Raw genomic sequence first — 969521 nt, 5'->3', positions numbered from 1 at the left:
TTTAGGTTTTACTCTAATCCAGGAGGATCTCATCTCAAAATGTTTATCTTAATCACCTCTTCAAAGACCTTTCCCAGATGTGGTCAACTCCCAGGATGCAGAGGGGCTAGGACTTGAACACACCTTTTCTGGGGGCACATCCAGCCCACTGCATCCTGGGTCTGCTGCTCCTGGGCTGACAGTGAGCTGGGGTGAAGCCCACTCCCCAGAGCCTCCAGGGTCTCACGTGTCCTCCCTCGGTGGAAAGTGGGCCGCAGCACTGTTGCCACTGTCACATGGGCCTCAGCTCTACTCTATGGGCCTCCTGCATGGGCCTCCAGGGAAGGCTCTAAGACTGTGGAATTCAGAGCAATTGCTGTCTCCAAGGAAGCCTGTAAAACTCTGGAATTCAGAGCAATTCCTCCTGACAGCCAGGTGGGCCAAGAACCTGGAGGACTCCAGGGGCGAACTGACAGCTGCATTTCCTGCTCTCCAAAGGGAAGCATTTTGTCCTCAGAGGGATGTCTCTAAGTGTCCACCAGGTGCACCTGTGCCCGGCTGCAGAGTAGCACCTGCTCCAGGTGAGTTTCGGGCTCTTTGAGCTGTCCAGGCCTCAGGAAACCACAGATGGGAGGAATGGATGATCTCGGTCTTCAGTAATGAACCCAGCAGGGTTCACGGCCGCCTCTCCTGTTATCCGAGGGGGCTGGAGGCAGTGCCTGTGTCTGCCCCAGCCCATGGCCTGACAGGCCACGCTGGCCGCTCACCTGCACCTCCTGGGGTGCGTCAGGCGCTGGGTGTGAGCAGTGGAGTGAAAAACCTGCTCAGCCACAGCGCGTCGACCTCACCAGGGCTGCGGCACACCAGAAAGAAGGACTTCCACCCCTGCCCTGACCCACACACTCTTTGCAAGTTCAGAGGCTACCTGGTCACTATGGAGCAAGGCCAGGCCGACACCTCAATGGCCTCCCTCCCCACAGTGCCAGCCCTCAATGGCCTCCCTCCCCACAGTGCCAGCGTATATGCGAGGGTCCCATCCCCGACTCGCACACCCTCAGGCTTATACATGGGGCTCCCTCATCAGACACTGTTATCAACGACCACAGAGCCCCAAGAGAAGCAGGGACCCCAGACATCTTAGCGGATTCTTATAACGATCTGTTCCCTGGGACACCAGCCCCATTTACAGATGAGTAAACTGAGCCTCTTGGGGTGATGCCACTTGCTAGAACTGCTCACACAGCAACAGGGGAGTCAGGACCAAGGCCACGCCAAGGGCCTTGATGTCAAAGGCTGTGCTTCTCCCTCTCACCCTGTCTCTCACACCCAGCACAGTGGGAGCCCCTGGAGTGTCCAACATCTCCTCCGAGACCACTGCCAGCCTCCTCAGAACAGCCTCTGAAGCTCAGACTGGGAGGCAGATTCCAGAGGTCCCCTGAGCACCCCTCACAACGGGAAGGGACCACCCTCTGCCCAGCTGTGGCTCTGTCCCAGGGCAGGGGTGGGGCCCATGGGCCCTGTTGCAGCCATGGTGAGGCTCTGCCAAGAACCTTGGGTGCCAATCCATGGGCTGGGAGCTTTCTCGTTGACCAGGGAGGCAGGCCAGTCCAAGGGGCTCCTGGGTGGTGTCAAATTGCATGGAATGGAAATTAGACCTCAAGCAGCCTCTGCCTCTGAGACGGGAGATTCTTTGTTTGCTCTTAGTGGGTAAATTCCAGCCCCTTGGCCTCTCCCCTGCGATTCTGCTGACTTAATTTGGGCTTTTGTCTGGGGCGGCCCCCGGAGGGGATTACCCGAGGGTCCTATTACAGTTCCCAAGTCTGGCCCTGCTAATGAGTTCAGGGGCAGGTGGCAAGGTGAGCTCCAGGGTGTTTCCATGTCACCCTGGGAACAGCATCTGCAGGGCTTGGCCCAGGTGCTGAGAGCGCTTCCTGGGTGCCGGCTGAGCAGACACAGGGCTGGGTTGGCCATGGCCAGGAGAGCCAGGTGACCACACAGGCAGTGCCCCTGGGTTACAGGGCTGACAGACCAGCAGACAGGCGGGCAAACAAGCCACATACCAGGAAGAGACTTTGACCTGGTTATGAGGGCTCTGAAGAAAAGGAGGTGGGAAGAGACGAGAGAGGGCCTGTCTGGGGCAGAGACGTGGGCCAGGGAGGGCCTCCCCTGGGTGGGGGACATTTAAACGGAAGCTTTGATGCCTCACTGGAACCACCCCTGTGTGGGTCACTGAAGAGGCCTTGCAGCCACAGAACACAGCAAGTGCTAAGGCCCTGAGGCTGGCAGGAGCCGTCGTGCCCAGGAGTGGGAAGGAGGCTGCCACATGGAGGAGACAGAGGCGCCCAGAACACAGGGGGATGGGTGGGAGCTGGCGGGAGAGGACAGGGTCTGAGGCTCGGTGGGGACCTAAGTAGAAGGGGCTAGGCAGGGAGTGACCTCATCTGATTGGCTGTGTCACCCAGGCCCGTGGGGAAGATGGATGGGGCAGAAAGGGGCATCCACAGGATCTGCAGGGGTCCCAGGGCCATGTCAGCATGGGGCCACCAGGTGGGAGGGGAGCTGCCCTGGGGCCAGTGTGGGGTCCTCTGTGGCTGACCAGAGGGTGGGCGGGCAGCCTCTGCAATGAGATGGGGCTGTAGGGTATGCCTGAGCCCAGGTGCCAGCCAGGGGGCAGCACAGGCCCCCAGCGATGGGGGGACTGGGCTGCGCCAGGTGGGCTCCACTTCACAGAAGAGGAAACGGAGGGTCAGGGAGGGTCAGAGGCAGTGCCCTGGTGACACAGCAGGGGGGCCCAGCCAGGATCAAACCCCTGCCCGGGATGCCAACCTGCCCTAGTGACCACCAGTGCTGGGGCCCACCTCTCTGGGGGTTCCCGATCTGGGTTGGCACCCCTGCCCCTGCTGGGTCTACAGAGGGGAGCTCAGCCCGGGCACAGCCGGGTCCCCCATCGCTGGGCGGCCTCTACTGCCCCCTGGCTGCCACTCTGGCCCAAGCAGCATCAACTCGACCAACTATAACCTCGAGACTGTCTGGGCCCAACCTGGGATTTTGCAAACAGGTTCACCAAATTGTCAATTAAGTGAAAATCAATCTCCAGCCATTCATCACAGGCTGCTGGGGCCGCGCACAGGCCGCCATCGATCGGGGCCCCTGGGGAGCGATTGAGGCCAAGTGCAGCCCACATCTGCTGCATCAGGGCAGACGCCACGATCCATCATCCCAAACAGCCGAGGCGCCCACCCGGGGGCCCGGGCTTGCCCAGGAGGGAGGGCGGGTGGAAGGGGCACAGCGCCCTTGGAACCTTTCAATGCTCTGGCCACAGTGCCGGATCCCTGAAAGCCCCTTCCCTCTCCATCAGGCCCCATGGCCCTGTCCTCCCCGTCTCACCCAGCCCTTCTCCCAGTGACAGGGGTGGGGGCACTCTGAGGTCTCTCTATGAAGGGCCATTGCTCTGACGCCGTGGCAGGGGCTGGGGGAAGCAAGGTGGAGGAATCTGGTCCTCTCCCCGTCCTCAGCCTCCCCTCTCTGTTTGACCTTTCGGGAGAGCCCCCTCTGCCTGGCTGTGCACACTGGGCACCCTGACCTCTCTTCTCTTTCACTATTGTTTGTCCCCTCCTCTCCCAACCTGGCACAAGGCTGTGAGCCTGCAAGGCACCTTAAATGCACTGGGCCGAGCTTCAGGGCCTCCCCCTCTGTGAGGTCAAAGTCCAGTGAGGCCCCATCTAGGGTGTCAGTGCCCAGACAGCAGGGCTGGGATGCTCCCCCGAGGACAGAGCACTCCTCCATAACTTCCGCAAGAGTCCCTGCACATGCGGGGAAAACGGCCCAGAAATGCCCAGATTTCCAGAATTTCTTTGCAGTGGAGCCTGCAGCTTGTCACTTTGATGCCCTCCTGCAGACAGCCCCCCAGGCCCCTCATGCAGGGGCTCCACCAGCTCAGACTTCTGGACCCTCCCCGCAGGCTTTCAGGGGCTGAACATAGGGCTGGGACGTGCCATCAGTCCCGTGTGGGCTGTAGCCCAGTAAGCTGATGGAGCCTCGGGGAGAAGGGCCCCTTCTGAGCACCAGGTCTAGGGCTGACTGGCCACCTGGGTGTCCTCGTTGGACAGAAGAGGACGTGGAGGGGAGAGCTTCCAGCCCCTCTTCCTGGGCTTCATTGAGGTGGAGACCAGCAAGGGCTGGTCACTGCCAGCGTCCCCTCCTCTCCTTGCCCCCTCCTTGGCCACAGGAGTCCAGCTGGACATGAGGGCTGTTCCACGAGAGCCAGAAAGCAGCAGGGTCACATGGGACAAGGGCCTTCAAAGTGTTGAGACCTGCCGACCTTCCAGTTGCACTTCTGGGGTCAATTCACGCCAGCCATCTGGCCTACGTGGCTCAGACACTGCAGAAGGAGGCAGAGAGGACAAGCTGCCCGACCCTCATGGTGCTAAGGCAATTGTCATCAGTCTGAGGGCGAGAAAAGCCTTTTGCGTGAAGGCATCCTGGGAGCATCATTCATTCATTCATCAAGAAATAGTTATTAAACCCTTAAGGGACTGTTGCTTCCAATCATGATGAAATAACAGGGGCTGCATTTGCTCTCGTGCTAAGATGTACAGAATACACGGTTTTCTGACACCGAAAGCCAGGCGGCATAGTACAGTGATCCCTGAGAGATGGGAAGCGAGGGAGGCAGCCCTACAGTGGCTCCAGCTCACTGCCAGGCCTCAAGGTAGGAAGGGGAAACCCAAAGAGAGTCCCCATTCCTGCAAGTTGACAAAACAAAGTTGAAAAGTTGGGGAGACCAGGACAAAGAGCCGGAGGGGAGAGAGCTGGGTGAAAGGAGAGAGTTGTACAGAGAGAGGGAGAGCTCCAGAGACCGGCAGGGGGGTCCCCTCCGCTCAGCAGCCGAGGACTGACCAGCCCATGCATGTGAGGACACCACCCGAGGCTGGGAAAGGACCACAGGGGAGTCGCAGAGGGAGCAGTCCTTGTAACTATATGGGGCTGAGAGTAGTTCATGCCGCCATCAGCCACAGTGAAAAGACCCCATAACACATGGGGTATCGGGTGGAGTACCCTGCAGGGTATTGTTTTAGGACAGGGGCAAAATTAGCCCTGAACAGAAGGTGCTCTAGTCTAACATGATAACAACACTCAAGGTCGAGCCTCCGAAGGATCAAACCCTTTCCAGTAATTTAACAATGGGTGAAACAAAGCTCAAGAATATTTACAGGAATACGGCCGGGCGCGGTGGCTCACGCCTGTAATCCCGGCACTTTGGGAGGCCGAGGCGGGTGGATCACGAGGTCAGGAGATCAAGACCATCCTGGCTAACACGGTGAAACCCCGTCTCTACTAAAAATACAAAAAAAATTAGCCAGGCGTGGTGGCGGGCACCTGTAGTCCCAGCTACTCAGGAGGCTGAGGCAGGAGAATGGCGTGAACCCGGGAGGTGGAGCTTGCAGTGAGCCGAGATCGCACCACTGCACTCCAGCCTGGGCGACAGAGTGAGACTCTATCTCAAAAAAAAAAAAAAATATTTATAGGAATACAAAAGTATCCAGCACACAACAAGATACAATTCACTGCCGGGCGCGGTGGCTCACATCTGTAATCCCAGCACTTTGGGAGGCCAAGGTGGGTGGATCACAAGGTCAGAAGATGGAGACCATCCTGGCTAACACGGTGAAACTCCGTCTCTACTAAAAATACAAAAAATTAGCTGGGCGTGGTGGTGGGCACCTGTAATCCCAGCTACTCAGGAGGCTGAGGCAGGAGAATGGCTCAAACCCGGGAGGCGGAGGTTGCAGTGAGCCGAAACTGTGCCACTGCACTCCAGCCTGGGCGACAGAGCGAGACTCAGTCTCAAAAAAAAAAAAAAAAAAAAAAGATACAATTCGCAATGTCTGGCATCCAAACAAAAATGATCAGGCCTGGAAAGCAGCAGGAGAAAAAGAACCCATCCTGAGATCAACCAATACAATTACTCAGAATGGCACAGATGAGCGGGTTCATCAGGGACATTAAGCTGTTCATATAGCCACGTTCCGTAGGTTCAAGAAGGCAGAGGGAAGATGGAGCATGTTAAAGACAGACATGGAAGACTTCAATCAAATTCTTTTTTTGTTTTTTTTTTGTTTGTTTGTTTTTTGAGACAGAGTCTTGCTCTGTCGCCCAGGCTGAAGTGCAGGGGTGCAATCTTGGCTCACTGCAACCTCTGCCTCCTGGGTTCAAGCGATTCTCCTGTCTCGGCCTCCCGAGTAGCTGGGACTACAGGCGCCCGCCACCACACCCAACTAATTTTTGTATTTTTGGTAGAGACAGGGTTTCACCATGTTGGCCAGGATGGTCTTGATCTCTTGACCTCGTGATCCGCCTGTCTCGGCCTCCCAAATGGCTGGGATTACAGGCGTGAGCCACCGTGCCCGGCCCTGACTTCAGTCAAATTCTTAAACATACACTGGGTACAATTAACAACAGAGTAGACATGAAGGAAGAAAAGGTGAGTGACTTTGAGGACATAGCAAGAGAGAAAAAGACCATAAAAATGCAGCACAGCCTCAAGTGGCCAAATAAACCTGTAGTTGGAGTCCTTGAAGGAGAGAAGAGAGAAGGAGGAGCCCAAAAATATGAAGAAATAGTGGCCAAAAACTTCTCCAATGTGGCCAGGTGCAGTGGCTTATGCCTGTAATTCCGGCACTTTGGGAGGCCTTGTCAGGAGGATCGCTGGGGCCAGGAGTTCAAGACCATCCTGGGCAAGACCCTGTCTCTACAAAAAAATGTTTAAAAAATTGGCCAGGCATGGTGGCACATGCCTATAGTCCTAGCTACTTGGAATGCTGAGGCAGGAGGATTGCTTGAACTCAGGAGTTTGAGGCTGCAGTAAGCTATGATTGCATCACTGCACTCCCATCTGGGTGACAGAGCAAGACCTTTTCTCTAAAAATAAACAAACAAACATTATATTTTTAAAAAACTAAATAAAGGGCCGGGTGCGACGGCTCAGGCTCAGTGCTGTAATCCCAGCACTTTGGGAGATTGAGGTGGGCAGATCACGAGGTCAAGAGATCAAGACCATCCTGGTCAACATGGTGAAACCCCATCTCTATTAAAAATACAAAAATTAGCTGGGCCTGGTGGTGCATGCCTGTAGTCCCAGCTACTCGGGAGGCTGAGGCAGGAGAATCACTTGAACCCAGGAGACAGAGGTTGCAGTGAGCCAAGATAGTGCCACTGCACTCCAGCCTGGTGACAGAGTGAGACTCCATCTCAAAACAAACAAACAAACAAACAACTAAATAAAGGCAGCCAGAAGAAAAAGACTCATTATCCACAGAGAAACAAAGGACAGCTGACTTCATGTCAAAAACAATGCAAGCTCAGTGATGGTTGGGCAACATCTTTCAAGCACTGAAAAAAAATAACCGTCAACACAGAATTCTACAACAGGCAAAATATCTTCCAGGTCTTGTTCAGGTATTTTTGTTTTGTTTTGTCAGACAGAGTCTCACTCGCTTCCCATCTCTCAGGGATCACTGTGCTGTGCCACCTGTCTTCCATTGTCAGACAGAGTCTCACTCTGTCACCCAGGCTGGAGTGCAGTGGCGTAATCTCTGCCCACTGCAACCTCCACCTCCCAGGTTCAAACGATTCTCGTGCCTCAGCCTCCTAAGTAGCTGGGATTACAGGCATGCGCCACCATGCCCGGCTAATTTTTGTAATTTTAGTAGAGCTGGGGTTTCACCATGTTGGCCAGGCTGGTCTTGAACTCCTGGCCTCAAGTGATCCACCCGCCTCAGCCTCCCAAAAGCAGTTCAGCCCTTTTTCTGTCTTCCGTGTCATATAGAATATGGTTGTAAGAACTACTGAATGTTCTTGACTATTAATTCTCTCATCAGTATTAATCTTGAGTCATCAAGGTGAAATAAAGACTTTTCAAACATATGTAACCTGAAAGAATTCATCACCAGCAATCCCAAACTGCAAAAAATGTTAAAAAAAAAAAAAAAAAATCTTGGCCGGGCACAGTGGCTCATGCCTATCATCTCAGCACTTCGGGAGGCCAAGGTATGAGGACTGCTTGAGCCCAGGAATTTGAGACTAGCCTGGGCAATATAGTGAAAACTTGTCTCACAAAATTTTTTAAAAAACTAGCCCGATGTGGTGCACACACCTGTGGTCCTAGCTACTCAGGAGGCTGAGGGCGGAGGATTGCTTGAGCCTAGGAGGTCAAGGCTGCAGTGATCCATGATCGCACCACTGTACTCCAGCTCGAGCATCAGAGCGAGACCCTGTCTTAAAAAGAAAAAGAGAGAGAGAGAGAGAGAATCCCTTCAGGAAAAAAGAAAAGTGTACCACATGGAAAGATGGATCTATGAAGCAACAAAGAATGCTGGAAATGGTAACTACCTGAGTAAATGTAAATAATTGTTACGGGGGGAGTAATGGTGATGTGCTGTGGGTTCATAACACATGTAGTATGACAATAGTAGCACAAAGACCAAGAAGGGAGGCACGGAAGCACTTCGAGGAGTTCCTTTTTTTTTTTTTTTTTTTTTTTTGAGATGGAGTCTTGCTCTGTCGCCCAGGCTGGAGTGCAGTGGCGTGATCTCAGCTCACTGCATCTCCACCTCCCAGGTTCACAGCATTCTCCCGCCTCAGCCTCCCGAGTAGCTGGGACTACAGGCACCCGCCACCAGGCCCGGCTAATTTTTTGTATTTTTAGTAGAGACGGGGTTTCACCGTGTTAGCCAGGATGGTCTCGATCTCCTGACCTGCTGATCCACCCACCTCAGCCTCCCAAAGTGCTGGGATTACAGGCCTGAGCCACCGTGCCCAGCCCATTTTTTTTTTTTTTTGACAGAGTCTCGCTCTGTCACCCAGGCTGGAGTGCAATGGCATCATCTCGGCTCACTGCAACCTCCGCCTCCCGGGTTCCAGTGATTCTCCCGCCTCAGCCTCCAGAGTAGCTGGAATTACAGGCACATGCCACTATGCCTGGCTAATTTTTGTATTTTTAGTAGAGACAGGGTTTCACCATGTTAGCCAGGCTGGTCTCAAACTCCTGACCTCAGATGATCCACCCGCCTCGGCCTCCCAAAGTGCTGGGATTACAGGCACGAGCCACTGCACCTGGCTGGAGTTTCTTATACTGTATGTGAAGTGCTACAATATCACTTGAAGATAGATTGTGATAAATTTAAGATGTGTAAACCCGAAAGCACCCACTAAAAACACACAACAAAGGGTTATAACTAAAGCCAAGGAACAAGATAAAATGAGGCTGGGTATGGTGGCTTATGCCTGTAATCCCAGTACTTTGGGAGGCTGAGGCAGGTGGATCTCCTGAGGACAGGAGTTCAAGACCAGCCTGGCCAACATGGTGAAACCCTGTCTCTACTAAAAATACAAAAATTAGCTGGTCATGGTGGTGGGCACCTGTAATCTCAGCTACTCTGGAGGCTGAGGCCAGAGAATCGCTTGAACCTGGGAGGTGGAGGTTGCAGTGAGCCAAGATTGCACCATTGCACTCCAGCCTGGGGACAGAGCAAGACTCCATCTCAAACAAACAAACAAAAAAACAAACAAAAAAATGAAAAAAAAGACACAAGATAAAATGAAATCATAAAAATAATGAAGCCAGGGCAACAAGATGAAACCCTGTCTCTACAAAAAAAATAAAGATCAGCTGGGTGTGATGGTGTACACCTGTAGCCCTACCTGCTTGGCTGGGCTGAGGTGGGAGGATCACTTGAGCTCAGGAAGTTGAGGCTGTAGTGAATGATGATTGTGTCCCTGCACTCCAGCCTGGGCAACAGAGCAAGACCCTGTCTCAAAAAGAAAATCAAAAAATAAAAAATAAAATAAAATAAAACCACTTGACTAATTCAAAGGAAGCCAGAAAAAAAGAGGGAAAAGGGAACAGAGAACAAATGGGAGGAATCAAAACAAATAGCAGGTGACATCAACAATCACATTAAGTGTAAATGATCTAAACACCCAATTAAAAGGCAGTGATTGCTATTCAGTCATAAAAAAAATGGAATTTTGACACATACTACAACATGAATAAACCTTGAGGACATTTGTTGAGTGAAATAAACCTGTCACAAAAAGACAAATACTGTGTGATTCCACGTACATGAGGTATCTAGAGGAATCAAAATCATAGAGACAGAAAGCAGAACAGTGGTTATTAGGAACTGGGAAAGGAGAGAATGGGGCTTTCGTGTGATGATCACAGGGTTTAGTTTGGGGGATAAAAAGTGTTGAAAATAGTGGTAGTAGTTGCACAAAAATGTGAAGGTATTAAATGCCACTGAATTACACACTTAAAAAGGTTAAAATGGCAAATGTTATGTTATATATGTTTTGCCTCAATTTTTAAAAATTAATGTAATATATCAAAACCCACTGAATTACACAATTTAAATGGGTGAATTATACGGTATGAGAATTATAACTCAATCAAGCTGTTTTTTAAAGTCAATGATTGTTAGAATCTTTTTTTTTTTTTTGAGATGGAGGCTCACTCTGTCACCCAGGCCGGAGTGCAGTGGTGTGATCTTGGCTCACTGCAACTTCTGTCTCCCAGGTTCAAGTGATTCTCCTGCCTCAGCCTCCTGAGTAGCTGGGACTACAGGTGCGAGCCACCACACCCGGCTAATTTTTTTTTTTTTTGAGACAGAGTCTCACTCTGTCGCCCAGGCTGGAATGCAGTGGCCTGATCTCGGCTCACTGCAAGCTCCACCTCCCGGGTTCACGCCATTCTCCTGCCTCAGCCTCCCGAGTAGCTGGGACTACAGGCACCCACCACCACGCCCGGCTAATTTTTTGTATTTTTAGCAGAGACAGGGTTTCACCATGTTAGCCAGGATGGTCTCAATCTCCTGACCTCGTGATACGCCCATCTCGGCCTCCCAAAGTGCTGGGATTACAGGCGGTGAGCCACCGCGCCCAGCCAATTTTTGTTTTTTTAGTAGAGATGGGGTTTCACCATATTGGCCAGGCTGTTCTCAAACTCCTGACCTCAGCCTCCCAAAATGCTGGGATTACAGGCATGAGCCACTGGACCTGGCCAGAATCTATTTTAAAAATCATCCAGTAGGCACTGTGTACCAGGCACTGTTCTAGACACTGAAGATTGAGCAGGGAACAAAAGCCAGCTTGGCCCTTCTAGAGCCCACCTGCTGGAGGTGGGATGGGCAATAAGCAGGGAATGGAAGGGAGGGAGGGAGGGGGCTCCCTGGAGGGCTGGGTGGGCCTCGCTAAATGGGACCCTATGACTAGGAGGGACCCCATGGGCACCAGGGAGAGACAGGGCAGCCAAGGGGGCCTCCAGGCAGAGGCTGCTGGGCTGGCACCTGCATGGACATGTCATTTATAAAGAAATAGCATCCCAGACTGGCATGGTGGCTCACGCTGGTAATCCTGGCACTTTGAGAGGCCGAGGTGGGTCAGTCGCTTGAGCCCAGGATTTCAGGACCAGCCTGGACCACATGGCAATACCTCAAGTCTATGAAAAATACAGAAATAGCCGGTGTGGTGGCTCCTGCCTGTAGTCCCAGCTAATCAGGAGGCTGAGGTGGGAGGATCGCTTGAGCCCAGGAGGTGGAGGTTGCAGTGAGCCGTGATCACACCTCTGCACTCTAGCCTGAGCGACAGAGCCAGACCCTGTTTCCAAAGAAAGGGAAGGGAAAGGGAGGGAAGGGGCAAGGAGGGGAGGGAAGGGACAGCATCCCCAAAAGGTCTGGAGAAAAGCGAAACCACTCAGGGTTTTATGCTACAGCCCATCCCCTGAGTTTCTGTAGCTGTGACAAATATATTTTTGAAAAAGAGAAGGAGTATTGAATAACTTGGGAAAATGTCTGTTGCATTTGGGTAAAAAAACGGGAGTTTTTTTACACTGCCAGTGTCAATGTGTGCCAAAGCACAGCAAGCGCGCACACACCACATATGCACACATGCCATGTACACACACACAGGTGCACATAACATCACATACACTCATGTACAGACACACATACCACGCACACCACACACATATGCACACACCCACACACATATGCACACACACATGCACACACACATATGCACACACACACATACATCTGTCATCTCCCCTGCAGATGAGGGGTTGAGGCCCGGGCAATGTGACGACCACTTGCCCAGGACTGGTAGAACTCTGTGGTGCCCTCTGGGGCAGTCCCCTCCCACCAGGCTGCCTCCTGATGGTTTCTCCCATGGTTGACTCGGCCCCAGAGGTCTGGTGACATCTCCCTCTCACCATGCTGAGTTCCTCGGATGACTGCAGCTGTGGCTGAGCAGTGAGGCCCCTGCCCAGGACCCTGGCCTGGCCCAGACTGTGTCCCCATGTCAGGGCATGTAAACAGCAAGGGCTTGGCCCGTGCCCTCAATGCTCTGAGCCCGCTGTCTCAGGAACAAATTAGAATCTCACTCGAATCCTCATAAATCTTCCATTCCTGACAAATCCAAAGGAAGATGGGGGAGAGGGGCAGGGGGGAGGGGAAGGAGCCAGGGTCCCTCGCTAATTTCTCCAAACTGCTGTTTATTGAAATGAGACACCAGGGATAAGCAAGAGCTGGATCAATAAAGGCCTGTCTAATACAATCAGCCGGGGCCGCCAGCTTCCCGCCCCTCCTTCCAGGGAACACCAGAGGCGAGGGGCCTGAGGAGCGCAGCCCAGGCCTCCCCGCTCCTGGGAACCTCCCCTCCCACACTGCCCTGTAGAAGCCGTTCACCTGCAGACACAGCCCACATCATGTTCCTGCAGCTGCTTCTCCAAGGCTGCCCCTCAGCTGGCCCGGCCTTCCCTGCAGGTGTCTGCTCCCTAGGGAGAGCCATAGGGGCCGGCTCATGGAGAGCAGGGCCCCACCCAGGCCCTCCCACTCCTGCAGTCTCCAAGCCTCACCCCTGCAGTGACCAGGCAGCCCCAGTGCAGCCACCACGCCACCCTCCCAACATGCCCCACACACTCCAGCTTCCTGGGCCCGGCCTCCTCGGACCAAGGCCTGGCACCTTGCTGTGCTGGGGTCCCTCAAGCAGTGGCTTTTCCTGAGTCATTCCGCCCACCTGCCTCCAGTCCGGTCCCGGGAATAACTGGCCACTCCTCTTTCTGGGTAACTGTGAGTCCTAGACTGGGGCCTGGGCTCTGAGTGGCCCCCTCCCCGACACATGAGCTCTTGGGGGCAGGACGGCCAACTCGGTGCTGAGTTCTTGGAAGGGGTTTTCATTTTAATTAGGTAACCAGAGGCTGATGGGGTCTTCCAGGGCTGGGATCTCCATCGGCTGCCTGCGGTGGAATCACCGACACAGGCTTCACGCAGCCCAGGCCTCGTGCACATTCTGACCCCGCTGTTTCCAGGCCGTGGTCCCACACTGGCGAAGACCCTGGGGCAGCCAGTTCAGGCTCCTGTTTTGCGGAGAGGGGCAGCAGGAATGGGGCAAATAGCACCCCCGGCAGGTGCTCACGTCTCTGTGAAGTGGATTTGACATTCTCGGGTGCACCAGGCCCTGACCGCCTGGTCATATCCAGGCCTCTGACACCTGCAGCAGGTTCCGCTGAGGGACCCTGGCAACCCTGAACCCGTCTCTGCGGATCTGGAGAGCCAACAGCAAGCTTTCAGGGTTCAGTCGCCCCTCAGACCAGGTTCGAAGACTTGAGGTCACCTAGGCTCCAGCTTCCTAGGGTGACAGACCCCCGCTGCCCCAGCCTGCCCCCCACTTTCCCAATGAGGGTCCTGTTTTCTGAGCATCCCCCTTTCGCCTTCAAAGTTGACATTTGAAAATAGCTGATTGATGACCTCAGTAAGCCCCGAATGAGTGTTTTCGAGAAAGCTTTCCCCATTTCCAGCCATCAGCTGTGGAATATTACAGGTGGGAGGAGAACCGGAAAGCCCCACAGTGCGGCCATAGGTGATGTACGGCAGCAAACATCGCTGCGGAATTAATCAATTGTTTGAAAAATAGGCCTGCGTGTGCGTGTGGCCAGCTCCACCACGGCTCTACAGACGGGCCCGGTCCATCGTCTGCAAGGCAAGGGAAATAGATCTCCTCACGGTGGCCATGTCCCTGCCAGCCCAGGTGTGCAAATGTCCCTGAAATACACCAAGGGAGGTACATTTCATTACAGAGCTGATCGGCCTTGAATCACAGAGCCCTTGGCCATTGATGGTCTTCTGGGAGAGGCCAGTGGGTAAATGGTAGGGAAGCCATTCCATACCTTCTCTCATGCACACGTTTTGGTGATGGCTGGATTAGGACCGGCTGCTGCGGTGCATGGGGTGAGGGTGGGGGATCACCGGTGCTATGTAACAGGCAGCTTTGGGAAAGGGATCAGGAAGTTTCATGTCAATCAACCAATCAATCAATCAATTAACAAATGCATTGCCAAGCTTGACTGGAGCTTAAGGTTCAGGACATCACTTGTGCTGACCTTGATGGGTGAACTTTGGGAGGTTTATCATCTCTTTCCAGAAGGCTCCAAGACAAATGTATGCATTCAGCTTTGTCAGGGTACTTGGTTAGGGAGTGAATGCACAAACGCCCAAGGAGGCCAGTGTTCAACGGCCTCACAGGTAAGGGACGGGACAGCCCTACTTCCCGGCTGCACAAGCAGAAAGAAATGGGTTGAGTCCCTGGCTGTGCTTCTCCCACAGGGCTGCATGCACCTGCTCTGACAGATGGAGGCTTTTCCTGGAGTTATCTGGCCCAGAGCAAGGTGTGCCTGTGTCACCCTGCAGGGACACAGCAGCAGAGCAGCCAGCAGTGAGGCATGAGGCCTGGCCCTCACCCATCACAGGGTGGCCACCCAGCATCTCTGGCCCTTTCTTCCTCCAGGAAACGCCTTCCCCATGGCAGGTCACCCATGCTTTCCTCCCTGGGGCCACAGGACAATGCTGCTGGAGACACGCAGTGACCCTCAAGAAACAGACCCTGGAGGGAAAGGTCCCTGGGCCATGAGGAGATGCTGAGCAGCCACCTCCAGGCCTCTCTTCCTGGAAGCCTGGGCCCAGCACCCCTCACTTGGGGCTCCTGCTACAGGAGCCACATCCCTGGAAAACCTGGCAGCTGCCACAGGAACAAAGCAACCTCAGGGGACAGCACTCTGTACCCTTGCTCCCAAGGTCTTTTGTCCACGAGTGGCCCTGTGGCCCTGCCAGTGTCCCCGGGGCTGCCACAGGGCCCTGAAGGCTGCAGCCCACAGGGGAACTGCAGAGACTCCCGGCAGGTGGGACCCCGTGGAGCCACCTGGAGCCGCTGGGGACGTTGCTCCCAGGGAGACCTTTGGTGGCTCACGGGTTGAAGGGGCAGCATTGTACCTGCAGAAAGCTCCAGGCACTGGGAGGCACGACCTCTCCCACGTGGGACGGCTGCCTCCTGCCCTTGCCCTGGAAACCCCAACTTAGTAGGCCTGGGGAGGAGCAGAGTGTCTGGGTGTCGTGAAAGCCCCCGGCAGGGCTGGCCTCAGAGGAAGGAGCTCTGACCTGGCCTCGGCCCTCGGAGCTCATAGCTCTGTCCCCACCCTCTCCACAGTGGCTGGAGTCCTGGGCTTGTGTCCACACCTTCCACCAAAGCCAAGCCCACCCTGGGTTCAGCTCCACTTCTGACTGGAGAGACCCTCCCCTCTGGCCCCAGCTCCCCCCTCTGTAGGGTGAGGGGTTGGGATGCCCCTCTCTGGTTCTGTTGTACTGACATGAATCTCTGATTGAAACATTGCTCGGCATATCTGGTGGGGAGGAAATGATACGGTTTCCTGCAAGCCCAGCTGAGAGATGATGCGATGTTTTTCTTGGATGCTTGGTTTTTAAAAAGTCCCTGATAAGGGACAAGCTAATTGGGAATTCTTGAAGAGAGGAGGGCTGGGGGCATGGGAGGCGGCCACGCTGGGAGCCGACCCCCGTCAGCCATCAGTTGAGAAAAGACTCTCTCTAAGTAGACCAGCCAATACCAAGTGGGGGAGCCCCCAGCAGGTGCCCTGACAAAGAGGGGGCCCCCACCACGAGCAGGCCCAGGGCTCCTAAATGGGGACGGGTTGGGGGGAGAACAGGGGCTAAAAGGAAATCAAAAGCAAATTATTTTCGGGATTATAGCTCTTGAGCCCCAGCGAGATATTACCCATTTTTCATAGCAGACAAAACCATTTTCCAAGGGATCAATTTTGCCTGCGGAAGTCGCCTTCCTCCAGCCCATAATCCATCATATTTCCCCATTTGCAATTTCTTGGTGTCTGAGTGTTTTAAGTTTCCTATGAATTATTTTATAAAGCTTTCTTTCTTCCTGCTGAAATGAGGTGTTCCGGCCCTGCTGGGAGGGCCCAACAACATTGAATGGGGGACTAAGGGGCCAGCAGTGTCCCGGCAGGGACGTGGCTGGACAGCTCGGGGTGGACTTGGTCAGAGCCAGCCCTGGTGGCCCCCAGACCACCCCCAGCTCAGAGTCGGCCTCCTGGGACACAGGGAGGCGTCCAGTGGGGACGGCGGCAGAGGGTCCCAGCCCCGCCAGCCGGAAGGGACGCAGGTGGGCTTGGCCCTGGTGAGTTCGGGGGAGGCCACCAGCCACTCGGGGCCCCGGGGGGAGGTGGGCTCAGGGGAAAGTTTTTGAGGAGATTTATTCTGATGCTCTGCTGAGGGGGACTCATCCTTCAAGAGGCAGCGTGTGTAAAAATTCCCCGGCCTGTTGATTGGTCTGTCACGGTGATTTGTGGCTCTTCCCCCGAGGTAATGGGAGCCACTGGGCTGGTGAAAGGCAGCCGGACAGATTGCTGAACAGAGCGGGCGGGAGGCCGCACAGCCGGCGAGATTTATTGACCTCAACCCACGGAGGCCCCTCCAAGGCTTTCAATCCCGCCTTTCAGCCGTCACCCCGGCGATGGCCGCCCGGCGGGCTCCTGGAGCCCCACAGCACAGGGCACCAGACAAGGGTGCCGAACCCCGGGGGGCCGCGCCATCTGTCCCCCCAGGAGGAGGAGAGGGCTCCATCCTCTGCTGCCCCGATTCACTGTTTGCTGGGGCTGCTGCTTTTTCGAACAATAGCTTTATTGAGATGTAATTCACATATTGTACAAGTCACTCACCTGCAGTGTACCGTTCAGAATATGCGAGAACAGTGGGGTGTTTTGTGTATTCGCAGAGCTGTGCAGCCGTCAGCACAGTCCATCTTAGAACATTTTCATCACCTCAAAAAGAAAGGCTGCCAGGTGTGGCGGCTCACACCTGTAATCCCAGCAGTGTGGGAGGCCGAGGTGGGCGGATCACCTGAGGTCGGGAGTTCGAGACCAGCCTGACCAACATGGAGAAACCCCATCTCTACTAAAAATACAAAATTAGTCAGGTGTGGTGGCAGGTGCCTGTAATCCCGGCTACTCAGGAGGCTGAGGCAGGAGAATCGCTTGAACATGGGAAGCAGAGGTTGCAATGAGCCCAGATTACACCACTGCACTCCAGCCTGGGTGACAGAGCAAGACTCCATCTCAAAAAAAAAGAAAGCCTATGTCCTCAGTCACCTCCCCAGCCCCCCACGCCAGCCCTGGCAACCTTGAATCTACTATCCGTCCCTACAGGTGTCTCTGTTCTAGGCTCTGCCTGTGAATGGAATCCCATAACGTGGTCTTTGTGCCTGGCTTCTTGCCCTCGGCCTGACGCTCCCAGGCTCGCCGTGTTTTCCCGTGTGTCAGCGCTGCGTCCTTTTTAAGCCTAAATTATACCCCATGGCGCAGTTAGACCGCTTGTTAATCCACCCGTCTGCCGGAGGACACCTGGGCTGTTTCCACCTTTTGGCTGCTGTAAATGATGCTGCTGTGACCGTGAGCTGGGCGTGTCTCTGTGGGGCCTGCCTTCATTCTCTCGGGGCTGTGTGGTCACCCCGTGTTTAACGGAGCAGTTTGAGGAGCAGGAGCTGGGCGCGTCTCTGTGGGGCCTGCCTTCAATCTCTCGGGTAGTCCCTGGAAGGGAGTTTCTGGGCTGTGTGGTCACCCGTGTTTAAAAGAGCAGTTGAGGAAACTGATGGATTGTTGACTGCTGGCCACTTCCATTTCATTTTCCACTTTTCCCTGGTTATCAGAGTCAGACGCGCTCATCATCCCAAATCTGCAAAATATAGAAAAGTTGAAGAAACACAGCGACCCCTTCCCCGTCCATCCATGGATCCTGGCAGCTGCTCTCCCACATTTTCTGCCACACTCGTTCTTTGCACACCAAGGACATCCTATAGATTCTGTTTTTGAACCAGCCTTTTCTCACCACGGGATCTCCCTGCGTTACTGGAAACTCTTCCTACACGTCGTTTTTGACAGCTGCGTAATATTCCGTGCCGTGGAAGCCCCACCACTTGCTTAACGGATCTTCCCAGGAGCTCCAGGGGGCAGAGAATGATACCAGTGCCGGGGGTTGAACAGCCCTCCCTGGAGGCTGTCGTCCACGTACATGTCCAGCCATCAGTTTCACCCCTCCTAGGAGCCAGGGCCTGGCCATGGCCTTGGCCAGCTTGAGGTCCCAGTGGCGGAGACTAGGGCCAACCCACAGGGCCCACAATGCATCTGGACTCTCTCCATGGGCAGGCAACCTCTTCCACAGAGTCCTGTCTTCCCTCTGGGCCCTTCTGACCCTGGGGGGATTTTCCACAAGGGTCCAAAGGACACCACTGGCCTCCGGACCCCCTCACGGACGGCTGCCAATATGTCGGGGGAGGGGCAGGACAGGAGAGAGGGGAGGGGAGAGACTGGGGGATGGGAGAGACTGGGAGACCGGAGAGACTGGAGGGACAGGAGAGACTGGGGGATGGGAGAGACTGGGAGACCGGAGAGACTGGAGGGACAGGAGAGACTGGGGGATGGGTGAGACTGGGAGACCGGAGAGTCTGGAGGGACAGGAGAGACTGGGGGATGGGAGAGACTGGGAGAGCGGAGAGACTGGAGGGACAGGAGAGACTGGGGGATGGGAGAGACTGGGGGGATGGGAGAGACTGGGGGACGGAAGAGACTGGGGGGATGGGAGAGACTGGGGGACGGAAGAGACTGGGGGGATGGAAGAGACTGGGGGGATGGGAGAGCCTGGAAGGACAGGAGAGACTGGGGGGATGGGAGAGACTGGGGGATGGAAGAGACTGGGGGAGGGGAGAGACTGGGGGATGGAAGAGACTGGGGGGATGGGAGAGACTGGGGAATGGGAGAGACTGGGGGGATGGAAGAGAATGGGGGGATGGGAGAGACTGGGGGGATGGGAGAGCCTGGAAGGACAGGAGGGGGGACGGAAGAGACTGGGGGATGGGAGAGACTGGGGGGACAGGAAAGACTGGGGAACCGGAGAGACTGGGAGGATGGGAGAGACTGGGGGAATGGGAGAGACTGGGGGGACAGGAGAGACTCAGGGGATGGGAGAGACTCAGGGGATGGGAGAGACTGGAGGGACGGGAGAGACTGGGGGGATGGGAGAGAATGGGGGGATGGGAGAGACTGGCCACGAGGCTCCCTTCTTGATCCCATGGACTCTAATCCAGCGTCTGAAACTGGTTCTGGAGCAGATGCTACTGTACCAAGAAGGACATGCTCCTCTCCTAACACACGTGGTGCATGGAGACCTCATTCCTCACCAGACCTAGCCACCCGTGCAGGCCCTTCCTTGTGTGCTGGGCTCCGCTCTAAGCCTCCGACATGGGACTGCTTGCTTCACCGCCACACCTCGGGCAGGGGCTGCTGTTCCGTCCATTTCACCGATGAGCAGACTGCAGGAGGAGAGGTGAGGTCCTGAAGCCCGCAGGTGGCAGAGCCTGCCCCGCCCTGGCAGCCCCTTTTATGGCAGTGTCTCTGCCACCTGCCGGGTGGCCCTTCCAGAAGGGGGCGGCCAGGGCAGCCTTCGGCCCTTGCCTAAAGCCGTGTGCAAGACAGGCAGGGCAGCCGCTGGCACTGAGGGCGGGCCAGGAGCCCAGACTTCTTCTCATGCCAGGGGCCTCACCGCTGGGTGGGGCAGGCTCCTGGCAGAGGTGCGGCGTGGACACGCACACCCCAGCCCAGCCTCGTGTGCCATGGGCAGGGTAGCCACTCACCAGCTCTGGGATGTGGGACATACTGGTTGCAGGCCCCGAGCCTCAGTTTCCCCTTGTGAAAAATGAAGTCTTGGGCCTGTGGTCAGCTCAGGGGGATCTCTGAGCTGTGTGCCCCTTTTCTCCTGATCCCTCCAGCCTCAGACGTGGGTGACAGCGTGAGGGGCGGGCACCACCCAGGCAGCGACAGTGGAGCCCTGGTTCTGGGAAGGGTCTGGGGTTCTGAGCTGCTAAGTCCTGAAGTGAGGGCTCTGTGGGGGACGGAGTCAGGAGGTCTCGTGCCCAGGCCCAGAGGGTCGCAGAGCCGGGGCACTCTGCTGTGCCCAGCCCTTCAAAGGAGGTGGTTTCTTCTTCCCCTCAGTGAGAATTCACTGGATGGTCAGGGTGAGCATCTACGAAGCTGAGGCCCAGCGACGAGGCTCACCCGTGACCTGGCCTGGCAGTTCCCCCTCCTCAGCCCACGTTCTGCTGTGGTCGAGTGACAAATCCACTCCTCTGGCCTCTCTGGAGCCTCATTCTCCTTCCTAGCTCCTCCAGCCTCCCTGAGCTCACTGCTGCTCAGCCAGCCCTTCCTGACCACAGCCACACATTGAGCCCTGTTCCTCTCAAACTCTGACCCCGACCCTGGCCATCGATCTTGATCTCTGCCTCAGACTAGGCCCCGATCCCTGTCACAGACCAGGCCCTGATTTCCATCACAGACCAGGCCCTGATCCCTGTCTCAGACCAGGCCTTGATCCCCATCAGAGACCAGGCCCTGATTCCTGTCTCAGACCAGGTCCTGATCCCCGTCACAGGCTGGACCCTGATCCCCATCACAGACCAGGCCCTGATCCCCATCACAGACCAGGTCCTGATCCCCGTCACAGGCCGGACCCTGATCCCCGTCACAGGCCAGATCCTGATCCCCGTCACAGGCCGGACCCTGATCCAGACCAGGCCCCGATCCCCATCACAGACCGGACCCCGATCCCCATCACAGACCAGACCCCGATCCCCGTCACAGACCAGGCCCCGATCCCCGTCACAGACCAGGCCCCGATCCCCGTCACAGACCAGGCCCTGATCCCCGTCTCAGAAGAGCCCTGAGCCCACACTCCAGTCCCAGCTAGAGCCGGATCCCGGAGGAGGAAGGCATTGTGCAGGCTCCCATCCTCAGCGGAGGGCCGGCAGGATCACCCTCACTGTTGGGAGATGGCAGGCCTCTCTGCAGGGGACCAAGGATGACCATATTCTGAGGCATCTCAGCCACCACTGCACACCCCGTGAAGGTGGGGCTTCGGCCACAGGGCAGCTGACCAGACCCCCTCGCCCAAAGCTGCTGAGGGTGAGGCCGCAGTGTCCATTGTGGCTTCACCATGCAGATTGCAGGCCAGGTGGCCACTGGCTGTGGGGGCCTTTCCCAATATCCCAGGGACCAGGGTTCCTCCCCAAGCGCTGTGCGGGGCTGTGTGGGGCTGTGTCCGGAACTCTCGGGGAATGGGACTCTCCAGCTGCCACCTTCACAGGACTAAATTCCCCTTTCTCTAGACCTCCAGCCTTCAAATTTCAATCATAACTTCAGCTAAAAGCAGCGGCGGGACAGACGCTGAAGGGAAGTGACACGGAGCTAACGCACAGCGCTTCCAGAGACACTTTCTCCGCTTTCTCGCAGCTCCTCCGCACGGCGTCCTGTGGGCGGCCACCACACCGCAATCTATTCTGAGTTTGCAAGTGGAAATTAAATTCCTTGTAGCCGAAATGAGCCTCCACTTCAATCAGCCTGAAGCCTGTCCTCCCATCCCCCACCGCCCTCCCGCTGCAGCATCTTTTGAATATGCAAATGGGACACCTTGCTAAATGGTCAGCAGGATTGATCCTGCTGTTTTCATCAAGGAAATAAAATTAAAACGGAATCAGGTGGTTACTGGGCTGTCCCGAGCGCTCCCCAAGGGCCTGCGCCCTTCGGCTGTTTGGGTATTCTCTGGACAGACGCTCTCCAGGCCCTGACCCCACTCCTCAGGGGACCACTCTGACCTTGAGAACTTCCGGAGGACACAGGCAGGGGCTGTTGCTGGCAGGGGGTTTGGGTCTGATCCCATAAGCGCACAGTGGCGGGGTCAGAGCTGTGCCCGTGATCTCCACACCCCGTTTGTTCCTGCCCTGTCCCCTCTCTTGGCTGTCATTTCTTCAGCAATAAAGTCAGGGCTCCCCAGATCTGAATCCCCCAGCGTGGCCTGTGGCCCACCTGAGCTGGAGAGTGTGATCACAGCTCAGGCCCCAGCCCCTGGCAGTCCCCAGAGTCAGGATGGGGGCTGCTGGGGACCTGCCTTCTTCCTTTTCTGGGGATTTGATGCACAATCCCTGAAAGCCCCAGATTTCTAGCACATTTGTTCATTCACTCATTCATTCACTCACTCACTCATTCATTCACTCACTCATTCACTCATTCACTCACTCATTCACTCACTCATTCATTCACTCATTCACTCGCTCACTCATTCACCTGCTCACTCATTCACTCGCTCACTCATTCACTCACTCATTCACTCACTCATTCACTCACTCATTCACTCACTCACTCACTCATTCACTCACTCATTCACTCATTCACTCACTCATTCACTCATTCGCTCACTCATTCACTCACTCGCTCACTCATTCACTCACTCACTCATTCACTCATTCACTCGCTCACTCATTCACTCATTCACTCACTCACTCATTCACTCATTCACTCGCTCACTCATTCACTCACTCACTCATCACTCACTCATTCACTCACTCACTCATTCAGTCACTCACTCACTCATTCACTCACTCAATTCACTCACTCACTCATTCACTCACTCACGCATTCATTCACTCATTCACTCACTCATTCACTCACTCAGTCACTCATTCACTCACTCACTCATTCACTTGCTCATTCATTCACTTACTCATTCACTCACTCACTCATTCACTCACTCACTCACTCATTCACTCACTCACTCACTCATTCACTCACTCACTCACTCATTCACTCACTCACTCACTCATTCATTCCACAGATGTCGGTGCACTGGATCCTGAAGACACAGGTAAGATGGACTCAGCCTCCCAGGGTGTTCATAGCCCTGCCAGTCAGCCTGGCTTTCCCTGGGAGAGGGAGGGGGCTTCCAGACCCAAGAGAATGGCTCTGCCACAGCGGGACCTCAGGCTTGGGAGCAAGGGGCTAGATGGACTTGTGGCCTGAGCCTCCTCCCAGGGCCCCAGCCCCGGGGCTGCAGAGAGAGGGCAGACATCTGACTGTCCCGGAGAGCCTGGTGGCAGTGGCCTCCCAGAAAGCAGGGGCTTGCTTCCAGGGTGAGGGTGGCCGGAGATGAGTCCAAGGACCTCCAAGATCAGGGTCGGCCTGTCCAGATCTGTCTGGGCGCCACACTCCACTCAGGCCACCCTGGAGGAGGGACAGGTCAGGCCCAGACCCACCCCAGGGACTCACGGCCAGCAGGGTCACAGGCCTGGCCCACGGGACGAGTGGTCTTTGTCAAGAGCAGAGCTTGGCATCAGCAACAGCCTCTGGCACTTCCTGAGCCAAGTCCGGTGCCAGATTGGGTCCCGGAATTCTACTGACGAGTCGCCCCAAATCTCTCGATGGCCTGCAGCCTTGTTCCTATCATTGTCCATGTTCTACAGGGCAGTGTGTGGTGTGCCCAGGTCCCCCTCCACAGGGCAGAATCAGGCCTCGTGGGCGAACATGGTGGCTTCTCCCAGTGCGTCCTGGGTTCCGCCGCTTCCATGCCAGAGTGTGCAGCAGGAAGGCCCCTCCTCCATCTTTGATTTAAAGCTGGAACGTTAATTATGATGCGTGATTCTCACTGTAATTAAACTGATTCATTTCCAACAATCAAGGCTACACTGAATAATATATTTAATTAGCCAGATCTCCTGTGCACGTTGGCAGGACAGAACTGGCAAGTTCTCGGTGTAATACACTCAATTCTGAAATAAATCATTGTTTGGATGGACGCACACTGGGCCTGCTCCCCCAGGGAACCCAACGCACTGAGGGGTGGGCTCTGGGTCGGAATGACCAGCTCTTCCATCCAGTTCTTCAGGTGTGGGAGGAGGGCCGGGGGCTGGGGGCCTGGGAGAGGCTGAGGGGTGGAACCAGCTCAGCCTGGGGCTGCCTGTGGGGACGGCTCAAGGCCCGAGGTTGTGTCCTGCAGCCTGGGAAGTGCACAGGCCTCGGGGCTGCCATTTTCACAGAGTGAGGACCAGAAAGCCCACCTCTCAAGCAAAGACGGGGACCCAGAAGTGCCCCCGCATCTCTGCCCCCCACCCTAACGGTGGGCTCTGTCCTAGACCAGGTTGCCCACCGCTGCCCTCCTGGAGGTGCAGCGAGGCTGTGTTGTCTTCCTGAACACCCACCTTTCCCACCCCGCCGTCCAACGCCAGCCTGGCCTCAGCTGCCCTGGGGGGTGCCTGAACCTTTGGGCCCGGCAGAGCGGCTTTCGTGACTTTGGTGCTCCAGCGAAAGTAGATGTTGCCAGCTCACCAGCTGCTCAGGGAAGCCTGGGGCAGACAGCACCAACTCTACGGAATGCCGGGGTGGAGCCCCCTTGGCCCATACAGGCCCCTGGTCTCTGCTCATCTGGGCCCCAGGTCCCCTCATTACAGCCCAGCCCCTGCTGCCCAGCAAGTGCTGGCTCTCCTGTCCCAGTAGACAGGCCCCGGTGCCTGCCCTCTTTCCCCCACCCCTTCCCTGGCTGGGCCAGGCCCCTGCCCTCTTGGCACCGCCTTCCCGTCCATCTGAGCTCCGCATGCCCAGGGACCCCGCCCAGAACACGACAAACGAGGCTGCACCCTCCGTCTGGAATTCAAATTCAAAGAGGAACAAACGCATTTAAGGGGGACGTTGCTGGAACCTGTATTATGCGGGCCCTTTGTCCCTTGCAGTGGAATCCCTGGGACTGGGGGCCCCCCCGCCCCGTGTGTGTGTCTTCATCCCCGGGGAGAGCAGCGGGGGAGGGGAAGGGTGCCCCGCCTGCCCGGGCTCCAGTTACTGTGTGCGCCGCCATCTGCCACCGTGTGGCCTGGCCTCCTGCATAATTCAGGGGCCGAAGAGAGGCCCCAGAGAATGAGTTTTGGCTGAATGGCCCGATCGGATGTCACGACACCAGACACTTGCTGAACAGGACACGTGTCCTTTTGCCCCGTCTGTGTTGCGGTGACAGGCCAGGCAGGGGGCAGTGTGGGTGGTCTCTGTGCTCGGGCATGGGGGTCAAGTTGGCTGCTGGTGCCCCAGAGGCAGCCACGTGCTTCGTGGCTCGGGGCTGGGCCATGGGGGCTTTGGTCCCAGCTCCATCCCTCCACCTGCTGTGTGGCCTTGATCGGGTTGCTGCCTCCTCAGGCCTCAGTTTCCTCATCTGTGAAATGGACCCGGGGCAGGACCTGCCCTCCATGGTTGGAGGGAGCATGAGGATGACTGTCGAGTGGCCCCTGGAGGCCCAGCAGGGTGGGGCAGCTCGGGGCTGGCATTTTGGAGCCCTGGGCACGAACCCCAGCCCCGGCTCTGGCCCTGAGGATCCTGCTTCCCCCTCCATGCTGCACCTTCGGCTCTACGAAGCCAGAGAGGCAATTCCACCCTCATGTTCAACTCTAAAATGAGACCTTGGACCTTGGTATGCACCACCGGGGACCCACGTGGGCCACACAGCATCTCTGAGTGGACACACCGCTGCAGCTGCCGTGTCTGTGTCCCAAGGCCCCTGGGCTTTCCCTCCTGGCCCCGCCATGGGTGCGTGGCAGCTCAACGCTCGCTCCCCATGGAGGGAATGGGGTGGAGGTCAGCTCTCACGGCCCAGCTACCAGCCAGTCCCAGTGGACAGTTAGGGGCTGGATGCCAGGCACAGAGGAGCCAGCCTGGAAGACCACAAGCCCTTAACTGTGTTGCCCCAAGACATGCGGCCCCAGGGAGCGCAGCCTGTGAGCAGGCACAGCCCCCTGTGCCATCCCCTCCGCCAGGCACCCTGGGGGGCTGTTGTGAGGATCAAGAGATCAGAGTCCCTGTAGGTCCAGGCAGGGAGGGGCTGCAGTAGAGGAGCTTCCATCCAGCTAAGGGACCCTCCTTCCCGGGCAGCTGTTCCAGGGGTGCTGACCCAGCTCACTGAGAGGCCTGGGGCTCAGCTCCTCCCTGCCCTCCTCGCAGCCAAGTTGGCACCTGCAGACCGGGTAACCTGAGCCACTCCTGTGCGCCGGTGCTGCTGCTTTTTTTAAGAAAAGAGGGAGCCCTCCCCTTCAATAATTGATGAAAGATATTAACAATTGAATCCTGGAGAACATCTGGCAGGTAGGGAGCTTCTCACCCGGTCAGCAGCAATCAGATTAAACCAGCTTTGAGAGGCAGGGGCACGCACCAGCTGGGTGGAAGTGGGGCCCGCCCTGGCCAGGCTCTGGGAGAGGAGCTCTGCCCACTCACGACTCCGTGGCCGGTGCCTCCTCCACACGGGGGTGGCCTGGGCCTGGGAACTTCATCAGCAAGGGGGGCTCTGCGGGTCCTGGAGCCAGCCTGGGCTCCTTTCTCCCATGGCGTGCGTGGACTCATACACACGGCCATGCACACACACATTGCACATATCACACATGTACGTATGCATTTGTGCACCCACATATCACATGTGCATGCTTAAACACTGTACCACATGCGTGCACATTTGCTTGCACAGGCATGTGCACTCACCACACAGCACACACGGGTTTGCACACAGCAGGTCGTGCATATACATGCTTACATGCGTGTGCACGTGCACGTGTGCGCACATACCACTCACCCATGCACTTGTGCACGTTTGCACATCACACACACACACATGCACAGATGCACACACACAAGCACATTCACACTGTGCACACACCACACACATGTCCACACTTCCTTACCTGCCACCTCTGCCCTGACTCTGGGGGCCCATTGGAGGCTCCAGGGACCTCAGGGACCTCTTTGGGCTCTGCTCAGAAAGTTCCTTTTGTGGCTCTGCCCTTGGAGGTGGAAAGAAGGACGGCGAAGCCGGAATGCCGGGGGTCCCGCCCAGGTCTTGCATCCTCGTTGTAGAAGCAGCAGCTCTTTCCTTCTAAGGCCTGAGTGAGGAGGGGGTCGGAGGTGCGGGCCTGGTGACCAGGGGTGGCTGCTGGGGCTGGAGTGGCAGCCGGACGGGTCCTCCGATGACTTTTCTTTCTTAGAACCACCTGAGTGTGGAGACAGGCATCGTCTATGAGGCGCTCCCTCAGGCCTCCTCGGGGTGGCTACTCTCAGGACTGAATGAGCTAAGCCTTTTCCCTCACTTTATACTGTTTAAGCCTCACAACCTGTCCTTATTCCATTTTACAGCTGAGAACACTGAGGCCAGGGGTAGGGAAGAACTTGCCCAGTGCTGCCCAGCTCCAAATCAGGTGGCCAGATGTCCACAGCCAAGTTCCCCAAGCCCTCCTGCCACCCACATCCTGACCCCAGGGCTCTGCTCCCCGACATAGTGATAACAGGGCTCCACCAGCCCCCAGGGTGCCGGGAAGCCAGGGCAGCTGGCAAGGTGCAGGTCTCCTGCCCTTCCCCGGCCCACTGGGGGCCCATCTGGATGGTGCTACTCCCTCAAGTAGATTCAGTCCAGCTCTGCCTGGAGGCCCCAAGGGCAGGCAGCCCGAGCAAGGGGCTTCCTAGCAGGTGAGGGAGGCCAAGGTCTCACCTATGGGCTGAGTTGGGGGGAGAGCATCTCAGGCTCCGGAACCTTCCAGGGATTGGGGACTGGGTCCAGGAGTGATGTCTGCAGAGAGGAAATGGAAGAGGATCCCAAAGCCAGGCAGCCCCCACTGCGTGGAGGACGAGGAAGGGGAGGAGGGGAGAGAGGAGTGGGTGGGTTTGCCCCTCCAGCCCCGGGAGCCTTGGGTGGGTGACGCATAAACAATTTCTGCCCGGAGCAGACGCTGTCTGGGAGCCTGGAACGGCACCCCTGCTTTCCCTGCCCCTCTCCAAGTCCCAGCCATGGGCCACTCACACATGTAGGTCACTCTTCAGTGGGTCCCATGGGACCCGTCCAGGTGCCAGCCTCCCAGCTCCTGTGATGGTGCCCCTTCCAGGTATGCCCCCCAAATGCCCTGCCCCCAACCAGAGTCAATGATTTCCTCCTTACAGAAACACAGCTGCAGAATCCCTCAATCGTGCTTAAGCTACTGGGCTTTGGAGGACGAGGACTCTTGGGCACATTGGCCTGCTGGAGGGTCTCTGCTGCCCTTGGCCTTGGCAGAGCTGCCTGGGCCTTCTGAGCAGGTGGGCCGCCAGGCCCTGAGCATTCCTGAGAACGCTGACCCCTGGGGAAATGGCGGGCAGAGAGGATCCGAGAGGCACGCGTCTGTGTCGCAACCAGGACTGGAGCCTGCATCTTTCCCACAGGTGCCTTCTGGGGCCTCAGTATTCCCATCTGTCCAGTGGGGCTGGAGTCCCCCAAACACCTTCTTACAAAATGCTTTTGTAATGCTCGATCCACACAGCATCCCCAGGACGTGGGGCGGCACTGGACTGGAGGTCCCGGGATTTTACCTCCTCCAGTCCTTGCCATTGTCCTGGCCTCCACAGTAGAGCTCAGGCCCGTTGTGTGGATGAGAAAATCAAGACCTGGGAGCAGAAGCCTCTTGCCTGACCTACTGTGTTTGTAAGTGGTGGGCTGGGCTGCAGAGCTGGACCCACAGGGCCCGGAGTGGGTGGCGGGTGACATGTGCTTGTGCTTCGGGGGAACCCAGGCAGAGCCGTTCCCAAGAGCTAAGTGTGGGGGGCCAAGGTCTTTGTCACCACCTCCCACAGCCGAAAGTCTAATGGTGAAACACTAATTTGCAAATAGCATCCAGCCCTCCGGCTGCTGGCCCAGACTTGGAGATGGAGCCGTGACCCAGCAGAGGGAAGTCTTGCGTTCCCCATTCCTTGGACGTGTCACCCTCTGCAGAGCGCACAGCCAGGGAGCCCATGTGGGTGGGTAGGACGTGGAGACTCTGCCCTGGACCCTGGCAGTGCCCTTCTCAACAGCCTCTCCACCCACCTGCCAGCCTCTCTCCAGACCTGCAGGAGATACCACCTCAGGGCCTGACCACGTGTGCACTGCAGAGCCGGCCAGGGGGCTGTTCCTGACTCCTCCAGGGGCCTAAGTGTCCCAGCAGTCAAATTCTGCCAGCCCAGAGGCATGGACCCAGTGCACCTAGGGGGAAACTGAGGCACAAGAAGATTAAATCATATGCTCTATGATCCTGCCCAAGTCAGGATGGGGTGACCAGGGTGTCCCTGGAGCTGCCTAAATGCTAGCAGGGAGAGGGGTGAGGTGGGGGGCTGGGCTGCAGAAATGGGTGGGCCTCCGGGGAGCAGGGATTCCAGCTGCTGGGGGCCAGTGCAATCCAGAGACTGGGCTGAGGGAGCAGGCGAAAAGCCCAGTGCCCCCTCCCCGGCATGCACAGGCTTCCCAGGCCAAGGTCAACCCAGACCCCCTGGAGGTAGCTGGGCTGGCCCCAGTGGGCACAGAAGTCCTGCTGTCCCTGTAACTGGTCCCAGCTGGTTTTAAAACCTTCCCAAGTGTGAGCAGTGGGGATGGGAACCCTCATCCTGGCTTCTTGGATGAATGCCATCAGGGTGAGGAGCTTGGGTTGGGCCTCTGGGGAGGGGCAATAAAGGGCTCCCTCCAGGGAGGCTGCAGGCCTGGCCTGGGGACCTCGGTGCAGGGGGTGGGGGTTCTTGCTGGTTCCTCACCCTCCCGGAAGCACAGGGGCAGATCCGGGAGGTCAAGGGAGGGCGAGGCCTCCACTCCCCACCCCGGCCCCCGGCCAGCTCTGCTCCTCCTCTCCCCCACTCCTGGGGGTCCTGTTGACTTGGAGGACTTGGATGGGGAGAACTGAGAGCCTTGAGTGTCCCTTGAGCGCCCCCTGGTTTCACAACCACAAGCCTGGAACCCTAGGAGGGCGGGAGACTTGTTCCAGGTCTCACGGGAAGAGGCAGAGCCAGGACTCCCTGTCCAGGACCTTGCCTCAGTTTCCCCTTCCACTGGATAAACTGGGGCCCCTGCCACCCCAGGACCTCTGGGAGACCTTGGGGATCGCAAAGGCAGCCGCCCTGGGCAGCCCGCAGGAGGGCACGGGAGGAGTGTCCCCCAGGCCATGGGGCACGGACTGACCTGTGGCCCAGCCCACCAGCCAGGAATGGGGACCGTCCTGGCGGCTTGGGCTGGGGGCCTCAGCACCTGCGTGCTCCGAGAGGTCCTCCACATCTGCATCCATGCCCAGGGTCGGGACCCCTCCTTGCCTCAGAGCCCGGCCAACCTCAGAGGCCGCCTGGGACACATGGAAACAGATGAATCATAAGTTTTAAATTTTTCCAGTTTTACAACCTGGAGACAGGCTTTTAAACAGCCTCACCAGCCAGAGGGTGGGGGTCTCGCTTTAGGAGGGACGCGGCCGCCCTGAGCAGGTGGGGTATGCTTGCCCCCACCCCCACCCAGGGATCCTTCCCGAGCCCCCGGGGAGCCTCTGGCCATGAGCGATGATGCGGAGAACCCAGGGGACTGTCCCTTCGGCTCGTAGAATAGGGATTCTGGCCCATGAGCATTGATCTCTCTGAGTTTTTAAAGGAAATTTTATTTGTTTGGGGTTTCTAGTCATTAAGTTAAAACCAGTAAAATAGAGCAAAATCAATACCTGTAGGACCCAGCACAACCAGTCTGCATTACGATGCTAAATAGGCTGAGTAAATGGTGAGCCAGGGTTAGGCTGGGGGAAGGGCCTGGCAAGTGTGGGAGCCTGGGGAGTGTGGGGAGGTTGGGGAGGGAGGGAGCCCCAGGAGGTGGAGAGGGAGCCCTGGGAGGGAGAGTGGGGTCCTGCGGGCTTCTCCTGAGCTCGAGGGGAGCTGCGAGGACTGCAGGGGCCAGTGCTGGTGGAGGCATCGGCTTTGGGGCAGAAATGGTGATCTCGAAGTCCAGAGGGTCTCAAGCCTCCCTGCTGCCCCTCACACCCTCTGCCCTTTGAACCCCAGAAGCATGCAGGGACCCTAAGCTCCCTGGATGTGCCAGCTCTGCAGAGGGTGCCGACTGCTCTAGGCCTTGCCTCCTTCTCAGTGATGCCTGACGTGGTAGTGGCAGGAGGAGGCCCTGCCCCGGGTAGGTGCTGCCAGCCTCCCACTGTGAGCCTGCCCTGGGCCCCGTCCCCACGAGTCTCCCAGAGGTGGCGTTGCTGTCCGGTCTGCAGGGAGGGCGGGCCCTGGGCTGTAGGCTTCTTGAGGCGGGCACTGGTCACAGCTGGGACTAGGTGAGAGCAGAATTAAGCTTTGGAGAATGGCTGGGACTGCAGTTGCTGCCTTGGAAAGCTCCAGAATGCTCTAGAAAGCTCGCTATGCTGCCAGGAGGCCAGAGCTGGGCAGGAGCTGAGGGTGAGCAGCCTCCGGGTTGGGGTGGGCAGAGACAAGGGAGCTCTGCCGGGGTGGGATGGGCTTAGCAGGGAAGGAAGCTGGCTCGCTGGCTCGGTGCTGGGCGCCATGAGTTTCCAGAAGCTTCTTGTCTTGGGGGAGCCACACGTGTGCCTCAGCCAATAGGGCCTGGCTGGAAAATCCACAGCTTCTGGTCTCTAGCGCTCAGCCCCTCACAAGATAGGGAATGACGGGGCAGGCGGCCTGCACTTAGCCTCTATATTTTATTTATTTATTTTGAATTTTTATTCATTTTTATTGCTTTTTGAGACGGAGTCCCCCTCTGTTGCCCAGGCTAGAGTGCGCAATCTCGGCTCACTGCAACCTCCGCCACCCAGGTTCAATCAATTCTCCTGCCTCAGCCTCCCGAGTAGCTGGGACTACAAGCATGCACCAACACGCCCAGTTAGTTTTTGTATTTTTAGTAAAGACAGGGTTTCGCCATGTTGGCTAGACTGGTCTCAAACTCCTGACCTCAGGTGATCAGCCCACCTCGGCCTCCCAAAGTGCTGGGATTACAGGTGTGAGCCACTGCACCCAGCTGACCTCTATATTTTAAATAATAGCTTTATTGAGATAGAACTCACATCGCATCCAATTTATCCAGTTAGAGCGTATGATTCAATGGCTTTCTGTATACTCACGGATGTGTGCAACTATCAACACAGTCAATTTTGGAACATTTTCTTCACTTCAGAAAGAAACCCCAGGAAATTCTGGCACGAGCTACGATGGGGACGTGCCTGGAGGATGTTGTGCTCAGGGAAAGCAGCCAGCCATGAAAAGGCAAGGCCTGCCTGATTCCTCCTCCGAGAGGCCCTGGAGACAGACAGCAGAGGCGTGTACGCCAGGGGCGGGGGGAGGGGGTGGGAACAGAGCTTCAGTTTGGAAAGAGGGAAAGCTGTGTCGATGGAGGAAGATGTTGTTTGCACAGCAACGTGAATGCACTTAATGCCACTGAGGCGTGCGGTTCAGAATCGTGAGGATGGAGTGATGGTTAATTTCATGTGTCAACTTGACTTGGCTGCTGGGTTCCCAGATATCTGTTCGAACATTTGGCTGGGTGCAGTGGCTCATGCCTGTAATGCCAACGCTTTGGGAGGCCGAGGCCAGAGGATCGCTTGAGCCCAGGAGTTTGAGACTAGCCTGGGCAACACAGTGAGACCCGGTCTCTACAAAAATAAATAAATTAGGCTGGCCACAATGGCTCACCCTGTAATTCCAGCACTTTGGGAGGTCGGGGCAGGTGGATGACTTGAGGCCAGGAGTTCGAGACCAGCCTGGCCAACATGGTTAAACCCCGCCTCTACTAAAAAATACAAAAATTAGCCGGGCCTGGTGGTGCACACCTGTAATCCCAGCTACTCGGGAGGCTGAGGCACGAGAATCACTTGAAGCTGGGAGGCGGAGGGTACAGTCAGCTGAGTTCGTGCCACTGCATTCCCGTCTGGGTGACAGAGTGAGACTCTGTCTCAAAAAATAAATAAATAATAAATAAGCTGGGCATGGTGGTGTGCACCTGTAGTCTCAGCTACTTGAGGCTGAGGTGGGAGGGACACATAAGCCCAGGAGTTCGAGGCTGCAGTGAGCCGAGATCACGCCACTCATTCCTTTTTTTTTTAGGCCCACATCACAGTTCCCTCAATAGATCTATTGTTTATCCACTCACCCATCCATGGGCCTTGGGGCTGTTTCCACATTTTGGCTTTTGTGAGTAACGCTGCTGTGGACATTCCTGTGCAAGTTCTTGCAGGTGCCTGCTTTCATTTTTTTGGGTTTGAACCCAGGAATTGGATTGCTTGGTCACATGGTAACTGTGCTTCAGAGTCTGAAGAACCACCAGAGTGTTTTCGCAAAGCTCAACCATTATTCCATTCTATTCTATTCTATTCTATTCTATTCTATTCTATTCTATTCTATTCTATTTTAATTTTTAGTCAAGTCTTGCTCTGTCACCCAGGCTGGAGTGCAGTGGCTCGATCTCAGCTCACTGCAACCTCTGCCTCCCAGGTTCAAGCAATTCTCCTGACTCAGCCTTCTGAGTAGCTGGAACTACAGGCATGCACCACTATGCCCAGCTCATTTTTGTATTTTTAGTAGAGACGGGCTTTCACCATGTTGGCCAGGCTGGTCTTGAACTCCTGACCTCAGGTGATCCACCCGCCTCAGCCTCCCAAAGTGCTGGGATTACAGGTGTGAGCCACCGCACTCAGCCCTTACCTCTATTCTATTGATTGATTGATTGATTTTTTTTTTTTTTTTTTTTTGGTAAGAGATAGAGTCTCACTCTGTCATCCAGGCTAGAGTACAGTGGTGTGATCACAGCTCACCACAGGCTTGAACTACTGGGTTCAAATGATTCTCCCACCTCAGCCTCCTGAGTAGCTAGGACTACAGGCACGCACCACCACAACTGGCTAATTTTTTTTACATTATTTTTTGTAGAGATGGAGTCTCGCTATGTTGCCCAGGCTGGTCTCCAACTCCAGGCTTCAATCAGTCCCCCCTCGTCTTCCCAAAGTGCTGGGATCACAAGCAGGAGCCCCTGTGCCCCGCCACCAGCCTCTATTTTTAAAAGCTGTTTGTGGCTGGGTGCAGTGGCTCACGCCTGTAATCCCAGCACTTTGGGAGGCCAAGGTGGGCGGATCACCTGAGGTCAGGAGTTCGAGACCAGCCTGACCAACATGGAGAAACCCCGTGTCTACAAAAATGCAAAAATTAGCCAGGCATGATGGCGGGTGCCTGTAATCCCAGCTACTCAGGGGGCTGAGGCAGGAGAATTGCTTGGACCTGGGAGGTGGAGGTTGCAGTGAGCCAAGATCGTGCCATTGCACTCCAGCCTGGGCAACAAGAGCGAAACTCCATCTCAAAAAAAAAATAAATAATAAATAATTAAAAAAATCCCTGCTTTTATGATCTATTCCAATTAGGAAAGAGAAATTTCCTTCTACAGAAGGTATTCTCCCGCCCTGGGAGCAGCCAAGAGTCAAAGGTCACCACTGCATACTGGACAGGAGGGCTTGTGTCCTTCTGAGGCTTTCAGTAATGAAGGGCTGTCGCCGGAGCTGCTGTTCCAGATGCTTGGGGGGCTTTAATCTCGAGGTGACTTGGAGGCTCACATGTCCTGCAGAGGGCGCTGGCGTTCCTGGGAGACAGGTGAGTGAAGGGTTTCCTGTGTGCAAACACCCCACTGCCTTTCTTGTGTCCCGCTCCTTCCCGGGAGCCATCAAGCTCCAGTGCAGCCACCGCGTGGTGCTCTGTACTCTAGGGACCTGGCTGGGGACATGTGAGGCACCACTGGGTGAGACCACCTGCCATCAGGACTACAGCTCCCTCAGGAGCAAGGCAGGGCTGAAACTGTCCAGGAAGGACCAAACTTTCCAAAAATAACCCACAAAATGGATTCCCTGCACCCCACATCCTCCTCCCCATCCAGAGGCCCCCTGGGATCACCTAAGGAAACCCCTCTCCACCGCCAGCCCGGGGACCAGCAGAGACCCGAGCCACTGTGGGATTTCCAGAAACCCCACCCAGTAGCAAGGGCGGCCTTTCCCCATGGCGAAAAACCCTTGGCCTAGGGAAGGGAGGTTTTGGGGAGGGGAGAGGAGGGAAGGGGAAGGGAGGGGGAGGGAGGGGGAGGGAGGGGAGAGGAGGGGAAGCGAGGGGAGAGGAGGGTGGGTCAGCAGAGGATTCTGCCCGTGCTGCTGTGAGACAAACCTCACCCAGCGGAGGAGGGATTTTCCTTTTTGGCTGTCCGACTCCACCTGCCAAAATTCACAAGCTCACACAAAAGAGGTGTTTGGCACTTGAATTCCACAGAAAATTAAATCAATTACCAAGTCTAATAAAGAACTCCAGGTTTTTAATTAAACTAAGCTTAATTAAATGGCGAGCGTGCCGTTCTGTCGATGCCCTGATCGGGCCCTGGGGGCTGGGAACGTCTGAGTGGCCCACGCTGGCGTGGCCGCTGGCAGGGGATGGGGGGATCGATGGGCCGCTGTGGAGCCGTGGCAGGGTGACAGGCAGCCGGGGTCCCAGCCTGCCCCAAAGAACAAGACTCTGCAGAGAATCGGGGACTTGCAGCTGGACAGACCCTGGTGACCTCCCAGTCCTTTGACAGAAGGGGGTGGGGCCCCTGAGCCAATGACACGCTGAGGGGGTACCTGCGAGCGCCGCAGCCAGGCCCACGCCACCTCCTCTGCTTGCAGGGTGCATGTTTCCAGGAGTCTCCTCTGCCCCAGGTCTCTGCCTGATGGCTGCTTGCAAAGCCCCAGCTGGGCACCCTGCACCCAGTTCCCTTACTGGGACCCTTCCCTCTTCCCTGCTCACCTGGCCCTGCCCGTCCCGGTTCCTGGTGCATTCTTGGCCTTCAGCCCAGGGCCATTAGTGGTCAGAGGAAGCAAAGGCCTGACCCAGCCAAAGGCTGTCATTGTTTCCCTAGAGCCATCTGTGCCAGAACCATGACCCTGGGCAGGGGAGACTCCGGGAGAAAATGTCTCTCCCAAGCAGCCACTCTGCCAGACACAGCGCCCTGCCCTCACTGGTCCTCAGACTGCCTGCTGCCAGCCCTGGGTGCTGACTGCTACAGAGGTGACACCTGGCCACACGGCCCCTGCCTGGTCTGCAGTGGGCAAGCACAGATAGACGTGGGGATGCTTTTCTGGGGGCGAAGAGATCAGGAATGCACAGGGGACTCTGCTTCAGAGCCTAGGGAGGGCCAGGCCCCGCAGTAAACAGCCCTGGGTTCAAGTCCTGCTCGCCATGAGCCGGTGAGTTTGTGACTTCGTGTCTCTGGGCTCTGCAAAGTGGAGGTGGAAACAGCCCCGCTTCCCAGCCCGCTGGGGGATTCAGCTTTATCCGGGGCACGTAAAGTGCTCATTGAGTCCCCACAATGGCCCACGAAACTAAGCGAAAGCCAAGGTGCCCAAAAGAGATCCCGGCAGGCCCCCTCTCCACCTCTGGGCCCTCTCTAACTGGACTCCTCCTGCCAGCCTGAAACCTCAAGAACATCAGGGACCGCGATGCCTGCTGCTTCCCATGGAGTCTCCTCTTCTGCTCATGCTGCTGAGTGCTGGTTCCGATGGAGTCTCCTCTTCTGCTCAGGCAGTGCCAGGGGCGGCTGAGTGGCCCCTGCCCCAGGCACCTCCACTCGGCAGCGCCACGAGGTCCCAGTCCGCAGGTGGGAGCCATTCCAACCCACTGGCCCTGCAATTCCAGCCGAAGCACCCCAGGACACCGGCCTCCTTCCCCGGTGCGTCCATCCCTGCCGGGCTGTAGGAATTCCTTCAGGAGCTGCCGGTGCCCTGGGGGGTCTTCAAGCTTCACCCTTTCCCTGAGACAGCCTCGTGTCCCCTCCTCAGCCCCACTCCATTCTCAGGCGCAGGAGTGCGCCCCTGCAGCCCGCCCAGGCCCCCGAGGCTGATGGATGTGTGTTGACGGTGGTGTGTTGGGAGCATCCCATCCCCGGCACCAAGAACCAAATGCATAATAAAAAGATAGAACCATCACTGCAATTGTCTGATCTATATTTATTTCATAACATGCAGAATTAATAAGATACCGGGTTTAAAGCTACCATGGTAACCAAATGCAGAATGGCTTGTCCCAGGAAATAGATGAATTCATAAATAACCCCGAAGTGCTGATATCAACAGTCGCGGGACCCTCCTGCAATGTTAATTCGACGCCCGTGCCCCCTGCGGCCTGTGTCCGGCGCATCCCGGGCATCTGGAGTGAGGGACACTTGTGGCTTCCACCACAAGCGTCACTCCAGGGACAATAGACTGGCTGCCCTTACCTGGAGCCTGGTATGTGATGGCCAAGTCCTCAAGACTGGGCAAATCGGAGCCCCTGCCAAGCTCTGATCCCTGTGGGGACCAGCTCTGCAGATAAATGGCCACTGGGAGGTTGTGGGGGTGGGCACAGCAGGCCACCCTATCGCCCTGTAGTTCTGACAGCCAGGCGGGAGCCTCTGGTCCTGCCTTTGTAGGCACCAAGGCAATTCATGGGAGAAGGCATCTGTTCATTCATGCAATCAGGCATTCCTTTGACAAATGTCTCCTGGCCACCAAGCTTGTGGGCACACAGCAGGCGGGCTGGGCAGGGGAGCAGCCTCCAGACACTCAAGCAGCTGACCCTGCCTCCCCGGCCAACGGCAGGAAATGCTGGGGCCACCTCAGGGCTGTCCCTCCGCACGGGGTGAGAGCCCTGCTGGACATTCCCTTAGCACTTGACTGAGAGCTGGTCACATGCTGCCTGTGCCACTGTGGGTCTCCATGACCTTCACGTTCCACAACAGAACAGCTCCCCACGGCCACGATTGTGCCAAGGGGCGTGCAGGGGCCATGGCAGCATGTGACAGTAGCCAGCAAGGGCCAGGGCAGCATGTGACAGTAGCCAGCAAGGGCCACGGCAGCTGCCCGACCAGCTGCCCACAGGATGGGGCTAAGCCACGCTTCCAGGTGGGTGGCCCTGGCCTCGATTCAGGCCTCAGCCCGTCCTGAGGGTGAGTGCCCCTGCCCCAGGAGCCTGTCTCCTGTCTGAGCAATGTGAACCCCTGCCCCTGCCTGGCCAGAATCCCAAGAAAGAATCCAATAGAATCAGTGAAACCCCGGGGCAGGGGTGAGGGAGGCATGAGGCAAGCACCGGGGACCCTTAGGGCAGGGAAACTATTGTACAGAGCGCTGTGAGGGTGGGTGCTGTCTTTATGCACCTGTCCAAAGCCACGCCATGCACACCTCCAAGAGGGACCCCTAATGTACGCTGTGGACTCTGAGGAATGATGATTTTGCTGTGAACCTAAAACTGCTCTAAACAATAAAGTCTAGGCTGGGCGCGGTGGCTCACGCCTGTAATCCCAGAACTTTGGGAGGCCAAAGTGGGTGGATCACTTGAGGTCAGGAGTTCGAGACCAGCCTGGCCAACATGGTGAAAACCCGTCTCTACTAAAAATACAAAAACTAGCCAGGCGTGGTGGCTCACGCCTGTAGTCCCAGCTACTTGGGAGGCTGAGGCAGGAGAATGGCTTGAACCTGGGAGGAAGAGGTTGCAGTGAGCTGAGATCACGCCATTGCACTCCAGCCTGGGTGACAGAGCCAGACTCCAACTCAAAAAAAAAAAAGTCTATATTTAGTTTTTCTCTTCTTTTTTCTTTTTTTGAGACAAAGTCTCACTCTGTCACTCCGGAGTGCCATGGTGCAGTGGCCTGATCATGGCTTGCTGCAGCCTCCACCTCCTGGGCTTCAGTGAGCCTCCTGCCTCAGCCTCCCAAGAAGCTAGGACTACAAGTGCACACCACCATGCCTGGCTAATTTTTTTAAAGAAAATCTTTTTGTAGAGACAGGGGTCTCACCATGTTGCCCAGGCTGGTCTCAAACTCCTGCCCTCAAGTAATCCTCATGCCTTGGCTTCCCAAAGGGCTGGCATTATGGATGTGAGCCACGCCTGGCCCATTATCACGCAAATGCTTTTACGGGACCAACTCCTTTCTGAACTGTCCCTCCCTGTCTCCTAGAGCTCACAGAACTATTTCCAGAAACCCCGGAGCATCGTCAGCCATTGCTGGCCTGCCAACCTGCCTCCTGTCTGAAGCTGTCTCTGTCTGGAAGAGCCATTTACCCAACAGGTGTCTGTCTTATGCTCGAGTTGCTGAGTGGGAAGGCTGGGGACACGGGTGGGTAGTGGAGGAACTGCCTGCCGGGGGGAAGGTTGGGGAGATGACCAGGCCGTGTCCAAGCTGCAGCCCTAACGCTCCCGGGAAGAGGACGGGGTGAGCCAGTCCCGGGGCTGTGGGACTCCTGTCTACACCTACCCTCAGCAGCCCAGACCACCTAGAGGGAGACAATGGCACCAGCCGGGACCAGCGGCCAGGGGGTCTTTGTGCAGTGTGGGGCACCCTTGAAAGGTCAAGCCCTTTCTCTTGCGACCACTGACTGATCTTACAAGCAGCACTAACGGCTGCCTCCCCGAGGGCTCGGTCTGTGCCCCGCAGCCTGTCAGCGCGGAGACAAATCACTTCCTCCCCTCGGCCTCGCTGCCAGCCCCGAAGGAGACTGTGGAACATCCTGGTGGAACCGGGACCCCGCGCTGTCTCCACGGGAGGCGTCCGGTGCCAGCCTGGCTCACCTGAGCCCCGGTGCACACCCGGGCTTCGCACCAACCCATGCCTCGTACGCTCTTGTCTCCCTTTCTGTCTCTGCCTCTCTTCCCCCATCTCTCTCTCTCTTTCCCTCTCTCTCTCCCTCTCTCCCTCTCTCTCTCTCCCTCTCTATCTCTCTCTATCTCTGTCTCTCCCCGCCCCACCGCTGGTGATTGCTGGGTGACCGTCTGGAGTGGGCGCCGAGCACGCACGCGCCCTGGCCTGGGTCCCCCACCCCCCGCCTGTGCTCCTGCAAGAAAAGCCCGCGCCCAGGCCGCGGGGCCGCTCTTCCCGTCTCAGGAGGAAGGGAAGGGGCACAGGAGTCCGGGCGCGGGGCTGGGGGCGGTGCTGCCGGGCGGTCTCCCCGACCCAGCACGCGGGGGTCCGGGAGCCGCGGGAAGGACAAGGCCGCCCCCTGGCGCTGGCGAGCGCTGCAGCTCCCCAGACCAGCTCGGAGCCAGCGCGGGGACTGCGCGGCTGCGGGGCGGGGCGGGGCAGGCCGGGGTTGGTGGAGTATGCGGTGCGGGGACGGGACAGGCTCGGGGTTGCGGGGCGGGGCGGGGCAGGCTCGGGGTTGCGGGGCGGGGCGGCTGCAGGAGCTGGGCGGGAGTTGGGGGCGGGCTCGGGGGCGGGGCAAGCTTAGGGGCAGGGGTGGGGGCAGGAGCGGGGGTGGGGGGAGTAGGCTGGGGGGGCAGGCCGGGGTTGGAGGGGGTACCGGCGTAGGGGCGGGGCAGGCTCTGGGGCGCGGGGGACCCTGCGCACTGGGCCTTCGGGGCGGCACTGGCACAGCGTCCCGCCTGGGTCTGCCCACGACCCCCACACTCCTATGTCCTCCACCCCTGCACCCCAGGGACCCCACGAACAGGCGGTGCGAGCTCCCGGGCTCCGCGCTCTGCAGCGCCCCTGCGCGTGGGGCGGCCTCAGGAGGCCTGTGCTCCGCAGCAGCGCCGGCCTCGGGCTGAGGTCCCGGAGCCAGGGCTGCACTTCCTGCTCAGCGGACCTCAGGAGTAAACTGAGGCACAGAGAGAGCCAGGTTCGCCGGGGTGCAGGAGCCGCACAGGGAGGATGGAGATTCAGCCGGACCCGGAGTGGGGGGACCCAGCCGAGCCGCGGCCCCAGCGAGGCCGGGCGCCTGACGCGGGCCGGCGGCGGCCGTTTGCCCCCAACTCCCGACGCCTTCGGGGGTCCCAGGCACCCCGCAGCGGGCGTTTCCCAGCTCCATCCCAGGACTGGGCGGCGGGGCGCGCACCCCTGGCTGCAGGGACGCGGGGGCGCAGTGGGAAGGGGAGCTCTCTTACCGTCTCAGTCTCCGGGGGTCGCGCATAGAGGCCGAGGTGGCCCTGCAGGCATCCAACCGGCCTCACCCCTCAAACAGGGAGAAGGCTGGGACGAGGGGCCTGACTGGGACAGCCCACCCGGAAGGGGCAGCACTGGCCACTTGCCCACTCCCTACCTGAGGCCTGAGTGTCCGGAGTGCGCAGGAGGGCTTAGCCGTGCGCTCCCCAAAACACAGACCCTAGCCCTGCGCCTGGGTCCTCCCGGGGGCATGGGTAGGAGGCCACGGAAGGGAAGGGGTTATTTGGTCCCCAGTGTCACCCAGGGAGGCAGGAGACCCAGCCACCGATGAGAACTGACACTTTAGAGGGCTGGGTTTTAGGACGGCAGGGTGTGCCCCCGCTGCCCCTCCCATGATGACAGGGCACCTGCCTGGGTTGTGTTCAGCTTGTGCCCATCAGAGACACGGTCACCACTCCCCACACGCACACTGCACAGAGGAGAGCTGCGCTCTAGCAATGGCTTCCAGGACACGGGGCGCCGTGATCTGAGGGGTCAGTGCCTGGTGATGAGGTTGAGGGTGTCTGGAATCAGTGTTCACTGTGCTCACACGGGCCATGCTTTTATGGGACCATCTCCCGTCTGAACTTGTCCGTCCTGCCCCGCAGACCTAATGGAATGATCTTTCCAGAAACCCCAGAACATGGGAGGCCATAGCTGGCCTGCCCACCCCACTCTGTGCCTGGGAAGATGCCGAAGACAAACGCTCTTTCAGTATCTTTTCCTGCCCAGTTGCTGAGTCGGATGCTGGGTATGCAGGTGGCAGGGTGGGCCTGCTGGGGGGAAGATGATCAGGCTGTGTCCAAGCTGCAGCCCAAATGCCCCCAGAAGAGGACACCATGAGCCAGTCCCAGGGCTGTGGGACTCCCACCTAGAGGGAGACAATGGCGCCAGCAGGACCAGCGGCCCGGGGGGCTTCGTGCAGTGTGGGGCACCCCCGACATGCCCCGTCCTTGCTCTTGCAACCACCAACTTTGCCGGCAGCACTAACTGCTGCCTCCCTGAGGGCTCAGTCTACCCTGCAGCCTGTCTGGGCCACCCGCATTCACCTCTGAGACCCAGCACTTCATACCCATGGTCTCGGTGCCACATCCCGGCACCACCCCCATGCTCCCCTCCCCCCCCCCCCGCACCCAAGTGTGGCGCTTCCCAAACCCCTGCCTAGAAGGCCACTAGCCCTGCCCGAGGTTTGCTCTCACACAGGCCCCTGGCCCACACCCCAGGTTGCAGGGAGAGCTCTCTCCCGGGCCCGCCCTCCGCCCTCCGCCCTCCTGATCCCTGTTTGGCCTCCTCGTAGACCCCCACCTGCCCCATTCCCTACTAGAGCACTCCTAGAGGTAGGTCCAGCCTGGCCTTGGTGTCCAGGACTGCTGCCAGGACAGAGGACAGAGCAATCAGAGGCAAGGACCTGCCCCAGGACAACCAAGACAGCACGGTTGCCAAGAACCTTTTGTCAGAGATGCCTGGAGAGCGTTTCTCTCATTCCAACCAGGTCAGCCCTGCCTGAAGAGAGCACGTGACGCAGCGGGTGACAGGTGTGCAAACAGACAGCCCCTCCCTCCCTGGGGCCGGTTGTGGGACAGGCACTGGGGTGAGTCCGGCCCACAATCAGCAAGGCTTCCTGGAAGAGGAGGCCTTGAGCTGAATTTTGAAGGACATGAAAGGAAAAGTTCGCAAAGGTATGCGAGACTGCCAAGAAGGGGGTGCAGGGGGCCACGTGGGCAAAGGTTCAGGGGCGTCGGGGGTGTGGTCCCTGGCCACGGACAGCCTGGTGTCCTCGGGACAGGGTGGCCTCAGCCATGACTGGGCCAAGCTAGAGTCTCCAGATGCTCAGAAAGGAGCTCGGACTCCTGCCTGTGGGTCAGGCTTGCCTTTGAGAAGGTTCCCTCTGAGTGGGAGGCAACTGCAGGAGGACCTGTGGAAACATCTGGAAGGATTGGGCCAGCGCTGTGGGGTGTGATGCGGGGAGGGGACAGATCACAGTTGGAAAGGCGTTGACACTGCAGGTACCTGAACAGCCAAGCAGGGACGCCACAGCCTCCCTGTCCATCCCCCCAGGGAGAGCCACGCAGCTGTGCAGGTGGGTGAGGACGTCTGTGCTCTGCTGTGGAAGGAGCTCCAGGCCTCAGTTACCTGACCGCAGAGGCATGGCATGCTTCCAGCCTGAATGCAAGAGAGGCAGGATGAATAAGGACAGACCCTGTGATTCTGCTCAGGGCCCTCAGAGCCACAGAGACAGAAAGTCGAATGGAGGGTCCCGGGGCTGGGAGGGGACGGGGGTGAGTGTTTCATGGGGACAGAGCTTCAGTTTAGGAAGATAGCGAGTTCTGGAGATGGAGGGTGGTGGCTGCAGGACTGTGAAGGTGCTCACTGACACGGAATCGTGCACTTGAAAATGGTGAAGATGATAAATTTTGTTGTGTGTCTTTTGCCACAATTACAAAAAAAAAAATAAAAAGGGAATGAAAAGATACATTCCTAATCACAGCCAGGATGTGGTTTGATCTCTAATCATGGAAATGTCATATCTACTAAAAAAATTACATTTAAAAAATGGTAACGGGGCCGGGCGCAGTGGCTCATGCCTGTAATCCCAGCACTTTGGGAGGCCGAGGTGGGTGGATCACCTGAGGTCAGGAGTTCGAGACCAGCCTGGCCAATGTGGTGAAACGCCATCTCTACTAAAAATACAAAAATTAGCTGGGCGTGGTGGCACATGCCTGTAATCTCAGCTACTCAGGAGGTTGAGGCAGGAGAATCACTTGAACCTGGAAGGCAGAGGTTGTAGTGAGCTGAGATCATGTCACTGTATTCCAGCCTGGGCAACAAGAGCGAAACTCTGTCTGAAAAAAACAAAAACAAACAAACAAACAAACAAAACAGGTAATGACAGCAAGATTGGCCGACAGGAGTGACAGTGAGGAGGAGAGTCTGGCACGCCCCTTGTTCCCAGCCTGGTGGTGAGTGGTCTCGAGAGCCCCAGATGCCTGAGCGGGATGGGAGGGTGTTTCCGGTGAGAGCTCCACGGCCTTAGAAGCTCTGGGAACGGCCTGTCATTCCGCCCACGGCTCAGGGGTCCGTCAGTGGTGGCCCTGCTTGGTCCACTGTGAGTGCCCAGTCTGGACCCCGTCGCCCTCGCAGTCTGGGAGGCCCCAAAGGCAGGTGTGGGGATGCCCCTCCGGATGCATCCCTGTCCTGCGTCTGTCCCAGAGCTTGTCCTGTGTAGACCTGCTCTCCTGGCAGAGCGTTTATTTCCATTCTCTTCAAACAGAAGCTGCCCAGCGATGCTGGAATTGGGAGTTTGGATGAAAACGGCTCTCACTGTCACCTTCCAGCCCTCCTCACTTTACCCACCCTCTGCCTGGGCTCCCTGTCGCTTTTGATATCCTTTTTTTTTTTCTTTTTTCTTTCTTTTTATTGTGGTAAAATACGCATAATTCACCATCTTACCATTTTTAAGCACACAGTTCAGTGGCCCTGAGCACATTCACCTGACGCTGCGGCTGTCACCTCCCTCCATCCACAGAAGTCTCCATCTTCCCCACTGAAGCTCTGTCCTCATGGAACACTCACACCCCTGCCCCAGCCCCTGGCACCCACCTTTCCACCTCCAGTCTCTGGGCGTGAAGACTCACACGCGGGTTTGTCCTTTGGCTGCCTGCACCTGGCTGCGGCATGCCAGTGTCTTCCTTCCAGGGACATCACCCTCCCAGCTTCCAGCCAGGTCACAGCTCAGCAGCTCCCCAGGGCCTTCGGGCCTTCCCTTCCCAAGACAGACTCTCCTGAGCCCCTCAGCCCCCGAGCTCCTCCCTGCGAGGGGTGCTTTCAGCTGCCTGCGTTGGAAGTGGCCAACGCCAGGCCTGGTTCCCTTGGCAGAAAACAGCCTCACCGTCTCTCAGAAGACCCCAGGGAGGGCGGGTGAGGGTGGCGATGGCGGGACGCAGGCGGGGAGCCCTCAGCCCTGCCAGCTAGCGGGCAGCACGGAGCTTGCCAGGGCACGTCAGCAGCCTCAGAAAGGTCAGCCCCATCAGCAGGTCCAACCAGAGAGCGGCATTTGAAATGTGTGTGTGCACAGATTTATGTGCAGGGATGTTCATCACAGCATTATTTATAATAAAAAATTGGCACCAACTCACACATCCAATCAGAGAAGAAAGGTGAGGTGAATGATGGTGCATCCGAGCTCTGGAATACACCGTGGCCACTGAACATGAGATTTATGAGGGGTACTCGGACTTGAAAAAATGTTCATTCCATAAGGTCAAGCAGGGAAAAAGCAGAATGCAAGCCCATGTATGTCCCATCAGCCCTATTTTGAAATTCAATAAAATAAAGCATTTAGCCAGACGGAGAGCACGGGCCGTCAAACGTCCCAGGCTGGGCTGGAGCCCCATCTGCGCAGGGCCCCACAGGGATGCATGCTGAGGGCTTCACAGAGGTCCTCCACCAAGAGGTGGGGGGACGGGGGCCTTGGGGGAATGAGGTGGGGTCCCAAGGTGGGCTCAGGTACAGTCAAGGCCTTGGACTGCACCAAAGTGATTCAGCTCACGGTCAGCTCAGAAAAGGCACGCACCAGCCTCCTCCTCCTCCTCCTCCCTCTCTCTGTCTCTTTCTTTGTCTCTCTCCATCTCTGTCTCTCTGTTTCTCCTTCCGTCTGTCTCTCCTTCCCTCTCTCTGTCTTTCTGTCTCTTTCTCTGTCTTTGTCTCTCTCTCTCTCTCCATTGTCTCTTCCTCATCCACTAGAATGACACAATAAGCAGGTTTGGCTCTGGTTGAATTAGTTTCACTAAATTTTACAAAAATAAACACCCACAAAACTTTGGTCCCATTTTTAAGCACAAACACCTGCATGGGTCTCGGGGTGTCGGTGCAGTTTGCCTGGGTTTGGGGTTCCTGCTGGACGAGGCGGCCTCCTGCAGTGGCCGAGTAAGCCTGGGGCAGAGCCGCGGACACCCGAGAGGTTCCGCGCCCGCAGTGCAGGCGCCACCTCCAGCCCGCGGTGTCCGAGACAGGCCCCCTTCCCCCAGAAAAGGACATAATCCTGATTTAATCGGGAATCTTCAGTAGGTACAAGCGGGCTCTGAAAGGGTGATGTGGAAGGAAACAGCCATTCTGAGCACATTTGGGTTCTCATTGTTCGGGAAAAGACACAGAGGGACCCAGGCCGAGGTTGGTGGAGCCAAACAAAACCGGAGTGGAGCTTTTTCCAGACGGTGCTTCCCAGGTCTGGCTGATTCAGGTGTGGGAAGGAGGCTGCCCCAGGCCGTTCCCAGGTAGCAGTGAAGTCGAGCCCCGTGCCTGGTTGACCGAACCTACCTCCACGTCAGGGAGTGACTGAAACAGCTCCCCAGGTGGAAAGAGAGCTGGTTCTCCGTCCCCACCTCGGAAGGCCTTCGGCCCCAGCGTTGGTGTCCCGCCCTGGCCCCCCTTGGGCTCATGTTCACAGGAATTCATCATTTCCCAGCCGCTAGATTACTCTGGGGCTGATTAAATTAGCGAATGCAATCACAATCTGAAGCAAGTTAATTGAGAGAATTTATTTGGGCCTGACAGTTTTATGCATGTTTGATTAAGTATTATAAGGTTTGTTTTTGATTTTGCATAATTTAACTTTAAATCCTGCATGGGGGGGCCCGTCAACCATTAACGACCAAAATAAACCTCTTTTAAGATGCATCTTTTTATGATTTATTTCTGAATGCAATATCTTCCAGATTTTTTTGATGCTATTGCCAAAGTGACGAATATGTTTAAAGTAACATTTTGAGCCATCCCATTCACCCTGTAAATCTTCCAGAATGTATACAATTCATTAAAAGTTTTGAAAGAAGTACAAGTTAGCATTTATATTGCAACAAGTGACATATAAATGCGTATGTTTGTCTTCCAAGTGTGCCATAAAATATATCCCCCCCGTGAGCTCCTCGGAGCCATACAAATCGTCCATGCTCTGGGGTAATGATAAACTTGGTCACAAATCTTCACTGCTGTCAACGCAAAACTGTTCAATCAACAGGAATATGAGTTGTGTGTTTTGTGAAATTAGCACAGGAGAAAATACAGCCCAGGCCTGGGTCTAGGGACATTGTGGCCCTGGGAGGAGGGCCCAGGGTGAGCGCTAACCTTGAATGCAGGCTTCCTAAGCCCCCTTTGTAATCTGAATCTGGGTGTTCTGAGGCCACTTGCTTTAGGCAGCCAAGGACCTGCTGCCCGGAGAAGACCAGGACCACCAAGAAAATGGGCAAGCAGCCCCGTCCTCCCCATGCTGAGAAGCTGGGGTCTCCGTCCATGAGCCTAGCCAACGGCCTGCATTCCATGAACATCACTGCTTTCCAACGGTGGTGTTTATTAAGCACTTACTCTGCCTCAGCCTCAGCTAAGGGCTTCGCATCATTAAATCATTAATGGCCACCAAGGATAAGCCCAGCACATAGATGTGCATGCTCAGGAATCTGAAGTCATTCACCCAACCGTAGAATCTCCTCTTGCAGCTTGGGATGGTGGGATGGGGACACTTCTGAAATCAAGCACATCTGTGATCCATGCCTCCCTGATGGCCCCTGACACCACTTACAAGGCCCCCAGACACAGATCTGTGCCCACTGTCTCCCTCACCCCTGCATGGCACCAACAGGCTACTGGGCACATGGTGCCAGGGCTGCCCCGGGTGAGTTACATGCCTGTGGATGCCAGTGGGCCATGCCAGGTTGAGGCCTGTGGCCCTCCAAAGTCCTTGGGCCTCCATTTTTGAAAACCCAGCACAAGCCAGGCACTTTAATCAGCCAGCCATCCAACCAACCAACCAATCATCCAACCAATCATCCAACCAACCAACCACCCATCCAACTAACCAACCATCCAACCAACCAACCATCCAACCAACCAACCAACCAACCAACCAACCAACCAACCATCCAACCAACCAAACATCTAACCAAACAACCAGCCATACAAAAAACCAACCATTCAACAAACTGATCAACCAACCAGCCAACCATCCAACCAACCAACCATCCAACCAACCAACCATCCAACCAACCAACTAACCAACCATCTAACCAACTAACCAACCAACCATCCATCTAACCAACCAACCATCCAACCAACCAACCAACCATCCAACCAACCAACCATCCAACCAAACAACCAACCAACCAATCATCCAACCAACCAACCAACCAACCATCCAAACAACCAACCAACCATCCATCCAACCAACCATCCAGCCAACCAACCATCTAACCAAACAACCAACCATCCAACAAACCAACAAACCATCCAACCAACCATCCAACAAACCAACAAACCAACCAGTCAACCATCTAACCAACCAACCATCCAACCAACCAACCAACCATCCAACCAACCATCCATCCATCAAACCAACCAGTCATATCCAACCAACCATCCAACCAACCAAGCAAGTACACCCTGAGCCCTACCGCCTGCCAGGTACCAGGAACTCAGGGAAACAGAGGAGGGCGCCTCCTTTCAGAGCTTGAGCTCCAGAGAGATTGGACAAGAAAGCACAAGCATGAAAGTAACAAAGACCCTGAGATGGCAAAGGCAGCGGGGCCTCTGCACCCAGCACTCAGCACTGAGACCGAGTGATGTAGCCGGGCTTAGAAAGATCTGGACAGTGCCGGCAGGCTGAGGGGACCGCAGGGAGGGGAGGACCTGGGCTCTGAGGCTGCCCACTCTCTCCCTAACCTGAGTGTCTGCCTCCGTCAGGGAAGGGGATTCTCCCGCAGGGGCTCCGAGGGGCCCACTGCTCCCCATCCTTCCGAAGAGGACACCATGGGGAGCTTGTGTCCAGACCAACAGGGTACAGAAAGCCCTGGTCCAAGTGCTGCCCTCCAGCCCCCACCTGATGGCCCAAGTGACCTCGAGCAAGTTGCTGCACCTCCTGACCCCTGTAAACAGGGACAGCCACAACACACTTTCCCAGGTCGCTGTGACCAAGGCCCCTGCCATGCTCAGTGGAGTGCCTGGTACACAGTTCCCCATCACTCCCCATCAGAGAACATCCAGAATGGGATGCCTTCAAACAATAAGTACCCCTGGGATTGCCTTGCCCTGCGGCCGTAACAAAGGACCACAGATTCCGTGGCCTTAACAGCATGCATTTATTTACCATCTCACAGTCATGGAGACTGGAAGTCCAAGATCAAGGTGTGGGCAGGGTTGGGTCCTCCTGAGGCCTCTCTTCTGGGCTTGCAGATGCCGTCTTCTCCCTGTGTCCTCACGGTGTCATCCCTCTGTGCATGTCTGTGTCCTAATCTCCCCTTTGTCTACGGACACCAGTCAGATTTGGGCCCACCCTAATAACTTCGTTTTACCTCCATGGCCCTTCCTCCCTCCCTCCCTCCCTTCCTTCCGGTGGGTGCTCCGGTCTCCTGGAGGCTTGTCCACGCTGGGGCCAGCTTCTCCCAGCAGGTGCTAAGAGCTAAAAGGCAGCATGCAGGAGGCAGAGGGGAAGCCATGGGGCTTCTTCTGCCTCAGCCCAGAAACTGTGCAGAGTCCCTCAGGCCTCTATCTGGTTGCAGGACAGTCACAGAAGCCAGCACAGTTTCGCAGAAAAGGATTGGCTTGGTCTCCTGCTGGGTAAGTGGGGAGGTGGCTGCAGAAGGGTCTGGGTAGAGATGTCCATGCAGCTGAGAGGATGCTGGGCTCCTGTGTACTGCGTCTCCTTCCCTGGCCTCCTGTGTACTGCGTCTCCTTCCCTGGCCTCCTGGGTGGCTCAGCTCTGTGGGGCCACAGGCCCCACCCCACCCCAGAGACATGGAGAGGGGGTTTGTCATTGAACTTGAAGTCGCACTGGCTCTGTCCAACGACCAGTTAAAATGACTCTGGAGGTTTCCATTCTCTCCCATCCCTTCCCCTTCCCTGGCCCGAACCCTGCAAGGTGGCTGGTGTCAGAGATAGGACTCTCTAGGCCTCTACTGTCCTGGCAGCAAGAGCCACTCCCTGCCAGGACCCTGAAGTCAACCAGCTGGATAAAGTCCCCACAGTGACCCCATCCTTGGCCCCCAGCCCCAGCAAGTGGAGGGACAGAAGGACGGTACTGGAGGGGTTGGGGTGGGCTTCAACATGTCCCACAACCAGGGGTTGCATTCTTTCCACCCACTCAACCCACCTGCTCAGCACGCGCCCTGGGCCGGCCTCGGTGGGGAAAGTGCTCCTTCCAAGCAGGGGTTGGCTCGCTGTCCCTGCAAAGGTAGGACAACCCCAGGTGTTCCCAGCCGCACGGCCAGGGGTCCCGTCCAGCTTGGGGGCTCTGCGTCGGCAGCGAGCACCACATTCGGCCCCAACTTAAAGTCTCCCACAGACCTGGAGCCGCTGGGTCCCTCCTGCGCTTGGCGGCACCACAGGCACCAGCCCAGCAGATGGCGCCAAGCCACTGTCCACAGCGCAGCAGGAGGCCTGACGGGGACAGGGACGGGGACAGGGAGGCTATGGGGACCCCGGCTGGACCTCACACGTCAGGACAAACCCGTGACAAATCCCCAGCACACGGTGGTTCTGGGGTGACCGAGCTGTGGCCAGGCCGGGGGCGCAGGAAGGCGCAGAACCCGGGAGTGGGCAGAGGACCAGAAGCAGCTGCGGCCGGGGAGGAAATCGGTGTCCTGGGAAGCTACTTGCGCTGTGCACGCATGGACTGGGTCACGAGGCCAAAACCCACGGTGGCCACGGCAAGAGAGCCCTGGGCCAGCGGAGACACAGGCCACCAACAGGCGGGGGTGGCTTTGTGTGAGGAGGAAGGGGAGGCAGGAGACAGGGGACAGGGGGTGTGACGGAAGGGGCAGCCCAAGATTGAAGGCGCCTCCCAGAGATGGGGCATTCGAGCTGGGTCCTGAAGGGCGAGTAGGAGCTCGGAAGATGGAGAAGGGACAGAGAGAGAGAAAAGGCAACTGTAAAGAGGTCCAGGCTCCTGCCCTGTACCCTGGTTTCACAGGGAGGTAGGGGAGGCTGGCGGTTCTGGAGGGTCAGCCAGGGAAGGGCGACCCCCACTGTCTTCTGTGAAGGGTGCCAAGGGGTGGCCTCAAGGACAGCGTCCAGCCACGAACACAACCAAGATCAGAACCCACACCCGGGGCACAGACGCTTCCACGTGTGTGGAGCTTACAGATTCTCCAAACCGAAATTCAAGGCAGACAGATGGGACTTGCCCTATAACCCAAGGCACATGAAGCGTTTCCCCGACCATGGCGCCTCTGCTGAAGTCAAGTAATAAACAACTCCGCACTTAAATACTCATTCTCCTGGAAAGGGCAACCAGGGCTCCCCCTTACTGTCCCCTCACCCCAAACCCCAAGTGATATCCCAGCCTTGGAAGCAATGGGCAGCAGCAGCAGGGTTAGCCCGGGAAGCCACCCTCACAGCTAGAGTGGTCATCCCCATCCATGGGCGAGCAGAGACTGGCGGGGCAGGTGGCTGACCAGAGAGTGTGGAACCATCAACACAGACAAGGCGACAAGGGGACAGCTGCACCCTTTGGGAATTCAGGACACAGAACCCTCCTGTAGGGAGAAGCACGTGACTGCGGGCCCAGCCTGAGGTAGTGGCGAGTGGGGGCCCCAGCTTTCCTGGAGATTCTAATACAGGAACATGTTTCAGGACACTCGGGCTGACATGCACTTCTTTTTATTTGTCCAAATCCGGCTTTTTTTTGTTTGTTCATGCTGAAAAAATAAAATCAGAAAGTACAGAAATGTTAAAAAAACAGTAAAATATATTCATCTCTTTAATCCCACCACACATAGATCACCTCTGCAAACATTTATCTGCTTCCAGGACTTCACCCAGAAACGGACACCTAGGAGTACGTCTGTGCTGATGAGGGGTCACACTAGACGTGACTTTGTGAACCACTTTTTTTTTCTTTTTTTTCTTTGTTTTGCGACAGTCTCACTCCGTTGCCCAGGCTGGAGTGCAGTGGCGCAATCTCCGCTCACTGCAAGCTCCGCCTCCTGGGTTCATGCCATTCTCCTGCCTCAGCCTCCCCAGTAGCTGGGACTACAGGCGCCCGCCACCACGTCCAGCTATTTTTTTTTTTTTTTGTAGTTTTTTAGTAGAGACGGGGTTTCACTGTGTTAGCCAGGATGGTCTTGATCTCCTGACCTTGAGATCTGCCCACCTTGGCCTCCCAAAGTGCTGTGATTACAGGCGTGAGCCACCATGACCGGCCTATGAACCACTTTTGACTCAGCCTGGGGGACTGTCTTCTGGGCACAGCTGGCAGTGGGTTCACCTGACCCTGTTTAGCAGCAGAAGCTTCAAGGCCTGTTCCTAATTTTGTATTTTCTTAAGGAAGGTCCCTTAAACCACAGAAGCCTCAGGCCCCACAAAACCTGCATCCGCCCCTGGCTGCAGGACACTCCAGGGTCTGGATGCAGCCAGGGCCAGCCACAGCCTCACTAGCTGACCGCACCTTTAAAAGTACGCGCATTGGCAGCTTTGTTCTGACGGCCACACCCCCCAAGAGACCTCCTTGGCCTTTGGCTTGGGTGATGCTGACCCACATGGAGGGGTCTCTGGCCCAGCAGTCCTGGGACATCCCCTGTATGAAGACCATATGTCTGACATGGCACTTGCCACCCTTTCTGGTCATTTGCCCCTCAGCCTGTCCCTGTCACAAGATGACAGGTGCCTCGAGGGTGGGGGCTCTGCTGTGCCTGTGTCCTTGGTACCCAGAGCAGGGTAGCAGCGTGGGGGCAAGTGCAGGCACGCATGCTGTGCTTCTCTGGGCGGGTGCACAGTGGGAAGCAGGGGGTGTCTAATCCAGAGCTGGAGTCAGGGGACTGCAGGGCAGGGAGGACACGGGAAACCCACAGCAAGGAGCGGGGCTGTGGCTCTGCTCCTCCCATGGCACAGCCACCAGATGGGCCAGGTGTGAGCCCTGATCCATGGACATGCGACCACCCTCACCAGCACGCGAAAAGTCGAGTGACGGGTGACCACCTGCTTTACACGCCACCCTCTATCTGGCCACGGGCGCCATCTCACGGTGCCGGCGTCCCAGCACGAGCCACATGGGAGGGGAGAATTATCTTTGGTTAGTTTGTCTCTAATAGTCCTTAAAACAGAAGACAAAAAATGAAGACAGGCATCAAGATGCTATTATCTCAATGTTTATATATTTAAAATGTTTTATTTATTTTTGTGGAGGCCATGTTGCCAGCCAGGTCGCCCAGGCTAGTCTTAAAACTCCTGGGCACAAGAGATCTGAGGCCGGAATGACAGGTGTGAGCCACCACGCCCAGCCTTATCTCAATAGCTAAACGTGTGGATCTGCCTCACATCTGGAGAGGCAGAGAGGTGAGCCACCAACAGGACTATTGAGGAAGGAAGGAGACCTGTTTATTGATTTTAAGTTTTTTGTAGAGACAGGGGCCTCACTATGTTGCCCAGGCTGGTCTCAAACTTCTGGGGCAAGTGATCCCCCTGCCTTGGCCTCCCAAAGCGGTGGAATGACAGGCGTGAACTAGCGCTTCTTGCCTGACACGTTTCTTTCGGAATATTTGCCGCCAGCCATCGGTAAAGAAAACAGGCTCTTGGCCTTTTTTGCTGTGCTACCTCCTGGTGGCCTTTGCTCGTCCAGATGTTCCTCGAACTCCTGCTCATGTCGGGTAAAGGCGGCTCTCTCTCCTGTGGCGGGGATGGGGCCACAGTGGAGAAGGTAGCTGTGCCAGCCCTCAGGGCGGCCCTGGTCCAAAGGACAGGGGCCCAGGAGCCAGCTCGCCGTCCCGGGAGGCCTGCAGCCAATGACGGGCCTGGTGGGCAGGAGGGCCCAGCCCCCTTGTTCCAGTGCCTTGAATTTGAAGGGCCACCCACTTTACGGTCGCCCCAGGGGCTGCTGACCCTGCCTTCCCCTCCTACCCAGCAGCCACACCCAGGAGCGCTCCCCAACACATTCCTCGCTGGAAACCCCCAGGACAACCGCCAGCCTGTACGAACCAGGCGTGAGGACACTAACACAAGTCCCCTTCCTTCACTGGGGGGCGGCGGGGGGGCGGCCCTGGGGCTGCTGCTGGGCCTGCTCGTGCTCCGGGGCTGTCCCTACTTCGGCTGCCGACGTCGCCGCCGGCCCACCGGGCCTCGCAGCTACACACCCGATCCGTGCCGCCCGGGTCCGCGTGGCGTCAGCCGCCCCCACCCTTCCCCGCCCTCCTGGAGCCTGGGGGGCGCCCTCATTCCCGCCGCCGCCCTGTCCTCCCAGCCCCAGGCCGCGCAGGAGGCCTTCGCACACGGCCCCGCGAGGACCAGACCTGCTCCCGGTCCCTGGGCCGCCCACCCCCGCCGGGAAAGCGGCTTCCTCCGGGGCCCGGCCCCACCCCAGCGACGGCAGCAGCGCGCCGGGTCGCAGACACCTCAGTCCGGGGCCAGGACCACGGTCAAGCCCTCTGCTGGGGCCAAAGGACTGCTCCACGGAAGCGCGCCTGCGCACTGCCTCTCCACGGGATGCGGTAGCGCGTGCGCGGAGGCGCGGCCCAGGAACGGCAAGCGCAGGCGCAGAAGACCAGGCGCGGCACCGAGGGCGTTCGGGGGAGGGAACGCTACGGACTGCTCGCAGCGTGCGCACGCACGCACGCACGCACGCCCTCGGGAAGCGACGAGTCCGGGACGCCCAGCGCGGGCCCGGAGCAGGGGGAAGGGAAGTGCGGCTCGGTCGGCGCGGGTGGAGGGGGCGTGAGGCCGCCCTACGGTGGCCGTCGAGGGACGGCGCTACGGCTCCCACGCTAGGCCAAACGCCTCCGGCGGCCGCGCCCGAGAGCCCCTTCACCTGCAGGGCGACCCCAGCCGGCGACGCGTGAACCACGCCCTCAGCCGCCTTGCCAGCGCCCCCAGCCGCGCGCCCCAGCACCATGCGGCCGCCCTGCGCACGGAGCCCCGAGGGACAGGGGCACCCGCAGGCCCGGCCCCTAGCACCGCCGGCCGGCCCCGAGGTCCGGGACGCCGGCGCCGCCGCGGAGAGGGCACCGGGTGAGCTGCGGTCGGGGACCCGGCCTAGGCGGGGGCCGTCTCCAGGGCAACGCGCGGCGCGGGACCCGGAAGTGGCTCCGGCAGGGGCTCTGCAGCCAGGGGGCCCGGCGCGGCGCGGCGCAGGCCCGGTGCTCACGCGGAGTTGGCCGGGGCCCGTTGCGTCTCTGCGGCCCCGAGGAAACAGTCCTGGGTCCATGGGCCGGGCCGAGCGGGCGTCTGCAGAAACGCAGGGACCCGGATGGAGCCGCGGGCCGCGAGACCCTGCGGGGACACAGCTCCGCCGAGTCGCGTTTGAGTGGCACCGCCATGGCCGGGGTCCCGGCCGGGGCGAGCTCCAGGCCAAGGCCGGCCTTAAATAGGGCCGCTCTGGCCCCTGCACCCCGTGGAGGAGCCGGGCGGAGGGAGAGGGCGAGGTCGGGCCCCTGCGGGCACGGGAGGGTCAGGCGGCCCCGGCCCCTCCCTCCTCCGCCCTGGCCAGGTCCCCACGGCAGGGCCCCAGGCTGAATCTGAAGGCAGGCGAAGCTCTTGGCAACAGTCCCCTGTAATGTTACCAACTTTCCTGCTCAGATTTTATTTCCTGACCTTTGAGTTCATTCCGTCTACAGATTATTTCGGCAAGGTATAAACGGCCTTTACTAGGTGAAGCTGGAGAGCCAAATGCCGCCTCTGCTCTTTGCAGCCCAGTCTGTAAGGGCCGCTGCCAGGCCCCGGGCCGACCCCACTGTGCACGCCAGGCCCAGCCCCTTCCCTCCCACAGCTACCCACAAAGGCAGTGCTATTGGCACCCCCATTGGACAGAGCAGGAGCCGTCTTGGGGTCAGGTGACCTGCCCAAAGTCACTGCTAGGGAAGGACAGTGCCAGGGTTCAGGCCCAGCAAGGTGACCCCACGGCCCCCGAGCCGTCCATCTGGCACCCAGCAGGTTGCTGGAGTCACCTGCTCCCGCCGGGCTCGTTTTCGGTTCACCTGCGAGCCCTGGAGTCCCTTTTCCCGGCCCTGTGGTGGCTTCTTGCAGATGCCATTTAAGGGCTTGCATCAGCCCTGGGTCAGGCAGCCGCAGAAGACCAGGGCAGTAACGGGCAAACTGCCTAAGAGCAGAGTGTGGTCCAGCTAGTGGGGAGCTGCGAGGATCCTGCAGGAAAGAGCCACTCTTGCCCCTTCCCATCCGTTTTGGCATTGACCACTTCCGGGGGCCTCCCCTGGCCACTGTCCCCAAGGCCCCCTTTCCCCAGTGCTGCCCTAGAACAAGCACTTTGGCTTCCCCAGGTGGTGGGCCCCTTGGAAGTATCCTTGGGAGGGTTTGTGGAAAAGAGCCCAGGAGTGCCTGCAGATCCCGCCCTGGACTCCATTTTCCCGTAGTCCTGGTGCTGGAGTTTGTGTCCACTTTCGCCAGCTGATTGCCTGGGGAGGGATCCGCATGGTGTCCTCATACTGACGTGGGTTTTGCGGCTCTCCCCGCAGGCCGACGCCTCCCCCCAGGGTCAGCTGCGGGCTCCCAGGCCTAGGCGCCCATGACCCCTACGCCAACAGCCGCCTGGACACCGCCGCCGCCACTGCGACCTAGCGCCGCCGCCGCCGGGGCCCAATGCCGGTCATGCCCATTCCGCGGCGGGTGCGCTCCTTCCACGGCCCGCACACCACCTGCCTGCATGCGGCCTGCGGGCCCGTGCGCGCCTCCCACCTGGCCCGCACCAAGTACAACAACTTCGACGTGTACATCAAGACGCGCTGGCTGTACGGCTTCATCCGCTTCCTACTCTACTTTAGCTGCAGCCTGTTCACTGCGGCGCTCTGGGGTGCGCTGGCCGCCCTCTTCTGCCTACAGTACCTGGGCGTTCGCGTCCTGCTGCGCTTCCAGCGCAAGCTGTCGGTGCTGCTGCTGCTGCTGGGCCGCCGGCGCGTGGACTTCCGCCTGGTGAACGAGCTGCTCGTCTATGGCATCCACGTCACCATGCTGCTGGTCGGGGGCCTGGGCTGGTGCTTCATGGTCTTCGTGGACATGTGAGGGCCGTGGGTGCGAGCTTGATGTATCGTCCCGGCCTGTGGCTGTGTTCTCTCCATGGGTGGGGTCGGCCAGCGCCTTCCCTTCGCCCATCCCCCAGGCAGTCGCTGCTGCCCGGCGCCCACGGAGAGAAAAGAAAGGGCTGAGACTTCTGTGATGGGGGCGCGGACACCACCCCTAGGCTGGCTTCCTGGACCCACCCTCCCCGTATGCACTCTCAGGGGCAGCGCCCACCTGCCGGTGGCTCCTGCTCACATGTCTTCGGGTCGTACTGCGGGGTGGGCCCTCCGTTCCGCCTCTCTGTGGGCCTCTCTCCAGGACCACAGCTGCCAGGGACTTTAGACATCACCCTGGGAGGCCCCTGGACACAGAGGGCTGTGTGCCCAGGAGCAATTCCGGAGGGGGGCCCTCCTGGCTGCACAGCCCCTTCTGCGTGCCCTGGCCCCAGCCCCAGCCAACGGGACACGGAAGGCTCCCCTCGCTGACACACCACACTGCCACAAAGCTGCTTACTCTGCCCTGGGCCGCCTGAGGCCTGGCACTGCCCGCGGACCACCCTGTGTGTGTCATCCTGAGGGGCTGTGTGGGTCCTGAGTCCCCAGCCAGCCTTCAGGGTCCCCTTGGATTGTGTAGATGCAGTCTAGCGGGGGGCCGGAGAAGGGCTCAGGTGGGAGGGGCCTCAGCAGGCTCCCAGCTCAGGGGCTGGCCTGGGGGGAACCCTGGGAGCCAGGGGCTGACTCCAGCAACACTGGCCTGTCTGCCTGTTCTGGGAGGGCTGTGAGGATGTCTTGCAGATGCTCTGGATTTCTGCGGAGGCACCTCCATTCCTTTCTGGCTTTTTTTGCGGGGGAGGGCTTTGGGCCTCTTTCTTTGAGGGAACACCGTCAAAGAAAGCCTGGGAGATCGAGGCTTCAGTGAGCCAGGATGGAAACGCGTGTCCCAAGTGTCCGGAGCAGGCGGCAGAGGCCTCAGTGCGGCAAACACAGCCCCAGAGCCTGTGTGGCACCAGCAGCATCTTAGAGCCCCAGGTATATGCTGAGATCTTATCTCACGCTGTCCTCCAGTGTCTGGGGGGCCCAAATGATGGCACAGGGGCAGGTGGGCTGGAGGGGCGCAGATGCCTGTGTTCAGGGAGGGTGGCCACCATGGGCCGAGGTCTCACCCAGGACCCCTTGCTCTGCTCCTCAGCCTTGCAGTCACGGCAGCACTATGGTGGACTGCCCATGGCCGTGTGACTTTGGGGGCAAGTGGGAGGGCGCCCTGAATAATGATTGCAAGGACAACAGGCAGAGGCTACCCTAGAGCAGGACACAGGGTGTGGTACTGACAACCCTAGTGTCACCTCAAATCCATGTCCCCACACTCTGGGCATGGGTGGGACTTGTGACCCTACCCTGTCAGGCGGACCAGTGGCCCAGGAGCCATGAGGACAGTTGTGTGCCACTGGAAGAGAAACTTTTTGAAAAACCCTAAATCAGGTAGAGAAAGCAAAAAATCTCTGGCCGTAAACCGTGCTCTCTAATTTATCGGCAGCTTCTGTGGATGACCTCTGATGAGCCCGGGCTGCGTCCACGCCCTGGGCAGGTAGGCGGGAGCTTCCCTGCGTGGGCCTCATTTCTTGCTGCAGAGAATCTTTTGCACTAAGTCATGCTGTTTCCTCAAAGAAGCTTTGTTTTTTGTTAACGTATTACTCAGAGTCACCCAAGCCTCTTGGCTGAGGGTGAAGGTGGGACGGGAGGCGGGAGGGGGCTGGTGGTGCCGCTCGTGCGGTGTCAACGCTGCAGGGAGTTGTGGCACCTTGGTGCCCTCTGAGCACCTGGCCGCCTGCTGTCCCCGGTGCCTGTGAAATTCGTCATGCCATGACCCACCTGCATTAAACCTATTTTTTTAATGTGTTGATGGAGTGATTGCTTAAAGTTCAATTGTTTTATTCCGTTTTGAAGGACATAATAATCACCCAGAGCACCATAGAAATCATCTTGTGTAAGATGGGAAAGTTTTCCCAAACACTTGTTGCCGTGCTGGGGAAGGAGCCCCTGAGGCCAGGGTTCTCCTTATGGGAAGCTGCCCTGGGGAGATAGCCTAGCTGACAGGCAAAGATTTGTCAGCAGGGCAGTCACCGGGACACTGCTGTGCAGGCCGGTGGAGGTTGCATTCGGCTGACTGGCCCGTTCAGAGTTTTTTTTTTTTTTTTCAGATGGAGTTTTGCTCATGTCAGCCGGGCTGGAGTGCATTGACACGATCTCAGCTCACTGCAACCTCCACCTCCCGGGTTCAAGTGATTCTTGTGTCTCAGCCTCCCAAGTAGCTGGGATTACAGGCGCCCACCACCACGCCCGGATCATTTTTGTATTTTTAGTAGAGATGGAGTTGCGCCATGTTGGCCGGGCTGGTCTTGAACTCCTGACCTCAGGTGATTCACCTGCCTCAGCCTCCCAAAGTGCTGGGATTCCAGGCGTGAGCCCCTCCACCCAGCCTAGTTCAGAGTCTTAAAGCTGAGGTGGTGTTTCCGACGCTGCTGAAAGGAAAGAGGCCTCAGGGCTGTGAGTAAGGACAGCCCGATCCACCTCGGGAAGATGCGCACACACGAAAAAAGGTTGGAAGAAAAATAAAACCAAAGTTCTTATTTATCCAAAAAAACCGTTTGAGGCCAGGTGCAGTGGCTCACGCCTGTAATCCCAGCACTTTGGGAAGCCAAGGCAGGAGGATCACTTGAGCCCAGGAGTTCAAGACCAGCCTGGGCAACATAGTGAGACCCCATCTCTACAGAAAATTTAAAAATGAGCTGGCCGTGGTGGTGTGCGCCTACGAGATCGAGGCTGCAGTGAGCCGTGATTGCACCACTGCACTCCAGCCTGGTGACAGAGTGAGACTCTGTCTCAAAAAAAAAAAAAAAAAGTTTGAAGATCGAGAGACATACTATTCATACTATTGTAGAATCTTTGCTTTGTAAAGGCTTTCTTAGTTTCTGTGAAGGGAGGAAGTTCACGTTTCTCATTTTTTCACTTGCAAAGGCTTCTAACAACGTGAAGATGACAACGATTTCCTCCCAGGCAGTCATTATGGCAAGAAAGTGTCACTTAAAGGGAAACCAGCCGGGTGCAGTGGCTCACACCTGTAATTCCAACACTTTGGGAGGCCAAGGCGGGAGGGTCGCTTGAACCCAGGAGTTCCAGATCAGCCTGGGCAGCAGGGAGACCCCATCTCTACAAAAAAATATTTTCAAATGAGTCAGGTGTAGTGGTGCTCACCTCTAGTTCCAGCTACTCCGGAGGCTGAGTGGGCAGGATTGTTTGAGCCCAGGCCGGGGAGGGGTTGAGGCTACAGTGAACCATGATTTTGTCACTGCTCCACCCTTGGTGACAGAGCAAGACCCCTTCTCAAGAAAATAAAGGAAAACTCTGGATTCCATTACGTAACAACCTATCCATTGTAGAGTTTTGTGGAACTGTTTCACCAAACTGCTGGGGTTTTGTTTTTGATGGCAGAGTTTGTGAAATCCTTACAAAAATGTTTGCCCCTGAAAAGCTTAGGAGGGTGACACTTGTTTTACCAAACCTAGGGCTGAAGCTTGGTGTGGAGCACTGCTTCCCAGACCAGCCTTCTGATCCGAAGGTCTGGGGGCTCTGTGTGCCCCACAGGGGGTGCCAGGCCACAGCCGAGTCCTGAGGTGGGCTCAGGGCCTGGACACGCAGCCTTACCTGTGCACACAAAGCCGGGGCAGTTAGCAAACGGGCCGTCTGAGGCTCGGCCTGGGAGAGCTGCCTGGTCTTGTTGTTTTGCCAGGTGTGGGCGAAGGTGGCTATGCCTTTGACTGTGGTCACACCCGGCCACGCACCACACCAGAGAGGCTGCACAAGGGCTCCTGCCTTCCCTGGGGGCTTCCCTGGCCTTCCCCGCCTGGCTTCACTCTGGTTTTCAGTGGATTTGGCATGTTTTCTGCTGTTCCCTGCCTGGGCCATCTCCATCTGATAGAACTCCCCGCGACAGTGGCAACGCCTCATCCACACTGTCGTGTACAGGAGCCACCAGCCCATGGGACCACTGAGTACAGGGACAGGCGCCACAGTGACCACTGAATGTCTCATCAGACCCAAGGAAGCAGTTCCCACAGAAGGAGCCACTCAGCTGGATTATAACAAGGGCTTTTTTTTTTCTTTCCGTTTTTCCATTTTTTATTTTTTTTCAGAGATGGGGTCTCGCTCTGTTGCCAAAGCTGCAGTGGCCACGATCACGGCTCACTGCAGCCTCGACCTCCTAGGCTCAGGCCATTCCCCGGGCAGAGGCATGTCACAGGCTCCAAGAGCCAAGGAGCTTCCCCATGGCCACAGTGTGTTCCTTGCGGGAGCCCCGCTAACCCGGCTCCTCTGGGGGGGGCTGAAGAGCCCTGTGGGGGATCTGAGGGGCGGTGGAGCTGCTTACGACCGCTCCCCAGCAGACCTGCCATCCTCGGGCTGTATTAACCAGGCGTTTCCCCTGTTTGACAGGTTCTGTTTTCAAAGTTGTTCTCCCCTTGAGGTCCCAGATGACCGGCTGAGCTGTGCAAGGGCCACGGCTCCAAGGAAGGCCGGAGCTACTTGGAGGTTGTCCCCAGGCCCTTTGTCCACAGTGACAGACACCCAGACCAGACCATGCTGCAGTGACTGGTAAGGGTGCCACCCAGAGAGGGATCTCCAGGGACCGCCGATGGTGCTGTATGTCTGGGGCTGTCTGTCTTGGGCCTCCTGGGCCCTCCCAGCAGCAGCTGTGTTTCTGCTGGGTGGGGAGACGTGCCAGGACCACTGCTGGGGGACCAGCGCTTTCCACGGACACGTCACATTTAGAACAGCCTGATTTGCTGGTGGTGGGCTCCACATGTCTGAAAACACAGGAGTGACCTGCAGGCCTGGAGGCTTCCAGAAGCTTCCAGCAGTGGTGAGGAGTCGAGGACTGGGAAGGTGTTGAGACAGAACCTAAGCATGTGGCCGCTGCGGCTTCCTGCAGAGATCTCAGGCAGCGCGCAGCCGCTTCGGAGGGAGTTGGGAGCCGGTTAGGAGACAGGATCCATCCTTACGAGGCGGCTGGTCCATACAGCGGTTCCCCTCCCACTGCAAGTGGCCTCGGTTGCCTGCGAAGGAGGGAAGTGGCCCCGGGGACTCAGGGTGGCGGCCGGACCTGAGTGAGCTGGGAAGGACAGGTGTGGGCAGGGAGGGCCGCTGGCTGCTCCTGGGGACGGTGGGAAGTGGAGGTAGCTGCAGACTGGCCTGGAGGTCAGGAACGTGCCGGGAAGGTTCTGGAATCAGAGCTGCCCGGCGCTGGCTGGATGAGAGGCCCCCAGTGACAGCAGTGGGTTTGGGAGTCATGGGTTTGGCAGTGAGGAGCCTGGCACCAGAGGTCAGTGTTCGGCCTGGGGGATGGGGGAGGGTGGGCGGCCCTGGACCAATCCCTGAGCCTGGACCACAGAGAAGGTGTCCAGCCCAAGGCAGGCGCGAAGCTGAGGGGGAGCTGGGCGGGCCGGGGAGGGAGGAATCAGAGGGGCTCTGGGGAGGGCGGCCCCTGGGTGGAGACGGGTGGGAGGGAGGCCTGGAGGTGGGGAGCGGCTCCATCTCAGGCTGAACAGAGTGCTGAGTCAGGAAGTCACAGCCGGGCGCGGGGTGTGGAGGAAGCCACCAAAGCCAGCCCGGGGCTGTTGACTTAGTGGGGTCTGATTTTCAGTCTGTGCCTGGCCCAGGGGGATTGTGCCGAGTGGCTCCCAGAGCCCCCCTTTCCCCGTCGTCCACCACACGGGGACACCAGCTTGGGCACCAGACCGGGGGTCTCTGTTGCTGAAAAGTGGAATCCAAGCTGAGGAGCCAGCAGAGGGCAGGCAGTGGCTGGAAGGGGGTGGTGCTGGGGATTTCAAGATCTAAGATGCTCGGTCAAGATGGGCCACGTGCTGTCCCATCCCCAGCACAGGGTGGCCTCGGAAGGCTGCCCCGTCAGAGCCCCCATGTGCAGCCTCCACAGGCAAAACCACCCCAAACGCACACACACAGGAATGTCCTCCACCTCCCGCCCCTCCGCAGGGGGCAGGACAGGACAGCAGGGGCTGAGGGGGAAGGTGCCCGGCTCCAAACACAGCCCCCAGCAGGAAGGACGGCAGGGCCAGGCGCGGCCCCCACTCCAGACCAGAGCATGACTCCCCCGGTGCCGCTGCGTCGATGGTGATATTGATGCTCCGTGATCTTGGAAGGGCCTGTCCCCTCCAGCGTGCGATCGGAGGAGGGCGCGGGCCCTGGCAGTGCTGTGAGTGCTGATTCAGCGTTTTCTGGGGGAGACAAACGTGCTTCGATCTGCAGAGGCCAGTGCGTTTCTCTTCTTCCTTATGGGTCTCCTTTGGAAAGGGCCCCTCTCTGCCCAGGCCCTCCCTGCAGGCCTCCGCTCATGCCCTCGGAGGCGGGGGCTGCCCTGCACCCAGCCCCGGTGAGCCGCACTTCCCATGCAGCAGGCTGCAGAGGCCGCAGTCCAGAAACACCCCCCACCCCACCGCCTGGCGCGCCTCCTGACGGTTCCCAAAAGAGAGAGCGCCCCGCCGCACCAGCATCCTTGCCCAGGCGGGGCCGTCCGGGTGCAGCTGATTCAGCGGCTCCTGGCCCGGCGCCCCTCCCCCAGCCCAGCTGGGCAGCGTGCCCGGGCATGCCGGCAGCTGTGTCACACGGGCTCTGGCAGGGCTGCTGTGGCGCGCACTGCGCCTGGGGGCGGGGTTGCAGGCTGCTGCGGCGGGCGGGCTGCCAGGCGCCCCCTCCCTGCGGGGCCGCTCCCCTTCCGTGCAGTCCTTGTATGGCCTCCTGCAGAGGAGAGGCCCCGTGGGAGGCGGAAGGCAGAGCTGGGTCTTGGTGCTCCTGGGCTACCGTCAGCCCCCAGGAAATAATCACATCCCAAAGCCCCGTCAGCGGATCCACCGCCACATCCAGAGTCTCCCCATAGCCCGGGTCGGGGCCGCGTTCCTCCATCTCAGGCCAGCCCTGCTGGGGCCACCTGCCGTCCTGACCTGGGCGGAGACTGGAAGGGGCAGGTGGGGCGGGGCCCAAGAGTCCTACCCGACTAATGGGGACAGCCGGAGCCAAGGGGCTCTCAGGGCAGCAGGAGGGCCATGCAGGGGTGAGCCACAGCCCCCAGGGCCCCTCCTGCCAGCTTCGCTGCGCCCATGAGCTTGGGTTTGCCTCTAGCTGAGGGCATGGGGCAGGCCTGGGGAGCCGGTAGGCGCTGACCCAGCGGTGACCCGGGCCCAGGGGAGGAGGGCGCCGGCTCTATTTGGGAAGGGGCTTCGTAAAGGGGCTTGGTTAATTTATGGGAGAACCTCGGTGTCCCCGCCCTGTGAGGGCTGTGGGCGTGGGGTAAATGCAGGGCGGGGAGGGGAGAGGGGTCAGGGCTGAGGAGGAGAAGCAGGGGCAGGAGGCAGGGCGGGGAGGGCAGAGGGGTCAGGGCTGAGGAGGAGAAGCAGGGGCAGGAGCGGTGAGGAAGAGGGGCATTTGGTCGAGGTTGGGTCAGGTAAGGACACGGTGGTAGGCAAAGGCCAGGGGGCAGGTGGGGTGCCTGGGAGGTCCGTGGTCAGAGGATGGGTGCTGGTGGGGCCTGGAGATGGCGGTGCTGCCTCCACCCTCCTGAGCCTGGAGGCCTGACAATTGCATCCGAAAAATCCACAGCCACCATCGTGTCAGCAGCACGTTGACCATGGCTCACGACATGGGGACGGGCATTCTTGCCGCTTCCTCAGAATATTAACGACGGTCCCAGCAGAATGCTGTATGAATATTCATATGGAGCTCAATCAAGCCTGGGCTGGCGGATGGCACAGGGAGAGGCGCCGTGACAGGCTGGGCCCGGGTCCCAGTGGGCACACCTTGGCAGGGTGTGGCCGTAAGTCTCCGCCAGCTCCAGCCAGGATCTGCCTCCCTCGGGATGGGACAGGCCTGGGCCTGTTGTATGGCCACAGGCAGAAGAGGCCGATGAGTGACATGACATCACCACTTAGTGACTGCCCTCGTCCTGGGAGCCCAGATGCTGGGGCGGGGCTCCTTCCTGAAAGACCCAGAGAAGTTCATCTCAGGTTTAATGGGGGCACTGCTGCCTCAGAAGCCAGGCAGTGGGTGGTGAGGTCCCTGTCCTCACTGGGGTCTGCAGCCGAGGAGGACTGGCCACCGAGGCCCAGGCCAGGCACAGGGATGCTGGGTGGCCATGGCCAGTCCTCCCGGGAGCCCCTAGCACCTTGGGCCTGCCCCCAGCTCTCACGCCGGGAGAGGTTTTTTCCCACTCCGGTGGCCGACGCCCTGGTGAAGGGATTCGCAGAACGGGAGCACATGGATTTCCAGTTCTTCCCAGCGGGCGCACGTAGGCCGGCACCCTCTCTCTCGTCTTTGGGCAGAACTCGAGTGCTGCTAGACCCTTGGCCCCGCTCACTGCGCTGGGCCGCACTGCACCCATTTCCTCCCAGCAAGGGCGGTCCCTGGACTCCTCTGACCTGAACTGCTTCCGAGTTTGCTTCTCAGAACCAAGAGGGGCTGGCTCTGCGCCCTGCCTACCTGTCCAGGGGTGGGGGCTGCCCTTTGAAGCTATCAATCTGGGTTTTAAGTGTGGATTCATTATTGACAACACCATGACGTTATGCTGACATGAATTATTTGTATGTTTTTCAAATTGTGCTGTGATAACCCTGGCTGTCTTCCTGCTCCCATAGTGGATAAAAGCGTCCGAAAGAATGCCGCCATCTCTCTTCTCCCCACAGCCTGGAGCTGGGCCAACCGGAACTCAGCCACCACCTGTGCTCGGTGCAGCCTGGTTTGACCCCCACCCTCCTCCACCTGGCTGGGGTGCGTGCCTGGCACATGTATGTGTGCACGTATGTGCGTGTGGGGGTGTGGCATTTGTGTGCCCAAGTGTTTTCTGCTGTCGTGTCTCACGTCCTGGCTCTGCCGCCCTCCACATCCATGGCTCCTTCCCGTGCTCCCTCAGATGGTCCCCCAAAGAACGGAGGGACTCCGGCCCCTTGAGGAACAGGGAAGCCCCTGCCTGGGTAGCCACTGGCAGGTGAGTCCTGTGTTCCTGCCGAGAAAAAGTCTGCTTTCAAACGCGGATGGGCAAGCACTCCCTTTGCGGTCGCCGCGCTTGGGGTCGCCGGTTGCTGGGCTGATTGGCAGGAAGAGGTGCGGCTCCCCGGCCCCTCGTGAGGCTGTGCAGCCATCTGCCCCTCTCCAGGCCCAGCTCTTCCTGTGAGATAAGGGGGCGGGAACCCAGGGAGGCTGGGCCTACAGCGTGCAGTGAGGTGAGGTGCTGGACTAGCTGTTCTCAGGTCACCCCCAGGGAAAGCCCTAGGCCCGCATTCTGTCCCCAGGTGGGAAGTTCAGGGAGAAGGAACCAGGGCTGGGGTTGGACTCAGGGCGGGGGGCGGGGGGGCGGGGCTCACGATGTCACCTGTGGCACGGCTGCCGCAGTGGGCCAGGGAGCTCCAGATTCCCTGGGTCACCGTCTTACCAGGGCCTGGGTTGGGGCCTGGGTCGGGGCCATGGGATTGCAGAAGCAGCACTGGAGGCTGGTGCCCTGTTCCTTCCACCAAAACTGGGCAGACCCTCTCCTCAAGGGAAGGTGCCGGGGGCTGGCTGCAGGCCCTGCCTGAGGCAGATCTGATGACCTTGGGCCAGGAAGACAAGGCCATTTGTGGCCCAAACCCTTTCCTGGGGCTTATTCTCAAGGATGTATCCTGGTGGGGGCTGTCTCCAGGGGTCGGTCTGTAGAAGGATGCTAGACCCTCTCTGGGAGCTCCGAGCCTAACACGAACAAACAAAAGAACAGGTTGCTGCCCCACGGGTTCCTGGGGCTGGGTGCAGAGCAAGCCTTCACATTCACTTTCTGAATGACTGTGCCAAGGGCCAGCTGAGGCCCCCACGAGTACGTCTTCCGGGCAGGATGTCCCTCGAGAGCTGTGCTTGCCTCTCACCAACTTAGAACTAACCCCACTCCCAGGCTGGGCACGGTGGCTCACACCTGTAATCCCAGCACTTTGGGAGGCCGAGGTGGGCGGATCACTTGAGGTCCGGAGTTCGAGACCAGCCTGGCCAACATGGTGAAACCCCGAATCTACTAAAAATACAAAAATTAGCTGGGCGTGGTGGCAGGCGCCTGTAATCCCAGCTACTCGGGAGGGTGAGGCAGGAGAATCGCTTGAATCTGGGAGGTGGAGGTTGCAGTGAGCCGAGATCTCACCACTGCATTCCAGCCCGGGGGACAGAGCAAGACTCCATCTCAAAAACAAACAAACAAAAAAGCCAACTACCCCCCGGCCCCCCCAATACACCCCGGAAAAGCAGCCCTGCTGTTTGGAATCTGACCCCTTAAAGTCCTTCTGTCTGTCCTATCTGGGAGCCTCTAGATGCTGCCAAAGGCTTTCCCAAGCCCAGCTCTCACATGTTTCCTGCAAAGGACAGTGGCTGTCCCCTGAGCCTGACTTGGCCAAGGGGCTCTGCCGTGCCTCCCGGGAGGAGGTGAGTCACTGCAGCCGCCCGACCCTCAGCCTTCTCTGGAGCAGGAGGCAGCAGCTGCTTTACAGCTGCATAAAACATTAGAGGGAAATTTAGGACAAAAGAGGAAGACGATTAGAGCATCCAATTTAAACCGAGGGAGGGCATACGGAACCCAAAACGGCACTGCCCTAATTCAGGAGCAGAGGGAGGCACGGGCTCTGCAACCGCTGACAAGAACCAAAATACTCACCCAGTTTTCTTCTGCAAAAGAGACCCAAAGTTGCCTGACAAGATGCCCACAGATGTCCCAGGCCCTGCGGGAGCCGACCTCCTCCCCAGGGGATGATGCAGCCCGCTCCGTGCCCATGCCAGCTGGCCAAGGGCACAGCAGATGCCCCAGGTCACCATCCTTCCAGGGACCTGGCTCAGAGCCATGGGATGTTCTGTTCTTTCCGCCAAGACTCTGTGGGCACCGCTGTGGCAGGCCAGAGCAAGGCTGAGAAGTGGCCGGGAAGGAGCCACATCCAACTGTGCAGGCAGCTCCCCCCAGCTCCCTCCCTGCTCTCTGCTCTCCCTGGACCAACTGGCCCAGCCTAAGGCTGTGCAGGGACTGGACAGCAGGGTCTGACCCCAGCCTTCCTGGGCCTGGGGCACAACACTCTTGCTTTCGGGTCAGCATCTGCAATGGTGCTTCCTCCTGGGGACAGGGGTGTGGCCCCCTTGGCTGGTCAACTCTGCTGTGTCCCTTGGCTCTTGCTGTCCACTGGAGAAGATGGTCCCAGGGAAGCAGAGGCTGCCCAGAGACGGGGGCTTTCCGTGTGGGGCTTTCGGTATGGGGCCAGATGAGCAGGTCTCTTATCTCCAGACCAGCCTTCAGCAACTTCCAGCTGCGAGATGAGGGCACCCAGTCCTCACTTTAACCACAGGACCACAGAGACGAGGGGAAAAGCAAAACAAGGGAGGCCAATGGTTTGGGAACCCTGGCTCTGCCCTCAGGAGCACACTGGGCCTGCCTGCCGGGTTGGTCTGTAAGCCAGTGAGCACTCCCCACCCACCCCACCATGCACCCAGCATCTGAGCTGCCAGGGTCCCCTTTGACCCCCGCAGTGCAGGTGTGCTGGCACCATCGGCCAGATCCACTGTACTGGGCCCTGGCTTAGCCTCTAGTGGAGTGGGGTCTACCAAATGACAATAGGCCAGGGCCGGAGAAACTGAGGAAAGTGAGACCCTCTCAGTGGGGCAGAGCTGCAGGCCCACCCAGATGCTGCTTTCTTGGGGGGATTTAGGAATCTCTGAAGCAAATGCATGCTTCAGTTACAGACTAGTGCTTGAGCATAGCAGGACTTGAAATGGACAGGCATTCCTGCCCTGGTCCTGGTAAGGTGAATTAGCATAATAAAAGCAAATGTGCTCTGCCCAGGGTTTTTGGAAGTGAGGTGGTTTATGTGATCTTCAGCTGCCTGTTCCGTCCTTCAGCTTGTATGTAAGAAGCACCAGGAAACACCCTCCCCCATGGACACTAAAGCAGGGGCCGTTCTGTCACGGAGCAGCCACCTCCAGATGGCTGTGCACCTGCACACCTGCTGGCACGCCCTGCCCGGAGCCAGGTGAGCTCTCTGTATCTGGAGAAGCCCTGGGCTTGCATGGGCAGGCTGCAGGGGTGGAGGGGGGGGCGACCTGCAGGGTGGGGTGGGACACCAGTGCTCTCTCTCTCCTGAGATCACATTCCTGGGCATCCGGCATGAAGGTCACAGAAACGGGCAGTGTTTGGCTGCACTTGCTGGGGGCTCAGGGGCTGCTCTAGCAGCAGCAGGGCAGTGCGCCGAGCCCAGCGTCCGGGCAGGCGCTCAGCAGGGTGGCTTCCTGGCCCATCGTTGTTACTAGGGAATTGAAGCCCAAGTCCCTGGCGACGCCCCGCTTCCCCATCCCTCCACTGCACAGAGGCACTCCGGATTGCTCTGGGGTGCATTCCTGGGACCTTGGCCTCCCCTCCAGCCCTTCCGAGTTCCCTGAACCCCAGCAGACACACGGCCATGAGGCTGGCTGGCAGGAGGCCAGGGGTGCAGCGTGGACACCTCAGGGACTCCTCCCCGCCCCGGAGGCCCCTATGCACGGGGTGTGGGGGCGGCATTCATCCCACTGGGGTGCGCCAGGGTGGACAGGTGGAGTGTGGCCTGACTGTGGGCACCTGGAGGAAAGGGCTCTGCTGGCACCTGTGCTGCACCGTCTGCACCCCCGGCCCGGAGGGGCCCCACGTGCCACGTCCCTCTTCTCATGGTGGGGACCTTCCCGCCACCTCCGCCGCCCTGGGATGCTCTTCTCCCTCACTCACCCTCACACCATGGCACCTTCGGATGACCAAGAGCCTCCCTTTCCTCCCAGGGCCAGATCCTGAGCCAGTTCCACAGGCACCAGCAGGTCCCAGGACCTGCAGCTTGGAGCAGAGGATGGGCTGCCCCCCAGCCCTCAGGGGCTGCCCCCCAGATTCCATCGTGGACTCCAGCCTGCACACTGGTCGCCTGAGATTCCGATTCAGCAGGTCTGGCCCCGGGACCTTGTGATTCCAATGGCTCCACCTCTCTTAGAGGCAGCTGCTCTGCCCTGGGGGTCTCGAGGGACGGAGGGTAGGCAGAGCATCCAGGAGGCACGAAAGCCCAGGAGAGCAGCGAGGCTCCAGGGCCACTGGAAGAAGGTGGAGGAGGGGGAGGCAGCTGTGGCCAGACGCTAGAGATTAAGACAGGACCAGGGTCCGGCGCGGTGGCTCACGCCTGTAATCCCAGCACTTTGGGAGGCCGAGGCAGGCGGATCACGAGGTCAGGAGATCAAGACCATCCTGGCTAACACGGTGAAACCCCGTCTCTACTAAAAATACAAAAAAATGGCCGGGCGCGGTGGCTCAGCCTGTAATCCCAGCACTTTGGGAGGCTGAGGTGGGCGGATCACAAGGTCAGGAGATAGAGATCATCCTCTGAATGGCGAAACCCCGTCTCTACTAAAAAAAAAAAAAAAAAAAAATTAGCCGGGCGTAGTGGCGGGCGCCTGTGGTCCCAGCTACTTGGGAGACTAAGGCAGGAGAATGCCATGAACCCGGGAGGCGGAGCTTGCAGTGAGTCGAGATCGCGTCACTGCACTCCAGCCTGGGTGACAGAGCGAGACTCCGTCTCAAAAAAAAAAAAAAGCCTGGACCAGGAACTGGGGGCGGATTTGGAGCAAATGTTACTCCAAGTGACTTCCACACCCTAGTAACCTTGTCCAGCCATAGAGACCATCCCTGCGTCATCGACCCCAGCCCAGTCTGGCCCTCACTCCCTGGACACTTGAGAATCCAGCAGCAACTGCCTCTCCCTACTTGGGTGGCCGCAGCGGGCCATTCGTCCCGATCTTCCCTATCCCAGGACGCGGCGTGGCCTTCACGGGCCCACCTGCCCGGCCTCAGTCCGAACGCTCCCCACCTCCCCTTCCCTCCCAGCCCTCCTCATTCCTCCGGGTTCCACCTTCACAGCCCCTCCACCGCCGCCCCCACCCTCACTGGACCCCAGGGAGGGAACCCAGCAGGTCTCATAGAGCCCTCTCCCCGGCAGCCAGACCTCAGAGGCTCCCCTCCAGCCGCTAGCTCCAACGAGGCGGAGTCCTGGCCCAGGCTCTTCCTTCGCCACCTCTGCCTCCTCCATGGCAGACCTGGATTTCTTTTTTAACCAGCCTGCCACCCCTGCTACTAGAACAGGAGCCCCAGATGAGCAGGGGCCAGTGACTTGTTCTGAAAGGGGCCAAATGCCTTCCTGGTCACTCCTGGGAGTCAGGGGTGCCGGCCCGCCCACGTAGCCCAGAGGGACGGAGGGCCTCACCTGCAGCCCTGCTGGCCACTTTCCCTCTGGGCCAGCTGGACCCCAAATCTGGCCCTTCAGGGAACCCACAGAGGCCTCTGCTGTGTCTACCGGGTTCCCGGCTCCTCCAGCAAATTGTGCCTCCTCGTCCGGGGTGTGGGGGGATGTAAGTTCAGCCGCATCAAGGGCCCTGAGGAGGGAGCCTCGTGCTGGGAGAGCCACCGGAGCTCAGAGACAGCTTCCCTGAAGTCCCGAGTTGGGCCCTGGGGATGAGCTGGAGCTCACCTGCTGCTGCAGGGAGATGGGGGTCCTGGCAGAGGAGCAGCGGGTGCAAAGGCCCTGTGTCCGTCAGCGGGTGCAAAGGCCCTGTGTCCGTCAGCGGGTGCAAAGGCCCTGTGTCCGTCAGCGGGTGCAAAGGCCCTGTGTCCGTCAGCGGGTGCAAAGGCCCTGTGTCCGTCAGCGGGTGCAAAGGCCCTGTGTCCGTCAGCGGGTGCAAAGGCCCTGTGTCCGTCAGCGGGTGCAAAGGCCCTGTGTCCGTCAGCGGGTGCAAAGGCCCTGTGTCCGTCAGCGGGTGCAAAGGCCCTGTGTCCGTCAGCGGGTGCAAAGGCCCTGTGTCCGTCAGCGGGTGCAAAGGCCCTGTGTCCGTCAGCGGGTGCAAAGGCCCTGTGTCCGTCAGCGGGTGCAAAGGCCCTGTGTCCGTCAGCGGGTGCAAAGGTCCTGTGTCAGCAGCTCAGAGAGAGCCCCAGTGTACTGCAAGAGACAGCGTGGGGGGGGGACCAAGGCTGAAGAGTGGGCGAGATCAGCAGCTCAGGCTGGGAGGGACATCTCTGAGCACAGAGGGACAGTTTCACTACAGGGCAAACGGGGTCCTTCTGGCCTCCTGGAGCTAGTCCTGTCCCGTCCACACAGCCCAGTGCCTGGTATGGACACAGGCCTCAAAGGGTCAGCCCAGCAGGCAGAGGCGGGAGCTGCTGGGATCAGCACGCTCGGCTTCATGGTGGTCACAGCAGGGACACCCAAAAGAGCCGCCAGGATGGCAAGTGTCCCTGGCATCTGAGGCCCATAGAAGTGCCCTTTGCCCAGCAGGATCGTAGACAGGATGGTGACCCCCCAAGGGGTGGAGGGCCCAGGGCAGTCCGGCCCAGGCTTTGAACCCATTCACTAGAATAACCGTCCTAAAGAAAGAAATGGCAGTGGGGGAGTGACCAGGGGCCCGAGCCAGCTCTGCGGGAGATGTAGGGCCTTGCAGAGTCACAAACACCTGCCTGCATCCCCCATTGTCCTGCAGGTGGGCGGAGCCGCACCCAGTGCAGCCGGTGGTGGGGGCGGGGCCAGCTGGGCTTGGTCTTGCAAACTGCACATCTTCTAGGAACTGGCTCCAGGAAAGCGGAGGTGGTTTTCCCCGGAGCTGCCTCAGGACCCCGAGGGGGTGGTGGTCAAGGTGGACTCCCTGGGGGCCTGCCAAGACCTGATGTTCTGAGTGGGGCTTTGGCTGGAGTATGGCCTCGGTCCCTGGGTGGACAGGTGGGTGAGGCCCTGTGCAGTGTCCTGGGCCATTCTGCTGTGCACAGCTCTCGTCCCCTGGGCTCTGGGGCCCCCTGGCCCCTCACTCTCTTCCAGGACTCAGCAGGCACCACCCTGGGCTCCTGGGTTGACTTCCTACGGTAGGAGGAGGCTGCCCCCTGGAGCAGCCTGGGGGCTACAGGATTGGGAAACTTTTAGTAAAAAAAAAAGGGCAATGGGCTCAATTTGAACCCCACGCTGGAGGTACCAGCCAAAACCCCAACTGCAGAAACACAGGGCCTGGCTTCTACTCCAAGTATGGGGGCTGCATCCAGGGCCCAGGGTGAGGCTGGTGGGCCCAGCTTAGCCCCCAGTCGCAAGGGCCGGCTCAGCTGCTCCGCTCTCGGCCCCCTCAGGCTGGCACAGAGCGGGGCCCTGACAAGGGGCCCTGTGGGAGCAGCCGGGGCTTTCCTGGAGCCTCTCTCTAGGGTGGATGGGAGCGAAATCGACACACTGATATGTAACCATGGATTATGATGGAAGAAAGGAGCGAGCACTCAGAAAACAGAAAGGGGGCCTCGTGCAGGGTATGGAGGCGGCGCCGCTGGTAAAATCCTGAGCGCTGGGAAGCAGGGGAGACGGCCGCGGGGACGAAGGCTGCTTGGGAGCTGGGCGTGGCGGACGCACAGCCCCGGGAATGTGCTAAATGCCACGGAGTTGTTCAGTTGATAGTGGTTGCTGTCAGTTAGGTGAATCTCACCTCGATTTAAAAAAAAAGGCAAAAAAAAAAAAAAAAAAAAAGAAGAAGGAAAGAGCCCACCCCAAGTCAGTCTCTGCCTTTCTGGTCTGGAGTCCATGGCCCTGGGCCTGTCCCTGCCGCCCCGCACGCCCCCCTCCCTACCGCCACCAACCCACACCCCCCCCCCCCGCCGACCCGCACACACGCCCCGGCCGCCCCGCGCACCCACCCTGCCGCCGCCCCACACAAACACCCCCCGCCACCCCGCACACACGCCCCCACCGCCCCGCACACCACCCCCACCCGCCGCCCCGCACACACACCACCGCTCTTCATCACCTCTGCCACATCTTCCCTGTGCTGCCTGCTGGACCACAAGCCCTCTGAGGCCAGGCGTTGGGTCAGCTTCACAGGACAGGGCCCCCTTGGGTGGAGGTGAGGGTGCAGGCCCTGGCAGGCTCGGCTTCCTGTCACCCCCGACCCCTGAGGGTCCCCCACTCCCTCGTTTCCTCCTCAGCCCATCCGTCGAGTAGGATCAGCCTTCTCTGGCTGTCTCACTGGGCACACGTGTCTTCACGGGGCCTTTATCATCTGCTGCACATAAGCTACAAGGCCAGGGGCCTGGCCACGTCTTCTCTGTTGGGACTGGGGTGTCTGTGGGGGACCACGGAGGCTCCCAGTGAACAGGAAAGTCCTCCCCCACCAGCAAGCCCTGCCCCAGGAAGGCAGAGGACCGGACTGAAATCAGATGGTTTCTCTTGCCCCCCGTGAACTGCTCTTCAGACAATGAAAGCGGCTTCCTCCCGAGACAGCGGCACCACTGGCCGTTTCACCAAAGGCTGTTCTGCACCTCTCTTCTGTGTTGACAGGCGAGACGCAAGCGAGAGAGTGGGCAGAGAAGCCCTCTGGCTGTCCTCCTGCCGCAGGGGTGCAGAGGCGCACTCTGGCTCTGGGGAGCTGTCCCGGAAGCACAGCCGAGAGAGCCTGTGCTGGGCTGGTGAGAGGCTCCAGGTCCTCCTGGGGTCTTCTCAGCCCAACAGCCCTGGCCAAGGGCTGACCTGAACAGCAGCACCAGGGAGGCACCTGAGGCCCCCCGCCTGCTACTTCCCTTTCTGCTGACCGAGCTCCCCGGACACTCTGAGGACCGGGAAGAGGCATCAGAACTCGGGCAGGTGTGGGAGAGGGGGCACAGCATCCCCCAGCAGCCCCAGGAAACAGGGTGGAGACAGATGGAGCCTAGGCTCCAATTCTGAGACTCCTCAGGGCACCTGCTGTGTGCCAGGCACCACACTGAGCCAGTGATGAGACAGTGGACAAGGTGGGAGACCGTGCCGATGGAAGCCAAGGGCGGACCAGTGTCAGGATGGCGTCTGGGTGCCTGCTGCCGACGGCCATGTGGCTCTTTCATAAGGAAGGGTCAGGGAAGGCTTCCTGAGCCAGGGATATTGGGGTGGAGACTCAAAGAAAGTGACAGAGCAAGCCTTGGAGACACAGGGGCAGAAGGTTCAGGCAGTGGGAACAGCGGGTGCAAGGGCCCTGGGGCAGCAGGTACAGCAGAAGCCAGCCTCGCTACAGCTGAGCAGGCACTGGCGTGGACGAGGCTACCACGGGTGGGATGTGGGGTGGGGAAGGATGTGGGGCATGGGTGGGGTGGGGTATGAGGCGGGGGTGGTGAGCTGGGTCCTGGTCACCCAATCACCCGGGCTTGTGCTCTGAGCAAGAAGGACATTGGGGAGCTCTTGGGGGTTCTGAGCGGGTGGGGGTAATCCAACAGGTTTAGAAGCAGCCCTGTGCTGCTGTGTTGTGACAGGCTGGGGCAGGGCTGGAGGGGAGGCTAGGGACCGGGGTGGGGAAGGGGGCTGTGGCAATCACTGGAGAACAGGGCAGTTGTGGACCAGGAGGGTGGCTCCGACATGACTTTAACACAGAGCTGTTAGGATGGGCACAGACTGGATCTGGCGTGAGATTGGGGTGGGATGTCACCACCTGCACAATGGTAGCAGCACCTGGAGAGCCATCAAAGGCTTCTGCCATCCAGGGGAGGACACGCAGGTGTCCAGGCAAACAGGTTGGTCCTCTGTGTATGACTCCTGAGCGCACCCAGGGGCTCTGCAGTGTCTGCAGATGTGGCTTGTGACCTCCCCTTACCCCCTGCCCAATGCTTTCTGGATGGAAGGGGAAAAATCAAGTTGCAAGGCCGTGAGAACTCAGGCCTGGATCCCGGATGGGGCCTCCCTGAGCTGGAGACCCATAGCAGCGGTGCTGCTATGCTCAGTTGAGACTGTGGCCCCCAGGCCCTTGTAGCAGCCAGGAATCAACAAGATCAAATGCAGGGAGGAGATGCGGAGGATGCACCCGGGGTGAGCCCCACTCAGCCCAGGCCCTGCTGGGGACCCCTGAGTGAGCCCCAGGCTAAGCTGTAAAACGGGAATAAGGCTGGGCGCAGTGGCTCACACCTGTGATCCCAGCACTTCGGGAGGTTGAGGCAGGTGGATCACCTGAGGTCAGGAGTTCAAGACCAGCCTGCCTAACATGGTGAAACCCCGTCTCTACTAAAAATACAAAAATTAGCTGGGCGTGGTGGCACGTGCCGATAATGCCAGCTACTCGGGAGGCTGAGGCAGGAGAATCGCTTGAACCCGGGAGGCAGAGGTTACAGTGAGCTGAGATCGCGCCACTGCACCCCAGCCTGGGCAACAGTGTGAGACTCGGACTCAAAAAAAAAAAAAAAAAAAGGAATAAACAGAGCTCACCTCATGGTACTGTTGTGAACGTTAAATGCGGTAAGGTGTACATACTCAGTAGCACGGGCCTGGAATTCAGTAGGGATGCAGGGTTTGCTTTAAAAGGTGCAAATATATGTTGGTGTACATACGTATAGGCACACAGAAATTGGGGAATTGATTTCTGCTTATCCGCTATCTTCTAAACACTTTTCAATGCTTTCCAAATATCCTTCACTAAGGAAGAATGTCTTTAATATTTAGAAAATAAAAGTGATTAAAACAATCATTCCCATCCCTGGAGGGCCACGGGTCCTAGTGGGTAGCCCCTTGAGGCCTGCCCCAGGGCTGGAAGCAGCTCCAGGCATCTGTCTCTGGGATTCACGATTCTCAGGGGCTTGGGGTAGCTATGCTCACTGAGAGATCCTGCAGAGATTGTAAAGTCAGGCCTAGGAAGCACCAGAACCCTGAGGCTGCTGAGCTCATGCCCTGGGTGTAGGAGGCACTCAGAACCCTCCTACCCCACCTCCTTCCCACAGTAGACTGCGGGGCGGGTTTGGAAGTGGCAGTGGTGGGGGGAGGGGGGTTGGGGTGTGGGACCTGGGACTGCATTTAGGTCTAGATGGGACTCTGTGGGGAGAGCCCAGAGTCCCTGCGGGGTTCCATACTCACCCCCATACAAGGCAAGCCAGGGAGTGAAGTGTGTGTGTGTGTGTGTGTGTGTGTTCTGGACGCAGAGCTGAATAGAACCTAAAGTTGGGGTCAAGGGCCAGTCTGTGGCCAAGATCAAGGGCCTAGCTTGAGGTTGGGGTGACAAGAACCTGGCCAAGCTTCTGATGATTTGTCCAGGGAATGACCTTGGCTGACTGTGCCAGAAGGGCTGTAGCCCCAGGTTTCTGATCCCCAGAGCCCCAAAGGCGTTCTCTGGGATGCTGGTGGCCATCTCCTTCTCAACCCTTCTCCCAGCGCCCTCGCTCGGGACCACTGAGGCGGTATCACTCCATTCTCCTGCAAGGACCCTTGAGCGTGCTGTGGGAGTGAGGCTGGCTTAGCCTCTGAGGACCACTGCAGCCTGTCCTGACCTCAGGCCCCAGGTTAGGGGGCAGCTGAGGAGGGGTCTCTGGGTCTTTCCGGGTGTGTGGCCGTTTTATTTCCGTGCCCTTGTTTTAAAACTGCACCTCTGTCCTCAGGAGCGTGGCCTTGGGCAGATGGAGAGCTGCGTGGCCGGTGCCGGAATGACTGTCAACGCCCCAGTGCGCCCGGATCACACCAGGCCTGAAGGCAGCGCCAGGCCCAGTCCAGGCAGCTTGCAGTTCCCGGGCCGCAGGGACGGGCGCCGGAGCCCCGCAGACGTTCGCCCAAGGGCGCTCCCGTATCCTCGTCTTTCACGGCCCGCCTGAGCGTCCAGGGCGGCTGCGGATGCGCGCACTTCCCCCGCCCGGATCCCGGAGGCTGCACCGTGCGGACGCGACTGCCGCGGGCAGGGCGCGCGCCGGGGGCGGGGTAGGGGGGCCCGGGGGCTCTCCCGGGCTTAGCGAGTCCGGCCGAGGCCGGGGCCCGGGGAGGGCGGAGGGCGGCGCTCCAGGTCCTTTCCCGACCCGGCCGCCGAGCTCCGTCCTCTGCGCCGCGGCGTCCGGCTCCCGCCGGGTGTCCCGCGCAGGGTCGACCGCCGGCAGCTCCGGAAGGAGGACGCGCGAGGGGCGAGGAGCTGCCGCCTCCCCTCCCCAGCGCTCGGGGTTCCCCACGCCCCGCCGGCCCCCACTGGGGACCCTCCCGGCCCCCGGACCCCAGCCCCGACCCCGGGAGCCCACCTGGCTGCCAGTGCGCGCGCGCGCGCGGCCGGCGCGCTGTCCCTTTAACGGCCCGCGGGCACCTCCCCCGCCGCCGCCCCGCCCCCGCCGCGGTGCGGCCGCCGGTGCTGGGCGAGGTCGGAGAAAGTCCATGGGAGCCGGAGCGCCGGGACGCCAAGCACTTCCTGCCGCGGGCGGCGCGCCGCAGCTGCCCAGGCCGGACCGGGCCGGGCGCCCGCAGGTACCGCCAACTTGGCGCGCGCGGCCGCCCCCGGGTTACGCCGCCGGGCGGGGTCGTCCCACGGGCCGGGCCCGCACTTCCCGCAAACTCCGCGGCCGCCCAACTTGGCGCGAGCCCCCTGCCGCAGTGCCGGCCGCGCGGGGCGGGTGCGGCCGAGTTCCGCGCCGGCCCGGGCGTGCGCGCGGGAACCGGCCTCGGGAGCCCGCGGAGGGGGGCCGGGCGGGGCCGGGGGGTCCCGGCGGAGGCGCCCGCGACCCCGGGCCGGGACGCCGCGCCGCGCGTTCGGGGAGACCCCGGCTCCGGGCGTCCCGGGGCGCTCCCCGCCGCCTGCTGGGTTTCCCTGGATTTCTGGGGACCCGCGCGGCCTCCCCAGGGACCCGACTGGCCGATCCAGCCCTCCGGGTGGGGAAGCCGGGGCAGGACTGGCCCGGGGCCAGGGCGGAGGTACCCACCCCTCCCGGCGCATCTGCGCAGCTGCCTGGCCCAGCCGGGCCCGCGCCTCGCCCTCCCGGTCCAGGTGGGCCCGTTCGTGGGTCGTCACCGCCTCCCGCGCCTCCCCCACTCGGGCCCCAGCCTGGGGAGAAACTGGGGTCCGGCCGCAGGGGGAGGGGGCTCTGCCTCTTGCCAGCTTCTGTGCCTCTGCGGAGCTGAGGTCGGGGGGCCCCAGCTCCTTCTCTAAGAAACTCAGCGGAGCCCGGGGCCCGCCGCGCACCCCGCACGGCCAGGGCGGACCGAGGCCTTCCGACGGAGTTTCCTGCTTCTCTTGCTGGGATCGTGTGGGGTCGGAGGTCAGAGGTCACCTCCCAGCCCCTCTGCCAGGCTCTGGGGGAAGTTTGGTCTTGGACTCTCGTCGTGGAGCCGCTTAAACCTGTGGGTCTGAAGGCCGCGAGGCCGGGTCCCTGGAGTTGGCCTCCCAGGCCGTTCCACTCCCTCCCCCAACCCCCGCGCGGGGCCTCCGGATTGGAGGTGTTTCACCCACGTGCTGGTGGGCCCGTCTCCCTGGGCCGCTGGGTGCCCTGAGCTGTGTTCTCTGCTGCGCGTTCCTTCCTGTGTGTGGCGGGGGTGCTGACCCGGGGGTGCCCAAGGCAGCCCGGACTCCCATCCCGTGGAGCTGCCTCCGGGAGCGCGTGCACCTTGGTGTTCCCGCCCGCCAGCGCGGCCGCACTCTCCTGCCAGAGTCCGTGTCCCTCCAGGTCGCCCCTTCTTCTCACCCACCCCTCTTTTCGTCTGGCAGGCTCCTGACCTCCTTCCCTCCTGTTCTCCAGTGGGACACTCAGCTCAGCATTCTGCAGGGTGTTTTAGCCTGTAGCACCCCCCAGCAGGGGCGCCTAGAGTTAGGTCAGGGTTCAGGCAGCCCCCGCCCCACCCGCCACCTCTCAGCCACCCACCCCTTCTTCTCCCGGCCACCGTTGGAGCACCCCTCTGGTCCTCTGTGGGGCCTTTCCCAGCCCCTCCCTTAAAGAGGCCTCTTGGCGTTTTCCCCTGGGGTCACTGTTGGGTGGTAGCTGGGCCAGAGTCCAAGGGGAGGAAATAAAAGGAGCTGCCACCCAAGGTGGTGGCCCCCTGTCCTTTCGGCAAAGCCACTTGGAATGGGCACAGAGAGTGGAACAAGATATCACTTGTCACTTCTTAGTGGCCAGGGATCCTTTCGCAGTGGTCACACCCAGGGCTCGATGGTGCTGGCCCTGGCCTGGCGGGAAGGCGGGGAGGAGCCACCCGGGAGATCTCCTGCTGGGAGCAGTGGGAGCTGGGCTGCTACAGGCTGCGAGAACAGGCTCTGTTCTTTACCACCGGCTGCTGGAAGGGTTCGCAGGGCTGCTCTGCCCTGGGCAGGGGGCTAGTGGTGACTTTTAAAAAATTCTTCAATCCTCCCTTTGTTTTCCAATTAAAGCATGAGGCTGCATTATTCATGAAACAACAGTGACGATCTTGGTGCTGAGCGGTTCTTCCAGGCCTGCACTCCTCTTGGCCTCTGCCTCCGGAGTCCTGCTTTCCTGGTTTGTGGGCAGTGTGGTCTCCCAGGCCCGAGGGATGGAATGGGGAACCAAGGTGTTGTCCTTTTCGGGATGTTGAGTTCCCAAGGTTCCACCTTGTGCCCCTTCCTCTGAGGTCTGTGCCTCTGACCTGTGTCCCTGGAACGCACAGGGCACCGAGTGCCCAGTGGCCCCAGCCACCGTCAGTGGGGCAGAGCCCATGTTCCTTCCTCAGCCAGCCCTGTTCTAGCCACCTCCACACACTGTCCCCAGGCTGCCTCTCTGCATCTCACAGCCCCTTGGGGTCACTCCATCCCCTTTGCAGGGTCACGCAGTGGGTTCCGAGATCCAGTTGGACTGTGGCCGGTGGGATGAGGGTCGGAGTCCACAGGGGGGCAGCAGGTGGCACCCCTTACCCCAGGATACACCAGCATGTTTCTCCGGAGAACCAAGGCCTTCTACAGACCCCAGTGTAACGAACACATTTGGGAACTTGACTATGGGGCCCCCTGACTCTGCTGCTCCTCCGGCCCAGTCCACCTTCACCTTGGTAGCACATGTCCCTGCCTCAGTGGCCCAGGCTGACCAGCCTCCCATTGTGGTTCTGAGGACAAGGTAGGCCACCTTCCACTTCAGGGTGACATTTCTGGCCTGGGCTGAGGAAACCTGGGGCTGGGCTTCCAGGCGTGGCTCGAAGGAGAAGCAAAGCCCTGTGGTGTGAGGCCGTGGAGCGCCCTCCAAGGCAGGAGAGAAGTAGCGCTAGCCCGTCTGGACGCTGGACCTGAGCCGCCGTCTGATGCATGTGGGCAGGTGCGGGAGTTTGTGAGGTCTGACTGGGTCTGGTCTCACTGGGGGCTGATGAGGGGTCTTGGGAACCTGTGTAGAGCTGGCTCACTGGGGCCTCTCACCCCATCTCCGGTCAGGCTCCCCGGCGGTGAGTGTCTGCAGACCCAGCTCCCTGGGTCCTGGGCCTTCCCCGAAGTGCCCTCTCCCCAGCATTTCGTTCCTTTCCTGGCACCCTCTCTGGGCACGCCCTTGGTCCTCCCAGAGGTGGGCAGTCGGGCCTTGGGTGGGGGAGCTTGGCCAGCGTTTCTCTACTCTTGTCTCCCCACTGGGCCCCAGTTCAGAGCTGTGTGTGGCCCCCACACCGGCCTCCCTGAGGCGCCCCCTAATCCCCAGGTGGATCTCGTTTCCCTTTCAGCCTGTCCAGAGTCACAGAGGAGATGTGACTGGAAGGTTGTTTGGGCCTTGGCTGTGGGGGCCGGGGAGCGAGGTTACCCAGGCCAGGGGCTGCTGCTCCACGCCTGCCTCCGCCTCTGTTGCGGGGCAGGGATCCTGGTGACCTCTGTTTTTTTGTTTGTTGTTGTTGTTGGTTTTTTTTTTAAGCAAATCCTTGCTCTCACCAGCCCTGGCTCTTGGTGAGATGAGATCATTTGTAAAATATGCCTCCTGGCTGGCTGGGGCTCCTTACTGTGTCACCTGCAGCTGCCCATTTGCTGGGAGCCCTAGCTCCCTCAGCTGTGGCCTTCCTGCGTTTGCTGTTTACGGTTTGGGTTTTGGAAGCACACACCCTTGTATAGGGTCTCAGCAGAGCGCAGTGGGCAGGCGTGAAGGCATCTGTCTGGAAGTATTGGTTGCTTGTCATTTGGGGACATGAACTCCGGGACCGGCACTCACCCCTGTCCACACAGGGGATCAGCCTGGGAGCTAGTCTGAGTAGGGGAGGGCATTTGGGACCCTGACCCAGGGCTCCTGGGGCCCCACCACATCCCCAGTGTCTGCTTGCTGGGCCTGGGTCCTCACTGGAGCACTTGGCAGCCAGAACCCTGGGCTCAGGTCTCCTGGGAGAACGCCCAGCCCAGGCTGTGTGACCTTGAGTGAGGAACCCGTCCTCCCTGAGGCCGTCCTGCTACAGAGTAGCATCCTCTGCCTCCTCCGAGGAGCTGGAGGCTGAATGTGGGCAGCCCGGCCTTTCTGCCTTCATGCCGGCTGGGGCTGGCCTGGGGGCTGTTGGGCCAGTGAAGCCACTGAATCCCATGTAAGGCTCACTACCCTTTAAGAGGAGGCCGCCATGGAGTCTCCCGGGAGAACAAGAGGCAGGCTTTTCTCCAGAGGTTGTTTGCAGGGACCCACAGGGAGGAGAGGCTGGCTCCGGGTCTCTCTAAAGGAATCTCCCCTCCCCCAGTGCGGGGCCCTGGCATCCAGGAGGGCACAGGGCCATGGGCGGCCGCGAGCTCCTGGGCCCGCCCAGCTCCTGCCCCTGTGCCTGGGAAGCAGGCAGGGCTGGGGGCGGGGAACAGAGGGGCCTGAAAGTGCCCATATATAGTCACTGGGGTGAACGGCAAAGCCATGCTGCAGAGATGCCTCCCAAGCCCAGGGCTGGCCGGCCCCAGCTCAGCCACCGGGGCCCCGAGGGCAGCCCGGCCCTGGGCTGGGGGTGGCCTCCCTGGTAGTCTGTGAAGGGGTAGAGCATCAGCCTCCGCATAGTCATGCCTCAAGAAATGTTTGTTGATTGAAAATAAAAGTCCCCCCAGCCCTCCATAGTCAGGCTTGAGGACATTTCAGGAGCTGATGTTGGAATCTGGAGGCTGGAATCCGGGCTGTGCTGTTGGCCAGAGCTGCCTGGGGTCCCTCATGGAGGGCGTTGGGAGCTGGGTGCCTGCTGAGGGAAGACTTGCTAGCAACCCAGCCCCCACCCCACAAAATGCTAGTGCCCCCCTCTTTACAGGGACACTTCAGATGCTCCCTCCCCACCCCTACTGTCCTGGGGCTTCCGCCCAGTGGGCTGGTGTTTTCTGGAGGAGTTACCTTCTCACTCCTGGGCACTGCCTAGAGTCAGGGGGCAGCTGTGGGCCTTCCTTGGTTCTTCTGCGGCGGTCTTGGAGGGAGTCAGCGTTGGCCCTGCCTTTGGATCGGAGCAGAAGGAAGTTGTCCCACATCTTCCTCCTCCCAGGGACCCCTGAGGCATCCCCTCTGGCCAGGGCCCCCACCCAGGCCCTGGGCATCTGCCTCGGGGGCTGTGCCCATCTCCCTTCTACCACCCAGCTGGTGTCTGTGCCAAGAAAGGGGAAGTACCATCTTTGCTGAATTCTTGACTTTTGTGCTGTTAAAAAATCAGCTTTAACAGAGTTTTGCTCATTTAATTTCATTTCCATTGCACAGCTAAGCGCCTTTGTTAAATTTTGTATATTGATACTTTTTGTTGTCAGCAGTTTATTCTTTTTTTTTTTGGATATAAATCCATTAGGGTGAGAGAAGATTAAAAAGATACATTACAATTAAAATGTTAATGAAATCCGTATCACACAACTTTTGAAACCCTTTAGGCATTAATCTTGCCTGTGTCATGTCCATTAACTTTGGCTATTCTTATTCCACACTGACCCCTGCTGAGAGATTTGTGCTATAATTGGATTTTTTTTTAATAAAAAAGAAAAAAAAAAAGCTTTTAAGAAAATAGAGGTTGAGTGGTCGGCCGTGGCTCCTAAATGAAGAGGGAAAGTAGAAGAACATGACTCACTCTGTTGGGGCTGGGGTCCCCCATTCTGAATGGGGACAGGGGTCACCCAGGGCCTCCCCCAACTGTGGATGTGCCAAGTGGTGTAGAGGTACATGAGTTGGGGGAGCCTCAGAGGAGGGAGGGCACCCCGAGGGTGGGTTCACCTTCTTGGGGAGAGGCCCCCAGCGCTGGGGGAGGGGCTAACAGGAGCCCCCCACCAGGTGGGGTTGTGGGGGGTGACATGGAGGCTCAGGCAGAGCAGAACCTGAAGGGCCTTGAGTTCTCTGAAGTCTGTACCCCCTACCCTTCGCCTGGAAGTCAGGCCTTCGCGGGTGCTAGGTTTCTAGCAAGGGGGGTGGCTGTGGGGAGGGGGAGCCCCCTTGTCTCCCTCCTAGGGCCGTGGGGACCTCAGGAAGACGTGGCCCGTGGGTCCTCCTTTGAGGCCCTGGGCCCTGGCCAGAGCCTGGCTCAGATCTGGGTGGGGTCCCCAGCTGGGAGGGTCCCCTGGCAGGGGGAGGCTCTGGGTGGGGGCCCGGGGGTAGCCTGTGGCTGCCGCCCCGCTGGTTCTCCCGGGCTGCAGTGCTGCAAACGTAACCGCGTAACTGAAAGCTGGTCAGGTGGTTGGCAGCGGGGCTGCAACAGACAGATTTCGTGTCTGTGTGTTTTTGCAACACCTTTCTATAAAGGGAAACATAATTTAAAATATGATTACTTAGTGTTGTAACAGCCGCCTCAGCCGCTCCACGCGATGCCGAGATCATTATCAGAGGCTGATATTAACTTGCAAAGAATATTATGCAAATTGCCTGCTGTCTCCTCCGGGAAACCTTCCCCCAGGATGCCGGGGGCTGGGCTGGCTCCCCTCGGGGCTTGGGGTAGGTCCCTTTGTGGGACAGCCCAGCCCTTGTGCTTTCTGCCCATCCCGCCCTCCACGCCCAGGCCTGAGCCCTCATCTGTGGCCAGGGGACCCTAGGAGGCATGAAGCAGTGGGTCAGGAAAGACCAAGTCCTTTGCCTCCCTGTGTCTCAGTGACCCCAGACCACGATGCCTCCTGGCCGGCTGGGTGGGGGCCTCAATGAGGCCATCGTGGTTGGGATGGCAGTGAAGCCCCTGCTGATGGTTAACCATGGCTGACTGCGGTGGTCACCGGACCTGGGTCCCCACGAGCCCCAAGTGCCCCCGAGAAAGAGTCCCTGGCCACGGACTGGGCCATGTCCATGCGCAGTGGCTCGTCCTGCTGACTGACCACTGTGGCTTTGCAGCTTCCAGGGGCTCAGGGGCAGCTGCTGGGAAAGATGTGGACGGTGGCTTGGATCCAGCATTGCTGTGTGGACTCAAATTTTTGCCCTAGGGGAGAGAGGCAGGGAGTGGGGTCTGAGGGTCCCTCCCACCCTGCTGAGTACAGTGTGTCCCCTGCCCCCGTCATCCCTTCCATCTGGGCCTGATGTGGGCAGTGGTACAGTTCCCAGATTGAAGATTCTCCCCAGAGGCTCCGTCCCACTGGAAGGGAGCCGGACAGAGCACGTTTAGAGCAAAATTCCGCTGACCCTGCACAGCCAAGGGGCTGCTGATGCTCTCTCTGAACCACTGTCCACCTGGCGACCGTACAAGCCCGACAGTCCCCGAATACTGCTGACCTCCGTGCATGAGATGACAGCCACTGGGGGTGCCCGTCTTCCAGGTCACCTCTGGAACTTCTCAGCAGAGTCCCCAGGTCACCTCCCGGAACTTCCCAGCAGAGTCCCCAGGTCACCTCCCGGAACTTCCCAGCAGAGTCCCCGGGGTGGGAAACTGGGCCTTCCTGGGCCACGGCCGGCCTTGGGCAGCAGACAAGGGACGGGGAGGGCTTGCCCTCCCTCGAGCAGCTCAGACCGGGGAGGACAGGGCGCTTGGGGCCTCGTTGGGGATCTTGCCGGTGCCGTCCTGGGCTGTCCTCAGCTGAGCAGCCACTTCCAGGGTTGGAGAGCAAGTGTTCTCTTGGGATTCGAGCCTCATTTCCCCCCGTGCTGCGGTGGAAGCTGGGCAAACACCATGGCCTCCCTGGGTCTCAGTTTTCCCGCTGTGAGCTCCGAATGGGGTACCGTATCCTGCTTTCTGGTCACCAGGAAGGTCTAGGGCCAGCCCAAGGCAGACCCAGAGAGGGCTCCCAGGCGGCCCCAGAAGCTGCGGGGCCCTTCCCCAGCCGGGCCCTGCGAGGACTGGCTCTGTCGCCCTCCCTTCCAGTGGGGCTGGCCCGACCCCTGCGAATGCCGCTCTGGGGGTCCCCGTGGGAGTCTGCCAGCTCCAGGAGGGCAGGGTGTCTATTTGCAGCTGTGCAGGTGACAGGCCAGGAGGAGGGAAGGGGCTTTTCCAGCACCCTGGGGTGTGTTGGAGGGGGGCAGGGTATCCATCTCCTGGGGCCACCACGACAGAGCCCACAGGTTTGGTGGCAGGAAGCCTCAGAGAGTGCTCCTGTCCCAGTTCTGCAGGCCCGGAGTTGACACTCTGTGCATCTTCAGGGCTGGTTCCTCCAGAGGCTTTGAGGGAGACTTTGTCACATGCCGCCCTCCAGCTCCCAAGGCTGCCACTGTCCTGGGCCTTTCTTGGCATGTGGGATCATGGGCCCAGTCTCTGCCTCCGTCCTCACACGGCCACCTTCCTTCTGTGCATCTGTGTCCAAACTTCTCCCTTCTGTAAGGATGCATGTTAGGGTCCACCCTAAATCCGGGATATCTCATCTTACCTTTCACTAATGATATCTGTAAAGACCCTGTTTCCAAATAAGGCCGCATTCAAAGGGTCAGGTAGATGCGAACCCCCGGTGTGGTGTGGGAGGGGCAGAAAGCCTTTAGTGCGTAGAGGGCACTGGGGGGCTGGCTCTGCACTTGCCCAGGACAGTGGGAGGAGCCAGGCACAGACAGCAGCCGCTGCTGGGATGGCACCTGGATGGGCGTGAAACCAGTGCAGCTGGCCAGCTCCAGGCCCAAGCTGAGCGGGGGTCGTGGGAGGGAAACGGGGCCACTGGTCGGGGAGGGTTTTCCTAGGAGTCGGCGTTGTCATCTGCGGTTATGTAAGTTTGGGAACAGGATTCGTGTTAATTATTGTAACCCAGTTTAGGCGGTGAGTCCATGTCATAGGAAGTGGCCTGGAAATGACAGCGTGTGGGTCACAGTGGAGCCCGGGGTGGGACCGTGGCTGGGTGCTGGCAGGCAGATGGCTGTCGGGAAGCTGGGGGCATGCGACGTCCCTGGGGCCCACACCAAGCCAGACCTCAGGGAAGCCCAGCCGCTCGCAGACCTGGGACCTCAAGAGCCAGGCCCGGTGCCATCCAGACCAGCAGCTGCCCCAGGGCTCAGCCCTAGGCCTCACCAGGCTCCTGATGATGCAGGAAAACAGAGGCACCCCCACCCCCCAAACCCCTCCCAGCTCTGAGTGGGAGGCCTCGGGGGGCATGTGCCCTTCGTCCTGTCCCCAGCTGCACGGTGTGAGGGTTCTCTCACAGGAAGGCAGGCACTGCGCTTTGCTGCTCTGAAGGCCCATGGAGGGTCCTGGCCACATTCAGGGAGTGGCTTCTGAAGGTTTTTAGAATGTCCAACAAGGGTCCCCAGGGGTGACTTGGTTTTCTCCAGCCCGAGGTGAAGGGCCTGGAGGCGGCTCCTGCCCGTCGGAGCTGCCCTGCGTGGCGCCCGGACTCCGGGCTCTGCCAACCCCTCCCATCGGAGCTGCCCTGCGCGGTGCCCAGTCTCTGGGCTCTGCCAACCCCTCCCATCAGAGCCGTTCTGTGCAGTGCCCAGCCTCCGGGCTCTGCCAGCCCCTCCCATTGGAGCTGCCCTGCACGGCGCCCGGCCTCTGGGCTCTGCCAACCCCTTGTTTCCACAGTGAGTTCAGGATTGTGGAGGGACCTACCCCACCTGGCTACCCAGCATTGGCAGGTGGGGACTTTGCTTCAGATGTTTAAGAAAAAAGGTAAAAGATAAAGTAATTAAACTTACAGAAAAATGTCAAGTATTGTACAAAGAACATTTTCCCGAACGATTTGAGGTAAACCTCCCCTGCATACCTGTGTGTCTTGTTCCAGTGTGGGCAGAGGGCTGCCCGCCACCCGCCTGTACCCACCCCCTGGCAGCCGCCTCCCAGGCCCCTCCTGGCCTTACACCAGCAGATCCAGTGCAGACCCCTCAGTACAGTTACTTGTTGAGTCTCTTTAAATTTAATTAAAAACTTTTTTTTTTTTTGAGAGTCTTGCTCTGTCGCCCAGGCTGGAGTGCAGTGGTGCAATCGCAGCCTCAAACTCGGGCTCAGGTGATCTCCCCGCCTCAGCCTCTGGAGTAGCTGGGACTATAGGTGTGGATCCCCACACATGGCTGATTTAAAAAAAATTTTTGTGCACCACCACATCTGGCTAATTAAAAAAATTTTTTTGGGTCGGGCACAGTGGTTCACACCTGTAATCCCAGCTACACAGGAGGCTGAGGCACAAGAATCACTTGAACCCTGGAGGCGGAGGTTGCAGTGAGCTGAGATGGCACCACTGCACTCCAGCCTGGGCGACAAGAGCGAAACTCAGTCTCGCCAAAAAAAAAAAAAAAAAAAAAAAAAATTGTAGAAATGGAGTCTTCCTATGTTGCCCAGGCTATAAATTCAAATTTTAAAAACTTTCTGATTAATTATACATAAAATTTACCGTTTTAGCTTTTTCAGTGGAATGAAGCATGCACATTTTTGCGCTGCCCTCAGCACCATCTCTAGAACTGTTTCATCTGCCCAAACTGAACCCCTTTCCCCATTAGACACAAACTCCCCATCCTTGCCCCAGCCCCTGGCAGGCACCTTTCTACTTCCTGTCTCTGTAGGCCTGCTTCCGGGACTGCATGTGAGTGGAGTCCCACAGGGGGTGTCCTCGTGTGACTGGCTCATTTGCTCCGCACCCTCTCCCCACGGCTCCTCCGGGTTGCAGGGAGTGGCGGAGCCCGTCCCTTCTCCAGGCTGCGTGATGTATGTGTGTGTGTGCGCCCGCCGCCATTTCCTTTGACTGTCACCCATTGGCGGACCCTGGGGCCACTTGCCTCTTGGCTGTCTGGTGCTGCCGCTATGGACGTGGCGTGCGCGTCTGTTTGAGTCTTGCTGTGTCTCTGGGCTCTTCCAGCCTGGTGTATTCTGTGGCCTTTCCATGGCCTTCGTGACCCTGACTCCGGGGTCTGGGCCAGTTTGACAGATTTGATAGATGGACCCTCGAGGTAGGTTTGTCTGTGGCCTCCTGGTGATTGGCGTCTTGGGCAGGGACGTCAGAGATACCGCCTTCTTGGACGTTGCCCCACCAGCGGAGACCGGACATTGCGTAGGAGGTGTCTGTGTGATGGATGAGTCTCGGAAGCAGCCCTCCAGCAACCCGCCTTTGGTGAAGGCCCCAGGTGTGCATGGGGACAGGGCTGGACACAGGAGGGGCTGGGGCATGCAGTAGGGGAGGGGTTGGCTACCCAGGACCAGGTCTGGGTGTGGAGGTCTTTGACCTGGGAGCGGGGAGGCTGCAGGTTGGTGAGTGGGTGTTGAGGGTCTCATCGGAACCCACTGCTCCTGGAAAGACGGGTCCCCTCCTGGCTGGATCCATGTCCCTCAGTTGTCCCTGGAGCCACTGAGTGAGGGACACCCTCAGCGAGCACCACCTTCCCTACCTCCCCGCTCTTCCTCAGGCTGTGGGGCTGTAGAGGAACTAGGAGATGGGGTTGTGGCCAGGTCTTGGGTCTCCCCACCCAGTGATGCGGGAGAAGTTGGGGTGAGGCGGAGAGGCTTTCTCAGCTTTGACTGCATCTGTCTCTGGGCCCCAGAGCTGCCTGGGCCAGCCAGGTTCTTGGTGGACATCGTCTGTCTGAGAAGATCTGCCCTCAACCCAGCCAGGCCGGGGGTCCCCTCAGCAGCGGTCGAGATGAATGTCGTGGGCGGCCGGAACGTGCCACCACTAACAGGTGGAGAGGTGGGGAGGCCTGAAACAGCAGGAATTTCTTCTTGCACAGCGGTGGAGGCCAAAAGCCCCAGGCCACAGTGTCTCGGGGCCCCCGCCTGCCTCCGCAGCGTGGTGCCAGCCGCCTGTGGTGCCCTGGGCTCATGCCCGTCTCGTGCCAGTCTCGGCCTGGCCTCTGCACGGCGCTCTTCACAGGTGTCCGCGTTTTCCCTTCTCAGAAGACACCTCTGGACCTGCCCTAAATCTGGGAAGCTCTCATGTGAACTTGATCTTACATCTGCAAAGACCCTAGTTCCAAATACAGTCACATTCGAGTTTGGGGTGCATGTGGATTTTGGAGAGATGCTATTCCTAGTACAGGGGTGAAGGCCAAAGTGTCCACCTGCCCCACTCCCTCTTCTCTGTGGCTGCCTCCCCCCCAACCCAGCCTGGGAAGGAAGGGAGGGCGGTGCTGCCTCCCTGAGCAAGGAGATGACCTCCGCGTGCCTAGGCTCAGGTTGGGGTGAAGCATTGACTGTACCTGGACTCAGGAGAGCAGCTCCCCAGGGGCTCTGACCCCCACCAGCTCCCCTGAGCCCTGTGGCCACTGGCTCTTCTGTTGGGAGCGTGTGATGTCAACAGCCTCCGCTCCAGCAGGGTGGCCCCGTTTCTGGCATCGAGGAAGAGGGCCCTCAGGTTTCTGTTGCGGTGCCAGAAAGGTTCTGCCGTGTGAAGTGCTCGGTCGTCAGGAGATCAATCTGGTCGCTTTCATGTGAGTGTAGATGTCTAATGGGGCAGAAGTTATGACAGCCGTAAAACACGGCGTCTTCCCCCTCGCCCTGATATCTGGCAGGAGTGAGGCAGGCAGCACAAAATCCTAGGCGTAGAGAGGGCCATGCACGGTGGGAAATGAGCAGAAATACACTCAGCTGCTTATGGAAGATGGTGTCTGTCTTTCCTTCTGGGGAGAGGGAGGGCAGTCAACACCCAGAGAACGGGGCGTCTGTGGGATCCGCTGGCCAAGAGCCAGCCCCACCCGCCGGGGAGAGGGGGCTGTGATCTGATGGTGCACACGCTGGATTGAGGGCTGCGCCCCTGTTGGGGTTGGGTGCTGGCAGGAGGGGTGCTTCTTGGGAGGCAGGTCCGTGGAGGCAGCGCGGGCCTGGCGGGTGGAGGGTCTCCATCAGCTCAGCAGCACCTGCTAAGACGCCTCGGCTCTACCTGGTTTTGTTTGTCGGGCTCCGAGGGCCAGACCCAGTGCTTCATGGATGGTGACCCCGTTGAGATGAGGGCCACTGTCAGCTCCGCCCTGCACACACCTGCCCAGACCTCTCACAGGTGAGGGCCACCATCAGCTCGGCCCTGTGCACACCTGCCCAGACCTCTCACAGGCATGGTGGGGAGGCAGGTGAACCTGAGCATCCCGGAGGCCCATCCGCCGGCTCAGCACGTGGCACAGGCGGGGCAGAGCCCGGACTTGGCCTTGGGGTGGCCTCTGCTTCCCAAGCCTGTGTGGGACCTGAGGCTCCCCGCCCCCTTCCATCAGGCCGTGGCGTGGCCACACCGATGGTCCTGAGGGTGAAGACCCTGGGGAGACGGGCAGAGGGGGCATCCCTCAGCCCCACCTCTCCCTTCTGCTGGGAGTCCTGGGCGGTCACCTGCTTTAGTGATGAGCTGACCCAGGGCCCCGGCAGGTCGTGTTCAGGTGGAGAGTCTTTGGAGAATGGCTGGTGCCCCCATTTTGTGAAAGGAGAAATGGGCCCAGTGAGGTTGGAGGCCCTGGCCAGGGCAGATTGGCCTTTGCTGCAGCCTGGCTCTCGCGTCAGCTCCACCCTGATCTCTGAGTTCTGCAGGAGCCCTGGGGTTTCGGGGTGCTGCTGCAGGTGGGCTGGACTGCGAGAAGCGGTGCAAAGACAGCAGGGGTCCGGTGGGCGGGGGTGGGGGCTGGCTGCCCTCCCCGCCTTGCCCTCAGCCTGGTGTTGCCTGGTTACCTGGGCCAGGTGCCATCCAGGTAGAGGGAGCTTGGTCAGGGGCCAGCTGCTGCCGCCACTTGGTGGGGATGGTGCCCCAGGGCCCGAGCCAGGAGGGGCTGTGTGTGTTCCTGGCCTGGGGGCCGCAGCTGCCCTCCCTGGGCCCTTGGGTTTTCCCAGAGGCTTCAGCTCATCCTCACTTTAAGTGTGCTTTCGTAATAATTACACCAAAACCCAGCAGCTGAGAGGCCTTTGCAGAGATTCGGCAGCTGTGATTACAGCCACTGATTTCCAAGAAACGTCACGAGGGAATTCTGTTACAGCCCGAGGTGGAAGCGGACGCCCGGCACCGCCTTCCTGGGCACCCCGCGCTCAGAGAGCAGGTCCGAGTGCTGAGTTCCCAGCTGGGAGGACGCGTGGAGGATGGGAACCATGGCTGTGAGCGGGTGGGGCTGGGCCATGGGGAGCCCAGCGGGTGGCTGGCTTCATCTTGGTTGGGGGTGTGTGGTGTGCAGGTCGTTCCGGTTACTCTACAGTTCAAGCCCAGGCATGCTGACCCCTGCCCTGTCCTGCGGAGCCCCCAGTGCCCGTCGGGACTGAGTCCACCTGGTTCCTTCCCCTGGGTTTCCAGCGGCCTGGGTGGCTGGAGAGTCCCCGAGTGGCCACTGAGGGTCCGTTTGGTCTGGGCTTCCTCCTCTGGGAATGGTTTCCTGTGTTACGAGAAATATGGGAAACGCGCGTTTCTTCTCCCCGCAGCCGTTCGTGATCCGTGACCCTGGGCCCGTGGGGTTCTGGGATGAAAACTTCCTCCTCCATCACCTCTGTTAATCAGAATGTGCTTGGGGTGGGAGACAGCGGGAGGGGCTGCCACCTTGGACCTGTCCCAGGCCTGTGTCCCCCCGACCTACTCGAGCGGCTGGGGCTTGGCACCCTAGCACGCAGGGGCGGCTCTGCTGGGGGCCTGATGCAGCTGGCTGGAGTTTGCGCCGGGCACAGGCCGGCCTGTGGTCATCTGCCGTCTGCTCTCCCTGCATCCTCTGCAGTGACTCCGCTGGGGTCTGGGTGTGTGTCACGGCCCCCCGTCTCCACGTGTCTGGAGAGGAGGAGACCCCCAGCTAACCCACACTCCACGACCTCCAAATCAGATAAGCAAGAGCTCCGTGGAGTGTCCTTCCTGGGCTGATTCTGTGCGGTCTGTGGGGTGGGGGATGGTGTGCTGGCAGTAGCGTTGGAGTTTTTTTATTGGAGCAGGGTAGTGGGGAGATGGAGTTTCGCTGTTGTTACCCAGGCTGGAGTGCAGTGGCACGATCTCAGCACACAACCTCTGCCTCCCAGGTTGAAGCAATTCTCCTGTCTCAGCCTCCCGAGTAGCTGGGATTGCAGGCGTGCGCCACCACGCCCAGCTAATTTTGTATTTTTAATAGAGACGTTTTTAATACCCCACTGCAGTGGGCTGCTGGGCGGATTTTCCTAGAACCTGGGTTGGGTTTTGGATGCCCTGAGAGGTGGCATCCCATGTAGGGGCAGCGAAGGGGCCTGGGCTCAGAGAAGGAGAGCACAGAGATGGGTGCGGGGGCCCTGCTGGGATGAGGCTGTACAGGCTGGGGGTGCAGTACCGCTCTGGCACCATCCCTGGTGTGGCGTGGCTACAGGGCCCTGCCAGGAGGCCCTTGTGGTCAAACCGTTGGCTTTTGTGGGGCACAGTGGCATGGGCTTTGGCTGGCAGCCACGCCCGGGGTAGGGACTGTGTGTCTCTGCCAGCTGGGCCATGACTACAGTGGGTGGCCAAGGGTGTGGGCTATCAGGTCAGCCCCAGGCCTGGCCCAGGCAGCCCCATGGCCAGCAGAGCCCATCTGTAGCTCTCCAGGAGGGCCGCCTCTCCCTGGGGAACAGCTCCAAAAGCTTTCCTTGGGGAACAGGTGGCAGGGCTAGCGGCTCCTTCCACAGCACGGCTGTGGCCTGGCCCCTGGGGCCTTGGGGTCCTGGAAAGTTGAGACTTCCCCGGCTGCTGCCTGTCCTGGTGGCCTGAAATCTTACAGGCTTCAAGATTTCGTAACTTTCCTATTCCTAGTCGCAGAATGGGTAGTGGGAGGCCTGAGACCCATCTGGCTTCTGCAGCCACGCTCCAGGGCTCTGGTGACCCTGGAGTGCATTCGGGGAGTGCCGGCCACGGCAGGGCCCCAGGAAGGAGCTCTGGGGGGCCTCTGGCCTCTCTTCTGCCCTCGGTTGAGGGCCAAGTGGCCTTTCCACTCAGTGAGTCAGCCTGTTCCTTCGTGTCATTCTCAGCAGGCCATGGGGTGCCCATGCCTGCGGGTGAGGAGGGGCTTGCTGCCCCACCTGCTGGCGTCCAGCCTGTACAGCCTGGGGCCTGTCTGGAGATCCTGGTTCCTTGGCTGCACCTGCAGGGCCCCCGGAGTCCACGCATTGGCTTCTGCAGTTGGCATCCTGTGCTTGTAGGAGTGTCTCCTGCCTGGAAGCCAGAGGATGGCACCCCGTTCCATCAGGCCTGAAGGTGGCTGGGTGCCAGGCAGCCCTTCCTGGGTGTGGGACTCTGGGCAAGTGCCCTGCCTCTCCCTGGTCTCCCCCTCAGCTCAGAGAGTGCAGTTCCCACCCTGGGAGGATGTCTGCACCTTGCAGCCTCTTCAGCCCTTAGCCCTCTTGGCAAGAGCTCAAGCTTTCTCTTGTTAAGGACGGGACGCACAGACATACGTGAGTAGATTTCAGGTTACGTGCCCTAAACTAATACCGTGTGCACTTAAAAAAAAAAAAAAGAAGAAGCTATGATTGAAGTCAAATTAACATATTTACCTTCAGTGCTCCCTCGGGAACCGTTAGGGAATCGGAGAGGGGCGGCGGCGGCGCGGCATCATGCCGGCGACGGTGCTAAGGGCATCTGCTCCCCGTGGGGATGGGTGTGTGCTCCTGAGTTTGCCTTGGCTTCCCCTGCTTACCCACAAGGTCGCCTGGACAAGGGGCGAGAGGCCCTGCCCTGAGAGCCTCAGTTCCTGGAGGGGACCACGCTGGGGGTGCTTACTGGGGACCAGGATGCGGCGGTGGCTGTGGTGCCACACTCGTGATGACAGCCCTGCCTGAGGGGCTCGCTTTGCTCAGCTCTGATGTGGCTGAGATTCAGGTGCCTGACCTGTCCCCCAGCCATTCCCACGCCCCTTTCTGTCCCGATGTCGGGGCTGGGCTGGCCCCTCTTGCCTCGCACAGGTTTATGGCCTAGGAGTACATTCCCCTGGAGTCCCGTCTATGCATCCAGGTACGGTTCCAGGGCCAGTGAGCGGGCCACGTCCCACCTCCAAGCCTCAGTTTTCTCATCTGTACAGTAGGGTAATGGTATTTCTCCTGCGCTTACTTTAAGGATTAAATGGAAAAACCTGTATTAAGGATTGCCATTTAAAGATTAAATGGAAAAGCCTGGGCCTTTAGTTCCTGAAATGAGAGAGCCAGAATTATTTGGAGAACCTGCCCCCAGATGTGCCTGTCCCCCTCATGAATTCTGCATTCCGAGGGACTGAGCTTCGTGGAATTCTGGCGTCTTCTGGCCTGCAGGCGAGTGGGGCTGGCCACAAGGTTGCGGGGGGTGGGGGTCCTGGGGACCCCTGCCAGGTGGTGGGTATGCACCCGGCCTTGGGGATGAGGGTTTGAGTGGGTGCCTGGTCCATCCCACTCTCTACCACTGTGTCTGTAAACTCGTGCATGGATTGTTTAAAGATAGTACGGCAAACCTCGTGATTATAAAAGTATGATTGGGCCGGACGCGGTGGCTCATGCCTATAATCCCAGCACTTTGGGAGGCCGAGGCGGGTGGATCACGAGGTCAGGAGTTTGAGACCAGCCTGGCTAACATGGTGAAACCCCGTCTCTACTAAAAAGAAGTACAAAAAAACCCAAAACAAAACTATGATTGGACTGATATTATTTACGTGGTTTTCACTCCCAAAGGCACACCTTTGCGTATAAAGCACAAGTCAGTATTCATCACTGATTCCTTATTCACTTTTCAAACTACTTTCACTTACCTTTTATTACTTTATAAATAATTTTAAGCACAATTTTGTTGCCCCCTTGCCTGCTCCCCGGTGTGGGGGTGGCCAGAGTCCTTGGGGTCCCCTCGCATTTCCCGGGTGACCACACAGCTGCCCCCTGCTCAGGTGTCACCGCCTGGGGACCTTCTCCTCTGTGAAGGGCCTGTTCTGGGCTCTTGCCCCTCCCTCCTCTGTGCGTTTCCCTTTTCTTGATGGATTTGTAGAATTTGTAGAATTCTTTCCATACTCTGACCACACGCCCTTTGCTGAAGATACATATGTTGCAAAGGTCTGTCCTTCTCGGCTTGTTTTTTCTCTTAGTGTTGGTCTTTATTTTTCAATATTTTAATGAAGCACGACTTATCAACAATGTCCTTTGTGCCCTGTTAGGGTTTTTGTTGTTTGTTTGTTTGTTTTGCCAAAGGCCATGTTTCTCTTCTGCTTTTTTTGTTTTGTTTTGTTTTTTGAGACGGAGTCTTGCTCTGTCGCCCAGGCTGGAGTGCAATGGCGCAATCTTGGCTCACTGCAACCTCCACCTCCGGGTTCAAGCAATTCTCCTGCCTCAGCCTCCCAAGTGGCTGGGACTACAGGCGCCCGCCACCACGCCCAGCTAATTTTTGTTTGTTTTTTTCTCTGTCACCCAGGCTGGAGTGTAGTGGCGCAATCTCGGCTCACTGCAACCTCCACCTCCGGGTTCAAGCGATTCTCCTGCCTCAGCCTCCCAAGTGGCTGGGACTACAGGCGCCCGCCACCACACCCGGCTATTTTATTTATTTATTTATTTATTTTTGAGACAGAGTCTCGCTCTGTCGCCCAGGCTGGAGTGCAGTGGCGCGATCTCGGCTCACTGCAGGCCCTGCCTCCTGGGTTCACGCCATTCTCCGCCTAGTCCCAAGTAGCTGGGACTACAGGCGCCCGCCACCACGCCCGGCTAATTTTTTTTGTATTTTTAGTAGAGAAGGGGTTTCACCGTGTTAGCCAGGATGGTCTCGATCTCCTGACCTCATGATCCACCCACCTCAGCCTCCCAAAGTGCTGAGATTACAGGCATGAGCCACCACCAGGCCAATACATTTTTTAAAAATTGTAGTCAAATATACACAACATGAAATTCACCATTTTAACCATTTTTTAAGCGCACAGTTCAGTGGCAGTAAGAACATTCCCATGGCTGTCAACCCTCACCTCTGTTTGCAGAACGTTTTCATCATCCCTGACCGAAACTGCACCCATTGAACACCAACTCCCCTCCGCAGTCCCCCAGCCCCTGGAAACCTCCGTTCTGCTTCCTGTCTCTGAACTGTCCTGCTCTGTGCCCGCGTGTGAGTGGAACCCCGTGGCGTTGTCTGTGTGTGCCTGGTGGCTTTCACTCGGCATAGTGTCTTTGAGGTTCACCGGGCTGGGGGGTGCATCAGAATTTCATTTCATTTTTGTCGTGGTATGGGCAGGAAACCTGGCTCAGAGAACATTTGAGGAACTGGGTGTTTAGAGTCACTGAGGAGAGGAGGCTGGATAGATTGTTGGGTTAGTTACAGCACTTCTTCGAGTTCCGCAGGGCCGGGAAACGCTGCCCCTTGGGGTTCTCTTTGCTACTGGATGGAAATCATTTGCTTTTCTTTTGGTTGCATATAGGAGACTTAGGATGTCACGGGGTATGGGGTGTCATCACTACTGAGTTGCAAATCAGGCAGAGGCCGCGAAGGGTGCCTGTTTACTTTATTTCCAAGTTTTCGATGACTGTTCTTTGCAGGATCTCTTCGTGACCACACGTAACCTTCATGCAGGGCTTTGAGAAGCGGGTGTCTCGGAGTTTTGTCACAGATGCAGCAGAGGAGTGGGCAGCAGCCCCAGGGCCACAGGCACTGAGCACATGGAGGGCTGCGGGGCTGCTCCTGGGCGCTTTGTAGGAAAGCCTGGGTTCCGTTTTCAGCAGCCTCTCACTCCAGAGGAGATGACTTTGCTCTTATTGAATCTTGTGTCCCGAGCCTCAGAGCCCAAACCCAAGACCCCTGTCTCTGAGGTTTCACCGACAGGGCCTGTGGGTGTTGGGTGGGTCTCCTCCCCTGGGCGCAGTCTGCACGGGGGTGTCCTCCCCGCGTGTGGAAGACCGGGCACAGGGAGCTCAGGACAGCATCAGCACAGGTTTCCTGAGGGGGCCCTGCAGGCTCTGCTCCCGCAGGACCTGCGACCCCGAACCCTGAATGTGGGCCTATGCCCGATAAAAGAAGATGCGTCCTCAGGCACGACAGCCTGGGCTTGGCCCCAGCTGCGCGATCTGTTTGAGAAACTGTACCGCGATGTAGGAGACGGCAGGTTCACACGGAGCCGCTGCCGACGTCTACGAAAGGGAAACAGGCTCGGGGAGACATTCGCCTCCGAGTTCCAAGCCCGGGGAGAGTGGACACCCTGTAATGAGCGCTTCAGTCAGTTCGCAGCAGCCAGCCTCGGGGGAGCTAGGGAGGGCTTTCCCCCCAAGTATCCCAGCCAGGCGGCCGCAGCCAGCTCTCCCTCATCCCGGTCAGTGCCGGACTGGACCAGAATGTGTCCTGGAGTCCTGGCCACCTCCCTGGTGCCATGTGACAGCTGTCTGAGGCCAAGTCTGTGTGTGGGGGGCGTTGCAGCCTGCTGCACCCACACCTGGGGCTCCCCACTTCCTGGCCTGCCGCTTTGAGGGAGCAGAAGCCGCCATTGAGGACAAGGTGGAATCGGCTCATTTCACGCAGAACCAAGAGCGTCGGCCTGGAGGAGGTCACGTCCTCTACTGGGCCTCACGTCACTGTTTCGTGAGGATCCGATTGCTGTTCCCCCAGCCCCATACGCGACAGTGAGTGGGGGACAGAGCTCCCGGGCTCCCAGAAGGAGGCCGTGCGAGAACCCATTCCCGCCAGCATCCCCCGGCCCTGCCGACTCCGCCTCGGCTGGGAAGGCCACGCTTCCTGCCGCTCTGTGTGAGGTGTAGACGCCGAGGCTGAGTGATACATCCCCGAGCCCCGCAGGTGAGCTGGGAACAGAATGTGACCACCGACATGGGCCCTCTGGGAGTCACAGGGGATGGTCGTTCGGAAGGTCCAGCTTCATCTGTCGGTGCAGTTTAGGGTGTGACTTGGTGGAGGCACGGTCAGTATTGAGTCAATGTTGAACCAGAGATAGGTTCCTTGAGGAAGGCAGGCAGCCTTGCTGTGACAGAACGAGGAATGGTTTTGACCTGTCCGTCTGTGTTAATTGAAGGGATGATACATAATTTTAAATAACCTCAGAAATTATTAACATCTTTATAAAGAACCTTAATGTTTCTGGAATGAAGAACTTTGTTTTCTTTTTCTTCTTTTTTCTTTTTTTTTTTGAGACGGAGTCTTGCTCTGTCGCCCGGGCTGGAGTGCAGTGGCACAACCTCGGCTCACTGCAAGCTCCGCCTCCCGGGTTCACTCCATTCTCCTGCCTCAGCCTCCCGAGTAGCTGGGACTACAGGCGCCCACCACCATGCCCGGCTAATTTTTTTGTATTTTATTAGTAGAGACGGGGTTTCACCGTGTTAGCCAGGATGGTCTGGATCTCCTGACCTCGTGATCTGCCCTCCTCGGCCTCCCAAAGTGCTGGGATTACAGGCATGAGCCACCGCGCCTGGCCATGCCTGGCTAATTTTTTAACAAATTATTTGTGGAGACTATAATCTTACCATCTCTCCTGGTCTCTCACTCCTGGACTCAAGTGATCCTTCTGCTTCAGCCTCCCAAAGTGCTGGGATTCCAGGCATGAGCCACTGTGCCCGGCCAAGATCTTAATTTTTTTAAAAAAATAGTCAAGGACATGACGGAGTCTGTGCAAATCCCTGTTGGTTACTTCGGTGAGAGCCAGGGTCTGCTTTCAGGGCAGAGGGAAGGATCACCGCTTACTGCTGACCCTGCTTCTGGGCAGACCAGATACTCCAAGACCAGGCAGCATTTTAGCAGACAGAACACCAAATCCTGCTTGGACGCAAATGCAGTACTTGGCAGTAGAGGATGCATAAGCACCTTTAAAACAATTAGGAATAGACCCATTGAAACTGAGCAAATTGTGCCAAAATTGTAGCACACACGCAGCTGCTTTTCATACTCCTTATTTCCAGGTATTATGAACCGAGGGAAATCAAGTCGACTTTCTGCAAACATTCTTGGGTTGTCCATACATCCACTGGAGTCTTTTGTCTTTTCCTGTTCTCTTTGGCATTCGAGACCAATTGTGCATTTCACTTTGAGACAAGCGCCTCTTCTCCCCTGATGGGCAGGACTATACTCTGATACAGCTGGATCCACGCTCACACCCCCTGTCCACTGCAGCTCCTACTGGGGTCCTCATTTTTTATTTTTTATTAAAAATTTTTTTTTTGAGACAGTCTTGCTCTGTCACCCAGGCTGGAGTGCAGCGGTAAGACCACAGCTCACTGCAGCCTTCACCTCCTAGGCTCAAGCGATCCTCCCACCTCAGTCTCCCAAGTAGCTGGGACCACAGGTGCGCTCCACCATGCCCAGCTAGTTTATTTTTATTTTTTGTACAGACAGAGTCTCCCTATGTTGCCTAGGCTGGTTTTGGACTCTTGGGCTCAAGTGATCCTCCCACCCCAGCCTCCCGTGTAGCTGAGACTACAAGCACGTGCCACCATACCCGGCCAATTAATTCTTTATGTAGCCTAGATATTAGTCCTTTGTTAAATGTGTTCCTGGCATGTTTTTTCTACCAGCCTGTGTCTTGTCTTTTCATCCCATTACCTGTGTCTTGTGCTGAGCAAAAGTTTTTAAATTTTGATAAAGTCCAGTTTATCAGTTTTTTTCTTTTATGGAAGAACTCTCTGCCTAGCCCCGGATTCTACAAATATTTTATTCTCTTGTGTGTTTTTTTCTTTCCCCTCTAGTTTTATGTTTAAGTCTCCAATTCATTTTGGGGTTATTTATTTATTTATTTATTTGAGACGGAGTTTCACTCTTGTTGCCCAGGCTGGAGTGCAATGGCATGATCTAGGCTCACCACAGCCTCCGCCTCCTGAGTTCAAGTGGTTCTCCTGCCTCAGCCTCCCAAGTAGCTGGGATTATAGGCATGTACCACATTCAGCTAATTTTTTGTATTTTTAGTAGAAACAGGGTTTCTCCATGTTGGTCAGGCTGGTCTTGAACTCCTGACCTCAGGTGATCCGCCCGCCTCGGCATCCCAAAGTGCTGGGATTACAGGCATAAGCCACCACACCCAGCCTTTTTTTTCTTTTCTTTTCTTTTTTGAGACAGAGTCTTGCCCTGTTGTGCAGGCTGGATTGCAGTGGTGTGATCTTGGCTCACTGCAATCTCTGCCTTCTGGGTTCAAGCAATTCTTGTGCCTCAGCCTCTCAAGTAGCTGGGATTATAGGTGTACACCAGCACGCCCGGCTAATTTTGTATTTTCATTAGCGACAGGATTTCACTGTGTTGGCCATTCTGATCTCAAACTCCTGGCCTCAAGTGATCTGCTCACCGTGGCCTCCCAATGTGCTGGGATTACAGACATGAGCCACCATGCCCTGCCTTTGGGTTTTTTTTTTTTTCTTTTTGAGACAGAGTTTCACTCTTGTTGCCCAGGCTAGAGTGCAATGGCACGATCTCGGCTAACTGCAACCTCCGCCTCCCGGTTTCAAGTAATTCTCCTGCCTCAGCCTCCCGAGTGGCTGGGATTATAGGCGCACATCACCATGCCCAGCTAATTTTTATATTTCTAGTACAGACGGGGTTTCACCATGTTGGCCAGGCTGGTCTCAAACTCCTGACCTCAGGTGATCCACCCACCTGGGCCTCCCGAAGTGCTGGGATTACGGACTCGAGCCACCGTGCCTGGCCTTTGGGTAATTTTGAATGGGGTGTGAGGCTTGGGTGGAGTTCAGCACATTTGCGTCTGGACGTTCAGTTGCCCCAGCTCCATTGGCTTCAAAGGCCGGCTCTTCTCCCCTGAATTGCTTTTGCCTCTTTTTTAAAAAAATCAGTTGGGCAAATTTTGTGTGGGTCTATTTTGGGTTTTTTAAATTCTGTTCCATTGATCCATATGTCTGTCCCTCTGTCCATACCACACAGTCTTGATCACTATAGTTTATAATAAGCCTTGAAATCAGGTAGCCTGATTTCTCCCACTTAATTCTCTCTCAAAATTGTCTTAGCTATTTTCATTCCTTTGCCTTTTCATATATATTTAAGAATGAGCTCATCTATATTTACAAAAGGTCTTGCTGGTATTTTTTTTTTTTTTTTTTTTTTTTGAGATGGAGTCTCACTCTATCATCCAGGCTGGAGTGCATTGGCATGGTTTCAGCTCAGTACAACCTCCACCTCCCAGGTTCAAGTGATTCTCCTGCTTCAGCCTCCTGAATAGCTGGGATTACAGGCACCTGCCTCCACGCTCAACTAATTTTCATATCTTTAGTAGAGACGGGGTTTCACCATGTTGGCCAGGCTGGTCTCAAACTCCTGACCTCGTGATCTGCCAGCCTTGACCTCCCAAAGTGCTGGGATTATAGGCGTGAGCCACCGCGCCCAGCCTTTTTAAATTTTACTTTATTTTTTTTGAGACGTAGTCTTGCTCTGTCTCCCAGGCTGGATGGAGTGTAGTGGCATGATCTTGGCTCACCGCAACGTCTGCCTCCCAGGTTCAAGCGATTCTCCTGCCTCAACCTCCCGAGTAGCTGGGATTACAGGCATGAGCCACCATGTCTGGCGAATTTTTAAAGTTTTTTTTAGTAGAGATGGGTTTCACTGTGTTGGCCAGACTGGTCTTGAACTCCTGACCTCAAGAGATCCGCCTACCTCAGCCTCCCAAAGTGCTGGGATTACAGGTGTGAGCCACTGCACCCAGCAGTCAAATTGTTCTTACTATTTCCACGTTATCCTTTTGCTATCTGCAGGGTCTGTAATTATGTCTCCTGTTTCATTTCTGATACTAAAATTAATTTGTATCTACTCTTGTCAGTCTTGCTAGATGTTTGTCAACTTTATTGATCTTTTCAAAAACCCAGCTGTTTCATTGATTTTTTTCCTCCTCTGTTCTTGTTTTCAATTTTATTGATTTATGTTCTTATTTTTATCATTTCTTTTCTTCTGCTTGCTTCAAGTTTTTGGTTTTTGTTTTTTTTTTTTCTGATTCCTTGAGATGAGAGCTTATATAATTGATTTGAGACTTTTCCTTTTTTCTAATACATCCATTAATGCTATAAATTTTCCTCTCAGCCCCACCTAAGTGGTGTCCCACAAACTTTGGTATGTTGTATTTTTCTTTTCATTGTATTTGATTTTCTTTTTTGAGACGAGTCTCGCTCTGTCGCCCAGGCTGGAGTGCAGTGGCGCGATCTCGGCTCACTGCAACCTCCGCTTCCCGGGTTCAAGTAGTTCTCTGCCTCAGCCTCCCCAGTGGCTGGGATTATAGGCGCCCACCACCACGCCCGGCTAATTTTTTTGCATTTTTAGTAGAGACGGGGTTTCACCATCTTGGCCAGGCTGGTCTTGAACTCCTGACCTTGTGATCCACCCGCCCCGGCCTCCCAAAATGCTAGGATTACAGGCGTGAGCCACCACGCCCGGCCCGTATTTGATTTTCTTGAGACTTCTTCTTTGACATATGGATTACTTAGATGTATGTTATTTCCATTTCTAGATTTCCCTGTTACCTTTGTTACGATTTCTAGTTTGATTCCACTGTGGTTAGAGAACACACTGTGTAATTTTAAGTCTTGTAAAGTTCTTGAAGTTTTCTTTCTGGCCCAGAATATTGTCTGTCTTGGCATATGTTCCACAGGCACGTGAAAAGAACATATGTTCTGCTGTTGTTGAGTGGAGAGTTCTGTAATGTCAGTTAGATCCTGCTGATGTTATTTAACTCACTCTATCTCTGCTGATTTTCTATCTAGTTCTATCCTTGTTTAGAGAAGGCTGTTGAAGTCTCTACTAGAATTGTGGGTTTGTCTTTAGTTCTATTGGTTTGTGCTTCATGTATTTTGTAGTTCCGTTGTCTGGTACATGGACATTTAGGATTGCTGTGTCTTAGTGGATTGATGCTTTAATTATTATGTCACGTCCTACTCTATCTCTGATAATTTTATTTGCTCTGAAATATGCTTTATTTGAAGTAAAACAACCCTTGCTTTCTTTTATGTTTGCATAATTTATCTTTTTCTATTCTTTTTATTTTAACCTACCTATATCATTATATTTGAAGTGAGGTGTTTTTTTTGTTTTGTTTTGTTTTGTTTTGTTTTGTTTTTTGACAGAGTTTCACTCTTTCACCCAGGCTGGAATGCAGTGGCATAGTCTTGGCTCACTGCAACCTCCGCCTTCTGGTTTCAAGCAATTCTCCTGCCTCAGCCTCCCGAGTAGCTGAGATTACAGGTGCCTGCCACCACGCCCGGCTAATTTTTGTATTTTTAGTAGAGAAGGGGTTTCACCATGTTGGCCAGGCTGGTCTCGACCTCCTGACCTCAGGTGAGATCCACCTGGCTCAGCCTCCCACAGTGCTGGGATTACAGGTGTGAGCCACCGCGCCCAGTCAATAGAATACATTTTAAAATATGACTCAGCTATATGCTATCTAAAAGAAACTCACCTCAGGCTGGGCACGGCAGTTCACGCCTATGATCCCAGCACTTTGGGAGGCCGAGGCGGGCAGATCACAAGGTCAGGAGTTTGAGACCAGCCTGGCCAACTTGGTGAAACCCCGTCTCTACTAAAAATACAAAAAATTAGTTGGGTGTGGTGGCACATGCCTTTAATCCTGGCTACTTGGGAGGCTAAGGCAGGAGAATTGCTTGAACCTGGGAGACAGAGCCGAGATTGTGCCATTAAACTCCAGCCTGGGCAACAAGAGTAAAACTCCATCTTTAAAAAAAAAAAAAAGTATTCTTTCAATCTCTGTCTTTTAATGGGTGTATTTAGATCATTTACATTTAATGGAATTATTGATGTACTGAGGCCTTGTCTCCTATTTTAGTTTTTGATTCTGTTCTATCTTTTGTTTCTTTTTCCTGCCTTCCTGTGAGCCACTCGATTTTTAAAATTTCCTTTTGGTTTATCTGTGTTTTTATTTTTGAAATGACATCTTTATTGAGACAGTTTACATGCCATACAATTCACTCATACACTGTATAATTTAGTGGTTTTTAGTATATAGTCACATGCTGCATAACAGCAGTTCAGGGGACAGCGTATACAGTGTTGCTCTCATGAGATTATCATAGAGCTGAAAAATTCTATTGCCTAGTGACGATGTAGCCATCATAATGTCATTGCACAATTACTTTTTTTTTTTTTTTTTTTGAGACGGAGTTTCACTCTTGTTGCCCAGGCCGGAGTGCAATGGTGTGATCTCGGCTCACTGCAACCTCTGCCTCCTGGGTTCAAGCGATCCTCCTGCCTCAGCCTCTTGTGTAGCTGGGATTACAGGCACACACCACTATGCCCAACTAATTTTTGTATTTTTTGGTAGAGACAGGGTTTTGCCATGTTGACCAGGCTGGTCTTGAACTCCTGACCTCAGGTCATCTGCCCTCCTTGGCCTCCCAAAGTGCTGGGGTTACAGGCATGAGCTACTGCGCCCAGCCACACAATTACTTTTTTAAAAAAGATAAATGTAGTGTAGCCTAAATGTTCGGTGTTTATACAGTCTTTAGTAGCATATAGTAATATCCCAGTCCTTCACATTCTCTCACTACTCACTCACCCAGAGCAATGCCCAGTCCCGCAAGTTCCATTCATGATAAGTGTCCTATAGAGTTGTACCATTTTTAATCTTTTATCCTATATTTTTACTGAACCTTTACTATGTTTCGATACACAAATGCTTCCCATTGTGTTACAGTTGCCTATGCTATTCAGTACAGTAACATGCTCTATAGGTTTATAGCCCAGGAGCACTAGGCTATGCCATATAGCCTAACCACAGTTAGGCTGTACCACCTGGCTTTGGTTTTGTTTCTGTGTTTTTGAGATGGCGTCTCGCCCTGTTGCCAGACTGGAGGCAGTGCCGCGATCTCGGCTCACCGCAACCTCCGCCTCCCGGGTTCAAGTGATTCTCCTGCCTCAGCCTTCCACGTAGCTGGGACTACAGGTGCCCGCCACCACGCTCGGCTAATTTTTGTATTTTCAGTAGAGACAGGGTTTCACCATGTTGGCCAGATGGTCTCGATCTCTTGACCTCGTGATCTGCCCGCCTTGGCTTCCCAAATTGCTGGGATTACAGGCGTGAGCCACCGCGCCCGGCCCATCGAGCATCGTTTAAGTGCATTCTGTGGTGTTCACAGAACGACAAAATCACCTGCGGTGTTCAGAGAACAACAAAATCACCTAATGATGCATTTCTCAGGATATATCCCCGTCGTTAATCAACACGTCTGTATTCAGAGTTATGCAACCATTACCATCGTGAATTTTAGAACATCTTCATCACTCCAAAAACCACACCCTTTAGTAGTCATTCTCATTTCCCCATCCCTCCCCCACCCCCACTGCTCCCGGCTCTAGGCAACAACAATTTTTTTTTTTTTTTTTTTGAGACAGAGTTTCCCTCTTGTTGCTTAGGCTAGCTCTTGGCTGTGTGCGATCTTGGTGCGATCTTGGCTCACCGCAACGTCCGCCTCCCGGGTTCAAGCGATTCTCCTGCCTCAGCCTCCCGAGTAGCCGGGATTACAGGCATGAACCACCACGCCTGGCTAATTTTGTATTTTTAGTAGAGACGGGGTTTCGACATGTTGCTTGCCGAGGCTGGTCTCGAACTCCCGACCTCAGGTGATCCGCCTGCCTTGACCTCCCAAAGTGCTGGGATTCCAGGCTTGAGCCACTGCGTCCAGCTAAATCTTTTTTTTTTTTTTTTAATCTTTTTAAATGATCTGTTCTGGACATTTTATATAAATGGAATCTCATAATATGTGCCCTCTTGTGACCAGCATTTTTTTTCACACTTAGCGTAATGTTTCGCTTAGCGTAGCGCTCATCCGTGCTCTCCCAGTACTTCATTCCTATCATTGCTGAATGACATTGTATGGATATTCCACATTTTACTTACCCATTCAGCCCGTGATAGACATTTGTGTATTTCCACTTCTTGGCTATTGCAAATGATACTGCTAGGACACTCCAAACAAGTTTGCGTGTGGATGCATGCTTTCCTTTCTCTTGGCTGCATACCTAGGGTTGGAATTGCTGGGTCATGTAGGAATTCTATTTGACCTTTTGAGGAAATTCCAGACTGTTTTCCATAAGTGGCCCTAACATTTTGCATTCCCGATCGCTACATCTCTTTACATTTCCACCAACCTTTGTTTTCTGTCTTTTTGATTATAGCCATCCTAGTGGGTATGAAGTGGTATCTCTTTGTGGTTTTGATTTGGATTTCCCTGACGGCTAATGATGCTGAGTATTTTTGCGTGTGTATATTGGACATTTGTGTATAGTATTTGGAGAAATACCTTTTCAGATGCCTTGCCTATTTTTAAATTGAGTTATTTGTCTTTTTATTGTTGAGTTGTCAGAATTATTTATACATTCTAGATATAAGTCTCTTGTATGGTTGGCAGATATTCCCTTCTATTCTTTGGTTTCTTTTTCTTTCTTTCTTTTTTTTTTTTTGAGATGGGGTTTCACTCTATTGCCCAGGCTAGAGTGCAGTGGCACGTTTGTGGCTCATTGCAACCTCTGCCTCCCGGGCTCAGGTGATTCTCCTGTTTCAGCCTCCCGAGTAGCTGGGGTTACAGGCACCCACCACCACACCCGGCTAGTTTTGTATTTTTAGTAGAGATGGGTTTTCACCATGTTGGCCAGGCTGGTCTCAAACTCCTGACCTCAGGTTATCCACCTGCCTTGGCCTCCCAAAGTGTTAGGATTACAAGCGTGAGCCACCATGCCCGGCCTCTTTTTACTTTCTTTATGGTATTCTTTGAAGCACAAGATTTTTAAATTTTGAGGAAGTCTAATGTATCTGGGTTTTCTTTCCTTTTCTTTTTTTTTTTTGGAGACAGGGTCTCTGTCACCCAGGCTGGAGGACAGTGGCGTGATCACGGCTCCAGCCCCTTCCTGCAGCCTCAACCTCCTAGGTTAAAGTGATTCTCACACCTCAGCATCCTGAGTAGCTGGGACTACAGGCATGTGCCACCACTCCTGGCTAATTTTTTATTATTTGTTTATTTACTTATTTATGTATCTGAAACCGCGTCTCGCTTTGTCACCCAGGCTGGAGTGCAGTGGCGCAATCTTGGCTCACCACAACCTCTGCCTCTCAGGTTCAAGCAATTATCCTGCCTCAACCACCTGAGTAGCTGGGACTACTGGCGTGCGCCACCACATCTGGCTGACTTTTGTATTTTTAGTAGAGACGGGATCTTACCATGTTGGCCAGGCTGGTCTTGAACTTCTGACCTCAAGTGATCTGCCCGCCTCGGCCTCCCAAAGTGCTGGGATTATAGGTGTGAGCCACCACGCCCAGCCTAATTATTTATTTTTTGTAGATACGAGGTCCCACTATGTTGCCGAGGCTGGTCTTGAACTCCTGGGCTCAAGCGATACTCCTGCCTCAGCCTCCCAAAGTGTTGGATTACAGGTGTGAGCCACCTCACCTGGTCTGGTTTGTTCTTTCCTTTTGTTGCTTTGCTCTTTGGTGTCATATCTAAGAATCCATTGTTTAACCCAAGACCACAAAGATTTATCCTGTCTTTTCTTGTAAGAGTTTTATAGTTTTAGCTCTTACATTTAGGTCTTTGAAATATTTTAAGTTAATTTTTGTATATGGTGTGAGGGAAGGGTCCTGCTTCATTCTTTTGCATGTGGCTATCCAGTCGTCCCAGCACCACATTTTGAAAAGACTGTTCTTTCCCCATTGAATGGTCTTGGCACCCTTGTTAAATTAATTGGCTGCAGACACATGAATACATTTGTAGACTCATCTGTTCCATTGATCTAAGTCTGTCCTTAGATCAGCACCATACTATATTGATTACAGTAGCTTTATAGCAGAAATTGGGAAGTATGACTGCTCTAACTTCGCTCCTCTTTTTTAATATTGTTTTGGCTCTCCTGGGTCCCTTGCGTTTCCATATGAATTTTTAGCATCAGCTCGACAATGTTGGCAAAGAAATTAACCGGAATTTTGATAGAGATTGCATTGAGTCTGTAGATAAATTCGGGACATATTCCTTAATTAACATTATTAAGGAAGACTTTAATAATGTTAGGTCTTCCCATCCCATGAATATGGATGTTTTACTTCTTTAGATCTTTCATTTCTTTCAACAAAATTTTGAAGCTTTCAAAGTATGAGTTTTACACTACTTTTGTTAAATGTATTCCTATGTATTTTATGCTTTTTGATGCCGTTGTAAATGGAATTGTTTACTTGATTTTATTTTTAGGTTGTTCATTGCAAGTGTAGAGAAATACTTGTGATTTTTGTATACTGAGTTTATATTTTGCAATCTTGCTGTGCTTGTTCATTCTTCCAGTAGTTTTTAAGGATTAGGATTTACTTTTGTCTTTTTTTTGAGGCAGGGCCTCACTCTGTCACCCAGGCTGGAGTGCAGTAGTGCAGTCATAGTTCACTGCAGCCTCGATCGCCTGGGCTCAAGTGATTCTCCCCCCTCAGCCTCCTGAGTAGCTGGGACCACAGGTACACAACACAACGCCCAGCTCATGTTTGAATTTTTTGTAGAGATGAGGTCTTGCCGTGCTGTCCAGGCTTGTCTCAAACTCCTGGACTCAAGTGATCTTCCAGCCTTGACCTCCCAAAGTGCTGGGATTATAGGCCTGAGTTACCACGCCTGGCCTACAGTTTCATTATATTCTGGGGGCTCTAACAGTGTTAGATTTGTAAAGTTGCACAGTATCTTCTAGCCGATGAGGGCACAGCTGTTTAAGTGATTTTTGTTTTTTTTGTTTTTTTTTTTTTTGAGATGGAGTCTCGCTCTGTTTCCCAGGCTGGGGTGCAGGTGGTATGATCTCGGCTCACTGCAACCTCCACCTCTCGGGTTCAAGTGATTCTCCTACCTCAGCCTCCTGAGTAGCTGGGATAATAGGCGCCCACCACCACACCTGGCTAATTTTTCTATTTTTAGTAGAGATGGGATTTCACTTTGTTGGCCAGGCTGGTCTAGAACTCCTGGCCTCAGGTGATCCACCCGCCTTGGCCTCCCAAGTGCTGGGATTACAGGCGTGAGCCACCGTGCTCGGCCTTTTTAAGAGATTTCCTAATCTTGTTTGTGCATACCCTTCCCAGGTAGGAAAAACTCTATACTTTATGGGAGGGAAAGGCTCGTCCTGGTCCTGGTGATGGACATGCAGAGAACTTGCAGGCTCGGCCACAGGTCAAACGTAAATCTGGAAAATGGCCCCTCTTCTTATCTCAGAGGGAGGTGTTTGCTTCTGCAATGTACGTGACCTCTTTCCTGGATTGAAGAACAAAGATGACCAATAGGCACAGGACTCGAGCCCCTCATTGGCCCTGCAGGCATCTCCACAGGATCAGCCCACAGAGTCAGACCCCAGCCTCCAGGGCCCCCTCGCTGGTGCGTTGCTCCCAGGTGCTCTGCACAGCATGGCCGAGACCAGCCCAGGGGTCCCGGGAGCTGCTCATCCCTGGTCCCCGCCACGTAATGGGAATGCGGCTCAAACCACACGTTTGACAGGAGAGAGACAGATCGACAGACCTGGCCCACAACCAGACACAGAAACAGTCCCGGGGTGAAAGGGCTCAACAACAACAACGAGAACAAAAATTAGAAGAAAACAGTGACGGCAAAGTCGGGCTTCTTCTCTTGGGGAGACACAAGAAGACAGGCATGGGGTTGAGCACAGGCCATGTACCTCATGTTTCTGGGATGTCCTGTGAACGTATAATTTTATTTATTTACTTATTTAGAGACAGGGTCTTGCCCTGTTGCCCAGACTGGAGTACAGTGGCACGATCACGGCACACTGCGGCCTCGGCCTCCCAGGCTTAGGTGATCCTCCCACCTCAGGCTCCCAAGCAGCTGGGACTACAGTCACACACCACCACACTTGGCTAAGTCTTTGTATTTTTTTGTAGAGATGGGGTTTCGCCATGTTGCCCAGGCTAGTCTTGAACTGCTGGGCTCAAGCAGTCCACCCCCGCTGACCTCCCAAAATGTTGGGATTACAGGCATGAGCCACTGTGCCCAGCCTGTATAATTTTTAGAGTGATAAATGAGGCTGGTGTGAACGTACAGAGAACAGGTATTATGTATTTAACTCATCGATGAAGGAGCAGGTAGGATGGTCACTGGCTGGGAGAGGGCCAGAGGAGCCTCTGGGCCTAGGCACTGAAGACGAAGTGCTACCAGATCTTGCTAGACAAGGTCTAAAACTGGTTAATGCCCCACGGGCCAAAACCTCACTGTCTTTGGGACTGTCTTTTCTATAGAGAGAAATCTTTGCATGTTTCCTGGACAAAAGCTGACATGTATACCTGTAACTTTCCAGGGTCCGGGTAGATGGCAGGTCAAAGGTGCATCCTCCTAGGTAAGCGAGTGACTGCTGGGTGGTCCCTTGGCGTTGGGGGGAAGTATTTGCAGTCATCATGTTGCTTAGTTGCTAATTTCTTGCTAACTTTTCTTTCTTTCTTTTCTCTCTCTTTCCTTTCCTGTCCTGTCCTGTCCTGTCCTGTCCTGTCCTGTCCTGTCCTGTCCTGTCCTGTCCTGTCTCGCTCTGTTGCCCAGGCTGGAGTACAGGTACAGTGGTGCAATCTCGGCTCATTGCAACCTCCACCTCCCCAGTTCAAGCGATTCTCCTGCCTCAGCCTCCTGAGTAGCTGGGATTACAGGTGCACACCACCACGCTCAGTTAATTTTTGTATTTTTAGTAGGGATGGGATTTCGCCATGGTGGCCAGGCTAGTCTCGAACTCCTGACCTCAGGTGATCCGCCCGCCTTGGCCTCCCAAAGTGCTGGGATTACAGTTGTGAGCCACCGCGCCCGGCCACCAACTTTTCGTAATGGCCTGCTCTGTACCTGGGCCATTGTACCTGGGCCTCTGTACTCTGTATCTGTATCTGCTTCATGTGCTTGTCCCCGCCCACCCACCTGGCTTCTCGCTGGTTCCTGAGCCTGCTAGACCTCCGATCTGCCTCTTTCTGACCAGGAGGATGTTGCCACCTGGCCGTGTGAGGGCTGAGGCTGGGGGCTGGGGTAGACCTGCTGGGTCCAGGTGTGAGCCGCACAGGGTCTCAACCCCCGAACGTGTACACGCATCCTCTTGGGTACAATCAGCACGGCCCATCCATCCGCCTTCCCCTACCCCAGCTGCCTTCTCTCTGCCTCCAGCCCCTTCCTGCGGCCAAATGCCATGGGCCCCTCAATGGTCAGGGTTCCTGGGTGAGGGGGCAGCCTGGGAGCTGGGCCTGGTGACCTCCAGCATCTGGGCCTGGAGGGAGGGGACCCCTCTATCTGAGGGCTGTGCCTCTGTGTGGTGAGTGCCCGGGAAACGGAGCTGCCGCCATGGGCAGAGCCTGCTGTGGGTCCCAGTGGCTGGAGGCTGGGGCAGCCTGGGTTTGGTGACCACTCCAGCTGGGGTGTCAGGAGTCCTGGCCTGTCCCTCCCGACCAGGCAGTGGGAGACCCCGGTAGCCGGCACAGTCTGAGCTCACGGTGGGGGCTGTGCAGACCCGGATGGGGTTTAGGGGCATTCAAGGGGAGGAGGCAGAAGAGGAACCCCTTACCTGGCATTGTTCCTCCTCCCCTAGCCACTGAGGGGGCGTCCGTCCGTTCCAGTATGTGACAGAACCAGGGGGCCCTTGTCCCCACCCTGTGATGGTGCAGAACAAACCATGGCCTCAGGCCAGGGCATCCTGGGGTGACACCCTCCCCTCCCCCTTTCACCTTCCCCCGGACCCCTGTACCCAGTCTCTCAGGGACTGGCTGTGTTGGGGGGCTTCCTGGATGCAGAGGAGAAGGCTCTAGTCGGCTGGCAGATCCCTGGATAGCCATGTCTGGTGGGAGGGATGAGCAGGGGAGGGCTGAAGCCTGGAGACCGGCAGGCTGGTGGGGACGTGCCCAGGGCTCTGAGGGTCCCCCTGATGGCTCCGTGCTCACCGGCTATGTTTCTCACGCTCTTCACCTGGGAGCGTCCTGCAGCCCCCACTGGCACCTTTGAGACCCGACGGGGCTAAGCATGTGGTGCTGGGGTGCGGCCTTGGCCAGGGAGGATCAAGCAGGGCTTGGCCTTCTCGGGCCAGGGACTGAACCAGATGAGTCAAGGCAGAGTGGCACCCCCCACCCGGCCCCAGTGTGGAGCTGACCCTCAGGGAGGGGAGAGGGATGGGGCCTGGGCCTGGCCCTGTCTTCTGGAAAGAAGCGCCTGCTGCCACAGTTTCACAGTTGCCATTCCCGAGCTGTAGAAGTTGGGTGTTTGTATTTATGGTCTTTATTTTTCATATCGGTAATTACCTTTTATGGCCCCGGCTTAAAGGCAGCCCAGCCGGCTCCAGGGCCTCCCCGTGATCCCAAAGCCAAGTGCAGGCCTCCCCACCTTCCGCCGTTTTTCCCTCTTTTACACAAGATTCTTCGGTGTTGCAAAAGAGCTTTGGGAGATTTGGGTTTTGTGGTTAAGATTCTCACACTGGCGCACGAGGACAATTATGTGGCAGCTTTCATTTGGCCCCTAGGATTCTTACTACATTATCCGTACTTCCTTTAATTTGTGGGATTTCTAGTAAATGGGCTTAAAAATAGGTCTGGGCATGCCGCCAGGGCAGATGCGGGCAGCCGGCATCTCTGCATCCCTGTCTCATGGCAGAGTGGGGTCACCCTGTGTCCCTCGGCCCTGTGCCTCCTGCAGGTCCCCCGAGGCGGCTCCCCGTGCGCCCTGAGGAGGGGACAGGGTGCGGCCCCTCTCTGCTGGTCAGGACATCGGGGTGGGTCTTGGCTGCAATTGAGTTAGGGTGGAGGGGTTGGGGTCCTTTTGACGGCGAGGTAGGGACTCTGACGGAGGCCAGGCCGACTAGAGGGCTGGGGAAGCCGGGTGACATGCTCATGGGCCACACGGATACACACACAGGCCCAACAGTCCCCATGTAGCCAGCAGCCCTGCCCAAGGCAGGCTGTCCCGTCCTTGTCATGGTGGAGAGGACCAAGGCCAGCCGTATGCAGGGTGTCCCCGTGGCCGGCTGGAAGTCCCGGCCCTGCGGCCTGCTCAGGTTCCTTGCTGGGCCTGCTGACCTGGACGCGTTGCTGGAGGAGGGACTTGCCTTTTGTTTAACGTCTAGCCGACTTCGGCAACCCCCCAGCTCCCTGAGTGGACCACACACCCAAGGAGGCGGCCCGGGTGGGGTTTCCCAGCCAGAGTTCAGGTCACTCCCCTTGGGCTGCCGCTGTCCACTTTCTCAGGAGCGCCAGGTCTGGGCTCTGGGGCCTCTCGCGCAGCCCCCGTGCTGGCTTCTCTCTGGAGGTGCTGAGCTGGCATGTCATAGGGCCCTGCTCCGGATGGGCTGGTGCATGCATCTGGACACCAAGCATGGCTGTGCCCCTTGCTTAGCTCTGCGGGCCCCTGTGCGTGTGGCTCTGGCCTGGGCACCTTTGGCCTTAGCCCTGAGGGTGTCCCTAGTCCCGGGGAATGGCCCTGCTCCTGGGCTCACTGGGTGGCAGTTTTGCCCCCAGATGTCCCAGCTAAAGCTTCATCTCCAGGGACCCTGTGATTGTTTCTGTGCTGCTTGCAGGGGTTGGGGCTGTCTCAGGCTCTGATGTGGGTTCCAGATCACGCTTCTCCCCTGCCCCTGACCCAGCACCTTCCCTCTACAGCCCCCACACTGCCTCTCCCTGCAGACAGGAGGGCGGGGCCCAGGGGCCAGAGTCACGCCTCCCACACCTGGGCCTCTGCTACCCATCCAGGGGCAGCGCTATCCACTGGGGTGGGGTGGCGGTCAGGAGACCATCCTGCCCCGGCCCCTGCGTCCCCTCCATGGCTTGAGCTCTGCCAAGGACTTTTGTCCAATCCCATGCCCCAGCGTGAGGCATTGCCCGAAGTGTGCAGGTGGGGGCTATTCCGAATCTCTGGTGCTGTGTGAGTTGAATCTTTTCCTTTTTTCAACTTTTATTTTCGATTCAGAGATACGTGTACAGGTTTGTCACCTGGGTGCATGGTGCGATGCTGAGGTGGGTTGCGATCGAGCTCGTCACTCAGGTGGTGAGCATGGTACCCGGTGGGTTAGTTTTCAGCCTTTGCCCTCTTCCCTCCCTCATCCTGTTGTTCCTAGAGTCTGTCATTCCCATGTTTATGTCCGTGTGTATCCAACATCCCATCTTTCTGAAGAGCTGAGAAAGCCCAGGTCCCAGACAGGAATGTCCAGAGGGTAAAATATGGATGGCCAGGGCCCTGGGGAGCCTCCGGAGCCCCCTCCTGAGCAGGTGCCTGCTGCTTCCGCCGGACACCCCTGAGGATGGGAATCCCGGGTCCCTGGCTGGGAAGGGCCTGGGCCAGGCACTGGGAGCCGTGGGGACCGGGCAGGATGGGGTGGGGCAGGGATGGAGGTGGCCATGAGGTGCTGCGGGTGTCTGCCCTGTAGTTCGCCCTTTGGGGCAAAGGCAGGGCGAGGTTGGTGACCCCAAGGACATAGCCTGGGTTCCCTGCTGCCCAACTCCAGGCGGAGGTGGTGCCAGCAGCCCCCTTGCCAGCCAGGGCCTAGAGGCGTGTGGCTCCAGGCGTCATTGGGCCCCCCCCGCCCCCAGTGGCTGATGTAGTGTTTCTGTGTCGCTCTGATTTACATGAGAGTTTTAAGCATAATTAGAAATGCAGGGGAGCTTTGTGTCTTACCTCGCCTCACTATTTATGGCATGATATGCAGATGAGGAGAGCTATGAATATTAACCATGAGAGTGTGCCGCGAAGTCGCCGTCTCTAATGGGCTGGGTGACCAGCAGCGGGGCCCAGCACGCTCCAGACCGCCTCCCATTGCCCACCTCTGACTGTCGGTGCCTGGGATCCGACCGCTTCCACAACCCCCGGCCCCAGTGGTGATGATCAGGCCACAGCTGCTCCAGGCCATCAAGAGAGGGGGTGAGCGAGTGAGGAGGGTGCTTCCCCTCCCGGCCGCTCCGCCTGGGCAGCCCCAATCTCAGCTTCCACCCGGCCGAGCCGGTGCAGGGGAGACCCTACTGCAGCCCTGGGGGAGGAGGGGGCCCTGCGCTGGAGCTGGCGCTGGCTTTTTAAGTTATTAAACTATGCCCGAGGGAGACGCTCTTCAAGCTTACGTTATTTAAATTACAAATATGGGTGAGGGAGATTGTCGGCTCTTTTCGAAACACAGCTTAATTCTTTGGAAACCTTCTAGAATGTTTTGTGGTGTGAGGGAGCATCCCACAGTGTGTGGACCCAGTGGGTCTGCTGGCTGGGGTGGGGCCATAGGGCGGATCTGGGGCTCAACAGGAGCCACCCCAGCCCCAGCTGTCCCTCCCCACCCTTCGAGTCATTCTCTTCCTCTGAGCCATCCCTGTTGACAGTCTGTGCTGTGTTTGTCCCCCAAGTCCTTACCCATAAGAAAGAATATTCTGCAAGTGAAGGTTAGAGATGAGCGTGTTGGTGGCCAGGGGCCATGCCTCAGGTGAGCCGTGGCTGCTTGGGTCATTCCCCATAAGCGCAGGGCTCGGCTCAGTCACACAGGCCCCTGGACCAGACCCCCGGCAGAGCCAACGCCACGGGCACCCCACAAGGCCCTATCGGACGCAGAGCCTGCTGCTGCCGAGGATGGAGCGTCCTCCCAGCCCTCCCTCGAGGTACTGGCTGCTGGAGGCCCACCCTGGGGGTGGGGGCTGGGGGCTGTGCTGTCCAGAGACCCCCTGCTGTGTCCCTGGCTTCATCCCCTCTATCTGTGGGCCTGCCCACGGGTGGCCGAGAGGAAGGGCTGATACACGGAATTGTGGATTTGCAGGTCCTGGAGTACTGCCCTTCTCCATCTGGGAAGAAAGCTTCCAGGCAGATGTTCCTTAGTGCAGTTACCGCCGGCTCTGATGGCTGATGCTGGCCCTGGCTTGTGGTCTGGGGTAGAAGCCGCCTAGGGACCTGGCTGAACGGAGAGAGCCCGGCCTGGGCCCAGCCCTGCATGGCTCTCCTCCACCTCCCAGGCTGGGGCGACAGTGATAGTCCGAGGGGGCCCGTCATCCCAGAGACCCCCCGTACCTCTGTGACCCTGAAGCTGGGGGCCTTTGCGCCCCTTTCCTGGGTGGAACTCTCCTCTCTGCCACAGAGTCCTTAGGGCCCTGGCAGGTCAGGGTCGTAGCTACCCGGGGTCTGTTGGGCGGGGCCAGGCATCCTCTCTGGCTCTTGTGACTTGATGACCAGAGACCACCCAGGAAGGATGATGGCTAGGGGCCTGGCCCCGCTGCCTCCCGACTGTGAGGTCTCAGTTTCCTCATCTGTATGTCCAGTAGCGGGGAGGTGAGCACACGGCACACGCCATCCTGGCTTTTGTGGGGGCCTCGGGGTTGGGGGGAGTTCCTGGCCGCCGAGGGCCCTGGCCCAGAGCTGCTGCATCTCATCTGCATGGAGCTGGTGGTTCCATTAGCAGCCAGGCCTCCGGGCAGCCCAGCTCTGCTTTCTGGCATTTTAAAAGTTTAATGCAAACCTGAGGGCTAAGCTGGTGCCACACCCAGCTCCCTGAGGCCCTGGCACATCCGGAGCTGGGCAGCCTCTACCCCCCAGGGTTAACCTCCGGGCCCCCTGCCGCCCCCTTGTCCTCCCTAGGGCCTCTTTTCTGAAGGTATAGGGTCAAAGCAAATCCTCCTGGAGCCTGCACCGTATGGGAAAGGGAAGGCGTTGCGCGGAGGTGGGCAAGGTCCACGGGGTAGCAGCCCCCAGACTGTATTCCTAACACCCCCTGTGCTCCTGCTGACTCCAGAGCACCTGGCACAGCAGGCCCGCCCCATCCCCACACCTTCTCACGCTCCAGGAGCGCCTTCGATTGACCTTTTAGGAGATGTCCTCACTTAACTAACTGCCAGGCAGTCTCCACCAGGGGCCGGGGCTCGGGGTAGAGGGACTCTCCCCTCCGCAGAACGTTTCCCGTGCCCCGCCTCTCTCCTTCCTCTACCACGTGTTTAATGGCTGTGCATTTGCTGAGGTCCAGAACCTCTTATTAGATTGGTGAAATTAAATCCTGCAAGATAATTTAATTTAATTTAATTTTTCTCGCCTCCCTTCCCCTTGCTGGTGGTGATCCTGCAGAAATTCAGTGCCGCATTCCTCTGGTTTGCTGTGCTGGGCTTAGAAAGTGCTTTACAATCTAGGGGTGGAGGGGGCAGGGTTTCTGGGGACTCTGGGCGAGGCCCTCAGACCATGGAGCTGCCTGGCTGGGCCCCAGGAAAAGGGCTCCTCCTGTTGGGCTGCCTGACTGGTCCCTGTCCCAGTCCTCTGGCCTGGGGGATGCTTTCAGGGGTCTTGTACCTGCCAGAGCCTCTGCTCCTGGGTACTTGATGCCAGGACCCAGGTGCCCTGGCCTGGCACCAACCTTGTAACCTGTGTCCTTGTGTGAATCCTGCCGGGACGACACTCAGGCAGGGGGGTCGTTCTGGAGACGCTGCCCCAACCCCTGTGTGCGCGTCTGGCTGCAGTTCCAGTGAGCCCCTGTCCTCCCCGCGGGCTCCTCTCACCCATCGGCAGGTTGCTGGGTATGGGGCTCATCATGGTGGGCAACCCCTAACCCCAGGGCAGGGCAGGCCTGGATCTCAGCCTTCCTCAAGTGAGGCTCTGCAGAGGAGAGACCCCCCACTCCGACACCACAGCCACCTGTATTTTCTTATTCCTGAGGGTGGCTTGTGGGCTCAGAGGAACCCAGCCTCCTCTGTGTGTCTGTGTGGGGTGGGGCACCGAAGGCTGGCACAGCTGCAGGGAGTGGACTCGGGCCTTGGGTCACCTGCAGAGGTTCTCCAAAGTGGGTTCTGTTCTGAAGGGCGTTTTGAGAGCAAGGGTCGTTGGTGCCACAACCCTGAGGATGGCTGGGGTAAACAAAGTTGGCGACCTCTGATTTTTTGCCTGGCTCTGCAGAACTTTCCATAAGTGAATGAGTGTGTTGAATCTCACCGAGAAGGGGAAACAATAGGAGGTGTTGCTTGGGAAGCAAAGTGGTGGGGAAACTGAGTCACTGGAGAATGTGCAGGGGAGGGTGGGGATGCCCTGATGTCTGAGAACCAGGCTTGGCCCCTGCCCTCCTGAGCAGACAGCTCTGCTCACGTCCCTGGGCCCACCTGGGCCCTCGGCCCCCTCCTCTCTGGGTGTAGCAGGAGGGTCAGCCCCCGTGTGTCTGCTTTCCTGGCCCTGGGGGCGTGAGCCAAGCCTTTATTTTATTCTTTTCTCCTAAAGTTCAGCTTTGTTCTTGAGCCTTCCAAGAAAGCAACCTAAAACCAGCTCCTGTCCGGCTCTCAGCAGGCTGGGGCGTGGGGCTGCAGCCTCACCGGTGCAGGTGGCCTGAGGACAAGCCAGCAAAAGCTCCAGTTGTCCTCGATCCCCAGGGACCACACGGCCCCATCACCTTCAAAGGGAATAATGGTCCCTTCTCTGGGAGAGCTGGTCTGTCCCCCAGCCCTGGGGCTCCAGCTCCTGAGGTGCGGACGCAGGCCGAACTGGGCTGGGCGTTAAGACGCCCACCTGGATGCCCAGCTGAGAGCTGCTCTCCTGCCCAGGTCACAGCAGGTTGCAGGCATCACCGGCTTTCTGTGTGTGAGGCTTCAGCCGCCGGCTTCACAAACATTGTTCCATTCACCCCCAGGAACCATCTGAGGGTAAATCATAACCCCAGTTCACAGCTCAGCGTCTGAGGCTGAGGTGTCCTTACAGGAAGTGGCTGGTGCCCACGGGACCTAGGATTTCAGCCTTGCCAACAGGCCAGGACCCTCTTGCTGCTGGAAGGGACAGGCTGAGAGCCTACATTGTCCCTTGCTGTCTGTGTCAGCCCTGGCTGCTGCCCTACCCAGCCCAGGTACTTGGGACCCCCAGGAACCGGTGCGCCGTGCTGGCCTCTGCCTGTCCCCTCTTTTGGTACAAAAGCCCCTGTATGACTCAGACATCCCTACCCCCCCGTCCTTGGGGCGAAGTTGCCCACAACAGAAGCCACGGGCTCTCTGGGAGGCTCCTGGTGGTGGGCGCAGTGGGTCTGTGAAGGGAGCTGTCTAGGGGCCTCTGCCCTCTGTGCTGTGTTGCACAGGCCCCTCTCTTGTACCCCCCTGCCCGGGTTGTGTCCAGCATTCAGCCCTTGCCGAGCTTATGAGGGCACTTGGCAGACTTCCTGGATGAGGCAGAAACTAAGTGGGGACCTGAGGGTGGAGGGTGTGGCGGGGAGGGTGACAGCTGGGCCCTGTGTCTCCTGGCCCGGTGGAGCCCAGCTCATCAGCATGGCCGAGTGGGGACGTTTCTGTAAACGCCCCCATCCCAGTCTCCTTGAGTTGTCACCAGCCCCTTGTAGGAGGCAGAAAACACTAGGCACGAAGCCACCTCCACGGGCCTTTGCCGGCAGCTTCCCCGCACCTGGATCTCTTCCCGTCCCCATTCAGTGGCTTTTTGTCTGGTCTGGAGAAGCTGAGCCCATGGTGTGTGACTAGGGAGGAGCCAGATGGCCCTCTCTCTGGTCTCCGGATGCCTCAGAGGGGCGCCGGGAGTGAGGGGCAGGGCTGTGTCGCCTTGCCTCCCACCAGGCCTGTTCGGGCCTCCTCCGCATCCTGCTGCCAGGGTTACCCCGAGGGTGGTGGAGGCAGCTGGCCAAGCAGGAGGGGGCTCACCTCAAGGCCTCGAGCCTGGACCCTGCCCCTTCTTTTGGGTGGAATGTGCTCTTCCTGGGGGTCACAGCCAGTGGCAGGGAAACTGAGGCTGGGCAGTCCAGAGGTCAGCCTCAGGGCCCCACGCAGAGAGGCTGGTATGAGCCCAGGATGAAGTACACATTCTCTGGAGGGGTCCCGGGGCCACCACAAGTCCTGCACAGCAGCAGCCCCTTCCCAGGAAAAGGCTCAATAACAGCCAGACGCTGCAGACCCCCTTGGGCAGGAGGTGCAGCCTGTGTGGCCGCAGCCAGGAGTGTGCGGGAGGAGCGAGGCGGCCGCTTTGCCCTCTGCTGGGACCTCTCAGGCGGGGCTGCCCCTTCCGGCTCCTGGTTGCCCGGCCACAAAGTCGCTCTTTTCTTAAAGTGCCAGGAGGGCGCTGGGAGTGGGATGGGGAGGGGTGCTGGGGCTGGACTCCCGGGCCTGCCGCCTGGGCAGAGGACACAGCTCTAAGGCCCCCAGGACCTGGGGTGCCGCCTCACCCACCCACTGCCTGCCGTTTCTGTGCCTCTCTTCACCCCCTGCTGTACCTCCCCTCCCCTTCCCTGGCTCCCCTAGCTGTCCTGACCCCCTCACCCCCTCCCCCTGGCGCCTCTGCCCATTCCCCACCCTCGCTGGAGGAGTTCAGCTCTGCCAGCTCTGCAGACTGTTTGGAATAGTTTAAATGCTTTGACACTGGGGCTGTCCTGGAAGGCCGGGAGGCAGTTTACTGGGTAATTCATATGCAAAACTGCACCATAAATTTCCAGGCTGTCTCAGTTGCCGTGGCACCGGGAAGCATTTCTCCACTACTGTACAGTATTTCTGCCATCTTTGTTTGCATTGCAGTGAGTCATCAAAAGTCTGTCTCGTACCAGCACCCGGGGCCGCGCATTCCTCTGGCACCAACACTCCACTGTTTTTAAAGCCGGGGCTGGGAGCTGGCATTTACTTCGGCTCCCAAATCAAAGGCGGCTATTCATTCCCGAGCCGCCGGAACGTTCGTCTGCATCCGGCCCCTTCATTGAGATGCGGTGCGCTGCCCGGGAGGGCCGGCCTGGGTGCAGCTGAGCTGCGGCCGCGAGCCCAGCGCCCAGGCGCTCTGCCCTCCTCCTCCTCCTCCTCCTCCACCATCTCCTCCTCCTCCTCCTCCTCCTCCTCCTCCTCCTTGCCGGCTCCCTGCGCCCTCCCCGCCCCAGGGCTCCCGCTCCGTTTGCTGCATTCGCGGAGCAGCTGGGCAGGCGGGCTGCGTGCGGGGAGCCTGTCCTGCCAGGCGGAGCGGGCAGTGCCGGCCGGCGGCCGCAGCGGCTGAAGGTAGGTCTTCCCGACCGGCCGGCAACTTCTCCGCAGCGGGGGCACTGCGGGCCGCCCCCGGCGCGCGTCCACCTGCCCAGCTCCCGGCGCGGTGGCTCCGCCCTCCTCCCGCCACCCGGCGCCTCTGCGGCCGCCCGCACTTTCCTCCCGTGGGACACAGCGGCCTTTGTGCGGCCCTGCGGAGTTGGGCTGGCGCCTTCTGGGCCGCCCCCGCCCCCTCCGGAGTCCGCACCAGATAAACAGCGGCGCCCTCCCCAGCTCCCAGCCCCGGGGTCCGGGCAGCCCGGCGAGGGCTGGGACCCCTGTAGTCACCTGGGTTGGGGCCGGGCCGTCGGGATTGGCCCGCGTGGGGAGCGAGGCGAGCGGGGTGGGGGGCGTCCGCGAGTGGGGCTGCGACAGGCTTCCCAACTCCTGCCCTGGCGGCGGCTTGGGAACCTGGGTCTGGTCCGAGCCAGGAGAGCACGGGAGAACGGAGCGGGCGCGCCCAGGGTGGTCTCTCTGCGCGAGGGAGGAGTGGACGCGGCTTCAGCGGACTTCCCGGCACCCCCAGCCATTCCCTACCTGCCCGGGAGGCTCAGGGGGACTAGGGGACGCTGGCCCGCCTTCCCCGCAGGGGCCCTCTGCGAGGCTGCTCGGAGGGAAGAGAGGGAAAGCAAACCGCAAACTGCACAGCTCCAGAGACCCCCCTCCCTCCCTCCTTCCCCGCTGCTCCAGCGCGGCCCCTCCCGGGAGCTCCTGTGCGGGCTGGAACTTTTTTGAGGGGAGGAGAGTGGCTGCAGGTTTGCCCAGAGGCTCCCCCGGCGGCCCCCACCTCCTGTCCCGGGGCAGGTTCAGGCCTGCGCTCCTCCTCGCCTGCTGAGACCGAGTCGCTAAGAGCAGCCCCCTGGGAGTGGCGTGGGCGCACTCCTGCCGGGCAGCACCCCGGGGATCTGCAGCAGTGCTGGCCGGGCCCTCTTGCCCGTCTGCCAGGGGGTCTGGGAGACCCCGTGTCCCTTCTCTGGAGTGTCCCAGCCAGGAGGGGCGGGGGAGGGCGCGTGCGGAAGGCTCGCTCTTTGTAAGCCCCCGGCGGGGGAGGAGGGGGTGGGAACGGCCCCTTGAGCGGGGAGCCCGTGACCTGGAGGAACTGACCACGTGCCTCCTGCCCCCCACAGATGAGCCCCGCTAGGGCCGCCCCGCGCTGAGAGCCCAGCCCCGCCGCTGCCCGCCCGCCATGTCTCAGATGCTGCACATCGAGATCCCCAACTTCGGGAACACAGTGCTGGGCTGCCTGAACGAGCAGCGCCTGCTGGGCCTCTACTGCGATGTGTCCATCGTGGTCAAGGGCCAGGCCTTCAAGGCCCACCGGGCGGTGCTGGCCGCCAGCAGCCTCTACTTCCGCGACCTGTTCAGCGGCAACAGCAAGAGCGCCTTCGAGCTGCCCGGCTCCGTGCCGCCCGCCTGCTTCCAGCAGATCCTGTCCTTCTGCTACACGGGCAGGCTCACCATGACGGCCAGCGAGCAGCTCGTGGTCATGTACACGGCCGGCTTCCTGCAGATCCAGCACATCGTGGAGCGCGGCACCGACCTCATGTTCAAGGTGAGCTCGCCCCACTGCGACTCGCAGACCGCTGTGATCGAGGACGCCGGCTCCGAGCCCCAGAGCCCCTGCAACCAGCTGCAGCCGGCCGCCGCCGCCGCGGCCCCCTACGTCGTGTCCCCCTCGGTGCCCATCCCGCTGCTGACCCGAGTAAAGCATGAAGCCATGGAGCTGCCGCCGGCCGGCCCAGGCCTGGCCCCCAAGCGCCCGCTGGAGACGGGGCCCCGGGACGGCGTGGCGGTGGCCGCGGGGGCTGCGGTGGCGGCGGGCACAGCCCCTCTCAAACTGCCCCGTGTCTCCTACTACGGGGTGCCCAGCCTGGCCACCCTCATCCCCGGCATCCAGCAGATGCCCTACCCCCAGGGGGAGCGGACCAGTCCAGGCGCCAGCAGCCTGCCCACCACCGACAGCCCCACCTCGTACCACAACGAGGAGGACGAGGAGGACGACGAGGCCTACGACACCATGGTGGAGGAGCAGTACGGCCAGATGTACATCAAGGCCTCCGGCAGCTATGCAGGTAACGCGGCGGGGTGGAGCCCCACACCACCTGGCTGGGAAGCGGGGCCTGCCTGGGACCCGGGTGGCTCAGGAGGCCACTGGGCCGGAGGCCTGCGGGGCCACAGGGGAGCCCCCCACCAAGCCTGGAGGAGGTGGCAGAGCTCTGTTCACCATGGGGTTCAGACTTGGTCCTGGATGAGACAAGAACTCCTAGGAGACTCTGCCAGCCTGTAGGAAGGGTCTTGTCTCCACTGGATAGATGAGGAAACGCAGGTGTCCCGTGGCCCAGGGACCTGCCCCAGGGTTCACGTTCCCCGTCTGTGAAGGGCCTGGCGCCACGCGGTGTACGGGAGGACCCGCCTACTTCCCCTTTAACCTCAGTCTGCGCCTCACCCGGCCAGGTCTAGAGAGTCCCCTGAACCCAGCCCCTTTGCCACCACCTCTCCAGGCCCCGCGCCAGGGATGGGCCAGGAAGCGCCCAGTGTGCTGAGCCGAGTGAGCAGTCGCTCCCCCTCCTCTCCGTTCCTTTCTTTCAAGGAGGGCTGCTCCCCGTCCTGGGCCCCACAAACCCAGGTTGCCCTAATTGGAGATTCCTGGTTACAGCCTCTGGAGACTGTTCAGGCTTTGCTGGGCAGAGTCCCACAGTTGGTGCCCAGGATCGGGTGTCCCTGCAACCTGACTGTGTGTCTGGGCTGGCCACCTGGCTGGTCTGCATGCAGGGCCTGTGTGCAGCGGCCTGGGCCTGGGTGCGGGTGCATAATGCCAGCCACGGGCAGGTGGTGGACCCCGAGGGGCAGTGTAGGGACTCTCTCCACCCCACCACGCATATCCCTGTGCCCTGATGGGACGCCCCCCTGCCCTTCCCCTCCTGCAGTGCTGGTTGGGGGCAGAGGGGGCCAGGACCACCCACCAGCTTGGACCCCTAGGCCAGCTGGGTCCCTGTGCAGCGTCTGTCACCACAGCCGGGACAGCAGGGTAACCACTGCTTTGGCCAACCTGGCTCCCTCTCCGCCTGCAGGAGAAGCCACTGCCTTGCCAGCAGGTGCTCTGGGCTCCGTGGTGTCTTCCTGAGAACTCCGCACTTGGTTTAAATGTATATTGCTGTGTTTGCATGAATCCCACAGAATGCCAGCTCACAGGCCACCTCGATCTGGGCTTCACAGCTTTTGTTTTCTTTTAGTGGTAGGGGGTAGGGCTTGATTTGTCCTGAGACTGGGAGCTTTGCTAGCTACGGAATTGGCCCTTCCTGAGGGCAGAGCACACCGGGCTCCGGCTCACCACAGAGGCCGTACAGGATGTCAGTGCTTGTGGACCCGGCTGGCTGAGGCCTCCGGGGAATCCGCCCCATGTGCGCTTTCCCTCTGCCCCTGCTGACAGCCACCCCAGGGAAGGCAGGGGACCAGCCAGAGGCTGCTGGGGAAGGCTCCCAAGGCCCACCCAGGGCCCCTGTTGGGAAGGAGCTCTGTCCATGGGCTCCAGTCCCAGGGCAGAACCCCAGACAGGCTGGGCACCCCTACAGTCCCTGAGGACATCCCCCATTGATGGCAGCCAGACAGTGCCCTGCCGACAATGGCAGCCAGACAGGGCCCTGCCGACGGGTTGCCGACGGGTCAGGGAGCTGCACCATGGAGATGGAAACAGACCCATCGTATCCAAACATCTTCCCAGGGTCCTCCCTGCACAGCCCCCTGCTGCTCCAATGTGACCTTGGGCCTTGGTGTGTTTGGGGTGATGGGAGCCAGGGCTGGGTGTCGGGTTTGCTGGGAGCACGGTGAAGCCTCGTGACTTGTCCCATGCATCTGCCCCTGGGTGCTGGGTCAGCCTTAAGCCCTCACATCGCCTGGACTTCGTGAGCTAGAAGCCCTCACGCCCACCTGCCTTGATGGGTTTTTGGGGAGTCAGCAGGACCGCAGCCAGGAAGCGGCTCTGTGGAGTCCCGGATGTGTGTTGGGTGGGGACGGGAGGCAGCTGCTCTGGTGAGTCCTTCCCTCCAACTCCCCCGTACTCAGACCACACGAGGTACAGTCCCATTGGGGCTGAGGGGTGGGGACACCCTCAAGGCCATGTTCCTGCAGGGCTTTGTCCAGGCCGCAGGTGCTGCGCGGCATTCTCTGCCTTTGCACGGGTGTCGCTGATGCCAGCGAGGTGGAAAGTGGGCGGCTGGGAGGCCAGGCCTGCTCCCGCCCACCTACCATACAGTTTGGCTCTGGATGCCACAGTCTGGGTTTCTTGTCATGGTTTTTCTGTTCGGCAAGCCCATAAGTGGGGCAGAGAAAGGGGGTGTGTGATTTCTTGGTTAAAATCTAGGTTACTGGCTGTGACGTTGCTGGCGTCGCTGGGTGTGCTGGGTTGGCGGTGCCATGGGGGGAGCAGGTAGAGGGAGGGGCCGTCGCCTGACCTGGAGCTGCCCCTGGGTGCTAGCTCCCCGTGCCCTCCGTGTCCCGGGCTCGTCCGGGGAACGTCCTCACACCCACGCAGGAGGCTGGCTGCTGCCCTCGCCAGGCCGTGCAGGAGTGGAGGCAGGTAGCTGTCTCTCTGGGCTGGTAGGACTAGCGTGTTCTAAGGTCCCTGCAGGCTGAGCTCCTCCTCCTCCCTGGCCTCAGTCTCCCTACCTGTTGAGTGAGAGGCGGGCCTGAGCGATTGCCGAGGGTCCCGGAGCTGCACCTTGGTGTGTGGTAATGCGTGTGCCTGTTCCACCCTCTCTCGCGTTAAGAACCATGGACAGTTTGTCCTGTAGGGCTGTTCTCCTGTTTTTGAAATAAGTCAAAATATTACAGATAAAGTTAATTGCCTTTTGTCCCCGGCACAGCCCCCGCCCCATGGTCTGTGTGGCCTCACGGCAAGGGTCTCCATGCGGTGTCTGTCTCGTGCCTCTCCTCCCTCCCTCCAGGTCCCGCGTCACCACCCGTCAGAAGGAGCCGCCACGTTTGATTTCTCCAGTGCCTTATCAAAGGACATTCAGGTTGTTTTCAGTTTGTTGCAGTCAGGAGCAAAGCTGCGAGAAGGCGCCATGCATGGGTGTGTGAGGTTGATGGGGCCGAGTTCAAGCCCCCCCACCCGCAGCGAGGCAGGCCCCGTCTCGGTCCCCATCAGGTGGACGCTGGCTCGGGACGCTCAGTGCTTCCCACCCACCAGCCCTCATCTCTGCAGCAGTCACTTCAGGGCGCCCTCCTGGGCCTTAAGCCATCACCCCTGCGGCAGGCAGGGACCTTCCTCCTGGCCCTGTGGCCGGCAGCCTCGGGAGACCCCGGAGCAAGATGAGCTGGGGGTGGGGTGCACCCAGGGGTGAAAGAAAAACATCGTATCCACCGGAAGGGAAACGCCCAGTGCAGTTCCCCTCTGGCTGATGGGGAAACCTCCCAGAGGGTGAGGCGCAGGCGTCCCTGCCTGGCGTTGTCAGGGGCCTTGCATCTGAGCTAGAGATTGCGAAATGCCTGCCTCCGCCTCCCCTGCACCCCCATCCCTTCCCGCCCCACCACGGGGGTGAGTCAGGGGCCAGCCCCTCCAGAGAGCAGGAGGTGGGCCGGGCAGAGGGAGCCTGTGCCTTGGGACTTGGTGGTGCTGTGGCCTGAGCGGGAGCCCCTTTCCTCTTCGGGCCCTCTTCCTCGCGTACCCGCCTTCATTCCCCCAGGGTGCGGCTGCATTCCCGCTGGGGCTCAGGGCTCGGGGGCATCTGAACGTCCAGCAGGGACACCGGGAGCCGGGGCTTCCCCGGCAAGGCAGCCGGCCGGGTGGGCAGCGCCAGCTGGGGCTGGGCTTGGGGTGGGGGCTCCCCAGCTGCGCTCAGGGGTCTGTTCCCGTGGTCTCCTTGGCACATCTGGATCCACAGGTCCCTGCAACAGCCGAGACGGTCATGGCAGCTGCTTTTACCCCAGGGCAGATGACAGCACGGGGCCCTGACGGTTATTTCATTGAGTGGGGGTGGCCGTTGTCACCCAAGCTGAGGACGGGCACCTGTGGCATGGCAGACCGCTGAGGTCGAGGGACAGGGAAATGGAGCTCGCAGAGGGAAGGGGTAGTGCCATGCTGGGGCTTCTCTCCTGTCCTCTGAAGGGGAGGGGGCTGCCCGGACCTGCGCCCACACCCCCTCCTGTGCCTGATGGGGCTCGCCCGGCCATCCCTTTCATGCCCTCAGCAGTGGCTTCGGGCGGGCAGATGTTTAATTGCAGCTGGCAGATGTCACTCTGTGTGGCTGGCAGAGACAAAGCCACGCCTGGGTATTGACACCAGCTGCACACTTCCACGGTAACCCTTTCCCAGCAGGGGACAGCTCTGGCCACAGGGCCCGTGGGCCCGTGACGGTAACCCTTTCCTGGCAGGGGACAGCTCTGGCCACAGGGCCTGTGGGCCCGTGAGTGGGTGGCCCTGTGCATGTCCGCTTCCCCTTCCCTTCTGGCTCCCTCCACCCCCACCTCTCTGGGGTCCACCCGGTGTCCCCTGTGTGCCTCTCTGCAGGGCATGGGGGTCAGGCACCCATCCCTAAGCTGGGTACCCACTTCCATGGGGCGGTCTGAACTCAGGCAAAACAGGCAAAGTTGGAACTGCTCAGGGTCCAGGAGACCCTCCCATCCAGCCTCAGACCAGCTGCCCACATCCTGGACCCTGGACAGATGCCACTGGGTGTGGGTCGTGGCACACAGCAGCACATCTGTCCTGGCTCTGCCCATCAGGAGAGGCCTGCTGCGGGCCCCACCCTTTTCAGGGTGACCTGCAAGGTCAGCACTGGCCCCGTCCATCCCCCGGCTGAACACCCAGGCTTGGGTGGGGTGCTCCCGGCCCTGGGCCACAGAACCCAGGTGGCCAGGGCTGCTGGCTAGGGTGGTCTCCGTTGCAGCCACTCACCCCCCACCATTACCCATCCGGAAGGTACACCTGCCCGGTCGGGGAGCAGGGCTGTATGTCCGAGGCCGCTCCCACCAGCAGCTCAAAACTCAGGACTGTTGTTTGGGGTTCCCAGAGAGAAGCAAGAAGAGGGGCTGAACTTGGGGTTGCTGAGTATGCAAATCGCACCATCGTCCCCACTCTGCTGCCTTGTGGCCTGGGACGGGGGCGTCCGCACTGTTAGAGCCCCCCCACCACCACCCAGGGAGCAGAGGGTGCCTTCATCTCTGGCCTGGATAGGGTGGGGCCCAAGAGGAGGCCCCAAGCAGAGATGGCCAGACCGGGGAGTGCCGTTGGCTGCAGGGGTCGGGGGTGAAGGGTTCCTTCTGCTTTGAAGGGCCAATACCCCTGCAACTCAGGCCTTCCGAGGAGCCGAGACCACAGTCATGTGCCGCTATGCCCAGCTAATTTTGTAATTATTTATAGAGACAGGGTCTCGCTATATTGTCCAGGTGGCCTCGAATTCCTGGGCTCAAGAAATCCTCCCGCCTCAGCCTCCCAAAAAGCTGCGATTACAGGTGGGAGCACCGCACTGGACCATCTGTCTGCTTTCATCAGCATCCTGTAGATATGGTGCATCTGTGGTGTGGCCCGTCTAGGCCATTGTTCTCTCCTCCCCGCCTTTTTTGCTTGCTAAAGTATTTGTATTGGCCAGGCGTGGTGGCTCACCCCTGTAATCCCAGCACTTTGGGAGGCTGAGGTGGGCAGATCTCTTAAGGTCAGGAATTTGAGAGCTGGCTGGCCAACATGGCGAAACCCCTTCTCTACTGAAAATACAAAAATTAGCCGGGTGTGGTGATGCACGCTTGTAGTCCCAGCTACTCTGGAGGCTGAGGCAGGAGGATCACTTGAACAAGGAGGCAGAGGCTGCAGTGAGCTGAGATTGCGCCACTGCACTCCAGCCTGGTGACAGAGCGAGACCCTGTCCCCAACCAAAAAACAAAAACCAAAAGTATTTGTATCCTTTACAAAGTGTGCCATCAGTGAGTTCACTGTGCAATCAAGTGCAATGTTGCAATCAACATACAGAACAGTTCCCTCCTGTAGAATGTTACCCTGGGGTTCTTTGCACAGAGTCGTCTACCCCATCCTGGCCCCACGGGACCACCACCCTGCTGCCTCCTACTGCCCTTTTGCTTCTCATAGGATCCCTGTGCGTGAGACCGTGCAGCGGTAGATCCTGTATATTTCCGTGTGTCATGGTTTCTGTTCGTCATGTGGTTGAACGCATGAGGCCAAGGGGCTGCATGAGGCCGCACTCCCACCAGCAGCCCGTGAGAGCAGCAGGCGCCCCACGGCCTTACGGCAGCCGGGGTTCTCTGTCAGCCTTGACGTTTCAGCCCTTCCTCGTGGGTGGAATATCAGTGACATCCCATTGTAGTTTCTATTTGCATTTCCCTGATGGTCAGTAACGCTGAGCACGTTTCACAGGTTGAATAAGCCGTACTTTATAACTTTTATTGTGACGTATTTCTTCAGATCTTTTGTCCATTTTTTAAAAATTAGATTTTAAGAGTTCCCTATATAATTTGCAAGTAAGTTCACATATGGGTATTGCGGGCATTCTCTCCTAGTCTGACCTGCCTTTTCATTATTGTAATGGTGACTCTCAAAGACCAGAAGTTTTAAATTTTGATGAAGATCAATTTATTAAAGTTGTATTTTACGGCTAGTGCTTTTTGTAGCCTGTTCGAGAAATCCTTGTCTACCTAAAATTCTGTGTTCTGTGTGTGTGTGTCTGTGTGTGAATTCCTGCCTATCCAGGATGGGGCAACACTGTGTCTGTGTGTCTGCGTCTATGTGTGTGTCTCTGTGTGTCTGTGTGTGTCTGTCTGTCTCTGTGTGTGTCTGTTTGTCTCTGTGTCTCTGTGTGTGTCTGTATGTGTCTGTGTGTGTGTCTGTTTGTCTCTGTGTCTCTGTGTGTGTCTGTATGTGTCTGTGTGTGAATTCCTGCCTATCCAGGATGGGGCAACACTGTGTCTATGTGTGTGTGTGTCTGTGTGTCTCTGTGTGTGTGTCTCTGTCTCTGTGTCTGTGTGTGTCTGTGTCTGTGTGTGTGTCTCTGTGTCTGTGTGTGTGTCTGTGTGTGTATGTCTGTGTGTCTGTGTGTGTTTCTGTGTGTGTGTGTCTGTGAGTCTGTGTGTGTTTTCTTGCAAAAGTCTTAACAGTTTTGCTCTGATGGTCTAGTGGATGGTTCATGTTGGGCTCGTTTTTGCAGAAGGGGTCAGGTAGTGGGAAGGTTCATTTCCTTCCCCTGTGGACGTCCAGTCATTGCAGCACCAGGTCTCCACTGAATTCCCTTCACACCTTTGACAAGAATCAGTCGAATACGTACCTGCAGGCCTATTTCTGGATTCTGTTCGGTTCCATTGATCTGTGTGTCTGTGCTTATGCCAGATACCCCCCGTCAGGATTACTGTAGCTTTAATTCTTGAAGTCAGGTTGTGTAGGTCTTCAACTTCATTTTCTTATTGAAAATTGTTTTGGGCTGGACAAGGTGGCTCACACCTGTAATCCCAGCACTTTGGGAGGCCGAGATGGGTGGATCACCTGAGGTCAGGAGCTCGAGACCAGCCTTGCCAACATGGTGAAACCCCATCTCTACTAAAAATACAAAAATTAGCCAGTGTGGTGGCATGCGCCTGTAGTCCTAGCTGCTGAGGAGGCTGAGGCGAGAGAATCCCTTGAACCCAGGAGGTGGAGGTTATAGTGAGCCAAGATCGTGCACTCCAGCCTGGGCCACAGAGTGAGACTCTGTCTCAAAAAAAAAGAAATTGTTTTGAAGGATTATCGTAGTCCTTTGCTGTTTGCTGATCTCTAACTAAAAGATTACTAAAATGTTGATCGATGTTGCACTGATTCTGTAAATCAGTTTGAGAAGAACTGACCTCTTAACAATATTGAGGCTTCTAATCCATGAAGAAAGTACATCTCTCAATTTCTTGCCACTGTAATTTCCCCCAGCTTTTAATATATGGATGTCATTCATAGATGTAATAGCTTTATTGAGACGTAATTCACACGCCATACTGTTCATCTGTTTAAAGTAATAATCCAGTGTTTTTTTTGTATATTCAGAGCTGTGTGGCCATCACTACAATCAATTTTGGAATATTTCTGTCATCCCCCAAAGAAACCCCTTGGCATTTGGCAGATATTTCTATTTCCCCGTATTCCCTTCAGCCCTAGACAAGCACTAGTCTACTCTCTGTGTAGATTCCTATTCTGGGCACTTTGGTTCAATGGAATCGTATGATATACTGTGACTGGCTTTTTTCTTTTGGCATCAGGAATCACCCATGTTGAAGAATAGGTCAATGCTTCATTTTTTTCTTTATTTCTTTTTTTTTTTTTCTCAGATCATGTCTCACTCTTACCCAGGCTGGAGTGCAGTGGTGCGATCTCGGCTCACTGCAGCCTCCGCCTCCTGGGTTCAGGCAGTTTCTGCCTCAGCCTCCTGAGTAACTGGGATTACAGGAACCCGCCACCATGGCAGCTGATTTTTTGTATTTTTAGTAGAGACGAGGTTTCACCACATTGGCCAGCCTGGTCTCGAACTCCTGACCTCAAGTGATCTGCCTGTCTTGGCCTTCCAAAGTGCTGGGATTACAGGCATGAGCCACTGTGCCCAGCCAAGAATGCTTGCTTGCTTCCTTCCTTTCCTTCCTTCCTTTCCTTTCCTTTGCTTCCTTCCTTTCCTTCCTTCCTTCCTTTCCTTCCTTCCTTCCTTCCTTTTCTTTCCTTCTTTCCTTTCCTTTCCTTCCTTCCTTTCTTTCCTTCCTTTCCTTCCTTTTCTTTCTTTCTTTCTTTCCAGGGTCTCACTCTCACTCTGTCGCCTGGGCTGGAGTGCAATGGCACAATCTCTACTCATTGCAGCCTCTGCCTCCCAGACTCAAGGAGTCCTCTAGCCTCAGCCCCCAGAGTAGCTGGAACTACAGGCGTGCACCACCACACCCGGCTAATTTTTTTGCGTTTTTGTAGAGACAGGGTTTCACCATGTTGCCCAAGCTGGTCTTGAACTCCTGGGCTCAAGCCATCTACCTGCCTTGGCTTCCCAAAGTGTTGGGATTATAGGTGTGAGCCACTGCGCCTGGCCATTTTTCTTGTGAAGTCAAATTCCATTGTGTGGATAATGCCACATTTTATTTATCAGTTCAGTAGTGGATGGACTTTTGGAATGTTTCCGCTTGTTGGCTATTTTGAATAATGCGGCTGTGAGCATTTAGGTACAAGTCTTTACAGACATGTGTTTTGCATGTTTGCCTACATACCTAGGAGTAGAATTGCTGATGTTACATATTTTTTGCATGTATTTCTCCGTTCTCCTATTTTATTTTAATTTGATGTGTTTGTGAATTATATTGTTTATAATTTCATTTTCCAATTGTTTATTTTCAGTACATAGGAATAAAGTTGATTTTTTTTTTTTGAGACGGAGTCTTGCTCTGTCGCCCAGGCTGGAGTGCAGTGGTGTGATCTTGGCTCACTGCAACCTCTGCCTCCTGGGTTCACGCCATTCTCCTGCCTCAGCCTCCCGAGTAGCTGGGAATACAGGTGCCCGCCACCACGCCCGGCTAATTTTTTGTATTTTTAGTAGAGACAGGATTTCACCATGTTAGCCAGGATGGTCTCAATCCCCTGACCTTGTAATCCACCCGCCTCAGCCTCCCAAAGTGCTGGGATTACAGGAGTGAGCCCCTGTGCCCAGCTGGAATAAAGTTGGTTTCTTTGTATGTTGACCTTGTATTCTACAACCTTGCTACCTTTAGTGATTAGTTCTAATAGCTTTCCGTAAATTCCTTGGCATTTCCTACATAGGCCATCATCCTGTTTGTGAATAAAGACAGTTTTACTGCAGTTTGCACACCTTGTATTTCTGGATCTCCACTCCAGATTGAGTGGAAGTGGTGAAAGCAAACATCTCTTTGCCATGCTCTCTCTCGGGGGGAACATATCAGCCTTTCTTTGTTACGTGTGATGTCACTTGTAGTTTTTGCATGGCTGCATTTGACCAGTTTGTAGAAGTTTCTATCTATGCAAGTGATTTTGTGGGTGTTCTTAGTTTTGTTCATATGGTGTATTGCATCAGTTAGTGTTCCAGTATTGAACCACCCTTGCATTCCTGGGAGAAACCTCACTTGGTCATTTTGTATTACAGTGTTTACATATATTGCTAGATTCAACTTGCTGATATTTTCTCAAGGAATTTTGCATTTATGTTCATGAAGGTTATTGATCTGTAATTTTCCTCTAATGTCTTTGTCTGGTTTTGGTATCCACATTATGCTGGCTTTATGTTCCCTTCTCCTTTGTTTTTTCGAAGAGTTGATATAAGCTTGATGTTGTTGAAGTGTTTGATAAACTTGTCTTACCAGCGAAGCCACTTGGGCCTGGGGTTTGTTGCTGTTGTTAATTGTGGGAAGGCTTTTAATTACCAATTTACTGTAATTAGCAGCATTCTTACCAATTACAATTGACTTTAATTACCAATATTACTTTAGACATAGAACTATTAGGATTTTCTCTTTCATCTTGTTCTAGTCATGGTAATGGTCTTTCATGTCATTTATCCATCTCTGAAGTCACTTTGATATCACCATAGCACTTCAGCTTTCTTATATTTAGTATTTGTGTGGTTTTGGCTCTTTTTGTCCTATTGCTTTTAACTTACCTGTGTCTTAAAGTGTATTTTTTAGAGACGGCATATGGTTGGGATTTGCATTTTTATGCAGTCTAACAGTCTGCCTTTTATTTGGAATCTTTAGACCATTTACATTTGCTGTTACTTTCAGTGGCTTTAGGTGTACGTCTACCATCTTGCTATTTGTTCATTTACCTTTTCTCCTTCCCTGCATGTTTCTCTGTTGAATATGATCGTTTTTAGCTCCACGATTGCTTACTAGCTATTCCTGCTTCTGCCTCAGTTGTTTAGCAATTGCTCTAGACCGCACGGTAGCATCTCTCACTTCCCTCAGCCCACCTCCTCAATTGTGCGATGCCCCTCGTGCATAACTTAAGACCCTTAAAATGGTATATTCTCATGTTCCTCCTCCAGTCCTTTGTGCTAATGTTGTCCTGCACTTAACATCAGGCTTATAGCATATGAAGAAGTAATTTTTACCATAAAGTAATCTTTTTCCATTTTTAATAACTTTTAAATTTTACATATTATAACATTTCCTCTTTGATGTACAATTTGGAAGTTTAAAAAAATTTATATTATTATTACTTTTTGAGACATAATCTCACTCTGTCACCCAGGCTGGAATGCAGTGGCACGATCTCAACTCACTATACCCTCTGCCTCCCGGGCTCAAGCCATCTTCCCATCTCAGCCTCTTGAGTAGCTGAGACTACAAGCACATGCCACCACACCCAGCTAATTTTTGTGGATTTTTTTTGTAGAGACAGGATTTCAGCACGTTGCCCAGGCTGGTCTGGAACGCCTGGGCTCAAGCAATCCACCGGCCTTGGCCTCCCAAGGTGCTGGGATTATAGGCATGAGCCACCACGCCCAGCCTGGTGTTTAAAAAAATACGTATAGTCATGTAGTCACCTCCCCAGTCAAGATATAGAACAATTTCATCACTCTAAACTCATCCTGCCCCTTTGTGGTCATTTCCCCCCGCTTCCCCTGACTCCCGGCCACCGCTAATCTGTTTCCTGGCTTATAGATGGTGTTGTATACAGTATGTGGCCTCTTGGATCTGAATACATTTTGAGATTCATTCATGTTGTATTAGCATTGATTCTTTTTTGTTGCTGAGTAAGTAGTATTCCATTGTATGGCCACACCACAATTTGTGTACGCATTCACTGGTTAAAGGACATTAGGTTTTTAATAATTATGAACTAAGCTGCCATAAACATGTGTGTACTGGATTTTGTATGCACTTAAGTTTTCATTTTTTTTTTAACCATATAACCTACTCTTAGGTTAATTGACCCAATAGAAATGAAAACTTGGCCAAGCACAGTAGTTCATGCCTGTAATCCTAGCACTTTGGGAAGCCGAGGTGGGAGGATCACCTGAGGTCAGGAGATCGAGACCAGCCTGGCCAACATGGTGAAACCCCATCTCTACTAAAAATACAAAAAATTAGCCAGATGTGGTGGCGGGTGCCTGTAATCCCAGCTACTTGGGAGGCTGAGACAGGAGAATCGCTTGAACCTAGGAGGCAGAGGTTGCAATGAGCTGAGATTGCACCACTGTACTCCAGCCTGAGTGACAGAGCTAGACTCTGTCTCAAAAAAAAAAAAATGAAAATTTAAGTGCATACAAAATCACATATGCACATGTTCATGGCAGCTTAGTTCATAATTACTAATGAGTAATTAGTAATGAATATGCAAACTGTGGTATGGCCATACAATGGAATACAAAAATTAACCAGGTGTGGTGTGTGCCTGTAGTTCCAGCTACTCGGGAGGCTGAGGCAGGAGAATCGCTTGAACCCGGGAGGCAGAGGTTGCAATGAGCCGAGATCACACCACTGCATTCCAGCCTGGGCAAGAGTGAGATTCCATCTCAAAAAAAGAAAAAACTTTATATAAAAATATCTGCCTAAGTGAGGTAAACCTTGCATAAAATAAAAGGCATCAGCTTTCCTTGTGTAATTTATTGTCACCTTCATCTTTCAAGGAAGCTTTTGCTGCATATAGAATTCTAGGTTGACGGTTCTTTTTTGCTTTCAGTACTTTAAGGGTGTCATATTCTTTGTCTTCTGGATTGCCCAGGAAATCACAGTCATCCTTATCTATGTTCTTCTGTGTTTATTGTGTCTTCTTCTTAGGCTGCTTTTATCTCATGTTTGCAGTAATTTGACTATTAGATGCCTTTGTGTTGCTTTGTATTTATTCTGCTTAGGATTTGTTGAGCTTTCTGAACACGTGCATTTTTACTTTTTTAAAAAATCAAATTTGGGATTTTAAAAATTATTGTTTCTTCAAATATTCTTCTGCCCCTTACCCTCTAGAAGTTAAACTAAATGTATGTTTTTGTCACTGAGGTTCTGATTATTATTTAGACTTTTTCTTCTATAGGCTTTCAGCCGAGTAATCTCTGCTGTGGTTTCTTCATGCTCAAGGGCTTTCTTTTCTAAAGTTCTGTTTTGTTCTTTTTTATACTTTCCATTTCTCCCCTCATTCCTGTTTTGTTTTATAATGCTCTGATCATGTTTATAATAGCCAGTTGTCAGCTAATATACGTGTGTATATATATGTATATGTATATGTGTGTATTTATATAGATGTATGTGTATGTGTGTATATATATGTATTTATGTGTGTGTGTATGTATATATAAAATAACCTGTATCAGCTAATGCTAGCATTTTGTCATTTCTTGGTCTGTTTCTGTTTACTGATTTTTCTTCTCCTTAAGGTGACCTTTCTGTGGTTTTTCACTTGTTTGTTTTTTTTAATAGATGCTGGACATTGTAATTGTTACATTGTTGAGCATCTCCAAGTTGCCGTCCTTGATTCTCTCACAGTGGTATTAGGTAGAATTTCAATAATGAGTCATGACGTTGGGCACATTCTCATAGGCTTATCAGCCACTTGGACATCCTCCTTTGTGAAGTGCCTATTTAAATATTTTGCCCCACTTCTTCGCAGAGTGAGTTATCTGTCCTTTTCTTGCCACTTTGCACGTTCTACACTGTGAATTGGCATCCTTTGTCAGACACGTAAGTAGCTTCTCCCACTGTGCAACTTTCCGTTTTGTTAATATAATTTTTTATAGTGAAGTTTATCAAACTTTTTGTACAATAGCAGTTTTTATATCCTATTTAAAGAAATTTCTTCCTCCCTCAGGATCATGATGATGTTCTATGTTTGTAAAAAAACAAAAAACACACATTGTTTTGAAATCATTTTCAACTTGCAGAAAAGTTGTAAGATAAGTACGGAGAACTTCTGTATCCCCTTCACAATTGGTAGGAATTTACCACATCTGCTCTGTCATTCTTTTTACATGTAGAGGTTTTTCACTAAACCATTTGAAAGTAAGTTGCAGATATTATGCCCTTTACATCAAAAGGCTGAACTTTTTTTTTTTTTTAACAAACAAGGACATTCTCTTATATAATCACAGTACGCTGTGCAAAATTCAAGAAGTGTTATCTCAATCCATCATCCTCATGTAACTACAGACTGTACCTTTTTCCAGTTGTCTCAATATTGTTCTTTAGAGCAGTGGTTTTTTCCCTGATGTGGTATTTAATCCAGAATCACACATTGCATTTTGTGGTTCTTCTCTTTCATCTCTTTATTCTAGAATAGTGTCTCAGCCTCTATCTTTTTTGACACTGATCCTTTGAAAAGCGCAGTTCATTATTTTGTAGAATGTCCCTCTCTTTAGGTTTGTCAGGTTTCTCCTCAGGACTGGGGTCAGGTTGTGCATTTCAGCTGCAATTCACAGCAGCGGAACCTTCTCAGTGCGTCACAGGAGTCACGTGACACCACTTTGGCTCAATATTGGTGATGTTCCTTTGATGGTTTGGTGCAGGTGGTCTCTGCCAGGTGGTCACTGTTCTCCCCTTTGTGAGAAGAGGCTGTGTAAATATCCTGCCTGTCCTCAGCCTTCCATCCATTAATTCTAGTATTTATTGATGATTCCTGCCTGAATCAGGTACTGCTCTCTGATGGGTGCAAATAGGATTGGTTTTTGTTTTGTTTTTGAGATGGAGTCTCGCTCTGTCACCCAGGCTGGAGTGCAGTGGCGTGATATCAGCTCACTGCAACCTCTGCCTCCTGGGTTCAGGTGATTCTCCTGCCTCAGCCTCCCAAGTACCTGGGATTACAGGCACCCACCACCATGCCCGGCTAATTTTTGTATTTTTTGTAGAGATGGGGTTTCAGCATGTTGGCCAGGCTGATCCTAAACTCCTGACCTCAGGTGATCGGCCCGCCAGTGCCTTCCAAAATGCTGGGGTTACAGGCATGAGCCACTGTGCCTGGCCCCCAATTATGATTATTTCTAACTCCACAACTCCCATATTTACTAGTTAGCAGTCTTACAGGAAAGAGCTTCCCCTATATCCCCCACTCACTGGTTTTATTCCTTCATTTATTGTTACTATTTATTTACTATCAGTGTAGACTTTTTTTTTTTTTTAAAGCATTTTCTTGCTTTCAGCAAAACATTCCAGGCGCATCCTAGACTTTCTGGTTCCTAGCCCTAGAATCAGTTATTTCTCCTGTAGTGGGGAATTTAGAAACCAGGATCTTGGTGCTAGATTTGTTCATTGCCACTAAGTATTTTTGTTTTTATAGCCTTTTAGCAGTCAGAGCTAGGAATTTACATATTTAAGAATTGTGGGTTCATACTGATACTCTCCAAAGCAATCAACACTCTGGGGTTCTTCCTGACCTTCCTCCCTTCCTTTTTTCTTTTTCTCTTCCTATTTTTCTTTCCTAATAGTCAAGATTCGGACTCTCTTACGATTTGTTATTAAAGACTTTCAGATCTGTAGTACGTCTGGCATGGATTTTTGTGTGTGCTGTGATCCAGGGCTCAAAATTCACTTGTTCCCGTTTTACTTTCCAGTGGACCTACGTTCTCCCTGAGAAGGTCTTTTCCGCCGCTGGCCTGCGGGGCCCTTTGCTGTGTATCAGGAGTCTGTAAATTATATGTGTTTGTAATTGAACTCTGTTCTATACCCTTGATCTCTCTGTTTTTCCCTATGGCAGTACATGTTTTTAAAAATTTTTTCTGAATCTTTCTAAATATTTTCTCTAACTCTTTCAGGTTTGAGTTCCTTATGATTTGCCTTGCGTTGGCTATTTTTTGCATTTTCATATGCTTTTCAGAAGTAGATTGCCAAATATCTCACACACACACACACACACACACACACACACACACACACACACACACCTGCTGGAATTTGATTGGGATTGCATTGATTCTTTTGACTGATGCGGGGTGACCTGACATTTTTACCGTATTGGGTCTTCCAATCCATGGGCGTGGTACATCCTTCTGTTTATATATTAAGAATTGTGGGTTCATACTGATACTCTCCAAAGCAATAATTTTTTCTTAGGAATATTTTGTAGTTCTCTGCACATCTTTTTTTAAAAAGATTTATTCCTAGAAGTTCTTTTTTTTTTTTTTTTTTTTGAGACAGAGTCTTGCTCTGTCCCCCGGGCTGGAGTGCAGTGGCAGATCTCAGCTCACTCCAACCTCCAACTCCCGAATTCAAGCGATTCTCCTGCCTCAGCCTCCCGAGTAGCTGGGATTACAGGCACCCGCCACCACGCCTGGCTAATTTTTGTATTTTTAGTAGAGGTTTAGTAGGGGTTTCACCATGTTCGCTGGGCTGGTCTTGAACTCCTGACCTCAGATGATCCGCCCACATCAGCCTCCCAAAGTGCTGGGATTACAGGCGTGAGCCACCGTGCCCGGCCAGAAGTTCATTTTTTAATTTGAATTACATAGTACTTAACTTTGTTTTTTTCATGTCTGTTACTAATATATAGAAACAAATTGGATTATCTTTGAAGTCTGCTTACCTTGCTAACTCACTGATTTACTCTGAGAGTCTACCTGCAGATTATCTTGAATTTTATTTTATTTTATTTTATTTTATTTTTGAGACAGGGTCTCACTCTGTTGCCCCGGCTGGAGTGCAATGGCATGATCTTGGCTCACTGCAGTCTCCACCTCCTGGGCTCAAGTGATTCTCCTACCTCAGCCTCCCAAGTAGCTGGAATTACAGGTGTGTGCCACCATGCCCAACTTATTTTTTTTTGAGATGGAATCTTGCTCTGTTGCCCAGGCTGGAGTTCAGTGGTGTGATCTCGGCTCACTGCAACCTCTGCCTCCAGAGTTCTAGTGATTCTCCTGCCTCAGCCTCCCGAGTAGCTGGGATTACAGGCGCCTGCCACCATGTCTGGGTAATTTTTTTGTATTTTTAATAGAGACGGGGTTTCACCATGTTGGCCAGGCTAGTCTCGTGATCCACCCACCTCAGCCTCCCAAAGTGGCGGATTACAGGCATGAGCCACCATGCCCAGACTAATTTTTGTATTTTTAGTAGAGATGGGGTTTCACCATGTTGGATGGGCTGGTCTCGAACTCCTGATCTCAAGTGATCCGCCTGCCTTGGCCTCCCAAACTGCTGGGATTACCTACGTGAGCCACCAGGCCTGGCCTGTTCTGGATACAGACATGTCATCTGCTCATAACCACAATTTCTTTATTTCTTCTTTCTTGCCTCATTGAACTGGCCAGAACTTCTTACATATCCCTGTCTCATTTCTAAACTCAGGAAAAGCTTCCACTGTTCCTCTTTAAGTAGGATGTTTGCTCTAGGCCTTACTGTGATACATTTTATCAGATTAAGGAAATTTATTTCATTTCCTAGGTTAAGAGGGTTTTTTTTTTCCTCGTAAGTGTTGCATTGTAACAAAAGCTTTCTCTAAGCATTGTAACAGTCCTGTGGTTTTCCTCTGCTGCCCTGCTAATGTGCTTAGTTGCATTGACTGCTTTTCCAAATATTGAAATAACTTCGTATTCCTGGAATAAATTCAACTGAGTTGTGCTGTGGCAGCCTTCTGTTATACATGCCTCTGGATGCAGCTCGCTGATATTCCTTCCCCTCCTTTTGGACGGCTCTCCAGAGCCATGGATCCTTCTCTGTTAAAGTCCTGGACAGAGCCTGAGACAGAAAAGGCCGGTGGGATCCCAGGAGTCTGGCGGGAGGGAAATCATCCCTTCTGTGGTCAAACCTGGGCAGTGATCACCAGGGGTGCTGCCGAGGACGACCCTTGCCCCCCATTCATTTATGCAGAGCACCAGGCCCTAGCATCGGGAAAGCTGTTAACAGCTGCCCATACACATCAGCTGTGGGTGTTGGTGCAGATGCCAAAACCTCACAGTTAGAGGAGGTGGGAATGCAGAGCCAGGGCCTGGAGGCAGCAGTAAAAGCCATGTGGGTTAAATCGGTTCCATGAGTGGCCACTAGCTGTATGGGATGAGATCATACATTTCTTATTTGCTAATATTTTCTTTAGAACTTCTTTAGGATTTGTGTCACCATGTTCACAAGAGAGATTGCCCTCTAATTTTGCTTTAAGGAAAAGTTCTGTGTTTTCTTGTTCTTTTTTCTTTGTCTTAAAATGGGGCCGTGGGCCGGGCACAGTGGCTCACACCTGTAATCCTAGCACTTTGGGAGGCCGAGGCGGGTGGATCACTTGAGCTCAGGAGTTCGAGACCAGCCTGGCCGACACAGTGAAACCCCATCTCTACTAAAAATACAAAAATTAACCTGGTGTGGTGGCGCACACCTGTAATCCCAGCTGCTCGGGAGGCTGAAGCACGAGAATTGCTCGAACCCGGGAGGCAGAGTTTGCAGTGAGCCGAGATTGTGCCACTGCACCCCAGCCTGGGTGATGGAGCAAGACTCTATCTCAGAATGAATGAATGAATGAATGAATGAATGAGGCTGTGGAGTAAAGGAGAGGGAAGGGCACTAACATTGATACCGACGTTCTCATCTCTTTACCTTCCCAATGTTTTGATATCAAGATTATCTGGCCTCATTAAATGAATTGAGAATTATTTCCTTGTCTTTAATGACCTGGAACAGTTTGTATAATGCTGTGCTATTTCATTCTTAAACCTTTGAAAAAATGTCATAGGCAAAGTCATTTTGGTCTGGAGTTCTTTGTAGGGAGATATTTATTTAGCTTCATTTTCTTGAGTAGCTGCAGGAATAGTTCACATAATCTATTTCCTCTTGTGTCAGGTTTGGTAAGTTGTGTATATCTGGAAGTTCATCGGCTCCGTCTAAAGTTGAGATGTATTGGCCGGGCACGGTGGTTCACTCCTGTAATCCCAGCACTGCGAGGCTGAGGTGGGCAGATCACTTGAACTTGGGAGTTTAAGACCAGCCTGGGCAACATGGCAAAACCCCATCTCTACCAAAAATACAAAAAGTTAGCCAGGCATGGAGGTGTGTGCCTGAGGTCCCAGCTACTCGGGAGGCTGAGATGGGAGGATCGCTTGAACCTGGGAGGCGCAGGTTGTAGTGAGCTGAGATGACACCACTGCACTCCAACCTGGGTGACAGAGCGAGACTGCCATCTCAAAATAAGTGTTAAAGTTCAGATGTATTGACATGAAATTGTTCCAGTACCCTCTTTTTATTTTTTTTTTGAGACGGAGTCTTGCTCTGTCGCCCAGGCTGGAGTGCAGTGGCGCAGTCTCGGCTCACTGCAAGCTCCACCTCCTGGGTTCACGCCATTCTCCTGCCTCAGCCTCCCAAGTAGCTGGGACTACAGGCGCCTGCCACCATGCCTGGCTAATTTTTTTGTATTTTTAGTAGAGATGGGGTTTCACTGTGTTCACCGGGATGGTCTCGATCTCCTGACCTCGTGATCTGCCTGCCTTGGCCTCGCAAAGTGCTGGGATTACAGGCGTGAGCCACCGCGCCCGGCCTCCAGTACCCTCTTTAAGATCTTCTGAATGTCTACAACAGGGATGAGCCTCCTCTGACTATGGCAGATCTGTCCCGTGTCCTGTTTTTGTACAGCCTGCAAACTAAGGATGGGGTGTATATTTCTAAAGGATTCCTTTGAAAAAGCAAGGAAGGGCTGGGTGTGGTGTCTCATGCCTGTAATCCCAGCACTTTGGGAAGCTGAGGCGGGTGGCTCACTTGAGGTCAGGAGTTCAAGACCAGCCTGGCTATCATGGTGAAACTCCATGTCTACTAAAATTACGAAAATTAAGCAGGTGCAGTGTGTGTCACAGGATCCTTGGGGTGTCGCTTCACCCGCCAGAAACCTCTGTGGCCGGTGGTGCCTTTACCCAAGTTTTGCTCGTGCCTGCTGGGCTCATTCCACCCGTTCGGCCCAGCAGGCTGTGCCAGGTTTGCACTACCGGCCCGGATCCCACACCTCTGAGGGTGAGCCAGGCACAGAGCAGCAAGGGGTGTGTGAGCGAGCAAGCTCCAGGCCCAGCCACTGTGCACAGCCAGGCACACTGGCTGCAGTGGGGTGGGCAGCTCCAGGCACTGGCACAGGCGCCGGCTCCCTGCAGGGCTGCAGCTGTACCAGGCATACCTCAAGCAGCTTCTGCTGACACTGGGAAACACGGTGGCACCTGGAAGCTTGGAGATGCCAGGAACTGCAGAGCCCCAAAGAAGGTGTCACAGCCCCGGCTCACGGACCTCCTGGGTCTGGGATCCCCGAAGGGCTGCAGCTCTTCTCTCCTCATTGCCCACAACGTGGTGGGCAAGGGGCATGTTTCAGCCCTGTTTGTGTTACAGCTCTTTCATCTCTTTTAATCCTGCCATTTGGCAGGTCCCGAGTTCTTGTTCCGCATCCAGGAAAATGAGGTATGCAGACAACTGGAGGGCAAGTAAAGTGAAGAAATGCTTTATTGAGGGACAGTACAGCTCTCAAGGAGACCCTGGAGTGGGTAGCTCCTCTCTGCAGGCAGGTCTCCTCAACATCTGCTCAGCTCTCAGCTGAGAGGAGACCCACAGTGGGTAGCTCCCCTCCTCAGGTAGGCCATCCTGTTGTCTGGCTGAGTCTGGGGTTTTTATGGCCTTCAGAGGGCAGGATGTGCATGCTGATTTGTCCATGGGCAGCCATGAGTGGGCCCGGAAAAGGCAACATAAGTTCTCACTCCAGTCTGCGGAACTGACAGCCTGGGCCCTGGGCTTCAGGCCATTCCTGGCTTGAAGGTAGGGCTTACCAGGACCCACCCCTTTCCATCCAGGAGCCTGTCTGCCTCCTGCCACCATTAACCTGCTTATGGTGGCCACACACACCCAGGCTGTTAGCCCCACCTCGGCCTCCCTCTTGTGCTCGACGGTGCCCAACATCCAGAGGGGGCCAAGGCGGCAGGGGCCTGGCATGTCAGCACTGCCCTGAGCGCACATACACCTGGCCAGGTCATGACAGTGCCCAGGTTCAGCTACAACTTTGCTCCAAAATCGGAGCAGGTCCTGGAAGTGAGGAGAGGGCCAGGCAGCAGGAGCAGGCACTTCTGAGCCTGTGCAGGCAGGGGGGCTTCCCAGGCCCCCAAGAGTGCAGAGATGCTCAGGTCTGCAGCCACAGCTGGGCAACTGCAGCTGCGCCTGGGAGGGTGGAACTCCCACCCCTCCAACTTGGAAGCGGGCAAGATTTCTACCTGTTCCCGGCTCCTGCCAGCTCCATGGAGCGTGCAGCCCTGGCCACGCCTCACCCACTACAGCTGGCATCATGGCAGTGGCTGGTCCAGACGGGCCACCGCTGCCATCACCTGTAGTCACAGTTACGCAGGAGGCTGAGGCAGAAAAATTGCTTGAACCCAGTAGGCAGAGTTGCAGTGAGCTGAGATCGCACCACTGCACTCCAGCATGGGTGACAGAAAGAGACCCTGTCTCAAAAAAAAAAAAAAAAAAGGAAGCAAAGGCAAAGAAGGACAAGTGGCAGAAAGTACATGTGGTCAGCCTACCTAAAGTATTTACTCTCTGGCCCTCCCAGCAGAAGTTTGCCAGCCCTGTTCTGTAGAACCTGTTGTGTAATGGAGTGTTCCTTAATGGTGTCAATTTTTTTTTTTTTTTTTTGGAGATGGAGTTTCTCTCTGTCACTCAGGCTGGAGTGGCTCCTGCCACTCAGCCTCTCAAGTAGCTGGGATTACAGGCACCTGCCATTATGCCCAGTTAATTTTTGTATTTTTAGTAGAGATGGGGGTTTCACCATGTTGGCCAGGCTGGTCTCGAACTTCTGACCTCAAGTGATCCACCCACCTTGGCCTCCCAAAGTGCTGGGATTACAGGTGTGAGCCACTGTGCCAGGCCGATGTTAATTTTTGTCTTTTCTCTTTTTCTCTTTGTTCAGACTTGCTAGAGAGTTTCCATTATATTTGTCTTTTCAAAGAACCAACTTCTGGATTTTTTCTCTTATGTATGTATTTATATATTTTTTTATTTCAGTTTATCTCTACTTTCTTTGTGTTTACTTTGCTATTATATTCCTAGTTTTTGAGAGAGATCTGTAGATCATTGATACCTCAGCCTTTTAAAGTAAAGCACTTAGGGCTCTATATTTCCTGATCAGCACTGCCTAATTCTAACACATTTTCATGTCAGATTTTCATTATCATTCAGATAAAGGTATTTTCTAGTCATTTGTGATTTTTTTTTCCCTTTTGCCCTTGTGTTATGTAGCAATGTACTGCTTAATTTACAAACCTTTTTGGATTTTCTGGTCATCTTTTTTGTTATGAATTCTGAATTAAATTTCCAGTGGACATAGAATGCACTCAGCCTAGTTTGTTACTCTGGAGTTTGTTGAGACTTTCCCTGAGCCCCTGTATATGTTCCATATACATTGAAAAGAAATAGCATAAACGGTGCTGATAAGGAAGGCAAATGTATATTCTTTCAGGTGTGTTTTTATCTTGTGTTGGCCACAGCAGAGCCACCTCAGCTCCCTTTTGTTTAATATTTACCTGGTACATCTCTTTCTATCATTTGTCCTCTTGTTTGAGGTTTTCTCTTGGGTTTTGTTTTATTCATTCTTCACAAACATTAATTTTTTTTGTTTGTTTTGAGACAGAGTCTTGCTCCATCGTCCAGGCTGGAGGGCAGTGGCGCTATCTCGGCTCACTGCAACCTCCGCCTCCCGGGTTCTAGCAATTCTTGTGCCTCAGCCTCCCGAGTAGTTGGGACTACAGGCATGTGCCACCACACCGGCTGTTTCTATTTTTAGTAGAGACTGGGTTTCACCATGTTGGCCAGGCTGGTCTTGAACTCCTGACCTTGGGTGATCCCCCTGCTTCAGCCTCCCAGAGTGCTGGGATTACAGGCATGAGCTACTGCACCCGGCCAACAAACGTTATTTTCTACTGGAGTGTTTTGACTTTCATTTCACGTGGTTACTGACTTTGCTGGGTTAATCTACCGTCTTGTCCATTGGTCTCTGCTCTTCCCCTCTGACCTCCTGTTGCTTCTCCTTTCTTGTCCCTCCTTTCTGATTAATCAGGTATTCCATTTTCCCCTGTATATGCCTATTAAAAGTTTGTATACTGTTCTTGTAGGTTAGGGATTTCAGCATTCATCCTGAGTTAGAATGTTCTGTGTGTTAATTCTGTGTATGTTGTAAGCACCACTAGACGTGCCTTTGTCATTTTACATCATTGTGTTTATATTTATCTGCACATTTTTTCCCCATGCTTTTCACTGTCTCCTGCGTTACCTCACTCCCTCCTATCTGAGATCACTTTCCTTTTGATGCGGCTCCATGTCCTTGGTCGGTCTGGGGACCCCTCAGTCTGTCTCCTCAGAGCCTCAGCCTCCTCTCCTCCTCTCCTTCTGGGGCTCCAGTTACATGTATGTTAGGCTTTCCCCAAGTCCTATGTGTTCCATGTGTCTTTTATTCTGTTTTCTGTATTTTCTATTCTTTTATCTTTTTTTTTTTTTTTTTTTTTTTTGAGATGGAGTTTTGCTCTTGTTGCCCAGGCTGGAGTGCAGTGGTGCCATCTTGGTTCACTGCAACCTCCACCCCCGCTGGGTTCAAGCAATTCTTCTGCCTCAGCCTCCAGAGTAGCTGGGATTACAGGTGCGCACCACCACACCTGGCTAATTTTTTGTATTTTTAGTAGAGACGGAGTTTTGCCATGTTAGCCAAGCTGGTCTCGAACTCCTAACCTCAAGTGATCTGCCCACCTCGTCCTCCCAAAGTGCTGGGGTTACAGGTGTGAGCCACCACGCCTGGCCTATTCTTTCTTATTCTGCATCAATCTGGATATTTTGTATTAAATTATTTTCCAGTTCACAAATCTCATCTGCACTATTTAATTTTCCCCTAAATAATTCTTTTGAGTTCATATTGTTAGTTGTTGGATTTTTTTTGTTTGTTTTCGAGATGGTCTTGCTCTGTCACCCAGGCTGGAGTGCAGTGGCACAATCTCAGCTCACTGCAACCTCTGCCTCCTGGGTTCAAGCGATTCTCCTGCCTCCACTTCCTGAGTAGCCGGGACTACAAGTGCATACCACCACACCTGGCTAATTTTTTTGTATTTTTAGTAGAGGCGAGGTCTTGCCGTTTTGGCCAGGCTGTCTCGAACTCCTAACCTCAAGTGACTGGCCCACCTCAGCCTCCCAGAGTGCCGGGATTACAGGCATGAGCCACTGCGCCCGGCTGCGTTTTTTTTTTTTTTAATAGGACTTAATCCCTTTTGTTGATTCTAGTTTTCTGGTGAAATTTTCCATCTTGTTGCCTGTATTTCTTGTACACATTAAAAATTGTTATTTTAAATTCGGTGTCTGCTAGTTGTCTGATCTGATGTCCTTCTGTAAATTGTTGGTTTTGTTTTGTTGTTTTGTTTTGTTTTGTTTTTTATCATTTGGTCTATGGGTCCACATCTAACATCTCTTTGTGAAATAGTTTTCTATCATTTGGTTCTGTTTTCTGGGATTCCTGGCCCTTTCTTATGGACGGCCGGACATCGTGTGAAAACAGGTGAGGAGTCGTAAGCAGCACTCCTCAAAGGGTCTGGGGACTGTTGCGTGAAGGTCTGCAGTGAGGGGAAATCTGTGCCATCCAGCAGCGCCCGTGCCCACATTCTCCAAGGCCGGTGTGCTTCTGGTTTGCCTCACACCGTAGCCTGTAGCCCTTCCAGGGCCTCAGCTGAAAGCCTGGTGTTCCCCAGAACCCCTCCTCTTGGCTGGCCTTGAAATCAGTCCATTTTCATCTCTCCAATACACGAGATGCCAAATTCTAGATTTCCTTGTTTTTTTCGTTTCTTGGCAGTTGATTTTGCTCCATCTCTGCCTGCATGCATGGCTACTTAGTAGTCAGCAGATATCCAAGGGACAGTTCCGAAATTGCACCCTGAGGCCGGCTCTCAGGATCCTGGGCCCCGAGGCTCCCGGCTCTGTCAGCCACTGCCGCCTTTAGGCCCTGCCGCCTCAGCTGCTCCACCCCAGGGCTGGCAGGTCCCAGTTCTCAGGATCGCAGCCCCTCAGGGTTGTAGTTGGTCTTTTGATAATTTTGGTAGTTGTTTTTGATGAGGGAGTTAGTCTAATATTGGCTGCTCCCTCATATCCACAGTGGGAATCTCTGGGGCGTTTTAAAAGTTAAATATATTTATTTTTGCATAGCTAATGTGTGTTCACTGTCTTAAAGACTAGGAAAAGGTCATAGAGTGAAAGCCATTCTCCCCTGCTGGTCCTCACATGCACACTCTGTCCTTACACACACACTCTGTCCTTACACACACTGTCCTCACACACACTGTCCACACACACACACACACACACACACACACATTCTGTCCTCACACACACTGTCCTCACACGCACCCTCTGTCCTCACACATACCCTCTGTCCTCACACACACACACTCTGTCCTCACACACACACACTCTGTCCTCACACACCCTCTGTCCTCACACACACACCTTCTGTCCTCACACACACACACTCTGTCCTCACACACACACACTCTGTCCTCACACAAACCCTCTGTCCTCACACACACGCACCCTCTGTCCTCACACACACCCTCTGTCCTCACACACACCCTCTGTCCTCACACACACCCTCTGTCCTCACACACACACACTCTGTCCTCACACACACACACTCCGTCCTCACACACACACACACACACACACTCTGTCCCCACACACACACTGTCCTCACACGCACCCTCTGTCCTCACCCACACACACACACACTCTGGCCCTCACTCACACTCTGGCCTCACACACACACGCTGTCCCCACACACTCTGTCTCCCAGAGGAACTCACAGCTGGCACACATCCCGGGAGCTTCCTCCATGTCTGACGCATGTGCACGTGTGTGTGGGGGGGGTTGTGCATTTGTGTGGTTGGGGGCATGCACGTGTGTATGGCGGTGGGTACACACTTGTGTGGGTGGCATCCCGTGCATTGCCCTTCATTTGTCCTTAGTGTCCTGGTCGTCCTTCTCAGCACACACAGACCCTGCTAGTGTCTTCACAGTGACCCGTGCCATGTGCTGTGATAGGTGGGATTGATTCAACCTGTGCCTATGGCTGGACAAGCTCTTGCAAAGGCAGGGCGGGCCACCTGCTGCCTCGAGGATGTCCTTGGGCAAGTCTGAGAAACGTGTGGATGGATGTAGAGCAGGAAAGGGATGCCATCAGATCAGCAATAAAAATCATCGCTGGGATCCCTGTCGGAGGCCTGGACCACTTGGGGACTTCTTGAGTCTCCAGGACCAGGCTTGGTGCTGGTAGGAGTGGGTGCTGGGATTTGCAGGAGATAAAATGACAGCACCTGCCAGGCCTGGAGGAAGCCTCAGCTCTAAGGAGGGCACTGGCCAGGAGTGTGGGTGGGGCAGGGCAGGGGCCAGGTTTGATGGGACTGTTGAGCTGGTCGAGAAGCCCAGAGGGTCCCACTCACTCGGGGATCCCACGTTCTCCGAGAGCTGAGCAGGCCCAGGTGCCCTGGCGGGCTGCAGGGTCATGCCGGCCCCTCGCGTCGGGAGCAAGCTCCTGGGGGTGCCAGTGAGGATTCTACTTAGTGGCCCCCACATCTTCCCCCGCAGCTGCACCCATGAGTGTGGGCATGGGGACTCGAGAGACCAGCGAGCCCCTTTCCATCCGGGTTTCCAGGAGACCCAGAGAGGCCAGGATATGCGTACAGGTCCTTCCTCCCTCCCTCCTCCCCCTCCCTCCTCCCTCCCTCTTCCCTCCTTCCCTCCCTCCTCCCTCCCTCTTCCCTCCTTCCTCCCTCCTTCCCTCCCTCCTTCCTGATGTGAATGTCCCTCTCTGCCTTCATTTTTCTTCCTCCTGGCTTTCCCTGCTGGGCTTTTCTGCATTTCCCCATGTGTCAGCATCCACGAAACGGGCTGTGTCTTAACAGGCACGGTGTGGCGTGGCATGGCGTGGTAATTGGTGATGGTTTGCCTTCCCAGTTATGGCGTGGCATGATTAAATTGGTGGCACCTTTGCCCTGTGGCACATGAGAGAATGGCATGCCTTATAATTGTGGCCTCTGTGCTCCCACCAAGTACAGCGTGGAAGTCGTTTCTGGTCTTTCTGGAGGATGACAGAGGCACTGCCCCAGCCAGCACTGGTAGTTGATGGGCCCTGTGTGTTAGGCGCATGCTGTGTGCCAGGCCCTGGGGACACTGACCAGCAGGGTGAGCCCCCCTCACTGCCAGAAGCACTGGACCCAGAACAGGCTCACTGGCCAGGAGGCAGCGAGCTGGGACCATGGACCCACCCCCAAAGCTGGGTGGAAGGGGCAACAGCAGGGAAGGCAGGTCTCCCCGAGCTGCAGTGACCACACTAAATGCCACGTCTGCACCAGTTGGCCCCACAGCCGGCCCTGGGCTCTGGCCATCAGGAGGCACCTGGGCGGGGAGCTGGGAAGCAAGTTGTGGTCCCAGCCTTGCTGGGCATCGGGCAGGAGGGTGTTGAGTCCACACCTGTGTGCTTTCGGGGGTGGGACACAGCCCCATGTGGAGAGTGTGGTCATCTCCCCGAGGCCCACTGCATGTGGGGCACCCGTTACCTCATCACCCGGGCCTGGTCACCCGTCTGTGGTGCCCCCACATTGCCCCTCACCATTTCCACCTGGGTCCCTGTGCACCTGCTCTGCGCCTGATGCCACCAAGTTCACAAGTGTCCCTCACAGGTTGCCAGAGCTGGTCTGTGCCAAGCCGGCAGCTGCAGAGATAGTGCAGGGCATGTGCCAGGTCAGCCTCCAGATCCATGAGCAGAGGCCACCTAGAGTCGTGCAGGCTGCCCCCGTGGGGACAGGTGTGTAGCCCGACCTTTCCTCATTCACAATGGCTCCCTCGCCAAACCCCTCCATGCTGCCCTTGAGGCTTGTCCGCACCCCAGCCCCTGGTGGCCACAATGGAAATGATTCTCTGTCCCCCAAGTTTAGTTTCCTGGACAATGTCATACAAATGGGATCACCAGTATGTAATCATTTTACGTCTTCTGTGTAACAGCACGATTTGAGATCCATCCAGGTTGTGTGCCAATCATTTGTTCCTTTTCACAGCCAAGCGGTAACACGTCATGTGGATGGTTCACAGTGTCTTTATCTGCATGCCCATTGCAGGACATCCGGGCTGCGTCTAGCCTGGGGCATTCAAGAGTAGAGACGGGATAAGCGTTCCTGTGCAGGCTGTCTTTGGAGATAAACTCCCATTTTTCTTGGGCAAATACCTAGAAGTATAATTGCTGGGTCATAAGTGTATGTTGAACTTGACAAGAAGCCACCAAGCAGTTTTCCAGAGTGGCCATGCCACTTTGCACTCTCCCCAGTGAGGTCAGGACGTCCCAGCTGCCCCGTGTCCTCGCCAGCACTTGGGGGTGTCAGTGTTTTTATGTTTCGCCGCACTGGGAGGTGAGACCACGTCGTCAGGACGTCCCAGCTGCCCCGCATCCTCGCCGGCACTTGGCGTCGGTGTTTTTACGTTTCCCGCACTGGGAGGTGGGACCGCAACATGGCTTGATTTGCATTTCTCCCATGGCTAAGGATGCTTGAGTGTCTTTTCATGTGCTAATTTCCATCTGTAAGTCCCCTGGGGAAGAGTCTTCAAATCTTTTGCCCATTCTTGGAACTGGATTGTTGGTTTTTAACTGTTGAGTATCGAGATTTCTTTATATTTTTTAGATACAAGTCCTTTGTCAGATATGTGATTTGCAAGCATCTTCCTCCAGTCTGTGGCTAGCTTGTTTTTTTATCTTCATTCAGAGATCGGAAGTTTTTCATTCTGATGAATTCTAGCTCGTCAATCATTTCCATTGTGGATCGTGCTTTGGGGGCCTTGTCTAAGACTTTAGCTTAACCTAAGCTCATAAAGACCTTCTGCAGTTTTTGTGTAGGGTGCGAGGCTGAGACGGAGGGTGGTTTTGGTGCCACGTGTGGGTGCGGATGGCCAGTTGCTCAAGCCCCATTTGTGAAGGCTGCTGCCTCCTCCGTTGACAAAGGCTGGTGCACCTTTGTCAAAAGCCAATCGAGCATGGCCATGTGGGTCTGTCTGTGGGTCTCCTATTCTGTGCCATTGACCTGTCTGTCCACTTCCCTGAACCATGCAGGCTTCATGACTGTAGCTGTACAGGAAGTCTTAAAATCAGTTGATTCAGCACTGTTCTGTCCATTTGCATTTAAGTTGTATATTTCTGTATCATCAAGGACTAGGGGCTCATTTTCTTGTGGTGCATTTTAACAAATGGTATACACTTTTAGGGAGTAGGCCTCCCCGTCTCCCTCCTACCCCCGCCGAGGCTCTGCTGGGCTCCACCAGGCGGCCCTACCACTCGCCACTGCCGCCCACATCCGCACAGACTCCCCTGGTGGGGCTGCCTGCGTGGTCTCTGATGGTGTCACCTGGGCGAGTCCCCGATGACACACTCTGCCTTGGGGACAGGAACAGGGCTCGCCATCTGGGACATCCTGCCGTGGTGTTGGCCCGTGGGCAGGGATCTCGGGGTGTTTTGCCTGGTGAGGACGTGGAGCACCTCAGAACCCAATCAGTAACCCAGGGAGTTGAGAAAAGTCAGGGTGAGGCCAATGAGACCCGGTTTCCCTCCAGACCTGCATGGCCCCCTCCTTCTGACGTTCGTTCATTTGTTCTTTCTGAGCGTTGTTATTGTGGTAAAGTGGACGTGAGAGGGGCCGTTGCAGTGACTTTTACGTGCGTGGTTCGGTGATGCTAAGCGCATTCCCACTGTTTTGTGAGCATCACTGCCATCGGCTCCAGAACTTCCCATCTTCCCCAGATGAACCTCTCATCCCCATGAAACGGTCCCTCCCCGTTCCCCCACCCAGCCCCGGCACCCACCCTCTGTTTCCCGCCTCTGTGGACCTGACGACTCTGGGGGCCGCCTGCGAGTGGAGCCCCGGGATGTGTCCTTCTGTGTCTGGCAGCTTCCTGAGTGTGGTGTCCTCCAGGCTCAGCCGCCCTCTCGCAAGCTCCCCTGGTGTCGCCCGGCTGGGAGCAGAAGGGCCTGGAAGGTACGGCGGGGGCTCCTTCTGGGTCCCTGAAGGCCCCAACCCCGCGCCCCGGGCAGCATTTGTCCTTGTGTTTGCTTCGCCCCGTGTGGTCCAGGGAGGCTGCCCACCTGCCTACCCTCAGTAGCTGGGCCCTGCTGCCCGGGAGGCTGCTGCTCCGGGCCCTCTCGTCGTGACCCTGGTGCACCTTCCCTGTGTGGGGGCGCGGTTGTTCACCTCCATGCAGTTAGCTCATTGCTCTTTATGAGCTGTTCCCAGATGTCACCATGCTGAGAGGTTTGGAGGGCACCGTCCTGGCACCTGAGTTTCTTCACAGGGCTGTCGAGGGTGAAGGTGGCAGTTCTGCTACAGCGGCCAGTCCTGGGGTGACAGGAGGCCACGGGTCCCCCAGTACCCGAGACCCAGGCTCAGGAGGGACCTCAGTGTGACCGGCAGGGGCCTCTTCCTTGCTCACAAGCCCATCGAGGGGCCTCCTGCCACCCTGGAACCCAGCTCTGGCCCCGACTCACGGGGCCTCTGAATGGCCCTTCCGGGGGCCACGAGGGATGAGCCGTCCTGTCTCTGCCATGAACAAGTCTCTCTGCGGGTTCTCCGTTAAAGCCCAGTTGTAGCCTGGACCTTGAAGCTCAGCTCCTGCAGAGGGTGAGCTGGGGGCCGGGGAGGTGGAGGCTGCGTGAAGACATTGAGGCACCTTTGCGGACGAGCTTCCACTCGGGGCGGGGTGTTTTTAGCCAGCAGCACCCGGTGCACGGCAAGGCAGAAATAGAAGAGGCTTTTTTGGCCGCTCTGGTGCTGACAGTCTCTGGCTCTTGGGGAGCTGGGCAGGGGCTGGGGAGGGGCGGGTGTTCCAAGCACAAACAACTTCTGCTGTTTAGAAAAACATCTCGAGACGAGGTGGTTGTGGATGGGGAATTATTTCTGTTGGTGAACTCTTTATGTAAATGCCACGCACCGTGCGGCTTCTCCGCGTGTGTAATCACAGCAGGCTGCACCGGGGGTGGGGGTGTGTAATTATGTTTTAAAATACCACCCGGGTTGTTTTGCTGTGTTCCCTGAGCACTCGGGTAATTCTGGGCTTATCCTGCGATGCTCTGCCCCACCGGGAAATGCTGCCTGACCCCTGTAGTGGCCGGGCAGGGGCTGTGCACCCACCTTTGAGGCCCCCTTTCTGGCCTCTGTTCTGTTGCAGCCTCTGCTTGGGTGTCCCTGGGCCTTGGGAAGCTCCCCTTCCTGGGACTGACAGGTGCAGTGCGTACCACGCTCATCCTGGGCCAGTGGGTCCCTGGGGAGGGAGTGTCAGGGTGACTCCAGGGTGGGTGGTTTCAGACCCCGCATGGTTCTCAGGAGTGGAACACCTGCTGCCTTCAGTGGGGCGCCCGCTGTGGATTCAGGATGTGGGGTCCTCAGAAACCAAGGTTTCAGCCCCCCAGGGCTGGGTGGCCTGCCCCTCCCTGACAGGCGCTGGGTGCAAAGGTGACTCTGGGACCCTCCCTGCCTCCTGCCCTCCTCAGGCTGCTCCCCAGCAGCCCCCTTGGCAGCCCCCCCACGCCCCGAGGCTCAGCCACCCCTGTAGAGTTTTTCTGTGACTCTCCAAGGTGGGGGTCATGGAGGGACTGGGAACAGGGACAGCATGGCCAGGTGCACCTGCCTCTGAGCGTCCTGGTGCGGTGCGGCCGCAGGTGGGCTCTGCATGGAGCTGCCTGCCCCGAGCCTGCTGGACGTGCAGGTTCCACCCCACCCCTCCCTCTGCACAGCTGAGACCAGCAGGTCCTGCAAGCTGCCCCCCGCCCCCCACCGGGGGACTTCCCATCACACTGAGGCTGCCGAGGGGACCATGCCGTGCCCTCGGCAAGCAAGGTCCAGCCCCGGGTGGCCCAAGGGCCTCTCCCACCTGCAGGCTGCCCTCGTGCAATCGGGCAGGTGGAGGCTGGGCCTTGGGGCCTTCCCTGCAGGCCTTGCGCTCGGTAGGGTGTGCAGGAGCCCAGGGCAGTGGGATTGATTCCCTAGTGAAGGCAGCTGACTGGGCAGGTGGCCCTCTCAGGGCCTTGCCTTTTGTGCTGGGACACAGGAATGAGGGAGGCGGTGCTCCGCCCTCACCTGAGCAGGGTGGCTGTGCTGGCAGCCTACCAGGCTGGGGTGTGAGGAGTGCCGGACTGGTGTCCACCGTGGCATGTGAGCACCGGGGGCCCGCTCAGGGGAGCTGATCTTCACCCTGGAACCCTGCTGGGCTTGTGAGGACCCCTGTGTGAGGGTGGGCCCTATGAGGCTTCCTGGGACTCAGGGTGGTGGGGGTGGGGGGCAACAGGGAAGTGGGAGCCCCAGGCATTGCTGGGCAGGATTTGGGGCCAGGGCTGTGTTTCCTTGGCCCCGCGCACCTGGTGCATGCTGGGTGTCCAGCAGGTGGTCGTCAGATGAGGGGTCTCAGCCCTGGCCCTCCATGAACGCTCTAGAGGGGCTCTGTGACCCTGACAGCAGAGAGTCCTGCCCAGGGACCTCGGGGTGGCACCATGGGCTGTGTGGCCCAGGAGCCTCCGAGGGGCCCGTCTCTGACGCGTGGTGCCATCGGGGTCGCGCTGCACAGCTGCAGGTCCTGAGGATGCAGGGCGCCTGGCCGTCATCTGCCCCAGCAGTGGTTTGTCGGGAACAGCCCCAGACAGCAGGAGGGCTGCCCCTGGTGGCGGTGGCGGTGGCGTGTCGGCCAGCCTGGCTATTGGCAAGTGTTTATGGAGTTGCTCCTCGTCAGGCCAGCACAGTCCCAGGGCTGTGTTCTTGGATGCACTGAGTCCCCCGTGTCCTTGCCCCTGAGTCAGGTGGCCATGCCCCACTGCCCCTTGCTGGGAGCTGCTGGGAGAAGAGTTGGGGGCCACAGTACCTGTCACCCCTGTCCAGCTACCCACCTCTCCTCCACCCAGCAGTTTTTGTGGCCCCAGAAGTGGCTGCCCTGCTGGCCCTGCCAAGCCGTCCTCCATCCTCCATCCTGTCTTGCGCCGTACTCTCCCTTGGGGACCCAAGCACTGAGCTGTCACTCCTGCCCGGCAAGCAGGCTCTGCATAGCACCCTCCTAGGAGTCAGCCCTCAGCAGCTCATTCCCTGGGCCTGAGCGGGCATCTCTCGCCTCACATCTTCTGCTCACTCGTTCACAAGAGCTTCCCTGTGAGGGCAGGACTAGGTGGGCAAGAGGGCACCAAGTAGGGATGGGGCAGGCTGAAGCCAGTCTGACCCAGGCCAGCAGGAGAGCGGCACAGAGTGGCCTCACCTGGGCCCAGGTGGGCAGAGTGGGTCTAACACAGGCCCCAGGGAGCATGGAGGGCAGGCGGGCAGGCACAGAGCAGCCCGGCCCCCCAGATGCCCATCTGACCAGGTTGGTTCTGGGCCCACAGTGCAAGAGAAGCCTGAGCCAGTGCCGCTGGAGAGCCGCTCCTGCGTCCTCATCCGCCGCGACCTCGTGGCCCTACCTGCCAGCCTCATCAGCCAGATCGGATACCGCTGCCATCCCAAGCTCTACTCGGAAGGGGACCCCGGGGAGAAGCTGGAGCTGGTGGCAGGTGAGGCTGCCTCCCACCCATCTATTGTATGCAAATGTCCTCATTTATTTATTTATTTATTTATTGGAGAGCTCTGAACAATGTACTCATCACCAATCAGTCAAAAAAAAAATCTTAAATTTCCTCTAATTTCCTTTTAGAAGAATGTGTCATTAAGAGAAGTTATTCAATTGAATTAATTTAGCATTTTAATTGAATCCCCTGGGCTGGTCGCATTCCTGATTGGCAGGGGCTGCAATCACAATGTGTTTTAATTTAGGTCACAGATAAAACCATGTCACGTATAGTTGCCAGTCCCCCCGCCCCGCGAGGGTCCAGTTGCAGCCTTTGAGGGTAACGGCCAGGTTCCAAGTGGCAGCAGCAGTCAAGGCGGGATCCTTCTGGCAGAACAAACACGTCCGAGTCCAGAAGCCCGTGGGGGCCGGGCCTCGCTCAGGAATTTACCTTTTGTGTTGGATTCCTTTGGCGTCATAGCTCCTTGTAGATTTTTACAACTGTTAAGGAGAAGATGGGGCAGGCTAAAGCCAGTCTGACCCACGCCATGGGCATCTTCTTTGGTGACTATTGGGCCATTTTCTGGGGATTTCTTCCCGGTTTTCCAGGAAGCCCCAAGCTTGGGCCCTCAGGCGCTTTCCTTGGCCACAGCCTGAGCAGTTCTGCGTAGCCCTGTCCTGTTCCTGTCCACCCCCAAAGGCCATACCTTGGGCAGCGTCTCGGGGTCTTCCCTCCCAGCAGGACGAGTGCCTCAGGTGTGAGCCACTGCCTGAGGGTTGCCTGGGCTGGCCTCGCCTTCCAGCTGCCAGGGACTTCGGTCCTCATGGGAGAGTGGCCTCCTGGGCTGCACCTGGCAGTGTTGGGCTGCCCTGGCCAGGAGGGGTAGGGGCCCACCTTGCTGTGGCCTGAGCTCCCACCCTGCCCCGGCACTGCTTCTGGATGGCGAGCGCAGTGCTGGGCTGCCGGGGCGGCTGGGTGGGCCCCTGGGGTTGGGCTCTGGGGCGCAGGTGCCCACGCGGGCCCTGGTGCTTCACATAGGTGTGGTCCCAGGAAGATGCTCTCGGTCATCCCAGCCTCCAGCAGCTGTGGCCTCTGTTTGGGGTGTGGGGCTGATGGGATTGGAGACGTGCTTCAGTTTATGAGCTCCTCAGGAGAGTTCCTCCAGCCCAGACCCTGGCAGGAAGGGCCTGTGGGAGTGGTGGGGCAGGAGACGGGCCATGGCAGGAAGAGGTCATGGGCACTCACAGGCTCCTGGAAGCAGGCGCACCTGGACATCGTGTCCTTCAGGACATGACATCTCATGGTCATTGAGACTGGCTGCCCCCAGAAAGCATTCCCTCCCCATTGTTCCCAGAGGGTTCAGTCCTGCTGCTTGTCCATGCCCTCGCTCACCCAGACCCTGGTGGGACACCTGGGGTGTGGTCAAGTTTCCGAGGGTAAACAGCACAGCGTGGACCTCTCTGGCCACGCCTCTGCCCTAGCTGGTTTTCCTCTTCACACATACCCAGAGGAGGTCAGCACTGGGCCCTGCAAAGCTCCAGCCATACCCTCCAGCCAGGGGATTCCGTCTCCCTCATCGTTGCCTGAGGGCTCTCTGGTATCTGGGACGGAGCAGAAAGGCAAAGACATGAGTGTTTCCCAAACCCAGGGCCACAGCCAGCCCTTCAGAGTGTGTTCCCTAGGCCAGGTGCAGTGCCCCTCCTCCTGTAATCCCAGCACTTTGGGAGGCCGAAGTGGGAAGATTGCTTGAGGCCAGGTGTTCAAGACCAGTCTGGGCAACATAGGGAGACTTCATCAAAATTAACTGGGCATGGTGGTGGCGCCTGTGGTCCCGGCTACTCAGGGGGCTGAGGTGGGAGGATCACTGGAGCCCGGGAGGTCGAGGCTACAGTGAGCCATGATGGCACCACTGCTCTCCAGCCTGGGCAACAGAGCAAGACCCCGTCTCTAAACAACAACAAAGTGTGTTCTTGGGGAGGGAGCTGAGGCCGGGGACCGCAGCATGGCCGGGAGAGCTTGGAGTTTGGGGCTCGTTGGGGAGGGTGGGGGGCGCTGTGGCTTTCCCCACCCCCTGCTTAGTTCCATGTGTGATTTGGGACCTGCTGGGGCTGGCCTTGGCCATGGCCTCTCCTGGTGACCAGCAGGTGGGACCTCAAATTGCTCCTCCCCAAAAAAAGTCCTAGAAGCTTCCAGCTCCTCCTCCCCCTCCACCTCCCCCCCTCCCCCTCACCCATCTGTGCGCCTCTTCGGACCCTATGGCCCGGGAAGGCCACGAGCCCTTTTTCTGTTTGGTGGCTGCAGGCTCTGGGGTCTACATCACACGCGGCCAGCTGATGAACTGCCACCTGTGTGCAGGGGTGAAGCATAAGGTCTTGCTGCGGAGGCTCCTGGCCACCTTCTTTGACAGGTAGGTCGGGGCAGGAGTGCTGGAGGGCACAATGGAGCTGCGGAGGGTTCTGGCTCCTTTAGCTATGAGCTGTCTGATCGTCCAGGGTTGTGGCATTGAAAGCCCTCTCGCATTCCTGACTTCAGCCGTGGCCGGTCGGCCCCAGGACGGTGGAGAGGCTCCCAGGGAGGGAGGGAGGGGCTGTCTTTCGTGGCCTTTCTCAAACGGGCTTGTGGATGCAACCCCCACAACAGAAAAATGAAGAGCCACACTTATTCTGTTGTGCTGATGGGCCAACAGAACCCTTCCCGAGGACACAGCGGCTTCCTCAGACGTCCCCGGAGTCCCTGAGGACAAGGCTCAGGTCACCTTGCAGCCCCATCACCCGGTCATCTTCTCAGCCCAGACGCTTTTCCTTTGTCCTGTCCCTTAGAGGGTGGCTGGGCCGGCTCCTGCCACTGGGACACACGCAGACCAGCCAAGGGTGAGGCCAAGTGGCCTCCCAGCAGGGCATTCGTGCGGGCGGGTCGCCTCCAGGTACCCTCCCCATCATCCTCACCCTGCCTGCCTTTCCGGTCCCTCCACCAGGAACACGCTGGCCAACAGCTGCGGGACTGGCATCCGCTCGTCCACCAGCGACCCCAGCCGGAAGCCGCTGGACAGCCGGGTCCTGAACGCTGTGAAATGTAAGAGCCTGGGGGTCTCTCGGGTGGGTGGGGCCGGGGCTGGGTTCAGATCCCAGCCTGAGGAGGACTGGGTGGGCCGCGGGGGTGCTCCCGGCCACCTGCAGCTTCCGTCCCTGGGGGCCGAGCATGGTCTGATTGAGGGGAAGATGAGGAGAAAAGAGCAGCTCTCAGAAGCCAGGTCTCGAGGTGTTAACGTTCTTGGTAGGTTTCCAAGTGTGATGAATTCAGCTGCGAAACTATTTTAATATGTGAAATAGATCTAATTTTCCTTTTTGAACAAAACCCCTTATTTACATTTTGCGGTTATTTTGAGCCTTTGCCATCTGTTCGGCCGGCTTCTGCCTCCCGCTCTTGGGCGTGTGGGGGCGGAGCCCGGTCCATCTCCAGGGCAGACCGCCGCCCCCGGCCCGCGCCCCAGATGTGGAAGATGCTGACTGCTGCCGGCTCGCACCAGGTGGCCAAGAGCACAGCCTCCTGTGGCCCTCGGCCCAAGAAGCACTATCTTGTTTTCTTCCTAAAAAAAAGAAAAAAAAAAAAAAAAAAAAACCTTGTGAGGCAAATTCTGTTTTAGAGCAAAAAGGGGCCTTTGCAGCCAGGAATTACAGTCCCCAAGTGTGGGGTGGCAGCCGAGGCTCTGGGAAGATTCTGGGAGGGACCGAGGTGGACGTGGCCCCTGGGACCTGCCTCTGGGTTTGATGCCGTTGGGAGGAATGACCCGGCCTTGGCCTGGGCTCCTGCCAGAGAAAGGAGGCGAGTGTTGCTGAAGTGATGGCTTCTGTCACTCCCCTCCTCCAGGCTGGGACTGGGACGGGGAGGGGTGTGTTATTCCCGAAAGGGGGACCCTCTGACCAGTTCCCGTTAGCCGTTGGGGCTACGGAAGCCCGGAGAGATTAAAAACAGGCCTGAGCCTCACAGCTGGCGGACGGCCAAGGCTGCTGGGCCTGACCAGGCCAGAGACTGTTCCAGAGGAATGGGGTGGGGAGGCCTCCCAGGCCGAGCAGTGAGAAACGTGACCTCTGGTCTTCTGGCTGAGGCCAGGAGAGCCCCAGGTGGTCACATGGGCCCCAGGAGCGGCCGGGGAGGCTCATCCAGGGCATCATGGTTCTGTGGCCTTGGGGAGGGGCGGGCCTCCCGGCAGGCAGGTGGCTGAGCTCACGCCGCCCCGTCCTCACAGTGTACTGTCAGAACTTCGCCCCCAGCTTCAAGGAGAGCGAGATGAACGTGATCGCCGCGGACATGTGCACCAACGCCCGCCGCGTTCGCAAGCGCTGGCTGCCCAAGATCAAGTCCATGCTGCCGGAGGGCGTGGAGATGTACCGCACGGTCATGGGCTCCGCCGCCGCCAGCGTGCCCCTCGACCCCGAGTTCCCGCCTGCCGCGGCACAGGTGTTCGAGCAACGCATCTACGCCGAGCGGCGGGGCGACGCCGCCACCATCGTGGCTCTGAGAACTGACGCCGTGAATGTTGACCTGAGTGCCGCCGCCAACCCCGCCTTCGACGCCGGCGAGGAGGTGGACGGGGCTGGCTCGGTCATCCAGGAGGTGGCCGCCCCCGAGCCGCTGCCCGCCGATGGCCAGAGCCCCCCACAGCCCTTTGAGCAGGGCGGGGGCGGCCCCAGCAGGCCCCAGACGCCGGCGGCCGCGGCCCGGAGGCCGGAGGGCACCTATGCAGGGACCTTGTAAGCGGAGCTGGGTGGCTGCGCGAGGGACCGAGTACTAGAGCTGCTTGCATGCGTTACTAATACAAACAAATGTGATCAAGCCACTTACCTACTGAACTGCTACTGTTGCCTGAGAAAAATGTGATTTTTATTCTGCTTGTATTTAAAATTGATGAAGGAAACAAATGCATTCATTATACTGTAAACAATTAGGCCACTGGCAGCCTCCTGCGAGGAAGTTCCCAGGGCTCCCTTTTGATATTCACAAGGTCAGCCTCCAAGTGTAGCTTCCCTCCCCCTTCTTGGGGAGGGTGGGAGGCCGCCAGGCCCCTGGTGCCCAGCCCTGCCCCTTCCTCCCTGCCCTTCCTGCTCCTCCTGCCCGGAAGACGAAGCAGGGGCCGGCGGTGGTCTGTGGCGAGGGGGCTGGGCTGTGCGTCACTGACCCTTCCTTCCTTCCCCATGGAACCTCTCTGGGGCGACGGGGCAGGGCTCAGGCTCCAGGGCCTAACTCCTCGTTTTTCCTTCTTTCGGAGACTCGGGGCCAGGCCCACCGGGCCTTCCACCTGTGTGGGGTGTGTGCACGAGTGTGTGTGTGTGCGTGTGTGTGCAGGGGTGTGGTGAGGGGGCAGTGATGGCTGTGGCCCACCCCTCGGGGTGGAGAAAAGGGTACTTTACTCTGCCCCCACACCCTGTCCTTGTTCTGCCCGATCCGTCTCGGCTCTGCAGCCCCTCGGTCCCCTGACCCCCAGGGCACCGCTGACCCCGCCTGGCCTCCCACTGTCCCGCCCGGGCCCACTGTGGGACGTGCACAGCTGATGTAGCACACGCTGCCCTCTGCCGCCTCAGCCACTTTGGGATTATGCTTGTCTTGTTTTTTTTAGGTTTTGTTGTAATTTAGATCTATTTCATATATGGTTTGGAAACTTTCAGACTCAATAGAACAAAAACTTTGGGTGGGATGGGTGTCCCTGTCCCCAGCCCACCATGGCTTGGGGTGGGTCATCTGTGGCCGTTAGGGTGCGTCCCCCTGCTCCCCCGCCCAGGGCCAGGGACCACTCGTCTCCCACTGGGGGAAAAAGGGGGTCCCGGGTGGGCGACTAGTACGTGTGAAGCTGAGCTCAGGGCCGGACCTGGGGAGCGGGGGACTCCGCTCGGGCAGGAGGCAGCGGCCAGGGCTGGGCCAGGGCGAGAGTCGGTCCTCCCGGTGCTGGGCTCCCCGTCTGCCTTGAGGGGTGTGCATGGATGGAGGGTGCCTGAGGCTGCAGGCAGGGGATGACCGGGACAGGCCTGGGCTGGGGCAGTTGGAGGTATGGGCACTGGTAGGGGACAGAGGGTTAGGGATCATGTTGGGGGGCCAGGGACAGTGGAGGAAGGGCCCATGGAAGATGGGGCTGTTTGGTTTGAGGCTGGAGTGCTTCCTTTGAAATTTAATTACTGTTTTTTAAGTGGTAGGGCTCACAGACTGTGTGAAGTCCTGTGTGAAGTGCTGGTGTGGCCACCTACCCAGGTGTCCCTCCCTTTTGTTTTGGAGGCCTGTGTCCTTGTCCAGGGGCAGCCCTCCTTCCCAGGTGTGGCCAGAAGAACCCCCCATCCCAAGACTTGAAATGTCTGTTGCTCACCTCTGTCCCTCCAGAACTCGGCTTCCCCATCTTCACTTGCAAAACAAGTGCAGCCCTGCGCCCATCAGCACCCCCTCCGGTGTGCACACAGGCCAGTGAGCGGTGGCCGACCAGCGCACCCCACTCCCCCAACCTCCACAACCCATCAAGCGGAGGCCGCCTCCGCTAGGGGAGGACCATGTGCTGCACCCTGGCCTGGGGACCTACAGGGTGTGGGTTAGACGCATTCCCACTGGGCGGCTCCTTTCTGCCCCGAAGCCCACCCCTGTGGCGAGGCCCTAGGAGACCTCCCGTGGGGCCGCCTCTACAGACAGCACTCAGCCTCCTGGGCTGCCTCCAGCCAGGCCCAGCACATGCCTGCCCTCCAGAAAAATACGTTGCTTTCCAGAAGGAGGTGGGGGACCATGGGCAGGCACTGTGGACGCTAACCTCGGCCCCTCCACCCATTCCTCAGGGCCCACGTCCAGGGGGACCAAGACCTGCATTCCTAGGGCTGCAGGTGGCTCAGTGGTGCAGAGGCATCCAGACCTTCTGCTGAACTAAGAACCACCCAGCCTAGAGGGAGCCTTTCTCTGCCTCTTCCTCCCCTGTCTTGGGCACAGGTGGGGTTGGAGCCCCCATGGGGCCCGCTGGGAACCTGGACCAAGCCTTCCTCGGAGATGGGAGGAAGCCGCGGGGTGGAGCAGGGGCAGGTAGGTGAGGTTGAGCTGCACTTGAGTTCCCTCTGGAGTTTCCTTCATCTGCCCCACACCCAAATTTGCACTTTAATTTGACCATCCCTGGGGGCCTGGCTGCTGACAGAAGGGCTCTCTCTGCCCTCCACTCCAAAGTGGGTGCCCCCCCACCCTTGGCCAGGACAGGGAGGGAGCCGCTGGCTGCTGCCGGAGGTGGTGGCTGCACAGAGGACGCCTGACTGCTGTTCAGGCCCGCACAATGTCCCGTGCCCCTTCCTCACTCGTTTGTAATCGCCGTCTGTTTTGTTCTGGGTAAGGAAGGCAAGAGCTATAGATAAAACTTAAATAATAATAATTTAATGTGAATGGGTTCTGAGCTCTCCCTGCGCCCCGGGCGGGCCAGGCCGAGCATTTTGCACTAATGTGTCCCACGGTGGGCGTGAGTCGGGAGTGTCTGTGGACGTGCGTGGCTGCTGAGCGGACCTGCTGTGTGCTCCCTCCACGTCCTGAATGTACCGTGGGGCGGGGGCGGCGGCCCGGGCTCAGAGGGGCCTTCCAGAGTGCCTTAGCATCCTTTGATCATTTTTCCCAAGGAAACCAATTAAGAAAGCCGGACCCTTCCCTCCTTTGTTTACAAGATGACTAATTCTAGAATCCGGGGTTGTCCTGTCCTGTGAGTGTGACCCTGACTCATCCAGACCCTGTAGAGAGAGACGAGCCACTCAGTATTTATGAGATGTCTGCACCTTTATCCCTAAGCCTGACTATTAGCAATACGCATATCCTATATAGAATCTATTACAGAGCTACGTTATCTCCACACCTTTTGAGGAGGACAGAAGGGACTGGACCGTGTTGGAGCTGCCGCCTGGCAGGTGGTGGGCCTGGGATCTAGCCGCCTCTCCTGCCCTGCCTTCCTCTTCCCCAAGGGGATGGGCCCAGGAGGCAGCTGGGTTGCATGGAGAGGTCCAGGAGGGACCGGAGGTGTGACAGATACTGTGAGCCCGGCGGGCCGCGCCTGGCTGGGTGCCTCGGTACTTGAATTCTGTCTTGTTTTCCGCATTGTGTCTGTCCACCCGAGTTCTCTGTCGTCACTTAACTTTGCATTGGATTTGGTTGTTGTACTTTGCCCCTGAATGTGGACAAAGCTGTGGGCAAGAGGTCAGCAGGACCCGCCTGGGGGTGCCGGCGTTGGTGACTGCGGGTCGGGGCTCCTAGAACATAGGAGCCGGCTGCCTGGCCTCCTTTCTCCTCCAGGAAGAGTCATTCTTTGGCATTTGTGTTTAGAGCCAGGAGGAAGGCGGAAGGTAGGGAGGGAGGGCTGGTCCCCCTCTGAGGGGGCTCTAGTGCCTGACCCTGACCTGTCCTCATTCGACAGCTGAAACTGTTAAGCGCTGGCCCAGTCCCCCCACCCCACCCAGCCGTGTACTGCCTGGGCTCCCCTCAAAGGGAAATTTTTATGGAAACATCTTGGCAGCAAGTGGAAAAAGATCTATGGCCCATGAACCAACTGAAAACTCCAAGAACCCTCTGTCTGCCTCTGCCAGCAGCGAGTCCTAAGCGCAGAATCCAGAGCTCGTAGCTGTCCTCAGCTGTAACTACTGTTTCAGAATGTTGCTGCTGCATACTTTTGTCATGTCAGCCAGCCAGCTCCGTGGGTGAGAGTGTGCGTGTGCGCGTGTCTGTGTGTGTGTGCGTGTCTGTGTGTGCACGTCTGTGCGTCTGTGTGTGCGCGTCTGTGCATGTGTGTGTCTGTGCGTGTGTGCGTCTGTGTGTGTGCGTCTGTGTGCGCGTGTGTGTGCGCGTCTGTGTGTATGTGTGCACGCGCGTCTGTGTGCACGTGCGTGTCTCTGCACGCGTGTCTGTGTATGTGTGCACGCGTGTGTCTGTGTGTGTGCACGCGCGTGCACGTCACCACCGGAGCATTTAGGGTTTGGTACAAGATGGTTCTAAAATGGCAAAGGTTTTTCGTGTTTGTTTGTTTTGTTTCTTTGGAAAAAGAAAAGGAAAGGAAAATCATGCAGAATCGCAAGCATTCAGACTGGACGACCGGCTCGTATTCCGATCAGTCGCTTCCATTGTTAGCATCGTACACGATTGTGATTTTTATGTCAAAAGAAGCCAAAACTTGCAATACTATTTTTAGCAGACAAAAAAAAGAACTAAGTATAAAATGTATAAATATTTTTGACTTGAAGATTTGGATGGCACTGGGTGCAAGTAGAGCATCCATCCTTCGGATGGAATGTTTGGAAAAAAGAGACTTTTAAAAAGGAGACGGTTGTTTTAAAGAGTCTGTTTAGGGGTTAAAGTACTGTAACTCACGACTGTTAAAAAATAAATTTTCCTGTGCTGTAAAGGAAGGTTTCACAGTACCACTGAGTTAGATTTCAGCCACAGATGCTTAGCTTTTTTTTTTTGTCTTTTTTTTAAGGAGGAAGCCTTTGTTTTGTTTTCCTGAGCCCTCACTCTGTTTTTGTGCTGTTACTCGGTAGAGTCAAGACTGTTACTTTTTAGCCATGGCTGACATTGTATCAATAACTAAAACTGAAACATTCAAAAGCGAACAGGGAAACCGAGGGCTTCAAGCGTGCTCAGAGCCGTTTCAGACAGTGGAAATCCATGACAAACAAAAGGATGTGATCATTAATTGTAAAGCGCTTTGTAAAATTCACATTTACAAAATAATAAAGTCAGTTCAAACCTAAGTTTCCTGGACTTGGCTTGGCCCTGTGGGGTTTGGGGGAGACACAGAGAAGCCAAGCTTGGGCTATTGAAGGCAGGGGTGGCCAATGGTCCCCCAGGGGCACCCTCAGGACCCCGTCCCTGTTAGCGGCGTCCCCAGGCCAGCTGTCCACACAACAGGGCAGGGATCTGGCTGTGGGGTTCAAGGTCACCTGACCCATCTCTTGCTCTCCCCAGTGTTTTACAAGGGAAGGGGCAGGTGGGTAGGATGTCTGCAGGTACTAGTGTGCCTGCTAGAGGGGGGCCCTGTCCGGACCCGCAGGCAACCTGCCAGGGTCGGGGGGTCTCCTTTTCGGGACCTTGGTTTTATTGTCTGAGAAGTGGGGCAGCCCCTTCATCTGCCTCACCTGCCACCCAAAAGGTGCGTGGCTCCTTCTTTCCCTCCCCCTCCCCCACCCCCTCCCGGGCCATGTCTGCCCCCAGGTGAACAGAGAGACAAGTGCAGGTGGGCAGAGCTGGGCCCGCGGGGTTGGCCTTCTCTCCAGCTCTGGGGCTGGTGTCCTGGGGTTCAGGCTGCGTGGCCAGCCCCATTCCCTTTTGCTCCTCTGGCGTATCCACAAGGACAGGCTGAGTGCTTTGCAATCATGTGTCCCCCAGACCTGTCCTGCCGGGCCCTTGATGGGTGCCTCCTACGTCTGGAAGCACTTTCCTCTGGATACCTTCCTGGCAGGCTCCTCACTTCCTGCGGTCCTGTGAGGGTCTCGTCCAGGGGACCACCCCTGATCACCTTACGGGCACCCCTCCCTGGCCTCTCTTCCCCTTTCACAGGGTTCATGGCACCCGCCGTACTGGAGGGAGGTGGTGGATTTATTGGGCAGGGCTTCATGGCCATGTTCCCAGAAGAGGGTCCTCTGGAGCCAGCATAGGGCAGCCCCTGATTGTCTCAAATGGATGGATGTGGTTTCCATATGGGCCCCCTGGATGGAAGGGCCCATGTGGCAAGGGGATGGCGCTTGAGGTCACCCTGAGCCATTGCCTCCTACAGGAGCCACATCACCACACTGTCCCCACCAGGAATGCCCAAGGGGTCTGTTCCCCAGTGGGGGCCAGGGAACACGGAGTGTTCCAGTCCCCATCCCACCACCAAGCCCAGCCCCAGGCCTCCAGGGTAAGTGTATCCGACTCAACTTCCTGGAGAAGGAGCAGAGCCCCCAGCTCTCAGGGCCAGCACCTGCCTGGCTGGTGGGGAGCTTGGTGAGGACAGACAGCTTGGATGCACACCTGCAAGACCCCAAATGCCGCACCCAGGTGGGTCCCAGGCCCCCTCAGCAGCTAGGACTGCTGAGGTCTGGGTGGCCCAGTTAGGGGAGGGAGGGTCGTGGAGAATGCCCCACCTTGGCCCAGGAATCCTGCCACTCTGGGAGGGGGCCTACCCAGCCCAGTCCTCCACCAAGTCGGCCCTGGTTTTCCAAGGAGGAGGGGGAGCCAGGCACCTGCTGCCCATCCCATCCCTTGTCCCCCATTCCCCGTCCCCCATCCTTCCCACGGCCGCCTCGCCCTTGCAGCCCCGACAGAAACCGGCTGAGGCATCAGGAGCCTTGCATGGGCCTCCCACCCCCTTTGTCAGTTTGGACAGGAGGAGGGCGCTGTGTCAGCAGGACCCACGGCTTTGTCCCCGGCCCTTTGTGATTCTGCACAAAAGGGTCAGGAGCCCTGGGTGGGGGAGGGGCCTGGGAGGGATCTGAGCCCAGAGTCTGGGGAGGGAAGGGTGCCTGCGGGGAGCCCGAGGGGCTGGGTTGGGGCCCTGTGACCACCCTCGCTCAGCCGCTTTGGGTCACGTGTGCCTTCTGGCACCTGTGGGCTGGACAGACCCCACTCTGATGAGGAGATGAAGGCTCCTCGGGCTGCCAGTAAGAGCACCCCTGCCTTCACCCACCTCCCGGCCTGATTCTGCTGTTACAGAGGGGCTGGGGGACGTCCAGCCCTTCCCTGTGCCTGTCCCACCAGGCGGCCCGTGAGGGGTAGGCTGGCCAGACATTCTGTTTGGTGGTGGACACAGGCCTCTTGGGGAGGAACCATGGTGGGGGTGGGGGGACTTTCACTGGTAAGAGGAAGGAGGGCGGGGGCAGCAGGTTAGGGGCAGAGGGTCCCTATCCACACAGCCGGAGCAGCTGACCCTGCCGTGGGGCACTGTGGCCCTCAGGCCAGGACTCTCTGGTCTCAAAGACAGGAAGGTGTCTGGCGGTGGACATCTCAGGCTGGGAGAAGATCCCTGGGGCAGGAAGGGGGTGGGGCGGGTGGGGGGAGGATGGGGCCTCATCTGGCCGCCCAGAGGAACCCAGCTCCCATGACCTCTTGATCACTGGGGGCCCCACATAGATCTGAGCACACAGGGGTGGGGGGCAGGAGGTAGATTGAGTGGTGGGGTGTCCACAGGATTCCACGGGCTGTAACAGAGATGTGGGGTGGAGAGGCTTGGAGAGGACTAGATCCCCGCCCTCAGGGTGAGGGCCCGAGGCCACACCCTCCCCTTGGGGCTCCCTGGGGAACTGTGGCCACCCTGGAGGGCTAGAGCTGGGAGCAGGTAGAGGAGGCCTAGGGTGGGGTTTGGAGGAATTCCAGGTAGCCCCACTGGAAATGCAGCAGAAGTGAGCTGAGGGCTGGGCTTCCAGAGGGAGTGGGGAGCTGCTGTGGAGGGGCCGCCTGGCTGCCTGGGACCCCACCAGGCTAAGGGAGGTGACTCTGGGTGGGCCAAGGGTGCTGAGCAGTCCTGGGTGGGAAGGTTCCCGATGACTGGAAGTCCCCACCCAGCCTCTCCAGGGCCCCTCTCCCAGGCAGGGCTCAGCTGCCTGGGGCAGGCTTGGGGCCCAGAGAGAGAGGAGTTTGGGTGGGGTGCACGGACCTCTCAGTGGGCAAACAGCCAGGCCGAGCCAGCAAAGGAACTGGGTCTCTGCCAAACACCATTCCCACCCGCGCTCGAGACCCAGGCTGGGCAGAGCCGGCATCCTGAGGTGGGGGCAGGGGCCTCGAGATGGGGCCAGGGCTGGCTGAGGTGTTTGGCTGGCTCCCGGCTCCAGCAGGTAAGATGAGGCCACCTGGGGAGGTCACTATGTGTCCCTCTGGCCCCCGTAGTCGGGCAGGTTCTGGAATGGGGCTCCCTGAGCACCAGCGCCGGATGCCTACCCTGGCACCAGGAGGCAGCTCTCCCTGGCACGGGAGCTTCAGGGTGCCCCCCCCCCCCTTCCAAGCCAAGCCCTTGAGGAGCCAGCTCCCCGGTGCCCACCCCTCACTCCCCTCAGCCCCTCTTCCTGGAGTCCTCCTGAGGGCAAAACTAGGCTCCCTCTCAAGGAAGCAGCTGCGGCCCCGCTGTGGGCTGCACTCGGGAGAGAAGGAGGGATGGTCACATGGGACAGTCAGGAGGCAGAGGGACAGAGGGACAGCCTCCGAGGCCCTGGACACGTGTCTTCATCCCCCGCTCCTCCCTCCCCTCCAGCTGGGAGGCTCCAGCAGCCCAGGAATGTCCGCAGCTCTGGCTGGCCACTGGACCTGGTTCCCCAGCTGTCCCATGTCCCTCATCAGTCGGCCAGGACCCTTCCTGGAGACCAGGCACTTCCCAGTGACGAAGGGGCTCTGGGACAGACAAGACCCGGTTCAAGGTTGGGCTTGGGGCCTGTGAGCTGGTGAGAGGGGACGTGTCTTTCCAGGTGCCTCAGCCCAGGGGTGGCCCTGGAACTGGGATCCCAGCCCAGGGTTGAGGTCTCCTTCCTACCACACACACACATTGAGGTGCCACCTGTCCCTTCACGTCACCCCACCCGCACCACGAGGGGCTTCCTCGGCTCTCCTCCAAGGAGGGATGGATTGGGCTGTTTGGCCCTGTTCCTCAGGGAACAGGGTGACATGGAGGTGGCTCTTTGGGAAGGTTGACAGTAGCAGTGGCAAGAGCCTGCACAGTGGCCAGTTGAAGCTCAGGACACCTGTGAGGGAGTCAGCACCAAAGCTGGGTTGGGCACTGGGCTCAGCCTGGCCATCCCAAAGGCAAGGAATCCTCCCTGGGGCGCCCTCAGACCAGCCTGGCTGCAGCCAGGCAGGTGGATCGGGGTCCCTGGGGAGAAGCACTCGGGTGGCCCCAAAGACCCTGCAGGATACCACGGTCACGGCAGCGCCCCTCCCCACTGCCCAGAGGTGCAGCCACCCAGAGCCCATGAACGGATGACAACCCACAGAAAAGGTCCACCCACCAAGTGCAACACAATGGGCCCTAAAACAGGGATGCACCCCAAGGGCACGAGGCTCGGTGAGAGGAGCCAGGCTGACAACTCCCTCCTGCAAGCGTCCACTTCGTGAGGTGCCCAGTCACCAAAATCACAGAGACGGTACGTAGGATGGAGGGGCCAGGCTGTGGGTGCAGGATCCAGTGTTTCGTGGGGGCGGAGCTTCAGTTGGGGAAGATGAAGCCTTCTGCAGACGGAGGGTGATGGCTGCAGGACAAGGGGACTGTGCTCAGTGCCACTGAGTCGTGCACTGAAAAATGGCCAAAATGGTGGGTTTAGAACATACGTATATGGCCGAGTGCGGTGACTCACGCCTGTAATCCCAGCACTTTGGGAGGCCGAGGCGGGCGAATCACCTGAGGTCAGTAGTTCGAGACCATCCTGGCTAACACGGTGAAACTCCATCTCTACTAAAAATACAAAAATTAGCTGGGCGTGGTGGTGCGCACCTGCAATCCCAGCTACTCGGGAGGCTGAGGCAGGAGAATCACTTGAACCCAGGAGGCGGAGCTTGCAGTGAGCCGAGATCATGCCACTGCACTCCAGCCTGGGCGACAGAGCGAGACTCCGTCTCAAAAACAAAACAAAACAAAAACAAAAAAACATATACAGTACGTGTATATATTTAAAGACAGGGTGGGGAAGAGAAACTGATCCCCCGGGGAAAGGCTGCTGAGAGGACCAGGCGGGGCAGGGCGTGCGGCTCGTGGCCTGTGACAAGCCTCAGGCCCCGTGCAGGGATGCCAGGAGCAGCTGCAGAGGGAGGCCTTTCCCGGCACGTTCTGTGTTTCCCAGCAGTGGCTTTGGGTTCACTCAGGGCCTGCAGGAGAGGAGAGGGTTAAGCAGAGGCGCCCTCAGCCCAGCCAACCTGACTGCAACCCTGAGGCAGTTCCCGCACCCAGGAGGGGCCAGTGTCCGTGAACGTGAACGGGCCAAGCCGGCCAACCTTAGGGCTGCTTTAGAAGCTGAAGCCACGTTCTTGCTGACAGCGGGCGAGGTGACCCGGCCAGGGCTGGGGGCTGGGGGTGAGTCTGAGAGAGATGGAGGCTCCTTGCTCTAAACAAGTAGCTCAGGGAGGACCCAAGCCCCTTTCTTTCTGGAGGCCTCTGCCATGAGTCTTTCCCTGGTAGCCTGGGTCGGACGAGCTTGGAGGAAGGGTTCACCCCAGGCCGCCCCCACCAGGGCAGGGAGCCCCCCACCCCCTGAAACCCATCACTTCCCCAGCAGGGGCCTGCACCTGTCTCCCATGCCAGCCCTGCCTTGTTGATGTCCTCAGAATCCTGCCCCTTCCCCCAGGGGCCTCACTGCTGCCCACCCCACTCCTTTCCCTCCCCACCGCTGAAGCTTTGACCAAGCAGCACCCCTTTTCTGTGGGAGCAAAAACCACCATGCAGCAAAAACCACCCCCAAACAACACTGGAACACCCCTCTGATGCCACCTTTTCATGAGATCGCCTTGTTCTGTGCCTCAGTTTCCCCACATGTTCAGCCAAGGGCATGAACTCCATCAGGCTCCTCACATTTACTGTGCCTCCAACCCCGCCCCCCCCCCCGCCCCGGGCATCTTGTTAGTGCACAGATCTGGCTCTGGGGGTCTGGCATGGGCCTGGACTCTGCATTCAACATCCTGGCCACACAGAGTGAGGCCATAAGGGCATCCCTCCTGCCCAGAGAGGACGGCCCACACTCTCTGGTGGAGAGACCTGGCTTTTTCCTCATACAGCACAGACTCGTGTGCAGAGACTACACGGACCCAGGTGCGGACAGCCTCACACAACAATTGCACACTCACTGCATCCAGCTTTGTGGTCTGCAGGCCTCGTCCAGATCGGGGTGCTCTGCGCATCTTTGCTCAGCTTCCCTTTGCTGGGCTCATGGGAACGCCGGGGTGGAGGTGTCCTCACGGCCCGCCCGAGAGGCATCCGCGGTCCTCGCCGGAGATGTGCCTGTATGCCGCCCCCTTACCAACACCGGGGCTTACGAATGGTTTCCCTTTGTACCAGATGGATGAGTGTTAAAAAAAATCTTCCTCTGACCTGGATGGTAGCAAATCTGTCAGCGGTCACACTCCCACTTCCGCAGCCATCCTGTACCTGTCCCGGCCACATGCACGCTTCTCCTTGCTCACCACGGAGCCCTGTACCGGGGCCTGGAGGCCTTCCCAGCTCACTGGGCCTCCGTGGTTGTCACATTGCTGTGGGGTGGGCATTGGCCCAAGAGAAGTTCTGAGTTTCTCTATTTATTTATTTATTTATTTATTTATTTATTTATTTATTTATTTTTGAGACAGAGTCTCACTCTGTTGCCCAGGCTGGAGTGCAGTGGCTTGATCTTGGCTCACTGCAAGCTCTGCCTCCTGGGTTCACGCCATTCTCCTGCCTCAGCCTCCCAAGTAGCTGGGACTACAGGCGCCCGCCACCACACCCGGCGAATTTTTTGTATTTTTAGTAGAGACGGGGTTTCACTGTGTTAGCCAGGATGGTCTCGATCTCCTGACTTCGTGATCTGCCTGCCTCGGCCTCCCAAAGTGCTGGGATTACAGGCGTGAGCCACCGTGCCCGGCCCAAAGTTCGGTGTTTTAATATCCACTCATCTTGTACCCTCCTCCGAGATGCCAGATATACTTGCTTGCGTTTTTCTCTTTGATGCTGGCGCCTGAGATCTGGGTCTGCTGATAATGGGGTTCTGGAAGCCTTGGCTGCTCAGATTGCTGAGCAGGGGAGGACAAAGCACCCTGGGGCCCTTCCTCTAGGGAACACCCCTCCCTGGGGCATGGCTGGGCCGCCCCTGCCTGGCTGCTGACAGTGTGGGCCTCACTGCCTCCCAGCCTTTGCCTTGCTTATGGTATTTGCACTAAAACCATTTCCCGGCCGGTGGCTCATGCCTGTAATCCCAGCACTTTGGGAGGCCGAGGCGGGCGAATCACTTGAGGTCAGGAGTTTGAGACCAGCCATGGTGAAACCCCATCTCTACCAAAGATACAAAATTAGCCGGGCATGGTTAGGCAACCGGGAGGAGGAGGCTATAGTAAGCCAAGATCACACCACTGCACTCCAGCCTTTGGCCACAGAGTAAGACTCCATCAAAAAATAAAAATAAAAATAAAACCATTTTCCATCCACCCAGAGCTGCCCACAGTGGAGGGGTGGGAAGAGAGAGGGTCCCACTGCCTGGGGGAGGGGCTGCTCTAGGCCCATCTCAGTGTCACCAGAGGCCAAATCACCAACAGCCGCTGCAGAGGCCTTGTGGGGCACCAGCAGTCTGCTCACCCCAGAACAGCCAGGCATGACCACAGAGTTGGAGCTTGGTGACTGGATTCTGCATCAGAAGGGACACGGGGCCCATGTCACAGGTCCCAGGGCTGGGGCAGGTCCCTGGGCAGCACCTGTCTGTTCTGACTTCAGTTTCTGGAATCAGAGTCTTGAGGCTGTGAGAACTGGCAGCCACAGCCGAGGGCCAGCAGGGGCATCCCACGCTTTTTGTGAGCGAGGCCTGGGGAGCCCTGCTCCCGGCTGGCATCTCACCTGGCGTGTGAGCGCACCTCCAGTGCCAACCTAGCCCAGGTGCTGGCCAGGGGGCAGGAAGCTGATGACAGTGTCTCTCCTCCATCGTAACAGTGGCTGTGGCAGAAAGAAGCCCCCAGGCCCAAGCACAGAGGGGCTGGCAGGATTCTGGAGCCGGCCTGGAGGCGCCTGTGCCTCCCTGGAGCGGCAGGGCTGGCAGCCTTGGTTCCTGACAGCGCCAGGGGAACCCACAGAGGCTCCTCCTGCTCCTCCTGGTTCTGTGTGTGCCCACCCCACCGGGCTCCAGCTCCTTGCACCCAGGGGAGGAGGAATGGGGGTCACCTCCCGTCGGAGTCCCTGGCTTGGGAGCCACTGTGGTCAGTCAGGAAGCTTTGAGGGACTGCTGCGTTGGCTTTAAAACTCAGGCTCCCTCTGATGGGACAGAGAAGGAGACACCTGGAGACCCCCATTACTCCGCCCACAGGTGTGGTCACCCAGGAAGGCCTGGAGAGTCCCAGGAGGTCCCCCACCTGCACAAGGCACCCGCCAAGTTGCTCCGGCTTCTGGGAACACCACGTGAGGGTGCAGGTGGTGGGGCCGGGCCAGGAGCTGGGCGGCAGGGGGCCTGGGGCCTTGGGCAGGCCACCCCTCTCCTCACCCACCTGAAGTAGGCTGAGTATGAATGTCCCTGCCAGCCCTGATGGGCTTCGGGTCTGTCAGGCGCCAGGAACCACAGGGCCGTGGGCATTCACAGCCTCAGGACCACCCCCCGCCTTCTTGTGCTCCCAAGGCAGTGGTCTAAGCAGACCTAGAAATAGCCTAGACGGAGTCGACTCTGGGGTCAGCCTATGTGGAAACTCCAGGGGCCTTCAGTCCCAGGCTGGAGTGTGCAGGAGGAAGAGCCAGCCAGCTCCATGCTGGGCCACAGCCGAGAGGAGCAGCTGGGACTACAGGAACAGAAGGCAACGGCCGGGCCAGCCCCAGCAGAGTAGGGACAGGTGAGGCTCTGGTGGGACTCGATGGGAAATAAATCCCATCACTCTGACCCACTCTGAATACACACCAAGCCCTCCCATCAGATGCAGATGAGCCCAGGGTGTGTGCCCCTCCTGAGTGGGAATGCATCAGTGAGTGGCCAGGCCTAAGCCCTCAGGCCATTTAGCTGTCACTGGGTGGCAGAGAGGACCGCGGTGCGCTCTGCGTTGTGCAGTTTGATGGTGCGTTTGTACCGAGCTCTGCCTGCTAAAACAGCGTTCCCGGAATGGAGAGGACGGCGGGACTCATTGGAATGGAAATCAATTTGATTAGAGAGCAGTCAATTACTGCTAGGACCGCGGCTGTGATCCGGGCGGAGAACCAGCTCCGTAAAAATATGTACAACTTCCTGGGGAAATGCTGCAGAGAGGAGCCTGAGGGGGCGGGGAGGCTGCACGGCTGTGCCCGGGGAGGTGCTGGCCCGGGCCTCGGGCTGGGAGGTGTGGGGTTCCCTGGGGTGCTCCCCATTAGGCCTTGGGGTGTAGCTCAGCTCCTCTCGGCCTCAGTGTTCACCTCTGTAAAATGGGATAATGCCGGTGCCCACCAGCAAGGTATGGGGGCTCAAAGTGGCCATTTTTACAAAGCACACGGCACTGCCTGTGTGTAGGACACCCCGGGAAACGCCTGGTCAGGCGGGCTTTGCTCAGGACAGGCGGAAGCTCAGCTGCCCGACACACACGCTAGGCCCCCTGAAGGGTTTCGCTGAGGGATTCTGTGCCAAAAACTGAGAAAAAGCTGGATCCAAACACCACAATTACCCAAGATGGGCGGGTCGAGTGGAGAGGACCGTGAAGGGCAAGGGGCCTGGGCTTACATCCTGGCCACCCGGAGCCTCAGTCTCCTTCTCTGTATGGGACAATGACCACCTCCCCAGTTGGCAAGGGAGGACCGACCACAGCAGAATCCCATTCTGTTCCTCCTGCGCTGGAAGCCAGAACATGGAGGGCCTGAGCCCACGGCCTGAGCCCCACACAGAGGCTGGTGCTGTTCTGTGCCGCTTCCTCCCTCATGGGCTCTGGTCAGGGACGCAGGCCTCTCTCCGGCCCGACCCTTGTCATGCAACAGAAGCAAATGGTGCCCGTGGAAATGGTGCCCGTGGAAACGGTGCCCGTGGTGTTGCTGTGTGGAGGGTGAGCCAGCAGCACAGAATGGGTCCCGGACCCACCAGGCCACTCGGCCTTCTGTTACAATCACAAGGAGCCCCTGGGCAAAGGCAGTGCCTGGCACGTGATGGCGGGGAGGGAGAAAGGATGGGGACTGGAGATTCGCCCCTTTCTCCCCTTCAGCTGAGTGCCCATGTGCAGTAGCAACCTGCACACATGTGCACAGCGGCCTAGCAGTCGGGAGCCAGGTGAGCCTGAGACCAGGTCCCAGCTCCATGTCCTGGCCGGGGGACTTTCAGAGTCACTTAACTTGTCTAAGATTTTGTAAAACAGGGTAACGATTGCCATCTTACCAATGTGTCACGGAAACTGGAAACCAGGCGTCCATTCAGTATTTACTGAGAAGCTACTGTGAGCCCCGAGCTCCGTGGCTGGTATGTTGCAGATGCCCCACACAGGACCTCCACTTTTCATGGTTTCCACGGGCCGAGCCAAGAACGAAGCGTCCACCTGGAGCATCAGGACAGACCAGCTGCTGCAACGATGAGACAGGCGTGACCGCCCAGCATGGGCTTGCGACGGCTCAGCAGAGCCTCAGGGCCAGAAGTGCCCTCAGCCGTTCCATCGGAGTCCCTTTGGTTCTGTTCAGTTCCACAGCTCACCTGGCGTCAGCATGTACAGATGGTGGAACAGGCCTGGGGCTTCCTGCAAAGGCCAGGCTCGTGGGTCACCATGGCGACAGAGCCGTGGTGCGCACCCTCGGCGAAGCCGACCCCATCCTCTCCCTCTGGCTTCCTCGTGCTGCCGAGAGATGATGATTCCCATTAGCAGACGGGAACATCGTGGCTTCCAGAGGCTCACAATCTTATGGTCAGAGAGGAGGTCAAATGGCGCAGTCACACCCAGCAGAAACGGGTCTTAAAAAGTTAAACACAGGACGCGGTGGCTCACACCTGTAATCCCAGCACTTTGGGAGGCCGGGGCGGGCGGATCACAAGGTCAGGGTGAAACCCTGTCTCTACTAAAAATACAAAAAATTAGCCGGGCGTGGTGGCGGGCGCCTGTAGTCCCACCTACTCGGGAGGCTGAGGGAGGAGAATGGCGTGAACCCGGGAGGCGGAGCTTGCGGTGAGCGGAGATGGTGCTGCTGAACTCCAGCGTGGGCGACAGAGTGAGACTCCGTCTCAAAAAAAAAAAAAAAAAAAAAAAAGTTAAACACAGAATCACCACGTGACCCGGCCGCTCCCTCCTGGCACAACGTGTGCACGAATGTTCACAGCCACGAGCGCGGATGACCCTTGGAAAGACTCTGCTAGGAGTGCAGCACACCAACATGGAACACGTATATATACGTAACAAACCTGCACGTTGTGCCCATGTACGCTAGAACTTCAAGTATAATAATAATAAAAAAGAAAAGGAAAGAAAAAAAAAGAAAAAGAAAAAAGACTCTGCTAAGTGAGGGAAGGCGCGTGTACCCAACTCCATCGATATGAAAGGCCCCGAGCAGGCAACTCTGTGGAGACAGACGGTGGAGGGGGGTGGCCAGGACCTGGGGGTGGCGGCCAGGGAGGTGTGGGGGTGGCTGCTGAATGGGGTCGGGGTTTCCTTTGTGGGAGAAGGTTCTGGAACTAGATAATGGTGTTAGTTGCACAATAGTGTTATGAATGTACTTAATGCCACTGAACTGTACACTTTGCACTGGTTAAAATGGTCACGTGTTTTGTGTATTTTACCACAATTTTTAAAAAGCTAAAAAAAACAACCACCTCACAGCTAGTGAGTGGTGGAGCTGAGATGGGAATCTGAATCAGGTCGTGCAGCTGTGCCCTCCCGCCACTGTCCTGTGTGAGGACCTGGTGTTGTGGGGGGCTCAGCCGGGCCGGGTGCCCTCACAGGGCTGGCCGTGAGTGGGGTCTGGGGGGCTCAGCTGGGCTTGCACGTGAGCAGGTGGGTGGTGGCTCCTTGCACAGTTGCGTCCCCAGCGGCCGGGGCACAGGGATGAGAGGTGGAGACGTGGCTCTGCCCCCAATGCATTCGCCTCTGTGGTGAAGACGCTCTGGGGGCAACACTGGCCCCTCCAAGGGCTCTAACTTCATCCTGCAGAGGATGGCATGGTGAAGGGTTGGCCTGGACTGGGAGTCCCACCCATGGGACGTTATTGGTCACAGGGAGGAGCTGGGGTGACGGGGGCTGGCCCAAGGCCAGGGGCTCCCTGGTGGAGGAGGGGCTGTCCCTGGGTACTCTGGCCCCAGGCAGGGCCGCCTGCCCTCCCTTCCAAGCCAGGGGTGGTTTTGGCCAGGGCTGGCGGCTCAGAGTCCAGGGTCCAGGGTGGGTGGCCTCTGCAGAGACAGCCATAGGTACCAGTGAGTTCACAGGAAAGGAACCCCAGGGGGTCACCTAGCGGCCCGGCTCCCGTCACATCAGGGAGGAGGCAGAGGGCAGTGGTCAGGGCAGCAGGGGAAGTCTTCGTGCTGGAGATGGCCAGGAGCAGGCTCTGCAGGGTGTCCAGGACACAAGAGGGAAGGGCGGGCAGGCAGCGGCATGGCCCGAACCCAGGCGCGATGCTCAGAGCCCAGGCCTACCAGAGCCCCACCGGGAAGGGAGGAGGGCCAGGCAGCCACAGAGCTCCTGCAGCCTTGAAGGCTGGGTCAGGAGCAGACACCTCTCCCGCCTGGCTCTGCAGTGCCTGGGTCACTGGTGCCCTCGGAGAGCCGGCCAGGCCAGGCAGACCCGCAGCAGCAGTAGTGGCGCGCGCCGCTCCCGGGACCGCGCTTTTCCGCTGCCGCACTGAGTTATGTGCTGGCTGCTTTTGTATTTAGAGAGTGGAGCAGATGGTGGGTGCAGTAACACTTTAAATTAAGGATTCCAAATACACATTAAATTTAGATTTAATAAGACAGTTATTGTATGGAAATTCAGGCCCGCCGATTATTTTGAATATTGGAGTCTGATCACCTACAGCTCCGATGGCTGCGATTTCCACTGAAGGCGTGTGGCAGCTTGTCTACCCAAAGCCCCCGAGGCCCACACCCTCAAGCTCCAGAGCCTGCCCCTCCGTTCCTTCCTCAGGGCCCAGGAGGCCAGTGAGGGGCAGGACATCACAGTGGCTCCTGCGGGGTGAGCCCCCCACGGCCGGGAGCTGTCCTCGGCGGCCTGGCAGATGCCCTGGAATCCACCCGTTTTGTCCATTTTGCAGGAAAGGAAACCAAGGCTCAGAGGGGAGAAGCCATGTGGCCCAGGCCACTCTTACAGGACCGGGCTGGGAGAGGGGACACCCATCTGCAGGGCAGAGGCTGGCCCGGGAGGGGAGCCTGCTGCCGCTGGACATCCTGGGCCTCAAGGACAACCTTGAGGCCTAAATCCCCAGCCTGTCCTGGCTGGTCGGGGCTTCTTCCGTCTCTCCCAGGAGAAAAGCCTCGCTGAGCGAGGGCAGTGGGGAAAGGGGGCGGGGGCACTTCCCGGCCACAGCCCCTCCCCCAGCAGCAGCCTCCCTGTGCTCCTGGTGGGTGGAGCAGCCTCGGGAAGGGGGATTCTGGGAGCTGGCCAGCCCCCACTCCCCGCAGGCCAGCCCATCTCAGCCCCCACAGCCCCAACTTCCCCTCAAACCAGGGGCGGGAAGCTGCTAAGTGCTCAGACGATTTCTTATGGCCACGATAAATCTGGTCTTTTTGTCCCTCCAGAAAAAGAAGGGGGGCAGTCAAGTCTCCACACCGGACGAAGCCTGAGCCCTCGCAACTGCCGGCAGAGCCACGCCCGCCCGGCCACAGTTCCTGTAACCGGCAGCTGCACTGTTTGTAATCACTGCTTGGCAGACATTTATCATCCGCTCCGGGGAGCAGAGAGGCCTCAGTGCAGGCGGGTGGCCTGGCCGAGGGCTGGGCTGCCCCGGGAGCCGCATGGCCTCTCTGTGCCTAGCCTAAGGCCCTGCAGGTGCCCAGCAAGGCAGGAGCACCCCTAGCCTGGGCAGGAGGCTGGGATGCTGGAAGTGTCAGGGGCCTTCAGAGCGTCTAGCCAGGGGCCACCTGCCACCTGGGAGCCGGGCCAACCAAGGTAAAGCCCTGCCTTCCTCCAGGAAGGGGGCCCTGGCGTGGGGCCAGGCTCAGCGCTTTCCTCTGCCCCTCTTTGTCACCTCCAAGAAAGGACCTTGGGATGAAAGAGCCGGGAGATCCCAGAGGGAGGTGGCTGCCCTAGGTGGGAACATCAGGACCCCCAGGGCAGGGGTGAGCCGTGGCAGGGGTCTTCCCTGTGGCCAGTTGAGCTCCAAGGGTCTGTCCCTCACCCTCTGGGTAGGGTGGCCAGAGGGAATACATAAGAATACTTAACACCCAGTGAAATTCTCATTTCATACTAACAACAAATCAATCTCTAGTGTATGACCCATCCAATTTGGGGGCATATTTCTATTTTAAAAATTCATTGTTTATTTAAAATAGAAACTTAGGTGGGTGTTCTGTTCTTTTCTGGTGAGCTTCCCTTACCCCATGGGGTCTCCCCTTGCTCAAGACCCCCAGCTCTGTTCCCCGCCAGACCCCGCTCCATCCTGTCTGGTCCTCTGCCGGGTCTCTGCCATGTGGTCTTGGCCACCCCGACCCCTGTGCCGAGAACACCTTCCCTTTTGTCGTGGCCGCCCCAGCAGGGAGCCTCTTCGGACAGGGCGAGTGGTGCCTCTTGTTCACGTGACAGCGCACTCACAACTCCAGCAACGTCCTTGTTCACAGCCCTCGTCCTGGTTTTCCAAGAACCCGTGTTTGTATTTTATTTTTCCAGACCGGTCTTACTCTGTCGCCAGGCTGGAGTGCAGTGGCTTGTGCAGTGCAGCTCACTGCAATCTCCATCTCCGGGACTCAAGCGATTCTCCCACCTCAGCCTCCTAAGTAGCTGAGACCACAAGTGTGCACCACCACACCTGGCCAATTTTTTTTTTTTAATTTTTGGTAGAGATGGGGGGTCTCACTATGTTTCCCGGGCTGGTCTCGAACACCTGAGCTCAAGCAATCTGCCCACCTCAGCCTCCCAAAGCGCTGGGATTACAGGCGTGAGCCACCATGGCCTGAACTCGTATGTTTAGATCGGTGTCCCCCACTTACTTTGCACACAGGGGCTCAGGACTGTGTCTGCCCTGCCGTCCCCCTGGGTTGGGCATCAGGCTGCCCCTGCTCCCCTGCCCATCACAGCCCAAGGGCTGGATGCCACTGGCTCTCAGAGCCTCCATTTCCTGGTTCCTAAAGGGGGAGGGCAGTGCTGGCCTGAAAACTTGGCTTCTGGTGACAGTGGCAGGAGCCACCTCTGCCTGCTTTTCTCAGGGAACGGTGGGCAGCCCATGGAATCACGGGAGAGACAGGAGAAGGAGGCCCAGAACGCCCAGAACAGAGGGACCTGCATGGCCAGACCCTGCCAGACTCACGGGCGCAGGCCACCAGGGAGGTTGGGCCCAAGCCCTGGGAGGTGCCAGTGGCCCTGCCTCTACCCCAGGTAGATCCCAGGGGTGAGGTCTGTGCCCTGCCATGGGGAGCCTGGGGAAGCTGCTGGGGCCTCTGCCTCCAGCTAGAGGCACACGGCAGAGAGGGCCCCACATATAGGGGCACCCTGAAAATGGCAGGATGAGGGAGGAGGGTAGGGGTCTGCACACGGCATCTCTGGGTTCTTGGGGATATCAAACAGGATGGGGCTGTGATGTGACTGTCTGACTTCAAGACAGGGGAGAGGAGAGGAGAGATGGGGAGAGAGGGGAAGGAAAGGGCGGGAAGTGAGGGGTTAAAGAGGGGTGTGGAGAGGGGAGGGAAAGGGCGGGAGGGGAGGGGAGAGGGGAGGGAAAGGGCGGGAGGGGAGGGGTTAAAGGGGGGCGTGGAGAGGGGAGGGAAAGGGCAGGAGGGGAGGGGTTAAAGGGGGGCGTGGAGAGGGGAGGGCTGGGGAGGGCAGGTCGGGGAGCTGCTGCACCTGCAGAGGCCAGAGGCCGCAAGGCTGGCTCTCTGCTCCCTGTGTGACCCTCTGAGGTGCCCGGGGGGCGCCGTCTGCTCCACGAAGCAGCTCCATGCATGCTTTGTGCATGTGCTTCCTGAATTAAAAAACAGTAACAGTGACAAATGGCAACGCCACCACAGCAAGCCTGCCCCGTCTCTGCCTGCAGATGCTCCCACAGCTCCTGGGGAAGGAATTTACCCAAAACGGACAGGGCGGGTTCTGCCCACCTCAGCCCTGCAGCGCACCTGGGATAACAGACAGAGAAGGGGCCTCCCATCACAGGGGTCCGAGGCCCCCTCCCCACTGAGCCCTCCCTCAAATTCTCCCCCGGTGCCCATCATGACTGCCCCAGAGACCGGAATCCAGGAGCCTGCAGGGTGTGGGGGTGCTGGCTTGGATCCAGGCCCCAGGCCAGGCCCACAGCGGGGGGCGGGGGGGCAGGCCCGGTGGGAGGCCCCCAGAAGGGCCCAACAGCCCCAGCAGCCCCTCTGCTGCCTCTCGCTCCTCCAAGACCCGCCCGCGGGCACTGCTCACTTCTGCGTAGTCTAACCGGGGAGGTTTCAGCCGGGAAGCTGTCGCCGGCAGTCTGCAAACATCCCCTTCCCGCCGCCGCCTGCCAAGTGCCACCAGCACCGACAGCTTGCTGCGCAGTCGGTCGCACAAGCTGCCTGGCCTGGCACCGGGCTGCTCGCCGGCCTCCCACAGGAGTCAGCCGGGAGTCTGTCCCCGGATGCGCTCAGCCTTGCAGCCTCCCCCAGGGCTCCAGGCCCTGTTGTGTCCCCATTCTGTCCAGGGCTGTGTCCTCCATGCCACCCCCCACAGCTGCCTCTGCAGTCCCTGAGTCCCCGTAGACCCGGAGGAAATCCGGAACCCCCGTGGCTAGAGATTAAAGAACTTTAGGAGATGGCAAATTTCGGAAGAGTTGAGGAGCCCTAGAAAGGAACATGAGTGTCACCGAGCCTTGGGGACCGGCCACCCTATCACCTTTCAAGGTCAGCCCTGCACTGGCGCCCAAGGTTTCCACCTTGAGCTTCTATACGGGAGCTGATGCTGCGTGTCTGGTCGTGGCTCTCCAGGGACCTGGGATCTTATCTGCCTTTGGGATTCCCTCCAAGGGTCCCTGCAGCTCCTCTGAGGTGCCCTCCTTGCCCAGCAGACACTGAGCATCGACACCTACTCTGGCTAGGAGAGTGGTCGTAGGCCTAGGCCTCAGCCAGGCAGAGAGTAAAGCCCCCCGCCACTGCTTTGGGAAGGGTTCGGCCACCCCCGCGTGGGCCCACTCTGCCAGAATTGGCCCCCAGTGGATGTGAGGAGCTGGTGCAGTCACACCCTCATCAGCCCTGGAGCACGCTGGCAGAGCAGCCTCTTGGGGGGGCCAGAGTCCTGGCCCCACCCACACCCCCATCAACCTGTGGAGGTAGACTGCAGCCCAGACCACGCCAGGCTCTGCAGAGCCATCTCCCTGGGCCTTCTGCTGTGGGGAGGGGGAGGTCAGGGCCACCCAGGAGTCCCCTAGCCTCAGGGCCCTGTGTCCCCCAAGTCCAGTGCCCAGCCGAGTCTCTGAGCTCCGGCCAGCCCTGAGGCTCCCAGGCTCCCGTGAGCCCCTGGGATAGCACTCCAGGCTCAGCCTTCAGGACTGGGTTGCACAATTTAAAATTAATAATCGCGCTGTCTCGTGGCCTCATAATTAAGTGTCTGTTCATCCCCATTATTGTCAGAGAGTGATTTGTTGTTCTCTGGGCACTGAAAATCAACCTGCTGAAGGGAGGGGCCTGCGAGCCTTCGGGACAGAGCTGCCCGGGGAACACGGTGCACCCACCTCCCCCAGGGGCCCAGAGGAAGGGGCCCAGCTCCACGCCTCAGGCTGGGGACCCTCGGCCTCCGCTTACTTACCAAACACTCTGGGGGCTTGGAGGTGGCTCTGGGACTCTCCCATTGCCTTGGGGGCTGCCAGGCAGAGTGCGAGGAGGGGCAGCTGCTTGGTCCGATCCCGGGGCTTGTTTTCCAGCAAGCCTGGCCCGGCTGCCTCAGGCTGAGACTGTGAGCAGATGCGGAATGCTCCCGGGTGCTGTGTTCACTCTTGTACCCCAACGCGCCTGTGCACACAGACACACACACGTGCACATATGCACACACGGGAACATATTAAGACTAAAGGCGTCTCCAGGCGTCTCCTCTTAGGAGTCCCACTTGCGGCTCAGCTTCTCTATCAGGAGGGGATGATGATCCCATGCCTTCCCCTACTTCTTACGCATGAGGTTCTGCTGAACGATGGTAGAGCCAGCAGCCTGCCAGTCTGTCTCCAGGAGCCCCCAGCCCAAGCGGGCCCCATCAGGCGGGGCACTATGAGGGTGGGGCCACCTCGCTGGTCCCTGCATCACCTCTTGACTGTCTGGGCCCTACCTGCTTCCAGCGAGCAGTGCCCTGGAGTCGCCTCCTGTGACACCTGGCTTGTGAGTCGGGTCCCCGGGGAGCAGCCCCTGAGGCTCTGAGGGACTCTGGGAATCCCAAAGCTGGCCACACACTCCCAACCCAGGGAGACTCCCCACCCAGGGAGGGGCGTGCTCATCATTTGAGAAAAATCCAGCAGATGCTCAGGTCCTGGAGGATGTGCAACCCCAGCCCTCCTGCACCAACGCCCCGCGCTCCGCCCGGCCCCAGAGGCCAGAGGATGGGCGGGGGCCAAGGACGGGGGCTGCTCATGGCAGAGATCACCTAGGGGTCCTGCCTCAGGATCCTGTGGGCTCCCAGGGGGACCCATACTGGAGGAGGGGATCCACTCTGGCTTGTGGTCCCCAACAGCAGAAAGAGGGGCACCCCCTTCTGCAACGCCACACAGTTTCCCTTGGGACCAAGGATCCTCTGACAACTGGCCTGTGACCACACGGGCCCGAGCTCACGGGGGCCAGTGTCAGAACCCGGCGTGGAGTCTGGAAAACCCTTACATCCCAGAGTGACCCAAGGTCATCCTGCAACCACGCTTGCCACCTGCAGACATAAGACTGGGCAGGGATAGGACTGTTTAATTTTCCTTTGGGCATATTTATTTATTTATTTATTTATTTGTTTATTTATTTTATTATTATTATTTTTTGAGATGGAGTCTCTCTCTGTTGCTCACGCTGGAGTGCAGTGGTGCAATATCAGCTCACTGCAACCTCTACCTCCCAGGTTCAAGTGATTCTCCTGCCTCAGCTTCCCGAGTAGCTGGGATTACAGGTGCATGCCACCATACCCAGCTAATTTTTGTATTTTTAGTAGAGATGGGGTTTTGTCATGTTAGCCGGGCTGGTCCTGAACTCCTGACCTCAGGTGATCCACCTACCTCGGCCTCTCAAAGTGCTGGGATTACAGGCATGAGCCACCGCACCCAGCCCCTTTGGGCATTTTTAAAATCGGGGCTAAAGCAGATAAAGGAGATTTTTTTTCTAAGGAGGAGAAAATGCAAAGTCATGAGCTAACAAAAGAATTTGGTCAAACGTGACCTTCTAATAAGAATTGACGTTAAAATTATGGTTTTAGCCATATTTCCTTTCAGGAGCAGTTAAAGACGCTTTTTGAAGGTGAGAAAATTAATTTTTGAGTTTATATTACACACTGTAACACAGAGGGCTGTGCACACGGTGATGACATTAACCGTCACGTACTTGGCAGAGGCAGTGTGGACTCTGGCCGGATGGGATCCCGGCTTGCTGGGCCTGGACAGAGGGGCTGCACCCCCATGTCTCCAGCCAGGGGAGGGGCAGGGGCCCAGGCCCCCCGGGAATGGCAGTGGAGGGCTGGACCACCAGAGGCCCCGACCAGCTTGTCCGAAAGGGTGGGCTGCTCGGAGCCTCCTGTGAGTACCAGGCCGAACGTGCAGGCGAAATTCCAGTCACGTGTGGGGCTTGGTGCAGGCTGGGGTCAGGGGTCAGGGGTCAGAGATGCAGCCGGGGCCTCCATCAAGCCTGGGTTGGTGACCAGGGAGCTCCGGGAAGTCCCTGGCTGCCTGGGAGCCGGTGCTGAGGACCCGGCACGGCACCCCTGCACTGCTCCAGGCCTGTCAGAGCCAAGGGCCTGTGTGTGCACCAACCGCCCACCGCGTGCCCCCCAGGCTGGCCCTGGGTGCTTCCTCCCAGGAACCCCCCGAGGCGGGCGCCATGGACACCCTCATTTTCTGTGGAAGGAAGCAAAGGTTCAGGGTGGGGTGTTTTGCTCAAGCTCACGCTGGGCAGGGCCAGCATTCCTGCCCTGCCCATCTCACCCTGAAGCCAGATCTCCTTCCCCTCCCTGGGCCTCAACCTCCCCACCTGGGAGTGGGGCAGGCCAGGTCCTCTAGGCCCCCTCCAGTCTCGCCTGCTGCTGGCACTGGCTGTGGCAGGGGACTAAGCTGAGGGGGCCCCAGGGCAGACAGGGAGGCTGCAGGGGCCCGGCCACAGCCCTTGGCGCCCCTCACCCTCCAGCACCGCCCCTGCAGGCCCTGCACTTGGCTCCGTTCTCAAACACCCCTTGGCACGAGTGAACGGCTCTCGGTCCACTTCAGAAGAAGCATCCTGCCGGCCACGCGGACACGAGAGCCTGAAGCACCGATGGCATTTCAGACCTGATGCCTGCGCAGGGACACAGGGACATTCGGGACGTGTCCAGCTCCACACCAGGCCCGGGAACGCAGGATGAGGAGGACAGCCTGGGCTGGAGGTGCAGGTTGGGGAACAGGCCGCTGCTGTTGGCCCCCACAGGCTTTCAGACCCGTTCTCTGGACCTAGGAGAGGGGGAGGCCGAGTGCCCAGGCCAGCTGGGGGCAGCACGTGGAGGTTGTGAGCATGGGTTGGCTCTGGAGTCATGGCAGAGGGCTGCGCAGGTGCCAGCATTCAGGAGGAGCAGGAGGAAGGGGCCTACCCCAGGGAAAGAGAGATGGGGGTAAGCGCAGCCCTCAGCGCGTCCTTTCTGATTGCCTCCGCTGCCTCGTGTTCACCCGAGTCCCAACCAACACGTGAGCAGAGCGCTTCACAGGGGTCAAGAAGCTTGAAGCTTGGAGACTGACCCACCCGTGTTCAGCAGCTGGGGGAGGAGACAGCGTCAGCAAGGCCGCATGCCCAGGACACAATGGCGGGTATGGGAGCCCTGGCCAGAAGGGCCAGGCCAGGGCCCAGTGGCGGGTGGCGGCTTATGGCCTTCCTTCTGGTAGAAGGGGGAAAAAGGCAGGGAGAGGAGGCCGACACCACCTCCAGGAAGCTCTCCCCGCCTGATTCCCAGGCTCTCCCAGATAAGGCGGGACACTAGGAGGTGAATTTTAGGAGACTTTCCAACAAAAAATAGCCTAATAGGCTTTAGCATTTATTTATTTATTTATTTATTTATTTATTTATTTATTTATTTATTTATTATTGAGACAAGGAGTCTCACTCTGTCACCCAGGCTGGAGTGCAGTGGCACAGTCTTGGCTCACTACAACTTCTGCCTCCCAGGTTCAAGCGATTCTCCTGCCTCAGCCTCCTGAGTAGCTGGGATTACAGGCACATGCCACTAGGCTCGACTAATTTTTGTATTTTTAGTAGAAAGGGGGTTTCAACATGCTGGTCAGGCTGGTCTCGAACTCCTTACATCATGTGATCTGCCCGCCTCAGCCTCCCAAAGTGCTGGGATTACAGCCTTGAGCCCCGCGCCCGGCTGGCTTTAGCATTTAAAGGTTTAAAGTTTCAGGAAATGCACTAATCCGTCACTCCGCCTCTCTCCAACCCATGGATGCCGGATAAGAACAGATAAGACCCGTGTGAGGGTGACTGCCACGGGCTGAACTGTGTCCTCCCAAAAAGATACGTCCAAGTCCCAACCCCCAGAACCTCCGCAGGGGACCTTATTTGGGAATGGAGTCATTGCAGAAGCGATTGGTTTAGATGAGCCCATCTTGGAGTGGGGGGCCCCTCATCCAGTGTGCCCCCACAAACCGTCCTTACAGGAAGGGGAGTTAGAGACGCAGGCACTCAGGGCAGAGACCTGCAGCCACAGAACCCGGGACCCAAGGGTGGGCGGCACCAGGAGGACCGAAGGGGCCTCAGAAGGAGCCTGGCTGTTCCTGATTTTGGGCATCCGGCCTCTAGAATGAGAGGACAAGCGTCTGTTGAGTTAAGCCCTCCAGGCTGTGGGCTTTTATGCTGCAGCCACAGGATGGGGACACGGGCATGACGGGACAGCTGCTTGCCGCCCTCAAGCTAGCCCAGCAACTGGGCTGGCCCCTCATACAGCTGCCCACGATGCCCTCCAGGCGTTTCCCCAAGTCGACTTGCTCCGCTTCCTTGTCCCCTCCAGCCCCTCTGTGTTTCTCGGCCACTGCCAGGCATGGGGGGCGCTTGAGCCTGGAGACGGTAACTCTAGGTGAGGAGGATGCACAGGATGGGGCCCGTTGTGCCATCCCATCGCCCGGCACTCCCCACCCACTACGGAGCCCAGCAGAGCCCTCTCCTCCAGTTCCCGCCTCTTAGCGGCTTCCCAGCCCCTCCTGCCCTTTAGGGTAGGGTTGGGGTTAGGGGTGCATCGCTGAGGACCTGACTTAGCTCCTTCCCCTCCCCTGTCCTCCTCTGAGGACAGGAGGGCTGGTTGTAGCTGAGCAGGGGTGCAGGGGGAGGGGTCCTGGGCAGTGGCCCCCACATCTCACATGGGTCCCCTCCAATAAGACTTGGATGGACTGCGAAGTCTCATACCTGTAACTTCAAATTAAAAAAGCCATGTGCTGCTTATGGGCGCTCCCCGCGCTCGGAGCGGCCCCATAAAGATCATATCAGAGTACAAGGCATTATGCGGCGAGTTTACTATATATACATTCCTAAATGGTTCAGCGAACAGCAGCCTACTTACGGGCAGGGAAGGAGAACTGCTTCATTTGGAGTAACAAATGATCCTTGATTTGATTTTAAATGCAATGACAGCCGAATTTATTTCTTATTTAATCACTTCCCTGTGCAGTTGAGAACAGGGTGATATTAAACTCCACAGTGCAGAGCAGGCTCTGGAATCAGCTGAAAGAGGCACGCGAATAGATTATGTTTATAGGGCGGCGCGGGATTGTAGCGCAAAGCACATAACCAGAATGGGTATTTTTGTCATTTATACAGTAGCTTATATCATTATTTCTTCCTGCTTCCAATTTTTCTGTAATAAAAATATAGGCAATGTGATTCTCTTTGCATTACAGATAAACCATCTTGATTCTTTATTAAATATTTTTATTAATCTGAAGCACTACAAAGCGTCTGAGCAGATAAATCAGGCTGGGCGCAGTCATTTTCCCTCTGCTCGTGCTCCATAAAGCAGCTTCATTTATGAGTGAGCAACACCAGAAAAGAAGGTTTCCATATTCATTACCGAGCTCCCGTATGTCTCTGCTTCATGGCCATGTGGACTCGGCAGAAGTAGTGCTAACGGGATATTTGTTCTTCAAAATCCAGTCGGTTTGGCTAATCGCTAGACAATCCCCTGTTTTGTGCTCTATTTAATTAGGAATTACTACGCGGGCGCCACTCTTGGGCACAAGCTGGGAAACGCAGCCCCCTCGGCTGCTGGGCAAGGAGGGGTCCCCTGGAGGGGTCCCTTGGAGTGCAGGAGAGGGGAGGGCTGGACAGGACCCAGCGTGTGCCTGGGGCCTCAGAGGCCACGGAGCAGCAAGAGGCTACCAGGTGTGACGTTGGGCCAGCCTACAGCAGGGGGCAGGGTCAGCCGGGACGGAGGCAGGAACAAGGTGGCAGAACATGCCTGCTATCCTCACCGAGATGGGGGACAGGTGGGTGAGGGGGCAGGCTGCGGCCATCAGTGGGGTTCTGCTTCTTGCTGGAACATTCTCTTTCCTGCCCCGGCCGTAGACCCACCTTAGCAGGTGGTGGCAGCCAGCTGTGCCCCCAAATATCTTTCCGTTCCCTTCCCTGGCTGCTCCGGCTCTGAGATGACAGCACAATAGTGCAGACCCCCAGGATCCCCAGCTCCTCCCGGCTGATGGCCATCCGTGCTGGTGGCCCTGCCCGGGACCGCTCCTCCTGGCTGATGGCCATCCGCGTTAGTGGCCCTGAGGCATCCCTGGGTGGCTGATCAATTGTCAATAGGAGAAATGACATATAAACTTGGTCTGAGACTGAATGAGGCCCTGGAGAAGATGCCCTGTTATCTGTGGGCCCCGTTACCTCCACTCCCCTGGCCTATCGCTTCCTGGCCAGTCCAGGCCATGCTCCCATCTCTGGCTCTCACCACCTGCCTGCCCTTTCAATGACAAGGCCCCACTGTTTCCTCACTTCAGGGGCTCTCTCCTCCTGCTCCCTGAATCCTCACAGAGGTGGGACAGCTGAACCCATGGTCAGGCACCTGCTGGAGAGGTGGGTCAGATCCTGACTCTGGCGTCCTAGGTTTGGTGACCCTGGACGAGCTCTGCCCCTCGTCCACCACTGTTTTCTCCTCCAAAGAGTGGGGTCTCCATGTCCACCTTGCTGGCCTCTGGGAGGGGGCGTCATCTCTCCTGGCTGGGGGCTATGTGGCCATGACCTTGGCCCTAGAAGCACGCCCTAGGTCCGTCTCGGCCAGGTGATGCTGGAGAAGGACGCCCTAGGCCCGTCTCGGCCAGGTGATGCTGGAGAAGGACGCCCTAGGCCCGTCTCGGCCAGGTGATGCTGGAGAAGGACGCCCTAGGCCCGTCTCGGCCAGGTGATGCTGGAGAAGGACGCCCTAGGCCCGTCTCGGCCAGGTGATGCTGGAGAAGGACGCCCTAGGCCCGTCTCGGCCAGGTGATGCTGGAGAAGGACGCCCTAGGCCCGTCTCGGCCAGGTGATGCTGGAGAAGGACGCCCTAGGCCCGTCTCGGCCAGGTGATGCTGGAGAAGGACGCCCTAGGCCCGTCTCGGCCAGGTGATGCTGGAGAAGGACGCCCTAGGCCCGTCTCGGCCAGGTGATGCTGGAGAAGGACGCCCTAGGCCCGTCTCGGCCAGGTGATGCTGGAGAAGGACGCCCTAGGCCCGTCTCGGCCAGGTGATGCTGGAGAAGGACGCCCTAGGTCCGTCTCGGCCAGATGATGCTGGAGAAGGACGCCCTAGGTCCGTCTCGGCCAGGTGATGCTGGAGGCAAGACATGGGGAGGCTTCGTGGCAGGGCTACGCCGTGGAAGGCCCGTGGTCCTCGGAGGAGCCTCACGAGCCAAGGCTGGGAAGGAGCAGGCTCGGGGGAGTTCTGAAGGCAGCGTCATGCCTGTAGCTCCTCGGGACCTGCGCTGAGAGGAGCACCGCCAGGACCCTTCCCAGCGCACCTGGACACGAACACGTGTCCTGCGACAACCTGCGAGCAGGGTGGGGGAGGGTCATGTCCTGGTTTCCCAGCCTGGGGCGAGTGGTGGCCAGGCCTGGCCCCTGTGGGGTCCTCGTCCCCTCTCCCAGGGCAGCAGGGCTCCCCCATTACCTCCCTCACCTGTGTCACTGTCCCTCAGCCTGGCAGGGGGCACCCACGGGCCCTGGGCTGCAGACAGTGTGTGTCTGGGAGTGGGCAGGGCCTGAGACTCCGCTGCCACTGCTGAAAGTGCCTGAGCGGAGGAGGGTAGGGGCCAGGCTGTCTGGCCAGGCACCAAGAGAACGCTGTGTTCCCGCCGCCTCCTCGTCAGGGACCAGATCTGAATGCAGCTCGTGTGTCCAGGCCTAGCCATGGTGCCCAGGCCGCTGATGCCAGCCTGGCCATGGGGGGAGGGGAGAGGCCAGAGGAGGAATGGGAATGAGGCACTAGGCTCAGGGACCACCCCCAACCTGAGCCCCAAAACTGTGCTGGGGGGCCCTGCACAGCAAAGTCAGCTGACTGAGGGGGCACCTCTCAGACCCTGCTCCTCTGGGAAGTTCTGGTCTTGCTGGAGGGATGGGGATAGGGGTAGAGGTGGGAGGAGGGAGCCGATTAATTTCCAGGAACCACCCAGCGCAGCCAGTCACCAGCCTTCTCTGTGCCTCAGTTTCCCCATCTCTTAGCAGGAGTGGTGACTACCTAGAGCTTGTGCTGCCAGCCAGAGGTGGGGTCCCAGTGGCCGGCACAGCCAGGTGGGCAGGTGCTGCAGCCACTGTGGGAGTGAGGCCACCCACAGCTCTAGGGAACCCCCCCCCAGCACTCTCCCCGAGTCTGCAGCCCACTCCTCTTCCCAGCCTTGCTGGGTTGCCCCATATGCTGTCTAAAGAGGGGTGCGGGACCCAGGTGCGTGTCCTGCCTCCATGACACAGGGACTGTGTGACCGGGACAGTCCTCACCCACAAACGTAGATGGAAACACCCACCCTGGCCTGACACGGGGGCTCACCCCTATAATCCCAGCACTTTGGGAGCCTGGGCAGGCAGATCACTTGAGGCCAGGAGTTGGAGGCCAGCCTGGCCAACAGCGAAACCCCATCTCTACTAAAAATACAAAAAATATTAGCCAGGTGTGGTGGCGGGCGACTGTAATCCCAGCTACTCTGGAGGCTGAGGCAGGAGAATCGCTTGAACCCGGGAGGCAGAGGTTGCAGTGAGGGATCGCGCCACTGCACTCCAGCCTGGGCAACAGAACAAGACTCCGTCTCAAAAAAAACACAAAGGAAATGTCCACCCTCCTGGGCCAGGCCTGGGTGGCCTCAGGACGGGGGACGGCTGTGGACTCAGCACAGGGACCTGCATGGCCTCAGCACGGGGGCTGGCCGTGAACTCAGCACGGGGGCCGGCCGTGGAGATGGAGATGGGGATGACCCCCATCACTAGCTGGGCTTTGGGGCCAGAGGAGGAGGCAGTGAGGGCCGTGGTCCTGCATTGCCTGCTGGGAGGCTCCGGCTGTGCTGGTTCAGCCATGGGTGTTCCCTGGGTGCCGGGCCTCCCTGGGTGTCCCTGGAGGAAGGGCAGGTATGTCTACCCCTGCCTGGGGTGGTCTGCAGACCCAGGACTGCCCTCCACATAGCCCAAGGTTGGGACAGGCCACCACCGCCTGCAGCTGAGTCCCTGCTGGCCCCCAGGGTCTAGGTTCTCCCAGACGCCCTAGCAGGAGGCCCATGCCACAGATGGGGACCGGGCTCAAAACGCTGTGTGCCTGGATCCTGAAGCCAGATTGAAATCCAGTGTCCTCGTGGTTCATATTCCACGCTCCCGTTTCCAACAATTAAATGGTGTCGTTGTGCCAGGCCAGCCTTCTGGTGGGAGAGAGGAGGGGACGGGGTCCAGGGGAAGGGGGTGGGGGAGGCTCTGGCAGGGTCTGGCTGAGGAAGGAAGGCCACCCCCTCTCCTCCTCCCTGCAGCCGCGTCCCCGGGGGCAGTCGGGTGAGGGCCCTGGGAGGGGCCCAGGCTCTCTGCCTGGCTGCTGCCCCAACCCGGTCCTGTTTCCTGGGCTTGGCTGGCAGCCTCCCTGGCCATGCTGCTGTTGCTGGTTTCCGGCAGCTCGGCTCTGCCCCTGTGTCTGGGGACTCATTTTCCTCCCCGATTGTCATGCCTTCAAAGGGCTCTGTGGTGGTTCTGGTGTCTGGGCTTCCTGGCCTCCCTCTGGTAGAGTTCAGTGACATGTGGCAGGTACCCCAGCTGCCACACCCTGCCCCATGCACCTCTGCTGTCAGAGCTGCTGGTCACGCCCCACCCAGAGCCACCCGGAGCCTCTGCCCTCAGGCTCGGAGGTGTCTGTCCTGACAACTGCAAGCCGGTGCCAGTCTGGAGTTGGAAGCCCGCAAAGTGCTAGTCCTGGTTGACAGACAGGAGATGGAGTCCAGGTGGAGACAGCAGTTTGCCCCCAGAGCCCAGCGCATTGGGATGGGGAACTGACTCCCCGGCCCGGGGTTCCGTCTCCGCTGGTTCCTGTCCCCTGTCCCTGCAGAGGGGCTGATGCCTGGAGAAGCACAGAGAGTGAGGTAGACACCGGGGAGGCCCAACACCTGGACTTACCCCCAGGCCCTCCTGGGTCTGAGAGGAGAGCCCCTGGGGAGGTAGAGAAGCTGGGGCCCTAATAGGGTGTCCAGGGCTACTGAGGGGGGGGGATGGGGGCTGTCCCAGGGCTACTGAGCAGGGGATTGGGGGCTGCCTCAGGGCTGCTGAGGAGGGGATAGAGGCTGTCCCAGGGCTGCTGAGGCGGGGATGGAGGGTGTCCCAGGGCTGCTGAGGGGAAGATGGAGGGTGTCCCAGGGCTGCTGAGGAGGGTAGGTGGGGGCTGTCCCAGGGCTGCTGGGGGGGATTGAGGGTGTCCCAGGGCTGCTGAGGGGAAGATGGAGGGTGTCCCAGGGCTGCTGAGGAGGGGATGGGGGGTGTCCAGGGCTGCTGTGGGGGGGATGGGGGCTGTCCCAGGGCTGCTGCAGGGGGGATGGTGGGGGATGGGGAGTGTCCTAGGGCTGCTGAAGGTTCTGGGGGGTGTGCCAGGCAGGGCTGCTGAAGAGGGGATGGAGGGTGTCCAGGGCTGCTGAGATGGGGGATGGGGGTGTCCAGGGCTGCTGAGGAGGGTGGGTGGGGGGTGTCCTAGGGCTGCTGAGAGGGGGATAGGGGGTGTCCCAGGGCTGCTGAGGGGTTCTGGGGGGGGTGTGCCAGGCAGGGTGTCCCAGGGCTGCTGAAGGTGGAGGTCTAGGGGGGTGTCCCAGGGCTGCTGGCTGGGGTGGTCTGGGGGTGTCCCAGAGCTGCTGAGGGTGGAGGTTTAAGGGGGCATCCCAGGGCTGCTGAGGGGGAATGGGGGTGTCCCAGGGCTGCTGGTGGGGGGGTCTAGGGGTGTCCCAGGGCTGCTGGGGGTGGAGGTCTAGGGGAGTGTCCCAGGGCTGCTGGGGGTGGAGGTCTAGGGGAGTGTCCCAGGGCTGCTGGGGGTGGAGGTCTAGGGGGCTGTCCCAGGGCTGCTGGGGGTGGAGGTCTAGGGGGCTGTCCCAGGGCTGCTGGGGGTGGAGGTCTAGGGGGGTGTCCCAGGGCTGCTGGGGGTGGAGGTCTTGGGGGGTGTCCCAGGGCTGCTGGGGGCGGAGGTCTAGGTGGGTGTCCCAGGGCTGCTGGGGGTGGAGGTCTTGGGGGGTGTCCCAGGGCTGCTGGGGGTGGAGGTCTAGGGGGGTGTCCCAGGGCTGCTGGGGGTGGAGGTCTGGGGGGGTCCCTAGGGGGATGGGGGTGTCCCAGGGCTCCTCTCAGGTAGTTAGCAAATGCTTTCTGAGAAGGGCCAGCAGCCGGCACATGTGAGGACTCTGCAGAAAGGCTATGCGTTCCATGAAAGGGTGAATTTTGTGTTCTTCGAGTCCAGCCTGCACTGCACGGATAGTTCTGGTTTTTATGATTTTACAACTTGACTTATGGAATATTCAGAGGCTCCAAGGCACCATGGGGGCTGGACGCCAACCCACTGCAGAGTGAGAGGGGCCCGAGGCTGGGACGGAGGCCCCAGAGCCTGTGACCTGGGCCCTGGCTGGGTGGTTTCCCCACCGCTGTGTCCCACCTTTGCCCACCACCCCACCCTGCACCAGGGAGAAGGTGCAAGATCCCTCTGCGACCCCTCTTCCTCCCGGGGCCCAGGTTCTCCCAGCTCTCAGTGATGTCGTACTGAACTGACGACAGCTGCGTGCAGAGAAATGCTCCAGCCAAGGAGGACCTCGCCCTCCCGGCCCAGCTGGCCGCAGAGGGGAGCGGGGGTTGGGTAGGAAGCCCCTGTGCCTGCATCTGCCTCCCTCTGCCTCCCTCTGCCTCTCTAGCGGTGACTTCCCGGGAACTAGCAGACTCTGGGGTGCTCCATAAAAGGGCTTCAGGGGTGTTTGTACACCACCACACCCTGACACCAAATGTGTGGATTTTCGACACCAACCAATTCTCCAGGCCTCTGTAGACACAAACGGGGTGTTTAACAACTCAGTTCAATGCCGACACCAACTACCCAGAGTTTGCGCAGACCCCAAAGGCAGGCTCAGTCCCACAGGACTGCCCCCACCTCAGCTGCCAGTCCCCCGTTGGGGCCACCGCTGCTTCTGACCGACCGGCTATAAATCGAGGGTTCCCACAACCTCCTCCTCATTTGCTAGAATGACTCACAAAACTCAGGAAACAGTTTACTTACTGCTACCAGTTTATTACAGAGGATCAGCTCCAGAACAGCCAGATGGAAGAGATGTCCAGGGTGAGGTGTGGGGTGGCCAGGGCCTCCGGGTCCTCCCTGGGCACGCGTTCCTAGCACCCGGATGTGCTCATCAGTTCGGAAGCTCCCTGGACCCCATCATTTAGGGGCCTTTATGGGGGTTCTATTAAATAGGCATGACTGACCAAACCATCAACCACTAGGCACTGACTCAACCTCAAGCCCCTTCCCCCTCCCCAGGGTCAGGGGGTAGGGTTGAAGATTCCAACTCTCTAACCAGTGGTTGGTCCTTCAGGATACCACCCCCACCCTGAAGCTGTCTAGGGGCTCCCAGCCACCAGCCATCTCATCGGCATCCCAAAGGCAAGCTTGTCACTCAGGGATTCCAAGGGTTTTAGGAGTCTGTGCCAGGAATCCTGGACAAAGATGGAATAGATATTTCTTATTATCACGCTATTTAAGAATTCGTGGGGGGCATTCAGCTTTAAAAAGGTAGGAAATTCTGGCACACACTCCAGCCTACACAATACTCCGAGGTCCATGGATGAACCTGGAAGACATTACGCTAAGGGAAAGGAGCCTGTCAAGAGGACAAATACTGTATTTGAGGTCCCTAGGGTCATCAAGCCCCTAGCGACAGAAAGTAGAATGCCGGGTGCCAGGGGCCAGGAAGTGGGAACAGGGAGTTAGTGTTTAATGGGGACAGAGTTTTCGTTTTGCAAGATGGGAAGTTCTGGAGATGGACGATGGGGATGCTCGCACAGCAGTGTGAGTGTGCTTAATGCCGCTGAAGTGTGTGCCTGAGAATGGTGAAGATGGGCTGAGTGTGGTGGCTCAAGCCTGTAAACCCAGCGCTTTGGGAGGCCGAGGCGGGCAGATCACCTGAGGTCAGGAGTTCGAGACCAGCTTGGCCAACCTGGTGAAACCCCATCTCTACTAAGAATACAAAAATTAGCTGGGCATGGTGGCAGGCGCCTGTAATCCCAGCTACTCAGGAGGCCGAGGCGGGCAGATCACCTGAGGTCAGGAGTTCGAGACCAGCTTGGCCAACCTGGTGAAACCCCATCTCTACTAAGAATACAAAAATTAGCTGGGCATGGTGGCAGGCGCCTGTAATCCCAGCTACTCAGGAGGCTGAGGCAGGAGAATCGCTTGAACCCGGGAGGTGGAGGTTGCGGTGAGCTGAGATCACACCACTGCACTCCAGCATGAGCAACAGAGTGAGACTGCACCTCAAAAAAAAATGGTAAATTTCATGTTATGTGCTCTTCACCACAATTAAAAATTTTAGAAATGTGTATTTAAAAATTTCTTGGAGGGAAAAACAGATGGGGATATGTCAACGGGACCCGGGAGCCAACCTGAAAGAGCTCCCAGTGGCCAATGCTGGGACAACTTGAGTGACAAAATAGCATAACCCCAGGTCACAACCCACCGTGTAACAAGGACACATGCGTCCGTTCTGCTGTAAATTAAAGATTAAATAAGCAAGTAGTGGGAGATAATGGATGCGTCTCTCATGCAGAATTCCAAATAACGTATGTAGATACCCCCGAAGGAGATGGACCTGAGTCCCCACCCCTGAAGTGTGGCCTGTTCTTAGTGGCATCTTCCAGAGACGACAGTATTGCGGGGCAGGGGGTCACTGATGACAGAGCAAATACCAGCAAACCCTCCTCGGCCAGGTGACCGAGGTCAACACTGGTAGTGAAGGCCGTGCTGGCGGTGTCCCCCGATGCGGTGTGGTGGAAGGGTGTGTCACCTCCATGACACATCCATCACCCAGTCCAAACCCATCACCCAGTCCAACCATGAGGAACACCAAAGACGGAGCCCAACTGATGGACGCCCGACAAACACCCGAGCAGCAATTCTCAAAATCGTCACGGTTGGCCGGGTGCGGTGGCTCACACCTGTAATCCCAGCACTTTGGGAGGCCAAAGTGGGCGGATCACCTGAGGTCAGGAGTTTGAGACCAGCCTGGCCAACATGGTGAAACCGAGTCTCTACTAAAAATACAAACATTAGGCCAGGCTCACGCCTGTAATCCCAGCACTTTGGGAAGCAAAGGACGGGAGGGCAGATCACCTGAGGTCAGGAGTTCGAGACCATCATGGCCAACATGACGAAACCTTGTCTCTACTAAAAATACAAAAATTAGCCAGGCATGGTGACGTGCGCCTATAATCCCAGCTACTTGGGAGGCCGAGGCAGGAGAATTGCTTTAACCTGGGAGGCAGAGTTTGCAGTGAGCTAGATGGCGCCATTGCACTCCAGCCTGGCGACAGAGTGAGACTCCGTCTCAAAAAGCAAACAAACAAGCAAACAAACAAACGCAAACAAACCAACAAGCAAACAAACAAACACAAACAAACCCATCAAGGTCATGATATGTGCAAGTCATGCGCTTCAAAAACTGGGACATCTGGACCAGGGCTTGGGAGGGTCCCTCCAGCCCCAGACCCCAGGCCACTTTGCAGGCCGGCTGGTGTGGCAGGTCCCTGGCCTTGGCCCTCCCTTGTGGCACGGAGCTGTCACAAATGCCTCCATCCCCATGTCGGAGCCGCTACTGCATGCAGGTGCCTGCTGGATGCATGGGTAACACCTGTCCCAGAGGAAGGGAGCCTCGTTGAGGAGGAGGGGGGCCCTCAGGGAGACAAGGCCAGCAGGGGGACTGCAGGGACTGGCGCTGGGGAATGGTGTTTTACAGCGAGAGTGGGTGGAATAACCACACTTTAACCCATCATCATGTGGACAGTTTTGTTATGAAAAACACCAGAAAGCCATTAATGTAAATCATGAAATATTCAGCAAGGAAGTCACTTAAATGTCTCGTGTTCCCAGAAATGGTGCCGAATGCTTCCTGCATCGGGGGTGCCCAAACATCAGCTATTTTGTGCATCTTCAGAGGCCATTATCACAGAACTGGAAGCATTAGGTCATCACCGCAGACGGTGGGCCTCCTGCGGCTTAGCTGACAAGTGGGTGAGAAAAAGAGGAGCCTCTGCAGGCAGCAGCCACTGCCTCCCCTGAGTGAGCCAGGTGGGACAGTCACCTGTGTGCACAGCCCTCCGTGTTAAAGTCCTCCCTTCAACACAAAGTCCTGCCTGCCACGAGGATGATGAAAACAGCTGCCCTGTGTTTCCTTCTGCACTCTGCTCCACACCCCACATGCATTTCCTCCTTCCCTCTGAGGACGGTCTCAGGTCACGTGTGGCTGAGCGGTGAGGCAACGCTTTGGGTCCAGCTCTATTTGGCTCCAAAACTGTGCTCTCCACCACCATCTTGCCTGCCTGTAGCAGCTCCCTCTGCAAAAACCCAAAGCGAAGCAAAGCAAAACACAGTCAGAAAAGAAGGTGATGACGCACCAGTTAAGACGGTGCACGACCCAAACCAGAAAGTAACAACAACAACAACAAAATTCAAGATAGAATTACCGTACGGTCCAGCAGCTCCACTGCTGGGTCTACACCCAAAAGAACTGAAATCAGGGACACGAAGAAATATTTGCACACTTATGTTCATAGCAGCAGCCACAATAGCCAAGAGATGGAAGCAACCCAGGTGTCCATCAATAAATAAATGGATAAACCAGTGTGGTCCACTCATACAATGGAATATTACTCAGCCTTAAAAGGGAAGGACATTGGCTGGGCGCGTGGCTCATGCCTGTAATCCCAGCACTTTGGGAGGCTGAGGCAGGTGGATCACGAGGTCAGGAGTTTGAGACCAGCCTGGCTAACATGGTGAAACCCCGTCTCTACTGAAAATACAAAAATTAGCTAGGCATGGTGGCGCACGCCTGTAATCCCAGCTACTCAGAAGGCCTAGGCAGGAGAATCACTTGAACCCGGGAGGCGGAAGTTACAGTGAGCCGAGATCGTGCCACTGCACTCCAGCCTGGGCGACAAAGTGAGACTCCACCAACAAAAAAAAAAAAAAAAAAAAAAAGAAGGAAATTCTGACACAGGCTACAATGTGGATGATGAACCTTGAGGACATTGTGCTAAGTGACATGAACCAGCTGCAAAAGAACAAACACTATATGCTTCCACTTATATAAGGTCCCTAGAGTAATCAATTGCATACAGACAGAAAGTAGAAAGGTGGGTGCCAGGGGCTGGGAGGAATGGAGAGTCAGTGTTAATGGGGACAGAATTTCGCTTGAACCCAGGAGGCGGAGGTTGCAGTGAGCCGAGATCCCACCACTGCACTCCAGCCTGGGCTACAGAGTGAGACTCCATCTAAAAAAAAAAAAAAAAGTAGGTAAATAAATAAATGAACTACACACTTAAAAACTGGTTAAAATGGTAAATTTTATGTTATGCGTATTTTACTAGAATTTTTAAATAAAAAGATGTGGATGGTGAGGAGTGTTGGTGAAGGGCCCTGGCGTGTCCGGGGAGTGTTGGTGAGACAGGAATTCATAGCGGCCTGTGGCTGAAAGGACTCCAGCCTGGAGCGTGGCCAGGCTAGGGGCGTTTCAGCACCTTGGAGAGGGACACCGCCACACCTGGATTGCCTGGGCGGTGCCTCTAGACCTGGGTGCATAGGGGCGTTTCAGCACCTTGGAGAGGGACACCACCACACCTGGATTGCCTGGGCGGTGCCTCTGGACCTGGGTGCAGGAGCAGGAGGTCCTAGCAGCCTCTGTGGGCTCCCTGCCTGCTCTTTTCCTCTGGCTGAAGCAGGGAAGGTGCTTGGGGAGACTTCCCAGAACCCCGCCCCTCTGGCCTGATGCTCGTAGCACTCCCCTGGCCAGGCGGATGTTCCTCGTGGAGGCTGTGCACTTGAGGGGTGCCCCGGCCCAGAAGAGAGGGAGGGATGCAGTGAAAGGTCCCAGCAGGCAACAGTGCCCCAGAAGGGGCTTCGGAGGCCCAGGTCCCACCCTTCTCTGCACTGCCCACCCCCATGGCCTTGAGAAAGCTCCTGCCCTCTCTGGGCCCCTTAACCCCACCCCACGAGGGCTTTCTGGGGCCCAGGGTTTCCCAGCCTAGCCAGAGCAGGAAGGGCCCAGGCGAAGCCAGCACAGGGAGGACAGAAGCTCCGGTTTCTTTTCTTTTCTTGAGTGCCCCTGGCCTGCAACCCCCTGGTACCAAATTCTCAGCTGGGGTGATGTCATCCCCTCCCCTCCAGGAGAGTCTGTTGTTGTTCTTGTCACAGGGAGGCAAGGAGTTGCCCTATTGGCGTTTAGTGCCCGGGAACTAGGACGCCAAACATCACTCGTGTGAGACAGCCCTGCCCCCCAGCATCCTCCACCCCAGGCCCCTGTGACAAATTACTGCAAGTTCCACGAATGCCATTTCAGCCCAGAGCACGCAGACTTCCGGAAAGTAGGCCCGCTCAGACGCTGTGACATGATTCCCGGGGATGGTAAAGACATCTGGTTACAGTAAAACCCTGGTCCTGAGTCAACAGCGTTCACCCAAGGGTTGCCGATGCTTTACTTTCACACAGTGCTGTCAACTAATTGCATGCTGGAGGTTTACTCCAACCCCGGGACCTGCATGACAATACCCTGGTTGCTGGGAGTCGCCCTGTGGGTCCCTACCATCGAAGTCACATTTCTTACCATTGCTCTGAAAAGTGAGTTGTGATGGAGGCCATGCAAATTAAAATATAATTCACAGAGCCATCTGTGAGTGGCTCACCCTCCATAAACAGTTTATCATTTTCAGGGGAAATTTGCATCGCTGGCCCCTCCGATAGGAGTTCATTCATTCATTCACTCACTCAGAGAAATCCAGCGCAAATGCAGACAGAGCTGTTACCTGCACCCAGGCAAGCGCAGTGTGGGAAATGGTAAGACCTGGACTTGTTCTGTCAAGGGCAAGAAAGGGCAGAGGTAGACAAGGGGATCTGGGGTGCTCAATGCGCTGATCCCAGAGGACCTGCATGTGGGGGACCACGACATGGGGGTCCTAACTCCAGCCTGGTGGGGGCTTCCTGCCAGGTGATGGGGGAAGGGGAGAGGGCCAGGCTGAAGGGGCTGGGCTGTAGATGCCTGGGGAGAAGCTTTGTGGGTGCAAAAAGCATGGAAGCCCAGAGCGGCCCGGAGCCGGTCTTCTTGGGGGCCAGCTGGGGTGGTGCTCCCATCCTGAGAGGCTGACATGGTGGGACCCTTTGGGGTTTCAGGAGGGAAGCTCCCTCTGGCAACAGCCGGGGCACAAGGAGGCCAGCCATGGTGATGGTGCCAAGTCCCAGAGGAGGGACGGCATGAGGAGGGCCCTTCCCACTTGCCACCACCCATCTCTGGAAAGGGGGCATCAAGAGGAGCTCCTACTCACATGAACAATTATGGAAAGGAGTTGTGAAATCGGATTTTCCACTTAAACATGTGTGCAGTGAGCTGCCACGGCTTCCTGGGCACTTGGGAGAGCCTGGAATTGCATTAAGTAATAGAAACCACCCTGGGAAGCTGCTCCCAGGGAAGCTGTAGTGGCTGTTCCTCAGTCCAGCCCTTGGTGCCATCATTTCTGTTCCATCAAAATAGAAGATCTAAACTTCAGGCCAGTGGGGCCTGGTCCTTGGTCTCTCTAGATCTGAGGCAGCAGAGAGGGTGAAGAAACACCAGCCCTGGCACTGGGTGAGTGTGGGGTCCAATCCTGGTTTGCAATGCCATTGTACAGATGAGGACATCAAGGCCCAGAGAAGTTAAGTGATTGCCCAAGATCACACAGCAGGCAAACAGCAGTGTCAGGATTTGAACTTGGCATCTGTCTGACTCCATGGCTGTGCTTCCCAACCTCAGTTACCTATGGCAAAACTGCTGTGGCCCAATGAACAGAGTGGCTGCAAAGACATAGGAACTGGAGGGGGACCAGCTTATAAACCGTTAAGTGCCAAGCGGAGGGCCACCCATTAACTGCTATTTCCATGGGCTGACTGCAGTTGGGAACTGGTGCAGGGCGACCTGGCATCCCCCGTCCCCCACATGGCAGGGACTAGCCCCGTTGTGTCATTGAGTTCCTGGGTCCCGGCTGGCCAGAGTGGTCACCGCCATTTCATTATTTAGGGGCTGGAAAATTACTATTCATGACAGCAAACTTAAAAATGAAATAATAAGTCCGTCCTTTTAAAGAGCAAATTGTGATGCTAGAATATTCATGAGCTGTGACTTCATGGGAAATGGCAGCAGCAGGGAGATTATCATTTGGTTAAGTCAGCAGCCAAGGAATTTAGGGAAATGCACTTGTCAGTCTGAGGAAATGGGTGATTAATACTTTCCTGTTTGCGGGGCCCCTTAACGGGCGCATTTTTAATGTAATAATTAATTAACCTTGGGATCACTCACATTTCACAAGCTCCCAATGCCTTGGCTCCTGGAGGGTGGGGGTGTAGCCACCTTCCTGCCCCCTGGCCCCCGATCCCATTCCCATTCTGCATGCCGGGACACTTGGAACTGACCCCCCTCTGAGGTCACGAGGCCTGAGACCTTGGCTGAGAGGCTGAGGCCAAAGCTCATGGGAGACTTGTGTGGTGAAGATGGGTTTGGCCTGCCCTGGGCAAGGACAGGGTGGGACTGTTGAGGCCGGGCAGGGTGACGAGGACATGCCCTGTCCTAGCGAATGCCTATAACCTCTTCGTGGGTGCAGTGAGTTGAGTAGGGGACCCCAAAACTCATGTCTACCTGTAGCCTCCAAATGTGGCTTTATTTGGAAGCAGACTCTTTGCAAATATCATTAGTTAAGAATCTCAAGATGAGATCATCCTGGATTTAGAGTGGACCCTGAATTCAACGACTGGTATCTGTATAAGAAGAGAAGAGGACACAGAGAAGAGGCCACGTAGGACAGAGGCAGGGATTGGAGTGATGCAACCACAGGCCAGGGAGTGCCATGAAAGCTGGGACAGACCCCCCCTTCGGAGCCTTGAAAGCAGCCAAGCCAGCCAGGGCCTTGGCTTAGGGTTTTTGGCCTCCAGACAGGGGAGGATGCGTTTCTATTGTTTTAAGAACCCTGGTTTGCAGGGCCTTGTTCCAGCAGCCCCAGGACCCTCCTACAGCGGCTGTCCCTTTCCGGGGCTGCTGGAGAGTAACGGAGGGAGGCCTTGTGGGCAGGGTGGGGGACCATGTTCCGAGAACCCTGGAGTCCCCAGGGACTGACTGTGTGGGGCCTGATGCTGCTTTTTCAGTGAGCAGGACCAGTGACTAGATGCTCATCCACTCCTCTCTCTGCACCTGAGCGTCTCCTGCTGCAGGGGGTTGAACCAGAGCTGTGCTTTTCAAGCTGGGTTTCCCAGCACACCCATAGGGGCCTGGGAGTCAGAATGCCTCGGTGCCGCCCTCCAACCTCCTCCCTCCTGCTGCCTAGAGAACTCTTAGTCATCCTTTACGGCCCATTTCCAGTGCCCCTCTCTGGAGGTGCTGGCCTGAGCTATCAGGGTCCTTAGAGCTCCAGGCATCCCCCACCCCTGTAGGCCAGCTCCTGCTCCCAGCCCAGGCTCTCGCATGGCCCCCTGCAGGGTTTGTGGATCAGAAGCAGCAATCTCAGGCCCCGAGGCCCTGAGTCATTCACACACACAGGCACACATGCACCCATATATACATGCACAGCAACATGCACACCCCCCCACATAAACATGCACACATATGCATACATGGCACACACACATGCATGCAGACATATGCATGCACACACACAGCACATATGCACAGTGCACACATGCACACAACACGCCCACACACAGGTGCACACCCCCCCGCACACATGAACATGCACACATATGCATACATGGCACACATGCACACGCACACATATACACACACGGACACATGCACGCATACACATGGCACATATACACAGTGCACACATATGCACACATGCACACAACACGCCCACACACAGGCGCGCGCGCGCGCGCACACACACACACACACACACACACGCCTGCACACTCACCCCCACCACCTCGCCCCTCCAGGCAGGCTGACAGCTCAACTGCACCCTCTAGTGGCTGGCTTGAGGCACCACGGCCAGGCTGCTGCTTGTTGAGTTTCGGGTTGGGTCCAGGCCACCTGGGGGTGCAGTGGATGAGAGCGGCACACCCCACCTCAGTCACACTTGGAGCCCCCTTTGCCAGGAGACCCTGCTTGGCCTGCCCAGCCAGGCGCTGACACCATACGGGGGCTGGGGGCTCTGGCCACATCTGCCCAGGGAGCTAAGTCGAGGCAGGGGTCGGGGAGACCGTGGGCAGGATGGCCTTGTCCTTAGCTGCCACCACCCAGGGCAGCTGGGGCTCCTCCAGGGAACTCTCAGGGCCATGGCAAGAGCCAGGGCAGGCTGGGGTGGCCTCACTCCAGGCCTCGGGCCAGGACTGGCTCTGCCCCTGCAGATGCAGGGAATCTGTCACCTGGGCCTTCGCTGATTCCCTGCAGGGCCTTGGGCAGCTACGCCCAGACCAAACGAGGCAGGGGGAACTGGCAGGCAGCTCCAGGACAACGCACCTGGCCTGCCCCTTCCTGAGAGCTGCAGGGAGTTCCGAGGGCTGACGCCACCGCCGCGGAGCCTGCTCCTGTAGCTGTGGTTGGGGCTGGGGTAGGGTGCCCGGCGTGGCTGTGGTTGGGACTGGGGTAGGGTGCCCGGCGTGGCTGTGGTTGGGACTGGGGTAGGGTGCCCGGCGTGGCTGTGGTTGGGACTGGGGTAGGGTGCCCGGCGTGGCTGTGGTTGGGGCTGGGGTAGGGTGCCCGGTGTGGCTGTGGTTGGGGCTGGGGTAGGGTGCCTGGCGTGGCTGTGGTGGTGGGCTCTCCTGGAGGCCCCTCTGCAGCATGGTCTTGGGGCCCAGCCTGGTCCTCCTGGCCACAGGAGGTTCTGAGAGCGCCCCAGAAACCCCTCCGTGAATTCCTTTTCTGCCTGAACTGGTCAGAGCTGGGGTCTGTTGCTGCAACGAAGAGGCCCCCGAAGCGGCCCCTCCCCCACCCTAGGAGCACGGGGCTCATTCTCCAGCAGACCGGAAGCCTTGTCTATCTTCTTCCTGCTGCACCCCCGGGCCTAAAGCAGCACCCAGTGCACAGTAGGCACTAAACACACAATGGACCAATGCACCAAGGGGGGCCCGCCTGGTGGGTTCCCTGGAAGCAGAAGCTGAGATGGAGTTTGGGGTGCACTGGGGACCACACCTGCTGGATCAGCCCAGGGAGGCAGCGTCGGGCAGAGGGAGAAGCTGAACCTTCATGCAGGCCTTGGCCAGCCGGGGGGCAGGGGGCAGGTGGCGGGGGGCTCAGGGGAGGGCTCCCTGCCGGGAGACCCTCTGAAATGGCTGGGTCTTGCCACCCCACTCAGCTCTGCCATGCAGGGAGGGGTGTGACCTCAAAGGTGGCCTCCGAGGCTGAGGCTGAGGCTGAGGCTGAGGCTGAGGGATGGGGGCAGCAGGTCCTCTTTCAGAGGGGGCTCTGGGTCGTGTCTCCATGTCCACACCAAAGCCTAACCCTCCTAGAAAGATAAACGGAGGGTCAGAAAGAAAAGAACCGGCCAGGCACAGTGGCTCATGCCTGTAATCCCAGCACTTTGGGAGGCCAAGGCGGGCGGATCACCTGAGGTCAGGAGTTCGAGACCAACCTGGCCAACATGGCGAAAACCCGTCTCTGCTAAAAATACAAAAACTAGTAGGGTGTGGGGGCAGCGCCTGTCATCGTAGCTACTCAGGAGGCCTAGACGTGAGAATCACTTGAACCCAGGAGGCAGAGTTTGTAATGAGCTGAGATCGCGCCACTGCACTCCAGCCTTGGTGACAGAGCAAAACTCTGTCAAAAAAAAAAAAAAAAAAAGACAGAAAGAAAAGAACCTGCCCAGGCCTCTTGACTGGGAAGAGACAGTGTGGATGCCAGACTGGGCCATTTGACTCTGGGATCTTCCCTTCATGCTGGCCCCTCACCCCAGGGAGTCCCAGAGAGTGGGGCCTGGGAGGCCTCAGGACAGCCTGGCCACTGGAGAGGGACTCCCCCCAGACCTCTCTGGCATTGCTGTTCCTCTCCTACGTTCAGGGGCTGGGGGGAGGTACTGCCAGCTGACCTCAGCCTGGGGCAGAGCTGCCACCAACAGGGAGGTGGCTTCCAGCAACTTCCAGGCTCCTTGCTGACACACTTGGTGTGCCGAGTAGTGTCCCAGAGGAGGTGCAGCCAGGGCGGGCTTCCTGGAGGAGGAGGCCCTGAGCCTGAGGAATGGGCTAGGTTGGCACAGGCTTCGAGGTAGGGAGAGAAGCAGGAGTGCTGGTATGGCCGGGAGCAACCCAGGGGTGAGGGAGGGAGGGGCTTCACTGAGGCTCAGGATGCAGGGTGAGGGGCCAGGCCAGGCCAGGCCAGCCTGAGTGCTTTGGCTGCACGAGACACAAGAAGCCACTTCTGACACAGACAATGAGGGAGGAGGAGCATAAGCCCTTGTCCAAAAAGGACAGCATCAGAACGGCAGAGGCCGATGACTCCAGCAGGGTGGGAACTACCTGCCACTAAGGAGCCCCTGCTGGGCTCCCGCTGTACCCGGGGGTTGGGCCCGAAGCCTCTCTGGTGGCTGGTTGGTGGCCCTGATAAACACACATCTGTGTCCCAACCCTGGAACTGTAGTGGGAACTCATTTGGGGAGAAGGGTTTTTGCAGATGTAATTAAGTTCAGGATCTCCAGGTAAGATCATCCTAGATTAGGGTGGCCCCAAATCCAATGACAAGTGTCCTCATGGGAGGCACACAAAGGACAGCCATGGGAAGAGGAGAGGCTGCATGAAGATGGAGGCAGAGGCTACAGCCATGTGGCCACAGGCCAAGGAACCCCGGAGTCCCCAGGAGCTGGAGGAGGCAGGAAGGACCCTCCCCTGTGGCTCCAGAGGGAGCGTGGCCCATGAACACCTGGATTTCAGACTTCCGGCCTTCAGAACTGGGCGAAAATACATTTCTATTGTTTTAAGCACCACCCCCCAGCCCCAGTTTGTGGCAATTTGTTATAGGAAACAGCCTCAAACCCATGAGAGGAGGGGAGACAATGAGAACCCATCAATTGACAGCCTCGTGGGTGAAGCGGGGTGGGGGCTGGAGTGGTCTCAGAGTACCACGAACCTCCTATCCTTCCACGGGAGGGCACAGGCGTTCCTCCAGGACTCAGGTCAGCTTTGGCTTGAGTCTTTGCTAGCGTGGCCTCTGTGGACCCTTGCAGGGTCCTTGTGATGGCACTGTCCCCCCGCTGTAAAGCCCGTGGCCAGGAGGAAACAGGGAGACTGGGAAGGTTTGATGCCAGGATGGGGGGTTCAGATGTTTCCTGTCAGAAGCAAGCGGGATGCCCTGAGGCCACAGCTTCAGCCCCCTCCCCAGCCACCCCATCCCTCCTCCTTCCTCCAGCCCCAGCCTCCCCTCTGCCCGCTCTCACGCTCAGCCCAGAAACGCGCCCAGCCTCTCTAATGTAAACATGCTGCTGGGCACCCCGTGGCTGGTGCCCTCCTCTCTCTGTTCCCCCAGCCTTCTTGGAAGGTGGAACAGGTGCATCTGTGGCCTCTTGGTGGCTTTCCCATGGCTCCATCCTTTCCCTGTCACTTTGTCCCCTCCCTCTTTGACTTTGGTCCAGAGGACATCAACAAACATGGCTCAAGCAAAGGCTGAAAAACCTGCTGCGGTGGATCCCAGACACTCCCGTGGGAACTCACTGGGGAACATGAGACCGAGGCTGAGGGCCTAGGGATCCCGACCAGCCCACCTGCCAGCCTGGCTTGGTCAGCAGCACCACCCAGCCAGCCGTGGACTTGTGAGAAGTGATGGAGAGCTGTTGGTTGTTTTACCCGCTGAGTTTTAGGACGGTTTTGTTATGCAGCATCACTGTGGCTGCAGATACCAGATCTGCAGCCAGGCAGGCTTGGGCCCCAGTCCCCTTCCGGTCCCTGGAGACGCTCCCTGAGATGACGTGATATTTCTGGTTCTTCTCTTACAGGCCCCATTTTCTCCTCAATATCTTCTCCGCCTTGTGTTTCATGGAGCCACACTCTTGGAACTTTCCTAGTACCATACTCCTCTGTTTTCTTCATGAGCTCCTCTGCATGGGAAGGGGGGTGGGCATCCTCTTAGTTCCAGCTGCCGCTGGTGTGCTCATGACTGGTTTGACTTTTTTGTTTTGTTTTGTTTTTTTGGGACGGGGTCTTGCTGTGTTGCCCAGGCTGGAGTGCAGTGGTGCCATCACGGCGCACTGCAGCCTGGACCTCCTGGGCTCAGGTGATCCTCCCACCTCAGCCTTCTGAGTAGCTGGGACCACAGGTGTGCACCACCACGCCCAGCTCATTAATTTTTTTTATTTTTTGTAGAGGGTCTTGCTACGTGGCCCAGGCCGGCTGCCCAGTGTTTGTCTCCAGCCCAGGCCTCTCTCCTCAACTTCAGTCCTGTAGGTCCAGCTGCCTCCAGGCCACCTCCGTGTGAATGCCCCCAGCACATCCAGGTCCCCGTGTCCAAAACTACCCAACACCTTCCTGGCCAATGGCTCCTCCTCCTGCCTCCTACTTCAAAAGGTGGCACTGCCCTGCACTCTGCCACCCACACTGGAAGTCTTCAAGTCATCCTTGATTTCACTCTTGGGCCCACACCCTCCAATCCTGCTGGCCTCCCCTCCCACAGGCCACTGGAAGCCCCCTTCTCCTCTTCCTCTCCCTCCGCATTGCTCCCCCGCAAGGATGCCCTGCCCTCTTCCCTGTCCCCTCCACAGTCACCACCATTCATTCTGCCACCTGGTCACACCGTTAGTGGCTCTCACAGCAACGTCTTAATGCTCTGACCCGGCTCCTCCAAGCCCTCTAGCTTCCCCCACTCTCCACTCACCACCTTGGTGTTCCTCCCCTTTCTCCTCCACCAGCTTCCACGATACTACCACCACCTCCACTGCGGTCTCTAACAGTCGGTACTTCTGCTTCCTGCGTTAAAAATGCCCCATTCCAGGACTGTATCCTGGTGTCTGGTCTTAATCACTACCATATTTTCATTGAGTAGCAGAGGCTCCCACCTGTGAGAGGCAATTAGTAAGTGCTGAACTGGACACATGGAATCTGGACGAGGTTGGAATTATCACAGGAGAAAAATGAGGATGTGTGTGCAAAATGGTGTGGACAGAATAAAAGCCTGCAGGCAGGAGGCAGAGACAGCCTCCCCGGTTAGATTGCTAACCTCTGAGAACGGGAACTGTGCCTTATTCATCTCTGCGCAGTAAAGTTTTTTTAAATGAATGGGATGAATGAGTACAGATCAGTCAATGTGTCAGGTCTAACCTGAACTACAAAATTCATATTTAGGAGCATGGTAAGTAAGACGTTATCCAGGACTGTTGAGCTAGGTACAGAGACCACTGCCAAGGGGGCTTGCAGTGGGGAGAGAGGTCAGGCTCAACTCCCAATACAGCAAGGGCAAGTGGGTGGGGTCAGTGAATGGAAAATTAATAGGAGAAAACATCAGGGATGTGGGCGGTTCTGGCTAAACCGACCTGACAGGGTTCTTGCTGAAGAGAGGCTGGAGATATCAGACAGCACCTGGGGGACGAGGAACCTGACCAGACGTCCAGGGTGATCTGATATTGAGGCTGGGAGTTCTTGCTAAACTCACTTATCAAGGCTCTTCGCTAAAACTGGATTTTACAAGGAAGTGTACAGATGATGTAGAAGGTTCAGGAGCCTGCTTAAGTTTGGCCAAGCAAAGACTCTTTGTCACACCCCACAGAAAATGAGTCTGCCTGGCATCACCTGCACCAAGGGCGGCTTCCCTCCCCTCTGGGTGCCCCGCAAACCTAGGCTTCGCAGGAACAGTGACTCTCTGATCTGCGTGTGAATTAGAAAGACCTAGGCTTGTTAAAGCCAAGTTCTTTGGAGAGCCTCCGTTCTACAGCAGTGCAGTGCAAAAGAAATATCACAGCAGCCATGTAGGCAATTTAAAATTCTATCTTAAAAAGGTTAAAAGAAACAGGTGAAATTAATTTTAATGACATATTTTTCTTAACTCAATAGATACAAAATATTATTTCAACATGTAATCAATATGAAAACATTATCGAGATGCCTTACATTCCTTTTTCCCGTTACTTCTTTGGGATCCAGCGTGTATTTTACCTTTAGAACCCATGAGGTCCCACGTGGTGAGTGCCCCGGGTGGGAACCGCCTGCAGCTCGGGGAGGAACGAAGCTACCAGAGAACTACAGCTCCCGGCATGCTCCGGGCGCGCCCCGTGACGCACTTCCTTTGCGGTGGCCACAGCGCGCCCCCGGCGGCGGGAGCGAGGCGCCTGTCCGAGAACCACATCTCCCGGCATGCGCCAGACGCGCCCGTGACGCACTTCCGGTGCGGCCGCGACGGCGCGCCCCCGGCGGCTGCTGCGGCGGCGGGAGCGAGGCGACCGCTGAGGCCGCGGAGAGTGACGGCGGCCCGGCCGACGGGAGCCGGGGCGGGGCGGCGGCCCAGCGAAGGAGCGCGCGGGCGGTCTGGCCCCGCCCCCTCCCCGCCCGCCTTCCCGGTGACCTTCAGGGGCCCGGGTGGCGGGCGCAGGCCCCTGCGGCGGCGGCGGGATGTTCGTGCAGGAGGAGAAGATCTTCGCGGGCAAGGTGCTGCGGCTGCACATCTGCGCGTCCGACGGCGCCGAGTGGCTGGAGGAGGCCACCGAGGACACCTCGGTGGAGAAGCTCAAGGAGCGCTGCCTCAAGCACGTAAGGCCGGGCCCCCTCCCCTGCCCCCAACACCCGCTCCGGACCCCTCCGACTGCGGACCCCGCCTCAGTCCCCGAACCGCCCCGACCTGGGGTCCGCCGCCCAGTCCGCAGCTCCCAGGCCCTCTCCTCCGGGGGTGGAGGCAGCGCCTCCTGCCCGTTTGCCCGACTCTCCCCCTTTCGGATCCCACACCTCTGGACGCTCGTCCCGGGCCTGGCCTTTCGGCCGGCGGACTCCGGTCACTAAGCGCTCGCCCCGTGCCAGCCGCCCGGCCGAGCCCTGTACACGCCAGCCTCTCAGTTAACTCTGCAGCCACGCAGGGAGGTAGGGGCAGATCGGGAAACTGAGGCCTGGAGAGTGAAGTCGCCGACGGAGCAGGGCCTCGGGACTTTCCGGCAGTTGTACCTTTTTGCTGTTGGGGTGAGGTTTTTTTTCAGCAGCATCTTTGAGAGCTGAGAATTAACGTAGGCTCCTTCATGAAGAGGCCCCTTCTCCTTCCTCTTCCCCTTTCCCGCAGAGCCGGCTGCTTGGAGCTCTTTTCCTGGCTGGCCCCAGGCCACTGTGCCTTTTAGCTGGAGTCCCTGAAATAGTGCCGCTGCGGGACAAGGCCCTGCGCCCCTGCTTTTCTGCAGAGGTAAAATTGGTCAAGAGAGAAGTCCCAGGAGTAGGGTCTCCTCGCGGAGACACTTTTTAAAGTTTATTCACCTGAAATACTCCTGTGTATTTAGTTCCTTAGGTTGCTGATTTTTGGAACTAGTTCTCGAGTCTCTAAAGGACTCAGTAAGGTCAGCTAAGAAGCCTGTCTGTGTGTCAGACTGACCTCCTGTCTATACCTGACATGATCTGAGGGCTTGGCAGAATTTAGGTTGAAGGAGGCTGCAATTTTCTAGTGGCGACTCCATGTGATAAGTTACGACGTATCTGTGTTGACAGGTTGAGTGCGTTACACTTGAGCTGAGTGTGGTCTCTAAGGATAAACTTCAGTTCTTACCATAGTAGCTGCTCGCATACAGTACTTTCGAGTTGCTTTTGTGAGCATGGTTCTGTGGAGTTCTGGAACTGTCAGAGGCAAGCTTGGCAAGCCCCCTTCTGGAACGCACTGGCTGTGAATAACTGGGAGGTGCTGGCCTCAGGATTCACACCAAGGAGGGGGCTGAGCCTCCTGCGTTCAAGGGCCGGTATGTTTTGGCTGCTTTCTTGCTTTTCTTCTGCCCCAGTCTGCATGATTTTGCCGTCTGAACAACCATCGGGGCATCACTAAGCTCCAGCGCCGGTAACTCCGTGGGCATCCAGGCTGTTTGAGCCAGGTGGTGTTGCTTGTCTAGTTGTGTGTATTTTAAAAAACTTCTCTGGGCCGGGCACGGTAACTCACACTTGTAATCCCAGCACTTTGGGAGGCCGAGGTGGGCGGATTATGAGGTCAGGAGATTGAGGCCATCTTGGCCAACATGGTGAAACCCCGTCTCAACTAAAATACAAAAAATTAGCGGGGCGTGGTGGTGTGTGCCTGTAATCCCAGCTACTTGGGAGGCTGAGGCAGGGTAATCGCTTGAACCCGGGAGGCGGAGGTTGCAGTGAGATGAGATCGCGCCACTGCACTCCAGCCTGGCGACAGAGCAAGACTCCGTCTCAAAAAAAAAAAAAAAAAAAAACCAGACAAAAAACCCTAGAAACTTCTCTGAGGTGCTGCTGTGTCCTCCCTGAGCCAGTACAGAAGCTCCTCAGGGGTTCGGTTTATATCCACAAGTCCAGGGCCGGGCTTAGAGTGGCACCAAAACAAACTTGTGGGTTAATGGAATAGACAAAAATATCCTGTGGACCCCACACTGCATCGACATGGGATGTCCCCTGCGTTGGCACGGCATTTACTTTAACTCACTCGGTGCGATGTGCATGGCCATCATGATACTCTTTTATGAAAGGAAATAGGAAATGAGAGCTGTTTGATCCACAGATACCTACTCATGAATTTCAGGAGCACGGAGGGTCAGTTAGGCAGCCAGTTCCGATGCAATGCTAATTATTATACTCCTGATATATATTATTCCATTTGGTGTTGAGATGTATCATTTGGGATGTTTTGTCATTATTCTACTTTAAATTGAGATTGTATCCCACTCTGCGGTTTCCACAGGTGTGGAGGATCTGAGTAGCAGGGGATTTTCACACCGCAAGAGCCGACATACATTTCAGGACTCCAGAGCTGAGCGTCAGAAAGGTTCCCCACCACCACATCCCAGCGTGGTTCTGCAGGCAGGGCCAGAATGCGTTAGTCAGAAAAGAGAACCCTCGAGTTGTGTATTTGAATGTCTCTCTGGAAGCCGGTCCCTGGATGTCATCCTGCTGTAGGCAGTGAGGTCTGGTGTCTGTTTTAGCTTTGTTCCTCCTCGCCAGGTCCCCAGTGCGTGCTGACGCCGGCATGATTTTTTCCTTCCTCTTTTCCATCTGCCTGGAGGGGAATGATGTCGGCTTCTCCCTGCTGTGCTCCTGGGTGTGCACTCCTGAATCAAGGAGGGGTTTTATGATCAAAACTCTTGCTTTTGCCTTTCCCTTTTCTGTTTTGTGCAAATTGGGATCACCGTGGTGGCCTCTAGCTTCCATTGCCCTGGAGTGGAGAAGGGGGCAGAGGAACCTGTCTTGTACAACAGGTAGTTAATGAGTTTTAGAAAATTATACCTGGCTGAGCACGGTGGCTCATGCCTGTAATCCCAGTACTTTGGGAGGCCAAGACAGGCAGATCACAAGGTCAGGAGATCGAGACCATTCTGGCTAACACAGTGAAACCCCATCTTTACTAAAAATACAGAAAAATTAGCCGGGCGTGGTGGCGGGCACCTGTAGTCCCAGCTACTCGGGAGGCTGAGACAGGAGAATGGTGTGAACCTGGGAGGTGGGACTTGCAGTGAGCCGAGATCAAGCCACTGCACTCCAGCCTGGGCGACGGAGAGAGACTCCGTCTCAAAAAAAAAAAAAAAGAAAATTATACCTGTGGTGCAGTAGAGTTTTTGGTGTGTCGTAAACATTCATGAAATTCCAGCCTGGCCAACATGGCAATACCCCTTCTGTACTAAAAATGTAAAAAAATAGCCTGGCATGGTCGCGGACTCCTGTAATCCCACCTACTCAGGAGGCTGAGGCACAAGAATCGCTTGAACCTGGGAAGCGGAGGTTGCAATAAGCGGAGATCGCGCCACTGCACTCCAGCCTGGGTGACAGAATGAGACCCTGTCTTTAAAAAAAAAAAAAAAAAAAGAAGGAGTTCATAAAATTGCCAGACTAGAAGAGAGTACCCGCTAGTATAGCTGTTAAATTTTCCATTTCCTAGATCGCATGAAGATGGGTCCTCAGATGGCAGGTTGCATCAGGTACAAGCAGAAACGAAGTCACTACTCTTCTGGGGAGGAGCAGGATGGAGTGGGGTGGGGGTGTGAGGGCCTCCCTACTCCAGCGGCCTTGGTTGGGGCTTTTTTGCTGCCATACCCCAGCTTCTGCCGAGAACAAAGAAGCAGAGTGACACGGTCGTCCTAGTGCTTCCGTGTTGTTCCTGGTGTGCTGGTGACACGTGGACTGTGGGTTTTTTGGGAATCAGTATGAGAATTATTTTGGAAAACTGCATTTCGTAGTCTGTATTCTGAACTTGACAAATGAACTAGCCTGCAAACTTTAGGATCATGAGGAAGCACCCCCAGTATTTCAGGGAGCAGAGCCATTGTCAAATCCAGAGGCACTTGAGGGTTCTCTGCCCTGTTGTAAATGGCAGGAGTGTGTCTTCCTAGTAGCTGCGTCCCCCCAACATCCCCTCAGCCTGGCCAGTTTTGTGTGAAGGAGTGAGCCCCTGAAGCCGTCAATCCCTTTTTCAAAACCGTTTTCAGTCTTGAGAGTAACAGAAATTCCAGTTACTCTGAAAATGCCAGTGTTGAGAGGTGAAGTGTGTGCTTAGATTTTCTTTCCCAGCAAGCAGTTGTGTGTGCTGGGTGTTTCAGAGCCTCTGTGGCAGCAAAGGGTGGTGGAAAGTGAGCTGCCAGCAGGGCGTCTGCCCGGCCACCTGAGACGTCCGAGGACGGCCTGTCCTGGGGTGGTGCCCCGGCCCAGCTCCAGGCTGGGCCATGCTCCTGACCCACAGGCTGAGCCTGCTACCGGGTTTAGAAAGTGCCCAGTGAGGGTTTCATCCTTTTCTGATAGTCAGGTAATTCTACCATCAAACCTCAGGGGATCTGTAAGAGCAAGAAAATAGTCAGCCTTCTCTCCGTCCAAGCTCTGAGTTCTGAAGGGTTTTCAGGCCAGGCTATGGAAACTGTGGGTATTTTGTGAAACACAGAAGTGCAGCCCCTCTCCTCTCACCCCACGATTCCGGCTGGGGAGGCGCCATATTTGGTTAGGTGGGCACTGTTTGGTGTGGTGTGCGGTGCTGTGCTGTGCGGTGGTGTGCTGTGCTGTGCTGTCGTGTGTCGGGCTGTATGGTGCTGAGGTAGATAATAGAGTGGAGTCGTGGAGCTCTGGACCGACTTGGGCACGAACATGCAGGCACATGTGCCGACCTCAGTCTTCATCACACGGCACCATCAGTGTTTGCCATTCTTCACAAAATGGTGAGCCGACGCGCCTAGCCCCCGTGTTCAAAGGAAAGCAGGACTCCCGCAAGCCAGTGCCACGTGCATGAATCAGGGACAGCTGTGTGCTGTTTTGCAGAGAGGATGCTGGCCGAATTGAGGAGCAGGATCTACCCCTGCCAGCAGTTGGCTGTGAGATCTTTGTAATGGCAGGGTTGGAAGGGGTCATGGCCGTCTGCTCCAACTTCCTCCTGGAGTTTGCACTCAGTAGCTGTCAAGATGGCTTCCCAGGTCCCCCGTGAGCGCTGCTCGGAGGTGGCTGTGGTGTGTGTGAAGGGGATCCCCTCACTGCTACCCATGTGTTGCCTCCCGTTCCCTGCCCGGGTGTGGCAGGGTTTCCAGGGCCCTGGTGACTGCGTGCCCATTGGTCCACCTTCAAGCCGCCCAGGGGTGCAGCATGGCTGTTGCTTCGTGAGCTGGGCCACGCCGAGAGCAGTCATGCTAAGTGCCCCTCTTATCCCAATCTCGGGATGCAGCATGGCTGTTACTTAGTGAGCTGAGCCAAGCTGAGAGCAGTCATGCCGAGCGCTCCTCTTATCCCCATCTCAGGCTCTCTGTGAGCCAGTCTTCTTTCTGGGCAGCCTTTCTGGCCCCTTTCATGCGTCTGTGGAAAAAAGAAAAACAGCTACCCAAAACTTAGGTAGATCTTTAGGTCATCAGGAAACAATGGATCTGCTGTTTTCATTTAAAATTATTTTCCAGATCTTTCTAGACCAAAGAAGCAATTCTGGTGGCCGCGAATTGTCAGTAGGGTGTGGTATATCAGAGCTGGGAGCTTGCTTCAGGAGTACTCCATGGGCTGGGGATCAGCTCACTGGTGCTATGATGCTTCATTTGGCATCTACCATTAGTGGGAATTCTTTAATTTCATCCATGGTGTAATTTCTTAGCTCATAAGAAAACCCAGTAAATTCCTGGTGTAGCTTGGGATGCCAGGTCCTATATTATTAGAATTACGATTTACTTATTTTCTACCTTGAAATTTCTATTTTTCCCCAGTGTGCTCATGGGAGCTTAGAAGATCCCAAAAGTATAACCCATCATAAATTAATCCACGCTGCCTCAGAGAGGGTGCTGAGTGATGCCAGGACCATCCTGGAAGAGAACATCCAGGACCAAGGTAAGGCTGCTGTGGGCGGGCGGGTTGGCAGCAGGCATCGTGCACTGCTGGGGGCGCTGGAGCCAGGAGGGGGTGGTCCACCCACAGGAGTCAGTGTTCTGAGCTGGACACGAGCACAAAAACGAGATCGACTAAAAGCATTCTGTTTTTCCTTTATTAAAAAGAGTTCTGTTATAGAGTATTTGTGAAAAACAGCAGAAATTGAAATTGAACAAGCAGCAGGCATTTGAGAAGCCAAATGTGAATTTTGCTTTTAGTTCTGTTTCAGAGCAAAGCCAGAGACTCCAGGGGTTCTGCAGGTTTCACCTTCGTTGTGGTGATGTTGGCATCCCAGTGCAGTGTTAGACACACACATCCATGTAATTGCTTATGGTTTTGTGTCTGGAGGCACTTGAAGAGCAGACATCAGTTTTGTCTGTGTCATTCAAATAATGCCTTTAATTGTGGAAGTCCTTGAAGTAAGCTGTTTTGAAAATCCTGGAAGTATTGCTAACAGATATCCGCTGAGATGACCATCAAGCTCCAAGCCAGTGGGGGATGGGCACCGTCGTGGGCCGAGGATGAGCTGCATCTCAGGTTTTGACCTCTGAGGGTTAAGACTAAACTCTCCACCCTCACAGACTTTTTCAGAACTGAGCCGGTTAAAATGCCTGTTGCAGGATTGTCACCAATTCTTTGCACAATTATTGGGGCCGTGCTGTGCCTGCCTCCTGGGCCATGGGTCACCTGGGGGTTCGTGCCAGGCCTGGGAGCTTGTACCTCAGCTAGGGCCATGCAGATATCATGCAAAAGTGAGGGAAGGCTGGTGTAGATGCTTGGTTTGGGGGGACCAAAGGAACCCATGCTCTTTTGAGACAGGGTGTCGCTCAGTCACCCAGGCTGGAGTGCAGAGGCACAGTCAGGCTCACTGTTGCCTTGACCTCCTGGGCTCAAGCAGTCCTCCCACCTCAGTCTCCCAAGTAGCTGGGACTACGGGCATGTGCCACCATGCGCAACTATTTTTTATATTTTCGTAGAGATGGGGTCTCGCCATGTTGTCCAGGCTGGTCTTGAACTCCTGGGCTCAAGTGATCCGCCTGCCTCGTGCTGGGATTACAGGAGTGAGCCACTGCACCCAGCTGAAGCCCTGCTCTTCTTCTTTTTTTTTTTTTTTTTTAAGATGAAGTCTTGCTCTGTTGCCCAGGCTGGAGTGCAGTGGTGCAATCTTGGCTCAGTGCAACCTCCGCCTCCCAGGTTCAAGTGATTCTCCTGCCTCAGCCTCCCCAGTAGCTGGGATTACAGGCATGCGCCACCACGCCTGGCTAATTTTTGTATTTTTAGTAGAGATGGGGTTTCACCGTGTTGGCCAGGCTTGTCTTGAACACCTGACCTCAGGTAATTTGCCCGCCTCAGCCTCCCAAAGTGCTGGGATTACAGATGGGAGCCACTGCGCCCGGCCGAATCCCTGCTGTTCTGTTCTCAGGGCATCCAGCACCCTTTATGCCATTTTGTGGATATGAAGTGATAACCAGTGTGTTGGATATACGTGTTGTTTTTTCTAGATGTCCTATTATTGATAAAAAAGCGTGCTCCATCACCACTTCCCAAGATGGCTGATGTCTCAGCAGAAGAAAAGGTAAATTTCAAAGTTTGCAATTGGGGACCTTGGTTGGTAGAAGTCTACATTTAAGAATTACAGGCTGGGTACAGTGGCTCGCGCCTGTAATCCCAGCACTTTGGGAGGCCGAGGCGGGTGGATCACGAGGTCAAGAGATCAAGACCATCCTGGCAAATATGGTGAAACCCCGGCTCTACTAAAAATACAAAAAAAATTAGCTGGGCATGGTGGCTCATGCCTGTAGTCCCAGCAGCTCAGGAGGCTGAGGCAGGAGAATCTCTTGAACCCGGGAGGCAGAGGTTGCAGTGAGCCGAGATCGTGCCACTGCACTCCAGCCTGGCGACAGAGTAAGACTCCATCTCAAAATTAAATAAATAAATACAAACTTAAAAAAAAAAGAATTATAAAGAAGTTCTCTATACTAGTTGTTCACCAACCCACGCATTCGCCATTTACAGTAGATGTGGTTATAAGGGGTTCTCTCTCCCGGCAGAGCCTGTTTAATCCGTGTCAGTCCTGGTCCCTCCCTGCTCACGGGACCAGCACGGAAAACCTGCCTCTGAGTTTTCTGAGACAGAGAGGAGGGTAGGGACACATCCTGCGTGACGGTTCACTCCCGCGCTGCTGTCCGCCTTCACCTGCGTGTGCTCCTGTTCCCTCCTCTTTTCAAGCAGCCAAGTCAGTCCTGACAGAAAAACGGAGGAAAGTGGGTAACCAACCACCACACAGAATAAGGGCTGCGCATGCAGAGAGTGGCCGGTGAGGGAGCACTCGCGACAAGCCCCACCTCACACCGCACAGCCTCAGCATCCCCATCGGAAAATCCAAACGCAGAAATGCAGCGCAGTCTGAAACTTTTTGAGTGCCAAAATGACACTTAATGGAAGTGCTCGTTGGTGCTTTTTGAGTTGATTATTTGGAATGCAAATATTCCCAAATCTGAAAAAACCCGAAATCCGAAACAGTTCTGGTCCCGGGCATTTCAGATGAGGGATACTCAGCTGCACTGTTAATGCTGAGAGAGGCTGAGTTCTGCCTGTCTTGTCTATTTCTTGCAAAACAGAACTGGATGTCGTTGGTGTTTACATTCACTCACACGTTATTGATTCATGGTCTGCACCGTCCACTTGCACGTGTACCTTAGGAACACCGTGCAGTGTGTTGTTTACTGGCTGCCCTAGAAGCTCATGTTTTGGAAAGCTCACTGAGCAGAGGAAGATGCGTTCTGCAAGTGGCGTGTCCTACCCCACAGCAGGGCCTGAGCCCGTGCCGAGCATGGAGCCTGCCAGCTAGAAGGGCAGCCACTTTCCTCTGCTGTCTTTGCATTACTCATCTCAAGGGTAGAATTTCTTACTCGTGCTTTGAAAGGCTAAGGAGAGTGTTCACCCCAGAGAAAGAGCAGGTCAAACTCTTTTGGGCTAGGCCCATGCCTGGTAGTGCATAAGCTATTTTTGGGTTTCATCTGGGACCATGGGTACCCAGGAAGAGCACCCTGGGCTTGGGTCCCCTCCTTATCTTCAGCCACACCTGGCCACGCATGAGTGACACACAGGCTGCCGCCCCACCCATCTGCAGCGGACAGATCTGGGCCTGCCTCCGCCTGTCCCTGAGTCAGGCCTGTTTCTGGGAACTGCTGCAGGCAGCATTCACAGTTCTCAGATTACAGTTTGACCGTTGGTGTTCAGACTTACAGGCCCGTAACTAATATAAACAGCGGGGTCTGACCATACACCCGTTGCCCCACAGCCTCTTGGATGGGTAGCTTGGAGCTAACCTGAGGAGCTTACCTTTTCTCTTCAAATATTTGCAAACTGAAACATTGTAAGATGTCAGTTCATATTTTTATGAATTAATTATTATTATTTTTATTATTATTTTATTATTTTTGAGACAGAGTTTCGCTTTTGTTACCCAAGCTAGAGTGCAGTGGCGTGATCTCAGCTCACTGCAACCTCCGCCTTCCAGGTTCAAACGATTCTCCTGCCTCAGCCTCCCAAGTAGCTGGGGTTACAAGTGCGTGCCACCACGCCCGGCTAATCTTTTGTATTTTTAGTAGAGATGGGGTTTCACCATGTTGGCCAGGCTGGTCTCGATCTCCTGACCTCGGGTGATCCACCTGCCTCGGCCTCCCAAAGTGCTAGGATTACAGGCATGAGCCATTGCGCCTGGCCTACATTAATTTTTAATTTAGTTTTTGTTTTTGTTTTAGAGACAGGATCTCACTCTGTTGCCCAGGCTGCAGTGCAGTGGTACAATTATAACTCACTGCAACCTTGACCTCCTGGGCTCAAGCAGTCCTCCTGCCTCAGCCTCCCGAGTAGCTGGGACCACAGGTGTGTGCCACCACACCCAGATAATTTTTGTATTTATGAATTAATTTTTAAGTCAAAGTGACGTATGTTTTTAAAAGGTCGAATAATACTACAAATCTTTTAATAAAAATTAGCAGTCTTGGCTGGGTGCGGTGGCCCACGCCTGTAGTCCCAGCACTTTGGGAGGCTGAGGTGGGAGGATCACTTGAGTCCAGGAATTTGAGACCAGCCTGGGCAGCATGATGAAACCCTGTCTCTACAAAAAATATAAAAAGTTAGTTAGGCTTGTTGGCACAAGCCAGGCAGTGCACACCAGGCTGGAGTGTGTGGTACGATCTCACCTCACTGCAGCCTCTGCCTCCTGGGCTTAAGTGATCCTTCTCCCTTAGCCCCAGGAGTAAAGCAGCTGGGACTATAGGTGTGTGCCACCACACCTGACTAATTTTTGTATTTTTTGTAGACATGGGGTCTCACCGTGTTGCCCAGGCTGGTCTTGAACTCCTGGGCTCAGGTGGTCTGTTCACCTTGGTCTCCCAAGTGTTGGGATTACAGGCGTGAACCACCATGCCCGGCCCAACCACTCATAACTCTTGTTATTTTTAACAATTCTCTTCCTGATTTATAAATAATATGTGTATATTATTATTCCTTGAATGACCAACTTTAGTCTCTATTGACTTCTTAATGAAGAGGCTATAGTACCTCCCTCTCTCCTCCCTTGAGGGTTAGATCATAATGTTGAAGATCTCAGGGTTTTCATTACTAGTATAATTGAAGTGTGGTTTTCAGCTGTGAGCAAAATAGATTAAGATTATCTATCCTTCTTACACAGCTGTATTTTTCCTGGAATTAATATTTGCCTCTTCCTTTTGTTTGCTTGTTGAGTTTCTTATAGGCTTATCGCTGATTTTTTCATGCTCTTCCACAGAGCCGATAAAGCTTCTGGAAACGTGGTCACAGATGTTAGGTCACTGGGGTGTTCCCTCCCTCCAGATCCCTCTGGCCTGCGCATCTGTCTGAGTCGCTGCCTTCCAGGCCTGCTGCACAGCCTGGCTTTCCTGCCTCTTTCCCGTGTTAGAGTTTGCTAAGTCTATGCAAGTTTTCCGTTGCCACCTAACAAATCGCCACACATGTAGCTGCTTAAAACAGCACTCCGCTTGTAGCTCGCAGTTCTGTAGGGCAGAAGTCTGGCTGGGTGAGCTCAGCTGGTTTCTGTGCTCAGGGTCTCGAGCTGAAATCAGGGTGCCGGAGGGCTGTGTTCAGGGTGCTGAAGGGCTGCCTTCCTTTCTGAGGCTGGGGAAGATTCTGCTTCTGAGGTCTTCCGGCGGTTGGCAGAGTCCAGTTCCGACCCATTTTCTTGCTGGCGGCCAGCTGGGGGCTGCTCTCAGGGCCTGGGCGCGGCCTGCATTCCTACCCGCACAGCCTCCTCCTCCTTCAGAGCCAGCAACAGGACTTCTGAAGTGTTGAATCTCTCTTTCCAGAAAGAGACCCATCCCTTTTAAGGACCTGCCTGATTAGTTGAGGCCCACCAAGGATCATACTCTTTCCCCACAGTCGGCTGTGCCGCGTGATGTAACCTGACCCCAGAGTGGACTGTGTCCTGCTCATGCTGTGCAGCCACGCACGGGCAACTGCCAGGCCCGGGGAGCGTGCGGCCGTCCTCGAGTTCTGCCTGCCGCAGGACCAGGTGTCTTGTTCTTCTCGATCTGTCCCTTGGTCTGGTGGAGCCTGACTTCCTCGGGTGCCAGGAGGGGAAACTGTCTGGAGGCCTCGTATTCCAGCGCAGCAGCTGTGGAGGGGGTGCCAGCCGTATGCAGTACGTGAGGCAGCTCTGAGCCGCTCCTCCCTGCACCAGCCGCCTCCCCTTCCTCTGCTCCTTGTAGAACCTTCTGCCATCTGGTGTGCTTTAGTGTTCTGGAATATTCCATGGTGTCTCTGCTGCAGGTCTTTTTCTCTTTGCTATGTCCGGCACATTGACTCTGGAGATTCAGATGTTTGAGTTCTGGGAAATTTAGTCCTGGAAAATGTTCTGAATTGGTTTTTTGATCTCCTTGTTTTCTTTTCTCTTTCTGTAACTCTTATGAGTTGGCTGGTAGGCGTGTTTTCTGAGGGATTCCTTGATTTTATCTTCTAAGCATTCTGTAGCCTCTTTGATCTGGCTGTAACATGTTTAAATTCCTAGGCCAGTTCTCCTCCTCAGATGATGTCTTCTAGTGTTCTGGTGTGTTCCTCCGTGGGCCGTCTGTCCTGGCTCATAAACACTATCCTCTTCCCTGCTGACTCCTCACTTTGTGCTGCTTTCTGTTGTTCCTTTTTTTTTTTTTTTGAGATGGTGTCTCACTGTCACTCACCCAGGCTTGAGTGCGGTGGTGTGATCTCAGCTCACCTCCCAGGTTCAAGTGATTCTCCTGCCTCAGCCTCCCGGGTAGCTGGGATTACAGGTGTGCACCAGGACACCGGGCTTATTTTTGTCTTTTTAGTAGAGATGGGGTTTCACCATGTTGGCCATGCTGGTCTCGAACTCCTGACCCCAAGTAATTCACCCACCTTGGCCTCCCAAAGTGCTGGGATTACAGGCATGTGTCACCTTCCAGAGGCCCTGGATCTTGATAGCAGCGCTTTGGGACTGGGTGGCTGGCTGGGGCACTGCGCTTTGGGTGTGGACCCTGCCATTTTGCCCCCTCCCACCTCTTGGCTGTGTCTGCCCCGCTCCCCTGCCACTGGGTCTCCCTGTGGAGGGTGCTGGGGTGCCGCTTTCCCTCTCATGAGCCTAGGGCTCCTGGCCCGGGGTCTCAAGCCCAGCTCTCTGGGAGTTGCCGGCAGGACTGGATGGCAGGGGAGCACAGGGCAGGGTGGCGGGGGATGGAGCGCTAGCTCCTGAGGCTCGCTCCTTGTCCCCTGCCACCGATGCAGTTCTAGGAGGCTGGAATGGTCTTGCGTCCATGCTCTGCTCTTGGCCTGAGCCTTTGTAGCTCCGCTGATCCCTCCATCCTCGTCCTCTGCCGTCTTCTGAGAATGTGCTGTCACTCTTCCGGTTCTGTTCCTCTCCCATCACTTTTGTTCTCGTGAGTTTCTACTGCCATGACTGCCCTTCAGGAGCTTCCAGAAGGAGCAGAGATGAGTTCGTGGTTTTGGCCTCGGGGCTCAGCTGCAGCCTGGGTGGTTCTTCTGGAGTCGCCTCCCTTGCCCCAGCCCTGCCACGGTCCCTGTGTGGTTGTCGTTCTGTGACCCTTGCTCCTGCTCTGCCCCTCACCTACCGCTTCACTCTTATTTACGTCAGAGCAGACGCTGAGGACACGTCTGCTGTCCCTGGGCCTTGCACAGAACTCTCCAGGCTCCCCCAGCTCATCAAGGAGTTTACACCTCTGGCTCCTAAAGGAGACGGAGTCTTTCTTGGGCAGAGCTCCGCTGATTCAGTTGTCATCGTCTTTTTGCTGCTCTTACGTTCACCTCAGACTTTCTGATTACGTTTCTGTGTAGAAAAAACAAGACCAGAAAGCTCCAGATAAAGAGGCCATACTGCGGGCCACCGCCAACCTGCCCTCCTACAACATGGACCGGGCCGCGGTCCAGACCAACATGAGAGACGTGAGTGTCAGCCCAGAGCGGCGGCGGGTGCATGGGGTCCCCGTGTGGGGGATTGCTGTGGGGGGGTTCCTGCGGGGCGGGGCAGCAAGAGGAGATTCTCTGGGAGGATTTGGGGAAGCCGGTGAGCGGGTCTGTAGGACTGCACTATTTTGCATTTTTTCTGTAAATCAAAAATTATTTCCAAGTAAGAGTTGGAAAGCCATCTGAAGGCAGGATTGAAAAGATAGATACCCCTGGGAAAACGTCAATCCGGCCCTGAGTTTGGCAAAACGTTTAGATAGAATTCTGAACCCGAAGCGGGTGGATCACCTGAGGTCAGAAGTTCGAGACCAGCCTGGCCAACATGATGAAACTCCGTCTCTACTAAAAATACCAAAAATTAGCCGGGCGTAGTGGCAGGCACCTGTAATCCCAGCTATTCAGGAGGCTGAGACAGGAGAATCACTTGAACCCGGGAGGCGGAGGTTGCAGTAAGCCGAGATTGCATCATCGTACTCCAGCCTCGGCAGCAAGAGCGAAACTCCGTCTCAAGAAAAAAAAAAACACACAAATCTGAACCCGTGAGTTATTTTGGGTCAGAACATTCTAAGTTAAAAAAGAAAAGTGTTTGCAGTGCTCACGTGGACGCCGCAGCAGGCAGGGCAGGCACGTGCTGTGCCGGGGTGGGAGGACGGCTGGCTTCCAACTTCATCTGATGCCAGTCCAACCTAAGGGCACTGCTATAAGCCCTGTTTCATTTTAGGAATGAACCTCTTGGGGTGTCTTCCAGAGAGTTCTGTGCTGACCAGGGCATGGTGGCTTTTCCCCAGCAGCCAGCATGTGTGTCTCCCATCCTGTGTGTGTCCGGCTCAGAGGTATTTCTCTAGTGTGGTGTCCGCACCAAGGCTCACACTTGTGTGAGAGTAGGGACAGCTGACGCCTGACCTCTAGGCCCTGTAGCCAGGAGCTGTTCTGGAGGGCATCTCCGGTCCATCCCACGGCTCCTCCTGCCTGGGGAGGACAGTGATGGCCGCCGCAGACGCTGTGTGGCAGCCATGCCTCCACTGGGGGCTGGCAGACTCATGGGGGTGGAGCCTCAGATGATTCTGTTTTCTTCAGTGAAGCCAGAGAGGGTCTTCAGCTTGCCCTGCACCTGCGCCAGCTGGGCCGACGGTTTCCTCACAGGGCACAGGCTGAGTATCGGGCCAGCACTGAGTGACCGTCACCAGGCGTTCCTGTCCCTTTCCACTGGCTTCAGTCCCACCTGCAGGGAGGCTCTTGGCCCTGCCAATCCCCTGCCTTGCCCTCAGCTGATCCTGCTGTCTTGCAAGAAAGCAATGTCATCTCAACTCTCAGAATCAAGAGTTCTAGGACAGGGGAGCAAGTCATAGATCCAAGTAGGTTTGGTGGACATTTAGAGAATTGATCTCCTTTTTTTTCACCACAGTTCCAGACAGAACTCCGGAAGATACTGGTGTCTCTCATCGAGGTGGCGCAGAAGCTGTTAGCGCTGAACCCAGATGCAGTGGAATTGTTTAAGAAGGCGAATGGTATGAGTCAACCCCGATGCTGCATTCCAGGGCGGTTCACTGCCGGCCTTGGGGAGCGTCTGCAGCTCCACGCACTGACCACTGACCGGAACCTCAGTGCTTTATGGAAGCGCTGATGAGGGCCTGGGGCCTGCCTCACCGGCAACTCCTGTTGATGTGCCTGAGGGCGGGCAGGTGGAGCTCAGACAGATAATTGCTGCAAATGTTTGTGCTCAGATAAGGCCCCTGAACCTGAGGCTGGAGCCCTCATGGCCCTGTCGTCTCCCTGCAGCAATGCTGGACGAGGACGAGGATGAGCGTGTGGACGAGGCTGCCCTGCGGCAGCTCACGGAGATGGGCTTTCCGGAGAACAGAGCCACCAAGGCCCTTCAGCTGAACCAGTGCGTGGGGGGCCACCTCCTTCCCTTGCCGGAGACACCTGGGGCCTGGTTTTGTGGGGCTCCCACCGTGGGTGACGTCCTCCTACCCTAAACTCTTTGACTGAATCATTTCTAACGTGGGGTTTTGAAGAGGTACCTTAAATATGTGCCTCCAAAGTGTTTTTGGGGTGAATGTGACAGAACAGTCGTTGTGTAAATTCTCTTTGGGCCGTTGTATGAGAACTCAAGGTGAATCCCGTTCGTAGCAGGGACACGGCCTCTAACAGTCTTCTCAGGATTCCCGTGTGAGTTACTTGCCCTGCTTCTGTGTTCAGATCTAAAATGAATAATCCGAGATCCAGGGGCAGCCGGGGGCAGTTCCCCCTGTGGTCCCTATCTAAGCCCTCAGCAGATATCTCTGGGTCCGCTTGCCTCTCCTTAGACATGGGCTTCTGATTCTGCCCAGGGTCTCAAGGTAGTCTGAGGCAAGGACCAGCGCTTCCGTCGCACCTGTGTTCATTCAGGTTCTTGTTATAAGGGTCACCAGCTGATGCTGGAGAAGTCACTACCATAGCAGAGGCTCTTCTTGGGAATGGACAGGAGGCGAAGGCCCTGGTCCGTTAGTCTGGGGATGTTGGAAAGAGTCTCTTGCCTTGCAGCATGTCGGTGCCTCAGGCCATGGAGTGGCTAATTGAACACGCAGAAGACCCGACCATAGACACGCCTCTTCCTGGCCAAGCTCCCCCAGAGGCCGAGGGGGCCACAGCAGCTGCCTCCGAGGCTGCCGCGGGAGCCAGCGCCACCGATGAGGAGGCCAGAGATGAGCTGACGGAAATCTTCAAGAAGATCCGGAGGAAAAGGGAGTTTCGGGCTGATGCTCGGGTATGTGTTACTAGACCTGTCGCCAGGCAGAGTCGCTGTGTCTTCCCTTGAGGTGGCGCCATGGAAAGGAAGCTGGGGCTGCATGGCTGACCTTGGGCTGAGCTGGCTCCTGTCCCAGGAGAGAGAGAAGCTGGGGAAGGGGTTTACAGGTGGGCCTGGGAAATGGCGAGCCTGGGGGCGGTGGGCCTGGGGACCGTGGCCCGAGTTTCTGAGCACACCTGTAAGTTATCCTGGCTTGAATCCAGGCGCCCCAGTTTCCTCTGTGTTGCCACATTCGTCACCTTTTGAAAAACTTGATATTTTACAGTTCCTTCTGACCACTCATCCACAAGCCCCCCCTGTTCGGCAGCCTCTCTGCGGGGTGGGGGCCCTGCCCAGAGACCGGGAGGGTCATTTGCCGTCGGGGGTGTCCATGAGCGAGGGGCCGCTCAGGCTGCCAGCCGCCTCCATGGCACAGTCTGCAGGGCTGAAGGGTCCCTGCGCCTGTGTGTGTGGACCTTCCTCGCCCGCGCCTCATCTCCCCATTCTTCCTTCTCTCTCCTGTTCTTTGATTCGGGTTTTACTTCCTCCTTGGAGGTTTCTGTCTGTCTCCGACATGCTCAGATGGCAGATCTGCTCCATCTGCATGCTGTCGTCTCGTGTGGCACTGATCGTTTCCTTGGGGTGTGTGACATTGTGCTGTGGCCTCACCTGCGGAGCTCGTGTTTTCCATGGAGTTCCATGTGGCCAGGCTGTAGACATCCACCTGGGGTGATTCTGAGTTTGCTTCTGCTGGTGATGAGTGGGGCCCCTGCCCCACCATGTCCCGCAGTGTAACCCCCGGCTTCGCAGCTCAGGTCTTCCCTGCACAGGGTTCCGTGGAGACAAATGCTTTTCTTTGTTTCTTTTAAAATTTAATTTAATGTTAAGTTCTGGGATACATATGCAGGATGTGCAGGTTTGTTACATAGGTAAACATGTGCCATGGTGGTTTGCTGCACGTGTCAGCCCATCACCTAGGTATGAAGCCCAGCATGCACTAGCTATTTTTCATGATGCTCTCCCTCCCCCAGACCCCCTGATGGGCCCCGGTGTGTGATGTTCCCCTCACTGTGTCCATGTGTTCTCATTTTTCAGCTCCCACTTATAAGTGAGAACATGAGGGGCTTGGTTTTTTGTTCCTGTGTTAGTTTGCTGAGGACAGTGGCTTCCAGCTTCATCCATGACCCTGCAAAGGACGTGATCTCGTTCCTTTTTATGGCTGCATAGTATTCCATGGTGTATATATCCCACATTTTCTTTATTCAGTCTATCCGGTTTCTTTTCTTATCCGTGGGCATTTGAGTTGATTCTATGTCTTTGCTATTGTGAGTAGTGCTGCAGTGAACATACGTGTGCACATATCTTTATAACAGAATGATTTCTATTCCTTTGGGTATATACCCAGTAATGGAATTGCAGGGACAAATGGTATTTCTGTTTCTAGGTCTTTGAGGAATCACCACATGTCTTCCACAGTGGTTGAACTAATTTACATTCCCACCAGCAATGTAAAAGCGTTCCTATTTCTCCACAGCCTCACCAGCAGCTGTTGTTTCTTGACTTTTTAATAATCATCATTCTGATTGGCATGAGATGGTATCTCATTGTGGTTTTGATTTGCATTTCTCTAATGATCAGTGATGTTGAGCCTTGCTCTGTCGCCCAGGCTGGATTCTTCCTGCCTCAGCCTCCTGAGTAGCTGGGACTACAGGCACACACCCACCACGCCCAGCTAATTTTTGTACTTTTAGTGGAGACAGGGTTTCACCATGTTGGCCAGGCTCGTCTCAAACTCCTGACCTCAAGCGATCTGCCCGCCTCGGCCTCCCAAAGTGCTGGGATTACAGGTGTGAGACACTGCGCCCGGCCAACTGTCTTCTTTTGAGAAGAGTCTGATCATGTCCTTTGCCCACTTTTTAATGGGGTTGTTTTTTTCTTGTAAATTTGTTTATTCCATGTAGATTCTGGATATTAGACCTTTGTCAGGTGAATAGATTGCAAAAACGTTCCCTTCTGTAGGTTGTCTGTTCACTCTGAGGGTAGTTTCTTTTGCTGTGCAGAAGCTCTTTAGTTAGATCCCATTGAGACAAATGCTTTTCTAGTCTATTTTCTCATCTTTTCAGGGTCCTGTTTTAAGTAAGGGTCTCAGTTCCCACTCCCTACCTCCCATGGGCCCAAGGCGCACGTTCTGTCTGTGTGTAGACATCAGACCCCGCCCTCCCAGGGCAGCCCCTGCGCACACCCTCTCCCAGGGCTAGCTTTCTGTCTCTTCCTTCTTGGGTTTCTCACTTGTGGATATCCCTTTCTTGTGAGGTTAGCTCTGCATGTAAAAGTTTCTCTTTTTTTTTTTTTTTTTGAGACAGTTTCACTCTGTCACCCAGGCTGGAGTGGCGGTGGCACAATCATGGCTCACTGCAGCCTTGACCTCCTGGGCTCAAATGATGCTACTTCAGCCTCCTGAGTAGCTCTTACAGGCACGCACCACCACACAGGGCTAATTTTTTATTTTTTAAAATTTTGTACAGATAGGGATCTCCCTGTGTTGCCCAGGCTGGTGTTGAACTCCTGGCCTCAAGTGATCCTCCTGCCTTGGCCTCCCAAAGCGCTGGAATTACAGGCATGAGCCATTGTGCCTAACCTAAAAGCATTTTTGTTTTATTTTCATCTAGCATTTCTAGGTTTAGCAGGAAGTTTGTCTCGTTGTGCTTGTCTCCTAGGGAGCCAAGTTTACATCTGATCCTGGAAGCCTGTCCAAGTGGAGCAGTCACTCTCCAGCTGGGTCCCTTGTGCTCTGAGGTTGGACTTCGCACTCTCGTGTGTTGTGGTCCTGCACGGTCTCTTGGAGGTTGTTAGTCATATACTTTCTTGCCATCTTAAGCCTTTTTGTTAAATATGGATGCTCATTCTTAACAATCTTAACGTGCTCGTTTTCCTAAGATCTTCCCCATTGCCATTCCCTCCCGTCATCTCTCTGTGTCAGAACAACATTCCGTAGAATGTCTTCTTTGATGAAAATCATCACAAGGTGGTCAAGGCTTGAGGGGCCAGCCCATCAGTCCTCCTAGCCTTTGGTTTCTGTACAAGTCATGAGATCAGGCAGTCGTCCAGTAGGGATCGAGATACTAGCTTTGTTACTGAGAAAGGATTGGAGAGCTCTGACTTGAGGCCAAAACAGATTTCCTGCTGCCCCTCCCTTCCCAGTGGTAGACAGGATGCCTGCTGTCCGGGGGCAGAGCTGGCAGGGCCCGACGTCCTGCAGCCCGTGAGCGCAAGGCCCCTCTCCCATTGCCCACAAGCAAGTCTTTGCCCCCATGGGCTGGGAGGGAGGGCAGGGACTGCCAGGTGTTGCCTTGGGAGTACTGGGGCATCATTTCCTGGGCTGAGGTAGAAATGAGCGACAGTACTTCCTATTGAAGCTAGTGAGGAGGGCATCCTGTCCTTGAATTCAGTAGATTCCAGGCTATTCTGTATGACTTTGATATCAAAATATTGTGCGGTGGGTTCTTCCAGAGTTCATTGTTGGAGCTCCTGGATTAGGGTGTGGCTCAGGAAGGCAATTGTGATGGACCATAAATAGAAAATACAGAGTTTTTTCTTTTTTGAGATGGAGTCTCACTGTGTCGCCCAGGCTGGAGTACAGTGGTGCGATCTTGGCTCACTGCAACCTCCACTTCCCAGGTTCAAGCGATTCTCCTGCCTCAGGCTCCCGAGTAGCTGGGATTACAGGTGCCCGCCACCACGCCCAGCTACTTTTTGTATTTTTAGTAGAGATGGGGTTTTCCCATGTTGGCCAGGCTGGTCTCAAACTCCTGACCTCAAGTGATCCTCCCACCCCGGCCTCCCAAAGTGCTGGGATTACAGGCGTGAGCCACTGCTCCCGGCTGGGACTTTTGACCTGATCATGCACACAGTTTAGCTCTAGCCAGCATCCTTCCTGAGCTCCACCCCAGCTGAAGTCTTTTTCTGCCAGGTTCTCTTGGAAGCATCTGATGGTGCAGTCCAGACTGGCTGTGGACGTGCACCGTCCGCGGGGTGCAGTGCTGCATGAAGTCAGCCTGGGTGGTGCTGGGAGCTGTGTGGGGCTGGCACCCCTAGACCACCTTATGGTGGCCGGAAAACTGCCAAAGATGGAGAGGACTCTGGGGGCTTCAAGAGAGTGGGATCTGACCTTTCAGGGATTAGGAGAGGCCCTTGAAATTTTGATGAAGCCTTCATCTTACTTATTTATATTTTTTCAAAATGGACCCCTTTAAACATTGTGGTATAAATCTCCAGAGTAGAGGATGTATTATCTTGTTACATGAATTGTGTCCAGAAAATGTATGTCCTTCCCCAAAAACGAATTAGCATATGTTCAGTTGTAGCTTAAGTTTTGTTCAATATTAAAAGTTAAAAAATTAGTTTTAGGATTTTTTTTTTTTTTTTTTGAGATGGAGTCTCGCTCTGTCGCCCAGGCTGCAGTGCAGTGGCGCGATCTTGGCTCACTGCAAGCTCCGCCTTCCAGGTTCATGCCATTCTCCTGCCTCAGCCTCCCGAGTAGCTGGGACTACAGGCGCCTGCCACCACGCCCAGCTAATTTTTTTGTATTTTTAGTAGAGACGGGGTTTCACCGTGTTAGCCAAGATGGTCTTGATCTCCTGACCTGGTGATCCGCCTGCCTCGGCCTCCCAAAGTGCTGGGATTACAGGTGTGAGCCACCGCGCCCGGCCCTAGGATTTTTTTTTTTCTAAGATAAAATCTGAATAAAACCTTTTTTCACAGGTTACAATGGCATTTTTGTTTCCGTTGAGATTGCACTTACTGACGTGGCCTTTCCCTAATGCCACTTCTCTTTGGGTAACAAGGCCCTCTGGGGTAAACCTGCGGTGGCTGCCGAGACAGTCTTATCCACACAGTCATCGGGACAAACCTGAAAGGGTCTGAAGTTGGCCTGACTGCCTCGTGTCCACATAAGCGATGCGTTTCTACCTGTCACAACCTGTGGCTCCCTGAAGACAAGCCTGGGAGCTGCACTGCCCCCCGGCTCTGCTAACTACAGTCATCCCTGCACTTCCTCGGCTTTAGGATGCTGAAAACCAAGATCTGTTTTAGCAGAGCTGTGAGGAAAGAACGTGGACGGACAGCGTCCTCAGTGCTGTTGGGAGCACCCTCCGCTAGGGTGCGGGGAGCGGGCCCCTCTGCACGCAGGTCACTGGTTCCTCGGCCTCCTGCCGCCCCCAGCGAGCTAACGGCTGTGCTGTCCTCTAGGCCGTCATTTCCCTGATGGAGATGGGGTTCGACGAGAAAGAGGTGATAGATGCCCTCAGAGTGAACAACAACCAGCAGAATGCCGCGGTGAGTGTTGGGCTGTGGTGAGTGAGTGTGGGCTGTGGTGAGTGAGTGTGGGCTGTGGTAAGTGTGGGCTGTGGTGAGTGAGTGTGGGCTGTGGTGAGTGAGTGTGGGCTGTGGTGAGTGTGGGCTGTGGTGAGTGAGTGGGGGCTGTGATGAGTGAGTGTGGGCTGAGTGAGTGTGGGCTGTGGTGAGTGAGTGTGGGCTGTGAGTGTGGGCTGTGGTGAGTGAGTGTGTCAGGCTGGGCGAGTGCTGGGAGCCTCACTCGTGAGCGCCCCGGGCGTGGTGGAGGCCGTGTGTTTGCCTACTTTCACATGCAGCCGGCTATGTGGCTTTTAAAGTGAGACAATTGGATAGATGGCTCAAACAGTATAAAAATTTAAAAATACGGAATTCTAGGTTTTTAAAAGGGTGCCTTATATGTACATATTTTATGGATGGGTAATTTGTTCATTTTTTTTTTTTTTTAATTTTTTTGGAGTCAGGGTCTCACTCTGTCCCCCAGGCTGGAGTGCAGCGGTGTGATCACACTCACTGCAGCCTCGACCTCCTGGGCCCAAGCGATCCTCCTGCCTCAGCCTCCTGAGTAGCTGGGACCACAGGCATGCACCACTATGCCCGGCTAATTAGTTTTTTAGAGACAAGATCTCCCTTTGTTGCCCAGGCTGATCTTGAACTCCTGGCTTCAATCGATCCTCCTGCTTTGGCTTCCAAAGTGCTGGGATTACATGCATGAGCCACCACTCCCAGCCCATTTTTCTGATTAAACTGACTCAAGAATGATTCCCGTCCTGTGCCCGTGTGCCAGCTGGGCTGATGGAGCTGTGCCTGGGGAGGTCCCTGTGGTGGCCCACATCCCCCCCCCACCATCCCCCGTGCCAGTGGAGTTCGTGGCTCACACCTCCAAGACAGAGATGAGGAGCCTGTGTCCTCATGGCTCCAGCACTGCTGACTGCCCATAACAGGACCACAGGCAAGCTGGGCACTTGGTACATTTGTTAATCACCTTCCCAACACTCCTGGGTGGGCCACACTGGCCCAGGTAAGTGGGGAAGCGGCAGCAGTCAGTGATCCCTGCGACACCAGGGTCTGCAGAGAAAAGCGGACTAGCTCTTCCTTCTCTGGCCTGGTCTGACACGCACGGCAGTGAATCCAGACTGCGTTTGTCTTCACGGTAGAGTCCCTTCCAGGGAGATCAGCCCTGGGGGCTCAACAGGAACTCACAGAAAGGTGCAGGAGCTGTCATGCCTGCTGCTGGTGGCGTCTTGCGGAGGCACTGAAGGCGCTAACAGTGGTATTGGTGCTCTTGGCTTTGCAGTGCGAGTGGCTGCTGGGGGACCGGAAGCCCTCTCCGGAGGAGCTGGACAAGGGCATCGACCCCGACAGTCCTCTCTTTCAGGCCATCCTGGATAACCCGGTGGTGCAGCTGGGCCTGACCAACCCGAAAACATTGCTAGGTATGTGCGCCTTCTTTATGCTAAGTCTCGGGTCGGGGAGGCTGGCTGGTTCCCTTGCAGGACAAATAGGTGCTGCGGAGGCGATACGGAGGATCCAGCGCTGAGGATCGCCGTGCGCTGGCAGCACGTCCTGCCATGCAGGTTGGCATCCTGCGGGTGTAGTCCCGCTACGTCACTGTGGGGCCCGCAGGTCAGGTTCTGATCGTGGTGTGACTGTCTCCTGCGCGATGACCCTGACATAGGCCTCAGAAAACCAGTGCCAGTGGCTTTCCGAGGGCCAGCGGGGTGGAGACTGCGCCAGCAGCTTAGGAACTCACGGGAGGACAAGGTGTGGTTTGGGCTTTTGCTCTTACTACTCGTCAGGGTCTTCGATGGCAATGGTTTATTTTTATTGTGAGATACGTACATACAAAAGTGTATATGATGATGTAACTTTAAAGAAGAATAAAACTAATAGCCATGTATCTACTATTCAGCTTTGGGCCTGGGGTGCCCCTCCCCTATGCACCTCATCCCTCCCTCCGGTGTGGCCGTCGCCGTGGCCGCGGCTTACCTCTCTGCTTCCCGGTAGAGTTTTGCCGTATTTGTGTCTCCTTAAACAATCTCTCATTTGCTGCTGCCTTTGTGTAAGTAGAATCATGTTTTAAGCAGGCCTCTGTGACTGACTGCGTTCTTTGTGGGGGTTGTGGAGTATTTTCTTGATGGAAGGCACTGGGAACCCAGGGCTCGTTGGGTTGTCTACATGTGGTGCCACTCCTGATTTTTTTTTTTTTTTTTTTTTGAGACAGAGTCTCGCCTTGTCACCCAGGCTGGAGTGCAATGGCATGATCTCGGCCCACTGCAACCTCCGCCTCCCAGGTTCAAGCAATTCTCCTGCCTCAGCCTCCTGAGTACCTGGGATTACAGGCGTGCACTACCACGCCTGGCTAATTTTTCGTATTTTAGTAGAGACGGCTTTCACCATGTTTGCCAGGCTGGTCTCGAACTCCTGACCTCGTGATCCACCTGCCTCAGCCTCCCTAAGTGCTGGGATTACAGACCTGTTGGTCCCCAGGAGCTGAGTTCCTGGATGTTGGGAGGGCCTTTGCCACCCGAGCAGGCTGGAAGTGTCTCTGGAGCTGCGATGGCCGTGCCCTGATCTTGAAGGCTGGCCTTCTTTCAGAAGCGTATTGGCCGCCTGTAGAACCTTGGCTGTGAGAGACCTTCCGCTCAGCGTTTGGCCTGCTTTTCTCTTGGATTGTTTTCTTATTCATTCAGAAAGGTCCTCACCTCCTGGATGCTGACCCTTTTCCCATTATTTGTGTTGCAGATGCCGTTGTTCAGTTTCTGGTTTATTTCCTCACACTGATGGGCAGAATCCCGTGTTTTGATGTCCTTCAGTGTGTCTGTATTTTTTTTAAGATGTGAACCTTTAAAGAAAACCCTCCATGGCTGGGCGTGGTGGCTCACGCCTGTAATCCCAGCACTTTGGGAGGCTGAGGCAGGTGGATCACGAGGTCAGGAGTTCAAGACCAGCCTGGCCAAGATGGTGAAACGCTGTCTTTACTAAAAATACAAAAAATTAGTTGGGCATGGTGGTATGCACCTGTAATCCCAGCTACTCTGGAGCTGAGGCAGAGAATTGCTTAAACCTGGGGGGCGGAGGTTGCAGTGAGCCGAGATCGTGCCACTGCACTCTAGCCTGGGCGTCAGAGCAAGACTCCACCTCAAAAAAAAAAAAAAGAAAAAGGAAAACCCTCCTATCCGAAAGTCAGAAACACGTTTTCCTTTTATTTTTTTTTCCAAAAATGTTAAAAGTTTCTCTTAATTTAAGTCCATAATCTACCTAGAAGTATGTGTGTGGTGTGAGGTAGGGATCTTCTTTGTACCCAAATTCTAAAACTTGAGAATGGTCTTTTGTGAGTTTATTTTTATTCTTAGTGATTCCTTTCACACTGAAAGCATATTCCTCCTAGCTCTCCAGCTGTTTGTATACCTTAGGATGTTAGTGTGTGCTGCCTTGGGGTCTGTCCAATAACTTTTTCTTTTTTTTTTCCTAATAGAAATAGGCTCTTTCTCTGTCACCCAGGCTAGAGTGCAGTGATGGCGCCACTGTCCATGCAAGATCTGCCCCCAGCACACACACTTGCCCACCTCCATATTATAGACAAGACCTTCATTGTTTTAACTTGTATTCCTCTTTTTTTTTTTTTTTTTGAGATGGAATCTCGCTCTGTCACCCAGGCTGGAGTGCAGTGGCACGATCTCAGCTCACTGCAAGCTCCGCCTACCGGGTTCACGCCATTCTCCTGCCTCAGCCTCCTGAGTAGCTGGGACTACAGGTGCCCGCCACCGTGCCCGGCTAATTTTTTGTATTTTTAGTAGAGACAGGGTTTCACCGTGTTAGCCAGGATGGTCTTGATCTCCTGACCTCGTGATCCGCCCGTCTCGGCCTCCCAAAGTGCTGGGATTACAGGCTTGAGCTACTGCGCCTGGCCACTTGCATTCCTTTTGGTTATTAGCAATGTTGAATACTTTTCTGTTGGCCATTGCATTTCTTCTTTTACATACTGTCTATGCGTGTCATCTATTTGTTTTCCTTCTTTTTATGGAGACAGGGTCTTGATCTGTCACCCAGGCTGGAGTGCAGTGGTACAATCACAGCTTACTGCAGCCTTGACCTCCTGGGCTCAAGTCATCCTCATGGGTAGTTATGACTACAGGCATGCACGACCATGCCCAGCTATTTTTTTTGTTGTTGTTGAGATGGGGTCTCGTTTTTTTGCTCAGGCTAGTCTTGAACTCCTGGCTTCAAGCGCTCCCCCCACCTCTGCCTTCTAGAGTGCTGGGATTGTAGGCGAGAGCCATTGTGCCTGGCACATGTGTTTTTCAATTGCAATATTAATCCTAGAGCTTCCTTAATAGCTTCTTGGATATTAGGCACATCTTCCTTTGTTGAATGTTGTAAACTGTTTTTGCTCTCTAATTTTGTGTGGCATTTTCTGACATACAGAAGTTAGGATATACAGAAGACAGTCCTTCCTCAGGTTGGGCATGGTGGCTCATGCCTGTAATTGTAGCACTTTGGGAGGTTGAGGCAAGAGGATCACTTGAGCTCAGGAGTTCGAGACCAGCCTGGGTAACATAGCAGGACCTCCTCTCTACTAAAAAAGCAAACAAACAAAAAAACAAAATCAGCCAGGAGTGGTGGCACACGTACCTGTAGTCCCTGCTACTCAGGGGACTGAGGTGGGAGGATCATTGAGTCTGGGAGTTCAAGGCTGCAGTGAGCCATGATCACTCCACTGCACTCCAGCCTGGGCAACAAAGCAAGTCGCTGTCTCAAAAAAAAATTAAATTCAAAAAGGAAAGTCCTTCCTCAGATAAATAATCATCTGTGTGGTTTTTCATATTTAACTCTTTATCTTTTTGTTCAACTCTTTCATCCTTCCAGAATTTATTTTGCTGTTTATTGAGAGGAAATGGGAAATTAAGTTCCCCGCCCTGTGTGTGAAACAGCTGTTTCGCACCTTATAGTTTGTTCTTTCTGAGTCTTTTTCTGGGATTTTTATTTTTATTTTTTGAGACGGAGTCTCACTCTGCTGCCCAGGCTGGAGTGCAGTGGCGCAATCTCGGCTCACTGCCAGCTCCGCCTCCCTGGTTCATGCTATTCTCCTGCCTCAGCCTTCCGAGTAGCTGGGATTATAGGCGCCTGCCACCACGCCCAGCTAATTTTTTATATTTTTAGTAGAGACAGGGTTTTACCGTATTAGCCAGGATGGTCTCGATCTCCTGACCTCATGATCCGCCTGCTTCGGCCTCCCAAAGTGTTGGAATTACAGGCATGAGCCACCGTGCCTGGCTTTTTCTGAGATTTTAAAGTGGTTTTTGGAGACTTTTAATCAGAACACCAGAGGATTGTTTTAAGGCCTGGGGATTGTCCAATCATGAACAGAGCCAAGTTGGGTTCACTCTGAGCTCTGTGCTCAGCCATGGGCTACTGGGCCGTGAATGGCTGTGAATTCTGTAGTGAGCACTGTCCCTGGAGCCTGTAGACCTGGGGCCACTTATGCTGAAGTGCGTCCATGTGTGTCAGGTCAGCATGGAGCCATCGATCCTGGCAGAGGGGCTGGCAGAACGCGTGCTCCTTCACAGTGGGTGGAACAGAGAGCTTTTTGCTAAAAGCCACCTGTTTTGGGGAAACAGTTTTGTAAAGCTGTTAAAACCCAAGTTTTCATTTTGAAGAAGTGCTGTGTTGCATTTTTAATGTGCTGGTTTTTTGAAGAAGGAATTTTCTGAAGGCTGAGCATTACGTTTTTCCAGTTTGTTGTTAACTTTGCAACAGTGTCTGTGTGTGTCCTTTCTGCATCTGCTGACCTTCTCGGGGTGGGATTGGAAGTGGAGTTGTTGGGGAAGATGATTTTTGAGCCCTGGCGGCTGCCAGACAGCTGCCGAGAGTGGGGGTGCCATGAGCACGCACAGGCACACTGCCCACCTGCCAGAATTGAGTGCATGACTCTCTGTGATCAGATCTGATTTGATGGGTGCATCCGATGGAGTTGGGTGGGTTTCAGCCTGAGAGTGCACACTTAGCAGTGAGCTCTGTGTGGCCTTTGTATTGGAGACGCACCCTCTTCATTAGGAAGCTGCCGAAGAGGAAAGTCACGCCTGTGCCTGTGGGCTGAGTGGGGGCGTGGGCACTCAGGCTGGCTCTGTTTTCCCTGCAGCATTTGAAGACATGCTGGAGAACCCACTGAACAGCACCCAGTGGATGAATGATCCAGAAACGGGGCCTGTCATGCTGCAGATCTCTAGAATCTTCCAGACACTAAATCGCACGTAGGTGGCGTTGTTCCACTCGGCTATCAGGCCACAGCAGCCCCCTGGTGCGGCCCGAGACCGGGCAGAGTGGACCTCACCTGGAAACTCACCTTCAGCGCCTCAGCCCTGGACTGTTAGAGGTGCTGCAGCTGCTCCTGCTCTCTGATCTTATTGCTTATAAACTTTGGTGACGGTAGTGTGTAAGGCCGTATTTTTAGCATCTGACAGGTGTTTACAAAAAAGTGGTTGTCGCACTGGGAAGTGGAGTGATGGCCTCGTCTCCAGTGCTCCTCTGGGCTCTTGAGTTGCTGCTTGAATTGCCGTGTAGACATTTGCTTGGAGAGTCCACTTGTTATTTGACGGAGGTAGGTTTCAACCCAGAGTTAATGTCAAGCATGCTAATTTAACTAGTCACTCACAGATGACTTTTCTTTAATAAAGTCCCTTTTCCTATTTCCTGTCTTCGTCTTTTCTTGGTGCCGCACAAGAAACCCGTGCGTCCCCGAGAGGCCACATCCCCGCGGCTCCGTGCCGGCTGCTCTGACCCGGGGCGGGCACCGGGGCCACCGCAGCATGTGGGAGGCCTTGTGGCCATGTTTGGTTGGCAAAGCCTCGTGTTGTATTGGGTTTAAGGGACTGGAGCTGAGCCCGTATTCCTGGGACACAGGTCCTGAGCCCAAGCACGGCTGCCTCCGCCTACCTCTGGCCTCTTCCTCCTTTTTTTTCATTTTAAAAAACATGACCGGTGTCTTAAAATGAGAAAATGAATTTATTTTGTTTTTTGTGAACTCTGCTCATTATTGTTGCTGGAAGCAGTCAGTTCCGAGCTGTTTGTTTTGAACTTCTCTTCTGAACCAGCCCCCTCCCCTTCTGAACTCTGCTTGCATTGTAGCTGAGTAAGAATGTTTTCGGAAAATGTTTCTCTCCACACATCTAGGTCTTTTCATTGTTTTTGAGATTTAGATTTAAAACTAAAGTTAATTTAAACTCTTTGGGCAGAAATATTAAAAATGCTTTTCAAAAGTAATGAATCTCGGCCGGGCGCGGTGGCTCACACCTGTAATCCCAGCACTTTGGGGGACCGAGGCAGGCGGATCACGAGGTCAGGAGATCAAGATCATCCTGGCTAACACGGTGAAACCCCGTCTCTACTAAAAATACAAAAAATTAGCCGGGTGTGGTGGCGGGTGCCTGTAGTCCCAGCTACTTGGGAGACTGAGGCAGGAGAACGGTGTGAATTCGGGAGGCGGAGCTTGCAGTGAGCCAAGATCGCGCCACTGCACTCCAGCCTGGGCGACAGAGCAAGACTCCGTCTCAAAAAAAAAAAAAAAAGTAGCGAATCTCACTTCTTTTTGAGACGGAGTCTCAAAAAAAAAAAAGATGCCTGTCTACTACCCTGCTGCCAGGCCACAGGCCCTCGGCCCGCCCCACGTCAGCAGGGTCTAGCCAGCCACAGTGCCCTCCTTGCCCGCCATCCTCTTTTGGCAAACTTGTGAGTCGGAAGAGAATGTTCTCCTCAGCGAGTTTAAGAGTCAAAGTTGGGAAATTCCTTCCGAGGAACCTCTGGACAGGTGTGTCCTCAGCCCGCCTCCTGCGGGCTGTGGAGCCGTGCTTTCCACGGGTTCGCTGGCTGCCTGGCTCATCTTGCTGTGGCCTGAGCGTCCACAAGGTGGGCGAGGGGCCACACCAACACCTGCCTGATGTGGCCATGAGGAGGGAAGTGTGTGCCAGTGCCTTTCCTCGGAGATGCTGCGTTCGCTCCCGTTGGCTGGTCCTGCACATGCAGCTTCTCCAGGTGCGCCTCCTCCGCTAGCCCCGTGTTCTGCCGCGCCCGCCTTTCAGTCCCCAGAGGCCCTGAGGTCGGGAATGCGCGTTCTCACCCAGCCCTGTCCTCTGGTGAGCGTGGATCCACGTTTTAACCTGGTCGCGGTTTGCATGCAGTTGTGGAGTTCTGGGTGAGTAAACACCACGTGCCGCCGAGGCCTTCCCAGGGGCTGCGGGCCGTCCGTAGATGGGTTCTGGAGCACGTCGCAGCTGCCCTGGTGAATGTGGTTTCTGCTCCTGCAGCGGCTGCTGGGGAGGTGGGGAGTGCTCTGGGCCTGGTTGCAGTCCTGCCGCTTCTCTGGGCCAGGCCATCAGCGCACACATGGGCGAGGCACCATCCCTGTGAACACAGCCTGTGTCTGGCACGCGTATTTTAGGGCTGAGGTTGTATCTTACAAGGTGAAATGAAATGGCCGGCAAACTCTAGAAATTCTTCGTTTACGTGGACTTCAGTTCCATGACCAGTAACGCTGCTGTCCATGTGTGCCTTCGCCACAGTGGCCCATGAACTAGGGGCAGGCAGCTGGCCGAGCCTGGCCCTGAGCGCAGTTGTGTTCCAGCTGCTGAGGGCCAAGTGGCTTCTCAGCCCATGGGGCCAGGCTGCCTGGCTCTGGGGGGCGTGGGTGCTGGGTCGGGGACGCTGGGTCGTACACAGATGTTCCGGTGCACATTGCTCTGTTGAGATAAGGGCCACCTGTGTCATTTTGAGCTTCTGCTAAGCCGTTTTTCTTCTTCCGGGGTCCTGTGGAGCAGGACCCCTGGGCAGTGCCCTGTGGCCATACTCAGGGCTCTAGACCAGGGTGTGATGCCGAGGCAGGTCACCTGTGTGCCAGGGAAGGTGGAGGGAGTTAGATGGCTCACTTGGCCAGCATTCCCTCCTGCTCCGGTGGCCGAGCTTGGCGATGACACATGCGTTTCCTCGTGGAGTGGGATCATGCTGAGATTCCAGGACAGCGTGGCTCAGCTGCTGGAGGGGTGACTTCCCCTGAGATCGTGGGGTCAGGACATTGCTGTGCCGACTGTAGGCGCCGTCCACACAAGCAGGGGATTCCTCCCCCCAGGTGCAGAGAGAGGTGGCCCAGCCACTTGGGCCACTACAGCGAGCTGGCATGGCGGTGGGACCCCGGGTGAGGAGTCTGAAGGCAGGGGTGGGGCTCACTGTCAGCTGGTGGGGACTGGGGGGCTCCGGGAGGTACTGGATGTGGGAGAGGCTGGGGGTCCACCAGCCTGCATCCTTCTCGAGGTCAGGGCCCTGCTCCGTCCCGTTTCAGGGCTGGCTGGTTGTGGAGGCACTTGGAAAACACTCGCTGGAACAGGCGGGTGGGAGGTGGGGCTGGGACAGGGAGCATGGGAGCCAGAGACCGCAGGAGCCTGAATCCCAGAGGACATTCCTGCTGGGGGTGTGGGGACAGCACCATCGGGGGCCTCAGTGCATCCGGGGAGCAGGTGGGGCCTGCCTGGGTCAGCCTCAGCCCAGCTGTGGGGTTCGCCCCCGTGCCCTTCGCTGCCCTTGGAGGCATGCTTGGTCCCACGGGAAGGCAGGAGGATGAGCTGCCATTTGCAGGGTGTGGGGTGGGCAGAGCATTCATGCGCTGGGCACAGCCTCAGCCAGAGGAAGGGCATTGTTGGCGTTCTGGGCCCAGCACAGGCTGGAGAGAAGGAACCCTCATGTGCAGATGTGGCCGAGCCTCCTAACCATGAGAGCACCGCCCAGAGACAGCATGTGCCCAGGGGTGCCCCCGCCCACCCAGGGGCTCTCTCTCGGGTTAGGGCCGGGAGTCGGGTGTGGCACCTGCAAGCAGCTTTCTGTGCCCAGTGGAGGCTTGGAAGGCACAGCTGCCTCCAGGTGAGGATGCCTGGTGCCTGGCTGGGGACTGACTCCCAGGCAGAGAACACAGCCATGTGGCTCTGGGGGACAAGGGTTTGGATGCTGCAGACTGGGCAGGGCTGGGGGCGGGGGTCTGAGGCAGTTAGTGGCTCTTCGACGTTCTCTCAGAGCTCGCTCTGGTTTCCCGCCTGACGGTCTCCCCTTGAACAGCTGCACTTAAGTGAGGTCCACCCTTGCCCCACTCCCAGGCGGGCTCACTGGCTTGGCACACGAGGGAGTCTGAGGGAGCCCCCTGTGGGGTGGTGCCTGCATTCTGGGCTCCCAAGAGCTGGCTTCCTGCAGGGGAACCTGCCAGTGCACCCCCGGCACTTTCCTGGGATCGAGTCTCCGCCAGGGATGTCTCCTGGCTTGGTCCTCAAGGGTCTGCCAGCCTCATACCCCGCAGGGCACGGTGGGCTCTCCAAGGCCAGGCAGGGCCTTTTTGACGGGTTCAGCCTAAGCCCAGGGCTGGCAGGGCCAGGGCCTGCGGTTGGGCTGCTCATCACCCAGCAGTCGCCGGGGAGCATGGCTGAGTGCCCTGTCCCCAACTGTCACTGCCCACATAACTGGGGGTGGGCCCAGGGCTTTCTTTGGCCAGCAGGTGCCCCACTCTCTTCTCCACATTCCCAAGAGGGGCTCCCTTCACCCACAAGCTGTCCTTAGGGGCTCAGAATGAGTCCCAGCCTGTGTAGGGCCCCAAGTGTGGTCCTCCCGCGCCTCCCAGGCAGCCCCTGGGCTGTGGGCAGGCTCTGGCGCCAGCAGGGCATGAGCCTGGCTCTCGCCCAGCAGTGGGGTCTCTGTCCACCCTGCATCGTGCTCAGCCTCCCCCAGGCAACTGCGCTCTTCCTCTCAGCAGCCATGCGCCCCCTGGGCCGTGTGGCCACACTCCTGCCCTGTGCTTGGCCTCTCTGGGGTGGGCGGGGATGCCCACCCTCCCAGTGCCACCTCCCGGGCTCCTGAGAACTGTGAGCCCCATCCTGGGCTGGCCTCTGCTTCACCCAGAGGCTGTGGACCTCACAGCCCAGGCACGTCCCCTTCCCCTCTGGGGACCTGGCTGACCCCTCCTGGGCTCCTGAATGACAAGGGCCTGGATCCCAGACTTGTGAGGGCCCTTCCAGGTCCCTGTCAGAGTGGACCCCACCCACACCCAAGAGCACGTTCCTGCCCTGGTGTGAGCCTCGGGCACCAGGGCCACAGCCAGGGATCAGGGCCACTGCCGAGGGCCGTGGTGGAGCAGGCCTGGGACCATGAGCCCTGTGGCCGCAGCGGCTCTGCAAGCTGGCAGAGTCCTGACAAAAGCTCTGGGACCTGCACCCCTGTCCTTGAGTGGAGATGGATGGAGACAGGAGACCTGGTGTCCAGGCTCCGCCGCAGCAGGCACTGCCCTGGCAGGTCGGGGAGAGCCTGACTTCCAGGGCCCAGCCGCAGAGTCTAGAGAAATGATTTTACTCGGGCTGGGGGGTGGCGGGGACACAGGTGCCACAGAGCAGGAGGTGTGGTCAGGTGGGGCCTTCCCGCCCACAGCACTGGCTCTGTCGCCAGAAAGATCCTCCTCGAAGTGAGCTCGGAAGCGGACTCTCCCAGAGGGCAGGGGTGGCAGCTGCGGGGCTGTGGTACACTCTGCCTGCGGCGTCGCCCGTGTGTGGTTTTTGAAGTGTGTGTGTGGTGGTGTGGTGTGCGTGTGTGCTCTGTGTGCATGCACAGGCGTGCATGTGTGTGTGTGTGCTCTCTGCATGCAGAGGCGTGCGTGTGTGTGCGTGTGTGCTCTGCGTGCACAGGTGTGCGTGTGTGCTGTGTGCATGCAGAGGCATGTATGTGTGTGTGTGCATGCACAGGTGTGTGCATGTGTGCTGTGTGCATGCACAGGCGTGCATGTGTGTGCATGTGTGCTCTGCATGCATAGGCGTGCATGCGTGTATGCTGTGTGCATGCACAGGTTTGTGTGTGTGTGCGTGTGCTCTGCATGCACAGGTGTGCGTGTGTGTGCATGTGTGCTCTGTGTGCATGCACAGGCGTGCATGTGTGCGTGCGTGTGTCGTCCAGGGGAGCATCACGGGGAGGCCAGGCGTGTGCCCAGCTCCCCAAGCAAGGCCTCCTGGCTTCCCTTCCGGCTGTCCCGTGGCTCCTGTGTGGCCGGGGCCTCTGGTGTGGGCCGGCAGCTCTTGGCCCCCAATGGGGATGGAGCAGCTCCAGGGTGCCTGGGACCAGGCTGGCACTGCTGGCAGAGTCAGTAGGATGGGTGCAGCCCCTGGGGACAAGGACAGGAAGCAAGGGCAAAGGCACCTCCAGGACAGGCCAGGACAACTTCTTGGCTTCCACGCAGCCTTCCAGAGCAGGGCCACAATGCTGTCCCTGTTCCAGGCTTTGGAATGTCCTAGAGATGCTTCTCAGGTGGCCAGCCCTGAGTCCTGCACTGGAACCCAGAGAGGCAGGGCACATCCCCAAGGCCACATTGCCGTGGTCACAGAGCAGGTTAGGGCGCTGGGGGATCCCCGCCTGGCCTGCCCAGGAGAGAAAGGGCTCTCTGTGCGGCCCCGGTGCTCGAGTCCTGGAGGAGCCTGTGGCTGCAGGCTCTCAGATCTCCTCCCTTCGGGCGGGGTCTCTGGCACCTCTGCCTCTGACTCACTGGCCACCAATGGTGTCAGCAGAGGGAGCGGGAGTCCCCGGCTGCCTCAGCAAGGCCCTGTGGTGCCCGCCTGACTCTCAGGGCCTCTCGCTTTTGTTGTCCTGAGTCACCACCATCAGGAAGTCACACTGCCCTGAGGCGGCTGCGTTGCCAGGAAGCCTAGGCCACGTGGAGAGGCCACTCCAAGAGGCCACATGGATGTGCTCAGGGTGACAGCCAGAAGCGACCGCCACAGGTGGAAGTGAGGAACACACTGAAGGCCTCGCTGTGGTTGGGTCACCTGGCCGTTCTCTCCACGGCGAAGTGGAGACCACCATGGCACTGGGCCCTGCCTGGGTTCCCTTCCCGGGGCCCTTGAGTGCGGCACGATAAAGGCTGTGCGCAGCTGCCACACCTGGTGTCACTGGTCACTTGGAGTCACTGCAGCACCAGCTGAAGGAGAGAGGGTCCGGCTCAGCTGAGAGGCCGCTTCCCATCCAGTGACTGGAGGCAACTTTGTTGGAGAGTTTTCCAGCCTGAGACGGATGCAGGGGAATTTGGAGACTGGTCCCAGCCAGGGTGCATCCCAGGGTGTGGTGGGGGCTGCCCCAGTCGGCACGTCCCGCAGATCCTCACACCCTCTGGCCACTGAAGACCTCTGAGGCCAGCCTAAGGAGGGGCCTGCAGGGCTCTCCTTGTTTTTTTTCTTTGAGGCGGAGTCTCTGTCGCCCGGGCTGGAGTGCAGTGGCAAGATCTCGGCTCATTGCAACCTCCGCCTCCTGGGTTCATGCCATTCTCCTGCCTCAGCCTCCTGAGGAGCTGGGACTACAGGCGCCCAGCACCACACGCAGCTAATTTTTTTATTTCTAGTAAGACGGGGTTTCACCATGTTGGCCAGGCTGGTCTCGAACTCCTCATCTTGTGATCTGCCCACCTCAGCCTCCCAAAGTGCTAGAATTATAGGTGTGAGCCACCACAACCGGCCGTTGTTTTTAGGTTTTATGTATTTACTTTAGAGACGAGGTCTCGTTCTGTCACCCAGGCTGGAGTGCAGTGCAGCCATCACGGCTCATTGTAGCCCACAACTCCTGGGCTCAAGCATCCTCCCGCCTCAGCCTCCAGGGTAGCTGGGACTGCAGGTATGCACCACTGCGCACAGCTAGTTTTTAAATGTTCTCTAGAGACGGGGTCTTGCTGTGTTGCCCAGGCTGGTCTTGAACTTCTGGCCTCAAGCAATCCTGCCTCAGCCTCCCAAAGCACTGGGATTACAGGCATGAGCCACAGGGCCCGGCCTCTCAGTGCTTTCTGAGAATGAGCTGCTTTTCTCTTCCGCCCCCAGACCTGAACCTCAGTGTTCCTGGAAACTCCCACGCTTGCATTCTGATGCTGAATTAATCACCGTGTCCCCAGGTGGCTGCTCTTGCCAGCCAAGCACTGAGGCCTCCAAACTCAGTCCCAGGATGGCGGCGGTCGGACCCCACGCTTCCTTGGGGCTCGCTGAGGGAGGGGGTCTGACCCCACAGGCCCTACCCAGGAGTGAGTCCGGGGCCAGGGTGGCCCTCGCAGACAGCGGACACTCTCGCTGCTTCCCTCCTATCCAGGCTGGGCCCACCACTTCCATGATGTGGCTGCCCTCACCATTAATTGCTTAAACCTGGGAGACGGAGGTTGCAGTGAGCCGAGATCACGCCATTGCACTCCAGCCTGGGCAGCAAGAGTGAAACTCCATCCCCCACCCCCCCAAAAAAGAACAGCTCTACTAGGCTCTACCTGACATGCACCAAGCTGTGTGTGCGAGGTTCACAGGTTGGAGGCTCCTGAAACAAGTGGGCACCTGGGAAAGCATCAAAGTCAAGACCCCCAGCACGGGGGACCTGCAGCCGCCAGGCCACTGGTTGCACAATTCCTGAGCCGGCGGGTTTCTTTCGCCTTCTGTAGGTTCGACCTTGAAACTACAAGAGTGAATCTGAAAGTTAGTTCAAAAAGTCAAACGGGTTCACAGCAGCCAAGAGGTGGCGACAACACGAAGCCCATTGGTGGAGGAGTAGGGGGGCAACATGTGGTCACCCAGACAATGGGGTGTTCGGCACACGAGGAGGTGAGCCCTGACGCAGCGACACGCGTGAACCTTGAAGGCATCATGCTGAGCAGGACAAGCCAGGCATGAAGGTCCACATGTTGTCTTGATTCCATTTCTATGAAATGTCCACAACAGGCGAATCCACAGAGACACAAAGATGGGTGGTTGCCACGGGCTGGGGGAGGGAGGAATGGGGAGTGAGGGCTGATGGGGAGGGCGTTTCCTTCCCAGGGCATGACAGTGTTCTGGAACTAGATGGATGTGGCTGCGACGCATCGGGAATGAATGCAACGGCACTGAATTGTCCACCTTAGCACGGCTGAGTTTGTTATGTGAATTTCCCCTCAATACAAAAATAAAAAAAATTGCCTCTAATTTTCTTTCCAGCTGTAACTTCCGTGTTTTTAAGGCGTCGAACCCAATCCCTCCGTTTTACATCCTCTATGAACTAATCGATGCCCCCAAACTACTAAATTTCATTTCCCAGAAAGTTCATGAAAAACCAAAACTCCAAGGAAGAAAAACTTGAGACCCAAGCTAGTCTCGTGTTTTTTATCATCTGTGATTTTTCAAAATTTCCATGCTGGGCCTGAAGTACTGTTAGTCAGAACGGTTTATTTAAGCAAACCAATATGCATGCTTTGTCATAAAATAATTTCCATATGGTAATACACTTGTTTTTTCTGTTTGTTTGTTTTTTGAGACAGAGTCTTGCTCTGTCATCCAGGTTAGAGTGCAATGGCGCGATCTCGGCTCACCGCAACCTCTGCCACCTGGGTTCAAGTGATTCTCCTGCCTCAGCCGCCTGAGTAGGTGAGATTACGGGCATGCGTGCCACCATGCCCAGCTAATTTTTTTTTTTTTTGAGACGGAGGTCTCACTCTGTCGCCCAGGCTGGAGTGCAGTGTTGCGATCTCGGCTCACTGCAAGCTCCGCCTCCCGGGTTCACACCATTCTCCTGCCTCGGCCTCCCGAGTAGCTGGGAGTACAGGCGCCTGCCACCACACCTGGCTAATTTTTTGTATTTTCAGCGGAGATGGGGTTTCACTGTGTTAGCCAGGATGGTCTCGATCTCCTGACCTCGTGATCCACCCACCTCGGCCACCCAAAGTGCTGGGATTACAGGCGTGAGCCACCGTGCCAGACAGTAATACATCTGCAACAGTGGTATTTTAAACACAATGGGCAGGCACATTTTGGTTTGGGTTCTGCACATTTTTAGCCTTGCAAGTCAGTGGAGACAGAGATGCGTGCTGCACCGCGGGAGGTAACTAGCCTGACCCAGAAGGGCTGGGGCGCAGAGATCCCCCACCTGGGGCTCCCCGCTGACTCCTGGAGCCCAGCCTGGGGGTCGCAGGGGAGTGGGCGGAGGCCACCCTGATCCCCACGCCAGACCTCCGTCCCCAGGACTGGAGGGAGAGGAGGGAACGAGGGAAGTCCTAAAGCTAAGCCAGCTGTTTAGCCCGTTTTCCCGACTGGGGCTCTGGACAGGCCCTGCCTGCTAAATGGTAAATGCTTTAATCTCCAGCGACCTAATTTAGTTCTTTTAAAAGCACAACTCAAAGCAAAAATGAAGCTGCCTAATATTTGTTAAAACACTATTATTAGGAGAAGTGGTAATATGTTGAAATTACCTTTACAAAAATTAAAGAAAGAAAGTTGGCCGGGTGCAGTGGCTCACGCCTGTAATCCCAGCACTTTGGGAGGCCGAGGCGGGCAGATCACAAGGTCAAGAGATGGAGACCATCCTGGCCAACATGGTGAAACCCCGCATCTACTAAAAATACAAAAAAAATGAATTAGCCAGGCGTGGTGGTGCGCTCCTGTAATCCCAGCTACTCGGGAGGCTGAGATAGGAGAATCGCTTGAACCTGGGAGGCAGAGGCTGCAGTGAGCCAAGATCACGCCACTGCACTGCAGCCTGGAAACAGAGCCAGACTCCGTCTCAAAAAAAAAAAAAAAAAAGGCTGGGATTGGTGGCTTACGCCTGTAATCCCAGCACTTTGGGAGGCCGAGGCAGGCAGATCACGAGGTCAGGAGTTTGGCGGGCCCCTGTAATCCCAGCTACTCCGGAGGCTGAGGCAGGAGAATCACTTGAACCCAGGAAATGGAGGTTGCAGTGAGCCAAGATCGCACCACTGCACTTCAACCTGGGCAACAAGAGGGAAAATCCATTTCAAAAAAGAAAGTCTGTGCAGGGTGGCTCATGCCTGTAATCCCAGCACTTTGGGAGACTGAAGCAGGCGGATCACCTGAGGTCAGGAGTTTAAGACCAGCCTGGCCAACATGGTAAAACACTGTCTCTACTAAAAATATAAACATCAGCTGGGCGTGGTGGCAGGCACCTATAATCCCAGCTACTTGGGAGGCTGAGACAGCAAAATCGCTTGAACCTGGGAGGTGGAGGTTGCAGTGAGCCGAGATTGAGCCACTGCATTCCTGCCTGGCAACAGAGTGAGACTCAAAAAAAACCCCAAAAAACAAAAACCTACAAAACAAAACAAACAAACCACTGTCATTAGGGGAGATGGTAATATGTTGAAATTACCACTTTACAAAAATTAAAAAAAATAGAAAGGCTGGGCACGGTGCCTCACACCTGTAATCCCAGTGCTTTGGGAGACCGAGGTGGCAGGATCGCTTGAGCCCAGGAGTTCGAGACCAGGCTGGGCAACATAAGACCCTGTCTCCATTATTTTTTTTAAATAATAAAAAATGACCTCCTTACAATGAGGTGAGCAAGCGTCAGCCTGCAGGCCGGATGCCCAGGAGCATGGGCTCACCCTGCCCTGACTTCCAACTAGGCTGGGGGCCAGGTGGGGAAAAGTCCTGTGCCCCTCCTGAGGGGGTGCAGGGCCCGATTTGGAAGGCCTGGGTCCAGGGTGGAACACTGCCACCTTTACCAAGGCTTGTGTGACCTTGTTGCCAGGGGAGGGTCTGATGGGCCGGCCCGCTGGGGATATCTGGGCTACCAGCTGGGCCATCCTGGGGCCACTGAGAAGGCGAAGGGCTCAGAGCTCAGCCAGGTCAGGGTTTCCTCTCTCATCGCTCCCCACTCCTCCGTCCATGCCTAGGGGCATCTGCAGGGCTGGTCTGGGGCCGCCCAGAGGCTGTGAGGGCCAGAGGCCTCACCCGGGTCACCACCCAGAGCAGGAGGTGAGCTGGGGGCACGGGAGCAAAGGCGAGGCAGGCAGGCTCGGGGAAGAGCTCCAGGAGGCAGGTGTGCAGTTAGCGTTAGGGTTATGAAGGAGGGGAGGGGATGTGTGGGTAATGGTGCATTTTGCCTTCTCCAGCAGCTGGGTCTGAAATGCTTGGGGATCAGGTCACCCAGGAGGGTGGGGTGACCAGAGGCCAGGGTTCCAGAAAGGGCTGGCACCTGACCATGTTGGACTAGGGTGACAGGGACTGGGTCCATGTGCCACAATCCACACGAGGGTGTCCCATTTGTCCCTCTACCTCCCCCCACGGAGGTGGGAACCTGGGGCTGGTGAGGGTGATGGCACCTCTCTGCAGGGCCCCCAGATTCCTGATGCATAAGGAAACAGCGCCCACTCGTCCCACTTCTCAGGTCGTTGAACACCAGCAGTCACGGAACACCGAGGCATGATCCACGCAGCATGACAGGCAAGCAGGGCAGGGGAGCAGGGCCAGAGCCGGGGAGCCCAAGGTGGCCTCAGAGAGCACCTGTGTGGAGGCAGGCCCGGGGGGTGTCCTGGGCTCGCCCGTCCCAGGAGCCGGATGGCTGGCCGAGCAGTGTGAGAGAGGACAGAGCCCAGTGCAGGACGGGCAAACCCAGGAGGTGTCTGGGAGCACCAAGAGCAGACAGCTTCTCCCGTGGGAGAACAGAGCGCAGCTGCTCTTGGGGAAGGAATGTGCGTGAGGCTGAAACTCGGGCGTTCGCCAGGTCTCGGGTGGCACAGACCTCTTACCTGTCCCATGCTGTGGCCGTTCAAAGCTCACCCCTACCTGGCAAAACCGCATTCCTTATTATTTATCTCACAAGGGAGAAATGGAATTTAATTCACTTAATTAAATTAGCATTTAATTCACTTAATTAAAAATTCGCATTTCCTCCTTGGGGAGTGATAATATGGTAAGGCCAGGGAAACCCTGCTTTAAGTGTGACTGGCTGGGTGCCACCTGTGCCAGCCTGGAGCGACCTGGCCGGAGTGTTAGGGGCTGTGGTGTCCGGCGGGTGTCCAGGTCTGATGGGAGATGGTCCGACTCCCTTGCATACTTGTAGAGAGTGACATTTTTCAGTGCAAGTGTCCACAGGTTTCCTCCCCAGCGGTGGGTTAGCCATGGGATGGGAGGTCTGAGCACCCCTGCTGGGTCCTCCCAGGGCTGGGCCCGCACCCAGCAGACAGTGCCAGGCCTGGTTCAGGCCTCAGGAGAAGCAGCCCTGAGATTCACAGAGGCCAATGTCCCTAAGTCTCTGAGACTCAAGTTTCCACATTTGCAAACTAGGGGACATCCTGGGGCCCAGGTGCAGCTCCTAGTCCTGGGTCGGCACACAGCAAGTGCCCAGGAGTGGCTGGCAATGTCAGTGTGCCAGGATCTGAGCCTGCCCCGAGGGATTGGGGATGGTGCCCCCAGCCTCCGAGGCTCCCAGCAAAGTGGGGACCCTTCCTTAGGGTTCATAGACATGGTGTGCATCCAGAGAGAAACTCGGCAGCCACAGGGTCACCTCCCAGGTCCCTGGGATAGCTCAGCTTTCAGCGCTCGTGGAGCCCACCCCAACCCCAGCCCCCCATTGTCCCTGCTCGCAGTGCTCATTGCCGTGGTTCATAGGCTCTAAACTACCCCCTCCTGGCAGAACATTCCAGTGGGCCAAAGCAATCCTCCCGCCTCGGCCTCCTGGGTAGCTGGGACCAAGGGCACACGCCACCACACCCGGCTAATTTTTTTGTAGAGGTGGAGTCTTGCTATGTTGCCCAAGCTGGTCTTGAGCTCCTGGGTTCAAGCGATCCTCCCACCTTGGCCTCCCAAAGGGCTGGGATTACAGGAGTGCACCACGGCCTCAGTCCGTTTTTATTTAACAGGTGGAATTTTTGCGGTGGCTCTGATGGAGGCCAGAGGGGTCAGAAACCTGCCTCTGAACTACCCTTCCCATGTCACTCCTGGACTGGGGGCTTCCGGGGTGCCTCCTTGCAAGTCAGCATGAGAGTCCTCCCTCCCATGAAGAGTCCACAGAGGCTCTGCTGACATCCTTCCTGCCCTCTCATTTTCTGCTGAGGGTGTTTTTTGGTAGGTTCAAGATGCCCAGCGAGCTGGGATTTCCTGGGTTCCAGCAGCCCCTGCAATTTCCCCAGGAGCTGGGACTGCAAGTGGGCCCACCACACCCGCTCTTGCAGAACCTGGGGGAGAAGGGGCCAGACAGCATGGGTGGAGTGAGGAGGGGGCCAATGGGGAACAGAGTGGGGGAGGTGTGTATGGTGTGGTGGGGGCAGGTGCAGCCCTGGCCTGAGCTGAGGCTCCAACCCTCAGCGGATCCCATCCTGGTGAGACACCGCTGCGCTGTGCACCCCAAGATGACGGGGGCCTGGCACCATGGGGGCACCCGCTGGAGGGCAGAGATTGACCATTGCAGGTGCGCAGGTCACTGGCATTAAGCAGTCACAGCAATGCGGGACCATCACCTCCCTCCCTCCACAGAACTCTCCATCTGCCCACTCTGTCCCCATGAAACACTCACTTCCGTCCCCTCCCCAGCCCGGCAGCCACCTTTCTACTTCTTGTCTCTATGAATCTGATGACTCTGGGGACTGCCAATGAGTGGGACTACAGGATGTGTCCTTTCATGACTGGCTCATTTCACTCTGCATAATGTTCTCAAGGCTCATCCGTATTGTAGTGTGGGTCAGAGTTTTCTTCCTTTTTAGGGCTGAGTAGTATTTTCTTGTGTGGTGAGGCCGCATTTTCCTTATCCATCTGTCCACAGACACTTCAGCTGTTTCCACCCAAGTGGAATAAGCTGCCGTGAACTGGGGTGTCCAAACACCCCTTGGAGACCCTGCTTTCAATTACAGGGTCCCATGGTAATTCTGTTTAATTGTCTGAGGAACTTCCATGCTGTTTTTCACAGTGGCTGCACCATTTTACATTCCCAGCAACAGTGCACAGGGCTTCTCGTTTCTCTACATCCTCCCTGGTACTTGCTATTTTCTAGTTTTTTGGTAGCAGCCATTCCAGTGGCTGGGAGGGGGTCTCTCGTGGTTTTTGGTTTGCATTTCCCTACTGACTAGTGATGTTGAGCATCTTTTCATGTGCTTCTTGGCCATCTGTGTATCTTTTTTGGAGAAGCGTCTATGCAAGTCTGTTGCTCATTTTTTAACCACGTTGTTTGGTTTTCTATTTTTGAGTTTTAGGAGTCTTGGATATTAATCCCTTTTCAGATACAATATTTGCAAATATTTTCTCCCATTTTGTAGGTTGTCTTTCTACTCTTTTGTTTTGTTTTTTTTTTGAGACAGTCTCACTCTGTCACCCAGGCTGGAGTGCAGTAGCACAATCTCGGCTCACTGCAACCTCTGCCTCCTGGGCTCAAGCGATCCTCTTGCCTCAGCTCTGCAAGCAGCTGGGACTATAGGAATGAGCCACCATGCCTGGCTAATTTTTGTGTTTTTTTGTAGAGATGGGGTTTCACCATGTTGCCCAGGCTGGTCTCCAACTCCTGAGGTCAAGTGATCCACCAGCCTCGGCCTCCCAAAGTGCTAGGATTACAGGCATGAGCCACCATGCCCAGCTTCTGCTGACAGTGTCTTTTAATGAAAGCAATGTTTTGATTTTCATGATGTCCAATTTATCTTTTCTTTTGTTGCCTGGGCCTTTGGTGTCATATCCAAGAAATCATCGCCAAATTCAGTGTTACGAAGCTTTTGCCCTATATTTTTCTTTTTCTTTTTTTTTGCTACAGGGTCTTGCTCTGTCATCCAGGATGGAGTGCAGTGGTGTAATCACGGCTCACTGCAGCCTCAAACTCCGGGACTCAAGTGATCCTCCCACCTCAGCCTCCTGAGTAACTGGGACTACAGGTGTGCACCACACCTGGCTCATTTTAAAATTTATTGTAGAGACAGGGTCTCTCTCTCTGTTGCCCAGGTTGGTTTCAAACTCCTGGGCTCAAGAGGTCCTCCTATTTTTTGAGACAGAGTCTCGCTGTTGCCAGGCTGCAGTGCGGTGGTGCAATCTCAGCTCACTGCAACCTCTATCTACCTCCTGGGTTTAAGCGATTCTCCTGCCTCAGCCTCCTGAGTAGCTGGGACTACCAGCACATGCCACCACACCCAGCCAATTTTTGTATTTTTAGTAGAGATGGGGTTTCACCACTTTGGCCAGGATGGTCTTGATCTCTTGACCTCGTGATCCACCTGCCTCGGCCTCCCAAAGTGCTGGGATTATAGGCGTGAGCCACCACACCCGGCCTCGGGGGATGAGTCCTCCTTTCTCAGCCTCCCAAAGTGCTGGCATTACAGGCACGAGCCACTGTGCCTGGCTTTGCCCTTTATTTTCTTCTTAGAATTTTATAGTTTTGGATCTTACATTTAGGTCTTGGATCCATTTTGAATCTATCTGTGGTAAGGTAAGGGCCAAACTTTATTTTTCTGTGTGTGGATATCTAGTATTCCCAGCATCATTTGCTGAAAAAGACTGTCCTTTCCCCACTGAATGGTCTTGGCACCCTTATTAAAAAATCATCTGGCCATGTATGCAAGGGTTTGTTTCTGGGCTCGCTATTCTATCCCATTGGTTTCTATGTCTGTCTTTATGCCAGTGCCACATTGCTTACTATAGCTGTGTAGAAAGTTTTGAGATCAGGAAGTGAAAGTCCTTAAACTTTGTTCTTTTTCAGACTGTTTTGGCTAGTCAGGGTCCCTTGAGATTCCAAATGAATTTTAAGATGTTTTTCTGTTCCTGCAAAAAATGTCATTGGGATTTTATAGGGACTGCATTAAATCTGTAGATTGCTTTGGGTAGTACTGACATCTTAACCATATTAAGTCTTCCAGCCCATGAACACAAAATGTCTCTCCATTTATCTGTGTCTTAATTTCTTTCAGTAATGTTTTGTAGCTTTCACTGCCTTAATCTTGTTTTATTCTTTTTATGCTATTGTACATAGAATTGTTTTCATAATTTCCTTTTCAGATTGTTCTTTGCATCCTACTGCTTTGCTGAATTCATTCACTAGTTCTAACAGATCTTCTGTGGAATCTTTAGGATTTTCTTCATATAGGATCATATAATCTGTAAACAGAGATAATTTTACTTCTCCCTTTTCCATTTGGATGTCTTTTATTTTTCTTGCCTAATTGCTCTGGCTAGATCTTAATAGAAGGGACAAAAGTGGATATTTTTGCCTTATTCCTGATTTTAATTTTTTTTCAGATGGAGTATTGCTCTTGTTGCCCAGGCTGGAGTGCAATGGTGCGATCTTGGCTCACCACAACCTCTGCCTCCTGGGTTCAAGCGATTCTCCTGTCGCAGCCTCCGGAGTAGCTGGGATTACAGGTGTACACCACCACGCCTGGCTAGTTTTCTATTTTTAGTAGAGACATGGTTTCTCCACGTTGCTTAGGCCGGTCTTGAACTCCCAACTTCAGCTGATCCACTCGCCTTGGCCTCCCGAAGTGCTGAGATTACAGGCGTGAGCCACCGCACCCGGCCTCTTATTCCTGATTTTACAGGAAAAGTTTTCAGCCTTTCATCACTGAGCAGTGTTAGATGTGGGCTTTGCATAAATGGCTTCTATTATGTTGAGGTAGTTGCCTTCCAGTCCTAATCTGTTGAGTGGTTTTATCATGAAAGGGTGTTGTTTTGTCAAATGCTTTTTCTGCATCAATTGAGATGATCATGTAGTTTTTTCCTTCATGCTGTTAGTATAGTGTAGTACACTGATTTTTTTTTTTTTGTATACTAAGCCATCCTTGAATTCCAGGAATAAATCTCCTTGGTCATAGTGTATAATCCTTTCAATATGCCGCTGAAGTTTGCCAGTACTTTGTTGAGGTTTTTTGCATCAGTGTTCATAAGGAATATTGGTCTGTAGTTTTCTTTTCTTGTCATGTGTATGTCTGGCTTTGGTACCAGGGTAATGCTGGCCTCATAGAATGCGTTAAGAAGTGTTCCCTTCTCTTCAGTTTTTTGGAAATGTTTATGAAGGGCTCGTATTAGTTCTTCTTTACACGTTTGGTAGAATTCACCAGGAAACCATCAGGTCTTGGACTTTTCTTTGAGATTCAGATAATGCTTTTAATGCCTACAAAATTAAAAATGAAATTAAAGTACTTTCATCACAAATTTTAAACGGTGGTACAGTACTGCATGTGCCTCTTTATGAATGCATTAAATAATGTAATCAAGCAGCTGGTCCAGGAGTTATGGTAATTTTGGAGCAATGATGAGCAGAATGGTATTCTGTGGCATCTGCAGCAATGGTGATGTGATGTGAGACATCCACGACTTCTGTAGGAGGTGGAGTCCCGGACACTGCTGATGCTGCTGCAGCAGTTGGTTGCCTAGATTCATAATTCAGGAAAATGTTAAATTTTGGTTAAAGGCCAGTGATGATAAAGATGGTATTTTTTCCTGTCCCAGTTCTCAATATCAACCTTCTCGGTGTGCTGGATATGATAACTATCCCAAACACCCCCATGGGCCCATGTCACACATGAACATATTCTGTCATATCTGTCTTTCCAGAAAAAAAGTGCTGAGAATGACCACAGTAAGGGATGCTTTACTTTGAAACATTCCCTGGTGTACCCAGCCCTGACCAAGGGCTGTGTGGAGGCTGGAGTGTGCAGGTGCAAGGGGTGGTGCCCTGTGCAGGAGGGTGGCCTTGGCTCCTGGGGTGCACAGGCATGGCCTCTCTGCAGGACCTGTGCTTCCACTAGGAGGCTGTGGTGGTTACATGCTCCTGAGTGTGTCTGGGGAAGGAACTCAGTAACTAGTCACCATGTGTATATGTTTCCTGCAGCTGCTATGGCAAATTACCAAAAATTCAGTGGTCGAAACACAAGCATTTATTCTCTTACAGTTCTGAGGTCAGAAGTCTAAATTATCTCACTGAGGTAAAGTCAAGGTGTTGGCAGGGCTGGCTCCTTCTGGAGGCTCTAGGGTAGGGGAGAATCTGTCCCTGCCTTTTCCAGCTTCTAGGGGTCTCCACATTCCTTGGCTTGTGGCCCCTTCCTCTGCCTTCAAAGCCAGCATCTTCCCTCCTCTGACCCCTGCTTCTGTGGTCACATCTTCTGTCCAACTGTGAAGCTCCTACCTCCCTCTCATGATCGTGATTATATGGGACCTACCTGGATAGCGCAGGATAACCCCCCATCTGAAGGCCCTTCACTTAATCCCATCTCCAAAGTCCCTTTTACCAGGTACGATGATTTAAAAGATGGCATCCCCTCCAAAATTCATGTTGAAACTGAAAGTTGTCAGAATCAAAACAGAGTGACTAATGTTAAGAAAACCCTAACAAATAGAGCTAGGGAAGGCCATGAAGAGAGGGTCCATATGCCCGATAACAAAAACTATCACAAAAGACCACAAAACCCACAACCTTGCACAAAGGCCATTGAATTTTTTTTTTTTTTTTTTGAGCCCAAGTCTTGCTCTGTCGCCCAGGCTGGAGTGCAGTGGTGCAATCTTGGCTTACTGCAACCTCTGCCTCCCGGGTTCAAGTGATTCTCCTGCCTCAGCCTCCTGAGTAGCTGGGATTAGAGGTATGCATCACCATGCCCGGCTAATTTTTGTATTTTTAGTGAAGACAGAGTTTCACTATGTTAGCCAGGCTGGTCTTGAACTCCTGACTTCAAGTGATTAACCCACCTCAGCCTCCCAAACTACTAGGATTATAGGCGTGAGCCACCACACCTGGCCAAGGCCGCTGAAATCTTACACAAGAAAATACTTCTGCAAGGATACCTGCCCAGCAGCTACCTTCCAAACTTGGACCGGTGTCTCCCTTGCTATTAATCTTTGCAGTCAAGAGTATCATTTCAAAATGATTATGTAATCTTCCTTTCTTCCTTTAAAACTTTTGTCTTCCTTGAACATGCAGTTACCGTAATATACGTGTTCCCGTTGCAAGGCCCTATTCCTGAATAAATATCTCTTTAGAGAGCTCCTCTGTCATTTAGGTTAACTAACAACAAACTTGGTCCCCATTGTGGTGAAAGAAGAGGTGGGGCCATTTCGGACTAGGTCACGAGGGCTCCTCTTATAAAAGAGGCTTCCTGTGGAGTTTGGCCTTTTCTTGCCCCTCTGTCCATCCCACCTTGTGAGGACACAGCATTCTTCCCTCCAGAGGAAACAGTAACGAAGTGCTCTCACCAGACACAGGACATGCCAGTGCCTTGATCTTGGACTTCCCAGCCTTCAGAACCATGAGAAACAAATTTATATTGTTTATAAATTACCCAGTCTGTGGTATTTTGTTACAGTGGCACAAATGAACTAAGACACCAGGTAAGGTCACACATTCACAGGTTCCAGGAATTAAGATGTGGACATCTTTGTGTGTGTGTGTGTGGGGGGGGGTGTTGCTGTCACTGCACTATTTTGCTAGTGAGGAGTCCAGGGGCCTCATCCTGTTGCTTGTAGAATAAGCCAATGTCCACTTGGTGGGAACCTCAGGATGTCTAGGAACAAGATGGGAAAAGCAGGGCAAACAGGATGAGTTCTCCTCTTGTGCTCTCTGTGGGCAGGTGGGAGCCCCTCAAGGAATATGCCCATCCAACTCCTCCCCAGAAGGCTGGGCCCTGGAGTCACTGGAGCTGTGCCTGAGCAGCTGCTATGCTTGTAGGAGAGTTCTGAGCACCTTCCCTCTACCTTCATTGTATCTAATAATGCTGTAACCTAGTCTCAACATTAAAAACGAAAAAAAGGGCTGGGCGCAGTGGCTCATGCCTGTAATCCTAGCACTTTGGGAGGCCAAGACGGGTGGATCACGAGGTCAGGAGATCGAGACCATCCTGCTAACACGGTGAAACCCCGTCTCTACTAAAAATACAAAAAATTAGCCGGGCGTGGTGGTGGGCGCCTGTAGTCCCAGCTACTTGGGAGGCTGAGGCAGGAGAATGGCGTGAACTCGGGAGGCAGAGCTTGCAGTGAGCCGAAATCGTGCCACTGCACTCCAGCCTGGGCGACAGAGCGAGACTCCATCTCAAAAAAACAAAAACAAACCAAAAAAAACCCGAAAAAAAGGTCAGCCTGTTTTGCTCTAACAAAAATATTTTTCTCTTTTTCTTTTTTTTGAGTCAGAGGGTCTTGTTTTGTCACCCAGGCTGAAGTACAGTGGCACAATCCCGGCTCACTGTAGCCTCGACCTTCTGGGCTCAAGTGATCCTCCTACCTCAGCCTCCTGAGTAGCTGGGACCCCAGGTGCACACTATTGCTTCCTTCTATTTTTTTTATTTTTTGTAGAGGTGGGGTCTTATTTTGTTGCCCAGAATGGTCTTGAACTCCTGCGCTCAAGCGATCCTTCTGCCTTGGCCTCCCAAAGTGCTGAGATTACAGGTGTGAACTACCACGCTGGGCCAGAATTAGTTTTTTTTTTTGTTTTGTTTCGTTTTTGAGATGGAGTCTCCCTCTGTCTCCCAGGCTGGAGTACAGTGGCACGATCTTGGCTCACTGCAACCTCTGCCTCCCAGGTTTAAGCAATTCTCCTGCCTCAGCCTCCTGAGTAGCTGAGATTACAGGCACATGCCACCACGCCCAGCTAATTTTTGTATTTTTAGTAGACAGAGTTTCACCATGTTGGCTAGGCTGGTCTTGCAGAATTGGGTTTTATAATAAGCAATGAGAAGCATTATAGCAGCCCTGATAATGAAACTTTAATGACATAGAGACTTCTTCCTCTTCTCCTTGTGGTTTGTCCTTTAAGCCTAGGGGGACCTCTGGTCCCTGGACTCTCCCCTCTCCCCACTGAGGTCTGGCGTCAGCATGGGCCCTCTCACATGCCCTCAACTGTTCTGCCCTGGTCAAAACAGCCACTGTCTAGGCCCCACCTTCATCCTGTGTTCTTGGTGAGTGGACATACACCTGAACCACCCAGTCTTCCTGTCCACTTAAGGGATGTCCCCAGAGAGGCGAGAATACCGCCCCACATCCAGCCCAGATAACTATCTTGGGCCTTCTGTGCCTCCAACCTGCCGTGCCTCTGCCCTGCCCTTAACCAGTCATAGGGCCACCAGGGGAAAACCAGCCAGGCTCCCATCCCAGCCCAGCCCAGCCCTCCTTCAGTCCTGCACCCTGCTGCCTTCTCTTCTGCTGCTACAGGAGGAAAAAGGGTCTCTCTGCTGGGCTCCTGCTCAAGGGCACACGACACCTGCTCCCCATCATCAGATCCTGTCTACTGCATCACTCCAACGGGCACCTGTCATCACTCCATCTTAAACACGCCATTCCGCACCCCATGCCTCTGTCTCGCTGCTCTCCTTTACAGCAAACTCAGGGACAGAATGCAAATACTCATCCTCGGAACTCCTGCCTGTCTTTTGTCCCCACCCATATCTCATCTTGAATTTGCACATGCTGTGGGAGGGACCCGGTGGGAGGTAATTGAATCATGGGGCAGGTCTTTCCCATGCTGTTCTCGTGATAGTGAGTAAGTCTCACGAGATCTGACAGTATCATATTAGGGGGAGTTTCCCTGCCCAATCTCGCTCTTTGCCTGCCGCCATCCACGTAAGATGTGACTTGCTCCTCCTTGCCTTCCACCATGATTGTGAGGCCTCCCCAGCCATGTGGAACTGTAAGTCACTAAACCTCTGTCTTTTGTAAATTGCCCAGTGTCGGGTGTGTCTTTATTAGCACCGTGAAAACGGACTAATACACCACCATTCCACAAAACCTGCACTCGCCAAATCTGAGTTAGCTCCCAGGCCATAAGCTGGGGACCCCTCTCCTGGCTTCTCACCTTTCAGGCTGACTACTCCCAAGTGCTGCCCCTAGGCCCAAGCACCATGCCTCGACTTCCCCTCCACCTGAGCAATGGCTCCTTGGCGCCTCCTCCTGTCTCACAGCTCTAAAGGCTCTCTCTGTGGTGACAATTCCCAGTCTCCAACCTGGGCCACGCCGGTGACTTGCTCATCCAATCGCCCACCAGCGTTTCCATGAGGAGGCCCAACAGGCATCTGAGACTCAACACAGCCAAAGCCACAGCCCAAACTCCGCCGGTATTATATTAGGGGGAGTTTGTGGGAGATACCTGGTGGGAGGTAAAATCCCTGTACCACCCTGCCTCGACCTTTCCCATCTTGGTTAAGGATAACTTTCTCCTTAAAATTGCTTACGCCCAAAACACTGTAACTTAAATAAAACGGACAAATTCCTCTAAAGACACAAACAGATGATCTGAATAGACCTACAACAAATAGAGATTGAATTAATAATCAAAATAAGTAATCAAAAAAGCCCAGACCCAAATGGCTTCAATAATGAATTCTATGAAACACTTAAACAATTAAAGCTGGGTCCAGTGGCTTGTGCCTGTGATCCCAGCTACTCAGGAGGCTTGAGGTGGGAGGATCAGTTGAAGCCAGGAATTGGTGACCAGCCTGGATGATACAGTGAACAGCCATCTTAAAAAAAAAAAAAAAAAAAAAAAGAGGAACACTTCCAACTCATTTTATGAGGCCCAGTAGGACACTGATACCGATACCAAAACCAGACACAGACACCACAAGAAAACTTCAGACCAGTATCTATGATGAATATGGATAAAAAAAATCACTCAACAAAATTGTATTAAACTGAATCCAGGAAGACAGATACTCCATGACCAACTGGAATTTATCTGAACGCAGGGGATAAGTGTCTTTTCAATATCTGAAAGTCAATTAATGTAACACACCACATTACTAGAACAAGGAAAAAAACCCATGATCATCATCTCAATGGATGTGGAAAAATCATTTAACCAAATCTGACACGTTTTCATGATAAACACACTCAACAAACTAGAAATAGAAGATACTTCCTCGGCTGGGCGTGGTAGCTCACGCCTATAATCCCAGCATTTTGGGAGGCCCAGGGGGGTGGATTACTGGAGGTCAGGAGTTCAAGACCAGCCTGGCCAACATGGTAAAACCCCATCTCTACTAAAAATACAAAACTAGCTGGGCGTGGCGGCCTGTGCCTGCAATCCCAGCTACTCAGGAGGCTGAGGCAGGAAAATCGCTTGAACCTGGGAGGCAGAGGTTGCAGTGAGCCAAGATCCAGCCACTGTACTCCAGCCTGGGTGACAGAGTGAGACACTATCTCAAACAAACAAAAAATAGGTTTTATCAGGTTGAGGAAGTACCCTTTTTTTTAATGATTTTTAGACAGTTTCCCTTTTTTAGCTGGGATTACAGGCACCGGCCACCAACCTCAGCTAACTTTTTGTATTTTTAGTAGAGATGGGATTTCTCCATGTTGGCCAGGCTGGTCTCAAACTCTGGACCCCACGTGATCCGCCCGCCTCGACCTCCCAAAGGGTTGGGATTACAGGCGTGAGCCACTGTGCCCAGCCTGATAAAACCTATTTTTTAAGCACCCACAGCTATCATCATACCCAAAGGTGAAAGACTGGATGCCTCCTCCCTGAAATCAGGAGCAAGACAAGGATGTCCACTCTTGCTGCTTCTAGTCAATATTGTACTGGAGCTTCTAGATAGGGCAGCTAGGCAAGGAGAAGAAATAAAAGGCATCCAGATTAGAAAGGAAGAGATAAACTGATCTCTATTCACAAATGACACGCTTTTGTATAAAATCCCAAGGAATCCACTAAAACACTAGAACAACTAATAAATGCCACTAAAAGACAAGAAGAACTAATAAATGGGTTTAGCAAGGTTGCAGGATAAAAGATCAGTACACAAAAAGCCCTTAGAGTCACACTTGACCTTTCCGGGTCACACTCCACATCCCATATAACAGTAGATGGCCTCCTGCCTCCTCCTCAGCCCTTCCTAGTCTGTTCTTCACCCAGGAGTCAGAATGACCCTTTTAAAGGGTTAGTCATATCCTTCCGTGTGCTCAGTCTTCCGAAGGCTGCCCATTTCCTGCAGAGAAGGGGCCACAGTTCTGACTGTGCAGGACCTGTCTGCATCCCTCCATGTCCCCACCTCCCATTTCCTACCAGTCCTTCCAGCTCCTGCGTTCTCGACTTAGTGGCCTCTACTGTGTTTCTTACACTCCAGGCTCTCGTGTCTCAGAGGCTCTGTCTGCCGTGCTCCTTGCTCAAGACAGTACTTCTGCAGATATCCTTACCCTCGACGCCCACGTCCCGCCGGTCTTTGCTCAAATAAGTGCCCTCCTCCTATGGCTTTCCTTGACCGCTCTGCCCTGTCCACCTCGTGTTCTTTTCAGACGGCTGACTCAAGAAAAAATAGACAATCTCAACAGACCTATAACAAGTGAAGAGACTCAATTAGTAACCAAAAAACTATGAATCAAATAAGTCATCAAAAAAGCCCAGGCCCAAATGGCTTCAAGGTTGAATTGAAGCCTGCACGTGGGTTGGTATGTGAATGACGGACTGCCTGGGTCCTCTGGGCACCTGGCATTTCATACATGTTCCGCCTCTGGCACGGGGTGTCTCGACCAGGTACAGACAGGCTGGGAGCCCCGCGCCGGGCGCCCGCTCCCTGGAAGCTCGACCTCTCCCTGCCGTCAAGGCGCCGGTGGGCGGCACGTGGGCCGGCTCTCCCGGGGGCAGTTCTCTATTTCGCTGGTGAGGTTCTCAGACCAAATCCTCGGAATGCAAACTCTCACGGCGTTCCCGTAATTCTCAGCCCAGCGCGGGCCCCGACGCAGGCTCCAGGGGAACGAAGTCAGCGTCCCTTCCGGGGGATGCGCCGGCGGGGCCGCACCTGTTTCTGCCTCAGGGGTCCAAACGCCCACCTTCCCTGCACCGGGACGGGGGTCTGGAGACTGGCACGTCCACCTGGTGCCCGTCTGCTGGGCTGTCGCCTGCCGAGGTCGCCGCCGGCCACACCCACGAGGTCCCCAGGGCGCCGGCGGCGAGACCTCGGCCGGCCAGGGGGCCGGGCTGTGGCTGAGGTGGGACGAGCCAGGGCCGGGGAGGAGACACGGCGCTAAAAGAGGGCAGCTGCGGGCTCGGCAGGATCCCCGCCGCCGACCCACTCCACCCACCCCGCGCCGCCCACTCCCCGCTGCCTACGCCGCGCTCCACACCGCGGGCCTTAGAGCCTGAGGAAAGCAACGGGGCAGGCGCGGACCAGGGCGGGTCCTACTGCGCCTGCGGAAGCGGGCGGGGAGGGGCGGGTCGACGCTCACTGCGCCTGCGGAAAGGGGCGGGGCAGGCACAGGCCTGCGGGTGCCACCTACTGCGCCTGCGGAAAGGGGCGGGGCGGGCGCGGGCTGGCGGGCGGTGCCTACTGCGCCTGCGGAAAGGGGCGGGGCAGGCGCGAGAAGGGAGCGGAGCTGGGGGCGGGGTCGAGGGCGGGGTGGCGGGCGGTGCCTACTGCGCCTGTGCGAGGCCCCGGCGGTGAGCGCGCTCCCGCTCCTTGGCCACCGCCTCAGCCGCTGTCGCCGCCGCCGCCGCTCACCCGGGACCGCGCACGCGCTGCCACCGCCCCCGGCCCGCTCCCGCCCCCGCGCCCGCCCCCGCCCCCGGCCCGCGCCCTCCTGCCGCCGCCTCTTTGGGCCGCGGGCTCGGCACCTCCTCCGCTCGGGCTCAGCGCCCGCAGCATGCAGCAGCCGCGGGGGCGGCGACGGCGGCGGCTGTGAGGTGAGGCGGGGGCCGCGCTCGGGCGCCCCTCCCGGCTGGCCGGCTGCGGGGCCGAGTGGTGGCTCGGGGCGCACCGGGCCCGGCGCGGCGAGGGGCGGCGGCGCCTTTGTTGCGGCCGGGCCGCCGCCTCAGCCCTTTGTCTGCAGATGGTGGACGCGAGCGGCCGCGCCGCCGCCGAGGGCTGGAGGAAGATGGAGGCCCCGCCGGACGGCGCCGCCGACCTCGTGCCCCTGGACCGCTACGACGCGGCGCGCGCCAAGATCGCCGCCAACCTGCAGTGGATCTGCGCCAAGGCCTACGGCCGAGGTGGGCCGGGTGAGGGGCGCGGGGCGGGGGCCAGGGGCGCGGGCCGGGGCCGGGGGACGCGGCCGGGGTCCGGCCGGGTCGGGGTCCGCGCGCCGCGCCTTTGTGCCGCGTCCGCACAGGGTCGGGGCTGGGCCGGCCGCCTCCGAGGTCCTGGCGGCGCCCGGGCAACGCGGAGCGTGGGGACGCGGTCACCTGGCGAGTGGGCGTCCCTGCGGCGGAGGGCGGCGTGGGTCGGGGCTTCCGCTCCTATTTCGGGAGTGCCCCCAGCCTCCCGTTGGCGGCGGCGGCGGCGGGAAGGAGCTGCCCGGTTCTGGGCGCAGGGAGGGACCATGGGGACGCGGGGCCGCCGTCTGAGGCGCCGCTTCCCGGCGCGCCGGGCATCGTCCAGTGCTGGACCTGTGATTCCGAGCCTTGCACTTGTTATGAATTTTGATGCTTACAAGCTGTCAGCTGTTGAATTCCCCAACTAGAAATTGCGTATTCCGCGCATTGTGCTTAATCATAATGATCCCCTTTGGTTAATTCCTGTTTGGAAGAACTAGGTAACCTTGTTACTCAGTCCAGTTTGTTAGGCCCTAATGTGCTTAGTGGATTAAGACGCTTCTGTTTCGTGCCCTGGGAACAGGACAGACCTAGTGATTCTCGTCAGTGGCTGACTTCTTTATTAATTTCAGGTGCTTTGTTTCAGGTACAATTAAAGGTTAATATTTCTGCAATCCTCTTTTCATTTGAAGCATTCTTAAAATATTTGCCTTTATTCTGGTGAAAAATTACCCTTTTTAGAGTAAGACTAAAGGAGACAGCCCTTCCAGAGAAGAGTTCAGTTGACCAGTTTGGAAAACGCTGAGTAGGCGTTGCCCTGTTTGACAGTGGCCTGTGCCCCAGCTAGACTCGAGTTAGTCATAAGGACAAACGCGTTTTGTAAGTTTTAGGGATTAAATAACTCGCCTTATTTCAAACTGGTTTTTGTACTGTGTAAGTAGTAATTGGGAAAGAGTTTTTCCTTTGACAGTTTTCAGTTTTACAGTTCTTGTTTACTGGCTCAGTGGAACCTTAGTTTCTGTGTTGTAATGAGGAAGAAACACTGCTACATCCAAGACTTCACATGAGTTTTTGAGAACGGAATTGGTAAGATGTAGGTATGAAACTTGAGTCAGGTGCAAAGAACAGCCCGAGAGCGGACGCCTGGGTATCTTGCAGTCACTGCCGGCTGCGTGGGCTCACCTGCCTCACACCTTGTGTTAGTCACTGTTTTGCTTTTCTTTGTATTTTGCCGCATGTGCTTACACCACGAACTAGTTTTTACACCTTTGCCAATGATGTCTCTTTCTGAGACTGGCTTTTGTTATTCCCTTATCCCACGTTACGTTCTTAGGTTCTTCTTGACTTCATCTTCACTTTTCCACATTTCCGCTGCTGTGGAGTGTCTCACTGAGGACTGTTCACCGCAGCTGCTCGTGGGCGCTGGCTGGGCTCCCGTAGGTGCTGTGGAGCCCAGTGCATTCTTGGGCATGGCTCCTGGGATCCGAGCACAAAGTTTTACTCCTGCATGTTTTTTAAGATTTTATATGTGGAGAGGGCTGAGGGCTCAGGCAGCGGATGTTAGACAAATTGCTATAAAAAGAACTTTCACGATCTGCTTTCCAATTTCTTTAGCAAGGTGCATGCATTTTTTATTTCATTGCATTTAGCTTTGGCATTCAGCATGGGATTTGTCAGCCATCCAGAAATAAGTACGCGTGTCTCTGTGTTAGTATTGGGTTCGTCTAGTTTCACTTCCGGTACCAGGTCACTCTTTAATCCTTGTTGACTCATCGGATGATGAATTCACAATCTGATACTAACATGGGCTTTTGAGTTCTGGAATTATTAAAAGGTGGGCATTTAAAGAAAAGAAACATGAACAGGAGCTGGAGAAGACTGGACACCATCTTAGGAGCTGAGACTGGAGTGCCCCTTACTGGTGGGTGACAGTGCCTTCGCACATCAGACTCCGATTTTAGGAGGTCTGGTTTCCACTTTTTTTTTTTTTTTTGAGACGGAGTCTCGCTCTATCGTCCAGCCTGGAGTGCAGTGACGCGACCTCAGCTCACCGCAACCGCCACCTCCTGGGTTCAAGCGATTCTTCTGCCTCAGCCTCCCAAGTAGCTGGGATTACAGGCGTGCGCCCCCACTCCCGGCCAGTTTTTGTATTTTTCGTAGAGACGGGTTACTCCATATTGCCAGGCTGGTCTCGAACTCCTGACCTCACGATCCGCCTGCCTTGGCCTCCCAAAGTGCTGGGATTACAGGTGTGAGCCACCACGCCTGGCTGGTTTCCACTTCTTTTTGCCGAGAGAGGGCTTTTACATTCTATAGTTTGCTTCACAGGGGGAGCATATGTAATTACAAAAAAAAAAGTTTTTAAGCCAGGTGTGGTAATTTATACTTACAATTCTAGTGACTCGGAGGCAGAGGTAGGATGATCACTTGAGGCCAGGTGTTTGAGATGGAGTCTGCCTGTGTTTCCCAGGCTGGTCTCCAACTCCTGGGCTCCAGTGATCCTCCTGCTTCAGCCTCGTGTGTAATTTTCTTTTTTCCTTTTTTTTTTTTTTTTTGTGGAGGACAGGGTCTCGCTCTGTCGGCCAGGCTGGAGTGCAGTGGTGTGACCTCGGTTCACTGCAACCTCCGCCTGCCGGGCTCAAGTGATCTTCCCTCCTCAGCCTCCCGAGTAGTTGGGACTACAGGTGCACCACCACGCCTGGCTAACTTTTGTATTTTTTGTAGAGATGGGGGTTTTCTTTAAACAGTTTTTATTTTTGTAAAAATGGGGTCTGTTTGCCCAGGCTAGTTTCGAACTCCTGGGCTCAGGTGATCTGCCCGCCTCGGCCTCCCAAAGTGCTAGGATTACAGGCATGAGGCACCGCACTTAGACCTCCTGTGTAAAACTGTGTAAAAATTGAGACTCTCTTTAAATTTACAGGTTGGAGAGATCGTAATTCAGATGACCGAAATACTTGCCTCAGCTCAGCTGAAGTGATTTACGTTGTTGGGGTCACAGCCTAGGTGTGAGATTCGCTGCTACCCAGTGTGGCTGTATCTTGTAAGAGACTGAGTGGGGAGGGGGTTTTGGTAGGACAGTGTGGGTCCCCCCAACACTTCTTCTAATCCAGCAGCATTTGCTTTGTTTCTTCTTTTGAATGTCTCCATGTACCTCTCCAGCTTAGTTTTCAGTTAATCAGACATGGTTCTTTCAATATGGATGTTTTAATTGGAAATCGCTTTTGGGGGTATGATGGTGAAAGTGGCTTCAATATTTAACTTGTTAAAGGCTTGTTCATTAGGTTGCTAACTAAAGCCCATCCTCCATTTGTGTAAAGATTGAAAGCATTGAAAGCCTGCTGAAACTCCAGGGCTGGCTGCTGTCTTGTTTTGCATTAGCCTTTTGAGATTTTTGGTGTCCTGGGGCCACCAGTCTGCCATTGTAGTAAGTGGGTGGGCTCAGGAGAGCTTGCCCTTGGCGAGGCCTTGTGGCATATGGCTGTGCAGAAACACTTCCTTCAGTTTCATTCGTTCCTGGGGCCACAGCCAAGAATTGTGGCCGCCTTGGGCTTTTATTTTTAGGTCCCCCTCCCTTTCTTTTGGTAACTCTCTTGTTTCATTGACAGTGTTTGCATTTTTTAAAGAAATAATGTATTGGACATGTTGAAAATTGTCCGCTTAAAAATGTCTATAAGAAGGTGCAGAACCTGACTAGTCATCACATTTTGTGGTGATGTTTGAGTGAAAGTTGTAATAAATTGGTGGAAAGTTGAGGCGGTGGCTGAAGTTCCCTTTATTTTACCGCATAGCACGCTGGACTAGAGCAGTGCAGTCCTGGCGTTGATCTCGGCCACTGTGCGTTTTGTACATGCCCTTAGGAAACTCAGAGGTATCTAGGCCTTGGTTTCAGGGGACAATGTGGAGAGCAAGCTTTTATTATCTCTCAAGGACAATGTTAAAAAACAACCCAGGGCAAGTACTAGCATGCACTCAATTCTTTGCAAGGATGTCGGCGGTGTAGCTCAGTGGAAACCAGGTTTTCCTTTTGCTTGCAGAGCCAAGCTGCCCTGAACCCTAGGGCACTGGATGGGAGCTTAGGGTTCGCCAGTTCATCCCCTCTCCTTACTGACAGCACGTGGCCCTGTGCAGAAGCCACATGGCCTGCCCAGAGGCACACTGTTGGGAGGAATTGTCTGATCCCCTCCTTTTTTTCTCTTGCTAGAGTAATTCGAACTACTGATTTGGAAACCATGTTATGGAATAAGAAATCAGTGTGAGGATGCTGTGGCCTGTGAAGCCTGGGTTTTAGTCCCCATCTCAGGGACCAGCAGTTTCATGATATAGGCAACAAGAAGAGTTTACACTCCGGTTTGCTAACTTGACATGATGAGCAAAATCCCTTTATAATCAACTCCAGAGGGTCGCCATATTGTTTCCTTGTAGTGACTTTTCGTTAAAATGAAATCTGTGCTCAGAGCCCCTTTCCACCTCCAGAACTTGCCCTCCTGTGTAAAACTGTGTAAAAATTGAGACTCTTTATTTAAATTTACAGGTGAAACCACTGCGTGTCTTCCTCCCTGTGTTGGCAGGAGGGCAACAGTGGTTGGAGTCTTGGTGTGAAGAGGCTGCTCTTGATGGCAGCACACTTGTAAGCACATTGCCACATTTCTGAAGGTGATGACTTGTTCAGATTATTGGTTTATGAGTTTAGATTGTATATTTAAATCGTCTTTGGTTGTTCTTGACAAGGGATTTGGGTGTTTCTGACATGGGGGTTACAGAGCATCTTCAAATGCTTCCTGAGCACCTGTTAGGTGGTACTAAATACTGTGGGAGTTGCTAGTTGGTCCAGCTAGCATGACCTTTCCTCTGCAGAGGTGTCCTGAGAACCACCTGCTGCCTAGTTATGTGTGCATCTCTGTGAGGCCAGGGATTATGGTTGTCCCACTTACTGCTGTGTCCACAGTACAGAGTGCTCAAATACTTGTTGAATGGTTAGCCCCTAAGAGCAGAGGGGAGGGCAGCTGGCTACAGCCCTGTGCAGAGGAGAGGTGTCTTCGGGTGTACTGAGTAGATTAACCTTGTTGAGGCGGAGGATTTGTGGACTGAAATAGTAAGTGATTAGTTTGGAAAATAGTCTGGGGCCAGATTGTTTATGGTGCTCAGGTTGGCTGGGGATTTCTTTGATGATGTTCGCCTGGGAGGGTTTTTAAGTAGGGGGATGTCGTGCCGAGAGAGCGAGCCTGGGAAGATGTTTTTAGCAGGTTTGAGTGGGTAGAGGCCATAGACAGGTGTTCTACCTGAGAGTTGATGTCGTTAGGCTGGAAATGCCAAAGACTTGCCTGTTCTTGTTTTTATTTTTTTGAGACAGGGTCTTGCTCTGTTGCCCAGGCTGGAGTACAGTGGCATGATCACAGCTTACTGCAGCCTTGACCTCCTTGAGCTCAAGTGATCCTCCCACCTCAGCCTCCCGAGTTGCTAGGATCACAGCTAGGACCACAGGCCTGCACCTCCTGGTCCGGTTAATTATTATTTTTTGTAGAGGTGGAGTTTTCCTGTGTTGCCCAGGCTTCTCAAACTCCTGGGCTCAAGCAGTGCTCCTACCCACCTTGGCCTCCCAAAGTGCTGGGATCACAGGTATGAGTGAGTGAGTTAGTCCACTGTGCCCAGATGGACTTGCCTGTCTGTCGGCAGAGGGAATAGGAAGGGTAGATAGAGCCAACAGATATACAAGCTGAATCTATGGAGCTGGACTGATTGACAGTGGCTGTGGGAGGTGGCTAAGGGTGAGTTACAGTCAGCTGAACTGCCATGGGGAGCCCAGACACAGGAACGATGGTGCCCTTGACAGGAATATTTAGTCATTATTTCATAGCATTTTTCTACTTTCATAACTTTTGTTGTCACTACAGAAAAGATCTTTGAGGCTAGGCGTGGTGGCTCATGCCTGTAATCCCAGCACTTTGGGACGTTGAGGTGGGCAGATCACCTGAGGTCGGGAGTTTGAGACCAGCCCGGCCAACATGGTGAAACCCCGTCTCTACTAAAAATACAAAATTAGCTGGGTGTGGTGGCATGCGCCTGTAATCCCAGCTACTCAGGAGGCTGAGGCAGACGAATCGCTTAAACCCAGGAGGCGGAGGCTGCGGTGAGCCGAGACTACGCCACTGCACTCCAGCCTGGGCAACAGAGTGAAACCCTGTCTCAAAGAAAAGAAAGATCTTTGAGTTTTTTTTATTTCTGGCTTTCCTGAGCTCCCACCTAGTCCTCTCTTTCTTTTTTTTGAGACGGAATCTCGCTCTGTCGCCCAGGCTGGAGTGCAGTGGCATGATCTTGGCTCACTGCAAGCTCTGTCTCCTGGGTTCACACCATTCTCCTGCCTCGGCCTCCTGAGTAGCTGGGACTACAGGCGCTTGCCACAACGCCCGGCTAATTTTTTGTATTGTTTTAATAGAGACGGGGTTTCACCATGTTAGCCGGGATGGTCTCGATCTCCTGACCTCGTGATCTGCCCACCTCAGCCTCCCAAAGTGCTGGGATTACAGGCGTGAGCCACCGTGCCCGGCCCTCTTTTTCTTAGAGTGGTTTATTATTCCCCAGTCACTCTCGTCCCATCACTTCAAACTCAACTAGTCAAAATTAAACTTATATCTGGGGGTGGAGTGTGGTGGCTGACACCTGAAATCTCAGCACTTTGGGAGGCTGAGGTCGAGGATTGCTTGAGCCCAGGAGATTGAGACCAGCCTGGGCAACAGAGTGAGACTGTCTCTACAAAGAACATAAAAATTAGTTGGGCATGGTGGTGCACGCCTGTTGTCCCAGTTGCTTGGGAGGCTGAGGTGGGAAGATCAGTTGAGCCCAGGAGATTGAGCCTGCAGAGAGCCATAATTGTGACACTGCACTTCGGCTTGGGTAACAGAGCAAGATCCTGTCTCAAAAAAGGTTAAACTTACATGAGTTCAGTTGGGCATTACATTGTGAACTGTGGGGCCCTTCGTATCCTTTTCAGGCCTCCTGTAGCAATGGAAGTGTCTGCATATACAGAGACCCATAATGACGGGCTTGAGGAGGCTGGCTCTCTAAAGGGCAGATGCTACTGGCAGAACAGGGGAGTAGAGGGAGGGAGACTCCCCTGAGGGAATCTGGAATGTTCCATTAGAGTGAAAACTGAGTTTGTAGTCTAGGTGTGTGAGAATCAGATGGAGGTAAGGGAACGAATTAAGAGAAGCAAAGACAATAGGGGGAAGTGGAGGGGAGTGCGTGATGTGCACACCGTGTGGGAAAGGCTGGTGGCCTCATGGGGGTAGTGGCTGCAGAGTTGGAAGGCGAAATTAGACTGGAAAAAGTGCTGAGGCCAGAGCGCAGAATGCTTTGAGTGGCTGATTCGTAGATTGGGGATTTGCTCTGTGGGAATTGGGGAACCACTGAAGGTTTCTGAGGAGGGGAGAGATGTATGAAATCTGAGCTTTTCAGAGAAGTCCCTGCTAGGATACAATGGTTAATGCCCATTGTAAGGTATAAAGTGAAGACTTTTGTTTTGGACTTTTTTTTTTTTTTTTTTAATAGAGACAAGTTCTGTCAGGGATGGTCTCGAACTCCTGGGCTCAAGAGATCCTCCTGTCTCGGCCTCCCAAAGTTCTGGGATTACAGGTGTGAGCCACCGCGCCCGGCCATTTTGGACCTTTGAGAGAACCACTTTTATCGAGGTGTGATTTACATCTGGTAAAGCACACATGTTTTAAGAGTGTAGTTTGAGGAATTTAAACCACTGTGACCACAACCACAATCAAGACAGCATTCTCATTACTTCCCGAGTTTCCTTTGTGCCCCTGCCCGGCAGGACCCACCCAGGGCTTCACTGCTCTGCTCTGTTATTGTAGATGAGTTTCCTCTGTGCATCTAATCTGACTTCTTTCACTTAGCGTAGTATTTTTGAAATTCATGTTGTGTAGATCTTTTTTGCTTAGTAATAATATTCCATGGTATGGCTAGCTCACGTTTTAGAACTCCATTCATCTGTTGGTGATTATCTGGGGGCATTTCCAGCTTTTGGCTATTATGAATAGAGCTTCTGTGAACATTCATCTATGTGGACAGATGTTTTCATTTATCTTAAACAGCTGTGCTTGGGATTACTGGGTGATAATAAGATACATATGTGTAACTTTGTAAGAAAGTGCCCAGTTGTTTTCCAAAGTGACATATTTATTTGGCCAGCAGCTTATGTGAATTCCAGTTGCTTTGCATCCTTGCCAACACTTGATGATGTCAGTCTTTTTGATTTTAGTTATGTAAGTAGGTGGGTTGTATCTCACCGTGGTTTTTGTATGCATTTCCCTGATGACTTATGATGAGCATTTTTATATGCTTATTGGCCATTCGAGTACCTTTTTCTATGAAGTATCTTAAAATCCTTGGCTAATGTAAAAAAATTAAATTTTAGTTTTGAGTTAATTGTGTATATATATATATTTTTCTTTAAACAATTTTTATTTTTGTAGAAATGGGCTCTCACTGTGTTGCCCAGACTAGTTTGGAACTTCTGGACTCAAGTGATTCTTCCATCTCAGCCTCCCAAAGTGCTAGGATTACAGGCGGGAGCCACCACGCCTGGCCAGTTGGAGACAGTTGTATATTAACATGCATTTTAAAGAAATACTATACAGAGATCCTTGGTACCCTTTACTCAGTTTCCCTAATGATGACTTCTTCTAAAATTGTAGCATAATATTACACCAGGATATTGACCTTTATCTAATCCAGGTACAGATCATTCCATCCCAGGAGGACCTCTACTGTTGCCCTTTTCTAGCCACACCTGTCTCCTTCCCTTCTGCTTCCTTCGGGTTTATTTTGGTCTTCTTTTTCTAGTTTCTTGAGCTAGGAACTTGTATTAATGATTTGAGACCTTTCCTCTTTTCTGATGTAAGACTCTAGTGCTGTAAATTTCCCACTTAGTACTGCCACAGCTGCATCTCACATATATGTTGTTTTTTCATTTTCATTCAGTTCTAGGTATTTTTTAAAAATTTCCTTTGATAACTACTTCTTTGACTCATTGTCTTAGTTCATTTGGGCTGCTATAACGAAATATAGTAGTCCCCTGTTATCAGTAACCTTTGGTCAACTGTGGCCTGAATATATTACATGGAAAATTTAGAAATAATTCATAAGTTTTAAATCGCATGCTGTTCTGAGTAGCATGATGAAGTCTTACGCCATCTTGCCTGGTACGTGACTTATCCCTTTGTCCAGCATGTCCACACTGTATATGCTGTTCTCGTAAGTCATTGATATCATCTGCTCCTGACATCCCACCATGGACGTCATCATGGCTTGATGACCCAGGATCTCTCCAAGCAGATAGTTCTCTGTCTGACCTATTGTCAGAAGGTTGGGAGTAGCCTAAAGCTAGGTCACTACTATGCCTAATGTCATTCAACTCACTTCATCTCATCATGTAGGCATTTTCTCATCTCACATCCTCATGAGAAGTGTGAGTATAGTACAGTAAGTTGTTTTGAGGGCCAGGCGTGGTGGTTCACACCCGTAATCCAAGCACTTTGGGAAGCTGAGGTAGGAGGATAGCTTGAGTCTAGGAGTTTGAGACCAGCCTGGGCAACATAGCAAGACCTAGGATCCACATTAAAAAAAAGAATTAGCTGGGTGTGGTGGCTGTGTGCCTGTAGTCCCAGCTACTCAGGAGGCTGAGGTGGGAGGATCGTTTGAGTTGGGATTTGAGATTACAATGAGCTGTAATTGTACCACTGCACTCCAGCCTGGGCAACAGAGTGAGACCGTGTCTCAAAAAAACTTTCGTGTGTAGGAAAGTATAGTACTGAGCCCTATATGTATATATTTTGTTTCTGGAATCCTCTGAGGGTCTTGGAGCTTATCCCTTGGGGATAAGAGGGGACTGCTGTACTTTTGAGTAATTTATAAATGACAGAAATTGATTGTTCATGGTTCTGGAGGCTAAGAAGTCCAAGATTAAGGTGCCAACAGATTTGGTGTCTGGTGAGGGCCTGTTCCTCATAGATGGCACCTTCTGAGTGTCCTTATATGGCAGAAGAGGACAGGCTCCCTCAAGCCTCCTTAGTCTCATTCATGAGGGTAGGGCCCTTGTGACCTATTCACCCCCGAAAGGCCCCACCTCTCACCACTGCCACATTGGGGATTAGGTTGCCGTGTGAATTTTGCAGGGGCAGAAAACACTCAGACCACAGCACTCCTCAATGATTTCAAACTTTTAATTTTCAAGTGTTCAGAGATTTTCCTGTTTTGTCTTATGTATTTCCCATATGATTTCATTAAGATAACCTAGTTTGATTTCTTTTATACTTGTTAAGGTTTGTCTTGTGGCCTAGGATATGTTCTCTTTTAGTGAATGTTTCATGGGCATTTGGAAAAAAATGAGTATTCTGCTGTAACTTGGTGGAGTGTTCTATCAGTTGTATTCTGCTAGTTGGTTGTGTTCTGATTTATATCTTTGTTGATTTTATGTCTAGTAATTCTGTCTAGGGGGTGTTGAAGTCCCTAGCTATACTTGTAGATTTGTCTGTTCCTCTTTTTAGCTGTGTCAACTTTTTTCATGTACTTTGAGGCTTTATAGTTTGGTGCGTGGACTTTCAGGATTTTTAGGTCTTTCTGGTAGATTGATCCTTTTATCATTATGTAATGTCCCTTTTTGCCTCTCGTAATTTTTCTACTTTATTAATGTAGTTCTGCTTTTTTTAAAAAAGTGTTTGAATGGCGTATCTTTTTTCCCTCCTTTTAGTTTTTAACCTACTTAAGTTGTTGAATTTGAAGTGTATTTCTTGTAAAGAGCATGTAATGATGTTATGTTTTTTAATCTACCCTCTACCAGTCTGTCTTTTGATTGGTGTATTTAGAGTGTTTACATTTACTAATAACATTATATTGTTAACAATTACTATTTATAACGTTAGGACTTGAGTCTGACATTTTATAGTTTGTTTTCTGTTTGTTTCCTCTGTTTCTTGTTCCTGTTTCTCTTCTCTTGACTTCTTATTGGTTAATTGACCATTTTTTAGGATTTTCTCTAGATTTATTTATATTGTTTTTGGGTGTATCTCTGTATAATTTCTTAGTGACTGCTCTGGGTATTACGGTATACTTATGTGACTTACAACAGTTTACTGATATCCTTATTTTACTGTTTTCAGTGAAATGTGGAAACCTTTTTTCCATTTAGCCGCCCTTGCTCTCTCCACTTTTAAATACCACTGTCTTGACCATCTGACAGTGTTAAAATTTTTGTCATCGTATGTAATTTAAAAAACTCATAAGGAGGGTAGTCTGTTGTATTTACTCATTACTCATGTCTCTGCATTTTTCTTCCTGGTCCTCCAAGATTCCTTATTTTCTTGCTCTTTGGACAGCTTCCTTTAGCCATTCTTTAAGGTTTGACAGATTATTTTATTTTTCTTCACCAGAAAACATCTTTATTTCCTCTTCATTTTTTTAAGGATAGTCTTGCTGGATATGGAATTTGTGGTTGATTGACAGTTCTTTTCCTTCAGCACTTGAAAACTGTGCCACTTCCCTCTGGCCTCCATAGCTTCAGATGAGAAGTCTTTGGAGCTGGTGTTCCCTTGTATGTATCGTACCATTCCCCTTTGGCTGCTTGAAAATATTTTGTTTTTAGTTTTAGAAGTTTAGTCATGATGTGTCCTGGTGTGGATTTCGTTAGGTTTATCTTTTTTGGAGTTCACTCAGTTTCTTAAAACATTTCATTCATTCCTGTCATTCAACATGTTTGGGAAGATTTTCTCTCTTTCTGTTGCTGTTTCTCCTCTTTGATCTGGGCTCCGGTGATAGAACCCTTGGATCTTTTGTTATTCTCCCGCAGGTCTTGGAGGCTCTGTTCTTCTTTTCTCCATTGCAGTTTCTGCCTGTTGTTCAGATTGGGTAGATTCTCTTGATCTGACCTCAAGGTCAATGATTCTGTCTTCTGTCATCTCAACTATTGCTGAGCCCATCCAGTGAGTTTTAAAATGTCTGTTACTGTATTTTCCAGTTCTTCATTTGGCTCTCATTACCAGAATTTTCTAATTTTGTTTCAGGAGAATTTGTGATTACTTGGGAGTGATTTCATGCCAGTTGCTTTAAAATCCTTGTCAGATAGTTCCAACATTTGATTTATCATGGTGTTTGTGCCAGTTCATCATCCTCTGATTAAAGTCATTTCTGATGGCTTCCTGATCATTTTGTCTATTTTGTTAGGAAACTCTGGGTACTGGTTTTATTTTAGCAGTAGTCACCTTGTTCAGGTTTAGCATGCAGGCCTGTCCTACTTTTGTGACTGTGGTTCTGGTGATAGTCTGACCTTCCTAGCCTTTGTGGTGCTGTTTTGGTCGCTTGACTTAGCCTCTCCCCTGGGGCTTCCATGGGTCCCCACTGATGTTGCTCGAGGGCAGCAGGAGCTCCTTAGGCTGGGCAGCGTGCTGCCTCTGGATGGACATGGGAGTCTCTGCGCACAGGACCAAGAGCTTCCCAGGCTGGGTGTTTGTTTTACACCCCTGCCTCTGAGGGGTGGAACATTTCAGCATCACCGTCAGGTGCGTGGAGTGTGGCTCCTGTGCCGGTGTCCGCCCCTCCCCTCGGATGGCTTCCCTCAGTGGGGAGAGGAGTCCCGTGACCAGTGGGGAAGGAGAGTGCCTCCTAGGCCAGGTGCTGGTGATGGTGGTCCCACTTGCTGGATTCCCTTGGTGCAGGGTGTGTCTAGTTTGTGGGAGGGGTGTCTCAGGTCCGCCTGATGGGGAAGGAGAGTGCTTCTGGGCTGAGGGATCTCTTGCTGATGTCCCTACCTGCTGATTGTTAGTAGGGCTTGGGCTCGCCTGGTGTGGTAGGTGGAACTCCTACTCAATCCAGGGCAGAATAAGTGTACCTGGGTTGCCTCTGTTGCTAGGCAGGGAGTCAGGAAGCATCAGGCCTGTGTCACCTCCCGTTGGGTGGGGGGTCGTAAGAACACCCTGTTGCTGTGTTGGTCCTCCAGTCCTGAGGCCCTAAGCCAGTTTGCTTTCCTCTTCCACCTTTCAGAGTCCTCCTTTGTCTCTAGGGTTCTCTCCAGGGTTTATGGTTGTGCTTAGAGGAGAGGAACAGGGAGAGACAAGTGTGTGCCATTTTGTCCTGGCCAGAAATTCCTTCTGGCTGCTTGAAAAATCTTCTCTTTGTCTTTGGATTTCGTCAGTATTACTGTGAGTTCTTTGGTCTGTAGATGTCTTTTTTTGAATCCTGCTGGCATTTTGTAGTGCTTCTTGAGACTATGGTTTCATGAGCTTCACAAGTATTGGAAGATTCTCATCCATTATATGTTTACTGTTTCTGCCCCATTTTTTCTTCTCCTTCCTGGGCCTCCAATTACATGTCAGTGGCACAGTGTATGTTATTTCTGTCTCATTGTTCTTCACTCAGGATGCTTTAATTCTCTTATCTGTATCTAATCTATTCATCAGCCCATTGTATAAAGTTAAATTTAGTTACTATGTTTTTCTGTTCTACAACCTTTCTTTTGTTTTGTTTTCCTTTTCTTCTTTCTTTTCCTCTTTTTTTCCTTTCTCCTTTCCTTTCCTTCTCTTTTCTTTCTTCCTGCCTTTCCTGCCTTTTCTTTTTCTTTTTTGTTTTTTCCTTTCTCCTTTTCTTTTCTTTCTTCCTGCCTTTCCTGCCTTTTTTCTTTTTTTCTTTTCTTTCTTTCATCTCTCTCCTTCTCGTCTCTCTTCTCTTCTCCTTTTCTTCTTTCACTGTCCTCCTCTCTCCTTCTCTTCTCTCTTCTCTTCTTTTCTTCTTTCAACAGGATCTCATTCTGTCTCCCAGGCTGGAGTGCAGTGGTGCATTCATGGCTCACTGTAGCCTTGAACTCCTGGGCTCAAGTGATCCTCCAGCTGCAGCTTCTTGAGGAGCAGGGACTACAGGCAGGTTCTACTTTGCCCGCCTAATTTTTAAAACTTTTTGTAGAGATAGGGTCTCATCATGTTGCCTAGGCTGGTCTCAAACTGCTGAACTCAAATGATCCTCCTACCTTGGCCTCTCAAAGTGTTGAGATTATAGATGTGAGCCACTGTGCCCAGCCTATAATTTCTGATTAGTTCTTTTTTTTTTTTTTTTTTTGAGACAGTCTTGCTCTGTTGCCCAGGCTGGAGTGCAATGTTGTGATCTTGGATTACTGCAACCTCTGCTTCCTGGGTTCAAGAGATTCTCCTGCCTCAGCCTCCCGAATAGCTGGGATTACAGGCGCATGCCACCATGCCTGGCTAATTTTTGTGTTTTTAGTAGAGACGGGGTTTCACCACGTTGGCCAGGATGGTCTCCAACTCCTGACCTCGTGATCCACCCGCCTTGGCCTCCCAAAGTGCTGGGATTACAGGAATGAGCCACTGCACCTGGCCATGATTTGTTGTTTTCTGAAAAAATTTGTTTATAGAGATGGGATCTTGCTATGTTGCCCAGGCTGGTCTCCTGGGCTCAAGTGATGCACTGCACCTGACTTAGCTTTCCAAAGTGCTGGGATTCCAGGTGTGAGCCACCACACCCAGCCTATTTTGTTCTTTTTCTAATCTGTCAAGTTCTTTTTTCTTCTTCTTTTGATTTTTTGTAATTTCCACTTTTCTGTCCAAAATTTTAATCGTGTCTTTTTTGTTGCTATTGTTTGAAGCATGGTAACTGAAAGTCTGTGGCTGGTACCTCAAGTTGTGGGGTCCTGCGGGCCTGTTTCGTCACCTTTGGTCTTCAGCAGTTTATTATGAACCATGTCTGCACACGGTTTTCTTTGAGTTTATTCTGTTTGGGGTTTTCTAGGCTTCCTGAGCCTGTAAATTGGTGTCTTTCACCAGATTTGGGGAGATTTGGGCCATATTTATTCATATACTTTTTTGCATCAACCTTTTCTCTACCGACAGTGTTGGAACTTTTGACATCGTCTCATACTTCAAGACTTGCCATTTTATCCCATCAGTTTCTTCTCTCTGTTCTTCAGATTGGATTCTTTCTATTGATCTATTTTCATATTCACTGACTCCTCTGTCGTTGCCATTCTGTTGAGCGCATCCAGTGAATTTTATGTTGCCATTGTACTTTTTAGTCCTGAAATTTTCGTTCTAGTTTTTAATTTCTCTGCTGAGATCTCTATTTTTTCATATATTTTAAGAGAGTGTAGCTTTACCTCATGGAACTTATAATAGCTGTTTTAGAGTCTTTGATAACTAACATCTGGGTCATTTTGGGGTTGGCCTCTGTTGGTTGTCTCTTCCTTTGAAAATTGGTCACATTTTCCTGGTTCTTTGTTGAATAATTATGGATTGGGCTCTGTGAACATTGGGCTCTGTGAACATCATGCTGTGAGACTGGTTTCTGGGTCCTGTTAAAGTCCTTTGGATAACGTTGATTTTGTTTTGCAGCTGGGTTGCAATAAACCCCATTGGGTTCAGCCCAGGAGTCCGTTTTGCTGTCATGGGTGGTGGCTGCAGTGTTGGTTCAGCTTCCACAGCTTTTGCCTGTGGCCCCGGGCCTGCCCAAGGCACACACAGCTCAGGAGTAAGCCCAGATCTTGCAGGCTCATACACGTCTCTGGGGATCCCTCTCCAGCTCTCCTTTTGTGAATTCCTTACACACTTTCTGGCTCCGAGGAACCTTCTTCCTCAGCCTCTGCCTAGAAAGATGGGCTTTCCTCCTTCCTTACCCCGTGCCTAGGCTTCCCTGTTTCTGCTGCTCATGCTGCCACTGCACAGCTCTGTGACTGCAGCCAGCTGGGTCAGGCTGGGAGAGAAAAGTGGGAGCCCTCAGGATTCCCCCTCCAGCTTGTAGGGGCCCCTTTTCCTCGTCCTCTAGCCAGAGAAAGACAGGGTTTCTCTCTGAGCCTGGCTGTCTGGGGCTGCCCTCAGGTCCAGCCAGGGCAGAAAAGAGAAAACGAACCTGAGGAGTCCCCTGTTTTGGGTTCCTTCTTCAGGATGGACCCTCCTCCCCAGTGTGCCTGCTGCAGCTTACTTTCCAGAGTCCTTAGGTAGGTGTTTGTCTTTTGTCCAGAGTTTTTAGCTGTTGTCAGCGGGAGAGAGGGGCTGTCTTGGACTGTCTTCATCTTGGCAGGCTTCAGGAGTCTGGGAGCTTGCTTCTGTTACTGTTTCTGCTGGCTTTTGCTCATGATGTCTTGTCATTTTGCTTAACTGACCATTGTATGTGAAAGATTTTGGAAACAGTCTGAGGCCTAAGATATAATCTTTTCCCAGGGGGAGTTTCCGTTGGCTTCCAGCGGTCCCTTGGAGACAGGAACAGATCTGGTCACCCCACGCGAGGCCCTGGTGGAGGTGCCTCAGAGCCGTGCTCTAGTCCCCTGAGGCTGGGCTGCTTCACGTTTGCTCCTGCTCCTGGGTGCAGCCCTTCAGGTTACCCACCCAGAGTATGTGGTAGGCGTCATTGGGCAGGCCCTAGAGTCCAGATTTTGTCCTTAGAAAGGTGCGGTGCCAGAAACACAGCCTGCCGTCTTTACCACCTCTCCTGGCACGGACAGCTCCTCCCAGGCGCCCTCAGGGGGAAACCGCGGTCCAGGAAGAGGGACGGGTTCTCTGGATTGCGTCTTCTGCCTGAACTTGGCCTGGTGATTCCTCACCACCCAGTTGGCCGGCCAGAGCCTCCCGCAGGTGTGAATTGTGTGTGTGGAGCCTCTGTGGCTGTGAGTTGTGTGTGTATAGCCTCCTGCAGGTGTGGATTGTGTGTGCAGAGGCTCTGTGGGTGTGAGCTGTATGTGTGTGGAGCATTCCACAGGTGTGAGTTGTACATGCGGAGCCTCCATGGGTGTGGGTTGGGCATGCGGAGCCTCTGCGGGTGTGAGCTGTGTGCACTGTCCTACTGTGTCTGCCACGGGGGCTTACTGGCCTAGCACAGGGTCCACCGTGCCTGGAAGGAGGCTCCCTCCCATCCCACCCCGAGGGGCCTCCCATGCTCCTTTGCCCACCTTTGCTCCATGCCTCCTTTCCAGGCTCAGGCTGTGCAGTTTGTGTTTCGGTTGCAGTGGTTGTGGCCCTTGGGGGCCTCGAGATTTCTTCGTGAGCTCAGGGGAGCGAGCTACGGGTGGGAGCTTACGGGGAGAGGACCTGGTGCCAGCACCTTTCCTGCTGGGTTTCTGAGGTGTGAATGAGGGTGGCCGGCCGGGCCTCAGGTGCAGAGCCTCTGGCCTTAGAGTTTGTGCTCCACTCTAACCATCCCATGCGCTCCCACGGCCTCTCAGAAGAGCTCAGGGGAAGGAGGAGGAGGGGCTATGAGGGTTGCCCCTTAGTGTCTGCCTCCTGGCCCAGTGAGGTCTCTGTCACTGCGCTCATGAGATGGCCCAGGGCAGCTGCTAGCAGGCAGGCTCTGCAGCCCCTCCAGCCTCTCCTCACCAGCACGTGGCCTCTGCTCCGGGCTTGGTCTTTTCTCCACACTGGGGCTTCTCTTTGCTGGGAGTTCTCTGAGTTTCTGTGAGAGTTTTTGTTTCGTTCGGGCTTCTGCCTGTGCTTCTTGGAGCATTGTTCCATGGTCACTTTGAATTCCTTGTCAGACAGTCCCAACCTTGGGACATTGCCTTTTCTCCTGGAAGTTGCAGGTTTTCCTGTGGGTCTTTCTTTTTTGTTAAGGAGCTTTGGGTTGTGTGTTGGGCATTTGCAATATTGTATTTGGAGGCCGTGGGTCCTGTTGGAGGCCTGAGGTGTTGGTTTTGGTTTGTTCTAGCAGGTAGTCCACCCAGTTACGTCGAGACTGCAGGCCCTGACCTGCTCCTGGGGGCTACATACAGTTGAGCGTAGGTTTCATTTTCGGTCTTCGTCCTGCCGCTCTGGCTGGGCTGTGGGCTGTGGCCCTCAGAGTGGCTGCTGTGCCACTGTAGTTGCTTCAGGAGTGGCCAGGATGTGACACAGATTTAGAGGGTCTCCCTATCCAGCCCCCTCTTCTCTGGGATCCTCTCCCCTCTCTGAGGGTTCCCGAGGGTCTCCCTTGCTGGCCTTCTGGCTGGAAGCCAAGTCTGCACCTGAGCCTGGTGTGGCATGCCCGGGCCAGCGCCCTGTGGGGTGTGTGCTTGTCTGTGCACCTGGCGCTCCGCTGTCAAGGTGCAGTTTGTTACTGGTTGTCCCTGGGTGGGGGTCAGGTGGTCTTGGCCCTGTGGGGACCATTACATCAGCTTTTCTTACCCTTGTGTCTGGCCTCTCCAGGATGGAGCTGGGGCGTGGACTACTGGTCGCTTTTACCTTGAGTTGGAATTATTTCCGTTGACTCCTTATATCCAAACAGGAAGAGTATCCACGTTTTCCAGGTGGAGACACTCACCTTTGGGGCCTCTGCAGAGGTGACTTTCTCAGTGTCAAATGCAGATAGCCAGGCCGCCCACGGGGACATTCTGGGAGAGCTGGTCTCAGCTCCCAGGTGGCTCAGACAAGCAACAGAGCAGAGACTCACTGTCCTGCACGTCTCTGGGCTGTGCCTGGCACTGCAGTGGCCTGGTCTTTTTTCCTGGGGCTGAGTTGGAGGCTACGGGAGTAGCTGGCTTTAGGTTGGGCAGTGGCCACAGTTGTAGCACCTGCCAGAGGGGTCTTTGCCGTGTGCTGCCGTGGAAGAGCTGGCGGTTGGTGTGGACACCTCCTCCCGAGCCCCGTGCAGGTGCCGCGGGAGGGCTGCAGTCGACAGATGGCCACTTCCTGACCTGCCTTTTCATCCTCATTGCAGTAATAGCGACGGAAGGAATAACAGCTGAGACTCCCGTGTGCATCCACAGAGCTTATGCTCAGCTGGCGCAGGGCAGGAGATAGACCCTTTCGTTGTTCGGAACGGACAGGTAGGGGGCCAGGGTTCAGAGGGATCCAGTAAGAGGCCAAGCTGGGACTCTGGGCCAGGTGGCTGTGCTGGGCCCTGCCCTTGGGAGACCCCAGCGCTCCAACTCCTGCTCTCCGTCAGTTGCCACCCCTCTGAGTTCCTCCTGCACTTAGTGTTGACCTCACTTCCACTGCAGACTGGTTAGAGTCTTCTGACCCCTTCCCAGGGCCTTTCTGTGTGGCTCCCGCCGAGGCCTGCCCCACAGCAGTCCAGCAGCCACTGCGAATGCGTTGCTCATGGGTACTGACGTAGCAGTCCGAGGAGTGACAGTGCTGCCACCCTGACAGTGCCGTTGCCGACTCTTGTCTCCAGTCTCCATGGGCCCCTGCCCTGCCCGTGTCCTTGTTTGACTTTCACTCTGCCCCCTGTAGCCGCACTTCTCCCCACTTCCTCCAGGCTGGGCCCTCCCACTCAGCAGATGCCCTGCCTCCTGCTTAACATAGTAAGACAAACTGCAGGTGCTGATGGGCCGCCCACCCCTTCCCTGCGTCTGTACCCTGACCCAGTGAAAGACACTGCCCTACCTGGGCCCTGCATCCCTCCCCTCCGCCTCCCGAGGGGCCTCCTTTCTCAGGAGCAGCCTCCTCCTCTTCAGCCTCTCCCATTGATTGGGTTTTCTTTCGTCACCGTTTCTCCAATCCTTAAAGCAGACACATCTTTTTTGGCCACACTTTCCCCTCAGAGCAGAGGCACAGTTCCCGCTGTTCTCACTTCCTTCCTTCTGTGCCTGCGGCTGTCTCTTCACCAGTTCTCAGAATGCTCTTCCCGAGGCTGCCAGCTGAGTCCGGCGGGCTCTGTGGTCTTCATGCATGCATCCTTCTCAGCCTTCCTTGGTGCACACTGCCCCTTCAAAACCTCCTCTGGCCTTGGCAGCACCATGTTCTGGCCCCGCCCCGTTCTCTGTTCACTTGTCCGTTTCTTTGGCTTCTCTCCCGACATCTGTCCCGTGGGCTTGGTGTCCTCAGGTTGCCTTGACCAGCTTCTCCCACTGCGCCCGGCTCTCACTGGATGACTCGTCCCCCTGGGCATCGATGGCTGTGTATATGTAATGGGTTCCAAAGCACGTCTCCAGCTGGTCCCTTTACTCTTGCGCTTCCAGTCTCTACACCTCTCCATTGCAAAGCTCCCCTTGGGTCCCACAGGCTCATCTCTCCTGTCCCCGACTGCCCTCCTCCTCCACACTACTGGTTTCCTGTCTTAGGAAAAGGGACCGTCCTGCTCCAGGCTGGCAGGAATTATAAGTTTGGTGTTTTTGTCGTACTGCATCAGGCACAGGCCTGCTGCTCACGCCTCCTGGGCAGTGGTTCCCCTTCCCGGGGCTGCCTGCCTGTGTCAGCCTCCATTGTCTCTCCTGGCGGTGACCACAGCAGCCTCCTGGGTCCACGCTCATTCTCCACTCTTGTTTACGGGGAGCTCCAGCAGATGGGATCTCCTCGTCCTCTGGCTTGTCTGACCCCCTTACTTGATGTGGTCTCATTGCATTCCTTGTGTGCCCGCCTAAGCCTGTCTCGCTCTGCTGACAGATCCCGCAGGGCCCAGGTCCTCCCAGCGCAGGCACGCACAAGAGCCTGGTGAGCTAATGAATGAAACATCCAGTTTGCCTCTTCCGCGCAATTCTGAACTGCTGTCACTTGCTGAAATTCTCTTAACAGGGTCATTTTCATGTTTTCCTCTCGCTCCTACCCACCCCCCTACTGGCTGCTTCCTTCCCTAAGAAACTTCTCCACCTGCACATCCCACTGCCCCACTGCCCCACTCCTCAGTGCGGGACTGGTGTCTCCTGCACCCCAGTCCCCCAGCACTCATCCTGTGTGACACCCTCCACATTGCGTGGAAATTACCTGTTGACTTTTCAGTTGTCTTACGAGGCTCAGCCTGAGAACAGTGACTTTATCTCTTCCTGTTTGACTCCCTGGCATTTTTGTACATTTTCTGGCTCACATGGGTACTTAATAATTGTCGAATGAATGTGTATTAATTCTAACAGTCTTACTGGTTTGTAGAAAAAACAACAAGAAACTATTAGAAATACATTGAAGGCATCACAAAGTTTTTTTTTTTTTTTAAGTAGGTATTGATTTTGATAGAACGTTAAACGTTCTAGAACTGTGCACATCCAGCTCTCGCAGTAGTTGCTTTCACTGAAGCCAGTTACTCATGGACAAGTGCAGTGTCTGAGGGCAGAACTGCCACAGCAGGGCCATGGAGGAGTGTGGCCACTGTCACCCAGTTGGGGGTCTGGCCAGGGTCTTCCTTAGGCCGGATGGAAAGGAGTAACATACAGTTAGGAGGGCTTCACCACAGTCTGAAGCTTGTATCTTTAGTAAGTGCGTCATTTTCCTTTAACTCTCATTTTCCTGCATCTGAAATTTATGTGAATTAGTTGTGTTATGCATATTCATATATGATTCAAAAAGGTGATTATATGAATCACTTTATATTGATTAATTTTAAAAGTGGGTCACCCTATGGCAAACGTTTCTACTTGGTAGATTGTAAAAGAGAAACTTAAATCAGAGCCATGGTTGCTTTTTCCTGTCTGGCCAGGTTTCTGCATCTGTGAGGTAGGCTCTGCCATTCTCCCTGGGGCTCACCCTGCTTCCATCTAATGCCAGCCCTCCACTTACGTGCCTGTCCCGTCTCCCACTCTGCACAGAGCCATCACTCTGAGGGGTCCCCTGGGGCCTTTCTCCTCAGCTGTGCCAGTTTCTGCTCTCCTAGGGGGACTGCATCACAGTTGTCTAAGTGGGAGGAGAGGGTGGCTTGGACCAGGCCGGTTAGGCTCGAGGTGCCCCCAGACATCTACATGGAGATGTCAGATAGGCAGTTCAGGGAAGTGATCAGGGCCAGAAATGTACATTTGGGGATGACTGTGTGTCTGTGGTATTTCTAGCCATGAGACTGAATTAGGTCATTAGGGAGGAGTGAGATAGGAAGTGCCCCTTCCAATATTTGGAGAAGTGAGGGGCAGCTGGCCTAGGAGATGGGGATGGAGCAGGCAGCGAGATGGGAGGAAGAGGCCAGGTACCCCGAAAGGAGAAAGGCAGCTCCCTCCAAGAGCCCTGACTAGGTGGGCTGCTGGTGTGGTCAGTTGAATAAGAGGAAGGCTGAGAGTGACTGTCGCATCTTTCCCCGCAGCCGGTGTGAACTGCTGCAAACGTTTTCAGGTTATGGGATCCCTTGCTCAGTGCCCTCCCCTGACTTCCCTCCACGGCCCATGGGTGGAGGGAACTTGGACAAACATGGGCCCACAGGCCGCCTGTTTGTCCCTGGCCACCTTGCTCTTGTTTCCTGGGACGTCTCACTCCGGCGTGTGCGGGGTGGCTCTGTGCTCACCTCTGCAGGTCAGCTTTCCTTGAGCAGTTTGTAAGGACAGCAGAAGTCTTCCCGTTGTGCTTGGCATTGGGGCCTGTTCCTTGTGTTACTGCTGTGCTCTGTTGTATTTCAAAAGTTCCAATGATTTCAGATTAGGGGGCTACTCGATGTGGTCAGCAAGTATAGGATTTGAGTCTGTTAACATCCACTAAGCCAGCCTTCCATAGCTGGAGCCCTGGCTGCCCTTGGGTTGCCGTGATGACCTAATCATTGTGTACAACCATGCTTAAAACAAAAATGCTGTGTAAACGGTGACTGCTGCCGTTTAGAAGTAAACCAGCTATGAGGTGCTCAGATTGTGGGGAAATGACCAGACTCCATGGGACCATAATGAAGTGACTCAGGGCTCAGGAAAATAGTGAAGGAAGCCAGAAGAGATGGCAGCAGAGAGAGAGGGGTGCTGTGGGGAACCATCGCCACAGCTGGTTCTTCCCCTGGGGAAGAGCTTAGGAGAGCTTGGCTCGGAACACAAGACAGGTTTGTTAGTGTCCCCATGAATGTCTCTAGTGTTACTGGTTGTCTGAACGCTAGGAGTCAGTGGGGTTTCTTCATGAGCTGTTCTGTGGAGGTGGTAGTCCTTTCTAAACTCTGTGGAGGTGGGAGTATCTGCACCTCCTAGCAGAGTGTTGGGCGCGGGGCACATTAAAGACCTGGGGGTCACGTGTTTCCGAAATGTGTCTGACTGCAGACATCCCTCGTCCTCCGTCTTTAGTGGGACAGCCGTTGATGTCTTGTGAGACAGTGTGAGGGGCATAGTGGCAAGGCTAGAAAAGTGGGTGAGGCCAGCTGTGACACATTCGGTGTCCCGTGTGTATGCTGCTCCTGCGCTGTTTGTGTGGGAGGCGGCGTATGTTGCAGCCGGAAGTATACAGTAGGCTCTCTGGATCAGATTGTGTGGGTTCAGGCTGGTCTCTGCCTCCTGTGGCCTTGAGCACTTACTTTCTCTGTGCCTCAATTTCTCATTTGTAATGTGCAGATGGTAGTCCTCATTTGAGGGAACTGCAGTGGCAAGATTAAGTAGCGTGGTTCATGTCAAGAGTTTGATGCTGCCTGGTCCAAAAATGGATAAAGGCTGATTGCTGCTGCTGCTGCTGTGTCGTCATGGTTACAGTGGCACCACGCCTGCCTGGCTCCCTCTTCTGTAAAGACCATGGGTGTTCACCCTCTGTTATCACTTCTGATTTTCATGTCAGAAAGAGGATGCTGGGCTCCCTCCCCGGGCTGATGCCAGCCCTGCCCACATGCTGTCTCCGCTGGTGTCCCCAGGCACTACATGGTCCTAGCCTGTGCTGGTTTCCCCTCAGCCCCATTAACACACTCAGGGCTCCCATGTCTACCTTCTTACTGCTGTTAAGTTAGGACAGTCATCCTTTGAGGTCACGGTGGAGGTCACGAAATGATTTCAGTTGTCTGTGTTCACAGAGTAGTCTGAGATGCTACAGTTAGTTGCCTTTGTAAGTACAGAAGACAGTAGAATTATTGAAAAGCCTAGAGCCTTTTCACGTTGTTAGTTGCTCATTTAATCAATCAATCAATTATTTTTTTTGACACTTGGTCTCCCTGTGTTGCCCAGGCTGGAGTACAGTGGCACAGTCATAGTTCACTGCAGCCTTGAACTCCTTCCTTTGGGTCTTGTGTGTGGCACTCACCTGGTCATCCCCTCCCTGTCTTAGATAACATCCCTGAGGACCTCAGAGACCCTTTCTACGTTGACCAGTATGAGCAGGAGCACATTAAGCCGCCTGTTATCAAGCTTCTCCTGTCCAGCGAGCTGTACTGCCGTGTCTGCAGCCTCATCCTGAAAGGGGACCAGGTGGCCGCCTTACAGGGACACCAGTCTGTCATCCAGGCCCTGTCCCGGAAAGGGATCTATGTGATGGAGAGTGATGACACCCCCGTGACAGAGTCCGACCTCAGTCGCGCACCCATAAAAATGGTGAGTGGTCTGCGGTGGCCGCCCCCAGGGGCCATCCTCTGGAGCCGTGGGCTCTCGTGTGGCGCACCTGGTGCATGGATGGTGTGAACACGGTGTGCGGCGAGGTGGTGGAGACCCGTGCTTTTGCACACTGGCGTTCCTTAGGAAACTGCATATCTTTTAAAGCACATGACTGTTGTGGAGAATGGGGAAAAGAGAGCTTTCATTGAGCTCTTTTTCTCATTGGGAATGCTCTGTGAATGCTGAGATTGGAGTGAGGCCTGTTAATAAAAATACTTGAAGCAGACTTTTTACAGATGAGAAATGTAATTGTTGCACCCATTCTGTTAGGTTGTTTCATGCATACTTTGTGCTAAAATAACTCAGTCTGCCTTTTTCTCCCCCAAGTATCCCACCCCCATCTTTCTCTGAAGCCTTGCTACTGGTGTGCCTTTTCCAGAGCGTTCTGGGTCAGGGCCATTCTCGGTGCCTCCTGCACTGCCTTTGTTTGGTTGCTCCCATGGCGTTCCCGGTGAGACTGCGGGTGCCGTGCGGTGGTTGAAGAGAGTGTCATTCCTGTCGAATGAGGAAGCTGCACTAAGGCGTGGTGCAGCTGTAGCAGGTAGAGCTCTGGACTAGGAGCCAGAGGCCTCTGGTGGGCAGTTGGCCTGGGGCAGGTCTCCTGTCTGCCTTCCCACAACCACGACCTGGGAGCTGCACCGCCTTTCCTGGGAGTCCCACAGGGCTGTTGAGGAGATAAGAAAGGACAGTGTGAGACAGTGCACTGTGGGCCACAGGGCTGGCCTGCCTGCCTGAGAACGGACTCCTGGTTCCAGACGGTCTTGAGGCTTGACCAGAAATGCCAGGCTTGGAACAGTGATGGTGCGGGGGAGGCAGGTCTCAAATCTGAGTATCTCTTCAGACGGAAAGGGCGAGGGATGAAGAAATTAGGCCAGAATGCTGAGTATGAGCAGGTTCCCTGCATCAGAACCTGGTAAGAGGGGTGGGTTTGAGGGATTATAGCTGCTGCCTCTGCCCCTAGAGTGCCCACATGGCAATGGTGGATGCCCTGATGATGGCCTACACTGTGGAGATGATCAGCATCGAGAAGGTGGTGGCCAGTGTCAAGCGCTTCTCAACGTTCAGTGCCTCGAAAGAACTTCCGTACGACCTCGAGGATGCCATGGTGTTCTGGATCAACAAGGTGAGTGCCCTGCCTAGATGTGGTGTGTGACTCTGCTTCTGTGGCCGGTCTCCTTTTCACTTGAGAGCAGCACACCTTGTCTGTCACGCTGAGACCCAGCCCTTCATTTGGGACCAGTCATATTTTGTGTCCAGAAATGTGTCTGCTGTAGTTAAAAAGAAGCAAAGCAAGCAGGTGTTTCTCCCGCAGGCCGAGAGTAGAGGGTGATGAATTTATATCTGAAAATGCAGCACATGTCGGTACTTTGAGTGCCTTTAAATTTTTTTTTTTTTTTTGAGACAGGGTCTCACTTTGTCCCCCAGGCTGGAGTACAGTGGCACGATCATGGCTTACTGCAGCCTTGACCTCCCAGGCTCCAAGTGATCCTCCTGCCTCAGCCTCCTGAGTAGCTGGGATCACAGGCACGTGCTACTATGCTTGGCTAATTAATTTTTTTATTTTTTTTAATTTTTAGTAGAGAGGGAGTCTCACTGTGTTGCCCAGGCTGGTCTCGAACTCCTGGGCCCAAACAGTCCTCCCTCCTTGACCTCCTGAAGTGCTGGGATTACAGGAATGAGCCACCACACCTGGCCAGTGAATAATTTCTTTTTATTTTCATAGTATGCACCTATATGCAATAAAGGAGTTTATCAAAATGCCTTCAGAAGCATTTTGATTATTAAGGAAAAAAAATGGCATTTTCCCAAATGCTGTTTTCTCCTTTTACATTTAGAAGCTCATAGTGTAATTTTAAATACAATATATGTAAAGAATGTTTACTTTTAGTAGTGTCTAATGATTTATAAGGTTACCTTACCGGAGCCTTTGGTTAGTAAGCATCCTGATATGCAAAAAGGTGTTTAAGTTTGCGCATTAACACAGCAAAGGAACTAGAAGGTTGTGTGGCCCCATGTGAGGCTGTATTAGCGCGCCTGAATAAGAGGCTCACGCAGGATGGTTCTGGAGTTACTGATAGTTAGCTTGCACATGCAGAGCCAGGCCGGTGCTCCATCTGCTGGCTCCCTGGAAGACCCCTCCGTCGCTGTGAAAGGCGGGTCTTTGTCAGGAGTTGGCAGACGTTTGTGTTTCGACTTTTTCTAAGACAGTTGCCCTGCTCTTGAGCTGTTTTCCTACCCAAGCTTGGGGTTGGTGAACCAGGTGGATGGGCAGACTCCTTACATTTCCTTATCCTGCGGTGAGGTAGGGACAGAAAGCCACAGGGTTTTCTAGGACTCAGTGGAGCCTCCGGGCCCTAGTTCAGATTTGGGTGTCAGCCAGTAGCATCTCTGCCCCACTCTGCCTCTACCCATGAGGACGCCTCTTGGTGGTGAGCGCCATGTCTCACTCATCCCTGGCTCTCACCTGGCGGCGTGCATGTGGGAAGTGCTTGCAAGAATTCTGTGGAAAATGGTGTTCAGGCCTAGTTCACATTTCCAGAGGAGCCTGAGCTTCGGGGACGCTCCTGTAATGCTAGTGGAAGCTTCCTGTGATCAAAAGTCAAATTTTAGCTTTTCTTTAATATCTTTTATTGATTTTTCCTCGTATTAGAAATGACATAGTTATAGAAAATGTAGAAACTATGGATGAACAAAAAGAATAAAATGTAAATTACCCGTAATCTTATCACCTATGAAAATGGTTAACATTTTGGTAAAAATTCTGATAGTTTTTCTTGATTTGTATGTGTTATATAGGCCTACAACACAGTGGGGAGCCTACTGTGCTTTCTGTCGTAAGCCACGTTTCTGCTTGGTACGGTACTGTGCAGTGAGTTTCTGCTCATTGGCCAGATATCTGATTTCAGCCGTTCCAGTGACTCCCCTGTGGCCCTTCTGTGATCTCAGTGTTGCTGGAGGTCAAGTTGTCTCCTCTCCATCTGTGCAGTAGTCTCCGTCCAGCCACGATGATTTCCCTCAGGCCACGTTCCTGCGAGGGGAATGGTTGTTCATATTTAAGGACTTTGTTTTTTGTTTGCTTGTTTTTTTTTGGCCAAATCTGAACCTAAAGATTGTAACATTTTCCTTTCTATTAGTTTGTGTAGGTGTCTTTTCCCATGTCTTCCCATATCTTGGGCATTATTAAAAATTACTTGCCCATTTGAAAGGTGAAAAATAGTGTCTTTTTCTATGGTAAAGACATAGAAAAACTTAATTCTGGGTAAAATTGCAGATTCTGGGTAAGAGCATCTGTCCCTTACTCTCCTTCTCTGGTGAATCACTTGTTTGTTATCTTTGCCCGTATTTTTTTGGGCAAGAGGGTATGTTTCTTTTTCCCCTGCTTGGTCACGTTTCTCATTTGCTGTGCATTTGTAAGTGACTTTTCAGGCTGTTGCTGGCCTCTGTGTTTCTGTGGACTTGGCAGATAAATAGAAGGTGGTCTCCTTGTAACCAGAGACATCATTTTCCTTCCATGCTATTCTCGTTTCTACCTCTGTATTTTAAAGAAATACATTGTATTTCCGGCTCCTGACTCCTCATTTGTGGACATGATCTACTGAGGTAGGATTGTGACAAATGGCAATTACAGTGATTACAGTTTCCATGGCCCTCCACTCCCCTCCTCCTCATTCCCCTGCGGTTGCATTGACAGCTTTGGACACGTTCACAGTCAGACTTGATGTTCCTGTGGTCAGGCGCCCATTTTCACAACTCATGTTCCTTTCCTTGTATTATGCTTTGTTTTTCCTGGAGTTAATACTTGGTTTAGTTTTCATGACCTTTTCTTTTTTCTCATGCATTATTTACATTTGTATTCAGTGTTTTCCATATTTTACTGTTTTCTTGCCATTTCCATATGAATTTAAGTTCCTTACGTTAGTGGTTTCTCCTTATGTGACTTTCTCCCGGGTGCGAGTCCTCACTGCAGGATGCGATACCGGCTGAATGCTTCCAAAGCACCTTTTGCAGTGTGAATGCCCGGGTGTGTAGGAAGTGCGAGTTCCCCGAGCAAACTCTCTCACCCGCGCTGTGTTCCTAGGCCCTCTCCGGTGTGGGTTCTCAGATGCTTCACTGGCTTCGAGCTGTGCCCCAAAGCTTTCACTCTACAGGTGGGGTTTCTCCCCATTGGAAATTGCTGCATGTTTAATAAGCTTGGGGCTGTTGGTACGATTTCCATAAGGGTGAGTTTTTTCTCCAGCATCAATTCTTTGATGCATAAGGTCTGAATTCCCTTTGGGCATAGATACCATGTTTCCAAGATGCCTGCTGTGCGCAGGTGCATTTGAGTGCAGATTTCAGCTTCTCACACCCACACCTGGGTAATCCCTCCTTGGGTTTGGCTCTGTGTCGTCCTCTGCAGCATCTGTGGGGGAATGGCCATGTTCTGAGTCTCTCCTCCTCTGTGGCATCCCTCTGGGACTCTGTCCTGCCCCTGCCTGCATGGTTGCTGCCCCAGCCACCTGCATGTCTGCCATCCTGGACTTTCCCTCCCTTCACCTCTGCTCCAGGCCGCTCACCCGTCTCCTCCTGGCCGGGGTCCCTACCTGGGTGCAGGAGCCTCCCTGCCGTCTGAGGAAAGGCTAATGCTGTGCATTTCCGGGACCATTTCTGAGACAGCTTCTGAAGGGGCCTTCCTCCACCTTTCCCTGGTGATTGTGTAACTAGATGGAAGCGCTTTCCCCAGCTTGAGGGGGTTGCCCAGCTGTCTTCTCTCTTCCAGGCTGAGGAATCTGCTGCCATGCGGGTTTCCCATCCTGTATGTGACCCAGATGACCTCACTCAGGTTTTCCTCCTTCCCGGGTGCTCTGAAGTTTCACCATGAATCACCTTGCAGGGGCTCTTTTTATTTTTTATTGATGCCCAGCCAGTTGTTGTTGTTGTCTCTTTCTCTCTTTTTGTTTTTTTGGAGACAGAGTCTCGTTTTGTGGCCCAGGCTGGAGTGCAGTTGTGTCATTGCGGCTCACTGCAGCCTGACCTCCCAGGCTCAAGCAATTATCCCTCCCCAGCCTCCTGAGTAGCTGGGACTACAGGCATGCACCACCGTGCCTGGCTGATTAAAAAAAATTTTTTTTAATTAGAGATGGGGTCTTACTATACTGCCCAGGCTAGTTTTGAATTACTGGGCTCAAGCAATTCTCCTGCCTTGGCCTCCCAAAATGGTAGGATTACAGATGTGAGCCACCACTCCTGGCCTGTTTTTTTCTTTTTTTTTTTTTTTTTAAGACAGCTCTACTGAGATGTATTTTATATGAAGTCAGTGGATCTTTTTCCTTGAGTTTTGATAAGCAGTCATTTGTTTAGCATTCACCACAATCAAGGTAATGTTTCCATCACCCTAAACAAGCTCTTTCATGGTGCTTTGCAGTTAATCCTCTACCCCAATGCAGGTAACTACTCATCTGCCATCTTCACGGTGGATTAGTTTTGCTTTTTTTTTTAGGTTTTGATAAAAGTGAAGTTGTGCGGTGTGTGCTCTTCTTGTGTTTGGCTTCTTTCAGTGAACAAAGTGTTTCTGAGATTGACCTGTGGCATTGCATCTGTCAGAAGTTCTGTCGGTGCTTGGTAGAGTTCCATCGTGTGCATATACCATGGTTCGTTTATCTGTCCACCTGTTGATGGACACTTGGGTTGTTTCCAGTTTTTGCCTGTTTTGAATAAAGCTACTAGGGACATTTGTGTGCAGATATATTTTTATTTCTTTCTTTTTTTAGATGTAGTCTCACTCTGCCACCCAGGCTAGAGGGTAGTGGCAAGGTCTCGGCTCACTGCAACCTTAGCCTCCTGGGTTCAAGCGATTCTCTTGCCTCAGCCTCCCAAGTAGCTGAGATTACAGGCGCCTGCCACCACACCTGGCTAATTTTTGTATTTTTAGTAGGGACGGGGTTTCATCATGTTGGCCAGGCTAGTCTTGAACTCCTGACCTCAGATGATCCACCCATCTCAGCCTCCCAAAGTGCTGGGATTACAGGTGTCAGCTACTGTGCCCAGCAATATTTTTATTTCTTTAAGTAAAAATTTAGGAGTAGAATCTCTGGGTCATGTGATAAGTATATATAACTTAATACAAGTATGTGTAAGTTCAGTCATTAGAATAAACTGCCAAAATGTTTTCCAGTGATTGTACCATTTAGAACTCCCGCTAGCAAGATAGGATTCCGGTTGCTCTACACTTGTTACAGTCCGTCTTTTCTCTTTAGCCATTTGAGTGGATGTGTAACTGTCGCTCATTGTCGTTTTAATGTTTTCCTAATGGGTAAAGATGCTTGTCTACATTCTTTTATGAGGTGCTGCTTCAAATATTTTGCCGAATTTTTAACTGGGTTGTCTTACCAAGTTGCAAGAGTTTTTAGAAATGTATGTATTTGGGAATCAAGGGCCTTGTCAGATGTATGTATCATGAAGATCTTCTCCCAGGCCGGCCACCTTTTTGTTTTCTTAACAGTGTCTGTCAAAAAGCAAAGGTTGGCTGGGTGTGGTGGCTCACACCTGTAATCACAGCACTTTGGGAGGCCGAGGTGGGCAGATTGCCTGAGGTCAGGAGTTCAAGACCAGCTTGGCCAAAAGTGGTGAAACCGTGTCTCTACTGAAAATACAAAAATTAGGCGTGATGGCGGGCGCCTGTAATCCCAGCTACTCAGGAGGCTGAGGCAGGAGAATCACTTGAACCAGGGAGGTGGAGGTTGCAGTGAGCTGAGATCATGCCACTGCACTCTAGTCTGGGTGACAGAGCAAGACTGTTTCAAAAAACAAGCAAAGGCTTTTAAAGTTTTCTTTGTAGCCCAATTTATCAGTATTTCCTTTTATGGTTTGTCCTTTTGTGTCTTATAGAAGACATCTTTACTTACTCCAAGGTTGTGAGGAGTTTCTCCTATGTTTTCTTCTAGACGTTTTTTTGTTTTAGCTCTTACATTTGCCTCTGTGACCCACTTTGAGTTCATTTTTATGAATGATATGAGGGAAGGGTTGAGGTTCATTTTTTTCTTCATATAGATAGCAGTTCTGAAACCATTTATGGAAGAGATTTTCCTTTCCTTATTGAATTACTTTGACATCTTTGTTGACAATCAGTAAACCACATATATGTGAGTCTGTTTCTGGATTCTATTCGGTTCCACCGATCTTTGTGTCTGGTTTATAGGAATACTTGAAATTGGACAATGTTAAGTCTTCCAGCCATATCCTTTGTGTTAAAAAATAATTGTTTTTGGCTGGGCGTGGTGGCTCATGCCTGTAATCTCAGCACTTTGGGAGGCTGAGGCGGGTGGGTCACTTGAGGTCAGGAGTTCGAGACCAGCCTGCCTAACATGGTGAAACCTCATCTCTACTTAAAATACAAAAAACTAGCCAGGCATGGTGGCACATGCCTGTAATCCCAGCTGCTTGGGAGGCTGAGACAGGAGAATTGCTTGAACCTGGGAAGCAGAGGTTGCAGTGAGCTGAGATCATGCCACTGCACTCCAGCCTGGGCGACAAGAGTAAAACTCCGTGTCAAAAAAAAAAAAAAATTGTTTTCACTATTCTAGGTCCTTTGCATGCCTACCCTTAATTTTAGAGTCAGCTTGTCAGCTTCTATAAGAATACTTGCTGGGATTTTGATTGGGAATGCATTGAAGCTAGATGAATTTCGGGAGAATTGATGTGTTATTAGTATTGCATATTCCAGCCCACAGACATGCTTATCTCTCTCCGTTCTGTGTAGACCTAACAGCTTCACAGCTTCTCTCAGCCATGTTTTATGGTTTTTCAGGGTAACATTTTGTATATAGTTTAACTTTATTCTGTATCTTTTGTGTTTTGGATTCTATTATAAATGGTGTTCTCCTAATTTCATTTTCCAGTTGTTTGTTACTAGTCCGTAGAAACGTAATTAATAATTTGTATATTAACTTTATATTTTGTGACCTTGCTAAACTTATTTATTCTAGTGGCATTGAGAAAATTCCTTAAGATTTTCTACATACAAGATCATGTTGTCTGTGTATAAAGTCATTTGTATTACTATTTAATATGTATGCTCTTTTTTAATTATAAAGGTTTTTTTTTTGCCTTACTGTACTGTTTAGTACCTCAGATAGAATATTGAATAGAATTGGTGAAAGAAGACATTTTTGCTTGTATTTCATCTTAGGGAATAAACATTTACTGTATTAACCATTGAAATGATGAATGTTGGTTGTAATTTTTTTTTCATAGATGCCCTTTATTAGGAGTTCCCGGCCCCTGTGGCCCCCCCCCCCCTTTTTTGAGACAGGGTCTCACCCTGTGTCCCAGGCTGGAGTACAGGTGGTACGATCATAGCTCATTGTAGCCTCATTCTCCTGGGCTCAAGCAATCCTTCTGCCTCAGCCTGCTGAATAGCTGGGACTACAGCACACAGCACCACGCCTGGCTAATTAAAAAAAAATTTTTGTAGAGGGGATTTTGCCACGTTGCCCAGGCTGATCTTGAACTCCTGAGCTCAAAGGATCCGCCTGCCTTGGCCTCCGACGCCTGGCCAGGAGTTCCCTTCTATTTTAAGTTTGCTTAGGGTATTTTTTTCATGAATACATATTGAATTTTGTCAGATGCCTTTTCTGTATTTATTGAGATGATTATATGACTTTTCATTTTTAGTCTGTTGATACAATGAATTACAGTAATTGATTTTCAGATGTTGAACCAGCCCTTTCATCCCCAGGACAAACACAAATTGGTTGTGTTTATTATTTATTTTATATATTGACGGATTCGATTTGCTAATATATTGTTGATGATTTTTGTGTCAATGCTCTCGGCAGATACTGGTCTCTAGTTTTTTTTCTCATGATGTATTTCTCTTGTTTTGGTGTTGGGGTAATGTTGGGCTAAAAAAGTGAGTTGGGAAGTATTAAGGTAAAAGGAAATTAAATATTAAATTCACTGGTAAAGCAATCTGGGAGTGGAGTTTTCTTAGACGATTTTAATTATGAATTTAATTTCTTTAATATACATATGATAATAGATTTTCTATTTAGCATTGTGCTAGCTTTGGTAATTTGTGACTTTCAAGGGATTTGTCAGTTTTATTTAAGTAGTTGAATTTATTGGCATAAGGTTTATATTTCTTTATTTTCCTTTTAATATACCTGCGATCTGTAGTGACAGTGTCCTGTTTGTTTCCTGAGGTTGGCAATTTCTTTCATTTTTCTTTACCTTGATTAGTCCGATTTATCAACTTCATTAATCTTCTAAAAAATCTTTTAGTTTTTATTTTCTCTATTTAATACTTAATTTCCTTTTACCTTTATTATTATTTTGTATTTTGGGTTTAATTTGTTCTCCTTGTCTAGTTTTTTAAGGGGGGAGTTAGTTATTGAAGTCTTTTTTCATTTTGAAGGCAGGTATTTAAAGCTGTCGATTCCTCTCTAAGCGGCACTTCAGCCGTGCATTATATATTTTTATAGGCCATGTCTTTCATCATTCTCTTTAAAATATTTTGTTTCCCCTGTGGATTCTTGTTTTCTCACTGGGTTATCTAGAAGTCAGATGTTTAATTTTCAGATACTTAAAGAGAGGTTCTAGATAGCTTTTTGTGTTGTGGTTTCTGGTTTAATTCTGTTGTCAGGGAACATACTCTGTGATTTTCATCCTTTTAAGTTTATTGGGACTTAGGGTCCGTGACATGCCTTACCTTGCAGAATGTTTAATATGCATTTGAAAAGAATATTCTGCTGTTTGAAGGTAGAGTGTCTTCAGTGTCAGTTCAGATTGGTTGTTGGTGGTGTTTGTGTCTCCTTTACCGTTTTCCTGTCTTTAGTCCTATTACTAGGTTAATCTGAGAGGAGGGTGGAAGGTCCTGAGCTGTGCACTTGTAACCCGCCATTTGGTTCTGTCAGTTTTTACTTTGTGTATTTTCAAAGTCTGTTACGTTTACACATATTCAAGTTTTCGATATTAGTTGATGAATTAACCCTTTTGTCATTATGAGATGTTGCTTTTCATCACTGGTGGTAATCCTTGTCCCAGAAGTCTACTTCATTTAATGTGGATGTGGATTCAAGAGTGCTTGTGAATAGTGGCTGCACGGTGTATGTTTCATTCCTTTAACTTTTAACCTCTTGTTGTCTTTCTCTTTAAAGTGAATTTTTTGCAGATGCTGTGTAGTTGCTCTTGCTTTTTTATTCATCTGACAATCTCTTAGAGTGTTTAAACCAATTGCATTTAATGTGATTATCCATAAGGCTTGGTTTTACCATCTGGTCTGTTTCTGTTTATCTCTTTTCTTTTTCTTCCCTCTTTTAAGGGTTATTTTGGATTTTTTTTTAAGTACTCCCTTTTATCCTCCTGTATTTTGTCGGGGTTGCTTTAGGGTTCCTGTGTGCATCTTTAGACCGTCACAGGCTGCCTGCAAGTCAAAGTGATGCCATTGCACAAATAGCAGAAGATGCATCTTTTCCTCGCTGACCTTTGTGTTGTCATTCATTCTACCCCAGCTGTGCTGTTTTGGCTTTCTTTTATCTTTTAAAGTATTTAAAAATTGAGAACAAAAGTCATTAATATTTATCCACATAATTTCCATTTTTGTTGTTCTTAATTCCTTTGCATACATCAAGAGTTTCACACAGTTTGGTCTCAGGATCTCTTCCGTTTTTTTTTTGAGATGGGAGTTTCGCTCTTGTTACCCAGGTTGGAGTGCAATGGCGTGATCTCGGTTCACTGCAGCCTCCCTCTCCTGGGTTCAGGTGATTCTCCTGCCAGCCTCCCGAGTATCTGGGATTACAGGCGCCTGCCACTATGCCCGGCTAATTTTATATTTTTAGTAGAGATGGGGTTTCTCCATGTTGCTTAGGCTGGTCTCGAATTCCCGACCTCAGGTGATCTGCCCACCTCGGCCTCCTAAAGTGCTGGGATTACAGGCGTGAGCCACCACGCCTGGCCAGGACCTCTTTATAAATTGCTGTGGACCTCAGATAACTTACCTTTTTTTTTTTTGATAGAGCTGGGGCCTTGCTGTGTTGCCCAGGCTGTTCTCAAACACCTGACCTCAAGCGAGCTTCCTGCCTTGGTCTCCCAATGTGCTGGGATTACAGGTGTGAGCCAGTGTGTCCTGCTGAACTTGTAAAGAAAATTTTAATCTATCAATGTTTGCCATACTAGAAGTTAAAAATCAGAAAGTTTAAAAATATTTATTTAAAAATAACAGTAAGTTGATTTCATGTTAATACTAACAATGTTTTAGTGAAAAATGACTATTTTTCAAAACAAATTAGAAGGGGCTGTGTGTGGCTCACATCTGGAATCTCAGCACTTTGGTAGGCTGAGGTGGGAGGATTTCTTGAGCCAGGGAGTTCAAGACCATCCCCGACAACATAGTGAGACCCCATCTACAAAAATTATTAAAAATTAGCCAAGCATGGTGGTGTGTACTTGTAGTCCCAGCTACTTGGGAGACCGAAGCAGGAGGATTGCTTGAGCCTGGGAGATTGAGGCTGCAATGAGCCGTGATTATGCCACTGCACTTCAGCCTGGGTGACAGGGTGAGACCCCATCTCAAAATAAAGAAATAAATAAGGAAGATGGCAGTTATTTTACAATTTTGCAAGTGTCTTACTATCTGGCTTGCTAGAGGATAGCTGATTCTCCTATCTACTTTTGCATTTAATCTGTCACAATATGTTGTTGTTATTGAAGTTCATGAACAAAATCTGGCTTCATGTAGATATATAATTGGAAGAGGGGATAGTATTTTCACAGTCTTTTCTGAGAAGTATGCAAATCTGTTTTTGCTATTACACCAAAATTTGACAAACAATAGTTTCTCAAAGATTAATTATGTGGAATTTGAAACTATCATCAATTAATGTTTTTAAGAAATTGAGATATAATTTACATGCCATAAACTTCACTATTGTTAAAATGTACTAGTCAGTGGATTTTTAAATTTTTTTATTTTTATTTTTTGGAGAGAGAGACTCTGGCTCTGTCACCTAGGCTGGAGTGCCATGGTGTGATCTTGGCTCACTGCCACCTCTGCCTCCTGGGTTTAAGGGATTCTTCTGCCTTAGCCTCCCAAGTAACTGGGATTACAGGTGTGTGGTACTGTGCCTGGGTAATTTTTTTATTTTTTGTAGAGATAAGGTTTTGCCATGTTGGCCAGGCTTGCCTTGATATCCTCGCCTTCAAGTGATCCATCTGCCTCGGGCTCCCAAAGTGCTGGGATTACAGGTGTGAGCCACTGTGCCTGGCCTAGTCAGTAGTTTTTAATATATTCATAAGGGTGTTGTATTAATCTGTTTTCACACTGCCTAAAGAACTGTCCAAGACTGGGTAATTTATAAAGAAAAGAGGTTTAATTGACTCAGTTCCACATGGCTGGGGTGGCCTTGGGAAACTTACAATCATGGCGGAAGGGGAAGAGGCACGTCTTACATGGAGGCAGGCGTGAGAGAGCAAGCAAGAGTGGGGAAAACTGCCTTATAAAACCATCACATCTTGTGAGAGCCCACTCACTATCACAAGAACAGCATGGAGAAAACCTTCCCATGATCCAGTCACCTCCCACCTCGTCCCTCCCTCAACATGTGGGAATTATGGGGATTAGAGTTTGAGATAAGATTTGGGTGGGGACACAGAGCCAAACCATATCAGCTTTATAGTCATCATCACTGGCTAATTCCAGAACATTTTTATCATTCCAAAAAAACTCTGAACCTATTAGCAGCCAGACGTCATTCTCTCCTCAGCCCCTGGCAACTAGCAGTCTACTCTGTATCCATGGGTTTGCTCAGTCTGGACAGTTTTTATGAATGGTATCATACAGTATGTGATCTTCCGTGCCTGGCATCTTTCACAGAGCATGTTTCCAGGGTTCTTCTGTGTTGTAGCGGGTGTCAGCGTTTCATTCCTTTTTATGCCTGAATAATATTCCACTGTGTGCTTACGCCTCGTTTTGTTTATTCATTTATCAGTTGATGGGCATTTGTGGTGTTTCTGCATCTTGACTATTGTGAATAATGCTGATTTCATGCACAAGTTTCCTGTGTGAATACATGTTTTCATTTTTCTTGGGTATGTACCTGGGGTGGAATTGCTGGGTCATGTATTCATTCTGTGTTTAGCTTTTTGAGGAACTTCCAGACTGTCTTCCACAGCAGCTGTGCCATTTTGCATTCCCACTGGCTGCATCTGAGGGTTCTAGTTTTCCCCATCCTTGCTAACATTTGTTATTTTCTGGCTGTTTTTTTTTTTTTTTGTTTGAGACTGAGTCTCGCCCTTTTGCCCAAGCGGGAGTGCAGTGGTGCGGTCGTGGCTCACTGCAACCTCTGCCTCCTGGGTTCAAGTGATTCTCCTGCCTCAGCCTCTCAAGTAGCTAGGATTACAGGTGTGAGCCACCACACCTGACTAATTTTTGTATTTTTTGTAGAGACAGGGTTTCGTCATGTTGCCCAGGCTGGTCTTGAACTCCTGAGCTCAAGAGCTCCATCTGCTTCAGCCTCCCAAAGTGCTGGGATTACAGGTGTGAGCCACCGTGCCTGACTGTATATCTTCTTTGGAGGAATTCATACCCTTTGCCTATTTAAAAATTGGATTGTCTTTTTATGGTTGTATTGTTCTTTTATAGATTCTGGGTACTAGATCAGTGAGTTTTTATACTCTGTTATTACTATATAGTAACCATTTCTAGTTCTTGCATTCTTCCTGGACCTTTTACCCACCCAGGGTTTTGCAGCTTCATGCTTTGGTCATTCGGAAAATTGTTTCACTGAGTTATGTAGATCTTCCAAATGTTGTCACATTTCATGACACAGTATCAAAACTTACATTCATTGATATTGCCAATCTTGGCTGGGCGTGGTGGCTCACACCTGTAATCCCAGCACTTTGGGAGGCTGAGGCAGGTGGATCACGAGGTCAGGATATCGAGATCATCCTGGCTAACACGGTGAAATCCTGTCTCTGCTAAAAACACAAAAAATTAGCCAGGCGTGGTGGTGGGCGCCTGTAGTCCCAACTATTCAGGAGGCTGACGCAGGAGAATGGCGAGACATGGGAGGCGGAGCTTGCAGTGAGCCGAGATCATGCCACCGCACTTCAGCCTGGGCGACAGAGCAAGACACCATCTCAAAAAAAAAAAAAAAAAAAAAAAAAATTGCCAATCTCATCAGAAAAGCCTTTACATGTTAGGAAGTTATCTAGCTTTTGGTGGCAGAAACAAGTTTTCCAAAATTTAAATTTTTTCTGAAATTCAAATTTTATTACTGGAAAAAAGTAGTTTTCTTTTAGTGACAGACATTCATTTAAAAAAAAACAAAAAACACTTCTTTGGTTTTGAGATGATGTCTTAACATGTTTGCAAATGTGAATAACTGGTTTGTTAATGGCTCAGCTTGTAACTCAGTCAGGTGCACAGGTGCATGTCCCGAGGTCACTGATGTCATTTGGACCACAGGAGAGGTGCTTTGTGCCTGCTGACCATGTGGTCATGGAATACAAAAGAAGTTGTACTATAAGGTAGAGATTTAATAAAATATTTTCCATCTGTATCGTTTCCTTCAGCCTAAAAAACTTCTTTTAGCATTTTTTTTTTTTACAAGCAGTTCTACTGAATTCTCTCAGCTTTTTTGTTTTTTTTTCTGAAAAAGACATTTTGCTTTCATTTTCCAAATATACGGCTGGATATAAAATTTTAGGTTGACTGAATTTTCTTTCAGGTGAAAATATGGCTCCATTCTGTTATGCTGCTGGGGTTACTTTGTGGGATGAGGTGGGACTGGGTTCTTGCTCCAACTTTTTAAGACACTGACTTTCAACCGTTGTCTTGTCTGCAGCCTTGTCTCTGGTCTGAGGATGGGAGGCGTCTTGGGGTTGTTTGCAGGGCCCCTGCCTGGCATCTCTTCTCCAGCACTGGGGCTGCACTGGCTCTGCTCTGTGTAGGTTTCCCTTGCTTACAGGGTTCCCCTCTTGCCTTGTTTGTCCTGTGGATTTTCAGCTTTTAAATTATCTTTTCTGTATTATTTTCACAGGGATCAGAGTTACAAGCAAATGTTTGATTTACTCTGTTTAGTCTTCTTGATTTTTTGGTAATTTATATTTTCCTTTAAAATGTTAGTTTCATTAAAAATTTCAAATTAATTTACATTTTAAGAAGGATGTGTTTTTACGTGGTGCTTTTTTAGTGGCTTCGACTTTCCTCCAAAAATATGACTGTTTCATGTTATGTATTGGTATTTTCATTCATTTTCTTGATTAGCTTTACAGACTTTTTTTTTAAAAAAAAAAAAGAGGGGGGTCTTGCTGTGTTGCCTAGGCTGGCGTGCGGTTTTTGGACTCAAGTGATCTTCGTGCCTCAGCCTTCCAAGTGGCTGGGATGATACGTGTGAGCTGCCACACTCGTCCTTTGCAAAGGACTCTTTTAATCATGCATACAAAACTTGGTTGTGGATTTAAATATCCTTTCTTCTACTTTCTCATTGATTGAATTTTACATTATCTATATTTTTTTTGTCTTTATTTTTAAAAACAGTTTTTCGTACTCCTGATTTGATGTGCATGGTGGACTCCTTTGTCTGTGTTGTTTGATGACGAAGCATTCAGCTCTGTGTCTTTTTGTCTGATCATGGCTTTTACCTAGCCCCTTTAAGCACTGCTGAGTGTTTTTCTCCATACTTTATGATTGCAATTTTGATATTGAGTTAGTAATTACAGGAGAGAATACTTAAATTTCTAAGAAGTTGAATTAATTTTTAAGGGGTGTATAGTTAAACTTTTATAATTAGATTTGGTTTGGTATGATTTTTGCATGGTCTGGGATGTGTGACCCATCCTGTCACAAGTTAGGCTCTTTAGTGAGGTGTCTCCACCAGATTGTTTTGTAAGTGGCATTTGCTGTTGGTGTTGGAGAAGCTTAGCTGTTTGACAGTACTTGTGTGGTGAGTGACCACTGCCAAGATGTAGTGACTCTGCCCCGCAGTGACGGGGGAGCACTGCGCTGGCATTGGGGTGGGGGTCGGGGGCAGGTGGTTTCCTGGTGGTAGCAGGCGGACCTTGTTGTGGATCATGTGGAATCCGTGTACTTCTGTATCTGTGTAATTGGCCTAAACAATACCTATGTCTAGGAGTCAGAGGTGAATCAGGTGAAGTGGGGGTCTCTGGGGGATAATTGTGGAGATACAATTGTGCGGGACAGCAATTACCTCTTTAATGCATTTCTCTTCTACTTTAGGTAAATCTTAAAATGAGAGAGATAACAGAGAAAGAAGTTAAATTAAAACAACAGTTATTGGAAAGTCCAGCTCATCAAAAGGTAAAGGGTAAATTTAATTTTTCTGGAATGCACTAAGTTAATGTTGGTCCCAATTTTAAAGAATTCTGTTAGTTCCCACTATTTGCTTATTCTCTATTTTTACTCACCAAAGAAGCAGCTAGTCTCTTGGATTCACCTGGTGGGCTGATTCTCCACACCTCAGTGAGATGTGACCACGGCAGCCTGCCCCGCCTCTCCTGGGAAGGGGTGTTTTGTATTGCACTTTATGGTGCGTGAGGGTATTTGGGGGAATTGGGAAGCTTGAGTGAGGGACGTAGGGCCCACCTGGGTGCTAGCTTCCACAAGTCAACAAACAAGGGGGAAATTGCCTGTTGCTAAAGATGCCCTCGAAAAGTCCTTAAGTGGCTCATGAGGTACAGCGTAGCTGGTGGTGTACCTGTGTGCCTGTGCCATGATTCTGCTGGATGAACCCTACGTGCCTACTGAAGTAGCACGATGGCTGGGCTGCACCTTCCAGCCATTAGCCTTTTTCTTCCTCTGACGTTATTTTCTCTTTTGCAAGCACATGTGTGACTGAATTCACTCAGTTCAGTGCACACAAGATGCAGCCCGACCATCTATAAGGTCTCGCCTTTGAAGGGCAGTGTGCTGCCTTCCCCTGTTCCTTCTTCCCCCTCCAGTGGCACCAGCCCCTGGCCATGCATTTGTTAGCTGGGTGGGTGGGTGAGTCAGGCCGCCTGGTATGCCTCCCTCATCTGGATCTTAAGCATTGAGCTTCCTCCCTGTTCCTCAGATGGTCATGTTTAACACATGGGTACAGACTAAGCACTAGACCCTTCCCGCGTCAGAGCTGACTTCTTGCCTTTTGGTACCCAGCCCATACCAAGTTTCCGAAGTTTTCTTTGCTACTGCAAAGAATAGTGTTGTGGAGGTGACTCGTGATCTTCCACTTTAATCATCTGCTAATACAACATGACTATGGCCACGTACACTTAGAAGACTTTGCTTACCAGAGGCTCTCCCGCCTCTGCCGTGTAAACGCCGTGGGGAAGTGTGTGTTACCTCGTCCACACGTGGACCTGCTCTGCTGATGCTCCTCTCCTGCCTTCCTTCTCTCGCTTCCTGAGCAGTCTCCCTCCAAGTGGTATTGGAAGTTAGTGCCTGTAAGTGAACCCCAAGCCGCCAGCTGCCATCTACAGAGCCATCCTGTCGCGATCACTTGCTTCCATTAAAAACTGCTCGCACCCAAAACTGTTTTTTTGTTGTTGTTGTTTAAATGTCCCACCTTGGAGTTATTTATATAGTACAAGAATTGGCCTGATTCTGAGCCGAATAGGCCTTGTAATATGGCACTTTGGAACTCTTAAGTTACATTTCGCCCAGTTTCCTAGTTACTTCTTTAAGTGATCAACGTGCACGTAATGAGAGGGCATTTTTGTGATAGATACAGAGGGAATGAGAAGTGGTCTAGTTGCCCAAGTTACTCTGTATATTTTGTTCTTTCTGATGTTACCTTGCCTGACTGTGGTATGTAATGTGACATCTGTTAGGAGCCATCAGCTGGGTGGTCCAGGTATGCGGGTGATGCACCTGGTGGACTAGGGCTGGAGGGCTGCAGAGAGGGGCTCTCACCAGCATGTCAGATTCCTCTGTTCTCCTCCTCGGGTGTTGCAGCCATTCCTGCTGCCTCGGCCTGCATGGAGTGGGGAAGGGGCGTTTCCTTATTCCCAGGCAAGGGTCTGAGTTAGGTCAGCCTGGCCACAGGCTTTCTGGAGTTAAGTGTGAATTTTCACATAAAAAGAAAGGTGAAAACAGCATTTGGTTTTCCAACCCTAGTTGTGCTCCACCTGGTGGCCCATTCTGGAAGCGGAGCCAGTTTGTTACCAGGCCCCTGGGGAGAGAGTACTTGGTGCCAGTGGTGCCTTTCTCGGGAACTTTTGGATGGAGATCTTGCAGAGGGCTTTATGCATACTCCATTAACTGCCTGTGTCCTTCAGTGTCATTATTGGGCCCCTATTTTCCTTTGAAGTCCATCCTCGAGGCGATAGCAGCGGGAGTAAGCTGGGATACAGGGCTCCTTTGAGCAGCGGTAGATTCTGCTGCAGAGCTCACAGATCATTTTGCCTCTCTTGAAATATATTAATAAGAAGAAAGAGGAAAGCATTCTAAATCAATATAGATCTTTTAACTTTTTGAATCCTGAAGACTGAAGAGCTAAATATCAAAGCACTTACGTGATTTAGTCAAGGGCTCACAGACTTCGTCTGTCCTGCAGGAAGTGAGGTCACATGAGAGTTTTATAAAAACAGAAACATGTTACCAAGGGTGGTGGGTCCCTTAATGCTTTTTTATTAGATAGTTCATAACCCTAACTTTCCGACCCCAGTGTTCAGTAAATAGGTCAGTGAGGAGAAGTGTGGAAAGGCCTGGGAAAGACGGACAGATTTAGAGGTCTAACCTCAACACTGTACAGCCTAGAGGTTCACAGCACCTGATTTGCAAGGCAGCTATACAAGTTCCTGGACTCTTGTAGTTCCGGAGTGTTTCACCTGACCTTAAGCCCACCCCATCCATCTTTAATCAAGAAACCATGTGCTTTCCCGCATGCCTGTGTTCCCCCCTCACGTGTCTGCTGTCTGTGTGGAAGCCTGGCCTGGCGCATGCTGTGGTGCACTGCATGCTGGAACCCGTGGAGTTTGCACGCGTGGTACAGTATGAGGCGGGTCACGTTTTGTAGTGTGTGCCGTGGGCTCCCGAGAAACAAGTTAAAGTGTGTGCTGAAATAGATTTTATTGACATAAAATAAGCCTTATTGCTAAATTTAAGAGAATGTGTTACAAATGTTTTTTGCTAAACATCAGTATTGATTATTCTACATGATGTACTTATTGACATAACAACCTGAAATTCTTGATTTTAGACAATTTCTCCTCAAGTTGATTCAGCTGCATGACTCTCAGAAATCAGTCATTTTTTATTGTAGATTGCTGGTTTTCTTCCTCTAGTTTGTATCGTGTATTTTCCTCCTGTGGAGAAAATGTGGTTGGCAAGAAATGCCATATTTTAAAGCTGTATCGTGGCTGTTAATGCAGAAAACACCAGTGTACTGCAGGCTGTTTGGCAGTGGGGCTGGGGCTGAGTGTCCTGCCCTCAGTGGCCTGTGTCTGTGCTCTTGTTCGCTGACATGCAGATACAGGGGCAGATCTGAGGGTTTGATGGAGTGCAGAAGGCCACACGTGTGGCTTTCTGTAAATGCAGAAACATGGAATCCTTGAGCAGACACTTGTCTTCTGGAGCACCTTGCATGGATTTCGCCTCCTGATGCTTCATTGCCGTTAATAGAGTGGTGGTGGTTGTGTTATGAGAAATTTTGTCTAACCTGGCTTCTGAAATTTCTCAAACTAAATATTCATGCTGTTTTGTGTTTTTCTTAATGACTGAGGCTAGTGATATTACTCAGAAAAGTAACAGTAACTTGGGTCTTCTGAGCGTCAGGATGTTCACCATTTAACTTGTTTCTCGTTAGTGTCTAGTACGTCGGCTTTCGGTAGTGTAGGTGTGTGTTCTGTGTCCTTTCCCGTGTGTGCCTGCACTAGTGGCAGCCTCTGCTTCCAGGTCAGTTTAGAGTAGACTGGCTCTGGTATTGCTAGCAAGTAGTTGCTGTTACCCAGTGTAGCCATGAAGCCCAGCTCCTTGGATCTTGACATATATGTTCCAGGCAAAGTACGTAATCCAGACGTTTCTAACTCTTTCTAGATTATTGCAATTGTTCTCCATGTTGTCTGTTAGGCGTTATGTTAATTCTCGATCTAACAGTGTGCCTGTAACATATATGGTAGTGAAGAGACATCACATGCAGAGACCGTTTTCCTTTTATCAACTACAGGTCCGCTATCGACGAGAGCACCTTTCTGCTAGGCAGTCACCCTACTTCCCGTTGTTGGAGGATTTGATGAGAGACGGCAGTGATGGTGCTGCTCTCTTAGCTGTGATTCACTATTATTGCCCAGAGCAGATGAAACTGGATGGTGAGTGGAGAATGCTTCCCTGAAACAGATCCGAAAAGGCTTAAAGGAAAATTATAGTGTACATTGATCCACATATATATTAAAAAAAAAAAAGAGAAAGAAAATGGAATCCTTAATATAAATTGGGATGTTAGCCTATAGATGAAAAAATTGGGGGATGATGTGCTCATACTTAACCTGCATTTTATCTGATGACAAAACTGCACTTTGAAATTAGCTGGGTGTGGTGGCACACGCCTGTGGTCCCAGCCACTCGGGAGGCTAAGGTGAGAGGATCACCTTAGCCCGGGGTGGGGTGGGCGGGGGGTGGTGGAGAGGGAGAGAGAAATGGTACTTCAAAGTATCTGAGTAATGTGTGAAAGTATTTGTGACTTTATCTATGTCTCAGAATGGGTAGCTTTTGTAAATCCTTCCTCAATTGATTTAAATCACCTAGAACTTAGTTTGAGGATGGGAAAATTAATGCAAAATTGAATCTGTTTATGAACCATTTATGAACAACTGCCACACGCTTCGTGTTGGGGACGTTCCGATGACAGTGTATCTCCCTCCAGGTGTTTACACCCTAACAACGAGGAGAGAGAGAGAGTGACTGTCACCAGCACGACAGTGGGTGTCTGGACAGGGGCTGGGGGAGCATGAATTCTGATTTAGGTTTTGCTAAGCCCCATTCATTCTGAAGTAGGCAGATACAAGGCCAAGAGGTGCCCCCCAAACTAATATGGAAACATTTGTGTCAGACTTCAGGTGCTGGGTGGATTGAGCTGGCATTGATCTTGTTCCTACTGGGCGTAAAAATGCTAGAAAATATAGTTTCTTAGATAAAATAGTTTCACAAATATATAGCTGCACTTAAAGGAACAGGCTGGATATGGTGGCTCATGCCTGTAATCCCAGCACTTTGGAAGGCCGAGGCGGTAGATCACCTGAGGTTAGGAGTTAGAGACCAGCCTGACCAACATGGCGAAACCCTGTCTCTACTAAAAATTAGCCAGGTGTGGTGGCGCGTGCCTGTAGTCCCAGCTACTTGGGAGGCTGAAACAGGAGAATTGTCTGAACCTGGGAGGCAGACATTGTGGTGAGCCGAGATTGCACCAGAGAATTCCAGCCTGGGCAACAGAGCGAGACTCTGTCTCGGGGGGAAAAAAAAAAAAAAAGGAAGAAGGAGAGAGCCTCAGGTACCAGGAGACGGTCTCTGTCATTGAGTGAAAACTCATGAGTGGAGGACAGGTAGGTGCCCTGGGGCCCCTTGGGCCTGAGTTTCCATGTTCGTTTGGCCCTGGGCCTATGTGCTGTCAGGAGCTGTGACTGGGACCTTTTGGGAAGAGGACTAGAAAACTCCACCTACTGCCCAGGAGTGAACTGAGGAGGCCTGACAGATGCCCTTGGCTCTGGGGATGTGGAGGAGAAGCTCTTTAAGGAGGAAATGCAGCTCTTGGGTACACGGTGGATCAGAGGGAGGTTGAGATGTGTATCACCCATGTGGCGTGGGAATACTGGTTGAATGTTAGTGCAACAAGTAGTCTAGAACTAGTGAAACTCATGGTCCCTGGCAGGGATAAAGCACAGCTTGGCTGTGCAGGGACATTTCCATGAGCCAGGGCATGCTGGCTGCCCACTGAGGAGAACCCCTGCTGGAAGACAAACTCTTTGAAAAATCAGAAACCACGCAGGGAAAGCAGGCACTGCAGCTGATTTGGCACCAAGACATGGGTGAAAGATAACAGGATATTTAAAATGATGGACATTAAAAAGAGAACTAGACACCTTAAAGAAGACGGCGGAGGGGTTGGGGTCTTCAGATGTGCTGTGATTTTCTTCATCCTCCAGGTCTTGTCTTGGCACTTTTTTTTTTTTTTTTTTTTTTTTGAGGCAGAGTCTTGCTCTGTCACCCAGGCTGGAATGCAACTGCGTGATCTTGGCTCACTGCAACCTCCACTTCCCAGGTTCAAGCGATTCTCCCACCTCAGCCTCCCGAGTAGCTGGGATTACAGGTGTCCACCACCACACCCAGCTAATTTTTGTACTTTTAGTAGAGATGGGGTTTCACCATGTTGGCCAGGCCGGTCTGGAACTCCTGACCTCAGGTGATCCACCTGCCTTGGCCTCCCAAAGTGCTGGGATTACAGGTGTGAGCCACCGCGCCTGGCCATGGGACCTTCTTTTATGTGTTCATCTCTTACATTCTCCCTGCTGAGTTCTGGATGCTTTTTATTTTATTTATTTATTTTTTATGGAGACAAGGTCTCACTCTGTCACCCAGGCTGGAGTGCAGTGGTGTGATCATGGTTCACTGCAGCCTTGACTTCTCTGGACTTCTCAGGCTCAGGTGATTATCCCATCTCAACCTCCTGAGTAGCTGGGACTACAGGCACGTACGACCATGCCTGGCTAACTTTTGTATTTTTTTATTTTTTTTTTTTTTGTGGAGATAGGGTTTTGCCATGTTGCCTGGGCTGGTCTCGAACTCCTGGGTTCAAGCGATCTGCTTGCCTTGGCCTCCCAAAGTGCTGGGATTCCATACGTGAGCCACCGCACCTGGCCCTGGATGCTTTCTGAAGTCCACCTTCTAGTTCGTAAATTTGACTTTTCCTTCATTGTGTGCAGCCTGCCCTGTATGTCTGTTGGGGATCTTAAGACAGAGTGAATTGCTAAGGATACAGGGTCATTGCCAATTATGATCATGTGAACAGTTTACAGGAAGGTGTGACTGTATTGAAGCTCATTATCTAAGAGCAGAACATCAAAATGGATTTTAAAAAATGGCAGAGTTACGGCCAGGCGCGGTGGCTCACCCCTGTAATCCCAGCACTTTGGGAGGCCGAGGTGGGTAGATCACGAGGTTGGGAGATCAAGACCATCCTGGCTAACATGGTGAAACCCCGTCTCTACTAAAAACACAAGAAATTAGCTGGATGTGGTGGCGGGCACCTGTAGTCTCAGCTACTCGGGAGGCTGAGGCAGGAGAATGGCGTGAACCCAGGAGGTGGAGCTTGCAGTGAGCCGAGATCGTGCCACTGCACTCCAGCCTGGGTGACAGAGCGAGACTGTCTCAAACAAACAAACAAACAAAATGGCAGAGTTACAAGGAGAAATGGACAGAGCCACATTGCTGACTTATGTAACAGAAACTGATTGATAAAGCAGATCATTTAGTAAGGCCATAGAGGACTTCAGGCTTCATCCAGTGCACCAGCCACTGTGGAATCTGCTCACTTACAGACAGTAAAGACAAACATGGGAGCCTTTATAAAACGTGCAGTCGATTAAGGCCACAGGTGAGACTGCAGCAGATCCCAAAGAATCAGTACATTCTCCACAGTGCAGTAAAGTGAGAACTCACCAACTAGAAGATGCAGCTTCTTTTCCTGCCTGTGAATTAATGATGGTTCATTTCAGGTGTGAATTTGACTGGATTGAGAGAAGCCTAGGTGACTGGTGAAGCATTGTTTCTGGGTGTGTCTCTGAGGGTGTTTCCAGGGGAGATGGGTGTGAGTCAGTGGCTTGAGAAGGGAAGACCTGCCTTCAATGTGGGCAGAAGAGGGGGACTCTCCCTCTCTGCTCTCTGCTCTCTCTCCCTTACTGAGTGGGGCACCTTCTCTCTTCCTGTCCTTGGACATCAGACTCCAGGTTTTTTGGGTTTTAGACTCTGGGACTTGCACCATGGCTTCCTGGGGGATTTTAGGCCTTTGGCCTTGGCCTGGGGGCTGCACCATCAGCTTTGCTGGCTCTGAGGCTTCCAGACTTGGACCCAGGCATGCTGCCACCTCTGATTCACTAGCTTGCAGATGGCCTGTTGTGGGATTTCTCTGTCTTTGTGATCATGTGAGCAGATTTCTCTGATTAAATCCCTTCTCGTATGTCCTACTGGTTCTGTCTGTCTGGAGAACCCTGACAAATGCACAGTTATTCTAAAATCTTAAAGATTGAGTGCCTGGAAGCCAGAGAAGGCATTTAAATATTTCATGGATCATAGGGGAAAGAGTAGTGGGACTTGCTAGTGTGAGCTCAACAGGGGCAGGGTTTTACCTGTTTTGCTCACTGATGTATCCCAGTCATCTGAAATAGTGTCTGGGGCCAGTTGGTGTTGAGTAGGTATTTGTTACTAGAAAAAGAACGTAGAAGTAAACCCAAAAAAAGTTGAAGGAAGGAGAAATGAAGGGCAGTTTTCTATCCATTTCTGTTAGTCAGAAGTCACTCCCAAACAAGGAGAATAAGGAACTGAATTACAGATTCCATTTTGGATGAAACTAAGATATATCTGGACTCTGAACAAGTCCTCTAATGGAGAAGTAATTAAAAAAAAAAAAAAGGCAAAGTGGAGGAGGGGTGGGTGTCAAGCTGGGGACGCAAAGAGGCTCATCCTATAGGACCCTGGACAGCAGAACGGAGCACCAAGGATGCTGGTGGACAGCAGTGCCTGAGGGTGGATTCCTTGAAAGTTGGTCTCCAGCAATGAGAGCTCAGGTTCACTTTGCTTCTGATGCCTTTCTCCTCACATGCCCTCAGTAGATGCGGGACACTCTTGAGGAGAACTGAGCCAGATAGGCTCTAGCCTCAGACCCCAGGTGCAGGTAGGGATGAGGTGACACTGAAATCAGGGCTTTTGTGTAAAATTCTTCATACCCGAAGGTGAGACTGGTTCTCCTCCTGGTGCACCCTGCCCCAGAAGCCACCGTCTCTCTCACTTGACTCCATAATGCAGACCTGCCCCACATGCAACACAGGGAAGGATTCTTCTCTGCAGAAATCGGCCTCAGGAAAAAGACTCACAGTGACTCACTCTTTACTAGGAGCAGCAGCCAAAGATTCCTGACATTTGAGGAAAGCCACTGACCTGAATGAGAACCCAAATCAACAGAGATGGTGCAGGTGAGCAGGAGAAAATGTTAGAGATGAGAGGGTTTGGACCTCAGAACCAACAACAGGACTCTGGGAAACAATGTCTGCAAGATAGTGGCACATAACTGTGTACAGAATCATCAGACTCAGAACAGCTGTTGGAGTGCTACAGCTTGTTTAGAATTCTCTGGCAAATTCTAAAGAGCCGCCAAAAACCAGTTCTTGGGAAGGAAATATTTGGTTGCTAAGATGGGAGAGCCACTGAACTGCTAGAGGACAGTTGAAGAAATCTCCCAGAAAGTAGAACCAGAAAAGCAAAGAGATGGGAAATAAGGGAAAAAAGATGGAAAAATCAGGATCAGTCTACGAAGAAAGAGAAGAGAAAATAGGAGAAAAGAACTTAGTCAACACAAAATGTAGAAAAATGTCCCAAGGACATGCGTGGTAAGTAGGAAGGACCCAGTGGGTGGCCAGCAGGATTCCTGAAGAAGGGCCATGGCAAAGCCTACCATGATGAGCTCCGGAACCCCTGGGAAAGAGGAGATCCCAAATAACTGTGGAGAGACCAAGCAGGTTACACACAAGCAGGCAGCCCCAATGACACCAGATTCCTCAGCCACAGTCCTGGAAGGAAGATGACTGGGAGGTGCCTTCCCAGTGCTGGGGAGTGTGTGCACGCACACCATCCTGAAGAGGAGGTGGAGGGAGGCTCAGGCTGAAATCCACAGTGCCAGCCTTCCCATGGATGGGCCAGGAGCGTGGGACAAAGGCACAGACCAGGAGGAGGCAGTTGGCCTGTCCGGCTCAGAGGCAATAACAGGTGAATAACTGAGCCAAGTATTAAATCCAGGAGAAATGAAGAGTTGTGCAAGGAGTGTAAGTAGAGACACTGTGTAACCCAGCTGTGGAAGATGGTTACATAGTTATGGTGTATAGAGACTCAGTCTGGGTTTAATCACACATCCTGCTGTGTGGCCACTGGGGAGAGAGGCTGGGGAGGCACACAGAGGACCACCTGCACTGTGCTTGTCTGTTGTGACAGTGGGCTGTAGCCTCTTAGTCATAGGGTAGGGGATGGGGCTGCGTGTTCTCTTACCGAGGCCACAGGCAGAAGGAGTGGAATGGGCAGTGATAAGGTTTGGCTCTGTGTCCCTACCTAAATCTCTTCTTGAATTGTACTCCCATAATTCCCATGTGCTGTGGGAGGGACCTGGTGGGAGATAATTGAATCACAGGGGCAGTTTCCCCCATACTGTTCTCGTGGTAGTGAATAAATCTCATGAGATCTGATGGTTTAATAAGGGGAAACCCATTTAGCTTGGCTCTCATTCTCTCTCTTGCCGCCGTCATGTGACACGTGCTTTTCATCTTCCGCCATGATGGTGAGGCCTCCCCAGCCATGTGGAACTGTAAGTCCAATAAACTGCTTTCTTTTGTAAATTGCCCAGTCTCAGGTATGTCTTTATCAGCAGTGTGAAGATGGACTAATATAGGCAGAGACCTAGTTCTCTTAAGCTTTTCAAAACAAATAGTTTGGCTTTTTTGTTTTTGTTTTATTTTTTTGTGTTTTTTGAGACTGGAGTCTCACTCTCTTGCCTATGCTGGAGTGCAGTGGTACGATCTCGGCTCACTGCAAGCTCCACCTCCCAGGTTCACGCCATTCTCCTGCCTCAGCCTACCGAGTAGCTGGGACCACAGGCGCCCGCCACCGCGCCCGGCTAATTTTTTGTATTTTTAGTAGAGACAGGGTTTCACCGTGTTAGCCAGGATGGTCTTGATCTCCTGACCTTGTGATCCGCCCGCCTCGGCCTCCCAAAGTGCTGGGATTACAGGCGTGAGCCACCGCACCCGGCCTTTTTTTTTTTTTTTTTTTTTTAAATTGAGATGAAGTCTCCCTTAGTCACCCAGGCTGGAGTGCAGTGGCCCGATCTCTGCTCACTGCAGCCTCTGCCACCACCTGGATTCAAGCAATTCTTGTGTCTCAGCCTCCCAAGTAGCTGGGACTACAGTCACGCACCATCACACCTGGCCAATTTTTTAATATTTTTAGTAGAGATGGGGTTTCGCCATGTTGGCCAGGCTGGTCTCGAACTCCTGACCTCAGGTAATCTGCCCGCCTTGGCCTCTGAAAGTGCTGGGATTACAGGCATGAGCCCAGCCAGCTTCTTAAAGTAAAATACAAATTTTAAAATTTTGGCATGCAGCAATAGAAAAGGATGAGATCATGTCTTTTGCAGGAATGTGGATGGAGCTGGAAGCCATTATCCTTAGCAAACTAACAGAGGAACAGAAAACCAAATACTGCGTGTTCTCACTTAACAAGTGGGAGCTAAGACCGGGCGCAGTGGCTCACGCCTGTAATCCCAGCCCTTTGGGAGGCCAAGGTGGGTGGATCACCAGAGGTCAGGAGTTCAAGACTAGCCTGGCCAACAAGGTGAAACCCTGTCTCTACTAAAAATACAAAAATTGGCCGGGGGTGGTGGTGCACACCTGTAGTCTCAGCTACTCGGGAGGCTCAGGCAGGAAAATTGCTTCAACCCAGGAGGTGGAGGTTGCAGTGAGCTGAGATCACGCCACTGCACTCCAGCCTGGGTGACAGAGTGAAGCTCCATCTCAAAAAAAAAAAGTGGGAGCTAAATGATAAGAACTTAAGAACACAAAGAAGGAAACACAGACACTGGGGTCTCCTTGAGGGTGGAGGGTGGGAGGAGGGAGAGGAGCAGAAAAGATAACTGTTGGGTACTGGACTTAATTCCTGGGTGATGAAATAATTTGTACAACAAACCCCCGTGGCATGAGGTTACCTATGTAACAAGGCTTCACGTGTACCCTCCCAAACCTAAAATAAAAGTTAACAAAAATTGGCAAATTTGCTGGGTGTGGTAGCTCATGCCTGTAATTCTAGCACTTTGGGAGGCTGAGGCGGGGGGATCATTTGAGCCCAGGAGTTCAAGACCAGCCTGGGCAACCTAATGAGACCCCAAAAATTAAAAAGTTAGCTTGGCCTGGTGATGTGCACCTGTAGTCCCAGATACTCAGGAAGCTGAGACAGGAGGATCACTTGAGCTCAGGAGGCTGAGGCCACAATGAGCTGTGATTGTGCCACTGCACTCCAGATGACAGAGTGAGACCTGCTCTCAAAAAAAAAAAAGTTTTGGCAAATTTAACAGCAAAAAGTGAATAAAGTAGAAAAAATTCCAAAGTTCTAGAGAATATGTAAAACTAAAAGCTTATTGTTTTAAAGAATTAATAAAATAGATAATCTGGAAAGACTGATCAAGAATTCAGGTATAGCAGCTACTGAAATAAAAATACTGAGAATATTTGTGTGCCATATGTGTTTGAAATGTTAGACAAAATGAGCAATCTTCTTTGAAGCCAAAAGTGGTGGGCAGTCTAAATAGACCCATAACTACAAAGGAAACGGACTCAGGAGTCAACACATACATCCACAGGGACCAACTTCTTCCTGGGGCATTTCACCAGACTCTCAAGGAATTGTCAGCTCCTGTGTTATGTCAAGTGTCCCAGATAATAGGAAAAGATGGAGTGGCCCAAAAGGGGATTATTCCCTGACACTGAGTAGGCTATGAGAGGAAATTCTAGGCTGGCTTTCCATGTTAGTATGGATTGAAAATCCTATGTAAAATATTAGCGCAAATTGAACAGATTCTCTACAGTCATCTCAGTAAGGGCAGGGAATCACTTGTGGGCAGTCACTGCCCCCTTCTGATCGTGGCTCTGGGCCTCATAGGGACTTGATTGGACCTCATAGGCTGTTGACCCCACCTGTGGCAGGTGCAGTTCCATTGAAGGCCCAGGAGAAGCGGTGCCTTTGTGTCCTGACGGAGCGGGTTCTCTGAGCCTGGCAAGAGGAAGGTAGTGGGAGCCGTAGCCAGGGCTGCCCTGTGCCCCTGCCCTGCACTGCAGTGCCCACTCCCTATGAGCATTCTCTTGTCATGTGAGAACTGGGAGGCATTTGGGAGTAAGTGCAGCAGAAGAGAGGCGAAGAAAATCCATCGGCTTTTCTATTTCTCTTGGGAGAAGACTGAAACAAGTGTACTTAGATCCCCAGTCAGTATTAAAACTTGTGATTTCTCCAGATTGTTCTGAAAACTTGTCGCCAGTCCAGTAAATACTTTTGTCTTCACAGATATTAACAAGGCAATGCAGAAATTCTCTTGGATTGTGTTATTTCTGTGTCTCTCTCAACCATTTGAGAGTAACACAGCAAAAGTTGGGAAAGCTAACGTTGGCACACAGATCCCCAGCCTGGTCCTGACTCGCTCAACTACCCAGGAGCACCTGCTTGGCCCAGCGTCCCCTCATAGTTTCCCTTCATCTGGAGTCGTTTCCAGCCTTTACCTCTCTTGACTCTTGATGTTTTCGAAGAGTAAGGTTGTGAGTAGTGGCCCTTGGTGTGTTTGTCTGGAGTTTCCTTGCGGTGTGTCCTCCCAGCGTGTCACCTCAGGGGCAAGGTACTGGGACATCTCCGTATTGGTGACTCCAGCTTCACCCCTTGGTGCAGGTGGCATGTGCTGGCCTTCCCCACTTCTAAGCTTGCTGTTTTTGCTTTAGAATGCATTAGTAATTTGTGGGGAGAGGCTTTGGACTGTGAATACGTTTCTCATCAGACTCTCACCTGCTGGTCTCTCCACGTGTGGATGGCTTCCAGCCTCAGTGCATCTTTCCATTTTGTCAGCGTTTGCCCCACTTGCTTGCTTCTTTATTCATGTGTTTGTTTATATCCGGATGGCCTCATGGATCTTACTTTATTCAATAGGTCATAATTCATTACTTTCATTATTTATTTTGTTGCTTAAATTGTCCCAGATTTTAGCTGAGTAGTTTTGAAGAATAAGAATGTGCAGGGTATGTGCCCTACAAATACCAAATTTTGCTTAACTTTGCATTACCAAAAACAGTGTGGTTTTGGTTCCGGGGCAGTCACATGGACCAGATGAATAAACCACATGTAGAACTGAGAAAAGAGATGCTTTGCAGGGAATCTGGTGCCTTTGGGGTGGCCTCACCGAGGGAGCCGCGCTGGCTGGTCAAGAACATGGCGGCATAGACATCTCTATGGGAAAGTGCCGTAAAACCTCACCCCACCTGAGCCAGAAATACCCCTTCCTCGGAGTAAAGATGCAAACCTGAAAAGTAAAATTTAAGAATTTTGAGAAGATAAAGGCAAATACTTTTATGATGTTCGTGTAGAGATGGATTGCCAAAATTATAAAAAGCACAAATAGAAAAGATTGTTAAATGTAACCATATCAAAATGTAAAACTTTCCTGTGACAAAAGAACATCATAAACAAAATGAAATGATAAACTGTACCCATTGAAAATATTTGCAGCACACGTGACCTGATGAAGGACTGTCATCCAGTCCTTTCGTAACCACAATCCAGAAAGAATTCTAGAATCGGTAAGAAAAAGATGCACAGCCCAAGGCAGATATGGACAGGGTCCACAGGAGAGGACCCTTCATGACCAGTAACCATGAAAAAGTAAAGCCACAGCAGTCATCAGAGGCATGCTGTTTGAGAAGGAGGTGTTCACGCCCCTCCGCCTGGCAGACATGGACAGGTCGGTCATGCTGCGGTGCAGGTGGGAAGGAGCAAGCTGTGGAGTGCTGTGGGTGGGACTGGAGCGAGGCACAACCAGGCAGAAGGGCGTTGCCAGGTGACACAGGAGGGCGTGCCTAGCTCGTGGCCCAGCGAGTCCCCTCTCAGAGTATGCCTGGGCAACACCCGTCTGTACACGCATAGACAGCACACGCAAGCTTTGTGATGGCAGCATTTGTCATAATTGTGAGAAATCGTGGAGGACCATATAGCGGTCAAGATGAGTGACGGAAATCTCTCCGTATCAACATAGATCTGTTTGAAAACATCATACTGAGTTTTGGGGCAAAAACTGGCTGCTAAAATGAGGCATAGCTTGATACCATGAATGTAAGTTTCTCAAGGCTGAGACAACACTGTTTGTGTTACTTGTGGATGCAGACAGTGTGTAGAATACTCAGGAGGAGTGGAAAGGGTTTGTGGCAGTGTTGGGAGAATGGTTCCCTTTGGAGATGGAGATGACTTCGGCTGTTTTATTTCTAAAAAAGAAAAGATCTGAAGCCTATAAGACGTTAACATTTGATGGTCAGAACTGTACAAAAGGAAACATCCTTAGCAGTGTGAGTGTGCACAGTTCCTCAGCTTTAAAGTTTTCTTTTGAGAATGAATGCTGCTTAGGTGACTGTGGAGGGCAGTTCATGAACGACTCTGGATGCTGTGGCTCCAGTTTGTACGTACTTCTAAACCCTTGAAAATGGTTTTTTCCTTAGAAATAAAATTTATGTAAAAAGTTATTTCTGAAATTCTATTTTTTCTCTATGTATATATTTACAGGCAAAATAAAGTCAAGTCACTTCTCACGGAGTCCTGAGCTGCACCGTGCTCTCCGCAGGGCTCTTTGTCTGAGGGCCACCCCCCACTCCACACCAGGGTGCCTAGACTAGGGGGAGGCCTGCTCTTTGGTCCTGTGACTTGTTGCCCATACTGGTGCTTCCTCCATGGAGGGTCTGCAAAGTCACGTGCAATGGAAAGTTGCCCTGCAGATGCTATAGCCACCAGTCTCCACCTCTTCATGGAAAGAGACTTGGGCTATGCATTGTCACTTGATCTTTGTGATTAGTCACATTCCTGTGTTATCACTGAGTGGGCGTGGATGAGCCTGATGCTTTACGTTTTATTCATTTCCCTTCCCCCTGCCCTTTACAAACACGGAAACCTTGTGCAGAGGGTTTCTGATGGGCGGAAGAAACTCGGCTCAACATTTACTCGCTACGTGCAGCATGGCTCTGCTGTAAAGTGAAAGGTGATTGTTGCTGTTTGTTTTGGAAGCCCACTCTTGAGATCTGAGCGATTTCTATTATGCTTTCTGGATGTTCACCATCAAATTCAGACTTGAGAGGTTCCTGGAGTTGTCTTGAGTGTTTTCTTTTTATACTTAGTGTTACTTGTTGTACATCCTATACTCCCTACATCTCTCAATGTCATTATCTTCATTACTACCTTTATGTAAAATGGTTTTCATTTTAGAATGCTTCTCTCTCTCTCGAAGCAGAATACCTTTACAATAAATTGTGATTTTCTTTTTGTCTATTAGATATATGCTTAAAGGAGGTAACGTCGATGGCCGACAGTCTGTATAATATTCGGCTTCTGAGAGAATTCTCCAATGAATATCTTAATAAATGTTTTTATCTCACCTTGGAAGATATGCTGTATGCGCCATTAGTGTTGAAGGTAATAACGAATTATTTGGCATGCAGTTTTAAAACCATGTGTGAATAAACTGCTTATCATACTTTGGTTTTTTGTTTTTGTCTTTTAGCCGAATGTTATGGTTTTTATTGCGGAGCTTTTTTGGTGGTTCGAGAATGTCAAGCCAGATTTTGTTCAGCCCAGGGATGTTCAGGAGCTGAAAGACGGTGAGTGACAGATATTCCCCAGGTTGGCAATGGTTTCCTTGAGAGCCTAGAGTATCAGAAAGCACTCTCCAGTGGTTCCATGTTTCTCGCACAGCAGAGTTCTTGGAAGAGCCTGTGGAGTCAGAATCCCAGGGACGGGCGTGAGAGTTTGGGGAAAGGCTTTCTAAGTGATTTTGATGAACTATTCGGTTACGAATCACAGCTCTAAAAATTGCACAACTCTAAAAGTTCCAGGATGGCTGTTCTCACCTCCAGAATGAACAAACTGAAAAAAAAAAAATGTTTACTACAGATTAAAATAATCTGTCAGGCTTGACAATCTAGAAAGTTTTAAGGAGATAATATAGAGGAATATCTTCATAACCTTGGATTAAGAAATTATTTCTTACAAAGAATATGAAAATATTAGCCACAAAGGAAAAGATTGCAAATTCAGCAACATTAAAGTTTGGACCTTCTTTTCCTTGAAAGATGATAAAGATAATTTTAAAAAACCCCAACTATTAATAACTATAGAGGGGGAAAAGGTACTTGCAATGTATGTGGTAGATAAATAACTAGTATCCAGAATATATAAAGAGCTCATTCATAGCCATAAGAAAAAAGAAGAGCCAACAGGAAAAAAAGGCAAAAGAACAGATTCTTGATGAGAGTGGGACCCCATGTGCCTAACTGATTTGTGAAAAGCTGCTTGGCCTCAGTCATCAAGGATATGCAAATTAAAGATGACACCCAGACGGCCTGCAGCTTGCAATGCTTAAGATTTTTCAGCTTCACCGTGGTGCAAAAGCGATGCACGTTCAGTGGAAACCGTGTTTCCTGTGCCCTACAACCATTTTGTTTTTCACTGTCAGTACAGCATTCAGTAAATTACACGAGATACTCAGCACTTTATTCTAAAACAGGCTGTGTGTTAGATTTCGCCCGGCTGTAGGCTAGTGTAAGTGTTCTGAGCACACTGAAGGCGCCTAGGCTAAGCTGTGATGTTTGCTAGGTTAAGTGTATTCAGTGTGTTTTCTACTTACTGATATTTTCAGTTTACGATGGGTTTATTGGGGCATGACCCCATTGTAAGCTGAGGAGCATCTGTGCGGGTATATATCCTCCAGATATATTTGTGGCAAAACGTTGGAACGGGCCCAGGTGTGGGGCAGTGTCTGAGAGTGCACCTTTCACCACTGCTGGCGAGAGTGTTACTTGGAGTCACTGTTTTACTTGGAGCAGCCTCTGAAGCTCTTCAGTGTTACCCAGTCCTGTGGGTTGCCTGCCCTTTGGCTCAGCAAGCCCATTCCTGTGGTGTATCCTCAGGGAAACTTGGTACTTGTGCATCAGGACACAGGGAAAGGATGCTCAGAGCAGCTCTGCTCATAACAGCTAAAAAGAAGCTCCCAGATGTGCCTCTGCAGTCAGAGTGGTGCAGTGTTCTATGTCCATGCCACAAGATGCTGTGCAGCCCTGGGTGTGTGTGAGCCACAGCCACGAGCAGCTACAAGGAAGATTCTCCTGATAATGAAGGCACAGAATCACATGGACAGGCTGGAGAGCAGGCAGAGCTCCACTGTGTTTTCCAGGGGGTGTGTATGTGTGTGCATGCGTGTGTGTGCATGTGTGAGCGTGTGTGTGTGTGTGTGTCTGGGGCTAAAAGGCAGTGGTTCATTGGGCACGTTGGGTGCTCCTGGCAGACCCGTGACTTTCTCTTCTGGACCCGAGTGGTGGTTACCTCGATTTTGCTTTATAATTATTTGTCAAGCTCTATGTACGTTTTATGCAGTTTCTCTCTCTGTGTGTGCGTGCACTATTTTACAATAAGAAAGAATAACGACAAAAAGCTTAGAACTGGGTTACCTTGCTGTTAGAATGTTCTTAAGTCACCTCGCTTCCTCACGGGTGACCTTGAACTAATTTTTCATCCCTGGACTTAACTTTCCTTCCCAACTCTTCTTCTGTGGTAACTATTCCATCTTACAGCCAGAAACACTGTAGTGCTGTGAAACTTGCTTCCTTCATCTTAACTGAGGTTAGCCCTAAGTCAAGGCTATTGCTGACTCCTGTTTTCAGATTCGTTTCTATTCTTCTTGCATTTAAGGTAGAATAGGCTTTCCTTGTTTGATGCCTTCATGACTGCAGCACCCTCTCCACTGCCCTGTCCTTTCTGGCTTCCCTTCCCTTCACTCCTCCCCCTCCCCCCCCACTCCCATCTCCCCACTCCCCTCCCCCACTCCCCTCCCCTTCCCCCACTCCCCTCCCCCCACTCCCCTCCCCTTCCCTGCCCCCTCCCCCCACTCCCCTCCCCTTCCCTGTTCTGGGATACTTGTGCACAACCTGCAGGTTTGTTACATAGGTATACACGTGCCATGGTGGTTTGCTGCACCCATCAACCCATCCTCTACATTAGGCGTTTTCCCTAATGCTCTCCCTCTCCTAGCCCTCCCACCCCCCGACAGGTGTGTGATGTTCCCCTCCCTGTGTCCGTGTGTTCTCATTGTTCAACTCCCACTTATGAGTAAGAACATGCGGTGTTTGGTTTTCTGTTCCTGTGTTAGTTTGCTGAGAATGATGGCTTCCAGCTTCATCCATGTCCTTGCAAAGGATATGAACTCATCCTTTTTTTTAATGGCTGCATAGTATTCCATGGTGTATATGTGCCACATTTTCTTTATCCAGATGGGCATTTAGGTTGGTTCCAAGTCTTTGCCATTGTGAATAGTGCTGCAGTAAACATACGTGTGCATGTGTCTTTATAGTAGGATGATTTACTTTTTTTTATTTTATTATTTTTTTCGAGACAGAGTCTCACTCTGCTGCCCAGGCTGGAGTGCAGTGGCACAGTCTCAGCTCACTGCAAGCTCCACCTCCCGGGTTCACACCATTCTCCTGCCTCAGCCTCCCAAGTAGCTGGGACTACAGGTGCCCACCACCATGCCCAGCTAATTTTTTTGTATTTTTTTTTTTTAGTAGAGACGGGGTTTCACCGTGTTAGCCAGGATGGTCTCGATCTCTTGACCTCATGATCCACCCGCCTCAGCCTCCCAAAGTGCTGGGATTACAGTTGTGAGCCACCGTGCCCGGCCTATAGTAGGATGATTTATAATCCTTTGGGTATATACCCAGTAATGGGATTGCTGGGTCAAATGGTATTTCAGTTTATAGATCCTTGAGGAATCGCCACACTGTCTTCCACAATGGTTGAACTAATTAACACTCCCACCAGCTGTGTAAAAGTGTTCCATTTCTCCATATCCTCTCTAGCATCTGTTGTTGCCTGACTTTAATGATCGCCATTCTAACTGTCATGAGATGGTATCTCATTGTGGTTTTGATTTTCATTTCTCTAATGACCAGTGATGATGAGCTTTTTTTCTTATGTTTGTCGGCCGCATATATGTCTTCTTTTGAGAAGTGCGTCCATTCAAATCCTTTGCCCACTTTTTGATTTTTTTTTTTTTTTTTTTTTGGTAAATTTGTTTTAAGTTCCTTGTAGATTCTGGATATTAGCCCTTTGTCAGTTGGATAGATTGCAAAAATTTTCTTCCCTTCTGTAGGTTGCCTGTTCACTCTGATGATAGTTTCTTTTGCTGTGCAGAAGCTCTTTATTTTAATTAGATCCATTTGTCAGTTTTGGCTTTTGTTGCCATTGCTTTTGCTCTTTTAGTCTTGAAGTCTTTGCCCATGCCTGTGTCCTGAATGGTACTGCCTAGGTTTTCTTCTAGGTTTTTATGGTTTTAGGTCTTACATTTAATTAAGTCTTTAATCTGTCTTGAGTTAATTTTTGTATAAGGTGTAAGGAAGGGATCCAAATTCAGTTTTCCGCATATGGCTAGACAGTTTTCCCAACACTGTTAAATAGGGAATCCTTTCCCCATTGCTTGTTTTTGTCAGATTTGTCAAAGATCAGATGGTTGTAGGTGTGTGGCATTATTTCTGAGGCCTCTGTTCTGTTCCATTGGTCTATATATCTGTTTTGGTACCAGTACCATGCTGTTTTGGTTACTATAGCCTTGTAGTATAGTTTGAAGTCAGGTAGCATGATGCCTCCAGCTTCGTTTTTTTTTTTTTTTTTTTTTGCTTAGGGTTGTCTTGGCTATGAGGGCTCTTTTTTGGTTCCATATGAAATTTAAAGTAGTTTTTTTAAAATTCTGTGAAGAAAGTCAATGGTAGTTTGATGGGGATAGCATTGAATCTATAAATTACTTTGGGAAGTATGGCCATTTTCACAATATTGATTCTTCCTATCCATGAGCATGGAATGTTTTTCCATTTGTTTGTTTCCTCTCTTATTTCTTTGAGCAGTGGTTTGTAGTTCTCCTTGAAGAGGTCCTTCACAGCCCTTGTAAGTTGTATTCCTAGGTATTTTATTTTCTTTGTAGCAGTTGTGAATGAGAGTTCACTCATGATTTGGCTCTCTCTTAATCTGTTATTGGTGTATAGGAATGCTTGTGATTTTTGCACATTGATTTTGTATCCTGAGACTTGCTGAAGTTGCTTATCAGCTTAAGGAGATTTTGGGTTGAGACGATGGGGTTTTCTGAATATACAATCATGTCATCTGCAAACAGAGACAATTTGACTTCCTTTCTTCCTATTTGAATACTCTTTATTTCTTTCTCTTGCCTGATTGCCCTGGCCAGAACTTCCAATACTGTGTTGAATAGGAGTGGTGAGAGAGGGCATCCTTGTCTTGTACCGGTTTTCAAAGGGAATACTTCCAGCTTTTGCCCATTCAGTATGATGTTGGCTGTCGGTTTGTCTAAATAGCTGTTATTATTTTGAGATACGTCCCATCAATACCTAGTTTATTGAGAGTTTTTAGTATGAAGGGGTGTTGAATTTTATCGAAGGCCTTTTCTGAATCTATTGAGATAATCATGTGGTTTTTTGTCATTGGCTCTGTTTATGTGATGGATTACGTTTATTGATTTGCATATGTTGAACCAGCCTTGCATCCCTGGTATGAAGCCAACTTGATCGTGGTGGATAAACTTTTTGATGTGCTGCTGGATTCAGTTTGCCAGTATTTTATTGAGGATTTTTGCATCGATGTTCATCAGGGATATTGGCCTGAAATTTTTTTTTGTTGTGTCTCTGCCGGGTTTTGGTATCACGATGATGCTGGCCTCATAAAATGAGTTAGGGAAGAGTCCCTCTTTTTCTGTTGTTTGGAATAGTTTCAGAAGGAATGGTACCAGCTCCTCTTTGTACCTCTGGTAGAATTCAACTGTGAATCCGTCTGTTCCTGGGCTTTTTTCGGTTGGGAGGCTGTTAATTACTGCCTTAATTTCAGAACTTGTTATTGGTCTATTCAGGGATTTGACTTTTTCCTGGTTTAGTCTTGGGAGGGTATATGTGTCCAGGAATTTATCTGTTTCTTCTAGATTTTCTAGTTTTATTTGCACTGAGTTGTTTATAGTATTCTCTGATGGTAGTTTGTATTTCTGCGGGATCAATGATGATATCCCCTTTATCATTTTTTATTGTGTCTATTTGATTCTTCTCTCTTTTCTTCTTTATTAGTGTGGCTAGCAGTCTAGTTTGTTAATCGTTTCAAAAAACCAGCTCCTGGATTCATTTTGAATTTCGTTGCTCTTGCTTCTCTGGTTCTTTCAATTGTGATGTTTGAGCATCAATTTCAGATCTTTCCAGCTTTCTGTTATGGGCATTTAGTGCTATAAATTTCCCTCTAAACACTGCTTTAGCTGTGTCCCAGAGATTCTGGTACATTACCTCTTTGTTCCCATTTGTTTCAAAGAACTTCTTTATTTCTGCCTTAATTTCGTAATTTACCCAGTAGTCATTCAGGAGCAGGTTGTTGAGTTTCCATGTAGTTGTGCGGTTTTGAGTGAGTTTCTTCATCCTGAGTTCTAATTTGATTGCACTTTGGTCTGAGAGATTGTTTGTTATGATTTCCGTTCTTTGGCATTTGCTGAGGAGTGTTTTACTTCCAATTATGTGGTCAATTTTAGAGTAAGTGCTACGTGGTGCTGAGAAGAATGTGTATTCTGTTGATTTGGGGTGGAGAGTTCTCTTGATGTCTATTAGGTCTGCCTGGTCCAGAGCTGAATTCAAGTCCTGAGTATTGTTAATTTTCTGTCCCGATCTGTCTAATATTGACAGTGGGGTGTTAAAGTCTCCCACTATTATTGTGTGGCAGTGTAAGTCTCTTTCTAGGTCTCTAAGAACTTGCTTTATGAATCTGGGTGCTCCTCTATTGGGGGCATACAGATTTAGGATAGTTAGCGCTTCTTTTTTTTTTTTTTTTTTTTTTTGAGACGGAGTCTTGCTCTGTCGCCCAGGTTGGAGAGCAGTGGCGCGATCTTGGCTGACTGCAAGCTCCGCCTCCCAGGTTCACGCCATTGTCCTGCCTCAGCCTCCCAAGTAGCTGGGACTACAGGTGCCCGCCACCACGCCCAGCCAATTTTTTTTGTATTTTTTAGTAGAGACGGGGTTTCAGCGTGTTAGCCAGGATGGTCTCGATCTCCTGACCTCGTGATCCACCTGTCTCGGCCTCCCAGAGTGCTGGGATTACAGGCATGAACCACTGCGCCCTGCCAGCTCTTCTTATTGCATTGATCCCTTTACCATTATGTAATGCCCTTCTTTGTCTTTTTTGATCTTTGTTGGTTTAAAGTCTGTTTTATCAGAGACTAGGATTGCACCCCCTGCTTCTTTTTTGCTTTCCATTTGCTTGGTAAATGTTCCTCCATCCCTTTATTTTGAGTCTTTGTACATGAGATGGGTTTGCTGAATACAGCACACTGATGGGTCTTGACTCTTTATCCAATTTGCAGTCTGTCTTTTTATTTATTTATTTTGAGATGGAGTTTCGCTCTTGTTGTCCAGGCTGGAGTGCAATGGTGTGGTCTTGGCTCACTGCAGCCTCTGCCTCCCGGGTTCAAGCGATTCTCCTGCCTCAGCCTCCCGAGTAGCTGGGATTACAGGCCTGTGCCACCACACCTGGCTAATTTTGTATTTTTAGTAGAGACGGGGTTTCTCCATGTTGGTCAGGCTGGTCTCGAACTCCCGACCTCAGGTAATTCACCTGCCACGGCCTTCCAAGGTGCTGGGATTACAGGTGCGAGCCACCACACCCGGCCCAGTCTGTGTCTTTTAACTGGGGGCATTTAGCCCATTTACATTTAAGGTTAATATTGTTATGTGTGAATTTGATCCTGTCATTATGATGCTAGCTGCTTATTTTGCCCGTTAGTTGATGCAGTTTCTTCATAGATAGTGTTGATGGTCTTTACAATTTGGCATCTTTTTGCAGTGGCTGGTACCAGTTTTTCCTTTCCATGTTTAGTGCTTCCTTCAGGAGCTCTTGTAAGGCCTGGTGGTGACAAAATCTCTCAGCATTTGCTTGTCTGTAAAGGATTTTGTTTCTCCTTCGCTTATGAAGCTTAGTTTGGCTGGATATGAAATTCTGGGTTGAAAATTCTTTTCTTTAAGAATGTTGAATATTGGCCCTCACTCTCTTCTGGCTTTTAGGGTATCTGCAGAGAGATCTGCTGTTAGTTTGATGGGCTTCCCTTTGTGGGTAACCTGACCTTTCTCTCTGGCTGCACTTAACATTTTTTCCTTCATTTCAACCTTGGTGAATCTGATGATTGCGTCTTGGGGTTGCTCTTCTCGTGGAGTGTGCTGTTCTCCGTATTTCCTGAATTTGAATGTTGGCCTGTCTTGCTAGGTTGGGGAAGTTCTCCTGGATAATATCCTGAAGTTTGTTTTCCAACTTGGTTCCATTCTCCCCGTCACTTTAGGTACATCAGTCAAACGTAGGTTTGGGCTTTTCACATAGTCCCATATTTCTTGGAGGCTTTGTTTGTTCCTTTTCATTCTTTTTTCTCTAATCTTGTCTTCATGCTTTATTTCATTAAGTTGATCTTCAATCTCTGATATCCTTTCTTCCACTTGATCGATTCAGCTACTGATACTTGTGTATATTTCATGAAGTTCTCGTGCTGTGTTTTTCAGCTCCGTCAAGTCATTTGTGTTCTTCTCTAAGCTGGTTATTCTAGTTAGCAATTCCTCTAACCTTTTTTCAAGGTTCTTAGCTTCCTTGCATTAAGTTAGAACATGCTCCTTTAGCTCAGAGGAATTTGTTATTCCCCACCTTCTGAAGCCTACTTCTGTCAGTTTGTCAAACACATTCTTCGTCCAGCTTTGTTCCCTTGCTGGCAAGGAGTTGTGATCCTTTGGAGGAGAGGAGGCATTCTGGTTTTTGGAATTTTCAGCCTTTTTGCACTGGTTATTCCTCATCTTTGTGGATTTATCTACCTTTGGTTTTTGATGTTGGTGACCTTTGGATGGGGTTTTTGTGTGGATGTCCTTTTTGTTGATGTTGATGCTATTCCTTTCTGTTACTTTTCCTTCTAAAAGCCAGGTCCCTCTGCTGCAGGTCTGCTGGAGTTTGCTGGAGGTCCACTCCAAACCCTGTTTGCCTGGATATCACCAGCAGAGGTTGCAGAACAGCAAAGATTGCTGCCTGTTCCTTCCTCTGGAAGCTTTGTCCCAGAAGGGCACCCTCCGGATGTCAACCGGAGCTCTCCTGTATGAGGTGTCTGTTGACCCCTGCTGGGAGGTAAACACCCAGTCAGGAGGCACGGGAGTCAGGGACCTACTTGAAGGCAGTCTGTCCCTTAGCAGAGCTTGAGCGCTGTGCTGGGAGAGCCACTGATCTCTTCAGAGCCAGCAGGCGGTGATGTTTAAGTCTGCTGAGGCTATGCCCATAGCCACCCCTTCCCCTAGGTGCTCTGTCCCAGGGAGATGGGAGTTTTATGTATAAGCCCCTGACTAGGGCTAATACTTTTCTTTCAGAGATGCCCTGCTCAGAGAGGAGGAATCTAGAGAGGCAGTCTGGCTACAGCGGCTTTGCCCAGCTCTGGAGGGCTCCACCCAGTTTAAACTTCCTGGCGGCTTTGTTTACACTGTGAGGGAAAAACCCACCTACTCAAGCCTCAGTAATGGTGGACGTCCCTCCTCCCACCAAGCTCGAGCACCCCAGGTCGACTTCAGACTACTGTGCTGGCAGCGAGAATTTCAAGCCAGTGGATCTTAGCTTCCTGGGCTCTGTGGGGGTTGGATCCACTGAGCTAGACCACTTGCCTCCCTGACTTCAGCACCCTTTCCAGGGGAATGAACAGTTCTGCCTCGCTGGCGTTCCAGGCACCACTAGGGTATGAAAAAAAACTCCTGCAACTAGCTCGGTGTCTGCCCAAATGGTCGCCCAGTTTTGTGCTGGAAACCCAGGGCCCTGGTGGTGTAAGCACTGAAGGGAATCTCCTGGTCTGTGGGTTGCGAAGACTGTGGGAAAAGCATAGTATTTGGACCAGAATGCACCATTCCTCACGGCTTCCCTTGGCTGGAAGAGGGAGTTCCCCGACCCATTGTGCTTCCTGGGTGAGGTGATTCCCCACCGTGCTTGCCCTCTGTGGGCTGCACCCACTGTCTAATCAGCCCCAATGAAATGAGCTGGGTACCTCAGTAGGAAATGTAGAAATCACCCGCCTTCTGTGTTGATCTTGCTGGGAGCTGCAGATTGGAGCTGTTTGATCTTGCCAGCCACCTTCCTCCTGCCTTTCTTCACCCTTTTCATGATACTGTCCAGCTCAAGAAGGAAGTCTTGTTTTTCCTGCTGCTTGTGAGGTGGTTTCACCTGTTCTGCCTGGTGGGAAAGGCCTCTTCCCATCGGACCCCGTCGTGAGTCATGGCTGGAGCCCCCTTCTTCTTGCGGGGCTCCTCTTCTTGCCTGCTGGTCCTTAGGAATGAGGAGTCAGGAATGCTAGGAAGCAGCTAAGCTTCAGTTCACTCTGGGATGAGACATAGCGGGGGAGGGGGACCTCAGAGTCATGGGCCCGCTCTGCACCTCCGAGGCTGGGGAGTGTCTCTGGTCTGATACAGTATTATGTGGGGCCCTGTGCAGTGGGTCCTACTGCCAACCGTTGGGTAGTGATGCCTGCTGAAACCCTATGGCCAGGAGAGGCCAACACTCAGGTGCAGAATGCACGGCTGCTCTTGGAAAAGTGAACTGCTGGCCCTTCCAGGCTGCAAGGGGTCCATTGTAGTTACCTTGCTGCCTAGTGATTGGTTGGTCTTCTCCAGGACGGTGCCATATTAGGAGTCAGCACTGGTCTTGGCAGGTGGTAGTCTGTGCTCTTAGTCTCCATACCTGCCTACCTCTGGCTGCTTCATGTGTGTGTCTGTTGTCCTGGCCTGAGAGTGGCTGATGGCAGAGTTTGTCTGCATTCCCAGTTGACCCACTGTTAACTGTGCCCAGGCTTTCCCCTTTTCCATCTGTGGTCGTCAGGGGCCCTTGTGTGGCTGTAGAGAGGGGCTCGGTGGGCTGCTGGTGCCCTGGCAGTAGCTCGTGAGGGTCTGGGCTGTGTATGCCTGCAGCTCGTGCCCCTGCTCCTGTGCAGGCTCGGTCCCAAGGCACAACTCCGTCTTATGGGTGCACTCGGCCTTAGCCCTGGAGTGAGTGGGTGGCAGAACCCAGCTTGTGATGGGCAGTTCTGAACACACTGTCAGCAGGCGTACAGTACCCTGTGCACATCAGGGGCTGTTGTTAATGTCGCGTGATTCTCTGTGGCTCTACAGTCCCGGGATCTTGCATTGTGCTCTCCCAGCTGACTTGCCAGAGACTCCTGTGGCATGTTCTCCCTCCACTGATACCTGTAGGCCATGGGATGTGATGACCCCTCCCTTTCCCAGTGCATACTCATCTGGGAACGTAGCTGGTGGTCCCTTTGGGAATGACTGGGGAACCATTGCCATGCATGCTCACCTTAGTGTTGCTGGTCCCAGAGACTGGGCATTGTTGGGAGGAAATACGGACACAAACAGACTCATAGCTATTCATATGCATGTGGCAGGCACAGAAACAGTGGCTTGCTGAGTAGCTAGAAATAGGGACTCATACACTCTGCATCAGCAGGGAGGCAGGGAGAGAAGAAGCTTGTATGGGAAGGATGAATCAGTTTCCTCAGGAAAGACAGATAGGCTCATACAGGAGCAGAACCGAAGGGCGCCGAACCAAGTAGAAAGTGTGTAGCGAAGTGTGTCTGCAGAACGGGTAGAAAGTGTGTGATGATGTGTGTCTTGAGAATGGAGTAGAAAGTGCGTAACAATGTGTGTCTATAGAACAGGGTAGAAAGTGCGTGGTGACGTGTGTCTGCAGAACGGATATAAAGTGTGTGGTGATATGTCTCTGAAGAATGGGTAGAAAGTGCGTGGTGACGTGTGTCTGTAGAACAGGGTAGAAGGTACGTGGCGAACGTGTGGCTACAGAATGGGTAGAAACTGCTTGATGACGTGTGTCTGTAGAACGGGGTAGAAAGTGCGTGATGACATGTCTGTAGAATGGGTGGAAAGTGCGTGATGACGTGTGTCTGTAGAACAGGTGGAAAGTGCATGATGATGTGTGTCTGTAGAACGGGTGGAAAGTGCGTGATGACGTGTGTCTGTAGAACGGGTGGAAAGTGCGTGATGATGTGTGTCTGTAGAACGGGTGGAAAGTGCGTGATGATGTGTGTCTGTAGAACGGGTAGAAAGTGCGTGATGATGTGTGTCTGTAGAAGGGGTGGAAAGTGCATGATGATGTGTGTCTGTAGAATGGGTGGAAAGTGCGTGATGACGTGTGTCTGTAGAAGGGGTAGAAAGTGCATGATGTGTGTCTGTAGAACAGGTGGAAAGTGCGTGATGATGTGTGTCTGTAGAACGGGTGGAAAGTGCGTGATGATGTGTGTCTGTAGAACGGGTGGAAAGTGCGTGATGACATGTGTCTGTAGAACGGGTGGAAAGTGCGTGATGACGTGTGTCTGTAGAAGGGGTAGAAAGTGCGTGATGATGTGTGTCTGTACAGTGGGTAGAAAGTGCGTGATGACATGTCTGTAGAATGGGTGGAAAGTGCGTGATGACGTGTGTCTGTAGAACGGGTGGAAAGTGTGTGATGACGTGTGTCTGTAGAACGGGTGGAAAGTGCGTGATGACGTGTGTCTGTAGAACGGGTAGAAAGTGTGTGATGACGTGTCTGTAGAATGGGTGGGAAGTGCGTGATGACGTGTGTCTGTAGAATGGGTGGAAAGTGCGTGATGACGTGTGTCTGTACAGGGGGTAGAAAGTGCGTGATGACGTGTGTCTGTAGAAGGGGTAGAAAGCGTGTGATGATGTGTGTCTGTAGAAGGGGTAGAAAGCGTGTGATGATGTGTGTCTGTAGAACAGGTGGAAAGTGCGTGATAACGTGTGTCTGTAGAACGGGTAGAAAGTGCGTGATGACGTGTGTCTGTAGAAGGGGTAGAAAGTGCGTGATGACGTGTGTCTGTACAACGGGCAGAAAGTGCGTGATGACGTGTCTGTAGAACCGGTAGAAAGTGCGTGATGATGTGTATCTGTAGAAGGGGTAGAAAGTGCATGATGATGTGTGTCTGTAGAACGTGCGTGGTGACGTGTGTCTCTAGAATGGGTAGAAAGTGCGTGATGACGTGTGTCTGTAGAAGGGGTAGAAAGTGCGTGATGACGTGTGTCTGTACAACAGGCAGAAAGTGCGGATGACATGTGTCTGTAGAACCGGTAGAAAGTGCGTGATGATGTGTGTCTGTAGAACTGGTAGAAAGTGCGTGATGATGTGTGTCTGTAGAACCGGTAGAAAGTGCATGATGATGTGTGTCTGTAGAAGGGGTAGAAAGCGCGTGATGACGTGTGTCTGTAGAAGGGGTAGAAAGCGCGTGATGACGTGTGTCTGTACAACGGGCAGAAAGTGCGTGATGACGTGTCTGTAGAACCGGTAGAAAGTGCGTGATGATGTGTGTCTGTAGAACTGGTAGAAAGTGCGTGATGATGTGTGTCTGTAGAAGGGGTAGAAAGTGCGTGATGATGTGTATCTGTAGAAGGGGTAGAAAGTGCATGATGTGTGTCTGTAGAATGTCCGTGGTGACGTGTGTCTCTGGAATGGGTAGAAAGTGCGTGATGATGTGTATCTGTAGAAGGGGTAGAAAGTGCATGATGATGTGTGTCTGTAGAACGTCCGTGGTGACGTGTGTCTCTGGAATGGGTAGAAAGTGCGTGATGATGTGTGTCTGTAGAACGGGCATGATGATGTGTGTCTCTAGAACATGTGTGGTGACGTGTGTCTCTAGAACAGGTAGAAAGTGCGTGATGATGTGTGTCTGTAGAATGGGTAGAAAGTGTGTGGTGACGTGTGTCTGTAGAACGGGTAGAAAGTGTGTGGTGACGTGTGTCTGTAGAATGGGTAGCAAGTGTGGTGACGTGTTTGTAGAATGGGTAGAAAGTGCATGATGTGTGTCGGTAGAAGTGTGTGGTGACATGTCTGTAGAACGGGGTAGAAAGTGCATGATGATGTGTGTCTGTAGAACAGGGTAGAAGGTACGTGACAATGTGTGGCTGTGGAATGGGTAGAAAGTGCGTGGTGATGTGTGTCTGTAGAACAGGGTAGAAGTGCGTGGTGACGTGTGTCTGTAGAACGGGGTAGAAAGTGCGTGATGATGTGTGTCTGTAGAACAGGGTAGAAGGTACGTGGCGATGTGTGGCTGCAGAATGGGTAGAAAGTGTGTGGTGATGTGTGTCTGTAGAACGGGGTAGAAGGTACATGACTGTGTGGCTGCGGAATGGGTGGAAAGTGCGTGGTGATGTGTGTCTGTAGAACAGGGTAGAAAGTGTGTGGTGACGTGTCTGTAGAACAGGGTAGAAAGTGTGTGGTGACGTGTCTGTAGAACGGAGTAGAAAAAGCGTGGTAACGTGTGTCTGTAGAACAGGGTAGAAGGTATGTGGTGATGTGTGGCTGCGGAATGGGTAGAAGGCGCGTGGTGACGTGTGTCTGTAGAACAGGGTAGAAGGTACGTGGTGATGTGTGGCTGCGGAATGGGTAAAGGTAGGTGGTGACGTGTTTCTGTAGAACAGGGTAGAAGGTACTTGGCGATGTGTGGCTGCGGAACGGGTAAAGGTATGTGGTGATGTGCGTCTGTAGATGCACATGGGCTTCTCTGGGTGCTTTTGGGCAGGAAGTCTGCCCCAGAGGGGATTTTGGCAGCTCTCTTTCCGAAGTTTCTGCCCCTGGTCGGATAAGAGAAGCTCTGAAAAAGCTGTTTTTTGAGTCTGTTGGATAGCAAATGTCAGAATAATTTTTTTGTTGTTTTTGTTTTTTGTTTTGAGACAGGGTCTTGCTCTGTCACCCAGGCTGGAGAGCAGTGGCACAATCTCACCTCACTGCAGCCTCCACCTCCTGGGTTCAAGTGATTCTCCTGCCTCAATCTCCCAAGTAGCTGGGATTACAGGTGCGCACCACCATGCCTGGCTAATTTTTGCATTTTTTAGTAGAGACGGGGTTTTGCCATGTTGGCCAGGCTGGTCTAGAACTCCTGACTTCAGGTGATCTGCCTTTTCCGGCTTCCCAAAGTGCTGGGCTTACAGGCGTGAGCCACCGTGCCCAGCCATCAAAATAATTTTTATGCCACTAGGGTGTAATTTGGATCCGTCCAGCATGGCATACTGAATTCCAGTGGGGGCACAGCTGCTCTTAGCAACCAGTCATCCTTTCTTGGTTTCTTCTCATGGGATAAGCTCACCAGTGCCCTTGTTGGCTCTGCGTTTTGTGCCTAGTGAAGCAGGGCCCTGTTCTCAATTCTGTGACTCTGCTGACCAGGCCCCATGGCCGCCCCTCCAGCCTTGCCATTCACCATAATCACTAAGGCCACCTGGTTTCTGATACCTCCGTGAAGCCTCTCACTTTGGAACTCTGTCTTCCCCTTGCCATGGTGATTGCTTCCCCGCCAATCGTTGCTTCAGACAGCCCTGGTGTACTGAAGGGGGCGACCACGGGGCTGCCTGGTGCTGCTGTGGGTACCCGTCTGACCGGCACACTCCCCATGCTTCTGCTGTGTGTGTGGGGGCGGGAGGGGTCCTAGCCCCTCCTTTGCTGTCCCTTGGCAGTTATGGTACTTCTCCCTTACTTGGTAAGGGCCTCCTGTTAGTACACGTGCATCATCACCCAATTCCTGCCAAATCCTGTGCTTGGGGGTCCTCCCAAATGGACACATTTTGCCTCAGCCAGCTCCCTTGACAAGGGCCCTCAGAGTCCAGCACTTCACAGCCTCCCCTGGCTGCTGAAACTGGCTGGCTACACCCCGCAGCTCCACGGGGTGTGTGGGTATGTGGCCCTTTTCTCCCAGGCAAGGGCTTTGTTGGATGTCACCCTGGTTATAGGCCTGGTGACCGCGAGGGAAGATGGGGGCAGGTCCTATTGAAGATTAAAAGTGTATATAAACAGCATGATGTTTTGATACACGTATACATAGTGAACTGGTTACCAGGGTCAAGCTAGTTAACATCCATCTCTTCACATCGCTACCTTTGTATGTGGTGAGAACACTTAAAATCTTTCAGCAGATCTCAAACGGACAACATAGTATTGCTAACTATAGTCCCATGCTGCCTTACTTACCTTAAAATGGAAACTTGGTGCCCTTTGACCATCATCTCCCTGTTCCCCTCACCCTCCAGCCCCTGGCAAACACTTCTCTGCTTAAGTTCTACTTTTTAGATTCCACATACAAGTGTGATCAAGCAGTATTTTTCTTTCTGTGTCTGGCTTATTCACTGTACATAATATCTTCCAGGTCCATCTGTGTTGTCACAAATGACAAGACTTCCTTCTTTTTTGAGGTTGAGTAATATTCCATTGTATGTCTCTGTATATCACAATTTCTTTATTCATCTGTTGACAAGCAGATTGATTCTATATCTGGGCAATTATGAAATGTGCCGCAGTAAACATGGGAGTGCACATAACTCTTAGCGACGCAGATTTCATTTCCTTTGGATATATACCCAGAAGAGGGATTGCTGGATCATATGGTAATTCTGTTTTCAGTTTTTTGAGTAACCTCCATACTGTTTTTCAGAATGGCTATACCAATTTGTGTTCCCACCAACAGTATGCAAAGGTTCACCTTTTCTCCACATTCTCCTCAATACTCATCTCTTGTCTTTTTGATAATAGCCATCCTGACAGGTGTGTGATGCCTTATTGTGGTTTTGATTTGCACTCCCTGATGACTGGCCATGTTGAGCAACTCTTCACATACCTGTTGGCCACCTGTATGTCTTCTTTGGAAAAAAATGCCTATTTAAGACCTTAGCCTGCTTTTTATTTGGGTTATTTGTATTTTTGCGATTGAGTTGCGTTACTTATGTATTTTGGATGTTAACCTCTTATCAGCCATATAGTTTGTAAATAGTTTCTCAGTCTGTAGGCTGCCATCTCGTTTTGTTTGTTTCCTTTGCTTTGCAGAACCTTTTTCATTTGGTGTAGTTCCTGTGGTTTATTTTTGTTTTTGTTAGTTGTGCTTTTGGTGTGATAACCAAATCATCACCAAGGCTAATGTCAAGGAGCTTATTTCCCTAGAGTTTTACAGTTTCAGGCCTTAATTAAATTAATTAGTCTTAGTTTAAGTCTTCAGTCCATTTTGAGTTGATTTTTGTATATGGTGTGAAATAAGGGTCCAGTTTCATTCTTCTACATCTGGTTATCCAGTTTTCCCAACAACATTTATTGAAGGTACTATCCTTTCCCCATGGTGTATTTTTGGCACCTTTGTCAAAGATTAGTTAACCGTATACCTCAATTCTGTTTCATTGGCTTGTGTCTGTTTTTATGCCAGTATGATAGTGTTTTACTATAGCTTTGTAGTATAATTTGAAATCAGGGAGTGTGATGTTTTTGCCTTTGTTGTTCTTTTTCAAGATTACTGGCCGGGCGCGGTGGCTCACGCCTGTAATCCCAGCACTTTGGGAGGCCGAGGCGGGCGGATCACGAGGTCAGGAGATCGAGACCATCCCGGCTAAAACGGTGAAACCCCGTCTCTACTAAAAATACAAAAAATTAGCCGGGCGTAGTGGCGGGCGCCTGTAGTCCCAGCTACTTGGGAGGCTGAGGCAAGAGAATGGCGTGAATCCGGGAGGCGGAGCTTGCAGTGAGCCGAGATCGCGCCACTGCACTCCAGCCTGGGCGACAGAGCGAGACTCCGTCTCAAAAAAAAAAAAAAAAAAAAAGATTACTGTGGCTATTTTGGGTCTTTTGTGGTTCCATACAGATTTTAGGTTTGTTTTTCTGTTTTGGTGGAAAATGCCATTGGGATTTTGATAGGCATTGCAGTGAATTTGTAGGTCATTTTTGGTAGTATGGACATTTTGACAATATTATGTCAATCCGTGAATATGGGATATCTTTACACTAATTTTGTTGTCTTCAATTTCTTTCATCAGTGTTCTATTGTTTTCAGTGTACAGATCTTTTACTCATTGGTTATATTTATTCCTAAGTATTTGTTCTTTTTGATGCTATTATAAATTGGATTGTTTTCTTGATTTCTTTTTTAGATAATTAATTGTTAGTGTATAGAAATGCTACAGTTTTTTCATGTTGATTTTGTATCCTGCAACTTGACTGAATTCGTTGATTAGTTCTAGCACTTATTTTATGGAGCCTTTAGGATTTTCTATGTGTAGGACCTTGGATCTGCAGTGAGACAGTTTTATTTATTTATTTATTTTGACTAATTTATCTGACTAGAATTTCCAGTACTGTGTTGAATAAAAGAGGTGAGAGTGGGCATCCTTGTCTTGTTCCAGATCTTAGAGGAAAAGCTTTCAGTTTTCCCCCACTAATTATGGTACTGGCTGTGGGCTTTTCATAAATGGTTTTTATTGTGAGGAGGTAAGCTCCTTCTATACCTGTTCTGTGTAGAGTTGTTTTTTTTAAATCATGAATGGATGTTGAACTTAGATGCTTTTCTGCATATTGTTGAGATGATCATGTGGTATTTATCTGTGATTCTGTTAATGTGTTCTGCATTGATTTGTCTTTGTTGAACCAACCTGGCATTTCAGGGAGGAATTCCACTTAATCATGGTGTATAATCTTTTTGATGTAATGTTGAATTTGGTTTATTAGTATTTTATTGAGGATTTTTACATCTGTGTTAATCAGAGATATTGGCCTGTAGTTTTCTTTCCTTCTGGTGTCTATGTCTGCCTTTGGTATCAGGGTGATGCTGTCTTCATAAAATGAGTTTAGAAGTGTTTCTTCTTCTGTTTTTTGGAAGGATTTAAGAAGAATTGGTAGAATTCAGTAGTGAAGCCATCTGGTCCTGGACTTTTTCTTTGTTGGGAGGTTTGTGATTACTGCTTCAATCTCTTTATTTATTACTGTCTGTTTAGGCTTTAGATATCTTCTTTGTTCAGTCTTCATAGATTGTATATTTCTAGAGATTTATCCATTTCTTCTGCATTATTCAGTTTGTTGGCATATAAGTGTTTGTAATAGGCCCTTGTGATCATTTTTATTTCTGAGGCATCTATTATAATATCTCCTCTTTTATTTCTGATTTTATTTGAGTCTTTTTCTTCATTAGTTTGTCGATTTTATCTTCACAAAACCAACTTAGTTTTGTTGATTTTTTCTATTGTTTTTCTCTATTTGATCTATTTCTGCTCTGATCTTTATTATAATTTCCTTTCTTCTGCTAACTTTGAGCTTAGTTTGTTCTTCCTTTCCTAGTCTTTGAGGTGTGAAGTTAGGTTGTTATTTAAAGTCCTGCTTCTTCGTTAATGGAAGTGTTGATTGCTACAGAATTCCTTTTTTTTTTTTTAATTAAAAAAAGAGAGATGGGGTCTCGCTATGTTGGCCAGATTTGTCTTGAACTCCTGGCCTCAAGCAGTCCTCCCACTTCAGTCTCCTAAAGTGCTGGGATTACAGGTCTGCGCCACCACATCTGGCCCCAGACTTCCTTGTTAACACTGCATCATGCAAGTTTTGGTATGTTGTATTCCGCTTCATTCAGCTTAAGATACTTTTAAAATTCCCTTTTGATTTCCTTTTTTACTCAATGGTAGCTTAAGAATGTGTTGTTTAGTTTCCACGTATTTGTCAATCATCCTGTTTTCTTGCCGTTACTTTTTTATTTTTTTGAGACGGAGTCTCACTCTGTCACACAGGCTGGAGCGATCTCGGCTCACTGCAGCCTCCGCCTCCCAGGTTCAAGCGATTCTCCTGCCTCAGCCTCCCAAGTAGCTGGGATTACAGGCGCCCGCCACCACGCTCAGCTAATTTTTCGTATTTTTAGTAGAGACGGTGTTTCAGTGTGTTGGCCAGGCTGGTCTTGAACTCCTGACCTCAGGTGATCTGCCCCCCTCAGCCTCCCAAAGTGCTGGGATTACAGGCGTGAGCCACTGCGCCTGGCCTTCTTGCTGTAATTAATTTTAGGTTCATTCCATTGTGGTTTGAAAAGATACATGACATGATTTTGATCTTAAATATTTTAAGACTTGTTTTATGACTTAACATATGATCTGTTCTGGAGAATGGGTCCCATGTGCTTGAGAAAAATACGTATTCTGCTGCTGTTGGGTGAAAAGTGTGTATATGTCTCTGTGAGGTCATTTAGTCTGGAATGTTGTGTAAGCCTGCTGTTCTTTGTTTTTATTACTGTTAAATATCCTGTCTGGATATTCTATCCAGTATTTAAAGTGGGGTATTGAAGCCTTCTGCTATTACTGTATTTCTGTTTCTCCTTTGAGATCTGTCAATATTGCTTTATATATTTAGGTCTGATGTGGGTACATAGATGTTTACAGTTGTTACAGCTTTCTGTTGAATTGACCCTTGTCTCTAGAGACAGTTTTCGATGTAAAGTCTCTTTTGTCTGAGGTAAGTATAGCCATGCCTGCTTTCTTTGGGTTACCATTTGCATGCGTGGAATATCTTTTCATCCCTTCACTTTCAGCCTGTGTGTTCTTCACTCAAAAGTGGGTTTCCTGTAGGCAGTATACTGTTGAATCTTGGTGTTTAGTTCATTTAGCTACTCTCTATCTTTTGATTAGTGAGTTGAATCCATTTTTGTTTGAAGTAATTATTGATAGGAAAGGATTTCCTTTTTCCATTTTGTTAACTGTTTTGTCTAACAGTTCTTTTGCATGTCTTTGTCTCTTGCTATCTTCATTTGTGTTTTGTTGTTGCTTTTTGTGTTAATGGTTTTTGCTTTCCCTTCTTTTTTTCTTTTGTGTAACTTCAGTAGTCATTACCTAGGGCTTACATAAGATACAGTTGTCTGTTTTAAGATGATGACAACTCACCTTCACTTATATGCAAGACCTCTCAGCTTTTACCTCCCTCCTCTACATGATGTGCAGTTAATGCCACCATACATAACTATTTATGTAATTGTTAACATAACTTATTGTTATTTATTTATTTATTTATTTATTTATTTATTTATTTATGACAGAGTCTCGCTCTGTCGCCCAGGCTGGAGTGCAGTGGCACAATCTCAGCTCGCTGCAACCTCCGCCTCACGGGTTCAAGTGATTCTCCTGCCTCAGCCTCCTGAGTAGCTGGGACTACAGGTATCCGCCACCACGCCTGGCTAATTTTTGTTTTTTCGGTAGACATGGAGTTTCACCATGTGGCCAGGCTGGTCTTGAACTCCCAACCTCGGGTGATCCACCAGCTTCGGCCTCGAAAAGTACTGGGATTACAGGTGTGAGCCACTGTGCCTGGCCAATTTATTGTTATTTTAACTATTTTTGTCTTTTACCTTTTTTTCTTCTTTGAGACAAGGTCTTGCTCTGTTGTCCAGGCTGGACTGAAGTGCAGTGGCTTGATCATTGCTCACTGCAGCCTCAGACTCCTGGGCTCAAGCAATCCTCCTACCTCAGCCTCCCAAGTAGCTGGGACTACAGGCTACAGGCATGTGCCACCATGCCTAGCTACTTTAATTTTTTTTTTTTTTTCAGTAGAGATGAGGTCTTGCTGTGTTGCCCAGGCTAGTCTAGAACTCCTGAGCTGAAGTGGTCTTCCCACCTCAGCCTTCCAAAATGTTGGGATTACAGGCATGGGCCACCGTGCCTGGCCTCTTTTAACTTTTATAATGGAATTAAAAGCGATGTATCTACCACTGTTATGGTAATACAGTATTATGTTTGTGTCTGTATATTTCCCTTTACCAATACGTTTCATACTTTTTATGTTTTTGTGTTGCTATTTAGTGTTCTGTTGATTCAATATGAAGAATTCCTTTTAGCCATTCTTGGAAGGCAGGTGCAGTGGTGATGAACTCCCTCAACTTTTGTTTGTCCGGGAATGTTTTTATTTCCTCTGTGTTTCTGAAGTATTGCTTCGCCAGATAAAATGTTCTTGGTTGGGGTTTTTTCCCGTCCTTTCAGCGTTTTGAATATATCATCCCATTTCTCTCTGGCCTGCAGGTTTCAGCTGAGAAACCTACTGATAGTCTAATGGGGGTTCCCATGTATGTGATGAATCACTTTTCTCTTGCTGCTTTCAAAATTCTTTTTGTCTTTGACAATTTGATTATAATGTGCCTGGGGGAGCACATGTCATCTTGAGAGAGAGATCTGTATCATCTAAGCGTGGGGCCAGCAGGGATACTGGCCTTTAACAGGGAGGGAAGCCCTCCTCTGTAGGCTCAAAGAATTTCAGGTAATCTGAGAATTTGAGGTTCTCCAGGCCTAGAAGTTTGTATGCCATGAGTCATAGTCTCTTTCCTTCCCATCTAGGGCCTCACCTTGGCCTTGCAGCCTTCTTGGGTTGGGGGTTTAGCTTCTCCGGCAGCCATTCATTTCTGGTCCTGGCCCCTGGCTGTAGGAGAGCACAGCTTGGTGCCCTTGGCTTTTGGTCACATGTTGCTGCCTCTTAGCCCTCTTTATCTTTTCCCTAGACCGTCTGCAGAGCTCAGTGCAGCCGCCACCCGCTCGTCCTTACTTCCCTCCTCCATGTTCACAACACATCACCTAGTGGGTGCCCTCCCACTGGTCCCCACCATATGGCCCCACCTCTTGCCTTCTTGAGCTGCTCCTGGCACCACCTCCCATAGGTTAGTTCTCTGGGAAGCAGCCTTAGATACAGAGTCACTGTTTGGGGCTGACCCTTTGGGAGAGAGGCGGGTGAGCAGGCGTGGGCCAAGAAAGGGAATGGCGCCCCAGCCAGGCTCAGCACCTCACCTGACCCCCAGGGGCTGGAGCTGAAGGGACCCACCAGAGCAGCTGCCCACATGCTGGGTCTAGAGAAGCGCCCTTCTGACCCTGCCTCGGTCCCTCACTGGCTGGGCTGAGCGAGGTGGCTCTCTGGAGCTGAGCCCCAAGCCTTCTCCCAGGAGCCTGGGTGGTGGGCATCTTGTCTAGGACCAGGCTTGGTGAAGGTGGCACGTGGTTTTGGAAGCAGCCCACCAGTGGAGGGCTTTTGTGCGGGTGCTAGACGGTGACCAAGACAGAGCCCATCAGCTGGGCTTACATTTCCTCTCAGTTCTTCTTCTCATCTGTGTTGTGTCTTTTAATGTTAGTATTTACTTCGGTATAATATTTGTAGTACTTGTTATTACAGAATACATTTGTTAAACTTGAAACCAGTTTTTTTTGGCAGAAGTTTGGTTTCAATAAAAGGTTGAGTTAGTGCTTATAAAAGCTGCAGGTTAGGTTTTCTGTGCTTCCAGTTAGTGTTGTAAGTAACGATGCAAAAACGCTATTTCTGCAGCGAAAACAGTGTTACACCAGAAGAGCAGCCGGCCTCCTGTACCGATCTCCAACGCGACCAAACGCAGTTTCCTAGGCAGCCCTGCTGCAGGGACCCTGGCTGAGCTGCAGCCCCCCGTGCAGCTGCCGGCGGAAGGCTGTCACAGGCACTACCTGCACCCGGAAGAACCTGAATACCTGTAAGTCTGTCTTTCTGCTTTCAGAATCAGTTCACCATCTTGTGTCCCTTTTTGTGTTAGTTTAAAATATTAATTGAAGTTACCTTTTTTAAAATAAGCAATTTGTATTCGCTTATGAAAGATTTTCCTTCTGTCCCTGCCCTTCTGGCCATTCGGTCCCCTTTCCAGAGGCCGGGAATGATACTAGCAGGAAGTTCCTTCAGGGATGTGTACCTAATTCTGACATTGTTTATGGAACAGGTGTTTTTCTGTTCTCTTTTCCACCATGTGTTACACTGTTTAAGAAACGATCTAAAGATTAGAAAGTTGAATTGACAGTTTAGGTGTGCTCTTTATGGTCTGATAGACATAAAGAGTGAAATCCTCTTGCATTTCAAGTATTGTGAAGTCTTCAAAGAAGAGAATTTGTTTGCTCTTTGGGGAAGAATTAATTTGATTCGAGTGAAAAAGTGTATAGAGCTGCTTAAAGGCTAAACTACTCTAGAAAAAGAGTTGTTTAAAAAACGTTTTTTCTAAAATGAATTTTCATCATGAAGACCTAATTTGGATAACCATATCTGGGGTAGAATTGACTGTGCCAGAATTGGGGGAGGGGGTGAAGGAAGCTTCCCTTGGAGTAAGAGTGAGCTTTGTGCTGTGTGTGGTAGGAGGACCCACAGCTGATGCCAGCCTGGAGCCAGTTAGCACACCGAAAGTGGAGAAACATTTTTAACATGTGGCGATTTAAGTTGGGATTTAAGATGAAGACGCTATTTAAAAGTGGTTTTAAATAATTCACATAAGTGAATGGTTCAGTGAGACAGCATGGCATAGAACGAACTCAGTTGTTTCAGGTTGTTTGAGAGGAGCTAAAACCGGTGACCATGTTGAGGGATGGGATGCGGGGGCTGCCGGAGTCAGGAGGAAGGAGTTGAGAGGCCCTTGTGATACAGGCAGTGGTGGGGGGGTACACACCCAGGGGTGGGGCATAGCTGAGGGAGGGGTTTGGATGTGTTCTGTGTTGGGCGGCTTTGAGACTGGGGTGTCTGTCCCCAGAGCTCAGAGCAGAGGTGGGGCGGTAACTCCATGCCCGCGGGCACAGGCGGGGTCACTGAGTGAGGAGAATGGCTCGAGGCTGAGCCGTCCCTCACATGGGGCCAGCGTGGACACTTGGCGTCCTCCCTTCGGTCTTTGCGTGTCTGTTGTTGAGCCGTGTGTGTGTGTGTGTGTGTGCTGGTGCCCGTGTACACGCTGCTCTGTGACCTGCTGTCTGCACCCTGTTGTCTGCACCCAGCAGCCTGTGGTGAGAATTTTCCCACTCGGTGCATCCTCGTCTGCCACAGTTTCAACAGCTACCCAGTCTGTCACGTCATGGGCGTGCCGTGATGGGTCCACTGTCCCCACGGTGTCCAGGCTGCAGGGTTTGCATTGTGGCCCTGACACAGGTCCCTGTGCCATTCCTGCTCTGCCCAGCTTCCCCCCGGGCTCCCTGCCTTGAGCCCCTCTCTCCGCAACCCTTTCGCTTGTGTGCTCCTGCACACCTGCTCTCACTGTGTCTCTTTGGTGTCTGTGTCCTGACTCTGGTGTCCTCTGCCCGTCTTTGCCTCTTCAGGCCTAGGTGTGCTGACTCTGGCCTAGGGTGCCGAGCTGTCCCCTGTGATCTCCCCAGCCTGTCTGCACCTGGCGAATTATCCCTTTACCAAATTCTCCCCAAAGTGAAACAAGCAAGATAGCTGCCCTGCAGTGTGAGCGCGCTTGTTTCTCGGGGAGCTGGTGCCTGTGGAGTGGCAGAGGCTGCTGGGTGCCGGTCTCATGGGTGTTGCTCTGTCAGAACTGTGCGATCCGCACACGTGTGACTTCCGCCTTTCCTGCATGTGCCGTTCTTCCCGGGAGTGAGGCCTTCACACCCATGCTTCTGTGTGCACCTCTCATCGTTCTTTCTCTTAAGCTATAATCCAAGGAGTGGTAAAGGTGTGAGTGATTTTAGAGGTTTTTATGGATATTGCCATATTGTCCTCTAAAAATGTACATTTTTACCCTCCCACCAGCAGTGTGGGAATGTTCATGCTGCCGTCTGTGATGGGTTTAATTACTCATCAATATCTTCACAGTGGTGGCTTAGTACATTGGGCATCATCCTTGTGGTCTCTTTTATCTCTGAAGTTCTCTCTCTTTTTTTTAATTGAAGCAGTAATGTGCATTTTTGAAAACTGTTGCTTGTCAGAGGATCACTTTTTCTTTTTACTTTTGCTTATCTCAGAAAATCACTCTAATTGCACGCTTGGGTTTTGCTTTTCCCGTGGGAAGCTGGTTGTGTTGTAGACACATCGGGGAGTCAGTGTGCCCGTTTGCAGTGTGTGGATGTTCATCCCAGGTTGGAAGTTCCTGATACTCTTGGCTCATTTTTATTGTCATTTTTTTCCCAAACAGTCCGAGTTTCTCAAAACTTGGTGTGAATTCAGGATGGTCCTGTACACTTGTGCATTTGCTGTTGACCTTGAAGTTTGATAAAGGAATGATTTTCCCTGTAATTCTTTTTCCATTTAGCGGGAAAGGAACTGCTGCCTTCAGCCCATCCCATCCTTTATTGCCACTGAGACAGAAACAGCAGAAATCCATACAGGGAGAGGACATCCCTGGTAAGAATGTTGTTTCCTCCTTTTTTCCTTAATTTCTCCTTACTATAGATTAGTAAAATCATATTTCTCAAAATTAAATCATTTTATCTGATGTAGTGATTTTTTTGTTTGTTTGTTTGTTTTTTGAGATGGAGTCTTGCTCTGTCACCAGGCTGAAGTGCTGTGGCGCGATCTCGGCTCACTGCAGCCTCTGACTCCCTGGTTCAAGCAATTCTCCTGCCTCAGCCTCCCACATAGCTGGGATTATAGGCGCATGCCACCATGCTCAGTTAATTTTTGTATTTTTAGTAGAGACAGGGTTTCATCATGTCGGCCAGGATGGTCTCGATCTCCTAGCCTCATGATCTGCCCACCTCGGCCTCCCAGAGTGCTGGAATTACAGGTGTGAGCCACTGTGCCCGGCTGATGTAGTGATTTTAGTTAAGACTGTAGCCAAATAAATTTTAACTTGTGTTGTCAAAATGTATAGTCTTGCAGTGAAAATATCGTTGAGAGCAATTACCTTCTGTGTAGTAGACACAGAGTAACTGCGACATAAGCAGGGCTCACACATGCTGAAGCTCTCTCACAGTTCTGAACTGTGTGTTACCATCAAAATGTGGGACAACTGTATGGTTTTGCCTCTCTGCTTTCCATGCGGCCCTTCTGGTGTACTGACTTGAGAGGCATTTTTCTGGACAAATGGTCATATTGAAAGAATTTCAAGTGATAGAAAATTGGTTACTTAACACTATCTAATTCCTCTGTACTGCAGATCAGCGACATCGATCGAATTCTTTGACCCGAGTTGATGGTCAGCCTCGAGGAGCAGCAATAGCCTGGCCAGAAAAAAAAACCAGGTGAGTCTGTGTTTCAGCAGTGTTTCTGTTTGGAATGTTTTTTATACTAAACAGCAGTTCTTAAGATGTCACCCCAACCCCCTGAGGATCACCGAGACCCTTTTATAGGGAGTGCCTGAAATCAGAATTATTTTTATAACAACACTAGGAAGTTACTGCCTCTCTGCAGCCTCACTCTTGCGAGTGTGCCGTGGGATTTTTCAGAGGCTGCATACCATGTGGTGTGGCAGCAGGTGGAGTCAGGTATGAGGGTCCAGCCAGATCCCAGAACTATACAGGTGTCAAATAGTGCCTGCCCTTAACACTAGGAACTTCTTCCGTTCTGGCGAATATAGTCATTTGTCATGGAGTGGGCTAATTACTGTAATTTTAATCAGTGTTTAGAAAATGTCTGAGCTTTAATTTGTAGGATGATAAATAGAGATTAATACTGATAAATAGAAACAAAAGCTCTTTGAGGTCCTCAGTAATTTTGAAGGGTATCAAGAGGTCCTGGGACTAGAGTGTTTGAGAATCACAAAGCTGAAATTATCTCTGATTTTCTTCTGCTCTGTGGAAGAGTGAGTTTAAATCTCCTGCATATGAGAGGCGTATTCTCTTTGTGTGGCCGGCATTCTCACCCCCTGGTCCATGTTGGGGGTCTTTGGTGTATACCGCAGCGCACCCAGTGGGCCTTCCCTGTGTTTCAGGCCTGCGTCCCAGCCAACACCTTTTGCTCTACATCACGCTGCGAGTTGTGAAGTGGATCCCAGCTCTGGCGACAGCATCAGCTTGGCCCGCTCCATCAGCAAAGACAGTTTGGCATCCAACATTGTTAATCTGACCCCACAGAACCAGCCACACCCCACGGCCACGAAGAGCCACGGGAAGAGCCTCCTGAGCAATGTCAGTATTGAGGATGAGGAAGAGGAGCTTGTGGCTATTGTTAGAGCAGACGTGGTTCCCCAGCAGGCTGACCCGGAGTTCCCCAGGGCCTCACCCCGGGCCTTAGGCCTTACAGCAAATGCCCGGTCTCCCCAAGGACAGCTGGACACCTCGGAAAGTAAGCCTGACAGTTTTTTCTTGGAGCCTTTGATGCCAGCAGTTCTTAAGCCAGCGAAAGAGAAGCAGGTGATCACCAAGGAGGATGAACGGGGGGAAGGGAGACCGAGGAGCATCGTGTCTAGGAGGCCCAGCGAGGGCCCCCAGCCTTTGGTACGAAGGAAAATGACTGGCAGTCGCGACTTGAATAGGACTTTTACCCCGATTCCATGCTCAGAATTCCCCATGGGCATCGACCCCACCGAGACAGGACCACTGTCAGTGGAAACCGCAGGAGAGGTCTGTGGTGGGCCTCTGGCCCTTGGCGGATTCGATCCGTTCCCCCAGGGACCATCCACGGATGGCTTCTTCCTTCATGTAGGCAGGGCCGATGAAGACACCGAGGGAAGGTTATATGTTAGTTGTTCAAAAAGCCCCAACTCCCACGATTCAGAGCCGTGGACTCTCCTCAGGCAGGATTCTGACTCGGATGTGGTGGACATAGAGGAAGCCGAGCACGATTTCATGGGTGAGGCCCATCCTGTGGTTTTCAGCAGATACATTGGGGAGGAAGAGTCGGCCAAACTGCAGGAGGACATGAAGGTGAAGGAACATGAAGACAAAGATGACGCCAGCGGCCGCTCGAGCCCCTGCCTGAGCACAGCCTCTCAGATGAGCAGTGTCTCCATGGCGAGTGGGAGCGTGAAGATGACCAGCTTTGCGGAGAGGAAGCTCCAGAGACTCAACAGCTGTGAGACCAAGTCCAGCACCAGCAGCTCCCAGAAGACCACGCCAGATGCGTCTGAGAGCTGCCCAGCCCCTCTGACGACGTGGAGGCAGAAGAGGGAGCAGAGTCCGAGCCAGCATGGCAAGGATCCCGCCAGCCTCCTGGCATCTGAGCTGGTACAGCTGCACATGCAGCTGGAGGAGAAGCGCAGGGCCATCGAGGCCCAGAAGAAGAAGATGGAGGCGCTGTCGGCAAGGCAGCGCCTGAAGCTCGGCAAGGCTGCATTCCTGCATGTGGTGAAGAAGGGCAAGGCCGAGGCTGCCCCACCCCTCAGGCCGGAGCACTTTGCAAAGGAGTACTCTCAGCACAACGGGGAGGACTGTGGGGACGCTGTTTCCAAAACCGAAGACTTTCTCGTGAAGGAGGAGCAGAGAGAGGAGCTCCTTCACGAGCCACAGGATGTGGACAAAGAGAGCCTGGCCTTTGCTCAGCAACATAAAGCAAAAGACCCTGTGGCTCTGCACGAGCTGGAGAGAAATAAGGTGATCTCCGCTGCCCTCCTGGAGGACACTGTTGGGGAGGTTGTCGACGTGAATGAATGTGACCTTTCCATCGAGAAGCTTAACGAAACCATCAGTACGCTGCAGCAGGCCATCCTGAAAATCTCTCAGCAGCAAGAGCAGCTTCTGATGAAGTCCCCCACAGTCCCAGTGCCAGGCTCTAAGAATAACTCGCAGGACCACAAAGTGAAGGCACCAGTCCACTTCGTGGAGCCACTCTCTCCCACGGGCGTGGCTGGCCACCGCAAAGCCCCCCGGCTGGGTCAAGGCCGGAATTCCCGTTCCGGAAGGCCGGCGGAGCTGAAGGTCCCAAAAGACAGGCCACAGGGCTCCTCCCGAAGTAAAACCCCAACGCCCAGTGTAGAGACGCTCCCGCACTTGAGACCCTTCCCTGCCAGCAGCCACCCTCGGACGCCCACGGACCCTGGCCTGGACAGTGCCCTGGAGCCCAGTGGTGACCCACATGGGAAGTGTCTCTTCGACAGTTACAGGCTCCATGATGAAAGCAATCAGCGGACACTTACTCTGTCCTCTTCCAAAGATGCCAACATTCTTTCGGAGCAGATGAGCCTCAAAGAAGTTCTGGATGCGAGTGTGAAGGAGGTGGGGTCCAGCTCCTCAGATGTCTCGGGAAAAGAGAGCGTCCCCGTGGAGGAGCCTCTGAGGAGCAGGGCCAGCCTCATTGAAGTGGACCTCTCCGACCTGAAGGCCCCCGACGAGGATGGGGAGCTGGTAAGCCTCGATGGCTCGGCGGACCTTGTCAGCGAAGGCGACCAGAAGCCGGGGGTCGGCTTCTTCTTCAAGGTAAGGGATTGGTAGCATCTGTTTCAGGCACTCGTGATGTGTTGCCACCCCACGTGATAGTGAGTTAGAGAACACAGATCTGCACCAGGCTGGCCAGCCGCTCCTGTAAGAGGCCAGGGGATGTGTGTGTTTAGCTTTGTGGGCCACAGAGTCTCTGTCCCGAGGACTCCACTTGGCCAGAAGCAGTCCCGGGCAATACGCATGCAAGTGAGCGTGGTGTGGCTGAGACGACTTTGTTATGAGCCCTGAAACTGGAATTTCATGTGATTTTCAACATAGTTTTTTTTTTTTTGCTGGTTTTCCAGTCAAAACCCTGTCATCTCCCTGTCCTGCCCCAAAGCGTAAAAAGCGTTCGTCGTTAGAATGCTCTGGAGGTGGCCAGGCCTGGCCTGTGGGCTGAAGTTTGCCAACCTCTGATATAGCAACTTCAAAAAACATTTTTTGTATGTTTTTCTTGTAATTTTTTCCTTAGATATGAAGGGAAGCGTAAACTGAACTGTTTTAATAGTCAGTGCGTCACATGATGTTTGCTGTGACGTTCGTTGTCTCCTAAGATGATAAGACCATATATCGTCGTCTCCTAAGATGATAAGACCATGTTTTCGTGGTAGTTTTTCAATGTTTAGATAGATTTTGATACACAGTTACTTACAGTATTGGGTACAGTAATGTGCTGTGCAGGTCTGTAGTCTAGGAGCAGTGGCTGATGTAGCCGAGGCCTGTGGGGGGCGCTGCCATCCAGGTGTGCGCACACTCCGTCATGCTCACACAGCAGCAGAGTCACCTGAGGACCTATTTCTCAGAACGTTTTCTCTCGGCAAGCGACACGCAACTGTTTCTGCTTTGCCTCCAGGCAGTTATGAATTTGAGAGGATACCAAATCATCAGGTGGATCTTAGCAAAAGAGGCAAGCTTTATTTGGTGGTTGCACTTTTGAAATGTAAACAAATTCGTGACCAACTTCAGTATTCACTTTTTCGCTTTTTTTTTTTTGGACAGAGTCTGGCTCTGTCGCCCAGGCTGGAGTAAAAGGGCATGATCTTGGCTCACTGCAACCTCTGCCTCCCGAGTTCAAGCGATTCTTCTGCCTCAGGCTCCTGAGTAGCTGGGATTACAGGCGTGTGCCACCATGCCCGGCTAATTTTTTTTTTTTTTTTTTTTTTTTTAAGTGGAGACAGGGTTTCGCCATGTCGGCCAGGCTGGTCTTGAACTCCTGACCTCAGGTGATCCACTCTCCTTGGCCTCCCAAAGTGCTAGGATTACAGGCGTGAGCCACCACATCTAGCCAATTTTTGTATTTTTAATAGAGACAGGGTTTCGCCATGTTGGGCAGGCTGGTCTTGAACTCCTGACCTCAAGTGATTCACCCACCTCAGCCTCCCAAAGTGCTGGGATTACAGGAATGAGCCATTCTGCCCAGCCTCGCTCTTATTTTGGAAATATACGTGTACTTTTTAAGGCAAACTGGATCTCGTGAGATGTTTGGGAAATTGGGTGATGCCGAGCGCCTTTGAAATGCCCTGGTTTGTCTTCATTCGTATTTCAGAGTCTGTAACGGTTAGAGAAAAGCATAGAAGTCTTTATGCGTTAAACTTTTAAAAGCGTAGTGGAAGTCGGCTGCTGGGTCGAGTGCGGCCGTGTCCGGCGTCTGAGGGGGTTCCTGTCATGCTCTGTGTGGCCTCTGTCTTGCAGGATGAACAGAAAGCGGAAGATGAGCTCGCCAAGAAGCGGGCGGCCTTCCTCCTGAAGCAGCAGCGCAAGGCCGAGGAGGCCCGCGTGCGCAAGCAGCAGCTGGAAGCGGAGGTGGAGCTCAAGCGTGACGAAGCCCGGTAAGCGTCCCGCCGGGGGGGAAAGCAGACTGAGCAGGAGCCTGGTGGGTCCCTGGCGGCCCCGGTCCCGTTGCTGGCACTGAGCATGGACCATGGCAATGAGTGCCTGTGACGGTCTTACTCCTCCCATGGACCACCTCCCCGAACTTTCACGGCCCCTGCTGATCTTCAGTGAGGACGTGCGTTGCCGGTGGCCAGGGAGGCTGTGTGGCCTCGGTGGGTCATCTGCAGGACTGCCTTTGCAGCCTCTGTGTCCCGCTTGTGGAGGCTGGCCACTCTTGGTCCCAGCGGCCGGGGAGAACCCGAGAAACGCGCCTGGACAGAGCGCCGCGGCGCAGGCGTCGTGGAAGAAGCCCCGTGACCGAGCAGTGTCTGGGCGTGTGTTTCTCTCAGGCGCAAAGCTGAGGAAGACCGGGTGCGGAAGGAGGAGGAGAAGGCGCGGCGCGAGCTCATCAAGCAGGAGTACCTGCGGAGGAAGCAGCAGCAGATCCTAGAGGAGCAGGGGCTCGGCAAGCCCAAGTCAAAGCCGAAGAAGCCGCGGCCGAAGTCGGTGCACCGGGAAGAGTCGTGCAGCGACTCCGGCACCAAGTGCTCCTCCACCCGTAAGCAGCCCCGGCCCTCACGCGGGCAGCGCTTCCTTCCGCGGGCGGCGGCCTCACGTTCTTCAGCTCATTTCAATTTTGTCATCAAGAGTGGTGTGAGGCGGGAAGGGTGGAGATGATTATCCCCGTTTCATGGATGACAATGTTGAGACCAGATGCTCTGAGATGTGCGGCACATCCAGGCGCAGCCCGGCTCCCCGGGATGGGGTGGGGACGCGGCCTGTGTGGCCGAGCTCTGCAGGGCGAGGTGAGGGGAACAGGTACAGGGGACAGGTACTTGTCTGTCGGAATCCGTTCATGAACCGTCGTCTGTTTCTGTCTCTGGCAGCTGATAACTTGAGCCGGACTCAGTCAGGCTCCAGCCTGTCCTTGGCCTCTGCGGCGACGACAGAACCCGAGAGCGTTCATTCCGGGGGCACACCCTCTCAGCGGTAAGGGGCCTGAGACGGCCGCCGGCACGGGGCTGGAGGACGTTCGGAGGGGCAGGGTGGGACTTCCTGATTAAACACGGTGAGAGAGGCTTTTGTAACTTTAATTTTGATATAATTTCACATTTACAGAATAGTTGCAATCATGTCATCAGGAATACCAGTGCCCTTCACACGGGCTCCCCAGCTGGTTAAACGTGGCAGCCTTCACCTTATCACCCTCCCCTGTCCCCCACCCCACACGTGCACACCTGCTTCTTCATCGTTTTGAGTCCGTTGGAGTCCAAGCGTGGTGGCTCACACCCATGATTCCAGGACTTTGGGAGGCTGAGGCAGGAGGATCACTTGGGCCTTGGAGTTCCAGACCAGCCTGGGCAACAGAGTGAGACCCCCCCATCTCTACAAAAAATACAAAAAAAAGTTAGCTGGGTGTGGGGGCATGCACCTATAGTCCCAGCTACTTGGGAGGCTGAGGTGGTAGTATCGCTTGAGCCCAGGAAGTTGAGGCTGCAGTGAGCTGTGCTCAGGCTACTGCACTCCAGCCTGGGCAACAGAGTGAGACGCTGCCAGAAAACCCCCAAAAGCAAAAATAAACAGAAAAAAACCACTCCGTTGGAGATGTCTGGCCTTTTATGCTTAAATACTTAAGTGTGTATTTCCTAGAACGAGAATGTTTTCTCGTGTTACCAGTTACCAAGGCAGCACTTTCATCCGATTTGCGGTCCCCATTCAGCTGTCCTCAGTTATCCCAAGAGTGTCCCTGACAACTGTGTTGTTTCCGAGTCCAGGATCTGGTTTGGGGCGATGAATGGCCTTGAAATGCCATGTCCCTGTAGTCTCCTTCGATCCAGAGCAGTTCCTTAGCCTTTCTGTGTTTTTCTGGACCTTGACTTTTGGTAACCACAGGTCAGTTATCCTTCTGGCTGCCTCTCAGTATCGGCTTCCTGTGATGAGACTGAGGCCTCGCGCTGCTGATTGAGCAGCCCAGAAGTGAGTGTGCGTCTTTCTCAACGCAGCCTCTCAGGTGGGCCCCGGGACCGCTCCTGTGATGAGAAAGTAACTTCAGGAGAGAGGCTGGGGACTGGTCTGGACCTCACGGAACTGTCCCGCAGGGGCTTTAGTGACCACCATGGAGCTCCTGCTCACCGCTTCCTCCACGCGTGTTGTCAGCTCTCGTGGGAGCAAGGGCTTCCCTTGCCCATGTGTCCCTTTATTTTTATATGCACAGCGTGTGGCTCCTGCTCTGTGTGCACCTGTGGGCCGTGTTTTCTTGTCTCTTCACCCGTCTCATGGCTCCTTGTTGTCTCTGGGCTTTGTGGCAGATCCCTCCGAGGGACTGCAGATTCTGTTTGGGTTTTTGTTCTGGTGGTCAGTTACCCTGGCTGGATTCAGACTCCAGCTCTGTCTGCCTCCCTTGTGAGAGCAGCAGCCGACATCTCTGAGCAGCTGTGTCCAGCCTTTCGGCATCTGTTGTGCTCAGTGGAGACTTCCCTGCAGGGTGGAGCTCAGGCCTTCCAGGGATCAGCGTCACTGGGACCCAAGTTTTCAGACTCGGCCTGCTGTGGCCCCTCCTTCCCTAGGTCTCATCCCTGGCTGGGCAGCAGCACAGGTGGCCCAAACTTCATCCTCTGGCTTCCTGAGCCAGCAGCACTGTGCCCTGTGCTGTGCCTGTGCCCTGCTCACGGGGGCAGTGCCTGGAGCAAGGGCTTCGTGGAGGTGAACCCCTTCGGTGAAGGGCTGACTCCCCTCTGTCTGTCTTCATCACTCCCTAGTGCCTGAAGTGTTTGCTTTTGTATTTTGCTCGGAGTGTCTGTACTGTGTGGGAGTTGTGGCAACTCGAGCCCCCACCGTCACCGAAAGCCTCCTCCCCTGCTGATGTGCTTCCTGTCCTGGTTGCGGGCCAGCCCCTTGCCAGCAGTGGTGAGAGGAAGCCAGCGCTTCACCTGCCTGTCTCTTGTCTGTTTCTGCCTGCAGAGTGGAATCGATGGAAGCCCTGCCCATACTGAGCCGTAACCCAAGCAGGAGCACAGACCGAGACTGGGAGACCGCGTCGGCGGCATCTTCCCTGGCCTCAGTGGCCGAGTACACAGGTGACGGCGTTCGCCCTCCTTAGAGGTCATCGTGGGCATGGCCATACGCCTTTGCGTGGCTCTTTCAATATCTGTTCTCTATTTTGGTCTAAAAAGTATTTTTCTAACAAAGATGTTTGATGTAGTGAAAGAGAGCTAATTTGAGCTCTTTGGTGCTGAAATGGGCATGTGGTTTAGTAGAAGCTCTTAGGCCTGCCTTGCCCTCCTGGTCATCTGCCCTGCTGTCTGCTGTGCAGGGGGCAGCGGACCTGGGGGCAGCAGAGCCCGGGAGTGGTGGAAGTGCTTGGCTCTCACCAGCTGCCCTTGGAGCAGGCGTGGGCTCAGGGCACAGTGAACTGGAGGTGCTGCTGTGGCTGAGGTGTATGTCCCGGGGCCTTTGAACTTTAGACTTTTTACAAGTTATTTACCTGGTTTTGTCTTTTTTTTATAGTTAAGACACTGAATTTAGAAAGGGGATAAATTATTGATTACTTTGTCTTTAGTTGTCTAAAAATTTATAACTTAAAATTCTTTTGAATAAATTTAAGTGGTTTTTACTTCCCATTTTTAAATAATCATAAATATCTGTAATTCAGCCTACCCATTGCTTGCTTCTAAGACATTGCTGGTTTTCTTTTTTGTGTGTGTTCGTGCCTTAAAATAATAATTTTACCAACCCTGGCCTCGTTTCTTAGGTCCCAAGCTCTTTAAGGAGCCCAGTAGTAAATCAAACAAGCCGATTATTCACAATGCCATATCCCATTGCTGCCTGGCTGGAAAAGTGAACGAACCCCACAAGAATTCCATATTGGAGGCAAGTATCATGTTTCAACCTCAGTTTTTATGTGGAATAAAAAGTGTTTATAAATTAAGGGTTCTTTTTAAAAGAAAACACCCCTAATCTTTGATGCATGAGAGTTACTAGGGAGAATGCAGATTTCAAGGAAGAGGCCGTTCCAGGCAGGTGGGAGTGAGGAGTGCCAAGGTCCAGGGGCTGCAGTGAGCCTGTGCTGGAGGAACACCCAGGAGGACGGGGCAGGGTTCAGAGGCTACATCCTCATGTGGTGCCTCTGGGCTGAGGAAAGACATAGTTCTACTCAGTGAGATAGTGGATGCAGGTGTGGGCAGAGGAGAGCCAGGAACCCACCTGCCCTTCCCAGTAGATCAGAGCAGTCAGCAGGGAAGCCAGGGAGGCAGCCTGGAGGTGAATGAGGAACAGGGGCCAGGGCTGGAGCGGTGGGTTGGGGAGGACCGAGGACGGAGGACGGAGTGGTGGGTTGGGGAAGATGGAGTGGGGAGGGAGGGAAGAGGCGCGCACCCGCTGAGCGTGTGGACTCCGGAGCACCCAGTGTGCATGCCCAGGGAGGGGCTTGGAAGCAGGAATCTGAGGGTCCTGCACGGGGTCTAGGCTGGCCCCTGAGGGGCAGGACTGGGATTCCAGGGGAGAGGAGGCAGAGCCACTGGACCCTGCCCCAGATTGAGGCTGGTGTGTGGCCTTAAGTTGCTGGCCTTGGGATACAACGGCTTGTGAATGAGTGAATGAAAATTATGCAACAATCTGTCATCCACCAGAAATTCTGCTTTTTAATAATTAAGACTAACCCCTGGTCCTTAGTTGGTTTAGTTGTAAAAATTAAAGTGACATACGGAATTTCTGACCCACTTTAAAACGGATGTGTTCTTTTCTTGATAGTGAAGATCATCTAGACTAAGAATGGCCCCGACCTAGGCAGGTCTCGTGGCACTGGGGACAGAAGAGGCCATGGTCATGCCCTTCCTGCTTAGATTTCCACACGGAGAGGTGGTTGGCCCCCTGTATCAGTGGCCCCCAGGATCACCCTGCATGCGGAGATGCACTGGAAGGACTCGTGGCCCTCAGTGTGGAGTCGACCCAGGGCTTAGATTTATTCCAGCACTGTGGAGGGAGCCACAGCCACTGGGTGAAGAGGGAGAAGACAGAGGCGGGGCTAGGCCTTGTGCAGCTCCCTCTGCTCTCGTTCTTCCAGCAGTGGATCCACAGCAGCCTGTGGGCCATGGAAAGCCCTTTTGAGACTGGATGCCCTGAGCTCTCCTTGGGGGCTGGTCACAAGGCACACTCCCTGCCCAGTGTGCAGCAGTGTGCCTGACGCCTGGGAGGAAACCAGCGTCAGCGTGCAGACCAGCAGTTCAGGCTCAGGAGGCCCTCCTGTCTTGCCAGTGAGTGACTGGGAGCGAGCTCTGCAGATAGCAAGTTCCCAGGTGCCCACCAAGGGCCGCCCAGCAGGCAGGCCTTTCTAGGACAGCAGCCCTCTCAGCTGTGCCACATAAGCTGTGGGCACCACACGCTTCCTTATCGTGCAGGCAGCAATAAGTAAATAAGATGAACCCCACTCCCCACAGTCCCGCTGTCGCTACAAATTAAATGTTTCTTTCTTTTTGGCATCTAATTCTGTTCATATTTAAACACAGTGAGTAGGGTTGAAATCAGTATTATATAGACAGTTTTGGATTCTTTTAAAAAATACGTATTATTTAAAATAATAAACCCCATTATATGCTGATACATTGCATATTTATGAAAAGTAACTTTTCTAAAGCCAAATAAATAGAAGAGTGGCATTGACATAAGAGGGCTGGCATCTCAGCCGCTCGGGCCCTCCGTCCATTACAACCACACAGCCCAGGGCCTTGGGAAGGTTCTGCCGCACACTTGGGAGAGGCGATGAGGCCTTAGCCTTTCGAGGTCGAGGGCTTGACCCTGAGATTCCTGGGAAGGCCTCAGGATGCCTGGGCCGCATGTGGAGAACTGTGAGGGCAGACCCAGGTGCACTCCCATTCCCAGGCGTGTGGAGGGTTTGTTTTTAAAAGTTACCAAAACACTTGAAGATACGTTTTAAACTTTAAAATACAATCAACAAACGCGGCGACAGGCATCAGCAGTTTGTCATACTTCAGATTCTTCTTTTTTTTTTTTTTGAGATGGAGTCTCACTCTGTCGCCCAGACTGGAGTACAGTGGTGCAATCTCAGCTCACTGCAACCTCCACCCCTCCAGACTCAAGCGATTCTCTGAGTAGCTCGGACTACAGGCATGTGCCACCACGCCTGGCTAATTTTTGTATCCTTAGTAGAGATGGGGTTTCACCATATTGGCCAGGCTGGTCTTGAACTCCTGACCTCAAGTGATTCGCCCACCTCAGCTTCCCAAAGTGTTGGGATTACAGGCGTGAGCCACAGCGCCCGGCCCAAACAGCTTTATGAGATATCATTCACATACCGTAAAATTCACCCTTTTAAGTTATACCATTCAGTGGTTTTTAGTACATTAATAGAGTAGCACAACCATCACCACCGCCTAATTTCAGAGCATTTTCATCCTCATAAAAAGAAACTCCACGCCCGTGAACAGTCACCCCCCTAAGTCTTCCCGCGCCCAAGCTCTTGGCGGTCGCCAGTCTGTCTCCATGGATTTGCCTGTTCTGGGCATTTACATAACTGGCATCATAATTATATGGCCTTTTGGGTCAGGCTTCTTTCACTTAGCGTGATGCTCTGAGGTTTCTCAGTGTAGTGTGTACCGGACCTCCATTCCTTTTTGTAGCTGGGTAATGCTCCATTGCATGCTCCGACCCCATGCTGTTCATCTCGTCATCTGCTGATGCACACTTGGGTTGATTCTTCTTCAAACATTTTTTATTGATAGGGAACAGATGTGCATGCTTTTGGGGGTACATGTGATATTTTCGTTTCTACTTTTTGCCTGTGAAGGGATAGTGCTGTTATTTATATGCAGTGTTTTGTATGGATGCGTGTTTTCATTTCCCTTGAGTACATATGTGAGAGAGGAATTGCTGGGTCCCACGGTAACTGCCTGATGGTTTGGAGAAGAGCCAAGTTGTTTTTCACAGCAGCTGCTGTGCTCTGTATCCTTCTGGCAGTGAAAGAGCCCCATGGCTCGCCAGCACTCGTTACCGCCCTGCTTCTGGGTTCCAGCCGTCCTTGTGGGCATGACGCGACGTCTCTTTCTGACTGGCATTTCTCTGGTGGCTGATGATGAGCATCTTTTCATATGCTTTTCCATTTAATCGTAAAAGCATTCTTTTCCCCCTTGCTTGCTTAGACTTCTTAAGTAAAGTCTCAATGGCATATAATGCTCCCGTACAGGGGTCTGCTGTAATTGTTTACAACAGGCAGGCCGTAGCTGACGGGTGGGAGAGCTTCCCACGGAGCGGTGCTGGTTGAGCCGCTGTGGGAGCCCAACTCGTGGCAATTGGAGTGGCCCTGAAGTGTTTGTCTCTTCCCCTTTTCTCTCTCTGCACAGGAGCTGGAGAAGTGTGATGCCAATCACTACATCATACTGTTTCGTGATGCTGGCTGCCAGTTCAGGGCGCTTTACTGCTACTATCCTGATACTGAGGAAATCTACAAACTCACTGGCACGGGGCCAAAGAACATCACCAAGAAAATGATCGACAAACTGTATAAATACAGCTCAGACCGAAAACAGTTTAACTTGATCCCAGCCAAAACCATGTCTGTCAGTGTGGACGCACTCACAATCCACAACCACCTGTGGCAGCCCAAGCGGCCTGCAGTGCCAAAGAAGGCCCAGACTCGTAAATGACCCCGGTGCAGCTGGCGTCCAAAGGGTGACCCAGACTCGTAAATGATGCCCTTGTGGCTGGCATCCAGAGGGTGCCACGGGGTCCTTATTTATTGTTTTCATCTATTTGGGTACGAAGTGTGCAAAGTCACAGACCTTTTGCAAAGAGGTTTCTAGACAGCAGAAGAAAACCCCTCTCTCAGCGCTCATCTCACGCAGAGGATGCCAGGCAGGGTGAGGATGGGGGAGTAGATGCCGCTTTTGCAGTGGCTCGCACTGCTGTGGCCACTGCTGACCACTGAGGCTCCCAGCGGAGGGTGTTCACAGCCAGGTCCCGGGCCACGGAGCTCCCTTACTTGAAGTTCTCCTTCAGCATAGATTAGACGTGATCCACTTTGCTTTCTTGCTTCTCACCTCGCCCCCTTGCACATTGCCTGACACCCTCATATTGGCCAGCTGTAATCTCGTGACTATGGGACTGAGGCTCAATCTTGGCTTGGGGTGTTTGAATGTCTATAGCAAAGGAATTCATAATGGGAAATCTTTTTCATTTGAGAAATTGTATGATATTTATTGGTTGTGTCTACTGCCAACATTTATATCCAATTCTAAGATTTCTGAAAAAAAATTCTTATCCCTTGCTGCTCAGAAAAAGTTTACGGAAAACACCAGTTCACTAAAAGCACCGAAATCTGCAAAGCCTGTCTTCCGCTAGAACAACGTCTACAAATGTGAAGATGATGACTTCTGGCACGCGGTCATGAGGGTGGGGAATGGCACTAGGAGCTGATGTTTGCCTCATTTAAAGTAGGCAAGCCGAGCCAACTGCAGCCATCATTCATTAAGTTTTGGGTAGTGCTCTAATGGTTTGTTCACTTTAATAAAGACAGATTTTGGTAAAGTAGAATATTTTTCATTCTGAGCATGTTTGTCCCAAAAGGTGATGCACTTAAGCTGACAGTCCCTTCAGTGGTTTTGTTAGGTCACGGCTTGTCCTGTCTGGATTCTGCATCTGGAAGCGCTGCATGCTCTCAGAGGAGCGTGCCGTTTCCCCTGTAGATGGATACTTTTGTTTTGTTGCCTATTTAAAAACAATTAAGTGGTTATTTGCAGTTATTTCAGAACTCCAAGTAAGTGGATGGCTTTGGGTTCTTTCTGCCTTGGTCCCAATGGTGTTGATGCTTCTGTGGAGCGCGGACATTCCCAGGAGCAGGTGCGTGCCAGCCATGGCTGCCAGACACTGCTGCAACTGACCAGCTGCCGGAAGATTCTGGAGCCACTAACATTAGTTTTGCACATATTTTCTTGGGAGTGTTACTTGAATCTATCTCAAACTGCAGAAAAAATCAAAAGATCAATAATTGGGAGAAAAAGAGACAAATTTAACTGTTACATAATTTTAGATAGACAAAAAACATGAGTGAGTCGTGTACATAAGGAGGGAACATGGTACAGAAGGCTAGAAGGAATTATAGGTCTTATTCCCCTTTCCTCAGTCCTTTGAAGAGAAGTACAGTCTCTTGCGATTTTGTATATATCGTGTTCGACACAGCCGCTCTCTGTCCTGTAAATAGGGAACTAAAGGCTGTATGATTTCTCAAGTGCTGAGTTACACAGTCCTGAGTGAGCTTTCTGTTACCATACTTTCACACGTGGGCTTTATTTCTCACTGTATGTTTGATATGATATTACTGTATTTATTTTAAGAAAGCACTAAGATGTAATAAAGTGATGAACTAATTTGCTTTACATTGAATCGTATGTGTGAGGTTGCTGTGGCTCATTTCGCTGACCAGGCGACACCAACTCCTTGCTTTATAGGAGTTTCACATTGTTCTTTACCATGGCCCTATCGAAGTCAGTGGAATTGGATTCTTTTTAATGAAGAGCTAGAAAATATCTGGCATAGAGCTGGAAAATTGCATTCCCATGGGACGTCTGAATCAATTCTGGATTTTCTCCATGGAATGAGTCAGTGTGTGGAACATCCTGAAACTTGTCCTTAAGCGTGTAGTTTTCACTGTTCGTTGCGAGTAAGCACTAATGTGGCATGGACATTCCTGATGTCCCAAGTCCCCAGGCCAGTGTTCGCCTAATGATTGACAGAAGCGTCCCTGCGTTCTTCATGCTTGGACACAGCAACCCTTTTAATTAGTCTTGAAAAGTTTCAGACACAGGATTAATTTTCGTGGTGGTGCTTTTGGGCCTTTCTGGCTTGGGTGGTGGTAAAGTCATGATTTTGCAGTTGATAACACTGACTTATAACTCTGTTTATCAATGTCTCCTATATTCAAAGCCCCTGCAGTGGTATTTGTGTCTCGTTGCAAATTTCTTTCAGCGGAAAGCTTGCACAACTTTCGTTGTGTCTCAGAATTCTAACCTTGTTATTTAAGACAAGCTGCTCTACCCATTTAGGATATAACTTTGTAAAGAAAGTGTAAACCAAATGATTCAATGTATGATGAAGTTTATGTGTAAATCCTTGGTAATGCTAGAATTCTGGGAGCCCAGAAGGGTTGAAAGAGAAATGAAACTTGCGTGAGTCCCATTATTTTACGCATGTATGTGCAGATACGTTCTACCCACACGTGTGCGTGCACATGGCTGTGTGCGTGCACCAAAGATGGACTGCTTTCCATGTGTCCTTTTGACTTTCTGCACGTGTCACTGCGGTGCAGTCTCTTAGCAGACTTCAGGCCCAAACTGTATTCTTCACTCAGGCAAAATTGAAAAGTGGAATAATTCTAAATTACTTCTAGGTTATACTTTTACCTCCCTGAAATTGTAGTTGTCACTTGGAGGGCAAAATATTTATTGAAATAAAATTTTCTGTTAAAAATTCATCACTTGGAGAATGTTTTACAATTGATTGTGATTTATTTTGTGCAATGGGGTTTGACTTGTGAGAATTGCGAACGGGCATCTGTAAAGGAGTTGAGTTTCACCTTTTCTGTGAATGTTTTTGAAAAGGACTGTAGCTGTATCTCTCCATCATTGTTTTGGTCAAGTCTGTCTGTGTTACTGGGAAGCAGACACACCCAGGACTGCATCTCTGACTTTCACACCTGCCTTTTCTTACAGGGCTTGAGTAGGTGCCTTACTGTTTGTCTAGAGTTTTTTATGGCTTTGAAGGTGGAGGTGTATTTTTAAGGGCAGTCCAAGGGATTCGGACGTCACCAGCAGAGCCATGTAGGATATTCTGTCATTCACAGTCTCCATTTGCTTCAGTTTATCACATTTGAAGGCCCAGGCTGTGGGGTTTGTTAGAGGGTTCAGAGAGCAGAACTTGCTCTTGTAAGAAACTTGGGCTCCCGGGGGCATCTCGCCGTACAGATGGCAAGTTCCTCTCCTTCCTCCTCGTGCCGTTTTCCAGGATTATGAACTGGGAAAGTAAATTTCAGCTGTGGAAGTCAGTGCCCTCGTCCGTCCGCCATCTAGAAGAGGAGTGATCTCCACCTGCAAGCTGTTTGCAGATGCCTGGTTTTGTTCTTTCTCCTTTAGAAAGAGCAAGTTAAATTTCCCCAGTTATTTCTCACGTAGCAATACTTTACCAAAGCAACATATGATGGGAATGCATGATAAGGCAAAGAAATAGATGAGCAGACTCCACTCCACATAGTCAAGCCCAGGCACAAAACTTGTGAATGAATTGCTGAATGATTTGTTTCAGGGTAGAATATTTATTTGCAGTGAAAAATTTGGGTTGCTTCTGGTTCAAAAGTGTTAAACCACATTTCCTATACAAATGAAGTTCTACGCTAGTATCGCGATGATGGTCAGCAACTAACCAGCTTGGCCTTGGAGCCACTTCTCAGTAGCTCTCTTTTTTCATCTGGTAAATGATGCTCTCGAACTGCAAACTAAGGTACTTTAGCTCTGGCAGCCTGTGATTGAGGGTGCGGCCTGCCATTCAGATGTGCATAGCATGTTGGCTTCATCTGTGCAGACAGCCTTCAGGAGGAGGAGGATCCTGCTCTGAGTGTGGCTTGCCACAAACGGGGCTTGAGACATGCTGTCGGGGGCACACGGGGATGATGCTTGCGGGATCCATGTTGCTGCCACAGGGCAAGGTCAAGAAAAGCCCACATGGCACCCGGCTTGCTTACTCCCAGTTGGAGGAGATCTCGTGTCCTTTCTCTCTCATTGTGGAAAGAATGATACACATCCTTCTAGTTTCATGCTATCATGAAAAGTAAGTTCTCTTTATAGTTGAAATGATTAATAACACGGTGGTTTAGATGGAGACTCCTGTATGATAGGCGTGCTGGCAGAGGCACCGGCTGTTGGAGTTGGGCCCAGAGGAGCCCAGTGGGTGCTCGCTTTGTGTCTTCCCCGTGCAGCCCCTGGGCCTGCGTCAGTGTGCACTGTGGGGTGCTGACGCTTCGGGATGGGCATTTAAAGTCTTGGGTTTTTTAGGGCCGAGTGTGGTGCCTCATGTCTCTAATCCCAGCACTTTGGGAGGCTGAGGTGGGCAGATTACCTGACAGGTCAGGAGTTTGAGACCAGCCTGGCCAAAATAATGAAACCCCATCTCCGTTAAAAATACAAAAATTAGCCGGGCGTGGTGGCGCGCGCCTGTGGTCCCAGCTACTCAGGAGGCTGGGGCAGGAGAATCACTTGAACCTGGGAGGCGGAGGTTGCAGTGAGCCGAGATCGCGCCACTACACTCCAGCCTGGGTGACAGAGCGAGACTGTCTCAAAAAAAAAAAAAAAATCTTGGGTTTTTTAAAAAGTGATTTTTTTAGTTGAACTGATAAATCTCTCTAATTTCCGTTTTTTCCAGGACACCTTTTTTTATTTCCTTTTATGCCAGGTGGTAAATTTTTGTTTTCATTATAATGCAATCCATATTCTTTTAAAATTTAAAGTAGAACATACTTAGAGAAAAGCAGATCCCGAGCATCCATCTCAATAAACTTTTGACAAAGTGCTTGTTCTGGTTTTAAAATCAGTGGTTCCCAATATTTGTCACCAAAGTTCCCCCCATAATATTTTGCTTCTAAATTATATTTATGGATACATATTTTTGCCCTATTTTAGTAGACATTTAACTACCAGTACAAGTGGGCCAGCTGGACAGTCCCTGTGGCCCGTTAGAGGTGCTGGGAAGGCGGAGTGTTGGGTGTATGGTGGGCACGCGGGTTTCTGTTCCGGTATTGGCATTATTTCTGTGTATGTTTCTCCAAGTCGGACTCTTGTTCAGCTTGCAGGTTGCCGTGTGGTTGCGTGGGTAGTGTTTCCTCATCCCAGGAAGTCAACTTGGTGGGGCACAAGCGTTGTCATTCCTGGGGAAGAGACTCCCGGCTGCTGGCTGGCTGCAGACTCGGTCCTGGAGGCAGACCTGCTGGTTGCCTGGGCATTTGGTGTTTATTTTCCTTGAGGATGACTTTTGCTGTCGTTCTTCCATTACAGTCTTCAAGGGCCAGAGGTGGACAGTGTAGCCCCCAGGTGGCACACAGCCAGGTGAGGGGACGCGGGGACCCATTCGCACCCGCAGGCAGCACAGCAGGGCCTTTTCCTTGGTGGGCTGTGGTTGGCTCTTAGATCGTGTTGGCTGCACCAGGCGGTGTAGGTAAATGCTGGTGAAGCCTCCTGTTGGGGTGAGGTCAGCGACACCGCCCTTGCTCCTTCAATAGAGGAAGCCTGTGTTATGTACCTCAGCGTCCCCTGCGGCCCACAGGATGTGGTGATGTGGTGGCGGTGGCGGTGGAAGGGGAAGGGGAGGGTGCGACCACCCTGAGCTCTGCAGTGCGGGTCAGAGAGCAGCGGTGGGCCAGTGGGCAGAGGCCAGGCCATCTTCCCTGTGGGTGCTGGGTGAGTGCCAGTGGCCGGCACACGGGACAGTCAGTGCGTGGTGAAGATGCTGCCCTGGGCCCGGGTCTTGGTGGAGCGTCTGTGCCTGGAAGCCTCCTTGCTGTAAGAGTGCCACCATGTTCTCAAGGGAAGGGGCAGCGCTTTTCAGGAAGGAATGGTAGCCACGGAGTAGTCAGACAAAATTAGCCTTATAAGAACTGTGGGCCTATCTGTTAGGGAAAGAAAAGAAATGAGATCACCACTTAAAAATGTGTGACTATTTTAGCTACAAATCGGGTTTTTAAACTAAGCTGTAAAACTTCAAGTCATTTGGTGCAAAGGCTGTGTCTGAATGGTGGAGACCATGGGGCTCCCGGCCTGAACCCTGCCTTCCAGGCGCAGCGAGGGCCTGTGGGCTGCAAGTGGCTCGGGAGCGCTCTCTGGAGGGCCCTGGTACACACACCAGGCCAGACATGGGGTGAGGCGGTGGCACCCTGAGCCTTGTGGTTAAGAGTCCCAGCCCTGGGCTGGGCACACTGGAGAGGGCTATTCCAGTCAGCCTCCCACTAACTTCTTCAGGAGGAGGCTTGGGAGGGCTGGGGGGCCCGTGGCAGGCATGGGAGCCGTGTTGAGCGAGGAACAGGGGTCAAGCCCAATGGTAACCACATCGCGAGGACTGTTCTGAGGGTGGCGGGCAGGTACACAGGGCAGAGCCCATGGCGTGCCAGGCTGGCAGTTCCTGTAGAGCAGCCGTGTCACGAACACCGCCTGTGAACACACTCTTGTGTTTGGCACCTCATCCCCCGGGAGCCTGTTGTGGGTGGAGCAGTCTTGTGAGTGTGCAGACTTCGACCTGGTGCTGGGAGGGGGGCGACAGCAGACGATTGGTGGTTAGGCTGAGGGTCACCTCCCCACACTCTGTCTGTTAGAGACAGCACCGGCCACACCCTCCCTGCAGAGCACTTGGGCGAGGTGTGGACCCAGCTGGAAAGTGGGTGGTGGAGGGTCCGTTTATTGTTTTGAAGATGAATCTGCTTTTTTTTTTTCTTTTTGAGATGGACTGTCACTCTGTCGCCTAGGCTGGAGTGCAGTGGTGCGATCTCAGCTCACTACAACCTCTGCCTCCCAGGTTCAAGTGATTCTCCTGCCTCAGCCTCCCTAGTAGCTGGGATTACAGGCACACGCCACCACGCCTGACTAATTTTTGCATTTTTGGTAGAGACAGGGTTTTCACCATGTTGGCCAGGCAGGTCTCAAACTCCTGACCTCAGGTGATACGCCCACCTCGGCCTCCCAAAGTGCTGGGATTACAGGTGTGAGCCACCAAGCCTGGTCTGAATCTTCTTTTTTGTCTGAGAATTCAGAAGCAAATGGGGTTTCCTCCATTTATGGAGAAGCTGCAGGCCTGTCTTCTGTGCTTTCAAATAAAAACTGGTAATGTAGATCTTGTTTTAGAAGCCCCACAGAAGTAGCATTTCAGCCTCGGAGGATTAGGGTACAAAGGAAAGGCCTCATTCTGAAGTGCGAGGCAAGGGGTGAGGAGGGTTTCCCACAAGCCTGGCTGGGGCTGTGGTGGGGGCCGGTGCCCCTCTTCCCGGAACATATCCAGGTGGGTGCCCTGCAGGAAGCTCTGGGCTGCAGTCTCTCCTTTGGAGTTAATTTCCTTGCCCTGCACTGGAAGTGAATTGATTGCATACACAGCCCTTGCTATATATATATGCTTTCCTTGAAAGTATCAGCTGTGCAAAGAGTTCAGAAATGCACAGGAGAGAACAGAACAGAAAACTGCCCACCCTGCCCTGCCCCTTCCCCACAGCACATGGCTGTTGGTATCTCCGGACACTACGCCCACCTCCACACCCTGCACCCCACACCGGAGTCACCGCGTAAGCAGGTGCACCTTGCGCCAGTGCTTACCAGCCCTGCCCGCCTGGAGCTTACAGGCCGGCCAGTGCACAGGCAGATGAGGATAGCAGCATCCACTGACAACTTGGTATTTCACGGAATCTAAGGTGTCCTTCATTTTAAGATACATCATCATTTTGTGCCACCAAGAAATGCTGCCCATCAAACTATGCCACGCTGTTGATGTTAAGATGGTCTGCTTTCAAAGATGTTGAAGTGTGTACGGCACTGATGGGGGTGTATGTCTGGGCCTCAGTGGAGCTCACGGGGGTGGGGCGGCTATTTGAGAAAGTGGCAGGAGGAGAGGAGCTGTCTGCCCAGCTGGGGTGGAGTCGACGGCCTGAGGATGACTCGGGGTCCTCCCCGCATGGCTTATGGAGCAAGCCTGGACGTGCTCGGGTCTCAGCAGGTGGGGGAGTATCTGCCCAGAGCTTGCCCTGTCCCAGGCCCCTCCCGGCACCGCCACTGCGCTGCTAAGCCTGTCTCCAGCCCCAGGCCTGTGTCCTGGGAGCACGGGCCGGGGGCTGGGATGTGCTGGGCCCGTGTGGGATTCTCAGGGCCCCAGGATTGGACTTTTCCTGGACTGGTGGGTGTGATGTGGGTTGTCACTGCTTTCTCTGTTCCTTTCCCGGGCACTAGGGAGGTTGACTTGTGTTTTCAAATGGGGATGGGCCTAACACGCTGCTGCTTCTGGGAGATTTCCGTTCACTTCCCTGGCCCACTTTTAATGAGGTTGTGTTAATTGGGTGGGCTTTTTTCCTGTTGATTCATAGAACTTCTTTGAGTGATCAAGAGGACAGGGCGCCTCTCCTTTTGTGAGCAGCAGACGTGCCAAGCTGGGGCTCCTCTGTGTGGCGTTGGCATTTGAGACACACCACACGCTGCCCAGTGCCTTCGATTGGCATTTTTTTTTTTAAGACAGTCTCACTCTGTCACCCAGGCTGGAGTGCAGTGGCACGATCTCGGCTCACTGCAACCTCCACCTCCCGGGTTCAAGTGCTTCTCCTGCCTCAGCCTCCTGAGTTGCTGGGATTACAGGTGCACGCCACCATGCCCGGCTAATTTTTGTATTTTTAGTAGAGACAGCATTTCACTATGTTGGCCTGGCTGGTCTTGAACTCCTGACCTCGTGATCCACCCACCTCGGCCTCCCAAAGTGCTGGGATTACAGGTGTGAGCCACCGCGCCCAGCCGATTGGCAGTTTCTTGATGGCAACAGAAGTGGAGCCTATTTACATCTTTTTTTGGTCACGGAGTTTCCTCCTGTGAAGTGTCTGTAGAAGCTTTTTGCCTGTTTTTCTCCTGAGTCATCTTTTCCTAATTTATAGAAGATACATTTTTGAAAGACAATATACAGAAGGTATAAATATCTTCCATTCTGTGACTTTTCAATTTTTTTTGTTTGTGGATACACAGAAGTTTTTAAGATTTTGTGGCCAGATTGTCAATGTTATTAGCGTTTCAGAAATCTAAGCCGGGCGTGGTGGCTCACGCCTGTAATCCCAGCACTTTGGGAGGCCGAGGCGGGTGGATCACCTGAGGTCAGGAGTTTGAGACCAGCCTGGCTAACATGGTGAAACCCCCATCTCTACTAAAAATATAAAAACTAGCTGGGCGTGGTGGTGGGCGCCTGTAATCCCAGCTACTCAGGAGGCTGAGGCAGGAGAATTGCTTGAACCCAGGAGACGGAGGTTGCAGTGAGCTGACACAGTGCCACTGCACTCCATCCTCGGTGACAGATTAAGACTCCATCTCAAAACAAAACAAAAAACCAACAAAAAAATAAAAAACTCTTGCCCTGCCATGGAAACTACCTTGTAAACCTTTGACGTTTGTATTTCAGCCTATAACGCACCTGGACTTGGCTCTTACGGCTTGTGAATGAGGTGGAAGTCCGTATCATTTTTTTTTCTATGAGAATCTCTAATGGTCCCAGAGCCACTTCTTGGACACGCCATACTTCCTCTGCTGTTTGGCAGTGCCAGCTTTGCTGTGGTTTTGTTTCAGTACTTCCAGTCCGTTGGTCTCTGGTGAGCAGAGCAGTGCCCACCCTACACCCTCAGAGATGTCCATATTCTGATCTCTGGGTGTTTTGTTAACACAGTGAAGGGGAATCAAGGTTGAAGATGGAATTCGGGTTGCGAATCAGATGATCTTGAGATGGGAGATCAGCATAGACTGTTAGGGGAGCCCCATGTCATCACAAGGGTGTCTCAAGTGTGGGATGGGTGCAGAGGACAGAGCAAGACCGGGCCGACGGAAGAGAGCACAGAGCTGCAGACTGCTGGTTTTGCAGATGGAGGGAGGGGCCGTGAGCCAAGGAATGCAGATGCCCTCTAGAAGCTGGAAAGGCTTCTAGATTCTCTGGAGAGTCTCCAGAAAGCTGGGAGCTCTGCTGATGACCTTGATCTCAACTCAGGTGTTTGTCCGACTTCTGGTCTATGGAGCTGTTAATAAGTTTGTGGTGGTTGAAGTCACTAAGTTTGTTACAGCAGCAACAGGAAGCGAATCCAGTCTAGTTGTCTATTTGTGCAATACACAGGCAGGATCCTGATTCCTGTCGCTTGATAATGAGACTCGCTCTCTGGTAAACCAGCTGCTTCCGCTAAGAGCGTTTTGGATATTTTTGGCCCTTTGCATGTTAGGTTCTACCCAGCCTCCCCTCCCCTCCCCTCCCCTCCCCTCCCCTCCCCTCCCCAACCCCCAGTAATTGAGATTTGGTTTGGGATTGTCTTGAGGTCAGAGAGATTTGACATCTTTATAGTATTGATCCATGAACTTGGTGTGGCTTCATTATTTAACTCTTAAAGCTTGCAAAACATTTGATAATTTTTCTTGTAGAGGTCTAATACTACTTTTTTTTTTTTTTGAGAGGGAGTCTCGCTCTTTCGCCCAGGTTGGAGTGCAGTGGCGTGATCTCGGCTCACTTCAAGCTCCGCCTCCTGGGTTCACACCATTCTCCTGCCTCAGCCTCCCGAGGAGCTGGGACTACAGGCGCCTGCCACCACGCCCGGCTAATATTTTGTATTTTTAGTAGAGACGGGGTTTCACTGTGTTAGCCAGGATGGTCTCCATCTCCTGATCTTGTGATCTGCCCGCCTCGGCCTCCGAAAGTGCTGGGATATACAGGCGTGAGCCACCATACCTGGCCTAATTTCCTTTTCTTGTAAGGACACCAGTCAGATTGGATTAGGGCCCATCCCGGTGACCTCTTTTTAACTTAATTACCTCTTTAAAGGCCCTGTCTCCAAAGACAATCACATTCTGACGTCCTCAGGGAATGGACATCCACCTGTGGGTTTGGGGGACACCGTTCAGCCCATAACAGAGGTCACCAGGGATAGGATGTCCACCTGTGGGTTTGGGGGACACCGTTCAGCCCATGACAGAGGTCGCCAGGGATAGGACGTCCACCTGTGGGTTTGGGGGACACCGTTCAGCCCATGACAGAGGTCGCCAGGGATAGGATGTCCACCTGTGGGTTTGGGGGGCACTGTTGAGGTCACACGTGGGCAGTGCGTCCACTGCTTGAAGAGCTGACATTGCCAAAGGTAGGTGGACCTCTCAGGATTTCTATTTTTTATTATAAAATATTCAACCTGTAATCCCAGCACTTTGAGAGACTGAGGTGGGAGGATTGCTTGAGTCCAGGAATTGGAGACCAGTCTGGGCAACATGGCAAAACCCCATCTCTACCAAAAATACAAAAATTAGCCGGGCTTGGTGATGCTTAACTTGTAGTCCCAGCTACTCGGGAGGCTGAGGTAGGAGGATCATTCAAGCCCAGCAGGTTGGGGCTGTCGTGAGCCGTGAATCCACCACTGCACTACAGTCTGGGCAGCAGAGCTAGACCCTGTCTCAAAAACATAAAAAGTAAAATATTTGAAAGCCATCCAAGGAATAGAGTCGCATATGTTAGTCATGAAGCAAAATAATAAACGTTGCCGGTGACTCTCACTCATCTTAATAATTTTATAACGAGATTTCTAGAGATGGAAGGAGTCGCAAAGGCCAGTGCTCCTGCTTCACTTACCCAGGACTTTGGGCGTCACGTCCCTGGATCTGTGGCACATGGTAAGTCTGTGTTTCTCCTGTGTGGTGAGGCCGCACTGTCCCTAAGTGTGTACCCGGAAGCACCCGTGGAGTAAGGTGCCGTGGGGTGGATGCGCGGCGCTGAGCACACAGCTCTGTGTGTCCGAGCTTTGCAGGCTGGTGGAGGAAGGTCAGGCAGGTGGACTGGGCAGGACCTTTTCCAGACCCAAAGAATTGACCAGGGTTGGCTGGGAGGTGATGAAGAAGTCTTTGCAGAAGCCAAGAAATGTGCGATGCTGAGGAGCTCAGGCTCTTGAGCCTGGAGCTGGTCTGGGCAGGTGATGGTTGTGGAAGGATGCAGGAATGGGAGGTCTCAGAGCTGATGATCAGGGCAGTGGGTGGGCCTTCTGGGCCAAGTGACCAGTGAGTCCTACTGCTCTTGTTCCCCGAGTGCCAGCACCATCACTGGAAGTCTGGGCCAGTGTGGTGGCTAAGTGGCAACATGATGGGCTGAGCGAGACCATGTCAGCTGCCATCCGAGGGAGGTGGCCACGGGCAGGTGGTTCAGGAATCACGGCCAGCGCCTGCTGCTCACTGCTCTCTTATTAGAGTGGTGGCCTTCTTGGGCTGGGAGGTGGTGGTGGGGGATGGGGGACCAGACTTTAAGGAAAAATGGAGGCCACACTGTGAAGGACCCTGGCCACAAGCTGCCATCTGGCCTTTGGGACTTTGTATTTTGAGTAGAATGACCATGCACTCACGTACTCCTCCACTCGCTCATCTGTTCATTCATTTATCCATCTGCTCATTCATTCACTCATTCGTTCTGGAATAGGGCTGGGTGTGCTGTTGGGTGCGGTGCAGGGCTGGAGACAAGGAGGCAAGGGTCCCAGCCAGGGGTGGCTTGCATTAATTCATGGCATCTGGGGGGTGTTGAAGTTCATGGGCAGTAGAGAGATGTGACCGAGGCCGCAGTGCCATGGGGGAGTGGTGGAGAGAGGAGGTGCGGCTCACGACTTAAGGATGGAACATTGGAGGCGAGACACTGGAGCGTGCGGGCCCCCAGGGGACAGGAGGAGGCAGGAGGGTGTCCTCAGGGAGGAGGAGGCACAGCCTCAGAAGAGGTTGAGACCAGGCAGCCTTGTCCACCACCCTGCAGGGCCCGAGCAGGGCGGGTGGAGGGTGGTGAGAGGTGGGAACAATGCATGGTGCCTGGGCAGGTGCGTACCGGAGACTGCAGCGCGGAGCTGGTGTTTTGGTGTGTGGAGCTGCCACCGTGGGCTGCTTCCTCCAGACCTGTCCTGCCTGCCACATGCACTGCTCTACAGGGCTGGTTTGCTGCAGCAAAGAACTCAGGGCCGGGAGCACGGCCAGGGTCAGGCTGTTCCCAGGGCCTTCCAGGGGTGGCCGTGTTTGACACATGCCTGGAAGAATGCCTGGTCCCAAACAGCCATCAGTGCCTTTCATGAGCATCCTGGGTGCCAGGCGCTGTGGCCAAGCCCCCAAGGCCCACCCCAGCATGAACTCACAGCCGCTCTCAGAATTTAGGGCTGCTTCGTCACGCTCAGAATTTAGGGCTGCTTCGTCACGCTGCACCCCAGGATTTTAGACAGTGATAGGGTGGATTTGAAGGTCAGCTCTGGTTACAGAGAACAGGCAAAGGGCCCAAGGCACAGGAAAGGGAGCGTTTCCTGGTGATGCTGGAGAGGGCGGAGGCTGCTTGGGAAGCAGAGGAAAGAGGGCAGAGGCGCCCCCTAGTGCCCGTGTGAGAGACGGCGGGTGGCCTCAGGGTGTGGGTGGGGGACACTGAGGGAGGACATGGGGTCTTGAGGGTGTGACAGATGGATCGGCTTGGACACGTGGAGTCTGAGGTACCCCCAGGACAGCCACTTGGAATGTGGAGTGGGCTGACGAGTTCCCGGACTTGAGTGTGGATGGACTTCTGGGGGAGCTGGTAGACGGGTCAGCACCGGCAAACCTCAGTAGTCTGGGGCTGCGTGAGGACCATCAGGAGGGCCAAGACAGACTCTTCGGAGGGCGGGTGGGGTGAGTGTCCAGTGGAGGTCAAGTGAGGTGAGAACCAGCAGCACCCTTCATGTTCAGTGGCCAGGAGCCAGCCTGACTCAGGGTGTGTTTTGGGGGGCACTGGGGGTGGGGTGAGGAAGAGGACGGCATGGGGGAAGGCTGGAGAAGCTCAGCTGCTCAGAGGGGAACAGAGAAAGAGAGTGAGCTCACGTGTGGAGGTGGTGCCAGAGGGCGGGCTGAGTGAGGGCAGGGGCCCAGGAACAGCTGGATGGGAGCTGGCATCCTGGGAGAGCGCAGAGCTCCGGGGTTGGCGCTGAGGCTCGGCGGTGCTCAGCAGACAGGAGGTCAAGCCACTGTCAGTCCCCTGGAGATCTGGGCTCCTCGGAGGTCAGGAGGGCTCCTGGCTGCTGTCCTCTGGGGCGGGCTGGGAGTCGCAGCAGTAGATCGAATGTGTGAGTTGGGGGCTCCGTGAGACTCTGCCCCGGGTGCCCTGTGGCTCCCCTGCAGCCTGCTTTCGGGAATGCCAGGGCAAGTGGAGCAGCGAGGCTCCGGGCAGGTGCAGGGGCTGGGCCGGCTGCTCTCTGAGCATCCTCTGTCCTCAGTCCTGCCTGACTCTTCTGCTCAAGGAGAAGCCCTTGCCCTGCAGCGGCCGTGCCTCAGTGCCCCTCACAGGTCCTCTGTGCCTTCCATGCATGCAAGGTGGGGCCTCTGGAGCCTGGCCCGCACACACAACCATCCAGGCAGCTGTGGGGCAGAGACGGCAGCTTTCTGGGACCCAGGGGCACTGCAGGGGCTGATCATGGTAGCCAATGCCTGGACACCTGGCAGGCGGCATGGCCATGAAGGGGCCGTGCCTCAGTTTCCCCACTGAGGTACATGCACCCTCAGGCAACTGCATCGCTCACCTGTCACCTGGCACCTTCAAGCAGGTGCCTGCCTGGAGGAGCTCTTCCTGGCTTCCAACCAGCTGTGCCACCTGCCGTGGGTGCCCTTTGCAGCCTGAGCACCTGACCAGGTTGGACCTCTCCAGCGGCGAGCATCTGCTTGCTGAGCGGGACACCTTCCTGTACCCAGGGGCTCTTCAGGAGCTGGAGCTGCGGGGAACTGGCTGGCCACACTGCCGGCTGTAAAACCATGTGCCATCTAGGGGTCACTTTAAAACCCTCCAGCCTGGACACACATCCAGGCTTGAGGTGTGTGTGGGAGGTGGAGAAGGACAGACAGGGCTGAGGACTGCTGAAGCTGGGGCTGACGTGCTGGTCATGTGACTCTCCATAACTTGGGGACTTAACAAATCCACTATCGGTCTCCATCTTTTTTTTTTTTTTTTTTTTTTTGGAGATGAAGTCTTGCTCTGTCATCCAGGCTGGAGTGCAGTGGCACGATCTTGGCTCACTGCAGCCTCCTCCTCCTGGGTTCAAGTGATTCTCGTGCCTCAGCCTCCGGAGTAGCTGGGATTACAGGCACACACACACAACACCACGCCTGGCTAGTTTCTGTAATTTTAGTAGAGTTGGGGTTTCACATGTTGGCCAGGCTGTTCTCAAACTCCTGACCTCAGGTCATCCGCCCGCCTCGGCCTCCCAGAGTGCTGGGATTAGAGGTGTGAGCCACCGCGCCCGGCCAGTCTCTGTATTTTAATTGGTGTATTTAGACTAATTCATGTACATTGAATGTGATGACTGGGTTCGTGGGATTATCATCTACCATATTTGTAACTGTTTTCTATTTGTTGCCCTTGGTCTTAGTTTCTATCTGCCTTTCTTTTCTGCTTTCTCTGGTTTCAGTTAAGCATTTTATATGATTCCATAGTCTTGTCTTTTGTAGCGTATCAATTATACTTCCATATATAGAAAAAAATAATAAAAAGAAAAATAAGTATATATATATTTTAGTGGTTGCCCTAGAGTTTGCAGCTCATCCAGATCCACCTGTAAGTTACACTGTACTGCTTCTCAGGTCACATGGTAACTTGTAACTGATGGCCCCCGCTTCCTCCCACCTGTCCCTTTTAACGTTGCTCTTACATTTCACTCACACATAAGCGATAATCACCCAATACACTGTTGGTATTCTGATTTTGAGCAAACAGTTTTATTTTCTTTTTCTTTTTTGTTTGTTTGTTTTGTTTGAGACAGGGTCTCTCTCTGCCACCCAGGCTGGAGTGCAGTGGTGCCATCTCAGCTCACGGCAGCCTCAACCTCCCCAGCTCAGGTGATCCTCCTTCCTCAGCCTCTTGGGTACCTGGGACTGTATGCACATGCCACCACGTCTAGCTATTTTTTTTTTTGTACTTTTTGATACAGTCAGGGTTCATCATGTTGCCCACGCTGATCTTAAACTCAACTCCTGGGCTCAAGCAGTCCACCTGCCTTGGCCTCCCAAAGTGCTGGGATTACAGGTGTGAGACACTGCGCCCTGCCCAGTTTTCTGTTAGATGAATTAGGTATAAGGAAAATAAAAACAAACAAAAAACAGGAATAAGGAAAATAGCAGGTGTCTCACTCATTTTGTATGTTTCAAATAATTCTACCGTAAAACATTAAAAAAAATTCTTTTCGCTTATTCTAGGCAGTGATGACTTCTTAGGGAATTCAGTCCCTCAACCTTTGCTCAGATCCTACTTCACTTGGTGTACTTTGCAGGGGGACCTTTTATGGGTCAGCAGGACACGAGGCTGGGAGAAGTGATGGTGGACGAGGACGGCTGGGAGCAGGGACCCACCTTCCTGATGTCATGACTGTGCAAGCTGGGGCTGTTGGTGAGTGGGCTCGGGACAAGCAGAGAGGCACCCGGGTGCTCCCTAAACCTGGAGATGAAGAACACAGAGGCCAAGGAGAGCACAGAAGTTTCCAGATGCTGCAGGCAGCTTTTCTTGGGCTGGCAGCTGGCATCTCACAGTCACTGACCTGCCTGGTTCCAGCCCCTGGCTCCCAGCTTTGCCCACGGGAGGATTCACAGGCCGCTGGGCGCTGGGTGCCACCTGTGTCCACGGCTGCCCGCATGAGCTCCAGGCGGAGCAGGGGGCCTAGAGCTGGCATCCTCTGCGGTTAGTGAAGGGGCAGGGACTGCCCGCCTCCTCCTCGGATGTCCAGGGCTGGACCCGAAGTGGCCTCATTACTGGAGATTATGAAAAAATGCTGCCACTTGCCACCAGTGTGCAGGAGGGAACGGACCACTGATGTTCTCAGAGGCCCCAAGTGCTCACCCAGCCCCTCTTGGGCAGCAAGCCTTCAGCCCTCTTTGGGGGGCTCCGCTCACCCCTGGAGAGAGGCTCAAAGGCTAAGATGCCTCCCGGCCTCATGGTGGTGGAGTGGCCACAGGGGACTCCGGGAACACCATCCACATCGCAAGTCAATCCCGAATAAGTCATGCGACTCCCCCATGGTGCCTCCTGCAGGCCAGCTCTTCCAGTGTGGGGCTCCAGGGGCTACAGCTTCCCCTGCCACTGCTGGAACTGTGGCCCTCCCATCCCAGCAGCCAGACCGGCTTTTCTCTCCCTTCTCCTCCCTGCAGGTGCTGTGCAGCCCCCCTCGCCTGGGGGCCAGGGTGTGGGGGACATGAGAGGCCACCCAGGTGAGGCAGACTTGGGCCTTCCAGCTGCAGGGCGACTGCGGGGCGGGGTGACTGCGGGGCAGGGCGTGCTCGCTGCTTGGATCCCAGGAACGTGATAGACCCCAGCCCTGCTGGGACAGGCTCTGGCCACCCTAGCCCAACATCAATCCCTGCCGCTCCATCAAGGTCCTGGGACTTACTTTCTGGTCCCCTGAATCCACACAGCCTCTCCCTGACCACCCATGTCTGGCTCTGTCCCCCACAGAGGGCTAGTGGGCACCTTCTGAGCAGGAGGGTTCCAGACAGGCCGGGAGTAAGGGACTAGCTAGTCTGTGTGGCCAGGGCCGGCCCCTCCAGCAGCTGCTGTGTTGTCTGCCCTGACACCGGGGAGGGGCTGCACCTCGGCCTTTTGGTCCTTCCCCTTCAGCCTCTTGGGGTACCCTGAAGTGAACGTGGTGAGGTGCACACACATCCCCACCTGGGGCAGCCCTGACCCCCAGTGTAGGGGATCCCCAGCAGCCACTGGCCTCAGATGAGTTCTGTGCCACTGCGGGCAGAGCCTGGGGTCTCTGTGCCCACCCCAGGGACATGCCTGGCTGCAGGGGTGAGGCTGATGGGCAGCTCACCAGACAGCCCTCCTGGACTCTGGGACCCCCACCACCAGGCAGGTTTCCTGGCTACCAGGATCCAGTCACCAGTAGCCAAATACAATTTGGTTCCCGAGTTTTGGAAGGACTGTCCTGGCCTGGCTGGGGAATGGGGGCTTGCCTATGGGGTTGGGGTGGGGACCCCAGCAGGTGTTTGTAACCCTTAAAGTGGGGTGGCTGGGAGGGGTGAGAGCCTTGGAAACACGAGCAGGGCGACTTGACTTGTAACTTCATGCCTCCAGAATGCATCCATTTAATAGAAGTTTCCAGCGCTGACCGTACAAACCAGTAAGGAACCAGCAGCAAAGGACGCAGGGTGGCGCTCCTGATGTCAGCCGCCGCCCGGGATCTCGCCTTGCTGAGAAGATCCTCTCTCTCCACGTGGCCCAGCCCGGAGGCTGAATTGTGCTTCACAAGTCAGGGGTTTAGAAAATGAGGCTTTGCTTTAAAAGGTAAGTGTAAAATGGTCCATGGAAATGCACCATCTTCCGCCCAATGCCCCCTAGATGCAGTGGCTGGGACAGTTCAGTGTGAAGTAGAGGAAATGGCGTCTTCTGCTTCCTTCAGAAAGGTCCTCGGCGACAGGGCCCTCTGGGGGACCTGGGGACGCACCCCTCTCACATGCCCGGCTTCCCCGGGCCCTTTGCTGCTTCTAACTTCCAGAAGGGGCTTGGGACAGCAAACAGCCCAGGGTCCCCCTCACCCACCCCAGAGTGCAGAACAGCAGCCCTGGCCCCCAGCCCTTGGCTGCAAGGAAGCGAGGCTGCCTGGCCGTGAACGCTCAGGCCGGCTCTGAGTTGGGTGTGGCCCACGCGGGGCTCCTGGGTTCTGGGTTCTGCTCCCCTCCCCATGCACCCCAGCCCCACCCTCCAGCACAGCCTGGGCTCGGCCCTGTAGGGCGTCCAGTCCCTGCGTTGCCCTCCCAGCCAGCCCTGGTCACGAGTTGCGGTACATCTGTGTAAAGAGAAGTGGACTGCATCGACGTGTAAAAATAGGTTAAAAAACTCTCCTCACTAGCCTGCAGGTGCCCAGGGGTGAGCTGGCCCTCCCCCCGCATGAGGGGCTCCTTTCCAGGGTGGAGTCCCAGGAGCCATGGTGAGTAGAGTGTGCCATCCCCAGGGTCACGCTAGTGCCACCGTGTCCTCACACGCTCCTCCACGTCCTTCCTGAGGACCCCGGGCTTGGTGGCCTGAGCTCCGTGCAGGGCTGGCTCAGAGCTGTGTCTCGTCGCGAGTCTCGGGGTTGCAGGACGACAGCTTGTGGCTGCAGCTGCTCTTCCGGCTCTGGGAGCTGCTGGCCACGTGAGCCAGGGGGTCGGAGCGGATGAGATAGCTGCGGGAGGGCACAGAGGACCCTGGAGTGGATGTGGGCCGGGCAGCCCCTGCTCAGCCCTCTGCTGAGCGGCCCCACTGTGGTGCCTGTGGCCTCATCTCCCCAGTGCCCACCTGGTGCTCAGGGGGGGTCTCCACACAGCCCACAGGTGCTACTCACACAATGTCACTGGGCTCCAGCCTCGTGTCGGGCGGAGGGTTGATGAGGACGTAGGAGAGGGTGTTCTGGTGGTCGTTCATCTCGTCTGCAAAGGACACAGCCGGGCAGACGTCACCCCCCCAGCCCTGCCCCTCCCAGCTCTGCAGGGGCCCAGAGGTGTGGGGGCTCCAGGATGAGCTGAGTCTTTCCGGCCTTCCTGACCATTCTGCTCCAGCACCTCATCCTGGTGAGCCCAGCCAGGGCCCATCCCTGACCGACACCTGTCCCATCTCCACACAGGGCAGGGGACAGCCAGGAGGGCAGCTGGGAGCCAGCTCTGACCCGCACCCACCTCTGGTGCTAGGTGGCATCGCAGCAAAGGGGTGGCCCTGAGCAGAGGCACTGAGCACACCTGCACACACCAGCGCACACCTGCCACGTACGTCAGCCTGCAGACACCGGGACGTGTCTGTTCACCTCACATGCATGCATGCCTTCATCTACACCTGCACACACCTGCAGATTCACCTCTGTATTCCACACACATTTGTGTGTCTGCACAGATCTTCATAGCAACCCATGCCTATGGTATCCACAGACCCCTGCACACTCACTCATATACACACCTGCATGCCGTCCTCCACATCCACACACCCCCACCCCCGCCTCCAGAGGCTGCTCAGCCCTGTCCCTCCCTCAGGGCCCTGCAGCTGCCGCTGTCCCCGGGCCTGGACAGGCCATTCCCACTCGCTGTGCTCAGCCCTTTGCTTCAGACTGAAGTCCTGAGTGGCATCAGCCCAGAGCACCCCCACCCCGCAGCTCATCCCTCCGAGAACATGGCCTCTGCCCCTCATGGGAGACAGCCTGGCGTCCGGCTCATGGGGTGGGCGTGGGCATGTGTCCCACAGGGTGAGAACGGTCCTGGAGAGACAGCCCCCCCATCATCTCACAGTCTCCATGGGGCCGGCAGGGTAGCCCTGCCAAGCACAGGGAGGGAGAGGCCACCATCCCAGCAGTGGCCCTGGGTTCACTGGCTGGAAAGGGTCTGTGGCCTCAGTTTATCCATCTGATGGTGTCTACGGGAAGCTCCTGGATTCCTGTTCCAGGACTCCAAGGACAGAGAACAAAGGTGACCCAGGACGGGGGACCCCAGGGAGCCTCCACCCTGGCTGCTGCCATTCCCTCCTCTCTGCCCGTCCTCTCCCCTTGGGGTAGCCCTGCCCTGGTCCCTGAGAAGGGAAAAGTCGGGGAGGCTGCTGGCCAGCCAGGTGGGGGCCATGCTGGTCCCTCTGCAGTGGGGGCTTTGGAGTTCCCACAGTGTGAGCACAGCTGCTGCCAGGGTGGCGGGGGCACAGGCTAGGACTTGGGGGCGACCAGGGCAGCTCCGGCCAGGAGACCAGCTCTGCTTCAGGCCTTTCGCACACGGCGGCAGGTCATTTGGTGCCAGCTCCTGTGTCCACACCTGCGGGATGGGACGGCCTGACACCTGCCCCTCACAGCTGTTTTGCTCTTTTCCCAAAACCCATGGTGGGGTCTTCCCCAGGCCTTTGGAGGAGGCCCAGGGGCCTCATGCTGAGGCTGTGCAGGGAGACACACCCTCCCCACCCTCGTGCCCACACACGCTTCTGGGGTGGCCGCATGGCAGGTGGCACAGGGAGTGGGTGGTGAGGGCAGCTCTAGTAGGTTCTTGGGACCCTGCCCCCCTGCCTGACTGGCTTTGTGACGAGCACCCAGTGGGACACCGAGAACAAGGGGCCACCAGCTCATTTCACTCCGGCAGGCACAGACTGGCCCCCAGGCCCCAGCTTCTCCCGCTGGGGTGCCCGGACCACACGCTTCTGAAGTAAGCAGAGCTCACTGGGCTGAGCCAGGCTGGGCTTTGTGTTTCTTGGGGCTGGGCTAGGGGGCGGGTGGGGATGCCAGGCCCCAGCTGCAGTGCCAGGGCCTGGGTTGTGGTCAGTCACATGGCACTGGTCCTGGCTGCCCAGGATGGTCGCAGAGGACTAGCTTCGCGTGTCCACGGTGCTTGGTGAAGGCTGGCAGCAGGTGTGCCTGAGGGCCTGGGGTGGGGCAGGGGCTGGCTTTGGCTCTTCTGGTGCATGTCCTGGGGCAGGGCCACCTCGCCCCTGGTCCCCAGGGCTACCTGACTCCTCCACCCAGACCCTCCGACCTTTACTCCAGGCCTCAGTGGTAGCTCTGCTCGCCCCCCAACCCGCTTCCTAACCCTGCAGGCCCCAGAGGCTTCCAGACCTCCTGGCTCTTGGCATCCACGGTCACTCCCGCCTGAATCCCCCACGCCAGGCCAGAGCTACCGCCACCCGAGCCTCAGTTTCCTTCTCTATAAACTGGGGATAACTAGTGCCTCCCCCCACGGCAGCTGTGAGGAAGGCGTGAAGAGGGGATTTGTGTGAGTATCGGGGCTGGGGTGCCTCCTCCCGCTGTGTGTGTGGGATGGGGGCTGCACGCTGGAGGGGCCCCAGGATGCTGCCCGCCCTCCCCGCAAAGGGTGTGACTCTTCCTGTTCTGCCTCTTGGCCTAGGCTCCGCTTGAATCTAAACATGGGGGTGCAGCTCCCCAGCCCCAGAACCCCGGCACCGTCACCCTCCCGGGCATGTAGGCCGAGCCCAGGAAATGCCTGCCGCGGGAGTCCTGTGAGCCCTCGCCCCCCAAGCCCGCTGTGGCCATGCCTGCCCTGGAGCTGCAGTGGGAGCCGCAGGAAGCTTTGGCGGGTGAGGGGAGCGGGCGACGCAGGCATCCCACTCATGAAGGCCGCTAGCTGCAGGTCCGAGCACCACAGTGCCCGGCAGAGCGAGGGTCTTCCATGAGCGCCATCGTGGGGAAAAGCACAGAGCCGGGAGAGGCCGACGCTTTACTTCTGTGGCTGCCCCAGGCCTGGCCCTGCCTCCGGGTGCAAGGGCATTGTGGCAAACAGGTCCCTCCCGAGCTAACACCCGTCCTGGCTCAGGAGGCCCTTCAAGCTCCTGGGTTACCCTGTAGGGAGGTGTGGCAGCGGGGGCAGGCTCTGAGCTCCCCTGAGGCTGCCAGGACCCCTGGGAGCACCCTGGCCCGGACTCTGCTGAGCACTGACGGGGCACAGCATGTTCTTGGAGGAAACGGGGTGTGGAGCGGCTCTGCTCGAGCCGAGCAGGAAGAATCCCCTCGTGGAGCCCCAGCTGGGGGACGAAGGTCACCATCCACCTGGCCTGGGCAGCCATAAAGCCTGCCTACTCCTCGTGGCTTGGAGTCCCCACCCCTGCATCCAGCCCAGGCTTCACCGAGCTCCTCCCGGGGCCCTGGCTCGGGACCCTCTGGGTGCTTCCTGAGAGCAGAGGAGCTTAGGGTCCTCAGACTGCTTGTGGGGCCGGCCACAGGGAAGGGCTGGCTGTAGGCCAGGGTGGCCCACCGGTCACATCAGAGCTCATCGTAAACAGCAAAGCAGGAGAAGCAGCACCAGGGTGAGCCCGAGAGCTGGGCAGTCGCCACTCTGCCTGGCGGCCAACAGCACCTTGACTAGCACAAGCCCCAGACCTCAGCCTCAGGCCCGTCCTCAACGCCCAGCCAGGGGACACTCTGTCGGCATGCGAGGCCTTGCCCAACAGGGCCGCCTGGGCTGACACCTGGGACGTGCTCTCACAGCTCCTGTCCACCTGCCTGGCCGGGATGGCGCAGCAAGGCTGCCGGCGGTGAAGGGTTGGCGAGCCCCGTTGTGCGGTGGTCGGCACCCGCCAGGGCAGAATTACCTTGCAAATATCCCAGGTTTACCCGATTCATGACATCACTGGCTGTTAAATTTGCTACGTCCTCTACAGAACACACAGAAAGAGGCACAGACAGAAAGAGAGAGAGAGAGAATATCAGCAAGCGAGGTGCGGGCGGCCGGCACAGTGGGCGGGTGCAGGGGCAGCTGCACGGGAGGCCGGCCACCAGAAGCGAGTCGGTCACCAGAAAGGCAGTTGCTCCTTCCTTGCCAAGCTCTGGGGGCAGGCAGCGGTCGCAGAGGCAGGCACCAGCTCTGGGGGTGGCCAGACCGGGCGGGATCATCCTCTGCCAGCAGTCACAGGGGACCACAAACATGAATGCTGGGCACCCCCCTCAGCCTCGTGAGCCCCACCTGAAAGGGCGTGAAGTCCCTCCCGGGACAGGGACACTGTGGGGATGGAGGGAAGCTTCAAGGCGGGGACAGGGGGACACCTTCCCCAGCGCCCACAGGGCTGGGGGCCGGGAAAGGTCTTCACAGGCCACCTGTTCCCCAAACCCTGGCCTCTGAGTCTCCTTCGGGCCCGCAGGCCAGCCCAGCCCAGTCACCCGTGAGCAGCTCCTGGGCCAGCCGTGAGCTCCTGACTCTGCTCAGGGGACTCAAGACCCCGACCCAGGTGACAGACGCAGGAAGCAGGGTTGGGAGACGGGGCACTCCGACGGGACAGAGGCAGCCCTGAGCATCAGGCAAGTCCCTGAGATGGAACAAAGGGAAGGTGGAGCCTCGACCCGGCTCAGGGGTGGGTGTCACTGGGTAGCGGCCCGGTGCTGGGGAGCTGGGGCCCATGGCTTCATCAACGGAGGTAGCATCTCTAGAGTGAGGGAGGGGATGAGCTTCTCTCCACGCCAGGCAGGGCATGTAGGGCCCCGAAGCCCAAGCACACTTCCCACCACAAGGCGCAGAGAGAGGGGGCTGCACGGATCTGTTGCTGAAGACGGACGCCGGGCTCCCTGAAGCGGCAGGAGGGGGCTGTGCCGTGGGAGTGGCAACAGGCCCATGGTGGACAGAGGCATGTCCTGGCATGGGCCTTTCCCCCAACTGTTCCCCCAAAGTCTCCCCCCTACCCTGGCTGCTGGGAGGGCTGGGGGCTCTGGGAGGGGGTCCCCACCAGTCTTGTTCTCTGCGAGAACTCAGGGACCCTGGGTATCCGCTGTCCAGCAGGCCTGGCTGCAGCTGGCTGGCCCAACTCTAGCTGATGCCCTCGACTTGGGGAGCCCAGCCTGGCCCTCTCCACCCCACAGCTGCCTCCCCTGGCCAAAGGGCTCAGCCAGCTCCTGTCTCTAATTTGGCAGAGAGGGAAACTGAGGCCCCAGAGCAGTGGAAGCGAGCACCTCCCTACGGGGCTCACACCAGGGATGCCCAAGGGTCCTGTGGCCTCCCAGCACCAGGGTGGGCCATGGCCACTTCCCTCCTCTGCACGGGGCCTCTGCTGGGCCGTGGTGGTGCCCACAGCTGGCCCCACAGTAGAGGCAGGCAGAGGGTGGCCAGAAAGGCTGACAGACAGACAGATGACAGACAGGAGGACGGCCCGGGCCCCGGGACGCCGTGGCCGACTGTTCTTGGCTGTGGCCCGACCCTGGCCCAGTCCGTCCGTCCGGCCCCCACCCGCGCCGTGTGCCCTTACCGTAGCCGGTGGTGGGCAGCCCCAGGTGCTTCATGCGGTTCTTCACCAGCTCGGAGAGCTCCTGGCGCTCAGAGCGCCGGTACAGGCTGAGGCGCTGCTGGCTGATCCACTCCGCGGCCGCCGCCCGGCCTGCCTGCTTGGGCGCCTTGCGGCTCAGCCTCCGGGCCCACTGCAGGCTCTTGCGCCGTAGCAGTGGGTGCTCTGCGGGGTCACCGCCGCCCGTGTGGCGGCCCTGGGAGCTGCCTCCGGTGCCAGCGCGGGAGCCCCAGGGCCCCTTCACTTCCCGTGTGTCCTCACAGTCCTCCACGTTCACCGAGATCTGGGACTGGGCAGGGCAGGGCAGGGCAGGGCGGGGAGGGGTGAGGCTGCCGGGAGGGTCGCGGGCTTTGGGGCAGGGGCTTAGGAAGAGGTGTGGGCTCTGCAGCTTGGGGCCTGCGTGGGAGCAGCTGGGGGTGTTAGGGAAGAGGACGACGACAGACCCCAGGGTGCATGTGCCTTCCTCCTCTGGAAAGAATGTGCCTGGTTTCCTCCTGAGCACAGATCGCCGGGCCACCCACCCTGCCCGGGCCTGGTCAAGGGATTCGCCAGGCTGCTGAGGGCAGCTCCCTTCGCCTCTCTGAGCCCTTATTTCTGTGGGTCCGGCCTGGGACCCATCTGGACCCCAGCACATCCTGGCCTTGCCCTGAGAGGTCACCCCCTCTGCGTGTCAATTTCTCCATCTGCAGATGAGCCCTGATCCCTCTTGCAAACACACCCTTTGGAGGCCCCGAACCTGGGGAACGTGGGGTGCCAGAGCCTGTGGGTCGTGGGGTGCTGGGAAGAGGTAGGCATCCCACCTGGGTGGCACCTTCAGAAAGGCCTGGGAGGCTGGGGGCTGGTCAGGCCAGATGGGCATGGGGGCTGCCTGCCTTGGTGGGGCCTGGGAGGGGGCGGGGGTGCACCTGGTGTCCAAACTCACAGGCTACTCCCCCCAGGCCTCAGCTTCCCCACCACCAGTGCAGGAGGGAGTGAGTGTCAACAGCCTTCTCTGAGCCGTGCTGGGGCCGACACATCCGTGGGACCCGCTCCTGCCTCGGCTTTCCCAGGGCCCTGTGGGTGGGTGGGTGGGTGGGGCCTGGCAGGCTTCTCCATGTGAAGCTGCGATGTTCTGGTGCTCCGCAGAAGCTGCGTGGGCACGGAGGGGTTGCTTACCTGGGCTCTGAGGTCGTGGGGCTGCAAAGGAAACAGGCGCAGTCTGGGACCTGTGGGCGCACCCCTGCCCCCCACGCCGCCTCAGCCTGGGGTCTGCACGGAACATGCTTAGGGCTGGTGGGCACGGTGCCTGCTGCTGTGTGGACTGCAGCACAGGGGCTGCCCGTATTCTTCCTGAAGACTCCCCTGAGCCTCTCTGCCCCCGGTAGGGGTCATGGCTGCTCCAGCTGGAAGCGCTACACGTGGGCACACGGACCAGACGGAAGGAGCTGCCAGCAATAGCAAAGCTGATCTAGCCCAGGTCCCTGACACTGAAGGTGGGGATGCTGTGGGTCACACAGGACAGGGGCTGCCACAGTCCCAGCCCCCGGAAGGTGGGGATGCTGTGGGTCACACAGGACAGGGGCTGCCACAGTCCCAGCCCCCAGGCTGCCCCAGAACCTCCGAGGTGGAGAAGACGTGGCTCTCTGTCCGGTAGATGCCAATGGGGATCTCGGCGCTGGAGGAGCAGAGCTTCTGGAAGAGGCGGCCGTACGTGCGGATCCACAGGTCGCCCTCGGTGATTTTCATCTGCAGGGTGGGAACCCTGAGTTGGCTGGGGCAGGTGGCAGCACCCAGAGCCTCCTGGCCACCGTGAATCAGGGGCAGGTGCCCATCCACCCACTTGGACAGCCCAGCACGCCCCCAGCCCAGCGCAGCCAGGGGCACTTACGGCACAGAGGTACCCCGAGCCCGGCGTGGTGTCCAGGCCCAGCAGCAGCCGGGTGATGGTGATCATGTAGTCCTTCACGAAGGACTGGCCAGGGAGGGAGGGAGGGAGGGAGGGAGGGAGGGAGGGAGGGAGGGAGCCACAGTGAGGCACGCGGGCACGGGCGTGGGACACAGGTCCATACCCCACCGGCCACGGGCTCGCCACCCCTCATGCATACACACACACAGAACCACCAGGTCCCCAAGCACCACATGACCCACAGGCAGAGTTCTGGGAGGCCTTTTCTAAGAAAACTCCCTTGCCAGGCACCCATAGGTCAAAAAGGGCCCAGAAATCCCTGGGGCAAGGACAGGGCCCAGAGGTCTCCTTGGAATCCAGGGAAGGTCATTCAGAGGGAGTCCTATCATTCAGAACAGGGACCAGGCTGAAGAGCTGAGGGCATGACGGGGGTCCCACCCAGGCGCCACCCTCCTGCTGCCGCTTCCCCGCTGACCTGGTAGAGCAGTGTGTCCAACATGCTGATGCTGAAGACGCGGCCGGCGGCGAACGGCAGGCGGAACATGAAGGCCAGGTTGGAGCCATTCTCTCGCTCCCTCTGTGGGAAAGGAGGGGCCTCAGATGGGCTGGTGCCGAGGTCCCTCCAGTGGCACGGCAGCCACGGGGTCGAGGGCACTGTGTGTGCACCGTACATGTGTGCATGATACCTGTGTGCACATTTGTGCATGGTGTGTGTGTCCACGTGTACACAGTGTGTGTCTGCATGTGTGCATACACCGGCAGGCCTGAACCAGCTCTATCTTCCCAGACACACTCAGGGCCAGAGCCCGGGAGGAGTGATGTGGGGCTCTGATGAGAAGGTGGACTCCCGGCGGCTGCCATGGGCACTGCGCTTGGTCAAGCGCCCTGCTCTTGCCATCCCGAAATTCCAAATCCTCCTGATAATCCTCTCCTCCCCCGGTGTTTTGTAAGTGGTGCCGGAGGGCGTGTGGAGTCTGGGCTGAGGAGGAGCAAGCATCGGGCTCCCTGCTGTCCTTGGCCTCCCCGTCCCTGTGCTCCAGGCTTGCAATGGACCCACTGAGTTTCCTGGGGCTCCCGTAACAAATGACCGCAAACTTAGCAGCTAAAACGACACCTGTCTCCTCTCTCCCGTTTCTGGAGTCGGGAGTTTGAGGTGTCTCAGGCTGGATCCAGGCCTGGGCAGGGCCCCGCTCCCTCTGGAGGCCTGGGGGCCTCCTTCTCTTGCCTTTTCCAGCTCCTGGAGGCCACCTGCCTTGGCTTGTGGCTCCCTCTTCCCTCTTCTGAGCTGGCCGTGCAGCTTCTTCCCACCGGATGGGGACCTCTGGCCTCTCCCTAGAAGGACCCTGACGGCGTGAACCTGCCGGATGCTCCAGGAGGATCTCCCATCTCGAGGCCCGTGACTTAATCCCATCTGCAGAGGCCCTTCTGTCACGTGAGGCGGTACATCCACGGGCTCCGGACCCGGCCGTGGCCAACTCTCGGGTCATTCTTCAGCGGAGGGCCCCAACCCTGGAGCTCGGCCTCCAAGCAAGTGTGCACAGGCAGGCGTGTGCGCCCACGGAGGCCACACTTCCCCCCGGAACCAGAACTCGATTCACAGGTAAAAGACACGACAGCGACAGGACAAGCAGGCAGAAGCCCCTTTTCCTCCGGGTTCGCCCTTACTCATCAGTGGCCGGTGGGAAGGCTGGGGCGTGAGAAACAGTGGAATTAGTTTCGTGCGGCGTTTCCGCTCTTGGGGCAAGAACCAGGTGCGATGAGCTGCGATGGGCGTGTGAGTTTGCAATCGTGGTGATTTGCATCCAGAATTCCAGCCGTACTTCGCGGAGACGAACGTGAAATTCCAGAACAACTTGCAATTTTAATTTTCCTTTACTCAGAACAACGCTAAACAGGAAACAAGAACCACGACAGGGCCAGAGAGAGACGTGGAAGGAAAGAAAAAGCTGGACGTTTCAGGACCTTCCAGAGATTTCCTCCTGCTTTCTGGACAGGAGGGCTTCAGCAGGGGCTGAGCGGGTGCCATTCACAAGTGACAGTGAAGACAGGAGCACACAGGAGCGGATGAGCCCTTCCTGAGCACGAGACCCCCGGTCAGAGGGAGCAGGACAGGCACCGTGCAGCCCCAGGATGGGCAGAGCCAGCCTGAAGGAAGGCTCCTGGTGAGGAGGAGAGATCACACAGGCTGACCATGTGAAAGCAATGAAGTGGTGGAGGAGTCCTGGGTGCTGGAGACCAGGGGAGGTGGACGGCAGGGGAGGTGGGCCTCAGGGGAGAGACTCCTCTCACACACCGGGGCTCTGAGAGCCTTCTGGAGCCAGCCCTCAAGGGGAGATGCATGTCACCCCACCAGCAGCATCCTTAATAATAGTTTCATTTTTTTGCTTGGTTTTTTTTGAGACAGGGTCTCGCTCTGTCGCCCAGCCTGGAGTGCAGTGGCACAATCTCGGCTCACTGCAACCTCTGCATCCCGGGTTCAAACAATTCTCCTGCCCTAGCCTCCCAAGTAGCTGGGGTTACAGCCACCACGCCCGGCTAATTTTTGTGTCTTTAGTAGAGAGGTTTCTCCATGTTGGCCAGCCTGGTCTCGAACTCCTGACCTCAGGTGATCCGTCCGCCTTAGCCTCCCAAAGTGCTGGGATTACAGGCATGAGCCACCGCCCCCAGCCATTAAATTTTTTGTATAGATGGGGACTTGCTATGTTGCCTGGGCTGGTCTCGAACTTCTGGCCTCAAGCGATCTTCCTGCTTCAGCCTCTAAAAGTGCTGGGATTACAGGCATGAGCCGCTGCACCTGGCAGAGCATCTCACTGACGGTCGTGTATGCCATCTCCACCTCCTCCCTTTTTCCTTCCGGAGTCGTGCCTGGAATCCTGTCTTTATCCTTCCACTGGGCCTGGATGTAGAAGATGTTGGCTGCAGGGATTTGGGGTAACTTTTCTTCAATTTTTTTTTTTTTTTACTTTCAGTATTCTTTGAAGTAAAATACATACTAAACATGTACATTTTTATAATAAATTGGCATTAATGTCTTTTAAATAAGGATCTGAAGCTGCCACAGGTGTCCTTGTTGGAAGCAGGTCACCGTATGCTGGCCCGTCAGAGAGACCCATGGGGGATCTGGGGCCAAGGCCACCCAGGCTGGAGAAGACGCAGCCCCTGGTGCCTTCTACAGGCTCCTTGCATGCTGGGGAGGCGGATCCCAGCCTCTGCAGAGGGTGATGGGTCAGGTGGTCCACGGCACCCTCTCCTCCCTCGGCTCCACGTCTCTGTATATGCCTGGCCCTGCCCAGGGCCCAGGGCATCTGTCCCACATGGACCCCAGCACCATGTCAGCCCAGAGGAGCTCACGGCTGCTTCCAGAGGCTTTGCCGATGTCCTGATTTCTCCTTGGTCCCTGTCACACAACTGCCACGGAATCGCATGACTGGAGCTGGAGCCCAGGACTGTTCACTGCTCTGAGATGGAGAGCTGGCCGCACCCGCCCCGGCAACACAGAGCCCCAGTGGAGGTGAAGCCGGGGAAAGAGATGGGCCCCACGGCGGGGCGGAGCGTGGGTGATTGGCGATGGCTGCCTGGCGGGAAGGCGGGCAGGAGCGTGTTGGCTGCGTGCTTGCTGACCCAAACTTCAAGCCACCTTGTGGGACAGAGAGGTGCAAGGCTGAGGCCGGAGGAGCCGCGCCAGGATGACTGCCTCGACCCCGACTCCACGGCAGCATCCCTGTCCACACAGGGTCAGACTTGGTCTTCCAGATCCGGAGAGTCCTCCCAGCCCTGGGGAGCGGCCCGGCACCCGAACACAGAATCCTGTGAACTTCCTCCCCTTCCGTGGTTCCAGCTGCAGAGCACACCCCTCTGCCGGCTGAGCCGGGGACTGGGGCCAGGAGCTCCCGACGCTGGGCAGGGCAGGCTCCAGGGTGGGCTTGGGCGGCGGGCAGGGCAGACAGAGCCCTCTCCTGTGCTGAGACCAGGTGCCCGAGCATCCCCCTACGCCTCAGGCTGGCATCTCTAAGGCAGAAGCCCCTGTTGACCTGGTGGCTGCCCAGCCCGGCCTCCTCTCGCTTCTCTGGGGCAGAACTGACTCCAGGATCCCTATGGGCTCTTGGTCCACGGCTGGCCGGAACACACTTTCACTCTCCATCGGGTTCAGGTGGGACAAAGCCATGTCCGTGTCGCAGGGAGTGCCCGTGTGTGTCCTCTGCCTGGTGTTGGTGGCCAGGCCGGGCCTGGCTCAGTAGATCCTCCACGGTGTCACAATCCTGCAGCCACGCAGGTCCCAGCAGCTCGCCGATGAGGACTTCAGCCCAGACCGGTGAGCTCGGGGTTCGTGTAGAGCAGACAGCATTGCTGCTGACCAAGGTGCCTGCTCCCTGCTCTCAGCCTAGGGCTGCCTGGGCACCAGCCCCCGTGTGGACAAGGTGGTGCTGTCCCAGCTTGAGCAGGTGGGGAATGCGGTGGGGCTGGGGTCAGCCAGATATCAAGGCAACAGCAACAGTGCCCGTGCCCCTGGGTTCCACACCTGACCCTGGGTGGTGCCCTTCATGGAGCTCCAAGGGCAGAAAGCCAATTCCAGCTCAGCCACTTGCTCCACTGTGCGATCCGGGGCAGGCCCCTTCCCTCTCAGGCCCTCCGTCCCTTGTCAATACAAGGAGGCAGTGGTTATACTGAACCTGTTTCAAGGTCGGGCGTAGTGGCCAGGGCAGCGGAGAAGTCTGGAATGGTGCAGCCGTGTGCGTTATCTGTACTAAGAGCTACTGGCCAACCTATGTGGAACCACCGATCTGAGGGCTCCCCACGGGAGTTCTGACCAACTGACCATGCCAGGACAGATGGCCTTGGCCTCCAGATACGGCCAGGCCTGGTCCCTGCTCAGGGAGATGGAAGGCTGCTATGGGCCACATTCCCAGTGCCTCACACGCGGTCAGGGAAACGCCCTGCCTCCATCTCCTGGTTCCACCATCAAGAGCACCCTGTCCATGCTGGGCCCCCCACGCCATCTCCTGAGTTCCCCAGCAGGAGGGCGGCAGGAGCCCAGCCTCCCATGGCACTGGCCCCCTTTCCCCTGAGCCCCTTTCTCCCACTCTTTCTGGGATTCTGGGGTGGCAGCTGGCACGGGGCAGGGCTGCTCACCTTTTCTAGTTTGGAAAGAGCCAGAGAGTAGCTGTCCTTGGCGCGGAACTGCATGAAGCGCATGTTGGAAGGGTGGGTGAGCTCCGTGGTGATGCTGAGGCTGGGGAAGAGCCTGGGGGAGGCAGGCGGCTCAGGGCGGGGCCCATGGTGGTTGTAGGAGGTCTCAGGGTGGGGGCCCATGATCATGTGGCTGTGGGGGTCTCAGGGCGGGGTCCCATGGCTGTGGGGGGGTCTCAGGGCAGGGCCCACTGTCTTGGCTATGGGGGTCTCAGGGCAGGGTCCCACGGCTGTGGGGGGTCTCAGGGCAGAGGCCCATGGTCATGGCTGTGGGACTCTCAGGGTGGAGGGCTTGTGGTCGTGGCTGTGGGGGTCTCTGGGCAGAGTCCATGGCTGTGGGGGTCTCAGGGTGTGGTCCCATGGCTGTGGTTGTGGGGGTTTCAGGGTGGGGGCTTGTGGTCATAGCTGTGGGGGTCTCAGGGCGAGGGCCCGTGGTCGTGGCTGTGGCGGTCTCAGGGCGAGGGCCCGTGGTCGTGGCTGTGGGGGTCTCAGGGCGAGGGCCCGTGGTCGTGGCTGTGGGGGTCTCAGGGCGAGGGCCCGTGGTCGTGGCTGTGGGGTGGTTTAGAGCCGAGCCCCGGACACTGGACGCACCGGAACATGGTCTGCACGTTGACGATGGTCTTGGCGTCCGCCATGTAGTCCTCCTCGGCGCTCATGGTGCTCTCCTTGTCCACCACCACCAGGTTGTCCGCATAGATGATGCCACACTGCAGCAGGCTGTCCAGGCTGGTGGCGGGACCGAGGGCCCGTGGCTGAGGATGCGGCCCACTCCCCACCCACAGGACCCCGGGATTTGGTCAGAAGGCAGGAGGACCTCAGCCCCCCACCCCACCTGCGGTCGGGGTCACCCCAGACTTTGGAAGAGGAGGGGAGGGGTGGGTGTGGAGCCCCCACGAGCCTCGGCCGGCCACGCCTTACTTGTCCACAGAGCCCTCCATGTAGTAGACCATGGGGAAGCAGCAGATGGCTTCCAGGAAGTGGTGGTCGGGCCTGTGGGGACAGCGGTCCTGGAGGGGCCCACCCTGCTTCAAGGCCTGCCCTCCTCAGGCCCAGTGGGGCCCTACCCTCCATGCACAGAGCTGGGCCAGGCAGGGGTTCCCCAGAACCGCAGCGTATGGGACCTGGGGAGTACTTTAAGGCCAGTGGGCCATTCTTTATTTTATTCAAGGGGAAACCAAGGCCCGGGAGGGTGGGACCTGCTGAGGTCACACAGCCAAGATGACCCTGGGCTCAGCTGTCAGGGTCCTAGGGTCCCCTGGGCAAAAAGGTGCCCAGGAGGAAGAGCCATTTATCCCTCCACCCCAATCCTGGGGCTCAGAGTGAGTGGAGCAGGAGGCAAACAGGACAGAAGGAGTGACAAGGGAGGAGGGGGAAAGGGGGAGAGAGGACCAGAGTGGGAGGAGCTGGGAGCCACAGGAGCTGAGAGCATGGAGGAGCTGGGAGACAGAGGAACTGGGAGTGGGGAGGAGCTGGTGGCCAGAGGAACTGGGAGCAGGGAGGAGCTGGGAGTGAGGGGGAACTGGGAGTGGGGAGAAGCTGGGAGTGGGGAGGAGCTGGGAATGGAGAGTAGCTGGGAACTGGGGGAGCTGGAAGCAAGGAGGAGCTGGGAGTTGGGTGGAGCTGGGAACTGGGGGAACAGGGAGCAGGGAGGACCCAGGAGCCAGAGGAGCTGGGGGTGGGGAGGAGCTGGGAGCAGGAGTGGGTGTGGGGAGGAGCTGGGAGCAGGAGGAGTTGGGAGCAGGAAGGAGAGTCCCCCTTTTTAGGAAAGCTGAGAGGACCAGGCCAGAGGCCCCATGTTCCCGTGCCCTCTGCAAAGGCGAAGGGTGGGCCCAGTTGGGGAGGCTGCTGGCTGCAGGTCTGAGGGCCCGGGTGGGCGGGGTGGGCTGAGCCCCAGGAGCCTCACTTGTTGTCCAGCAGCAGCACGATGGGGTTCAGCTCCTTGCGGGATCTGTAGTAGGCCCGCAGTGGCACGATGAAGTTGTACAGCCCATTGCCGGCCGTCTCTGCCGAGACGATGATCAGCTTGTTCTTGAACCCGTAGGCCTTGGCGTCTTCATAGCTGTTGTGCTTGCAGCCCTGGGGGCAGATGCTGGAGTCAGGGCTGGAGTCAGGGCTGTGGTTCCTGCTGGCCACTGGAGCCCTCCCAGACCCCTCACCAAACATCCCCCGTGAACACCCAGCCGTTAGCCTCTCGGCCCACAGCCCTTTCACGGCCTGCACACGCCTGTGGGGAGCTACAGGCACCACCAGATGCCACAGCTGTACCCACAGGCGGCACAGAGCAGTCATGTCAGGGGTGGAAAGGGCGGTGTCCATGTGAACATGTGGTTTTGGCATGTGGCTAGAGATCTAGGTGTGGGCATAGATACGTGTCATGTGTATGCACACACGTTTTCTCAGAGCAGGGATGCCAACAGCAGTGAGCACGCCACGTGCCCAGGTCTTGGTTTCCAATCATCATTTTCCACTAAAAGGAATCAGGGTTCCTTGGAGAAGTGGTTCATTCCAGACTGGAGCAGGCGAAGGCCAAGATGTGGCTGGAACATCTCCGGTTGGAAAGCACAGATGAGCTCAAAGGGTGAGGGGATCGTGTCAGAAGCACCCAGAAGCCGCTTGAAGGCCCCCACCCCACCCAGTGAACTGAGGGGGTCCGAGCATCAGAATCAATAACGATCTGTCAAGGATGATGCTACTGCAATGACCGGCCACAGATTATAACCCACAGAATATGCTGGGAGCCTGTGGTCCGTGAAGGACACACACACATGGGGAAGGGGAGGTCCCCTCCGTGGCCGAGCCCTAACACACAGCTGGAGAGAGATTCCGGAACTGGAAACCATCCACAGATGGCAGGCATGGTGGCTCACGCCTGTAACCCCAGCACTTTGGGAGGCCGAGGTGGGAGGATCACTTGAGTCCAGGAGTTCGAGACTAGCCTGGGCAACATAGTGAGACCCCATCACTACAAAAAATAAATAAATAAATAAAATTAGCCAGGTGTGGTGGTGCGTGCCTGTGTTCCCAGCCACTTGGGAGGCTGAGGTGGGAGGACCCCTTGAGCCTGGGAGGTGGAGGCTGTAGTGAGCTATGATCCCACCACTGCACTCCAGCCTGGATGACAGAGTGGGACCCCGTCTTAAAAAAAACCAAACAACAAATAAACAAAAAAGAACCCACTGAGGGATGTTGAAGCCGCTGGGTCGAGTGGTTTGCTTTCCTGATCTCAACACGTCCCCCACAGAGAAGCTGCTAACTCCAGAAGGAAAACAGTCATTTTCACAGTGGGGAAACCCTACTGACCCCAGCTTGCCATGAGATCCAAGTAAACATCGCCAGTGACCTGACAATTGACCCCCGAGTTTCCAGGGAGGGCTGGCCCCACATGCAGGCAGAGTCCCACCACCAAGAAACATCGCAGACCCACCTGCCACCAGGTCACTGGTCCCTGCTCTGCAAAAATATTAAGGTCAAGAGACCCCAGGGAACATTCCAGATTAAGGGAGAGTAACGAGAAAGGAGTTGCTAAGACGCAGCCGGGACAGGCTCCCGGTGGGGAAAACACTGCCACGCAGGACGCTGAAGGCCTTCGGGGCCCTCGGCCCAATCTGAACTTGGACTGTGGATCAGACACCCATGCCGGGCCGGGGTCCCTGTCCTAATGAGCTGTAGTTACGAGATGGTTCTTGATCTTTGGGAACGCATGTAGATGTATTAGGGGAAAGGGGTGTGGTGGCTCCAACCTGTTCTCAAGATGGCTCAGAAAACAGGTGCCTCTAACATAGACACTGTGAGAGGGAGAGCCCAAACGGGACAGGAAGGGACCGTCTGCTGAATCTGGGTGAAGGATCTGTGGCTCTCCCTTGCAGAATTCTTGCAGCTGTGCTAGAAGTTTGCAATGGTATCGAAATGTAAAGTGACCAAAGAGAAACCAGGGCAGGTATGCACGGCCCGGTGCTGGCGTCTGGGGGTGCAGAGCGCGGCAGAGCCGCCAGCCTTACCTTGTCCAGCCGCAGGCAGCAGAAGGGGGCTTTCACAGGCAGGAGGTGGCACAGGGTTGGGGAGCTGCCGATGTAGGGCGAGTTGGGAGGGTAGCCCTTCACATACCTGGGGCAGGAGACAGGAGCCCTCAGCACAGCTGCACAGAGGTGGCTGGGTCTGCTCTGGGGCCCCCCTCGGGCTGGGGGACTCGAGGGCACCCACTCCACCCACAGCCACGTTGCTCGGGGTCACGCACAGCTGACCCAAGGTGGCCCGTTCTTCCCTTAACCACCTGTGCATCAGCAAACGCTCCTCCAGCTGAGCCTGTGGTCACCGTGTCATAGGGCCTGCCTAGCCTTGGCACCCAGGACCCAGTGTGTCCTGCAGGGCAGTCAGGGCAGTGCCCAGGGCACCCATGCAGGTGCCGAACCTTAAGGACCCGTGCCTGCCTGGCGGGTCAGCAGCGGCTGCAAGGCCAGGGCTGGGGAGGCATGGACTTAGCCCCATCAGGGCCTTGGGGGACTGGAGGAGACCGAGGGGTGGGTAGGGCCCTCACTGCTGCTGCCCTCACCCAGGTGTGGAAGGGGGTGGCGGTGGGGCTCACCCCTCACCTGGTCAGCCCAGGACCCCCCCATGGTCAGCCCTCGGCATAACACATGGCCCCATACAGGCACACGGAAATGGACACACCCGGACACACACACAACACATGCGCACAGAAATGAACACATGCAGGCGTATGCACACGTGCACCACGTGCACGGACACATAACATACACACCACACACCCAGACACACAACACACACATCGACACACAACATACACAACACACAACACGTACCACACATGGACACACAACACACAGACACACCACACAGACCACACAACACACTACACAGACACACAGCACACACAGACACACAACATATGCAACACACACCACACAGACACAACACGTACCACACACGGACACACAACACACAGACACACCACAGACACACCACACAACACACAGACACACACCACACACACACGGACACACAACATACGCAACACACACCACACACAGACACAACACGCACCACACACGGACACACAACACACCCAGACACACAACACACAGCACACAGACACACACACCACACACAACACACCACACACACAACAGACACCACACACACCACACACGGACACACACCACACACAACACACAGACACCACATACCACACACAATACCACTCAGACACACATCACACACACGGACACATACCACACACACCCAGACACACATCACATATCACACAACACACACCACACGTGACAAACACACGTTGACACACAACACACATTACACATATGGACACACACCACACACATAACATACACCACACACACACACCGGACACACCCCCCTTGCACACCCACCCCCATGCCCTACTCGGTCTTTCTCCTCCCACCACAGCCTAGACCAGGCTTTTCAGCCACATGCAAAACCCACAGGGCTCTGCCCGCCCGCCATGCCTCCCTGACATCCCCAGCACCCCCGGCTGGTGGGGCAGGCACTCTGGCCTTGGGCTCTTACCCACATACTTGTCCAGCCAGGCTGTTGTCCCCAGCAGGCCACCACCCCGTCCCCAGCAGCACCCAACACACACATGCAATGGTTCAGGGCTGTTTCCCAGCAGCTGGGCTGTCATTACAGTGTGTTGACCCCACCCCAGAGGCAAAGGCCAGGACAGAGTGAGGCAGCCCCGCTGAGGATGGACCTCGGGCCCTGCAGCTGGGGCACTTGTCTGTCCTGGCTGAGGCCAAAAGGCAGAAGCTGCTGAGAACAGAGTGGGGCCTCCTGTCTCATGATTTGAAGCAGGAGGACTTGGCCCCAAACCTAGGCCAGGACAACAACTCAGGACGGGCTGTGGTTTCCAGGCTGGGACACTGCCTTGCCCAGGGGTTGCACAGGGACCCTGCTCAGAGGACACCCACCCCTGGTCAGGCGGGCTGTGCCCCTCTGTGCTCTGTAGTGCTAAGGGGGAGACCTAGGGCACTGGGTGGAGGATGGCCTGGGGTCACTGCCCAGCTCCATCCTGATTCAGAGAGTGGCCGGGCCACTATGGGGCTGGTGAGGTGGGTGGGAACGGGCCCCTCTCTGAGGGTGGCGCTGCCTGGTGCCTGACAGCCCCTGTGCCAGTGAGCTGCCTCGCTCCAATTAGCTCTGCACCCCCAGCCCCAACTGGAAAGGGTGTAGCCCAGCACACCCCATCTCAGTGACACTCAAAAGTGCTCCCCGGCGACGAGGGTGATGTGGCCCTGATGTCTGTGTTGGGCCCCCTGAAGATTTCATTTGTCAAACAAGGACTTCCACGGAGCTGTCCAGAAGCTGCAATTCAGAGCATGGGGGACCACCAAGGATGCTCCGACACCCATCCCCCGCACTCATGGGCGGCTCCTCCCCCCACTGGGAGCCGTCTCCAAGGCAGCACTCACTCTACCACGGAGAGCCCCTCGTCGTCCGACGGCGTCACCTCATCCTCCGACTGGTCGCTCAGCAGGTCGCAGGGCAGCAGGGCTGAGCTGTCGGCCAGTTCCAGGACGGGCGCGATGCTGGGCCGCCGGCTGCCCGAGCCGTTCTCCGTGGGCAGTGCCAGCTTGCTGCCCCCGCCCCCACCGCCGCTCTGCGTAGGCCGGTGCTCTGTGCCCTGCAGGTCCATGGCCACTGTCCCTGGAAGAGAGCCCTGTGCTTGGCCACAGCCCGACTCCCACCCTCCATGGGCGGCGAGTTCCCAGAGCTCAGGTGAACACAGTCAGCTCTGGAGACCCTGTCATGGCCTGGCTCCTGTGCTCCAGCTGAGGAGCTTCAATCTATGCCTCAGTTTCCCCCTCCATACAACAGGGACAGTGGCCTCTGGGGTGGCGATGATGTTGAGCGAAGACCCAGGGGGCCCCAGTGCCCCATCGGTGCCACCCAGGCCAGCTGCTGTGGCCTCAGCACCAGATGCCTGAGGAGGGGGTTGGCTGATTCTGGGCTCGGGGGTCTCAGCCTTAGGGGCCTGTGCAGCTGGTCAGGCTGCCTGGTGGATGGGGCCAGGTGGGGAGCAGCTGGGTGACTCAGTGCCTGTGGGAGCAGACTCTGCCACTCCTGCACCACCCCAGGCTGCCAGATGGGGGTTGTGGACCTCTAGGTATGGCCCAGGGCCTCTGTGGGTACAGTGAGGGTTGCCCGAGTCACCCTGGTTTCCTGGAAGCCACCTGGGGGCAGAGTGCCTACTGCGCAGGTGAAGGTGGAGGTGTGGCTAGGCAGCAGCAGCCTGCCTCCCCAGTGCCCTGCGGCCAGGCCCGGCCCCCCGAGTGAGCTGCCGTAGACGGCGGCCGGGAACCTGCGGGGTCTGGCAGGTGGTGGGCTCCGCATCGGCACGTCTCCAAACCCCAGGGCCCTCTGGGTCTTGGAGACTGTGCCCCACTGCACTGAACCACCTGGTGCCCCAGCAGCCACCGTGTAACAACACCCCAGGGTGGGCGTGCTGGGGTGCCCCATAGGGTCAGCCTCTGCCTGGGCCACTGTACGGAGGTGGCAACATGCTGGCCCGGCTGTGGGTCTGTGGCCTGAGTGGCTTCCTGGCCTGGCCCTGCTCCCTAACTGTCCCCCAGGAAGGCCTGGCTGGGGAGGGGGCAACACCACTATGGGTGGTGCCCTAGGGGCCATGGGCCTCCACCTGCTCAGAGGCAGCCTGACCCTGTCTGGTAAGCGGCTCCCCGGGAGGATCCCTGAAGGCACGAGAAGAGGCCAAAGCCCTCGGCCACTGCGACCTCATTCCGCCAACTCCTGGCCCCAGTGGACGTCAGGACTCCCGACTGTTTGAGGGACACACGTGAAGCAGACCCTCCGGGCTGATGGGACCACCAGGAGCCTCCGGTTGAGCTGCCAACCGGTCCTGTGGGCGGCCCCACTTGGACAGGCACTTGGACACAGTGAGCAATGCCCACAAAGGTGGCCACAGGAAGGCGGGGACACCTGTTTGACAGATTCAAAAACAGGCCCAGAGAGACTCCACCTGTCCAAGGTTGGAGGCATAGGCCAAGAGGAACTGGGTCTGGGGGCCACATTGGCCTGGTCTCCTGCCCTGCCCGGTCTGGTCTCCTGTCCCACCTGGTCTCCCGCCCTGCCTGGTCTCCCGTCCCACCTGGTCACCTGCCCCTGTCCTGCCTGGTCTCCTGTCCCACCTGGTCACCTCCCCCTGTCCTGCCTGGTCTCCCATCCCACCTGGTCACCTGCCGGTGTCCCGCCTGGTCTCCCGCCAAAGGAGCAGGCCCAGGGAGTCCCGCGCGCCTGTCCCGGCTCACCCATGGAGGCGATGATGCTGTGCACGGGCAGGCGGGCCGGACCCTCGTGCAGCCCCTGCCCCGAGAAGGCCCTCTTCTTCCGCTTCTCCTCCTGCTTGAAGATGAAGGCCGAGTTCTCCTCCTTGGTGATGTTGATGTAGAAGCAGGTGTCAGAGGCGGCCAGGATGTGCCGGGGCCCCGGGTTCAGCAGGATGCTCTTGTTGTCCTCCCGCTTCAGCCCGATGAGGCACACGCCATACCTGGGCAGAGGCACCGGCAACTTCAGGTACCGCCGCTCACCCGCCCTGTCCCGCTCCCTGCCTGCCCTTCCTGCAAATCACCAGAGTCCCCACCGGAGCTCCGCGTCTTCCTCCTGGGGGCCATTTGGGGTCAGGGACCTTGGCTGAGCCCTCCCGTCCCAGAGGTGTTGGGGACCAGAGAGCTGGGGTCAGCCCACAAGCCTCAGGGAGGAGCCGCGTGGCAGGTTTTTATGTGGACCCGGAGCCCAGTCCTGCGGCTGCCCTCGCCAGGCAGGATGACCTGATGCCCTCCCCCGAGCCCTCTGCAGCCCCGCCCCAGGGCCACCCCTGTGCCTGACCGGGAGGGTGGGGAGGGCACAGAGCAGAGCAGCCCTGGAGCGCCAGCCCTGTGGATGCAGCCCGGCCTTACTTCTTGTGGGCGTGGAAGGCCGCGTAGGTGAAGCTCTTGCCCTCGTACTCGCGGAAGAACTTGCTGTCACCCATGCGGATGTGGTACACCTCGTTGCCGGAGCAGCGCCCATACATGCGCTGCCACTGCTCCGGAGACTCCTGTCCCTCCCTGTGGGCCAGGGCGGGGCCAGGGGAGCGTCACCCTCGGCCATGGCTGCCCCTTCTCCCCGGCTGGGTCTGCAGGTGCCCCCCTCTGCTTCCCCTGGCATGGATCCCCTCCCTATGCAGGACTTTTGCCCGCCATGTGCCCCTCCTCTGGGAAGCCCATCCCCGCCCCCAAGCAGGCCCTGCGTTGTCTCCCTGCGCCGGCCCCGCCATGGAGGTCGGTCCCCCGGGGCACGGGGCACTCACTGGCCGCGGGACGTGTGCACCAGCAGGGTGATGAGGGTGGAGGTCGCCGGGCAGATGCAGTTCAGCGCCAGCATGGCGTACTTGCACTCCTCCTCACACACCACGTGGTCTGCGGGCAGTGGGGGAGGCCGGTCCACCTGCCGCTCTGCCGGCTCTCTCCTCCCCCACAGTACCTGCTCACTTCCTGAAGGTGCTATGCAGATGCACCCTTGCCTGGCACCCCCGTGTCTGCTGTCCGGCTTCAGCATCTCTGCCCCGAGAGTCTGTGGACCTCAACCCCCTACTTGGTCTGAGCCTCGGTGGACCTTCCATCGCTCCTGTGCTTCTCTCCCAGCTCAGCGAGGAGTTCCAGGGCGGGGCAGGCCCTGGCCCCTGTGCCTTGGGCACTCCATGTGGGCCCTGACCCCTGTCCCCTGGGCACCTGGCATGGGGCCTGCCCCCCGTTCCCCGGGCACCCGGCATGGTCCCTGCCCATAGAGGTGCTCATCAGACGGTGCTCCTGCCCCCACCTGACCTCTGACCCTGCCTTCACTGACCCCAGGATCCCAGCATAAGACTTCATCTGAAGAGTTTGGACCCCCTAGGTCCCTTCTCGGATGCGGTGAGGATGGGGGTCTGCCGTCCCCTCCAGCACCTCCTGGTGTGCTTGTGTGAGGAGCTCCAGGGCCAGCCCCTCCCGCTGCCCCACACAGCTCGCCTAACTGCGTGCACATGCGCCCTGCCCCAGACACACCGTCACCCACGTGTGCACACGCGCCCTGCCCCAGACGCACCATCACCCAACAGCATGCACACGCGCCCTGCCCCAGACACACCGACACACACGTGCACACGTGCCCTGCCCCAGATGCACTGTCACCCACGTGTGCACACGCGCCCTGCCCCAGACGCACCGTCACCCACGTGTGCACATGCGCCCTGCCCCAGACGCACCGACACCCACGTGTGCACACGCATCCTGCCCCAGACGCACCGTCACCCACGTGTGCACACGCGTCCTGCCCCAGACGCACCGTCACACATGTGCACATGCGCCCTGCCCCAGATGCACCATCACCCACGTGTGCACACGTGCCCTGCCCCAGATACACCATCACCCACGTGTGCCCCAGACGCACCAGCAAACTTGACGTGAAACTTGTTTTCAGGTTTGAGGATCTGGACGTAGAGGGGGCAGTTGGGGGCGAAGTCCTTCACGGCCCAGGCGCGCAGGATGGTCTGGTGGTCCTGGCGGGGTGGGTGGTTGGTCAGTGCAGACGGGCTGGCCTCTGTGGGCTGCTGGGCGGCACCGGCAGCCTGGGGCAGGTCTCTTCCCTCAGGGACCCCCGCTCCCCGGCCCCACGGTGCCCCTCCCGCCTGGGCAGGGCCTCAGCCTCACTCACTGCAGCCGTGCGGTCCACCTCGTTCCTGCTGCTGAGGATGAAGCAGGCCTCCCCATTGTCCATCCTGCAATGCACCAGGGCCTGAGCGTGGGTGGAGCAGGGGAGGTGGGCAGTGCAGCCGGGGGTGCGGAGGTGAGGTGGGGAGGACCTCCTCTGGGAGGAGGCTGGTGCAGCAGGTGCACAGAAAGAGACTGAGAGGACGGCTGGATGGAAGGCGGAGAGGATGGAAGGCGGGGAGGATGGAAGGCGGGAGGAGGCCCCTACTCTCTGCTGGTCAGGAGTCACAGTGCCCCCTCAGTGGGCATCCCCATACTGCCCCCCCCCCCCCCAACCCACATCACAGTGTCCCCCACGGGCATCCTTGTGTGCCCTCCACCAGCAGGCATCCCTGTGCCCCCCCCACCGGTATCCCAGTGCCCCCCCCCCCCCCCCCGCAGGCATCCTGGGCCTCTCCAGACTCCCTGGCCCATCCCTGGCAGGCTCTGAGCCGGGTCAGGACTCCTGGACACCCTAGGAGACTCCAAGCTCCGACACTCGAGAAGGCACAGGAGCCACACCTGTCCCCCGAGCGTGTGCAGGCTGACAGAGGGTGGGGGCAGGGTTCAGGAGCCACACCTGTCCCCTGAGCGTGTGCAGGCTGACAGCGGGTGGGGGCAGGGGTCAGGAGCCACACCTGTCCCCCGAGTGTGTGCAGGCTGACAGCGGGTGGGGGCAGGGGGTCAGATGCTATGGATGGTGTGTCCTGGAGACACCAGCTGACAGCTTCTCCTGGCCACGGCCCTGAGTGGGAGCCCATGGTGCTTCCTAGGGCAGTGCCTGCCCTTCCTCCCCCAGGCCCTGTTCTCTGAAGCAACCCCCCAGCTTGTCCCTAAGTTGGCCAGGTAGGAGGGGCATCAGGAGGTCGTGCGAGGGGGCTCTGCTGGCTGGGGCTGCCTGGATTTGTCCATACTCCCAGGCGTCAGGGGCTAGGGGTCCAGGGTTGGCAGGAGCAGGCCCGGTGGAGACCCCACCTAGGTGTGTGCCAGTGACCTGGGCACTGGCTTCCGGGGTACCCATCTTGTATGTTGCCATGAGACATTCACCCAGGGCTGGGTTGGGGTGCAGGAGGGAGGGGGGAATCTGGGGGCAGAGACCCTGTCCGCTCCCTGGCCTGGCTACTCTGTGGTCTGGGAACCTGGGTGGTCACTTCCAGCGCCTCCTGGGTCTCCTGAAAGCCCAGCTGCAGAAACCACCTAGCACTGCTGAGACGCTGTCTAAGAAACTGTCGCCTCTGCCCCAGGGCAGGGAACCCCACCACATCACTGGCACCACTGTCTGCTCCGCAGGGGCCCCAGGCCCTGTACCCACAGCCCTGGGCTCATCCCTGCCTGGCTGGGAATGGCCTACGCCCTTGCCCTCTCCCCACTCCCTGGGCCCAAGCAGGTGCATCGCCTGTGTGTGCTGGGGACGGGACCACAAAAGAGGTGGCGTTCCATAGGCAATGGGTTCCAGCTTGGGGCTCTGGACATGGCAGGGGGAGGGGGAGTGATGAGGAGAGACCCTGGGAGTACCACCAACACTATGCCACTAAGGACACATTCAGGCTCCTGGAATGAAAATGTCACCAGGAGGGTTTTCCAGGGAGTGTCCCAGAAAGTGCACCGACACATTCTGGAAAGTTCCAGGTAATAATATACTCTTGTTACCTTGTCACTCTGTCAATTTGTCTTTAAAAGGAACTCTACCTTCAGCCCGTTCTCCCACCTTGACTCACAGCAGCTGACTCTCCCGCCCCTGTTCTATTTTGAGCCTCCCTAGAACTTGACAAAGATTTCCCTAGACTTGGAGCAGGGGAAGGTGGAGCTCGCAAAAGGCTGCCCCTCACCCTGAAAAGGGAGACAGAGACTTAGCTGGGTTGGGCTTGCCTGGGCTGCTCCACAGTGGGTATGGTGCAGGGACAAGGGCCTGGCTGCAGGGTCCTGCTCATCTGGGCCTGGGACCTGAGCTAGAGAAACTGCAAGAGGCCCCGGACAGTCTACCCCAGACAATCCACCCCAGAGGGTCCACCCCAGACAGTCCACCCTGGATGATCCACCCCAGACGGTCCACCCAAGAGGGTCCACCATGGATGGTCCACCCCAGACGATCCACCCCAGATGGTCCACCCAAGAGGGTCCACCATGGATGGCCCACCCCAGACAACCCCAGAGGGTATACCCCAGACGGTCCGCCCCTGATGATCTACCCCAGAGGACCAACCCCAGATGGTCCACCCTAGATGGTCCACCTTGAATGGTCCACCCCAGATGATCCACCCTGGATGGTCCACCCTAGAGATCCATCCCAGATGGTTCACTCTGAATGGCCCACCCCAGACAGCCCACCCCAGATGGTCCACCCTGGACAGTCTACCCTAGATGGTCCACCCCACATGATCTACACTGGATGGTCCACCCTGAACAGTCCATCCCAGATGACCCACCCTGGATGGTCCCCCCTGGACAGTTCACCCCAGATGACCCACCCTAGACAATCCACCCTGGATGGTCCACACTAAATGGTCCATCCCAGAAGGTCTACCCTGAATGGTCCACCCCAGACAGTCCATCCTAGATGGTCCACCCCAGATGGTCCACCCTGGATGGTCCACCCTTGACAGTTCACTCCAGATGATCCACCCTGTATGGTCCACCTAAATGGTCCATCCCAGAAGGTCCACCCTGAATGGTCCACCCCAGACGATCCACCCTAAATGGTCCACCCCGGACGATCCACCCTGGACAGTCCACCTAGATGGTCCACCCTGGGGATAGTCTATAATGCTCTCATGGCTCTCATTGGCCAGGAGAGCGACGGTCAATGCCTCAGCCCTGAGCAGCCGACCTGACTCAGGAAGGTGCCCCCATGCCACCCCCTCCGCCCACCAGCACTCACTTGGCTCGCATGAGGTCCTGGTCTTTGAGTGCAGAGCCCTGGAGGTAGATGACCCGCTGGGACCACAGAGGGATCTGCAGGACTCTGCGCACCTGGACATCCATCTCCGTGGGGCACAGGATGACCACGTAATAGTCCTGCCGGCCAGGCGGAGGGTCAGACCCTCTGAGCCAGCCCCTGCCCCGCCCGGGCGGCCCTGCCTTCAGGACTGTGTTTGTGCCCACCACCTCTGGGCCCTAGAGCTCACTGTGATCTTGCATCTGGTGGGAGGGAAAAGAGGGGCCCCCGCAGGGCCCCTCCACCTGACTGTGGGCTGCCACCCTCACTGAAGGGGTAAACTGAGGCTGAGAGGACTCAGGGACTTGCCAAGCAGTCCTGGGGAGAGGATGGCAGTCCTGGGGAGAGGATGGCGTCTCTGGGCGCCGGGAGGGAGGCATCTGCCCTCACTGAAGGGGTAAACCAAGGCTGAGAGGACTCAGGGACTTGCCAAGCAGTCCTGGGGAGAGGATGGCGTCTCTAGGGGCCGGGAGGGAGTCGTCTGCTGGGCCACGGTAAGGGGCCTCACCTGGAGCCGGGGGTGGGCGTAGAACTCGTTCAGGAAGTCCATGAGAAGGTCGATCTTGAGGGAGCTGACACACAGGACCACGTGCTTCTCCGTCTGCGCACGGTGGCGGCTGTAGTTGCCCCCTGACTTCTGCCGCTCCATCCAGAGGTAGACGAGCTCCTCGAACTGCAGGTGAGAAACAGGTGAGCACCAGCGACCAGGCCTGGGGAGCGAGGGCTCCCGGTGAAGAACCTGGGCCCTGACACACGACTGTCTGTTAGGGGCCTGGGGCAGGGCCGGCCGGGGGGTGACACCTACATTAGGGGGGCCTTTCCCACATGGAAACTGTAGATGCTGATAGCCTCAGATGACACAGAGCAGGACGCAGGCCCGGCTGGCAGGATGTGTGGGGACCAAGGGAGGAGGGGCGGCTGGAGACTGTGGAGTAAACCGAGGGTGGGGAGGCTCAGCCCGTGGGATTGGGGATCACTCTCTTGATGGTAAGCGTGGCCAAATCAGGCCTCAGACCCCGGTCTTCCAGGCACTCGCAGGCCTCACTGTCAGGAGCCTATGTCTGGGGGGCAGGTGGTTTGAGGCTGCTGGTCTGAGGATGCTGCCTGCCCTGGCTCATGCTCCCCAGATGCAAGCTCTGGGTGTTGAGACTCAAAGGGGACAGATCCAAAACAGAGGCCACCGGGGCCTCCCAGCACCGGCCCCACTGGCCTCTAGGTGAAAGTCTTTGGCTTTTCTTTTTTTTGAGACGGAGGCTCACTCTGTCACCCAGGCTGGAGTGCCGTGGTGCAATCACAGCTCACTGCAGCCTTGACTTCCCGGGCTCAAGCCATCCTCCTGCCTCAACCTCCTGAGTAGCTGGGATTCTAGGTGCATCACCACCATGACCAGCTAGTTTTATTTTTATTTTTTGTAGAGATGGGGTCTCACTACATTGCCCAGGCTGGTCTCGAACTCCTGGGCTCAAGCGATCCTCCTGCCTTGTCGTCCTGAAGTGCTGGGATTACAGGCTGAGTCATGGTGCCCGGCTTGTTGAACACGTGTTAAATGAACAATGGCAGGAGCTCCCATGGACTGTGGGCTGCATGGCTGATGTGCTATCGTCTGGTCTAAATGGGACCATCGCATTGCACTTATCCAGCGCCTGCTTTGTTCCGGTGACGAGGCTCCACTGCCTTGCCACACAAAACAGTTTCCACAGCTGGGAGGTGCTCAAGACTCCAGGGCGACCGGAACAGAGGCTTCCCCGCGGATGGTGCTGGCGGGGGCTCTGCTGTCAGACACCCCAGGGCTCACGTCCCCCACTCTGAGCCTCAGCTTCCTCACCTACAAGATGGCTGCATGGCACGGCAACCCTCCAGGGCCGCCGTGAGGATGAAGGAGCTAATGACGGCAGCTCCGTAGTGACCCTAAAAGTCCTATCTGCCCAGAACCTCGCCATGTGATCTGATTGGAAATAGGTCTCTGCAGATGTAATGATTTAAGATAAGGTCACCCTGGGTTGGAGTGGGCCCTAAATCCAGTGAGAGGTACAGAGAAGAGGCCAAGTGCACACGGGGCAGAGGCTGAGGTTTCTACAGCCACCGTAGAAGCAGCCCCAGGGATTGCGGCCCCACCAGAAGCTGGAGAGAGGCATGGGACAATCTCCCCCAAAGCGGCCTGATAGGGTCAGCCCTGCCAACCCCTCCACTTCCGATTCTGTCCTCCAGGGCTGGCGGAGGATACATATCTGCTGTTTAAGCTGCCTGTCTGTCTTGCTGATCGAAGAGCCTGGAGGATACTTCCAGGAGACCCAGCCGGCGCTGCTGTGTTCCAGAAGGACGCTCGTGAGCGAGGGCCTCGGGGTCATCACTCTGCTTCAAGGGCTTTTACTGGTGCATTCAGCCCAGTGGAGACCAAGGGCAAGGGCACTGCAGCCCACCCTTACCATCGCCAGTGAGAGGCTCAGTCTTTCCAGTCATTCGGAGGAGGCAGGGAGCGGCTTAGACGGTGGGGTCAGCGGCATCACTGTCCCAATCACCCCCAGCCCTGCCAGGGACAGCACAGGCCCACCTGGGTCAGGTTTGAGCACCAGGTCCGGCAGGGCTGATGGGAGGGAGGGTGCGCCAGCCCCCAGGCCCTGCCCCCGCCTTCCTCCCTGCCTCGCTCAGAGCTTGTCCCACTCAGGGCCTGCTCTGCCTGCCCCACACGGGAGAAAGGAGACAAGGCAGTCAGGCAGTGGCTGATCTGAGGGACCCCACTGTGGACACGGAGCTCGAGCTACAGTGACACCTCTGCGTGCAGGCTGCTGGGCTGTCGGTCACTTGTCACCATGGCCATACCCATCGATGCAATCAGTTCTCGTGACGATGGCGCATTTGTTCCGTGAATTTCCCTGAAGAGCAGTGCAGGTGTGATGCCTGCAGGACCTGGTGCACCTGGAGTCACCTTGTCTTGTTTGTTTTAAGATGGTGTTGAGATGGCATCTCGCTCTGTCACCCAGGCTGGAGTGCAGTGGTGTGATCTTGGCTCACTGTAACCTCTGCCTCCTGGGCTTAAGTGATCCTCCCACCTCAGCCTCCCGAGGAGCTGGGACTACAGCTGTGTGCCATCATGCCTGGCTAATTTTTCCTATTTTTTGGTAGAGACGGGGTTTTGCCATGTTTCCCAGGCTGGTCTTGAACGCCGGATCTCAAGTGATCTACCCACCTCGGCCCTCCAAAGTGCTGGGATTACAGGCAGGACCCATTGTGCCTGGCCCTTTTTTCTTTTTCTTTTTGAAACAGGGTCTCACTCTCTGTTGCATAGGCTAGAGTGCGATGGCGAGATCACAGCTCACCACAGCCTCAACCTCAGGGCTCAGGCGATTCTCCTGCCTCAGCCTCCCAAGTAGCTGGGACTACAGGTGCATGCCGCCACACCCAGCTAATTTTCATACTTTTTGGTAGAGATGGGAGTCTCTCTACGTTGCTCAAGCTGATCTCAAATTCCTGGGCTCAAGCGATCCTCCCGCCTTGGCCTTTCAAAGTACTGGGGTTACAGGCATGAGCCCTGCGCCTGGCCTTGTCTTACTTCTTAATGGAGATAAGGGGAGGTGGGGGCTCCCCTGGTGCTTCAGGAGCAGAATGGGAAGGCAGCCCCGGCCCGGAGGCTGTGGACGCAGCAGAGGGACATGGAACAGGCCTGCTGCACATCCCGATTTGGCCCTTACCCGTGGGTGCCACGGTCTCGTGAGAAGCACGGGAGAGAGCGCTTCGCTCCTGCTTTATTTGAAAGCGACCCTGGGGGTGGCTGGGGCTGGGGCTCCTCTTCGCTCTGGGGTGTGTGGGGTGGGGAGAGGAGCCGGACGCAGCCCGAAGGTGGAGCTGCGTGTGGCTGGGCCGTGGGCCCACAGGGGAAAGGGGGACGCATTGGCCCTGTTGACCCTTCCTCTGACCTCGGCTGGGCCAGGGGCCTCTCGGATGTTTCTCTGGAAGGGCTTGTGGGGAATTCAGAGACTGGATGGGTCAACGCCTCTGCAGAGCATCTGGGTGCAGCGGCCTCAGCAGGTGCCGGCCACGTGGTGAAGTGTGGGCCGGGGCGGACCAGGGACGGAGGCTGGGGGCCCGTAGCAAGGTCAAGGATGGCCCTGAAAGCAGGTCCCCCTGCACCTCAGGATGAGTCCTCATTTGCAAAAGGGTCTTTGCAGAAGTAATTAAGGTAAAGAATTTGAGGTGAGATTTACGGATTGGGGCAGGAGGGCCGAGGAGGGAGGCAGTGTCACTGCACGGAGTGCCCCCCACACTGTGCTCCTGGCCTCACTCCCACCCTCACTCCCGCCCTTGCCTGGTTATGAAATGCGCAGAGAAAGGAGCAGAATGCAGGGTGTGGGGGAGCAGGCGTCAGAGGGGAGAACCCAGCTCCACCCCACCCCACATGGTGGTTCCTGGTGGGTGAAACCCTCCAGGTGAGAGGCGAGCTTTACACTTTTAGAAGAAAATAGGAAGCCAGGTTTATGATCGAGGGAGGGAATGATCTTTTCAGTAAAGACAGGAAAACAGAAACCATAAGGGAAAGATTGGTGAATCAAAGCCAAGCCGCCTGTAATCCCAGCTATTTCTGGGGCTGAGGCGGGAGGATCGCTTGAGCCCAGGAGTTCGAGGCCAGCCTGGGCAACAAAATGAGAGTGAGACCCTATCTCTAATTTAAAAAAAAAAAATCAAGACCATCCGTGAATGGAAGATTCTGTAAGCAAAGTGAGAGGGGCGGTCACAGAGCAGGAAGTAACGGGAAAGCCACACACAACTGGCTTCTTCTAGAACACAGAGACTCGCTCATCAGCGAGAACCAGGGGGAAGACCAAAGAGGAGCGGGCAGCTCACAGGAGCGGGACTCGTGGCACTGGACGGTGGAGTGGCCGACAACCAGATGGAAAGACGCGCACGGCCCCATCTGAACTCAGGAGAACAGAAGCCACAGATGTGGAGAACATGGCCCACGCTGGGGGCCGTACAGCTGGTGCCACAGCTTTGGCTTGGATATAGTGAGGAGAAGAGCCAGGCCTGGCCTGGGCCCATACCTGGGCCACGCCCACTGCTGTTTAGCGGGAGGGAGCTGGGGCTGAGCCTGGGGTCAGCAGAGGCTCCCTAGGAGCACTGCCCTGTCTCCCCGGCATCCTGCAGCCACCTGGGGGTCTGTCTCCCAGAAGGCCCTGGCCACCTCCTCAGGCTCTTCCTCCTACCCAGCCTCCTGGAAAATGTTCCACCACCCACAGGGGTCCCCTCCTTCTCCCATCTCCCCAATAGCAGGGTCCCTCCAGGGTGGGCTGGGGTGCCTGGAGGAGGTGTCGGAGGCAGTCCAGGCCCAAGCACTTCACACCCTGAGGCAGCTGCCCTCTCCAGGCCTCCACCTTTCCCACTGAGGTCTTGCCCCGTCCCCTCCTCTGCTCAGTGGGCAGTGGGCCACAGCAGTGGTGACGGGGAAGCCACTGGGGTGGCCGGGGGGGTGTGCCCCCTGTGGGCCTGGCAGCTGCTGCTGCACCTGGCTGTGGATGGGAAATGGGCCGGCTGTCCACCTTGACCCTTCCCTGCACTCTGCCTGGGCCTGGGAGGGGCAGGTCACCCTGGCACTGGAGACCCACCATCTCCCCAGAAGGAAGAGGCCAGCTCACGGGACTCCATCATTACCCACCATGCTGAGCACCACCGGACCCGCCGTAGACCCTCAGTGGGGGCGTGCAACGGAGCAGGCACCACCCGCCTGGCCTCACTGTCCCCTCCTGGGAGTGGCCCCCGCACTGTGCCACAGCCTCAGTGGCACCCTCCCTCTACTGGCACCCGCCTGTCCCTTTGCTGGTGCCACCCAGGGCTGGTGCCCAGAGGACCCACCTGCAGTGGGAGCACCACGAGGGCCACGCAGATCATGATGACCACCAGCAGCTGCGATGGCCAGATCTTGGGCGTGACGTCACCGTAGCCCACGGTGGAGAAGGTGACGATGCAGAAGTAGAAGGAGGTCAGGAGGGACAGGTTCTCGCCCGCCCGCTCCAGGTGCTGGATGCCGCAGGTCCTGCAACCCCTGGCAGTGAGGGGCGGCCTGGGGCCCAGGAGCTGGGGGGCCGTGGCCCCTCAGAGATCCTGCCTGCCCACGGGACCCTCACTGCCCAGGAGACTGAGCTGTGCATCACCAGGCGAGCCCCGCCCTCCTGACAGCTGGGTGGCATCAGGCCCTCAGCCCTGCCCATCTGTCCCCAAGCTCTGCCGGAGCCACCTCCTGCCTGACGCTGGCTGACAATGCAGCTTGGCCACAGCATGGCGGCCTCTGTTCACGGCGAATTCCCCGGAGCCTCCCTGCCTGCCGGGTGGCTCTCTCCTAGGTCCCTGGAACATTCTCTGGGAGCAGGGGATGCAGGGCTGTGTCATCAGCGTGGGCTTGGGTGACACAGGGGTGGGCCTGGGGTCTGGCCCTCTACCCCCATCTCAGAGCCTTGCCCCTTTACCCACCACACTCAGGCCTCTGCCCGGCACAGCCAGACAAGCGCCCAGGCCTGAGGCTGGGAGGTCTAATGGGCAGGGCTGGGGTCGCCGCCAGGTCCCAGATGCTATCCTCATGGATGCCCCAATCTGCCCACTCAGCTCTGTGTCTGTCAGTCTGTCATGAGGGGCAGGGGGGAAGGGAGGCGGGAAACGCAGGGCACTCTCCCTCCCCCAGGGCACAGTGCTTGCCTGACATCCCTGCCTGGGGACGGGAAGTGGTGACCAGGCCTCGCTGGGACCCAAGGCAGAGCAGCAACATGGAGCCCTCCACGAGGACACAGGCAGGTGGGCACAGTGGGCATGCCTGGGTGGGCTGGAGGCCCTCGCAGCTCTGGGCACCCCCACCTTTACCCTGGCTGCCTCCAGACCCTGCTTTCAGCTGGGCCTCAGCCAAGAGACCCCACCTGGCCTAGGGGCCAGTCCCCTTCTCTACGTCCATGGCATAGACCAGGAAGCCAGATCTGGGTATCTCTGTCCTTGGAGGAGTCGGGCTGCAGGGCTGCTCGTGTACTGGGGACGTGGGCTTGGAGCTGCCTCCTGACCTCAGTCCCAGCTTGGTGGCCCGACACCCGCAGCCCAGGCACTGTGGCCTTTTCTGCCCCGATAGCTTGGACATAGGCATCTGTATCCCCTCGCCCGGCCCTGCTTGCCTCTCGGGCCCTCCCAACGTCCTGGGGTGCTCACACTGACGGCCGGCACTCACCCCGTGAAAACGAGGCACAGCAGGGTGCAGAAGAGGATGAGGACCTGGTTGAACATGGCTGACTGTGTCCGCAGGATGGCACGGTGGAAGTCATTCTGTGGAAGGAGTGGTGGCTGTCAGCGGGCAGGGACTGTGGACCCCGCCAGGAGCCAATGAATAGAGACTAGAAGGACAGTGGAAAGCAGACGGCCCGGCCACACCTGCGTCTCGGCTGAGGCCCACGGGGCAGCCTGTACCTGGCCACACCTGTGTCTCGGCTGAGGCCCATGGGGCAGCCTGCACCTGGCCACACCTGCGTCTCGGCTGAGGCCCACGGGGCAGCCTGCACCTGGCCACACCTGTGTCTCGGCTGAGGCCCACGGGGCAGCCCACGGCCACACCTGTGTCTCGGCTGAGGCCCAAGGGGCAGCCCACGCCTGGCCACACCTGCGTCTCCGCTGAGGCCCACGGGCAGCCTGCACCTGGGTAGGGCACCCCCTCTGCTGTCCTCTCTCAGGACGGGTCCCCATCTTGCCTACATCCCCGGGGATGAGGCTTAAGTCTCAGGTCAGAGGGCTGGTTAGTGTGCAAGGCTTGGACCCAGCATGGTAACGCTGATTTACCACTGGGGCAGGAATGGGGGCTGTGAGTCAAGGGGTCTGGCTTGGAGAGGGTGGGCGCCTAGGGAACTGACTGCTGCCATTCACATGACAGGGACCATGTTGAGACACTCAGAGCAGGGCCTGCCTGTGGCCCCGTGGCCCAGGTTTCCTGAGATGCTCAGCACAGGGCCTGCCTGTGGCCCCGTGGCCCCAGTTTGCGTGTGGCCTGGTGTTTGTGGCCCTGGTCCTCGTGGCCTGGGTTTGTCACACCCTTCACTTTGTCCCTCCTCCTCCTGCCAGCCATTTCATTTCCAGGCTTAGGAAAAGCTCTGGGATTGAGTTTCTTCCTGGAAGGAGGGCATTCGGGGCTTGGCTTGGATGTTTTCCAGGAGCAGAGACAGAGTTTCTGCTGCCCTGGCTTCCCGGTCCTCTACAGGTCATGCCAGGGCCGGGGCGTGGCAGGCTACGTCGCACAGTGTCTTCCAGGGCCGGTGAGGCTGAGGGTGGCCCCCCCAAGTCCCAGCTGCACCCCCCGCCCCGGCTTACAATCATGTTTTCCAGCGCGTGCTTGGCCAGCCAGCAGTTCAGAAAGACGGGGATGAACAGGTTCCGCAGCGGCGGCCAGAAGATCTGTGAAGGGGACAGGTCAGGGCTGGGGCTCCAGGGCCCGCACTCCTGGCAGCTGGGGCTCACCCACCGTGATGATGAAGGGCAGAGTGTTGATCATCTCCAGGACGAAGGACACGCGGAAGATCTGCTCCCAGATGTTGCCCTGGGGCCAAACGGGGGGTATCAGCGGGGGCGATGGAGGGTGGGGGTGGGGCCCAGCAGGGGAGGGGCAGGGTGGGGAAGAGGGCGAGGAGCCCACCCTGGAGGTCAGTGGATGAGGCTGGGAAGTGTGGGGAAATAGGAGAGGGTGGGGGAGGTGGGGGAGGCTGGGGAGGGTGGGGAGGGTGGGGACCCCCTGTGAGGTGCCATCCCGGGCAGGCACTCACTTTGTAGCTGAGGTAGATGAGAAGCATCGTCTCCAGGAAGCTTATTATGGCCACGATGACCTGGGAGTCAGGAAAGGGAAGGAGCTCTGGAGCAGGCCGGGGCTGGGGCTGGGGCCTGACCCCACAGGCCTCGCGGGCAGGTACCACACAAAGCCAGGTGTGTGTCTGGGGTCTGCCTTGACCCTCACTCCCATGTCAGGACAGTCTTAGCCACCAAGGCCTTTGGCTGACCCCCGCCAGGGCCGAGGGCAGATGGAGTCTTGAAACCATGGTCCTCCTGGGCCGCCCACTCTAGGCCCAGGGTGGGATGGAGGGTGCAGTGGGTGAGGCAGGACGCTCAGGAAGACACCAGAGAGCGGCTATCCCGCTGCCCTGGTGGGGAGGGAACGGAGATGGAGGCTCAGTGGACCTGGTTTTCCCCCACGGAACCCCTCTCAGCACAGGCATCTACTGACCCCTCTGGAACATGATAGGGGTGGGTGTGAAAGACCCTCTCTGGTCTCAGATGGAGACATGGGACCCAGTCATGAACTAGGTCACCCACCCAGGAGCCAGCCAGGGACCTGGCCTGTGCACTCTCCACCCCAGGAAAACAGCAAGGACACAGATGGGTCAGTGGAGGGAGAGATTCAGGTGGTGAAGCAGACAGAGGGGGTCAGGAAGTCCTCAGGGATCCCTGGGAAAATTGTGTGGAGAGCAGTAGAGCCTGGGTCGGTCCTCAGCACTCACTGAACCTGGGACCCCTGCTTACTGAGCCTGAGTTTGTCTTCAGCATTCACTGAGCCTGGGTTCCCTACTTACTGAGCCTGTCTGTCTTCAGCATTCACTAAAGTCTGGTTTCCCTGCTTACTGAGCCTGGGTCTGTCCTCAGTGCTCACTGAGCCTGGGTCCCCTGTTTACTGATCCTGGGTTTGTCCTCAGCATTTACTGACCCTGGGTCAGTAAATGCTGGGTTTGTCCTCAGTGCCCACTGAGCCTGAGTCACCTGTTTTACTGAGCCTGGCTTTGTCCTTGGCATTCACTGAGCCTGGGTCCCATGCTTACTGAGCCTGGGACTGTCCTCAGTGCTCACTGAGCCTGGGTTTGTCCTCAGCATTTACTGAGCCTGGATTTGTCCTCAGCATTTACTGAGCCTGAGTCAGTAAATGCTGGGTCTGTCCTAAGTGCTCACTGACCCTGAGTCACCTGTTTACTGAGTCTTGGTTTGTCCTCAGCATTCACTGGGCCTGGTTTCCCTATTTACTGAGCCTGGGTTTGTCCTCAGCATTTACTGAGCCTGGTTTCCCTGCTTACTGAGCCTGGGTCTGTCCTCAGTGCTCACTGAGCCTGGGTCCCCTGCCTACTGAGCCTGAGTTTGTCCCCAGTGCTCACCGAGCCTGGGTCCCCTACTTACTAAGCCTGGGTCTGTACTCAGTGCTCACTGAGCCTGGGTCCCTGTTTACTGATCCTGGGTTTGTCCTCAGCATTTACTGAGCCTGGGTCAGTAAATGCTGGGTTTGTCCTCAGTGCTCACTGAGTTGGAGTCACCTGTTTACTGAGCCTGGGTTTGTCCTCAGCATTTGCTGAGCCTGGGTCCCCTGCTTACTGAGCCTGGGTCTGTCCTCAGTGCTCACTGAGCCTGGGTTTGTTCTTAGCATTTACTGAGACTGGGTATGTCCTCAGTGCTCACCGAGCCTGGGTTCCCTACTTACTGAGTCTGGGTTGGTCCTCAGTGCTTACTGAGCACCACTGCAGTCGGGAGGGGGGCAGGGTAGGGCACTCACCTGGATCGCCCACAGTGTCATCTTTCTCTCCACCCACAGAATAGGAGCCCTGGGAAGAGAAAGGAGGCAGCACAGTAGGGCACCACAGCCACTAGTGTCCCCCAGCCACCCTGGGGCTGGGGCCATAACCATTGGCCTCCACTGGCCCCAAGCATGTGCTGCTCATTGGGGCTGGACCAAAGGAGCCTACCTTGCCTTTGGAGGGGACCATAAGGAGGAGGGAAGGGAAGGTTCCCCAAGAGAGGAGGATGGAGCAGGACTGCAGCAGGCAGGCCCCCCAGGAGGTGCTTGTGAGGCCAGGGCCCATGGCTGAGTCTCCATGGAGCCTTGGCCTGCAGCCCATGACACTACCAAGGGTGGCAAAGCTTCTCCTCTCTGGACACGACAGGCAACAGCAGCCTGGGCCCCAGACTGGGTAGCCTGTTTTTTTCACCTGGGTCCCTGAAGCCGGGCTCCCATGAATGTCCCTAAGAGCAGGGAGGTCGGGCTATCTAACCCACAGCCCCCTGGGTTTCCCCGAGTCTCAGTTCCTCATCCATAAACAGGCAGGGGCATGGCTGCAGGGGGCCATCTGCTCCTTGCCTGATGCGGACAGGGGCTCAGGCACTGGGGACATGCCTTGCAGGTTCTGGGGACAGGTCTTAATCTCTGGACCAGGCACCCCAGTTGCCCCGCAGTCACCTCCCACTGCCTGCCCGGGGCAGGTGCCTTCCTTTGCCGTAAGATGGTGAACTGGAAGAGAAGCCGCCACCTCACTGGGAGACGGGCTTCCTTGCATCTCTCACTGGGCTCAGGAAGAGCGTGTGGAGGCTGTGGAACTGGCTGGGAACTCACAATTCTCAAACTGCTCCTCTTGAAGGGGACATTCCCAGCATTGACCACAGCCAGGGCTAAGGGCACATGTGTCCTGGGGAACCTGGGTGGCTGCTGGGTTGAGGCTGGGCATTATCCCTCAGGGACCAGGCAGTGTGAGCCTCTGTCCATCCCACCCCACCCTGGTCCCAGGCCTCTGAGCGCCTGGCTACTGGGAGCTGGAGTGGAGACTCATCCCACCCCACCCTGGTCCCAGGCCTCTGAGCGCCTGGCTATTGGGAGCTGGAGTGGAGACTCATCCCACCCCACCCTGGTCCCAGGCCTCTGAGCGCCTGGCTATTGGGAGCTGGAGTGTGGACTCACCAGTTGATCTCGGAGGACGAGTCATTGAAGGAGTAGTTCTGCTTTGGGCAGCCCCAGCTGTGGAGAGACACAGCGCTGGCCCGGCCCTGGCCCCTCTAGCACCACTGCAAGGACTTGCTGCCCGAGGGCTTCCACAGGCTCGGGTTCATGGGGGCCTCCTACTCACCCACCCGGGGCTAACCCCCACATCAGAGCTCTAACACCTGGGAGACAAGGCAGCCTGCCCCCTCCCCACCTACTGCGGAGATCCTGCAGGAGGGCCTCTAACTGAGGAATGCTGGGCTGGCCACTGCTCAGCCCAGCAGGCAGACAGCGAGGGTACATCCCACATCTGCGGGATTGGGGGTAGCCCCAACCCAACAGCAACACACTGGTTCTGCCTGTGCTGACAACAGGCTCCCAGGGAGGGGCCTTACATGGCCAGAGAGAGCATGTGGGAACACTCAGGGCCTCCCCAAGGCCAGAGCTGCCTTGAACAAGGCTGGACAGTGTTCAAGAGACAGGGAGAGGAAGCTCCTATCCCCAGGTGCTGACTCCAAGAGGCACGTCCCTAAGCTGCTTCTGAGGACAAGCGGCCCCCAAGCCACCTGGAACCAGCTGCTGCGACAGTGACCAGGGCATGGCCAACAAGCTAGTTTTGTCCCAGACCATCATCGATGCCAGGGTCACTGACCAAGGAGACCTCACTGCTCACAAGGCCCCTGGTGATGGCCAGCTCCTCTTGTCTTTTCTTTCAACTGATCCACTTTCCCCTGATTTTTAATGGGGTTGTTGCAAACTAAGTGCCCACAGAAGTATCTGGACATCCATCTATCATCCATCCACCCATCCATCTTTCCACTCACTCATCCATCCATCCACTTCTCCATCATCCATCTCTCCATCCATCCACTCATTCCTCCATCCATCCACTCATCCATCCATCCCTCTATCCATCCACTCATCCATCTATCTACTCATCTGTCCATCCATCCATCCCTCCATCCATCCATCCACTCATCCCTCCAACCATCTGCTCATCATCCATCCACTCATCCATCTATCCATCTACTTATCTGTCCATCCATCCATCCATCATCCATCCACTCATCCCTCCATCCTTCTGCTCATCTCTCCATCCATCCACTCATCCCTCCACCCATTCACTCATCCCTCCATCCAACATCCATCCCTCCACCCATCCACGCATCATCCATCCATCCATCCATCCATCATCCACCCATCCACTCATCCCTCCATCCATCTATTCCATCCATCCATCCATCTACCCACCATGCATCCACCTATCCATCCATTATCCACCCATCCACTCATCCCTCCATCCACTCCATCCATCCGTCCATCCGTCCGTCCGTCCATCCATCCATCATCCACCATCCATCCAACCATCCATCCATCATCCACCCATCTTCCCACCCCCATCCATGTCCTGGACGCTGTGCTAGGGGACGGGCAGTGAACACAACAGACTTGGGCCCTGTGGGGATGTGAAACCAGAAGCCCCAGGGGACCCTGGGACTTGGGGTGGGGAGTGACCTAGGAAAGTAGCTTGAGAGTCAGTCAGGGCCCAGTTCTCCTTCTCAAACTCTCCTAGTGGGTTCTGCCCTCTTCTGACCTAGACAAAGACAGGAGGTTCATTCTTAGGAGAGGGAAAGTCTCTGGCCTGGGGATGCCAGGCCCCCTTGTGACGGGGTAACAGGTGAAAAGGGGGATTGAGCAAAAGTTTACATGGACGCCTTTAGGTCCCCAGAAGCCAGGCTCCCGGCAGTCAGGCCTTCTCTCCAGGGAAGAACCTGCTCTGCGCAGCCAGAGGGGGGACCAGCATGCTGGCAGGGTTCACCCCGATGGCTGGATGGTGACAACCACACCACACACGTGGCTGCAGAGCCCCTCAGCGCCTGAGCACTCTTACGCATAAACGGCACCAGACATTTGAGGAAATCTACGGGTATGAAAAAGTCAGGGCCCAATGTGAGCTCGGGAGAAACAGGCCCAGCAGATGGGGAAAGCGTAAAACAGGAAAGGACTGGAGACACCATCTTCGGAAGGACATTCAGAGAAAGGATTTCTGGAAACCAGGAGGCAGGACAGAACAAGTGGACGAGTGAACAAGGGAACGAGGCAGGAGAGGGGAGAGAAGAAACAGGACACAGAGCACAGCATCCGAGTGCCAGGGAGCCAGAGAGAGAGGCCTGGGGTTGGGGGCTGGTCCCCAAAGACATGACTCAGGACAGGCCGGCACCGAGGGCCGCAGGGCCCTGCTGATGTCCCCTGGGACCCACACAGAGGTGAGCAGGAGTTGCCAAGGCACGCTGGGCACAGAGTAGGTCCCAGCAGCCGCCACTTCTCGAAGCAGCAACAGCAGAAGGAGACAGAACAGGACTCAGAGAGAGCAAGTTCCCACCCACCCTCATCGCGGCTGCTGCGAGGCTGGTAAGGACCTGACGGTGCAGATTGCTGCCCCCAGCACCTCTCCCAGAAGTCCCTGGAGCATGGGCCCCAGGACGATGGGCCCTGGGGAGGGGACTCCTTGGGACCCAGGAGGGGTAGAAGACACCCCCAGAAACAGGTAGGGGCTTTCCCCAGGGGGACTGGGCGCCCCCTTCCCTGACCTGCAGAAGCTCAAGTGAGCACAGAGACACTTGTGGGGGCAGGGAGGGACATCCTAGATGCTCCAGCCTTTCCGTGGACCTTCTGGGTCCGCTAGTAGCTAAGGGCACAGCTGGAAGTCTACGATGGGGACCCTTCTCCCTACGCTGAGCCGTCTGCGGGAGCCTGGGCACTGAGTCCTTGGCTTTTTCCATCCTGGGACAGGCACTGGGGAAGGAAGGACTCCCCAAGGCCCCAGGCACAGGGGCTCCCCCAGGGACGCCATCAGCTTCTGTAACGGCCCAGTGGGAAGGCTCAGCCCTGGGACCCGGGACCCCGCGCCCGGCCGCGCACGTGGCCCACCATCCGATGCCCAGGGCCGGGTCATCGAGCAGGACGCGCACAATGTAGAGCAGGCAGGTGAGCAGCTTCAGGGAGAAGTTGAACAGCCGGATCCTCAGGCCTGCGGGGAGGGCAGCGGCCTCAGGGCTCTGACCCAGCTCTGGGCTTCGGGGAGCAGGGCCTGCACCCGGGTCTGGCTGGGCTCTCTGGATGGCCCCAGCTGGGCTCCCCTCCCACACCCGGGCTGCACGCAGAGCTCTGTGTGCCCTGCGTTGTTTGGGGGCTGATGCTCTTGGGTCAGCCTCCAAGAGGCTCTGTCCCTGGCCCCACCTTACAGGTGCCTGAACTTGGGGTGCAGGGGATTTCTAGAGGCCACTCCACTTCTTGGAGGACAGGATAGGGATTGGGGAGCAGGCAGGTGAATGTGGAGCCCCTGGGGAAACCCCCCAAGTCCTCACCTGCAATCCCGGGGGGAGCATGATGCCAAGCTCTGGCTGGGAACGGGGCAGGGAGCTGTTGGGGAGGGTGGGGCTGTATGGAGGGGTGGGAGGCAGGGCGTGGCCACAGGGGAGACCTTGCTGGCACCTATGGATGGTCCTGCCCCACCCAGCCTGGTGTCCAGCAGGCAGGACGGTGTCCCCACGAGTCCCGCTGCAGAGGCCCTGGTCTCAGACAGTGTGAAGCTAAGAGGGGGCTACCCTGTGCCCCACTCACCATGCAGACCCACCCCCACCCTGCTTCCAAATGCCCCCGCAGCACTCAGGTGGCTCCCACCCCATGGACTCTCCCTGAGCTCACAGCCCCAGCCTTCGCCATCGCCAGGCTTGCTCCCGGCGCCCTCAACACCTCCCTGCCTGGGAGTGGCCCTCCAGGCACCCCACTCACTCGATCTTTGGTTTTTGATGAAGAACAGCTTGAGCCGCTCCTTGAAGGTGTTCTCGTTGACGTAGAACTCCACCTGGACCCTGAAGAAGCAGAGAGGGGCATGGAGGCTCAGGGCCAGTGGGGACTCAGGCTGGGGACACGCCGGGAGCCCCAACCTGACTGACTTCTTCCAACTTTCCAACTGCAGGAGTTGAGAAGTCAGGGCCCAGCAGGACCACTCCCTCCACCTCAGACCCAGGAGGGTCCTGGGGTCCGTCACACCCAGCAGACAGCCGACCCAGCCTCGGCTCCTCTGAAGATTCCTCCCCGCAGCCCTGGGCACTCGCTGCTGTGAGTCTGGGCCCTCCAGGCCGCCCTGTTGGGGCTCAGGGTGCGGCACTCACTCCACACACCCTCGCCCAAGCCTCCGTGGGTGCAGGGCACCTGCCAGGAGGTAAAGTTGCCCATATGGCCCTGGGGATGGTGCTCAGGACACCGCAAGTGCTCAGAACATGCCGTAGGACCTGCGTCATACAGGCTGTCCACAGCTGATGGTCAGCTGCTCTGTCTGGAGGCCGCTGGTGGCTGTGCTCCAAGGCTATGGGCCACTGCAGCCTCAAGGGCTGTCAGGGAAGATGGGCTGGTGGGAAGTGGTCATCCCTGCACCCACCTCGCAGGCCAGCTGTGGGGCCCCTCCAGCCAGTGCCGCTCCCCTTCCCTCAGGCTCACCTATGGCCCCAGCCACTGGTTCCCAGACACCCCTCAACCCCCATGCACGCCGCTGCTCATGGGGCCTACCACCCAGCCCTCTGGCCTCCAACCGGGCCCCGGCGGTCCTGAGAAGAGACCACAGTGTGCCAGTTGCCGGGGGTGGCAGGTGGGGTGAGGTGGGGTGGGGAGATTGCGTGGCTCACCTACCGTGGCCACCTGCATGACCCAGGCTGGCCACCAAGAGTAGGATGGAGCCTGGGGGTGGACGGCTGCTGCCCCCACTGCCCCAGCCTTGGACGCAGGGTCTCCTGTGCCCGGCTGTGCTGGGATGCGGGCCAGGCTAGGCCAGGGTTTAATGATCCCCTGAGAGGAAAACTCCAATGCTGCCAGCCTGCAGGACAGACAGGAGCAAGACCCAGAGCCAGGGTTCCTGCAGCAGGCATGGCCGTCTCTGGGAAGGGGGAGCACATGTCCCCCTAAACGGCCCGTGCCCTGGGGTGCTGGGCTGTCCTCCATGGGACCCTCGGCTGCTCCCAGCCATGGCCCTGTGCCCTCCATGACGTCTGCTCCTATCAGTCGGCTGCCTTAGCCCTCGGGCGCTGCCTCCGGTGCCTGGCCTTGCTCCCTGGGGTCAAAGAGAGGTGCCCCGCCTCCCTCAGGGATGGTGTGGGGGCAGAACACGCAGTCCAGTGAGCTCCTCAGCATGGGCCCCCTGCCCAGTGCAGCGCGAGGGCCACAACACAGTAGGGCAGACAGACAGCGGAGCCTGGAGGAAGACTTGTGCTGCCTGGAAGGATCCTGGACGGCTGCGTGGAGGAGGCAGTGTTCAAGCAGAGGTCCCAGGGCAGCTGTCCAGAAGTCGGGGGAGGTAAGCACCAGCCTAACCCCTGTTCCTGCCTCAACCCCTTCCTTGTCACTGTCCACCAGGGCAGGAGGCTGTGACACCCAGTGGGTGGGCTGTGAGCCTCACCTCCCCTCTGAGCAGGCACTGGCTCCTATCAATCGAATCTGAGAATTTGATGTCACTGCCTGGCCTGGGGCTGGTGACCCCAACATCTCCGAAAGTGATTAAAACATTCGATGTTTCCCAAAGCTCACAACACTCAGGGTAAGTGGTGTGGACCAGGTGTGTGCAGCAGCCTTCGTGGTGGGGCTGCTGTGGGGCGGGCGGGAGGGGCCTTGGTAGAGTCCCAGCACCTGCCTTGATCTGCCCCAGTGGCCTCTGCTGGTTACAGAGCTCAAGAAGGGGCCAGGGGCCGGTCACAGTGGCTCGTGCCCATAATCCCAGGAACTTGGGAGGCAGAGGTGGGAGGATCGCTTGAGGCCGGGAGTTTGAGACCAGCCTAGACAACATAGCAAGACCCCCGTCTCAATAAAAAGTAGCCAGGCATGGCGGCACGTGCCTGTAGTCCCAGCTTCTGGGGAGGCTGAGGCAGGAGAATCGTTTGAACTTAGGAGTTTGAGGCTGAAGTGAGCCGTCAACACGCCACTGCACCCTAGCCTAGGTGACAGAGCGAGGCCCTGTCTCAAAAATGAATAATAAATAAATAAATGAAATGAAGAAGGGTCCAGGGTCCAGGAAGAGGCGTGTGGCTCTGGGTGCCCTTGCCCCATGCTGAAGAGGAGGCTCAGGCCAAGTCCTGGGGGCAGGCTTGTCACCCCACCGGGCATACTCAGGGCTCCTGGGGCCAGGCAGTGGGACAAGCCTCCCACAGACCAGTGGCGTCTGAACCAGTGCTAATGGGGGGTCAGTCTGCCCCCAGAGTGCCCCATCATGCCCTGCAACCCCTCAGCGTAGCCAGCTCTGCTGTGTCCCTCAGCCCCTCCTCCTGCCCCACGCCTCTCCTCTGTGTGCCTGGAGCCCTGGCTGGGGAGGCCCCTCCCTGCATAAGTGTCTCTTTGGGGGGTCTGTCCGCCGTCTTTCTCTCTGAATGGATGTCTTTCGCTCAGACAGGATGCTGGAGGTCCAGGCTGCGCTGGGCCTGGTCTGGCCATGTCAGGGGGGCAGGCAGGGCTGAGGCGGGAGCTGCCCCCGGGGGCTGAGCCCAGGGTCTCCCAAGGCCCTCCTCCCCTCACTGCCGGCGGTACCCAGGGACCACCGGGCCCTAAAAGCATGGAGCTTAGGAACCCACCCTCCCCGCCTCCCTACCACTGTCCCGCCCTCCATGGCAAAAGCCTCAACGCGGGGGGTCTGCTCACCTCACTTGCTCCTACTGCCTCCCACCCTCTCCTCTCCGGCAGGGAGCCTCACCATGCCCTTCACGGTGACCAGACCCCAGAATCTCCTCTACTCCCTGGGCCTCTCAGCACGGCCTCCCCGAGCTCTGTTGTTCTCCCCTCCGCTCCGTTCTCCTTGGGGGACCCCAGGGCTTGCCACAGGTGCCTCTCTCCCACCCAGCCCGGGAATTAAGTGCCACGCAGGGGTGACTTCCCAACTGGCTCTGCTGGCAGCCGTCCAGCCCCACTCTACCCTCTGGCATCCACCGGCTCCCCCTCCCCGAGGCAGAATTCTCCATTCCTGATGGCACCAGGCCAACCATCCCCCACCAACCTCAGGCTCCTGTACCCTCCCCTCCCCTAGACCAGAGCCATCAGCAGGTCCTGCAGCTCTGCCCTCAGGATGTTTCTTCCCTCTGACCTCCCTCTGGGCCTTGGGCTCCTGCCTGGCCACTCCTCCTAGGCGGGGGTGCCCAGCTCCGCCCTGACCATCGCCCCACACTCCACTCCAAGGCAACACCCAGCCAGCTCCATCTCCCCAGCCAGCTCCGGCCACGCCCCCAACCCTCCATCGGTCATAGGCCTCCAAGGAGCTCCTGCTCCTCCCTTTACCTCCCCGTGGACCTGGTGCAGCTGGACCTCTGGGCCTTGGGCCTCTGCAGCTGCCTGGCAAGACCACGAAGCCAATGCGTCCCCCTGGGCTCCCCTTGGCCTCCACAGCCAGGAAACAGAGAGATGCAACCCTGCCCATTGCCAGGACCTCACTGGCTTCCGGACAGCCAAGTTCCTCCCCAGACACCGTGGGGTCGAGGGCTGCTGGTCTGGGACTAGTCGCGCCCCCAGCAGCTTCTCTTTGAGGCCCCTTGACCTCCTCCTGGCACCCCAGAAACAAGAGCACTGAGCCCCCCTTAGGGAGAGAGCCCAGCCAGACCCTGGTCCCCTCACCGAGGGGCTGTGGGCCCCAATCTGGGTAGCCCCCACGGAGCTCAGCGGGGAGTGCCCACCTGCACAGATGGCACCCTCCACGTGGAGGCAGAGAAACGCTGGGGCCTGGCAGACTCCCTGAGAAACTGGAGCCTGCGATGCCAGAGACATTAATGAAGCCTCCTCTGCTTTTAATTTTTAATGAACTGTGGCCGCCCACTTCTCCGAGCACCACCACAAAAAGGAGATGAAAACGATCCATTTTCCCCTGCAGTGTATTTCAGGTGACTGGTGCGATCTGTCTTCACGAGTCACGCAGCGGCACCTGGGGAGGGAGCCTGTGGCTGCAGAGGCCTGGCTGGGGTCAGCTCTAGGCCGACCCGGCTGGGGTAGACCCGCCTGGTGGTTCCTGCCAGAGTGGCCCAAGCCTCCTTGCTGCGGCAGAGGTTCATGGACACTGGTAGCCTGGAGGGCTCCGCTAGCTCCTCAGAGTCACAGCATGCTCCCGGCCCGGCAGCCAGAGGCCCAGGGCTGAGACCCAGTGAGCCCTGTGAGGCTACACGGGCCCTGCCGCTCCTCTGCCCGGCTGTTCCCCTCCACCTGCCAGCGCCTGGGCCTCCTCCCTGGGGAATGGGAACCAGGACAGGGACCAACTCCCGGCGTGTCCCGAGGACAGCAGACAGGTGGAGGAGCTCTGTCTGTGCTGAGATAGAAACAATGGCCTCTGTGTCCCAGGCTTCTCTTGGGACGACGCCCTTGCTCACAGGCTCCATTGAGAGGCTGCCCCGGTGCTCATCTGGGGGCCAGCACCCGTCTGCTCAAACCATCAGGACCCACGTCAGCCAAAAGAGACAGCGCAGGCCTTCGACTCACCGTGGCTCCCAGGCTATGAAGCCACAGGTGTGGACCACGGGCAGAGGCGGGACCCCGGGTGGGGCCACACTCTCCGCTTCCTGTCAGGGCCCGGCCGGTGGGAAAGCAGGGGACCCGCTCATGGCAAGTTGCTCCCAGGAGCTGGGCGTGGGCTCGGTGGAACGCCCTGAGAGGTGGGAGATGACCGAGAACTCCCGTGGGGAGCCGCCCACAGGGCTAGGAAGAACCTGCCTGTGAACGCAGGCTCCCAGGACAATAGGCAAGGACGGGGCAGAAGAATCTACTTCCTGTGTCCATTCTCATCCACTCATCAGTTCACTCATTTGTTTATCTGGCAAACAGCAAGTGAGCGCTCATGGCGGCATCCGTCTGGGAACATCGCCATTCCCAGAGTCCACACCCGGCAGCGGGTGCTGCATTCCCGGATCCCCGGCCACGGGTCCCGACCCCCACCCTGGGAGGCGGGCTCAGGGCGCAGCCACACACTCGCCACAGGGGGCCGGGCCCGTCTCACCTCTGCCAGTCTGCATTTCGGCTGGTGGGGAGGACGGGGCACACCAGGGACCGCCACTGCCCACGGCCTACAGCCCAGGAGCAAGACGCAGGGCCGGTGAGACTCATGGGCATGTGCGGGCAGGCCTGGCCAGGGGGTCCCAGACACAGCAGGGAGCCTCAGACAGTCCCTTGTGTACCCCCTGGGGTGAGGCCTTGGTCCCTGAGGAATCCACAGGCCAAACCCTGGCCCTGGCCCTGGCCCTGGGAGAGCCGTCAGCGGCGCTGGCCCATGGCGAACAACTTGTCCCTGGCACCGTGAGGACAGGCAGCTCCTGGCCAGCCCCGTCCCTACACGGCTGAAGCCCGCTGTAGCCCCCCGAGGCTCCCCGAGGCCCACGCTTGCCCCAGTCACTCAGCAGGTCAGAGGCAGTGCCAGGCCTGGGTCCTTGGGGCTCCCTGTAGCGGCAGCAGGGGAGTCTGTCCCCAGGTGGCGGCTCTGCCCCAGTCCTGCAAGGCTGGTGTTGAGCCAGGCCTGGGCCCCGCGTGTACCCATGCCCACTGCCTGCCTGTGCCCAGGGGCTCACGCCACTGCTCTGCCTGAGGAGGCCCTTGTGCTGCAAAGGGGCTCTCATGGTGCCCACCCCCACACCAAGACGGGACCCTCTGAGGCAAGTGCCGGCCGCCCTGTGACAAATGGGGTCGGCAGAGGCCGGCAACAGTTCTCCCTGCTGACCGGCAGGCCAGCTGCAGGCTGGGGGACTGGCCTTCCAGGGATTCCTGGCAGGTAGTCATACACAGATGGCCATGCCGGGAAGCTCCACACCAGCTCCAGGCTGTCAGGCACACGCCTCGGGGCCCACCATAGCCCTGCACTCACATGGGGCCGAGGTCCGAGCTGCCTCTCTCTGGCAGTGGCTGGGTGCCGGCTGGCTCTTAGGCAGGTGCCTGGGAGCTCCACGCAGGCCTCTGCCCCCAGCACCAGGCAGGCAGGCAGGAAGAAAGGGCAGGCTTCAGGCCCACTGCCAACCCTGGGGCCAGCTATTCTGAGCCTGGACAGAGCATCTGATACGCCCAAGGGCCCAGAAAGGGCACACACATGTCTCCGTCCCCCTGGGGTCCCTGTTTTGACACCCTTGGGCCTCTGGGGCCCCCCCATAGCTTGGCCAGGGGCCCAGGTGAGGCTGGCTCAGGGCTGAAGGGTGAGTCCAGCTGGGCCTCCAAAGGTCCAGGAACATCGGCTGTGTCCAGACCGTGCCACGGCGGCACACACTATAGCCTCGGCTGCAGACGCATCCATTTCCTCCACAGGTCTGAGACCCGACTCCTCGGGAGCCTGGGGTGGGGCCAGGAGAACCCTGGGTGGTGGGCACGGCTTCTATCTCACACCCGTCACCCTCTGCACCATGGGGCCCCAGGCTGGGAAGATAGAGGTCCGGTGGTGGCCACTGGCCTCCCAGCCTCCAGGACTCTTTTGGGATAATAATAGGTCCCACCATGGGTGCCGGGCAGCCCCTGGATGCTCAACAGCCGTGAGTGCTGAGTGCTCGGTGGTTTCTGCTGCTGGTGCCGTGCATGGAACAGTAAGCCTGGGGCCCCTCCTGGAGACCGCGCTGAAGGTGGATGGCAGCGGGGGGCTTCCCAGGAGTGCGCAGGGCCTGGCTGCCCTGGCCTCAAAGCCTCTTCCATTTGACCTACATCTTAGCTGAAGTCAGGAAGCACCACCGGCAGAGCCCCGGCGGCTCAGTGGGGAGTGGCACAGCCTCCGAGAGCGCATCCCAGCTCCTGGGAGCTCGACCGGCACAGGCAGCCAAGGTGGGCTGAGCCAGAGCCCAGGCCCCAGCAGCTGCCTGCCTGCCTGTCCCTGGGAGGCACCATGACAAGGGCCCCTGCTCTGCCATCCGCCTCTCCTGAGGCTGCGGACCACCCACCTCTGGGGAGCCCATTTCCCAAGTTCAGGCTCCTCTCCAAGGGGGCACACTGACTGTCCTGTCTCCAGCCCCAGCACCTGGGACCCAGAGGCACCAGCGGGTACTGGGAGGTGCCGGTGGCCCTGGCCCAGCTGCAGGGGATGCTGGGTTGAGGGGACCCCCCAGAAACAAGGGCTCTCACACCTCTAAGAGCCCTTGTCTGCCACCAAGACAGTTCCTCCCTTGCAAAGCACTTACTGAGACAGGGAGGAGTCCAGGCTGAAATCTTCTACAGGAAGCCTGGGGACACAGAGGGGCATCAACCAGAATGCGGGAGACAGATGGACAGATGGAGAAGGCAGCAGACAGATAGACGGACGGATGGAGAAGGCAGTAGACAGACAGATGGAGAGCCTGGGCTCTGGGACCAGGCGGGGCACAGACACGCAGGGAGGCTCTGGGGGGCCCGGACCTTTGGCGCCCCCGGGCACGGGAGAGGTGCCTGTGGGAGGCAGTCCATGTGCAGAGCCATGTGGGGGCACTGAGCCAAGCCTGGCCCCCTCAGGGCCCGAGAAAGCAGCACAGCCCGCTTGGAGGTCCCCGCGCATGCACCCTCCTGTGCCTGGGCCAGATGGGGGGGTGACAACCACACTCGAGGAGAGGGCCACCCTTCAGCCACGCAAGCAGGTGACGATGCTTTGGGCACTCGCCCTGGCCCTGCTCAGCACGAAGCCAGCCCAGGCCCCATGTGTGGTCCCCAGCATCCAGAAGCGAGCGCGGTGAGCTCCACCTCATGCCGAGGTCTGCGAGGCTGTCCCCTTGTCTCCACTCCCCTGCCCTACACCCAGACCAGCGGGTGAGGCACCCGCCAGCCCTGCCCCAAGGCTCCCTGCGATAGGACAAGCCAGGGCTCAGAGCTGATGCCTCTCAGGGGACCTGGACACACCACCCTCCACCACGCCAGCAGCCACACACCTGCTACCCCTTCAGCCTGGCCCCAGGCAACCTGGCCCCAGTTGTCCCAGACTGGCCAGCAGGCGGCTGACACCAAGGTGGTTGCAACCTGCACTGGATTCGGAACTCGGAGAGAGAGGCTGATGGGAGCTGAGGGCTCCAGAGGGCCGGCCTGGTCGGGGGCTGGGCAGGGTGGGAGTGCCGAGGGTCTTTGCCTTCACTGACTATGTGCCTGTCCTGGACCAGCTCCTCCTCAAAGGACTTCAGAGGGACCTCTCTCTTTTAATCCTCAAAACAACCATGTTTTCAGAAAAGAAAACAAAGGTTCAGAGAGGACCACAGTCTTCTGAGGCCACACAGGCAGGAAGGAGGAAGCCAGCCTGGGGTCACAGGCACACGCTCATCGGCCTACGCCAGGCTCTCCGGGTGGGCAGGTGCCCTCCTGGTGCCCCTAGCCCTAGCAGCTTCTGGTCCCTGGGGGAGGCAGAAGCTGGACACACCCCTGGGAGGGCCGAGGTCCTGGCTGGGCATGGTGGCCGGGCCAGCAGCTCCACACGGAGCAGGCAGAACCCCAGGCTTAATGGGGCTGATCTTTGGGTTTGCTGGGAGCTTCTGGCAGATTCTGCGTGTTTGTCCGGCTCAGCTTCCCTCTCGCTGGACCCTGGTGCTGCCTGAAGCTCTGAGCCAGGGCAACAGCCGTGTCAGAGGCTGGCAGGAGCCTGGCAGTGCCTCAGCCCATGGCAGCGGGTCTGCCTGGCCTGTGGGTCAGGTCCGGCGTGGCCAGGCCCTGGCTGGGCTCCTCCCTGCTGGGGCCCACTGTGTCCTCTCTCCCAGGTGCTCCCTGGCCGCGTCCCTCTGCATCTCCCGATATAGCCCTAGCTGAGTGTCTACTGAGCTGCGCATGGGGCCTCCCATCTACTCTGCCCAAGGCCCTGTTGTCTGAGTGTTGAGGAAGCCACCACCTGTCAGATGTCCCACAGCCTGAGGCCCAGGACAGCCGTCCCCACTGATTTTGGAAGGGGCCACCAAGCACATGGGTAGAGGATCCACCCAGGGACTCCCAAGGGGAGGGCAGCGGCCTGTGGGCAAAGGGACCTGGGGCTTTGCTGGCCTGTGCAGAACCTGGCTGAGGACTGGAGCTCTGTGCAAACAAGGTCTGTCGGCTGCACAAACCCTGCCAAGTGAACTGCAGGGTGAGGGGTGGGAGGGGAGGGGAGGGGAGCTGAGGAAGCTCGGCCTCTATCCGCAGCATCCAAACCCACGGTGGTCCAGGAGGACCCTGATGCTCGCCTGTCCCAGCGGTTGGTGGCCTGGGTGCCACTCAGCATCTCTGCCAGCCCTAACTTAGCTGTTGGGACCAAGTGGTGAGGGCCTCATCCCTGGGCCCACCCACCTCCCATGGCCAGGCTCGCTGTCAACACACGAACAGAACCTGCACCCGAAGCCGTCACCTCCCTCCCAGGAGAGGGTCTCAGCCCTGCTTAGGGCAGCAGTGGTCAGTGGAAGGATCTGGGCTTAGCCCTGCTTCCCTGCTGTGTCCTGCAGAGCCTGGGGCTGGGGTCGGGAAGGAGCCCAGGTGAGGAGGGGCCATCCCCACTTGACTTGTGCCCATAAGGAGCAGTCTCAGCTGCCAGCCTCGAGAGGGAGGGACCCTCTGGGCTCTCTAGGAGCCCCTCTGGGCTGACTGGGGGAAGAGTGGAGTGTCCCTCTGCACCCCACAACCCCAAGTCCCATAAGATGCTTTGGGGAAGAGGGGGTTCCCTGCTTGGGGGAGTTTGGGAGCCTCTGTTCTAAACCTGGGGAATGCCCAGAGCACAGCCAGGTCCCGGCAGGTTCCCACACGCAACAAAGGCACCCCCTTATCTCGGGCGGAGTTTTGTGCCCCCAGGCTAACATGCTGAAGTCCTGACCCCCAGTATCTCAGCACGTGGCTATGTTTGGAGACGAGGCCTTTAAAGCGGTCATTAAGGTAAAGTGAGGCCATGAGGGTGGGCCCTAATCCCACAAAACTGGTGTCCTTATAAGAAGAGATGAGGACACAGACACACATAGCGGGACGGCCAGGAGAGGACACAGGGAGAAGATGGTGTCTACGAGCCAAGGGGAGGGGCCTCAGGAGGAACCAGCCCTGCCCACATCTTGAGCTCAGACTTCCAGCCTCCAGGACTGTGAGACAATAAATGAGGTGTGGGCCCAGCAAACACCCCTGAAAGACAGGGCCTGGTGTCCCCCGAGGGCCTGGGAACACAGCCCCACCCCTGCGGCTGGGCACTCCCTGTGCACGCTCCTGGGTCAAGGATAAACCAGCCGCCCAAACAGGTGCATTCTAGGGTGGGGGAGAAAGAGCGCAGAGCACTGTGTGGAAAGAAGGTGTGCAGCCCGGAGCGGGGCAAAGCCAGAGGAGGGCGGGGGCACCTCAGGGGTGACGGGACCATACTCAGGAGGGGCCCTCCTGGGAGAGAGGCCATCTGGGGCAAGCTCCAAGGGGGGCTTCAGGCCCAGGGGAAGGGGTGTGCCGAGCCGGTGTGAACACCATGAAGAGGGTGGGGCGCCGGGCGTGTGCCCGGGGTGAGGGGGGCATGGAGGAGCAGCCAGGTTCTTGGAGAGGAGAGGGGCAACCATGAAGGTCTGGATCTGCAGGGGAGGGAGGTCCTGGCAAGGGTGTCCGGGGTCGGGGGGCTCAGGGGACCATCTCCTGAGCCAAGGAACATCAGGGCGAGGGGCTTGGGGCGGGGCCGGGGCTCTGCGTGCCACAGCTGGACTGACAGACCTGTGGCTGCCATAGACACTGGGGTGCTGGGCACAGTGGCAGGAGAACTGGACCACGCTAGACCTCAGGCTGTGTGGGGGCCTCAGGCTTGCTCCCTGGGGTCAAAGAGAGGTGCCCCACCTCCCTCAGGGATGGTGTGGGGGCAGAACACGCAGTCCAGGTGAGCTCCTCAGCATGGGCCCCCTGCCCAGTGCAGTGCTAGGGCCAGAAGAGTAGGATGGGGCTGGGGGAACGGCCCCGGAGAGGATGTGGGGAGGGGGCTGTGTTGGTGCCTTAAGTCAGGCATGAGGCTGGGAGACCCCAGCTGGGAGGGGCAAGGCCGCCTAGGTCCAGGGGTGGTAGGGACACAGAGGGGCTCAGGGCCTCCTGATGCAGCGGGGTCTCACTGAGAGGCCCTGTCCCCCCATTGGGCACTTTTACTCAAAAGCTTTGCAGTGATGGTCTCCTGACCCCACCACTGAAGCCACGCTGTCTAATCAGCTCCCAATCCCTCCCCAGCCTCACACAGGGGAGTGAGAAGGAAGGAGGAGACCCCGGAGCTCAGGGTCAGGGGAGCTGGACTGTGTGGGAGGAGGGACAGAGGCCAGCCTGCAGCACCCATAAGTGGGCACAGGGTGTTAGGGGAGCTCTGGGCAGGGGCACCAGGAGCAAGTGCCCTCCCCCGACAACGCCTCCTGTGGCTCAGTCCCTGGTGGGCAGTGGAGACCTCTCCTCTGCTTCACTGTCTTCTCAACAATGAGACGGGCAGAGTCTGAGAGGGCTGAGGGAGCCGGGACCCTGGCTGGCCCATGAAGGCAGCTCAGGCCTGCAGGATGAGGCAGCTGCGGGCACTGCGACCCCCAGCTCCCTGGGGCAGACCACACCTGCCTCTCGGCTCTGGCCTCGCCTGTGTTTTCCGTGAGATCCACACTCCAGAAGAACAAACCTACCAAGTCCTCTGCTCAGGAGCCTGCCCTACTCATCTCAGCGCGAGCCCTGTTGTATGAATGCTCCAGGCCCAGGGGCTGCTCAGCCCAGCTGGGCAGCAGCTCCATTACCTCTGCTCTGCAAAAGGAGGCTATAAGGACTCTGCACCTCAGGGGCTGCCGGGGGATGAGCGAGGCCACCCATGTGAAACCGTCAGCACAGTGCATAGCCCACAGGGCTGGGATGAACATGCGGGAGGGCTTCCTGGAGGAGGTGGGCCTAGGCTACAGCTCCCATGCTGCACTGCACTGCGGGCTCAGACGCAGCCTGGGCAGAACCTGCTATCCCTATGGGCCCTGCAGGAACAGGGATGGGGCAAGGAACCTGCCCCTTGAGGGCTGGCTGTAGCAGGGCTTCCAGGATCACTGCCCTCCCCCTTCCCCCCACGCCAGCATCCAGGAAGAGGAGGGGGAGGGGACTGTGGTCCCCAGGGCCTTGGCCAGTGCTCGCCTCCCTGGCGGAGGCTGCCCATTAGCTGCAGGAGGCTGCAGCCAGGTGCTTGACCTTAGCCTCAACCGCCTCTTCTGCAAATGGGACTAAGCTGGGCAGTGCCCCCCCAGGGCTGCTGTGAAGAGCTAGAAATGGGGGTGCCGGGAGGGGCCCAACAGCCCACAGCCAGGTAGGAGGGGTAAGGGAGAGGCTCCTGGGCACCCTTGGCCCTGCCATCTGCCAGGCCCTGCTCTGCCAGCCCTGCCCCCCAGCCCTGATGAAACTTCAGCCCTCACTGCTTCCGCTACCTGGAAGGCCCCTGCCCATCTCCCCATGCTTGTCCCGGAAGGACCAGCACCCCAGGAGTCCCCGGCTCTTCTGTCCCGGCCTGGCCTGCACCTCTCTCTCCCAGGAACAGGTTCCGTGCCCACGACATGTGCCCACACCAGGCCAGGTCTGATTCATCCTCATTTCCCCCGCAGCATCTAGAACGGCTCCTGGCACGGGAAAGGTGCTGGCTAGGAATTTGCTGCTGCAGATGAGGCCTTGGTGTCCTCATCCGTGAAATGGGGGTGCTGTGTCCCACCCTGAGCTTGCGGAAGAGCCAAGGAGGGGTAGGCGCTGCTCCACCTGCCCAACCATCCCCAGAGGACGGCCACCTGCACCCCTCCTGCCACAAGCACCAGACACCAGCCCAAGCATACCCCACAGCAGGGCTCCCCAGGCAGCCTGAGCCCTGTGTCCCAGCCCTGACCTGCTGTGCAGGCTTCGGCCTCACTCACCTCTGGGGTGGGGACACGGATGCCGGCCCTGTCTCCCCCAAAGTGGCGCTGGCACCAACAAGATCGGGGCTCCTGTGGGACAGGGCTCGGGCAGGGGCCCCCAGTGCCTGGCACAGAGCTGGGTCCACTTCCTCCCTCCCCTGCAGTCTCACCTGCAGCCCCGCCGTGTTCAGCCCCTACGTGGGGGGAGTGGGGGGTCCCGCAGGCTCTCAAAGGCTGGAGACACGGCAGGAAGCAGGGCGCTGTGGTGGGCTTAGGAGGGGAGACCCTGGCCTCCCCCCTTCCCCGGGCTGCAGGCAACGCAGGTGCAGCCCAGCCAGCGCAGCCCGAGCAGGATGCAAGCGCGATTTGACAAGCGGGGTCCCAGGCCCGCGCGCCCCTACCTCTGGCCCACGTCGCTGCCCACGGAGCCCCCGCCGCGGGCCGGCAGCAGCGGGCTGAGCCCGTGAGGCTCCTCGGGGGCTGCGGCGCCGGCTGGGGCGCCCCCCGGGCCCGCCTTGCCCTCGGACGGCGAGCGCGGCAGCTTGGCCCGCGCCATCCTGCGGGAGCGCTCGGCGCGGCGGGCGGCGGGCGGCGGGCAGCGGGGGCGGCGCCGGGCGGAACCATCTCAGCTCGCGCCGCGCCCTCCCCACGCCGCCGCGCAGTGGAACGGCCGGGTGCCGGGGCTGGGGGGCTGGGGAGGGCGGGGAGGACTGCCCGGCTCAAACCACCGCCAGGACGCCCCATGGAGAAGGTTCAAGCACCCGGTGGCCCTGCGGCTGCTTTGGCAGAAGCCAAGCAATGGTAACAATGACAGTCGCGCACGGGGGGAGGGGAGGAGCCGCGAGGGCTGGTGGCCCTGGGCGCCCACCCCGGGCGGCAGATGCTGGAGAGGAGCCGGAGTCCCGCTTGGCAGGGCAGGGCCCTCCAGCCGGCCTGCGGACCAGGCCTGGCGCTCAGGATGGCCTGCCCAAGCTGTGCCCACCCCTAGCCCCCAGCCCTGGTGTGGGGTGGGTGTAGTACCCTGGCCAGGGGGGTGATGGCTGAGTTTGCCTGTCCTCACCAGGGTCCTCACCCCCCAATTCCTACCTCCAAAGCTGTCAGGGCACAGCCCATGGGGGCACTCCGGGATGGTGCCTGTATGCCAGGCTGGGCACCGGGCACAGATCCCACCTGTGTGTGTGCAGCGCTGGTCTGCCCCAGATGCCTGGCTGGGCCCGCACATCTCACATGATGTGGCTTTTGTAACCGTTCCCTTCCATGTCACAGACGCGGCTCCAGGTGACTCGCCCAGGTGACAGGCAGGTAACAGCCGGGGGGTATTGGCACCGGGAGGCCCAGCTGCCCCGAAGCCAGCTCGGTAGAGGCAGGAGGCTGTCAGATGCGCCCCTGTCCTCAGCAGTGCCGGGTGGCAGAGCCCTCCGGACTTGTCCACGCTCTGACCCCAGACCTGGAGTCCTTGCAAGCCAGGGATCTGTCTCTATTTCTTCCCCCAACCAACAGCCAGGGCCCAGTGAGTACAGAGGCCTGTGGGAGGCAGGTGGGCCTAGGACCCCCTGACAGCACCAACTCCAGGGAGTGGGCCGGCCCGCCCCAAACTCACACCAGAAGCCCTCCCGGAGCCGGCTGCCTGTTCCCCCACCCTGAATCCCCCCACCCTTGGCTGGACGGTTTCTGACCTCACTAGGCCTCCATGCACCCGTGCCACAGGGGCCTGGGTGGCCAACGCGGATGGGGTGGGGGTAAAACTCCAGCGGCAGGTCCCTGACAGGCAGCACAGGCTTCCATTTCTTCAGCACCCATGCTGAGGGAGGGCTGGACCACTCGAGGGAGGCTGAGGCACAGGGCCCTGCTCCCTCTGGGGGTCCAAACGCTGAGCCGCCATCATGCTCAGAAAATGACCAACTCACTGGCGCTCCCGATACCTGCCCTAGCGCCCTCCCCGATGTGGCTGAGTAAGGAAAATCCCCTGAAAAGCCACTGTGTGTGGTCTGAGCACACGCTCCTATGCATGTCGCCCTGGCTGCCTGTCGTGGCTCGGGTCTACCCCAGGGGAGAGCGCTGTTTGTACCTGCAAAGCACGAGTACCCTCTGCCAGCCCCTGGTGTTGGGGAGCACCAGCAGATGGAAGCCCCCTTCAACCCTCCTGTGGAGTGCCCCAGAACGGCTGTAAAGAATGAGGCTGGGCTCTTCTCCTGGGCGTGCTGCTGAGTGAGCCCCATGCTGTGCTGTGAGTAAACAGACCAGGCGGAGCCCCGCACCACCCCTGGGCGCCGCCTGCAGGGCCCTTCACCGCGCCATGACTGCACAAAGGGCCGATGGACATCAGGGCTGCCCATACATGGTCACCCTGGGGCGGGGAGGAAGCTGGGAGGGAGGGTGCCTGGGCTGCGGATGCGGCTCGCTCACATTCCCTGGGAACGAACCCACAGCCCACCGCAGTGCTGGAGGAAGCCTCACGCAGGAGGCAAACGCGCGCGCCCACCCGGGGCGGCTGCTCCATGATGCAGTGCTGTGACTTTTTCCGTTCCTGCTTTTCGAGAGTGCAGTGGGTCTTCACTTACTCGTGGCCTTTGAAGTACAGGATGAGAGTTATGTGACAAGAGAACATCTGTGCCGTGTTGTCCATGGAGTGCCCACAGCCGGCTGCAGCAGGTGCCGCCTGGGGTGCGGGGAGGGGAGGAGGATCTTCGCAACTTGCTGCTGTACCACGTCTGAAGTTTGATTTATTTTGAAATGACTGTCTATGTTTGTCACAGAAAGTCCAGTGAGATGATTCCCATGTGGGAAGGACAATACCTTCGGCATCGAGCAGCAGTCCCAGAAGCCCCCTTTCCTGGCCTCAGGGCACCAGGACGGGTGCAGGGCCCATGGCTGGAGCCAGGCACGGAGGGGAAGGTGGGCTGGGGCCCCAGGCTCGGGGTCCACAGAGCCACGTGAGCCTTGAGGTGTCCCCAGCACTTTCTGCTCCCATGGAGCCTGGAGAGGCTCGACCCTATGGCTACACAGGGGCAGACATCCTGGAAACTCAGGAAAAAATAACAACTGCCCTTTTAGAGAGCACACAGACGCTGTGGTTCAAACGTGTCTCCAAGAGCCCTGCAGAGAGGGTGGGGCCTCGCTTTGCCTACCGCGAGCTGAGTGGGACTGCGGGCTGGACAGAGGACAGGGGACCAGGTGGATCCAAGGTGTGTTTTGAAGGTGGCACTGGCTAGACTTCCTGAAGGACTAGGGGGGAGGGACAGCGCCCAGGCTGGGGGGAGGGAACAGGCAGGTGGTGACACCCCAAGGTGGGGAAGACAAAAGGAGCAGGCGGGGGGTGGATTATGACACCCATTCTGGACATTCTCAAAGTGCCTGCCAGGTGACATCTCGTGGGTGGGCACCCACGCCTGGTGCTATGGGGGGCTGCCAGTCTGAGACTGTCAGTCTGAGACCCATCTGGGTCTCCGGCTCAGCAGTGGGATCTGAAGCCCCAAACTAGCTGGGGTCACCTCGGTGGAGTGGTACAGCCTGAAACTGGCCAAGTGGGAGAGGAGTGCAGGGCTGGGCAGTGTGACATTTACAGATGTGAGGGCAGGTGTGGGGGCAGGTGCAAAGGCAGGTGTGGGGGCAGGTGTGAGGGCAGGTGTGGGGGCAGGTGCAGGGGCAGGTATGGGGGGCAGTTGTGGGGGCAGGTGTGAGGCAGGTGTGGGGGCGGGTGTGAGGGCGGGTGTGGGGGCAGGTGTGGGGGCGGGTGTGGGGGCGGGTGTGGGGGCAGGTGTGAGGGCAGTTGGGGCAGGTGCAGGGGCAGGTATGGGGGGCAGTTGTGGGGGCAGGTATGAAGGCAGGTGTGGGGGCAGGTGTGAGGGCAGGTGTGGGGGCAGGTGTGCTGGCAGGTGTGGGGGGAGGTGCAGGGGCAGGTGTGGGGGGCAGGTGTGAGGGCAGTTGTGGGGCAGGTGCAGGGGCAGGTATGGGGGGCAGTTGTGGGGGCAGGTGTGAAGGCAGGTGTGGGGGCAGGTGCGGGGGCAGGTATGAGGGCTGCACTAACCCAGGACAACAAACAAGCATAGTAAGAACTGGAGATGAATGACTCAGAGCCGACAAGGAGAGGGCAGGTCAGCATCACAGACCTCCTGGAGGGTGTCCAGGGGAGTCACAGAGGAGGTACAGGCGGTGCTGCTCCCCACACTGCTCCTGTCTTCTGAGTCCAAACTGGGAGTGCCGGAATCCTCACCCTTAGCCCTCATCAGGAGGCAACCAGGGGGTGTGTCCTGACTTTGGTCACTGTCTGGCTGGGGAGACACCAGGGCTGACCCTTGGACTGAGGTGAGACCTCTTGATTGCCCCCAGTGGGAGAAGGGCATGGAGCCCCAGGAAGGAGGGAAGGAAGAAGGAAAGGAAGGAAGGGAGAAAAAAGAGAAGAGAGAGAGAATGAGAGAGAGAGAGAGAGAGAGAGAGATAGGTTGGACTTCAGCAGACAAAGAACCCGGCCAACAATAAAACAAAACCCAGAGAAGAAGGAAGTTCCCCAGGAGGAATTTGGGCACTGTGTCAACTTGATAAGGACAAGGTGCAATGGAAGCCACACTCGAAGATGAGATGAGCCTGTTCATCTCAGCAGCCAGTGGCAGAGGGGGAGACCACAGAACTCCAGAAGCAAGCGGAGAGCCCACACGCCATACAGTTATGACTCAATGAGCCCAAGCCAGGAGGAACAGGAGAGGCATGGCTGAAATTGGATTATAGACACAGATGGCTGGCTCTGACCAGCACAGCAAAGGCACAACAAGATCCAGGCACCGGAGGAAGGGTGAGGACACTTCCACTGGAGGATTGCTTGTACCCCTGGGTAGAAGCCTCAACTAGTTTTTGGTATTTAAAATATATTTGAAGCCAGTTGCGGTGGCTCATGCCTGTAATCCCAGCACTTTGGGAGGCTGAGGCGGGCAGATCACCTGAGGTCAGGAGTTCAACACCAGCCTAACCAACAAGGTGAAACCCCATCTCTACTAAAAATACAAAAATTAGCTGGACGTGGTGGTGGGCACCTGTAATCCCAGCTACTGGGGAGGCTGAGGCAGGAGAATCTCGAACCTGGGAGGCGGAGGTTGCAGTGAGCTGAAATATCATGCCACTGCACTCCAGCCTGGATGACAGAGTGAGACTCCCTCTCTCTCTCTCTCTCTCTCTCTCTCTCTCTCTCTCTCTCTCTCTCTCTATATATATATATATATATATATATATATATACACGCATATTTGAAAAGTATTTAGATATGTGATGATGAAGCAAAGAAAGAACTGTGCACGGAGTCCCAGGAAAACAAGACACAGGATGCATTCCATCCAGATATGGCTCCTACTCCACCTCCTCAGCTGAGGGTAAAGAAGATTCTGCAGGTGCACAAGACAGAACCAGTGAGTCACTACGAAGGGGGTGAAGTGAGCTGGCTGCAGATTTTCTGCAGTGAACTAAGCACCAGAGGATGACGGTCCCATGCTGATCAAGTTCTAATGGGAAAAAATGAGGTCTAGGACTATTATACCCAGCCAAAATGTCACTCGAGTCTAGAGACACAGGGGCGATGTCCTCCAACGCAAAGGAACGTGAGAGAACGCGGCACAAATGCACACGCCCTTGTTGGGAGAAAAACAACCACAGCCACCTCAAAGATGAAATGAAGCTGCTAAAAGAAATGCCAAAGAAAGAATTCCAGCGTGAAGAAGCCGTATGAAAGGGTGGGTGGGCAGCGGGAAGCCCACTGAGGTGGCTACAGAGCGTTAGAGAATTACACAAAATATGGTTATAGAACAGGTAAGCATTTAAACCTTGGTGGAGTAAAAACAATGATAAAATTAGTAACATTGTGGGTATGCAGGACACTGTGATCCAAAATGAAGACACGCCAGGCGACTGAGATTCTAACGCGAGCCGCGCTGAAAGACCCATCCCCAGAGAATGACTGACTCAGGGCAGGGAAGGTTCGAGAGTGTGGAAAATCTAGTTTTGCTAGAGAACAAGGAAGTTGCAAAGAGGAATGGGGTCATGTCCAAGGGTACGGAAGCCAGTGGGAAGGGCTCCCATTGGCCAAAGTGGAGGCGGTGGGATCTCAGAGGGGACAATGATTCAAACATGGCGTGTGGGCTTCCTGCTGCTGTGGTTACAAATGACCACAAATTCAATTGCTAAACCACACTTTTTTTTTTTTTTTTTTTTTTTACCTTGAGACGGGATCTCACTTTGTTGCCCAGGCTGGAGTGCAGTGGCATGAACATCGCTCACTGCAGCCTGGACCTCCTGGGCTCAAGTGATCCTCCTGCCTCAGCTTCCCAAGTAGCTGGGACTACAGGCATGCACCACCATGCTCGGCTAAGTTTTGTATTTTTTGTAGAGACAGGGTTTTGCCATGTTGCCCAGGCTGGTCTGGAACTCCTGAGCTCGAGAGATCTGCCTGCCTTGGCCTCCCAAAGTGCTGAGATTTCAGGTGTGAGCCACCGTACCCGGCCAACACAAGTGTTTTAAGCACACCATCCCGGAGGTCCGAAATCCCAAGCCTGAAGTGCCGGCAGGGCTGGCTCCTTCTGGAGTCCCAGGGAGGGGTCCATTTCCTTGCCTCTTCCAGCTTCCGGTGACCACCACCCTCCCCGGCTGGGCCCCTCCTCCCATCGCTCCAGTCCTTGCTTCCCCTGCTCATCTCCTTCTCCAGCGACTCTGAACCTCTGCCTCCCTCCCCTAGGAATCTGTGATGATCTTGGCTCACCCAGATCATCCACGATAATTTCCCATCTTCAAGGCCCTCCACTTAATCATATCTGCTAATCCCCCTCACCACGTGTGGTCCCCCTCGCCACGCATGGTTACATAGTCATGGGTTTCTGGGATCAGGACATGGACATCTTCAGGGGAGCATTATTTGGCCCACCACACACGGCAGGTCCACGGAACTCCATGGGTCCACACCTGATGCTCCGAAGGGGGAGTCCAGGGAACCCCTTTCCTTGTTGTCGCCACTAGAGGCTGCAATTCAACACTGCCTTACTGTGAAAATCTGTCATTAAAGAGAAAGGGTCGAGGGTGTTTCCAGCAGGAATTATATTTGGGGGTGCACAGCTCCCATGGATGAAGGATCAGCACAGTGCAGAGGAGAATGTGGGTAACGCTGATGGAGGGAGGAAGAGAAAAAGGCAGCCTGCACCTCCCAGGTCCCAGTGGAAGGACAGGCTTGGGAAGGGCCTTCAGAGGGGGCCAAGAGCCACAGAGGGAACACTGGGTGCTCGTAAAGCCACAGGCCACCTTGAGGTGACCAGGGGGAAGTACCTGCCCAGTGGTGGGGTTGGGCTGGCCCCAGCAGGTCCATCAGGCCATCTTTGACACGGGCAACCAGGACCTGAGGCCACACGCAGACACCAAGGGCACGTGCAACATTTTCAAGCCTCGATCAAGTAAGCTCTGTCCAGCAGGCCTGCAGACCCAACTTCCACTTTGCAAAAAATACTGGAGGCAGAAGAACAAGCTGAACCACCCACAGAGAGGCCACCGGACACGTGCAGACGGTGGAAACTTCTGCAGGACGAGAGGCCTGGTGTACGTGCTACCTCTGTTGCGTAACGAACCACCACCAGCCTGGAAGCTCACAGCAGCACCCACTTATCACTTCTCAGTTCTGTAGGGTAGAAGTCTGCGCACAGCTGAGCTTGGTTTTCTGCAGAGGGTCCCATGAGGCTGAGACGGAGGCATCCGCAGGGCTGGGCCCGCATCTGGAGCCCAGCAGGAATCTGCTCCCAGGCTCATTCCCGCCATCTGCGGAATCCCCTCCTGCACAGTGGGACAGAGGACCCCCTTTCTTGCTGGCCGCTGGCAGGGGGTTGCTCTCAGCTCCCCAGGGCCACCTCCTTCCTTGGCATATGCCCTCATCTCTAAAGCAAGTACAGATGTGTTCAGTTCCCTGCTGCCTCCAGTCACTTCACCTCTTCCACTGCCAGCCAGAGGAAACGCTGCTTTCAGAGGGCACGTGTGAGTAGACGCAGCCCACTCGGATAATCGCCCTTTGATTAATTCAAATTCAACTGCTCAGCGAACTTAATTATATCTCCCGTGTATACCTGTCTCCCCATTCCTCCTTTGTATAAAGAGGGGCCTTAGTCCTATTGAATTAGGGCCCAACTGAATGACCTCATTTCACCTTAATTACCTCTAAAGAACCAATTTCCAAATACAGTCATAGTCTAAGGTACCATGGGTTGGGGCTTTGATATATAAATCTTGGGGGACACAGTTCAATCCCGAACACCATGTCACGTGACAATCGTGGTGTGATGTCTCAGATTCACAATCCCGGGGGTAGGGTGGGAAATCCTGGGGGACCCGCCTGGTGGGAGCTGTTCCAGATTAAAAAGGGGTTTGTGAATCACCATAACCAGACCCGGCAAAACACTCCTGGATTGAGCTCACCAGCTGCTGAGCACATGCCGGGGCCGCTGGGGAGATGTCTCTCCAAGCTGGGCTTGGGCTGCCCCTCTCCCAGGACCCCTGCCCGGCCCTCTCCCCTTCCCAGCCCGTGGCTGCGGCCCTCACTCTCCGGCCCCCGGCTCTCTGCCCCTCCGTGGGCATGGCCTTGGCCTCCCTGAGTTCTGGGGAGATGCCTCCCACTTCCTGTTCCCCCGGAACAGGGCGTGAGTCTTGGGAGACCTAATCAGGGCCTCCTGAAATCTGGGCTTTTCCCAGGCAGGCCGTGGGTGGCTGTTACATCCGCAGTGAGGCTGTGGGGGTCTCACTTCCCAAGGAGGGGCCTGCGGGTGGCTTGGCCGCTGGCTCTTTTCTGCCCCACATAGAAACCAGGTGAATCTGCCCCGATGTTCTCCCTCCAAACAATTATGCGATTTCCTGGTGTCGGGGTGTCCTGGGGCTGCCATAACAAAGTACCACAGCGGGGGGCTTGAAGCAACAGTTCTGGAGGCCAGAGTTGGACATCAGTGTCCCTGGGCTGAAGTCCAGTGTCACAAGGCTACGCTTCCTTGGAGGCCCTAGGGAGGGTCCTTCCTGCCTCTTCCAACTTCTGGGGACTCCAGGCACCCCTCGGCGGTGGCCACATCACTCCAGTCTCTGCCCCCGCCTTCACACGGCCATCTCCTTCTGCCTGTTAATCTTTTTCTTTTTTGAGTTTTCTTAAGGCAAGCTTGTTTTTGTAGTAAATGTGCATAACACAAATATTGCCATTTTAACCCTCTTTGCCGCCCTCTTTTAAGGACTTTGTGACTGCGTTTTGGGCCAGGATGGCCTCCCCACTGCAACATCTTTCCCTCACTCGCCTTTTTAGAGCCCTGCACAGCAGGTCCCAGTCCCAGGCTGCAGATTGGGACGGTCAGTCAGGATGGTCATCCTTCGGCTGCTCTGAGAAGGGCCCTGGCACAGACCCACGCTCTCTGGATGGTCCTTTGCTCCCCTGTGGGCCCCACCTCTGTCCGGAGAATCCAGGCCAGCGAGTGGGGGCTGGAGGAGCAGTACCCAGGGGCTGGGGGCCGGGATGCAGAGTGGCCTTTGGCATGGCGGACACCACCCGGCCTGGTGCCACACCTCCCTTCAAAGGCACAACAGTACCACCAGGCATGGAAGAGGTCCTCCTCTCCCAAAGGTGACACACGGCTGGGCTCCCCCTCCCCGTTCCCAGGCCCCTCGGGCTGGGCCTTGACTAATCACTGTGGAGGGGACCCTGCAGAGAGTGGGGAAACTGACAGAGAGAGAGGGAGAGAGAGAAAGAGAGAGAGAGAGAGAGGGAGAGGGGGGAGAGAAGGGAAAAGAGAGGGAGAGAGTGGGAGAGAGAGGGAGAGAGAGGGAGAGGGAGAGAGAGAGAGAATGGGAAAGAGGGAGAAAGAGGGAGGGAGAGAGGGGGAGAGAGAGAATGGGAAAGAGAGGGACAGGGAGAGAGAGAGAATGGGAAAGAGAGGGAGAAAGAGGGAGAGAGAGAGGGGGAGAGAGAATGGGAAAGAGAGAGAGAGAGGGAGAGGGAGAGAGAGAATGGGAAAGAGAGAGAGAGGGAGAAAGGGGGGAGGGAGGGGGGGAGAGAGGAAGAGGGAGGGAGAGAGGGAGGGAGGGAGAGGGGAGAGAAGGGGAAAGAGGGAGAGAGAGGGAGAGAGAGAATGGGAAACAGAGGGAGAGAGGGAGAGAGAGAGAGAATGGGAAAGAGAGGGAGAGGGAGAATGGGAAAGAGAGAGGGAGAGAGGGAGAGAGAGAATGGGAAAGAGAGGGAGAGGGAGAATGGGAAAGAGAGGGAGAGGGAGGGAGAGAGAGAGAGGGAGAGAGAGAGAATGGGAAAGAGGGAGAGAGGGAGAGAGAGAATGGGAAAGAGAGAGGGAGAGGGAGGGAGAGAGACAGGGAGAGAGTGAGAGAATGGGAAAGAGAGGGAGAGAGAGAGAGAATAGGAAAGACGGAGAGAGAGGAAGAGAGAGAGAGGGAGAGAGGGAGGGAGAGAGGGAGGGAAAGGTAGAGAGTGAGAGAGAGAGAGGGAGGGAGAGAGGTAGAGAGAGAGAGAGGGAAGGAGAGATAGAGGGAGGGAGAGACAGAATTAATTAGCTAATCATCAGGTTGGGGGCGGGAGTAGGGCGAGGCCTTGGCAGAGTCTGATCTGGGTCTCCAAGGGGCCCCGTCCGTAGCAGAACTTGGCTTACCTGGGGTGCCTCGCTTTACCCTCCCAACAGGTTCTACCTACCAAGGGACCCACTGAGGCTTGGAACGGGGTGGGGGTAAAGATGCGGCCCTGGCCACATGGCGAGCCACAGAAGCCAGGGGGAGCTCTGAGCTCAGGCCACCCAAGACTGGGCTGGCTTTGCTCCCAGGGGCACTTCTGTCCCTGGGGGTACGGCCTCATCCAGGTCCCTGGAAGGGATCCGAGACCCAGGGAGGCCCCAGAGGGCCCTGCAGGCCGGGAGTCTCCCCCGGGGGCTGCTGGCCCTGTGCCACGTAGTGCTGTGGAGAGGGGCTGGGAGCATCCACCGCAGGCCCTCAGCTGCCCCTGCCCCAGCCCAGCCCCCAGCCCAGACAGCGCCCTGGCTCCTCCTGTCCCCTCCCCTCATCCCCCTGCCCCCACGACTGCAGGCCTCTCCCCAGTCCTTTGCCGGCCCTTCTGTGGATCAAGGTCAGGGGAGGATGTGGGGGTCTCTTGCCCTGACAGGCCCCTCCTCCTGGGTGGGGTGGCCACTCCGAGCCCCCACAGCCATGGCTCCTGGGTGGTGGCCGGGGAGGCTGCTGCCCACCAACCCCTCTTCCTCCCCAGACCCCTATCGCCCAGGTGGTTCCTCCTGCCAGACCTGGGCTCCCAGGGCGGGTGGGAGGGGGCCTCTTTTCCGGCATTTCTGCTTTCCAGCATATATTCAATCAACTTAGGACACGCCCAGGCAAACCGCCCAGCAAAAGGACGGGGCTGTGCTGGAAACAGACTCTGTCCGCCTGGACCCGGCTGAGGGTCCCAAACCCAGCAAGGGCAGCCACAGCTCCACGTGGGAACCTCCTTAGTGGCCCCTGGGGCCCCCCCGGCTTTGGTGCTGTCCCAGAGTGACCCCTGCACCCTCTCATTTGTGCATGGGTGTCCTGGGGCTCAATACCACAAACTGAGTGCCCAAAACTACAGCGGTCTCTTCTCTCTGTTCTGGAGACCAGAATGCAAAATCCTGGTGTTGGCAGGTCCACCCTCCCCCGCAAGCGTAGCGGGTCCTCCGCCGTCTCCAGCTCCTGGTGGCCCTGGGCTCGTGGTAGCGTCACTCTGATCTCTGCGTCTGTCCCGGCGTGGCTTCTTCTCTGTGTCTCTGGGTTTGTTCCTTCTCTTCGTATAAGTCACTGGATCTGAGCCCCTCGGTCCAGAATGGCCTCACCTTGAGATCCTCAACTAATCACATCTGCAAAGACCGTGTTTCTACATAAGCCACATTCTGGGGTTCTGGGAGGACAGGAATCTTTCGAAGGCCCTGTTCAAACACTATAGGGGACCTGGAGTACTCTCCACAGACCCCTCCTTCTGAGGTCCCCCCCGGCAGCTGTGTGGCCCTCGACAGGCCCCGCCCTTCTGAGGACTCCGTTTTCCTGTCTGTGCAGGGAGGCGGTTGGGCCATTGAGCCACCAAGGGATCCTGGGCTGGGTTTGTCATGTGTCCACCACACGCCCCCCCACGCAGTTGCCTCCTGGGTGGGGCAGGGACAGGCCCCAGCGCTGCTTCCACCAAGATTACCCTCAGGATCACATGGGGGAGCCCAGGGGCACCCCCTCTCATGGGGGGAAGACCCTGTCAGATCTGTTGTCTGCTAGAGGGAAGGTTCAGGGTCATCCTCGAAGCCAGTGGTGGGGGGCCCATCTGTGCCTGCAGGAGCCCAGGCTCTGCCTGGGCGGAGGAAGCTCCAATCCAGGTGGGTGGCCGGGGCCTTCATGTTGGGCCTCTCGGGGCAGCCCAGCCGACCCAGCCGGAGCTAGGGATCCCAATGAAATACATGACACACCTGGTGAGGTTTCAATGTCAGATGGAAAATAATTGTCTTAAGTATAAGCACGTCCCCGATATTGGATAGGATACACTTCCACTGGGAAATGATTCACTGTTTATCTGACAGTCATATTTAACCAGGCATCCTGTATTTGTATTTGCTGAATCTGGTGCCTACAGCAGACACTCAACTTGACCTCTGTTGCATGACTGAATGAATGAATGCCTGCATACGTGGAGGAAGGAACAGGCAGACTGGCCACGCCCCTCGCCGACCACTGGCCTGCCTGGATCCTGCAGGTGAGGACCTGGTTCTCTGGCCACCACAAGGCTGTGCCTGCCCCCGTTGGCCTGTGCTTCCCTGGGCACTGCCTTCACTCTTGTTTGAGGCTCAGGGGGCTCAGGATGGGAGTGCACGCGGGGCCCGCTGTCTCTACCCGCCCACGGCTGCCCCCACCTGTGCAGATGGTGCCCCCTGAGCCACCCCCAGCCTGGCCTCCGGGGATGAAAAGCACCCCATGGGGAGGACACAAAGTTGAGGCCCCTGGAGGCCTGACCCTGAGGCTGGCCTGGACTGCAAGGCCCTTGGTGCCCTCCCCCTGTGCCTCTCGAGCCTCTGAGCCTGGATCCCACAGTCAGCTCTTATTCAGGGGCCCATGATGGATAAAAATTCAGAGGGGAAAGCAGGAGTGCTGGGAGGAGGGCATGGAGCTTCCCGGGGCCTCTTATGAAAACCTGGAGAGGAAGAGACGGGCTCAGAGTGAAGGTGGCAGGGATACCTGGGCCTCCCCAGCCCACAGCACCCTCAGGGGAACGGACACTGGTCTGGGACGGGGCTGCGCTGAGCCATGGCGCTCAGACTGGATGGAGGAGGGGGTGTTCAAGGACATGAGGTACCTGTGCTGGGCTGGGGGCAGCCGGACACCAGGCCTGCAAGCCCCGAGGGGTGGCCTGGCACTGAAGGCGGTGATGCCTTTGATGGACTTGCCAGACTGGCAGAATCATCAGTAACAAGGTCCCTGGGACACGGCACTTCCCGGGACAGCTCTAGATGCTCCGGACACCCACCAGGAGAGCCAGGGCCCCCTTCCTACTGACAGGGCTCTGAGGCCCCCCAAGCCCCAGGGTCCCTCTGGAGGCAGCAGGCCCCGTGTAGACATGGCCATGCAGCAGACGCGTGGGCACAGCTGTCGGTCGCACAGGCACAAAATGCCCCTTCGGGAGCCACACGCTCACGTGGTGCACAAGAACTTCCTGCCAGGGAGCAGCAGCCTCTCCTCCCTGCCTGCCACCCTGTGGAGCCAAGCCTCGGGCAATGGCAGTGGATGCCGGCGCCGGCCCTGTTCATGCAGGTGGCATTCCATGTTGACCCCAAGATGGACGATATCTCCTGGAACAGGATGCAGGACAATTTCTAGGTACAGCTGGAACTCCTGACACCCCACCAACGCTTTTGCTTTTGGGACCTGGTGGAGGGGTGACGGGTCACGGGACAGCTCACCCACCCTGCCAGGCCTCTGGGGTGCTGCCCTGCAGGCGAGCTCTGCAGCCCCCAGCTTCCTGCACTCTGCAAGTTCACTGCCTCGGAGAGCCACGCCCGTCACTGACTGCTGGGGAGGCACAGGCAGTGTGGCCTCAGCCTTCACTCACACAGTGGCCGCTGTTGTGATGAGCGCTGGAGAGGAGAGGAAAGCTGCATGCAGGAGGCTCTCCCGAGGGACCTGGCAGATGCCCTTGAAGTTTAAGGAATTTGAAATGAAGGGGCAACTTAATCCCCCGGAGGATTTCCCACGACATCTTTTGCAGCGTCCCCTTCTTTCCCTCCAAGCCTGCTCCAGGCTGAATTGCACCCCCAGATTCCCTTGTTGAAGCCCCCACCGCTGATGGGATGGTATTTAGAGACAGGGCCTTCAGGAGGTGAGTAGGCTTGGACGAGTTCATGAGAGTGGGGCCTCGGGATGGGAGCAGTGCCCCACAGGAAGAGAGCAGAGAGCCTGCATTCTCTGCCCCGTGGGCGCAGTGAGAAGACGCCACGTGCAAGCCTGAGAGATGCTCTCACCAGGAGCCTGGTCCGCCGGCGCCTTGATCCTGGGCTTCCAGCCTCCAGAACTGAGAAATAAATCTCTGTTGCTGAGGCTGCCGGGTCTGTGGTGCTTTTCCATAGCAGCTGGGAAGACTGAGACGAGGCATAAACACACTTACACCCATTCCATTTCAGCTGGACGCGCCGGATGATGGAAACGGAACAGTGGAGGGAGCGCATTGGGAATTACAACCTGAAGCCCAAACGGTTGGTGGCTTCCTGACGCGGAGGATGCCAGCCCCTCCCACTGGGCATCTGTGTTCTGTTTTACACTAATGCGGGAGGAATTTCATTTTGTGTCACACACATGAGTCCCTGGGACATGGGCTTGGTGATGAAGCCGTGTGCCCCGCTGTGCCGGCCCCAGGGGTGGGACGGGGGATGCAGCCCCAGGGGACGCGGGATTCGCCCTCTCAGGGTCTCCCTGGATATCCTGGGGGTGTGTTTGGGGGAGCCAGAGGCCCCCCGCTTGAGTCATAAAGACGCACAGGCTGAGGACTGAGCCAGCCCTGGGCCCAGGGGTATCACGGACCCTCCTCCATGCCCCCACAGCCAGGTGATGCCCCACAAGACACCGTTCACATGTGATGGGCCCTGGTCACCGACAGCCTCTGTGGCCCTCCTGTTGATCCTGCCCACTCCTTGGTCACCCAGGGCTGGAGGCAACGCAAGCCCCTGGAACCCACCGTCGGAGGGAGGGACAGGGCTAGGAGGAAGGTGCAGCCCACCCGGGAGCCACAGTCTCCACAGCAGAGGCGTCACCTTCCCCCACCCTGACTCAGGCCCACCTTCCAGGACCCTGCTTCCTGGTAGGGGGCCCAGGAGACAAGGGCGAGCAGGCCTGGCCTCCAGCCCTGTCCACAGTCGAGTGGGGGCAACACAGGCAAACCGACCCTGAGCTGGAAAGGGACTGGAGAAATCATGACATGCATTTCACTCACTCAGGACACCGTAAAGCACATGGAACCTGCCAGAACTTTTGGACACCATCCCGGGCCTTTCCTGCTCCAATAAACCAGACCTTGACTCAATCATGCAGGTGGCACACCAAGGGGGTCCAGGAAAGACAGACAGGCGGCCCCGAGGCTCTGGGATTGGCTCCTGGTATGCGCATGGCCGGCACCCTCCCCCGGCCAGGAGACCCCAGCCTGCCTGGGCCCCACCGGCCTGGCCAAGGCCATTTCTCAGGCTGGCCGTGTCCTCCCAAGCCTGTGGGTGTTTGCTCTGGAAAGGGCCCCAGGGCGAGAAGGGCCAGGGGCAGGACTGGGATCCCACCTGGCCCCTCCCTGCCCTATTAGTACGCCTGCACACAGCAGGATGGCCCCGGGCAGAATGTTAAATATAACCACCCCCTACCCCACCACCCCCAGGGACTGAGCAGGCTGGCGTTTCCCTGAGCTCAGCAGCTCTGGGCAGGAGGCACGCCAGGGGACCCGGTGCTGGAGCGGAGTGGCTTCGAGGCTGGGGCTGGCCCAGCAGCTCAGGCCGAGAGCGTTGGGGGCCACTTCAGCCCCTTCTGGGGGTCCCCCAGTCCAGGGGCCACCCTTCCCAAACTCAGCTCCAGGCCTCTCCCACCCCAGCCCTCACCCTGCATGGTTCCCCGACTCCTCCTCGAACCTTCACGGCCCCTAAACCACCACTGCCCCTTGGGCTCGGCCGTGTGTCCCTCGTGCCCCACCCTCACCTTTGGGTCAGGCCTGGCCACACCCTTCCTCCTGACTGTCCCCCTCTGTTTCAAAGCTCCAGCTACACCTGAGTCTGTCACATGGGGACCTGGGGCCCTAAGGCAGGAGCAGGGTGGTGCAGGCGCAGCCCAGCCCTAGCTTCCCCAGAGCACCCCCGAAGGAGAGCTGACCTGTGCCCTAGGTCCTGCCCAGGCCACTCACGCCTTCACGCAGAAACTCTGGGCTCAGTGCCCTTCAGGGAGCTGGGGCTGGCTCCCGGGCCTTCTCAGCTCAGGGTCCCAGAGTGGCCTTCAGAGAGCAGGTGGGGTTGGGGGTACAGGCAGGACCCCCGCCCCCAGCCCCAAGAGAGGCGGAGCAAAGCTCCCTCTGGAGGAAGGCTGCCTGGGCCCCCTGCTTCTTCAGCAGGGGCCAGGCTGGTGTGTGGGGGCAGGATGATGGGGGTGGGGAGGGGATAGGAAGAGATGATGGAGCTGGGAGGGCTGGGCAGGAGGAGGGCACTTATGCAATCCCAGGCTCTTCGCAGGAGGGATGATTCTAGAAGGCCCTCAGCACACCGAGTCACCCAGGTCTCAAGGCACTTCCCCGACCAGCTGAGAAATTGTTCAGCTATTAAGGATGACAGATGAGGGCTCGGAGGGCAGGGCTGTTCCTAGAGACATCCCCACCGCAACCCCTTCTGCTTGGAGGCCTGGTGGGGCCTTCACCCTGTGAGAGAAGCCTCTCTCTGTTCCCAGCTACCCTGTCCCTGCGGGGCAGCTGGATTCACTGTGGGGTAGGGTCGGGTGAATGGAAGGGGTGCATCCAGCAGGGCCAGGGAGGGGTCTGGGCTGCCCCCTCCTTCTGCACCCATTCCTGCTCCTGCTGGCCCTGCCTGGCCCATCCACAGTTGCTGCCTGTGGGGCCGGCAGGGGTCCATCCTCCACGCAGGCCCGCTGCCCCGTGTTCCCAGCAATGCCGGGCCCTGTTTGTGGTCCACTTCTCAGCTTGTTGTGTGAAAAAATATTTGGTGTTGCTCAACTCCAGAGAACCAAGTCAAGTTCCGTTCTCTGTTGTCAGAGGAGCTAATGAAACAGCCTGGTCAGGCCGCTCTGGGGCAGTGTTCTGACCCCGGGAGGCCTGCACTGGGGCCGGGCTTTCTGTGGCAAGGCGGCCACTCCCTTCCCAGGTGACCCTGGTGCCTGGGCCCCATGGCACCAGCTTGGGGCACTCAGCTTGGGGTGGCCCAAGGAGCCAAGGCAGTGGCCCTGGCCATGCTCAGGGACGAAGCTTCCTCTTGCCTGCCGGAAGCCCCAGCCAGTGGGCAGGGCCTTCCTGGCACCTCTCATGTCCTGCTTAATGCCTGGGAGTGTTGGCGACCCTGACGTTGCCTCCAGTGGTGGCTTCAGTGGCCCCGGTGGGCTGGGTCCTGGTGCAGCATGGCGGGGGGTGGCTGCCTGCCCCACCCCTCCCCACTGGGACTCCTTGTCTGGAATCTGCCCCTTTGGAGAGATGGGCCTGTGGTGTGACAGCCCCAAGTGTCCCCAAAGCATGCATCCCCCGACATACACAGCATCTTCCTGAGCCTCAGTGCAGGGCAGGATGGAAGCCGCACCTCCACTGCCACAGACCAGAGTCTGCACAAGGTGCCTGGGACCCAGCTCGGGGACACCGTCAGGACCCAAGCCCTCAGGCAGCCCCTGTCCCGCTGGCTCCTCGAGCTGCCCTTTGGGGGCTGTTAACCCCTCTGCAGAAGAAGAGCCCAAGTCTGTGTCCTCCAAGGGCCATGACGCTCACTTAGGCTTCCGGGACACTCTTGAGAGCTGGCTCTGGCTGGGAGGGCCAGGGCCTCCATCAGTTGCCCCTGGACTCCCAGGCAGAGGGGCAGTGAGACTGTCAGCATGGCTCAAGGGGCTCCAGAGCCTGGGCGCAGGTGGACTGTGGCTGAATGCTGCTCCATGGGAGCACCCGAGACACCATCTGGTAAGCAGTGGTGAGGGTCCACCATCAGGTCCCTGAGGTGAGTGAGCTCCCAACTCTGTCCACTTCCTCCACCGGGCGGTACCGATGGGCTGGGTCATCCCCGCTGGGAGCGGCCTGCCCAGCAGTACAGCCTCCTCTGCCCACATGGCCCGCCGAGCTCTTCTCTGTCCAAGGCCACGGGCGATGGAGGCTGTGGTGACTCACTGCCAGAGGCTCTACTCCCGGGGGAAACAGGAAGCCCGAGTCCTGCCCGCCCACCTGCTCGCTCACAGCCTGCCAGGGGTTGGCAGCAGCACCCGCTTCCCTCACAGAGCCTGCCCCAGGGTAGAAATAGGGAGGGCGTGAGGGGTGCCAGTCTGTGCTGAGCCCCCACATTGCACCTGCCCTGTGCTGATGGTTGGGTCTCCCTGCCCCTCAATCTCTTCCCCTGGTGCAGAGAGAGACCAAGCGGCACTTCCACCTTACCCAGACCTGAGACACCCCCATGGCCAAGGCCACCACGATGGTCCCTCAGGGGCCCGAGTGGAGCCTGTGCTGCCGTGTCCGGGCACACCAGCCCTTCCGTCCACAGCCCAGGACCCCATCCCAGTGTCCCCTCCCCTCTACCTAAGGGCTTTCTCACCCAGAGCCGGCAGGCAGGTCTTGCTGGGCTCAGCCCTTTCAGACCTGGGCCCCCTATGGCCTCCAGACCCCGCCTGCACTCCCTCCTGCATTCAGATAAGCACGTCCTCCCACCTCACACGGCTCCTGTGAGTCACTGCAGTACACAGGAAGGGGGTCCCACCAGGCCAGGCAGACGACCCCTGGTCTCCACTCCAGGAAGGGGAAGGCACAGGCACTGGGGATGAGGAGGAAGATGAGGAGATATGGGATGGCTTCTAATGGCAGATAGAGGCATCAGACCCCACCCCAAGCACCCAGGAGGGTCCTCCAAGCGGCTGATCCCCTCCTCCAGGTCAGCTTGGGGTTTCCACAGAGCCAGGGCTGGGGTCCCCACGTGCGTGTCCTTATGGATAGGGGAGGGCTTGGGTGACCTCAGGACCCCTGTCAGCATCCTGATTTCCCTCATTGTTGCCCACCCATTCCAGCATCGGGGTCATGAGAGAGGCCATGCCAGACTCACCCAACCCTACCATGGAGGCTGAAGCAAGCCCCTTTGGGCAAAGAAGGTTTGAGGAAGAGAAACCCTTCAGGCCAGGCTCCCTGAGCTGCCTTCAAGAGGAGAGGCCCCCAGGCTGCTGCTGAGACCAAGGAGCTGCCATTCCTGGGTGGGGTAAGTGGGGGTTCCCCGGGCTCCTAGGCCTCTAGGGCACCCTCTCTTACATCCAGTCGAGGCAATTTCTCAGGAGGGCCTGAGTCCACGTGAGGAGCGGGTTCAGCTGTGCCGGGCAGCGGCTGGCGAGCTGGCAGGTGACTTGGGCAGAAGCCCCCAACTCACTTGCCCCTGCGCCCCCGGAAAGTTGCCCACTCCTGTACTGTGCCCAGCCAGCCTCACCAGCCCCCGCAGCCTCCAGGGGGAGCCAGGCAAAGCTGCTGGGAACCGGGCTGGACACCAGCCGACCAGCAGCCCCCCACCTTCCAGATCTCGGGGTGCCCAAGGCCACCATCTCCACCAGGCCCAAGCTTCCTCTCAGAGGTGAGAAGTGGGGAACCACTCTCAGAGGGAAGCTAAGTCCCCTCCCTGTCCCATCCTATAGACACCAACACCACAGGAGCCAGGTCCCCTTCCCTCTCATCCTATAGACACCAACACCACAAGAGCCAGGTCCCCTTCCCTCTCATCCTATAGACACCAACACCACTGGGGCCAGGTCCCCTCCCTCCCATCCTATACACACCAACACCACAGGGCCAGGTCCCCTCCCTCCTGTCCTATACACACCAACACCACAGGGCCAGGTCCCCTCCCTCCCGTCCTATAGACACCAATACCACAGGGGCCAGGTCCCCTCCTGTCCTATAGACACCAACACCACAGGGGCCAGGTCCCCTCCCGTCCTATGCACACCACCACCACAGGGCCAGGTCCACTCCCATCCTTCACACATGAGAAAAGGTATGCAGCACAGCATCTCTGAGGCCATCTTGAGGGACAGCGCCACAGGACAGGTATGGCGACCACACAGCCCCGAAGCTCTAATCCCTGGCCACTCTCCCTCCAATAGAACCTCACTGTATACTTCATTTCCAACCAGAGAGAGCAGGGCACTTGTGGGGGTGGCACAGATGCCCTGTACCCCATGGGCCTTTCCTGGAGAGGACCCACAGCCACGCACTAGCTAGCACACACAGCCACACACGTCCAGCGGTCCACCTCCTAATACCATCGGCACACAACCCATGTGCCCAGTGGGCACAGCACGCCAAGACCGCTAGAATGCAAATCGGTAGCTGCCAGGGGCTGGGGGATAAGGGGGCATTGGGGAGTGAGTCCCAGTGGTTAAGGAGATTCCTTCTAGGGTATACAAATGTTCTCGAATTACAGTGGTGAGGGTGGCACAGTGTTGTGTACTAAATGTCACTAACGGTAAATTCTGTTTTATGTATTTTACCACAATTTTAAAAAACCACACCCAGGATCAGGGACTCATTGTGAAATCCCATGCCAGCTTCTCCTCTCCCAGGGATGGGCATGGTTCTCTCTAGGCGGACAGCAAAAGCCTCTGCTGTCCACTCCTGAACACTCAGGAATACAGCATTACAATTTGATCAACCACAGCCACAGGCGTTATCGAGTCATCTGGGAGCCCCAGGCACCATTAGGCGGATGGACACCACTTCCTGCCCAATATCGGAAGGATCTCCCAGGGCTGCCGTTTTCAAGAATTAACCAAGTCCCAGCTGAACAGGCATCTGAGGGGCTGGTGCTGGCTTAGAAAGATGTTGAGTCCACGGATTCGGCCTAGGGAAGCTTTGTGTGGCTCCCAGGAGAGCCTCCCAGCCACGCACGCCGCCCTGGGACCAGCCTGGCTGACTGCCCTCTGCCCACACAGGGAGATAAACTAAACTCTTCACCTGGGCATTTGCACTTAGGTGGGCTCATTATTAGAGCACTGAGTTCAACAAGATGAAAAACCAAGTTTAAAAGGCCTCTCTGCAGGACGCTCACTCCCTGATTCTGAGTGGATGAAGACTGGGCTCAGTCCCCACTCCTGACTCTTGGTTCACACAACCAAATGTTATGGGAGGTCTGGTAGAATATTCCATTCCCCGCAGGCAGAGGGGTTTTAAGACCCCCTTTTTACAAATCTTCATGGTCCTCATGGATACAGTCCCTAGGACTGACTCTAGTTACAAACATGATTTCTTTTTCAGCTGCGGTTTCAGCAGTAGATTATTCTGAAAGCTGTTTGTGTCCTGACCATTTTCAACCTCGTGTACTTTGTGTGCTAACCGGAATAACTGCGTTGTTGGGGGAAAGTGCGGATTTGCTAGCTGAGCCCAGGGCTGGGTGGTGACGGAGCCCTGGAGACAGTGACAACCCCGACCCTGCCGTACCCTACACGCTGGAAGAGGAGCGGTTCCTGACCTGAAGCCCCCGCGGGCTCCAGCTCCGCGTGAGTCCTCAGAGCACTTGCCTTCACTTGCAGGCAAAAAAGCGCCTCCCCAGAGCCTGGCAGAGCTAAAGTGCTGGGTGTTTACCCAAGACAGCTATTTGGGGAAAAGGAGGAGAGAAAAGCAACATTTCTTCCAGCTTCCTGCCAGCCCCCTCAGCGGATGAATTATTCCCATGGGCTCATCCTGTTGGTCCTTAACTGAAAGACACAATTCATTTTGCCTTTTTAGCCCAGGAGATGTTGAGGGGACGGGGACACGGTGACTCGGAATAAGTGACCAGGTCACGAACCTGAAGGACAAGCTCCCTCATTGAATAATTAATCAAGGACCGCTGCCTGAGCCTGGAGGACGCCAGCCCTCAGCCAGGCTGCGGGCTCCGCCACCGGGGCGCTTCCGGCCCTGGCTTGCCCCCAAAACCAGAAAAACTGGGGTGCTGGGGGTTGGGAGCAGACACCGGAAGGCCAGGCCGCCCTCCGCCTCCGCGCCCCAAGTCGGGCTCTGGAAGACTCCGCAGCTCCGAGCATCCCGCGCCCTCCTCCGGAGACCCCCTCCCGAGAAGATGCTTCCCCCTGCCCGCACCCCCTCCGAAACTTCTGCGTCCCCAGAAGCCGGGAAAAGTTGAAGGGCGCCGGCGGCTGCGGGGGCGCGCGGGACCGGCCGTCAGCACCGCGGACAGCTCCGGGCGTGCGGCGGCGCCGGGACGGCGACCCCAGCCCCCACCCCGCGCCCGGTCCCTACCTGTCGTCGTTCTGGAAGGACGGGTCGCCCAGCAGCAGGTCCCGGAAGCGGTAGCGCGGCGGCAAGGGCAGCACCTCGGAGTCCAGGTCGCTCATCTTGAAGCCGGCGGTGTCCAGGAGCGCGCCGTCCCCCGCGCAGGGCCGCCTGCGGGCACACGCCAGCGCCCCTCAGCCCGCGTCGGGCGCCCTCGCGGACGCGCGCAGCCCCCGGCCCGCCAGGCCCGGCCCGCGCAGCGCAGCCCGCGGCCACCGCGACCCACCGGGCGGGCGGGCGGCCGGGCGGGGGCGGGCCTGGCGGCACATGCGGGCGGGGGCGCGCGGGACCGGCTGCGCCGGGCTGGGGCTAGGGCGGGGGCTGCGCAGGGGCAGGGGGCGGGGCTCCCTCCAAAGCGGCCCCGGGGCCTGGCAGGAGGTAAGGGGGACGGGAGCTGTCATGGCCAGCTCAGGGACAGGCGCGCACCACTCCTCCCTGATCCCCCAAGAGCCAGGATGGAGGCCCTCCCCCTGCTCTGAAGCCCCGCCACACCCCTGCAACCCCTCCCAACTCCCCAGCTCCCCTCCCCGTCCCCAGGGTCTTTGCCGAGGCCGGCTGCTCAATCTTCCTTCAGGGTCCAGCCCCAGAGACCCCCGTCTCAGACCCTCAGGCTGTTGAGGGGTGAGGGTGGAGTGACCAGGAGGCCTAAGAAGACACCCTTGTTTGCAGCCTCCCCAGGCGGAGCAGCTCAGCTCAGGTCAGAACCCCGGGGGGCTGCCAGGCCCTCTGGGCCCTGAGCTGCCCTGCCACTGTCACCAGGTGAGGGATCAAAGGGACACAGAGAGCTGGCAGCGCAGGTTAGGGGCATCGTGGCACACCAGGTAGAGTGGGAGGACCCCTGGTGGTCTGCAGTTCTTGGGGGCCCAAGCAGGTGTCTTCCAGGGGTCTTGCATCTTTCCTGTCCCCATGTCCCCCACTGAAGTGAGTTTTGGCTGCTCCAGGAGAAGCAGGAGCTGAGGGGCAGGGAGCTCCTTACCTGGCCCAGGCCGGCCCTTGTTCAAGGCTTCGAGGCCAGCAGGAGAGCAGAGGGGGGATGGAGGGGGCTGGCTCCCCCACGGGCAGGGGCAGGAGGCTCTGACCATACCCAGCTCCCCGTGCTGTGCCCGTAGGCCCTGCACAGAGGCCACTCATTTGGAACACCAGGTCCAGGGATGCTACAAAACTCTCCTCTCTCTCCTCAAGTCGGGAGGGGTGGGCACATTCCTTGAGCCCCCACCAAGTGCCTCTCCTGTGTCCCCTAACCCTCAGACAAGCAGCAGGCAAGGAGCTATGGGCACCCCAGGCTGAAGCTGCAGGCAGCAGGTGCGTGCCCCAAACCCTGCTCCTTGTTCTGAGGTCACAGGTTCAACCCCCAGGATCTGGCAGCATTTAAAAAATAACATTTTCCTAACTGCATCAGCGTAGCTGCATGTTTTTCCTTAGTCACAAGCTGGCTGGGCCATGGGGAGGTGCAGGCAGGCAGGGGAACCACGTGGCCAGGGGTCGGGGCTCTATTTTCTTGATTTTGTGCCTTCCTCACTGAAAGCCCCTTTCAATGGCAAAACCCCAAGAGACTGCCGGCTCCTCAGGCGTGGCTGCCTCCTCCCGTCCCCACCCCGTCTGCCTTTTGAGCGGCTCTGGTTCCTCCTCCTGGCCTCAAGGCCCAGTCTTGGCAGGGCCCATGGACAAGCTCAGGGGCTTGGACCTTGGCTTGCTTCAGGAGTCACCAGGGGAAGGAAGTGCACCAGGAGTCCAGAGACCTGGCCCCACCCCTGCTCCCCAGATGTGGCCTGGGGAGGGTGACAAGGACAAGATGCCCTTCTTCCCTTGGGAAGCTGCTTTGACACTTGAGCGAGCACACGGCCATAAGCAGGTGTCCTGCAGGCCTCCTGGCATCCTGCCTTGTTCCCCCCACAGAGCCAGAAACCTTGAAAATACTTCGCTGTTGTGTTGGCTGAGGGCCGGGGCTAAAATCCTTGGCTGTTGTGTTGGCTGAGGGCTGGGACTGAGGGCCGGGGCTACAGGGTCTCTGGGAAAGGGGCCCATCGCAGGAGGACAGCAGCAAAACAGCTGCTCCCCGTGTCCTCGGGGTCTGGTTGAGACTTTTCGCAAGCAGGAAGGCCTACATCGGCCAGCTTTTTTGGGCACAGGGGGAGAGGGGAGTGTTGGGGGGTCTGGTCCCTGTTGAAGCTGGTTCAGGTGGAACTGGAACATAACCCTGGCATAGCCAGACACGGGGACCCTGGGGCCCACCTCGAATTCTGCACCCCCTCTTCTCTTGCGCTGTCCTCCCTGTGTGACCCAAGGGGCCCTGGAGGAAATCTAGGACCCCCAAGGCCACATCCATGATCTTTTTATTTTCTGAGTGACTGCTGTGCCAAATAATTACCAATTTCCATAAGAATTCTGTGTTTGGTGGCTTAAGGAAGGTGTCCCTCTCCTCAGCCCTTACACTACTCTCTGGACAAGGTGTGGAGCTCAACCTGTGGGACTCACACACCCCTTGGAGCCAGGGCTGAGGTGACGGGACACAGCACACCCCCTAGACAAGGCCGGGGCAGCCCAGGGGCTCAGAGCACCCCGCTGCTCCTCTTGGGGACTCTCTGGGCTGTCAGCACACACCCTGCAGGCCCAGAGAGTGGCAAGAGTCCCGCTGGCATGAGTTCAGTCCTGGCCCATCAGTCCTGCTGGGCGGCCCCCGGCGAGTCACTTCACCTCCCTGAGCCTGTATGCTCATGCGTGAAGGGAGATACTGATGCCTGTTCCCTTATAGGAAGAGTGTGAAGATGTAACCAGACAGCATGCCTGAGGCACGCGGAACAGGGCCTGCAGGTGAGTGCTTCAGCTACAGCAGGTGTAGCGTGGCCAGCAGTTTGGCTGAGCTCTTATGGACAAAGGCTATGACCCAGGGTGGCCGGCGCCCAGCGTGCCCCCTCCGCTCAGCTGAGGCCCATCAGAGAGCTCAGGCTTGGGACACTGACTTTTGGAATCCATCTGGAGAGGCCAAGAATGAGCGAGGCAGTCCACACCTGGGCACGGCAACAGGAAGTCCCCGTCAGCTGTTTGGTGCACACGTAGTCACGTGCACTGACCCTGACAACCCCATCAGAGGGGAGCCCGGCAGCTGTGCTCAGTGCCAGCTGCCATGGACTGAGAGCCAGCTGCACGCCAGGCACCCTGGCAAGCCAGGTGGTGGCATGGAATCCTGAGAACAGTTCTCAGAAGCCAGTCTCCATCCCTAGTTCCTGGCAAGGACAAGTGGCTCCCAGAGCCCAAGGAGCGTCACTGAGGTCCCGGCAGAGGCACTGGGGTGGGGGCCAGGTCCAGGTTCACCTTGGGCTGTGCTGCCTTTGGCCAGCTGGGGGGCTCTTCTGATAGCCAGGAGTGCCTGCTTCTCACTCCCCCTGCATCTGTTCCCGGTGGCCATGGAGCCAGGGCTGTCTGACAAAGTGCTTAAAGACAAGCTTCTCCCGCCAAAGGCTCTGGGCATTCCCGTTCCAGTTGGGAATGTGAGGCTGCCCTTGCCATCATAAAGGAGGCCTCATCTGTGCACTGCTGCGAGAAAAAGGATAAAAGCAAGGAGTCATGAAGGGGGCTCTGTTTGGAGTTGGCATGATTGCTTACTGGAAAACCCAAGAGGAATCAACTGAAAACCTACTAGAGCAAATACGGAACCTAGTATGGCGGCCAACCCAGGAGCACCATGGAGAGCAGGAGCAGAGAGCCACCGGGAGAAAGCCCTGCTCACAGCAGGCGCGGGAGCCCCAAACCCACAGGGGCGCACAGCGTTCCTGAGAGATGGACTGGAAGCTGTCGCTGGCGGAAGACGGAGGTCTTCTTCCTGAGGGTCTAACAGTCCCTTCTCCAAACACACGGGTAAAGGGAATCGCCGCCAATCAAGAGCGCATCACTATTTTCTCAGAATTTGATGAACTGTTTCAAAAATTAATCCTGAAGACTATACGTGCAAGAACAGCCACAGCAGTTGTGAAAAGGAACAGAGAGGGCCCTCGTCTTCTGCTGCCAGCACCAATGTCCAGCCACAGCAGCTGACACTCTGCGGTCTGGCCCAAGAAAAGACAGAGAGTGGGGAGACACAGCAGAGTGCCTTGACCAGCTGAAGCCCACGTTGGAATCCAGGCTTGAGAAAGGAGGCGGGGGGCACTCCTCGTCCTATGGTATTGGAACGAGTGCAGCTCCACCTGTCCTGACTCAAGTCACGGTTGCAAATATCAGGAGGGGCGACATCCTTCCCATTGTGTTGATGGAGAAATGGAGGCCGGAGAACTTCAGAAATGCACTTGACCTTGTTCCTTATTTGTCCTTGTTTATCACTTGTCCCCTTGCCTTGGGAGGGCCGGTGCTTGAACCCAGTACCTGGCTCCAGCCTATGCTATGCAGTGTCTTCTGTTGGATAAAATAAGATTAGACCCCATCTGCAGCCCCAAACCAAGGACAAGATGGAAAGAAAATACAGGGAAAAGTGTTCAGAGCTGAGAAGGCCTTTTATTTAATACACGAAACCCAAAAATCATCTATTCCAAGAGGAATAGATTTATAAAAGCTTCTACATCTGAACAAAACACTGCTGTTTAACAAAAGACATCACTGGCAAAAGGAAAGAATAAGCGACCAACAGGAAGAACATATTTGCAACAGAATAATCATCAGAACACAGCCTGGTGCCTACAGGTCCCGTGGAAAGGAAAACAATCTGGCAGAAAACATGGCCGGGTGCAGTGGCTCAAGCCTGTCATCCCAGCACTTTGGGAGGCCAAGGTGGGTGGATCACCTGAGGTCAGGAGTTTGAGACCAGCCTGGCTAACATGGTGAAACCCCATCTCTACTAAAAATACAAAAATTAGCTGGTTGTGGTGGCACACACCTATAATCCCAGCTACTCGGGAGGCTGAGGCAGGAGAATTGTTGGAACCCAGGAGGCGGAGGTTGCAGTGAGCTGAGATCGCACCACTGCACTCCAGCCTGGGTGACAGAGCGAGACTCCATCTCAAAAAAGAAAACGACTCAAAGGATGGATGAGTGAGGTTCAAAGAAGAGGAATGGAAAACAACGCACAAGTAAAGACAAGCCACCTAGCTAATAATTAGAGAGATGCAGAGTTGGACGGTCTCCTGCGCCAGTGATCGGCTGTGGTTACAGAACGGGGGGTTCTGCAAGCCAGGGCTCTCATGTAGTGTCCAGCCGACTGGGAGCAGTGGATTAATTATGATGGAATCGTGGGTCCTCTCCAACTTGGAACCTCTACCTGGGGACATTTTTGATCTGTGGCCGAGGAGGCCCAGGCATGGATTTTCATCACGGCCTCATGTGTGAAGGTGAACACTGAAAACAGCCTGCACGTCCCTGAACTGAGGAGCGACTGACAGCTACAGCCAAGACTGCTCTGTGAAGGCACAGGTCTCTGTGAGCCTGCGTGAGCCCGTGTGGATGCATCACTACACAAACAGAATGGCATATAATGAACCCCATTTAAAAACTAAACACGACCGCTTTCCACAGAACCCTAAAGAAGAGGTGGGTTTCTCTGGGCACCCAGCTTGTAGGTGATATAGAGACTGTCCCCACACACTGGCAGCCACAGTGCTGGGGGCAGGGTGGGGTTCTAGGGCAGCGTCTCACCCATTGTGCTTTGCAAAGTGAATACATCATGCACGATGTGTGTTATGGCAAACGGAACAGCTAAGGGCTAAAGATGTCCTTCCCTAAACTCCAGCATCACCAGGCCCTTATTTCTGCCCCGGGTGGGGCTCAGAAAGAAGCAAGGAGCCTGCCTCTCAGGATCAGCATAGGAAGTCCTGGATAAAATGTCCTTTCCCGCAAAGACTTCTCTTAACATTGCTTGTGGTCCAGCATGGTGCCTCACGCCTGTAATTCCAGCATTCTGGGAGCCCGAGGTAGGCAGATCACTTGAGCCCAGGAGTTCCTGACCAGCCTGGGCAACATGGCAAAAACCTTCCTCTACAAAAAATAACAAAAGTTATCCAGGCATGGTGCCTGTAGTTCCAGCTACTCAGGAGGCTGAAGTGGGAGGATCATTTAAGCCCATGAGGTTGAGGCTGCGGTGAGCCATGACTGCGCCACTGCACTCCAGCCTGGGTGACAGAGCTAGATTCTGTCTGAAACAACAACAACAAAAAAAGATTGTGACTGTCTTTGGCTAAGGGAATGAGGTTTCTCTCCTAAAATACATTCTTGTTCACACTCAGTTCAAAATTTCCAGGAGCTGGGCGAGCCATGTTTGACAGAGAAGTTAGGGAGGAGGGAGATGAGCACATGTAAGCACGTAAATACGCACATGCATGCTGATGTGTGTGTAAATGAGCATGTATTTGCATGCAGAGGCATGTGTACGAATATGTGCATGCATGTGTGGATGGGATTGCATGCATGTATGTACAATGTGCATGTATGCATACATGTACATGGGCATATGTATACATGTGCACATGTGGACATATGTGTGCATGCACATGGATCTGTGTGCATGTGCCTGTATGTGTGTGGGCATCCCTACCCTGCATCCAGGAGAGTCCCCCAGGCAGGCATAGCATCACTGTGGTGGGGGTGTCTGAGTGCTGGGCTTAGTGTCCAGCAAGTGCAAAGCTGCAGAACCTCTCTGCTGACCATGGCAGAAAACTCAACGCTTCCTTTGCACGATGATTAAAAAGTCAGAGCTGCTCGAGATGCCCAGGCAGCTGGGCAGGCAAGCGTCCTCGGTGACGTCTCTCTTTAGGGGAGGGGCTTCTTGCCCATGCGAGGGTGGCTGCTCAGCACCATCTCCTGAGATGCTTTAGGATCCAAAGTGAAAGCTCAGAACACATGGAGGAGCCGAAATCAAGCTGTAGATTTATCCAGACAGACTTCAGAGCAGCTTTCTCCCAGCCCGGCGGGAAGAGGGGAAGGCCAGCAGCACAGTGGACACAGGGGCCCCAGGCGAGGCTGTGGGGGCCATCACCCCTGGACCCGTGCCCAAGGTTGTCGGGGGAGGCAGAAGCCTGGGCTTGGGCCAGACGCCAGGCGAGCCCTTCTGCTGTCCCCACCCCCTGCAGCAGGCAGCAGTGTGCTGGTCACTCAGGGTCAGATGGCAAGTCCATCTCAGGGTCCTGGGCCCTGGGTGCCCAGGACCCTTGGCTGGTCCTTCTCACAGGCCACACCCTGTTCTCCAGCTGCATCGGCCCACAGCCCCTGCCCCCGGCCACGCTGTGGCTGCTGGGAGATGCTTAGTGACTGCACACGTCAGCTGTCAGTACCCTCGAGCTGAGCTGGCTGCTGGGGGCAATGGTGATCATAGCAAGGAGCACAGCCTGGAGCCGGCAGGGGACCCTTGGGGACAGCCCTCCTAGGGTGGACAGCCTGAGGGTGGGGAGGCCGTGGTGGGGGCTGCACCTGGAGGAGAAGCCGCCCCTCTCCCACAGCTATGGGAGGCACCACCATGCCCCTGCTCATTCCCCCAGAGAACTGTGCCAGGTCCCTGGGCTGGCCATGCTGAGCACCTGAGGGCTGGCATGGCCTGCAGGGGTGCACCGGGCCTTATCTGATCTTAATTTTTAATTTTTTTTTTTTTTGTAGAGACAGGGGTCTTGCTATGTTGCTTAAGTTGGTCTCCAACTCCTGGCCTCAAACAATCCTCCCGCCTTAGCCTCCAAAAGCACCGAGATCACAGGCATGACCCACCGTGCCTGGCCTTGGGCCTGTCTGGGAACTGAGGCACAAGTGAGGCTTCATTTCCTCAGCACCAATGAACTCTGGGAGGGCTGGGCCACTTTAGGGAGGCTGAGGCACAGGGCCCCTGCTCCATCTAGGGGCCCGTACCCTGAGCTGCCATCATGCTCAGAAAATGACCAACTCACTGGCGCTCCCAATACCTGCCCCAGCCCCCTCCCTCAATGTGGCTGGGGTCAGGAAAATCTACTGGAAAGCTGCTGGGTGTGGTGGTCTGAGCCCTGGCTGTCTGTCACAGCTGGGGTCTGCCCCAGGCAAAAGCACTATTGGTGCCTGTGAAGCATGAGGACCCACTTCTGGCCCCTGGAGGGAGTCACAGGCAGATGGAAGCCCTCTTTGCCCCTCTTGTGGAGTGCCCCAGAGTGGCTACAAAGGAGGAGGCCTGTGTGCCTTTCCTGGGCACCAAGGGGCCAGCTGTGTCTCAGCCTCCGAGGCCTGAGTGGTGCCTGGCAGGACACAGGTGCCCCAGGGCGACGGTGCCAAGGAGGAGACGGTGGCAGCTGGCACACACCACACCCCGGCACTGTTGTGAGGAGGAGCCATTCTCACCCCTGGGGGCCGTGGGCCATGCGGCAAACATTAACACTGTGGGAATCTTTTGACTGGGCAATTCCACTTTTAAGAATCCATCTTGGGAAGTCACCGGACAAATGCTTAGCTCTGACGTGTCAACACAGGCTGGTGCGTGACAAGGCAAAGACGAACTGGCTGGTGTGCAAGCTCCCGACGCCAACACAGCTTTGTAAACACCAAGTATGTGCTGTCAGCATGGGCTCAACACAACCTCGTAAGGTCCATGCTAGCACTCCCATTCTACAGATGAGGAAACTGAGGCCCAGAGAGGTGAAGTGACTCGCCAGAGCTGACACAGCTACTGCATCTCAGTGCTGGGATGGACCAACCTCACAGACACAGTTCCCAGAAGCTCCTCCAGGCCCTCTGCTCCTCCCGGGGCGCCCGCCTTGTGCCAGTCCAGACCCTGGTCCTGCAATGCCCTCCATCTCCTGATGCCCCCACCTCTGCTCCAGTGAGGCCACCCTCCTCTCCCACCTCCCCCACCTCCCGCCCCCGATCTAGGGAGCAGCTGGAGGCCCCCTCTCAAGGAGGGCCTTCCCAGGGACCTACCCCAGGAAGCTCGCGGCCTCTGCCCTGCCACTGTCCCCTGCAAACCTGTTACACTTGCCAGCTGCTAGTACTGGTCTCACCTCCCTGGGCCAATCGCATCCTGGCCTCAGTTCCAGCCCCGCTGGCTCACTTCCAAGTTCCACAGGTGAAAGTGGGTCTGGGTGAACATGGGTGGCCTTATCCACACACACAGCTGGGAGAGGTCCCAAGACACCTTTGAAAGATGCCCATTTAACCGGGCCTTGGCACCCAGCCACCTAGCACGGGCACGCTGAGCCCAGCCTGCCTTTCCCCAGACTCATGACCGGTGACTTCAAGGTCACACAAGCTGGCTGGCGGGCCCCACACATCCTCCTCCAGCTCTCACACACGTGCCCACGGTGCGCCTGCCTGGCTCACGGAGCGCCCAGGTTCACATGCACACACAGCACTTGTTTTTGGGTACACGATACCCGTTCAGCATCCCTCACCCATGCAGGGCTGGGACACACTTGGACAAACTTTCCTGTTGCAGAGAAACCTGGGATTGTTTGTGGGAGACACAGAAGTGCCACCCTTTCCAGGGCCGATGGCACCTGGGTCAAAGCCTGCAAGTTTGCATCCCGGGGAAGCAGGACAAAAAGCCTCAGGGGAGAGCCCGAGATGCCCCCCAACACCCTCCGAGGGCATGAGATGGCCCCACAGCAAGGCCCCACTACTGCCACACCAGGCTCGTCCCAAGTAATTTTCTGTGTTAATCAAGAGCTCCCCATACGGTGGGTGAACCAGACCAGCACACTTGGAGGCTGCCGGGTGCGAGGACACAGGCCACACCCAGGCCAGCCACTGGAACAGAAGCAGAGGCCCTCGTGGGGACCCTGTCTGCTCCCTTCTCACTCACCTCTGTCCTCCTGAGCTGTTACTGTGGCCACTCCTGGGCCACAGCAGACCCCTGAGTTCCCTGTGGCCTGAGCCGTCCCTCCTGCCGGCCAGTGCTGGGCGGTATCTTGGGCCCTCAAACCTTTCCCATGAGCCCTGAGCTACTTCCTGCTGCTGAAGGCACTGCTCCCTAATATGGGCCTGGAGGGCTGGCCAGGACCTTGGGCCAGGCATGTACCCTGGCAGGATGCCAGGGCCTGATCCCATCAGGGCCTAGAGGGTCCCAGGCCCGCCCTGGAGCACAGCTGCTGGGAAGTGGTATTTCCAGGAAAGGCCTGGCAGGGGCTCTGATGCGAAGTGCGCTGGGCAGGGGGTGGGCACTTGCCAGCTCTGGGGCCACCAGGGCCACTGGTCCCTCCCTGTCCTACAACAGCTGTCATCTCCAGGGCCTGTGGGGAGGCAGCTGAGGGCCTGGGACTCCATGGCATGGAGGTGGGAGCAGGGAGCCTGGAGGCCAGAGGCCCGTGAAGACCCCTGCAAACTGGAAGGCCAGGAGCTCCTCTCTGGAGCCCCACTTTCCGGCCTGATGGCCTTGAGGCTGACTCAGGGACACCACTAGCGTGGAGCTGGGGGTTTGAGCTGGGGCACTGGAGTGGGGTGGGGTGTCCAAGCACCTCCTGGCCCCTCTGAACCATAGCACCAAGGCTGGCATCCTCCAGCACCCAGGAAAGACAGAGGCCTGCTCAAGGCCTGGCACCAAGACCTATGGACTCCAGGGCCTGGGTTCTGACCACGCTGTTGCCTGGCACCCTCCTCCCCATGTGAGAGCTGGTGGGGAAACCCGCCCCACAGAGCTCCCCCCACCACCAGGCAGCACGAAGGTTCTTCTTTCTGCAGCTGAAGCCACCTGCCTGGGCCGCAAGCCTTGGCCTCACCTGGAGCTCAGCTCCCCGCTCCCGAGCCCAGCCAAGCCCAGGTCCTGCTCCCTCCCCAAGCCTGACGCCTGACATCCCTCCACTGCCGGCGGCTGCTCTGCCTGCAGTGTGACAGGGAATCTCTGTTGCAACGGAGGCCAGCTCAGTCCAGCGGGGAGGAGGAGCTGTCCCGGGCCGGTGGGCAGGGCCAATTGGGAGAGACAGGTGTCTGGAAGGACCCGGAGGATGAGGCCTGGAGCTAAAGGCTGGACCCTGAGGACACTGTCCTGCCGGCTCGTCTGGAGCAGGTCAGGCCCAGCAGGGTAGGTGATAAACTCCAGCAGAATGGCCAGGGAGGGCAACGCTAGGCTGGGGAGGGAGATGGTAGGGGCCGGCCAGCCCACAAAGATGAGGGCAATCCAGGACCCCCTTGGGGTCATTTTCTCTGTGCCTGACAGGCATCCCCCGGATAGTCCCTCAGAGCACGTCCAGGCTGTGCCCACTTCCCAAGGACATCACCAAGTCACTGTCCACCCTCAGAGCACCTGCTCCTCACACACGCTGTACCCCGGACTCCCCCGGGTGCCAGGTGGGTGCTGTGCCTGCCTCTTGATTCTGGGAACCTCCTCTCCAGCCTGGTCCCTCACCAGAGGCAGCCCTTAAAGACCATCCGCCCTACCTCCTCATTTTACACTCGGGGAAACTGAGTCCCATAGAACAAACAGGCAGCCGCACCAGGCCTCCCGCTCTCAGGTATGCTCTTCCACCCCCTTCTCTGGCCTCAGGACAGCCTGAGACTGGGCAGGATCCAGAAGAAAGGGCTCTGTCCTGGTGGGGAGGGGTTCGCCCAAGGCAGTGACCGGCTCTGCCCAGGGTTCCCTGGAGTCTGGCTCTGGGGACAGGGTGAGGGGCAGACTTGCCTGTTTTCAAGAGCTGAGGGATGGGGGAGAGGATGGGGAACCTGGACCCTGGGGCAACCTCCGCTCAGGACTGTCCCACTCAGCTGCCGGTCCGTGCCTCTGCACTGGTCACTGGGTGGACGGCAGACGCATGGCATCCCAGGACACTGCACAGGGAACAGCTAGCTCCAGGTCACCTGAATGCCATTCTCAACTGGCCCTCTCCTCCCAGGGATAGGCCAGCGGGGAACGAGGAGTGACCAGAACCCAGGACTCCCGCCCTCATCTGACAGCCACTTAGCCCACTTCCCACTGGGGACTCTTCCTTGGAAGGTTGCTCTGGAAACCCCCTACTGTGTGGGGTAACCTCGCCGGGCACCCCACCCTGGCCGAGCACTGCCATGCCACACAAGAAGGATGGAACCTTCCTCCCCAAGCTGGGGTGGGGCAGGGGCTGGGGGAGATGGAAGGCCCTGCACCGCCCCCAGCCTCCCTGCCACTCCCCACACCTGGGAGATGCTCAGGACCCCCATGTAGCCACGGCCGCTCCCCCCAGCTTCTTACCAGGTCGAGGACAGATGGGGACGGACGCTGCTGCCTCGGCACCTGCTGATTAGTGCGGCCCACCCTGAGGGGCGCCCCTGTTCCCCAAGGTGGTTGGGAGGGCACTCGCGGGTCCTGGGGAAGTTGGATGGCCCTGGGAATGGCGGGTCCTGGAGGGTGCGGGAGCCTGAGGGGGAACTTGGGGGTCTTAGGTTAGACCGGGGCCTCCCCGCGTGGGGAGGGCGCAGCAGACTGTACCTGGGGGCGCATTGGCCGTCGTCAAACTCGAAGGTCCGGTTGGTGTAGCCCCCGCCGCGCGCCTCCCGGCAGACGCCCCCCGGGGTCCGCGCCCCGTCAGGGAGTGGCATGCGGCCTGGCAGCTCGGACCCGACCCGAGGGAGAAGCGAGTGGGAGCCGCCACCTTCTTCCCTCGCGTTGCCCTGAAAAACATTTTTTTTTTCCTCGCAGATTAGCGAGGAAAAGACGCCAGTTCCAGGGTCGGGTGCAGGCGTCTGTCCGCGCGCGCCCCCTGCCGGCCGCGCCGGGACCCGCGGCGGCTCTGGCCCAGGCTGGGACGGGGGTGCGGGGTAGGGAGGGCGATCCGCTCCCGCCGCGGCCCTCTGAGCCCTCAAAACTCCGAAAAACAGGACGGGGTTCGTCAATGGCTAGAAAAGCCCAAGCGCGCCGCCACCGGGCCCTACACCCCTGGGAGGGCTCCGTGGTGGGCGGGGGCTCAGGGGGCTCTGGGTCCTTGGCGGGCAGCAGGGCACATGCGCTGCTCGGACCGCCAGCGTCCAGCCGCTGCGCCCAGGGACCGTCAGCACCTCCCGCTTGTGCTGCTCTGCCGTGGTCAACACTGGTCATTGAACACAAGCCAGATTCAAGACGACTCCCCGCCCCCCCGCCCCCACACCCCCCGCAGGCTGCGGCATCTGTGGGTGGGCGCCACATCCTGGGCTTGGCCTGGGGGAGGGGGATGACTGCACCCCGCCCTGTGCTCTCACCCAGACGGGCACACACAGCACCTTTAGACGGGTGGGGAGGGGCCCCAACTTAAGATGCTGCAGGCCAAAGACTAGGAAGCAGAGGGTCCCCCTGCGGGCCCCCTTTCCCGTGCACGTGCTCACACTGTTACACATGCGTCACCCTGGCTCAGCCTCACACAGAGCTCTGGAGAACTGCGATTTCTGTCCCCAGAGCTTTGTTGGTTTGCAGGGTGGACCAGGCCCCTCACTAAGCCAGGACTGTGCCCACGAGGGCCAGGGGGAGGGCCAGGTCCATTTGGAGGGCGCATGCCATGTACTTTGTGGTCCCTGGCCTCCCCAGTGTCTCTCCAGAGGGTCCTTCCCTGTTTCTCCAGGAGGCAGCAGGCTGAACACAGATGCTTTTGAGGGGTGGGTGGGGAACACTCGGGGAAGTCTAGGATGCTAAGTCCCCAGCAGAGGTTCAGCCTGTGCCCCCGCCACACAGCTCGTGGGCATCTTGGGGGTTTTTCCTCAGGTCCCTAGATTGGCCGGTGCTGCTGCCGGGGTCCCACCACCCCTGGGCGGGTGCCGCCGGGGCAAGATGGTGGCCTTTCTGCCAACGCCCTCCTGCCTGGGGAACTCAGAAAAAACTGAGAGGCCGCACCATCTGCATCTGTGATTAATTAGCAGTAATTACACGTGTTGTCAACGGCAGGAGAGTCACAGGTTTGATGACATTCCGAGGGCTTTAGGGAAACAAAAACTTGGCCCCACTCTGCCACTGAGGAGCCCCAGATCGCCAGCCCGTCCATCCCTCCCTGGCCAGGGGCAGGGCCGGGAGAGGGGCCCAGGTCCCCGAGAGCTTTTGCCCTCCTCTCCAACCCCGTCCTCCTCCATGTCTGACCTGCAGCCAAGGCTGGGCGGAGCAGGGATGGAGACACCACCTTATATTACATAACCTCCCTCTGCTCCAAACACCCTTCACCCATCTTTGGCCCAAAGTCCAGGATGCCAGCCCGAGGCCCAGAGCCGCGCCTTCTCCACAGGAGACTGGGGCACCCCGGACAGACGTCCCCGTGTGGTGGCACCTGCCCGGGCTCCTTCTTGCCTCCCCTCTCGGGAGGAGAGCCCCTGCCACCCACCCCACCTCCTCCCGCTACGACCTCAGCACGAGCCAGGCCAGGGATGTCCTCCCAACAGTCCAGCCTCACCCCCCACCCTCGTCCCCTCTGCTTCCCTGAGGGCCCCCCGCAACCTCCGTGAAAGAGGAAGGGTCTCCACCTCCCCCTTCCCTCCGTCATCCCCCCAAAAGTATGTACTGGGGGACTCAAGCCCAGCGCAGGGCGGCTCCTGGAGTTCAGCGGGGAGGTGAGCAAACACCTGGCGCCGGAGCTTTCTGAATTTGGATGGGCAGGACCCCCGCGATCCCGCAGAAACCTGTTGAGAGTGTGAGGTGAGGGGTCGAGCTGGGGCCCCAGGGCATAAAGCGGGGATGGTGCTTGGGCAGGGCCAGGTGAAGGGACAGACGGTTCCGAGGGTGCCCGGCAGAGCTCAGCGGGAGGAAGAGCACGGACGATGGTGGCCTGGGGTGGGGACAAGATGCCCCTGGTTCTGGGCGACCCAGAAGTGTGGATGGTGACCCTACCCTGAGGCGCAGCGTCTGCAAGCGTACTAGATTTGGGGGAAAATGGAGGCGTGGGCGACTGGGGAGCAGGCGGGTACCCTTCCCCCTCCCTGTGTCCCTGGGTCCCCCAGGCCTGGGCTAAACAACTCAGCCCAGCCCGCCCACTCCCACCAGGGGCTGGGCTCCTAAGGGCAGAGCCCGCATCTCCAAAGTGCCCAAGGGCACCGAGACCACCGCATAAGTGGGAACCGAGGCGACCCCCGGGAAGGTAAGGGTAGAGGCAGGGCCACCTGGGCTGGGGCCCCTTCCCCTGGCGTCCTGCGGGGGCATAGAGTGGGTGGACCCCCCGAGTCCCTTTCCAGCACCTTCTTTGCAGGAACGCGGGTCACGTGGGCCCCGGGCTGGCTGCGTGGGGAGGGCTAGAGCGCATGCGCTATGGGGGCGGATTGCAAGTGGGGGTGGGGTGGGCTAGGTGGAAAGCACGTGGCAGGTGGGCAGAGCACACGTGAGGGGGCGGGGCTGCCTGCGGAAGGGGCCGTGCGCGTGGGGTCGCTCCGCAGCTGCGAGTTCATGGCGTCCCGGTGCTCCGAGCCCTACCCGGAGGTCTCCAGAATCCCTACCGTCAGGGGATGCAAGTGAGGAATTGGGCTGGCGGCCAAGGGGTTGGGGGCCCAAGGCCTGTACCCAGGGGTTCTTCCGCAAGTTGCTGGGCTCCACCCATCCTGGGCCTCCTGGGGCGGAGCCCTGGACCCTGGGAGAGGGGAAGGGGTGCAGAGAGGGCCGGGCCGTGTCCCTACGTGACCCAGTCTTGGCTTCCACCCGCACCCCAAAGACGCCCATTCTGGCATCTGGGACTCCTGGTGGCCTTTTCTGGGGTTCTCAGGGCCCGGTGCTCTTGGCTTTCTCGGCAGCGGCTCCCTGTCTGGTGCCCTCTCCTGCTGCGAGGACTCGGCCCGGGGCTCGGGCCCGCCCAAGGCCCCTACGGTGGCCGAGGGTCCCAGCTCCTGCCTTCGGCGGAACGTGATCAGCGAGAGGGAGCGCAGGTGAGTGGTGGTGCCTCCCAGGGGTGAGGGCGCTGTAAAGGGGTGGAGCGGGTGAGATTATGTTCGGGGCTGCCACCAGGTGTCAGGCAGCTGGGAGGGGCTCGTGGCCTGTGCCCAGGAGAAGGACAGACTGCACATCTCCAAGTAAACCAGAAAAGCCCTGTTGGGGAACATCCTGCAGCCCCTCTTTATCCTGAAGCCTTGGCCTCTTGAGGCTGTGCACCTGTGACCCTCTGTGCTTCTGACTGCCTCTGACCCTCGCTGTCTTTTCCACACCGCAAAGCAGCCATGGTTTGGGCCTGGGCTGGACAGCCTGTCGCCGAGGTCCAGGGGTCAGGCCCAGGCTGTGCTCTGATGTGGATCTCGGGGCTTCAGACCACGGGGGCAGCTCTGAGTCATCTTGTAGCCCCCTCTGCCTGACAAGCGCCCAGGGTCTATCTGGCAGGTTCTAGCAGTTGCTGTCCCTTCTCGGGGAGGGCAGGAGGGCCCAGAGGTATTTGTTTCTTGACCGGAACCAGGAAGCGGATGTCGTTGAGCTGTGAGCGTCTGCGGGCCCTGCTGCCCCAGTTCGATGGCCGGCGGGAGGACATGGCCTCGGTCCTGGAGATGTCTGTGCAGTTCCTGCGGCTTGCCAGCGCCCTGGGGCCCAGTCAGGAGCAGCACGCTGTGAGTTGTAAGGGTAGACGCCGTCAGTCCTCCGGCATCACGGTGATGGGACATCTCACCACCTTGCAGGCAGTGTGTCCCCTGTCATCCCCGTCTCCTTCAGCCCTCTGGGTCTCCACGGCTAGAGCAGGCCACGTTTTCGGCAGGGCACTTCCTGATTTGTTCAAGCCTTACCTGTTGTTATTCTGTTCCTGGAAAGGAGCAAGCCTTCCTTTCCAGCCCTCCTGTGCCCCTGAGTCCTGTTCATTGATGGGTTGCCGAGATGCTCCGTGCCAATTTGGGGGAGAGTTGGGGTCTCCTGATCCTCCCTGGCTGAGCACCCCCTAGATCATTTCTCTGCACGTCTCCAAGAGAGAGGCTCCTCTCCCCTCTCCAAGGCTCTGGGGGCTCTGGCTGACCCCGTGAGTGCTGGGGCTGAGGACCTGTGTGGGGAATGAAACTGTGTTGTCATCTGTGAGGTCAGGGGTCCCAGCATTTGCAGTGAGGCCCTTGGGTATGCACAGCCTGATTCAGGAATGGTGGGGCCTTTCGGGGGTGGAACCTCAGCCTCGTTGTCAACCTGTACTCTCGCCCCCAAGTTCCAAGCGGGGACCGAGCTCACAGTGACCCTCCAGGCCCTGGGGTAGCAGTCTTGTCACCGTGTCTTGGGTTTCTCAGCTGACTGTCTCTGTCTTTGTTTTACATGTTTACTTAAATTTCAGATTCTTGCTTCCTCCAAGGAAATGTGGCACTCGTTGCAGGAGGATGTTTTACAGTTGACGTTGTCGAGTCAGATTCAAGCAGGTGTGCCAGACCCTGGGACGGGAGCGTCCAGCGGGACTCGGTTAGTGTCTCCTGGGGCCCGCTCTCCAGGGCTGGGTGACCCTGGGAGCAGCAGACCCAAAGCCCCCTGGCATGTCCTCGGGAGGGTGTGGCCTGGAGGCCCGGCTTGGCCTCCGCAGGTGGTGACCTGCCCAGGGCCCTGCCAACTCAGGTGGCCAGGTGTGAGGTGACCAACATGGGCGAGCTCCAGCAAGGGGGGAGCGCGGTCAGCAGAATTGAGGGCCTGGGCTGGTGTGGAGGTGGGAGGTGCCCGGGAGGATCTCTTCTGCTCCTGTGTGTGGGGAATTTACAGGTGGTCAGTGAGGTGTCATACTCCTCCCCATGGGCAGCTTCAGGAATGCAGTTTTCTGAAGTCAAGATAATTTGGTTCTTTTCAGAATGGCAGCTCCCCAGGTTGAAGGACTGTCTGCATCTTGTGTTTAAATGTACCCATTTTACCCCAAAGCAGGCTGGGGCATGGGACTGGTGGCTAATTAGCTGTGGAAGAATCTAGAACCGGAGGAGTTGGGCAGAGGGAAACTGGGTAGACAGCTGTGGAGCTTGGCTGGCCCAGGGCCCCTGGGCAGAGGCTGGCTTGATGCTGGGTGGTGCCTGGGGTGTCCTGGGGATGGGTCCAGCCCTCTGCTCTTGGGGTGGGTGGGGGCAGCCTTCCAGGGGGCTGGGGAATAGACCCAGGATCCTTGTCATGTTGCTCCTTCTAGAACCCCAGATGTGAAGGCGTTTCTGGAAAGTCCTTGGTCCCTGGATCCAGCGTCGGCCAGCCCAGAGCCCGTGCCGCACATCCTTGCGTCCTCCAGGCAGTGGGACCCCGCGAGCTGCACGTCCCTGGGCACGGACAAGTGTGAGGCACTGTTGGGGCTGTGCCAGGTGCGGGGTGGGCTGCCCCCTTTCTCAGGTGAGTCCTGGGTGTGCATGTGGGGTGCCTTTGGCCTGGGGAGCGGCGCCAGGCTGTGCTTTAGCCCTAAGAACAATGGGGGCTGTTTGCAAACGGGGTTCGAAGTTTTCCCAGGCCCTTGTGTTGGTGAGAAACCCACGTGTTGAGGGATGAGCTTGATTCAAGGCCCCCGGGCTGTGCCTGCTTTTGTGAAAAGGAGGACGTGTGCTCTCGGGAGGGAGGAAGTGTGGCTCGAGGAAGGGAGAGTCCTGGGCAAAGGCCACCATGGGAGCTGTTCCTTCTATCCTGTCTCCTCCTGGGACTTCCATGTGCTCCAGGGAAGGGAGGGCCTGATCTTCTCCTCCCTGGGTCCCTGGGTCTGCTGGGAAGCATGGGGACGTAGAGGGACTTGGCCCCATCCTGGTCACTCCCTGGGTCTGCAGGAAGTATGGGGACGTAGAGGGACTTGCCCCATCCTGGTCACTCCCTGGGTCTGCTGGGAAGCATGGGGACGTAGAGGGACTTGGTTCTGTCCTGGGTCTGTGGGAAGTGGGGAGGTAGAGGGACTCGGCCCCATCCTGGTTGCTCCGTCCAGCTTTGTGGCCCTGCTTCTCTCACCCGCCTGTGGCTGGTGTGTTTTGGATGTGGCCGGAGATCTGTTTTCCCCGGGGCGCCCCATCTGCCCTTCCGCCTATGCTGCCTGGCCATGGCAGGAACTGTAATTGGGGTGAGCCAGGGGCCCGAGGCCTCCCAGCTGTTCCCTCTGCCACCCGGGGCCTTTGTCCCTAATGCCACCCACAGCTGAGCTCTGGTCCCTCTGTGGGTGGCCCTGCAGGGCGCCTCTGATGACCGAACTCCCCTCGGCCCCTGCTGTGGTAGCGTCTGGAAGTCGCCAGGTGCCATGAGAGGCAGGGCTGTGCCTTTTGGCTCCCAGCTGTGGCTGGGAGCAGTCATGCAGTTGGCAGGGCTGGTGTCAGAGCTGGGGTCATCAGGGCACTCCGGAAACCCAGGAGTCAGCCAGGCACGTGGGGAGCGAGCAGGTCTGAGGGCAGAGCTCGAGGTCCGGGAGGCGGTGCTGAGAGGGTCCCCAGATCCAAGCCCCTTGCGGCTGGCCAAGCCAGCACCCCCTCTAGGAAGCCCTTGGCCCCCAGGTGTTGGGCACCCCACCTCTGGGTGTTCATCTTTTCCTTGTTTACCTGTGTGCCACCCGCTTCTGAGCTTCCTCCCACGTGTCCCTGCTGCAGGGTGCAGGCAGCAGAGCAGGTGCTCGGTCAGTGTGAGTGGACCGAGCCCGTGAGTCACGAGGTCCTCGGGGGCAGCCTGTGGGGCTGGGCAGGGAAGGCTGACCCGCATCTGACTTCTCTCCCAGAACCTTCCAGCCTGGTGCCGTGGCCCCCAGGCCGGAGTCTTCCTAAGGCTGTGAGGCCACCCCTGTCCTGGCCTCCGTTCTCGCAGCAGCAGACCTTGCCCGTGATGAGCGGGGAGGCCCTTGGCTGGCTGGGCCAGGCTGGGCCCCTGGCCATGGGGGCTGCACCTCTGGGGGAGCCAGCCAAGGAGGACCCCATGCTGGCGCAGGAGGCCGGGTGAGTGCCCAGGTGGTGTGCACGCCTGTGTGTGCGTGAGCGAGCATGTGTGTGTGAGCCTGTCCCACCTCCTCCCAGTCCTGCTTGGGCCCACTTTCTCGGCATCTGGAAGCTTCCGTCTCTGCTTCTGTGCCCGTGGGAGGGAGGCCAAGGCCACAGCCCAGGACAGGACCAGCCAGCCTTGCCGTGTGGCTTTCTAATGTGTGTTTCTGGAAACACTTTTGTCTTCCTAATTGTCATTTGTTTTGGCTGATAGTAAAATGAGTTTGTGTTTCGTGAGCACATACCAGCTGGGGTGTGGGAGGGGGAGGGGAGGGGGAGGGAGGGGACGAGAAGAGCGAGACTGTGGCTGGAGAGAAACCGGCAGAGATGCTCTGCAGGACGGATCGGGACCCGCGAGAGCCGCTGGCCCGTGTCCTCAGCGGCTGTGGCCTCTGCATTTCTCCCCGCTGGGCAGGGTGGAGCCTGTCAGGAGTGGTGCCTAGATCTTTGCATTCGAAGCTGCCTTTGCAGGACTTGGGCCCAAATGTTTCCTTGAGCTCCAAGGTCTGGGTCCGCTTGTGGCCACTGAGGAAGAGCTTGTCGCTTCCAGGTCTGCGTTGGGGTCTGATGTGGACGATGGGACGTCCTTCCTGCTGACTGCTGGTCCCAGCTCGTGGCCGGGTGAGTGGGGCCCTGGGTTCAGGGCTGGTCCCCCCGCGTAAGCACCTGATATGAGCTGGGGAATTGGGACTCAGGCCTAGCGTGTGTCAGGGGGCCCCAGGGTCTGTGTCTGAGCCCCCGTTTTCTCCACCGTTGGTGCTTAGCTGTTGGGCCGTGTCTGGTATTGAGCGTTATAGGTGATATGTGAGTGTGTGAGTGAACGTGATGTGGACGAGCCTGCATGAGAGCTGGCGGTGCTTGGAGCCCTGTATTCTTCCCCTTGACCCTGTGTCAGCGAGGCCCCTGGTCCAGCCCGTGCTGGCCGGCAAAGGTGTATGGCCCTGTGACATGGCGTGTGTCCATTCCATTTAGGATTTAGTGTTTGGGAGCCCGTTCCTGGTTCTGGTCCAACAGGTGTCCTGGGTCTGGGGCCACCAGGTATGAGCTCACCCACCTCATCACAGCCTCTGTGCAGCGGGGACAGGGCAGGGCAGACGGACTGAGGTGGGAGCTCTGTTCCTCCGACCCCACCTGTCTGCCTCAAGCTCCCAGAGCACCTGCCTGCCCTGCCGATGTGTCCTGTTTGCTTCCAGGGTCTCTGGAGGGTCGAGGAGGCAGTGGCCCTGCATGGGCCCCAGCTGAGAGCAGTCCACTGGATGTTGGAGAGCCAGGCTTCCTAGGGGACCCTGAGCTTGGCTCCCAGGAGCTCCAGGACAGCCCTCTGGAGCCGTGGGGCCTGGATGTGGACTGTGCAGGCCTGGCCCTGAAGGACGAGGTGGAGAGCATCTTCCCTGACTTCTTTGCCTGCTAGCAGCCAGGCTGTGGAGAGGAGGCGGGCGGGGCCGGTGGATCTGGAGCCGTGTGTGTCCCTGTCGCGTGCTTGGGCATTTTATTTTGGGTTTGGGTTGCAGCTGCACCCTAATTTGAGCGAGGCTTACAGGCTGTGAGAAGAGGATAGTGAATATTAAAGAGGGAAAGCAGTTTTCCTGGAGGAAGCAAAACCTGTGTGGCTTCTGTGTAATTAGCCTGATTCATCAGGCGGATCGCGCCACCTCCGTTCAGCGTTCAGGCAGCTGCCGGGGATTTTGTTCTCCAAAGTTCTCAGCACTGCGAAATCCCGGAATAACCCAGTCCTGGTGCCCTGGGGTAGGGGTGCTGTGGGACCTGCTCCCTGGAGGCGATGTGGCCTCACGGTCTTGGTGCCTGGAGGCTGCTCTGTGAGCTGCTTTTCCTGCTCGTTGCCACTCAGAGCTGCAGGGAGGAGAGTCCTTTAGGAAAAGCCTGCTGTCCTCTCCCAGCCCAGGGGGCTCCAAGGGAAGGGCTGGCTTCCACCTCCACTGCTGGTCATCTCTGCACTCACTGTGCATGGGGAATAGGGGACCCTGGGCAGAGGTCACCTGGCCTCAGTGTCTGGTCCTATTCCCAGCCCTACACCCTGAGATCTGGAGGGGAGCTGGGTTACTTCGGGGTCGGGGTGGGCAGGTTACTTAGAGGAAGGGCCGAGCTCTTTGGATGGTGCTTAGGTGCCCGCCTGTTCTTCAGCCACAGCACAGGTGGTGCTGGTCTCCGACCCCGGATGCTCAGGGTCTCACCCTGCTATCCCCATCTGGATAGCACGCCCACCAGGGCAGTGTTCCAGGGGCCAGCGCAGTCTCTGTCGCCCAGGTAGAGGAAACAGGTCTGAGCGTGGGCTCAGAGCCCCACCAGGCTGCAGCCCTGTGCCTGCATGCAGCCGCCCCCGCAGCCAGCCAGAATGTTCCATTCATTCCTCTGAGTCATTCAGGCAAAGGCTTAGGAGGGCCTGCCGTGGGCAGGAGGTTAGGAGGCTCCAGGGAGCAAGCGCCGTGCAGACACCAGGCTGTGGGTGGCGGGCAGACCCCAGGGGGCTTTGGTGAGGGGCCCAAGGCCATCAGGACTGGCTCTGAGCACCCATCGTGGTCCCTTGGAAGGAGGTTCAGGTCCAGCTGGATGCCTGAGGCTGTTGGCTGCAGAACAGCATCCCTGGGTTGCCAATGCCACCGGGCACTGATGGCCCGTGTTGCTGAGACCCTGCGACAGAGGCGGAGGAGCCTTCAGACCTCTGGTGGACAGAGTGGTGGTCGGGGCCCAGCCGGGAGCACGAGGCTGCTCTTCCGTGTTCTGTTCATTAGGGGTCGACACAGGCAGCCAGATTTCAAGAGTGTCTCCTAGAAGACCATTGTGTTCACTACTGCACGGCCGTAAAGCGATACTTAAGACTGGGTGATGGAGGAAGAAAAGAGATTTAGTCGGCTCACGGTTCTGCAGGGTGTACAGGAAGCGTAGTGACTTCTGCTCCTGGGAGGCCTCAGGAAACTTCCAATCATGGCAGAAGGCAAAGCGGGAGCAAGCACATTACGTAGAGTGGAAGCAAGAGAGAGGAGGGAGGTCCCAAACTCTTCAACAACCAGATCTCACGTGAACTGACAGCGAGGACTCACTCATCACCAAGGGGCTGGCACTAAGCTATTCGTGAGGGACCTGCCCCCATGATCCAGTCATCTCTCACCAGGTCCCACCTCCAACACTGGGGATCACATTTCGACATGAGATTTGGAGGAGACGTCCAGACTGTAGTACCGTGTGTGCATGTGTGTGCACACGCGTTCGTGGGTATGCACAGCTTCGTGCTAGTACTCGAGTGCGCATCCATATGTTGGTGTGCGTGTGTGTGTGTCCCATGTGTTGGTGTGTGTCCACGTTTGCACTGTGGTTGTGTGTGTGTACTGTTGCCATGTGTGCGTTTGTGTGCTGTGTTGTATGTGCGTTTCTGTTCCCATTTGTGTTGGTACGCATGCTTTTGCACTGTGCAAACTGCAGTTGTGTGTGTGCATGGGTGCTTGTGCCAGGTGTTGGTATGTGCATGTCTGTGTGCAGTGTGCACATATGTGTACGGTATTGGTGTCTGCATGTGTGTGTACTGTGGTGTGCATGTGTGTGATGTCTCCACTGTGGTGTGCATGCGTGTGTGCACTGTGTTGGTGTGTGCATGCATGTTTGTGCACTGTCGGCCCGTGTGCATTGTGTGCACTGTGTTGGTGTGTATGCATGTATTTGTGCTCTCGTGTGTACGTGTGTGCACTGGTGTGTGCATGTGCATATGTGTGTGCTGTTCGCAGTGTGTGTGTGCACTGTGCTGGTGTGTGTGCATGTATGTGCACTGTGTTGGTGTGTATGTGTTTGTGCTCCCGTGTGTGTTGGTGTGCGTACATGGTTGTGACTATTGGTGTGCATGCCTATATTTGCACTGGGTGTATGTATCAGCCCTGCTCCGGCTGACCAAGGAGACCCTACCACCCCTCCGGTCGGCACCCAGCTGCCCCTGGCTGTCACGAGCTGAGTGGGGCGTGGCTGTCCAAGCATGAAGGTGGCCATGGGGTGGCGCGGCAGGGTGGGCCACTGTGCTGCCTGGCTTCCCCTCAGTGTTGTTCCATGGCCAGCATGGGGGGAAGAGTCCATGCTGCACCCCAACTGGGAGCCGGGGGTCCCTGGTCAGGGCCGCACCTAGTCACCTTCCACAGCCCAGCACGAGGCCCTCCCTCCCCTTTCTTTCCAGAAACTTCCAGAATCTTCCTGACTCCTGGACTTTTCTGGCCTTTTGACCCTCATCAGCTGTCCCTGCAGTGGTTCCCGGTGCCCAGGTCATGGCTTGTGTGTGTGTCTCCTCGGCCCACAGTGTGTGAGAAGCCTTGGTCCTCCTTAATGTCCGGGGGCTCCTTGGAAGAGGAGGCCTGAGGAGAGGATGGCACACCTTGGACCCTTGAGGCGGTTTGGGGGAGGTGCTGGGTCACATGAGGGTGGGGTGGGAGGTGGGGTCTAGGGAGGCCCCAGGAGTGAACTCTGATGCCCATCTGAAGGGTCTCCACCAACGGGTTTCGGGGCTGGCAGTGGGAACCAGCATGCAGACGGGAGTGGGGTGCCCTCCCCCTGCCTGCCCTCAGCTGTCTCTGAATCTCTTCACCCAGGAGGTGCAGGAGGCCCCCAGCTCCGAGACGCACATGCTCAGCTGCCCCTCTGGGAGCTACATTCTCTCTCCAGGCGTCCACGCTGGGGTCGTGCCTGGTTCCCTGAGGGGAGGGGTGGGGTGGGCAGGTGTATCAATCCCTTTTCATGCTGCTATAAAGAACTGCCCAAGACTGGGTAATTTTATAAAGGAAAGAAGCTTAATTGACTCACAGTTCAGCATTGGCTGGGGAGGCCTCAGGAAACTGACAAATTGTGGCGGAAGGGGAAGGAAACACATCCTTCTTCACATGGTGGCAGCAGCAAGGAAAAATGCAGAGCGAAGCGGGAGAGAACCCCTTAAAAAACCATCAGATCTCGTGAGAACTCACTATCACGAGAACAGCATGAGGGTCACCGCCCCCATGATTCCATTACCTCCCACTGGATCCCTCCCAGGACTCGGGATTACGGGGACTGCAATTCAAGATTTGGGTGGGGACACAGCCGGACCACGTCAGCCGGCTCCAGGTTCATCTCCGTGCGCAGCATGAGCGGGAGTGGGCAGGTGGGCTGCCTGGAGGAACCCCCAAGGCTGTGGGCTGGATGCCTGTCTGCCTGAGGGTCACCAGTGTGTCCCTCCCATGGGCCTTGGGAATGGACATCCGAGTCTGGGAGGTGCGGGATTCTGTCCTTTGGTGAGGGAGGTGAGAGGGGGAGGCTGGCGGTGGGTGCGTGTCGGGTTTGGGCTGCTGTGGAGGCCCCCATTCACATCTGGGCCCTTGGACACCTCAGACATAGGAGCGGAGCATTCGGGCCTGGCCCTTGGCCCTCACTCTCCTTTCCCTGCTCCCCATTATCTCTGCCGTCCCCAAAGTTCAGGCCTCCGTTGGTGGCACCCATGAGTGCCCCTTGCCCTGGGCCCTGCCTGGCCTGTGAGTTGTTCCTTTGGCTCTGCCTTCCGGGTTCACCCACAACCCCTGGCCCAGCTGGCAGCCGGGCCAGGCTTAGTTCTGTCCTGTCCTGGATGCTGCCTGCGACGCAGCCTCACCAAGCCCATATCTCATCTGTCAAATGGGCTTGGTAGAGAGGGGAGGAGTGAGAGTGGATAGAGCTAAATCACTCAGAGTAGTGTCTGATGCTAAGTAGACACCTCATAGGGTTTCAGACTCATCTCTGGGAGGATTTATTGAGCTGATGAACGCGCAGCTGCAGACGCAGGCAGAGGGCTCCACGCACCCGGGGGTTTTGTTTCAGCAGCTGCATTGAGATGGAATTCACATCCCGTGCAATGTGATTGGTGTCTGGAGGCACCATCCAGGGCCATCAGCATACTGCACACATTGCCTGCTTCTCCACACTCCTCCCCACCTCCACACCCCCGTCCCTCACCTGCATGGAGGTGGCAGCTACCTGCCTGGTCTCCCTGCGCTGTCCTGGGCCTGCAGGATGCTCTCCTCACGGTGCCCAGCATGAGCCTGACATCACACATGACGGTGTCACCTGCTTTTACAAGTATGTCCGGGCTCCACTCATCTCCTTGGCTTGTGAGGTCTGCAGGGTCCTGGGTGGCCACAGAGGAGATTGATCAAGAACGTGGCCTGTGATTGACACATAATTGTGTCACAGTGATTGACAATAAGGTTGTGCTCGACCTGGGAGCGGCTTCTGGCTGGAGGGATTGTGACCCTGCAGGACGGGGGTCCAGCCTCGCTGACATCGAGCAGTGGCTTCCAGGCTGCAGGAACTGTGACCCTGCAGGACGGGGGTCCAGCCTCGCTGACATCGAGCAGTGGCTTCCAGGCTGCAGGAACTGTGACCCTGCAGGACGGGGGTCCAGCCTCGCTGACATCGAGCAGTGGCTTCCTGGCTGGAGGGATTGTGACCCTGCAGGACGGGGCTCCGGCCTCGCTGACATGGAGCAGTGGCTTCTGGCTGGAGGGATTGTGACCCTGCAGGACGGGGGTCCAGCCTCGCTGACATGGAGCAGTGGCTTCCAGGGGATGCCCTCAGGGCTGACGGCCACACCCTCAACGCTGTGGGATTTCCTGGCCCCATGGTCCCCAGAACCGTGGTCACTGCACCGTCAAGGCTCCCTTGGCTCCAGGCAGCGACGTTGCCACCTCCACTGTGTTCAAGCCAGTCCTGGCCTCCCTGGATGCCCCTGCTGGCTCCTCCCTGGGACCAGAGAGGCACTAACACCCAGCCCTTGACCCAGGAGGCAGCCCTGTCCTGCCCTCTGTGGGCTCTTAGAACGCTGAAGCCCCGGGAAGCTGCGGAAACTTCTGGTCTGCGTTGGGACCGCCTTCCTGAAGTGTGGCCCACGGACCCCTTCCTGAGAGAAGACACTGGGGGAGTGGGGGCATCGGGAGGGTTTGGGCCAGTCCTTCCCTGGGAGGCCGCCAGCTATTTCCCAGCCTGTTTGGCCAGGAGCGGCGGGAAGGCAGGAAGTACGGCTGGTGGGGCTGGCAGGAGTGTGGTCGGTCAGACATCACCACCCTGGTCAGCCTGGGAGGTGGGCACTGCTGTGTCCCCAGGTTACATGAAAGAGAAGCAGATGTGGGGCTCCCTGGGGTACCTCTTGGGAAACAGAGCTTGGAGGGATCAGCTGGACCCCAGGTGAGCCCACCGGCCTCTGAGGCCCAGGCCTCCCTGGAGCCTAGGGTGTCAGCCTCTGCTGTTCTGAAGCACAGCCTGGCCCTGAGGGCAGGGAAGGCCCCACCCGCCACTGGCTCTGGGACAAGATGCTGAGGTTGGTCCCCAAAGCAGTGAACTAGGGCAGGCCCATGTGTTGACCCTGGAAGGGGTGACACCTCCTTTTGGGCTCCCTGTCTCCCTGGTCCACTCCCACCACGTGGTCCTGGCACCCCCAGGGGACCCACCACCTCAGCCCTTGTCTGCCCAGGGGTGTCCCCCTGGGCCCAGCCCCAACAGCCAGAAATCTCGGTGCTCCTTCCTGCTTCCCCACGCCATCCCGCCCTGGCCTCACCTGCCCACCTTGCCCCCACGGCAGTTAGGATGGACGTGCCTACCTTTCCACACTGCACGGCTGGTGGGCCCACCCGCGAGAGGCCGAGTCCGCTCGCAGTCAGCAGGCCATGACCCATCACATGCTGGTCACAGCGCTGGCCGGGGGCACCTTCCACTGGGAGGGTGTGGGGGTCTGGGCAAAGCCACTTGTGAGGCGGGGAGGAGGGTGCTGCACTCACCCATGGAAGCCCCCCCTGGCTGTCAAAGGGGCCTGGCACCAAGGGAGGGGCGTGTCCTCAAGGACTGAGGTGGCCGCCTGGTTTTTATCCAGGGCGAGGACCCCCCCTGCCCACAGTGGATGTACTCAATGGTGCCAGCTCTAAGGAACATGGGTTCTGGGTCCTCCCAGAACCTCCTGGAGTAGCAGGGTCTCGGCTTCTTGGGGGTGATGAGAGAGACGTTCTGGATCAATGTGAGTTTCCTCATTCCTCTGCTGACTTAAGGGATTCCAGGTTGGACCAGAAGGGTTAGCAGGACGGACAGATGCTCTGTGTTATCCTCAAGGGGGGTGGCAGCTGAAGCCACATGGAATCGCTCGTTGGAGAGGTGGGGTTTCCTCCTTAGCGAGCACGAGGGTCAGTTATACCTTCCTTGCTTGCCTGTAGCCCTCCAGCCTGAGAGGCAGAGACGTTGGCCAAGGCAGGCCACAGACAGGTGGAGTTGGGTTTGTGCCAGAGCCAGCTCCTCCCTACCTGGCCACCCCCTGGGGCAGATGGGGGCAGAGCTGGGCCAGCCAGGGGCAGCCTTTATGTGCGAACTGCCTTTCCCCGGGGACAGGCCGTGGGGTCTGCGCTTTCCTTTGCTGGGTTTTCTGAGTGATTTGTTGCTGCCTAGCCTCCTCTAGGCTGTTCCAGTCACTGCTCCTAAAGTGCCCTGTGTCTGTGTTTGGATGGACCTCAAGGCCCCGATAACAGCACAGTGGCCACCAAGATGCAGATGCTTTTTGGCAAAGACAATGAACTTTGGACCTCGAGGTCTGGCCCCCAGGTGCCTTTCTGAGGAGCAGGAGCTGGGCTAGGGGCCTGGGGCTTCCACCAGGTCAGACACAGCCAGGCCAGGCTGCTGTGTGCAGGCAAGACCTTTCCCAGCCACCGCTGTTCCAGGGCCACCCTCCCTGTGTTCCCATGGATGCACATCCTGCGGCTGCTGCCCCCAAAGACACAAGGCCCCGAGCTTCACAGAGACATGAATGGGGCCTCTGCTTGTGTGCACTGTGGGCCTGGCTGGGTGCGAGGCCGGGGAGGGGGCTCTTCAAAGGATCATGAGTGGCACAGCACACACTCAGGAAGAGGCCTCGGCTCCTGGAGCCTTGGCGCCACTGCAGGGGGCTGGGAGAGGCCCGTCCGCCGAGGGTCCTCTGACCCCACTCCTCCTAGAGCAGAGCTGTGCAGGGGCCCACGCACTCCCCCTGCAGTGACCAGGAGCCCCAGGGCTGCCCTTTCCAGTTCCAGGGAGCCAGCCAAGGAGCGCCAAGGCCACCCGGGAGCAGAGCTGCCCACCCCAGGTAGAAGCGATCTGGTTTCTCATGCACAAATCCGTCGAGGACCCTCCGGGGCTCCTGGTAGCTGGGCCCACTGAGCAGCTCCGATTCCTACCCCCTCACCGCCCTGCTGACCTTCTCCCCCGAGTGTCACCCCACGCTGGCCCACCCCGGGTCACCCCACCCCCAGGCCACCCCACCCCCGGCTCACCGTCCCCCAGGCTCACCCTATCCCTGGCTCACCCCACCCCCGGCTCACCCCACCCCCGGCTCACCCCACCCCCGGCTCACCCTACCCCTGGCTCACCCTATCCCTGGCTCAACCTACCCCCGGTGATCCTACCCCCCGGTCACCCCACCCCCGGCTCATCGCATCCCTGGCTCAACTCACCCCAGGCTCACCTCATCTCCGGCTCACCCTACCCCTGGCTCACCCTATCCCTGGTCACCACAGCCACAGGTCACCGCAGACACAGGTCACCCCTATTCTGCACTTGGTGTTGCCTCAGCCCAGAGGTTTCCTGGGGGATGTGTCCCCGGCACCACAGGCTGGAGTCTGACCCTCCAGGGGCATTTTTGAGGAAGACGGGGATTGGGGTGGGAGTGCGGGGGGGAGGGTCTCCCTCCTGTGAACCACTGGTCACTTTACTGGCGTCTGCCTTATAAATGGGGTGGGGTTGTCAGGGGCAAAAACTGACCCCCATCACGTCTTTGGTGCAGTTTTGGGGTCCCGAGTGGGAGGAGTGGGAGCTGTGACCTTGGGGGGAGGGGAGGGCTCAGGGAGGGTTAAAGGACAGCCCTGAGGGTCTTCCCAGGAGGGGGTGATTCCTCTCCGTGGTGTCAGGGCCCAGCACTCACCAAAGAGCCACCCCCATCGCCTCCCTGTCCTTTTATGGGAGCGTCTGATGCCCAAAATAGGGCTGTGATCCCTGCCACAGACACCCGTGGGTCCAAGCGGGAGATGCCGAAGGCGTGTGTGCAGTGCTGGGGTGTCATAATGCCCCTTCCAACAGCACCTGCCTCGCCCCGACCTGGTTGGGCTCAGCTGGCAGCCCCCCACGCCTGTGACGCGTGGCCATAAACATGGGTGAACCAAGGTAGGAGCGAGTGGGGGGATGCAGAGGCCCCAGTCGGCTGCCTCTTGTAAAGTGGGGATCCGTTGTGCCCTCCAGGCGGGGGGCTCTGTGATCGATTTCCTCCCCAGAGGGGACCAGGCTGCCCCGAAGTGCATCCCAGTACCCTCCCCACCAGGTGCTGCTGTCTCTGGAATCAGGATTTCTGAAACCACCTTCGGCAGGGCCACGGAGCAGCGTCTAGCTCTCTGATGGTAAGATGGGGTCCATTTCCCCTCATTCTGCGGCCCCCTTCCCTGGAGAGTGTTGGGGTGGAATTGGGGTGGAATGGAGCCATGGGCAGTCCGGCTGCTGAGGCTGTGTTGTGCCTGGGCACTGCCCGCCATGGCTCTTCCCTGCCAGGATGGGGCAAGCAGCCATGTCCTCAGGTGGCTGGGAGCAGCCCTGGACTTCTCCATGTTGCATTCACAGCCCAGCCCTGGGGGTTCCTTGGAGCTCCAGGGTTCTGGGCACAGCATGTGCTCAGAGAACGTGCTTCAGGACCTGGAATGGGCTCTACAGTCAGTGGACGTTGATTCAGCCCAGGAACTGTGCTGGGAGGCCACTTTGGTGCCAGGACAAGGGAGGGGACTCGTTTTTCCTGGGTGAACTGCCAAGTTCATAAGCTGGGCTGTCTCTTCTCTTCTCCTCCAAGGGCCCATCCCCCAGCAGGGCCAGACCCCAACCACGTAAGAGCCCTGGGCAGAGGAGCGGAGCTGAAGGAAGGGAACTAGAAGGGCCAGCCCCTTTAAGGGGCTTGCAAGGTTACTCGAAGGGTGCGCAGGTCCATGTAGTGGGGCAGGAGGCTGTCGCCAAGGAGGACCCGTCAGGCACAGGGACAGAGAACTGTCATTGCAGAGGAGGGGAGGGGGAGGCACCCCCAGTTGTGTGTTCTCTCCCCGAGAAGGCTGTGATGGGGCTAATGACTCACTCATGCTCCTGGCTTCCCCACATGAGCCCTCCTGGGAGTCCCCCAAACCCATGCTGTGCTCACCTTGGCCTCGGAAGTGGGACTCTGTTGGATGTCAGGGTGACAGCTGCTCCCCCTCAGGGCTGGCCTGGGGTGGGAGGGGCACAGTGCAGGTGTGGAGCGGTGACTCTCTTAAATCCCAAGCGCAGGCCCCGTCTCTGCCAGGTCCCTAGCAGAAGAGGAGAGAGGCAGGCGGGAAGGGAGGGCGGGAGGCCCCGGGCAGTGGCCTGGTGGATGCCTGGCTTGGGTCCTGCTCGGAGAGCCCAGCCTCGGCCCTTGCTCGGCTCCCCTGCAGTGGCCAGTGGGGAGGTGTGAGGGGCACCCCCTAGGCCCTCCACATTTTGGGGTTGCTCCTTCCCCTGCAGGGGGCCTGCTGTCCCAGGAGTGGGTCCAGCCAAGGGTCAGGCTGGCGGGGACCCCAGCAAACATCTGGTCCTACGGGAGGGAAACTGAGGCACAGAGAGGGCAGGGACTGGCTGCACCCAGGACTCCCAGCTCCTGGCTGGCCCTGCCCAGAATTGTGTCATTTTCCCGGGTCAGATCCAAGGGTGGCCCCCACTCAGGGCTAGGTGTGAGGCTGGGGAGATGGGGGCCACCCGGCCTCTTCCTAGATTGGCCGCTTCTCCAGCATCTTCTTCCTCGCAGAAGGCCTGGGCTCAGAGGTGCGTTTGCTCTCCTCGTCATTCTCCTCCCCCTCACTTTTCTGGGTCGGGTGTGCCCAGGTGTGGGCTGGCCGGCGGGGACAGGTGCAGAGGATGCGGCAGTAGGAGGCTGCCCAGGCCTCCCCATTTCCCGCCCCTGCCTCAGGCCTCCCAGACAGGGAAGGTGTTCACTCACTCATTCTTCATTCATTCATTGATTTACTTGGGGCTCCAGCCTCCCAGAAATGCACAGAGGGGGTTCAGGGCTGGGCCAATGATGAGGACGACACTGGGGGCTGTGGACGCCTGGGCAGGGGCTCCTTGTCAGACTCGGGGCTCAGGAAAGGCTACCTGGAAGGGGAAGTGCAGCTGAGGCTGTGTAAGAGTCACCCATGAAGGGCCGGGTGGAGTGGCTCACACCTGTAATCCCAGCACTTTGGGAGGCCGAGGCGGGCGGATCACGAGGTCAAGAGATCGAGACCATCCTGGCCAACATGGTGAAACCCCGTCTCTACTAAAAATAGAAAAAAAAAAATTAGCCGGGCATGGTGGCAGGTGCCTGTAATCCCAGTTACTTGGGAGGCGGAGGCAGGAGAATCGCTTGAACCCAGGAGGCAGAGGTTGCAGTGAGCTGAGATTGTGCCATTGTACTCCAGCCTGGGCAAAAAGAGCTAAACTCTGTCTCAACAACAACAACAAAATCACCCGTGAAGGACAGAGGATGGGACGTGGTGGCTGAGCACATGTAGAGGCCTGGGACTGAGGACAAGCTCTGCCCCTCAGGGGACTGGGGGCTGCAGACAGGGACAGCCAGGCTGGGCTACGGGAGAGGCAGGGCCTTGGACACCAGCACGTGTTTAGAGTTCATCCTGCAGGGCAAGGTGTGCCCCTGGAGGGTGTTATGTGAATGAGGAGGCTCCCCCGGTGGCAGAGGGAGGGCTGGGCTGAGGCTCCCTGAGATGTGCTGTCCACTAAGCACTGGAAAAACAAGCAATCAAATTACGAATAAACATAATAAATATCCAAAAAAGTACAACCCGCTGGGGCTGGTCTCAGGTTGGAGGCAGGGTGGCAGCCACTGGGGGAGAGGGGCCTGAGCGGAGGGACTGTAAGGCCAGTTGGGGCTGGAGGGAGGGTCCGGAGACGTGACTGCCTGCTCTGACGTCCTCGTTGGAGTCCTGTCATGGAGTCCCGCTGGCCTCCACGGGGAGGCATTGAGATGGGGGTGGTTTTCTGGGGTCCCCCATGCAGGCTGCAGCAGAGACAGGGTGGCATCCTGGGGTCCTGGATCTAGTCTGCAGAGCTGGGGTCCTGGGTGGAGAGAGGAAGTGCCGGATGCCAGGGAGGGTGTATGGGGATGGGCCTGCCCCTGGCGCCGGTTCCCAAGGGTACCTGCTCTTCCCTGGCAGCCTCTGAGGGCAGATGCTGGCTTGGGGTCCCTGCCTCCCCTGGAGGGTCACACTCCCCAGCCCAGCCCAGCACTGTATCTGTTTTACTTTAGGTCCCAGGTCACTGCTGGACCCTGGGTCTCACACTTGACTGTGACCCCCCCCCCAACCCCAGTCCCCAGCAGCAGGGGCTTCCCCGACTGAACCACGGATGCCCGGCTCGGGGATTGGAGAAGGCTTCACGGGTCTCTGCTGAGTCAAATCCAACTTAAAAAGGTGACTATCTTTGCCTCTTTAAAAACATATATTTTTTTCATTTAAAAAATGTGCCACTTTCCCCAAGCCCTTGGGATACAGTGACAGCCCCTTCAGTGCCCTCACTACCCTGTGTCTGTGCTGAGGCCCTGTGCGGCCCCACACCCTGCCTCCTGCCCCGTCCTGGTGAGGTGTCCCCTCTGGGAAGCCCCATCGGACACTCGGCCTGGGGGTCCCTCCACCAGCTCTCAGGGCCCCTGTGCCTTCCTGCGGAGCAGCTGACCCTTGGTGTGGAACCTGCTGGTCACCAGGGGTGGGTGGTAGCTTGGGTGCAGCACTGGTTGGTGGCCAGCACCTGGTGCCCTGGGATTTGGGGAGAAGCCCCCTGCCCACAGAGCACACTGGTCCTGGCTCAATCGTTTGTTGGATACACAGGAAAGGTCTCCAGGTAGGGAGGGAGGGGCTGCTCCCCATGCAGTGTAAATTCTTCTTCCCTTCTCTTCCATGTGAAAGTGTCTGTTTCTGGCTTCTGGCCTGAGGCTGCACTTCCCAGCCAGTCAGAAGGGCCATCCTGCAGGCTGCAACCGTTTATGAGCAATAAAGCTCTCCTTTCCAAATGTATGAGCCTTGTCATTCTTTAGTTGACATGATTGGGGGCCCCCCACAATCTCCCTCACCATAGTGGCTAAAGCATGGCCGTCAAAAGGCAGGGGCACTGGGTCAATCTGCTGGAGCCCTGTGTGTCGGGAAGCTGTGTGGCATTAAGGAAGGAGACCACTACTGCTCTTGCTGCCCTCCTCCCCCAACCTTGCCTAGTTCACAAGACAGGAGAGAAAAAGTGAAAAGTGGAAAAAAACAAAAGTAAGATAAACAGCCAGACAACCTTGTCACCACTACCCAGCCCTAGGAGTTAAAAAAAGTAATAATAATAACATCAACCCCTGACCTAAACTACTTGTGTTATCGGTAAATTCCAGACGCTGTATGAAAAAAGCGTTGTGAAACTTTTTGTTCTGTTAGCGGATGCGTGTAGCCCCCGGTCACGTTTCCCACGCTTGCTTGATGTATCACGACCTTTTCACGTGGACCCCTTAAAGTTGTAAGCCTTTAAAAAGGCCAAGAATTTCTTTTTCGGGGACCTCGGCTCTTAAGACGTGCGTCTACCGACGCTCCCGGCTGAATAAAAACCTCTTCCTTCTTTAATCCGGTGTCTGAAGAGTTTTGTCTGCAGCTCCTCCTGCTACAGCATCACCTGGGACGAGCCCCTGGGCAGCCCCGGCCACCGGAGAGACCGCCTGCCAGCCCCACCCCAACAGTGCACACGTGGCTCCAGCGACCCAAACGGGATGACTCAGTGTCCATCCTTGGAAGAGTAGACAGAGGAAGCATAGGGACGTTCTGTACAGCAGTGGTAGAGCCATGGAGATGACAAATCACAGCTGAGACCAACAACTGGGTGATTCTCAGAGATGAGGATTTTAAAAATATACCTAACAACCTGAAACAGCAGAATAGTGCTCACCTGTGAGGAGGGGAGGGGATAGTGCTGACCTGGGGGTAGGGGGAGGGGATAGTGCTGACCTGTGGGGAGGGGGAGGGGATAGTGCTCACCTGTGGGGAGGGGAGGGGATAGTGCTGACCTGTGGGGAGGGGGAGGGGATAGTGCTCACCTGTGGGGAGGGGAGGGGATAGTGCTGACCTGTGGGGAGGGGGAGGGGAGGGGATAGTGCTCACCTGTGGGGAGGGGGAGGGGAGGGGATAGTGCTGACCTGTGGGGAGGGGAGGGGATAGTGCTCATCTGTGGGGAGGGGGAGGGGATAGTGCTGACCTGTGGGGAGGGGAGGGGATAGTGCTCACCTGTGGGGAGGGGGAGGGGAGGGGAGGGGATACTGCTCACCTGTGGGGAGGGGAGGGGATACTGCTCACCTGTGGGGAGGGGAGGGGATAGTGCTGACCTGTGGGGAGGGGGAGGGAATAGTGCTCACCTCTAGGGAGGGGTGGGGATAGGTTTGGGGGTGCAGAAGGACTGCTGGGTGGCCATTGCACACGTGTATGCCTTGTGAGAATTCAGTGAGTTGTGCATTGATGTTTTTGTGTGTTACATGCTGCCAAAAATAAGTAGACAGGAGGCCCCAGCGCTGGTAAGAGGTTGATTTGGGCCTGAGTGTGGGCAGAGCTTTGGGGGTGCAGTGTTTGCACGGGGAAGGGTGGCATGGGGCTGGGTGAAGCAAGGGAGGCCAGCCCAGAAGTGGTTTCAGTGGGCCCTGAGGCCAGGTGCCCGCAGCCCCACTGGGTGGGTTTGCTCGGCCACCACTCAGCCACTCGGCGCCTCAGGAACAGAAGGGGGTTTGTGGATGCTCCCCTCTTTCCCTAGTGGTTTTCTCTTTTGTCCCCAATGCCTTTTCATGACCCATCTGGAGAGCAGATCTTGTGCAAGGTGAGGAAGAGCAGGAGAGCCGAGGGCTTGGGCTCTGCCATTGGGAACGCTGCTGGGGCTGCCAGGTTCTGGAAGCTTCCTCTAATTCTCAGCTTCATAGGAGATTTGAGCAGCAGCAGCGGTTGAATTTGCAGAGCACTTTTTCTGCGCGGAAGCAGAGGCTGGGTTGGCCTCACTGGGCCTGGGGATATGGGGGCTGCAGGTGAGGGAGGGGAGAGAAGGCCTGGGCCTGGCCTGACTGCGGGAGACACAGCCTCAGGGAAGGCTGGGCGGGCAGAGGGCCTGGGAAGCTGCCAGGAGCTCAGGCAAAGGCCTGGAGGGATGGGGGCAGGGTGGCCCACCAGGAGCTGGGGAGTGAGGGGCTCTGCGGGGGAGAAGGGGGTGACAGTGGCTGTGCGTGGCACCTTGGGACCGGCCAAGTGGATTTGTGCTTGTGTGTACCTGGCATCGACATTTGCTGAAAGGAGGTCAATGCTCTCTCGCCGTCGAAGTCTGATGTTGGCATGGGTGATGGGTGGCCTGCCAGGGTGGAAGAAAGCAGGGGGCAGGTAGCTGGATTTAACATTTCACAGCCCCAGCCACGGTCATACCTCAGCCACAACCCCAGCCGTAGACACAACTACAGCCACGGCCGCAGCCATGGCCACCCACCCCCCAGCCACAGCCACAGCCACCACCACTGACATGGCCACAGCCACGGCCACAGCCACGGTCACTGCAACCACAGCCATGGCTGTGACCACAGCCTCCAGGCATGGTCACTACCACGGCCACAGCCACAGCCCCCGTCACTGCCCCAGCCCCAGCCCCAGTCCCAACCCCAACCCCAGCCCCAGTCCCAGCACATTCCAGTCTGCAAGCTTTGTCACAGCCTTGAGCCCCCTGGGCTGCTGGCACCTCAAGGCCACACTTCATGTGAGGAGAGAGCTCCCCTCAAAACTGTGCCTCTGAGCTTGGGGTGCCTGGAGTCCCTCGTGTCCTGGGGGGTTCTTTTAACTTTATTTTGAATGAAAGAAATGCTGATGGGGAAGACTCAAAAGCCTCAAGAGACCCAGGTCCCGTCTTGGTGCAAGGCTGGGATGGGGAGAGGCCGCCGGATGGAGTGGGCAGGAAAACTGGAACTGGCTTTTCCTGGGACTGTGACGTCACCATTGCAAGAGCGTTTCCAAGGTCACCTTGCAGAGCGCGTGCAGTAGAGGCCATGCATTCTGTCCACAGCATGGAGGCGCCGCCACCTGCCCGCTGCCGTCAGCACAGGCACCTGGGCTCGTGGGCATTTCAGGTCAGCATCATCCATGGATCACAAAGTGCTGATTCTCTGACAAGCAGAAGGCAGGCGCCCAGGTGCTCCGTTAGCCAAAGGGAGGCTCCAGTGCCGAAGACAGGCAGACGGCCATGGCGCACACAGACCACGGTGTACACAGGCCACGGTGCACACAGACCACGACACACACAGACCATGGTGTACACAGGCCATGGTGCACAAAGACCACGGCGCACACAGGAGCCAAGAAAATGTTCATGAAGCTGCGAGCAGGAAAGCGCGGATTTCCACGTGGAGAGGACCTTGTCCATGGTGATGCCGATGTGTGGGGATCACCGTCAGTGCGTTGCTTGTAGGAAGGCAGCTGAGATTTTACTCTGGGTTGGGTATTTTTAAATTCAAATTGGCCCCCTGCATTTTCCTTCTATCCTCACTGGGAAATAGAGGAACGCCTTGTTGGGTGCCCAGGCTGCCCTAGCTCAGCACCTCTGAACTTTCCTTTCATATCATCTTCCCAATGTTGCTGTATCTAAGAGGCTGATCTTTTTGTTATTTGCTGTATGGATTTGTTTGTCTAAATCAGCTTACTCCTACCTGTCAGGTGGGTGTGTGCTGAGGAACAAGAACCCAGGCTGATCCCAGACATGCAGCTGTGTCCCTGGGCGGGAGCTGGACACCTGCGGGCTCTGCCCCACGAAAGCCCTGTCCTGTAGCCCATGCCAGCCCATGCCAGCTCCTGGGTCCTGGGCCACAGACTCCTCCAGCTCAGTTGCCGTCAGCCCGAACGAGGGAGATGGGGCTGTCGGGTTAGAAGCCTCATGGCCACACCAGCCGTCGGCCTCCCAGGCTGTCTTCTCCTCATCACAGGGACGAGATGACAGTGGGAGCCCCACGGACCGGACCCCATTTCTGTGTCAGGGCAGGGCCAGGAGGAAACCACACAGGAATTCCAGCAAAGAATTTAAAAAAATGTATCGTGGTACAATATGTGTCACATAAAATGTGCCATTTTAACCATTTTTGCTGAACAGTTCAGTAGCGTTAGCTACGTGTACAAAGCTGTGCAACGCTGACCACCATCTACCCGGAAAAACTTTCATCTCTCCAAACAGAAACTCTGCCTCATGGGACTGGGCATATGGTTCACGCCTGTAATTCCAGCACTTTGAGAGGCAGAGGCAGGAGGATCAGGAGCCCAGGAGTTTGAGGTTGGCCTGGACAACATGGCGAGACCCCACCTCTACGAAAAATAAATAGCTGGGTGTGGTGGTGAGCCTGTAGTCCCAGCTATTCAGGAGGCTGCGGTGGGAGAATCGCTTGAGCTCAGGAGTGATACAGCCTGGGTGATATAGCAAGACCTTGTCTCTACAAAATAGAAAATAAAAAAATAAGCCCGGCATGGGGGTGTGTGGCCCCAGCTACTTGGGAGGCTGAGGTGGGAGAATCACTTAAGCTCAGAAAGTCGAGGCTGCGATGAGCAGAGATCACACCACTGCACTCCAGAGTGAAACCCTGTCTCAAAATAAAAATAAAAATGAAACTCTGGCCATGAGCCTTTACTGCCCCCACCCCCCAGCCCTCTGCATCACCACCATTCTGTTCTCTGTCTCTGTGGGTTTGCCTATTCCAGATATTTCACACAATATGCAGCCTTTCCTGTCTGTTTTTTTAAATTTTTTAATTTATTTATTTATTGAGACGGAGTCTTGCTCTGTTGCCCAGGCTGGAGTTACAGTGGTGCAATCTTGGCTCACTGCAACCTCTGCCTCCCAGGTTCAAGCAATTGTCCTGTCTCAGCCTCCTGAATGGCTGAGACTACAGGCGCCTGCCACCATGCCCAGCTAATTTTTGTATTTTTAGTAGAGATGGGGTTTCACCTTGTTGGTCAGGCTGGTCTCAAACTCCTGACCTTAGGTGATCCACCCGCCTTGGCCTCCCAAAGTGCTGGGATTACAGGCATGAGCCACTGTGCCCGGCCTATTATTATTATTATTTTTATTGAGACAGAGCTTCGCTTTGTCACCCAGGCTGGAGTGCAGTGGCGTGATCTCAGCTCACTGCAACCTCCACCACCCGGGTTCAAGTGATTCTCGTGCTTTAGCCTCCCCAGTAGCTGGGATTACAGGCGCCTGCCACCATGCCTGGCTAATTTTTGTATTTTTAGTAGAGATGGGTTTTGCCATGTTGGCCAGGCTGGTCTCGAACTCCTGACCTCAGGTGATCTGCCCGCCTCGGCCTCCCAAAGTGCTGGGATTATAGGCTGAGCCACCGCAAAGCCCGGCCTGTGTCTGGCTTCATTTACTCAACAGAATGCTTTCTCGGTTCGTCCCTGTCCTCGTGTGGGTCAGAGTTTCCTTCCTTTCCTGGCTGATCCATGTCTGTTTGTTTACCCAGTGCCTGTGTGGATGGGCTTGCGGGCCTGCTGCATCTTTCGGCTATCCTGAGTGCTGCTGCTGGGAATGTGCGCCCGGGTGTTTATGAGCCCCTCACATCGTTTATCGGGCCCAAGAGTGGAGTTGCTGGGTCACAGGTGGTTCTGTGTTTAACTATTTGAGGAACTGCCAGGCTGTTTCCACAGAGGCTGCACCATTTACATCTCCACCTTCGACAAGGGAAGTCCGACAGGGAAGGCCCAGTGTGAGCCGTGATGAGCCATCCATACTCCTGGAGCCACAGGTGTGCAGGAACCCGACCTGCACAGGTGGGGAGAGTGATGAAGGGGGAGCTGCACTCCAACCCCTGCCACAGCCCCGGAGACCCTGAGTAGCCATCACGAAGGGGAGGGGGAATCGGGGCCCCGGGAGTGAGGTGGCCTGAAGACACCAGCCTGGCGGCAGTAGGCCCCTAAGATGGTCTTCAAATGGAAACAGAGTCCAGGACCTCAGCCTTTGTGGTCATTCAGTTGGAAATTAGAAAAAAGAAACACAACTGATTTTTTTTGAGTGTGGATATGATAGCCTCAACTTTTCTGACTTTGTTCTAATAGTTTTTGTTTTAATCTTTAAGATTTTATATTTTTATTTTTTGAGGCAGGGTCTGGCTCTGTCGCCAGGCTCGGGGGCAGTGGTGCGGTGCGGTCTTGGCTTATGCAGCCTCTGCCTCCTGGGTTCAAGAGATCCTGTCACCTCAGCCTCCTGAGTAGCTGGGACTACAGGCTTGAGCCACCATGCCCGGCTTACTTTTGTATTTTTGTATATTTTTTGTAGAGACGAGGTCTCACCATGTTGCCCAGGCTGGTCTCGAACTCCTGAGCTCAAGCGATCCGCCTGCCTTGGCTTCTCGAAGTGCTGGGATGACAGGCATGAGCCACCACGCCCGGCCCTCGAGGGGTTTCTATATGGAAGATCATATCATCTGCAAAGAACTATCACTTTACTTCTTCCTTTCCCCTTTGGATGCCCGTTATTAAATATGTCCGTTCCGTTTCATTGCTGTTGGTTCACTTCCATTGCTGCGGAGTCTTCCCTTATGTGACCATCCTACAATTGATTCATCCGTTCTGCTGTTCGATGGACATTTGGGTTCCTTCTGGTTTTGGGCTGTTAACTATCCAAGTCTTTTGGTGACTTATAATTCCATTTTTAAGTTAAATATTTAGGAGTGGAATTCTGGGTCATAAGTAGATGTGCTTTTACTTTTTCTCAAAGCGGGTGTACCACTTTGCATTCCTACCAGCCGCCCACATCCTTGCCAGCAGCGACAGGGTGGGTGTGGATCGGCTTGGCCCTGAGGCTTGGATTTGCATCTCTCTGACGACGGTGAGCACCTTTCCTGTGCCTGCGGGCTGCTATCGTGTCCTCTTTTGTGAAGTGTCTGTTCCTGTGGGTTTCCATTTTTAAGTTGGGATTTTTTTTTTTTTTTTTGCTATTGATTTGTAGGAATTCTTCAAATATTCTGCAAGGAGCTCTTTGTCATGTGTGTGTAATTTGAATATTTGTTCTTTGATTGGGGGATATTCAGTGGGAAAATTTAGTGATGAAGTAAATGAATTCTCCTTATATTATTTAAATCCCCTTTACATTATTTAAATTATATTGAGGCTTATTCTATGACCCATGATTAGGAACATCTTTTTTTTTTTTTTTTTTTTGAGACAGGGTCTTGCTCTGTCACCCAGGCTGGAGTGCAGTGGTGCGATCTTGGCTCGCCGCAGCCTCTGCCTCCTGGGCTCAATTGATCCTCCCACCTCAGCCTCTTGAGTACCCCTGTACTCCACCTCTTCATCCCTCCCTCTCCCTAATTCCTGGCAGTCCCCTGACATTCTTACTGCCTCTGTAGCTGGGGGCGGGGAGAGACTTGACACACGCAGGGGACCAAGGGATGTGGAGATGGAGCAGAGAGAGATTTGAGATGCTAGCCTGGAAGATCCCAGTGATGCAACCACAAGCCGAGGGAAGCCTGGAGTCACCAGAAGCTGGGGAGGCAGCAAGGATCCTCCCTTCCCACCTCGGAGGAGGCACAGCCCTGCCGACATCTGGATTTCAGCCTGGTGACACTGATCCTGGAGTGCTGCCTTCCAGGACTGTGCAAGAATAAACTTCTGTTGTTTTGAGCCCCCTACTTTGGGGTCCTTGGTTACAGCAGCTCCAGGAACTAATAGAAGTTGGGAGAGAAGAGTTAAACATCCTTGACTCATTCATCTGTCTGTCTCTCGCTTGTGATCTTTAGCTGTTTGCTCCTGTATTTGACTCGCATTTATTGAGTGCACAGCCATCTACAATTGTTCTGTCTTTTTAACGAGTTTACCCTTTTATGGTTATGATATATATATATTTTTGCTTTTGCTTTTTTTTTTTTTTTTTTTTGAGACAGGGTCTTGTTCTGTTGCCCAGGCTGGAGTGCAGTGGCAAAATCTTGGCTCACTGCAGCCTCCGCCTCCTGGGCTCAAGTGATCCTCCTGCCTCAGCCTCCCGAGTAGCTAGGACCATAGGTGCAGGCTACCATGCCCAGCTATTTATTTTTTATTTTTATTTATTTATTTATTTATTTATTTATTGAGACAGAGTCTCGCTCTGTTGCTCAAGCTGGAGTGCAGTGGCACGATCTCAGCTCACTGCAAACTCCACCTCCTGGGTTCAAGCGATTCTTGTGCCTCAGCCTCCCGAGTAGCTGGGATTACAGGTGTGTACCACCACGCCCAGCTAATTTTTTTGTATTTTCAGTAGAGATGGGGTTTTGCCATGTTGCCCAGGCTGGTCTTGAACTCCTGAGCTCAGGCAATCCGCCTGCCTCAGCCTTCCAAAGTGCTAGGATTATAGGTGTGAGCCACCACGCCTAATTTTTATTTTTGTAGAGATGTTGTCTTGCTATGTTACCCAGGCTGGTCTCGAACTTCTAGGCTCAAGTGATCCTCCTGCCTTGGCCTCCCAAACTGCTGAGATCCCATCCAAAATGTCTGTCTTGATCCCTGGGAATGGTCCCCTTCCTTATATAAATGTAGCCACTCCAGCTTGCTTATTCTTTGTGTTTTTGAGATATACATTGTGATTGGCTGAATAATGACGTCCGCATCCTAAACCCTGGAACCTGTGAATGTCACCTCATATGGCAAAGGGGGCTCTGTAGTTGTGGCGAAGTTCAGGATCTCGGGGTGAGGGCATGACCCTGGATTGCCTGGTGGGCTCCAAATGCAGTCACGAGTGTCCTCATAAGAGAGAGGCAAGAAGAGGGAAGACGCAGAGGGAGAGGTGAAGCTGCTACTTCACGCTGCTGGCTCTGAAGGGGGAAGGGGCCAGGAGGCAGGAAGTGGCGCTGGAGCTGGGAAAGGGGAGGAAGCAGGGTCTCCCCGAGAGCCTCGAGAGGGGGCATGGCCCTGCCAACAGCTCCATTTCAGCCTGGCCAGACTGATCTCAGATGGTGACACCAGAGCTTTGAGGGACCCATTTGTGCTGGGCAGAGCCGCTCCTTGTCAGAGAGGCCAGGGGTCACCAGCCTCCTTCAGACTCCCGTGAAGGCTCAGATGGCCCCGCCTCCTAGAGTCCTCCAGCCAGCGGTGGGAACATCTGCTCAGCCGTCCCATGCCCGCTGCCGCCCCCTTGAGGCACTGGGTCCCCATCCCCTCCTCTCCTCATGGTCCCGTCCCACCCCAAACCCCCAGCTTGCCTGGGCCTGGTCCGGTCCCTGGGCGTCTGCAGCCGGCGCTCAGCGGCACACACCCCATTCCCGGGAGAAATCTCTCTCTCCTGGGTCACGGAGCCCTAGAGCACATGGAGAAATCCAGTGGCTTCCTTGCCTGAAAAGCACTCGGTGGGAAGTTGCTGCTCTTGCTGAGTGAGCGGTTCCTGGCCCTGGCACTGCGCTGTGGGTGCCCCATGCCAAGAGGCCCCAGGTTAGGAAGCCCTGTCCAGAGGGTGCTCCTGTGCCTAGAATTTACCAGCAGTGCCCGCCATCCCCAAAGTGGGATCTGCATCCGCCATCCGCTCTGCAGTGCCAGGAGGAAGAGGCTTCCACGTGGTCGTGTCCACTGGGCAGGGCCCCGTCGAGGGTGCGGGAGCCAGGTGCCTTGTTCCGCTCCAGGCCGAGCATGTCACGTTCCTTGTTCTGGAATCCCGCAGTAGCTCCGGCAGCTGGGCGTGACGTGCAGGCTGGCAGCCATCGGATGTGTGCCCAGGAACATACCAGTCATTTGGGGAAACAGAGGCGGGGGCTCACCCCACACCTAGCTGGTCGCCTGACCTGCAGGCGCATTGTCAAGGGCCTCTGGTATGGGAGGGGCTGTGGGGAGTGGACATGCCTCCCCTCCTGGGGCTTCGCCTGCCTCTGCTCCTAGCTCCGGCTTCCCTGGTAACTGCAGGCTGCCACGCTGTCGGTAACTAAGAGAACACTGCGAAGGGAAGTGGCATCGACAGCCCCTCGCCCCGGTGCACGTGTGCACACAGCCGTCCTGTACACGCGGTGCATTTGCACGACCCTTAAGCTTGTCCTTTCGATGCCCGAGAGACCCTGGGCGGGCTATGGTGAGGGGCCACACAAGCCGGGCATGGCTGGCAGAGGCAGGTGGGTGGCCGAGTCCACACTGCAGGCGAGAGGGCTGGAGGCGGGAGTCAGACCAGCTGGTGGTCAAGCAGCATCCCTCCACCAAGGGCTGACCAAGCCCACCCAGCACCCCACCCATCCTGAGCCCGCCTTGCACTCTGGACTCATGGCACAAGGATTTCCCCATGCAGGTTCCCGTCCTTCGGGTCCAAGGTGTTGATGAAGAACCTGAAGCGCCCACCAGGTTTGATCTGGGCAGAGTCGTTGGAGGCCAATGCTGAGGTGTGCCAGCTCCCAGAGAGCTGCGGGCACGAGAGAGGCTGATGGGGGGCCAGAACCCCCTCCTCCCCCGGAGAGCTGCAGAAGCGAGAGAGGCTGATGGGGGGGCCAGAACTCTCTCCTCCCCCGTCCAGCTCCGTCCACACCAGCAGTCAGCGCCTGGTGTCCTGCTGAGATTGTGCCCAGGAACGCATTGAGGTGCTGGCCAAGCTGGTGGGTTCCAGGCCTTCAGGCTGACCCTATGCCCTGGCCAAGGGATCGCCGGCCTCCCTAGCACCTCCTGTGGATGGTGGCTCATGAACAGCAAGTGGGGAGGATGGTCAGCCTTGTTCATCTCCAGTGCCTGGTGTTGCCCCACTGCTGGGGTCCCTGGAGCCCTGCTGGACTGAGCTCAGAGCTTCTTCCAGGACCACAGCAGAGGCTCCAACCCCACAGCTACCCTTGGAATCCCCCTCAGCCATTTACAAGCTGTGCAAAGGGCAACCCTGGGATTGAGCCCCACATCCTGGTCTGGGGGTGCCCATGGTGTCCATGCTCTGCTGTGGGCAGCGGTGCCCGTGGGCATCTGGCTACACTGACCAGGGAGTGTGGTACTAGGGGGCCTCTCAGGCCTGCTTCCTGGGCGCCGACTCAGATGGGGTGGCATGGCTGCCTGAGGCAGGGACTCTCAGAGTCCTGCTCTCCGGAAAGATCTCCAGGCAGGTGTGGGAGATGGGAGACACTTCTACTCCAGCCAGGAGCCAGGTGGGCCCACTGTCCAGAAGGCTCACTCAGGGTTTGACCGCCATGATGCTGACTGGATGTCAGGACTGTCCTCCCAGCCCTGTCCCTGGCCCTGCCTTCTGGGAGCCCCCAGGAGCCCCTTGGGAGGTACTGTCTCACCTGCGACAGGTCCGACGCCTGCTCTTGGGAGTGCACCCCATGAGCTCAGAGGCCACCAGCCAGTGCCAGGTCCACAATCAGCTGCATCCCCAGGCATGGGCAGTTGGGGCAGAGGGACAAATGGGGACTCTCTGGCTGCAGGGATTCTGGGCCCTGGCCTGTCTATATAGCTGTGTGGTCAGGGTGCCTGGTGAGGTGTCCCTGGGTGTCCCTGACTTGGAGAGGGGGCTTAATCTTGGGAAATGTGAGCCAGTCTGTTCTTTCTCTGTGGCTTTAGACACCAAAATGTTATGCTCCCACAAAGCCAGTTTCCAAAATCAATAGCCAATCTTGGGCTGGGCCAACTTTCTGGGCCTGTGTGTTGGTTACTGTATTAGTCCATTTTCACGCTGCTGATAAAGACATACCTGAGACTGAGCAATTTACACAACAAAGAGGTTTAATTGGACTTACAGTTCCGCGTGGCTGGGGAAGCCTCACAATCATGGTGGGAAGCAAGGAGGAGCAAGTCAGGTCTTACAGGGATGGCAGCAGGCAAAGAGAGAGAGAGCCTGTGCAGGGAAACTCCTCTTTTTAAAACCATCAGATATCGTGAGACTTATTCACTATCACAAGAGCAGCATGGGAAAGACCTGCCCCCATGATTCAGTTACCTCCCGCCAGGTCCCTCCCACAACATGTGGGAATTCAAGATGAGATTTGGGTGGGTACACAGCCAAACCATATCAGTCACTTTGGGGAACCCTCCTGGAACACAGCTAGGGGGACACAGGCCCTAAACAGAGAGAGCCTGGGATTGAGCACTGGGGTTGGGGGGTGGAGGGTAGGGGGTTCTGGGCTCCAGAAGATGATGCCAAATTGTGCCAAAGGTGTCCCCACCCATATGATGAGTCCCATGGGTTGTCAGAGCAGAGATGGTGATTGGAGGGTGTTGTGACGGAATTGTGCTCCCCAAGCACCCAAAATGCTTGTTGATGCACCTCAGAATGGGACCATATTTGAAAATAGGGTCATGGTAGATGTCATGGGAGTCAACCTTCCTCCACACTCGAGTACCTTTAGAAAGTTGTTTATATTTGATTCAAACTTCCTAGCTGTTACCTGTGTGTGTAGTGGGAGAGGGCCTGCTCGGAGCTTCTCTGCATCACAGGAAGCAGAACATTGACTTCTGTTTCAACAGGGATGGTCTGGCTGCTGGGAGAGAATAACCTGGGGTGCAGCACGGAAGTGCAAGACCACCTTGGGGTGCTTCTTCATCATCAGGGAAAGGAGGGCGTGCTTGGACCAGGAGGGAGCAGTGGAGGATGAGGAGTCGGGGTCTGAATACATTTAATTAAATTAATTAATTAATTAATTAATTTGAGATGGAGTTTCACTCTTGTTGCCCAGGCTGGAGTGCGATGGCATGATTTTGGGTCACTGCAACTTCCATCTCCCACGTTCAAGCGATTCTCCTGCCTCAGCCCCCTAAGTAGCTGGGATTACAGGTGCCCGCCACCACACCTGGCTAATTTTTGTATTTTTTGTATAGGTGGGGTTTCACCATGTTGGCCGGGCTGGTCTCCAACTCCTGGCCTCAGGTGATCCACCTGCCTCGGCCTCCCAAAGTGCTGGGATTACAGGCATGAGCCACTGCACCCGGCCTCACTAGATTTTTATTTGACTGAGTGCCACCCCAAATGGAAACAACGAGGGTGGTCTCTTGGTTGTTCTTTCATGCCCTGCCCACTGCCCTGTTCCTTTGTCCACCTGAGGCCCCTGGTGTTGAGGCTGCAGGAGTCTGAGGCCAGGGCCAGCCTGGTGCTGAGCAGCTGATGGTGGGGTGGGTGCTGGGGACACTCAGCTCTGGTTCAGCTCCCCTTTGTGCTGTCTTCTGGGGTGGGGCTAAAGGCTTCTGCCTATGTCCACATCTACCCCCATGCCCAGGCCTCCTCTGGGGCCCAGAGGCTCCCCCTGCACCAATGGGCAGTGGCCTCCCAGCACCCCTTTCTGGCAGCCTTGGCTCTGCTCCTCCGAGGCCAGCTTTGTGCACCAACGGGCCCCGCCGAGTGGGCAGCTTCTCGCGTTCCCGCTGCAGCTCAGTAGGCTGGGCCCAGATCCAAACAAGGGGCCGGAAGCTGGGCAGCCATGGGAATGCCAGGTGCCTCCCACTCCCTCCCATCCCAATGGAGCTGCTCCTTCCCCAAGCCTGGCACCCATACAGCGGGCACTAAAACTCTACCCAGCCTCACCCTATAGCCTGGAGCTCCCAATGGAGGTGGGGTGGGGGGTGGCATCCAGACCCTCATCCTAAGACAGCTCCACTTAGCTCCTTTACAAGCAGGCACTGGCTCTGGGGACAGGTTCTTCCTGAGCACCCGGGACTGTGACCCACAGGATGACCCCTTGGAGAGCTCACGCAGACGCCAGAGTTGGGGCCGCCCAGCGCACACCCCCAGCACAGACGCTTCTGGGTCTCGGGCTGCAAAATGTTCTCCCCCGGGCAGGGGGCAGGGCCAGCGGCTCCTCAGACAGAGCCGCATTTTTGCTGCACGTGCAGGGTCATGTCCACCGCCAGGGTCACAGTGCAGGACGTTCCATCGTCACCAGGGCCCCTCCTGGTGCCCCTTTCTGGCTGACTTCCTACCTTCCATTTGTAACCTCTGGAAATCACCGACTCATGTCCCCCTCTGCGGTTTTGTGATTTCGAGAGCATCATACAAATGCAGTCGTTTTCACATCTCTGACAGAGGCCCAACCAACAATCACTTTTAACCCACAAAGTCACCGCAGATTGGCTGGTACCTCCCTTTTATTCACCAAAACATGGAGGCGGGGGCGCAGGCACCTGCCTCAGCTGTGACATTGTTGATCATCTTCCCCCAAAGGCAGTGGCTGAGCCCAGGGAGGGGACAGGAGGGGAGGGGCAGAGAGGGGAGGGACAGGGAGGGGAAGGTCAGCGAGGGGAGGGGCGGAGAGGGGAGGGGTAGGGCCTTGGTTGCCGGTTGCCATCTCATCTCACCCGCATCTTGGGGCCACCACGCACCACAGGTACATCCACTCCTTTACCCTCAGGAACCCTCGTGCAGAAATGCAGAGGTGCCTTCAGAGGCGTATCTCTGGGAGGCTCAGGCTCTGGGAAGGGAAGGGGGCCCTGGGGGTTTTTACTGGGCTGGGACCATGTCTGAGAAGGGAGGGGCAGCTCGGAGAAGGAGCCTGTGGTGACCTGAGTGGTGTCCCTCAAAGGACATGCTCCTTTCCTAGTGCCTGGAGCCTGTGAAGGGCATCTGATGGGAAAGGGTCTTTGCAGGTGTGAAGTTGAGGTCTTGACGGGAGATCATTCTGCATGAAGATGGGCCCGAAATCCAATGACAAGTGTCCTTAGAAGAGACAGAAGAGGAGACACAGACAGAGGCAGAGGCTGGAGTGACAGCCACAAGCCAGGGATGCCTGGAGCCCCCAGCAGCCGGAAGAGGCAGGAAGGACCCTTCCCGGGAGCTGGTGGAGGGAGCACAGCCCTGCGGACCTCGGGTTTCAGACCTCGGGCTCCAGGCTGTGAGAAAGTAAATCCTGGTTGTCCTAGTCACCCGCATATGGTGACATCAGCCCCTGGAGACTCACACAGGGCCCCATCTCACTTCCTGCTCAGACCTTACCACCCTGGAAGGCCCCATCACTGCCCCGACTCCAGGATGCTTTTCACAGCATCTTTCACCAAAGCACCTTGTGTTCGGTTCCCAGACCAGGGGGAGGGATGGGCACCTCCTGGGGTGGGACCCCGCAGCCTCTGACGTTGGCCCCAAGCTCTCCCCATCCAGCCCCCTGCCCGTCCCGAGTCGCAGCTCACGCATGGGAGGCCTGGGCGGGCTCCTGTAATGCTTGGAGTAGCAGGGATCTGGAAGGACAGAGGGGGCTCTCAGCGCAGGGACAGGGACCCCGCAGGCACACCTCCCATCCCCACCCTGTCCCGGCTCCCGCTTGGTCCGGGAGCAGTGGGGCTGACCTTTGTTGGTCAAGTCGATGATATTTTGTGAGCCAAGTCCGTACTTTTCGCAGGTTTCTTCAAATCTGCTCAGGAAGGAGGGTTCCAGCTATGGGACCCGTGCTGGGAACAGAGTTGGTTCTGTGTGAAGCTGGGCCTTGCTGGGGGTGCTCAGGAAGTGCTGAGGCTGGGCAGGGGGTCACGCCCTGACCAGAGAGGGGCTTTGTGCCAAGTGAGATGGGAGGTGACAGATTGAAGCACCCAGCACCCTAACGGTGTGTCTGTGGGAAGGAATAGCCAACGGGAACCACCTCTCCAAACCCCAGGGCCACTGCGAGACCCTCCTCCGCCCAGGGTTGGGCCGGACTTCAGAGGAGGTGGGGTCCCCGAGGGGGTCAGAGGGGGACAGCGGAGGTACCATAGAGCGCCAGCGTGTGGGTCTCGGTCCCGTTCCTGAAGTTCTGGAGGTGGAAGGTGATGAACAGCCTGTAGTCAGTCTCCGAGACGGCCACTGTGTTCTGGCCCTCATCTGCGTGGAGACATGGCTCAGCGTGGCCTGGCCCCGCCACCCTCAGGGTCCTGTGACACGTGCTGTGTGGCCGCAAGTGAGGATGGGGGGTCAAGTGGCCTTTTGAGGCGGGAGGGGAGGAGCCCACGGTGCTCACCCAGCGGAGACCCCTGCACAGGGGGCGGGCAGCAGCGGCACAGCCCCCTCCCTCCTTGTCATTGGCTTGCAGACCCTGGTGGCCCCTCAGTGGGCTCACCCCCCAGAGCTCAGCATGACACACCTGCCTCCCTGCTTCCCCTGGGCCAGGAGCCCCCCTGGGTAGGTGCCAGGATGGGTCCCTCCAGTTCAGGGTCAAGCTGTCAGGGGCTTAACTAAAATCCCCAGAGTCAGTGCTCACCAGAATATGGCCCAGGCCCTGGAGAAAGGAGACCCCCGACTGTGAGACCAGGAGGAGCCTGGCTTCCACTTACAGTTGATGGAGTATTCCCCATTCTTCTCTGTCTTCTCGCAGACCACGACCACAGCCACACACTCCCCCTGCACCCTGGAAGCCAGCCAGGAAGATGCCGGGAGTGGAGCTCCAGCCCCCTGGACGTGCGATGGCAGAGAGCACCCCTCCTCCAGGGCACAGGCTCACCCTCCCAATGCCCAGGCCTCATTCCACAGCCCCAAGTTCTTGGGCTGGGCCCTGCTGCAGCCCACCGGACACCCTCATCTCCTCGAACCTCACCCCAGCCTTGGAAGGGGGCGATTTCATCTCTATGTTTCAGGGAAGAGCACAGTGCCAGGCAGACCAAGTCCCTGCTCCCACCTCACCCTGCCCCCAAGGGTCACACGCACAGGCTCAGGCTCTCACCAGAGTGCAAGTCAGTGAGTGTGCGAGCGTGTGTGTGCAAGAGTGAGAGTATGCGTTGGGGTGGCAGGGGCATGGGTCTTCCTGATGCCAGCTGAGATGGGCAACACGCACATGTATTCGAAATCAAATATTAGGCTGCCGTTCTTCAAGTGTTCAATATTCCGGACGAAGACCCTCAGGTCTCCATTTTCTTTAATCCGATTCAGGTCATCTGAGGCCATGAAAATAGAATACCAGACCCCTGAAACCTGAAGACAAAGAGCTCCAGTGGGTGGGGGGCCGCGGGACAGCCCTGGGGATGCTTAGCGCCCACAGTCTTCCCTCCCAGGGCCCGGCCCCTTAGCATCTGGCTCCCAACCAGAACCCCTCCGCCCTTCCAGTGCCCCCAGGTCTCCCCTCGTCACCAGATCCCCCCTTTACCCCCAAGGTCGCCCCTCTGCTCACAGAATGCCCTCCGCCCTTCCAGGGCCCCCGCTGCCCCCCAGGTCTCCCCTATGTCCCCAGATCCCCCCTTTGATCCCAAGGTCCCCCCTCTGCTCACAGAATGCCCTCTGCCCTTCCAGGGCCCCCTCTGCCCCACAGGTCTCTCCTCTGCCCCTCCAGGTCCCCCTCTGTCCTCTCAAGGTCCCCCGCTCCACCCTTTCCCACTGAGTCCCCCTCTTTTCCCTAGGTCTCCCCTATACTTCTAGGAACCCCTCTGTCCTCTTAGGGCCCCCATCTCCCTGCTGGCCGCCACTCCACTCTCCAGCTTTCCCCTCTGCCCTCCCAGGGCCCCCTCTAACCTCTCAGGGCCCCAGTCACTCTCCCAGGCCTCTCCCACCCGACCCTCCCGGAGTAACCCCTGCTCTCCCAGGCTGCTGTCACAGCTTGGGGAGGAGAGGTGGGCTCCCCTTGGACCAGTTGCCCTGGTCACAGGTCAGAGACCCCAGGCTGGGGGAAGACAGGTGCCTTGAAGCCTGGCCCCTTCCCCACAGACCCCAACGCAGACACACCCTGGCCACGTTGTAGTTCCTCTGCATAACGGTGTGGGGATCGAACTCCTGGGCTGCGATGAGGCTCAGCCCCAGGCTCAGCAGAAGCAGAGCCATCTTTGCCGTGGACGCCTCAGCCCTCGGCCCACCCCCTTTATACCCTGCTGCCCTGCGGCTTCCAGCCCTGCAGGGCGGCCCACTCTGTGGCCCGTCCACACACATCCTGTGCCCACTGGGCATGCAGCCAAAGGCCCCGAGGCTGCTGCCCTCTCTACCTTGGGGAAGATCACCCCACTCCCTTGTGGGAGCTTCCTGGATCCATGGGCAAAGGAACCTGCTGTCCCCTCACTGGAGGCAGGCACCTTGTCCCAAATGCAGGGGACAGCCTCTCTCTCAGCCTGCAAGAGGACCCATGGTGGCTGTGTCTGTGGAGTACAGGGTGTCCCTGTTCCCCTCCCATCCCCTCCCGCTCCTTCCCCAGCACAGCGTCTGGGGCCGGAGCCAATGGTGAGTCACAGCGTCCCCAGACTCAACCGACGGCCGGGCGCTTATTCGCTCCTTATTCTCTCAGCCCAGTAACGAGATGCAGACGAGCTGGGAAATAAGAGAGTTTGCTTCTGTCACCGGGTACAGGCAGAAGCCCGGGAAAATAGCACTAGACCAGCTCAAAATTGCAGTTTTCCAGAGCTTATATATCTTCGAAGCTGTAGGTCTACGTGTAAGTGTGCATTCAGCTAAAGACACAGTGATGAACTTCTTCTAATCTATAATTAAGGCCTGAGTCCTGAAGAACTTCCTCTGGAGCCTCAGTAAATTTACTTAATCTGGAGGGGTCCAGGTGCTGGGGTGATTCCCCTTATCTTTTCTCCTGCTAAATCATGGAGGTTTGGGGCGTTCCTTTAGACCCCAGTAAAACTTGTTTAATCCTAAACGGGTCCTGTTAAGAATTCCTTTGTTATCTTGTCATGCTTCAAGGCCCAGGAGAGGCCTGGGCAAAACTCTTGGTGGGCTTTTGTTACATTCCAGCCTCTGTTGAAGGGCGCTGGCCCTCTCAGCTTTTAATATTTGACTTCACCACCCGGTCAGTGCTGAAACAGTTGTCGTGGAGGCCGGCCTATTCAGCCGTTAGTGAGACCTGGCCTGCCACAATCCCCACTGTCAAATTATGCATGATTGCTATCATGCTTGTATATTTATTTCTTATGAGAATCATGGGGGGATGGGGCATTATAATCTTTCTGGCTACTTCCTGCTGATAGGAGGTCATTGTTACGGGGCACCAAACGCAGTGTTGGAGTGAAAGATGTTGATTTGTTCCCAGTAGTACTCTCTGTTTTGGGGGCCTAGAGAAAGCGCCTGTTGAAATAGTATGAGCTGGAGGGATGTTTTGGAACAATGTGCAACAGCAATACATTCCACAATGTAACATGATGCCGGTGCCTGCAAGGACGGCCTGGACTGCGAGGACGTTCAGCCCCGAGGGAGACCCTCTGCTAAGCCATGATGTGGTTCGGTCATTAACCGATAACCTAGGGCTGGAGATGACCTGCATCTGTGGACGATAGCCCTTTTTTTTTTTTTTTTTGAGTCTTGCTCTGTCGCCCAGGCTGGAGTACAGTGGTGCCATCTCGGCTCACCGCAAGCTCCGCCTCCCGGGTTCATGCCATTCTCCTGCCTCAGCCCCTCAAGTAGCTGGGACTACAGGAGCCCGCCACCATGCCCGGCTAATTTTTTGTATTTTTAGTAGAGACGGGGTTTCACCGTGTTAGCCAGGATGGTCTCTATCTGCTGACCTCGTGATCCGCCTGCCTCGGCCTCCCAAAGTGCTGGGATTACAGGCGTGAGCCACCGCGCCCGGTGGATGATAGCTTTTAATGCCAGAGAAATATTCCCGGAATTGTCAGGTACATACATGCAATATTCGGTTCTGATGAGGGTGCAGGGTCCCTGCTAGGCCGCTGTTAGAATGTCTAGGGCCATTTGATTTTGCAGGATAGCTTTCCACCTATGGTATGTTTCAGCATTCACACGGGAAACACTTTGGAGACTGTCGTTTAAGCCTCACTGCGTAAAACTAGCGAGTGCCTCTGTGTGCCATATGACCATTTCTAAGCCCATTGAGGGCATAAATATTACGGCCAGATGACCGTACCTGTGAAAGACTGGCCTTGTCCATCTGTTACGCATATGTGGGAGATTGACTGGATTTTGGATGGTTTTTACCAAGGTCCCTGTGCCCATAGGAGGCCTAGAGTGCAGTGTCTCAACGTGCCCGAGGCCAGCCATGGCCATAAAATGGTGCCACAAAGCCACTGGCTTCCGTCAGGGGCATACCAGTGTAGGCAAGGCCATTGGGACCAGTTGGTGGCAAACAAATCTCTTTACTGAGGGCCGGGCGCAGTGACTCACGCCTGGAATCCCAGCACTTTGGGAGGCTGAGGCGGGAGGATCACTTGAGGCCACGAGTTCGAGACCAGCCTGGCCAACATGGTGAAACCCCGTCTCTACAAAAGAAATATAAAAATTATCCAGGCGTGGTGGCGGGCACCTGTAATTTCAGCTACATGGGAGGCTGAGGCAGGAGAATCGCTTGAGCCCGGGAGGCAGAGGTTGCAGGGAGCCGAGATTGCGCCACCACACTCCAGCCTGGGCGACAGAGACTCTGTCTCAAAAAAAAACAAACAAAACCCAAATCTCTTTGTTGTAGCACTATAATATGTGCGGCAGAATCTGTCCCATGATCCGAGTTACGTTAGGCCGGTGATCAATGTGTGGCGGAATCCGTCTCATAACCTGAGTTACATTAGGCCGGTGGTCAATGTGCGGCGGAATCCGTCCCACGATTCGAGTTGTTAGGCCAGTGGTCAATGTGCGGTGGGCGGAATCTGTCTCATGATTCGACTTATGTTAAAGTCGGTGGTCAAGGGAGGGGTTCTGTCGTTTGTAGCGTAAGGGGGCTATTTGGTTTAAATGTCCGGTGGAGGCAGTTAGCCAAATAAATCCATTCCAAATTCGAAGAAAGCCGTTTTTATACTGGACATTTTGTGGTACAATAGCCTGGACATCCACCTTCGGACTCAGCAAGGGCATAGCTAAAGCGGTTGCATCATCCCTTGTTTTGTTTACTGAGAATGGCCTTTTGTGCCCTGGGCCTTCTAAAGTTTTGTTTATGGGCCACTCTGAGACATTTGCGCTGGTTACTCCTGTCATTTGTGACCCAGTCCAAGATTTTAGATTTCCCAAAAAGGTTTGCAGGTAAATCCAGTCCTTCCCTTGGATGGGCGACCCCCGCCAAGGCAACCCTGAGGTGCTAGAGAGGGGTGAGAGGCCACAGACCCTGAAGGAGGCTGGCTGCAGGTTATCTGCCTAGTCCTGTGCCCAGCGTAAGAGAAGATGAGAGGTAAGAGCAGGCATTGCAAGACGGAGCGCTAGAAGAGAAAGTCTTAGCGTTTTCTGAATAGAAACTTCAGGCCTTCTAGGGGTTCTGCTTCCCAGCCGTGGCCAGAGATTCCTGTGCTGCAGGGCTCTTGGCCGGCAGGGATCTTTCCACTCATGTGTGATGGACCCAAGGCTTGATGCCTGCCAGCTTCAATGCTGCGTCCATGGTCAGGAGCACGTGGTAGGGCCCTTCCATTTTTCCCATCGCGGCAGCTTCCTTCCATTCCCTCAGCAGCACTTGATCGCCAGGTAGGAGTGGGTGGCAGGTGTCTGTGGAATTCACCGCATCCGTGTTGGAAGCAAACTTATGCAAAACGTTAAGAGTTTGTCCTAAGTGAGCAACATGATTCTGAATAGCCGACTCCCTACCTAGGGGCACTTTGGTGGCCCGAGACAGATTGGCTGCAAAGGGTCTCCCAAAGACGGTTTCGCAGGGACTTATTTTAATCCCACCTACAGGGAGCAGTGCAATGCTAAGTACCTGAGTCCATTTCAACGGAGCCTCTTGACACAACTTGGCAATGAATGTTTTTAGGCTGCGGTTCATTCTCTTAGCTTGTCCAGAAGATTGAGGTCTCCACACTGACTGCAGCGTCCACTTCATTTCCAATGCTTCGTTCATTTGTTGAGTTATCTCAGAGGTGCACAAAGGCCCATTATCATTTTGGATTACGTCGGGGAGCCCGTATCGTGGTATGCTTTCCTTGAGCAAAACTTTACTTCAGTTGCTCATTCGGAGTGACATGGGCACACTTCCACCCAGTCAGAGAAGGTGCCCACTAGAACTAGGGGGTATTTGCATTCCCAGGGGCTGGTGGCATCTGTGTGAAGTCTATTTGCTGGTTTTCTGGTGAGTGACTGCCTCTTTCTTGTTGCCCAGGCTGCCCTCGGCTATGATTATTAGGCTCATTCCGGGCGCACAGATGACAGTGTTGAATGATATTCTCTACGTGGGCCTTTAGTCTTTTCCCTTTCAAATAATTTTGTACAAAGGCCAATGAAGCGACTCTCTCAAAGTGCAGGCTATCGTGAACGTACTTTAACAGCGGGTGGACGAGATGCACTGCCGCCCAGCCTATGCCTGCGCTGTTTCCTCTCTAGCCTCCACCCTTCCTCCTTTAGTTTGAATCCTTTATCTTCTGCAGCCTTTTTATCTTCAGAAGCATACCGGGGCTCGAGGGCCGTGAAGTCTATTTGGGAAATTAAGGGCGCCTGGATTTCGATGCTGTCACTGGCTGAATGCCCGGCGGTGCAGTCTGCGAAAACATTACCCCTTGCCACTTCGGAATTACTGCGTCGATGGCCAGGGCAATGCATTATGGCTATTTCCTGTGGGGCCTTTATCGCTTCTAACTTTTTTTTTTTTTTTTTTGAGATGGAGTCTCCCTCTGCCGCCCAGGCTGGAGTGCAGTGGCGCGATTTTGGCTCACTGCAACCTCAGCTTCCTCAGTTCAAGCGATTCTTTTGTGATTCTCAGCCTCCCAAGTAGCTGGGATTACAGGCACGCGCCACCGCGCCTGGGTAATTTTTGTATTTTTAGTAGAGACGGGGTTTCACCATTTTGGCCAGGCTGGTCTCGAATTCCTGACCTCAGGTGACCCACCTGCCTTGGCCTCCCAGAGTGCTGGGATTACTGGTGTGAGCCACCACACCCGGCCCACCTCTAACAATTCTAACACTTGCTTAGCATTTTTAACTTTGGTGTTATCCGCTCTTAGCCACCCTCCTTCCCTCCAGATAGCTCTGTGGGCGTGAACTATCATGAATGCGTACTTGGAATTAGCGTGTATGTTGGCGCTCTTAACTTGGGACAGTTGTAAGGGCGATTAACTCTGCCTTCTGTGTCAAGGTTCCTGCCGACGAAGTTCTTGCCTCTGTTACCTCTGAGGAGGTCACCACGGCATACATGGTGTTGCTCTTCCTGTCGGTGACCAAGCTACTCCCACCTGCAAACAAGGTCAGTCTGTACGCGGGAGGGCTACAGCCTTTAGGTCGGGTGGCTGGAGAACACTTGGTCTATGACCTCTAGACAGTTATGTAGAGTTTCTCCAGCTCCTCGGTGGCAGGGAATAGTGGAGCAGGGTTTAGAGTTCTGGTGGTTTGCAGCTTTATTTCGGGGTCGTCTAAAAGGATGGCTTGATAGCTACCCAACTGGCCTGCTGTCAGCCAGTAACCTCCTTTGTGCTGCAATAACACTGACATGTGGTGGGGCGTATGTATTGTGACAGGCCGCCCCAAGGTCAGCGTCTCAGCTCCCTCGAGTAGCAGGCAAGCAGCAACAACTGCTCGAAGGTGGAAGGCCCAGCCAGCCCTTGGCTACCACGTCAAGCTGCTTTGAAACATGTGCTATGGGTTGTAACGCTTCGCCTCACCTTTGCATTAAGACTCCAAGTGCCAAACCCAGTCTCTCGTGCACATCCAGTTGGAAGGGCTGAGGAGGATTTGGAAGCCCTAAGGCGGGGGTGAAGATTCACTTACACTTCGGTTGTTGATCGAGTGATGGTGCCTTTCTTCCCACTCGAAAAGATCGTGGTCGGCCCCTTTCAACAGTTCACATGAGGGCTTTCCCATTAATCCATAGTTAGGAATCCAAATCCGACAAAATCTGGCCATATCTGTGAAGCTGCTTAGCCGCTTTCTCCTGGCTGGCTCGCCAAATTGTACCCAGACTGAACCCGGGGTTGGGCAGCTAATTCTCACGGCTTGATAACGAGATGCAGATGAACTGGGAAAGAAGAGAGTTTGCTTCTGTAAATGGGTACTGAGATAATAGCACCAGACCAACTCAAAATTACTAAGTTTTCCAGAGCTTATATACCTTCAAAGCTGTATGTCTATGTGTAAGTGTGCATTCCCCTAAGACATAAGTGATGAACTTCTTCTAATCTATAACGAACGCCTGAGTCCTGAAGATCTTCCTCTGGAGCCTCAGTAAATTTATTTAATCTGGAGGGGTCCAGGTGCTGGGGTGATTACCCTTATCTTGTCTCCTGCTAAATCATGGAGGTTTGGGGCGTTCCTTTAGACCCCAATAAAACTTGTTTAATCCTAAATGGGTCCTGTTAAGAATTCCTTTGTTATCTTGTCATGCTTCAAGGCCCAGGAAACGCCTGGGCAAAACTCTTGGTGGACTTTTGTTACATTCTAACCTTTGTAGAAGGGTGCTGGCTCTCTCACCTTTTAATTTTTTTTTTTTTTTTGAGACAGAGTCTTGCTCTGTCACCCAGGCTGGAGTGCAGTGGCGTGATCTTGGCTCACTGCAATCTCTGCCTCCCTGCCTCCCAGGTTCAAGCGATTCTCTTGCCTCAGTCTCCTGAGTACTCAGCTGGGATTACAGGCACGTGCCACCACGCCTGTCTAATTTTTGTATTTTTAGTAGAAACGGGGTTTCATCATGTTGGGCAGGCTGGTCTTGAACTCCTGACCTCAGGTGATCCGCCTGCCTCAGCCTCCGAAAGTGCTGGGATTACAGGTGTGAGCCACCGCGCCTGGCCAGCTTTTAATATTTAACTTAATCACTCAGTCAGTGCTGAAAGTTGTTATGGGGGCCTGCCTGTTCAGCTGCTAGTGAAACCTGACCTGCTACAACAGCGCGGAGCCACACCTGCCCTAACTCCATCTCCTCTTTCATCAGCCAGGAAAACGATGCTGCCCACAGGTGCACACCTGCAGAGGCCGCGACCCATGTAGAACATAAGTGTCCCAGGAGAGAGGCCGAAGCCTGGTTCCAGGAGTGGCCCAGAGGATGGACATTCATGACCCTGGTGAGCAGGGTGTGCTTAGTGGTTGGCCTGGCCGGGGGATCCAGCCCAGGGCCGCTCTGCATACAGCACCCTGGGGCCCTCCCATCTGGGATCCACTTGCTTGACCCCTCGAGCTTAGAGAGGGGCACCCACCCCCACCAAGCCCTCTTCTGTCAAGTTCCCCAGGGAAACCTGATGAGTGGCAGTGGCCCCCTCTGACCAGCTCCCACCCTGCTCTACTTTCTGAGTCTGAGGACAGAGGAGGGATGTGAAAGCATTTAGGGCCCCAGGCAGAGGGTCTGGGTGAGGGCGAGGGATTCTCAGGAACTCGGGGGCAGCAGAGCCTCCTCCTGAGACGTCAGAGGGGAGGATGCCCCTCGTGCTGTGGCCTCTGTGAAGGAGCCTCAGCAAGACCCGGCGAAGGGTGACCAGGCAGAGGGACGGAAGGTGCAGTGCTGCAGAGGCAGCAATGAGGTGGTGCATGGCCAGGCACAGAGAGGAGGCAGAGGCCAGTGAGCCAGGGGCGGGCGGGGTCGGAACTAAGCTTGGAGAGGTGGAGGGCAGAGAGCCAGGGCGGGGGCTTCCTCTCATTCCCTGTGCGGCGGGAGGCCTGCGGAGAAGTGGAACCTGCCCTGAGCTTTGCCCATGGCTGCTGAGAAGCAGTCCTGACCGAGTCACTCCTCCACAGGACAGGGCATTTGGGAGGTGGGGCTGGATCCAGCCTGCCTGGCTGCCCCGGCTCTGCCCTCCCTGGAGAATCAACAGGGTGTTCCTGACTGAGCAGCCTGCTAGGCAGATGAGCCCTCAGCACCATCCAGACAGGCCTTCCCAGCCGCTGAGTCCCGGCCAGCTGGACAGAGGGCACAGCCTGCAGCAGCTGCCTTAGCACTAGATGCCCCTGGGCTGTGCCTTCCTGCATCTTGCTTGGTTTCCCTTCTGTTGAAACAGAGTGGAACTGACAAGGGCATATCTGAGTAGATGAATTCCCTTTTCACAAGATTTTCACAAGAAGGTTTTCTGGCAGGTGGATTTGCAGCTAAAGTGACAGTAGATGTTATCTGGGGTGTAGATGGAGGCTTTTCCCTGCATCTTCCCCTGCTGTGCTTAGACAGGGATCTGTTTGGTGGAGGAGTCCCCCCCACCCCTTCCCTACCCAAGAGATAGTCATCATTAGCCGGCCTCTCTAGGCACCCATGTCCTTCCCCAAATCCATCACTATCCCTTCTCTGTCTCTGTTTTAGGAACTTTTAGAGATCTTCTATTTTCGTACTCAAAACCTGCCTTCAGCCCTAGCCTGTAAGGTATTTAATGCACAGGAGAGGCGGGCAGGGCACCCATAAGTCCAAGGGTCTGGCTGAGTTCCTGGCACACACAGGCACAACAGGTCTCAATCAATATGAAAGAAAGGATGAATGAGGGATGGGAGTAGAAGGAGCCGTTGGGAAAGGGGCGGGAGGAAGGATCTGGGTGCCTTTCTGGGGCCAGCCCGCTTCTCTTCTTTAACCATTGAAGCCCTCAAAGTCATCTCTGGAGAAAGACACAGACCACAGACAGTTTCTGGGATTCCTAGATCTGTCAGGAAGTGACAGTCTTTACTTGTCACATGTCAGTGACATGGGGCCAGTTTTTCCAAGGGGCTTTTATGCCGGTCTTCCATCAGTGTGGCCTTGATATTAATATTTAATTTGTAGAGAAACTCCGAACTAATTTTATCTCTCATAATCAGCCCTGAGAATCTCACGTGCTCACCTCTTCTAGAGGCGCTGGATAGTGTTAATATCCAGTCCTGTGTCTCATGAATGCAGGTTATTTTGATTGTCATCTCATGGGTCTGAAGAGGAGGCTTTAACTGCTGTTCGTGTTTAAGGTTTAGTAGGCTTTGTGTCCTTTCTAGACCGGAGTCAAAGCCCTGTAACTTAATGGCACAAGGTCTTTAAAAGCAATACCTAGAGTTACACAGATACTGTAACCTTATTTTTTTTAATCTCAGCTTTCCTAGGACTTGAATTAGTTAGACACATAGGAAGAGTGTGTCCTGGGTCAGAAATGAAAGTTTCCAACTTCATAGAAGAATTTGAAGCCAAGAGCACAGAAGGTTATATTGAAAGAAAACATTTCCTTTAGATCTTTTTTTTTTTTTTTTTTAGATGGAGTCTCGCTTTGTTGCCCAGGCTGCAGTGCAGTGGCATGATCTTGGCTCACTGCAAACTCCATCTCCCGGGTTTGAACAATTCTCCTGCCTTAGCCTCCCAAGTAGCTGGGATTACAGGTGCCAGCCACACCTGGCTAATTTTTTTGTATTTTTAGTAGAGATGGCGTTTCACCATGTTGATCAGGCTGGTTTTGAATTCCTGACCTAATGAGGGCCGCCTGCCTCTGCCTCCCAAAGTACTAGGATTACAGGTGTGAGCCCCTGTGCCTGGCTGAGATCCTTAAGATAAAATATTCTGTGGCATCAGGCCACAACAGCAGTTAGAACCTGAGGAAACTAGTTACGGGAGATGATGAGTAATTTGCAGGAGAAACTTATTTCAGGCCTTCTTGAAGGGGAGAGAAAGCTGAAAACAGTGAGATGCAATAAAAGTTAAACTTTTGCATTAAAAAAATTAAAATCTCTTGTAATTTTATTGAGTAAATCAATACCTTAAGAAAATTTTGTTGTTCTAACCAATTCTTTAATTAGTGTATTTTAATATCAAAACCCAACCTCTAGAGAGACTATTGTAATTTCCTTTTAATTAGAACCAACTTGATTATGTAAAGTTTTTTCATAAATTCCCTTTTTGTAAACCTTATTACCACTTACACAAACCATTTACAATATGCTTGGAGTTCGTGTTTTATCCTAAACATCCCTCTTTCTTAAACAACCAGTCATTTTATTTTAGGACAAAAAAATTACCACATAAGATTTTTTCTCATATAAAATTATTTTCCCTTCTTACCAAAAATACCTCTTCATATTTATAACATTCTTTATATCTCTCTTATGTACTGGTTCCTTTTACCTTGTGTGATGGTTAATACATCATGTCAACTTGATTGTATTGAAGGATGCAAAGTATTGTTCCTGGGAGTGTCTGTGAGGGTGTTGCCAAAGGAGATTCACATTTGAGTCAGTGGACTGGCAGAGGCGGACTCACCCTCAATTTGGGTGGACACCATCTAATCAGCTGCCAGCACAGCCAGAATAAAAAGCAGGCAGGCCCGGTGCGGTGGCTCAAGCCTGTAATCCCAGGACTTTGGGAGGCTGAGGCGGGCGGATCACAAGGTCAGGAGATCGAGACAATCCTGGCTAACATGGTGAAACCTCGTCTCTACTAAAAATACAAAAAAATTAGCCGGGCGTGGTGGCGGGCACCTGTAGTCCCAGCTACTCAGGAGGTTGAGGCAGGAGAATGGCATGAATCCAGGAGGTGGAGCTTGCAGTGAGCCAAGATCGTGCTAATGCACTCCAGCCTGGGCGACAGAGCGAGACTCCATCTCAAAAAAAAAAAAAAAAATGCAGACACAGAAGAACATAAAAAGACTAGACTGGCCTAGCCTCCCAGCCTACATCTTTCTCCTGTGCTGGATCCTTCCTGCCCTTGAACATCGGACTCCAAGTTCTTCAGTTTTGGGACTCACACTGGCTGTCCTCACTCCTCAGCTTGCAGACAGCCTACTGTAGGACCTTGTGATTGTGTAAGTTAATGCTTAATAAACTCCCCTTTATATGTATATATCTATCCTATTAGTTCTGTCCCTCTAGAGAACCCTGACTAATACACCTTGTTTCAAAAATGACCTTTAAATAGCCTTTGAATTAGACAAAAATTATTTCCTTTTCATAAAAACACATTATTTTTCAGAAAAATGTTTTCTCCTATAATCAAATTTTTGTTAAAAAAATTGGAAACGATACAGACATTTAACAAATATTATTTAATTTGCTATAACTTTAGATTTTAAATTCTATGATGTTTATTTGCAAGCATTTAGTCCATTACACTTAATTAATTAATTTTTAATAGTTTGCCTAGATTGCTTATGAAAATTATGATAGTCAGGTAAACCAAAAGTAAAATTGTAAGCCCCCCAACCATCCGATTGGACCTGTCCTCTCTGCCACATGCATTCCAAAGTTAACCTGAAAAACTAGCTCAGGCCAAGATGGGAAGAGGGAGTTGGACATACCTTATTACCATCAACACAGACCTTCAGACTGAGAGGACAGACGCTTTAAGTCTGATAAGAAACATTTACAATCTATTCTCTCTGAAACCTCCGCCTGGAGGCTTCACCTGCGTGATAAAACTTTGGTCTCCACAACCCCTTATCGTAACTCAGACATTCCTTTCTACTGATTTCAGGTCTTTAGGTAATAACCAACTGCTGATCAGAACATCTTTGCATCTGCCTATGACTTGGAAGGCCCCATTTCCAGCTGTCTGGCTTTTTCTGGACTGAACCAAGGTACATCTTACATGTATTGATTGATGTCGTATGTCTCCCTAAAATGTGTGAAAAAGTTGTGGCCCAACCAGCCTGGTCACAAGTCATCAGGACCTTCTGAGGCTGCGTCATGGGTGTGAAAGGAAAATCTCTTGGGCCCCCCAAATCACTAAGCTAAAGGGAAAAGTCAAGCTGGGAAGTGCTTTGGGCAAACCTGCCTCTCATTCTATTGAAAATCATCCCTCGGCTCACTGGGTTAAATACATATTTGATGTCTCCTTTGGAGAGGCTCATCAGAAACTCCAAAGAATACAACCATTTATCTCTTATCTACCTATGACCTGGAAGCCCCCCTCCCAGCTTCGAGTTGTCCCGCCTTTCCGGACTGAACTAATGTTCATCTTACGTATGTTGATTGATGTCTCATGTCTCCCTAAAATGCATAAAACCAAACTGTGCTTGGACCACCGTGGGCACCTGTCATCAGGACCTCCTGAGGCTGTGTCGTGGACAAATGTCCCCAACTTTGACAAAATTAACATTCTAAATTAAATGAGACCTGTCTCAGATTTTGGGGGCTCACATGGCATGTCCTTAACCTTGGCAAAAGAAACTTCTAAATTCATTGGGACCTGTCTCAGATATATTTTGGCTTACAGTCATCATTTAAAGTTATTTCCTTGTTGACCATTTTTATAGCCAGTGAATTTCAGGTGTTTACCTAAGTAAGAATCTTAAGGTTAAATAAATGAATTTTTTGGCCAATAACACAGGATTTACTGTTTTTATTAAATTAACATTAGACCAATAAATCTAAATAATAATGTATGTTGACAATTCTGAAGACATTTCTAATTTTATTTTACCAATTATTTTAAAGTTAGGTTATTTATTAAAGATTTACTGAAGTCATATGAACTTGAAAAGTATTTGCACTTATTTACTTAATTTATTGGCACTCCTTTTTTTTTAAGCCAATTTGGTACCTTGTGGTCACAACACATAACAAAACACACGCATGCACACATAAACACACCTAAGCATGCACGCGCGTACACACTCACACACATGCACACACACCACACGCACACACACATGCACACACTGACACATTTGCACACACACTCGCACATGCACACACCACACATGCACACACTCGCACACACAAAACTCACATGACACACACGTGCACACACACTCGCACACACCACACACTCGCACACGCACATGCATACATTTGCGCACACACACACCACACACTTGCACATGCACATGAACACATTCACATACATGCACACACACACTCGCACACACACCACACACATGCACACTCACACACACACTCGCACAATCACACATGTGCACGCGTGCGCGCACACACACACACAAATAAAGGTCCCATAGCTTTTGCCTTGGAATTCCAGCCAGGAGGTACCAATGCAAACTCACCAGTTTACAAAAGAACGGTTGGATGTGAATAGCGGTTTTTATCTTCGACACCAGCAGAAAGGTCCTTTAAACTAGAAAAAAAATATGTTTCATTGAGCAAAAACCACATCCTCATGTTTTTTAAATAAACTTCACCAAAAATGCATCTTACTTTCCTACTATTCTCTTAGAAACCCTAATTTCCAGCAAAAAACCTAGGATGACTTAATTTAACACAACATGACTTTAAGATTTTCAATTACTGGAGAGAATTGTGAGATTACATTTACCAAATTAATCTTACCAAAGATTACTAAAGTCATGTGAGCTGAAAGGCCTCTGGGCTAGCTTCTATTAGTCTACAAACACTTACTTTTCTTTAAGCCAACTAATTAGAGCTCTTTCATATGATTGGTAGTGAAATATTGTTTCCATGTGACACATAAACACACAGACTTAACAGACACAGACAGAGGCAAATCTTAGGGATTTAAAATGTTTCACTTGCCTGTTTTCAAAGTTTTTTTCTTCCCTACTTTATACCACTAATCTCTTGATTATCTATTCCATGTCTTAAACAATTGTTAACTAGGTAACTCTAAATTTACATCTCCAAATACATGACTTAGGTGAAGCAAGGTAAAAAATGTACATCTCAAAGGCACAGACTTGGATCTAAAAAAGGCAAGGTCTGTTATGTAAATGAAGCCATTGTCTCCCCCTTAGTTAAAGTTCCTAGTGGTTTAGACGCAGAGACAGAGATGTCCTTACAAAATGGAAATTTCCTTTAAAGACATAAATTTCCTTTACACAGAATTTTATTGAAGTGACTTAGTTTGATAGGTAGTATTTTCAGCGGAGCTTGATTAGGTCACTGGCTTTAGGGTGGAGCCCTCTAAGGAACAGAGCCAAGAAAGCATGCACAATTTTCTGATCTAAATGTGCAATGAGTGGCCCCCTGTAGTAATGACCATTTCCTGTAAACTGTCCTCAGCCTTCCCTAACGTTGTAGCTCTCATCTGCCATGACACACACCAAGGTCAAATATTCTCACAGTACAGAGTAATCTCTGGTATCTCTAAAAGTCAAAGAAGTCAAGTAATGCAATACAGGAAAGCAGAACTTTAGACCTAAGAAAAACCTGCCATGACTCTGAAAACTCCACACAGAAAGCAGAACACCCCCGCACAGGGTGAGTGGTGCCTTTATTCTGAGTTATTTAAGGATCCAAGTCATTATGATACAGGAGTGAGAAAGAAATTCAGGCAGATAAGGAGGGTAAGAGAGTCCTCAGCAAGGTTTCCTTTTAATAAAAAGCAGCCCCCAATCATTTCTTTCCTAACAAAAAGCAGCCTGAAAAATCAAGCTGCAAGTATAGATAAACAAGCTAAAAGCTTACATAGGTAAATGCTAGCAGCTGTGGTGATAGAAGAGGGATACCTGGAAGCCAAGTCTGTTCAACATGAAGGATCCCCCTTCCCTTTTCTTGGTCGCCACCTGTGTGGTAAAAGGCAGGCAATATGACACTGGCCAGGTAGAGACCCCATCTGGATAATAAAAGATTAGGGTGGGTCGGCCAGCTTCTTTGTGCACTATGCAAATGGCATGCCTAGTCTGACCAATCTCTCATGTCCTATGTAAATCAGATATTGCCTCCTCAAGCTCGTCTATAAAACCTCGTGCATTTCACCAAGGACCTGGAAGACCCACTCAGACGCCCCTCTCTCTCCGCAGGTGAGAGAGCTATCCTCTTTTCTCTTTCCTTTGCCTATTAAGCCTCTGATCTTAAACTCACTTCTTGTGTGTCTGCATCCTCAACTTCCCTGGTGTGAGATGACAAACCTCAGGTATTTACCCCAGACAACAACGCCGCTTCAATTAGAACCCTTCTGTAGACATTTTTTTCACTTGGTACCAAAGATGGCAAAAGGGCTTCCCCTTTTTGGGAGAAATAGGGTGGAAGAAAAATAAAAGAATAATTTTTTAAGAAAGGAAGCACACAGAGAAATCAAGTGAATGTTTTTTTTTTCTCTTTTGCAGCTTCAAGGAATTTTAGCCAATCCAGAGGGCTTGTTACCCATAGTGTGGAATTCTCATTCAGATTTGGCCAAGTCAGGTAGAGATGGTCAAATCCAATGGGAGAAAGACCAAAACGACAATGAAACCAAACTATATTGTTAGAAAAAAATGCTTGGTGCTGCAAAGAAAACCAGGCAGAAAATTTCTCAGCAAGGCACATTTACTTCTGCAGAAGGGTGCTGCCTGCATCAGTCACAATCGCAAGAGCACACCAAGCTGGGAGGGCAGGGGTTTTTACCCCTAATGCAGTTCCTGTTTCTGTGTCCTTTCCCCATTGGCTGATGCAGTTCCTGTTTCTGTGTCCTTTCCCCATTGGCTGGAGTTGGACTGCACAGTCTAAACTGACCCGATTGGCTAGTGTTTGAAATTGAATAAGGCCAATTATGCGGGAAGGGAGAGGCTGTTCCTTACCAACTAGGTGGGAAGAGTTGTTTACAGAGTAAGAGGTTTGCAGGTTACAGATTAAGCAGAAAAACAAGTGCTCATTACAGATTAAGCAGGAAGGGCTGTGTACAGAGCAAGAAAGACCAAAGAAGCTTTGAAGAGGAACTTATAATTTCTGGCAATATGATTACTGAGCTCTCTAATGGAAGCAGAAATGAAGACCAGGCGGTGGTCAATCTTAACTTTTAGTCATGAGGGAGAATTTTCAAGACAAAACTCCAATTCAGCTACTTACCTAGAAATGGGGCCCAGGCTGAAGACTGCTCTCTACTGTCTCAGAAACAGGAAAAGTCCCAAACTCGCCTTCCCTGTTGGAATCGAGCTGAAACTCCAGAAAAGGAGTTGCTCAGCAAAAGAAACCTCAGATCTCAACCGAATGTTGGGAGATCAGGGATTCTCTGGGGTAGAAGGGGATACTCCTGGACTTCAGCAAATCGGACTTCAGCAAATTGTCCTATTAATTTGAGCAATAAAGATAGCCCAAACTGATACTGAGCATCGATAGGAGTGTCTGCAAAAAGAATCAAACTTGGTAAAATATTTGAAGGGATTTATTCTGAGCCAAATACTAGGGACCATGGCCCATGACACAGCCCTCAGGAGGGCCTGAGAACATGTGCCCAAGGCGGTTGGTTTTATACATTTTATACAAGCTTGGTTTTATGCATTTTAAGGAGGCATGAGACATCAATCAAATACATTTAAGAAATACATTGTTTTGGACCAGAAAGGTGGACAAAGCAGGTGCTTTCAGGTTATAGGTAAATTTAAACATCTTCTGGTTGACAATTGGTTGAGTTTGTCTAAAGACCTGGGATTATAGAAAGGAAATATTCAGGTTAAGATAAAAGATTGTGGAGACCAAGGTTGTTTTAGAGTCTTATAGTGGCTGCCCTTAGAGACAATAGATGGCAAATGTTTCCTATTCAGATCTTTAAAAGGTGCTAGACTTTTAGTTAATCTCTTTAGGATTGGGAGGGCCTGGAAGAAAAAGATCTAGCTATATTAATTCAGATTATTTAGAGATGCAAATTTTCCCCCACAAAGGACAACTTTACAGGGCCATTTCAAGATATGGCAAAGAAACATGTTTTGGGGGTCAAACATTTTGATTTTCGTCCTTGTCTTACAATGTTATGCCAGAGACAGGTTGGAAAGTAAGTCACAATATATAGGGTGAAATAAAACCCAGCTAATGACAATTTATGATTTGTATGGCATGACTCCCCAGGTCCCTTAGATAGGAATTTGGGCATGATAAAAAATCAGTTTAAGGAGAATAGCTTGAACCTGGGAGGCAGAGGTTGCAGTGAGCTGAGATCGTGCCACCGCACTCCAACCTGGGTGACAGAACAAGACTCGGTCTCAAAAAAAAAAAAAAAAATCAGAGTTTAGTCCTCAGGAGATTTGTCAAAGGACCACCTCCACTCAGAGTTCCTTCTGTTGGTCACAATTTGTAAGTCAAAAAGTATCTGAGACAGGTCTTAATCAATTGAGAAGTTTATTTTGCCAATGTTAAGGAAAAGAAAACCAGAATCACAGAAACAGTCTGTGGTCTGTGTCTTTCTCCAAAGATGACTTTGAGGGCCTCAATATTTAAAAGGGAGAAGTGGGCTGGTGGGGAAAAGAAGGAGGGTGTGGTCATCCACAGGTGGCAAGAGAAAAGGAACATGTAGGGAAACAGTCAATCATATATTTGTCTTGTGCTCAGTAATCCACGCTTTTCATAAGGTCAGGTGAACATGGAGCAGCTACCTGTGAAGATACTCAACCTTTTATCTGTAGCTTTCTGCTTAGGAACAAAAGGAGAGGCAGCTTCTTCTATGACTCAGCTTCCAGCTTAATTTTTTTTCTTTTGGATGGGTGAATTGAGGTCCCAAGTTTTTTATTTTCCTTTCACAAATCAATTTTTTAAAAAGAAAGTACCATTTAAAATAGCACCAAAAATGAAATACTAGATGTACATTTTTACTGAAACATGTTCAGAATTTGCATGCTGAAAACTACAAAACAAACAAACAACTCTCAACATTCTTTAGGTTCTTATTTGATAGAAAAGTGTTCTCCATTTTTACTTCCAATGTCCCATTTTTTGGTATCTCTTATAAACAATATGTTATTGACTTTTTGAAATGTTGTCTAAGGGTCATTTTCTTTAAACTAGAAAGAATAACCAAATTACATTTGCTGTCATTGCTGTTGTAGAAAACTTATTTCTGTCCATTTGCTTTGTATTTCCATTTGCTATACAATCAGTTCTGTTATAATGTGACATTCACCATGCTCTGCAAACTAGTGCCAAAAAATCACATGGCTGGTGGGAAAAAATAGGGGTTAGGATCACAATGTTCAAAAATTTCATCAGTAACACATAAAAAGGAGGAACCTAATGAAAATGGTAAGGAATACGTAAATACTACAATCAATATGGCATTTGACCTTGGAAAGGGCTGAAAGTTGCCTGTGGATAAGGGTAGGGTCTGCAGCCTATGAGTTAGTGTCAAGTGCTGGAGGTAGGGGCCCCTGAATGGACAGGTCTGGACAGGTGTGGCTCAGCCAACCCAGGATGAACCACGCTTTTAAAATGTAAAGAGACAAAGAACTTAACAGAAAGTGGAAAAAAAGCTACAGACAGTTTACAGACAAGCAATGCAATGACTCTCAAACAGGTGAAAAGATGCTTAACATCAGCCATAGTAAAATAAATGCAAACTGAAACTACAACAAGAGAACATTTCATATGTTAGAAATAAGAGCTCAGAGTCACAAGGAAAATGAGCACTGGAACAAAGGATTTCTCAGCAAGGCAAACTTACTTCTGCAGAAGGGTGCTGCTTGTGCTTCTGGCCACTGCAAGAGCACACTGAACAAAGGAGGGAAAGAGTTTTTATCCCTAACGTGGTTAGTCTCTGCTTCTGTGTCCTGTCTCCATTGGCTGGAGTCGGACTGCACAATCTAAACTGACCTGATTTGCTACTGTTTAAAACTGAATACGGCTAATTAGGCAGGAAGGGAGAGGCTGTCTGTTATGGTACAAGGCATGTTTGGGCATGTCAGAGTGCGGCAAAGGCAGGCAGGGTAGTTTCGGCTGGAAGAACTGTTTTGGTGGGAGGGGCAGTTTACAGAATGGGTAGCCAGGAGTAAAAGAGGACTCTTTCCAAATAAGGAAGAGATGTGAGTTACAGATTGGGACTGGTGGGAGAAGTTTACAGAGCAAGTAGCTTAGGAGAAGGGACAAGGAAGTTGATCTTGAGAACAAGGAAGTCAGAAATTAAACCTTTGAAGAGGAACTTACTGTATCTGACACACACCAGCAGATTGCCAAGTGCGCACCGTGTTCACAGCATCTGTGTTGCTGGGGACATAGGGAAGCGCGCTTCCATCCATTGATGGTGCAGTAGAACCAGTCCCACCTCTGTGGAAAGCACCTTGACAATAGCTGCTTAAATTCTAAATGGGCAGAAGCTTCAACCTAGTGAGAACTAACCTCTGAATTTTTATCCTGCCCAAATTCCTACCTAAGGGATCTGGGGAGTCATGCCCTACAGATCATGGATTCTCATCAGATGGGTTTTATTTGACCCTGTATATTGTGACTTGCTTTTCAATCTGACTCTGGCATAATATCATGAGCCAAGGAAAAAAATATTTAACCTCAAAATATATTTCCTTGCCATGCCTTGAAATTGCCCTGCAAAATCTCTTGTGGGAAAAATCCATATCATATAAAGAATCTGCTTCCCCCTTTGTTTTCCTTCCTTCCTTTCCAGATCCAGGAGATAATCAACTAAGAGCCAGGCTCCCTTTTAGGTCCCATAAGAAACATTTTACAACCTGCTCTCTCTCTGAAGTCTGCTACCTGAGAGATTCCTCTGCACAATAAAACTTGGTCCCCACAATCCTTTGTCTTGACCTGAACATCCTTTCCATTAATCCCAGGTCTTCAGATAACCTCAACCAATTTTCAACCAGAAAATGTTTAAATTTGCCTATAGCCTGGAAATCCCTGCTATGAGTTGTCCCACCTTTCTGAACCAAACCAATGTATTTCTTAAATGTATTTAATTGACATCTCATGCCTTCCTAAAATATATAAAACCAAGCTCTACCCCGACCACCTTGGGGACATGTTCTCAGGACCTCCTGAGGGCTGTGTCATAGGCCATGGTCACTCATATTTGGCTCAGAATAAATCTCTTCAAATATTTTACAGTTTGACTCTTTTCATCCACACCAGCAAATACATTTCTGGGGATCAAGTCAGTGTCAGCCAGCATGTGGTCGCAGAGCATGTCCCAGGATTGTTGTGGTGGCATTTCTTGTAACAGCAAAGACGGAACCATCAGAATGTCTGTCAATAAGAGACTGGTTACATAACTTATGGTATACTCATATAATGGAATACAGTGCAGCTGTAAATAATGAGTTCAATTTGAATGAGATGTAATGGAATGATCTTCAAAATATACTGAGAGAGAAATTCAGAGTGCTGAAGAGTGTAGCACATCACCACTTGTATCCAAAAGAGAACTATAGACAAAACTCTGTGTGTCTCTACATGCATAGAAGGGTTATGGGATAAAACCCAAGGGCTGTTACAGTGTGTGCTCCTGGGGTGGAGGAGGAGGAGAGCCAGGGCCAGCAAAGAAGTAGACTTGGTGTGCATTGCAGAACCCTTTGTACTGTTCAGTGTTTTGTTTTTATTTTGAGACAACATCTTGCTCTGTCACTGAGGATGGAGTGCAGTGGTTTGATCATGGCTCACTGCAACCTCCACCTCCTGGCCTCAAGAGAGCCTCCCACCTCAGCTTCCTGAGCAGCTGGGACTACAGGTGTGTGCTACCACACCCAGCTAATTTTTCTATTTTAGTAGAGACACAGTTTCTCCATGTTGCCTAGTCTTGAACTCCTGAGCCCAAACAATCCACCCACCTTTGCCTCTCAAAGTGCTGGGATTACAGGCATGAGCCCCCACACCTGGCAGATGCTTTATTTTGATTTTTTTTTTTTTTTTTTTTTTTACCAAGTGTGCTGGGTAGAATGGTATTCCTTAAAAACATATGCCCAAGTCCTAACCCCTGGTATCTGTGAATGTGATCTTATTTGGAAATCGGGTCTTTGAGGATTATAGTTAAGGTGTAAATTAAGATGAGGTCACACTGCAGTAGGGTGGCCCTTAATGCAACATGAAGATGTCCTAAGAAGAGGAGGAAAGACACAGATGCACACACACATACACAGAGAGAGAGAGAGAGAGAGAGAGAGAGAGAGAGAAAATGCCGTTTGATGACAGAGGCTGAGAGGAGGGACGCGTACTCAAGCCAAGGGGGCCAAGAACGGCCGCAGCATCAGATGCTGGAGACAGCTCGATTTTGGACTTCTAGCCTCCAGAATTGTCAGAGAATAAATTTGTGTTGTTTTAAGCTACTCAGTTTAATTTGTTATGGCAGCTATGCAAAACTAACATGTACATATGCTAGTTTTTCTTTTTTTTTTTTTTTTGAGACAGGGTCTTGCTCTGTTGCCAGGCTGGAGTGTAGTGGCTTGATCTCAGCTCACTGCAACCTCCACTTCCCGGGTTCAAGCAATTCTCCTGCCTCAGCCTCCTTGAGTAGCTAGGACTACAGGCATGCACCACCACGCCTGGCTAATTTTTGTATATTTAGTAGAGATGGGTTTTTACCATGTTGGCCAGGATGGTCTCCATCTCTTGACCTTGTGATCTGCCCGCCTCAGCCTCCCAAAGTGCTGGGATTACAGGCATGAGCTACGGCGCCAGGCCTCCTTTTCCAATAAGAAAAACTATTTTATTTTCAAATGAGAGGGGTGAAATAAATAAATGTTCCCATTATGATCACGAGTGAAGGCAGCTGTCTGAAGATGGTGGAATTGTGTACGATTGTCATTTCCTTTGTGTGGCGAGGCATCTGACTCATAACACAAAAATGCGCTATTTCTGTAATCAGGAAAATAAGTACTTCAAGGACATTCTAAGACAGTATAAGAAGGGATTTACTCTCTGGGAGTGATCAGATAGAACCTCAAAGAGGATGAAGGAGGAGAAGGATGCTGCATTTTTCCTCTGTTTTATGAACGTAAACATAGGTCATTCAAAATATCTCTCCATAAGTAAGAATCAGTCATTAGGAAGTAAGGAGACACAACAATGGAAATGAAAAGCAAAAGGATATTTAGAAATATCCTTTAATCTTTCTTTCTTTCTTTTTTTTTTGAGATGGATTCTCGCTCTGTTGCCCGGGCTGGAGTGCAATGGCATGATCTTGGCTCACTGCAACCTCTGCCTCCTGGGTTTAAGCGATTCTCCTGTTCTCAGCCTCCCAAGTAGCTGGGATACAGGCACCCACCACCATGCCCGGCTAATTTTTTGTATTTTTAGTAGAGACAAGGTTTCACCATGTTGGCCAGGCTGGTTTTGAACTCCTGACCTCAGATGATCTGCCCACCTTGGCCTCCCAAAATGCTGGGATTACAGGCATGAGCCACCGCACCCGGCCTACCCTTTAATTTTTCAAATGGGACAAAGTCTTGTCCTCATAACCATGGGAAGAACCTGTGGGCAGAGGCATCACTGTGACGCTTGCATCATCAAAGGTGCCCAGTGACGTCAGCACCAACGGAAGACTCCAGCGCTAGGAGAGCAGTAGATGGCAGCTGGTTTGTGACACGACACAGACCAAAAGATATGCTTAGAAGATCCCTGTCCCTGTGGAACATCTTTGGCCATCTCTTTGCATCACTCTAACCCAAGGTAAAGGACTTTTAAAGAGGGATCTAGGAAAGTTTGGATGATTGTGGTAAAATCAGGGTTTGGGTCATCCTCTAACCTTGACCTCAGAAAGATATTGACAGACAGGCAGCTCATCAACATACAGCTAGTAGCATGCCCAGGGATGATGTCATGGAGGAGGGCACACTGCTGTAGAGAACCTGGCTAGATGGGCCTGTCTTACCCCATCCACATGGCATTTCTAGTGATCTTGAACTTAAAAGGTGGTCAGTTTCCAATTGCAGAGGTACAAGAACTGGGCCCAACCGAAGCCTGCCCAGGAAGGGATTATATGAAGAACTGCCCCATAGAAATATAATGTGAGCCACATTTTCTTTCTTTCTCTCCTTTTTTTCTTTTTTTTTTTAGATGGAGTCTTGCTCTGTCACCCAGGCTGGAGTGCAGTGGTGCGATCTTGGCTCACTGCAACCTCCGCCTCTTGGGTTCAAGCGATTCTGCTGCCTCAGCCTCCTGAGTAGCTGGGATTACAGGCGTGAGCCACCACACCTGGCTAATTTTTGTATTTTTAGTAGAGACGGGGGTCTCACCATGTTGGTCCTGCTGGTCTTGAACTCCTGACCTCGTGATCCTCCCCCTTCGACCTCCCAAAGTGCTGGGATTACAGGTGTGAGCCACCACGCCCAGCCTGTGAGCCACATTATCAATGTCCGGTTTCCTAGTAGCCACATTACAAACAGTAAGAAGAAACAGGTGAATTAATTTTCATAATTTATTTCTCATTTAACTCATTCTTTCCAGACTATGACACCCAGACTGTTACCGTTTCACCTGTGATCGATGTGAAGTTATGAGTGAGATGGTAAATTATTTTCTTTCGCACTGTGTTTGACTTTGAGACCCCATGTGTTTTGTACACTTGCAGCTCACCTCATTTCACAGCAGCTGCATTTCACACACTCGGGACCACATGTGGCAAGTGGCTACTCTATGGCTATCAGTGCAGAGCTAAAGTGTCATGTTTGTTAAATGAGTGTTCAAAATTGAAAATCACTGGAAGGCTGAGGTGGGCGGATCACCTGAGGTCAGCAGTTTGAGACCAGCCTGGCCAACATGATGAAACCCCGTCTCCACTAAAAATACAAAAATTAGCTGGATGTGGTGGCTGAGGCAGGAGAACTGTTTGAACCCAGGAGGCGGAGGTTGCAGTGAGCCAAGATTGTGCCACTGCACTCCAGCCTGGCAGACAGAATGAGACTCCATCTCAAAAAAAAAAAAAAAAAAAGTGAAAATCAGAGAATCAGAGACCTGCATTTTGTGTGGACACACAGCGCAGTGGCGTGTTCCCTATGGGCTTGTAAACCAAATCCCACGTGAAGCCTCCAACACAAGCTCAGGCACTGGTGAGAGTCCAGACTTCCATTGTAAAGTCTAATGCCTTTAATGTAGACTTCATTCTCCGTTTACAAGATCTACCTTTGAGAGCACTTGTAAATTTTTAGACTGGCATAGTCTTGGAACAAATTATTCATCTTACTATCTTAGTGAGGAAGAAAGAATAAAAAGTCGACTTCGGGGGCAGAATACATTCTCCTAGATCAAGAAGACTTCCTCATCAAGACCTCATTCTATTTGCACAGCCCTGCAGTGGAGAGATTTATTGCGTTTCTTTCATGCAATCAACGCAGACTTTGATGTGAACACGGGGAGAGACAGTGCACGTGCAGCTGACCCACGGGGAACAGTCAGCCCCGGGCACTTGAAGGAGAACAGAGGCTTCCCTAACTCAAGTCGCTGTCTCCTGCCAGCTGAACATTCTAGAAGCAACCTCTAAGGTTGGTGTCCAATGCCCATACATTAACCCATTGTTAGATGATGACAAATATGTCATTTTTTATTGCTTAAAATCTAATTTTTTCTCCTTCTTTCCCTAGGAGAGAATGAATTCTAAAAGAATGCTGTTATTGGTTTTATTTGCTTTTTCACTGATGTTGGTTGAGCGTTATTTCAGGTAAATATAAAGTATTGATAAATCATGATCTTTAGTGATTGGCAGAGGTGGTTTTAATTTAATTAAATTAATTAATTTAATTTTTGAGACAGGGTCTTACTCTGTTGCCCAGGCTGGAGTGCAGTGGTGCCATATTAGCTCACTGCAGCCTTGACCTCCCAGGCTCAAGTGATCCTCCCACCTCAGCCTCCTGAGTAGCTGGGACTACAGGCACATGTCACCACAAACAACTGATTTTTGAATTTTTTTTGTAGAGACTTATGTTGTCCAGGCTGGCAGAGATAATCTAAACTGCTGAGTTTTGTCCAAAGATATCAATACTACTCTCTAAATAAATCAGAAGTTACTTTCTCTTTGTGGGACAAAGGAAAATATACATATTTTAATTATTTCATTGTTAAACATTCAACAATTATTTACAGAGTGCCTTCTAGGTGCCAGGCTGTATTCTAGGTGCTGGGGATGCAGTGATAATGAAAGTGCCTGTCCTCAGGGAGCTTTCATTCTATTTGGAGAAGGTAGACAATAAATACACATAAAAGACAATGCCAGGGATATAATATTTTATAAAACAAGCATAATAAAAAATAAAGGTGACAATGCCATTTTAGATGAATTATAAACTATCTCAAGTTTCCATCTTTGTGTTTAATATAAATAATACTAAAGGTTCCATCTTTGTGTTTAATGTAAACAAGACTAAAGTCAACCTAATTCTATGCATATAGAAGCATGTGTACTAGAGGACGCATCTGTAAACCTGCTGGTATGGTTTGGCTCTTTCCCCACCCAAATCTCAACTTGAATTGTATCTCCCAGAATTCCCACGTGTTGTGGGAGGGACCCGGGGGAGGTAATTGAATCATGGGGGCTGGTCTTTCCCATGCTATTCTCATGATAGTGAATACGTCTCATGAGATCTGATGGGTTTATCAGGGGTTTCCACTTTTCCGTCTTTCTCATTTTCTCTTGCCGCTGCCATGGAAGACATGCCTTTTGCCTCCTGCCATGATTCTGAGGCCTCCCCAGCCATGTGGAACTGTAAGTCCAATTAAACCTCTTTTTCTTCCCAGTCTTGGGTATGTCTTTATCAGCAGCGTGAAAACAGACTAATACACCTGCTAATATTTTCCCGTCTAGAAAAACTCAAATTCTAGCTTTCTCCATACCACTCCTCATGGTCTTCTTCATAAGCAATGCAGTGTTTCCAGAGGCTATTTGAACAGCAGTAGTATCATGACAGATAATAGTTTTTAAAAATGAAAGCTTTGCACAACATGTATCTGGTAAGGGACTTGTACCCAAAATATGCAAAGAGCTCTTAAAATTCAACAATAAGGAAACAAACACCTAAATTTAAAAATTAAATATTGACATTTAAAACATTTAAAAATGAGCAAAAGAACTGAATAGAATCTCACAAGAGAAGATATACAGATGGGAAATAAGCGAACGCCAAGATGCTCAGTCTCATTTGTCATCAGGAAATTGCAACGAAAACAAGGAGATACCACTACACACCCATTAGAACGGCTAACACCCAAAAATCTAAAATCTGAAAACCAGCTTCTGGTGAGGAAGTGGAAGGACAGGAACTCTCATTCATTGCTGGTGGGAATGCAAAATGTTACAGGTACTGTGGAAGACAGTGTAGCAGTTCCTTAGAAAGCTAGATAGAGCCTTATCATGCCACAGAGCAACTGTGCTCCTAGGCATGTAGCCAACTGATTAAAACACTTATGTCCACACAAACCCTGCACAAGATGTTTATAGAAACTCTATTCATAAATGCCTCAAACCACTAACATACTAGATGCCCTTCAGCAGGTGGATGATAAACAAGCTGTGGTTCATGAAGTGCTCAAAACCAGAAACGAACAAGACGACTTTCAATAGGAGAAGGATAAACATGCTGTGGCTCATCTGTGCAACGGAATAACACCCAACAGTAAAAAGAAATGAGCTGGCCGGGCACGGTGGCTCATGCCTGTAATCCCAGCACTTTGGGAAGCTGAGGAAGGTGGATCACCTGAGGCCGGGAGTTCGAGACCAGCCTGACCAACATGGAGAAACCCCATCTCTACTATAAATACAAAATTACCTGGGCATGGTGGTGCATGCCTGTAATCCCAGCTACTCAGGAGGCTGAGGCAGATGAATCACTTGAACCTGGGAGGCAGAGGTTGCGGTGAGCTGAGATCACGCCATCGCACTCCAGCTTGGGCAACAAGAGTGAAACTCCATCCCCCCAAAAAAAAGAAAAAAAAGAAATCAGCTATCAAGCTGTTAGAAGACATGGAGGAACCCTAAATGCATATTGCTGAGTGCAAAAAGCCCATCTGAAAAGGCTGCGTGCTGTATAATTCTCATGTGACATTCTGGAAAAGGCAAAACTATATTGGCAGGAAAAAGATCAGTGGTTGCCATGGGGTGGAGGTGAGGGAGGGGATGAATAGGTGAAGCACAAAGGAATTTTGGGGGGCAGTGAAACTGTTCTGTATGACAGTGTAACCATGGACACATGTAACTTTGCATTTGAAAAAAAACCCACAGGACGTTACAGCACGAAGAGTGAAATTAACATATGTAAATTTAAAAAATTAGCTAGGAGGTTCGAGGTATCCTAGGAAGCAATGCAGACTGTGAGAACATAATCTATATCCCAAATGTACAGAACAATCCCACTGGAAGGGGTCAGGGAAAAAGCTGCTGACCTAAAATAACTTAGGAATGAGTGGAGTTTTTTTTGTTTTGTTTTGTTTTGAGACAGAGTCTCACTCTGTCACCCTGACTGGAGTGCAGTAGAGCGATCTCAACTCACCACAACTTCTGCCTCCTTGGTTCAAGCGATTCTCCTGCCTCAGCCTCCCTAGTAGCTGGGACTACAGGCACATGCCACCAGGCATGGCTAATTTTTTATTTTTAGTAGATATGGGGTTTCACCATGTTGGCCAGGCTGGTCTCAAACTCCTGACCTCAGGTGATCCGCCTGCCACAGCCTCCCAAAATTCTGGGATTACAGGTGTGAGCCACAGTGCCCAGCTGGGTATGAGTGGAGTTTGAAAGTAAAGGCAATAGAAACTGTACATGAGCACTGTACATGTATTTGGGTCAATAAAGGTTTTTTCCCACAGGAATATGAGTTAACAATTCTGCTGCTGCTATACATGTATATTTGAATCAATTAAATAAATGGATGAGGCATGGGGGAGCAAGTTTCTTGCTGTTGGAGGGAACTTCATAGTTAAGCAAGAGAGGGGGCCACAGTGATCCACGTGGGAATGGATTGAAGCTGGAGACCTCAGCGTGAACTCACGTTTACCTTACTATGAACAGAGACATTTACGTGTCAACGTGTTTAAAGATATGTGGAAATACGCACAGGTTAGTGTCTATTTCCTTGCTCTGTTAGCTGAGAGGGCCTCGGAGGAAGGACACCCTGGAAGCAATGAGCACACCTGGTACCCAGATCTTGGCTTCTAGCACCATTCTCCAGGAAAGCAGCAGATCGTGGTTTCTAGCACCATTCTCCAGGAAAGCAACAGATCTTGGTTTCTAGCACCATTCTCCAGGAAAGCAACAGATCTTGTTTCTAGCACCATTCTCCAGGAAAGCAGCAGACCTTAGTTTCTAGCACCATTCTCCAGGAAAGCAACAGATCTTGGTTTCTGGCACCATTCTCCAGGAAAGCGACCAAGGCTTCTTGGAGAAGTGGATGGTTCTAGATTCGGACAGGAGATTTACAAGATGAGCCCAGAGCATCTCATAGTGCCAGGAGGGATGGAAGGGATTTTTTTTACAAATTCTATATTGAAGGGAGTATGTCACTTAAATGGGACATGGGAGCTAACTGGGAGAGCTCCCGATGGCCAAAGCTGAAGCCTTTTGAGCAAGAAAAGAAAGTAACATTGAATTATAACCCAAAGTATGAAACGAACTTCCACAAGTTCATACTGATGTAAATGAATGATTGGAGGAGCAAAAAGAAGGAAGAAAGGAAGGAAGACAGGTTGGCTGGATGTTGGAAGGATAGAAGGAAGGAAGAAGGGAGAAGAGACAAATCTCCCATATGCAGAAGAATTCCAAATCATGTCTGTAGATTCTCCACTACCAACGACACAGAACCTGACGCCCCAGTCCTGAAGTTTGGGTTGCGCGCAGCGCTTTCTTATAAAGAAAACGGGGAGAAAGAGCAGTCTTTGCGTGGAGAAGCCCGAAAACAGAACCCTAGCCAGGTGAACAAGGTCAGCATCAATAGGAAGTCATGATGGGGTCTGAGAGGCGGCTGCAGTCAAGAGGATCCTGTGCAGACAGGAGGCTGAGTGGAGTGTGGCGTGCTGGGTGGGATCCAGACAGGAGGCTGAGTGGAGTGTGGCATGCTGGGTGGGATCCTGAAAAAAAAAGAGACATTAGGGGAAAACAAGAAAATCCAACCAAAGTATGGACTCTCGTTAACAATACAGCATCAGTGTTGCTTCATGAATTGGAACAAAAGTACCCTACTAAAGCTAGATGTTAATAATAGGAAAAACTGGGTTGGTGCAGGGGATTCCGCATACTAGCTTTAGAACGTTTTTGTAAAGCTGAATCTTCTCTAAAAATAAAGTTGATTGAAACAAAAAAGGGGAAATAAAGTAAAAATAAATCATGCCAAAAAAAAAAAAAAAAAAAAAAGGAAAGGAAAAACAAGGCCAGGCATGGTGGCTTACGCCTGTAATTCCAGCACTTTGGGAGGCAGAGGCGGGCGGATCACTTGAGGTCAGGAGTTGGAGACCAGCTGGCTGACATGGCAAAATCCTGTCTCTTCTAAAAACACCAGAATTAGCAGGGTATGGTGGTGGGCACCTGTAATCTCAGCTACTTGGGAGTCTGAGGCAGGAGAATAGCTTGAATCTGGGAGGCGGAGGTTGCAGTGAGCTGAAATCGCACCACTGCACTCCAGCCTGGGAGACAGAGTGAGACTCTGTCTCAAAAAGCAAAACAAAATGACCACCCCCACTGCTTTGGTGCCATGTATTTTGTGTCATTTGTCCTCCTGGAGGATTGTACCTTAATGAAAAGGATGCATGGCCAGTTATAAAGAGTTTCAGATGCTCTGTTTGAGGATAATGATGGAGTAATCTTCAGCAGAAAGGGGACAGGGACCCATACGCTAATCCATGGCACGGATTCTACCATCTACCCCGGAACCACAGCCAGGGGCCTGGCATGTAGGAGGTGCTCACTCATTATTTGGTAAGAAATGCATAAATAAATGGATCTTGATTCTAGATATTTTGTTGTTGAAATTGCAATGGGTCTTTGTTCAAATTTAAAACTTGAATGATTTTTTTTTCATTTATTTAAAGAATAAGGAGTTATTCACTGGTTGGGTTGATCCATTTAGGAAATAAACATACAGGATGCTCAGTAACATTTGAATTTCAGGGAAACAGTGAATCTTTTTTAGCAGAAGTATGTCCTATGCAATAGTTACACTAAAAATTTATTCATTGCTTATCTTAAACTGAAGAGATGTCCTGTGTTTTGTCTAGCAAACTCCTCTATAGAAAAGGAATCTCAGGCCAGGTGTGGTAGCTCATACCTGTAGTCCCAGCACTTTGGGAGGCCGAGGTGGGCAGATCACCTGAAGTCAGGAGTTTGAGACCAGCCTGGCCCCGTGTCTACTAAAATACAAAAATAAAAAATATTAAAAAAACATTAGCCAGGCGTGGCAGTGGGCACCTGTAATCTGGGCTACTCAGGAGGCTGAAGCAGGAGAATTGCTTAAACCCGGGAGGTGGAGGTTGCAGTGAGTTGAGATCATACCACTGCACTCCAGCCTGGGAGACAGAGCAAGACTGCCTCTCAAAATAAAGATAAAAATAAAAATAAAAGTAGAAAAGTCATCTCAGCCGGCGAGAATATTTGTTGTCTAAATATTCCACAAACTGCAAAGCAAGGCTGGAGGGGGTCAACTGGGTACTAATGGCAAGAGAGGCAGGGGAAACGGCAAACCAAAGACAGCTCTAATCCCTGAAGACACCACTGTCTGCGTATGTGTAGGCTGATTTGTATGTAATGCACGTGTATGTGTGCTTGCGTGTGTGCGTGCACGTGTGTGTGGTGAGCTTGAGGATTTGGGGGTTGATTACAGAAAGGACAGGACAGGCCGTGCGTGGTGGCTCACACCTGTAATCCCAGCACTCTGGGAGGCTGAGGCAGGTGGATCATTTGAGATCAGGAGTTGGAGACCATCCTGGCCAACATTGTGAAACCACATCTCTACTAAAAACACAAAAAATAGCTGGGTGTGGTGGCGTGTGCCTGTAATCCCAGCTACTGGGGGTGCTGAGGCAGGAGAATCACTTGAACCCAAGAGGTGGAGGTTGCGGTGAGCTGAGATTGCGCCACTGCACTCCAGACTGGGCTACAGAGCAAGACTCTGTCTCGAAAAAAAAAAAAAAAAAATCTCTGTCGAGGGTGATTTTTTTCTTTAGGTTACAATAACCCTCTTCAGCCAAGGATGTTCTCTGCTCTGGTCATTCTGCAGGGCCCCAGAAATTAATAAGACCAGCACGGTCAAAGAATGGGGACTTTTTATTAAGTTCCCCCTTTTCGTTTCATGTTTTTGATGAAGTCTGGCATGGACAGTTTGGATTTTGATGAATCTACGCCTGGGGAATCCAATCATGGAATGTCTGTGGCTAAGGATACTCATGATAATGCCAGAAAGGGGGACGGACAGTCTTGAAGTCATTTCTTTCACTTAAAAATATCCCAGGGTTACTATCCTAGGCAACGCAGGGAGACCCTGTCTCTACAAATAATTTAAAAGTTAGCCGGGTGTGATGGCACACCCCTGTGGTCCCAGCTACCTGGGAGGCTGAGGTGGGAGGATTGCTTGAGCTCAGGAGGTTGAGACTGCAGTGAATTGTGATGATGCCACTGCACTCCAGCCTGGGCAGCAGAGTGAGAGCCTGTCTCAAAAAAAAAAAAATTGCTCCCAGGGTTATGAAACAGAGGTTGCCTAATAAGCTTGCTAATTTAATAATTAGCTTAAAAGCACAATTACACTCTAGAAGAACGCAGTGTTGAAATGCAAAGGGAGGTAGCTTGTGCCTGTGGTCCCAGATACTTTGGAGGTTGAGGTGGGAGGATGGCTTGAGCTCAGGGGTTTGAGGCTGCAGTGAGCTATGATCATGCAAGTGAGAACGCATCTCTTAAAATAAATAAATAAAATAAATGCAAACAGAATCAAAGATGAACTTCTGGATGCCTCCTCCCCACCTCTTTACAACATAGAGCAGAACCACTAATGTTTGGTAAATAAATTAATTGAATCTATGTTTTTGTCTGAATATACATTCTCTTAGCTGATCTGTTCATCTCCTTTTATTAAAAAAATCTTCCTCCCAACACTCATACTCTTTCCTGATATTCTGCTTTTGGCCATGACCTCCTTTCCCTACATCTCTTTCCTAGACTAGCTCATACCCTTCCCCACCCAGCTGAGATATCTCTTCTCTGGGAGGCTTCCCCTGACTCTGATTTGGGTTGATGCATGTTGACGAAACACCAAACGGGGCCTGCCTATCACAGGCTCAATAAACATTGAACAGGCTCCTTGCAATCACTTGATTTTCTCTTTGTATCCAGGAATCACCAAGTAGAAGAACTTCGGCTCTCAGACTGGTTTCATCCTAGGTAAGAACAAAAATGCCTGTTTACATGCACACACAAACAATATACTTCAATTGGAAGTAACAGGTTTTTCTTCCCCAGTCACCAAATTCAGCTCTCCTGGGACGTTTCCAGAATTGGAGTTTTATTTTCGAGGCTCTTATAAACAAACCAGGGTCTGTTGATCAAGAACCAGGCGATGATTGTGGTCATGAAGAAGCAGACGCTCTCTACCTGGCTTAGCTTTCCTGGTTTATGCAGTGCGAGAAAGTCTCTTCGGAACCAGCTTGAATATGCCACTGATGACGCTGCTTGACTTTGGTGGCAGCACTCAGGGGCAGCCTCATCCTTTGTAAAGTGTATGTGGTTTCAACTTTGTGTTGTGTTCCTATGTAGCTTTGGGGTTATTTACAGTTTGGGGGCTATTGCAGGCAAAGTTCTGGTGACTAAATGTAACCCGTCTTTTTTTTTTTTACACAGATATATGACTTCCGGTGTGAGACACATTTCTAAAATGAAGTTATTAGGCCAAAGAATGCAGACATTTAAAATTTTTGATGTAAATTTTAAATTGCTAAATTTACTTTTAATAATGGTACCATTTTATCTTCTTGTCTACAGTGCATAAACTAAAGTATTACCAGCTTTTTCATGTTTGGCAAAGCTGCTAGTTAAGGCATCTCAATTCAATTTGCATGTCTGTAATTGTTTAAGTATCTTTTTTTTTTTTTTGTAGAGACAGAGTTTTGCTCTTGTTGCCCAGGCTGGAGTGCAATGGTGTGATCTTAGTTCACTGCAACCTCTGCCTCCTGGGTCAAGTGATTCTCCTGCCTCAGCCTCCCGTGTAGCTGGGATTACAGGTGCCTGCCAGCACACCTGGCTAATTTTTGTATTTTTAGTAGAGACAGGGTTTCATCATGTTGGCCAGGCTGGTCTTGAACTCCTGACCACAGGTGATCCACCTGCCTCGGCCTCCCGAGTATCTTTTTATATGTTTACTATTCATTCATATTTCATCTTTTGTGTAGTCTTCTTTTTTTTTTTTTTTCTGAGACAGAGTCTCACTCTGTTGCCCAGGCTGGGGTGCATGGCGTGATCTCGGCTCACTGCAAGCTCTGCCTGCTGGGTTCACACGATTCTCCTGCCTCAGCCTCCCAAGTAGCTGGGACTACAGGCGCCTGCCACCACGCCTGGCTAATTTTTTTGTATTTTTAGTAGAGACAGGGTTTCACCGTATTAGCCAGGATGGTCTCGATCTCCTGACCTCGTGATCCACCCTCCTTAGCCTCCCAAAGTGCTGGGATTACAGGTGTGAGCCACCACGCCTGGCCAAAATTACATGACATATAGAAAATAAAATGTCGAGTTTTATTACATTTTGTAAATGGGTAAAACTCTCCAATTAAAAAAGGCAGAGATTGTTAGAATGTATAAAAACATATTTATATGCCGTCTACAAGAGACATTTTAGATTCAAAGATGCAAATTGGTTTAACTAAAAGAATTGAAAAGTGTATACCATACAAACAGCAACCAAAAGAGACCCAAAGTGGCTCTATACAAATATCAGACAAAATAGACAAAGACAAAAATTGTTACTAGAGAAAAAAAATGGGGCATTTTATAATGACAAAAGGATCAATCCATCAATAAGATACATCAAATATATAAACATTTGCATCTAATAACAGTCCTAAAACATATGAAGCAAAAACTGACAGAATTGAAGGGAGAAATTGACAATTCAACAAGAATAGCTGGAGACTTCAGTACTTCACTTTCAATAAGAGACAGAACAACTAATCAACAAGCAAATAGAAGGCTTAAAAATACTACAAACGAGGCCTCACAAACATCTATAGAACCACCTAACAAGAGAAGAATACTCTCAAGTGCACATGAGACATTCTCCAGGATAAGCCATATGTTGCACAATAAAATCTCAGTAAATTCAAATGATTGAAATCATACAAAGTATGTTATTTGATCATTTTTTTCTAAATTCTAAAATTAAAAATCAATAACAGAAAGTAATTTGGGTAATTTGTAGATGTGTGGAAATTTAACAGTTCACTCCTAAATAATCAAAAAAGAATCACAAGGGAAATTAAAAAATTTTAAGGTGATTGAAAATAAAAACACTACATGCCAAACTTATGGGATGCAGCAAAAACAGTGCTTACTGAGAAATTTATAGCTATAAATGCCTACATTAAAATGAAAGATCTCAAGTCAATAACGTCCTAATTTTTGAATTTTTTTGTAGAGATGAGGTCTTGCTGTGTTGACCAGGCTGGTCTTAAACTTTATACACTAAGGAAAATTTATACATTAAGAAAATCAGAAAAGAAGAACAAAATAAAACTAAAGCAAGCACAGGAAAAAAAGAAGAGCAAATCAATTAAATAGAAAATAGAAGAATAATAGAGAAAATGAACAAAACCAAAATTGGTTTTTTGAAAAGATAAACAAATTTGCCAAAAGTGTAACTTGATTGTCCTAGCTAAAAAGGGAGAACTGAAATTACTAGAATCAGGAGTGAAAGAGGGGACATGACCACCAACTTCCAGAAATAATAAGGATTATAAGTGAATACTGTGATTAATTGTATGCCAACAAATTAAATAACCTATATGAAATGAAGAAATTCCTAGAAAGACTAAAGAAGAAAGGGAAAATTTGAATAGAGCTATAATAAGTAAATACATTGAATTAGTAATAAAAAACTTTCTACAAAGAAAAGCCTAGAAATACAAAATGTCATTGGTAAACTATGTCAAATGCTAAAGAAGAATTAATATCAATCTTTCACAAACTCTTCAAAGTATTAAAAGAGGAGTGTTTTTCAACTCATTCTAGACCAGTATTACCCTGATATCAAAACCAGACAAAGGTATCACAAGAAAACTACAGACCAATATCCCATATGAATATAAATGCAGAACTTTTCAGCAAAATACTATTATAGAAAACTGAATCCAGCAACATATAAAAAAGGATTATACACCATAAACTACATAGTGGGATTTATTCCAGGAATGCAAGGTTGGTTCAATGTATGAAAATCAATTAATGTAATACACTGTATTAATAGAATACAGAATATAAAAACCTCAGGATCATCTCAATAGATGCAGAAAAAGCGTTTGACAAAATTCGACACTTAAAAAAATATAAATACCCAACAAACTAGAAATGGAAGGGAACTTCCTCAACCTGATGAGTCAAAAGTACAACAACAATAAAAAATAGGTAAAGTGGACTTCATCAAAACTAAAAACTTTCATGAATCAAAGGACATTATCAAGAAAATGAAAAGACAACCCACAGAATGGGAAAAACATTTGCAATTCATATATCTGATAAGGGCCTAATATCCAGAATATATAAATAATTCTTATCATTAAACAACAAAATGACAAATAGTAATTTAAAATGGGCAAAGGATCTGAATAGCCATTTCTCCAAAGAAGATATACTAATGGCCAATAAGCACATGAAAAGATGCCCAACTTTATTAGTCTTCAGGGAAATGCAAATTAAGGTCACAATGAGATAGCACTTCACTCTCTATGATGTATAAAGATGTATAAAGTAGGATGGCTGGAATAAAAAAGATAACAAAAAAGTGTTGGTGAGGATGTGGAGAAATTTGAAATTTCATATACTTTTGGTGGGAATGTAAAATGGTGCAGCCTTTATGGAAGACAGTTTGTCAGTTCCTCAAAAAGTTAACCATAGAATTACCATATGACCCAACAATTCTACCTCTAGATATATATCCAAGAGAATTAAAAACCTATCTTCACACAAAAACTCACATATGAATTTTAATAGTAGTATTTGTAATAGCCAGAAAGTGTAAATAACTCAAATGTTCATCAACTAATGAACATATAAACAAAATGTGGTCTAGCCATCCAATGGAATATTATTCAGCCATATTTCCAGAACAGGCAAATCTACAGAGACAGAAAGTAGATGAGTTGTTGCAGGGATTGCAGGGAGAAGGGAATGGGGAGTGACTGCTTTTGGGTAGTGATATATCAAAGTATTTCATTTTCTTTGGAGAAACTGTAAATAGCATGTGTTTTAAATATTACTTTCTGCATGTTCATTGTTCATAGTAATGAGATTAATTTTTAATGTGCTGATCTTGTATCCTGAAACTTTGCTGAGTTCACTTGTTAGTTCTAGGAGATATTGGTTTTTTTTTAAGATTCCTTAGGATTTTCTATGTAGACAATTATGTAATCTGCAAATAGGGACGGTGTTGTTTTTTTCCTTCCCAATCTGCTGGCTTTTATTTCATTTTCTTGCCTTATTGCAGTGGCTAGAACTGCCATCACTATGTTGGTACTGCCACGTTCCTCATTGTAGGGAGAAAGCATTCAGTCTTTCACTATGAAGTGTGTGCACTGTAGGATATTTGTAGATGTTCTTTGTCAAGTTGAGGGGATTCCCCTCTATTACTTTTTTTCTGGGAGCTTTTATCATGAATGGACATTGAACTTTGTAGGGTGCTTTTTCCGAGTTGAGCATGTGATTGATCTTCTCTAGCTTTCAATATGGTGGTTTACATTCATTGATTTTCAGATGTTGAATAGCCTATCTTAAATCCTGCTGTTGTTTTGTTGTATTGAAGGCAAATCGGATGGCTCGCTCCGGTTTTGGACTCATCTCTCATTTCTGCTGGATTGCACTGGTGGGCCTAAAGCATGAGGGAGAAGCTGAAAAAAAGGGCATCCCCAGAAACTTGTAGGAAAAGGGGAGAGAGAAAAAGAAAGCAGAGAAGGAGGGAAAAATAAAGGCATTGTGTAAGGGAGGTGATCTCCTGCCTCCCATCCTGGCTTCAGCGAATGATTGGAGAGTGTTCTGACTCCCGGCTGCCTAATTTTGAGCTGTAGTCAGAGCTTGGAAAAGGCAGCTCCTGGGCTCAAAGGCAGTGGCTGGGGGAGGAACGCACAAACCCAGGAGCCAGGTAGGCTGGATGTGGCATCCCCACGTGTTAACTGCAGTGTCAGGCAACTTACTCAACCGTGTGTGCCTCTGCTTCCCCACGTGGAGATCAGGGGTGGTGGCACTCATTGCATAGGGCGTTGCAAGGATGAATCCAGTGGGATGATGCACTCAAACACGGAGCTGGGCGCGCACTAGGTGCTCTCTAAGCATTAGGCATTACTGCTCGGCACCTGCTGCCGGCGCCTCAGTAAAGCACTCCCTGTTTAACTTGGTTCTTGTTCCACAGAAAACGCCCTGATGTTATAACGAAAACAGACTGGCTCGCTCCTGTCCTATGGGAAGGGACTTTCGACAGGCGGGTCCTGGAAAAACATTACAGAAGGCGGAATATCACTGTGGGCCTGGCCGTCTTTGCTACTGGCAGGTAGGTGCCACTCACCTTTGCCCTTTTTTATTTTGGGAAAATGTGGATCAGCATTCACGAGCCTTTAACCTCCAAAGAGCCAACCATAATTAAGCATAATTAGTGATAACAATAGCCACGATTTCTGGGGAGAAACAAACTTACCTGTCCAAACCCAAATAAGGGACTCAAAGACCTGGAGAACAGTGAAAGTGAGACTTTTAGTGACAGTCTTGCAAGATCGGATGTCTGATGGGCAGGCACACCCAGCACAGTTTCAACTGCAATTTATCCCCTAGTGCACAGGTCCCTCCCTCAGTTCCTCATAGGCTGAGTACTTGGGGTCACAATCTTCCCAGACGTCGCCTATTTGTTGTTGGGCAGGGGCTTTAGGTGTTTTCTTTAGGGTGGTCTTGCTGCATTTTGTTGCAGCCCACAATGCATTGCAATCCTAGTGAGCTCAGGGGCTCTTCAAGTATCTGACTTATGACCTAAGTAGCTGAGCAGGCTGATAAGAACAGACAAAGTGAGCTATTTTGCAGACTAGTAAAGTTTTATCTTAGACTAAACTTTTTTGGTTTGGGTGAGGGCAACTAAGGCAGGAGGCCGACAAGCAGGCATTGGCTATTTAAGTGGGGACCTAGTATATCCTGTTTCTTTTGTAGTTTGCTGACCTGAGCCGATTTAAGGCCCTTTGTCTTGGAGATGGTCTACTATAGACACGATTTCCTTCAATTTCTGGCTGTCCTGTACAAAAGGTGTGCTGGGTTTCTCTGTCGATGGCCGAGTCCTTAACACCAGTGGGAACCTTTTGACTCATACCCATTTAGCTCCTGCTCCCTTTCTTCACAACAGCCATTCCAAAACATGGTGGCTTTTCTCAGGCCCTCCAGGTCAGGACATTCCTTCCCACTCACCAACTCAGCTGAAGCTGTGGGCCCGACTCCTCCACGCTTGTACATCCCGAGTTCCTTAGCATCAGACACACCCATGTGAGTGCATTCAGCCGCCTCTTCTCCTGATCATGTTTAGAAAAGTAAGTGTCGGCCGGGCACAGTGGCTTATGCCTGTAATCCCAGCACTTTAGGACGCCGAGGTGGGTGGGATCACCTGAGGTCAGGAGTTCGAGACCAGCCTGGCCAACATGGTGAAATACCATCTCTACTGAAAATACAAAAAAAAAAAAAAAAAAATTACCTGGGCGTGGTGGCAGGTGCCTGTAGTCCCAGCTACTTGGGAGGCTGAGGCAGGAGAATTGCTTGGACCCAGGAGGTGGAGGTTGCAGTGAGCCGAGATCACGCCACTGCACTCCAGCCTGGGCATCAGAGGGAGACTCCATCTCAAAAAAAAAAAAAAAAAAAAAAAGAAAGAAAAGAAAAAAGAGAAAAGTAAGTTTCTTCCCCACTGTGTGTTTCCTAGGTTTGCAGAGGAGTACCTGAGGCCGTTCCTACACTCCGCAAATAAGCACTTCATGACAGGCTACCGAGTGATCTTCTACATCATGGTGGACGCCTTCTTCAAGCTGCCTGACATAGAGCCCAGTCCTCTTCGAACGTTCAAAGCATTTAAAGTGGGCACCGAGAGGTGGTGGCTCGATGGCCCCCTGGTGCATGTGAAGAGCCTGGGTGAACACATCGCCAGTCACATCCAGGACGAGGTGGACTTCCTCTTCAGCATGGCTGCCAACCAGGTCTTCCAGAATGAGTTCGGGGTGGAGACCCTGGGCCCGTTGGTGGCCCAGCTCCACGCCTGGTGGTATTTCAGAAACACCAAGAACTTCCCTTATGAGAGGAGGCCGACCTCAGCAGCTTGCATCCCGTTTGGACAGGGAGATTTCTATTATGGCAACTTGATGGTTGGTGGCACACCCCATAATATTTTAGACTTCATCAAAGAATATCTGAACGGAGTTATTCATGACATCAAAAATGGACTCAATAGCACTTATGAAAAGCACCTTAACAAATATTTTTACCTCAATAAACCCACCTAGCTGTTATCACCAGCATACAGCTGGGATCTTGCATTTTCTCCTCCTCCACAGATCCAATACGTCAAGGTCGCACATGATTCCCAGAGGAAATTATGAATTACGCCATGAGGTTTATGACGAATAAATGAATCACGGCAATTTCTTATAAATGAGGGAAGTCTTAAGACCTTCCATTTTTTAGAGACATACAAATTTACATCCTTCCCAAATAAATGTTTCTTCTTGCCATTTTGAGCCATCTTATTTGGCTAATGTAGGATAAAGAATAAAAGGATAATTACTTAATGTTAATACACAGTAATGTTATTATCTATGTATTGTAGACAATGTGAAAATACATTTGACATAGAATGAATATTTTTAATGGAGAAAGACTCTAGTTGAGAAAAAACATTCATAAAATGGAAAAGTAGTTCACGCAAAGGAAAAAATAAATGCCAGGCCACTCACTGAGTAGTCACTGTGTTTTTCCACACTGGGATATGTGTGGCTTGTGGTCGACCTCGCCTATTGTCTCAGTCTGTTCGGTGTGTGATTCGACACAGGTGAGCTAGAGGAATCCAGCCAAAGCCACGTCTTACTATTACGGTTTCAAAGTGAGATATTCAGTTCCTTTTGTTAAAAAGCTATAGATATTGGCCGGTTGTGGTAGCTCATGCCTGTAATCCCAGCACTTTGGGAGGCCGAGGCAGGCGGATCACCTGAGGTCAGGAGTTCGAGACCAGCCAGCCTTGCTGACATGGTGAAACCCCATCTCTACTAAAAATACAAAAAATTAGCTGGGTGTGGTGACGGATGCCTGTAATCCCAGCTACTCAGGAGGCTGAGACAGGAGAATCGCTTGAACCTGGGAGGCGGAGGTTGTAGTGAGCCGAGATTGAGCCATTGCACTCCAGCCTGGGTGGCAAGAGTGAAACTCCATCTCAAAAAAAAAAAATCTGTAGGTATTTTATTTTTTTAAAAAAGATATTTACTGAGCTCAGCGGTAAAGGTGCTCTGCCAGATGCAGACAGGGATAGAAAAGAGTTTGGAACACCTGTGTCCCTGGCAGCCCACACTCTGGCAGAGGTTGAGTCTGTGTGCTAGGAGTGCGTGTTCAGGGTGCTAAAAGTGACAAGGAAGACGGTCACCTGAGCTCTGTGGTGGTCAGGGAGCCATCATCTCCACCAGACGCTTTGTGTGTCACACAGGGAGAGTGTTCCTAAGTCCGTGGGCAGTGGCAGCTATCAACAGCTTTAGTAAGTGTCACGGCCCACCCCATTACTATGCTGAGGTCCTAACTCCGTACCTCAGAATGTGACTGTGTCTGGAGATAGGGCCGTTAAAGAGGTCATTAGGGTAAAATGAGGTCACTGAGGTGGGCCCTAATCCCACAGGACTGGTGTCCTTATTAAGAGCTGAGGACACAGACACACAGAGGGATGACTGTGAGGACACAGGGAGAAGAGGTGTCTGCAAGCTGAGGATTGAGGCCTCAGGGGGAGCCAACCCTGTAACACCTTGATCTGGAACTTGCAGCCTCCAGGACTCTGATGACACACGTTGCTGTTGTTGGTGCTGCCCAGCCCAGTCAGTCGTACTCTTTTACGGTGGCCTGAGCAAACTATTCCAGTAGGTGTCCCAAAAATAACAGCAGTTCAAACACCAGATTGCAAGGAGGGCTGACCACCGTTTCCTGGGATGGAAGACGGAGGCTGAGAAAAGCCTCCCTGGGTTCAGAATTAGACCTGGGGCTACCACCTCAGGGTCCCCTTTGTCATGTCTCCCAGCCTCCCCCTCATGCCCAGTTCATGCCAGGGACCATCTTAAAGAACCTATCTGTCAAGGCTTAGCTCACCCTCCCTCTTTTTTGCTGTCATCTCCTTTGACTAAAAGAAGGTGATCTTTTCGGAGACTCATTCTTGCATCTCACAGAGTAGCTCTCAGTTTTAAAAAAAATCTATGAAAGTTTCAAAAGGATGAAAATAGATCTTACATTAGCCACAAGCCCTATATATACAGTATTAGTAATTACCTGGGCCAGATCTGGAAAGGGTGGGGGTATACTGAACTAAACAAAACTTTTTTTTTTCCTGCCAATTTATGGATAAGGCTAGAAGACTTACTGAGAAGGCTTCTGAAGTTTTATCTTTAAAAATTACGGAATCAATATTAAAGCATTGTAAATGTCTTGATTTGCATGGCAGAACAACAGGTAAGCTTGCCAATGTTGAGAACTTCCAGGTCCCAAGGCAAGCCTGCTTAGGAGACTTAGAAACCAGGTCATCCGGAAAAGCCAACATCTGTCCCCACCAGCCAGCGTGTGCCTCCCTCATGGTGGGTGCTAAATTGATTTCTAAAAGAAGTTTAATTTTGCCAATTTGATGAGCAAAAATAACCTCTCTTTTTTTTTATTTGACTACTTATGAAGTCAAACCTTCTTTTAATCAGCCTTTTGATCTATGCAAATATCCTTTTTTTTCTATCTTTTGCTCAGTGCTTTTTTTTTCTTTTAGAGACAGGATCTCACTCTGTTGCCCAAGTTGGAGTGCAGCGGTGTGATACCATGGCTCACTGCAGCCTCAAAGTCCTGAGCTCGAGGGATCTGCCAGCCTTAGCTTCCCAAGTAGCTGCGTCTATAGGCGCATATCACAATACCCAGCTAATTTTTTTTTCTTTTTTCTTTTTATTTTCTTTTTGTCTGGGGCTGCTTTTTGTTAAGGTTTTTTTTTTTTGGTTTTTTTTTTTGTAGAGACAGGGTCTTGCTATGTTGCCCAGACTGGTCTCAAGCTATCATTTGGCCCCCAGCTTTCCACAGCGATGGGATTACAGGCATGAGCTGCCATGCCCAGCCCTTCAAGGAGTTTTGATTTACATATGTATTTACATATGTGATATGAACCCTTCATCACATTTGCTGCAAATGTTAATTTCAGATTGTTCTTTCCATTTTGATTGTGTTGATGATGATTTTGACGAGCCGAGTTTAAAGCTCTCATCCTTTCCCGTGGTGTTGATACTGTCTGTGTAGGCACCCCATCCTCAAGTTATAGAAAATATAGAAGTTTCAAGGTTTCCTTTTATTCAGACTTGATCAGGAATGAATTTTAAGGTAATGTGTAGGGTGAGATAGCTAATCTTATTTCCCCCTTTCTGTCTTGCCCATTTCCCTCAACACTAGTTATTGAATAAATAATGCTTTTTTAGGACAGGCCATTTGTACTGTCTATGAAGTTGTTGTATATATTCGGGTTCATTCCTTGACTTGATACCCAGTTTCATTGCTGTTGTTCTGCCCCGAGCTAATGTCACATGCTTCTCATCATTGCTGTTTTATATTAGGGTAGAATGGTAGATCCATCTGCATGACGCTTCTTTTAAAAATGTTTCCAAACTTTTGTTCCTTCATGTAAATTTTAGATTCAGATCTGCAGTTTGGGGAAAAATCCCACTGGAAGAGTAATTGAATTGCTGAAGTCTATGGGTGAAGCTGAGGTTATCAACTCTACGATGTTGAGAGAGACACAGCACTCTCACGTCGCTATTTATCCCGGTCATTTTAGGGCCCCAGAAAAGGCTATTTTTTATGGTCTTACAAATTCCATAAACCTCTTGTTAAACGTGTGCTTTGTGATTGTCGTTTTTCCTTGTGTTTTTCCAGCTGGGCTTGTTGGTTTGCAGGAGACCCGTGGGGCTTCGTCACCAGCTTCATCACCAGCTCTGGGTTTCGTTCCATTGTGTTTTTCCCACGTGGGGGAGAAGGGAGAGAAGGGGGAGAAGGGGGAGACTGGGCAGACGGGGGAGACGGGGGAGAAGAGGGAGTAGGGGGAGAAGGGTGAGAAGGGGGAGATGGGGGAGACGGGAGAGACGGGGGAGATGGGGGAGAAGGGGGAGTAGGGGGAAAAGGGGGAGAAGGGGGAGACGGGGGAGACGGGGGAGTAGGGGGAGAAGGGGGAGTAGAGGGGGAAGGGGGAGAAGGGGGAGAAGGAGTAGGGGGAGAAGGGGGAGTAGGGGGAGATGGGGGAGACTGGGCAGACAGGGGAGACGGGGGAGAAGGGGGAGTAGGGGGAGAAGGGGGAGATAGGGGAGAAGAGGGAGATGGGGGAGTAGGGGGAGTAGGGGAAGAAGGGGGAGAAGGGGATACTGGGCAGATGGGGGAGAAGGGGGAGAAGGGGAGTAGGGGGAGAAGGGGGAGATGGGGGAGACAGGGGAGAAGGGGGAGACGGGGGAGATTGGGGAGAAGGGGGAGAAGGGGGAGAAGGGGGAGAAGGCCTCACTGGAGGCGTTTTCGGGGCAGCCTCTGGACATACCTGTCTTGGGAGTTCCAGACGACAAGTATTGAGTCCCTGACCCAATTTCCTCAGAGCCTGCCCTGCCGATGGGCAGCCCTGGCTCACCGGGTGCAGAAGTGGGCGCCGCCCTTCAGAATCCTGGGCTCCGAGGAGTGGGCGTTGGCTGGTCTCACCTGCCACACAGGTACAGCTGTCTGTGTTTACCTGGCAGCCCCGCTGGGCTTCTGCAGAGAGCAGGGTCTGGAGCTGGGCTCACTTAGGGCTCTTGGACCTCAGTGGGGACATATGCGTTTGCTCACGGAGCATGGAGGCCACCTCTCTGGAGGGTCCCCAGCAGACCCAGGTGAGGTGGGTCACAGTGGAGGGGAGCTGGAGTCTGAGAACAGCCTCCGTGGGGTCATGTTCCTGAAGGACACTTGAGGGCCACCCCAGCAGCCCTGGGGAGGGGGGTGCATCGGAGGCACCTGGGACTACAGTGCTCCACTCATTGTATAAGTTTTGGAGGCCTCTGGCGCTGCGGGCAGGAGCTCAGGGGGCCATGTGCCCCCTCCTCACCACCCTGGGTGTGCTCCAGGCCCACAGGCCAGGCTGGGGCACACTGCTGGCCCTTGGCTGTTGGTTGGCAGGTGGTTGGCAGGACCTGGAGACGCACAGAGGGAAGAGGCCTTCCCAGCAGGGGAGGGGACCAGGAGAGAGGCAGGGTTGGGCTCAGCTGGGGAGCTTCCTTGAGTCCCTGAGATGCAAAAGGGCTTCCAGGGGGACCTGGGGACAGTCCAGGCCACAAGCCAAGGTGAAGGAGGTGGAAGGGAGGCTGAGGGCAGCAGAGGGGTGAGGGGCCCAGGCAGGAAGACTCCAGAACCGCCAGACCTAGGCTCAGGGTGGGGGACATGGGCCTGTGGAGCAGAAAAGAAAAAGGTGGTGATTCTGAGGACTTCACTCATTCATTTTGAAATCAATCAATCAGTAAATCAATCACATAGCACAAAACAGCCATCCCTCACTGGCATCACTGGGCCTTCTGCCTCCCCATGTTGGCTGTGTCCTGCCAGGGCCCTGTGCTCTGTGGAAACCCACTCCCCTTGGGGGCCCACAAGGCCCCACCCACTGCCCCTCTCAGCCTTGGATCTCATCCCTGCCCTCCTCTGCTTGGCTCCTGTTCCAGCTGCATGACCCATCTTCCAGGGAGCCTTCCTCCCTCACCTCATCTCAGGGCCACCCACCCTGGCGGCCCGTGCTCACACAGCACGGTCATGCTCCTCAAACCTTGCTCTAGCCCCCACTCCCACCCCCATAGCACTTGCCTCTAACAAATCAGGTAATGACAATGCTTGCTGCAATGTAACCTGCACTAGGGCTGGATGATGTGTCTGTCTTGTTCTAAGTGAATCCCAAACTCCCAGAACAGGCCTGGCCCGTGTGCTTGTTGATTGACTGAATGATGCGTTGGGAGGCAGCAGAGGGGAGAGGCTGGCTGGGCACTTGGCTCAGGAGGCTGGAGATCTGGATCCCTTCCAGCTCCTCCTCCTGGCTGTGCAACTTGGCCTTGTTACCGAACGTCTCTGAGCCACATCTGTAGAGTGGAGACGGCATTGGACCCATATCACTGTGTCATGTGGGGCTGGTAAGATCCGGCAGCCCCTGAAGCAGCCGGCACAGGCCTGGCCGTAAGGGGAGTGCGGATGGGCTACACCCTCAGTGGTGCTGGCTGGGAAGACGAGGCCCCAGACCCTCAGGCCCTCTTCCCGTCCGGCTCCAGGATGTGGCTGGGGGACAGTGCTCACCATCTATGTTGAAGACCGGGGCTTTCTGCAGGTGGAATTTCTCCACGTACTCCAAGTATCTTCCCAGCCATTTGGGGTCCTCCAGCATTCTTCTCGCTGGAATCAGAGGGGCTGACAGTGAGGGGCTGAGGCCTGGAGCCTCTGTCTTTTCTGTCCTCCTCCTCCTCTGCGGAGAACAACGGGGAGGCAGAGGCCCTGGGCATCGGCCACCCCACCACTAAGTTGCCACGACACAGTCTGGGGGCTCTTCGGACCACGGCAGCACCCCCTCTGCGACCTCCCAGGCCCGGCCAGCTCTGATTGCACCGGCCCCAACCTTGCCTCCTCTAAACACAGGTCTGTTCTGAGCACGGCAGGTAAAATGCCCCTGGAAGGAGGAAGTCAGGCCTGGCCTGCCTCAGTGGAGACCCCCAGAGAGTCCCAAGTTCCGGCCTGGTGCCACCCCTCCCAACCCCTCAACCTTCTTGGCCCTGGGGCCTCTCGGCTGCTGCTGCCCCGCTCCCCCACCCCATCCTGGGCTCGGGCTCCGGCTGATCCTCTGCCCTGAAATGCCCCCAGCCCCATCTATCTCCACCTCGTCTTCAGGACACTGCAGCCCCTCGATGTCCCCCACTCAGTCCCCTGTGCCCTTCGAGCCCTTCTCTCATGGTGCTTTTACTTTCAGGAGCCCCCCAGGACCCCGAGACATTGCTTGATAAGGAGGAAGACAAGGAAGGTGTTTTCTCAGTTTTATCCACTGATAATTCAAGCTCCCAGTGCAGCGCCCAGAGCAATGCCCGCCTTGTAGCAGGCCCGCAGTGCACGTCCTGCATGGGGACACCCTCCCTGAGGGGCATGTGTCGGAGGAAGAGCTCAGCTGCGTCTCGGCCCAAGGCTGCCTGTGCCCTCAGAACACCCTGCACAGAAGGCCCCCTCCCAGACAGGACAGCAAGTCTCTGCACAGAGCCGGGAGTGTCCAGCAGCTCCGCCCTCATGTCTGGGGTCTGAGGCACTGCACCTGCCAGTGCTGGGGAGAGCTGGCCACTTACCCAGCAGCACCCACAGGTTGGTGATCTCATCATCCTCAAAGCGCACGTAAAGAATGAGGTTGCTGTAGTCGGTGCTGACGAAGCATACGTGCATGCTGCCGCCCTCGACTGTTGGAGACCCCGGGCCAGCTGATGCACGATGCCTCTCTCCTCCGTCCCCCAGGCCCTGGACCCCCCCATGCCCTGTGGACATTGCAATGCCACCAAGAGGATGCACAGCTTCCTTCCAGCACCCGGTCTTCCCCCAAAGCCGACAACCCCTTCTGAGTGTTGCGGCCGGGACTGGACATCCGAGCGCCCCTTGCTCGCCCCTCCCCACTCAGAGCCCAGCCCAGATCCCGGACAGGGGCACTCACATGAGCCTTGGTACTGGCCTTGCAACTGGGTTGGATGGACGGTGATGTTTGTTTCTTTACACACCCCTTCTCCCCTGGGAAAAGAGAAAGGAACCAGGGCCTGGTCAGCCTCCAACTGTGTCCTGTTGCCCTTTCCCAGGACGTGGTGGCCCTCTCAGGGCTCTCCACCAGGGGACACTGTGGCTGCCACCAGCTGAGAGCCCTCCTGTCCTCCCCGGGGCGTCAGCTCCCCAGACTCAAGGGCAGCCTCGTCCTGGCACAGGCACCAGGGTCATGCAGCCAGGAGGTGGCGATGCCCAGGGGGTGCTGGGGATGGGACTGGAGTGACGAAGTGGAGTCTTCCTCACTTCTGGGATGACACCAAGCCTCCTGGAACAGATGGGTCCCAGTCTGGCTTTGGCTCTGAGCTCCAGGTTTTGGGGACTGGGACTCTGACTGTCCTGCCTGTCCCCACTTGCTCTGGCTCTGTGCATAGACAGAGGCCCCTCGCCCCCATGCTCCTGCCTCCGTGCATAGACAGAGCCCCCCTCACTCCCATGCCCCTTGCTCCGGGGTCTTCAGTTTCTCATTTGGGGTGGGTGCCCACCAACCCCTGGGACTCTGCAGGCCACCGTGCGGTGTGTCTACGACTGAGCGTCTGCTAGGATGTGGGTCTAACTGCCTTCGGAGCTGTGGGTGCAGGCGGAATAACGGAAGCTTGTTGTCGGTGTCACTGCGCTCAGCGTAGCTTGTCCCCAGGGCCGATTTTCTTTTGCTGACAGTGCAGCCGTCCTCGGGATTCCCTGGCTTACATCGGGGCCGGAAGGGGTGTGGGCCCAGGGTGGCTGTGGTCCTTGGGAGAGGGATGTTGGGAATGAGGCAACTTTCAAACACTGGAGATCGCACATTTAAAACTCCAGACCCGGGCTTCCTTCACAGCTGGAACACAGGCCCGTGGCCCAGTGGGCGTGTCTGCTGGGACTGGACGTTGCCTCCGGGGCCGGGCTGTGTGTTTCCTGCCCACCTGCCTCTGGCAGCTTCTGAGCTTACCCCTCTTGGAGCGGGGTCTTGGGCCTCAGCTTGGTGTGATGTGTTCCTCTGGCTCTGAACACTGTCACTGTTGCTTGGGGGTCCCTAGGTCTGAGAATGAGCGCCTGAGAGGGGCGGCAGGAGCCGTGCTTACTTCCAGAACAGCACGAAGTCCACGTCCCCGCCGTCCCTGGTCCGGATGGAGTGGAGAGCGAGCCTCAGGGGGTCGGCCGGGGAGACCAGGTCTGCGTGGTTGGCTGCCAGCTGCAGGGTGAGCCAGCGCCCCTCCACCTGCAGGGGTGTGGGCCGGGGCAGAGGAGGCCAGCTAGCGCCCGGCTGTGTGGCACTCCCTCCACATGCAGGGGTGTGGGCCGGGTCGGGAGAGGCCGGCTAGTGCCCGGCTGTGTGGCACCCCCTCCACCTGCAGGGGCGTGGGCCGGGACAGGAGAGGCTGGCTAGTGCCCGGCTGTGTAGCCCCAGCAGGCCACCCTCTGGGCTCTCAGGCCCCAGGTTCGGCACTGAGCATGGTCAGCAGGTGGTCGTGCCCCTCCCAGGGGGCTGCACTGGCAAACGTTCCCCCTTCCTGGTCTCTATTGGCAAATGCCCATCTGTGGGTCCAGGTGGAGGATAAGCTGTGCTTACTTCTTGGGAAGAGTCACCTCCCGTCCCCTTGTCTCAGGTCTCTGTCCAGTCCCCTTCCCCACTTGCTGCCCCCACTTCCCTCAGCCCTGCACCCCTGCCTCTGCCTGGTCCAAGCTCTGTTCCCCTGGTCAGGGAGGGCAGAGGGGAGGGTCTGGTGCTGTGCCGGGTGTCCCTCCATCCCTGCACTCCCACCAGCAGCACCAGGACCCCAGGGGCCACACAGGGAGGAGGAGCTGGGACCCTCCCTGTATCCAGGGTTGGCCTCTTCGTGTCACCCAGGGTGAACCCCTCCCCTGCTCGGCTGGGTCCCCTGGGACCCTGCTCCCTGCCTGGGCCCAGTGTCTGGGCGCTCTGTTTCTCCGGCTGCCGCCCTGCAGCCTTCTCCTGCGACCTGCTGTTGTGCTGTAGCTTCCGCAGCCCGGAGAGAGGGAAAGGCCCCGAGGTTAATCAGTGGCCGCTGGTGCTGGCTGCGCGGGAGGACAGAGCCCGCTCCCGCCTGGGTTGGACCCAGGTGCAGCTCACCCTCCAGAGCTGCTGCAGGGTCAGGCAGGATCTGAACCCCGGCACCCCCCTGTCTGCCCCACCCCCTGCACCTCCTCAATGTGACACTCAAGCCGTTGTTCCAGGCCTGAGTCTGGGGACTGGACCCATGACACGTACCTTCTGCGCATTGAAGCCCGGCTGTACCGGTACCTCTTCCAGAGCCTTCTGGGCACCCGCCAGGCCCAGGCCAAGGGCCAGCAGCAGGAGCGGGCCTTTCTCCAGGGCCATGGCTCCGGGGAAGGGGGAGCGTCCCTAGCCAGCTCCCTCCTCTGCGCTGCCCGGACCCACCTGCCACCTAAAAGTTCCGCAATCCCACCCCAGGAATGACACCGCCTCTGGGCACCGCCCCATGTCTAAAGTGATGCGAAGCTGTTGTTTGGACTGGGTGTGGAGTGGCTGTCGGGGCAGTTTAACTGCATTGCACGTCTGTCCTGGATTCTGGGATGAGGCCTGTGCCTGAGGGGGGCTGAGAAGAGGGCAGAGGAGGACGTGGGCTCATTCGGGCCTGCAGTCCCTCCTCCCCAGGCCCCCTGACCCCCAGTGTGTTTGTCCACCGGCTGCTGGAGCCACGAATGCCAGGATCACTCTCACATCTCTGTTCACCTCATGCTCACGGTGGGGCCTGCCCGGGTGTGGGGAGGGTGGAGGGGGTGACACAGACCAGCTCTGGGATGGCACTCGGCACACGCCAGGCACTCGTCACGGGGCGTCTGTCCCTTGTTCCTGCTTACTGCAAACGTCTCCCACCAGCCCCCTCTCTCCAACCCTGGAGCCACTCCCAGGCCACGCCATGAGCCTCTCTCCTGCCCCATCCTCCTGCCCCTGTGTGTGCATAGGCCAGCGTGGGGTCGGGTCAGGTGCTCCCTGCTTGCTCGTCTTTGGGTCCTCCTTTGCCATCTGGATTAAGTGCAGATCTCCAGGCCACAAAGCCCCTGTGGTCTACCCCTTCCCCACTCCCTCCCTCCCTGCTGCAGCCGCACAGAGATGCCTGCCAGCCCTTGAATGTGGCACCTGCCTCTGTACCCCGCCCCCGCCCTGCCCTCCTTCCTCCTGCCTGGGGCTGCATGGGGCCAAGGAGAGGCTGCCTGACTGCTGCAGGTCCCAGCTTCCAGGGAGTCTGGAGTCTGGTGTGGGGAGTACAGCTGGCCTCAGGGTGACCACTCGCTTGGCCTCAGGGTTCTTAGATGGACACTGAGGGGCTACTCTGGGCTGGTGCTGCACGAGTGATGCCCCGCCAGCCCCCTCCAACCATGGAATGTGGCCAGTCCCAAGTTCCACCCACTGAGCTTCTGTTTTATCTCCAAAGATAGAGAGCGGGCAGGGATGCCATGGTCTGTGCAGGGTGCTCCGAGGACGGAGTCAGGTAATAAAGGAAAGAGCTTAGTTGAGTGCCTGCTCCCCATAAGCTCGCTGTGAAGTCAGCTCCCAGCCAGAGGTCCTGGCTGAGGGTCCGGTTAGGTTTACAGGAAATGCACCCAGCCCATCAGGGAGGCTCCGAAGCCCTGGCTAGGGAGGGCCTGGCCTGATCTGTGGGGTCTTTCTGGAGGCTTCCATCAGCAGGCCAGGGTGAGGCAGCTCTCCCAGGTCAGCCTTGGTAATGGCCAGGCTAGAAGATGAAGTCTCATTCCCCACCCCTGGCCACAGGCACAGGGACTCAGGTGGGCCTGAGGAGACCTCAGGCCCATCCCCTATGTCCTGGAAGACACAGCAGCTGCCGCCCATGGCTGACTCAGTCTGAGCTCCCACACACCCTCCAGCGCTGAGCTGGCCATGCTTGAGTCAAGGGGCCGGGGACCGATACAGCATCCTGCATCCTGCCTACACCCCCTGGGGCCCTGGGGAGGCCCCACCCTGCACTGGCTCAGCTCCGCATGCAGGTTCCAGAAGTGGCCATGGCTGGGCAGGGCTCAGCGCAGCGCGACAGCTTCTGGCCTCCATCCCTCTTCCTCCTTCTGGGTGCAGGATGTCACTCAACAGCAGCCACAGTCAACCTCAAGTCTGCCTGTTTGCTTGGGCCTTAGGGGGTCCTAGCGCTCCCTGTGGACCTTCCAGGGCCCAGCTGCTGCCCTGGGTCTGTGATTTCTGCCTCTGGGCACCTTCCCCTACTTCCCAACCTCCCTGGTGTCTGGGTGCTGGCCTGAGATCTGTGTGCAGGGATGAGTGCAGGTACGTGTGAGTGTGTAAGTGTATGTGTGTACAGGGGTATGTGAAGCGAGTGCAGGGGTGTGTGTGCAGATGTGTGTGAGTGCAGGGGTGTGTGTGAGTGCAGGGGTGTGTGTGTGAGTGCAGGGGTGTGTGTGAGTGTAGGGGTGTGTGTGTGAGTGCAGGGGTGTGTATGCAAGTGTGTGAGTGCAGGGGTGTGTGTATGCAGGTGTGTGTGAGTGTAGGGTGTGTGTGCGAGCATGTGTGAGTGCAGGGATGTGAATGCAGGGGTGTGCATGTGCAAGTGTGTGAGTGTGCACGTGTGTGTGCAGGTGCGTGTGCAAATGTGAGGTCGGGGTGTGAGTGCAGGGGTGTGAGTGCAGATGTATGTGCAAGTGTGTGAGTGCAGGGGTGTGTGTGTACAGGGGTGTGTGCAGGTGTGAGTGCAGATGTGTGTGCAAGTGTGAAGTCAGGAGTGTGAGTGCAGGGGTGTGTGAGTGTGCAAGTGTATATGTGTGCAGGGCTGTGTGTGCAGGGGGCAGACAGAAGGGGTGACTGGAGACAAGGCAGGGGGCACCAAGACCAGGTGCCAGTTTCATGCCATCTGGGGTGGGAGGAGGCTGTGGCTCTTCCTGAGACCTCAGTGGGAGCTTCTGGAGGGTCCCCACCTGCTCTGCGAGCCCTGCACACCTGGGTAGAGAGAGTAGGGTCTTCCTCGGTCTGCAGATTCCCTTCCTACCTGGATGTTCTGACAGGCCAGGCCCTGGACCAGCCATCTTTAACCAGCACCGCCCATTGGCCTCTGGCCCAGTGGACTGGGGACTGCACCGGGAGGGCCATCCTTGGAGCAAGACCCCATCCCTTCTGGTGGAAAAGGCCGCTGGCCCAGAGCAGCAGATGTGGACAGGGCCAGGGGTCAATTCACCCACAGCTGGAGTTTGTGCACCTTGGTGTGGATTAAAGCAGAAAGCAGAAGTCACTGCTGGAGCTCAGTGACCCCCCAGCCCTGCCCACAGCAGCAGTAGCCCAGTCCCAGACTCTGCAGAGCCCTGGACCAGCTAAACCCACCCCAGACGGCCCCTGGTCTCCTGGCTGCCTCTTGGCACACGTGCTGTCAGGGTGAATTTCCTATTGGGGAGTGTGGTCATCCCATAGCCTGCTACAGTTCAGGTCCCAGCAAGACCCGAGGCTACACAAGTGGCCCCCAACGCTGTCCCTTCCTGATGCCTTCTGTAGGTGTGCGGGTCTCATGTACCTGCTGCCCACGCTCACCCACACAGCCATTTCTGCGGCCACCAGGGCTGCACCAGGTGGTGCATGGGGTTGAGGGGGTGGGGTGCCAGGGAGGTCACAGGTGACCAAAACCATCTGTGATCAGGATGGCAGGTGAAGAGGGTACCCTGGCATCTCCATGGAGGGAGACCAGCCCGTGGGAGGGGGCTCCAGCCCCTGACCCTCACAGCCCACCCCCCTGGACTCTGTTCCTTTTCTCCTTCCACTGTCCCGGTATGGGTGCTCCTGTCCAGGAGTCGAGCAGCACCTACCTCAGGCCTCTGCCACAGGGAGGCTGCCTCCCTTGTGATTTTCCGTGTCAGTCATGGCAAAGTCAGAGCCATGAGAGTGAGATCGTTTTTGCCCTTCTCTATGACAGAAAATGGAACAGCTCACAGATGTGGGGATCCACCAGCCACCTCCCACCCCAGTGTGCCCTGCCCCTCCCAGCTGGCTCAGCCCCGACCCCCATCTCCCTCACAGCTCAGTCCTCGATGGGCACCTGGAGCCCAGGATCAAACCACAGGCACAGACCCAGACCACTGACGTCATGTGTCTCTGTCTCTCTGTCTGTCTCTCTTTGTCTCTCCATCTCTGTCTCTCTCTCTGTTTTTCTCTGTCTCTCTGTCTCTCTCTGTCTCTCCATCTCTGTCTCTCTCTCTTTTTCTCTGTCTCTCCATCTCTGTCTCTCTGTCTCTGTCTTTCCATCTCTGTCTGCCTCTGTCTCTCCATCTGTCTGTCTCTGTCTCTCCATCTCTGTCTCTCTGTCTGCCTCTATCTCCATCTCTGTCTGTCTCTGTCTCTCCATCTCTGTCTCTCTGTCTGTCTCTGTCTCTCCATCTCTGTCTGTCTGCCTCTATCTCTTTCTGCCTGTCTCTGTCTCTCCATCTCTATCTCTCTGCCTCTGTCCATCTTTCTGCCTGTCTCTGTCTCTCCATCTCTATCTCTCTGTCTGCCTCTGTCTCTCCATCACTGTCTCTCTGTCTGTCTCTTTCTGTCTCCCCATCTCTGTCTCTCTGTCTGTCTCTCTCTGTCTCTCCATCTCTGTTTCTCTCTCTCTCTGTCTCTCCTTCTCTGTGTCTCTCTAGGTCAGAAGGATGGCAGGCCAGACGCATGGAAGAGGGGGCGGAAGGACCTTCCTAACTCTAGCAAATCCTGCCTTCAGTGCCTCTCTGCCTCAGGCTCACCCAGCCCAGGCCCTGGCTTAACAGGACGCCCGTCCATGGAGCACCCAGGAGCGTGAAGCTCACCTCCCTCTGTTCCTCAAACTTCCAGCCGTGACTTTTATTCCCAAAGGGAAATCTTATGTGCACCCCAGACCCTGGCGTGCCCCTCCCCGCAGCGGCCTCCCCCCAACCACCCCGCCTGTCTCAGACTTTCAGCTGGTGGGGAGGGGACCTGCCCGAGTGTGCGGGACCCTGGGAGTCTGAGACGCACAGCTGTGGAGCCACTGCTCGGGGTTTTTGAATTTCTGTGGTGTCATCTCCTCATTCCTGCCCCACCTCACCTCACTGCCCCTTCTGGAACCTTCCCACCAGGTCACATTTACATCAACAACTAGCTCACGCCAACCCCCATGTGAGCCACCTGGGAGCCACGGTGACTTCTACTCATGATCAAAGTGTAGTCCCCTGGGTGTCTTCTCCCATGTAGAATTCTTTCACGCACTTTGTTTTTTCTAAAACAGAAGCAGCCTTCCTTGTGAGGCGTGCCTGCTAGAGCTGGCGCTGTTAGGGTCACCTGGGGCGTGAATAGGTCGCCGGCCTTGGGTTCACCCAGGAGGAGCCGAGGGCTGCCATCCCACCTTCCAGGGGAGCAGCTCAGACGGGCGGCCCTGAGCCCTGTTATCAAGGCCCCCCTGGGGGCTCAGGGCTTGGGGGGAGCCATAAGCAGTAGGGAAGCCCAGGGGGAAGGGGTTGGGTGCGGGGATTCAGCCCTGGGCTCTCCGAGGGGAGGAGGGGGAGCGGAAGTGGAGACCTGGGGGCGGGGTGGGCGGCCATCAGAGCCCCTGTCGCACGCAGGAGTAGGTCTTCGAGCTGCCGTTTTCCAGGAGTTTGATGTCTGACATGAAACACAGACGCGGGGGCGCCTCCGCCCTCAGTGATGGTCCTTGGTGACACCGAGTTTCACGGAATGTCATGGCCCCTCCACCTGGAGGCAGCAAGGCCTGGTGTCCAGCCCGTGGCAGGCCTGCTGAGCCCCTCGTCCCCAGGTCCTGGGCTGCAGCAGCGATGGGGGCCGGGTGTGCACAGGGTGGGTGTGCACTTTCTCTCATGTCATGTTCTGGGCCGGGGTCTTGGGGGCCGCTGACTCTGAACCCCCTCCCCAGCTGGGCTGGCCAGCCTGGTGTGGCCCCTTTTGGGCCACGGGTGACGCTGAGGGGGTGGTGGGGTTTCCCTGCATCTTCTCCTACCTGGGGCTGCTGGGTCTGTGGCTGTGGGGAACACGGTAGGCAGGCCTGGCCAAGGGCCCCAGGTTCTGAGCCCTGCTTGGACCCTGGCCAGCCCGTGGGGAGGTCTCAGGTGGCCCACACCCTGAGGGGAGCCCAGAGGAGTGAGGGTCAGTGTCCCGTGGTTCCTGCCCTCTCCAGGGGTATCATTCTGCAGGTCTCCCTCTGTCAGCACGTTCAGAGCCCTGTGAGTTCTCAGTGCAGTGCCCACGACGGGCCTGACTCAGCTGTCCCCTCACTGCCACCTCCCCGTGTAGCAGGAGGCCTGTGCCTCAGCATCTCCGCCTGCAGAGTGCCATGGAGTGCACAGTGTGCTGTGGGGTGGCAGGGTTCCAGGACAGGCCTCGGGAACATCGGCTGCCCCCACACACCCTGCCCCCAGAACCCCTGGAGCACCTCCTGCTCAGGATGGAAGTCTGGCTGTCATACCGCAGGGCTCAGGCCAGGCCCAGCCCCATGCTGCGGGGCCACAGCCTCATCGTCCCTGATTATGGCCATTTGGGGACATGGGGCTGCGGGGACATGGGGCTGCAGGGTGGATAAATGGCTTCGCCCAGGTGCTTCTATGCGCTGCTTCAGAGGCAGGGTGGCCCAAAGAGAATAGGCCCAGGCTCCTCACCCACCAGCTCCCTCCCCACCTTGCACCACCCGCCGGAATCAAAACATGTGGCGAGCCAGGGCCTTCCAGACGCTGCCAGCCTCGGGTGACATCAGCTTCTGCTGATAAGGTCAGGCGGGGTCTCGGGGCTGGGCTGCCCTCACGGGACTGGGATGGGCCTGGGAGAGATCTAGACCAGGGCACACCTGAGGGCCCTGAAATCTCAGCCCCACTGCGGGTCGCTTGGTGGGGGTTCTCCATGTTTCTCTGGGAAGAGGCCATGGCTTTCCCTAGACTCCCAAGAGCCTGTGGCCACCACGAGCTTAAGAACCACTGGAGATGAGGCCGTACTTTTGCCCCTGGGGCCTTGGACCCTGTCTCCCAGTCTCCACGCGCAAGCAGCTTCCAGCTGCTTTGGGGACATAGAATGGCTGTCACCACGTGGGTGAGCTGGGTCTCTGGACCATGGCAGCCGGACAGGTGGGGCAGTGGCTGTCAGGGGAGCTGAGCAGAGGCCTTGTTGTGTCCCCACAATGGCTGCCTGGGGGGCTCTGGCAGCCCTCCTGCTACTCTGACCTGTGTGCACACATGTGCGCCTGTGAGCACGCGTGCCTGAGCCTGTGCGTGTGCATGAGTGTGAGCACACGCGTGTGATGCATGTCCACAGACACATTTCTGTTTGTGTGACCGTGAGTACGCGTTTCCTTCTGTGCACGAGAGGAAACTCGAGATTCTCTGGATGTTGTGGGAATGTTCACATTCTCCTCAGAAAGCCACACGCTTGTTCCCAGAAGCAACCTTGATAAAGGTCAGCAAAGTGCTCAGGGGCCTGGCCGAGAGCTGAGGGTGGGGCTGGGCCGACAGAACCAGGCCTTGCACGGTCTGTGGTACCACAAAGGGCTGAGTGTGAAATCAGACTTTACCCATCAGATCCCAGACACTGAAGCAAGGGGGCTTTCGGAGTAGAGAAAAGGCGGGAAGGAGGAGAGCGACTGCGTTCATCTGAAGGATAAATGGGAGGAAAGGCCCAGAAACCTGGTGATGCAGGCGGACAGCAGAGTGGCAGGTGGCAGCTCTGTAGACATCAGCTCACCTGGCACACACCGCGTGCACCTCCAGGATGGGGAGAGATGGCCACGCGTGAGGTCCATAGAGGCTTCTGGAACTTGCAGCGCAGCTGGGGCCCCACACAGAGCTACCCAGGTGGGGGTGGGGCTGTGACAGCTGTCCGCCTTTCTGAGTGGGGCGAGGTGACAGGAGTAGTCAGAAACAGTGTTCCAGAGGTGGGAACAGCATGTGTGAGGGACCCAGCGGAGCCAGCGACAGCCCAGCCCCCTACTCGAGCGAGCCCCGCCGGGGTGGGTCCCAGAGGCCCAGGGCTCTGGGGGCTCAGTGAAGGTGGGTGGTGCTCCATGAAGTCACCAAGTGGCTAGGCCAGGCCCCGTGAGCTCCTGGCCCATGGGCAGAAGCCAGGCTCACCTGCGTGGTGGGAGTAGTTGCTGGATACAGCTGGGTTTGCATTTCACAGGCCCCTGTCGGCGTGGTAAGGGGCCTTCTGCAGGCCAGGGTCCCAGTGGAGGAGGAGAAGACCGGACCCGTGCCTGCCTGTGGGGTGGCAGCCGCAGCCAGTCCCTGAAGCCCCACTGCTCTGCTGTGGGCTATTCCTGCCCCACCCCATCTGCACACCTTCCTGGCCAGCTGGGAGCCGTTCCACGGGGACCCTGTGAGGCTGCCACCTCCAGCCTCAGAACGGTGACCCCCTTGTGGCCTGGAGAGAACACATGTTCACTGAAAACAACTAGCAGGCTGGGCGCGGTGGCTCACACCTGTAATCCCAGCACTTTGGGAGGTTGAGGCAGGCCGATCACTTGACGTCAGGAGTTCGAGACCAGCCTGGCCAACATGGTGAAACCCCGTCTCTACTAAAAATACAAAAATTAGCCAGGTGTGGTGGGCGACTGTAATCCCAGCTACACCTGTAATCCCAGCTACTCAGGAGGCTGAGGCAGAAGAATAGCTTGAACCTGGGAGGCAGAGGCTGCAGTGAGCCGAGATCGTGCCACTGCACTTCAGCCTGGGCGACAGAGCGAGACTCCATCCCCCCAGAAAAAAAATTACATAGTGATGGGGTCTCCCTGTTTTGCCCAGGCTAGTCTTTGACCCCTTGGCTGAAGCGATCCTCCCGCTTCAGCTTCCCAAATAGCCAGGATGTCAGGTGTGAGCCCCCATGCCCAGCCTATGCCATCAGGTCCTGCCTCTTCCACCCAGGGAATCCCACGGGGACAGGGGGAGGGCAGAGGGGAAACAGGCTCTGAGCAGAGGGAGCCAGGTCCACTCATCAAGGAGCGGCAGGCCCAACAGTTGCCAATCACCCTCCCCTGCCACACTGATGTCCCAGCCAACACGGCCACCGGCGACCCTGAGACACGAGAGCTGATCAGGAGCCACTGGCCTGCATCCCAGGTGTGAAGGATAGGAGCCAGCATGGCCCAGGCAGTGTTGGGGACACCCATGGCCCCCTGGGGACCCCACTATCACTCACCAAGGCCAGGCTGGTGGGTCAGAGATGGAGGTCACCTGGGAGACAGTCAGGGCCCAAGCCTGGCCACATGGGCAGAAAGCCCGAGAAGCGTCGGGTGTCAGGTGCCCCAGATTCTGCAGATTCTCCCTTTGGACGTTTCCACCCAAACATGCCGCGTGGAAGCTGCCTCCATCCAGGCAGCGGGCCTTGGCGGTGCTCCAGGAACCTGCTCTTCCATAGCAAACAGGCCTGAAAACCCAGGCCAGAACTCCTTTTTGAAAACAAGTGGGAAAAAATAAACAAACTGAAAAGAATTCTGCTGAGACAGCGAGCAAAGCACTGGGACGTGCCGGCCACCCCCGAAAGGCACGGGAAGGGAGCCGGGACCCCAGTGTGCAGGTCACCCCGGAAGGAACCAGAAGGGAGGCGGGACCTGGGACCGACAGGATTCTCCTTCAAGACCTCCTGCCTTGCAGGTGTGCTTGGCAGTTCTCTCCCTCCCCTCTCCCTCCCTCCCTGCTTCCCTCCTTTCCTCCTTCCTCATTAGCAAGTCAGCAACACTCTGGAGGCTGAGACCCACCTGGCCGCTGTATGCTCTGGGCCTGCTGGGGGCTGAGGCTGAGGTGCCCTATGTCCGCCATCCCTCTTGCCCCGAACGCCCCCTTGGCCTGCTGGTTGTCATGGTCATGACGCCCACCTGTGTCCAAGGGTGAAGCTGCTTTCTTCAATGCACCATCACGGACATGGGGAGGCCAGTGCTGTGGCAGCGTTTCCAAATTAGCTTGACCCACAGGCACAGGGCACCCCCGGGAACCCCTACCAAACGCCCCCACCTCATGAGGAGTGTGTCCCCCATGCACGGCCAGGGGTGCGCTTTGGGATCTCAGAGGTATCCCCACGGAGGCACCCCAGGCCCTTGCGGGGTCTGAGCGTGCTGTGGTGGACAGGTGCAGCGGGCGGGAGGCAACCGTGTGAGTCTCAGCTTCTCGGCCTCTGAGCCGGGCTCGCCGTGCACAGCTCACACGGTGATGGTCTCTGTGCCTTGGTGGGCGGGTCAATGGACCCAGCGAACATCCGGCTCAACGGTGACAGCAAAGCCTACCTCGGAAGAATCCGGTTTAGGAAGAATCTGCGACTCTTAGGCTGCAGAGTGAGGGTGGGTGGCTCAGGCACAGCAGGTGTCTCAGAACGAGGGTTAGGGCCACAGAAAGACTCCCTGGTAGAAGTCCACCTGGTCCACTCGGTGGGGCTTCCGAGTCTTGCCCGACAGTTGCTGTCCTCCAGGGCTGTCATAAACGCAGATGAAAGCAGGATGGCTGGACTTCTTGGGTCACATTTTCCACCAATATTTCTGTAAAATTTGGCCCGATTTTTCCCAGGGCCCTTCCACGCACTCAGAGGACTCGGGCGCCACCAAGTGGCCATCGTGGGGACGTCAACGGCCGGGGTCGCACATCCTCCGGTGAGGCGAATTTTGTATGAGTTAAATCCTTCGGGATTCAAGGTGACAAACTCCTCGGGGGCTGCCTGTGGGCTCGGCATCCATTCTGTCCACGCTCCAGCCCCGGGAGCTCCAGCTGCCTGCAATGTTGGACTTGCTTCTAATTTGTCACTGCATTCCCTGCTCTTCTATAGGGATCAGCACCAGGGTTAGAAAACCTCTGAAGGCCGAGGCAAGTGGATCACCTGAGCTCAGGAGTTCGAGACCAGCCTGGCCAACATGGTGAAACCCCATCTCTACTAAAAGTATGAAAACTAGCTGGGCGTGGTGGCACACACGTATAGTCCCAACTACTCGGGAGGCTGAGACAGGAGAGTTGCTTGAACCTGGGAGGCAGAGGTTGCACTGAGCTGAGATCCTGCCTCCAACCTGGGTGACGAGAGTGAAACTCGGTCTCAAAAAAAAAAAAAAATTAAAATAAAGAAAGAAAGAAAGAAAGAAAGAAAGAACCCCCCTGGACTTGTGCAGCGGAATTAAGTTGCGAAAACCCTGGAGGCAGATCTGCCATCCGTGGAGGGGGTAACTCGGAACCCATCAGCAGGGTGCATGCTGACCTGTGAGATTTGGGATGCCACATGGCCCCCGAGCCTGGGAAAGAGGCAGCCCCAGGGGGAGGGTGTCCAGAGGCTGCGGAATCTATGGCTAATCATCTATGCAGTTGTTTAGGGATAGGGGTCGATGGGGGAGAAAACCATGCTGAGGCCTAGCGGAGCCGGGGTCACGTCAGGCTGGAGTGGGGCGGCTGTCCCAGGTCACGGGGGTCCCTGTCAGGGGAGGGGGAGCACAGTGGTTAGGGGAGCAGCTGTGACAGTTACGTGAGATGGGACAATCAGCATTTCCAGGGTGCTGCGGCGGCTGCCAGAGCAGGACTGGGTGATGATTTGGGGAAACAAGGCTCTTCCCTTATGAGGGACCCATGGAGTCAGCGGCAGGGTGGGGACACTGTTGGGAGTGGCCATGTCCACTGCTGTCCTGAACACATCCTGAAAGACCAGCGCGACCTGGGGAAGGCACCCACGCCTGCGCCCCACGCTGCCCCACGAGGGTAATGACACAACACAGGACTCAAAGGCCACCCCATAGATTACAAAGCAGCGTCCTTCCTGTTCGCCCTCTGGTGGGCGGGTGTTGCATTGCAGTTTTAATTTACGTTTTTCCTGATGAATAACCATGTTAATTAAACATTTTAATGTTTTTTTTTTTTGTTTGTTTGAGACAGAGTCTCGCTCTTGTCACCCAGGCTGGAGTGCAATGGCACGATCTCGGCTCACCGCAACCTTCACCTCCTGAGTTCAAGCGATTCTCCTGCCTCAGCCTCCCGAGTAGCTGGAATTACAGGTGCCCGCCACCACGCCCAGGTTTTTTTGTTTGTTTGTTTGTTTTTTTGTATTTTTTTTAGTAGAGACAGGGTTTCGCCGTGTTGGCCAGGCTGGTCTCGAACTCCTGAGCTCAGTTGATCCACTCACCTTGGCCTCCCAAAGTGTTGGGATTACAGGCATGAGCCACCGTGCTGGGCCAGCATTTTCATATTCTTTTGTGTGCGTGTATGTGTGTGTAGGCATGGGGTCTTGCTATGTTGCCCAGGCTGGTCTCAAATTCCTGGGCTCAAGCAATCCTCCAGCTTCGGCCTCCCAAAGCACTGGGATTACAAGCGTGAGCCACCTGCCCAGCCCATTTTTTCTTTTTGCCGTTTAGGCTAAGGTTCTGTTCGAGATGCTTGTCAGTTTTCAGTGGCGTTGCCTTTCCTTTCCATTCTGGATGGAAATCCTCTCTTGGACAAATCCTCTCGGTGAACAACTGCTCTGTGGGTTGCCTTTTCGCCCTGTTAATTGGGTCTTAATCACTACATAATCCAATTTACCTAAACTTTTCTTTCATGGTGGGCTGTTTTGGAGCCTGGTTTAAGAAATCTTTGCAGACCCCCAGGCCACAAAGATGTTCTGTGTTTTCCTCTGAAGCCTTACTGCCTGGTGCGTCTGGAATTGATTTTTGCATATGGTGTGTGTGGGGGTTTCAAAACGCATCTTCCAAGGCCGGGTGCGGTGGCTCACACCTGTAATCCCAGCACTTTGGGAGGCCAAGGCAGGCGGATCATTTGAGGTCAGGAGTTCGAGACCAGCCTGGTAGACACGGTGAAACCCTGTCTCCACTAAAAATACAAAAAAATTAGCTGGGTGTGGTGGCGCATGCCTGTAATCCCAGCTACTCAGGAGGCCCAGGCAGGAGAGTTGCTTGAACTCGGGAGATGGAGGTTGCAGTGAGCTGAGAGTGTACCACTGCACACTCCAGTCTGAGCAACAGAACAAGATTCTGTCTCAAAAAAACAAAAACAACAAAAAACTGCATCTTCTTCACGCTTCCCTAAGTGATGCCACACCATTAACAGAGAATTTCTTAGCCCCCCACCCCACCCCCCAGCTCTGCCTTCGTCATTGATCTGGAGCTGTGTGGAGTCTGTTTGTGAGCCTCTTTTCTGTTCCATTGATCAAGTTGCCAATCCTTGTGTGACATCACACTGTCTGCATTACTGTAGCTTTATAATATGCCTTCATTTTTATTTCTTTATCTTTTAAATTTTCTTTTGAGAGGGAGTCTCGCTCTGTCACCCAGACTGGAGTGCAGTGGTACGATCTCAACTCACTGCAGCCTCCGCCTCCTGGGTTCAAGCAATTCTCCTGCCTCAGCCTCCCAAGTAGCTGGGACTACAGGCATATACCACCACTCCCAGCTAATTTTTGTATTATTGTGGAGACAGGGCTTCACCATGTTGGCCAGGCTGGTCTCGAACTCCCGACCTCAGTCGATCTGCCTGCCTCAGCCTCCCAAAGTGCTGGGATTACAGATGTGAGCCACCGCACCTGGCTCATTTTTATTTATTTTGAATGTTGTCCTTACTATTCTTGCTCCTTTGCAATCACAATTGAATTTTTTAAATGAGCTTCTCCATTTCTACACACAAAAAAACCACTGCGTTCAATGCAATCAGGATTGCATTGAATTTACAGATTAATTTGGAGAGAATTGATGTATTGGCAACATTGAACCTTCCAATCCATGGATATGGTATATTTCTCCATTCAGAGCTTCTTTAATTTCTCCTAATAGTGTTGCCTATTTTTTCAGTTTAGAAGTCTTGCATCTCTTTCTTTGCCCTTTAAAAAGTCAGATTTAGTGAGGATGCTAGTAAAATTCTCCCTTTTTAGTGTACAGCTCTACGAGTTTTGACAAATGCACACATAGTCATGGAACCACACTATAATCATGATACAGAACAGCTCCATCCCCCTCCAAATTTCTCTCATGCCCCTTTGCGGTCAACCCTGCTAAACCACGCCCTGAACACTGCTAATGTGACCTTTTGTGTATGAATTTCATTCACTCTGCATGATGCTTTTGAGAATATCCTTCCTGTTGCCTGCAGCAGTTTTTTCCTGGTGACTCTTTCCATTCACTAGTTCATGGACATTTGGATTGCTTCCAGTTGGGGGCAATTATCAATTAAGCTGCCTGCTACAAGTGTTCATGTACAAGTCTTTGAGTGAACATACGTCTTCATTTGATTTGGCAAAATACGTAGGAGTGGGACTGCTGAGTAGGGTGGCAAGTATGTGAATTGGAAATGAAAAACACTGCTGATCTCTTTCCAAAGCAGTAGTATGATGTAGTTTAGATGTTTGTCCTCTCCAAACCTCATGCTGAAGTGCAGTACCCAGTGTTGGAAGTGGGGCCTGGTAGGAGGTGTTTGGGTCATGGCTTGGTGCCCTCCTTGCAGTAATGAGTGAATTCTCACTCTGAGCTCATGTGAGATGAGATGTTTTCTCTCAGTCTGAAGCTTATCTTTTCATTCTCTTAATGGAGTTGTTTGCAGAGCAAAAGTTTTTGATTTTGATGAAGCTTATATATCAATTTTTAATTTTATGGGTCATGCTCATGGTGTCAAGTAAGAACTCTTTGCTAAACCCTAGATTATGAAGATTTCTTCCTATTTTTTAAAAAAGTTTTATAGTCTCATGTTTTATATTTTAGCCTGAGATCCATATTTTGCACTAATATTTTTATAAGGTATGAGACTTAGATTGAAGTTCTTTTTCTATATTCGTTCTTTCTTCCTTATGAACTTCCCTTCCCTTCCTCTTCCTTTCCTTTTCTTTTTTGCTTAAGGATGTATGATGGCACAATTTGTTCCTTAATTGTACTGCTTTTTCACCTTTGTCAAAAATTGGCTGGGCATATTTGTGTCAGTCTATTCCTGGATTACCTACTCTGTTCCTTTGACCTATGTGTCTTGTGCTTCTACTATGATGTCTATTTGCAGATGACATGGCTGTTCACATAGAAAATCTCAAGGAATCCACAAAAAACAAACAAACAAAAAAACTCCTAAAACAAATAAATGATTTCACCAAGGTGGCAGGATACAAGATAAAGGCGCAAAAATCAATTGCCTTTTTCTACATACTATCAATGCACAGATGGACACTACTAATACCATACAGTCTTGTAACTACATAATAATGTTTGAAATAACATTCGATAAACTGATTCCTTCCATTTTATTCTTCTTTTACTAAAATAGTTTAGCTTTTCTAGTTCCTTTGCTTTTTCCCCATAAATCTTAGAATAATCTTACCTGTGTCTACCAAAAAGATTGCTGGAATTCAGATGACAATTGCATTAAGCTTATTTATCAATTTGGGGAGAATTTACATCTTTACTATGTTAAGTCTTCTAGTCCATGAACACAATAAGTCTCTCCGTTTATTTAGAGCTTTCTTGATTTCTTTCATCAGCATTATTTTCAGCATACAGATCGTGTACATTTCATACAGTTTACACCTAAGCATTCCACTTTTTTCTGAGTGATCATAACTGGCATTGTATTTTACATTTCAGTGTCCATCTGTGCATTGCTAGAATGTAGAAAAAGGCAATTGATTTTTGTGTCTTTATCTTGTATCCTGCCACCTTGGTGAAATCATTTATTTGTTTTAGGAATTTTTTTGTTTGTTTGTTTTTTGTAGATTCCTTGAGATTTTCTATGTGAACAGTCATGTCATCTGCAAATACACATCATTCTATTTTATCCTTTCAGCTCTGTAGGCTGTTAGAAACTATTTCAGGTCCTCTCAAGTAAGCATTAGGGGTGGCAAGAGGAAGGAAGGACAGACACAAATAAGTGGAGAAACAGACAAAAATCAGTTGATTGAGAAGAATATTTTTCAAAAACAGGATCTGAAAAGGAAAAAGGCCTAAAAGCTTTTTTTTTTTTTTTTTTTCTTAAAGACAGAGTCTGGCTCTGTCACCAGGCTGGAGTGCAAAGGCATGATCTCGGCTCACTGCAATCTCTGCCTCCTGGGTTCAAGTAATTCCCCTGCCTCAGCCTCCCGAGTAGCTGGGACTACAGATGTGCACCACCACACCCAGCTAATTTTTTGTATTTTAGTAGAGATGGGATTTCACCATGTTGGCCAGGATGGTCTCGATCTCCTGACCTCGTGATCCACCCGCTTTGGCCTCCCAAAGTGCTGGGATTACAGGTGTGAGCCACCACACCTGGCCAGCATAAAGACTTTTTAAAAAATATAATTATAGCTTGCAATCAGCTTTTAATTAATCTGACTTCTAACCTTGGAGCTCTTTAAAAGAAAAAAAAATCCATTTAAATATCTTATTAACAGATTTTAGCCAGGACAAACAGCTTATATTTCTGGCTTTTGAACTTCTTTACCAAAGATAACTTTCCAAGTGAAACCAACAAACCTTAACCAAGGTTATGACTTAACCAAGGATGCATGAGACATCTCCAAACAGGTGCAAGGTAGTCGTCACAAGATCCAGAATCACCTCAATGACAGCTTGTATTGTAGTCTGTTTTCATGCTGCTGATAAAGACATACCTGAGACTGAGACTGGGTAATTTACAAAACAAAGAGGTTTAATTGGACTCACAGTTCCACGTGGCTGGGGAGGCCTCACAATCATGGCGGAAGGCAAGGAGGAGCAAGTCACATCTTCCGTGAATGGCGGCAGGCAAAGAGAGAGAGAGCCTGCGCAGAGAAACTCCCATGTTTAAAACCATCAGATCTTGTGAGACCCATTCACTGTCAGGAGATCAGCAAGGGAAAGACCCTCCCCCACGATTCAGTCATCTCCCACCGGATCCCTCCCACAACATGTGGGAATTATGGGATCTACAAGATGAGATTTGGGTGGGGACACAGCCAAACCATATCACAGCTCCAAGAAAGGAAACTTTCACTCGCCATAAATGGGGCACAACCCACATTTCTATCTGGCTATATTTTCTAGGGTCTTAGCTTCCCAGCTGATGGTCTACACACAGAGGCCCCAAATCCCTGTATGCCTTCACCGGCAGAAGACAGGAAATCAAAAGCCGTCAATGGAATGGAAAAGCATCAATAACTGGGAAAAGTCACACAAATATCAAACCAAAAGAATTCCCTGACCAGGAATCAAACCCAGGCCATGGCAGTGAAATCGCAGAATTTTAACTATTAGACCACAAAGAACGATGGCTTTTGTTATTCCCTCAGGCCATCTGAAGTAAGGAGTTTGAGTCTCCAAAGATTTTAGCTTTGTTTTAGGTTAGATTTTTCTCTTTCATTTATTCAAGAGCATTTTTAAGGCTAGCCATGACACTATCATGTTTTCTTTTTTAAAAGAAATCCGATCACCCCATCATTTTTCAACATGGAAGCCTCTGGGGTCTCTTATGGTGGCTGAACAGAGACTTTTCTCTTAGAACTAAGGCTTTCTATGCTTTCCCTTTAGAACTAAGGTTCTTGCCTAGCACTAGGGTTCTCTGCAATTACACTTACCTTAGGAAGGGTTCCTTAGAGTGTCCTTAGTGTGAGAGTCCTCATAAAATCTTATGGACCAGCTGAATCTGACTGGACTGGGAAGTTCCCCTCCTAAACCTGGGCCAACAAAGACATTCCCTCCAGAGTCCAGATGGAGGGAACCAGGACAGGGACTGAGGAGGAAACAGGAAGAAATAAAGGGAAGGGATAGAGAGAAATAAAAGTCTCTGAAGTCTTCAATCTAAAAGCAGGAGATCTCAGATCCAGGGGACCTTACCTGGCTTCCTCCCTGTGTGGTCAGCTGGGGAGACAGCTGAGCTGAAGACCTTGATGCATTGACTTCCAATCATGCTGGGAGAAACTGGTGCTCTCTGCAGATCCCATCCTCATTACCAATCATGTCAACTGAAGAATGATGAGGTTCATACGTTTGGAAAGGAGAGTTTTCCTTCTCATAAGGGGTTACAGCCTGCAGGGTGGCCATTCTGACAGGCTGAGAAGTGTAGCCTTGGGCCAGGAGCTAGAAACAGAGATTTCCACAGAGAGGAAAAAGGAGCAGGAATTTATGCCCAGTAGAGTGACTGAATATGCATATTTAATAAGCTATAGGAAGAGTTATGAAAGGAGAAACATACACATGGGCAATGGAGCTTCATGCTGTTGCACGTAGACCAGCTAGAACCACTCTGTGGTCAGTGGTCTCTTATCAGGAAGGAATGCTGGACAATTGTGTTGAAACCATAAAAAAGGGAGAAGCAGTGTCAGGCGCTTGATTGATATCCACAGTGGAGTCTTTTGAAAGGGCTGGTTTCTATTTAGCCCTTAGGGAATAAAGTCCAATGGCAGTTAGTGTGTGTGCAGGGGGTGGGGGTAATAAGGAGGAGTGTGTGATCCCCTCATCCTGTCATGGCTTAGAACTCAGCTTTCAAGGTTACTTTGGGGCCTGCTTGGCCAAGAGGGAGTCCGTTCAGCCAGTTGTGGGGCTTAGGGTTTCATTTTTATTTCCCAAATGTCATTATAAAAAGAAGAGAGATGAGACCTTTCTCTCTACCATGCGAGGATACAGCAAGAAGGTGGCCATCTGCAAACCAGGAAGAGAGCCCTCACCAGACGTGAAATCTGCCAGCACTGTGCTCCTTTTCTTACCATTCCCAGAACTGTAAGAAATAAATGTTTGTGGTTTAAGCAACCCAGTGTGTCATATTTTGTTACAGCAGCTGGAACTGACTAAGACAGAGAGAATGCATTCAGTTGTTCACAGGTGAGTATAGTATTAATTGTAAGCTTTCTGTAGATGATCTTTATCAAGTTAAGGAAGCTCCTCTCTATTCTTACTTTTCTGAGTTTTTGAAAAAAATTATGAGCAGATATTGAATTTTGTGAAATACATTTTCTGTATTGATTAATATGATCATATATTTTGTCTTTGTTAGTCTGATAATATGGTGGATTACATGAACTGATTTTCAAATGTTGAACCAATCTCTCCTCCCTGGCGTAAACCCTTCTTATTCATGGTGTACACTTATTGTTATATATTGCTGAAATCTACTTGCTAATATTTTGTTAAGGATTGTCACATCTATAATCATGAGGAACACTAGGTTGTAGTCACCCTACCTCCACCTTTTTATTACTGGGTTTGTGTGGTTTTGGTATCAGGGTAATAATAATAGCTTCATAAAATGAATTGGAAAGTGTTACTGCCTCTTCTATTTTATGCAACAGATTGTGTGGCATTAGTGCTAATTCTTCTCTAAGCACTTGGTGTAAATACCCTGTGGCACTATCTGGGCCCCAAGATATCTTTTTATGGTAGTTTTTAAATTAAAAATTCAATTTCCTTAATAGTTGTAAGGGCTATTAAATTATGTAGTTCATATTGAATGAATTGTGATAAGTTGTATTTTTCAAAGAATTGTTCCATTTCATCTAAGTTGTAAAATCTATGTGTGTAGAGTTGTTCACAGTATTCCCTTATTATCATTTTGATGTCTATATGGTCAGTAGTGATGTCTCCTCGTTCATTCCTGATATTAGTGATTTGTGTCTTCTCTCTCTTTTTCTTTGTTATACTACATGTTTCCTTTACAGTGTTTATGCTTTTTGTTTCTTTTAATTGTCTTACTGCACTGGAACTTTCAGTATGTGTTGGATAAGAGCAATGAGAAAGGACAACCTTGCTTTATTCTCAATCTTAGGGGGAAAGCATTCAGTCTAGCTGAATGCTTACATAAAGCATTAGTTGTAGTTTGGTGATTTTTTTTTTTTAATCATCAGTTTAGGGACGTTCCTTTCTATTCTTAGGTAGGAAACCTAGGTAGGATTGGACTTTTCAGCCCCCTTCTAGGGAGGTAATAGGTGTCCCTTTCAGGATAGGGCACTGAATGGACAGTTTGAAGCCCCTTGATGCCTATGTTTTCTCTCTGGCATGGTGGCCAGCAACACCACGGGTGGTGGTTATTTGATCACTTGGATTGTTGAGTGACCATGAGGAGTCAACTCTCCTGCTAAGCCACAAAGGAAATTTTGCATAAGCAAGAAATAACTCTTTGGTGCTTTCAGTGATTGATTCATTCATTTCAGGGTTTCAGGGTTACTTATAAGCACAGCATATGCTATTTAATGTTGAATGACACTCTTGATGTGCAAGGTCTCCTTCATGAATGGAATATTATATTTTTTGAAACATATTTTTAAAAATTAATTAAAGATTCTTATATGGCACTTCTCCCTTAGTCTTAAGTTAGTTAATTTTATTGATACATTTGAGATGGAGTCTCATTCTGTCACCTAGGCTGGAGTGAGGTGGCATGATCACGGCTCACTGCAATGTCCACCTCCCAGGTTCAAGTGATTCCCCTGCCTCAGCCTCCGGAGTAGCTGGGATTACAGGTACCTGCCACCACACCCAGCTAATTTTTGTATTTTTAGTAGAGACGGGGTTTTACCGTGTTGGTCAGGCTGGTCTTGAACTCCTGACCTCAGGCGATCTGCCTATCTTGGCCTCCCAAAGTGCTGGGATTACAGGTGTGAGCCACCACACCTGGCTTTTATTGATACATTTTCTAATATTGAAATGTTCTTTGTTTTTTGGGCTAAATCATGATGTATTAAATACGTTTGTTAGATTCAGTCTGCTAATAAGGTATTCAGATATTTGTGTCTTGATTCTGAAAGTTGACAGCTTTCCTTTTCCTGTATCTTCCTTCTCCAGTTTTGTTATCAGGGCAGCTGAGCAACTCACCGTCTTTTTCTATGCCCTGGAATGGATCGTATGAGCCAGGAACTATCAGATAAAGGTTTTTTATTCTCATCCACAGACAGAAGATCTGGAACTATTCTGGTTTTTTCTATGATGATTGTTCTTTCTAAGTTTCCTCTACTTTTTGAGCCAATATTGGTCATTGATATTTTATTGGAAATGTATCCATGCCATCTATATTTTGAAAATTTAAAGTTATGCATGTTACAATTATTGACAAATCTATTTCTGTTGTTGCATATTCTTTTTCCTTTTGTGATGTTCAAAATATTTTATAATGAAAAACAAATTCCTCTCCCATATCTCACCTCTTTTGTTCAGTTCCTCAATCCAGGGGAAATCTCTTTATTTCACATTAGCCCAGAAAAGATCAATGGCATTTATGAGCAGATGAAGGCTGATAGCAAAGCTCTTCCTGGTAGCAACTTCCCTTATGCTCCAGAGAGATGCCCTGGAGGTCATGGGGTTTGTGTTTTTTAAATAGTGCAGAATTTGATTTGTAAAACACTCATTTAAGTTTTTATATCAATATTTATTCAATGAATGGGTCTGTGATTTTTCATATTTTGTCCTTTGTGTGGCCTGGACCTCCAACATGAATGGCAAGCTCTGGCCATCTCAGCAGCACTCTTATCTAGTTCCTGAAAATTTTAAAGCCTCCTATAGTGTCTTGATCCCCAAATATGATAGGGCCTACAATACAGAAACCATGAACTCAGTTCCCTCAACCCCCCAGCCCCCGAGTCCCCCAGCCCCCAAGCCCCCCAGCCCCTGAGCCCCCCAGCCTCTGAGCCCCCCAGCCCAGTCCCCCAGCCCCTGAGTCATCCAGGCCCCAAGCCCCCAGCCCCCGAGTCCCCCAGCCCCCGAGTCCCCAGCCCCCGAGTCCCCAGCCCCCGTGCCCCCCAGCCTCTGAGACCCCAGCCCCTGAGTCCCCCAGTCCCCGATCCCCCCAGCCCCTGAGTCTGCCAGTCCCCGAGTTCCCCAGCCCCACAGCCTGCCCTCAGCTGCATCCCCACGCGCCTGCCAGCACAGACTCAGGGGACGGGGTTATTTATTGTTCAAAGAGGGACAGCTTAGGACAGGAGACCCCAGGCTGAGACCCAGGAGGTCCCAGCGTCCCAGGAAACGTGCCTTGGTCTTCAGCCTCCTTGTCCCTCCCAGGAAGGCGACATCCTCTCCGTCCGCACAGGGGCCGAGGCTCCAGGACCTGATGTGCACAAAAGGGCTCCCCTGTGACTCTAGGACCCTGCCCCTGCAGGTCCTAGAGTGAGGGACCCCTGCTTATGTGAGAGGAGCCCCCACCTCACCCCCAGCTTCAGGCCGGAGGGGCTTATGATCCCAGGCCCACCCCTGAGCCCCCCACCCTCACTCACCCCCACCCTGGAGGAGAAGGCCTCATCCTGTGCCCAGGACACAGGAAATGGCATCTGGAGCAGCCAACCCCAGAGACGCGGGCACATGGCCAGCTGGGCTTTTCCAGATGCCCCAGGATTCCAGCCCATCGCTCAGGGTCAGCCCTGGGGAATGGACACAGTGGGGTCTCTTCCAGGAGCCCAGAAAGGCGACCTCAGGCTATGGGCGGGGCTGGTACATTACCCAGGAGGCAGGACTGAGCAGGAGCTCATCTAGACGCGGCACTGTTCTGTGGGAGGAGAGGGGGCAGTGGGGGCGTCAGTGGGAGGGGAGACTTAGCTGGGGACACAGCAGTCCCAGGGCCAGAGGTTGGGGGATGATGGGAGGGGGACGGGACCCCACCTCAGGGTGCCTTTGCATCCCCAGGGGAGCCCTGGGGAGAACATGGGAGGGGCCAACGAGGAGTGACGGGTGCTGCCCTGAGTCCTACAGGGCCAGCGGGGGGCTTGGGCTGGGACAGTGGTGGCTTCTCCTCCAGCCGAGGCTGGGCCTGTCTTGGGTGGAGCTCACCTTCCGCCTGGGTAACGTCCAGGAAGATCCACATGTGCACGGGCAGGGTCCTGAGAAAGCTGATGAATTCCTCCATGACCTTGTCGTCTGCCTCTAGGGTCCTGGCTGTGGGGGACGCTGGCTCAGTCCTGGGCCCTGGGAGCTCCAAGGACCCTGCCTGGGGAGGGAGGGCAGGGAAGGAGGACCCAGTGCTCCGAGGTCAGGCAGAGTTTGGTCTGGAGCAGGTCCCCAGGGCGGTCTCTAGGGCTCCTGGCCTGTAGATTCCCTGTCCCCAACTCCCGCTCCTCGGCCTGGCCCCCTTTGCTCCGCTCTGGGCAGCACTGGGGCCCGCTCTGGGCAGCACTGGGGCTCAGGATGGTGTCTACAGTGTCACGGAAGGAGAGCATAGTGCCTGCCTCCCCCGGTGCCTGGCTCTCACCAAGCACAGCTGAGGCTGATCAAGAAGACACCTGTGTGACCCCAGAGGAAATGGTGCGCTCAGAAACATGGGGAAGGGCTGTGCCTATGTGGCTATATTTTTTCCGAAAAGTTCCTGCCTCCCCTGAAGTCCCACTGATGTCTCCCGCAATCCAGGAGGGCGGATTTATAGAACAGGGGATGTATCTATAGCCCCAACACCAATGGTCCATTTAGGAACCCTGGGGACCCTTAAGAACAGAGGCAACAGCACCATGAGCTTTACCGGGGTTAGACTATCACCTTTTAAAGCTGCATTCACATTTGAGATCCAACTTAAATCTCCATTAATGAAGGTTGATGGACTAATATTGGCCAGTTCTATCTGCTTGTAAGATGTGGCCCCTCCACTTGCTGCCAGACCCGTTTACCACATCGGCCCCCTTTGGCCTGACCCAAATTTGACACTAGTCCCTGCCCCCCGCCCCCATTAAAATCCCCCCTACCGCAACATCTTCCCTGGTGGCTTCTGGTTTCCGACACCAACACCAGGCAACCTCCGGCGAATGGGGCCTGGGGAGGTGGGCAGGGCGGCCCCTCTCTCCTCCCACTGAGAAAAGGACCGGATTCGGGGTTGTTCAGATGAAGCCCGGGGGCCCCTGTGTCATCCCCAGGTACTGGCACATCGTGTGGTGGTCAGCACTGGGTGTGGTGGTCCCCATGCAGAAGAACACGTAGCTCCTGTCGTCTAGTCTGTGTCCAACACAGAGATCTTTCTTGTCCCGCGACCTGGAAAAAAACACAAAAACAGACACCAGAAATCACATCTGAGTCCCTCCCTATGGCCTCTGTTCCTGGGTGCTGGGCTGACAGCAGCCATTCACGGGACCACGGAGTAGCCGCTCCCTGCACCTGGGCAGCCGGCCTCCCTCCTTCCTGGACCTCTCCTTGACGCTCAGTCTCCACCTTTGCGATGGCTGCTGGCCGCTCACCACTGCAGCACGACATATTCTATGGATGGAGGGGCGGGTCCGGGCAGCACCACCTTGGCACTGACCAGCCCCTTCTGCACCCCCGCGTGGGCAAAAGGCTGCAAAGGTAGTTCTTCCAAACTGCGGCTCTGACGAAGCCGTTCTCCAGATTTACTGCCCTCCTTGGATGAATTCTACTCCTCCGTGACCCGGAGGTGACATTCATTCATTCATTCATTCATTCATTCATTCATTCATGGTGCCTCCCTCTCAGGGCAGGTGCACAGCAGGCCTGGGAAGGCTCATGAGCTGGAGCTCGGTTTCAGTCTGGAGGTTGGAGCTGTGCACAGACATCAAAGAATGGAGGAAAGAAACAGAGCCATGTCTGCTCCAGCCCCTTGCAGCCTCCCCTTCTCAGATAGACGTGAGCTTGAGTGGGGGTCCCTGCTTGCAGGTGAGGAACTGCAGACATGGGGGGCTATGTGGCTGCCTGGTTGTTCCGCCTATGTGTGGCAGGGACAGCTCTGGAGATTAGACTGGACCCTGCCTCACCTGCTGGAGCAGGGGCCTGGCTTGTGTTCCAGCTAAGGCCAAGGTTGGGGGAGGCCGCCAGGGATGTGGGCCATGCCGGTGGGGCAGGGCACTGGGGGAGCAGAAAGAGACTCTGGGAGCTGCTGGGATGGGGAAGAGGTCGGTGAGGACCAGGGTGTTCCAGAAGCAGGTGCCAGATTTGAGAGGCCAATCTACTGCGTGTCTAGCTGCAGGTCTAGTTAATTTGGTTATTTTTAAGGATCCAAGACAGCTGGGCCACAGGCTGCAGGTTTCCGAGCAAGGAGGTTGCCACCTGCCTGCCCGAGGTGACAGAAAATGCTCCCAACCCAGACCTGTGGTTGTGAGCTCAGATTCAGGTCCTGATGAGTTTGAGGTCAACAAGATGCTATAGGCTCTGTCCCTACACCAAGTGGGTCACAGCCTCAACCCCCAGGCTCAGCTGCCAGGAGCCTTTGGGACGGGACGAGGCTCAGAGCAGGACCCAGCCGTGGGGGAGGGAACCTGCTGGCTTCTGGCTCTGTGGAGAGGCTTCAGGGGACAGTGTGGAACTGGCCCGGGGCTGGGGCACCTACGGTCGACCATGAACACAGCCGGGTCCTCAGTCTTCTGGGCGAGGACGGTCCTCTCAACGCATCTGTGGTGTTCCCTGAGAAACCGCACAGAGGTGGGGCTGTCCATGGGCCCAGTGCAGGGATGGAGGCTGCACTCCAGGAAGTGACCTGGGGACACAGCACGCCCAGCCCAGCCAGGTCGTCAGGCATCAGCCTGAATGGGGCCTCCAAGGCGGAACAGGCAGCCAGGTGGACAGTGGGGCGGACGGAGGCAGCCAGGACCTGGCAGGAGAGCTGGCCATTGGCCAGGTGTTTGAGCCACAAGGCAGCTCAAAACTGACCCTGACTGTGTGAGGCTTTGACATAGTGTTTATGAGGATCCTGGCCCCATCACGGCCACACCCCCAGTTCCTCAGCCACCTGACTCCAGGGGCCCAGGCAGGGCCGTGGCAGGAACCGCGCAGGTCCCAGAAGGGCTGCGGCCCACAGCAGCCCAGCCTGGCCTTCCCCAAAGACAGAACCAGGGCTGTGCTGTGTTTTCAGTCCATTGGCCCAGAGCCCTTGGGCAGGGGCTCCAAGGGGAGTGGGAACCTCCTGAGCCCCATTCTCCACCCCAGCCCAAGGCACCATGGAAGGCCCACAGTGAAGCCTCAGGAATGTCAGGAAATGCCTGGGGCTGAACCCCAGCTCCACCCACCCCACCCAGCCCTGGACCCGTGGCCCAGGGAGACTGAGCCCCCCACCAGCCCCAGCCCCAGTGACGAGGAACCCACCATCTGTGCAGAATGATCTCCAGGTTGCCCTCGGGGGTGGGCCACAGCGAGGTGATGTTGACCCTCAGAGGGGCCTCCACGGTCTCCAGGAGGGAGAAGTCACTGGCCACCATGGCCATGGAGTACCAGGTCCCTGCCAACTGAGGGGGCCTTGAGCTGCATGGAGGTCCCCACCCCACCATGGCTCTGGTCACCCCCTGTGTAGGCAGGGCCCAGTCCCTTGTATGGCCAGCTTTCCCGGGTGGTGTGCGGAAGGCGATGAATTAGGATTCAGGGCATGTTTGAGAACCAACTGCCATGCGCCAGCGCCTGGCTGGAGGTTCCTATGTATCTGGAGCAACCATCCTGACCACTCTGCCTAACCCAGGGCCGTCCCGCCCGAGCTCCCATCGAAGGCACAGCACCACAGAGGCTGCTGCGTCCCAGGGGTGAGAGGGCAGCTGTGGGTTCAGGGCCCAGGTGGACAGAGGCGGAACAAGCTCCCCTCGCATCTGGGGACACAAGGTGGCCCCTCACACTGTGGCCTAATTCTGTGCTTCCTGTAGGTTTCTGAGATCCTGGGCTTCCCAGATGCCTGCAGCTCCCACCAGCCCCAGGCTTCCCACGGTAAAGCGCCCCATCCCCCGACCTCAAACCTTTGGGAGCTCCACGTCCTGCTTGGTCTGGGGGATGTCCCTGGCCTGGATGGCACAGACCAGGGCCATGCTCAGGGTGAGCAGGAGGCACTGCATAGCTGTGGCTGTGGGTGGCTCTGAGCTCTGGAGTGAGAGGGATGCTGAGGTAGTGTGGGCTTGGGGGGACTTATGTAGGAGGAGGGCAGACAAGAGCCCCGCCCACAGCCTCCCCACGTGATTCCTCCAACCCTGTGACTCATCCTCTGCCGGTGGGCAGCTTCCTCCACTGGGACAATGGGAGGCTCTTCCCTACATCCACATGGGAACCTTCTCTGTGTCCCGGCCGGCCGGGCAGTTCCTGGCAGGGCCTCATGTGGGAGGGGCCTGGGTTGGGTCCAGACTGGCAGCCAGTGGTGTAAGCACCTCCTGGGTTGGGGCTCCTGGACAATGGCGGGTGTGAGGTCAGCACTGTGGACAGCTGGGGCAGGGGTACCGCCTGTGGGGCAGGCAGAGGGCCTGAGAGCCCCATGGCAGCCTGGGGACCCAGCAGATTCTGCACAAATGTGGTGCTGTCTGCTCTGGGGAAAGAAGGCAACACTGCAGCCCTGGCCCCTCCCCCAACACTGCTGTCCTCACGTGTCACTCCTCAGGGCACCCCTGTCCCCACGTGTCACTCCCGAGAGCACCCCTGTCCCCGCGTGTCACTCCCGGGGGCACTCCCGTCCCAGTGTGTTATTCCTGAGGGCACCCCCGTCCCTTCGTGTCACTCCTGGGGGCACCCCAGTCCCCGTGTGCCGCTCCCATAGCAAGTGCCCAGGATGGGAGCCAAGGATGGTGCACAGGCTGGGATCCAGCCCCATTGCCTGTACCTTCCTGTCCAGCTGGGACTCATGGGGCCTGGCTTCACTCTCCTTTGGGAAGGGCCTGGCCTTAGGACGCGCTGGAGCCAGTCTGAGCAGATACCCCCCACCTCCACCCCTCAGGCAACAAGCAGAGACCACAGAGGCAATATTAACAAGGTTTATGTGGGTCAGGGGAGCCCTGGGCTGTGTTGGGTGCTGGTCCAGTTGGGGATGCATGCTCTCGGGTAGGCTGGGATCTGGGCAGATGCATGGGCCGAGGTCCCTGGACATAGGTAGGATGTAGTGAGAGCTTGCGGAGGACAAGGGGCAGGACTGAGGACCCTGGGGCTGGGCTCAGGTCTCCACCAGCAGCCAGATGAAGAGGCTGCCTCCCAGATTCTGGGAGCCTGGTGCCAGGCAGGGGAAGAGGCTCCCTGAGGACTGAGAGCCAGCCATGGCTTCAGTGGCTTTCAAGATCCTGAATGCAGCCCACTGTGGCCACGCCTCCTCCCCCCAGCGCTACACAGCTCAGGGAGGGCCGTCGCGGAGCGGCTTCGGGGCAACCGTGCAGATGCCAGAGAGCAGCAGAGGCTACAGAAACGGAGGCCTTGGTGGCATGGCGGGGCCGAGAGTGCAGGATGCAGCCACTCCAGAAACTGGGAAAGCCAAGAAAGCGGCTTCTCCCCTTCCCAGAAGTCTCCAGAAGGAACCAGCCCCACCGACTGTTTCTAGACTTTTGACTCCAGAATTGTGAGACAATGCATGTGCGTTGTGTTCAGCTCCTGAGTCTGTGGTCATTTGTCACCGCAGCCCCTGGAGGTTTCTTTAATGGCTAAACACTCGTGGCCTCTGACAGGTGTGGAGGTTGGAAGTCCAAAGTGAGCCTCCCTGGCTACAGCCAAGGTGTCCGCAGCGCTGGCTCCTCCCGGAGGCTCCAGGGCAGGACTGGCTGGCCCTTCCCAGCTCCTTGACTGCCCGCCCGTGCCCCTGCTCACACCATGGCCCCTTCCTCGAGCCACTTGGAGCCCTCACCCTTCTGCCCCCGTCACCTTTCCCCCATGGCCAACCTCCACGGTGGCAGAGACGACATTTGAGCCATCACTGACTTCAGGGATTTGCACACAAGCCCACGGGTGGTTACTGAGTGTGGCACGTGGCTGGGGATGTCCCATGGGGATCCTGTGGCTTCCCGTGTGGCTGGGAGACCAGCCATGCCCTGGAGCTCCTACTGAGGGTGTGGAGGACCCAGAGGTGTCACCTGTAGGGGCGTGCACCTACAGAGGAGGACAGGGGGACAGTCCTGTCCACTCACTGCCCAGGCCCCGGTCTCTTCTCTCTTAGAAAGGAAAGCTGAGGACTGGAGGAGGGGAGGGGAGCTTCATGTCGTGAGAAGAGGAATCTTCGGCTCCTGGGGCCTGGGAGGGAAGATGGAGGAGGGTTTCAGCCTCTGCCCACCCCTCTGTAGGCACCGGGCAGGGATCTTCTGTTCCCAAACAGCAAGTAGGACTAAGGCTGTGGCCAGGGAGGGTGGACTTATTCAACAGAGGGCTTCCTACACCCTGAGACACAGAGCTTGGGACATGAAATCACACAGGGAGGTGGTGAAGCCTTCTCCCTTTTTCTGGAGTACATTGGCCTGGGTGGTGAGCTTAGGAGTGATTTTTGTTTGTTTGTTTTTGAAATGGAGTCTTGCTCTGTTGCCCAGGCTGGAGTGCAGTGGCGCGATCTCGGCTCACTGCAAGCTCCACCTCCTGGGTTCACGCCATTCTCCTGCCTCAGCCTCCCGAGTAGCTGGGATTATAGGCGCCTGCCGCCACACCTGACTAATATTTTGTATTTTTAGTAGAGACAGGGTTTCACCGTGTTAGCCAGGATGGTTTTGATCTCTTGACCTCGTGTTCTGCCTGCCTTGGCCTCCCAAAGTGCTGGGATTACAGGCATGAGCCACCGCGCCCGGCCATGAGTGATTTTTTGTTGTTGTTGTTCTTTTTCATGATCTTTTTTCCTCCTTATCTACAGCGACCACACTTGACTCATAGCAGACTCAAGGTTGTGGGATGTGTCGGATGCTGCGTGGCATTCAAGCACCCACAGGCAAGGAGGCTGCCAAGGTCGAGGGCTGCGGAGTCCCAGGGCCCATGAGTCCGGCCGGAGTCTGGTGTGGACACTCTGAACACACGCAGAGGCCTTGTGGCACTCACCTCAGTTACAGCCGACCACGCAGGAATCTAGAGAGAAAGACAGGCAGGGGGTCGCTTCCTCCCCAGGATGCTGAGGCTTCCCCAGTGTACACGGAGTGCCCCGGCTCAGTGTCAGCTGCAGCCCTTCATCCCCATGGGAAATGAACGTCCGGAGAAAAGCAGGAAAATGTGCTCATTACCAAGGTGAGTGGGGGTAAAGATCTTGCCTTTGCTTATGTTTTGGCTTTCTATAAACGCTTCTAAGATCATCAGGGCTTCTGGGTTTTCATGCAGGGTGTGGCCTGCAGGCAAAATGGGGTAGGGAGTCGGGAGAGGCAGGGTCCCCAGGCCCACGTAGGGCAGGGGAGCAGGGCCCCACTCTTCAGACCGGATGCTGACAGGTCTCCCAGGGCCTCTGGCCTCAGAGAGGACTTGCACTGCTGTCCCCGGGACCTGTCTACATATGTAGCAGCCCCAACCCCAGGCCAAACCATGGAGCAGGAGAGCCAAGGCCCCAAGGGTGAGCCCAGGACTCTGGGTGACACCCGAGCTGGCTCTGGCTAAGAAGAGGCCTTGGAAGAAGCCCTTGCCAGCCCAGCTCCAGGCTGGAAAAGAGGCCTGAGTATATCTGGGACCTGAGCAGAGGGGCCTCCTGTGTGGCTGACAGCACCCTGGGTGGTTCTCTTCTCCTTCCCTGAAGTCTCCATAGGAAGGGGTCCTACCAGGCCCCTCTACAGAGCAGAGAAGGGCTCTCCTGGGCTTGGGGATGCCCTGCCCCACTGCCGCACCTACTCCTTGAGGGACATTTGATTGCAGGGGTGGTGGGGGTGGGTGGGATAAGGTGGTGGGTGGGGTAAGGTGGGGGTGGCGAGGGTGGTGGGGTAAGGGGGGGGTGGTGGGGGTGGGTGGGGTAAGGTGGGGAATCAGGGGTCCTGCTGTCAATGATCCTTCCCCAGAATCAGCCCCCAGGCCCTCCTGAGAGGGACCCCGTCTCCCAGCCTGTTCTGCCAACCATGCAGACACTCATCCTGGAGGAGGGGGTCTTCCATGTACCCCTCACTTCCCCTATGACTCCTTGACCCAGCCTCTCCTGGTAGAGATGCTGCTTCCCAGGCCAGCAGCCCAGGGTCCCACATCACGGAGCCCTTGCCTGTCTCCTTGGACGCCACCCGCCAGGTGTGGCCCAGCGAGAGCCAGAGGGAACCGTGGGGGCTACACCCACATTGCCACAGAGACCTGGGCATGGCTGAGTTAGGGAGGACTCCAAGGGGCAGCGCCCCCGTCCACAGGCCCCCGTCCACAGGCCCCGTGACATCAGCGTGGACACGCGCCTGTCAGGTTCATTGTGTGCACGGCCGGGTCCCTCCTCTCATCCCGGGTGTTCATGATGTAGTAGTGGTCCGTCTCCACGGACAGATGCAGACCTCCTGCTCCCCCGCTGGGAGGGGCGGAGGATGTGCTCTTGTGAGCTGGGTGGTTGCGCCCTTTTTAAGTTGAGTCTATGAGTCTGAAATGCTAATAATTTCTGTCCCTCTATAGGAAATGGGAGGGGCCCCGAGTCAGAAGCTGAGAGCACTCGGGGAGGCAGGATGGTGGCAGTGAGTGGGTGAGCCCCAAGTGCATCTCCAGGCCGGTGAGAGTCCCCCCCAGATGCTGCTTCCTCCGCTCTGGCTGACGGAGGTCAGAGGGGTCAGATGCTGGCCTTGGACAGCTTCTCTGCAGGGCTGATGAAAACACAGCTTCCGGGATGCCACAGAGGCCACTGGACTCTGCCAGGGCCCGGCGAGGAGAACGTGCCTTGTAAATGACTCCAAAATGCCAGGGAGGGACCACGGGCCCAGGAAATGCTGTCCATGGGACCCAGGGATGGGCTGAGTCCTTCTTTCCCTGTGTAATAAGTGGGGATCAGGCGGAGGGCACAGGACCCCAGGAGGGCTGAGTGCCTGCCCTGGAGGCTGGCGGAGGTGAGTCAGCACAGCCTGCCAGGAGCTGCTGGATGGGTGTCCGCGTGCCCCCAGGGCTGGTGGCCAGATGCTGGAGTGTGGGAGCTGCTGGGACTGTGGCTCTGCTGCCTGGCAGCTACTCACAGATTCTGTACGTGGTAGAGTTGTCTGTTTTCACCAGCAGTGTCTTAAATACTGTGCAGTTCCCAGTGGGATCCCTGGAAGGAAAAATCGGAGAAAGTCATTGCTGCCCCCAGACCCATTTCTGACTCTTCTTAGCTGGGTTCTTCCAAGCAGGGGTCCCAACCCCCACGGCACCAGTCCATGGCCTGTTAGGAGCCAGGCCACGAAGCAGGAGGTGAGCGGCAGGTGAGCCAGCGAAGCTTCATCTGTTTACAGCCAGTCCCCATTGCCTGCATGGCCGCCGGAGCCTCCTGTCGGATCAGCGGGGCCATTAGATTCTCATAGGAGCGCACACCCTACTGTGAACTGCACGGGCAGGGATCCAGGTTGCATGCCCCTTATAGGAATCGAATGCCCGATGACCTGTCATTGTCTCCCATCACCCCCAGATGGGACCGTCCACTTGCAGGAAAACAAGCTCATGGCTCCCACTGATTCTACATGACAGTGCACTGCATCATATTTCATGACACATTACAATGTAATAATAATAGAAATAAAGTGCACAGCAAATGAAACATGCTTGAATTATCCTGAAACCATCCTTCATCCCCCGGGCCATGGGAAAATTGTCTTCCATGAAACCGATTCCTGGTGCTAAAAAGGTTGGAGCCACTGCTCCCAAGAAATGCACTGCGATGTCTCTGCCAAGGAGAGCGAACCCCCTCTGCTCCATTCATCTTGATGGACTCCTGCTGCTGACCAGCGCAGGGAGGTGCTCATGGTCCACCTGCCCCGACCACTGCCAGCCTCTGCTGACCCCACTACAGGCACCGAGGACCCTGGCCAGTGAAGATGGCAGCACCTGACATTCACCCACAGGCACAGCGCCATCTCAACCTACATGTTCACCAGGGTTCCTGATGATCAGCACGTGGAAACTCCAAGGCTGCTGAACTTGACCTAGAGAAAACACTGATTCCCCTGAAGCTGAGCAGAAACCATTGGCCAATCTACACGATCACCCTCACCCATCTCCACCACGCTTCACTCATCTCCACTGCGCTTCACCCATCTCCACCTCACTTCCCCCATCTCCACTGTGCTTCACCCATCTCCACCGTGCTTTCTGCAGCCAGGAGCATGCTGGGTTGGAGGAACCGCTATCTCCACTGTCTTCATATTTTAACCTTTTTGGCACCAGGGACTGGTTTCATGGAAGACAATTTTTCCACGGAGCAGGGTAGACAGGTGTGGTTTCAGGATGATTTACGCGCATTCCTTGGATTGTGCACTTTATTTCTACTATGATTCCATTGTCATATATAATGGAAGAATTCTACAACTCACCATAGTGTAGAATCGGTGGGAGCCCTGAGCTCATTTTCCTGCAACTGGACTGTCCCATCTAGGGGGTATGGGAGACAGCGACAGATCATCAGGCATTAGATTCTCATCAGGAGCTTGCAACCCAGATCCCTCACATGCGCAGGTCACAGTAGGGTCCCCGCTCCGGTGAGAATCACCCACCAGAGCATTTGTGTTTCTGCTTCTTGTTCCTTCTCTATGTCTCCAACTTTCCCCCATGGCCTCGCAACAGCCACGGGCCCACAGTGCCACACACGGTAAGATATCTGATAGGTGGCTCAAACATCCTGGACTTGTTCCTCTTTCTTCTTGTACTTTTTAGGCATCCATCCCTAACTCTAACCCACACCAGGGGCAGCCTCTGTGTCTTCGAGGGACACCTGGATCCCTGTTCAGGCAAAGGGGCCTGGCTGCCTCTCCACACTCCTACTCCTCACTCAGCACGCGGCTCCAAGCGCGCCTCCTCCAAGGAGTCTTCCCTGGATCGGGCAGGGCCAGGTCCCTTTGGGGTGCACCTGCATCAGCACTCAGGCTCCTGGAGGCATCCATCTGCCCCTGTCCTGAGGCATGGTGGAAATGGCAGGGCAGCTTTTGCCAGCTTTCCAGTCTCCAGCCCACTGCTGGCCACAGGGGAGGCTCCAAGGTGTTTGTGGATGAAAGCGAATGAGTTGCCAGCAAAGTTGCAAAATCCAATGCAGCGTTCATGTTTCTCCCTGGACTCCCCGGACTCTGAAGAAGGCCCTGGGTGTGTCATCTCTGCCTCTAGCCCCAGTGCATCAGAGCAGTGCCCCATGGTTGACAGTGCTGAGCTGCGTGGACCTCCTTAGGGCCAAAGGCTGGGGTGCAAGGGCTGGCAAGCTCAGCTGGATGCTTGGGGACACTTGGTCTCTGGGCATCTCCAAGAAACATACATTTAATACCTGGGTGCAGACAAGGCTGTTGAGAATCTTGTGCCCCTAGGATTTGGGCTGGGGCCTTGATGTAAAGCGAGGGAGGGAAAAAGTCACCTGACACCCAGTGTGAGCCCTCTGGCTGTGACACTCACTCTTCCCAGAAAACGCTGTTCCTCCGTTTCCCCGCTTCACAGGTGTCCACCGCCCCTCCCTTGTCTGCAGGGAGCGCAGTCTCAAGGTAAAGTGAGCACACCTGTGTCTGATCGTGGTCACATTGGCTGCTTTCTGTGTGACCTTGAACACAGAACACCACCTTCCTGAACCTCTGTATTCTCACTTTCAGGACAAAAATATCGCTCTCATAAGAGGGTTTATGAAGGCGAGGGTTGCAGGAAAATGCTTCCTCTATGTTTTAGTTAAGTCTCTGGGGTTCTTTGGGCCTGTTATTTTCTGGTTTGGTTCTCACACAGTGAAATTCTACACATGGTCTTGAAGCTTCCAGCTGTCTCATTAGCAATGCTAGCTGGGGACCTTTCACAGGTGCAAGAGGGAACTTCGTTCTGAGAGGCTATTTGCAGGAAACTATTAGCTAAATGCTAAAACCATTCACAAGAATAAAACACTAACAGTGGGTCCAGATGGAGAAGCTCATGTGGATAGTTGCACCTGTAACCAGACACAGCTGGGCTTCAGTGGTTTGCTTCGGGGCACAGTGACCTACAGGAAGGTAGGGACTGCTGTATGTGTGCATTTTGCTGCTGTATCCACAGAGTCTAGAATGGTGCACTACCTGATCACCATGCCATGAATATTTGTTGGTAAATAAATGGATGGACAATGGATAATGAAAGGGTGGATGGTGGATGAATAGATAGTGAATGGGGGATAATGGAAGGGTGGATGGTGGATGGATAGTGAATGGGGGATAATGGAAGGGTGGATGGGTGAGAGATTGGGGATGAGGGTAGATGGATAGTGGGTGGATGATTGTGGGTGGATAGATGAATAGAAGGATGGATAAATAGTGGATGATGGACGGATTTATGGATGAATGAATGAGCGGTGGATGGATTATGGATAGATGAATGGGGAAGCAGAGAGGTGGATGAATGGCTGGATGAATAGGTAAATAATGGATGGAAGAATGGATGGATGGAAGATGGGGGATGTAAGTCAATGAATGATAGATGGATGAAGGTGTGGATAGATGGATGGATGGGTGGAAGATAGACAGTGGGTGGTGAATTGGGTGTGAATGGATGACAAGTGGACTCATGATGGTAAGAGGGGTATGTATGGCTGGATAGATGAATGGACTGATTATGGTTGGATTATGGTGAATAAATGGATGGTGTATGGTTGAATGGAAGGATGAATGATGGATGCATATGTGGGTTGATAGATAAATTAATGGATGAATGGGTGGATAGATGGTGGATGGGTGGATGTATGCATGGATGGTAGATGAATGAATACTGGTTGGGGAATGGGTGAAAGATGGATGATGGAGTGGATGAATAAATCGTGGGTGAATGGGGGTGTGAATAGATGAAGAGGTGGCCAAATGGCTAGATGGATGGGTGGAAGATAAATGGTGGATGGATGGTGGATGAATTGATGGTGGTGAAGGGGGAATGAATGGTAGATGAATGAATGGAGGATAGATGATAAATGCATGTATATATCCATAAATGGATGAATGAATAAATAATGGAATAAATGGATGAATGGATGGATTGGTGGGTGGTGGGTGAATGAATGGTGGATAGATTGATGGATGAATAGGTGGGAGGATGGGTGAATGATTGCATGGGTGAATGGATGGATGGATGGTTGGTTGGGTGGATAAATGGGTGTGTGTATGGATTGATAGATGGGTAGATGGATGGAGGAATGGATGGATGGGTGGATGAATGATTAAATGGAATGAATGGCTGGATGGATGAATGGATGGATGCAGGGGTGAATGAGTGGGTGATTGAGTAGACAGATGGACAGGTGAATGGGTGGGTGGATGGATGGTGGATGGATAGATGAATGAATAGATGGAAGGGTGGGTGAATGGGTGAATGGATGGGTGGGTGAGTGGGTGGCAGGTGAATGAATAGTGGATAGATTGATGGATGAATAGGTGGGAGGATGGGTGAATGATTGCATGGGTGAATGGATGGATGGATGGTTGGTTGGGTGGATAAATGGGTGTGTGCATGGATTGATAGATGGGTAGATGGATGGAGGAATGGATGGATGGGTGGATGAATGATTAAATGGAATGAATGGCTGGATGGATGAATGGATGGATGCAGGGGTGAATGAGTGGGTGATTGAGTAGACAGATGGACAGGTGAATGGGTGGGTGGATGGATGGTGGATGGATAGATGAATGAATAAATGGAAGGGTGGGTGAATGGGTGAATGGATGGGTGGGTGAGTGGGTGGCAGGTGAATGAATAGTGGATAGATTGATGGATGAATAGGTGGGAGGATGGGTGAATGATTGCATGGGTGAATGGATGGATGGATGGATGGATGGATGGTTGGGTGGATAAATGGGTGTGTGTTTTGATAGATAGATGGGTGGAGGAATGGATGGATGGGTGGATGAATGATTAAATGGAATGAATGGATGGATGGATGAATGGATGGATGCAGGTGTGAATGAGTGGGTGATTGAGTGGATGGATGGACAGGTGAATGGGTGGGTGGATGGATGGTGGATGGATAGATGAATGAATAGATGGAAGGGTGGGTGGATGGGTGAGTGGATGGGTGGGTGGGTGGTAGATGAAAAGCCCACAGAATGAAACTTTGACTCTTAGAACATCTCCTATTAATTAGCTGCCACAGGTAATAAAGGTTTGTAACACCAAAGGCACTAAAATTACCATCCTTATGTTAGGCAAAGAGGTCTTTCACAGCATACATGCGTAATCTCCTACCAGACTTTATTGTTTTACAGGAAAAACAATAAACCCATGGCTGCTGGACTTCTCACCTTACAGAAGTGCCTGTGAGAGATTGTGGTGAGGTGCTTGGGGCAGGAAGGTCCTGGGCTGAGCCCAGAGCCTGAGCAAGCCCTCCGTGTGTGGCGTTCTTCAGCACATGATCCAGTTAAAAAGGGACCTGCTGACTGAAACTGTTAGAAGCCGGAAAGGTGGACTCCAAAGTGGCTGCAGCCTGGTGAAGAAGAGTGGCCAGTGACCTCCTTTCCATCAGCCCAGGGCCTGGATGGCAGCGAGAGCCTGAGAAGCTCCCTCGCTCACCCCACGTGTCCCCACCAGGCACTCACCTTACATTCATTTTTAACATAAAGTTACCCTGGAAACGCTGGATCCAGAATGGTGGCAGAGGGTGAGCCGTCTCCTCTTTAAGTAGCTCCCTGTCCTGCTCCCAGCGCAGGGCGTGCCACAGTCCTTCCACCTATAGGGAGATGCCATAGTCACTGGAGCGTAGGGAGGGAGGCCAAGCCTTTCCCGTCTCCCCCAACATTTCAGCAGACACCACTGCTGCATGACACAAATTTCTGAGGATGTGGGAATTAACCGTGAAATGGTTGAGGGTGGAAGAAGGAATAAGAGGGAAAGAGGCTGGGCGCTATGGCTCATGCCTGGAATCCCAGCATTTTGGGAGGCTGAGGTGGGAGGATCGCTTGAGCCCAGGAATTCAAGACCATCCTGGCCAACAAAGTGAGACTCCTGTCTCTATAAAAAAAATACAAAAATGAGCTGGGTATGGCGGGATGTGCCTGTAGTCCCAGCTGCATGGGAGACTAAGGCAGGAGGGCTGCTGGAGCCCAGGAGTTTGAGGCTGCAAAGAGCCATGTTTGAGCCATGGGTGACACTCTAGCCTGGGTGACAGAGTAAGACCCCATCTCAAAGAGAGACAGAGAGGGAGAGAGATAGAGAGAGGGACAGAAAGAGAGAGAGAAAGAAATGGCAGTGGAAGAGGGTGTGGGGTTTTGTTGCAAAGCAAACTAGACAGAGATATTCAAGGGGCAGTCAGGAGTCCTGGTCCCTGATAGCCCCACATCCGTCAGCAGAAGGGGAGCCAGGCCAGAGGCTGGGACAGGGGCCCTCTTGTGAGGCCTGAAGGATCAGGGCAAACCTTAATGTTGGGGGATGAGACAGGAAGACATCCAGGGGCCAAAGGGGCTAGAGCTCACGTGTCGACCGGTCAAGAGTCAGCAACATGCCGTGGCGCTGGCTGAGCCCAGCTCATCTTGTGACCACAGCCATGGCTGCTGCGTGTGAACAGCCCACAGGTGACCAGCGCTGCTTCCTTCCCCTGCTTGTCCCCGGTGCCTCTGAGCATGAGACTCGACAGCATTCTCCCCAAAGCAAGCAGCAGTCAGTCCCGCCCTGGGCATGCAGGCCTTGGGCCTGGCCACTCGTGTCTGTTCTCGCAGTGCAAGCTCCCGCCTCCCTTGGGTCGCACGCTGCTGGACTGTGGCGTCTCTGGGGCACAGGTGTGGACTTCCCAGGCCCAAAAGCCACAGATGAGCATTGGGTTGAAAGAGCGAGTCCCTGAGACCTGGGGAGGGGACCGAGGCCATGGAGGAGGTGGGAATGCAGGTGAGGCAGTGGGGAGAGGTCCTCAGGCCCCGGGGGGAGGAGAGTGTGGCCAGAGGCCGAGCGGCTCTCAGAGAAGGGAGGGAGGCTCTGTGGAGCAGGAATCCTGGACACAGCTGTGGGGGCCCAGGTGCCGGGGGGCCTGGTCCACCAGCCTGAGCACCAGGAGCTCCTGTGTCCAGGCCACATCAGCCCAACCAGAGGCCCAAAAGTCTCAAGAAGTCAAGGCCGTGGCGACCCCTGGGGATGTTAGGACCAGACGTCTGGGCACTTGCCGCCCTTAAGTCTTTTCTCTAATAATGCCACAAACTTGTAAAAGTCATTTAATCTTGACAAGAACTTGTGGGGTTTTGTTTGGCTGTTCGGTTGTTTTTGAGACTGAGTCTTGCTTTTTTTGACTAGACTGGAGGCCTCCGCCTCCCGGGTTCCAGTGATTCTCCTGCCTCAGCCTCCCGGGTAGCTGGGATTACAGGCATGTGCCACCACGCCCAGCTAATTTTTGTATTTTTAGTAGAGACGGGGTTTCACCATGTTGGCCAGGCTGGTCTTGAACTCCTGACCTCAGGTGATCCACCTGCCTCGGCCTCCCAAAGTGCTGGGATTACAGGCGTGAAACACTGTGCCCGGCCAAGAATGGATTTTATATGACCCCCGATGTGTTGCCCTTGCAAAATGAAAACTCAGAAAAGGGGGATTCCCCACAGCTTCTACCAAACCTGAGCTCCCCAGGGGGAGACGCTGTCTCTGGGAGATGAAGGTACTCAACAAAAACCTCCCCAAACCCTGGCCCTGGGAGAGGCTGGGTGAGCTGGGGTGGGATCTTCACCTCACCAAGATGCCCGTTGGCCTCTGAGCAGTCACCCCGCAGTGGAGACACCAGTTCTGCCTACAGGAGTGAGTTTGCCCAGGCACTGCTTGGCACCCCCTTCTCTACCCAGGGGACGCCACCAAAGGCACAAGGGGGACCCTTCAGCTGACGATGTCCCCCGGGGTTTGGGTCACTGCTGTGCGACGGGTGTGAGGCTGGGCATCCGGTCCAGGGTCTGGAGACCGTGGCCCGGGAAGTGGCTCTTGTGTGTGCCCACCTCACCCTCCCGAAGCTCTCACCTTCTCAGCGGGGACAGGAACCATCTGGGTCCCCTGGGCTCACAGCATGGAAAGCAGGCTCAGCCCAAGGGTCCGCATTAGTGGCTGCATCGTGGCTGTGGCCCTGTGTCAGCTCCGGGCTTGCACTGCCAGGCTGGCTGTAGCGACTCTGGCTCTCTCTGGTTGTCCATTTATTCCCTGACTCTGGGCTGACTGGGAACTGGGTGAGTTTCCAACTCACTTGTTTTTCACAATGGCCGCGGACCATCCCAGCAGGGGTGGGGCCATGCTGGAAAAACACTGACCATTCCGTAAAGCATCCTGTTTGTCCATCTTGGACCCTGTTTTCCTAAAGCTTCACCTCAAGAGAGAATGTCACCAAAGCAGGACGAGTGAAAAGGTTTCTTAGAACAACAACAAATACATGGTCTGCTGACTCCTCCTCAGCCCCTCGTGTCTGGCTGTGCTGCTGGCTGCAAATCTATCCCCGTCACTGGCACGTGGTTCCATGAGGATGTGAGCAGTGACAGCTCCACCACTGCACCCAGGACCCGCTGAACCCTGAGCAGAGTGCGTCACAGCCACGTCAGCCCTGAACCCACAACCAGCAGAGGCAGTGTCTGCCTGCCCCTTCCTGACCGGCTTCTCAGCCCCAGGCCCCGAGGCCCCGTGTCCGCCTGCCCCTTCCTGACCGGCTTCTCAGCCCCAGGCCCCAAGGCCACGTCTGTGCTTCCCAGGGAAGGCTTTTCTTGGATTCTGCTTTCCTCTCTCACCTTCCTCCCCCGATTCTGACTATCTCCCTTTCCCGCCCTCCATCTCTCTCCATGCCAAAATGGCTCCTGTTTTTGTTCCTCTTCTGGGGGATCTCAGCCTCTCCTGGTGTCTTGGGCACCCTTTCTTGACTTCCAAAGCTTCATCCTGGATGTGCATCTCCTAAATTCTAGGTTCTTGTATGTAGCTGCCAAATGGACACCTCCCTCCTGATGCCCCACAGCTCTGACCTTCAGGACACCTCTGAACAAGGCCACACCTCTACAAATACCCCTGGGTGTCACCAACAATATTTCCATCTTCCTCCAGTTGGCCTTTCCATTTTGCCTGTAACTTATGACTCATCTTTCAGACCTAAGTCCTCCTGTCCAATCTCCCTGCCATTTCTCTATTCCCCAACTTCATTAGTGTTTTAAAAATAGGTACACTGCGGCCGGGAGTGGTGGCTCACGCCTGTAATGCCAGCACTCTGGGAGGCCAAGGTGGGTGGATCACGAGGTCAGGAGATTGAGACCATCCTGGCTAACATGGTGAAACCCCGTCTCTACTAAAAATACAAAAAAGTAGCCATGGGTGGTGGTGGGCACCTGTAGTCCCAGGTACTTGGTAGGCTGTGGCAGGAGAATGGCGTGAGGCCAGGAGGCGGAGCTTGCAGTGAGCCGAGATGGCACCACTGCACTCCAGCCTGGACGACAGAGCGAGACTCCATCTCAAAAAAAAAAAAAAAAGAAAAAGAAAAAGAAAAAGAAAAAGAAAAAGAAAAAAAAAGGTACATTGCTTGATGCACCTCCTAGTGGGCTCCCCTTCAGCCCCATCTGTTGAACTCTTACAGATTCTGGATATGCAGTGGATGGATGGGTGGTTAAATGGGTAAATGGATTGATAATTGGATGGGATGGATGAATGGGTAGATGCATGAATGATTGGATGGAATGAATAAATGGATGAATGGATGGATGGGTAGATGTATGGATGATCAGATAAAATAAACGGATGGATGGATGGATGGATGGATGGATGGGTGGGTGGATGGATGGATGGATGGATGGATGGGTGGATGGGTGGGTGGATGGATGGATGGGTAGATGAATGGATGGGTAGCCAGATGATTAGATGGAATGAATGAATGAGTGGATGGATGGATGGATGGGTCAATGGACAGATGACTGTGTGGAATTGAGGCAGGAAAGTAATAAAAGGAATTGGAAGTTGGATAAAAGGCAGAATGAGTAAAAGCAGAGAGCAGAAGCTAGGCAAAGGGATGGGTGAGCAAGAAGCAAGACAGGAGACAGAAACTGAGCAGCCAAACAAAAGTAAGATAAAAAAGCAAGTAAAGAAACTCTATGGCTAGCAAGATCTGGACCAAACCAGTAAGGGGCAGCTCCTCAAAGATAGGCATGCACAGTAGAGAGAAAAAGTATCCTTATCATGACCCCGTATTATAATCAGCTCATTAAAGCTCATGCATATGGACTGCATATCATTTATGTACTTAAAATTTTGGGATAGAGGCAACAAGCAAGTGCACAAGGGCCAAATAACTAAGCAACCAACCTATTAATCAAAAGGCAGATGTTGGCTAAAGATTAGGCAGCCTTGGGAAGAAAAGAAAAAAAAACACATATAAAAAGACCCAAAGTATACCAAACTAATGCTGATCTCATCTTGCAGAGGTCAGCCCACTCTCCCCTCTCTCAGAGTGCTACTGTGCTTAATAAACTTTTGCTGCTTGCTTTGCTATTTGTGTGTGCCACATCAAATTATCTGTTCAGGACACCAAGAGCCTGTAACTGCACAGCACCATCCGGTAACAGAATGAATGGATAGATGAATGGATGATTGGATGGAATGGATAGATAAGTGAATAGATGGATGGATGGATGGATGGATGGATGGATGAATGGGTAGATGGATGGATGATTAGATGGATAGATGGATTGGCAGATGGATGGATGGTGGATGGGGGTAGAGAGGTGGTGAATGGATGGATGGAAGGGTAGATGGACGGGTGGATAATTGGATATAATGGATATTGTAGGTTGATGTATGCATAAATGGATGGGTGGAGGGATGGATGAATGGTGGATGGCTTCATTTACTCATATTGAATAGGTCATTTATCTTCTCACTTTCATGACTTCTCCAGCTTGCCAAGGTGCTTTCATGTTCAGTATCACTTTTGACTCCTCCTATGGCTTCCATTCCTTCCAATCATCCATTCATTCACCCGTGTACCATCCATCCACAACCCTTCCATCCATCCATCCATCCATCCATCCATCCATCCATCCTTCCATCATTCTTTCTCTCAAACACCATTTTTGGTGCCATGTGACCTGTTTTCGTAGTCACTGCTATTTCCACATTGCCTCAGTGGAGGTGGCAAGAATGAGATGTCATTGCGCCAAGTACCTGATTTTTCCGATTGCCTGCTCCACCCTGACTACATTCTGATTACCTGCTCTGTCATAACCATTTTTCACACCAAACCACTCACCCCATCACTCTCTTTAAATTAGCCAGTTGGAATTAGTTTACCCTGTGTGGTCTAACCCTAGCCAATAGCGGAACGACACAGCAGCAGGGGCCACATGTGTCAGGGATAAGAACGCCTTCCCCTCCCTTGTCCAGGTGTGTGCCCACCATTGCTCCATCTATAAGGGCGCGCCCTTCTATAGAAGTAACTTGCCTTGCTGAGAATTGAAAAGGGAATTTTATATTCAAGTGTTATTTCTTTTGTGGCACCAAATCTTTATTTATAACAACTGAATAGCACAAATAATATCTAATTTCCTTAATATATAAAGAGCTCCTACAAGTCAATAGAAAAACTCCAAGAACTCAATAGACAAAGGATATGATTTAATTCTTCATGGAAAAAAATGCAAATGCCTCTCAAACATGTAAAAATAGGAGAATATTCCATGCAGTAACAGCAAAATACACATTCTTTTACAAGGATAAATTTATCAAGAGAATCTGTGAATGCAGTGAATCACAGAGTTTTATAAGGCATGGAGCAGACGCTGATATAACTGAAAGGAGAATCGTATAACTCCACAGTAGTAGCTGGAGACTGCAACTCTCCCTGTTCAGTAACAAAGAAAAAGTTGACGGAACATAAAGATATAGAAAGCTTGGTCATTGTCTCAACCAATTAACTATCAACCACCTAACACTGGTTACACATTCTTTCCAAGAGCACACAGAACATTCGGCAAGGGAGATTGTATCCTGGACCATAAAACCAGTTCCCCCAAATTTAAGAAAATTGAAATCATACGAATTGTATTTTTGTCAAATAGAAATCAATAGCAAAAAGATGTAGGGAAAATCTGCAGATGTTTGGTGATGAAGCTGTCCATCAAAGAAACTGATGAGACAAGTCTCAATCATTTTAGGAAATTTATTTGCCAAAATTAAGGATGCACCCAGGAGACAGGTCTATGCCTTTCTCTGAAGATGATTTTAAGTGCTCCAAATGTAAAGGGGAAAGGGTGGGATATTGAGAAACACACAGTTTTCATATAAACGGAAGGGGAGGGGCAGAGGAAAAATGTGGGGAATCTGCATTTTACATAAGATAACACAGACACAATGGGGCAGCAGAAACAATCAGATATGTATTTGTGTCTGGCTGGCTGGGGTGACTGCACCTGCAAAGATAAGCTGACAATTTGCATCGCCATGGCTCACCAGGAATTTCCTTGTGGGCAAAATAGGGGGAGGTGGGTAGCCTTTCATCTTGTAGCCAATCTTCTTTAGTAACCGAAGTGGGGAGGCAGCCTTTTGTGACTCAGTTCTCAGGGTGACTTTTCCCTTTGGCTAAATGAGTTTGGGGTCCCAAATTTAATTTCCTTTTACAAAACAAACCACATTTAAGTAGCCAAAGGATGAATTTCACAAGGAAAATCAGAAAATATTTTGAGTTGAGAAAAAATGAAAACAAAATATGGCTAGGTGTGGTGGCTCCTGCCTGGAATCCCAGCTCTTTGGGAGGCTGAGGTGGGAGGATTATCTTAGCCCAGGGGTTTGAGACCAACTGGGCAACATGGCAAGACCCCATCTCTAAGAAAATAAATAAATTTTTAAAAATGTTATAAAAGAAAATATATTAAAATATGTGGGATGAACTAAAGCAGTACTTTGGAGAAAATTTATAGCATTAAATGTTTATATTCAATGACATAAACATCCTCCATTCAGCAATCTGAGCTAGCATCTGAGTAACTAGAAAAAGAATTGTCTAAAACAAAGCAGGCAGGAGGAAATAAACACTCAATATAATAGCTGAAATCAGTGAAATAGAAAACAGAAAAACAATAGAGAAATCAATGAAACTGAAAGCTGGTTTGATCTTCAAAAAGATTAATGAAATGGATAAATCTCAAGCCAGACTAATCAGGAAAATCAGACAGCTGACACCAATGATTACTCTCAGGAATAAGGAAAGGGGACACCATTACAGACCCTATGGACATTACAAGGATAAAAAGAAAATACTTTGAATAACTTGATGAAAATAATTTTGAAAACTTGGACAAAATGGATAAATTCCTGGAAATATACAAAGGGTCAAGCTTATTAAAGAAGCAATGGATCACCAGAATTGACCTTACGAAATGGAATTTGTAGACACAAATTTTCCTAACCACCCTCCCCTTGTACCACCCTCCCCACAACAAGATCTCAAACCCCAGTTGGCTTCACTGGTAAATCCTACCATTTGAGAAAGGAACAATACCTTTCAAAAACTCTCCCATAAATTGCAAACAGATGGACATTCCCTAACTCATCTTATGAGGCAAGCGTTACACTGATACCAACTAGTTACATACTATTTCCTACATAAGACATTCTTTGCTACTGAATTGAAATAATTCCCTTATCAACCATTAAATTTCTACAATGACTATGATGTCTTCTAGACACTATTTTGTTCCTCCTGTCTTTTTGTTTTGTTTATTCCAGTCACCATGAAAACCCTGTATCCCCCTTATCCTCTAGTGACTATAAATGGCAAGGGCTTGGCTACTCCTAAGCCCCAAGTTACGGCATTATCCTTTCCTGTCTCCCTAAGGATACACCTCCGTATGTGAGTCCTCCCTCAACTATCTACTTCCTGTGTGCTCTCTGTTTCATACTGGGCTCTGACTGATAGAACACTAATATCATTACTAACATGGATGTGACTACTGGGTTGAAGTAAGGATTTCTTGGCAATGCCTTTTGCTCTAGAATATACTCCAAAAGAGACCAAAGTGTGAATAAACTGGGGTACCATCAGAGAAAACGAGATGCCAGGGTCTCTCTGCAGGCCCTGGCAGCAGGCAGCTAGGTAGTTGTCATGTAGCACAATTAACATCCTCTTAACAACACAGCGTGCATGAGGTCCAGCCACAGATTTTGAAATGAGGATGTGTGTTCCATCCCTGTTTACAGCCACTAATACTGGAAGTGATCAAGCCTCACACAGGATTGCTTCGCAGCCAGCCAAGGAAAACACTTCACTAGAAAAAACAATTACCTGAAGCAGTTTCTTTCCTCTGAAATTGTCGATTTTAGGGTTTAGTTTCATTTGTTTCTGTTTTCATTTTATGGCTTGTCGCCTTTTACTTTTTGTTTTAATTTTATATTTTAAATACATAAAATGTTAACTGGTTCAAAAGTTAAAACTGCATGAAAGTTACACTTATAAAAGGCTGGCTTCGATTCCTACCCTCTGCATGCATTTTTATCCTCAGAGATGACCATACTCATTAATTTCCATTCATTCCTCCTGTGTCTTTTTCCAAATAGGTGTGGACAGTCTTAATTCCATTCTTTCTTGTATGAAAGTCAGCAAAGACCATGTACCTGCCTCTTTGCCTCATTTGTCTCACTTAATGACACGTGCTAGAGATTTACTCTGTGTCCATTTGTAGAGAACTTAAAGGGAAAGGGTTTTAATGTTTTTAACAGACTCCAGCATCTGCAGAGAAATCATGGTATTCTTGATCCTTTAATTACACAATTATGTCCAGAGATGTCTTCCGGGGGTGAAGCTCAGGTAGACGCCTCTGTGATTCTCTCACCGTGTGACTGGGTTCCAGGGGCACCGGTACTGTTCGGGGTGTTTGCTTCGACACACAGGGTGGTGTGGTGATGGAGCCAGCAGGTGCAATGGTTGCATGTGTGGGTATTAGACTCCCTGCCAGTCCATGTGCCACCCACCAGCTGGGCAATGAGACAGTAAGGGCTTCTGCCCCATGGGCAGTCATGAGGATGAAATGGCCTATTTGAGTGTTGTTGTTGTTGTTGTTGTTTTTTTGGGTTTTTTTTTTTTTGAGATGGAGTCTCGCTCTGTCACCCAGGCTGGAGTGCAATGGTGCGATCTCGGCTCATTGCAACCTCTGCCTCCTGGGCTCAAGCGATTCTCCTGCTTCAGCCTCCAGAGTAGCTGGGATTATAGGTCGTCCGCCACCACACCCAGCTGATTTTTTTTATTTTCAATACAGATGGGGTTTCACCATGTTGGCCATCCTGGTCCCGAACCCCTGACCTCAGGTTATCTGCCTGCCTCGGCCTCCCAAAGTGCTGGGATTACAGGTGTGAGCCCCCATGCCTGGGTTAAAATGGCCTGTTTGTTATATAGACAGTGCGGACGTTCCTTACTGCCTCACAAGTCCTAGTTACTCCTGGTAGGGCCTGGTTTTGTGGAGTTTTGATGGAGATATTTTCCCAGCATTAGAAACGAGTGTGGAAGCTTTGCCCCCTCCCCATGCCTGCGACTCTTCACATTGCCTCGTTTCACCTGTTCCCGAAAGGAGCAGGAGATCCCTGGCCGCTTGCCCGGCTGCTCTCGATGCTGGGGGCTGGGCTGGGACACAGACCTCTGACTGTGTCTGTCTGTCTGCCTTGGGAAGGGTCCTTACCTACTCTGTCTCCAGTCTTCTCTGATCTGTTTTGGATGCTTATATTTGCCTTGAAATCATCTCTTTTGGATTGTAAAAAATATATTCTGGAGTCAAATAGCATAATCCCTTATGACTCTTTTAATCTATTTTCTCTTAATCTGTGGTGATTGATACTTGCTGGAATTTTTTTTCCTGGGTGTTTCTGACAGGTGAGCTAAATCCTACCATGCCCACCCCTCCCCACCTGGGGGCACAGGTGCATGAATTTGATATGTTTCTCTGATTTTGTCATTTTTGCTTTTATCTTCCTTCATTCTATTTTCTTACTTTCCTCATTCTAACGCTTTTTTTTCTAACAAGAGCTCATTACAGATTCATTGATTTTAATTATTTCTTGCTAACCCATTTCAGTATTAAAGACTATGAGTTTTCCTCTGGGCTCATCAATTCTGATATGAGTGTCCTGGTTTTATTGTTCTAGACATTTCACAAGTTTGTGAAAGTGGACCCTTTTGTTTTGTAGATAAGAAACTTGAGGTATTTTCTCCACCAGAAGCTGCCCATGGGTCTGTAGGAGCTCCGGTTCTGCCAGGCGGTGGCCTGGGCCTGCCCCGACCCCAGGCCCTCGTCCCTGAATCCCACACCCAGCAGTGGCTGCGCATCCAGACAGGACATGCTCCAAGGGTTTATTAATAACCTCTGCCAGAGACTCTGCCCCCAGGGAGCAGCCTCCCCATGGCCGTGGTGCAGGTGTGCAGCAGGAAGGGGATGGCGACACAGATGACCACGTCATCGTCTTCTGAGCTGTGGTTATTCTTTGAAAGGGCAGGAGGAAGTCCCACTGCTCTGGAGGTGTGGAAGGGTGGGAGTCTGGTCTTCCTGGAGGCGGAGGTGAGCTGTTGGGTTTACAGGTCACTTAAGTAGAGGGAGGAAGAGCAGGGTGTTTCGGGGGAGCCCTGGAAGGATGTGGTGGGCTTGAGGACACCCCCTTAAGAATGTGGCACTGAAATCCCAGCACTTTGGGAGGCTAAAGCGGGGGGATCATGAGGTCAAGAGATTGAGACCATCGTGGCCAACATGGTGAAACCCCGTTTCTATTAAAAATACAAAAATTAGCTGGGCATGGTGGCACACGCCTGTGGTTCCAGCAACTCGGGGGGTTGAGGCAGGAGAATCGCTTGAACCCAGGAGGTCGAGGTTGCAGTGAGCTGAGATTGTGCCACTGCACTCCAGCCTGGTGACAGAGCGAGACTCCATCTTAAAAAAAGAAAAAAAAAAAAGAACGTGGGACCGAGACCTGCAGGTCCCCAGCTTCTCATGCCCTTCCATGTAACCATCCTCCTTCCTCCTCCTATAGCCCCCACCATTTCCAACCAACACCCCTAACCCCAAAAGAAAGCATGAGGTCTGACTATAGGGCACAAGCCCGTGACTAATACAATGGCTGCAAGACACAGGCTGGGCTCGTGAATGGGGACGTCAGCAGCCTGGCTTTCTGGAATCACAAGACCAGACCCCAGTTCATTCCTGTAGGGTCAGCCCTGAACTGGACACAGTAGGGTCTGTCCCAGGGGCCCAGAGAGGCAGCCGCAGACAGTGGGCGAGGCTGATACATTACCCAGGAGGCAGGACCAGGCAGGAGCTCACCTAGAAACGGCACGGCTCTGTGGGAGGAGATGGGACAGTGGAGGTGTCAGCGAGAGAAGAGACAGCTGGGGACACAGCAGCCCCAGGGCTAGAGAAGGGATGAAAGGATGGTGGGAGAGGGCAGGACCCCACCTCAGGGTGGCTCTGCACCCCAGAAGGCCAGGGGAGAACAGGGGAGGGGCCAAAAAGGAGTGACCTGAGTCCTGCAGAGCCAGCAGGGGGCTCGGGCTAAGAAAGAGGCAGCTTCTCCTCCAGCTGAGGCTGGGCGTGTCCTAGGCAGAGCTCACCTTCCATCTGTTTCAAGTCCAGCAAGTACCATAGGTGCCTGGGCAGGGGCCTGAAAGCCCTGATGAATCCCTGCATGATCTCATCGTCCTCCACCAGGACTCTGGCTGTGGAAGAGGCTGGGTCAGTCCTGGGCCCCTGGGGCTTCCATGAGAGCTGGGGAGCTCCAGAGGCCTTGCCTGAGGAGGGAGGGCAGAGAAGGAGGCCCCAGTGCTCCGAGGTCTGGCAGAGTTTGGTCTGGAGTAGGTCCCTAGGGCGGTCTCCGGGGCTCTGTCCACTGCACCTCCAGGTTCCCTGACCCCAGCTCCCACTCCTTGGCCCGGCCCCCTCTGCTCCGCTCTGGGCAGCGCTGGGGTCTGCACAGCTTAGGATGGTGTCTACAGCGTCACAGGAGAGCACAGTGCCTGGCTCTCCCAGTGCCCGGCTCTCACCAAGCATGGCTGAGGCTGATCAAGAAGACACCTGTGTGACCCCAGAGGAAACACTGTGCTCAGAAACATGGGGAAGGGCTGTGCCTATGTGGCTATTTTGGTATTCCTGGCCTTCGTTTGGTTGACAGCATCATAGGTTTCAGGGCGTTTTGACTGGACGCCCAGTGAGTATTAATCTATCCACCAAGCCCAGCCCCTTGACTGGCGACCGTCCCACTGGCCCTATATCAGCTCCTTGCTTTGTCAGAGGACTCGATGAACCGCTGGAGAAAAACTCAGCCTGGCCGGGCGTGGTGGCTCACGCCTGTAATCCCAGCCCTTTGGGAGGCCAAGGCGGGTGGATCACTTGATCCAGGAGTTGGAGACCAGCCTGGCCAACATGGTGAAACCCCGTCTCTACCAAAAAATACAAAAATTAGCTGGGCATGGTGGCGTGCGCCTGTAATCCCAGCTACTCTGGAGGCTGAGGCACGAGAATCGCTTGAATCTGGGAGGCAGAAGTTGCAGTGAGCCGAGATCACGTCACTACACTCCAGCCTGAGTGACAGAATGAGACCCTTTCTCAAAAAAACAAAGCAAACAACAAACAAATAAAAAAAACCAAGAAAAAAAAAGTCAGCCCACAGGCACCGAGGTGGACAGGAAGCCAGTTGTCAGCTCCCCAGGGTTCCCAGCCACGGACGTAGCTGCTGCCTCTCACCCACGTTGAGCTCATGTGCTGTGAGACCCACCCAGGTACTGGCACATCATGCTCTGGATGGGGGTGGTGGTGTCCTGTAGGCAGAGAAACAGGAAATTGTCGTAGTCAGTATCGAGCAGCGTGGCCTCGTTCGCCACCGTATCTGGGGAAAGAAGAGAAGAACCAAAAGGAAGATGAAGCCTCCGTCTCAGCAGAGTCCTGTGCAGGTGTGTGGACATCCCACCACACTAAGTGGCTTCCTCATCCACTGACACCATGGGACGTGGCCCCTGCTGTGGACCATGATCAGGGAAGCCAGGGAGGAAAGGGGAGGAGAGGCAATGTGGAGGGCCATGGAGCCCCGGCTGAGGGGGAGAGGCCAGGTGTGCCGTGGAGAGGCAGACACGGCAGGCAGGGAGGCTGTGACCTGGAGAGACTCCAACTGAGAAGTCACGTACGGGTGAGGATGGCGGGAGATGGCACAGGAACAGGGCACAGGGGCGGGAAGAGGGAGAAGAAATGGACCTTGGAGAGTGGCTCGATTCTGGGGAGGGCAAGCAGGGTCAGAAAGGCCTGAGGCAAGTCCCAAGCATGAGAAGCAAACTGTATTTGCTGGGAAAATGTGCCCATGAGGGGATAAGAGGCCCCAGACCCTGACCACCTCTGTCTTTTTAAAAAAATAATAATTAACAAAATAGAACAAAATGTTGCAAATTGTTAGGAAGAATTCAGTGGACCAAGGACATGCTGTAAGCCCCTCTCTCTTCCCCCAGAGAGGCCTGGGAGCTCAGCCTAAGACCAGAGCTGCAGCCCCAGAGTGCGCAGGAGGCAGCCAGGCCCACGGGAACAGCAGCCACTTGCCCACCTGCCCACCTGCCCACCTGCCCACCTGCCCACCTGTTCACCTACCCACCTGCCCACCTACCAACTTGTTCACCTGGCCACCTGTTCACCCACCCACCTGTTCACCTACTCACCTGCCCACCTGTCCACCTACCCACCTGTCCACCTGTATACCTACCCACCTACCCACCTGCCCACCTGTTCACCTAACCACCTGCTCACCTGCCCACCTGTTCACCTAACCACTTACTCACCTAGCCACCTGCCCACCTACCCACCTGTTCACCTACCCTCCTGCCCACCTGTATACATATCCACCTACCCACCTACCCACCTGCCCACCTGCCCACCTGCTCGCCTGCAGCCTCCCTGGCCTTTTGTGAGGCCAGAGTGAACAGTGCAACAAAGCACCTGTCCCCTGTGCCTGGGCACAGTGCAGACCCACATCCAGTCATGTCATGCCAAGAATTAGTGCTTCCCCTGCCCTCCAGGTAAAAGATGCCTCTGGGGTCAGCATCAGGTTGACCGGAGTAAACACTCTGACTCCCTGAAGCAGAGAGAGTGGGGACAGGCCAGGCCCCACTCCCTCATGCCCCAGCAGAGCCGCCTCTGGGAGAGCGTGGCTAGCATGCCAGCACTGAGCCAGCCCTTGGGGCCTGGGGACACTCACAGTTGATCTTGAACTTCTTTGGATTCTCAGTCTTCTCTCCAAGGACCTTCTTCTCAACACAGCTGTTGTTCTCCCTGAAAGGTGGTGACAATAGGATGAGTGGCCACTTGAATTGGAGTTGCCTTCACTGTCACTCCTAAAATCAGGTCACCACGGGAACTTCCCCGGGTCCAAGGAGCACCGCAGCCCGCAGCCGCCCAGACCTTCTCCTCAGTCTGACCTGGGGCTGCACTGTGTGGTTGGCTGTTGGCCCAGAGCCTGGGGCAGGGGATCCAAGGGGACAGGGAACGTCTGGAGCCCTGGTTTTCCACCCCACCCTCATGGAAGGGCCACAGTGAAGCCCCTGGCTGTCAGAAAATGCCTGGGGCTAAGTCCAGCTCCGCCCAACCCACCCAGTCCTGGACCCCTGAGGGGGGAGACTGAGCCCCCGCCCAGCCCGTCTCAATGATGAGAAACCCACCATCTGTGCAGAACGATCTCCAGGTTGTCCTCGGGGGTGGGCAACAGTGAGGTGATGTGGACCCTCAGAGGGGCCTTCAGTGTCGCCATGAGGGAGATGTTGTTGGTCGCCATGGCCATGGAGTGCCAGGTCCCTGCCAACTGAGGGGGCCTTGGGCTGCACGGCGGTCCCACCCCACCATGGCTCTCGTTGCACCCGGTGCAGACGGGGCTGAGTCTAACTGGGATGGGTACAGTGAGCATTGGATGGTTGTCTGCTATCTACCAGATCCTGGGCTATGAAATTTCCTGTACTTAAAATGACCAGTGTGTGCTAACTCAGGAGTGTTCCAAAGTCCAAATAATGAGTCACCTAGGATGCTGGGAAACCAGAGAGGCCACCCTAAAGATGGAGAGCAGGGCTGAGGGCTTCCTGACGTCATGGCGTCCATTCTGTGCTTCCTGTAGGTTTCTGAGATCCTGGGCTTCCTGCCTGCCCGCAGCTCCCACCCGCCCCAGGCCTCCCACAGTAAAGTGCCCGCTCCCCCAGCCTCAAACCTTTGGGAGCTCCAGGTCCTGCTTGGTCTGGGGGATGTCCATGGCCGGGACACCACAGACCAGGGCCACGCCCAGGGTGAGCAGGAGGCACAGCATGGCTGCGGCTGTGGGTGGCTCTGAGCTCTGGAGCCAGAGGGATGCTGAGGCAGTGTGGGCTCAGGGGGCCTTATGTAGGAGGAGGGCAGACAAGATCCCCGCCCACAGCCTCGCCATGTGATTCCTCGAACCTGTGACTCATCCTTGGCCCCTGGGCAGCTTCCTCCACTGGGGCAATGGGAGGCTCTTCCCTGCGTCCACGCGGGAACCTCCTCTGTGTCCGGGCTGGGCAGTTCTTGGCAGGGCCTCAGGCGGGAGGGGCCTGGGTCGGGTCCAGGCTGGCAGCGGCGGGAGCACCTTCTGGGTTGGGGCTCCTGGACAATGTTGGGTCAGAGGCCAGCACTGAGGACAGCTGTGTCCAGGGCAGGGGTATGGCCTGTGGGGCAGGCAGAGGGCCTGAGAGCCCCATGGCTGCCCCAGGATGCCACAGACATCATGCCAGTGGGTGACTGACTGCACGGTCATAATCCTGACCTGTACCTTCCACTCAGACATCCCCAGGTGTGCACACCTGTGTCCCTCAAACAGCCAGCCTCTGGACAGGTGCACACTGCCTGTTAGCACTGTTTCTCTCTGACTCACAGGCAAGACTGGGTGGAAATGGGAGGCAGTGGACTTTCAGACTTTGTCCTACAGTCTATATTGGATGTACTTTTTCCCACAGGGAAGCATCACTTTGTAACTTACAATCGAGCCCGCATCTCACTCCCTGGAGAGCACTTGAGTCCTGAGGCAAGACACGGGTGTCCACTCCCACTCCCCCATCCATCAGAGCAGGTCATTCCGGCCAGAGCAGCTAGGCAAGAAATGGTAACTAAAGGCAGGCAGATTGGGAAGGGGGAGGTATACCTGTCTCTATTCGCATATAACATCATTGCCCAGGTACAAAATTGCAAGAACTCTACAAAACCCCTCCTAGAACCGAGTGAGGTCAGCAAGGTCAATCGCACAAAAATCCACCGTGTTCCCACACAGTGTCAAGGAGTAGACAGAACCCGAAACTGGAAATTCAGGATTTGTAATCACACACACAGCATGTAGGCAAAAATCTCACCAAATATGGACAGGACTTAAACTCTGAACCCAAGGAAGGGAAATCAAAGACCTAAGGTAAAGGACAGGCACAATGTGTTCATGGGCTGGAAGCTTCAACACAGCAAAGGTGTTAGCTCTCCTCAACTCAACCTAGAGATTTAATGCAATTCCTATCAAATTCTCAGCAAGATATTTTGTAGGTAGCTATAGACATGTGTGTGACACACACACACACATATATACATATATACATTTTTTTGAGGCCAAGTCTTGCTCTGTTGCCCAGGGTGGAGTGCAGTGGTACGATCTTGACTCACTGCAACCTCTGCATCCCAGGTTCAAGTAATCCTGCTGCTTCAGCCTCCAGAGTAGCTGGGATTATAGGCGCCCACCACCACACCTGGCTAATGTTTGTATTTTTAGTAGAGAGGGGTTTTCACTATTTTGGCCAAGCTGGTCTCGAACTGCTGACCTCAAGTGATCTGCTCACCTCGGCCTCCCAAAGTGCTGGAATTATAGGTGTGAGCCACCACACCCCACCATATGTAGATATATAGAGAAATTTTTTTTTCTAAAATTTACATGTCAAGGCAAAGGAGCTACAATTGCTAAAGCCATTTTGAAGAAGAATAAAGTATAAAGAGTTAGTCTACCCAAGTTTACAAGCACTATTATCAATAGTCACCAAGAGATTGTGGTATTGGCAGAGAAATGGACACATAGATCAATGGGAAATAGAGAGTCCAAACATGGACTCACACACAACAACAACAGACCTTTAACAAAGCTGCAAGAACAGTGCGTGGGGGAAGTGTTGTCGGAAAAGAGGGTCCCAGTCCAGACCCCAAGAATGGGTTCTTAGATCTCACACGGGAAAGAATTCAAGGTGACTCACAGAGCACAGTGAAAGCAAGTTTATGGGAAATGACTCTGTGCCAGAGCCGGGCAACCTCAGCGAGCAGGAGGAACGCCCGTCCTCTGTGAGTGCCTCTGTTTGTAAGAAGCTGTAATGAGCTACAGTGAAACCTGGATCATGCAGATGCACTCGCTAAAGATAGGGGCTCCTAGTGTGATCAATGACCATTTGCCCTTCAGCCTCAGCCTACTCGTTGACGTTATTTGTGAGCAAAGATAACCCCCTGCACTCCCAGGTCATCGGTACATTCTCCAGGCTTGGTGGGAGATGCCTCGTATGGGCATAAATGTTCTGCAGTTATAATTGGTGGTCAGCTTAGTATGCGGGTATTTTCAGACCATAAGCTCGCGCCTGTAATCCCAGCTACTCGGGAAGCTGAGGCACGAGAATCGCTTGAATCTGGGAGGTGGAGGTTGCAGTGAGCCGAGATCACGCCACTGCACTCCAGCCTGAGTGACAGAATGAGACCCTGTCTCAAAAAAAACAAAGCAAACAAACAAATAAAAAAAAAAACCAAGAAAGAAAAAACCAGCCCACAGGCACTGAGGTGGACAGGAAGCCAGTTGTCAGCTCCCCAGGGTTCCCAGCCATGGAAGTAGCTGCTGCCTCTCACCCACGTTGAGCTCATGTGCTGTGAGACCCACCCAGGTACTGGCACATCATGCTCTGGATGGGGGTGGTGGTGTCCTGTAGGCAGAGAAACAGGAAATTGTCGTAGTCAGTATCGAGCAGCATAGCCTCGTTATATAACCTTATAGGTGCCTTGTGAGTGTCTAGTTATTCACGTTAAGATGGAGTCACTCTGGTCATGTTTCATTAAACCAGAGGCCTGGCAAGCGGGAGTCCCTCTAAAAGAAGGACAGTCTTTGCAACAAATGGTGCTGGAGCAATTCATCACGTGCAATCGATCCCATGCAAACGAAGAACCTCCATCTAAAACTCACACCTGACATATGCATTAACTCATAGTTTAAAAGTAAAACATAAAACTATACAACTTTTAGAAGAAAGCGTGAGAGAAAATCTTCAGGACGTAGGGCTAGGTAAAGAATTCTTAGACTTGACACCAAATGCAAGATCCACAAAAGAAAAAAACTGGTAAATCATACTGCATCAAAATCTGAAACTCTTGCTCCAGAAAGACCTTGTTAAGAGGATGAACGGGGCCGGGCGTGATGGGTCACACCTGTAATCCCAGCACTCTGGGAGTCCGAGGTGGGCGGATCACCTGAGGTCAGGAGTTCGAGACCACCTATGGCCAACATGGTGAAACACCATCTCTACTAAAAATACAAAATTAGCCAGGCCTGGTGGCACATGCCTGTAATCCCAGCTACTCAGGAGGCTGAGGCAGGAGAGTCACTTGAACCCAGGAGGCAGAGGTTGTAGTGAGCCAAGATCACGCCACTGCACTCCAGCCTGGGTGACAGAGTGAGACTCCGTCTCAAAAAACAAAGAGAGAGAGAGAGAGAAAAAAAAAAAGAGGATGAAGAGGCAAGCTACAAACTTGGAGAAAACATTTGAAAGTTTCATATCCAACAAAGGACTGGTGTCTGGAAGATATAGAGAACTTTGAAAATTCAACAGCAAAAATAAAATCCACCTAGAAAATGGGCAAAAACCATGAAGGAACATCTCCCCAGAGAAGATCTATGGGTGGCAAATAAGCACCTAAAAAGATGCTCAATGTCATTGACTATCAAGGAGCACCAATTAAGGCCACAGTGAGCTATCACAGCCCAGCTATTAGGACAGCTACAATGAAAAGTAGGGACCTATTAGGACAGCTACAATGAAAAGTAGGGACCTATTAGGACAGCTACAATGAAAAGTAGGGACCTATTAGGACAGCTACAATGAAAAGTAGGGACCAAACCAAATATTAGTGGGGATGGAGACAAACTGAATCTCTCAAAATGTTGAGAAATGCATACTTTGAGTGGCTCTAAAATGGTTCAGCCATGCTGGAAATTGGAAGTTGCTTTTGTTTTTTATTTAAAAAATTTTAAGCTTAAATAATAGAGACTGGGTCTCACTATGTTGGCCAGACTGGTCTTGAACTCCTGGGCTCAAGAGATCCTCCCACCTTGGCCTCCTAAAGTGCTGAGATTACAGGTGTGAGCCACCACGCCCAGCTGGAAGTTTCTTTTAAAACTAAGCATATGCTGGTCCAGGAGTGGTGGCTCACGCCTGTAATCCCAACTTTGGGAGGCCAGAGGGGGATGGATCACCTGAGGTCAGGAGTTCGAGACCAGTCTGGCCAACATGGTAAAACCCCATCTCTACTAAAAATACAAAAAATTAGCTGAGTGTGGTGGTGTGCACCTGTAGTCCCAGCTACTCAGGAGGCTGAGGCAGGAGAATCGCTTGAACCTGGGAGGTGGAGGCTTCAGTGAGCCGAGATTGCGCCACTGCACTCCAGCCTGGGTGACAGAGCAAGACTCCGTGTAAAAAAACAACAAAACAACACAAAAATAATAAGCATATGCTTACTATACAGCCTGGCAGTTTTACTCCTGGGCATTTATCCCGAGAAATGGGATAAATGGACACAGAAAACCCGGTACACAATTGTCCACAGCAGCTTTGCCTGTAATAGCTAATAACTGGAAAACTCCATCCGTGAATGAATGGTTAGACAGACGAGTACATCTGCCTTATGGGAGACTCAGCCATAAAACGAGGTGAACTGCTGATACCCACAGCAGCAGGAGGGCGTTCAAGGGAACTACGCTGAGTGAAAAAGGCCAACCCCAAAAGGTCGCATACTCTATGACTTTGTTTATACAATATTCTCGAAATGACATTATAGAAATTGAAAGCTGAGGCCGGGCGCGGTGGCTCACGCCTGTAATCCCAGCACTTTCGGAGGCCAAGGCGGGCGGATCACGAGGTCAGGAGATTGAGACCATCCTGGCTAACACGGTGAAACCCCGTCTCTACTAAAAAGTAGAAAAAATTAGCCGGGCGTGGTGGCAGGCGCCTGTAGTCCCAGCTACTCGGGAGGCTGAGGCAGGAGAATGGCGTGAACCCCGGAAGGCGGAGCTTGCAGTGAGTCAAGATCACGCCACTGCATTCCAGCCCGGGAGACAGAGCCAGACTCAGTCTCAAAAAAAAAGAAAGAAAAAGAAAAAAGAAATGGAAAGCTTATTCGTGGTAGCCAAGGGCTGGGCCTGGGGAATGGGTGTGTCTGTAAAGGGGTAGAACAAGAGATCTCTGTGGGGATGTACCATTCTATATGTTGATTGCCGCAGTGGTTACACACATCTACACATGTAAAAAATTGCATAGAACCACACACACACACACACACACACACACACACACAAATGAATAGAAAACTGGTGAAATACGAATAAGACCTGGTTCTGCACGATGTATGGTTATGTAAATCTTCACACAGTAGTTATGTGAGGTCTGACTGTAGCTATGCACAGCAGGACCCCTCTGTACTATTTTTGCAGCTTCCCATGAATCTATAGTTATTTCAAAACAAAAGCTAAAAAATAACAACACAACTCAAACTTCCCCTCCTGGCTAACATACAATAGCAGGTATCGTATTTGCTCACCTTAAACAACTAGAAATCCAGGAGATTTCGGAAGCAGTGCTTTCTGGATATTTGACAACAGGCCGCGAAGGATCATGATCCCTGAAAGACACAACACGAGTGCTGAGCTCTGTGACCCCAGCAAGGCCTGGCTCAGGGCAAACGAACCCAAACAGATCCCAGGGCGCCACCCCACACACGCTGAGGAGAAGAGTGTTAGAGTGTGGGGAGGCGGAGGGACTCGAATTTGCTGGGCAAAGCTTCGGAGAGAAAGGGCTACACGGAGCGCTCAGGAGACACACAGAGGGGCAGGAAGGAAACCTCGGAAATGGTCAATGGAGTGACTCTTAGAACTCACACAGCCGAGAAGAAAGCCTTCAGAATACACGAGGCAGCGGGCAGAATTCTCAAAAAGAGACTGAATTGGTAGCGGGGTTAGCAAGGGCTGTTCTGAACCCATTCGAATACAATTAAAAGCAAGTATTGGGAAGATCCAACACGTTAAAAATAATTTAACTGTAGCCACACGGAGTCTAACATTATTTAACGAAAAACAAAATGGAGTGTGTTATTTCTTGCTGCATAAGAAATTGTCTCCAAACAGAGCAGCTTCAAACAATGATTTCTGAGGGTCAGGAGGTGGGGAGTGGCCCAGCTGGGTGGTTCTGGCTCAGGGTTTGCAATGAGGCTGTGGTCATGTTCTGGGCTGGGACTTTGGGCTCTGGAGAATGTCTTGGAACTGGTGGGCCACAATGGCTGGTGGGAACTTCAGGCTCCTGCCACATGAGCCTCTTCCTGGGGCTGCTTGTGACATGGTTCCCCACCATAACCAGTATGAGGACCAGTGGGGCTGATGTCACACTCTGTGTCTGACTCATGCGCCATCCCTTCCTCCTTGTCATATCTATTAGAAGTGGGTCACCAGGTCCAGCCCACACTCAATGGAAGGCATCACACAACGGAAGCCATCCTGGAGGCCAGCTGCCACGTCAAGAAACCAACAACGTGAAATCCACAAAGTAAATATGACATCCAGTTAACAATTACCAGGCAGGCAATGAAGCAAGAATATATGAGACATAACCAGGAGAAAAATCGAGTGATAGAAACAGATCCAGAAATGACAGTGATGGTGGACTTAGCAGATCAGGGTGTTAAAGACCCATTAGCAATATCTCTATGTGCTCAAGAGGGTACTGAAAGGCAAGAGCTCAAGGAGAAGCAGAGTGCAAGGCATGGAAAAGACCCAGGAAGGAAAACGGTGCTTCCACTGTGGAAAACAATTGGCAGCTTCTTAGAAAGTTAAACACATCATTATCCCATGACCCAGAAACTTTGCTTGAATTGAAAACAGGAATTCAAACAAATATTTGTGTGTGTGCATATTTGTGGCTGCACTGTTCAGAAGAACCAAAAGATGTAAACAACTCAAGTGTCTATCAAACAATGAGTGGACGAAAAGCATGGGGTTGGCTGGGCGAGGTGGCTCATGCCTATAATCCCAGCACTTTGGGAGGCTGAGGCGGGTGGATCACCTGAGGTCAGGAGTTTGAGACCAGTCTGGCCAACATAGTGAAACCCCATCTCTACTAAAAATACAAAAATTAGCCTGGCATCATGTTGGTGTGCACCTGTAATCCCAGCTACTAGGGAGGCTGAGGCACAAGAATTGCTTGAGCCTGGAAGGTGGAGGTTGCAGTGAGCCAAGATTTTGCCACTGCACTCCAGCCTGGGTGGCAGAGCAAGACTCCATCTCAAAAGAAAAACAAAAAAAGCATAGTGTTTATTCATATGGTAGAATATTATTCAGCTATAAAAAGGAACAGGGTACTGGTCCATGTTACAGCACAGAAGAACCTTGAAAACATGCTAAGTGAAAGGAGCCAGTCACAAAACGTCACATGTTGTATGATTCCATTGATAGGAAAGGTCCAGAATAGGTAAATCCTTAGAGACAGAAAGTGGGGGTTGAATGCTGCTGGAGACGGAGCTTCCTTTGGGGGCGACGGGAACGTTTTGGAACTAGGCAGGGGCCATGGATACGCACAAGGGTGTGTGGCCTCATTGCTACACAATTGTACACTTCAAAACAGTTATTTGACACACTGTGAATTTCACCTCAGTGAAGTTTTAAGAAATTAAAGGGGAATAAAGAACCAGATGGAAATCCTAGAGATGGAAAATATGGAATTTGACGTGATGAGTACACCCTGGGTTCACAGCAGATGGAGCAAGGGAAGCGGGGTGGGCTTGGGGCCCAGTAGCAGACCCATCCACAAGGAAGCCACAAGAAAAGGGCCAAAAGGGACGGGGGTCAGGGACCCATGAGACAACCTCAAAGGGTCTGACCTACACAGAGTCCCAGCAGCGAAGAGAGAAAGGGCTCTCTTTTTCTCCGACGGCCCCTCTCTCCTCTCTCAGGCTGGCCTGGTGCCCTTCCTTTGCCAGATTTCCCACGCAGCTGTGAGCTTAAGCTTGAGGTCCCCTGTTCCCCCGGAGCACCCTGGCAAGGTGGTGTCCCAGGTCTGCAAATTCTTCCACTGCTGAAGCTCCTCCTGCCTGGATCTGCCCTTGCCCCGGCCTGGTCCACTTCGTGACTGTGCAACCGCGAGCAAAATCCTTAATCCCAAGGCTCTGTTTCTGCATAGAAATGAGGACAGTGCCCACGCCACTGGGTTCTTCCAGGAGTAGGCGATATAGGCATGAAAAGCTGGTGTCACAGTGCCTAGCACAGAGCTCAGCCGATGGGAGCAGCTTGTACGCTTGGACTCACCTGGATATCCCTGTTGGGACCAGGACCCTCGGGAGTGAGGTTGTCTGGGAGAGGCCCGGAAGCTGCCATGTTGCTGAAATAACATTGGAAGAGGTCATTTTCAGCACCGAGTGAGTGAGGCTGAGCTCAGAGACCAGATGGGAGAGAGGGTTGGGGTGGAAAAGACGCAGAGGGAGCTGGGAAGGGAGCTGGGCTGGGGGCACAAGCTGAGGAGCATCCGGAATGCCACCTTTTTGAGATGGTTTGTGACAAACGTGAAGGGAGGCAGTGGGCGGGTCCACGTCTCCGCAGGGATTGGCATGTTTCCTGCCCAACACTTTATGTGCGAGTTTCCTAAAAGCTGGTGGGTGGGCGGGAACCATCCAGGAACAGGGCTGAGGGGCTCGGGGGTGGGCCAGGAAAAGGGGGGCGGGGTCAGGAGGCTGCTGGGGGGTGGGCAGAGGCGTGGGGGCGGGGCCAGGAGGCAGAGTGGGAGGCAGAGGCGTGGGGGCGGGTCCGGGAGGCGGAGTGGGAGGCAGAGGCATGGGGGCGGGTCCGGGAGGCGGAGTGGGAGGCAGAGGCGTGGGGTGGGTGTGGTGACAGTGTCTGGTTTGGTCTCCTTAGTGTCAGCATGAGGGGCCAGAGATGCTTCAGGGGAGGCAGGAGAACCTGTCCCAAGATGGCCCTGCGTCCATCAGCAGAAGAGGAGCCTGGCCAGGGGCTGCCGGGGGTGCCCGCCCTGTGAGGCCTGAAGGACCAGGTCAAGCCTTTATGTTGGGGGGTTGACATAGGAGGATGGCCGGGCAGGAGTGGACAGAGCTTAGGCGCTGACCCGTCAAGGGTGGGCGACCTGCCCTTGCCGGAGTGCTGCCTCGTCTGATGACTCAGTCCTGGCTGCTGGGGGGTGACCAGCCCGCAAGTGACCAGCACTGCCCCTTCCCAAGACAATCAGGAGGTCCTGAACACAAACAGCTCAGCCCCAGCCTCTGGGCCAGCTCCCACCTCGTTCCTGGCCCCCCCGAGGATCCACACCACTTGACTTCATTCATCTCCTGTGTCCAGGGTCGGGGGAGGGGGGCCCAGGGCCTCAGGGCTGTGGGTGCCACCTGGGACTGGCAGGCCCCAGAGCCCTTGTGTGGGGGAAGGGGGAGGATGCCGACCAGGGATTGGTGAGGAAAGGGCAGAGGGGAGCTCTGTCTTCAGGCCTAGGTGGACCAGAGCATGACCAGCCCTGACGGGGAAGGACGTGGGGTCACAGTGGGTGGGGAGGGGCAGGTGCTCTGGGGCAGGATGGAGTAGTTCCGGAGCTGGACGTATCACTACAGGGAGCCGGAGGTGCCTGGACCACCAGCCTCGACCCTGGGCACATATTTGGGGCCAGGTCATTTTCGTGTCCGGGATGAGGACACAAAGCTAAGGGAAGCCTCAGCTGGGCCCTTTTACTGTCGATGCTGGGCCCGGGCCTGACCCTTTCCAGGGGTTTACATTTCGTCAAAAAGCAAACCATGAGCTCTTGAAAGTCTGACATTACTGGCAAACACGTGGTTTTAATGTAGCCCTTCATCGCAAAGTGAAAAATTCCAAGTGGAATTCTGACACACGGGAGAAGCTTGAAGGAGATCAGCTTCTTCAAAACCCACAGCCCGGCAGGTGAGGAAAGGTGTCTCGGTGTCTCGGGCAGGGTGGGTTGGGCAGGACCTCATCCCAGAGATACTCCACCCACCTCCCTAAGCTGCCCAGGCAGCCAGTGGTACCCCCTTCTCTGTCGGGCGGAAGTCAGCAAAGACACGAGAGGTGGGCTCTGGCCGAGGTCCCCCTGGGGCTCCCAACAGCATTGAGACTCTAAGTCTGTCCAGGCGCCCAACCTCGGAAACGTGCATCCCTCCCTGCCCTGCCCTGCCCAAGGCCCTCACCTCGTGGGGGCGGTGGGAACCAGCCTGGCCTCTGGGCTTGCAGCACCAGGATCAGGCTCAGCTCTCCGGTCAGCAGGGGTGGCCGCATGGCCGGGGACCCCACTTCTGCTCTGCTCCTCCGGCCTCTCCACCACCCATTTATCCCCCATCCTGAGCTGCCCCAGGAAAGTCCCACCTCCATTGTCCCTGCAGCAGAGGGACTTGCACGATTGCACGTGGTAGAAGGAGAGATCCAGTCACTACTGTGGGAGCAAAATGAACGCAGGCCTTCAGTTTCATTCAGGAGCCACCAGGGCCCACAGGCCTCACTTCCTCCTGGGCTGGCAGAATGCAGGGAGGGAGGCAGTGTCACCCGGCCGGCAGATGATCAGACGAACAGCTGGGGCAGGGATGCGGGAAACCCACAGCCACAGCGCCAGGCAGGAACCGATCCCAGATGCAGCGCCAGGCCCTCCTCGTGGGCAGGAACCAACCCCAGCTGCAGTGCCAGGCCCTCCTCATGGGCAGGAACCGACTTCCCAGCTTCTCCACATAGGTAAGAACCACTTCCCAGCTTCTCACGTGCTGACTCCTGTTCCCGCCAGCATCACCCCTGCACCCACACTCGCCGCTCTGCAGTCCGATCTCCGTCTTTCCCAGTGAGTCTCCCCACTGCTTACATGCACCACAAATCCTCTTCCATCAGGTAAAGACTTTTACCTATTTCTTATATTTTTACACAGACCTCCTAACCCTTCTGGAATCTGCATAGTAGCATGGGGAAAGGGAGATACCTCACCACTCACCCGTCTTTGTAGGATGGGGTCTGCCCTGCCCTCCACGTGTGGCCCGTGGACAACCAGGCTGGCTCCGCCTCAGCTCACCTCGGCCCTGCTATCTTGGCCCATTTCCGGGCCATCCTGTGGCCTCTGCCAAGACTCACGTCCAGGCAGGAGATGGAGAGGCGAGGATGCTAGTCTGGGCGGCAGGCAGGCAGTGGTCGCTTGGTGCACAGCCAGCGGCCCTGGGGAGAGGCGGTTGCTTTGCAGGCTCATCCCCCAGGAGGCCTGTCCCACGTGGGTTTGTGGCTCCTGGGGCGTGTTTATCACCCTGGTATGGTGGCCTATCCTCCCTCACTGTGGCCGGCCTCCCCACATACCCGCATCCCTGCAGCCCCAGTGTCTGGACAGATCCTGGCTCTGGACAAACCATAAGAAGGCCAGGGTGGGCCAAGGATCTCAGAGAACAGGGCCAGCTCTGCCTTGCTCCAGGAGTGATGACGGAGGTGCCAGTGCCCCTCTCTCCAGTGCTGCCACTGAGCCCAGGCTGCTAAAGTGGGGCCGCTCGGAGGATCCCACTGAGACCCCCGGGGCGGGAGCCCTGTGGTGGACCCACTGCTGCAGCTCTGACGCCGTGTCCCCACTCCCGCCCTCCCAGTGGCTTCCCAAGTGCTCCTGCCCAGAGCCCTGCCCGTCCCAAGCTGAGCCTGAGATCCGAGGGCGGCTCTTCCGGAGGCCCCTCCAGGACATCACGCAGCCCCACAGCCTGTTGGACATCGTGCCTCTTGTGGTTTGGCCCTTGCTAGGTCCAACATCTCCCCAGCTTCCCTTGTGGCTCCCCCTCCCAGCAGGCCTCCCAGGGAGCCGGTGCGAGCCCCTCCGTCCCCACAGATAGGCCTGCCCAGAGCTGGGGGAGAAGCTCTTTATTTGGAGTCAGGTGGGTGGGAGCAGGGAAGGGTCATGGCTGGAGGGTAGGTCCAGGTGGTCCGGGCTCTGTGTCTGGTGGTAGGGTGGGCTCTGGAGGTGCAGACCCGGGGGCTGCTGTGCTGGGAAGAGGAGCAGAGGTCAGGGAGGCTGCAGGGTAGGGCAGAGGCCAGGCCCAGAGCTCCCTCCCCAGGCTCTGCAGCTTCCACATCGGCCACTGCTGGGCAGCCTCGGGGCTCCAGAGCAGCCTCAGCTCCTCCAATGACTGGGCAGGCCTCTGAGCATCCTTGGTGAGTGGGTGGGGGGGAGTAGACCGAGTGGGGACAGGTGCAGGGGGCGATGGGCCGAGCTGACACCTGAGGGAGCCGGAGGGAGGCCTCGCTGTGGAAAGGCCGAGGAGGACCCTCACTCGGGCTGGCAGGTGCAGGAATGGTAAAACAAAGGACTTCCCGAATGTCCCAGGAATTTTGGGTGGGCAGACTCTGAGGTGCCAACCTCGTGCCTGACCCTGGGGGGGTCTCCCTGGCTGTGTGGGATGGGAAGGGCCAGAGCAGATGTACCCTCGAACCCCGGGAACCCAGGACTCTGGGCTTGTCCAGTGCCCTCCTAAAGGCTCACTCACCCTAGTGTTCGAGAACGCAGCTTCCTGCAGAGACCAAGAAAAACCCAGGGATTAGAAGGCGCCCTAGACCAGGGCCCAGACCCCATCGCAGCCCAGGGCTCAGAGCCCCAGACCCCATCGCAGCCCAGAGCGCGGAGCCCCAGACCCCATCGCAGCCCAGAGCGCGGAGCCCCAGACCCCATCGCAGCCCAGAGCGCGGAGCCCCAGACCCCATCGCAGCCCAGAGCGCGGAGCCCCAGACCCCATCGCAGCCCAGAGCGCGGAGCCCCAGACCCCATCGCAGCCCAGAGCGCGGAGCCCCAGACCCCATCGCAGCCCAGAGCGCGGAGCCCCAGACCGCATCGCAGCCCAGAGTGCAGACCCTCCAACGACGAGGATGCTAAGCAGGGCCCAGAGCCCCTGCGAGGAGACTCGGGGCACACGGGGAATGCGGGGGACATGGGAGGACATGGGGGTCATGGGACACTGGAGATCACACAGAGACACAGGGGAACACGGGGTACTGGGCACAGCCGTCCTCACCCGTCTGCAGGGGCATGAAAATGTCCTCCTCCGAGAGTCCCTTGTGCTGCACCAATTTCTTAAATTCTTCCAGGGCCTCCAGGTTGGTATTAGGATTCCTACCTGCAGGTGAGGTGGCCAGGTGAGCCAAGGTGGGGACAGCGGCACGGCCCTGCAGGGAGCAGATGCTAAAAGGAGACGACCACGGCCCAGCATCAGGACGGGGGAGAGGCCCGAGAGTGGATCAGAGCTCAGGGGTGGGGCTGGGGACAGAAGAGATGGCAACTGTCCAGCACCAGGCAAGGGGGAGAGGAGGCCTGAGAATGGACAAGAGCTCAGGGGTGGGACTGGGGACAGAGGAGACGGCCACCGCCCAGGTGAGAGGTCCCCAGGAAAGGGGACAGTGGCAGGGTCCAAGCCACTCAGCAACCCCAGGGGGACCTGGGCAGCTCCCAAAGCCACTCTGCAGGGTCATAACCCTCACCTGGAGGGACCTTGTGTCCCAGAGGCACTGGCTGCCCTGCCGCCCTGGAGAGTCCCTGCCCCATGAAGAGCTCTGTTAAGATGCTACCTCCCCCTTAAGGTGAGGCCCCTACACCTGAGACCCCACAAGCGGCCCTTGGCAGGTTCATGTCACCGAGGGCCGTGTCTGTCCCTGCCTGGCCCACCCCACTCCCACTTCAGGAACTTGGACCAGCCATCCAGGGCAGCGCTTGGTGCCTAGCACACGAAGGCCGGCGCAGGGGGCTTCCTTTTCCCCCCGTGCCAGGGCGTGATGATGGTGGTTCCACTGGCTTCTGGAGGCAGAGACCATGGGGCAGGACATGCAGGCCCCAGCGGGCCCCTCACCCACAAGCTTTCCCATGTAGCGCAGGCCCCCACGGCGCTGGTCTTTGCAGTAAAAGACGTAGTCGTCCGTCCCGGGCAGCTCCTGCAGGTATATGAGCTTCCTGCCCCCATCTGTAGATGACAGAGAAGATGGGTCTTCAGTGCCCTCATTCCCGGAGAGAGCACTCAGGACCACACGAAGAAACACTCAGGAATGTTTCAGTGGTCACCCAGGTGCCCTGGACAGCCTGAGCCAGGCCTGGCTGCTCCGCACAGCATGGACCCGGACACGGAGGCAGGAGCCTCCTCTCGGAAGGTCCCAATGCAAGTAATGGAGCCACAAGGCCAGAGCACGTCCAGGACTAGAGTCCGGCCTTCCCAGCTCCAGCAGCTGCTCCTGCCCCACTTCCCTGTCCCTAACCCTCGGATTCCTGATCCCAAACCCTCAGCCTTGGCTTCCCATCCCTAACCCTCGGCCTCCTGGTCCCTAACACTCGGATTCCTCAATGTGTCAATGGCTAGGGCCTCCCAGAGGGCAGGCTTGATCTGGTCCATCTCTACTGTGGACAAGCCTGTCACACCTGGTGTCTGATGTCAGGGCCACCAGCCCCCCAGGAAGGAGAGGCCAGCCCCTCCTTGGAGGTGGGCAGGGCTGGGACCCTGGCAGAAGTGTGGCCTGGGCACTCTCCACCTGCAGTGGGGCTGGTGCATCCGGGGTTGGGCATGGGGAGTGGGGGGTCGGGGAGGGGCTCACAGGCGCTGAATTTGCCAGGCTCCTCCGTCTTCCGCATCAGGATTTTCTTCTGGATGCACCGATCCTCCCTCCTGGAAAACAGGAGACACTCGGGCAGCGGCTCCCAGGACACACCTGGCCCATCCTCAGCTCACCTGGTGCATGGCCCTGACCCGGCAACCTGAAAATTCCACTGCCCCCCCACCCCACCGAGCTTCAGGATGTCCTGGCTGTTTCCCTCCAAGGCAGGGGGTGACTCTTCCCAACACCCGAAATGTGGATGGGGCAATGGGCACCAGGTGGGTCTGGGGCGGGGAGCGAAAGTGGCCTGAGGGGCCCTGCAGTGGGCAACACTCACATGAAGGTGAACGTGGCTTCCAAGTTCCCACCGCCCAGGGCTGTCACCTTCACTGGGGACACCTTCCTGGGCCTCCTGTCCTCCGGAAAGTCCTTATCGACCACCATGGCCTTCACGTACCAGGTCCCTGTGATCTGGAGCAGGCCAAGGCCGTGAGCCCACCATGGGTGGCCCAGATTCTACTCTGACCCTGGCACTCAGGCCTGCAGCTATAACCAGACACCCATGGTGCCCGGCTGCCACCCCTAAAGGCAGGCTGGGTTCCTGCACCTTAGTTAGAGCTCAGCTGGAGTGAGTTAGAGCCAGCCCCCTGCTCAGGGCTCCCAGCCCCCAGTGGAAGGAGGGCATGTCTGCACCCCATGGACCCCCGGGCCCCAGCACCAGGTGAGCCCTCCCTCCACAGGGCCCAACCCTGCGAGACCTTCGGGCTTCAGGCGTCAGTGCAGCAGGAACCCCTGAGCCGAGCCTGCTCCGGCCCTGGGCCTCGGGGGGCCGTGTCTGCTGGAGGAACAATAGGACCCCTCCACCACCACCCCAGGCTGGGAGCACGGGGTCAGAAGCCAGCCTTCAGTGACACCTCCTAAAGCAGGGCCCCTGGCACTGCCCCCTGCCCAGGAGTCCACCTGGCTCCTCCATCCGCCCACGCCAACCCAGCTCACATCCTCCTCCTCCAGGGTGAAGGACAGGGCAGCGGCCAGGCCGAGCGTGACACCCAGGAACAGGGTCTTCATCTCCAGAGCTCTGTGCTGCCGACCTCGGCAGGTCACTGGGCGTCTGAACAAGGCTGTGCTGGCTCCTCTCGAGATGTTCTTTATAGCCCCCTGGCCAGTGTCCTGGGAGCACGTGGCACGGTGCACCCCTCCCCATGGTGGCAACCAGTCCTGCATCCGGGAGGGGGAGTGTCCTCATTGCTGGCATCTGGTGAACAGCAATTCAGTGCCAGCCAGAGAAGAAAAGACACACGATGCTGTCCAGGGTTTGCATCCAAATGCGCCCACTTGGATGAGCCCGGAGGACTCCAGAGGACAGGGCAGGGTAGTGCACGTCTGCACCCCGAGCCACAGAGGGAGGGCCCACGGCTCGGAATTCTTCCTCCCTCACCCCTGAGCCCTCCCAGGGCCACGGCTGGGACCCTGGGCAAGTCCTCTGGGGAACTGGCCATCTCCCTGCTGAGCAGAAATGGACTGGGCTTTAGAACCATAGAGACGTGGGGCTGCTGCCAGCTGAGTCCCGCACGCCCTAGAGCCCAAGCTTCCGCCCACTCTGGGACCCACTCTGCATTGATTTTCCCCACCTGGACCCTGCACTCGAGCTTCCTAGGGGCAGAGAAGGGCACTATTGTGTGGTTCAAGGTCAGTATATATACGGCCTCCTCGGGCCATATGAGGGACCCCGCCGCCTGCCCCACCCCGCTTCACTCCGTACCGGAGCCTGGCTGTGCTGTCCTCAGAACACGTGATCTCTCTGGATTGTCCTGCCTGTTTCTTCCTGCACGTGTTCATCATCCATCTCCCTGTTAAATACAAGTGGTAGAGTGGAATATACATTCACTCTACATCCCCTCTCTCGTCAGCTTCGACGGCCCCCAGCCACCGGGACAGGCCTTGAATCTCATCCCTTTAGATAAATGGGTGGCATGAGCATCAAGAGCCACCTGCCAGCCTGTGCTCAGAGTTTGTGGCTGAGCTCCCTTGGGCACCTGGCTCCGCTGGCCTCATCCCCAGCCAACCTGAGCCAGAACTTTGCCTTCTCCCTCCTGGACCCTGTAGTTCCCGGGCCTGCGTCATCTGCCCTGGGACCCAAGGCTGACCCACGCTCTGCAGGCAGGTGCTGGGCCCACACAATCTTTGTGCCTCTCTGGCCCAAGATCAGACACCCTCAAGTGCTTGCTAAATAATACTAATGCACACTCTAATAAACCCTGGGGGCTATAAAGAAAGGGCTGGCGTGACCCAGTGCCTCACCCCTCTCACGGCAAGTGCTGCCGAGCAGAAACCCCATCCTTAGGGCGGGGACTGGGCTCTTCAGGACCAGAGATGAGCAAACAGGCTGGAGTCTCTACCTCAACGGGAAGATTTCTCCGTTCCCCATTTTTGTTGCCTGTACCCCAGGCACCTTGTATTTCTTTTTTTTTTTTTTTTTTTTTTTTTGAGACGGAATCTCGCTCTGTCGCCCAGGCTGGAGTGCAGTGGCGGGATCTCGGCTCACTGCAAGCTCCGCCTCCCGGGTTCACGCCATTCTCCTGCCTCAGCCTCCCAAGTAGCTGGGACTACAGGCGCCCGCCACTACGCCCGGCTAATTTTTTTTTGTATTTTTAGTAGAGACGGGGTTTCACCGTTTTAGCCGGGATGGTCTCGATCTCCTGACCTTGTGATCCGCCCGCCTCGGCCTCCCAAAGTGCTGGGATTACAGGCGTGAGCCACCGCGCCCAGCCGGCACCTTGTATTTCATTGGTTGGTTGTGAATCATTGATTTAAGCACCGTATGACACTGGTGCTGCTGGCTCAATCCTTGAAGAAAATGCTGGAACAACACGCGCAGATGCTTCAGGGAACAGGTCACCCCCATGAATTCTATGCTCGCTGGTACGGGTGCTCTCCAGGAGCCTCCCATTGTCCACCCATCTTGCCCTGTGTCCCAGTCTCGTTCACCAACTGTGTTCTTTTAGATGCTGGTTGGGTTCAACTGCTGCAGACACCGTCAGGGGATGGTAGGGTTGGAGGCTGGGGGTCAACCCATGGCAGACAGCAGGGGCAAGATCCCTGGCCCCCAGTGCTTTGTGGCCTGGTGCGTTTCTCTGGATGGCTTCTGATGGTGGTTCCTGTTGGGTTGTTAAAAGTATTTAACAAAATTCAACACTCATTCGGGATAACACCTCTCAGAAAAATAGGAATAGAAGAGAACTTCTTTAACTTGAAAAAGAACATCTACGAAAAAAAAACCTATGGCTACATTATTTCTAATGGTGAAAGACTGATGTGTAACTGGCTCAAGTCCAGCTGCTCGCTGCTCAGAAGTCAAGGCATGAGAAGTGAGGTGTGGTAAAAGGAAAGCAGCTTTATTCAAATACTGGCAGTTGGGGAATGGCCAGACCCATGCCTTTAAAAGACCATTCAGATTTTCTGGACTGAGCGAAGGGGTTTAAGGAGGAAAAGGTGTGGGAAATATGTGGGAATGGTGCAGGAGGATGTTGGTCTGCATCTTGTTCTGATGGTTATTGTGAGTCATCAATCGTCTGTCCGGAGGTCTGGTTTGCGTCATCCTGATTTCAGCCGGGAAGTGGTAGGCTACCTGTAACTCCCCCTAAGAGGGAGGATTCTGCAGCTGGGTCTCTCTGCCTGGTTTGTTTCAAAATTGGCCCCTGGAATTTCTAAGTAAGCACATAATTAGATAAGCGAGCACTGCTCACGGAAGTGCCTGGTGGGAAAGGGAGAAATAAAGAGTTTCGAAGTATGTTTCAAGGCTGAAAGCAAGAAAGGAAAAAAGTTTTTAAGCACATTTTGAGGCTGGGATACTCAGTTACAAATGCTTTCTCTTTAACATCAGGGACAAGGCAAGGATGTCCACTCTACCACTTGTATTTAACATAGTACAGAAAGTTCTAGTCAGAGTAATATAGGTTTTTTAAAAAGGAAATTAAAGACATACAAATTGGAAAGGAAGGAAGAAAACTGCATCTGCAGATGACATTATTATCTCTGTAGAAAATCCCAAGAAATTGAAAAACAAAACAAAAGAAAACAATACACCTCCTAGAACTAGTAAGTGAGTTCAGCAAGGTTGCAGGACACAAGATAAATATACAAAGATCAATTGTGTGTCTACATACTAGTAATGGACCCTAAACTTAAAAACACAGTACTATTTATAATGGCTAAAAAAATGAGATGCCTAGGCATAAGTCTAACAACCCATATGCTGGATTTGTATGCTGAAAACAATGCAATGATTATAAAATAAATCAAAGAAGATCTAAACAAATGGAGAGACGTTATATCCATGGATTAGAAGACTCAACATAGTAAAAATATCATTTCTCTCAAATAATATAAAGATGTAACAAAATTTCTATCAAAATTCCAGAAAGAATTGTGGTAGATATAGACAAGATTATTCTAAAATTTATATGGAAAGGCAAAGGAACTGGAATAGCTAAAACTTTTTTAAAAAAGAATAAGGTGGGAGAAATCACGCTACTTTATTTTTGTTTTTATTTTTTTATATGGAGTTCACTCTGTCACCCAGGCTGGAGTGCAGTGGCACGATCTTGACTCACTGCAACCTCCACCTCCTGGGTTCAATCGATTCTCCTGCCTCCACTTCCCGAATAGCTGGGATTACAGGCTCTCGCCACCACACCCAGCTACAGGCTACCCTTTCAAGACTTATATAGCTAGCACATGGACAGATGCATAGATCAATGGGACAGACAATAAAGAATCCTCAAACAGACCTGTACAAATACACCCAATTACATTTTTACAAAGATGCAAAAGTAATTCAGTGGAGGAAAGATAGCTTTTGTAGCAAACGGGCTGGAGCAACTGGACATCCACAGACAAAACCACCAAAGAAAAAGAAGAACCACAACCTTGGTCTCACACCCTGTATGAAAATTAACTCAAAATGGATCATAGACTTCAACATAAAACTTAAAACTATAAAACTTTTAGAAAACAAGAAAATCTTTGACATATGGAGCTGGGTCAGGAGGTTTTAGATTTGTTGCCAAAAATATGATCCATAAAAGGAAAAATTGTTAAAATAGACTTCATCAAAATAAAAACCTTTTGCTCTGTAAGAGACCCTGTTAACAGAATAAAAAGACAAGCCAAAGACTGAAAGAAAATATTGACAAACTACATATTCAACAAAGAATTAGTTTCTATACTTTATAAAGAATTTTTCAAAACTCAACAGTTTCAAAAATAGAACGTAAACAAAAGACATGAAGGGACACTTGACTAGAGAGGATATACAGATGGCAAATAAACACATGAAAAGATGCTCAACACCATTAGTCATCAGTGAAATGCAAATAAAAGCCATGATATATCAGTACATACCTATTAAGGTGGCTGAGATAAGATCATAGTGATCATACTGAAGCCTGGTGAGGATGCATGGAAACTGGATCTGGAAAATGGCTTGACAGGTTAAAAACAAAATAAAACAAAGCAAAACAAAACAAAATGAGCCCTGTAACAAGCATAGAATCCAGCAATAGAACCCCTGGGCCTTTGTCCCAGGGAAATGAAAACTGATGTCCATGCAAAAACCTATACATGTGTCATAGCCCAAATCTATAAACACAGACTTCCTCCAACAGGTGAATGGTTAAACAGACTGTGGTACATCCATACCATAGAGCACTACTCAGAAGTAAAATGGAATAAACTATTGATAAATGCAACAATAGGATGAATCTCCAGAGAATGATGCTGCACAGGAAAAAAAAAGCCAATCCCACAATTTTATGATTGCAATAGACGACATTCTTGCAATGAGCAGATTGCAGGAGTGGAGAACAGGTCTGTCATTGCTGGGGTTGGGGCTGGAGCAAGCCAGGTGAAGATACACATGATAGCTCTGTGTGGCTTTTTACAATTGCATGGGAATCTACAGTGTCTCAGGGTTAAATGTTTAATTTAAAAACCACAATGAGCATAAATGCTTAAAAAAAAAAAAAACCTAGAGCCAAAGACTCAGCAACTCCACTCAGAAGCATCATTTGAACAGATACACTCCCACACATGAACCAGCAGAAGGGTTCAATTGTTACTTACAAATCTTGGAAATGCCTCAAATATCCATCAAAATAACAATGACTGAATAAAGGTTCATTTTTATGTTTGATTTTTGCAGACTTTCTAGATGCCTCTCATTCTTTGGGGCACAAGGAATACATCGATCAATAAAACAAATGTCCTGTGCTTGGGGGGCTTATATTCTAGGTGCAGGGGACTTAAAATGAACAAAATAAATAAGTGAATTGCAGTGCCAGCTATCAATGTCTTGCCTCCAGCTCCACACGCACCCTTCATGGCTGGTTCCGAGGCAATGGAGCTGGAGCCAGCAGGCGCTTCTCTTGTGCACCTGGTGCAATGCTAAGCTTTGTTGGTTGAGGCGTAGGGGGAAGCACCTCCTAGCATGGGTCCAGGATGACTGGTTCCAGATGCTTCCATTTCTTCCTTTTTCTTTCTCTTCCTGTATAAATGGCAGTGGCACAAGTTGGGGACGTCTGGCGGCACACACCACATTGAATTCAGGGGACCCCCCCAGATGGCTTCCTATTGAGATTCAGTGGCATCTGCACCTGTGGGTTCCCAGTGACTCTTGTAGGCTTCCCAGCCCCAGCCCACCTGCCTTGCGGGGGAAGAGAGGCTTCCTGCTTGCCAGACCCAGCCTACATTTCCCTGCCTGCTGGCCTCTGCCCTGACCGTGGGCCAGCTGTGGCTGGGACAACCCAGCAAACTTCTCCAGCTTCCCTTGGGAGAACCACACCTTCTCCCATGCGGTCTGAACCCACACTTGTGGAAAGGATCCCCACCCCTGTTTATTTCTTCCTTAACTGCCCTCGTGCAATCCTGAGCCATTCTTTGTGGTTCTCTTTAAACCTCTAGAGCTGATTGTTCACTGTGCAAGCAATACCTGTTCAATCTACTGTCTCTGGTCACTGATGGGTCACTGGTTCATACATTATTTTAAATGGTGATCAGTGCTATGGAAAAAGCAAAGTGGACAAGTTGGACAGGAGTGGCCAGACAAGGGGTTATTTGTCCTTTACATGAATTGATGAGGAACAGCCTCGCCAAGGTGGCATTCAAACACCGAATTTAAGACATGAAGGAAGCAAGCCATGAGCTCGTCAGCTGGAAGAGGAGTCCAGGTGGCAGGAGCATCCAGTGCCAGCCCAGAGGTGGGAGAACGCTGGCAGTTTCCGGGAACACACGGCAGAGCAGCCACAGCAAATGATCCAGGGAGACCGGCCACACATGAGGCTGGGGAGTGGGTGGAACGGCCATGTAGGGATTAAGGACCACCACGAGGACTTCAGCTTCTGCTCTGAGTGAAAGACCCTGGATAGCTCTGACAAAGGCAAGCTGTGACTTACGTATTTAAGGGGTCACTCCAGTTGCTGCATTGAGCACAGATTTGGAGGCCGAATATAGAAGCAGAGAAAGCAGTTAGAAAAGACGTGGCAATAACCCAGGATGGTGCACTGATTTCTACCTGGGCATCCAGGAGAACAGGGGATGGACCTAACTGTCCCACCACAGAGGGAAACTGGCCCCCAGGTGTGAAACGCTTGTGTTTAGACACCGGACACAGACAGCACAGGCTGTGATCCCTGAGAGTGGGAGCTAATGAGCTCAGCTGGATCATGGCAGCTTTACGCCTGGAGGGAATTTCAACCCACCGCAGAGAGAGGAACCCAACAGAGCAAGGAGTCAGACGATGTGGACGGGACACAGATTGGACTCTGGACATCGCAGACGACTAGAATGTGGGAGACAAGGAAGCAGACAGGAGAGCTCTCTGCAGAGGAAGAGCTCCAGAAATGTGCAGAGCGGTCCTCGAGACCATAGCTAAATACCGGTCCACGCAGGCAGAGGGTGGAACTCCACAGGGCCAGAGAAAATGACATTTGAATAAAGAAGGATTCCAAGGAACTGAAGAAAATCAACACCCCACAAACACAGGTGCAAGAATGAGTTGAGATGCCGAGACAAGAACTGTCTTCAACAAATGCCTCTGGGACAACTGGATGTCCACATGCAAAAGACTGAGGTGGGACCTCACGCCACACACAAGCTTTCACCCAAAATGGATCAAAGACCTAAACGTAAGAGCTAAAACTATACAACTCTAAGAAGATGCATAAATCTCTGTGACCTTGGCTTTGACAATCAATTCTCTTTTTTTTTTTTTTTGAGACAGACTCTCACCATGTCGCCCAGGCTGGAGTGCAGTGGTGCAATCTCAGCTCACTGCAAACTCCGCCTGTTGGGTTTAAGGGATTCTCCTGCCTCAGCCTCCCGAGTAGCTGGGATTACAGGCACCCACCACCACACCTGGCTAATTTTTGTATTTTTAGTAGAGACGTGGCTCACCATGTTGACCAGGCTGGTCTCGAATTCCTGACCTTAAGTGATCCACCCGCCTCAGCCTCCCAAAGTACTGGGATTACAGGCCTGAGATGCTGCACCTGGCTGACAATGAATTCTTATCTACATACCCAAAGAGCATGCAGCCACAGGAATAATAGACAAATTGGACTTCATCAAAATTAAAAACTTGTGTACATCAGTGGACACTATCAAGGAAATGAGAAGACAAGATACAGAACATGAGAAAATACTTGCAGATCACATATCTGATAAGATTCTAGTATCAACAATATATAAAATACACCTATAACTCAACATAAAAACACAACTAGCCCGATTTTAAAAAGGGAAATGAATAGACTTTCTTCAGAGAAGATATCAAAATGACCAATAAGCACATGAAAATATGCTCAATGTCATTAGTCATTAGGGAAATGCAAATCAAAACTACAGCGAAATACCACTTCACACTCATTAGGATGGCTAGAATCACAAAGCCAGATAATGACAAGGGTTGGCAAGGATGTGGAGAAATTAGAACCCTCATGCATCGCTGGTGGGAATGTAAAATGGCACAGCTGCTCAGAAAAACATAGTTTGGCAGTTTATCCAACAGTTACACATAGAATTATTTAATACCCTATGACCCAGCAGTTCCACTCCCATGTATACACCCAGGTGAAAGGAAAACATATGTTCCCACGAAAACATTTATGCACAAATGTCCCTAGCAACATTACAAAACCCAAGAAGTAGAAACAACTCAGATGTCTACCAATGGGTGAATGGATAAAAAAGGTGGTATTATCCACACAATGAAATATTATTCTGTCATAAAAAGAAATAAAATACTGACACATGCTACCACGTGGGCAAACCTTGAAACATTATGCTAAGGGAAAGAAACCAGTCACAAGAAACACATATGTATGATTCCATTTCTATGAAGTGTGCAGAACAGGCAAGTTCATGCAGACGGGAAGTAGATGAGAGGTTCTGGGGTGCAGAGGGAAGAATGGGGGTGAGAGCGGACGGGCGTGGGGACCTTTGTAAGATGATGAAGATCTCCTGGATTAGATAGTGGTGATGGTTTCACAGCCTTGTGAATTTACTGAAACCCACTGAATTGGGCACTTTTAAAGAGTGAGTATGATGGCATGTGAAATATATATCAAATAAAAATTTTAAAAACCACCTCCCCAGAGAAGCCTCTCCAGGCTACACAATGGAAGATGCAGCCCCTACTCTCCCTGTCACTTCCCTGAGCTGCGCTCCATTACGACACATCACTCCCCGGAGACACCCTGTTCATTTCCTTGCAGTCCTATTGATTGCCAATTCCCCCCATGGGCAGACTGAATAATGGTTCCCTGAAGATGTCCACATCCTCAGCCCTGGCCCTGTGGATGTGTGTATGTGGTAGACTGAATAATGGTCCCCTGAAGATGTCCACATCCTCATCCCTGGCCCTGTGGATGTGTGTATGTGGTAGACAGAATAATGGTCCCCTAAAGATGTCCACATCCTCATCCCTGGCCCTATGGATGTGTGTATGGTAAAAGGGACTTTGCAGATATAATTCAGGAAGGATCTGAGATGAGCAATTAGCCTGGATTATCTGGGTGGGCCCACTGTTATCACAGGGGCCCTTATAGGAGAGAGGCTGGGGAGCGAGGGAGGGAGAGAGAGAAGGGTGGGGAGAGAGAATATTTATGAACAGAAGTAGAAGAGGCTGTGCTGCTGGCTTTGAAGGTGGAGGAGGGGCCACAAGCCAAGGCATGTGGAGGCCTCTGGAAGCTGGAAATGGCAGGGACAGATTCCTCCCCAAGAGCCTCCAGAAGGAACCAGCCCTGCCAACCTTCGTTTTAGCCCCGTGAAACATACTGAAAAGAAGAGCTGGAATGAAGCATCTGAAGTTCTCTCAGCAAAACCTGCATGCTCGGTTGTGGTTGTGGGTTTTTTGACCAACAAATGAAAGCGTTCTAAGACCCCATGCACCGTCGGCTGAAGGGGAGCGTGAATATCTGTTCCCAGTCCCAGCCTCACAACCAGAGGATGCATTTCTTCACGGTTTTCTCCTGCAGCTCAAGGAGGGAAAGCACTTGGAATTATTTGACTTCTCCCCCTCACTCAGTGGAACTTTGGAGTCGTTCTTCCCACCCTTGTCAACCACAGGGCTTTCTCATGTCTACAGGCGCGTGTGCAGATTTCTTGGGTGTGCACAGATGCAGGGAGGGCATCTCGTCGATGGAAAATGGGATACTCATGGGCACGGCATGAAGTGACACCACAATTCCCTAAATTGTTTGCTGTGGTTGCTCATTGGGACGTGGCACCCACTGGAACCAAGGCTTTGGGAAGCCAACTGGCTGCTGTGCTTGGCCACAAACGTGGTAATCATGACTGCAAGGAGAAGGGGGCGGGGGCTGCCTGACTGATCTGGGGCTTTCAGAAAGGAAATGCCAAGGTCTGAGCTTGAGTAACAGGCAAGACACTGGAGACATTCCATCCTGACCATAGAATAATATTTCATTCTTGCAGCCACAGAGCAGAAATGGCTGAAAATCAGACTCCACATTTAATAGTGTGGGTTGCATGGTGAGTTGGATTCAAAAGTCGCCAAGTGTTTTATGTGAAAGTTGGGTCACTGCTTAAGGAGTGGGACCATGACACACAGAACTGGGACATTTATGTGATCTCAGATGGAAGTGAGAATCTTGATCCCCTCCCCAATCCCCCTGAACCTGCCGGGGCAGAATCACCCCCTCCTCCCCTCCCCAATCCCCCTGAACCTGCCTGGGCAGAATCATCCCCTCCTCCTTTGCGTGAGGAGATGAGACTTCCCTTTCTCAGACATCTTACCCCGAGGCAGTTGTGTCGGGATGGATTCTAGGGGCTTTACACCAGGAGAACCGCGCTCCGATGTGGACCCAAGCTGAGTGTGTCAGTGCGTATGTGCTGAGTGTGTCAGTGCGTATGTACTGAGCACGGCAGAGCTCTCAGCATGGATCGGCTCCACCCAAGCCCCTGCACCAGGAGACAGGAGATCGCCAAGCTCTCATGGCATCCAACAGCAGGAGGCGCATCCCTGGGGTGGCCCCAGCCCCCTAAATGCTTGCCTGAGAGCTCGGCACTGCAGGTGAATTTGCTGTGTGTCCTGGCCAGCACCCAGCTGCCCCTTCTTAGAGCTTTTGCTAAAAAGGGCTTACACCTGTGACTCCTTCCTCTGCCCCTTTGAGAAGTCTATTTCTCCTACAACGCAGAACTCTTTCTCAGGCTGGGTATGGTGGCTCACATCCGTAATCCCAGCACTTTGGGAGGCCAAGGTGGGTGGATCCCTTGAGGTCGGGAGTTTGAGACCAGCCTGGCCAACATGGTGAAACCCCCCCCCCCATCTCTATTAAAAATACAAAAATTAGCCAGGTGTGGTGGCAGGTGCCTGTAATCTCAGCTACTTGCGAGGCTGGGGCAGGAGAATTGCTTGAACCTGGGAGGTGGATGAGGTTGCAGTGAGCCGAGATCGCACCACTGCACTCCAGCCTGGGTGACAGAGCAAGACTCTGTCTAAAAAAAAAAAAAGAGAGAAAAAAGAAAAGAAATCTTTCTCAAGGACCTGAGAGCCATTCCTTAGAAATGTGACCTTCAGGAAGAATGGGCCTCCTTCTTCCAGACTCTGTTGGGGGACAGAGTCCTCCTTCCATAACTGCCACACAGCTGGCCCCACTGCACTGACCCTGACCAGCACTCTGTAACTCTTCACTGGAGCCCCCACTCCCTCCCGCACCCCCAACCACTCTCCCTTCAGAACACCCCTTCTCCCCTGCACAAAGTGGCATGGAACCAGTCTGTCCCTGGCTCTGAGAAGCTGCTGAATAAAACCTGTCCTCACCGCTTTAACTAGCGTCCAGCTTGGCTCACTGGTGATGATGTATCCAAAATGCCGTATTTCACACATTGGCTTGAGCAGGAGAGCAGCTCTCAGATGGCTTCCAGGACTGGCTGAGCTGGCGTCGTGACCTCATTCACAGGGGCTGGGACACCAGAGCGGCCCCACATAACATGGAGAAAGGACTCTGCACTGCAGGTGTTTGAAGGGTTCCCAGGGTTTGCTTTAGGCTGGTGGGGGAGACACAGCCATAGGAATGACTGTGGGACGGAGGCTTATTACACTTAGGCCCCTAGAAACAGGAGGGGCGGGGCCTCACAGAAGCACCAGAGCCTGTCTGGAGGCACTGGGAGCAGGAGGAGAGTGCGGGCGGAGCCTGCACTGCGGTTCCCACGTTTCCCACGGGAAGGAACAGAGGAAGCAGGGTAAACAGGCTCAGGGCGGGCTGGTTTCAATAATGTCCCGGGCCCTGGGGTGTGGGGGCTGGCTGTCCCTAGCTGTCTGGTCCCTGCCCTGGGGAGGGTGTGGGCTCTGGACTGGTTGGTTTGCATATGGAAGCACACTTACAGATGGTACCTGCCCTGGGGAGGGTGTGGGCTCTTGACTGGTTACCGGTTTGCATATGGAAGGCACACTTACAGGCAAGTCATCTGCTATTTCTAGAAATTAGCCAACTCCAGGAGAAGCACTTCCTCCAGGGTTAGCAAGGCTCCAGATGTCAAAGTGTCCAAATTCAGAAAGTAAAGGCCGTGGTTCACACAGAAAGGGTGTCAGAGACAGGTCACGCAGTCATTTGAAGAGCAAATTCCTGTAAAGAATCCCCAACTGGTAACAGGAGAGGGGTTACCAATGGGGAAAGAGGACTCTAAAACCACAGAAATAACAGAAATGGGAGCCAGCTCTACCCCAGGGCCGAGGCTGCGCACCGGGGTAGGAACAACCTGGAAGGCGCTCAGGCCTCCCTGGAGAGGGTGTGTCTGCGGCCCCGGGGATGGCACAGAAGTTTGCTGACTTTGGGTATCCAAGAACTCACCAAAAGCCACCCACGGGGCTACTGCTGACTTCACTGGGGCTGAGCTCCACCTGGCATCCAGCTTGCCAGCCAAGCCCCTCAGGACAGAGAATGAAGAAGACCCCTGAATCCAAAGGGAAGCCCCTTCCTCCAGCGACCCCCGTGCCCTCTGTTAACAAGGCCCAACAGTGCACCAGTTACGAAGGAGAAACGTCGACAGGGTTTAGCTCCAGTCACACGCAGGATAATTAAGAGCAAATTTGAAACTGAGGGGCAACAAACCCATAGCTGGCATAGAACCCCAATGGCCAAGGAATCAGAATGTGGGGGTGCACACTCACCCACCCCATCTGCTTCCCCATTGTCAATTTCTTCTCTTTATTATTTCCTTTCTTCTACTTTCTTTAGGCACAATTTGATCATTTCTTCTTAAGGTGGAGGCTTGGGCCATTGACTTAAGCATTTATTTTTCCTACTAGAACCATTTAAAGCTATAACCATTTAAAGCTATAACCATATAAAGCTGCCACCCCTGCAGCCTTAGCTTATGTGAGATTAGAGCTTTAGGTTACCAAGAGGGAAAGCTCTGCTACCAGGAAGCACAGTGAATGCTCCAGAAAACCTGCTGTGTTGGCTCCACCAGGCCACACTGGGATCCTCATGCCTGCAGATGAGCGGGTAAAGAACGGAGTTACTGTATACTAGTGGGTATTTTATACTGATTATGTATATTGGTGGGTAGTTGACCCTGATTATGTGTATTGGTAGGTAATGATCGACCCTGTTATGTATATTGGTGAGTGGTTGACTCCGATAATGTATACTGGTGGGAAATTGACCCTGATTATGTACATCGGTGGGTAATTGACCCTGACTGTGTATATAGGTGGGTAATTGACCCTGATTATGTATCTTGGTGGGTCATTATTGAGCCTAATTATGTATATTGATGGGAAATTGACCCTGATTATATATATTGGTGGGTAATTATTGACCCTGAGCATGCATATTGGTAGGAAATTGACCCTGATTATGTATCTTGGTGGGAAATTGACCATGATTTTGTATATTGGTGGGTAATTATTGACCCTGATTCTGTATATTGTTGGGTAATTGACCCTGATTATGTATATAGGTGGGTAATTTTCCCTGATTATGTATCTTGGTGGGTAATTATTGAGCCTAATTATGCATATTGATGGGAAACTGACCCTGATTATGTATATTGGTGGGTAATTATTGACCCTGAGCATGTACATTGGTGGGAAATTGACCTCAATTATATATATTATTGGGTAATTATTGACCCTGATTGTGTATCTTGGTGGGTAATTGACCCTAATTATGTATATTGGTGAGTAGTTATTAACCCCGATTATGTTTATTGGTGAGTAATTGACCCTGATTATGTATATTGGTGGGTAATTATTGTCCCTAATTATGTATATTGTCAGGTAATTATTGAACCTGATTATGTATCTCGGTGGGTAATTGACCCTAATTATGTATCTTGGTGGGTAATTGACCCTAAATATGTATCTTGGTGGGTAATTGACCCTGATTATGTATATTGGTGGGTAATTATTGACTCTGATTATGTTTATTGGTGGGTAATTGTTGACCCTGATTATGTATATTGGTGGGTTATTGACCCTGATTATGTATCTTGGTGGGTAATTGACCCTGATTATGTATATTGGTGGGTAATTATTGACCCTAATTATGTATATTGGTGGGTAATTATTGCCCTTGATTATGTAGATTGGTGAGTAATTGACTGATTTTGTATATTGGTGGGTAATTATTGACCCTGAACATGTATAGTGTGGGATAATTATTGATCCTGATTATGTATATTGGTGGGTAATTATTGACCCTGAACATGTATAGTGGGGGATAATTATTGATCCTGATTATGTATATTGGTGGGTAATTATTGACCCTGATTATATATAGGTGGATAATTGATCCTAATCATGTATATTTGGTGAGTAATTGACCCTGATTTTGTATCTTGGTGGGTAATTACTGACCCTGATTCTGTATCTTGGTGGGTAATTGACCCTGATTATGTATCTTAGTGGGTAATTATTGACCCTGATTGTGCATATGTTGGTAATTATTGACCCTAATTATTCATATTGGTAAGTAATTAACCCTGAATGTGTACATTGGTGGGTAATTGATCCTGATTGTGTATATTGGTGGGTAATTATTAACCCCGATTATGTATGTTGGCAGGTAATTGACCCTGATTGTGTATATTGGTGGGTAGTTAACCCTGATTATTGTGAGCTGGTGAAGTGGCTGCTACTTAGGATGAGCAGAGAGGAGTGAGTCTAAAATTCAGGAGATTCAGGGGAGCACCCACAGGTGCCTCCCTGCCCAGTGGTGACCATGACAAAGCCACTACAGTGACCAGAGCCTGATGAGAGCGCTGACCCAGGACTCAGACACCTTGGAGATGAATGTGCAGCTTTCCCACTGGGCAAACAACCCAGAGGGTGAAGGGATCCCAGAAATGCAATGGCCGATGAAGCTTCAGTGACGATCCCATGGGGCTGTGTGTATCTGTGCGGCTTGAGGGGTGGGGGACAGACAGTCATGTGAGACCCCAATGGTGTGCTCCCAGATGCATCCTCCTCGTGTACACAGGCAGCTCCCGGCCGCATGCCCCATGGCCCATGACTCCTCGCTTGAAGGTTTTCTCCGGATGCTGAAGCGTGCCCAGCCCACACCAGGCAGATTGCATTGCAGGCTGGTAATGTCCCTGTTGTGGCCCTCAACCCAGCACAGCCAGATTGGAGGGCAGAGCAATCTGAGTGTGCTCTACACAGGGCCGAGGGAGACCCCACCTGAGACCCTCACCTCCTGTGTTCTCTTTATAGTGACTCTAAACACATGATGGTACCTTTTTCCAGTCAAGATAAGCTGGATACATTTTCCCGCATTGGTAGTAACCAGTGACTCTACCTGCAGAGTGGGAGACATCGGTGACTTAGGCCATTTCTTAGCTCAAGCGTGCCCTCTCCTATTGGGATTGTGAAGTGCATTTTGCTAAATGGTGAGTTCCACTTCCCATCGTGGTCTAGGAGCTCCCATCTGACCAAGCCTCCCTCAAGTAGCAATGATTAACTCTGGACAAAATGCAGAAACCACTCTCCCTGGGCAAACAGACACTGCAGGTCGGTTAGCACCTGGAAGAAGGTGACAGCACTAGATGAGTTTCCCATTCTCACTGCTTTTATCTGGAGGGCAGTCCCTGTCTGCACCACATGGAGCAGATCAAGCTCTGGTAGACACCTTGCAATTTTGCTGGCTTGAAGAACCAGAGGACAGAGTCCTAGGCAATGATAGCTGCTGGAAAGTGAAGAGAGAAATTCAAGAAAGAAGAGAGCCAAAGAGAGAGCCCCAAGTTCTAGGCAGAAACCGTCCAAATCTCAGGCTAACCCCTAAAAAATGAACACACAGGAAAGACACGAAGCAGCCCAGCAAAGCCTAGAAGAACTGACTGAAATGTGAACTGAATTGCTGTGCACCACAGAAGAGGCAGAGCTGACAGCTGGAGGTCAAATAACTTCCTGCTTCAAAACAAAAACCAGGCCAGGCGTGTTGGCTCACTTTGGGAGGCCCAGCACTTTGGGAGGCCGAGGTGGGCACATCACCTGAGGTCAGGACTTTGAGACCAGCCTGGCCAACATGGCAAAACCCCGTCTCTACTAAACATACAAAATTTAGCCAGGCCTGGTGGTGGGTGCCTGTAATCCCAGCTACTCGGGAGGCTGAGGCAGGAGAATCGTTTGAGCCCGGGAGGTGGAGCTTGCAGTGAGCTGAGATCGTGCCACTGAACTCCAGCTTGGGCGACAAGAGTGAAACTCCTTCTAAAAAAACAAAAACCAAAAACCAAAAACCAAAAACAAAAACCAGCACTCTTTGCAGAAACCTAACAAAACCCAGAGTTTATACATCATTCAAACTGTTCAGGATACAATCCAAAATTATTATACACATGAAGAAAGGAAAATGTGACCGTTCTCAAGAGGACTGACTCGGAGCCAACATGGAGGCAGCAGAGAAACAGCGACTGCAAACAGCAATCAAAGGGATATTCTAAAACTAAAGATCACAACATATGGAAGGAAAATTCACCAGATACAGCGAAGAGAAAACTTGAGACACCTCTGTCAACAGGAAGATACATAAATAGAAATAATCCAGCCCTATGAATAAAGAGAACAAATATTGAAAACAAAAAGAGCTCGAGCCCAGGAGCTCCAGGCTGTAGTGAGCTATGATTGTGCCACTGCAGTCTGGCCTGGGCAACAGAGCAAGACCCTGTCTCTTTAAAGAGAGAGAGAGAGAGAGACTCAGAGAGCTGAGAGACAATATCCAAAGGCCTAACACCCATGTAATTGAGTTCCAGATGGAGTGGAAAGCAATCATGGGCAGAAGAATCATTTGAGGAAAAAAGTTTTATGAAATTACAGATACAGAAAGCTTAGAAAACCCCATGCAGGATAAACAGAAAGAAAACACATTAGGTACATTAAAGTCAAAGTGCCAAAAACCACATTTAAAGACAGAATTTTCAAGCAACCAGAGAAAAAAGACACATTACATACAGCAGAAGCATGAGCTGACTAAGCATTGAGATCTCACTGGAAACCACATGGGCCAGAGACAGGGAAACCGCATCTGTAAAGTGCAGAAGGAAAAGAACTGCAGTCAAGAGTTCTTTTTATTTTATTTTATTTTATTTTATTTTATTTTATTTTATTTTATTTTATTTTATTTTATTTTATTTTTGAGAGAGAGTCTCACTCTGCCACCTAGGCTGGAGTGCAGCGATGTGATCTCGGCTCACTGCAACCTCCACCTCCCGGGTTCAAGCGATTCTCCTGCCTCAGCCTCCTACGTAGCTGGGATTACAAGCATGCGCCACCACGCCTGGCTAATTTTTGTATTTTTAGTACAGACAGGGTTTCACCATGTTGGCCAAGCTGAATTCCCGATCTCAGGTGATCTCCCGCCTTGGCCCCCCAAAGTGCTAGGATTACAGGCATGAGCCACCACGTCCAGCCGAGAATTCTGTGTCTGCTGAAAATATCCTTCAAGGGTAAAAGCAAAGTGAAACACATGCAGATAAAAGAAAATGGAAACAATCTGTGGGCAGCAGCCAGCAGTATAAAAAATGCTATTAGGTTGTGTTGGTGCAAAAGTAATTGGGGTTTTTGTCATTACTTTTAGTGGCCAAAGCTGCAATTACTTTTGCACCTACCTAATAAAAGCCATTCTTCAGGCTGGAGGGACGTGATCAGCATGGAGACAGGACACTCAGGATCAAAGAGCACTCAGCACGGAAGGTCTGTGGGTACAGAGAAAACTCCCTTTCTGTTCCTTTATCACATGTGGGACTGCTTCAAGCATGCTCTGCAGTGCTGTGTTGTGGCGTCTCCAGCATATATAGATGTGATGCGTGTCAGCAATGACATGAGGGAGAGCACCTGTGCCGTCACAAGGTCTGTGACATGAGGCAGAGTGGGGAGGACGCACCTGTGCCATCACAAGGTCTGTGACATGAGGCAGAGCGGGGGAACGCACCTGTGAGGTCACAAGGTCTGTGACATGAGGCATAGTGGGGAGGACGCACCTGTGAGGTCACAAGGTCTGTGACATGAGGCAGAGTGGGGAGGACGCACCTGTGAGGTCACAAGGTCTGTGACATGAGGCATAGTGGGGAGGACGCACCTGTGAGGTCACAAGGTCTGTGACATGAGGCAGAGTGGGGAGGACGCACCTGTGAGGTCACAAGGTCTGTGACATGAGGCATAGTGGGGAGGACGCACCTGTGAGGTCACAAGGTCTGTGACATGAGGCAGAGTGGGGAGGACGCACCTGTGAGGTCACAAGGTCTATGACCCGAGGCACAGTGGGGAGGACGCACCTGTGAGGTCACAAGGTCTATGACCCGAGGCATAGTGGGGAGGATGCACCTGTGAGGTCACAAGGTCTATGACCCGAGGCATAGTGGGGAGGATGCACCTGTGAGGTCACAAGGTCTATGACATGAGGCATAGTGGGGAGGACGCACCTGTGCCGTCACAAGGTCTACGGCATGAGGGAGAGCCTCGACCTCCTGGGCTCAAGCAATCCTCCCACCTCAGCCTCCCGAGTACCTGGGACTACAGGGTTGCGCCACCAAGCCTGGCTAATTTTTTTTTTTTTTTAGAGATGGGGTCTCGCTATGTTGCCCAGGCTGGTCTCCAACTCCTGGCTTCAAGTGATTCTCTCACCTCAGCCTCCCAGAGTGCTGGGAACACAGGCCTGAGCCACCATGCCTGGCCAGAATCGAGCACTGAGGCCTGGTTAGGGGCCGGCCCCTTCCTGAGCAGCTGATTGGTCCACACGGCAGCCCTGCGCTAATCAGACGGCCCCACTGGGGGGCCGCTCCCCACCAGCCCTCATTGCTCCAAAGCCAGGTACCAGACAACCAGGGACAGCCCCTAAGCCCTGGAGCAGAGAAATGACCCATGTTAGCTGGCCACAGGCAGCCGGGTCACCCGCTACACTTTCTGCTCCCTACCCTGAGCTCTGCAGGCTGTTGTCCTGTCCCAGGCTCAAGCCACCCCGTGTGGCCCTGCCTGGCAACTGCCCTCTCCTGCGGAGCAGCAAGTCACTAAGAGTCTGCCTCTCCTCGCTCCCAGCGTCACTGTGCGATGTTGCGCCATCGAAAGAAACTTTAAATCCTACAGACCGCCAGGGTCAGGAAAGGCGCCTGTGCCAGGTGGGACCTCTGGTGGCTGCCCCCAAGCTGGGAACTTGCTGTCCCAAACCTACCCAGGCACAGAGAGGGACAGCGTGGAGCCAGGCTCTGGGGGCAGTGCTGGTGTGGCTCCCCGGAGGACAGGACTGGCTTCCCCGGTGAGCTCAAGCCCGAGCCACACCCTGCCTTGAGCTGCTGTCCCCTCCCCCCACGTCCAGCCTCACGGACTCAGCATCAGTGCTGAGGGCACTGGTGGCTCTGCCCAGTCCCCTCTGGGTGGCAGCTGCGCTTGGTCCCAGGCCTTCCGGTCTTACTTGTGCAGGACCGAGGAGTGGAGCCCTGCCCCCACCCCCGCAACCCCTACAGCCTGAGCTCAGCGGGCGGCTGACCTGCAGGAAGCACCCCGGGACCTTCAGGCCCAGCCTCCAGCACACACCCCCCTGCTAGGCCCCTCCCACTGTTGGCCTGTGGCACCCACCAGGGAGAACTGGGTCCAGGCTGGTTCCCTGTCCTTCCTCCTGCTTCCCACCCAGTCCCTGCACCCAAAAGAGCACCCAGCCAGCACCTCTCACCCCGAGGGACCCCACAGACAGGCGGAGTCACTGGGAACTGCTGAAGCTCTTTATGGAGAACCAGGAGAGGGGGCGCAGGGCAGGGGGAAGGCGGGGGGTGGTAGGAAGGGGTGCAGCCAGCCGCGTTCTGCAGGGGTGGGGAGCTTTTTCCATGTCCCTGTGAATGACGGAGGTGCTGGATGGTGCCGTCCTTGGGCTGCTGAGGAGCCAAGGTGTCCCCTGCCCTGGAAAGGGGGGGAGGGTGAGTGAGGCCAGGACAGCAAGGGTGGGAGGGGGATGCAATGTGGGGGCGCATGTGGGCTCTTGGGTGCTGCAGTGTGGGGGCCCATGTGAGCTCTCAGGGGCATGGTGTGGGGGGCACACGCTGCACTCTTGGGGGCTGTGATGTGGAGGGCACATGCAGGCTCTCGGGGGCTATGGTGTGGGGGGCACAGCAGGCTCTCAGGGGTGATGGTGTGGGGGGCACATGTGGGCTCTCAGGGGCATGGTGTGGGGGGCACATGTGGGCTCTCGGGGGCTATGGTGTGTGGGCACATGTGGGCTCTCGGGGGCTATGGTGGGGGTACACACTGGGCTCTTGAGGGTTACGGTGGAAGGCACATGCGGGCTCTCGGGGGCGATGGTTGCGGGGGCACGTGCTGGATCTCAGAGGCAATGGTGTGGGGGACGTGCACCGGGCTCTAGGGGGCTATGGTGTGGTGGGCACATGCGAGCTCTTGGGGGCGATGGTGTGGGGGGCACACACGGACTCTTGGGGGCTGCAGGTGGGGGCTCCAGCCTCTAGATTGGAGCGGATGGAGCAGGGACCACCCCCGCAGGCTGCTGACAGAGCTCCCTGCTGAGTGAAGTGGCATCAGGGTGACTGCAGGCCAAGGGGAGGGTGCGGGAAGGACAGCGATGCTGTCCAGGATTCTGGCTCTGCCCACACCTGGGCAGGTGACCTTGGGCGAGTCTCCAAACTCTGGTCCCCTTGTGCAGCCAGCAAGGGGCCCATCTGACACAGCGAGCACAGGCACGCCTGCCACTTTGCTGAATCTTTGAGCAACTTATCGGGTAAGTGGAGTCACAGGCATGGCCGAGGGTGAGGGGTGCTGAGGAGGAACCCGAATCTCCTGCCTGCTCCTGCCCATGTGACTGGGGGGTAGACACCGTCTCCACCAGCAGCCAGCAAAGGCGGGCTCAGCGCTGTGGGCTTCCCAGCTGCCCAGGAGTCACACCCAGGGCAAGAACGGAGTCTGACGCCCGAGCGTGGGCAGCTCAGGAGCAGAGCTCCCACCTGCCTGACCTACGTGGGGCATCTCCCACCCAGGTAGGAGTGGGATGGGTGGGAGAGACCCCATGGCCTCTGGAAGCACCACTGAGCCCCAGAACTGGATTTTCTCAAATGTCCTCTAAAGCTGTTCACTCACCCTAATCGCTCCCTGGAGAGCAGGTTTCTGCAGGAAAAGGAAGCACAGGCGTTAGGAGACCCCAGGAATGCAGTCAGGACCGGGGCCCCTCATCAGCCACCAGCTCCACCACCCCAGGAAGGACAAAGCCAGAATTAGACGCAGCACAGTTATGCGCCCGTGCAATGCAGCTCTGCTGATGTCCCCACGCGGGGACATGGGGGGCTCTGCAGGGCCATGCCTCCTACCGCTCTGCCTGGGGATGAGGATGCTCTCCGTGCTGAGTCCGCGGGCTCCTGCGGCTTTCTCAAAGTCCTCCAAGGCTTCCAGGTTGTTCTTGGGGTCTCTGCCTGTGGGTGCCAGGACGAGATGTGGGTGCTCGAGGCAGCACTGGGCCGACGGCACCCCATCCCAGTCTGGAGGCCTGAGCTGGGCTGGGGAAGGGGACCTCGCCCACCGTGGGGGGAATTGAACCCAGAGGCCCTCAGGCTGGCAAAGTGGGACCAGGGTGCCGTGCACGGCTGAGAAGGCTCCTGTGGCAGCAGAACCGGGAGAACGGGAAGGGCTCTCCATCCATCCCTGAGCATCTCCCGGAGTGAGGATGGACGGCACGACAGGCCCACCCTGGAGGAAGCGCCTCTCCCCTTGGGGGCACCAGGATCCCAATCCTCTGTCATTCGCACACCCCTGGCTCCAGGGAGAACTCAGGAGCCTTCATGGGCCTCGTCCTCTGACAGGGACAGCACTGATGAGTCACCATCTGTGGGAGGCACCGCGTCCGGAATTCAACCCCGGGAGCTGGAACGTTCTTTCCATGCAGACTTCTGCTCACATCCCTGTTCCTCTCTCCTGCTGGACACCCCACAGGAACGCGCTCAAGGATGACACTGCAGGGAGCTGCTCCGGGGGAGGGCCTGGCCCACTCTGGGACATGTGTGACCTTTGAACCCCTGTGCCTGCAGCCGTGGCTCCTTCCTGCCTCTGCTGCAGATACCGAGGCCGGGGCATCCCAAATCCTGAACTCCAGGGGTGGGAATTGAGGCCTTTATCAGGAAAACTCATCCTAAGAAAACTGCAGTGGGTTCCTGGGTCCCAGTGGCTTCTCCCATGGGGAAGAGGGTGCAGGAGGCCGAGGGAGGAGGGAGGGCAGGTGGAGGCATGGGTTGCAGGGTGAGGGTGCGGGACCCACCCACGAGCTTCACCCCTCGGACCGGCTTCCCGTGCAGCTCGCCCTCACAGTAAAAGATGTAGTGGTCCTTCACGTGCGACCTGATGATGTATGCCACGTGCTTGCCCCCGTCTGCAGAAAGACAGCAGCACATTCCTGAATTAGCCACCAGGGACTTCAGAGAGGATCCCGGGACAGCGTGCGTTGCCAGGCCCAGCAAGCCCCGCAGCTCCTGCACCCTCCCAGCCTCCCAGAGCTCCCTGACCCAGGTTCCCCACCAGGCCTGAGCCCCAGGCCATGGGACCCCCACTTCCCAGGAACCTGATGTACCCAAGAGGCGGCCACATCCCAAACCAGTGAGTCACGGGGGGTTCCTCCGGGTATGAGGTCTGCGGAGGTGGGAGTTGGGGTACAGCCCCCCGCAGCCAAATACGACTCTGCTCCTGGCCCTGCCAGAGCCACAGCCAGGGCTACAGGGCAAGCCCAGAGGGTCCGCCCCGGGACAAACCTGCCACACCTGGTGTTTGGGGTCAGGTGTTCAAGTCTCTAATGCAAATTGACCAGTGGGAGAAGAGAGTGGGCTTTTAGTGGAGTCAGAAGGCAGCAAAAGGCTTCCCAGGCCAAAAGGCCACCCCAAAAAGGCACTGGCTGCCCCCGCACATCCAGCGTGTGTTCAAGCTCAGGCTCTGGCTCAGGCCCCGGGACTCACCGGCCGTGTATTTTCCCGGCTCGTCAGTTTTCTCCAGGACGGCCTTCACCTCCTGGCACCGGCCACTTATCCTGGAAAACAGAAGCCCCCTGGCAAAGCGGCCCTGGCCTGTGCCTCCCCCGGCCCTGGAGCAACCATGCTGCAATGCCCTGCAAATGTGGCCCCGAGTCTGCCACAGGCCCATGGAGGAGGGTGCTTCTCTGCATCTCAGACCCAGGCACCAGCGGCCCCTCCGGGTCCCATGCGGCAGTTCCCGGGGTCTCCCGAGATGGCCAGGAGCTCTGCACCGCTCCTCCTGGTGGCTGCCTTCCCAAACCCCCCGCCCCCAACACATTTCCTGCCAGAGGCACCCAGGCTGCCTGGTTTGCAGGCAGCGTCTGTGGCGTGGGCCTGAGCCTCATCCCGCCAGCTGCATTCTTCCTTTTAGAGACATTCAGGCACAAGCCCCATATCCATCATCATCTGGCCCAGAGAGGGAAAGGTTCAGTGAGGGGCTTTGGGGGAAAAAAAAATCGGGGTCATTGCCAGGGTCAGTGACTTCCTGAGATTCAGCCCCCAGGACCGGAGCACAGGCACTGCATGCCACTCAGGAGGGAGCCATGCGGGTGAAATCACACAGGTGGGAAGTCACAGATGTGAGCCACGCGGGTGGAAGCAGCCCAGGTGAGAGCCGCACAGGTGAGCGCTACACAGGGATTTCAAGGGGGTCTTCTCCATGGTGTCTTCTCCTATGCCCCCTCTTGGTCATTCTGCAAGCCCCATCCCTGCACTTCTCCAAAGCAGAAATTTACTGCCAGGACTGGCTCTGACTCTGGTCGGGGGTAAACACCTTTTCCCAAAGGGGCCTGCACGTCACCAGACATTCCCTAGTCGGAGGAGGAAGTGGGCGGTACCCAGGGCTGCCACTGGTAGCCCACAGGGTCTGATCCGGGGCCTCTGCCCCCTCAGGGCCCCTCCAGCCGAGGCACCTCAGTGGCACAGTTTGCCCTCAAGCATTGCAGGAGGGGCCGAGAGAGGCCTCCCAGCAGGTCTGCCCACCTCCCCAGCACCAGAGCTCTCCTGGGTGGGGAAAGGGAAGGCCCTAGACCAGGTTGCAGGCTGCCCGGCCGGCTGGCAGACACTCACAGCATGGTGACCTTGGCTTCCAGGTTGCCCCCTTCCAGGGTCGTGAGGGTCATGGGTGTCACCGATTCCAGATTCATCTCAGGGAACTCCCTGTCCACCGTCATGGCCTTCAGATACCACGTCCCTGACACCTGGAGAAGGCCCCTCTCTATCAGGCTCAGGCCGACTGCTCCAGAGCCTCCCCCTTCCCTGGCCTGCAGCCCCTAGACTCTACCGCACCCCGAGGGCTGGAAACGGGGAACGTTCCCCAATCTAACCCACCCAGAAAACACCCAGCACCCTCGCCAGGCCCACTTGAAGGTGGCTCCAGCCCCCACAAGCCAGCCAGGACCACAGGAGCCCTCATCCCCAGGGAAGAAGTGAAGTCAGCCAGACCCCCACCCTCCCAGCCCTGCCCACTCTGCACCCCTGCGCCACCTACCCTGCCAGCCCAGACCCCTGCTGCCCCATCCCACCATTCCCTCAGGGCAGGGCTTGAATGCCCAACCCAAAAACGAGGGTCTCCTTGGATGGAGGAGGCATGGGGTCTCCATCCAGTCTCAGCCTCGCCCCTTGCCCCCTCCAGCCCAGCCTTCCCATCCGGGCCTCACATCCTGAATCTCCTCGTCTGAGGCCAGGAGGTGGTGGGCCTGCAGGGCAGCAATGAGGCCAAGGCTGACGGCCAGGAGCAGGGGCTTCATCTCCGGAGTCTGAGTCCACGGCCGCCTGACAGGTCGCTTGCTGGGGCTGGGAGAGGCTGTACCAGTCCTCCCACAGCCGCCCTTTATACCGCTGGGCTCAGGGTCCCCCAGGGACCTGGCACAGGAGACTGACCAATCCCTTCCTGGATGTAAACCACTGCCAGTTCTGCAATGGAGCAGATAACCTGCCATTATTGTTGGAGGCTGGTGAATAACAGCTTGTTAATCCCAGAGGATCACTTGGACAGGACCAGGTCCAGAGGAGCAGATTTGCAGATTTCACCTGAAGGGAAACTGAAGGGAGTGAAGGGTGTGCAGGCCTCCTGGGGACGTGTGCAGCCGTAACAGATGCCCCCCAGCCATCCCACACTTGCTGACGTGCACACTGTCAAGGGGGTTTGGGGTTGGAGTCCGAGGGCCGTGGGCTTGGGGCTCAGCTGAGCTTCCTGCATCTCTGGGCAGGTTACTTGGCCTCAGATTCATCATGGAAAAAAAGGGACCCTCCTGTGTGAACACGATCCCGTGTGCATTTAAAGACGGTGTCCACTGTCCTGAGCAAGGTGTGCAGTAACGACCCTCTCTGCTCCACACACAGAGCAGCAATAGGTCAGACAGACAGAAGACCAAGACAGGTGTGTGTGTGTGTATGCATGTGTGTACATATATACATGCACAAACGCACACACACTCACATAAAACAAGGAATGGAGGAGAAGCACAGGCTGGTGATGGGGCAGAGGCAGGGGCCTGTCAGCTCCAAGTCCCAAGGCAGGCAGAGAGGGCCTAGGTCCGGCTCCTGGGAGTGATGGGAGGGGCTTCCCTGACTCCAGAAAGAAGGCTGAGAAACCCTCCTTGACACATCCCAGGGCTGTAACTTCGTATAACTTAGTGGAGCACTGTGGGCATAGGAAGGCAAGAGGACATCAACACAGCCTCAAGGGCAGAAGCTGAGACAAGCCGTCCTTGGAAAGGATGACTTTATCTGTGACATGCTCTGCATCACTGCAGAGCAGAAGCCTGGGACCCGGGATGGGAGCAGAGGCTACAAAACACTGCTAGACAGAGGACAGTGACAACAAGATGGCAGAGAAAGGCAGAAATGCAGAGACACAATATCCTCACCTTGAAATAAGCTAGAAAGGCCAGGTTCCAAATTACCCAAGGAAACACCACACTAAGAAAGGCAGGCTAAAAATGAGCAATTGGTACAGGAACTTACACCAGCCAAGGAAAGTCTGACACACACTTTAAAACTGCAGGAGTATGATCAAGATGCCTAGTGATTTAAAAATATATAAAGTATAAAATTAGAACTGGCCAGAATATAAGAAATAAGGAGAGACGAAATAGAAATAATTACAAATCTTGAAGATGAATAATAAAGTGAATAAAAAACTCAATAGACAGGTTAAATTCCAGACTTGACATAGTAGAAAAGAGACTTAGTGTCATGGAAGATAGTACTAACAAAATCAATGAAAGCAGAAAAATTCAAAAGAGAAATTGAGGTGTTACAGATAGATTCAGTCTCCAGCCTGGAGCTAGTAATAAAATGAGTGGAGGAAACCAACTAGAGTGCAGCAGCTCTGAAAACACAACACACAGAGATATACACACACACATGCACACACACGCACACACACATGCACACACACACATGTGCACACATACAAATGCACACAAACCCATACACATGCACACCCACATACACACGCAGACATACACGCGTGCACACACCATTCATTCATACATACATGCACATACATGCACACATACACACACACATGCACACTCACACACATACACACATGCACACACATGCACAAAGTTAACACACATGGAGAATAGATCAGGAGGTTCCAATATAAACAGAATAGGAGTTCTGAAAGAAAAACATTTTCTAAAATGGCAACAAAGCAACAGAATAGCTCAGAATTCTTCAGAATTGAAAAGACATGAAGATGACACCCCAGATCTAAATTACCAAGGAATGATCAAAATTGAGAAATCCACTCCTAGAATATTACAGTGAAATGCAGATCATCCAGGAAAGGAGAAAAAAAGTCAAAATGACCAGAAAGAAGAGCCACACTACATACCATAAAAGCGGATGTGGACTGATGGCAGACCTCTCAATAGCAACGCTGCCTTCCGGAAGACAGTGGAGTGACGTCTTTAACAGACCCGGGAGAAATCACATTTACCTGTGAATGTTATTCTCAGTGCAACTTTCATAAAATATTGAAGGCAAAATAAAGACATCTCGGACATTAAAAAACAACTGAGGCCCAGTGTGGTGGCTCATGCCTGTAATACCAGCACTCTGGGAAGCCAAGGTGAGGTCAGGAGTTTGAGACCAACCTGACCAACATGGTGAAACCCCATCTTGACTAAAAATACAAAAATTAGCCAGGCATGGTGGCGTGCACCTGTAATCCCAGCTACTCAGGAGGCAAAGGCAGGAGAATTGCTTGAACCTGGGAGGCAGAGGTTGCAATGAGCTGAGATCATGCCACTGCACTCCAGCCTGGGCAACAGAGCAAGACTCCATCTCGAAAAAATAATAATAATAAAAATTAAACAACAACAACAACTGAGAGCGTCTACCACTCACTGGTCTCCATCAAAGGAAATTTGAAAGGGAGAATTTTAGCAAGTCTATAGGAGACCGAGGTCAGGGGGATAAATGATGTCAGCAAGGCAAACTACCTGCTGGCTGTACAAACACAAATGGTGCAGACTTTGATGGTGGGGGAAAGGTTCTGTTTCAGTGCATATTTAAAGAGTGCTAAATGCACACAAAACACACTTGTGCCCACATGCATGGGTTCATACGAACAAGAATGCACACAAAACACACTTGTGCCCACACGCATGGGTTCATATGAACAAGAATGCACACACAAAACACACTTGTGCCCACATGCATGGGTTCATATGAACAAAAAGATGCACGTTAAGCACGGGAGAATAGCGATGCATGGAGAGGGAAGTGGAAAGGGGTGGGCAGGGATAATAAATTTTCAAAATACATAAACAAGCCTGTTAGACAAAAGCATGATTTATTTTTCATCAGTATAGATGAAAAGGGCGCCAACATGAAAACAATTAAAAGCACAATCACAAGAAGACGAATGTTCATGAATGTGAAGGCATACCGCATCAAAATGCAGGAAGCCAAAACAGACTGAAGAACAAAGGGGTCAAATACACAGTCGGAACGGGAGACGCCAGAACTTCTCCATTAGAAACAGAGGGCGAGGGTGTTAAAAGTTCACAGCAATGTTGGAGCTTTGGCACCAACATTGTAAAGTATACAAAGACACTGCCTCAAAAGCTAAACAATTATATTGTTATAATTGTTACAATGAAAAATTTTAGTTGCTAATTCTTATTAAATACACATGGAATAGTTTTAAAATAGGCCACATACCAGGCAATATGGGGAACTTCACAGAACTAACGCAGCAGAGCCTGCCCTTTGTAGCTACAAGGCAATAAACTAGAATCGACAATGAAGAGACTGTTACATAAAGAGAAATATAAACTTCAAGTTTACAGCCTTAAACGCATCTATAATACAATAAAGATGTCAGGACAGAAGTCCTCTCTCTGTGAAAAGTTCTCGGTCATGAGCACGCACGTATGCCCCCGGCCAGCTCTGCGCTCCTTCGTCAGGACAGAAGTCCTCTCTCTCTGTGTGAAAAGTTCTTGGTCATGAACAGGCATTTATGCCCCGGCCAGCTCTGTGGTCCTTCGTCAGGACACAAGTCTTCTCTCTCTGTGTGAAAAGTTCTCGGTCATGAACATGCACGAATGCCCGGCCAGCTCTGCGCTCCTTCGTCAAGACGGAAGTCCTCTCTGTGTGAAAAGTTCTCGGTCATGAACACGCACGAATGCCCCGGCCAGCTCTGCAGTCCTTTGGTGGTCACCTCGCAAAGGAGAATTGATCGGAGCTGCTGCTTACGGGGCAGATGCCCGTGGCAGCATCACCACATGCACATCGTGACGGCGGCCGCGTGTGTCACGCAGCCCCCAACTGATGATGAGAAACCAACCTGAACCTCACGTCAGCGGGAAGGCTGAGTTACCTTTCCATTCTATTTATGAAAAATTATTTTCATAGGAAGCAGTAATCAAGGGGTAGCAGCCAAGAGATATAGAAAAAATAAGTTTGATAGAGGTATGCCTGGGAGTAACTAATCAAATTTTTTTTCTTCCATTTGGTGATGTTTATTGCACCTATCAGCTTTTTCATGTGCGAGCCTTGTGATTTTTTATCACTTCAAATAAATATTTCTTTTCATATCTAACTTGGATTCATATTGCTATTATTATTTAAAGTAACCCCTAAAGTTTACGTATATTTTAAGCCCCACAAACTCCATCTACTCCTGGCTATATCTGTGAGTTTAATTTCCTTTTAAAATAATCTGAACATATACCAATGAGATTTTCTAATGCCGGGCATGGGTGATGGGTGTTTTTGTTTTCGGCTTGCTCTCTGGGTGCTGAAATAGTCAGGATTAGGACAGCGGACCATGGAAAAAGTGCCCGGATGTGCTGGTACCTGCAGCTCAGGAGAAAGGGAGGCAGCGTGAATGACACGTTCTTTTATTTGGGTTCTTGCTGCTCCCACGTTACTGTCACAATATTTTCCATGGAGTTGAAAAGTGAATGCCCCAAGACAAGCACAGAGGGTGCAGGGGTTGGGGTGTCCCGAGGGTGGGGCTGTGGTCAGGGCCTGGACTCCTCGCACTGCAGCTCCTCCTCTGTCCCCGGGGTTCCGTCCTCCTTGGTGGCCTGCAGGGCCTCTGTCCACTGCCAGGCCACCGACTAGGCTACAGAGACACGGTGACAGTCAGGTTTCTCAGGTCCCCCGGGCTAGAGGAACACGTGAGCCTTTCAGCCACCCCGTTGACCACACATGAGACAAAGGCAGAGGGGCCGCCTGGTCACGGAGGACGAGCAGCCCTTTGCCCCGTCTCCTGGAGGCTGGCGCTCAAATGAGTAAACCCAGGGAGTCCTGAGGTTCTTCCTGCCCAGACACAATGCCCTAGTGAGGTCACTTCCTGACACACGTTTAAAGGAAGCACACGTGTTATAAATCTTAGAAAGGTGGAAGAGGGGAGAAAATCACTTCCAATCCCACCTCCGCAGTGACTCACTCGTGAGATGGAACAGTTTCCTTCCTGTCTTTTTTCTAACAGAGTGTTTTGCATGGATGCGGTGACACAGATGTGTCACCTGCCTGTGACCGAAGGGAGCCGCAGGAAGGACACCCAAGGGCCTTGTGGTGTCTCTCCTGCACCCTGCACTTCCCCGGGGCCAACACCAAGGGCAAGGCCAGCCGTGGCGGGCAGCAGCCCCTCTGCTGGACACGGCGCCTGCCCCAAGGCCAAGGCTCCAAACTCGGCCCCCTACTGAGCATCTGATTTCCTGAGTCCCCCTCCGAGGGCTCCGGGATTTGACCTCAAAGTTCCCGCCAGCCTTGGTCTGTGTGTTTTAGTGTGTGGCCTTCTCTGTCCGTGCCCTGCATCCACCAGACCGCTGTCATCCTTCAAAGCCCAGCCCAGTCCCACCTTCTCGGGGAGGAAGGGGCTCTGCCCGCCTGGCCTCCAGGGCGTCTTGGGCCAGGGCAGCCGCAGTGGTCCCTGCATGTCCCCGTCACACATGGGTGCCTGTCCTGAAGGAGCCCAGTCATCCTGACAGGACTCGGCCCTCTCTGGCCACCCAGGGTCCCTCGCCCTTCCGGGCTGGGCTCAGCAGAGGCTCTTGGGGCTCAACTGGGCTGAGTGGAGTCGCGGGTGGTAGAAGTGACGGGCTCTTGGCCATGGAGGCCCAGGGCATGGCAGGGGGGCCCAGGGCGCATTCGTGGAAGGGCTGCTTCCCGGGAAAGGTCGCGCTGTGTTTGTGTTCCGGCTCTTTCCTCCGCCTGAGTTCCTCCGAGGCCCTGGCTTATCTGAATACAGGACCCTGTGTGCCACAGCATGCACCATGTCACGGTGAATGTCACACAAACAGGAACGTGCCTGGAGGCTGCCTGGACCTGTCCTCCTGCCCATCAGCTGCCAAGGTGATGCTGTGGACACGGCCGTCCCCACCTGCTTCCCGACTCATGGAGCTCCTCATGGGCTCAACACCCCCTTCCAGAAGGCTGGTCCCGGGAGGGGAGTGGCAGGCAGTGCAGCCAGCATGGGGTCCGTGAGCCAGGGGGTGGAAGAGGCCCCGTGACACGGGGAACACACTAAGCTCCTAGTCCAGCTCTTCTGGAGGACCAGATGCCCTCACTCTGCACCTGGGGAAGGGGTACACAGAGGGCTTGAGGCCAGCAAAGGAACTGCCCCTCAAATCTTACTCCGGGATCGGCACTTTTCTGGAAGACCCCAGGAATAAGGAGAAGGAAGGGCAGGCAGGAGGGAGGCAGGGAGTCCCAAGTCAGGTGCCACTGAGAGGGGGTGGCGTGACCCTGTCCAGGTTGTCTCCTGGGAAACTGAGGCCCAGCCAGGCAGAATCAGGTCTCCTGGCCCCAGATACCACCCGCCACTCAGGCAGCTGCTGCCTGGGAAGCTGAAGATGTCTGAGGTGGGGGTTTCAGACCACAAGCCACGTGGAGGGAGGCCACGTTCCCCGTCCTCCCACCTGCACACCTGCCCTCCCCTGCTGGGCTCCAGGAAGCCCTCTCTGGGGTGGGAGTGGGTGCTAATGTTGGGTGCAGCTCTTTGGTTCGGTGACTCCTTTTTGGCAAAAGGGCTCAGAGATGCAGCTGAAGCCGTACCAGCCTTACATTCCCACAAAGGAGCTGTTACTCTCGTGCCCCTTCAATGGGAGAGGAAGGTGAGGCTGGAAATGGTGAGTAAGGGGCCAAGCTCGCTCAGAGGCTGGTATGACCCCAGGCTTACACCCGCCAGCAATGTTGAGGCACCGAGAGCTGAGAAGGGCTGAGGGTGCCACGCTGGGGGGGGGACCAGGTCCGACCTGCCCCCTCCTCTGAGACCCTCTCCTTCCCTACTGTGTTGGCCTTTGAAGCCCACGGTTTCAGCATCCATCACGGACCCCACCACACACCCAAGCGCTGCTGAGGACTTTAACTCCTGCTTTGGAATTTTCAGTGCTTCTGATTATTCGTAGACTCAAAATCAGAAGAGGCTACTTGCCCTAAACAGAACATGGTATATTTGCATTGCAGATCATTTTACATTTTTAAGAAAAAATGCAGTTTCTCTACAAAGTCATCCCCCTCCAAAAACAAAACAAAACAAAAAACCTCCCTAGGGATTCTGACAGGGCTGCCATCAGGCGTGTGACTGATTTGGGGATAATTCCCCCATCCCTTTGCTTTCCATTACCCTGTGGCCCCCGCGGCCTTCAGGGCAGGTGGCCTTGCCTTGTGAGCATCCTGCCCGTTTGGGGGCATTTCCTGGGCACCTGGTAGAGCCATAGGTGAGAATGGCCCCAGTGGTACTGGGCAGATGTGAGCACAGGGACAATGTTAGTGCAGGAAGTCAGGGGCCCGTCAGGGCTGTTGGTGGCTGACGCGGCATCCATTCCCCTCCTCGCATTCCCCCAACACACCGGCACCCTCATGGATGGTGACCACGCTCGCCACTCTGGAGTGCATCTGGTTGATCTAACGGGGCACTGTCCCTCTGGTCTGTGATTGCTCTGGAATGGGCCAGGGATCCCGGAGAAGAAACACACACAGGGCATCTGAGAACCGCAGCAGGGGCTCCAATTGGAATGAGCCAGCCCTGGGGGCCTTGAGGAGAGAGGCAGGAAGCGCCCAGTTCTTGACGCCATCACGGAAGCCTGCCCCACGCCCGTACTCCAGCCACGTGGGCCACGCAGGGCCAGGCAGGCTCAGCGGTGTGAGGCAAAGCACGGTGCCCGGTGTGGATGCCGCATGTGTTGAGCCAGCTGTGCTGTGGACAGGGCACAGCAGACAGGCATGGGATGTGGGCATCGGGACGGGGAGTCATGGCTGGTGTGAGTGCCTCTGGAGAGGGGAGTGCTGGGCAGCGAGAGGTCAGGGAGGCGTGGGGGCTTGGGACAGCCACCAGCCACGTCAGAGCAGCACTGCTGCTGATTCCCAGCAACACGGAATGAGGCCTCTTGGCAAAGTAACAGGATGTATCTTTGAAATGGCAGCAGCTGACCTTTAAAACAGAGGCAAGCCGTGCCTGTCTCAAAACATTTAAATCCTCACCCCAAACCATTATGCAGCTCACTGCACCCATGGAAAGCCAACATCAATACCTGTGTGCATGCTGGCCTCCCTGGCTTGGCTGTTTTATGGGGAAATGGGTATCAATCACGCAGCTCACTGCACCCGTGGAAAGCCAACATCAATACCTGCGTGCACACTGGCCTCCCTGGCGTGGGCGTTCTTTGAGGTTGCTGGCTCAAAGCCCCCAGCACTGCCAGACGGGGAAACCGGCAAACCCAGGAACTCCAAGGCTCAGCTCAACAGCCACACCCTTCCATAGGCCAAAAGAAGCAAGAGCTTTCTCTTTCTCACTGTTCTCAGGGATTCATTGTCTTTGTTTCTGTTTTTTGTTTTGTTTTGTTTTGTTTTTGGGAAGGGGGCCATGTCACAGGTTACTATAGAAACAACCCCCAAACTAGATGGGTGACGAAGCTGTTATTCCTCAGGGAGGCTCTTCGACTTGAACCAATTGTGGGGTCATTCTTTAGAAAACGGCTGTTTTTGCTCTGGGAACATTTCTAAGTTCTTTCTTCTTCCTTTGCCTCAGTTGGGGGCAGCATCGCTTCTGGATCACCTCTGATCGCTTCCTTTTCCCAGCTTTGTTGACATATAGTGTACACATCACAATGCTTATCCACTGTACAATTCAACCACTCTTAGTACATCTGCAGGCCTGTGCAGCCACCAGCACGATCTGGCTTTAGAACGTTCCCACTACCCCAGAAAGGTCTCTCGTGCCCCTGAGCAATCAATTTCCAATCCCTTCCCCAGACCCTGACACAGGAATCCACTTGCTATCTCTAGAGACTTCTCTATTCTGAACATTTCACGTAAGTGGGATCATACATATGTGGCCTTTTGTGTCTGTTTTTCCGCCCCCCCCGCCCTGAGTGTACTGTCTTTTTTTTGTTTGTTAGTTTGAGACAGAGTCTCACTTTGTCGCCTAGGCTGGAGTGCAGTGGTGCGTTCTCAGCTCACTGCAACCTCCACCTCCCGGGTTCAAGTGATTCTCCTGCCCCATCCAGCCTCCCGAGTAGCTGGGACTACAGGCATGCACCACCACACCTGGCTAATTTTTGTATTTTTAGTAGAGACGGGTTTTGCCATGTTGGCCAGTCTGGTCTTGAACTCTTGACCTCAGGTGATCGGTCCGCCTTGGCCCCCCAAAGTGCTGGGATTACAGGCATGAGCCACCGTGCCCGGCTGAGTATATTATCTTCAAGGTTCATCCGTGTTGCAGCGTGTGTCAGACCTTCATTCCTTTTCGTGGGTGAATAGTGTTCCATTGTATGGACAGAACACATTTTGTTTATCCATTCACCAGTTGATAGACATTTTGGCTTTTTCCACTTTTTGGTTATTATGAGGAATGGTGGTATGAGCATTCAGATACAGGACATATGTTCTCCATTATCTTGGGTATATGACTAGGCGTTGAACTGGGGGTCATCAGCCACACTACACTTAACCATTTAGAGAAATGCTGGATTGTTTTCCAGGATGGCTGCACCATTTCACACTCCCACCAGCAACCAGGTGTCAGTTTCTCCACATGGATGACAATACTTGTTATTGTCCTTTGTTTTTGACTAATGCCATTCTACGTGGTGTGAAGTGGTATCTCATTGTGGTTTGATCTGCATTTCCTGAATGACTCATGATGCTGAGTAGCTTCATGTGCTTACTGGTCACTCATCCATCTTCCTAAGTGAAAAGCAAATGCAGGGTGAATATGCTTCCTGGGTGAAAAGCATATTCAAATATATTTTACATTTTTTTTTTTAGTTTGAGTTGTTTGTCTTCCTGTTATTAGTTGTAAGAGTTCTATCAGATGTATAATTTACAAATATTTTCTTCCAGTCTGTGGCTTCTCTTTCATAATGGGTATTTCTTGAATCACAAAAGTTTTAAACTTTGATGAAATACTTTTTTTATGGATTATGCTTTTGATGATGTGTCTAAACACTCTGGCTAACTTAAAGTCCTGAAGATGTTCTATGTTTTCTTCTAGATGTTTAATAGTTTTGGCTCTAACATCTAGATTTATGATCCATTTCGAGTTAATTTTTTAGTATGAGGTACAGGCCTAAATAAATCTCTTTCATGAGGATATCCAATTATTCCAGCATCATTTGTTGAAAATATTACTCTTTCCCTATAGAACTGCCTTGGCATCTTTTCAAAATCAACTAACCATAAATGTTAGCGTTTATTACTGGACTCCAACTTTAGTCCATTGATCTTTGTGCCCATCTTTATGCCAGGATGACACTGTCCTGATTGATGTCACTCCAGGAAGCTTTGAAGAGAGAAATGTAAGACCTCCAACTTTATTCTTCTTTTGAAAAAATGTTTTGGTGTCTCATATACATTTTAAGATCAACTTGTCAATGTTTGGAAACAAGCAAATCCAACTGGGATTTTCTGAGTGATCGAGTTGAATCTGTACATCAGTTGGGGGATATCTGCCACCTTGACAATACCAAGTCTTCTAATACCATGGAGTATCTCTCCATTCATTTACAACATCCTTAATTTCCCTCAGCAGTGTTTTATATTTTATAGTTTTCAGTATGCAAGTCTTCTTCTTTTGTTAAATTTGTTCTTTTTTTTAAAAAAAAGTATGTTGTTCTTTTGAGGGATATTGTGATTGGAATTGTTTTCTTGGCTTAATTTATGGATTGCTTATTACTAGGATAGAGAAACACAGTTGATATTTGAATATTGATCTGGAATCTTGTGACCCTGCAGTACTCATTTATTGCAGTTCGTCGTTGATTCCTTAGGATTTCGACACACAGGATTATGTTTTCTGTTAATAAAAGTCATTTTACTTCTTCCTTTGTAATTTTGAACTTTAATCTCTTCTTTAATTCTTTTTTTGTTTGTTTGTTTCTGGTTTTGGTGCTGTTGCTTGTTTGTTTTCATTTTTTTTTTTTTGCCATATCACACTGGCTATAACTTTCATATACTCAGAGGGCCATGCTGTTAAATGCGTAAACATTTATAATTATTTTATCTTCCTGAATAATTAATGCTGTCTTCATTATGAAATTCCCCTCCTTATCTCTAGTTAACGCTTTGTCTTAAAGTCTATTTTGTGTGATATTAATATAACTCCTCCTGGCCGGGCCTGGTGGCTAATGCTTGTAATTCCAGCACTTTGGGAGGCTGAGGCAGGCGGATCACCTGAGGTCAGGAGTTTGAGACCAGCCTGGTCAACATGGTGAAACCCCGTCTCTGCTAAAAAAAATACAAAAATTAGCTGGGCCTGGTGGCACATGCCTGTAATCCCAGCTACTTGGGAGGCTGAGGCAAGAGAATCACTTGAACTCAGGAGGCAGAGGTTGCAGTGAGTCGAGACTGTGCCACTGCACCCCAGCCTGGGTGACACGAGCAAAACTCCATTTCAAAACAAAACAAACAAACAAACAATATTTATGTATATATAAAACTACTCCACATCTCATGGTTATGGTTTGCATGGTGTTTCTTTTCCCATTATTTTGCTTTCAACCTATTTGTGTTATGAATATGAAACGTTTCTGCTCTAGGCTCTAGAGAGCATAAAGTTGGATCTTGTTTCTCAACCACAGTGTCAGTATCTGCCTTTTGATTGAAGTATTTAATCCATTTACATTTAGTTCAGTTATTGCTATGGTTGGATTTATCTCTGACATTTGGCTATCTGCTTCTGATATGTCTCATGTCTTTTTTCCTTTCCTGCTTCCTTTTGTGTCAAGTAGGTACTTCTTTGAATATTTTTTCTGCCCCTTCGCTTTCTCCTCTCCTTGAACTCTGATTATGTGAATATTAATATGTTGATTGTTTCCCACAGGTTCAAGGCACTGTTCATTTCTCTTCCTTTATTATTAGTTTTTGCTGTCAGTCTTCAGATTGGATCATTTTTACTGATCTACCTTCAAATTTCCCTGATTCTTTCCTCAGATCTGCTGTCCATCCCTTCCAGTGAATTTCCATTTCGATTATTAAACTTTTCAGCTCCAGAATAGCTATTCAGTTTTTTAATTAATGAGTATCTCCTTATGTATTTTCTCTAATGAGTCATTTTCATCATACTTTAATTCTTAACATGGCTTACTTTAATTCTTTTTATTTTGAATTCTGGCTTCCTAAGTGTTGTTCCTGGGTCACCATATCTTAGTGATCAGCCAATACCTGGTCAGAGGTGGTGCCCAAATGCCTTGAGCCAGTAAGCCTTCTGCTTCTTGCCAGTGGGTCTGTGTGCGGGGTGAGGAATGCATTCGAGGTTCTGGAAGTTTACCAGTCTGCCCTGGATGTTCTTGTCTTCTGGGCCTCCTCCTGTCTCCTCTGAACATGTGTAAGGCCTCATATTTAGCCAAGGATGAGTAGAGAGCTAGGACCCTCTCTGGTTTTTCCTGAGTGGACACAGCCCTGCACATGAGCAGAATCTTCTAGATCACCAGAGGCATGTGGCAGCTTATCAAGGCTCACGTGTCTCTCTTATTTCCTGATTCTCACTCAAGATTCTGGCTAGTGCACCTTGGATCTGGGAGAGCTGGGGTGGCCATGCTGCTGCTGACCCACCCATGTCTCCTCAGCCCACCCGAGTCCACCTGCAGCTGGTGGAGCTGGTCTCCATCAGGCCACGGCATCCCATGAAACGCCTGCATGTGTCCCTCCTGAGGGCTCTCTCAGGCACCACGGGGGCTTCCTCTCCTCTACACTGCACCAGCCAGCAGAGCAAGGGCATTAATCTCCCAGGGATAACCCTCCACTCATGGGGACAGAGCCCATCCAGGTGGGACCTGGACTCCCTGTGAGGCTGAGTGGGGTCCCCACTTGCAGGGTTTGCTCAAGGCCACTCACCGGCTTCCCACCTCCAGGCCTACCTTCCCAGGTCCTCCCTCAGGCTTCCTGGGATCAGCTGCAGCAAACAACATGTCCCCGAATCCCTGTCTGCTTTCAGAGACCCAAACTCTGCCAAGGTTCCACACTGGCTGTGACTGGAGCAGATGTCTCCACCTTCTGGATACGAGTGTCCTCATCTGTAAGATTTTCCTTGTGCTAAATCATGGAAATCTTTCAAGAAAATCCGGGCTTTAAACACTTTCAATAGAACAAAAGTCGTCCTAAACATTTGCCTCTGTGCCTCTCCACATTCTGTTCCTTATTTCCACACTGTTTAATCAGTGCGTACACGCTGTTGTGGGTTCAGGGAGGTCCGGGAGGGCAGCTTCATGTTTGTTGATTGAATGAGCCCCAACCAGCTCCTTCCCAGATATCTGAGTGGCCCTTGGGCTCTTCAGCCCTCCCCAGAGGGTCCTGCTCTGCTATACCTAGGATGGGAACCTCCCACATGGAATCTGGAATGTTCTCTACAGGTGGGAAAACTGCTTTGCACATACAAGTGAGGCCTAGGGCAGACAGCTTCCCCATGGAGGGGAGAGGAAAATCATAAATAAGAACACTACAGCCCGGGCAGCCCATTCCCCAGGGCCAGGCGTGAGCAGAGCGCTTTCCACGGCCCGTCCCACCCAGGCTTGACAGCAGCCTCACGAGGTCCCCTTAGCTCCCAGTTCTCACACAAACCAACCGAGGCTCAGAGGGGTGAAGGGGCATTGCCAAGACCCACAGTTGGTGGGTGTGGGAGCGAGGAGCCCCTGTGCGGTGGAGCGGGACACGCTCGCCTGTGGAACAGCAGGTCCAGCATCTGTGGGGTGGGGGCAAAGCTTCCACACGTGCCCAGGAAAGCAGGAACGAGGAACGGTCGCTGCTCTGCCCCCAGGTGACGCTCTAGCTTCTCTGTGCAGCCTGCGTGGGGACTCCCACCCTGCAGGTCTCATCCAGGAACAGGGCTGACTCATTTTCACTCTGGGGTGAGCCAAAGGGAGGACGGCCCAAACATATGAACATGAACAAAATGCAGTCGCTCATCGCCATCATGTGAATTGGAGAAGTTCAGGAAGAATTTCTGGGCTATTCCTTCCTATAGGAATATGAAAAGTCACTTTGCACCTGGCCAAGCTGGGGCTGGACGGTGGTGGGGTGAGGGCGGGAGGAGGCCTAGGGTGCTGGGATTGGGACTTGGGGGCTGCTGGAGAGGCAGAACTCTAGCAGGACCCTGGGAGCCACCTGGTGACATCTGGGCAGGAGGCCTTCCCAGCCATCCAGGGGCCCTGGTTGTGGAGACCTCCCCTGCACACTTGCACCCCCAGCCAGCACTGGCCCTTGTTGGTGTCGAGGAGTCCCTGTCCCTCACTTGGGGAGAGAGTGGGGGTCGCCCCCTTGGCCAGTCTCCTGCGTGGAGCTCTGCAGAGACAGCGACCTAGGAACATCAGAGCCCGGCCCGGCCCTTGTCACTTCTGCCCACCTGACCTTCTGCTCTCCGGATCAGGCACAGAGCCGTGTCTGTGTAGACCTCCAGCCAGGATGACATGAGATCCATCTCAAGGGCTGGGGCCCACATCAGCAGAGGCCCACATCAGCAGAGGGCCCACATCAGCAGAGGGCCCACATCAGCAGAGGGCCCACATCAGTAGCTGGCCCAGCTGGCCTCAATCCTCATGGGCCGCTAGGCTCCTGCCCCAACACCCTGCTCTTGCCCAGGGCAGGCTCTCCCCTCTTGTCCCCTCCCCCCACACACCCAGGGAGGGTTGCGGGGGATCAGAGCGGAAGCCTGGCCTGTGCTGACCTCAGGGCTGCCCTGAGCTCCTCCAGGCAAATAGGGATCTTCCGGGCCTCAGGAGTGGGAGTGGCCCAGCCTCGGCAGGGCTGGAAAGGCTCCTTGGCCCTCCCCACCCCACCCTGCCCTGAGCCAGCTCTGCCAGGCCCATCCTCTGGTGGCTGCCTCTGGTCTTCCCCACCATCTGGGACACCAGCTGGTCCAGGCACAGCCTTGCCACAGTCCAGAGAAGGCCACCTCTAATGGGGCCTGCAGGCATTGTGGCCACAGGAGGAAAGGGCCGGGGGGCCCCTCTCCCCACTCCTGGGGCAGCTCCCTTGCCCTTCCCCAGCCTCAGGCACTCTCATCATCTCCGTTGGCCTCTTCTGGGGGCTCTTGGGGTTCATCTCCAGGGTGGAAAACTTGGAGGGCCCCTCCTGGCAGAGTCAAGGATGGGGTCAGCGAGACCCCATCCCCTCAGCCCTCAACCTTTGTTTCACCCAGAGCCCCTCTGAATCCTGGGAGCTGGCTCTTTCCACTCCCCGAGGGGGCCCTCAGGCCCACCCTGGCTGTCCCAGCATGGCCCCCGCGGCTTCTGCGCTGCACCCTTCCCGTCCCTCCCTGCTCCTCATGGTCACTAGTGCCTGCTTATCCACTGGGTCATCCCCTCGGCCAGGGCCCCTCCTGCCCTGGAAGCCCAGCAAGCGCCCACTCGTAGCTCCTCAGCGGGTCCTCGCCGGCCTGTGCCAGGTGCAGGGGCCAGTGGGAGGACAACAGGAGCCACGCAGGCCATCAGCGCAAGGTAAGGGGGACCGGTCGGGACCCAGGGAGCCTGCCCGGGCCTGCCAGCCCCCACCATTCTTACAAGGCGCCTTGGGTTAGCCACAGCTCTGCCTGGGCTGCTCCCCTCCACCCGGCCTCAAAATTAATGACCCCAGAAGAGACCGCCCCGTCCCTCCTGTAGGCTTGTGCCCCACTGTGTCTCCTGAGGTCCAACCCCTGGAGCTGCCTGCAACGTCCTCACTAATGGCTTAGCAGAGAAGGGCCAGGCCTGGACCCAAGCTACAAAGGCCTCTCCCAGGGAAGGATCAGTCGCAGCTCCAGGGGCACCTCCTGGAAGCCCCCCAGTCAGTCCCCAGTGTTTGGTACTCCTGTCTCATCTCCAGGGTCCTGGCTCCCCGCAGCTGGCCTCCCCAGCATGGTGGGACAGGAGACCCAGCTCAGAGTGTCTCACCTGCCCACCCTGAGAGGGATTCTAGGGGGAGCCTTGGAGGGGCCCTCACTTCACCTGCCTTTATACACGTGCATCTTCAGACTTCGGCTTTGCAAATTAAAGCCATGCTGGCCAGAGACCAACCTGAAGCTCAGCTCCCTGTCCCGACCAGATCACAAACCTGTGACAAACCTGGGGACACCTACCATGAACCCCTCACCAGCCTAACCCTGAAGGGACAGGGATAGGCGCTGGACTCCAGCCTCCCATTGCCCTGTGCCGCTCCTGCAGGGCAGGCCTCACCCTACCCAGGGCACCAGACTCCACAGGGCCCTGCTGCCCAGACTCTGCCCAGAGACGGCTCCTTGGGTGGTCAGGTGCATGGGGGGCCTATGTCCTAAGCAGCTCGGGATGGGGCTGGGAGGAGGCCGCAGCTTGTTCCAGGAACACAGCTGTATCCCCACAGGTGAGGGATGTTAAGCGTCCCTGTCAGCAAGTGCCCGTCTTTCCTGAAACTGGGTCCACACCAAGCCTGTTCTGCTGAATGAGGCTGGCCGGGCTGTGGGCTTGTCACGAGCTCCACTGCTGAAGACGGTGCCCTCTAGTGGCAGCTGGCACCTCTGCTGACCTCATTCATGCGCCTCACACACACAGTGCCCGTCCCATCTCTCATCACTGGGGTCCCAGTGTGTGCCTGAAGAAAAACCACACCACATGGATGAAAGCAAACCCACTCGAGACAGAGCCCCAAACTCCAAGTCTCATTTTGCCCAAATCTGAGTTTTATTTTTGCTGGAATCAGGTCATCTGGCCTGGCTGTCCCACCAACCCAGCTGGGAGCCTCTGAGTGGCCTGCCAGCAGCATCTCATTACAAAACAGCCCCCTGGAACCAGGTAGCCAAGGAAGCGGCCCACCTGAAAGGCATTTAGATTGAGAAGAAAAACTGCACCTTCCTGACAAAGGTCAGGGGTCACGGTGAAGGGAGGGCTGCTGGGATCACAGGGACAGCAGCATCTTCTAGCAGCTTGGCCATACCAGCCACTGAGGTCCTAACTGCAGCCAAGGGGCCGTTCTGCACATGTCGCTCACCCTCTGTGCTCTGTTCCCCACAGAGCAAACGCACATGGCAACGTTGGTCCGCTCAGCCACTGGTTCTGTGGTGGAACGGTGGATGTCTGCACTGTGACATCAGCTGAGTAAGTAACAACGACTGAGGATGCCGCTGACCCAGGGCTGGGGAAGGGGACTCCCAGCTCAGACAGGCTTGGCTGTGGTTTGCTTTGGGAGGAGAGTGAACATCACAGGGAATGGCTCATGTCAGCCCCAGGAGGGTGGGCTGGCCCCTGGTCCCCGGGCTCCTTCTGGCCCTGCAGGCGATAGAGAGCCTCAACCTGCTGCCGCTTCTCCTTGGCCCGGGTGATGGCCGTCTGGAAGAGCCTGCAGTAGAGGTGCACAGCCAGCGGAGAGTCGTCATTGCCGGGTACAGGGTAGGTGATGAGGCAGGGGTTGCAGTTGGTGTCCACGATGCCCACTGTGGGGATGTTCATCTTGGCTGCGTCTCTCACGGCCACGTGTGGCTCAAAGATGTTGTTGAGCGTGTGCAGGAAGATGATGAGGTCCGGCAGGCGGACCGTGGGGCCAAAGAGGAGGCGCGCGTTGGTCAGCATGCCGCCCCTGAAGTAGCGAGTGTGGGCGTACTCGCCACAGTCACGGGCCATGTTCTCAATCAGGTACGAGAACTGCCGGTTGCGGCTTATAAACAAGATGATGCCCTTGCGGTAGGCCATGTGGGCGGTGAAGTTCAAGGCCAGCTGGAGGTGCGTGGCTGTCTGTTCCAGGTCGATGATGTCGTGGTCCAGGCGGCTCCCAAAGATGTACGGCTCCATAAACCTGCCAGAGACCCCACCAAGGCAAGGGGGATGAGAGTTCACGGGGCCATCTCCACTGGCTCCTTGCAGGAACACAGACGCCCACCAGGGACTCCCGGGCTCCTCTGTGGGGGCACTATGGGCTGGGAAGCACAATTTGCAACGCTCCCCGTGTGCATGGACAGCAGTGCAGACCCATCCAGGCCACCCCTCTGCATGCCTCGTCTCGTGGCTTAACCCCTCCTACCCTCTACCTCTTCCCGAAGGAATCCTAATAGAACTGACCCCATATGGATGTGTGGACATCCAACATGACGCCAAAAGGACATTCTGCCCCGTGCAGCTCACAGGGCAGCCGCCTCCGTCACTGTCCTCTTCCCGAGGCTTTGCGGATGAGGCCCCTCTGGGGTTGGACTTAGCGGGGTGCTCTGGGCCAAAAGCATTAAGGGATCAGGGCAGGAGTGGCCAAGCCTGGGCGGGGAACCCTGATCCAAAGCACTGGACCACTGCTGGCCTGGGCTGAGAAAAGCGGGGCATGGGAGACACCCCCGCCTCTCGGTGCGTGACAGGCGAGTCATCCACATTTGCGGTTCCCAGGTCCTCACCTCCAGTCTACTCCCACTGGGTTCTGTCCCTTCCTCTCAAGCAACCCTGCCCATCAAGGCACTGGCGACCTCCATCTTGCCAAGGTCACAGCCTTGAATTCACTTCTCAGCAGCATCAACAGAGAACCACATCTCCCCTACCCCCGGCTGTCCCTCTTCACTGACTCCAAACACTGGAGCACCCAGGGCTCCACCTTGGACCTCCTTTTCCGATGCTCTGGAAACACCTGCCAGCCCCCGATGCTGATGGCTCCCTGGGCCCAGGCCCATCCCTCCTGGTAACCGTGTGACCTCTCCACTGGGGCAGCAAAGGGTTCATACCTGGTAGGAACCAAGCTTGTGATGTCCCCCAGGTCTCCCCTGGTTTTCACCATCTCAGTAACCAGTACCAGGCTCCACCCGAAGAGCAGGTGTTTGATCCCTTCGGCCCCAGCCACCTCCCACCCCAGCCCAAGGCCCACTGGCTCTGCCCTGCTGCCTCATGTCCACCTGCTGCTCCAGCTCTTCCGCTACTGCGATTTAAGCCCCGCCACCTTCACCCTGAACGCCCACACCAACCTCCTCCCTGGCCTCCCACCTGCCCCTCCCATCCCCTCCCCCCACAGCAGTCAAAATGACCATGTGAGAATACAGGACCAGTCATTCCTCCTCCCCGCAGCCCAGAAGGCCCAGCCCGATCCGGGGGGACCAACCTTACAGGTTCTGCCCTCAGCCTTTCCATTTCTGAACCCGTGGAGTCCTGCAACCCCCAGCAGGCCTGCCCTATCAAGGGCTGTGAGCGCCACACCAAGGCACACAAGAGCGTCCGCCAAGCTGAGGAATAAACTCCTGCTTCTCTGTGGGGCTCTGTATTCCCATGTGGAGGAGGATGGGGCTGTAATCACCTAAAACTGACATAGGCCAGTTCAAAAGTGGCCCTAGAACCAGAGCAGGTCCCAGGTTCCTCCTGGGAACCGCCCCGGGCTCAGATGGGGGTGTCACCTACCTGTGCCGACAGCCAGCTTTGTGTCCCAGATGGACTCGGGCATCGAAGAGGCTTCTCACGGAAAACAGTTCCTTGACATTGAAGAAGTCAGAGTGCTTGAGGGGCTCATTCAAAATCTTGTCGTTGAAATCTACGGCAGGGAGGAGGAGCGACGCTGCGTCTCCCACCGGTGGCAGCAGAGACAGGCAGAGCGCAGTTCCCGCCCACCCCTGCTCCCAAGTGCCTTCTGTGACACCGAGGTGGGGAGCCGGGAGCCCAGCAGCCCCAGGAAAGACCTGGAAGCACAGGGACCTTTTCAGGAAACAGAGGGCTGGAGCCAGGTTCTGATCCCGACCTTGCTCCTGGGTAAGCCTGGTCGAACCTGGTCAACCCCGTCCCTTGGTCTTACTTGGAAGACAGAGGAGAAAAAGAGAGGGGCCCAGCGGGTTGCTCAGGTCTTTCTGGCACCTCCCCGCCTTGTGGTCTCAGGTGGCCAGCCAGAAAGTCCCCATCAGGAGTCCAGCAAGGTGGGCAGACTCCAAGCCCAGTGCCCCCAGGTCACTTGGGCCCGCCTGGGCGAGCTCGGGGCTCCGGGCCTCGGTGGTCCAGTGACACCCCCCTAGGGAGCGAAGCCTGTGCTAACCACTGGCCCGCCCGCTCCCTCTCACCCTATCCATGGTGAGGCGGTGGCCTCAGCCCGCTGTGCTACGTCAGGCAGGACCGAGCGGCGGCGAGCACGGGAGTGGGAGGAGCCCAGCGGAGCGCGCAGTTTCGACCGCGTGCAGCGCCCAGGCCCCTCTAGGGTTCGCATCCCCCGCGGCTGCCGGCCTCTCCTCGTTCCCACCCAACTCGGCTGGGCGCCCAGTGTTACCGGTGCTGTCCTCCGACTCGCGGATCATAAGGGCCGTCGCGCTTCCAAGCGTCCTGCGGCTCGGCCGAGCAGGCCGGGGGGTCGCCTTCCCGAGAAAGCCCAACCAGCGCGACGGGGCCCGGGCACCTGGGGGGAAGTAGATAGAGGTCCTGGCGCCGAGTCCCGAATGCACCACGCCCGCTCCCCACCGCATCCCCAACGGGCCCCTCCGCGTCCCTAACGGGTCCCCTCCGCGTCCCCGCGCCCTCCCCGAGTCCCCTCCGCGCTCGCCCCGGGTCCCCTCCACGTCCCCGCCGCTCCATCGGGTCCCCGCGCCCCTCCGCATCCTCCTCGCATGCTCCTCCCCAGGGTCCCGCAAGCGCGCGCTCACCCGCGCCGAGTATTCGGGGCAGCGCGGCCGAGGATGTCGCCATGGCTGGGACGCGGGGCAGAGCGAGGTCTCCCTCCAGGCCAGGCCGAGCGGCCTCCCCTTCCGTCGCCATCCGCGCGGGGCCGCAGTGCCGCCTACAGGCCCGGAGGAGCCACAGCGCTGTCCCCAGGCGGCTGGGACCTCCCTGCGGGGGCGGGGCACGCGAGGGGTCAGGGCCCGGGGTCCTGGGCTTGAGAGTCTCGGGCGGGGAGTGGAGCCACGGTCCTCGCCCTGCAGCTCGCCCCGCCCTGCTAATGGGACCGGCCAGCCCGGGAGGCCCCTGACCCTTGGGGAAGCCCGCTGGGCGATGGGGACCCTCGCCTCCCGCCAAGTGAGCTGTGAACCACGTCCTGCGCAACCTCTCGCTCTCCAAAACTGTTTGTAATATTTAAACGATATTTGGCTTAGGAGAATTTCATAAAGTTAGCCAGATCTCGGGTCTCAATTTAGACTCGGGGTGCTGGGGGGCATAGCATCCCTGGAGTACATTGGACAGCAAAAGTCCAATCGTTGCCTGCCGAGTGGACCTGCAGTGCTTAAACCCCGTCACCCGGCTGGCGGGGTCCCAGGCCCTGGGGTTTCTTTCGCCCGGGAGTCCACGCCCTGATGCTGGGGTGGCCCGGTCCCCCCGCGGGTGGCTGGGGGCCTGGGGCTGCCTCACACGACGGTCCCAGCAGGGAATCTCTCGCCGTCCCGACCTTCCCGGCCCTTGGGGAGTCGCCCGGCAGGTTCCGGACCCACCCGCAGAGGAACCCGGCCCACGCGCGGCGCCTTTAAGGCCCCTCCGCTCGCTCCCCAGTCACGTGACCTGGCCGTCGCTTGGCAACAGGACGCCGCCGAGTCCCGCTTCTCCTCCAGGCACAATGGCTGAGGAATGCCCCAGAGCGTGCGCGGAGCCTGTGGCGCCCAAGGCCACGGCCCCGCCGGAGAGGACCAGCGACTACTACCGCGTGAGCGCGGACCTGCCGGGCAGGTTCAACAACCCGGGGTGGTTCCGGGGCTACAGGTGAGGAAGCTGGGGCCCGCCTGGTCCTGGCGTCCACTGCTCGATAGCCCCGTGTGTGAGAGACCCCGCAAGACCCCCAAGGTCCTAGCTACAGAAATCAAGAAGATCGAGTGGTCATCCGGGGCCCGCGCTGTCATCGCCCGCCAGTGAGCGGCGACCGTGCTCCCTAGAGCCTCATACAAGGAAGTGGGGATAAGGGCAGTGGGGGGCAGGGCCGTGGGGGGAGAAAGCCCAGTTGTGGTCTCAGCTCCACTGATTTGTGTCGGGTGAGTCTCCTCTCCTCTCTACCCTGAAACTCCGCTGCGGGGCGTGAGCACAGCAGCACCTCCACTGTCTTGCTGTAGACTCAGCCAGCTCTGAGCTGCCACAGGGCATTGCAGGCTAAGAAGTAGTAAGAAACTCAATTCCTGTAGGCAGGTGCAAACATCTTGCCGTGCTCATCACACATTTGGTCCCTCAACAGTCCTCTAGGGCAGGGTCTGTTAGTATCCTCATTCTCGCATTGAGATGACTGGGATGTAGAAGGAACAACTTGGCCAAGATCTAGGAGTATAAAGTAAAGCTATGTCGTGGGCCTGCAGCCTCTCAGTAGCCTGTCCTACTGACAGGTAGGGGCAGTGGTACCAGTAGAAGCATAGCCTCAGTGAGGGTGGGGGCTCAGAGGCAGAGGGACCCTCTGGGTGGCAGGGTCTGGAGGCCAAGCCTCCGCTCCTGACAAGCTAGGTTACCCAGAAATTGCAGCATGTGCCGAGGCCCTGCCAGGGCTGGGGATCAGCACTTGCTGGCTGCCTGCTCTTTAGGGCTTTGGCCTGCCTTGGAAGAGCAGGGACAGTGGCAAGCAGAGGGGGCCGGGGAGGCCGGGCCATTCAGAACGGTCATCAGCCAGGTACTCCCAGAGGCTGCCTTCGAGGCCACATCACCAGCCCGGGCATATTGCTCTTTCCATGGGGGCATTTCCAGGGGAGTGCCGTCAACCAAATACAAGGCTGTGGCTTGTGCAGAATTAGAGTAAATGAATGAAAATAGAGTGTTTCTCATCTACCAGGACCCAGAAGGCTGTCTCCGTGTACAGGACCAGTAACCAGGCTTACGGGAGCAGAGCCCCCACCGTGCACGAGATGCCTGTAAGTGGGATGCAAGACCGGGCATGGGGGGCAGGGGGTGGGTGGCCTCAAGAAGAGGCTAAAAACCTGGGGTTCTCAACAGGTCAACAATGAGACGGGGAGGGGTGCACCCAGGGAGGAGGCCAAAGTTCCAGCATCACAAATGGGGAGGAGGGAGGTTCCCAAAATCGCTTTGGGAGAGGGTAGGATGGAACTAAATGAGTGAATGAATTTGGGAGTGGAGTGTTTTAAAAGAGGAGGATATAGACTTGCTGACATCACCCTGCCCCCATACACCCAACCACACGCACAGCAGTCTCACACACACACACGCAACCATCTCCTGCAACTTACGGTGCTCAGTTCTGAGGCAAATAAATGAAGGGCTACTTTTTTTTTGGAATTGTACTTTATGAGATGTTAACGTGTAACCTGAAGAGGCAGTACTGGCTGACGGCACAGCTTGTGGGTGGGCAAGTTGTATTGGTGGGCACAGGAGTCTGTGGGCCATTGGGGAAGCCAAACCCTTTTTGAGCTTGACCTTAGGCTCCAGGATGGCCCTCCTAGAACCTCCCCACACCAAACCCCATGAAGGTCCAGGTGAATGGACAGAGGGACTAGTGCGGTGTCTCCTGCACACCTGGGACACTGGGCCAGCCATTCTGGGGTGAGAATGTTGTGGACGTATTTTCGTTGTCAAAGCATTCATCACTGAAAAGGTCTGGTGAGTGCTTATTTAGTTGTGTGGCGTGAGTGACTGAGCCCTTGTGAGAAGATTACTTATCTAAAAATGCTGGAGCATTTGAGAATCACTCTCCCGTAATCAGACGACCCTGAGTTTTCCCTGGGGATCAGGTATTTCTATGAAAAAGACCAGACACAGCTGGATGCGGTGGCTCACGCCTGTAATCCCAGCACTTTGGGAGGCTGAGGTGAGAGGATCACTTGAGGCTCAGAGATCAAGACCAGCCTGGGCAACGTAATGAGACCCCCATCCCTGTAAAAATAAAATAAAATAATTAGCTGGGTGTGGTGGCATGCACCTGTAGTCCCAGCTATTCAGGAGGCTGAGGGTGGAGGATTGCTTGAGCCCAGGAGGTTGAGGCTGCAGTCAGCCTTGATCATGCCATTGCATTCCACCCTGGGTGAGAGCCAGACCCTGTTACCAAAACAAACAAGCAAACAAACAAAAACCAAAAAAAAAAGAAAAAAAAACCCAGCACACTCACTAACATGGGTCCAGATGTTTTAGGTTTTATAAAAGGCCATGAAAAAATGTTCCTATTGTAAATGGTAGGAGCCTTCAGGTCACTGATGGGAGCAGGCAGTGGGGTAGGAGGCATGAGGTACTACTGACAAGTTTCCAAGGAGGTTCTCCTCCTTCTTATCCACCTGCTCCGTCTGGAGTCTCTTTTCCAGTTTCGTGACCAAGGGTGGATGCCGGAGAAGCTGTTTACCTCCCATGTGGGAATAGAAGATAAATGCTTTGCATTAAAAAGTGCACTGAAAGGCTGGGCGTGGTGGCTCACGCCTGTAATCCCAGCACTTTGGGAGGCCGAGGCGGGTGGATCACCTGAGGTCAGGAGTTTGAGACCAGCCTGGCCAACATGGCGAAACCCCGTCTCTACTAAAAATACAAAAAGTAGCCGGGCATAGTGGTGGGCGCCTGTAATCCCAGCTGCTTGGGAGGCTGAGGCAGGAGAATTGCTTGAACCCAGAGGCGAAGGTTGCAGTGAGCTGAGATGGCGCCATTGCACGCCGGCGTGGGTGACTAGAGCAAAAACTCCATCTCAAAAAAAAAAAAAAAAAAATGCACTGAAGGGAATTCCTCTCCATGATACTGCATGGGCGGATCCCTGTGATGATACATTTGTCCCACCCATAGAATGTAGACTTTAGTTACTAATAAAGTATCAACACTGGCTCCACCGTAAAAAGTGTGCTACACAAGTGCGACATGCTAAGGACAGGGGGAACTGTGTTTGCTGAGGGAGGTAATTTGGGAACTCTCCGTACTTTCTGTTCAATTTTTCTATAGATCTAAAACTTCTCAAAAACAAAGAAAAGTTTTCTCTTTGCACTTGTTTCTTGCCAAGGAGATGAAACATCAGGTGATGTGCGTGGCACAGGATCCTCTAAGGACAGGTCACCCGTATGGGGTAAAATATTTGGCGGAGGTCCAGACCACTCGCTTCAGGAATGTCACAGTCACCTAATGATGCTGTCTTGCTAGAATAACTCCTACCACTGGGTGCCCGCCCACACGAGTGGCCTCAGCACACCCCTTCTCAATGGAGTTTTGCTCTTGTTGCCCAGGCAGGACTGCAATGGCACAATCTCGGCTCACTGCAAGCTCCGCCTCCCCGGTTCAAGCAATTCTCCTGCCTCAGCCTCCCGAGTAGCTGGGATTACATGCGCCCGCCACCACACCTGGCTAATATTTTTGTATTTTTAGTAGAGACGGCATTTCACTATGTTGGCCAGGCTGGTCTCGAACTCCTGACCTGAGGCGATCCACCTGCCTCAGCCTCCCAGAGTGCTGGGATTACAGGCGTGAGCCACCGCACCCAGCCCCAGTTAAGGTTGAAACCCACTGACATGGATATCATTTCTATTCCATAGAAGAGAAAACTGAAGTTCAGAGAGGGCTGGCAGCTTTCCCAGAGTAGCACAGTGAGCAAAAGCAGACCTGGGGGTGACTCCAGGACTGACCCCCAAGGCGATGCTCACAGCCACATCCTGAGGTAGAGATGGCACACAGGTGGCCCCACAGCTCATTCTTCTATCCTTAGAACAGTGCCGGGGGCAGTGTTAACAGCAAGTGCCAGGCATCGGGCATGGATTAGGATGGTCTGGGGTGAGCCAGGCCATCCTACCCACTCTGGCTTCTCTGCATTTTCTTATGAATTCTTATTTTTCTTTCAAAAATATTCAACGGATTGCTCAAGAGTATTATACGTCATTAATCCGTGTTCCTTTATCTCTTATAGAAAGTATTTTATCCAAATTCGAATAAATTTTCCCAACAACTTGCAGCGGGTGGAATGTTCCGGAACAATACTCTCAATGTTTACCTGGAGAAAAGCATCGTGACTGGCCCCGATAACTGCATCACCTCCTGTGACCGGCTCAACTTCCACCCCAGTTACAACATCAACAGGCCATCCATCTGCGATTGAGGGGCTGGAAACTCCCTCTAGGAGTCCTCTGACCCCAGGGCCTCCTGGAAAATCATCATCCCTCATCACCCACAGTCGCCCGATTGTGACGGCACAGACTGCGCTGCCTTCCCTGAAAATATTATTCGTCTGCGGAGTAGGAAAATATGCAAACGGGGCCGTGAAGTCCTGCCATTTCACATCTAATAAGTACATGGGAAAGATGCTAATGGTTGACTTTGCATTAAAAACGTTGTCACATCCTGAGCTTCCGTCTCGTCTGACGTTTGTCATGGTGGAGTGGGGCTGTGGGCTCCCGGGGCCCAAGTCCTGGCCTGAGCATCGGGAGCGCTGGTGGCTAACTCCGCTCGTGTCTGTATTTGGGAGCCATGTTACACACAAGACCAGTTAGGGAGCAGATCTCCCGTCCTAAAGCACCCAGCACCCTGGCTGAGATCTGCACAAACACTGCGGGGTTCCCACGAGGGCATGAGATGCCCCACTGGGGTGTGGGCGAGGGCCAGGCGCTGGGCAGGAGGAGGAGCAGATGCCTCGTCAGCCAAGTCGAGGCTGAACAGGCAGGAGGGGCCGTTACTGTGTGAGATTACTGGAGGAGCACATGGGGTTGCAGATGAACCTCCTCCACCATGTTTGTGTGCTTCATGCTCCAGCAAGGGGCAGGGGCAGGGACAGGGGCAGAGACAAGGTTGGTGAATGCCCTTCATTGTGGAAGGGGATGATGCAGACATGGGCATTCTCTATGTTTATTTTAAAATTTCAATAAAAAGTAAAAAAAAAGGCAGGGGATTACCTGTATTTTGCTAAGGGGGGTAATAACTACATGAAGTGGATTTTTATCTCTATGTAGTCATAAATCCATGTTTACTATGAGCTACAGGGTCTTCAATAAAAAAAAATTTGTCTATGACATGGATTTTTTTTCCCTCTATGAGAGCAAGATGTGTTCATTATAGGAAATTTAGAAAGTACTGAAACTAGAAAAAAGAAACTCCTCTTACACACCATCAATAATATCTTGTTAATAGATTCTTACCTGCAGGGATTCTACTCACGAATTAGGGAAGAAGTTAAACATCATGATGGGTTATTTCTTCATATAAACGTTTTATTATTAATACACAAAAGTAAACATTTTGGCAACAGTCTTAATGTCCAATTTGGGATGGAAATGCTTTCCAGAGAAAATCAATATATTTAATTAAAAAGTATACAAAATTGGCCCTGAAGCCAGGATCTATGTAATATCTTTCTTCTGAGCTAAAAAACCAGCAGAGACTCCAGGCATCAAACTGAAAATGTTTTTGCAGTTATTCCTTAAAAATACCAGAAATACCAGTAACCCCTCTGTGTTTAGCTTCTATTGAAATAAATAAAAAAAAATGCCTTATCAATCAGGTTTCTCAACACACTGAAAAGAATGCATTCCCGGCCGGGCATGGTGGGTGGCTCACACCTTGTAATCCCAGCACTTTGGGAGGCTGAGGTGGGCAGATCACTTGAGGTCAGGTGCTCCAGACCATCCTGACCAACATGGTGAAACCCTGTCTCTACTAAAAATACAAAAATTAGCCAGGGGTGTTGTGGGGTGTGCCTGTAATTCCAGCTACTCGGGAGGCAGAGGCAGGAGAAATGCTTGAACCTGGGAGGCGGAGATTGCAGTGAGCCGAGATCACGCCACTGCACTCCAGCTCAGGCGACAGAGCAAGATTCTGTCTCAAAAAAAAAAAAAAAAAAAAAAAAAAAAAGAATGCATTGCTTCCTCCACAGATGATTTTGAAAAGCACCAGGGTAAGATAAAGCCATCAGTCCAAATGACTGCGTTTGTTTCCCCGCCAGCCTAGAACTGTTGAACACCTGCACTGCTGTAGCAAGATGGCTTCATCCAGGCAAAGTCACGCCTGCAGGCAAAGTCACACCTGATGAAACCACTTCACTCGGATAACACCCCCAATTCTAGCTGAGGCGCTGTCGGGGCCCAGGCTGGGAGTATCAACCAACAGCAACAGGTGCCTCCCTCCTACGGGCTTCACGGGCTCAATTCCGGCATCTCAGTTGGGTGCCGAGTGATTTAGTTGGTCGTGTCTAATAAAATGTTACTTCTGTACAGCTGCTAATGAGCTGATGGAAAGTTAGACTCCACTCATTTATTCTAAATAGAGTAAGCATCTGGAGAGATGAAAAACCCCAATACCTCTGAATTGTGAGCCTGCCTGTCTCCCATGCCCAGGCCCGGGCGTGTGCCCGCCGCTCCGTTTCTTGGCATCTCGCAGTGTTCTAAGGGCTTTGGCATTGTCACCTTGCCCGATCTTCACACCTGGGGCCTCCCTCTCAGATGGGAAACAGAGCCGCATGGAAGGCTGCGAGCCGGCCTCGCTGGAGCCCGCCTTGGGGACATCCTGGAGGCGGGAGGCCATCGGCACTAGAGCCGCAGATTCAGTCCTAACCTACTACGCATTTGTGAGTCATACAGAGCTCCAGGGATCACAAATCTGGAGACCTTCCTCTTTGGAACAGATTTCCAAACTGAAATCTTCACATGCTGAGAAAAATCAAGTCCACTGATCTAACGGAACGCTCAACGGGTGTGTTTTCTGTTTGGGATTAAAGCGTACAGAACGGAGGGTTGCAAAATGAAAAGAAAATGGCACCCATCTATACTGTGTTCTTTCAAAATCTCAGAATTACAGGAAAGGTGACGGAAACACAGTGTAACATCAGTTTGCAGAGATATTTGGAAAAAAAAAAAAAAAAAAAAAGGACACAGCCATTTCTGAAACCCTCTCTCTTCACTCCACAGAGCAGTCTTTGCTTTGTTTAGCCTTTTTATTCCACTCAGAAATTACAAGCTAAGGCTGGGCACAATGGCTCATGCCTGTAATCCCAGCACTTTTGGAGGCTGATGTGGGCGGATCACCTGAGGCCAGAAGTTTGAGACCAGTCTGGCCAACATGGCGAAACCCTGTGTCTACTAAAAATACAAAAATTAGCCAGGAATGGTGGTGCACACCTGTAATCCCAGCTACTCGGGAGGTTGAAGCAGGAGGATTGCTTGAACCCGGGAGGTGGAAGCTGCAGCGAGCCAAGACACCACTGCACTCCAGCTTGGGCAACAGAGTGAGACCCCTTCTCCAAAAAAAAAAAAAAAAAAAAAAAAAAAATTCATGTCGCTTTACTAATCACTGAATTTTACTGCTGGGTTGGTTTAAAACCAGCCACTTCTTAAACGTACATTTTCATTTATATTTCTGTATTTTTCATCAGTAACCTTTATCTTTTCATTACAGTCAATATTAGAATGGTTTCTATTATGTAGTAAAATATCTTGACATTGAAAAAAAAAATCTCTTACATATAGTACACAAAATACCAGAAGCCTCAAAGATTTTGCAAATAATGTGATCTGTCCCCCACCCTCCCCAACAGCCACGCCTGGGAATAAACCTGGTTGTGATTTGCGGATATGGAATGTGGACTTTGTGCTGTTCCCTACGCCCCTTTAAACAGGTCCTTTCATTCGTTTTGAGGGAGGGGGGATCCAGGGGGCAATGCCTTTTACATGTTTATATGAGCAGACAGGTGCTAATAATTACATGTACTGCTTGATTTTCCAAAGCAAATATATCTCAAGCTGGGAAAATCTGCTGTCTGAGCCTTCAGATTCTGAGCGACAGATAAATTAAGGGGGACTCTTCCTTAAAGGAAGCTTCTCCCCCTACATAGGGAGGTGGGTGGAGAATATCAGACATGACCCGCCAGAGCTTTTTCCTTTTCCCATCCCCGTTCCCCGACATCAGGCTGACTCATCCCAGAGGACGAGAAACCTTAAAACCTGGCCTCTCCCGATTATTTGTATTGGATGAAATGGACCCTGGCCCTACTCCCTGGGAAGAGAGGGGCTCTTGGGACATGACTTACCTCTAGGTCTTAATAATTACAGACTTGCAAAGAGCTTGACTTACTGACACACTGTCCGCCGGAGACTCCTACAGGGCGGGCACACATCTACTTACTCCCACAGCGGCGCCGGGCCCGTATTCATGGGATGCAGCCGCGTCGTCACACCCGGATCTGCGGAGGTGCTGGGAGACAGACTGCCAACACAGGGGCGGGCATCCCTCCTGTGCAGCTCCTGGCTGCCCTGACTGCAGCCCCCTCCCATACAGGAAAACCCGCTGGCAGGTGTGGACGAACCTTGGATCTTGGCCTCTTCTCTAAAACAAACAGGACAGTGCAGGGGGTGAAGAAGCACCACTTTCAGGTCACATGGCCCATGGGCAATTCCAGGGAATTCCAGTTTGTGAAGAGAAAGAAGGCACCAACCGACTCATCTCCAGCTGAGTCTTAAAGCACCAGTGACTCCTGAAAGCAGGACAAGAGGAGCTCCAAGGGCAACTGTGATCGGCAGAACAAAGGTGGGAGGAAGCCCCCCCGTGCTCCAGGGAAGACTGGCATGGATCGCCTGTTTTAACCCCATCAGGAGGGCCATTTGGTCGGTATTTAAGCAAGCCACTGTTTGTCACAGCAAAGCCTGATCCCCAAGGGCCTCGGTAAGGAGCTCTGAACTGGGGACATCTTGTGCAGTTTTGAGTCCACCCCACCAGGGTGACCCCCGCGACGACACGGCACCTCTTTACAAAAACTGAAAATGGACCAAAGTGTTCCACAAAGAAATGCAGGTTCCTGGAACATTCTTAGTGAGTGATTAACCCACAGTGACTGTAAGCCAATTGGCAACTGCTCTGCATGTGGATAGGGGATGCCCTACACACATGTACGGGCAGAACACGCTAACTAGAGCTGGTGACCGTGTTACAGATGCCATGTCCCTGAACCTCAGGAGGTCTTCTTTCTGGGGCAGCAGCAGCTCTGACCTGCACTGCTATGTGGAGTGTTGGCAGAGGACATGTGAACGTCAGGGAAGGTGTAAAGGGTCCGGGGTTTGGGGAAGAGATGAGACAAGCGACCCTGGGGTGGGCATGGGGGCAGGAGTGGGAGAGGCTCAGTGCTACGTGCACTGTGGCTGTGGCTCCTCCCCTGGTGGGCCCAGGACAAGGGGGTTGGTTTCCAGCCAACATCCCCACAGGCACTATTTAGAAATATAAATAAGGCCGGGCACGGTGGCGCAAGCCTGTAATCCCAGCACTTTGGGAGGTCCGAGGCAGGCGGATCACCTGAGGTCAAGAGTTTGAGACCAGCCTGAACAACACAGTGAAACCCCTCTCTACTAAAAATCCAAAAATTAGCTGAGTGAGGTGACTCATGCCTGTAGTCCCAGCTACTTGGGAGGCTGAGGCACAAGAATCGCTTGAACCTGGGAAGTGAAGGTTGCATGAGCCAAGATTGCGCCACTGCACTCTAGCCTGGGCGACAGAGTGAGACACCGTCTCAAAAAATAAAAAATAAGAAAAAGCAATATAAATAAAAGAGCATGGATTACATGGAACTGTTTCTCCTGGAAGCACTTAAGTGAAGCAATATGCCACAACGAAGATATCACACACAAAAGACGGGGCTGGACAGGAACAGCAACCACAGGGACCCTCATCACGGCTTCTGACCCAGCAGACGTTGCATCTGTGGATGGCAGGTGGCACATGCCTGCATCTGGATACAAGAGTGAATTCTTGCTAAAACCCAGGGGTGCACAGTGTGTAGACAAGCCACTCGCATGTTCGAATACCAACAAGATTCAGCTCCAAAGAAACCCCGCATGGCAGCTAAGCCACGAGGCTGACCTGGGAAGCTCCAGTGACTCATCAAAGTTTGCTGGACAATTACAATGTAAATGTCACGGCCCATCAGTGCCCAGCACTGCTTCTGTCTCTGTAGTAGCCACGGACACTGCGGTGGCCTCAGAGCAGAAGGCACAGAATACCAGGGCAGCATCACAGGGCACCAACACCAAGGACCTGAGGCCGCCACCTTTAACCACGCCACAGTGCAGGAGAGGGCCCTGTGCATTCTGTCCTGGGAGGCGCCCACAGAAAGCCACCCAAAGGGCTGACGTTGGTGTTCGGGCACACCTCTGACGGGGCTCCTGTTTCTGGAGGGCAGGTATGGAGAACGCTTATCCCCAGGACTGGGTTTTGCACGTCATCTCTGCCCTGGGTGTCTGGGGACCAAAGTTCAAAGCAGTGCTTATTGGTGTGTGCAAGAAAAGAAATTTGTTTTGTTTTGTTTTTTGAGATGGAGTTTCACTCTTGTCACCCAGGCTGGAGTGCAATGGCACGATCTCAGCTCACTGCCACCTCCGCCTCTTGGGTTCAAGTGATTCTCCTTCCTCAGTCTCCTGAGTAGCTGGGATTACAGGCATCCGCCACCATGCCTGGCTAATTTTTGTAGTTTTAGTAGAGACGAGGTTTTGCCATGTTGGCCAGGCTGGTCTCGAACTCCTGACCTCAGGTGATCCGCCCGCCTCAGCCTCCCAAAGTTCTGGGATTACAGGTGTGAGTCACCGCGCCCGGCCAGAGAAAAGGACATTTTAAGTGCACGTGTGTTATCTTTAAGAACCATGATTTAAAAAGAACAGTAACGCCATATAAAAAGAGGTTTATTTCGATGTTAGAATCATCTAGTGATCGAACAAGATTGGACATGAACCCACCCAGGCCCAGGGCTGGGCTGCCGAGCAGCTGCCGCTGACATCTGTGTGGATTTGACATGCAACAGGGAGTAGCCACGTGCTCGCTCGCTGGCCACTGTGCTTCGAAACGTTTTTCCAGCGGACGGCTGTGATTGCAGTTTTCAGATGTGCTCTGGCCTCTAAGGACGTGGGGCCGAGGCGGTGTCCTCTGTATAAAAAGTGCTGTCCTGGGAGCTTCCCAACGGACATCTTGGGGCATCTGAGTGATTCCCAGGGAGGGCAGCTTGGCCTTCCTCAGGCTACCACTGCAGCCACCGCCGGCCATTCTCACCAGCAATCAACCAAAAAGCATCAGAGCCTCTGTGAACCTGGCTGTGATGGTAAGAACCAAATGTTTCCTAAGCTAAGACTTGTATGCAGAACACAGAAAACTGCAGTTAGGAACACCCTACAAAATTGAACAACAGTATTTTCCAAAAATATCTTTTACATCACTTTAAATAATTTACAAAAAGCTACAAAAATCATATTTACCAGGACACGTCTGTTAAATAAAAGTTTCATGTTGGTGTACATATATACAGGGCTATGTATAATAGACTGTTTCCCTTCCTTGCAGCCACGGAACCATCACACACACGCACGGCTACGCCGCTTTCCACGAATGCACGCAACCCAGGACGCGAACCCACAGCTCGAGGGCTTAGACCTTCACTACTGAGCTGCCGCCACTGTCCTCCGTGGAGGTGTCGCTGAAGTCACTGGCGTCACTGCCCAAGGCGTCCTGCTCCTGGTCATCCCTGTTGACCCTTCGTCGATACCTCAGGTCTAAAATGCTTTCCTCCGAGCCCGAGCTCCTCCTGTCATGCAAACTCAGCCCTGCCTGTGCCTTCCTGGTTGGCCAGGGGCCGCCGTCCTTCTTTGCCAGCAAGTGTGGGCTTCCAAAGACAGGGCTGGGTCCGGCCTGGGCCTCCCTGAAGGCCGAGAAGGAGGGGCCCTGCAGAGGCAGCCCCAGGTGGGGGCTGAAGAGGCCAGCCTGCCTGCCCCCCCAGGAGACACCCTTTCCAAAGTGGAAGAGCTGGGTGGACAGCAGCGGCGAGAAGCCCGCAAGGGGCAGGCTGGGCAGGCCCCGGGCGGGGCCCTCGGACCCCTTGTCTCTCTCGCTCCCGACGCCCCCCCTCCACACTGCATCTCTGCCTTCGGAGCGCAGCACCCACGGGCTGGGCAGCCGACTCTGGTGGGCGAAGTCGCTCCAGGGCGGTGTGCGGTCGGCCTGGGCTCCAGCGTCCCTCTCCGCTCCCGGGCTGGGGGTCAGGAAGCTCGGGCTCCCGCAGCCCATGTGAAAGGTTCCTCTGGCGCCTCCTGCCTCGGTGCCCGCTGTGGCACAGCTGGGCAGCTGACCAAAAGCACTTTTGGCAGCAGGCTCAGCCCCTCGTGGGCTCTGGTCTTTGTGAACGTAAACATTTCTCCTGCTCACTGAGAGCCCCTTGGCGGAGACACCGCCGCTGGTGCTCCTGGGCGGCACCGGATCCCCTCGGGCAGGAGCAGCAGGGAGCCCCTTCCCGCCCTGGCTGAACAGACCAGCTGTGCCCTGTGCTCCTGCGCTCTCTGTGCCTCGAAGCCCTTCGGCCAGATGTGGGACCCCCCTGGCCCTCTGGCTGCGTGTGCACACGCCAGGCGGTGGGGCAGGCTCCTTCCTGCACAGCACCTCTGGCCTGGCTGGGCCCCCTGTCCCAAGAGCGGTGGGGCCCTCTGCCTGAACTTCTGAACTGCTCACTGACTCCTTGGCCTTTTCCGCCAAAAACTTCCTAATCTCCAGTTCGATGCTGTCGTTGCTGTCCACTGAACTGCTGTCATCAGACAGGGAGCCGGGGCTGGGAGCTGGGCCCTGGGACTCCCTGGGGAATGGATTCCCTTCGGAGGCAGAGGCGGAGGCGGGTCTCCTCACCCGGAAGGCCAGGGCCGCGTCCTGGCTCGCGGCACCCTCCTGCCTCATCCTCTCTGCCGTGCTGCCAAAGACACTGGGGGGTTTCTTCCCAGGACCCTCGCCACTGTCTCTCTTGGACTTGGAGAGGCAGCTCTTCAGCACTGGCGGGCCCCTGTCTTTCCAGTCTCTCCGGAGCCCGCCCAGCTGCTCCAAGAAGTGCGTCTGGGCTGTGCTGAACCTGACCTTCTTCCTGCACGCAGCCCTGGGCTCCCTGCACCTCTTCTTGAGCTTTCGCTTGGACCTTAACAAGTCCTTGATGGCTGTGTCCAGGTCCTCGTCACTGTCCAGGGAGCTGCTTTTGTCTTCAGAGCTCTCTTTCTCGTCTAGGCGCCTTGCCTCGTCTGTCTTACCCTGGCCCTGTGACATGCGAGTGTCGCCAGGGCCCCTGGCGGTGCCCTCCCCTCCCAGGGCCTCACTGGCTTTGCCCTGGATGGGCAGGTCTCGCCTCTCATGGCCGGGCTCAGCTCTCCCCTGGCTGTGGTCGGCATCCTGGCTACCGTCTTTCACCACCTCCTGCATTTTCTTGGGCGTGGATGGCCTCACATGGCCACCACCTCTACGCTTCCTTTTGCAGCCCAGCAGTGGGTCTGGTGTTTTAGAGAGAGGGGTCTTGTGGCCGCCGGTCTGGCTGTTGAGGCCAGGCGGCAAAAGTGGACCCTGGGCAGCCTGCGGGCAGCTCTCACCTCTGGCCAGCAAACTCCCTGACTGCGCCTTTAGGGCCAAAAATGTCCGGATTTCCTGCTCGATGCTGTCATCGCTGTCCACGGAGCTACTGTCGCCGTCAGAGCGGGAAGGCACGTTCGGGGAGTAGAAGAGTGGGCTTGCGGACAGGGACCCGTCACTGCCCTCTACAGGGGCCGGCAGGATCGTCTTGGAGATGTCCAGGATTGCTTCTGCACACATCAGCTCAGCAGATGTGTCCGCCCGGCACGAGGACCGTTCCACAAACTCACTCCTGGAAGCAGGGCTCGCTGGAGGTGGAGCTTTGGTTTCCTTCAGGAGCTTGGGGGCATGGTCAGTGTCCAGGCCCCCTGGACCAGGGTCCATGGTCTTGGTGGCCACTAGCTTCTTCTTGCTGGGTGTTTTCCTGTGGGTCTCGGGCAAGGCACTTTTTGTGGCACTGCTTGTGCTGTGTGCGGGAGGGTCAGGCGCTCTCTCCTCTCGGAGTTGGACCCTCTGGGGCAGGTCCCCGTCGGCCTCCTTGCGTGTTTTCTGCAGCTGGTACAGCTGGATGGCCTCCTCAATGCCATCGTCGCTGCTGGAGTCGGACGCCTCGGACGCCTGTGCCGCACTCATGACTCGCTTTCCCCTCCTTGCAGCGCTGGCGCTCCTTTTGATCCCACCTTTATTCTGTGCTGCTTCTGAAGGGCGGCAGGGGGTTGCCGGCTTCGTGCTGCCCTCGTTCTCCTGCGTGGTTGTGACCTTGGACCTGAGGCTTCTGGGCTGGACGTTCATCTTCGCTAACCGGGGAGGTTTGCGGAAGGCAAACTCCTTCTGGACGCCCAGCAGGCCCTGCCGATGCACCACCTTTGTAGGCGGCTCTTGGTGGGATTTCAAGAGTGACTTGGCGGAATTTTCATTTGTGTCTGGTTTCTTCTCCACTGACCCATCACATTTTTGGGTCTCATGCTGTCTCTTCTCATTCAGAAACTGTTCTATTTCCGCCCTGATGCTCTGCTCGAAGGAGTCATCGCTGCTCACACTGACCGGGGAGGCGGAGCCCTGGTCCTTGCTGGATCCCACCTGGCTGCCGGGGCCACCACCTGATCCAGGTACAAGTTTTGGGGGACACAGGGCAGTCGGGGCACTGCCGTGAGCCGGTTCCGGCTTACATCTACTGCCTCCGCCTGCGGCCCTGGAAGGCTGGGCTGCACCTGGCTGGGCCCCGCCGGCCCCGGGCTGTGCGGCTCCACTCTTTGCCTTCAGGTACTCCTGGATGGCCTCCTCAATGTCCCTGTCCACGGAATCATCACTGTCTGAATCTAGCACCAACGGGCCAAAGTCTGTAGTTTCCTCCTCCCCCATGGGGTCAAAGTCAGCAACGAGACCACAGACAGCCAACGCGGGTGGCTCCTTGTGCACGGTGGGCTTGGCAGCCGGCCTGGCGTCGTGGCATCCCTCTGCCCTGTGGCCCCTCTGTGCGGCGCGCTCATCGCTGGTGCCCCGAGCAGCCCCGTCGCGCTGCAGAGTGCTGATAAGCATCTGCACCCGGGCGCTCACCGACGCGCTCTCCACGCCCTCGTCAGCCTCCGAGAAGCACCTGGGGAACCTACAGCTCCCTGGCGGGCCAAAGGCCTCCCATTTGGACTGGAGAGCAACCACTGGAGAAGCGTTCATGAGAAACATTCTAGCAGACGGGGAGGGGCGCGCAGAGGGGCGATGCTTTATTTCTCTACCGGCTTCACATCCTGGGCGGAAAGAAAGCACATGGGCATGATGCAGCTACAAACAGCGATAGCTGCCAACACCAAGCGAGGCCCCAGAGGAACAGCATGTCGGGCTCACAGAGTGGAGAGAGTTGGGTGGAGCCCAACGTCCAGCTAGCTGGGTGTCCTTGCACGACTTACTCATGCTCCTGGGGCCTCGGATTCCTCAGCTGGGAAAGGAACAATTTACCTGCTCCAGCCCGGGGCTGCTGGGAAGATTCAGTAAGAAAATGTTTCCAACCACCCTCCACGGTGCCGCCCGGGGCACGCACGGTCATCACCTCCCCGCTCTTCCCTTCTCACTCCGGGCTTCCACCTTCTCTGTAAGAGGGGAGAGGTTTTATTTACCTCCAAAGTTGGCAAGCGGTACCCATGAGACAACGTCTGCAAATGCTTCTTTGCAGCTTAAAAAGGATGACTAGAAACCCAGGATCAGCACGCCGTCATGCGTAGGTTCATTCTTGACCCAACCGACAAGCTCCTGGAACGGAAAGTTGTATGATGTGAGCCACTCAGAAATTATTTCCCCAAACATCTTGAAGGGCTGCTTTTACTAAACCCTCTCTATGTTAAATGTCAAATGTAAATTTGCCAGGTGGTCGCATGGGACTGCATTGTTATTCTTAGCTAACTAGCACAGAAGTCACCCTGAACACAGTGATGTCCCCCTTCTCATCCTGCGCTGCCAGATTTCAGACCAAAGGTGGCTGCCTCAGCACAAGTGCTGGGCTGAGCTTGGGACACTTTGAAGACCTGCTCACGAATGGCCTGGGGATTGCCACTGCAGGGAGGAAGCTCAGGTGGATGGCAGTCACTTAGAACAATACCAGGGATACTGCGCAGCTATTCATTCTTAACACATTGCTCTGATACCCACCTGCCTACCCCAAAATTGCAGTGCAAAGCGGTTCTTGTGCAAGCAAGCCTCCAAGGCTTATGGACACTGAACTCCCCTTGGCTCAGAGGCTGTGGCTGCCCTCAGGACCTCAGCAGTGGGCGAAAACTGGCCAGTATGTTTTGCCTCTGTTATGGATTCTTCTTTACCAGGAGCTTTCTCCGGTTAACCAGGCGCTTCCTTCCTGACAAGCACATAATTGGGTATTTACATGCCACCATCTTTTCACAAAAACGTGAGGCTGTGGCCAGGTGTGGTGGCTCACGCCTGTAATCCAGCACTTTGGAAGGCCGAGGCGGGTGGATCACCTGAGGTCAGGAGCTCAAGATCAGCCTGACCAATATAGTGAAACTCCATCTCTACTAAAAAAACACAAAAATTAGCCGGGCATGGTGGCGCATGCCTGTAATCCCAGCTACTTGGGAGGCTGAGGCAGGAGAATTGCTCGAACCCAGGAGGTAGAGTTTGCAGTGAGCTGAGATCATGCCACTGCACTCCAGTCTGGGCGACAGAATGAGACTCCATCTCAAAAAAAAAAAAAAAAAAAAGAAAGAAAGAAAAAGAAACAAAAGGTGAGCCTGGCCACCTACACACAGGTGAGCCCAAAAGGGGTAACCAGCAATTAACCAGGGGGTGAGACAGATTCAGAAGTAAGTCATTTGCTAGCACCAATTTGTGCCCTACAAGGGAAACTAAAATACAAGAATTACTTGAAATTACTTGAAATTCTGTGAGTCCAGGTTGACTGTGATGAAATGGCAGCCAGTGTTCCCACACGGCCCAGAGATCAGGTCCTCATCACTCCACTTACACACCGAGGCATTCTCTCTCTGCTTTTTCAATAGACTTTTGACTACCAGAATCAAAGAGAATCAGAGGCATCTAATTACAGGCTGAAGCTACAGTTGATAAATTTTTTTTTTTTGGAAAGAAATATCATTAACTTAAGGGCTCAAAATTAACTTTTGAAGGAACTTACTCTAAGACATTTAACCACAAGTACAAATATATTTAACTTAATGTATTAAGACAAATACATTTAACCACAAGTAATGTATAGCTATCCTGGACAGCAGATCTGATGCTGGCTGAAGTGATGGGGATGGGGCACGTATGTGACGTTATCTGCTAGTTCTCAAATTCTGGCCACCCACTGCAGCCCATGACATCCCCCATAAAGTCACCTTCTGGAGAGATTCCCCACTGACACAGAGCACTGGGGGACCAACAATGCGAGAGGAGCTCTTTCACTGGCTAGCAAACCCACGCCTGCCTTACTGTAGGTGTTATTCAAATTGCCTCTGCAAAATGACATAAATGACAAAACATTTGCATTAGCCTTGGGCTGAGGAGCGTCTAAATTAAGACTATTGACTCCTTAAACAGCAATACTACCTTAAGAATACTACCTTAAATACTACCTTAAGAAAACCGGCCCAAGTCAGTGTCTTTACACTAGATGACAAGGTCGGGGAGGGGAGTTTTCCTGGGGAAATAGTCTGTTCTCCACTAGCCACATTTACAGCTTCTGACTGGTTGCAGAGAAGGCCTGGACACCCAGTGAACAGTTTTCTAAGTTGTCAAATCACCTAGTTCAAGAATGGTATTAAAAAATCTGGCCAGGTGCAGTGGCTGACGCCTGTAATCCCAGCACTTTGGGAGGCTGAGGCAGGTGGATCACCTGAGGTCAGGAGTTTGAGACCAGCCTGGCCAATATGGTGAAACCCCTCCTCTGCTAAAAATACAAAAATTAGCTGGGCGTGGTGGCGTGTGCCCGTAATCCCAGCTACTGGGGAGGCTGAGACAGGAGAATTGCTTGAACCCAGGAGGCAGAGGTTGCAGTGAGCCGAGATCGCGCCACTGCACTCCAGCCTAGGAGACAGAACGAGACTCCATCTCAGAAAGAAAAAAAAAAATCGAGGGGGGTCGTCTCCCCAGGACAGCTTGTGGCTTTAAAACATTATGCGAGATGAATCATTCTTGAAAAGCCCCCTGGGTCGGGGATAGTGGCTCACACCTGTAATCCCAGCACTCTGGGAGGTGGAGGCAGGTGGATCACTTGAGGCCAGGAGTTCGAGACCAGCCTGGCCAACATGGCGAAACCCCATCTCTACTAAAAACACATAAATTAGCTGGGCGTGGGAGCCCACGTCTGTAGTTCCAGCTACTCCAGGGGCTGAGGCACGAGAATCGCTTGAACCAGGGAGGCGGAGATTACAGTGAGCCGAGATCAGCCATTGCACTCCAGCCTGGGCGACAAAGCGAGACTCTGGCTCTAAAAAAAAAAAAAAAAAAAAAACAAGAAAAGCCCCCTAATCAGTCCTTAGAGATAGGTGTGGGCCCAAGCCAGAGGTGCAGGCTTTGTCAAATTGCTGCCTCAGGATACGGTCTTGAGGGTGGCTGTGGGGACACCCAGCACCTGCACCCCAAGGCCACACGGTGTCAGATTTTAGGAAGCGGTGGAGAACACTCGGGTACCTTCTCGGTCCAGACATCAACCTTCTGGAGAGAACCAAAGCACCCACACTGGGCCCTCGCCATCCTAACAGTCTGCCCACCTGTGAGAAACGCCCCCAAATACTCTACATTTCTCGGTTGGCCGAAAAGCAGCTCAGCCAGCGGTCTTACCTCCCAGGTGGGGTTTCCCCCCAGGGTAGGGAGGCCAGGGTCTGCAGGCCAGGGAGAGGAGCCCCGGTGCAGGAGCGGGCGGGGCAGCAGGAGGACCCGCTCCAGCCACCCAGAAGTGGGCGTGGGCTAGAATTCAGCTCCCAGCCTTCCAGAAGCTGCAATTTTACAACCTCACTACAAGCGTCCCCCAGCAAAGCTGCACCGCCATTTCCTGTGCTTGGGAACTGAAGGCAAGGTGAGCCCCTCCCGGCTGCCCCGGCCCGACCTCCCCTGACTCCCAAGCTTGGGCTACTCACGGCCTGCGGGCTGGGCAGGGTCCCCCAAGGGAGCTCCCCTCCCCGAGGGCGCGCTCACCCTAGCCGCTGGGATCGGCGACCTGGTCCTCGGCCCGGCGGGAGTGAACGCCTCCCAGGGAAGAGGCCGGGCCTCCAAGCAGGTCTGCACCCCCGGAGTTATGTTTCTGGGATCCGAGGACTAGCGAGCTTGGGGCCCGGGAGAGCGGCCACCCTCCCGGAAGCTCCGCCTGGCGCAGGGCGTGAACCGCAGTCTCCAGGCCGGCCGGGCCGCGGCCATTCTCGGAGGGCAGCGGCCGCCCCGGGCCGGGCCAAAGCTCCCCACCGCGGGCCCTCACCTGCGCCTCACCTGGGGCTCCAGGAGCGCGGGGCGCGCGGGCCGAGAGTCGCACGGAGGCCAGAGACAGGATCCCCGCCCGGGGAACGGAGCAGCCCCGGCGCCGATCCCCGTCCGCCTGCCTCGGGGAGCCCCCGCCGCCCGCCCGCCGCGGCCTGCACGGCGCGCCGGCCCCGGCCTGGCTGGCCCTCCTGTCCCCGACCCCCCAGCTTCCCAGCCCCCGAGCCCCCCGGCCCCGGCCCTGCACCCGCTCACCTCCGCCCGTCCCCCGCCGCCCGCCGCGCGGACCCCGCCTGCGCCCGCGTCCCACGTCCCGGGGGAGGCGGCGGGCCGGGGGCGGGCCGGAGGCTGCAGGGCCAGCGCGCTCCGCCCTCGGCCGGGGCGCGGGGAGGGGGCGCAGGGGCGTCCGGCCGGGCCCCCCGCCTCCCCGCCTCCCCGCGCGCCGCCGCTGCCGCCGCCCCGCGCCCGGGCCGCGCCGTGGGAAGCGCGGGAGGGGAGGGGCGGGGCGGGGGGCGGGGCGACCCCCCCAAGCCGCCCCCTCCCCGCGACCTACCGGACGGTGGCGGCGGCGGCCGCACTCCGGAAGCCGTGCCCGTGGCTGGGCATCATGGGAATGGCACGGCCGAGTTCCGGGGGAGGCGCGCGGCCCGGCCGGACCCCCGCCCGCGAGAGCGCGCCCACCTGCCGCCGCGCCCGCGCCCCGGGGACGCCCCCGCCCCGCCCCGCCCGGTTCGGACGCGGCCCCCTCCGCGGGGTGCGGGGCGAAGGCGCTTGGGCCGGGCCGAGCCCCGTGCTGCCCGCCTCCCGTACCGCGGCCACCTCCGGGGGGCGCGCAGGGGGCGCGGGGTCGCCGGGAAGTTCTGGGCGCGGGGGGCGTGGCCGTGGGAAAGCGCTCGGAGCCGCGGGAAGGGAGCGTGCGGGGCCCCGGCGCCAACCGAGTTCCTCCCCGAAGTTCACGCGGGGCTCCGGGCTGAGACCGGCCCGCCCGCCCCTCCAGCCCCACAGCCTTGGGCCGGGGTCGGGGGCGGCCCCCGCGTGTCCCCGCGGCTGCCCCACCCGAGCTTGCGGCGGGGAGTGGACGCACGACCTGCCCGGGGCGGCGGCTCCTCGAGCACACCTGCCGCCAGGTTCGGGGGAGGGAACAGTTTCTAGGAACTGCCCCGGACCTTGAGGCCGCTGCTGTTTCTGCTTCTGCTGTGCACTGACCATGTGACCTTGAAAGTCTTCCCAGTTTTGTTTTATAAAAGGTCCAGGGTGTGTGCCCGAGGCTGGCGGTGGCCCGGGTGTGCTCAGCATCCCCGGGCGGCGGGGAACGGGCAGACCCGACTGGATCCTCCCTCAGCGCCCACTCGTGGAAGGGGCAGATGGTGCGCAGGGGCACCGCGCTGCTTCTGTAAGCCCCCTGGGCCCTGATCCACACGTGTCTGGGAGATGAATTTGTGGGTTCGGTTCCTGTCTAGAAAGTGTCAGAGATTTGATAGGATCAAAATCAGAGACTTGCCTTGGAGGGGTGCTTCTAGTCATGCCAGCCTGGGAAGCTGGAGGGCCAGTTTTGGGTCAGGAAACCCATTAAAGAATTGTTTTAATGCCTTCGTGAATTTTTTCAAAAAGCAATTTTTTTTTTCTCATGAAATAATACTCTTTCATTACCAAACTTTGGGGAGATGATCTAATTAATAAGGTGACTTCCCAGAGACATGGGCTGTTAAGGTTTTGGCATGCTGCTTCACAGTTTTTAAAACAGTGCTGTGGTGAACAGCTTTCATGATGCCTCCTTAGAGCGGCTCTGAGCATTTCCTGCGGGCAAATCCCTAGAAGAGGCCGGCGGGCCAAAGACTATGCTGCATTTTGCCAAAATGCCCTCCAGAAATGCGGGGCCAGCCTGCCGTCCACCCACTGGTGAGCGGGCATGCCCGCTTGCCTGTCCTCTTGCCAGCCCTGAGATATGTCATTGCGTTATGTCTTTGGCAGTCTGATAGGCGAAACAGCCCTTTTCATCACTTGAATCCTAATTTCTTTGACTGCTGGTGATGTTGAACATCTTTTCATTTTATTATTGGCCATTTGGAATATTGCCTGTCTGTGTTCTTTGCCCATTTTTTATTTTTCTGTTGGGCTGTGTGTCTTTTTCTTAGGGATTCTAAGAGCTTGTTACCGTAAGGAATTTAGCTCTTCTCTGTGCTGTATGCTACTCTGTACAAGAGCGTAAATGCAATGTATGGTCGGGCGCGGCGGCTCACCCCTGTAATCCCAGCACTTTGGGAGGCCAAGTTGGGCAGATCACCTGAAGTCAGGAGTTTGAGACCAGCCTGGCTAACATGATGAAACCTCGTCTCTACTAAAAAATACAAAAATTAACCGGGTGTGGTAGCGGGTGCCTGTAATCCCAGATAATCGGGAGGCTGAGGCAGGAGAATTGCTTGAACCCAGGAGGTGGAGGTTGCAGTGAACCGAGACGGTGCCACAGCACTCCAGCCTGGGTGACAGAGCGAGACTCTGTCTCAGAAAAAAAGTGTATTGTACAACAGTACAATAACACAGAATATTGTACAGTAGTACAATATACTCTTGTACATTGCATTTATTTTTCTGTCATTTTTCTTTTGACTTTGGATTTTGGTTTTTTGTTTGTTCAACCTTTTTTTTTTTTTTTTTTTTTTTTTGAGACAGGGTCTTACTCTGTGTACACCCAGGCTGGAGTGTAGTGGCGTGATCATGGCACTGCAGCCTCAACCTCCCCCGGCTCAGGTTATCCTCCCACCTCAGCCTCCCCAGTAGCTGGGACTACAGGTGCACGTCACCACGCCTGGCTAGTTTTTGTATGTTTTTGTAGAGATGGGGTTTTGCCATGTTCCCCAGGCTGGTCTTGAACTCCTGGCTTGAGTGATCCACCCTCCTTGGCTTCCCAAAGTGCTGGGATTACAGATGGGAGCTACTGTGTCCTGCCTTTTTATTTTTTTACTACACACAAGTTTGAAGTTCTTCTGTAGCTAAATCAATCAAGTTTTCTTTTGTGGTTTCTGGCTTTGGGGTAAGGCCTGGAATAGCTTTTACCACTCTAAGATTTCATAATCATTCACCAGTTTAATCCCTGCATTCCAAAGTAAGAGAACAGTGGAGGGCATGGAGGGGTGTGACCTGGGGCTCTTGGGGAATTCCTGGGCCAGAGTGTGTGGCACGTAATAATAGTTTCTCAAAACAGGGAACACTTGTACTCCTTTTTTGAAGCTACCGATGTTCAGAGATTGGTTGGTTGGTGCTTTTTTTTTTTTTTTTATTAAATTCTTAGGAGGCCTCAACAGTGCCTTGTGAGGCCTTCATTGGAGGAACAGGAGGGGCGTCTGTCATTGTCAGACTCTCCTGTTGTGAGAGGCTCTGGCCTTGGCCTTGGGACCCCCTAGTCAGGCTCCTCACTGTGCAGTCTGTGCCTCCGGGGATCAGCACGCAGGGTCACCTTCATTATCCGCCATGGAGGAAGTGAGGACTCCTGGCATCTTTCTGCCCAGCCCGGGGCTCTGCTGTCCATGGGTGGATGGGCGGTGGCAGCAGGGACAGGTGCAGTGGGCTGCACGTCTCACCTGAGGGGCTCTGGTGGGCTCTTGGGTCCCTATGTGGCTGTTGCTCCCCTCTGGGCCTCTGCTTGGCCTTCTGTGAAGGGCACAAAGAGTCCAGTGGGACCACATGAAGGTCACTCTCCATGTGGAGTGGAGAGACCGCCTGGGAGAGATGGCTGAGGGCCTGCTGGGGACCAAAGTCTGAGCTCATAAAGAAAAGCCAGCAGTTCCTCTGTTGCTCTTTTCCTTTACAGAATTAGTTACATTGTCATAATTAAAGAAAACTCAAGGGCTGGGCTCAGTGGCTCATGCCTGTAAACCCAGCACTTTGGGAGGCCGAGGAGGGCGGATTGCCTGAGATCAGGAGTTCAAGACCAGCCTGGCCAGCATGGCGAAACCCTGTCTCTACTTAAAAAAAAAAAAAAAAAAAAAAAAAAAATTAGCTGGGTGTGGTGGTGCACACCTGGAATCCCAGCTGTCAGGAGGCTGAGGCAGGAGAATCGCTTGAACCTGGGATGGGAGACTCTGTCTCAAAACAAAAACAAAGAAACTCATGTGAAAGAAGGCAACATTTCCCCCCAACACAAGGAAGCTCCACAGTCCCCTGGGAGGACCCAAGGATGCAGGCGCCCCAGACCCTGCTGGCAGGAGGACACAGTGTCTGTTGGGAGGTCATCCTGCTGTGTCTGTTAACTATAAATTGCAGGTCACATTTGAGTGTTGCTTAGCCCTTCGTCCTGAAGTTACTTGCAGTTTGTCCAGGCACGCGCCAACAAGGACTGCTCCAACCTTGTCAAAGCAGAACCCCCGTAAGTGACCAGATGGGGAGAGTGAAATGAACCCTGGAACCTCCTGCACCTCTGGGCCTCTGCTGGAAGGGAGGCGGGTCCGTGTGCCCCAGTGCAGAAGGAGTCCAGGGAGCATAAGAAAGTGGAAAACGCTTGCAGCAGAATGATGTAAAGTGTCACCCCGGTGCATTTTCAGAATCAGGGTGGGCTGGCGTGCCACCTGGCAGAACACGCACGAAGATGTCAGGACCCGTGTGAGCGGCCTGAGTGGAAGGCCAGCAAGGGGGAGGGGAGGTTTTGGTGTTGTCTTTTGGTGTTGTCTTCTTTTATACCATTTAAATTTTCAAAACGGTGAGCATACCAGTCTCACGCCTGTAATCCCAGCACTTTGGGAGATGGAGGCGGGTGGATCAGTTGAGGTCAGGAGTTCGAGACCAGCCTGGCCAACGTGGTGAAACCCCGTCTCTACTAAAAATACAAAAAAAAAAAAAAAAAAAAAAAAAAGATTAGCCAGACATGTTGGTGGGTGCCTGTAATCCCAGCTACTTTGGAGGCTGAGGCAGGAGAATTGCTTGAGCCCAGGAGGCAGAGGTTGCAGTGAGCCGAGGTTGCACCATTGTACTCCAGCCTGGGCAGCAAGAGCAAAACTCCATCTCAAAATAAATAAATGAATAATAAATAAAATAAAAAATAAAATGGTAGGCACTGCTCTCCTATGTATGTAAACCGACTGACATAGGCTGTTTAACAGAAGGACATGAATATTCATGACTGTGAGCACAGCCCTGCGCACGCTCGGCTGTCCGTGGAGACCCGCCACCAGGTGGGGCAGCTGGCACTCTCCATCCGGACCCGGAGCCCGCAGAAAGGGGGCCAGTCCCTTCCCACCCGGGTCCAGGGAGCCCACTGGATTCAATCTTTAGAAATTCTATTTCTGCAAAAGAATTTTCGAAACCATTTACCCCAGAAGTGACTCTGCATGGCTTTATTTGGGTTCATTTCTTGATCGTTATGTTCTTAGAATTTTCCTGGCGTGAATTTTACCCTGTTTATTACTTACAATGTCAGGGGACAACGTGACTTGATGATGATCTGTTTATGAGGGAGCGTTTTAAGCTGAAACGGAAAATAAGCCCCCGAGACAGAATTATTCAGGAGACCCCGCGTGCATCGTCAGTGGGAAATGAGGACATGTCACCTTGGGTTTATTCAAGAGCAGGGTGCCTCCAATTCAGGATCTGGGAGGAAAATGACTTTCTCGCTCTGATTCCCTGCAGAAAATAAATTGGGCGAGGGCCCTTATTCTTACTAGACACTGTTTCTACGTTTGCTCCTCTCCTCAAACAGGAGGGCCTGGAGGGGCCAGCAGGAGTGCGGCGGGACAGGTGACCCCCTCCTCAAAGGCAGGAAAACCTTGCAGAGTAAAAGGCAGAGGTGACAAAGGCCAGAGGAAGTGGGCATCTCTGACCCAGACGACCTCTTGGACAGGAGCCTGCCCAGGGCGGGGGAGCTGCATGGACTTGAGAGACCTATGTGTGAGGGTTTGGCCAGGGGCACCCCCAGGACAGGATGGGGCAGGGGGCAGCCAAGCGGTCACACGGCCACGATGGAGGCTTCGGCTGATTCTCGGGGGGCCCTGGAGCATGGCAGCCCCTCAGATGGCCCCTGTCAAGGAAATTGGCCGGACATTTACACCTCTAAACCCCCTGCACGGCCATTGGACGTGGGCTGCCCCTGGGGAACCTCAGCCCGGGACTGTCATTTGGGCTGGGCAGCCGGGGACCATGGAGTGCTCCTGCCCTGAAGGGGGCCCAGACAGCTGCCCTGTGTCACCCCAAGTTCCCCAGGACCCTCCTTCCTGGGGAAGCAGCAACTGGAATCTTTTACTTCAGAAACTCTGCTAGGAGCTCACTTTCTCCATCTCTTAGGCAAAGAGTTAGTTCACTTGTTAAGTCTCTCTGAGAAATGTTATCTCAACCATGTTCAGTGGAAGAGGCTGCTGAAGCCGTATCAGAAATGATAAGCTGATAAGACTTAGCTATACAACTCTGAAATAGAATGTTGGCAATCAAGGTTAAAACAATGGTGAATGTGACGAGGGGAACAGATTCTGGTAAAACCTCTCACGAGGAGGTTTCTGCACTCTTGTTAAATGAACGTGGTGCAGAGTAAAAATGAGAAAGGTCACGATTTTCTTGAGTCTCAAAAATTTCCCCTAGATCCATGGAAATGATTCTATTTCAGTTTTCCTTTGGCAGAAAGAAGAGGGACTCTACCGCACGTTCTGTGAGTCTTGGAAAGGCATTACAGAACGTTTGATATTTTTGTATAAAAACCTACTCATGATGTCCTGAATCACTTTATTCTGAGGTAGGGGAGGGTAAGGAGCCTCCGCAAGTCTTGATACAGATTTGTAGTTTCTGGCCGGGCACAGTGGCTCACACATGTAATCTCAGCACTTTGGAAGGCTGAGGCAGGCAGACTGCTTGGGCCCAGAAGTTTGAGACCAGCCTGGGCAACATAGCGAGACTCTGTCTCTAAAAAAAAGGAAAAAAAATATGTATACGTATATTTATATCTACGTTTGTAGACCCAGCTACTCGGGAGGCTGAGGTGGGAGGATCGCTTGAGCCCAGGAAATTGAGGCTGCAGTGAGCTGTGATTGTGCCACTGTGCTGTAGCCTGGGCAACAGAGCAAGACCCTGTCTGCAATATATATCTATAGTTGTTTTTGTATGTAGCAGTTTGGCACTGTACAGAAAAGTAGGGCTGCATGGAAGCTGTACCTTTCACCAGCCCAGGACCATCCAAGGCCAGAAGGCATTGAGGGCTGAGCATCGGGAAGAGGCAGGTGTCCCAGGCCCCTCTGTGCCCCAGAAGACTCTGCCTAGCTTCAACCTAAGGCAGCCTTCAAAACCACTCCTGCCACAGTGCAGCAGTATTTCCCGGGGAGAAACACCTGCCCACTTTTCTCTCAGCCTGGTGGTCATGAAGGGAGATGGTAAGGTCCGCTTTGACGGATCATGACACCCCGAGCTCATGTTAGAAAGGGAAGGGAGATGGCCTGGGGTCTATCTGTGGCCACACACAAAGTTGGACCTTAGGATGGGCTCCCTTTGCCACCTATGGCCTTCAGAAGGTCCCATCTGTGATGGTGGCTCCAGTGAGGAGGGAGTCCCCATTTCCAAGGGTCTCCCTTGCAGAGATGGCCAGGAACCGAGGGTGAGCACAAATTGGGGGTGGGCACAGCCTGACGAGGGCAGCTGCTTTGGGTTTTTTTCCTCCCTTGAATCAGAAGTTCAGATGCAGCGTTTCCCTGGGAATCTGGGCTTTTAATTTTTCTCTTTTCCTTTTTAAGTTTTTTATCAGCAGTGTTTTGTTTCACTGCCCCAAGTGGAACCGATGAGCGGGGTGCTACTGTGTGGTTGCCCCCACATCTGACTCACCTCAGTGCCCAGGATGGGAGCAAAGCACAGGTGAGCTGCCCCGCCAGGCCCCTGCGGAGGGGGTGCATGCATGGAGACAGCTGTGGGTGTGGAGGTAAAGCACTCCCATTCCAAGCCCATTGCCCAGAGGGGAGAGCTGGGGGACAGAGGTGAAAGCACTTCCAGACCAAGCCCGTTGCCCGGAGACCCCTTCTTGTTTCCGTGGCAGCAGCTGCTGACCTTTCCGACCTTTCCACCTGCGTTCTGAAACCAGCGTCTCTGGTTACAACCAAAGAGGTTGCTCAGTCACACTCCTGAAAGGCAAAAGGAGGTTGGCCAGTAAAAAAGATGTAAACCCTAGATGTAGTTCTTAGTGTGGAAGCCACAGGAGAACTTCCAATGTGGCCACGGGGATCGCCGAGGCTTTTATGCAGGTAACTGAGCTGGGTGACCAGCTGCCTGGTTAACAGTTGGGCAGAAGTGACCTATTGTTGTGCTCTGTGCTGTCTACTTACAGCTACCGCATAGCAACATGGTAGAGACTGTGACGTTTTGCTCGGCATCAGGTGAAGGCATTCGGGAGTAAGTTTCACAACAGAAGACAGGCTCAGAAGCAGATCATCCGAGTCGGGGGAGAGAGGCGGCGACTAGTCAGGCTCCCTCGAATCCCAGGCTGTGATTATTATCTGCAGCCTGTGTCACCCAGGATGAAAGGGGATGGAAAAGCCGTGCATACCCTTGGTGACAAAGCCACTCCTGCTCTTAAAGGCTGGAGCAGGACATCTGACACAATCCCAGGTCTCCATGGAGGCAGGGGCATGGCCGGCAGCTGTAGACCACAGCCTCCGGGCTCTGGCGTGGAGGAAGAAAAGGAAACCAGCACAGAATTTTTTTTTTTTTGAGACGGAGTCTGGCTCTGTCCCCAGGCTGGGGTGCAGTGGTGTGATCTTGGCTCACTGCAACCTCTGCCTCCAGGATTCAAGTGATTCTCCTACATCAGCCTCCTGAGTAGCTGGGATTACAGGTGCTGGCCACCACGCCAGGGTAATTTTTGTATTTTTAGTAGAGGCGGGGTTTCACCATGTTGGCCAAGCTGGTCTTGAACTCCTGACCTCATGATCAGCTCGCCTCAGCCTCCCAAAGTCTTGGGATTGCAGGCGTGACCCATCGCACCCGGCCAGCACAGAATATTTTTAATTGAAAAAGGAGGGGGCTGCTTTGTGAATTTTTTTTTTTTTTTTTGAGATAGAGTCTTGCTCTGTCCCCAGGCTGGAGTGCAGTGGTGCGATCTTGGCTCACTGCAACCTCTGCCTCCAGGATTCAAGCGATTCTCCTACATCAGCCTCCTGAGTAGCTGGGATTACAGGTGCTGGCCACCATGCAGGCTAATTTTTGTATTTTTAGTAGAGGCGGGGTTTCCCCATGTTGGCCAGGCTGGTTTCCTGACCTCAGGTGATCCTCCCTCCTCGGCCTCCCAAAGTGCTGGGATTACAGGTGTGAGCCACTGTGCCCAGCCCAACTTTGTGAAAATTCTAAAGGATCAAGAGCAGACTGGGAAAGTGGGACCTTGGTCTTTAAGGCTCAGCTTAGGGAGGTGACAGCTGTGTGCAGCCGTGTCCAGGAAGTGGTCCACGGTCAAGGGAGAACTCTGTAATCTGAGTGTGGAGAAAGGTATTGCACAGTCCCCAGACACCCCTAAACATTTCTTCAGAGCCATCTGAGAACCGGCCCTATCTGGGTCATTGCCATAGACAGAGGACACAGCTTGGGGTGCAGAGGACCCAGCCTGGCCCTGAGGCTGAACCATCTGAATAGATCCTGAACACTTGTGGAGACGGAGCTCTGCTGCCCCGAAACCCCGGGATGGACACAGGAAGACGAGCCCGTGCTTTGTACACCAAAGAAAATGACTGAGGAGTCTCAATCTATCGAGAGGTTTATTTTGCCTGGGTTGAGGACGTGCCCAGGGGAAAGTGTCGGCAAACCAGATCCGCAACTTCAGGAGAAGGATGGGCTCCGCGGGCTAGGCGGGTCCGAAGGAGCACAGTAGGACCTGCGGCCTGCACGATTTCCAAAGAGGGTTTGAGAACTTCCGTATTCAAAGAGGAAAGAGCAGACAGTAGGGAAAAATGGAAAGAAAAAAACGGGAGGGTGGATAAAAGAGGCCAGCGGTTGCATTCTTTTGAGGCGTTGATGAGCCTTCCCTGAATCCCCGTTTTACATGGGAAAGGTGGAAGAGGAACAGTAAACTGTGCATTCATCCTGTGCTCAGTGAACCTGCATCTTTATGGAAGAACAGTAGAGGAGGGAGTCAAAGATGCGTTTGTCTCCCGTGAGCGGAGGGAAGACTTCTAGTCCTGTCTTTGTCCCATACCTGTGCAGATAAGCTGTTAATTTACATTTTCAGGGTGAAATTCAGCAGAACTCTGTTTTAGGACAAAGTTCTTGGAAAAGAAAGAAAGAAAAAAGATGTGTTGCCTGTAATCCCAGCACTTTGGGAGGCCGAGGCAGGCAGATCACCTGTCAGGGGTTCGAGACCAGCCTGGCCAACATGGTGAAACCCCATCTCTACTAAAAATACAAAAATTAGCCAGGCGTGATGGCACGCGCCTGTAGTCCCAGCTACTTGGGAGGCTGAGGCAGGAGAATCACTTGAACCCGGGAGGTGGAGGCTGCAGTGAACCCAGACCCTGCCACTGCACTCCAGCCTGGGCAACAAGAGCGAAACCCCATCTCAAAAAAAAAAAAAAAAAGATCTTGGGGACCACAATGTATTTCCTTGTGAGCAAACAGTGAGGGGGGCCCCCTGGGGAGGGGAGTGGCCTTCTGTCTTTGCATCTGTCTATTTAGGAAGACACTGGGAGGTAGTTTTGGGTGACCCAGTTCCCAAGCTTAACTCTTCTTTTTGGCATAGTGAGTTTGGGGTCCTGAGATTTTTATTTTCCTTTTACCTCTTTAAGCTGGAGGAGAAGGAAACTTCTCAGGGATTATCCCAGCACATTATCTTATCTTCCTAGGCTTGAGATAAGACAGAACTGCCTTTGGGCTGCCTGTGTCCCTGGGAGTCCAGAGACCCTGGGTCATATGGCCGGGCAGATGGCAGAGAAAGCTCCATTCAAAATGTCCTGCTCCAAACCTGAGATTCTTATCCTGTCTTAGTAAAACTTGTAAAAATGTGATGGATACATTACAATCTCTGTAACCGCCCAAAGAGTTCACCTTGCCTGCTGTGTAGATAGCGCCATTTTATCAAGACAGAGGAATTGCAGTGGAGAAAGAATAATTCATGCAGAGCCGGCTGTGCAGGAGACCGGAGTTTTATCGTTACTCAAATCAGTCTCCCCGAGCACTGGGGGATGAGAGTTTTTAAGGACAGCGTGGTGGGTGGGGGGAAGCCAGTGAGCCGGGAGTGCTGACTGGTCGGAAATGAAATAGGGAGTCATAGCTGTCTTCTTGCGCTGAGTCAGTTCCTGGGTGGGGCCCACAAGATCAGATGAGCCAGTTTATCGATCTGGGTGGTGCCGGCTGATCCATCAAGTGCAGGATCTGCAAAATAGTTCAAGCACTGGTCTTAGGTTTTACAATCGTGATTTTATCTCCGGGAGCAGTTTGGGGAGAGTCAGAATCTTGCAGCCTCCAGCGACATGACACCTAACCGTAATTTCTAATCTTGTGGCTAATTTGTTAGTCCTACAAAGGCAGTCTAGTCCCCAGGCAAGAAGGGGTTTTGTTTTGGGAAAGGGCTGTTATTCTCTTTGTATCAAACTATAAACTATTAATATAAACTAAATTCCTCCCAAGGGGAGTTCAGCCTACACCCAGGAATGCACAAGGACAGCTTGGAGCTTAGAAGCAAGTGGAGTTGGTTCATCTCTTTCACTGGCTCATAATTTTGCAACGGCGGTTTCATCTCTACCCTGACAATACCTTTTAGTTTTCTTACCCACTGGGGTCGAGACTTAATTGAAGACCTCAGACGGACAGCATAACACGGAACCTGAGACCTTGATTTGCGGGGACAGGCTTAAAGTGTATTCTGGAGTTGGTGCCCCCACCCCAGGGGCCGGCTCAGAGGGTTCACTTTCCAGCCTAACGGCAGGGGAACCAGAGGCTGCCGACCTGGATCTCACCTTGATGGAGGTCTTGTCACCTTCCTCCTTGGCTGGAGAGACAGACTGTGGATGCTCTCCTGCTGGCCACCCAAAAACAACAAACAGACAAACAAATATGAATGAGGAAAACTTGAAGAGGCCCCACGTGCCAGAGGTGGGACAGCTTGAGATTTGGTGAGGATAATTGCAGTGGCTCAAAACCCATAAAGAAGTTTAAGTCCATGAGTTCACCGTAATCTGAAACAAAAACAAAAACAAAAACAAATTGATCATCTTTGGAGGCTAACAATCAATTCATTATCTAGAGACAGGTAAGTAAAAATTCAGCATTGCTCCTGCCCATATCGGGGAGTCTTTTTTTTTTTTAAGCAATCCAACTAATAAATGAAAGAAGATTGGGAGGCCAAGGCGGGCAGATCATAAGGTCAGGAGTTTGAGACCAGCCTGACCAATATGGTGAAGCCCCATCTGTACTAAAAGTACAAAAATTAGCCAGGCGTGGTGGCACATACCTGTAATCCCAGCTACTCCGGAGGCTGAGGCAGGAGAATTGCTTGAACCTGGGAGGTGGAGGTTGCAGTGAGCTGAGACAGAGTAAGACTGTGTCTCAAAAAAAATTAAAAAAAAAAAAAAGAATGGTAGAATTAGAATATCACCATTTGGCAACCCCTGGTGAATGAATGAGTGTAGGTAATGCAGCCACTGACCCCTCGAAAAGGGGGAGCATCCAGCTTCTGTGCCCTTGATAAAGAGCTGCAGGGGATGGCCAGGCGCGGTTGCTCACGCCTGTAATCCCAGCACTTTGGGAGGCCGAGGCGGGCAGATCATGAGGTCATGAGATCGAGACCATCCTGGCTAACACGGTGAAACCCCATCTCTACTAAAAATAAAAAAAATTAGCCAGGGGTGGTGGTGGGTGCCTGTAGTTCCAGCTACTAAGGGAGGCTGCTGAGGCAGGAGAATGGCATGAACCCGGGAGGCAGAGGTTGCAGTGAGCCGAGACCACGCCACTGCACTCCAGCCTGGGCGACAGAGCGAGACTCCGTCTCAAAAAAACAAAAAAAAAAGAGAGATGCAGGGCCTGGGTGTGATCGGGCCCCTGGCCCCAGCCCCTGGCTCCAGCTGCCTCCTTGCAGGAAACCCACTGGACAAGGGAGGAGGTGTTGATCTGTGAGGGGCAGCCAGCAACCACTCTCACTGTGGGGAACTTGGCAGAGGACAGCCCCAGGTATTCACCAGATCGACTGTAAGGAAAAGAAAGGGATGGCGTGGAAGCTGTAGGGGAAAGAGATTTAAAAGACACATCAGATAAAAAAGTGGCTCAGACTAAACTGTCATGTTTAAAGATAGAGATATTAAATAATTTGACCTAAATGAAAGTGTAGAGAAGCACAAGGGAGAGAAGATCCTGTCAGGACGGTGATGACTTTGGGGGCTGGGAGAGGGCTGTGGCCATGAGGGTGCTGTGGAGGGGGCCTGGAGTGGCTGGCAAAGCTCTTGGCTTGCGTGGTGGTGACAAAAAGTGTCTGCCCTATCAAAGTCCATGAAGCTTGGCTGGGCACGGTTGCTCATGCCTGTAATACCAGGCTTTGGGAGGCCAAAGTGGGAGGATCGCTTGAGCCCAGGAGTTTGAGACCAGCCTGAGCAACATAGTGAGACCTCATCTCTACAGAAGATTTAAAAATCAGCAGGGCATGGTGCTGTGCACCTGTAATCTCAGCTACTCTGGAGACTGAGACAGGAGGATCTCTTGAGCCCAGGAGGTCAAGGCTGCAGTGAGCTGTGATTGTTCCACTGCACTCCAGCCTGGGCAATAGAGCAAGACACTGTCTTAAAAAAAAAAAAAAAAAGGCCGGGCGCAGTGGTTCACACCTGTAATCCCAGCACTTTGGGAGGCTGAGGCGGGCGGATCACAAGGTCAGGAGATCGAGACCATCCTGGCCAACATGGTGAAACCCTGTCTGTACTAAAAATACAAAAATTAGCTGGGCGTGGTGGCGCGTGCCTGTAATCCCAGCTACTTGGGAGGCTTAGGCAGGAGAATCGCTTGAACCAGGGAGGCAGAGGTTGCAGTGAATGGAGATCGCGCCACTGCACTCTAGCCTGGCGACAAAGTGATACTCTGTCTCAAAAAAAAAAAAAAGAAAAAAAAAAAGATTTCATTAAGCTAAAAAAAAAAAAAAAAGTCTCTGATGGTTTCCTAGTATGGTTTGAATGGAGCCGGAAACCCCCATAGCCCACCCACCTACCTTCAAGAGCTCATCCCTCACATTCTCCCTCTTCTGCCTCCCCGGGGGGTGGGTGCATCCACTGCTTTCCCCACTGCAGGCGCTTTGCACGGATTTGACCTTCTAAAGGCAACGTTGCACCCACAGTTTGCAGGAGACCTGCCTCCATCTCCTTTCTCCCAGAGAGAAGCAGTCATATTTCCTGCAGTGGGTTATTTAGCACTTACTGCTGGGACCCCCCTAGGCCCTGAGATGAGGACCTGGGGACCAGGGACCCCAGGAGGCCCAGTGAGGGAAGGGTGTGAGACATCTGGGGAGGAAAGCCAGTGGAAGGGTGACGGCCATGGGCAGCTGGGCTCAGGCTCCTGGGGGCCGTGGGGAACGTGCCTCGGAACTTCCCTCTGAGGGCTGAGGGAGCCGGGATCGCCCATCGACTCCCATTCCTCAGTAGCTGATGTCCGCCCCTGGGCCGTGAGCCCCTGCCAGGTCCGGCAGCTCCGGCAGCAGGTGAATGTCCTCCCGCGGGACACGGGAAGCCAGGGGTAGAGACGAAACCGTCTGAGGTGACCTCTGGGGTACGGCAGCATCTCTCATTCCCTCCTGCCCTGCGTGGAGTCCATCCCGTCCTGTCGCTGATTCTTCAAGTGACAATTTCTGGGAGGGCTGGTGGCACACATGCCAGTTCCCACCACCACCACCGTGGCCTTGGCGCCACGGCCGACTCTCATTCTAGAGCCCGTCACCCCGTGCTCCTGCTGGTCTGGGTCACTTGCTGGCTGGGCTGTCTGATGTCATGGCTGAGGCTTCCACCCCAGGGACCTTCCCCCGGCCAGACGGTGGTTGCTGCAGTGACCTGTTTACTGTTTGCTTTGGGCAAAGCACCAAGGGTAGTGGAAAAGGTGGATAAAACGAATGAGAAGATGGAGGCTTTGACCCGGCAATGGAGCCCTCGGGAAAGGATGGACAGGCCGCATCGGAATCGCAGATTCGCTGGAGTGCACTTCGCATAAAAGCCCCTGGATACAGCTGAGGAAAGACTCAGGGACCAATGCTGAGATTGACTGAGAGAAATGATCCAAATGGAAGCACAGAGAAGGAGAAAGAGAGATAAACCAGCTAAACCAGCCTGGAGCTGGAAACGTGTGGGGTGAGGCCCACAGGCCGCAGGGGCCTGCGGGGTGCAGAGGGAGTGAAGAGATGTCAGAGAGGGGCCTACTGCCCCCACAGGGCCCCCTTGTTCCCCCCGAGTGGGTTCCCCAGTTTCCCACCCCCACTGCCTTCCCATTTCTTGGTTAACATTTTCTTTCTTTTTTTTTTTAGACAGAGGCTCACTAGTGGCACGATCTTGGCTGATTGCATCTTCCACCTCCTGGGTTCAAGAGATTCTTGTGCCTTAGCTTCCTGAGTAGCTAAGATTACAGGTGTGCACCACCACGCCCGGCTAATTTTTGTATTTTTAGTTGAGATGAGGTTTCACCATGTTGGCCAGGCTGGTCTCGAACTCCTGACCTCAAGTGATCTGCCCGCCCCGGCCTCCCAAAGTGCTGGGATTACAGGCGTGAGCTACTGTGGCCGGCCACATTTCCCTTCTGGTGCGCGTCCTCCTGTAGCTGTGGGATCAGGGGAGGTAGAGATGTCTTGTAACTGACTCAAGTTTGGCTGCTTGCCGCAGGAGAAGCGAGGTGTGGTGAAAGGAAAGCAACTTTTATTCAGATGCTAGCAGGTGGGAGAGTGGCCAGGCTCAAGGCTCTAAGGAACCATCTCAGCTTTTTGGACTGCGTGAAGGGCTTTAGGAAGGAGAACTCGGTGTGGGAGACATGTGGGAGTAGGGCAGTGGTGCAGGTGTCTTGAGTAATTGCCCATCCGGAGGTCTAGTTGGCATCATCTTGACCTTGGTCTGGTGGTGGTGGACTCATTGTTCATAACTCCCCTAGACAGGAGGATTCCACAGCTGGGTTCTATGCCTGGTTTATTTAAAAATGAGCCCCTGGCATTTCTAAGCAGGCACAGAATGAGATAAGTGAGCACTGTGGCTGGTGGGAAAGGGAGGGAAACAGGTTTAAAGTATGTTTCAAGGCTGCATTCTGAGACTAGGAGGGAAAGGAAGAAAAACTTTAAAATTCTTCTCAAGGCTGAGATATTTGACTACAGTCTCATGCCCAAAATGTTTCTATTCTACACTGAGACCTGATAGATAATTTGGCTGCATACCTGGAGTCCAGTGTGTGCACCTGCCCCTCCCATCCCATACTCGCAGCCAGTGGAAAAGTCTGCAAAAGGAAGCCAGCTGGGAGTGCCCACCAGAGTCAAAGTCTGGGGCAGGCTGGTGGACTCAAGAGGAGTCTTAAATATTGGAAATGTCATCACAAACCATCTGGGAAGCCCCCTCCTCTTAAAAAGGACATAAAGTCAAAGTGAACAGGTGTGCTCACTCCAAGCCCGTGCCCACAACCACAGTGCCCTTCACATTCAGAGTCATGGCCACTAGCCACAAAATTGTGACTTACAGTTCACAAAATTGGGACATATTTACATGTTGACTAAGTTGGGAAATAATTTGGATTTTCTTTAAAAGTAGTAAAAGTAAAGAAGAAAAAGTCAAAAAGGTCTGACATCTAAGAGGGTGAAATTTCCTTACTTTAGATCACAAGCAATCAGGCTGATCCCGCCTGAGCCCTGAGCTCCCTGGGACCCAGCAGCAGCTGTGCATTGGCACGTGGTGCCCTGTGTCTGATCAGCTGACTCCTCAGGCAAAACCTGCACCATTTTCACCAGAATTGCAGATGTCCTCAGTGTCATTACAAAGTTCCTAAGTCATGACCATTCTGTCCTGTGGAACCAGGCTGGACTAAGCTCCCATTTCTTTAAGCCATCCTGTCCCCTGCAGGGACTTCCAAGGTGGAGCTGATGAGCAATAGTTATGAGTCATTGGAGGAGACATCCCAGAGGCGCCAGCTCCCCTCTGCCCTAAACTGAAATTAAGACCTGGTGCTCTGGGTGGGGCCCCTGGAAGGGGATGTGCAACTCAGAGGGGACCTTCTCCACCTCCACCCAGGAGACCCCAGAGGGACCATGGCAGAGCCGGAGCCCTCTTTTTTTTTGTTCGTTTTTTATTTTATTATTATTATACTTTAAGTTTTAGCCCTCTTTTAAAAACCAAATGAAAATAAGCAAAAGAAGCCAATCGTCTCTGTGAAATGTCCAGAAGAGGGAACTCTGTAGAGACAGAGAGGATATTATTGGCTGCCGGAGGCTGGGAATGGGAAGGTGAGGGGCCTGGGGAGGTGATGGTTAAAAGATTCTTCTTTGTGGTGATGAAATTGTCTTAAAATGGACTGTGGTGATAGTTGTGCAACTTGGTGAATATATAAGTTATTGAATTGTACACTTTAAATGGGTGAATTGTATGGTGTGTGAAACATATCTCAATAAAGCTGTTATTTGAAAAATAAATAAGTAAATAAGTGAAGTCCCTGGGCTGGAGCCGGGGGGATGCGGTTGTTCACTCTAGCTGCACTTGCTGTAGGCCCTGGGCAAGACCTTTCTGCACCCTGGCCCTCAGTTTCTCCAATCTGGAACACGTGGGGTCGGCCAAGGTCTCCACAGGCCTTCTCCAGCAGTGTGTGACAGTGTGGAGTGCCTGCAGAGAAGGCACCTGGGTCTCTCTGAGGAGCAGAGAAGGGGACTGGGGCTGCAGGAATGTGGCTTCACTGTGGGCTTGGGTATCTGTGAGGTCCTGTCTGGGAGAAGCCTTCTCCTTCCCGCCACTCTCCACCTGGCTGGGACTCTTCCTTCATGGCTCATATGGAAATGACAGCCACAGAACGCTGCGTGCTCACCTGATGTTCACCTGAGTCGAGGCTCCTGAGTGTGGGATTGGCCCAGCACCTGGCAGAGAGTTAGAGTCAGACGACAGCAGATGCCAACAGAAAACAAAAGCGAACCCTGGAAACGGTTTGGAGCCGTCTAGGAGCCAGCCTTGGGAATGCAGAAAAAGGGAGGGCTCAGCCGTGCCCTCCCAGAGCTGCAGGTGAACAAGGAGTCAGTGCGGTGGGACTCGGCCACTGCAGCGCGGGCAGGTGCTCCAGTGAGGCGAGGCAGGGCTGGGGGATTTTACAAACCCATTATTTCAAAATAATTTCAGGCACACAGAAAGGGTGCAGACATAGTACAAATATTTCCCTTCTCTCCTTAACCCAGATTACCCAAATGTTCACATTCAATCACATTTATATCTGTTATTTTCATTCTTTCATTATTTTTTCACTAGTTTTAGATCCAATGATGAGTCTTGCCTGAAAACATTATTACTATGATACTTGCCAAATGGTTTTTCCAACACCATCTTTTCTCCTACAGTTATCAGTTGGCATTCTATGTAAATAAGACTTTCCTCTCTCCCTTTTTTTTGAGATGGAGTTTTGCTCTTGTTGCCCAGGCTGGAATGCAATGGTGTGATCTCGGTTCACTGCAACCTCCACCTCCTGGTTTCAAGCAATTCTCCTGCCTCAGCCTCCTGAGTAACTGGGATTATAGGCATGCGCCACCACGCCTGGCTAATTTTGTATTTTTAGTAGAGACGGGGTTTCTCCATGTTGATCAGGCTGGTCTCGAACTCCCGACCTCAGGTGATCCAACCGCCTCGGCCTTCCAAAGTGCTGGGATTACAGGCGTGAACCACTGCACCCGGCTAACCCTTCTTATGTGTGTGTGTATGTGTGTACGTAAGTGTGGACTCGTGGACTATTATTTATGGATTATAATTTATTTACTATCATTCTTTAGTTTGTTGTTCAAATTGTCCCTGATGTGGGAGAGTTTGCAGACGGGAGTGTCACAGTTAGATTTAGGTTTTGAGAGAATCCTGTAAACCACAGTGAGTGCCACTACTCACATACCAGAGTCGTTGAAATTGGAAACGTCAGCCATGCTGAGCGTCGAGGAAGCTGCGGAGCTGTGGCAATGCTCGTACACCGCTGGTGGAAATGGACAATCCTGGGGCAGGCAATCCCGAGAACAGTTTAGCAGTTTCTTATAAAGTTAAACATACACTCATCATGTGACCCAGGGATTCTACTCCTACATATTCACCTAAGAGCATTTAAAATAACACATCTTCACAAAACCTTCCACGCCGATGCTCAGAGGGGCTTTATTCATTAGAGCCCCAGACAGAAAACAACCCCGATGTCTATAAACTGCAGAATGGGTCCAAAAGACGGTCGTATTTCCATTCAGTGAAACAGCCTCAACTCAGAAGAGGAATTAAGTACAGACACACACAGCATGGGAGAATCTCAGAAACATGACCCTAGCTGAAAGGAGCAGAGAATAAACTGTGTGGTTCTATTTATACAAAATCCTATAACTTGCAAAACTCTAAGAACAGAAAGCAGATCAGTGGGTGTTCGGAACTGGGGCTGGGAGGGTAAGGAGGAGTTTGATTAAAAAGCAGCAGGTCAGAAGTTTTGAGGTGATGAAAATGCTCTAATCACGACTGTGGGGTGGCCACACACAGCGCACAATGCAAAGCACGTGGAGCTTTACTTCTGAACTGGTCAGTTTTACTCCGTGTGTAATTAGACCTTCATAACCTGACTCTGAGAAAGCAAAAACCATTTCTCAGGTTCTTGTGGGGATCGCAGACCACAGGGCAGAGTGGAAGCAGGTTGACAGCGTGGGGTCAGAGTTGGGATTTATTTCCGTGGAGAGTTGACCAGACTTGTTGAGTGGTTGGATGCGGGGTGGGAAAAGAAGGGTAAAGGGGGCCCCTGGGGTCTGGATCTGGCTCAGGGTAGGTGGTGGTCCCACTAGTGGAGAAGGAGGTGGGTTGTTTATTGCCACATCCAGGGGGGCACTGGGGACGTCACCCCACCTGTCTCCCTGCACCTGGACCACACCTGGAGGTGGCAGGCAGTGTCCTAAGCTGATCGCCAGGGAAGTCTTCAAGGCCCCCTGCCCCAGGGGTAGCACCAAGCCTTCTGCCGTCGGGGCTGGGGCAGGCCTAGGGGTCTCCTTTGGGCGTGGAGCCTTGAATGGGCACCTGGAGAAAGATGTTGGGGTCCCTCCTTCCCAGGGGCTCCCTTGGAGCTGGGAGGTCCTGCATTTTGGCCTCTAAGGAGAGAGGGAAAGACACCCAGGACAGAGCCCGGTTGTAGGGATGCAGGGCAAGGATGTTCCTGGGACTGGCCTGGGCTTCCCAGCCAGCCAGGTCTGAGTTCAAATCCCAGCCATGCTGCATACCTACAACTACCTGATCTTCGACAGAGCTGACAAAAACAAACAATGGGAGACATTGCTTGTTTTTATGTTTGTTGGCTGACATACATACATACATACATGTCTTAAGACATACATGCAGTCAACAAGCATATGAAAAAGAGTTCAATATCATTGATCATTAAAGAAATGCCAGTCAGCTGGGCGCAGTGGCTTATGCCTATAATCCCAGCACTTTGGGAGGCCGAGGTGGGAGGATCACCTGAGGTCGGGAGTTCGAGACCAGCCTGACCAACATGGAGAAACCCCGTCTCCACTAAAAATACAAAAGTAGCCCAGCGTGGTGGTGCATGCCTGTAATCCCAGCTACTCAGGAGGCTGAGGCAGGAGAATCGCTTGAACCTGGGAGGCAGAGGTTGTGGTGAGCTGAGATCATGCCATTGCACTCCAGCCTGGGCAACAGGAGAAAAAGTCTGTCTAAGAAAAAGAAAGAGAGAGAAAGAAAGAAAGAGAAAGAAGGGAGGGAGGGAAGGAGGGAGGGAGGGAAGGAAGGAAGGAAGGAAGGAAGGAAAAATGTCAGTCAAAACCATGATGAGATATCATTTCACACCAGTCAGAATGGCTCTTATTAAAAAATCAGAAAATGGGCTGGGCGCAGTGGCTCACTCCTGTAATCCCAGCACTGAGGCGGGCAGATCACTGGAGGTCAGGAGTTTGAGACTAGCCAGGCCAATGTGGCAAAACCGTGTCTCTGCTAAAAATACAAAAATTAGCTGGGTGTGGTGGTGTGCATGTGTAATCCCAGCTACTCAAGAGGCTGAGGCAGGAGAATCGCTCGAACCCGGGAGGCGGAGGTTGCAGTGAGCTGAGATCGGCCACTGCACTCTAGTCTGGGCGACAGAGCAAGATTCTGTCTCAAAAAAAAAAAAAAAAAAAGTCAGAAAATAACAGATGCTAGCAAGGTTGTGGAGAAAAAGGAACACTTATACACTATCTGTGGGAGTGTAAATTAGTTTAACCATTGTGGAAGACAGTGTGGTGATTCCTCAAAGACCTAAAGACGGAAATACTATTGAACCCAGCAATCCCGTTACTCGTTATCTACCCGAAGGAATAGAAATTGTTGTACCATAAAGACACATGCATGTGTGTATGTTCATTGCAGCACTATTCACAATAGCAAAGACATGGAATCAACCTAAATGCCCATCAGTGACAGACTGGATAAAGAAAATGTGGTACATATACACCATGGAATACTATGCAGCCATAAAAAATAATGAGACCGTGTCCTTTGCAGGAACATGGGTGGAGCTGGAAGACATTATCCTTAGCAAACTAATGCAGGAACAGAAAACCAAATACTGCATGTTCTCACTTATAAGGGGAACCTGAATGATGAGAACACATGGACGCATAGAGAGGAAGACACACACACTGGGGCCCATCAAAGGGTAGAGGGTGGGAGGAAGGAGAGGATCAAGAAAAATAATGAGGGGGTACTAGGCTTAATACCTGGATGATGAAATAATCTACAACAGTCCCCCATGACACAAGTTTACCTATGCAATAAACCTGCACGTGTACCCCTGAACTTCAAATAAAAGTGACATTAAAAAAAAGTCCTGGGCCGGGCGCGATGGCGCACGCCTGTAATCCCAGCACTTTGGGAGGCCGAGGTGGGCGGATCACGAGGTCAGGAGTTCGAGACCATCCTGGCTAACACAGTGAAACCTGGTCTCTACTAAAAATACAAAAAATTAGTCAGGCATGGTGGCGGGCAGCTCCCTGTAGTCCCAGCTACTCGGGAGGCTGAGGCAGGAGAATCGCTTGAACCCGAGAGGCGAAGGTTTCAGTGAGCCGAGATCACGCCATTGTACTCCAGCCTGGGAGACAGAGCAAGACTCTGCCTCAAAAAAGAAAGAAAAAAGAAAAAGAAAAAGAAAAAAAAGTCCTGGCCATGTCTTACAGTGGCTGAGGAACCCTGGGAAATTGCCTCAGTTTCCCTACAGGCACAGTGGAGGCCATGTCTCCACCACCGAGGTTATGGGGACCTCATAGACAGTAGACCTTCTATCAGTGGCATCCTTCACTCTCTGCCCTTCCCAGTCTCAGTGGCACTCATACGGCTCCTGTTGCAGTAGGGCCTGCCATCAGAGGGCTGGCTCTCCCCGAGCCTCTGCACCCCTCCGGGCCTTAGCTGAGCTGCTTCTTCCCGCCCCAACTGCTTCTTTGCCTCCTTTTCCTCCAGCCCCATGGTCCCCAAAGTTGTGACTGGGCACCTCCTGTCCTGCCTACCAGGGACCCTGGCTCCTCTACCTGCCACCCACCCCTCATCCCCAGTCACCAAACCCATCAGAAAAGCCTTCACCATGGCTTCTTCCTTTCCCTCCCCTGGTGTACCTCCCCCTGCCCCCAGCCCAGGTTGCCTCAAACAGGACCTCTGAGACCCTTCCCCATGAAGCCTGGTAGACCAGCCCACCTGGAGGGATGTTCCTTCTTGTTCTTTTGTGGTCCTTATCCACTGTAAACACTGGCTTTCCAGGGCTGCTGCAGTCTCTTGGATTGGGCCCTTCTTGCCCTGCTGGAACACGTGCTGAGAACCATCCAGGAATACCACGTCCAGGTACCTGTGCTCTTGGATGTATTTTCAGAGAGCAGCAGCCCTGGAATGGATGGTGGGAGGGGCCTGGGCCCTGCCAGCCATCCCACTATACAGATGGAGAAACAGAGGCACAGGGGGAAGACATCCAGCCAGGTCCCCAAGCCCGGCAGCTGTTTCTGTCTGCAGAGCATCAGGGTTTCCATCCTGTGGCTTCCTTCACAGCACCTGCCATGCCAGGCAGGCCCTGTCCAAGTCGGGAGGGTGGGTCAGCAAGACCAGCGCTGCCACTGAAGTTCGCTGTCCCGTGGGAGGCTGAACAAAGAAGCAGGAAGGGTTCCAGGAAAAAGACAGAGCCCAGTGGGGCAGGTGGCTTCTTGGCCCCAAACCAGAGGAGACTCCTCGCCAGCCTATGAACTAATTAATTGTTTTTTTTTGGTAAAGCACAGTGAGCGACCAGGACTCCAGGAGACAGATGGCGCTAAAAAGGCCTTTTCTGCCCAGTCACTTTCATTCCTAGGCCAGACAATACCCAGTGACAATCAGATATTACCGCACTGGCTTTTCAGCTTCAGATGACAGACTGTTTTCTTTAAACTGCTCTGAAAACCCCAAACCACGACCTTCTCTCCACCCATTTCTCTCCCACTACCACTACAGGCGAAGCCCGCAGGAGAGGCGCCGCGGGAGCAGCACAAGCAGGTGACCGCGGTCCTCTCTTCTCTGGTAGACATGGTGGAGTGGTAAGTGCACCGACATTTCTCACATCCTGGAGGAAGCTGTGAACATTCTGAGGACTACTGCAGGCTTCAGTGCCCCTGTTGGGATTTTCATGGATGATCCTGGGGAGGGCGGCTTCGCCTTTCTGAAACACCTTCTCCTGGTGGAGGTGGCCCAATCCCCCACCCTGTAACTCCATCTCTCCCCTCATCTCTCCCCTCCCCTCCATCCCTCCCCGACCTCCGTCCCTCCTCTCACCTCCATCCCTCCCCTCACCTCCATCCCTGCTTTCACCTCTGTCTCCATCCTTCAGCCAGTTGACCATCTGCACAGCCAGGCCTCTTGGTCCTGCCTTCTTGGTCCTGATTGTCCCAGCCCCAAGGACCCCAGGGGTTCCAGTGCTGACAGATAAGTAGACCTGAAGTCATGTTAGCGACGTGGGGAGGAGGAGAAGGGAGGACGAAGATGCATAAGAAGTGTTTTCCCCACATCACATTTTTATGCCTTACAATTGATTTCCTCAAAATCGCATTTTTATTCCTAAAAAATTCCACTTTTATTCCTTTGATACAAAATAACAATAGCAGCTTTAAATTCTCAGGCATGTGTTTATAAGTTGATTTAACGAGGGACAATTTACCAAGTGATGGGGCCGGGTTAAGAACGCGAGCTGGGAGCATCTCCTCTGAGGGGCGAGGGGAGGAAATGTGCGCCAGGCTCTGCAAGGATGGGGAGGAACCACCAGCTTCCTCCTTCCCACCCTCTGATCTCCTGCCAGGGCCCCCATGAGTGGATCCCAACTAGAGGTCAGAGGCCGGGGAGCTGGGAGGATGCAGAGTGGGAAAGGACGGACGTGGACTCCTCATCAGAGCCGGGAACTCCAGCGGGAGGGGAGCTGCTTCAGAGGGGCTGTGACTGGGGAGTACTTTGGGAAGAAGCGACATGTTCTTGTTTGTGTCTAGAAAGGCCAGCTGGCCGCCGTGGACTTTAAGTTTGTGGCGACGGGAACAACTACAAGACAGTTGGGAGGCTGGGGACCGTGGTCATTCGGGAGAAGTGGAGGTGTCCCAGTTGGGTATGGAGAGGGCGGGCAGGCAGGAGAGAGACCTGGGTGGAAGTGGACCGGGGGGCTCGCTGGTCTGGGAGCATGAAGGAGAAGCTGTCCACCCAGACTCAAATGACGGGGAGTTTGCTGTTTGAGGGAACCCGGGGGCTGGCTGTGCAGCACAGGGAGCAGAGGTTGGCAGGAGCTTTTATCCTAAGGTGGATCTTGCCGCCTCTCTGGGCAGCCTCCCAGGCCTCTGCTCCAGGTGACCAGCTTCTCTCGAGGGCCCACAGCCAGCATGGCAGAACACAGCTACCAGCCTTTGCTATACCCCAGATGCTTGGCTACAGGGACCTCCACAACAGCAGCTCTGTGTCTAATGCTTGAGCTCAGTTCCAAGGAGTCTGGCTAGGGTCACCTTTCTGAGCTGGGCTCCCAAGTCACAGCTGACACACCGACTTGTGGGTTTGTGTCCTTGGGTCAGGTATCTGCTGTAATCGGCTGTGCTCAGGGTTGTGGGATGGGCTGAGAATGACAAACCTCCAGGATGGCAGTGAGCTGTCCTAGTGGAGGTCCTCACCTTGATCACCCAGCCACTAGCCAACTCACCAACCGACCACAGATGCAGGAGAGCAGCTGAGACCAGCAGAAGAATGGCCCAGCTGAGCACAGCCCAAGCTGTTGACCGAGAGAATGATGACAAATGAAATGGCCGTTGCTTTAAGCCACTAGTTTTGGGGGTGTTTGTCATGCAGCAAAAGCTGACTGAAACAGAAATTGGAATCCAGAAGTGGGGTGCTGCTGTACAAAAACCTAAACCATGTGCCATAGGTTTGGGACCAAACAGTGGGCAGAAAATGGAAAAGTGGCAAGGAAACTATTAGCAAGGGCTGAGAAAATGGAAAACTGTTAGTGGAGTCTGGAAAGGTGTAAAAAATGCTATAGCTAGTGGAAAAATGGTGTTACATGGTAGCCCAACATCTGGCCAAATGTTATCTGCTGTAACTTACAAGATAGAAAATGCACCTGACAAACTTGTGGGATCCCACCAAGAAGATTTCTCAGTAGAATGTTGAAATTGACAGGTAGTTTCATTTCACTGTGTGAGATCCAGAGAGAGAGAGAGAGAGGTGAGTTGAAATGACAACCATCCAGTTTGCAAGAGAAATCTAGAGGAAGTAGAGAGGAGCCCAGATTGCTGGACTGGAATAAAACTGTTTCAAAGAAGTGGTCACCGGGTAAAGATCAAATCAAACGTGTAGCTTAAGTCCTTTGTTAAAACCTCAGAAAGACTTCAGGCAGTGGCCAGTACAGCCTCCCAGGGAAACAAACAAACTTCTAAGAATCTTAAGGGTGTTGTCCCATAGCACCGTCACATCCCACCCAAGTCGAAGAAAGGACTGTCTAAAAAAGATCTGTGGGCATGACGCTGTTGGATGAAGAGGACTTGCCTCGCATTCATAAGTAATTCACAGAGTTTTAAAGGGAATTCTATTGGTGAAAGCCCCACAGTGCAAACGGAGATAGTTCAAGTTGCACAAGGGCTTCTGGGTGCCTCACTTTCACTGTGGAAGAACTAGAGTGAGAAAGCAAATCAGCTGCCCACAGGGGCCTTTCCTTATGGAAATGAAGGACTCCTCTGAGGGCAGAGCTCAGAGAACAGTGGGCTGCAGCCCTGTCCTACTTATAAATCACGTGTCGGCTGGGCATGGTGGCTCATGCTTGTAATCCCAGCACTTTGGGAGGCTGAGGCTGGTGGATCACAAGGTCAGGAGATCGAGACCATCCTGGCTAACATGGTGAAACCCCGTCTTTACTAAAAATACAAAAAAATTAGCCGGGCGTGGTGGTGTGCACCTGTAGTCCCAGCTACTCGGGAGCCTGAGGCAGGAGAATGGCATGAACCCGGGAGGCAGAGCTTGCAGTGAGCCAAAATTGCACCACTGCACTCCAGCCTGGGAGACAGAGTGAGACTCTGTCTCAAAAAAAAAAATATCACTTGTCTTGTTTTTTCCATTCCCTTGTCTCACCTTCTCCATTCTCACACTTGTGCTTCCTGGAATCATCCTCAAATACATTTCTCCCATTCCAGTCCTAGTCTTAGGTCTAATTTTGGAAAAACCAACCTATGACTCTCGGCAACCCATTTTGTCTCTGACTATTTATTTATTTATTTGAGACAAAGTCTTGCTCTGTTGCCCAGTCTGGAGTGCAGTGGCATGATCTCCATTCACTGCAACCTCTGCCTCCCGGGTTCAAGTGATTTCCAGCTAATTTTTGTATTGTTAGTAGAGACAGGGTTTCACAGTATTGGCCAGGCTGGTCTCAAACTCCTGACCTTAAGTGATCCGTCCACCTTGGCCTCCCAAAGCACTAGGATTACAGTTGTCCCTGCCTTTAGTGGAAAATTCTCTAGTGTTTTCCATTAAGCATGATGCTGGGGTTTGGACAGAGATAGATATGAAGTATCCAACTATTCTTTTTATCCACGTTTTTGTTTTGTTCTGGTTTTAAGGACTGGTTGTTGAATTTTGTCAAATCCCATTTTATGAACATCACAAGTTATCCGTTCTTGATTGACAATTATGAATAAGGCAGCTGTGAACATTCTCATGCCTGTCTCCCAGTAAACATGTGCACACATGTCTTTTGGGTATATACATAGGAGTGTATATTATATATAGGAGTATATATAGGAGTAGAATTAGGGGGTCATAGGGTGGGCGTTTCTTCACTGTCGTTAGAAGGCACTGCGAGTTTTCCAAAGAGATTGTGCTGTTCACGCTCCTACCGGCAGGGCATGGGTGTCCAAGCTGTCCTGTATTTTTGCCAAGGTTTATCATTGTTAGTCTTTTTGTTTTCAGCTGGTCTGATGGATGTGAGGTGTTATTTCATTATAGCTTTAATTTTCACTTCTGTGATTACCAAAGAAGCATTTTTTAATGTGGTTGTTTCTCATTTAAATATACTCTTAAAAAAACAAACAAACAACAACAAAAACAACAACAACAACAAAAAACAAGGAGAACACCAAACATACTTTATTAGCACAAAAAAGCAGCTGTAACAAGGCACAGCAAGAAGAAACATACATTCACAGTCCAAGGGTTAGTGTTGCATACAAATACAGCTTTTCTGGCTGGGCCCGGTGGCTCATGCCTGTAATCCCAGCACTTTGGGAGGCCGAGGCAGGCGGATCACAAGATCAGGAGTTCGAGACCAGCCTGGCCAACATGGTGAAACCCTGTCTCTACTAAAAATACAAAAATTAGCTGGGCGTGGTGGCATGCACCTATAATCCCAGCTACTCAGGAGGCTGAGGCAGGAGAATTGCTTGAACCCAGGAGGCAAAGGTTGCAGTGAGCCGAGATTGCACCACTGCATTCCAGCCTGGGCAACAGAGCGAGACTCTGTCTCGAATGTATATATTCCCTGTAGCCTTGGCGATAGCCATGGGAGTGTAAAATGACATTCTGCAGCAGCATGGAAGGAAACCAGGAAGCAGTCCGCAGTGGCACAGAGCACATTAACAAAAAGATGCAAGGACGGATTAGGCTGCTTTAGTGCAAAATGTCTAGGACAGAACTGTACACATTCAGTTCAGATTCTAAGAAGCAGACACTAGAACCTGATGTAACTTCCAAAAGAGCCCACTCAAATAGTATTACATAGTATTCCAGGTGACAAAAAGTTGCTAAGTAAAGTCGTTTACAGATACAATGGTTGTACAGCACCTTTTAAATTTGCAATTTAGGTTTCAGATTTTCCATTGAGAATGAACTGCCCTGAAATTCGATACATTATACTTAAGCAGTTCAGCTATGAGAATTTTTTTTTTTTTTTTTTTTTGAGACGGAGTCTCACTTTGTCGCCCAGGCTGGAGTGCAGTGGTGCGTTCTCAGCTCACTGCGAGCTCCGCCTCCCAGGTTCACACCATTCTCCTGCCTCAGCCTCCCGAGTAGCTGGGACTACAGGCGCCCACCACCACGCCTGGCTAATTTTTTTGTATTTTTAGTAGAGACAGGGTTTCACTGTGTTAGCCAGGATGGTCTTGATCCCCTGACCTCATGATCCGCCCACCTTGGCCTCCCAAAGTGCTGGGATTACAGGCATGAGCCACTGTGCCCGGCCTCAGCTATAAGAATTTACAACAAAGAGGTAACTACTGCTATCCAAATTATTAATTACAGTTTAACAATAAACTCAACATCAGCAACCATTGCAGTTATTATTGTCTGTCTTGATGGGGCATCTTCTAGTCTCGTGTTCTTCATGGTTCGTGAAATCGTCATGGGCATAGGGAAAGATCCAACTTTCATGAAACAATGATTAGACTGCACATCAACTTTAAAAAATTACATGCCAGAGTATATTGCAGAGGCCGGACACGGTGGCTCACCCTTGTAATCCCAGCACTTTGGGAGGCCGAGGCACTTGAGGTCAGGAGTTCGAGACCCCCCTGGCCAACATGGTGAAACCCCGTTTCTACTAAAAGTACAAAAATTAGCCCAGTGTGGCGGCAGGCACCTGTAATCCCAGCTACTTGGGAGGCTGAGGCATGAGGATTGCTTGAACCCAGAAAGTGAAGGCTGCGGTGAGCTGAGATCATGCTCCTGCACTCCAGCCTGGGTGACAGAATGAGATTCCATCTCAAAAAAAAAAAAAAAAAAAGAAAAAAAGAAAAAAAGACTATATTGCAGAAGCGATTCCACATACCTGTTTTAAGTTAAAACACTCATTAAAAATATTAATACCTAGGACCTTTAGACGAAATTCTACTACTAACTTTATAAGTATGAAATTTTAAGAATGACTATTTAGAAAAGCTGGTTTACCTAACAGTAGCTTTTGGAGAAGAGAAAGAATCTGACTATAAAATACATCAACACTTAAGTGAACTGCACTATGCCCTCGTGGCCAGAAAACTGCATTTCTTTTCCTAAAAGGAAGGCAGTCTTTCATTTTTTTTTTTTTGACTTATAAAGCTTGACTTATAGTAACTTCAAACGTCAGTACTTTTGGAAGATGATAGAAAAACTCTTAGAAAAAATAATTTTAGGCATTAGTCAGACAGTTGCAATACTCATCCAATATTAATTATTTGTTCTTCAGTAAGAAATTGAATTCGTCAGAGCAGATGCCCCTGACCTGCCTCACTCAATGACTACAGCCATTACAAACCCATCTGTTAGCTACATCGGCCACATGTTTTGGTAGGCTTACTGAACACCTGGAGCGGTGTCTCCTGTTGCTCCACCAGGCACCACGTTCATCTGGATAAATAACAGCAGGTCGCACCTAACAGATACCAGCACTAAGGTCAAAGATGGCATGAAAAAACCCAGCAGTGATGTGTGTGCTTGTTCTGGGGCACTGTCTGATGCACACAAAAGTGAACTGAGTTAACACCCTTTGGGGACAGGACAGTTTGCTTTGCCCTGACTGGTTCTCTTTCTAGTTAGCAAAACCTAACTTTTTGTTTATAATGATACCCCTTTTTTTTTTCTCAAGACGGAGTCTCGCTCTGTGACCCGGGCTGGAGTGCAGTGGCGCCATCTCGGCCCACTGCAACCTCCTTCTCCCAGGTTCAAGCAATTCTCCTGCCTCGGCCTCCTGAGTAACTGGGGTTACAGGCCCGCACCACCACACCCAGTTAATTTTTTGTATTTTTAGTAGAGACGGGGTTTACCATGTTGGTCAGGCTTGTCTCGAACTCCTGACCTCGTGATCCACCCCCCCTTGGCCTCCCAAAGTGCTGGGATTACAGGCGTGAACCACCGTGCCTGGCCTATAATGATAGTCCTTTAAAAAATTCTGCCACGTTGATGATAAAGGGAGCCCACTGATTGCATCATACGCAGTGCACCTGCAGACTCCTGCAGACAGATGCCGCAGGCTGAAAGGAAAGGTCCTGTTTAGAGATACAGTAAGCAGTGGTTCAAAAAACATGAATGAGGCCAGACGCAGTTGCTCACGCCTGTCATCCCAGCACTTTGAGGGGCTGAGGCAGGTGGATCGCCTGAGGTCAGGAGCTTGAGACCAGCCTGGCCAACATGGTGAAACCCCGTCTCTACTAAAAAAAAAAAAAAAAAAAAAAAAAAAAATTAACTGGGCATGGTGGCACACGCCTGTTGGCAGGCTGAGGCAGGAGAATCACTTGAACCTGGGAGGTGGAGGTTGCACTGAGCAGAGATCATGCTATTGCACTCCAGCCTGAGTGACAGAGTGAGACTCTGTCACAAACAAAAACAAGCAGGAACTGGGATTTTGATCATGTTCTAAAAGATCTGTTACAGGAGGCAGAGGTTGCAGTGAGCCAAGATCGCGCCACTGCACTCCAGCCTAGGTGACAGAGGAAGACTCCCTCTCAAAAACAAAAACGATAACAAAAAGAAACAACAACAACAACAAAAAAATAAAAATAAAAATAAAAGACCTGTTACAGCGGAGGAGTGAAATACACATGGGCCATGGCCATCAAAACACACGCTGTGATCCCACTGCTCAATCTGTGCATAAAGGGACCGGGTGCAGCGGCGGAAGCTCACAGAGAGGAGGTGTCCTCTTGCACAGAGTCCCTGAGCAAAAAAGGGCCTTCGAGTTTCCTTTCCAGAAGGGCTTCTGCTTCCTAACAGTCCCTCACTCCCCCGTCACAGCGATTCCCTGTAATCTGAAGCAAAGCGGGCATGAGGCAGTGTGTGCAATCAGTCTGTGTGTGGACTTTCCAAGCTCCCCGTCTGCTAACATGGGCAAGGCTGTCTCCAGATACTGATGCTACTTCTGCCTCCGTGACTGCAAACACAGGGCGCTTGGATTCTCTTCTGAGTCACAGTCAGCTTGTGGAATTGCAGAACTGTCCCCACTTATTTCAGCAACTCCAAGAGCTAACCTTGGCCCCAGTTTCTTTAAGGGATTAACCTGTGCAGTAGCTTCAAATGTATTTATTTGTACATTGGGAGGGGGATCTATCCCTTCTTCAATACCAAGCCATCTTCTCCCTCTAAGCCTATCTTCTTTGTCTTCTGTAGAAACCAAAGATGGATCAAATGTGTCAGAAATGTTGAATGTGGGCTCACAGGAGCTGTATGCTGTTTAGTCAGATGCCATTTTGGGGCTAAACCTGAGCTCACTGCAACCTCTGCTTCTGGGCTCAAGCTATCCTCCTGCCTCAACCTCCCAAGTAGCTAGGACTACAGGTATGCACCCACCATGCCCGGCTAATTTTTTTTTCCTTTTTTTGAGACAGAGTTTCACTCTTGTTGCCCAGGCTGGAGTGCAATGATGTGATCTCGGCTCACTGCAACCTCCGCCTCCTGGGTTCAAGCGATTCTTCTGCCTCAGCCTCCTGAGTAGCTGGGATTATAGGCATGTGCCACCACACCCAGCTAATTTTGTATTTTTAGTAGAGACAGGGCTTCTCCATGTTGGTCAGGCTGGTTTTGACCTCCCGACCTCAGGTAATCCACCCGCCTCAGCCTCCCAAAGTGCTGGGTTTACAGGTGTGAGCCACCACACCTGGCCTAATTTTTGTATTTTTGCAGACGGCATCTCACTATGTTGCTCAGGCTGGTCATGAACTCCTGAGCTCAAGTGATCCCCCCACCTGGCCTTGCGAAGTGCTGGGATTACATGTGTGAGCCACCACGTCGGGATTACAGGTGTGAGCCACCGCGCCGGGATTATGGGCATGAGCCACTGCGCCGGCCTCTAGTAAACATTTTATCAGTATCCAGTGAATTCTGGGTCTTTGTGGAACAGGAATGTTTGTTCCTCCCACCTGTGGACCATGTGGAGAGTAGGAATCTCTTCATGAAGTCTTGTTCCTGGGGTAACACAAGAATCATTGTCCTCTTTCAGTGCTTGTTTCAATAATCTGAGAGATTTTGGTGGCACCATTTTGGTGTCTCCTTGAAGAACTCTTGGAAGGGCTTAATCCCAGTTGTAAGGGAAAATGTTTTTTCTCTTAAGGGACTGCTTTGTGGCTGAGCTGAGTCTCCCTGTGTGGATGCTTTTCTCTTTGACAGACAAACCGCCCTTGGCTTTCATGTCTATATTTTCCCTATGGCTTCCTCCCTTGTGACTGAAGCGATTCTGACACCTGTATTTGAAGTCGTTCCATACTTTCCCCACTCTTTCCATTGGCTATAAAATCATCTGGGGTGTGCAGAGCAGCCTTATGCAGGGTACCTGCGGCCAGGCAGGACAGGCCCGGGCGGCACAGTTCCCCGACAGGTGGAGGATGGCCCGGACGGCACAGTTCCCCGACAGGTGGAGGATGCCTGCTCTCTGGTGTGTTCTGTCCCCTCCGACTGCACAGCCCACCCCCTGTCCCCCTGCCACGGCCAGCCCTTCCTCTTCACCTGTTTCCCCCGTCTCCCCCCACCCCAGCCAGCCCTTCCTCTTCACCTGTTTCCCCTCCCCCTCCCCCCACCCCTGCCAGCCCTTCCTCTTCACCTGTTTCCCCCCTCTCCCCTGATCCCGGCCAGCCCTTCCTCTTCACCTGTTTCCCCCATCTCCCCCCACCCCAGCCAGCCCTTCCTCTTCACCTGTTTCCCCCCTACTCCCCCCACCCCTGCCAGCCCTTCCTCTTCACCTGTTTCCCCTCCCCCTCCCCCCACCCCTGCCAGCCCTTCCTCTTCACCTGTTTTCCCCCTCTCCCCCCACCCCAGCCAGCCCTTCCTCTTCACCTGTTTCCCCTCCCCCTCCCCCCACCCCTGCCAGCCCTTCCTCTTCACCTGTTTCCCCCCTCTCCCCTGATCCCGGCCAGCCCTTCCTCTTCACCTGTTTCCCCCATCTCCCCCCACCCCAGCCAGCCCTTCCTCTTCACCTGTTTCCCCCCTACTCCCCCCACCCCTGCCAGCCCTTCCTCTTCACCTGTTTCCCCTCCCCCTCCCCCCACCCCTGCCAGCCCTTCCTCTTCACCTGTTTTCCCCCTCTCCCCCCACCCCTGCCAGCCCTTCCTCTTCACCTGTTTCCCCTCTCCTCCCCAGACCCCTGCCAGCCCTTCCTCTTCACCTGTTTCCCCTCCCTGCACCCCAGACAGCCCTTCCTCTTCACCTGTTTCCCCTCCCTGCACCCCAGACAGCCCTTCCTCTTCACCTGTTTCTCCCCCTCCCCCCACCCCAGCCAGCCCTTCCTCTTTACCTGTTTCCCCTCCCCTCCCCCCACCCCAGACAGCCCTTCCTATTCACCTGTTTCCCCGCCTCCCCCGTCTGGAATGGCTAAATACACTCTTTGGTGAAGTGCTGGGTCAGGCCTCTTGTCTATTTTTCCTATTGTGTTAATGATCATTTTTCTTGCTGCTTCATAAAATTTCTTTAAATAATAAAATGGAAATGACTGAAAATGGCTATTTTTGGTTACATATATTACAAATATTTTATTCCACTTTCTAACTTGCCTTTTCCTTTTCTTCCTGGAATCTTTTGATGAATAGAATCTCTTATCTTCTTCCCATTTTGAAAGCTGTGGTAAAATAGGCTGGGCATGGTGGCTCGTGCCTGTAATCCCAGCACTTTGAGAGGCCGAGGTGGGCTAATCATTTGAGGTCAGGAGTTCGAGACCAGCCTGGCCAACATGGCGAAACCCCATCTCTACTAAAAATACAAAAATTAGCCCGGCGTGGTGACCCACGCCTGTAATCCCAGCAACCCAGGAGGCTGAGGCAGGATAAATGCTTGAACCCAGGAGGTGGAGGTTGCAGTGAGCTGAGATCGCGCCACTGCACTCCGGTCTGGATGACAAAGCAAGACTCCTTCTCAAACAAACAAACAAAAAATTGTGGTAAAACAGACATAACATAAAATTTACCATCTTAACCCTTTTTAAGTGTAAAGCTTAGTTGCATTAAGTAAATTTATAATACTGTGCGGCCATTGCCACCAAGCATCTTCAGAACTCTTTCCACCTTGTAAAGCTGAAGCTGTACACTCATTCAACAACCTCCCACGATCCCCTTCCAGCTCCTGCAACCACCTTTCCACTCTGTCACCATGAATTGGACTGCTCTAGGCCCCTCACGTAAGTAGAATCCTAAAGCATCTGCCTTTATGTGACTGGTTTGTGTCGCTTAGCACAGTGTCCTTAAGATCCGTCCGCCCTGTAGCATGTGTCAGAATTGCGTTCCTTTTTTTTTTTTTTTTTTGACGGAGTCTTGCTCTGTCGCCCAGGCTAGAGTGCAGTGGCGTGATCTCGGCTCACTGCAAGCTCCACCTCCTGGGTTCACCCCATTCTCCTGCCTCAGCCTCCGGAGTAGCTGGGACTACAGGCGCCCGCCACCACGCCCGGCGAATTTGTTGTATTTTTAGTAGAGATGGGGTTTCACCGTGTTAGCCAGGATGGTCTTGATCTCCTGACCTCGTGATCCACCCATCTTGGCCTCCCAAAGTGCTGGGATTACAGGCATGAGCCACTGCACCCAGCTAGAATTGTGTTCCTTTTTAAGGCTGAATAATATTCCGTGGTTCGTATATACCACATTTTGCTTGTCCGTTCACCTGTGGGTGGACACTTGGGTTGCTTCTGTTTCAGTGATTGTGAATAATGCTGTTAGGAACACGGGTATGAAAATATTTCTTAGAGACCCTGCTTTCAATTCTTTTGCGTATATGCCCAGAAGAATTCCTGGACCATTTGGTTATTCTTTTTTTGCTTTTGTGAGGAAATGTCATAGTATTTCCCCAAGCAGCTGTACCATTTTATATTCTCATCAACAGTACGCAAATGAGTTTTTGTTTGTTTGTTTTGAGACAGGGTCTGGCTCTGTCCCCCAGGCTGGAGTGCAGTGGGGCCACCTCCACCTCCAAGGCTCAAGCGATCCTCCCACCTCAGTCTCCCGAGTAGCTGGGACCACAGGCACACACCACCATGCCTGGCTAATTTTCGTATTTTTTTTGTAGAGATAGAGTCTTGCTATGTTGCCCAGGCTGGTCTCAAACTCTTGGGCTCAAGTGATTTCCCGTCTTGACCTCCCAAAGTTCTAGAATTACCGGTGTCAGCCACCGTGTACGGCCCTGCAAATGTTTCAATTTCTTTACAGCTTCACCAACACTTTTTTTTTTTAGCAGTAGCCATCCTAATGGGTGTGAGGTGGTGAGGCGAGAAGCCATTTCTCTTACTGTCTCCTGTCTCTGAAAAAGAGGAGGAAGTAAAAGTTGAAAAACAACAGGAATGAAGTCAGTGGCAAGACCAGCTTGTGCCACTGATGACCCGGCCTGAGGTTAAAAGATTAAGCCCCGCCCCCCCCACTCTAACCACAGGTGCTCTCAATCCATCACGACCCTTTCACGTGGAACCACTTAGCCCTTAAAAGGGCCAGGAACTCTGTCTTCGGGGAGCTGGGCTCTTAAGACACCAGTCGGCCAATGCTCCCGGCCGAATGAAAAAACCTCTTCCTTCTTTAATCCGGTGTCTGAGGAGTTTTGTCTGCCGCTGGTCCTGTTACATTTCTTGGTTCCCTGACTGGGAAACGAGGTGATTAACGGACCGTTGAGGCAGCCCTTTAGGCCGCTTAGGCCTGCCCTGTGGAGCATCCCTGCGGGGGACTCCGACCAGCTCCAGCAACGCGGATCCTGAGAGCGCTCCCACGTAGGAAATTGCCCCGGTGGAACGCCTCGTCAGAGCAGCGCGTGGCAGGCCCCGGTGGAGGTTCAACGCAATGGCTGAACACCGGGAAGGAACTGGCACTGAACATCTGGTCTGGACATCTGAAACTTGGTAAGACTGGTCTTTGGAACTTGCCCACTCCATTTGAGTGGAAGTGTGGCTTGATCACCCATGGTGTGCCTGTACCGGCACTTTGGTTCTTGTTTTTGACTTGACTTGGATTGCTTGATACTTTGGTTTTGGTTTTGACCTGGCTTGGATTTCTGGATACTCCAGTTTTGGTTTTGATTCTGGTCTGGTGTAAACTGAGAAAGTGTGTGTGTGCCTTTTTTACCTGTTCTTTGTTCTGTGGTGTGCGTGTGGTGTGAGCGTGGTGTTTTGTCTCGAGGAAACGGGTCAGACACAAAGTAAGCCCACTCCGCTAGGAACTATGTTGAAAAATTTCAAGGAAGGATTTAATGGAGACTATGGGGTTACTATGACACCAGGGAAACTTAGAACTTTGTGTGAAATAGATTGGCCAACATTAGAAGTGGGTTGGCCATCAGAAGGAAGCCTGGACAGTTCCCTTGTTTCTAAGGTGTGGCACAAGGTAACCGGTAAAGGATACCTAGACCAGTTCCCATACATAGACACTTGGTTACAGCTGGTGCTAGACCCCCCACAGTGGCTAAGAGGGCAGGCAGCAGCAATGCTAGTAGCAAAGGGACAGATAGCCAAGGAAGGATCCCGCTCCACCCGCCCAGGGAAATCAACTCCTGAAGTTCTGTTTGACCCAACATCAGAAGATCCATTGCAGGAGATGGCACCAGTGATCCCAGTGGTGCCCTCCCCTTACCAGGGAGAGAGGCTCCCCAGTCTTGAGCCCACAGTGCTTGCACCTCTGCAAGACAAGCATATCCCTAGGCCACCCAGAATAGACAAGAGAGGAGGTGAAGCCTCGGGAGAAACCCCTCCCTTGGCAGCTCGTTTAAGACCCAAAACTGGGATACAAATGCACCTGAGAGAGCAGCAGTATACTGGGAGAGATGAGGATGGTCACATGGTGGAGAGGCGTGTTTTTGTGTACCAGCCCTTCACCTCTGCCGACCTTCTCAACTGGAAAAACAATACCCCGTCCTATACCGAAAAGCCACAAGCTCAAATTGATTTGCTCCCAACTATTATGCAGACCCATAACCCCACTTGGGCTGATTGCCACCAGCTGCTCATGTTCCTCTTTAATGCAGATGTAAGGTGGAGAGTGCTCCAAGCAGCAACTAAGTGGCTAGAGGAACATGCACCAGCTGATTATCAAAACCCCCAAGAGTATGTAAGGACCCAGTTACCAGGAACCGACCCCCAGTGGGGCCCAAATGAAAGAGAGGATATGCAAAGGCTAAAGGGAGACAGGGAAGCTGTCTTGGAAGGGTTAAAGAGGGGAGCTCAGAAGACCACAAACGTTAACAAGGTCTCTGAGGTCATTCAGGGAAAAGAAGAAAGTCCAGCACAATTCTCTGAGAGACTGTGTGAGGCCTATCGCATGTATACTCCCTTTGATCCCGATAGCCGTGAAAATCAGCGCATGATTCAAATGGCTTTAGTTAAAGCGCAGAAGACATTAGAAGAAAACTGCAGAAACAGACTGGGTTTGCAGGGATGAACACATCAGTTACTAGAAATAGCTAACCAGGTGTTTGTAAACAGGGATGCAGTAAGCCGTAAGGAAAACCGCAAAGAGAATGAACGTCAGGCCTGGCGAAAGGCCGACCTGTTAGCTGCAGCAATCAGAGGGGTCCCCCCAAAGAGGCCAGGGAAGGGGGCCCTGGGAAAAAACTCAACTTGGTTGTCAGAGCTTGCAGAGTAACCAGTGTGCTTATTGTAAAGAAATAGGATATTGGAAGAACAAATGCCCTCAGCTAAAAAGAAAACAAGGTGACTCAGAGCAGGAGGCCCCAGACGAGGAGGAAGGGGCCCTGCTCAACCTGGCAGAAGGGTTATTGGACTCAGGGGGACCGGGCTCAAGTGCCCCGAAAGAGCCTATGGTCAGCATGACAGTCGGGGGTAAAGACATTGATATTCTTGTAGATACCGTTGCTGAACATTCGGTAGTAACCGCCCCAGTTGCCCCCTTATCCAAAAAGACTATTGACATCATCGGAGCCATGGGGGTTTCAGCAAAGCAAGCTTTCTGCTTGCCTCGGACTTGTGCTGTAGGAGGACATACAGTGATTCGTCAGTTTCTGTACATGCCTGACTGTCCCTTGCCCTTGTTGGGAAGGGACTTGCTTAGCAAGCTGAGAGCCACTGTCTCTTTTACAGAGCATGGCTCTTTGCTGCTAAAGTTACCCGGAACGGGAGTCGTTATGACCCTTATGGTCCCCTGAGAGGAGGAATAGAGACTTTTCTTAACTGAGCCGGGCCAAGAGATAAGACCAGCTTTGGCTAAGCGGTGGCCAAGAGTGTGGGCGGAAGACAACCCTCCAGGATTGGCAGTCAACCAAGCCCCTGAATATGGAAGTTAAGCCTGGGGCCCAGCCGGTTAGGCAAAAACAGTCCCCAGTCCCCAGAGAAGCTCTTAAAGGTATCCAGGTTCGCCTCAAACACCTAAGAACTTTTGGAATTATAGTTCCTTGTCAGTCTCCATGGAACACTCCCCTCCTGCCTGTTCCCAAGCCAGGGACCAAGGACTACAGGCCGGTACGGGATTTGTGCTTGGTTAATCAAGCTACAGTGACTTTCCATCCAACAGTACCTAACCCGTCCACATTGTTGGGGTTGCTGCCAGCTGAGGACAGCTGGTTCACCTGCTTGGACCTAAAAGACGCTTTCTTTAGTATCAGATTAGCCCTTGAGAGCCAGAAGCTGTTTGCCTTTCAGTGGGAAGATCCGCAGTGAGGTGTCACTACTCAGTACACTTGGACCCGGCTTCCCCAAGGGTTTAAGAACTCCCCCACCATCTTCGGGGAGGCGTTGGCTCGAGACCTCCAGAAGTTTCCCACCAGAGACCTAGGCTGCGTATTGCTCCAGTATGTTGATGACCTTTTGCTGGGACACCCCATGGCAGTTGGGTGCGCCAAGGGAACGGCTGCCCTACTCCGGCACCTGGAGGACCGTGGGTATAAGGTGTCCAAGAAAAAAGCTCAGATCTGCTGACAGCAGATATGTTACTGGGATTTACTGTCCGACAGGGGGAGCGCAGCCTGGGATCAGAAAGAAAGCAGGTTATTTGCCATCTAGCGGAGCTTAAGAGCAGAAGGCAGGTGAGAGAATTCTTAGGACCTGTGGGGTTTTGTAGACTGTGGATCCCAAACTTTGCAGTATTAGCCAAGCATTTGTATGAGGTCACAAAGGGGGCGGGGACCGGGAACCTTTTGAATGGGGATCCCAACAACAGCAAGCCTGACTTAAAGAAAAAACGTACGTCAGCCCCAGCCCTGGGGCTGCCCGATCTGACAAAACCTTTTACATTGTATGTGTCAGAGAGAGAAAAGGTGGCACGTGGAGTTTTAACCCAAACTGTGGGGCCCTGGCCGAGGCCGGTGGCCTACCTCTCTAAACAACTAGATGGGGTTCCTAAAGGATGGCCCCCGTGTTTGAGGGCCTTGGCAGCAACTGCCCTGCTAGTACAAGAAGCAAATAAGCTGACTCTTGGGCAACACCTGAACATAAAGGCCTCCCGTGCTGTGGTGACTTTAATGAATACTAAAGGACATCATTGGCTAACGAATGCCACACTCACCAAGTACCAAAGTTTTCTCTGTGAAAATCCCCGTATAACCACTGAAGTTTGTAACATCTTGAACCCTGCCACTTTGCTCCCGGTGTTGTACCCGAGTGAATTAGAAAAACGCCACACTTTGAGACGAGTTAAGAGTCCTAACGCCACACTTTGAGACGAGTTAAGAGTCCTTTATTAGCTGGTGACCGAGAGAAAGCTAACGCTCAAAATTCTCTCGGCCCCGAGGAAGGGACTTGATTAATTTTTATACCCTGGTTTAGGAAGGGGAGTAGGGGGGTCTGGTTAAAACAATTTTACAGAAGTTAAGTAGTCAAAAAGTTAAAAGGATAAATGGTTACAGGAAAGTAAACAGTTCCAGGTGCAGGGGCTTTAAGACTATTACAAGGTGATAGATGCGGGGCTTTGGGCATTATCAATCAGATGAATTCTGGGGGACTGCGGATATAGCTTGCCACAGTATCTTATCAGTTAATTGCATTCTTGGATGTGCTGGGAGTCAGCTTGCACAAGTTAAGTCCTTGAGGAAGGGGCTGCCAATGAAAGAGCCAAGATGGAGTCTGTCTGGTTCTCTTAGCTAAGGGAGAGTCCATTCAGGTGGCAACAATGCTGCGTGATTAAAGGAAAAGGGGGAGTCTAAAAACAGGGTTAGTAAAAACGAGTTTGGGCGTTACACCGGTATCAGAGAGCCCTGTCGAGCATGATTGTGTAGAAGTGTTAGATTCAATTGACTCTAGCAGACCTGACCTCCGGGACTGGCCTTGGGCATCAGTAGACTGGGAACTATACGTGGACGGGAGCAGCTTCATCAACCCACAAGGAGAGAGATGTGCAGGGTATGCAGTGGTAACCCTGGACACCGTTGTTGAAGCCAGATCATTGCCCCAGGGCACTTCAGCCCAGAAAGCTGAACTCATTGCTTTCATTCGGGCCTTAGAGCTCAGGGAGGGTGAGACTGTCAACATTTACAGTGATTCTCGGTATGCCTTTTTAACCCTTCAAGTGCATGGTGCATTATATAAAGAAAAGGGCCTATTGAACTCTGGGGGAAAAGACATAAAATATCAACAAGAAATCTTGCAATGATTAGAAACAATATGGAAACCCCACAAGGTGGCAGTTATGCATTGCAGAGGACACCAGCGAGCTTCCACCTTGGTGGGTTTGGGGAATCCCCGCAGTGACTCAGAGGCTCAAAAAGCAGCATCTGCCCCCTTCTGGGCATCAGTCACAGCGCCTCTGCTCCCTCAAGCACCTGATCTTGTACCTACTTCTTCTAAAGATGAAAAGGACTTTCTCCAGGTAGAGGGAGGACAAGTGATGGAGGAAGGATGGATTCGGTTACCAGATGGGAGAGTAGCTGCACCACAGCTGCGAGGAGCTGCAGTTGTACTGGCTGTGCAGGAAACCACCCATCGAGGTCAGGAGTCACTGGAAAAGTTGTTAGGCCGGTATTTCTACATCTCGCATTTGTCAGCCCTTGCCAAAACGGTGATGCAGCAGTGTGTTACCTGCCAACAGCATCATGCGAGGCGAGGTCCAGCCATTCCACCCGGCATACAAACTTACGGAGCAGCCCCCTTTGATAGATCTCCAGGTGGACTTCACAGAAATGCCAAAGTGTGGAGGTAACAAGTATTTACTAGTTCTCGTGTGTACCCACTCTGGGTGGGTGGAGGCTTATCCAACACGAACTGAGAAACCTCGTGAAGTAACCCGTGTGCTTCTTCAAGATCTGATTCCTAGATTTGGACTGCCCTTATGGATCGGCTCAGATAACGGGCCTGCGTTTGTGGCTGACTTGGTACAGAAGATGGCAAAGGTATTGGGGATCACATGGAAACTGCATGCCGCCTACCGGCCTCAGAGTTCCGGAAAGGTGGAGCGGATGAATCGGACTATCAAAAATAGTTTAGGGAAAGTACGTCAAGAAACAGGATTAAAATGGATACAGGCTCTCCCTATGGTATTATTTAAAATTAGGTGTACCTCTTCTAAAAGAACAGGATATTCCCCTTATGAAATATTAATCATGGACCCTCTCCCTTATCGTGGGGACTTCCAGGAGAGTTAGGTGAGACTGAGTTACAGCGACAGCTACATGCTTTAGGAAAAATTACACAAACAATCTCAGCCTGGGTAAATAAGAGATGCCCTGTTAGCTTATTCTCCCCAGTTCACCCTTTCTCCCCAGGAGATCGAGTATGGATCAAGGACTGGAACGTAGCCTCTTTGTGCCCACGGTGGAAAGGACCCCAGACTGTCATCCTGACCACTCCCACCGCTGTGAAGGTAGAGGGAATCCCAGCCTGGATCCACCGCAGCCGTGTAAAACCTGCAGCGCCTGAAACCTGGGAGGCAAGACCAAGCCTGGACAACCCTTGCAGAGTGACCCTGAAGAAGACGACAAGCCCTGCTCCAGTCACACCCGGAAGCTGACTGGTCCACGCATGGCTGAAGCATGAGGAAGCTCATCGTGGAACTCATTTTTCATAAATTTTGGACTTGTACAGTAAGGACTTCAACTGACCTTCCTCAGACTGAGGTAGGGCAAAAAGTTAAAACAGTCTTTGTTTAAAAGGGACTTGTGTGTATAATGCCACCCAGTACAAGGTATGCAGCCCAGGAAGTGACCAGACTGATGTGTGCTATAACCCATTAGAACTACTTAATCCCCATTGGAAAAGAGGAGAGTATGTAACTCTAGGAGTCAATGGAACTGGACTGGCAGGAAGATCTGGGTAATGTAGATGAGAGTGAGAACTTCCACTAGTGAGTGAGGTTCTCAAAGAGGGGAATGAGGAGATAAGCCATTTCTCTTACTGTCTCCTGTCTCTGAAGAGGAGGAGGAAGAAAAAGTTGTAAAACAGCAGGAATGAAGTCAGTGCCAAGACCAGCCAGTGCCACTGATGACCCAGCCTGAGGTTAAAAGATTAACCATCCCCCCCACACCGCCCCCTCCGCCCGCCCACTCTAACCACATGTGCTTTCAATCCATCACGACCTTTTCGCATGGAACCCCTTAGAGTTATAAGCCTTTAAAAGGGCCAGGAACTCTGTCTTTGGGGAGCTCTGCTCTTAAGACGCGAGTCTGTCAATGCTCCCGGCCAAATAAAAAAACCTCTTCCTTCTTTAATCCAGCATCCGAGGAGTTTTGTCTGCAGCTCGTCCTGTTACAGTGGTATGTAATTGTAGTTTTGATACACTTTTCCCTAATGACTAGTGCTGTTGAGTGCCTTTTCATGCACTTATTGTCCACTTGTATATCTTCTTTGGAATAATATCTGTTCAAGTCCTTCCCATTTTTTACTTGTGGTTTTTTTTGTTTGTTTTGTGTTTTGAGATGGAGTCTCATTCTGTCACCAGGCTGGAGTACAGTGGTGCAATCTCGGCTCACTGCAACCTCCACCTCTTGGGTTCAAGCGATTCTCCTGCCTCAGCCTCCCTAGTAGTAGCTGGGATTACAGGTGCCCACCACCACGTCCAGCTAATCTTTGTATTTTTAGTAGAGATGGGGTTTCACCATGTTGCCCAGGCTTGTCTGGAATTCCTGACCTCAGGTGATCCGCCCGCCTCAGCCTCCCAAAGTTCTGAGATTACAGGTGTAAGCCACTACAATTGTGTTTTTTTTTGTTGTTGTTAAATCTTAGGAGTTCCCTATATATTCTAGATATTAATCCCTTATTAGATACATGATTTTCAAATATTTTCATCCATTCTGTAGGTTGCCTTTTAATTTTGTTGGTAGTGACTTTTGATGCATAAAAATTTTAAATTTTCATGAAGTCTAAGTGGTCTATTTTTTCTTCTGTTGCCTGTGTCTTTACTGTCATCCAAGAAATCATCACCAAATCCAATGTTTTGAAGCATTTGCTCTGTGTTTTATAGTTTTAGGTCTTACATTTAGGTCTTTGGTCCATTTTGAGTTAATTTTTCTATATGGTGTAAGGAAAGGGCCCAACTTTATTCTTTTGCATGTGATTATCTGGTTTTCCCAGCACCATTTGTTGAAAAGATCATTGTTTCCACATTGAATGGTCTTGGCACTCTCTCAGAAATCATTTGACCATGTATGCAAGTGTTTATTTCTGGGTTCTCTATTCCATTCCTTTGGTCTATATGTCTTTATGCCAGTACCGCACTCTTTTGATGACTGCAACTCTGTAGTGAGTTTTGAAATCAGAAAGTGTGGGTCCTTCAGCTTTGTTTGTCTTTTTGAAGATTGTTTTGGCTATTTGGGGTCCCTTGAGATTCCATATGAATTTTAGAATGAGTTTTCCTCTTTCGGCCAAAAACATCATTGGGATTTTGATAGGAATTGCATTGAATCTATAGATCACTTAGGGTAGTATTGACATCTTAACAATATTACAACTTCCAATCTGTTAACACAGGGTGTGTTTTTGTTTGTTTATGTTTTCTTATTTCTTTCAACAATTTTTTTTTTTTAATTTTCTTTGTACAAGGCTTTCACCTTCTTGGTTAATTCCTAAAAATTTCATTCTTTCTGATGCTATTGTGGATGGAATTGTTTTCATAATTTCCTTTTCTGGTTGTTCTTTGTTAGTGTACATAAATGAAACTGATTTTTATGTGCTGACTTTGTATCCTGAAATTTTGCTGAATTCATGTATACTGTGTGTATGTGGAATCCTTGGAGTTTTCTTTCTTTCTTTTTTTTTTTTTTTTGAGATGGAGTCTCGCTCTGTCGCCCAGGCTGGAGTGTAGTGGTGAGATCTTGGCTCACTGCAGCCTCCACCTCCCGGGTTCAAGCAATTTTCTGGCCTCAGCCTTCCGAGTAGCTGGGATTACAGGCATGAGCCACCACACTGGCCCATCCTTGGAGTTTTCTACATACATTATATCGGCTGTGAACAGAGATAGTTTAGTTACTTCTTCCTTTTCAATTTGGATAGGATACGTTTTATTTCTTCTTCTAGCCTAATTGCTCTGGCTGGAGCTTCCAGAACTATGTTGAATGGGAGTGGCAAAAGCAGGCATCCTTGTCTCGTTCCTGATCTTAGAGGAGCTAAAACTTTTAGTCTTTCACCATTGAGTGTACTGTTCACCGTGGGATTTTCATATATGGCTTTTATTATGTGAGGTAATTTTCTGCTCTTGCTAGTTTGTGAGAGGGTTTTTTGTTTGTTTTTTTCACAAAAATGTGTTGGATTTTGTCAAATGCTTTTTTATTTTTTTCATCTATTGAGAGGATCATGTGGTTTCTCCCTTCATTTTGTTGATATGGTTTATACATTGGATCAGTTCTTTTTTTTTTTTTTTTTGAGATGGAGTCTTCCTCTGTCATCCAGGCTGCAGTGCAGTGGCGTGATCTTGGCTCACTGCAATCTCCACCTCCCGGGTTCACGCCATTCTCCTGCCTCAGCCTCCTGAGTAGCTGGGATTACAGGTGCCCACCACCATGCCCGGCTAAGTTTTGTATTTTTAGTAGAGACAGGGTTTCACTGTGTTAACCAGGATGGTCTCGATCTCCTGACCTCGTGATCCACCCGCCTCAGCCTCCCAAAGTGCTGGGATTACAGATGTGAGCCACCGTGCCTGGCCCATGGATCGGTTTTTTATGTGTTGGACTGTCCTGGGGAAGCTCCTAGTTTTAACGTGGTTAAACATTTCAATATTTTTTCTTGGTGGTTAACATTTTTTTTCCTTTGCCTGCTCTGAGGTTATAAGGTTGTTTCCTTACATTACTTTTAAAAATTGTTATTGTTTTCTTCTCCTGTTTAGCTTTATAGTCCATGTGGGACTAGCTTTTGTGCATAAGGTGAAGTAGGTATTATGTATGTTTTAAAAATTATGAATGTCTGGCCGGTCGCGGTGGCTCAGGCCTGTAATCCCAGCACTTTGGGAGTCTGAGGTGGGTGGATCATCTGAGGTCAGGAGTTCGAGACCAGCCTGGCCAATATGGTGAAACCCCATCTCTACTAAAAGTACCAAAATTAGCTGGGTGTGGTGGTGGGCGCCTGACATCCCAGCTACTCAGGAGGCTGAGGCAGAATTGCTTAGAACCCGGGAGGTGGAGGTTTCAGTGAGCTGAGATCTTGCCACTGCACTCCAGCGTGGGCAACAAGAAGGAAACTCTGCCTCAAAAAAAAAAAAAAAAATTTAATTGTCCCAGAACCATGAATTGAGGAAACCATTCATTCCTCAGTGACCTGCAGTAGCACTTTTGTTATAAATCAAGTGTCCATTTATGCAAAGATCTGGTTCTGGCTTCCATACTCTGTTTTCAAATCACACTGTTTCAGTTACTCAATCACTAGCTCCATTATCCATTCAGAAGTTGATGGGCATACTAATTTGGAGCAATTATGTAGTCATTTGGGTCTGGCTTCTTTCACTTAGCATAGTACATTAAAAAGTCATCCACGTGTCTGCATTTATCAGAAGTTTGTACCTTTGAATGGTTGGCTTGTGTTCCGTCGGATGTACAATAGTTGGTTTATCCACTCACCAGCTGATGGATATTTGGATTGTTTCCAGGTTTTGGCTGTTACAAACCACGCTGCCAAAAATGGTGTCTTTCTATGGACAGGTATTTCCTTTACTCTTGGGTAAACACCAAGGGGTGAAAGCCCTGGCTCATGTGGTAACTTTACGTGAAATTGCCAAATTGTTTTCCAAAGCAGCGGTACCATTTTGCATTCCTACCAGGAATGAACGAGAGTTTCAGTTTCTCCATATCCTCATCTGCTCTCCACATTGTCAGGGTGTGTGTTAATTTTAGTTATTTAAAGTGGTATGTGGTGATATCTCATATGGTTTTAATTTACATTCCCCTAATGACAAGTGATGTTCATTATCATTTGGGTGTTCATATGTCATCTGTGTATCTTCTTTCTTTTTTTTTTTTTTGAGACGGAGTCTCACTCTGTCTCCCAGGCTGAAGTGCAGTGGTGTGATCTCGGCTCACTGCAAGCTCCGCCTCCTGGGTTCATGCCATTCTCCTTCCTCAGCCTCCCTAGTAGCTGGGACTACAGGCGCCCGCCACCACGCCTGGCTAATTTTTTTCTTTTGGATATTTAGTACTAAGAGACAGGGTTTCACCATGTTAGCCAGGATGGTCTCGATCTCCTGACCTTGTGATCCACCCACCTCAGCCTCCCAAAGTGCTGGGATTACAGGCGTGAGCCACCCTGCCTGGCCATCTGTGTATCTTCTTTAGTGAAGTGTCTATTCATATTTTTCTCCCAATTTTAAAATTAGAAAAAAATTTGTTTTCTTACTCTGGAATTCTTTCATATTCTGGATTCATGCCTTTTATCAGATATGTGTGTTGCAAACTTTTTTTTCTCAGTCTGTGGCTTATCTTTTCATTTTCTTAATAGTGGTGCTAGCACAGCAGACATTTTTAATTTTCAATAAAGTATACTTTATAGTGTTTTTCTTTTCTGATTCATGCTTTTGAGTCGTACCTAAGAAATCTTTGCCTGACCCAAGGCCATTAATATGGTTTGGCTGTGTCCCCACCCAAATCTCATCTTGAATTGTAGCTGCCATAATTCCCACATGTTGTGGGAGGGACCTGGTGGGAGATAATTGAATCATGGGAGCAGTTTCCCCCATAGTGTTCTCGTGATAGAGAATAAGTCTCATGAGATCTGGTGATTTTATAAGGGGCTTCCCCTTTTGCTTGGTTCTCGTTCTCTCTTGCCTGCTGCCATGAAAGATGTGACTTTTGCCTTCTGCCATGATTGTGAGGCCTCCCCAGCCACGTGGAACTGTGAGTCCATTAAACCTCTTTTTCTTTATAAATTACCCAGTCTTGGGCCAGGTATGGTGGCTCACGCCGGTAATCCCAGCACTTTGGGAGGCCGAGGCGGGCGGATCACCTGTGGTCGGGAGTTTGCAACCAGCCTGACCAACATGGAGAGACCCTGTCTCTACTAAAAATACAAAATTAGCTGGGTGTGGTGGCACATGTCTGTAATCCCAGCTACTTGGGAGGCTGAGGCAGGAGAATCGCCTGAACCCGGGAGGCGGACGTTGTCGTGAGATCGTGCCATTGCACTCCAGCCTGGGCAACAAGAGCAAAACTCTGTCTTAAAAAAAAAAAAATTACCCAGTCTTGGGTATGTCTTTATCTTTATCAGCAGCATGAAAACGGACTAATACAGCCATTAAGATTTTCTCCTATGCTTTCCTTGGTGGTTAACATTTTTTTCCTTTGCCTGACTTTACTGCATTAACTAGGAAGTACAGTGTTAATCAGAAATGATGGCAGCAGACTTTCATGTCTCATTTCTGTTCTCCAGAATTTCACCAAGTGAGGTGTTTGCTGTATTACTTATTTCTAGTTCCATCTTATTCCTAGTTTGTAGTTTGTAGGTTGCTACAAACTCTTAAAAATCATGAATAGATTCTGAATTTTATAGAATACATGTTGAATTTCTTCACGATTAAGATGTTCAAATGATTTTTTCATCTTTAAAGATATTTACATTTATTTATTTTTTAAAATTTCAGCATATTGTACCTGTAAACATCTTTATTTTTTCATTGTTGTGAGTGACACTGATGTATCTTCAAATGTCAACAACTTGAAATTCCTGGAATACATTTGATTGTCATATTATTCCTTGTATGTATTACTTACTGGGCTGGACTTAAATAGTTAAATAGTTACAGGAATACTTAGGAACTGTATTCGCATCCATTTTGGTAAGTTATATTTTTGTTTTCTTTCTTTCTTTTTTTTTTTTTAATTGAGACATTATCTCACTCTGTCGCCCAGGCTGGAGTGCAGTGGCATGATCTCGGCTCACTTCAGCCTCCGCCTTCTGGGTTCAAGCGATTCTCCTGCCTCAGCCTCCTGAGTAACTGGGAGTACAGGCCCGCACCACCACGCCCGGCTAACTTTTTGTATTTTTAGTAGAGACAGGGTTTCATCATGTTTGCCAGACTGGTCTCGATCTCCTGACCTTGTGATCTGCCCACCTCAGCCTCCCAAAGTGCTGGGATTACAGGCGTGAGCCACTGCGCCTGGCCCGGTAAGTTGTATTTTTCTTAGAATTTGTCTGTTAAATGTTATTTTCAAACATATTGGCATGGAGCTGCACTCCACACCATTTTCACAGCTGCCGTGTGTGTGTAGGGTCTGTGGTCTTGCCACTTTTATTGCCGTTATTGGCTATTTGTGCATTGTGCCTCTCTCTCTTAAACAGCTTTATTAAGGAATAATTTATATCCCATAAAATTCATCTGTTGCAAGTATATGACTCAATTCAGTGGGTTTTTTTGTTTGTTTGTTTTTGAGATGGAGTCTCACTCTGTCTCCCAGGCTGGAATGCAGTGGTGCAATCTTGGCTCACTGCAATCTCTGCCTCCTGAGGTCAAGCGATTCTCCTGCCTCAGCCTCCCATGTAGCTTGGACTACAGGCATGCACCACCATGCTTGGCTAATTTTGTATTTTTAGTAGGGACGGGGCTTCACCATGTTGCCCAGGCTGGTCTCGAACTCCTCACCTCAGGTGATCCACCCACCTCGGCCTCCCAAAGTGCTGGGATTACAGGCATAAATCACTGTATCCAACCGATACATTGATTATTTTATCAATTTGAAGTGTTTCTCTTTATTGCCAGTCATGCTTTTTGCTTTAAAGTTTATTTTTCTAATATTAACATAGCCAGCTTTCATTTGGTTAGTGTTTGGATGCTATCTGTTCCCATTCTGTTACTTTCCATTTCTCAGTACACTTATGCTTATATTTTTTCTGTACGGAGTATATAGTTTTCCCATCCTGCAATCAACCTGATAATTCTAGATTGGCTATTATATTCTTTTTTTGTATTTTGAGATGGAGTTTTGCTCTTTCAGCCAGACTGGAGTGAAGTGGCGCGGTCTCGGCTCATTGCAACCTCTGCCTCCTGGGTTCAAGCAATTCTCCTGCCTCAGCCTCCCAAGTAACTGGGATTACAGGCTCCCACCACCATGCCTGGGTAATTTTTGTGTTTTTACTAGAGATGGAGTTTCATCATGTTGACCAGGCTGGTCTCGAACTCCTGACCTCAGATGATTCACCCATCTCAGCCTCTTAAAGTGCTAGGATTATAGGCGTGAGCCACTGTGACTGGCCGATTGGCTATTATATTCTTTTAGCCCTTCCAATATATCATTTCATTGTATTCTGGCTTCTTTGTTTCTTGTCAGAACTCAGCAATATTCTGAGGTTTGTAGATAAACTATTGTTTATTTCTTTGGCTGCTTAAGATTTTTTTATTGTAGAGTTTTTTAAAAGAGGTTACCCTATAGAAAATTCTAGTTATAGATTTATTTTTTATTCTCCTTCAGATTTATGAGTCTTCTTGAATCTATGAACTAGTAACTTTCATCAGTTTTGCAAATTTCTCAACTATGATCTCTTCAAATATTGCTACCCCACTCTCTCTCTCCTCTTCTTCTGGGACCCCAGTGAAATGTGCATTAGATTTTCTCACTTTGTCCTCCATGAATTTTACATTCTCTTCCATAGTTTCCATTTTTTCTTTTTATACATTCACTGTTCATTTATATTTGCCTACCTATTTCCATTTTTATTTTTCTTTATTCTTTCCTCCTCCATTTGAGATCATGTTTAGCTTTGTTATTTAGGAAGGTTAGGATTTTTGTGTTTAGTGTTGCCGTTATCATATATATTACATTTAGTCCTTTTTTTCTTTACAGGATATGTACTAGTAGGAAACCGTGAGCAATGATAAAATTAGCATAATTGCTCTTCCTCTCCTTTAACATCTAATTTTAGTTGCTTTTTTCTCCCATGTCCTGATAGACCAGTGACTGTTTTCAATCTTTTCAAGTAACTTTCTTAGGTGTAGTTCTTGTGTACAGCAGTCAGATTTTGCTTTTTGATATAATCTGAATATCAGTTTCTTTTAGTAGACGAGTTAAGCACATTTTACAGTTTTTAGCTTTTTTATTTAAAAATATGTAATTGACAAAAATGTATATATTTAAGGTGTGCAACATGATTTGACATACGTGTAATGATTGTCATAATGAAGTTAATTAATACTTCCATCACCACCCATTCTGTAATTAGATCCCCAGAATGTGTTCCTCTTATATCTGAAAGTTTGGACCCCTTCATGAATACTACCCTAGTTCCTCTAACCCCCCAGGCCCCACAATCACCGTTCTACTCTCAATTTCTATGAGTTTGACTTTCTGAGATTTCATGTACAAGGGATAATCATACAGTATTTGCCTTTCTGTGACTTATCTCACTTAGCATAATGTTTTTCAGGAAGCTCATTTACATTTAGTGATATGACAGATATTTTTTCTAGGTTTTTCACATTCTTTTATATTTTGTTTTCTCTTAGTTGTTTAAAAATGTCTTCCACAATGTGATGTCTTTGTTTTGCCTTTTTTAAAAAAATGTTCAATTATTCTCCTATTTAGGAGGGTTTATGGTTTTGTACTAGTGTTCAACTTTATTAATACAACCTAACATAATAACCTTTATTATAATAAAATATAAAAAATTTAAATAAACGTATATTTTTATGCCTTCTATTTCTTTAGACAGTATTAGTAGCTTACTGGGATCAAGAATAAAATTAGCATATTTCCTCCTCTTTTCTTTTCTTTTTTTTCTTTTTTTTTTTTTTTTGAGACAGAGTCTTGCTCTGTCGCCCAGGCTGGAGTGCACTGGCACCATCTCGGCTCACTACAAGCTCCGCCTCCCGGGTTCATGCCATTCTCCTGCCTCAGCCTCCCCAGCAGCTGGGACCACAGGTGCCCACCACCACGCCTGGCTAATTTTTTGTATTTTTAGTAGAGACGGGTTTTCACCATGTTAGCCAGGATGGTCTCAATCTCCTGACCTGGTGATCCATCTGCCTCGTCTCCCAAAGTGCTGGGATTACAGGCATGAGCCACCACACCTGGCCTCCTTCTCTTTTCTTTTACCACCTGACTTTAGTCAACAGCATCAAACTTCTTAGTATTTGAATTGTTAAATTGTCTTATACTGTTATTATCAGATATTTTGGAAGAACATTCATTGATTCCAAGTTTCTGTGATGAGGCAGCAACTTACTCTACCTTCCCCTATCTTTCCCTATTTTCCTCCAAATTTCCACACGCTCATGGCCTATAACATTTACTTCATTTTTGCCAGTGAGTTCTGCAATTAATATCTTCAATGCTCATCATCAATATTTTTTCAAGTTTCCCAGGCATCTCTTGGTAGTTTGCAATTTATCTTTCAGTTGTTTCTTCAAGAAGGGCCCATGGAAGCCACATTCCCAGAGTTCTCAAAAGTATTTTGTCTCTAAATTCATGCTCAAAACTGTTTATTTCCAGCTTTTAGAGTTTAAGAAAGTTGACTGCATAAGCATCACAGAGCCACAGTTCTTTCCTGAGGCTGTTTCTCTCTGTTGGTAGCTGTGCAGGATCTAAGGCTAGCCTATTTTTTCTTTTTTATATTAAGAGACTTGGGCCGGGCATGGTGGCTCACGCCTGTAATGCCAGCACTTTGGGAGGCTGAGGTGGGTGGATAACCTGAGGTCAGGAGTTCGAGACCAGCCTGGCCAACATGGTGAAACCCTGTCTATACTAAAAATATAAAAATTAGCCTGGTGTGGTGGCACATGCCTGTAATCCCAGCTACTCGGGAGGCTGAGGCCAGAGAATTGCTTCAATCTGTGAGGCGGAGGTTGTAGTGAGCCGAGATTGCGCCATTTAAAAAAAAAAAAAAAAAAAGGACTCCATCATTTTGCCTGATTGTCTCCAAAGATTCTTTTTTTAAATCGTTCTTTAATTAGATCTTTAAAATGTGTCCGCTCCATTGTCTCGTTTTTCTTTCTTATGGACTCCTGTAACGCAGGCATTGGATCTTCTTTGTCTCACATGTCTGTATCTTACTTTTTTATCCTTTTAGTAGCTGTCACTAATCTTATTTAATTTTTTCCCTAATTTCTGTCCTCATATAAGCCTCTCTGTATTTTCTTCAGGATTCCGTCTCTTGTTTTTCATCTTTATTTCTGTGATGTTCATTTATTTTTCAATTTTTCCCTGAATTTTGCCAGCTCACATTTTCTCCCTTGCCATTTTTCCCCTGAGGTTTTGTGTTTCTGTTTTATGGTCTTTATCATAGAGTTAAATGCTTTTTCAACACTTTAAAAATGATTTTTCACACTTTTTTTAAAAATTTTTATTTTTTGAGATAGAGTCTCACTCTTTCGCCCAGGCTGGTGGGCAGTGGCATAATCTCGGCTCACTGTAACTTCTGCCTCCCAGGTTCAAGTGATTCTCCTGCATCAGCCTCCCAAGTAGCTGGAACTACAGGTGACTGCTATCACGCCCAGCTAGAGTTTCACACTTTAAACTATCAGGTCATGGCCGGGCACAGTGGCTCACGCTTGTAATCCCAGCACTTTGGGAAGCCAAGGCGGGCGGATCATGAGGTCAGGAGATCGAGACCATCCCAGCTAACACGGTGAAACCCTGTCTCTACTAAAAATACAAAAAAAAAAAAAAAAAAAATCAGCCGGGTGTGGTGGGGGGCACTTGTAGTTCCAGCTACTTGGGAGGCTGAGGCAGGAGAATGGCTATGCTCTATCTTATGCTAAACAAGGGGTGGATTATTCCAGAGTTTTCTGGGAAAGGGGTGGCCAATTCCCAGAACTGAGGGTTCCTCCCCATTTTAGACCACATAGAGTAACTTCCTAATGTTGCCATGGCATTTGTAAACTGTCATGGTGTGGGTGGGAGTGTCTTTCAGCATGCTAATGCATTATAATTAGCGTAGAGTGAGCAATGAGGACGAACAGAGGCCACTCTCATCGCTGTCTTGGTTTTGCTGGGTTTTGGCCGGCTTCTTTATTGCATCTCATTTTATCAGTAAGGTGTTTGTGACCTGTATCTTGTGCTGACCTCCCATCCCATCCTGTGACTAAGAACGCCTAACCTCCTGGGAATGCAGCCCAGTAGGTCTGAGCTCTGTTTTACCCAGCCCCTATTCAAGATGGAGTTGCTCTGGTTCAAACACCTCTGACACGTAGTATCCACTATAAATAGAGTTAAAAATTTCCCTTTATTGTTTTATTAATATCTGATTTCTAGGTGATACAAATTCTGATTTACAAAGCCATATTCATAGCAGAAGGCCCACACTCATGCTTTTCAGGTAAATATTAAAGGCTTTTTTTTTTTTTTTTTTTTTAAATGATCCTTTAGGTGATTGTTCAGGTTTTTTTTGAGATGGAGTCTCGCTCTTGTCGCCCAGGCTGGAGTGCAATGGTGTGATCTCAGCTCACTGCAACTTTCTCCTCCAGGATTCAAGTGATTCTCCTGCCTCAGCCTCCTGAGTAGCTGGGATCACAGGCGCGCACCACCATGCCCAGTGAATTTTTGTATTTTTAGTAGAGACAGGGTTTCTCCATGTTGGCCAGGCTGGTCTCGAACTACTGACCTCAAGTGATCTGCCCACCTTGGCCTCCCAAAGTGCTGGGATTACAGGCATGAGCCACCATGCTGGGCCCAGGTTTATTTATTTATTTATTTTTTTAGCTAAAGCCAACGGTCATTTCTCCTGAAAGAAATTTTAGGGGTCATCTTGGTTTTAGGATTGTCTGTTGTAGCATTTTAACTTTTAAAAAAGTACATATTTTGGGTGGCAGAAGTGGGGAGATGTTGGCCAAAGGTACCAAGTTTCAGTTCTAAGTTGAGCACGTGCCAGGGAGCTAACCGATGGGGCCATGGTTACTGGCAAAGTGTTGTATACTTGTGTGAACCCCAAAGTATCTGAGACAGAGCTCAATCAATGTAGAAAGTTTATTTCACCAAGGTGAAGGACACACTTGTGACACAGACTCAGGAGGTCCTGAAGACATGTGCCCAACGTCGTTGGGGTACCAGCTTGCTTTTATACACGTTAGGGGTCAATACATGTAAGATTTACATTGGTTTCATCTAGAAGGGTGGGACAGGCCGGGCGTGGTGGCTCACGCCTGTAATCCCAGCACTTTGGGAGGCCGAGGTGGGTGGATCTCCTGAGGTCAGGAGTTCGAGACCAGCCTGGCCAACATGGTGAAACCCCGTCTGTACTAAAAATATAAAAATTAGCCGGGCCTGATGGCGCGCGCCTGTAATCCCAGCTACTCGGGAGGCTGAGACAGGAGAATCGCTTGAACAGGGAGGCGGAGGTTGCACAAGCCGAGATCACGCCATTGCACTCCAGCCTGGGTGACAGAGTGAGACTGTCTCAAAAACAAAAAACAAAAAAACATAGAAGGGTGGGACAACTTGAAGTGGGAGGCTGGGGGGCGGGGGGTGGGGGATGGCTTCCAGGTCATAGGAAGATTTAAAAGTTTTCTGATTGGCGATAGAAAATGAAAATGTCTGGGTTATGATAAGGGGTTGTAGAGACCAAGGTTTTATCATGCAGATGAAGCCTCCAAGTAGCTTCAGAGAGAATAGATTATAAGTGCTTCTTATCAGACTTACGGTCTGTGCTGATGTTGATGCTGGAGGGTAGCATGGGGCGTGTTCGACCCTTCCATTGCGGCTGGAGTGAGTTTTTCAGGTTGGCTCTGGAATGCCCTTGGCAGAGCGGAGGAACTCATTCAGATGGGTGGGGTTAGGGTTAGAATTTTATTTTTGGTTTACACTTGAAATGTTCTAAGAGAGTAGTTCTTAAATATCCTCAACCCTCTTAATACCCTCCGCCCCCCCTGCACACATGAATGGTAACTAGGTGTAGCGATGGATGTATTCATTTCATTGTGGTCATCATTTCACAGTGTATACTGGATCAAATCATCACATTGCACACCTTGAATATATACACTTTTTTTTTTTTTTTTGGTGAGACAGGGTCTTGCTCTGTCACTCAGGCTGGAGTGAAGTGGCGCAATCTCGGCTCACTGCAACCTCCGTCTCCTGGGTTCAAGCGATTCTCCTGTCTCAGCCTCCCGAGTAGCTGGGATTACAAACGTCCGCCACCACACCCAGCTAATTTTTGTATTTTTAGTAGAGATGGGGTTTCATCATGTTGGCCAGGCTGGTTGCAAACTCCTGACCTCAGGTGATCAGCCCACCTTGGCCTCCCAAAGTGCTAGGATTACAGGCTTAAGCCATCATGTCCCGCTGAATATATACATGTTTTTACTTCTCAACTATCCCTCAATAAAGCTGGAGGGAAAAAAAGTGCATATAGTGATGATTTATTAAGTTCAAATAATTTAAACAAGTTCTTTGGTGGAATAAACTGACTGTAATCGCTCAATGGGTTCATTTTGCCTGCTGCCCAGATAGAGCCGATTTATCACGACAGCGGGATTGCAATAGAGAAAGAGTTTAATGCGTGTAGAGCCAGCCGAATGGGAGACCGGAGTTTTACTATTACTCAAATCAGCCTCCCTTAAAATTTGGAGGCTAGCGTTTTTCAAGGAGAATTTGGTGGGCCAGGGAATGGGTGCCACTGATTGGCTGGGGATACAGTCACAGGGTATGGAAAACAGTCCTTTGGCGCTGAGTTCACTTCTGGGTGAAGACACAGGACCAGCTGAGTCAAGAGCTAGGACTCTTGACTCAAGGTCAGAGTGGGACTGTCAGTGGACAGAGATGGGAAAGCATGAAAAGACATCTCAAAAGGCCAATCTTAAGTTCCCCAATGATGTTATGTGCAGGAGTAATTGGGGAAGTCGCAAATCTTACGAGTTCTGGGACAATGGCTGATAATCATTTATGTCTACACCTTAGCAGAATGCGGGCCCCTCTCATCCTCCTAAGCTGGTGGTCTTTCTTTAGCTTCACAAGGGCAGTTGAGTTTGGGGGAGGGGCTGTTATCATTTAAACTATGAGCTAAATGTCTCCCAAAGTTAGCATGGACCATACCCAAGAATGACTAAGGGCAGTTTGGAGGTTACACTGTTATAAGTTTTGCAAAGATGTGTGGTTTTTTTTTTTTTTTTTGAGACGGAGTCTGGCTCTTTCACCCAGGCTGGGGTGCAGTAGTGCGATCTTGGCTCACTGCAACTTCCGCCTCCCCTGTTCAAGGGATTCTCGTGCCTCAGCCTCCCAAGTACTTGGGATTACAGGCGCGTGCCATCATGCCCAGCTGATTTTTTTTGTATTTTTAATAGAGATGGGATTTTGCCATGTTGGTTAGGCTTGTCTTGAACTCCTGACCTCAAGTGATCTGCCCACCTCGGCCTCCCAAAGTGCTGGGATTACAGGTGTTGAGCCACTGTGCCTGGCCTGCAAAGGTGGTTTTAATAGGATGAATTTCACCAGATTTTCCTTTGAAAGAAAAAGAACTGGGCACTTTACTCTTTCATTGTCTGCGGCTTGGTATGACACTTGTTTGTATAACAGCCTTGCATGGAAAATAATCATTTTTCCTTTCTGCTCCTTCATAGGAGGAAAGGCTGCGAGGGTCATTTACCCTCCGAGAAGCCTGGGTCCTGGCTCTGGGCTGGGTGGGTGTGAGCCGACTCCTCCAGGCCAGAGCTGGGCACCAGCCCTTAGGGACAGGAAGAACTCACAGAAATAAGAAATGCCAAGCTGGGCAGCATTTCAGAGAGGAAGCCCCGCTCCCAGGCAGCCTCCAGGGCCTTCTCTTTTTGAATCAATTAGGGAAGTTGTTTGTCGTTTCTGCGACTGTGTGGTGGGAACGTCCCTTCCCTGTGAGATCCCAGATGAAAGGCTTCCCTTATAATTTCCCTCAGAAAATTCACTCCAACCGTGTTTAGTGGAAGAGGCCGCTGAGAACGTGTCAGGAATGACAAAGCCTAGTCAAAGACAGAAAGCTGCAATAGCATTTCTAATAACTGTGGAGAGCGTGAGGCATGAATGGGGAGGGGAGGAAGACTGTCAAGATTCGCCATTAGGAAATTTCCTGGTAAAACTGTCGTCTTCCACGGGGCTTTTCCCTGAAGAAAACGCTCCTGGTCAAGTGATTTGCGAAGACCTCTCCCACAGCCTATGCATGAGACCGTTCGTTTCTCTAAGCAGGCTCAGCAGACAGCCAACCCCTAGGAAACTGAGTCCCTCTAAATCAGTGGCTCTCGACGAGCTGACCTTGCCCCCAGGGCACAGGTGGCAATGGCTGGGGATATCTGTGGTTGTCACCCTGAGGGGCTGTTGGCATCTGGTGGGTGGGTGCCAGTCATGCGGATAAATGTCTTACTACTAGAAAGGGGTCCTGATCCAGACCCCGATAAATGGTTCTTGGACCTCATGAAAGAAAGAATTTGGGGAGAGTCCATAGAGTAAAGTGAAAGCAAGTTTATTAAGAAAGTAAAGGAATAGGCTGGGTGCAGTGGCTCACACCTGTAATCCCAGCACTTTGGGAGGCCGAGGCGGGCAGATCACCTGAGATCAGGAGTTTGAGACCAGCCTGGTCAACATGGAGAAACCCTGTCTCTACTAAAAATACAAAATTAGCCGGGCATGGTGGCACGTGCCTGTAATCCTAGCTACTCGGGAGGCTGAGGCAGGAGAATCACTTGAACCCAGGAGTCGGAGGGTGCAGTGGGATCACACCACTGTACTCCAGCCTGGGCGACAGAGCAAGACTCTGTCAAAAAAAAAAAAGGGAAAGTTAAAGGAATAAAAGAATGGCCACTCCATAGCAGAACAGCAGCATGGAATGCTGGTTGGCTATTTGATGGTATTTCTTGATTCTATGATAAACAAGAGGTGAGTTATTCATGAGTTTTCCAGGAAAGGGGTGGAGATTTCCCTGAACTGAGGGTTCCTGCCCTTATCAGACCATATAGGGTAACTTCCCGACGTTGCCATGGCATCTGTAAACTGTCATGGCCTGGGTGGGAGTGTCTGCTATCGTGCTAATGTATTATAGTTAGCATATAACGAGCAGTGAGGACCACCAGGGGGCACTTTCATCGCCATCTTGGTTTTGGTGGGTGTTGGTCGGCTTCTCTACTGCATCCTGTTGTATCAGCAGGGTCTTTGTGACCTGTATCTTGTGCCGATCTCCTATCTCATCCCGTGACTAAGAATGCCTAGCCTCCTGGGGCCGGGTGCGGTGGCTCACGCCTGTAATCCCAGCACTTTGGGAGGCCGAGGCAGGCGGATCACGAGGTCAGGAGATTGAGACCATCCTGGCTAACACTGTAAAACCCCGCCTCTACTAAAAATACACACACACACACACACACACACACACACACACACAAAATAGCCAGGCGTGGTGGCAGGTGCCTGTAGTCCCAGCTACTCAGGAGGCTGAGGCAGGAGAATGGCGTGAACCCAGGAGGCAGAGGTTGCAGTCAGCCGAGATTGCGCCACTGCACTCCAGCCTGGGCTGAGACTCCATCTCAGAAAAAAAAAAAAAAAGAAAGCCTAGCCTCCCGGGAGTGCAGCCCAGCAGGTCTCAGCCTTATTTTACCCAGCCCCTGTTCAAGATGGAGGAGTCACTCTGGTTCAAATGCCTCTGACGGTCCTACAGGGCTCAGACAGCCCCCAGGACAAATTACCCAGCACCAATGTCAGCAGTGCTGCCAGTGGGAGACCTTGCTTCAAATTAATCTTTCAGGACCAGGGAAATGGGAATCTGAGTTTTGGGAGGGGGAAAAAATAGGTTTTCTATGTTGTGTAAAAATATGTTTATTATCAAGGGAAGACCTCCCACCGAGACCCACTGAGATTAGTACAGCCTGTAATTCAGGCCTTTTCTGTGGTGATTGATTTAAGACAAGCAGAGAATTAATTGGTTTAAACGTTCTGACCTGAAAGTGAGTCTCAGTTGGTGGATGCATGTGTCTGGCACATAGAAGATGCTCAATAAACATTTGTGGAATAAATACAGGAGGGAATGCTGGCTTCGGGGAGAGAGTGGGGGGCTTAGCAGCAATGTCCAGCTGAGTTACAGCATCTTTTTCTTTTCCCAGCTAGAGACGGCTTGGCGCTTGAGGTTTTATGTTGTTTTCAGCCAGGGTGCCCCAGAAAGCCCGAGGATCAGCCTGGGGGGCCCAGCCAGAGCAAGCCGAGGATGAGGGGGTACCCAATAACTGCACCAAGAAATAAAGGAAACGAATCTCCCAAATTTCACATCCTCCCAAGACACTTCCCAGCTTCAAAGCAATAATTAAAAATGTTCTTTGGAGTAGCAATTTTTACATTTCATTGCAAATATTTTCCCTTATTCGACATCTTTTTAAGAAACCCACCTGCTGGACAGGTGCGGTGGCTCAGGCCTGTAATCCCAGCACTTTGGGAGGCCAAGGCGGGTGGATCACGAGGTCAAGAGATCGAGACCATCCTGGCCAACATGGTGAAACCCCGTCTCTACTAAAAATACAAAAAATTAGCCAGGCGTGGTGGCAGGCGCCTGTAGTCCCAGCTACTCGAGAGGCTGAGGCAGGAGAATCACTTGAACCTGGGAGGTGGAGGTTGCAGTGAGCAGAGACTGTGCCACTGCACTCCAGCCTGGGTGACAGAGAGAGACTCTGTCTCGAAAAAAAAAAACAAAAAAAAAACAAAACAAAACCCACCTGCCTTCCTCACAGAATGTGTCTTAGAAGGTGACGGAGGAGTTGTCAGCCCATCTGCCTGGGTTGTCAAACTCCTTGATGCCCAGTAGGGAGCCGGGGCTGAGGTGGGGAGAGGAGAGAGGAAGGCAGCCGGGCTGGAAGTGTGGAAGGTCACAAGCCAGGTGTGTGTGGGGTGTGCATGCATGTGTATGTGCATGCATGTTGTGCATGCATGGGCGTGTGCACGTGTGCTCACTGGTGTGTGTCTCTGTGCACCAGGGAGGTTTCCTTTGGAAGCATGTTCTTGCCCTGGACAGCCCCTCCTTGCCTGAATTAGATTTGAGTTGTGCTGCCTGCTGGGGAAGGGAGGGATGGAGAGCGTGGCTCCCCAGGCTGGGTCTTGGTCTTGCTGTGCAGTGGAGGGTGGTGAGGGCTGGGGGGTTCTGTAACCTGCTCCCCAACACCTTGGCTTGGAGTGACCCCAAGGGCACCAGAGTCTCCAGGAGGGTGTGATGAGCTCAGAAGGAGGGAGAGGGCAGTGGTGGGTGGTCCTTGCTGTGTTTTCAGCCCATCCCCCACAGGGGTGGTGTGTGACCCCTCCCGGGATTGGCAGGCTAGGACCAGGCCCCTCACGGGGACAGCTCTGAGGGCTTGCTCATCTTAGGCAGGAAGGAATGGAAGGTGTGGTGCCCCTGGGTGTCTGATGATCTCACCTTGCCAGCAATCTGATGCCCGGTCTGGGCAATGGATTTTCTTTCTTTCTTTTTCTTTTCTTTCCCTTTTTTTTTTTTTTTTGAGATGGAGTTTCACTCCTGTCACCCAGGCTGGAGTGCAATGGCCTGATCTCAGCTCACTGCAACCTCTGTCTCCTGGGTTCAAGCAATTCTCCTGCCCCAGCCTCCCGAGTAGCTGGGATTACAGGCTCGTGCCACCACATCCAGCCAATTTTTTAATTTTTAGTAGAGACGGGGTTTCACCGTGTTGGCCAGGCTGGTCTCAAACTCCTGACCTCCAGTGATTCACCCACATCGGCCTCCCAAAGTGCTGGGATTACAGGCGTGAGCCTCTACATCCGGCCAGCAATGGATTTTTTATCCTACCTCCCATATTGTTATTTTCCAGCTGACATTTGGAAACTAAAAGTCTCCCTGTGGTCCTTGCAGAATATTCCATGCATTTTTGTGCTCTGGATCAAAGGAAGGTCGCTTCATACACAGGGAAACGCAATGAGAGACGAGCCAGGACAGGTGGCATCTTGACCTCATGTTTAGAGGCCTGGCCACCGTGGAAATTTCCAGAAACAAACACCTTGGGGACCCTGGATCCACTGGCGGCCATTTCTCTTGAGAGAGGCTGGCGGTGCAGGTCAAGGAAGGAGGGAACGTGAGTGTCTTGCTTGCTGGGGTGTTTGAGTCACGGTGAGCCCTCTAAGAAATAGGGCTGAATTAGGCGGGAGGCAGGAGCAGCCTTGGGGGCCCCCCCTGAACAGCAGGGCCTGACCTCATTCCCAGAAGCAAGATCTCAGCCAAGGCTCATGGTCTGGCTGGGGCGGGTGCTGCCATGGAGAGCTGTTGGGTTCTGATGGGTCCAGGGCCACCAAGGCCTTCACCTGCCTCAGCTCCTCCCCTCAGCCCCGAAGCAGGACAGCGCCAGGCAGCCCTTCAAGTCCAAGCCAAGAGCTTATTTCTTTCCTTTGCTTTCCTCACTACCCCCCACCCACCAACACACTCAATCACCTGAAACTCCAGGCTTAGGCAGCTGCTCTTCAGAAATCTGAGACCCACCTCCCTTCCATTCCATTCTGGAGAGAGCAGGAGACACCTCAGAGAGGCTCAAACCACAGCCCAGGAGGAAGCCTTTCCAACAGCGTCCTTCCCAACACGGCTGGTCTGGGTGGCCCCTGAGAGGGTCTGCGGTGAACTGTGTGCATCTGTGTGTCCTCTAGCCCCGCAGGGGTTATGCATTCGAATCATCGACATTCAGTTTGCAGTTCTTCCTGGAGGCACATGCCGAGATCCCATTGCTGGGCTTGGTCTGAGACCAGCTTTGGCCAATGTCAAGGGGATGCCAGGACAAAAGCCCATCTGAGCAGAGGCTACCAGAGGCCAGTGTTAAAGAAAAAAGACTTCATGACACTTGTTTAAGCTTGGTAAGGAAGACTTTGCCACCAGCATGTCTCCAGTAGGGACTGGAATGGTCCAGGAATTCCTGCTGCTCCAGGAATGAGCAAACAAGTGGCTGATCTGCAGCCCACCTGAGCCCACCTGAGATGCCAGCACTGGGGCACGTTCTGGGCGTGTTTGTTACTGCAACAAAGCTGATTAATGCAGCCTCTGCTGTTGATTAACTTGGTCATGCAGGGAGAGAAACTGAGTGCTCCCAGCATATTGATTATAAGATGGGTGCTTTTGGAGTAGAAAGGGGCTTTGGAAAAACACTGAATTTAAGTAGAGTCCCTGCTGCATGGAAGACGGTCACCTGGCTTGCCCTTCCTGAGCACCTAAAAGCTCATCTTTGTGCTGGTGAACATAAAAATGACAAAAGCGCTGAAGTTGTCAACTAATTTTCAAAACAAAACCTCTAACTATAGTTCAGTGATACAGTGAGATGCGTTGGATTTGATGTTGTTTAAGCACGCTGTGGCCTGCCAGTGGGGGAATTTTCAGGGAATTCTTACCATTGCAGCTCACGAGGAAATAAAATGATGACCACAAGCTTCACTATGTAAAGATAGAGTGCTTCCTGTATGTGTGTATGCATGTGTGTACACGTATGACACACGCTGAAGAGAGGAAGAGGTTCCATGGGGGTGTTGTTGACCTGAGGGGCTGTTAGCCTGGTGGCCTGCAGCCACATCCTCCCTCCTGCTGGCCAAATGGACGAGGTTCATTTGCAGGAGAAAATGAGGCCAACGGAGAGAGAGCCAAGAAACTGAGAGAGAGTGTCTTGGTCTGTTTATGCTGCTAACAAAATCCCTTAGACTGGGTAATTTATAAACAGCACAAATACATTGCTTACAATTCTGGAGGTTGGAAGTTCAAGATCACAGCACCAGCAGGTCTGGCGACTGATGAGAATGCTCTCTGCTTCCAAGATGGTGTCTGGTTGCTACGTTCTGGCCTCACTTAGTGGAAGGGGCGGGAGGGCAAAAGTGGCCTAGCTAGTTTCCTCCAGCCCTTTTATAAGGGCACTAATCCCATCCGTGAGGGAGGCCCTCATGACTCAGTCACCTGCCCAAGGCCCCATCTCTTAATCCATTACATTTCAGTATATGAATTCTGGAGCGATATGTTTATTCAAATGATAGCAGAGAGAGAGAGAGAGGAAGAGAGAGAGAAGGAAAGTGGCAGAAACATCTGATAAACCCACAATTGCAGCTCATGAGGAAATAAAATGACCACAAGTTTCACCATATAGCAATAGAATGCTTCCCGTGTATGTATGTGTGTGTGCACATATGTGTGTGCCTGTGCATGCATGTGTGCGTGCATGTGTCTCTGGAGCCAGCCCGAGGTACCACCCTGCCGGTAGCTTCCTTTCTGCTGGTAGCTAGCGTGGGTCCCATCTCTGCCCCTTACCACTGAAAGAGTTCTGAGCAATACGAGAGCTTGCAAACTGGCTCCGTGCTTTCTGATAATACGGCTGGCTTTCAGCAAGTCTTTACACGGCCAAGCTCACAGGTCATTAAAGTAAACTTGCACTCAGTAGTTTGCAAAATATGAGTTTTTAGGCAGAAAACAGCATCCATGTCAGGCTGTTCAAATTGTAAGCTTTTGGACAGCCATCAGTCAAATAAAGTCAAATATTGGCTTCTGTGTAACAAACCACCCCAAGCTGAATTGGGTAAGATGAAGCAGCCACTATTTCATTATGCTGGCGGAGCTGGAGGTCAGGAATTCACGCAGGACGCAATGGAGTGGCTTTGATTCTGTTCCATGTTGTCTGGGGTCAAATGGGACGGTGCCAACACTAAGGGGACTTGAAGCTGGACCATCACATATGTGCGCTGAGCCGGGCTCAGTGGTGACTGTCCACCAAAGCACGAGCTCGTGGCCTCCTGTGTGGCTTGGGTTTCTCCCAGCATGATGACCAGGCTCGGAAAGGGAGCTTCTTGAGTCGGAGTGTCAGGTGAGGCCACTGGCCTGTGCTGTCCAGTCTCCAAACACACCTGGCCTCACTGCCACTGCCTGCCATTGAAAGCAGTCACAGCTGGTCCAGGTTTGGCAGTGGGGGTAAGGGGTAGAGACCCCACCTCTCAATGGGAAGAGGGTCAGTGTGGGTAAGGGGTAGAGACCCCACCTCTCAATGGGAAGAGGGTCAGTGTGGGTAAGGGGTAGAGACCCCACCTCTCAATGGGAAGAGGGTCAGTGTGGGTAAGGGGTAGAGACCCCACCTCTCAATGGGAAGAGGGTCAGTGTGGGTAAGGGGTGGAGACCCCACCTCTCAATGGGAAGAGGGTCAGTGTGGGTAAGGGGTGGAGACCCCACCTCTCGATGGGAAGAGGGTCAGTGTGGGTAGGGGGTACAGACCCCACGTCTTGATGGGAAGAGGGGCAGTGGGGGTGGGGGGTAGAGACCCCACGTCTTGATGGGAAGAGGGGCAAGGACTTGGGGCCATGTTATCGTTTTTAGAGGTGAGGTCTCGCTGTGTTGCCCAGGCTGAATTTGTTTTTGTTTGTTTTTGAGATGCAGTCTCACTCTGTCGCCCAGGCTGGAGTGCAGTGGTGCGATCTCGACTCACTGCAACATCTGCCTCCCAGGTTCAAGCAATTCTCTTGCCTTAGCCTCCTGTGTAGCTGGGATTACAGGTGTGTGCCCCCACGCCCAGCTAGCTTTTTGTATTTTTAGTAGAGATGGGGTTTCACCATGTTGCCCAGGCTGGTCTCGAACTCCTGACCTTAGGTGATCTGCCTGCCTTGGCCTCCCAAAGTGCTGGGATTACAGGCATGAGCCACCGCCCCTGGCTTCGCACACCTTTTTCCTTTGTGTCTGGGGGGCGAGAGGGATCAGCTGTGGACACTAGGATGGGTGTTGGGATTCAAAGACCCCCAAGTAACCTGGAGCTCCCCTAAAAGCCACCACAAGCTTCACAGCTGGGTCCTTGCTAGACAGAGCCCTGCAAGGGATGGAAGCACTGTTTTAAAAAATTGGGGTAAAGTCCACATAACATAAAATTAACTGTTTTTACAGACCACTTTATTGAGGTAGAACCGATGTCTGAGAACCGCACGTATTTAAAGTGGATGATTGGATGAATCATTTTCAGGTGCACAGCTTGGGGGTGTTTAGACATTCATGGTGTTGCGTAACCACGACCTCCAGCTAGTTTCAGGACGTTTTCAGGCCTCCAGGCCGAAGCCCCGTCCCTATGAGGCAGTGGCTCCCCACTCCTGGCCCCCACAGCCCCGGGAAGCTCTGTTCCCTCTGTCTCCGTGGATTTGTTCACTCCTCACATGTCGTGGAAAAGGAATCACACCACGTGTGTCCTCTTGTAACCGGCCTCTTCCACTTAGCGTAATGTTTTCATGGCCCAGAATTTCCTTTCTTTTCTGGCTGAGTAATATCCCACTGTATGGATGGACCACACGCTGTGACCACATTGCTCTGTGGATGGACATTTGCAGGGGCATTGTGAACAATGCTGCCAGGAACATGTGTGTGCAGGTTTTTGCTGGAATGCCTGTTTTCAGTTCTTTGGGGAAAGCACTTTTCATTTTTTAATGAGAAACCACTGGTCAGCGTAGGGGATGGCTATGAAGGGGGACGTCTCTGCCTTGTTTAAAAGAGAAAGAGGAACAGAATCCTCACCACAACCCCCGGCGCACTTTTTTGAGGAAAGACTAGAACCTTTTGCAAAATCTCCAAAGGAATCAGTTTTGTGTGGATGGACGTGCCGGAAGGAACCAATGATTCCCGTCCATCTTCCAACCCATGGGGCAGGGCCTCAGCTGGGTGTGGACAGAGGCTGCCCATGGCTCCTGTTGGCCCCTGGGTGACCGCAGGCCCCTCTATGGGGAGTCGTGGGGATAAAGCATCCGTGAGCTTAGAGGCCCTGCAAGGGCCTCTTCAAGGACCCTTCTTCTGGAAGCAGAAGGCCCTCCGTGGGGAGGGGTCACTGTCATCCCCGAATCCGGCTGGACCCTGTGGGCTGGAGGTGGCCACGCCGGGTGGCCCTGTGGCCTGTCCCCTAAGAGAGGCAGTGAAGCCTGCTGTGCAACGCAGGGGCCTCTCGGATCAGGCAGGCAGTCCCGGTGCAGCGTGGGAGCCGGGCCGCAGACCTCCCGACCTGCGTGGGGTTGGAGGCTGCCGGGCAGCTCTAGCGGGGGTTCTGGGGAACCAGCCACCTCTCCAGCGACTGCACCACCAGGTCTGCGCCAGTGGCTTCATGTATTTAGGTCCCTGTGCTGTGGAGTGAATTATGTCCCCGGGTTCAGACCTTGGCTCCCAGACCCTGTGTGGCTATTTGGAGACAGGGCCTTTGGAGGTGATGCAGCTCAGTGAGGTTGTAAGGGTGGGCCCCGATCTGACAGCGTTAATGACCTTCTCGGAAGAGGAGGGGAGGCCAGAGCTCTCCCCCTGCGCATCCCGGGAAAGGCTGCGTGAGGACGCAGTGGGGCAGCCGTGAGTCTGCAATCGTGGGTCTCACCAGACCTGGAACCAGCTGGCCCCTTCATCTAGGACCTCCCGGCCTCCAGAACGGTCAGAACTGAATGTTTAAGGCCCTGGTCTGTGGCGTTTTGTTGTGGCAGTCTGCGCTGACTGAGAAAGAATCTTCCAGAAAGAACCTCGGGCAGCTGAGTCAGTCAAATTACCTCAGTTTCCCCACAGCCGAGAAGGACCCCACCCCACCATTCAGAGCTGCTTTTAGCATCTGACACTTTGTGCCCCGCGGATATTCCTGCATTACTTCGGATCTGAACACCAGGTGTATTACGTGTTTTCATCTTGGTGCCTGGGTTTTCCGGCGTCCACCTGGCTCCTTCCTGCAGAAATGCCGGCTCCGCCCGCTGGGTGCCAGGGTCCCTCCACCGAACGCGCTGGGCGCAGGGCCGCGAGCGTCCAGCAGGGGGCGAGCGCGCGCTTCCCGGAGCGGCGGGGAGCCGGTGGGTCAGGCTGAGACGCGCGGAGAATCAGCCGCAAACCCCTCGCCCGGCCCGGGAGGCTGCGCTGGGCTCGCGAAGGCCTGGAAGCTTCCCCGTTCTTTCTTTTTTTAATTTTATTATTATTATACTTCAAGTTCTAGGGTACATGTGTACAACGTGCAGGTTTGTTACATATGTATACATGTGCCATGCTGGTGTGCTGCACCCATTAACTCGTCATTTAGCATTAGGTATATCTCCTAATGTTATCCCTCCCCTCTCCCCCCACCCCACAACAGGCCCCGGAGTGTGATGTTCCCCTCCCTGTGTCCATGTGTTCTCATTGTTCAATTCCCACCAATGAGTGAGAACATCTGCGCTGACCTATGGCTTCTTTTTGGAAAAAAGTGCATTCAGAGGCCAGGCACGGTGCCTCACGCCTGTAATCCCAGCACTTTGGGAGGCCGAGGTGAGTGCATCACTTGAGGTCAGGAGTTCGAGACCATGCTGGCCAACATGATGAAAACCCGTCTCTACTAAAAATACAAAAATTAGTCGGGCGTGGTGGCGGGCACCTGTAATCCCAGCTACTCGAGAGGATGAGGCAGGAGACTCGCCTGAACCCAGGAGGCAGAGGTTGCAGTGAGCTGAGATTGTGCCATTGCACTCCAGCCTGGGGGACAGAGCAAGACTCCATCTCAAAAAAAAAAAAAAAAAAGTTCTGTCAGGCCAGACGCGGTGGCTCACACCTGTAATCCCAGCGCTTTGGGAGGCCAAGGAGGGAGGGTCACTTGTGTCCAGGAGTTTGAGACCAGCCTGGGCAACATAGTGAGATCCACATCTCAATAAATAAATAAATTAAATAAATAAATAAATAAATAAATAAATAAATAGGCAAGCCGGGTGTGATGGCGAAGACCTGCAGTCCCAGCTACTTGGGAGGCTGAGGTGGGAAGATCACCCGAGCTTGGGAAGTGGAGGCTGCAGTGAGCTGTGAGTGTGCCACTGCACCCCAGCCTGGGTGACAGAATGAGACCCTGTCAAAAAAAAAAAGTGCTTTCACAGTTTTCTTATTTTTATCGATCCACCCTGTGTGGGAGGGGTATTGCCACTGGAAATGGGGCTGGTCTGCCCTGGGATGTGGTGTTCTGGTATAAAGACCAGGTCCTATTTTGAAGACTTAGTAGAAAAACAAATGCAAAAAAATCTCATTAATAATTCTTTATATTTGAGTATATTGGGTTTAACAAAAATACATTACCAGGATGAATTTCCGCTGCTTTTTTTTTTTTTTTGCCTCCTTAAATGTGGCTGAGCTGTGTTTCCGCTGGACAGCCCCAGGCCCCGGAACGCAGATTCGCAGAGGTGGTGTTTCACCGCCTGGTGGAGCTGAGAGGGTTTCCTGGATCGTGCCGGGAGGGCTCAGCACTCGTTGGCGTTTCCCGTTGGTGCTCCCAGGGCTCAGCTGGCTTGGGGTCCCACAGTATTTCCCTGATTCCCTGACTCCCACCTGACCTCCCACATGGGTGTCTTGGGGAAGGAAGGAACGCACCAACCCCTGGTGACCAGAGGCCGACTCTGGAACTGCTCCTTGAAATCGGTGCACCGGGCAGCCCCTCCTCCAGGTTTCAGTTTGGTTTTCAGGTGGGGGTCACCAGGGCCGTCTGTCCATGGAGGCCACAGGCGGCTGCAGGCAGGGCCTGCCGCAGCTGCAGCCCGGGCTGTGGTGCACCCAGTGAGCTTGGCTCTGGACTTACAAGCTTCCTGAGGTTCGCCCTGCCCTGGGTAGGCTTTCAGTCTAGGAGAAGACCCAGGTGAGGAACAGAGAGACATTAATACTGATAATAAGAATAATTTTAGCTAAAATCTGTTGCCCACCTAAGATGTGCCAGACCTGGGCTCAGCCTTCACCACATCATCCCTTTCAGTCCTCGGTCACCTCAGAAGCTAGATTTCGAGACCCTTGGGACCTGCTGCTCTCCAGGGGAGGGAAGGGAGACCCTGGGCTCTGAAGGGCCTGCCTCTTCCTGGATCCACAGGGTTTTCCAGAGCTGCTGCAGCGAGGAGGGCAATGCCTGGGGCTTTGTGGGTGCCACTCGGGGAGCCTGGGTTTCTTAGGGAACAGCTGGAGTTGGGGTCTCACTGGGGGCTGTGAGTCAGCTCGGGCGGCCACACCAAAATAACCCCAGGCTGGGGCTCAAACAACACACATTTATTCTTGCAGTCCTGGAGGCTGGAAGTCCCGAATCAAGGTGCTGGTGGGCAGGGCTGGTTTCTCTGGAGTCTCCTCACCTTGGCTTGCGGAGGCTGTCTTCCTCCTGTGTCCTCACAAGATCATTCCTCTGAGTGTCTGTGTCTTCATCTCTTCTTGTTATGAGCTCCCCAGTCCTGTGGGATTAGGGCCCACCCAAAATCACCTCATTGTACCTTAATGACCTCTGTAAAAATCCTGTCCCCAAACGCAGCCACATTCTGAGCTGCTGGGGGACAGGGTGCCAACCTAGATTCAGCCCAGAACCAGAAGTGTGGTCCCAGGAGAGTGAGAGTGAGGGGGAAGGGAGTGAAGCAGCGGGGTGGGGAGGCCAGTGTGTGTGTGGGATAGAGGTGGTGGCTCAGCAGGCGTCCCCACACGGCCTGGAACCCCTGGAACCATCCGTCCCAGAGAGGCGGGGCAGTCTGCCCTCTGCTCGGTCCTGTGTCCTGTGGGTCAGAACTCACCCCGCGGGAATTGACTCCCTGCTTTGGCAGCTCCCTGGGAAGCCAAGCCTCGTGCCCTGCAGTGTGGGAGTTGGTCAGTCAGTCTGGAAGGGGCAGAGACTTACTTATGGGTGGTGGGCCTCGGGGTGGCCGCTCAGCCTAAACAGCCGGGGCAGGGCTGGACGGCCATGGGGTCTGAGGGTGGGTGTCTGTGCTTGGCTCAGTCCTGGGCCTCCTGCCCTGCTCAGAACCATGCGACTGTGGCTGTGCCAGCCACTCTGTCTGTCAGCCCCGGCCTGTGCCTGTGCGCCCTGCTCCCATCATATGTGGGAGACATAGACCCTCGGCATCCCTCTGTCAGGGCCCTTCCCGCCACAGGTCAGGAAGTGGGCCTGGGAGGAAGCAAGAGCCGGACGCCTGCCCCTCGGGCTCAGTGGTGAGGAGCTCACACACTCCACCATTTGAACAAACCCTGCGAAGCTCTTCCCAGGTGTCTCCATGAACCCACCCGTTCCACCCGCAGTCCCACGAGCAATGGCGATGGCAGCTGGAATCCCCTTGGGGGCACGAGAGCCCTCGGCAGGCACTGGGCCTCATGCAGGGAGCAGGTGTGGATGTCAAGGGGGCAAGGGAAGCCCTTTCATCTCCCTGCGGATGGACCAGACTCTCAAGCCACCATGTCCATGGATGGTGGAAAACGTCATCTTGCCTATTCATGATGATTCAGTCACTTTAGGACGTTTCTTGGCCCACTTTTGGGAGACATGGATTCTTCCCCTGTCCCCCTTCCCCCTTCTCCTGGGGTGGGCAGATCCTGGGGGCCCTGGGGACTTCAGGTCTTGACATAGTGGCAGGTCAGTCCTCAGTCCTCAGGGCCTCTGCTGAGATGTTATTCATCCGTTGCCCCATATGCTGGAGAAGGCAGAGGGCCCCGGGGCAGCAGCCCCACTCGGGTCACTTTGTGTCTTCATCTTCCTCCCAGCCCTGGGCCCCTTCACACCTGCTGGCCCACCGCCAGCTTCCTTTGCACCCTTCCCAGGATGTTCTTCTGGCTGGTTTAGGTGGCATAGCACAATGTCTGGGGCTGCAGAGCTGGGCCTTGAATATCAGTTCTATGACTTATCAGCTGTGTGACTTTGACTACGTTGCTCAACCTCTCTGGGTCCCAGTTTCCTCAGATGGAGAATGGTGTAATGAATGAACACCTGTAAAAGTGCTGGTGCCTGTGAACTATCACCCTTCCTCTTCCCTGTGTTGCACAGGACGTACGGGACTCGGCAGTGGTGGTGGAGAAAGCCACCAGACCCAGGCATTCACTCAGCTCAGCTTCTGGTGGCAGACACGGGTGGCACCTACACTCAGTCACCACAACCCCTCTTCCTTGGTAACAAACTTGGGGTGTGAGTGGATCTTCATTCCCAGGGTTAGTGACCCCCAAGCGGATGAATCCAGCGCACCTTGGAGTCTTACCTTCCCAGCTTGGAGCTGGTTTAGGCACGGCATGTGAGGCGGTTCTGCGGGAGGGGTCTGAAGCCAGTTGATAACAGCAGCTTCTAGGGAAGGCTTTCTTGTTTTTCAAAGAGATTCCAGGAAGAGTCTCTCCTTCTTTTGCTGGGCATTGCTGGGTCTGGGTGGGATTCCTGGGGCTGTGGCAGTTGTTTTGTAGCCTTGAGGAGCATCAGCCTGAACCCCAGAATGGCCAGGAGGACAGAGGTGGAAGTGGCCAGGCAGCCAATTGCACTGGCTGGGGCCTTTCATGATTCTCGGAAGCAAATATTCCTTTTGCTTTCAGTGGGGTTTTTTTGCAATGAGTGGGGGTTTTCGCAATGCATTGGAAGGGCCTCTCCCTGACACTGTTCTCCTGCTGGGGCATTGGACACCTTGCTCTATGTGAACTTCTCCTGAGCCACCTGCTCTTAGCCCAGAGGACGAGGTCCAAGCTCCTTCAGTGCTCAGCGCACTCACTTGACTCTGGAGCATCTCAGGATCTCCCCAGCCCACTCCCTGCCATGATGCTCATGGTCTGTAGGATTCTTGCTTTTCTCTCTTAGTGTCCCATCCTCTACTGAACTGCTGGGTGAGGGTGGGTAAGATTTTAAAAATAAAATACATAATCTCTAACTATAAAAGGGAGATGTTTCAACGTGAAGATATTGAAATTAAGAAGTTCTATTCACTGGAGACAAATTCAAAAGAACAAAAAGACAAGCTATGAACTGAGAGAAAGTATTCTCATCATAAATATTAATAATTGACAAAGGATTAGTAGCCTGCATATATAAAGAGCATTTGCAGATCAGTGAGAAAATGACATACAACCCAGTAGCAAATGGCGAAATAAATGAGCAGGCATCTCACATAAGAGAGAAGCTGGATGCCTGATAGCACCCCAGAGGGGCTCAGCCTTGGCAGGGATCAGGAAGCCAAATGAGGAGACCCCACTGTGGGTCTCCAGGTGCAGGGCAACTCCATCTTAGATCCGACAGTCACACTGAGTGATGGATGGGAGTGGAGTCTTTAGGACTTCCTGTTCTGTATGAAGGGTAAATTTGAGCAGTTGCTTTGGAAAAATTTGGGCTCATTTGTAAAGTTCACCTGGGTCTCCAGGTGCAGGGCAACTTCATCTTAGATCCCACAGTCACACTGAGTGATGGATGGGACTGGGGTCTTTAGGACCTCCTGTTATATATGAAGGGTAAATTTGAGCAGTTGTTTTGGAAAAAATTAGGCTCATTTGTAAAGTTCAACATCCACAGGCTCCAAAGCCCAACGTACCCCAGGACACAGATTGTGCAAATGCCAGAGATGCCCCAAAGTACGCCGGTAGAAGGTGGGCAGGTGTATTCACGCTGCAGAGTAGTACACAGCATGGATGTGCTGTGGGCACAGATGCTCTGGAGTTCAAGTCTGTGACAGCAGAAAAGTCAAGCTCCAAATGCAACATACAGCAGGATCAGTAGAAAAACAACTGAAATGAAACAATGTGGGACTTAAGTACACATTTAAATGCAATAAAATGAAAGTCAAAGGAATCCAATAAGCATGGAATTCAGGCTTGTGTTTGCTCTGGGGTGGTGGGGAAGGCAGGAGGATGGGATAGGAGAGAATGCACAGTTAATGCTTTCATTCTTGGGTTTGGGGCATAGGGGTATTCATTTTATTATTATTATTAATTACTATTTGAGACAGGGTCTTGCTCTGTTGCCCAGGATGGAGTACAGTGGTGCAATCACTGCTCACTGTAGCCTTGACCTCCTGGGCTCAAAAGATTCTCCCACTTCAGCCTCCCAACTAGCTGGGACAACAGACGTGCACCACCACTTCTGGCTAATTTTTATTTTTCCATTTTTTTTTGTAGAGATGGGGTCTTGCTATGTTGCCCAGGTTGGTCTTGAACTCCTGGGCTCAAGGGATCCTCCCTCCTTGGCTTCCCAAAGTGTTGGGATTACAGGGCTTGAGCCAGTGTGCCTGGCCCATTTTATTAATGATACACAAATGAGTGCACAGACAAATTCATAAGTATAATCAAGCGGCCATGTGTGAAGGAGTGATGCGGGTGTGTCGTGGGCCCTGGGGTCTGCTTCATCTGCTTCAGAGCCCCTAAGTCCAGATAGCAAATGGAGACCCCTGACTCCATCCCTGGCAAACCTAACACCTGCTTAGAGAGAAGAATTCGGCACAGGGCAATATAGAAGGAAATAGCAACCGTCCCACTGCCTGGTTGCCCCGTGATGTCTTTCTTTCCCAGGATGTAACTCAGGGCCCACAGCTGTGTATGCCAGGTGCGGGGACAGGGCTGGCTGTGGCCACACGTGAGCTGGTGATCCCTACCTGCTTCCTCCAGCTCCAGGCGTTTTCTAAGCACCAGCTTATGCGACAGGAATGACCATGCAGGAAACTTTGGGTGAAGTTCAAGTTTAAAATGGTTTTCATGGAATTTCTCAGGCCCCATTCAGTCTAAGAGACAATCATTCCCAGTTTCTCCCTCCTGGCACTAGCTTGATGGAAGGCTGCCAGCCGCTGGTGTTATGGAAAGTCCACTTTGTAGGGCCTCTGGTTTTGACCTGTTTGTGGACAGGGTGCAAGCAGCTTCGTTGGTTTAACGATTTCCTGACCCAAAGAGGCTGCCCGAGAAAGTAGATGCTGAGTTGGAAGTGTCAGAACTTGGTTCTTTCCTGGGCTGAACGTGGGGCGGGGGTGCGGGGAGGGAACAAGGATGTCACAGGACATCTCAGCACGCAAAGGTCAGGTCTGTGACTGGCTTGGAGGCAGATTTTGGCAGAATTTCCTGGATGTGCCCCTTGGAATACTCATTCTGTGGGATGATAATACATGTGACATGAGGAAAAAGAATTCCAGTCAAGTAATGTCGGGAATGCTGATTTCTTTTCTTTCTTTCTTTTTTTTTTTTTTGAGATGGAGTCTTTCTCTGTCGCCAGGCTGGAGTTCAGTGGCGCGATCTCAGCTCACTGCAACCTCCGCCTCCCGGGTTCAAGCGATTCTCCTGCCTCAGGTTCCCGAGTAGCTGGGATTACAGGCATCTGCCACCATGCCCGGCTAATTTTTTGTATTTTAGTAGAGACAGGGTTTCACCATGTTGGCCAGGATGGTCTCGATCTCCCGACTTCAGGTGATCCGCCCGCCTCAGCCTCCCAAAGTGCTGAGATGACAGGCGTGAGCCACTGTGCCCGGCCCGGAACTCCGATTTCAGATGACGTTTATCATCCTTCTCGGAGAGAGGCTTCCCACGCACTGTGCCTTCCTGAGCACTGGGAGATGCTGAGAGGGGCTGAGCATGGGGTGGTCCTCAGATTCATCTGGACTGGGGGATATTCTGTGGGCAGACCCCTGAAGGGGCCCTTCCGGAAATGCCACCTGGTGTCCCACCCACCCTTCATCTCTGGGAGATGTTTGTCCGTCATGGCAGGTCCCCACTCCTGGCGTGTGGTGGATGAGCTCGTCTTCCTGGGGGACAAGGGGTAGGAGGAGTGGCAAGTGTTCCCAGAGGCGGGTCCTAGCGTGCTTCCTGCGCGGCGCCCCTCCCGTCCATCAGCTGATCACTGTCGTTTGAATCCCTGCTGCCACCGCCCTCTTCCACAGGTTTTTGAGAAGTTACCAGGAGTCAGAGGTCACATCTCAGCCCTCGCTGGCCTGAGTTTGAGATGGGGACTCTCACAGGTCCAGGCCTGGGCTTAGGCTGGGGCCAGGCCGGGAGAAGTGGAATCCAAGGCCACACAGCATGGATTTTGGAGTCGGACAGGACCAACCCCTGCAGAAGGGAAGCTCTTGAGGACACAAATCCCCAGGGAGTGGAGGGTGTTGGCTCCTCCTGGATCTTGAGCCTGCTGGCCTTTGGATTCGGGCTGCAAATACACATCAGCCTGCCTGGGCCTCCTGCCTGGGCCTCCTGCCTGGGCCTCCTGCCTGCTGGCTACAAACCTTGGGACCGGCCAGCCGCCGTGATCACAGGAGCCAGCTCCCTCTCGGAAGCCTCTTTCTCTGTGTGTCCACATCCTTCTGGTTGTGTTTTTCTGGGGAGACTGACGCACGCGGTAAGGAAATCTCGTTGTCCCCCAGAGGGGTCTGACTCTGCCCTGGTATAAGTCTCAGGCCACAGGCCATTCCTGGCCACAAGTCCTGCCACCTCCAAAGGCCACCATCCCAGAGGCTGCTGGGCAGTGTCCTGACCCATAGGCAGCTGGATGGATTCCAGGGGCTGGCCCAGAAGTCCAGAGGCCACCAGCCCTTGCCAGGATTCACACAGGTACCCAAGGTTGGCCTTTGCCCAGGTTGGGCCAATGTCCAGTTTTTCCAGTTCTCTGGTACCCAGAAAAGCCATATCCAGCTGTCGGCTACAGCTGCTCCATGCAGCCCCCAGGGAGCCCCCACTCCATAACCAACTGCCTTGCTAACTGATAAAGGCAGAAACAAATCCAATTCCACACTTGGCCAAACGCCAGGTGTGTCTCTGTCCAAGCTCCAGGAGCCCCAGACCACAGGGCTCTCCAACGCAGCAGCCTCAAAGCCAATGTCAATCCCCACCCGCCCAGGAGCTGGTCCACACCGAGCAGGCTGACCCTCCCTCAGGGCAGGAGGAGAGGGGTGGGGCCGTCTCCTCCCTACCCCAGGTGGCACCTTGGGCCCACGTTGGCCACACCTTCCTATAACTTCTTCCCTAGCTCCAGGCCAGACCCCGCCCTTGACCAGCCCTCTTTCCACGACGAATCCCAGGATGGCTGTGTCTCAGAAGCTGCTGGAAGGAGACTGAAGATACGCACCAAGAACCAGAGAGCCTGGGGATGAGGCATCTCATGCTGGCCTGAAGTTGAGGTCTCTTCTTCAGGGACTGGTCAGGGTCGCAGTCCTCCCAGAGTGGGGCCCCCGAGTTGGGGGCCTGCTAGTGCCTGTGGGCGAGGGTTGGGAGGTGAGTGTGGGACCCTGGTGTCCCCACGTGCTGCAGGCAGATTCTTGCTACAGCCACCTCCAGGGGTGCTCCTGGCAGCCTCACTTCTGTCTCAGTTCCCTGGGTCCAGCCAAGAGTGTGCTGGGGTCCCTGGCCGTGGCAGGCAGTGGGGCGTGGCTGGGAGGCCAGGGCTGTCCTGTCATCAAGACCAAGTGCTGCAGGCCTGGGGCTGAGCCGGCCTGGACAGCGGTCTGCAGAAGAGCCCCTGGTAGGAGCGACAGGTGAAGTAGCCGGTGGGCATCTCTGTCTCCCCAGTGACATCATCACTGTTTGTCTCCGTGAGGGCAGCAGCCAGCTCCCTAGAGCCACCCAGGCAGCACGTGGCCGGGAGGGGAAGGAGGGGCCGGGCACAGAAAACATGGCTCGAAGAAGCCAGCAGCAAGAGCCCAGGGGCACCCGACCCTTGGAGGCCCCAAGGCCAGATTTGCTGCCATGGCTGCCGCAGGCTCCGGGTGTGAGTTCCGCAGCCTCAGTCCCTCTGCAGCGGCTTCTGTGTGCCAGGCCACTGTGTCTAATCTCGGAGGCGATGAGGGGACTAAGGGAGGAATGGGGCCAAAAGCACCCAGTCGTTGGCCTGGGAATGAGCGAGCACGGATCCAGGGGAAATTTGATTATTAATAATAGAGATGATGTGTCTCCACCCTGGCCCCAGGGCCCTCGGTGGCCGGTGTTGAGGGCTGATGGAGGCTGGAGGAGGCACGGAGGGTGGGAGAGGGTGGGCCTGATGCCTGGCTGCTCCCCTTCCAGAGAGCACAGCCGGCTCCAGGGCCCAGGAGTGTCCCTGTTCCATTTCCTTAAAGGCAAACACAGAGTCAGAAACACGGGCATTCTCATTTGAGTGGGAGACAGAGGTCGATTAGGGATGCTGCTGTGAGCCCAGGAGTTACCATGTGCAACCTGCAACGTGCAACAGGCAATGCGCAACCAGAGGCACTCCCCATGGCGAGGGAGCGCCTGGCTCAGAGGACGTGCTCGGACCCACCGTGTGGCACAGAGGGTGTAGCAGCAGCAGGTGCACCAGCCACAGGAGGAGACTGGCAAGGCGTGGTATCCTCCCATCCCCAGTCCACATGCTAGGCTCTGGGGACCGTGGAGAACAAGACAGACATGAACCCTGCCACACAGTTTACCGTCTAACTGCAGGCAGGGTGGGCAAAGGGAACTTAAGGCAACCCCGAGAAGACATCAGGCAGAGAATTCCAGGAGGGAAGGGGGAGCTGGCCATGCCAGCTGGGCACATGCTCCCGGGGAGGGCACTGTCATGACCACAGGGATCAGCCACGTGAAGATCTGGGGCCAGCGGCCCAGGCCGAGGCCATGGCAGTGCAAAAGTCCTGGGGTGAGACCAGGCAGAGCTGGGGGTGAGGCGGATCATGGTTAGGGGTCATCAGAGGGGGGCACTTTGCACCCTTGGGCTCAGTGTGGAGCAGGTGCAGCATCACTTTTTGTTTTTGAGGTGGGGTTTTGCTCTTGTTGCCCAGGCTGGAGTGCAAGGGCACCATCTCAGCTCACTGCAGCCTCCGCCTCACAGGTTTAAGCGATTCTCCTGCCTCAGCCTCCTGAGTAGCTGGGATTACAGGCATGTGCCACCACACTCGGCTAATTTTTTTGATTTTTTAGTAGAGATGGCGTTTCACCATGTTGGCCAGGCTGGTCTCCATCTCCTGACCTCAGGTGATCTGCCCGCCTCAGCCTCCCAAAGTGCTGGGATTACAGGCGTGAGCTACTGCGCCTGGTCTCATCACTTTTATTAGTGAACCCTTTTGAGTTGCTGGCTCGGGTCTTCTCCTTCCTCTGGCCAAGGCCAGGTGGACACCCATGTGGAGTGTGATGGCTCAGGGTGTGGACCCTGGGACCGAACTCTCTGGGCTCAAATCCTGGCCCTGCCACTTACAGGCTGTGTGACCTAGGGAGAGTTTCTCCACTCTCTCTGTTTCCTTGTCTGCAGAATGGGGTAGCGGCGGTTCCCACCCCATAGGGTCATCGCAAAGGATGAAGCACGTTGGCACTGGAAGAGTTTAGTGCAGCGCCAGGCATGGAATCAGTGGCATCAGCGTCAGTCTACGAAACCCCAAAAACATCCTGTGTCCAAGGGCAGCTGAGCCACCCTCCGCTGCTGCCGCCCTGGGCTGCCGGGACCACTGGCTCATTGGCCGCACAGCTACCTGCTTTCCTCTCTCTGTCTTCCCGACACAGCCCGAGGGTCCCACTCTTTCTGCAGAGAAGGGCATTTCTTCTGGAACATGTGTCTCAGCCCCGACTCACCCCCTTCCAGTTTCCATCCCTCAGTGAGTCAAAAGTGACCCCATGATTGTCTGATGCACAGTAAGGCAGAATTGTGCGTCTCCTTTACTGTGAAAAATAAGGAAATTAAGGTCGGGCGCGGTGGCTCACACCTGTAATCCCAGCACTTTGGGAGGCTGAGGTGGGTGGATCACTTGAGGTCAGGAGTTCGAGACCAGCCTGGCCAACATGGCAAAACCCCGTCTCTACTAAAAATACAAAAATTAGCCAGGTGTGGTGGCGGGCGCCTGTAATCCCAGCTACTCGGAGGCTGAACCTGGGAGAATTGCTTGAACCTGGGAGGTGGAGGTTGCAGTGAGCCGAGAATGCACCACTGCACTCCAGCCAGGGCAAGAGAGAAAGACTCTGTCTCAAAAAAAAAAAAAAAAAAAAAAAAAAAAAAGGAAATTAGACAAAGTCCATTGGAACCACCCCCTGCCATTGGCATCCACTGAGCGACCCCACTTGTCGCCTGTAATCAGACTCACATCCATATCCTCAGTCTTGCTGGGCCTGCCTCAGTCGCTGGTGGAGCAGTTGGACCTTTTCCTAACATTTCTCAGCAAAACTGCCGGCCTCCCTTTGCATCCACAAGGCAGGCATCTGTGGGCTGCCTCTTCGTCATCTGTGGGCTGCCTCTCGCCAAGCAGGATTCACAGCAGTATTTTTACGAGAAAGCTTATTTATCCACTGCCCCACCCCGGACCCCACGAGAGGCACTTTCTGTAACTCATTCTTTCCTTCCAAAAGTACCTGTCCAGTGTTGGGTGGCAGGTCCAGGCAGGCAGCAGAGAACATGGGAGAAAGAGTCCCCACCCTCGGAGGCTTCTTTCACGTCCACGCTGGGAGAGAATGACAAATGCAGGAAGGGCAGGAGCAGGATTGGGAGGGAAACTGAGGCAGGCTGGGGATGGGGTGCCAGGTTGGGTTGGGGGTTATTTTACACGGATGATGGAGCCGCTCTGCTGGGTGATGTTCCTGCAGGAAGGAGGAAATGAGCCAGGCGGATGCAGGGAGGGGGCTCTTCTGGACTCAGAGGAGCATCCTGAGGCTTCACCATGAAAGTCAGAGTTGTGAGTGGGTGGATGGGAACTCGGACATGAGGATGGATGGGGGAAGGCTGGAGGAGCAGGACCCGGGGAGCTGGCATCGAGGGCTCTTTCCTGGGGGTCTTTCTTCTGCACCAGCTCGATGCCCTGGGGAGCAGAGCTTGTCTCACCCCACCCTCTTTTCCATCCCTGTCTGCAGGCACCTGGGGCCCCTTCCTCCCTCTCAGACCCCACCCACCCTATCTTCTTCCCTTCCTCAGCTGCTCAGCCTCCTGCTCTGTCACGTCCAGGCAATGACAGGGAAGATCCCACCCCTCCTCTGACCCCCCCACTTCCCTCCATGGGCTTCCAGAGCACCCCCTTCCCAGCCCACAGTGGTGCAGGCCATCCTTGCTTTGGGGCCCCAGCCTGCTGGCTGCAAGTCCTTCCAGCCCCATCATCTGGACCCAGCTCTGGCAAGGCCCCCACCGGCCATATGCTCCTGAGCAGGCCAGTGTGCCCAGCTCTGTGCCCGACCATGCTGCTGGGGACAAGGACACACATCATGCCTGCATAGACCTGTGCCTTGCTCCTGGTGGCTTCCTGGTCTGTGGTGGGGGGACATGCCCGCACTGTCCGCTCTACCCTGCATGCACAGCCGTGTGATATCTGTGCCTCCTGCTGCAGCTTGGGGCCCCCCTCAGGGTGCCCTGGGCATCTGCACGCCAAGCCTGGACACAGGCACTGCTAGCATACGCTGCATGACTGAGCTGGGAGCTGGGCAAGGCACGGGGCCCACACAGGCCCAAGGCCAACCTCAGTCCCCCTGGCCATCGCCTTGGGCTCAAGGGCAGGTGCTGGCACTTTGAGGCTGTGCAGGCCCCTCCTGGTCTCCCATGGCTCTGCCAGGCTCGCTGTTCTCCCAGACCCACCCTCAGACCCTAGCATCTTGCCCCGCCCCTGCAGAGCCACCCGAGTGGCTCCCACACACAGCGGGACCAAAACTCCCATCTTCCTCTGGAAATCTCTCCTCCCAGAGCCCCTACGCTGGCCTGGGGGCGCTGCTGCCCCTCACGTCCACAGCTGGTGGCCCGGCTGCTCCCTCTGTATGCCTCATCTCCTCTTTCCACCCTCGTTGCTCAATGTTGCCCCCAACTCTAGCCTGGACCCTGAAATGGTCCCCTTCCGGCTCCCTCAGGCAGTAGGTGCTCTCCCTAACTCCTCACTCTGACCACATCCGTCTCCACCAGAGCCCACAGCTCCCCGGGCCCAGGACCCCCAGTGTGGTCCCCGCTCACCCGGCCTGGATGGCTCCTGCCTACCCAGAGCTGCCTAGTGTGGCTTCCCTACCCGGCCCCACCCTATGGCCTTGCTGTGGACAGGATGTACCCTTCCTCAGGGCTCCCCGAGATCCCCACGCATTCCTCTGCCTGGGTGGCCGCTGGGGGCTCTGAGCAACGTCCTGCACCTCCTTCCTGCCTGGCAGGGTGCCTGGCACAAGGTCGGCCTCAGTGAAATGTGGGCTGAGTGAGTTCGTAAAGATGACCCTGGGTGCCCCGGGTCCTAAGTTGTGAGAGTCATGGCTGCTGTAGACGGGAGCCTTTGGGGCTGTCCCTCCATGCAGGCGTCCCCCACCTACAGCTCCTCTCCCAGCAGCTGCACCTGGCCTCCGTGGGCTTCCCTTCTCTCGACATCCACTCTCCTGCCTTTGAGGACTGGCTCCAGGACCCCATCCTCGGTGGTGGGGGCGCATTCCATGACAGACGAGACAGCCTGGCCTGTCCGGGATGGGGTGCAGGGATCTTGTCTTTGACCCTGGCTCGTCTGCTTTGCCAGCGCCCAGGATTTCCCACTGTGGCCCCACTGTAATCATGGAGCTACTTGTACACATCCTGGGTTGCCTGTCCCCCGGCACAGCCTGGCCCCAGGGGACCATCTGCCTTGTCCATCTGACTACAGCCCCCAGCCCAGGACAGTTGGTTGCAGGTGCACAAAAATATTTCTTGAACAAACAAAACCCCTCTACGGCTCCTGGTGTGGTCTGCCGTGCTGTGCCTCAGTATCCCTATCTGAATGTGGATGATAATGTATTTGCTGTGAGAATCACACGAGATAATCCACGTGAAGAGTGTAATCCAGCGCCTGGCCTGCAGCATTCCACAGATGGGTGTGGGCCAGGTGTCACACGAGATAATCCGCGTGAAGAGTGTAACCCAGCGCCTGGCCTGCAGCATTCCACGGACGGGTGTGGGCCAGGTGTCACACGAGATAATCCGTGTGAAGAGTGTGACCCAGCGCCTGGCCTGCAGCATTCCACGGACGGGTGTGGGCCAGGTGTCACATGAGATAATCCGCATGAAGAGTGTAACCCAGCGCATGGCCTGCAGCATTCAACAGGCGGGTGGGGGCCAGGTGTCACACGAGATGATCCATGTGAAGAGTGTAACCCAGCGCCTGGCTTGGAGCATTCCACAGGCGGGTGTGGGCCAGGTGTCACACGAGATAATCCGCGTGAAGAGTGTAACCGAGCGCCTGGCCTGCAGCATTCCACGGACGGGTGTGGGCCAGGTGTCACACGAGATAATCCGCGTGAAGAGTGTGACCCAGCGCCTGGCCTGCAGCATTCCACGGGCAGGTGTGGACGAGGTGTTGTTACTCCACCACAACCACAATCACAAGTTGCGTCGTGGGCCACCACTCACATTGCCAACTGTGCCAGGTCCTCGCTGGGTTGTGGGCTCCACCAGGCCCAGAGGAGGCTCCCAGGTGAGGCACTCTGAGGGAGCAGGGAGCTTCTTTCATGCAGGGGCATCATTGCAGCGGACCGAGTGAGGACGATCCTCTCTGGGAGGGGCTGGGAGCAGGGCTCTGGCTCAGGGCACAGGCTTGGGATGGGCACGGCCTCTGCCCTGTGTACCTGCCCTGTCCCTGCGCCAGCAGTGTGCCACTTCCTGCAGACTGCCTTGGCACTGGGCGCACTGGGAGAGGCCACGCTGCACTTCCCCGCTGGGCTGCTCTCCTCCCGAAAGGAAGACAAATGAATTTTAATTTGTTCCAACTTGACACAGAAATCCCCCCGGAGAAACTGGGTCACGAAGCACAGAAATCATCTGCTGGCTGCATCTCACGGTCCTTTCCCACAAACAGGCCCTGGTTCTTCCTGAGCACACGGGGGTCCTGGGGGTGGTCCCTGTGGACCCCAGGCTGGTGCTCAGAGTTCCAGAAGTGGATGGGCCTTGGGGAGATGCGTGGCAGCCCAGGAACAGAATTCTGCACCCTCGGAGCTCTAAGGGGCCTTGGGGAGGCTGGTCTGCACTCCACCTGCTGTGAGAAGGTGAGGATGCAGTCCAGAGAGGGGAAGGGACTTGCCTAGGGTCACACAGTGCATCCAAGCTGAGACAGGTGCGAAGCCCTTCTGACTCCTAGTGCGGTGAGCGTTGGGAGGGGTGGTTTGTGCCTCCCAGCCTCAGTCCTGCAGACACTGTCTATGTCTCACTCTCTGCCAGGTGCTGACACCCCTCTGGTGGCGCCCTGTCCTGTAAAATGTGATGACCACACCTGCTTTCCAGGTGTGCGAATGTTAAGGCAGCTGTCCCCAACATTTATGGCACCAGGGATGGGTTTCATGGAAGACAATTTTTCCATGGACAGGGTGAGGGTGATTTCGGGATGAGCTTGTTTCACCTCAGATCATCAGGCATTAGATTTTCATCAGGAACGCACAGCCTACATCCCTTGCATGCATGGTTCACAATAGGGTTCTTGCTCCCACGAGAATCTAATGCTGCTGTGGATCTGACAGGAGTGGAGCTCAGGCAGTCATGCTCGCTCAGCCGCCACTCACCTCCTGCTGTGTGGGCTGGTTCCTAACAGCCCATGGAGCAGTACCTGTCTGTGGCCTGGGGTTTGGGGACCCCTGTGTTAGGGGAGTCCGTGTGTCCCAGGTGTCCACAGGCTTCTGGGGGTGGGCTCAGAGTGCTGGCAGGTCCTCAACGTTCTCTCCCACCTCCCCGATCCTCTCCCACCTCCCAGATCCCAGGCACATTCAGGGTCTGAGACTGGGAGTGTCCAATTTCATCAGGTGGACACTCAAGTTCCCCCAGGTCAGTGTGTTAAGCCTCAGCAGGTAACCCCAAGGTCACTGCGTTTGTGAAAGGGAGCTTGCCCAGCTGCCTGCAGCAGGCCCGAGTCTGGGGTCGGCTCAGCCACTCTGGGCTGTGCACTCTTGGCCAAGGCAGTTTCCTTATCTCATTGAGCCTCAGTTTCTCCATCCATTTAATTGAGGAGATGGAGGCCTAACAGCCTTGTGTGGGGCTCAATGAGCAGGGTTTGTGGGGGCATGTGATGTGTCCTGGAGCCTGCCAACTCCAGGTGGCCAGGGCTATGGTGATGGCCAAGCCTGCCAAAGGTGGCTCTGAGCAGCCCTGAGATGGACATTTTTGGAATTAATGGCATTTGGGTCCTTGAGTTTTACTTGGTGAAGGGAGAGGACAAGTGGAGGCCTCAGAGGGTCAAGTGAGTCACACCAGGCAGGAACACCACCCTGCTCTGGGCTCAGGGGGTTTTTCAACCCTGGAGATTTTCTGCAGGCAGGGTTGCCCCAGGGCTCTGGCCAAATTAGGAGACACTTTATGGGGAAGGTGACAGGGCCAGGGCTGGAAGCAGCTCAAGCCAGAATTTCTATCTCTGATGAGATTTCCCTGGTCAGCATCTTAATGAAGACAGGGCTGCTGGGGCTCCAGGGCTGTGCACGCAGGCTTAATTACTCCTGGCTCTTGGCTCTGCTTGGCGCATGTCTTGCTTCTCTGGGCTTGTTGTCCTTAGGCCTCCCGTCTTGGCTCCAGGCCCAGACCCTGCCTCTGTGTACCTCTTGCTCCTCTGCACAGTACACAGTCCCTCTGCTTATGTTCTGAGCAACCATCCACCTGTCCATTCACCCCTTCTCCATCCCATCCATCCACACACCCATCCATGCATCCATCCATTCACCTGTGCATGCGTACACGCATCCACCCACCTTTCTATCCATCCATCCACCACCCATCCATGCATCAATCTAAGCATCCATTAACTTGTGCATGCAAACATGCATCCACCCACCTTTCTGTCTGTCCTTCCACTGCTCATCCATCTACCCTTTCACCCACTCATCCATCCACCCTTCCATCCACCCATCCACCATTCATCCACCATCCATCCATCCATCCATCCACCACCCATCCACCCCCTCATTCACCCACCCTTCCATCCATCCAAGCATCCATTCACTTCTGCATGCATACATGCATCCACTCACCTTTCTATCCATCCATCCACTCATCCATCCACCCTTCCATCCACCACCCATCCATCCACCCACCCTTCCATCCATCCATCCATCCATCCATCCATCCATCCATCCATCCACCCATCCATCTAAGCATCCATTCACTTGTGCATGCATACATGCATCCACCCACCTTTCTATCCATCCATCCATCCATCCACCCACCCATCCACAATTGCATCCCCTCCTTCTGCACATGTTTCCCTGGAATAACTCAAACACACCAGTCTAGAGCTGGGGGCTGGGAGGAAAAGATTCAAAGGGAAAGAGCCAGGTCTAGTTTCTGCCCTCACAGAGCCACAGTCTGCTGGGGTGAAAGACAAGCAAAGTGGCTGCATCCGTCCACATGGAGAAGGGTTGGCTGACAGCAGCACTGAGTGCTAAGAGGGTCAAGGAGGTTGTGTCATGTGGAGGGGTGGGGCTTCCTGGAGGACAGACAGCAAAGCCAAGATATTGGAGGCCTTGTCTCCTGGGTGAAACTAGCTCTGCCCATGGTGTCTTTTGATACGGGAGGAGGAGACAGCACAAATGTCCTTGTTGACCGCCCATATGGGGGTGGTGCTGCCAGCCTGCCCACGAGCCATCTGCCTGGTTCCTTCCCTTCCCTGAACACGCTGGAGCCTGTGGGCTGTCATGCTCCCTGCACAGTGGGCAGATGCACATGTGGGCCTTGGGCTCCTGCCCCACAAGGCGCCCAGCAGGCTGGTATCCTGATGAAGGGGTGGCCTGGTGAGGTCAGTGGGACCTGGGACGCTCCTCCTAGGGGCACAGCACCTTACAGTTCGGGAGGTGCTTCTCCAGTGTTTTGTTCAGTTCCTGTGACCGTCCATCCTGGGACGGGCAAGGCAGGGCCCCTTGCTGCCTCCTGGAAGTGAAGACTGGGGCCTAGGTTTCAGTGAGTGTACATGGCAGAGCCTGCAGGGGCAGGGCTGGGACGGGGCCTCAAGTTCTGTGTGCTTCAACCCCTCCTCCGAGGGAGCAGGGACGGTGCAGTGGGAGGGCACAGGGCTCCGGAGTTGAAAGCACTGGTGTCCTGTGGGGGTGCTTTCCACCCACACTGGGCTGGGATTAAGCACATGGGGTGTGGGCCTGGGCAGAACGGTGGAAGGCAGTGCCCTGGAGGCAGCGATGGTGTCTCCTGCCAGGCTGTTTACTTTGGCAAACAGTGCTCGTGTGTGTGTGTGTGTGTGTGTGTGTGTGTGTGTGTGTGTGTGTGTGTGTTAAGATACATGTCATCCCTCCCGGCTTTGGGAAGGCATTCAACAGAGCACCTGCTAACAAGCTGGAGGCTCAGTTGTTCTCTGTACACACTCTTGAGGTCCCACCGTGGGCCGGGCCCTGTGCCTGTGGGGAGTCAGCCTTGGGTGTCTCCTCGGAGGCACTCTTGCCCTTTGGGGCTGGACCATCATTGTTTGTGAGGGGCCGGCCCGTGCATTGTTGGGGGTTGAAGAGCATCCCCGGCCTCTGCCCACTTGAGGCAGCAGCTCCCCCTCCTCTGTGACAGCCCAAGTGTCCCAGGCATTGGGGGTAGAGGTAGGTGCCCCTCTATAGCTATGAGCACAGCAGACCCTCTGCTGACCTACTGCTGCTCACAGTGGGTGGGTGACAGAGAAGAAATGGGACAGTTGCACTGCAGGGTGGTCCCCACAAAGACGGGGGAGCCCCGGAGGCTGTGGGGTGCCCTTGGAGTGCAGGCAAGTCATGGGGGTAGGCGGCTTCTCAGCTGAAATCAGAGACTCCACAGGAGGCATTCAGATGGAGACGGGGGACAGGCATCCTAAGGGCTTGAGGCAGGCAAGGTGGGCACAGTCTCGGGGGCCAGGTTGGGTGTGGGGGCTGGAAGGGGGCCCAGCCAGTCCCAGAGCAGTGGGCAGGAGGGGCCATGGGAGGCCCCTTTGTGGTCTGGCCCCTTTTCTGGCTGATGAGGGGTTGGGTGGGAAGGGGGACCAGGAGACAGGGTCTCGGGCATCTGGGAGGAGAAGGGGACTTTGCCGAGCTGGGGAGTCAGGCAGGACAGGCCATGCCCAGGGCACCTGGTGACTCCTGACTCAAGCTATCTCACTTCTTTTCCTCGCTTCTCCTGACCGCTGGAGGTCTGTGCTCTTAGAAGCTCCTGCTCTGGCCTCTGGCAGGATGAGAGCAGAGCAGTTGGGAGCTTCCGTGGAGGGCAGCCTGACCTGGCAGATCACTGAAGGTGATAATTAGAGGCTCAGGCTCACAGCTGCATTAGAAAAGCTAGGAAGCACAAAGGGCCTCGGCAGGGAAGGCCATTAGTCACCGGCCTAACTGCCCTGGCCGGGTCTGGTTGACCTGGGCGAGGACCTGGCTATGCCCATGTGGCTCCAACTTGTGGATGCTGCCTCTGTGGGTGGGCGGCGGGACAGGCTCACCCCACTGGTGCTGGGGCAGTGGGGCCAGCCAGGCCTCACCAGCACATGGACACCTCCCTCCTCCCTACTGAAGAGCTCGTGGGGTGGAGGGCGGCATCCCGCTCTCCCCCTTCCTTGTGGAGGGACGTGAAGGGAGGCTGTGTTGGCCACAGGTCCTCCCTGTGGCCCACTCCTGGCCCCTCCACTGGCCAGGCTCCTCTTGTTCCCAGGCTGGAACTCCTGGCCCGTGTGGTCTTGCTGTTCCAGGATGGAATCGTCCCATTTCTAAGGGGTACCTGAGAGGAGATAGGGCAGGGCCAGAGAACTGGCCATGAACAGTGGGACCCTGTGGGACAATGGAAAATCAACACCCTCCAATGCGTTGGGGACAAGATTTCCCAACACATGCACCCCCAGCCTTCCCTCCCAGGATGGCCCTCTGTGGGGAGTTTTGGGCTTGGTAGTCTGGCTGCTGGTGGGTGAGGGGGTGTGGGGAGAGGGCAGGAGAGGTGGGGAGGAGGCAGGATGCCAGAGGCTGGCGTGGGGCTGGTCTCTCGGACTCGTGTCACGAAGCACCTGGATGTAGGCACAGAGGCCACAAAACCACACAAGGCCGAATGCCCAAGGGGCTGAGAGAGCGGGCGGCGGGGACTCAGGCTCGGGGAGGGAGATTTTGGTGGCTTCAGAGGGCAGGGGACTCTGGAACGTATGTGGGGTGTGCAAGAAGAAACAGAAAAGTCCAAGCACTTTGTGGAGTCTCTGTGCTCCACGAATCAAGTAGATTCGTGTTTTTAAAGAAGCCTAGATAAAGACCAGGATTTCTTTGATGAGTGCATTTCGGCGGTTGGACTGTAGGTCTTTGAACTGGACTGTGGCAGACCGTGGGGTAGACTCAGGTTGCATAAAGAAGTCCTGGGGAAACGAGAGCACAGGCATCCCGGGGTCTGCCCGGCGCCCCGAGGCAGGAGTGCCTGCTTTGGGAAGCCTCGCGCAGCCGCCTGGAGGAGCGGAGCTGGCGCAGGTGTCCGTGGCGATGCTCTTTGTTGTGTGGAGTGGGCGTCGCGTGGATGTCTGTCTCTTGGGGTACGATGTTGTGTACAGTGCCAGTGGCACATACAGAAGTGGGGCTCAGACACCCATGTGGCCTGAGGCTTCCCGGGAACTCAGAATCAGGGTTGAGCCACTTTGACGGGGTTCTTTGAGGGGCAGGGGTCCCCCTACCTCTGGATCACACCACACTGGGCAGAGCACTTCATGGCGTCCAGGAGGAAGTTACCTGTTCAAGCTACAGTGCTGGAGAGTTGGTTAGTCCAGTGGGCCCCCGGGGCTGCCACCTTCTCCCTCATCCTCTGCATGAGCTCCTGACATCCTGCAGGACCCCTGGCTCGATCCCCACATTCCCACCCTCCCGACTGCCACGCCGAAGCCCCTAGCATCCTGCCTTCATCCTCTCCAGCCTAAAACTGCCGATGGTGGCCACAAAGCTGGAACATTCCCCATGGCTCAGGCTGGCATTTGAGACCCCGGGTTGTTGGCCTTGCCTCTTGGGACCCCCAACCCCCCAACACACCTGTTCCAGCTGCACAATCCATGGAGCACGCTGGGTGTGGCCGCCTCTGGCCATGGTTGTGCCCTAGTGCCCTCACCTGCCTTCCCTTTAAGGCACAGCCAGCTCCACCTTCCTGGAGAACCCCCACCCTGCCCCCATGGCTGCCCCCTCCTTTGGCTCCTCTCCACATCCCCTGCACCCAACACCATGTCTGGTGCACACTAGCTTAGTTAGGAGCACCTGCATGCTGTCCTCTGGTCTCTACCACTGAGCTCAGCCCCAGGGGCCCTGATGCCATCCGGGCTGGTCAGAGCCTTCACAGGTCCCATCTTCCGTATCTCCTGCCCCCCAGACTGGTGGCGCCCCATCCTTCCCTGGAGCAAGGGCCCTCCAGGCACTGCCCTGTTTCTCCCCCACCTCATCCCTCCGTGGGTCACCGCCTCTCTGCCCACCTCCTTCCTCATTTCTTGTCCTGCCCTTGTGGTGAGAATAGGATGCAAAATCCTTCCACGAGACACCTTGTTGGGTGTGGGTTGGTGCAGGGGGCTCAGGGAAACTTTTCCTGTCCTGGGACTGAGGCCAGCTGCACAACCAGCAGGGTCCAGTGCCCAGTGGAAATGTGGGCCTGTCATCCAAAGGCTAAGAACTTCAGGAAGACAACAGCAGGCCCATGCGGCTGCCGGGGCTGGAGGCAGCAGCCAGGGCCCCAGCCCTGCCTGGGAACCACGGTCCCAGGGGACGGCTGTCCGTAGCTCACCTCTGGAGCTTCTTCCTGGAGGAGGAGGGCAGCATCAGACCGACTCTGTGGTCAGTGTGTACTCTGCTTTTCTAGAAACTCAGGGGCCATGAATTTGGACAAACAGCTGTGACAACGAGTGTTTGGTTGAATCCACTGAGGGAGGATGAGGCCACCGCCCTGGAAAATCCCGGGGCTGAGTGGGGAGCAGGGCTTGGAGTCACACAGGCTCAGGCCTGTCTATACCACCCTGGAGGACCTCGGACACATGCAGCTCTCAGGATCTCAGTTTTTTTATTTGGGAATTGAAGACGTGAACAACCCTGCCTGTCAGTGGCGGGACACGGTTATGACCAGCTGTGGGGGAGAAGAGGCCCCCGGGGGCCTTTCCGCCCTCCAAGATTGCATGGGCTGTGGGGAGCGTCTGCAAGGGGCACAGGGTGGACGTGCTCCCAGCAGCCCCCTCCAGCTCTTCCCCCCTCCTTCTTCATATGAGCTCTTTCTTTGACAGAACTCCTTGTTCCTCACAGCCCTCTCTGGTCATATTTATTTTATTCTATGGCTTTGATCTGTAAAGTATCTGGAAAATCCTTTCTCAGAAGGTACTGGCTTCTGCCTCACTGGTTAGTAGTTAAACGCGGTGTTTAAACATTTCATGGACTCTTGGTACCTTTTTTATTACAGAGGCCCATTGGCTGTGGATCGGTGGCTTGGTTTGTCTCTCCTGGGTCTCAGGGAAGCCTAGGAGACAAGAGAAGATGAGTACCAAAGAGAGGCTGCCAGGCCCCTTGTCCAGAAAAGGCGCCACGGTGCCCAGTGCCACGGGCCCAGCAGGAAGGTAGAGCCAGCCAGGACCCCGGGAGAGTCCAGGCTGGGCCTAATCCTTCCAGGTCTCCAGCTCCTGCATGTCATTCTGCATGCAGTAATGACAGTGAGAAGGAAGTAGGTACAAATTGCAAGGCCCCAGGGCCTGGGAAGACTTTCCCCTTCCTTCTCTCTGGGGCTCCCACACCTGCCTCCTGGTCCCTGATTGGCAGGGTGGCTGGAGCTCAGGAGGCATTTCCAGCTCCCCTGTGGGGCTCCATCCTCCTGATGGGTCTGGAGCCCCTGAGCTCTGGGCTTGCCTGACCACTGCTCCTTCCCCAGCTCACAAAGAGCCTCTGCGGGCCTGTAGCACCCACACTCTCAGGAGCACCAGGAGGCGAGGACTAGCCCGTCCTGTGGTAAGCAATGAGGCTGAGGCTGTAAGACGAGAGCTGGTGGGTGTGAGACGTGAGAGGCACCCTGTTTTCATGTTGTCCTCATCTCCCCTTAGAATGGAGATGGGGATGCTGCTGGGGTGACATGGGCTTGGGCCAGCTCTGGTGGCTACGTGTTCCCATACGTCGAACTCAGACATGATGGTCTTGGTGGGAACCTGCCCCAAAGCCTCTGTGATCCCCTCGTCTCCCAAATCCAGACTCAATATGTGAGACACAGCTCTTAAAGACACAAGGTAACACATTGGTTCAGCCCGGAAAGGCGGGACAACTCAAAGGGCGGTGCTTACAAGTGATAGGTAGATTAAAAAATTTTCTGACTGGCAATTGGTTGGAAGAGTTACTATCTATAGAGAGGAATGTCTGGGTTATCTGGGCTATGATAACAGGTTGCAGAGACCAAAGTTTGATCTCGCAGATGAGGCCTCCTTTTATGGATTCAGAATGGGAGTGCATGCAGATTGGTTTGTGAGTTTGCAAAAAGGTGTCAGAGGGAATAGATCCTAAACACTTTTTTTTTTTTTTTTTGAGATGGAATTTCACTCTTGTTGCCAGGCTAGAGTGCAATGGTGCAATCTCAGCTCACTGCAACCTCCGCCTCCCGGGTTCAAACAGTTCTCCTGCCTCAGCTTCCCAAGTAGCTGGGATTACAGGTGCACACCACCACGCCCAGTTAATTTTTGTATTTTTTAAGTAGAGAAGGTGTTTCACCATGTTGGCCGGGCTGGACTCAAACTCCTGACCTCAGGTGATCCGTCCACCTCAGCCTCCCAACGTGCTGGGATAACATGGGTGAGCCACCGTGCCCGGCCTCCTAAATGCTTTTTATCTGACTTAAGGTCTGTATTGATTGTGCTGGAGGGTGTAATGAGGCAAAAGCCCAACCACTACTTCCCGTCCAGGGTCAAGGCCTGAACCAGTCTTTCAGGTTAAATTTTAGAGTGTCCTGGCCAAGAAGGCAGTCCATTCAGATGGTTGGGGGGCCTTAGAATTTTATTTTTGGTTTACAAATGAAACGTGGAGAGAAAAACCCTCAAACATTTGAACGGTGCATCGGAGTTGGAGCAGCCGAAGATCTGCTCCACTGCGGTCCCTGAGAGAGAAGAGAGGAGCGCATAAAACATCTGCAAAAATAATGGCTGATGAATTTCCAGATTTGATAAAAACCACAGACCTGGGGATCTGGGAAGCTCAGCGAACCCCAAGCACAAGAAGAATGAAAAAACCTGCAAAAACACGTGATCATCAAATTGCCAAAACCAATGATACAGAGAAAGTTTTAAGAAGAGTCACAGGAAAAGGACGTGTGACATTCCGAGGAACAAGGACAGCAGCAGGTTTCCCAACCAAGACAAGCAAGGGGACGGAGGGGCAAGATCTTCAACACACAGAAAGAAACACAAAACAGAACTGCCAATCTAGAATCCACGCCCCATCAAAACGCCTTTCTTTTTAAAATTATTATTATTGTTGTTGTTTGAGATGGAGTCTTGCTTTGTTGCCCAGACTGGAGTGCAGTGGCCTGATCTTGACTCACTGCAACCTCCACCTCTCGGGTTCAAGCGATTCTCCTGTCTCAGCCTCCCGAGCAGCTGGGATTACAGATGCGCACCACCACGCCCAGGTAATTTTTGTATTTTTTTAGTAGAGATGGGGTTTCTCCATGTTGGTCAGGCTGGTATCGAATTCCTGGCCTTAGGTGATCCACCCACCTTGGTCTCCCAAAGTGCTGGGATTACGGGCGTGAGCCACTGCGCCTGGCCCAAAACACTTCTTGTATTCTTATATTTAAGACCTATTCTTGGCCGAGTGCAGTGGCTCACACCTGTAATCCCAGCACTTTGGGAGGCCGAGACGGGTGGATCACCTGAGGTCAGGAGTTCGAGACCAGCCTGGCCAATATTGCAAAACCCCGTCTCTACTAAAAATACAAAAATTGGTCGGGCACGGTGGTGGGTGCCTATAATCCCAGATACTTGGCTGGCTGAGGCAGGAGAATCGCTTGAACCACGCAGAGGTTGCAGTAAGCTGAGATTGTGCCACTGTACTCTAGCCTGGGTGACAGAGTGAGATTCTGTCTCAAACAAAACAAAACAAAAAACAAAAATACCCTATTCTTATAGGAACAGATCTTACTCCAGACAGAATAAGACCAGCAGAAATGGTAATATGTGGGTAAAAGAAAAAATATGTTTTTTCTTATAATTTACATGTTTTTACAAACAGTCATGACATTAAGTAACATTTACTGAATGACTCCAGGTGCCTTCACTTTACATATTCCATAACTTTCTTTTTTTTTCTTTCTCTTTTTTTTTTTTTTTTTGAGATGGAGTCTTGCTCTGTCGCCCAGGCTAGAGTACAGTGACGCTATCTTGGCTCACTGCAAGCTCCACCTCCCGGGTTCACGCCATTTTCCTGCCTCAGCCTCCCGAGTAGCTGGGACTACAGGTGTCCGCCACCACACCTGGCTAATTTTTTGTATTTTTAGTAGAGACGGGGTTTCACCATGTTAGCCAGGATGGTCTCCATCTCCTGACCTCGTGATCCACCCACCTTGGCCTCCCAAAGTGCTGGGATTACAGGCATGAGCCACCATGCCCGGCCACAATCACTTTCCATTTTCAAAAAACCCACTGGGGCAGGTACAATTCTCTGTCCATTTTATAGATGAAGAAACTAAGGCTTGGAGGGGGTCACAGGACACGGGCAATGGAACACACATTGTACCAGGTCAAAGCCCAGAGTGAAATTTGGCCACCTTCAGTCTCCAAACTGTGCTGACAGCCACTCTTCTTGTCCCAAACCAGCCCTCTCTTCCCACCAAACCCTGGTCTCACCTGGGCCATGTGGGCCCCACACTCAGATCCCTGTGGGTCTTGCCACCACGGAGTGGGGAGGCTGAGGCCCCTTCCTTTTCAGTCTGGTTTTCTGCAGCGTTGCTAGAGCTTGCCAGGAGATGAAATATGGGCCGGGGCTGTTGCTGTGGCAACCACTCATCATTTATGAATGGCCTGGGAGCCCACTGGCTCAACCAACCAGGAGTGATTTGCTGGTTCTGCTGCACTGAACTGCAGCTCAGCCCTCAGACGCAGGGTGGGCACGGGGAGGGTGGAGGGCCATACAGAGAGCTCGAGACTCCGCCTGTTCATTGCCCCTTGCCATCCTCTCTCACCCCAGAAATCATCTTTTTGGCTTCTTCTCCAAGTGCTTAGTCACACACCAGGTCGCACACGGTAGACCTGACCCCAGCCTGAGACTGACCTGTGGGCCAAAGTGGGGTCAGCCCCCACCTCGCTCCCAATGTCCGCCTCTGAGTCCATCGAGCCATCTGGTCACCTGTACCCCTTCCCATCCCGTGGAGCACCTGGCCAGCGTGGCTTTGCTGGTTTATGATGTGTGTGGCTTCTGTTCATGTGGAAACCGTAGGAGCAAACAAATGGAACGAGGGTGCACGGTGGCCAGTGCTGGCCTGTGCAGAGGAGCGCTGCTCTCGCTCAGTGTATGCTCTGCAGAGAAGTTCTGATAAAAATAAACACGTTACTGTGGCAAAAGACACAACATAATTCACCATACTAACCATTTCTTTTTTTTTGAGACAAGGTCTTGCTCTGCCGCCCAGGCTGGAGTGCAGTGGCAGGATCTTGGCTCACTGCAGCCTTGACCTCCTGGGCTCATGTGATCCGCCTGCCTCGGCCTCCTGAGTAGCTGGGACCACAGGTGCACCTAACCATTCCTAGCCATTCCTAGCCATTCCTAGCCATTCCTAGCCATTTGTAACCATTCCTAGCCATTCCTAACCATTCCTAGCCATTCCTAACCATTCCTAACCATTCCTAGCCATTCCTAACCATTCCTAGCCATTCCTAGCCATTCCTAGCCATTCCTAACCATTCCTAGCCATTCCTAGCCATTCCTAACCATTCCTAGCCATTCCTAGCCATTCCTAACCATTCCTAGCCATTCCTAACCATTCCTAACCATTCCTAGCCATTCCTAGCCATTCCTAGCCATTCCTAGCCATTCCTAACCATTCCTAGCCATTCCTAACCATTCCTAACCATTCCTAACCATTCCTAACCATTCCTAGCCATTCCTGACCAAGTGCGCAGCTCGGCAGCACTAAGCACATTCACATGGCTGTGCAGCCGTGACCGCCTCCTTCTCCAGAACTTCTCCATCTTCCCAAACTGATGCTCTGTCCCCATTCAGCACACACTCCTCGTCCTCCTCCCAACCCTGGGACCGTCTGCACATACTCGCCCAGGTCAAGCCCTGCCTTCCCGCAGGAGGGCCCTTCAGGTGGGGAGGGGCTGGGGGGCCTGGTCAGCTTGTTCTCCAGCCCCCCTAACCATGTCCACCCTGCCCCCACCTCAGCAGAGTCAGGGAGAGGCAGGGGCGGAAGGGTCCCCAGGGAGGGAGCCTAGGTGTCTGTGCGGGTGCTGCTGGGCGTGGCCGGCTCCTGGGGGGTTGCCATGCCCAGGTGTGTCCCCCTACATCCGTGTGCTGGAAACATCATCCCCAGGGCGAGTGTGGAGAGGGAGAGCACCCTCACTGCATGCCGAGCCTGCTGGAGGCTGGACTTTGGCCTCCCAGCCCCCAGAACTGGGAGAAACACACCTCTGCTCTGTAAATTACCCAGCCTCAGGCATTCTGTTAGAGCCGCATAAAAGGACTGAGGCAGGGTCCTCGTGCGGGTGCGGGAGACCCCATCTCTGAGGCTCTCTTGCCTGTGGCTTCCTGGACGGGGGGAAGCCTCCTGGCTGGCCACCTGCCGCAGCCCTTCTCCTGGATCACTTGGTCACTCCAAGTGGTCCTCATGGGAGGGGTCTCTTTCAAGATGACCAGAGCCCAGCCCCCCTCTGGAGGAGCTGGCTTGTGTCCCTGCCCCAAACCGTCCAGCCTCAGCTCCTTGCCTTGGGCTGCCCTCTCTGGTGGGACACCCCAGCCCTGGGGTCCCCTCCCTTGACCTGCAGCGGCAGGAGGCGCACTGCTTCCCTGCTCTTGGCTGTGGGGGCAACTTTTTCTTCAGGGAAAGCTCATGTTACTTTCCCAAACTCCCAGCAGACTCTTCAAGTCCTCTTTCAAGGTGTGGAGGTGCAGGGGGCAGGTGTGGGCAGAGCCAGTAATCCAGCCCCAGGCAGCCCCGCACAGGTGAGCTATCGGGTGAGCTATCCTGGTTCTAAATGTGCAGGTCACGTGGAAACTGTCACTGGTGGGTCTCAGAGGAAATGCTCAAATGGTGATTCCCAACTCCAGGGGCACATGGAGCCACCAGCCTCCAAGAGGTCACGTCCAGTGCAGAAGAAGGACATGGGCCCGAGCAAGATGGCTCATGCCTGCAATCCCAGCACTTAAGGAGGCTGAGGCAAGCGGATGACTTGAGGTCAGGAGTTCGAGACCAGCCTGGCCAACATGGGAAACCCTGTCTCTACTAAAAATATAAAAATTAGCCGGGCGTGGTGGCGCATGCCTGTAATCCCAGGTATTCGGGAGGCTGAGGCTGGAGAATTGTTTGAAATTGGGAGGCGGAGGTTGCAGTGAGCCGAGATGGTGCCACACTGCACTCCAGCCTGGGTGACAGAGCGAGACTCTGTCTCAAAAAAAAAAAAAAGGACATGGGACCAAAGAATGGGCAGTGCTCTTGGGGGCCAGGGGCGGCCAAGTTTAGGAGATAGTGGGGGCCGGAGAGCAATCTCCCAGAAGAGGAAGGCGAACGATGGTGAACATTTCTGGGACAGCAAAGGCCCGACCCCTCCAGGGTCCACGAATTGCCGGCAGCCGTGGCCACGAGGACCCTGCCTGGGGCTCTACATCTGGTGTCGGTTGCCTATTTTTTAAAGTTGTCGGAGAGCGGGGGGCACACAAGAGTGGGAGGGGCTTGGGGCCTTCTGCTGCCAGCCCTGATCGAGAAGTGGGTACGGCACCCCCACCCCCTCATGCGTCGTTTAGCAGGGGTGATGGCTGGATTTGCAGAGGGAAGTTAGGAGTTTTCAGGGAGCCTGGCAGATTTTGTTCAAGGAAAGAGCCATCAATCAGGGACGTAGTTTAGGGCCGTTAGTGTGTAACTTGCTGTGCTAGTAGACATGTGGGTGCTGAGAGCCTAGGCTGGGCTGGGCAGTGAACGGTGGTGCTGCTGACGCCAGCAGGACTGTGAGTGGCCCTGAGCACAAGCCTTAAAGAAAAGAAGGAACTCCGCACGGTTTCTGCAGAGTGGTTGGGGGCCCTCCTGCCTCTGTGTGGAGCTCAGACCCAGACATGTCTACAGAGCCACACTCTGACCCACCCTGAGACCCCACACACAGACTGACTACTCTTTAGACCCCTGAGGCACCCAGCCGTGCAGGGACACTGATGAGCCTGCAGGAAGAGAGGGCCGCCAGGGCAGAGAGGGGCTCAGCCTGGAGGCCCATGGCCAGGCTGCCTCTTGTGATTTGGGAGGGGTCTCCTAACTCAGCAGTGACCTGGACAGATACACTGACCCTGGCCTGGCTGTGCTACCTGCGGTCATCTAGTGAGGGCCGCACATTCTCTGTCTTCCCACGGAGAGGTGGACTCAGCCCCACCCGCCTTCCTCGGCTTCACGCTCATGGCTTCCTTGCCATGAGCATATGAGTAGAATATGGAGGAAGTGTGGCTGCCTGGCTTCCGAGGCCAGGTCTGCTGGTGCCCGGTGCTTCTGCCTGGGCCTCTTGGAATTCTCGCTCTCGCAGCCATGCAAGAAGCCCAACTGCACTGCTGTAGGGACCAAGGGGAGAGGTGCCCTGCGGGGGATGGAGGAGGAGAGGGGCCCTACAGCGGATGGAGGAGGAGAGGGGCCCTGCGGCGGATGGAGGAGGAAAGGGGCCCAGCAGAGCCTGCCCGCCAGCACCCCCTGCTGAGGCACTCCCAGATACGAGTTCACTTCCACAGGAGCAGACAACAATATAGATTTACACTTTCTTCTAGGGCTATGTTAACTCTTCTGCCCTCTGACATAATACACATCCCACAGAGTGTCATATTGATCCAGAACAAGGCTGACATCATGTCAGTTGGGCCAGACGAGCAGGAGGCAGCATGCACGGTGGAGGCCCTGGTGTGACATATGCACTCCCAAGGGTGGAGAATGCCCCTTTGCAGATCGGGAACCTGCCACAACTAGAAAATGTTTAGGAGTCTGGTGGTCAAATGTGTGCTGGGATTTGTCCTCCAAAGTCACAGATAAATTATTGCATCTGCACCTCCTGCCACAAAAGAAGCACAGTGTGTGGTGGGCGTTTTCAGGTTCTGGAAGCAGCAGATTCGATGGGCAGGGATGGAGCTTCCGTCTATGGAGGGAGCAACACAGATGCTGTCAGATTTGAATGGGGCAGGAAATGGCTCTGTATTAGTCCGTTCTCATGCTGCTAATAGAGACATTCCCAAGACTGGGTAATTTATAAAGGAAAGAGGTTTAATGGACTCACAGTTCCACATGGCTGGGGAGGCCTCACAATCATGGCGGAAGGCAAGGAGGAGCAAGTCACATCTTACATGATGGCAGGCAAGAGAGAGCATGTGCAGGGGAACTCCCCATTATCAGACCATCAAATCTCATGAGATTTATTCTCTATCACGAGAACAGCACGGGAAAGAACCGCCCCCATGATTCAGTTATCTCCCACCGGGTCCCTCCCACAACACGTGGGAATTATGGGGGCTATAATTTGAGATGAGATTTGGGTGGGGACATGACCAAAACATGTCAAGCTCTGTAGTGCTAGCAGCCCTGCTTCTCAGGCCCTGGGATCAGGAGGACACCGTGGAGTTGGAGGTGTCAGTGGTGGGAAAGGATGTGGGGCAAAGTTTCAGCCAGGCCTTGGGGGAGAACATGTGGGTTCTCATCCTATGACTGCAGGGAAATAAATGCCTCTGAAAACAACTCCTACTATGCCAGTGGGCCCTAGGAGGGACAGAACACCCGACCACAGGACATCAGGCGACTCTGTGGCCTGAAAATCTCTTCAGGAGATAGGTGGCATCAGGCCTACCCAGTCCTAAGGCCGGATGTGTCTAGCAATAATCCCTCATGAGAAGGAAAGGGCCCAGGACCACCCATGAGCAGGCCCAGAGGCACCATCGAGCGACATGGGTAGGTGGCCCTGGACCCGCAGCACCCAGCCCATTGCACCAGGCAACTCCCTCAGCTCAGGCCTTCAGAACGGCCACACAGGGAGGGCAGACCCAAGCTGGGTCATGGACGTGAGAGTGCACACTGCACACTGAACACGGATGGCACCCTCACCACGGCCCCCTCGAGGGGACACCTTGGAAGACAGCACAGAGGGCAAACGCTCAGTGGGGAAAGGCCAGGGCCTGGGGGCGGCGGGGGCTTTGGGGCTTGGCTCCCCAGCCTCCAGGACTATCAGTGACAAATGTTTGTCTTCCAGAAGCCACCCAGTTTATGGTATTTTTGTCATAGCGGTCCAAACAGATGAAGACACCTCCCCAATGTGGGTGGCCTCATTGAGGCCATAGAGAGCCGGAATAGAACAAAAGGCAGTGCCAGGGAGGACTTGCCTGGGGCCTGATGCCTTCCAGCTGGGACTCTGGTGTTCTCCTGCCTTTGGACTCTGACTCTGACTAGAGCCCACACCATCCACTTCCCCGGTTCTCAGCCTTTGTACTGGGGCTGGGACTGCACCGTGGGCTCTTCCGGGCCTCCAGCTTGCCGATGGCCGATGGCTGGGCTTCTCAGTCTCCATAATCGTGTGAACCAATTCCTCATAATAAATCTCTCTCTGTCTATACCGCCTATTCATTGTGTTTCTCCGGAGCACCCTGAGGAGTCTAGGAGTCTGGCACAGAGACGCGTGGGCAGACGTAGGCAGTGAAGATCCTGTATCACATGTTAAAGCCACAGGGGGCCACTGAACGGCCAGAGACAAACTGACTCAGCTGGTTGACGTCATCAGCTTTGGTCACCTGCCACCTGGCACTGACACAGTGGGCATGAGGATGGAGGGACCATGGTGGCTGAGATGGAGACTACACACGTCCCCACAGGAGGGCTCCCACCTGCCAGGCTGACCCAGCTCCTGTGGCCACCAGGTGTCCAACCTGCCAGCAAAAAAGACCATGCTGAGCCCGGGAAATGGCTCCATTCCTTGGGGAACAACTGCCCACTTGGTGGCAGGTGAACTGCCAGGGGCTGGGCCGAGCTGGAGAGGGCCAGCTCACTGGAGTAGATAATGAAGGCACCAAGCCCTGGTGAGAGTCATGGCCCAGGCTTTAATCACTGCAGGTGTCTGCTGGGGCTGCGGTGACACAAGACCACAGGCTGGTGGCATAAGCAACAGAAACTTATCTTCTCACAGTTCTGCAGGCTGGAAGTCCAAGATCAAGGTGTCAGCTGATGTGGTTTCTGGTGAGGGCTCTCTGTCTGGCCTGCAGACAGCCACCTTCTTGCTGTGTCCTCACATGGCCTTTCCCCTGTGCATGTACATCCCAGATGTCTCTTCCTCTTGGCATGGGGACCCCAGTCCTATTGGATTAGGGCTCAGCCTCAGGACCTCTTTTCACCTTAGTTACCCCTTTAAAGGTCTTATCCGCAAATAGTCACATGGGGCAGGGAGTCAACTTATGAATTTAAGAGAACACGGTTTAGCCCATAGCACTCTCTTACTACAATTGGATAAGCAAGAGGCCACAGCAAAGAAAGCCTGGGCCCCCCTCCCCCATTCCACTTTCCTACCTAGAAAGGCCTACATTCAGGGGATCAGCACAGATGTGGGGGTTGCCTCGCTTCCAAGGGAGCCCCAAGCTAAAGGCTCCTGTCATTGTATGAACTTGGGATGTGGGACAGAGAGGGACACGTGTTAGCGGTGCGAAAGCCCTGGGTGCTGAGTGTCCTCAGCTCCCCTCCCTCTGCCTTCCCCCGAGGAGGTAAAGAGACTTCTGAGCAGGGGCTCCCGGGCTAGGGATGTGTGGACTGCGTGAAGGCTTGGCCGGCCGGGCCCTGAGTCTGTGAAGCTCTGCAGCTCTGTCTGGAGACGCAGCCACAGGTCCGTAGGAGGCCGCCTCTGGGAGGGCTGCCGGGCAAAGCTTCACTGCTGCTCGGCTCCTGGATGACTACACTGGGCTCTCCTCCTGGAAGGACAGAGGTGCTTTCTCCAGGGACAGGTGCGGATCCCACGCCTGGGTTTGCCTTTCCTGCTACTGGGCCTCCGCCAGCAGTACTATCTGGGGCCATGCAGAGTGGCTGGCTCGCTTGGCGTGGGACCCCATGTAATGCCACGTCAGACCTGGGCTGGGCACCACTTACCCAGGGCCACTGCTCCCATCGCATATGGCCCATTGGAGCTTACCACCTGGGAGAGTGGTGGGCACACCAATGACCCATGAGAGGTGGTGCCACCCCCCAAGGACCTTGATGTGGTGCTGTGTTCCCAGTGGGAGGGACACACAGGCTTGGACCCAATGGATGGAGTCAGGAATGGCCGCACCTCCCTTCACTCCCAGCGACCCACTGGGGGACCTGTGTTTCCACCCCCACGGCTCAGGTTCAACAGGGTTGAATACTGTTCTCCAGAGCAGCTGTACTCTCACAGGGACACAGCCAGTGTTCTGTTCAGCTTTGAGCCATGGTAGTCGCTGGGGCCCTTTGGGCTCCTTTTTCCAGACACCAGCAGGCAAGAAGGGGGCCAACATCTTGCTGGGGAGACCGACACTAGCCATTGGGGGTTGCTGCTGGCACACATGGGGCGGGACATGCATGTAGAGCCAGCTGACCCCCCTGGGCACCTCCTACAGCTCTCTTGCCTGACTGTGACTGTAACTGGATGGGGACAGTAACCCCCACCCAGAAGGTCCCTCAGGGATGAGGGCCTGAGCCACCCATCAGCAGAAGGGCTGGCTAGGGGTGGGGGAATGGAGCCTGGAGGGTGGATTGGGAGACCCTAAGGACAGAGGTGGGCAGGGGCCGTGGAGGCCCCCAGCATCCTCGGAAGCTTCCAGGAGGGGGCCCTTGGGGATCCTGGAAAGTCGCTCTTTGACTGGACCCCAGTGAGTGAGGGGTGGTCTGTGGGAAGCTTAGAGACCCCCTTGAGGGAGGACGAGGGCTCCCAGCCCATCAGGATCCCCTTCAGCTGCAGGAACCCACCTCTCCCATGGCCACGCCATGTCCATGGACTGAACAAGGGACCCGCTGAGGCTGGGTCATCTCAGCCGAGGTGATGCTCTGACAGGTCACACCCTTGCACCCCCACATGACCTTCTGACTTCTGCATCCCCCAAGAATCTCCTCCAGAGCTAGGAAGACCCCCAACCCCAGATTAACCATCCCAGTCCATGTTCTGGACGAGCCCCCTCGGCCTGGTCATCAGAACAGTGCACCTGCGGCCGGCGGGCTGAAGACTGCCACCAACGTGGGGCCTATCCAATTCAGCCCCTCACCGACCACAGGACGCCTCATCTCAGGGAGGACAGAGGGAGGCTCAGACCCGCACCTGACCCTGAGTCCCCTCCGCCCTGGCTGTGTCCTGGTCAGAGAAGGTGAGTTTATGGGGCCGTGTGCTACCAGTCACTTCTTCCTGGGAAGAGACCCTCTGGTGAGGGGGGGAATGCGCAGTGGCCTCTGCGGGTTGCTTGATATCCAGGTACAAGGTGCCAGAAAGCACCCACCTGCAGTCTTCCCACACTAGTGGAGGTCAGGGCTCACCCCTGGGATCCGAGAACACTTTCGCCTTTGTAATTACTCCCGTGCCGCCTCCAACACCCCAATCCCCGCACAGCACCCCTCGCTGGGGGAAAGCGTCCTACTCGGGAGCCCCGGCTGCACACATATTTAAGTAATGACTCCAGCTACGAGCCATCAGAGCCCTGCAATTGCATTATTAAAAAGAAGTCTCTGTAGACACCTAAAATGCATCAAACTACTCAATATTCCACATTTGATCATAATTAAAAGTAAAAAATATGGGCCACAAGGGGGCTGGTGGTGATGGATTTGCTGCACGGGGTGAATGGAAGTGTTATTAACAGGAGGAAATTGCCAGAGACAGGCTTGGCAAGACGCCTGGTTAGACATGCATGTGGAGGGCCTTGGGGGCCGGTGGTGATTAATGTCACTGACCCCCAAATCCAGGCAGAGAAGTAGCTGTGACCCCGAGACCTGCCCTGGCCCTCCGCCCTGGGGATTCGAGGCCCCCTCTGCTGACCAGGAACCGGGATCTCCCAGTATGAAGGAGGGAGTGTGGGGTGGGGGTATCCCAGCGGGGCTGGCATCAGGGCCGTGTGTGGGGTGGACCCGGGGCCAGATTCCCCGTGCAGTACTGAAGCATGTGATTCCCCCTGCTGAGAGTGCTGGCAGCCGACGGTGGCTCTCAGACCAACCCTCTCCAGAACTGCCTTTGGCTGGAGAGAATAGCCTGGCTCAAGTTGACTCATGACTGGAGGATGTGTGGCTTGGGAGGTCTTGGGCCCCTCACCCTGACGCGGGGTAGCTCTGCGCACTTGGGAGATGAGCTGAGTACTCTCTTTCGACTGCACCAGAGCTCAGCTTCTCCCCCACCCAGACCAGCTTCCTGTGCTCCCTCACAGGGGTCTGTTTGAGAGGGCTCCTGGGAGACCCCCGGCACACCCGTCTCTCTCTCTCCAGCATGGCTTCAGGGGAACTGACCCTCGACACGGGAATCAAGCACTCCTGGGCCTCAGGTGGGCAAGTGTCTGGGCAGTGCCACAGGAGGCAGCTGAGGGAAGCAGAGTTGGGGAGAGCTGAGGACTCCAGCACCGGCTCAGACCACACGTCCCCAGACCCCAAATAGGCCCAGGCCACGGGTGTCTGTGGTGCTGCTGCCTCCCCTCGGCCACCTCTGGTGCCCAGGCCACCTGCATCCCATCCGACAATCACAGGGCAAAGATGGCCTCTGGTCCACCCAGGTCCACCCATGCTCTCACAGTGAACCCCAGTCTCTTCTAGCAAGTTCAGCCTGGCCGTCCAAGTTCAGCTTCCCCATCCCACCTGCGTGCTCGGAGCAGACAGCACAGGGCCGAGATTGGTGGCGTTATCATCCTCAAAGCCGTGAGCAAGAGGCCCCAGTGGGAGAGCGGGCTTGGTCCAATGGCTAAGAGGTTCTATAAGCCAGAGTCCCCAGGTTCTAATCCCAACCCAGCTACTGGCTAGAGAGGTGCTCTTGGACAAGTTACTTCATTTTGAGCCTCAGTTTCCCAGCCTGGGTGATGGTATGACAGCTCCCGTGGGGTGGCAGGATTAAAAGGACCGATGCAGGGAGAGGAGCAACACATGGTCATTTGAACATAAAGGGGTCTGTGTGCTCATTAGTGTTGAGTTCAGACTCAGGTCTTGCTGGGCCAAGAGATGACTCGGGCTCCAGGCAGCATTTAGCCCAGAGCCTCCCAAATGTCATGCGTCGCATTACCTGGGGGTCTCGTCCCAGTTCAGATTCTGATTTAGTAGCTGTGTTTGTGTCCTGGGGCTGCAGTTACAAATTGCCACAGACTGGAGGCTCAAAATAGCAGAAATCCACGCTCTCCCCGTTCTGCCAGCCAGAAGTCCCAAATCAAGGTGTGGCAGGCCACCCTCCCACCGAAGGCTCTGCGGGAGGATCCTTCCTGCCTCTTTCAGCTCCTGGTGGCTGCAGGCACCCCTTCCGTCTCTGCTGTGTCTTCACGTGGTCTCTTTGGTGTCAAAGCTTCCACTTCTACTCTTCTAAGGACATCTGTAATGGCATGTAGGGCCCACCGGCTGGCCCATTAGTGGCAGGGCACCATCATTCCCTGCGTCCTCGCCGGCCCCCGTGTAATGGGACTGGACAGCCAGGAGGAACGGCCCAGGGACCCAGCCCCCGTCATGAAGGCAGGCATGGGAGTGGGACCATGTAAAAGGCTCTAGTGGAAGCGGCTGCAGTGGGGAAGGTACCGGAACCCGAGAGGGCTGTGCCGCTGCAGGGTGCTGGAGCCGGGCTCCTGTGATCGCTCCTTCCCGAACCCACCTCGCTCAGCACTACAGCATCCCACCCTCCCACCCCGGAGGCGGCCACAGAGTGCTTTCCACAGAGCCACAGCTCAGCCGAGTCATGGGGAGACGTGGCTGCAGGGAGGAGGGGCTCAGCAGTGGGAATGAAACAGAGTGGGACTGCACCCTCTAAAATTACGCAAAGATTTATTACAACAGTGTTCCTGGTGCCTGGTATCTTTGCAGAGGATCCTGTAAGTGGATAAACAGGAAGGAGATTTAATTAGGTGCGTGGAGCGGAGGAGTGGTGATTAGCAAACCGGTCCTTTAATGCCCTATATTACATGCAGTTAATTACACAGATTGCAGGGGAATTAATGTCGGGCTCTGCTAACGATTTTTTTGGGAAGAATAATTTTATTTACACAACATGGGCTGCAAGAATTATTGAAATGAGAAACATGGAAATGGCAAAGGGAAGGAGGACTCTGCTGTCCCTGGACAGTGGGGGCTGTGAGGACCCAGGGGTGCCCTCAGCCCTGGCACGCCTGGCAGAAACCCATTGGCCCCGCATTCTTGCATGAATGACCTGGTGAGGTCAGCTGGGTTGGGAGGACCCTTGTGTAACACTGCCTGCTGCTCGCCGCTTCTCCAGGAGCCACAGGGCTCACTTTCCACCAGCCTCCCCACCCCCTACTGGGGTGCAAAGTGTCTGAAGGGCCACTAATCTGCAGGATGCTGGGGAGACCAAGAAGAGACAGGTATGGCCCTGTAGTCTGGGTGTTTATGGTGCGCAGGCAGAGAGAGGTACCGAGGGATGCGCCACAAGCTTCTAAGTGACCTGGAGCAGGAGAAACAGATTGGAGTCTGTGGAAGTAGGTGGAGGAGGGGGAGGGAGAGGGTGGGTAGAGGGGGTGTGAGAGGTGGAGGGGGAGTTGGGGGGAGGGCCAGGGGCGGACCTGCAGCGCCTGGAAGGGCTTGTAGGGAGAGCAGCGCCCCTACACGCTGTTTCTCGGCACTCGTGGGAGTTCTGCTGTGAAGTCAGCCAGTGCAAAGGCCACTGCTGTCCCCATCCATCTCCAGCCATTCCCCAGCCCTGGCCTCAGCTGCAGGAGGGTCTCTCCCACTGTCTCCGGATGGAGCAGGGTGGGATCCGCAGGAGTTGGGTTTCCTAGCAACAGGGGATGAGTCCCGAACCAGGTGCCGGCCCAGATTTCCAGATTTGATTAAATTGCTGCCAGAAGGTCAAATACATCACCACAATCACCCTTCATGGAGTGGTGGGCACCCAGAGCTCCTGCGTCCCGTGCATGGGGGTGGGCTGGAATCCAGATGGAAACTTAGTTGAGAGAAGGACAGCCTGGGGAGCGGGGGAGAGAGAGAGAGGAGACCCCAGGGTCCCCCGACTTGTGACAAGCTGCGGTGCTTTGGGGTGCACACCCCATGGTGTGTGCCTGTGAAGCCCACTGATTCCCAGACACTGGGTCTGGACTATACCTGGGACTGGACCAACGTGACACCCGGAAAGTTCTTCCGCAGTCACCAAGCGGGAGTGACCTGGGTTCTCGTGGGCGGGGCGCGTTGGCGTGGGTCTCAGTGGGTGTTGTGGAAGCTGCCAGTACAAATGGACTCAGGTCAGACTCTAACAGAGGGAGTGGGCGACCATGAAGCAGTGGGGCTCGCGTCCACAGGCCTGCAGCAGAGCTCATCGCAAGGCTGCCTCCAGGTTGCAGGATTCCAGGCACTGGCAGAGGACGCTGACTCCACTTCACCTTCCCCGCCCTCGTGGCTGGCAGAGCCTGCCTCCATCTCCAGTGCCCATTGCCCGCCAGCCCCACCCTTCCGCCCCTTCCCTGTCTGCCCCGTGCCTCCCTCTCTCCTTCCCTGCACCTTCCCGGCAAGACCCCAGTCCCCCAGTCCTCCACCCAGGCCCTGTTGCTCCCACATGTCTGGGTGTGTCCCTGGGTGCTGCTGGGCACTGATGGGCCCTGGGGCCTATGCAGGGGCACCAGGTGACACCTGAGGAGGAAAGAACCAAGGACCCCAGGGCACCAAGCTCAGCCCCGCCCCACACCACCCCCACCTCTCCTCCCTGAGGAGTTGCTGAAGGCCTCTGGGCAGGGTGGCTGTGGGGCTCCACCGGGGTCAACCACAGCAGCCTCCACAGCTCCTTGGGGCCTCACCCATGGGACCCAGGATGCAGACTCGCCTGCAGCTGGGAGGAAGGCGGGGCTTCTGTGGGCGCAGGCGTGGCATCGGAGGGCGTGGCTGTGCCCTTCTGGGACTCCCCTGGTGGGAGAAGCCTCTGCACAGGGCCTCGCCCCTGCCTCCCCTCCCAGCAGCCCCTCCTGGGGCAGTACCACTTTCCCCAGATCCCCTGCCTCCCACCAACATGGCCCCTTCGCTGTGACTCACCTGGGATGGGACAGACTTTCCAGACACCACGTCTCTCAAGCGCCGGACGGGAGGAGCGGGTAAGGGCGGGCAGCATGGGCCTGGCGCTGCAGGGAGGAGGCGGTGCGGGCTCCGTGACCAGGGATGGCCTTGGCCCTGGGAAAGACTCGGGGGAGGGGGAGCTGGAAGTTTCAGGAAATGCGCTCAGTGGGCACTCCCTCCTGTCCGAACTCCCTCCAAGGCTCTGTCGTCCCTGTCCCCCTTCTCAGGGGGCGTTTTCTCCTCCCTCTGTGTCCTCCGCTCCGTCATCGTGGGCAGCGTGGGAATGGAAAGCCTGGCTCTGGACATGCAGCCATGGCTCCTGCTCTGTAGCTTCTGGAGCTCCCACTGCCCAGGCCTCACTGTGCATCCCTTGGGGCGTCTCCCCCACAGCAGGATGGCTGGGCCGCGGCTCCCTCGTCACTGTCCACCCCGACGTGCCTCGCTGCCCTGGACCGTTGTCCTTTATGGACCTCTAAGTTCACAGAGGAGAAGGGTCCCTTTGCTCGGACCCCACATCTCCCGGGTGGGATGGAATTTGGCAGAGCTGGAGAAGGGAGCCTGGGACCCACTGAGTCCATCCCTGATGAAGACCTGTAGCCCACAGGAGAGGATTGCTCCCCAGGGGCCCTGATTTTTGCCAGCAACCCCTCCTCTCCACCCACCGTCCCTGGGGGGACTTGCCAGGACCCTGGAGGCCGTGGGGCCTGGTGGCCTGGGGCATGTCCCTATGATGTACTCACTGAGCCATCTGGGAAGAGCTCTGACCTTGCTTCTTCCCTGTGAAATGGGAATAATACCACCGTGGCCCTCCGTGGGCTGCTCTGGGGCCTCTGCAGGTGGAACACCCACAGGCCTGCGGTGCTGCCACTGGACGCCTGCCCTTTGGAGACGTCCCCTCCTGCCGCACAGAGAGACTTGCAATCAGCACACCTGGCGAAGAAGGGCGGCTGCTGACGCTGACGGCGGCTGCAGGAGCTGCTTCAGGCTTTGTAAAGGGCCCGGCAATCTTGTCTGGATGGTAATTTGCAGTGTCTGTGGAGAAAGCAAATGTCAGCTTCTGCTGGCCCTGGACAGGCTGATCACAAACCCCTAATTAGTGGTGTCTGAAATAATGAGATTTCCCTGTGTTCTCATTACATGGAAATTACTTCTGAAAAGCAACTCAGAGGGACATGTAGGCACGAGACAACCCTTTCCAGAGGGGCACCGGCCATTGGCCAAGAGTAGACCCAGGCTGGAAGGCTCGGCTGAGAAGCAGGTGGGCGTCCTTGGCACTGTAGGAAGAGCCTGGCGTTGGTGGAGCTGTGACACCTTTGCCTCAGACAGGGGCCCTCAGGAGAACAAAAGCCGAGGCAGGGCTGAGCTGGGGTAGCCCGGGAAGTCAGCTTGGGAAGCTCCTGTGGGGGTGTCCACGGGGTGCATCCCACCTTGGAGGACACTGACCTGTGGCGGCGGCCTGGGCAGCAGGGGGAGCTGGAGGCAGGAGGGGTAGTGGTTCCCCCGAGGAAGCTGCTTAGGGAAAACGAGTTGGTCTAGCCCCTGCTCAGCCAGACTGGATCTGTGGCGCCTCCATGCAGGGCCGTTGCTTGCTTTCTGCTTAAAAGGATGCTTTTTGGCAAACCTCAGGATGCCGTTATAATCTCATGGGCTCCCCTGAAGTGGAGGGCCGCTGGCCATGGCCTCGAGCCAAGCCTGTGCCTTGCCCGGGCGTGTCTCCCACTGGTGTCTCAGGGATGAGGCTGCCCCTGCGGCCGGCAACACAGGTTGGCCGGGCCCTGACTCTTGCTGTCTAGGACGCAGTCAGATGGAGTTTGCTTCCAAATAGAGCCTCATTAACACAATGATTAAATGCCTGATGGCTCTTTTTCTTCTGCAAACTATATTTTAGGGCCGGGCTTTGCCAGCAGCCATGAATATTTCATGGTAGAGTGAGCTCCTGCTGCCCCAGCTGCACCAGGCATGTCCCTGGGCATCCTGAGGCCAAGCCAATGGGCGCCCGGCTGACTCTGGGACCGTGGGACCCACAACCCACACGATCTGAACCTCCATGGCTAAGGGCCCGCCGCTGGCCTGCTGACGTCATGGATGCTGGTGTAACCTCGTGACCTGGAAGCCTCACTATTTTCGGGACCTGGGACTCTGCACTCAGCTTAGAGTTGCCCTGGGCCTTCCCCACATGGAGCTCAAATGCGCCCCCCGCCCCACCCCCTGTAGGAAGCGTTTCCCGCCTATCCCAGAGGCTCCTGGTGACACTGGAAGATCTGTCCCTGCAAGCCCCAAGCCATCTATGAACATTTGAACATCTGAAGTCTACAGATGCATGGATTTATGAATAAGTGTGTGTTTATTATGAAGCTGCTTGGCACATAGTAGATGCTCATTAAACATCTGAAACCTGCATGAATGGCTAAATGAATGAGTGTGTGAATAGGAATTAGTTACTTAAAATACACAGGTGAGCAACTGAGCGCCACTGTGTCTTTTGTAGCTAGAAGCCATCCGTAAACGCAAGCTAAAATCCGCAATGCATGTTGACCATGCGGGGCAGTGACCTGTGCTGCTGCCTGGCCATCCCTGCTCCTGCTGGCAGAACTGCTTTGGCAGCCAGGTTCCAGCCCCACCCCTCAGCTAAGCATCCATGCTCTGCACTCTGGGAAGCCCGGGGCATCCCCTTCCACAGCTTCCTTGCTTAATTGGTGTTTCCTCGGTTGCTCATCTCAGGAAGAGGCTCCTTACTGGCATGAGGTGCCCCTGCCCACTGTATCATGGACAGCTTTTGTGAAATGATTTCCCTGATAATGAGAATCCCAGGAAACCTCATTAAGCCCCACAGTACTAATTAGGGTTTGAAATCATTCTGTCTAGGGCTGGCAGGACTAGATGTTTGCTTTCTGCCTAGACAGAGACAGTGATTAAGTGAATGAATGAATGAGTCTATGAGCAAATGATCAGAGGTCTGATGTGCTGGGTGCCTGGTAGGCTGGCCAGAAACATTTTGAATGAATAAGGGAAGGAATGTATGCATGAATGCTGACTCAGGGAAGGGAGGGAAGGTTCCTGGAAACCTGTGTGGTGACTGTCAATGCACTCCAGGTCTCCCTGCCTTCTGATAGCCCTGGCTACAGGCTGTTCAGCTGCAAACAGTCCAGGTCCCCCTCTGTGGGTGCCAGCTCAGTGGACTGGCCTTCAGCAGGAGGTCATCCCCTCACCACAAGGACCATGAGGACAGCCCTTCTGCTGCCTGAATGCCACCCTCTGCCCTCTTTCCTCTAGCTTCTTTTTTTGAATTTAACACACTTTTAAAAAGCAATTTTGATGGCGGGGCGTGGTGGCTCATGCCTGTAATCCCAGCACTTTGGAAGGCTGAGACGGGCAAAATACTTGAGGCCAGGAGTTCGAGACCAGCCTGGCCAACATGGTGAAATCTCATCTCTACTAAAACAGAAAAATTAGCCGGGCGTGGAGACGCATACCTGTAATCCCAGCTACTCTGGTGGTGGAGGCAGGACTCTGGTGGTGGAAGCAGGAGAATCACCTGAACCTGGAAGTCAGAGGTTGCAGCAGTGAGCCAAGATCGTGCCACTGTACTCCAGCCTGGGTGACAGAGTGAGACTCTGTCTCCAAAAAAAAAAAAAAAAAAAAAAAAAAAAAAAGCAGTTTTGGGTTTCCAGAAAAATTAAGTGGAATTGAATGGAATTCACTCCTGGTGTCGTACATTCTGTGGGTTTGGACAAATGTATAATGACTTGTCCCCACCGTTTTTGCATCATACAGAATTGTTTCACTGCCCTAAGAATCCTCCGTGCCCCATATATCTGTTACGGAAACACTGCCCTAAGAATCCTCCGTGCCCCATATATCTGTTACGGAAACATCTAGATCCTGCGGCTCTCTGCACAGAAAGCCAATCACTGAGATGACAAGTATTGCTGAGGAAGAAAGCTGTAACTGGGTGTTGCAGCCGAGGAGAGGGGAGCTCTGTCTCAAATCCATCTCCCTGACTGACTAAAACTAGGGGTTTATCTAGCAAGGAAGAAACGTAACCGTGTATAGGACAACAGGAACTCAGAAAGGGAAAGAAGCAATCAGAATGAATAAGGGGTCTGGTCTCATTGTCTGGAGGTGGTTACCTGGTGAGTTTCAGTTCTTTGATACTTTTTGAGAGGTCTGGGGGTTCTTTCCTGAAGAAGGAACTCAAATAAAATGAATGTAAGTTTTAAGCTTTAAGACCAGAAGGGTCAATTTCTATGTTTATCAAAAAAAAAAAAAAAAGTCTGAGACAATTGGGTCGGGTTCCTATTCGTCCCTCCTGCTCCAACTCCTGGCAGCCAGGGATGTTTTCACTGTGTCTGCAGTGTGGCCTTTTCCAGAATGTCATGTCGTACAGCATGTGGTCTTTCCACACCGGCTTCCCTTCGCTTACGATATGCGGTGACGTTTCCTCCATGTCTTTTTCGTGGCTTGATAGTACACTTCTTTTCAGGGCTGAACGAAATTCCATTGAATGGATGTACCACGTTTTGTCCAGTTTTTAAAATTTATTATTATTTTTTTGAGACGGAGTCTCCCTCTGTCCCCCAGGCTGGGGTGCAGTGGTGCGATCTCAGGCTCACTGCAAACTCTGCCTCCTGGGTTCATGCCATTCTCCTGCCTCAGCCTCCCGAGTAGCTGAGACTACAGGCACCCACTACCACACCCGGCTAATTTTTTTTGTATTTTTTTTTTTTTTAGTAGAGATGGGGTTTCACTGTGTTAGCCAGGCTGGTCTTGATCTCCTGATCTTGTGATCCGCCCGCCTCGGCCTCCCAAAGCACTGGGATTATAGGCGTGAGCCGCCGCGCCCGGCCCGTCTTTTCATTCTCTTACAATTCTTTCTTAGAGCAGAAGTTTTATTTTTATTTTATTTTTTGAGACAGAGTCTCACTCTGTCACCCAGGCTGGAGTGCAGTGGTGCAATCTCACCTCACTGCAACCTCTGCTTCCCAGGGTCAAGCGATTCTCACTCCTCAGCCTCCCAAGTAGCTGAAATTACAGACACCTGCCACCACACCTGGCTGATTTTTTGTATTTATAGTAGAGATGGGGTTTTGCCATGTTGCCCAGGCTGGTCTCGAACTCCTGACCTCAGGTGATCCACCCGCCTTGGCCTCCCAAAGTGCTGGGATTACAGGAGTGAGCCACCGCACCCAGTCCCCAAATTTTTCTTTTAAAGAAGGCGTCTTGCCCTGTGACCCAGGCTGGAGTGCAGTGATGTGATCGTGGCTTGCTGTAGCCTTGACCTGAGCTCAAGTGATCCACCTGCCTTGGACTCCCAAAGCGCTGGGATTACAGGCATGAGCCACGGTGCCCCGCCAGAAGTTTCACTTTTAATGAAGTCCAGCAGATCCATTTTTTCTTTCATGGATGGTGCCTTTGGTGTTGTATCTAAGAAGTCATCGCCAAACCCAAGGGCCCCCGTTTATTTTTTCCTCAGTTATCTTCTAGTTCCATGTTTTGCGTTCAGGTGGATGATCCATTTTGAGGTAATTTTTGTGAAGGATGTGAGGTCTGTGTCTGGAGTCGTTGTTTCTCATGTGGATATTCAGGGCTGGGCCCTCTTCTGAAACACAAAAGGTCCTGGATGGAGTAGCTTTTGTGCCCACTGGTGCCACCAGCCAAGCTTGGGGTGCAGAGGAGTCCTCTGCTGGGCACCACGGTAAGGGGGAGCGGGGCAGGGGTGTGGCCAGATACCTCGGGCATCAGATGGCCTTCCCCGCTGTCCTCAGGCAGTGGCCTTGGGAGGTTTCCAGCGAAGGTGTGGTTCTGAAGAGGCCTTGGCCTGAGCGAGATGGAGGTCATCAGCACAGAGGTCAAGGTCAGACTGACCATTGATGGCCCTCAATGCACTCCAGGTCTTCCTGCCCTCCTACAGCCCTGGCTGGAGGCTGCTCGCCTGTGAACACTCCAGGCCCCCCTCTGCAGGTGCCAGCTCAGTGGACTGGCCTTCAGCAGGGGGTCATCCTCCCACCGCAAGGACCATGCAAACCGCCCTCCTGCTGCCTGAATGCCACCCTCTGGCTTCTTTCCTTCTTGGAAGAAATGCCCCCTGGTTTTGACAAAAACTGTTTTCAAAAGACTCTCATTGTCAAAATAAGCCCAGGTCCAGAGGATTCTCTGAAGGGTCTGGAAATCGGATCCTGGAACCTCTCTTCTTTCTGGAGCTTTCCATGTGGACGTACTTGCTGCAGGGTGTCTGGTGTCTGCCTCTCAAGAGGCCTCTGGCCCCCCAAGAGGATTGTCCGGGAACTCAGCTCCATCCCTTGCCCTCCTCAGCATCCTCACAGTGTTGGGGGCAGGGATGCACACACATCAAATGCTTTCATTCCACCTTTTCTTTGTTTCTGCTGCCATCCAGGCAGGGGGCTCAGTGGGGTGGACAGACTCATATGCTGATGAAGCTGGCTTTTGGGGTCAGGACAGGCTGAAGACTAGGCCACTCCCCAACTTTCCTTGTGTGTTTCATGTTGTGGGGGCCAGCCCCAAGCACTGGGGAGACCAGAGGGGCGTGGGGGCGGGCACAGATGTGGACAGTGAAGCCAGTCTGGAGGCTTGGGAAGGCTTCCTGGAGGAGGGCCATCCTTGTGGAGGTTTGCAGGAGAGGGAAGAATCAGCCGTGAGTCTGGGTGAAGGAAGGGGCACCCAGGGAGCGTTTGGGGCATTCCTGGAAGAGACGCCAGCAAGGGCTCGTGTGAGAAGGTGCTGCCCATGTCCTCTCGCCAAGGACCACCAGGGACAACCTGTGCCAGAACAAGTCGGTTTATCGCTCATGGCAGCAACAGGCTACGCATACCCTGGGGACCCACAGGGCCTCTCCAAGAGGGGGTTAGAAAGGGCTTGTAATAGGATGTGGCTTGTGTTGAGTGACTTTTGGGGGCATTTGAGAAAGTGGGGTTTGCTCTGGGTTGGTACTGTCAGGATGCAGGCTGACCCCGTGGCCAAGCATCTCAATAAACCTTATCTGCAGGGAGAGGGGACGAGGGTGAGGCTGCAGCCGTGACCCGTAAAGAGGCAGCAGGGCTCAGACCAGCCAGGAGAGGGGGGTTTGAAGCTTTTCTGATGGGCCCAGAGACCTGGCTTTTGCCTGTGCTCAGATGACATTCTGGGCTGGCTGAGTTCTGTCCCTCCCTTCACTGTCCCAGTGTGGCCTTGTCTGAGGCTGGTGCACTGTGAGACAATTCCTGCTAACGGGAGGGCATGGGGGCTCAGCTGTGGCCCCAGGGAGGGTCTGAGGCATGAGCCAAGGAGCTGGCGGGCAGCGAGAAGCCCCTGTAAGCTGGAGCTGGTCAGAGCTGAGCACGCTCAGAGGAGTCAGAAACCTGCTTTATTCAGGGGTGGAGACCCAGGCTTAGGCCTCTGGAAACCCTGGAGCCGAGGCCACACAGATGTTTGGCTTCTGGGAGTTGGAGGGAGGAGAAATGCTTTCTGAGAGCCTGTTCAGCTGCAGCAGCCTGGAGCCCCACTGCTGAGGGCCACTGGGCATTCAGCTCTGAGCACCTGCCTGGGTTCAGGCACTCCGGCTCCACTGGGATCCTCCAGGCTTTAATTCCTACACCTTTTTTTGTTTCTCTTTCTCTTTCTCTTTCTTTCTTTCCTTCTTTCTTTCTTTCTTTCTTTCTTTCTTTCTTTCTTTCTTTCTTTCTTTTTCTTTTTCTTTCTTCTTTCTTTCTTTCTTTTTTTTTGACAGGGTCTTGCTTTGTCACCCAGACTGGTGTGCAGTGGTGCCATCTTAGCTCACTGCAGCCTAAGCCTCCTGGGTTCAAGTGATCCTCCTGCCTCAGCCTCCCAAGTAGCTGGGACTGTAGCCGTGTGCCACCACGCCCATCTAATTTTTGTGTTTTGAATACAAACAGGGTTTCATCATGTTGCCTAGGCAAGTCTCAAACTCCTGAGCTCAAGCGATCCACCTGCCTCAGCCTCCCAAAGTGCTAGGATTACAGGCATGAGTCACTGTGCCTGGCCATTTTCATTTATTTTTAAGTTCTTTTTTAAGGTTAAGAACACCCAGTTCAAACAGTGTGGTTCTCAGCCCAGCTGGAGTCTCCTGCTCCAGACATTCATGGGCCGTGGAGGGCTGGGCTCAGGCCTGTCCTGAGTGTGGCTGTGTGGGGGGCCCAGGGTGTCAGCCTCACCACAGCCCTCATCAGCCCCTGGCAGGTGTTCCAACGCTAGCTCCCCCACCCCACCTGCCATGTGCCTTGGACCCCTCCCTTCCTCCCATTTTTTTCTGTAAAAACCAGAAGTGTCGGGAGGGGAAAGAACAACCTTCCCTGAGCACTCGCTGAGCGCTCAGCTTATTGCCTCCTCTTGTTCTTGCCGTTTCCAGGGAGGCAGGGAAGATTTTCTCCATTTTATAGGTGAGAACACTGAGGCTCTGCGGGGTCAATGGCTCGATGCCCAGGGCTGGGTGTGCAGTCTGCACTGCCTCCTGGAAGTAGCTGGTACTTGGACTGAATTTGAAATAGGATAACTCAAGCATCTCATTCACCCCGGAATCCCTGATGTCCTGTTTTGCTCACTTGGAGGGCATCTGGGGGATGTCTTCTCATCCGCTCCAAAGTCCTGCTGGAGGAAGCTGGAGGTGAGTGACGGCCAGGGCTGCCAGGGACCAGCATGGAGGCAGTCTTGACTTCGAGTGTCTGGCAGCGGCTCCCTCCAATTAGCAGGAGAGAGCAGGCACTGCCCACAAGAGCCTCTTGGCAATTAGAAGGTCATTATCATATTCCTTCTCTTAATTACATTTGGGTGAGGCTGTGGCAGCTGCAGCCAGGGAGCATCTCCTGGCCCCTAGGGATGTGTATCCACTTGGAAAAGAAAGAGGGAGGCCTGCGGGCTCAAGCACAGGGAACTTGCACCGTCATTGTTGCTATGTGGCACAGCTGGCCCATGCCTGGCAGGCTGTGGGCTGCACGCATCCACCCAGAAGCTGCACTAATGAGGGAGTGTGGTCAGGCACCTCGCAGACACCTGAGCGATGAGCCTTCTGGCTGTGGCTGTGGATCCCCTGGCCAGGATCATGGCCTGGTGAGCCTCAGAGGTGGCTCTTGTGCCTCTTGGTGACTGATCTGTCCATCCATGTCCTGTTTGCAAACCGGGATCCACGCCCTGAGCCACCAAGGTGTGATGCTTCCTGGAACAAGCCGTGGGCCTCTGTGGAACATGGCAATGCATGAAGCAGGATCTCAGGATTCTGTAACACTGTTGACAATGATTAAGACCCCAGAAGGTGCTGATGTTGTCCTTGCACTCACACCTGTCCTTCCAAGGACCCTGCAAGTCAGCATCATTCTTTACACTTTGTATTAGTCTGTTCTCATGCTGCTAATAAGACATACCTGAGACTGAGTAATTTATAAAGAAAAAGAGGTTTAATGGACACATAGTTCCACATGGTTGGGGAAGCCTCACAATCATTGCCAAAGGCAAAGGAGAAGCAGAGGCACATCTTACATGGCGGCAGGCAAGAGAGCGTGTGCAGGGGAACTGCCCTTTATAAAACCATCAGATCTTGTGAGACTTATTCACTATCATGAGAACAGCATGGAAAAAACCCACCCCCATGATTCAATGATCTCCCACTGGGTCTCTCCCACAACACATGGGAATTATGGGAGCTACAATTCAAAATGAGATTTGGGTGGGGACACAGATAAACTATATCACACTTTGTGAAGAGTGGCTTGTCCAAGGTTACCCAGCTGGTGGTTGGTGAGGACGAGAATCAAATCCACATTTTCGTGGCTCCATGTTCTTCCCTCTGTGCCACTTCATGGTCGGTGAAAGAGCCCTGCCCTTGGGGGAAGAGAGTCTGTTTAGTTCTCAGCCCCACTGTTTACTGCCTGTGGGATCCTGGGAAGGGGAGCCTCTCCCCTGAGAGCCATGGCTGATGCTCCCTGATGAGTGTTGCTCAGGAGCTGATCTAGGGGTCTAGGGGGCTACAGTGAAAGAGCACACACAAACATGCTCTGCAAACTGCACTCTGCACATGCAGGTGTGTATGAGGAGAGAATTGAGAACCCAGACCTCTGACTCATAGGCTTGATCCTGGAGCCCAGGGACACCTCAAAAGATAGTGTGTGGGCCCAGCAGTGAACCCCAACAGGATGTGAGGGACTGGATGGAGGCCAGGACCTCAAACTCCAGCCTTGGTTCTCTTCACTCTTCTGGTGTTAGTGTGTGCCCTGACAATCAGCACCTTTGCTTTAGGCATTTATCCCCCATCTACCCACTCCACATGCATCATCCACCCATCCACCCACTCATCCATCCATCCACCCACTCATCCATCCATCCACCCATCCATTCACCTATCTACCCATCCACCCACTCATCCATCCATTCATCCATCCATTCATCCATCTACCCATCCATCCACCCATCCAGCCATCCACCCATCCACCCATTCATCCATCCACACATTCATCTATCCACCCATCCACCCAGTCATCCATCCATCCACCCATCCATTCACCTATCCACCCATCCACCCACTCATCCATCCATTCATCCATCCATTCATCCATCTACCCATCCATCCACCCATCCAGCCATCCACCCATCCACCCATTCATCCATCCACACATTCATCTATCCACCCATCCACCCAGTCATCCATCCATCCACCCATCCATTCACCTATCCACCCATCCACCCACTCATCCATCTATCCATCTACCCATTTGCCCACTATTCATTCACTCATCCACCTACCCACCCACTCTTCCATCCATTCACCCACCCACCTACCCATCAACCCATTCATCCACTCACCCACACATCCACCCATCCATCCATCTTCCTTTCTTCTTTTCTTTCCTTCCTTCTATCCATCCATCCATTCACATATCCACCCACCCACCCACCCACTCATCCATCCATCTATCTTCCTTCCTTCTTTTCTTTCCTTCCTTCAATCCACTCACCCATCTATCTACCCTTCCACCCACTCATCCATTCATTCACACACCAACCCATCCACCCATCCTTCCATACATCCATCCACCTGTCGATCCATCTTTCTTCCTTCTTTTCTTTTCTTCCATCCATCCATCCACCCATCCATTCATCTTTTTTCCTTCTTTTCTTCCATCCACCCATCCATCCATCCATCCATCCATCCACCCACCCACCCACCCACTTATTCATTCCTCAAGCACTAATTGAGTAGCTATTACATGCCAGGAGACAGAGAAGCCAGCACAACCAAACAAGACTCTGCCTAGAGTCTGGTGGGGTGAGAGGCATTGCTTTGACTACTGTATAAATCCAGCTGTAACACAGACTATGGGAAGTGTCAACAGGATACAGACCCAGAAAGCCTAGAAGGCATCCTGGGTCCTGACTTTGAGCAAGTTACAGGCTTATTTGTCCTCTAGTTTGCTCACCTATAGACTGGGAATAGCAATAGTGCTGAACTTATATACCTATTGTTAGGTGTCAATGTGTTCATGAGTGTGAAATTCTCAGAAGCATGTTCAGTAAGTGTTTTTCTATTCCTACAAGTATTATCATCACTACTATTGTTACTACGGCTGCCACGAATGATGGCCCCTGAGCTGTGAGAGTGAGGAGTGGGAACCCTGGCTGACTGGGGGTGGGAAGAGTGCCTGGCCGCCGTATTGCAGAGCTAATCCGGCCAAACATGATCCTGCCCCTCCCTGAATTTTCTTTCTGAGCTTCCAAGAGAGCACCTTTGTGGTGGTGAAGGGAGGCTGAGAGTCACAGATGTAGAGTCAGTGTGTGACTGAGCTGCTGGGTGGACAGTTCACGGGGAGGGACACTCTGCAGGGCCTGCAGCCTTGTCTTTGGACATTCATCTTTCCAAGCTCAGAGATCAGAGTTAGCGGTTGTAATTTCAAAACTTAAAAAAAAAAAAGCTGTGCAAAGGCTTAGGGACTTGGCCTGCCCTGCCTAGGTGACATGCTGGTTATGGGCTCAGCAGAGCCCAGCAGGGGCTGCTCCTCCGGTAACACCCGTCCACCTTCTCTCCCAGGAGGCCAGGTCGGGGGCTTCCGTGTGGCAGGCCAGCCCTGCCTTCTCGCCAGTCTCACGCTCCCCTGGGTGCTCTGAGAGGTGGCTTGGGAGCTGTGTCTCTCTCCTCAGTGGCATTCTGGAAGGCTGGGTGTGTCCTCACATGGCTCTGCTTCCTTCTGGTATGGGCGAGAATTACGCTCGCTTCCTTAATCACCCAAAACTCATTTTTATGGATCCCTGGGAGCCTTTGGTGCTGTTAGGTACAGGTGACACCATGGGGCGTGGATGGAAGCTCTGTGGAGGGGGCCTGGGAAAGGTGCCTCCTCCCCACCTACCTGAGGCCGTGGGGTGTGGATGGAACCTTTGTGGAGTAGGGCCTGGGAAAAGCAACCCCCGCCACTCCCTACCTGACACCATGGGAGGTGGATGGAAGCTCTGTGGAGAGGGCCTGGGAACAGTGAACCCCCCACCTACCTGTCATCTCATATGATCACCCTGACCCCCAGAAGATTCTAGTGCTGTTCTCATTTTAAGATGTAGAAACTGAGGCTCAGGGAGGTGAAGTAATTTGCCCAGGAGCACAGTGAGTAAGTTGCAGAGCCAAGATTTGAAACCAGGTCTCACAGCTCAGCCACACCCTAACTGCCTGCCTCCCCAACTTCCTGTGGCTGGTGGAGGAGTGTCTTGGGGCTGCGTGGCCAAATACTACAGACTGAGTGGCCTAAAGCAACAGGAGTTGATTCCCTTTCAGTTCTGGGGCCCAGTAGAATCCAGGTGTCACAGGGCCACACCCCCTCGGGAGGCTCTGGGCGAGGATCTTCCTGCCGCTTCCAGCTCCGGGTGGCCCCAGACACTCCTTGGGTTGTGGCCGCATCACTCCAGGCTCTGCCTCTGTCTTCACAGGGCCTCTGTCTTCTCCCAGTGTCTCTCCTCTGTGTGCCTCTTATGAGGACACTTGTCATCGGATTTAGGGCCCAACCAGGTAATTCAGGGCGATCTCATCTAAAGATCCTTAATTTATTACATTTGCAAAAACCCCTTTTCCCATAAGGTCCCATTCACAAGTTCCAGGGGTTAGAACATGGCCCTGTCTGTCTGGGGCCACCGTTTAACCTTCTATAGTTGGGAACAGGTGGAACATACTTCCAGGAAAACCCTGCCTGAGGCTCCTCATCCCTCTCAGAGGACTAGAGATCCCGGTGTCCCTGCAGCTGGCGGCCTCCCCGTGGCCCGTGAGCACCCTGTGCCTAGCATGGTTTTACAGACAGTACCTGGCTTATGATGGTTCCACTTACAACTTTTTGACTTTACGATGATGCCAAAGGGATGCATGTCCAGTGGAAATAGCACTTCCCCTACAACCATTCCAGTTTTCACTATCAGTACAGTATTCAATATACTATATGAGATATTCAACACTTTATTATACAAGAGGCTTTGTGTCCGATGATGTTGCCCAGCTGTAGGGTAAGGTACGTGTTCTGAGCACGTTTAAGGCAGGCGAGGCTGAGCCAGGGTGCCCAGTGGGTGAGGTGCATTTTGACTTAGGGTATTTTCAATTAATGACGGGGTTATTGGGGTGTGCACCTGTCTTAAGTCGAGGAACGTCTGTGTTTTATTTTAGCCCCCATGAGTTGCTTCTGTGTGGCCTCCTGTCCCCTTCTCCTCCCCTGACCTGTTCCCAGTGCGCAGGACGCTTGTCCCTTTTGCCTCTGCGGACCTGTACCTGGTACAGGGCTCGAACATGGTTGGGGGCCAGTTATGTTGGGTCCACAAAGGGATGGCCAAGGTCAGTGCCAAAGCAAGTCAGGCCGCGTTTCCCCCACCGTGTGGAGACCCCTCCAGGGACCCCGTAGCCCCGCATACCCTGTGGCAGCCCCTCTGTGGCCGGGGCCCAGCTGCTGAGTGCAGCCCATTAGCCCCACTCTCCTGTCTCTTCCTATCTCTGTTGGCATTGTCGGAGACATGTGAACAAACAGCGGACCCAGACAACCCTCCCGGGTCTGGGAATTTCAACAGCATTTCTTTAAAGTGTCATAGCTGATTGGCAGCAGGTGCCTCTGATGGTTTCTGGGGGAAAAGAAAGTAATTTGGAGCGGAGAAATAGCTATTGATTGAGGCAAGAAGTTACGGCAGCTGGGCCGTCTCCAGTTCCTGGGCTCCGATCTCCCTCCCACCATCGAAGGCTCCCGAGAGCTTTCTTGCTTAGCGGATGTCCTCGATGCTGTCAACTCGGCAGAGCCCCCGGCAGCCCCACCTCCTAGGCTTGGTGGGGTTGAAGCACTCATGTGGAGGCTCCTGTCTGCTCTGCCGGCCTGGCTGGGTCCTCCTGCTGCGGTGGGGGAGAGGACCTGTCCCGAGGCACAGAGGCTTCGGCACAACATTTTGACAATCGTAATGGTGAAGGAAAGGCCAAACGCACATCTGCATCCATGGACAGCATATTGCTGAGTGAAACAAGCAGACTCAGGCCAGCATGAAAAATCCCATCCACACAAGCACAGCGCTCTGACTGTGTAACACAATCTGCAGGCCGGGGAGGGAGGGCCTCAAGGCTTCCACAACTTTTCTCTGGGTGGGGGATTTGGAGAGGCTTCACTTCCTGGATGAAACGAATGGAGGACGTCCAGGAAGTGACGGGAAGTGAGGGGATGGACGTGTTTGGGTTCCCCCCAGTGAGCTCTAATATGTTCATAAAGAGAAAAAGCACTACTTTTAAAAATGCGAAGTGGCCGGGCATGGTGGCTCACTCCTGTAATCCTAGCACATTGGGAGGCCGAGGTGGGTGGATCACATGAGGCCAGGAGTTCGAGACCAACCTGGCTAACATGGCAAAACCCCATCTTTATTAATAATACAAAACTTAGCTGGGCGCGGTGACACGTGTCTGTAATTGTAGCTACTCAGGAGGGTGAGACACGAGAATCGCTTGAACCCAGGAAGTGGAGGGGCCGAGATCGCACCACTACACTCAAGCCTGAGCGACAGAGTGAAACTGTGTCTCCAAAAAAAAAAAAAAAAAAAAAAAAGCAAAGTTCTGGCCCAGGGGGCTGCCTCAGGCTGCTGTACCACCTTTGGCCTATGAAAACATGTCCTGGTGCCTGTGTGGGGCTGTGAGCCGGGAAGGAGTGCAGAGGCCAAGGGACTCCTCTCAGTGGCTGCCTGCTGTGGGGGAGTGGGCGAGGGTCTCCCAGGCTCCTCCCATGGCACCTGCATCACATTCCTCCACAGCTCCCGGCCCCCGAGGAAGGAGGCACCAAAGCCCATGCAGGACCCTGTGGGTGCAGCAGCCACAACCACGAGGGCCCATGGGGAAGGCTCTCTCAGGGCACTGGGAACCAGAAGTGGCTTGTCTCATGTCTCTTAGCAGATGGGAGCTCTGGGGGGTCTTGCCTGGATCCCTTGGCTTTCTCTGGGCAGATAGAGGCCGCCCCTGTCCCTGGCTGGCTCTGAGCCCTTCAGGGCTCTGCTGTGATGCTCTGGGGGTCCACTATATCCCCCTCTAGCCTGATGACCCAGCCTCAGCTGCTGGCAGGGTCTGCTCTTGGCAGCCACCCTGGGCCCTGGGCTAGGTCCCTCCCCGGGCAGGGCTGGGCTGGGATGGGACAGGCTGAGCCAACCACTGGCTGATGCAGGGGTGCAAAGGCCCGGCCCCCTTGTTCAGGACAGTTCAGGACAACTCTGAGGGGCCCCATCTCAGCTCCAGACACCTCCCCAACCCCATGTGACCAGCTGAGGCCTTGGCTGCTGCAGGCTTCTCCCAGGTCAGCTGCACTGTCGGTCCCGTTGCCTTCCTCAGTCCTTACAGGCCATCTCCTAGGGCGCTTCTTGCCTATGACCCTCTCCCCGAAGAAGGAGCATCTCCAGGGAATTCCCAGCGAGGGGATGGGCCCCATCCTTCCTTCCCTTCCCACCTGCAGGCCCAGACCCTCCCCACCTGCCAGCATCCAGGTCCCCACCTGCCACACAGGAGCCTCCTGACACACCTGGGCTCGCGTGTCTGCTCTGTGGGACCTTTCCCACGGGGCTTCTTCCCTCCACCCCGCTGCTGGGAAGGAGTGCCACTGCCCCGTCCCAGCCTGGAAGCCCACGGTGGGAAGTCATGCAGACATGCTCTCCCCTGGCGTTCAAGACCCTTGGCAGGGAGCCTAGGAGCCCAATTTCCAGATTCACGTTGCCTTGAGGCTGGGCCCCAGCTCTGCAGATTAGTAACTGAGAGACAATCTTGCCGAGCTTCAGTTTCCTCACCCACAGAGGGGGCACCCAGGAGCCCCCAGCTCATGTGACTGCTGGTGGTTGAAACGAAAGGAATCTGTGAAAACACCTCGTGCCCGGTCACTATCGAGGCCGTTGCTCCGCCGTGGCTCCCGTCAGTGCCAGGTCACTATCGAGGCCGTTGCTCCGCCGTGGCTCCCGTCAGTGCCCGGTCACTATCGAGGCCATTGCTCCGCCGTGGCTCCCGTCAGTGCTGCCTTGCAAGGGTCTGAGCGTCCATCCCGATAGAGTGTCCAGCCCCCGAGGCTGGTGTCTGGGTGGCAGGGCCTGACTCTCAGTCGGTCTCCTGCACCTTGGCAGGAGCAGCGAGGGGGTGGGCCGGGGGCTCCGGCTGGGGAGGGGGAGGCTCCCCAGCTCAGCCTGGGCCCGAGTGTTCATAGGTACCAGGCCTGCTCAGAGCGCTCCTGCGCCTCGGGAGGAAACAGATGGGGCTGTCAGCTCCGCTTATGCCCAGTCTTCCCAAACCCAGCCAAGCATGCTGGGAACAGGGAGTGGCTCCTCTGCGCAGCTGGTGGGCCCCAGGTGGGCACCCCTCGGGGCAGAGTGATGCTGATTAGCAGGAAATAATGTGCAGGTGAATGGAGCTGGCCCAGCGCCCACCTCCTGGTCTTGGGGCCCTGGGAGGCTGCGGAACCGACACCAGATGTGGCCCCGCATGGCACCGGCCTCTTCCGCCAGCTTCGGGGCCCTCTGGGGCTCAGCCTTGGGAGCCGGGGATTCTGGGAAGGATTTGTCATTTAAGCTTTACATACGACGGAGCCCCTGAGGCAAGTCTGCTCTGCGCTGGGGATGCTGGGCACGGGCTGTCCTCTACCTGGCCTGCTGACTCTCAGTTTGCTCAAAGCAAAACCAATTTGGGCTCCTGATTTGTTCTCCCTCCCTCCTCTCCAAGAAATAAATTGTATCTGTTTATTGCACAAATAATACTGGCCACATAGAAAAATGAGACATTCCTGAAAACTGAAAAAAAGAGAGAAAAATCCCATCTCACTACCTGGAAGTAAACCCCCATTTATAATTTATGGATCATTCCTCCATGTATGTAAGGTGTAGCATTTTGTAGTATCCACATTTGCTGTTTGTAACCTGTTAATTTCACTCAACAGTTTACTGTGGACACAGAGTTGTGTCAATAACTGCGTTTCTACCCATGGTGTGAGCCGCTGCCTGTGTGGCGCTGGACTGAGCACACACACCGGCATTTACGTCTACTTCCCAGTGTATTCAAACACGTGTGCACACCCTTCATTATTTCCCGAGGATACACTTCTAGAAGTAGGATTTCTGCATCAGAGGTTATGTATGTATATATATTTTTCCATAATAAATATATTTTTATAGGTTTTGTTTGTTTGTTTGTTTTGAGACAGAGTCTTGCTCTGTCGCCCAGGCTGGAGTGCAGTGTCAAGATCTCGGCTTACTGCAACCTCCACCTCCTGGGTTCAAGCAGTTCTCCTGCCTCAGTCTTCCAAGTAGCTGGGATTACCCGTGCCCGGATAATTTTTATATTATTAGTGGAGACAGCGTTTTACCATATTGGCCAGGCTGGTCTCAAACTCCTGACCTCAGGTGATCTACCTGCCTCGGCCTCCCAAAGTGCTAGGATTACAGGTGTGAGCCACGGTGCCCGGCCTTTGTAGTGTTTTTTTAAAAAACTAGTTTTATGGAAATGTAATTCACACCCCATACAATTATCCCAGTATATTCCCCACCCACCCTTCTTCCAATACATTGAGATAACTTAGTAGATGCCAGCTCAGTGGTTTCTAGTATATTCAGTGTTCTACATCTACCACCACAATCAATTTTAGAACATTTTCTAGACCTGGTACCTCTGGGCACTCATTGCCTCCCACTCCCCAAGCCCTGGTGGCCACTCATCTGCTCTCACCTGCGGGTTTACCTATTCTGAGCGCTTTGCACTTGGGAAGTCCTGCTACACCCGCCTTTTGTGCGGGGCTCCTTCCCCTGAGCATACTGTGCTGAGGTTTGCCCACGTGGAGGCACATGTTGGAACATCGTTCCCTGCTACTGCCTGGTAAAATCCCATCATGTGGAGATGGCACGTGTATTTTTAAGGGGTTTAATGAACGCTACCACGCAGGGCTGCTGAAAGGCTGCCTTCATTTCTGCACAGCAGGAGACGAGAGCGTCCACTTCTGCCTCCTCTTTTAGGTCAGTATGTTCTCCTGGGGCCGGCGTCAGGCGTGTCCTCGTCTGTAGGCTCAGTTGGGGGTGTCTGCGTTAGGGATGATGGAGGGTGCCGTGCAGACGGCATCACAGCTGGGGTCAGATGGGACCCCAGGAGGCTGGTGATGATCTCCAGGTTGTCACAGCAGTCTTAAAACAATCTTCAAAGCAGAAGAATTTTAATTCACCTTAATTTAAAAATGCCATAGTATAAAGCGGATTTTTTTTTTTTTATTTTAGTTGATGTTGGAAAATTGGTATATATATCTCCTGAAATCTAACACACAGCAGAGGGCTGGCCACTTCTGAAAAAGTGTGGTTGCTACGACAATGCAGAAAGAGGCCGTTAGGATTTACCACATGGCGGAGGACTCAGAACCTGCCCCCTCTCCTTTGGGTCACCTTTGTGCCCGCAGGTTTAGGGGAGCTGCGACCGCCTCCTCTAAGCCTGCAGTAACCTCCCTCCTGCTCACTGCTCCCTGGGGTTCCACCCTCTATCCAGTACTTTCTGGGTTGGGCAAGGCCTGTGTCCAGCCTTCCTGTCGCGTGGGAACTCTGGCCTGCCAAGGCCAGACCCGCAATCCAGCTACTTTTGCTTTGCCTGTGGGTTGCAGCTCTGGGATTCACCACTCCAGGCCAGCCTCTGCTGAAGTCATAAATACGAAGCCTAGAAATTACAGCTCCGGCTGCCAGTGCCGAGTCGAAGCTCACACCCATCCCCTTCCCTGGCCCCGTCTGTCTTCCCTTGCACAGTTGGGCTATCCCCTTCCCAGCAGGAAGCGGGTTTGAGGAAGGACAGGTCTGGGGAAGTGCATTCCCACCCAGAACTCTCACCTCACTGGAGTTGTCCTTACCCTGAGAGCACCAGGGGCCTGGCCTCCAAAGAATGCCCGGATGGTTAGGGAGGGGCCGTCGACACAGGGGCCGGGCAGGCCGTGAGCAGTCTGCAGCTCTCCCACCACAACTGGAGCTGGCTGAAGGACCCCTTGGGCTGCAGGAGGAACAGCAAGAAGGGTCAGGAAGTTGAGGGCCCCTTTTGGGGTCTGGAATGGCATTGCTCTGGTCTGCAGAATGTGCAAGTCACCTCCAGCCTGGTTCAAAGCCCCTGGGATGAGTGCCTCAAAGGAACACAGCAAAATTCAATAGAAAAGGCTGCCCTAAACCTCCTCCCCAGGATAAGACCCCATAAGAATAGAGGCTGAGCTCCCCGACACTCCAGGAATTTCTCCATTCTCTTGAAGTGGACTGAGAAAAGGGTCACATATGTAACCAAACGCCAGCCTCCTCTGGAGAAGACCACTGCCTTCAGGAGTGGGGTGGCTCCCAGCGGTGGCCCTGGCCTTGTCCCAGGAGAAGGGCCCCATCTGACGTTTGTCTGGAGAAGAAAAGGTACAAACCGACCCCTACCTTCCAGCCCAAGCTTGGGTGCAATTAATATTTCATACCCGAAGAAGACGCCGACATTTTGCTGGATGGCTTCAGTTAGCTCTGGAGCCTCGTTCTCATGCTAATAATCAGCTTGCTTATCATAATGGTTTATTAATCTATTTCACAGTGTGAAGTCATACAGTGTGTTTCACAGATACCTCCTGCTGCTTCCTGGATTGGGTAGAAATGACTCAGGCCCTGTGATTGCTTGTTAAAGGGGTTCAGTTCTTGGAGGACAGGGGTGTGGGGTCAAATGGGGGTAGAAGGCTCACAGCTCTGACCATTTCTTTGTTTCCTGGAGGCTGCGAGGGCCCTTTTGGACAGAGCACAGTGGCATGTGGCCCATGGGTAGAGTTGCAGATTTTTCTTTTCTGGCTTTGTTGACGTCCTCCCTTGACTGAATTCCCCAAAGGTAGGCTGAGAAACTATTGGGAAATTCTTTAGAGGAATTTCTCAAGAGAAACTTGGCATGGGGCTAGGGATCAGGGGAGATGGGAGATAGTAGAATCATTTGGGTGGGCAATTTTTTATTTCTATTTTTTGTATAAAGGTGTTTACGCATATTCTGTATCACATGACTTACCATCCTGGCCAGAGGTGAGCATCTGAGCCCCAGGCAGCCACCCGCAGACTCTGCGATGGCTATCAGTTGGCCTTGTGCTACAGCACTGCCTGGCAGGGCTAACCTGCCCACCGTAGACAATGTATGGGGGCACGTATACAGAACCAAGAATGTGGTGGGGGCAGAAGCTGCAGATATTCAGGGGGGTGGCTGCAGCAGGGGCCACATCAGTCGGGGAGGGAGCATCTGTGGTAGCCGGCTGCTGGGTCTCACCTGCATCTGGGACAGCAGCTCCTTGAGAGGCCACTCCTGGCAGCTGTCCTGGGCCCCAGGGCCCCTTCCCTATCTTTGTAAGACACTCCTATTGCCCAAGGATGTGAGTGTCTCCAATGCTTGCAAACGGAATCATTAAATAAGACTACCATCTTGCCAGGACCTCTCTAACTTCATGTTCCCATTTCAAAAAGCCCCATTTCCCCAGACCTGCTGGCTTCCCTGGCTCCTCCTGAGGAGGCCTCTTGCTTACCCTACACAGTGGGGCTGGTGGGCTCACCCATGGGCTTTTATCCCACTGCCTCCCTGCGTGGCCTCCCTCTGGAATGGGAACAGGGCTCCATCCCTCCAACCCCTCCGAGGATACTCACGTGGCAAGGGGTGTGGAAGGCTGGGGAGGGTGAGACATGGCTCACAGTCGGTGGGGGTGGGCACCTGCTCTTGCTGAAGGCTGGTCCAGGAGCTGAGAGTCCAGCTGTTCCTGGGGTCTCATTGTGGGCAGCCTGTGTGGGGCCAGGACTAAGTGAGAAAGGGTTTCTCTTTGCCAGCTGCTGCGAGAGTTCCTCTCGAGGAAAGAGCTGCCTGCACTTGGAAAAACATCGAAAGTTGCTGCTTTAGGAAGGAGAAGGCCACCCGGCTGTGCCTGGGGAGTGCCGGGGGCTTGCGGGTCAGGAAGCAGAGGAGAGCAGGTGTGGCAGAGCTGAGCTTCTGTGAGGGCAGCTGGAGTCCCAGCTCTGAAATATGGCGAAAGAGATGCTTTTAACCTGAAATAATTTCAAAATAGAAATAAAAGTTGTAAAAGAGGACAGACATGTCCCGTGTACCCTGCACTCAGCTTTTCCTGACGTGAATATCCTGCATAACTATAATACAAGTGCCAAGACATTAACGCTGGGTGATACTGTTAGCTGAGCTACAGACCCCATGTGGATTTTGCCAGTTTTTTTTCTTTTTTTTAAACAAATGTTCTTTTCCTGTTTTAGGATCTGACCCACTGTCCTCCACCTCCAGATGCCATGCTGCATTTTGTCATCAGGCATCCCCAGCCTCTAACCTATGACATCTCTCCATTCTTGCCTTGTCTCTTCCTTTGGGTCAGCACGGGCCAGTGGCTCTGTGAACTCTCCCTCCATTTGGGCTCCTGAGACCGTATTTAATGATAAGATGGAGGCTCTGCACTTTTGGCAGGAATTTTGAAGAAGGGAAGGGCCCTTCTGTGTGCATTCCATCGTGGAAGCGTGACATGGATAAGTCTTTGAGGAGGCTGACCCCGACAATGGAGGACACTGGTGCCTGCTGGGTTTCTCCACTGGGAAGTCACCATTTTTCTCTTTGAAATTAATAAATACCTCAAGGGAGACACTCGAAGCCAACGCAGGCCTGTCGTCCCCTCAAGTTTGTTTATTGATTTGTGTGTCCGTCGGTGGGTCTCGGTGGCAACGCTTATGACTGTGGTCTTCTCACCGAGACACTCTCTCAAGTTTGTTTATTGATTCGTGTGTCCGTCGGTGGGTCTCGGTGGCCATGCTTATGTCTGTGGTCCTCTCACCGCGACACCCTGTTTCCCTCATTCCTTCCACATTTACCAATGAGATTTCTTCTCAAAGAAGAGCTGTCTCTTCTCCCCCATTTAATGTCAGCAGCAGCACTTTGCCTAAGGTGAGAGTGTGCTCCTCCGGGCCTCCTGGGAACCGAGCCAGCAGAGGGTTCAGCAGGGAGAGGCAGAGACCCCGGGGGTGTCTTTTCCGCTTGCCAAGGGCTGGTTGCCCTCCCCGCTGCCCCAGCGCCGACCCTTGCCCGCATGGCACAGGATGATGGGTTGAGGGCCGCAGTCTGTCTCCCCACGCAGCCCGCAGAGACAGCCCATGCTGCCTTGTTGGTGTCGCAGGCATTTAAATTGCCATTTTATTTAAATTTATGTCCAAAGATACGGCGGAGAAAGGGCCATTTCAAAGTCAGTTTCTGCTTTATGTCTTTTTGGGGGATCGTGTCGGGCAGCTGCTGGAAATACTGTGCAGGTCCCAGCACAACAGAGGGTCACGTGGGTTCTGGCTGGTGCAGGGAGGAGGCTCTACTTCCAGGATGGGGAGCTCTTGCTTTGTACCCCAAGTCCAGACTGAGCCCCTGCCCACTCCAGGCTGAGCCCTGGTCCCAGGCCCAGACCGAGCTCAGATCCAGTCACACAGTAAGTGCTGAGCCTGGCTCTTGGCTGAGCCCTGATCAGCCCCGAGCCTGGCCCATATTCATTCTTTTATGAACTCGTACTATTGCTTATGGCGTGGTAGGTTTAACGGGAACTCTTACAGTTTCACAGACATCTCCGGGCAAATCTGTTCAGCAAAGGCACAGTTCCAGTGCCCCACGGTTCCACGCAGCTGATGCCTACAGCTGGAGGAACATCTGCCCACACCCTGAGCTGATGAGCTGGGAAGGGCGGGCTGCCCCTCACACCCCTTCCTTGTGCAGAGAACAGCAGCAGCCGCAGCCCGGAGAGCCACAGCCCGGCATCTGGGAGCCCTGGAAAGGCCAACGTGGGTGTCAGCGGCCCGGTGACCCCAGCTTCCTCATGAGACCGCAGCTGAGTCTGACTTCCTTGAGGTTTCTTTTCTTTAAAATGGGGCTGGGACTCTCTACCCTCCCAGGGGGTTTTTCAGGTTGAGTGGGAGCCCACCCGGAAAAGCACTTTGCAAACCACAGTACAGGGGATCCTGGAGTCCCAGCACCCCCGAGGTGGGGCACCTGTGCCGAAGCACCAGATCCTGATATTCTCGGGCCTGGGCCTTGGGCTCCTCCAGAGACCCCCGGGATTTGCATATGAGAAGTGGGTCCAGTAAGGGTTAGGCCTGAGCCAGGGCAGGGAGTGTGCTGGCAGATGAGGCCTGAGCCTGGGCTGGAGCACAGGGAGGCTTCCTGAGCTCGATTTTCCTCCGTCTCACCCTCACACCGATCTCTGCACATGCCTTTAGCTGCAGCTGCCTTCGTCTCTGTCTAGAACCGGGGTGCAGTGTGGGGTGGGAGTCAGTGTGTGCCACCCGCTGTGGCCCAGCACCCTCTTTGCAGGTCCCTGGCATCTCCACCCGCCCCACCTGCCCATTTCTGACCTTGTTCCACCCCACCTGCTCATTTCTGACTTTGTTGGCAAATCCTTGGGCTGTAGTGAATCAGAGACTCGATCGGAATCTGTGGCGTTGGCATGGGTGGGTGGCCCTGGGAAGGTGGAACAACTTGCTAGATTGAGTCCTGCCAGGGAGGGGGGGGCGGGAGGTGGGAGGAGCTGCAGATGGAGAGCAGCAGAAATGCCACCTGGCGTCCAGGCCCTCCCGAGAGGAGCGAGGGGCTTCTCCGTGTATCTAAAGGGAACGTGGCCCAGACACCAGCACCCTGCACCTTGTTGACTGGGAGCCGGGTTTCAGTTTCCCCACCTGTGCTTTTCATCTCAGGGGCTGGTGGTGAGAAAACTGAGCGTGCCCCAGCTTTGTGCCACCACCAGCAGCTCCTGGAGTGTGTTTCCTGGGTCAGGCCTCCCGGGAGAGTCTCTAGGATGGAGCTGTCCCACCGTGAGACGCTCGCTGGTGGCCTGGGCTGGGGGCTGGTGAGGACCAGCCGGGGCCAGGGCGCTAGGATCCCATGACAACCGGGGCGGGGCTCACACACTGGAACCCAGGTCCTGTCCTTGCCGGACGCTCGCTCAGCTTGGGGGGGGCACAGAGATTTGAGAAGCTCACCTCATTCTACCCGATCTTAACCTCACCAAGCCCAGGGCCTCCATGAAAGGAGGATCTCCAAAGACCATTGTCTTTCCTTTAGTCATTCAACAAACATGTATTGCGTGTCTATCTGGTGCAGGACCCAAACTACTTGCCTACATGGAGCAGACATTCTAGTGCGGAGGGAAGGGTGGCGGGAAGTAAATACACTAAAGGGGAAGATAAGGGGACGCGGTGACAGGCAAGAGTGTAAGACACGGTGATGTGTACGAGTCCCGTCTGCTGGCTGGGGGCTGCTACTTCCAAGTGCAGGGGCTCAGGTGTCTTTGTCAAGGGGTGACGTTTGGGTTGACACTCGAACAGCAAGAAGACGTCAGGAGAAAGCATTCCCAGCAGAGCAGAAGCCAGGCCGAAGGCTAGCCCCCTTCCCTGCCTCTCTTTCTCGTAAGGAATCAAGGAGGCCTTCAGGAGCCGGGAGGCATTGCCTGGCAGTGAGCAAGCGCCTGATGCCTTCCTGAGTCACAACTCTTCAGAGCTGGCTTGAGGAACTCGGCCTGGAAGCAGCCGTGTACTCATGGACCCCTGTCGTGCTCTGCTGTCCTGTCCTGCGCTCTGAATACTCTCCGGATACTCTCCCAGCCATTTCTCACTGAACAGTGAGATAGGAGAACCGTGCACCTTGGTGGGCGGGTCTGGCCCACAGAGGGGTGTGTTCCTTCACTGAGTGACAGGGTCTGCAGAGTGCCAGGGTGTGCTTGCCGGGTGCTGGGGCAGGGACACAACAGTGCGCTCACCGGGCAGCCCACCAGGAGACGGGCATTACCACCCTACTCCCCAAACTGCGAGTCCCGGAGCATCTGACTGATTCCAGGGTCAGGAGCCCCACCCGGGGGAAGTGACTGTGGCTGAGATCTTGGGGATGGGCTGACCCCCTGGGGGAGGAGTTCTGGGCACAGGGAACACGGAAGCCGTGTCTGACTGTGGGAGTGGGTACAGTAAACATGGAATAAAGGACCCAAGGGGCTGAGGCCAGGACCTGGGGGCAAGACCGGTGGGGTTGGCAGAGGACAGCACATCCTGAGAAGAGTGCCAGCCTCCGACGACTTCCAGCAGGACAGTGGCACCATGAAGCATGTATGGTGACACATTCTCTCTGTGTGGAGGGTGCATTGGAGCAGGTGGGATGGGAGGGGGCAGCTGGGCCTAGGGGTGCCGGGGGGCTGGATGGCAGCTGGAGGAGGGTGAAGTCTGGACTCGCTGGGTCTTTGGGAGGAGGAGGCAGAGCCCCGGCCCAGAGCCTGCAGGGCGGCCTGAGAGCATTCTCCTCGGGCAGGTGGGAGCTGAAGCCGGGTGTGACAGGTTGGCCTGAGGGTGAGGCCAGAGGAGGAGGTGCCAGGGAGGCCCCAGGGCCACCAGGGGCATCATCCAAGCCCAGACCTGAGTGTGCTTCTTGAAGGGAGTGGCCAGTGGTGACCCCAGGGCTGCAGAGGCGTGGGACGAGACTGGTCCCTGGCCCAGGAGGAGCTGCTGGGGGTGGAGGCGCTCCGGGCCTGGGCGCCAGATTGGAGTGGGCCGTGGAGCTGGTGGGAGGGGAGAAACGGGGACAGCGGGTACCGCCAATTCTCCTGAGTTTTTTCATCTTTCTCTTTTATTTAACACAATCAGTGAAAGGCGTGTTCTAGAATACCAGCCTTAGTCCTCAGACATGTTAATATGAGGCCAACTTGTAATGGGGGAGCAAACATGGCCCCTGGCCTGAATGCAGGCAGCAAAGTCCATTTCCAGGCAGCGTCGACCTCAGGGAAGCTTCCAAGCCCAGTTGCTGGCTGTGTGGTTGGCGCCGAAAGCTGGGGTGCGCTGTGTTCTCAGGGGTGTCGGCACTGCTGCAGGCACACCTGGGACCTGCTCTTGAAGCCACCCCACAAGGAGCAAGGCAGCCCACGGATGCCCAAAGTGCAGCTCGGAACAGAGCCAGCAGGCTCGACTCCATGCATGCTGTTTGATCTGCAAAAAGTGGAGAAGGAGCAGGCGCGGAGCGGGTAGAGAGGGAGGGAGATTTTTTTCTCTTTTATGGCAGAAACCTGAAAGTGTTGGCTGGCAGGGGAGGGGGAGCGAAGGTGCGAGTTCCTGGAGAAGACAGCGCACCAGCTTCGTGCACAGACCATGACAGGCCCTCCTGCTGGTGGGCGCCCACACTGTCGCCCACAGCCCTCCTGCAGGCGCCTTGGAGCGGGTCCCTGGCAGTGGGCAGGGCTGGCCCGCCCCTGCAGAGTGAAGGATAGCCCGGGTTTGGGAACCATGTGTGAGGGTTGGAGATGTCTCTGGGGCCTGTGATCTGCTCCGGGTTGGGTTGGGCTGGGCTGTAGTTGAGGGGCTTTGGGGGACACTGGTCCTCACAGGCTCAAACTAATGTCCACCATGCAGGGTGGTGGCCCTCCCTCTGGAGCTGCTCAGACATTCACATGTGTGTGCACATAGCCAGGCACATACAGGCATACGCACACATGTGCAGAAATGCACATACGTATGCATATCCATGCATGCATATATATAGACACAGACCCGGGCACACAGGCACACACATGCACAAATGCATCACATGCAGAGAGACTCAGGGGCATGCGCACACACACATACCCAGAGCTGCACATGCAGGCACACACACACATATGCCCACAAGTACACTTGTTTGTGTGAAGCACAGACATCCACACGCAGGCATATGTATGCATGCACACACACCTACATGTGCAGACCCTCTAGCCTGAGAAGCCCAGGTCTTCCAGGCAGATGGTTGTGTGAGTTTCTCTCTCCCAGGACCAGGCAGACGCAGCATAGAAGCCCTGATCCGTCTGTTCCTAACCCAGCAAGTGACACACAATAGCCTCTCTGTGTGGCCCTGAGTGGAGATGAGATTCAAAAAGAAAAAAGCAGCTTTCAACTTCCTCTACGTGAAAGGTCATCGCCCCCTCCCCACGTGGGGGTGTCAGGCGATGAGGGAGCCTGGGAGCCCAAGCAGGCTCTCGACAGACAGCTGTCTCTCGCATGTGATGGTGCCGCCGTCTTTCTCACCAGCAGCACGACGCTGCAGGCTCTAGGGGCTGTGGGTAGAGACAGACGGCCTGTGCCCTTTACATCCTTCCAGCCAAGCCCGCTGCTGTACTCCAGATGCGGGCCTTGTTTGCCCTCCCCGCGTATCTCTGAGGTCCCCACGAATTGCTGTGTGGCATGAATGTGAGATCCCTGCCATGGTATCCAAAAGGCAAGCCTCTACTTACAGGAGGGATGAAGGCCCTGAGGGGTGGTGGGTGTCCCATCCCCCTGAGAGTTGGGGGTGCAGAGGGCCCCTCTGCACCTGACCTGCCACCTGGTGGTCACTGTGGTGAGAAAGGGGTCCTGGGACTTCAGGCCTGGGGTTTTGGGGTGAAGATGTCTTGTCTAGAGGCACCAGCTGCCCACAGCCCTGCAGCCACCCTGGCCGAGAGCAGATGATCCAGCGAGTCCTCAGGGGAACATTATCCTCTTTGCAAAATAACTGTGGAATTAGAGCTTGATGTGGGCTTAGCGGGTGCCCTGCAGTGTCTCAGTTCATTCCTACCCAGCAAAGTGGCTGACGTGAGAGCGGGGTCTGCACCGACAGCAGGACCTCCCTGTTCACCTGCTCCCGAGACCACCAGGGAGCCATGCTGTGGCTGTGGCTGAGGCTGAGGGTGGGGCAAGAACCCAAATGCACACAAACCTGCATCATCCGTCCAGCACTGGATCCCAGGGTCTCTCTAGACATTTTAAAAGATCTTTAAAAACAGGGAAGAAAGAAACCAACCCCATTGGGGCGGTGGCGGCTCCCTTAAACTTTCAGCGACTGCCATGAGAACAGAGATTTCGGTGGCTCCAAAGAACACAGGCTTATATTCCTTTGCTTTTCTTGAGGTTCTTATGCCGGAAAGATGCAGGTGTTGCCTGCCCTCTTGCCCTGTGAGGCTGTTCCTCAGCCGCCAGCCCAGGACTGGGCGTCCGGCCGTTCTGTCCACGCTGCAGCCCTGCTGTCCGCTAGATGGCGCTGCGTCATGCCCGTGGCGGGCCTGTCTGGAACCCAGGAAGGCCTGGCGGAGTTCCAGGAGGGTCTCTGGAGACCCAGGCGTCAGCACAGTGGCGGGGACGAGTCCCCTCCCTGGAGGGTGTGAGATCCCCTCATTGCCGGGCTCTGGGCACCCAGAGCACAGATTTTGTTCGCTCACTGCTGGAGAAGCATAGCCTGCCTGGGAAATGCCCCCTCCCCTCTGTGGAGCCGGGAGGTATGCATGCAGGCATGTGTGTGTGTACACGTGTGTGCACACGCCTGTGCCTGTGTGTGCCTTGTGCATTCTGTGCAAGGATGTGTGTGCATGCGCATGCATGCATGCACACACCTGCACACACTCCTGTGGCCGTGTGCTCTTGTGCATATGTGGGGGTTCTGTGTGTGTGTCTGGGGACAGGGAGGTATAGGAGGCAGCTCCCTTTAGCCCATTGGAGGCTAGCCCTGTGTATGTGCTGGACTCCAAGATGACAAAGACCTGCCCAGGTCTCAGCCTCAGCCTGTAACTGCTCTGAGCCTCCATTTACTCATCTGTAAAATTGAGATGCCCCAGTTACCTCCCAGGTGTGATGAGGCCCCATGGAGACCATGGGGCGAGAGGGCCCTCCCCACAGGCATGACGCAAAGTGACATCGATACACACCTGTGTTGTGGTCACGCACCTCCAGCAGCGGCCACAGGAAGGACACTGAGGTCTGCCCTGGGCTGAGGCCCATGGCATCCTGTTCATCATGGGGGTGCCACGGAATCCCCCATCCCACAGGGGAGGAGACGCAAGCTGAGAGGCGAAGCCACAAGCCTGACTCTGAGCCCAGGCTGTCGTCCCGGGCCGCGGTGCCCACACTGCCACTCAGCCCTGGCTGGAGATGCAGTGCTGAGGTGGGCAGGTGGCTCCACCAGCCCCATGAGGCTCAGTGGGACCTGGTGGAGGGTGGCACTGGCCTTGGAGAAGACTTGAGCCCAGCCTCTCTGTGCTGGCAGCTGGGAATGCTGAGAGGCAGGAGGAAGCTGGGGGGCACTTCCTGAGCCCCCACTGCATGGGGACAAAACCCAGGGATCCCTCCCCAGGCAGAGACCCCACCGGGCTCGATCACCAGACTTCTGGCTGTCAGCTGGCACAGAGGCCCAGCAGGGACAACCCCGGAGGAGGGGAATGTGTCATTGGGAGCCTGGGCAGCCATCAACTAGTCCTGGCCTAAACGTGGAGCACCTGGTGCCCGGCCCTTTGGCAGGGCCTTCCTTGGGGACAGAGGTGACTGCTGGTGCCTGGACCCAGGAAGCTCCCCCATCTCCCCAGGCCACCAGAGGCCCCGAGTCACTCCCGGGTGAAAACACAAATCCAGGCTGGGGCAGCTGACAGGTGGTTCCCAGGGAGGAACTGAGGGGTTGAGGGGCAGGAGAGGTGGGAGCTGGACACAGTGACTTCTGGGGCATCAGGCCTCGGCCATCTCCGAAGGAGGGCTCCCGGGAGGTGCACGTGGACAAGATTTCTGGACGAGATCAGGCTGCTTACCCGTCTGCCAAGGCCCTGCAGCTTGGGTGTCTTTGCGAACCTGTCAGTAATTGGGGTTGTGTCCAACAGCCTGTGCCAGGCTCCTTGGCGGGGCAGTCCTTGCAGCAGTCCTTGAAGGTCACCTCGAGAGCCAAGGCTGGGCAAAGCGATGGATCCATCAGGTGCAGGGGGAATGGTGTCTGGGGCCCACAAAGGTCACGATGTGGCCCCGCAGGTGCCAATGAGGGAGCCAGGGTCCAGCCACCTGTGCTTGCCAGCTGGGTGCCCTGGTACCAGGGGACGAGCTCCTTCTTGGTTTGCACAAAGGCTGGTGGGCCCCGTCCAGGAGCTGCTGCCCAACAGTGTGCTCTCGGATCCCTAGGACACGGGGGCCCCAGCTGCATGCTGTGCTCAGCCCCATCGGACACTGGGAGCCCCCTTCTATGGAACCAGAGCTCCCGAGGGGATGCTAGAAAAGTGTGGAGCTCTTTTCCTGGGCGCTGAGCCCCCTGTCCATGGTAGGAAAGAGGACAGTATTAGTGATGGGGATGCAGGGACACCTGTGGCTTCAGAGCATCAGCTTGGAGTGTCTGATTTAGTCATGAGACAGCCTCACCTGGGGAGAACTTTCTTCCCATTTTACAGAGGGGTAAATAGAGGCTGCTGTGGCGCCCTGCCCAGGAGCCCTGGCTGCTTCGAGGCTGAGGAAAGCAGGGAGGTGAGCAGCTCGGGGCCTGCCCTGCAGGTGCACCCGGACCCTGGGTGGGCCCTGCCACCCCGCACGCCTTCCCCAGAGCCCTCTGAGCCTTGGCCGGTGGGCGGACGGAGAAGGTTCTGAGGGGAGGAGTCTGGAAAGAGGGAGGGGCTTTGTGAGGGACCACAGGGGAAGTGGGGCTGAGCCTCTGCTGTCCTCAGCCTCTGCTGTCCTCAGCTGGGTCTCCCACCAGGTCCCTTCCACCCGCTGTGGCCTTGGCGTCCTTCTTGCTTGGGCCCCATGGGTCAGCTGTGGGTGCCTGGACACCCATAAGTGGCCATCCTGCCTGGGTCCCTGGACCTCTTGCCACCTCTCCCATCCCCACACACCTGCCACCATGCCAGCAGCCACTTTCTAGAGCCTTCCGTAGCAAATGAGTTCCTTCATCTCAAATTAGGTGCAGGGGGAATGGTGAGGCTTTCTATAAAAGCCTCTCTGCTGATGACGGCTTCCTGCACAAACAGACCTCCACTAGGGACTGGAGCGACAACCTCTCCCCGCTGAGCGCAGCCGGCGCGTCTCCCGTGGAGCCCACGTCTCCTGGGAACAGCCTCCTCCTCTGACAGACAGGGCCACAGAGCCAACTTGTTACAGTTTGCAGAGAGCCCGCTGCCCTCTGCCGCAGCTCAGTTGGGTGGGTGCCTGGGCCCCGGGCCACCCCTCTGGTGCTGGTCCTTGGCTCCTCTTTTTGCAAAATAGAAAGGAATTTCCAGAATCTCAGCAAAACTACACCGCAGCTTGGACTGTGGATTTGGGGTCTGTGCAAAGCACCCTATCCCTTTCTTGGGGCAGTCAGGCTGGAAGAAGACCTTGCCCGCCCAGGGCACCCCTGAGGTGCAGGGCACCGTGCCTGTGATGCCCTCATGGGTGCACTGAGCTCCCCACAGCCCTGCAAGAGCTTTCTGCTGATGGCTCCCGAGTCACAGATGGAGAAACTGAGGGGTTGTTTATTGGGCCTGCCCATCTGGTCAGCAGCAGAGCGGACGCCCCGTCCGTGCAGCCCCTGTGCAGCTGTTGCTGGCCACTTTGTCTGTTTGTTAGGTTCTGATGGGACCTGGGGGACACCCCATTCTGGGAGCCTGCTGAGCCACAGCACACATGGTGAGAAGCCATTCAATGGCATTTCTTGAAAAATCATGCTTCAATCGAATCTCTTCAGTAAGTTACATGGGTTTTTCACTAGTTAACCAAAATAAATTGCATCAGAGGCTAGTGTTTATGAATTTTTAAAACAACGCGCCTGTATTTATCTGCCATTTGTTTCATTTAATTTTTTTGTCTGTATGCCTTCCTGTTTGGGGGCAGTGCAGCTGCGGGCCGGGCCGGGCCTGGAACACTCAGTGTAGGCTGCCTAAATATTTTATTTGCCAGTTGCAAACAGGAAACGTAATTAGAGGCCTGATTGCCAGCCATGCCAGGGAAAGGGGGTCTCGAGGGGGGGCCAAGCTCCCTTTATTCTTTGGAATTTATAGCGTTTGGATTACAGAGCCACAGGGAACAGGCTTTTTGTTTTTTATTTTCTTAACTAGAATGAAGGCAAAGGTTTCTGCAGATAGGAAATTCCCCAACTCACACGACATCCATTGAAATTTTAATAGAATGCTAAAATTCAGCCCCTGAAAGCATCCAGCAGCAACTCCGGTTTGCTTTGAGTCACTGGGTTGGAAAACACAAGAGAAGGTCGAGGAGCAAACAGGGACGTGGTGGTGGGAAGTAGGGGGAGAAGGAGGAGAACTAGTTCCGAAAATAATGAAGAAAAACAGAGTTCACAGCTCTTGCAGAGCTCCGTAATTAAAATCCCGGGCGGAAGCGGTTATTTCTCTTTAAGCAGCACCAGAATCAATTTGCCCTTCTAAGCCCTTTATTTTCTGGGCAAAAGAGCTACTTGTCTCTTGCAGTAGCGTACTTGGTAGCCAGCCCTCACCCGGGAAGACCCCAGAAGCCGGGAGTGAGGTGGTCCAGCCTTCTTCCTGTCGGGAGGGGGGCAGTTCAAGGGCAGAAGTTGGTGCACCTGGGGAGCTCCTGGCGAGGTGTCCCCTTTCCTGTGTCTCATGCAGCCTTACACATGTGGGTGAACACATAGGGACCCGGGGACGGAGTTGAAGATTGGGACCACCCGGGCCTGCTGGGACACACACAGAGCAGGTGGCATTAAGAGGACCCCTCTCCAGGACAAAGGTTGGCAGCTTCAGGTCTGGCTGACCCTGCCTGGTGGCAGGTGGCCTCCGCTCCCAGCAAGCATGTCAGGGAACAGAGTGTCCAACCCCACACCACCATGCTTGGCTTCAGCTTCCTAGGGGCTGCTCCTGGCCTTCCCAGCCTCTGTGGAGCCCTGGTGGGAGACAGACCAGGCGCTGGGGCTGATCCAGGCGCTGCTTCTTGTTGGCCTGTGGTCTGTGGCGGCGCCGGCCTCCTGGAGCTTCTTCTCCAACTGGAGTGTGATGGACATGCCGTCCTCACCTCGGTGAGGCTCAGAGCGGAATGTGTGGGAGAGCTCCCAGCCAACCAGGCCCCTGCAAGCTAAAATAAAAAAAAATAAGATAAAAAAGAGGAAAGTCATCTCTAATCTCACCGCCCAGAAATAATCTCATGACAGGTGTGGCACAGAGCCTTCCAGACGTTTCCAGGTGCCTTATAAACTTAAATGTACGTTTTCACAAAAATGAGGCATGCCCACTGCCCTTGCCTCTCACTCTCTAGTGCACAGTGAGTGCCCATCCCGTCTGTTGGGCATGAGCTTCCACAGCAGCATCTTGGCGTCTGCTGCAAGCCCGTACCATCATTTGCATGCCCGTTCTCCTGTTGTGGAAGGGAAGGGTGTTTTCCACTTTTATGAACAACCCTGCGGTGGGCAGGCTGTGCTCATGGATGTTTGCGGACTTGCCGATCACACACAGCGTCTTTGGAGGTCAAGGGTGGTGCCTGGAGCTCCTCAGAGTTGGGGTGCGTGGATGTGGCCAAGGGGCTCCCCACACCAGGGTTAGCTGCAGGGGCTGGGACAGGGCTGGCCCCAGGACTTCCACGCACAGCTGTGCAGGCTGCGTACTGCATTCTTCTGGGAGGCCTTGTCATCTGAGACATGACATCAACGGTGTCATCTGGAATCGTGCACAGTACTGGCCCCGCTGGGAAGGTCTGGGCGAGGAGAGGACCTCGAGAACCCCGTGGCCCCTCTGCTGGGATGCCTGAGCAGGCTGACCACACTCCCGTTGCTCGGCTGCTGTTGGTTGATTCTACCGTTCCCTTTGGAGCGCTGACCTGGGTCTGGGCGCTGTTGGCCTTGGATGAGGAGTGAGGCCCTCTCTGGCTGAGTCCAGTCTCTGTTGCTGCCAGTAACTGGGTTCCCCTCTCAGGCCTCCCCTTCTCCCCTTCTTGTGGCCTTTGCTGTGGCCTCTGTCCTGGACTCTTTTTTTTTTTTTCCTTTTTGAGACAGAGTCTAGCTCTGTCCCCAGGCTGGAGCTCAGTGGCACAATGTTGGCTCACTGCAACCTCCACCTCCTGGGTTCAAGCAATTCTCCTGCCTCAGCCTCCTGAGTAGCTGGGACTGCAGGCATGCACCGCCACGCCCAGCTAATTTTTGTATTTTTAGTAGAGATGGGGTTTCACCATGTTGGCCTGGATGGTCTCGATCTCCTGACCTCATGATCTGCCCACCTCAGCCTCCCAAAGTGCTGGGATTACAGGCATGAGCCACCGCGCCTGGCCTGGACTCTTATCTTTTTTGTGCCTGTGTCCAGTTCTCTCTCATCATTCAAAGCCCAGGCCATAGCGCTCGGAAGCCTCTGTGACCCTCTCGAGTGGGCCCCAGACATCCAGGGAGCTCTGGCGGCCGAGCTGTGGGAACCTGGGGTCCTGTGCACGTTCCTGCTGGAGCTTGAGCCCATCCAGGTCCCAGGCCTCTTTGCTTAACTCCCCTACCCCAGCACACACACAGGGGCCACTGAGATGTGTTTGCCGAATGAACAAATGAAAGCTGAGTCCACACCCAGCGTTGTCATTTTTTATTCCTCCAGGAACGTGGTTTGTCAGGTAGGAGGCAGGGAGACGCAGCTGCAGGGACCTGTGGCAACCTACTAGGCACGTCCCGGAGGGGCCTCGCGGACTCCCACGGCACCTGGGAGGCATGGACCCTCATCCCTGCCGTGCTTGGGGAGGCAAGTGTGCTGACTTAGCCCAGGGCGGGCACATCCTGCTGCAGCCAGCATTGCTACACACATACCCTCAAACATATGCACACACACATGCACATGCCCCCACACACATGCACATATACCCTCACACGCATGCCCCCTGCACACATGTGCATACACTTGCACACACCTCCCCTCGCACACGTGCACATTTACACACACTGCACCACATGTCCCCAGGCACACGTGCATCCTGTGGCTGCTGCTGAGTGCCAAGGGCAGGGATGCTCAGCCTCCTCGCCAGTGCCCTAAGTCCTGGCCGCGCTCTCTGCCTTCCTCATATGAGCCACTCACCCACCCCTGAAGTCTCTGCGCTCTATATTTTGGCTGCTTCTCTGGATGAAGCCCTCCCTGGCTGGGTGGCCTTTCCCTGCCGAGGTGAGACATCAACCAGCAGGAGTGCAGGCTGCGCTACAAGGTGAGCTCAGCTCGAGTTGGGAATTGGAATTGGGCACACACACCACCCACGCCCACACACGCACATGAACGAACACACACAACCACAATCCCACATGGTCATGCACGCATGCACACACGTACACATTCACTCTCATAGATATGCACACACAGCCTCACACACACGCAGCCTCACACACATGCAGCCTCACACACATGCACCCCACACATGTGCACACACACGCACACGCACACACACAGCTTCACATGTGCACACACGCACATGCACACACGTGCATCCTCTCACACACCCTCACACACATGCACACACGTATACACTCGCACATGCACACACACCCTCACACATATGCATGTGCACACACTGCACACACGTGCCCCCATGCACATACATGTGCACAGTGTCTGAGGCTGGAGGGGCTTCCACAGGATGCCGTTAGGGGGTCTGCCCTGAGAGGCCAGCTTTCCATCTCCTGAAGGCCCCACCAAGTCTTGGCTGGGAGAACTGCCCTGACGGCTCCTTCTCCCCAGCCTAGGGCCCTTCCACAGCATGAAGTTGCTCTGACCCGTTTCTCACTTCCTGGGTGCCTCAGAGCCAGGAGGCTGGGAGATGCTTCAATTAATGTTTCACTGTTTTTAATTAAACATGAGAACATGGAGGGATGGTGAGCCTGGCGTTTTAAAATATGAATTATGAAAAGCCTCCCCTCCAGATGCTCCCCTCTCAGCTGCTTTACCCCATGAGCTTTAGTTTGTTTGCTTAAAATTTGTTCCTAACTTTTTTTTTTCAGCCATGAACAATGTTTTCTGCCTTCACTTAAGAGGCTGGCCAGGGAAATTTGAATTAAATTCAGAATCTAAACATTTATTGAGTGTCAAGCACTATATCGAATTTGGGTGATTTTGAGATGGAATATACCCAGTTTTTACCCTTGAGGGTCGTACGAGTCTAGCGATGTGAGTTCTACAAAGATTCATTGATGCTTTCATGATCTACTCACGAAGTGTCATTTATTCATTAGGTGCCAGGTTCCGTGCCAGCGGCTGGGCTTGAGGGTGGAGCAGGGCATGGGCTCTCTTGACCGTTACAGTCCAGCAGGGATCAGAAATCCAACTGGTGATCACACAAATATGCATGGAATAAAGCTGGTGTCAGTTCACGGGGAACTTACCTGAGGCGAACGGGCGGGCCGCCATGAATGTGGCCTTATTCTGCCGGTGTTCACTGAGTGCTTTGTCCTTGACTAGGTTCCTCTGTAAAATGGGGATGAAGGGTGCTGTGGGCACAGTGAATGGAAATTCACATACTTTCCGGAGAAATGGCAGCTTCTTGGAGGCCTCAGCACCCACCCAGCGCCCCCCTCCACCCAGCCTTCGTGTGTCCACCCAGCACCCCTGCACCTGCTCTGGCCCCTGCACCTCATCAATCCTCCATCAGTGCCGCTGTTTGCCTTGGTCATAGAGGGCCGGGCCAGGCCTGAGGGCAGGGAGAGATGGGCAAGTGACCAGGGGCTGCCCTCTGCCCACCGTCGACACCAGGCATTTGGACTTGGGGCTCCTCCTGCAGGTGAGGAGTTCCTTTCCATGTTAGCTCCAAAAGACGAGGAGGAAGAAAAATCCTGGCTAAACAAAGAACTATCGTAACTGACTTGAAGAAAGGAAACGTCTGAAGCAAACATGCTCAGTTGTTCACGTAGTCACTCGTTCATGCACTTCTTCACTCCAACCTTTACTGAACTCTGACTATGGCCCAATTCTTGCAGCAAGGAGGATAAGCCAGTAGCTGCCACCCTGTTCAGTGGCCAGGCATGGCCCACATGGCTAATTGGTGCTTCCCTGCCCCATACCCAAGTCCTCAGTCAGATTCATAAACCTGGGGCCCTGGGCAGCTGGGCTGCAAGGGACCTCTTTTTGCTGCCCTGCTCACCCTGAGGATGATGGTGGAGCAGGCACTTATGTGTCCTGAGCCACTCCCTGACCAGGGGAGATGGCCCTGGGACCATCTTGATGACAACAGCATCAAGGGGGGCCCTGGAGATGTGCGGCCCAGGGGAGGCCGATGCACAGAGGAGGAGCTGGCTGCCAGTTCACGGGCTATTCAGTGAGTGCCAGTTCCAGGCCAGGGAGCGCTCTGGGTGCTGCGGCCCTGATGGGACAAGGCCAACCAGGCAACCTTGTATTTTCATAGAAATCACCTCGTTACTTTGAGCTATTCAAAGCCTCCCAAGACTGCTTTTAACAGCCACCACGCAAGGGTGGCTGGTATGTGGGGAGTCAAACCCGAGGCTCACAGACGTCTTCTGTTTCTATAGAAGGGGACCCTGCCACTCTGACTTTGCCGCCATTAAGGGACTGTGTCTGACTCCTGGGGAGGCAAACACAGCCCACGGCAGTCTCATTAGTGCCACTTGTTCACCTGGTGAGCTGGACTTTCCCATGGCCATGTAAGAGATGCTTCCCATTAGGAGACTTAAACTGTAGCCTGGCACCTGCCCAGATATTTACATATTTTATTGAAATGGTTGCTCTTTGGCTGCTTTATAGTTGCATCATCATTAATGACAGCCTCTTAGGGCAGACCTGCTGAACCAAGAGCCAGCCCAGGGACATTTGCATGCTGGTCAGTGGTGCCATCAGCCTCACTCACTAGGCCTTCTCTGCCTTCATCTGTAGCCAGGTATGGGCCCTGAAGGGTGGTCATCCATCCATTTATCCGTCCATTCATCCATCCATCCACCCATCATCCATCCATTTATCCAATCATCTATTCCTCTATTCATCCAACCAACTAACTATCCTTTTATCCATCCATCCAATCACCCATCCATCCAGATCATATGCACCTCCATCCATCCATCCATCATCCATCCATTTATCCAATCATCTATCACTCCATTCATCCAACCAACCATCCATTTATCCATCCATCCAATCACCCATCCATCCAGATCATATGCACCTCCATCCATCCATCCATCATCCACCCATTTATCCAATCATCTATCCCTCCATTCATCCAACCAACCAACCAAGTGTCCATTTATCCAACCATCCAATCATCCGTCCATCCAATCACCCACCCATCCAGATCATATGCACATCCATCCATTCATCCATCCATCCATCCACTTTCTAAGCAGTCAATCAAATTACTTCCTCTCTCTGGCCTTAATTTTCTCATTTGTGAAAAAGTGATAAAGTTACCCATTTCACACAATTGTTATGACGATCATTTCAGATGGTGCGATGGGTATAAAGGACTTGGAATAGTGCTTGGCCATGGTAGTAGGCAGGGTAGCTTGGGTTTTTTTTTGGAGGCATTCCTGCCTGATGGGCATTCTAGCATGGTAGATTAGAGCCTGAGACTGGAGTCAGAAAAAACTGGGTTTGTCTGACCATTGGCAAGCTCTTCATCCTCTGTGAAACTCAGTTTCTTCATCTGGAAAGAGGGCTAGTAACTTCTCTTCAAGACTTGATGAGACGATTAAACAAGGTAATGTATTCAAGGTGCTTAGCCCTGGGGTCAGGCTTATACCAAGTGTCCACTAAATGAAGACTGTTCATCATCATCATCACCATCATCATCACCACTACCACTATCATCATCACCACCACCACCATTACCACCATCATCATCACCATCATCACCATCATCATCACCACCATCACAATCATCACCACCATCATCACCACCAACACTACCATCACCACCGTCATCATCATCTATCCCACAGAGGGTTATTGAATGCTGTCATGGGCTGAACACCTGGATGGTAGTGTGAGAATTTCCATTGTTAGAGAAGTGTGAAACAGTGGGCTCCAAGAGGCCCCTAAAGCAGGTGACCTTTGCAGCAATTTGTTGTTGACAACAACTTCCATCAGGGCCAAGCTGATGCTGACCGTGGGCCAGGAACTGTGTGAAGCACCTTCTGTGGGGTGTCTCCTTGAGTCCTCTCAGCAGGACTATGGGGTGGATACTGGAAAGCAGGGTCCCAGGCTGAGAGAACTTCCAGTCCTGATTCTGCCTTCAGAGACCTGCCTGAAGACCCAGGACCCTTGAGGGACCTGCCTTTTCTGCCCTAGGTCTGGCCGGGCAGCACTGATGGGTAGGTGACCGCATGCAGCAGCCACGACAGGGCCAGAGAGGCAGCGCTGAAGAAACTGCCCTAGCACTGCCGCCTCACTGGTCCCAGCCTCTGTCAGAGTTGTGTGACCCAGACTCCTCTGTTGGGAGGATGCCTGTGTCTCCCATTTGTGGTGATGAAGCCAGCACAAAATGGAAAATCCACCTTCTGCGGGCGAAAGCACCATGGCTTCCAAAGCACGTTCCTATCTGTGAGCTTATTTCAGCCCCTCCCTGACCTAGGAGAAACAGTTCTTTCCCTTCTTGATAGAGGGAAAACTAAGACCCTGGGGGAGAAAGGGACCTTTCCAAGGTCGAGTGTGGGTCATTGGCAGAATGGGGACCAGAACCCATGTTCCCTCCTTCTAGGAGTCTGCAGCCATGGGAAACAGGGCAGGGGAGCTTTCAGCTGCAAAATGAGAGTCACGGTGTTTGTGTGACCCTAGGTGTGAGCATGGAGGTTCCACGGCAGCCTCTAGGAGCAGAGGCCAAGGGCTGCCTGGACCCAGCAACTCCAAGTAGTGAAGTCTCCCCTCAAATCTCTTTCAGTGGCCATGGTAGGCCAGCTCCTGCCCCCAGCACTGCAGCTTGGAGAGTCCCTAGGACAGATACTCCCCTCTCCCAAATGCCCAAACCTGAGACTGTACACTGTGTTTACTCAAAATGGATCTTTTTTTTTCTTTGTATTAAAAACAAGAGCAACTGTCTCAAAATAATAATGGATAAAGCCTACATGGCAAGAGCCTTGTTATGAGCAGAGATAGCAGGATTCAAAGTGTTGTTTGCAAGCAACCCATCACCTTCATTATGGGTAATTTATTCCAGATGAGATCAGACGAGCAGTTTATGCGGTTAAAGACACACACACACACACACACACACACACACACACACACACACAGGCGCGTTGCTTGCCATGCTCATAGAACAGGAGATTTATATTTCCTCCCCTTGCTCAAGAACGAATGATAAATTATTCACCAGGATTACGCCAGAAGCCCCCTTGTCAGGCTTGCTGAGCAGCTGGTGGGGAGGGCTGGTGGGGAGTCGGGCTCTGGAGCCAGGGAGGGCCGGAGGAGCAGAGCCCAGTGGCTGATGGGGTAAACTTAGCCTGGGAGAGTTCCCTGCTAGGCTGAACCTGCCTGCAGTCCTTTGTCATCCCTTGCTCTGGTGCTTTCATTGCGGAAAACAAGCCTCCAGTGCTTGGGGTTTCTTGTTGGCAGTGAGGCGGGAGTTGTCTGAGTCTCAGGGGGACTTCCAGGGCCTGGGGCAGAGGCTGAAGAGTACAGGACTCTGGGCCTGAGCTCCTGTTTGCAAAGCCCAGGTTTGAACCCTGGCCCAGCACTTAATGTCTTTGTGACCTTGGGAAAGTTCCTTAGCCGCTCTGTGTCTTGTTTTTTTCATCTGTAAAATGAGGGTAATACTAATGCTTACATACCCCTTAGGGTTGCTATGAAGATTAAAAAACATAAGCCCTGTAAAGTGTTTAGCCCAGGGCCATGCGTGGAGTTGTCGCCATCATTTTTCATTTTCCCTGGGTGCCCTCTGCATTTCCAGAGAAGGAAGAGTCTCACAGGATCTGTGAGCTGCCACTGCGCCCACGGCCAGTGCAAGGCCATGAACTCCAGCCTCAGCTCCTGCCCCGCCCTGGCCATTTCTGCCACACCCTGGCAGCTTCCGTGGGGCCTCATCCCCCAGCCAGAGCCCCCATCTCTTTCTCTGCTCTCTCCTCTCAGGGGTGGGGCTCAACAAGGTCTCTCACCTGAGTCTGTCCCCCCAGAACACCTGCCATGTGCCTCAGTTAGCTTTCCTGCGTCCCAGCCCTTCAGGGTCTGCCCTGTGGGCAAAGTCACTGCTCGGCCCTCTGAGCCTGACGGTGTCCTAGGTGTGGCCCCAAAGCTTCAGCTCCCCAGCCCGGGCCTTGTGGTGAGTTGACATCTGGTAGCCCCACTTGGGTGGGCCACCTGGTGTGTGCATATGTGTGCATCTCTGTTATGTCTGTGAATGTGTGTGTGTGGTATGTGTATATGTGTGTGTGCATGTGTGTCTGAGTGTGTATCTGTGTCTCTGTGTATATCTCTTTATGTGTACGTGTGTATATCTGTGTGTGCATGTGTATCTGTGTCTGTGTGTGTCTGAGTGCATATCTGTGTGTGTGCATGTATGTGTATCTCTGTGTGTGCATATGTGTATCCGTGTGTGCATATGTACCTGTGAGTGTCTGTGTGTACACGTTTATGTATCTGTGTGTGTGCCCACCTGTATATCTCTGTGTGCACACATGTGTGTATCTGTGTGTGCATGTGTATCTGTGAGTGTGAGTGTGTATCTGTGTTTATGTGCACGTGTGTGTGTGTGTGTGTGTGTATGTGTGTGTGGCTGTGGGAGGGCTGCATGCTGATGTTCTTCAGGACTTTGCTCCCACAGCAGAGCAGCCGTCTGTCCCTCTGGTGTACGAAAACCAGGCCTCCCCCATGGCTGGTGATAAGTCCCCCAAATCCAGGGAGCTGAAGACTGATCCACAGTGCCTGGCCTCTCACTCATTCTCTTCTCCATGTCTGCCCCTCCAGCCCTAATCCACCTCATTCCAAAGCCAGTAGCCCGAGAGCCTAGAGCCGAGAGCCAGGAAACAGCTGGTGGGCACTGGCTTCCAGCAGGATCAGCTCAGGGGACAAGGGTGAGGATGCAGCTCCCATACGCAGAGCCCAAGGACTTTCTCAGTGGGCATCCAGCACTAGGCCCAGCAGCCGGGGAAGCCGCTCCCCTCCTCTTGCCAGTCCCAGGGAGAAAGGGCGTGACCATCCTTGGGTTTCATGACCACAGCCTTCTCAACTCTGCAGGGCTGTAGATATTTATTCAGTAATTTTCACAGCAGGGCTGCACACTCTACAACAAAGCATTAAACGTGTCAAAATACAATCTTTTTATGGGGAGCAGATTGAAAAATCCATCAGCATGCACCCATCTATCACTAGTGCTGACAGAAACCACTGCAAAGAGAAAAACAAACATAAATAAGGTTTGTTCGACTGGGTATGTTGGAAACTGCTGCGAGGTCCCTGTGGGCCTACGACACTGGAGTTGAGTTTGCCCGAGGCAGGTAGGGTGGAAGGAAGGCCCCTGGCCCCGGGCCAGGTGCGGCAGCTGGAACCTGGGCTTCTTCTGCGCTGCCTCTACCAGGCCCCAGGCCTCACTTCCTCCCGTGGGATGAGCAGACCGGCCTGATGCCTGCCCCCTCCCAGGCAGCAGGTGGGAGCAAGTCCTGCAAAGGACTCGGGAGTCAAAGCCGCTGTCCAGGGTCTGATCCTCCTGACTTGGAAGGAAGCCCCTCCCCAAACCATCTGCACCCACGTTGCACTTTGCAGAGTTCCCTTACGTCCTGAGAAGTGCTGCCTCCGAAAGTTTCAGTGCTGAGAGTAGACAGTGTGACCACTCCTGTGGTGGGTGGGGGCCCCGGCATCTGGCGCGGTGCTGTCCGTTGACTCAAGGACTAAAGACCAAACTCCAGGACAAGTCTGGGCCCAGGTGGTCTGAGTGCCCATCCCCAGCTCTGCGGCTCCACACCCTCCGGTCCCACTTGAGCGCTCTTTGGGCTCAGGGTGCATGGTGCTGCTGCCCCTCTGCCTAAAGCACAAGGCCCCTGTCCCTCCCTTCTTCTGCTCCCCACCCCCCACCCAAAGGCTCCCAACTTCTAGGTCTTGGATCAATGCCTGAAGTTTCCTCTGGGAAGCCTCCCTGCTCCATGCCTCTCTCCTCACTGCCTGGTTGCTGCTGCCTCGTCCCCCTCCCTGGGCTTGGGCATTCCTGGAGGGTCCTTGCAGTTGGGTCTCTGGTTGGGGCAAGGCCAAGAGCAGTGCCTTGCACAAGGCTGGCTGGTACCCATGCTGCACGAGTGAGGCCTGGGGAAGACAGCCCGGGTAGTGCTCATCAGAAGAGGCTTCTCAGAGGAGGAAGCTGACTTCCTGCAGGGCACAGAAGACAGGGAATCTGGAGGTGCCAGGATGGGAGCCCGGTGGGGCTGGGGTGGTGGGTTGGGGCTGGGAGTCCTTCTCAGGTGGGGACTGAGGCCTGGCTGTAGCCAGTAACTGTCGCTGTGATTACCGTCGTCACCCCTGGCTCTCCTCTGCGTGTGCTGCAGGCTGGCTGGGGTGGGGACTGAGGCCTGGCTGCAGCTGGTAACTGTCACTGTGATTACCGTCATCAACCCTGGCTCTCCTCTGCATGTGCCGCAGGCTGGCTGCTCCCCTCGCCATCCTGGTGGGTGCCTGTGCACGGCTTGAGAAAGGCCGGAGATGGCTCAGCCTCCCCCAGGCTTCTTGTCACCATAGATCTTCCCAGCGGCCCCGGGAGGCTGCAGAGGTGGGTGGGGAGGCCTGAAGTGCTCAGCTATTCAGGAGAGCCTCGTCTCACCTGCACACGGTGGGGCTCATCGACTCCCAGGGTGGGTAACGCAGCCCCTCAAACGTCTCCCTGCTCCCATTCCACTGTCTTCTCAGAACCTGGGGTCCCTGGGAATCCAGCTGGCCCCCAACTGTGGGTTCTCACCCTGAACCACTTCTTAAACTGCACAGATTTTCATCCCCTGGCAGCCTGGGAGAGCTGGGGCAGTGCCTTCCTCTTACACATGCAGATGGGGCTGCTCAGAGAGCTGGAGCAGAGCCCCTGCTGTCCCGGGGCAGTAGGTGGCAACCCAGGAGTCCTGACCCCATTCACTGACCCTGGAGGAGGTGGTGACAACCTAATTACATAAACTAGGAATTGATTTAAACATTTATTCACATTTTAGTGCTTTGTTTTTGGCATTTAGTTGTTCATGAAATTCTACAACACCAAAATAACAACAGATACAGGGTGAACAGGGTCAACTATCAAGTTGTTGTTTTTTTTTTTTGTAATGGCTTTTTTGAGCTATAACTTGCATGCCTCTTTGTTCATACTTTACAGGGTACAATTCAATAATTTTTAGTATATTCAGAGTTGTGCAACCTTTATCACAATCAATTGTAGAACATTTCTATCATCTCACAGAGAAACCCCACACCCTTTACCTTCCTATTCCCCTGACCCCTGTCCCTAAGCAGTCCCACATCTACTTTCTGCCTCGATGGATTTGCCTCTCCTGGACATGGCGTCGAAATGGACTCACACAGTGTGTGGTCTTTTGCTTCTTTCATCAGCGTGTTTGCAAGGTGCGTCCATGTTGTGGCGTGCGCCAGTGCTTCACTCCTTTTTCCAGCTGAATAATGTTCCGCTGTATGAAGAGTGCCTTTTGCTTCTTCATTCATCTATTGATAGACTTAGGGCTAAGTGTACCTTTTGGTTATTATGAATAAGGCTGCTGTGGACATAAGTTCTTGTATGGATATAGGTTTTCAAGACTCTTAGGTACATACCTAGGCATGGGAGTGCTGGGTTCTGCAGTAGCTCTGTGTTTAACTTTTTAAGGAAAACCATCAGGCTGTTTTGCAAAGGGGCTGCAACATTTTACATTCCTGCCAGCCATGGCAGAGGCTCCAGCCGCCCACCCAAGGGCTTATCCCACAAGCTGCAGCTACACGTTCCCCAGACCCTGACCCCTCAAAGCCCTCCCTCCTTCAATCTCTAGCACCCCATGAGTGAGCAGGGCTCTTTCCCCTTCCTGAGATGGTGGCCAAGATCAAGTGGCTGGAAAGGAGTGGAGCAGGTTTCCAACACAGGCTGGGCCCCAGAATCACCAATCTTCCCAGAGGCGGTGCCCGTGGCTGCCCGATGCCTCAGGCGGGCCCTGGAGAGCATTTAGCTCTGTCGGCAAGAAAATGAAGGGCCAGGCGTTTATTTTTTCTCTCAGCCAGAACAACCCTGTGTCTGTCACAGCTGAGCAAATTTATATTAGCAGCTAAACTGACAGACCCCACGCAGCACACGTGGCTTCCGCAAAACCTGCCTTCCGCGTGGGTTTCAGCTGATTAATAAATTAAACGTAGTCCACACACCCACCCACACAGCATGCTGGTTTCCTTCCTTGCTGCCTCCTGGAATATGGATCCCAGCCACATATGCCACACTGGGCTGGGTGTCTGGGCACAGCCAGGACTGGAGGCTGGGGTGCAAGCTGAGGCACCAGCAATGGGGGTTTCTGAGTGAGGATGACCAGCGGTGCAGAGCCAGCCCAGGAGCCACAGCAGCCCTGTGGTGTACATCCTGTGTGGTCCAGCGCAGCTCCCTGAGACCTTTCGGCACAGTCTCTCCTCTCTAAGACGAGGAGGACTCCAGGCTGATGACGCAGTAGCCCAACAGATCTGAAGGCAGAAGCACCCGGAAGGAGCTGTGATTCCCTGACAGGGGTGTGACCTCCTGCGATGCCGAGGCCAGCCCCCATCACCCACGTTTTGATGCCGGCTTTTGCTCCAGGGTCCCCTATGGCATGGCGCATCCATATTCTTGATCATTCCTGGTCCTGTCTTCATTTAGAAATGTTGGTTCATCAAGGATTGTTTGCATGCAATTTGACTTAAAATACATTGCTTTAAAGTGTTATCTGTCTCAATGATTGTGTTTGTTGGCACCTCCGTCGATTTTGCCCCTGAGGTGAGCGCCTGGCCCACCTTGTCCTAAGTCCAGCCATGTGTGTCCAGCCCTATGTGTCCAGGGCCTCTGTCCAGAGCCTGTATGTCCAGGGCCTGCGTGTCCAGGGTCTCTGTGTCCAGGGCCTGTGTGTCCAGGGCCTCTGTGTCCAGAGCCTGTGTGTCCAGGGCCTGCATGTCCAGGGCCTGCGTGTCCAGGGCCTGGGCTGGCTGCGGGGAGGTGGACATGCGGTGGAGGAGGGCAAGGGCGAGCTGGGACCACACTGGCCTTTCATGGTGTCCAGGTCACTGATGTGGGTATGCCACAGGAGCCCAGCAGAGAAGCTAATGCCTTCCTCTGGGTAGACACACACCAGGCTCAGGAGCCTGGGAGGGAAGAGGAGCTGGTGTGGCCAGCAGGCTGCGGCCCCACAGCCACACGCAGGGGGGCCACAAGGCGAGTGAGTGCCGGTGCCCCACTTCCCGCCACCCCCCAAGGATTTCAAAGGGTGGGCTTACCCATCGCATTTCACTGAAACTGCATAGAGACCTGCCATGCGGCAGTGCCTACAGCTGACGGTATTGTAATGTACACTTAAAGATCTGCTATGAGGGTCGGTCTTGCGTTAAGTTTAAGCCCCATAAACATTCGTGGGATGAGAAACGGGAATGGATGAACGATGAAGAGGCCTCGGGTTACCATCCTCAAATCGCTGAAGGTAGGTGGGGGGAAGAATGCGGTCGTGTCCTCTGTGACCCCAGAGGGCAAACCCAGGAGCCAAGGGGAGAAGCTGTGGGAAGGCACCTTGTCACAATCCAGGGACGGTTCTTCTCGGCTGTCAAATGTGGTTTATTTCTCTCTCCCCTTATAACAACCGCAATAGTTAAGTTCCTGTGCATCAGGGAAGTAATGAAAATCCAGATGTGCAGGGGGGAGAATCTGAAAGTCACACACAAGTCCAAGGACCAGAGACAACAGCAGCTGACGTTCGACGTAGTTCTCATCACTCGTAACAAATATGGCCATAGCCAGGCACACACCCAGTGTTGGCCATTCTGAGCCATCGTTTCCAGGTAACTTCAATATAATTATCTCCTGCCAGGCGGAGGTTGCAGTGAGCTGAGATTGCGCCACTGCACTCCAGCCTGGGTGACAGAGTGAGACTCCGTCTCAAAAAATATAAAATAAAATAAAATAAAATAAATTGTCTCCTGCCATTTCCATGGAACCTCAACAGGAACACTTCCTGGTATTCTGTACGTTTCACAAACCTTATTTTTGACGTCTGTGTAACATTTCATTGAAACATCTTATCCTAATTTATGTAAACACCTCTTATCGTTGGATATTAGGTCATTCCTCATGTTTCACTATGGTAAGATGCTCCAGGATCTTGGTGACAACACTGTCAGGAGAAAGTCCCAGGTGGCTTTGCCGCTGTGAGACAGGGCTTTGTGACATGGGGAGTGTCCACGAGCCCGCTGCCCCGAGTGGCCGCACCTCTTTACTGAGCGCCTACTGTGGGCCTGGCAGGAGACACTCAGAGTCACCCATGGAAAAATAATCAATGCCAGTGCTCTGTCCCGTCTCCACAGCTCTGGGGTCTCAACCTTGTCTGAGGGTCAGAATCCCCTGGAATTCCCTGCCCTATTCAAGAGATTTTGAGGCAACTGGGCCAGATCAGAGCACAGACGTTATTTATTTATTTTTTAATTGTAAACGTTTATGTTGAGATCACTGTACAGCTACATGCAGTTGTGAACATGATGTAGAGAGGTCCCTTGAACCCTTTACCCAGTCTCCCCAATGGTAACAGCTTGCAGAACTCCAGCCCAGGGTCCCAGCAGGATACTGACAAAGACACATGCAAGACACAGAATGTCCTTCACCAAGAGGAGCCCTCGGGGTGCCCTTCATGGTTACACCTGCTTCCCACCTCCCTCCTGTGCCCACCTGCACCGTAACTCCTGGCACCCACCGCTGTCTTCTCTATCTCTGTAATTTGGCATTTCAAGGACATTACGCAAATAGAACCATAGAGTGTGGAACCCTTTGGAATTGGCCCTTTTCACTCAGCAGAGAGCTCCCTTGAGCTTCAAACCCAGTTGCTGTGGGATGTATCAATAGTTTGTTCTTTTTATGCTGTGGGATTCCAGTGTGCTGGTGGGGATGTATCACAATTGGTGTAGCCACTCACCTATTGAAGCGCATCTGGCTTATTTCCTGCTTGGAACTATTACAAATAAAGCTGCTATGAGCACCGTGGTTAGGGTTTTCAGTAAACATGTTTTTGTTTTTCTGGAATAAATGCCCAAGAGTGCAATGACTGAGGAGTATGGTCACTGTGTTTTGTTTTACAACCAACTGGCAAGCTGTCTTCCATAGTGGTTGTAGCATTTCATGTTCTCACCAAGCAAGGTTTGAGTGATCCAGTTTCTTTGCATCCTGCCATTGTTTAGTATTTGCTTTTATTTTAGCCATTCTGATAGGTCTGTTGTGATAGCTTATGGTTGTTTAATGTGCACTTCCCTAATAGCTAATGATGTTGAACATCTTTTCATATCCCTATTTGCTATTTGTATATTCCGTTTGGTGAAATGTCTGTTCATGTTTCTTGCCCATTTCATAAATAAATTCTTTTTCTATTGAATTTTGAGAGTTCTTTATATCTTATAGATACTTGTCCTTTGTAGGACATGTGACTTGCAAATATTTCCTCCCAGAATGTAGCTTGTCTTTTCATCCTCTTAATGGAAACTTTTGCAAAAGAAAAGTTTTTAATTCTGATGAGACCCGATTTATCATTTTTTCCTTTTGTGGGTCAAGCTTTGTCAACTTTAAACACTCTGTCCAAAGTTCTATTTTTTTTGTAAAAAATCTTTTAATTTGTAGTTTACACTGAAGTCCATGATCTATTTTGAGTGAACTTTTGTATAAAGCATGAGGTTTAGGTTGACTTTCACTTTTTGCCCATAGGTTTTCCACTGCTCCAGCACCATTTGTTGTAAATACTATCTTTCTTCCATTTAATTGCTTTTGCATCTTTGTCAAAAATAAGTTGGACATATTTGCATGGTCTAATTCTGGTTTTTATATTCTGTTCTATTGATCTATGTATTTATCCCTCTCCTAATACACACTGTCTTAATTGTTGTACCTCTATAGTAAGTCTTAATATCTGGTAAAGTGATCTCTCCTACTTTCTTCTTCTTTTTCAAAATTGTTTTAGCTTACAGAAGATTCCACTTTCAGTTATAGTTAGTTTTTTTCTAGGTCATTTATCTTTCCCTATGCATTTTAGAATAGGCTTGTCCATACCTACAAAAAGATGACTAGTATTTTGACAGGAATTATGCTAAATCTATAGATTAATTGGAAGATAATTGATATCTTTACTACTATTCTGAGTCTCCCAATCCATGAACATTGTATGTCTCTCTATTTATTTAGGCTTTCTTTAATTGTGTAAGTGTTTATAAGGCCCCACAGGTGATGTGCACCTGGGTTGAGCTGGGTGGATGGGATTCAGGCATCAGACTGGGGGAGGGTTGGTTTAGATCAATTTTCCCCAAGCTTCCCTGATGCTAAGAATGACCTAGGGGCACATGTTATAATCTCCAGAGGGAGTCAGAATCAGACAGTGGGGTGGGACACATCTGAGTGGTTAAGAAGCCCCAAGGGTGGTCCTCACAGACCTGGTTGCAATGAGTATCAAGTTCCTTGGGCTCCAAGCATTGTCCCTCTAAGCCTGAGGGATGGCCAATGGAGTGTGTGGTGAAACCGACATGCATCTGCTCAGCATCTCTTCGGACCTACTCAGCGGGGAAAAGCAGGCCACTGGCTAAGGAGGATCCTGTGGCATTGCCGATTTCCCTAATCCGGCCTCCCCTGGGGTGCTCTGTGGTCCTAAACTACCTGCCCTTGTGAAACCACTTGCATGGCGTTGTCTGTTTGTTGATCACTCAGGACTGAAGTCTCTAATCTTTGCAGTAATTCGGCACAACACTTATTCCTCATTGCAGGATTCTGTGGGCCTCACATCAGTAGACCAGGAAGATTTGGGGGCTCCAGGATATTCTTGCTCTCCAGGATCCACGCAGTCTCCAGCAAAGCCACAGGAACCTCACTGGGAAGCAAAATGAGGTCTTTGAAGTTAATTTTGCTGTTTAAAACAACTGGGCCAGGAAAATAGGAACAGCTGGGGCCTCTTTCAAAGATCCACCTTTGAGAGAACTCATTGGACAAGGATCCACATTTTTAAAGGCCTGTCAGATTCCTGCATGTTACCTGGTGTCCATATCATGAGCCTTTTGTTCCTCCCCTATAGGATGGGACAGCTACTCTCTCCAGGGTTTTGGTGAGGATGGAGTGAGAGGATTCAGGCAGCACTCAGGAATATGACCTGGCAGGTGAATGCTACCTCATAGTGGTTTCTTCAACTGGATTGAAAACTTTCCAATAGCGAGGCCAGCATTTTCTCCTTATTTTGTGCCCTGTCCCTGTCTTCTTTTTGTACCCCTCACATTGCTCCTTGCCCTGTTACTACCACCTTCTCAGTGGTGCACACAGAACAGATGCTCATAAGCCTGAACATGGAGAAGACGCAACAATAACCCTCATCTCTGCCATTATGACACTGCAGAAACCCTCTGGAGAGACAGCCAGGCACCCGCCTTCTTGTCCAAGAATGATGGTGAACAGAATCCTTCCAAGTCAGAGGGAAGATGGAGGAGCTCATGGCTTGAGTGTTATGAGGTGCGGCTGTGAGGAAGACAGGCTCAGGGCTGTACTCACTCGAGATGCCCCCTTGGGAGATGCCTCCTTTGGGGGCTGCAGCAGGGCACGGGGGCTTTCTTGGAAATCCACAAATTGGAGATCCACCTTAGTCACATGCAGAAGCCTGGGCATTTTTCACCAGGCTCAGGCATCCAGGGCAGGTGGGAAGGGCAGAGTGGGTGGAGGCAAGGGACTCCTGTACAAGTGCTTCACTGGACAGGGCTGAGCCCAGGGCAGTGGAGCCCCAGAATGAGCCACGGCAGAGTGGACCTGATGGCAATAATGGAACCGATCCGCCCTCCTGACTCCCAAGGACCTGCTCCCTACCCCAGCCTGGCTGCAGGGACTCTTGGATGCTCACGTCCCAGGGATGGGCCTCAGGTCTCCTCTCCACACCTGTGAAAGAGCTGGAACTCTGGGTCTGGGTGGGCTGGGTGAGGTGGGATGGGGTGTGGTGGAGGAAGGATGGGGGGCAGCCTCCCACTGCTGGCCTGAATGAACATCAACCTTGCAGCAACCTCTGTCTGCCCCCTGCACTCTCTGGCCTGCCTGAGAACTTCCCACTTCTTGGAGACTGCCCAGTGAGCAGGGCCTCCCCCTGGGCTCTCCTGCCCCCACCCTCTGTGGTCTCCTGGGCGAGGCAGACCTGAGGGGATTCTGCTCTTGCTCCAGGACCCTGAGCACCCACACTCTCGGGACCTGCAGAGTCTGGAGTGGAGCAGGGTGTCTGGGGCCGTGGCTGGGCAGGGGCCATGCTCACTGGGGCAGGCGCTCACCTGCGTCTTTTCAGTGGGGATGGCTGAGGATGGGGTGAGGGGTGCCCCAGGGTGCACTCTGCCTTAGGCTCTGGAAAACTACAGATGTGAAGGTGGGAGCGAGGCTGCCGTTTTGTTTTATAAACGTCAGCCCTGTGTGGATACAAGTGCCATGAAGCTCAAAACTGGGAGATCTACTGGTCTCCAGAGATCCACAGACTCGGCACCCACCTTCACTAAGCAGCAACACATGCCAGCATGTGTGCCCACCTGCAGTGCGTGACAGTTTGGGTTTCTCCTGTCCTTGGCCACACTTTTTGCCTATTTGATGAGAGTGAAATGCCGCATCATTGAGGAGTTGTTTTTTGGTTTTTTAAAAAATGTTTTCCTCTTTTATTGAGGTATAACACACACAGGATGTGCAGTTAGATGAAATTTTACATATGTATATGACCATCTGTCAGTGAGGTCAAGACATGGAGGCCCAGGTCAAGACATGGTGCCCAGCACCCCAGCAGACACGTCCCACGCCTCCCAGTAACCCCCTCCCCGAAGGCAGGCACTGTTCCTCTTCTCTCGCCACAGGTGAGTTTGGCCTGCTTTTACATCTGTGCTTATGAGAAACACTGGACTGTAGTTTTCTTGTGCTCTCTTTGTCTGGTTTGCATATGAGGGCAATGCTGGCATATTAGGGTATACAGAAGAGGAGATGTATCATGGAAGTTGACTCGCACTATTATGGAGACCAAGAAGTCCCATTTGCGGTCTGCAAGCTGGAGACCCAGGAAAGCTGGTGGCTTAATTCAGTCCAAGTCCAAAGGCCTGAGAACCAGGTGCTCCCATGTCTGAGGGCAGGAGAAGATGGATGTTTCAGCCTAAGCAGAGAGAGAGAGAGAGAGAGAGAGAGAGAGAGAGAGAGAGAGAGAGAGTCAGTTGCCCTTCCTCCACCTTTTTGTTCTAGTTCTATCTGGGCCGTCAACAGATTGGATGGTTCCTGCCCACATGGGTGAGGGCAGACCTTTACTGAGTCTACTGATTCAAATGCTAATTCCTGCTGAAAACACCCTCACAATACACCCAGAAACAATGTTTTACCAACTGTCTGGGCATCCCTCAGCCCTGTCAAGTTGACACATGCAATTGACCATCACAGCTGGCCTCATAGAATGACTTATGAAATATTTCCTCTGCTGCTGCTTTCTGAAACATGTAGAAAACCTCTAGGTGTAATTTCTTTCTTACATGTTTGGTAGAATTTATCACTGAAGCCCTCTGGGCCTGGTGTTTTCTGTTTTAGAAGATTGTTAATTGTTGCCTTAATTTAAAAAATAGATATTGGTATATTCAGATTGTCTATTTATCCTTGTGTGAGTTTGGTAGATTGTGTCTTTCAAGGAATTTGTTCATTCCATTTATGTTATCAAATTGTAGCCAGTTTTAAAATTTTATGTAAATATAAACATACACTATGCATACCTTTGCATCTGGCTTGTTTTATTCAGCACTGTATCTGTGAGATTCCCCCGTGTTTATATTTTTTCACTATGGTGCAGGATTCCACTCTGTGGGTATTTGCCGCTGTGTTTACCGGTTCACTTGTTGATAACCATCTGGATTGCTGACAGGTTTTGGCTGTTATGAATATAGCTGCCACAGGCATTCTTGGATATGGCTTTTGGTGGATCTATGCACTTATTTCCGTTGGATAAATACCTAAGAATGGAATTGCTGCGTCATAGAGAATACCACTGAAGAGTTTTCCAAAGTGTTGGATCATTTTTTTCACTCCACCAACTCCAATATGAGAATTCAAGTTGTTCTAAAACCTTTCTAGCATTTATTATTATCTAATTTTAGCCATTCTGATAGGTATGTAGGAATAATTCACGCTGGTTTTAATTTGCATTTCTTGGACGACTAATGGTGTTAAGCAACTTTTAAAATATATTAATTGGCTATTTGTATGTCTTCTTTTGAGAAGTGTCTGTTTGGTTTTTGCCCATTTAAAAATATTGAGTTGACTACCTTTTTAAAATTGATTTATAGGATTCTTTATATATTCTTTTCCAAGTTCTTTTTTGGACATGTGTTTTACAAATATCTTCTCCTCATATGTGAGTTTCCTTTCTACTCTCTTAATGATGTCTTTTGATAAAGAGAAGTTCTTAATATTAATGAGGTCCAATTTCTCAAACTTTTATTTTAGGATTTTTTTTGTGTGTGCCTAACAAAGCTTAGGTGATCCAAAGATCATGAAGATGTTCGATGTTTTCTTCTAGAAATCTCACTGTATTTTTGGCTCACTTTGAGTCCATTTGTTTGCATGGGTATGAGGTAGGGGGCCAGGGTTTATTCTTTCCCATTTAGATATTCAATTAATCCAGCATCATTTATTGAAAAAGGTTTTTCTTTTCCCCCATTGAATTGCAGAGGACTTGTCGCTAAGTATGAGAACAGCATGCCTGTGTTTCTGGGCCCTCAACTGTCTTCCATGGAACCACTCATTTGTTCTCGTGTCAAGGCAATGCTGTCTTATCTACTATAACTTTGTAGCGTGTCTTGACGTCTGGCAGCAGAAGTCCCCTGGCCTGGTTTCGCATCTTCCTCTCCACTGTCCTAAATTCTTTGCAGTTTCATAGAAAATTTAGAATCAGCTTGTCAATTTCCATAGCAATGTTGTGATTTTGACTGGGATCAATTTGGGGAGAATTGATGTCCTTACAATATTGAGACTTCGAATCCATGAACACAGGATAACTCTCCATTCACTGAAGTCTCTAACACTTGTCATCAATATTTTACGGTGTTGAGTGGAGCGATCTTAGCCATTTAAAAATTATTTTCATTCTTGGTATTTGGTGTTATTTAACCGATATTTTTAATAATTTTATTTCCAAAGTATTTGTTAATATTATATGGAAGTACAATTTATTTTTGCATTTGGTCTTGTATCCAGTCATCTTGCTGAATTCAAATAGTTTGTAGAGTTTTTAATTTTATTTTCTATATACATAATTGTATCATCTGCAAATAATGAAAATCACATTTCACCCTTTGAAATCTTTACATATTTTATTTCTGTCTCTTGCCTTATTAACTGAATAGAATCTCTAGGACAATGTTGAATAGAAGTGGTGATATCTGACAGCTTTACGATAACTTTTTTTTTTTTGAGGTAGGGTCTCGCTCTGTGGCCCAGGCTGGAGTGCAGTGGCACAATCTCGGCTCACTGCAGCCTCCACCTCCCGGGTTCAAGCGATTCTCATGCCTCAGCCTCCTGAGTAGCTGGGACTACAAGTATGCACCACCATACCTAGCTAATTTTTGTATTTTTAGTAGAGACGAGGTTTCACCATGTTGACCAGAGGGCTGGTCTCAAACTCCTGACCTGAAGTGATCTGCCAGCCTCGGCCTCCCAAAGTGCTGGGATTACAGGTGTGAGCCACCATGTCCGGCCAGCTTTAGGATAACTCTTGGTGGCTCTATGCTGTTTTCTTCAAGAGAATATTTGCCATTTTTGACCTTTGCCATTGCATGTGCATTTTAGAAACAGACGGTCAAACTCTACACACACACACAAATGATGCAGGTATTTTAAATAAAATTAGGAAAAAATTGTAGGTCATTTCAGGGGAAATTAACATCAGCATCTGGTAAAGTATGTTTTTGAGTGTTATGCTCCACAAACATCTTGAGCATAATATATCTCTCTGTCTTTTCAGAAAACATTTCTCTTTTATTATTTTCTTCATAAATATTTTACACATATTTTGCTACATTTTTCCTAAGTATTATATATGTGAAACCTGAAAATCTGAGCCAGGTCTCAGTTAATTTAGAGTTTATTTTGCCAAGCTTGAAGATGCACCCATGACACAGCCTCAGGAGGTCCTGACAACACGTGCCCAAGGTGGCCGGGGCACAGCTTGGTTTTATACATTTTAGGGGGACATGAGACATCAATCGATATATGTAAAAAGTACATCAGTTCAGTCCAGAAAGGCAGAGGCAACTCAAAGCAAGTTCCCCCAACTGGAGGCTTCCAGGTCACAGGTAGGTGAGAGACAGATGGTTGCATTCTCTTGAGTTTCTGATAAGTCTTTCCAAAGGAGGTCATCAGAACATGCATGTATCTCTGAGCAGAAAGACGACTTTGGATAGAATGGGAAGCAGATTTGTCCTAAGCGGTTCCAGCTTGAAGAGGCCCAAGATATTTTCCTTTCACATATATTTTTGATGTCATTGTAAATTACACCTTTAAAATTTCCCTTTTCTATCTTTATTTAATGTTACTTACTATCAGTGTAAAGAAAAGCAATTGTTTTTCGTATATTGATTTTGTATCTAATAACTGTACTGCATTCTCTCGTTAATTCCAGTTATTCATCTGAATATTCTTTTGGACTTTTAATACGGACACCCAATTATATCATCTGCAAATAATGGCACTTTTACTTCTTTCTTTTTAACCCTATGTTGTTTATTTCTTTCTCTTACCTCATGATACAAGCTAGAAACTGCTGTCAATACTGAAGAGAAAGATGAAAAGGAGATCATCTTTGTCTAGTTCTTGGTTTCAGAGAAAGCTTTTAACACCTCATGTTTAACATGATTCTTTTCCTATCCATCTCCTGCAAATAGCCTTCACCAAGTTAAGGAAATTCCCTGCTATATTTAGTTTGTTAACAGGTTTACTTTAAAATCATATATGATATTGAAAAATTTTATTAGCATTTCTTTGATCTTAGTGTAATTGAATGTTTAAAAATGTTTATTAGTTCTTTCTTTTTAAAAGAACATTAACTGATTTACTTATTTTATTCATTCAGCCTTTTGCAATGTGCCAGGCACCTTGCCGAACATCAGGAATACAACTGACATAAAACATTGCTCATAAGCCCAATGCTTTTAATTTTGATAAGCTCCAGTTTATCAAGTTTTCCTTTTGATAATTGCTCTTGGTATCAGCTAAAACACTCTGCCCTAGGTCCTGACGATTTTCTATTTTTTTCCAAAAGTTTTATAATTGCGTATTTTACATTTAAACCTGTGATCCATTTTGAGTTAATTTTTGTAAAAGTTGTGAGCCTTAAGCTAATCTTCTTTCTTCCATCTAAATGTCTTAGGCAAGAGACATTTTCTATTGCTGTCCAATTGCTCCAGCACCATGCGTTGTAAATACTACTTTTTGCCCGTTGGATTGCTTTCGCATCTTTGTCAAAAATCAGTTGGGCGTATTGGTGTGGTGACTCCTGGATTCTCTGCCCTGTTCCATTGAACTATGTATCTACCCCTCTGCCAATACCACACTGTCGGCCAGGTGCGGTGGCTCGCACCTGTAATCCCAGCACTCTGGGAGGCTGAGGCGGGTGGATCACCTGAGGTCAGGAGTTTGAAACCAGCCTGGCCAACATGCTGAAACCCCATTTCTATTAAAAATACAAAAATTAGCTGGGCACGCTGATGGGTGCCTGTAATTCCAGCTACTTGGGAGGCTGAGGCAGGGGAATCTCTTGAACTCAGGAGGTGGAGGTTGCAGTGAGCCAAGATCCCACCACTGCACTCCAGTCTAGGGGACAGAGTGAGACTCTGTGTCAAAAACAACAACAACAAAAACAAACAAAACAACAACAAAAAACCTCACACTGTCTTGATTTCTATACCTGTACAGTAAGACTCAATATCTGGTAAAATGATTCCTCCACTTTATTCCCCTTTTACAAAGTTGCTTTCCCTTGTAGATTTTAATTCCTGTTGTATCTTGCTTTTCTTGTGCCCTTTCCTTTCTCTATATAGTTAATATTTTTCAGACAGAGTCTCACACTGTTGCCCAGATTGGAGTGCAATGGCGGGATCTCAGCTCACTGCAACCTCCACCTCCCAGGTTCAAGCGATTCTCGTGCCTCAGCCTCCCAAGTAGCTGGGATTACAGGTGTGTGCCACCAAGGCCGGCTAATTTTTTGTATTTTTGGTAGAGATGGGATATCACCATGTTGGCCAGGCTGGTCTCAAACTCCTGACCCCAGGTGATCTGCCCACCTTGGCCTGCCAAAGTGCTGGGATTACTAGCGTGAGCCACCGCACCCGGCTGATTTTAGAATAAGTTTGTCTATATCTACAAAAAATCTCCCTGGCATTTTGATAGAAATGAAGTTAAACTTAGATCAATTGGGGGAGAACTGACATTTTCAGTTCTGAAACTGACATTTCAGTTGGGTCTGTCAATCCGTGAACACACAGCATCTCTTCATTTATCTAGATTTTTTTTCATTTCTTTTATTAGCATTTTATAATTTTCTGCATATAAGTTCCATCCATATTTCATTAGATTTATATGTAAGCATTTCATTTTCTTTGTATATGGTATGATGTCTTTGATTTAGTTTTCTTTTTTTTTTTTTTCAGACACAGTCTGGCTCTGTCACCCAGGCTGGAGTGCAGTGGCACGATCTCAGCTCACTGCAACCTCTGCCTCCCGGGTTCAAGTGGTTCTCCTGCCTCAGCCTCCTGAGTAGCTGGTACTACAGGTGCATGCCACCACATCTGGCTAATTTTTTTTTTTTTTTGTATTTTTAGTAGAGATGGGGTTTCACCATGTTGGCCAGGATGATCTCTATCTCCTGACCTCGTGATCTACCTGGCTCAGCCTCCCAAAGTGCTAGGATTACAGGCGTGAGCCACCATGCCCAGCCTGATTTAGGTTTTTACATATTCACTATTAACATATAGAAATGGAATTAAGTATGTGGGTGATTTTGTATCCTATGACCTTGTGGAACTCACATAGTTCTAGGATATTTTAGTAGATTTTTTGTGGTTTTCTACATAAACAATCATATCACCTGAAAATAGAGACAGGTTTATTTTATTCTTTTCAAGTCTGCATATTTTTTCTTCTTTTTGCTTATTACTGGCTATAACTTCCGGTACTATGTTGAAGAACAATGTCTTGTCCCTTATGTAAATGCCCGCATTTTTGAAAGGTATTTTCATCAGGTACAATATTCCTGGCTGGCAGTTATTTTCTTTCAGCACTTTAAATGTTCTTCTATTTTCCTAGATGCCTAGTTACTATTATTGCTCCTTTGAAGGTCATGTGCCTTTCTTTGCTGACTACTTTAAAGATTTTCTCATTGTCTTTACAGCAATTTCTATATGAGATGACTATGTATGCATTTTCTTTCTATTCATTCTGCTTGGGGATCATAGGTTCTTTGGATCTGTGACTTGATGTCTTTTGTCAGTTTGGGAAATTAGCTTTTTCTCCATTTTCTGTCTCCTTCACTTGTGAGACATATATCACACCTCTTCAGGGTGCCTTATGTGCCTCTCCTGTGCTTGCATATTTTTTCATCTTGTTTTTTCTACCCTTCCTTCAGTCTGAATATTTCCTATTGACCTGTTTCCCACGTCACCAATTCTTTCCTTAGCTGTGTCTATTCTGCTTTCAAACTCATTCTTAACTTTAATTATTTAGTTTTCAGTACTAGAACTTCAACTTGACTATTTTTATAAATGTTCTAGTTCTTGGGTGTCTCAATTGTGTTATCTCTTTTTTAAATTGTATTTATCAGAGTTATGTAAAGTCCATGTTTGATAAGCTTAATATCTGGAATACCCGTGAGCCTTTCTTTTGTGTATTTTTTCCTCTTGATCTGTCTCTTGGATTGACTGGTAATACTTGTTTCAGTGCTACTTTGCATGAAAACTTGTTAAGGCTCTGAATGATGCAATATTCATGGAGAAAATTTTTTTAATGTTTCTTTTGGACATTTATAGTAAGAGCAGATCACCTTTATCTAATGATCATTTTTACTTCTTTGAGGCTGAGTTTCAGTGTCTAAAGTCCTGATTTATTTATTTTTTTGAGAGGGAGTTTCACTCTTGTTGCCTAGGCTGGAGTGCAATGGCACGAACTCACCTCACTGCAACCTCTGCCTCCTGGGTTCAAGTGATTGTCCTGTCTCAACCTCTTGAGTAGCTGGGATAATAGGTGCCCACCACCACACCCAGCTGATTTTTTTGTATTTTTAGTAGAGATGGGGTTTCACCATGTTGGCCAGGCTGGTCTTGAACTCCTGACCTCAGGTGATCCACCTGCTTTGGCCTCTGAAAGTGCTAGGATTACAGGCATAAGCCACTGCACCCAGAAGATTCTTGATTCCCCCTCTTGCTCCCAGTTATCTTCCCCTAGGCTTTCCCCAGGGATTCTCCACCTTACTCGTCTGTGAACCCCAATTGTATTTTCCCAGCATTGTTGAGACTTTCAAAAGTTCTGCAGACATAGTTATCATTTTAGTATCTGCTTCTTTCTTGGTTTCTCCTTCTCTGTGGCCATGCAGCTTATGCACTGGCCAAATGCTTTGAGGAGGAAGGCGATCAGATGGCCAGACTTACTGCTGTGCAACTCCCTTTTCCCTAGCATCTCAGTCCCTCAGGTACGGCTTCTTATACAGCTCTTCAATGCTTTCAAACAGTTGTTTGTGTCTGTGTGTTTTAACCAGATTTTTTTGTTCTTCCTGGGATGATTGGTCAGCCACAAGCTAATGATCTAGCTATAAGCAGAAGTTTGGATGTTTAATTTTATGAAACACTTTGAGGTGTTTACTAAACATCAAACAGGTGATAATTTGATTTTCTGCTTTAATTTATTAACGTTGTCAATAACATTAATTTATTTTCTAAAGTTAAACCAGCCTTGCATTCCTGGAGTCAACTTGGATGTGATGTGTTGTCCTTTTTATACATTGCTGGATTTAGTTTGCTAAGGGCTTGTTGAGGATTTTCAAGCATGTTCAAGGATGAGACCTGATCCTTAGTTCACACATTTTTAGCTTTTCTTTTTTTCTAAAATAATTTTTTAGCACTACAAATTTCATTCTTGTACTGCCTCTGTCAGGTTGGGTGTCAAGATTAAACTTGTCTCTTTGATTAAACGTGGCATGTCTCTTGTCTTCCTAGTCTTTGAAACAGATTTTTCAAGACTCCAATTATTGTTTGTTTAATATTCCATGGAACTGATGGATAAAATTGTATAGGCCTAGTGGGGTTTTTTGGGAGAAGATGTTAAATTATTATTTCAATTCCTTGGCTATAGGACTATTTAGGTTTTCTACTTATTATTGAGTCAGTTTTGAATGGCGTATTTCCCCCTAGGTATTCATCAATATTTGTCTAAAATTTTAAATATATTGCATAAAGCTTCTATTTATTGATTGGTATTATATTATCTTATTAACTGTTTAGTCATGGTTGCTTTTTTTTTTTTTGACACAGAGTCTTGCTCTGTCACCTAGGTTGGAGTGCAGTGATGCAATCTCAGCTCAGTGCAACTTCCACCTCTGGGGTTCAAGCAATTCTCCTGCCTCAGCCTCCCAAGTAGCTGGGATTACAGGTGTGCACCACCATGCCTGGCTAACTTTAGTATTTTTAGTAGAGATGGGGTTTCACCACATTGGCCAGGCTGGTCTTGAACTCCTGACCTCAAATGATCCACTCGCCTTGGCCTCCCAAAGTGCTGAGATTACAGGCATGAGCCACTGTGCCCAGCATGGTTGCATATTTAATTATGCTTTTATATGTTAATTTGTTCTATATCTTCTTTTATTATTGATTAATAGTGCCAAAGATATGTCAATATTATTAGTCTTTTCTATGAACTGGTTTTGGTTTTGTTGATGCTCTCTGGTGACTGTTTTTCTATTTTATTTAACATTTAATTTCTGCTACATTTATTTTAGTTTTTTGTTTTCTTGCTAATTTTTTAGATAGATGCTTAGTTCACACATTTTTAGCTTTTCTTCTTTTCTAAAATAATTGTTTAGCACTACAAATTTCCTTGTACATATCATTTTAGCTGGATTTCTCAGTTTTGACATACATATTTTTATTACCTTTCAGTACTAAATATGTTCTAATTTCCATTTTGATGCCTTCTCAAGTGATGAGTTATTTAGAATTTTCTTGATTTCCCAACATAGCATTTTCTAGCTTCTCTTTTGTCACTGATTGTAGTCTAATTGCTTTGTGCTCGGAGACTGTGGTCTGCGTGTTTTTAAATCTCTTCTATTTCTTGAGACTTGTTTCTAGCTCAGTGTGTCATCAATTTTTAAAAAGCATTTCTTGTTGTGCTGGAAAAGATGTGTGTACTCTGAAGTTTCAGGTGCTAGTTTTAACTGTCCATTAGATTGTGCTTGTTAATTGTGTTATGGAAACCTTCGGGGTCCCCACTGATTTTTTGATGTGCTTGATCTGTCAACGACGAGAGAGGTGTGATAATGTCTCCCCCTCGCTGGAGGGTTAGTCTCTTTCTCCTTGTAGTTTTGTCTGTTCTCACTTCATGGAGTGTGTGCCCATCGTACAAGTGCAGAATTGTCATTGCTTCTTGGGGAATTAACATTCTGTTGCAGATACGGTCCTTTTTATCTCCAGTAACACTTTTTGCCTGAGATCTCAGTGCTGCGGGAGAATTTGTTGTGTGTTCTGGTCAGCAGCCGGCTACCTTTTCTTAGAACTTTTACTGCACGGGACTCCTGCTTGTGCCTGTGTCTCCTGCAAACTCCAGGACCTGGGGGGCCACACCTCTACGTCCTGACCAGGAAGGATGTGCCTCTGGCTCCCAGTCTCACCCGGAGAATTGCCAGACACAGATAGCACTGCCCCATTACACTCACACCCACGGGCCCTTTGCCAGTTTCCCCTCCTTTGAGTCTACTGAGCTCTGCGCCACTCCCAGCCTCCCTTTAGAAGGCACAATCACCTCTGCGCACGAATCAGAACCAAGCGCTGCTCCCACCACCGTTGGCAATTATGGAATAAAATCTGTTTCCACCAATTCAACTGATGTCTGGCTGTGTTTATCTTTGAAAAAGCTGAGACTCAGAAAGGTTTAGCCCATGGCCACAGCCAGGACCTGGTGCAGGAGCCTCTGGCCCGTGCTCCCCGACAAAAGATGGCTGCTGGGGGGGTCTTCCGTTCCCCCACCAGTTCCCGCTGCAGCTCTTCCTCCCTGCCCTGGGTCCCGGGGCACTGGTCTGCAGCACACACTTCTCTTGGGCCCCCTGCGCCTCTTGCTTCAGGGCAAAGGGCCCATCAACAGCCCCCAAGGGTCACCCAGCCTGGGCCAGTGTGTGGCTTTGTCCCCGCGGCTGGATGCGCTGGATGCAGGCAGGCTGTGTCCCTCTGCAGGACGGCGCCCCATCACACCCTCCCTGCCCTCCAGTTCTGGAGCGGTCATGCTGGAGGGCTGCACTCCTCCATGTTCTTTCCCCATGCCCTTCCCTCCAGCATTGTCAATCATCCTCAGTTGCCTAGTTTGTGTCCCTGCTGGAATCCCGAGTAGAACAGAAAGTGCTTGAAGAAGCCAGTGTGACCCAAAGGGATGTGCGGAGATGGCGGGCTCAGAGAAGGGCAAGGCGGGTGGGAACAACAGGGATGTCTTCAGGTGGGCCGAAGAAGCTTGGATGTCATCCAAGGATGTGGCACGCACTGCTGGGGAGGGTGCCTCGGCACAACACTCTCCGAGAGCAGTTTGGTGGAACTAGTGGAGCTGAAGTGCGTTCATTCCCAGCTGGGCCCTTTCCCACCTGCGGGCAAGCTCTCAGGCAGAGCTGTCCCCCGGGCAGAGCTGTCCCCCGGGCAGACCCCACCCAGAGGCAGAGCTGTCCCCTGGGCAGAGCCATTCCACGAGCAGAGCCGTCCCACAGGCAGAGCTGCTCAAGGCTGTCCACCCAGGCCTTCACTGTCATGACCACGAATCGCTGGGCACAGCCTCCTTGTCCTAGAAACAGAAGGGACAAGGGAGTGGTGGTCTGTTTGTGGACAGCCACTGGACAGTGGTGGGAATGAGTGAGTGAGGGCCCCAGGCCCAACAGGACACTCCCTCGTGAACGCAGCAGGCTGCTGAGGACAGAGTCACCACAAGGCCACCTATGCACACGGCAAAGCTCCCAGAGCAGGTGACACTGGGCACTGTTCTCACACACGCAGGGAGAATGTAAAGCACTCGCAGGAATGAGAAATACAAATCCAGGAGAGCCGTTCCTTCGGAGAGCGCGGAGGAGGAAGGAAGCGGCAGGTGCTGCCGGAGGCTCAGCTGTGTCTTCTGCTTCATTTATTTCCTAAGAGAGGCAGTTCTGGAACATACGGCAAAATGTTAGCATCTGTCAAATCTGGGTGGTGGGTGCATGGGTGCCTCCTGTGTTAATTCTTGAATACTGGAAACATTTCATATTCGAAAGCGTTGTCAGGGGCTTTGTAGGAGAGCAGAGGGCCGGGGTCCCTGATGAGGCAGCCGTGGATCCCAGCACCTTGGATTAACCTGGGACATAAGCCATGCAATTAGGAAAAGCTGCTGGCACCAGCCTGCTCTTTAGGGAGCCTCTCAGCTCCAGTGCCTCCTCTAGGAGAAGGGTCTGGACACCTGGTAGGGGAGGGTATTTGTAGGAGCGCTGCTTCCGAGTCAGACGGCCCTGGGTTCTCCTGGCTCTGCGCTGGGCTCTCAGCCCTTGTCTGTAAAATGAAACAACTGGCTGGATGCAGTGGCTCACACCTGCAATCCCAGCACTTTGGGAGGCCGAGGCAGGTGGATTGCTTGAGATCAGGAGTTCAAGACCAGCCTGACCAACATGGTGAAACCCTGTCTCTACGAAAAAAAAAAAAAAAAGTAGCCGGGTGCAGTGGCACACACCTGTAATCCCAGCTACTCGAGAGGCTGAGGCAGGAGAATTGCTTGAACCCGGGAGGCAGAGGTTGCAGTGAGACAAGACTGCACCACTGCACTCCATCCTGGGTGACAGAGCGAGACTCTGTCTCAAAGAAAACAAAAATGAAATAAGCAAATGAGATCATGTTTGCAAAGTGCCCTGCACAAGGCCTTGCCCTCGGGGCCCAGTAAGTGTTGCCACTGTTGCTATGAAACACATGTGAGGGGCCGGGCACGAGCGATGGCTCATGCCTGTAATCCCAGCCCTTTGGGAGGCTGAGGCGGGCGGATCACTTGAGGTCAGGAGTTTCAGACCAGCCTGGCAAACATGGTGAAACCCTGTCTCTACTTAAAATACAAAAATTAGCCGGGCGTGGTGGCATGCACCTGTAGTCCCAGCTACTCAGTAGGCTGAGGCAGGAAAATCACTTGAACCTGCGAGATGGAGGTTGCAGTGAGCTGAGATCGCGCCACTATACTCCAGTCTGGGTGACAGAGCAAGACTCTGTCTCAAAAAAAAAAAAAAAAAAAAAGAAAGAAAGAAAGAAAAAGAAATATGGGTGAGGCTCCTTATTCTATGAAGAGGTGTGTGAGGTTCCTTATTCTATGAAGAGGCTCCAAGTGAGGCCAAGTGACCTTATTAGGAAGGACAAAATAAGAATGAAAAGCTGTCCAAAGGATTTTTGTGAAATGTAACATTAAACTCAGGGAGCTGCCATTAGCACCCATTTGATTGGCAGATCTTACGAAGTTGGCAACATGTAGCTGGTGGGAAGTTGAAATGATCTCATCCTGGCAGAGGGTATTCAGCACTGAACACAGCTGCTTGGTGCTGGCCCCGACCAGCAATCCTGCCTCTAGGAATTTACCCTGGGGTAATGCCTCTGACAACGCTAACGTGCTTATTCACAGGGTTTTTCATATCTGCAATATCCATCGAAATGCGCACACGTAGGGGAACGTGAATAAACTCTGTGCATGTACACAGCACTCTACACAGCTTAGCAAAGGGGGAGAAGAGCTCCATGAGAGGAAGGGAGTGAAAGCCTGCAAACTGAAGTGTGTGTGTGCTTCTGTGTGTTGCTACGTTTGGGTAGTAATGGAAGAGAACTAAGAAAGCGTGCATGTATGTATTTAGTTATTTTTGAAAGGAGAGGAAGAAAAGAAGGAAGAAGAGAAGGAGGAGCTGGGGGAGGAAGAGGAGGAAGGAAAACCCCTGGGGATAAATCAGAAGCCATGGGACTGGTTACCTGCAGGGAGGGAAGGTGGGAACTGAACTGAGAGTTGGGGTCTGGTTGGGGATCCAATCCAGGGGATCTCAGGGTTGGGACAGAGGGACACAGTCAGCCTCCCAGTGAGACCGCCCACAAGGACACGACGTCACTGCTGGGATTTTCCTGCCTGAAATGCAGAACCCATGTTTGGTTGTGAGGGCGCAACGGCCAAGACCGAGGGACGGACATTCTGCGGAGGAACTGAACTGGCCTGTGCTCCTCAGAAATGCCAAATGTCACACAAAAGACAAAGACACAGCGAGGGCTGCCCAGACTAAGAGGATTTAGGAGCCATGGCCACCAAATGCAGTGTGGGATCCAAAACTGGATCCCGGACTCAAAGGAAACCAAAGCCATGAAGGACATTATTGCGACCACGGCAGATGTCTGACATGGCTGTGGATTTGACGAGAACGTAAGATCCCCTGATTTCCCTAACTGTGTGAGTGGTTATGGAAGAAAATCTCCTTGTCCTGAGAAATATGCACAAAAGTGTTTTGGGGCCAGGGGTAGAGAGGCATTGAGTTACTTTCAAATGGTTCAGAGGAAAATCATAGATACTTGTTGAGAGAGAGAGAGAGAGAGAGAGAGAGAGAGAGAGAGAGAGAAAGAGATAGAACAAATACTGAAATCAATGCAGCAAAAACGTATATGGGAGTTCCTTGTGTTATTCTGGTAACTTTTCTGTAAGCTTGGAATTCTATCAAAAAATTCCAAATAAATAAAATTACAAGTTCCAAAAAAGGAAGGAAAGAAGGAAGGAAAGGAAGAAAAGAAGGAAAGAAAGGAAGGAAGGGAGGAAGAAAGGAAGGGAGGGAGGAGGAAAGGAAAGGAGGAAGGGAGGGGGAAGGGAGGGAGGGAGGAAGGGAGGGAGGGGGAAGGGAGAGAGGGAAGAAGGGAGGGAGGAAGGGAGGGAGGGAGGGAAGAAGGGAGGGAGGAAGGGGAGGGAGGGAAGAAGGGAGAGAGGGGGTAAGGGAGGGAGGGAGGGAGGAAGAGAAAGAACACGGATCTCAACAGAAGCCCAGCATCACAGGGAGGGCCCTGTTAGGACCCCACTCACCTTAGGCCACCTGGATGCTGGCCAGCCGGTCTGTCCCTCTGTCTGTCGGAGTGGACTGTCCAGTGGCCGAAAGGGCAGAGGGCTCTAGAGCTTCTCCTGAGATGGAGGCTCCCCCAAGTCACCTGTGCCCCTAGGGGCCACGTGCTGAGGATGGAGCCTAGATCCATGGAAATGGGGCTCAGGAATGGGTTCCCCTTCTCCCTCTCGCTACTCTCCCGCTCAGACCCATTCTGGTCCTGTCCATTCAACATTCTGCAAATCCAGAAAGCTGAGCCAGGCTGCCAAGGAGCAGGAGGGGCCTGAGGAGCCATGGGGAAGGAAAGCTTGCCTTTCTTTGCCACGGGCCAGGATCTAAGTTGTTTAAAAGAAATTCCAAGATGCACTGACTTTCGGAGCTGAGTAAAAGACCCCCGTGGAGCCTGGGAGAGCCTCTGGGAAGGAGGCCACTCCCGGTGGGGCCTCTGGGCTGCTCCTCGTGAGACAGCCGCACTCTCAGACTTCCTCTGGCTCCTGCTTTAATCAGCTCCTCTCAAAGCGGGCCCAGAATTCACGGATTGAGGAGAAAGAGCTTTTGGCTTCTCCAAAGAGAAGACGCTGCTGCACATTTGGGGGGCTCAAAAAACAAGACAAAAATGCACCTGAATGTAAAGCACATATTTGCTTATGGGACCACACTTTCTCCTAGCAGCCAGTCGGAGATGAGCTTCCAGGGGGAAATAATGGTTCCAAGATGGCACGAAATTCACCAGTGCACACAGTAAAAGAGGGGAGATGGGCCCAAGGTCCTAAGGGGCAGGTCCTTGCTTCCTTGGCCCACCAAAGCTTGGGGAACACCAGTTCTTCCTCCCAACCCCGCTGAAAAGCAGCTGTGACAGTGGGGAATGGGTAGCTCAAGGGTCTGCACGCCATTCTCCCAGGAAGAGCCTCTGGCACTGGCCCTTGGTGGCCTCTCACAATGCAGGGTTTGCACCTGAAGGCCCAGCCATCATAGCCCATGAGAGCAGAGCTGTGAGCCCTCAAACAGGCCTTTCCACTTGGCTTGCCCAGACCATCTGTTTTGATGGGTACACAACAGCAAGGGGGGTCTTCTGTAATTGCCGGGGGCATCTCTGACTCAAAAGGAGATAACAGAGATGTCAGGATAAGAAACCTACTGCTGCTCCTGTGGCCAAAGGCAAAGGCTGATGAGGCAGTGCCCTAACTGTCGTCTAGTTCTTGTTGTGAGGAATTTTGAAGGCTTCTAACCCTGCAGACAACATACTCTTTGAGAAGGCCTAGGACAGAATATGTCTAGTGCACGCAATCCACTTTCTGTCATCCATCCATCCACTCATCCACCATCCATCCACCCATCCACACACCCTCCATCATCCATCTATCCACTCATCCACCATCCATCCATCCATCTATCCACTCATCCACCATCCATCCATCCATCAGCCCTCCATCCCTCCACTCACCCTCCATCATCCATCCATCCACTCATCCACCATCCATCCATCCATCCACCCACCCTCCATCATCCATCCATCCACTCAACCACCATCCATCCATCCATCCATCCACCCACCCTCCATCATCCATCTATCCATTCATCTACCATCCATCCATCCACCCACCCTCCATCATTCATCTATCCACTCATCCACCATCCATCCATCCATCCACCTACCCTCCATCATCCATCTATCCACTCATCCACCATCCATCCATCCATCTGTCCACCCACCCTCCATCATCATCTATCCACTCATCCACCATCCATCCATCCATCTGCCATCCATCCATCCACTCACCCTCCATCATCCATCCATCCACTCAACCAACATCCATCCATCTGTCCACTCATCTACCATCCATCCATCCATCCATCCATCCATCCATCCATCCACTAATCCACCATCCATCCACCAACCCTCCATCATCTGTCTATCCATTCATCCATCCATCCATCCATCCATCCATCCATCCACCTATCCACCTACCATCCATTCATCCACTCATCCATCTACCCTTCATTTATCTACCCACCCACCATCCAACCATTCACTCATCCATCTAATCCATTTTCTTCCATCTTACCAACCATCCATCCTTCCATCCACCCTCCATTTATCCATCCATCCAGCCTTCCAAATGTCAGGCTGTGCTAATTCCACACAAGGGTGTATAGGAGACGATTTGTTGTGTTCATGGGATTTGGAGGGGTGTGTGTGTGTGTGTGTGTGCGTGCATGCCTGTGTGCCCCTAAGGTGTTGGCAGGGGACACAATAGATGCAGGGAAATATTGGGAGGACTGGGCACAGGTGTGGTTAGAAAGAGGCTGCATGGGGAAAGGTGAGTAGCCGCCGCCTAACACACCTCCCACCTCCCATTCAATCTCATGTGGGCTGTCTGAGGGACTGGGGATTTTAAAATATATAATTGGAAAGTTATTAGCAATTGACTTCCAATAAATTCATGTGAGGGGAGCCAGGGCCAATCAGGAAATTTCAGCCCATTTAGGCTAAAACACAGAGTTGGATCCTGAGTGTCTGGGCATGTGCGTGGGAAGAGTGAGGAGGTGGGAGGGGCTGAGATTTTAGGTGCAGAGCTGATTGTATCCAGACAGGCAGGGCTGTGGTTTCTGTTTCACTTTGTGTTCTGCAGACAAAGGCAACAGTAATAGTTATATCCTTTTAAACAGCAATTTGCAGTCGGTAATATCCTTTCCCCAGTCCGTCCTCACCTGACCCTCAAAACAGCCTTGGATGGAGGGGAAATGGTCCCACTCCCCAGGCTAGAGCTGCAGAAGGCCAGGGCGCTCCCTGCCGTGAGGGCCAGACATGGCTTGGAGCCCCACCGGTCCAGCTCCCGGCACCATGAGAACTTGCTGGAGCGGGGGGCATCTGAGAGTGAGTGTGTGTCCGGGAACATCCTACTTCTTTTCCCTCGAGTACGACACGCCCACTCTTGGAAGATTAGGAAGTAAAACATGATCTAGATGAGGGCATCAGTTAGCATCTCATCATCCTTCCTGGTTCACGCCAACCTTCCCGGCTTCTGTGTGTGTCTGCGACCTGCTTGTCTGGGAGCACCGTTCGGGGCACCTTTCCCTGGGGACAGCTGAGGTGGTGGAGCCACGTCAGCTGGGTGAGGGCTTCTTCGGGTGCTGAGTCCTAATCAGCGTCATCAGCCCCTGCATAAGCAGCTTCAGGGCTTTCACTCGGTCACTGCTGAGATGAACATCTTTGGGTCCCTGTAGCATTAGATCCTCAGGACACACGTTCGTGAAGTGCAATGGCCAGGCAACAGGGTGCTCCATTTGTACAGCTTTTCATTCATTGCTGGGGTGTCGGGCTCCTAGCAGCAGGTCCAGCCCAGTCCCCACAAGGAATGGCCCCTGCAGACCCCAAGTGCCAGCTCCAGGACTGGTGTGAGGGGAGCCCAGCTGCCTTGCCAGAGCCCCCTGCCCTCCTATCTTTGGGACATTTGCTCATCTGTGGCTGAGGGATGTTGTGTTCCCGCTGAGGGTGCTTGCCCACCAGGCACAGATGTAGAGAAGAGAGGAGAGGAGGCCCCTGAGTCCGGAGTCTGAGCAGGGATTCCAGGTGTTCCTCTGCTCTGGGTGGCAGCAGAGTGGGCGGCCGGCTTGCCAAGGCTTCAGGACAACCACGTCCGACAGGGAGTGGAGGGGAGGGGACAGGATTGACGTTCACAATCACGAGAAATGAAGATGTTGGCGGCTGCCTTTGCTGGCTCTGAGATGCCATTGCCTTCATTGAGGGACCGACTATTTTGATTCAGGCTAATGCTGCTGATGGGCGGGGTCTCCACTGAGAGCTGACTTATCTGGAGACCTTGCCCTGAGCCCCCAGGAGGGTGAGGGCCCCTCCTCAGTGCTCCCCGGGGAGACCCTGACCACCCAGTTCTGCGTGGAGTGGGGGAACCTGGACCCTGCCTCTGCCCCCAGAGAGGAAGGAGTGCCAGGCCTGCCACCTGCTCCGTGTCTGAGGGGAGCACAGGGGCCAGCAGGTGAGGCTCCCACCGAAGCAGTCCTGTGGGGAGGAGCAGGAGGCCTGGTGGATTCCACGTGCAGCTGGTCGGGCTCCCCGGACGTGTTTGAGACGGCAGCTGGTGTGCATATCTTCCAACCCAGCGAGGCATAGTGAGCCGGCCCCACGCTCCCGCCCAACAGTGACCAACAGGCCCCACGCTCCCGCCCAACAGGCCGTGAGCTCCTGTGGTGTCGTCAGGGTCCGAGAAGCCTGATTCGGGAATTCTGCCTGTCGTGAGCGGCCCTGAGAATTCACACAGTCAGTGGCCTCACTCCTCACCTCGACTTTTCATTCAACCAACACATCCAGTACCCGCCGTGCCCTGTACCGCCCCCCTCCGCCTCCTATCGTCCCGGGAGACTAGAGGTCACTTCCCTGCTTTACCCAGGAAAGAACCAGAATGCAGGTCTCTATGCCCACGGCCGTGCAGCGCCACGACCTCACAGGGCCTCCCGGGGCAGTCCCATGTGGGAGCCCAAGAAGGTGGGCATTGCGTTGAGCTGGGAGATCTCTGAACCCTGGAGAGTTCCCCAAAGCAGTGTTTTCTGATGGGACATACCCGGCTCCAGGAAGTCACCCCTGCCAACCTGCCTCAGGGTCTGAGGTGGTGACTGATCTCAGGGGCTCAGGTCAGGGGCAGGGGCAGGTGCAGGAGGCGGTGGAGGGGGAGAGGGGCAGTTTGAGCTCGAGGACCCGCCCCTGGGACTCTCTCACCTCTAGCTGCACAGAGTTGAAGAAGCTGCCCCACGGTGCAGAGTGACCAGGAAGTCTCGTTGATTTCTTGCCTTCCACAGGGGGACTCTAGCTGGCAACTTTGCTCAGGGACCCGGATTTTGGATTTTTACTTTATACACACCAGCCAGGGTGGAGTGTGGGCTTCTTTGGGACTTTTGACTTGAGGCAGAGTCTCCCATTCTGACTGGGGGCTGCTGTTTGAGACAGCTGGAGGCTGGGTGGATTAGCTGCTCACTCAGCTGATTCTCCTCCTCCTTCGAGACGCAGGGCCCTGATCTAGCTCACGCCCCATGGCTCCCTGAGGAGGTGGCAGACACCTGGAGACACAGGGAGAGGGAGAAAGGAAAGAAACCAGGCATGGGTGGAGCCTCCGCCTTGAGCGTCTGCCCACACCTGCGGGTGGTGCCAATTCCAGCCAGGAAATGCTTCTCCCAGCCTCCCCTCACCCAGGGCGCCCAGCCCCAAGCCCTCCATCTGGGCATCTTCCTAAGCATTGGGCCCCACGCCAGGGTGAGCCTCACCCGTTGCAGTCAGTGGGGGGACTGTGAGTGGGGACAGCAGGTCTCTGGGACAGGGAGGAGCCCCAGCTTTCAGGGAAGATGCCCTGCCCTGATTCTGGGGCTTTTCTGCGGGTGCTCCCTCCGCAGGAACGTCCCCTGGCACCCACCTTGTCCCCTCCCCCTCCACATGCCTTTCATTCAGGGTCAGCCAGAGAGAGCCTTCCCTTCGCAGACATCCTCATCCCTGGCACACCGCCTCCTCCTACCTCACAGCCGCCCCGTGGGACTCGTTCCTGATGATCCAGGCAGGGACGTCTGCCTCGCTCCCATTGACTGTCCCGCTGCCAGCATGGTGCTGAGTGCCCAAGGGTGCTTGGCACTCACTGGGCGAGTGGGTGAATGAATGACTGACTGAATGAATGATGTCCTCCCCTTCTCTGCACTGAGCCCACATCAACCAGCCCAGGAGGCTGGAGCTTTGTTTGCTCCGGCTCTTGCTCCTTCTGGAGCTGGGTGGGGAGAGAGAGCCTGGAGCGCTCTACAAGAACCATTCTCCTCTGCCTGGCGGACCCCTATACATCCCACAAGACCCAGCAGCCTGGGCATCAGAGGAGCTGTCCTTGAGCAGCACAGGTGCCCGCCCTGCCTCAGAGGAGCTGTCTCTGAAGGGCACAGGTGCCCGCCCTGCCTCATGGGAGCTGTCTCTGAAGGGCACAGGTGCCCGTCCTGCCTCATGGGAGCTGTCTCTGAAGGGCACAGGTGCCCGCCCTGCCTCATGGGAGCTGTCTCTGAGGGGCACAGGTGCCTGCCCTGCCTCACGGGAACTGTCTCTGAGGGGCAGAGGCACCCACCCTGCCTCTCATGCTGTGCCTTTGGCCTCGAAGGTGCTGTGCTCACTAACCAGTCACGCTCTCGCCACGTGTGCTGAGTGCCCCCTCCGTGCAGGGCTGGCCTCGCCATGTGGGCTCTGCCTGGGGAGGTGGCACAGACACGGTAGTGCAGCTGGCATGGGGTGGAGAGACACTTCTGCCACCCTCTGAGGGCTCCACAGCCGACCATGGGCTGATGAATAGCAGAAAATGTTCTCAAGGTGTCACTTGCACATGGCATCACAGGAAAGAAAAGCGAGTGCTGCAAACACCCCGGCTTCATTGAGGAGGGGTGGGGATATAGGCAACTTGGGGGGCAGGAAATGACCTTTGGGAAAGATGAATGGGCCCTCGGAACAGGTGATCGTCTGTGAACAAGACTTTCTGGGTGTGGCGTCGACCACTAGCCTTTTCTCCTGGGAGCCTGGGCTCATCCTCCTGGTTGATGAGATTCTCCTGCTCTCGGAGGCTCCGTCTCTGGGCAGGGGAGGGGCCCTCAGGAGCGCTGTTCTCTGCATCTGCCGTTGTTCAGCTAATCAACGCGCCAAGCAGCATCTTCTGGGGTGGTGTGTCCTGAACTCCTTCACTCACTTTCAATCTGAATAAATGCTGTGAAGAAAACAAAACAGACTATGGGGCAGGCAGGTGGCAGGGCCAGAGGCTCTTCTAGGCTGACCTGTCCCCATTGAGAGGCAGGGTCTGCGTCTTCCCCACGCTCTGACCTGTGACTTGCTGTCACCAACGGATGTGGTGAACACATAGGCTCGTTCCGGAGGCCCTGCAGCTTCCCCCACTTTGGGGACACTCACTCTGCCCCATAAGAAGTCCCACTGTCCTCAGATGGCCAGCCTGGGAGCCACGTGGATTTTCCCCAGGGATCGTGGACGGGCTCAGCTCCGTGGAGCCTCTAGACGGCGGCCCTGCCAAGCCCTGACAGAACCCCCTGTGGGAACTGCCCGGCCAAGTCCTCCCGAACTTTCGCCCCATAAGATGGTGGTACCAGTGAAGGATTTCAAAACACACTGCCCCAAAGCACGCCGCTTGGGCAGACAGAAAAGTTCCAACCAAAGGCACCTGAGGAGGAGCGCCACATGCAGGGCAGGCTCTCTGGCCTCCCTCTTTCTACCTAAAACAGGTCACAAAATCTCCTATGAGAAAGGTGCCCTTCCTGTGCCAGGAAGAGAGGAACATGTTGTGTAGACCAGGAGTCTACACAGAAGTGGATTTGCACAGACAAAGCTGTGGACACGGCCCTCCCTTCATTAGCCTCCCCCAGTCACGCACCCACAGCTTTCTGCCTTTAGCCCAAACCTCTTCTCCACAAACTGACTGCTTCTTTGTTTAAAAAGTTTATACGGGCCGGGCGCGGTGGCTCATGCCTGTAATCCCAGCACTTTGGAAGGTTAAAGCGGGTGGATCACCTGAGGTCAGGAGTTCGAGACCAGCCTGGTCAACATGGTGAAACCCTGTCTCTACTAAAAATACAACATAAGCCGGGCGTGGTGGCGGATGCCTGTAATCCCAGCTACTCGGGAGGCTGAGACAGGAGAATCACTTGAACCCAGGAGGTGGAGGCTGCAGTGAGCCAAGATTGCGCCACTGCACTTCAGCCTGGGCAAGACAGAGCGAGACCCTGTCTCAAGAGTAAATTAAAAAAAAAAAAAAAAAGTTTACATGCCCAGGGTCCTAACTGCCTCTTCACATCTTCATTTTTCTGATATGAGTCCTGCGTGCCTGTAAAAATCAATCAAACGTGTACGCTCTTCTCCTGTTAATCTTTTTGCCAGTTTAATTCTCAGGCTCAGCCACAGAACCTCCGAGGGTAGAGGAAAGATTTTCCTCCCTTGTGCTAGATGGAAAAGCCAGACTCACTCACTCACTCACTCATGCAGCCAACGTTTACTGAGTGACTATATGTGCAGGTGCAGGACCCAGGCCAGCACTGCGCTGGCTCCCGGCCGTTGCTATCTGCTTGGTAGCCTTGGCAAGCCCCTTCCCACCTGTGGGCATGGCTGTCTCCACCGGTGGGACCCCGTGGTCTTAGCAGCCTTTTCTCATCCAACGTCAGGATTGGCAGGTGTCTGACAGGCCCCAATGGTGTCAGCAGATCCAGGTTCTAGTCCAGGGGCTAGAGACGGAGAGTGTTGCTCTCCTCACGCCTGTATTGGGAGGGAACAGGGTACTCTAAAACCCAGGCATGCTTCCAGAAGACTGTGTGAGTTTCACCTGAGGCCATGCCCTGGAAAAGAGGAAAACACAGAGGTATTTGCAGATTTCACACCCGGAGTTTTGACTTCTCTTGTGTGAAAGGAACACCCTTGACCTGAGGCAGTTCCTCTGTCGGAGCCCAGGGGGTCTCGACCCAGCATCTCACGGGTCCTGCGGGTTCTGGCCTGGTGCCTGGGTAACCTCGAGGAGGCCTGGAGGTGGGGCTTAAACTTGAGATTTCAGTTCACTGCTTTTGGAGTGGGAACTTGCTCTCAATGATGGGGTTTGCAATGTTTTGCAAGGTTCTCAAGAGACAGTGAATGCCACAGGACCCCTGCCTGCCTGTCAGCATCCTGGGGGCGCCAATAGTGCCCTGAAAAAAAAGAAACTAGCAAGTTAATGGCAGGTGCTTCCAATAAGCACTAGGGAGGCAGCTCCAAGCCTCCAGCCTCTCGGGGCCCACAGCACAGGCAGCCGCCTGGCAGCCTCCCGTGCTGGCTGTCTCAGGCAGCCCAGGAGTGGTGGGGGACGGGGTGGCGGGGGACCAGGGGCTGCCGTTTCACTTTTCAGGCTGTAACCTTGGCTTCTTGCCATTGAGTCTAGGCAGCCACATTTATCAGGCGGCAGAGTGGCTCCCCACTTGCATGCCCCCCCCCCCGGTTTATTTAATCAATTCCTATCGTCTGACCTTCAGGTTGACCCTGCTTTTCTGCTATTCCAGACAGACACAGCCAGGGACACAGGTGCAGCTGAACTCCTGACTGAATTCAGCAGTAAAAACTCTGAAGACCGCCCTGCCTCACCTCCTGTTGATGTGGCCTTCAGGGTAAACTCCCTCTCTGGACCCTGAGGGGATCAGCCTGAGGCACCCCAAAATATGCCATTTGGCATGAGGATGATCTCGAGCTGAAAGTAGTTAAGGGTCTGCAGGTACAGGAAGAGTTCTGTGCCCTCCCTCTTTCTGCCTAAAATCAGGACACACACCTTGCTTTGGGAAGGTGGCCCCCTCTCCTGCACCAGGATAAGGAGACCTTTTATCACTGGAGATGCAGTCGGCCCTAGATGAGTCTGCAGAAACGGGTCTCAGTAAAATAATCCTTAACCTCCATTAGTTCCCCCCAATATTTCCTACTCTCTTTCCCAGATGTATCACCCGCTAGAAGATGGAACCCCTTTTCCTTTGCTAAAATGGCATATAAGGCCCTGGATCTTACTGCTTCTCTGAATTTCACTTCTTTTCTGCGAACTCTGTGCTAACTGTTCATGCAATTTGTATTCTTTTCTGTTCATCTTTCTTTTACCAGTCAATTTGCAGCTCCCCAGGTACCAAACCTAAGAGGGTGGATGAATTTTTCCTCCCTGACAACTGTCACAATCTTTGATGATATGTATGGCAGTATGCAGCTTTTATTTTTGTGAGAAACAAACTCACCCGTCCAAACCCGAAACGTGGACTCAGAGACCCGGAGAACAGCAAAAGTGAGACTTTTAATGATGATTTTGCAAGATCAGGTGTCTGATGAGCAGGCACACCCACCACAGTTTCAACAAGTAATTTATTCCCTAGCGCACGGGCCCCTTGCCCGGTTCCTCATAGGCTGAGTACTGTGGGGTCACAATCTTCCTGGATGTCGCCTGTTGGTTGTTGGGCAGGGGCTTTAGGTGTCTTCTTTAGGGTGGTCTTGCTGCATTTTGCTGCAACCCACAATGCATTGCAATCCTAGTCACCTCAGGGGCTCTTCAAGTATTTGACTTATGACTTAAGTAGCTGGGCAGGCTGATAAGAACAGACAAAGTGAGCTATTTTGCAGACTAGTAAACTTTCCTTTTAGACTAAACTTCTTTGGTTCGGGTGAGAACAACTAAGGGGTTGGCTGGTGACAAGCAGGTGTTGGCTATCCAAGCAGGGGCCTAGTATATCCTGTTTCTTCGGTAGCTTGCTGACCTAAACCCATTCAAGGCCCTTTGTCTTGGAAATGGACCACTATAGACATGATTTCTTTCAATTCCCTCCTCGTTTTCTTTTTAACCCTATTGGTCCCATTTACACATTGATTTTTGTGTCCTTTGGTTCTTAAATTTATTAGGTATTCTTTTAGGGACTCCTATTGAGTTCATATAAAAGTTGGGATTAAAATAATTTGTTAGATCTTTCCAACTTTAGTGGCTGTGTGGATTCTCAGAGATCTTATGGAATGCCAGGGTGAATGGAATGGCTAATAGAGCTAAGGCACAAGTCCTGGTCCAGTTGGACGGTAACAGGTCATGGAGGCTCCTCTTCCCACAATACCACCAGACATCAGCCCGGGGTTATGAAGAGCCGAGTCGTTGCCTTTGTTGGACTCACTGGTAATATTTAGGATGTGGGTACAGGTTGAGAGTTCTCCCATGGACTTATTGAACTCTGCCGCCTACCTAGAGAGGCAAGAGGGGTGGTTCATATTCCCTGTGGAGAACGAGGGAATTGCTCTAGGGTCTGATCTCTGCAAGGCAGGAAAGAGCAATGATAAGACTTTTGCAAGTCTCATTTCCCCATGCATCCCTGTCCTGGTATAGAGCCAACATGCAATGCATTCCTTTGGGACTGGTTTCCCAACCTAGGGGAAACGGAACCACCTGTGCCTGAGGCCACCCAGCAGATCATGCGTAACAGTCGCTCTTATTAAGAGCTAGTAGGAGGCCCGGCGCGGTGACTCATGCCTGTAATCCCAGCAGTGTGGGAGGCCAAGGCGGGAGGATCGCCTGAGGTCAGGAATTCGAGGCCAACATGGTGAAACTCAGTCTCTACTAAAAATACAAAAAAAAAAAATTAGCCAGGCGTGGTGGTATGTGCCTACAATCCCAGCTACTTGGGAGGCTGAGGCAGGAGAATCACTTAAACCCGGGAGGTGGAGGTTGCAGTGAGCCGAGATTGTGCCACTGCACTCCAGCCTGGGCAACAGAGTGAGATTCCATCTCAAAAAAAAAAAAAAAGAGCTAGTACTGAAAATTTGACCCATTCAACTCAGGCATTTACATCCCCATATCCAGTCTCGATTTCTAAAGTTGGCCTTAAGTCAGTTATCTTTATTATTTTTACTCACTTAGGGTCGTTGTCTGGTGGGTTGAAGGAAGTAGTGGGACCAGGGGTTATAGTAATCCTGGGTGGGCTTGGGGTGGAATTGGTAACATGCCTAAGAGCTAATTGTTCCACGGGATCCCTTCCTGAGATATCTATTCCTGATCCATACCTCCCGGGTTCCCGGTCTAGGGTAGCTGGGTTGTTTATGGTACTTCATGTAGGATTGAATGCTAAATTTCTACAATTGGGTGGCTTGGAGCTTTTATACAAATGTATTTTATTCTTTAAGGGTTTGTTTTGGAAGAGTGACTCACCCAGTCTCGAAATTGAGTGGTCCATTAGACCTTATTCCAGCTAGCACAGGGCTTTCCCCAATAGCGACCTGTTTCAGGACCTAGATATTTGTTTGCTTATGACTGCTGCCTTTGGTTGCCTAAATTCCCATAATGTAAGATTTGGCAGGCATTGAACTTTATGGTCTGGGGGGCGGGCGAGGTCTTAGTTACATTGACTATTAGTTTGATTGGATATTCCTTACTTTCTACCCCTAGTGCTGGGCCCTATCCAATACCGAGGTCTCCTTTCACCCTTCGTGTTAGGATTGATCCTAACCATATCCACCTGCAATGACAGAGCCTGCTCATAGCTTCCTTCTAGGTTTTCCTTAGAGTTAGCTTCAGAGTTCCTTAGGTGATCTACACACTTCCCATTCCCCCTTTCCCTTCCTTCCGGGGATTCTTTTTACCAGTCTCTTGACCCGAGTGTCATGTGTCCACCCCCATCCAGCTGTTTGTACAGCTGTCTCAGTCGTCAGGAGAGCTTGATAGGGACCTTCCCAGCTTGGGCGGAGCTTGTCTTCTTTCCAAGTCTTAATTAGCACCGAGTTGCCAGGCTGGAAGTGGTGACCCATGAACTCAAGAGACCCAGGAGTCCTTTCACCCTAATGGATGACAGGGTGGAGAATATGCCAGTATTTTATATTTATTTATTATTTATTTTGAGACAGAGTCTCGCTCTGTCGCCCAGGCTGGAGTGCAGTGGTGCCATCTCGGCTCACTGCAAGCTCCACCTCCCGGGTTCACGCCATTCTCCTGCCTCAGCCTCCTGAGTAGCTGGGACTACAGGTGCCCGCCACCACGCCTCTAATTTTTTTTTTTTTTTTTTTGTATTTTTAGTAGAGACAGGGTTTCACCGTGTTAGCCAGGATGGTCTTGATCTCCTGACCTCGTGATCCCCCCACCCGCCGGCCTCCCAAAGTGCTGGGATTACAGGCATGAGCCACCGCACCCGGCCTGCCAGTATATAATTTCTTAAAAATTGGTCTTCGTTTTCCATAGTAAGAAGATCATTAGTCCCAGCTAAATATGGGAATCCATATAGTAACTGGTAAGGGGACAATCCCAAATCTTTCCTTGGGGCTGTCCTAATCCTAAGAAGTTGCTACTGGGAGTCATTTGCTCACAGGCATTTTAGTTTCTAAGATTAGTTTAGAAATATGCTTTTAGAGAGTCTTATTTATTCTTTCTACTTTTCCAGAGGAGGGAGGATGCCAAGGGGTGTGGTAATCCCATTTAATGTGTAAACCTTCCATAATTCCCCTTAGCACCCCTGAGGTAAAGTGGCTTCCATTGTCTGAATTTATATTTATTTAACGAGGCCAAATCTGGGTATGATTTGTTCTAAGATTATTTTGACCGCATGCCTCGTGGTGGCATTTGGGCGGGGGAAGGCCTCCACCCAGCCGGAGAGGTGGTCTCCCATTACCAGGAGATACTTCAGTCTCCCTATTTGGGGCATTTCTGTAAAATCTACTTGAATGCTTCGAAATGGACTTAACCCAGGATGTCTTCCTCCGGTAGTCTGTTTTCTAACTACCTTTTTGTTTATTCTCTGGCAGGTCACATAACCCCCACACACTTGTTTAGCCAAGGGTAGAAATCCCTACACACCCATAATTCTCGAGTGTTGCATCACACGTGGCCGGGGGACCCCAGTGACTCCCCTGATGCACTGCGGACATCAGTGTGCTTATCATTTCTCTCCCACCTCCCATTCTTAGTTTGAGTGGCCCTATCTTGCCCAACTTTTCCTCCTCCTCCCTAGAAAATTAGGGTCTTAATATCACCTTAAGGATATCTGGGATTAGGCTAAACACTCTAACTCCTTCCTCCAGGGAGGCTTGCATAGCAGCTTCATCCACAAACCTGTTCCCTACAGCTTCTGCAGTGTTTCCTCTCTGATGGCCATTTACATGAACTATGGCTACCTCTGCTGGAAGCAGGAGGCTTCCTAAAACGTTTGACCTGTTCCCCATGTACCAATTCTTTCCCGCTGCTATTTATTAGGCCCCACTCCGTCCAGATCTTTCCAGAGGTGTGCACCACTCCATAGGCATATTTGCAATCAGTATATATAGTGCCTTCTTGGCCTTCTAGGAGCTTTAGGGCCTGGTTAAGAGCATACAACTTCCAGGTTTGGGCTGATCAGTTATTGGGTAATTTACGTTTTTCATATAAAGATTGTTAGTTTTCATTAACGACAGCATAGCCATTGTGTCTTTTACCATCTATCACTCGGGATGACCCATCCGCAGACAGCCTCATCCCATCATGCAGGTTCTCTAAGGCCTGGTCTCACTTTAGTTTGCTATGCTATGACAGCCAAACAGTTATGGTTTGATGTCTCCTCATTCTTCTTTCCTTTCCATAAGAAACTGGCTGGATTTAAGCAACTATCTGTTGTTAAGACAAAATTATCTTTTTTTTTTAGAAATATGGTTTCATATTTTAAAAGTTGGGAATCAGTCAACCATCTCCCAGCTCTTTGACTGAATACATTCCTGACCTGTGTTCACTACCAGGGCCCCACCAAAGGTCAGCTTCTGACACTCCTCTACCAGCAGGGCCATGGCAGCTACTGCTTACTTGCACTTTTGTCTCTGTCCCCCGTTTTTTTAATGGCCTCTCTCTTTTCCTCTTGTATTCTTCCCCCTTTTACATTATCTCTCTCCCGAGTCCCACCTTGTGTGTCCCTCTTTGATCTCTTTCTTTTCCAGTCTCTCTCTCGCTCATTTTCTTCTCTCTCTTTCTCTCTTTTATCCCCTTCTTCCTTTATCTCTCACACTCAGTTTCTCCCTCTTTCTCTCTCTCTGGGTACCAGCGCGCCCACCATGTGAAGCAACAGCTTACTCGCATTAGCTCTCTCACACTGTCCACCTTTATCTCGGCTGCCATCTGCTTCGGCTCTGCGGCTCCCGCCGCCCTATACCTGCAGCTGCACGGCGGCTCTCCCTTGCCTTCGGGGCCAGCAGATGAACTCTTTCTCTCTCTGGGCAGCAGCGTGAGCCATGCCGTGGCTCCCCTCTGTCCAACTGCGAGACGGACAGCTTTGGCTCTCTACATTTGCCATTTCCTCCCCTTTCTCTTTCCGATTTCCCTTCTTACTTTTTTCTCTTTCTCCCTTTCCTAGTTTCTCTTTTCTTTCTTCTTACAAAAACCTTCTGAGCGTCCCTCAGTAACTCCTTAATAAGTTTTTCATCCCATCCGTCAATCTTTTGCAGTTTCTTAGTAGTATCAGGCCAGCTTTTAGTTACGAAATTAGCCTTTAAAAGGCCTTGCCCTACTGGGTCCTCTGGGTCTAATCCTGAATATTTTCTCATTTGAACCCTGACCCTCTGCAGAAACGCAGAGGGAGTTTCCTCTTTTTCTTGTTGAATCTCAAATGCTTTTGAGACATTTTGTGTTCTAGGAGTGGAATTTTTAAATCCCTCTAATTATTAGTTTCCTCAGGTCCTGCATTTGGGCCCAGTCCCCGGGGTTACTGTCACCCCACCCGGTCCCCGGGGTTACTGTTATCCCATCTGGGATTTGCATCTGGGGATTTCTGCTCAGCTGGCAGGACTCCTTGCCCGGGACGATACTGTCTCTCCCAAATGGTCATGGCTGCCCTTCTAGTCATTCCCCTCTCTTCCTGAGTAAACAGAATATTCATGATTGACATTATCTTAGCCCAAGCGTCCAGGAACCCCTGTTTATCCCCAGCGCATCCAAAGAGCGCATTCGGAGCAGAGAGGCGGGGAACTCCAGAGCAGACACAGCCTTCTCACCCAGTTTGGTGAAGTTGGATGCAAGTGTGGATGTGGTTTCTAGTTTCAGGAAGGGCTGGGATAACCACGGTGCAGCCTTCAAGTCCAGGACTTGTCTGGAGGTGCAGCTGTGAGGAGCCCACGCTGGGATGGCAGAGTCCTGTGGCAGGAATCATCCTGCCTATAGCGCTCTCTCGGAGGGCTTGGTTTCCACGGGTTGGCTTCCCCAGCTCTGTGGAAACAGAAGGTCCTTGGCCGAGGGTGCCATGCTTGCTTTGCTTATCTCTACGTGCCTTAAATAGCAGCTCATGCACAGCGGATGCTGGCAAAGGTACTGCTGGACTGACATGATCTCTCATTCTTGGGCGAGTTGTTGTCCCACCTAATGTGGACTGAGCTCATGATAAATTCCCAAGAAATCTTTGCTGATTGTTTTTGTAGCAACCTGGCTTTTATTAGGAGATAGAAACCACACTGTAGGTTAAACAGGGGAGTTGAACATAAAGAATTATTAATGATGATACAAGAAAAACTGTAAACTATAAGGAAACTCTAGATGGTCACCTAGGGCCCAGGGGAGGAGAAACCTGGAGGCACTCAGACCTCCTTAGGGAAGGTGTGGTTGATTCAGCCGAGAGGGGCTCTGGTTTCCATGCCAAGAGGGTTATGGCCAGGCTGAGGCCAGAAGGTCTCAGGGGGACTGTGTTCGGGCCTGTGGCTGGGCTGGGCTCCCCCGGTGTCCTCCCACCCATCTGCAGCCCCTGGCCAACACAGAGGCCTCAGGAGAGCTTCTCCCTCCTCTGAAAGCCTTCTGCTGATGAAGTTTAACACCGCACTCCTTTTCAAGGAGATGAGCGTCCAGGAACCCCTATTCATCTCCGAGGGCACCCGAAGAGCGCATTTGGAGCAGAGAGGCGGGGAACTCCAGAGCAGACACAGCACAGCCTTCTCACCCAGTTTGGTGAAGTTGGATGGAAGTGTGGATGTGGTTTCTAGTTTCAGGAAGGGCTGGGAAAACCACGGTGCGGTCTCCATCCCCTCTCTTCTGTGGCATAGATTTCGGCGAATCAATGCCTACCTTGGGAGTAAACAGGATGGTGCTATTTCCTCAACAAACTTTCTCTCCTGCCCCATTTATAACACAACACGGAACAATTAGTCATCACGGCCTCATCAAGGAAAACAATCAATCTTTCTGAAGTGCTCACATCAGACCTCGAACATCAAACAGTTTAATTCCAGATTAAACACAGCAACAGGGTTTTCATGAGGCTCTTCATTCCGAAGCAAAGTCATTTCGGGTCACTGGCGGAGTGCATTCAATTAGCCTGATCCGAGGGTGGTAAACAGTCCAGGAGGGGTGCCTTTGCATCAGCAACGGCGGGGCCTGTCTGTGCTCGCGTGATCAGGAGCCCCCGGATCTGTGTATAACGAGGAGCGTCGCTGAGGTCTGAGGGGTCCTGGAGAGCAGACTGGAAGGGAGGACCCTTGGAGATCACCTGCGTCAAACTGTCCATTTTACAGACAGAAAACTGGGCCCAGAAGGTCCAGGCTCACAGAGCGCCAGCTATTTATGAAACTGATGGGCGTTTGCTCCAGTCACAGAGCACAGCTACGGAGTCAATACGGATATGCACTCATTCAAGGCACTCATTTCTCATGATCCAACAGACTCGTTGAGGCCTGTGATGTTCCCAGCAAGTAGGAATTAGCCTGATAGGCCTAGAATAATGGAAGCTCAGGACTCGAGAAGATGGTGTCAGTACCCTGGTCGCTCCAGGCACCATCCTACTTTTGGAAGCCAATCTCAGCGTGGATCCCTCCAGCGACTTGCAGGGCAGCTGCGGGCCAGGCCTGGCAGGGGGTTGAAATCCTATCACTGAGCCAGGATAGCGGAATGGGACCGCCACTCTTCATTATGGTTGCTGATTGGATGTTGAAGGCAGGACTCCACTGACAGCTAGGTTCTACCCTTGGGTCTTCCCTGACTGCTCCGTCCCTAACCGCTGCTGGGCTCTGGATCGCCTCTGTGTCCTCTTGCGCAGCCCGCAGCATGTATGGCCATTCTCCTATTAGAGGCACTCCTCACCCGGGTTTTGGCTGTAATGAATACACCTGCGACGGGCATTCCCACGCAGGCTCCGCGGGGACCTGTGTGCGTTCCTCCCGGGTAAATGCCTGGGAGCGGCATCACTAGGTCCTGTGGGAACTGTGTCCCAGTTGGTAAGAAGCCACAACCTGCTTTCCAAAATGGTCATTCTGTGTTCCGAGCGTTCTGGTTGTTCCCTGCGCACACTTGGCGTGGTCAGGCCTTGAGCGTCAGCCGTGCTGGCGGGCGTGCTGGGGAGCAGAGGCGGCTTCATGTGCACTCCCTGGTCCCCGAGGAGGCCGTGCATTTCCTCGTATGCGCGTTGACCGCTCTTAGACCTTTGTAAAGTGTCTGTCTGAGTCTTCTGCTCACTTCTCCTTGGGTTGTTTGTCCTCCTGTGAGGCAGCTGAAGGGGTTCCATACGTGGCAGGATATGGTCCCAGGTGGGATCCGAGCTTGGGGACTTCCTCCCAGTCTGCGGCTCCCAGGGGTTTCTGAAGTAAAATGAGATGCAGGATACACGGGGGCCGGGCCTGCAGCGGCCGCTCAGAAAACGAAAGTGGTGCCTGTTACCAGCTCCTCCTGCCTGCCTGCCACGGACCCCTTGCCCGCATGAGCCCTGAGCCTGCATGTCAGGGAGGAGTTGTCTGTGAGACTCCTCAGGGTGGCTCCGGGGAGGTCTGGGCCTTCGTTTCCCTCTGCAGACTGCGGGGGATGATGGCGACCTGGGCCAGCCCTTCCAGTTAGGGCCCTGCGGCTTGCCTCTGGAGAAAAGGGGAGGTCTCCCTCCCAGGCCGCTTGGTGGGTGATGTCTCAAACAGGCTGGAAGACAGAGAGAGAGACAGAGAGAGAGAGAGAGAGAGACAGACAGACAGAGAGACAGAGAGACAGAGGGACAGACAGAGAGGCAGAGGGACAGAGATAGATAGAGACAGAGAGATACAGAGAGAGCGACAGAGACAGAGATAGAGAGACAGAGACAGACAGAGACAGAGAGAGATAGAGAGAGCAACAGAGAGAGAGCAACAGAGACCGAGATAGAGACACAGAGAGACTGACAGAGAGACAGAGAGAGACACAGTATGAGGAGAAGGAGGGGGAGAGACAGATGCTGCCTGAGCTCTCCACAGAACTCCTTCTCACCAGGAACGCTGGCAGATGGAGAGCCCCTTGTCCACCTGACCCTTGGGTGGTGGGGGGGGTCCACTGACCTTGTTCCCAGGCCCATCCCCACATGTCCTCTCCCCCCACAGGTGCCCTCTGGGGTCCTGGCATTGCACAGTGGCAGAGCTGCGAGGAGCCTCCGTGAGTACCCAGCTCCCCTCACACTCAGGAATGAGGAGACAGGCCCAGGAGGCAGTGCTGGGCCCCAGGTCCTCGGCTGCTCCTTGGGCCCCTTGGGCCGGAGCTGCTCTGGGGGGCTGGAGCGCTGCAGGGCACCCTCCTGTCCGGCCTCTGCCTCCTTTGCTCTGCCAATAGCCAAGTGTACTGGTTCCAGAGACATTGGCTAAAACAAAGAAGATTCTGGAGGAGAAGAGGAAACAAAAGAAGGGGAGGGAGGCCTGGGGGAGGATGGGGGTTCGTTTGGGGAGGAGGAGCCCTATCTGGAGAGGTGTGAGGCGCGTGTGCAGCCAGGGGCCCAGAATCCATGGGCACGCCCCACGCGGGCTGGCTGGCTAGCTTTGTGAGCCTCAGTTTCCCTGTCTATAAAATGGGGAGCATGTAACCACAGTCCTCATGGGGGAACCGTGTTGGGACAGTGCGGGGCAGGGGCTGCCAATGGGGCAGTCGCAGGCTGTGCACGTGTCACGTGTGCACATGCCTGTGTGTGTGGGGATGCGTGTGCACCTGTGTGCCTGGGGACCCATGTCACGTGTGCACATGCCTGTGTGTGGGGGGATGCATGTGCACCTGTGTGCCTGGGGACGCGTGTCACGTGTGCACATGCCTGTGTGGGGGATGTGTGTGCACGTGTGTGCCTGGGGACGCGTGTCACGTGTGCACATGCCTGTGTGTGTGGGGGATGTGTGTGCACCTGTGTGCCTGGGGACGCGTGTCACATGTGCACATGCCTGTGTGTGGGATGCGTGTGTACGTGTGTGCCTGGGGATGCGTGTCACGTGTGCACATGCCTGTGTGGGGGATGTGTGTGCACGTGTGTGCCTGGGGACGCGTGTCACGTGTGCACATGCCTGTGTGTGTGGGGATGTGTGTGCACGTGTGTGCCTGGGGACGCATGTCACGTGTGCACATGCCTGTGTGTGGGGGGATGCGTGTGCACCTGTGTGCCTGGGGACCCATGTCACGTGTGCACATGCCTGTGTGTGGGGGGATGCGTGTGCACCTGTGTGCCTGGGGACCCGTGTCACGTGTGCACATGCCTGTGTGTGGGGGGATGCGTGTGCACCTGTATGCCTGGGGACCCGTGTCACGTGTGCACATGCCTGTGTGGGGGGGGATGCGTGTGCACCTGTGTGCCTGGGGACGCATGTCACGTGTGCACATGCCTGTGTGTGTGGGGATGCGTGTGCACCTGTGTGCCTGGGGACCCGTGTGACGTGTGCACATGCCTGTGTGTGGGGGGATGCGTGTGCACCTGTGTGCCTGGGGACGCGTGTCACGTGTGCACATGCCTGTGTGGGGGATGCGTGTGCACCTATGTGCCTAGGGACGCATGTCACGTGTGCACATACCTGTGTGGGGGGGATGCGTGTGCACGTGTGTGCCTGGGGACGCGTGTCACGTGTGCACATGCCTGTGTGTGTGGGGATGCGTGTGCACCTGTGTGCCTGGGGACCCGTGTCACGTGTGCACATGCCTGTGTGTGTGGGGATGCGTGTGCACCTGTGTGCCTGGGGACCCGTGTGACGTGTGCACATGCCTGTGTGTGGGGGGATGCATGTGCACCTGTGTGCCTGGGGACCCGTGTGACGTGTGCACATGCCTGTGTGTTGGGGGATGCGTGTGCACCTGTGTGCCTGGGGACCCGTGTCACGTGTGCACATGCCTGTGTGGGGGATGCGTGTGCACCTGTGTGCCTGGGGACGCGTGTCACGTGTGCACATGCCTGTGTGTGGGGGGATGCGTGTGCACCTGTGTGCCTGGGGACCCGTGTCACGTGTGCACATGCCTGTGTGTGGGGGGATGCGTGTGCACCTGTGTGCCTGGGGACCCGTGTCACGTGTGCACATGCCTGTGTGTGGGGGGATGCATGTGCACGTGTGTGCCTGGGGACGCGTGTCACGTGTGCACATGCCTGTGTGGGGGATGCGTGTGCACGTGTGTGCCTGGGGACGCGTGTCACGTGTGCACATGCCTGTGTGTGTGGGATGCGTGTGCACCTGTGTGCCTGGGGACCCAGAGGTGAAATCACAACCACCTGAGGTCCCCAGCACCACCTGCCCCCGAGCTCCAGCCCAGGCACCTTGCCTTGCTTTCATCCCAGAAAGGGGTGACTGCAGGCCGGGGCTGCCCTGGTGCAAGGATTTCATCCTAGTACCCATGGCCATCAGGGGAGGCAGCTGGGGCCAGAAATGGGCACCCAGGGACCAGGAGGAGCCCTCTGCGCTATGCCTTCAGCCCTGCCTAAAGGGCATCCCCAGGGAGGCAGGCTTCTCTGTCCAAGCCCCAGCCAGAGCACAGCACAGACTGTTCTGGTCCAATCCAGCCCCCCACCCCCACAATTTGAGGGCAAAGAATGAAGGCCTCCTGACGGGGGCTGGGCATTTGCCACGAAGCCTCATTAACTTGGACACTGTCCTCATTCCACAGGGCAGCACAGCCCCTCAATGTTGGAAAACGGTGGCAGAGCCTCAGATACCTGCCGGGAGTTGGAGGACTGGGATCTGTCCCATCCCGTGGCCTCTGGGCTCACACAGGGTCCCAGCCACAGCCCTGGCAGCCTGGGCTTGATTCCATCTTCTTCCAATGAGAAGAATGTGTTCCTTCCTGCTGACCTGCGGGATTGGAAATGCAAGTGAAATCGCTGTTCCGACGCACAGGTTGTCCACATTATTAATAATAGATGGCCAGTGGGTGAATTATTTTCAGTGGGGGATTATTTTCAGTGGGGGAATTATTTCAACCATCCCACCCAACGTGCAACCTCGGGCCAGAACTGGTCCAGGAATGATCGAGTAAAAGTTTATGATAAAAATATCCAAAAATTGAGGAACTCTATAGCAATTTGACAGGATAATTGTGTCTGTTGAATCTCATACTAAAACATGATGGCTTAAAATGTGTGTGTGTTTTTTTTAAACTAATATATATATATTTTACTTCATTTTACTAGTATTGGTCTGAGGTAGATTGGAAAAGCTTCAGTAACCAGTCTTTGCCACAGAGGATTTGAGAAGCATAGACTTAAACTGTAAAGAATCACCTTCTTCAGCAAAGCAGTTTGGAGACAGCTACGGAGCTGAGTGCTGCAAGAGTGTGGGCTCCGGCACGGGCGTCCCACCCTGGGATGAATCCGGTGCAGGCTTTTCTGAGAGTAATGTCATAAATGTGTCAGCTGCTCTAACAAAGTAACCGTCCTTTGATCAATCCTCTGAGACGTGGAAAAAGGCATAACCACCAGGACATCCGCTGAGCAGCGTCTGAAAGAGTGAAAAACCCAGAAATGGCATGAACGCCCCACAGCAGAGGAGGGGCTGAGAGGGCAGCTCATGCACAGAGCGAGGCATGAGGCAGCCGCTGACGACGGTGCAAACTCGGTTTTGTAGAAGAGCATTCACCAGGAGAAACTGTTCCTGCCTTCATTTATTCATCAAATGTTTACTGATAACCTACAAAGTGCCAGGCAGGTGCCTGGAAGATAGACTGTATTTATTTTAAAAACAGCCTTTGAAACACTGGAACGCATGGTCGCAAGCTGATGAAAAGAAAAGTGCATCTATGCACGGGAAGAGCTAGAACGCTGTGCTTGCAGACGTCACCTGTCACTTGCTCTCGGAGTGGGATTGTGGGCATGTACCTTCTCTTTGGACTTTCCGATATGTTCCATGATGTTCTCTGATGAATATACGGTTTATGAAATTAGACTGCGAAATATGTGCAGTGAAAACAGTCTCCATTTGCATGTTAACACGGCGTGCGGCAGGAAGCATCCTGCAGGTCACTCTGATTTTTTCCAGGACTGCCCAGGGCTCTTGTCCTCAGGGCACCCACCTGCCCATGTGCTCCCTACCCAGCCTGAACCTGAAACAGGCATCCCAGTTCCCCTCTGGCACTGCATCCAAAGGCCCAGCTCGAGGTCTCTTTTCCCAGGTCCCTGTGCCAGCCCCTGACCCTGCCCCTTCCCCAGGAGCAGATCCATGGCTCTCCTGCTGCCCCACAGGCCTCATCCTCCAGTTCACTGGCTTTCAAGGGCCAAGGCCAGAGCACCCAACAGGACTGCCCCCTCCTGCCGAGGCCACCTGAGTGCCTGCCTCTGTGTCCTCCTGCATCTCAGCTGCAGCCTCCACCTGGCCTCAGCTCCAGGCCCAGCCCCAGACACCTGGACCCCACCTGGCAGCCACAATGGTTTGGACATGCAGGATGGGCACTGCACCACCGCCATGCACCCTCCAGGGAGCTCCGGCTGTGCTTGGGCTTAACCCCAACCTCCTTCTGCCAAGGAGGCCCCCAGAACAGGCCCTGACCACCTGTGCTGTTCCTGCGTCCCCGATGGACTGGGCTGAACATTGGTCAGGCCCTTGCTTCAGGAGCCTTGTGCTGCTCCTTCATGAGGCTGAGGCATTCCTCAGAGTTCAGCTTGGATGCCACCTCCTCCAGGAAGCCTCCCTGGTTTTTCCCCTCCATCCTTGAGAGGAGATGAGCTGTTCCTCGTCTGTGCTCATGCAGCCTGCACCTCCCCTACTCCAGGCCCTGCACTGTGGGGGCCGCCTGGCTTCTCTGTCCCCACCAATGGCAATTCCATGAGGTCACATGTGTCTTAGTCCCGGCCCTTGGCACCTGGCACAGAGCCTGGTGTGTAGGGGAGCTCTGAATGTTTGCAGATAAATGCTCCTGGAGTGTGCAAGTGGACTCGGAATACACACGGAATATACACAAACATTTAGGTGCTGTGTCCTCCTGGGGGACTCTGTGTGCTCGGCACCAGGAGGTAGACTCCCTGCAAGCCACTAGGAGGATCTCCGTGGAAAGGGCAGGGCATCTTTGTGAGCAGCTCCTCCTCCTCTCCCGCCCCAGCCTTGGTGCTAAAAAACCCCTCCTGTCCCTGCCTGAGGTCTCTCAGGAAGCACCGGGTGCTGTGAAGCTCGCACCTGGCCTGGCCCCAGCTTGTCACGCTGCCAAGCGTCTGACGTCACCTCTTGGCAACAGAACAGCCAGAACCAGGCTGGGTGGCTGGATATTAAAGAGCCACAGACAAACCCTGAGTGGATTGTCTCAGCGAGTTTTAAAGCACTCGCCTCTCTCCGCTCGACCCCCCCACACACGTGCTGGTTGTGAAATCGAAGGAGGCCTTGCGCTTGGGGTTTTGCCGTATTTCTGTTCTCCATCCCTCACCTCCAAAACTCAAGTGAATAGGCCAGATGCGGTTGCCACAGCAACCCCCTCTCCTCCAGCAGCTTGCGCTGGAGTTTTCAGCTTAATCTTCCTGGAAGTATCTGGGCACCAGAGTGCTGTTTAGGAGAACGGGGGCCATGTGGTGGGGAGGCCCTGCCTCCGCCTGCCTGCTGCCACCTTCACTTCTGGGGGTTTAGGAAGCTATGACTAGGGTAGTTACAGTGCTTTCTGGAGTGGGCAGCCACCTGGCAAAGTGATGACGGGGAGACCATGGGCTGCCCTCCAGAGCCCGAGGTTGGCTGGGACTTGGCCCTCCCTCCCCACGAGGAATCCAAGTCAGTCCTCTCAGCCCACGGAGGTGGGGAAGGTGTCCCATTATGTCTTTTGCAGATGGGGACCTGCTCAGGGACACCAGGTCAGGGAGGGGCAGAGTTAGGCCTGGACCCAGCCTGTGGCACTTGAGGGCCCCCCCGGGACCTCCAGGTACACAGACCCTGCCTCACCTTGTGACCCTTCTCTGCAAAGCTGACCCCGTCTGGGTGAGCCCAGCAGCTGCCCGAGGCCTAGAGCCAGTAGTAGCCTCCCGAGGCCAGTCTATTGGAGCTGACAGCTCCTCCTGCAGGCTGAGGCTGGGAGGTGGATGCCCCGACCGCAGGCCTTAGCATGGATCCATGGGCCCCTCAGAGACCCCCAGCGCCACTGGGTGTAGCCAGCAGCAAGGTGGTTCTTCAAAAAGCCTCCCCTGAGTGATCTGGGTGGGGGTGGTGGCTTTCCAGCGTTGGGGGGACGCTCAATTAACCTGCAATGACGCCCAGAGTCAGGCTGCTCAGCACGTGTGGCTCCTTGAATCTAAATTAATAAAATTCAATACAATTAGAAATTCGGTTTCTCGGCTGCACTGACATTTCAAGGGCTCAAAGGCCACATGTGGCTTGTGGCCGTCCTGTTGGATGGCAGAGACCTAGAGCGTTTCTGTCACTGCAGAGAGCTCGGTTGGAAGCACTGGCTCTGGTGGCTAAGGCCTACGTCAACAGACTCGTGCCAGAAGCAGGCCTGGGAGGCTGCAATTGGAGTCAGACGGTGCTTGGGGCGGGTCCAGCTCCTTGCTGCCTCTGGCTGTGCCACCTCAGTCCAGTGCCTTGGACCCTCTGAGTCTTGGTTTCCTCATCTGTGACGGGGAGAACAGCAGTGTCTTTTCTTTCATGGCGCCAGTTTTCAAGTCAGCTGCCACCCCAGTCTCCATTACCGCCCCTCAGGTCATCTTCCCCTTCCTCCTGCCACCCGAGAGGGGCTGCTATTCTTCCTCTTCTACAGATGAAGAAACTGAGGCTCAGAGAGGTTGAGGGACTTGCCCAAGGGCAGGCAGATATTGCTGGTGAGCAGAACCCGCCTGAATTTGAGGCTCATGTGGTCAGACCTCGCCAACAGAGCCCAGGGTATGACCAGCCACATGGTACAGAGCCTCCGTGGTCAGACCTCGCCAACAGAGCCCAGGGTATGGCCAGCCACATGGTACAGAGCCTCCCGCTCTGAGCTGGCATCCGGCTTCCTGCCGTCCAACCTGACCCCTTTCCTCCCCGCTTCCTCCCCACTGCCCTTTATGCACATGAGGATGGCAACCCTCTCTCTTTTCATGTCTGTCTCTGGGTGAGTGTGGCAGTCCGGGTGGCATCTCCTTGCAGGTCCGATCCGCGCTTTCCCGCCTGCGGAGCCACTCAGCCCCGAAGCGTCCAGGGCATGTTCTCTGCTCCCAGAGCTGCGGGTGCAGGGCTGAGCTCCTGCTGTTTCTCCCGTGCCCAGCCAGACCCATCATGGCTACAGGTGGGCAGAGGCTGGCAGATTGCATTTCATAGGCCCCAGGATTTCACGGGACCCTCTGTGGAATTCGGCCACAGCCCTACAGATTTCATGGGACACTTTGCCATCAGCCACCCCCTGGAATTTCATGAAGCACCCCACAGAATCTCACCCGACATTGGTGACAGTCACGGGGCACCCGAACACATTCTCCCAGTCGTTGTTTTGGTATTGGTGGCTCTGAGGCCGTTCCCCTGTGAAGCCAGGGAGTCGGGTTATCCGGAGGCGAAAGATGCCAATGATACCCGAAGTTCTGTCACTCCTTCCACATGAGACAGGGAAGTGAGTCTGCTGGGAGGCGGAGCTCCCCCATGAAACGTTCAACCCACCGTGTGACCCTGAAATGCCATCACCAGGGTTTGGACGAGGGACAGAAAGGGGCACCTGTCCCTCAAGGACTCAGCAACTTGAGGCTCCCAGGGCTCAGGGCACCTCCGCCATGGCCACAGGGACTCTTGGGGTCTGTCCCGGGGCCACAGACGCAGCTCTGAGTGGCCCTCTTGCCATTTGCTTGGATCCCACGGATGGCTCTGGACCCAGGGAAGCAGCGAGGGCTGACTGTCCCGGCTTTGTCCCCTTGCTGTCCCATTGTCTTAATGTCCGCAGGCAGGCCCACACCGCAGCTGCCTCAGCAGCTCTCCAGCTCTTCCCACCTCTCTGAGCCTCAGCTTCCTCACCTGTAAAGTGGGCATGACGATGGCCGGGACCTTGAATGTTGCTCTGAGAGTCAGTTTAGATATTCTCTGTCCACCAGGCTTCTCCCTTCACGCCTCCTTCTTATCAGGACACACTTGGAACAAGAAGACCAAGGTGTTTTCTTTTTTTTTTCTTTTCTTTTTTTTTTCTGGAGATGGAATCTTGCTCTGTCGCCCAGGCTGGAGTGTAGTGGCTTGATCTCGGCTCACTGCAAGCTCCGCCTCCCGGGTTCAAGCGATTCTCCTGCCTCAGCCTCCCGAGTAGCTGGGATTACAGGTGCCTGCCACCACACCCAGCTAATTTTTGTATTTTTAGTAGAGATGAGGTTTCACCATGTTAGCCAGGATGGTCTTGATCTCCTGATCTCGTGATCCGCCCACCTTGGCCTCCCAAAGTGCTGGGATTATAGGCATGAGCCACCACGCCTGGCGGACCGAGGCGTTTTCTGTGCTGTGTGCATTCAAAGCAGGCTGGGTGGTGGCCTTTCGGAAGACATCCTTTGTGCCAGCCACTCGAGGCCATTTTGGGCTCTCATCTCTAAGGGCTCCGGACGCTTGGCTGATTTCCAGTGATGTTCACGAAGGTCCTTGATGTTGCTGATCGCGTGCCATGCAGTCGTTGGTTGGTTACAGTGCTTCCTGATGCCCCTGAAATGTGGGTCAGCTGCAGCCGTCTGTGACGTGGCATGCCCATTGCTTCAGTTAGCTGCTTTTCTAGAAGCTAGAATCCAAAGTGAGTGTAGGAATTTGATTTTACACACCCAGAAAACAAACGAACAAATAAATCAAGATGGTGGGGATGGGGGACCATCTGTGGTTATGGAGCAGATGTGTTCAGGTGACAAAATCTAGCTAGGGGATGGTGGGGTCTGGAAAATGAAATTGAGAAGCCATGATGGGGTGTTTGGAAGATCAGCAGCCGACTCCATGTCTTCTGTTTTCTAGGGGGTTAACCCAGTTAAGAGGCTTGTTTCACACCCAGTGGGGAGTGAAGGCCCTTCCCACCCCAGCCCCGCACCAGCCCCCACTGACTTCTCTGCAGACTTCTTCAATCCATGGCCTAGGGACACACGTCCCCATCCCAGGCTCTGGGATGTGTGCTTGAGATGTTCCCACAGCACCGGGGCCATCCCCTTTCTCGTCTGTGTCTTCCCCACTCTCTTACGATTGTATGAAGTCCATCTCCCAGGAGGCTGCAATGGAAGCCCTGGCTGGTCTGGTGAAGGTGGGGGACAGGCATATCTTCCCTTTGGGCCCCCAACACGTGGTGGATGCTCCGGGGACGTTGGTGGTGAAAATGGGGGCCAGGCATATCCTGTTCCCCTTGGGTCCCCAGCACGTGGTGGGTGCTCCAGGGATGTCGGTGGAGTGGATGTTGACGTCCGTGGCGAAATTGTGCAGAAAAGTAGCAACAGGTTGTTGAAATATGTGCAATCATTATTTGTCTTGCAATAAGAACAGTTTCTAACCATCTTGAAATGTGCTTTTCCATGAACCCCAGCCAAGAGATTTAGTAGGTTTTAAGCATCGATTTCTGACAGTATTTTTCACTGGATACCACGGCAGCGTGGGAGCCTTCACCCCAGTAATGTAAAATGCAATTTTAAGCCAATAGCACAATTGAAAAACCCTCTCTGAAGTAATCAAGAGCGGCGACAGCCTTTTTTTACTCACTGGAAGGTTGTCATGTTGACTCTGAGGGACTTGAGCAAAAACGCCTGCGTTGGCGGCTCAGGAGGGAAGCGACGAACAGAATCAGCTCCAGCATCGATTGTTCAAAGGGAGGAAAATTCCACGCTCCTGCTGCAGGAATCAGGCAAGACGAGGGCTTCTGTAGCCAGAGGCACGCACTGTGGCTGCTAAATCCGCGGTTATTCCCCAGCTCTGGTCTGAGCGAGGAGGCCATTCCGGGCTTCCAGCAGCCTTGCTCTTAGCAGAGTTGGTTCTGGCCACAGCTGTTTGTTTTACTATGAGGTCAAACAGATCGAATCCTCCAAACACCTGGATGCCGCCTCAGACTGCTGCATGCTTTCAGCCAGGCCAGGGATCTCCAGGCAATGGTTTAGGCACGAGGCTCTTCGCACTGACCTCCAGGGCTTGATTTGGGGTCAGGCAGTGGTTTGGGCCTGGGGGGTTCCAGGCACTTGTGTCTGGGCATCCAAGGAGGATGTGTCTTATTCCCAGAGTGTTTTTCTTTTTGCTTGCCCTGCGTGGGACGAGCCCTGCCATGACAAAGGCATCCACACGAAGGCAGTTTCTGAGCTCCGAGGGCCTGGTCATGATGTTTTCCTACCAGGGCCCCTTGCTGGTGTTTCTTTGGCCACTGTCCCCACAGCTGTGATTTTATGAAAGCGCCACTTCTGCTGGGCAGGGTCGGGGGGAGGCGGATGTGACTTGGGAAGCAGAGGTCAGAGTCAGAGATGAACTGAAGATGCTGCCAGCTTTGAGGACGGAGGAAGGGGTCTGGAGCCAAGGAATGCAGGCACCTCCAGAACTGGGGAAGGCGGGATTCAAATTCTCCCCGAAGGCCTCGGAGGGAGTGCCTGGATTTAGGCCAGTGAGACCCATTTCAGCCTCGCCCTCTTCTCTGTAATGTGACCACTGCGTGCTGTTTGAAGCCACCAGGTGTTGGGACCTGTTGCAGCTGCAATGGGAGCAGGAGGAGGGGGATCCGGGGGTCCGGAGTGCACCAGGAGGGGGGGCGTGTCACGTGACATGGAGGGTGGTGGGGCCAGATCCGTGGACCTTGTCAGATGTTTCCGAGCAGCAGGTGGCCTGATACAGATTGAAGGACAGAGGGCTGGTTTGCCGACTACACGTGGCAAGAGTGGAAGCAGGGGGCCAATGGGGCCATGGCTGCACCCAGGAAAAGGGGACGCTGGCGGCCTGGCCCAGGGGCTGTGGTGGGCTGGTGGGTGACGTGTTTTAAAGGCCTAGCTCCGAGGGCACCTTGACCAATTGTCTGTGTGGCAGGAGGTTGGAGGGGTTGGGAGGTTTCTGCAAGGACTCCCAGCCCTTTGATGTGAGCATTCCAGAGATGGGACACTAGAGCATGAAAGAGCAGGACTGAGCGTGGCTATGGGGTTGAAGGAGGATCCACACGGGTTCTGCCTTGTTCTCGTCACTGAGGCACCTGGGGTGTTCTCAGGTGGAGGCCTCTAGGAGGAGCGAGGGGCTGAGGAAGCCCGGGCTGGGGACATTTTTAGATTAGGAAGCCTTTAGCAAATAGGTTGTATTTGAAGAGGCGGGAACAGGTGAGCTGTCCAGGGAGAGAGGATGGCTGAAGGCAGAGCCCTGGAGACTGCCCTTGTTAGGGAGGCCAGGGAGGGACGAGGAGCCAGCCAGGGGACTTAGAAAGGGCCTCTACTGAAATAAGAGAGAAATCCAGAGAGCTGGGACAAGCGCCTTCTGGTCCCCAATACAGCTGTGACGCCAAGTGCCCTCCCTCCAGAGCCGAGACGGTCTCTGGCATGATACATTGTGTTTTCCAGGCGTCACCTGCCAGGACATCTGGCTGGGAGCTGTGTCCTCACCCAGGAGTGGTGCTCCAAGCCAGTTAAGCCAGCAGGTCTGGGCTTTCCATGAAAGTGCTGGAAGTGTGTGTTCTGGCAACGCCGTCGCTGCCAAGTCATGCCTGGGAGAACAAGTCCTGGCACTTCCTCCTCAGGCCTGCAGGAAGGCCACTCGCTGGTCTCACCTCCTGCCAAGCGTAGATGGCAGCTTACACCCTTCACCCACCATGAACAGTGAGAAGCGGCGTTGCCCATGGTGAAGGCTCCCACTCCGGATGGCGTGCCAGGGTCCCCAGGGGACCAGGCTTGCTCTTCTTTCCAGTTCTGAAACCCTCGATTCTCCTGGTTATTTCCTCCATGAGCCTGCAAGTATCTGAGGGCAGGGCCCCGGCCCAGAGGAGGACACAGGGAGGTGGATCCAGGGGACGGAGGAGCAGGAAATGGAGCTACCAGTTTTTTGACCCTTGCTGTGTTCAGGTCACTGATGGCCGTTCCCCTGGACTCTGTCCTGGCAGGCTCAGGACAACCGGAGGACGGGCACACTGCTCTTTCCCCACTCTGCAGATGAGGACATGGAAAGAGGAAAGAGGTGGCTTGGCCAAGCTCACATAGCCAGCCAGTGGTGGAGGTGAGCACAAGTCCCAGGCTGTCCCCTCCAAACCCTGGGTGAGGATCTGTGCAGGCAGACGTGAGGGTAGGTAAGTGCAGGACCCGCAGAGCAGAGGAAAATGAACCAAGACGGCTTTCTGCCAGCGTTCACTCTGTCCAGGTGTGTTAGTCAGGGTTTTCCAGAGAAGTGAGAGAAGCAGAATGGTAGGAGATGTATAAAGGAGATTGACTGATATGGGACTCTGCTCATGTCACTCTGGAGGCTGAGAAGCCCCACCCTAGACTGCCTGCAGGCTGGAGGCCTGGGAAAGCTGGGGTCCAGTTCCAATCCGAGTCCCAAAGCCCCAGAAGCCGAGGAGCCAATGGCATCAGCCCCAGCCCAGGGGCTGTACCAGAGCAGTGTCCCAGACCAGCCAGCAGGCAGGAGGAGAGAGGGCACGTTCCTCCTGCCCCAGCCATTTTGCTCTATTCAGGCCCTTGTAGATTGGATGAGGCCCACCCGTACTGAGTCTACAGGCACAGATGGCCAGCCTCATCTGAAAACACCCCACAGGCACATTCAGAAACCAAGTTTAACCTGGGCACCTTATGGTCAGTCAAACTGATATAAAATTAACCATCACACCAGGGCAGCCGCTAGCCTTGTCCCTGCATAGAGCTTCACAAGCCTTTGTCTGGCTGTGCTAGGTGCTCCAGCCTACAGGCATTAGTAGGCATCTACGTGGACCAACCCCTTTGTTTGTGGGTGTGTATATGGACCAGTTTCTTTGTTTGTGGGTGTGTATATGGACCAGCCCCTTTGTTCATAGGCATGTATATGGACCAGCCCCTTTGTTCATACGCATGTATGTGGACCAGCCCCTTTGTTCATGCCAGTGTACATGGACCAGCCCCTTTGTTCATGCATGTGTATATGGACCAGCCCCTTTTTTCGTAGACATCTATCTGGACCATCCCCTTTGTGGGCGTGTACATGGACCAGTCACTTTGTTCGTGCATGTGTATATGGACCAGCCCCTTTGTTCATGGGCGTGTACATGGACCAGCCCCTTTGTTCGTGGGTGTGTACATGGACCAGCCATTTTGTTCATGCATGTGTATATGGACCAGCCCCTTTGTTCATGGGTGTGTACATGGACCAGCCCCTTTATTCATGGGTGTATATATGGAGCAGCCCCTGTGACCGTGTGCTGTGGATCATTCACTCACTGGTTGCTCAGAGGCAGCCTCTCACACCCTGCTAGCCTCCTGCCACGTGCTCTGTCCCCAGACTTTGCAGCTCAGAGATGAATCTAATACAAGCTTCAGTCGGGCAGCAGCCCTGTGTCCGTCCCAGCTCTCACCAGCCCTCTTCCCCAGCACCTGCCCCTGGCCAGGGCCATGGATGATCTGTCTTCTCTACTCTACTTTTTGAGATCAAGACCCATGGTCCTCCCACCTTAGGGTCCCCAGTGTCCAGTATTGTGCTTGGCACAGAGTAGATGTCATTCATTCATTCATTCATTCATTCAACAAGTTGAGGGTCTACCATGTGCAACACACATCTATGAGATAATCAATTAAACGAACAAATTAATGTTTGAGAAACAAAATCTAAGTCAGGTTTTTCTTCCCACCCTGACCAATCTGGGTGACCTTGAGCGAGGCTGGGCCTCAGTTTTCCTTCTGGAAACTAATGGGTTTGGACTGATGAGTCTCATGATCCTTCCTGCTGTGCCATTTTGGGAGTGCCCAAAACCAGACGCAGGAGCAGATACCAAGGTTTCCGGGGTGGGGGTTGGATTAGATTTCAGGGCCCCTGCCTCTCTGAGCCTCAGCTTCTCCATCTGCGACATTGGGTCCATCACGATGCCCCCTCCCCGGGCCCTGGAGGAGTGGCTGCAGAGACCACATCCCTGTGTCACCATTGCTGGTCCTCACAGCTGTTGTCAGGAGCCACCCTGGGAGGCTCAGGCAGTTCCCCGCCAGATGGCTCCTGTCATCATCAGACAGACTTCCGACGTCCTTCTGGCACCCCGCAACCCTCCCCAGCCCTGCACTTCCTGAGGGCTCTTTGCTACCCAGCATCTCTTTAAATATTTAAGCCGGTGTGATGCAATGCTCAGGCTCTGATGGCCTGGTCTGGTGCTCACACCACAGCAGTGGGCTTTCAAGCCTTCATTTTCATATTTTGTTGGAAGAAAATTGACCCAGAGAGAAAGCTGAAGCTTTTAAGGCATTAAGATGCCGAGAGAAGCTTGGATAGACCCAGCATGAATTTCACTTAAGGGGAAAAAAATGTTTGCTCTCTGAGCCTCCTGGCCAGGTGCTGCCCCCGGCACAGCTGCTGAGGCAGGACCCTGGACCCAGCTCTTCGGCAGTGAGTGCATTACAGCCTGCGATTCAGGGCCGTGATGGATCAGGGCTGCCTCGGGCCAAATGGATCCCTAACTGGAGAAGGTGAGAGTGTGGATAGCACTTTGAGGGCCGCGTCTCTGCAGAGGCTGCTGGGGTCACGGGCTGTCCAGGTCCTTGTGTGTTTTCTCACCAAGGCTGGGGAGGACGGGAAGAGGGCAGGCATGCCAGATGGTGGCTGCGGGTCCAGGGACCTGACTTCTGGAGGGAAAGATGGAGCTTTCTTCAGGAGAGAGCCTGGCTCTGAGGAAGGTCCCTGCCCACCCCTTGTCTTCGATGAAATGAGATACATGTGGCTGCTCTGCAGGCTGAAAGGGAGCTCCTGGCTCTCCCAGGCCCGGCCACTCTCCAGGCACGTGCCTCAGGACAAAAGCATCATCTGCCCACAACGCAACGTCTGCCCTGTCTACGCCACTGCAGCATGATGGGGTCCAGAATAGCTCAGAAGTCAAAGGAGGGGGCTGACCTTGGGGCATGTCCCATTTCTGCTTCCTCCCACCAGCCCTGGAACCCTAGCGGGCTGCTTAAGCTCCCCGATCTTGTTGTTTCATAGGTAAGACGGGGATAATGATAATAGTTATTTTGTAACAGTACTGAAATTCCATGAGCTAATTCACATCAATCAGCACAGTGCCTGGCGCAAAGAAACCACTCAGAAGTTATGGCCATGAAATGTGCCCATGAAGTGCTGCTCCGTAAAGATACAGCTGCTGCTGGAGACGAAGACGCTTCGGAGCCTTCCTTGAATCGGAGGGAGAGACCAAAGCTGATCACACCCAGTCCGCCCCCAGCAAGGACATGCCTGCTAATTTGGGATTATTTAAGAAGGTTCAGGGTTAAGATCGAACCTTGCTTAGCAACTAATTTATGAAGACATTGCCAACTCATTATGCCAACAAGTTGAATGGGATAATAGAAAAAATAACCCAGAGAGCAAAATGATCCCCCGCAAAGCACTTAATGTCTACTTGAACCACAGGTCCCTTAAGTGCTCATTTCCATAAAATTCTTGTCTGTTAATTCAGAAACTCCTAGAGCTGCATGGAGTTCTTCGCAAGCCCATAAAGGAGGGCTCTTCAGCAACACGTGGTTGGACTATCTCGTACACCCGGGCGTGCGTGCCATTCAACAGAGTGGCATGTCTTCAAACGTCTTCCTCGCTGTCTGAGAATGGAACCTTCCCGCCTGAGCCAAACGCGCCAGTGACGCTGGACTGTGCCTGGCTCCGGGGGGCCCGTGCATGCGGGATGATGCGGAGATGCCTCTGCCTAGCAGCGTGACAGTTTCTCAGCATCCACACCTTGGTGGCAGCCCTGCTTTTGCTGGTTGTTAATGAGATGGTTGGTTTGGCCTGTAAGCGAATTGTACAGCTAACTAATGTGTCTGTAGCTTGGAATTATTTATTGCTCGTGATTGCTCTGCCTGGGTTTTCAATACATAATTCATATTTTGGGAAGTTTTTTTTTTTTTTTTTGAATTCAGGGCTGGGAGGAAAAAGCAAGCCTAGAGTCGAGGCTGTGTGTAAATGTTCTGAGCAGGGGTTGGCTGATGAAGTGTTTGGGGCTGCAGGCTGTCTACTGTCCAGACTGGGCAGTGGTGCTGGCTGGAGGGGCCAAGGGGGCTTGAGAGAAACTTCTGGAGCTCAGAGCCCAGCGCTCAGTTTCTCAGGAGAGCACTCTGTGTCTCTGGAGGTGAACTTGCCCCTCCTGATTCTCCTAAACCTTCTGCCTCCCAGCTGGGACCCCCTCCCTCCACGAGCAGACAAGAGGCCTGCCGAGCAGTGCGGGTCTCAGCAGGGAGGAAAATGAGTCCTAAAGCGGGAGAAACTGCGGTGAGACTCACTGCTGGGCCTGGAGACAAGAGCAGGGCTGGGGGCCCTCTGGTTCTCGCAGGCCTCCCTTGCTCTGAAACGGCTCTACCCGAAGACGGCTCTGCTGGGGAGGGCAGGCCATGTGAATCCTGGCAGGTCTCGTAATCCAGTGATTATAAAGTGATCACTGTGGGCAAAAATGCTCCAAAGAGCAAATATAATAAGAAAGGAGGCTTTGAACCAAATCGTTACCAAGAGATCAAGCAAAATTGGTTTGGGAGGTTTTCTAGAGGAGGGCAGCGTGTGGTTCACCCTCAATGATAAAAGCCACCAGGGCCCAGCCGCTGCTTCAGGTCTGGGCTGTAAATATCTGCTTCTGTCGTTTGCATTCATTTCGGTGAAACCTCAGCTTCAGAAGGACAGAGGACGCCACAATAGCTCAGCGAGGATGTGAACAATAATATTAGGGATGAAAAGGATGCGTTCTGGGCGGTGAAGGATCGGGGTGAGCGGGGAACAGAGTGCGTGGAATACTAAAGCCTCCTCACGCAGGAGCCACACACAGATGAGTAATGCGAGAGGCCACATCAGATTCCATCAAGACGCCTTAATCTCAGCTCATTTTTCTCCTGCAGGCGAGATGAGCCAGGAGGTGGCGGGGCAGGAGAAAATGGGAGTAATCCTTTAAAGCAAGGTGTGTGTGCAGGTGCACGTGTGAGCATGTGTGCACGGAATATGTGCAGGTGTATACTCTGCGCATATGTGGTCATGTGCATACTGTGTATATGTTGGCATGTGTGTGGTGTATGTACTGTGTGCATATGTGGACATGTGTGTGGTGTGTGCATGTGTGCATATTTGGGCTTGTGTGTGGTGTGTGCACTGTGTGTATGTGTACATGTGTGTGGTGTGTGCATGTGGGCACTGTGTGCATATGTGGACATGTGTGTGGTGTGTGCATGTGAGCATATGTGGGCATGTGTGTGGTGTGTGTATGTATGCTCTGTGTGTGTATGTGGGCTTGTGTGTTGCATGCATATGTGCCCTATGTGCATATGTGGACATATGTGCACTCTGCATGTATGTGGGCATGTATGTGGCATGTGCATGCATACACTGTGCATATGTGGGCATGTGTGTGCTGTGGGCATATGTATGGTGTGTGCATGTGTGCACTATGTGTGTATGTGGGCATATGTGATGCATGCATGTGTGCACTGTGTATGTGGGCACGTGTGTAGAGTGGGCATGTGTGCGGAGTGGGCATGTGTGCAGTTAGTTTTTATTAGAAAATTATATGTTTTTAAAATTAGCCTGAGAGTTTGGCTAAATGAATTGTGTGTATGTGGGCATATGTGTGGGCAGTGTGAACAGGGATATATGCATGGATGCATGGTGTATGTGCATGTGAGCATGTGTGTGTACATGTGTGTGGTGCGTGTGCTACGTGTGATGTTGCTAAGATAATGGAAGAAGACACCCATACTTTTTAAGGATGCTGCCCTAGGACTCTGTCCCATGGGGGCACCCAGGGCCCTACCTAATCCAGCAGACACCTAAATTGTCAGCCCGGGTCAGCCAGTTCCCTTCAGTTACAGATGGGCTTGGTTTCTACACAGGAGGCGATAGATAAAGTGCCCAGAAAGGGACTTCCTTGCACAGGGACCCTGGTTCCCCAGCAGCCCTGGAGTTGTAAAGCCTGTTTGTGCCCAGGTCCGAGGATGCATGCGGCCTTCCCGTGGTGTCTGAGCCTTGAGGAGGGAGCATCACTCCTGGGCATCAGAGAACCACCCCTTCCTCTGGTCTGGAACAGGGCCTCTCAGCCTTGGCACTGCTGCCTTTCAGGTTGGATGAGTCATTGCCCAGGTGTGTCCTGTGTGTGGTAGGCTGGCCAGCAGCACCCAGTCCACTAGAGGCCAGGGCACTCCCCCATTGTTACAACAAAAAAATACCTCCACACATGACCGACTGTCCCCTTGGAGGAGCCCGCTGGTCGGGACATGCCCCTGTTCAGCCTCAGGCCCCAGGCACAGGCTCTCTTAGTGAGGGGCAGGGAGCTGGGTTTTTCTTTAGCTGGAGGGGAACATGCAGGCCATCCAGGTCTCCAGCTCTGTGCTGGAAGTCACCTTTGAGGCTGTAGGTGACCCCAGAGCCAGTGAGGCCAGGCCCAGCCCTAGGAACCCAGGACCGTGGGAGGGCAGGGTTCCCACTCATTATTTGGACATCAGTGCTGTCTCCTCCATCCCAGAGGCCAGTTTTTGCCCAGTCTGGCCTATCCTGGAGGGCGGAGCAGCCCCATCCTCTGTGCCAGCTCTAAGGCTCCTGTGTCCAGGGCCCTCTGTCCCTATTCTGAATCTCTCAAGGCCTTAGCTGCTCTCTACTTGAGTCATTCCAACAGGTAGCAGAAGAAATGCTGGCTCGGAGCAGCCCACAGGAGTTTGGGGATGTGTCCACATGTGGGCCACAGTGGCTCCCATGCTGAGCTAGCTCAGGGCTGGACACCATAGTGGACAGAGTCGTAATGAGTGTCCTGATTCAAAGCAAAGAATATGACGATGCCCCAGTGTGATACAGTATTCAGTGCACCCCGGCTTGTGGGAGGACTCTGAAGAAGAAAGTCTGCACTCTCATCCAGGCTGGTGTTGACTCTGAATTTGCCTGTGCCCGTCTCTACAGCCCAGACAGAAAAGGCCTTGTCCCTGGGCCACCCCGAGACGTTATCCTGAGCCCTGGAAGCTCTGTGTGGCTGGCCCAGCAGTTGCAGCCTCACTGGACAACGAGTGCTGAGCCCTGTGCTAACTCCGTGACGCTGCAAGGGAAGGCCGGTCACGCTGAGAGGCAAGGAGTTCACCGGAGAAATGCTGGCTCCAAGTCTTTACAATTTGCTTTGCCGCTAATTCCCCTTAGAGTGCAGAGGATGCAAGCAAAGGTGTCGGTAGTTAATCCAATAATTAAAAACAAACACTGCTTTATTTGAAAAGACTCTTTCCTTCCTGGTTCTGGAGCCGGGATTGAGGCTGGGCTGCTCTTAGAGGGGGGCTGTGCCCGAAGATGCCAGCCAGGCTCTTGCTTCTAGTGAAAAGTTTATTTCAGGGGGAGGGGGCGGGACAGCAATTGAGCTCCTAATACGAGGGAGGAGAGGATGAGGCGAGACCAAGGGGCCCTACGTTGCATTGCTCTTATGAAATTACCCCTTGATGCTGGACTCTGTGTCTGCTAATGGGGTCCCAAGGGGTAAGGACTGTGGATCTGAACCTGGAAGAGGGGTTCTTCCTGGGTCCCTGAGAGCCCCCCGCGCAGAGGCCAAGTGCAGCTCCCAGACAGCTTTTGCAGAGCAAGCTAAATCTCATGATGCTGCCCCAGGGGTGTGGCTTACCCACTCATTACTCAGGGTACGGGGCCCCTCGTCTGGCCACACAGGAAATCCCTTTCTGGGTACATTATCTGTCATCTCCTGTGTGGAAACCAAAGTCCATCTGTAACTGAAGGCACCTGGCTAAGAGAATTCCAAAGGGGCAACGTGCGCAATGCAGGCCTCGCTCGGGCCTCATACAGAACAGTCCTCAGCGTTCTCAGCGGCGCTTAAAGCCTTCATGGAATTGGCAAGCTGTCGCCCAAAGTCCGATCCACTTTTCTTGAATGAGCCTCAAGCCGTGATTATGCCATGTCTCCTCACACGGCTATCCATGCAGATGCTCGGCAGGCGCCTGCCAACTGTGTCTGATGGACCATTTCAGGAGCCCCAGAGGACCCGGTGGCAGAGCCAGGGAGGGAGGGGTGGTGGGGAAGGAAGGTGGTAGGTCCTGAGGGCTCTGGAAAGGGAAGCCTCGTCCTGCAGGAGGGTGTGGATAATTCACTTGCTGCCTCCAGAGGTGTCACCCCTAAGGAGGCCTCTGGGGCACGTCAGGGTGTTGGGGGAATTTGAGAGGACCCAGACTTGGGCTCCCGGCTGCATTGCTGCCTTTCTGTGCAGCTCTGGGGGCCCCGCTGACCTCTCTAAGTTAGAAAATGCACTTTGCAGAGCTGGGGACAGCGAGAGACAACAAATGAGGCTGTACTTTGAGAGCTGTAACATGCACTCAAAACGTCCGTTCCTGGTGGCAAAGCCCAGTGGGCGCAGTGGGAAGGGCACCAGCTAGAACCGGGCGTCAGGATTTCAGGTCACCCTGCATTGTGAGTCCAAGAGCACGCACGTGACTTGAGGGACCTCAACTGCGGTCCACAAAGTGGGTTCCTGAGGCTCCTGCGGCTCCCAGGGCAGGACAGGGCATGGGGGAAAGGGGGACAGGGGAGTGACAGGAGCCAGGAGGACAGGAGGGAGCAGACGTCCTCCCAGGGGCTGCTTGAAGGCCCTGCTGCTGGCTGTGACTCCGCATGGGCCAATGGCACAGCCGCCTTTGCTCAGGGAAGCCCTCACGCTGGCTGTGCCCCCGCCCTGGATGGGGGGAGTCCGGTTATGTTATTGGTAAGCGGCAGCCATTTGATTGAGCAGTGAGCGTCTTGGGGGATGCGCTTAGCGTTCCGTTGTTCATATAACCCGTGTTTATGAAATCCCAACTCTATAAAATGTCCTGTGCTCGGAGCCAGAGTGGGAGCAGGACAGGACAAGAGGGAACCTGCGTGCTCAACAGGCTGAGATAGACAGGAGCACAACTCAAGGTCGAGCATCATAATTCAAGAGAGTGAGCACACCTGGAGGCCAGAAGAGAGGCCGAGTGAGCTCTGGGAGGAGTGAGGATTCCAACCCGGAGAGGCTTCCAGGAGGAGGCAGCCCAGGAGGGTGGATAAGACTGGGAGATGCACTCCTTCCTTTTACAGTGGAGGAAGGGAAGACCCTGCCTTGCCACACAGCCATGAAGATACGCATGCATGTTTGTGTCTGCATGTGTACGCATGCACGTGTGTGCAGGTGGGTGTCTATGCAAGCATGTGTGTGTCCACATGTTTGCGTATGGAGGGAAGCAGTCCCATGTGCTTTGCACACCCACGACCCCCTCACCAGCAGCCTCCTGGCCTGGTGAACGAGGGGGGTGACAGTACAAAGCCGTCTGATGTTTGACCAGTGCTCGTGGGCTGGCGTCTGCCTTCTGCTGGTGAGGAGCTGACAGGAGGTAAGGTGGAGCCACAGAAAACCATGGGTCATCCCGGCATTATTCAAGGTAAGCCCTGTCTGACAGGTCCTCACGCCACAGCCGGTATTTTAACTGATTGAGGAGACAGAGACATTTCATGATTTAGCATGTTGTGAGTGTTGGAAGTAGGGGTGCCTCATTTCAGGGCCCCATTCTCCTCCACCCTTCTCCCTGTTCCCGGAGGATTTGTGGGGGAAGGGTTTGCCACAACAGCATGGAACAGGATGAGAATTTTCTGAGCATGGCGGGCCGGGGGACAGGCCTGAGGGACAGTTTAACATCTGATCATCTTTGCCGGGGTCTGTGCCAGTTGGCACGAATCACGCGGCAGCCCTCCCACACTGGGGTGGTGAATTCTGTGTCAACTTGCCTGGGCCACGAGGCCCCGCGGACTTACCTTTGGTGTTTCTGGGTAAGATTAACATTGGAATGGCGGGCCAAGGAGCGTGGATGCCCTCTGCCACGTGAGTGGCCTCTGGTTTGTTTCACTAAACCCCAAGCTGGAGTCGCCCCAAAAGCGGCAGCAGGAAAGTTCCCATGAGAGAGTGCTCCGAACCATCCCACGAAGGGGCCTGTTGACACCCCAAAGAAAGAAGCCCTAAGTGAGCACCAGGGCGATCAGCCCAGGACATATGTTAGGAGAGCTCACAGCTCACGTGCAGAGGGCTGCAGCACCCTGAGACCGACAGGGAGAGGAAGGGAGGTTCCACCCATGCCTGTCCACAGCGAGGGGTCAGGTGCACCCTGACCCCTAATATGAGGGAGCTTTCACAGAGTGAGGGGTCAGGCGTTCATGGCACCCACGCCTGTCCACAGCGAGGGGTCAGGGTGGGACGTTCATGGAACCCACGCCTGTCCACAGCGAGGGGTCAGCTGCGGCGTTCATGGCACCCACGCCTGTCCACAGCGAGGGGTCAGCTGCGGCGTTCATGGCACCCACGCCTGTCCACAGCGAGGGATCAGCTGCGGCGTTCATGGCACCCACGCCTGTCCACAGCGAGGGGTCAGCTGCGGCGTTCATGGCACCCACGCCTGTCCACAGCGAGGGATCAGCTGCGGCGTTCATGGCACCCACGCCTGTCCACAGCGAGGGGTCAGGCGTGGTCCCGGGGAGATTTGAGGAATTGGCTCAGGGCTAGGGCTGGTTTCTTTCGGTGTTTTGGGCAATGACCTAGCTACCTTTACTAGTGCCTGGGAATGCTCAAGGCTTGGGTTTGGGTTCGAGCTTGCTGGGAAAACCTGCAGAGTGGTCAAGGCACTGTGATCTTGGGTCAGAACACAAAGAGAAGGCAGGGGGCCCTGTGGCCTAAAGAGAACAAACAGGACGAGTAAGGGGAGCTGCTCCTGCCTGCCTGCTGGAGCTGGGGCGTCCATCTTTTCCCACCTTTGGACATCAGACTGAAACTGCATCATTGGGTCTCCTGGTCTCCAGCTTGCCGGCTGCAGATCTGGAGTCTCCTCGAGCTCCATAATCCCGCGAGCCCTCCTAATCCTGAGTCTCCTTCTCTATGTGGGAACACATGTCCTGTTGGTTCTGTTTCTCGAGGGACCCCTGATAAAGACACTCAAGGACAGTTCCCTGGACCTAGGACTGCTCCCTCGTGTGCCCATCCAGGCGGCAGTGCTGTGCCAAGCTCGGGCTGATGACCCACAGAGAACAGGGAGATGAAGCCCCTCCTGGGGAGCTGGCAGTCCTGGTGGACATCGGACAGGTCATTAGGACAGGACAAGGGGAAGTGCAGGATCCATCTGGGGTGGCAGGAGAGGACAGGGAGGGAGAGAGGGCAGGGAGGGGGAGAGAGAAGGGAGGGGGTGAGGGGAGGGAGGTGGAAAGAGCAGGGAGGGGGAGAGGGCAGGGAGGGGGTAAGGGAAAGAGGGGAGAGGGCAGGAGGGGAGAGGGCAGGGAGTGGGGGGGAGGAAAGGGAAGGGGAGGGGGAGGGAGGGTGGAGGGGGAGGGAGAGGGAGAGGGCAGGGAAGGGGTAAGGGAAAGAGGGGAGAGGGCAGGAGGGGGAGAGGGGAAGGAGGAGGAGAGGGGAAGGAGGGGAGAGGGCAGGGAGGGGGAGAGAGAAGGGAGGGGGAGAGGGCAGGGACGGGGAGAGAGAAGGGAGGGGGTGAGGGGAGGGGTGGGGTAGGGGGCAGGGGGAGGGAGCAGGGAGGGGACGAGGAAGGACCTTGAGGCTGTGTGGATCTGAGTAGAAGGGCTACACATCCCCTGGCCAGACAGCAAACCAGGATGGCGAGCTCTTTGCCTCAGCTTCTGGGAGGACCAGAGTAGGCTACCCACAGGAAGTGGAGGGCACTGCCAAGGCCACCTATGCAATGCCAGAGAGTGCCAACTGTGGACAGCAGCAACAGGGTCCCAGTGAGGGCCAGCGAGGCTGACTGCGCCTGAGTTTTCAGGTTTCACCCTCAGTACAGCCCAGCAAGGCGGGTTCTCCTGGAGAGGAAACCGTGTTCTGCCCCAGCACACACTTGGTCGCCTCAGGCTTGAGAGGTTCATCTCCTGCGCCGCTGAAAGAAACTAACAGGAATCTGGTGAGGTAAAGCCACAGAAATGCACTCTTCGGGTTCTGGGGGGCAGAGTCAGGAATCCAGGCTGGCAGGGCCATGCTCCCCACGGAGGTTCCCGGGCGAGGACCCTGCCTGCTTCTTCCTGGTGGCCCAGGTGCTCTTGGCTGGGGTGGCATGCTCCCGTCTTCACGGACAGCATCTTCAGTCTCTGCTGTCTCCATGTTGTGCTACCCGAGTGTCAAATCTCTTGCTCCCTGCACACCCGTCCTGCCCTGCACACCCCGTTCTGCCCCGAGCCAGGCCCAGCCCGTGGGGACTCCTCTGAGATTCCTTCTGCCTCCCTGGGGCAGGGGCGTCCGCTTCCTCCGGACCCTTGTGCACTTGCTTTCTACCCTTTATGGGGCGTGACAAGCTGCAAGCCCAGGCTGTTGTGGCGTGGGGCTGTGTGCAGGCCTCCATGGAGCTCCGTTCCACACGCCCCGTCCTGTGGGGTTGCCGACACTGGCAACTGAGCCCGGTGCTCTGAAGGCAGGGAGCAGGACGTGACTCCTTTGTTGTGACCGGCAGGGATGTTTCTCGGGTGAGGACAGGCCCTCTGGAAGCCTCACTAGGAGTTTGGGGGTTCCTGAGGGGAGCCTGGCCTCTGTCACAGGCAGCAGGGCCCAGGCAGCCCCGCTCCATCATCCTGCAGCCAGGACCCTGGAGCATGGAGCATGCTGGAACACAGCCATCACTCATAGCATTCGTGAGGACAGCACGGCTCCTGGGTCCCGTTCTAGCTCCTCAACAGCCGCTCTCTGTCTGAGCTTCTCTCCTGCTCTCCCTGTCCCCACTGGGTTCGTCCCCAAGGAAGAAGGGTCTGTGGGCCCAGCAGTCCAGGAAAGCCAAGTCATCCAAGGGGGGATTCGGTTCAGGAAACACCAGCTCCTAATGACTCACGGTGCCACTGATGGCTTTGCCTGAACTAATGATTTCCTCCACACTTTCCAAAGAGGCCTGGCTTTCAGCCTGGAGGCCATGGGTGACTCTGCAGAAGAGGCACCTCTGTCTCCCTAAATACTTACGGTTGCCCAGCGTGTATATAGGGGTTGCCAGGGGGTGCCCCACTGGCTCATGATGTTAGAGGGACCTGGAGAGGTAGACATGCAGAGACACAGAGATGCAGACACAAGCAGACACACACAGACACACATAGACACACACAGAGAAACATGAAGAGAAACATGCAGAGACACAGACACATGCACACACACAGACATGCAGAGAGGCACACAGACATACACACACACAGACATGCAGAGAGGCACACAGACATACACACACACACAGACATGCAGAGAGGCACACAGACATACACACATACACAGACATGCAGAGAGGCACACAGACATACACACATACACAGACATGCAGAGAGGCACACAGACACACAGACACACAGACATGCAGAGAGGCACACAGACATGCACACACACACAGAAATGCAGAGAGGCACACAGACATACACACACACACACAGAGAAACACAAACACACAGACGCATAGAGAAACACAGAGACACACAGACACACAGAAATATGCATACACACAGACACAAGCAGACACACATGGAGAAGCACAGACACACAAACACACACAGACACATGCACACAGGCAGACACACAGAGACACACAGACACAGACACAGAGACACAGATGTACAGAGACAGACACACACACATATAGACACAGACACACACAGAGACAGACACACACACATATAGACACAGACACACACAGAGACAGACACACACACATATAGACACAGACACACACAGAGACAGACACACACACAGAGACATGCACAGACACACAGAGATACACACACATACACAGACACACAGATACAGATGCACATACAGAGACACACATACACATGAACACACGGACACAGAAACAGAGACAGACACATAGAGACACACACAGACACAGACAGAGACACAAAGAGAAATACACAGACACACAGGCACACACACACACACAGAGACACACACAGACACACAGGCACACACATGCACACATATACACAGAGGCACACATGCAGAGGGACACAGACACACACACATATACATGCAGAGATACACACAGACATACAGAGATACAGAGAATCAGACGCACAGACACACATTGGCACACAGAGATATAGATAGAGGCACAGGCACACACACACGCTCACATGCACACACACAAAGACATACATGCTCCCACCACCGCTGAGAAAATAAAGTTGCCCAGTGCACGTGTGGAAAGGGGCTGCTGGAGCGGCTGTACCTCCTGTCCTGGTTCCCAGTCCTCGGTCTGCTGGGACAGCTTTGCCTCCCATCCTGGTTCCCAATCCTCCGTCCCTGTTCCCTTTCTTATTTTAATTAACGTTTTTACTTTGAGGTAGTTGTCGATTCACATGCAGTTTGAAGGAATAGTACAGAGAGGCCACTTGCAGCCTTTACTCCGTTTCCGCCCAGGGGTAGCGTCTTGCGGAAGCCCGGGACGGCATCAGGACCAGCTGTTGGCACTGACATAGTGAACACACAGACACCCATGCCCTGAGGACCCCCTGCTGCCCTTCCATACCCACACCCGCCTCCCCCTGCCTTGCCCCTCCTTGGCCCCTGGCCCCCACCAATTGGTGCGCCATCTCTGCAATTTTGTCATGTCAAAAGTGTTCTATAAATGGGCTCGTCCAGGGTACAGCCTTTGGGGACGAGCCCTCCCTCATCCAGCCTGACTCTCTGGAGATGCGTCCAAGTGTTGCCTGTGTCAACGGCTGGCTCCTTTCCATCGCCAAGCAGGATTCTGCACCAACACGTGTGCGTGGCTTCTGTGTGAACATACGTTTTCATTTCACTGGGATAAATGTTCCGGGGTACAATGCTGGGTCATATTGCAGCTGCAGGGTCAGTTTTTATACGAACTGCCAAGCTGTTTTCCAGAGCGGCCGGGTTCCCGTCCACACCCACCAGCAACGGCGGCGTGCCCCACTTTCTTTGCCTCCTCGAAGCGTTTGGAGCTGTAGCGATGCTTATTTTGGGAGCTTTGATAGGCGTGTGTACTTGTTCTTCCCTCCTCTCTCCAAGCCTCAGTTTCCTCTGCTGTGACATGGTGACATGACTCACCCTGACCAACTCAGGGAGCTTTCACAGAGCCCATGGTGGCAGTGTCAGGAAGAGTTTGATGCTTTGTAATAGTACTATGTAGGGCTGGGTGCGGTGGCTCACGCCTGCAATCCCAGCACTTTGGGAGGCCAAGGCAGGGGGATCATGAGGTCAAGAGATCAAGACTGTCCTGGCCAACATGGTGAAGCCCATCTCTACTAAAAATACAAAATTTAGCTGGGTGTGGTGGCACGCACCTGTAGTCCCAGCTATTCGGGAGGCTGAGGCAGGAGAATCGCTTGAACCCGGGAGGCAGAGGCAGAGGTTGAGCCAAGATCACGCCACTGCACTCCAGCTTGGCAACAGAGGGAGACTCTGTCTCAAAAAAAAAAAGAAAAAAGAAAAAAGAAAAAAAAGTACTGTGGAGATAAGGACTTGTTATTATTCCAAGAACCAACGAGCTAGAAATTTGGAAACACAGGTTTTCTATCTTTCCTTCTGTATTTGATCATTTAATCCCACAGAACCCATAAGGAGAGGCTTCAAGAATGGTTGCTTTATGTCTGGACTCAAACACACCCCACCCAGCCTCTCCTGGGGAAGGTAAGGCAGGCACTGGAGGCCCTTTTCCGGGGGGGGGGGGGAATCTGAGGCTGGGAGAGGTAGCGTGGGCTGGCTGAGCACTTCTTCCATCCCTGTTCATGCTGAGCAGCACACAGAGGCCCATTTCAGCTCCACGTGGCCTGTGCACACCTCCAGGCAGAGGTGACAACATCATGAGCACCTGCCCCGCAGCTCCTGGGGAGGAGTGTCCGAGTGTCCCACATACAGTCGGCATCACCGCTGTCACCCCATGCAGACAGCATCACCGAAGTCACCCCATACAGTTGGCATCACCACCGTCACCCCATACGGTCGGCATCACCACCGTCACCCCATACGGTCAGCATCACCACCGTCACCCCATATGGTTGGCATCACCGCCGTCGCCCCATGCAGTCGGCATCACCGAAGTCACCCCATACAGTTGGCATCACCACCGTCACCCCATGCAGTCGGCATCACCGAAGTCACCCCATACAGTTGGCATCACCGCCGTCACCCCATGCAGTCAGCATCACCTTGGTCACCCCATGCAGTCGGCATCACCGAAGTCACCCCATACGGTCGGCATCACCACCGTCACCCCATACAGTGGGCATCACCGCCGTCACCCCATACGGTCGGCATCACCGCCGTCACCCCATACGGTCGGCATCACCGCCGTCACCCCATACAGTGGGCATCACCGCCGTCACCCCATACGGTCGGCATCACCGCCGTCACCCCATGCGGTCGGCATCACCACCGTCACCCCATACAGTGGGCATCACCGAAGTCACCCCATGCAGTTGGCATCACCTTGGTCGCCCCATGCAGTCAGCATCACCTCGGTCACCCCACGCAGTTGGCATCACTGCCATCACCCCATGCAGTCGGCATCACCACCGTCACCCCATACAGTGGGCATCACCACCATCACCCTATGCAGTCAGCACCACTGCTGTCGCCCCATAGAGTGGGCATCACCTCGGTCACCCCATGCAGTCGGCATCACCTCAGTCACCCCATGCAGTCGGCATCACCTCAGTCACCCCATACGGTTGGCATCACCTCGGTCACCCCATACGGTTGGCATCACCGCCGTCGCCCCATGCGGTCGGCACCACCGCCGTCGCCCTCGGACGCAAGGCCTTTCTCCAACCATTTTGCAGATGAGAAATTGTAGGCAGAGCAGCTGGTGGAGGTGGGGCAGGGGAGCGAGATCCCAACACCGGTCTTTCTGGCCCCAAACTACTTGCTTCTTCCTTTTTCCACTTCAGAGCTTGGCCCTATAGGTGCCCAAGAAATACTTCTGGGCCAGGCGCGGTGGCTCACGCCTGTAATCCCAGCACTTTGTGAGGCTGAGGTGGGCGGATCACTTGAGGTCAGGAGTTTGAGACCAACCTAACAGGGTGAAACCCCATCTCTACTAAAAATACAAAAAGGAGCCGGGTGTGGTGGTGGGCACCTGTAATCCCAGCTACTCAGGAGGCTGAAGCAGGAGAATGGCTTGAACTCGGGATGCAGAGGTTGCAGTGAGCCGAGATCGCGCCACTGCACTCCAGCCTGGGCAACAGAGTGAGACTCTGTCTCAAAAAAACTCCAGAGAACTTCTGGAAATGATATTAATTAGACTTCCGTTTGGTTCAAGCTGTCAGAGGCACTGTCTACTTTGGCAGCCAGAGAGGTCACAGGCCCCGGAATCACGTGGCTGGAGGACCAGGAGAATAGGCTGTGTGTGCTGGTGGAGGGGGTGGCTGCTGGGGCCCGGGTGGAAGTGCAGAAGCCAGGATTAAATGGGGCTGAACACATTGCTGCTTATTTAAGCCAAATGAGGAATTTTAAAAGAATTCTGATGCCTGGCCTGGCCCATCCCCTGGGAGGTACTCTGAGGGCCTCTGATGGAAGTTGTCCCTGGGAGTTTTCAAGGCTCCTGAGGCCATGGAGATACAGCCAGGGAGGGGCCACGCTGGACCCAGGGAAGCCAGGGCTGCAGCTTGTCCAGCTCTACCCTGGTCAGGACGGGGCTCCCAAATCCCTCCTGCTTCTCCCAGGGTGGCCAGCTGTGCCCCTGCCATGTTCCTTGCCTGCACCCAGGGAGGCTGGCAGCAGAGTGGTCCCGTGTCAGATTCGTGCCTCCCAGACTGAAGCCTCACACTACCTGTCCTGCAGCCAGCTCTCCCCAGGGCCTAGGGCCGCTCAGGAAGGGCACCAAGCCTTTGTGCACATCGCTGGGTTGCAACTAGCTGGAGGGAGTCCTTGGCTGCCGGGAGAACAGCCTCTGCTCGCTGCCTGCCCTCCCTATGCTGTGGGGCACCACGTAGCACTAAGGGCTGCTGCAGCACTTGACTGTCAGGGCCGCTGGAGGACCAGGGTGGACCGGGGGACAAAGGCCCTTCCCTTCAGGGAGGCTCCCAGTGGGGTCCCCCCATTCCCGCACAGAGTCCTTGGGGTCCCTGGCTGGGCATCAGGGCAACACAATGTACCCACCCCTGTGTGGGGCTCTGAGAACCCATACGGTGGAGGCGCCCTGGCCCAGGAGCCAGGAAACCTCCAGCCCCGCCTTCCGTCAGAGGGTGGACGAGCTGCCAGTGGTTGGTGGGGGGTGGAGAGAGACATAAAGAGACACAGAGACAGAGATAGAGAGGGAGAAAGGGAGAGGAAGGGAGGGGAGGGAGCCAGCTTATAAGTGAGACAGAATGACACTGGCCTTGGCATGGGGGAGGGAAGACACTTTTACAAAGAGGATTTAGACCCCATCTTTGTCACCAATGTCACTTGCCAACTCTGCGTGGACCACCTGCGCGTGCCAGGCTGGGCTGGGGCGTAGGGGTCCCTCCGAGAATGGGATGTCCGAGGTCCCCACTCACACAAAACTCATGTTCTAGCAAGCGTGCAGGGCGAGGGGAGCTGATAATTAACACGCAAATGGGAAAACTCAACTTGAATCACTGCCACGCAGAGAACTCTGCCAACGTGAGGCTGAGCGCACAGGGCTGCATTGTCAGGGCAGGAGTCTCCAAGGAGGAGCCATTTGCGCAGCATCGTGAATGTCAAGGAGACAGTTAAAGCCGGGGAGGCGCGCCCTGGGCACAGAGGGTCCTGAGCGCAAACACTCCAAGGGGCCACCCAGCCCTGCAGGGACAGAGAGGACCCCAGGGAGGCCTGGGCAGGCCAGAGGCGGGGGCTGCGCCCAGGTGGAGAGGAGGCAGAGGGCAGGAGGGGACGGAGCAGGACTTCGGACGGCTGTGCCGGGGCTGGGTCGGGGAGGGGAAGATTGAAGGGCAAGGCCTAATGTTGAGTTGTGTCGCTAGGTGGAGGGCAGAGCCTCCTACCCAGGTGGGGAGCAGGGGGGCAGCGAGGAGCCGGGAGGGGTCAGGAGATCTGTTTTGGCCACACGGAATTCATGCAGATGCATGAATCCAGGTGGAATCTTCCAGTAGGATCCGGACACCACACACCTGGAGTCCAGCGGAGGAGTCAGTGCATAGAGAGGCTGTTTCAAGCTGAGGGCCGGATCTTGCCCTGGGGGGAGCATGTGGAGGGGGCAGAGAAAGGCCCAGGACCCAGGGGCCTCTGCAATGGAGGATGGGAAGAGGGGGCAGCGGGAGGGGGGGATGCAGGGGCTACAGACACGGTGGCCAATGTAGAGAGAGGGGCATGTGAGTGTGGGGTCCGAAGAGCAAAGAGACGGATGGAGGGTGGACCATGGCGGGCACTGCAAGAGGCCAGGGAGGACATGGACAGGGGTGTGGACTTGGTCCTGGTAAACGCTGCTGTTCCTGCTCCCGGCAGAGGCGTCCCACTGGAGGTGGGAGGAGACAGGCTGGGGTGTGCGGGGGCAGGTGGGAAGTGTGAGCCACAGGAGGCTACGGTGAAGGCGTGTAGTGGCTTCCAGACGAGGCATGGGGTGGGGATGGGCAGCAGGTGGAGCTAGCGCCCTTGGCCACCCCCAGGGCACCCCCAGTGCAGTGGGCACTTCTTCCCCTGCTGAAGCGTCTCTGCTCAGGGGCCCCAGGCTCTGCTGACAAGTGCCCAGCCGCGTTGCCCTCTGAGGGACAATTTACATGCAAAGTTCACAGAGGCCTGGGAGGGTCCCGGGGAACTGGTCTGAGGTGGTAACTGGCCTGGTTCCTTACGCTTTACTGACGCTGGCCCTTTGGGCCTCACCCCCCACCTTGCTCATATTTCCTGGAGTCACTCCTCAGCAGGTTCTCCACACCCACCTCTTTGTTTCCAGGTCCAAGGAGACAGGGCCTCACTTGGGAGCACGCAGTGTGCTGCAGGGTGACGAGAGGGATTGATCAGAGGCCTCTGATGAATCCCTTTCTGCTCTAGCCTGGCCGAGTAGGCAGGCGGCCCTGGGGCTGCACCTCCCACCCCGGGAGAGTGCATCCCAGCACCTGTGAGCACAGAGAGGACTGTGGCCAGGGTGACCGGCTCCACGGAGGAACCTGAGAGTGAGTCTGCTGGCACCGCCCGAGGCTCCAAAAGGTGCCAGAGCAAAGGGGCTGGGGCTACCGTGGAACCCTGTGTGCAGGGAGGAAGGGGAAGCTGCGGCGACCTCAGCCCCCCATAACTCGAGGGGCAAGTGGAGGGGTGGGCCTGTGCTCTGTGGGCAGGTGGGGCATTCTCTGGAGCCTTCCTGGGCCCCTGCAGTGTGGGGTGTGGCCATGGTCCGCAGGAAGATGGATGGCCGAGACATGTTGGGCCATGGGGGTGCTCTGCATTCCTGCTGTCCCGAGCTGGACAGGCTGGCCCTCCTGTCTCATCCTGATGTCCAGGCCAGCAGGCAGGGCCTCCTTTGCTAAAAGATTAACTCTCTAATTGTCTGGAAGCCAAGACAGTGGCCCAGCCCTGCAGAGGGGTTCCGGAGAGATGACGCTGTCCAGGGGTTGAGAACGGTTTTTCCCTTTCAGGTAGTTCCTTGCCCCATTGTCCGCCCCGCTGGCTGGGTCCCACCGGCACTGCACCCTTGGGTCTGCTGTTGAAGTACGGGGCAGCAGACACCAGGATGAGGACAGCTGTGTGCAGACTGCTCCCTCCACGCCTGGGCCCTGGGCACCAGCTGAGCCCAACAGACAGGCGGTGGTCTGGGTGGGATCCGTGGAAGTGGACAGCTGTCACTCACGGCCGCGTCCCCTGGGCATCCTCTCAGCCACCCTGGTGCTTCCCCCAACCATGAATTCTGCCTTCTGAGGTGAAATACTATCATGATAATTACGAAGCTTCCCTCAGAGCTGAGGTGTAGGCATGAGACCTGGTTGTCAGCTGTCCCCGCGACAGTCTTGGGTATGAAAGGGAGCGGTTTGCCACAGTGGCACGCACGGGGAACCTGACTTGGGGTCCCCCTGGCCGCAGTGGAGGCAGCAGGTGCTGGGGCTGTCCTGTGGGAGGCTGGCATCTCCCGGCTACACGGGACACTCCAGCTCCTTGTTCCCATGAGACATCCCACCCTGTCCCAGAAATAATTTAAGCCATCCAGAGTCCTCTAATCAATCCCTTTCTGCTCACACTAGCTGGAAAAGGTTCAGTTGGTTCTTGACCAGCAGTGTTGACCCTTTGGGGAGTTAATTCCCTAAATGATTGCAGGCCACAAGTGCTCCAGGAAATGGGAATGGGTCCTCGTCCTGGCAGGTGTCGAAAGAAAGCATTGGTGGACCAAAGAGGCAGTGGTTGTCCTCTGGATCCATGCTCCCTCCTTCCTGATGCAGGGCTGGGCAGCACCCCCGACACGCCATGCGGTAGGCGTGGCTGTGATTCAGCCTCCTGGGCTTTTGCAGGCTCAGGCGGTAGATGGTGGCGGTGGCGGTGGCGGTGGCGGTGGCGGTAGTGCTCCCTCACGCCCTCTTCCTATCCTACGGCGATCCCGCTGTGGCCAGGCAGACGACGCAGGAGCTGAGGGCTGCCCGACGGCACGGCAGCAGGAGGCTGGGCCCCGAGCGGCCTCTCCCTCAGAGTGGCGCCTGCTGGAGAGGGGCAGAGTTTCAACTCCTCTGCTGCTGGCTGTTTTTGTTACTTGGCCTTTTATGCCGGCTGCTGCAGACAGGAAGAGGAGCATGAGGGCGGGGAGGCTGGAGCCAAAGGATGAGGTAGATGTCCCCCTCCCCACCCCACCCGTGCCCCCAGACCAAGCATCAGGGGTGAGTCAGAGGCCATCAGCCACCCCCGACCACCTCCCATCCACCACCCCCAGTCTGGGCTGCTCGCCTTGGGAGCGCTGCTTTGCCTGGAGAGACAGCCCTGCCTGAGGCTTGAATGACACACAAATCCTCCCTCCCCAAGCCTCGGTCAGTACCGGGTCTGCTTGGCCTTCTGTGATCCCCCACAGGCCCAGGCCTGGCTCTCCCTTGTGCTGTGGGTTCGGGGAGACTGGGAGTGACCAGGCAAGGTCAGGGCTTCGGATCAGGGTGTTAATTTTCTGCCGGTAGGCTGCCATGCCGAATCACCACAACCTTGGTGACTTAAAACCACAGCGTTTATTTCCTCACAGCCCTGGCAGCCAGAAGCCTGGGATCCGGGTGTGGGCCGGCCACGCTCTCCCAGGTTTCCTGCTCCTCCAGCTCCAGGAGCTCCCAGGCACTCCCTGGTGTGGGGCCTCGTCCCTCCAGCCTCTGCCTTTGTGCTCCTGTTTCTCTTCCTCTGTCTGTCTCTAGCCTGCGCTGCCTCTTTCTTAGGAGGCATTTGGAGCCCCCTGGATAATCCAGATGAGGGCTGCCTCTCTGAAGACCCCTGAACTAATCACAGCGCTCACTGAGTGAGGTGACATGAGGTTTGGGTCCAGGATCAGCAAGTGATGATGCCTTTGGGGTCATCCTTCTGGGCAGCCCCCTGGGGAGCTTTTCCTCCCCGGTCACTTGTGGGATAATTAGGGACTGGGGAGCCCTTGGTGAGCCTGTGTCCGTGGGCACGGGGACAGGAAGAAGGCGGCTTTCTGAGGGTGTCTGTGGTCCATGTTGCCGCTGCTCTAGGGAGGACAGGCCCAGCGGAGCAGCTGATGGACTAAAAACTGGCCATCTTTGATCAGAGGGATCGTGGATTTTTGCAACTTTCCTGGCCAGACTTCGTCAAGGCCCTGCCGGCCTGCTGGACACTGATTGATCAAAGATTGATCAAACAGCTCCTCCCCTCACTGAGGGCAGATGCTTGCTTCAAGGATCAAACAGCCCGGCTCTGCCAGGCACCGCCCAGCAGCAGAAGGTTGTGCTTCAAGTCTGCACAGCCCTCCAACTTTGGATGTTTCTTAGACCACCGGGGATGCAAGTCTTCTAGTCCTTTCTATTCAGACCAGCACTGACGGTGAAGGAGCTGAGGCCAGGGTTGGCCATGTGGAGGCGTAGGTGAGCGTGTGCCTATGTTGCGTACGTGTGCATCTGTGTCACGGGCACATAGGTGTGCGTAGGCAGGTGTGTGACTGCACGTGTGAAAGCGTGCGTGTTCAAATGTGTATGTGTGCGTGTGTAAGACGGGCACATGCATGTCACGGGCACATGGGCAGGTGCGCAGGCATGTGAGGGTGTCTAGGAACGCGTGTGAAGTGTGTTGTTCTGGGTGCGCATTTGCGTGTCCATGCATGAGCTATTTTCCGTGTGTGCACGTGTGTGCACCTGGGCTGTGGGTATGTGAACAGCCGTGAATGAAACTCCACAGGAAATGGGCAGTAAGACCTCATGTGTATTGGGATTCGGTTCCACACCCCTTGGAGCACTGCACTGCCCTCTGACACAGAGCCCAGGACCATGCCTCTAGGGGAAATTGTGTGGCACTGACAATTCGATGTGGCACTTAGAAAGGTGGCCTGAGATACTCAGTTAAGTGTCTTGAGGGGACAGTGCCGTTTCCCTGATTAAAGAATTGGCTCATCTCCTGCATCGCAAGGCTGTGAGAGGAGAAGTGCAGGGCTTCCCTTCCCTGTCGAACGCCCTCCTGGCCCCCGACTGCTGTCTTGGCTGAGCACAGGGACCCCATGGGGACAGATCTGTCATCTGAGGGGTCCCCTCACTTGCTGTGACAGCTGGCCCAGATCTCTGGGGCGCACTTTGTTTGCTTTGCCAAAAGTCATCACCAAGAGGAAGGTCATCTCTGCAGAGCCCCAGTGACTGGCTGGCCCCACATTGGAAGAGGCCCCGGGATGACACAGGTTTAGCCCCCATAGTCAAAAACCGGTCCAGCCCCCCTGCTGTCACCCACCTCCCAGACCGGGGGCACACGCTTGCTCCTTCTGGAGTGAGGAGGCCCTGTGGGGTCCTGTCCAGTGGATGCTTGGCCGATGCCATCTGGACCCCCACTTCTTGCTGTGCAGGCTGGGGTCTGTCCTGCTTCCCAAATAGCTGCAGGGAAGTCAGCCCCCTGAGCCTCAGCTGGCCTATGAACATGAGTGGTGCCGGGATGTCGTCTCTCTTTGACTCATGAGGTTTTGAGGATCAAATGAGAGCTTATGAAGCACCTACCGTGTGCCTGGCGCTTGCGGGGAGCTACTTGCGGGGAGCTCTCCGCCCAGATGGTCATGTGACCCACCATCAGACCAGCTGAGTCCCACGGCACCTGTCAGGCTGCTAAGTAGATGAGGGAGATTCAAATCCAGCTCTCTCTGGCAGCCCCTCCAGTGCTACCCAGCCTGGCTGAGAACACTCACCCTCAGCTGAGGTGCTGGAAGAACCCACAGGCTAGCTGGGTGCAGCCCGGCCCTCCCCGATCCTGGCTGAAGGCTTCCGGTGTCCTGCTGACCTGCGGCAGGGGGCCAGAGTGAGCACAGCACTTCCTTTACCGGCTCCACCCTGCTTCCTGGGAGAGGATCGTGAAGCCGAGATTGCAGGTCCCCCAGGGTCCCCTGAGGCTGTCAGATGGCTGTCTTGGAGTTTCACGAGGTGGCTCATCTTTACTGCTCCTCCTTATGCTGGGTTGTGACAGTCTCCCTTCTTGAGCAGCCTCCAGGCAGGCTCCTCTGAGCCATTTTTCAACTAAGCCCAGCCTTGGGCCTTGTCATTAGGAGTCTATTTTATTTTATTTTATTTTAATATTTTATTTTATTTTATTTTATTTTATTTTATTTTATTTTTTGAGAGAGTCTCTCTCTGTCACCCAGTCTGGAGTGCAGTGGCACGATCTTGGCTCACTGCAAGCTCCGCCTCCCGGGTTCACGCCATTCTCCTGCCTCAGCCTCCCGAGTAGCTGGGACTACAGGCACCCGCCACCACGCCCAGCTAATTTTTTGTATTTTTAGTAGAGATGGGGTTTCACCATGTTAGCCAGGATGGTCTCGATCTCCTGACCTCGTGATCTGCCCACCTCGGCCTCCCAAAGTGCTGGGATTACAGGCATGAGCCACCGTGCCCGGCCAAGGAGTCCAATTTTGGCGAGAATCCTGCCGCGTCAGTTAGAGAGAATCCCCATCCTCAGTATCTGATCACCCTTGATATCGGGCCAATTCCTCATCCCCACCATCCCCAGTGATGTCTGATCACCCTGGCTGGCCTTTGCCAAGAATCTGGTTGGCTCAGTTGAGCCAGAGCCTCCGGGACTCCTGATGCCCCCTCAGAGTCATTTTCCACCCACTGCCCCCCGGCTCCTCGGCTGTAAATCCCCACCGGTCCTTGTATCCTGAGCGGAGCCTAGTTCTCCACGGAGCTCTGTTTCCCTGTGTTGTAATAGTGCCTGATTCCAACCTGCTTCTCCGGCCTTCACTCTGTCCTGCTGTGCCTCTTTGAGAGCTGAGTGGGTGTCTTTGGATGCAATGCACAGGGCGGCTGGGAGCCCCTGCCCTGGGAATGTCACGTGTGCCTTTCCACCCCAGCAGCCTTGTCTTCCACAACTGGTGTTGGCAAAGCAGTGGAGACGCCCACCCCACCCAGGGCGATCCACCTGGTGGCTGGTTCCAAGCCTTTGGGGTGGGGAGGAGAGAGAGTAAAGTTAGGTGGCTGCCCGCACTCTTGCCCCAGTGGGTCATGTGGCAAACAGGACCTGGACATCCTCAGGGCAGTGAAGGCCAAGGGGAAGCAGGATCCATAAGCTCCTCTCTTCTTCTCTCTCCCTCCCTCCCCCTCTCCCTCCCCTCATGTCCCTTCCCTTCTCTTCTCTCCCCAGGGCCCCAAGAATGGCCCCAGTGTGTCTCCCTCGGCCTTCCTTCCTGGGCCTTCCTGGGCTGCTGTCCCTTCTGGAAGCTGAGCCTTCCAGCCTTGGGAGATGCACTGTGGATGTCCACTTCAGTAGACACTTAGGCAGGGCAGAGTGAGGCTGGGTGGCAGCAAGGAGGGCGAGGGAAGGGCTTTCTGGAGGCTCAGGGAGCCATGAGTGCCCAGGCCTCATCCTCTTTGACAAGGACGTTGTCCGAAGGTGGCCCCGAAGCAGGGGCCAGACACAGTGGTGGCTGCTGTTTGCGAGGCTCGGCTCCAAGCAGGAACGAGCCCCTTGGCTGAGGGGATTCGTGTGGGAGGGTCAGGGTCTGAAGCCACTGCCAAGGTCTGAGGCTGGTTCAGCTGCTTACAACCTTGGGAAAGGACTGGCCCTCTGCATGACTCAGTCTCTGCATCTGTGAAGTGGGGTCATAGCAAACCCTCCCTCACAGCACCATGATGGGGATAGGAGGAAGGAAGGCCTGCGGTGCCCTCAAGGGCTGGCATGGGGTGGGGGCCACCCAGGAAGGCTCGACAAGGATTCTCATCATTTTCTCTTCAGCGCTAGTGGCTTTGGCTCCTGGTGGGGTGCCCGAGGCCCTCAGGGTAGCATGGCCACTGTGCTGGGCACCCGGACGCCATCCTGTAGAGGTCAGGCCACTGGCCACCGACTCTGAAGCTTTGCCTTCTCAGGTGTCAGGTGGTGGGAAAGCAGGGCTGCGCGCGTCACTAGTGCAGAAACTGCCCAGGGCAATGCGCAGGTGAGGGGTGTCCAGGCCTTGTCCTGAGCGAGCAAGGGAACCCCTCAACATTCCAGTGCTTTGTCTCCCAAAGCAAGGCTGTTCCAGTTGATTCTACCCTCCCAGGTGCACTCATGGAGCACCTGCCACCCTGGAGCTTGAGGCTGCCTCTAGGACTGACCGTGGCCACAGCCTGGGGTAGTAGCCTATTGCTGCTGCCATAGGTAGAGAAAATAGCATGGGCCTCCTGCATTGGCATCCACCAGAGAAAGGGACCTCTTTGTCCCGTGGTGGTCCGTCTCCTGCCTCTCCCTGAAGCCCTTGCTTCCCAGCGAGGGCTTGGCTGGTGCTCCCCTCTGTCCAGTCCCAGGGTTGGAACATCCTCCCTCCACGGTCTTTTAGAGTCCAGAGGGGTGGACTCCGCCCTCAGAAGTGCTTGGGGCCTTGCCTCCTGTCTTAGCTCCTCCCACCAGGGTTTTCTGCCAGCCTCCGCATAGCTCTCATTACCCAGCCTTTGTTGTCCAATGCGGGCCCTGTAGGATGGGAGTCCAACACCATGGCTTCTGGAAAAGGGAGAGGCGGAGTGGCCGGGACCCACGGGGCTTCTGCAGTGCACTTGCGTGCCTGTGGACATCCTGAGGCCTGGGGCTCATTCCCAAACAGCCAGGTCAGAAACATGCCTAGAAGCCTGGTTTGATGAATCTCCAATGTGCCAACCCCAGATGGAGAAAAGGAAGGGTTTGGGGAGGCACGGGCTGAACTATTTGTGTTTATCTCCACAATGATCTTGTGATTGGGGACAGCGTGGGAGACCTGTCACTCCTGCATTCTGTTTTCCTCTCTTCTTCTCCATTTAATCATCATCTGACCCCCTAGGAGGTTGGTTCCTGCATTCCAGGATGGATGAACCACAGCAAAGAAACCTTAACAGCTCCTCCCTTGCCTGGCCGAGTGGCCCTTCATGGCAACGTCCACCCAGCACCGGTGTCCCGGCGCCTGGGAGTCAGCCCGCTGCAGCCCACAGGCTCCTCCCGACGCACGGGGACGAGGGCTCAGAGCCTGGCACTGCCGACCCCTTTGTCAGGGCTCCGTGCGGCACAGCAGGGCCAATCTGGCCTGGGGTGGGACGACACCTGTGCCAGAGGCTGTAGACGGACGGTCCCAGCGTGCCCGACACACCCTGCACCGGAAGGCACCTTAGCATGTGGCATCTCCCAGCACACCGTGCCTGGCAGGAGGCTCCGAGAAAGTCAGGCCCCTGGCATCCCGGCCCAGAAGCTACCCCAGAGAAACCCAGTCCTGCAGGGTTCATTCCGGCATAACTCCAACTCTTTACTAGACTTTCCTGATACCAGGAAGGGAGCACGTGGCACCCATCAACTCTCCTGAAAGCCCCTCCTCTTCCTCCACTCCCCTTAGGCACGATGCCCAATGCCTTTCGTCTGCCCCAGGCTTCTTGAAATCAACACAAAACAAGCCTACTTCTCCCCGGTCCCTAAATTCTCCCCAGCCTCTAACTTCTCCCCAGCCCCTAGCCCTGGGGTTTCTCATCCTTGTTAATATTCCTTCCCTTCTGCTAAGCCTGTTTAAAGAATGAAAAAAAAAAAACAAAACTAAACCAAAACAAATAGGCGTGCCAGCCACGGAAACCCCCTTGGAGGGTGGGGAGAGGAACACACACAGTGGCCCCCTCTAGTCTCCTGAGGACGTTGGGGAAGCCAGTGAAGGGCGTCCTGCTAGGGATTTGGGTGAGTTGTTGCTGCAGGATGAGGGGTGATGCTGGGGCTCCGCTGGGACGTGTCAGGACTCAGGGGGGCCGGGGCTGGCAGCCCCAGGGCTTCTCCATCACCCGAGGCCTGTGGAGCTTCACGTGCCTCAGGGATTCCTCTCCTTCCTCCTTCCTCTCTTGCCCCCCTCTCCTCTCTCTCCTGCCTCCCCTCCTCCTCCTCCTCCCGGTCTCTCCTGTCTCTCCCGCTCCTTGTCCTCCCCTCTTCCTCCTCTCTTGCATGTGGCCCGCACACCTCTCCTGGCTTCTCTACTGCCCCTGGCCTCTCAGGTCCCACGCCTGCCTTTACCATCCCATAGTCACACCTCTCTTGCCCATACTCTGGGAGGAGAGGCTCCAGCCAGGCCAGCCCAGGCTTCCAGGGCTCCACGGTGGGTCTGTGCCCACTCTTGGGCCTCCCCGTTTGCTCATAGAGGGTGGGGGAGGATGAGCAGAAGGAAGGAGGGAGAACAGATGTTTGCCTCCTGCCAACCAAGCCTCCTGTTCTCCTGAGAAGAGTGCTTCAGAGATCTGAGCGTCGCCAGCCACCCCGGGAATAGACATCAGCTTCATTGTGCTTCTCCTTGAACTTCGTGGCTACCCTGAGCCCCACACCAAGAACACCCAGCCCCGGCTCCATACCTCCCACCTAGTTCTTGTCCTCCTGGGCCTCATTGTAGGCCCCAATTCTCCATGCAACCCATGCCCCAAAGCGTCCACCAGCCCCCATGGCCCTGTTCGGTGTGTCCTCTGTGAAGGCAGCTTCCAGACGTCTGTCCCAGCCCTGTCCTCCTGCTGCCTCAGCGATGTTCCCTAAGACCATTGATTATCCGTTTATTCATTTACCCAGGGAGATGGAACATCGGGGACGCACTGCTTCTCTCCTGCTCACGTAGAACTTGAGGACAGAGGCTCTGTCTGGCATCTGAAGACCCAGCAAAGCCCAGCTCTGCCAGCAGCTTGCCAGGACCTGAGAAAGCCCCTCTCTCCCCGGGCCTCAGTTTCCCCAGATGTACGTGGAGGGATTGGCCTAAATGAGCTCAGCGGATCTCATGGCCCCGATCCTGGCAGGTTGGTGACTGGCTGCCCTGTCCCCAGCCCTGTGGGGGTTCAAGGTGTGAGCCTTGTGGTGGGGGTACACAGGGTCCCCCAAATTCATGTATATCCAGAGCCTCAGAATGAGACCTTATTTGGAAACAGAGTATTTGCGGATACAATTAGGTAAGGACCTCTAGCTAGAAGCATCCTGGATTTCGGGTGGGCCCCAAATCCAATGACTGCTGGAGAGGACGCCAGAGCCACAGGGAGAAGCGGCCACGTGGAGACGGAGGCAGAGGCTGGAGTGAAGTGGCCAAAAGCCAGGGCGCGCCTGGGCCACCAGAAGCCGGACGAGTACAGGAAGGTCCTCCCCTAGAGGCTTTGGGAGAGCCATGGCCCTGATGATGACACCTTGGGTGTGGACTGCCGGCCCCCAGAATTGTGGAGATACGTTTCTGTTGTTTTCAGCCACACAGTTTGTGGTGCTTCGCTCCAGCAGCCACGGAACATGGATCTGAGCCCCGAGAGATTCCTGGATGTGGGAGACCCACCCTCTGTCCTTGGTGGTTGGTGAGGGCTGCAGGATTGGGGCTTCTGATGTTATTGTCCTGGGGACAGACTCCCTGGGCAGGATCACGGAGGGGGCAGACTGAGCTGGGACAAGGGGCATTCGGGCCTCGGGCAGTGGGGCAGGCCCTAGAGTGGCAGCCAGTCATCACAGTGATTTCCCTGAACGGGCAATGTTCCTTTCCAGGCTTAGTGCCCTGGCGGCCTCGGGGAAGTGGAGAAAAGAGAGGGGCACCAGGGTTACGATTCTCAGCTTACTGAGGTCTGATGTGAATGGCATGCAAGCCTCTGGCCAGGACCGGCCAGTGCCACCTTCTGAGCATGTTCTGAGTGTTGACTCTGCGCCGGGCACGGGAGATGAGGCTCCGGCTCTGTGGAGCTGCATCCGGCTGGGGAGAGATGGACAAGAGAGAGCAAACACCCCCGTGCCGGGCTTCACATGTTGAGCCCAGGAGCAGATGGTGTGACCTGGGCAAAGGGCTCAGAAGAAGGCCCCACCGGGCACCCCCGAGTGTCCCCAGAGCCTCTGTGTGTTCTGGGCACTGTTCCCAGAGCTGCCCTGAGCCAACCGCACAGTCACCACACCTACCTTTGGAGCAGGCATTTGGCAGACAAGCAGGCAGAGCCCAGGGTTAGAACAAGCACTGCTCCGGCAGGAGGCAAGGGGACCCAGGCTGGCCCGAGCGCGTCCTCCCACCTGCCTCTTTGCCAGCTGCTGCCAAGCTTCGGAAACGATCCTGGAATTCAGCTCCGTCAGGGCTTTGCCTGGATGGGCCATGGTCTAGTGAGCATTCATATTAATAGTACTCATTAATATTAATCAGACCAAATGTGATGCATGTCATTTTGTTCTCACAACCACCCCAGGTACCACCTGTGACTCAGATTAGGAGACCAAGGCTCAGAGAAGCCGAGCAGCCTGCCTGCCTCACGCGGGGCGGGGAGTGGGGGCAGTGCCAGAGTCCAAAGTCTGACCATGTGGTCCAAAGCTCTGGCTGTCACCTGGACACGGCGCTGTCACCTGGACATGACGCTGTCCCGAAGGCGCAGAGGCGACAGCGCCCGCACCCCACGCTCGAGCTTCAGAGACGCTTTGCTCACTTCACACTGCCAGAGGCGCAAGAGCCCGGGGCGAAGACCCGCTGGTGAGCAGGGACCACGGCGCCTGGCCCGCTGGGCTGGGTGTCGGTGCTCCCCAAAGCTCCGGGCAGACCATCCATCACCCGCCGGGAGGCCAGCCGAGCCGCACGGTGCCGCTCGCTGGCTGGGGGCTCGCAGCCAGGCAGCAGAACAGGGGACTCAGGAACCCGGCAAAAAGAACCTCCAGTCAGGGAAAGATTGCTTCCTGACAGCTAATAGCCCTTTCTGAAACCAAAAAAGTGTTTCCCCTTTATTCCAGCACAGGAGAAATGGTGAGACATGCTGGCAGAATTATAGCAACTTTTTAGCTCCCGGAGGGAAGAAAAAGCCCCATTGCTATGAAATAAAACCGCACTCAGCCCCGATCCTCGGTGAGTCACGACTCGGGAAGCGGGAGCTGAAACCCCCACCACGCACAGGGGCCCCAGGCTTCCCCAGCAGAGCTGCCCGCCAGGCGGGGTCTAGACAGGGTGGTGGATGGCAGTCGCCCACTGCCCTAGGCCCATTGGAGTCAGAGTGCAGCTATAGCCAAGAAGTAGCTGCTGAGTCCGTCCCGGAGACCGGCCTGGGGAGGGGAGCCCATGATCTGTTTGCCCAGATGCTGAGGCATGATCCAGAGCACTGCCTGTCCGGCTGGTGCTGCACACATTTGGGCTGCTAGGAGACAGGGTGGAGAGGCAGCTGGAGCCAGAATGCAGTGTGCAAACGGAACGTTGTGCCACCTAAACGCTGAGCCACATGGGTGGCGGGAAGGGAGACCCACAGGTGCAGGGGTCTGCATCACTGTCCAGGCTTGGACCCTGGTGAAAGAAGGTGCCTGGTTTTGCTGGAGCAACAGGAAGTGAACAGGGGCCTTGCCGGAAGCTGTGCCCACGGGCTCTGACCTTTGGGAGGGGTCGCAGCTCCCAGATTCCCAGGCTGTCTCAGGAGGTCCTGCGGAGGTTGAGACTGGCATTGGGGATCCCAAAGATGAATGTCTGTGGGTGCGGGGAGCGCAGTTTTGGGTTGCGAACAGGGGCTCCCTTATCAGAGGTGGGCCACGAACACTCAGCCCAGAGTGGCTGGAAAAAGTCATCTGGGAAGGCTCACCGGCTGTCTCTGGAGGGAGTGAGCCGTGCGTCACTACAGGTATTCAAATGAACACAGCGATTGCAGTGGATTGTATACAAGTTATAGGAAGGGAGAGCTGCAGGGGACCTCAGGGATCGTTCCGTCTGATGCTGTTTCCTCTGAGGAGGAATTGCCCCAAGACCCCAGCTCAGTGCTGCAGGGTCATGGCTAAGATGCCGGCATCCAGACCTGCAGCCCAGGGGCCTTCCACAGGCCCCTCCCGCCCTTCTACAGTGCTGTCTGGGCTGCCAGGGCGGGCATGGGGGCTGCCCTGGTCCCCCTCGTGCACTTTTGGGCTGGTCTGCTGACCATAGACGGGCCTCGGGTCCCCAAAAAGCCCCCAAGATCATCTCTCCGGAGACTATGTTTCTGACAGCAGCTGAAAGCTCACAACTTTCACTGGACACCTGCTGCCTGTCAGGCTGGAACCAGGCCCCTTGCTCTGCTATCTCAGTCTCCTTCCAAGGCAGGAAGAAATGGAAACTCAGAGAGCCCAGGGCCATCCCCAGGGCAAGCCGCGGGGCTGGGATTTCCTCTGGGTCCCGACTGACGCTGGCGCAGCTTGAGTCCTCCACACTCATCACCAACTGCCAGCTTCTGACGTCCAAGGGAAGAGACAGTAGCCAGCAGGCAGAGACAGCAGAGGTTGCAAGGGCCCCGGGGCAGGGGCACAGATGGCATGTGGGGCAAGGTGAGAGGCGAGGGGAGTGGTGCCCTGAGACCTGCACAGGGGTTACCAGGTTAGAGTCAGGAGTGATTCACGCAGGGCCAAGGTTGAGCAAATGAATGAATGAACGGCCAGGATGCAGGGGACAGCGGAGAGGCTGGAAAGGAGGCGAGGGCTGGGAAGTGGACAGCCGTGAGCAGCGGATGAGGGTGGAGCCTGGGCATGCTCTGGAGGAGGAGGTGGGAAGTCACACAGGCTGCCCTGAGGCTGCGGGGAAGGGGACATGCTCAGGCTATGCTTCAGGGAGGGTCCTGCCTGGGTGGCCTTGGAGGGGACAGTGAGGAGGACAATGAAGAAAGGCCACCGGGCACTAGTCTGGTGGTCAGAAGAGCCTCAGCCAAGGTGTGGCAGAGGCGCCAGCGAGGTGGTGTGAAGGCAGGCCGGGGGCCTGGGGTCGGGGAGCAGGCAGCAGGAGTGTGGAGGGCAGATTGGCCCAGGACACACACCAGACATTGGGGGTTCAGAAGGGGCACTCAGGGTGGGAAGCAACCTCTCCCAACCCCTCACGTTAATCTCCACGCTTTTCCTCTAAGTACCAAACTTCCCTGCAAAGGCCCCAGCAGCCCTGGCAGGCTCTTCCTCGCCTGTGGCTGCCCGATGGCTCCTCCTGCAGGCCTGGGCTTGCTGGGGTTGCAGGGTCAGGGGAACCATCCCGGCGTATCTCAAACCTGTGCAGCTTCATGGCGCGTGCCAGGAGAAGCTCTGTAAAATTCACGGGCTGGCTCCTCTTGGAGCATCAGGAGAAGCAAACAGAGAGACAGGCCTGGCATTGAAACTACCAGCAGACATCGCTCATCTCCCACAAAGGTGCAGACGGCAGCTGTCACGATGCAGAGAGCAATGGGCGATTTGTCAGTGGGAACCAGAATGAACTTAGATTTGTTCTTGAGAATCATCTCACCCAGAGCCCTCAGGATGGTTGGCTCTTGGCCGGCTCAAACTCAGGGGCGGGGCAGCCACAGGCCATGGCCCGCACCCTGCCAGGAAGCCTAAGGTTTCCTCGTTTATCAGTCCACAAGGTGCTCAGCCCCTGCAGATGGATTTGGCTGCGGCTAATGTATCTGCTGCACTCTTGGTTGAGTGGATCTCCCGATTTCCAAGTGAATTGCAACCTGTTATTTTTATAATGTGGAAAAAAGCCCACCCTGGGCTTAGCGGCCTTTACATCCCCTCCCCCAGCCTGCTGGTCCTTTCCTTCTGACCTGGTTGGGGGCCTGCTGCCTGGTGGCAGGCTGGGCTCTCCTTCAGGAGAGCATCCAATCATCTCCACGCAGATGCTGCCCCGGAGAGAGCCATAGAAGGCGTTAAAGCAGAGATTCAGCGCCGACTTGTCACGCTTGAAAATAAAATGGACCAGAATGATCTCATGCTGGAAACTTTATGAAACAAGCTCTTCCCCGCCAGGGTTTATTGGGCACCTCCCGTGCGCCAGGCGGTGTCTCATCCTCACAGCCTCTCCCAGGCCTGGCGACTGCTGCCCCTATTTCAGCAAGAAGAATGTGGAGGCTGATGCCTTGTCCATAGCTGGATGGTAGCCAGGGAAGAGTGGGCCTGGCCTCAGCCCTGTAGACACCCAACTCTGAGGTCCTTTTACTAGGCTGATGGAGGTTTAGAAGAGATGACCTTGAACACCCTTGAGGTCATGAAATAAAGGGAGGGATCTAGAAAGCCGAAGAAAAGGAGAACCACTCCAAGGACCCCGGAAGCTTTAAAATGGACCCTCCGAGGCATGGCCAAAGGATTTTATTTCACATGCTTTCTTCAAGTCTCGTGAATACGCCGTCAATACTCCAGCTAACTAACCTTTCTGAATCACACCAGTTCCCAGTCGCCCATGAGGATGAAGGCCTTGGGAATAGTCGGACATTGGGATGGAGCAGAGATGGACATTGGGAGTGATTTTCAGCAGAGGGGTGGTCTGGGGGCTCCTGCCGGACGGACAAGCGGCTCCCCACTCTGGGGCCCCACGTTGCCAGGTGGGGGTGGTTGACTGGAGGCCGCTCTGACAGCCTGAGCCTGGCTTTATATTTAGGTTGAGTAGGTGGCTGCCTACTTGGTGTGATTTCACAGGCTCTTGAGGGCCTCTTCCAAACCCCAAAATACCTCCTCCACCTGCTTCCTGGTGCTGGAACTTCTCTGATAAGAGAACAGCTTCCTGTTCCTAAGTTAGAAAGAAAGCTGGCTTGCCCCTTTGTGTTGGAGCCAGCACTGATCTAAGTGAGCTCCCCAGCGAGCAGCAGGTGCAACATAGTTTTGGGGGCTGAGAAGGCCACTTAAGGCCTTGTCCAGAAAGGCATTGCAGAGTCCCCTCCTGGTCCTCTGTGTCTCCAGGGAATGTGTAGGAACTCATGGCAGTTGATCCTTGACCTTTGCAGAACCAGGCTGTCTCCCAAATGCAAGGTTTGATGCATCCCTGCCTCTAATGATGCTGCCTTCCAGCCTGAGAGGCCAAGGACACTGACAGTTTTATACCTACACCATCACACATCAGGACACGCTGAGAGAGGAAAGAAGAATGTGCCACAAGGCATGGCCTATCAGATGAGGGCATTCGAGCTGAGGCTTTGTTGGGTGAATAGGAGTTCACTAGACAAGTAATAAGAGAGAGGTTTCCACGCGGTGGGAACAGTGTGTGGGATGGCTCAGGCAGGAAGGGGCTGGCACGTTAAAGGGCACCATGGAAGCAAAGGGGCCCAGGCATTGAGGGGGGAAAGCTGGGAGACGGGGCAGAGAGAGGCAGACAGGAGCCAACCTGTACTCACAGTGGGGCCACACCCAGCAGCACGGCAGTTAATGACACCGGGCGCCTGTCAGGGATGCGCTCAAGGCCCCACCCAGGGCCCAAGCTCCAGGAGATCCCAAGGTAGATGGCCTGCTCTGAGAGCTTGAGAGCTGCCACCAGGTTGGGCAGAAAACTGGGCCTTCCAGCCTGGGTGAGGGGGTCCGCTTGCTGAACAGTCACGTGCCTGAGCTCTGGGGACATGGCAGGCCCAGCTCCGATCGGCTTTCCTCACCCTTCAGGGCCCGCAGGCCAGGGGGGCTCAGCTCCCAGGGTGGTCAGTGCTCAGCAGAGGATCTGTACTTGTACTCTGATTATACCTGAGAGCATTTCAAGGACAAGGGACACACCTTTGGCCTCTCTGTATCCTTCAGAGAACCTGACACAGTTCTGGGCTCAACAGACACAACGAGGATGGATTGCAGTGCAGAAGCAACCCAGGCCCTGCACCCGCGAGGCCGCCTGCCGACCTGCTTCCTCGCATCCCCGTCACCTGTTTTGCTTTTAAAAATATGTTTCAGATCATTAGGGCAAAAATGTTCAAAGCAGAGTAAAAACTCATTAGTTCAGACCCGGTTATTCGGGAATCTAGAATACCACGTTCTGAGCATCCGGTTTAATGAACACATTTACGAGGTAAAAAATTGAGAGTTCTTAGTTTTCTTGAACCAGCTACTGATTCCACCTGCTAACCTTTTGGGGTAAAAGACTGTGGTTTTACTGGAAAACATGTTCTCATGGCAAAGGATTGCTGACTGCCTTCTGAGGCACTCACGTGATCCGCTAAGGTGCGATCAGAGGCTGCAACTGTTCAGAGCTGCCCTGGGCTCCCGTGTGGGACCTCAGACTGTGCTGTTTCCCTGCAGTGGCCTCTGCTTATGGGCATCGTTAGAGAAAACATTAACCTGACAGTTGTTAAAACGGCAAGGAATTGGGAGGCCGAGGCTGTTGGATCACCTGAGGTCAGAAGTTCGAGACCAGCCTGGCTAACATGGTGAAACCCTGTCTCTACTAAAAATACAAAAAAATTAGCCAGGCATGGTGGTGCATGCCTATAATCCCAGCTACCTGGGAGGCTGAGGCAGGAGAATTGCTTGAACCCGGGTGGCAGAGGTTGCACTGAGCCAGGATTGCAATATCGCACTCCAGCTTGAGTGACAGAGCGAGACTCCGTCTCAAAAAAAAAAAAAAAAAAAAAAAAAAGGGAGAGGGGGCAAGGAAGACTTTATTCAGGACTATTGCAATAGGTGTCAAAACAATCACAGTGGGAGAGAGAAATCAGGCTCAACTCTCAATGCCACAGGGCAGCTGGGATTTGCAGGCATTGAGTGGAGCGAGGGTCGGGGTGGAAAGTTATGAAGAGCCAAGTTAGACACCAAAGCCCAGGGGTTATTGCTACAGGCAGTTCAAGGACTTTGATATCCAGGATGGGGGATGAGGAGCTTGGGCCAACAACCAGGTTGAGGGCTTAGCCCAGGAGGGTTCTTGACCTCAGATATCAAGGGTGGGGGGACTTTTGCTAAGCAAACCTAGCAGGAGTTTTGCTAAAACCAGACTATGTGGCCAAAGATGAGGCCCATGAGTGAGGCCTCAAAAAGTAGGCTCAGGGGAGGCTGGCTGAGGTTTGGTTAGGGAGCGGGGGTCTTTGTCCTTGTGTCCTGGGAAGCTGGGAGGAAGCGTGAAACACGTAATGGGTTGCAGTCCTGGGGAGGGCTCCAAAATAATCAGCAGGTGGTGGGGGGCCCAGCGGCCACAGCTGCAGGCCGTGGAGCTGGAGATCTGGGTAGAAGCCAGTTCTGCCATCCACCATGTGAGTCCCCTCTAGTCTCAGGCCCTTGTCTATGGAGTGGGGACAAGAATCCCATCCTCAGGAAACTGGGGAAAAGCTTGGCACTGCAGAGGGCAAACAATATACTTCATTTACCTTTAATATTATTACACAAGCAGTGAACGCACACATTTTTATTCTGAAATATTCAAGCAAATGTCTATAGAATAAAATTTGGACGTCTCTTTGCTTTGTGACTTGCTCCACGTTAGCCACTGGTAAGCATGTCATACGCAGCAGCATCAGCATCAGCATCATCATCATCAAGATTATTTCAGTCGAGTGGGATCAGATTCAGCACAGCCCAGCCTCATCAATGGGGCTCAGAAGTCTCTGCATGTCAGTGTGATTGGTAAGTTCCATTCATTCTTCTTCCTTTTATTTTTATTTTTTTTTTGACACAGGGTCTCCCTCTGTCACCCAGGCTGGAGTGCAGTGCACAGCTCACTGCAGCCTCAACCTCCCAGGCTCAAGTGATCCTCCTGCTTCAGCTTCCTGTGTAGCCGGGACTACAGGCACGCATCACCATGCCTGGCTAGTTTTTGTATTTTTAGTAGAGACGTGTTTCACCATGTTTCCCAGGCTCGTCTCGAACTCCTGGGCTCAAGGGATCTGCCTGCTTCAGCCTCCCAACGTGCTGGGATTATAGGCATGAGCCACAGCACCGGCCTCATTCTTCTTAATGTGAAGCAGCTTTTGTATTTTTATGGACTTGTTCCCTTATTGATGGGCATGTGGTTCATCTAGTTTTTTGCTTTTTCAAATAATGCTGCAAATAACATGCTTGGATCACCATTGTAGTAGAGGATCCTGCCTCCACACTCCCAAAGCTGTCCACACCCTCATCCCCAGAACCTGTGACTATGTCACCTTGCATGGTGAAAGGGACTTGGTAAATGCAATTAGGGGTACAGACCCTGAGATAGAAGACCATCCTGGATCAACTGGTGGGCCCTTGAAAGCGTTCTTGTAAGACCTGCCAGCACTGTGATTTTAGACTTCTGATCTTCAGAGCTGTAAGAGAATAAATTTGTTCTTTTTAAAGCCATTCAGTTTGTGGAGATTTGTTACAGTGGCAATGGGAGACGAATGCACTCATCTTTGTGCACCTGGCCGGCTGCTGCTATAGACTAGAGTCCTAGACATGAATTTGCCCCACTGAAGGGTGTGCTCACTGTCCATTTCTATTGACACCGTGAAGTTGTCCAATAAATACGCTTTGCACGTTGACACTTCCATCGTGTGGGGCAACCCTGGTTGGTTGCTTCTCCATCCCGGAGCCAGGACTGGATGTTTTTCACTACTTAAAATTTTTGTTGGCTGGGTGCAGTGACTCACGCCTGTAATCCCAGCACTTTGGGAGTCCCAGGCAGGTGGATTGCTTAGCTCAGAAGTTCAAGTCCATCCTGGGCAACAGAGCTAAGCCCCATCTCTACAAAAAATAAAAAATTAGCCAGGTGTGGTGGTGCGGACCTGTAGTCCCAGCTACTCAGGAGGCTGAGGTGGGAGAATCACTTGAGACCAGGAGGTGGAGGCTGCAGTGAACCAAGACCATGCTACTGCACTCCAACCTGGGCAACAGAGCAAGACACTGTCTCAAAAAAAAAATATTGAAAATTTGGAGACAAAATATTATCTCACTACTTTAATTTGAATTTATTTGAATTATTCTAATTGCATGCCCCCTACACCCTCAGTTGCTTGCTATGACCTCTGGTTATTTTTCTGTTGGGTTTGTCATAATTTTTTTCTTTGCTTGCAAGGGCTCTTCATATTTTCTATGAATGATAAGAATCCTTTGTTTATTTTAAGGGTTGCAGATATATTCTCCCAGTCTATTACTTGTCTTTTGAATTTTAGAAATAGTGCCTTTGGTCAAACAGAAGCTATAAGAACAGTTTTATGAGTAAAAGACGTCAGTCATTTTCTTCGTGGCTTTCGGGTTTCAGTTTACTTCACGTTTCCCTCTCCCAAAGAATATGAAAATGTGCTTCTTTATTTTCCTCCAAAACTTTTGTAGTCTATTAAAATACTGAACTCTTTAATTCTTCTGCTTTTTTGTGAACAGCTTGAGGTAGGGATCGAATTATTTTCTTCATGCAAGCTCCTACTGTCTCCATGCCATTTGCTGAAAAGGTTTTGCCATTGGATTTACTGCATCTTTTTCTAAAATCAGTGGCCATATCTGTTTGGGTCTATGTCTGAGGTTCCTGTTCTGTCCCATTAATCCATGTCTATCTTTGTACTGGTTACTCACTGTCTTGAGTACTGTAATGTAATAAGTCTTGAAGTTAGGTTATGTAAGTCCTCTATCTTTGATTTTTTCCCCTAAAATTGTTTTTGCTATTCCAGGTCCTTTGCTTTTCCAAATAAATTTTAGAATATGTTTGTCAAATCCTGTGAAAAAGTCTATCAGGATTTTGATTGGAATTGCACTGAATGTATATATCAATTAGGGAAAAACTGATATCTTAACAACATTGAGTCTTCTAATTTATGACCATGGGATATCTATCTATGTATCTGTGTATCTATCTATCTATCTATCTATCTATTATCTATCTATCTATCATCTATCTATTTATCTATCTATCATCTATCATCTATCTATTATCTATCTATCATCTATCTATCTATTATCTATCTATCATCTATCTAATATCTTTCAGCTTTTTTATCACTTTCAGTATATAAGAATTGAACATATTTTAATTTATTCCCAACTATTTCACTGATGTTCTTTTAAATGGTACTTTAAAAAAATGTAATTTCTGATGATTTGTTTCTAGCATATAGAAATACAATTGATTTTTATCTATTGACTGTTATGGACTGAATTGTGGCTCCTCCAAAATTTATATATTGAAGTCCTAACCCCCAGATCTTCAGAATATGATTGTAAAGATAGGGGCTTTAAGGAGGTAATGAAGTTAAAATGAAGTCATTACGGTCGGTCCTAATTCAGCATTGCTGTTGTTCTTATGGTAAGAGAAAATGTGGACACGCAGGTACAGAGAGAAGACCATGTGAAAACACAAGAAGAATATGGCCAGCTACAAGCCAAGGAGAGAGCCTCAAATGACAGCAAGCACACTGACACTTTGATCTTGGACTTTAAGTCTCCAGGACCATGAGAAAATGAATTTATCTTGTTTAAGCTGCCCAGCTTGCAGCCCTTTGTTGAGGCAGCCCTGGCAAACTTGTGTCCTGGGAAATGGTTAAATTCACTTATTAGAGATAGTAGCTTTCAAAATAATCCTTAGGGTTTTCTACCTAGACAATCCTGTTGCTGTCTGTGGTTAGAGACAATTCTACTTTTTCCTTTCTAATCTGTGTACCTTTTATTTCTTGTTCCTGCCTTCTTGCACTGGTTAGGACCTCCAATACAATGTTGAATGAAAGGGATGAGAATGGACACTCTTGCTTCATTCTCAATCTTTGGGCCAAAGCAGTCCTTCACCATTAAGTATGATGTCAGCTGTATGCTTTTCATAGATGTCCTTTATCAGGTTGAGGGAACCACCTTCTATTCCTAGTTGGCTAATAATTTTAATCATGAGTAGATGTTAGATTTTTGTCAAAAGATTTTTCTGCATCTATGGAGATGCTCATTTTTTGTTGTTGTTAATATGATAAATTACATTGATTGATTTGCAAATGTTAAACCAACCTTGCATTCCTGGATAAAACCTTGGTCATGGTGTGTATTATCCTTTTTATATATTGTGAGTTTCAATTTGCTAATATTTTATTGAGGATTTTTGCATCTATGTTCACAAGGGATATTGGCCTATAGTTTTCTTTTCTTGTAATTTCTTCTGTTTTGGCATCAGGGAAATGCTGGCTTCATAGAATAAGGTGGGAAATTCTCCCTCCTGTTCTGTTTTCTGGATGAATTGGTGTGGAATTGGTGTTAATCTGATAGAATTCACCAGTGGAACTATCTGATCATTGAGGGTTTGTGTGTATGTGTGGAGATAATTTTAATTACAAATTCAATTTGTTTGATATATATCATTCTCTAAGTCTTCTTGAGTGAACTTTGGCAGTCTGGGACTTTCCAAGCCTTTTGATATGTTGCATTTTTAATTTCCATTTAACTGAAAGTATTTTCTAATTTCTCTTGCAATTTCTTCCTTTTCCCATCTAGAAATGTGTTGTTTAATTTCCAAATATTTGAGAATTTTCCAAATACCTTCTCTTAATGATTCCTAATTTAAATCTGTTGTGGTCAAAACACATTTTTATGACTTCAATCTTTTTAAAGCATTGAGGCTTTTTCTATGGAATAGAATACAGTTTGGTGGACTTCCTTTGTGTGCTTGTAAAAAAATGTGTATTCTACTCTTGCTGGGTCAAATGTTCCAGAAATGTCAAGTAGGTTGAGTTGGTTGATAATGTTGCTCAAGTCTTCTATGTCTTAAATGACTTTCTGTCTACTTATTCTATCAATTATTTAGAAAGTGTGTTGAAATCTCCAACTATACTGTGGATTTGTCTATTTCTCCCTTTGGTTCTACCAGCTTTTGCTTCATGTACCTTGGAGATCGCTTATTAAATGCATACACCTTTCAGATTGTTATGTCCTCTTGAGGAGTTGGCCCCTTTATCACTATAAAATAACCCTCTTTATCCCTGATAAGATATTTTGCTATGGAATACATTGTGTCCGATGTTAAAAAGAGGCACTCCAGCTTTTCTTTTATTAGAATTTTCATGGGTATATCATATTGCATCTTTTAACTTCTAACATCTTTGTGTCTTAAATTTAGGGTGTGTTTCTTATAATAGCACATGGTTGAATCTCACTTGTTTTTGTTGAATCTGACCATCTTATACCTTTTAATTGAAATGTTTAGATTATTTACATTTAATATGAATATAAATATGATTGTGTTTAAATCTATCATCTTGCTATTTGTTTTCTGTTTGTCTCATCTGTTCTTTTTAATCTTCTGGATTAATTGAATACAGACTTAATTGAATAGAGACTCCATTTGCTCTCTATTATTGGGTGTTTTTTTTGTGGTTGCTCTGAGGTTTACAATAAACATCTTTAACGTATCACATTCTAGCTAAAAATGTCACACCACTTCATGTGTAGTGAAAGTTTACTCCATGTATAGTGTAAGTTTCCTTGTTCTCATTCTTTATAGGGTTGTTGCCATGCATTTTATCTGAACACATATGAGAAGTCCCACAATACTTTGTATTTACTTTGTTTTAGACAATTATTTTCAATAAATTTTAAGATGATACATATCATCACTTACTTATTTACCTATATATTTATTATTTCCGGCCACATTCCTTTCTTTGTCAAGTTCTAAATTTGTATCTGGTATCATGTTCTTCCGCCTGAAATATGTCCTTTAACACTGCTCACAGTGTTGCTGTCATGGTGGGTTCCCCCCGCTTTTGTATGTCTGAACACAGCTTTACTTCACTTACATTATGGAAATGTATTTTACTGGGCATCTATTTCTACAACTCTTGTGTTGACAGCTTTTAAAATCCCAGTGCTTTAAACTTGTTCCTCTGTTGTCTTCGGGCCTGCGTTGTTTCTTATAAGAAATCAAATTTCACTCTTTCTTTGATCTTCTGTGTGTAATATCCTTTCCCCCTGGCTGCTTTAATATTTCCTCTTTATCATGAGTTTTCAGCCATTGGCTGGTTTTCAGCTCTGTGGTGTGGTATTCTCACGTTTCTTCTCTTTGGGTTTTATTGAGCTTCTTGGATTTGTGTGTTTATAGTTTGTATCGAACCTGGAAAAATTTTTATCTTTGTTTCTTCAAATATGATTTCCGTGCCCATCCCAACCCCTGCCTTTGTTTTGGGCTCCAATTCCAGATGCTAGGACTCTTCATGTTGTCCCAGAATTTATGATGATTGGTTCATTTTTTTTCAATATTTTTCTCTGTGTTTTATTTAGAATAGTTTTTATTACTATATCTTCAAATTCATTAATCTTCTGTCCTATAATGTCTGTGTTAAACCTCATTTAGTATTTTTTCATTTCAAATGTTGATTTTAATCCCTAGAAGTTTTATTTGGATCTTTTTTATATTTTTAATTTCTCTCCTGATCACACTCACACTTTCCTCTATTTTCTTGAATATGAAATGTACTAATAATGGTGTTTTTAATGTCCTCATCTGAAAATTCTGTGGTATTTCTGGGTCTGTTTCTATTGATTTATTTTTCTGTAATTATGATTGCATATTTTGCTTCTTTGCAAGCCTGGTCATTTTTGGATACCAGAGATTATTAATTTTACATTGTTTGGGGCTGAATATTTTTGTATCTTGAAAAGTATTTCGGGGCTGTATCCTGGGACACAGTAACATTGGAATCAGCTTGATCTATTTGAAGTTTTCTTTTTAGTGATGTCCAGAATGATCTTTTGGTCTGGGGCTAATTTGAGCCCACTCCTGAGGTGGGCACCCTGTTGAGTCCCTCTCCCAGTGTCTGCTGTGCCGGGACGTCTCTCCACTCTGCCTGCAGGGGACATGAGCGGTTCCCAATCTCCCATGCGAGCTCTGGGGATGGTTCTGTCTGCTACTCGGTGTGGTCTCTCCCTGGCCCCTGCAGCCTGCTCAGGGACATGCACAGCCAGTGGCTCCCAGGGCCTCTCTGCAGCCTCTGGAGCTCACTCTCAGGAAAGCTTCCTCCTCTCCAGCACCCAGCACTATGAATGCCCGCACCTCAGAGTCCCTGAACCCTGGGCTGTGGCTCCTCCAGGCAGCAGGACCGGGGCTCATCTGAAAACTCTCTCTAGGCATGAGGGGGGCTCCTGCAGGGCTCACCCGTCTGCTGCCTGCTCTCTGGGATCACTGTTGTGTGCTGCATGTTGCATAAATTGTCTGAAAACCACTGCTTCATATATTTCCCTGCTTGCTTTAGTTGCTTAAGGCAAGAGCATTAATCCTGTCTCTGTTATTCTATCATGGCCGGAAGTGTAAGAAAGTTCAGATTTATTGTTTCGAAATCAGTTTCTCTCTGATGGAATTTTGGGAGGGAAGAAAAGCACATGCATTTTCTCAGCCCATCATCTCAATTAAAACCTGTACATTTTCATGAGGAACCCCCAGCAGATTGGCGGTGACCCCTCCAATAGCTTCAGTCTCTGTTGCTTGTCACCCCAAATGCTTTGTGGGGTGGGGTAGGAGGGGCATTTTCCAGCCAGTGCATTAGGAGTGGCTGGGGCCTTGCACACCGATGGGTGGCTGTCACGCTGGGGAGGGATGAGTCCCACTGATGTGTGACACACGGAGCTCCTGTCCCATGGTCTGTCCTTCGCAGATGGTGAGTCCCCTAAGGACAGGGCTTGGGACCTCTGAGTGTAGCCCCTGCGCAGAGGGGTCTGGCGGCACACACCTGTGGAGTGAACAGTTAAGGTGAGACGGCCTTGCTGGTCTGCACCTTCTCTTCCCCTGAAGCATGGCACCACTCAGGCAGTGCAGACCCTTCACACTTCTCCAGGCAGGGAGAGCATCTGGATGAGCAAAGCTGCAGCTTATCTCATTGTGTCTCCCCGGGCACCCGCTCCAGGGGCCTGTGGGGTCTCAGGGTGACTTATGCATGTCACCTGCTCACAGTGACATGGATGGTCTGCAAGGAAGATGCCCCTTGGTGGCTGCGTGGCAGGGGAGAATACGGCAGAAGCTGAGTCGTGGTGCATCTTTGAAAGCCCAGAGAGTGCTCCACCCGCCTCAGGTCCCATCCTGGGATTCCTGGGGGAAAAAAATGCCTGGAGTTGGGCCGGGCCATGGGCATCCACGCAGGGGCATGCGTTCACTTCCAGTGCCTTCCTCCCAGCTGGTGGCCAGGAGGCCCTGGTGAACATTCCCACTGCCTGCTCCTGGTTTACACAAGGGAAACCACTTGATTGACTCTGAGAGGCGCGGGGAAGCAGAGACCTAGATGACCTGAGAGAAGAAACCCTGAGAGTATCAGGGACAGCATATTAGCAGAGAGCAGTCCTGGGGTGGACGTGAGCTGTGCAGCTGGGAGGAAGCAAGGTGGCTGCAAGACCAGGGTGTGCGCACGGTGGGAGGGAGGCGGCCCCAGGTCAAATGTCAGTTCACAACAGCCAGGAGGGGTCTCCATCTCCCAAGGGAACTGAGGACAGGAAAGGACAAAGGGACCAGACACGACTCTGGAGAGGGGCTGGCAGAGGGAAAGAGAGCAGTGACAGCTTGATGCTCACTCACTTTGCCCAACTTAACCTCAACATGGAGACAGGTGGAGGGACGGTGCTCCTGGGATGCAGACCTGGGTCTGCCTCTCCCTCCTTGGGACCTGGGGCCTCCCACCTGCCCTGTCTGCCCTCGCTTGCCCATCTGGAGTCAGGAATGCCAGCGTGCAGACTCTTGAGGGTTTAGAGGCAGCGGGGCGCCCACACGGTCTGTCCTCTTTCAACAGCAGCTATGGCCCCAGGCCCCTCCTCCCGCAGGGAATGGGGCCAGAGGCTCCACATGGGGCTTCTCATCATGCCTGTGCCCCTGCGTGTGTCTGTAGTCAGGACATCCTGCTCCTCCCAGGGCAGAGTGGCTGCTGTCATATCCAAAGTGGCATTGGCTCCTGCAAGGGCTCACGGGGAAACTGAGGCCACCCAAGACCTGCCTGGAGCTCGTCGCTCCTCTGGCTTGGTAGACCCTAGGGGTCCTTGGGCTTTTCCTCTCACTCTGGAGCAGCAGAGCAGAGCCCCAGCTGGTGGGGGCACCTGTGGCAGAGGAGGCGGGCTGCCTGCGCCATCCAGCAGGCCAGTGTGGAGTCCAGCATCCATCAGGCCGGTGTGGAGTCCAGCACCCAGCAGGCTGGTATGGAATCCAGGCCCGTGGGTGCTTTTTCCTGAACTTTGTATTGGAGGATGACACCAAACAGCTGACTGGCTAGAAACAGTGTCCAGTTGCACAGTGGGGTTTGCTCTTACTTTTGGCCACGCTACCTGGTGGCCATCGGAGGCAGGTCCCGGAGGTGGCCCCATGAGCGCTTGATGCTGCAGGAGCCCCACCTGAAACACGGGGACCCGGCCGGCCTCCTGCAGGTGAGAGCAAAGCCCAGGCTCGTGATTTTAGGTCCCCCACAGTGTGCCAGGGCAGGACCCCAGCCTGGAGCCCCTGACAGCTGAGTCACTATTGCTCGGCCACGATGGATCCCTGCGTCCCTGGCTGTCCTCCCTGCCCTGAGGAGAGGAGCAAGGCTCAGTTCCTTTCTGAGCTGTTCCCTATCTGCCCACCCTCCCCACGCACCCTGTCTTCCCACCCACTCTGTCCTATAAAGAATTTGTCGGTCCCGAGGGTGAAGGTTGATGATCTTCAGAATTGCACAAGGAGATGACAGGTGCACTTTCTCCCAGGAAAGAAAAGGGAAAGCACCTCCTCTGCTCTCTGGCTCCTTTTCAGAGTGGGCCTGCCCGCTTCAAAGGCGTCTTCCCTCCCTCCCCTGGCTGACCCCACAGCTGGGAGAAGGAAAAGGACTTTCCTTTCGATGTGCTGGTTGCTACCCCGTCTTCTTTATTAAGAAGAATTCTAAAAGGTCAGGCAAGACAAGTGCTGACTGCTCAGCTCCCTGTCTTGGGAGAAGTTAGCGGGTGACCTCCTTCGATAGTGGGGCTGGGGCCCTCCAGACTGCTGTGAGCATGACATTGGACTCCTGGATGGACCCCTGCACACGTGCTCCCACCAGGCTTCCTGTTGCCCATCACCCTGCATCACTCTGCCTTCCTCACCAACCACCCATGCTCACGGCTGCCTCAGGGCCTTTGCACAGCTGGGCTCTTGGTCGACATGCCGTGCCCCTACTACCCTCATGGTTTGCTCTTCCCTGTCACTGGGGTCTCCGCTTAATTGCCCCTCTCCTGACCTCCCTGTCTCATCTGCAGCCCCTGCCCCACGGGAGGTGAGGGAGCCCCTGGTGCACGGGCTACGACCCCTCTGCCTGCACGCTGCTCTCGCCCTGGCTGCCCTGCTGGGGTGTCAGCACTGACGGGGGGATATTCAGGTGAGGGATTGAGTGGACAGGGGCGGGGCTGAAGGAGGACAGGCGGAGAGGGGGTCCTAGGGCAGAGCCCACCTTGGCCTTTCCTCCTCTGAGGGTGGACGCTGTGTTGCCCATTCTCTGACACTCAGGTGCGGTGCCCAGGCTCCGTTCTTTGCAGAGTGAGAAAGTGGGCTGCAAATTGCCCTGAGAGGGCAGGTGGACGCAGGGTGGCTCTGCAGCTGTTGTGGCTCCCACTTCCCTCCTGGGGGGCCCCAGAGGTCCCAGAGCCTGAGCCAGGAGGCTGCAGAGGGCCATACGCCTCTTGTCTTATGTCTGCCCTGCTGTGTCTCTGGCTGACTCTCAGTGGATTCTCGGGGTCTTGAGCCTTGCCAGGCTACCAACAAGCTCAGCTGACAGTGCAGATGCAACATTAGGCGTCATCAGATGCTCTGGGGCCGAGTAGGGGCCAGTGGGGGTCAGCTCGGGGCTGTGGGCCATGGGCTGCTTGAGGCTGGGAGGCTGTGGGTCCCACAGCCTCCCTTTCCTGCCCTGATCTTGGCTGGATCCTGCAGGTTGAAGCCCCTTCTGTTGGCTGTGGGCAGAGCTGCTGAGGCAGATTCTTCCCCACCAAATGCAGCCTGTTCCCAGGATCCTGACCTCAAACTGGAGAAGCTTCAAAAAGAATAAAGGAGGTACCAACGTCCAGATCCCAGGCCCAGGGAGGAGGAGGCACTAGCGGGTGGGCAGCAGGGCTGGGATAGCACCCCAGCCTCACGACCCTTGCAGAGGCTGAGCCAGAGAGCCATGCAGAAGCCTTGTGGGTCCAGATTTGGGTTGATGGGAAGAGGCAGGCATGGGTGGTTGGTGAGGAAGGCAGAGTGGTGCAGGGTGATGGGCAACAGGAAGCCTGGTGGGAGCAAGGGTAGGCCTGGAGACCCTGGGCTTCACCCCCATCCCACAGGGCAGTAGAGGAGACTGAGGCCCAGGACACAGAGCAGGTCAGAGGCCCAGTCACACCAGAACTCGGGACATCGCCCTCTAGGACACAGGGGGCTCTGGTGGGGACCAGGGGCTGCACAAGGATGGTAGAGGGTCTTGAACCCAGCCCGAGGGCCAAGTGGTCTAGGGAAGGAGGTGGTTCTGCAGGAGAGAGAGGGCATGTGTGTGTGTGTGAATGTGCATGAGTGTGTGTGCGCATGTGAGTGTGCATTGGTGTGTGAATGTGTGTGAGTTGCATTGGTGTGTGTGAATGTGTGAGTGTGCATTGGTGTGTGTGAATGTGTGAGTGTGCATTGGTGTGTGAATGTGTGTGCGTGTGAGTGTGCATTGGTGTGTGAGTGTGCATTGGTGTGTGTGAATGTGTGTGCAATGGTGTGTGTGATTGAATGCATGTGAGTGTGCATGTGTGAGCATGGGTGTGGATGTGTGTGTGAATGTGTGGGTGTGCCTGTGGGTATGCATTTGTGTGTGCATGTGAATGTGTGTGAGTGTGCATCTGTGAGTGTGCATGTGTGCATGTGAGTGAGCATGTGTGTATGTGAATGTGTGTGACTGTTCAGCAGTGTGAGAATCTGTGAATGTGTGTGTATGTGAGTGCATGTGTGAGTGCAGGTATTTTGTGTGCGTGTGTGAATGTATGTGGGTGTGCATGTGTGTGCTTGTGAGAGTGTGAACGTGGATGTGATTGTGTGAGTGCATATGTGTGTACATGTGTGTATGTACGTGTGTATGTGAGTATACCTGACTATGCATGTGTGAGCATGTGTGGGTATCTGTGTATGCGTGTGAAGATGAGTGTGGGTGTGAGTGCATGTGTGAATGTGTGTGACTGTGAGTGCATGTGGGTGTGTGAGCATGTGTGTGTGCATGTGTTTGTGTGTGAGCACATGTGTGTGAGCATGTATGTGCATGTGGATGTGTATATGAGTGTGCATGTGTGTATCTGTGAGTGTGTGAGCACGTGGGTGTGAGCATGTGTGCACGGGTGAGCGTGCATAGGTGTGTGAGTGTGTGTGTATGTGGGTGTGAGCATGTGTGTGAGTGTGCATGAGTGTGTGCATGTGTGTGAGCGCATGTAGATGTGTGAGCGTGTGTGTGGGTGAGTGTGCATACAAGTGTGTGTATGAGTGTATGTGAGCGTGTGTGGGTGTGTGAGCACATATGTGCATGTCAGTGTGTGTGTGTGAGTGTATGTGGGTGTGTGAGCATGTGTGTACGGGTGAGTGTGCCCATAAGTAGGTGCATGTGTGTGTGTGTGAGTGCACGTGGGTGTGGGTGTGCATGTGAGCGTGCCAGGCCCTCGGAAGTGTGTAGAAGGCCTTGTCAGCCAGCAGCTCCCGTTTCCTTTCCTGCCCCTACCCTACTGTGCAGAGCTCACCCTGCAGCTCCATCTCTTTCTTTCCACTGTAAACCAAGCTCGAGGGGCCCAAGCCTCGTGGGGGGTGCATGGGCTGATGTGTGAGGAAGAGCAGGTGTGCCCACCCAGCGCCTGCCCATTGCCGCCGTGTCTGCCCGACGCCGTGTCTGACAGCATCCTTGAGGGACCAGGCTCCTGACTGCAGAGAGGGCTGGAGCCCATTATGCCCGAGCTGATGCAGGAATAATGAGGGGAAGACGCGGTAATGGGAAAGTCTGTGTCTAATAAAGGGAAATTTATTCAGTGCGCTCCAGAGGAGCTGGGCGCTGGCTGGTCTTAAAACAAAACCACCGCCTGCCAGCCTGCACCGTTTGCTCCCTGACAAAGGCTGCGGTGGCTGGAGAGCACAGGTGGGGACGCAGCTCCCTGGGGGCTTGAATTAAGCAGATCCTGGGCCTGGTTCATGCCTGGAACGGGGCTGGGGACCGCTGCGGGGCTAGAGCAGGGCCGGAGGCAAAAGGCATGAGGCGCTGTCCTCAGAGTGGGGGCTCTGCAGGGGGTGGGGTTCTGCCAGGAGGAGGCAGGAACAGAGTGGGCTCATGGACATGTGGGTTCTGGGGTAAGCTCCGCCCCTGAGTGCGAGCCCCACTAGGCTAGTCTGCAGCTGCAGGACCACCATATGGACTGCAAATAGGGTGGATAAATATTGCCCCCAGGGTTTTTGTAAGAAGAGCAGGAATACCTTACTGCTAACTCTGAGGGCCTCTGCTCATGTTTCCTTCTCTGTGGCTGGCCCTCTTTGGAGTTGTGCAACACAGCAGTCCCTGACAGGGAGGGGCTCCCCACATGCCTCCGCGCCCCTTGCTGTTGAATTTGGCAGAGCAATGACATTTAGTGCTACCTGTGCCAAGCACCCAGGGAGTGTGAGTTGGCTCAACCCGACAGTCTGGCCTGTGATCTGGGGCCTGGCCACCGTGCTCCCCTTTGAGAAGGGTGGGGGAGTAAGATCTGGACAGGTAGCTGGGGCCTGGCCACCGTCCTCCCCCTTGGGAAGGGTCGGGGAGTATGATCTGGACAGGTAGCTGGGGCCTGGCCACCGTGCTCCCCCTTGGGAAGGGTCGGGAGTATGATCTGGACAGGTAGCTGGGGCCTGGCCACCGTGCTCCCCCTTGGGAAGGGTCGGGGAGTAGGATCTGGACAGGTAGCTGGGGCCTGGCCACCGTGCTCCCCCTTGGGAAGGGTCGGGGAGTATGATCTGGACAGGTAGCTGGGGCCTGGCCACCGTGCTCCCCCTTGGGAAGGGTCGGGGAGTATGATCTGCACAGGTAGCAGTCACACGCTGGCTTTGTAGGATATTTAATGTTCTAAGAGACAGGGTGGAGACCTACTAGTGTGGGCACAGGGCATCAGAAAGCCCCACGCCTGGAGCCAGGGTGCCCATAGGCGGGTGGGAGGCCTGGGGTGCCCAAGACGGAGGCAGACACAGCCCAGGACCAGAGGGTGCCCTCAGGACCAGTATGCCCTGCTCCCGGGGTGGAGCCATCAGGGTGTGCTGTCCTGAAGGCGGGGACTGTGGCTAGGCCCCTCCACACCCAGAATCTTCTCCGTAGCCTGGTTGCTGCTTCGTCGCTTAGTTACAAGCCCTAATGAGGAAAGAACCTCCTCCTGGGGCCCAGCTCACGCTGGAAGAGCCCAGAAGGCCAGTTCGTGTCTTCCCTCAGGAGACTTTCAGAGAAGGGTCCCACCCCTGAAGCCCCCCTGGGGTGACTCCTTCATTAGTGCCTCCCTGCTTGCTCGGGTCTGCACCGCCCTCCAGGCTGCTCCCCCACCCCCACTCCTACCCCCGGACTTACAGGAATAATCTTTGCAAATGAGCACCCCTCCCTCTCACTCCCCTGCTCCTCCAACACCTTCTGTGGCTCCCCATTGTTTCAGGGTAAAGCCCACGCACGCTGGCCCTCCTGCATACGCCCTTCTCTGCGTCCTGTCCACCTCTGGCCCTCCTGCACACGCCCTTCTGTGTGTCCTGTCCACCTCTGGCCGCACTCACTCTGCCCGAGGGCCCCAGCTGGACTCTGGGTTCCCAGCGACCAGGGCCCCTGCTTTCCTACCCAGGTATCTCTCACAGTGCTCACACCTCGGAGGGGCTTGAGGCAGATTTGCTGAATGATTGAAAATGCAAATCACAGACACAGCGCCTGCATTTTCCCCAGGGATGAGACATCGTGGTCTCGGCAGGCAGGGCTTGGAGACGGCTTTTTCTCTTCTTGCAATTTAGGCTCTGGAATCCTTGCCTAAGGGGGCCTCAAGCCAGGGCCTGCCTTCGGGAGGTCCCTGGGTTGGGGTGGGGGCCTGTTGCCGTTGGCTGCTTCCTTCACTCACCAAATGGAGGGAAGTCTGACTCGGGGACCCCAGCCCACAGCGGTTGTGGCCCCCAGACCCCAGCAGCCACCCAGACCCTCCCTCCTCTAGCGCCTTCTGCCATGCTTTGCCACCCAGGAGCTTGTACTCATCCCACTGTGGCTTAGTAAGAAGGGCCCTGTGTCAGGGAGCGGTGAGATCATGTGCGGCTCAGACGGAGGCCCCTGCTTCCAATAAGCGGATGGATGGATGTGCGCCTCTGGATGGCCGCGTGCTGTGAGCGCAGACGCATATGTGTTGTAATCTATTTCCAAAACATGACCCCAGCCATCTCACAGGGAACATCAATGAATATTTACTACCTTGTTTTTTTTTTTTTCCTAAAAAAAAAGTAATTTCACTGTCTGGTTGTTAAATCTATTTTTATTGCTACAAAAATGCCTCCTATCCATTAAGATGAGGAAGCCAGGTGCTGGGGACGATTGTGTTTCAGGGCCGCTGTGCCTTTCCTTCTGGGAGGAGGGGAGGCTGAGTCCTTGCCGCATTTCTGGGGCCTTTTGCTCTGCAACTGCCAGAGATGCAGCTTCTCAGCTGAGCTGTGGTGGATGGGGTGGCTGGGCTGAGCAGCCTCAGCACCGGAAGCCCCTGCTAGGCCAGGCCTCGCCTCCCTAGCAGCACGGACGCTAACTTGTTTCCTGTCTCAGGCCAGTGGCCCCCAGGGGCCCAGTACTGTGGCTGGAACCTCGCTCCCTGCAGGAGGCCTGGCCCTGTGGGAGGCAGGGCTACTCAGGTGCACCTTGTGGCGGTAACCTAGGAGACAGCCTGACTCCCAGGCTGCTGTGGAGTGAGGGCTGGAATTCCCCACCACACCTGGCCCTGGAGTGGTCTGGGGCATCTCCCCTGGGAATGCTCACCTCGTGCCCCCAGGAGAGGGGGCAGGATGGGAAGGACTGGGCGAGTCAGCCCCTCTGCCACCCCTGCTGGTGGCTGGTGGCCCCGCATCTGCTCCCTGCGAGCTGCCGGTGCCTCAGGGCTGTCTGTGTCCCACCAAACATTAGGGTCAGCGCTCTCCTGGGGAGGGTCTGGCTTTCTCCTCCAAGCCTAGTTCCAGGGTCAGCCTTGTAAGGCCCAGGGCCGAAGCTCCGGCGTCCCAACTGGGGGAGGGAGAGCACAGCCCAGGGCAGTGCAAGGACAGTCTGACGCCCACAGACTCCCTGGGTTCTGGCTCCAGGGCCCCCCACACATGGAGTGAGACCCGGTCCCAGGAGCCATCAGTGTGTCTGGAGGGAGCAAGGTGCCTCCTCCAAAGTCCTCCCTCGCCTCCCAGGGCAGGAATGCTTGTGTCACACAGGCCGGGTGGGTTTCAAACAACAGGTACAAGAATAGCAATATGTATTGAGGCTTCCTCAGTGCGTTTCCACCTACTGATTCAGTTCTCACACCCACCCCGGGCGGGAGGAGCTATTGTTATTTCCGGGCTCAGAGAGGTCAGGGACGTGGCCCAAGGGGCAACAGCCAACAAGGGGAAGAGCTGGGATTCGAGCCTAGGACACCTGTTTCCAGGGTTTTGACTGTCCACAGCCAGACCCACTGTCCCCACTGGACTTGTGCCAAAGCCAGTAGTGACTGGGCCCCTTCCACAGGGATTTCATTAATCCCCATGGTCACCCTTGGAGGCTGAGTCACAATCTCCACTTGGAGACACACCAAGGGTCTGTAACATGGCTGCAGCCACAGGCACGCCATCTTTGGGCACCTAACATCCGTCCCTCCTCAGCAGGCCTGGCTGTCCTGACAGAGGCCAGATCCTCGCTGGCCTCAAGGCCCGTGCCATCACTGCCCACCACGGCCCTGGCCATTCTCCCACCCTTGTGGTCCCCCAGTGGTCCAGGTGCCCTCCTACTGTGGGCTTCACAGACACCATTCCCACCCCAGCTCACCCGCCGGGGATTGCCCGCTGTGTCCTCTCAGCTCAGCACCTCTTGCAGATTTCAGTTCCAAGGGGCCTTCCTGCACTGCCTTTTGGGGGTGGGCCGCACCCCACACAGGAAGCCCCAGATCTCCCTCCGGTGTGTGGGTGCCTGGAGTGCTTTCCACCACGAGGGTGGGCTCCCGGAAGGCCCAGGGCCATCCTGCTCGAGTTACAGCTCCCACGTCTCTGCCCTGCCTGGTGCCATTCTTCTTCCACGGGAGAATGCATGGAAGCCAGGTGCCAGCTCAGGACGGCACCTCCTCTGCCAGCCCGCGAGAGAGCTGTGCTTTTCGTTTCAGATACAAAGCCAGGTCCAGAGAGGGTCAGAGACTTCCCGGTGGCCTCACAGCTCGTAGAGGCTGAGCCAGGTTGACCCAGGTCCACGAGGTGTTGGACTGGGGCTCCGGACATCACCTTCCAGCTCAGACACCTCGCGTCTGTACCCTGTGGACTGAGCAACCAGGGGAAACAGAGGCAGTAGATCCTCCTCCTTCCTCACTCGCAGCAGGTGACAGGTTTGGGTCCAGTGGTGCTGGATCTGGGCCAGCTGCGGATTTGCTCCCCACCATTCCATCAGTAGCCCATAAGAAGGGCCCATGGAGGCAGCTAAGATCGCCCCCAGCAGCCCTGCTGTCCACCTGCCCTCACCTCCAGCTCCGCCCCCCAGGTGGACCTTCCAGACCCAGGAATGATTCTGGCTGTGGCCTTTAGGATGCCCTGGTCAGAGCATGGGGAACTGGCATCCAATGGCAGACAGGGGCTATCTCAGGACCCTCAGGTGCTGGGATGGTGGCTCCTGAGGGTGGGTCAGAGGGCCTGTGTCTCGGTACTGCCCCCTTCCCCGCAGAGGCTGAAATCTGCAGGGAATCCACCCTGTTTCATGGCTTTTCTGCTCCCATATGCCATGCGCAGAGTGTGGACATCAGTCTGTGGGACCTGGGCTCTCTCCAGTCACTCATGGTGGCAGATGGGGAAAGTCATTCATTCATTCACTCATTCATTCATTCCCGAGGGCCAATTTCACACTTTTCGGGGTGCGGCACCACCTTTTGGGTAAGCGGTGAATGTTCCGTGGATGCCGACTTACCGAGCTTCGGGCTGGTTTTGTTTTCTAAGTTCTAGGTGTGGCAGTGAAAGGAGCCCCTTTCCCATGGTTTTGGGCCTGGATGTCGGGCAGAGAAGAGGAGGGGCGCTGGGGTGCCGCCAGGCCTGGGTGAGGGGCAGCTGGAACAGCGTGGGGACTCAGCCTGGGTCCTGGGGCCAGCAGTCTGCCCTGCCATTTCCCCGCTGTGTGGCCTCCAGCTCTTCTGGCTCCCAGTCTCTGAGCCTGGGTTTCCTGATTATGGGATGGGACCACTGCGCCTTCTCGGTGGGCGTGAAAAACAGGACAGGTTACTGGAGGGGGATGCTGAGCCGAGACCTGGGCATCTTTGATTGCTCCACAATGCACAAGGCCATGTACCCTAGGCCTGGGAAGGACTCAGGGGAGCCCTTGGTGTCCCAGGCTGGCCTCTAACCAGTGGCTCAGAAATGATGAATAATTAGGAATCTTTGACAGACTCGACCTCTCTCTCTGATTTTCTTCCTCTGAGGTCTGGGTTCTTTGGGCTTGACATCAAACCACACATTTTCTTTCTTTCTTTCTTTTTTTTTTTTTTTTGAGACAGAGTCTTGCTCCGTCGTCCAGGCTGGAGTGCAGTGGTGCGATCGCGGCTCACTGCAAGCTCCTCCTCCCAGGTTCACGCCATTCTCCTGCCTCAGCCTCCCGAGTAGCTGGGACTACAGTCGCCTGCCACCACGCCCGGCTAATTTATTTGTATTTTTAGTAAAGACGGGGTTTCACCGTATTAGCCAGGATGGTCTCGATCTCCTGACCTCGTGATCCACCTGTCTCAGCCCCCCAAAGTGCTGGGATTACAGGCGTCAGCCACCGTGCCCGGCCACATTTTCTTATTTCATAAACACAGGGGCCAGGGAAGTTTGTTAATTCCCCCCTTTACTCATTCAACAAAGCAACTTCGAATCTCCGCCAGGATATGTGGGCATGGCAGTAGAAGCCAGGAACACAGTGGTGGATGAAAGGGGCAGGATTCCTGCCTGCGGGGGTCCCCAGGTTTGGGGAAAAACAGGCAGGGGGCAGAATCACACAGAATTGTTTTTCATGGCCATGCTGAGAAGGGGCAGTCCTTGCAGCTGTGAGTGAGAGCTGAGAAGGAATCCAAGCAATGGAACCATCCTGGGCTGGGGAGCTTTTCCAGCCAGACTGCGAATCAGAGCCACGCACTGCCTGCCTGGAAGAGGAAGCTCTGGAGGTGCAGCGAGGCGAGAGCCAGGGCCTGAGAATGCCTCCACTCCACAGCCCACACCTGGAAGAGGAAGCTCCAGAGGCGCAGCCAGGGCGAGAGCCAGGGCCTGAGAATGCCCCCACTCCACAGCCCACACCACGACCGCTCAGCCGGTTTCTCTGGGTCACAGCCAAATGACAAAACCAGGTCACGTGGTCTTAAATTAAATTTCCCCTTAAAACAAAAGCAGCTCCCAGGGGAGCTATCTTTGCTTCCCTCGGATTCGAAGCATGGAGGCAAAACACACATTTTGGGAAATTAGCCCTTAGCTGGGCTGCAGCCGCAGATCCTGCTCACGCCCAGCTTTGCCCATGGCCAAGGGCGGTGCCACCTACCGAGTGTCCACAGACTCCTCACTCCCAGCTGTCCCGGGCAGGGCGCCTGCAGTGTGGCCAGACCATGACCAGTCACTATAATACATTACAGTCTATTCCGTGATTTGCCAATCTACGTGAAGAGCAGTACTGCCAATCACCGTTTTTAATAACGAATGATTATCACACTGGGAAGTCACACGTGTGTCAAATAGCATATGCGATTCCCCCTTCAGATGCCTCATGCAGCATCACCTGGCATGGAACTGCAGCCCCCTTGGTCACTGTAGTAACCACCCCCCGGAGGAGCCGGGGAGGACTTGGTCCCCTTTTAACTCTTTGAAGCAAGTTACTGTCCATGACTACACTGTCCTTTCTTGGCCCAGGAATGGGGCTGACACCATAACCCCACATTCCCACTCAGTCACTTGAGCCGCAGAGCCTTGGAGCTGCTCCAGGGCCGGAGCCCCTGTGGAGTGAGCTTCCACCTCCTTCAGGTCCCCAGGAAGTAGGTGTTGCCATCTGGGTCTAAGTTCCCTGGATGATCCCGGAGGAGGAAGGGCCTGGGGGTGCCAGCTGAGAGCCAGGTTATATTTAGGGGAGGGGACAGGGCGGTTGGGGCAGGTCTGCCGTTAAACCACCTAGAGCAGGTAAGAGTCATCAGGTAACTGGAAGCCACTGGTAAGGCAGATCTAATCCCTGGTGAGGTCTCCAGCCCATCTGCCCAGGGCAGCCCGGCCCTTGCAGCAGACCTGGCCGCAGCTGAGGTCACTGGGCACCACTCACATCTCCCCTGAATAACCATCCCAAGTTACAGGTACCTTTCCCCGACCTCCAAGGCCTATCTTCACTGTACCCCAGAAACTAGGTTTATACGGGCAATGAAAGAAAAGGAAGACAGAGGTAGAAGGAGGAGGGGAGGAAAGAAGGGAGAGAGGGAGGGAGGGAGGCTGGGAGAAGGTTGCTGAGATGAGAGGGGAGTAGCCAGGACACACCAGAAAACAAGATCGCATTTGTGAGTTTTCAAAGGGTTCATCTAAAATATAGTCAGGGAGCGGGAAAGAAATCAAAACACGAAAACTTCCTCGACAGCTTCTTTTGTGCCAAGCAGAAAGTATTTTCAGAGCTCATCCGGGCATCCCGGCATTTCATTATGGCTGTGGGGTAATTAACGTCTGGCGGTGGGGTGGGATTGCTGACGGCTGGGTATCGGATTTCAATTTCAACGTGTTAGGTTTGCCTGTAATGTTTTTGAATTTGTGTTTTAGACGCTGGCAGGTTTATAAGGGCTTCAAGTCTCGCACGTGCTGATTTGCCACGCTGCACGGGGAAGGGAGTAATTTCTGTTGGTAGCTGACAGCACCTCTGAATGATGCTTTACAAGCCTGGAAGTGTAGGGCCTGGCTACCTCCCATGAGAACAGATAGGAGCAGAGTTAAGTGCTTTTGCAAAAGCCTGAGGTCCTGCCAAGACCAGGCAGCCCCGGAAGGCACGCGCCGCCCTTCGAATCGTGTGTGTTTGGGGAGATTTTTAGGCCATTGGAAAGGCCATCTGTACCTTATCACGTTTTCCTCCTTGTCTTCTATGTGTTGATTCCAATGTGTCCCACGTTTCAGTGCTTTTTCTCTGTGTTGTGAAATGTCACTGGAAAACCAGGCTCCAGATGCACCCCCTTCCCCCTCCTCACTCACACTCACTCTCCTTCCCACGAGGGCTGCCAGATTTAGCAAGAACGAAACAAAACAATGCCAAACAGTGCTGGATGCCCAGTTATATTCGCATTTCAGAGAAACAATATATATATTTTTGTACAACTATGTCCCGTGCAATATTTGGGACAAACTTACATCAACACAATGATTTGTTGTTTATTTGAACTTCAGACTCTACAGGGTGTCAGGCCATATATCTGGCAACCCCATTCCCAGCCCACACTCCCCCAACACAGTCTAGGATCCTATTAAGCCACTGTGTCTTGCTGGCTACCTACCAGCATGGGCAGCCATGGCTTCTTCCCCAGACCCTGATGTGGGGCTCCTGGGCCCCAAGGGAAGGGAAGCTGGAATCAGGCAGAGCCTGTGTGCAGAGTGCGGTCCCGGGGTCAGGGCACCAGTTTCAGTAGCTTCTGAAAAGGGTCTGTGGCTCACAAGAAGAATAACCACAGGGGGGCCTGAGGATGACCAGGGTGTGGACAGGTGGACAGTGGCCCGAAGTCCCCACGCTGCCTTGGCCTTACTCCTTGGGCCACATTGTAGGAGAGGCCTGAGGGCAAGCACATCAGGCACTTGGCCTCCTAAACCCGGCGGTAACGTCCTTGTGGAGGTTGACATGGGGGCCGTATTCCCTGCTTGGGGCTACCCTGTCCCTATTAAAAGGTCTGAGCCGGGGGCTCCAGCACCCAGGAGATCAGTAGGTCTGAGACCATCATTCCTGATGGGGAAACTGAGGCCAGTTTCCTGAGGGGAGCCTGACGTGTGTGTGGGAGGGGAGTGTGAGTGGACAGCAGGTCTCTGGCCTTGGGCGACCAGGACCCACCAAGGTGGAGAGTCCTGTCCAGCCGGGCTTCGGTGCCATCCTCAGTAACCACAGGGGGAAGGCCCAGGCTGGGGAACTCCAACACCTGGGGCTCGTGCTGGGCTCTCAGCCAAGCGCCGAGGCTGCTGTGGCTCCCGGGTTCTCTCCCTCTCCTCTCTGGCCACTCCCTTGCATCACAGAGAGCTTGGTACCTGTGTGTAGGAAGCTTCAGACTCAGACGGAGCTGGGTTCAAGCCCAGGCTTTGCTGCTACTGTGCATGTCCTGAGGCTGCTGCGCTAACCCTCACTCGGTTCAGAGCTGAAAACGATGCAGACGTGTTGTCTCACAGCTCTGCAGGGCAGAAGTCCAAAATAAACCACACTGGGCTGCAGTCCAGGTGTCCACAGGGCTGGCTCCTTCTGGAGGCTCAGGGGAGGGTCCGCTTCCAGCTTCCAGAGGCTGCCTGCAACCCTTCCTCCTCACGCTGCTGTCTCCCTGCCGCTCCCTGGCCTGCCTCTCTCCTCCACTCTTAAGGACTCTTATGATCCCCCTGGGCTCACGTTCTCTCTCTCAAGCGACCTTAATTCCATCTGGAAACATAACTCCCCCTTACCATGTAAAGTAAAATACCCACGGGGTCCCGATATTAGAATGTGGGGTTGCTGTGGGTGATTTTTTCTGTTGCTCACGGGTCAGTGATACCAGTAGGTCAGTGTTTTGTTTCTGTTTTTGTTTTGAGACGGAATCTCGCTCTGTCGCCCAGGCTGGAGTGCAGTGGCGCGATCTCGGCTCACTGCAAGCTCCACCTCCCGTGTCCACGCCATTCTCCTGCCTCAGCCTCCCTAGTAGCTGGGAGTACAGGCGACTGCCACCACGCCCGGCTAATTTTTTTGTATTTTTAGTAGAGACGGGGTTTCACCGTGTTAGCCAGGATGGTCTCCATCTCCTGACCTCGTGATCCGCCTGCCTCGGCCTCCCAAAGTGTTGGGATTACAGGCATGAGCCACCGCACACGGCCAGTAGGTCAGTGTTTAACCTCTTAGAGCCTCAGTTTCCAATTCTGTAGAATGGGGGCAGGGTGATACCCACCCGGCAGGATTCTGGGGTCAGTGGGAACAAGACTGTAAGTCAGGCACACAGCTGCTGGCCTGGAAAAGGTGCTGGATCCGGGGAAGTCACTGCGAGTGGCAACAGGAATGCCGGGAGGCCAGAGCCTGCTGCTCACGACAATCAGGGGTGGTATTGGAGAGGGAGTGCATGTTTTGGGGTGAGGAAAGGGCTGTTGGAGGACGCTGGAGCCCCCAGACCTGCATTCAGTTCTACACTTGGAATGGGGGTGGGGGGACTTTGTTTTTTTTCAGGGCCCAAATGATCAGGCCAAAGGCTCCAATTTCCTGTCCTCCTGGCTTCATCCCACATGTCAACCAAAGGCCCTTTTTATTTGCCACAGAAGACATTTAGCTCTCCGGAGTGGCAATGTACCCAGCGGCCTCAGGCTTCCTCCCACCCCAAGATGCTGCCCAGATCTGAACGTCCCCGGCAGGCAGCTCACCAGTCAATGCTGCCGACTCTATTTGTCAGGAGCAAAATGGCCTCAGCACGTTCGCTGACCGCCAGTGACTCCCAGCAGTACTCAGAGCCCTTTGCCCCGGGGGGCTTCCAAAGCTCTAAATAGCTGCTCATTCTTCTGGGAAGCAGAGCCGGGTGAGGGTGCTTGTCTGTGCAGCTGCAGGCCTGCCCTACTCCCCGCCTGCAGTGGGCCCTGCACCAGCACCTTCCTCTGGGACCAGGCAACTCTCCAGGCCCGCTGATCCATCCTAGCGAGCCCCTATTTTGTGCCAGAAAGCATGCTAGGCATTAGACGTCGAACCCCAGCAGCCTCAGCATGCCCTGGCCCCACTAACGCAGGCTACCACGGGGACCACTGCAGAGCTGTTTTTTTGTTTTTGTTTTGTTTTTGTTTTTTTGAGACAGAGTCTCGCTTTGTCGCCCAGGCTGGAGTGCAGTGGCGCGATCTCAGCTCACTGCAACCTCCGCCTCCCCGGTTCAAGCAATTCTCCTGAGTAGCTGGGATTACAGGCGCCCGCCACCATGCCTGGCTAACTTTTGTATTTTTAATAGAGACAATGTTTCACCATGTTGGCCAGGCTGGTTGCGAACTCCTGACCTCAAATGATTTGCCTGCCCTGGCATCCCAAAGTGCTGAGATTACAGGCGTGAGCAACCACACCCGGCCAGGAGGGGGTTTATCTGTTGCTTCTCAGGAGGGATTTGCAGCGGCTGCATGGAGTGCTATTTTAAGGAGGATTCTGAGGGAGAGTCTTGGTGCTGGAATCACATGGATATATTTCTGGGGCATGACGGATACGGGGGCACTTTCTATCTGGGGACAAAAGGCCACGTTTACTATTGAAGATGGAACTTGACTTCCCCCAGGAATGTGGACAGTGGCTTCCCAGCCCTGGCAGGAAGAAGTCGAAACTCCTTAATTTACCACCCAAATGTCTCTGCTGCCTGACCCAACTTCTCTTCCCACCCTAACCTGGAATTTCTGCCCTTCCAACTCTTGTTCTTCACCCAGCTGCCCTCCCCTCCATCCCTTGCCCATGCCCCTGGCTCTGTTCCCTGAATGGAGGCAGGAGGTCTCTGCTCACTGCAAAGCTCGTTCAGGGCCCATTCCATGTCAGTCAGCATCCCATCGGGAGGCAGGTGGCTCACTCAAATCCCTGCAAGGGGCAGGCCTGGAAAGGGACCATTGCAGACCCTTGGGAGGCAGAAAGCGACACGCGCGGGAGAGTGCAGGGACCCAGGCCAGCAGCAGCTGAGCTGTCACCACCCCTACCAAAGGCACAAGGCAGGGGGCACCCCCAGGACCTGGGAAGGAACACAGAGAGCTGTCTGCCTAGACAGGGACCTGGCCTGAGGGACAGACTCATGGTGTCCCACAGGGAGGGCTCAGGGGTGATGCTTCCTGACCCTGCTGTCCTCCCTCCCTCCAGTCTCCAGCCTGAACTCCCCATTGGCCAAATACAACTAGAAACCAGTGGACTCAGGGTCAAGGTCTGCCCAGGCCTGGTGTCACTCAGCACAGCTTCCTCCACCAAACAGAGGCAGCTCATTCTCCAACAAAAGTGACAGCTCCTTCCAGAAAGGGCAATTGGGTCCCCAAACAGTTTGTTTTCTATGGCAACTGCAGCCTCAGCCAGGGCCCTCCCCACCTCAAAGCCTGTATTTGGAGAAGACATTTTGTCATTCACCATGCATAAAAAGCTGTGGCTGGGCCACACAGAGACAGTGCCTATGTCCTCAAGGATTCTCCAGTCAATGATTTTTCAGAATCAAAAACATTCAGGCTGCATTTCCTCCGGGAGTCCCGGCCCTTGAGGTCTCCAGGCCATGTCATGTGCCTGCACACAGCATGTGTGGGATGCATCGGTGGATGCCTTTTCTGAAGCTGTGAGTCTTTAGAGTTGTCCTCCCTCCACGACCCTGTCCACACAGCTGAGGGTACCTTTGGAGCTCCTCCGACAGCATCTCACATCCAGCAGAGCTCTGAGTCAAAAGCAGGAACACCACCTGCAGCAAACACACACAAAGGAACCAATTGAAAGGATGCTGGGGGCTCCCAGAAAATGAGGGAGTCCAGATAACTAGGCTGGACGTAGCTGCTGTCGGGACTGGTGCTTAAGTCTGCTGAAGTGCCAGCTTGCAAAGGTTAGTCTTCTCATACTGTTATGGGATCTTTGGAGTGTCAATTTTCTGGCCAGAAACCTCTGTGGCTAGTGGTGGGTTTGCCCAAGCACTTGTTCTGCTTCCAGGAAGAATGAGGTACACAGACAAGTGGAGAGTGAGCAAGACAAAGAGGAGCTTTATGAGTGTTAGAACAGCTCAGAGGAGACCCACAGTGGGTAGCTGCTTTCTGCAGGCAGGTCGTCCTGTTGAGTGTTCAGCTCTCAGCAGAGAGAGAGGAGGCCCTGGAGAAGGTAGCTCCTCTCTGCAGCTGGTCGTCCTGATGTCTGCCCACCTCCTAGCAAACAGGAGGCCCTGGAGTGGGTTGTTCCTCTCTGCAGCTGGCATTCCCCATGTCTCTGTGTGTCTCTGAAGCTCTCAGCAGAGGATAGCTCCTCTCTGCAGCTGGTCATCCCAATGTCTGCTCAGCTCTGGCTGAGCCCAGGGCTTTTATGGGCCTCAGAGGGGAGGAAGTGTGCACTGATTGGTCAATGGGTGGCCATGGGTGGGCCCAGAAAAGGCACCACAAGTTCCCACGCTAGCCTGTGGGACTGGCAGCCCAGCCCCCAGCCTTTAGGCCCTCCCTGGACTGAAGGTGGGGTCTCACTGGGGACCTGCCCCCTTCTGCCCAAGAATCTGTCTGCCTCCCTCTGCTGTTTATGGTGCTCAGGCTTGGCCCTGACTTTGCTCCAAGATCAGAGCAGGCGCCGACAGCAGGGAGAAGCCAGGCAGTGACAGCAGACACTTCTAAACCTGTGAGGGCAGGGGGGGCCTTCCTGGGCCCCCAAGAGTGCAGGGATACCCAGGGTCTGCTGCTGCACCCAGGGGGGGCTCCTGTGGAGTGGGAGGCCTGGGTCTGCAGCCTTGGTTTGGGTAGCTGCAGCTCCACCGGGGAGGGAAGAGCTCTGCCTGCTCCTCACCTCCCAAGAACACAGGGAGGCTTGGATCTGCAGCCACAACTTGCGTGGTTGCAGCCTCACCCAAGAGGGTGGGGCTCCTGCCTGCTCGGTGGGGGGTGCAGTCCCAGCCACACCTCCCTGCTGCAGCTGGCATGACACTGAGCTCCAGATGCTGGCACTGGAACTGCTGTTCCTGCTGCTGCCCTGCTGTAAAAACTGGGTTCTGCACTGCCTCTCACTATGATTCGAAACCTGGTGTGGGAGCTTCCAATTGGTGATGTCTGGGTCACGTGACTCACCCTAGCTGCAAAGGAAGCCAGGCATAGAATATCAGACATTTTCAGTTCCTTTGATGGAGGGAAGGGCTCAGAGGATGGGTGACCAAAATGGTGGATTGGCCCTTTCCATCGACTGCTGCCTAACAGCTTGTCTACCTTCCTTCTAGGCTCCTTCCCATGCACAGAGCCTGGAGAACCACTGGCATCCCCAGACTTCCTCATGACATGGGGGTTCTGTGTGAGGAAGGCCTGGCAGTCAGATGTCCTTGCAGGAGACTGGGGAGAGGCCACACTTCTGTGGCTGCCCTGGTTTCTGCCAGCAAGCACGGTGGCATAGGCATTTGGTCTGGGGTCTTAGGGTTCCATTGCTGTCTTTGTAAACAGGCAGATGTAGGCACCCCTTCTGTTAGTGTTGATCAGAGAAGATGCAGCAAGACCAGTAGCTGGCAGAAGAAGTCATTTTCTGCTCCAGTTGACTCCAGAATGTGAAGTCTTCCTAGCAACGTGGTGATGTGTGTCCAGAGCCCGAGTTTTCCTAATGGCACCAGGGATGGTAGCTCTGTGGTGTGACATTGGGAGTGACCCCTGAAACTTGGCCTATAGTTCTTTTCTCAAGCAGTGCCCCTGCCCCCGTGATTATCGAAGCCATCAGTGCCCCACCATAAACATTTTCCTGCAGTAACAGCTGGAGTCGATTCTGTTTTCTGCAATGGAATCCTGGCTAATGTGGCTGCTAAAAAATGAGACAGGTCACTTTTTTGTCCATCCAACACCCTTCATCCATATTTACTCTCAACCTAAATTATGAATAGACAGCGATTCACCAAAGATATTGAGTTTATGTGTAAGTGTGCAGGGGCTTCCAAATCTGAGTTGTGCAGGCTATGGGGACCACCAGCATGTCCAAAGAGGCTGAGACAAGGCAAAGCTCCTAATGGCAGATGAGAGAACCACAATTCACCTGCTTTGAAGCAAACAGAACCCTGGCTACAGGGTCTTATTGCAGGAGTTGACATCAGTTCATGTGTAGAGACAGCTTGTCAGGCAGAGGTTCTTGTGCATCTGGTCAGCTGTCCTCATGACTCATGTAACAAGCTGCAAGTTGGAAAGTCCTTGGGAAAAGCTCTTGCTACAGGAATATGTGCATAAGAGCCCTTCAGAGAGCCTTTGTGATAGCTCCTATCACAGGGACGTGTGCAGGGAGTGGGAGCCTTCTTAATTTCCTGACTATTTTGTTTGGGTTTGACCCTAGTGACTCCATCTTGATTCTGACGATTTTCACATAATGTTCTATAAGAATGCTCCCTTGAAACCCCATGCAAACCACTTAGTCCTCCCCAGAAGGAGTTCTTAAATCTCATCAGCCACTGCTTCCCACTCCAGTCCTGTCCTCTTCTCAATCCCCCACAACTACTGACTTGTTACATAATGCCCACCATTGGCACACGCTTTGTAATATGTTGGTGGGATAAGGGCAGGAGTGGGAATGGCAGCGAGGAGGTGGGTAGGGGTCCAGTGCTGCAGTGCTTGGGTGAGGCTGTGCTGGTGTCTAGGACTTCGCTCCTCTGCCACCCTAGGCCCCTCTTCCCTCAGCTAGCAGCTCATCTGGTGAGATTCTTTGTGTCTGTAGGGGAGATTCCACCTAATCACTTCCAAGGGCTCAAAGCTGCACCCTAGGGGGACCGTAGCCCCCCTCGAAGAGGCTTCCTGAGAAATTCAAGGCTGCCAAGAGAATTTCCTGTTTGTTTCAGCCAACACCTGAAGGCAGGACCTGTCTCCCAGCCTCTGAAGGCAGGCAGGGGCCTGATTCCAACAAGCACCAGTTAGCAAATCCAGATGGGCTTCCTACGGACCAGTCCCCCTTCCTGCTTTTAGTAATTTTTCCTTGACTCTCCTGAGCTCACCCCCTCTCTACTCCCTCATTCTCCCTTTCAAACACCCACTCGCCTCTACGCAAATGGAAGTCGAGTTCATTCATGCTGCCATCTTCGCTATTACAGTAGCTATAACTCATTGAAATGTCCTGACCACTCTAGTGTCTGGCTTTATCTCTAGTGTCTGGCTTTATCTTTGACACCATGCTGCAACTCTAGTTACCTTGTATTTTCAGTCACCCAGCATGTTATCTTCCTTTTGCCCATTTGCATGGCAGCATAGAGAATATGAAATGGCCTTTGTGGCCCCTGAATGGAAGTGTTAGGTTCTAGTACCCCCAAACCAGCAGATAGCAGAGGCCTGAGGATGGGAAGCAAAGCTTTTGCAGGTGGATGATCATGTGTGGCTCCAACTTCCAGGTCTTGGTTATCTGTCCTTGTGTCCTGAATACCACATTATGAGCTGCTGGTAAGAGGCATAGGTTACATGCTACAGAAGCATATCCCATCTGACAAGAACTTATCCCCCAGTAGGCCCTGTAATAATGAATCTTCAATAAACAATTCTGTTTCCTCTGCAGTCGGCTGCATAAGCCCCTTGCCTGACTTCAGTCACTGCAAAGCGTTGCCTGGAGAGGCCTAAGGCTGTCAGTAGGTTTAGGTGGCTAATGGAAGCTAGGGAAAGAAAATCCAAATCCTCCACTGTATTAGTCAGGGTTCTTCAGGGGGACAGAACTAGTAGAATATATGCATGTATGTATGTATGTATGTATGTATGTATGTATGTATGTATGTATCTATCTATGTATCTATCTATCATCTACTCTATCTATCTATCTATCTATCTATCATCTCTCCATCTATTTATCTATGTCTATTATCTATCTCTGTCTATGTATCTATCAATGTATCTATCTATATCTATCTATGTATCTATCCGTCTATCTATGTATCTATCTATCATCTATCCTTCTATTTATCTATCCATCTATCATCTATCTATGTATCTATTTATCTATCTATGTATCTATTTATCTATCTATGTATCTATCTATATCTATGTATCTATCTATCTGTGTGTCTATGTATCTATGTATCTATGCATCTAGGTATCTATCTATGTATCTATGTATTTATCTATCATCTATCTGTATGTATCTATCATCTATCCATCTATCTATCTATCCATCTATTATCTATCTATCTCTATCTATGTATCTATGTGTCTATCTATCTATCTATCTATCTATCTATCTATCTATCTACCTACCTACCTACCTATCGATCAGAGTCTATTAGCTCACATGATTACAAGGCGAAGTCCCATGATAGCCCATCTGCAAGCTGGGGAAGAGAAAGGCTGGCAGTGGCTTAGTCTGAGTCTGGAAGCCTCAAACTAGGGAAGCGACAGTGCAGCCTTCAGTCTGTGGTTGAAGGCCCGAGAGCCTCCGGCAAGTCACTGGTGCAAGTCCAAGAGTCCAAAGGCTGAAAAACCTAGAGTTTGATGTCCAAGGGCAGGAGGAGTGGAAGTATCCAGCACGGGGGAAAGAAACAAGCCAGAAGACCCAGCAAGCCAGCTCATCCCACCTTCTTCTGCCTGCTTTGTTCCAGCCACGCTGGCAGTCAATGGGATGGTGCCCACCCACAATGAGGGTGGGTCTTCCTCTCCCAGCCCACCGACTCCGACATCCATCTCCTCTGGCAACACCTTCACAGACACACCCAGAAACAATATTTTCCCAGCCATCTAGGCATCCCTCAATCCAATCGAGTTGACGCTTCATATGAACCATCACACCCACACACGCCCTGTCCACAGAGGGCAAGTTCAGGCCACTCCATTAAAAGGGGTGCCTGTTGGGCACGTAATCATGCCTGTAATCCCAGCACTTTGGGAGAGCGAGGCAGGTAGATCACGAGGTCAAGAGATCAAAACCATCCTGGCCAGCATGGTGAAACCCCCACCTCTACTAAAAATACAAAAATTAGCCAGGCATGGTGGCACACGCCTGTAGTCCCAGCTACTCGGGAGGCTGAGGCAGGAGAATCGCTTGAACCCGGGAGGTGGAGATTGCAGTGAGCCGAGATAGCACCACTACACTCCAGCCTTGGTGACAGAGAGAGACTCTGTCTCAAAAAATAAAATAAAATAAAATAAAATAAAGCAGGGGGTGCCTGTTTTCAGACCACCCAGGTGTGGTCTGAACCCCCCGGCTGGCAACAGTTTGGGAGGCTATGTCAGTTTTGGAAGGCTGCTTTTAAAACTAACACAAAGTGGGTGACTTAAACCATGACATGAATCACCTTATAGTTCTGGAGGCTCCAAGTCTGAGATCAGGGCGAGTTCCTTCCGAGGCTGTGAGGGACAATCTGCCCTGAGCATCTCCCCTGCTCCTGGGGTCCTGTTGCGGCCTCTGGTGCCCTCGGCTGTGGGCGGCAAGCCACCCAGGCGCTGAGGCAAGAGACCGAGGACATGAGCTGTTCCAGTATAATAAAATATAAAACAAGAATAGTTATACCAGATATAGATCTTAGATATGATTATATATGAATATCATTAATCATTAGTTTGTAGCAATTACTCTTTATTCCAATATTATAATAATCCTCACTCTATAATCACAACCTAGGAAAAACCAGGCCATACAGAGATAGGAGCTGAGGGGACATAGTGAGAAGTGACCAGAAGACAAGATTGCGAGCCTTCTGTTATGCCCAGACAGGGCCACCAGAAGGGCTCCTTGGTCTAGCAGTGACACCAGCGTCTGGGAAGACGCCCGTTGCCAGGCGGACCGTGGTCTAGCGGTAGCGTAAGTGTCAAGGGAAAACACCCGCTACTTAGCAGACCGGGAAAGGGAGTCTCCCTTTCCCTGGGGGAGTTTAGAGAAGACTCTGCTCCTCCATCTCTTGTGGAGGGCCTGACATTAGTCAGGCCTGCCTGCAGTTATTCGGAGGCCTAACTGTCTCCCTGTGATGCTGTGCTTCAGTGGTCACGCTCCTAGTCCACCTTCATGTTCCATCCTGTACACCTGGCTCTGCCTTCTAGATAGCAGTAGTAAATTAATGAAAGTACTAAAAGTCTCTGATATGCAGAAATAATGGCATAAGCTGTCTTTCTCTTTGTCTCCTCTCTCTCTCTGCCTCGGCTGCCAGGCAGGGAAGGGCCCCTGTCCAGTGGACACGTGATCCACGTGACCTTACCTATCATTGGAGATGACTCACACTCTTTACTCTGCCCCTTTTGCTTTGTATCCAATAAATAACAGCACAGCCAGACATTCGGGGCCACTACCGGTCTCCACGCATTGGTGGTAGTGGTCCCCCGGGCCCAGCTGTCTTTTCTTTTATCTCTTTGTCTTGTGTCTTGATTTCTACACTCTCTTGTCTCCGCACACGGGGAGAGATCCACTGACCCTGTGGGGCTGGTCCCTACACTCAGCTTGCAGGAGCATCACCCGACCTTGGCCTTCCCCTTTGCCTGGCCTTCTTCCTTCGTGCAGGTCTGTGTCTGTATCCACATTTTCCGTTTTATAAGGCACGGTCCTATTAGATTGGGGCCCACCCTTATGATTTCATTTCAATTTGATTTTTCTCTGTAAAGCCCCTATTTCCCAATCAGGTTGAATCCATAGGGACCAGGAGTTAAGACTTCGGCATTTTTGAGTGAACACAGTCCAACCCATGGCAGAGGGTGAGAACGCTTTGCTGCTGTCTGCACATGGGCACACATAGAGGCAGAAGACAGGCCCCCTTGGCAAGCATGAGTCCTCACTGCAGATCCCTTGCGCAGCCTTAATCCCTGCCAAGGAGGCCGCTTTGTGCATGGGCCTCTGGCAGACCCCGGAGAGGCTGGGGAAGGGCCTGACTCATCCTGTTCTCTGGATGACGATGCAGAGCCCCCTCCCCAGGGGACCTTCTGGTGAGCATTCACACGGAGCAGACAGCAGCATAATGGCAAAGCCGAGGGCGCCGGGCATAGGGGACAGGGGACCAGAGCTGGGCACTGTGGGTCTGGATACGAATGTGCTTACCCTCTGGGCCATTCTGAGAGTTCACCCGCGCATCTCTCCTCAGCCTCCATGTCTCCAGCCTTCTGATGTGGCTCCTTGCAGGTCCCTGACTGCTTGGCCAAGCCCGGCCCATGCATATGTGTAGAGTCTTGCCTTGGGCCTTCTCGAGTATCCCTTGATGTTCTGCCCAGGAGGAGGGTCCCCCGTCTTCACCGATGGAATAGGAAGAATAATGGCCTCCCAGACACGCCCATGCCCCAGTCCCCAGCCGCTGTGAGGATGCTGCCTTGCACGGCCACAGGGACTTTGCAGGTGTGATGAAGATATGGACCCCAAGATGACAGACCTCCCTGGATTAAGTGAGCATAATGGAATCACAGGCCCTTAAAAGTGGAAGAAGAAGGCAAAAGAGTCCAAAAGGTGAAGAGGCCAGGTAGACAGAAGCTCTGTGTGGGAGAGGGAGCTGAGCCACCACTGCAGGCTTTAAGGTGGGGGAAGGGTTGAGAACCAGGCCCATGCCTGATCTCTAGGAGCTGAGACGGCCGTTGGCTGGCAGCCAGCAGAGAAGTAGGGACCATCTTGCAACCACAGGGACCCGAATTCTGCCAACAACCTGAATGAGCAAGAAAACGGATTATCCCCAGAGCCTCCAGGAAGAAACAGCTCTGCTGACACCTTGAGCTGGGTCTTGTGAGCCTCTAAGCAGAGGGACTAGCCAAGCCCCATGGACTTCTGACCTGCACGGCAGTGGGAAGACACATGCTGGATTTGTGGCAATTTGTGACGGCAGCAATAGAAAATGAATGCCGTCCTTTGTGGCTACCCTGAAGTGCCCTCGAAATATGTTCAAGTATTCTGTGGGTTCTCAGAGCTGAGTGAGACCTTAGAAGCCACGTCCTACCACCTCAGCACGACAACTTCCCCGTGGCAGGGTAGCATGCTGGTTAAGAGCACAAGCTTTGGAGTTAGATAAACTTGAGTGCCGGTTCTGGCACCTCACTCACTATCTGTGTGGCCTTGGTGACTTTCCAAAATGCTCCATGCCTCAGTTTCCCCATCTGCAAAATAGGAACAGCCACAGCAGCTGAAGATTCAACAAGGTGACGCACATTAGTGTATGCAGCATAGGGCCTGGCCCCAGGAATGCTTGGTGAACGACAGTGGTTATCATCATTACAGCATCTCTGAGAGGTGGTTGTCTGGTCTGCTGAATCACCTCCAAACCCAGAAAGCTCACTCTCTTATGAAATGACCAAGGTAAAAACCTCTGTCCCCACCTGGTCTATGAAGACGTGGGGATGCGTTTCGGGGGAACAAGGTGCCAGGCCTGGCTTCGGCACAGACTCACAAGTTGGGCAGGCCACACACCGCC

At 54.0% G+C, this 969521-nt stretch overlaps 15 protein-coding genes, 17 long non-coding RNA genes and 2 pseudogenes across 130 annotated transcripts, besides 123 other annotated features; 17 read left to right on the top strand and 17 right to left on the bottom strand.

Moving 5' to 3' along the window:
* Positions 3011–3661: an enhancer, noted in NCBI's record as "H3K27ac-H3K4me1 hESC enhancer chr9:139061593-139062243 (GRCh37/hg19 assembly coordinates)". NCBI's record gives its function as "activates a minimal SCP1, AML or CMV promoter by ChIP-STARR-seq in naive H9 embryonic stem cells {active_cell/tissue: H9 hESC(naive)}" and the evidence as "EXISTENCE:reporter gene assay evidence [ECO:0000049][PMID:30033119]".
* Positions 3662–4313: an enhancer, noted in NCBI's record as "H3K4me1 hESC enhancer chr9:139060941-139061592 (GRCh37/hg19 assembly coordinates)". NCBI's record gives its function as "activates a minimal SCP1, AML or CMV promoter by ChIP-STARR-seq in primed H9 embryonic stem cells {active_cell/tissue: H9 hESC(primed)}" and the evidence as "EXISTENCE:reporter gene assay evidence [ECO:0000049][PMID:30033119]".
* Positions 16395–16895: an enhancer, noted in NCBI's record as "H3K4me1 hESC enhancer chr9:139048359-139048859 (GRCh37/hg19 assembly coordinates)". NCBI's record gives its function as "activates a minimal SCP1, AML or CMV promoter by ChIP-STARR-seq in primed H9 embryonic stem cells {active_cell/tissue: H9 hESC(primed)}" and the evidence as "EXISTENCE:reporter gene assay evidence [ECO:0000049][PMID:30033119]".
* Positions 20457–21025: an enhancer, noted in NCBI's record as "H3K4me1 hESC enhancer chr9:139044229-139044797 (GRCh37/hg19 assembly coordinates)". NCBI's record gives its function as "activates a minimal SCP1, AML or CMV promoter by ChIP-STARR-seq in primed H9 embryonic stem cells {active_cell/tissue: H9 hESC(primed)}" and the evidence as "EXISTENCE:reporter gene assay evidence [ECO:0000049][PMID:30033119]".
* Positions 25677–26608: an enhancer, noted in NCBI's record as "H3K27ac-H3K4me1 hESC enhancer chr9:139038646-139039577 (GRCh37/hg19 assembly coordinates)". NCBI's record gives its function as "activates a minimal SCP1, AML or CMV promoter by ChIP-STARR-seq in naive and primed H9 embryonic stem cells {active_cell/tissue: H9 hESC(naive and primed)}" and the evidence as "EXISTENCE:reporter gene assay evidence [ECO:0000049][PMID:30033119]".
* Positions 27891–28203: a silencer, noted in NCBI's record as "fragment chr9:139037051-139037363 (GRCh37/hg19 assembly coordinates)". NCBI's record gives its function as "represses an EF-1alpha promoter that drives an FKBP-Casp9 reporter gene in an ReSE screen in HepG2 liver carcinoma cells {active_cell/tissue: HepG2}" and the evidence as "EXISTENCE:reporter gene assay evidence [ECO:0000049][PMID:32094911]".
* Positions 37285–37825: an enhancer, noted in NCBI's record as "H3K4me1 hESC enhancer chr9:139027429-139027969 (GRCh37/hg19 assembly coordinates)". NCBI's record gives its function as "activates a minimal SCP1, AML or CMV promoter by ChIP-STARR-seq in naive H9 embryonic stem cells {active_cell/tissue: H9 hESC(naive)}" and the evidence as "EXISTENCE:reporter gene assay evidence [ECO:0000049][PMID:30033119]".
* Positions 40005–40064: a silencer, noted in NCBI's record as "silent region_20501". NCBI's record gives its function as "represses an Ori minimal core promoter by ATAC-STARR-seq in GM12878 lymphoblastoid cells {active_cell/tissue: GM12878}" and the evidence as "EXISTENCE:reporter gene assay evidence [ECO:0000049][PMID:35858748]".
* LOC107987142 (uncharacterized) lies at positions 49043–55616 on the bottom strand. Of its 3 annotated transcripts, none has more exons than NR_165242.1 (2): positions 55506–55616; positions 49043–51622 (listed from the first exon to the last, which is right to left on the bottom strand). It is a non-coding gene; the product is annotated as an uncharacterized LOC107987142 (long non-coding RNA). The 3 variants fall into 3 exon arrangements; NR_165240.1 differs by lacking the exon at positions 55506–55616 and adding an exon at positions 54311–54388; NR_165241.1 differs by lacking the exons at positions 49043–51622; positions 55506–55616 and adding exons at positions 53056–53588; positions 54311–54388.
* Positions 53131–53705: an enhancer, noted in NCBI's record as "H3K4me1 hESC enhancer chr9:139011549-139012123 (GRCh37/hg19 assembly coordinates)". NCBI's record gives its function as "activates a minimal SCP1, AML or CMV promoter by ChIP-STARR-seq in naive H9 embryonic stem cells {active_cell/tissue: H9 hESC(naive)}" and the evidence as "EXISTENCE:reporter gene assay evidence [ECO:0000049][PMID:30033119]".
* Positions 53706–54282: an enhancer, noted in NCBI's record as "H3K27ac-H3K4me1 hESC enhancer chr9:139010972-139011548 (GRCh37/hg19 assembly coordinates)". NCBI's record gives its function as "activates a minimal SCP1, AML or CMV promoter by ChIP-STARR-seq in naive H9 embryonic stem cells {active_cell/tissue: H9 hESC(naive)}" and the evidence as "EXISTENCE:reporter gene assay evidence [ECO:0000049][PMID:30033119]".
* Positions 53706–54339: a biological region, named in NCBI's record as "H3K27ac-H3K4me1 hESC enhancer GRCh37_chr9:139010972-139011548".
* Positions 53950–54339: a silencer, noted in NCBI's record as "silent region_20500". NCBI's record gives its function as "represses an Ori minimal core promoter by ATAC-STARR-seq in GM12878 lymphoblastoid cells {active_cell/tissue: GM12878}" and the evidence as "EXISTENCE:reporter gene assay evidence [ECO:0000049][PMID:35858748]".
* Positions 54370–55419: a silencer, noted in NCBI's record as "silent region_20499". NCBI's record gives its function as "represses an Ori minimal core promoter by ATAC-STARR-seq in GM12878 lymphoblastoid cells {active_cell/tissue: GM12878}" and the evidence as "EXISTENCE:reporter gene assay evidence [ECO:0000049][PMID:35858748]".
* Positions 54533–58819, top strand: TMEM250 (transmembrane protein 250). Of its 5 annotated transcripts, none has more exons than NR_134506.2 (3): positions 54533–54923; positions 56384–57952; positions 58458–58819. NR_134506.2 is itself a non-coding variant. In NM_152833.3 (2 exons), the coding sequence occupies exon 2, from the start codon at positions 56508–56510 to the stop codon at positions 56925–56927; it is 420 nt and encodes a 139-aa protein (NP_690046.3). In that variant the 5' UTR covers positions 54533–54923; positions 56384–56507; the 3' UTR covers positions 56928–58819. The 5 variants fall into 5 exon arrangements, 3 of the variants coding, with proteins under 3 accessions (NP_690046.3, XP_024303480.1, NP_001243455.1); XR_007061371.1 differs by lacking the exon at positions 54533–54923 and adding an exon at positions 54969–55542; NM_152833.3 differs by having other exon boundaries at positions 56384–58819.
* Positions 55436–56011: an enhancer, noted in NCBI's record as "H3K27ac-H3K4me1 hESC enhancer chr9:139009243-139009818 (GRCh37/hg19 assembly coordinates)". NCBI's record gives its function as "activates a minimal SCP1, AML or CMV promoter by ChIP-STARR-seq in naive H9 embryonic stem cells {active_cell/tissue: H9 hESC(naive)}" and the evidence as "EXISTENCE:reporter gene assay evidence [ECO:0000049][PMID:30033119]".
* Positions 56012–56587: an enhancer, noted in NCBI's record as "H3K27ac-H3K4me1 hESC enhancer chr9:139008667-139009242 (GRCh37/hg19 assembly coordinates)". NCBI's record gives its function as "activates a minimal SCP1, AML or CMV promoter by ChIP-STARR-seq in primed H9 embryonic stem cells {active_cell/tissue: H9 hESC(primed)}" and the evidence as "EXISTENCE:reporter gene assay evidence [ECO:0000049][PMID:30033119]".
* Positions 62262–62873: an enhancer, noted in NCBI's record as "H3K27ac-H3K4me1 hESC enhancer chr9:139002381-139002992 (GRCh37/hg19 assembly coordinates)". NCBI's record gives its function as "activates a minimal SCP1, AML or CMV promoter by ChIP-STARR-seq in naive and primed H9 embryonic stem cells {active_cell/tissue: H9 hESC(naive and primed)}" and the evidence as "EXISTENCE:reporter gene assay evidence [ECO:0000049][PMID:30033119]".
* Positions 62668–62787: an enhancer, noted in NCBI's record as "active region_29299". NCBI's record gives its function as "activates an Ori minimal core promoter by ATAC-STARR-seq in GM12878 lymphoblastoid cells {active_cell/tissue: GM12878}" and the evidence as "EXISTENCE:reporter gene assay evidence [ECO:0000049][PMID:35858748]".
* Positions 62874–63485: an enhancer, noted in NCBI's record as "H3K27ac-H3K4me1 hESC enhancer chr9:139001769-139002380 (GRCh37/hg19 assembly coordinates)". NCBI's record gives its function as "activates a minimal SCP1, AML or CMV promoter by ChIP-STARR-seq in primed H9 embryonic stem cells {active_cell/tissue: H9 hESC(primed)}" and the evidence as "EXISTENCE:reporter gene assay evidence [ECO:0000049][PMID:30033119]".
* Positions 63188–63297: an enhancer, noted in NCBI's record as "active region_29298". NCBI's record gives its function as "activates an Ori minimal core promoter by ATAC-STARR-seq in GM12878 lymphoblastoid cells {active_cell/tissue: GM12878}" and the evidence as "EXISTENCE:reporter gene assay evidence [ECO:0000049][PMID:35858748]".
* Positions 63486–64098: an enhancer, noted in NCBI's record as "H3K27ac-H3K4me1 hESC enhancer chr9:139001156-139001768 (GRCh37/hg19 assembly coordinates)". NCBI's record gives its function as "activates a minimal SCP1, AML or CMV promoter by ChIP-STARR-seq in primed H9 embryonic stem cells {active_cell/tissue: H9 hESC(primed)}" and the evidence as "EXISTENCE:reporter gene assay evidence [ECO:0000049][PMID:30033119]".
* Positions 63588–63777: a silencer, noted in NCBI's record as "silent region_20498". NCBI's record gives its function as "represses an Ori minimal core promoter by ATAC-STARR-seq in GM12878 lymphoblastoid cells {active_cell/tissue: GM12878}" and the evidence as "EXISTENCE:reporter gene assay evidence [ECO:0000049][PMID:35858748]".
* Positions 63808–63857: an enhancer, noted in NCBI's record as "active region_29297". NCBI's record gives its function as "activates an Ori minimal core promoter by ATAC-STARR-seq in GM12878 lymphoblastoid cells {active_cell/tissue: GM12878}" and the evidence as "EXISTENCE:reporter gene assay evidence [ECO:0000049][PMID:35858748]".
* On the top strand, positions 63972–65559 carry LINC02846 (long intergenic non-protein coding RNA 2846). Its single transcript, NR_189286.1, has 2 exons — positions 63972–64043; positions 64589–65559. It is a non-coding gene; the product is annotated as a long intergenic non-protein coding RNA 2846 (long non-coding RNA).
* Positions 64710–65322: an enhancer, noted in NCBI's record as "H3K27ac-H3K4me1 hESC enhancer chr9:138999932-139000544 (GRCh37/hg19 assembly coordinates)". NCBI's record gives its function as "activates a minimal SCP1, AML or CMV promoter by ChIP-STARR-seq in naive H9 embryonic stem cells {active_cell/tissue: H9 hESC(naive)}" and the evidence as "EXISTENCE:reporter gene assay evidence [ECO:0000049][PMID:30033119]".
* Positions 66186–66285: a silencer, noted in NCBI's record as "silent region_20497". NCBI's record gives its function as "represses an Ori minimal core promoter by ATAC-STARR-seq in GM12878 lymphoblastoid cells {active_cell/tissue: GM12878}" and the evidence as "EXISTENCE:reporter gene assay evidence [ECO:0000049][PMID:35858748]".
* Positions 66596–66645: an enhancer, noted in NCBI's record as "active region_29296". NCBI's record gives its function as "activates an Ori minimal core promoter by ATAC-STARR-seq in GM12878 lymphoblastoid cells {active_cell/tissue: GM12878}" and the evidence as "EXISTENCE:reporter gene assay evidence [ECO:0000049][PMID:35858748]".
* Positions 69516–70215: an enhancer, noted in NCBI's record as "H3K27ac-H3K4me1 hESC enhancer chr9:138995039-138995738 (GRCh37/hg19 assembly coordinates)". NCBI's record gives its function as "activates a minimal SCP1, AML or CMV promoter by ChIP-STARR-seq in naive H9 embryonic stem cells {active_cell/tissue: H9 hESC(naive)}" and the evidence as "EXISTENCE:reporter gene assay evidence [ECO:0000049][PMID:30033119]".
* Positions 77657–77756: a silencer, noted in NCBI's record as "silent region_20496". NCBI's record gives its function as "represses an Ori minimal core promoter by ATAC-STARR-seq in GM12878 lymphoblastoid cells {active_cell/tissue: GM12878}" and the evidence as "EXISTENCE:reporter gene assay evidence [ECO:0000049][PMID:35858748]".
* Positions 78077–78206: a silencer, noted in NCBI's record as "silent region_20495". NCBI's record gives its function as "represses an Ori minimal core promoter by ATAC-STARR-seq in GM12878 lymphoblastoid cells {active_cell/tissue: GM12878}" and the evidence as "EXISTENCE:reporter gene assay evidence [ECO:0000049][PMID:35858748]".
* On the top strand, positions 78119–166871 carry NACC2 (NACC family member 2). Its single transcript, NM_144653.5, has 6 exons — positions 78119–78219; positions 122828–123772; positions 156979–157143; positions 159439–159544; positions 160112–160209; positions 161384–166871. Exons 2-6 carry the CDS (start codon positions 122887–122889, stop codon positions 161890–161892), a joined length of 1764 nt encoding a protein of 587 aa, NP_653254.1. The 5' UTR covers positions 78119–78219; positions 122828–122886; the 3' UTR covers positions 161893–166871.
* Positions 79412–80103: an enhancer, noted in NCBI's record as "H3K27ac-H3K4me1 hESC enhancer chr9:138985151-138985842 (GRCh37/hg19 assembly coordinates)". NCBI's record gives its function as "activates a minimal SCP1, AML or CMV promoter by ChIP-STARR-seq in primed H9 embryonic stem cells {active_cell/tissue: H9 hESC(primed)}" and the evidence as "EXISTENCE:reporter gene assay evidence [ECO:0000049][PMID:30033119]".
* Positions 82183–82875: an enhancer, noted in NCBI's record as "H3K4me1 hESC enhancer chr9:138982379-138983071 (GRCh37/hg19 assembly coordinates)". NCBI's record gives its function as "activates a minimal SCP1, AML or CMV promoter by ChIP-STARR-seq in primed H9 embryonic stem cells {active_cell/tissue: H9 hESC(primed)}" and the evidence as "EXISTENCE:reporter gene assay evidence [ECO:0000049][PMID:30033119]".
* Positions 85504–86463: an enhancer, noted in NCBI's record as "H3K27ac-H3K4me1 hESC enhancer chr9:138978791-138979750 (GRCh37/hg19 assembly coordinates)". NCBI's record gives its function as "activates a minimal SCP1, AML or CMV promoter by ChIP-STARR-seq in primed H9 embryonic stem cells {active_cell/tissue: H9 hESC(primed)}" and the evidence as "EXISTENCE:reporter gene assay evidence [ECO:0000049][PMID:30033119]".
* Positions 91908–92669: an enhancer, noted in NCBI's record as "H3K4me1 hESC enhancer chr9:138972585-138973346 (GRCh37/hg19 assembly coordinates)". NCBI's record gives its function as "activates a minimal SCP1, AML or CMV promoter by ChIP-STARR-seq in primed H9 embryonic stem cells {active_cell/tissue: H9 hESC(primed)}" and the evidence as "EXISTENCE:reporter gene assay evidence [ECO:0000049][PMID:30033119]".
* Positions 98022–98772: an enhancer, noted in NCBI's record as "H3K27ac-H3K4me1 hESC enhancer chr9:138966482-138967232 (GRCh37/hg19 assembly coordinates)". NCBI's record gives its function as "activates a minimal SCP1, AML or CMV promoter by ChIP-STARR-seq in naive H9 embryonic stem cells {active_cell/tissue: H9 hESC(naive)}" and the evidence as "EXISTENCE:reporter gene assay evidence [ECO:0000049][PMID:30033119]".
* Positions 115773–116374: an enhancer, noted in NCBI's record as "H3K27ac-H3K4me1 hESC enhancer chr9:138948880-138949481 (GRCh37/hg19 assembly coordinates)". NCBI's record gives its function as "activates a minimal SCP1, AML or CMV promoter by ChIP-STARR-seq in naive and primed H9 embryonic stem cells {active_cell/tissue: H9 hESC(naive and primed)}" and the evidence as "EXISTENCE:reporter gene assay evidence [ECO:0000049][PMID:30033119]".
* Positions 116375–116974: an enhancer, noted in NCBI's record as "H3K27ac-H3K4me1 hESC enhancer chr9:138948280-138948879 (GRCh37/hg19 assembly coordinates)". NCBI's record gives its function as "activates a minimal SCP1, AML or CMV promoter by ChIP-STARR-seq in naive and primed H9 embryonic stem cells {active_cell/tissue: H9 hESC(naive and primed)}" and the evidence as "EXISTENCE:reporter gene assay evidence [ECO:0000049][PMID:30033119]".
* Positions 116975–117575: an enhancer, noted in NCBI's record as "H3K4me1 hESC enhancer chr9:138947679-138948279 (GRCh37/hg19 assembly coordinates)". NCBI's record gives its function as "activates a minimal SCP1, AML or CMV promoter by ChIP-STARR-seq in primed H9 embryonic stem cells {active_cell/tissue: H9 hESC(primed)}" and the evidence as "EXISTENCE:reporter gene assay evidence [ECO:0000049][PMID:30033119]".
* Positions 121687–122263: an enhancer, noted in NCBI's record as "H3K27ac hESC enhancer chr1:223743486-223744062 (GRCh37/hg19 assembly coordinates)". NCBI's record gives its function as "activates a minimal SCP1, AML or CMV promoter by ChIP-STARR-seq in naive H9 embryonic stem cells {active_cell/tissue: H9 hESC(naive)}" and the evidence as "EXISTENCE:reporter gene assay evidence [ECO:0000049][PMID:30033119]".
* Positions 143241–143453: a silencer, noted in NCBI's record as "fragment chr9:138921801-138922013 (GRCh37/hg19 assembly coordinates)". NCBI's record gives its function as "represses an EF-1alpha promoter that drives an FKBP-Casp9 reporter gene in an ReSE screen in HepG2 liver carcinoma cells {active_cell/tissue: HepG2}" and the evidence as "EXISTENCE:reporter gene assay evidence [ECO:0000049][PMID:32094911]".
* Positions 148258–148848: an enhancer, noted in NCBI's record as "H3K4me1 hESC enhancer chr9:138916406-138916996 (GRCh37/hg19 assembly coordinates)". NCBI's record gives its function as "activates a minimal SCP1, AML or CMV promoter by ChIP-STARR-seq in primed H9 embryonic stem cells {active_cell/tissue: H9 hESC(primed)}" and the evidence as "EXISTENCE:reporter gene assay evidence [ECO:0000049][PMID:30033119]".
* Positions 148886–149424: an enhancer, noted in NCBI's record as "H3K4me1 hESC enhancer chr9:138915830-138916368 (GRCh37/hg19 assembly coordinates)". NCBI's record gives its function as "activates a minimal SCP1, AML or CMV promoter by ChIP-STARR-seq in primed H9 embryonic stem cells {active_cell/tissue: H9 hESC(primed)}" and the evidence as "EXISTENCE:reporter gene assay evidence [ECO:0000049][PMID:30033119]".
* Positions 150501–151421: an enhancer, noted in NCBI's record as "H3K4me1 hESC enhancer chr9:138913833-138914753 (GRCh37/hg19 assembly coordinates)". NCBI's record gives its function as "activates a minimal SCP1, AML or CMV promoter by ChIP-STARR-seq in primed H9 embryonic stem cells {active_cell/tissue: H9 hESC(primed)}" and the evidence as "EXISTENCE:reporter gene assay evidence [ECO:0000049][PMID:30033119]".
* Positions 151422–152344: an enhancer, noted in NCBI's record as "NANOG-H3K4me1 hESC enhancer chr9:138912910-138913832 (GRCh37/hg19 assembly coordinates)". NCBI's record gives its function as "activates a minimal SCP1, AML or CMV promoter by ChIP-STARR-seq in primed H9 embryonic stem cells {active_cell/tissue: H9 hESC(primed)}" and the evidence as "EXISTENCE:reporter gene assay evidence [ECO:0000049][PMID:30033119]".
* LOC124902307 (uncharacterized) lies at positions 157309–158895 on the bottom strand. The gene is made up of 2 exons (XR_007061861.1): positions 158642–158895; positions 157309–157637 (listed from the first exon to the last, which is right to left on the bottom strand). It is a non-coding gene; the product is annotated as an uncharacterized LOC124902307 (long non-coding RNA).
* Positions 160121–160911: an enhancer, noted in NCBI's record as "H3K4me1 hESC enhancer chr9:138904343-138905133 (GRCh37/hg19 assembly coordinates)". NCBI's record gives its function as "activates a minimal SCP1, AML or CMV promoter by ChIP-STARR-seq in primed H9 embryonic stem cells {active_cell/tissue: H9 hESC(primed)}" and the evidence as "EXISTENCE:reporter gene assay evidence [ECO:0000049][PMID:30033119]".
* Positions 179772–180449: an enhancer, noted in NCBI's record as "H3K27ac-H3K4me1 hESC enhancer chr9:138884805-138885482 (GRCh37/hg19 assembly coordinates)". NCBI's record gives its function as "activates a minimal SCP1, AML or CMV promoter by ChIP-STARR-seq in naive H9 embryonic stem cells {active_cell/tissue: H9 hESC(naive)}" and the evidence as "EXISTENCE:reporter gene assay evidence [ECO:0000049][PMID:30033119]".
* Positions 180430–180489: an enhancer, noted in NCBI's record as "active region_29295". NCBI's record gives its function as "activates an Ori minimal core promoter by ATAC-STARR-seq in GM12878 lymphoblastoid cells {active_cell/tissue: GM12878}" and the evidence as "EXISTENCE:reporter gene assay evidence [ECO:0000049][PMID:35858748]".
* Positions 180430–181127: a biological region, named in NCBI's record as "H3K27ac-H3K4me1 hESC enhancer GRCh37_chr9:138884127-138884804".
* Positions 180450–181127: an enhancer, noted in NCBI's record as "H3K27ac-H3K4me1 hESC enhancer chr9:138884127-138884804 (GRCh37/hg19 assembly coordinates)". NCBI's record gives its function as "activates a minimal SCP1, AML or CMV promoter by ChIP-STARR-seq in primed H9 embryonic stem cells {active_cell/tissue: H9 hESC(primed)}" and the evidence as "EXISTENCE:reporter gene assay evidence [ECO:0000049][PMID:30033119]".
* Positions 181805–182482: an enhancer, noted in NCBI's record as "H3K27ac-H3K4me1 hESC enhancer chr9:138882772-138883449 (GRCh37/hg19 assembly coordinates)". NCBI's record gives its function as "activates a minimal SCP1, AML or CMV promoter by ChIP-STARR-seq in primed H9 embryonic stem cells {active_cell/tissue: H9 hESC(primed)}" and the evidence as "EXISTENCE:reporter gene assay evidence [ECO:0000049][PMID:30033119]".
* Positions 183160–183838: an enhancer, noted in NCBI's record as "H3K27ac-H3K4me1 hESC enhancer chr9:138881416-138882094 (GRCh37/hg19 assembly coordinates)". NCBI's record gives its function as "activates a minimal SCP1, AML or CMV promoter by ChIP-STARR-seq in primed H9 embryonic stem cells {active_cell/tissue: H9 hESC(primed)}" and the evidence as "EXISTENCE:reporter gene assay evidence [ECO:0000049][PMID:30033119]".
* Positions 198774–199556: an enhancer, noted in NCBI's record as "H3K4me1 hESC enhancer chr9:138865698-138866480 (GRCh37/hg19 assembly coordinates)". NCBI's record gives its function as "activates a minimal SCP1, AML or CMV promoter by ChIP-STARR-seq in naive and primed H9 embryonic stem cells {active_cell/tissue: H9 hESC(naive and primed)}" and the evidence as "EXISTENCE:reporter gene assay evidence [ECO:0000049][PMID:30033119]".
* Positions 201176–201361: a silencer, noted in NCBI's record as "fragment chr9:138863893-138864078 (GRCh37/hg19 assembly coordinates)". NCBI's record gives its function as "represses an EF-1alpha promoter that drives an FKBP-Casp9 reporter gene in an ReSE screen in HepG2 liver carcinoma cells {active_cell/tissue: HepG2}" and the evidence as "EXISTENCE:reporter gene assay evidence [ECO:0000049][PMID:32094911]".
* Positions 204324–204957: an enhancer, noted in NCBI's record as "H3K4me1 hESC enhancer chr9:138860297-138860930 (GRCh37/hg19 assembly coordinates)". NCBI's record gives its function as "activates a minimal SCP1, AML or CMV promoter by ChIP-STARR-seq in naive H9 embryonic stem cells {active_cell/tissue: H9 hESC(naive)}" and the evidence as "EXISTENCE:reporter gene assay evidence [ECO:0000049][PMID:30033119]".
* Positions 211886–212295: a silencer, noted in NCBI's record as "silent region_20494". NCBI's record gives its function as "represses an Ori minimal core promoter by ATAC-STARR-seq in GM12878 lymphoblastoid cells {active_cell/tissue: GM12878}" and the evidence as "EXISTENCE:reporter gene assay evidence [ECO:0000049][PMID:35858748]".
* Positions 211886–212425: a biological region, named in NCBI's record as "H3K27ac hESC enhancer GRCh37_chr9:138852839-138853339".
* Positions 211915–212415: an enhancer, noted in NCBI's record as "H3K27ac hESC enhancer chr9:138852839-138853339 (GRCh37/hg19 assembly coordinates)". NCBI's record gives its function as "activates a minimal SCP1, AML or CMV promoter by ChIP-STARR-seq in primed H9 embryonic stem cells {active_cell/tissue: H9 hESC(primed)}" and the evidence as "EXISTENCE:reporter gene assay evidence [ECO:0000049][PMID:30033119]".
* On the top strand, positions 212035–240439 carry UBAC1 (UBA domain containing 1). Its single transcript, NM_016172.3, has 10 exons — positions 212035–212383; positions 217993–218113; positions 219655–219728; positions 225503–225610; positions 227037–227139; positions 227411–227519; positions 228158–228380; positions 233649–233735; positions 235048–235186; positions 239893–240439. The coding sequence occupies exons 1-10, from the start codon at positions 212246–212248 to the stop codon at positions 240006–240008; spliced, it is 1218 nt and encodes a 405-aa protein (NP_057256.2). The 5' UTR covers positions 212035–212245; the 3' UTR covers positions 240009–240439.
* Positions 212306–212425: a silencer, noted in NCBI's record as "silent region_20493". NCBI's record gives its function as "represses an Ori minimal core promoter by ATAC-STARR-seq in GM12878 lymphoblastoid cells {active_cell/tissue: GM12878}" and the evidence as "EXISTENCE:reporter gene assay evidence [ECO:0000049][PMID:35858748]".
* Positions 222791–223074: a silencer, noted in NCBI's record as "fragment chr9:138842180-138842463 (GRCh37/hg19 assembly coordinates)". NCBI's record gives its function as "represses an EF-1alpha promoter that drives an FKBP-Casp9 reporter gene in an ReSE screen in HepG2 liver carcinoma cells {active_cell/tissue: HepG2}" and the evidence as "EXISTENCE:reporter gene assay evidence [ECO:0000049][PMID:32094911]".
* Positions 225555–226754: an enhancer, noted in NCBI's record as "MED14-independent group 3 enhancer chr9:138838500-138839699 (GRCh37/hg19 assembly coordinates)". NCBI's record gives its function as "activates an origin of replication core promoter dependent on BRD2, BRD4, P300/CBP and CDK7 cofactors, and independent of MED14, by STARR-seq in HCT116 cells {active_cell/tissue: HCT116}" and the evidence as "EXISTENCE:reporter gene assay evidence [ECO:0000049][PMID:35650434]".
* Positions 231391–231685: a silencer, noted in NCBI's record as "tiled region #7357; K562 Repressive non-DNase unmatched - State 17:Gen3'". NCBI's record gives its function as "represses a minimal TATA promoter and a strong SV40 promoter by Sharpr-MPRA in K562 cells {active_cell/tissue: K562}" and the evidence as "EXISTENCE:reporter gene assay evidence [ECO:0000049][PMID:27701403]".
* Positions 241198–241697: an enhancer, noted in NCBI's record as "H3K4me1 hESC enhancer chr9:138823557-138824056 (GRCh37/hg19 assembly coordinates)". NCBI's record gives its function as "activates a minimal SCP1, AML or CMV promoter by ChIP-STARR-seq in naive H9 embryonic stem cells {active_cell/tissue: H9 hESC(naive)}" and the evidence as "EXISTENCE:reporter gene assay evidence [ECO:0000049][PMID:30033119]".
* Positions 246448–246497: an enhancer, noted in NCBI's record as "active region_29294". NCBI's record gives its function as "activates an Ori minimal core promoter by ATAC-STARR-seq in GM12878 lymphoblastoid cells {active_cell/tissue: GM12878}" and the evidence as "EXISTENCE:reporter gene assay evidence [ECO:0000049][PMID:35858748]".
* Positions 247534–247613: an enhancer, noted in NCBI's record as "active region_29293". NCBI's record gives its function as "activates an Ori minimal core promoter by ATAC-STARR-seq in GM12878 lymphoblastoid cells {active_cell/tissue: GM12878}" and the evidence as "EXISTENCE:reporter gene assay evidence [ECO:0000049][PMID:35858748]".
* Positions 252378–265575, bottom strand: CAMSAP1-DT (CAMSAP1 divergent transcript). Of its 10 annotated transcripts, none has more exons than XR_007061857.1 (4): positions 264909–265575; positions 264489–264756; positions 263922–264411; positions 252378–260004 (listed from the first exon to the last, which is right to left on the bottom strand). It is a non-coding gene; the product is annotated as a CAMSAP1 divergent transcript (long non-coding RNA). The 10 variants fall into 10 exon arrangements; XR_007061858.1 differs by having other exon boundaries at positions 252378–257880; XR_007061853.1 differs by having other exon boundaries at positions 264489–265575.
* Positions 265294–265973: a silencer, noted in NCBI's record as "silent region_20492". NCBI's record gives its function as "represses an Ori minimal core promoter by ATAC-STARR-seq in GM12878 lymphoblastoid cells {active_cell/tissue: GM12878}" and the evidence as "EXISTENCE:reporter gene assay evidence [ECO:0000049][PMID:35858748]".
* Positions 265862–364921, top strand: CAMSAP1 (calmodulin regulated spectrin associated protein 1). Of its 9 annotated transcripts, NM_001437279.1 has the most exons (18): positions 265862–266408; positions 290330–290592; positions 291614–291775; positions 306872–306952; positions 308044–308076; positions 310800–310941; positions 322947–323086; positions 323175–323271; positions 345824–346001; positions 348528–348619; positions 349374–349458; positions 350148–352569; positions 354262–354398; positions 354792–355000; positions 355329–355431; positions 357403–357518; positions 358193–358311; positions 361797–364921. In NM_001437279.1, the coding sequence occupies exons 1-18, from the start codon at positions 266249–266251 to the stop codon at positions 362097–362099; spliced, it is 4842 nt and encodes a 1613-aa protein (NP_001424208.1). In that variant the 5' UTR covers positions 265862–266248; the 3' UTR covers positions 362100–364921. The 9 variants fall into 9 exon arrangements, with proteins under 9 accessions (NP_001424208.1, XP_011516574.1, NP_056262.3 ...); XM_011518272.2 differs by lacking the exon at positions 290330–290592; NM_015447.4 differs by lacking the exon at positions 308044–308076.
* Positions 266014–266123: a silencer, noted in NCBI's record as "silent region_20491". NCBI's record gives its function as "represses an Ori minimal core promoter by ATAC-STARR-seq in GM12878 lymphoblastoid cells {active_cell/tissue: GM12878}" and the evidence as "EXISTENCE:reporter gene assay evidence [ECO:0000049][PMID:35858748]".
* Positions 266204–266273: a silencer, noted in NCBI's record as "silent region_20490". NCBI's record gives its function as "represses an Ori minimal core promoter by ATAC-STARR-seq in GM12878 lymphoblastoid cells {active_cell/tissue: GM12878}" and the evidence as "EXISTENCE:reporter gene assay evidence [ECO:0000049][PMID:35858748]".
* Positions 266674–266723: a silencer, noted in NCBI's record as "silent region_20489". NCBI's record gives its function as "represses an Ori minimal core promoter by ATAC-STARR-seq in GM12878 lymphoblastoid cells {active_cell/tissue: GM12878}" and the evidence as "EXISTENCE:reporter gene assay evidence [ECO:0000049][PMID:35858748]".
* Positions 267370–268569: an enhancer, noted in NCBI's record as "P300/CBP strongly-dependent group 1 enhancer chr9:138796685-138797884 (GRCh37/hg19 assembly coordinates)". NCBI's record gives its function as "activates an origin of replication core promoter dependent on BRD2, BRD4, P300/CBP, MED14 and CDK7 cofactors, with strong dependence on P300/CBP, by STARR-seq in HCT116 cells {active_cell/tissue: HCT116}" and the evidence as "EXISTENCE:reporter gene assay evidence [ECO:0000049][PMID:35650434]".
* Positions 283648–284351: an enhancer, noted in NCBI's record as "H3K27ac-H3K4me1 hESC enhancer chr9:138780903-138781606 (GRCh37/hg19 assembly coordinates)". NCBI's record gives its function as "activates a minimal SCP1, AML or CMV promoter by ChIP-STARR-seq in naive H9 embryonic stem cells {active_cell/tissue: H9 hESC(naive)}" and the evidence as "EXISTENCE:reporter gene assay evidence [ECO:0000049][PMID:30033119]".
* Positions 285531–285825: an enhancer, noted in NCBI's record as "tiled region #8889; K562 Activating non-DNase unmatched - State 14:Gen5', and HepG2 Activating non-DNase unmatched - State 10:DNaseD". NCBI's record gives its function as "activates a minimal TATA promoter and a strong SV40 promoter by Sharpr-MPRA in K562 cells, with weaker activation in HepG2 cells {active_cell/tissue: HepG2 | K562}" and the evidence as "EXISTENCE:reporter gene assay evidence [ECO:0000049][PMID:27701403]".
* Positions 294477–295109: an enhancer, noted in NCBI's record as "H3K27ac-H3K4me1 hESC enhancer chr9:138770145-138770777 (GRCh37/hg19 assembly coordinates)". NCBI's record gives its function as "activates a minimal SCP1, AML or CMV promoter by ChIP-STARR-seq in naive H9 embryonic stem cells {active_cell/tissue: H9 hESC(naive)}" and the evidence as "EXISTENCE:reporter gene assay evidence [ECO:0000049][PMID:30033119]".
* Positions 322391–322685: an enhancer, noted in NCBI's record as "tiled region #6734; HepG2 Activating non-DNase unmatched - State 15:Elon". NCBI's record gives its function as "activates a minimal TATA promoter and a strong SV40 promoter by Sharpr-MPRA in HepG2 cells {active_cell/tissue: HepG2}" and the evidence as "EXISTENCE:reporter gene assay evidence [ECO:0000049][PMID:27701403]".
* Positions 352143–352304: a silencer, noted in NCBI's record as "fragment chr9:138712950-138713111 (GRCh37/hg19 assembly coordinates)". NCBI's record gives its function as "represses an EF-1alpha promoter that drives an FKBP-Casp9 reporter gene in an ReSE screen in HepG2 liver carcinoma cells {active_cell/tissue: HepG2}" and the evidence as "EXISTENCE:reporter gene assay evidence [ECO:0000049][PMID:32094911]".
* Positions 369508–370174: an enhancer, noted in NCBI's record as "H3K4me1 hESC enhancer chr9:138695080-138695746 (GRCh37/hg19 assembly coordinates)". NCBI's record gives its function as "activates a minimal SCP1, AML or CMV promoter by ChIP-STARR-seq in naive H9 embryonic stem cells {active_cell/tissue: H9 hESC(naive)}" and the evidence as "EXISTENCE:reporter gene assay evidence [ECO:0000049][PMID:30033119]".
* On the bottom strand, positions 377906–471223 carry KCNT1 (potassium sodium-activated channel subfamily T member 1). Of its 11 annotated transcripts, none has more exons than NM_020822.3 (31): positions 471040–471223; positions 458688–458831; positions 423231–423310; positions 422367–422466; positions 419415–419471; positions 418239–418287; positions 416476–416535; positions 416178–416252; positions 416027–416110; positions 414900–414994; positions 413549–413729; positions 408213–408377; positions 407648–407784; positions 404735–404798; positions 404471–404579; positions 403353–403461; positions 402961–403110; positions 402313–402551; positions 400459–400693; positions 397993–398098; positions 395898–396070; positions 394913–394984; positions 394586–394720; positions 393938–394049; positions 389283–389384; positions 388790–388873; positions 388519–388647; positions 388078–388098; positions 386887–387211; positions 381527–381611; positions 377906–381367 (listed from the first exon to the last, which is right to left on the bottom strand). In NM_020822.3, the coding sequence occupies exons 1-31, from the start codon at positions 471147–471149 to the stop codon at positions 381247–381249; spliced, it is 3708 nt and encodes a 1235-aa protein (NP_065873.2). In that variant the 5' UTR covers positions 471150–471223; the 3' UTR covers positions 377906–381246. The 11 variants fall into 11 exon arrangements, with proteins under 11 accessions (NP_065873.2, NP_001258932.1, XP_011517180.1 ...); NM_001272003.2 differs by lacking the exon at positions 458688–458831 and adding an exon at positions 385246–385308 and having other exon boundaries at positions 413549–413738; XM_011518878.4 differs by lacking the exon at positions 471040–471223 and adding an exon at positions 468448–468692 and having other exon boundaries at positions 413549–413738.
* LOC107987140 (uncharacterized) lies at positions 381367–385479 on the top strand. The gene is made up of 3 exons (XR_007061851.1): positions 381367–383348; positions 383737–383912; positions 384045–385479. It is a non-coding gene; the product is annotated as an uncharacterized LOC107987140 (long non-coding RNA).
* Positions 388965–389465: an enhancer, noted in NCBI's record as "H3K4me1 hESC enhancer chr9:138675789-138676289 (GRCh37/hg19 assembly coordinates)". NCBI's record gives its function as "activates a minimal SCP1, AML or CMV promoter by ChIP-STARR-seq in primed H9 embryonic stem cells {active_cell/tissue: H9 hESC(primed)}" and the evidence as "EXISTENCE:reporter gene assay evidence [ECO:0000049][PMID:30033119]".
* Positions 425284–426041: an enhancer, noted in NCBI's record as "H3K4me1 hESC enhancer chr9:138639213-138639970 (GRCh37/hg19 assembly coordinates)". NCBI's record gives its function as "activates a minimal SCP1, AML or CMV promoter by ChIP-STARR-seq in naive H9 embryonic stem cells {active_cell/tissue: H9 hESC(naive)}" and the evidence as "EXISTENCE:reporter gene assay evidence [ECO:0000049][PMID:30033119]".
* Positions 444410–445347: an enhancer, noted in NCBI's record as "H3K4me1 hESC enhancer chr9:138619907-138620844 (GRCh37/hg19 assembly coordinates)". NCBI's record gives its function as "activates a minimal SCP1, AML or CMV promoter by ChIP-STARR-seq in naive H9 embryonic stem cells {active_cell/tissue: H9 hESC(naive)}" and the evidence as "EXISTENCE:reporter gene assay evidence [ECO:0000049][PMID:30033119]".
* Positions 448983–449560: an enhancer, noted in NCBI's record as "H3K4me1 hESC enhancer chr9:138615694-138616271 (GRCh37/hg19 assembly coordinates)". NCBI's record gives its function as "activates a minimal SCP1, AML or CMV promoter by ChIP-STARR-seq in naive H9 embryonic stem cells {active_cell/tissue: H9 hESC(naive)}" and the evidence as "EXISTENCE:reporter gene assay evidence [ECO:0000049][PMID:30033119]".
* Positions 454491–454785: an enhancer, noted in NCBI's record as "tiled region #14740; HepG2 Activating non-DNase unmatched - State 20:ReprD, and K562 Activating non-DNase unmatched - State 20:ReprD". NCBI's record gives its function as "activates a minimal TATA promoter and a strong SV40 promoter by Sharpr-MPRA in HepG2 and K562 cells {active_cell/tissue: HepG2 | K562}" and the evidence as "EXISTENCE:reporter gene assay evidence [ECO:0000049][PMID:27701403]".
* Positions 471295–471424: a silencer, noted in NCBI's record as "silent region_20488". NCBI's record gives its function as "represses an Ori minimal core promoter by ATAC-STARR-seq in GM12878 lymphoblastoid cells {active_cell/tissue: GM12878}" and the evidence as "EXISTENCE:reporter gene assay evidence [ECO:0000049][PMID:35858748]".
* On the top strand, positions 471296–480001 carry SOHLH1 (spermatogenesis and oogenesis specific basic helix-loop-helix 1). Of its 5 annotated transcripts, XM_011518698.4 has the most exons (11): positions 471296–473199; positions 473545–473638; positions 473931–474005; positions 474282–474413; positions 474932–475079; positions 475781–475902; positions 476603–476796; positions 478145–478358; positions 478951–479021; positions 479373–479438; positions 479594–480001. In XM_011518698.4, the coding sequence occupies exons 3-11, from the start codon at positions 473941–473943 to the stop codon at positions 479809–479811; spliced, it is 1230 nt and encodes a 409-aa protein (XP_011517000.1). In that variant the 5' UTR covers positions 471296–473199; positions 473545–473638; positions 473931–473940; the 3' UTR covers positions 479812–480001. The 5 variants fall into 5 exon arrangements, with proteins under 5 accessions (XP_011517000.1, XP_006717172.1, XP_005263460.1 ...); XM_006717109.5 differs by lacking the exon at positions 473931–474005; XM_005263403.4 differs by lacking the exons at positions 471296–473199; positions 473545–473638 and having other exon boundaries at positions 473927–474005.
* Positions 478317–478831: an enhancer, noted in NCBI's record as "H3K27ac-H3K4me1 hESC enhancer chr9:138586423-138586937 (GRCh37/hg19 assembly coordinates)". NCBI's record gives its function as "activates a minimal SCP1, AML or CMV promoter by ChIP-STARR-seq in naive H9 embryonic stem cells {active_cell/tissue: H9 hESC(naive)}" and the evidence as "EXISTENCE:reporter gene assay evidence [ECO:0000049][PMID:30033119]".
* On the top strand, positions 488297–498208 carry LOC105376317 (uncharacterized). 2 transcript variants are annotated; one of them, XR_930430.1, is made up of 4 exons: positions 488297–488567; positions 488722–488797; positions 491695–491857; positions 497932–498208. It is a non-coding gene; the product is annotated as an uncharacterized LOC105376317 (long non-coding RNA). The 2 variants fall into 2 exon arrangements; XR_930429.3 differs by lacking the exon at positions 497932–498208 and having other exon boundaries at positions 491695–492453.
* Positions 493846–495363, bottom strand: LOC105376318 (uncharacterized). Its single transcript, XR_930431.2, has 3 exons — positions 495171–495363; positions 494715–494792; positions 493846–494417 (listed from the first exon to the last, which is right to left on the bottom strand). It is a non-coding gene; the product is annotated as an uncharacterized LOC105376318 (long non-coding RNA).
* Positions 505709–506209: an enhancer, noted in NCBI's record as "H3K4me1 hESC enhancer chr9:138559045-138559545 (GRCh37/hg19 assembly coordinates)". NCBI's record gives its function as "activates a minimal SCP1, AML or CMV promoter by ChIP-STARR-seq in primed H9 embryonic stem cells {active_cell/tissue: H9 hESC(primed)}" and the evidence as "EXISTENCE:reporter gene assay evidence [ECO:0000049][PMID:30033119]".
* Positions 506210–506710: an enhancer, noted in NCBI's record as "H3K4me1 hESC enhancer chr9:138558544-138559044 (GRCh37/hg19 assembly coordinates)". NCBI's record gives its function as "activates a minimal SCP1, AML or CMV promoter by ChIP-STARR-seq in naive and primed H9 embryonic stem cells {active_cell/tissue: H9 hESC(naive and primed)}" and the evidence as "EXISTENCE:reporter gene assay evidence [ECO:0000049][PMID:30033119]".
* LCN9 (lipocalin 9) lies at positions 506447–510099 on the bottom strand. 2 transcript variants are annotated; one of them, NR_171893.1, is made up of 6 exons: positions 509991–510099; positions 509110–509246; positions 508613–508686; positions 508053–508163; positions 507656–507757; positions 506447–507547 (listed from the first exon to the last, which is right to left on the bottom strand). NR_171893.1 is itself a non-coding variant. In NM_001393661.1 (6 exons), the coding sequence occupies exons 1-5, from the start codon at positions 510084–510086 to the stop codon at positions 507665–507667; spliced, it is 474 nt and encodes a 157-aa protein (NP_001380590.1). In that variant the 5' UTR covers positions 510087–510099; the 3' UTR covers positions 506447–507547; positions 507656–507664. The 2 variants fall into 2 exon arrangements, 1 of the variants encoding a protein (NP_001380590.1); NM_001393661.1 differs by having other exon boundaries at positions 507656–507720.
* Positions 511588–512089: an enhancer, noted in NCBI's record as "H3K4me1 hESC enhancer chr9:138553165-138553666 (GRCh37/hg19 assembly coordinates)". NCBI's record gives its function as "activates a minimal SCP1, AML or CMV promoter by ChIP-STARR-seq in primed H9 embryonic stem cells {active_cell/tissue: H9 hESC(primed)}" and the evidence as "EXISTENCE:reporter gene assay evidence [ECO:0000049][PMID:30033119]".
* Positions 532192–549760, top strand: GLT6D1 (glycosyltransferase 6 domain containing 1). 6 transcript variants are annotated; one of them, XM_011518637.3, is made up of 7 exons: positions 532192–532304; positions 533082–533142; positions 533826–534115; positions 534215–534291; positions 541930–541977; positions 547202–547339; positions 548738–549760. In XM_011518637.3, exons 4-7 carry the CDS (start codon positions 534221–534223, stop codon positions 549309–549311), a joined length of 831 nt encoding a protein of 276 aa, XP_011516939.1. In that variant the 5' UTR covers positions 532192–532304; positions 533082–533142; positions 533826–534115; positions 534215–534220; the 3' UTR covers positions 549312–549760. The 6 variants fall into 6 exon arrangements, with proteins under 6 accessions (XP_011516939.1, XP_024303302.1, XP_011516937.1 ...); XM_011518635.3 differs by lacking the exon at positions 532192–532304 and adding an exon at positions 548203–548310 and having other exon boundaries at positions 533126–533142; positions 533921–534115; XM_047423349.1 differs by lacking the exon at positions 532192–532304 and adding an exon at positions 548203–548310 and having other exon boundaries at positions 533126–533142.
* A 3754-nt stretch (positions 549761–553514) lies between these two features.
* Positions 553515–559225, bottom strand: LOC102723971 (lipocalin 1-like). Its single transcript, NM_001375657.2, has 6 exons — positions 559058–559225; positions 557910–558046; positions 556748–556821; positions 556392–556499; positions 555364–555459; positions 553515–554475 (listed from the first exon to the last, which is right to left on the bottom strand). The coding sequence occupies exons 1-6, from the start codon at positions 559166–559168 to the stop codon at positions 554456–554458; spliced, it is 546 nt and encodes a 181-aa protein (NP_001362586.1). The 5' UTR covers positions 559169–559225; the 3' UTR covers positions 553515–554455.
* PAEPP1 (progestagen associated endometrial protein pseudogene 1) lies at positions 581515–585402 on the bottom strand (annotated as a pseudogene).
* Positions 585336–586086: an enhancer, noted in NCBI's record as "H3K4me1 hESC enhancer chr9:138479168-138479918 (GRCh37/hg19 assembly coordinates)". NCBI's record gives its function as "activates a minimal SCP1, AML or CMV promoter by ChIP-STARR-seq in naive H9 embryonic stem cells {active_cell/tissue: H9 hESC(naive)}" and the evidence as "EXISTENCE:reporter gene assay evidence [ECO:0000049][PMID:30033119]".
* On the bottom strand, positions 586296–598483 carry LINC01502 (long intergenic non-protein coding RNA 1502). 3 transcript variants are annotated; one of them, NR_034016.1, is made up of 6 exons: positions 598314–598483; positions 595928–596058; positions 595634–595774; positions 591728–591785; positions 590399–590472; positions 586296–588359 (listed from the first exon to the last, which is right to left on the bottom strand). It is a non-coding gene; the product is annotated as a long intergenic non-protein coding RNA 1502 (long non-coding RNA). The 3 variants fall into 3 exon arrangements; NR_034017.1 differs by lacking the exon at positions 595634–595774; NR_109814.1 differs by lacking the exons at positions 591728–591785; positions 595634–595774.
* On the top strand, positions 588187–595982 carry LOC105376316 (uncharacterized). Its single transcript, XR_930428.3, has 2 exons — positions 588187–588515; positions 595598–595982. It is a non-coding gene; the product is annotated as an uncharacterized LOC105376316 (long non-coding RNA).
* Positions 598484–606452: 7969 nt separating the features above from the next.
* PAEP (progestagen associated endometrial protein) lies at positions 606453–611652 on the bottom strand. Of its 12 annotated transcripts, none has more exons than XM_011518746.3 (7): positions 611511–611652; positions 610975–611114; positions 610515–610588; positions 609054–609164; positions 607894–608070; positions 607578–607623; positions 606453–606855 (listed from the first exon to the last, which is right to left on the bottom strand). In XM_011518746.3, the coding sequence occupies exons 1-6, from the start codon at positions 611604–611606 to the stop codon at positions 607607–607609; spliced, it is 615 nt and encodes a 204-aa protein (XP_011517048.1). In that variant the 5' UTR covers positions 611607–611652; the 3' UTR covers positions 606453–606855; positions 607578–607606. The 12 variants fall into 12 exon arrangements, with proteins under 12 accessions (XP_011517048.1, XP_011517047.1, NP_001018059.1 ...); XM_011518745.3 differs by having other exon boundaries at positions 607607–607623; NM_001018049.3 differs by having other exon boundaries at positions 607894–607998.
* Positions 607384–608015: an enhancer, noted in NCBI's record as "H3K4me1 hESC enhancer chr9:138457239-138457870 (GRCh37/hg19 assembly coordinates)". NCBI's record gives its function as "activates a minimal SCP1, AML or CMV promoter by ChIP-STARR-seq in naive H9 embryonic stem cells {active_cell/tissue: H9 hESC(naive)}" and the evidence as "EXISTENCE:reporter gene assay evidence [ECO:0000049][PMID:30033119]".
* A 2439-nt stretch (positions 611653–614091) lies between the features above and the next one.
* LOC107987040 (uncharacterized) lies at positions 614092–619738 on the bottom strand. The gene is made up of 3 exons (XR_001746586.1): positions 619457–619738; positions 617129–617209; positions 614092–614244 (listed from the first exon to the last, which is right to left on the bottom strand). It is a non-coding gene; the product is annotated as an uncharacterized LOC107987040 (long non-coding RNA).
* Positions 623439–627282, bottom strand: OBP2A (odorant binding protein 2A). 4 transcript variants are annotated; one of them, NR_120603.2, is made up of 7 exons: positions 627156–627282; positions 626497–626630; positions 626160–626230; positions 625427–625537; positions 624599–624749; positions 624077–624100; positions 623439–623571 (listed from the first exon to the last, which is right to left on the bottom strand). NR_120603.2 is itself a non-coding variant. In NM_001293189.2 (7 exons), exons 1-7 carry the CDS (start codon positions 627225–627227, stop codon positions 623464–623466), a joined length of 687 nt encoding a protein of 228 aa, NP_001280118.1. In that variant the 5' UTR covers positions 627228–627282; the 3' UTR covers positions 623439–623463. The 4 variants fall into 4 exon arrangements, 3 of the variants coding, with proteins under 3 accessions (NP_001280118.1, NP_055397.1, NP_001280122.1); NM_001293189.2 differs by having other exon boundaries at positions 624599–624765; NM_014582.3 differs by having other exon boundaries at positions 624599–624700.
* Positions 645744–646397: an enhancer, noted in NCBI's record as "H3K27ac-H3K4me1 hESC enhancer chr9:138418857-138419510 (GRCh37/hg19 assembly coordinates)". NCBI's record gives its function as "activates a minimal SCP1, AML or CMV promoter by ChIP-STARR-seq in primed H9 embryonic stem cells {active_cell/tissue: H9 hESC(primed)}" and the evidence as "EXISTENCE:reporter gene assay evidence [ECO:0000049][PMID:30033119]".
* LCN1 (lipocalin 1) lies at positions 646868–651968 on the bottom strand. Of its 6 annotated transcripts, none has more exons than NM_002297.4 (7): positions 651821–651968; positions 651231–651361; positions 650106–650176; positions 649418–649528; positions 648477–648578; positions 648250–648276; positions 646868–647064 (listed from the first exon to the last, which is right to left on the bottom strand). In NM_002297.4, exons 1-6 carry the CDS (start codon positions 651908–651910, stop codon positions 648251–648253), a joined length of 531 nt encoding a protein of 176 aa, NP_002288.1. In that variant the 5' UTR covers positions 651911–651968; the 3' UTR covers positions 646868–647064; position 648250. The 6 variants fall into 6 exon arrangements, with proteins under 6 accessions (NP_002288.1, NP_001239546.1, NP_001239547.1 ...); NM_001252617.2 differs by having other exon boundaries at positions 646868–647059; NM_001252618.2 differs by having other exon boundaries at positions 648477–648574.
* Positions 648220–649103: an enhancer, noted in NCBI's record as "H3K4me1 hESC enhancer chr9:138416151-138417034 (GRCh37/hg19 assembly coordinates)". NCBI's record gives its function as "activates a minimal SCP1, AML or CMV promoter by ChIP-STARR-seq in naive H9 embryonic stem cells {active_cell/tissue: H9 hESC(naive)}" and the evidence as "EXISTENCE:reporter gene assay evidence [ECO:0000049][PMID:30033119]".
* Positions 655335–655835: an enhancer, noted in NCBI's record as "H3K4me1 hESC enhancer chr9:138409419-138409919 (GRCh37/hg19 assembly coordinates)". NCBI's record gives its function as "activates a minimal SCP1, AML or CMV promoter by ChIP-STARR-seq in primed H9 embryonic stem cells {active_cell/tissue: H9 hESC(primed)}" and the evidence as "EXISTENCE:reporter gene assay evidence [ECO:0000049][PMID:30033119]".
* Positions 655836–656336: an enhancer, noted in NCBI's record as "H3K4me1 hESC enhancer chr9:138408918-138409418 (GRCh37/hg19 assembly coordinates)". NCBI's record gives its function as "activates a minimal SCP1, AML or CMV promoter by ChIP-STARR-seq in primed H9 embryonic stem cells {active_cell/tissue: H9 hESC(primed)}" and the evidence as "EXISTENCE:reporter gene assay evidence [ECO:0000049][PMID:30033119]".
* Positions 657826–658507: an enhancer, noted in NCBI's record as "H3K4me1 hESC enhancer chr9:138406747-138407428 (GRCh37/hg19 assembly coordinates)". NCBI's record gives its function as "activates a minimal SCP1, AML or CMV promoter by ChIP-STARR-seq in naive and primed H9 embryonic stem cells {active_cell/tissue: H9 hESC(naive and primed)}" and the evidence as "EXISTENCE:reporter gene assay evidence [ECO:0000049][PMID:30033119]".
* Positions 661413–661976: an enhancer, noted in NCBI's record as "NANOG hESC enhancer chr9:138403278-138403841 (GRCh37/hg19 assembly coordinates)". NCBI's record gives its function as "activates a minimal SCP1, AML or CMV promoter by ChIP-STARR-seq in naive H9 embryonic stem cells {active_cell/tissue: H9 hESC(naive)}" and the evidence as "EXISTENCE:reporter gene assay evidence [ECO:0000049][PMID:30033119]".
* LOC101928525 (uncharacterized) lies at positions 666961–670135 on the top strand. The gene is made up of 3 exons (NR_121579.1): positions 666961–667564; positions 669089–669172; positions 669707–670135. It is a non-coding gene; the product is annotated as an uncharacterized LOC101928525 (long non-coding RNA).
* Positions 667069–668042: an enhancer, noted in NCBI's record as "H3K4me1 hESC enhancer chr9:138397212-138398185 (GRCh37/hg19 assembly coordinates)". NCBI's record gives its function as "activates a minimal SCP1, AML or CMV promoter by ChIP-STARR-seq in naive H9 embryonic stem cells {active_cell/tissue: H9 hESC(naive)}" and the evidence as "EXISTENCE:reporter gene assay evidence [ECO:0000049][PMID:30033119]".
* MRPS2 (mitochondrial ribosomal protein S2) lies at positions 668735–673443 on the bottom strand. 6 transcript variants are annotated; one of them, NR_051968.2, is made up of 5 exons: positions 672655–672726; positions 672285–672410; positions 671435–671564; positions 671142–671339; positions 668735–669866 (listed from the first exon to the last, which is right to left on the bottom strand). NR_051968.2 is itself a non-coding variant. In NM_001371401.1 (5 exons), the coding sequence occupies exons 2-5, from the start codon at positions 672695–672697 to the stop codon at positions 669275–669277; spliced, it is 891 nt and encodes a 296-aa protein (NP_001358330.1). In that variant the 5' UTR covers positions 672698–672838; positions 673357–673443; the 3' UTR covers positions 668735–669274. The 6 variants fall into 6 exon arrangements, 2 of the variants coding, with proteins under 2 accessions (NP_001358330.1, NP_057118.1); NR_051967.3 differs by lacking the exon at positions 671142–671339 and adding an exon at positions 670130–670272; NM_001371401.1 differs by lacking the exon at positions 671142–671339 and adding an exon at positions 673357–673443 and having other exon boundaries at positions 672655–672838.
* Positions 669071–669225: a silencer, noted in NCBI's record as "fragment chr9:138396029-138396183 (GRCh37/hg19 assembly coordinates)". NCBI's record gives its function as "represses an EF-1alpha promoter that drives an FKBP-Casp9 reporter gene in an ReSE screen in phorbol 12-myristate 13-acetate-treated (for megakaryocytic differentiation) K562 erythroleukemia cells {active_cell/tissue: K562(+PMA)}" and the evidence as "EXISTENCE:reporter gene assay evidence [ECO:0000049][PMID:32094911]".
* Positions 671877–672501: an enhancer, noted in NCBI's record as "H3K27ac hESC enhancer chr9:138392753-138393377 (GRCh37/hg19 assembly coordinates)". NCBI's record gives its function as "activates a minimal SCP1, AML or CMV promoter by ChIP-STARR-seq in primed H9 embryonic stem cells {active_cell/tissue: H9 hESC(primed)}" and the evidence as "EXISTENCE:reporter gene assay evidence [ECO:0000049][PMID:30033119]".
* Positions 672457–672616: a silencer, noted in NCBI's record as "silent region_20487". NCBI's record gives its function as "represses an Ori minimal core promoter by ATAC-STARR-seq in GM12878 lymphoblastoid cells {active_cell/tissue: GM12878}" and the evidence as "EXISTENCE:reporter gene assay evidence [ECO:0000049][PMID:35858748]".
* Positions 672827–672996: a silencer, noted in NCBI's record as "silent region_20486". NCBI's record gives its function as "represses an Ori minimal core promoter by ATAC-STARR-seq in GM12878 lymphoblastoid cells {active_cell/tissue: GM12878}" and the evidence as "EXISTENCE:reporter gene assay evidence [ECO:0000049][PMID:35858748]".
* Positions 673267–673436: a silencer, noted in NCBI's record as "silent region_20485". NCBI's record gives its function as "represses an Ori minimal core promoter by ATAC-STARR-seq in GM12878 lymphoblastoid cells {active_cell/tissue: GM12878}" and the evidence as "EXISTENCE:reporter gene assay evidence [ECO:0000049][PMID:35858748]".
* PIERCE1 (piercer of microtubule wall 1) lies at positions 673539–678227 on the top strand. Of its 2 annotated transcripts, none has more exons than NM_144654.3 (3): positions 673539–673699; positions 674745–674823; positions 677839–678227. In NM_144654.3, exons 1-3 carry the CDS (start codon positions 673557–673559, stop codon positions 677893–677895), a joined length of 279 nt encoding a protein of 92 aa, NP_653255.1. In that variant the 5' UTR covers positions 673539–673556; the 3' UTR covers positions 677896–678227. The 2 variants fall into 2 exon arrangements, with proteins under 2 accessions (NP_653255.1, NP_001041730.1); NM_001048265.2 differs by having other exon boundaries at positions 677793–678227.
* Positions 681577–682287: an enhancer, noted in NCBI's record as "H3K4me1 hESC enhancer chr9:138382967-138383677 (GRCh37/hg19 assembly coordinates)". NCBI's record gives its function as "activates a minimal SCP1, AML or CMV promoter by ChIP-STARR-seq in naive H9 embryonic stem cells {active_cell/tissue: H9 hESC(naive)}" and the evidence as "EXISTENCE:reporter gene assay evidence [ECO:0000049][PMID:30033119]".
* Positions 682288–682998: an enhancer, noted in NCBI's record as "H3K4me1 hESC enhancer chr9:138382256-138382966 (GRCh37/hg19 assembly coordinates)". NCBI's record gives its function as "activates a minimal SCP1, AML or CMV promoter by ChIP-STARR-seq in naive H9 embryonic stem cells {active_cell/tissue: H9 hESC(naive)}" and the evidence as "EXISTENCE:reporter gene assay evidence [ECO:0000049][PMID:30033119]".
* Positions 683710–684421: an enhancer, noted in NCBI's record as "H3K4me1 hESC enhancer chr9:138380833-138381544 (GRCh37/hg19 assembly coordinates)". NCBI's record gives its function as "activates a minimal SCP1, AML or CMV promoter by ChIP-STARR-seq in naive H9 embryonic stem cells {active_cell/tissue: H9 hESC(naive)}" and the evidence as "EXISTENCE:reporter gene assay evidence [ECO:0000049][PMID:30033119]".
* Positions 684516–694342, bottom strand: PPP1R26 (protein phosphatase 1 regulatory subunit 26). Of its 26 annotated transcripts, none has more exons than XM_047424216.1 (5): positions 694297–694342; positions 690593–690725; positions 689855–690056; positions 689326–689458; positions 684516–688959 (listed from the first exon to the last, which is right to left on the bottom strand). In XM_047424216.1, the coding sequence occupies exon 5, from the start codon at positions 688895–688897 to the stop codon at positions 685268–685270; it is 3630 nt and encodes a 1209-aa protein (XP_047280172.1). In that variant the 5' UTR covers positions 688898–688959; positions 689326–689458; positions 689855–690056; positions 690593–690725; positions 694297–694342; the 3' UTR covers positions 684516–685267. The 26 variants fall into 26 exon arrangements, with proteins under 26 accessions (XP_047280172.1, XP_016870849.1, XP_047280180.1 ...); XM_017015360.3 differs by lacking the exon at positions 694297–694342 and adding an exon at positions 693684–693745 and having other exon boundaries at positions 690583–690725; XM_047424224.1 differs by lacking the exon at positions 694297–694342 and adding an exon at positions 693684–693745 and having other exon boundaries at positions 684516–689186.
* Positions 692985–693034: a silencer, noted in NCBI's record as "silent region_20484". NCBI's record gives its function as "represses an Ori minimal core promoter by ATAC-STARR-seq in GM12878 lymphoblastoid cells {active_cell/tissue: GM12878}" and the evidence as "EXISTENCE:reporter gene assay evidence [ECO:0000049][PMID:35858748]".
* Positions 693045–693104: a silencer, noted in NCBI's record as "silent region_20483". NCBI's record gives its function as "represses an Ori minimal core promoter by ATAC-STARR-seq in GM12878 lymphoblastoid cells {active_cell/tissue: GM12878}" and the evidence as "EXISTENCE:reporter gene assay evidence [ECO:0000049][PMID:35858748]".
* A 6816-nt stretch (positions 694343–701158) lies between the features above and the next one.
* On the top strand, positions 701159–710690 carry PPP1R26-AS1 (PPP1R26 antisense RNA 1). Its single transcript, NR_038969.1, has 3 exons — positions 701159–701331; positions 704699–705320; positions 708558–710690. It is a non-coding gene; the product is annotated as a PPP1R26 antisense RNA 1 (long non-coding RNA).
* Positions 707786–708439: an enhancer, noted in NCBI's record as "H3K4me1 hESC enhancer chr9:138356815-138357468 (GRCh37/hg19 assembly coordinates)". NCBI's record gives its function as "activates a minimal SCP1, AML or CMV promoter by ChIP-STARR-seq in naive and primed H9 embryonic stem cells {active_cell/tissue: H9 hESC(naive and primed)}" and the evidence as "EXISTENCE:reporter gene assay evidence [ECO:0000049][PMID:30033119]".
* Positions 723613–725975, bottom strand: SOCS5P2 (suppressor of cytokine signaling 5 pseudogene 2; annotated as a pseudogene).
* Positions 729157–736281, top strand: LOC124902306 (uncharacterized). Its single transcript, XR_007061850.1, has 2 exons — positions 729157–729538; positions 735340–736281. It is a non-coding gene; the product is annotated as an uncharacterized LOC124902306 (long non-coding RNA).
* Positions 751771–751976: a silencer, noted in NCBI's record as "fragment chr9:138313278-138313483 (GRCh37/hg19 assembly coordinates)". NCBI's record gives its function as "represses an EF-1alpha promoter that drives an FKBP-Casp9 reporter gene in an ReSE screen in phorbol 12-myristate 13-acetate-treated (for megakaryocytic differentiation) K562 erythroleukemia cells {active_cell/tissue: K562(+PMA)}" and the evidence as "EXISTENCE:reporter gene assay evidence [ECO:0000049][PMID:32094911]".
* Positions 754637–756322, top strand: LOC124902305 (uncharacterized). The gene is made up of 2 exons (XR_007061849.1): positions 754637–754991; positions 755357–756322. It is a non-coding gene; the product is annotated as an uncharacterized LOC124902305 (long non-coding RNA).
* Positions 756568–756736: a silencer, noted in NCBI's record as "fragment chr9:138308518-138308686 (GRCh37/hg19 assembly coordinates)". NCBI's record gives its function as "represses an EF-1alpha promoter that drives an FKBP-Casp9 reporter gene in an ReSE screen in HepG2 liver carcinoma cells {active_cell/tissue: HepG2}" and the evidence as "EXISTENCE:reporter gene assay evidence [ECO:0000049][PMID:32094911]".
* Positions 780071–780738: an enhancer, noted in NCBI's record as "H3K4me1 hESC enhancer chr9:138284516-138285183 (GRCh37/hg19 assembly coordinates)". NCBI's record gives its function as "activates a minimal SCP1, AML or CMV promoter by ChIP-STARR-seq in primed H9 embryonic stem cells {active_cell/tissue: H9 hESC(primed)}" and the evidence as "EXISTENCE:reporter gene assay evidence [ECO:0000049][PMID:30033119]".
* Positions 795190–796127: an enhancer, noted in NCBI's record as "H3K4me1 hESC enhancer chr9:138269127-138270064 (GRCh37/hg19 assembly coordinates)". NCBI's record gives its function as "activates a minimal SCP1, AML or CMV promoter by ChIP-STARR-seq in primed H9 embryonic stem cells {active_cell/tissue: H9 hESC(primed)}" and the evidence as "EXISTENCE:reporter gene assay evidence [ECO:0000049][PMID:30033119]".
* Positions 801958–802509: an enhancer, noted in NCBI's record as "H3K4me1 hESC enhancer chr9:138262745-138263296 (GRCh37/hg19 assembly coordinates)". NCBI's record gives its function as "activates a minimal SCP1, AML or CMV promoter by ChIP-STARR-seq in primed H9 embryonic stem cells {active_cell/tissue: H9 hESC(primed)}" and the evidence as "EXISTENCE:reporter gene assay evidence [ECO:0000049][PMID:30033119]".
* Positions 802510–803062: an enhancer, noted in NCBI's record as "H3K4me1 hESC enhancer chr9:138262192-138262744 (GRCh37/hg19 assembly coordinates)". NCBI's record gives its function as "activates a minimal SCP1, AML or CMV promoter by ChIP-STARR-seq in primed H9 embryonic stem cells {active_cell/tissue: H9 hESC(primed)}" and the evidence as "EXISTENCE:reporter gene assay evidence [ECO:0000049][PMID:30033119]".
* Positions 809124–809625: an enhancer, noted in NCBI's record as "H3K4me1 hESC enhancer chr9:138255629-138256130 (GRCh37/hg19 assembly coordinates)". NCBI's record gives its function as "activates a minimal SCP1, AML or CMV promoter by ChIP-STARR-seq in primed H9 embryonic stem cells {active_cell/tissue: H9 hESC(primed)}" and the evidence as "EXISTENCE:reporter gene assay evidence [ECO:0000049][PMID:30033119]".
* Positions 820890–822885, top strand: LOC124902304 (uncharacterized). The gene is made up of 2 exons (XR_007061848.1): positions 820890–821085; positions 822492–822885. It is a non-coding gene; the product is annotated as an uncharacterized LOC124902304 (long non-coding RNA).
* A 3960-nt stretch (positions 822886–826845) lies between these two features.
* On the bottom strand, positions 826846–830159 carry LINC02907 (long intergenic non-protein coding RNA 2907). The gene is made up of 3 exons (NR_171012.1): positions 829937–830159; positions 828955–829386; positions 826846–828114 (listed from the first exon to the last, which is right to left on the bottom strand). It is a non-coding gene; the product is annotated as a long intergenic non-protein coding RNA 2907 (long non-coding RNA).
* Positions 830406–831118: an enhancer, noted in NCBI's record as "H3K27ac-H3K4me1 hESC enhancer chr9:138234136-138234848 (GRCh37/hg19 assembly coordinates)". NCBI's record gives its function as "activates a minimal SCP1, AML or CMV promoter by ChIP-STARR-seq in primed H9 embryonic stem cells {active_cell/tissue: H9 hESC(primed)}" and the evidence as "EXISTENCE:reporter gene assay evidence [ECO:0000049][PMID:30033119]".
* Positions 875003–875799: an enhancer, noted in NCBI's record as "H3K4me1 hESC enhancer chr9:138189455-138190251 (GRCh37/hg19 assembly coordinates)". NCBI's record gives its function as "activates a minimal SCP1, AML or CMV promoter by ChIP-STARR-seq in naive H9 embryonic stem cells {active_cell/tissue: H9 hESC(naive)}" and the evidence as "EXISTENCE:reporter gene assay evidence [ECO:0000049][PMID:30033119]".
* Positions 887745–888411: an enhancer, noted in NCBI's record as "H3K27ac-H3K4me1 hESC enhancer chr9:138176843-138177509 (GRCh37/hg19 assembly coordinates)". NCBI's record gives its function as "activates a minimal SCP1, AML or CMV promoter by ChIP-STARR-seq in primed H9 embryonic stem cells {active_cell/tissue: H9 hESC(primed)}" and the evidence as "EXISTENCE:reporter gene assay evidence [ECO:0000049][PMID:30033119]".
* Positions 889886–890433: an enhancer, noted in NCBI's record as "H3K27ac-H3K4me1 hESC enhancer chr9:138174821-138175368 (GRCh37/hg19 assembly coordinates)". NCBI's record gives its function as "activates a minimal SCP1, AML or CMV promoter by ChIP-STARR-seq in primed H9 embryonic stem cells {active_cell/tissue: H9 hESC(primed)}" and the evidence as "EXISTENCE:reporter gene assay evidence [ECO:0000049][PMID:30033119]".
* Positions 912130–912629: an enhancer, noted in NCBI's record as "H3K4me1 hESC enhancer chr9:138152625-138153124 (GRCh37/hg19 assembly coordinates)". NCBI's record gives its function as "activates a minimal SCP1, AML or CMV promoter by ChIP-STARR-seq in naive H9 embryonic stem cells {active_cell/tissue: H9 hESC(naive)}" and the evidence as "EXISTENCE:reporter gene assay evidence [ECO:0000049][PMID:30033119]".
* Positions 917974–935702, top strand: LOC107987138 (uncharacterized). 3 transcript variants are annotated; one of them, XR_001746967.2, is made up of 3 exons: positions 917974–918166; positions 920678–921046; positions 927174–935702. It is a non-coding gene; the product is annotated as an uncharacterized LOC107987138 (long non-coding RNA). The 3 variants fall into 3 exon arrangements; XR_001746968.2 differs by lacking the exon at positions 920678–921046 and having other exon boundaries at positions 917974–918200; XR_001746966.2 differs by lacking the exon at positions 917974–918166 and having other exon boundaries at positions 919693–921046.
* Positions 922152–922723: an enhancer, noted in NCBI's record as "H3K27ac-H3K4me1 hESC enhancer chr9:138142531-138143102 (GRCh37/hg19 assembly coordinates)". NCBI's record gives its function as "activates a minimal SCP1, AML or CMV promoter by ChIP-STARR-seq in primed H9 embryonic stem cells {active_cell/tissue: H9 hESC(primed)}" and the evidence as "EXISTENCE:reporter gene assay evidence [ECO:0000049][PMID:30033119]".
* Positions 948302–948879: an enhancer, noted in NCBI's record as "H3K27ac-H3K4me1 hESC enhancer chr9:138116375-138116952 (GRCh37/hg19 assembly coordinates)". NCBI's record gives its function as "activates a minimal SCP1, AML or CMV promoter by ChIP-STARR-seq in naive H9 embryonic stem cells {active_cell/tissue: H9 hESC(naive)}" and the evidence as "EXISTENCE:reporter gene assay evidence [ECO:0000049][PMID:30033119]".
* Positions 948880–949457: an enhancer, noted in NCBI's record as "H3K27ac-H3K4me1 hESC enhancer chr9:138115797-138116374 (GRCh37/hg19 assembly coordinates)". NCBI's record gives its function as "activates a minimal SCP1, AML or CMV promoter by ChIP-STARR-seq in naive and primed H9 embryonic stem cells {active_cell/tissue: H9 hESC(naive and primed)}" and the evidence as "EXISTENCE:reporter gene assay evidence [ECO:0000049][PMID:30033119]".
* Positions 950037–950614: an enhancer, noted in NCBI's record as "H3K27ac-H3K4me1 hESC enhancer chr9:138114640-138115217 (GRCh37/hg19 assembly coordinates)". NCBI's record gives its function as "activates a minimal SCP1, AML or CMV promoter by ChIP-STARR-seq in primed H9 embryonic stem cells {active_cell/tissue: H9 hESC(primed)}" and the evidence as "EXISTENCE:reporter gene assay evidence [ECO:0000049][PMID:30033119]".
* Positions 951223–951292: an enhancer, noted in NCBI's record as "active region_29292". NCBI's record gives its function as "activates an Ori minimal core promoter by ATAC-STARR-seq in GM12878 lymphoblastoid cells {active_cell/tissue: GM12878}" and the evidence as "EXISTENCE:reporter gene assay evidence [ECO:0000049][PMID:35858748]".
* Positions 952953–953527: an enhancer, noted in NCBI's record as "H3K4me1 hESC enhancer chr9:138111727-138112301 (GRCh37/hg19 assembly coordinates)". NCBI's record gives its function as "activates a minimal SCP1, AML or CMV promoter by ChIP-STARR-seq in primed H9 embryonic stem cells {active_cell/tissue: H9 hESC(primed)}" and the evidence as "EXISTENCE:reporter gene assay evidence [ECO:0000049][PMID:30033119]".
* Positions 953528–954103: an enhancer, noted in NCBI's record as "H3K4me1 hESC enhancer chr9:138111151-138111726 (GRCh37/hg19 assembly coordinates)". NCBI's record gives its function as "activates a minimal SCP1, AML or CMV promoter by ChIP-STARR-seq in primed H9 embryonic stem cells {active_cell/tissue: H9 hESC(primed)}" and the evidence as "EXISTENCE:reporter gene assay evidence [ECO:0000049][PMID:30033119]".
* Positions 954104–954679: an enhancer, noted in NCBI's record as "H3K27ac-H3K4me1 hESC enhancer chr9:138110575-138111150 (GRCh37/hg19 assembly coordinates)". NCBI's record gives its function as "activates a minimal SCP1, AML or CMV promoter by ChIP-STARR-seq in naive H9 embryonic stem cells {active_cell/tissue: H9 hESC(naive)}" and the evidence as "EXISTENCE:reporter gene assay evidence [ECO:0000049][PMID:30033119]".

This window comes from Homo sapiens, chromosome 9 (assembly GCF_000001405.40).
Source record: "Homo sapiens chromosome 9, GRCh38.p14 Primary Assembly".
Lineage (NCBI taxonomy): Eukaryota > Metazoa > Chordata > Mammalia > Primates > Hominidae > Homo > Homo sapiens.
Note: the sequence above shows the minus strand (reverse complement) of the source record. Positions and strands in the feature narration are given on the sequence as shown.

Coding starts and splice junctions, on each gene's coding strand:
- TMEM250 (NM_152833.3), top strand. CDS start 56,508: ATGCCGGTCATGCCCATTCCGCGGCGGGTGCGCTCCTTCCACGGCCCG.
- NACC2 (NM_144653.5), top strand. CDS start 122,887: ATGTCTCAGATGCTGCACATCGAGATCCCCAACTTCGGGAACACAGTG. Junction 159,545..160,111: donor CTGGCCACCTTCTTTGACAG/GTAGGTCGGGGC, acceptor TCCCTCCACCAG/GAACACGCTGGCCAACAGCT. Junction 160,210..161,383: donor GGTCCTGAACGCTGTGAAAT/GTAAGAGCCTGG, acceptor CCGTCCTCACAG/TGTACTGTCAGAACTTCGCC.
- UBAC1 (NM_016172.3), top strand. CDS start 212,246: ATGTTCGTGCAGGAGGAGAAGATCTTCGCGGGCAAGGTGCTGCGGCTG. Junction 212,384..217,992: donor AGGAGCGCTGCCTCAAGCAC/GTAAGGCCGGGC, acceptor ATTTTTCCCCAG/TGTGCTCATGGGAGCTTAGA. Junction 227,520..228,157: donor AAGGCCCTTCAGCTGAACCA/GTGCGTGGGGGG, acceptor CTTGCCTTGCAG/CATGTCGGTGCCTCAGGCCA.
- CAMSAP1 (NM_001437279.1), top strand. CDS start 266,249: ATGGTGGACGCGAGCGGCCGCGCCGCCGCCGAGGGCTGGAGGAAGATG. Junction 323,272..345,823: donor TGTTCAGGAGCTGAAAGACG/GTGAGTGACAGA, acceptor CTATTTCTGCAG/CGAAAACAGTGTTACACCAG. Junction 355,001..355,328: donor CACCAAGTGCTCCTCCACCC/GTAAGCAGCCCC, acceptor TGTCTCTGGCAG/CTGATAACTTGAGCCGGACT.
- KCNT1 (XM_011518878.4), bottom strand. CDS start 468,692: ATGGGATCAGGCCCTGGCATCCTGCCAGGGTACATGCCTGGCCCAAGG. Junction 408,378..413,548: donor TCGTGGTGCTCCCACTGCAG/GTGGGTCCTCTG, acceptor TCTCACCTGCAG/TTCGAGGAGCTCGTCTACCT. Junction 394,721..394,912: donor ATGGAGGGCTCTGTGGACAA/GTAAGGCGTGGC, acceptor TCCCGCCACCAG/CCTGGACAGCCTGCTGCAGT.
- SOHLH1 (XM_011518698.4), top strand. CDS start 473,941: ATGGCGTCCCGGTGCTCCGAGCCCTACCCGGAGGTCTCCAGAATCCCT. Junction 475,080..475,780: donor CCAGTCAGGAGCAGCACGCT/GTGAGTTGTAAG, acceptor CTTAAATTTCAG/ATTCTTGCTTCCTCCAAGGA. Junction 479,439..479,593: donor CCTGGGTCTGGGGCCACCAG/GTATGAGCTCAC, acceptor GTTTGCTTCCAG/GGTCTCTGGAGGGTCGAGGA.
- LCN9 (NM_001393661.1), bottom strand. CDS start 510,086: ATGGCTCTGCTTCTGCTGAGCCTGGGGCTGAGCCTCATCGCAGCCCAG. Junction 508,687..509,109: donor ATATTTGATTTCGAATACAT/GTGCGTGTTGCC, acceptor GCTGGCTTCCAG/GGTGCAGGGGGAGTGTGTGG. Junction 508,164..508,612: donor TGGGGAATACTCCATCAACT/GTAAGTGGAAGC, acceptor GTCTCCACGCAG/ATGAGGGCCAGAACACAGTG.
- GLT6D1 (XM_011518635.3), top strand. CDS start 534,221: ATGAATTCTAAAAGAATGCTGTTATTGGTTTTATTTGCTTTTTCACTG. Junction 541,978..547,201: donor TCAGACTGGTTTCATCCTAG/GTAAGAACAAAA, acceptor CTTGTTCCACAG/AAAACGCCCTGATGTTATAA. Junction 548,311..548,737: donor TTAGCATCAGACACACCCAT/GTGAGTGCATTC, acceptor TGTGTTTCCTAG/GTTTGCAGAGGAGTACCTGA.
- LOC102723971 (NM_001375657.2), bottom strand. CDS start 559,168: ATGGCCCTGGAGAAAGGCCCGCTCCTGCTGCTGGCCCTTGGCCTGGGC. Junction 558,047..559,057: donor CGGGCTTCAATGCGCAGAAG/GTACGTGTCATG, acceptor ACACCCCTGCAG/GTGGAGGGGCGCTGGCTCAC. Junction 556,500..556,747: donor AGGCCAGTACCAAGGCTCAT/GTGAGTGCCCCT, acceptor GGTCTCCAACAG/TCGAGGGCGGCAGCATGCAC.
- PAEP (XM_011518746.3), bottom strand. CDS start 611,606: ATGCTGTGCCTCCTGCTCACCCTGGGCGTGGCCCTGGTCTGTGGTGTC. Junction 611,115..611,510: donor AGGACCTGGAGCTCCCAAAG/GTTTGAGGCTGG, acceptor AGGCCCCCTCAG/TTGGCAGGGACCTGGCACTC. Junction 610,589..610,974: donor GAGATCGTTCTGCACAGATG/GTGGGTTTCTCA, acceptor ACCACCTTTCAG/GGAGAACAACAGCTGTGTTG.
- OBP2A (NM_001293189.2), bottom strand. CDS start 627,227: ATGAAGACCCTGTTCCTGGGTGTCACGCTCGGCCTGGCCGCTGCCCTG. Junction 624,766..625,426: donor CTACATGGGAAAGCTTGTGG/GTGAGGGGCCCG, acceptor GTCTCCTTTTAG/CATCTGCTCCCTGCAGGGCC. Junction 624,101..624,598: donor TTTCATGCCCCTGCAGACGG/GTGAGGACGGCT, acceptor TGGTCTCTGCAG/GAAGCTGCGTTCTCGAACAC.
- LCN1 (NM_001252618.2), bottom strand. CDS start 651,910: ATGAAGCCCCTGCTCCTGGCCGTCAGCCTTGGCCTCATTGCTGCCCTG. Junction 651,362..651,820: donor CAGACGAGGAGATTCAGGAT/GTGAGGCCCGGA, acceptor GGCCTTCTCCAG/GTGTCAGGGACGTGGTATCT. Junction 647,065..648,249: donor CTCTCCAGGGAGCGATTAGG/GTGAGTGAACAG, acceptor CCCCCTTTCCAG/GGCAGGGGACACCTTGGCTC.
- MRPS2 (NM_001371401.1), bottom strand. CDS start 672,697: ATGGCGACATCCTCGGCCGCGCTGCCCCGAATACTCGGCGCGG. Junction 671,565..672,284: donor CGAGTCGGAGGACAGCACCG/GTAACACTGGGC, acceptor TCCCTGCCGTAG/ATTTCAACGACAAGATTTTG. Junction 669,867..671,434: donor AAAGCTGGCTGTCGGCACAG/GTAGGTGACACC, acceptor GGTCTCTGGCAG/GTTTATGGAGCCGTACATCT.
- PIERCE1 (NM_001048265.2), top strand. CDS start 673,557: ATGGCTGAGGAATGCCCCAGAGCGTGCGCGGAGCCTGTGGCGCCCAAG. Junction 673,700..674,744: donor GGGTGGTTCCGGGGCTACAG/GTGAGGAAGCTG, acceptor CTCATCTACCAG/GACCCAGAAGGCTGTCTCCG. Junction 674,824..677,792: donor CCACCGTGCACGAGATGCCT/GTAAGTGGGATG, acceptor TATCTCTTATAG/AAAGTATTTTATCCAAATTC.
- PPP1R26 (XM_047424216.1), bottom strand. CDS start 688,897: ATGTTTCTCATGAACGCTTCTCCAGTGGTTGCTCTCCAGTCCAAATGG.